Here is a 1,083,640-nt window from a genome sequence, read left to right on the forward strand (position 1 = left end):
AAAGCCTGTGAGCCTTGCCTTTAAGGGAAAGAAGTTCCTCCCCCTATGCCTTCTCTCTGGGAAGAGCTTGTATGCCCTCTCAATCTAACTTGAGTCTTCTTAAGTGCCTTATTGGCTCAAGGGACTGCCCTTCATGCTCCCCCCTGTGTCACATGGATCCTAGGCTTGCTACCATTGGATCTCGCCCTCTAGCCCCAGCTTGTGGGGACATTTCCTGTAATCACTCTCCAAGACTGTTAGTCAGTCTTAGCCATACTGCCTCAAAGCTAGAGGTGCCTGCAACCTCTGTAATACAATTAGCTTTTTTACATTTCTTCTTACCGCTTTAATTCTAAAGATTAATCAGCTTCAGAACCCTTTGTCTTCTCACTCTGAATCCCAAGAAACTCCATCTCCCTTCTCCTGCCTATCTCCAGCTACAAAGATCTCTGCCTGGGGCATATACTTTGGAATGCGACAATTGTAAGTAATGGAAAATTATCTGTACAATAAAGAATTTCAAACTTAAAAGATCTTTGCCTGAAGACTGATTGGGAAAAGAAGAAGAGGGAAATCCGGGTATTTCTTACTGAGCCAGCACAGTTCTGGTAGTGTGTCAGAAAGGAAAGGATGGATTTTGGCAATGTTATAAAGAAAGAAAGGACATGTTTTAGCAGTTGTTTGGGATATGCATAGAGGAGAGAGAGGACTCCAAGGTTACAGGCTGATGGTGCCGGAATGACAACCATGTTATCCACAGAAATAGAGAAAGGAGGAAGAGGGGAGGTGGACTTGGGCGGAAAAATAAGAAGCTCCATCTTGGCCATGTTGAGTTTAAGGTGGCGGCGGGCCATCCAGGCAGCAATGCCAGACAGGCAGGCCAAGATCCGGGATTGGATTCCTGGTGAAATTTCTTGTGTACATAAATAGATCTGAGAGTCATCAGCATAAAAATGGTATTGAAAGCCATGAGAGGAAATCAGAGCACCAATGGAATTAGTATATAGTGAGAAGAGAAGAGGGCCTGGGATGGAGCCCTGAGGCACACCAATTGATAGTGGAATGCCAATAGAGGAGGAACCACCAGAGGAAATGCTAAAAGTGCAATGGGAGAGGTAAGAAGAGAATCTAGACAGGACAGAGTTCCGAAATCCAAGTGAGGACAGGGTATCAAGGAGTAGGTGGCAATTAACACTGTCAAAAGCAGCAGCCAGGTCAAGGAGGATAAGGATAGAATAAAGACCTTTGGATTTAGCCATAAACAGGTCATTGGAAACGTTGGCAATGGTTGATCAGTTGAATGTAGAGGGTGCAAATAACTTTAGCAATCAACTCTTGCCTGAGTGACCTCTCAGCCTTGTCAGAGCAGAGTCAGAAAAGTTGGCAAGGAAACCAGACAGAGGAGAAATCACAGTGCAGCATCTTTGTTCTAGACTCTAGCTGCTATCTGAATCAAGTGATGCTGACTGTCTCCGACCGGAAATATTAAGCCTGCGTAAGAAGCTCTGTATTTCCTCCCTAGGACCTCTTTCTCTTAGAGTTTATTAAAATCTAGAAACATTTGGTTTTGGCACTGGTAAAGGGCTGTTTCTCATCTTCTCACACACTTTGCCAGAAAGATAACGGCAGTGGCCCTGCTGCCTTTTTCACAGGGGGGGGGGGGGGAGAATTCAAGGTAGGAGCGTGGAGATTGTAGCAGTGCTAGTGATATGTTTGTCTTTGTTGTCTTAATGTCTGAGATGGGGCATCAGTGGGGTGGAAGCACACTCACAACTGAAGAGAAGAGAGTCTTACAAGGCTGCCAATCTTTTTGGTTCCGTTTAACAACCTTTTTTTTTCTGTGTGATTGGAAAAGGAGTCAGTCGGCACTGAGTTCACACAGCACACACATACACTATATGAAGGCTATTTTAAAGGAGTTTTATGTGTAAATGTAACATGCTATTGAAGCAATTTTAAAAAAGCCATTTATGCACAGGGATGGCAACTTTCAAACATACGCAATCATGCCCAAGAGCACTCGCACATGGGTACACACATGCAAAGGTGATCATTTTGTATTGTGCGCAATCTTGCAAAATGTATGTGCTTCTGCCCTGGCTGTTGCGCGTGCCTCTGTGTGCGCACAGCTAGGTGCACATTAGGGATGTGAATCGTTTTTTGACGATTTAAAATATCGTCCGATATATTTTAAATCGTCAAAAATCGTTAGAGCCATGATACAATATCAATTCCCCCGATTTATCGTCAAAAAATCGTAAATTGGGGGAAGGGGGAGGGGAAGGGGGAGGGCGGGAAAACCGGCACACTAAAACACCCTAAAACCCACCCCGACCCTTTAAAATAAATCCCCCACCCTCCCTAACCCCCCCAAAATGCCTTAAATTACCTGGGGGTCCGGCGGGGGTCCGGAACGACCTCCTGCAATCGAATCGTGTTGTCTTCGGCCGGCGCCATTTTGCGCCGCCATTTTGCAAAATGGTGGCGCAAAATGGCACCGCAAAATGGCGGCGCAAAATGGCGCCGGCCGAAGACAACACGATTCGACTGCAGGTCGTTCTGGACCCCCGCTGGACCCCCAGGTAATTTAAGGCATTTTGGGGGGGGTTCGGGAGGGTGGGGGATTTATTTTAAAGGGTCGGGGTGGGTTTTTGGGGTGTTTTAGTGTGCCAGTTCACGATTTTAACGATTTTCATGATATTTTAAAAACCCAAACGGCGACAATACGATTCCCTCCCCCTCCCAGCCGAAATCGATCGTTAAGATGATCGATGACACGATTCACATCTCTAGTGCACATGCATCATAAGTGCACACGAACGCTCACGCATGCTTCCGCGAGGTCGGCACTTTCTGTTCTTCCAGGGTGTGCTGAGAGAATGCCTCCACCAGCACGCCAGACAAATTTTATCACCAGGGATGTTGCCCGTTTGGTGTCCCTGGTAGAAGTAAATTAAATAAGACTCTTTCCCTGCCCTGGTGTGAGGCACAATCTGCGTCACGGCATGCTGGCCTGGAAAGACTTGCAGCAGGCGTTCAACAGGGGAGCCTCTCACTGACACGGGATAAGTGGTACATGGGGGGGGGGGGCATTAGGGGCTGAGGGTGGGTATGTAGAATGTGGGGAACACTAGGGATGGAGTGGGGGTTGGTAAGTAGTAAATGGGAGGTACTAGAGACTGGGGGGCATATGTAGAGCATGGGGGGAGCACTAGTTACCAGAATTGGCCAAAATATAGCACCAGAATAAACATGTTTGCCTGAATATAAACAAGGGCAGTTCTATAATGAGGCAGAGTGAGGTGGCCGCTTCAGGCAACAAAATTTGGAAGCGGCAAAAACTGCCCCCCAAACTCCTCTAGCGGCTGCCTCACCCTGCCGCCAAAACAACAAAGGACCTGTGGGCTGCCAGCAATGTTCCCTTTAAACTGCGTGTGTGCGCGGCCCTATATAACTTTTCCGGAGGCCGTGCACAACTTTTCTACCCCCGTGGAATAAGACCAGCAGGGCCATGGTAGAGCTCCCACCATGGCCCGAAGTACAGACAAGACCCCCAAAGCTCCGGATGCTGCACAGTATTAAAAATTTGCGAGAGTAGCGCTTTCTGTATGCTGATCTCATGATGCACGAGATCAGCATGAAGAAAGTGCTAGTCCCACAAATTTTTAATATCACGGTGCTCGCATAGAGAAGGTAGCAGAATAGGCTTCAGTGTCAGTTGCAGCAATTGGCTCTTCCCCAACAGCCATGCAGCATAGTGAGAGAGGGTCCCGATAAAAGAAAGAGGGGGGCCTTCCTTAAGTATGTATATGTCTATGAATGGGAGCTTGCCTGGGTCTGTGTGTGTGTGAATGAATTGGTGTCTGCCTGGGGGGTCTGTATGCTTGTGAGAATGTGTGCCTGCCTGGGGGTCTGTTAATCTGTCTGTGTGTATGTGCCTGCCTGGAGATCTGTGTGTGTGTGTACCTGCCTGGGGATATGTGTGTGCGTGTGTGTGTGTGTGTGTGTGTGTGTGTGTGTGAGATAAATGACTGCCTTCCTGAAGGATTCTGTGTGTCTGTGTGTCTGTGTGTTTGAGATGATTGGGTGCCTGCCTGGGGGACTGTGTGTGTGTATGAGATGAAAGGGTGCCAGCTTAGGGGTCCATATAAAAATGGGTTATTGCCTGGAGGACTCTCAATCTATCTGTGTGTATGTGTGAGAATGAATGGGTGCCTGCCTGGGGGTCCATGAGTGGGTGTGAAGATAAATAGAAGCCTGCCTGGGGATGGGGGGGAGCAGTGTGAGAATGAATGGAAGCCTGCCTGGGGGTCTATGGGAGCTTGTCTGGATATATGTGTGAGAATGAATGGGAGCTTGCCTGTGTGTGTGTGTGTGCATGTGAGGGAGCCAGTGAAAGTGAGTGCATGTGTGTGTGTGTATGTGAGTGTGTGTGTGTGAGAAAGACAGCATGTGTGTTGTGTGGGACAGAGACAGCATATGTGTTTGTGTGAGAGAGTATGTGAGTGAGAGTCTGTATGTGTGAGACAACATGTGAGAGTGGGAGTGAGAGCCTGTGTGTGAGAGTGAGACAGCATGTCAGAAAACCAATGTGTATCTATGAGAGAGAGATAGCATGTAAAACTGAGAGCTTGTGTAAGCCAGAACATGTGAGAGTGGGAGTCTGTATGTGTCTGAGAGAGTATTTGAGTGAGAGACATCATGTGAGAATGAGCGCTTGAGTTTGTGTTTGAGGGGGAAGAGAAAAAAGGCAGGTAGAGATAGAAGAAACAGAGAAAAATTAAAGAAATCTTGGAAAAGGAATTGGAAAAAGACTGAGAAAGGGAACGTGGGGGGGAAAAAAGCCTGGAACCAAAGATTAGAGAAATAAAATCAGACAACAATTTTGAATTTTTAGTGATTGGCATATGTTATCTTCGGGAATGTGCATTACATATTTGAATTGTGTTCTTTCTTCTATTCCACTGTTCAGAATCTGGTTTCTTGGGCTTTCCATTTTATTTTTGTCTGTTTCTGTTTCTAATGTGTAGTCCCTTATTCTGTACTGGGTAAGGATCTGTCTGTGTTCTGCATGTGTGACTGAGGTGCAGTATGTCTACTGGCATGTAGTTTTTCTGTGGGGCTTTGGAGAAGTAGGTGGTGTATTAGTGTTCTTGGGTAGGGTATAATATTTGCATTGTTGCTGTGTCATAGATAAGGCTGTTGCTATTTGAATCCTGAGATAGTGCTGGTATGATATGGTATGGCAAGGTTCTAGGGGTCTTTTTTTTTTTGCAGGGGTTTGTGTTTCTTCTCAAAGTATTTGGCAATGAAGGGTTGCAGTTACTGAGATGAGAGTGTATGTGGAAGAGAAGTACTGAGTGAGTGTGCATGTGTTTGAGAGTCTGGAGAGTGAATGAGAGGCATGTGAGTGAGTGTGTGTGTATTTGTGAGAATGAGCATGTATTTGTGAGAAAGAATATGCGAGTGAATATGCAAGTGTGTGTATGTAAGAAACGTTCTGTGCATGCTGCTCCAATGTTCCCTCTAAGGATTGGGTTGCTGTGAGCATAAAATTGATAGACTTTTGGTGTCAAAGAAAGAAGTGTTCACAAGGTAATGAAACCACAAATTTTTGCTCATGAGCAAAAATGTTTGCAAAAGCAACCGAATCCCTAGAGGGAACATTGGCTGCCGGTGGAATCTAATCTGCCCGGTAGCAAAGAAAAGAAGAGGCTCAGTGGCTGCAGGCAGAACTCAACCTGACGACGGCCGAAAAATAAGCAAAGGCCTGGTGGCCACTGGCAGAGCCCAACTTGACCGGGGGTAAAGAAAAGGCCCAGCGGCAGCCGAAGAACAAGCAAAGACCTCATGTGCCACCAGCAGAGCCTAACCTGCGAGCAGCTGAAAAACAATAAATGACCCGCGGGCCTCTGGTAGAGCTCAACTATCCAGTGGCAGATAAACAATGAAGGAGCATCCCAGCAGCAAAGTAGGAAAGGCCCCCACCAGTGGCTGAAAAAGATACTAGGCTAAGCAACAGCAGAAGAAAATATGAGGCTACAGCTGCCTGCCGAGCTCATCTTTGACAGCCTGACAATTTTTGTGTGAGGTAGAGGGAGTGGGTATGCATGTGTGTGTGTGTGTGTGTATGAGCAAGCAAGAGCATCTGTGTGTGTCAGCATGTGTGGAGAATGAGAACCTATGTTTGTGTGAGAGCATCCGTGTACATGAGTGTGAATAAATGTGTGTGTGTGTGTGTGTGAGAGAGAGGGAAAATAAAGTTCCCCTTTCTTACTGCCATATCCCCCTGTCCCACTAATCCACAGAAATCCTAGGATGACTGGAAATCAGAGGTTCCCAGGTATGGATTTTTTTATTCCTACTAGATTTAATTATTGGGTATTATTTCATGTGTCTGCTATTTGTAAATATTTTATTAATGTTTGGGGAAAATTTTATAATTTTTATATGAGATTTTAATTGTTGATTGTTACGCTATTCATCAGCTGTTTAGACATGTTTTTTATTAGTATGGTTTTACTATTATGATAGTTTCATATTTCTTGATTTTATTGTTTTGAGGATTGGCATTTCTATTTTTCCATTGTTGTACTGCATCTGGTGAGACTTGTTGCGGTTTTCAGTTCAGTTTTTGTCTACATGTTTCTGTTTATACCTTATGGTCTCTTTATTCTGAATTTGGTGAGGATCTGTATGTGGTCTGCATGTGTAACTGAGGTAAAGTATCCTGCTAATGTGAAGTTTCTGTTTTAGGATCTATAGCAGGCTGGCTTTTTCTGTTTTCTTAAACGGAGGTGTATTGGTTTTTAGGACCTGGTGTAATATCTGCAGTGTTGCCTTTTCATAGTTAAGGTTTTACTGTTTCAGTGATGGCAGTTAGTATTCTTTCTTAGTATGGGAGGTATACTACTATAATTGTAATTCAGTTTACTTATGGTTTTCTGGAGGCAAAACCACATGCAACATGCATTACCATAGGCTTAATACCATATGCATGCCAAGTGTTTATTTTGCTTTTTTGTAGAGCTTTCTGGATGGCATCATAGTAGTGCAAGTAAAAATAATACTGTACTTTGAATATTTTTTCATGCGAAATTGGTTATTATAAATGCAAACTTTTTTATTGTGTGTGGTGAGGGCTTGGAAGGAGGGGGGAGCGCAAGGCTCTATTCACCTAGAGCACCTGATACCCTTGCACTAGGCTGGTAGAGAATTTGACACACACAGACCCCTGTAATTCACCCATCCCCCACTTCTCCAGGGGCAAATGCTGGGGAGACATAGGAGAGAGGTGGTAGGGTTGGAGAACTAGCCCAGAGGTTAGAGCAGTGGGCCTATGACCCAGGGAAACCAGCATTCAAATCCCACGGTTACTCCGTGTGACCTTGGGCAAGTCACTTTACCCTCCATTGTCTCAGGTACAAAATTAGATTGTAAGCCCTGTGGTGATAGGAAAATACCTATGTGTGTGTGCTGGTGGCTTGGGCCGTGAGGTGTTTGTGCTCTGAGTGCCAAGGCGATGAGTTTGAATACGGCTTATATAGGTAGAAAGTGGGTACTAGTCAAGCTCTTTATCTGCTGGTTGGTCTAGGGGTATGATTCTCATTTAGGGGTAGATTTTAAGACCTGCGTGCGTGCGTCCATGTGCGCACGCAACCCTGCACGCGCATGTTATAAAATCAGGGATCGGCACTCGCAAGGGGGTGCACAATTGTGCACCTTGCGCGCGCCGAGCCCACGCTGAGCCGCGCTGCCTTCCCCAATTCCCTCGCAGGCCACTCCGAAATCGGAGCGGCCTCGGAGGGAACTTCCCTACTCCTACTTAGACGCGTCCCGGAGCTTTACGCGCGGTGCCGGGCCTTTTAAAAATAGGCCCGGCATGCGTAAGTCCGGTTACACGTGTAAATCCTCCTGATTTACACGTGTAACGTTTTGAAAATTCAGCCCTTAGGGTGTGAGAGGTCCTGGGTCCTTTGTATGTCTAGAGTTCATAGGGAAGAGAGATCCAAAGTGGATACTAGTCTAGCAAGTTCTTATGTTCTTATGGGCTCCTGGAAGTGTGGCAGGGTTGCCAACTTCCTAGATATACTGAATTATCCCACTGCTACTCCTCTCGGAACTCTGGCCCCTGCTTTCTTCTTCTGCAAGATTCCAAATCACTGAAAGGACCAAATTACAAAGAGACCCTACCCCCTGTCCCTCTTGATGATTTGATCTGTGCCGTGCTTTGGGTAGGTGGGGCGCCATCTCATACCTCGCCTCAGGCAGCAGATTACCTTGAGCCGCCCCTGTATATAAATCATTTTAAATATATAACATGGTGCAGGCAAACATTTACTCTGGTGTTATATTTTGGCCAATTCTGCCACTGATGTTTATATATGCCAAAGTCACTCCCTTGCCCCTGCTGTCACGTGTCAGTGAAAGGGCCAGTCCCCTTGGTCTGTCCTGAAAAGGAGATTGGTCCTTTCAATGACACTTGTGAAGCACAAATTATCCATTGCACGTTCTTTTTAGCATGGCAGCTCATTTGCATATTGCATCGAGCACCCAGGAGAGATTGATGTGCACACATTCAAAAAATGTGCATCCACTTTGCATGCATATTTTTTACGTGCAAGATATTGCCATAGCTGTCTAAAAGATCTGTTCTGTGTGGTGGATCAGGAGTTGACTGCAAACTGACTTTTAATTGATTGGTACACATCTAACCATTAAGCATCATTCTAGGTGTGCAGAATGTTTATTGGGCATTTTTTGTAAGAAGCAATAAATGTCTCATAGATAAAAGTGCATTTTAGATAACACTAGACTGTGCTTTAGTGTCTGTACTCTATACAGATAGGTTGCAGTTGTGGAGGCAAGGAGGCATGTTAGTGCTTCTGCTGAACATCAGTGCACTAGAGCTTCACCTAAAATGACAAGGTTTATCTGAATAAGGTACAATACGGAAAGACATTGGAGGAGTTGGCCACTCAGACACCATGGAACGTCGACAACAGAAGGGTGACCGTATTATATAGCACTGTCAGTACAAATGTTTATATAGAATAATGTCTTTTCCGTATTGTACCTTATTCAGATAAACTTATTTCTCTGATTGATCTCTTTAAAAGCTATATCTCAAATATTCTCTAATGCTATACCTCTTTTCACGAGAGTTTATTATCTACCCCAAGATGAAATAGAATCCTCAGCAATTACTTCTCAAGATCAACATCTTATGAATATTATGGATATATTGGAACTCTCTAGATAATGCAAAGAGAGACTATGTTGGTCACCTTTGCCTTTATGAGTGAAAGGAACACTGTCTTACTGTTGTTTTCCCTAAAAAATAGGAATCTTTTTTTATCAGGGAAAACAAGTTTGGATCTATCCAGATGTGACAAGAATGACACAAGAGCAATGAAAGAAATTTTTATCCATGAGAGCTGAGGTTCTCTCCAGTGAGGGGCAATATATATTGCGCTATCCATGTAAATGTTTGGTGAAATATTTAGATGTTAACTATGTGTTTTTTGATCCGTCACAGTTAAGGGTCTTTTCTAGACTCTCACTCCTAAGGAACACTTATGCAGTCTTGGTAGTAATGTTATAGCATAGGCTATGCTCTCATTTTCTTTTTATGATTATTCATTAGAAAATTTGCTCCTTCTTTTTTCTTTCTTGGCCTCCTAAATTTCCTACAATTTAAAGGAATGTCAATATTTTTCTTGGGAAATGTTTTTTTTTTCTCTTTTTGATGTTCCTATTGTTTGTACAAGGTATTCCTTGTATTTATTGTAAATTTATTAAAAAGAAAAAAAAAAGAATATGCTTATCCTCCATGGGATAATGATAGTTATTAGGGATGTGCATTCATTTTAGACAAAATAGGAAATATAGACGATATTTCCTATTTCGTCGCGGTTCAGGGGGGGCCCTGAAACGATAGGAAAACCCACAAAATTTTGTATGTTTTTCTTATCGTTTTGGGGGGAGGGAGAAAGTGCACACAGAAAAAAACAACCCCAAACCCACCCCAACTCTTCAGATCTAATTATTTACAATCCCCCCCCCCCAAAAAAAAAACTTGCCTAAAGCCCCTGGTGATCCAACAGGGGTCCTGGGAGTGATGTCCCCCTCTCAGGCCATTGGCTGCCACTAATCAAAATGGCACCAATGGCCCTTTGTCCTTACCATGTGACAGGGGCTATCAGTGCATTGTGCTGGCCCCTGTCATATGGTAGGAGCAATGGATGGCCCACACCATTTTTTAAGATGGTGCTGGCTGTCCATTGCTCCTACCATGAGACAGGGTAAGGGCAAAAGGCCACCGGTACCATTTTGTTTACTGGCAGCCGAAGGCCTGAGAGCGGGAGATTGCTCCCGGGACCCCCGCTGGACCACCAGGGACTTTAGGCAAGTTTTTGGGGGGTCAAGAGGGTGGGGGATTATAAATAATTAAATCTGAAGGATCAGGGTGGGATTTTTGTTTTCGGATTGGGACAGCAGAAAAAAAAAGGTCAGAAAAGCGGGAAATGAAATTTCCCGCGGGTCTACGAAAACGAAACCGGAAACAATTACCAGTACGATACACATCTCTAATAGTTTTCCCAAGTGAGCTGAGGTCACCTAACAGTGATTGCATCCACTACCACAGTACTTGGGGTCTACAGTGACTGCCCAAGTCTAATCTGGCAGTGTCCTATGTCCCGGAGTGGAATTTCCATCGGAGGTGACCATATGATTTTCTCTGCATCCCTCCCTTTCACCCTGCTTCAAAAAATAGGACAGTGTCTCCCTCTCAGTGCTAGCCTGAGGGGTCTAACATGTAGAGCACACTGAAACAGCTCCTTCTCCTTTAAAATAAAAAAATATATATACTGCCGCAATATAGCCTGGACTAGCCCCTCCTTCAGCATCAAGGACTCCTAATTCCAGTCAACCTCGGGGGGAGGTGCTGTATAGAATGGTATGCCCATATGTAGCTTTTTACCCAAGGGCTAGGAACTAGGGCCATCTAGTGGAAACTACTGAGGTTCTGTACACAAGGAAAAACACATGTCATGCCAGCGTTTTCCATTTACCTATTTCATTGTTGTAAGGGAGCCGGCTGAAGATCATGCTGGTCCTGCACCAAGAAGGTGACAAAGGCCATACCGACACTTGCAAGTGATGCGTGACACCTCGGATGAGGAGACAGAGGGAGCGGGTGCCCCTGTTATGCAGCGACAGTCTATTGTGGAGGAGGAGAAGGAGCAGCCAGAGGAAGAGGACCTAATGATTGATCTCCTAGAGGGTGGCCCTCAAGAAGAAATAGTGACCAGTCAAGCAGAGCCTCCCTGATAACATGCAGGGTGTGCAGCATGAGATATGGGCCCTTTGTCATTCTACAGATGCTCAAACTACAGTGTGGAGGAAGATGTTGCACAGGATGCCACCCTTCCAGCCATAGCCACCAGCAGCTACATGGCATTTCATGGGGCCCTGGATACAGCACCCTCCACTATATGTAGCAACCATGTGCATAGTTAGGACATCACCATACTGAGGGTTCCCCTGTGCCCCTTCCACACTTCAATCTGCACCATCTTGTGCCTGGATGCCACCTCAGTAGGCAGAGGGTTCGCCTGCACCATAGCCTCCTGCATCACCCATCATATTGCCACCATGTAACCTACAACCACCAAACTTTGGGGAAGTTTTCCACTAAACAAAAACTCCTTCTCATACTAATTATAACTTTCAACTTACCAATTGTAACTTATTCCCTCTTTCTCCTTCTGAATCTACAACTGCTCTACTCAGCCGCTCCCCAGGTGTAAATTGAAAGTGAAAGTGAAACTGCTTGAGCCCAAGCCATGCGGTCTGAGGACAAAAGACCCCAGACTGACTAGTGCTGGGTACCCCTCTGTTTTTTCAACTGTTCAATCTGATTTTAATCAAATCATCAACTCATGTCCTGTCTCCCTAACATATATTAAAGAACAATACTCAAGAAATAAACAACTATATTGAAACTACTATTTAATGAATTTTCATCAGATATGTATTATATTACAGTTCTTATGCTTAACTTCATATATTACCTCTTTGAACTGATTGTTATGTCTTTTTCAGTTTTGTTGCACCCTGTTGGTGAAACTCCACTAAGTAAGTATATTCTTTGTTTTTTATCTTTCTTGCTTAAATTATCTATTGACAGGCTCTTTCTATAATGTGCTGAGCTCAGGCCTAGCTATCTATTTGTTTTAATGTATAATCACTTTACAGTCTCTGTTTTCTTCTTTCCTTTCATGGCTGGCCAGTGTCAATCTTCTTTTCTTCTCCATTCAGCTACTACACTATTCTTTAATTAACATAAAATCAGAAACTATCTCCCAAAGCCGCTTCATGATCTTCTTCTGCAAGCTAGGTCAATAGAGTTCCCTGATTGTATGTGTTGATGCAATCGAATTGAAGCTGCATAGGCTCTAACTATTAAAAATACAATTATTGGTTTCCATAATACTGAGTTTAAAAGAACTTCTTTATCCACTCCACATACTTTCTCTCTTTCTTTCAGAACATTTTCTTATTCATTTAACTAGTTCTGTTACTATCAACAGTTGTTTAATACATGGTACAACTCGTCTTTTTAACTTCACCAATTATACTAAAATGTGCTCAAATTGAACTAAAATCATAATTATATACAATACATACATACACCGATCATTCTAAAGATGTCCTTTTAAAGTAATCTGAATTCCCTACACTTACAGGCCTTTAAATGGGGAGAACAGCAGAGCACCTCCTCCCTCATCGAAAGCCAGCTCTGACTGAACCTTCCCTCTAATTGTCTCCTGCTTTCATGGCTATGGGTAATTGGGTATCACTGCTTTTGATGATGTCACATAAATAGTGCTAGGGGCTGCTTGGCTAATGATCTTATAAGTGTTTAAAAGATTCCTTTTATTTTATTTTTAATACTATTGATGTTGCTTATTAGTACTATTGGCGATCTTTGGCTTTTGATACTTTTGAATTTGATCTCTGTGCTTTGGCTAGCTTTTGTATGCTTGTGCTGGTCCCTTTCCTTGTAGCCGGGGAAGCCGTTGTCAGGTAAACTCGGATACGGCTTTGCCTCTTTACCTGGTTGTCAAGCTCGTGATGATGCGTTGGCTCATTCTATCTGCAATGGGGATGGACAGTCTGTACTATTGTTATTAAATATATTTCTTCTTCTCTTTCTTTTTCCTTTAAAAAGCCGTTTATTTTACAATTAGAAATATTTTCAGCTTACTTTTATTTTTCCTAAACTACTCTGAACCCTTTTTAAACCTTCAAGTTCTTAGACATTTTTTTTATTTTTTCATTTAAATTCTATTCACTTTAAAAACTTTTGCTTAGTTAGGTTCTTTTATATTCATTTTGCTGATCTTGACTATGATTTCCTTTCCATTTGAGGTTATTAAGCCCTAAAGGGCAGTGCTTCTCATGGAAGATTTAAAATTTACTTTGAAGGCGAGGAGTTGCTGCTGTTCATGTCAGTTTTGCTATCTCTCTTGTTAACAGCCTTTTGTTTGTTTTGATTTTCCTTATTTTTCTTCATTTTTACTTAAATTGATAGCCCCCCCTCTCTGTGAATAATGAGTGGCTGATGACATCAACAGTGACATTTTAGTCCTGACCTGAACTTTTTATTTACCCTCAATGGAGCTTCCCAGAGCATGCATTCCAAAGCAGCATTTTAAAAATAATGACAGAGAGTCTCACCGGTTTAGCAAAGGCAGTGGCAGAAGCAGTAATAGCCTTCTTTTCTTCTATTTCTTTTATTTGGTGGCTCTGGGGTCAGGAGAAGGATGCCCCAGCAGTGGCAACTTTTCTTTTCATTGCTGATCACGGCCAGTCAGCTTAATTCTCCCACTCTTTTTCTCTTTTTTTTTTATCTGGTTCTGGTTCTGGCAGTAGAGAAAATCACAGCTTTCTTCTCCTTCTATGTTCGCAGTGGTGTTCAAAAGGGCCTGGCATCAGCTTCAATCCGATAACCCTCCAGCTTCCTAGGCCTCTCCTCATTTGTTCCATTTCCTGCCTCGGCCCAGCGTTACTCTTCAATACTGGCCTGTCAGTGTCAAGTCAAAGGCTCACTTTCCACTAGCCCCCTGCTGCAATTCCTTTTCTTCTTCAGGGCACCTGTCAGCACTGTTCCCTCTTCTCACAACATGCTTTTTTTTTTTTTTTAAGTGTTTCAAGGGCTGGTTACCTTTCTCTCTGCTTTTGGCATTTTTCTTGCTTTCGGCCACTTGTGGCGGGAACTTAGGATGACACTTCTGGGTCAATGTGGCCTTCTCTTTTGCTCCTTGAATTGTTTATGGTGGTGGCTCAGCAAGATTGCCAGGATCCGCTGCCCCTTCTGTCAGGCTCCTCTTTTAAGGAAGTTCTGCTGCCTCTTTGGCATACGCAGGCTGTTTTGCCTCATGTCTTTCTGTGGTTAGGCTCAGGCTTTCCTTCATCTGCCAGGTTAGTGTGGAAATGTTGCTCCGCTGTCTGACATGGGCCTCCCTCACTCCTCATCTGCTGTGCATTGAAACAACAGGCACACATGCACATGACATTGCTTCGTTGGGTCCCGTGGTGAAAGAGGACAGTCGCAGCCATGGTCATGCTGGGGTTGGGTCTCCTTTTGCTCCTCATTCCTCCCTTTCTGCTCCAGCACATTTTCCCTGCAATGCGGGTGCTTCTTTCCGTTTTTCCTCATCGCGGTTAGCTTCAGTCCATTGGTACTCTCAGCAACAGCGCCTCTTTCTCAGCGATGGTTTTTCCTCTTGGAGGTCCTGGGCAGGGCGATGATCTGATACTGTGGTCTCCACTCAGTCCTCTCCTTCCTGCTGTGCAGCTGTTTGCTGGGCTACCTTTCTCTTTTATAGTAGTTTTCTTCTTTTTCCTCAGTCACAGTTGTCAGGCTCATATTGCAGGTGTCTCAGCTCTGCTGCGGTAGTCTCTCTATTCACGTCCATCTGTAGCAGTGACTCTTCTATCAGCTGCTATGGTGTTTTACCAACTCTGTGTAACCAATATCTGAATCATTTATGGAAAAGATGTGTCTATGTTTTATCAGCAGGGATTGCAATGTAGTAGCTTGTTCTGTGGTCAGGTTATCCCACTGTACCCCCAGTGATATTTTCTCTAGGGGTGTGCATTCGTTTTGAACACATATGTAAAACGCAACTTATATTTTTAAAAGAGAAAAAAAAGGTTTGATGCGCAACGCATTGCGACTTCCAGCTTATTCAACATAGCTATGTTGAATACGTTGAACCTAAATAAACACTTAAACCCCCCACCCTCCTGACCCCCCCCAAGACTTACCAAAACTCCCTGGTGGTCCAGCGGGTGGTCAGGAAGCCATACCTGCACTCCTTTGCGATTTCCTCATGGCGCCGATAGCCTGTGTCACAGGGGCTGCCGGTGTCATTGGTCAGCCCCTGTCACATGGTCACTGGCGCCATCTTGTGCTCTACCACATGACAGGTAGGTCATGTGGCAGGAGGTCGCTCCGGGAGCCCCGTTGGACCCAACCGGAACTTTTGGCCAGCTTGGGGGGGCCTCCTGACCCCCCCAAGCTGGCCAAAAGTTCCGGTTGGGTCCAACGGGGCGTCCGGGAGCGGAGCAGCACGTGACGCCAGAGCGGAGTGACGCCGACGTCACGTGCTCCTCCGCGCCTCCGCTCCCGGACCCCCGTTGGACCCAACCGGAACTTTTGGCCAGTTTGGGGGGGTCAGGCGGCCCCCCCCAAGGGGGGGCGCGGAGGAGCACGTGATGTCGGTGTCACTCCGCTCCGGCGTCACGTGCTGCTCCGCTCCGGCGTCACGTGCTGCTCCGCTCCCGAACCCCCGTTGGACCCAACCAGAACTTTTGGCCAGCTTGGGGGGGGGTCAGGAGGTTTGTTTATTGTATATATATACGATAAACAAACTATATGCATCCTTTTAAGTCTTTGATTTATTATCTCTCTGAATTGATTCTTTGTTATAAATCTTTTTCAGTTCTGTTGCATCCTGTTGGTGAAACTCCCCTAAGGTAAGTATGCTCTTTGTCTTTTCCTTTCTTGCTTAAATTATCTATTGACAGTCTCTTTCTATAATGTGCTGAGCTCAGGCCTGGCTATCTGTCTATTTTGATGTATAATCACTTATCTGTCTCTGTTTTTTTTCTTTCTTCTCCTTTTTCTTTTGTCACTGGCCAGTGTCGATCTTCTTCTTCTCCTATCAGTTATTGCTCAAATTAACCTAAAAATCGTAATATACATTCATCTCATCTCATACTCCAACCATTCTAAAGATGTCCCTTTAAAGTTATCTGAATTCCCTACAGTTACAGTCCTATAAAGGGGAAAAACCTCAGAGCACCTCCTCTCTCATTGAAACCCAACCCCTAACTGAATCTTTAACTGCCTCCTGCTTTCATGGATATCACTGCTGTTCATGATGTCACTTATGCAAATATTGCTAGGGGCTGTTTGGCTAATGATCTTATAAGTGTTTAAAAGCTTCCATTTTATTTTATTTTTAATACTACTGATGTTGCTTATTTTTTTAGTCTATTGGTGACCTTTGGGCTTTTTAAATTTGAAGTGATCTCCGCACTTTGGCTAGCTTTGGTATACTTGCGCTGGTCCCTTTACTCATATCCAGGGAATCTGTTTTCAGGTGACCTCAGATATGTCTTCACTTCTTTCCTGGTTGTCAGCTAGTGATGATGTGTTGCCTCATTCTATCTGCAATAGGGGTGGGCTGTCTGTACCACTGTTATAAAATATACATTATTATTTCTTCCTTTGTCTTTTTAAAAGCATTTTTCCCTTTATCCCCACAGATCAGTCCAGACAAGTGGGTTTTGCATCCCGACCAGCAAATGGATGCAGAGAATAAAAACTTCTCAGGCACTGCTACTTAACCGAGAGTACCACCTGCGGTCCCTCAGTATTCCTCTGTCTCCAGCAGATGGTAGAGGTGCAAACCTGCAGTCTGAACGTAGTTTAAAAAAATAAGAAACGAAGGAGAAATATTTTTTCTATAGAATAGGTTTAGAAAGAAGATAGAAAAAATGGAGTCGTGCTTCCAGAGCTGCTAGGTTCCTTCGTGGGCCATCCCTCTGGTTGAGCAGAGCGAGCGGGGGCTTGGAAATCCCTGGGCAAGCTCGACACTTGATTCCAGGGGAAGGGAAGCCCAGGGGTCCTGGTTCCCTCGCTCCCCCTGAGGCCTTCTCACCCAATCCGGCCGCCTGCAGCAGCCAGGAGCACTCAGAAACAGGAAAGTATAACTTCCCTTTGATTTTCTGGGCTGCTCGTGGGCAGTTTCTTTAAGAAGAAAAAAAAAGTATTGGGTAGGCCTTCATTCAGCAGCAGTGGTCGGAAGTTGGCTTGGACTCTGGGAGAGCAGGGAAATGTGTGTGGCTCTTGCTGTTTTTTCAACAACCAGGGCCGGGACTTTTCTCTCCCACTCGGCTTTTCTCTCCCACTCGGGGTTATTTTTAGCCACGGGCAACGTCACTCATCATGTCATCTCCCTTGGAGCACAGGAATGTCTGTCGGGCCTGCAGGGGGAGGCCATCGCACCTAAATGCAGCCTTTCTCTGAACCAACTATGCCTCTGGAGGTGAAGGAGCCTTGGCAGAGGAATCAGCAGACAGATGCTGGGGGGGGGGGGGGGGGGTTTTGAAGAAAATGGTGGCCCTTTTGTCTCCACGTGGCAGGTGGTGTTTGGGTGGATCCTTGGGTACTGTGGCAGATGACCACACCCATGGGGAGGAGCCCCATGAGGAGCCACAGTGCTAGGCTAGACTCAGAATGCACAAACACAGTTAGTTAGTTATTATACAGCTTGAAGAGTATCACCAGAGGTGGCAGTAGTGAGGCAGTCTGGTAGTTGCAGTCTCAGGGACCTCGGCAGAGGGAGCCCTTCTCAGCAGTTTTCCCAGCTAGGTAGTACTGTGGATGAGACAGACTGAGAGTTAGAGTGCTCACTAGGTGTTTGCTGTAGGTATGCGATTCCACCAGGTAGAAGCAGGAAGTGCAGGCACCGAGGCAGGGAGAGCAGACTCTCGAGGAGAGAGTACCTGTTCCCTGTAAGGCACCTGAAATAAAGCAGAGTGCCTCCGAGGAGCAGGTATCCAGGTTAGCAGTTACCCAAAGGGCAGAGAGAGAGCTTCCAGCGGCAGCACGGAAGCAGCAGAATAGCATAGACAGGAACGGATTCGAGTCCTTGCTAACTCGGAGAGCTAGCAAATTAGAATAGGTTATATTCCCAGATGGCGTGATGTCAGCAAAGGGGAACGCGCCCGAGGTTCTCGCCAAGGTTGGAATAAAGACGTGGATGATGCGCGCGTGCGCACACCCAAGTAAGTACCTGGGAGGAGCATGGCGGGAGGCTGCACCATAGCCATTCTGGGGACGCCGGAGAGGTCAGCTTGAGATGCGGCGGTAGCCATCTTTCTTAGATAAGCGGGAGGAGCCGTGAGCAAGGTGAGGCAAACAGGGTGAAGCCGCCTAGCACCGACGGATGTAACAGGAGGCCTGCCATGGAGTGGGAGTACAGGGACTCCCCTCCCCCACTTTCTTCAGTATAACAGGAATCTGAAAAAGGTGGAAAAGTGCTAGCAGAACCAAGGAAAGACCTGGCAGCTGCAGAAGATGGGCAGTGTGATGGATTTTCAGCGTATTTTGTATTGTTATTACATGAAGCCTACCTCACCAAGAAGGAAGTGGCAGGTAAGCGGTCGGTCACCCAGCAGTCCCGAAGCACAGCTAAGATACCTTGATCTGAGACTCCTCCAAGGTCAGCAGGGCATTTGTTGCCTCTTGGGCCTGGATCAACTGGGAGTAGAGGAAATCTCCTCTGAAGACTCAGATGGTGATGATCCTCAGGGAGATCCACATGTTGACCAGGGGCACTGGTCACTTTGTGGATGCTGCAACTGGCCCTGTGGGTGCTGATCCAGATGCAGAAGATGTTCTTCTCACAGAAGGGGATGATCCTAGGATGGTGAGGCTTTTTCCATAAGGAGGAGTTGTGGCGCTCATCCCCCAGGTCCTGGAAGAACTGTCAATCAAGGTTGCATAGGGAGGGATTCCAAAAAGAGGGGGTAAAACCCAGTGTTGGAATGGACTGCATGGGCCACTGAAGGCCTTTCCTTTGCAGAAGATGGTAAAAAAAAGCTGATTGACCAAATTTGGGATTTCTTGGAGGCAGGGCTGAAAGTGACCAGTGCTATGGCCAGGGTTGTATACTCTTCCAGAGGACACCTTAGAGCTCTGGAAACTTGCAAATGTGGATGCAGAGGTGTCGGCAGTGATGAAGAAGACCCCATGGCAGGGTCAGCAAAAATTGAAAGAGGTCCAAAACCAGAAGCTAGAGATCCTGTTAAAGAGGCTGTTGAGGTCTCGTCTCTGGGCCTTAGAGCAGTGGCCTGTGATAGTCTAATTGGCAGAGAGCTTGTTTGTGCTGGGTGCAGGAGAAGACATTGGGGACAGCAGCAGATTCTGGCCAGGAATGCTCGGCTGGAGGCGGGGGTGGCCTATATGTTGGATGCCCTCTATGATTTGGTCCGAACTTCGGCCAGGAATATGGTGTCCGCGGTAGCTGTTTGAAGACTCTGGTGGTTACGTAATTGGTTGGTGGAAGTGTGATCAAAAGTGCAGCTTTGTAATCTCTTCTTCAAAGGAAAGTTGTTTGGGGAGGACCTGGAGAAGTTGATGAAGTATTTGGCAGATTCTAAAGGGAACAGATTTCCCAAAAATAAGAAAGAGAGTAATAAGACTTTTCAGCCATGTGCTCACTTCTGTGAGATGAGGAGATTTCGTTCCAATAGAAGTTCTTCCAAATCCTTGCAGAAGCAGGGCTCAGGAAGACAGCAGTCCTTTTAAGGGACCTGTAGGCCAACCAGAGATAGTTCCAGACATGGATATGGAGGTGTGAAACCCATCCAATGAAGGCAGACTGGTCCACTTCTCCTGGATGTTGTTGGAAGAAGTTTGTCCCATTTTATGAAGAGTGGACCAGAATCACTTCCTGCACTGGGCTTTGGAAGTAATAAGAGATGGCTACACTTTAGAATTTTCACGGTCCCTCAAAGAAACCTTTGTGGTGTCCTATTGTGCTTTGTCTGGCAAGTGGTTGGGCAGTGAGGGACACCCTTCTACAGCTGCAGTGACTGGAAGCCATAATCCCAGTGCCACAGGAGAAGCAAGGTCAAGGAGATATTCTTTTTACTTCATGGTTCCCAAGAAGGAGGGCTTTTTTTTGGCCCATTCTAGATCCACAAAAGGTAAATGTAGCCTTACGAGTGCCAGGCTTTCAGATGGAGACATTATGGGATGGTGATTGCAGCAGTGTGGCAATGGGGAGTTTTCTCATCTCCTTGGATCTAATGGAGCATATCTTCACATTCCCATCTGAGCATACCATTTGAAGTTTCTTCACTTCACGGTGCTAGGAGAGCATTTTCAGTTATCAAGCTGTTCCCTTCTGGCTGGCTACCACACTAAGAATGTTCATGAAGGTGATGGTGGTGATGGCAGCGGCCCTCAGAAGGGAAGGGATACTAGTGCATCCATACCTGGATATTGGCTCATTCAGGCAAAGTTGGAAGTAGAGTGTCATTGTTCATTTTAATGAGTGAAGGAGCATCTAAGGTCCCAGGGCTGGGTGCTAAAACCTGGCAAAGAGCCATCTGCAGCTGTCTCAGTCCTTGGATTACCTGATCGTGCGGTTTCAACACCCAGTTAGTTACCCCAGAAAGGGTACTCAACTTGCATTCGCAAGTGGTTTGCCTGCAGGATCTGCTGGTTCCCAAAGTATGGGATCAATTTTGTTTCTATGGCTTCTACACTGGATTTGGTGCCATGGGCCTTTGCTCACATGCATCCTTTCAGAAGGCACTTCTGTCCCGTTGGAATCCTTTGTCGGATGAATTTCAACTACTACTGCCACTCCAGGATGAACCCAGGTCCAGCCTCTCATGGTGGCTGTTGCTTCCCAATTGGAGAAAGGAATGGATCTGGAAGTTCCAGACTGGGTGGGAGTAACCATGCATGCCATCTCAGTGGCTGGGAGCGTATGTCAGGGATCTGCAGCCCAAGGTCAGTGGTCACCGGAGGAAGTGTCCTAGTCAATTAACCATCTAGAAACAAGAGTGATCCGCAGGGCGCTGTTGTTCTTTCTTCCTCAGATTCAGGGACGTGCAGTGCATGTGTTCTTGGACAATGCAACAATGGTGGCCTATATCAATCGTCAGGAGGAACAAAGAGTCGCTTGGTGGCTAAGGAGGTTCAGGAACTCTTTGCCTGGAATGTCATCTGGCAGCTCAAGCAGCCTCTTACATGGCAGGGTGTGAACAATGTGCAGGTGGACTATCTCAGCAGACATCAGCTAGACCCGGGAGAATGGGAACAGTCAGCGGAGAGCTTTGCCCTCATTCGGCGCAGGTGGGGCGAACCCCAGTTCAATTTTATGGCAATGCGAAAAAATGCCAAGGCAGGCAGGTTTTTCAGTCGCCAGAGGGAGTTTGACTGGTTCAGCCGTGGCCCAGGAGACTCCTTCTGTATATCTTCTACCTGTGTTTGCTCGTAGGTCGAGTGTTGTGCCACATCAAGCAACATCCTGGAAGAGTGATCCTGGTAGCGCAAGAGTTGCCGCGCCATCCATGGTTTGCGGATCTAGTTCAGCTGGCAGTGGATGGACCTGTCTGATTAAGCCACTGGAGGGAGTGCTGCATCAGGGACCCATCTTTTTGGAGCAGGCAGATTGCTTCTGTCTAGCAGCCTGGCTTTTGAGAGGTGACATTTACACTTGAAGAGGTATTCAGAGCCAGGGTTTTGTTTTAAATAGGTAGTCAGAAAGTCAGGCAACAAACAGAAGTTTGTGTGTTTTATTTTAAATAGTCAAAAAAATATCAGGGCCCCAGAGGAGGCCTCCTTTGGTGAAAGTGTTCTTTCATTCAGGATCCCACCCAGTTTGAAGGGCTTGGATACATCCCACTTGTCTGGACTGATCTGGGGTTCTGAATAGGAAATAAAAATTGGTTCTAACCTGCTAATTTTCATTCCTGTAATACCACAGATCAGTCCAGACTCCCGTCCCACTTATGATTATTATTTCAAAAGACCTTTCCTGCTTCTGGATGCTGCTGGTGATGCAGAATTCAGATTTGTGCTGCAGAATTGTGAATGAGATTGCACATAGTTCCCTGTACATACCCAGATCAGTCCAGACTCCTGGGTTTTGCCTCCCTTCCAGCAGAGGAAGGGAGGCAAAGAAAGATAGAGGAGACAGAGAAAGTTTTGCTGACACTGCCCCCTAACCTGGTGTGCCACCTGCTGTCCATCAGTATTTCTCTGTCTCCAGAAGATGGAAGGTGGTGCGAAACCTGCAGTCTGAGAAAAAAAAAAAGAAATTTAGGGTATAGGTGACTATTACCCTCCTTGAAGATTGGTAGGTCCTGTTGGAGCCATCCCTTTGGGTAGAGGAGGGGACAAGCGAAGGGGCTGGAGACCCCTGAGTCTGTCTAGATTCTGGACCTGCTGAGGAAGAGATAACTGGTGGGGCCAGTTCACTTTCTTCCCCCTACAGCCAGGAAGGCCGGAGTCTGAAGCCTTCTTAAAGGAAGTCATTTATTAAGTTTATTAAGTTTTCAAAAAAAACAACCCAGTGCTTAATTGTTTTTAATTGGTGGTTGTGCGGTTGGGTTCTGCAGCTGGGAAGAGCAGCATGTGATTTTGGTGAGGTCAGGCAAAGTGCAAGCTGATTTTGGTGGCATGTTTTCAGCAGGCAGGCTGGTGTGGCAGTGTCAGCTATGCTGCACAGTGGGCAATGTACGGCGTGTGGAGAGACACGTGTGCAACTCACCCTCTCTGGCACTTGCTCCCGCAGCCTCTCTGGAGAAGAGGGCACAGATAAGAGCTCAGGCAGATGGTGTGAGTCCGCTGGGAGTGAGGGGGAATCGAGCAGCCCGAGGACGCCTTCCTGATTTCGGCAGGAATGGCGGCCATTTTGTCAACGTTTGCTGCAGCGACTGAGACAGCCTGCAGGGACTTGGCCCTTCCCCCATGCTGTTGCTGGCATATCAAAGGGGGTCCCGGGAATCTTTATTTGAGAATGAGGCAGAAGACTTCCTGGATCAGGACCCAGAGGAATCAGGAAGGCACATAAATTAATGTTGATAAATGTATAGGAACATACATTCTAAACAGTTGCCATAAAGATTCGGTTACATAATTTTATGATAAATACTATTTGGTGAATGTGATAAATCTTGTCCTTTTATACATGTATCATTTTAATTACAAGTATAATTTATAAACTGTATCTTTCCTCTTATGTTAGCAGTGAGATAAAATAATAAAATGTGCTCATATAATAAGTGCTGTGTGTGGATGTTCTACTGCCTTCTCCCTTCTATTTTCTATTCTCCATTCTGTTTGTGATAAGCTTGTTTAAAAAGCCAGGCTTTTAAATTTTTTTTTTAAAGTTTTGAGTTCTCTTTGTAATCTGATCTCTAGTGGAATTGTGTTCCATAGTATAGGTCCTGCTAATGATAATGCCCATTCTCTAACTTGGGCTAGTCTTGCTGTTCTGACAGAAGGGGATGGTTAAGAGTGCTTTATTAGCTGATCTCAGGTTTCTATGTTGGACATGTACAAAATAAAATAAATAGTGCTGTGTTCAGCCATTCTAGAAGCTTCTAGGAAAAGTAAAAAGTCATGGGATAGGTGGCGATGTCCTTTCGTGGATTGCAAACTGGTTAAACTCTCAGGAAAGAGAGAGTAGGATTAAATGGACAATTTTCTCAGTGGAAGGAAGTGGACAGTGGAGTGCCTCAGGGATCTGTATTGGGACCCTTACTTTTCAATATATTTATAAATGATCTGGAAAGAAATACGACAAGTGAGATAATCAAATTTGCAGATGACACAAATTGTTCAGAGTAGTTAAATCACAAGCAGATTGTGATAAATTGCAGGAAGACCTTGTGAGACTGGAAAATTTGGCATCCAAATGGCAGATGAAATTTAATGTGGATAAGTGCAAGGTGATGCATATAGGGAAAAATAACCCATGCTATAATTGCACAATGTTGGGTTCCATATTAGGTGCTGCAACCCAAGAAAGAGATCTAGGTGTCATAATGGATAACACATTGAAATCTTTGGCTCAGTGTGCTGCGACAGTCAAAAAATCAAACAGAATGTTAGGAATTATTAGAAAGGGAATGGTGAATAAAACGGAAAATGTCATAATGCCTCTGTATCACTCCATGGTGAGACCGCACGTTGAATACTGTGTACAATTCTGGTCGCCGCATCTCAAAAAAGATATAATTGCGATGGAGAAGGTACAGAGAAGGGCTACCAAAATGATAAGGGGAATGGAACAGCTCCCCTATGAGGAAAGACTAAAGAGGTTAGGACTTTTCAGCTTGGAGAAGAGAAGACTGAGGGGGGATATGATAGAGATGTTTAAAAATCATGAGAGGTCTAGAACGGGTAGATGTGAATCGGTTATTTACTCTTTCGGATAGTAGAAAGACTAGGGGGCACTCCATGAAGTTAGCATGGGGCACATTTAAAACTAATCGGAGAAAGTTCTTTTTACTCAACGCACAATTAAACTCTGGAATTTGTTGCCAGAGGATGTGGTTAGTGCAGTTAGTATAGCGGTGTTTAAAAAGGATTGGATAAGTTCTTGGAGGAGAAGTCCATTACCTGCTATTAAGTTCACCTAGAGAATAGCCACTGCCATTAGCAATGGTAACATGGAATAGACTTAGTTTTTGGGTACTTGCCAGGTTCTTATGGCTTGGATTGGCCACTGTTGGAAACAGGATGCTGGGCTTGATGGACCCTTGGTCTGACCCAGTATGGCATTTTCTTATCTTCTTATGCTTTTTCATTATGTATTAATTTATGTATAGTGCATAGCGTTTTGTACTCTATTCCTTGCTCAATGGGTAACCAGTGTAATTCTGCTAGAGTTTCGGTAATGTGGTCTCTTTTTCTTTTACCAGTCAGAATTTTTGCTGCAGCGTTTTGTAGTATTTGAAGTGGTCTTAGCATTGTGTATGGTAATCCTAATAGCAGGGCGTTGCAGTAATCAGTGCTTACAAATATTAAAGCTTGTAGCACTGTTCAAAATCTTACCTGCTAATTTTCATTCCTGTAATACCACAGTTCAGTCCAGAGACCCACCCCGGTATTGCTGCTGAAAGACTGATTTTCATGGTATTTTTCTTTACATATCAAAGAGTTCTTACCAATTACTCTGTTATGCTTTTTTTTTTTTTGGCCGGGTTGGGGGGGGGGGGGGGGGGGGAGTGTCAAGCAGTTGACTGGATACTGGAGTTATGTTGGTTTCCAATTCAAGAGTATCCAACCCTAGGGTTTTTAGGTTCACCCTGGTATAGGGAAGGTTTTCTAATCTTGGCTTGGGTACAGGTCAATACTGTGGGACTGCAGGTGGCACTCTCATTTATGTAGCAGTGCCTCAAAGCTTTTGTTCTCTGCCTCCATCTGCTGGTAGGGAGGCATAAACCCACTTGTCTGGACTGATCTGTGGTATTACAGGATGAAAATTAGCAGGTAAGAACCAATTCTCTTATCTATAACCTAATTAGTTTAATATAATGAAAAATCAGATAATTCAGTAGGTGCAAAATAAGCATGGTAGCATCATGGGTTAAAGCCACAAACTCCATTTTATACCCTACTGCAAGGCAAAGATTACTATTCAGTTTGGTAGAGGTTAAGGGTGAGTTCTCAGAGAGGTTAAGAATTACATCAAAACAGTTCTAAGAGTCATAATTTTGAAACCAGGGAAACATTTGTGTCTACTTATAGGTTCTAAATAATACTGTTATGTTAAAAAAATAATAAAAACATTTAACAGAGCCTCCCTGCTCAAGGTGTCAATTGTTGTGTACAAGGTGAGAACAACATTTTTCTCTTGGCCATAGGTTGAAAATTGCCTGGCTCCAGCTCTGCAACCCACAGTAAATCAGCTTTTCCTTGTTCTCCCTTTATTTCCATGGCATTCAATAAAAGGCTCATATACAATTCTTTTACTAGTTGTACCACATCTTCCTTCATTTCCATTTCTCAACCACCCGAGATTTTTGTGTTATTTCTCCATGGTCTGTTTCACTGCCATCCAATTTTTCCTTCATTTCCTTTCCTTCTGTTACAATCAGATATATCCTGCTGTTGCATCTATTTGTTTACTTCTATTACATTGTGAGTGACCCTGTCTCTAAGGGCTTTAATCTCCTGCTTTAATCTGATCAGGATATTTGTGATATTAGTTTAGCGGAGCATTATTTCGTCAATTGCTTCAAACAAATTTGTCTGGTCAGTCAGTTTCCATCTCTGCTGCAATGGGTTTTTCTACAACTGCCACCTTTTTAGTCAGATTCATTCTTGCCAATGTTTCTGAACCTCATTCAAAATTTTGTAAGTATAGCAACATATATGTCTCTTTACCTTTTCATTTCAAATCATACACATATGACCCTGAAAGATTACAGTTTCTTCTTCACATCAACTTTAACTTCAGTTGATGGTTGAAGAAATAGCTTTCTCTTTAACCAGGAAGGAGAATAGTTTCTGCTAAACTACTTTCCTTCTTGATGACTTTCTAGTTCCTACAGAAAAGGGTTTTTAAAGTGTAGTGCAACTGGTATTGAAACTATTGTAGTTAGCACAGTATCACGTATAGGTTGCCAAGTAGGTTAAGAAAGTTTCCTCAATTAAAAAAAAAAGTTAAATAGTTCCTCTGTCCTGGTGTAATACCTAATACCAGACATTCACAAAGAAAACAAACTACCAAATTACCAAAGGTAAAGTTTAAATTAATCAAAGGTTTATTTATTACAAATATTTAAACTAGTAGGGTGACATTAAATATTATGACAATTCAATGTTTTCCCATGAATCAGATATAGTCAATTGTCAATATAGATGGAACAATCTAAGTTCCCTTTTAACAAACTTTCACACAGTATTACACTATACCATTATATGTAACAATTTGTTCGATTGTAAACCGGGGTGAAGGCTAACTGCTAAACCTCGGTATAGAAAAGCCTTGAAATAAATAAAATAAATACTTGCTTCTTTAAGGCAACAAGCAAATGAAGAACAATTCTTATCAGATAAGTATTGTTATATTCTAAACATACTTTTACATTTAACCATACATACATGTGTATATGAGCTATTTAAATCCTAAGAATTGATTCTTTGTGGAACCTTATTGCATTTCATGTGTGCCAGTGGATTACAAGGACACAAGATAAGTATAGTTTGTAAGTGTGTAATTTATTACTCTCTTCTGTATATTATTATATATCTCTAATTACTCTAGTGCTCAATGTCCCTTTTGGTTATGTGTGCACACTTAGCTTATTTGGAGATGGGGTGGAGCTTGTGTAAGTGGCTAGTGATCATGTGTTTAGGTTATCTGAGGCTGAGAAGCTTTAGATGCTTGTAGATCGCAGCTAGCTGGCAACGTTTGCGTTCACAGGCATAAACTGATGTATCGCTCACTAAGGCTTCTCAGGATTAGTCTAATTGGTCCATCTCTTGGCCATGCAATCTGTGATATTACCTACTACTCTTTCTTAAACAAATCAGTAAGAGAAATATATGTCCTTATTACCAATAGTATTCTTCTGCCAACTAGAATCTTGCTATGTGTGTGACTGGAACCTAGTGGACAATAAAATTTATTATCTAACTATGAAAACAAAATGGTAATTAGATTTCCTAATTTCTTCAGAGGGAAATATTCTATCTACTTTCTATCTTAATGTTAATCTTTCTTAAAGAATATCTGGTATGAAGCAATACAAAAGAAGGGCAGCAACTTCTCGCTCATACATACACACACTTGGGACATGCCTCTTCTAACTCAATAGTATTATGTCTTTATTTTAAATAAATACTCTTGGGCTTAAATTATTTTGAATTCTAATTCAACATAAAATGGTTCATAGAGGTTCTGGTTTACATATATCACCTTTTTTCTCCTTTAAGTTTATGTAAACCAGTTTTATCCTCCTTTATTCATCAAATAATATTTTTATAAACACTGAGCTTTTGTTTACATTTTCTATTAATTTCTTACTTATTCTTCTTCACTCAGACAGCTATCAATGCTGACAAACAATCTTGCAGGTCAGCTTAATTAAAATAATTTTTCCTCAGTGATAGTGGCACCATGCCACACACTAAACGTAAAGCAAAACTTAAAGAAACTACCTCTACTTCGGTCCAGTTTATTCGACAACCGCGGATCGAGGAGGTTTTTGCTGGCCTGGTGCAGCTACAGCCAGAAGGAGGGGCCATTGGAGGAGTCAACGGAGAGCAGCCATTGAGCCCCCTGGCCATAGAAACGTCTTTGAGCCCCAGCGCGCCTACTACCCCGAAAGCTCCGCTTAAGAAACTGGAACCCGTCGTGAACATCGTGGCTTTGCTGGAAGGAAAATCAGCTATCCAGGTAGGGGAACCCCAGAGAGGAGGTGAGGAAGCCATAATACCCTCGGTGAGCTTAGAGTCAACTAGCTCCAGGGACCCACCTGTGAAAGCGTTGCAGAAAGCCTATGAAGGTAACAGTTTTCTTAATTCAGGAGTGAGAAAAAAGAATGAAAGAGAATGAAATGTGTGTCCTATGTGAATCTCCACATTCTATTACCCCTAAAGTGACGTTGGAACACATATGAAAGGCTATTTCAGCGATGGAAAAATCTATTGCCTCATTGACAATTATGGTTAAAGAGAATATTGAGCAAAGTCATGCCTTAGAAAGAGACTGAGAAAAACGAATTATTAACCTCTGGCTTAGAAATTCACTATCCTTTCCTTCAGCAGAGTCTCCATTAATTTTCCCACCACAGAGGTAAGGCTAACCGACCTGTAGTCTGCAGCCTCCTCTCTGCTACCACTTTTGTGAAGCGGGACCACCATCGTTCTTATCCAAACCCACAGCACCACTATAGTTTCCAGGGATCTATTGAACAGGTCCTTCATCAAACCTGCCAACACATCCCTGAGCTCTCTCAGTATCCTAGGGTATATCTCATCTATCCCCATGGCCTTGTTCACTTCCCATTTGCCTAGCTCCTCCCATACATTCTCTTCCAGAATCAGAGTTTTGTCTGCATAATCTTTATACTGGTGCATGTTGGCATGGAGGATGATATACATGATATACATGATATACAAGGTAATATGATATACAAGGTAATAGTGAAAATTCAATAATTTCAGAGCCATTTGTCATGCATAGGGCCCAAAATTCAAAAGGCATAGGTGCTTGATTTTTTGAGTTACTTTTAAATGTAAAAAGTTGCCAGCACCAATCACCTAAAAATAAGTATCTTAATTTTAGGTAACTGACAAGGCAGCTAAGCTTAAGAGCCTTAAACGAGGGCAAGACCAGGAGTGGTGACAGGGTGGGATGAGGATGGTAGGTGACAATACTGATTTTCAGTGTTAAGTGCCTACTTGGGTGGTCACGGTAAATGCTAAGCTTATGCTAAGATTATGTCTTCCTGGCTTAAATTTATTTTTAGGATGACAAGACAGGAATCTTGGGCTGGGAGGGGGAGATCGAAGGACACCCTATTACATGTTCAAGTGTTTTTTTAAAACTTTGGCTAGGTGGAGGGGGGATCTGAGGGGCTGCTAACTAGAGGACTTAGCTGCCTAGCACTGATTTTCAGCAGTAGGTGGCTAAGTTTAGGGACCTCAGTTTAAAATATCTTTTATTTTAATTTAGGTTCCTATTTTCAGCCTGATTTTTAATTGCTTAAAAATGGCTAAATATAGGAGCATAAAAGAGGCATGAAATCATGGGCCTCATTAATTAAGCATTTTTTCCCATAGACTCAGAATGGAAGAAAAGCCTTAGTGAATCAAACCCTAAATCAAGATGCCTAGCACTTTTTTTTTTAAATTTGGGCTCCTAGTGTTTTTTTTGTTTGTTTGTTTTGTTTAGTTTGTTTGTTTGTTTGTTTGTTTTTTGGGGGGGAGTTTCCCTTCTTCTGGATTGCCATGTATACAGAGCTGTAAAACAATCAGAAGTAGTTTGGACTTTATGGATCTCTGGTCTTTTTCCAACTTACAATCAAATACAAAGACAACAGAAAATACTTAGCAAATCTGTAAACTACATTGAAGCACTTTTCATGCAATAAAACTGGTCTCAGATAGTATGTGCATCTGTCGAAAACAGCCAGGCTAAATAACATTAATTATAATCATAAGCTAGTTATTTTTATTTTTGTTAAGATGACAGTCCACTATATGAAAAATGTATGTTGGTTTCATATTTAGTAATCATGCAAGTAAAATCATTTATCTTGCATTTGTTGTGGGATTAATATTTGTTCAATCAAGAACAAGCGATAGCTGATCCGCCAGGTTAGCCTTTCCTTTATAGATTAAAAATAACCCTGCCAAACTGGCAAAAAGGATGCACTGATTTGTAGTCACTGTCCTGTAATCATTTACTAATTTAACTTTGTAAAGGCAACAATCCACTGAATGAAAATCACATTTTTGTTTTTATTTCTTTTTAATAATAATCCAATTTAAATCAATTATCTTATGCTTTGTAGATTAATATTTGTCCAAAATAGAACAATCCACAACCATTCTATCCGTTGTTATAAGATGAGTTTATACTTATAGAGCCAGGACAAGATGCCAAACTGGCGAAGGGATGAACTGATTTGTAATCTCTGTCCATCAGTGCGGTGCTTCAGTGAACTTATGCCTGCATCAGGGGTAATGTCGTTATGGTTATAATGTCTGCAACACCAAAATATTCAATTAAAATATAGCAAAAACTAGAAATGAGAGAGACCTCTCAAAAATTTGATTTACTCATGTCACACAGACTAACATGCCAATGTCCTAAACCAAAATGGAAGTCACATTAAGTCATTATGACTATCCCATAATTTAATGTCTTATTAACAAATCAGTTGGGTGCATCTCAGAAATGTCATCAGGAAGCTCCCAAAAATGAAAATAATAATTGAATAAAATATTGTATGCATTTATTCTTCCTGAAGCAAATATGTAACATTAAGCAAAGAAAATAGAAATGTGATAGCAGAAGAGGTAGAGGACCAATCAGCCTATCTAGTCTGACCATCCACACCAGCTTTTCATCTCTGCAATCCAAACCACTCCCTTGGAGATACCTTGAGCTTATCCCAGGTTTTCTTGAATTCATTTGCTGTTCTTGTGTCTACCACCCTCCACACGAAGGCTATTCCATGCATCTACCTCCCTCTCTATAAAGAAGTATTTCCTTAGATTACTCCCGAGTCTTCCCTCTTTCATCCACATCCTATGACCCCTTATTTAGAGTCTACTTAGTAACATAGTATTATGTTACTACATTATTAAGTAGACTCTCTGTCAATTGATACCTCCTGTGCATTGATAACTTAGATTAATTTAAATGTATCTAAGTCATCTATCCTGCCTTTCCTCTATGGCATATATATTTAGATTTTAAATCTGTCCTTATATGCTTTAGAACAAAGACCATTGTTGGTTTTAGTAGCCACCCTCTGGACTTACTCCATCCTGTGTTATATATTTTTGGAGATGTGATTTCTGGAACTTATTGTATTCCAAATGAGGTCTCACCAGGGACTTATACAGGGGCAATATCACTGAGGAAATTAAAAAGCTTTATTGTATCTCTCTGTCCATTTAAGCTTTAAGCTTATGCAGTTTAGAGATCAGAGGAGGCCAAACACATTTGATAACGCAACTATTTTTAGAGTATAATGAAAATAAAGGATATGTAACAGTTGTTCAAGGCTGTATTGTCAGACTTTTTGGCTCCATGGATAAAATAAAAGGTAATGAGACTAGAAGTCAAGGTTTCCTAATTAGATACATGCATGATCCTTTCTTATCAGTAACAAGATGTGCTGTGCTTGTAGGTAACTATAGATAACTATAATTAGAACTTAGGCCATACTAACCTTTTGACCAATAATGATGTAATACATGTATTGCTAGAATAAAATGCAGAAGTGAAGCTGTGAGCTAAATATCTTGCTAAAATCATGCCAACTTTGTATGTAGAAACAATACATATACGATTTACTGTATGAATTTTATAACACCCACTAAAAGCCAGTTTGAAGTGTAGCCTTCTCCATGTGATATTGTAATATTGCATGTAAAATAAATTTGGCAGCATTCCACTCTTGCACCCAATATTAATTAAAATAGAACCTTAAATATTTTTTTTAAAATCTGTTAATAAAGCAGAATAACTTCCCCTCAAGCATCATCCAAAATAACTTCCCCTAAGGATCATCCAAAATAACTAAAATAAAATAATAAGATATTCTCAGACTTTAAAATATCTCCTGTCACAAATGTTTTTCCTATTTAATATCACAATAATCATCTATGAAGGTGGAAAGGAGATACTTTTTGAAACATATATATGCCCCCATGCTAGAAAACAACCCTAACTATCCTGACACAGAGTCTACCTCCAAGCCTGTATCACTAGCAAAGTGCCATCTAGTTCAATAATGCTGAACTGAAGCTTCCATAGGCAAAGCAACTGTTATATGATTTTGTAAGTACTTTTATGACATGGATATCCAATAGTTAGAAGCACTTCTCTATGTCTATACTCCTCCTAGAAATGGAATGCCATCTAATTGCCTATATGATCATGTACATCACACCCAGGAGCATAGGAACACATGAAATGATCCATATTTTGTGTCTCTTCACTGAAGATACCTCCTCATTGTCATTGTCAGAGGAAGAGAAGGAGGAACTGGAGAAAGATGACTATAAGGGCCCAGCTCATACTCTAGCTGATGCAACCGACTCCACCACTGGGGAACAGCAGCCACCAAGATCAACATTGACTCCACCACCACCAACAGGGGACCTACCGGTATAATTCCAGCCCCTTCACCCCACATGGGAGGCCCCGAGTCAGCAAATTCAGTCATCCCTCTTTCCATCCCAGTAAGGCTCCTCCCCCTTTCTGCCCCAGAATCTAGGGATGCAAAGACTCAGGCCAGCCAGCCATTTCTTGCTGAGGGAGACCCTGACCTACCTCCTGCAAACTCTCCTGCCATTATCTGCTGACATGGTGGTAGCTCCTGAGCCTGGCTCATTGACTGGAGCACCCAATCCAGGCAAGGAGCCTGTGTATATCAGGAGCCATTCGGCCAGGGCATATAGATTATTGTGGAGGAGTTGCAAGGGGTTTGAGCTGATCTCAGGAGTCTGGTTGCTGTGGTAGGGTGACTTGTCAAGATTCAAGAGTATCTCATGGCTGCTCTTAAGCAAGTTGCCATAAGGCCACTACAACAATCAGTGTTGGGTGTTGTTTAGAGATAGGTGACCACTCCATAAATTTTTACTTGCAAGTACAAAAATTGGATAATTATTTCATAGGGATGTGAATCGTTTTTTGACGATTTAAAATATCGTCCGATATATTTTAAATCGTCAAAAAATCGTTAGGGCCACAATACAATACCAATTCCCCCGATTTATCGTTAAAAAATCGTAAATCGGGGGAAGGGGGAGGGCAGGAAAAACCGGCACACTAAAACCCCCTAAAACCCCCCCCCGACCCTTTAAATTAAATCCCCCACCCTCCCGAACCCCCCCCCCCAATGCTTTAAATTACCTGGGGATCCGGCGGTGGTCCAGAACGGCGGCGGTCTGGAACGGCCCCCTCAATAGAATCGTGTTGTCTTCAGCCGGCGCCATTTTTCAAAATGGCCGCCGCAAAATGGCGGCGGCCATAGACAAAAACGATTTGACGGAGGAGGTCGTTCCGGACCCCCGCTGGACTTTTGGCAAGTGTTGTGGGGGTCAGGAGGCCCCCCAAGCTGGCCAAAAGTTTACTGGGAGTCCAGCGGGGTTCCGGGAGCGATTTCTCACCGCAAATCGTTTTCGTACAGAAAATGGCGCCGGCAGGAGATCAAGTGCAGGAGGTTGTTCAGCGGCGGTCCGGAACCCCCGCTGAACGACCTCCTGCAGTCGATCTCCTGCCGGCGCCATTTTCCGTACGAAAACGATTCGCGGCGAGAAATCGCTCCCGGAACCCCGCTGGACTCCCAGGAAACTTTTGGCCAGCTTGGGGGGGCCTCCTGACCCCCACAAGACTTGCCAAAAGTCCAGCGGGGGTCCAGAACGACCTCCTCCGTCGAATCATTTTTGTCTATGGCCGCCGCCATTTTGCGGCGGCCATTTTGAAAAATGGCGCCGGCTGGAGACAACACGATTCTATTGAGGGGGCCGTTCCGGACCGCCGCCGTTCTGGACCACCGCTGGATCCCCAGGTAATTTAAAGCATTTGGGGGGGGGGGGGTTCGGGAGGGTGGGGGATTTAATTTAAAGGGTCGGGGTGGGTTTTAGGGGGGTTTAGTGTGCCGGCTCACGATTTTAACGATTTTTTCACGATAGTTTACACACCCAAACGGCAACAATACGATTCCCTCCCCCTCCCAGCCGAAATAGATCGTTAAGACGATCGAGGACACGATTCACATCTCTATTATTTCATACAGTTTAACTAAGTTTGACCAATAATTATAACAAGACTCCATATTATTGCATAGCAATTTGAGTTTGCAAGAGGCATTTTATATGATGGTCCCATGTGGGATTTGTTGTTATTTTTGTGTGACCCAGCTTCACCAGTCACTAATATTTCCCAGTTATTTTCTAGCTAGGGATAGTAGAGGGTGTTTTGTAGGGGTGTGCATTTGTTTTCAATGAATGTGCAATCCGCAATGAATAGGTCCCTGTTTGTTTGATTCAATGGTTTGCAAAATGCATGGCAATCCCCCACGAATAAAACATATCATATTAGTTTCATTCTTTTGGTTCGTATTGCTTTCTTAGTGGTCGTTTGAAATAGGAGAAGGCCATGTGGGAGTATCCATAGCAACAATCAGCCCTTTCCTGTGAGTCATGTGACCTCACAGCCCTGTCATAGAGCGTGTGCGGGGAAAGGCGCTACGGTAGGTACCTGGAACTCGCAGAGGGAAGGGTGCTCTGCTGGACAACTCCACATCCCGTGCGGCAGGTCAGGGAGGATGGTGGCGTCTGCCTACCAATTTCCCTGCCCCGGGGACGTCGATCTGTCCGGGGCGCCGGGTGAGCACCCACCCTCTTTCTCCCTTTTGGGGAAGCCGGCATTCCCTCGGCTCCCAGCTCCCCGGCGGGATGAGAAAAGGAGGCGGCGGGCCTGCCGGTTGAACGTGCCACGCATCCAGAGGCACACGGCGGTCACCGGCGTGGGTTCGTCCTGGTGCCGCAGAAACACGAGGATGGCGGACTCCCTCTCTTGTGCCCCGCGCTCGCAGTGGGTGGCGTCAAGGCAAGGTCTTGTGGTGTTGCCACTATCATGGTTCCTCAGTGTGTTGGTGCTAGTCTTTCTGCTGCTTTGTCCCTTTATCGGTGCCTTGTGGTTTTTTCTGACACTCTTTCTGCTTGCGATGTTCCTCCTTCATTGTGCTGTAGGATGTTGATGCCACTTGCTTGCCACTTTGCCTGTGGTGCTGCCTTTGATGGTTCATGCATCTGCTATTGGTGCTCTCTTTTGAAGCTGTGGTGTGTTTTTTACACTCTCGCTGCTGCTTTGCACCTCTGTTAAAGCACTCTTGCCACTCCTGGTACCCCTTTGCACCTTTACAGTGCCTTAAGCTATTTTTGACACTTTGGTGCCACTTTGCCACAGCCTAGGTACGATGGAGCTCTTTTCTCATTCTGATGATTGCTCCCCAGAAGTTTCATCAGAATTGATAAGAAAACCCCAATTCTGCAGCCAAAAATAGGCTGCAAATACTTCCCCCATTGACTTTAATGGCAAGCAAAAAACAAATGAAACTAATGAACGAATTGATTTTTTCCCCTATGAAACTAATGAAATGAATTTGGGTCCCAGCGAAATGAAAAACGAAACGAAACAAATGTTTTCCTTCTGCACATTCCTAGTGTTTTGTATTTTAGAATTCCTCCCATTGCTGTAACTCTAGCTTTTGGGGTAGATTTTAAAAGGGTTACGCGCATAACTTATGCGCGTAACCCTCTTAAAAGGCCCCTGCGTGCGCCGAGCCTATTTTGCATAGGCTCGGCGGCACGCGCAAGCCCCGGGACTCACGTAAGTCCCGGGGCTTGCAAAAAGGGGCGGTCGGGGGCATGGCCAGGGGGCGTGGTTTCTGATCAGGGGCGTGATCGGGGACGTGTGGGCGGTCCGGGGCATGGCCAAGTGCCCTGACACAGCGGCCTGTGTCGGGGCCTGCCGCGCCGGCACGTATAAGTTACTACTGCCTGGAGGCAGTAGTAACTTTTCTAATAAAGGTAGGGGGGGTCTAGATAGGGCAGGGGGTGGGTTAGGTAGGGGAAGGGAGGGGAAGGTGCAGGGGGGGTGAATGGAAAATTTCCTCCGAGGCCACTCTGATTTTGGAGTGGCCTCGGAGGGAATGGGCAGCGCGCGCAGGGCTCGGCGCGCGCAAGGTGCACAAATGTGCACCCCCTTGCACGCGCCGACCCCGGATTTTATAAGATACGCGCGGCTACACGCGTATCTTATAAAATCCCGCGTACTTTTGTTCGTGCCTGGTGCCATATTTCCAAAGGGGTAAAATCTACCCCTTTGGGAATATGGCATCTAGGGGAAAATAATCCCTTGGAGCATATTTCAGTGCTTTAGTAGGAAGGGGAAGTTGAAGAGTTTTGATGAGGAGAACAGCTAGAGATTCCCAAGGATCTTAAGCAAGCGTTTTTAGGAGTTTCCCCAGGATTTCAGCTTAGGAGAAAGAAATTCCTTCAGGATTTTAGTCAATATTGAGAAGTATTTCCCACCAGGATTTAGAGGAAGAATATTGAAGTTTGAGATTCTTCACAGGGTTTCATGTGAAGAGTAATTAATACTTTTGGGTGGGCCTCAGCTCATCACGTTCATATTTGGACACTGATAGACTTCTGAATATAATTTTTGGACTTTCAATATGAAATGAAGAGCATACTCTCGGTATCCCAAAGGATTCGGCAGTTCCAGGACACTTGGACGGTTTATAACACATGGAAGGAGGATCATTTGCTTGCCGCCACCCAGCTGAGTTATTACGTTACAGATCTTTGACTATCTTTTTTGCTTTGTTCTCTTTGAAATCTTTTGTCTAGTATCCCTTTATGTTTGTCTTGACTCTCTGTCTACGCACCCATCATTACATTGCTCCATTATTCCATTCATCCATTATCTCTTTAATACTATCAGCTCAAGGGGAGGGGGGGGGGGTTGGGAGGTAAACTGTTTAGAATCAACAAAGGCTAAGACATGTGGAACGTGTTCCATTCACTTTATTCTTAAGTGTTGTTAAGTATACATGTACATCAGGTTATTCTCGCTGTTACAGGCTTGGTTATGGCTACATGTTACAAGGGTATTGTTCTTGTTATGGATTATGTATATATTTAAAGTTTTTCCTTGTTGCTATATGTATTATAATATTTTAGTAAAAAATATTTTAATAAAAAAAAACAGCCTGGCCATGAGCATATCTCCTGATATGCACCAAAGTGCCATTCTCCTTGAAAGGGGCAGGCTGGGGGATGGGGGCTGGGGGGGGGGGGGGGGGGGGGGGGGGCAGGGGCCCCGGGAAGCGTGTGCTGGCGGCTGGCCCGGTGCGCAGAACTTATTCCTGCATGGAGGAGCGTGAAAGTTCTAATTGTTAGGGTAGGTTTAGGAGTTGGGGAGGAGAGGGGGAGGAGAGGGGAAAAGGGAGGATAGTCAGGTAGGCTGATAGGAAAGTTCCCCCCCTTGCATGCACAAGACGCTATCCGCCTGCAGATGCACGTACACAGATATTAAAATCATGCATGTGCGCGTGGGAATCATATTTATTAACTTGCATGCGGTGACATGCGCATGTTATAAAATTGCTGCGTCCATGTTAGTGTGCCGGGAAAATCTATCCTTTATTGAATAAGAGGGGCAATAATACTGGTAAATTTGAAATAATGTTGAACTATTGTAAACACCACTTGATTCAGTTTTACCTGCACTTCCTCATAACTAATGATCCTCTTTCCTTATTCTATGCTTTCTTGAATTGCTTTGGCCCCCATCATCTCCACTGACAAGCTGGTCCATGCATCCACTATCCTTTCATTGAAGAAATGTTTTACAATGTTACTTTGAGGATTTTGAAATAAACTTCCTTTCCGGGGAAAAATGTTTGCTTCTTGTGTTTTACTTATACCGTTGCGATATTTTAAAATCTCTGTCTTGCATGCTTTTCTTTATTTATAATGCAAAACCACCTGATATCAAGTTGTCTCCTGTTTGTTTAAATATCATATATATATATATATATTTTATTAATAAAGTTTTGCTTTACTGTGGTTGTATAGTTTTTGGCTAAATTGGCTATATATAAGGATGGAAGGAATAGGTAAGGCTAACCGATGTAGTCAGCTGAAGTACAATTGTCATTTCTGTCACTCTGTGGGTTTCGGGAATTTTGCCCTGAGCTTCGCCTTAATAATTGTTTTTCACTTGCATATCTATTACCTTGTGGAATCATGCAGATTTAGATAAGGTCAGAGCCAACTGAGACAAGCAAAGTCAACATTTTTGGGCAATGTGAACTGGGAGGTCAGCAAACCTTTCTTGTCCCTTTTGAGTTTAGTACATTTCTGATGATGACACAGACATTTTTGCAACTCATTCCTAACTAACCCGAGAGGGTGAGTAATGGGTTTCATTGCACAGCTTGTAGGGCTTATGTTTCTAGTTATGTTTCCCTTGAATTACCATGGGGTTGGGTCTCTTTTAACCTCTGGTAATTTACGAGTGGAAAACATTAGAATAGCAAATTGCCATAAAAGGCAATATTGGGGAATATTCAGCAAACAGATGAAAAAACAAAACAACCATTTTTGTTATGGACTTAAAAATTATTTTTTAGTGCACTAAAGAAAAAGAGACACTATAGATGCTCCAATTTTGCCCTTCATTCTGCCAACCCCCCCCCCCCCCCCCCCGATATATCCACAAAATGTTTGTCACCCACAAGTTTTGCACCTTGCTACCTTATATCCATCTTCAGGATCCCTGAGATCCAATTGTATTTATTTCTGCCTGAATGGTGCCCATTCCCCATTATTTCATACTTCCTACTTTTACAATTTTTTTACACTGAAAAATAAATAAGAAAACTAGATTTAGCGAAGCCTGATTTACTTTTTCAGACAGCACACCCAAAACTTGCACACACATATAGCCGATTTTATAACACGCATGCGTATTCATGCATATATGCACATCTGTTATAAAATTGCCGCATCCATGTGCATTCGCCGCCAAACACACACACTTGTGCACCCGCGCACGGGTCTTAAATTTTACTTCTGTGTTTACTACCCCAAGGGAAATTTTCAAAAGGCCTATACATGCATGTCAAATGGAGTTTTATCTGTGTATATGCTTTTAAAACTGAACTCTTTTTTTTAAATTTAAAAAGTATGCATGTAAATTATTTTAGCAATATTATGGATACCAAATAGGTACAATGTGTGCACACAGGTGAACTTTAAAAGCCCGGCGTGTGCCAAAACGAGGAGATACTGTTATGGTTAATGGTGTTTGGGTGGATCCTTGGACACTGTGGCAGCTGACCACGGGGGGGGGGGGGGGCAGTCCCATGAGGGACCACGGTGTCAGGCTAGACTCCGGACAGACAAACACAGATTTGAATCTTTTATTAGAGAGTTTAAGTAACCACCAGAGGTGGCAGTGGTGAGTAGTGGATGTAGAGCCCAGCTAGGTGCGTCTCACACAGAATGCTGGAACAGCGGATCCTCTGCAAGGCAGTGCTGTAGTGGAAAGAGACTGAGAGTTATGAGCACACAATAGGATTTACATTCAGAGTCCCAATGTAGAAATAGGAGAAGCTCCGAGACAAGGAGAGCAAGCCCTCGAGGAGCGAGAGTACCTGGTCCCTTAGAGCAAAGAGACTCGGTAGCATTGTACTCACTTAACAGTAACAGAGATTCCACTAGACGAGAGATCTGGCACCGGAGCGGAGGGCAGGCCCTCGAGGAGCGAGTACCTGGTTCCAGTGAAGCAGTACTATGGAGAGAGATGGTGTTTGTACTCACTGATGGTAACTGTAAGTTAGCTCTTCCAGGTAGAAGGGTAGAGGTTGCAGACAGCGACACAGGGAACATGGGCCCTCGAGGAGCGAGTACCGGTTTCCTGATAGCACCTGAAAATAAGCAGAGATGCCCCTGAGGAGCAGGTACCCAGTTAGAGACCCCGAAGGGTAGTAAGAGTTCCAGAAAGCGCTGGAGTGGCAGAGTAGCTTAGGAACGGACAGGGAATCCCATCCGTACGAATCCTGTTGCTAACTCAACGAGCTAGCAAAAACTGTAAGCAGATATACCCGGAAGACGTGATGTCAGAACAGGGGGATGCCCCTGAGGTTCATGCCAACGTGGAAAAGATGAAGGCGGTGTGTGCGTGCGCACCCTAGAGGTACCTTGAAGGAGAATGGCGGGAGGCAGCACCAAAGCCAGTCCGGGGACACCGGAGAGAACGGCAAGCAGACGCCACCACGGCCATCAGTCCAAGGTGAGCGGGAGGAGCCGAAAGTAGAGAGAGATAGGCGGGGCGAAGCCCTCAAAGACTGATGGACGCAACAGCTACATGCACAAAATGTGCTGGTGTTTGCCAAGTAGATTTTAGAAGCCGTCTAGATACGCGCGTACATGCAGCTACGCGCACAAATAAAAAGTTCACAAAAAGGGGTGGAGCGTGGGTGTGGTCTGGGTGGAGCATGTGTGTCTCAGGTGATGGGTGATGAGCGTTTAAATACTTACACATACAGGTGCGAGCCAGGGATCCTCTGTTAAGTAACTTTACTTGTGCTATGGATGATGTGTAAGTCATTAAACCAAAAAAATCTGAGCAAGTCAGCAGGGTTTTAAGGATCAGGGCAAGCAGGGGAGAAGGGAGGCTATTAAACAATGGGGGTTTGGAGTCCTGTCCCTTAACTGGGTTAACTGGGTATGAACTGGGATAAGTAGCAATGATGTCAGCATGCGTTCATTGTAAAATTTTCCCACTTAAGCGGTAGGCGCATTTTTTAAGTATCTGATTTCTGTGCCAAGGCAGTTCGAATAGTTTTTATATACTGTGTCTGTTATTTTATTGATTATATATATATTTTTATATTTTTTTCAATAATGTATAACTATGTACTATAATATGCTTAGCACATATTATTGTTATAAGCGGAATATAAACATTTTTTAAATAAAATAAATAGATGCAGGATTTGCGTGCTTATGCACACGTCAATTTAAAATTGAGCGCACATGTACGTGCGTCCAGGCTATTTTATAGCATGCATGCATGTTATAAAATGCCCATGTACCTAGGCGAGAGCCGACAAATAAGCGAACATGTGCACCCGCATGTCACTTTGAGAATTACCATCTTATTTTTGCCAGAATAATTTCAGAGCAGAATGTGTGCATAATTTTGCTTTGAAAATTAATGAAAAGTTTGCCGGTAAATAGTGCCAACACCATCTGAAAATTGTCCCCAAAGGTGAAAACTAAAAGAGAAACACCTTGAATTTTATATAGTTACGGCAGCACCAACACTTTTCTATGGATCTGAAAAATGGGTTATGCGTAATAATGTTATTAGCAGACTTCAGGCATCAGAAATAAAATGTATAAGACTAGTTAAAGATTAGGAGTGAAAAAATAAGAAACAAACTAAATATTTATTTTGTGTATGAGAAATCCAAATATTATAAAGTATCATGGTACCTGCTTGCACTCCCTTCTTCCAGTAGATCTGGATACCGCTTCATCTGTCTTCTGGTCTCTATTCAGCTGGTCTCTAAGATGCTATTAGATTCTGCAACTCTGGTTAGTTCTTTATTTCACAGATTTACCTTGTTCCTTCTCCTGGGTGCAATTGCTATTTATTTAGATCCTCTCATCCCAATTGCTGAGTTGACTTAAACAGACATAGTCCCAAGTTATTATTCTTAATCAAATATCTTTATCTTGTATAGTAAAGCCACTCTTTCCTCAAATAGTATACAATCTTTGTGCCACTATTTCCTCCACAGCATGAGGCCAGCTTGTACTCTATGGGCCTAGTTCTAGAGGATCGAGGCCTTATTGCCACCTCCCACTGTAGCTTGAAGCTGAGGTTTAGATTTCCCCTTTTGCTCCCTGGTTGCACCTACATCCGCTCACAGCAGTGTTCCCACTCCTTAGAGTATCCTCTTCTGGAGGAGGATTCCACCACTGGTCTCCCAGGTCCTTCAGTTCGGGCTTTTCCGCTGGGCTGTTCAACATTTCCACCTCCATCTCCTCTGCTTCTTCTGATGATTCTATTAAAACTCCTTACTTTTCCTATCCCCCCCCCCCCCTTCTGGCAAACTCTTTACCTTCTCCCAACACACCTGAGTACTCTCCTCCCATCGATGATGTAAGGTCTGGAAGGTTCCTCTACTCTATTCTCAGGACCTCCCCATCCAGAGCCCTCATGTCTTAAGGGAAATGGAGTCTTCCTCCTATTCTGATCCCTATTGCTTTCTGCAGACCGCTCCCGGATTTTCCTTTCAGCGTACCTTCCCTTACTTGATAGGGGTATATAATACCCATCACAAAAGAATGATGAAGACAACATAAAGAAAGAATGAAAATGGTAGATTTCTGAAAGAAGCTCTTAAATTTTGACCTACAGGACCAAGAGATCCCAGCTGGCATATGTAGGAAGAGATGGATATATGGTCATATATATATAATGATGCTGGAATAAGTATTATCCAACATTTTGTTTGGACCATAAGAACATAAGAACATGCCATATTGGGTCAGACCAAGGGTCTGTGAGGGAGTCGGTTGGACCATTAGATGACAGAGGGCTTAAAGGGGCTCTTAGGGAAGATAAGGCCATTGCAGAAAGACTAAATGAATTCTTTGCCTCCGTGTTTACAAACGAGGATGTTGGGGAGATACCAGTTCCGGAGATGGTTTTCAGGGGTGATGAGTCAGACGAACTGAACGAAATCACTGTGAACCTGGAAGATGTAGTAGGCAGGATTGACAAACTAAAGAGTAACAAATCACCTGGACGGGATGGTATGCATCCTAGGGTTCTGAAGGAACTCAAGAATGAAATTTCTGATCTATTAGTTAAAATGTGTAACCTATCATTAAAATCATCCATTGTACCTGAAGACTGAAGGGTGGCCAATGTAACCCCAATATTTAAAAAAGGCTCCAGGGGCGATCCAGGTAACTATAGACCAGTGAGCCTGACTTCAGTGCCGGAAAAAATAGTGGAAACTATTCTCAAGAACAAAATTGTAAAGCATATAGAAAGACATGATTTAATGGAACATAGTCAACATGGATTTGCCCAAGGGAAGTCTTGCCTAACAAATCTGCTTCATTTTTTTGAAGGGGTTAATAAACATGTGGATAAAGGTGAACCGGTAGATGTAGTGTATTTGTATTTTCAGAAGGTGTTTGACAAAGTCCCTCATGAGAGGCTTCTACGAAAACTAAAACGTCATGGGATAGGAGGTGATGTCCTTTTGTGGATTAGAAGCTGGTTTAAAAGACAGGAAACAGAGAGTAGGATTAAATGGTCAATTTTCTCAGTGGAAAAGGGTAAACAGTGGAGTGCCTCAGGGATCTGTACTTGGACCGGTGCTTTTCAATATATATATAAATGATCTGGAAAGGAATATGACGAGTGAGGTTATCAAATTTGCAGATGATACAAAATTATTCAGAGTAGTTAAATCACAAGCAGACTGTAATACATTGCAGGAGGACCTTGCAAGACTTGAAGATTGGGCATCCAAATGGCAGATGAAATTTAATGTGGACAAGTGCAAGGTGTAGCATATAGGGAAAAATAACCGTTGCTGTAGTTACACGATGTTAGGTTCCATATTAGGAGCTACCACCCAGGAAAAAGATCTAGGCATCATAGTGGATAATACTTTAAAATTGTCAGCTCAGTGTGCTGCAGCAGTCAAAAAAGCAAATAGAATGTTAGGAATTATTAGGAAGGGAATGGTTAATAGAACAGAAAATGTCATAATGCCTCTATATCTCTCCATGGTGAGACAACACCTTGAATACTGTGTACAATTCTGGTCGCCGCATCTCAAAAAAGATATAGTTGCGATGGAGAAGGTACAGAGAAGGGCAACCAAAATGATAAAGGGGATGGAACAGCTTCCCTATGAGGAAAGGCTGAAGAGATTAGGGCTGTTCAGCTTGGAGAAGAGACAGCTGAGGGGGGATATGATAGAGGTCTTTAAGATCATGAGAGGTCTTGAACGAGTAGATGTGACTCGGTTATTTTCACTTTCGAATAATAGAAGGACTAGGGGGCATTCCATGAAGTTAGCAAGTAGCTCATTTAAGACTAATCGGAGAAAATTCTTTTTCACTCAACGCACAATAAAGCTCTGGAATTTGTTGCCAGAAGATGTGGTTAGTGCAGTTAGTGTAGCTGGGTTCAAAAAAGGTTTGGATAAGTTCTTGGAGGAGAAGTCCATTAATGGCTATTAATCAATTTTACTTAGGGAATAGCCACTGCTATTAATTGCATCAGTAGCATGGGATCTTCTTAGTGTTTGGGTAATTGCCAGGTTCTTGTGGCCTGGTTTTGGCCTCTGTTGGAAACAGGATGCTGGGCTTGATGGACCCTTGGTCTGACCCAGCATGGCAATTTCTTATGTTCTTATGTCCATCAAGCCCAGCAACCTGTTTCCAACAGTGGCCAATCCCGGCCATAAGAACCTGGCAAGTACCCAAAAACTGTCTGTTCCATGTTACTGTTGCTAGTAATACCAGTGGCTATTTTCCAAGTCAACTTAATTAATAGCAGGTAATGGACTTCTCCTCCAAAAACCTATCCAATCCTTTTTTAAACACAGCTACACTAACTGCACTAACCATATCCTCTGGCAACAAATTCCAGAGTTTAATTGTGCATTGAGTGAAAAAGAACTTTCTCCGATTAGTTTTAAATGTGCCACATGCTAACTTCATGGAGTGCCCCCTATCTTTCTATTATCCGAAAGAGTAAATAACCAATTCTCATTTACCCGTTGAAGACCTCTCATGATTTTAAACACCTCTATCATATCCGCTCTCAGCCGTCTCTTCTCCAAGCTGAAAAGTCCTAACCTCTTTAGTCTTTCCTCATAGGGGAGCTGTTCCATTCCCTTTATCATTTTGGTCGCCCTTCTCTGATTCTTCTCCATCGCAACTATATCTTTTTTGAGATGTGGCGACCTGAATTATATACAGTATTCAAGATGCGGACTCACCATGGAGCGATACAGAGGCATTATGACATTTTCCGTTTTATTCACCATTCCCTTTCTAATAATTCCCAACATTCTGTTTGCTTTTTTGACTGCCACAGCACACTGAACCGACAATTTCAATGTGTTATCCACTATGACCCCTAGATCTCTTTCTTGGGTGGTAGCTCCCAATATGGAATCTAACATTGTATAACTATAGCATGGGTTATTTTTCCCTATATGCATCAAATTGCACTTATCCACATTAAATTTCATCTGCCATTTTGATGCCCAATTTTCTAGTCTCACAAGGTTTTCCTGCAATTTATTACAATCTGCTTGTGATTTAACTACTCTGAACAATTTTGTATCATCTGCAAATTTGATTACCTCACTCGTCGTATTATTCATCATTTATAAATTGCTTAAAAAATATGTGAATCATTTTATCATCTGACTTAGAAGCTCAGAATTTGGCTAGAAATATAGAAATATAATGCAAACAAAACCCCCCTTGCAGCCTATCTAGTCTCCTCATCCACACAACTGCTCAGCTCTACAAAAATTACCACTCTGTCAGAGTCTCATGCTTTCTTGAAATCAGATACTGTCCTTGTCTCCACCATCTCCATTGGGAGCATGTTCCATGAATCCACTACCCTTTCTGTTAAGAGATACTTCCTTAGATTACTCCTTAGTCTATCCCCTTTCACTCTCATCCCCTGACCTCTCATTCTAGAGACTCCTTTCTGTTGAAAGAGGCCCACTTCATGTGCATTGATACCTCTGAGATATTTAAATGTTTCTATCATATCTGCTCTATCTCACCTTTCCTCTAGGACATATCTGTTTTGATCTTTAAGTGTATCCCCATAGGCTTTACAGTGAAGATCACTGACCATTTTTAGGAGCAACCCTCTGGACCGACTTCATCTTGTTTATAATCTTTTGAAGATGCGATCTCTAGAACTGTATACAGTATTCCAAAGGAAGCTTTCGTCTAGGAGTTAAATAAATAGGAGCAATATTGCCTCCTTTTTTTCTGCTGACCATTCCTCTCCCTATGCACCCAAATATCCTTCTGGTTTTTGCTGTCACCTTATCTACCTGTTTGGCCACCTTAAGCTCATCATATATGATCACCTCCAGATCCTGCTCTTTTTTTGTACATAGAAGAATTTCATGCCCTTTAGGGTACACATGTTTAGACCTTTATGTCTTTACCCATATGTTTTACAATGAAAACCACTGACCATTTTAGTAGCCAACTTCTGAATCAACTCCATCCTGTTTATAGCCTTTTCAAGGAGCGGTCTCCAGAATAAATGCAGATATAGAGATTCAGAAGTATATATTTAGGGGTGCTAGGGAGAAGGAATGGTGAGGGCCGATTAATTCTTTCACACCTTCCTCATTCATTCATGCTACATAAAACCTTTCCTATTTGTATCTTTTCTCATCTAATGAGGTCTCTTTTAATACTGGGAAGTGTCTGTACTGCCTTAGCATAGAAGGCTCGATATAAGCGGACTATAAATGTTTTAAATAAGAAATAAATAAATGATCCTAATGCTTGTAAGGGAGAGCCTCTCTGAGCCTATTTACTGTTCAGTTGTTATGGCTTTAAAGCTGAAGTACATTGCAATTCTTTCCAAAATTAAAAACCATCATAAAGATATGAGTGGAACTGAGGAGGAAGAAGCAGTTCTCGCGGGGCCACCCCAGCAAACAGTAGAAATTGGTAACCAAAGTGAATCTAGATGCCTTGATTAAGGAATTCAAACTTCTCAAAACAGAGTAACCAGGGTAGCTATGACAGGTCTGTAAGCCAACTCAATATTATTCAAGAGACACAAATAACCTGAAGCAGAATTCTAGTAAAAATAAATAGGCTGGAGCTTTATTACATAGTCAAAACTCTGACAGCAAGTCTAAACTTAGTACCCAAGTCTTGTACTAACATATGATACTAACTTAAGCTGATCAAGGAGAACTTCCCCTACCCCAAATTCATTCCTGGCCCACCCCAAGCAAGGAAAGGGTGGTGGCATTGAGTATGTAGGTCTGGGCCATCTGGACAACCTGCCCTCCAGTCTACAGCTTGGCTGAGAGAGGAGTCACCAGCCTGCCATCAAACTGTCTTCTGTGCTCTAGGCACTGGCAGTAGACGGCCATTTTCTTGAGCTTTACTGCAAAGATAGTGCCAAAAATGTAAATATTACCTCCCCCCCCCCATTTAGTCTCAGGAACCCCAGCACAGGACCGGAACAGTCTGCTTGGTCATGCACAGGGCCCACCATCACATGCTGCACCCACATTAATCAGCCCCACACCGGCCCCCCTTTCTATTTTGTTTTATATATATAAGCCCCGGTCAGACCTCTCTTTCAGTCATTAAGAAATAAATCCTGGCCAAGGTCAGATAGATGCAAGCCATCTGGCTGGAACAGTTCAGCACAGTCATGGACACCCATTTGTGTCTGATGTAACAGCTGTTGTGATGGATTACTTATTTACTGTCTTGCTGATTGATCTTGGCTGAGCCTCGCAACACAGGCAAGAATGGACCCCATCACCAGTGAGGGACAATTTCAGAACAGAACCCCCAAATCAGAACAGGGGCAGAACCCCCAAATCATTGCCTCCAAGTTGAATAATCAACACATTTGGGTTAGTCGGCCTAAACAGAAGTTGATGAACACCAGGAGTAAGATCAACCCAGTGCATACCTCTGCAACTGAACCAATGCACCCAAACGTCCTGTGTCACAAGTCCCAGATGGATATCGAAGGAGCTGGACTTTGCATATCCCTCTGCCTATAAGATGCATGAGTGACCCATTATACCTGTTGTCCCCTGCAACTGCTTGACAGCTACAATAAAAAGAAAACATTAGTTAAGGCAAGGTGTTGGCAAGCTACCCTTCTGTGTAATGTAAGAGGTGTAGGCAGCTGAGCACCAATGATCTATTCACTGAATTGTCCTGATTGGGAGACTGGAGGAAGCTGCACTGGTGGCTGTTGCAATACTGAAAGAGTGGGTGCTATACCTCCTGGTCTGTATTTGAACAAGCTGAAGAATGGCAGTGAACTGAAATCTGCTCAGAGTGAACCATCTATGTGCAACAAAAAATTACCCTTCCCTTATGGTTACAATGAGAGATGGTCCCTCACATTAGATACCGGGCCCTAATTCTATGATTGAGTGGGAAGCATATTTATGAGCATTACCTGTAAGGAAGTAGTGGATATCTGTATTATATATATATATATATTTTTTTTTTTTTTAAGTTCACTGGTCTTTCTGAATCAGCTGTTGTATAAAGCTTTATTCATCACGTTTTCTCTTTGAATAACCTTTGCAAGTGTCATCTGGCAGATCACATCATTTACTTGCTCCCAGCCTCGTTTTGCTTCTTTACAGTGAAGGAGGAAGGCTGGGGAAAGCTTTGCGTGGTAAGCATAATTGTTAAGCATTTGCTTTTGAAGTAGTATTTTTTAGTGACTAAAAAGTGAATTTTAAAAGCCCCACGCAGGCATTAATTAGGGGATGCGTGAATATGTTTGGCTTGCACTCTCCAAGTAGAATTTTGGCACCTGCCATTTGAAGCCATATGATATGAAAGGGCAGGATCAGAGATTACAAATACCGCATAGCTTTGGGGTGAAAGTAAACAAGTAACTGTGGCCCAATTTTCTTCCTTCTGGAAAGGGACACAAGTCAGCCCTGCATTATGGTCTAGCTAAAACATCAGAAATAAGTCCCAGAGGATATTCTATTCCTTATTTGGAGCTTTTCTATACTTATGACCTTAGTCTAGAGTAATTCCTAGGTTTCATAACCTTCTATTTACTCCTCCCCCCCCCCCCCCCCCCATGTAACAGTAACAACACATGCACATGGGTCATTCCATTAATGAATTAAAAATCATTTTCTGCATACAGATTTGGTTACATGGATGGTGAACATGATTTTTAAAACACTAATGGCATGACCTAGTTACGGGCGTTGCTACTGTTCTAGGGCCCCCTTGCCCTTGATACCTGTAACACTTACCCATCCCAAAGTTCCCCATCCCCAACCTGTAAAAGTCCATGAAATGAACTCTAAAATGCTCCTCCACCGAAACACTCCCCTAACACACCCTCCAACTCCCAACCTCCAAATGGTCTCCTAAAACTTTATATCCACATTTAACCTCTCAAAACCCCTTCCCCCAGCCCTAATCCACAAATGACCCCCCTAAAAGCTACAATTTGCCCACCATCATCTCACTAGCTACATTCACATTCCAACTTCCCCTAAGTACTTATCCCACAGAGGTAGTTCACCCCTCTATTGTATTGGGCCTACAATTCCCTCCAGGCCCTTCTCAGTCTTGCATTGTATCTTCTGACCCTTGATCAGAAAATAATTCCTTCATGTCTCACTACCAGGGACACCAGTCGGCACATATCCCTGATGGCAAAATTGGGCTTGCATGGATAGGAGGGACCATGTTGGAATAAGCCCGCACCATAAGAACCAGAAGATTACGGGGGAGAAGAAGGACTTGTGAGTTGGAAGGACTCTTGGGCTGAATCACCGCTTGTGCCATTGCCGACACCCCAAGAAAGGAGGAGAGGCTTCATCCCCCAGTCGGTCCCTAATGACGTCATCAAGGAGCGCCCGGAATACCTTTAAATTCAGGGCTCTGTGACACGCAGGCTGGGGAGGAGAGGAAGCACTTGTGAGTTGGAAGGACACGCGGGCTGAATCACTGCTTGCACTGGTGCCGATGCCCCGAGAGAGGAGGAGAGGCTCCATCCCCTAGTCAGGCCCTATCGACATCATCAAGGCACACACAGAATACGCTTAAATTCAGGGCCCTGCGGTGTGCAGCCACCGGCGTGTGGCCAAAGCCACGCGCCAAAGGGTCATGCCCCTGAGCACAAAATGGGGGAAAAAAGGAAATCTAAAGCCTGGACCTCCTCTACTGTATTTTCCTCGTCAGTAAGGCATGGACCCATGGATGACCACAATACTCGTATTGGTGAATCATCCACTAGGGTCTGTATGGGGGTTAATTCACCCTTGGGGATATCTTTAAGTCCTGGGCCCACTCAGCCACCCTTTCAACCTGCTGCAGTGTCACTTTCCAAAGATTTGACTGTTTAGGAACATTTCTGACACTCCTGTGGTAGCCTTTCAACCTCCACTGGCTACAGGGAGTTATGGGGTGAAAAATCAGCCAAGGCCAATCTCTTAAGCATTGTTGGCCTCGGAGAGTACCCCCCAATTCTACCTTTTCCCTCAATAATTCCCTCTATGAGTGAACTAGTTGAGGGAATTGAAGAACAAGAAAATGTTACCCTTTTAGATGTGTGTAGATAAAAAGATGTCTAGTTCAATGTCTCAGATTCATATTTTTTCAGTTGAAATGAGAGCTAAGATGGAAGATCAAGCTAATAGGATTAAAAGTGTAGAGGGCTATTTCTATGTTTAGCTTTCAGTTTGCTCCTTTGCAAATTGCTTGTACATCCTTTATTAAGGATAACCTTATTCTTCATAATCAGATTGAGGCGTTGGAAAATGAAAAGAGATCATGCAATCTACGCTTTTTAAATTTTCCTATTTCTAGACTTCTCTCACCTAGAGAATTATTTAGAAAGTATATTTGCAAAGTATTATCTTTTGATGAAGATAAGATTCCTGCTTTATCTAAATTATATTATCTTCCTAATAAGAAAGCAATATCCGCTCAGGAAGGGGAAATGAATGTTTTGGAAAGTCCTGGTATTTCCACGTTAAGATATTCTTTAGACAATATCTTAATTAGAGCTACTTTGTTGGTTTCTTTTTTATTGAAGCAGGATAAAGATCTGGTTTTTTTATAAATACTTTCATTGTAAAGATTTGGCTTTTTGTGGACACAAAATTCAGATGTTTCTAGGGTTACTCAAGCCCGTCGGAAACATTTCCTTTCTTTCAAACAAAGAGCTCTAAATATTGGTGCTAGTTTTTTCCTTAAATTTCCATGTAAATGTTTAATAACTTATCAAAATAATAAATGTATATTTCTGGATCCTTTGCAGTTAGATCGCTTTCTAAGAGATAAGACTTTAAGGTAGATTTTCAAAGATGCGCGTGTGTGTCCATGTGCGCATGCTACCTGGCGCGTGTGCATGGACACCCAATTTTATAATATGTGCGCACAGGTGCACACATGTTATAAAATCAGGGATTGGCACACACAAAGGGGTGCACACTTGTGCATCCTGCGCGCACCGACACCTGTGGCCTTCCTCAGTTCCCAACCCCTTCACTAAAGGAAAATTAGTTTCTTACCTGATTATTTTCGTTCCTGTAGTACCACGGATCAGTCCAGACTCCTGGGTTTTGCCCCCACTCTAGCAGATGGAGACAGAGAAGTTTTCAAAACAAAACTCCGCCTTATATAAGATGCTGCCACCTACAGTCCAGCAGTATTACTCAATGTCAAAGCAGAATGGCTCTCAAAAAACCACCATAACTATGTACAATAACCCTTCAACAAGAAAAATAAATAACTGGTTCACTTAACCCTCCTAGGAACTGAACCTGTAGAACCACTTGAGGACGGTCAATCCAATTTCTGCAGATCTGAAAACAAATCAATCAATAACCGAGTGGACTCTCCCTTACTTCCATGTGTTCCACGGGCAGGACTCTGGACTGATCCGTGGCACTACAGGAACAACAATTATCAGGTAAGAAACTAATTTTCCTTTCCCTGTACGTACCCAGATCAGTCCAGACTCCTGGGATGTACCAGAGCTTTCTTACCTGGGATGGGATCTGGAGAGGCCTGCTCTAAGCACTGTTTCTCCAAAGCCTCCTTCACCTGATGCCTGAACATCCAGTCTGTAGTGTCTGGCAAAGGTATGCAAAGTCTTCCAAGTTGCCGCCCTGCAGATCTCCTTCAGTAAGACCATTTGACACTCTGCCTGCGAACGGGTAGAATGAGCCCAAAAATCAAACAGTACAGGCTTACCACGCAGCAAATATGCCGAACCTATAGCCTCTTTCAACCAACGCAAAATCGTAGCTTTAGATGCCATATTTCCTTGTTTCGGACCAGCCCACAGCACAAAAAGATGGTCCGTCACACGAAACGCGTTAATAACTTCCAGATAATGCAACAACGCCCGATGAACATCTAGCTTCCGTAAATCTTTAGACCTAGAGTCTGACCGGTCCAAAACAGGAAATGATGGAAGCTCCACTGACTGATTCCCGTGAAAAACAGACACCACCTTTGGAGGAAAGGAAGGAACCATCCGCAAGGACATACCAGAATCCAAAATTCTCAGAAATGGCTCCCTACAGGATAGAGCCTGGAGCTCTGATACCCTGCGAGCGGATGTGATAGCGATAAGGAAAATCACCTTTAACGTGAAATCCTTTATTGTAGCCATTTTCAGAGGCTCAAAGGCGCTGTACACAGAGCTGAGAGAACCAAGTTCAGATTCCAAGAAGGACAAGGGTGACTGATTGGGGGATATAAATCCTTTGCCCCCTTTAGGAAAGGAGCCACATTGGGGTTAACAGCCAATGCCACACCTTGAATGGAACCACACAAACAACCAAGAGCTGCCACCTGAACCCTCAGGGAACTACACGATAAACCCTTGGCAAGTCCGGATTGTAAGAAACCTAAAATATCCATTACCAAAGACCAAATAGGAACAATCGCCCAGTCCTCGCACCAAGATTCAAAGATTCTCCACATGCGCACATACGCGAGGTTGGTGGAAGTCTTGCGTGACCGGAAAAGTGTTGCCAGCACAGCATTTGAATACCCTTTGCTCCTCAGGCGGCGCCTCTCAAAAGCCATGCCGCTAGACAAAAATGATCTACCTCTTCCAAACACACAGGCCCTTGATGGAGAAGGTCCAGGAGCAGTGGCAACCGCAGGGGACCCGCCACTGCCAGACTGACCAGGTCCGCAAACCAAGGCCATCTCAGCCACTCTGGAGCTATGAGGATGACTTCTGCTGGGTGTATCTCCACTCTACTGAGCACTTTGCCTATCAGCGGCCAAGGAGGGAAGATGTACAGTAGCACATTGGTTGGCCAGGGCAGCACCAGGGCATCTACCCCTTCTGCTCCTGTTTCTCTGTGGTGACCGAAGAAGTGCAGAGCCTTGGCGTTCTGAAATGTTGCCATGAGATCCATGCGAGTTACGCCCCATGTGTCGCATATCAGTTGGAAAGCTTCATCTACGAGCTCCCATTCCCCGGGATCGAGGCATGCCTGCTGAGAAAGTCCACCTGAATGTTTTTGACACTGCAATACTTACTAAATGCTTCTCCACCCAGCTGATCAGCTGCCGGGCTTCTGTGGCCACTGGCTGTGTCTTGGTTCCCCCTTGGCGATTGATATAAGCCACCATGGTCGCATTGTCAGAAATAATTCTGACTGACTTCCCCTGGAGGAGAGGGCAGAATGCTTGCAACGCTAACCACACTGCCCTGGTTTCCAGACGATTGATCGACCACTGAGATTCTTCCTAGGACCACTGTCCCTGCACCAAATTCCTCAGGCAAACCACTCCCCAACTGGAGAGGCTGGTGTCCATGGTCACCACTGTCCATTCAGGCACTTTCAGGGGAACTCCTCTGGATAAGTTGTCTGAGATAAGCCACCAATCGAGACTGGAGCATGCCGTATCCATAAGAGGGAGAGGTAAATGAAACTGTTCGGAGACTGGATTCCAACGTGAAAGCACACTGACTGTAAAGGACGCATATGAGCAAAGGCCCAGGGCACCAGCTCCAGGGTGGAAGTCATGGAGCCGAGAACCTGCAAATAATCCCACACTCTGGGGAGATGGTTGGCCAATAAGTCCTGCACTTGTGCTTGTAGCTTGACAATTCAGTCCGAGGTAAGGAACACTCTCCCCTGTTGAATGTCGAACAGAGCTCCCAAAAACTCCAAAGACTGGATGGGCACCAGTCGGCTCTTGGCTAAGTTGATCACCCAACCCAGTGATCACAGGAGTTGAAGCACTTTGTGAATTGCCAACTGGCTAAGCGACTCCAACTTTGCCCGAATTAGCCAGTCGTCCAGGTATGGATGCACCTGGAACGCCTCTCTGCGCAGATGAGCCGCCGCCACAACCATTACCTTGGTAAATGTTCTGGGCACAGTGATAAGACCAAAGGGCAAAGCTCAAAACTGAAAATGGCGACCCATCATCGAGAACCTCAGAACCTTCGGGTGGTCAGCCCAAATGCCTATGTGAAGATATGCTTCCGTTAGGTCCAGTGTCACCAGAAACTCTCCTTTTCTTATCGAGGCAAATACTCACTGTAACGTCTCCATGTGAAAACATGGCACCCTGAGGCAGCGGTTTACACCCTTCAAATCCAGAATGGGTCGGAAGGATCCCTCTTTTATGGGGACTACGAAGTAAATGGAATAACGCCCTTTTCGCTGCTCCACCTGAGGAACCGGGGTGATGGCGCTGAATTGCAGAAGGTGTTGCAAGGTATCTTGTACTGCCTATCGTTTCTCTTCGTAACCGCATGTGGAGACCAGAAACTGCCCTGGAAGGCGGTGTGCAAAATCTAAAGCATAGCCTTGATTTATCACAGTAAGGACCCACTGGTCTGATGTCACCTTGACCCATTCCTCGTAAAACAGGGACAATCTACCCCCGACAGCTGGAACCGAGGAATGGGTCAGTGGACCCAAATGCGGACTGGGTAGCCCCAGTTCTGCCAAAGCGTCAGCCACGAAAGGGCTGAGACCAGGATTGTTGGCAACTGGACGCTTGCCGAAAGGAAGAAGCTGGAGCTTTGGACGGAAAAAATCTCCGATTCCCTCTGAATCGAGACCTTGAAGAAAAGGAGCCCCTCAACATGGGCCTATCCTCTGGCAGTCGGTGAACCTTGTTCTCCCCCAGGGATTGAATCATATCCTCAAGGTCCTTGCCAAAAAGCAATTTACCCTTGAAAGGCAACAACTCCAGCTGAGCCTTGGAGGAAATATCCGCCAACCACTTTCTTATAGGGGTGTGCATTCATTTTGAACTTAAATGTAAAACACAACTTTTTTTTTTTTTTAACTTAAAAAAAGTGATGAGGCGAAAACGATCGGATTTCCAACTTATTCAACATAGCTATGTTGAATACGTTGGAAATCGTGATTGTTGATCCTAAATAAAAATTTAAAGCCCTCACCCTCCTTAATCCCCCCCCCCAAGACTTACCAAAACTCCCTGGTGGTCCAGCAGGGAGTCAGGACGCCATTTCTGAACTCCTATGCGAGGAGCACGTGACGTCGGCGTCACGTCGGAGTGACGCGGCGTCACGTGATTCCCCGCGCGTTCGCTCCGGGACCCTCGTTGCACCCAAAAGGAACTTTTGGCCAGCTTGGGGCAGCTTGGCAAGCTGGCCCCAAGCTTGGGGCAGCTTGGGGCAAGCTGGCCAAAAGTTCCTTTTGGGTGCAACGAGGGTCCTGGAGCGAACGCGCGGGGAATCATGTGACGCCGCGTCACTCCGATGTGACGCCGACGTCATGTGCTCCTCGCAAAGGAGTTCAGAAATGGCGTCCTGACTCCCTGCTGGACCACCAGGGAGTTTTGGTAAGTCTTGGGGGGGGGATTAAGGAGGGTGAGGGCTTTAAATTTTTATTTGCACGTATGGACATAGACTCAACTTATGGAATTCTCCATATGTCCATATTGACCGAAATTGACCCCCCCCCTTTCGACTTATGGACTTATGAACATAAACTTTTGGTCTGCACATCCCTACTTTCTTAACCTCAGAAGCTGAGACTGCCGACACCATGGATCTGGCCAAAGTCCATAACAGATCATAAAGTGCATCTGCACTATAAGCGAGCGAAGCTTCCAGACGCCCTACTTGCTGTGCTTCTGCATTGGAAAGACCAGCATTAGCCTGTAACTGCTGAACCCAGCAAAGGCCCGGTCATAAGGCAAAGTTGCTGCACATAGCTACCTGCACTCCCAGTGCTGAGGCTTCAAACATTTTCTTGAGCTGCAGCTCCAACTTTCTATCCTGCAGGTCTTTCAGGGCTGTAGCACCCATAAACGAGATTGTGGTCTTTTTGGTGACTGTGGACACCACCGCGTCCACCTTGGGCACCCGCAGTATGTCAGTTGCTTCCTCCGGAAGAGGATATAGCTTATCCATAGCCTTGCTAACTTTCAATCCTGGATCCGGGGTATCCCATTCTCTATAATAGCAGGTCCGTGGCAGAAAAATGAAAAGGAAAGGAAGTAGTTGGGCCCCTCAGACCCAACAACACTGGGTCCATGGCCCCTAGCCTGGACTCCTCTGGTGGCCCATCTATGCTTTGCTCTCCGAGTACGGCAGGGATAAGTGGAGCCAACTGCTCCCTCCTAAACAGATGGACCACCTTAGGGTCATCTCCTTCCACAATGTGAGAGCCTCATGCTGGATCCTGTGGATGTTGATCAGGGTCTGTATCCACCCCCATCAGAGGCTTGCCCTGAGGGTCCTGTCCCCTGGATCGTATCCTGACCCGTGGAATCGGTATCAGTCTAATGAGCCCCTGTACATAAAGGGCACTTAGCTTTGGAGGACCCAGAGACTCCCTTAGACTTAGACCACTTTCAAGAAAGAGACTTAAGGAAGTTTTACCCCCAGCCTGCAGCTTTCCTTCCCTCCTGGCTTTAAAAGCCTTATGGAGAAATAAAATAAACTCCGAGAAGAAGGAGGAAAAGGAGGAGGAGTGAAAAGCACCCTCGGGGCTATCCTCCGTTGCAGGTGAGAGGCTGTAAAGGTTCACTCCCTCCAGGAAATCCTGGCTGAGGAGAGAGAGGAGGTGGGAGAATCCCCTCCCCCATAGCTGCATGAGTCGCTAATCTAAAAGACTCCAAAATGGCCTCTGTTCCCGCGCTCAGCAGGAACGGATCTGCCTCAGCTGATCTCGATGCAGCTAACACTGAAGGAGCTTGGGCCCAGAAGGATCCCTCCCCCCCCCGGGAAGACACACCATGCACAGACCCTCCCGAGAAAGATGTGCGCAGGCTGAGCCACATGCGTGGCACGCAGACGAGCACGGCATCAGGCAGCAAGCCTGAGAAAGCTAAAATTCAATTCTGTAAAAAATAGAAAAATAATCGCAGTCTGCCCAAGCGCCGAGTCAGGGAGGAAGAGAGCAGCAGCGCCGGTGACTGTGACAGAAAATGAAAGAAAATCAAAACTTTTTTTTTTTTTTAAGACTTGCATGGCAGTGGTCCATGGTCCTGATCCGGTGGGCTGGAGTGAACCGGGCTCCCCGGTGTCACACCTAGAGCTGCTAGCTTGGAACAAGAGGGCCCTCGACCCTGTAATGCAGCTGCCTGACCAGCGGGGGATGGTCCCCTCAGGACCTTACAAACCCCCTGGGAGGCTCAGGAAAGAAACTACTCTTTTTTTTTTTTTTTTTTTTAAATCAAAGTAAAAAGGTTGTACAGACCAAAAACTCTCTAAAACTCACAGAACTCACTATTCTAACTAAGTCCAATGAACAATCAGCACAGACTGTAGGCCTTGCACCGCCACCATCTGCTGGAGACAGAGAAATACTGCCGGACTGTAGATGGCACCATCCTATATAAGGCGGAGTTTTGTTTTGAAAACTTCTCTGTCTCCATCTGCTGGGGTGGGGGGTGGGCAAAACCCAGGAGTCTGGACTGATCCAGGTACATACAGGGAATCTCCCTTCCCCTTCCCCAACCTACCTGCCCCCTAGGCCTAACCTACCCCCCCCCCCCCCAAATCTTTATTTTACCTTTTGCACCTGCCTCGGGGCAGGCTCAGGTTGCGTGCACTGGCACCTTGCTGGCCCGCGATCCCCCAGCACAGCAGCAAATGGCCCCAGCCCCTTCTCGAGGCCCCAGCCCCTTCTCGAGGCCCTGGGACTTATGCTCATCCTGGGGATTTACTCGCGTGACCGGGCCTTTGAAAACTGGACCGGCGCGCGTAACGCCAGTCACACATGTAAATCCCCGGGATTTACACACGCAACGCTTTGAAAATTTACCCCTTAGTGAATATCTTATTATACCTTAGTTAGGGCTAGAAGGGTATAATGTGGCTGTATAATATGTTCACTGACTCACTTATGAATCTAGTTCTCTCTCTCCTCCCTCTAGACGTGGGCTAATAAGATTGAATTTATAGATATATTCTTGGATATATTCCAATTTATGTATGTATATTTTCCTTTTTTCTTGGATTGTTTAATTGTAACAAATTATTTAATTTAATAAATAATACATTTAAAAAAAAAAAAAGAACCAGAAGATTACATGTGCCAAAAAACGTGCATGCTGAAAATGCACACGCTGACAAAATGTGCATAATTTTCTGAAATTCAGGCCAATGCAACACAATGCATGTCCAACATCCCGTGAAGCTAATTTTATTTATTTATTTATTTATTTAGCATTTTTTTATATACCGAGGTAGAGCAGAGTAGCCTTCACTCCGGTTTACAGATTATAACAACATGTTACATAAAACTAATTGAAGACATTGAAGAGAAAACAACAATTAACAATCTGAGAACTGTCATGTCAAACATAAGAACAGGGCAAGATATCCCAAAGGATAAACACATTGAGCATAGCAGATAAGATGTACCAAAGGATAGGTACATTAAATAGACTGAGTTCAAGTATAATGAAAAAATAGACTTAGATATCTGTAGGAAACAGGAAGATTAGACAAAGGGGGGAATAAATGACAAAATATGGGAAGCTGTGGGATTAAGTTTTGAGATTGTTGTGCAGGCTTATCACATGCAAATGCATGTTGATGAGGCTATTAGCTCTTCTCCCCCAATTCAAACAAAAATGTGCACACATTTTAACTGCCCGGAGCAGGCATTAATTCTTGGGAAGCACAAATGAATTTTAAGAAGCAGAAAATACTGCTTTTCTATTCCTTTTTATGGTTCCTCTCACTTAATATCATTGCGATATTAAGTCAGAGGAACAAAATATGAGAATTTTAAAAATAAATAAATAAATAAGTGTGCCGGCGGTCAGGTTAGGAAGAGGGATGCTCAGTTAGAAGCATCCATTTTCCTAATCTGTGACTGTGCACAGATTAGGAAAACGAACGCTCATAAAATTGAGCGTCCATTTTTCTAACCGGCTGACAGCTCTCCCAGGCGCACACAGCTGAGGAGATGCTAAGGGGCGAATCATTTCCCCTAGCACCTCTTTTTTACCGTGGCACCCAATTTAAATATTAAATTGTGCGCCTGGGAAAGGTGGATCGATGTGTGTTAAGGGAGCGGGAGCTCAATCATGAGCGCCTGTTTAACGCGTGCCATTATTGCATCAGCCTGAATGTGCGTGCATATGAGTTCATATATGCGTTAACATTTACACATTAGCTCATGTATGTTTTCTATAAAAGATGTGCATATTTTATAATCTGTGCATGTGTATTGGCGCAGATTATAAAATACGAATGCACTTTTGTGTGGCAGCATATATGCGTGGATATGCCACCATGTGCATTTGAATGTTATCCTCCCTGGTTGCTTCTACTCCCAAGGGAAAGCCCATGACTAATGAACAACTTTGATTTATATGTCAAAAGGCCAAATTTGAAAAGTGAAAATTCAACCTTGTAAATTTTTTTTTAATTGAAATTAGCCATGAAAGAATGTGGTCTAGTTTCTAAGGTTGCTATGACAATGCACCCAATTCTGCCAAATTTCAAGTTTTTTGAATGAATTTCAGAATCTGCTTACTTTGATCATTTATAGCTATGCATTCTATTCATCTACTAGCAAAGCATTTGAAGAGCCAAATCCTGACTTGGCTACTTATGGTAAAATAACTGTTTCAACTTAAAAAATTATATATTATTTTTAGCATTAATTGCCATCCAAGTCTATTGATAAAATAACAACTGAGCTCTTTAGCTTTCTGTCCCAGTGCATTCAAATAGGAACATCCACTAATGAGTTTGTGGGAGGATACCATGCTGTGTCTTTCATGTACCAATCATCATTTATTTATTTACAACGTGTGATCAATATGTATTGAGCTGATAAAACAGAATGTTTCCTAATTTGTCAATAGTACAAGAGGTAAAGCAGCATTATGCATTTTGCTGCTCTACTACTGGAAAATGATACAGGATTTTTTTCTCACTATGAAGGCAAGAACAAATATTACCTTTTTTATGATTTTTTAGTTCTTTAGTACAAAAAAAAAAGTATGCTGTGGATACCATATTTGAGACCAGTTTTTCCCAACCCAGACCTGCAGGCACACATAGGCAGTCTAGTTTCCAGGTTAGTCTCAGTGAATAGGACTGAGATAGATTTGCAACCACTGTACCTCCAATTATAAATATCTTGAAATCCAGTCTGGTTAGCTATGCCTCCAACAAAGGGTTGCAAACTACTTCTTTAAATCAGATAGATGTCCATTTTTTGATTCACACTGGCATGCTTAGATATTGATTTTGTATTAGAACTCAGGTTCCTACTCTACAGATTGGCTTGGAATTGGAAGCACTATAAGAAGCTACTCACAGCCCCTGGAGATGATGGGAGAAGATAACTCTGGTTTGGTGCTCTTATTTTGGCCACTCTTGGTTGACCAAAGGATTGCATTGTTAAGAAGAGTGGTAATTCCCCCACATAAACTTCAGTATGTGTGAAATAAAACAGGGAAAATAAAATAGACCAAATGCATGACTGTTTTTTTCCCATGGTTTTTATTGTCGATGTCACAGATATGGTATAATTGAGCATTTTATGAAAACATCAAACTTTCATGAAACAGAGTGATGTTTTCCATTTTTCAGCATATCCTCAGGCAGTTGATTTCCTGCACATCTGTAATCAGAAGTCTAAAAGAAGCTGAGGCGGCTGGATGTTGAATCTCACCAAGATAATTTAGCTGATTGACAGAAAACAACATAATCTGAGGCACAAAATATATTCTAGAAAAAATGCCTGCCAAATTGAAAGCAGGAAATTAAATAACTCCTAAAAAAAAAAAAAAAAGATATAATACAAATAGAGAGTCTTTCCTTTTTCTTTCTGTCTTAAACCAGTATTGAAACATTGTAAAGCCTTCTACCATCAGCTTCAGATTTGTACTGCTCACATGTAAAATAAATGACCATAAAATTCACTATTTTAACCTGTGAATCTGACTGTTATGTTCTCTCTGAAGCTTTGTTTTCCCCTGGGAAAATACGGGCCTAGATGTACATGATTATCCTTAAAGAAATATGGATGGGAAGAAGAGAGGTCTTAACAAGAAAGATAGAAATGGTTTTACTAATTTTATCATGAGTTAGAAAATCAATCTCGATCATTCTGGAAATGCAAGTTTCATATTTATTGAAGAACATTTCCTGAAAACCTATATTAAGAACTTTAAGGATCCCATGTATCACAAACTCAAATCTGATGACTGTAAAAGCCCCCCCATGTATATATTTGTTATACTGTGTAGTAGTGAATAACATATTTAGCCCATTTCTGTAATGCATAAAGTATATGTTGCTTCATGTGGGCCAATACTGTGACAATATTCCAAAAGAAAATAAACCATTTTGATAGAAAGGGTCAATACTATCCAAACCACGAGCCACCTACACCAAATGGCTCCTGGGACTCTCATTTATGGTCATTACTCATTCATCTAAGAGACCTTCATATGCCCTTGGAGATGTCCAGATTGGAACAGAAAGAGACTGGCACTGGCTGGGATGCAGAGAGCTGGTGCAGCCCAGAAGAAAGAGGGCTGTAAGGGCAGGAGGAGTCAGAGCAGCACGTCTAGGGCTTCCCCTAGACGTGCTGCTCTGGATCTCACCTACAATGTTTTTGCTTTTTGTTTTGCTTTTGCTGCGGCCTGGGTGTGAATTTTATTTATTTATTTAAAAGTTTTTATATACCGCACTAGGGGTAGTGGACTATCCATCTTAGCGGTTTACATCATAAAACATACATAATATCGGACATACTATAAAATTACAAACTTTACATTCACTTTACAACTGGTTATCAATCAGTGTTAGAGGATTAAAATCAAAAGTGGTATATTCATTCTGATATGTTATAAGCACCAGTAAATAAGTACATTTTTAAGGCTTTTTTAAAGTCATTGCGATTTTCTGTTAATCGAATGTACTCCGGGATAGAGTTCCATAAAATAGGACCTGCAATTGAAAAAGCTCGTTTTCTGGTTAGAGCTAAACTTGCAACCTTTACTGTAGGAATTTCCAACATGCATTTATTCATAGATCTAAGTTGTCTGTTTGGTTTATATAGTCTCAACAATGAGCATAGCCAGATTGAATTAGGGTTATAATAAATTGTGAATTGTAGTCAGAATTTTGTAAGAAATACGGAATGGAATTGGAAGCCAATGTAAGTGATATAGTAATGGTGTGATGTGGTCTCTAAGTGAAGCATTACATAGCATTCTGGCTGTTGCATTTTGCACAAGTTGTAATGGTAGTATTGATGATTGAGGCAAACCAAAATATAACGCATTACAGTAGTCTAGAGTAGTCAATATCAGAGATTGAGTCACAAGGCGGAAGTCATTCGGTAGCAGTAATGGTTTAATTTTTTTCAACATAGATATTTTGAAGAATGATTTTTTCACTATTTCAGATATATTTTTGGTTAACGATAAGTGGGAATCTATAATCACTCCTAAGTTTTTTGCATATGGTTTGATCAAAATATTTTGATTTTCAAATGTAAAAAACTGAGGTGGTTGATATGGTGAGTCAGGTATTGTTGATAGGTAAATCAGTTCTGTTTTATTGGTATTTAGTTTTAATCTGTTATGACATAGCCAGGTTTTTATTGTAGATAGGTATAGTTGTAACAGAAAAAATGTTTTTAACCAGGAGTCAGTAAATGGAATTATGAATTGAATGTCATCTGCGTAAATTTTGAAATATAGATTCAGTCCTGTTAAACGGCGACATAACGGTAGAAGGTAGATATTAAATAGTAAGGCAGAAAGCGATGAGCCTTGGGGTACACCTGTTTTAGTTGTGTACCAGTCTGATTTGTATTTACCCATGGAAATTCTTTGTGGACGGTTTGAAATGAATGAGGAAAACCAATGTAGAGCTGAACCAGTAATGCCAATTTGAAATAAGTTATCTAACAGAATGTTGTGATTGAGAGTAACAAAAGCTGCCGATATATCAAGTAATACTAGTATGTAATTTGTATTCGCATCAAAACCTCTCAGGATCGTGTCAAAAGATGAAATTAATAAAGACTCTGTGCTATGACCTTTTCTGAAACCGTGTTGATTGTTATGCAGGATGTTATTTTCTTCAATGTATTCAGAAACTTGATGCAATACAACTGATTCTAGTATTTTTGCGATAGAAGTTAGAGTAGCAACAGGGACCAGTGGCAGGGTTTGAGGCAGTATTATGCTGCAGAAGAGAGGCAGAGCCAGTGTGGTAGTGGTGGGAGGGCTCTTGTCCACCTCCTGGCGCGAGTGAGATCCAGCAACGGCAGAGCAGGGAAGGCAGCTGTGTCACTTGGGCAGCTATTGCAAAGCTGCTGACTGCCTTCTGCATAGGGATGTGAATCGTTTTAGGACGATTAAAATTATCGTCCGATAATTTTAATATCGTCTTAAACCGTTATGGAACACAATACAATACAGATTCTAACGATTTATCGTTATAAATCGTTAGAATCATGAGCCGGCACACTAAAACCCCCTAAAACCCACCCCCGACCCTTTAAATTAAATCCCCCACCCCCAATAACTTAAATAACCTGCGGGTCCAGCGGCGGTCCGGAACGGCAGCGGTCCGGAACGGGCTCCTGCTCCTGAATCTTGTCGTCTTCAGCCGGCGCCATTTTCCAAAATGGCGCCGAAAAATGGCGGCGGCCATAGACGAAAAAGATTGGACGGCAGGAGGTCCTTCCGGACCCCCGCTGGACTTTTGGCAAGTCTCGTGGGGGTCAGGAGGCCCCCCACAAGCTGGCCAAAAGTTCCTGGAGGTCCAGCGGGGGTCAGGGAGCGATTTCCCGCCGCGAATCGTTTTCGTACGGAAAATGGCTCCGGCAGGAGATCGACTGCAGGAGGTCGTTCAGCGAGGGTTCCGGCGCCTCGCTGAACGACCTCCTGCAGTCGATCTCCTGCCGGCGCCATTTTCCGTACGAAAACGATTCGCGGCGGGAAATCGCTCCCTGACCCCCGCTGGACCTCCAGGAACTTTTGGCCAGCTTGTGGGGGGCCTCCTGACCCCCACGAGACTTGCCAAAAGTCCAGCAGGGGTCCGGAAGGACCTCCTGCCGTCCAATCTTTTTCGTCTATGGCCGCCGCCATTTTTCGGCGCCATTTTGGAAAATGGCGCCGGCTGAAGACGACAAGATTCAGGAGCAGGAGCCCGTTCCGGACCGCTGCCGTTCCGGACTGCCGCTGGACCCGCAGGTTATTTAAGTTATTTGGGGGGGGGGTTCGGGAGGGTGGGGGATTTAATTTAAAGGGTCGGGGGTGGGTTTTAGGGGGTTTTAATGTGCCGGTTTTTCGATTTTTCGATTTTTTTATTTTTAACGATTTTTAACGATTTTTCACGATATTTTACCCCCCCAAACGGCAACAATACGATTCCCTCCCCCTCCCAGCCGAAATCGATCGTTAAGACGATCGAGGACACGATTCACATCCCTACTTCTGCAGCACCAGGAGACTGAGAGGGTTTGGGAGACGCAGTGGGAGCAATGCTGAGGATTCTCCCATTCCTAATGCACACTACTCTAACACCCAAATTTTAAAAGCCCTGCGTGTGTAAAATTCGGGGGGTTACGCACCCGGCTGGGGGCCCTGCTGGCACTGCGCACATTTTTGAAAGGGCCCCGTCACGCACATGACCCCTGATACGCGCAGAAGTGCCAGGCCAAAGAAAAGGGGAGGGCCGGGGAGTGGGATACGGTGGGGAGAGGCAGAACAAAGGCCGGCTGGAGAGCGGCCATTAGGCCTCGTCCTGGGGAAGCGTGCGCCGGCAGCTGACTGGAGTGCACAACTTAAATCTGCTCATTAGATCACATAAGTATAAAAACCAAAAAAATCTAGACAAGTTAGGGTAGGTTAGTTTAGGGGTTGGGGAGGAGAGGGGAAAAGGGAGGCAGAGTCGGAAGGGGAAAAAGGAAAGTTCCCTCTCAGTCTGCTCCATAATTGGAACTGGGCAAAGGCCCGATCGCGTCGCCACACATAGTTTATAAAATTACCCCCTGTGGGCGCGACTCCTAACCGACCTGCACGTGCACGTGCAGATTAAAAAATCCGGCGCACAGGTGCGCGGGGGGGAGCCGTATTTTACAACATGCACTCGCCGTCACATGCACATGAATTTAGATCAACTGTCAAAAATGTCTGAATACAAATCTATCAGATACGTTTTGTCTTAATGCACCCTTTTGTTACTGTGTTGCTTTTAAAATATTAGTTCTCAGTGTCTTATTTCTCTAATACTTAAGAAATGATTCTTTTGTGTCGCTTTTACTATTTTTCAGGTAAAGAAGAGATCTCCTGTCTGGTTACAGGTGAGTATATACTTTTGTTTTTCTTTTTTATATGTCTCACCTGTTTTTTTAATGGCTCTCCCTCTTCAGTAGCTGAGTGAGAAATTTCAGCCAAGGGGGAGGGGGCGGGTTCAGATGTCAGTTGTAAGGGAATCAGATGTGACCACAGTACCAACTGAGAGGAGAGAAATAATATTGCTCTTTTTCTGGCTGGATCTTCTCAAAAAGAAACAAGGGAAAGAACCTACCTAGATGTCTCCCAGGGGTAGAGAGGGAAAAACAGAGTCTTGACAGCAATAATATAGATGAAAATCAAAATATGATCACAGCTTATAGTCAGAGACAAAGCAGACAAAAAAAAAGCCCCCAACTTTATTTAAAACCATGGTGATGTTTCTCTTGCTGGCAAAAGAATAAACTTTTCAGTTTCAATAAACAGCATTTAACAGAGTCTCACCAAATTATACTCAGAAACCGGCTCAGTACAGACACCTCCCCTCCCCAATCAGAGAGGTATCTTAAAATTAAATAACAACTTATAATACAATATGCTCTTTTTTTAACTTTACTAAGGGCCTCATTTCCTAAAGTATCGCAGGCCTGCAATACTTTAGAAGATGAGGGGCGGGGGGGCCGAAATGGGGGGGGGGCGGTCCTGTGCTAGCCGGCAGCGATCGCACTTTCGCGGTGCGATCGCTGCAGGTTTCGCACCCAATAGCGCCACCATAGGAGGTGTAGCTATTGGGCGCGAACTAGGATGCGAAAAGGGCCTTACCTTTTTGTCGTCCGCGGCGTCTTCGCAGAGTCGGCCCTGGTGCCACCCCGACTCCTCCTCTTCCGGGGCCGACTCCACTCCCATCCTGGTATCGCACGCGATAAGGGGCTTTTCACGTGCGAAAGGTCCCTTATCGCGTGCGAGCCGCTTAGAAAATGAGGCCCTAAGTTTGAGCAATAAACTGTAATATTAAATAATTTAATTCTTTTTCATTATATTTTTTTCCAGCACTCCCAGGATACATGAATAAAATTCCAAAGGTGAATATAACCTTTCCTTTATTTTTTTTTTAATGTCTTAGCTTAATAAACCCTCTTTCTCTTGCTTTCTTTACTCTTTCTACTTCTGTTCTCAGTGTTTGCAGTGTCCTCTCTATTAAGGACTTCCCTTATATTTGTGCCCAGTATCTCTGTGTTCTCTCTTTATCTCTGAGCTTCTCAATTGCTATATATTTGTGTAGTTACTGTTGAAAGTGCCTAACATTTCGTTGTAGCTGTAAGTGTGGTGCATGCACTTATCTATTATCAGTGGCTCTCTGCCCCTATGCCGTATCTGGCGTATGTGGTTAGAGTCCTCCTTGCTGGCGATCGGAGCTTGAGTAGCCATGATGCAGTATCTGGATGAAGCCACCTTCTCTGGAATAGATGCCATCAGAAGCCAAAAGAGTGTCCTGACTTTAAATAAAACAAGAATGGCCCCTGTGATCTTCTATCAGATGTGCTACTGTTTTGCTATGTGTGGTCCGTTTAGGCTAGTTGAACTTGAATATGCTTTGTGGAAAAATAAATCGATAATTTATACTTCCCTGTCTTTAATGTTACAGAGGCAATATATCTTCTTTCTTCCTCCAGAGGTATTGGTTACACACTCACTCTCCCAGATTTGTGCTTAATTTACATTCACACACGCTGCAAGTTGTCTTTAGAGGGATAATTATTAACTCTTCTCCTTATTTGAGTGTGGAGATATTGTTTGGTATTTAACCAGGTTAATATTTAGATGCTGTGTTCCATCTTTAATTCAATTACAGCATGTTATACTGCTCATCTGAGATTCTCTTTATGCAATTATCCTGTGTTCTTTCATGAACCACAAGAGTGTTATTATTTATCTTTTTTTTTTTTCTTCTATCATTCTCCCTTTTACTTTGGCTCTGAATGTGAAAGGGGAGATCCAGCTTAACAGGGAAATAAAGCGAGTTAAAGAAACAGGCACAATTCCCAGATAAATAGGCTCAAACTGACAACAAACTTGGGCCTGGATTTTCTATCTTCACAAAGTTTTCTGAATCGTGCAGTAACGGGGGGGGGGGGGGGGGGGGGCGAAGCCAGTGTTATCGCTTCCGGTTTTCGCACCCAATAGCGCCACCGTGAAAGGTGGTGCTATTGGGCGTGCTACTGGCGCGCGATAACGGGTCTTATCTTATCGCCGCCAGTAGCGGCGATAAGGTAAGATGCCGCCCCAACTCCTCCTCTTCCAGTCCCGACTCCGCCCCTATCTAGCTATCGTGTGATAAGGATAGAAAATGACCCCTTGGTGTTTCCGGTTATAAGTAACAACATTTCTGCTATTCCTTCTTGTTTAATGTTTAGTCTGCTCCTATTAAATGTTCAGTCTCAGACAAAAAAAAATCCCTCTGATTAATGACCTGCTGGCGGATTTAAATCCTACTATTTTTTGTATCACTGAAACATGGCTCAATGCCAATGATAATGTTCCTATAAATCACATTTCTCATGCTAATTATGATGTATTTCACAAAAATGTTTGCGGTGGTAAAGGCGGGCTTGAATGTCCCCTCCACGGGTACCCTTCTGGAGCTGTTCCAAAACTGACCAACGCAAATCTGTGAAGGGTACCCGTGGAGAGGACATTCAAGCCCGCCTTAACCGCCGCGAACATTTTTGGATCTTTAAATTGTGCTCTGTTCACCCACAGGGGCTTAACGAGAAAATAAACTGGTATTCCCTCATTTGAGGAGTTGATCGGGCTTGTACCTGATTGAGGATTGTCTGGCTGTGTTCCTAGTGTAGACGACTGGTTGGGGACTTTGCAGTTTTGCACTTGTCTTTGTTGCATTAGTGAAGACTAACTGGTTGGGAACTTGTAGTGATGTATCGGCCTCTTTTTCATTCATTTTTTGTTTGGAGCTTCATCTCGACCTGGACCTGGTTGAGCACTCTTTTTTGTGCTTCGAGTGTTCAGTAGGTTTATTTTTGACCATTTTAAGCAATGTGGATACAAACAGATTGTGTTTGTTTTCTGCATCAAGGACATTTGATTTGTTTAAGGATTTTTTGCTCCATTTTGCTTCATAGTATAACCTGAACTTATGTTTTACCTTAAAGACGTGTGTCTTGATCCGACTACCTGGTTGGGAACTTGAAATGATGGATCTACACTTCCGGCATGAGCGTATAAATCACAAGGGTTTGCCATGTTTATTTCAAAACTGCGGTCTTAACTGTGGACTGCTTGAAGATTAATAAATGCAACCACGATAGCATTTGGAAGAGAAAGCTTTCTTCAACATATAATGGAGCTGAATTGAAGAAGAATTATATTGGACGAGTCGCTTGCCCCTGAAGCAGGACCCGGTGGTGTCCGAAACACGATCGTGTCAGGACATTCTGTATGGACAACTCAGATGAGTATATCTTTTAATATTTGGACAATTGGATGTATTGATGCAACTTTAAGAAGACATATGAATTTTGTGAGTTTCCTTTTAGTGAGCCTATGGGGACATTAAGTCTGTGTGCCAGCTTCAGTTTATGGATGCAGTATTTTATTACAAATGAACTCGGTGTGAGTCCAAAAAAATCAAAAAAACTACACAAATTTGGCGTTTGATAATAAAGTAAAATGGACCTGTCTACCTGGGTATGAGTTTGGATGCCAGTCAATCTCGTCAGTTATAGGTCCTACAAATAAATAACTGCAGTGTTGCACATGTGGTTGGTGATTTCTTTGCATTTGAATTTTGACCAGTTATACCCCCCTTTTTTTATGTGTGTTTACAGTTTGTGAGGGTTCTGGAATACATTTGTTTTTTTGGGGCATATTATGTGTAATTAATACTTACAACATCATACTGCTCTGGTCTGACCACTAATTAATAAAGGCTGAAATTAACTTCCTTTACCATCCTCTTAAAAGGATAGATCAAAATCACACCTTCACCTTCAGGAAAAAGATAGATAAGAAGATACTTTCAGAATCAATGGAAAATAAGCTCCTTGAATTAAATCAATCTAATACTACTTCTGCCTTTGATTCCTGTGAACAGATTGTCAATGACATAGCTGATAAACTCAGTCCTGTCCTAATGAGAACCATTAATAAAGAAAAGAATACTTCCAAGCTGAAGAATCTATGGTGCAATGATAATTTAACACGTACTAAACAGACCCTTAGAAAATTTGAGAAACACTGGCGGACACGTCCTTTTTCAGAATCCCTTGGAAATATTTAGGTCTCTCCTAACTAAATACAGTGCATTAATTAATAAAGCAAAAAAAGATTACTATGCTAAACAGATCCATGGAGTAATATTTAATTCTAAATCACTCTTTGATGTTTTTAAAAATCTAATTAAGGACCCATCATCTTCCTTCTTGAGAAACTATAACTTTTCAGAGGCCACTTGAAATGAATATGCCACATCTTTTTTTAGATAAAATTAATAGGTTGAAAAATCATTTCCCTGTCTGTCCTCTTACAAGAGCCCATAAGGATTTGCATGGCATGGTTAGATGGACTATGTTTGACAGATTAACCAGTCTTGAAATTAGTCAAATTATTGCTAAAACAAATCTGGCTATTCATCTATGTGAACCAATCCCATTCAGTTCCCTGAAATAAGTACACAGTAGGGATCTGCAGCCAAAAAAAATTTGTTGCATTCGTGATTCGTATTCGTCGGGGGTCATTTCCGTTGCATTCAGACGTATGGATAATCCGATACGTCGATATGTGAATTTGTTTTCCGGTTCCCATTAAAGTCAATGGGGGAAGGATTTCCAGCCTATTTTTGGCTGCAGAATTGGGGTTTTATTATCAATTTTCATAAAACTTCTGGGGAGCAATCATCCCAACAACAAAAGAGCTCCAAGGTACTTAGACTGTGGCAAAGTGGCACCAAAGTGGCATGAATAGCCTAAGGCACTGTAAAAGTGCAAAGGGGTACCAGAAGTGGCAAGAGTGCTTTAACAGAGGCACAAAGCAGCAGTGAGAATGTCAAAAACACACCACAGCTTCAAAAGAGATAACCGATAGCAGATGCATGAACCATTGAAGGCAGCATGACAGGCAAAGCGGCAAGACAAGTGGCATTGACATCCAACAGCACAATGAAGGGGGAACATAGCAAGCAAGATAGACTAGCACCAACACACTGAGGAACCATGAGAGTGGCTAGAACACCACAAGGAGTTAAGTGAGTCATCTGGTGTATGGCAGCAAAGCAGAGTGGCAGAAAGCTGATAGGGGCAAGACAGGCTGGCAGAGTGGACGTAGTCTGGTCCCTGTGGTTTTGACAGGGGAAAGACAGGCTGGCCCAGTAGAGAGTTCCCTTTCCTTTGTGCAGGAAAGGACTCCCTAGAACGGGTTCACCCCTAGAGTGGGGTGTTTCCGTTGGCGTCTAGTGAATACTGTTGGCGTCTAGTGTATACCATTGGCGTCTAGTGAATACCGTTGGCGTCTAGTGAATACCGTTGGCGTCCAGTGAATACTGACTGTACTTACACACTTCAGCTGATGACAAAGGAACTTGAAGAGCTCTCAGAAATAAGAATACTGCTACTCAAGTCCAAATCTGCAATATCAACCTATGTTGACTTTGTACAGTACAGTGCCTCTGTAAACAATGGGAACACAGAGGATGAACTAGAGTACAACTACCACCAGTTTTCTATAGCACTATAAACATTAATGTAGCAACAAAGAAACAGCTTGGGAAAATGGCCCATATTATGAAGATCATGAAAACTATATCCTAGCTCCAAACTGGACAGACAGGCACAGCGTTAGAGGTCGAGCCCTGGTAGGGACATAAGGCCTGGATGAACAGGCACAGAAATGGAGGTCAAACAGTTGAAGGAACACAAGGCCCAGTATGACAGGCAAAGCAGTCGAGGACAGAGGTCAATCCCACCTAGGGACATAAGGCCTGGATGAACAGGCACAGCAATCGAGGTCAAACACTTGAAGGAACACAAGGCCTGGATGAACAGGCACAGCAATCGAGGTCAAACACTTGTAGGAACACAAGGCCTGGATGAACATGCACAGCAATCGAGGTCAAACACTTGAAGGAACACAAGGCCTGGATGAACAGGCACAGCAATCGAGGTCAAACACTTGAAGGAACACAAGGCCTGGATGAAGAGGCACAGCAATCGAGGTCAGACACTTGTAGGAACACAAGGCCCGGACTGACAGGCAAAGAAGTCGAGGACAGAGGTCAATCCCACCTAGGGAATACGTATCACGAATGCCTCCCGAACTACCCTGAAGGCAGAGTAGGTCGGGAGGCGGAGCCACAGGCACAGGTCTTCACCCGGGAACCAGGAACCCCCCAGGAGGAGCCCGTAGGGTCCTAGAACCTTGGGACTTAGGAGCACAGTAACAGTCTCTATAGAACGAAGGCCTAGGCAAGGAGTAAACCACAGAGTCCAGTAAACAGGGAGCTGGAAGGCCCGGCAAGAGTGCGGCAGTAGAAGACCAGATAGAGTCTCTAGCTTGTTGAATAGAAGCAGTCTGTGAGCAGGCCCAGGGTCTGCAGTATGCCGTGGAGCAGAGCAGATAGAAAACAGGAACAGAGTCTGTAGCGTATGGTGGACTGTGACCAGCTGAAGGCAGGACTGGAGTCTGTAGCGTGCAATAGAGCTGGAACGGGTGGTGAGTAGGACGGAGGCGAACCCACGTCAGGCTGGCAGCCAGTAGAAGCAGTCTCAGGGACAGGCAAAGGTCGGAGGCTGGCGGCAAGCAGGAGCGGAGTCGGGCACAAGCTGAGGTCAATGGCAGGCGGCAGGCAGAAGCGGAGTCAGGAACAAGCTGAGGTCAATGGCAGGCGGCAGGCAGAAGCGGAGTCAGGAACAAGCTGAGGTCAATGGCAGGCGGCAGGCAGAAGCGGAGTCAGGAACAAGCTGAGGTCAATGGCAGGCGGCAGGCAGAAGCGGAGTCAGGAACAAGCTGAGGTCAACCGGAATGCAGAACAGCAGAAGCGCAACTAAGAACTACTAACAGTAGCGACCCTCGTTGCAAGGCAATGAGAAGGCAGGCGAACGCCGGTTAAATCAGGCTTGGGGCGTAGTGTCGTTAACCCAGGCGGGGCCAGACTTCCGGCGGCCGTCCGTCCATAATGCGCGTCGCAGCAGCGAGATGATCTGGCAATGGCGGACGCCCTGAAGGCCTAGCGGAGCAGCGGGAGCGGCGTTTCCCCCATTGGAGGTGACCACCAAGCACAGCAGATAGGGGGGAAGCGGTGGAGACCGCAACACTAGGGACATAAGGCCTGGATGAACAGACACAGCAATCGAAGTCAAACACTTGTAGGAACACAAGGACCGGACTGACAGGCAAAGCAGTCGAGGACAGAGGTCAATCCCACCTAGGGACACAAGGCCTGGATGAACAGGCACAGCAATCGAGGACAAACACTTGAAGGAACACAAGGCCTGGACTGACAGGCAAAGCAGTCAAGGACAGAGGTCAATCCCATCTAGGGACACAAGGTCTGGATGAACAGGCACAGCAATGGAGGTCAAACACTTGAAGGAACACAAGGCCCGGACTGACAGGCAAAGCAGTCGAGGACAGAGGTCAATCCCACCTAGGGACATAAGGCCTGGATGAACAGACACAGCAATCGAAGTCAAACACTTGAAGGAACACAAGGCCCGGACTGACAGGCAAAGCAGTCGAGGACAGAGGTCAATCCCACCTAGGGACACAAGGCCTGGATGAACAGGCACAGCAAACGAGGTCAAACACTTGAAGGAACACAAGGCCTGGATGAACAGGCACAGCAATCGAGGTCAAACACTTGAAGGAACACAAGGCCTGAATGAACAGGCACAGCAATCGAGGTCAAACACTTGAAGGAACACAAGGCCTGGATGAACAGGCACAGCAATCGAGGCCAAACACTTGAAGGAACACAAGGCCTGGACAGTTGACGGTCAGGCACAGCGTTTCATGTCAGGTACATGTGCTGCAGTGCTTATATTATCTGGAGCATAGGAGGCAATTGGAGCTGCTGCAAGGCTTTAAATTGCTTTTATTCATCTTGCCATTCACAGGGAAAATTTGGAAACCCAAGCAAAGGCATGTTTACTTTAAAAAACACTAGCATTTCCATCAACTCTGGTGCCAGCCTTGAGCGGTGAGGGCTCATGATATCCCCTGTCATTGAAAAGACACATTCTCTGGGCACACTGGTTGGTGGACATGACAGATATCACTGAGCCACTTTGGCTAGGTGTGGCCAGACAGTGGACTTGTGTGCCCAATATGCCAGCGGATCTGTCTGCATTTTCTCTATCGGCTCTGAGAGATACCGTGTCACTGACAGCTGTGCTGCTGTCTCCTGTGCTTGGGCGGGCTCAGAGTCTCTCAATCCAGCTGCTTTCTCTCTCGCCCGTTGCACAACTGATGAATCTTTATGTGCAACATGCCTTGGGCGTTCTGACGTGGAGGAGGAGGTACTATCTGTCGCTGACACAGTGCTTCTCCTGCTTGGGCTAGCAGCACAACTCTCTGACGTGCCTGCTGTTTCCACCTCTGCTTCAAGCCTAATCTGTCTCTGCCTATGGCACTCCTGTTCACGGACCTTTGCTAACAGCAGCTCCTTCAGAAATGACAGACAATTGGACTGTAGGGCGAGTTTACCTTTCACACGGGGATCACAGACAGAGGCGAACATGTATGTGCGGTCGTCTGTTAAAGGCCTTAATCTGTCTTTCACCTGCTGCTGCAAAACGTCCAGACACTGCAGCACCTCAGCAGTCATTCCCTCTTCCTGTTTAGAGGCCTCCAAATGTTCATGCAGGATATTAACTATAGGGATGATGTCAGCCAAGGTGGCACTTCTGGAACTCAGCTCGTCCATGACATCCTTGAAGGGTTGCAGGATTTTTACCAGCTGACTCATGACTAACCAATCATGATGCCCTAGGGGATTCTGCACACCTATGTCCATTGTACCAAAAAGTTCATGAAGGGGTGTCTGCATCTCCAGTAACCTCTCCAGCATCATAAAGGTGGAATTCCAATGGGTGGCAATGTCTTGAATGAGACGCTTGTGAGGCATATCCAAATCAGTCTGCTTTTGTCAGAGAACCTGCCCCACCTTGACACTTCTGTGGAAGTGTGCTGTATGTTCCTGCACTTCTGTATTAACCTATGCAGGTATTCATTCTCTTTGTCATTGGACTCCAAGCCCAGAGCTGACTTCACTACCAGGTGCAGAGTGTGTGCAAAACATCGGATGTTCTTAAACCGCCCATCGGTTATTGCCTTAACCATGTTTGCACCATTGTCTGTGACAAAGAACCCTGCCTGCGTTTTCCTGTCTCGCTGGTGTAGTTGCCAGCCCTCCAGCATCTGTCTGATGTATGCTAAAATATTGGCTGCGGTATGGGCCTGGTCCGTCAGGTGGGTGTGCAGTAAAGCCCACCTCCACCCTGATACTTCTTCAGTAATAGAGCTGCTGGCTGCCCCTGCCTCAGCCATGTCCCACCAGTGTGCTGTCAGAGAGAGGTAAGAATGTGCAGCATTCATGGCGGTCCAGATATCGCAGGTGAAATGCACTCTTCCATCTGCCTTAGCTAGCAGTGCTTGCATGCGACTGCGACACAGCTTGTACAGGCTGGGGATGACCTTTCTACTAAATGTGGTTCTGCATGGGATTTTGTAATTTGGAAGTACGACCTTCAAAAACACTTGAAACCCACATTCTGCACTAGCTGCAAGGGCTGGTCATCAAGGGCAATCATTTCCACAATGGTCCTGGTTACAACTTTTGAGGCTGCCTGCCTCCTACCCCGGGATAGCGTTACCGCACTCCACCCCATTTCCTCCATGGTGGATTGTCGTTTCCGCCACATGTAAGGGGGTCGCTGGCCTACCGCCTGACTGCTAGAAGGGGATGAGGGCGTGGACTGACTCTGCTGCTTTCCTACCACTGCACACTGGTTGGAAGGGGTCCCCCGACTGGAACTGCCACCATCCCCAGATGGCAGTAATCTTGTTAGGTGTTGCCTCTTCATATGATGGTTCATGCCAAAGTTAGTTAGATGTCCCATTTGCTTGCCTCTGCTAATATCCCTGGCACAGTAATTACACCGAGCATAATGCGGGTCTTCCGTCACTTTAAAGTGTTCCCAGATCGGAGATGTCTTTCGTGATCCTCCCCTCTCTAACACCTTGGGGGTGGATGCTGGCACTGGAGTTGAGGTAGTGGGTGCACCCTGAGAAGCAATGCCAGAGGGGGCATCAGTCACCCTCTGTGCCTGTACTGACTGCTCTTCCTCCTCCTCGTTATCACTGTCATCTCTCCCCTACTGCACATTTGTGGAGGCTAAGACAGGACTAACTGATTCTACCGAAGATTCGTCAGCTATTACTTCTTCCGTTTCTGATGAGAATCCCACACAAGAAGATTCTTCATCTGAATCAGAAGCAAACAGTGACTGCGCTACCTTATCAACGCTAAGTGTTAGTCGAGACTTCTGTCTCCCTGCTGCTTTTGGGTGTCTACATTTTGTCTGGCATGACTCTGCCTCCCCTTCCCTCACCTCCAAAACTACAGGGCCAGAAACAAGTGGTGGCGATGGCGATGTATCATGGTCAGATTTAATTTCTTTTGGCATGGAACTGCCATCCCCTACAAAGAGTTTAGAGTGCGACAGTTGCCTTTTTAGCTGTACTGGTGGTGTTGCACTAGTGTCTTTTGAGGTGCCTCCTCTGCCAGTCCCAATCACTCAATTACATCTCTCTTTCCCTGACATTATGGATTTAATGTGACTGAGTAGTAACACTGCCCACTGTCATGGTGCCTGGCTGTGCACTAATGTGTGTGGCATGCACACTGAAGCTGCTTGCTTGTAAGCACAAAAGAGGCAGACTCCCTGGGCACTTGACTGCACAGACCCAACCAAATACTTAGGATCAGTCTGTTTAAACTACCCACTGCCCACTGCCACTGTGCCTGGCTGTGCACTAATGTGTGTGGCGTGCACACAGAAGCTGCTTGCTTGTAAGCACAAAAGAGGCAGACTCCCTGGGCACTTGACTGCACAGACCCAACCAAATACTTAGGATCAGTCTGTTTAAACTACCCACTGCCCACTGTCATGGTGCCTGGCTGTGCACTAATGCGTGTGGCGTGCACACAGAAGCTGCTTGCTTGTAAGCACAAAAGAGGCAGACTCCCTGGGCACTTGACTGCACAGACCCAGCCTGTTAAACTGCCCAGTGAAGCCCAGTGCACTGAGAGACTAAGTAATTGGAATTAAAAAAGGAGGAATTTTTGTCACTCCAGAAAAATGGATGAAACTGAAAATAATATATCTCTCCAAGCCAGCCCAACACCCTAAATGGTGGTCAGTGCTAGCTGACCTAGCACAGCTTCTCTTCTCAGTCAGAGATGACCAAAATAAACAGCTTGAAAGAAAAAGGACTAGCTGTAGCTGACCCTGGCACTGCAGCAAAACAAAGAATAATTTTCTTTACTTTACTAGTAGCCTATCTCTCTTAGTTCAGCCTCCTCTCTCTTCCACCTAGCCTACCTCTCCACAGCATCGCTGGAAATAAGTGCATGGCTCCTCGTGCTGATGTTTATATAGTGCTGGCTCATCAGTAAAATCGACAGAGAGCACTGAATGACAGCGCTATTGGCTGCATTCAGTGCAGCTCAGAAAATGTCAGCGTGGATACGCTGCATACCGGTATCTATGTCCGACCCTTTCCTGTGAGTCACCGTGACTCACAGGAAAGGGTCAGACAGGTTGGCATGGTTACCGCAGGGGCGCTGCCATTTTGTGCAAATCGTAGATAGTAAGTAGCTAATGGGGACGAAGAAAAGCGCGCACCGCTGGGCGCACCGAATTAAACAGAAAATACGTTAAATACGTGGGGAGTTGCGATGCGTTTCGCCTCCCCACGTATTTAACGGATAGGACAAAATACGTTGCGGATCGCCAATACGTCGAAAACGGATGCACACCCCTAGTACACAGTGTTATTACTACTAAAATCACTATGTTAATCAATCTTTCTGTTTCTGAAGGACTTTTTCCATCTGGTTTAAAACAAGCTGTGATAACGCCATTCCCAAAAAACTAAAACTAGTAGAATTGATGATTGAGATAACTATCGTCCCATATCCAATTTGTCTTTTCTCTCAAAAGTACTTGAAAAAGTTGTATTAACCCAACTGGTGAACCATTTTGAAGACCAAGAAATTCTTTCTCCAAATCAATTTGGATTTAGGAAACATCATTCAACTGAGAATCTACTACTTTCCTTAATGGACTCTGTTTTACGAGGATTTGATTCTGGTGAAGCAATCTTATTTTATTGTGCTAATTGATTTAACAGCAGCCTTTGGTACTGTAGATCATACCCTATGGGGTAGATCTTAAAAAAATCCATGCACGCATACTTTTAAAATCCTGGGTCGGCGTGCGCAAGGCTGCGCAAAATTGGCAGCCTGCGCGTGCCGAGCCACGCAGCCTGCCTCCGTTCCCTCCGAGGCCGCTCCAATTTCGGAGCAGCCTCGGAGGGAACTTTCCTTCCGCATCCCCTCACCTTCCCCTCCCTTCCCCTATCTAACACACCCCCCAGCCCTACCTAAATCCCCCCCACCTTTGTTGTACAAGTTACGCCTACTTGAAGCAGGCGTAACTTGTGGGCGCCGCCTCGTCATCCCCTGGCACAGGCCGCAGTGCCAGGGGACTCGGGACCGCCCTCACGGCCCGCCCCTGAAGCATTGCCATGCCCTGGACTCGCCTCGGACCGCCCCCTGACCCCAGACACGCCCCGGACATGCCCCCGGTCTTCTGACATGCCCCTTCCTGCCCCTTTTTTTGAAGCCCTGGGACTTACGCGTGTCCCGGGGCTTTACGCGCGCTGGCGGCCTATGCAAAATAGGTGCGCCGGCGCACGAGTGCCCTGCGCACGTAAATCCTCTCCTGCCACTGCTGTCACCTCACTGAATGTGCTCAGGGGAATGGCCAGTCTTCACAGTGGCCCAAAACCATTCCCATCTCATTGCCCTCCCCCCCCCAGCTACTTCTTCAATGTGGCATCCTCATCATCTCAGCCACCTGGGGGAGAAATCTGCTGTGGCAGTGCTCTCTAATTCCAGCAGGAGGGCCCTTCCATGGTGGTGATCCCATGCCATTTCTTGTGGCGGACCCCCTTTCTCTTCCTCCTGAATCACTCCTCTCTTATTATTTATTTTATTTATTTATTATTTTTATATACCGACATTTGATCTCAATTGAGATATCACGCCGGTTTACATTCAGGTACTGTAGGTATTTTTCTATCCCCAGAGGGCTTACAATCTAAGTTTTTGTCCCTGAGGAAATGGAGGGTAAAGTGACGTGCCCAAGGTCACAAGGAGCGACAGCTGGACTCGATCCCTGGTCTCCTGGTTCATAGTCCACTGACTTACCACTAGGCTATTCCTCCTCCCTCTTGAATGTGACTTTCTCTTCCCCGCTGATTAGAAGCATCAGCTCCTGCTTCCTTCTGTCGCGGTCTCTAGCACAATCTCAGCCCTTATTCTTCTTACTGCTGCCAATATCAGGAGGACTGGGAGTCACAGCAGCCAGATGTCTCTTCACTCACATCGACTCTTTCTTCACTGCACCTCCTGCCTTTCCTCCCTCCCGCGTTAGGATAACCAGCAGCCTCCATTATTCCCATTCCCATTTTTATTTGTTTTACTATTTATGATTACCCTATTTACACAATGGTTTGAAAGCTTCCCTAATTTCAAAGTGACAGATCAGGAGAGATATCATAACTAAAAATCAGAGAAACACAGACCATTCAAGTTTGTTATTAAGACCACAAGGAGCAATAGTTTTTAAAGTGTAAAGCCAATGTTGCTCATGCTGTAATGACCATAATCTTACATTACCACCCTGAGTAAACGATGGGTCCAAAATATGCATTGTTTGGAAATACAGCTGATGTAGGCAGCTCCTATATTCTATCATTCTTGTGTAAACAGGTCATATAATCTTTTCAATACAGCATAAATTACTCGGATATTTGATGACATAAACAGTAATGTGTCAAGGCCGAGCAGCCTTCTGGTGGTTCCTGGGAGTAGTCCTCCAGCCACTCCAAAGCCCTTTCGGACTGACAATCAGGAACAGCAAATGTGTGAACCCCTGTGCTTTGTTATAACTTAAAGGCAAGGCCCAAGGTCCTTGCCAATGGCATGCAAGCATGTCCTGACATGGACCAGACAGAGTCCATGAGTTTTTACAAAGGCAGGACATATAGCTGAAGGCTTGACAAAGACAAGCTGAAGCAGAGAACTAGCAAGGGCAAGGCTTATGGCATGAGACAAGACTATTGATTTGTAACAAGGCTAATGGCTTGCACAATGCACAGCTGAACAGGAGCACAACTGAAGACAGGAATCAGGCCAAACTGAAGATCACTGCAGCAGAATCCAATAGAAGGTCCAGGGTCCAGCAGATCGAAGGCAAGCAAGATCCAACACACTCCAGGGTCAAGACAGGCAGCGAGCAAAGAAAATCCAGTAACCAGTCCAGGGTCAACATAGAGAGAATCCAGAGCAGTGCGAGGTCAAGGCAAGTTGTAAATAGACAGAATCCAAAACCAGACACACAGCAAGCGAGGCAAGGACCAGGAATGGGCTAAGGAATCTATTATCAAGGCAAAGAGTCTAACTTCAGGCAGGCTAAGTAGTCTGGAGCACATGACATTATCATTGGGGTGAACGCCCCACTCTCCCTTCAAAGTATGCAGAATTGTGCATGCCGATGTACATGTACACCTGTGCATTCCTCCAATGGGTCTTAGTCACATACATGTTAGGGCACTCACTGACAGTTCTCTGCCACACAGTGAGCATCCGAAGCCAGGGATTCTGGGAAAGCAGCTGGATGCTAACAGTACCCCTCCCCCCCCCTCTAAGCCCCCTCCTCAAGCCTCTTCTCTTCAGCTTCTGAGGAATGGAAGTTACTTCTTTACCAATTCGGGGCTCAGAGGTTCAAACATCAGATCCAGAGATTTTGTCTGAAGGCAGGACTGCGGCTGTGCTGTGGCTAAAGACAAGATTGATGACCTGGCTGGAGGCCGAGGCTGGTCCTGATTCACGGATGAAGATCTTTTAGCAGGAAAACCACATGGATCAGAATTCACATAACAGCAGGAAGTACATTGGAGCGGCATCTCTGGTAATTCAGGCGAGATATCCCAGACAGTAGAATGCTCCTCACAAGATGGACCCCATTCATTAATTTGTAAGGTGCTCCAATCAATGGATGATTGATGGAGATTCAGCCAGGGTAGCCCAAGTATAAGAGGGCTGGATGCTTTAAGTAGTACATAAAACTGAATTTCCTCTTGGTGAGACCCAATCTGTCATGTGGAAGGAGACGGTTGCCATGAAATGCAGGATACGGAGGCAGGTTTAAATACCGCCATGGAGAAAGAAACATGGAGGATCAATTTGGGAAACGCTGACAGTATGGAATGAGTGACAGTAGAAACATTTGGAGCGTAGGTAACGTAATAATGGGTTACATTTTTGATTTTTAAGTCAGTGGACTTAAGGAGTGTTTGTTTTGCAGAATTAAATAAGAATTGATGCATTGCCCCTGATGAAGCTTTCAGAAACACGAGCCGTGTCGGGCAGGTTGAAGGAACAAGAGCTCCTCCAGCATTTCGATCACTCATCTTAAAAATGATAAGTGTTTTTTCACTACAAAAATTTCAAGAAAAAGGTGGAACCCAGACCAATGATTATAAAAATTGAATAACTACATAAGGACATAAGGATAGGTTCATGCAGTAAACAGACATTTTGTTTTCAATGAGAGTATTGCAAACAAATTGAAAGCTCTCTTTAATATATGTGGACTGGATTCACAAATTTAAAAATTAGTTTCCAAGTAGATAGTGATGGTTATGGTGATAGCATGAAATGCAGGGTGGTCAATAGTTTGGTGAGGCCTGGCACAGCGTGGGACCTTTCAGTCACTGGAGACAGAGACTAAGAAGAGCTTCACCACTAGAAGTCCGAGGTCCCCCCATGAGGAGCCTGTAGGGATCCAGGCCACTTGCTTAGGTGGGCCTCGCAGGATCTCCTGGGAGAGTGGAAGTCCGGCGTGCCCACAGACAGAAGGGGAGTGCGGTCAGGTTTGAGACAGGAGGTCAGGTGGAACAAGGAGGACCAGAATAGCATAGGTAATAACAAGGCTAGGAACAGAGCCAGAAACTAGAGACGAGGTCAAACAGGCAGAGGTCAAAGTCCAGGAGTCCAAAGAATGGTTAACAAAGCAGAGGTCAGCTACAAGAGGTCAGACGAAGTCACAGGTAGGCTGAGGTCAAGAGGCAGGCAGCAGGCAGGCGAGTCAAGTAGCAGGCGGACGTCAGAAGGCAGGCAGCAGGCAGGTGAGTCAAGGAACAGACTGGAGTCAGGAGGCAGGCGGCAGGCAGGCAGGTCGAAGAACAAACTGGAGTCAGGAGACAGGTAGGCAGGCAGACGGGTCAAATAGCAAGTCGAGGTCAATATCAGAGAGTCAATCCAGAGGTACTACCTGGGAGATGAACAGACGAACAGGAAGAGAAGGACGCTGAAACTAGGAAGCAGGAACAAGGCAGGAACAGAACTGGAACAGAAGGATCCTGGAACGAGACTTGGAACAAGACAGGAGCAAGTACAAGCTCGGAGGCAATCTAGCATAAGCCGACCCAATTGCCAAGGCAAGGAAGTGCAGGCAGGAACTTCCTTATAAGAAAGAATCAATCAGGGCGCACTGCGGAGCTAAGACCTGCCCTTGGCCCTACAAGAGGCCAGGCGGTCCGTGCACGTGCGTGTAGGGGCGTGGCCAACAGCACCAAAGTTTCCGAGCTCCGGCATGAGGCCTGGGTGCAGTGGAAGGCCCGGCAACTGCCGCCGCGGGACGCTGGGGCCTGGAAGTGCTAGCAGCTGCCACTAGGGAGGCCGACCTGGGACCTTCTGAGGAACCATGAAGGTGAGTAGGCCCATGCGCGGGACAGGCGTGGACAGGGCGCGTAACACCAACCCTGTTAAATAGAAGGCTGCGTAACTTCCAAAAAGTGATGTACACCTAGATTTATTTGATAAGTATATAAAAAGCTGGGATTAATAACAATCCCCTGAAGCAGGCAGCATTTGATGTTTTCCAAATTGTCAACATCGGGATTTTTCATAAATATACTATGGCATTTTTTCTGAATAGACTTTGTCTTGGTTGTTAAAATGGAATTTTAATCTTGATACAACATCCTTTGAAAACCTCATTAATTTCATCAACATTAGAATAACCGCGTCAGCATATTGAATCAGCTTTTTTCAAAGGTTAAAGGTGAACTTTATAGGTATTTTTGAGACAAAACTGAATATTTTATAAAAGATTTAGAAGTAAGTGGACTCTTGGACTAATTTTTTAAGGTGTATGGTTATACTTAGAGTGCAAAAATGCTGCTTATAGAGTTGGTAACTTTCAAACTGGCGTGCAAGTGCACATGTGCACACATTCGTCAGCCCATGCCTAGGGATGCAGCTGATTTATAACTTGCATGTGTATATGCAGGCATGTTATAAAATAGCCTGGCTGCCTGCACATGTGCATCAAATTTTAAGTGGGCTTGCACAAGTACACACAAATGTCACTTCTACCGCGTAAATCGGAGGATTTAAAAATGGGCACACGCTGACGCCAATTCCAGTTTTACCAGTTTGTTTCCATGTTCGCCCAGTTAAGAGATAGCTCTTCCAAACCCCTCTGGTTTAATAGCCTTCATTCCCCCCAGTTATCCATGACCTTTAAAACCCTGCCAATCTGCCTATTTATCTTTATTTTGTAACTGACACGACATCCATAACAGTAGTAAAGTTACATGGCAGGGTACCATATCGAGTAAGTATTTACATGCACACCTCAGCTTCATGCCCTGAAACGCCTATGTACCACCCAGACCATGCCCATGCCCCTCCTTTTTGGAAAATTTCCAAGATATGTACACTGTGGCATTTATGTGTGAAGCCAGGTGGCCCTTAAAATCCACTCGGTGCGTGCGAGCCCGACATTTTCATGCATCCTCTAATTAATGTGTGCGTCGGGCTTTTAAAATTCTCCTTTTAGTATAGCACAACATTGACACTATTATATGAGATCTGTCTCATTTACAAAATCAAATAACAGATTTTTTTGACTGGGTCCCACTTTTTTGATTCATTGTCTAATTATGTGGGTGTATGTTGTCCTGATTGTTTTGCAGTTCAAAAAATTAAGGGAACATTGAATTAGTTAGCTCATTGTTGTATATGAAGTGCCAGATTTAATATTTTTGATAGAAGATTATAAACTGCATGGTAGACCTTCACTTGTAAATTCAACAAATAGTTTCTTTACAGAGTTCTGAAGGCAGAGAGATCAACTTATTTCACTTGGAGCCAAAGAAAAGTTGATACCAGTGCCCTATTTGATACCAATGATCTATTACAACATTTACATCTGCATTTTCCACTATGGGCCCTATTAACTGAGACCTTGATTTTGCAAAATTTAGGCATGAAAAGAGGGCAAATATTGTGAGATACTCGAAGACTGTAATTTGTTTGCTGTGTTTTTCAAATGGAAAGTCCCCTAGGTTGGCTGCACAATTGCATTCAAGTGCTTGGAAGCTACTTTTGCATGCCCATGTTTTTCTTTCCCTTTCCTATCCCTCAACCTTCTCTACTCCCCTCTCTCAGCTTTCAACACATTTTGAGGGGAGTTTTCAAAATTATGTGGATACAATGGAACACCATGCCCATAGAGGTAAGACTACAGAGAGATTTCAAGACTTTCAAAAAGAGCTTAAAGACATGGCTCTTTAGAGAAGCCTTTTCACAAAGAGAGCGAGAAAGAGAGAAACGTTGAAAGCTGTATACACAAAATCTTTATGCAGCACTAAGCACATTATATGTATGTATGTTGTGGTTTGTTTATTGCACCTCTTAACTTGAATGTATAATCTAACAGTTTTTATTGTAGTCAAAGGTCAGATTAGACAACATTGAACATTTTGCCATTATTATGAAACTATGTTACTGAGCTTATTAGGCACCTCCATTACCAATAACAGGAACAGTTACATGTACAATTTACTATTTGTGCCTCTATGTAAACCATTGTGATGGTAATCTACTGAATGACGGTATAGAAAAGATTTTAAATAAATAAATACTTGAAAAGTCAATGGACAGTTTTACCCATAGGCATTCTCCAAATTCTGAAAAAAGAATGTGTACATAAACTTTCCGTTGGAAGACTGCCTCGAAAAAAGTATCCATAGAAGTTTGCACTTGTTTAGTTTCTGCAGATGTCTTCTCTCTGAAAAGCAATATGCATAGTTTTAAACATGCAAAACTATATGCACTGTTGCCTCCCCCGACTTAACCTCACCTCTGAGCCCATCTTCTTTGCCAATGGGTAAAAGTGCACGTGACATTGATTCCCACACTTACTTTTACTTGGGGAAAGGATATGCAGTTTTCAGGTAGCCTATTCACCTGCGTAAATGGCTTTTGAAAATTGCCTTTCCAACGTCCTTTCAGCTCCAGTCCCGTCCCTACAACTATTGGGTTTGTATTGCCTATCTTGCTTACCTTGCTGAACCTATAATATACTCTCCTATTTTGTGCCCACGCTCCACCCTTCTCTTGCATAACCTCATTTCAAACCCTGTATTATTCTCAATCCTTTCTTCTACTTTTTCATGTTTCCCACTCCTGCCATTTTTAAAGTTATATCCCAAAAAGGGAACACTCCTCTCTGTTCTCCCTCCACAGATGCTACATCTATGGTCCATTCCTTTTCTGGCTTTGTCCAGCATCCTTCTCTATTTTTGAGGACTATGTATCAAAGGGCAGTAAGCAAGGACAAACATTATCTTATACAAAATAACATGATAGTGCTGCTGGCTTCAGTTTATCAGTGCCAATTACAACTTTAACCCCCATGGGGTTGGAGTGACCAGGGATGTCTGAAGGAAGAAGACATGGGCCAAACAGGTCCGGGGAGGCTGGGGGAGATTGCGGCAGGTTTTTAGCAGCGAAGGTGACCCATCATTTTTAAAATGAAACAAAGGAACAAAATTCTATTTGTTTGTTTGTTTGTTTTGCTTTGAAAATCAAATGCAACAGGAAATGTAATTAAAATTTACAATTTTGTTTCCACTAAACGCACATTTCTAGAAATCATGGTTAATGTATGAGAGGAAAAGCACAAAATGAAATGAAAGCTAAGAGCATGTTGCCCACTGTGAATCAGACTGTTTCCATTGTTATGCTAATTTTTTTTCCTTTTCAATTGTTTACCTTGTATTTCTAGTCAATATGGAATCCAACAAGGAATGCTAGTAATCAGACAGGAAGAGATCTAGATACACATACATAATCCTTTAGTTACCGCACAAAATAAAAGAGCAAGCAATTCAGCACTTGAATTTTTTTTAATTCTCAGTGAACCGTTTCAAAAAGAAAATGACTTATTTTTACCATCAAGTAGACTGACATATATTACCCATAATTCCTTGTGTTCTTCTCTCAGAGGGCAATTTTTATAAGAAAGACCATGGACATGAATTTATTAGATGTAAACAAAAACAAGCTCTGCCATTTTATTTAAGGAGTCTAACTTTCAAAGCTGTTTGCAGTACTGTTATTTGTACAAGTAAGTGAATGTGCAGAGATTTGTCCTCTGATTTTATAAACTGTGCAGAAGGAGCTGTGACAAAAGTTTCAATTGGAAAGCAAATTTCACAAGAAACCCCAAATTCCACCCATCAGCAAGATCAAAGCTAAAACATATGATAAATGCTTATCACAAAAATGATACTGAAAACAGATCATTCTCTTGTACTAAATCTGACAAATGGCAAGTGCTTCAACAGGAAGACAGTCATCACCCATGACACTTTGCTTTGCTGATATACCCCTTATCCTAAACCTCAGGAGTCTTTCTTCCACTCAGCACTGGTACAATTCCCAGACTTTACATCTTGAGGGTCTTGCTGGCTCTCTGCCTTGCTGACATACTCCAGCCTCTACATTGTGGGGTGTTCTTGTCACTGTGGGGAGCTGCTTTCTCATGGTGATATGGTATGTTGATGCCACTTCTTGTTCTGTATTGTCCAGTTATATGTGCCATGGGATTTTTCCTGCTACCTGTTCTACTTCATTCCCTCTTCCTGGTGCCTTAGGATATTGATGCCACTCTTGGTGCTAGTTTGCCACTCATGTTGCCTTTAAGGGTAGATGCCACAGTTGTTGGTGCTGTCTTTTCGTGCCTTGGTGCTAGGAAGCGCTAGGAGGGCGGTTCCATTTCCTAAAAGAATGTGTGTTCTTGGGCCATGGCTCGACTGCAGAGGAACTCCAGAGAGGTGCCTAGGCAGGCAAGGCATGCTCGAGCATGGGTAGGATAGGAGCAAGGTTGGACTGTAGACAAACGATGGAATCTGGAACAGGAACAAGGCTGGACCCGGCCTCCACTGAACCTGCATGCACTAGTGTGACCCAGCAATGCAATGCTGGACCTGAGAGTAGCTCTCCAACCACTCGGAAGTCCTTTCGGACCAGCCGCTTGGGAATAACGACTGCGTGAGGCCAGACGGAGGCTGAGGGCAGGAACATGGAGACATCGATGAAGACTCAGGCGAGGACAAATAGGACATCAGGAGATTCAAGCAAGGATTCGGTTACTTAGGAGATTCAAGCAAAGATTAGGGTCAGGCGAAAGCACTGGGTGAGCATTGCCTTGCAGTGCACCCTACACAGCCATCCCATGGGCTGGTCGCGGAACACGCTGTACTCGAAGCAGACTCCAGACGAGGTAAATGAAAGCTGAGACCGGAACATGGCGGAGATACTAAAGAGGCCTGCGCCAGGGCGCGCCCAACACAGCCGCCTGTGGCTGTCATGGACCACGCTGACGCAGGCAGGTTCTGGCAGTGTCTAAGACATGGACGGAGCAGAAGTAAGGGGATTCCTGATCTGGAGCAGGAACAAGAGACACAGGAACAAGGCTTCAGAACAGAAGTCTCCCGGAGGCTTGCGCTGCAGCATAGAAGGAGGGCTGGTCACAGACCACAACGTGGCAGGCCAGGAAAGGTGGGCACCAGGTACCTGGAACTGGATGCAGAAGTGAAGACAGGAGCATCAGGATCAAGGCAACAGAAACACAGAGTGTCTGGAACATCAGGATGAGGAACAAGACTTTCAGAAACGGACTCACAAGACGACGGGACATCTGGACATGGAACATCAAGAACGAAGGCTCAGACGAAGACACAGGAGCTGCAATAGGAAACACAGGACCTTGAAGAAGAGATATACCACAGAAGACTCCTGGAGCGAAGGACAGGAACATCCAGGAGCAGACTGGCTCCTTACGATGGCAAAGATGGACTAGCACAGGGCTCCTTTTAAAGGGCTGAAGGCAGAACAGATCTGATCAATGACATCAGCTTTGAGGGCCGCGGGGCTTTTCCCGCCATTGGCCCTTTAAGAGTTGCATTGAGGCCCGCACCTGCACCTAGGAGAAGGCAGGAGAAGGAGGAGCAGATGGTGGTGTCTCTGCCACATGGAAGGCCCAAAGAGGAGCGGCTCCCTGCCGCTTGGATGGAGCAGAGGCACCGGCAGTAGCAGGCATTGGCAGGGATGGCTTCCCTGCCATCTGAAGATCCTGGCAGTGGCACCAGTGGTGGCAGCCCTGCCGTGGAGTGAAGAAGCAAGGCAGACTGCAGGAGCGGCATCGTGCCGCAAAGAAGAACGCAGGCAGAAGCAGAAACAGCCTCCCTACCGCAAGACAGAGGACCTCGGCAGCTGCTCCAGCCTCAACGGAGGCAGGAGCGGTAGTGGTGGCTTAAGCCGCGACAGAGGGCTTCTAGCAATGGCTGCACCAGGACCGCGGGGGAGGCAGGATGCAACAGCCCACCTGGCCATGAAAGGTAAGGGGCCTGCCCGCGTTCGTCACGGGCAGGTTCACAACACTTGGATTTTGCTCACCACTTTTGCTGCTTCTTTACTCCTCTGATGGTGCCTTGGAGAACTCCTGCTGTAAATGTGTACCTGTAAGGGATCCTTTACATGATATATACTTTATTTTTTGCTATTATATTTTGCCTTTCTAATCCTAAAGACTGAATCCATTTCATAGAGACAGGCAATTAACTTCTGACCTGTTACAGATGTATCCTGTACAAATGCCAATCCCTACTCATAATGCTTTGTGGGTTTGCTATTTTATTACATTGTATTTCTGCCTTGCATTATTTACTTTATGCAATTATCACAATTATTTATTTATTTATTTTATATTTATTCTTTATTACTTTTCAAATTTTACAATAACAAATATATTCTTTGTCATCATGTAATCTAAGTGCTTTTACAATTGAGATAATACAACATACATATCTGTTGATATTCTCTATACAGAAAACCTTTATCAATATTTAAGCACTAACACATTATAGAGGAAATATGTGAGGGGGTGTAAAGAATTACAGAGGAGTAATAATAAAGAAATAAAATCATATGTATGGTTGATCAAGTGCTAACTTCTTAAATATTAACCCATCATGATGTTTCAACTGTTACTGGATATCTAGCACTTAAGAAATCTCTCAGTTGTGGTGTATCAAAGAAAATATAAGTAGATCCATGCCAGCTTATAACACACTTGCAAGGGTATTTCACAATAAAGCTTGCACAATAATTTATTTATTTTACAAAAATTATAACCCACCTTATCCCGCTAACTCAGGCAAGGACCAGCCAGACAGTTTGATCATCCACCTTAATATAATGTCCCAAAAAAATATAATTTTTTATTTATTTTTATAGCAAGTAAAAATCCAACAGTCTTAAACGCAAATCACTGAGCCCAACATGGCCAGTGTTTTGTTGTACCCAGCTTCTTAAGGTGAGCAGTTAGTCTGCAGTAAAACAATATACCAAGTGTCATCCCACACCTTCTTTGGGTACAGAAAAGGGACATCCTATGCTCCATCTCAGCCAACACTTTGTAAGCTTATTCCCCACTGCAGAACTCTCCCATGTAATGTCACTGCTTGGAGACTCAGCAACAGCTTGAGTGGTTGCTGTTAATCTTCAAAAAGTTCAACCCCCAGTAGTAAGTACCTTGCTTTGCTAGGCTTAATTCAAGCCTCCTGCCTCTGGTTTAAAGGCACAGTTCAAGGCTTTTATCTCTGGTTTAAACCCTTAAATCTTGTGCCTGTGGGCTTGGTTTAGGGACAACCAAGCCCTACTGCTTCCACCCACCTTAGCTTGTAGGAGGGAACAATTCAATACTGTGCCTTGCCCACCTACTGATACATCTACCTACTGCAGTTTCCTTAGGTTCTAACCTGTTTGGTGTCCATGTCTCCTTGAAAGGGTTTCCACCAGTCCTCTCCTTCCTCCATCAGTATGGGCTCCAGGTCTGCACTCTCCGGCAAGTCTACCTCCATCTCCTCCATGCCTCCCTCTGTCTTTGGTAGTCCTTCTTCCTGTTCCTGTCTATCCCCTTTGTCAGGCCACTTCCCCGACTCCTCCCAGTCCACCTGGATGTTCCCACCCTCTTGATGATTTGCAAGCTGTGCAGCCCCTCCCTTGTGGTTCACCTCTCCTCCCCCTCTCTCAGACCATTTCAGAGCAGGATCTCTTCCCCTAACCTGGGGTTTCTTGGGTTTTGAGGGTTCCACTCAGGTTTCCTGCTTTAACCATCCACAGGGAATATAATAACCATCACACAAGTTAAAAATATTCCAAAAAGAATTGAAGGAGTACTTAAGTGATTTTCATACTGGCCCAAAGTCTCAGAGGTTTTTACTTGCTATAATATAATAGTGGAAACTATTCTCAAGAACAAAATTGCAAAGCATATAGAAAGACATGATTTAATGGAACATAGTCAACATGAATTTATCCAAGGGAAGTCTTGCCTAACAAATCTGCTTCATTTTTTTGAAGGGGTTAATAAACATGTGGATAAAGGTGAACCGGTAGATGTAGTGTATTTGGATTTTCAGTAGGCATTTGACAAAGTCCCTCATGAGAGGCTTCTATGAAAACTAAAAAGTCATGGGATAGGAGGTGATGTCCTTTCGTGGATTACAAGCTGGTTAAAAGACAGGAAACAGAGAGTAGGATTAAATGGTCAATTTTCTCAGTGGAAAAGGGTAAACAGTGGAGTGCCTCAGGGATCTGTACTTGGACCGGTGCTTTTCAATATATATATATAAATGATCTGGAAAGGAATACGACGAGTGAGGTTATCAAATTTGCAGATGATACAAAATTATTCAGAGTAGTTAAATCACAAGCAGACTGTGATACATTGCAGGAGGACCTTGCAAGACTTGAAGATTGGGCATCCAAATGGCAGATGAAATTTAATGTTGACAAGTGCAAGGTGTTGCATATAGGGAAAAATAACCGTTGCTGTAGTTACACGATGTTAGGTTCCATATTAGGAGCTACCACCCAGGAAAAAGATCTAGGCATCATAGTGGATAATACTTTAAAATCGTCAGCTCAGTGTGCTGCAGCAGTCAAAAAAGCAAATAGAATGTTAGGAATTATTAGGAAGGGAATGGTTAATAGAAAGGAAAATGTCATAATGCCTCTATATCGCTCCATGGTGAGACCACACCTTGAATACTGTGTACAATTCTGGTCACCGCATCTCAAAAATAATATAGTTGTGATGGAGAAGGTACAGAGAAGGGTAAGCAAAATGATAAAGGGGATGGAACAGCTTCCCTATGAGGAAAGGCTGAAGAGGTTAGGGCTGTTCAGCTTGGAGAAGAGACAGCTGAGGGGGGATATGATAGAGGTCTTTAAGATCATGAGAGGTCTTGAACGAGTAGATGTGACTCGGTTATTTTCATTTTCGAATAATAGAAGGACTAGGGGGCATTCCATGATGTTAGCAAGTAGCACATTTAAGACTAATCGGAGAAAATTCTTTTTCACTCAATGCACAATAAAGCTCTGGAATTTGTTACCAGAGGATGTGGTTAGTGCAGTTAGTGTAGCTGGGTTCAAAAAAGGTTTGGATAAGTTCTTGGAGGAGAAGTCCATTAATGGCTATTAATCAATTTTACTTAGGGAATAGCCACTGCTATTAATTGCATCAGTAGCATGGGATCTTCTTAGTGTTTGGGTAATTGCCAGGTTCTTGTGGCCTGGTTTTGGCCTCTGTTGGAAACAGGATGCTGGGCTTGATGGACCCTTAGTTTGACCCAGCATGGCAATTTCTTATGTTCTTAAAAATAAATATAAAATTATATTTTGGTGGGGGCATTATATTAAGGTGGATGACCGAACTATCCGGATGGCCCTTGCCTGAGTTAGCGAGACACTGTCAGGCTTGCTGATACCTTTTCCTTTAATTCACAAACTTATTAATTTGAAATTTATTTTTTGTAGACCATTCAAGAATATTTTCTTTTGTGTTCCCCTTTCTACATTAGTATCATTTATTTGGGTTTTACCGTTGGCTCTCTATTTGTTACTGTGTATCTCCTGTACAATAGAAACATACACAGAGGTATTTCCTAGTTCAGAAGTTATAAGCAAAAGTAGGAACTAAAGGGGAGTGATAGAATGGATCAGTAAGATAAATCTTTTAAGTGCTCTAGATATCACATAAAAATATATTCTATCAGGTTGAAACTTGCCAGCATGAAACAAACAAAGACTCGATATCTGTACCAGAATTCAGCACAGTATGGGGAAGATGTCCAATCCAGTAATTGCAGATATAAAACTGTGGACTTTTGTTATATAGGGCATGATTACCAACTAATAACTGAAATTGACAGCCTTGCTATCCAATCAGATTTGACATGAACTCTAGCCAAATGATAATGACTTGGTGACACTGCAGAGTGCCACTCTAATTGTTATAAGGGTCAGTCATACTCAATTAGATATCTAGAAGGCCAATTAATTTGATGTCTATGACCTGGCTAATCAATAAAAGAGGCCTATCACCAGAAATCAGCACTTATAAACCAGACACTGATGATGACAAGATAAGCTCTGCCTATGATGACTGCATGCAAAACTATTAGCACAGAAGTCTAAACCAAGAAGAACTCAACAGACAAGACATCACAAAGGGTCCTGGTAACACAGATCAATACCTGCTAAAGACCTCAATTTGTCCAGACTTCTGGAGCAGCTAAACCTCAGGTGATATACATTTTATATGGGAGTTAGATGTTTCTATTGAGCCTCACATGATAGCAACTTGAGGTAGTAAGTTTTGTTAATACATTTTGGATGAATTCCTATTTTAAGAGATAACCCAGGGCCAGTGGAATTACTAGAAAGTATGGTGACATATGTATGTGAATTTTAATAATCTGGCATGCACAAAAGCCAGGAGATATATGAATATGTCTGACCGGCGCATGCTGCACAAACTTTAAAAGGTGCCCATGTATGCGTGTATCTTCTGGTATACAAACAAGTACGAAAACCCAAAAAAGGGGCAGGATGTAGGCATAGTCTGGGCAAGGCAAGGGTAGGACATGGGGATTCTGCAACTTTAACATGAAATGTATGCGTAAGTATTTATGCACACAAGTGCACATCAGATCCCCTGAGGCTTAATTTTACTATTGCTATGGATGGCATGTAAGTAAGAAAATAAAAATCTAAGCTAGTCGGTGGGGTTTTAAGAGTTTGGGCTAAGAGGGGAAAGGGAGACTAATAAATTAGGGAGGATTGGGAAGTCATATCCTTTGCTTGGGAGAACTGGGGAACAAATTGGTGAAAATGGCAATGATGTGGATGTGTGCCCCTTTTAATACCCCCCCTCCATTTACATAGTAGAAGGAGATTTGCATGCACATGTGCACCCACCTAAAATTGTGCACACACATGTACACATGTTAAGCTTATTTTATGCCATGTGTGCATATACATATATATGCATGCCATGTGTGCATATACATATACATGCATATGTTTTAAAAATGGCCTTTGGTGTGAGCCAGCATACACATTTACATGTGCTCCCGTGCAGCTGTTTAAAAGTTACTGTCATAGCCTATAATTGGTTTGTACTTGGTTACAGAGTCTGGGAAGAGGAAGGATCCATAAGGGTTAAACTGTATAATAATTGGGAGTCTGGAAGGTGGATATGTCCACTAAGGGTTGGCCCATTTATACATTACAATTATAGCTAATTAGCCTAGAGATTAATTATGGGGCAATAGGAATCCAAGATTTTAAGATTAGGCTTCTGATTTGTTTCCCCTATGTTTATTCACCTTAAGTTTAGAATGGCACATTATATAATATTGCCAGGAAAAGAAGGAAAATTATGGGCAACAACTGGAGGAACTAATGATAAAAAGCCTCTTCCAACAAATAACTGAGGAAGGAGATAATATTTGCACTTATAAAATATGAGGAAAAATATACAATTTATTAAAATCATAGAATAACATTTATAGTGTATGACTTTTGTTCAGTGAAAGAGGGGAATTGTAGCTTCCGCTGTGCTCAGTGACATTACTTGCTCGTACTAGAATAATTAAACAGGAAAATGGTTAAAAATACAACTTTATGGGCCTCATTTTCTAAAGTATCGCAGGCCTGCAATACTTTAGGTAATGAGGGGCGAGGGGCCGAAACGGGGGGGGCGGTCCTGCGCTAGCCAGCAGTGATCGCACAGTCGCGGTGCGATCCCTGCTGGTTTCGCACCCAATAGCGCCACCATAGAAGGTGTAGCTATTGGGCGTGAAATAGGAAGCGAAAAGGCCCTTACCTTTTTGCTGGCGGCGCCGTCTTCGCGGAGTCGGCCCTGGTGACGCCCCGACTCCTCCTCTTCCGTGGCCGACTCCACCCCCATCTTGGTATCGCACACAATAAGGGACTTTTCGCGTGCGATCCGTCTGGAAAATGACCCCCTATATTCTATTTATCATTAGGAAAACTCTGCTAATAAAACTTGGGTGCCTTCTTATCTACCTATGCCTTATAATGTGCTTTTTTGCCCTAGTAGTTTCCACTGCCATGCCCCATCGCAGGTCCTTGGGCTCTTTGACATAGTCTTGATTTATTTATCAGATTTTTATATTACACTTTTTGGCACTTCAAAGCAGTTTACATTCAGGTACTGTAGTTATTTCTCTGTCCCCAGAGGGCTCACAATCTAAGATCCAGATTTATCATTTTGCATGAATAGCAGGCATGGTTAGGGAAATTTTTGAGATACCACAACATGTGCTATTTTGGCACATTGCATAGGTATTTTATTTTACTGCAATGCATGTTAAATTTATCACACCTTGCAAGCTGTGAAAGAAAGAGAGAGACTCTCATATAAGTCAACTATTTATACCTCTGTAGGAGGGTCAACTAGTAACTTGAGGTGAGGTTTTGGTGGTGCTCTAGGGTTTGGGGGGGGGGGGGGCAGTTTTACATGTAAAATCAAAGGTACGGACAGCAGAGTACACATCAGTGAAGATTTGATGTGAATTTTACAGAAAGATGAGATTTGAACATTGTATTCTCGACCTAGTTTGATGGACTCTCTACCTAGTTGCTATCAAGCTAGGGTGAGAGTACACTGTACAAATCTCACACTGGTTGAGAAACATTGCTGTAGCCTATGTGGTCCAAACTGACTATATGCTGGGTAAAAGCTGATTATAGGCTATGCTATCCTTAGTGAGGGAGACTTAAGGAAAAGTAGAAACGTTGTGTTTGTTTAATTTGAACATGTCTTTTTGGGAACCTTTTGTTTCTCAGAAAGGGGTGCTTTTCTACCCTTCCTTTACCTACAATGTATTTTTACTACCTGTCTGAGTACCTTAGTGCCAAGGAGCTCAGTGTGGTTCAGCTAAGAGGAGCACTGTTTCTCAACTAGAGAGCACAAGTGGTCTATTATTAATCTGCTGTCCTAAAAAACTGGCCAAATTCTAAAAACAAGCTTCCTAAAAAAGATTGCTGCTGATCCAGGCTTTCCCCCTCTTTTCCCATTAAAAAAAACCTTTAAATTTCCCCAACAGTCATCACTTCCCCCACCCCAAGCTGACACCCTCCCACCGACCGGTTACCTGCAAAAGTAGTTCCTTCTCTGTGCCAGAATCGCTGTGCTCTGTGATCTCAGATGCTTCCAGCCCGCGACTTGATTTTTTTTTTTTTTTTTGTAAAACAATTTTTATTTCAAATATAAACCATGACATTACAGAGAGTATTGGACTCTGATATACTCCCCATTACAAACCCAACACCCAACAGTGTGTTACCCCCCAACCCCCTCTCTCCCCTTCCCCCCCCCCCCCCCCCCAGGTCCAAGGTCACAAATGCCTCAAGGTCCTTCAGCAACACTTGCCATCTTTATTCAGGGGAAGTTATCCCCGCACCTAGTCACTCGTTTAAGATGAGACTGCAGGTCCGGTGAGGGATTGAGCCGGACATCTCGCCACATCGTAAACACTGCGGCGTTGGTACAATTTTTGAATTATAAGCATCCTGAGCGGAAATATAACCGCGGCGGATAAATTTGTACTGCATTTCGCGATAATACATATTGACTGAGAGTTGGGAGATCCGCCGAAAACAAGCTGCTATAATGGCTTCAGTGACCAGGAACACCCCATCCCGATTCCACCTTTCCACCAAAATAGAACAGGTATCAGGGGAAATGGCTTGTCTAATCATACGATAGTAGGTGGCGAGCGACGGAGTGTCCTCCCGTTTTAGAAACAGAATGTCCGCTATCGCAGTAAGGGAAGTGACCTGCCGCGAAGTAAGAGGTATGGAAGCAATATAGTGCTGGAGTTGTAGATAAGGGAAGACCCCTATATCAATGTTTCCATATAGTTCTTTCAACTCCGCCATCGAGAGAACTTGGCCCTCAGGATTAAACACGTGGCCCAGCTTGGTAATACCAGCCTTTACCCATTTACGAAATGTGAGTGTTTGCGAGCCCGGCGTAAAGGAAGGGTTCCCTTGGATTGGTAAAAGGTAGGCACACACGTGATCCAGCTTCAGAAGAGACATTAATTTCCTCCATGATACCCGAAGAGGATGGATAAGAGCATTTTGTACTAAAAAAGTATTGAGAGACGGAGAAGCAGCTTGCAACACAAAGGAGGGAGCCAGTGGGTGAGTCAGATGTGCTACTAATCCAGTTACCTCTGAAGATATCCAGGAAAATAGCAAGTTATCCAACCGCGAGGCAAGATAACTTTAGGACAAACCAGTCATATTGAACTAATGGCTGGTTAAGGTTAAATGTATCCGGCTATATGTAGCCAGATAACTTTAAACAAGTATGTTCACTGGGACATATATCCCACTGGCTAACTGTAGCTGGATAACTTGTCCGCTAAACAACCTACAGAATATTGGTCTCTGTATTTTTAACATGCTGTTTTGATTCTTTGTGAGCCCATAATGCCTTGAAGGTTTATCACTGTATTCTCATTATGTATGTATTTATGTATTTATTTATCAGAATATTTATTATCTACCTATAGCATGTAACTGTCTATAATTATTCTAATCAGCCATAGGACCCAAAATGCTCAGTAGATTGTTTATTGTACTCTTCTCTAATATCCCTTTTTGATATCTTCTGTGCTCATAATTAGGGGTGGAAACATTAATTTTCATTTAGTTTTTCGTTTCATTTTTAGGGTTTGATTTTCATTAATTTCATTTTGTCTAATGTATATTTTGTTAATAAAAATTAAATAAACATAAAAAAGACTCTTGTGTTGGGCCTCGGTTTCTGATCTGGGCCTAGGTCCAATGGATCAGTTTTGTTTTCAAAACAAAATGTGAAAACCAACAAAATGTTATCGGCTTTTCAATCGTTTTGCTTTGGTAATGAAATAAAACAAAATAGGACATTTTGTCTAATTTCCTATTTTATTTCTCTCAAATGCCAATCCCTACTCATAATGCTTTTATAATACAATATTATATTGTATTTCTGCCTTGTATTATTTACTTTATGCAATTATCACATAAGAACATAAGAACATAAGAAAATGCCATACTGGGTCAGACCAAGGGTCTATCAAGCCCAGCAACCTGTCTCCAACAGTGGCCAATCCAGGCCATAAGAACCTGGCAAGTACCCAAAAACTAAGTCTATTCCATGTAACCATTGCTAATGGCAGTGGCTATTCTCTAAGTGAACTTAATAGCAGGTAATGGACTTCTCCTCCAAGAACTTATCCAATCCTTTTTTAAACACAGCTATACTTACTGCACGAACCACATTCTCTGGCAACAAATTCCAGAGTTTAATTGTGCGTTGAGTAAAAAAGAACTTTCTCCGATTAGTTTTAAATGTGCCCCATGCTAACTTCATGGAGTGTCCCCTAGTCTTTCTACTATCTGAAAGAGTAAATAACCGATTCACATCTACCCGTTCTAGACCTCTCATGATTTTAAACACCTCTTGCTCAACTACTAAAACACAGTACGCATTTTTAAAATGGCTGGCAGGGAAGCATGAAAGATAATAATAATAATTTTTATTTTTTAAACTTTATACACTGCCTGCAAAAAATTTATAGAGGGTTTCTCTGGTGTCCCTAGATTGGGGCAGGGACTTTAGTAAGGGGGGTTAGAGGGTAGGTGGGGTTCCAGGACACAGGAATCCCTGCATCAATGCTTTGGGGCATAGAGATCCCAGGTAAGTGGGTGTTATGACCCTCGGCGGCAGCAAGCCGCAACCGGGACCAGCTACTCACCGGCGTGGCAGACCGCTCCAGTTGAGGTGACTGCCTCGTCGGGGTGGCTACCCAGCAGCTCCTGTTTCTCTCTAACATGGCCGCAGCGTCAGCCGTCCTCCTTGCTCGCGACTGACTCCGCCCACACTGAACTTCCTAGGGCTGCGTGTGCGGCAAATGCCGAGTCTTAAAGGGGCCACAACAGGAAGTGGATGGACACCTTCCTGTGAACAGCTACTGGGGTTGTACTATTTAAGGGCTGGGTCGGCATCTCAACTTTGCCTTGACTTCATCTGGGCTCTTGTTGGTGTAGTTCCTGAATTTGTTTCTGTTCCTGTGCTTGACTCCCGGACCGGCTGCTGAGTTCTCCTGGTATTGACTTCTGGACTGGCTGTGGTATGTTCTCTGGCTCTGATTACTGGACTGGCTGCAGAATACTCTCTGGCTTTTGACCCCTGGACCGGCTGTGGACTGCCATCTGTACCATACAAGCTGCTGGAGGCGCCAGCCATCCATACGACCTGCTGGAGGTGCCAGCTATCTGGATTACACGACCTGCAAGAGGCGCCTGCATCCAGATTTCCTTTACCAAATGACCTAAGACTTACAGAGGGTGCCTCGCCTTCCGACGATGAAACCTTGGGTTACCTCGGATCAAGGGTCCACCTCCCGGTTCATAACAGTAAGTCAAGACCATGGACCCGGCAGAGGCATCTGCGTTACGAGCGATTCTCAGCTTGGCCCAGAAGATAGTCGAACAACAGAGTATGTTGGAATCCATGGCCGCCTCCATTGAACGACTCAATGCCCGGTTAGATGCGGTGGTTGCTACACACTTTAATCCTCCACCTGTAAGTCTGCTGTCCGCACCTGCTCCGACAGTCCCACAAGGTTGTCCTCGTTCAGTTATACCTTTACCTGCTCCACCACGGTATGCCGGAGATCCGCATTTATGTTTGGGGTTCCTAGACCAATGCAGCATGCATTTCCGTCTGCAGTCTTCACTCTTTCCAGATGATATAACTAAGACTACCTATATATTATCTTTATTAGAAGGCTAAACCCTGGCATGGGCCTCTCCGTTGTGGCAGCACGCTGACCCAGTGTTACAGGACCTTCCACGTTTCCTGGAATTGTTTCGGACTGTGTTTGAAGAACCCGGGAAACAAGCAGCCGCTGTGTCTTCTCTCCTTCACCTCCGTCAAGGAGGGTGCGCCCTCATCTATTATAATATTCCGAACAATTTACCTGGAAGGCCTATCTGCTAAGATCAAAGATGAACTGGCGGCCAGGGAACTTCCAACTTCCTTAAATTCCCTTATTGAGCTCGCCATCAGCATTGATCGGCGACTTCAAGAAAGGGTTCGGAAAGCCTAGGATCTAGAAGACGCCCGACCACCTCCTATGTTCAATCTCCTCTTCCCATGAACACTCGAGAAGGGTCTTCCAATGAAACAACCGCCAAAGAACCCATGCAGCTTGGTAGAGGTCCTCTATCTCCGGCAGAATGACAGAGACGGCGTAAGGAGGGACTTTGTCTATATTATGGAGGTTCCGGCCATCGTATCGCAGTCTGTCCAATCCGTCCGGGAAACTACAAAGCCTAGGGTCCATGGGGGGAGTAACCCTAGGCCTTACATGTCCAGCTCCCCCACTCACGCTACCAGTCACCCTCACGATTGAAGGGCATGAATTCACTACCTTGGCTCTGGTGGACTCCGGTGCTGGCAGAGAATTTATCCTTCAAGAGATAGTTGATCAATTACGGATCCCTACCCGTCCCTGCCCAAAGCCGTTAATTGTTTCATCTATTCAAGGTGACCCATTACCAGGAACTATAATGCATCAGACTGAACCTCTGGATTGTCACATCGCACCAGACCACTCTGAACAGATTACCTTTTACGTACTTAGAAAAGCCATTCACCCGGTGGTCCTTGGCATTCCGTGGTTGCAACGTCACAACCCTCAATTTGATTGTACTTCTTTAAAACTTACTCATTGGGGGTCCAATTGCCAAGGAGCTTGTTTAAGAGAAGCGACTCACACACAGAGTTTCATCTGTACCTCTGACCTAGGGAAGTTACCCTCTCAATACGAACAATTTGCGGACGTATTCTCCAAGGAGGCCGCTGACACATTGCCTCCACACCGGGAGTTTGATTGTGCTATTAATTTGATTCCGGGATCCATGCCACCTCGAGGGAGAACATATCCTACTAATTCGATCTCAGTAACTTTAGACCTATTGCCACATTAACATCCTTAGCCAAGTTAATTGAGTCAGCAGTATTATCTCAACTATCAGACTATTTATTAGAAAATGACATTTTACATACAAATCAACACGGATTTCGCAAAGGTCACTCCACTGAAACCCTTCTCCTAACTTCCTTTGATTCTATATTCCGGGCTTTGACTCTTACACGGATCACATCATTGTTTTCTTGGATATATCAGCAGCATTCGATACCATTGATCACCAAATACTCATTTCCATTCTTAAATCTATAGGCATTACAGGTACTGTACTACAATGGTTTATTTCATTTCTATCAGACCGCATCCAACAAGTCAATATAAACAACTATTCCTCCGATCCATATTCCATTGCATCAGGTGTTCCACAAGGCTCTTCTTTATCTCCTATTCTTTTCAATATCTATCTGCTACCTCTTTGCCGCATATTAGCCTCTTTAAATATAAAATTCAAAATCTATGCTGACGATATACAGTTCATGGTACCATATAACATCTCCTGGACCCACACACTATCATTAGTATCACTATATCTTACAACCATCGATACATGGTTATCCCATAATCGTCTGAAACTAAATCCAAAAAAACCAGAAATAGTTCACCTCTCATCAATCACTGACTCATCTATAGGCCCCCCTTCTCAACTTATATTCAATGGAACAACCATCCCCATTTCAAAATCTGCAAAAAATCTAGGCATAACTATCAATACAGACCTTTCATTAAAACAACACATATCCATGTTAACTAGGAACTCCTTCTACAAACTTCAACTCTTAAAACGGCTACGTCCTTTACTTTTTTTTCACGACTTTCGGACTATTCTTCAATCACTCATTTTCTCTGGATTGGATTATTGTAATTCTCTATATATAGGTCTTCCAGAAAACACACTTCACTCACTCCAACTAATCCAAAATGCAGCAGCACGTATCCTAACAAACTCCTCAAAAAAAACAAACCACATTACCCCAATACTTCAGTCTTTACATTGGTTACCAGTTAAATATAGAATACAATTTAAAATTTTGTCCATTATACATTCTCTTATCTACACTCCTAATTCGGTCACTTTATGCTCCATTCTTCGAATTTACAAACCGACTAGACACTTAAGATCTTTGGAAAAAAACCTTCTTGACATTCCTTCACCTAGAAAGGCCGTCTTCATATTACTAGAAAAAGAGCTTTCTCAGTCATAGGTCCCATTCTATGGAATGCTTTACCAGACCCCATCAGATCCATATCTAATCCTAAGCATTTAAAAAAATCTTTAAAAACTCACTTATTCCGAACTGCATTTCAGATACCACCCACTAAATAATCATTCCACACTTCCAGAACACATATATTCAGTTAGGCACCCAACATTCTCTTGTTCTGTTTATTGATTTCTTTATGCTACCTACTTTATTTTAAACAATTTGTTATTTTATATTAATGAAAAATTTTTGTAATTTTATATTTTATACGTCAATCTACTTTCAATCATCATTGTTCCTATTTTAATTTTAATTGCTTTTATTTTCATTTTATTTTTTGATATATGTAAACCGTTTTGACTAAACACTGTTTGTAAAGACGGTATAGAAATACTTTTAAATAAAATAAATAAATATCCATTATCTGCTTCAGAGACTCGGGCTATGTCCGAATATATCCAGGACAAACTACAGAAGAGCTTCATCCGAAGATCTACCTCCCCGGCGGGAGCTGGATTTTTTTTTGTTGAGAAAAAGGATGGGACATTACAACCTTGTATCGACTTTAGGGGACTCAACGCTATAACCATCAAGGACAGATATCCGTTACCCCTTATTGCGGAATTATTTGATCGACTACAAGGAGCTCGAATTTTCTCTAAACTTGACTTACGTAGAGCATATAATCTAGTCCGGATTCGTGAAGGTGATGAATGGAAGACGGCTTTTAACACCAGGGACGGACACTATGAATATCTAGTTATGCCGGTCCGCTTAACTAACGCTCTAGCCGTCTTCCAGCACTTCATTAACGAAATCTTCAGAGATTTACTCTATATCTGTGTGGTGGTCTATCTAGACGATATATTGATTTTTCTAAGGACTTACAAACTCATCGTCAACACGTTATACAGATTCTGCAATGTTTACGAGATCATTGATTATATGCAAAACTAGAGAAATGTGTTTTCAAGACCGAATCCTTACCTTTTTTGGGATATATTATCTCCAAGCAAGGTTTCTAGATGGATCCTGCAAAATTGAAATGTATTCAGGACTGGCCTCAGCCTACCAGTCTATGCGCACTTCAACGGTTTCTCGGATTTGCCAATTATTATCGTAGCGTTATCAAACATTTCTCTAAGCTAGCTGCACCACTGACCGCGCTCACACGTAAAGGAGCTAATGTCAAGAACTGGCCAATAGAAGCTACAGAAGCATTCCAAGCTCTTAAGAAGTCCTTCTTACAACAACCTTGCCTTCATCATCCTGACCCCAGACGTCCCTTTACTGTTGAGGTTGGATGCTTCCACTGAAGGAGTCAGAGCAGTGCTGAGCCAAAATACTGTTACTGGTACGTCTCATCCGTGCTCCTATTTTTCTAGAAAATTCTCTCCTGCGGAGTGCAGCTATTCCATTGGCGACAAAGAGTTGCTAGCCATTAAACTCGCCTTCGAGGAATGGTGGCAGTGGTTGGAGCGGGCTCAACATCGTATCACAGTTTTTACGGACCATAAGAATTTAGTTTACCTACAGCAAGCTCAACATCTAAATCCACGCCAGGCCCGTTGGGCACTTTTTTTTACCCATTTTGATTTTGAAATCAGATATCGACCCGCCAACAAGAATATCAAGGCTGATGCGTTATCACGATCTTTTGTTAGCGAAGACGTGATAGAGCCCATACAGAACATCATCGACTCAGCTCGTATCATTCTTTCTGCAACTTTCACGGTCCCCGTTGGTAAAACAGTGGTACCCCGGAGACTTCGTAACAAGGTATTGAAATGGGGACATGATTTCCAAGTGGCTGGGCATCCAGGACAGAGACGAACACTAGCTCTTCTGCAACGACACTATTGGTGGCCTGGGATGCGCAAGGACATTCGCGCTTACATAGATTCTTGTCCCGTGTGTGCTCAACATAAGAATCCTACGGGGAAGACATGGGGACTGTTACAACCGCTTCCGGTGCCTACTAAACCATGGTCTCACATCTCTACCGATTTCATTGTTGATCTTCCATCCTCAGAAGGACATAGGGTTATATGGATAGTGGTGGATCGATTTTCCAAAATGGCCCATTTTACACCACTACCCGCCCTCCCATCTGCTCCCCGTCTGGCTCAGCTATTCATGTTACATATCTTTCGTCTTCATGGAATTCCCCAGCATATCACCTCTGACCGCGGATCACAGTTCACAGCTCGTTACTGGCAGAGCCTTTGCAACAAGTTTCACATTACTCTGGACTTCACCACTGCTTTTCATCCCCAAGCCAACGGGCAGGCAGAAAGGACTAATTGGGCCTTAAAACAATTCTTGCGATCTTATGTTAATACTCGACAAGACGACTGGGCAGCGTTGCTGCCTTGGGCAGAGTTTTCCCACAATTTTCCTGCCTGCACTTCTACTGGGACTTCCCCATTCCAAATTGTTTATGGACAGCAACCTGCTCCACCGGTACCGCTGCCTTTGCCGGTTTCCTCTCCGGCGGCCCAGCTTACCGCTTTACAACTGAAACGACTATGGAGACATACGCAGCAAATGCTACAGAAGGCGGCGAATACTGCCAAAAAATTCGCTGATCGACACAGACGACCTGCACCATGATTCCTTCCAGGAGACAGAGTGTGGCTGAGTACCAGGCATATCCGTTTACGAGTTCCCTCGATGAAATTGGCCCCTCGGTACATTGGTCCGTTTCCAGTGATAAGACAATTGGGTCCTGTGACTTATCAATTATGTCTACCCACCACACTACATATTCACAATTCATTTCATGTATCTCTCTTAAAACCAGTACTCCTCACATGGCCCTCTCATAAGATGCCCATTCCTCCATCAGTGAGGGCTGAAGAAGACACTATTTATCAAGTTCGAGAAGTCCTTGATGTACGTAGACGTGGTCGTAAGTGGGAATATCTACTAGCCTGGGAAGGATTTGGGCCTGAGGAAAATTCGTGGTAGCCAGCTACTAACATCCTTGATAAGGATCTCCTCAAGAATTTCCATACCAGTCATCCCGATAAGCCCAAACCTTCTAGGGGGAGGCCTAGAGGAGGGGGAACTGTTATGACCCCTCGGCGGCAGCAAGCCGCGACCAGGACCAGCTACTCAGCGGCGTGGCAGACCACTCCGCTCGAGGTGACTGCCTCGTCTGGGTGGCTACGCAGCAGCTCCTGTTTCTCTCTAACATGACCACGGCATCGGCCGTCCTCCTTGCTCGCGACTGACTCTGCCCCCACTGAACTTCCTAGGGCCGCACGCGCGGCAAATGTTGAGTCTTAAAGGGGCCACAACAGGAAGTGGATGGACACCTTCCTGTGAACAGCTACTGGGGTTGTACTATTTAAGGGCTGGGTCGGCATCTCAACTTTGCCTTGACTTCATCTGGGCTCCTGTTGGTGTAGTTCCTGAATTTGTTTCTGTTCCTGTGCTTGACTCCCGGACCGGCTGCTGAGTTCTCCTGGTATTGACTTCTGGACTGGCTGCGGTATATTCTCTGGCTCTGATTACTGGACTGGCTGCGGAATACTCTCTGGCTTTTGACCCCTGGACCGGCTGCGGAATACTCTCTGGCTTTTGACCCCTGGACCGGCTGTGGACTGCCATCTGTACTATACGACCTGCTGGAGGCGCCAGCCATCTGTACCATACGACCTGCTGGAGGCGCCAGCTCTCTGGATTACACGACCTGCAGGAGGCGCTTGCATCCAGATTTCCTTTACCAAACGACCTAAGACTTACAGAGGGTGCCTCGCCTTCCTACGGTGAAACCTTGGGTTACCTCGGATCAAGGGTCCACCTCCCGGTTCATAACAGTGGGTCTTGGATCTGGGGTCCCCAACTTGGTAAACCTGGTCTGTGGTGGCTGCATTTTTAAAGGTCCATTTACTTTCCGTAAAGTTAAAACGTTACTTTACCTCGGTGGGTGAAGTAAAAAATCTGCACTAAAAAGGAAATAAAAAAGTGAGCTAATTTTTAGCTCACTTTGCTGCACTGGAAGAAATTCCATATACAGCTCATTTCTAAGCAGTTTAATGGACAATGTGCTAAAATTATCTCATTTTTTAACTTCCCATTTAGCATAATTTTTGTTTGGCTAAAATCTTTATTACATGGGATGTAATTTTATCACACTAAAAAGTTTGCTAATCCCAAAGTAATGCAGTGCACTAAGTCTAGCACACTTTATTACATCAACCTTATGATGGATTTATTGTTTGTAGGATTAACTCAATCTAAAATTCTGCAATCACAGATTCTTGATCAGTGGGATATTTTTTGCCATGATCGCTGTCACAAAGATGATCTGTGATCTCACTGTCAAAAAAATCTCATAATAAAATGAGATGTATAACCCATAATACAATCAGAAGAAGGTGAAGCTCTATGGATCTCTGGTGTTCTTTAGTCCTGACTTATTATTGTCAGGCCAGTGACTATTAATGCTCATTTTTTTATCTGCTTCAGACAGACACAAAGTTGTTATCTATGCAAGGATTTGAACTTATGAACCTTTATCAGACTTACTAATAAATACTTTAACCAGTCTAGCTAGACCTCTGTTCTATGCCAGCATAAGCTATGAGACCATTTTAACCAATATGAAACTATGCGAGTCTATAATGCGGGCTAATGTGATACTGATAATATACTTAGGGCTCGCTGAAAAATACTGCATTTGCATGGTATTAATAGCACAAGAAATGAAAGTGCTGAAAAAGTGCAGATAATTCTGATAACACTAATGAGGAACTAGAAGGAAATTTGTCAGTGTCAGTGCTGCATTATTACAACTTGTTCTGAAAGAACAGTGGGCTGAGATTTAAGCCCTCATTCAACTGGGTTAGACAAGTCAAACTGTCCCATGTTTTCGTTCTTAAAACTAAAATCTGCAAGTCATTGCACTAGAATCTAAGTCTTTAAAAAAGGTTAATAGAAAGTATGGCTTCTATTAAAACAAACAATAGTGTTCTTCATTTTGTAATCCAAACGTTTGTCATAAGGGAGTTTACAAAGCCATAAAGATTTGAAAACACATTTGGCAAATATTAACGGAGAGAAAAATATTAATAATTGTGTAGAAACACTTATTTGAAGAGAGTGAGTTGTGCCACCTATTGAAAAATGAAGTTATTGCTCTTTCTAGGTTAAAAATATGTTTTGGTGCCTACAAAAGAGGAAAATGTCTGCATTAATATATCTACAGATTTATCATTGTTGAGGGTGGTGATTTTGACAGTAGATTTTTTACGCAGAGGCTTAATAGTACGATCTTTAATTATAGACAAAGCACATTTTTTCTTCAAGAGGCCATCCTGTGGTTTCTTAAACAGGTATGCTATCCATATGCAGCCATCGTTTACAATTCCTTGGATTAAATATGGAATGTATTGCAACAGGAGTACAGAATGAATTCTTTATATTTTTGGAAACTGAAGAAAACAAATTTCATTGTAACCCAAAAATAAACCAGTCTTGGGGGAAAAAGGAGCAAAGTTTAATATACATATATTTAATATAACCAAGGCTGTCATCTTTTCAATATGAATCTGGATCAGGCCTGGCACGATCAGGTATGCATATCGCGCATATGCACGGAGTGGCATACCTGGGTGGTGGTGGTGGGCCGGCGGTAGCAGAAGAGATCACGGGTTCGCTGGCGGAGCCTAACCTGCTGGTGGCCAAAGAAGAAGACAGCAAGGAAGGAGAGAGGCCACCGTCAGCCAAAGAAAGATAGAGGCCACTGGCAGACCTTAATCTGTCGGTGGATAAAAATGAGAGGCCTGGGTTCCCTTGAGTGCAAGCGTGCGCACCCATACACAACTTTACCCACAGTGCACACAGCTTCAGATTCCCTTCCCCCTGCAAACAGGAAGGCTGGTGGGCAGTGGTGGAGCTCATCTCACCATGGCTCAACAACCACAGAAGGCCCGTGGGGACATGGTGGAGCTTATCCTACCACAGCCCAATGACAATAGGAGGAAGAAAGACAGAGGCTGTTGGCAGAGCTTAACCCATCGGAGGATAAAAATGAGAGACCCGGTTGAGTGCAAGCGTGCGCACCAGTGCCCGACTTTACCCATAGAACACACAGCTTCTGCTGTGTGTGTCTGTGAGCGCCTATGTGTGTGTGTGTGTATGTGTGTGAGCATGTGTGCCTGTGAATTTGTTTGTGTAAGAGCCTATGTGCTTGTGTGTCTATTTATGTTTGTGTGCCTATGTGTTATATATATATATACAAGCCGTTAAGCCCGTCACAACGGGCTACATTACATTTTTGTTTTCGGTCCATTTTCGAAAACAGCACCCTCCTACACTTTTTCTCCCTCATTCCCCCTTCCCCTCAGTCACTCACCCCCTTCCCACCCCTCAGTCTTACTCACTCTCTGTCTCCCACTGCCTCCTTCCCCTCACTCTCACCTCCCTCCCCTTCCCTCAGTCACTCCCACCTCTCTCCCCTTCCCTCAGTCACTCCCCACCCTGTCTCAATCCCATCCCCTCTCCCTCAGCCCTCCTCCACTCCTTTTCTCTGCTCCACAACTTCTTACCCTTCCACTTACTCACCATCCCTGTCTCTCACCTCTCCCTCATTCTCCCTCTCCCCTCACTCTTCCCCACCCCCTCACTCCCTCCCTCCCACTCAGTCCCTCCCTCTCACTCAGTCCCTCCCCCTCACTCAATCCCTCCCTCCCTCTCACTCAGTTCCTCCCTCCCCTCACTCAGTCCCCCCCTCCCACTCAGTCCCCTCCCCCTCACTCAATCCCTCCCTCCCTCTCACTCAGTCCCTCCCTCCCCCCACTCAGTCCCTCCCCCTCACTCAATCCCTCCCTCCCTCTCACTCAGTCCCTCAGTCCCTCCCTCCCACTCAGTCCCTCCCACTCCCTCCCTCCCTCTCTCAGTCCCCTCCCTCTCTCTCTCCTCCCCCCCTCTCTCCTCTCTCTTCTCTCTCTCTCTCTCTCTCCTCCCTCCCTCTCTCTCTCCTCCCTCCCTCGCTACTGGCTGCCGCTGCTCCTCGTCGTCGTTCGCTGCCGTCGCTGCCGCTGCCGCTCGACGCCGCCGCCACTGCCGCCTGACGCCGCCGCTGCCACCCGCCGCTGCCACCCACCGCCGCCATCGCCGCTGCCACCCGACGCCGCCATGTTGTTTTTTTTTTTACGCTGGCTAAGACCGACGTCCTTGCCCGCACATGCGCAGTAGAGCTGTGCTCTACTGCGCATTTGCGGGCCATCGGTCAATGCCCATTTATAAGGTAGAAGATATATATATAGGCTCTCACAGGCATGCACAAACTCACATAATGTATCTGTGAGGGAGAGGGAGCCTATACTTATATGAAAGAGAGGGAGTGTGTGAGAGAATGAATGTGTTATTGTGTGCCTGTGTGAAAAAGAAGATAACATTTCTGCAGTTCTACATCCCCCAATCCATGATGATCTCAGGGTGTCTGGAAATCAAAAGATCCCAGGTATGGAGAGCAGGAGATTTTTAAATCCTTATTAGTTTAAATTATTGGGTGTAATTTACTGTTTATACTCTTTTGAAGTATTTAATTTTTGGTGGGGAATACAACATTTTTAATTATTGGAATTTTTATTCTACAGATGTTTTGAAATATTTTATTGGTGCTTGGGAGATTTTTGATATTCTGTTCAATAACTGGTTTGAAATATTCTTTTTATGAATATGATTTTAATATTATGATTGATGTTTTATATTTCTTGATTTTATTATTTAATGTTTTTATGAAGAATGGTAATGTTTCTATTTTTCCATTGTTGCTCTGCATATAGAGGCTGGCTTTTTGTGAGTTCCAGTTCAGTTTTTCTCAGCACGTTTCTCTTTATACTTTCTGATCTCTTTATTCTGTATTTGGTCAGGGTCTCTCTGTGTTCTGCATATTGGACCATGGTGAGGTATTTTGCTGGCATGTAATTTCTGTGTAGGGATATATAGCAGTCTGGTTTCCTAATATTTATTTATTTATTTGTTTATTTTTAATTTTTATATATAGATGTTCCTGTAAAATATACATATCACACCGGTTTACAAGGAACTATAACTGTCGCCTTTGGGGCGCAATACATTGGAATAAGTTGAATAAAGAACTTAAAGGGAAATAAATGGACTACATTCAAATAGATGATTAGCTGAAGTAAAGTACAACTCAAAAACATATGTACAGTGGGATAGATGGATCGGGGCCTATAAGGTCATCGAATTCATCGGGTCTTAGCTCTCCGGGAACGCTTGGGCAAATAACCAAGTCTTTAGCTTCTTTTTGAATGTCATAAGGCAAGGTTCTTGGCGGAGGTCCGGAGGGAGCAAATTCCAAAGTGGGGGACTCACAGTGGAAAGGGCGCATTTCCTCAGTGGGTGTGTAGCATGTTCTTGTACGCACTTCTGATCGGTCTCTTAGTGATGTGCTGCTGCAGTTGAAAGGTTAGGTTAAGGAGGGAGATGTTGTATAGGGCCTTGTGTATCATCATGAGGGCTTTAAAGTGAATCCTGAATTTGATAGGCAGCCAGTGAAGGTCCTGGAGGATGGGGGTGATGGGTTCCCTTTTGTTGGGGTTTGTAAGGATTCTGGCCGTCGCGTTCTGGACCATCTGAAGTGGTTTGATGGTGCTAGCGGGAAGGCCCAGCAGGAGTTGCAGTAATCCAGTTAAGAGTTTTATTGGTGTTCTAGGGCCTGGTGTAATGTGTGCAGTGTTGCCTTTTCATACATAAGGTTGTTAGGGTTGTTTTGGTATGGGACGTTTACTACATTGTAATGGTAATTCAGTTTATTCATGGCTTTCTGAGGGCTAAGCCCATACCCAACATACATTCCAAAAAGTCTGATTCCATAGGAGCTCCAAGTGTCTTTCTTGCAGAGTTTTCTGGTTGGCACCACAGCAGTGCATGTAAATATAGTATGCATGTTGCAAGTGATTTTTTTGCCTCAGAAGACTGTACTCTTGAATGTTCTTTTTCATGTAAAATTTGTTATAAATGTATAATTTAATTGAGTGTGTCTGTAAAGGGTGTGGGAGTATGTGTGTATGGGGGGGGGGGGGGTATGGATGCAAGACTGTAAGGTTTTCCCAGGGTACCTAATACCCTTCCCTATCCATGGGTTTGGGGGGTGGGGGGGGGGGGCTTGTCAGTTTTTACATAGAAACATAGAAGTAACAGCAGAAAAGGACCAAATGATCCACCCAGTCTACCCAGCAGGCTTATGCCAGTATCTGCTGCACCGTGCAGGTTACCCCCATGCTTATCAGTTTACCAGGCTGTAAAAGTCAGGGCCCTCAGATGCAGTTTGAATCCAATTTCCCTTACCGTTGCCATGAAAGCAGAGAGCAATGTTGGAGTTGCATCAAAACTATCAGGCTTAGTGATTAACAAGCAAATTTTCAAGGCCCACACGTGTAAATACCGGGGTTTACGCGTGTGGCCGGGACTTGCGCGCGCTGCACACACTGTAATGGGCCTGGGAATGCGCTTAAAACCTGTGGGGCAGATTTAAAAAAGTTGCGCGAGCGCGTACTTTTGTTCGCGCAGCAGGCGCGAACAAAAGTACGCCTGATTTTATAAGATACGCGCGTAGCCACGCGTATCTTATAAAATCTGGGGTCGGCGCGCGCAAGGCTGCGCAAAATCGACAGCCTTGCCGCGCCGAGCCGCGCAGCCTGCCTCCGTTCCCTCCCAGGCCGCTCCGATTTCGGAGCGGCCTCGGAGGGAACTTTCCTTCGCCCTCCCCGAACCTTCCCCTACCTAACCCAACCCCCCCCCCCCCCCCCCCCCCCCCCCCCCCCGGCCCTATCTAACCCCCTTACCTTTGTCGGCAAAGTTACGCCTGCTGGAAGCAGGCGTAACTTTGCGCACGTCGGCCGGCAGCCCCGCTCCGTCCTCCGGTCCCGCCCCCGAAACGCCACGGCTCGCCCCCGAAACGCCGCGTCAGTAGGCCACGTCCCCGACACGCCCCCTAACAAAAGCCCCGAGACTTACACGCATCCCGGGGCTTTACGCGTGCCGGCGGCCTATGCAAAATAGGCACACCGGCGCGCGCGGGCCTTTGAAAATCCGCCCCTGTACTTGCACAAGTGCCAGGCATCTCCAAAGGAGCTGGCCAAGGGGGAGGGGGGGAGTCTGGGTGGATGGAGAGTGAGCTGGGTCAGCGCCATTCGACGCTACCTTGGCACCCACTCCCAAGCTTCTTATTTTGTTCAAGAATCTCCTATGTGGAAACATAACAAAAGCTTTGCTAAAATCCAAGTAAATCACATTGAGCGTTCTCTGATCCAATTCTCTAGTCACCCTATCATAAAAATAAATCAGATTTTTCTGACAGAACCTTCCCCTGGTGATTCCCCGCTGGCTTGGGTCAAGCAACCCACTGGATTGTAGATGGTTCATTATCCTTTCCTTCAGCAGAGTCTCCATTCTCCAGCCTCCTCTCTGCTCCCACTCTTGTGAAGTGGGACCACAACCAACACCGCTCTTCTCCAATATTTTGGCACCACCTCCGTTTTCAGGGATATATTGAACATGTCCTTCAGTGAAACCACCAGCACATCTCTGAGCTCCCTCAGTATCCTGGGATGTACCTCATCCAGCCCCATGGCCTTGTCTACTTTCAGTTTTCCTACCTCTTCCCATACATTCTCTTCAGTAAACGGAGTTTTGTCTACTCCACCTCCATCCATAGACTTGTTAATTAGCGATGGTCCTTCTCCAGGGTATTCTTTAGTGAACACCGAACTGAATTATTTGTTTATTATTTCGGCTATTTCTTCGATTCTCTCTACACATTGCCTCCTTTCAATTTCACTATATCACTTCGGACCTTTCTCCTTTTTCTAATATATCTGAAAAATGTTTTGTCACCTCTCATTACCTCTTTAGCAAGCCTGACGTTTTTGCTTTCTTGATTTCTTTCTTCATCTCCCTCAGTTTCACCAGATATTCTTCCCTATGTTCCTCTCTTTGGGATCTTTTATATTTCTTGAACGCTAATCTTTTTGGTTTTATTTTATCAGCCACCTCCTTTGAGAACCAGATCAGTTCGTTATTTCTCTTACTTTTGTTTACTTTTCTAACATATAGATTTGTTGCCTTTGTAATTGCTCCTCTTAGTTTGGCCCACTGTTGTTCCACCTCTCTCATTTTCTCCCAGTCTTCTAGTTCTTCCACCAGGTACTTCCCCATTTTGACAAAGTCTGTATTTTTGAAATTCAAAACTCGGATCTTCGTGTGACTCCTCTGTCTCCTGGTGCTGAGGTGGGCACCCACCTGGACATTAGAGACTTACCTCTGTTAGTGAGCCCTAGGTCGAGTGTAACACCGTACCTCATGGGTCCCATTACCATTTGTTTGAACAGAACCCCTGCATGACATCCACTATCAATCTACTTCTGTTAAATTCTGCAGAAAGGATTCTTCAGTCTATGTCCGGCAGATTAAAATCTCCAACAATCAACACTTTTCCCTTCTTTCCCACCTTAGGCTGTCTTTGACCAGATCTCTGTATAGTTCTTCCATTTGAGTAGGAGTTCTGTAAACCACGCCAGGAAAAATGGATGCATCATCATCTATTTTTAGGAGGATTCATAATGCTTCTTCTATACCCTATCTTCTTTGCAGTTCAGTTGCTTGGATATTATTTTTCCTTCCCTTTTTGCCACTTTATTGAAGCATCCAGCAATGAATTTATTTATGAAAAATTTGGCTGATCCATGAGCAAGTCTATTCCTTTTGTTGCTTTCAACCTACATGTCTCCTGATGAAGGTTTTCTTCCATAACTTAGCCATGTAGGGAGTGTATTTTGAGAGCATCCCTTAATCATAGAAGATCAATTAGTATTGAACACACTTACCGATTGAGCTAAGTAAATTTATATCTTCTATTAAAATTCATTATTTACAGAGCAGACATTTTTTCACAGCAAAATTGATTTTTTTAAGTATACACAATTTTTGTGAGCCCTATAAATTGTTTGAGGCTCTGCATTTTGTCTTACACATATATTTTGGTGGTTGGTGGGTGGTTAATGATTATATTATATCATGCATTGGGCTACCTGGTTAGGTATTTCTAATGATGTACATTATGAAACCCCTACCATCCATCTTCACATAAGGCCAGATTTTAAAACCCCAGGGTGCGTAAATCCCGGGGTTTATGCGGGTGGCCGGGCCTTACGTGCGCCGGGCCTATTTTCAAATGGGCCCGGCCATGCACAAAAACCCCGGGATGCGAGTAAGTGCAGGGGCCTTAAAAGGGGATGGTCCAGGGGCAGGGGTGGGGTGGTCCAGGAGGTGGGGCAAGGCAGGGCTAGAGGTACCCAGTACAGTGGTCATTTTTTGCTGTGCCAGGGGATCGCACGCCGGCACCTGCTCCTTTGCAGGATAGGGATTGGAGGAGGGTAGGATAGAGGAAGGGGAAGAGAGGGTAGGGTAGGGGATTAGAACCAGGGAAGACCCTGATACGTTACCGTGTGAATTTGCTAAATTATACCCCCCCCCCCTTGTGTGCACCAACCCGGAATTTTCTAACATGCGTGCGCCAGTGTACGCATATGATAAAATCACACGACCATGTGGCACGCCAGGTAGCGTGTGCACATGGACGCACGCGCATATTTTTGAAAATCTACCCCATAAGTTTTTGCATTTTTTGCATTTTAAGAAAATATTGTAGCCTTGCCTTTAACACAAGTTTTTGCAATTTAGTGGGGCTTGATTTTGTTTTGTTTTTTTGTGGATATTGTTTTTGACATAGAGAGCTACTCCTTCCCCTTTTCTTTTCTCTCTGTCCTTCCTTAACAAGTTATATCCTGGTATGGCCATATCCCAATCATGAGAAACTGTGAACCATGTCTCTGTAACAGCAACAATGTCCAAGTCTGCCTCCACTATTAGGGCCTGCAGGTTTTGGATTTTATTGCCCAAACTACAAGCATTTGTAGTCATAGTTTCCCAGTTTTTCTCCCTTGATTTGTTGCACTTCCTAGACACCTTTTCTGCTTTTTTGAGCTGATTGATTTTGTTATTTTCTCCTATATTTATAGATTGCAGGAGCGAGCTGGGTTTTATTTGACGGGCCCGGGACAGAGACTGAATGAATTGGGGGGGGGGGGGGGGGGGAGGATCATAGTTATTGTTCACACAGGGCAGCATAAAAGGTAGCACTGGCACTGATATGGACAGAAATAACAGAAGCAGTTTCAGAAGAGTCAGATCGTTCTCAGAGAACAATCTGACATTTTTTTTCCTTTCTTCTAAGTACACAAACAAATTGGTACAATATCATCTGACCTATGTGGAAATCCAGAGTCCAATTCACTTACAACATGATTGTGTCATTTTAATTTTAACTTGAAATATTGATAGTATGCTCAGCTAAGATAGGAGCAGGAACTGCCGGCCATTGTCATGTGGCACTAATAGCACTCAGTCTCAGGATTCACTATGACACTGCTGATTTATGGACCGTACAGCATGTCCCTGCTGCTGTGCAGACATATCACTTGGTAGACATGAGTACTTTGGGTTATCAGTGTCTCTTCTTCTTGTCTGCAGCACTCTTGTCTCTACAATCTGATACTCACTATCAGTAGAAAGACATTCAAGCAGTAAGCCACTTTCAAATGTTAGCCTGTTTTAATTCAAAGTATTTGCTAATGCTCACTATTTAGTTCTGTTTTAAACTGAGGTAAGAGTCATATTGGTTGTATTTGGCCGCTCACAGGTCTGTCCCATGACCGGCTATACTTACCTCTAGCTCTGAGTCATGAAGGTAGCCCACAGACTCTGCGGTAGGCCCCCCTGAGCAAGGACATGGCAGGCCGCCACGCTGACTGGGGCATCCCTAGGCATGAATGCGCTCAACTCTTCAGGATTTAAAGGGCCCATGATGGAAAATCCACTGTAGTGCCTCACGGGGCCTCTAATATATAAAGCCTTCCTGGATCTTCCTCAAACACCTCGGCAATAGGTTGACTCCCTCGGAGTAGCGGTTTGCTCTGGATTCCTGGTTCCTGATCCTGATCCTGCATCTTGTCTTTGTGTTCCTGGTTCCGCTGTGTGTTGTCTGAGTTCTTGTGTCTTTTCCTGGTCCTTCCTCAGTCTGGTTTTCTCCTGAGTTCTTGTCTTCATGGTCCCTCATCTGTCTTCAGCATCCAGCCTGCCCTTTTGTTTCATCTTGCCTTACTCCCTCGGATTGGACTCCTGGCTTGACTACAGTTTGGACTCTTGACTCTGTCTTTGGTTGGCTTCCTGGCTTGACTTTGGATTGTTCTTCAACGCTGCTTGACTTCCACCTGTTCTTTGACCAGTGCCTGCTCATCATCTTGCTTGAACTCTGACTGCCCAGACCACTGCTCAGACCACAACACTGCACGAACTCCACCTGCCCCTGACCACAATCTGCCCAGTCTCTGCTGTCTGCTGCTGCCCCCTACCTCTGCTTGTGCTGACTCCATTTTACTCCTGCTGGGCTGCATACCTTCCATGACAGTTTCAACTCTCCTCAGAGGCCCGTGCCTAAATCCAGCTGGCCCTGGCAATCAAGGACTCAACCTGAGGGGAAGGAGGACTGGTATTGGTGAAGTTCCTGTTGGGCCTCTGCTCCAGCCAGCTCCACCAGTCGATGATAGGGACCCACAGGGCTCCTCCCTGTGGGTTGTGCCAACCCCATCTCAGTCCTAGGGTCCACTTCTGCAACAATATTGAGGCCATAAGTTCTGGGTAGAAGGTCAGGAGAGTAAGAAAGAGAGTGAATTTGAATAATTGTATATTCTCTGATATATATATATGTGATATATATATATATATATATATATATATATATCTCATACCATTAGCAAGTTTGCAATTTCATATTTGAGTTGCTTTAAAACTCTGGGGGATATACCATCAGGTCCTGAAAATTTTGTACTATTTAATTTGTCTATTTTTTCTAGCAACAATTTTATATTCACTGATTTGCTTCACTTCTTGTAAATTTTCACCTTTAAAGAATGACTCTTGTCTACAGGAAAACTGAGCAATTGGAGAACTATTCAAAGCATCTGAATTTATGGTTTCTAAATTTTACAAAGATTTCTGCTTGTCCTCCTTGGGATACTTTGTGGAAATTTTGGGGATTTTTCTGTTTCCCAAGTGGACAGAGATCTAGAGATTCAGCAGGCTCTTTTATAGGTGCAAGCTTTCAACCAGAAGCCTTGGATCAATTGGCTTTGTTGGATAGCTTGAAACTTTGTGTTGAGGAGAGGGGAGCTTACCTGGTCACCTTTGTTTATGAAAAGGAGCTTAATATAGTTTTCAAATTATATTTACACAAATCACAAGCTTCGTGCTACAGGACAAACGTTTAGGTATACCCCGATGTAATTAAATCTACTCAAGATAGGAGTTAGTTGTTTCTAGCAAAGCGACAAGAAGTTTGGGCTTTAGGAGCTTTTTTTCTTCTTAGGTATCCTTGCAAATGTATAGTCAAGTATTCAGGGTCTAGATACCATTTTTTCACCCCAGTCAATTGTGTTTTTTCCTAGATCAAAAAAATAAATTGTCATTAGCATACCATCTGAGGTTTGACTGGCTTAGAGGTAAGAATGCCTGGTCCCTTTATGTTATGTCCTTTAGATAACATTAGTTTCTTCAGGTGTACTCCCATACATTTTATTTGGTTATTATTTCCTGTTAGATTGAGGGCTAATGATTTTGGAATCCTAACAGAATTGGATTATGTTTTTATTCTATGTATTATTTCTTGAAAATTTTATTCTTTTGGTATATGCAAATTCAAAAATAAAAAAAAATGTATCTGGATTGGGAATCTCCTTAACATCCTCTACAGTGAAGACAAAAGCTATTGACTAATTTAATTTTTCTGCTATAGTCTGTGGGGTAGATTTTCAAAGGGTTACACGTGTAGGTTACGCGCATAACCCCCGAAAACCTACCCCAAACCCCTCCTGAGCATGCCGAGCTTATCTTGCATAGGCTGCCAGCACGCGCAAAGTCCCGTGATGCGCGAAAGTCCCAGGGCTTTCCTGGGGGGGCATGTCGGGGAGCGTGACGTGGCCAGTGCGTCATCAGGGGCGTGTCAGGGGCGTGTCACGGCCGGCGTGTCATCAAGGGAGTTCCGAGGGCGTGGCCGCGGCCTCCGGACCAGGCCCCCAGACTGGACCATGGCGCACTGGCGGCCGGCCCGGCGCGCGCAAGTTAAGCCTGCCTTGGGCAGGCGTAACTTGTGCAACAAAGGTAGGGGGGGTTTAGATAGGACCAGGGGGGGTGGGTTAGGTAGGGAAAGGGAGGGGAAGGTGCGGGGAGTGGAGGGAACGGAGGCAGGCTGCGCGGCTCGGCGCATGCAGGCTGCCGATTTTGGGCAGCCTTGTGCGCGCTGACCCCGGATTTTATCAGATAAGCGTAGCTACGCGTGTATCTATTGAAATCCAGCGTACTTTTGTTTGCGCCTGGTGCGCGAACAAAAGTACACGTGCGCGTAGTTTTATAAAATCTGCCCCGTGTGTTTTCTATTAAATAGATAGTCAGAATGGCAGGCAAAAAAAAAAAACAGAAGTTTGTATGTTTTGTATTAAATAGGTAGTCAGAAAGGCAGGCAAAAAAACAGAAGTTTGTATGTTTTGTATTAAATAGGTAGTCAGAAAGGTAGGCAAAAAAAAAACCCAGAAGTTTGTGTGGGTTGTATTAAAGAGGTAGTCAGAAAGGCAGGCAAAAAAACAGGTTTGTGTGTTTTTCTTTCCTTTCCTCCCACCCCTCTCCCATCTACTCTAGCTCATCCTTTAATTTATAGCCAGGTGACACTTTCACATTAAAAAATAAAAATAAAAAATCAGCCTTTTAACTTAAATTCAGAAATTCCCTGCACCTTATCAAGAGTTTAATCATTCCCTTATAGGTCACTACCAGATATATAATGAATACACTAATACATTTAAAGGACCCTAATTGTACATAGTCCTACTCCCATAGCAACCAAAACATTTATTAGGAACTGAACAAATTTAAGATGAAGACAGCTGTCCAGCAGCAAGAGGGGGCCTGCCGGTGAGAAATTGTATGTGTGCATCCAGTGCAAAGAGCTCCTGTCTTTCAGAGAGCAAGACCAATCCCTGGAGACTAGAGTGGAAGACATGGCTGAGGCAGAAAGGAATATAGATGAGACCTTCAGGGACATAGTAGCCAAGTCCAGTCTGGCAGTCCTAGTGCTGATTGGAGAAAGGAAGTTCTCATGATAGGAGAGCATCAACCTGGTGCAGCAGGAAGGGATCCTGTAGCAAGGACCTGCTCTCCAGGTGGTGTATTGTCCTCTCACAGCGAGGATGTGTCTTCCAAGGCTACTGCCCAGGAGGGAATGGTTATGTCAGACATCATAGTTGGTTATTCGATTATTAGAAATGTAGACAGCTGGATGGCTGGTGGGTGGTGAGATCACCTTGTAATTAGAGATGTGCATTCGTTTATTATGAATTAGGCAATTTCAACAAAATTGCCTAATTCGTTGTGGTTCGGGGGGACCTGAACAATGAAACGGATTTTCCCCGAGCTTCGGGGAAAATTTGTTTTTCGGGTTAGTGCAGGGGGAGGGGCACATTTATTTTTTTTTAAAAAACCCACCCCAACCCTTAAATTTTACTTTCTTACACCCCACCCACCATCCCGATCCCTCCCCAAGGCTTACTAAAAGTCCCTGGTGGTCCAGCAATCTCTCCCTGCATGCTGTCGGGCCTGCTATGACTCAAAATGGCGCCGATAGCCTTGCCCTTATGATGTCACAGGGGCTACAGGTGCCATTGGTCAGCCCCTGTGACATCATAAGGGCAAGGCTATCGGCGCCATTTTGAGTCATAGCAGGCCTGACAGCCGGACGGCATTGAGGGAGAGATCCCTCGCGGGACTCCGCTGGACCACCAGGGACTTTTAGTAAGTCTTGGGGAGGGATCGGGATGGTGGGGGGGGGGGGGGTGTAAGAAAGTAAAATTTAAGGGTTGGGGGGGGGGGTGTTTCCCGATTCGCGGTTTTTTTCCCAATTCGTGTTTTGTTTTTTTTATTCGTTTTTCCGGTTTCAGGTTTGGGTTCCAGTTTCGGTTTTGGCAAAAAATGATCCGTGGGAAAACGAGTTTTCCCATGAAGTGCCCAAACCGAAACCCGACCCAAGCCAGAAAAATGAAGCTCATCTCTACTTGTAATATGCCTACATGGTGCGAAGGTAGAGGACCTCACATGTCACCTAGATAGGATTTTATATAGTGCTGGGGAGGTGCTGGCTGTTATGGTACATGTGGGTACCAACAACATAAAAAAATGTGGGAGGTAGATTCTGGAGGCCAAATTTAGGATCTTAGGTAGAAAGCTGAAATCCAGAAACTCCAGGGTAGCATTCTCTGAAATGCTCCCTGTTCCACGCGCAGGTCACCAGAGGCAGGCAGAGCTCTGGAGTCTCAATGCATGGATGAGACAAAGGTGCAAGGAAGAGGGATTCAGTTTTGTAAGGAACTGGGGAATCTTTTGGGGAAGGTGGTGTCTTTTCCAAAGTGATGGACTCCACCTTAACCAGGATGGAAGCAGGATGCTGGCACTAACCTTTAAAAAGGAGATAGAGCAGCTTTTAAACGAAATCAAAAGGGAAAGCTGACAGTTACTCAGCAGCGCATGGTTTGGAGGGAGGTATCTTTGAAGGATAATAACGTAGCATTAGAGTTAGGGCATCCCAACAGAGAGGTTCCAATAATAAAAGCAGTCTGTGCCTATAATTAAAAACTCACCTGAGCTGAAACATTTCAATTTAACCCTGTCAATTGAAAAGCAGAATATTAATACAAACAGAAAACACACTTTGAAATGTTTGTATGCTAAAGCCAGAAGTCTAAGAATTAAGATGGGAGAATTAGAGTTATAGCAGTGAATGATGACATAGACTTAATTATCTCAGTGACATGGTGGAAAGAGCATAACCAATGGGATAGTGCTACACCAGGGTACAAGTTATATCGCAATGTCAGAGAGGAACATCTTGTGGCAGAGTAGCTCTTTATGTCCGGGATGGCATAGAGTCCAACAGAATAAAAATCCTATATGAGACTATGGGGCAGATTTTAAAAGCCCTGCACGTGTAAATCCAGCTGGATTTACGTGCGCCTAGTTTGCATAGGCCGCCGGAGCGCACAAAGCTTGCATGTCGGGGACACGGCATTCAGGGCATTCCGGGGGCATGGCCGAGGCCTCCGAACCAGTTCCGGGCCGGGGAATCGCGAGCTGGCAGCCTGCCGGTGCGCGCAAGTTACGCCTGCCTTGGGCAGGCGTAACTTTCTTAACAAAGGTGGGGGGGGGGGGGGGATTTAGTTAGGGCTGGGGGATGGGTTAGGTAGGGGAAGGGAGGGGAAGGTGGGGGGGGGCCAGGAAAAAACGTTCCCTCAGAGGCTGCTCCGATTTCGGCGGGCACGTTTGCCTTGGAGGGAACAGAGGCAAGCTGCTCGGCTCGGCGTGCGCAAGTTGTACAATTGTGCACCCCCCTGTGCGCGCTGACCCTGGATTTTATAACATGCGCACAGCAGTGAGCGTATGTTATAAAATCGGGCATAGATTTGTTCGCGCCGGGTTGCGGGAACAAATAAACGCCCGCACAATACTTTAAAAATCTATCCCTAAATGCACAATTGAATCTTTATGGGTAGAAATTAGGGATGTGAATCGTGTCCTCGATCGTCTTAACGATCGATTTCGGCTGGGAGGGGGAGGGAATCGTATTGTTGCCGTTTGGGGGGGGTAAAATATCGTGAAAAATCGTGAAAAATCTAAAAATCGCAAAACCGGCACATTAAAACCCCCTAAAACCCACCCCCGACCCTTTAAATTAAATCCCCCACCCTCCCGAACCCCCCCCAAATGAGTTAAATAACCTGCGGGTCCAGCGGCGGTCCGGAACGGCAGCGGTCCGGAACGGGCTCCTGCTCCTGAATCTTGTTGTCTTCAGCCGGCGCCATTTTCCAAAATGGCGCCGAAAAATGGCGGCGGCCATAGACGAACACGATTGGACGGCAGGAGGTCCTTCCGGACCCCCGCTGGACTTTTGGCAAGTCTCGTGGGGGTCAGGAGGCCCCCCACAAGCTGGCCAAAAGTTCCTGGAGGTCCAGCGGGGGTCAGGGAGCGATTTCCCGCCGCAAATCGTTTTCGTACGGAAAATGGCGCCGGCAGGAGATCGACTGCAGGAGGTCGTTCAGCGAGGGTTCCGGCGCCTCGCTGAACGACCTCCTGCAGTCGATCTCCTGCCGGTGCCATTTTCCGTACGGAAAATGGCGCCGGCCATACGCGTATGGCCGGCGCCATTTTCCGTACGAAAACGATTCGCGGCGGGAAATCGCTCCCTGACCCCCGCTGGACCTCCAGGAACTTTTGGCCAGCTTGTGGGGGGCCTCCTGACCCCCACGAGACTTGCCAAAAGTCCAGCGGGGGTCCGGAAGGACCTCCTGCCGTCCAATCGTGTTCGTCTATGGCTGCCGCCATTTTTCGGCGCCATTTTGGAAAATAGCGCCGGCTGAAGACAACAAGATTCAGGAGCAGGAGCCCGTTCCGGACCGCTGCCGTTCCGGACCGCCGCTGGACCCGCAGGTTATTTAACTCATTTGGGGGGGGTTCGGGAGGGTGGGGGATTTAATTTAAAGGGTCGGGGGTGGGTTTTAGGGGGTTTTAGTGTGCCGGCTCATGATTCTAACGATTTATAACGATAAATCGTTAGAATCTCTATTGTATTGTGTTCCATAACGGTTTAAGACGATATTAAAATTATCGGACGATAATTTTAATCGTCCTAAAACGATTCACATCCCTATTAAAAATCCCTTGTGTGTTGGGTAAGAGTATAGTGATAGGAGTATTCTACTGTCCACCTGGTCATGATGGTGAGACAGTCAATGAAATGCTAAGAGAAATTAGGGAAGCTAACCAAATTGGTAGTGCAGTATAATGGGATATTTCAATTACCCAAACACGAGAGTGCAGAATAAAGTAAGTCCAAACCACAAGGTAAATCAAAACAGCTCTAAGGAGCCTGAAATTTTTTAATTCTTTTTTAAATGGCAACTCCACTGACTTGCAATCACACCACAGTATAGACCGCGTCCCCCGACACGGTCCCGTGTTTCGCCAAGGGCTGCATCGGGGGGGAGCAACAAGGTTATCAAGGCACTGTAAATAAACATACAAGGGTTAGGACATAAACTGGACAAAGCCGACATTTCAATATTTCAATTACCCCAATATTGACTGGGTAAGTGAAACATCAGGGCATGCTTGGAGGAGATCCTGCAGGGAGTAAAGCAGCAGTGGTGCTGCTGGTGCTTGGAACTGCTGTGGCACTGGTGGTGGCTGTGGAACCAGTGGTGGGTGTCTCTTCTTGGCCTGTAAAGAAATGTAAAAAAAAGCAACATAAGATATAGAACAATACATGTGAAATAAATAAGCGAATATTGTACGCGCACCAGCAAGTTTATAATATTAAAATAAATTCGACCCCTTAGTTTACTAAATTACAGGGTTTTAGAAAAATGAGTCCATATTCTACAACATCAGAGAGGGAGAATGGAGGGATATCATTCTAGATAATTAGATAATATTATATAAATATATAACATAGACTGATCACAAACAATAATTTTGTTTTTCAGCCTCAGATAGAGATATACTAGACAGTAGAGACACTACTACTTACTTACTGGCCCTGTGGCCCATAATACAAGCCATTAAGCCTGTGAAAACGGGCTACATTAAAAAAAAATGTTCAGTTCGTTTTGAACATGGCACTCTTCTACACTTCTTCTTCCTCACTCACCCTCTTTCTCCCACTGCCTCCCTCCCCTCTCACTGACTGATACCCCCTTCCCTCAGTCTCATATCCCCTCCCCCCCCCCCCCCCCAATTCACATTTACAGCACGTTGGTCAGGGCTCAATTATCTAATAATATTACCTGGCCCACTGGCAGTGTCTGTTCCCTCTGTCCTCCTCCGGTGGCAGCTGCTGGGCCCAGGAAGCCCTGCCTCGTCCCTGCTGGTGTGTGGTTCTGTACGAAGACACAGATCAAAATTCAGAGAAGAACAGTTAACATTTTAAAACGAGGATTTAGTTCTGACACAAACATTATTAAACACAAATTCCATTACAATTAATTGAATAATATTTGTGTACTTGTGTAGTATTCTCAAAACAACCTACCAGGCAAAGGATGAGATAAAGTTCTGCGGACCTCCTGAAGCCACTCACCCGTGTGAAGTCTCAGATGCCGACCTGAGAATTAGAGGGAGAAAGGAAATAGAATAACATTGATTGATTAATAAATTAATTACAAACACAACATGCCCAAGTTTTGCCTTGACCTACTAGGTTATTTTTTTATGCAATATATAAAATTCAGTAATAAAAAAACACTTAGCTATCTTTCAATGTGGCATTCCAAATTCCCAAATACAAATACCACCATTTCAAAAAGATAAATATAAATAATATTAATATACCATTAGTGATAACATTATCTCTCACCTTTCTTCCTGAGATCTTCGATCTCACGCGGGTAAGAGGCTCTCCGGCAGAACTCCTCCTGGAGAGTCACCCAGGCAGCAGACTCCCTTTGCAGGTTAGGCCTGCTGCCTGGGGGGGTGTATAGATTCTCCTCATCCAGGAGGAGTAGCCGGGCTAGGAGGTCCACATCAGCCTGTGTGAAGCGGGGCTTCCTGGACCTATCAGCTGCCATCTTGGAGGAGGACTGTTGGGCTGAGTCTGACTCCCTATCACGATCCATCTACAATGAGAAAATAAAAAAGAAGATGAAAAAAAAAGTATGTTCAGAAGGTCAGAATGCAAAGGGCTGAAGTGTCCCACCCTTCACATCCCTCCCCCCCCCCCTCCCCACACCCACACCATTCACTGCTGGTATATGGGAGGGGGGGGGAGGTAAAGGTGCCAAGCAGTCCCTGGTCTCTGAAGGACAGCTCTCTTCAGAAAATCAGACCTGAATGCAGGGGCTGTCTCCCCCTTCACATCCCTCCCCCCCCCCCCCCCCATTCACTGCTGGAATATGGGAGAGAGAAGGGGGAGGGGGAGGAGAAGGGCCAAGCAATCCCTGGTCTCTGAAGGACAGCTCTCTTCAGAAAATCAGACCTGAATGCAGGGGCTGTCTCCCCCTTCACATCCCTCCCCCCCCCCACCCCCATTCACTGCTGGAATATGGGAGAGAGAAGGGGGAGGGGGAGGTGAAGGGCCAAGCAATCCCTGGTCTCTGAAGGACAGCTCTCTTCAGAAAATCAGACCTGAATGCAGGGGCTGTCTTCCCCTTCACATCCCTCCCCCCCCCCCCCCCCATTCACTGCTGGAATATGGGAGAGAGAAGGGGAGGGGGAGGTGAAGGGCCAAGCAATCCCTGGTCTCTGAAGGACAGCTCCCTTCAGAAAATCAGACCTGAATGCAGGCTGTCTCCCCCTTCACATCCCTCCCCCCCGCATTCACTGCTGGTATATGGGAGAGAGGAGGGGGGGGGGGGAGGTGAAGGGCCAGGCAGTCTCTGAAGGACAGCTGTCTGTTCAGAAGTTCAGATGGGCCATGCAGATAAAACTGGTGAGAAAACTGTGCTCAAGTTTGCAGTTCCTGTGTTAAACTTCTTTTTTTTCACTAGAGTAGCATAAAATAAAATGAAGTACTTTGTGTATTAAACTAAAGAAAGTTTACATAAAATAAAATTAAGTACTTCCCTTCATTTAATATGCTACTTTAGTGAAACAAAACATTTAATAAAGAAACTTGCGACCTGAGCTTTAAAACATTAACATACTATAGAAAAACTAAACAAAAAAGCTTATTTATTTTTATTATACTTACAGTGGTTAAATTTAAAGAGCAGGCTGAGGCTCAGGCTACTGTAGTAGATTGATTACTCAGTCAGTACAATCTTTGCTTGATGCTTGTTGCACTGCTGCTGGCTCTTTCTCTGGCTACTGGCTAGTGCGTGCTATCTGGTAGCAAAATGGCCATGGGGGAACAGCACTAAGCATGCATGACTTAGTGTGCACTAAATCGCGATTAGTGTGCACTAACTGCGATTTAGTGTGCACTACAATAAATCAGTTAAATATATGGTTCTACTTTCCCATTGGCTGTCTCCAAGGTGGTGACAGCCAATGGGGACGCAGAATGATCCCTCTAGCTAACAAACATTTCCTCAAATGTTACTTTTAAACCATTAAGTAACATTTTTTGATAGTGCACATTAACACTCCGTTAGTGCGCACTACCTCGCGTAGGTGCGCACTATTCGGAAAAACAATTTTTTTACTTAAAAAATATGCCGATCATGATTTTTTATGGCTGCCAGATGAACCCGATTGTGAAAACAATTGGGCACCCGATTCACATCCCTAACAAGAACAGTTATCTAACATTGGGGAAGATTTTAAAAGGAGTGTGCGCAGCGGTAGAACTGCTCGCGTTCCTGCGCACACAGCGGATCCCAGTAATTTTGCATAGTGTGCGCACATCTGCACGCACTATACAAAATACGCGCATTTGTGGAGACTGAGTTGTGTGCGTAGCTCAATTAGCTGCACGCGCGGTCTGCGCGTGTGGCTTGTGCGCACAAGTAAACTTGTGCGTGCTGGTATCTGTGCGTCTCCTGAAATCGCTCCCGGGTGCCCGTGCGCATGCGAATGCGAGGGTGGGACTTCCTGTTCTGCCCACAGCACAAAATGGCAGGATGGGGTAGGCAGCCCAACTTCACCACCAGGGACGTCAAACTGCTGGCTTCCCTGGTGGTGGCTCGTGAAAGATGGCTATTTCCATTATTTATTCATATTTTTATGTCTGAATATAGATGTCACCATTTTGCTTTTTTTGAACTGGTATTTAAGTCTTCTGTGCAATATTTTATGTTTAATGATTGTAATTGTTGTATGATTTATTTGTAGCCCCTGAGGCAGCGGCTGTTGAGCTGCGAAACTCGGCCTGAGTCGGGCATTTTTTAAAGAAAACATCTCTACCTTAATAAATATTTGAAAAAGATCAAGGCATCTATTCTTCTTTGTTATCCTGTCTCCTACACTAAGCCTGGCCAGTGGTCCCTCTCGGGATTTCCCCCGAGAGTGTGGTCACTAGGGGTGTGCATTCGTTTTGAACGCATTTGCAATCCACAACTTATTTTTTTTCAAACTTAAAAAAAGTGATGATGCGCAACGCATCGCGACTTCCAACTTATTCAACATAGCTATGTTGAATACGTTGAACCTAAATAAACAATTAAACCCCCCACCCTCCTGACCCCCCAAGACTTACCAAAACTCCCTGGTGGTCCAGCGGGGAGTCAGGAAGCCATCCCTGCACTCCTTTGCGATTTCCTCATGGCGCCGATAGCCTGTGTCACAGGGGCTGCCGGTGTCATTGGTCAGCCCCTGTCACATGGTCACTGGCGCCATCTTGTGCTCCTACCACGTGACAGGTAGGTCATGTGGCAGGAGGTCGCTCCGGGACCCCCGTTGGACCCAACCGGAACTTTTGGCCAGCTTGGGGGGGTCAGGAGGTAATTGCAAAGGAGTGAAGGGATGGCTTCCTGACTCCCCGCTGGACCACCAGGGAGTTTTGGTAAGTCTAGATGCTAGATTCCAGTTCCGATTCACATCTCTATTAGCAGGTACCACATTTAGCAAGACTATTGCTGGAAATTCCAGATTATATGTGGCCTTGCTGGACAGCATCTAGCCAATACCAATCTTCTGGCACTGACCTGATTATTTTCTGGCAAGTTGTAGTTTCCAGGTACCAATCTGACATCTCCTTGGTCATGAAATCATGTTCCCTTATCCAAAGTTTGATCTGACCTTATCATCTCTCCCCTCCCTAGTTTAATTCTTACTGGAGTTCATTCTGCCACAGGTGCTTGCCACATTCAGGGTGTGAATGGGCTCAATGGTCTTCAGCCCCTGTCCTTTGAGTATGGCCAGCAAGGATGGCTTTCCCAAAGAATCAGGGTGAACTCAGTTCCTTCCAAACATAGGACCCTTCTAGCCTTTACAGTCTCTCTCAGCAGGATTATTCACTGGTACTTGCCTACCTATGGTTTAGAGTAGGCTCACAGTTTTTGGTCCCCTGGTGAGAACCCTTTTGCCCCTAAAGGGTATCAGGCTCAAAAATCTATCTCTCTGTAACTTAAACTAAGAAAGAACCCTCTGGCAGTGAGTGCACAACGAGGTATCCCCTCTGAAAGAAAACTCTTTAGGGCAAGGCCAGGAGGCCTTACCAGAGTATGGAAAAAAATACATCCTTAGTCTCTGACTACTTTCTCAAACTGAACCAACGGTGTAATAGCATGGCTGGACTAAATAGCAGTGAGACATCCAATCAGAACCTTTAGGTGGGAGGGACTGAAGGATATGGATGACTCCTAAGAAAAAGGTGTTAAGGACAGGGATAGTGGCATCTAGTGGCCAGACCCAGTAGGGTAGGGGTGCCACACTAGAGAACGAAAAGCATGGCTTGTTTACAATACTGCAACCTCCAAACCTTGTTCCTACCACTATCATAGAATATGACAACAGACAAAGACATTTAGATTTCTCTAGTTCGCACCATCTCAATCCTGGAGGAATACCATGGACCTTAGATTATCCCTGGCCTTTTGATCACCTGTCACCACTAGGGTTGTTCTTTACTTATCCCATATAGATGATCATCTTTGTGGCAGGGTGGTGCTTTATGTCTGCAATGGCATAGAGTCCAACAGGATAAAGATCCTACATGAGCCTAAATGTACAATTGAATCTTTATGGGTAGAAATCCCTTGTGTGTTGGGGAAGAACATAGTGATAGAAGTATACTAGCATCCACCTGGCCAAAATGGTGAGATGGACAGTGACATGCTAAGAGAAATTGGGGAAGCTAACCAAACTGGTAGTGCAGTAATAATGAGATATTCAATTACCCCAATATTGACTTGGTATGTGAAAAATCAGGGCATGCTGGAGACATAAAGTTCCTGAATGGAATAAAAGACAGTTTTATGGAGCAATTGGTTCAGGAACCAGTGGGAGAGGGAGCAATTTTATATCTAATTCTCAGTGGAGCACAGTATTTGGTGACAGACGTACTTTCAATTTGGTGAGATGTAACTTTCAAAAGGAAAACCTTGATAAAATGAGAAAAATAGTTAGAAAAAAACTGAAAGGTGCAACTACAAAGGTAAAAAGTTTTCAATAGATATGGACGTTAAGAAATGCCATCCTAGAAGCACAGACCAGATGTATTCCATGGATTAATAACGGTGGAAGGAAGGCAAAATGATTACTGGCATGGTTAAAAGGTAAGATTAAAAGGTAAGGTCCTGTTATTTATACTGACAGTTTTTTTATATTTACTCTGTTACTATACTTATATATTATTTGTTGCTCTGTATGCTTTCTTTTGGCCTTCTTATTTTCACTTGTCCCATCCCTTGTCCCTGTTTTATGTATTTTCCATCTTTGGTTCGGATGTAAACCAGTATGATGTTCCTACTAATTCTGGGATAAAAAAAGTTTTTAAATTAAATACATAAATAAATAAATAAATAAGGCGAAAGAGACTTTTTTAACCAATATATCTTCATTCAAAAATTGGAAGAAGGATCCTTCAGAAGAAAATAGGATAAAGCATAAGCATTGGCAAGTTAAAATATAAGACACTGATAAGACAGGCTAAGAGAACATTTGAAAATAAGTTGAATAAGGCCATTGTGGAAAGATTAAACAATTTCTTTGCTACAGTGTTTACTGAAGATGTTGGAGAGAAACCCATTCCAGAAAAAGTTTTCATGGGTGATGATTCAGATCAACTGAATCAAATCATGGTGAAACTGGAAGATGTGGTAGACCTGATTGACAAACTGAAGAGTAGTAAATCATCTGGACCGGATGGAATACATCCCAGGATTCTGAAAGAACTAAAAAATTAAATCTCAGAACTATTCGTAAAAATGTGTAACCTATCATTGAAATCATCCAATGTACCTGAAGATTGGAAGATGGACAATTTAACCCCTTTATTTAAAAAGGGATCCAGAGATGATCCTGGAAACTATAGCTCAGTGAACCTGACTTCAGTGCGAGGAAAAATTGTGGAAACTGTTATAAAGAATAGAATCAGAAAACATTTAGATAGACATGGTTTGATGGGACACAGCCAACATGGTTTTACCCAAGGGAAGTCTTGCCTCACAAATTTACTACCTTTTTTTGAAGGGGTGAATAAACATGTGGACAAGGTGAACCAGTAGATGTGGTGTATTTGGAAGTTAAGAAGGCATTCAACAAAGTCCCACATGAGAGGATTTTAAGAAAACTAAAAAGACATGGGATTAGAGGCAATGTCCTTTTGTGGATTGCAGGTTGGTTAAAGACAGAAAACAGAGAGTAGGATTAAATGGTCAGTTTTCACAGTGGAAAAAGCTATGATCGTAGACCCTTGAGCTGGCTAGAAGATGATGCACTGAGGGGAGGCCCACAGCAGAAGTCATAGCCGGGAGGAGAATCAGAGCCAGGAGACCAACAGGAACTTCACCACTGGAAGCCCGAGGTCCCCTCGGTAGGAGCCCTTGAGGACCCAAGCCGCTTAGACTTAGGTGAGGTCTCCTGGAAAGGGGAGTCCAAAGAGAAGTCTGAATCGAGGCAGGCGGCAGTGGAGCAAAACGTGGAAATGGACCAAGAGTCAGGGCAGGCGGCAGACATCAGAGACCGGAGACAAGCCAGGAGTCAAGATGGGCAATGAAGAAGGATACCAGAGGACGTACCGAGGTCAGGAGCCAGGAAGATGAGCCAAGAGGAAGCAGGAACAGGAGCAGGCGAGGATGGAGCTGGAAACAGGAGCAAGCTGGAACAGAGCAGGAGTCAGGAACAAGCTGGAAAAGGAATCAGGAACAAGCTGGAACAGGGACAAGCAGGAAAGGAAACAGCAACTAGATAACTCCAGGGAGCGAACCTCGTTGCAAGGCAAGGAGTTGTAGACTGGTGCTGGCCCTTTAAATTTTGGTCCTCCTGCATGCACGCGTGCCTAGGAGGCAGGGCTAGAGCAGGAAGAGCAGGAGCTCGGCGGCGTCACCCTCGTGGAGACGCTACCACGGAGAGACTCAGCCGCGGCCCAGAGAGAGTGGAGGACTGCTGGGAATCACCCCGGAGCTGGCAGGGAGGAAGGTAAGAGCCCAGCTGTAGCATCCCACGGCCGGGAATCGTAACAGAAAAAGGTAAAGAGTGGAGTTCCTCAGGGATCTGTACTTGGACCGGTGCTTTTTAGTATATTAATAAATGATCTGTGAAGGTACGATGAGTGAGGTGATCAAATCTGGCGATGTCACAAAATTATGCATACATTCAAGAAATATAAAAGATCCCAAAGGGAGGAACATAAAGAAGAATATTTGATTCAACTGAGGGAGACAAAGAAATTAATCAAGTTGGCAAAAAGTCAAGCGGAAGAGAGGATTGCCAAGGAGATAAAAAATGGTGACAAAACATTTTTCAGATACATCAGCGAAAAGAGAAAAGTCCATAGTGGTATTGTGAAATTAAAAGGTGGTAATGATCAATGTGTGGAGAGAGACGAAGAAATGGCAGAAATATTAAACGAATACTTCAGTTCTGTGTTCACTAAAGAAGACCCTGGAGAAGGACCATCTCTACACAACAAGAAACTGGAGGGAAGTGGAATAGATGATAATCCTTTTATAGTAGAAAATGTATGGGAAGAGCTAAAGAATCTGAAAGTGGACAAAGCCATGGGGCCTGATGGGATTCATCCAAGGATACTGAGGGAGCTCAGAGATGTTCTGGCGGGTCCACTGTGTGACCTGTTAAATAGATCCCTAGAAACGGGAGTGGTGCCGAGAGATTGGAGAAGAGCGGTGGTGGTCCCGCTTCACAAGAGTGGGAACAGAGAGGAGGCTGGTAACTACAGACCGGTTAGCCTCACTTCGGTGGTGGGAAAAGTAATGGAATCACTGCTGAAAGAGAGAATAGTGAAATATCTACAGTCCAGAGAATTGATGGACCAGAGGCAACATGGATTCACCAGGGGAAGATCCTGTCAGACAAATCTGATTGACCTTTTTGACTGGGTAACCAAGGAATTGGATCAAGGAAGAGCGCTCGATGTCATCTACTTGGATTTCAGCAAAGCTTTTGATACGGTTCCGCACAGGAGACTGGTGAATAAAACGAGAAGCTTAGGAGTGAGTGCCGAGGTGGTGACCTGGATTGCAAATTGGTTGATGGACAGAAGACAATGTGTGATGGTAAATGGTACTTTCTCTGAAGAGAGAGCGGTTTAAAGTGGTGTACCGCAAGGATCGGTGTTGGGACCGATCCTGTTCAATATCTTTGTGAGTGACATTGCAGACGGGATAGAAGGTAAGGTTTGTCTTTTTGCGGATGACACTAAGATCTGCAACAGAGTGGACACGCCGGAAGGAGTGGAGAGAATGAGACGGGATTTAAGGAAACTGGAAGAGTGGTCGAAGATATGGCAGCTGAGATTCAATGCCAAGAAGTGCAAAGTCATGCATATGGGGAGTGGAAATCCGAATGAACTGTATTTGATGGGGGGGGGGGGGGGGGAAAGGCTGATGTGCATGGAGCAGGAGAGGGACCTTGGGGTGATAGTGTCTAATGATATGAAGACTGCGAAACAATGCGACAAGGCGATAGCAAAAGCCAGAAGAATGCTGGGCTGCATAGAGAGAGGAATATCAAGTAAGAAAAGGGAAGTGATTATCCCCTTGTACAGGTCCTTGGTGAGGCCTCACCTGGAGTACTGTGTTCAGTTCTGGAGACCGTATCTACAAAAAGACAAAGACAAGATGGAAGCGGTACAGAGAAGGGCGACCAGGAAGGTGGAAGTTCTTCATCGGATGACGTACGAGGAGAGATTGAAGAATCTAAATATGTACACCCTGGAGGATACTTGAAAGGTTTTAATGATCCAAAGACAACAACAAACCTTTTCCGTAGGAAAAAAATCAGCAGAACCAGGGGTCACGATTTGAAGCTCCAGGGAGGAAGATTCAGAACCAATGTCAGGAAGTATTTTTTCACGGAGAGGGTGGTGGATGCCTGGAATGCCCTTCCGGAGGATGTGGTGAAGACCAGAACTGTGAAGGACTTCAAAGAGGCGTGGGATAAACACTGTGGATCCATAAAGTCAAGAGGCCGCCAATGAAGAGTGGGTGACTCGCCAGAATGATGGCTACTGCCTGGAGACAATACCCTTATTCAATAAACATATACATGCTTACTGTGACTCCAACATCGCTCTAAGCTTCAACAGCAAGAGGAAACGTGGAAAAAAGGATTTGCACTCACAAAGAGGGGAGTAGCTGGCTTGTTACGGCGGTTACTACCCCAAACCAAATAAGCCTGATACTTCACTTTCAATGCATATACAGCATAGTTCTCTGCTTCAACGGCAGGGGAGAAGAAAAAACTGATACTTCACACATCCAGCAGAGCTCTCTGCTCCAACGGCAGAGGAGAAGAAAAAAGGGTTCGCACTCACAAAGCGGGGAGTAGCTGGCTTGTTATGGCAGTTACTACGCCAAACCAAATGTGCCTGATACTTCACTTTCGATGCATATCCAGCATGGCTCTCTGCTTCAACTTTCGATGCATATCCAGCATGGCTCTCTGCTTCAACGGCATGGGAGAAAGGCTGATACATCATGCATTTCCAGCATAGCTCTCTGCTTCAACAGCAGGGGAAAAGAAAAACTGATGCTTCACGCATATCCAGCATAGCTTCAACGGCAGGGGAGAAGAAAAAAGGGTTCGCACTCACAAAGCGGGGAGTAGCTGGCTTGTTACGGCGGTTACTACCCCAAACCAAATGTGCCTGATACTTCACTTTCGATGCATATCCAGCATGGCTCTCTGCTTCAACCGCATGGGAGAAGACTGATACATCACGCATTTCCAGCATAGCTCTCTGCTTCAACGGCAGGAGAGAAGAAAAACTGATTCTTCACGCATATCCAGCATAGCTCTCTGCTTCAATGGCAGGGGAGGAAAAAAAAACTGATACTTCACGCATATCCAGCATAGCTCCCTGCTTCAACGGCAGGGGAGAAGAAAAACAACCAATAAGGGCTGTATAACATAGTCTGGGTAAAACAAGCATGGGTTTAGCTTGCTTATTGCGGTGGTTACTACCCCTACTACCCCTAACTAATCAAGCTAGATATTTCACTTGGATGCAGCTCCATCACTGCTCTCTACGTTAATGGTGGGGGTGGAAGGGAAATAGAACCAAGAGCTAAGAGAAACAGATAAGTATGAGAGAAAAAATGTGTGAAGATTGCTGGGCAGACTGGATGGGTCGTTTCGTCTTCTTCTGCCATCATTTCTATGTTTCTATGTTTCTATATGTTTCTATATGCAGAGTAATTAAATCTCAAGCGGATTGTGATGAATTGCAGGAGGACCTTGCGAGACTGGCAGATGAAATTTAATGTGGACAAGTGCAAAGTGATGCCTATAGGGAAAAATAACCCTTGTTATAGTTACCCAATGTTAGGTTCTAACTTAGGAGTTACCACCCAGGAAAGAGATCTAGCCATCATAGTGGATAACACATTGAAATCATCAGCCCTATGTGCTGTGGCGATCAAAAAAGCAAACAGAATGTTAGGAATTATTAAGAAGGGAATGGAAAATAAAATGAATGATGTCATAATGCCTCAGTATCACTCCATGGTGAGACTGCACCTTGAATACTGTGTACAATTCTGGTCGCCTCATCTCAAAAGGGATATAGCTGCACTGGAGAAAGTGCAGAGAATGGCGACCAAAATGATATGGGGCATGGAACAGCTGCCTTATGAGGAAAGGCTAAAGAAATTAGGGGGCAGATTTTCAAAGAGTTACACGCATAACCCCAGAAAAGCTGCCCCTTCCACCCCCTGTGTGCGTCAAGCCTATCTTGCTTAGGCTCTGTGGCGCGTGCAAGCCCGGGACGCGCATAAGTCCCGGGGCTTTCCTGGGGGGCATGTGGGTTTTTTTCCATCGTCCCGATAGCAGTTTTGTTTATCGGCTGCGCCCGAGCCGATAAACAAAAAACCCACCCCGACCCTTTAAAATTAATCCCTTTGCTTCCCCCACCCTCCCGACTCCCCCAAAAACATTTTACAGGTACCTGGTGGTCCAGTGGGGGTCCCGGGAGCGATCTCCCGCTCTCGGGCTGTTGGCTGCCACTAATAAAAATGGCGCCAATGGCCTTTGCCCTTACCATGTGACAGGGTATCTGTGCCACTGGCCGGCCCCTGTCACATGGAGGGAGCAGTGGATGGCCGGCGCCATCTTTAAAAATGGCGCGGGCCATCCAGTGCTCCTACCATGTGACAGGGGCCTTACCATGGCACAGATACCCTGTCACATGGTAAGGGCAAAGGTCATCGGCACCATTTTTATTAGTGGCAACCAATGGCCCGGGAGCAGGAGATCACTCCCGGGACCCCCACTGGATCACCAGGTACCTGTAAAATGTTTTTGGGGGGTTGGGAGGGTGGGGGAAGCAAACAGATTAGTTTTAAAGGGTCGGGGTGGGTTTAGGGGTTATTTTTGTGTGCCGTTTTTCCCGCCCTCCCGCAAAACGATAAGAGAACCCTCACGATCAATATCGTGGGGTTTTCCTATCATTTCGGGGGAGCCCCCGATTTCTGATGATTTTGAAAATATCGACGATATTTTCAATCGTCCGAAGCCCGATTCACATCCCTACCTGCTAAGATTATTAACAAACCTTAAAGGTAAGACATTGAGGGAGGCTAGCCAGTAGATTTAAGTATGGGATGTTAATACTCATCAACCCAGAATGTTAGAGAACCAATGGGGAAGAAAACAAAGACTGACTTGGATAAGGAGTGATATCTTACAAGTGTCCAAGCTTCTATGATTGGCAGCTGGGATACATCCTTGCAGAAAGGTATAACTTGGCACACTGGATGGGTTAGTTGGTCTAGATGTGTAGTCATTCACTATGGGGTAGATTTTAAAAAGGAGGACGAGGGTGTACATGTGCATGCGCTACCCGGCGCGTACACATGTACGCCCAATTTTATAACATGTGCGTGCATGTTATAAAATCCGGGGTCGGCGCACACGAAGGTGTGCACAATTGTGCCTCTTGCACATGCCGAGCCTGCTCCGAGTCACACTGCCTTCCCCCGTTCCCTCCCAGGCTGCTCCGAAATCAGAGTGGCCTCGGAGGAAACTTTCCTACCCCCCACCCCACCTTCCCTTCCCTTCCCCTCCTCTACCTCCTCTGCCCTTTCCCCCTACCTATGATGACTTCTTTTTTATGTTTTAAAACTTACTTCAGCCTTGGGACTGAAGTAAGTTGCGCGATCCCCGGCCCAGCAGCCATGCAGAGGCCTCTTGCCACGCCCCAGCCCCAGACCTCCCCGCCTCCTCCCCTCCCCCGGACCACCCTTTTTGTAAAGCCCCGTGACTTACACGCACCCCAGGGCTTTATGCGCATCACCGGGCTTTTTGAAAATCCGGCCCTCTGATTCCATACTATAAGACCTACACATTGTTCTGTTGCCATTGGAAGCAAGAGTGATATTGGTGTGATGGAATCTTGTTCAGAAGATATCAGAGAAAACCCCAATGAAATTAAGGCCATGATGATTCACCACTCCAGAAGTGCAGCACTGGAGAGATCTTTCCTGTGCTTTCACCAAGAAATAATATACAAAATTAGTAATACTATTTGTACCATTTCAAAAAAATGGAATTGTGAGACTGTTCCAAAAGGCAAGTGCCATGGTGTGTCACAGCAATCTCAGTACTCTAAAAACAGCAAGAAAGGACTTCAAAATAGGGACTTTTTCCACCTCTTTTCTGAGACATTTTTACAATTCCATTGGAATGGAACTGAATGCAGTAAAAAAGGAAAATGGATAGAATATTTATTTATTTATTTATTTATTTATTTAAAAACTTTTTTTATACGGGCATTAGTGGGTACATCATACCGGTTCACATTCTAACAAATAGGCCAACTCCCAAGATTTTCCATGGAAGGATATGAAAATAAAAAATAGATTTTTCCTCCCATAGGATATAATTGGAACTATGTGGGAAAAACAGAGATCAATCTCTGGCATGGAGTAAATATATTAAAATAAATAAAAATCACATATCTAAGTCAGGGTTGACAACCAGCTCCAGCTTTTCAGGACAGGTTTATCTGGTCCTGGTTTAACTCCTCTGCATACAGGTACTTGTAGTCTTGATTTTCTGTGGGAATGCAATAGGTAAATAAGTCCCAGCATGCAAAACCAGGACCAGATCAACCTGTCCTGAAAATCCGGAGCCAGTTGGCAACCCTAATTTATTTATTTATTTATTTTTATCTCTAAGTGTGTTAATAAACCTTTGGAGGCAGAGCCAGAGGTAGAGCAGACGCCCTTCCAAAATCATTGTTATGTGTCATAACAGTCTGACTATCTTCTTTTGCTGTAGTACTGACATAGGAAATCTGATATTTGGCCACTATTCTTCTAGTGCATGGGTAGACGACGCTGGTTTTTGAGTGCTGCAAGCCGGTCAGGTTTTCAGGATGTCTACAGTGAATATGCATGAGATGATTTGCATGCAGTAGTGATGATACATGCAAATGAATCTCATGAATATTCCATATAGATAGGAACAAAACCCAACTGCTCTGTGGCACTCAAGAAATGGAGTTGCTGATCCTTAATTTCTGGAGGTGGATTAAGACCAGAGTAAGTACCTTGGAAAAGGGAAAAAAAGTGATTTGCTCAGGGTCATAAGGGGGCTGGTGCAATTCAACCTGAGCTAAAGTCAGATTTCAATTTTAGCTTGAGCTTTAGTTTATTCACAAGGCAGATACTCACTTGTTATACCATGGAATGCAGTAAGCTAATGCCATGCAAATACCCTGTGAGAAAAAAAGCACATTAAACAGAAAAAGAATACTTAAAAAAAAACAAAAAAAACATATGGGCCATTTCCATGCCATTGAACTGCAAATCTGTGCTAAAAAAAAAATGAAGTATCTAAATGAAGACAGACATGGCAGAACAGCACTGCAGCAAGTTGCATGACTTTGCAATGCTGCAGATCCAGGACCGAAGAGAACAAGGAGTGCTGCAAGGGAACAGGAAAGTTGCAAATGGCTTCCTCAATCATAATCAGTGCTGCTCGACTGAGCAAACACAAAATAAGGAAAAATAAATAAGCACCACTGCAGATCAGGAGGTGCAGAGTGTATTGGATTTGCACTTCCATGATTGGCACTTGTGAAGATGGCTACTACTCACTGATTGACAGCAAGAAGAGGACACAAATCAATTTGAGGGAGGCTTGGGGATGTGGACAAGATTAGGAAGCTTTCTAATTGTGTGTGTATGTGTGTGTGTGTCTCTGTGTGTGTGTGTGTGTGTGTGTGTGAGAGACGAGGGTGCCAATTTGGGTCCATGTCATGCAGAGAGAGAGACTTTGGGTGTGGGAAGCCCTAAAGGAGTCTTTGTGGCCAAGTGCAAAAAATGTTATATGTGCAGTACCAAGCAAACTCAACTGCCATTAGATGGTGTAAAGATTAATTGTGAACCCCTTTATATGTGGCTCAATGGGAGTGATCCAGATAATGTTATTAATGAGTTGTATAATATGTTTGCCCCTTTAAGAGGGTTGATTAGAAGATCCTCTGAAGGGAGTGCTCAAGGTATCTAAATTCAAGGTATGGAGGAAAGATTATTCCAGAGGAGATCCCACCATTGCCTGGGAGTGAAGGGAGCAACCAGCCCAGGCTGGTGAGTCCAGGGATTCATTCTCTAGGAGTTGGATTTTCAGGGGCTTTCCCCCAGCTGGAAAGGCCTGAGGCTGAAGAAGTATTCTTCTTCTCATGAAGAATTACTGGGGACCCGGTCTGGGTATTGCCTGCAGGAAGAAGGACCAGGAGGTATTTGGCCATTCAAAAAAAAAAGGAAGATGATAAAGGAGTAGCAAAAAAAAAAAAAAAACAACACTTGGAGGAGTATAGCAGGGATGGTGGGAAAGTCCATCAGCAATGCCAGGGAACAGAGGTATTAGACCTGTGGAAAAGTGGCATTCTGTTGGCCCATGATACGAGTACCGGTTTCATTCTAAAAGCGGATGTCAATGTGCACAGAGAAGTTTGAGAGATCCTACTGACAGTGGGATTAGATATCATGAATTCAGGATTTGTGAGGTGTAACAGAAATGCGAGCAATCTATTTCTAGTGGACCATGAAGGAAGTGTAATGCAGAGCTTTGGGAAGGGATGGAAACATTCCTTGGGAGTTTGGTACTGCGTTGATGTTAATGCCAGTGGGTTTTTTTTAAGCTGTATCTCGGCTATGAAGTCTGTGAATGCTGATTAATTCAGTAATCGTTGTACTGTGCTGGTCACACACATTTAATTGTTTGAAATGTAACTTGTTGTGAATCATGCTTGGAAAGCACCTTGACTGCCAGCAACCACAATAGAGAAAGAGAGGCATTAAGGTTCACAGAAGGAAGACCACTGAGGGGTTGGTTTCCTTGTTGCAGTACTACGGTGTCTATTTGATCCAAATTGTTGAACACTAAAACTGAGAAACTGGCCCTCAAGCCTACACATGTGCCAGATCCTCTCAACCTGTTGTGTGGCCACCTGGTTACATTTGTAATCGAGGGGAGAAAAAAACCCCTTGGAAACAAGCGGACATCCTCAATAATATATGATGACAGCAATTAATCCTGCTACAGTACTATCTCATGCACTTGCATTTTCAGTTTCATTTGTTGTTCTTCCAAATGTCTTTTGCTGCTTAATTGCTGGACCTTGAATTTATAAGATAAATTGCCCACAGGCACAATTCTAAATGGGGCTATAAGGAGTAGCTTTTTTCATTGTGGTTTTAAGATTGTTTATCTCTTTTTGGTCTGAAATCTTGATCTGTAGAATATATCATCAGTGTTCTGAGTCTGAACCATGATGACTTCACAAAGGACTGTTTACTTTTATCTTGCAAAGTTGCGGCTTTGAAATTTAATTGCTTTCTGAATTGCTGCTTCCATAAATACTGCTTCTCTACCATGGGAAGTTTAACCCCTGCTCTTACCTATGAGTGAAACATTCTGTGGAAATAAAAGATCCACTAAGCAGTCTATCTTCTACTGCACCTCCTTGCATCTCCTGGAACAGCTAATACCCTCATTTACATGGTGATTAGCATCTATTTATTTATTTATTTTATTTGATGCCTACTGTACAAACAAATTTAAGTTATATGCAATCTAAAAACAAATCTAATCTTAAAAACATAAAACATAAACATACATATAAATTTATTTTATTTATTTAAACATTTTATATACCGTCATTCCATGTATATAGATCATAACGGTTTATAAAGTGACATTCAAAGTTATAAATTCAGCAAAATCAGAGACAAAATGGTTGGTAATCATCTGTAGGTATTAATTTCCATCTATCTAAAGGTGGTTTCTTGGACCTATGCAATTAGGCTTGTACAATATATATATATAGGGACTTTTATTTTCAGTTTTTATTTTATTTTGCCTGGGAATTTCAATATTATAACAAAAGATATCAGTGAAAAATGACTCTGCTACAACACACAGGAGAAAAATCAGTGGAAAAGTCATTTTTCCAGTGATTTCTTTTTGTTCTAACATCAAAAGTCCAAGGCAAAATAAAATAAAAACTGAAAAGCAAGGTCCCTATACATATACAATTAAAATAAACTAATCTAAAATGAGTTGGCAATTAAACAACTTAGTTAAAAAGCAAATCCTGCAAAGTTTGCAGGAGGCCAGGTATTTTCCAATTAATCTCACTTCCTTTGAAAAGGAATTCCACAGATAAGGGCCAGCTGTAAAAAAAAAAAAAAAGCAAAAACTCTTTTGTGTAACTACTAACCTCATACTGTCAGAGGAGATGCTACTAACAGCATGTCATGCAAAGAGCACAAGTTCTGGTATGGCAATATACTGCCAGCCTCCTGGAAAATTATTGGTGCGCAGAACCATAAATCACCCACTGAAACATGTCACAATCTTAAAACTGCAGCCAATGCAACTGCTCCATGATCAGACAGTTTTAAACCCATTATTATTTGAGCTGCCATATTTTGGATAAGTTGGAGTCTTAACTAACTGTTTGCTTTCCACCCCGACCAAAAGGCAATTACAGTAATCCATGTGCCCAAACATGAGAGCCTGGACCACCATTCTCAGCTCATTCCTAGTCAAAAAGAAGCGTAAATTGTGAGTTAATTGTGACTGCCAAAAAGATATCTTCATAGAATGTTTACCTGACTCTGCATTGTTAGGTTGAATTTAAAATTATCCAAAGGAGTCTTACTTCAGATTTCAATTCTAATGGATGGCCATCGCTGCACAGCAAGGGTAGTGGGAATTCCATGACTGCATGTCTAATCCATAAGGCTTCTGTCTTTTGGAAATAGGGAAATAATTTATGCTCTTCCATCTAGTTTTTGAACTGCTGGTCAATTCGCCCCAAGTCACAAAAGATTTAAATATTGATGCACTTAAACCCAGGGATTAATCAAGTGAGCCAAAGATTGCATGTAGATGTTACAAAGAAGTGATGACAAGAACAAGCCTATTGGCACTCTACAATTAACATTCCAGACCATATATTAATGCTTCCTCATTTGTTCGTTTTGAGAGAACCGGTCTAAAAAAGAATCCAGCCATTTTGCCTCCCACACCACCTGCCACCAGGCTGTGCAAAGGGATATGGTGGGTCAATGGTGTCAAAGGTAACAGGCAGATCCAACATCACAACCAAGGAATCTACACCAGAATTCAGTCACCATCTTAAATCATCTATTAACACAACAAAAGTTGTCCTGGTCCCAAAACTGGGTCTAAATCCTGATTGAGAAGGATGAAATAGCTACCTTCCTCCAACCATTATTCCAATCGCATTACTACTGCCCGAGCTATTAGCTTTGCTAAAATGGGAGGTTATATATAGGTCTAAAATTAGCACTAGGTTTTCTTAAAACTGGATAAATCAAAGCTTCTTTCAAACTTCTTGGTATGTGTCCTGCTTATAAAGATTAATTAATAATCAGTTTCAGAACTGTAACTTGATCTAACCCACAATTCTTCTCCAACCAGGCTGGACATAGATTCAAAATTAAGCAGATGGCCTAGATGCCTTTAAAATCCTCTCATTCTGCTGATTACATTCACTTCATTTTATATCTGCCTTTGACACCTCCGGCTGCTCTGTACCCTCACCCTGCACCCCATCTAGGCTAGATTTCAAGCGAATACATTTTTTATCCCAAATATAGAAGCAAAATCTTCTGCTTTAAAGAGCCTTTTTTGTTTTGGGTTCCTCATTCCCCTTTCCTTATAATTCTGTGACCAACAGAGAAAGTGCCCAGGGCCTATTGATTTCTTGAGAAAGTTTGCAAGTAAAATAATTTCTTTTTGCCGACCTCTTCATAAATGTGATCCAGAAACTTTTTCATCTTGGAGCTTTCACTTTAGCCAAAGGCTTTCCAAATCTCTCCCTTTTTCTTTTTTCTAACAGTAATTACTGAGTAAATCAACAGGAGACTGTCCTGCTTGAATTTTTCTGGAACGGTTTCAAAGGTGTAATCTTATCTAAACCCGTAGCACAATTGTTATATCAAAGATGGATAAGTTATCAACAGGGAAATCTTTTTTAAAATCTCATTTGTCCAGTCAGTGAAACCAGGTGCCAGCAACATGCAATGCAGTTAGAGAGAAGAGGAGTCCCCTGCCGACAAGAGAGAAAAGGAAAAGAAGACTGTTCTGCCGAGTAGTTACAAGGGCTGCCGAAAAGTGCGTACAGATTCCCTGGAAGCGTTCAGTAGCAGAACCTGCCACCATTAGAGGAAGAAGATCCTGACTTCTCCTGACTTGTGAACGTGAAAATGGAAAATACAAATTCATCAATGAATGAATGTGCTGCATGAAAGATTAGCATAATTGAAGTTCTTTTACAGTAAAGCTTTCTACTAGAATATCAGTCAGAAAGGGGAAGTTTTACTTGAGTGAATGCACTTTACTTGAGTAAGTGGGCTTTTGAAAATTGCTACAATATATGCCATCAAATTGTCCATAGGATTTAAAGTGCACTTTTTTTTTTTTTTTCATTCTTTATTTATGAATTTTCCATAATACATCATAGAATTAAACAAGTCATTCCTTGATTTACAAGTATATAATTACAAGGCTGTATCCTATAACAAAGAAAACTTCACTTGTATAAATTCAAGTACCACTATGCTGTATTTCCAGGAATTGTTAAACATTATTTTTTTAGACAAATATTGAGCTATACAGAGTCAGAAGACAAAGGAGAGTAATTTTAAAGAAAGAAGAATTTAAGTTAAAGATAAACATTACATAACTCACAATTGAATTTCCTTGTTTCTACCCTAGCCATTTGGGTCCATTGGGGATGATGTAACTGGTAATTGCGCCTCAACAAATTTTTGAAACTGATCTATTTGAAAAAAGGTGAAATTTTGATCTCCTCTCTTTATCTGACACTTACATGGGTATCGAAGAAGAAATGAAAAACCTAAGGATTGGACTTTCTGTCTCATTGCAAGAAATTCCTTTCTCCTTAATCTAGTTATTGATGCTAAATCAGGAAAAAATTTCAATGATTGGCCATAAAACTGTACTGGAAATTTCTGGAAGTACTTTCGCATAACTTTATTAACATCTAACTGTGTTATAAACGATACCACTAGAGTATTTCTATTCATAACATCATTGGTAGAGTCTTCTAGAAAACTAGTTAAGTTTGCAGGGACATTCTGAGGAATAACACCTTTCCTTTCCAAAACTTAACAGGTATTTATAGATGGAAAATCAGTATCATTAAACATTAAAACTTCTTTCAGAAGTCTTTTTAAAGTTACAAAAGGAGTTTCACCTGCTATTATAGGAAAACTTAGTATTCTGATGTTTAAATGCCTAATTTTGTTTTCAATTATTTCTAATCGTTTTGAACAATACAATTGATCTTTTGCTATTAATGCACTTATTTTCTGACAAGACTTTATGGCTTTATCATTTTCTTTTACTTTTGTTGCTATAACAGTAATTTCTTGCTGTGTATTATTTATCTGATGTTGAAAATTAGAGGATACATTGTCTATCTTTGTTTCAAGTCTATTTATTGAGGCGTTTAAACCAGACACAACATCCCAAATGGATTACAAAGTTACCTTCTCTGGTCTAATTGCTCCAACTGATAGTTGATTTAAATGATCTGGAGTTCTCTGTACCTCCTCCTGCTTAGTTTCCTGAGCAGGTGGTTCTCCAGAACCTATGGATGCTGTTACTATCTCTACAGAGAATTTCTCTCCAGATACAGACTCAGAAAGTGCACTAGCTGATCCACTCTCCTCCACCTTCCTGTGGGGATTGTTGGGTCAGTTTCCCTCCTGAGCCTCATTGTGCTGGAGGTAAACATGCATTAGGGCTTAAAGAAGCCTCTTCCAGGGAGAGAACCCGTACCTCTCCACCAGTTCATCCAATGGAATCACTGGCTGCTTCCTCTTCCAATTGTGTAAGAAAGCAGTCTATATCGAGTTGGGTTAATGCGGGTAAGGGTTCCATAGGAAAAACCCTTATTTTCCCCTTTCGTTTGGGTGGCATGCTTAAAAGAAAATATCTTTTAACTGTAATATTCCGATTTCTTAGTGTTATGCTGTTTTAAACTCTGATCCAGAGAGTACTATACAATAATAAAAACTTATTGCACATATATTATTAAGATAAAGATAAATTTACTTTTAATTTCCTGCCACTCCTCGCTGCTCCACGCTGCTCCGAGCAAAGCCGCGCGCACCCCTTGGGCGCGCGCGGCTTTGGCGGTGCGCCGGCGGTGGTGGTGCGCCGCAGGGGAGCATGCTCTTAACGCTCCTCTGGCCCCTCCCTCCGACGTCGGGTACGGTGCTCAGGTCTCACCAGGCAGGAAACAATCCAATGGCAACAAAGTTCTCTTTCACGGTAAAATGCTGAATTTCTCTGGGTGCTCTGGAGCTCACCGTAGGAGAGCCTGCTCTTAACGCTCCTCTGGCCCCTCCCTCCGATGTCGGGTACGGCGCTCAGGTCTCACCAGGCAGGAAACAATCCAATGGCAACAAAGTTCTCTTTCACGGTAAAACGCTGAATTTCTCTGGGTGCTCTGGAGCTCACCGTAGGAGAGCCTGCTCTTAACGCTCCTCTGGCCCCTCCCTCCGATGTCGGGTATGGCGCTCAGGTCTCACCAGGCAGGAAACAATCCAATGGCAACAAAGTTCTCTTTCACGGTAAAATGCTGAATTTCTCTGGGTGCTCTGGAGCTCACCGTAGGAGAGCCTGCTCTTAACGCTCCTCTGGCCCCTCCCTCCGACGTCGGGTACGGTGCTCAGGTCTCACCAGGCAGGAAACAATCCAATGGCAACAAAGTTCTCTTTCACGGTAAAATGCTGAATTTCTCTGGGTGCTCTGGAGCTCACCGTAGGAGAGCCTGCTCTTAACGCTCCTCTGGCCCCTCCCTCCGATGTCGGGTACGGCGCTCAGGTCTCACCAGGCAGGAAACAATCCAATGGCAACAAAGTTCTCTTTCACGGTAAAACGCTGAATTTCTCTGGGTGCTCTGGAGCTCACCGTAGGAGAGCCTGCTCTTAATGCTCCTCTGGCCCCTCCCTCTGACGTCGGGTATGGCGCTCAGGTCTCACCAGGCAGGAAACAATCCAATGGCAACAAAGTTCTCTTTCACGGTAAAATGCTGAATTTCTCTGGGTGCTCTGGAGCTCACCGTAGGAGAGCCTGCTCTTAACGCTCCTCTGGCCCCTCCCTCCGACGTCGGGTACGGCGCTCAGGTATCACCAGGCAGGAAACAATCCAATGGCAACAAAGTTCTCTTTCACGGTAAAACGCTGAATTTCTCTGGGTGCTCTGGAGCTCACCGTAGGAGAGCCTGCTCTTAACGCTCCTCTGGCCCCTCCCTCCGACGTTGGGTACGGCGCTCAGGTCTCACCAGGCAGGAAACAATCCAATGGCAACAAAGTTCTCTTTCACGGTAAAACGCTGAATTTCTCTGGGTGCTCTGGAGCTCACCGTAGGAGAGCCTGCTCTTAATGCTCCTCTGGCCCCTCCCTCCGACGTCGGGTACGGCGCTCAGGTCTCACCGGGCAGGAAACAATCCAATGGCAACAAAGTTCTCTTTCACGGTAAAACGCTGAATTTCTCTGGGTGCTCTGAAAAAGTGCACTTTACTTGAATAAATGACTTTTGAAAATTGCAATGATAGTATGCTGCATTTGAATAAATGACTTTTGAAAATTGCAATGATAGTATGTTGCATTTGAGTAAATGACTTTTGAAAATTGCTACGATTCAAGTTATTTTTCAAAGGGCTGGGCGTGTAAGAAAACAGGGGTTACGCGCGTGGCCAGGTCTTGTTCACACCGTGTGCATTTTAGAAATGGCCCGGCCACGTGCCTAACCCCCATTATGTGCAGAGGTGCCGGGCCCTGAGAAAGAGGGGGAGCAGGGGGGCATGGTCTGGGCAGGGCGGGGCAGGACAGAGGCTGGCCGGGACTGCGGCCACTAGCTGCTGTCCACGGGAAGCGCGCGCCGGCTTCTGCTCCGGAGGAACAGTAAGTAGTGTAATAAAAAAATTTGATGCAGCTAGGTAGGGGTTAGGAGTCGGGGTGGAGAGGGGAAAGAGAAGGAAGGTTAGGCAGGGGTGTAGGGAAGTTCCCTTGATTGGAGCGGACTGGGAGGGAACTGAAGAAAAGGCCGATCACGTCACCACGCATAATTTGAAAATCCCTCCCCCTGCACGCACGAGTCCCTGCACGCAGATGTTAAAATGCAGCACTCATGTGTGCACGGACATCGGATTTTATAATGTGTGCGCGACGGCATCCATGTGCATGCGCCGGGAACCGCGAGCACATGGATGCGCACGCCCGGTTTTAAAAATTGACCCTAAAGTATGTTGCATTTACGCACGTAACTCTTTTGAAAATTACCTCTAGATTTTACGGAGGAGAATCAAAGTCAGCAGTTACCAAAAAAAAAAAAAAAAGCAAATACAGATTCCTAGAGCAAAAATCCAAACAGACATTACTTCAGATTATAAAAATCATATGCTGCATAAGTCACTTCATGTTGGATTCCCCTAAAATAATTCTCAGAAAGGCCTTTTAATATTAGGCCCTCCCAAGAATGTTGGAGAATCCTTCTCAGGTTTCAACAGTTACTCACTAGTGGCTGAGTGGACCAAGATAAATCCTCTCCTTTTCCCTTAGGGTTGGATCTCTTGGCTACATCCTACTGCCACTTTCAGGGATTGAGATACCCTTCTCCTACGGATCATTTGAGAGCCTTGAGACAGAACACAGCCTCCTGTTATCTCTTTACAAATGCCCTCCACAAAGTCTTTTAAGTTTCTTCAGCCATAACTCCAGTTTAGAGCACTATACAAAGGAAGAAATAAATTAGTTTGCCTAAATATTTTTGAGATAGGAAAGACATATAATATACCGTAACTATAGAATCAACAAATAAAGATTATTAGAAAGTTAAAACGTTCTCATTTACAGTTAAAAGTTAATTAGAACGATGGGGGTTGGTCAAAGTTTCAGGAAACTGAGCAACAAGCACACAAAGAAGGGACAGAAAATGAGGAAGAAGGAAAGAAGGGAATAAAAGCACTTGGACCAAGAGAAAAAGCAGTGGCACATGGTAATAGGCAGTTGCAAGACATTCATTAGTTGAGGAATCCTTATGCCAGATAATTTATTTTTCAGAGACAGAATAAATCTGTTATTGATGTGACAGGACCCATTAATATGCAAACGCAGGTGTGCTGATTTTAATAAAATTCAAATGGGTTTTACAATTATTGTACTTCTTGACAGATAAATATTGTAAAGCTGAGGTCAACTCAGTTTCCTCTAACATTTTGTCAGCTTTCAACCCTCTGTGTTCTTGTAGAGTGTGGAGTTAGCCAGAGAGGCAGGAAAGTGAGAAAAGGGTGTAACTTAGGGTTGCCAAATGATCCAGATCAACAGTAACAAGCTGATCCAGTTCTGGTTCTGACCCATTATATCTATGAACTTGCATTCCTGACTTTCCTAGTGAAATTGAAATGTCAAGCCCTTAGGTGCAATGAGGCAAAACTAGACTGGATCATCCTGTCAGATCAGGTGGCAACCCTAATGTAAACCATTCATGAGAAAGGTTGGTAATCAAAGTACTCTTGTAAAAACAAATCAGATGAAAGAATAGAGAAAACATAATCGAGAAGGGGGTCTGCAAGACATATGTAAAATTGGACTCATATAGGTACAAACTTAGGGCCTCATTTTCCAAGCACTTTACCACGTGCGATAAATTCGCAAATCGTGTTAACACGATTTGCGAATGCAAATTAGTCATTTGGTATTCAGGGGGCGGAGCATAACAGCTGCAGTGTTAGCGTGGCTGCTAACTACAACCTCGTGGAGAGAGAGAGAGAGAGAGAGAGAGAGAGAGAGAGAGAGAGAGAGAGAGAGAGAGAGAGAGAGAGAGAGAGAGAGAGAGCACCTTACTATAGTGCCTATGCCCTACATAGGTATTTTAACCCCTATGGGAGGGCCACCTACTAACTCGGGGTGGGGATTAGGTATGAGCGTCGGGGGTTGGGGGCCACTTTCGCATTCCACATGAGACCTATGGACAGAACAGTGGTCTCTAGTCCAGATTTGCTGGCCGTCGGAGTGAGGACGCTCACTCCAAGTGGAGATTTGGCCAACATTCTCTCCACCTAGCATGTTGTTGCCCAGGTAGAGTGTCCATCAAGCTAGGTAGAGAGAACGTTGCCCAAACCACTTCTTGGAGTGAGCGTCCTCACTCCGACAGCCAGCAAATCTGGACTAGAGACCACTGTTCTGTCCGTAGGTCTCATGTGGAATGCGAAAGTGGCCCCCAACCCCCGACGCTCATACCTAATCCCCACCCCGAGTTAGTAGGTGGCCCTCCCATAGGGGTTAAAATACCTATGTAGGGCATAGGCACTATAGTAAGGTTCTCTCTCTCTCTCTCTCTCTCTCTCTCTCTCTCTCTCTCTCTCTCTCTCTCTCTCTCTCTCTCTCTCTCTCTCTCTCTCTCTCTCTCTCGGGAAAACATCACATGCGGTGCTAATGTTTTCGCCGCACGTGATTTTTCCCCACTGCACGAAAGAAGCCTCATTTGCATTGGTAACGCCCCCTAATGCGTTACCAATGCGATATTGGAAAATAAGGCCCTTAGATTGTAAGCCCATTGGGGATAGGGAAATACCTACAGTACCTGAATGTAAACTGATATGATATCTCAGATCGAATGTCGGTATATAAAAATAAATAAATAAATAGAGCCAGATCTAAAAACTGGGCAAACATTACACAGTGCTGTTTATGTATCTTATTTATGCCACAGTTTTTACCTTGCATCAGATCTAAACCTTAACTAATGCATGTCCTATTTCAAAACTGAGGTGGTTAAACTGGTTGACTGACAAGAAACAATGTATAAACTGCTCTGATGAGAGAACGGTGTTAAGTGGAGTGCCTCAAGGATCAGTTTTGGGACCAGTTCTGTTCAATATCTTTATGAGTGACATTGTAGAAGGGTCAGAAAGAAATGTTTGCCCTTTTGTGGATGATACTAAGATCTACAGCAGAAGGGACATGCCTGAAGGAGTAGAGAGAATGAAAATTGATTTAAGAAAAATTGAAGAGTGGTCGAATATTTGGCTGAAGATTTGCAATTCAATGGCAAGAAGTGCAGAGTTGTAAACCAGAGGTGCGAAAATCCAAAACAGCTGTATGTGATGGGAGGTGAAAGACTATCATGTACAGACCAGGGGAAGGACCTTGAGGTGACTGAGTCTGGCAATCTGAAGGCAGCGAAGCATTGTGACAAGGTGGTAGCTAAAGCCAGAAAGATGCTAGGCTGCATAGAGAGAGATATAACTAGCAGGAAAAGGGAAGTGATAATCCCCTCGTACAGATCCTTGGTGAGGCCTCACCTGGAGTACTGTGTGTTCAGTTCTGGAGACCGTGCCTCAAAAAGGATAGAGGCAGGATGGAAACTGTGCAGAGGAAGGTGACCAAAATGGTGTGGGGTCTGTTTCAGAAGAACTATGAGGAGAGGCTGAAGGATCTAAATATGTACACCCTGGAGGAGATGCAGGGGAGATTTGATGCTGATTTTCATATATCTGACGGGTATCAAGGATGTAGAAACTTCAAACCTTTTCCTCTGGAAAGGTAAGAGTAGAATTAAAGTTAATGATTTGTAAAAGAAAGGCGCTACTTAGCCAGATAAGTAAGATAGCCAGATAACTAGCATTTGAAGACTTTTCTTGCTATGTTACTTAGCTGGATAAGTAGCGCTTTTGAAGACTTATCTTGCTAAGTGGTGGCAAAGCTGCCATTTAGCTGGAGAAATCGAAACTGATTCAGATAAGTGGCATGCATCTGCTATACACTTGTATTTGTGCTCCTAATTTTAAACATTTACATGTGCAGACTTGACACGTGTATTTTTCTTAGTACTTGTCCAGCTTTTACACTCACAAATCCGCAAATTTTAAAACATGCATGCATAAAGGAAATTGTTATAAATGATGTTATGATTATGATGTCATTATCATTTGTTATAAATGATGTTATAAATGATGTTATGATTATGATGTCATTATCATTCACAAATATGATCAGGCTTCTTTGATATAAATGTTTTCTGATATATGGTATTTTAAGGTGTGAATGTAGTGTGAGTGAGTTCATTTTATAAGCTTGAAGCTGTTATAATAAATATGGTTATAGAATTTAGATATCGATGTGATGATGTTTTGATTCTCATTTATTTCTTGGTTACTTTATATTTTGAGAGTCATAGGTAACTTCACCCACTCTGATTAGATTTACATTTAACTTGCCAATGCTTATCCTTTATCCTATTTTCTTCACATAGATCCTTCTTCCAATTTTTGAATGAAGATCTTTTAGCTAAAATTTCCTCTTTCACCTCACTTTTTAGCCATGCCGGCAATCATTTGACCTTCCTTCCACCTTTCTTAATGTGTTGAATACATCTGGACTGCGCTTCTAAGATGGTATTTTTTAACAGTGTCCATGCCTATTGCACACGCAGCCTTTGTGGCTGCATCTTTCAGTTTTTTAACTATTTTCTTATTTTATCAAAGTTTCCCTTTGGAAAGTTTAGTGCTAGAGCTGTGGATTTGCTTACTGTCCCCCTTCTAGTCATTAATTCAAATTTGATCATGTTATGATCACTTTTGTCAAGAGGCCCCACCACCATTACCTCTCTCACCAAATCTTGTGCTCCACTGAGAATTAGATGTTCAATTATTTCCTCTCATTGGTTCCTGAACCAAGGAACTTTATCTCTCTAGCAATTTATGATGTTAACACTTACCCAATATTGGTTTGAAATCTCCCATTCTTTCTGCACTACCAATTTTGTTAGCTTGCCTAATTTCTCTTAATAATTCACTATCCGTCTTATCATTTTGGCCAGGTGACGGTAGTATACTCCTATCACTATATTCTTCCCCAACACACAAGGGATTTCTACCCATAAAGATTCGATTTTGCATTTGTTTCTTGCAGGATCTATGGACTCTATGCCATCCCAGACATAAAGCTTCAACCTGCCACCAAGTTGCTCCTCTCTATCATTGCAATATAATTTGTACCCCAGTATAGCACTGTCCCATTTGATATCCTCCTTCCACCATGTCTCTGAGATGCCAATTAAGTCTATGTCATCATTCACTGCTATACACTCTAACACTCCCATCTTACTTCTCAGACTTTTGGTATTGGCATAAAGACATTTCAAAGTGCAGTTTTTGTTTTTTTTATTTATTTATTTATTTATTTATTTATTTATTTATACAATCACTTTTATACCGCAAAATCATAAGATGTCAATGTGGTTTACAAGCTTAAAATACAGGCATAAAATTCTAAAAATAAAAAAATAAGATAAACATTGAGATGCCATTCTGAAGTCCACTGTATAATCAGGGCTAATATCAATTCCATTCAATATTTCTGCCTATGATGCTATAGCTCCAAAATGACTCAGAAATAGCCAGGTCTTTACATTTTTCTTAAATTTGAGAGTAGATAATTCATCTCTCAATGATTTGGGCGTATTATTCCAAAGAATAGGAATACCTATGGAAAAGGTTCGGTCTATAATCTCACCTATGTGTACTGCTTTGATTGAAGGAATTTCCAGCAGCCCCTTATTCAGTGATTGTAAATACTGCGAGGTGATATACATTCTTAAGGCTGCACTAAACCATGGAGTGTTTACCTGATTGATTAACTTATGGATAAGCATAAGTATTTTGTTTTCAGTTCTTAATGATATAGGAAGCCAGTGCACTTTAGCAAGGACCGGGGTAATATGATTGAACCTCGTGTTTCCAGAAAGAAAGCGAGCTGCTGAATTTTGTATCAGCTGCAATTGGTGTAGTGTTGAATCAGGAAGACCAGAAGCAAAGATTGAACAACAATGCTAAAGGTTAAGGGATCTAGCAGGGTTTTAAGCCTCTTCAACAAGCGGATCTTATAGAATCCAGTTTGAATTGTTTGTTTAATTTGAGCAGTCATTGAAAGCCTAGAGTCTAACATGACCCCGAGATCTCTCATAACAGAAGACATTTTTATTGAGTGTCCCTTTAAGGAAATTTCAAAGTTTATTGGAACATCTTTAGTTCTAGATAAAAACAAGATTTCCAATTTAGAAAGATTCAATACCACTCATATATGAGACATCCATTGTTGAATTGCCTCCAGATAGATTTTCAAATAGTCCATCACAGAGGAAATTGTGCCCTTTATAGAAACAAAAATTGAATGTCATCTGCATAGATAAAAAAAAAAAAAGAGCCCCAGGCCTACCAAAAGTTTACACAGTGGAATCAGGTAAATTTTCTATGAATTTGGCAGTAAATGGGAGAGATGAAATTGGCCTATAATTATTAGGTAAACATGGATCAAGATTCCCATTTTTCCATGAAGGCATGACAGTAGCTTGTTTAATTGAGCTTGACAGGTGGCCTTCCATCAAAGAAAAATTGACAAGAGATGCTAAAACTAGATCTAAACCTCTCTCACCATCTTTAGATAACATACAGAAATAGGATTTAACTTATTTGGGGCAGGATTAAATTTCACAATGGTCTGTTGGTCTTCTAAGACATATATCATCTCATTCTCATTCCAAACAGAAATGGCGGGAAGAGGAGAATCTTCTGAGCCACCTTCGGTGGTGGGCAAGGAAATCAAAATGATAAAGGGGATGGAACAGCTCCCCTATGAGGAAAGGCTAAAGAGGTTAGGGCTGGTCAGCATGGAGAAGAGATGGCTGAGGGGGGATATGATAGAGGTCTTTAAAATGATGAGAGGTCTAGAATGGGTAAATGTGAATCAGTTATTTATTCTTTCAGATAATAGAAGACTAGGGGGCACTCCATGAAGTTAGCAAGTAGCACATTTAAAACTAATCGGAGGAAATTCTTTTTCACTCAATGTACAATTTGTTGCCAGAGAATGTGGCTAGTAAAGTTAGTGTAGCTGGGTTTAAAAAAGGTTTGAATAAGTTCTTGGAGGAGAAGTCCATTAACTGCTATTAATCAAGCTAATTTAGGAAATAGCCATAGCTAAGCTATTACTGGCATCAGTCGCACGGGATCTACTTAGTGTTTGGGTAATTGCCTGGTTCTTGTGGCCTGGTTTGGCCTCTGTTGGAAACAGGATGCTGGGCTTGATGGACTCTTGGTCTGACCCAGTATGGCAATTTCTTATGTTCTTATGTTTAAAAGTTTAGCTATTTTATCCTTAAAACAAATGGTGAAAACCTTGCATGATGGTAAATCCTCAAGGATCATATTTGTATTTACATTCTGCTTTCCAGTTGACAAGGGTAAATTACAAACTTTTAGCTCAGGTGAATCTTTAATTATAGGCACATGGACTACTTTTATTATTAGTGGAAACTCTCTGTTGGAATGCCCTAACTGAAATGTTTCATTAGTATCCTTCGAAGATACCTCCCTCTGAACCATGTGCTGCTGAGCGACTGTTGGCTTTCCCCTTTGATCTAGTTTAAAAGCTGTTCTAGCTCCTTTTTAAAGATTAACACCAGCAGCCTCATTTCACCCTGGTTAAGGTGGAGCCCATCCCTTCAGAAAAGACTCCCCCTTCCCCAAAAGTTTTCCCAGTTCCTGTCAAAACTGAATCCCTCTTCCTTGCACCATCATCTCATACACGCATTGAGACTCCGGAGCTCTGCCTGCCTGCACGTGGAACAGGAAGCATTTCAGAGAATGCTGTCCTGGAGATCCTGGATTTCAGCTTTCTATCTAAGAGCCTAAATTTGGCTTCAGAGCCTCCCTCCCACATTTTCGTATGTCATTGGTACCCACATGTTCCACAACAGCCACCTCCTCCCCAGCACCATCTAAAATCCTGTCTAGGTGATGTATGAGGACCACCACATTTGCTGCAGATAGGCATGATACCAGGTGATCCTAATGCCCACCAGCCACCCAGCTGTCTATATTCATAATAATTGAATCACCAACTATGATGGTCAACCTAACCCTTTCCTCCTGGGTAGTAGCTCTGGGAGACACATCCTCAGTGTGAGAGGTCAATGCATCACCCAGAGAGCAGATCCTTGATACAGGATTATTTCCTGCTGTAGCAGGTTGATGATCTCTGACCAGGAGATCTTAAGAACATGCCATACTGGGTCAGACGAAGGGTCCATCAAGCCCAGCATCCTGTTTCCAACAGTGGCCAATCCAGGCCACAAGAACCTGGCAAGTACCCAAAAACTAAATCTATTCCATGTTACCATTGCTAGTAATAGCAGTGGCTATTTTCTAAGTCAACTTAATTAATAGCAGGTAATGGACTTCTCCTCCAAGAGCTTATCCAATCCTTTTTTAAACACAGCTATTCTAACTGCACTGACCACATCCTCTGGCAACAAATTCCATAGTTTAATTGTGCATTGGGTAAAAAAGAACATTTTCCCCGATTATAAGAACTTGAAAAGCTTGACTAGTACCTGATTTAGTACTCCCTTTACCACGTGAAGGTTTGAAGCACTACTGCAGAGGCTACACCCTAGTAAAGAGAAGGGCTTATCTGGGAGTTGAACCCAGGACCTCTCACACCTAAAGCAAGAATCATACCCCTAGACCAATGAGCCACTGATACAATTCCTTCCATTCTTCCTCCCCTAACACACCACCAGGGCTGCCAGACTGGCTTTGGGACTTGGCTACTATGCCCCTGATGGTTTCATCTCTATACCATTCTGTGTGCCTCAGATCTCTAGGTCTGCCACTCTAGCCTCCAGAGATTGGATTCATTCTCTGAGAGACAGGAGCTCTTTGCATTGGGTACACACATACAACCTCTTACCGATGGGTAAAAAATCATACTTGTGACACTCAATGCTAAAGACTGGAAGGCCCCCTTCTTACTGCTGTTTACATCTTAATTTTATTCAGTTCCTAGTTAAGTTTAAGTTGCAATGGGAATGTATACAATTAGGGTCCTTTAAATATATTAGATCATCAATAAGCTACTGGTTCTTCAGCCTGAACTCCTCCCCCCCCCCCCTCCTTGTGTACCTATCACCCAGACTGTATTTAATTGGCAATAAACACTTTTATTCTCACACAAGATAATTAGTAGGTATAAATATTATGCAAGTAACAGACTTATGTGTATCACTTTACCATACAGGGTCTTATGATTTAACATAAAAATATTAAACTTAATCTGCCATACAGTTATGTAAATTTCACAATGATGGAGTAACATGTTCAGTTTGGCTGGTACCTGTAAGGACATGAACTGCTGCATTCTGCTGATGCTGGTAGGCCGACATATTGGAATTGCAAAAATCAAGCCCAGTGATCACTAATGCCTGTAAGGCTGTTCAAAGATCTTCTAGCAGCAAGAAAAGGTTTCAATTTCCTCAGTAACTTCAGTTTATAGAAAGAACTGTTTACTACCACTTTCACCTGGGGTTGGAATGATAAATTTAAATCAAAGATAATCCCCAGGTATCTTGCTTGAGCAATAATTGGAATAGAATATTCCTGCACTTAACAAAATGGAGGAATTTCATTATGGGAAAATCTGACCAGCACTATTTGCTCTGTCTTACTGACATTTAGTACAAGCCTGTTTATGAACAGCCATTGCTTAATGGCTTTGATACAAATTGTTTCTTGTACTTATCTTTCAGACATAGTAATATCAATTGGGATTGAGAACTGTGTATCATTGGCATTGATTTGATAGTCAAGCCCCAAGTCAACAAGGAGTCTGCAAATGGGTCTCAAACAGATGATAAATAAAGTGGTGGATAGCACAGATCCTTGGGGGACTCCTGTCTACTAGGGAAACTATGTTGATACTGAATCCTGACCCTAATCTACTATAAATGGTCTGATAAACTGTAAAGCATTTTAATACAGTGCTGTACATTCCCAATTCAATCAGCCATTGTACTAATAGGGTATAGTTTAAGGTGTCAAATGCAGCTGATATATCTAGAAATGTTAGTGCATATCGCTGTCAAAGCCACCACAAAAAACGTCAAGGCTCAGTAAATGTAATGTCAAAAGTTGAAGTGAAAATAATCCAGTATCTCATCTTCATCTATAAACTCTTGAAGCTGTTTTAACACAGCTCCTTCTATCATCTTCACCAGAACTGGAAAGGTGGATATTGTCGATTGTTAACCTAATCTCCTGGATCGAAGTTTGGCTTTTTAAAAGTGGGCTGAATACTTGCTTGCTTTAATTGAGGTGGTAAAGAGCCTACTGCAAATGACAAGTTGATAATTCTGGCAGGTTCCCCACCAATTTCTTTTCTTATTGTTTTCAGTATAACCATGGGACATGAATTCAAGGAGCAGTTGGAACTGTTCATGGAGGACCAAAGCTGGATAATCTCACTGTCAGAGACCAAAAAAAAGCATCTTCAGCTCTTGTTTACAATTCGCTCAGTGCTCAAAACAAGACCTGGATTAGAGGGAGAACCATTATCAGTTTGCTCTATATCCAGAACAGATCCTAAGTCAGATGGAAAATCGGCTGAAATCTTAGTGATTTTATCACAAATAAAGCAGCAAACTGATTACATGTAACAGTCACTTGCTCGGTATCACTAATACTTATTTTATCAGAGAACTGATTCAATCATTTCAAGGTAAAGAATAATTTCTTTGGAAGGTTTCTTGCAGCCAGAATTTTCAGCTTGTAGTACTCTTTCTTAGCATCTTCTGATAGGCATCTATAAATTCCCAGCTGTTTGAAATATGTCTTTGAATCAGGAGCAGATTTATTTTTTTTACCAACAGTGTTCTATGTTGCATAAATTCCATTTTTGAATCTCAGCATGCGAGGTTTCTTCACATACTGAGCTACTCATTTGCCTGGCAATAAGTTACTTTGCATGTCTTTGCATATAGTGCAGCTCATTATCATACACACATTGCACCGGGTTCACAAGCCAGCAAATAATGCTTGGAAATTGCATATTTCACTCATGATTTCAGCACTAATGTTTTTTTTAAATAGGCCTCAGTATTAACTTTCCTTCTTTTGCTTTATCTCTGTGGGAGTAAGTGTGATCAGTTTAGTTTGGGTTTTGTTGAGAGAGGAGCTGGTTTTTGCTACTGCACTGATTTTGTTTGGGAGACTGCCAATTCAAGTGCAACCCTTGCCTGGTCGGGCCTATCCCTTCCTGAAAGTATAAAGGACTTCAGTATGGTCCAGATTTTATAACATGCGCGCGGGAGTAGATTTGTTCGCGCAACCCAGCGCGAACAAATCTACGCCAGATTTTATAACATGCGCCCACTGCCGCACGCGTGTTATAAAATCCAGGGTCGGCATGCGCAGGGGGTGCACAATTGTGCAACCTGCGCGCACCAAGCCGAGCAGCCTGCCTCCATTCCCTCCAAGGCCGAAATCGGAGTGGCCTCGGAGGGAACTTTCCTTCTGCCCCCCCCCCTCACCTTCCCCTCCCTTCCCCTATCTAACCCACCCCCCAGCCCTAACTAAAAACCCCCCTGACCTTTATTGAAGAAGTTACGCCTGCCTCTGGGCACTTGGATGTTAAAATCCAGCATGCAGGTGGGCACAGATATTTACATTTTATAACATGCACAAGACGACGCTAGCATGTTATAAAATCGGCATGTCCGTGTGCGCGCACCGGGAACCGTGCACACACAGAAGCGCGCGCTGCTTTTAAAATCAACCCCCAATAAGTATGTATTTTCACTTTGGGGTAGATTTTCAAAGGGGTACGCGCATAAGATAAGCGCGTACCCCCCGAAAAACTACCCCAAACACCCCCCCCCCCCCGCGTGCGCCGAGCCTATTTTACATAGGCTCGGCGGCGCGCACAAGCCCCGGGAAGTCCCGGGGCTTGCATGGAGGGGCGTGTCGGGGGGCGTGCTGCGAGTGACGTGGCGTTTTGGGGGCGGGCCCGGGGGCGTGGTGCCGGCCCGGGGGCTTGGTCGAGGCCTCCGGACCAGCCCCCAGGTCAGCTGATGGCGTTCCAGCAGCCCCCTGGCGCACGCAGATTTACGCCTGCTTTCCGCAGGCATAAATCTGCCAACAAAGGTAGGGGAGGAGTTTAGATAGGGCTGGGGGGTGGGGTTAGGTAGGGGAAGGGAGGGGAAGGGAGGGGAAGGTGAGGGGAGGCGGAAGGAAAGTTCCCTCCGAGGCCGTTCCGAAATCGGAACGGCCTCAGAGGGAACAGGCAGCGCGCACTGGGCTCGGCGCGTGCAGGTTGCACAAATGTGCACCCCCTTGCGCGCGCCGACCCCGGATTTTATAAGATACGCGCGGCTACGCGCGTATCTTATAAAATCCAGCGTACTTTTGTTCACGCCTGGTGCACGAACAAAAGTACGCCCGCATGTACATTTATAAAATCTACCCCCTAGAAAATAACTTTGGAAAACTGTTCTTACATATTTACACTTGCTAATTTGTGTGGATAGTTTTCCTAAGAAAAAATACATGCATACTTCAGAAAATGCAAACCCCTTCCCAGTCCTGTCCCTCAGAATGCCTCTTCATGGTGTGTGCAAATTCTATTGGTACTGCACGCAGTTTGTAGAGAGAGAGAGTGCATACACCATAGTTAGGCTTACTGAACAAGGGATAAGCCAAAAAAATTGCAAATATATGAGGGCTTAGATAGATTTTATCCCTTTTAAATAGTTAAGGCAAGAGCTATTAGTTTCCATAGCATAATAAGCATCAAGAGAACTAAACAAGGACTGTCATGTTGAACTTTCATACACTGTGGGATTGTCAACAAAGAGGTACGTGTTTTTTTCACAGCTTGTCTGGTCCAGCAGAATGATGCGGGATGTCATCATTAAAGGGCAAAACAAGACACATGAGATCACTAAAAGACAAAATACATACATTCTGGACAGAATTATAAAGGTTAAAATGGTTTAAAAATCATTTTGAGTATTGATACTTATGAAGATATATGGAAAACGGTGAAAATGTTTGCAATTTAAATGACTTGGAATAACACCCTGTATACATAGTATAAAATCTCAGAATTCCAATGTAGAGAAAGGATCCAGTAAAGAGAAAATGACGCTATAAATCTATAAATACCTTTAAACTACAAACACCTCCCCCCCCCCCCCCCCATGCATTGTTAAGCCAGTTTTCGTTTCTCTGTCACAGATAAATATGCAGATTCTTTTCATGAGGGAAATACATGCATTCAAGACTTTCTGTTCCAGATATTCGTTTTTAATTAAATTTCAGCACACGGAAGATTTCACCATACAATAGGGATGTACGTTCACTGTACCTGTCTTGCATTCCCTTTTTGTTTTGTCTCTTCTTCTCCTTTGTCCCACAGTCAAAAGTAAAGCAGTTCAACATAGCTTTACTCTACAGAATAAGAGTCGATTAACATGCAGCAAGCGCATACTTTTCAAACAGACAGTCAAATGAGTAATATCACCTCCCATCCCCCCCCCCAAAAAAAAAAATCATCAAGATTCTTTGGTTTCAACTAAATAGTCTCTGTAATGAGAAAAGGAAGACAAATCATAACCGAGGAGAATCCCAACAGAAGTTAAGACTGCATTCAAAGTAAGTTAGCATTCTATAGTTGGGGCACTTCGTTTTTATTTTTGGACACCTCCAGTTCTTGGGTACTGGTTTAAATGTGTTCATTAGCTTCTGTGTGAAACCCACAATTCCTGTTTTTTTACAATCCTTGGTAGACACTTGAATCTTACGAGCCAAAGTTGAAAATACTGTCCAAGCATAGGTAGTTTCAACCTTGTTTTCTTCTCAGAGGAAATGGGAAAATGAATTTCTGCCAACCTTTAGGGATACAATTTCACATTACTACATTAAAACCTTTCTTAGGGCATGAAAGAATCAATGGTTAGGGGATTTGAGCAGTTTCTGTGATTTCATTCTTTGTAGAATCTTTTTGCCCTTACTCCACAGCTGCTGCATCTCTCTCTCTCTCTCTCTCTCTCTCTCTCTCTCTCTCTCTTTCTCTGTCTCTCTCTTTCTTGGTTCTCTCTTTTTTTTTTTTTTTTTTGCTCCATGGCAAAAGAAAAGTGCCTCTTTCCTCAGCTAATTCACTACAACTATATCCACACAGAAACTGAGTCAAAGATTATCATTACAAAAACAGAAATGCAATTTACAAAAACTAACCTATGTTAATTTATAATCCAGAGGGCTTTTAAGGGAATTCCTATAAAGGGAAAGATTAAAGAAAAAGCAATACCTGTCTTGGTTGTATAAAGTAATATTTGTGGAAAGACGTTGCTTACCTTGTATACTACAGAATCTTTCAGCTGGAGATTTTAGAAGTGTTTTCGGTTGTAAACCACCACTCCTGAGGGCAGAAGACTGCTGTTGTGGCCAAGGCTGATGGCATTTCAGTGAAGTCATAGAAACATAGGAACATATAAATGATGGCAGAAAATGACCAATCGGCCCATCCAGTCTGCCCAGCAAGCTCCCACACTTATTTTCCCATACTTATCTGTTTCACCGACCACCAAGTTCAGGGCCCTTGTTGGTAACTGTTTGATTCAAATTTCCTGCCACCCCCTGCCATTGATGCAGAGAGTAATGGAGTTGCATCAAAGGTGAGCATGAGGCTTAACAAGGCAACAAGCTCTCTAATGGAATCCTCAGGGGTGCAGAACAGTTCCCTCCTCCCAACCAGGTCTCCCTCAGGAATAAGGATCCACAACCTACCCAGGGTTAAGAGAGAAGACATAGATAATAAAATAATGAAATATACCTCACTTTCAATATACATAAACTTGTCTATTTTATTTAAACACTTTTTGTATTAAGCAAATGGTTCAGCACTTGTAAAATGTGCACATGGATATGAAATCTATAACTCTTCTCTAATTCAAATAAGCAGGCTCATTTTTCATTACCATAAACATTAATTCTATCCCTTTTTCATATATATTTTGTAGAGAGGCTACTGTACTAAACAAGTAAGAATATACAAAACAAGTATCAACACGTTTCGGATGCAAATCTATCAGATAAGTATTATCTTCTTAGTCTCTGCAAATCTATCAGATAAGTACTATCTTCTTAAACTCTTTTGTTAATATGTTAAGTTTAAAAAGTTAATTCTCAATGTCTTATTTCTCTGACTAGTAAGAATTCATTCTTTGTGTTACTTTACTATTTTTCAGGTAAGAAACAAGTTCTCCTTTCAGAATTCAAATAAGCAACTTTGATGTTTTACGTGTAGTCTTTTGTTTTCTTAATGTTCTTTCCTATTTTCTTACATTTCCCTTCTTCTGTGTCTAATAATTTGTTGTTTGAGAGTCAGTATGCTCAGGCATGGTTCTGTTTACTAATGTTATTTTCTTTTTAAAGAAGGTCTTATCTGCAGTTTCTTCTTTTTCTACTATTGTCTCTGGCCAGTTCTTCATTCTTCTCTACTTCTTTCATCTGGTGGTTCCTCTTCAACCTACTAACTTAAGCTTTAACCAAATCAATAGAAGAACACTGTCCCTCAAAACACTCCAGGATCTTCTGCAAGCTATTCAGTGGTGATAACTGGGTGTTGGTGTCTCTGTCATCTTATTCTTACTGTTTTATTTCTTACTAATACAAATTGAAAGATAATTGAAATGGGCCTTTCTCTTTTTCATGAAATAACAGTTCACTGTGCAAGGACTACTTTTACATTCAGTGTCTTGCTCTCTCTTTCATTCTCTCTTAATCTTTCTCTTTATTTTTTAGTTTCTCCTGTGTGACTTGGCACTCATAAACTGGTACATACAGAATCTTCACTAGAGTCAGTGGGTTAGTCTCTAGTGTTGAGGAACTGTCTTGTCTTTTAAAAAATCATTTCCAAAGTTGCAGTGGGCTGTTTTAAACTGAGTGACCTCAACTGAGTAATCTCAGTAACCAATCACTGAATGTTCTTATTGCACTGGGTTCAGTGATCAACATCGATAACAATCATTCATACTCTTTTTCTGACCCTTCAAAATGCTGTACTAATTCGTGGTACAGCAACAGAATTAATATTTAAACTTTTCTGCCTACCACCTTAGCTTGTCAGGATCCAACACTCTTAACCACTCAAAACATGCACACATTTCTCTTAATGTGACTATTCTTTCATAGGATTAAAATGTTTCTGCACTTTTACTAGGCCTGAGGACGTAGGACCCTGATGCACCTCTGCTCTCTCAGACTTTAGGGTCACTACTGCTAAATTCTAGAACTGTCTTTGAGTTTTCTAGACTTGGAATATTCTGCTCTTGATGATAAGAACATAAGAACATGCCATACTGGGTCAGACCAAGGGTCCATCAAGCCCAGCATCCTGTTTCCAACAGTGGACAATCCAGGCCATAAGAACCTGGCAAGTACCCAAAAACTAAGTCTATTCCATGTTACTGTTGCTAGTAATAGCAGTGACTATTTTCTAAGTCAACTTAATTAATAGCAGGTAATGGGCTTCTCCTCCAAGAACTTATACAATCCTTTTTTTAAATACAGCTACACTAACTGCACTAATCACATCCTTTAGCAACAAATTCCAGAGTTTAATTGTGCATTGAGTGAAAAAGAACTTTCTCTGATTAATTTTAAATGTGTCACATGCTAACTTTATGGAGTGCCCCCTAGTCTTTCTATTATACGAAAGAGTAAATAACCGAATCTAGACCTCTCATGATTTTTGTTATGCTCAGGCTTGTGGACCCTTGGGCCGATGAGAGGATGGTATACCTTGCGGAGGTTCCGTAGGTTCTCTCGTCGGGTGGCGAGGTAGAACAGAAGAGGAGCGCAGTTGACCCTCGGCTCTGGAGGCGTAGACGACTGCAGACAGATGAAGAGATTAGAAGAGGATCTGAGTCTTCACCCCTGGAAGTCTGTGGTCCCCCCAGGAGTAGCTTGTAGGGACCCAGACCGCTGGGACTTAGGTGGACCCCGAGGAGTCGCGATGTCGGTGCAAGGGCTGACTGGAGCTTCGCCCTGGAAGTCCACGGTCTCCCCAGGAGGATCCGTAGGGACCCAGACCACTGGGACTTAGGTGGGCCCTTGGAGACGGAGTCCAGGTGGGGTCCAAGATCAGGTGCCAGAGAGAGTCGTCGCTTACCAGGCCGAGCTCACACACCAAGGGATCAACACTTGCCAGTCCGAGGTCACACCAGAGAATTACTGCTTGCCAATCCAAGTCACACACCAGAGAATTACAGAAGCCAATCCAAAGTCAGGAACAGGGAAGACCAAGCCGAAATAGGAACAGGGATGGGATCCAAGCTCAAGAACTCACCAAGGCAAGCAGACTAGACAACGCTGGAGGACGTTGCCAAGTCAGAGAATGAGCAGAGGAAGCTCACTTATATACTTCCTCTGCTCAGGCTGATCCAGGACAGGTGAGGTTGTTAAAGGGATAAGGTCCCTTTAAATTAGTGAAGGGGGTGCGGCCTCACACCTAAAAATGGCAGCGGCCATCTTTGATTTCTTCCGTGGAAGAACGACTGCAGAAACGGTGTGGGGGCAGAGCAGGGACGGCTCTCCCCCGACGATCAGGCCGGGGACCTGCGCCGGGGCACCGAGCACCCGGTCAGGGGTTTCCCCTGAGGCTGCCGTGGAGGATCGCCACCACGGACGAGGTAGGGGACCGCGGTCATGGCCTGCCACGGCCGCAGGACACAACAGTACCCCCCTCTTTAGGGCCCCTCCCCGGAGGCCTGGGCTTAGCCGGGTGGTCTCTGTGGAACTGATCCAATAGGCTCTGATCCAGGATGTTAGCCAATGGCTCCCAGGAGTTTTCTTTGGGGCCAAAACCCTCCCATGCCAACACATACTCCCACCTTTTGCGATGTTTTCTCACATCCAGGACCTCTTGAACGTGGTAGGTGAGGTCATCTTCGGAGGCGACAGGTTGGGGAGTTGGAGGCATGCTGGAGGGCCATGACAATACCAGAGGTTTCAGGAGAGACACGTGGAAGGTATTGTGTATCTTAAGAGACGGAGGGAGGCGAAGTTGATATGAGACTGCACCCACTTGCCGGATGATGGGAAACAGCCCGATGAATCGCGGAGCCAGTCGTGACGATGGCAGCTTCAGATGGATAAATTGCATACTTAACCAAACCTTTTGGCCCAGTCAGAAAGGAGGGTATGGTCTCCTGCGCTGGTCCGCATACTTCTTAGCTGCCTGACCGGCCTTGATCAGGGCGCGCATCGTGGATAACCAGAGGCGATGCAGCTCTTCAGCCGAGAGCTGGGCTACTGGAGACGTCACTGTGGTGGGGACAGGCAGTGGCAGTCGCGGCTGTTTCCCATAAACTATCTGAAACAGGGAGGATCCTGTTGCCACGGAGATATGGGAATTTAGTGCGAATTCGGCCCAGGGTAGCAGACTAGCCCAGTCATCTTGTTTCTCGTTGACGTATAGTTGGAGGAATTGTTTCAACGTCTGGTTAGTTCTTTCAGCGAGACCATTGGTCTGAGGATGGTAACCGGATGTATAGTCTAATGTGACGTCGAACTTCAAACAAAGGGCCCTCGAAAACTTGACCGTGAATTGTGGTCCACGATCTGAGACAATGCTTTTAGGGAGGCCATGAAGCCTGAAGACGTGTTGGACAAACAGCTGAGCCAGTTGCGGAGCAGACGGCAACCCTGGTAATGGCACGAAGTGCGCCATTTTACTAAAACGGTCGATGACCACCCAAATTGCTGTGTTGCCGCTGGACGGTGGCAGGTCTACCACGAAGTCAGTAGCCACATGGGTCCATGGTTCAGAAGGCGCAGGTAGCGGCTGAAATAGGCCCGGGGTTGAACCGAAGATTCTCTTATGGCTACACAATGCAAGGTTCCGCATTAGGAGTCACCAATCAGGAAAAGGATCTTGGTGTCATCGTTGAAAATATGTTGAAATACTGGGCTTCATGGAGCTTTCTTCTGACCCAGTATGGCAAGTCTTATGTTCTTATGTGAACCCAGCTCTGTGTCTGAATAAGAAAAAAAACCAAAAGAATTTTAAAAAGCAACATGATTGTATATCACCCAAATTGCTATGCCAGGAATGCCTTCAGTGAGAAGGTCTCCGATGGCTAATCAACATGGTCTTTCTCATGGGCATGCTGGTCTCTGATTCAGACTCATTGCAATCTTCTTCTTTGTTGCAGTTCAGCAAATGGCACATATTAAGCTCCAGCTACATAGACTAGATTTTTCTACTGATACTAGTGGTATTTCTTTGTCCACATCAGAGTAACTTTGCCATATGTTGTATCAGACAACACTAAGTCTACAATTGGCTAGGACCCATGGTCCCTCTCTTCTGATGCCATAATTTTCCAGAAGGCACATACTAGCAAAACCCAAAACAATATTTTCATTATTAGTTTATCACCTGTTTCTGACAAACTGACTACCTCAGGAAGATTACCTAAATGGAGCTAACTCATCATGAACTATTATTTAACAATACAGCTAACATGTATTGATGTTATGTTAACTTATAATGTGAATGTCGCATGTCTGATGGTGCGTGGACCTATATTATGAATGTCACATGTTCTGGTGTTATGTGGACCTTTAATGTGAATGTTGCTTTTATAAACTGTTGTGATCTTATTTTTCAACGGTGGTATATAAAATGCTTAAATAAATAATAAATAACAAATCATACATGTGCAGGTAGCTTTTTGTACTGCCCTCAGCTCTCCATCCTAAGCCTGAATGCCTATGCAGTCTGTTAAACCTTATTCCCAGCTTCAAATGACAGAAAACTCAGTCCTTGAATACCAAAAAACATTTATTTTAATGATGAATAGTTCAAGCACTCACAGAATGAGAAGGCATCAATAGTAGCTGCACAGAAAGGAGAGAGACTCACAACTGTGATAAGTTCTGTCTGGAAGCTCAGTAGTCCGAGGGAGGCAACCTGAGCTGAGAACAGAAGCTGTAGAATGTGAATGATGAAAATCAATAGGGATGTGAATCGTTTTTGAACGATTAAAATTATCGTCAGATAATTTTAAAATCGTCCAAAATCGTTAGAGAGCACGATATAATACAAATGCCCCCGATTTATCGTCAGGGGCATTTGTATTGTTTCGTTAAATAGGGCACGGGAATTATTTGGGGGAGGGCGGGAAAACCGGCACACCAAAACAACCCCTAAACCCACCCGACCCTTTAAAACCAATTCCTTACCCTCCCCCACCCTCCCGAACCCCCCCAAAATGTTAAGTTACCTGGTGGTCCAGTGGGGGGGGGGGGGGGGTCCCGGCGCGATCTCCCGCTCTCGGGCCATTGGCGCCATTTTGGCTGCCACTAATTAAAATGGCGCCGATGGCCCGATAAAAAAAAAAACACACCCGACCCTTTAAATTGACCCCCTTAGCCTCCCCCACCCTCCCGACCCTTTTTTTTTAGAGAGGCCCGCGCCGCTAAAAAAAACAAAACAACCGACCCTTTAAATCGACCCCCCCCTCCCAACCCCCCCAAAACCTTTTAAAATTACCTGGTGGTCCCTGGGGGCCTCGGGGAGAGATCCAGGGGGGCCTCGGGGAGGGGAGAGATCCAAGGGGGCCTCAGGGAGAGATTTCCCGTTCCCAGGCATCAGCTGTTCTAAAAAAAAAAAAAAAAATGGCGCCGATGCCCCTTTGCCCTTACCATGTGACAGGGTATCCGTGCCATTGGCCGGCCCCTGTAACATGGTAGGAGCACTGGATGTGACAGGGCACTGGATGTGCCAATGGCACGGATACCCTGTCACATGGTAAGGGCAAAGGGGCATCGGCGCCATTTTTTTTTTTTTTTTAGAACAGCTGATGCCTGGGAACGGGAAATCTCTCCCCGAGGCCCCCCTGGCTCTCCTCTCCCCGAGGCCCCCCTGGATCTCTCCCCGAGGCCCCCTAAGGCCCCCCTGGACCACCAGGTAATTTTAAAAGGTTTTGGGGGGGTTGGGAGGGGGGGGTCGATTTAAAGGGTCGGGTGAATTTTTTTTTTTTTAGCGGTGCGGGCCTCCCTAAAAAATAAATTAGCGATGTGAATTGGAATCGGAAATGATTCCAATTCACATATCTTAACGATCAGATCCCCCCCCCCCCCCCCCAGCCGAATCTGATCGTTAAGATGATCTGGCACACAATTCACTTCTCTAAAAATCAAGGCTTTTGCGCAGCTTGAAACAGGAGTCAGGAAGAGCTGCTAGCCTGTAGAGAGCCCAGTTCCAAATGAAGGAAATCAAAGGAAGCAAACTGTCCTGGGCATTCCTAATGGCAAGGGACCAATAAGCAAAGGCAAGAGAAAACAGACAGAGAAAGAAACCAAAACAGGAAAAGCCCTATAAGAATCATTGAAAAGACAACTAATCAGGAGAGAGAGAGAGCTCCATAACAATAAAGAAAATGCCATACTGGGTCAGACCAAGGGTCCATCAAGCCCAGCATCCTGCTTCCAACAGTGGCCAATCCAGGCCACAAGAACCTGGCAAGTACCCAAAAACTAAGCCTATTCCATGTTACCATAACTAATGGCAGTGGCTATTCTCTAAGTGAACTTAATAGCAGGTAATGGACTTCTCCTCCAAGAACTTATCCAATTCTTTTTTAAACACAGCTATACTAACTGCACTAACCACATCCTCTGGCAACAAATTCCAGAGTTTAATTGTGCGTTGAGTAAAACAGAACTTTCTCCGATTAGTTTTAAATGTGCCCCATGCTAACTTCATGAAGTGCCCCCTAGTCTTTCTACTATCCGAAAGAGTAAACAACCGATTCACATCTACCCGTTCTAGACCTCTCATGATTTTAAACACCTCTATCATATCCCCCCTCAGTCGTCTCTTTTCCAAGCTGAAAAGTCCTAACCTCTTTAGTCTTTCCTCATAGGGGAGTTGTTCCATTCCCCTTATCATTTTGGTAGCCCTTCTCTGTACCTTCTCCATCGCAATTATATCTTTTTTGAGATGCGGCGCCCAGAATTGTACACAGTATTCAAGGTGCGGTCTCACCATGGAGCAATACAGAGGCATTATGACATTTTCCGTTTTATTCACCATTCCCTTTCTAATAATTCCCAACATTCTGTTTGCTTTTTTGACTGCCGCAGCTCACTGAACCGACAATTTCAATGTGTTATCCACTATGACACCTAGATCTCTTTCTTGGGTTGTAGCACCTAATATGGAACCCAACATTGTGTAATTATAGCATGGGTTATTTTTCCCTATATGCATCACCTTGCACTTATCCACATTAAATTTCATCTGCCATTTGGATGCCCAATTTTCCAGTCTCACAAGGTCTTCCTGCAATTTATCACAATCTGCTTGTGATTTAACTACTCTGAACAATTTTGTGTCATCTGCAAATTTGATTATCTCACTCGTCGTATTTCTTTCCAGATCATTTATAAATATATTGAAAAGTAAGGGTCCCAATACAGATCCCTGAGGCACTCCACTGTCCACTCCCTTCCACTGAGAAAATTGTCCATTTAATCCTACTCTCTGTTTCCTGTCTTTTAGCCAATTTGTAATCAACGAAAGGACATCGCCACCTATCCCATGACTTTTTACTTTTCCTAGAAGCCTCTCATGAGGAACTTTGTCAAACGCCTTCTGAAAATCCAGGTATACTATATCTACCGGTTCACCTTTATCCACATGTTTATTAACTCCTTCAAAAAAGTAAAGCAGATTTGTGAGGCAAGACTTGCCCTGGGTAAAGCCATGCTGACTTTGTTCCATTAAACCATGTCTTTCTATATGTTCTGTGATTTTTGATGTTTAGAACACTTTCCACTATTTTTCCTCGCACTGAAGTCAGGCTAACCGATCTGTAGTTTCCCGGATCGCCCCTGGAGCCCTTTTTAAATATTGGGGTTACATTTGCTATCCTCCAGTCTTCAGGTACAATGGATGATTTTAATGATAAGTTACAAATTTTTACTAATAGGTCTGAAATTTCATTTTTTAGTTCCTTCAGAACTCTGGGGTGTATACCATCTGGTCTGGGTGATTTACTACTCTTCAGTTTGTCAATCAGGCCTACCACATCTTCTAGGTTCACCGTGATTTGATTCAGTCCATCTGAATCATTACCCATGAAAACCTTCTCCATTACGAGTACCTCCCCAACATCCTCTTCAGTAAACACCGAAGCAAAGAAATCATTTAATCTTTCCGTGATGGCCTTTTCTTCTCTAAGTGCCCCTTTAACCCCTCGATCATCTAACGGTCCAACTGACTCCCTCACAGGCTTTCTGCTTCGGATATATTTTAAAAGGTTTTTACTGTGAGTTTTTGCCTCTACAGCCATCTTCTTTTCAAATTCTCTCTTAGCCTGTCTTATCAATGTCTTACATTTAACTTGCCAACGTTTATGCTTTATCCTATTTTCTTCTGATGGATCCTTCTTCCAATTTTTGAATGAAGATCTTTTGGCTAAAATAGCTTCTTTCATCTCCCCTTTTAACCATGCCAGTAATTAGAGAACCCAAGCTGTGTAATACCAATAAGATGATATAGAATGACAGCCTAACAAGGAAACATATATACTGTACATATTCTGAAACATACTGTGAAGGCAAAACAAGCTTGTTTCAGTCCATTGTAAAGGTTTTGGTTTCTTATTGTCTGACAAGTTCTTCTTGCTGATCCGATGAGGTGAATCCTGGAATAACTTGGACCTGCCTTTGGTCAAGTAGTGTCTTCCTGACTTTGACATTTCCATGGCTCATTCTATCTACACCTGCACCCTAATCTGTCTTATACTCCATTCCTCTCCCTACATCTGGCTTGAGTTGCAAAATCTAATTTTTTTTCTGCACAAGAGACAGGAAGACTTTTTGGTTTGCCTCACAGAGAAGCAGTAAATTTAGAAAACACAGGTTTTTTAAATTCTGCCTCTAGTTGTATAGCATTGTATTAATCAAAGTATATTCTGTATATAAATATATTAAAAAGGGACTACTATTAGGCACCTCCTTGATTCTCTTCTGTATACCAGTTGGGTATCTATTGTGGTTAAACATCAGATGGATGCTGCTTCAGCTTCTCACCCCTTACTTCCACTCCCTTTGTTAGAAACTGGATGGATATCCTTTCTCCTTGCTTCTCCACATTTGCTGGATCAGCAAAAGAATCATTTGGACTAGGTAATATCAAGTTGGCCAGAAACCTCTTGCTGCTCTCTGGGGATCTGCTCGAGTAAGCGGGCTTTTGAAAATTGCTACAATATAAGCCATTGAATTTTCCATAGGGTTTACTCATGTATGTGCACTTTATTTGAGTAAGCAGGCTTTTCAAAATTGCTACAATAGTGGTTACATTTATGTGCGCTACTCCTTTTGAAAATTACCCCTGGGTAAGTGGAAAGGATGGATAAATCTTCCTACCGAACAAAATACCACAGGAAATACTTAACTGCGAAAATCACTGGAGATGTATAATTAGCCACTGAATGTGAGTTGTGAACTACTATCTTTACTGTCTAAGACCTCCCTCAGCCAAGGCTTTTGGCCTTTATTCTGGAAAAAATTAAGAGAACTGAGAGGAAATACTCTTCTCTCTAAAGCCAAACTAAAAATTCACACAAACCCTAAGAGTCACTTTCTTTTATGCAAACATGAAAAAAACCCAATACAGCAACTTCTTGACATAGGGGCGGATTTTCAGAGCCCTGCTCGCGTAAATCCGCCCAAAACCGGGCGGATTTACGCGAGCAGGGCCCTGCGCGCCGGGAAGCCTATTTTACATAGGCCTCCCGGCGCGCGCAGAGCCCCGGGACTCGCGTAAGTCCCGGGGTTCTCGGAGGGGGGCGTGTCGGGGGCGTGTCGGGGGGCGGGCCCGGTCGTCGCGGCGTTGCGGGGGCGTGTCGGCAGCGTTTTGGGGGCGGGTACGGGGGCGTGGCTACGGCCCGGGGGCGTGGCCGCGCCCTCCGTACCCGCCCCCAGGTCGCGGCCCGGCGCGCAGCAGGCCCGCTGGCGCGCGGGGATTTACGTCTCCCTCCGGGAGGCGTAAATCTCCCGACAAAGGTAAGGGGGGGGTGTAGACAGGGCCGGGTGGGTGGGTTAGGTAGGGGAAGGGAGGGTAAGGTGAGGGGAGGGCAAAGGAAAGTTCCCTCCGAGGCCGCTCCGATTTCGGAGCGGCCTTGGAGGGAACGGGGGGAGGCAGCGCAGCTCGGCGCGCGCAGGCTATACAAAATCGATAGCCTTGCGCGCGCCGATCCAGGATTTTAGTGGATACGCGCGGCTCCGTGCGTATCTACTAAAATCCAGCGTACTTTTGCTTGAGTCTGATGCGCAAGCAAAAGTAGGCTGATCGCGCTTCTTTTAAAATCTACCCCATAGTGTTGTGACATAGGTGGAACATTCTTATACTCTACATTGTTCTGACCTAACTACTAGGTCATGCTCCTTTAATATGGCTATAAATGGGGCCCTACGTTTAATTTTATTTTAAAGAAAGGATTCTAACTCTATCAACATATATTGGATCCGTCGATAATGCATTGTGGGGCGGATTTTCAGAGCCCTGCTCGCGTAAATCCGCCCAAAACCGGGCGGATTTACGCGAGCAGGGCCCTGCGCGCCGGGAAGCCTATTTTACATAGGCCTCCCGGCGCGCGCAGAGCCCTGGGACTCGCGTAAGTCCCGGGGTTCTCGGAGGGGGGCGTGTCGGGGGCGTGTCGGGGGGCGGGCCCGGTCGTCGCGGCGTTTCGGGGGCGTGTCGGCAGCGTTTTGGGGGCGGGTACGGGGGCGTGGCTACGGCCCGGGGGCGTGGCCGCGCCCTCCGTACCCGCCCCCAGGTCGCGGCCCGGCGCGCAGGAGGCCCGCTGGCACGCGGGGATTTACGCCTCCCTCTGGGAGGCGTAAATCCCCCGACAAAGGTAGGATGGGGGTTTAGACAGGGCCGGGCGGGTGGGTTAGGTAGGGGAAGGGAGGGGAAGGTGAGGGGAGGGCAAAGGAAAGTTCCCTTCTAGGCCGCTCCGATTTCGGAGCGGCCTAGGAGGGAACGGGGGTAGGCTGCGCGGCTCGGCGCGCGCAGGCTATACGAAATCGATAGCCTTGCGCGCGCCGATCCAGGATTTTAGCCGATACGCGCGACTACGCGCGTATCTACTAAAATCCAGCGTACTTTTGTTTGCGCCTGGAGCGCAAACAAAAGTAGGCTGTTCGCGCTCGTCTGAAAATCTACCCCTGTGTGCACTACCCTTGCACCCAGAAAGACCAAGCACAAGACATGCCTGACTTACCACAGTCAGCAGGAACATTGGGAAATGTATGATCATTGCATGATTCTTTTTCAGGAGATGAAAGAGACCAGGTCAAGAAGAACTCAATGAGAGAAAGGGCATGGAAAGATTTTCTCTGCACTGCTTGACCAGCTGAGAACTCAGCTGCAGGTTCAGATGCAGAATTTCTGTAAATTATCTTTCATGAAAGCACTTTGCTTCCTGAATGCAGACTCCTTTTGGAGAGATTAAACTCATGTAGGCTTAGAATCTTCTAGGTCCCAAGAGGTCATCTGTGGAAACAAAAAGCATTTTCATATTTTCTAGATCCAGTGTAATTAGAAGCTTATAGATAATGAGAGATGGTTGGAATTCATGGACCTTTGGTCTTCTTTTAACTCCATCAATACTTTAACTAACTACAGAATACGGATAAAAGATGTGATCGCCAGAATTCCTGCACTTCATCTCTTTCTAATTAGTGCCAAGCGATCAAGAGGGGAAGCTCACCCAGAGGCAGAGTCTGTAGGTCTTTACTACCATCGTCATCCCCCACTCCCCCCTCTCCTATACACATACACAAACCTGACGGTCCTTAAAACCCAGTCCTGGACTGCCCCTTAGAAGGGTTACGAAAGAAATTATTGATTTCTTTTACTGTTTTTCTTTTAAATAAATATTTATTTTGTTTTGGTAGGTTTTATGGTAAGTGTCTGTATATTGGTTGAGAGGGCAGGAATGTGAGTGCCTGTGTGGAGGATAGGTTTCAGTAGTTCAGAGGTGGGCTACAGCTGGCCCACAGTGGCAAGTTTAGTCCTTGCTTATAGCAGCCACAGCATGTGACGTCTGTCACTGAACCTCTGCAGGTCAGTGGGGGGAGGGAGTGGCGAAGACTTTGGAACCTCTTCAGACTGCCAAGGGACCACCCCCTATATTTAGATCATTCCCTGGATCCTTATTGGCCCCTCTACTAAGGAGCTGTTTTTTTCTCTGTCGGCCCCAAACTTTGGAATGGCTCGTCTGAGGAGGTAAGGGTAATGACCGACTTGTTGGCATTCCATGAAACTGTTAAATCAATCTTGTTTAAGGTGATGTTTAAAGTGTGAGAAGTGGAGGGAGACAGCGATGAAGGCAAGAGGTTTGTTCTTTTTATGATGTGTCTAGGCTGAGTTAACTGGGGAGATGTAGGGTAAGTGTGGTCGGAGTGGACTATGGTGCTGAAAGTGAAGATAACCAGGAGTCCTAATATTGTGTGTGGGCTGAGATAGCTAAGGAGCAGCAGGGATAAGGGTGGCATGCAGGGGATTTGCACTCTGATTTTGCAATGTTGCTATGCTTTGTAAACCACTTTAAACCACTCCAAGTGTTCTGTGTGAACACTTGGAGTGGTTTAAAAATAAAAACTATGGACATCTCAGGCCCCTATGTTTGCCCACCTCTGCATTGGTGATTATTTGTGATTATCAGCAAGAGGTCTGAATGTAAAGGACTGAGGCAGGGAGAGGGGCGGTGATGTGAAGACAGTGTGTGGAAATGCCTGTGCAGGAGGACGGGTTGTCAACGCCACTTTGGAAGAGATAATTGCTGCGCTGTGCTGAAGTGATCATGGAACCAGCTCTTTAATGTAAGAAATGACATGAGGTGGGACTCACTAAATATCTTTCTGAGCCCGGAAGGAATTTTTTAGTTTAAAAAAAAAAAATAAGTTTAAGGAGATTGCCAGAATGGGATGATGATTCAGCTTTTAGTAGTTTGCATCTCTGAAAAAAGTTCCTAAGAATTTATTTTTTTTTGGCACTTGCAAGTTAAAGATATATTGTCTAAACATTACATAAGATGTAAAATTAAATACAAACAGGATGTTTTGGAGCAATTTCATTTAAGATGAGAATGCTCAAGGAAAGTAAAAGTTTCAGTGATTTATCAGATCTTGTGGCAGGAGAGCAGTGAAGCATCTGACAAGCCGAAAGAGAAAGGACAAAATCAATTCAGTATTTCAATAAATCAAATAGATTGGCAAGAAATTAATGAAAATACAGCATCCATCTCATTAATTTTTTGGCTTAAAATGATTTATGACAAATGTAATCATCCAATATATCACGTCCCAGAACAGCTCAATAGGTTCTTTAAAAGGCACGCCCCCCCCCCCCCTCCCCGGCAGAGAATCATTGCCCCAATGGCAGGACTTAGTAGGGTGGAAGGGGATAGGAACTAGGGGAAGAATCCCCTGGTAGCCGAGAATAAAGGCACCAGATTCCAACCCTGGTTCAAACTGAGCTGGAAATCCCAAAGGAGAAGGAGCAAGGTAAGGCTCCATCCCCCTAAAAGAAGCATAAAGGTTCTCAGAAAAGCGAGAAAAGGGAAGAAATTCTGCAGCGGGGAAGGTAATCATGATGATGATGGCACAAACTGAAGAAAGGATAGCGAAGATACTAACGTTAGCAGGACTATTTGCTGGCATCAAGTGAAGGGAGGAAAGAATGGGGATTTGGAGACTGCGAGGAAATCAGGAATGGGTGGAAAGAGTCAAAGCAGAAATGCTAAGCAAATGCTTTTGTTCAGTTTTCATCAAAGATGGGATTGGCAAGGGACCACCGATAGTTGGCAGGAAGTGGGGTAGAAGCCACACCATTTGCAAAAGAGAGGGCTAGTTATGCCAGAATAGGTACTGCAAATATTAGTGCTTTCGCCTACAAAACTCCAGGTATGCCTACAGGCTGAAGAAACAACCATAAAATGGCAGTTCTGCTATCTACAACTACAGACAAAATGGGCACTGAAACAATAACTACTGGAAATGCTGAACAGTTCTTTTCAACATTTATGCAAAGCAATTTTGCAGAAGGATCATCAGGAAAGGCTCATATTTTTGTGGCTGATTCCAAAATCTATAGCACTAAGGTGATCGACAACTAGACAAGGCAATAGAAAAAGTCAGAAAGATGCTTTGGTACATAGGGAGAAGAATGGTCAGCAGAATAAAGGAGGTGTGTCAGATGCTTGTCAGATGCTTGTTAGTCCCTAGTGAGCCCTCATTTGGATTACTGTGTACAATTCCGTACAGACTGCATTCTCAAAAGGATAGAAACTGAATGGAATCAATCCAGGCTCAATGGTGGTCAGTGCTTTTATTATAAAGCATAGGGAGACTGACTTAATGATTTAAAAATGTACACCTTAGAGGAAGGCAGGAGAATGGAGATATGCTAGAGACTTTTAAATGACTCCAAGGTTTCCATGCAGAAGAGACAGGGCTCTTTCAATGGAAAGGAGGCTCTGGAACAAGGGGTGATAGGATGAAGGCGAAAGAAGGTAGACTCAGGAGTAATCTAAAGAAATATTTCTTTACAGGATGGGTGGATACATGGAACAGCCATTCAATGGAGGTGGAGATATGGACGGTACCTAAATTCAAGAAAGCCTGGGGCAAGCACAGGGGATCTCTGAGAGAGTGGTAGAGATTATAGAGCTGAGTAGTTAAGAATGGGCAAACAAGAAAGGCCATATGGTATTTTCTGCTGTCACATTTCTATATGTCTATTCTAACCTGCCCCCACATGTAGGCAGTGACCCTCCCACTAACAGTGGCAAAGTGTGTTCAGTGGGGTTTCTGATAGTATCCAGACTGGTTCACTAGACGTTTTGTGCACGAATGGTAGTTAGAAAATGCTCTTCTTTCTACCAGGACTCCTGAAGTGGAAAAGGGGGTCCAGAACTCACCTGATTTGTCTCCCAGGAATTACGAGGGAAGCAGAGGTTTTAAATATAAAAAGATGGAATTAATATGAATTCATAGACTTCAATATTTCAAATTAATTTTTCCAATTGTAAAAGGTCCTCAAGTCAGATGCTTTATCCTTCATGTTGGGTTGATACGGGTCCGGGTTCAGTCCGAATGGGGAAGAAGAATAATCTTATGGCGCCCTCTGACATGTCTGTCCACTCTTTACTCTTAATGCTCATGCTGAAGGTAGAAGACCTCCAACAGGTGCCAAACAGTTCAGAGAAGGAACAATGAAGGCAATAGCAACAGCAAGGGTAGAAAAATTAGGAAAAACACTCTCAGGACTCCAAGAATGGTGCTCAAATAAAATAGTCTTTACTGCACCTTAAATAAAATAATCCAAGCCACAATGCCAAAAAATACAGAACAACATCAAAAATCTAATAGCAATGATTGTTAATTTGTCCATCTTAGGTGTTACCTCCCTTCTCACTTCTTTTGCAACATCAACCATGGAGAAAAACTGCTCCCTTTGCAAAGTAGAAAAACTGGAACGGGGGTTCAAGCATGAAGTCAATCAACAAATAGAAGAAAATTCCCAAGCACAAAAACTGCAGCACAACTGTCCCCACAAACAAAAACATCCAACTATAATTGGTCCAAGTTTTAACTTTTCTCAAAACTGGAAAAACCGTATCACTATCGTTGAGTCCTTGTATCAAAAAAAGTATCAAAATCTTCTTACCCTTTCTTCTTCAGATCACTCATGCAACTAGATTCTTCCCCCAAATCCTCAGGGAGACCAGGGTTTCGTCCTTCACTTCAAATTAGTCAAGTCAAAGCACAAAAAAAATCCTTTAGTCCAAACTCTTCCAATATCAAAAATGGAAAAGTGATGAGCAAAGGGCCTGAGACCCTGTGGAAAGTCCTAAAACTCCGTTCTCTCTTTCTCATAGTTCCTGGGAGGATCCAAGGCTCTCCCAAAAGTATTTGAAATCCTGAGGGGGAATTTCAAAATACTAACACCTTTGCTCTGAAATCCTGCTTTCCAGGGGCTCCTTCAGCCCCGCCTAACCCTCTGACGTTCTGGGCATGCTCCCAGGCAAAATATACCCCAGATGCCAAGCCCCCCACCCAAAAGATGGGGTTATCACATAAAGAGGAATCAAAAATACCAAACCCCTCCTTCAACCACTAAATATCCAAATTACAAGGGAAAAAGTGATGGCTTGGACTCCCCGTCACACAATGAAGTAAATCTTGAAAAAACTCAGTGTTTAAAACAATTGTTATAACTTTTGTTAATAACAAAACATTAATAAAATCATCCTTTCTTTCTAAAGGTATATTATATAATTACACAGAACTGATTCTTCTACCAGAAGGTGATTCCATTAGATAAATACTAATTTACTTATATATTCCAGCAATGTTGCAGGTCTGCTGCGAAATATGTTTTAAAAAGAATTTGCTTCTTTGTTATGAATTCTCTTTTACAGATGTTCCTGCTTTTCACTAGATCGGTGTTTTGGAACCCTGTCCTGGAGACCTACCTATCAAGTTCAGTTTCCAGGATTGCCATACTGAATATGCATGAGATAGATTTGCATATCCTGGGTCTCCAATGTATGCAAACCTATGCCATGCATAGAAATAAAGAAAGATCCGAACTCTCAATAGGAACAAGCATTTCTATAGTACCTTCTCCTAAACTAGGAATAATCTTTGTATCAGGTAAGTAATAACATTTAAAAAGCTTGAAATCTTTCTTTGAGGAAAAGTACAATAAGATATTTCTTAAAAAAGTTCAATAGAAGAAATCCACAGTTCTGGAAAAGTTTAACAAATGTAGACTACAGACCCTCATCATGTTCTCCATTGATTCACATTTATGATACAACATCAGTTTGTCTTTAGTAATACCCACCACTGATGACTGATGATATGCCAGGCAGCTGGTACTCAGTCCCACTAAGACTATTCTCTAGATCAAACAGTTAGATGTAGCTTCTGCAGAAAAAGAACACAATTGATCAATGGTGCTTGCTAGAGAGGTTTTGGTGCACGTGACCATCTTCTAAATGTCCTGTGGAGGTAAAGGTTTACTGCATGCACGTGTGCACATGGACGCGCCAATTTTATTACATACGTGTGTATATGCATGCGTGCTATACAATTGGCTATCCGCGCGTACATGACCGCAAAATTTTATATTGACGCACGCATGTGCGTGTGAATGCCATCTCGAGCGTGTAAGTGGGAGGAATTTTATTAGGTACGCGTGGCGATGCAATAGGCCTTTTCCCAGTTCACTCCCAGTTCGCCCCACTAAAGAAGAAGACTTCCTAAACCCCCTAGCTAACTTGCCTCCCTTTTACCCTATTAGCTCTGAGCCTTAAAATCACCACTGACTAACCTTTTTTTTTTTTGTTACACCACTTACACGCTGTCTATAGCAGAAGTAAAGTTACGTAGTACGGGATCCCAGCGTGCACTTGTGCACGTAATTACTTACATACTGACTTCATGGTGCAGTACCAGCCCACCCATGTCCCACCGATGTCCTACCAGTCCATATCCATGCCCCACCCCTTCTCCAGAAAACATTTTAATGAGCATACCAGGATATATGCGCATACGCACATGGTTTTAAAATCCACGCGGCACACACCAAGTTGAGTCATGTGTGTATCTCCCCACTTTGGCACACATAGGGCTTTTAAAATAGACCAGTAAATGTTACATCAAACAGTTCATGCAAAAGGCTACCTACATCTGCCACACAAATGGCTGAGGGTGGCCAAACGGCCTCCAGTACCAAGGCTCCTGACGTCACAGGGGCACTTCCACTAGCAACTGGAAACTGATTAATGCCAAGTTCTTTATTCACCACGGCCATGGGGAGAAAGAAACTTCATGACCTGAAATGAAGCCCACATAGTCACTAGGTGTAGTTCATGATACTCTAACTAATTTCAGTTCAGGAACAGAGAATCTCATCCCACCCTCATTGAAAGTAGGTAGAGAAGGTAATATTTGATCTCCGGGACTCAAAGATGTTTCAACACCTCCCTGCTTGATTCAGCAAGGTCGGACATAACATATCGAGGTGGTGGGGGTCATGCCAATCTTTCCCTTACTTTTCCTGCCCATAACTGCTACACCCCTTTGGTGCACCCCTTTGGTGCGTGGCTTAGGAAGTGTGCGCCCATGGCTGTGCACAGCCGCATGTTGATTAAAATAGCCCTAGCACTCAGATGACATCAGCGCTGCTGTCCCAGGTGAGCCGTATTGATAGACAGACAATGGGTGTTCGGGGAGGACAGAGTAAATAAAGTGATATCTTCGTCCAGCGAGACCCCAGCTGGTCGGCGACTAGGAAAAGACGTTCGCAATATTGTTTCCTAGACCGTCTATATGGCAGTTCTCTGTAACTCTGATACCTTGTTTCTCTGACCACATCTATGAAGATCGGTCTGTTCCTATATTGGTGAAGATCTGGTTGATCTCCTGCTCTGTCCCTCCCAATGCAGCCAGTGCAAAACATGGCCGTGTCAAGTGACCAACAATGTCATCACAATCAACTGTCTCACTGCTTCCAAATGCAAGATACGTCTGCCTGCTAATCATATTGAGTGAATAAACATGTCTTTCTACTCAGTATGATTTCTGTGTCTATAGATGGTTCATCTGTCCTGACACATCTCCTGCATTATTTGGATATTTCAAAATATGACCATATTTCACCTGTTCTATTGTTCTTACATTGGTTCTCAAATGAACAAAGAATTCAATTTAAAGTCCTTGCGATGATTCAGCCTAATAACTGTGACGCAATATATCAGTTGACAATTGCCACTACCCTTTGTTCACCTAGGCATTTGAGATCAGCCATAAGTTGATCAAGGTACATCAAATAATTAATAATTTAAAAAAGGATTGGATAAGTTCTTGGAGGAGAAGTCCATTACCTGCTATTAATTGAGTTGACTTAGAAAATAGTCCCTGCTTAGTTTTTGGGTACTTGCCAGGTTCTTATGGCCTGGATTGGCCACTGTTGGAAATAGGATGCTGGGCTTGATGGACCCTTGATCTGACCCAGTATGGCATGTTCTTATGTTCTTCTTATGTTCTTAATGATTAAATGTCTGATTGAATGAATGGGCTTTCAAATGATTTCCAAAGTGGATTAATGAGGATTCATTTTTTAGTTCTTTGGGAAGGCCATTCCAAAGCAGGGAAGCAACAACACTGAACAAGCGTACATACGACTCAGTTAACCGGACCACTTTCACAGAAGGAATATCTTGAAAATTCTGAAAAGAAGAACTGAGAGTCTGACAAGGACGATAGATTTTTAATACAGCATTGAAACATAGAGGGCCCAGTCCACTGATAACTTTAAATATCAAGGTTAATTATTTTAACTTAATGCTCAACTCGATAGGTAACCATGGTAGATTAATCAATACAAGGGTGATATGTTGTCTGCTTGGTGCATGTTGGTGTGTGAGGTAGTTGTGGGTGGATCCTTGGGCCAGTGGCAGATGACCACGCCCCTGGGGGAACATCCCGAGGGGAACCACCAGTCAGGCTCAGAGTATGGAGACAGACACACACTAGTTCTTTTATTAAACAGTATATTGAACCACCAGAGGTGGCAGTAGTGAGCTGGAAGTGCCTAGCAGGGCTGTAGTCCCTCAGGTACTGGAACAGCGATCCTGGATAACTGAGCTGTAGAGAAACTGAATATAGTGAGTAGGCAAGGTATGCAGAGTTCAGGAACAGAGCCTGACTGGATGGAATGATCTACTATATCAAAAAGAGATGTGAATCGTGTGCCCGATCATCTTAACGATCGGGTTCGGCTAGAGGGGGGGGGGGGGGGGAAATCTAATCGTGGGTGATGTGGGTGATGTGAATCGGAATTGGTTCCGATTCACATCGTTATTTTTTTTGTAGTGAGGCCCGACCCTTTAAAATTAACCCCTTACCTTCCCCCACCCTCCCGAACCCCCCAAAAACTTTTTACGATTACCTGGAGGTCCAGTGGGGGCGCGGGGACCAATCTCCCGCTCTCGGGCCATCGGGGGAATTTCTATTGTATCGCGACTCTTAACGATTTTTGATGATTTAAAATATATCTGACGATTGTTTTAAATCGTCAAAAACGATTCACATCCCTAGTATCAAATACAAGATAATTAAAAAGTAAAAAAAGAAGTACCAGAATCAAAGCCTCTGTGAAGTACCTCAGAATTGGAGATATGAAGGATCTCAGTATTGTGAGCACCTCTAAAACCAAATTGATATTCACTAAGGAAACCATTGTCCTCAAGGAATGTATTGAGCTGATTCAAAACTGCTTTCTCATTAACTTTTGTCAAAAAAGGATGGGAAGAGGTAGGTTGATAATTATTGAAATCCCGAGAAATGGAGTTGGATGAATGGAGGTTATTTTAAGTGCCCAGGTAAATGGCCTTCTGATAATGACATATAACATTTTGTCGGCAGATGGCATGTTTCTAAGAGTCCATATAAAAATTTCTTAAGGAGGGCTAGCTCCATATCCTCAACTCTTCTATCTCCAAGAGGTGGATCGTTTTCTGTGAGGGGAAGGCTAATCTTCTGGGCCTAGGCTCTGGAAACCTCGTGTGTGTGTGTGTGTGTGCATGTTTTACCATAGCTCTTTGAGACAGGCACCTGGACAAAACTGGCAGGATTCACTGGATGGCTGTTCAAATTAAAGTTTATTGATATTGATTGTAAGAAAATCAATAAAATTAAATAATAAAGTGTCCTAGTGCAGTCAGATTCCTTGTCCCTTTGGTAGTACAAGTTTAAACTGTGCAGCTCTCCGTGGAAGTGTCCCTGGATGCTGGAGCTTGGAACTAGTGTTTCATCCATGTTCTGGAATGAAGAAGTGTCCCAAGGGGCTGGAAAATCCTAACCGGGGTGGACTGGATGTCCCTTTCCCTACAGTGCCTGGGTGTCCAGAGAGCACTCCTGAGCTCCCACCTGCCTGTGTCCTGTATCCCAGGGTGGAAACTCTGATTGTGGGTCTTCAGATGCTCTTCTCCTCTTTTCCCTTAGTATCCTCTTCAAAACAATTGACTGGGGACCCTTCTGGAAGAAGGACCTCTACTGGAGCAGTTCTTAAGTCCAGCTCTGGGGAAGGAAGGGGGGACAGAAAAATATTTTCTTCCCAAAAGATGGTAAAACTCAATCCTGCAAAAAAGCACGGATCTTTCTTACAGGTCTCTGCAACCTCCTCTGGATGGGGCAAAGGGGTATACAGATCCCACTCTCACCTCTGGAGATGTGATCTCAGCTTCCCAGAAGTTACAGGTTAAACAGAAAACAAATCCTAATTCTCTGAGCAAAAATAGAAAAAAAACCACACACTCTCTTTACCCCTAATCCCTCCAGCCGGTCACCAAGACTGGCAGGGCAGTGCCTCTCCCTCTGTTTGCTACACCGAGGGCCTAAGTTGGTGAGTACACTGGACACACATCTTTCCTTCATGAAAGCAGAACTACACTGTCTTCTCATCACATGGGCTAAACCCCCGCCCCCATCCCCCGTTGTGCCTAAAGGGCTTCCAATTCCTGCAAGCCTCTGGGGGAAGTGCAGTACAGAATGGTGTGGTCCTTCTGCAGATGTCTTACTAAGGGCTTCAAGCTTGGGCCATCTAGTGGAGACCAAGGTGTCACTACAGACGTTAACTAACTTGGAGTTAAAATTGGACAATTCAGAACGTAATACCTTAAATAGCGCATTTCAAGAAAGATTCAAAGGACACAAATTTGTATTCATATTTCTAGTTATCTCTATAATTTCAGACATGTATGTGGGTTCAAAGATCTCCCAATAAGATTCATTGGGATGCAAGGCATTGTTGTCAAGCTGATCAGGAATCTGAGAGACTCGAGAGAGAGTCTGAGTGAATTTTTCAAAACAATAAAGAGAAAAATCTTCACAAGAGATGGCTAATGTACTATTCATATGCTGAAACGAATTGGTCCAAGGACTGAATTGTGGCACACCACTAGTAACTCCACTATCCTTGGAGTGAACCCAATTTACCACTGCTCTTTGTCACTTCACACTCAACCAGTTTTTAACCCAGTCAGTCAATTTAGGGACCATACCAAAGGCACTCAGTTTATTTATAAGTTAACTATGTAGAACCATGTCAAAGGCTTTACTACAAGTATACTACATCCCACTCTCCCATCACCCAGTCAAAGAAATTAATCAGATTTTGTCTGACAAGGCCTACCTTGGTAAAACCATGCTGCCTCAAATCTTATACTCTTGAATTCCATGAATTGCACTATCTTTTGTTTTAGCAGCAATTCCATTAAATTGCTCACCACTCAGGTCAGACTAACCAGCCAGTAGTTCCCAGTCTCCTCCTTACTTCGACTTTTCTGAAGAGGAATTGCATCTGCCTGTGTCCAGTCCTCCAGAACTACTCCCAGCTCTAAAGAAGCATTGAAAAGGTCAGTCAGTGGCGCTGCCTGAACTGCTGTAAGTTGCCTTAATACTTTTCAATGTACCCTATATGGCCCCATTGTATTATCTACCTTTAGTTTAGCTAGAGCCCCACAAACGTTTCCGAAAACCATTTGAGGTTTACATCACTTCACTTCTAATTTTATTTCAGTCTGTTTTCTGTGATCTGAATTCTCGCCATTCCTCAGTGAACACAGAATAGTAATATTTCTTAAGCAATTCTGCTTTTTCCTTGTAAACCTCTACATATTTCTCCTCTGAATCTCACAATGCCACGTTTGCACTTCTTTCTATCGCTAACATATTTTCAAAAAAGTCTTCTCCCTGCCCCTGTTTTATCACAGTTGCTATTTTTTCTTCTATTTAAATATTTGCTCTCCTGACTTCTTTCCCAGCAGTATTTCCTCTTTCTGGAATCACTTGTAGTTTATGAATGCTAACTTTTTTTTTCTTTTACCTTTTCAGCTACTTCTTTTAAAAACTATAGTGGCCTCTTTTTCCTCTTACTTTTATTTGCTTTTCTAAAAGGTTAGTTGTCCTTACAATATCTGCTTTTAGTTTTGCCCACTGCTCTTCTCCTTCCCTTAGATTTTCCTATCCAGCTAATGGATCCATTTTTTTTTTTATAAATTAGTTTTCTTAAGGTCTAGGACCTTCGCTTAGCATGAACCTTCACCGCCTGGAGGGAGTCAACGGAAGTTAAGAAGGAAGAGGAGAATAAAAAGCAGGAAGGTCAGGAGAAAGATAGTTGATGTGATTTAGAAGGCAGAACTTAAAAATTGTTTAGAGTAGTTTAAAGGTTCAGATAAAAGTGAAAGGACTATGTGTGGAGTAACTGGGAGGTGGGTGCAACAATGCATTGCTGGGAGAGAGAGAGAGAGAGAACCATGGCTGAAGAGTCTTGAAGAGCGGAAACAAATGTAATTGGTAAGCTGGGGGAAGATAATAGTGAAAGAAGGGGAAGTTGTTGGACACACTAAGACAAGGACAAGCTAAGTGAAAGCATTCTGAAAAGAGTTTGAAAAGCTTGGATCGAAGGGGAAGGGAAGAGGACAAAAACTGTGCCTGGATTAGGGAAGTCTGTGCTCAGGGAGCGCCCATCCAGTCTCAGGGCCTGTCTGACGGGAATCACAGAGAATGCAACCAGAGCCTGGCCCAGGTCAAGGGAACTCTGAAACGTTCAGTCCAGCTGCAATCATAACGATTGCATGAACTGGAAAGAAATAATCACTTTCTCCTGGAAATGTAAAAAAAAACTATGGGAGCTGAGCGAACAAGTTATTCAGCGTGAAAAATTGAAAAATGCAGCAAGCTTAGAAAAAAAGTAATGGAGGTACAACAAACGGTCTGAAGCCAGGCAATGTCTCATTACCAGGACCTCCAGGGCTACATTTTCAGTGATATCAAGTTGTGCATCTGAGTCACACATTATGGGGTTAATTTACTAAAGGTTTCTGTCTGTAAAATCAGTCTGCATGTAGGTAAATAACGTCCACATGGGTATATGCAATTCTGAAAGCATCGTAAGCATGTATGTACTTGCCGTGTCGCGTGTAAACATTAACAGGGAAAATGCGGCGGTTTCGCAGCGTTGGGGGTCAGGGTTCCGAAGTTCAGATGCCAATTGCTGTTATATAAGCAGTATGGGGTAGGTTTTCAAAGGGTTATGCGCGTAACCCCCGAAAACCTGCCCCTGCGCGTGCCGAGCCTATCTTGTATAGGCTCGGCAGCGCTCGCAAGCCCCAGGACGCACGGGGCTTCAAAAAAGGGGCATTCTGGGGGCAGGGCCATGGGCGGGGCACCAGTCCGGGGGTGTTCCAGGGGCGGGGCCGAGGCCGCCTCCATTGCGGCCCTGCCGAGGGATGGCGCGCCCAGAGGCAGGCGTAACTTCGACAATAAAGGTCAGGGCTGGGGGGGCGGGTTAGGTAGGGAAAGGGAGGGGAAGATGGGGGGGGGGGCGGAAGGAAAGTTCCCTCCGAGGCCGTTCCGATTTCGAAGCGGCCTCGGAGGGAATGGAGGAAGGCTACGCGGCTCGGCGTACACAAGTTGCACAATTGTGCACCCCCTTGCGCGCGCCGACCCTGGATTTTATAACATGCGCGTGGCTGCGCGAGCATGTTATAAAATCGGGCGTAGATTTGTACGTGCCGGGTTGCGCAAACAAATCTACGCCCGCGTGTATGTCTGAAAATCTACCCCTATATGCGCATGCATTACAAAAATTGTTCCTACATTTTCACATCTGATAAAAGAGTCAATGAAGTGAAATTGCTGTCTCAGTATTTTCAGCGGCAGAGTGTATGCATTCTTTATAAAATACATGCCTCCATGTATAACTCAGGGTTTTGGGGTTTTTTTATATGCACATTATTATCCCATGTGGAAAATATATATGCACTTATTTTTGTAAACTGGGTAGTGAAAGCATGAATTTTTTTCCACATTACAAATGTATATGCATACTGAAACATACCATTGTACTTTTGGGGTGGAAATATGTGGTAGTTTATAACATGGTAACATTAAATCTCCGTGCGCCCACATGGTGACTTACGCAGACTATTGAAAGTTGAGCTCCTTGTGTTTAATGTTAGATGCACATAAAGGGGCGGATTTTAAGAGCCCTGCTCACGTAAATCCGCCCGGATTTACGCGAGCAGGGCCCTGCGCGCTGGTGCGCCTATGTTCCATAGGCCTACCGGCGCGCGCAGAGCCCCGGGACTCGCGTAAGTCCCGGGGTTTTTCGAGGGGGGCGTGTCGGGGGCGGGACCGAGCGCAGTGGCGTTTTGGGGGCGGGGCGTGGCATTTTGGGGGCGGGGCCCGGGGGCGTGGTTTCGGCCCGGGGCGGTCCGGGGGCATGGCCGCGCCCTCCGGAACCGCCCCCAGGTCCCGTCTCGGCGCCCTAGAGGCCCGCTGGCGTGCAGGGATTTACTTCTCCCTCCGGGAGGCGTAAATCCCCCGACAAAGGTAGGGGGGGGTCTAGATAGGGCCGGGGGGGCGGGTTAGATAGAGGAAGGGAGGGGAAGGTGAGGGGAGGGCGAAAGCGAGTTCCCTCCGAGGCCGCTCCGATTTCGGAGCGGCCTTGGAGGGAACGGAGGTAGGCTGCGCGGCTCGGCACGCACCGGCTACACGAAATCGGCAGCCTTGAGCGCGCCGATCCAGGATTTTAGCGGTTACGCGCGTATCTACTAAACTCCAGCGTACTTTTGTTTGCGCCTGATGCGCCTACAAAAGTACGCGAGGGCGCCCTGTTTGAAAATCTACCCCAAAGTGGAGTAGATTTTCAAAGATCACTGAATACCCAATCTTGGTGCTAACATTTCTCCCCCTCCCCATCTTATAGTTCCCCACATTTAGAAATGAGTAAGGTAGTTTTGAAAAGCATTTCTATGGGTTTAGAGTTTTAGTCACATAAATGGCTTCTTCAAAACTTGCCCACCATCAGGGTGGAGAAAATTATGCGTATTTTTCTACAATATATGACGTTTTCCCAGCATTGTTTGGAGGCATTCTCGTGGGCGGGTTTGGGGGGTAGAGGGGCAACCACATGCATAGCTGTGCATTTTCCAAAGTACACTCTTTGTTTTGGCCAGAGAAAATATCCAAAGAAACAGCAGGTACAAATCTCTGCATGTACATTTCCTGGGGCAATAATCAAAGCAAATCGAACCATGCAGTTTTACTGATTATTGGTGCCAATTCCATGGGTATGGACTAATCAACGGAGTTTACACCAATGTAGGGAATGTGATTATTGCATTCGTATCTTCTGAGGAACATTATTGACATTTTTTTTTACAAAATGCAGGAAAAACTTTGCTTATAAAATAGCACCCAGTCCCATCGAAATGCACTAAATTACCCATAAATGGTGTCACATAGTCTCCATGATTAAATAACTTCTGGTTCCTATTCTTTCATCAAGTGAGATTTTGCTTGTTTTTTTGCCATTTAAGCCCTACTGGATGCGACCAGTGGCATGGGAGAAAAAGAGTAGACAAGAGTTTTGTTAGTATGTAAAAGTTCAAAGTTTTTTTTATTGCTACTTCCTCTGTTTTCTGAATGTTAAAATAATAAGACCCTAAAATAAAATAAAATAAAATAAAATATATATATATATATATATATATATATATAATACATACAAATCACATGAGGATTCATACCAATTTTTCACTTTTATCAAATGTTTAATTTTCCACATTCATATTTCTAAAACAACCAGCTGAGCAATTTGTTATTCCACAATTCTTAGAATCAAACACATTATTTTTCAGAATTCACTACTTGAAAAGCCATTATTCCATTTCTCAATAGTCAGATGTTATTCCCCACAACATATACTCACAGAGATTTTTCACAAATTCTCTCTACTGCCTATACCCTGATCTTATTCAGATATATAATTCCATATCCTATTCATACATGGATTTCTCGATATTAGCATTTAAGTACAAGTTTCTCAATTCACACCCCGATGTTCATACACCTACAACATTTTTCAATGATGTTATCATTCAAGTATCAGTTTTTCCATTCACACCCCACCGGTGTTCTCACAAATATACGAGGTTTTCACAGATGTATAACAGATCTTCATGTATTGACATTCCCCAACACGGAGGCCTCGATGTTTCACCACCCAAGCGGCTTCATCAGGGGGGTTCTAAACATTGTTTCTGATATATATATATATATATATATATAGCGTGGTTTTCTTAGCTCTGACTTTACTCTCTCTCAGTCTCTTATAATTCTGGCTTTGCTCGTTCTCAATTTCTTATAACAAACGTAGTTAAATAACTCATTCCTGCTTCATGAAAAATCACCTTCATCATATTTGTAGCGCCATTACTGACTGCTTCAACCATTCCAAAAGAGGCAGTCAGTAATGGCACTACAAATATGTGATCTGTCTTTTGGTGATTATACATTTTGTAAAGTCTAGTCTAATGCATTCAGCTCAGTTTTTTGAGATGTACATAGATACATTTTATTGGAAGTGAGCACAGATCTGAATGAATGTTACCCCCTGTATCTATTTATTTATTTATTGAGATTTTGCTTTTCAGCACTTCAAAGCAGATTATATCCAGGTATTGTAGGTATTTAGGCAAGGCTCATGCCTTCTTCAGTCCAGCCTCTTCTGAAGGAATCTGATTTTCTATTTTCACAGACTGAGAGCAATACCTTTGTGTAACCCTCAGCAGTTAATTCTCCAAATGTGAACCCAGTGAGTGGATTAGATGTGCTGCCCTCTCATTTGCTAATATGCATTCAGTGTCAAAGTCTGTAATAATAATTACCCAAACTGTGCAAGACACACGGAATCGTTAAACAAATTCCTCATTGAGGGAGCTGCGCTGTATCACAGGGATAGCCATGCTATTAATGCTAGGTTTACTTTCTGATTTGCCAGATCTCACAGCATTAAATGTTCTCTTACTTTTTCAGCTGTAAGAAAGTAAAATGTCAGTTTCTGTAGCCTGGTTTCAAAATAAAGGGAAAAGCATTTGCAAAGCAGGCCAAAACCTCTTAACAGGGCATAAAACACATACCTTGATTTTAACATCCATTTCTCTATGTCCAGTACCCCACTAAAAGCTAAAAGTATATGTGACAATATGTGGAATGTTTCATCTAAGCAACTTTCCTGTGGGTGCTCCCAGACTGCTCCTTCAGAATCTGCACTACTAATGATTGCTGCTAAAAATCCTTCTAGTCAAACTCTCCCTTTCTCTCCTGCTAGCTGAGAAACGGTAAAGCAAGAAAATGCAATGGATGAATAGGGACCTTCGTTTTTAGTTTTTATTATATTTTTCCTGGGAATTTCAATGTTCTAACAACAACAAAAAAAAGGTGGAAAATGACTTTTTTTTATAACACACAAGAGAAAAATCAGTAGAAAAGTTAGTTTTAAACTGACTTTTCTTTTGTTATAACATTGAAATTCCAAGGAAAAATAAAAATGGAAAATGAAGGTCTCTATGGAGGAATACCTACTTAAAATTGCCGATCTGCATTGCATGGATTTTAAAGCCTGTAACCCCTGGCATTATTTCATCCTGTAGGAACCAATGGCATGTTCAGCTTTTAAAAGGACGTCGTGTTCCCACCCACCCCAGAGTGGTTTGCTTTAAAATGTTCTCTCTATCTCTTGCCAAATTAAAAAACCACACACACACACACACACACACACATATAAGCCTGAATTGTATAAATTGAGACTTATGTTATATAAGCTAAAATAAATCCCTTTCCACTTATTTACAAATGCTACACTGCAATTTTGTAGCAGAAATGCACTCTGTCATTAAAGAGAGTGAGGGGCTGAGCTGGAGAAGAGGGGGTGGGGGGAGGAGGTGGGGGTGCGCAAGCCTACATTTCAATGTCTGTGGGTCACATGATGTGCTGGAAGCCACCAATCAGAGCCTGGCCACGCTGCTTTAATACCTGCCTGTCAGCTCCAAGCCACGCACGCTCAGTGCTTCCCATTAAGAGTGGCAGAGAGAGAGAGAGAGAACCCGAAGCATCACCAGCAGGACTTGTTAACAGAAAAACCTCCGCTACCTTAGCCTCGGAAAGAGCTCCTTTTCATAAAACTGGTTGAAGGCATCCATTCAGAGCAAAAAAAAAAAAAAAAGAGACTGTGAAAAAAAAAAAAAAAAAAGAAGTGATCTCACATTAAAAAAAAAAAAACCTTACACAGACTCAGTCTGAAAAAAGCTTTAGCAACCGATGCTGGAGCTTCTTTTTGGGGCTTTTTCTCTCATGTCCTCGCTCTAAAGATCTGTGCTTACACTATTTCTGTTTTGTTTGGGGGGAGAGGGGTGGAGTATTTTTGTCACCCTACCACAGAGATCTGCCGCCGCAAAAGGCACACGAACCACAAGCCAGCAGCAGCAAAAAGGAAAAGTTGCATCAGACTTACTCTTCCTTTATTAGCCAAAGTCAGATTTGATGGTTTCGGGGAGTTTCTTTTGCATGTATATGTGAGTGTTTGCGTGTTGGTGTATTTTTTTTTTTTCCTTAAAGAGCAAACAACAGTGGGGATGATGATGCATGGACTCTGCCTTTCGATGCAAACCGAGCAGTCAAAGTTCTCCCGCGGGGACGCCTTCCCTCCGACTTTATGAATGAAAATGACAGTGTGAGCCGAGCTTCCACGTGAAACTGACAAGTCTGCTACATTTCAGCCTCTGTTCTGCCCAGAACTGCCTGCTGCTTGTCTGACGCTTCTGGCCTGGATTTTGATGAACAGAAGGGGAATTCTTTTTTTTTCTTCTTCTGTCTGAAGCCAGCCACTGAGGATCAACACACCAGTTTGCATGTGATATTGTCCTTTTTTTTTGTTGTTGTTGTTTTTGTTTTGTTGCTTGTGACTTTTTGTATCTTTTACAATAAAGATAGGTTCCGAGCGTGTGTATACTACTTAAGCCAGAGTAATTGACCGGGGGGGAAAGAGAGGCAGCCGTGCCCTAGGCTGATTTGTCCTGGGAAGGGACAGGAACTTGTGCTATTTTTTTTTTTCCTTAATGGAAGCAGGAAAAAAAAAGGAGGATTTCGGAAAGTTTCCGGGTTAAATGGAGTTACAGTAAGTGCAGAGTTTTACTGCATGGACTAAAGTTAACTGTTGAAAACTTATAAACAAGCTCCTACTATAGTCAACTGGCATTCTTGAAAATATACACACCTTTTAAGTGGCTAAAAATCAATGCTACAATTCATTTTTATGCCAAAAAGTCATGCATAGTTCCAGGAGAGAGCTGACTGGATGAACCATTGCAGGCACAGCTACATTAAGATGCAAAGGGAGGCAGCAACATTACTGTGCATTGAAATATAATTCCATACCACAGTAAAATTATATATTCTGACTTTAAAAAAAAACTTCTGACTCAGTGATTCTGCATCAAAAGCTTTTTTTTTTCTGCCTTGAAACAGGGAAAAGCTCAAAAGCTAATTTTACTTGCTCTAAAAATATAGCAGAAGACATAAACTTTATTCTCTCACTCTTTTTTTTTTTTTAATCCTGTGTTCGACAAAGACACTATTTGAACTTCCCACCGCCTCGTAAAAAAAGAAAGCCGGATAGCAGCCTTGACATATGGATGTGATTTTTCTTCCCTGAAACAGACAGATGCACATGCAAAAAAACAAACACTTTGACTGAGTGTTAATATCTTGCCTTTTTTTTTTTTTTTTTAAACTTGCGGAATTTTGCGAGGCTGCAGAGCGACTTCCAGCGATGAGCGAGCCGGGCCGGCAGCCGGCCTTTCTGATCCGCCGCATCTGGGGCTGACTGCGGGGATCAGGGGGTGGGGGTGGGGGGTTGGAAAGCCAGGGAAGAGGCACTTGGAGTGCACGGCTCGGAGCGAGCCCCGAAGACTCTACCTCCGCATGCGGGCTTAGCTTCTTGGCTATGGGATCATCTCTGCTCTGTCACCGCCTGGGCTGGATCTTCTGCTGTTTGTTCTATGTTCTGGTAAGTCAACAAACCTTTCTCTGCCCTTCCCCCTGCCCCCCCCCCTCCAATCTACCTCTCTGATAAGTTTTGACTTTCCATCTTGATAGGGGTAGATTAATGATTGATCAGAGGCTGAACTTTTGCTCGGTTCAGTCACGTTTTCAGGCAGTGTCCCGGTTGGTATTCTTAAAATTGCTGTAAAAAAAAAAAACAAAACAAACAATAATGCATGCAGTGGGTTGCATGCACGCAGTGGGTTGCATTTCCAGCCTTCTCTTGAATGCAGATTCTTCCAGAGCATCTTCTTGGGTCCAGCCCTGAAGTTGCTTTTCAATGATCCGCTGTTCTTCTCTGCTGCTGCTGCTCGTTAGTCAGCACGACTGGGCTTATTACTGGATGCCTATTATGAAAAAGTGATGTTCAGCATGAGAGAGAGAGAGGGGGGATTAGCCTCTCACAACAGTTTTGCTTTCCGCTCTGTGAGTCTCTCCACAGAAGCAGACGGCATTCGCTCAGCAGCCTTGTAACTGGAGCACATGGACGGCACACGGTTTCACAGGCAGAGAGAGAGAGAGAGAGAGAGAGAGAGGAAAAGTGCTTTAACCCCTTGCAAAGCCCCTGCTGCAGCTGTTTCTCCCGGCGCTGAAATGCAATCAGGCGTGGGGCTACTGTGCTAGTTGCCTCCTCCCCCTCGTAAACAGATTAAAAAAAAAAATCAAATCAGCAGTTTGAAGATGCTGCCGTTTTATTGGCTTAATGTAATATAATACATTTTCAAAAAGAGATAACCTGCAGTTTGTTAATGTTTATTTCTATGAAGTTCCTAAAAGCTCTTCTTGGCTGAGATCTGTAATGTTCACAACATCACATATTTTATCTTCATTGGTAGTGGGGTGTTTTGTTTTGGGTTTTTTTTTTTAGTAATCAAGTAACACTAATAGGAGTAGCAGATTAAGCAAGCAGTATGGGCGTTTGACAGGAAGGCTGTGGCAGTGATAATAAGAGAAAGGTTTCCTCCCGACCTGCAAGTCCACACCAAACTGAACTTTCCGTTATGTTCTGCATATTGTAAACTTGCATATATCCGACAGAGTGAATTGTGGGCTATCACTATCGGTGGCATCTCTAGGATGCTAGAGTTGAGAGTTTGCAAGTCCTTCTGATACCTGTCATCTCAAAACCTCTTGTTTTATCTCTGCATGTCTTGGCTGTCTGTCTTGACCAGATTGTAAACTCCAGGGAACAGGGATTGTCTCTTTTGTGTCTCTGTACAGCGCTGTGTACAATGCATGTGGTATGTGCTGTACAAATGATGATGATATAACAATAGCAAGCAAAATGAGGGACAGCAGATTACTACAGGCAGAGATATAGAAGAAGAGATTGGAAGGTGTGCAGAGATAGGATATGTATCATCCAGAGAGAAAGGATAATGATCTGTCATTTAAATACTGGAATCCAACTGTAATTTACACGATTAGAAAAGACAGAGTGAAATGTTGCTATCAAGAAAAAAACCCCAACCTTTTAGATCATGATGTTGGCGCCTTAAGAAAGCCACCTTAAAAGTTGCACGTGCTTGTGTTGTGTGTTTGTTTTCAGGAAATGAAGGCTTTCTTGGGGAGAATTTATAGTTGTGTAGCATGTCGGTCTCTCTAAAATATTTCCATTGTTACTAGTATAGATGAGTATTACCCGCAGCACAAAGATGTAACTCACAAACCTACGTTGTACAGAATTAGTCAGGAATAAAGAATAAAAGTCATTACCCAACCCAGGATCCCCAGGGTGCCAAAGAAAGAGACCATTTTCATTCTGCTAATAGTTTTGCTAACAGTCTTCAGAAGTTGCACACTTGCAAAACTATCCACTATGGATGACAATGAGAGAATTTCCATGCACGAGCCAGAATATAGCAAAAACTAACCTGGTTTTGCAGCATTTCCTCACTTATTAAAAAAAAAAGATGGAGGAGAGTTACCAAAGGAGCACAACAGATAAATTTAGCAGTTTTTCGCTTGTGTCATTAAAAAAACATTTTCAATTCCTTTTGTGGCAAAGTTTTTTCAAGTAATTGACTTTGTGAATTTTTCTTGCAGAGTTGGATTAAAAAAAAAATAGCTTTCTCCATTTTCTCTTTTGTGACAAAGTTTTATTTCACACTTAGGTTTGCCAGTTGGCTTCATTTAGGTTTTTTTTTTTCCCAAAATAGATTAATCCAAATGTTTTAGGGAAATCAGAGCTGTTTGTAATGGGATAAAACCAGAACTAGATTAAGGAGTCCCAAAGGTTTGGAGCCAGTTGGTAATTCTCTCTCTCCCAAGAACAGAGAGTTTTCAGATCTCTGAAAGGGTAATGTAACAAGGTCAAGTCAAGTCTTTCATTTTCAGAAGTCAGGGTAAAAGGCAAGAATGAATGATAGAGGGATTGTAATTGCAGTCAGCCCCTGTGTTTCTGTATAGTTTAACCTTATGCATTCTGAACTCAGGAGGATCTCGCATCTGGTCGATTTATTTTTTTCCATGAGAAGGGATGGGAGTTGGGAAGAGTAGACTTCTGAGGTACACTTCTAGCTTGAAGACAGCATGTCAGCTCGAAGGAAGAATTTCTCAGGTCACACCAGGGATGTTATGAATCCAACTTATGAATAATCACATTCTTCTTGTGCAAAGGGATGAATGCGTATCCCCAAACTATAAATATAAGTGAAATGATTAACACAACATGGAACATGAGATTCCTTTCATAATACATGCGGCTGAGCCAAAATTCTGTGCTGCTTAGTGAAGAATAATATCAAAATGATGTTGGGTTGTAAGTCAAGATTCTCTGAATAAATTCAACACATAGCAGCAGAAATCAGAGTCAAACCCAATCAAAGATGGATGATACATTAGTAAAAAAATAACATGCACAATCATGCTGCACAATATGATCAGTGCCCTAAGTGGGGCGCTATAGAAGAGTTAATTCTAAGTGGGTTTAAATGGCTCAGGTATATAACCTTTTTTTTTTAAGAATTTGGTTTTGTGCTTTGCTTCTTTTAAAAAGAAAATGATCTCTCCCATCTTTAGGCTGCAGAATCACCCTTTCTCCAGGGGAATTCTTAGAGTAGAGCAGAACAAACTGAGCAGCAAGCAGATTTCTTTCAACCGTATCTCTTTCTCCCTCTTCCCTCTGCCTGCACTCCTCAGTAAGGACTCTGCAATGACCTTGGCATTAGGTCAGATTGCTTTCTTTCACATTTCTACCAGGGGCATCACTAGGCATGGGCCTAGCCCTGAATCTATTTGTGTGTGTCCCAATGCTGCTAGTCTACCAAATGGCAGCATTGGAGAAGGACCACCAAGACGCAGCAGATTGTGGTGCACATCTGGCCCATACCCCCAATCCCTACCCCCATCTTTAGAGGATTCCCTGGCCGTTGCTTGCACATGTTCAGAGGAACGCCTATACATACCTCAAGGACTGCAAACAGAACTTTACAACGGAAGCCTAATACAAATGATTCTTTTTGACTTCTTTTTATTCTTTATATTATTTGATTACTGAATATCATGTCCTACAGCGTCTTTTTTCTAAGTTGGCCCTTTAAGAGCTATCACAACCTACCAAGACTGCGTCTTCCCTGGTTTATTAGAACTCTGCACTACTCATTGACATATATAGACTCAACTGTAGGCAGTGAAGAGGAAGAATTAGCTTAATAAAGTAAATAGATGTAAGAAGGGTAAATAGTGTCAGTAAAAAGTACTCCGTGCTGGTTATGCATATGTACACCATGATGTTGAGGCTATGTCTTGGTGCCTCTGGCCTTAAGGGCACAGGGACTGTGAGATGGAGAAATCTTATCGGATTGCAGAGGAATGAGTAACAATGATAAACATGCTACATGCATCATACATTTATATACAGTATTAACATCTGTATCATTATATAGAAAACACAGATATAAATATCTAAATTCACAACTGCATTTTGGCATGTCGTAATGACTGTCTTTTCATCAGGATAAGACCATTCCTGGGTAATACACAGAATAACTGTGCAGACTTGATGGGCCAGAGGGTCTTTATCTGTCACCATCTGCTAAGTCACTAACTACATTAGACTGAGTGAGCACTTAGCTTTCCTGTTATACCACCTGAAAACAAGATATTAGAATAAACAACAGAAACATCCAATAGTACTTGAAACCCAGGAAAGAAGTGTAAACAAGGCTGCCTTTACAGTGTGCCACACCACAATGGCTATATAAGGTCCCCTGCAATGATTGACTTTCCTGTGTGGAGATCAGCAATCCAAGTACAACCATTGCATCATATTAAGGTGGTGATACACAGGCGTGCCCAAGTACAGTGGTCCAGCAACACTGATCGCTCATCCCCGGTCTCGGAAATAATTCCAAGTGGTGCTAAGCTTAGAAAGAACGCTGACTGGAAAACATAGGTTTCAAAAATAAGTTTGCCATAGGAAACTTGGTTAGAGGGTTCAAACTAAAGCTGCACAGTGAGGTCAGAGCTAGTTGGTTTACCCAACAAACAGTGTAAGTTCAAAGTCAACATCAAGCTGAAGTTACTCACAGAAAAAGAACAAAAATAGGAAAGTGGAAAAGTTACAGGATTGAAAAAAAAAAAAAGTCCCTTCTTATTTCGTAGCCAGTAAACAAAAATTCAAGTGCAGAGCTTTCCAGAAAAGATTATGGCGGAAAGAAACCTGACAATTAGCATTCGCTCAAAAACACTCTCCAGATACACTGTCTCTCTGCCAAAACTGTCCTAACCTTGGAAAACTTGGACCAGGCATTTTGCTGGCTTTGAACCAGCAGAGGGTTTGTATACCCTCTCTATTTTCTACTTCTGTTTTTTATATTTGTTTTTTTGTGAGCAGCATCTATTTGGTTTCACCTTTGTTGATGCAATTCTTCATGTGTACATAGAAATTGCAAAGTTGATCAAGAAGTTTGCTTTCTTTATTAAAATACTAAAACTTTCAGTACTCATCCACTAGTGATCAAGCCATAAGGAAAAAAAAACAATTTGTCCTATGATTGATATTTTAATATTATCTATGTACGCTTCTTTAGCTCACAATTACCTGGTGATTGGTTATTTGTGTTTGTGTATGGATTTTGACACATTATGGAGACAATTTCCAGTAGGATACCTAACTGGCACGCCATATGCCTACTTTTTAGCATAGAAATCCAGTCTACTTTGTGTTTAATTATCAGCTTTTTATGTGGCTAAAAATATGCACGCATTACTTACACCATCTAAAATGATGGTGTAAGTTCTGAGCATACATTTTTAAACTGTAATGTACCCATGTACGTTTCTCCCTCGACCAGGTTACACTCGCTTCTTCCCCTCCAGGAATTCCTCTTTTTGCCGAGGCTAAAATAATGTGTATTGTGAAACTGTGCATTCACTTTTATCTGGCTACTCTTAGATTCAGCCATTCTACCCATAGAATCCTCACGCGCCGTGCAGTCGCGCCGTGCAGTCGCGCCGGTCACAGTTATGCTGTGACCGGCGCGACTGCACGCCGTCCGAGCTCCTGCCCAGTCTGACTTAATTTACTTATTCTGTGCGGTTTCCAGGTCTTCAGCAATTGCAGTGTTACAATCCCAGGAATTTAGTAGCCATTCTCTCCCCCCTGCTTTGGGAAAATCAGGCCAACAAAACTGAAAAAGCTGGAGAAAGGGTCTGCCTGGAGAGGTGGAGGAATCGACCTCCAAAGATGACACCAGTTGGGAAACATTTGACTTAATGCTGAGCCACTTGTGCAGCCCAGGCAGTAGGGAGCATGTTCTTACAACTCATATTTTCTGATCACCTGGTGCAGTGCTTTTGTTTTTCTCTGAATATTTATTTCTGAGTTTGGACATGCAGTGCCTTTGATTCTTATCATTGGCCCTCTCGGTTAGCCTGTTTTTGCTTAACATCACACTACGGATGACCCCCAACTGGATATTACCCTTGGCGTAATTTGCAAAGTTCTGTGAACTTCTACAACACAACTATAAGAAATGTCATTAAATAAATAGGTTAATTACTTTGTGGCTGGATGTGTAGGCTTCTTTGTGCCTGAGAGGTGAAGAAAAGATTGTGGTTTCCTTTCTCGGCGTCTGAATTCACCTCGGAATGCACTGGGGTCTTCTGCAACATGTTTATTTCATACTGTCTTCTGGCACTTGCAACTTGCTTGATAATATTATATCTATCTATGTGCACTTAGCTGCAGCAGCTGGTTCTTCTATCAGGAGAATGAAAATGTCCTGGGGATCCAGCTATTTTTTGCTGTGCTTTTTCCTGGAGGACTGATCTGTTTGTTTGTTTTTTTTCTGGCACTGTCTCCTTTCTTTTTCTTTTTCTTTATAATGTATTGGTATGGTAGAGATAGAGGGGAGATTTGAGGGGGGGGGAAGGTTAAGGGTTGCTTTAATAGGAATTCGGGAGAGAATGTATTCTTTTTTAGGGGGCTTAGGACATTGGAAGATAGAAGGGTTTACGTAGGGGACTGGTCTATGACCTGGAGGTTCTTTCTGTTGTATGACTTACGTCTTTGGTTCCATTAGCTATCCCACCTGACGGATTTTGGCTCTTCTGGGTTTGGGGGTAATGAGTTTGGTAGGGAGGCTTGGGTTTCTAGTTTGGGTTGGAAGGGGTTTGTAGGTGTAGGGTAGGAAGTGTTAGTTTCTGTAATTTGGGGGTTGAAGTTAGCGTGTTAGGTTTGTGGGGTTAAAGGCAAACTAGGCATATGGGCATTGTTACTGTATTGTTTAAGAGGGTAATCCACTATTATGGAGGACCCTATTCCTTATTGGTATTTGGTTGCTCCTTATTCAGGATCTGCTCTTTTTGGATTAAGATGTTAATAGACTAGTTTTTGGGTACTTGCCAGGTTCTTATGGCCTGGATTGGCCACTGTTGGAAACAGGATGCTGGGCTTGATGGACCCTTGGGCTGACCCAGTATGGCATTTTCTTATGTTCTTATCTTATTTTACTTTGTTGTTGCCTTATACATGAGTTCTTAAGTGAATTTTGTCTCCCTCAATCGGGCTGATACAGTAAATCCCGCGGGAGAGCCGGTGCTCCGAGGCGAGAGCCCACTTTCCTGGGCGTGCGATCCAGTATTTAAAAGAGGGCCCGCAGTAAAAAGAGGCACTAGGGACACTAGCGCGTCCCTAGTGCCTCCTTTTTTATAGAAGTGGCGGCTGTCAACAGGTTTGACAGCCAACGCTCAATTTTTCCGGCGTCGGCCATGGGTTCGGAAAACGGACGCCGGCATAATTGAGCATCCGTCTTCCGACCCGTGGGCTGCGGGCACATTAAACATTTTTTTAATTTTTAATTATTTTTTTATTTTTGGGGTCTCCAACTTAATATCGCTATGATATTAAGTCGGAGGGTGTACAGAAAAGCAGCTTTTCCTGCTTTTCTGTGCACTTTCCCGGTGCCGGCAGAAATTAAAATGTGCGACTTGGCTGCACATTTTACTTTCTGTATCACGTGGGAATAACTAATAGCGCCCGCAACATGCATTTGCATGTTGCGGGCGCTATTAGTTTCGAGAGGAGGGGGGGTTGGCCGCGCGTTTTTGATGCGCTATTACCCCTTACTTTATAAAGGGTAAAAATAGCGCGTCAAAAACGTGCAGCCAAACGCGGGCTAACAGTGCGCACCACCGGAGCGCACTGTACTGCATCGACCTGAATGTTAGATCAAAAGGAAGTGCACTCTTCAATTTGCATGTAGAGATAAAGTCCAAATTTTACTGTTACAGAAAACTCACCTTTCAAACTTTGAGCATGAAAAGCTGAAGGCTAGAGTTAATCAGGTATATTGCTTTTTCTACATCCCAAGAAGCTGTGGTATCTGAATGATAATAGATTAAAACATTGCCTCTGACAGTTCACTGCTCTTTGGTTGACACAGAAGGCAGATATGTTATTCTTGAATGTTCCTTATATTCTGTGGGGTCCATATTCAACCACTGTGTGGTTCGGCAAGTTAGCCAGAGAAGCCTATCTGGCTAATTTAGCTAAGATATTCAGCAGTGTGGCAGCACCCATGTATCTTAAAGTTAGCCGGATAAGTTTATCTGCTTAAGTTTAGAATACCCCTGTAACCCGACCAGAGTTAGCTGGATAACTTATCTGCCTGACTCAATTCCTCCTCAGTCTGCGCATTCCACATTCCTGAGTTATCCGGCTAAATACATAGCCAGAGAAGTCACTTATCCAGCTAAATGGCACCTGCCGACTATAGCCGGATATTCAGCAGTGCCACTTAGCTGAATAAATCAGACTTAGTTTTGTTTGGTTTTTTTTTTAAATATCAGGCTTTGTGAATTTTACCTTTGTTAATGTCTATGGTCCCAATTGTGATCACACGGGATTTTATCAGATGCTTACTGACACAATTTCATTTTTTTTGTGTTTGACAATCTGTGAATTGGTGACGACTGGAATGTTTGCCTGGATATGTTGTTAAATAAAACCTCTCAACCGAGGGTTGGATCATTGGGCTCCTCACATGTCAAAGCTTTAGCTGATACCTTTCAACTCATAGATATCTAGATAGATATCATCCCAATGGTCTCCGAGGCATAATGTATACAGTAGACTCAACTACTTCATGTGCACCTCTAATATGGTATCTAAAATTTTTGACAGCGCTATTCTGACTTGTTCCATTTCTGACCATCACCTTGTTAGGATTCACCTTGCTGTGGAAGCATCCGGACCTAAAACATTCACGAGGAGGTTAAACACTTTTCCCCTGGGGAATAAACATTTTCTGATATTTTTTAAAGGAAGCAGTCTATGAACTAACTTTTCATAATCCTGAAGAATATTACACCCCTTTTCTCAGATGGGAAGCTTTTAAGGCTTTCCTCAGAGAAAAGGTAATTTGCTGTGCTAGTTTCCTTCAAGGAGAACAGAGGACAGAAGCAGATAACCTCAAAAAAGGGACTGCTCAGTTAGGACTCTTAGGGGGTCATTTACCAAGCGGATCGCACGCAATAAGGGACGTTTCGCACACGAAAAGTCACTTATCACGTGCGATACCAAGATGGGGGGAAGAGTCGGGGCGGCGTCAGCCCCGGAAGAGGAGGAGTCGGGGTGGCACCGGGGCTGACGCTGCGAAGACTTCGCCGACAGCAAAAGGTACGCTTGTTTATCGCTGTCAGTTTCACGCCGAATAACTATATCTTTTATGGTGTAGTTATTTGGCATGACGCCGGCAGCGATCGCACCGCGGAGGTGCGATCGCTGCCGGCTATTGCAGGACCGCCCCCTCCGTTTCACCCCCCCCCCGCCTCCCTGTTACCACGGGATTCACTATGCCTTGCGGCATTAGTAAATCCAGCCCTTAAATTGCTGGACGAAAAGAGAATGGAATTAAAATGATTGGAAACTGATTGAATTATTCTGTCAACATGGCAATAAGCCTGGGGTCCTGTTGGCCAGACTAGTCAAGAGGAATCATGCAGATCCATTATCATGGGTAACAGGAAGTCCTCAGAGGGCATAACCTCTGCTCCCTTAGTTATAGAAAATGCATTTGTTTAATAGTGGTTGGAGCTTTATACAGATTCTTCCGCTCTAAACAGAGAGTTTCTGTCTCCCTTACACCTGCCTAAGCTCTTGGATATTCAAAGGGATCATTTGGCTGTTCCTATGTGAACGTCTGAAGTACAAATGCCAGGTTCTTATGGCCTGGATTGGCCACTGTTGGACACAGGATGCTGGGCTTGATGGACCCTTGGTCTGACCCAGTATGGCATGTTCTTATGTTCTTATGTTCTTAAATGGCTATTAAGGCTCTCCTGGGTAGGAAGTGGGCAGGCTCTGATAGGTATTTTTCAAAAAATACTTAATCAAGATTGGTTCTTTTTTTTTTTTTTTTTTACCAGTCTTTACTAGTGTAAGGACTGGGGGCTCAAGCCTGGGTGACATGGCTGATGCTCACGTATGTCTTATTCATAAAAAAAAAAAAAAGGGGGGAAAGATGTTCTGTAATGTCAAGCCTATCTCTCGTTAATCTCAGTCATCAAGATTTTTGCTAAAGTGCTACAACAGACTAGATGTAGTCCTACCCAGTCTGATCCATGGAGCCCAAACTGGATTTGTTAAGAGTAGATTGTCTTCATCCAGTACTAGAAGGCCGTTTAATGTTTTACACCTAGCCAGATGAAAGAGTACTATGGGCTTGGACATCTCACTGGATGTGGAAAAGGCCTTTGATAGGCCATCTAGGCCTTTTTTGTTTGAAGTCCTGACAGGTTCATTACCTGGATTAAGGCTACGTACGCTGGACCTAGAGCGTGTATTACTTTCAATGGGTCTCTCTCTCTCTCTCTTTTTTAATATTGCTTGAGGTACTAGACTGTATCTCCTGCTTTCTGACTTAGCTATTGAACCTTTAGCTATAGCAGTTAGACCACACATGAGTATTCAGGGTTTTAGGCTAGGCAGGCGATCTCTTTAAATGCTGATGATGTTCTTATATATATATCATGCTTTTGTAGAAGTCTGGTCCAGCCTGAATATTTATGGCACCCTTGCAGGATACAAAGTTAACTTTGAAAAATCTGAACTGTTTCCAGTTGGTGATTATTCCTAATTATCTGTCTGTCTTTCAAATGGTAAAATAGGATTTTAAATATCTGAACATTTTTATTACCATGGAGTTTAAGGAGTTTTACTCAAGAAAATGATGGCGCTTTAATTGGGAGGATAGAACAAGATATGTTAGACTGGGAAAACCTGTCTGTTTCTTGGGCAGGTAAGGTAGGATCAACCTACTGAAAATGAACATGCTTGCTAAGCTTCTTTACCTGTTCCAGCAATGTCCCATGCAGTATCCCGGCCTGTGTTCTTGTGGATCTACATGGCGCTGTAACTAAGTTCATATGGCAGCTCAGACAGGCCAGGATTAGGCTCAGTCAGCTTTGGTTGCCTAAGTGGCAGGATGGTATGGCCCTTCCTAATTAGTGGTTGTACTACTGTGCAGCCCGACTGGCCAGCTTGAAGTCATGGTTAGGGTTAGAAAACGAGCAAGTTAATATGGTAAATTTGTTGGTCTCTCCTTGTTGCCTCCTGTCTATCCATACTGCCATCTAATTATTAGGGCCAGCCTTATTCTGGTGCTTTCCTTGCAGGTCTAGAGGCAGATACTAAAGTTTCTGGGTAAGGAACAAGAAGCTCTGTCCCCTAGAGCTCCTATTTATGAAAACTCTGTTCTCTCTAGTTTTTTTTTTTTCCCCTGGTTTTTAATGAATGGAGAGATAAAGGTCTTCCTATACTGCCCAACTCTAGGAGGACAGTGGTTTTCAGACCTTTCAGTTCTTCAGCAGGATTATGATCTTAGCCCAAACTCCTGTGCATATTGTTTGGAATTAAGACAAGCATTAGATGGTCGTTTCGACTTGGCCAAATTGATTGGGCCTCTGAATGATATGGAAGATTTTTGATAGACATGGAAGTTTCTGCTAAAAGCATAACAAAGCTATATTGTGGAACGCTGACTGCTAACTTTGGAGCGGTGATCCTGCTGTCTCTTATTGATGTTTGGAATTAAGATCAAGGCCTGGATTTAGACCCCCAAAGCATGGAAAACTATCTGGGGTTCTGCTTTTCATAAATCTATATGTGCTAGGCCTGTTAAACATATGGTTAGATTGTTACATAGAACCTGCGATACCCATACCAATACCGACACGTTTTTCAGATGCAAGCATTGCCTGCTGGAGAGGGTGTGGTGAGGCTGCCTGGTGCATACATGCAAATGTTGAAGAACAATCAAGGAATCCAATAGTTCTGGTCAAAGGTAGCATAGGAAATAGCCTACATTTTAGGCATTCCAGTGCATGTTATGCCTTTACTAGGCCTTTTGGGAAGATGGGACAGCTCTCTGACCCTTATTCTTTCACCTTTATATGTATTTATTTATTTATTTAAAATCTTTTCTATACCGTCGTTAAGTAGTATACCATCACAACGGTTTACATCGAGGCATATATACATTTATGAAAGATGTATAATTTAATACTATCTCTAGGAGGTGCCATTTGAAGTCCAGTAACATAGTTTCGTAATAAAGACTAATTTGCAAAAAGTTAAAGATCTTGTCCTTTTTCTATGTTTCTCAGTTTCAATTGTATATATAGCTCTATCAGAATGTAAGTTTTATTTTAATAAAAACACGCTTATTGAGCGTAAAAGGTGCTGCGTTCCGGTGTTCTACTGCCAGGTTTCATATACCACTATTTACCGCTCTCTTTGTAAAATGCTTGCTTGAAAAGCCAGGTTTTAAACTCTTTTTGAATAGTTTAAAATATCTCTGTAGTCTAATTTCTAAGGGCATGGTGTTCCACAGTATTGGTCCAGCTAAGGATAGAGCCTGTTCCCTAACTTGGATCAGTTTGGCTGTTTTAACCGAAGGGATGGTTAGGAGTGCTTTGTTAGCTGATCTGCGGTTTTTATGTGGGACATGAACACGTAATGCTGTGTTCAGCCATTCTGCTTTATCGTCGTGTATTAATTTATGTATTGTGCAAAGTATCTTGTATTGAACTCTGTATTTGATGGGTAGCCAGTGTAGTTCTGCTAGTGTTTCAGTAATGTGATCATTTTTTTGTTTACCAGTAAGTATTCTTGCGGCAGAATTTTGCAGTATTTGAAGTGGTCTTATTGTTGTGTATGTTAATCCAAGGAGAAGGGCATTACAGTAGTCGGTGCTAGCAAATATTAGTGCTTGTAAGACTGTTCTGAAGTTTGTCAATGTTAGCAAAGGTTTTAATTTCCTGAGAACCATAAATCTGGCGTATCCTTCTTTGACTTTTAGTGATATGTGTTGTTTGAGATTACGTTTGGTGTCAATTATTACACAGAGGTTTCATACTTTTTCAGTTTATTCTATTTTCTGATTATTTTTGAGCAGTATCGGGGTTTGAACGTCAGATTTTTTCATTCTAAAGGTAGGAATTCAGTTTTCTCAATGATAATAACTAGCTCCATTTGGTTTAGTAGCTGTTTGATGATGTCTAGGTCCATGTTTGCTAGATTTAGTGTTTTTGCAATTGTGTCTTCAATGGGTAGTAGTAGTAGTGTATATATGATGCAGAGTTGATTTATATTATGCCCTTCTCCTGTTTATCTTGCGAGAAGCATTTATGATCCTTTTTTTTTTTTAACTTTGTACACATTGCCTTTGTCTGTTTTAAAATATTTTTTCTGCTGTTGTATGTCTTAAAATTCTAAAATAACATGTTATAAAGAAATAAAAAGAAAATGTATACATATATTTACATAGTGGCCCTCTTCAACATTTGTAGAGTGCACAGAACATGCAAATGACTCACATAACATAAAACAATATCTCGTGGAGAAAACCATGATCGGTACGAGAATAGGTATGCAAGAACAGAAATATGTGAAAATGTCACCGTCAGATTTGAACTAGGCAGATTTCACCCCAGTTCAAGTCTGATGGGAAAAGCAGATTTACCCAGAGATAAGCTTAGAAAACCTGTTGGATTTCTCCCCATTGCATCCAAGGAAAATCTGAAGTTGACCTAAAGAATAAAACCACAGGACATCCAAAAAATTCAAAGCGTATCTGCTGATCTGATTAAATTTGCAGTGAATTCTCTCCTGTATGCGGATTTTTCTGCAATTGCAGCTTTTTCTTTCAGGTTGAAAAACATGAAATTTTCATGGGTTCTTCAAACTCAGTGACCAACTCTTTAAAAAAAATAAAAAGAAAGAAAAAATTCCCACTTCCCTAAATTGGAAGGTTCTGGCAGAATTCTGAAGGATGAAAGACCACAAGTATCCCAACCACAAAGACTCTATGAAATGGAAGAGAAATGGAATGAAAAGATAAGGCATTTTGGATTGTTGTTGTTGTAAGGATATTAATTTCATCCCATACCATAGTCTAACATTTAAAATATTCTCCTTCATACTCTGGAATCTCATGCAATAAATTTTATGGTTCAGTCTGTATCCAGGCAGCATGTGAACTTGCACTGTATCAGTTTCATTCCATCTGCATTTCCTTCTGTTGTCTAATCAGACATATTTAACTATATTAGTTATCATTCATGTGCTAATTTGAACTGGGCACTTTCATCAATGTACTGACTACTAAACCCGGAGCTTCCTTCCTGTGGCCCTGCTTACATGTGTTTTGCCGTCCTCTTGACTTGGTCTACATTGCACCTTGTTGACATGTCATGCTGAAGATTCCCATGAGCAATGGCCCCTTTGAGACTATACTGAGCCCCTCCAAGGTCTCTCAGTCCAAGCTGCATTTTTCTTCCTTCCAGAGATCTTTGTTGTTATTCTGCTGGTTATTTCTATGATCTTCTAAATGCTGGAAATAAGATTTCCACTTTGTCTTGTTTCCCTTCGTCTTCGTGCTTGTCATGTCATGTCCTTCGTCTGATTGCTTAATAATATTTTGAAAGGTAACTTGTTTGAGTTCATTTGTTGCAAACTGGAAAGCTCATTTGTTTGTTAAGATCTGCTATGCCAAAGTAGACCGTCCCCTTCATTTTACAATGCGAGGCAACAGAAAGCCATTACCTGATCATTTGTTCTCTTTAATACAATTCCACATCATATTTTAGCTTTATTCCCCTTGTGGTTCTGACCTCAACAGCCAGAGAGATGCCTTCTAGTGACCGTAGAAACGTTCAATTTAATTTTTTCTTCAGCATACTTTCCAAGCAGTCAGTTCACTAACCAGAAGTATTTTGTGAAGTTTCAAACAGAAAGGTAAGATTTCTTGGTTACAGCTTTCTAATTTCGATTTAAATAAGAGCAATGGCATTTGCCATAAGATGATGATAGTCTTAAAGCAAGGATGCTGCCTTTGAGATGAGGGTGAAATGGACAGTCAGTATTTAATGCATATTTTGAATACAATTGCACTGCATAGGTGCAATTGTACTGCATAGGTTGTACTGCGTAGGTCATATTCCAAAAAGACAAATAGCAAGCGATAACGTCATTCCATTCTATTTCTCAGGCTACCTTTTTAAGCTGAAAACTGGTAAAATCAAAGTTATCGATATCTCCTCAGAATATTCACACTGTGACTCAGGCTTTGATCATTTCTGGCCTGAATTATTGTAATCCTGTCTACTATAGTACTCCTAGTAAGCTACTGCAAGAGCACCAGATCATTCAAAAGGTAGCAGCATGTCTAATTTCTAGGGATGTGCCCTGAGACCGATGCCATTTTGATGTCACTATGGTGCCAATCCCAAGGTCAAGCAGCACCATTTCCAAGCAATGCTGAAGGGGCAGGAGGCAAGCTGGCATGTCTTCTGCCCTTTTCATTGATCAGGACACCCACAGAAGAGGAAAGTGTGGGGGGCGGGGCAGACCCTGGCCCAGAAACATTTGGGGGGAACGGGGGTGCGGGGGGGTGAGCTCTGTTTTGATTTTTTGTTGTTGTTGTTTGTTTTTTTATGTATATTTTGGTTTGGCAAACACACCAAACCAAAATAAACATTAAACAAACTGAAATCTGAAAAGAAAACGAAAAAAAAAAAAAATGAAAGGGAACTAAATGTTGGGGCCTGCAATAAGCTATTAATTTCAGAAGTCCCTTAAAAAGCTCATATAACCCCTGTGCTATATAATTTACACTGGCTCCCTGTAACTTGGCATATAAAATGTAAATTATTGACATTGTTTTTTAGGACACTCCATAAATTAGGTTCTGCATCTTTGGAATGGGAACAATATAAAACATGTAGTTCCTCCAATTAATTATGCCTAACTGAGCATTGCTAGGTCCTGGGCTTTTCTCATTGCAGGCCCGATGCTTTGGAATTCATTTGTTTTTTTGTTTTTTGTTATACCAATTTACTTATGCTTAGACAGAGACTAGATTTCTGGAAGAAAGCTCCAGCTTTGGAACATGATTGACGGCTGTCAGTGTCTCGGTACCTGTGGCTCCCTATTGTTTTGCTGTTTTGTTTATGTTATTTTGCTGTGATGTAACAGATAACATTTAGGGGCGGATTTTCAGAGCCCTGCTCGCGTAAATCCGCCCAAAACCGGGCGGATTTACGCGAGCAGGGCCCTGCGCGCCGGTGAGCCTATTTTACATAGGCTCACCGGCGCGCGCAGAACCCCGGGACTCGCGTAAGTCCCGGGGTTTTCGGAGTGGGCGTGTCGGGAGGCGTGTCGGGGGCGGGGCCGGAGCGTGCGGCGTTGCGGGGGGCGTGTCGGCAGCGTTTTGGGGGCGGGTACGGGGGCGTGGCTACGACCCGGGGGCGTGGCGCGCCCTCCGTACCCGCCCCCAGGTCGCGGCCCGGCGCGCAGGAGGCCCGCTGGCGCGCGGGGATTTACGCCTCCCGGAGGGAGGCGTAAATCCCCCGACAAAGGTAGGATGGGGGGTTTAGACAGGGCCGGGCGGGTGGGTTAGGTAGGGGAAGGGAGGGGAAAGTGAGGGGAGGGCAAAGGAAAGTTCCCTTCTAGGCCGCTCCGATTTCGGAGCGGCCTAGGAGGGAACGGGGGTAGGCTGCGCGGCTCGGCGCGCGCAGGCTATACGAAATCGATAGCCTTGCGCGCGCCGATCCAGGATTTTAGCCGATACGCGCGACTACGCGCGTATCTACTAAAATCCAGCGTACTTTTGTTTGCGCCTGGAGCGCAAACAAAAGTAGGCTGTTCGCGCTCGTCTGAAAATCTACCCCTTAATGCATCTTTTATGTTTGAGTTTTTTCTGGTTTATGGATGTTAAATATTGTTCCTTGCCAGGGACGGTTTTTATTGGACTTGCAGGCTATAAATGTGCTAAAATAAATAAATAAGAAGTAGTATGCCCATGTAAGCTACAAGTTTTGAAATTCTTTGAATTGATTTATTTATAATTTATATTTATTTATTGCTGCTGCCCTGAGGAAAGCAGTGATCTACAAAATTAACATCAATCAAACAAAATACAAACCTACAGTTAAAATATGTGCCAATGAATATCTAACCAGCTACTCCAATACATAGAATCACTTTCTCCTCTGCCCTCAAGACACCAACCCCTCAATCTTTCCCCATTAGCCCCCTATAGACCAATGCCACAACAATCACAAATATCTATACACACGTTGGTTTCTATTGATGGAGGAACTGTAGGCATGGAACATTTAGCATCAGATCCAACGTATGTGCTATTTCAGTCACTACTGTTTTTAATATGTCCCAACAAGCCTTCAAATCGACGACCAAATTAGAAATCGGACTATTCAAATCCTCCCAGCTTCAAGTCTGCCTTATTTACGCCCCCCCGGGGCTCCTAGAATCCGACCCTTCTCCACTCATCGAAACCATAGCCAAACACATCAACACTAACTCACCGGCTATTATCTTAGGAGATTTCAACATCCATGTTGACTCCCCTACCCTATCATCTAATTGCGAAGCTCTTCTCCTTTCTCTCCAGGCTATGGGATTCAAACAAATTATAAACAACCCCACACACAAGGCAGGCCACACGCTTGACCTGATATTCACTTACGAAACCATCTCGCCCATCACCCCTCCTTCCTGCTCTCCCATCCCCTGGTCAGATCACTCGATGATAACTACAAAATTATATATAAAACAAAAATTGACCCCTATTGTTACTAAATCCTCGATCCAGTTCAGGAACCCTGTTCCATGGACACTCTCAACAACAGCCTGGCCGAAGAACTAATTAAACTGGACTTCTCAGATGCGGATACCGCTATGAACTCCTGGCAAACTATTACACACTCAGTAGCTAACAGAATTTGCCCTGTAACAACAAAAGTTATCAACCCAGCCCGCACGAACAAGAAACCCTGGTTCTCAACCGAACTAAGGAAACTCAAACAGGATCTACAACACAAAGAACAACGCTGGCGGAAAGATTCCTCCCCTTCCTCACTTGCTTCGTACAAAACTGCAATGAGCTACTATAGGACATCCATTACCCGCACCAAACGAGATTTCTACGCCAAAAAAATACACGGCTTCTTATATGACCCTAAAACTCTGTTCTCATATGTAGCTGCCCTTACCACACCTATGCCCCTCACCATCCCAGAAGAAGAAGCCCAGAACAAATCTACAGAGTTGGCTATCTTTTTTGATAACAAAATCAAAAACCTTCTTGCCCCCCCTGGCTTCAACTAACATGGCTCCAAACCCTTCGCAACCATTAAGCCTCGCAACTAATAACCCTCCACCAAATATCCACAGACCGTCACTAGAAATTCTTGAACAGACATCCTCCCTGGAAATTGAATCAATAATCAAGAAAATGAAACCTTCCACTCATCCTCTGGACCAAATACCGACCAAACTACTTCTCACCATCCCTAACACCATTGCTAAACCGCTGGCAGACATCATAAATTGCTCCCTCAATCAAGGATCAGTCCTGGACTCCTTAAAAATTGCTTCACTTAAACCCTTACTTAAAAAACCCAACCTGGACCCAGCCGACCCTGCAAACTTCCGCCCCATTGCAAACCTACCTTTTATAGCCAAGCTAATGGAAAAGCTTGTCAACATCCGACTCACAGACTACCTTGACTCCCACAATATTCTCTACCCCTCTCAATTCGGATTCAGGAAACGCCTAAACACAGAATCCCTCCTTCTTTCTCTAACGGACAACATCCTGATGGGCCTTGACAAGGGACAATCTTACCTGCTAGCCCTTCTCGACATCTCTGCCGCATTCGACACGGTAAACCACAATATCCTCATTAACCGCTTAATGGAAATAGGCATATCCGGCTCTGCACTGCTCTGGTTCACATCCTTTCTGAACAACAGACACTACAAAGTCAAAATAAATGACAAAGAATCTCACTCCATTCCATCAAACCAAGGTGTACCTCAGGGTTCGTCTCTTTCCCCCTACCCTGTTCAATATATATCTACTCCCTTTATGCCAGCTACTCAATAGTCTCAATCTCACCCACTTTATATACGCGGACGATGTACAAATCATAATCCCCATCTCAGACCCCATCTCTACTCTAAATTTCTGGAACAACTGCTTACACGCCATCAACCTTCTGCTCTCGAGTCTCAATTTGGTCCTAAATACTTCCAAAACGGAACTACTGGTTATCTCCCCTTGTGACAACAACCCCCTCGCAAATAATGCTAGCATCCCATTAGCAAACCAGGTCAGAGATCTTGGGGCCACCCTTGACTCCAGAATGAATTTCAAAAAATTCATTAACGCCACAACCAAAGAATGCTTCTTCAAGCTACAGGTCCTGAAGCAACTTAGACCGCTCTTGCACTTCAAGGATTTCCGTTCGGTGCTTCAAGCCATACTGTTTTCAAAGATCGACTATTGTAATGCTCTATTACTTGGTCTGCCCGCTTCGTCCACCAAACCTCTTCAGATGCTGCAAAACGCAGCGGCTAGGATCCTTACAAACACTCGTCGCAACGACCATATCACACCAATACTAAAAATTCTACACTGGCTGCCCATCCAATATAGAATACTTTTCAAGGCTCTCACCATCATCCACAAATCAGTCTACCAGCAATCCACTCTCCAACTCACCTTCCCACTTGAATTACATACTTCCGCAAGACCGATCAGAACTGCCTACAAAGGTTCGCTCAAGGCCCCCCCCAACAAATCATCGGTCCACAACACTATTCACAAGCGAGCTCTTTCAACAGCAGGTCCACTACATTGGAATTCACTTCCACAAGACTTACGCCAAGAACAATGCCATTCAACTTTCAGAAAGAAATTGAAAACCTGGCTTTTCGCAGAAGCCTACCGCTGAAGGATCTCCTCAACCATCACTGACTCTCACTCCCCCACCCCTCCCCAATCCCTTCCCCCCACCCAACCTCACCCTTTCCTTCTCCCCCTGGACATACCAGGCTAATAACTGCCTAGGATAAACCTATGTTTTTGTATCTTACAGTTTTTGTTGATTTATATATTTATCTCTCTAATTGTTTCTTAGTTTAAACTCTGTACTGTCTTCCATTGCCCAGGTTTTATGCTCCCTGTTTAATGTAACTTTACTTTCTACCTTGATGTTAATTGGTTTCCCCTCAGTTACATTGTAAACCGGTACGATAAGACCTAGTCTTGAGCATCGGTATAGGAAAAGAAATTAAATAAATAAATAAATAAATAATATGGCAACTGCTGTTTCGCCTATGGTTTTTTAATGTTTTGCTTTGTGGTGCACACTAGTGTTTCTGGGACCTAAGGAGAGGATTTACAGAGAACTTGTTGTAGGAGAAAGAGCTGATTATTCCACAGTACACCCAATTTTCTATTGACTAGAATGACCTGAGTTTACCACGATAATGTGCTACTAACAGAGCATATGAAAAACATAAAAGCACCAAACGGCACCTCAGAGATTTCCATAAAGGTGAGTAACAGAGGAGGAAAAAATGCGAGTAGCCGCAGCTGATGACCTTGGGCACAATGAAAGTTAGACGACCGTGTTTTTCTTTCTGATCCCTTTCTGGTCTGACCACCCAAGATTTAGCCGGCTAACTTTTTAATCCAGCTAAATTGCTAAATAGATAAGTTAGAGGTGGGCCAAGGGTCATGGGGGGGGGGGGGGGTGAAACTCCCGTATCCAGTTAACTGGATAACACCAACTTTCAGCATTATCTGGTAACATAGCTCACTAACTTTAGGACTGCTGAAGAGTAGACCTAAAGGTAACCGGATAAGCTTATCCAGCATTTTTTTACATGTCCAGATATGGTCAGCGTTGCACCTGTGCCACTGAATATCCCAATTAAGTTACCCCAATACGATTATTCAGCTACACATTGAAAACTGGCCCCTGTTGCTATAAAATAAAAAAAACGGTGACATCTTTTCATTTTAAAGTGATTATGTTAGTTCTGCGTCCTCTCAACTAAAATAAAGAAAGCAGTTTCTGGAGCAGAGAATCCCCAATAGACAACAAAAAAAAAAAAAAGTCTGGCCAATTTTACAACAACTATTTGATTTCCATTCAGTCTTGCACCATAAATAGATGTACATTCGTAAAATCAGTCCAGCGCTGGGACAGACAAGGGCAGCCTAACCCTGTCAGCTTAGCTCGGGCGTAGTTAGCTCTGAGCAGTTCCACCTGCTCCATTCCTTTTCTAAATGTTTTACTCAAGCACAGTTGATTCTGACAGCGTTTTCTGAAGTCTATTTGTTTTCAGTGGCTTAAAGCAAAAGGAAAGCTTGCAGGCCCATCACAGCCCAGTTTGCTTCTTACTTTAAAATCAGCTGCTCTCTTTCCCAGAATATTGTAATATGCTTATGGAAAAAGCTGTAAATCAGAATTACCAGCGTAACCCCAGTTTTACAAGGGGCCACCCTTCAGAGAGGGCAGAGCACTTTTCTACTCAGTCCAACATCTGGAAACTGGATTCTGCCATGGAGGGGCAGGACAAGCTAACCTGTAAGACCCAGGGGATCGCAATCAGGTAATAGTCCACACTCCGCAACAAGAAGTAATTTTCCTGAAGCCAATTCAACTTCAACTGTGCAAACATTTTAAAAACACAAAGAATTGTTTCTCTGATAGTCGCAGACTCAGAATAGAGCAAACACAGTCCTTAAACAGTCCCACCAGACTTGAGTATCACGGCAGAACTCAGGAAACATCTCGTAGCTCACCGAAGAAGAATCTTCTGCCTTAGAAACCTTTCAAATCAGGAAAATGCTCTTCCCATACTAAGAAGATTGGTAGCACACACTGCCTGGTTGGAAACCCAGTTTTCCCAGATGGCTTCCTTCGTCCCTCCGACCGTGGCATCAGAAACCATCCCCCAGCCCGGATGCAGAGAGCTCCTTTGTATAGGGTCCAGTGCAAAAGTAATTGGTGGCCTTCGGTCATGTGACCCTCCACAGCCCCAATTTACCTATTGGTGGAAGCTCCAGCACAGCTCCCGCTCCTCCTGACGGCAGCGGTGACTCCCTTCCTTGGCAGAACTGGCTCTGGCCAGGCCTCGGCCTGCTGGAATTTTGCAGCCCCTAGAACTTTGGTGCCCTAGGCAACTGCCTACTTTGCCAAATGGACGCAACGGCCCTGTCTTCGTTAAAACCACTCCAACCTTAATGTGGAAAAGAGAGGGACACGATCTTCTTTCATGTCAGGATTCCCTTTAACCCCTATACATTCACTGAAAATGTGGTGTGGCTAGGACACTATTTGGAGGAAGGAGGACACAGACACATATACACACACAGGGTGACTTCATAAGCCTTCTTCCCTTCAGAAAGATAGGCTAAAAAGCAGGCCCATGTCCTCTGTGAAAGAATTATTCCTTTTTGTTCTGCAGTGCTGCTGATAAGAGAGCAAGGACAAGGGAAAGGGTGGAAATGTGATGAGATGTTTACTAAGCATTGTTTTCATTCTGTGTTCAGGATGCCCTTCCTTAACACCTTATATAGTTGTGCATTTACTGCCTTCTAATTATGAGAAAACAAAAATATACAACACAAGGACTTAACATAGCACCTACAAAGAATCATTCACTATTTTTATTCACCAAGCTCAACCAATAACTTCTGACCCTGTGCAAAGATGATTCTTTGTATTATTTTGAGAAATTCAATAAACTAAAAAAAAAAAAACCAAAAAAACCAAAACTCTTCTGACCCTAATATTTATGCATAAGGAATATATAGTGCCAAGTGAAATTTCACCTTCAAGATCAGAAGGGCTTGACGTATCATGTTGAAACAAATTGTTCCCTTATCTCAGCATTAATTTCCATACTAAAAAAAAAAAAAAAAGTTTCATTTAAAGTTACCAGTTCAGTCAGAAGAATCTTGATGACCTGCTTGTTCTGTAAGATGGTCCTAGAGGAGCCTTTGCAAATAATTGTATTTAAAGTTCATTAAAAGCACACATCCATTATTCATATGACCATTATTTTCCCAGAGTAACTCATTTATGAGCAAACAAGTGTCTGAAGCACTGCATTGGAATGACTATGATAGTCAAAGACATGAACACATTGAATATGATGGCAGATAAGGATTGAAAGGCCCACGTAGCCTGCCCCAATCTGCAAGATTTATACTAGTGCCCCAGCTAGAAAGTTTTGCTATATTAAATTCTGCTTTCCTGGGGGGAGAAAAAAAAAAAAAAGAAATGTTAAGGCAAAAATAAGCGTTGGTGCTTCTCTGTTTCTTTGCTTTCAGCTAGTCTTTGACTAGGTCTAGAACCAATGAAGAAGGAAACGAGATTGCAGGTTTTGCTGTTGGGATGAGAATGCAGGGTGCTCCCAATTTTTGTTTTCAGGTTAGCTTTCTTCTGTTTGTTTGCTTTCTTCTGAGTTATCCTCTACAAGATACTACTTCTTATCCTTTCCTATCTGACTCCCTTAGGGAGCCATCAGGCACAGCCCTGAAGTTTTCTCTTCTTTCTGACCCATCCTCTCCCGTCTGCATTTAGCATTAAACCCAGTGAAATACAGTAATTTGCCTTGAAAGAGATTTTAGTGTATAAAATCCCCAAACACACTGTCTTTAAGTCAAATTAAAATTGGAAAACTTAAAGAAGAATCTGAAACACATACTACTTCTTGGGTCTAAGAAGACAGTGGAGTTATAATGTAAATCCTGCTTACCATTCACTTTTTTGGTGGCAACAAGGGGAACGCTGGCCTGTCATTGGAATTATGACGTGAAATCCCCTCTGGAGTCCTGGATCAATTTAATTTGAGAAGCATACTCTTTAGAAAAATTGACATCAGAAATTAGAAAAAGCTGCCTGAATATATCCAAAACTTGGGATCCTTTTCTTATTTATTTATTTCATTTATATTCCGCCTTTAAGACACTTAAAACTGACTACATTCAGGTAGGGATGTGAATCGTGTGCCCAATCGTTTTAACGATCGGGTTTGGCTGGGGGGGGGGGGGACATCTGATCGTTACGAGATGTGAATTGGAATCGGTTCCGATTCCACATCACTAATTATTTTTAGTGAGGCCCGCGCTGATAAAAAAACCCCCACCCCGACCCTTTAAAATTAACCCCGTAGCCTCCCCCACTCTCCCGACACCCCCCAAAAATTTTTACACATACCTGGTGGTCCAGGGGGGCCGCGGGCAGCGATCTCCCGTTCCCACGCTATCAGCTGCGCTAAAAAAAATGGCGCCGATGGCCCTTTGCCCTTACCATGTGACAGGGCAAAGGTAGCGCCAGCGCCATTTTGAATATTGGCAATACGTATTGCCAGTATTCAAAATGGCGCCGGCGCTACCTTTGCCCTCACTATGTCATAGGGGCCGACGTTGAATACTGGCAATACAGCCGGAGTGCAGGAGGTCATTCCCGGACCCCCGCTGGACTTTTGGCAAGTCTTGTGGGGGTCAGGAGGCCCCCCCCCCCAAGCTGGCCAAAAGTCCCTGGGGGTGCAGCGCGGGCCGTATTGCCAATATTCAAAATGGCGCTGGCACTACCTTTGCCCTGTCACATGGTAAGGGCAAAGGGCCATCGGCGCCATTTTTTTAGAGCAGCTGATAGCGTGGGAACGGGAGATCTCTCCCCGTGGCCCCCCTGGACCACCAGGTATGTGTAAAAAGTTTTTTGGGGGGTGTCGGGAGAGTGGGGGAGGCTAAGAGGGTAATTTTAAAGGGTCGGGTGGGTTTTTTTTTTATCGGGCCATCGGCGCCATTTATATTAGTGGCAGCCAAAATGGCGCCGATGGCCCGAGAGCGGGAGATTGCACCGGGACCCGCCCACTGGACCACCAGGTAGTTTAAAACATGTTGGGGGGTTCGGGAGGGTGGGGGATTTGTTTTAAAGGGTTGGGGTGGGTTTTAGGGTTGTTTTGGTGTGCCGGTTTTCCCGCCCTCCCCCCTCCCCCGATTTACGATTTTTCACGATAAATCGAGGGAATTTCTATTGTATCGCGACTCTAACGATTTTTGGCGATTTAAAATATATCTGATGATTTTTTTAAATCGTCAAAAAATGATTCACATCCCTAGGTACTATACTAGCATAAATCTCTGTGTAAATTCTGTGCCACAAGTAGGTTTGAAAGTTAAGCTTCCTGGGGATTAGGAGTTGGGGGGAGAGATTGTGGCTGGGAGGGGTTTCTTTGTGCAGTTTTTCTTTTGAGCCTGTAAAAGGATATTTTACTAACTGCGTATTTAGGTACTACTTATGATAGCCCAATAGTAAATGAGGGGAAATGATAATGTATCCCATGGTTACTTATTAAATGGTTCATTCCAGTACCCCTATGCAAGCATTGCTATTGGTTTGTTCTTTTCATTTTGAGCATGCTCCAGTTTCTGTGAGGAGTAACTCTGGAGAGAGCTTACACACTGGATGAATATTTTGTCAGCATGCAACCCTAATGGATTTAGCTCCCTGTTGAGTATTTGTGAGGTCTAGAGAGGTAAATACCAGAAAATGTAGTAGGTTCTGAGGTTTGAAATGAACCATCTTGCTGTGGTGGTATCAGTCTATTGATGGAACTCAACATATGAGAGGATACTGGCTGTGAACAGCATCAAAATTTGCCTTTCAGGATCTGATAAATGAAATAAAAACATCTACCTCTTGCCAGTGAGTTACTACGTGTCATGTTGTGTGTTGTGAAGAAAATAAACAAGATGGCTGGATCAACTAGAGTGACCTGTGTGATATATGAAGCACACAGTTTTGTGGACTTCAGTGGAAACCAGTCAGAGAGAGAATATTCAAGGCCTACCCCCTGAGAGACTTCAAGCTCTGTCCACCTGCTCACTGATGCAGTGAGGGGCCAAAAATGAATGGGTCCATATATCTCTTCCCTCCACCATTCTCAAAGTAAATAGAAGCAAATCTTCCCCACCAATGCTGAAGGAGAGAAGGAGGCAGAGAGGAGAGAAATAAGAGAGGTGAGCACCTTTCTCAATGCCACTGCATGTGAGAAGACCCAAATGGGAAGCCACCTGACCCATGATGGTCAATGAAGAGAGGAACCAGCGGGAAAAGCCACTCTACCCAATTGCTGTTGACAGAGAGAAGAACCAGAAAGGAAGGACTCCAACTGCTCTTCTACTGTGCCAAAGAAAGGAGCCAGAGAGAAGGGGAGCCAGAGAAGGTTTTTACTTTTAAATACATTGCAGCTCTTTTAATGGGCCAGATTGGTGAATTAGGGTGGGTGAAATTATTAAATTATTACAATTTGGAAAACAAAGCATGGGTTGGGAACAGGGTGTTCACAGCCCACATTAAGCTATTTGGAGGGGGGGGGATTAAGGTAGTAAAAGTTAAGAATCACTGCTCTAAAACCACCAGTACTTGCTTATCTTGATGCCCACCCAATACAATCTCAGAGATTTTACTCCCCTTACCCAGGCCTAGGCATCTTGGCTTTGTGCCATTTCATGATGCAGCTCATGCCCTGCTGGCAGGACTGAAGAAGAGGAGGAGGCAGAATTATGAGAACATCACCTGTAGTGCTTATCCAGTGTCCAGTGTGGTTTTTAAAAAGAAACCACTCCCACAGGTAGCTGCAATGGGATTCATGTATTTAGGTGTTACATGTATTTTAATGTGCCATGTAAACCATCTTTTGCCGTTGACTAAGTAATAAGTATCATTTACAAATGGAAAGCAGATTAAGCCTTTAACTGTTATCAAGAGATTGTGCTCAACTCACACTCGACTGTGTGAGTTGGATTTTCAATAGGCTTTACTTGATTGTGATTAGGACACAATTTAATAGCCTTCAGTCGGAGAGAGTGCGCTGATAAATTTGACCTTCTGCTAAGATTTCTGCTAAGACCGGCAGTGTGTCATAATAAATGAGTGTGTAAGGTGTTGCTGCTGATATTAGTCCTGTTTACATCTACAGGGCTATGGTGACTCTGTTTACGGGATTACTGCAATTGTGAAGCAGACAAGGCCATGATGGATGATGCACAGATTACCTGCTTAGCTAGATGACCCAGCTAGGTAATTAGTTAAAAAAAGATGTCATCTTATACAGTGAATTAATTATCACTGAACTGTTCTCCTATGAACTGAAGAATGTATAACTCCAGGTTTAAAGCATGCTTAGAAGTGATATAAAGATATCAGGACTGCTAGTCTGCAAAATGTCTAAGCCTTATAAATAGCAGAATATCTGGTGATACTGAACTTTTAGCATTTTTTTTCTTATATTGCCACAAACTTCCTGAGGCCATCTCTCAGCTTGTTGGCCTGTGTACCATGGAAATGTATTCTTTTCCATAATTGTTGCTTACTTGAATTGTATATACTAAAGGCCTGGATTTTTTGACTCGTTTGCATACATTAATTATTTACTTGTATGTGTGTGTATATATAAATGTGTGTGTTTTTTGCATACTGCAAAAACCCCTTTGCGTTTTAATTTGAATGCCTTTGTATGTGTGTGTGTGTAGGAGGGAGGGGTCATCATTACTTCCTACAGTAGGAATTAGGAAACATAGGGATGAATCGTTTTTTGACGATTTAAAATATCGCCATTATCCGTACGGAAAACGATTCGCGGCAGGAGATCGCTCCCGGACGCCCGCTGGACCCCCAGAGACTTTTGGCCAGCTTGGGGGGGCCTCCTGACCCCCACAAGACTTGCCAAAAGTCCAGCGGGGGTCCGGAAGCGACCTCCTGCGGTCGAATCGTGTTGATCTATGGCCGCCGCCATTTTGCGGCGGCCATTTTGCAAAATGGCGCCGGCTGAAGACAACACGCTTCAACAGCAGGAGCCCGTTTCGGACCGCCGCTGGACCCCAGGGTACCTTAAGGCATTTGGGGGGGGGTTCAGGAGGGGGGGATTTAATTTAAAGGGTCAGGGGTGGGTTTTAGGGGGATTTAGTGTGCCGGTTTTCCTGCCCTCCCCCTTCCCCCAATTTAGCTATGGACCGCCGCTGGATCCCAGGGTAATTTAAGGCATTTGGGGGTGGGGGATTTAATTTAAAGGGTCGGGGGTGGGATTTAGGGGGTTTTAGTGTGCCGGTTCACAATTTTCACGATTTTCACGATATTCTAAACACCCAAACGGCAACGATACGATTCCCTCCCCCTCCCTGCCGAAATCGATCGTTAAGACGATCGAGGACACGATTCACATCTCTAGGAAACAATGCATACAAACACTAGCCTAATAACAGAGCACATATATATAGTATCAGGGTAGTTTTCAAAGGAAAATGTAAAAAGAAATGTAGAATTTTTCAAAAGCGCCCATGGTTGTGTGGAACGATAAAGGCAAATTTTGAAAGCCTTATGAGTGCCGAAGCCGGGAGATATGCGTAAAAGCCGGCCTGGCATGCACCACGCGGATTCTTCAAAGCGCACAGGTACGCAAGTATCTCCTGGCACACGCACAAAATGTTTTTACAAAAAAAACGGCAGGGCATGAGCATGGGCATGGTCTGGGCAGGGCACGGGCGTTCCTAGATTTCTCAATAAAATTTGCGTGTAAGTATTTACGCACACAAGCACCCGCCAGGTTCCCCTACCATGTAACTTTACTTCTGCTATGGATGGCATGTAACTAATAAAACAAACAAAAAAATTGAGCAAGTTAGCGACACTTTATGGGTTGGGGGCTAAAAGGATAAAAAGGAGGCTTATTAACTAGGGAGGTTAGGAAGTCCTACCCTTTAACTGGGCGAACTGGGAATGGACTGGTGAATCTGGTAATTTCGTTGGCGCCTGTATGTACCAAAATCCCCCCACTCGTGCAGCAGAGGTGGCATTTGTGGTTCCATGCACGCATCCATATGAAATTGCATGCAGTTGTACGCGCATATAGCCTCTTTTATATTATGTGCGCATATACGTGTGTATGTAATAAAATGGCCGTGCCCAGTAGTGCGAGCCAGCATGCATGCGTACATGTGCGCCTGCGTGGCTTTTTAAAAGTTACCGTCATATGGCATAGGGCTTCTCTACATCAAAGAATAGCCAGGCTCATTCTTTTGCTTGATTGAAAACGTGTTTGGAGCTCTTTAAAAAGCCTGCCGTCTCTCTTGATTTCTTTGTTTTGTTTTGGTTGTCCCTGACCTCCAAGAGGATACTCACACCAGACGTCTAGGCGTTAATTTCAGACCTATCTGCACTGGGGCAAAGTCAGAGGATAAAAGATACCTGTGGACCTTACACCAGTTTTCAGAGTGTGGGCGCGTCCTTTCACTTTGCCAATTATCTAGGAAAACTGTCTGCACACATTTGCACACATTTGCCCCTGCTCCTTTGCACGGGTAGTTTTCCTGAGAAAAATTCTGCATGCGCTTTTGAAAACTCGAAAGCACCTGGGTGAGCACAAGCCCCTCTTCAGGCAGGAGCGCTGCCTCCCACTTTGAGTAAAGTTACACGTGTGGTGTTGCACGGGGAGAGCAAGTTTCTAAAAAGCTGCTTTTTGTGGTCAAGGACTATTTTACCCTCAGAAATGACTTTTCAAATAACCCTCTTAGTATAGAACAGTGGCTGACTTTGACTGTACAGGTATTATACTGTCTGGATCTGTGGCTTGTAACGTATCAGCGGTGCATCCGAGCCGAGTTAATGGAAGTGGCATAAAGACAGACAAGCTACGAGGCACTATTTTGCCATCCTGTGTGGCCTATCACAATACCAAGAAGCTCAGATACAACATTTATTTGTTTTGTTTCCTGTTTGCCTCCCATTTATATAATTGGAACTCTGACATCACAAATGCCAAAATGGCATCGTGTTTGACTACAAAATGCAATCCGCTGCTTTCAAAAGAGGTTTTTGTTTTTTTTAATGTTAGTGCTCTGATCGGATACCCACAGTGATTAACCAGAATCTCTAGAGAGAAAAAGTTTTGTTTTTTTTTAAATAGAGTCTATGTGAATTCATGTTGTATCTGCCATACAAACAGCCTCAAAACTGAATAAATGCCCTGGCTGGTCCACTAATTTGCTGGAAGGTGGGGTCCTAGGAGCTCTCAAGGAACCCCCTTCTGAAAATATTTTGTGGCAATAGGGATGGTATCTCACCGAGAGGAGCAGAGCTGGTTAGAGCCCTGTGCCGAGAATTCTGGTATACATTAGAGTTTCTAGCTTTCAAGGGATTTCCGGGAATTTTGGCTGCAGATCTGATTTTTCTGGGGGTCTTGCCTCCCTTACATGAACTCTTGAGCGCTGAGCACATCCTACGCTACAGCGAAAGACGGAGAATGCTAGCTCGGAAATCCCTGGAAATGGAACCTAATGACATGCTGGAGTTAAGTGTTCGACTTTCTGAAACAAAGTTTATTTCTTTCAAAAGTTTCCTTTTAGGGCTTCAAAAAAAATGTTTTAACGGAACCACATCTATGAGTGATCGTATGTGTGTGTGTGTGTGTGGGGGGCGGGGGGAGAAAGCATTAATATCAGCTTCCCTTCCCCCTTTGCTACCCCAGAAGTCCCCCTTAATATCTTCCAAATGTTGGTCTGCATAACATAGAGATCACAGATTCCTGTCAGGCATCTACAGCTCCATTATGCGTGTGTGTGTCTGTGAGAGTGTATGCACTTCAGGCAGGGAGAGCGACGCATGAGGTTTTAAATTTGCCTGTCACACTCTCTAATTTTTGGTTTTTTTCCCTTCCCGGTCCTCATCAGAGCAGTTGCAGAGTTGATTACCCCAGTGCTGGGAATGCGTATCCCCGGTCTGTACAGCCCACTGAGAGTTTAATATGTGATCACAGTGGCCTTCTGTTGTAGCGGCAGCAGCAGCAAGGAAAGCTTTCAAGCTGGAGCTCTGGAGATTGCCCCCCACCCCCCTGGAGTTTGCAGGACCCCTTCCTACAGGGCTGGATCAGCAGACACGTAGACCCCCCCCTTTTTTTTTTTTTTTGGTTTGTCTGTTTGAAGCACAGGCGCATCCACCACGTCCCAGATAGTGCCGTGCCTCTCGATTGCCACATCTAAGGGGACAGCCCAAACCCTGCTGGCCCTACCAGCAATGTTTATAGTGCATGGATGGTGAACCATTGAATCAATACTGTGGAATCTGGAGCTTTTTTGGATACCTGTGGTCTGGTGGAGTCAAATCTCAGCAGAAGCATAATACCACATACTAATAATTACAGTTAGGATCTGTCTGTTCCAGGAGGCCTGGGGTTAGGTGCTGGGCTGACGGATGGCAGCTCAGAGAGAAAAAAAATATCTTTCTCAGAGCTAAGCCACAAAAATATTGGTTTGTAACCTCACTGCATTCCACACCCCTTACATGCATCTTCCCAGCAATGTTCAAACTGCTAGCTTCCCAAAATAGTTCTCCAAAGCTCCACTTTCAAAATAAAAGAAAAATTAGGGAGCTGGTGGGTTTAATGGATTGGCACAGGAACTAAGAGCCTTTTACCTCTAGAAATTAGTGGCAGGCTCAGTGGCTTGGCAGACACACAGAGGAGTTTGCTACTTCTTCCTACCTGATTTGAACGGGACCCAGGGCAGCAGTGAAATGGAAATCATTACCTCCTAAAAAAAACCGTTCCGTGGCACTCATGAAAGCAGTTGGTGGTCTCGGGCAATTTCCCAGTGGGCCGGGGCCCACGTCAGGAGGAAAACACAAACAGCACTGTGTTCAGTACTCCCCCTTGGCAGCCCTCAGCAGAGAAACCATGAACTGAAGGAGCTGGAGAGTAGACATCACCAGCCCTTTCATTGCTCCCTCCTCCGGAGCTGGTGCTCTTGGAACTGGGCACGGCCGCGTTGGCAGGGCAGTGCAAGTAAAGTCCGCTGCTCTGCATTGCACCTCTTTGCTAGATGAGTGAAAAAAAAAAATATATATATATACTGTATATATTTTTGCCTCACAGTGCCTTCACCTAGGAACACATCAGGGGCACTAAAATAAAAAAAAATTGGAAACAATCACAACAGAAAAGAGACAAAAATAATCTCAGATGAAATCAGTTTAATTCCTATTTCTTTAGAATGGTGAATATAATTGTTTCTTTGTTCCCCTAATAAAGTAATGGCTGCTTTCAGCTGAACATATGGCACCTATTATCATATACGCTGTATATAATACCTCATAATGTTATGTATACATACACAATAGAAATATACAGTAATGTATTTCCTCATCTATGCATATTACATCTAAAAATGTTACATACACAGTGTAAACTAGCACATTGTGTTCTGTAGGTTAGATCAAAAGCACAATGTAATATGATGAATAAGGCAGCAAAGGAATTAATTTTTAAGATTTCAGTATTATACCGTATACATTTAAGACCCTAAATCACTTCAGCAATAGTTTTTTCTTATTTTTTAAAAGTGATGACAGTAACCTGAAAATTCTTCACATCAGATAGAACTGACCTTAGTGCTAGGATGATGCAAAAGAAATACCCTTCTGCGTATATATTAATCTACAGTAATGGTGGTCATCATTCGCTGCCAGATGATGAGAAAGTGGCACACGGTTCCCCCCCAAAAAATTGCCAGGGCTCTCCTTCTGGGTGCTCAGAGGCTGGTATCAGTAGCTTTCATTGTCAGATAGACAATATAAAATGCCTCCTGCCGTTTACCCATGGACTGATAGCACCAGGATCACTCTCTCTCTCTTTCCCCTTTGTGATCTCTCTTAGATTTTTATAGATGAGAAGAAAGGAGAGTGAGAGAGAGAGAGAGAGCCTGCTGCTTTGAGCACATGAATACACAGCAGTGGCCCCATTGATTTCACTGAGACTGCTTATCAGTTTGAACAGCAGAGGATGGCACGTTGTGCCGTACTGTGTCATAACATGCTGTTACTGAATTCTACAGACGCAGGGCCTGATTTGCTAAAGCTATTTTTTGTCCTCCACTCTGTGTCTATGGGAAGAAAAAAGCTTAATAAATCAGATCCACAATGAGTGGCTTTGTGTTATTTCTCCTTTATCTTCCTAGTATTCAAGTCATCCTGTCTTTCCAGGTGATTTATTTTTAGGTTACTGTGATCACTTTGTGAAGAGATAAACTGCTACTGAAATTGTTGAGAGGTGAGGAAAGACTCCACAGTTCATCCTTGATTTAACATTTACCATGCATGAGCTTTGCATCTTTTCTTGGGGTATAAACTTGAGACTTAGGGAATGTGCAGGCAAAATATTTTCATTTTGGTTCAATTCATTCAATTTCAGCCCACTTTGTTGGCCAAATTTCATTTTGTTTTTTAGTTTATTTATTTATTTATTTATTTTTAATTTTATTAGGATTTTTCATTTCAGCAAGCAGCGCGATCTTCTGTTTGCAAATAGTGAGCGCTACTTGCCGAAACCAAAAATCCAAACATGTTTTGGTTATTTGGAGGCATTTTAATTCATTTTAAGTCTGACCCCATACGGTTTGGAATGCATATTCTTTTAAACAAATGCACATCCCTGATGAGATTCTGTCAGCTTAAATCCACCCAGCTGCAGGTGAACTCTCTGGATCTAAGAAAGCATGAAGTGGAAGGTGTGAAAGGATGCTCATTAGAGCAATGGATCCTCTTGTCTGGTGTAAAGAAAGGAATGGATCAAGAGAAATCAGAGCCACCAGAAACTTACAATATTGGAAAAAAATGTCATTACAGTTCCTTGCATGACTGTTCTCTACAGGAATGATTAGGCTTTGCCTCAGGGATGTATTTTTATTTAAAAGGGCAGACTTTTTAATTTTCTGGTTCACTAACTGTCATCTCACAATAGCCTTCTGGTTTTCGGGGAACAAATGGGACATTCCCCCTTCCCTGTCCACATAGGAAGTGGAGCTTGATACTAACAAAACAAACCCTTTTAAATCCACCATGCGTCCCGGGGCTTTACGCGCATCGCCGGGCCTTTTTAAAATAGGCCCGGCGCGCGTAAGACAGGTTACGAGCGTAAATCCTCCCGGGCGCGACGGCCGAGTGCCAGCGCGCGATCCCCCGGCACGGCCGCTGTGCCGGAGGCCTCGGTCCCGCCCCCGCCCCTTTCACAAAGCCCCGGGACATACGCGCATCCCGGGGCTTGCGCGCGGCACCGGGCCTATGCAAAATAGGCTCGGCACGCGTAGGGCTTTTAAAATCTGCCCCTCCATATCTGTGTGAGTGGAGTGAGTAGGAACCCTGTGGAAGCTCAAGTTATGTCATTGGGGCATGAAGGGGGTTCATCTACCAAGATGTGCTGGAATCAAAACAGGCCTCCATTTCCTTCCTCCTGCTGACTCTTTCTCACCTTGGAGTCACCTCCTTAAAGGTTCACCATGTGCTAATGCCTGTTAAACCCAGGGTTAGTACCAACCAACCTAATGCAGGAGGGAAGGACGGGAGAGGGGAATCAGCACTGAATGGACTGATTCCACTGGCGGCAGGAGTGATCAGCTCTGGGGGCCTGATTCTGTAATGGGGGATGGTGAATGGCCTGGAGGGGATGCCGATTCTGCAAAAGGGATAATGCATCAGCACTATTTTATTTGCAACAATCGGCTTCATGCATTTAATAAAGCATTTTGTGGTAGATAGACAACTGTGTTAAAACCAGCTGCTAATGCCCTTTAGTGGCTGGTTTTTAACATGGCTTAGTACATTAGCCTCAAAGTCATAGAAACATATAAATGACGGCAGAAAAAGACCAATCGGCCCATCCAGTCTGCCCAGCAAGCTTCCACACTTATTTTCCCATACTTATCTGTTTCTAATAAAGTGAAATAATTCAATGAGCATTCTATTTTATTTTACATGAGTAGGAACATTTTTAAACTTCTCTCAGATTCTTGTTTGTCATATGTGTTGGCCGCTTGGGAACCTCATTTTTCCTCACGCTAGAGGGTTAATGATTCCCTTACCCTGGTAGCGAAAGGGACCCTTGCACAGATAAAGACTGAGTACTGTAAATATCATCTGTGGTTCTAAGAATTGATGTGACCTATGCCATTGACTTTATTTTATTTATTTAATTTCAGTTATTTATATTTCTCTTTTTCAACACTTCAAAGTGGATTACAGACAGGAACTGTAGTATTTCTCTGTCCCCAGAAGAACGCTTTCAGTAAAATTTATTTTTGGATTCTCCACCAGAGTCTCCTAAGCTGTTTATTGGCACTCACATCACCCAGGTAACAGAGACTATTTCACCCCTGCTACCCAGGACCTTGGAGGAGAAATTATTCCTCCGTCCCTTGCCAATAAAAGAACCCAGCCCTGGGGGTCAAAGAGACTTGTCTGACACAGATTGGAGTTTGGATAATAGTCCCAAGAACCCTATGTGCCCATGCATCCATGCAAACTTCCTCCGCGTGCAAATGAAAGAAAGGAATTCCTGAATAATTCGTATTGCATAAGGCGATGATGCCAGTATTTTAGCATGGGATAATCTTTTTCACCATCGCATGACTTCATGCGCTATGTAGCACCATTTATTGGCTAGATCCTTCTGGCTTATTTCCTGTGTAAATGGATAATCAGATTGTAGGAAGAGAGCCACAGTTGGACTGCTACTTTTTTTGAGCGTGTGTATGGGTGTGTGTGTGACATGTGAATCTCGAGATTCAGAATGATGCAGAGAAGTTTCTGTTGCCCCCAACTCTTTTGACCTTTTTGTCACTGTGTGTCCTGCATTTTCATGTAGGTCCTATATTCCTGGGCCCGATTCATCAAGGCCTTTCCTATAGACACAGAATGGGAGAAAAGCCTTCACGAATCAGTTGTTATTTTTATATATAACTGCCACTTTCCCATCCAACTCTGTTCTTAAGGGCGATAAGTTTGTGCTTATTTTGTTGCAGCAGAGAAATTTAACAGCATTAAAGAAGTTAACCGTCACTTAGATAGTTATGAAGAGAAGGCATTTTGTGACAAAATGATCAAGTATCTGACAAACATGCTATCAGAAAAGAAACATGAACTGTGAATAGAAACAGAAACATAATAAGGTGGCAAGACAAGAGCATAAGGCCCATCGAGTCTGTCCAGTTTAATTCCTATTCTATGCACTTGACCCCAGGTGATCTCTAGCTTTCCCTTCACTTCACATTTTGCTTGCTAGCAGATAAAAGCAGTCAAATGTACTTTCTTTTACCTATTATAACCTGGTAGCTTTGTTTGCTGTTATTCCCAATTATTATTTCATCTCTTTCTCTTTCTCTCTCTCTCTCTTTCTGCTATAAATATAGCATTTTGATAAATCTAGGGGTAAGTTAGCCAGATAACTTTAGACCTGCTCCAGCCTTATGTGGACGGATAACCTGCCACTTAACTGGATATCTTCAAAAGAATTCCGGATGACCCTGATGATCCTCAGGTCCCTTCTCAGTGAAGCATTTATGTTAGAATAGGAAAACAGAAAGTAGCTGGGTCTCTAGTTAATGGGTACTCCAAACTGAAAAAAATCAGCACAAAAATATAAAAGGGATCGAGAAGCTGGAAAGAAGCTCCTGTATCCAAAATAAGAGGCTCCATGGAGGCATTAAAACTTAAACAACAGAAAAATCAGGGGACAGCCATGGGTTGCTGCCCCTGTGAGGGAAACAGAAAATCCACACATAGAGAATGGTGGTCGGGCTTTATACACCATAGGAATTTACCAAGCATTCTCTTCCACATGGGGGAGCTAAACACCCACACTATTACATTATTTCCTCCTACAAAAGACTTAGTTCAACCATGCATGGGTAGAGAACTGAAGGGATCTCTACATATGCAAAACATTACCTATTTTTGCCTAGAAAAATACAGTATGTTAAAATGTGCAAAAGTAGGCCAAGACCAAATAACAGAAAAAGCTTAGCTAGATCTTGGGAAGGTGTAGATATGCTTTTGTGATAGCATCCGTGTTAAGGGGCTAACATTAACACTAGTAAATTAATGCAGAACTCATTTGAATGTCATAAAAATGGCCCATTAACATGAGCTACTTAATGCGCATTAATGGCCTATGTTAATGCAGTTTAGTACATTAGCCTCAGTGTGAGACAAAGAAGAAGCATGCTGGAAGCTGGAAAAGCATAGATGTGGCTGTCCTTTCTACAATCAAGATTTTAATCAACAGAATTGGTGACTTTTATTTGACATCTGTGTCTAGCAATTGCCAAAAATCTCTCTTATAAAGCAACCCCAGGCAATACTTTAAGGTTCCATATTAGGAGCTACCACCCATATTAGGAGCTACCACCCAGGAAAAAGATCTAGGCATCATAGTGGATAATACTTTAAAATTGTCATCTCAGTGTGCTGCAGCAGTCAAAAAAGCAAATAGAATGTTAGGAATTATTAGGAAGGGAATGGTTAATAAAATGGAAAATGTCATAATGCCTCTATATCACTCCATGGTGAGGCCACACCTTGAATACCTTGTACAATTCTGGTCGCCACATCTCAAAAAAGATATAGTTGCGATGGAGAAGGTACAGAGAAGGGCAACCAAAATGATAAAGGGGATGGAACAGCTCCCCTATGAGGAAAGGCTGAAGAGGTTAGGGCTGTTCAGCTTGGAGAAGAGACGGCTGAGGGGGGATATGATAGAGGTATTTAAGATCACGAGAGGTCTTGAACGAGTAGATGCGACTCGGTTATTTACACTTTCGAATAATAGAAGGACTAGGGGGAATTTCATGAAGTTAGCAAGTAGCATATTTAAGAATAATTGGAGAAAATTCTTTTTCACTCAATGCACAATAAAGCTCTGGAATTTGTTGCCAGAGGATGTGGTTAGTGCAGTTAGTGGATAAGTTCTTGGAGGAGAAGTCCATTAACGACTATTAATCAAGTTTACTTAGGGAATAGCCACTGCTATTAATTGCATCAGTAGCATGGGATCTTCTTAGTGTTTGGGTAATTGCCAGGTTCTTGTGGCCTGGTTTGGCCTCTGTTGGAAACAGGATGCTGGGCTTGATGGGCCCTTGGTCTGACCCAGCATGGCAATTTCTTATATTCTTAAGGAGTTAAAAGAAATGTTATTTGCTTTTATTCCTATCCTTGATTTCAGAATGTGTACATTCATTATTGAGTATCTCTTGTGGCAAGGGACCATGAAAATATGTTATTTGTGTGTGTGTGTGTGTATGTGTATGATCGATTACAGGTGCTGGAAATATTGGAGACTCCAACAATACAATGAAATTTGGTAGGCCATATTGGAGGGAGGGCAGGGGAGGAAATTATTTTGCTGTTTCCAGTTCAGCCTACTGTGGCTAATTTAAGCCTAGGGATAACAGTAATTATGTTTGTTATAAGCTCAATGGCATGTTCAGATGCATTCCAAACAACCTATCTGGTTGTAGCACCCAGTGCTAATCCTCTAGAAATAGATCCTATTTCACTTGCTTCACTGTTTTGATCATTTATGTTAGGTGCTATGTTAGGAAAAAATAGCATGAAGGAAACCAAAAACATCAAAAAAATTGTTCTTAAACTCCACTGGAGGGAATGTGGGCAGGGGCAGAATGGTAGAAGCTGACTGGTTGGAGAGGAGGGTGGTGGTTGAAAATGCCTGGTAGAGTGTGTATTAGGGAGAGCGTGTAATGTTTTGTGTAATAAGGGTTTTGTCTGGGTTAAAGGCCTTCAGTTTTACCACAGATCTTCAGGTCTTCCAAATAAGTTATTGACTGCAAGTACATGACCTGTCCAGAAAGGCTTAACGGTTATTTGCTTAGGTTTATCTTTGTACAAATAGATCATAGGTCCATGTCCTAGGACACTTACATGCAGCTCCGTGAAATTAAATGATTAATCTCCGCTCACTGTATGTGAGCCAATCAAACTTGAATATCCAGACCCTCACACTCTGGCCACTATGCAGATGAACTACTGTACTGGGCTCCCGCTATAGAATTATTGCAGTCATCTTCAGATCTATGCTTGTGGAATTAACGGCTGATATCATGTATAATGACTGTGCTGAATTTGTTTGTCATGCTTGTGGTTTTTATGTTGTTTTATACATGTACGTGTTTGATTTTTTGAATGCTTTTATTGTAACTCTCCTTGATGATTTGTAGAGGCGAGTAAGAAATAACTAAACAAAACAATGTTTTTCCACTGAGGGCTTCAATTTATGAGCCAAGACAAAGAGGTTGGCACCCTGCACAAGGGGAAGACCCCCCCAAATAAAGTGTCTGCTCGGATGGATAAGTCCTTCCAATGATGTGGCCGGCTCGGTTGCTCAGGTGCACACTCAGGTGCTCCCATGTCCACACACACGTTCCTTCAGCCTGTCCCACACCCTCCCCCCTACACTCTTTCTCTCCCACTCAGCCCATCTTTACACTACTCTCTTGATCCTCTCTCCCATTCCATCTCCCTCATCACACACTCTCCCTAATGCACCCGCTCCCTAATACACACATTCCCTATTGCACACTTTCCCTAATACACACATTCCCTATTGCACACTTTCCCTAATACACACATTCCCTATTGCACACTCTCCCTAATACACAATCTAGCAGGAAGTTTCAACACCACCCATCTTTCCAACCAGTCAGCTTCTACCTTTCTGCCCCTGCCTACATTCCCTCCAAGCTGGCTCTCCTCCCACTTTGTAATTCCCCTCTCACCTCCTCTCCCCCACCCTCAATCATGCAGGCAGCATGTGACCCAAAGTCATTGAGGGCGGTGCAGTGCTGGAAGAATGCAGAACTCTTCTGGAGGCAGCACGAGAGTGCGCACTGGGGGAAATGGAGTCAAGGAACTGCACTTAGGATCAGTGGGGAACATCACAGATTCCCTGGCCTTACAGTGAGCACCCTTGACTTACTGGCTCCAAGACAGCTCAGTCTTGTGATTTTAATAAGGTGATGTGTCTGCTACCAGCAGTTGTTTCAGCCAAACCTTTTGTAGCATTGCAATCAGAAAAGTGAATCTCAATTGTTTGCAAGTTCTCTTTAATTCTCGCTATACATTTTTCTACTTAGCCTTGTTTGCTGAGAATTTGGATTTTAATTTTTTTAATTACCAAATCTTATTTGGACAACAAGCTGTTGCATAGCTAATGAAAGCACCATTTGCTGTAACAAATGCAATCCAGCACACAAACCACAATTATATCATCAGTAAAGCTACAGTTTGTTCCACTACTCAAGACTGAGGTTAAGCAGTACAGCTTTACTACGATTTTAAATGATTGTATAACCATAGGAATACCAAAATATTTATTCAAGTGGGCAAACACGTATGGCCGTTTTAAGTGATACAAAAGTCTGGATGATGTACAGAGGTTGCTGTCAAAAGTGACTGAGTCCCATCAACATTAGCATTCAGATGAAAGGACAAAGAAATGTTAGTTGACAAAAGAAAAAACATACTTATTAGTGACTGGCAGATAGGGTCATTTGGCCCAGCAACAACTCTGCCCAGTTGTCCCTGCTTATTGTCAGGCCGATTCAGTACGGTGCGCTCAGGCCGAGTGCACCGTTAGCCTTCGTTTGGACCCACGTTTTCCATGCTCTATTATTACCCCTTATACAGTAAGGGGTAATAATAGAGCGTGGAAAACGCGCGTCCAACCCCTCCCCGAAACTAATAGCGCCCTGAATATGCAAATGCATGTTGATGAGCCTGTTAGTCCCGCGTGATACAGAAAGTAAAATGAGCAGCCAAGCCGCACATATTAAGAATATGCAAATGCATGTTGATGAGCCTGTTAGTCCCGCGTGATACAGAAAGTAAAATGAGCAGCCAAGCCGCACATATTAAGAAAGTAAAATGAGCAGCCAAGCCGCACATATTAAGAACTCCCGTCAGGGTAATCAACAACCTTTGACAACTCAATAATGTTCTCTTTTTTTTTTTTTTTTTTTTAATGAGGCAGGTTTATTTACCTTGGTTTTATTTACCTTGGTCATTCTTTTGTTATCTCAGTGTTAATCTCTCTTTTGCCTTCTCTTCATTCCAAGTTGCATTTTATCCCTGTTTTATTGTAACTGCTACCTTATTCTTCTATCACATGTTAATGTTTTTAAAGTTATTAAGTATTTATTCTGTTGTCACACCTTGTTATTTGTAAACCGGCATGATGCGACTCCCATCGCGAATGCCGGTATATAAGAAATTTAAATAAATACAAATAAATAAATATTACTCTCAGAAATTAACGCCTGCCCAAAGGCAGGCGTTAATTTCGGCTGGCACCGGGAAAGTGTACAGAAAAGCAGAAAAAACTGCTTTTCTGTACATTCTCCGACTTAATGTCATAGCGATATTAAGTCGGAGGCCCCCCAAAAAAAAAAAATCTTTAAAAAATATATATATATCTGCCCGTGGCCCGCGGGTTGGAAAACGGACGCTCAATTTTGCCGGCATCCGTTTTCCGAACCAGTGGCTGTCAGCGGGTTCGACAACGGCTGCCGGTAATATTAAGCGTTGGCTGTCAAACCCGCTGACAGCCGCCACTTCAGCCAATAAGGAGGCGCTAGGGACGCACTAGTGTCCCTAGCACCTCCTTTTTACCATGGGCCCTCATTTGCATACAGAATCGCGCGCCCAGGAGAGTGGTCTGGGCGCGTGTCAGGAGAGCGGGCGCTCGCCTCGGAGCGCTGGCTCTCCCGCGCATTTTACTGCATCGGCCCGTGTGTCAGTGCAGGCATTGCTTAGTTTCTAGGCACCATTTCTCCTTGCCATTATAATCACCCTCTGTGTCTGTCCCGCTAAAGTGAGAAAAGTGATGTAGCCGTCAAGGTAGTAATAGGCAGAGGGTTGTAGAACAGTGACGCTAAATATTCACAGTGGGAATTTCTGGGCAGACTGAATTATCCCAATCTCACTGTGGTAGCTTTTGTTCACTTCTGTTGCCATACTTCCATAATTTGGCTTATTGTATGACACCCAGCAATTAAAGCAAGCTTGTTTCCATATATAAATGTGAATTTTAAAAGCCCTAAACATGCCGAAACTGGGAGATATAGGCAGAAGTTGGGCTGGTGCGCACCACGCAGATTTTAAATAGTGCAAGAGTACACGCGTATCTCCCGGTACGCATACAAAAAATGTTTCCAAAAAAGGCACGGAGATGGGCATGGTCTGGGCGGGACACAGTCATTCCTAGATTTCTCAATAAACTCCGCGTGTATTTATGCACACAAGCGCGCCTCGAGGTCCCCTATCGGGTAACTTTACTTCTGCTATGGATGGCATGTAAGTCCTAAAACAAAAAAAAACTAACAAAGTTCGCAGGGTTTTATGTGTTGCGGCTAACAGGGTAAAAGGGAGGCTAATTTACAGGGGGGAGGGGGTGGTGGTTAGGAAGTCTGATCCCTTGTGGGTGAACTGGGAATGAACTGGTTTTATTGGTAATTACATCGGCGCGCATATATACTAAACTTCCCCCACTCATGCGATAGAGGCAGTACTTGCGCGCACATGTATGCACGTACAGCCTATTTTATGTCATGCACGCATACATACAGCCCGATTTTAAAAGCCAGGCGCGCGCAAAAACCTGGAGATACGCATGTGGCTGGGCTGGGTGCGCGCCGAGCAAATTTTAGAAATGGCCTAGCCACGTGCGTAACTCCCGATGCATGCAGAAGTGCCGGGCTCTGTAAAAGTGTGGGCCAAGGGCGGGGTCCGGGCCAGCGCTGTCCTGAGGAAGCGCGTGCACTGGCAGCTGGCCAGCGCGTGGAACTTCCTCCTGCTCCATCGAGCGGGTAAGTTCTTAAACAAAAAAATCTAGGGTAGTTAGGGTAGGTTTAGGGGTCAGGGAGGAGAGGGGGAAAAGGGAGGAAGGCTAGGTAGGGGGATAGGAAAGTTCCTTCCCAGTCCACTGAAAGTAAGGAGCGGACTGGGAAGGAACTTTTCTATCCCCCTACCATGCCACCCCCCCGCACATGTGCATGCCGATATTAAAATTGGGCATACATGTGCGAGCGGGAATCGTGTTATATAACATGCACACGCATATTATAAAATCGCCGCTTCCGTGTGCCTGGCGGGAACCACGTGCATATGGACGTATGTGCGGGCCTTTGAAAATCTACCCCATAGCACCTATGTTATAAAATGGCTGCATCCATTGGCGCGAGACAGCATACGCACGTACACGTACGCCTGCTCGGCTTTTTTCAAAGTTACCATCTTAGATTACTCATTGTTTTTGGGATTTCAGCTCTGCCCAGTTGTCCATACTTATTGTGTCAGTGCAGACACTGCTCAGTTTCTGGTCACCATTTTTCCTTGCCATTACAATCATCTTCTATGCCTACCCTGTGCAGGTGAGAAAAGTGATAAAGCGATCATGGTAGTAATAGTGTGCTGGCAGGAGGGCTGAAGAATAGTGCCCCCTTAAGATTCTCCCTGTTGAACCTAAGGACTCATTTTCCTTCCTCAAAGTGCTGGGTACTCTTCCCTTAGGTTTCAGTCCCCTTCACGGGACAGGAATTCTTCCTTCTCCAGAAAGGTCCCACTCTAGCACCCTCAGACTGGCTTCTTCTAGCTCAGACATCCCTAAACTCCCCCTCTGAATCTGTGTCACATGGGCACAGCAATTTTATGAAACCCACTGCACTTCCCACTAAGGAGTGCCAGTCCTCCTAACACACTCCCATCTTCACTGACTCCTAGCATACCTGGGAACTTTTGATTTTCAGTCACCCTGAAACTGGGTGGAGTGGGAGTAAAGGATGGCACAAATGTCTTCCCCATCTTCTCTCATTTATTACTTATTTTATTAGATTTGTTATTTGCAATTTCCTGAAGGCCCAATGTGAAATTTACAATAAATACAACAAAGGTCACAGTAAAAACATCACACAAACAATAAAATTAATAAAATACAATAAATAAAACCAACCACACTATCAAAACATACTTACTCTTACACACTCTTTCTCCCTCTCACAAGCATTTTCTCTCTCTTCCCCATTCCCCAAGCCCAGCTCCAGCACCCTTCCCCTTTCTGCTTCAAGAAACCCACCAGCCTAACCCTCCCACGTGGTCTGCCTATCTACCTCCTCCTTAGGGTGGGGGTGACCCCTCCTCCTTCTTCAGAAGCGTGGGCTGATGAGAATCCTTCTACTTCTGCCTGCGTGACCTCACTTCCTTCTTCTGGTCCTCATGGACAGAAAGGACTCCTCTTGCTGCTGCTGCTCTGTGAGAGTCCACTGACCTCACTTCCTCCTTTGGGCCTGTGCAGGCAGAAAGATGCTTCTGTTCCATGCGGACCTGAAGGAGGAAGTGAAAATAATGGGCCTGCACCGGTGGAAAGGATTCCTGCTACTTTGCTGAGGACTGCCAACCTGACAAGTTGGCTGAATTAGCGCCAGCACCTGGAGCTTTTTGGTGTTTGGATGGCATGTAAGGGGAGAGAAGCTGAAAAAGAGAATCAGGGGCTTGTTTATTTGAGCCTTTGAAGACAAACAGAGAGCTTTATAGTTTATCCTGCTTTCTACTGAGTTGTACGCATGCTAACAGACACACGAAGGTTGAAGCCTTGGCAATTGGCACTGATGCTGACAGGTTTCATCCTCGTTCTAATTCAATTCCTGTATGTGTCAATTATTAGTCTGATCCAGGGAGGAAGGCACCAAACCCTTCAGTCATTTCTGCTTCTCAAGTTAAAAATCTCTTTTGTGTTTTCAAGAAAAGATCATCAAAGAAAATTCTTATGCCGGTACTAACGGCAGTGCTTATTATCTTCTAGAAACTCATCCAGCCCTACCAGAAGGGGCCGATTTCTTCCAGATTTGCACCAGTTTTTTTGTTTTTTTTATCAGTGTTTTCCTCATTGAAGCTAACGGGATTTTGTTGTTAAGAAAACAGGTGCAAACCTGTAAGAAATCAGTCCGTAAAGGCATTTACTGACTTGATTGGATCCGTGTTGGCCGGCAGCGGGTTCAGTACTTGAATTGCTCCAGTACGAAAGAGCGAGCTTGCTTTCCTCTCCTTCTTCCAAAAAGGGATCTCTTATTTTACTAGGGGGTCCCTGCCCGTGCTCCCCCCCTCCCCCACACACAATGGTTTATAGTTGTTAATAGGACAAGTTTTCTACCAGCTCTTGGTAAAGTCTTATCGTGTATAAGATGATATTCATTTTTCCCAAAAGAGAGCATAAATACATAAATTCAATAGACTATAAGTATATTTGATAGATGGGTAGCAGGACAGAGATTGCCTGTTTCATATTTCTGCAGCCTTTCATGTAAGATGTGCATTATTCATTCTTGGCCATAGGTGGCAGCAGACATCTAAAGCTGCTGACCTAAAGCAGCCTGATTGAAGGATGAGCAGTGAAGAGCAGGGCTTTGCTGTCTTAAGGTTACCTCTGACTGCTCCCTGGTTTTTGTGTTATGGCTTTTTTTTTTTTTATGCGATGTGCTGTACTTTCTGCAAACTCAATATAGCTTTGCTCACGAAACAGATCTTAGTGATCGAGAAGGGAGCCTTCTGTATGGCGTAAGTGCGTATGCTGTGCTGCTAACATAGCCAGAGTACAGCTCGATTTCTCTAACTGGAATAGAAAAGTAAGTTATCAGTTATGGAAAGGGAGCGAGGCAAATAAATATTTAATAAAATTGTATTCCGCAGTCTCAGAGGATTACATCAGCACATATACACAGTTAAAACCGAGCACAGCAAAACAATATGAAACAAATAATACCACAGAAAAATTCATACAAGCACAACACTAGTAATAGAAATCCAATAGGAAGAGTTCACAACAAGCAGAAGATGCTATCCACACACAAGTGTGTTTTTAACAATTTCCTAAATGAAGTAAGTCCGACTGTACCCTCATCTCATCAGGCAAGTTATTCCAAAGACTAGAGGCAGCAACAGTGTACTATTTCAGTATAAGCTCTGTAAAAAAGTAGTTAGTATTTTTGAAAACTAAGCGACTGAATTAGCAGAGGCTGCAAACTGGAGTGCCGGTCCAAACATTGTTTCTGCATCCAACCATATGTCCATTTAGAAATCCACCACTTTAATGACACCAGAGGTACATAGGCATTGATATTCAAGCACCCATTAAGCAGGTACAGATAAAAGGGTAAATATGCCCTGAAATGGGGGCGGGCCGGAGACAAAATTCAAAGGACATATTTGGCTTAAGTCAAGGTATTGTCAGGTAAATCTACCCGTTTAAAATTTAGGGCCCCTTTACCTGACTTAGAACATGAAAAATGGGACAGAGGCAATTCTGGGTTGGGCTTTCACATTTAGACGGTTCCTGCAATATTCAGCTCTAAACTGGGTAAATTTAACTGGGCAGAACCGTGGCTGGGCTGCATCGTACCCTGGGCATTCAGTGGGAGGGAGGACTATCTCTAAGGATGTGGGGCAGGGGAGGCTCTTCCAGTGATGATAGGGCCTGCCAGGGTGGGAGGAGGGGCCTCTCTGGTGATGAGGCCCCCTTTGATTATCTGCTTCACTCTGTTCTGCAATGCTTTATGAGGGTTTCGTCTTACAAGGGTACATTTTCAAAGGCTCTGTTGCCACCGGCATGGATAAAAAAAAAAAAAAATAAACCCAGGGGTGATGGGCCTACACTTGTGGAATCTGAAAAAGTAGATTTTCAGTCCTGTAAAAGTCCGCGCCCACTCACAACACGTGCACTGCTATTTGCATGGAAAAGTGGCAATCCCTGAAGGCACGGCTGAACCCTTCGCTGCCAGTACAATTTCTTTTCAAAACTGTTTGCGCTTGCTTTGCGCCTTCGTTTGACATGGATTTAAGTATGCATTTATTTTTGTAAGTCTTTATTACATTATTTATCTAAACTTGATTGCTCGCCTTGCAGAGAAATCATCAAGGCTGGGAACCAGCAAAATCACACAAATAAAATAAATGCACAGCAATACAAAATATCATCTACAATGACAAACAGAAGCTATGAGGGCACTTTGTATCTGACTGTCAGGTTGGCTTGTGTGGGCTGAAAAAGACATTAGGACTTCATTGTTGGGCACCTTATTGAAAATGTACCCAATGATGTTTTGGAATTGCCTCTTGAATTTTAAAAGGGGCTAATCTTAAAGCTGTATAAATAGGTGCGGATCTATTCCGTAAAATGGAGTTTCTTTCTGACCATCTGAATTCTGTTCTTTTCTGTGATATCTCATCTGTTCTCTCTCACCTCCTCTCCAGTTTTTAGTCCAGGTGTCCCTAGCCTTGTTTTTCATGCATCGATGAACTGCATTCCTGACTGCCTTTTACTTTTTATGAATGTTCTTTCTGAAAAATATTTGGTGAACGTTGACCCAAGAGAGGAAGCATTTTATGTTTTCTTGCGAAAATATTAGCGATGTGAAAATAAATGCGTTTTCTGCATGCCCTTATCGCAAGGCCCCTGCAAGCTGCAGAGCTCGGGCACATGCACGCAGCCTGTCGATCGTGGCCGGGATACATCCTGTTTAGAGAGGAGCAGAAATTAATGAGTGCAGTGAGAAAGACCTCTCGCTGTTATCTTGGTCACCGAGATGCTGCAAGCGACTCTTTACAAATCGTGCTTGTGAAAGATGACGCTGTTAAGATGCCAGCCCTAATGAAAGTGACACCTTTGCCAAACAGGGTTGCTGCTTCTACATTAAATCCACATTCCTCGGTAATTATTAGGGTTGCATTTCTGGTTGGACAAAATCCCATGTTGTTCAGTTTCTCCGTTCTGTTCTGATTTTATATGAAGCTTAGCTTCGGGGCTTTCTGGCAGGGAGCCAAACCTAAGGAACATTGCACCATTTATAGGCCAACTCTTTAAGGGTGTCCCAGTGGTCAAGAATTCAGAGAACTGGCGATACGCCAAGCCTTCCGACAATTAGTTGGGTTGGAAACAAATAAGAAAGCTTTTCAAAAATAAATGTAGCTGATGAAGGCACAAAAAAAAGGGTACAATTACGGTTTTAAGCATGGAAAACCATACCTGACTTCAGAAAAAAAAAAAATGACAGATCGAGGGCTCCTAAAACCAGGATCATTTCCAGAGGTTGCCCTGATATTTTACCTCATTAAATGGCGAGGTGTGAAACCCCAGTGTGTCCTGCTGTATCACTCAGCCTTTCACTGCACCCTGAGCTCGGTTTAAACTGAAAAGGAAAAGGCTTGGGAAGCCAGTCTGTAGCTGCCTTTCTGAAAGCAGCGCTGAGAACAATCTCTTGAACTTCAGCAGTGCTTTTCATTAACTTCCAATTAACCTAAGAGTGGACTGGAGCTGCAAGTGCCTTCACAGCTGCTTTCCTTTAAAGAGCTACGAAGTAGTCTTTGTGTGCCTTGCTAAATTGCTGTATCACTGTGAATACATTACCACAGTCTATTGTTGACCAAACTTTAAGCAAACCTTTGGGATACATTAATTATTCTTCAAGGAGGTATTATGGAAGGAATCAATAATGCATGACAGGGTGAGCATGAAAGGGACTGAAGTGTTGTGCAACCTGGACAGAAACCTCCAGCACACCTGCAATTATGTTCAGGTTTCTCTCCTGCATTTCTTGAAGTGTGCCACTGCAAGCTGACCACACAGGCACAGGCTGAGCAAAGTCCCACGCCAGCTATGGGCATGTGGTCCTGCTTTTTCTTATAGGCATTGATATTTCAAATGCATGCAAAGGGGTTAAAACAGGACCGGCTCAGCTTGCACGATAAGATATGGGGTCGTCTAGCCACCTTGCTTATTGCACTTATGCAGTTGCCAATCTCTGGGCCTAACATGTTAAGGGGATTTCCCCATATAGTGAGCAATTCTGTAAGAGCCTGCATAGATTTTAAGGAAATTATCCACATACTTTATATCAATGCTGCATACACATTTGCACCTGCTAATGTGTGTGCAGAGCTTTTCAAGGAAATTTACATATATACTTTCAAAAAATGCAAAAAGGATATGCCTAAGTACAAATCCCTCCCCATTCCCACCTCTAGAAACAGCTCTGCGCACAGTAGGTAAACTTACGCACGTACAGGTAATCCTGACTAGGGTCACAAAGCAACTTTCTGGAGGATTCTCAGTGGTATGAGAGGGAGTTCCAGTACGGCAGAGCTCTTTCTGTTAAAGGAGAGGGCTGGGAAGGATGGTAGATAGTGTTGGTTAAGAGTGGGAGGTGTCATTCCCTCAAAGGGGATAGCGTAGGTGAGTTCATAAAAGGTGCATTCACAAGCACTAGAGGAGGAGGAGTTTAGTGGAGAGAGAGACAGAGAGAGAAGTTGACCTGTATTTAGAAATGAGATCACTGAAAGCCAACCAGAAGGAGGCTAGGCCTAGGATAAGGGGTGAAGTCCTTGCTTGGGAACCCCAGGGTGAAGACTGAGGATTTGGTTTTCTTCTTTATGAATGCTGCCCTGAAGGCCGTTGAGCTGGGGTTGATTTGTCTTTCTACGTAAGAAGATTTCTGCTGACTGAATGTGTCTTTTTCCTGACTAATTGGATTGAATCCCATCATCTTTTTGAGAGAACTATCTTTGAAGATTTGCACCTGCTCTTGGACCTTCAGTAAATTTCTCCTTTTTTTGGAACCATGAACAGGTGTGGACCCTGGATTTTTGCATGGCTGGTGAGTCTCCCCTTGGACCTCCCAGAACTTTTCTGGTCCCCACCTAGTGATTCCTGGAGGACTCAGACTGCTCCCAGGGCTGCAGCAGCATTGCTTCCCACTTCTACAGGTCCTGAAAGTGACCCCCCCTCAAAAATGGGAGCTTAAATACAGGTCATATGCATATACGCTTTCCCGAATTAGAAACAAAGAAACATTAAAAATGATGGCAGAAAAAGGTTGTTATGGGCCAATATAGTCTTCTGTGCATCCACATCGACTAATCAGCTCTACAGTCCCTATCACTCCCTCAGAAATCCTCTGTGTCTATCCCAAGCCCTCCTGAATTTAGATACTGTCCTTCTCTACCATCTCCACGGGGAAGCTGTGAATTGCTCCTCATGGCCTCTCCGCTCCTCTGCTAAAAGTTCCATCCCTTAAGATAGCTCAGTTATCTGAATGGAGAGAATGGTTATTCGGCACAGCTGGTCCAGCATTTTGGAATGCACTACCAGAGAAGCTCAGATCGGAGCACAGACTCCTCCATTTTATGGTTCAGTATGTAAACCGTTGTGATGGTACTACTAAACGACGGTATAGAAAAGCTGTCAAATAAAATAAATAAATACATTTTAGAAAGTTCCTTAAAATTTATCTTAGTTCCGCTTTTCCTACCGGAGAATATAACACTATAGGGCTGCAGTTAGATTGATTTTGTGTCTAGCGCAGGGGTGGGCAATTCCAGTCCTCGAGGGCCACAAACCTGTTGAGGTTTTAGGATATCCTAATGAATATGCATGACATAGATTTGCATACAACTGAGGCAGAGTGCATGCAAATCTCTCTCATGCATATTCATTAGGGATATCCTGAAAACCAGACTGGTTTGTGGCCCTCGAGGACCGGAACTGCCCACCCCTGGTCTAGCGGATATATTTATTTATGTCTATTACATTGTTTTATTATGCATTTTGTGAATGTAAATGTGTCTTGATGATTATGCATATAAGTTGTAACATGCTGAGGTTTGTAGATCAGTAGTAAGCTATAATAAATAAGTAAATAAAATGTATCCACTAACTTTTCCGTAAAAATATTTCCCTATATTATTCCTTAGTCTACTCCCTTTCCCCCTCATCCCATGACCCTTTTTACTGCCTTGATGTCCCACCACCACCTTAAACTCAATATGGCCAAGGCAGAGCTTCTTATCTTTCCCTCCAAGTCAATTTCCCCTCTTCCTCCTTTCTGTTTTTTGTGGCTAATGCTGTAATCCTCCCCAAACCCTCAGCCTATAACCTAGGAGTCATCCTTGACTCCTCTCTCTCTCCTTCTCTACATATATTTGAAACACTGCTAAATTGTGCCATTTCTTTCTCTTTAATGTCACCAAAATCTATTCCTTCCTCTCTGAACACATTACCAGAAACCTAATCCACTCCCTTATCAATTCCTGCTTAGACTGTTGCAACCTGTTCTGCACAGGTCTCTCAGTGAACCCTCTCTCTCCACTACAATCCATCCAAAATTCAGCTGCACTATTTATCTTTCTTCAAGGATGCTACATCCACATAAACCCTCTTCTCAAGTCACTACATGGGTTCCCTATCCATTCCCGCATACAGTTCAAACTGCTCTTACGTACAAGAGCCTTCACTCTGCAGCTCCTCACTATCTCTCCTCTCTTCTCTCTCTCTCTCTTCTCTCTCTACATCCCTCCTTGTGCACGCTGTTCATCAGGCAAATCACTCTAATCTATGTCCTTCTCCTCTACCGACAATTCCCAACTCCATACTTTCCACCTGGCTGCACCATGTGCTTGCAATAGACTTCCTGAGCTGGTGCATCATGTTCCCTCTCTTGCCTTATTTAAATCTCATCTAAAAACCCATCTTTCTGAGGCTGCTTTTAAATTTTAACCCATGATTGTCCCACTTAGAGAGTAATACATTTTTAATCCTTTTGCCCTTTATGTTTGTCTTGATTAGATTATAAGTTTACTGAGCAGGGACTGTCTCTTATTTGTTTGTGCTAAGCACTGTATACATCAATTAGCACTATAGAAGTGCCAAGTATCCCCTTTTCCTTTGAAAGAGGCCCATCTCCTCTGGAGGGAAATCTTGAAGGTATTTAAATATCTCTATCATATCTTCCTTATCCCACCTTTTCTCTTGGATATCCATTTTCAGATTACTAAATCTCTCCCCATGTGCTGCAGAATGAAGACCACTGACCAGTGACCATTTTAGTAGACACTCTCTCTCGACCAACTCAATCAGTATTATCCTTTTGAAGATACATTATTCTAAATGAGGTCTCACCAGAACTTATATAGGGGCAATATCAACTCCTTTTTTCTGCTGAGCATTTGATTCTTTCTGGCTTTTGCAGTAGCCTTATCCACCTGTTTGGCCACCTTAAGATCATCAGATGCAATCTTCTCCAGATCCCACATTTCTTTCATGCCTAGAAGAATTCCACCCTTTTACTATACCTCTCTCTTGGGTTTTTTGCAACCTAAGGGCCAGATTTTAAAACTTACGTGCGGGTGTAGATTTGTGCCCGCAAACTGGCGCGCACAAATCTACGCCTGATTTTCTAACATGCGCGCACAGCCACGCGCATGTTATAAAATCCGGGGTCGGCGCGCACAAGGGGGTGCACACTTGTGCAACATGCGTGCGCCGAGCCCTAGGGGAACCCCGATGGCTTTCCCCGTTCCCTCCGAGGCCGCTCCGAAAATCAGAGCGGACTCGAAGGGAACTTTCTTTCGGATCCCCCACCTTCCCCTCCCTTCCCCTATCTAACCTGCCCCCCAGCCCTACCTAAATCCCCCCCCCACCTTTATTTTGTTATTCATGCCTGCCTCCGGGCAGGCGTAGTTTGCGTGCGCCGGCAGAGTGCCAGCGCACGCAATCCCAGGGCCCAGCGGCAATGGGGAGGCCTCTTTCCCCACCCACACCCCACCCCGCCCACTCCCCGCCCCTTTTTTCAAGCCCTGGGACATACGCGCGTCCCAGGGCTAACGCACGTCACCAGGCCTACACAAAATAAGCTCGGCGCGCGCAGGAGCAGGTTTTCGGGGTTACACGCGTAAGTTACGCGCGTAACCCTTTGAAAATCTGCCCCTAAATGTATAACCTTCCATTTTTTATCATTAAATCTTAGCTGCCAGATCCTAGACCATCTTCAAGCTTAGCTACATTTTATGGGCCCGATATTCAGAGCACATTCAGCATTATTTAGCCAGATAAGTGGAACTTATGTAGCTTAGTGGTTGCTGAATATGTACCTAGGATCAGCGGCTTCTGCTTAGCCGTGTAAGAACATAAGAGCATAAGAACTTGCCATGCTGGGTCAGACCAAGGGTCCATCAAGCCCAGCATCCTGTTTCCAACAGTGGCCAATCCAGGCCATAAGAACCTGGCAAGTACCCAAACACTAAGAAGATCCCATGCCACTGATGCAATTAATAGCAGTGGCTATTCCCTAAGTAAACTTGATTAATAGCAGTTAATGGACTTCTCCTCCAAGAACTTATCCAATCCTTTTTTAAACCCAGCTACACTAACTGCACTAACCACATCCTCTGGCAACAAATTCTAGAGCTTTATTGTGTGCTGAGTGAAAAATACTTTTCTCCAATTAGTCTTAAATGTGCTACTTGCAAACTTCCTGGAAATCCCCCTAGTCCTTCTATTATTTGAAAGTGTAAATAACCGATTCACATCTACTTGTTCCTTATACAGAAAGAAGTTATACACACAAAAAGTAGACGTACTGGGCAGATCGGGGGCAGAGTGAGTTAGCTGTATAACTTGTATGGCTAATTATTAAGATGTTCCATAGAGGTTTAAACTTAGCCAGGTAGACTTCTCCGACTAAGGGGGTCATTTTCTAAAGGGATCACATGCAAAAAGGGACTTTTCGCGTGAGATACCTAGATCGGGGTGGAGTCCGCACCGGAATGGGAGGAGTCGGGGTTGAGTCCGCTCCAGAAGGGGAGGAGTTGGGGCGGACTCCGCGACAACTTTGCTGACAGCAAAAGGTAAGACTCCTTATCGCCACCAGTAGCACGCCCAATAGCACCACCTTTCACGGTGGCACTATTGGGTGGAAAAGCCGGCTGCAATTTCACCGTGGTGGTGCGATCGCTGCCGGCTTTCACAGGCCCGCCCCCCACTTTGCCCCCCCGCCCCCGTTACTGCCGGATTCTCTAATGTCTGCGACCTTAGAAAATCCAGTCCTAAGGGGTAGATTTTCAGAGCCCTGCTCGCCTAAATCCGCCCAAAACCGGGCGGATTTAGGCGAGCAGGGCCCTGCGCGCCGGGAAGCCTATTTTACATAGGCCTCCCGGCGCGCGCAGAGCCCCGGGACTCGCGTAAGTCCCGGGGTTCTCGGAGGGGGGCGTGTCGGGGGGCGGGCCCGGTCGTCGCGGCGTTCCGGGGGCGTGTCGGGCAGCGTTTTGGGGGCGGGTACGGGGCGTGGCTACGGCCCGGGGGCGTGGCCGCGCCCTCCGTACCCGCCCCCAGGTCGCGGCCCGGCGCGCAGCAGGCCCGCTGGCGCGCGGGGATTTACGTCTCCCTCCGGGAGGCGTAAATCCCCCGACAAAGGTAAGGGGGGGGTCTAGACAGGGCCGGGCGGGTGGGTTAGGTAGGGGAAGGGAGGGGAAGGTGAGGGGAGGGCAAAGGAAAGTTCCCTCCAAGGCCGCTCCGATTTCGGAGCGGCCTTGGAGGGAACGGGGGGAGGCAGCGCGGCTCGGCGCGCGCAGGCTATACAAAATCGATAGCCTTGCGCGCGCCGATCCAGGATTTTAGTGGATACGCGCGGCTCCGCGCGTATCTACTAAAATCCAGCGTACTTTTGCTTGAGTCTGATGCGCAAGCAAAAGTAGGCTGATCGCGCTTCTTTTAAAATCTACCCCTAAGTGCGTATATATGCGCATAATATCCAGCAGTTTCACTGTGTCACTCAATATACATCGTAACTTAGCCAGATAAGTTCTAACTGGCTAAGTTACTTACATGGCCAACTTTGAATATCTACCCCAGTGTTTTCTACACCTTCCTGGCTGAGTGTTGGTCTGTCGGTCGGTCAGTTTTATAAGTGGCTCTTTCCACAGGTAAAGGACTGTTTTTCCAGCAAAAATGGCTTTGGGGTAGATTTTCAGAGCCCTGCTCGCCTAAATCCGCCCAAAACCGGGCGGATTTAGGCGAGCAGGGCCCTGCGCGCCGGGAAGCCTATTTTACATAGGCCTCCCGGCGCGCGCAGAGCCCCGGGACTCGCGTAAGTCCCGGGGTTCTCGGAGGGGGGCGTGTTGGGGGCGTGTCGGGGGGCGGGCCCGGTCGTCGCGGCGTTCCGGGGGCGTGTCGGCAGCGTTTTGGGGGCGGGTACGGGGGCGTGGCTACGGCCCGGGGGCGTGGCCGCGCCCTCCGTACCCGCCCCCAGGTCGCGGCCCGGCGCGCAGCAGGTTTGCTGGCGCGCGGGGATTTACGTCTCCCTCCGGGAGGCGTAAATCCCCCGACAAAGGTAAGGGGGGGGTGTAGACAGGGCCGGGTGGGTGGGTTAGGTAGGGGAAGGGAGGGTAAGGTGAGGGGAGGGCAAAGGAAAGTTCCCTCCGAGGCCGCTCCGATTTCGGAGCGGCCTTGGAGGGAACGGGGGGAGGCAGCGCGGCTCGGCGCGCGCAGGCTATACAAAATCGATAGCCTTGCGCGCGCCGATCCAGGATTTTAGTGGATACGCGCGGCTCCGCGCGTATCTACTAAAATCCAGCGTACTTTTGCTTGAGTCTGATGCGCAAGCAAAAGTAGGCTGATCGCGCTTCTTTTAAAATCTACCCCTTTGGGTATATGAGAAAATGATTAGGGGTGAATTTTTAAAGCCCGGCATCCACCAAACCAAGAGATATGCGAGTATGTCCAGCCAGCACATGCGAAGCAGATTTTAAAAGCTGCCTGTGCGTATGTGTGCAAATAAAACGTTGCAAAAAAAGAGCAGGACACAGCATAGTCTGGGTGGAGCATGGGCAAGGTATGGGCGTTCCGGGACTTTAACGTGAAATGTGCACATAAGTATTTATGCACACAAGTGCATGCTGGGGTCCCCTGCCAGGTAACTTTACTATCGCTATGGATGGCGTGTATGTAGTAATAAAATAAAAAAATCTAGGCTAGCAAGTGGGGTTTTAAGGGTTGGTGCCAACAGAGTAAAAGGGAGGCTATTTAACTAGGCTGTTTAGGAAGTCCTATCCATTACCCGGGCATACCGGGAATGAACTGGGGAAACTGGTAATTGCAATGGTGCACATGCCTACTAAAATCCCCTTGCTTATGCAATAGAGGTGACATCTGCACACACATGTGGGCGTCCATATAAAATTGTGCACACATGTATGCGCATACAGCCTGTTTTACATCATGCGTGCATACACGCAAGTATGTTATAATATGGCTTTGTCTTTTGGCGCGAGCTGGCAAAGGTGCATACATATGCATCCGCATGCCGATATCAAAGTTACCGTCCCTGTATATCAGGCCCCTAAATATTCGTGTGTGATAATATTATTAAGGAAATGTTTCATGCTTCAACTCTTGTAGAATATGCAGTGCAAACTTTTATCCAGATAGGCCCTTCCTTTAAGATAGCTCCCTTTCTCTCTCTTTTCCTGTGGGAAGCCTTAACAAACGCCCTCCTTACTCTGCCACCCCTTTGAAAAGTAATGCTAAAAGACCCCCTCCCTCCCCATCCCAAGGAGCTCAGGAATATTTTATGGCTAATGCTTGCGAACAGGTTCCTGGTGAAAGATGGATTTATCTGACACCAGGGCTCTGCCCCACTGCATTATCAGATTTTCCTCCAGTAGAAAAATATTCAAATATATATGAGAGGTATAGATGAACACCTATTACAAACTAAATGGAATAAACGAAATCCAGGGTAATATAGGTCTTTGGAAAATGGGCTGTTATTTACAGAAAATCCATGATTTCTTTACTCTGTTAAAAAAGAATCAAAACAACCTTTTAAAAGGCATTAAATGAATTCAGCTAATTTGCATGGTATAAGATTTGTAGTTTTGCCATTCCTGTTCAAATATTGAACCTTGTACATTCTTGAATGCCGTAAAATATTATTCACAAATGTACAAATTCAGCTATATGTAGGAACTCTTTAGAAAAGGTGTCCAGCAGCCGTCATAAATTGCCACGAGATGCTTAATGGCTTATGTAGTGAAGCCCGTGTAGCACTGGGCTTATCTAATCATAGGCTGCATGGATAATGGATATTCTCCTTCCGGGGCTATATCATGAAGGCAGGCACTGTATAATATGAAAAAACGAATGCATGCACTTATCTCAGTCCACAAGAAAAAGGGTAGTATGTGCAGTCCCGAAGTTCATCCTCCTGACACGGCAATGTTTCGGAGTGGGTTACTCCTTCCTCAGGGAGCTCCAGGTGACGACATACAATAAATACAATTTGAGTGGCTGGATAGGGTCAGTCAAACAGCGGGTAACAACGTATATTTGAACGGTGCGCTATCAGGGTACAGCCTACCGGCTAGACATCTTTTCTAAAGAGTTCCTACATACAGCTGAATTTGTACATTTGTGGTTGTTTCCTACTTTTCAAGCTATTTATGGGTCTTTTTCAGTGCTGTAAAATGTTATTCAACACATTTTAGTGCAACACATTTAGCACATTATCATTAATGTGGACTTAACCTGACCAAATGCAAAAAAATAAATTAAAGAACTACTTGAAAAACACAGTAATTTCAAATAAAAAAGCAACACAATAATATTAAAATAATTTAGCACAAATTGCATTAAGGAACAGGATTTGCAATAACTTGTTGGCAATGCCAAAACTGGGAGGTATAGTTAAATTGTAGTGTTAGACTCTAGCAGCTAGTACAGACCCTCAGTGGGGTTCTGATCTGCCTCCACCCCAGAGACCAAAAAATAAAGTGGCACAGGTGGCTCCACTCCCAATCATCCACTCCCACAATGCTGCTAAAAAGAGGCTTCAGGTATCAATCTACCCCTATCCCTGTCCCCCACCTGGTATTTCATTCAAGGGCCGTCTGATGGCCTGATCAGTTCCTCACCCCAAATTTCTGCTCTCCTTTGCAGTTACTCCTCATCCACAAAAGCATTCCTCCATTCTCCAGCAAAGATCTGGTTCCTTAGAAGCATCCCTTCGTCCTCTGGCAAGAATCCCAACCCCATTGCAGAATGTCATTGTTCGATTTGCCCTCTGGCAGCATTCCTCCCCCCAACAAAATCCCCCCCTCCCCTTTGCAAGGCTCTAATTCCCCAGTAGCATTACCTTCCCTACTTCCCAAGTCCTCTATTCCCCCAACATGACTCCAGTCCCCCCACTCAGGCAGCATCCCATCAACTCTGAAGCAGCACACCCATGACAGAAGCCCCAGCCTGCAGCAAGACTCTGACCCCTCAACAATTCTGCCCCAACCACTAAGACTTTCTCCAGAAAGACTGCAGCACTCTTCCCCTACAGCATTCCCTCACCCTTACCCTGACAAGACCCCCACCCTATTGTCAAGACTCTGCCCACCCATCAGCATCATATTATCTCCTGACAAGACACTCACCCAGCAAGACCTTGCACCACCCTGCCAAGACTTAACCCCCTCCTTCCACCTCACCCCTCTGGCAAGGAGCAAGATCCTCTCAGCTTCCCAACAAATGCATCTCAGAAATTATTTAACCTTCAACTGGCAATATTGTTTTACCCCCTAACAAGAAGACCTTTCCCCTTGGAAGCATCACCTCACCCCCCAACAAGACTACCCTAGAAAAAGCTCAACCCTACCAGAGGCATCTCCCCAACCCCTGGTAATACCCTCACCTCACACAGCAGCCTCCCACCCACCCCAACAAAACAACCTTTCGTCAGAATCTGATTCCCTAGCAGTGAAGACCCCACATCTCTATCAAAACAGAAGACCTCATCATCACCTCTTCAACCCCCTCAAGGGTATCCACCATCTCCAATATGGTTCCCACATTTGCCAACAAAACTCTGTCCCTTCAGCAGCAATAGCCTCCGAAACCCAAACCCACACCCAAACCCCTTCCACCTTTGGCAAACTGCTGACTCCACCTTTTGCTCTTCCAATATCCACTCATCCCTACAAATTTCCTGCCCTCAGCAAAACTATGACCCCCTGAGCATCTCCTTGATCCCATCTTCCAAGAAACAAGCAAAATCTGGAAGATCCCTAACCTCCTCCCACAAGGCTTACTCCTTTCCATAGTGTTTGGAGGATGAATAAGGCAGTAGAGACCTTTTCCCCTTCCTGCCTCATGCTACTGCCAAATCTACAATGGTGTGAACTAACCTCATAATGTGCTTTGCCCTGTAATATATGGGACATAGTCTAGCTTAGGCCAACTGGCATCATTAAGGACATAAGAAGTTGCCATACTGGGTCAGACTGAGGGTCCATCAAGCCCAGCATTTGTTTTCCAACAGTGGCCAATATACCTGGCAAGTACCCAAAGATTAAGTAGATCCCATGCTACTGATGCCAATAATAAAACCAGTGTCTATCCCCTAAGTCAACTTGATAAATAGCAGTTAATAGACTTCCTCTCCAGGAACTTCTCCAAGCCTTGGTGTGTGGGTTGGGTGCTTCCATCGAGGGAGGGTGATAAGGTGAGAGGCTGCTGCTGAGGATGGGGAAATGCTTACCTGCAGCAAAGGAGTTTAGATTCTTGTCAGGGGGATGAAGGAATGATGTTGGGGTGGGGGAATTTAGGATTTGAGCCCTAGAGATGGAAGTCCTTGATGTCAGCAGGAAGGGGTTTTTGGGAAGATTGTAGCCTGTTAGCCCTTTTCTTAGGTGTCAAGGGGGTTTGAATAAGCTACTGCAAATTGAGGTATGTACCATAAATCAAATTCGCAACTGCTGAAATTGCTTTTAATGCTCAGTGCACTAAAGGCTTTATACCCTTTAGTGTATTAGGTCTTAAACTGGGCATTAACACCTGTATTAAATTGGTTTGTTATCCCATGTTAACATGGCCGGTTTTAACACAACATAGTACTGGGACAAAATGCATGTTTTCATAGAATTAACAGATCGCCTTGGTGTGATTGAGACTAATTGCTTTCCCTTACTGGCTATCTGTCTTTTTCATTATCCCTGGAATTCTGTTAACTTTCTTTTACGTTGCCTATCATGTTTCAAGCCAGTAGTGCTTACTGCAATACCTCTGTTGCATTTGTTCCAACTAATGTCCACTTCAGCAACAATGGAGAATACTGAGAAATCTTTGCCCCTTCATTTTGTGAGCTGAGCAATCTATGAGATAAACTGGCAGAATTCATTATTTCTCTGTTTTCCCATGCCTGGCCATTGATTTTCCCCCCTTTTATTGCAAAGAATTAAGTAATTCTTTCCCAGCTTATACTAATCATTTGAAACTGTCAGCGCCAGATATCCTGCTATCTGTCTACCTTCAAAGCATTTTCAAAGTGAAGTTTTTCTTCTGAAGTGTTGGGAATGATGTGCTAAGATAGAAACTCTGAAGGCTGATGGCATCAGATACTCCAGGGAGAAGACTTTAAAGATAGGTAGTTCACGTTCCAATGCTCAGTCATTCTAAGAGAAAATTGATCCATAAACATGTTGTTTTTAAATAAATATTTACTGAATATTTATTAATAATATTGTTTTAAGAAGGCTCAAATGTTGTGTGTTTGAGATGGGAATTAGTTTAGGTTTTCAAATTACAAGTGATACGGTATTTCTATGTGACACTAAAAATAATATCAGATGAAACAATATAACAAAGATAGCACACAACTACAGAGCTATAAAGAAAATCTCAATCAAAATCTGTAAAATAAGAGAAATTGATTAATCAAAAAAATGTGAAAGTAGCCAAGAGATCCTTATAATGGGGTCCAACCTCCACTTGAATGAATCATAGGTCTCAATGGCTGCTAAAAAAAACAACAATCAAAAAAGTTCAAAATTTAATCCCAAAGTGAATCAAAAAAGAAATATCCAAGAATACATATATTTGAGAGAGACTCTCTTCAATAATATACTGTGTCCAAAATTCCACCATGACACATTTTTATTTATTTATTTATTTATTTATTTAAAGGCTTTTATATACCGGAGTTCATGCACTAGAGCATACCACTTCGGTTTACACGGAACAAGGAACAGAAAATTACATCAAACAGATTGAACAATTAAACAAATATACAATTACATCCAACAATTGGGTATAAATAACATGGCTAACTTAGTAGGAACTTAGAGTTAGAGGTGAAGGAGAGAAATAGTACCAAGTGGTAATAGAACAATGTTAATAGCTGAATAATAAATATAAATAGTAAATACAAGTTCTTATAATAAATACAGGTGTTTACAGATTACAGTCTTCATGAAAAGTTTACGTCTACAGAATAGGGTTAAGTAAATAAGAACTGGCGGTTATTTCTATAGGAATGAAGACTTCAAAAACTAAGGTTACATCTGGATTAAGAGGTATTGGTGTAGCATGTTCAAATATTTAATGATTTGGAATTGTGAGACCAAGGATAAAATTAGGAGTTGTTTGATATGATTATAAAAGCGAGAATGATTCAAGTTCTGGGATGTGGTTCTGAGCTAGACCTTTAAGTGTAGGCTTTTGTAAAGAGCCAGGTCTTGAGTTTCTTTTTGAATGTTCGAGTACATGTTTCGAGGCGAATGTCCGTGGGGAGGGCATTCCAATGAAGGGGGCTGGCAGTCGAGAATGCACGTTTCTTGAGTGAGGACTTGGCTGAAGGTACGTGTAAGGTGCCTAAGTATTTGTTTCTGATTGGTCGTGAAGACTCGTGTAGGCGAAGTGGAAGGCTTAGATCTAGCGACGTTTGTGAATGGATGTTCTTGTGTGTTATAGTTAGCACTTTGAAAATGATTCTGGATCTGATGGGGAGCCAGTGTAAGTGTTTTAGTATGGGTGTTATGTGTTCACTTCTGCTGGTGTTAGTAAGAATCCTTGCGGCGGAGTTCTGCAACATTTGTAGAGGTTTTGTGGTTATGGTTGGAAGGTCTATAAGCAGAGAGTTGCAGTAATCGATTTTGGAAAATAATATTGTTTGGAGGACTGTTCTGAAGTCCTGAAAATGCAGGAGAGGTTTCAGCTTTTTCAGAATATGTAGTTTATAATAGCATTCTTTCGTTGTGTTCTTGACAAATTCTTTGAGGTTCAGCCTTTTGTCTAAGGTGACCCCAAGGTCTCTTACTTGAGTGGAATTGATCATTGGTGGTGAGGTTAGGTTGTTGGTAGGCTGAAGGTTCTCATCTTTTAAGTGATAAGCAAAAGTTCTGTTTTTGACGTATTAAGTACTAGGTTAAGGCTAGATAGGAGTGAGTTTATGGACTGTAGACAATTGTTCCAGAAGTTGATGGTGCTGGAGATGGAGTCAGTGATTGGCAGCAGAATCTGAACATCGTCTGCGTATATGAAGTGTGTGACCTTAAGACGAGAGTAGATGACATAGGGGGAGAAGATAGATGTTAAAGAGGGTGGGGGAGAGAGAGGATCCTTGGGGAACTCCGAAAGAGGATTTGACCGGGAGGGAATCCTTGTTGCTGATTCTGACCTTGAAAGTCCTATTGTGTAGGAAGGATCTGAACCATTCCAGGGCTGATCCTGAGATGCCTATGTCTGAGAGCCGGTCGATCAGGATAGAGTGTTTTACGGTATCAAACGCAGCTGATAGGTCGAGGAGAATCAGGAGGTATGGGGTCTTTTTCTCCAGACCTACGAGGACTCTGTCAGTTAGAGAGGTTAGGAGGGATTCCGTATTAAGGGATTTGCGGAATCCGAATTGGGCTGTTGTGAGTATTTTATGCTCTTCTAGGTATTCAGATAACTGTTTGTTGACTATCCTCTCCATAAGTTTGGCTACAAATGGAAGGTTAGCTATGGGGTGAAAATTAGCTGGGTCTGTAGGGTCCAAGTTGGGTTTTTTGAGGAGAGGTTTGAGGGTGGCTAGTTTCAGGATGTCTGGTACTAGTCCTTGGGTTAGCGAGCTATTAATTATCTCTGCTAAGGGCTTCGCTATGATGTTCGGAATGGTGAGTAGGAGTTTAGAAGGGATGGAATCTGTCGGGTGAGTGGAGGGTTTCATCTTTTTGAGAGTCATTTCTATTTCAAGTGAGGAGATAGGTTCGAATGAATCTAGGTTTATGTTCTGGTTGCATGAAGGAGTGATGATAGAAGGAGGTACTGTGTTACTGGTTGCCAGAGGGGCCATTAGCTTGAGAATTTTGTTTTCAAAAAATTGAGCAAGTTCTGTGCATCTTGATTGTGCTTGATCATCTGGGATAGTTGGTGAGGTGGGTTTTGTGAGCTCTGAGACATATGTGAACAGCGCTTTGGGATCAAAGGAAAAATTGTGAATTTTGTGGGCATAAAATCTCTCTTTGTGCGAAGGATGTTGTTTCTGTAGTTGTGCATGAGGGTTTTGTACTCATTCAGTGTAGTGTTGGAAGGATTCCTCCGCCATGCGTGTTCTTTTTTTCTCAATTCTAATTTGATGGTTTTTAGTTCCTGCGTGAACCATGGTTTTTTTGGTTTTGCAGGCTGGGTTGATCTCTTTGGTTTTTTGGGGGCAAAGTTTTTCTGCCACCTTGTTCGTAATGTTGTGCCATGACGAGGTGGCTGTTTCTGCGTCTGAAAGGTCAAGATTGGCGAGTTCCGAAGATAGGAGAGAGGTGAGGTCCTCTCTAGAGCATGAGTTCCTGTAGTGAATTGTGGTTTTGGTGTTTGGAGATGGTGTTTTTCTCACGTTATAACCCAAACATGGCCCAATATAAACTGAAAGAAAGTCTGAGGCAGTCCACATTACAAAAACAATCTCTGTCAGGGACTGATTTTCTCTTCATTCATAAATATCATGGTCATCCATCTCTCACCTTTTCAGATACCTGTATGACATCCCGCTGAAGAATTCTTAAAAGTCACATGATAGAAAATAGGCAATCAGAGCACCGAAGTAAGAAAAATAACTAATGAGAACACTGAAACTTTGGCCAATTAGATAATCGATCTACAGTCCATGCAGGCAAAATGAAATTATCAAAATGCATTGAAATAAATATTAATATCCAAACCCAATGGTGCTAAAGTGTGTACATGCAATTTAAAAATCCAATGCTGTTCTAAATGTAATTTAAACTGCTTGATGGCTGCCTCCCATTGGGTCAATAGGGGCTACATCTATAAAAAAAAATGTTACAAACTCAAAAGAACATGCTTTTAAAACACAATGAGAAACCATGGGTGCTTACAGCTTTTGTACATGCGAGCAGCTCTTATGTTTATGAACATAAGAAGATAAGATTTGCCATACTGTGCCAGACCAAAGATCCATCAAGCCCAGTATCCTGTTTCCAACAATGGCCAATCCAAGTCACAAATACCTGGCAGGATTCCAAGGGACAGATTCATTCTATGCTGCTTATCCCAGGGATAAGAAATAGATTTCTGCAACTCTACCTTAATAATGGTTTATGGACATTTCCTCCAGGAACTCGTCCAAACCTTTTTTAAATGCAGCTACACTAATAGCTTTCACCACATCCTCTGGCAATGAATTCCAGAGCTTAATTATGCATTGAGTAAAAAAAATATTCTATTAGTTTTAAATATATTACCCAGTAATTTTATTGTGTCCCCCTTAGTCTTTGTACTCTTTGAATGAGTAAACTGATTAATGTTTACTCGTTTTAAAGACCTCTATCATATCTCCACTCAGCTGTCTCTTCTCCCAGCTGAAGATCCTAACCTCTTAGTCTTTCCTCATAGGAGAATCGCTCAATCCCCTTTATCATTTTGGTCGCTGTTCTCTGAACATTTTCTAATTCTACTATATCTTTTCTGAGATGTGGCTAGAACTGCACACAGTACTCAAGATGAGGTCACACCTTGGCGTGATACAGAGACATTCTGATATTGTTTTATTTTCCATTCCTTTACTAATAATCCCTAGCAATCTATTTGCTTTCTTGGCTGCTGCTGCACACTGAGCAGAAGATTTCAACGTATTTTCAATGATGACACTTTGATCCTGTTCCTGAGTGGTGACTCTAATGTGGAACCTTGCATTTTGTAGCTATAATTTGGGTTACTCTTCCCTAAGTACGCCTCTTTGCACTTGTCCACATTAAATACTTTGTACTCTTGAATAATTTGTGTCTTCAGCAAATTTGATCACCTCACTTGTTCCCATTTCCTGGTCGTTTATAAATATATTAAAAAGCAGAGGTCCCAGAACAGATCCCTGGGGCACTCCACTATCATTTTTCTCCATTGGGAAAATTCACCATTTAACCTACTCGCTGATTTCTATCCCAATCCACAATAGGATACTACCCCCTATTCCAAATTATCTTATGTAGAAATTTGTACTCCCACAAAAGCAGGTACCTTGTTTTCATGGCAATTGGAAAGGAAAACCTTGCGCATATGGCCCCTCTGAAAATAAACTGCAAGCTGTATCTGTGGACTTTGCACTTAGGTAATTTCAAAATTTCCCCCTTGGAAAATATATATATATACAATACACACATATATACACACACATTAAAATTTTTGTCTTCTCAGTGTCAGGTTTACTCATCTTTATCTTTCCTTTCCTTTTTGTTTTGCTTAAAATAATAGGGAACATGGGCATAAATTCTGACTTATTCGACTAAGTAGTGCCTTTGCTGCTAATTAGATGTACAAATTTGAATTTGTCAGGATCATGAGAGGTCTTGAACGAGTAGATGTGAAGTGTTTATTTACACTTTTGGATAATAGAAGGACTAGGGAGAAGTCCATGAAATTAGCAAGTAGCACATTTAAAACTAATTGGAGAAAATTCTTTTTCACTCAATGCACAATTAAGCTCTGGAATTTGTTGCCAGAGGATGTGGTTAGTGCAATTAGTGTAGCTGGGTTCAAAAAAGGTTTGGATAGGTTCTTGGAGGAGAAGTCCATTAACTGCTATTAATCAAGTTTATTTAGGGAATAGCCACTGCTATTAATTGCATCAGTAGCATGGGATCTTCTTAGTGTTTGGGCAATTGCCAGGTTCTTGTGGCCTGGTTTGGCCTCTGTTGGAAACAGGATGCTGGGCTTGATGGACCCTTGGTCTGACCCAGCATGGTAATTTCTTATGTTCATATGTTTTTATGTTCTTAAATAGCACTTTTGTTAAAGACTTACATACTCTTACATACTGAGATTGGTCGGAAAAGTGCTACTTTGCTGGACAAGTAGTGCTTTTCAGAGTTCTTCGGCTAAGTTCCGCTACTTAGACACATAAACCAGATCTTAACTGACAATGTGCGGCTATTTTTCCGGATAAGTCTGAACTTGCGCAGCTCACGGTTTTTACATGCGAGAGCATGTGTACCCGTATGTTGTAACCTTCCTCTCTCATTTGCATGTAGGTTATAAAATACAGTAGTAAATTTGTATGTGACTATATATACACGAGTATATGGGTGCATGCATGGTCTACATTGCGACTGGTTTGCTGACATCCTTTACAAATATATATCTGTATATTGCTGCCAAGTGAGAATTTTAACAGAATGTGTCAGATGCAAATATTCCCTCCAATTCAATGTAGGTGATATTCAGATTTCCTTAAAATTCACCAAATACAGTTTGGCCTTAGTAGTGGCCAAAGCAGCACCTATTGCCGCTCCCTTTATCTGCAGATTAAATTTATCCATAGACATTAAAATATTGTTAAATAAACAGTTATCTTAGCTAAACCTATAATAAAGGAAGATGGTATACATCTTACTCTGTTGACCCAAAGTAGCTGATATAATTTGTAGAGCCCAAACTTAGCAAATGTAAGTATAAAGGACTGCCACATCCAAAGTAACCAATCAGATATTCTCTGGAAGTAGAGGTAAGGCCTGAAGAATGGCATGTGGCTGGAATCACTCACAAAGAAGAGAATTTGTCATACGAAAGCAGTGGTTCTCAGCCTTTCTTCTTTCGGGACAGACCTGACAGATGGTTCTCACATGCATGACACACTGACCCATGACCATCACGGGGCTAGATGTAAAAGTACAGTTTGCATCCACGGGAACCCCCCTGACCCACAATGGATGTAAAGCAGAATTATGACATTCCCCATACAACTCACCCTACAAAAAAGATGTTCTGGTGTCATCTCAGTAACAGCAACTCAAACTCCTATTGCCAGGCTCAATAGCTTTACGTATGAAGACAGCAATTTACCACCAATACATGTCCTCTTGAGAAAACACAGCAACTAATACAAACGCTTACATGCTAGTAAAATACCTCACCTCAGTAACAGACACAGAACCGACCTAACATACTCCCAGGATCTGTAGTAATGCACATAAACTAATATGCACACAGTTGCACCTGTATTATGGAATACACTCAAACAGGAGCAACCCTATCTATGAAAAGGCAACACTACAAATATTAAATCAGGCGCTAAACACCAATACACCTCCTATTAGGAAAACAGAACTAGCAAACAGCTATAGATCCCCACACAGAAATAATTGTTAAACTATACTAATAAGCAGAATATATGTTTCAAAACAGCTATGAACAGAATAACATTCAACAATTAAACATTCATAAAAACTGTTCAAAATTCTCCAAACACCAATAAAATATTTCAAAACAGCAGACACATGACATAATATTAAATAATTAAAATGGCAGTCAGTCAAGAAAAATAAACTTAAAATATCACCTTTACTTACCCCCTCCAGCGGCTCTCCTACTCCTCTTCCATGCAGGCTGTAGCACACACCAGAAGCAGCAGTAATGGCTAAGCTCTGTACTTATGGTCCTCTTCCTTAGGGCCCATGTCTCTCACACACACACACCACACCAGTCAAGCCCCCATGACCAGTTTCTGTCTTTCACACACCAGTCACCTCCTGACCAGTCTTTGACACACATACCAGTCACCTTCCTGAACAGTCTCTCTCATGCCACACACACACAGGCTTCCCACTCACATGTTCTATCTTATATATACGGGCTTCTCACTCCCATGCTGTGTCTCACACAACCCACACACCCCACACACCCAGGTTTCTCACTCCCATGCTCACTCTCTCCACATACACAAGCTTCTCATTTCCATAATCACTTTCTCTCTCTTACACACACATGCACCAGTCTCTCTCTCACTCTCACGCTCGCTCTTTCCACATGCACAGGCTTCTCCTTCCCTTAATCACTTTATTTCTCTCACATACACACATACCAGTCTCTCTCTCATTTCCATGCTCACTCTCCACGTGCACAGGCTTCTCATTCCCTGAATCACATACTTTCTCTCACATTCACACACACCAGTCTCTTTCTCTCATACACACCAGTCACCTTACCAACCATCTCTCTCTCATGCATGCGCACACACACAGGCTTCCCACTCTCATGCTCTCTCTCACATAATCAGGCTTCTCACTCCCATGCTTTCTTTCACACACACACACATCCACACACTCTGCTTCTTATTCCCATGCTTTCTCACATACCCAGGTTTCTCACTTCCATGCATTCTCTCTCTCTCTCGCACTCACACACACACATAGGTCACCTCCTGACCAGTCTCTCTTTCTCTCACATACACACACTACAGACATCTCACTGACCAGTCACTTTTATTGTCTCTCACATATACACATATCACCTCTCTGACCAGTTTCTCTCAATCACACACACGATCTCTCTCACACACTTACACACATGCTCTCAATCAAATACATGCTCTCAATTACACACAGGCTCTCAATCAAATACATGCTCTCAATCACACACACATTCTCTCACTTACACACAGGCTGGCTGGCTGTCTCTCTCTCTCTCTCTCTCACTTCCTACCCCCTTCCCCAGAGCACAAATGGTAGCTGCAGCAGCCTCCTCCTCCAGCCCCCGCAGGCCAAGAAAGAAGAATCCCATGGGCCACGGGAGGCTAATGCTGCTGTCTCATTTGCCGATTGCTGGCTGCTTCAGATTTTGCTCTGGGCCAACGCTACTGCTCGGGGCTGATGCTGCCGCTGCTACTTTTCCATGCTGCATGGCTCTTTCTTCTTCCCGCACACCCCACTGCGCATCACTTCCTGTTCCGGGCCATGGAGGCAGGTGTGGGAAGAAAAAAAGGCCCAGCCACAGTTGCCAGCCTCCACTAACACTGCTGCTGTTCCCATTGGGTTTGAACGTGCTGATTGCCCGGGCAGCAAAAGCAGCAGTGGAAGATCATCTGCCTCTCGCTTGGTGAAGGAAGGAAGAGCAGTGGGAGACTGGTAGCACACGACACACCTGCCGGTGTTTGGCAACACACTGGTGTGTCGCGACACACCGGTTGAGGATCGTTGTATTAAAGGTTGTAAAAATACATCTGTAAAAAATTGATTGAGGTTCCAACAAAGATCCAACAGCTGGCACATTCAGTTTGCTGGGGGTTTGTTGTAATGATTTATGTACCTTCTGCAGTAAATTTAAAACAGTTGTCTTAGGATGCAGAACCTGAAAAAAAAAAAAATCAATCACCTTCTTAGTCAAAAAGTATCTCCCTTGATAACAGCTTGAACCTTCTGCTGTAAATCAAAAGTAAAACCATAGGGTAATGAATGAGAAAAATTCTCAACTCAAAGCTGTATGTTAAGGATGTTCAGGGGTGAAAAACAATTGATTAATTTTTCATTTTGTTTTTGGGAGGATTTTCCCCACGAATTTCAATTTGTTTAATGTGTGATTCATTTCTTTTGTTTAAAAAAAAAAACAAATCAAACATGAAAAAAACACCAAAAAATGAAAGAAAAAGCAAGGAAACGTGTCCTCCTCACCCTACCACCCATACCTCCCACCCGTAAAAATGCCAAGGCCAGGGACCCCCCTGGCACCTGCTTACACGGGTGCCGGGGGGGATCCTAGGCCCATGCCAAAGCCTTCCATAGACCAAGGCCATGGTAGATCACTATGACTTCGGCCTAGGCTGTATGCAAAATTGAGGCTTGGAGACCTGGCCCTGATGCATAGGCCTAGACCTGATGCTGGGGCCTAAATCAGATGCTGATGCCTTGGCCTTGGCTTGAGCCCAGGTCTAATTCCATGGCCCAGCCGGGAGTCTGGGTCGTGACATTTGGGCCTCGGCCTAGGCCAGGGCCGGGCGCAGACTCAGTGCTGTGACCCAGACCACAGATCAGGTCTCGACACCTGGACCTCAGCCCAGAACCAGGCCTGACGCCAGAGCCTGACCCAAAGGCCAGGTCCCAGGCAGGATGCCAGGGTCTGACATGGAGGGCAGGTCCCAATGCTCGGGCTTCAGCCTAGGCCAGGACCCAATCCCAAGCCCAATGACCCAGAGTCCGTCTCCCAATGCTAAGGCTTCGGCCAGGACCCAGGTTGATGCTGGGGCCTGGTCTGGAGGTCAGGTCCTGATACCTGAAGCCTTGACCTAGGGTCAGGCTGAGGCCCGGAGGTCCTTTTCTTAGGTCTTCTCTCTCTTTCTTCTAATAATGCTGTCCGCTGGAGTCGCGCTGGAGTAAATTAACTCCTGTAAATCCTCCTCCGCTGAGGACGCCATTTTGCTGTACAGCAATGCTTACGGCAATGCCATACAGGAAAATGGCACCCTCTGCGGAGGAGGATGCACGACTTTGGGGGAGGGGGAAGAGGATATTATAGAGGTTTATCAAATCATAAAAGGACTTGAATGCATAAATGTGAAATGGTTATTTACCCTTTCAAATAATACAAGGACTAGGGGGTACTCCATGAAGTTAGCAAGTAGAACATTTAAAACAAATTGAAGAAAATTATTTTTCACTCAGTGCACAATTAAGCTCTGAAATTTGTTGCCAGAGGATGTGGTTAAGACAGCTGGTATAACTGGGTTTAAAAAATGGTTGGAAAAGCTCCTGGAGGAGAAGTCCATAAACTATTAATCAATAGGGAATAGCCACTAATTGTTGCCAGCACAAGTAGCATGAGATTTTAATGTTTGATTGCTTGCCAGGTACTTGTGACTTGGATTGGGCATTTTGGGAGACAGGATACCTGGCTTGATGGACCCTTGGTCTAATTCAGCATGACATATCTTATGTTGTTATGTTCTTATGAACTCAGCGGATGGCGTCATTAGAAGAAATGAGAGAAGACCTAAAAAGAAGAGCTCTGAGGCCTGGGCCTGGGCCTGACCCTAAGCCAAGACCCAGGCATTGGGACCTGGCCTCCAGGCAAGGCTCTGGCATTGGGCCTAGGTCTGAGCTGAGGCACCGGCATCATGATCTGGTCTCTTGGCTGGATGGCAGCTTCAGGCCTGGGCTCAGGCCCTGGCCTAGGCCAAGGCCCAGATGTAGGGACCACGCCTCCAGGTCGGGCCCTGACATAGGGACTGGGTCCAGGCCATGGCCCTAGTGTAAGGATTTGGCCTCCAGGCTGGGCCGCGGTGTCAGACCTGGGTCTGGGCCTAGGCCCTAGCATCAGGACCCAGCCTCCATGCCAGGCCATGGCATCAAGCCTGGGCCCAGGCCCTGGCCTAGGCCAAGGCCAGGACATTGGTACCTGGCCTCCATGTTGGGCCCCGGCCTTGGGCCTGACCTTGGCTGAGGCCCTTGTGTCAGGACCCAGTTGGGCTGGGCTTCAAATACCTCTACAGATCAAGTAAGTAATTTTTTTTTTTTTTGGGGGGGGGGGGGGTTCTGCTTGGCTAAGGCCTAGTGGTCGACATAGGCCTAAGCTGAGACCCTGGAATTGTGTTCAGGTCTAGGCCTTGGCCCTTGCTTTGGGCATCTGCCTATGCCCTAGGCAAGGCCCCAGATTCAGGGCTAGGCCTTACTTAGGCTGCGGTGCCAGCATCACACTTGGGTATAGGCTTTGCCCCTGATTTGGGCTTTGGCTTATGCCCTTGGTGAGGTCCTGGCCGCGGGCATTGGCCTAGGCCCAACCGGAAGTTTTAAACAAATTAAATGAATATTTTGTTTAATTCAGGGGGCCCCTCATTTCAGTCCATGACCCCCCAAATTAAATGAATTGTCCCTTATTTGTTGTGTTTTGCAAATTCATTCAAAACTAATGCATATTCCTACTGTCTATATTAGGGGTGTGCATTCGTTTTCGACGTATTGGCAATCCATAACATATATGACTCTGTTTGTTGTATTCGTGGGGTCATGAAACATATGGTGAACCCCCACAAATACAACTTATCTAACAAATAAACTCCACACCCTCCTGACCCCCCCCAAGACTTAACAAAAGTCCCTTGTGGTCCAGCAGGGTTCCTGGCGTGACTCCTGCACTCAGGCTGTCGGCTGCTGGTTTTCAAAATGGTGCCGATAGCCTTTGCCCTTACTATGTCACAGGGGCTACCGGTGCCATTAGTCGGTCCCTGTCACATGGTAGGAGCAATGGATGGCTGGCACCATCTTATGCTCCTACCATGTAATAGGGGCCGACCAATGGCACCGGTAGCCCCTGTGACATAGTAAGGGCAAAGGCTATCGGCGCCATTTTGAATACCGGCAGCCAACGACCCGAGTGCAGGAGATCGCTCCAGGACCACCGATGGATATCCAGGGACTGTTGGCAAGTCTTGGGTGGGGTCAGGAGGATGGGGGGTTGTAGTTAATTAAATTTTAAGGGTTGAGATGGGATTTTTTTTGGGAAACGAATACATACGTAACTAATGAACAGATCGGGGTCCCCCGAGAATGGATGCAACAGATTTGGCTCCCCACAAATATGAATACCGAATGGGACTAATCCGTCCCTGCTACATATCCCTAGTCTATATATTTCTGGTGTATATGCTGATTAGACATAATAACCATACCACCTCCTTTATCTGCATCTTGTTTAATTACATAAGTAAAATTCTAATGAAGCCATGTATAGCACTAGTTTCCTTTTTATAGGTTGAAAAAAAAATCTATGAGGTTTCACCTCCAATCAACCTACTGCAGAGAAAACTAATCACTAGAATGTTAAAATGACTGTATTCATATTACCAGGCCACAGTCACTTGGATTTAGCTTTAACTACAGACAAATTTGTCTCTTCATTTGGATGTGGAGAGAAAAGAAGCTTAATTTGTAATAAATGTATAAATCTATGAAAACCAATCCAAAATTGCAAAGTATCATTTCTACTTGTAGGTAGGGATGTGCATTTGTTTCATTCGTTTCCTATACAAGCATGTAATATGAAACGAATGAAACAAATGCACATCCCTACTTGTAGTCACCAAGGAAAAACTTTTCTCCAGAACAGATAGCTCCAACTGCGACAGAGGTCTGTCAGTAAGATTCTATTCTTTCTGAAGATCAGTATTTGATCTTGCCCAAACTGTCTGTAGTGTTTCTTCTCGTCTCTTTGGTTCCCTTCATTCAAGGACGCTGCCGTAAATCCTGACTTCTGCCTAAAAACCTTATGTGTTCCCAAACATCCTTACCCTCATCATCACCACTATAGATGACTTTCCACTGTGACTTTATTTTCTGCATAGACAAGACACCCAGGGGTATATTGAACCCTTCTCATAATCTCCTTCTCATCTCTATGAAATTTCAAGATTTTCATTTTCTTAATATCCATTCTAAAAGAATCCATAGATATATATGTACTCTTTATATATCTCTGTAGCTAACTTTACCTGGTTTGCCAGTATCCAGGAAGTAACAAATTGGAACACTCCAGATTCTAACAGGAGGAAGGGAATCCAATCCATAAATGTTCTTAACAGTACATAAACATTTTTTAAAGTTAATCTTCCATTTTGGCAGTGAGGTGACCCTTCTTGGCAAGTAATGATTTAAAACATTTCTCAGGCACTATGCCCATGGGCTATGCGTTAACTTAGCTGATAAACATTTTAGCTCATTTAGATTACTGTAGTTGCCTTCAAGGCAGGAGCACCAAAAAGTGGAAAGTGGAAAGATGGACAACTGTGCAGAAAATGGACTTAGAAACAGAGCAGTACAATTTAAAAAAACAAAAACAAAAAGAAAAAAAAACCACACAATGCACTCCTGATAACAGAGAAGGCAATGTTAAAATACTGTAGTACAATGCTTAAAATATTCATCTGCTGATAAGAGTCCTTGGGTCTGGTTCTTATTATGTGCACAATGGATATGTAGCCACACATCATGGTGATGTTGAACAGAAATAGTCAAACTGACAAAAGAAAACATGGATTCACTTTATCATGGGCAGTTTTTCAGAAATATGAACAATTGTACGTAATGCTCAGCCTATGTTGATGAACCATTTTTCTGTGAAGTCATTTTTCATGTTCTTTAAGCAGGCTTATCTGCAATTTATTTGAATCCTTGGGACTAGGTTTGCAAGCCTCATGAATTACTTCATGCTCACTGGATCTGATGGGTTTGTATTGGCTATGATGTCACAAATAGCATCACAGAGATTACAGGAACCAATTAAACCCACGCTATAGAAGACAGAATGAGGCACAGTTTCAAACATGGTTGCTCTCAGAAATTCAGCAGGACTACAGGAGAGCAACTTAAAGATTAAAAAAAAACAAAACAAAGACAAATTTGTGATTGACAACTGGAAAATATTACTGCTTAATGTGTGAACAAGGATGTGGCTTCATGAGCTATTTTTGTCTTTCTTCAGTAACTTCAGTGTGGTTTATCGCAAAGTGTCTGAAGAAGAGATCTTAAATCTTTCACCTTATATCATTTGTTAACATTGTAGAAAAGGAATCTCAACTTTCTTGGTTTCTTTTTCAATAGATAATATTTTAGTTATCTAACAAGGTATCTCTCTTTCAAATTTGTAATATGGAAGGCATCATGCACTTGCATTATCTCTGAATACCTAGAGGTTATGAATATTTATATAAAGCCGAAGAAAAAACCAATACAGATTTGAACTTGGTAAAAGTGGAATGTGGTTATCTGAGTAAATTCAGAACAAAAATACAAAGATCATGCACAAGGTTAGAGGTGGTTCACCCATCTCCTGTAAGTATAGCACACTATAGACCTGATTCACTAATATTTGAATTTTTAAAGCCCAACGTGCACCAAAGCCGGGAGATTTAAAAGGCATCCATGCATGCACGTATCTCTTGCTATTCGCACAAATCAAAAGTTCAGAAAAAGGGGCGGGGAGTGGGCGTAGGTATGTCATGGGAAGGCCAAGAGATGTGCACGTAAATACTTACGTACATAGGCGCGTGCTGGGGGTCCCTTGCTGCGTAACTTTACTTTACAAAAACAAAAAAAATCGAGGCAAGTCAGCAGGGTTTTAAGGGTTGGGGCTAACAGGGGAAAGGGAGGCTAATACATTAGAGGGGTATGGAAGTGCTATCCCTAAACTGGGCAAACTGGGAACGAACTGGGAAAACAGGGTATAGCATCGGAGCTCATCCCATACAAAGTTCCCCCACTTGCGCAGTAAATGTGGCATTTGCCCCAAGGTTATGAGAGCATAGCATTTGTATTGAAGGTTATATTCATTGAACCTATTGCTCTACATTCTCTCGGATGTTAACAAAATCACAGTTGCTTCAATGTTTGTCTTGATTGACCTTTGGTATGACCCAGTATGACATTTTTTATGTTTCTTAGAACGAGCTGAGGGGAGATGAAGATTGATGAAGCAGGAAGTTCATTGTATAAGCTCTTCAGAATGTTTTTCTTTCCTTCTTCTTGATCCATTTATTAATGAACCCTAGCAAGAGACTGGAGCTGTGCTTCCAACCGACACCAGACCCTCGCACACACACAATCTACGTACACACATATTACAGCCTATGAACCCCAGAGGAAAGCTCTCTTTGGCACAATGCATATTTTAAGAAGAGCACTAGCAGTACATTTTAGAGCTTATCCCCGACACAGCCTGGTTTATGAGTGAGGCTCATCCCTGTCATTGTGTTCACAGAACAAGCCCATCTGAAGACATTATCCCGTGAGACTGAAACTCCTGGGGAAAAGATGACTTTATTGAATATTCCCATATTTACTGACAAAAGGGTTTAATGCCAGTAAAATGGACCTGCCTCAGGTGAAATTTCATAAAGGAAAGAGAAGTGGAAACGGTGATTTTTGTATCATGATCCATGAACTTCCCCACATGGGGATTTGCTGTTTTCTTTAACTTGTACAGTCCCATTCATTGCATGTCATGATTTACGGATCAGGATTGGAAAAGCAGCTCTGATTTCCTGAGTCCAGATCTAGTGGATTCCGGAAATGCTTTTATTTTCATGGGATCACGTTACAAAAATTATCGGAGTTATGTCACATACAGAGTCACAATCCACTCTCTTCCAGCTCCATATAGTGGATACTTTGGTGGGGGAGGGGGGTGCAGAGGATTGTTATCCTCCAAAGCCTAAGGATTAAATGAGTCCATCACTACGTGCATTTAAAAGAATCAGAGGAATACTTGACTGATGTTTGAACATAAAGTCTTTTCTGAAGCCCTTATGCAATAACAGGAATCTGACATACAACACACTTTTATATTCATAAATCCATAATGCAGAAACAAATATTTTAATCAGCAACTGTGTGATCCCTCTTTTCTGTTACTGGGGTCCCCCTTATTCCTTTCTGGAACTTAGGGCTTCCTTCAGCTATTCCAACAGGAATTTAGGTACCGTCAGGACTCTGTACAACAAGAGACACTCCCTCCAATTTTGAGTTCCCTGTAAATGGTACCAGAGTAATGCTGAGACTCTGGTTGGATCTCTTTCTTTACCTCCACCCTTCTGTTTCTTTTTTATACCGGTTAGGTATAAAATGGTATAAACCGGATTGGTATAAAATGTGAGTAAGCACCTTGTGATTGCCACATCTCCTCTCTCCTGCTTCCTCTGGGTACAGGATGAGTATCCTCTCTTGCTCCAAGACTTTTGCTGTGTAGGCACTGACTCTTGAGCTGAGAGAACCAGATGGGAAATAAACAAGTTATCAAACAAATGAGAGAGGAAAGCTGGAAAAACTTACTTTCAAAATTAAGCTCTACTCTCAAAAAGGCAAAATCTCCAAGCATCCATGTCTCACTAAACTGGACCAAGGATTTCTTCTGAAAAGAGGAAGTGAAAAGAAACACTCCTCTCCCTTAGACTTTGTCTTTCAAAAAAAAAAAAAATCCACAACTCCTCTAGGGGTCTCTGTCTTATATAAACACAGGAAACAACCATTGTAGTGGCCTTCACATAATGGGTACACTACTTCCCTCCTCTAACAGCATAGCCTTTCTTCAAGGCCACAATTTTATAGAGATCCCAAGAAGGCCCTACATTAGCAATGGTTAACATAAGAACATAAGTAGTGTCATGCTGGGTCACAGCAAAGGTCCATCAAGCCCAACATCCTGTGACCAATTCCAAAAAGTAGGATCACTCCCAGTGGCAAGTATTGGCTTTCCTGAGTCACCTGATTAATAACTGTCTATGGACTTTTCCTCCAGGAACTTGTCTTGACAACATCCTCTGGCAACAAATTCCATAGCTTGATTGTGTATTAAATGAAGAACTACATTCTCCAGTACCTGTTTGCAATCTGTTAGTTTCAAAGGGTGTCCCCTAGTCCTAGTGTTATCTGAAAGGTTAAATAATCACTTCTTATTTACCTGTTCCACTCCATTCATGATTTTATAGGCCTCTAATACAGAGGTACCCAAACCTGCCCTGGAGGACCCCCATCGAGTCGGCTTTTCAGGATATCCACAATGAATATGCATGAGATAAAATTTGCATGCTATGGAGGACTCATGGATATCTTGAAAACTCAACTGGATAGGGGTCCTCCAGGATAGGTTTGGGAATTACTGTTCTATTATATTCCCTTTCAATTGTCTCATCTCCAAATTAAAGAGTTCCAATCTGTTTAGCTTTTCTTCCTCTGTTAGCCATTATTATTGCCCTATTTTAAGTTGTTTCTAATTTTGCTATATCTTTTTTGAGATGGGACAAGAAGAACAGTACACAATAGAGATGTGTTTCGGCCAAACCTTTCAGTTTGGCCTTTGTTATCGGCCCACCGCAGGAAATTTTGTTTTCCCACGGTTCGGGCCGATTTTATTTCGTCTAACCCTGAACCGAAGCATGAAACCCGCGCCGACTCTTCAAATTTAAAAAAAAAGAACCCCAAACCCACCCTAACCATTCAAATTTAATTAATTGCAATCTGCCAGCCTTCCGACTCCCCTGACTTGCCTGACCCCCCCAAGACTTACCGAAAGTCCCTGGTGGTCCCGGGAGTGATCTCCCCCTCTTGGACCGTTGGATGCCACTAATCAAAATGGCGCTGATGGCCCTTTGCCCTTACTGTGTGACAGGGGCTATCGGTGCCATTGGCCAGCCTCTGTCACATGGTAGGAGCAATGGATCTTGGACAGCAGGCACCATTTTGGGCTGTCCATTGCTCCTACCATGTGACAGAGGCTGACCAATGGCACTGATAGCCCTGTCACACGGTAAGGGCAAAGGGCCATCGGCGCCATTTTAATTAGTGGCAGCCGATGGATCGAGAGGAGGAGATCGCTCCCGGGATCCTGCTGGACCACCAGGGACTTTCGGTAAGTCTTGGGGGGGTCGGGCAAGTCTTGGGGGGTCGCGAGGGTGGGGGGTTGCAATTAATAAAATTTGAAGGGTTGGGGTGGGTTTCGGGCTTTTTTTTAATGTGCCCTTTCTCCCCCCCCCCCCCCCCCCCATGAAATATGATAAGAAAACCACATGGAATTTGTGGGTTTTCTTATTGTTTTGTCACCCCCCGAAACGCTATAGGAAACATCATCTCTATTTCCTATTTTGTTGCAAACAAATGCACATCCCTAGTACCAAATGCTCAAGGTTCAGCTGTACTATAGATCTATACAGAGGCATTATGATATTCTTTGTTTTGTTCTCCATTTCATTCCAAATAATTCCTAGCATTCTGTTTGATTTTTAGACCGCTACTGCACACTGAGCTGAGGGTTTCAATGTACTGGCCACAATGACTCTAAGATCCTTTCCCTGGGTGGTTCCTTCTAATGCAGAATCCAGCATTGCGTACATTTAATTAGGATTATTTTTACCTGTGTGCATCACATTGCACTTGCTCACATTAAATTTCACCTGCCATTTAGATACTTAGCTCTCCAGTCTCACAAGGTTCCTTACAGTTTGCCTGTGTTTTATCTACTTTGAATATTTTTGTCTCTCTGCAAATCTGATCACTTCACTTGTCATTCACTTTTCTAGATCATTAATGAATAAGTTGAACAATGCAAGTCCCAGGTCAGATCCCAGAGCACTCCGCTATTTACCTGTCTCCACTGGGAAAACTGACCATTCAGTCATATTGTTTTCTAATCAGTTATCAATCCACAGTAAGGCAACACCTCGGACTTTTTCCCCAAGGTATGACGTGCTTTCAGTTTTCCTGAGTGTAATGGGGAAAGATCTTTAAAAGAGAATGCGTTTCACTTTTGAGCAAGTTGTGAAGGCAGACCTCCTCCAGGGACTGATAGAAGTAAGCTCCTGCCATCCTCGTTCACCAGACTATAATTTTTTTTTTCAAAGAATAGCAATCCTAAAGTGTTCCCACATTTTGAATATAGAAGAGGAATGTTGTGGTTCTCTGTGTCAGCTGCTTCAATGAGTGCCCTTTGTGTAATTAAGCCAAGATATATAGTATTTGTAGGAAGCTCATTGTGCTAATTTCAAGCTCTTATAAAACCAGTGAGTGGAAAACTGAAACCTAAACTTGCATTTGTTTTTAATTGAGAAAAATGCTGGGCTGAGATCTCAAGCTCTTTCCCTCCCTCCTTTCCCTCCCTCCTTTCTTCCCCTGGTCCCAAAACCTCAAAATGAAACGAGGAAGAAAATGCATAAGAACTGCGACAAATGCAGTCACCCTTTGTTCTCAGAGTGACATCAGCGGTCAGAAGACGGGTTTCTGTCCCAGAGAGCATTGTAAATAACTTACCTCATCCTCACTGCCAGGGTTTTTTTCCAGGTTGCCTCCCTCCTTCATGGAGATGTGTGAAACATCTAGAAAGAGTTTGTCATACTAGTTAGCAATCTTTTTTCTAATGGGTAAAAAGGGAACTGGTACAAACAAAACAAACCCTAAATTCATGCAAAAATCATTGAACAATTTCTATGGATTTCTCCAGATCTGTTGCAGATTTCCTCTAATTTTCATGAGTGCCAGGTCTTTCGCCTGGATCAGAACAGAACTAAACTGAAATAGTAGGCAGGTCAAGGCGTCCTTTTTTACCTTCTTAGGTGTCCTGTCTTAAAAAGTCGTCATCCAGGCCAGACCAGTTGTATAAACAAGATGTGGATGGATGACATCCTCAAAAGTAGAACCCTCACCAGGTCAACTCTAATGTCAAAGTTCACCAAACAGAATGGGTGCGGCAATACCTGGCAAAATGTTTACAGCTGCAAAACTAATGAGCCAGTTTGGACATACTCTATACCAAAATGAAGGTAGGGAACTGGACTACCAAACATACAAGAGAAGTGGAAATTTGTGTTAAATGAAATGCTATAAGAGTTTGAAAAACAAATGACCAGAAAAAGAGTTAAAGCAGCCCCCTTTTCTGCTACAACATCGTTTGCCTATCCCATATAGCTAATAAAAGTCAATCTCAAATTTGTTAGCCAGCTTTTGCTTACACTTGCAGCGTGGCTGTCGTAGCAATGCAGCAAGCGGCCGGGATTGCTCAACCGCACCCAGATCCCTGAAGAAGGGTTTTTAAAAGGTACCGGGTGGGTGGGAGGAGGTAGAAGGGGAGAGGGAGAGGGCCTTTTATTTTAAAATGTGCAAGACTGGGGTGGGAGCAGAGGGAGGGAGTCACCAATTGGCATGGCAATTTTATTTTTTAAATATGATAGATGGGGTTTGGCATGGTGGGTGGTGAGGTGGGTAGTGAGGTGTAGGCTTGGCTGGCAGGGCTACTCATTTAAATAATGAGTGGGGTTAGGAGAATAGGGAATAGGGCCACAGGCTCATGGCTCTTTTCTTAATTTTCTCCTCCAAACCCCCTACCCCCCCCCCCCCCCCACACTGATCCACTTAACTGTCTATAAGTTTTGTTTAAATATAACCTGTCTATAGTTATCCGGCCACACAAGGTTGAATAACTATACTTGCTCCTGGGCATGGCTACAGGTAACTGAAAAAAAAAATAGGCTAACTCCTGATATCGAAGTTAGCTGGATAAGTTGCCTAGCTAACTCATTCCCATTCTGGAAAACTCCCGTTATGCCCATTACTTATCCAGTCATTATCTAGTAAATGTTAGCCAGATAAGTTCCCCAATATTTAAATAGTTGCCATTTAGCCAGCTAACTTGTGAATTATGCAGCTAAATCGTTTTGAATATTGACTTCATAGAAGCTTAGGTCAACAAACAAGTTGTATGTGATACCATTTTATTAGGCTAACAACATATCTGTAATTAGCTTTTGAGAATTATACTCTCTATGGTAACCTAATGAAGGCTGCATTGCTCTTAATTACTAGTCACAAATGTAGTAAGTTAGCCCATTAAAAAGGTGTCACCTAGAACTATTTGCTGACCTGTGCCTCGGCTACTCCCTTGTGAAACACAGTTCCACTTGAGACCAAATTTTTGCTTTTGAATGTTGAATGTCTCCATGCAGCATAAGCAAGTTCACATTACCAGGGCGCGCACTGTCTGAGGCAGCATGGCATGCTATTCATTTCTCCCATTAAGGAGGACAGCCCATACTTTGATAGCATTGCAAATCTTTGGTTCAGGAAGGGAATCCAGATGTTTTCCCACTATAGGGTGTCAGGGCGTTGAACTTTAGCAGGTGCTATCCTGCAATTATTTATTTCATTTTATAATTTTTTTATTTTATTTTATTTTATTTTAAAACTATTTATTCACCACCACTCCAATGATCACAGCAATTTACAAAATTTAAAACATGCATGATCTATATAAAATAAAAAACATCTAAATGAACAATAATTACATTTGATATACAAGCACGGTGTTCCACCATGTTAGATGGAAAGTTCTTAAGGCTTGTTGAAACAGCCATGTTTTTAGATCTCTTTCAAATACTTTAGCGCCAAGCAGTGTTCTAAGGTCCTCGGGCATACTTTTCCAGTTTGTTGGACCGGCAACAGATATTACATGATTTCTTACATCATCCAAACATACATCTGGGACAGTTGGAACCACAAAAAGTCCTTTATTTGCTGATCTTAATGTGCATTGCGTTATATACACATGGAAAGTTGCTCCGAGTTGTAAGGCATCCTTATTATTAATTATTGTATGTATTAGTGTTAGGACTTTGTATTGGATTTGATATTGAATTGGCAACCAGTGTTAGCATTGATAAAATCGGGGTAATGCCATCATACTTTGGGGTTCCAGTTAATACGATAGCAACAGAGTTTTGACGTAACTGTAAAGGTCTGAGAGTAGTATTATATATATACCAAGTAGTAATGAGTTGAAGTAATCGATACCTGGAAATAAAAGAGTTTGGAGCACTGTTCTCAAGTCATCCAGATCAAGTAATGATTTTAGGTGCCTTATCATCCTTAATTTATAGAAATGTGCTTTAATCGTATTTGAATGTGTGACTTCATGTCAATCTTTCTATCTAAATAGATTCCTAGAGATAAGAAGTTTATGCCCATTGAACTCAAACTGGGGTAGTTCACGAACCATCGATTGCCTAGTCAAATAAATTATCTCAATTTTTGTGATGTTTAGAGTTAATTTGTTGTGGAATAAATATCTTTATATGGCGGAGAGTAATATTTCCACTTATTTGAATGAAGTGATGAAGTGGGGAACACAATTTTCGTTGAGTTAGATCTGACACTTGTTTTTGACTAACTTTTGACATCTGAATCAAAAAATGACCCCAGTTTTTCTCTGTCACATCAACATTTTAAGGTACAGGATACCCTCCCTTTGTCACAAAAATCATACAAAATATACATACAAAGGAAATAAAAGAAAAAATTACCTGAATATACTGTTTATTTAGAGTTATTTAATTCATATAAAGGCTATATATTGTTACTGTAAGTCAAATTGTGTACAAGTAGTAAAGTTCTGCTACCAAACATACATTTTAAGGTAAACTTTTATGCTTATAGGGGCAGATTTTCGAAAGGGGTTATGTGCGCCGGGTCTATTTTCAAAAGGCTCGGCGGCACGCATAAAGGCCCGGGATGTGTGTAAGTCCCGGGGCTTGAAAAAGGGGAGGGGGCATGGGCAGGGTGTGGGCGGGGCGGTCCGGGGTGGGGCAGGGGTGGGACAGGAGCTTCCAGGCACAGCGGCCATTTGCCGCTGTGCCCAGGATCGCAGGCCGGCCATTGGCCGGCGCGCAACTTGCGCCTGCCCAAGGCAGGCGTAATTGGGTAAGATAAAATTTTTAGGGGGGTTTAGCTTCGGGCTGGGGGGCGGGAGGGGAAGGGAAGGGATGGTGGGGTGGGGGAGTAGGGAACGGAGGAAGGCAGAGTGGCTTGGCGCATGCAACGTGCACAATTGTGCACCCCCTTGCGCACGCCGCCCCATGATTTTATAACATGCGCGCGTCTGAGCGCACATGTTATAAAATCGGGCGTACATTTGTGCGTTCCGGGTTGCACGTACAAATGTACACCGTGCGCGTATGTTTTAAAATCTGCCCCTTAGCTTTTCTGGACAATCTCGCCTGATGCTCCAACAATAATCAGCCATCATATGTACATCCCATCTACCCTGATACCGTGCCTCAATGACCTTCAAATCTTGGTGGAATCGTTCACCTTGCTCATCACTGACTGCACCAAGGTTTTTCAGGAAGTCAGCAAGATGGCTATGCAGAAAATGCACCTTGATGCTCATGTTGCAATGAAGCATTTTGAAGCTCTCCAAGAGTTTCTGAACAATTTTGGTGTAGTGTATTTTCAATAAAGTCCATGTCAAGGTTTTTAAATGACAACCAAGAATTCTTTTGGAGTTCTGACATTGTCCCGATGAAATGTTCATCTTTAATGAGCTGCCGAATCTGTGGACCGTCAAACACACTGGCCTTTATCTTTTCAAATGACAGGTTAGGAAATGCCAAAAGGAGATACTTGAAACAGTCTCCTTCAGGTGGCAAAGCTTTAACAAATTGCTTCATGAGACCCAGTTTTATGTGCAGAGTTGGGAATATAGTGGCTCATGTAGAATGTTTGGATCACCAGTTTGAAGTCAGATCTTGGAGGCCAATTCGACTGTACCCAATGCTTCTCATGAGCTCTGCTGTCCCACATACACAGAAAATAGGGATAGTTGGTGTATCCGCGTTGCTGACCAAGAAGGAAGCAGACCATTTTAAGGTCAGCACAGATGATCCAATTGTCTTGTGATATTGCAACAGATCAATGACTCTCTTTATGTCTTCATAGTCTTCATGAAAACAAACTGAATGGCCAATTGGGACTGCACCAAATAAATTGTCATTGTGGAGGAGGACACACTAGGGATGTGCAGAGGGACCACATACATTACATTCAGTATTCATATTCGTCGGGGGCAGATACGTTGCATTCGGCAAGAGGGGTCCCCGATCCGTTCCTGCATTCCATTCTTATTCATTTCCCAGCTAAAATTTAATTAACTACAGCCCCACACCCTCCTGACCACCCCAAGACTTGCCAAAACTTCCTGGTGGTCCAGCGGGGGTCGGGAGCCATCTACTGCACTCACGCCGTCGGCTGCTGGTATTCTAAATGGCGCCGAAAGCCTTTGTCCTTACTATGTCACAGGGGCTACCGGTGCCATTGGTTAGCCCCTGTCACATGGTAGGAGCAATGGGTGCTCCTACCATGTGACAGGGGCCGACCAATGCGGTGGTAAGCAGTGAGACTGCAGTGACATGTGCAGGTCTTAAAAAAAGAACACATTTGGAATGATTTTTCCTTTTTTCCTGATGGTCAGAAGTAGAAAAATTGCAAGTTTTGGTTGAATTTAGAAAATTTACACCATAGTCCTTGACTCTCAGTCTCCTTCTTTATCAAAGGCGGTTTTTGTTTGCTTGCAGTACCACAGAGGGAAGCGGCAAAGAAAATGTCTCTTGGCGGCCTGTCTGCAGGCAGGGAAGCCTTTGCCCCCTAGGCAGCTCACAAGCAGTCTGTCAGTCCATTTCTTTGCTGGAGTTTATATTAGTGTGACTTTCTGTGACCGTAGGAGGAGGGTGGAGGAGGGGCCGCAGGGGAGGCTACCCAAATGCATTGGCCCCGGGCTCTGGAGACCCTTGGGACACCGTTGGATATTGGCCAATAGTTGGTTAATGTATTAGGATCCTAGGAAGATGATTTGAGTATTCGATGGACTGAAGCAATTTTAACGGATTCAGGCATCGTGCCTTCACTCAAAGACAAATGAATGATCTTGGTCATGTGGGATGGTATTTCTGTACATAGTGGGCCAGATTTAAAAACTTACGCGCAGGCGTAGATTTGTACGTGCAACCCGGCACGCACAAATCTACGCCTGATTTTATAACATGCGCGCAGCCGCACGCATGTTATAAAATCCGGGGTCAGCGCGTACAAGGGGGTGCACACTTGTGCATCTTGCGCGCGCCAAGCCCTAGGGGAGCCCTGATGGCTTTCCCTGTTCCCTCTGAGGGCGCTCCAAAATCGGAGCGGCCTCGGAGGGAACTTTCCTTCCGCCCCTCCCCACTTCCCCTCCCTTCCCCACCTAACCCGCCCCCCAGCCCTACCTAAACCCCCCACCTAACCTTTGTCTTGTAAGTTGCACCTGCCTCCGGGCAGGCATAAGTTGCACCTGCCTCCGGGCAGGCATAGGTTGCGTGCGCCGGTCGATGGCCGGCCCGCGATCCTGGGCACAGCGGCAAATGTCTGCTGTGCCTGGAGGCTCCAGCCCCGTCCCTGCCTCGCCCCCAGACCACCCTGTCCCACCCATTCCCTGCCCCTTTTTTCAAGCTCCGGGACATACACGCGTCTCGGGCTTGCGCGTGTCGCAGGGCCTATGCAAAATAGGCTCAGCGCGTGCAGGAGCAGATTCTCGGGGTTACGCGCGTAACCCTTTGAAAATCCGCCCCAGTATTTTTAAAGCATTTGCTGAGATTGGTATGAATTTATGTGGCTATAATAATCTGTTGTGTCTTGATCTCTGAAAACAGGGAGAAATGCTTCTAAATGACATCAGTATTCTGAGAGAACTTCACAAATCTGACTGGGCTTGAGGGCAACTTGATGCCTAAACCAGTTATTTATGACTGGAAGAATTCCTGCAACTCATTAAACTTATCAGGGTATAAGCAGGATTTCCTATTCAGTTGAATATCCGATAAGGGTTTGGTAAGAGATTTTACTATTGCAAATACAAATTTTGAGTTTAATGTAGATCCATTAATTTTTTTAGCAAAAAGAATTAACTCTTTGCAGAGGTAATAGAGTTTCCTATATATCTGCAGGTGCCAGTTGTCCACTGTGTAGATCTAAATTGGAGGGAGATTTCTTTATCCTCCAGTTGTGCTCAAGCTGGCATGGCCTGTCGCTTTTCCTCTTTTAACTTTTGTTGTATATCATGGAGCTGTTTTTTGCTTATTAATCTAAATGGAGACAATCTGCAGGGATGTTAACTCATCTGCTGTTTTAAGAATAACAGCATTCCAATCTGATACTGCTAATGATGCACTATGAAACTGGATTTGGTTTAGGCATTCAGTTATTGTTTTAAATGCTTCAATATCAATATGCTTACATCTTTTTGTGGTTATAGTTGAGAATAGTGCCAGAATAAATTATGTCAATGATATTTGAATAGTCATCGAGACTAATCTATGGTCACGCCATGGTATTGCACATATTTCAGTTTGTGATTGTTGGGTCTTAAAATAATTACGATTCAGGAACATTAAGTGAAGAGCATGACCAGGCTTGTGTATCGGTCCTTGTATTATTTGCTTCCATCCTAGTGCATTTATGGAATCTAGAAACATCTCACATGGCGCACTAAGAGGTAATGTGTCCAAATGGAAGTTTAAAATCTCCTAGGACTATGGTCATCATGGCATCAAACTCATTATTCACCAGGAGCTCAATTAATGGGGACATGTTGTGAGCCAATAACCCTAGAGAGCAGTATGCCAAACAAAAATTAAACAGTTTTGATTTCATAAGTAAAACTCCAAAGCAGAGAATGATGGACACAGTGATTGGCTGATGTCCCAGTTCCTTCTTGTATACAACCAGCATTTCTCCCCCTGCCATCCCACCCCCTCACCCCTGTGCTTACCCACTCTGGGGAGGGAAATGATTCAATATCCCTGGGGAGGAATTTAATTGACCAATACCTGATCTGAATTGGTAAGCCATGTTTCAGTCCAGTGCAGTCATAGAAAACTGTATGACATTCAATTTCTTGATTTTACAAAAGAGGTCAAAATTGTAATTGCTTTCTTATCCTCTTCCTTCTGAGCCCTTCCTTCATGTAGTATCGACCATGCATTTCATTATAAGCATTTGGCTGCTTTCTCCAGCAGTTTTTCTATAAGTTTTGTCAATTAATAGCTTCCTGCTCTTTATGGATAGTGACTCACTCTCCAACTGCTTTACTCAGTGTGGAGACTGGAAACTTCAAGACAAACCCTAATATTTTTTTGCCATCTGTAATTTCCTTTCTTTTTATAGAAGATTGGTTTTAGTTTCCTCTGAGTTAGGAAGTTTGCAGCTGAGGCAGAACCCATCAGCAGAAAATATGCAGTATGTTTTTAGATACTGGTCTGCACCAGTTCTCCAATAGTTATTTTCTTTGAGTCTAAAATAAACTCTACATGTATGAAACAAGATTTAATGACGTGGTGTAGCTGTAGTTTAATGTAATTACCATATGTCCTTGGTGTATTGATAGATTATTTATTAAATCTATGTACTTTAGGGTTTTCATTCCCTTAAGTGTGATACGTTTGGTCCAATGTGGGGGTCTAAGATCTGATGAGGATTTTTTTTTATTTATGGCATTCACTAAAATTATGGCTGCTCCAGTGGCTGACATGCTACAGAGGATCCAGCTTCGACTCCCCCATCTAAAGAGGTCATTTGAGCCTGGTAAGGCTGCACTGGTGGCACACACATGTACAGGGATGAATAGAAGGCCATTTTCAATTCAGTGACGTCTCTACTAGCCCGCCAGCGACACTAAGGGGTTGTCTCAGGGGAGGCATCCCTCCCGCACTGTGGCCAGCAAAGTTCACTTGTAATACCCCAGCAGTCGTCCTGGGAAGGCAGGAGGGCAGAGGCCACTGAGGATTCTAGGAGGGAAATAAAAATGGCATCATAAATTTAACCATCTTATAGTATCTAAGCTGAGTTGAGGTATCTGAAATGACTTATTATTATTATTTACTTTTATTTATATGCTGCCTGGTGCCCAAGGCCCTAAGTGGCTCACAAACTACATACATAGGGGCCGATGCAATAATGTTCACGGAAAGCGAATGCTGACTTTTCGCAAAGGGGGGGGGCCGCCATGCAATATGTAAATTAGGGGGTTGTGCTAACGCGACCTGCCACAGCTGCCAGTTATGAAGACCAACGCCAGTAATCTCGGCCTCGGTTTTCATAACTGGCCATCTGCCAGTATTGAAAATGGCCGCCGATAAACTCATTTCATTACTGGCAGACAGGCAGGTTATGAAAACCAAGTCCGAGCTTACCGGTGTTGGTCTTGATAACTCGGCAGTCTGCCGAGTTATTTATTTATTTATTTTTACTTTAAAAAAGAAATACAGAAAAGCAGTTTTTCTGCTTTTCTGTACTTCTTTTACCTGCGCTCAGCTATTAACGCCTGCTCCAGGCAGGCAATAATAGCTGAGCGATAAATGTGCGTCTCAGACGCACATTTATCTTTTTGCATGTGGAGTGAATGAGTAATAGGCTCATTCACATGCATTTGATTGCGCTATCTCATTCACTCCACGTCGGATGCGCGTTAAATAGGCGCTAATCCCCCTATTGCATTGGGGTGGATTAGAGCCTATTTATCCCGCATCCGACTGCGGGTTATAGAGTGCACTCAGCTGAGCGCACTGTATGGCATCAGCCCCATAGTGATATAACCAGAACAAAACAATAAAAAGCAAAACAAATTCTCTGCACAATACAATCCACAAAACAAAATGGCTAACAGATAAAAAAACAAAAACCAAAAACAAAGATTAAACAATGTTATTGCCTGGCAAAGATTGTCAACTCTGATCTAGGACATACATGTAAATATCAGCTAATTACAAAAATGCCAATATGAACAAAAACATTTTTAACATTACTCGAAATGTCTTTGTATAAGTCATCGGCTGAAGTACTTGCAGCAGAGAGTTCCAGATAACTGGAATGTCCACCAAAAATGCCCTCTCACGAGTCTCTACTAGATATACTTGGTGATCAAAAGGAATGTCAGACAGTGAGGAATGGAACAATCTGGTAGGACTGAAAATGTGAAGCATCATGTTAGCCCACAGATAAGAGTCAAGAGACAACAATTTGTGGACTACCATTGTAGCTTTGTATTTAATCCGCTACTTAACTAGGAACCAGAGGAGGTCGAACAGCACAGGGGATACACCAGAAACCAGTTGAACTGTGGAACTTTGCAAAAGTTGTAAAGATTTCAGAACTGTCCCCGGTAAACCTAGGTAAAGAGCCTTGCAGTAGTCTAACAGAAATAATATTAATGCTTGCACTACAGAACAAAATCAAATGCTCTCAACAAAGATTTAAGTGTGCGCATAACCCATAGCTGGAAAAAAACAGACCAAACGATGACCTTAATTTGATAAGTGAAAGACAAATGAGAATCAATGAAGAAGCCAAGGCTCCTTGCTTAATGGGAGACACGCAACATGGTTTGCTGAATGCAAATTGAAGATGGAATCACCTCAGAATTATTACGCTTTATGATTACAACTTCTGTCTTTGACAGATTTAGTGACGATTTGTTATGAGTAAGCCATTGTGTTACTGTAGCTACGGTTAGAAAAACAAAATCAGATGTTACAGACCATGAGGAACTCATCTCGAGATAGAACTGTACGTCATCAACATGCAATCTATAACCCGCAGTAAGTCCAGCCAAATTTTGCAAATCAGCAGGATGTAACTATTAAATAAAAACACCGATAAGGCTGAACTCTATGGCACACCTGTCACTATGGTATGCCATGATAAACATCCCACACCAAGCCCGACTTACTTGATCTGAAGCTGGTTAACAGCTTAACACATTCATGGCATCTGACTTTGGTTTTCATTCACAGGGAAGGAAACCACGGTGTGTAACATTTTTCTTTGAAACCCCATATATATGCATACCCTGGTATATATTTATGATGCTTTGCTTATTTTTCTTGAGAATGGTAAAATATCAACCATCCAATAGAATAGAGAGGAAATATCTCATTTATTGTCCAACCGATTGATATCTAATTACTACCATGAAAACAACATCATCAGAAATAAGTGCAGATCTAATTTAATCCACTGCCTCTCGCCGCACAATGCGCCACAGGCAGTATCAGCAGTTTGTCAAGCACTGTATTTTAATCATTTGATGTTGTTTCCCATTAAATCCCACTATTTTTATTTAATCCACTTAAAAACTTTATTTTCTTTAAACCCAAAAACTTTCATTAAATCTGTCCTGGAACCCCAGGAACTTTTGGCCAGCTTGGGGGGGCCTCCTGACCCCCACAAGACTTGCCAAAAGTCCAGCGGGGGTCCGGAACAACCTCCTGTGTTGAATCGTTTTGGTCTATGGCCGCCGCCATTTTGCGGCGGCCATTTTGCAAAATGGCGCCGGCTGAAGACCACAGGATTTAGTGTGCCGCTTTTCCTGCTCTCCCCCTTCCCCCGATTTAGCTACGGACTGCCGCTACGGAGGTAATTTAAGGCTACGGACCCCCAGGTAATTTAAGGCATTTGGGGGTGGGGGATTTAATTTAAAGGGTCGGGGTGGGTTTTAGTGTGCCGTGTTTTAGTGTGCCGTGTTTTAGTGTGCCGCTGGACCCCCAGGTAATTTAAGGCATTTGGGGGGGGTTCGGGAGGGTGGGGGATTTAATTTAAAGGGTTGGGGGGGGTTTAGGGTGTTTTAGTGTGCCGGTTTTCCTGCCCTCCCCCTTCCCCCGATTTACGATTTTTTGACGATAAATCGGGGGAATTGGTATTGTATCGTGGCCCTAACGATTTTTGACGATTTAAAATATATCGGACGATATTTTAAATCATCAAAAAACGATTCACATCCCTAGATGAAATTAGATCTGCACTTATTTCTGATGATGTTGTTTTCATGGTAGTAATTAGATATCAATAGGTTGGACAATAAATGAGATATTTCCTCTCTATTCTATTGGTTTGATTGTTCTGAGAGGATAAGAGCTTCTGTGTGGTGATAAAATATCAACCATGCCAATTTTTTAAATAACTATTTTTGTCCTGTTAAAAACCAAAAAAAGATAAATGCTCATGCCATTTTAACCTTTTCTATTATTTGGTGCATTTAACTCAAGTGATTATAATATGTCAAAATGTGTTAAAAAAAGAGTATGCATACATTATTTATTTGAAAGTAAATCATTATTGAAAAACTGAAAGCCTTAGCAAATAGCAGGCGCAAATTCTCTTTTGTTCACTAACAATAGTGAATCAGTCCTTAAATCTAAAAACCTCTCCTTCTTTTCTTCAACTGCTTCCTCTGCCCAAAGAGGCAGGCTTAAATGTATTAAAGGACCCAGCCAGTGCTGATTCCAGCCTGGTCCACCTGCCTTTATCCTATCAGGAGGATTGCCAAGCATTTTTTGAACCTCAAGAACATTTTGGAGGTTAGAAGATTAAATGTTACTGTTGGGGACTTCTCAAAGTTATTATATAAATGTGTTTCCTTTATAAAACTCAACACAATCCATAAATCCACCTATCAACCACTCACCTTCAGTCAGAGACTTAGGGGTGCGCATCGACAATCAATTCAACCTTAAATCTTTCATCCACAACACAACTAAGGAATGTTACTTCAAACTACAATTATTAAAAAATCTTAAACCACTCCTTCACTTCAATGACTTCCGCTTAGTAGTCCAGTCTTTAATACTGTCCAAGTTAGACTACTGCAATTCCCTTCTGTTAGGTCTTCCGCTATCATCCATAAAACCTTTACAGATGGTACAAAACGCCGCGGCGAGGCTACTCACCAACTCCAACAGAAGAGACCACATCACTCCAATTCTGCACTACCTCCACTGGCTTCCCATAAAAGCTAGAATCACCTTCAAGACACTATCAATGATCCACAAGGATATTATGGGAAGCGCCCACCTAAATCTTACCTCGCAACTCCGCCTTCACACATCAAAAAGACCTATCAGATATAACTACAAAGGTTCTCTACACACTCCCCCGATTAAAACCTCGCTAGCTAAACGAGCACTCTCCACAGCCGGGCCCACCCTTTGGAACTCACTTCCGCCAGATCTTCGACTCGAAACTTGCCATCTAACCTTCAAGAAAAACCTTAAAACATGGCTCTTCCGGCAAGCCTTTCCAGAATCGCAGGAACACTTCGACACAGGTCAAAGAACAAAATAGCGCAATTTAAAGTCCACCACCAACCTAATACCCTCAGGACCATCAGGACCCTATTGATTGTTCAAAGTAACCCTACACGTTCTCTGTTCAATACTATGTTTATGGTTTAATGTAACGACCTTACTTATTGTTTAAGGTTACTCTGTTCAATATTATGTTTATTGTTTAATGTAACGCCCCCCCGGCGATAGTTGTGTTATTTGGAAACCGACTTGATTTGATATATATATATCAAGAAAGTCGGTATATAAAAACCCTAAATAAATAAATAAATAAATAAATAAATATAAATGTGTTTCCTTTATAAAACAGTTTCCGGGCACTCTTGCAACAAGCTTGAGTTGCTTAAATTAAAATAAGGATGACTTGTTGACCAGCCTGATAAGTGTTCTTTGCACCCTGCCCACTCCCCCCCCCCCAAAAAAAAAATAAAATATATATATATATATATTACATTGAAAATAAGGCTCCGCATTGCAGCTGGAAACATCCATTTTTGTGCCAACAGCAAGAAAGCTATCAGTGATAACAGTTCATCTCCTGTCACCAGAGAGTGGAACATGCTGTCATTACTGTTGTCCTGCCATTGGTGCAAAACTGCAGCTTCAAACAGCTAATTTATCTGGCTACAGTTAGCCGGATAATTTATCCTGGATATTCAGCGAGATAATTGTCCTGCTGAATATCTTTATCTTTCTTTCTTTAGATTTGTGAATTGCCTAAACTAAAGACTAGGTGATGTACAATAAAATACAAGCATAAAAGTTATAACACAGTCGCAACAAGCAAATACATAAAAAAAATACATAAAAAGTGAGACCAGCCCCATAAACACTACTGAAAGCAATGTTGAAAGTAAAGTAAAATCCTGATATCTAGTCATAAGCTTGCTTAAATAACCAGGTCTTCAACATGGTTGTAAAGGTTTTCAAGCTGTCTGCCATACGTAAAGCTTCTGGTAAAGCGTTCCATAAAATCGGGGCAGCCCCAGAGTATGCGCAAATTCGGAGTGCAGCTTAGTCAAGCATGGCGCATGGAAGGTACATCCGACAGACCCCTTTGAGAGGAGCGCAGTTGGTGCGTGGAGAGATATAAGTGTAGTAACACATTGGCCCATGATGTCATTACTGAAGAGATCAATTTAAAAGTGGTAATGGCAATTTTATATTTATTCTGTTCCATCATGGGAAGTCAATGGAGTTCCATGAGTACGGGAGTGATATGGTCACATCTTCTGCAGCCAGAAATAAGGCGAGCAGCAGCATTAAGCAATAAGTGTAATGGTCTGATCATCAGGATGGGTTGGCCCGAGAAGTACAGAATTTCAATAATCGACCATGGGTAGAAATGATGCTTGAACTACTATCCTGAAGTCAGGCTTCTCTAGCAAATGTTTAAGGCCACAAAGAACTTGCAGCTTATAGAAACCAGATTTAAGCACATTTCTTACATGTGGACGAAAAGACAGAAAAGGGTCGAGAATGACACCAAGGTTTCAGATAGAGGTGTTAAGTGAGAAGGCAGTATTCTTAATAGTAATTCAGGAATGTTGGATCCTGGAGGGAGACCACTGGATCAAAACGCACTGTGTTTTAGTGAGAATTAGTGACATTTGCATTATATTGCATGTGCTAAGGCCCTAACGCAAGCGATAAGGCCATATCGCATAGGAAAATAGCCTTTTCGCATGCAATATAATGCAAATTAGGGGGAGGGGAGGAGTTGGGGAGGGGAGGAGTCGGGGCGGGGAAGGGGAGGAGTTGGCCATGGCACCACTGCCAGCAATAATGTGAGGAACATTATCACCGGCAGTAGCGTGGCAAATAGCTATTAGCTATACCTTTTACGGTGTCGCTATTCGCTGCGAAAGGCTGCAGCCGGCCCCACTGTGGCTGGCAAAATCGCACTGCTGTGGTGCGAATGGCTGCAACCTTTCTCAGGCCTGCCCCCACCCCCTTTTTCACAGGATTCATCATTCCGTGAGGAATGATGAATCCTGCCCTCAGTTAGAGTTCTAGGCAGCTTCTTCATCCACTTCACTCTTGATTGATCCAGACTTCTGGCTTTGGGTTCATCTTTCCCCCCAACCACAGTATGCCTTCCCACCAATGTAAAGTCAAGCAAAGGCACCGAGCAATGGTAGATGGGTGGCAGATACAGACCTGGCTTCGACCATGCTATTGATGCCCAATAACTTTGAATTATTCTTTATTCAAACTGTTCTCCCTAAAGATTAGACATAAGTTGGAGCTGTCTGAATCATGTTAATACTATGATCATATATAGATTTGTTTCACACTATATACTTTCCAATCATTAGGACACAACTTGTTAGACATGACCTTCCCATGTGTATTCTGCCTGATAGAGACCCATGCCAGAGCAGAGCATTCACAGTAGCAGATCCAGAATTATGGAGCTTTCTTCTGGACCAGTTGTGGGCTGTAATGTGTACCTGTACATTTCAGAAACAGTTAAAAACTTTTTTTCATGTAGACATATGATTTAACTCAGCTAAACTCTGGACTCTGATGTGAACAGGTATTCTAAATTGTGCTCTCAAAACCATATAGTAGGGGTTTTTAGTTAAGTGAAATGAATTTCTTGTTCTGTTGTAGGCATATTATAATTATTGTTTTATCATATTTGTAAGTGTGTTTGTTTTGTTGGTTAATTATGTTACCTTTATGATTGTTCTTATGCACTTTGCCTTGAATCATGGATAAGGTGGATTATAAATTTTTAAATTAATAAAATAACTATAATTGTGATTTACATTGCAATAGCACAATATATATTTATCTAGTCAAACTGTTTACTTTTTTATCTGGCCAAATGGAATAAAATTACTTTTCTACCATTCCTAGATGCATTGATCTCTGTGCTCATTTCCCAGGAGTGATTTGGTGCTTGTGCTTAAGGATCTGCTAATTTTACTTACCAGTATCTCCCTATTTTACGCACCCAAGAAAAATCTTCAGACTTTTCTAATTGGCCCATAAACCTCTTTGGGAACAAAATCTAGATTTGTGGCATGTTCTGCTGAAGATCAGCAAAAATCGAAAGCCAATATAAAGAAATGTGCCGCAATTTGTAAATTTCCTCGGATCCAAACATTTTCGTCAGATTTCCATGGGCCTGCCACAGATTTCCTTGATGCTAACTGGAAAAAAGACTTATGGATGTCTCCAATATCTGCAGATATTGCCAAATTTGTGTTGCTTTCCACGTGAGTCAATTACATTTTTGTACAAGTCCATAAATAACAAACATGGCTACTAGAAAATGCAGATATAAGGAAGTTTCAAATGCCACAGTTTTTCTCTATGGGGCAGAGTATATTATAGAGCATCTTTTAATCTGAAGATTTATTAATCAGAAATTCCCATTATCTGGGAAAAAAAATCATGGTCCCTGGACAACTTTTTTTATCCATGGCTTGATCTGACCCCTCACATGGCTCAATCTTACTCCCTCATGGCCCGACCTGACCTATCTACTCATGGCTCAACTCAATCTCCCCCTCTTTCCCGCAGCCCAGCCCAGTCTGACAATCAGGCTCTGCGCTTTTAATCCTCTGTTCCTGATGTTTGTCTTTTCCGTGTGGTTCTGAGTCTCAGTTTAGCTCTTTGAACTGTGTAGTTCTCCATAGATTACTATGTTAGACCGTGCCAAAGAAATTCTATAGATACATTATAAGCAGTGGACCTCATTGACTTTCCAGTTTTTCCACTCTTTTATTCCATTTTTCCATCATTTCCCACTGGCCCTGGTAATAAAAAGGAAGACAATAGAAGATATGGTACTTGAAAAAAATACAAACCAATAGTTTCTTTCTGTTTTGGGAAATTGTATATATATGTTTGAAGGAGAGGAGGGAGGATGCAGGTTTTACACATTCTTTTGAAATTAAAATACTTCCATTCTGAGTTGGGGGTAATATAAGATTTATTGCTATACAATTAAATCTGGCGAAACCGAGGCACCAGGGGGTAAAGTGACTCTCCCAAGGCTGTGCGAATAGTAATTGCAAAAGACAGAGCAACATTCTAGGATCATGATGTCCCATCCAGTCTTACAGTCGCTCATCTGCACTATTTAATGATTCTAACTGACAGCCACCTACATTTTTCTTGATTTCTGAATTCCAATAATATAATGCCTTTATCACATAACCTTTTCTTTTTTTTTTTTTTTGCATTTTGACAACATTGTATTTCTAAACCTAATCCTTGAGGAGCCTATTGTGAAATATATATTGTGTGTTCTTTCCTCTGCTCTGCTGGAAGTTATCAAGGCACCTGTCCAAACATCAGTAGTTTTCAAATATTTTTTTGACACTTTGGCTTAGATTCATCATTTTGCTATAAATTTCACGAGAATAGTGCCTGCGATTAAAAAAAAAGGGGCATGGTTAGAGTAATTTTCCAGATACCGCAATGTGTGCTATTTTACCACAATGTGTGTTAAATGTATTGCATCCACAATTTTCACATTGTACACTGAGAAGTACTCAGTCAGGCCTTTTATCACATTTTACGCTGCTGGATAGAAAGAAAGAAAGAGAAAGAGAGAGAAAAAACCTCTTTATAAGTGTCTCATATAAGTAATTGTTTATACTACTTTAAGAGGGCCAACCAGTATCTCGGGGTGATGTTTTCGTGGTCAGCTAGGTTTTGGGGGCCAGTTTTACATGCACAGTCAGAGGTACAAACAGCACAGTACACATCAATGAAGATTTGATGTGATTTGGATTGATGAAAGGTAGAAAAAGATGAGATTTGTACATTGTACTCTCAACCTAGCTTCATAGCTGCTAGGTAGAGCATGCATCAAGGTTGGTCAATAGTACATTGTACAATTCTCATCTTTTTATACCTTTCTTCACTCCAAATCACTTAAAACTAGCATTATTAAAAACCTTATTTTTCTTCCAGTTTCATCTTGAGCCTGGGGAGACATTGGTGTTTAAAGAGGGCTGAAAGTGAGTAGACTGTAGCCTCCAGTTCTAGAGAAGTCCTAGGACATGAGCTCAAGATGCTCCTTCTGCCTCTGACTCTCTACGTCACCTTGCATAAGTCATTTTATCACCCTGCCTCTGTGACATGGAGGAAAACAAAGCATTCATCAGCACATTTGTAATCTTGGGGCAGGAAAAACCCTGATATAGAACCTAATGGCTCACATCTCAAGGTTTTGGACCTTACTTGCACAGTTTTCATCACACCAAACCTTTCTGAGAGGCCAGAATCCCTAGTGGGGGGAAGCTCGGCTTCAAGCCCTTTAGCGTTGGTTATTCATAAACCCCCCTCGAAGTCTCTCTCCAAGTCTTGTAATGAGTAGAGATGTGCATTCGTTTATTATGAATCAGACAATTTCAACAAAATTGCCTAATTCGTTGTGGTTTGGGGGACCTGAACCCCGAAATGGATTTTCCCCAAGCTTCAGGCAAAATTTGTTTTTCAGGTTAGTGCAGGGGGAGGGGCACATTTATTTAAAAAAAAAAAAAAAAAACCCACCCCAACCCTTAAATTTTACTTTCTTACACCCCCCTCCACCATCCCGATCCCTCCCCAAGACTTATTAAAAGTCCCTGATGGTCCAGCAGGGTCCAGCGAGCGATCTCTCCCTCCATGCCGTCGGGCTGTCGGGCCTGCTATGACTCAAAATGGTGTCGATAGCCTTGTCCTTAGGATGTCACAGGGGCTACCGGTGCCATTTGTCAGCCCCTGTCATATGGTAGTGTGTGGGGAGGGAGAGAGAGAGAGACTAGCCACAATGCTCATATGCTAGATAGGTATTTATATCTCTATGGGAGGCCTACCTAGTAACTCGAGGTGAGGTTTAGGTATTAGTGTAGGGGTTAGGGGCCACTTTGACATTCAAAGTGAAATGTACGAATAGAACAGTGCTCTCTTGTGAAGATTTGATGACCTTCAGAGTGAGGAAACTCACCCAAAGATGAGATTTGTGCAGTGCTCTCAACCTAGCTTGATGTTACCCAGGTAGAGATTTTCTCTCTCTCTCTCTCCCCAGGAGGGCCCTGATGGCTGGGCATGTGCGAAAAACATCGCAACCGCGATAAAGCCCTATCTCACGGCTTTACGCAAATGAAAAAGGTGTAGTTAAAACTCACGTTAAAGCCGTGCAATACAGCATCACCACAGTCCACTTGGCCAAAATTCCCACCCTAATATCCTCTCATTTGCATCACACCAAACTTTATGGTGCTTTCACATGCATTAATGGCATTTTTTGCATGCGAAAACACCATATAGCACTTTGATAAATGACCCTCTAAGAGGCATGTTTTGAAAGAGAAGATGAGGATGAAATTTGTTCTGTTCTTATTTAGGATTATATTGATGTTGAAAGTTGGTGATTTTCAGGCGGTAATGTCAGAAATATTTTGATAATCCATTAAGGTTACTGAGCATGTGATTGATTATTAACATTCCCCTGAGGCAGTTCATACTGAGGGAAATGTGAGCCATTTTGGGATGGGAATGGATCCTTTTATTTATAATTAATAGTACAAAATGTGTATATGTAGGTCTTTTTTGGGATGAGTAGATTTCTATATGCAATATAAATATTTTTTGTATAAAGCATGTTTGATAAATATCTCATTCACTGCTCTTTTTGATAATTTGTAGAATTTTTGAGGGATCATAGAACATCCCATTCCATTAATGCAGATGCTGAAGTACAAAATAATTTTTTGATAATTATTACACTGGTCCTATAAAAGATATCAGAGATTGCAATAAATTCACCCTTTTTTTTTTTTAACTATTTTTGATCTGAACCACTGATATTGCATTTCAATAGGTAACAACATGGGACATTTCAAACTCTTGATTTTTAAAGTCTTTTTTTCTTTTCTGGCTGCTAATTGGATTTTGCATGGAGTCCAGCTGTCCCATTGTACCAGCAGAACCTTTATTTTGACTGGCTACTGTCAGTGTTATTATATTTTCTAGCACCCAGTGTACTTCCTCTGGCTTGGTATGTTCCCTATCTGGTTTTGGCTAGTGCTGTTTCCATCCCTAGGATCATACAAATTTTGGAGGATGCTTGCCAGGGTCAGTATTGCAATGATTTTATTTTCATGCTACAACAATATTGGAGGTACTGTGTCCTCTAACTGTGCTCCAAAAAAATTTTTTTTTCCTTTTGCTTATTGTAATTAAAACAGTAAAAGTGGATCACTTTAAATGAAGCTCATCAGGAGAAACACAGTAATTGATTACTATGTGTGGCTATATTCCTTGTGGTGTATGTCAAACAGATATAATGTGCATTCACCACCATATTAAAGTGTCATTCTAATGATGAAAGCTGCTGTGTAAAACAGAGATCATTGGATTGTTCAAGTATAATTTCATGACTACATGGCATATTGGCTGCATACTCAGTTTACTCAACTTTTGAGCACAGTTATTGCCTGTTGAAGATGGAAGACTGGTAGCCAGTAATATGACTCAGCAGTACTGCTAACACTGCCATGAGTGAGATCTGAGTTTGATTCCTGAACATGGCATCAGCTCCTCAGGCTGTCTACAGCTGGGAGGCTACAGAGATGGTATTCACAGTCCAGCAGGAGGCAGTACCAGTCATCTATCAATAGTAACACATACTGGCTACACCTGTTGTCTCCATATTGAGCTGAGGTTTGTGGCCAGGGCCAAAAATGGCAGAGCTAGACTGAATTGGGTATAAATGGAGAAATAAATCTAGGCAGTGGCCAATGGGAGCTCATGGCTTCATAACCCCAGAAGAGGCCATTTCTGATTGAGCTGTAACCTCAAAGGAACAGGAGGAAACTGCTAGGAAAAAAAGATAGGTACCTGAGAATCAGATGACATGATCCGAGAGCTGCTGATTTATTGCCCATTTTCTCCAAGGTTGCTGCAACGATAGCCCCAAAATAGGAAAGAACTTAGACCAAATATACTACCTTTTTCCGATAAACATTCCAAATGACTAATTTTCACAAAATAATATAATCTCCAAAGGACTGTGAAAATGGATAAAAGCACAAAGAAAAATGCTTTTCCAGCTTATGGTACCTGTATGGTTTTTTTTTATATACAGAATAGCAGAAGTATGTTTACTGTGCTTAGTTCTAGGCTAAAACGCTATAATACGGTTTGGGTTTTGTGGACTGTAAGACAAGTATCCAGTCTAAAGACTATTAAGAAAGTCTGCAGTTGACAATCTGTTTACAAACTTGTTTTTTACTTTCTCTAAATATTTGACCAAGCTTTACTGCAGCATTTTTTTCATTGTATTCTCGAAGTAACCAAAACATAAACTTTTAATTTATGCCAGATGAACTGGAAATTGTAAACTGATTCATAAACTTGTTTATATATATATGCAATTGTGTGTGTATACAGATATATACATATATATATATATATAATTATTTTGAAGGGAAGTATTCCATTCAGCTTTCAGAAACAGATCAGTTTGTTTCCCATGGTTTACATAGTAACAAGTGCATAAATAAGCAGACTTTACAAGTCTGCTGATATACAAAGTATGGTTATGATTGTACATTTGTACTACCTTTCATCTCAACAACATTCCAACATATCTTAGAGTTCATAGCAAGTCAGAACATATTTATTTATTTATTTAGTTGTTCATTTATTTAGCATTTTTTATATACCGACAACCGTTTGCACATCGTATCGGTTTACAAATAACTTGAAACTCGAACAGGGAATCTGTCAGTTAGGCATAGCCTTTACATGGAACCAAAATAAAATACGTGATTATATGATAGCATTTAAGAAATTAGCTGGATAAATAGGTTAACTGAAAGATAAATTTATAACTAATATTCTATGTACAATATATACAGCGGGGATAAGAACGACAAGGTGATTTTCAAAAAGGGGGAAGAGGAAGGAGGGGTGGGGGTTTAAGCGGAAGATAGGGGGAAGGTTAATATTACGCTGAGGGGAATTGGAGGTGTTATTGGAAGAAGTGGGAGAGGATTACATTAAAGTTATGAAGAGTACAGAGGGAAGAATGTAAGCTTGGACATCTACAGTGTCGATGAAGATTCGGGGAAAAGTAATCATGGGGAGAGGGTAAAAGCATAATGGGGAAAAACTAAAGCATATTATTCACATTGGAGAGTGGTATTAGAGGGGAAGGCCTGTAGAAATATGTGGAATCACCACTGGGTGGGGGGGTATAATTAGTACTCTAAGATCTTAGAACCACATTGTAGTTATCATGATGTGATTTTGTATCTCACTTACATACACAATCAGAAATCAGTGACCATATTATTGATTTAAAAAACCCTATTTATTAATCATTAAGATTACAGAGTTAAAGATATAAAGATTGGCACTAGCACTCGGAAGTTTCACATTTTTGCTAATTCAGCCCCTTTTGTGTCTATTACTATCTGTCCAATATATGTGCACATTTTTTCCTGTGTAGATTACAGGTTGAAAGAGTTCAAAGAATTATGCAACAATTCTGAAAAAATTAACTATTTCATAAAATGTCAAAATGTAAAGAACAGTTTTATAAGTCTTGAAAGCAAAGGATTACCAAAATAGCATTTCCCAATAACCTTCACAATCCATTTCTTACTCCTGTGGGAATTCTATGCAAAAAAAATTTAAAATTCTGTACACAAAAGTTTAAAATTCTGCACACAAATCTTAAAATTCTGCAAAATTCTGCATATTTTATATTGGTCAAAATAACACAATTTTCATGACAGTCATTAAGAAATTAATTTAAAAGGTTATACAGAAAAAAGTTATTTAAAGATGCAGAGTTTTAAATGTTTTGAACAGAATTTCCCTAGTTCACTGCAAGAGTGTCCCTTCCACCCTCTCTCCCTACTCTCCTAGCCAATCTCCTTTTACTTTGCCCTCTCAGTCCCCAACTCCTCCATCTGCCACTATCTCTCCCATCTTTCTCTAGGTTCAACCCCTTCCACTCTTCTACTCCTAGTTTGATCCCTCTTTCAATACGGCCCCTCAAATAGGCACCCTCTCTCTAGTGCACATACACAACTCCTCATATAGGCTGTCTCTCTCTCTCTCTCTCACACACACACACTAATACCTTCATACAGGCTCCCTCTCTCTTGCTCACACACCCTCATATAGGCTCTCTCACTCTCCTTTACACACACACACACAAACACACACGCACCCTAATATAGGATACTGCTCTCTCTTGCACACACACACACACCCATACAGGCTTCCTTTCTCTCTCATGCATACACCCTCACACAGGCTTCCTATGTCTCTTTCTCTCACACCCCTGCACACTGGCACCCTCTTTCTTTCACACACTGCGTAAACACAGGCTCCCTCTGATACACACACATCCCTTCATACAGGCTTTCTTTCTCACACATATACACCCTCACAGAGGCTCCTTCTCTCACAAACAAACAAGCACCCTCACATACACACAATCTCTTTTTCACACACACACTAGCTCCCAGTCTCTCACATATATACACACTCTTTCACAATCTCCGCACATAGGCTCCCTCTTTTTGGCATCCACATCTATGCACCCTCAAACACCCCCCACAGGCTCACAGTCTTACACTCACACACACACACACACACACCTCTACACACAGACTCACTCTTACTAAGGCCTGCAACATCATCAAAATCCATCCCTTCCTTTCTGATCACATTACCAGAACACGTTTCCACACTCTTATTACCTCCTGCTTAGATTATTGTAACCTGCTCCTCACACATCTCCCTGTAAGCCATTTCTCTCCACTACAATCTGTCCATAATTCAGCTGTGTGATTTATTTTTCTCCAGAATCACTACATCCATATAACTCCTCTTCTCAAGTCACTACATTGGCTCCCTGTGTGTTCCTGCATACAGTTCAAGCTCCTCTTACTTACCTATGCCTTATGTAGTTCCTACTATCTCTCCTCTCTTATTTCTCTCTGCGCCCTTCCTCATGAACTCCACTCATCAGGCAAGTCACTTTTATCTATGCCCTTCTCTTCTAACACCAAGTCCCAACTTCATGCTTTCCACCTGGCTGCACCATATGGTTGGAATAGACTTCTTGAATTGGAGCATCATGTTCCCTCACTTGCCTTATTTATATCTCATCTATAACTAACATTTTGAGGCTGCTTTTAAAATTTAACTCCTGGTTATCCTGATTACAGCCTCATTAATTTTTAACCACTGTCTTAATAAATGAAATTCCCTAAATCTCTTTTGTCCTATATGTCTTGATTAGAAGGAACTATTGCTGATGCTTTTGTACAGGACTGCATACTTTGAGTATTGCTATAGAAGTGGTAGTAATAGAAGTAGTAATAGTAGTAGTAATGGAAAATAGGAGGTCAATAGTTGCTTTCAACTTTGTCTCCTCAAGCTGCGTATATTTCTTGGAGTTGTAAGAATAGCTCTTATTCAATTGCCTGTACTTAGATTTTGCCTCTCTGTTTGTGTCTCCTGTGAGGACAGACATAATTTTGTTTCAGACAAGCAGGCTGATAGTTTCCACTACTGTGCCTACTTGTGCATATTTATGGACAATGTCTTTGGCTTTTCATTGATCATCAAGGGCCAGAGTCTTAACAACAGTGCTAAACTGCAAGTCAGAAGTAGGCAGGGCTAGGAGCTGTAAGAGATCAAAAAGGCTACCCAAGTCCTCTAGGGTTGAAGCATTGCTCCTTGTTGTGCTTCCTGACTTAGTTTTCCAGTTTGCACTCCTGATTCAAGCTCCATTTTCAGTCCACAGATTTTGTTATCCCCCAAAGGTGAAGCAGAACTACAGATATGGTGCCTGCTTCAAGTTCTTGTTCTAGCCCCAGCTTCTGCTTTAAGTTCAAATTTCACTTTCAGCTCACGTTATGATTCTGGCTCCAGCTTTAGGTCCAGATCCAGCAGCAGCTCCAAGTTCTAGTTCCAACTTCAGATCCAGCTCTAGCTCCAGTATCAGTATTGGTCCAAGCTTCAGTTTTAGCTCCAAGATCCAGCCCCAGCTCCAGCTCCAGCATCAGCGGCCTGGATTTCCTCTCTTTTACCTGCAAATATCAGTGTTGCTATGGAACTCGACAGTAATGTAATCTTCTGCACTATTGTTCTTCATCTTTTCTACTGGCTTTCACTAAAGGGGACAAACACGTTTATATTTTATGCAAAAGACAGAGGCGAGTGAGATGTGAGGCATATGAGAGATTTTTTTCTTTGCAAAGGACAAAGAAAGGCGTGAAATGACCTAGAAAGAAAAACAATTAACAAAAGGCCCTTTTGCAGATATCTTGTAAAAAGCACTTAATGCAGGTAAATGAGCATTTCAAAATTACTATAATAGACTGTTACATTTACATTTTCCTTTTAAAATGACTCTGATAATGTGTAGATGGCTCTCAGTTCATTACTATGGATAAAAAAAAGTATGAATGACTTTTGAAGAACCTAATCCTTCAGTTTGTATCAACCTCATCACACCAAATATGTCCAGGCAAGTCTTCATAGCAGAAATTACATTGGCATTAAAGGTAACCTTAACTGTCAGCATGGGCTTGGGTTGTTACCCAATATGGAAAATCCCATTCATGTTCTGGGTAGCGTGTAACCTGGGATGCGCATTCTTTAAATGAATGTGCATTCTGAATCAAATGAGGCCATTTTCATTTTGGTTCATAAAAATCTGAAAGAAATCCTCTGAAAATCCCCCAAATTTTCAAATTTTGGCAAAAAGCTCATACTGTTTGTAAAAAAAAAAAAAAAAAGCAACCCCTAATCAAAAACAAAATTCATCCAAAAATGGACCAAAAAGAAATGAAATGAAGCGAGCGGAAACTATTTTGCTGCCACCTCCCTAACGTTACCTTTGGCAGTTTTCAAGCGGCAGAAGACTGCAAACTTGTAATTGGCTGTTCTTTGGGTACATTGTTTATTGATCTGCCAGTGACACTGTCCTGAAAGAGCAATATTAGAGAAACCACCAATCTCTGAGCTGCTGCACAAGATAAACATCCAGGGACGGAAATTGCCCCATATCAGTGATACAAGTTAAGCAAGTGAGTTTATCTGCCCATATCTCAACTGGAACATCTGTATTAAGGTATCAAGAAGAATAGGATTGGTTTTTTTTTTCTCTCCATTGCAAACTATTGTACAAGGCAGGCACCAGAATAGCTAGTGATACTATTAACCCTTGAGACAGGCATATTTTATTAAAGTATTAAGGTTACAAATGCATTAAATATATGGATCTTTGTTAATAGGCTTCAAGGATTAACTTATAGTATGGCAAAAAGTGAGCCTTTATGATAAACAAAGGCTAGAACAGCTCCAAGGACAATTTTAGACTGTATTTGTCATAAGAATATTGTGGAGGAACCAGATGCACTCATGTTGAATGAATCAATCAATAAATGTGATTTTGCTTCCAGTCAGATTGTGAGCTCCTAAGGCTTTTGCAGATAAAGGGACAGTAATGAATACAGTAATGATACCATCACTTCAGTTATATTCTTTATTAAATTACACAATAAAGTCAATTCTATAACAAAGGTACCGCTCATCCCAAACTAGCCCTGATACTCTTATGATTACTTTCTCCAGACTTGCAATCCTGCCTTCATCAAAGTGTCTACATTATAAATTGCTAGATCCACCTTTGAATGCCATGGAATTGGTGCAGCGACATTTTTGTTGAAGTATGATATTTGCTGTTTTTTCACAGATAAGCACTTGTTTCCTATGAAAATCCTTTAACTGTATAAAAACTCCTGTTATAAGAATACAGAAGCAGACACAACCAGTGGTGATTTTCTAAAAAAAAATAAAAAAAAATAGTGTGTCAGGGCAGCTGCTTCGATCTTCCATTCCAGCTGCGGTAAAGAAAAGGAAGCAATATGCCACGTTATTTTAATTAATTAATTTGAAATGATTTAAAACCTAGGCCTTTCCGAGAGTTTGGGGTGGGGGAACATAAAATCACACGTAACGCTATGAGATGGACATAAACATTAAAGAAATAACAATAAATATTAAACTCATACACATCAAGATTTAAAAAAAGGTGAAACAAAATACCTGCATGTCTGATATTGTCTGAATCATGGCTGGAAGAGTGTTTCAATTGATCGGAGCAACAAGCGAGAAGGCTCTGTCCCGGGCTTCACCAAGATGAGCATGGCGTACCGAGGGGACTCCTACATTCCTTTGTTGAGATATCCTTAACATAGAATCCCATTGCTCCATGGCACCTTCAAATTGTTAAATATCTCATGGATGAGTAGGGCCACCATATAGTCAATCCACTACTAAATCCGGATCCAATGCAAAGAGCACAGAACTGGGGTAGGGTGTTCTTGCTTTTGTGTCCCCAAACAGGCAACAGCTGCATTCTGTACTATCTGTAGTGGTCGGATTTTATTTGCTGGACTAAGAATGTGTATTTGTTTAAAATGAAATAGATAATGTCAATGACATTGTCTATTTTGTTTCATTTCACTGGAACCATGAATTGAAAGAAAAGAAGTCAAAATTCTTTTTTTTTTTAGTTTTGACTTTCTACATACTAACTGTACTTAGTGCACACTAACTTGGATTTAGTGAGCACTAACCAAGAACATAGGGAAAAGTGGAAAAAAAAAACAACGAACCTGTTTAAAAATGAAATCAAGCAAAAAATGACACAAAACTAAAATGGCACGGAAAAACTCTCAGCGCACACTATCATAATATCTCTGTATAGATCTACAGTGTGACCACACCTTGAGCATTGTGTGCTGCTCTGATCATCCCATCTCAAAAAAAGATATAGCAGAACTGGAAAAGTTACAGAGAAGGGCAACAAAAATGACAAAAGGGGGCGGGGTGTCAAATGGCTCCCTTATAAAAAAGGATAAACAGGTTAGGGGTCTTCAGCCTGTAGAAGAGACAAATGAGAGGGGCCATGATAAAGGCTTATATAGTCACGCGTGGTGGGGAATTGGGCAATAGGGAACAGTTGTTTAACATATGAAAAAGCTCTAGACCTAGGGGATACTCCTTGAAACTAACTGGCAGCAGATTTAAAATAAATTTAAGAACTCACACTTTTTTTTTCCAGTCAATCCACAATTCAGCTGTGGAATTTGCTGCCAGAGGATGTGGTCAAGATGAATAGTATACCTGGGTTTAAAAAAAAGGTTTCTGGAGGACAGGTCTGTTAAGAATGGTTAGACAGACAGGCAGGCGTGGGAATGGCCATCTTGCGTATCTAGGAATGAGCAGTAGGGAAAGGATCTTCCCACTGAGATCAGCCAGGTGCTTCCAAGTGACCTGGGTTGGCCGCTGGTGGAGACAGGTCTTGATGGACCAATTCTGAGCTAGCATGGCACCTCTTATGCTCGTACGGTGATTTCCTGTAGAAACAGAATGGGAGAAAAGCCTGCGTAAACTGGTCCTTGATGTCCTTTATGCTTTTATCTAAGTTTAGGAGATTTGAAGTAAATTTTCAAAGGTACGTGCAGGCGTCCATTTGTGCGCGCCAGATAGCACATGCACAAGGATGCCGGCGCGCTACCTGGTGCGCACACATGGATGCGCAGGCGCGCAAGGCGGTATATACTAGTGCATCTTGCGCGTGCCAACTCTCACAGCCTTCCCCCGTTCCCTCCCCCCTAATCTAACCTTCCCACCCCTTCCCCTAACCCTCCCACCCCCAAGCCCTATCAAGCCCCCCCCCCCCAATTACTTTAACTTACCTTTTGTGCCTGCTGTGGGCAGGCGCAAGTTGCGCGTGCCAGAAGCATGCCGGCACGTGATCCTCTGACACAGCAGCAAATGGACGCTGTGCCGGAGACCTCTGGCCCCCACCCAGCCCTGCCCCCGGACCTCCCCACCCCATGTCCCCTCCTCACCCCTTTTTCGAAGCCCCGGGACTTAGATGCATCCAGGGCTTTACACACATCGCTGGGCCTTTGTAAAATAGGCCCGGCGCGGGTAACCCCCTCTACATGCATAAGCCCACTGGATTTACGCGTTTAGAACTTTGAAAATCCTGCCCTTTGTGTATGCAAGATGAGTCAGAGTACAGGAGTGTGAGTGTAGGTAACCTGGTGCTTGCCCGAGGGGGAGGCCCCCCTGCCTTACCTCGGCGCCGCGTGGCGAATCATGAGTCCCCCTGCTATGGGGGAGGTGGAAGGATGATGCGCACGGCATAACGACACCGGCGAGTCATCACGTGGTGACGTCAGCCTCATGGGTATCGCGAGGCTGAGGTCACCAAAACTCCGGCGAGCGCTGGGCCAGGCCTCGCTGGAGTTTTGGTGGGTGGGTGGGCGTTTCCTCCCACACACCCAACAAAGAAAAGGGGTGAATACAGCAGAAAAGGGGGCAAATAAGGGCAGGAGGGAATGACAGTTAGAAGATAATGTTAAGAAGTAAGTAACAAGAATGTGTAATCTGTCGCAGCTAAATGGTGGCGGGGGTACCTGAGTCGGGAGGCAAATAGGGACCTTGAGGACACAGTGGGACAAACCGGAAGTCCTCGGGGATGGAAGAGTGCGTATATTTGGGCGTGGGCTGCCTGGAGGAATGGCCCCGTGGCTTAGACATGGCGGGGGGCCGGAAAGATGGTGTGGTGGACTGGCTTAACATGGCGGACGCCGGCATGAAGCCCGGGACTATTTTATGGTAAAACACACCAATGACTCTGGTAACGGTAATATGTTAACGTTAATGATTTAATAAATGCTGCAGCCTGTTTTCACCAAAATTGGAGTCTGAGTGGTATGTTATGTGGTTGGTGAATGTGGACCAAGGGTCTGAGGGGGGGGAGCGGACACGAAGGTGCAAGCTGCCAGTGTTAAGGGGTGTTTAGCACATGGAAAATGCGCGTCCACCTCCCCCCCCCCCCCCCCCCCCGAAACTAATAGCGCTTATCACATGCAAGTGCATGTTGATGAGGCTATTAGTTATTCAGCCGGGATACTGAAAAAAAAAGTGTGCGGCCAATGCACACATTTTATGCTCAGAAATTAACACCTGCCTAAGGAGAGGAGTTAATTTCTGAGCAGCCTGAAAAAGTGTACAGAAAAGCAGAAAAATATTGCGTTTCTGTACACCCTCCGACTTAAGTCAGAGGAACCAAAAATGTTACAAAAAATTTTTTTTTTTAATTAAAAAAATGTGCTGGCTGGTCAGGTTAGGAAAATGGATGCTCAATTTTACTGGCATCCGTTTTCCTAACCCATGGCTGTCAGAGGGTTCGGAAAACCGACACTCCTAAAATTGAGCTTTGGTTTTCTGAACCTGCTGAGAGCCTCCTCTCCTGGGTTTCTGCTGCTAAGGAGGCGCTAGAGACGTGCTATTATCCCTAGCGCCTCCTTTTTAGTGCGACCTCCCTCATTTAAATACAGGATCGCGCGCCCAGGAGAGGTGGCTGGGCATGTGTTGGGAGAGTGGACTTTACAGAATTGGCCTGTTTGGGTTGTGCCTTTTCGCCTTTTCATTTACAGTGTTATACAATATTCCCTGTTACTTTAGGTCTCTTTTTAGATGAGAATCTCTGTGTGATAGGAAATTAAGTGCTCAGATTTAATAAGCGTAATTTTAGTAAAGTATTGCGTATGGCAGATAAATATTATTTATATAAAAATTTGTTCTGGTGTCACTTTCAGACATTGTTGGATTTCTGCTAGAGTATCTTTGGTTTTATATAAAATGTGGCCTACCTATGTGAAGGGATTGCATTGATAATAAAATATAGAAACAATTCTACTTTATCGCAGATGGAGCATAATCGGATATAAGTTTTTAGAGCTGTAAAAAGTAGTAGTAAAGTGACTTGATCCTCCTTGTACTTTTGTAATAGCTATCTCTAATAGAATTATAACACAGACATGATTTGCAGTTTGTGAGAGTCCACAAGAAAGAAATATCAGAGGTGGGGCATCAGTGACATTTTGTAATTGATGTGTTCTACTGAACTTGATCTTGGGGAACAGACATAGACGAAAAGTGTTAATGGTTGGTGTTCCACCTTCACGGAGAGGAAGGATGGAGGGCTGCCATCTCCAAAAAAAAAAAAAACAACAAACAAACAAAAAGCTGGAGGGTACTGGAAGCCAATAGTAAAAGGTGGGAGAGAGAAAAAGGGAAATAAAAAAATGGATAAAGTGCGTAGCTTGCTGGGCAGACTGGATGGGCCGTTTGGTCTTCTTCTGCCGTCATTTCTATGTTTCTATGTCTTTTCCTCTGTGGGGATTTTATGCGATCAAAAGAACATAAGAACATAAGAAATTGCCATGCTGGGTCAGACCAAGGGTCCATCAAGCCCAGCATCCTGTTTCCAACAGTGGCCAAACCAGGCGACAAGAACCTGGCAATTACCCAAATACTAAGAAGATCCCATGCTACTGATGCTTAATAGCAGTGGCTTTTCCCTAAGTAACTTGATTAATAGCAGTTAATGGACTTCTCCAAGAACTTATCCAAACCTTTTTTGAACCCAGCTACACTAACTACACTAACCACATCCTGTGGCAACAAATTCCAGAGCTTAATTGTGCATTGAGTGAAAAAGAATTTTCTCTTATTAGTCTTAAAAGTGTAAATAACCGATTCACATCTACTCGTTCAAGACCTCCAATGATCTTAAAGACCTCTATCCTATCCATATAATATCACATAAAGGTATCATGTAGCATCAAATATACAATAACCATAAACAAATTAAGAAAACCATGACAGGGACCTAGTGACATTGTTTCACCATGAGTTGGTGGTCTAGGATTTTCCAGAATCTCTTGGTGGAATTCCAGCTTTGTAATGCATAGATAGGTACCTACTGTGTCATTCCACGTACCATAATACTTTAATCGTTGACTTCACCAGCACAACAATAGAGTTGTTGACTTCAGCTCTACTGCAGTTTCATTTCAGTCTGAATTACTGCAGACAAAATGATAGTCCAGTACTGTGCATGCAAAATTTACTAAAATCTGGTGGAAATTTACATTATTCTATATAGCAGTAACACTGAATAACTGGAACCTGTCATGCTAGACAGACAGTGACGACAATAGGAATCGGATGATAACAAGCCCTTTATTAAAATGCCCGACTCTGGCCGAGTTTCGCTCCTTTGCACAGAGCTGCCTCAGGGGCAACTAAAAATGGACATACAAACAATTAAAACACATACATATGAATATTAAACCACATACATAAAAAAATCACATGCATAAAATTTTTTTTAAAAATTAAAATATGTGTCATGAAACTATCTTGTGTTAAAAGACATAAAATCAAACAACTACATATATATGTGTATAAGAGTGTGTATGTACTTATGGATACAATACAGTAAAAGAAAACATACATATATGGCAGACAAAAAAATTAATGCAAATACTAAACAACATTCTTATGCAGAGAGATAAGATTCTTATGCAGAGAGATAAGAGATGGTGACTTTGTGTCATGGATAATATAAAAGTGTAAATGATAGAGTCAATACTGGTTATAAGATGATAAATATAATATGTAATGCTTACTTCATTTTACCAGGACTTGATTTGATCAATGTGGAAAAATTGTATTGATTGTGCCTATTTGAACCAAAAAAAATATAAAAATAAATAAAAGAATGAAAGTGAAAAATAAAAATCCAACTGAAAATATAAAAAAATGAAAAGAAAAAAACAAAAAAAACAAAAATCAAAAACCAAAAAGGATGAATGATAGAAAACTTAAACGGGGTCTACCTTCAGTGCCGATGTATTCTCAATCAAATAGACTTGATCTAATCAGCGTAGTGTTGCTACGTAATAGCTGCTTTGAAGTAAAACCGTTCTGTACATGACAACTGTATTAGATAAGAAATGTCATGATGTCATTCATAAAGCACTCTTGAACGATTCAAATCAATGCTCTGCTATTAAGTTGCGCGATGTCACTCATAAAATGGCAATGACTGGCAAACCTAAAGTTGTCTCATAGAACGGCTTATTCTTATTTGTGAAATGATAGCTGTAATCGCAAATAGCACTCATTTTGAAATTATCAACTCGCTCTAAATTTTACTAACAGAACTATGCTAACAAAGCATATGACTTATACTATAACTAAAGAAAGCTAATGTTACTAACTCCTAAAGCAAACCGGAGTCAGTGTGAATGATGCGAGGCGGTACTTACAGTTAAAATGACGAGCCGTAACTTAGCTGGTCAAGAGAGAAGACGCCGCGGATAGCGTTTATTTATGCAGGTTCTCGCGATATCCAGCTGGATTTTCGCGCCAAAATCATAAAGATGAAGTCAACTTTAAACCATGATTTTTTAATCATGAAGATTATGCATACTGTATCGCCTATCTCTAAAATTCCTACAATTCTTGACTACTAATGAAAAACATAATTTATACTATATTTTGAGTTTCAAGAATAAAAAAGAATAAAATTCGTACGAGCTCTCGCGATATCTAACTGGATATCTACACTAAAATCAAAAAAAATGGAGAAACTCTTAAAGAATGAATTCTGAACATTAAAATAGTATGTGCTATATCATCTGTCTTAAAAACTTCAAGAATTAATGGATATTAATACAAATCATGATACAAGCTGTAAAAATAAATTGCACTGCTGTGAATGAATCTGCATTGGTGGCTCCTTAAGGCAGTCCTATATCTTGATCTAGAAGTATGGGTCTTAAAAAATGAATATGTATAAAATGTTTATAAATAAATAAATAAATTATGTAAAATAATATAGATTAATCTAAAATCTATATTGGCAGCCCATGGAATCAAAAAATCAAAAAATCAAAAAATCAAAATCTATATTGGCAAAATCTATATTGGCAGCCCATAAAATCAAAAAATCAAAAAATCAAAATTATAAACCAACATAAAAAAGTGAACTCGAAATAATAATGAAAAAAGGAAAATGTAAAATCAGATTAAGACCATATGTAAAATGAATGACCATATTGACTCTTTAAAAATGCATAAAAAAGATAATTAAAAGCAATGACACAAAGTAGTTACAGATACACTCCCAAATCTAATTCACTGTTAAGACCTAACGGTATCATTGTATTAAATTCATAAATGAATTTCTGTTCATTTTTAAGGAGTGCACTGTTCAAATCACCACCTCTCCAATTGGCATTCATTTTTTGTATCACACAAAATTTAAAATCAGTAAATTTGTGACCTGTGTCACTGCAGTGTGCTACCATAGGTTTACCCTCTTTTAGTCTATTAATTGCGCTCTTGTGTTCGATGATCCTACGGTTAAACTGTCTGATAGTTTTACCTATGTACCATTTGTTGCAAGGACATATGGCTACGTAAATAACACCTGAGCTTTTACAATTACTTGTATGGTTGAGCTTGTATATTCTATCTGTGTTTGGAATTTTCAAACTCTGTGTTCTGAGATTTACAGTACACACACTGCAGTCGCCACAAGGGCTGTGTCCTACTGCTCTCTTAGTCTCAATCTGTGGCAAAGGTAAAACTGAAGGCGCCAAAAATTCTTTTAAATTTCTCTCTCGTTTATTTGCCACCATTATTTGTCTGTCTTGAAAAACTGGAAGAACTTGCAATATGTGCCAATGTTTCCTGATAACTTGTGTGATAGTGTGTGATAAGCCAGTGAAAGTAAGTGGACATATAACCTTATCTATTTTTTCTTTTGTCACTTGTCTATTTCGAGGTTGTAATAAAGCAGTGCGCTGCTGTTGATCTGCTCTCACAAGACATTCATTTATGCAGTTTTCTGGATAACCTCTCTCTAGAAAACGTTGTTTCATCTGCTCTGATCTCATACCGAATGTTGCTTTGTCTGTACATAAACGTTTCAATCGCAAAAATTGGCTGTAGGGAAGATTGCGTATAAGTGACTTGTTATGACAACTTTCATATAATAAAAATTTGTTTCTATCAGTTGGTTTTTGGTAAATATCTGTTTCAAAACCTCCACGTGTTCTTTTGATCAATATATCAAGAAAAGGTATCTCCTTAGAATCAAATTGCATCTTAAAATTGAGATTTGAATCTAAGCTATTCAGCCATTCTAAAAATTCTATTAAAACATCAATACTACCTTGCCAAATTAAAAATACGTCATCTATGTACCTTTTCCATAATAAAATTTTATCTTTGAACTGATGATCTGTTAAAAACATACTTTCAAAATAAGCTACATAGAGGTTGGCAACGGAGGGGGCCATCGGAGACCCCATTGCAACGCCTTTGATTTGCATAAAATACTCACGATTAAAAGAGAAAAAATTCTTGGTAAGTGCTAATCCGGCTAATTCTATGATGAATTGATTCGGTATGCGAGAGTGAGTGTTATGTGTGTGAAGTATTTGCTCTACTATCTCAACTGCCTTATCCTGTGGTACATTCGTGTAGAGAGAATCAACATCTAAAGTAGCCATAATGATATCTTCATTTTCTATATGTAAATCCATAAGTATCGTAATCATATGGGCTGAATCTCGTATGTAGGATGGTACTTGAGATACATGTGGTCGCAGGAAGGTATCAACAAAAATAGCCAATGGCTCTAGTAGCGAGCCGTTGGCTGAAATGATCGGTCTACCAGGTGGATTTTGCAAAGATTTGTGTATTTTTGGTAATACATATATTACTGGCATGATTGGGAAATCTACTTTGAGAAATGTCAGCTCTTTTTTAGTTAAAAAGCCAGCCGACTCACCAATGGCTATAATCTGATCCACTTTTTTCTTAATCAACCCTGTTGGATCATTTTTTAATTTTTCATAAAAATTGGTATCTTTCAGTTGTCTCTCTATCTCTTCGACATATTTTGATTTATCCATCACCACAATTGCTCCTCCTTTGTCTGCTGACTTTATTACTATGGATTGATCTTTACTTAACTCTGTAAGTGCTATTCTTTCTGACTTTGTAATGTTATGTTTATATCTAAATTTATTTTCTTTAGCTGTGATATCTTTGAGTATCAATGTTTCGAATGTATGGATAATTGGATTTGGAGGACCAATAGGTATCCATTTACTGGTTGGTTTGACTATTGAATTATCTATTGTTACTGGTTTAGTTGAAAATATGTCCATAATTTTCAGTTTCCTGATAAATTTGAACAATTCGACTCTCGTTTTGAATGCATTATATCTACTTGTGGGAACGAAAGACAAACCTTTGTTTAATATGGATAATTCTTCTGTATTCAAAATTTTGCTGGAGAGATTGATCATCCTTCCTACTTCCTCTTTATCTCTATCTTTTGTCACTGATGATGGAAGTATCCCCTTCCTCTCCCTCTCCCTCTTCCCCTTCCTCTGGTGGGCGTTGTTTCCCACTTGTTCTCCTGAATGTTGGGTTTTATTGTGTCCTTTTTCCATATTTTGCCCAGTTGAAAAACCTGATATACAGGTTTAGGCGGACCATAATTTTGTGGGACTGGGTCAAATAAAGATGCAGAAGGATCCACTGTGTCTTCATTTTCACTGCGAATACGTTTTGCTCCTCTGTCAATATTGGGACTATTGTCACTTATAGTGACTATATCATGTTGTTTATCTTTTGGCCTGATTAGATTCTGTGGTTGAAACGCCGGTCTTTGATAATGATTCTGTTTATAATGTTTATTTGATCTATGCCAAGGGTAAACACTCTTATTATTGTAATCTGCTTCGTCCCTTTTGAACTTTTCATATTTAGTATTTTTCAATTCCTTAGTAAATTTCTCTAAATTAACCTTATAATCTTCATAAATCATATCAAAACATAGATCTTTCTCTTTTAAATATTGTAATGTGTTGTCTAGATCAGCTTTTAATTTCTCTTCTCTTTGTTTGGCTGTTTTAATTACCAAAATCATCAGGTCAAGAGAGCACTTATTAAGTATTGCTTCCCAGTTATTCATGAAAACACTATCATCCTGATACATACTGGGTGGTTTATTCATTCTGAGGCCTCTTGGAATCCTTTTATACCTACAATAGTCCAGTAGGGTAGAGGCATGTAGATTACTTCTAACCACTCCTTTATTTAGATTGATGGCGTCCTCCCATCTCTGTAGGAAATCATCAAACATTTCACTTTCTTTGAAGAAGGGCTCAGATGGCAAGAGGTCGTTTAATGTCCCATCCGTGTAACTCAACACGTCTTTCCATGGAGAGAAAGACATTTCCGGTAATAGGGACGGACCCAAAAAACAAAGCGGTAGCCGATCCAGTGAGCTGTGTAACAGTGACGACAATAGGAATCGGATGATAACAAGCCCTTTATTAAAATGCCCGACTCTGGCCGAGTTTCGCTCCCTTGCACAGAGCTGCCTCAAGGGCAACTTAATAGCAGAGCATTGATTTGAATCGTTCAAGAGTGCTTTATGAATGACATCATGACATTTCTTATCTAATACAGTTGTCATGTACAGAACGGTTTTACTTCAAAGCAGCTATTACGTAGCAACACTACGCTGATTAGATCAAGTCTATTTGATTGAGAATACATCGGCACTGAAGGTAGACCCCGTTTAAGTTTTCTATCATTCATCCTTTTTGGTTTTTGATTTTTGTTTTTTTTGTTTTTTTTCTTTTCATTTTTTTATATTTTCAGTTGGATTTTTATTTTTCACTTTCATTCTTTTATTTATTTTTATATTTTTTTTGGTTCAAATAGGCACAATCAATACAATTTTTCCGCATTGATCAAATCAAGTCCTGGTAAAATGAAGTAAGCATTACATATTATATTTATCATCTTATAACCAGTATTGACTCTATCATTTACACTTTTATATTATCCATGACACAAAGTCACCATCTCTTATCTCTCTGCATAAGAATCTTATCTCTCTGCATAAGAATGTTGTTTAGTATTTGCATTAATTTTTTTGTCTGCCATATATGTATGTTTTCTTTTACTGTATTGTATCCATAAGTACATACACACTCTTATACACATATATATGTAGTTGTTTGATTTTATGTCTTTTAACACAAGATAGTTTCATGACACATATTTTAATTTTTAAAACATTTTTTATGCATGTGATTTTTTTATGTATGTGGTTTAATATTCATATGTATGTGTTTTAATTGTTTGTATGTCCATTTTTAGTTGCCCCTGAGGCAGCTCTGTGCAAGGGAGCGAAACTCGGCCAGAGTCGGGCATTTTAATAAAGGGCTTGTTATCATCCGATTCCTATTGTCGTCACTGTTACACAGCTCACTGGATCGGCTACCGCTTTGTTTTATGGTAGACAGACAGACATGCTGTTTTATTTAAAAATGAAATTGCTTGAAGAAGAAGTTAATAATCAACTAGGGCCCATGGGAATACAACAAGAATTAGATTGGGCCAACTAGATAGTCCCCGATAATCCTTAACTGCTGTCAAATTCTCTGTTCCCATATTTATAATTGCTGCATTGATGATAAAATTAGTATTTTACTGACAGTTAAGACCTGTTGAACCTGGCCACTAACTGACAAGTGCTAGAGATCCATGCCAAGACATAGCAGTCAGTTTCTCTGTTAGAATAAGTTATTTTCAATTCATGAAGCTATATGCTGTACTGGGACCTGATGTTGAAAGAATGTAAATGACTGGCAACAATTTGGGATTGGTCACCCCAAAATATACTGCAACTTAACCCTTCAAAATCAGATAATTTTTTGATCATTTCTAGAGGTGATTTGCCTACTGATTTTCAATTTCATTTGGCAGGTTTACTATTTTAAATTAAGACTGAAGTTCATAATTTCGGTATACTTTTAGATGAGAGTCTTAATTTGAAATTGGTTATTGTATAGGTATCCAGAACTGCTTTTCTTCAAATGTGCTATATTAAAACAGTTAAACTCTGGTTTGAAACATCAACTTTAAGAGCTTTGATTCAGATATTGGTGGTTATACATTTTGACTGCAGTAATGCTCTCTATGTCGGCCTGCCCTGTAAAGTTTTATATCATTTGCAATTGGTCCATAATGCAGTAGCACACTATTTACTGGCAGCAGTATGTGGCAACATGTTACATCTTAGAAGAATTACATTGGGTGCCAGTAAGCTAGTGTGCAAAATTTAAAGCACTTTGATATTCAAATGCAAAATTACCTCTGGGATAAACTTGCTTTCTTACACTCCCCGATGTGCATTACATTCTCAGAGGGAGGCTCTCTTGTTGATTCTTTCTTTTAAAAATTACAGACTGGCTGCAACAGAGCATTTTCTCAATTCGGCCCTTCCCTTTGTTATCAGCTCCTGAGAAAATATACTTTATTCATGATCTGTTGATGTTTTGCAAATGATTGAACTCATAGTATTTTACCCAGGCATTTTAGTTGGGCACAATTTAGATGTTCTAGCTGACCACTTGATAACTACTTGAGTAGTGAATTTTACAGTAAAATACCCAATACACTCATCACAATCACTACCACCCACTATGCTCAACACAATTATTATTATCCAATACACTCGTCATAATCACTACATCCCTAATTACCAGCACTTTCACACTTCTAGCTGGGAAAACATCAACCCAAGACTATGCATCTCCAATAAATTGTCACATTACCCTTAGAGCCAACATACTAGTAGTTAGCACATAGAGTACAGTATATTATATGTGCTGTGATTTTTATGTGACTGTTTTTATTTATTTAAAAATGTATATCCTGTTCTCATCCATAGTTCGAGGTGGGTTTCAAAGCAACAAGCATAAAATAACATAAATCACAGTACGAAACAAGAAGCTATCAACATGTGACGCATGAGATAACACTAAAAATCATGTGGTAGAAAACATGCGCTGTTTGAGGTGAATTTTAAAAGCCTGGTGCATGCCAAAATCAGGAGATGCACGTGCATGTAAGTCTTACAAAGGCCCACTGTATTTTAAAAGCTGTCTACATGCGCGTGTATCTCCTGCTGCGCACACACGCATACCTCACTCAGGGGCCGATGCAATAAAAAGCGCGGAAAGCGGGCGCTGAAAAGTCAGCGCCCGCTTTCCTAATGTGCACATGGCGCCCGCAAGGGGGGTGCCATGCAATACCCAAATTAGGGGGTCACGCTAGCAAGGAGGCGCCATGTGCTTACGCGACACCGTCGCGGCTGCCGGTTATAAAGACCGACGCCAACGGCTGGTTATGAAGACCGACACCGAGTTTACTGGCATCGGTCTTCATAACTCGGCGGTCTGCCGAGGTCTGCAGTTTTTTCTGTTTTTCTGTACTTCTTTTACCTGCGCTCAGCTATTAAATCCTGCTCCAGGATTACACCTTCCAATTACTCTGCCAATTACCTATTTTCAAAGCTAAATTATACACATAAATTCACTTTGAAAATACTCAGTAAAGCTTGTACCCACAGACTTTGCCACTATGTGTGCTATTACGTAATTACCCTCTTCGTGTTTCCCATTTTTCAGGGTTTGTATCTCACTTAGGAACTGATTTTCTAAGGCTTTGCTCCCTTACTGAGTCTATGTTTAGTAAATGAGGCCCTTAGTGTTTTTTAATTTAAGCTCGTAAGAAATACTTTCAAACAAATAAACTCAATTGAACTCTATACTGTGCATGATGTCACATAACACTGTGCAGTATATCATGCCAAATTGTCAACTCAGGTCCTCACTTTACAGTACTCAACCTTCATAAAAATTTGCAAGTGACTGGATAACAGTCAAACAATGTGGCAGGGAAGGTATAATACAGTCTGAATGGGAATGGACTGTGGCACTAGGTCCATAGTCTCATAATCAATAGTGCTGCATTGCTGTAAACAGAGAACCTCAGTATCGTGTCAGTGCTCTATTCCTTTTAAAAATGACTATTATATGTGGTCACTTGTGACCCTGTTTTGTTTCCTTCTGTATGGGTTCTGATGTTTGGAATGAGAGCAAAAGCAGTGATGAAGAGCTTCCCCCATTCCAGGGCTCTCTTAGGCAGGTTGTGTGGGCTTTACAGGGTTGTAAACTCTTTCACCTTTCACTAGGAAAGAAAAACTCATCCTCCATGACTCCTCCCACGGTTTGTGGTTAAACATCTGGAAGTCATTGAAATGCCACATTGCTGTTCTAACAATAAAGCAGGATGGAACAGAACACCTCCCTTCCTTGATATTGTTGCTCAAGACATGTTATTTTAACATCTGCTACAAAGACAGAAATATATATATATATTTCTGAATCTTGGAAGGGCAGTTAATAAATATTTCAAATAAATAAATAAATAAATAAATAAATACATATAAGATATAACCTAAATATATTTTGGGGCAGTGTAGGAGGAGGCGGTGAAAAATTCCTATTGTGTTCGACAAATTAGCAGTATAACTATGAATGCCACTTATGAGAGCTGCAGTTCACATTAAGAACCAGATTATTGAGATACTATGACAATTGTGAGGTTAGTCCATCAAGAATGTAAGTTACTGTATTGGAAGTCACCTTGGGCAGTCTCTGGTTGTGAGGTGGGTTATAATATGCTGTACCCAATCAACTTACAAATCAAACAGAAGGGGGAAAAGATTGTTATAACCTAAGTCAGGAATGGGAAGAAATATGTCAGCTGGCATTTTTCTGATGACCTGCTACAGAGTGAAAACCTTCAGGCTAAAGAACAAGGCATTCCTAGGTATTGGAACGGGAGGCGGGAGGAGGGAGGGAGAGAGACATGCTGATGTATCAGCGATGGACTTGTTGTCTGGCTATTATAATTGATCTTATATTATGTTTTGGTTGAATGTTTTGTATTTGTCCCTTTTATGTATGTATCTTTCTGGTCAATTTATGCTAACTTTACCCTTACCGAGATGACATCCCTATCTGCAGATGTAAGTATTCTGAAATGTTGGCATAGATTGGAACTGCAGTTAAATACACAGGACTCGCTCAAGCTATAAGGCCTTAGAGTAGGGGTCGGCAACCCACGGCATGCCTTCTAGACTATCACATTTGCAAAGCTTTAGTTTGGCACCTTGTCCTATTCTACTGAGAGCTAGAGAATACTGATGGAAACCAAGCCCTTGCACTGCATCACCTCTGCAAGGCCGCCCTATTTCCAGCAACTGGGATATGATAGGGTAGCAGGTGTGCACCAATGCCAGTCTTGGGAAGAGTTGTAATTACACAACCTGCAAGAGTCTAGGTCTCCTGCTGAACTGTTGTTGTCCGTTACAGTCCAGGCAAAGTTTATATGACTTATCCTCCTCTAGTGCTATGACCATGTTATTGCTTTTCTTGCAGCTCTACATTGACTTCTCTTCTGTTTTTGCATTCAGTTCAAACTTCTCAGCCACAGGTGCATTCACTCTGCAGCTCCATGCCACCTTTCCTCTTATATCTCTCCCTATGCCCTGCCTCATGATTTCCATTTGTCAGGCAAGCTTCTCTTATTTATCCATGTCCCTGTGCTCCATTGCTAATTACAGATTCCACAGCAACTTTCTTCTTGTATCATATGCCTGTAATAATTGGTGTATTATGTTCTCTTTCTGGCCATATTCAACTCCTGCCTTTATAGCCATCTTTTTGAGATTTTTCTAAAATCCAAAGCCCCTGATGCTTTCAGACCTCAGCCTTCTCACTTTACAATGTTTATTGTATCAGTTCAGAGGGCAGTTTTCAAAGTCATCTACTCCCTTAAATTGGCTGTCTGAAAATGGACTTCCCTCCATATGACTAAAAGCAGGCATTCATTTTACCTCATTTAGGGGTGCCATTCCTGGGGGCACCTAGATTACATTTTCTACTCTGCATGTGCTATTTTCCATGGGAAAAAGACTCCAGGCAGATGCCAATGTCTGTGGGTGCTTTGTTACAATGGCCATTTTTTAAAATGAAAGCCTGCACATTCTCTTTGCAAATGGATGTGAGTTAAAAGTACAAGAGGACTGCCTCCTAATGCGGACAGTTTGAGAATTGCCCCAAAAGTGATTACTACACATATATTTGCTGTGCCTGTGTCTCTCAACTCCAGAGAGTGGGCAATATCTCTTTCCTGTATCTTTACAGTGCTGCACTAGTACCGTAGAAATGCAAAACAGTAGTAGTAGTAGTAGTAGTAGTAGTAGTAGTAGTAGTAATAGTGTCCACCTGATAGTCCATAAGGTCCTTTTGCCTTTGGTTCATTGATCATTACTTCTAGTGTGAATGCAAAGTAAAATGTATTTGTTGTCTTCTCATCCTGCTGTTCGCCAAATTCATCCATCCCTTTAATCTGAAATATACAATAGTTTGACACAGTAAAAAAATGAAAGGAGACTTTGACATGCTCTTCTTGCCAGGTAAACAACATTGCTTTGAAGCAATCATATGCATGTGTGGTCAGATTCTACTAGCTGCCTTCGTCCTTAAAAAATGGATTCAAAGTAGAAAGGAGTAGTCCCCCAGCGCGAATGCCGCCGATAACTGGCACCTGAGGCACTCGGCTGGGAATCCCCTCCTCCTGTATAGACTTACCTGGTGGCGGGGCGACAGTGATTGCGTGCTGGGTCTCGGCATGCAGGCAGTCTGGTGGCGGCCACGGGGATGGTTGAGGCCGCCGATGGCGTCGGGTCACCGCTGTGACACTCCGTCCCCTGGTTGGCCGGGCGCCAAGCAGATGACATTATCATGAAGCAACTCGGTGCCAGGCCACCTGACTGGCTAGGGGGCAATGTGTGATGATGTCAGGTGGTGGGGAGGAGCCAGCGGGAGGTTTAAAGTCCTGCCGGCAACCTCCCCAGTACTTCTTTAGCGGCCCCGATGTGATCTTTCTCACACATCCTGCCCAATTGATAGGTAAGTGGAGTTTGTTAGTAGTGTCACACTGGTTTGTTATCCTTGTCGTGCCAAGTGGGCGGCCAAGTTCAGAACTTTAGGTGGAGACAGATAACAAGGAGGGGGGGCCTGAAGAATGGTGGCTTGGGCCAATGCCCACAGTCAAACGAACATTAGGGAAGTCCCAGTAGACTGGTTGCGTGGTGGATAGCAAGCAAGGCTCACAGGGATGTGTGAGGCTTTGGAGAGATCCGCTAGGGTAGAAGTTATGGCACACGGCGGTGGGTCCCCCTACCCTGCAAGAGACATAGGCAGGGCAGCAGGACTCGCCACCTGATTAGATCTCTGTTTGAGGGCATCTAATAAATGGCTGCAGCCATTACATCCATTCCTAAGTATTGTGGTTGTTTTGGGTTACATGTGTTCATATTTGATAGGAACAGGGGGAGGGTATCCAGGGTGGTCTTGGCTGCCCCAATTATTTTCAGCTTTCAAAGCTGGCATAAAAAAGTTGGTCTCATAGTCTTGTAAAATCTGGTACATACAAAGAAGGCTATTTTGCTTTTGAAGGAATGGATTTTGCCTCCTTAGTGAGAAATATAGTGTACACATTGAGTGAGTTGTGCTAAATGGAAGACATATTGGAGTGTGACTGTGACATTCAAGGGGATAGTGTGAAAAGGAGAAATGATGGTAACCTTCTTTATTCATTACTCCTGCTCACACAAACTGCTTTATCCTTTCAGTTTCTGAAAGCAAAATACAGTCAAAGCTTATCAAGCTCTCTATTCTCTACAAAAGAGCATAAGGAGGAACATTTTCAAAGCTTTTCCAACGAATAAACCAGCTGTTTACCTCCATGTAAAACTGCCCATACTCATCAGTGGGTAAAAGTGCCCATGCTGGTGACAGTGCGGTTACTTCTCCCAGTGTTGAAAAACGGGATGTGGTGGAAGTGGCAGAGTCAGGGCTCAGAGTGGCTGGGGGAGGGAATCTACTTGCATTGCTTTTTTAAAGCACTGCACGAACCTTCTGCAGGTTCATTTGCATCCCCTTGAAAGAAACTCGGCTCTCTTCTTAAACTACCTTAGTGGAGTATTGCCATGGATTTGAAACTGTGACCTAACGTTTATTTATTTTTAACGAGGAAGGGAGATGTGATGATTAAAAGGCAATATACAGTCATATCTATGCAGTACATTAAGTATAATGTTATCGTCTGCTGACAGCAGCATGAAATTTGCATTAATATTTCAACGTTGTTGGAAATGAACTGTCATAATAGGAATGACACTGCAGGATGTCAAGCTTCTTATTATGATGCATATTACTGTGATATACCATTAAATATATTTCACAGTGTGTGTATTTTATTTTTTATTTATGTAGTACCTTCTCTTGTATAGATAAAATAGATGAAAGATAAACATCATTTTTAATATATAACTCAAGAAAGAGACAAGATTATAATATTTTCCAGTTCTATTTGCAACTCTTCTTACTGTAGATATACTAGTATAAATGACTTTCATAACTGAAATGTCACCATGACTAATGCTGTTTTCATTTATAGGGTAGTAGCAGAATAGATGATACTTGCAAAATAACTTAGGCCTGGATTCACCATTCTATCGCAGAATGGTAAATCCAGCGAAAATGGGGGGGGGGGGGGCAAAGAGGTAAAGGGAGGCGGGCCTGCGAAAGCCGGCAGCCTTTGCACCACCACAGTGTTTTCGCTGCCGGTCTTCGCACTCAATAGCGCCACCATGAAAGGTGGTGCTATTGCTCATGCTACTGGCAATAATGTTACTAATCTTACCACTGCCAGGGAAGACATCGCCAAGTCCGCCCCCTCGCTGCCCCGACTCCGCCACCAGCATGCTATCACACGCGAAAAGGGCCTTTTCACGTGCGATAGAGGCTTATCGCACATGATAAGCCTTTGAAAATGACCCCCCTTAAATGGTTGCTACAATGCCCCTTTCCCCTATAATCTCACAGTCTAAGTTGACCCACCAGTTGCTTACATGACCTACAGCGGGCTTATTACATAGGATGCCCTTAGTAAGAGATTTATAATTAAGGTCACTGAAAAACAGCAACAAGGAATGGATCGACTCTTGGGGCCTCATTTTCTAAAGTATCGCAGGCCTGCGATACTTTAGAAAATCACGCTAATGGGGGCTGGGGGGTCAACCCGGGAGGGCGGTCCTGCGCTAGCCGGCAGCGATCGCACTGCCGCGGTACGATCGCTGTCGGTTTCGCACCCAATAGCGCCACCATGGAAGGTGTAGCTATTGAGCGTGAAGTAGGATGCGAAAAGGCCCTTACCTTTTCGCCGTCCGCAGTGTCTTCGCAGAGTTGGCCCCAGTGACGCCCCTCCTCCTCTTCTGGGGCCGACTCCGCCCTGATTTAGGTAAGCGCAGGCGTGTGCTACCTTCGCAAACTATCGCAGGCTTGCACTGTTAGCGCAAGCCTGAGATAGCCTTGGAAAATAAGGATCTTTGTGATCTTCTGGGTAACTGCATTAGCTACTTTCGGAGATAGGATGCTGAGCTTGATGGACCTTTACTCTGACCCAGCATGGTATATCTTATGTAGCACCAATGCACATGCCAAAGTGACTCTCAGTACCCCAGTGTAGTAATTAGTCTGTTTAAGAGATCAAATATACATGTTCTGCTTAATATGTTGCCTTGAAACTGATTACAACTGAACCTGGATCTCCCACATGGCAGTTCAGAGACCCAGCTAATCCCTTCAGCATGGCTATCTGTTTTTATTTTATTTTATTTAGTCATCTCACAGCTATGTAGTATTGATTTAATTAGGGATAGGGAAAAGGCAATTAATTGTGGTCATAGTGGTATGTACTAAATAACCTTTATAATTTGCACTTATATACAGCTTTTCATCAATAAGGCAATACATAACTGCTGAAAATGTTGCCACCTGTGGAGAGGAATGCAACTGTAATTAGTTATGTGTGCCCTGTGCACTGATTTTCTCATTATAAACTGCCATTGAACCTAAAAAATAGTGAAATAATTCTGGGATGACTAACATATCTAATACCCCTATTATTTTGACACTCAAGAGTTACACATACCCCAGAAAGTGTGAGATTTAGATGTAGATGTTATTATTTATTTATTTATTTATTTATTTATTTAGAATCTTTTATATATTGTGATTCTAACAGTCAATTATAACAGTTTACACGAATAAAATAACATAAACTAAGAAAAAAAACTTTAAACATTCCAATTCATAAATAAAATAATGAGTTTAAAATAGTTACACAAAATTAACTCTAAAAATAATATAAAAGAATTATAAAACAAAATCATTATATTCAGAAATAAAGTACAACAAAATAATATAAAATTGCATGCCTTCAAAACATCGTAATGTAATGTTTGCCTGCCGCTGAAATAAAATGTCAAATTAAAATAATCGCTGATGTAAAAAGTCAACTTAAAATGACATCTTTAAAAGCCTTCTGAAATAACGATGTTTTTAGTGTTTCCAAAAAACTAAATAATCCGTTTGTGTTCTTAACTCCAAAGGAATTGTGTTCCACAATTTTGGTCCAGCTACTGATATCGTTCTTTCTCTAACCTCACTTAGATGTGCTGTGCGTATTGAAGGTATTACAAGCAAACCCTGATTATCCCCCTTTGTCATTGCAACCACATATCAAAACTGTTGTATGAAATTCTTTTGCTAAGGTTCACTTACTCCATCAACTTAAACCACTCCTTAATCCATCAGATTTTAGAACAGTCCTCCATGTCACATCTTACCCTGTCTTTAATCTCCTTCCTCAATCCGATTCATCTCTCCAGCAGAGAACCATTGCACGATATCTATCTACCTCCTTCCTTTTGATATCCCCTGATGGAGATAGCCCCATTGGAACCTGCCTCATCTGTCCCTTCTATTCACCCCCAGCCACCTTTCAATTCTAGCTCTACCCCAGGACTGGCAATCTGGTTGCCTACCTGCTTTATTTCAGTTTGCTGTCCTCTTCAAAGTAGCAGTTTTGCCATTTTTAACTTTGGCTAAGCAGCTCATTACCTGCCTACTTATGTAATTACCATATGCACCCATACTAAAACTGTTTGCACCTACATTAATTTTAGTATGGACATTTTAATAAATGCGTTAAACAAGTTTAATACACATTAAAAAATAGTGCAGATAAGTGAACAGCCCCCCAAATTGGCTGGCCCAAAGTTACAACAAAAGAGTCAATGTCAAAGGAATAATATCCAAAGTCATCTTTGAATCATAGGCCACTCTTTCACCTCCAAGCATTTTAACATAGTAACAAAGTAATGACAGCAGAAAAGGATCAGATGGCCCATCCAGTCTGCCCAGCAAGCTTCTTATGGTAGTATCTGTCACTCCTTGCAGGATACCCCATGTTTCTCTCAAGGGTAGTAACTTCCGCTCCATGGAGTTACCACCGAGCTTTATGATAAGTGAGTAATATTTACAATCAATCAAAACCAAGCAACTGTCAAACCCATAAATTACTGCTTGCAACATTTTTACTGTTCTTGATAATTCAGACCATACTGCTTGACATTCTTTGCTTTGGAACTTGGCTATAGAAGCCATCCTGTGCTTTTTCTCTTATGTCTGCAAGACCCGAAAGGTTTTAATGATGCACAATCATCAAACCTTTTCCATTGGAAATAAATCTATAGAACTAGGGGCCATGAAATAAAACTCCAGGGAGGATGACTCAGAACCAATGTCAGGAAATATTTCTTCATGGAGAGGTTGGTGAATGCCTGGAATGCCCTTCCGGAAGAGGTGGTGAAGACGAAAACAGTCAAGGAATTCAAAGGGGCATGGGATAAACATCATGGATCCCTAAAGGCTAAAGGTTGCAAATAAAAAAAAAAAGAGTGCATGGGAGTAACTGGGGGTAACTTGCTGGTGTGGCATTTGCTACCCTTAATAAATAAGCCTTGATATTGTTAATGCAACTCCATCATTGCTCTCTGCTCCAATCCCTGTGGCATTCCACTTAACATGGTTCTCTCTTCAGAGTAGGTTCCATTTACCATTACACGCTGTCTTCTGTCAGACATCCAGTTTGTAATTCATGCCGTCACATTTGCGCTCACTCCCAAGCTTCTCATTTGGTTCACCTCGTATGCAGGACCGTATCAAAAGCTTTGCTGAAATCCAAGTAGATCACATCGAGTGCTCTTCTTTGATCCAATTCTCTAGTCCCCCAATCAAAAAAGTCAATAATATTGGTCTGACAGGACATTCCCCTGGTAAAATCATGCTACCTTGGATCAAGCAGGCCATCTGATTGTAAATTGTTCACTATCCTTTCCTGCAGCAGGAGTCGTCTTCATTAGTTTTCTCACCACTGTGGTTAGGCTAACCAGCATATAGTTTCCAGACTCTTCTCTGCTAACATCCTTGTGAAGAGGGATCACAAACGCACTTCTCCAATCTTGTGGCACCACTCCTGTTTCCAGGGATCTCTTGAACATGACTTTCAGTGGACCTGCCAGCACATCTCTGAGCTCCCTCAGTATCCTGTAATGTATCTCATCCAGCCCCATGGTCTTGTCCACTTTCATTTTACTTAGCTCATCTCATACATTTTCTTCTGTAAACAGAGTTTCATGTACCCCATCTCCATCTATGGTCTTGTCATCCAGCAATGGTCCTTCTGCAGGGTCTTTTTTAGTGAGCACGGAACTGAAATGTTTGTTTAATATTTTGCCATTTCTTCGTCTCTCTCCACACATCACTCCTAATTCCCGTTCAGATTCACTATGCTGCTTCAGGCCTTCCTTCTTTCTCTGATATATCTGAAAAATGTTTTGTCATATTGCTTTACCTCTTTGGCAATTCTTTCTTCTGCTTGATCTTTCACTTTCCTGATTTCTTTCTTTGTCTCCCTCAGCTTGACCAGATATTCTTCCCTTTTTTCCTCTTTTTGGGTTGAACCAGATTGGTTTATTTTCCTCTTACTTTTGTTTACTTTTCTAACATAGGGCCTTATTTTCCAAACGTATCGCACGCGGTAAGGGACGTTTCGCACGCGAAATGTCCCTTTTCGCGTGTGATACCAAAATGGGGGCGGAGTCGGCCCCGGAAGAGGAGGAGTCGGGGCATCACCGGGGCCGACTCCGCGACGATGGCGCGCACAGCGAAAAGGTAAGTGCCTTTTCGCTGCCTATTTCGCTCCCATTAGCTACACCTCCTATGGTGGCGCTATTGGGTGAGAAAGCGGCAGCGATCGCACTGCGATACTTTAGAAAAGGAGGCCCATAGAGATTTGTTGCCTAGGTAATAGCTCCTTTTAATTTGGCCTACTGTTGTTCCAGCTCACCCATTTTATCCCAGTCTTCTAGTTCTTCTTCCAGGTACATCCCCATTTTGACAAAGTCCATATTTTTGAAATTCAGAACTTGGGTCTTCGTGTGACTTCTTTGTATTCTCCCTGCTTTCCCACCTTTTGGATGTCTTTGATCAAATCTATATCCAGTTTTTCTGTTTGAGAAGGAGTTCTGTAGATCACACCAGTAAAATTGGAAGCACCATCTTCTATTTTTAGGACAGTCCATAATGCTCCTTCCCTACCCCCCATCCCTTGCAGTTCAGTTGCTTGGATATAATTTTTGACATAAAAAGCTTTTCTTCAACCTTTTCTGTCTTCTCTGTCCTTCCTAAACAAGTGAACCGTGTCTCTGTAATAGCAATAATGTCCAAGTCCGCCTCCACCATTAGGGTCTGCAGGTCTGGGATTTTATTGCCCCGACTACGAGCATTTTTGGTCATAGCTTTCCAACTGCTATTCCTAGTCACGTATTCTGCTTTTTTGAACTGATTGATTTTATTTCTCTCTCTTCCCACTTCCTGTATTTCTTAGGGGGTGACCTGCCAATTTCACTGGCCACCTCCTGCCACCCTGCTTTCTAGTTTAAATGCCTAATAATATATGATCTGAATTTCTCACTTAGCATCCTCTTTCCTGCCACAGATTACTAGTTCCATAAGATATTGATGAATAATTTTTGTAAAGGGCATGGCGACCATGAATCCTATGTTTTAGAATTGATTATTTCATTGTCTTTTTTGAGGTAAGATGTCCCATCTAGATAGTGTAGGCCTTCTGTAATAAAGACAGCAGCGCTATTTATTCACCTAAAGGAAGTCCTCTCATTAGTCAAAAAGTAGAAAGCAGGGCAATCCTAGTCATTGCTCAGTGATCGTACCTAATGGCCAAAGAAAGCTCCAGTTTGTGGCCCCCTTGGCCAAAGATTGTTTCTGTGATGGCTGGAAAAGTGATATAAAATTTAGGGATGTGAATCATTTTTGAATGATTAAAATTATCGTCAGATAATTTTAAAATCATCCTAAATCGTTAGAGTGCATGATACAATACAAATGCCCCCGATTTATTGTCAGGGGCATTTGTATTGTATCGTTAAATAGGGCACGGGAATTATTTGGAGGAGGGCGGGAAAACCGGCACACCAAAACAACCCTTAAACCCACCCCAACCCTTTAAAACTAATTCCTTACCTTCCCCCACCCTCCCGAACTCCCCCAAAATGTTAAATTACCTGGTGGTCCACTGGGGGGGGGGGGGTGTCCCGGCGCGATCTCCCGTTCTCGGGCCATTGGCGCCATTTTGGCTGCCACTAATTAAAATGGTGCCGATGGCCCGATAAAAAAAAAACCCCACCCGACCCTTTAAATCGACCCCCCTTAGCCTCCCTCACCCTCCCGACCCTTTTTTTTTAGGGAGGCCCGCGCCGCTAAAAAAAAACAACCCACCCGACCCTTTAAATCGACCCCACCCTCCTGACCCCCCCCAAAACCTTTTAAAATTACCTGGTGGTCAGCCCCTATTATAGAGTATAGTATAATAGGGGCTGATGAGTAAAGATGGCTGGCACCATCTTTAAAGATGGCGCCAGCCATCCAGTGCTCCTACCATGTGACAGGGGCCGGCCAATGGCATGGATACCCTGTCACCCGAATCTGATCGTTAAGACGATCTGGCACATGATTCACATCTCTAATAAAATTAGAAGGAAAAAAAAGGTAGCTGTAAATAAAGGCTCAGGAAATGCAAGGCCAATACAGGCTGCTTTTGATTAAGCTTTAAGCCCAGAGGAGCAGGAGCAAACTGTACAATCATAAAACAAGCTCTTTCTAGCTGTAGTCATTTTATCTTACTCGCAAAGGATGTACATAATTTCTTTTAAAACCTAAAGCTATTTTATCTCCTTGTAGAGTCCATCTCCCTGCAGACTGTAATTAATAACTTAGAGAGAATAGGAGGGCCCTGGCAGCAGGTGACTAAGGAATGCCCAAATAAATAAAGGGCACAGAATGTTAACATTTATTAGTGTAAGAGCCTTTTGTCTCATTGGACCTAGGTCAAGGTGACAGGTCCAAGCTTCCAAGCCTGGGCCTTGCCTAGGGCCTAGGCAGAAGTTGCGGCCTAGGCCTATGCAAAACTGCAGCTTCGGTCTGGGCCTAGGCTTCGCCAGTATATCCCCCACCCAGTACCAGGTAAATGAGGGCTGGGGAGGATCTTTCCAGGTGGGAGGGATGGCAGGCCTCAGGAGGCCCCTTTTCATTTTTTTTTTCTGTTTTTGTGGAGTTAATGTTTATTTTTTGTTTTATTAAACTAAAGAAACAAAATAAACATTAAACAAATCAAACCAAAAATGAACCGAGAAAGAAAACAAATGTTTACCTTTGCAGACCCCTAGTAAACACATTCTTTAGCATAAAGAAAGGTTCATTCTTGTATCTTCCTTGTAGGTGGTTTCTGCTAGGGCTTATGACTGGCACGGGCTGGCTACTCCAGGACCCTATATCCTGGAGGTCCCTCTCTTCCCAGACTCCAACCTAGAAAGGCCTGATCCTAGCAGTTTGACCCAAAATTTATACCTTCCCAGGACACTTCCCACCAACCTCCCCAAATGCTTTGATCTCAGAGTCATTAAATTATCCCAGAAACCACATCACACTGATCCAATATCACACCAAATGCCATCTAGTGGTCACTCTTTAATACTGCAGGTTCAAACATTCCAATGTTTTATCATGCTTTGAATAAAAGAAAATCCTGAGGTCCTACCCACACAAAATATTTCGTACTATTAAATAAGAATGGAGCACAATTGGGGGTCCCTCCTCCAGAAAGTGGCTCCAGTAAAATTTTTCTTTGTGATCTGTGCCCTCTGACTTTGAATGGACAGATTCTGAAAGCTATTTGCATATCATTTATACATATTTGGTAAAATACATGTTTCTGAGGAGCTCTGCTTGTAATGCATTTTTTGTCATGTTATTTTAATGAGATTCCATATAAGACAGAATCATTGTTCTTTTCCTCTCTCACTTCCCTTCCTGCCCAGGTTATTTTGCAAGAAAAGCAGCTAATTGCATGCAATTATTCAAAGAAAGAATTTGTGCTATTGTGCTTTTACTAGTGGTCTACTTTTGACTTCTCTCTGGGTGTAGAACTCAACTGCAGCCCCGAAGCTATAAGGAAATGACAGGCCATATCTAACACCTTCCATCCCTTTGCTTTGAATTGTAAATTGTGTCAGACTATAAAATAAGATTTTAACAGAAATTACTGCTTCATGGTGCTTAATGAACTGAAGGCAACAATCATACAAAGGAAACTGCATTTGCCTGAAAGCTATAATTGTTGAGCTGAAATATCAATTGAATAAACTGGCTAGCCACAAGAAACATTTCTCCTTGGCATTAACAAGAGATAACATAGTGCTAACATAGTAAATGATGGGAGGTAAAGACCAAATGGTCCATCCAGTCTGCCCAGCAAGTTGCTTGTGGTAGTGACTGCCACTCCATGCATGTTTCTCTCATGCCTTTTGTTATGGGCAATAAGTTACTGCTCCATGAAGGTTACACCTATGCCTTCCATTAAGGTAGTAACTGCCATATTGTACAGGTTCCCCCATGCAAAAATGTTACATTTAAAGTTAATACAAGTTATCCTAGTTCTTCATTTCCATCCTCTAGCCTTTAGGGATCCACAGTGTTTTTCCCATGCTCTTTTGAATTCCATTGACAATCTCGCCTTCACTACCTCTTTCAGGAGGGCATTCCAGGCATCCACCACTCTCTCTGTAAAGAAATATTTTCTGATTTTGATTCTCAGTCTCCTCCCGCCCTGGGAATTTTTATATGATGACACTGAGTTCCACAGTTTTCTTTGCAACTGAAAATGTTTGATGTTTGTGCATCATCAAAACCTTTCAGATATCTGAACGTCTGTATCATACCTCCCCTGCACCTCCTCTCCTCTGGGATATTTAGAACCTTCAGCCTCTCCCCAAAAGTCTTCCAATACAGACCCCATACCCATTTTGGTTGATTTTCTCTGAACCGCTTCCATCCTGGCCTTATCTGTTTTGAACAGAACATAGTATTTATTTATTTATAACATTTCTAAATCACTTTCCAGTTTTTACAACAAAATCTTCCAAAGCAATGTTCAATGCAGCACTCCAGTGAGCCTTTCCAAAGACCTGTACAAGGGCATTGACTCCTCCTTTTTTCTGTTGGGTATTTCTCTCTCTATGCAGCCCAGTATCCCTCTGACTTTAGCCACCGCTTTGTTGTGTTGCTTCGTTGCCTTCAGATCTGCAGACACTATAACCCTCAAATCCCTTTCCCAGTCCAGGCACATTAGTATTTCACCCCCCATAACATACATCGATTACTGCGCCCTAAATGCATGACTCTGCATTTCTTGGCATTGAAACCCAGCTTCCAGACCTTCAACTACTTCTCAGCCTTTCTTAAATCTCTTTTCATTCTTTGTTCCATCAGGCGTATCCACTCTGTTGCAGATCTTAGTCCACAAAAAGACAAATGTGTACCTTGTTCTCTACGGTTGTACCAATCCATGCTTATTAGAAGCCATTATTTCCACCTGAACAATCATAGTAATGTTAAAGCAGGATTTTCTTTTAAACATATTTGCTTCCTTCAGATTCATAATTTGGAGGCAATATAGTGACCTGCCACATAGGTAACGTAGGCCAGACTACTTAGAGCAGCGGACTACAAACCTGGGTAACTAAGGTTCACTTACCTTGTGACCTTGGGCAAGTCACTTTACCTTCTATTGTCTCAGTCCAACTTTAGATTGTAAATCCTCTGGAGATAGGGAGATACCTTTAGTACTTGAATGTAATCTGCTTTGATGGGCCAAAAATATTGGAATATAAGTCAAATAACAACAACTGGGCTTGGGAAGTCCAGGGACATCTCTGCTAAAGGAATTGGAAGATTTATCTTTGGATTTAGACTTCCCTTGGTTAAATTCATTTTGGCTTTATCCCATTAAACTATTCCTGTCTGTATGCTCGGCATTGTTGTCCTTTAAGATAGTTTCTACCATTTTGCCTGGCACAGACGTCAGACTCATTGGTCTGTGGTTTCCTGGATCTCCCCTTGATCTCTTATTAAAAACTGGTGTTACATTGGCAAGAACCATAGACAATGTTAATGATAGTTTACAAATTTCTAATAGCAAGTCCGCAATTTCCTTTTTCAGTTTTTTTCAGCACTCTGGGAGGTATACCATCTAATCCAGGAGAAAGGAAATGGCTGTAATGCATACAACCATATTATAGCTGTAGAACAAAATGGCACCAGTCTCAGAGCCAGCTGTCACCATTCTGGAATCGGGAGTCAGTGGGGCAAGAGAAACTGGAGGTTGCTCCTGCCCCTTTTAACTTTAGACACCCCTGGAGAAGGGGTTAATTATAACCATTGGGGTGGAGAGTGGGGGCTGCAGGTGATTTTTAACATATCCGGCTAACTCTGATCGGGCCACAGGGCTGTCATAAAGTTAGATGGATACGTTTATTCGGCTAACATTTGGACAGCCCTGTGGCACGGCCAGAGTTAGCCGGATAAGTTATCAGGCAGACTCTGAATATTGGATAACTTATCCGGCTAACTCATCTCTTCCCTGATCCGCCCATTCTCTGCCCTTGAGTTATTCAGCTAAAACCTTAGCTGGATAAATCACTTATCAGACTAAGTGGCGTCCGCTGACTGCAGCCAGATATGCAGATGTGCCACTTAGCTGCAGAAATCCAACTAAGTTTTATTTTTAATATCGGGCTTATTGAACCCAACTTACCCTTTAGTGAATCAACTTATGAATGAAATTGGAAGGAGAAAGAATTTGAGAGGAAAAGCATGGAAAAAGGTAACATTTTGTCTCCTCAAGGAATGTAGACATCTCAAGGACCTGAGACAAGCTTGAGTATTCTCCCATCCCCACACCCCATATCTTTTAAGGTGCTACCGGTCAGGGACATGGTGATCTTACTCTGCTGTATTAATACCAGTCAACTCAAAGATTTGAGATTCCCAGTGTGTTTCCTTACTTTCCAAAATTAAATTACCCTCCGTTGCCTCAGGTACATACTTACACCGGGATTTGTCATCCTGCTATAATTTAGCGTAATGATGAGTCGCAAAAAAAAACAGGCAGGGGCAATAGTGTGCAGCTAGCTGCATCGCGGTGGTGCATTTTCACCCGCCATGGTTGCAGTTGTGCCGCACACTATTGCCCCCATGGCGCCACTGGAAAAGGTGGTATTATTTCCAGCATTACTGTCGGCGATAATGTCTAAAACATCGCCCATGGTGCTACCGGAATCAGAATGTTTCTAACCCCGCCCAAACCCCTGCCAACCCCTCCCCTTTCCCTAATTTGCATGTTTAAATCGCGATGTGGTTGTTATTGCATGCGTTAGGGCTGCATCGCAATTTGATGAATGACCCCCTTAGATTGGGAGCCCTCTGGGCACAGAGAAATAACTACAGTACCTGAATGTAATCTGCTCTGAAGTGCTGAAAAGCAGAATATAAATAAATAAATAATATAGATGACCACAAAATTTAAACAAACTACATTCTTTATATACCCCATCCAAAAAAAGCAATAAGCAGGAAATCTTCCATATAAGTTACTTCTTACTAGGGGTTATGCAGACAACAAAATTTAGTTTTGCTTTATTTTGTTGCACAGATACTCCCATCCAAATATTGCAAATAGTATGTACTAAAAGAGATAGAAAATAAATAATTTTTTTGTTTTTTTTCTCTTTTTAAAAAAAAAGATAAGAAATGATAGACAATGTTGCTGATATTGTCTAGAATAATCATTTCAAACTAAAGCACATCCCTACTTCTTATATATAGTTTAAGAGTGAGTAAAAATTAGTTGTCCCTGTTTCAGCCCATAGGGCTTTGCAGATTTAAACAAAAGGAATATAATTCTTCTACCTAGTTACCATTAACACTTGCCTTGTTTTGGCAACTCAAGATATCAAGTCAATAGTAGGTACCAGGATATCCATGCAAAGTTCCTGATCCCAGATGAGTATCACTGCTGGACAATTAGGATTTTTTAGACTCAGATAAAAAACATACCAAAGATCATGGCAATTTCTACAAAGAAAAGGGCTTACTCTGCCAAGTTATATGTAAGCCACCACAATACAGAGCTTGAAGCAGTAAGAGTTTAGGTTGATGAATCATTACTCTTCTGAGACAAGCTTCTGCAGCTTTTCACCGTCTCAGTTTTCAAGGAACCTTCTAAAAATATTCCTCCTCTCCTTCCATCTTAGCAGTAAAGCTATCATCCTTCTTGAGGTCTTCAAAAGAAATGAGTCTGATTTGTTGTAAATGCGTTAGCAAGTAGCACATTTAAAACAAATCAGAGAAAATTATTTGTCACTCAACACACAATTAAGCTCTGGAATCCATTGCCAGAGGATGTGGTTAAGGCAGCTAGTGTAGCTGAGTTTGTAAAAGGTTTGGATATGCTAATGGAAGAGAAGTCCATAAACAGCTATTAATCAATAGCCACTGCTATTGCCAGCATTAGTAGTTTGGGATGTTTAATGTTTGGGTACTTGCTCTGTACTTGCCAGGTACTTGTGACTTGGATTGGCCACTGTTGGACACAGGATACTGTGCTTGATGGATCCTTGGTCTGACCTAGTATGGCTTATTTTATATTCTTATGTTCTTACCTCCAGTTGCCAGAAATAAGTATACTTAAACAGAAATGCATGGAATTAGGGGAATACCATCTTTGATTCAGAGTATGGATGTGCAATTCTATTGTAGGGTGCGGTATATAACACTTTTTACATCATTCAATAAATAAAATATACATTTTGTAAAAGATCTCAGAGTCCTTAAAAATAGAAAGAGGGCAAGTCAAACAAGTAAAATATTATTTTATTAGCTGTTAAGCAGTAAAATCTGAGCCCTACAGTGCTAATACGAAAAAGTGTTTTACTAAAAGTGTCCTTTGGTAGGTGGGGGTATTAAAACAGAACATTTAGTGTATATATGATATGATTGTATCATGAATGCCGGTATAGAAAAACTCTAAATAAATAAATAAATAAATAAATAAATAAATAAATATCCATTGTAGCTTGTAGTATATTTTGTTTAGGTGGTTTGACCTTATTTATTATAGTTGAAAGATGTAAAAATTCTGTTTGATTAAGGACCTTGTGAATTCTAACTTTACCTTAAATTACTCAATTAAATATGTATATGGTGAAGATGCCTGGTAGCATCTGCTTTACTGCATTGTACCTTAAAGAGGATGTTTACGTTGTTTTATTTGAAGAAATATACAATCAAATAAACATATTATTCAGATTGCTGCTGGATTTTCCAGGAAATTCTGTAATAAATAAAAGGATAATGAAGGAATTCTAAATAGAACCCACAGGAAATTGTGAGGTTCATATCCAGCGTGTTTGTCCAGCTAATTTTGGCACAGTCTGACTATTCATAACATAGCTGGATAACTTGTTATCTGGCTAAAATCTTATCCGGCTATGTCAGGGGCTTTTGGGGGCAGAATTCTGTTACCCAGCTCAGTAATCCGGATAGCCCTACTTTTCAGTGTAATTCAACTCATGTAGTTGGATAACCCTGATTTTCAGTGTTATCTGGCTAATGGAGCTGGATAACTTTAGGTCAGCCAAAGAGCAGTGCTAAAGTTAGCCAAATAAACATATATGGCCAACTTTAAGATAGATGGATATATTCAGCAGCCACTGAATATCCCAACTAAAGCCTGGATTCACTAACCCCGCCGGGCTCTCTGATTCCTGCAGTAACTGGGGGGCGGGGCGAAGCGGGGGGGGGGGGGCGGTCCTGCGATAGCTGGCAGTGATAGCGGTGCGATCGCTGCTGGCGTCGCGCCAAATAACTATACCATAAAAGGTGTACTTATTCGGCGCGAAAATGACAGCGAAAAGGATGCGTACCTTTCGCTGTCTGAGAAGTCTTCGCAGAGTCGGCCCCCGGTGCCGCCCCCGACTCCTCCTCTTCTGCGGCCGACTCCGCCCCGAGCTAGCTATCGCACGCGTGCGATAGCTTTAGAAAATAGCCCCCTAAGTAAGCTGGATAAGTTTGTCTAGCTAACTTTCCTAGCCGTCCAGTGGCTGAATATAGACCTCTATATTTATTTATTTATTTAACGTGTTTTGTATACCGTCATTCGTTTTCGCCATCAGAACGGTTTACAGAATCATGCAACAGGTTGTATATTTTGACTTCTGAAACACTGTTTGTTTGATAAATCCTTGGCGTGCCTGATGGTGCTAAGACATTTTCTTCTCACTTTCCTAGCTTACTTGTCTAGCAAGCAGAGGCTTTTGAGGGCATCAGTGTAGTCAGTGGAGTATTTGAGCTCTCTTCCACTTTATCACCAGAGAAACTCAGGCAGACACTGCTCCTGTTTTCAAAAGAAGTTATTTGGTTGACACCTAGGGTTAGCAGATGAATCTCAATGATCAAGGTCAGATTGGGCTGGGCCCAGCTTCATGATGATAATTTGTGGGCTGGGGTGGGAGTGAGGGGGGGGAGGGGAGTTCCTTATCAAGCACAAGCGTGGACCAGCGTTAAAGGTTGGGAGTCTAGGGGACACATCAGCCTCTCTAATCTGACTACATTTGTGATACGCTTTAAACCTAGGAAAGTCGAGGATTTTGCATCATATTGATGTAAAATTAATAGAAAATAATGTTTTATCAGAAGTCTAATCACTCTGAAGAAGTTAATATGCTAAACATTTTTTATCGATTTTAAAATAAAACATTGCCAGGAAGTGAAATCACATGGATAAGCTTGATAAAATCTGGTGTCTGGTTTCAATTGAGACAAACCTAACATATTGTTACATTTATTCATTCATTTTATATTTACGTTAGTGTATTTGTAAACCACTTGCTCAGTCAAAAGACCGCCTAAAGCTCTATACAAAACAACAAATTTCATGAAACAGAGCACTTCAGATGGGATTTCTCCAAGATAATGACAAAATATAGAAAAGCTCTCCTTCTCCTATTCAACCCTAAACTGCAGACCAACATCTGAATCACAAAATCTTAAAAGACGGGACTGCTTTGAATAGTTTATTGTTATTAATGCAGTAACAACAGTTTTTAATTACACAAATGGCTCATAAACTTTTAATCATCTATCCCCTATAAGGAAGATTTATCGTCACTGCGTAAGTGTAACCAGTAAAAAATGTCCCCACCGCATCGTAACTAAACCCTGTCTGCACAAAATCGCCATGTGCCCAGATTTAGTCAGGTAAGAAAGGGGCATGCCCAGGATCAGGTTTTCAAATTTAGCCGGTTAATGCGATATTCAGCGCTGACTGGTTAGGTTTGGCCTCCGAAGTGCAGCCTCACAAATGGCTGCTTTAAATCTAACTGCACAAATCTTGATTCAACTGAATATTCTGGATTTTACCAGATATTCAGGACTGAAACTTAGCTATCCTACTACTACTACTTTAATCTTAACTAGGACCAGACAGATTTCTTTTTTTGTTTTCCACCTCCAAACCCACTTCCTCTCTTTCATTTTCTTCTGCCTTTGTGGCTGGAACTCTTATATCCTTCTGGTTCCCTTGGCCTCTAACATTGGGGGTTATCGCTGACAGCAGCCTCTCTCTCCATTTCTATGCACATCCAAAAGACTGCAAAATCATGTTGGCTCGTCCTCTGTAATGTTGCTAAAATTTGTGCCTTCATTTCTGAGCACTCATCTCCTCCTTAGACTATTGCAGGTTGCTTGTCTCTGTAAGTCTCCTGCTGAACCACTTTCCTCCACTGTAATCCAGCCAAAATTCAGCTGCATGACTTAATCTTTCTTCAAAGTCACTATAACCATGTAACCAGACTTCTCAAGCCATTATATTAGCTTCTAGTTTGCTTCCGTATAAGTTCAAGCTTCACTTATTCACCCATAAATGCATTCACTCTAAAACGTCTCGTTACCTATCTTCTCTCTCTCTACATTATTCGTCGGGGAGGTTGCTCTTATCTGCGTCCTTGTCCATCACCACCAACTCCTGACTTTGCACTTTTCACTTTGCTGCACAGTATGAACAGACTTCTTGAGTTGGTGCATCATGCTCCCTCTCTGGTCATATTCAAATCCAGTTTAAAAGCTCACCTTTTTGAAGCTGCTTTTAAATCTTAGCTGGTTTGCTGCTGCTGAATATTCCAAGTTAACTGGTTAAAATTACCCATTTAGCATCATGGCTCAGTAGCCAAAGCAAAATTGTCAAAAATAAAAACACAGGGCTAGTAGCTAGCTGGATAAAACATAGACAGATAACTTGGAGGCATTCTGGGGTGTAATATAGTTAGCCAGAAAAGTTAGCCAGCTATCTTTGAGATTCAGAGTCAGCTCGATAACTTACCAGCTAACTCTGGTCAAGCCATACAGCAGTACTAAGGCTAGCCAGATAAAAGTATCCAGTTAACTTCAATATAGTTTTGCCAGCTAAGTTTGCTTGCTTTATAAGAGCTAAAAAATGACATCTGCAACTCCTCCCTTAAAATTTTACTTTCCTTTGCTGAAAATTTAAAGAAAACATACTGCAGCTCTGCTTATTCTTGAATACTTCAAACATACAATAAAAAAAAAAAACAAAACTTAGCTTGATTATAACATATATAGTAATAAAGAAAAACCAACATCAAAGTTTCGATGTGCAGGACTCTATTCCAATAAGTAAGACCCTCATATAATGAAGCTTGTATTAGAAACATTGAAACAGAGCCCAAAACAGGCTTTCCTGTCACTCATTCCCTTTCTATGGCTCCGTAATTCTGATCATCGGCCTCGCCTTTATCAATAAATCTTTTTTTGCAATTAAAATAAAAAAACAGCTTTTCTGGCTTTATATGTGAGGTATGTATTTTCCTTCTTTTTAATTGCAAATAAAGGTTTATTGAAAAAGGTGAGACCAATGATCAGAATTTTGGAGCTATAGAAAGGAAATGAATGACAGAAGCGCCTGTTTTGGGCTCTGTTTCAATGTTCCTAATACAAGCGTCATTATACGAAGGTCTTACTTATTGGAATATAGCCCTGCACATTGAAACTTTGTTGGTGGTTTGTCTTTATTAATTATTACTTCAGATGTACACTAGATAGGTTGGACTGTTTGAGCTAAATGAAGCCAGTGAGTTTAATTGTGACTCTTTGTGCACTTTTTTTGACCCACAGTTTTCTCCTCCTCCAGTCTTCCAGATCAATTATAACTAATGTCTACTTAACCAGGGTGCCATAATCTTCATTTTCAAATATATCTGGTATTCTTGCTCCTTATTTAACCCTCCCAGGCTCTCTTCTAGCCCAGTTGTCACAACAACAGTCCTTGATCAGGGGGACACAGATTCCGGCACCTTCTAGAACCTGATATACATGCCTCCTGAGTCTGGCCATTATTTTTCACCATTGTGCAATGACTAAAACTCCTCCCTCCCTCCACATTCTAGGGACTATGAATGCTGTCTCCACAGCACCCCAAGCCCTGGTTGACCCAGGAAGCAGAGGCTGGACTCAGGAATTGAATCCAGGTCTCCTCCCCCATGGCAGTGCACAGTGCGGCCACTAAGCCGCTGGTCTTGCCTCTTGTGCACTTTTGAAATACTGCACAATATACAGAACGCACAGCTCCATTTTAATGGAACACTATCAAGGACGGTACGACGATAATTTTAAAATCACTGATTTTTGTAACCAGCTATGGTATGTAAGCTGAAGCAGCACACAAGCTCTGACATTTTGATGAAGAAGGTTATAGAACTGTGAAAAACTAATAGAAAACCACAGTCTGATCACGGAGGTGGCAATCAAATGCCGGCATAACAAGAATGATCTTTTAAAGATTCAAATTCCATTTGGCAGCCCTGACAGTTTTTTTTTCTTTTAAGTTTCAAACTAGTTGTGGCTGTTTCAAATAACAAGGGATGAAACATTTTACTGAGATTGCTTTGGTCATACTGCACCAATGCTGGCTAAGAAGACCGAGGGTCTAATATATAAAGCAATTTCTTTCATTTTGTGGATATAGATAAAGAAAAAAAAAAGTGTGTAACTCATGCCTTAAGAGACAATTAGGTTGACGTGCTATGCTCACAATGGTGGAACAAGCCAGTGTAATGGATTAGTTCCACAAGCTAAACCTTTCAAAATAAGGGAACATCTTCTCAGCGTGAGCACTGGAGACTTAACAGGAGAGATACAGAGAAATGTTTCTGTACATGGAGTTACTGTGTTGTGGAGCAGCATGAAAGAATGGACTGTAATGTTCCAGGAGGAGCTAGATAAATGATTACCAGGGGAAAAATATCAGAGGCATGGGAGGAAGTATGGTCTAAATGCAGTGGTTGCCAAGTACTGCCTTTGAGTACCCCTGACAGGATTCACAGTAAATATTCACAAGATATATGTGCATAGGTTTGTTTCAAAGTAATAAATTAGTGTGCATAGTTACTTATGTTGAAATCTGGACTAGGGGTACTCAAGAACTGGGTTTGTTTACCTTTATTCTAGTGATTAAAGCAGGAAAACTCCTGGGATGTGAATTAACTGTGCTACAGGCAAATAGTTTTCTCTTTTTTTCCTTCGGTTGTCCCAGCAGTTTTTGGGTAAATGCAGGAAAAAGCTTTTCACTTCTCTGCTTTTAGGCATTTATACCGTAGATTTCATGCACTGCCAAGCAACAGACCTCGGAGCCAGCGGCATGTGTGTTTCTGAAAGGTCTAGAGGTATTGCAGGAATATGGGGTACTATATATAAACCCAAATAACAATAAGGATAGTTATGGTTGACGTTATTATTTGATGAAAATAGCAGTAGTGTTTTGAATATGCATAAGGTAATGGTGTGCAAACAATGATGCCCAGGAGGAAGTCTGCAGGACAAAAATCAAACATTCTCCAAACTGACCTGCTTAGCTTTTCTGCATGAGGAAAAAGTTCCATGGGTCAAGTATTTCCAGATATTTGGCCATATATATGACAAAATTATTTTGTAGCATTGAAGCCAGTATGAATACCATGTCAGCATTATTATTCCAACATCATGATTATGATTACTGTTACCTTATGGGGGCGGGGGGCGGGGGCAGAGGTTGGGGAGTGAGAATGTACAATTCCATCAGAAGCGTAGAAAAACGGGAGCCAAAAGGTTGTTTACTATGTCTCATTCCTACAATTCTACAAATTGCTTGCAGATTTTCAGGAAAAAAAAACATTTCAGTAAGAGATGAATGGCAGTTAAAGCAAATCCCTTCTTGGTTCTTGTGAGAGCCATAAATATGTTCAGCACAACACGTGCAATGAGAGGAGTGCATCCTGCACTTCTTCAATCAGTCCAGATCAACAAATGAAGGATCTCTGAATCCACTGTCAGTATGCACATCAAGGCTTGGCTCCTTTCTTGAAAGAAACTCTCACTTGCAACTTACGGTATCCATTTGACAAAATGTTTTCTTTTTCTCTCTTTCCTATTTTTGATCAGTTCACTCAATTACAGCCATCAATTTATTTTTTAAGACTTGCTATACTTTTTAGTATTGTTTAAATTAATATTTGGCTATGTATGTATTGTGATTAATTATCCATGAAGATCTTATGTATTTAGGTTCTCTGCTATGTTAGACGCTCATATAAATGAACCCCACTTTAATGGTCTGCAGAGTTAAAAAAATGTGTTTCAATTTCTTCATTCGTTTCTTAGATATCAGTCAATCATCAGATTAAACTCAAAGGAAAATAAATTGTGTTTGTTCGTTTCATTTGTTTTTTTGTGTGTTTTACATTGAAGTCAATGGGGGAAGCAATCCATAGTCTCCACTGACTTTCTGTAAATGGGACAGTGCCAGGTCCTGGTCCCATCACCATGGCCCAGGCCTAGATTTTTGCCTGACACCAGAGCCCAGCTCAACACTGGGTCCTGTCATCGAGGCCTAGGCTCAGCCTTGAGATCAGGTCCCATTACCAAGGCCTGAACCTAGGCCTAGGCCCAATGCTGGGGTCTGGTCTGAGACAAAGGAATGGGCTTAGGCCTAGGTCCACCATTGGGGCTCAGTCCAAAGCCATATCCTATCACCGAGGCCCAGGCCTAGGTCCAGACCTAGACTTAGAGGTCCAGGATCAGGTCTTCCTCTATCTTCTTTGTTTTTTCATTGACAAAAAATGATGCTGTCCATCTGAAGGACATGCTGCAGTATTGTCATTGCAGTGCCTTCCTCCCAAGTGGAGAGAGTCATTTTGATATACAGTCATATATTTCAGTAGTTATGCATTAAAATGGCACCATCCGCTTGAGAGTAAGGCACCACAGTGGCATCACTGTGGTGTATCCTTCGTATGGACATGATCATTTTTCATTGATGAAAGAAGTGAAAGAAGACAATAAAAAGCCTGGTTCTGGGTCACCGGGCTTGGGCGTAGGCCTAGTCGTAAGCCTGAGCCTGAGAAATAGGACCTGCCCTTGGGCCAGGCTTCAATATCTGACATAGGCCTAGCCTCAAATCTTCATGATGGGACCTGTCATCGGGCTTGTCCCCAGTGTTGAGCCTGGGCCTAGGCCCAGACCCCAGTGTCAGGCCTGGTTCTAGACCTGGGGCTCAGTGACAGGACCTGGCCTCAGGCTGGGCACCAACATTGGGCTTAAGTCTAGACCCAGGCATTGATGATGGCACCTACCCTTGGACAAATCACCAGTGGTCAGGCCTAGGCCTACACCTGGGCCTTGGAAATGGGACTTGACCTCAGTCAGGGCAAGGCATCAGGCCTGGATCTAGGCCTCAGTGATTGAATCGGCCCTTGGGCCAGGCCCCAGCATCAGACTTAGACCTTTGCCTAGGCCTCAGTAACAAGACTCAGACTCAGCCTCAGGCCGGGCCCTTATGCCAGGCATTAGAACCCAGCTGTTGGCCTCAGCTTTAATAACAGGATCTGGACCTGGTACCAGACCTAGGTCTCAGTGGCAGGACCAGGCTAAGGCCTAGTTCTGCTAGATGCCTGCTTTTTTTTCAATATATGAATATGAAAATAGCTGACATTTTTTGGATATATTTATCAGAGGCTATTTTTGGATCTGTCATTCGTAGTGAACCAAAAATGGTCTTATTTGTTGTGTTTTGTGCATTTGTTTGAAATGAATGTGCATCCCTATCCACTAGCTTGGTGGTCACAGAGCAGTAAGGTAAGGTTCTAAGGTGTAAAGTCATGCTACTACTCTTTTTCAGTTAGCTCATTTTGGGAGCCAAGTAGCTTAAGAATTTAATGACCCTTTCTGCCAACATCTGAAAGCTCTAAAGAGGGAGATTTTGAGGAGAATTAAAGATGTCTATATCTCTCATTAAAATTAACTGGAATAAGGAATATTTTAGGAGACAGCAAATGGAAAATGCATGTTTCGGTCCTAAGAAAGGGGATCTCACTTTTTCTTTTCAATCTAAAAAATACTAGAGTAAACTTTAATGATCTCTTGGCTAAAGGTAGCCACAATACATACAAGAGTTTTATCTTTTTATCTGACCTCAAAATGTTAAATATAGGCATTTGATAACTTTGCAGATGGGACATCTTATTGGGGAGTGAAGGGGTCATAGGGAAGTCTAAAGCATTAGAATATTAGAGATGTGCATCATTTGAAATGTCATAGACAACATTAGTGACATTGTATGTATCATTTCATGTTTTTTTTTAATAAAATGAGAAAAAACCCTGAAATTTTGGGGATTTTCTTTTATTTGTTTTTAATGTGCACTAATTCAGAACAGTGCACATTAAATCAAATATTTTATTATACACAAAATTAAACAAGAAATGAATAAAAAATAAAATAAAATAAAATTTTGTGCTATGTACATCCCTAGAAAATATTTGCTGACTTTCTTAGTAATAATATGGCTTTATGGCATATGTTCTCAGAAGGTTTTTTCAGAATGCAACATTTTCACATAAATAGTTTCTGACTCACCTCCTGATATTAAATAATCTTATGATTTTTCATAAATTAACAAATCTGATCTATCAGTGAATGACTTGAAATCATTATCTACCAGCGGATGCACGTATACCGTAACCGGGGTTGGGTTAGTATTTTCTAAATTCCCAGTACTAAACATTTCCTTTGATTTAAGCCTTCATGGATAGCCATGATGCATCAGGTCAGTTGCCTCATTTTCCATTGGTTGAGATGTTTAGCAGAGTGGGAGGTTCTGTATTCAAAAACTGAGTAAAGCAAATATATAAGTGATTTACGGAGTTGTATACTGCATCTTTGCCTTTTATAAACTGATCTTTTGCTGTGAGCAGTTTCTCAATTCAACTAGTTATATATACACTTACCACATTAAGCATGTTTGTTGAGATTAAAGTGCAATTTGGTCAACTGCCTGAGCAATTTTTCACTCTTTTTCAAAATAGTTTCTAAAATGTGAACAATTCATCTTTCCATCTTTAATGAGATTTTTTTTTGAGTGAAAATTCTATCTGTTGAACCTTTGATTGGGTAATTGGTTAAAAATTTAATTTATTTTTTCAATTTTTTAGATATTTTCTCTCTTGCTAATTGATTATTTTGCATTTATTTATTTATTTAACTTTTTTTTTCTGTTCCGTCATTAAGTTATTTACCATCATAACAGTTTACAAAAAAAGCACATATAGTAGGGTATAGTTAGTACTTTACAAAAAAGGTGCCAGTAGTATTCGGTAACATACAAATGTTAAAAAACTAGTTGAATAATGATATATATTACCTATTGATACATGACCCATGGGTGAAGCACATGTGATTCATTCTAGATTTTTCAGTTGTTTTTACGATTATCAGTGTGATAAAAATAATTTCCAGGTAGGTATCTGGAGATTATGTGTTGGGTGCTTTATGCCAGCTGTACCTTACTTATTTTCACTGTTCTCTTTGTAAAAGGCTTGTTTGAAAAGCCAGGTTTTCAGATTTATTTTAAACAGTTTGAGATTTCTCTGGTGTAGTTCTAGAGACATAGGGGCAGATTTTAAAAGGGTTACGCGCATAAGTTACGTGCGTAACCCTTAAACACCCCCCCCCCCCTGCGCATGCCGAGCCTATTTTGCATAGGCTCGGCGGCGCACGCAAGCCCCGGGACACGAGTAAGTCCCGGGGCTTTGCTAGGGGGGGCGTGTCGGGAGCATGCCGGGGGCGGCGTGACATTCGGGTGTTCTGGGGGGCGTGGTGCCGGCCCGGGGGCGTTCTGGGGGGCGTGGCCAAGGTCTCTGGACCAGCCCCCGGGTCGGGTGATGGCGCGCGCAAGTTACACCTGCCTCGAGCAGGCGTAACTTTTGTGATAAAGGTAGGGGGAGTTTAGATAGGGCTGGGGGGGTGGGTTAGGAAGGGGAAGGGAGGGGAAAGTGGGGGGAGGCAGAAGGAAAGTTCTCTCCGAGGCCGCTCCAATTTCGGAGCGGCCTCAGAGGGGACGGGCAGCGTGCTCAGGGCTCGGCGCGCACAAGCACAAATGTGCACCCCCTTGCAAGCGCCGACCCCGGTTTTTAAAAGATACGTGCAGCTACATGTGTATCTATTGAAATCCGGCGTACTTTTGTTTCTGCCTGGTGCGCGAACAAAAGTACGCGCTCGTGCTTTTTAAAAAAATGTACCCCATAGTGTTCCATAAAATGGGACCAGCCAGTGATAGAGCTAGCTCCCTGACCTGGGTCAGTCTTGCCGTTTTTACTGACGGGATAGTTAAGAGTGCTGCTTGCTGATCTTAAATTTCTGTGCGGTACATGTACTCGTAGTGCTGTGTTCAGCCATTCTACTTTTTCATCATGGATCAGTTTGTGTATGGTGCAAAGTGCTTTGAATTGAACTCTTTGTTTGATTGGTAGCCAATGTAGTTCCGCTAGTGTATCTGTGATGTGATTCCTTTTCGTTTTGCCCGTGAGAACTCGTGCTGCAAGTTCTGTAATATTTGCAGTGGTCTTATTGATGTATAAGGCAATCCTAGCATGAAAGAGAAAAAGCCTATTCATATTTGTTATCATAAAATGAAACATTGTTAGGATCCTCTAGATTAAGCTTTAGGACACAGTTTGTGGTGGGTGGTGTGTTAAGAACTAATAGCAAAATATCATTTAGAATTTTCCACTTAAAGCTTAAGGTCTTTTGATTCTTGAGAACTGAAATTATTTTATTTTGTGGGGACTCCACAGCTAGCTTTAGGATGAAGCAAGGACAGATTGGTAACAAAATACAAGGCTAAGGAGTCTGATTCTGTAAAGTCTGAAACAGTTGACCCAGAAAATTTGATAGAGGTTTACCGTAGTGAGTTATGGATGCTATATGGAGCATGAAGTACAAAACAGTGAAAAGTAGAAGCATTCTTCCTTTTGTGCAGTCCCTTAAATTTGCTTTTCCATCTATGTAGACAATATGCAAATTATTAGTCCTTTAGGTCAAAATGACCCTATTGCCTTATTCCATCTCAAGAAAGGCATTCAAAAGACTTCTAATTTGTTTTTAGACAACAGGCTATTTTTAAATGGCTATAAATCTGAAGTATTTATTCTGGGGTATAATGGTTTGTCACAGTCTCCGATTTTGGTGAGTTTTGACTATCGAACAATATCTGTCGAAGTGGTAAAGCTTGATTTATCTCTCACATTGGAGAAAAAGGTGGTTCAGATGGTGCACTCTGCCTTTTTCAAACTGTATATAGTATGCTTGTTCATTATTAGATCTTTTAGCACTGTAGTGCATATGTTGGTCATTTTTCTTTTGAACTACTACAATGGCCTGTGTATCGGCCTTCCTTTAAGGTTCATGTGCTGGGTCCAATGTGGCCACTAGAGTAGTATTAAGCTGCTCAAAAGACGCTCCTGTCTATCAGTTGTTATATCTCCTCCAGTGACTGCCTGTGGAACAGTGAAAACAGTTTATAATTCTCATATTGACTTTTAAAATTTTTTTTTTTTTTATCATTTTAACAATACACAGCAAGACAATTCTTACTATTTGAAAATAAAAATGCAATAATACCCAGTTGGATTAAACTAATTCATATAATATTACCAGAAACTGTGCATTTTCTCCATTAAGTAACATAAAGGACAGAGGGGGTGAAAAACAAGAAGACATATTTCAAGTAACATTTGCTTGTAATAGGCTTAACGTGAAAAAAGGCTATCCTTTCAATTATGGATCCTCAGACCCGGCATTATCAGAGGAGGTGATTATAATCCTCCTTGCGTTAATAAACGACTTCAACTGCTCGGGGGAAAAAACCCATAACATTTTCTAGGGTACTTAACAACACACTTGCACAGATATATTAGAATAAAAGAGAATCCCATAGAAACTATCTGAGCTCTCAAAGCGAGGAATCATCTCCTTCTGTCTTGCGTAGCATGTGCGAAGTCAGGATATGTATGAATTTGTGAACCAAAAAAGGAAACTTCTATAGACCTGAAATATCTTTTCATGACTTTGCTAATATTGATATTTTATACAATGTGAAGAGAGGGGCCTTTTTAGTTAGAAAGCAGATTAAGATGATATATTCCAGGACGGGATTCACGTTGTAGCCAAGGTGCACTTGTAAGATTTTACAGAAACCTAGGCTACAAGCTAGGGCTTCTTTTCAGTAGTGACTCCAGTATTGTGGAATCAATTGCCACTTGCTAATAATAAACCGAAAAAAATATGCTCACAACTCCCACACAATAATCATGTCAAAAACAAAAATGGGTAGAAGAAATCATTCTGATAATTTAAAAAAGTAGTGTCATATAAATAATGAATTATTATCACTATAAAGCAACTAATAGCATACATCAGCACTTTAATATAATCATCCATCTACCAAAAGTCATTTTATAAAACTTCCACACAATCAAAAACACCAAAGTGCTTCTTGCAAAATTGGAATTAAAAAATAAATTTTAAGATACTTATCATGACAATAGGAGAACATATTTCCATCCAAACATGAGGTCAAAAAAAGGATCTGGAAAGACTTATTGGGGATTGTCTGTTATTATTGATGAGCTCCTTTTTATGATAATTCTGCTTTTATTGTGTTATGTTGGTCTGGATTGTATTGGTATTTTGAATATTATTATCATATGTTTATTGCTTTTAGTAACTATAGACTACCTTGGAGTCCATTTGACTATTATTCTTATATGTTTAATGTTTTTAGTATTGTACATTGGCTTGGTGGCCATTTAGCTGGGAAAGTAGTCTAGAAATTTTTGAAATAAATATAAATAAATAATCCCTCTCCCTTACATTTCCCTATCTGTAGCTCCACCTTTCACTATTTTATCTTTCTTCCCTCCCTCATCTGTTTAATTCTCTCCCTCATTTCCATTTTACCTCAGTCCTACAGCCTAATCTCTCCCCTTTTGCTCTCTACCTTTCTCTCTTCCAATTTCTTTCTTCTCACATCTCTCCCTTTCTTCTCCATCTCACACTTTCTTCCCTTTCCCATCTCCCCTTTTTTCATCATCTTCCAGTTCCCCATATCATGATTCACCCTTGTCTCTCCCACCCAGGGCCGGCGGGAGCATTAGAAGCACTAGGCGGCTTCCTAGGGTGCCGAAAGAGGGCGGGGTGCTGTAGCATGACGTAAGGGTGGCAATTTTAAAATGGCAGGAGGTGGGGGGGGGGGGGGGCGCGGATGAGATGGCTTCTGGAGTTGGACTTGTGCAGGTACATGTGATTCAGAGTGGTGGCGTTCGGGTCTGAGGGGAGCGAGAGAGAGAGAGAGAGAGAGATCATGTGACATAGCGATGATGTCACTACCTAGGGTGGCTGGAAAAGCTTCCACTGGCAATTCTCCCATCCTGTCTCTATCATATTTTTGTCCCCCTCCGTCACCCTCGTGCTCTTCTCTCCATCTCCTCATATTTCCCTTTTTTAACCCATGTTCTTCCCATTACTCACTCACCTCCAAATTTCAGCAGGCACATTGTCAATAGGCAGCAGCAGGGAGGCACAGTAAAAATATATGTCCTATGGCTCCTCTCCCTCCCCAGTTAGCTTTCTGATTAGAAATGAAAATCAGCCTGTTGATACTGTGCCTTCAGATGGAGGGTGTGTAGGAAGGGGATGAGGCAGCACCAGTCCTGCTCTAAATGGCACCCTGGGCAGTCAGGTGGGGATGGGGCCGTTGGTTCCCTCTCTGAGATGGTTGATCTTCCTCTCATGATGCGGCTGTTGAGCTGTGCGGGAGTTTACGTCTGTCACTGTAATGACAATAGCGGCATTGCATGCTGGTGCTCCCTAATATGGCATTCCAGATGGATGCCTGTCTTACCCACTCTTCCCCTGGCAAATGGGGGAGGAGTACATCAGCCCTAGTTCTTATTTTCAACAAACAGTGAGGGAGTCCAATGGTTGCAATGATTTCCTCCTGCTTTCACTGGAGATAAAATGTCTGGGGGTGGGGAAGAAGTTCCAGTGCAAAAGTACTGGGGCATATTGCCCGACTTAGACCTTTGCTGCTGTGCCTGGATAACTTCATACAGGAATTGACCACTGAGTGATGAAGTATACATCCCTCCAGGCAGAGGGCCCAGTGCAATCACATCATTATCATGCCCTAAAGATGGCTCTGGTGACTTCCTGTGTAGGTCTGGGTTTAAATTATGGGCACCCGTAGACCCAGGGGAGGGTTATCCCCCTGAAAAAGGCTGAAAATGGGAAGGCTAGTTATAGGAAGGCTGAAAAAACAAGCCTTCCCATAACTACTCACTTCAGCCTTGGTTCTTATCCGCATCATGAGTACTCTATCCAAATTGAGGCCTTCATAGTCCTCCCCTATTTAATGTCCCTGCTTTTTGCCCAAGTTATACAGACCCAATTCTCTATACTTGCTTCACCCATTTTATGTTTATCCAGGTTACTTCTACCCTGTTCATTGTTTTAATCCAGGTTACTTCTACCCTGTTCATTGTTTTAATCCAGGTTACTTCTACCCTGTTCATTGTAAAACAAGACTTTGTCTCTGTTATTTTTTGCTGGTTGTAATGTAAACCGAAGTGATAATTAATCTTGTTAATTGAACCTTGGTATATAAAAAGTTATAAAATAAATAAATACATAAAAATAATCAGAGGGTACACGGCTGGGAGGTTGACTCTCATCCCACCCCTTCAAAGCCATCAGAAATATGAGGGGAAGGGAGAGGATTCCAGATCGGCCCTGTCCAAGTACTCCCCTCTTTGTTCCATTCCCTCACCTTTGAGATGCTTGGTATTGTAGCATGGCATTGCTGTGACTCTGTAGCAGCAGCAGCAGCAGCAACAACTTCTAAAAAGGAAATTAAGCCTGGGGCATCCAGGCTACCCATTTGTGCACTCACATGATCAGTGGCCGCCCTGCCCCCTCTTCCCTCATGGGCGTCCTGTTACTATGGGAACCAGCGCAAGGGACAGGGCTGCTTCGGGGCCTGTGAGCATGTGATGGGCTTCTTGAAGGCTTCATGTTGAATTTCTTATTTGAAGTTGTTGCTGCTGGTGGAAGGTTGAGGCGCCGCCACTCAATAAGTGGAAATTTGGAGGCAGGCCCTGAGAGAGGCATGGCAGTGGTGGCAACACTCTGATGCCTATCAAAATTTGGTACCACAGGCAGTTGACTCTGCTTCCTATGCTATCTGGGCCTACTCCCTCAGCCCTTTCACAGCTCACACGTTGAACCAAGGCTGAAAAGGCTTTAAACCATCTGTGCCAAACTGTCCAGCAATGTAATGAACATTACAGATTTGACAGTTGAGAAATAAAATAGTGTTTAATCTTCATTAGATTTTTAGATTTTACTTTTTCAGACTTATCCAGCTAAGTGGCAACAAAGCAGCCACTTACTTGAAGAAGACAAAATTTATCTAGGTAAGTGATGTGAATCTGCTCTATGTGTGGTGTAGTCGTGCACCTAATTTTAATCTTTTTTTTTTTTTTTTACAATTGAATGTTTTTATTGTGATGCAATAAAACAATACAGAGAAAACATAAATTGAGTGGTATCATTATTGTGGAAACGAAAAACGCATATAATAGGCAACCAAACTAATTACCACTGTCATCAAAGACAAGCCTATGTCCCTATTAAAACATACATAACTATAAACATGATAATCGCCTATTAAATATATGGAAATGCATCACCTTTAAATAATAATCCCCAAAACCTCCCCTAACCCCTTCCCCAGCTCAGATATACAAGAATCACATTGTAAAAATGATAAAATATTTCAGCAATAACTAGGCTACTCCTCAAATTTTGTAAAGGAAACTACCAGTTTTACCAATTAGATCACCAGTTTACCTGATCTACCTGCAGTTTGGAAACACCTTCCTGGCTCTTCAGACTGAAGCCCCCTCCCCATCACCCAGGCCCCCACACCCAGTCATTTTTCACTTTTAAGATGTTTATAATCCCTTACATCTGATAAGACTTACACACATCACTTTGGCAGGTTTTAAAAAAAACCACTTATGCGTGTATATGTTGGCCCCTAACATGTCCCTTTTTTACACACCTTCGATGCTCGTCCATGCACATATACAATACACACGTACTTTGCCACTTTTAAAAAATGAGTTGTGCGCGATTGGCCATATACTGGCGTATATGGATCTTTTTACTTGAGCAACTCTTTAAAAATACACCTTTTGGGGAATAGCCAATACTTATCAATCGCAATGAGACATATTTACTGTCTGGGTATCTTGCCAAATACTTGTGACCTGGATTGGCCACTATTGGAAACAGCATATTGGGCTTGATGGATCTTCTGTTTGACCCAGAATGATAATTCTTATGCTTATGTTCTGCCTTTCACCAAAGTACCACATCCTTTTAAGCCTTGGTTCCTCAATTTCCATGTGTCTCGCCTCAAAATCTTCATCTTTCCCATCCCTTCATTTCACATTTTCTGTCATTTCCTATCTCAACCTCTCCCTCTCCTACTCTTCCACCTCCTTTGTTAGTCACCCCTTCATTCTCTTTCTCCCTCTTCTCCATTTACCCATCTCTCCCAATATCTATCTCTCATTGACCCCTTCCATCTCCCCTATTTCCACCTCTACCTCCTTTGTGCATATTTATCTCAGTAGAGTGAAAAAAACAACAACAAATACACTAGAAACTGATTCTATATTAAGGGCACCTGATGATTTAAACATTTTATTTAAAAAAAAAAAAAAAAAAAGCTAAGGGAGGTCAGGGGCCATGTTGATATTGGGTCTTTTTAATTCAATCAACACCACTACAAGGCTCACCACTGACATAAAATCCCAGAAGGAAGCTTGAGAGAAAGCTGCAAAGTATTTATGTCTCCCAGGGGTTATTATAACAAGCACACTTCCAGCTCCAGGAAAAGCACAGGCATCTTAGGCTCACACATTTTGTCAGCTTTGTCAGGTGAAAGAATTGTGATTATCTAGCACTAGATCAGTTTTTCTTTTCTTGCCAAAAATGATATACAGTGAAGGTTCTCTACCCAGAGCCTGTATTCTAAGAGATTAAAAAAAAAAAGTCACTCAGTTTGTTTTAGAAATTCATATTCCCATAGTCGTAGAGAGGTGCTATCTACTACAGCTGAGGATTTTGATTTCGTCTTGCTCTAGATATACTGCAGTATTTGTAAAACCTAGTTAATGTAATCTAGCAAAAGTTTCAAACAGGACTGTCACAGAGCAAGCAAGTATAGCTGGATTGAAGGGATGACCTTATAGTCCTTACCTGCCAATATCTTCTATGCTTTTGTTCTCTTTTTATTTATATTAATTATGAGAGATTAATTATGGCAATAATTATGTCAGAAGTACTGACCGGACACTGAAAATACTGTTTTTGCAAGAGGCTCCTTCCATTTCCCACAGCTTCCTGGTTACAGGGAAAGACAGAGCGGAGAGAGCTGAGCTGTGTCCCCGCCCTATTGCCTCCTTTCCTGTATTGTGATTGGATAGGATAGGGAGAGGAGGCGGGGCACAGCTCAGCCCTCAGCTCCCAGTGGCTCCTCAGATTTCTGCAGCAATGCTCTCTGGGTCTCTCCCCCTCCCTCACTGCGTGCTGGGCCAAGACCTCCAGAGAGGGGGCTGCAGCGAACCAGCTGAGGGATACGAGAGGAGAGGAGAGGAGAGGAAGATTGAGAAAGAGACAATCAGAGTCACAGGGTGAGGAAAAGGGAGAGACAGAGGGGGACACAGAGAAAAGGGGAGGGAAAGGAAGAAAGACATAAGGGGAGCAAGGGAGGAAGAGGGTGTAGGGAAGGGGAGGGGCACAAAGGAGATAGGGGACACTGGAAGAAAAGTGATAGAGAAAGAGGAAAGCACTGAGGAGAGGGAGACATGAGGGAAGAAGGAGGGAAAGAAAGACAAGAGTATGAGAAGGGAGGGGACTAGAGACAGGAGGGCAGCACAAGAGAGGAGTGCACAGAGGAGGGGGAGGGAATATTGAGAGACAAGTGGCACAAGGGAGACACAGATGTGAAGGTTTTAAGGAAAGGTACAGTGAACTTCCTGTGTCTGAGACAGGAGGCTGAGTGGGAGTGTGCATGTTTGTATGAGAGAGGAGGCTGTGGGTTTGGGAGTGTGTGTGTGAATAAGATAGGAGGCTATTTGTCTATGGGGAAGTATGGAGTTGGGTGTGTATTAGAAAAGCTTTAGTTATGATGGAGAGCAAAATTGCATGAGAGAGGCTGATGTGTTTAAGAGGATAGTTGAAATATTTTATAAAACAAAATATATTGACAATGGTACTTGAAAGCTTCCCCTCCACCTCCCCTCCCAAAGCATGAGGTTTAGTGGGGTGTCCAGTTATGGTCCATGGAAAAGTTGGCCTCCCTATATGGGGTGTCTTAGGAGAAAATGGACCCTCGTGCACTGCATCTCAGATGTTCCTGTTTGTATTTCACTCGCGTTAGGCTTCGAAGGGACATTTATTTATTTATTTATTTATTTGTCAGTTTTCTATACCTTCAATCTGTATAAAAGAGCCAAACAAGGGGGCATATTTTTAAAAAGTACGCCCGCACGTACTTTTGTTCGCGCGACTGGTGCAAACAACAGTACGCCGGATTTTAATAGATACACACATAGCCGTGCCTATCTTTTAAAATCCGGGGTTGGTGCATGCAATGCTGCGCAAAATCAGCAGCCTGCGTGCGCCGAGCCGCGTAGCCTGCCTCCGTTCCCTCCGAGGCAGCTCCGAAATCGGTGGCCTCGGAGGGAACTTTCCTTCCACCCCCCGCACCTTCCCCTCCCTTTCCCTACCTAACCCACCCCCCAGCCCTATCTAAACCCCCCCTACCTTTGTTTGAAAAGTTATGCCTGCCCGAGGCAGGCGTAACTCACGTGTGCCAGCCCGGCCACCGGCGCGCGATTTCCCGGCCCGGGAGCAGTTTCGGAGGCCTCGGCCATGCCCCCAAAATGCTCCCAGGCCGGAACCACGCCCGTGGCCCCCCCCCCAGATAATGCGCCACTGCGACATGCCCCCGACACCCCCCCCAGGAAATCCCCGGGACTTACGCGCGTCCCGGGGCTTTCGCGAGCCTATTCAACATAGGCTCGGCGCGTGCAGGGGGAGCTTGGGGTAGGTTTTCTGGGGGTACGAGCGGATCTTACACGCATACCCCTTTGAAAATCTGCCCCATGGTGTCTGCCCTGTTGGATGGCTTGTCTTTCAACAGGGCAGACACTACATCTGAGTAGCTCTATTATTTACATACAGGTGATAAAAGACCACAGAGGATACCAACTTCTATTATTTACAGCCCAGTAAGCTGTAAATAAGGGTTGCATACCTGCTTCTAGCCAGACAGCCATGAAACCCCATTCTGGAGGACTCAGGTTGGCCTTTGGGGGTAAAACTAGTGTTCCCAGCAATTTGAAGGCTATAAGTGGTACTGTGGACCATGTGTTGAAGAAGATCTGTAACTCTGAACATCTGTGAAACAACCTCGCTGAAGCTGTTGGTAGTATTTTTTTCTATTTATTTTGATTTATATTCTGCTTTTCAGGTATTTTATTTATTTGTAATATATGTGAAATCGACTAGAATATTCTGACTCAGACTGGACTGACTGTGAGTACTGTGATGTAGGGCTGAACATTTGTTTGAAAAAAATGGGTAAAATGCAGTGAATGAGACTATTTGATTTTCATTTGTGGACCCATGAAACAAATGGAGGGTGCCCGTAAATTAAGCAAAAAAATGTTGTTTCATTGATTTACATTTGTCATTGAAGTCTATGGCCCATTGAAAAGTGGTGCAGTGAGATAGTAAAGTATAGAAACCAAGAGATTTGTGAGACAGTAGCCAAAACAGAGCCGAGGTGGGAGAAAGAGGGCAAGTAGACAGGACAGAGAACCAATCAAAGTAAAGCTCCCCTGTTCCTGATGGTACAGTATGGGGGACTTGCTACGACTCAGCCTTGCTGCATTACCCCAGACTCTACATGTTAGGGTCTTGATGTCACTCTTCCTTACTGTTTTACCCCTTATGCTACACTTGGAGTCTTGTTGCCACTCTGCCTAGTTGTTAAGTCCTTGATGCTACACTTGGGGCTCTTGTTGACATTATGCCATGGTGCAATATCCAATAAGAAACTAAAATGTTTTATTTTCATTTAATTTCATATTTAATTTCAAATTTTTTAAACAAATCTTTTAAAAAATAAATTGAATGAGGTGGTAGTTTCATATATTTTAAGGTACCATCCTGGTTACCTAAAGAGAATCCTTTTTATAATCAACACACCCCCAAACACCCGTTTTTTAAAAAATGTTTTACATGTGAATAGTGCCACCAATATATAGTGATGTATAGTGATGTAGGTTTGGTGTGAGGTATTTCATTGGTGATTCACCTACATGAGTGGTTAAATGTGGTTTTGCAATATCCATAAGAACATAAGATATACATGCTGGCTCACAGGCCCTACCCTGACTTCCATTACTAATACTGCTTGTGCTTAAAGAGTGCTGCCATTTGAGGCACTTCTGATACTCATCTGAAGGTTTTGTGCTCCATTTGGGGACCCAACCTGATGAAGTAGTAACGTAACATCTGCTTTTGCCATGCCCTAGATCAGCGATTCTCAACCAGTGTGTCGCCAAGCACCGGCAGGTGTGTCCCACTGCCCCAGTTGTGCTTCCCCGTTCCCTGCCCCCGCGGGCCAATGGCAAGCCTCCTCCGTTCTTCCTGCCCCCGCGCAGGCCAATCTGAAGCCTTCTCCCTTCTACCTGCTAGTGGGAGTAGGAAGCCTCTGATTGTCCGGTGAGGCAGGAAGAAGGGACATAGCATAGGCCGGGGGTGGGGGGTTGGGAGGAGTGGCAGTGTCGAAGCGAGGCCGCCATGGGAGCTCATCTCTGTGGCGGCGAAGAGGAAACCCGACCCCAATGAAGCAAGACCGCCATGGGAGCCCATCCCCGTGGCAGCGAAAAGGAAGTCCCGCTGGAGTAAAGCCACGGCGGAACTTGAGCCCATTCCTGCAGCGAAGGAAGAAGAAGAGGTTTGGTGGTGAGGCCCGGTGCATGCATGAGAAAATGGGAGCCTGGGTGTGGGTGTGAATGGGTGTGGGTGCGAATGGGTTCCTGGGTGAGGGCTGGTGTGTGGGTGTGAATGGGTGCGTGAGCATTTGTGTGCGATTTTGAGCTTGTATATAAGAGAACATGAGTGTGATTGAGAGAGAGACTGGTCAGGAGGTGATGTGTTTCTGTGTGAGAGAGAGAGAGACTGATCAGGAAGATGACTGGTGTGAGAGAGACCGAGACTGGTCGTGGGGTCTAATTGGGTGTGTGTGTGTGTGTGTGTGAATGACTGGTTGTGGGCGCTAGGGAAGAGGACTGTGAGGACAGAGCTTCAGCAGCCCTTGCTGCTTCTGGTGAGTGCTATGGGCCTGGAAGGGAAAGGAGTAGGAGAGTTGCTGGAGAGGGTAAGTAAAGGTGGCTTTTTAAATGTATTTTTCTTGATTGACTGCCATTTTAATTATTGGGTATTATGTAATCTGTCTGTTTTGAAATATTTCATTGATATTTGGACAATTTTAAAATAATTTTTATGAGTTTTTAATTGTTGAATGTTATTCTGTTCATCAGCTGTTTTGAAACATTTATTAGTATAGTTTTACAATTATTTCTGCGTGGGGTTATATAGCAGCTTGGCTTATTCTGTTTTCCTAATAGGAAGTAAATTGGTGTTTAGGGCCTGGTTTAATATTTGTAGTATTACCTTTTCATAGATAGGGTTGTTACTGTTGGAGTGCATGCCATAATGCAGGTGTAACTTTGTGTGGATTAGTTTGTGTGCATTATTGCAGATCCTTCACTGGTTACCCATAAAATACAGGATAAAATACAAAGTAATCTCAATCATTCATAGTTTAATTTACAACTCTACCTCCACTTGGCTTTGCACCTTACTCCGCATTTACAAACCCACTCGACACTTAAGATCACTTACTCAAAATCTCTTAGACATTCCATCACCACGACAGGCCAGATTAGATATCACCAGGAAAAGAGCTTTTTCAGTTGCAGGACCATCTCTCTGGAACTCTTTACCCAACCCACTCCGTTTAATATCAAATCCTCATCATTTCAAAAAGGCTTTAAAAACATTCTTTTTTCAACAAGCATTTAACATTCCCACTAAACATCTCCCCGATCAAAAATGAAACTCCATCCCCTAAATTTCTCTCATCAGATACATACTACATTATCGTCTCTCTTTTATTATCCCATCCAGGACATTACAATCCGATAAGTTGCTACTCCCCCCTCTCCTCCCCCCCTCCATCCCTTTTACCCTCCCTACTCTTTACCCATGGCATGTTACCATTATTATTATTTTGTTATTTAATAATTTGTTTTAGCTAACTTTATCTAGCTATTTAGTTAAATTTATGTATTTTAAGTTTAGTTTAGTTATATTTTATTTTTACTTTATTTTAACATGTTGTAAACCGTTTTGATAAAATTTTATTTTAAAAGCGGTATATAAATACTTTTAAATAAATAAATAAATAAATAAATGTTAGGTGCTATATTTCTGTTTCCATTTCTCCAGGTTTTCACTGCATGCAGAGTGGCTTTTTTTGGTTTTCCATTCCAGTTTGTCTCCATATTTATTATGTGTGGTCTTTTTGTACTTGGTGAAGGTCAGTTCTGGGTGTGTGACCGAGGTGAGGTATTTTACTAGCATGTAGGCATTTGTATCAATCTTATTTGTTGTGTTTTCTCAATAGGATATGCATTAGTGGTAAATTACTGTTTTTCATAAGGAAAGCTGTTGTACCTAGTAGTAAAGGGAGTTTGTTTTGCTTTTACTGAGATGTCACCAGAACCAGAATATCTTTTTTGTATAGTGAGTTGTACAGGGTAATGACCTAGTTCTGTTCTGACCCATTGTTGGGGGTCAAGGGGGTTCCCGTGGATGCAGCGTTTGTGTTTACAATTAGCCCCATGACGGTCACATGTTCAGTGTGTCACGCATGTGAGAACCATCTGTCAGGTGTGTCCCGGCCGAAAAAAGTTTGAGATGCCCTAGATGTTTCAGTGGCTAGCACCTCACTTTCCCCCGGTTGTCCAGAGTTTGGCTTCTTTGTGTGTACTGTTCCTTTCCTGGAGCTTTGTCAGGTTGCTAGCCACAAATATGAAAGCGATATTTTATTCCGTGCAGGGTTTGTTCGTAACATAAAAGCTAGGGGTCTCTTTTCACCTTCATTTACACGAACATAGGCATACAACAGCGGGTTCACAGTAATCTTGTCTGGGTCAGAATGTACCAGAAGCTTTCACAGACATTGCAAATGCTACCAAAAACTGCTCAGGGTCACCAGTCTCTCTCATCCCGGGAACCATAGCACAGCTTCTGGTCAGGAGCACTGTTATATCTCCAGTGATCCCCCAAAGAGCGATCCAGATCCTCTGGGGAAGAGTTACAGGACTGCCTGGCTGGAAGCAGGTATGCAAACCTTTTCAGCTTACTTGGCTGGAAAGAACAGATTCACTTTTTAGCTCAAGTGCAGGACACACAGTCCTGCCAACAGAGCAGACCCTGCTTCAAGGCAGCTCTGACTTTTATTTCCCCATACATGACTAAAGCCGATAAAATGAGATTCAGGGCCCTGATGAGAAGACTCGGGGCATTGACCCTGGAAAGGAAGAAGAGAATGGGGAGAGAGAGCGCAAATTGAGGCTGGGGGGGCGGAATAATGAATTGGGGGAAAGTGGGCAAAGGGGTTAGGTAATGAGAGCCAGGGGAGGTGGAGGCGTGAGATGGTGAGCAAGGGGGCAGAAGGGTAAGAGATAAGGGTCTTCAGATGGGACTAGGGGGTGAGAGAAGGAGTGAGCAAGGGGGGCTGTGGGTGAGAGGTGAGAGCGAGGAAGGATAGGCAGGGGGTACAAGATAACAAATAATGGGGACTGAATATGTGAGTATGGGCAAGGGAGGGAGGGGGGGGGGGGCTGGGCTGGAGAGTGAGCGTTTAAGAAGAGAGCGGGAGAAGGTACAGAAAAATAAACCCGATACGGGGCAGCACTTCATCATTTGAACCAGACTGGAAGATCAGGAACAGGCAGCCCCACTACTTATCACAACCTGATCCTTCAGAAATCATGTTTAATTTAATCTAATCTAATTCAGTGACTTTTTAGTCAGCCTTTCCGAATAAAGCTCAAGGCTACTGAGCCCTTGCTTGCATGTTTACAGGAAACTGATACCTAGCTTAGAGGTAACAATTTAATTTGAAATGTTTCTAAAAGAGAGGCCTTGGAGAAGCAAGTCTTCACCTCCTTGTCAGCTACTTGGATTAATTTTTAGCTGCTCGGTATGGGGCTTTGTTTTTTCAATTGATTTGACACTTTCTTTGAAACCACAGCTGGCAGACATTATTAGAGCTGAGTACTTTAAGCTCGGGTTCATGAGTCCCTTGAAGTATACATTGTCCATGGAGGATCTTAGAACTGTGATGCAGGCTTTTATTTTAACTGCTGTTGCCTTGTGTTATTCGCTGTATTTACGTTTACCCAAGCACACGTTACAGGCTTTGCAGCTATTACCAAATTCTTATAACATCTTGCCCGGTTAAAGAACATACAGCACCGGTATTATAGAAATTACATTGGTTTCCCTGTGACCCAGCGGATTCATTTTAAAGTGGCTGTTTCTGGTTTATAAGGCTTTGCAATAAGAGGGACCTTCTTATCTGTCTGAGTGTTTAATTAAATACATATTTACCGTCACCGTCTGTGAATCAATATGGTCTGGAGGTGCACGCTCATAAATTGGTCCCTTTGCACTCTACTTGTTCTCGTGCTGTCACAGTGGCTGGGTCGACATTGTGGGACGCTCTGCCTCTTGATCTTCTCATTATGACAGATTACAAAGTGTTTTGTAAAGAACTGAAGGCCTTCTATTTGTCAACATGCCTTTCTTATATAGTTTTATTGGCTTGTTATGTTATTGATGATGTTTGTTGATCATTTTATTGTTTGTTTTTAATGATAGTCATGTAATGTGTACATTGCCTAGAATGTATTTCCAAATAGGCAGTATAAGTGAAATTGTAAATAAGTAAGGCAGTTTACAGCCTTTTTTTGGTTTTAACATTCTGGTACAATAAGTCCCTTTCTCAAAGAGCTTACAATTTAAGAGATGAGTTTTAAGAGGTGCGCGCACATGTTCGCATGTTTGCCGACTCGCGTACATGGACATACGTGCGTCCCTAAGCATTAACACGTGCATGTTATAAAATCGGCTATCTGTGCATACCTGCACGCAAGATTTTATACTGATGCGCGCATGTGCGTGTAAATGCCGCCTCTGCCACCTAAGTGGGGGAGGGATTATATACGCGCGCCGACAGGGCAGGTTACTCATTCCAATCCCAGTGCACCCCAGTAAAGGAGAGGACTTCCTAAACCCCTTAACTAGTTGATCCAGTCCTGGTTTTACTCCATTGCATGCAGATAAATATAGGCTTGCTTTTCTTAGGGAATGTAATAGGGAAATCAGAATAAGTCCCAGCATGCAATGGGGTAAAACCAGGACTGGATCAACCTGTCTTGAAAATCTGGAGCCAGTTGAGGGCAGAAATTGAACATAGTCAAAAACATGTATCAGCAAATTAGGCAACCCTTCCTTCCTATCTCAGCTGATAACACTGTTATCTCTCAGGCTGCACCCATGGGGTTATCTTTGACTCTTCTCTTTCCTTTGCATACATTCAAAATGCTGCAAACATGAATTGTCTTTTTCCAGTGCATCACCAAAATCTCTTTCTTTCTGAACACCAAAGCTCTTATCCACTCTCTCCTCATCTCCAGTTTAGACTACTGCTACCTGTTATTCACGGGTCTCCCATAGAAACATCTGTTTCTACTACAGCCCTGTTCAAAATTCAGCTGCATGACTTCTCTTCTAACATAGTTATGACTAAATCAAAAGTATTATTATTACTTGAAAGCATGCATGTGGCGACCGAAGCGCATTGCCGTGCAGTTGTTTTCAGTGTTGCACTGAATGAAGGAGCAGAGAAAACAAGAACAAAAAAAAAAATTCTGTTAGATTACAGTTGTTCAAATGAAACCACTCGGAGATAAAATGACATCCAGTTTTAATGAGAGTCATGGCAGAATAGAAATTCTTCATTTAAAGCCCTAAAACCATTCGACATATTTCTGTGAAACAGAGATACTAATTGTGGATCCCGATATCGGGATGCCTTTATGCTCAGAAAATCTTTTTTGTGAGGAAATACAAGTTCCCTCACCATCAGCACCATTTATTTTTCGGACATCACATAAACAATGCAGTGTGAAGAGGCAGGTGTGAATGATGGGAGACGGAAGGTTGGTCAGGCAGGATGGATTTACTCTGTACAGGGAAGGCGCCTTTTAAAGCCGTTTTCACAGGTAAAAACAGTGCTTTACGTGTGGAAATGGTGTGTTATGAAATTGTTGGCCCCAAATGCTAGTAGCCTTATGTCTGTGTACTCCCCTCCCCCCCCCCCCCCCCCCCCCTTCGCAAAGGTCACCTTTGGGCATTGTGGGATAGGGATAACTGAACTGCAGACCTGGATCAGGAAGGTGAATAGCATCCAGGATAGAGGTCGCACCCAAGGGGGACTCTCTTGGGTCTGAATCATGCTAACACTGACCTGTTCCTGGCCAGACATGTCACAGAAAGTTTACAAGTTCCATTCATTTCCATTGCTTCTTTTGCTGAAGTTCTCCTAGCTGTAAAATAATTAGAAACTAGACCCCAGTAGTCATGTAAAATTAAGATATATTGGGGTTGTTGTTTTTTTTTTTTTTTTGCATTTTTTTAATGTTTGCACTGACAACCAGGCCAGAAACCAGCAAATTAATAAATGCTAACACAGTTCTTGATAGAAGTGGACACAGAAAACAACCACTATCATGGATTAATTTGGCACAGTGAAATTAAAGCAGAAGTTTTGACACCATAGCAAAAACAAATGTCTTTCCTTCCTGCAGGCAGACAGACAGCCCACAGACTGGGAGAAATAATTTCTACCAGCAAACAACTGCGTATTGCTAACCAACAAATGCAAATACTAAATGAACAGGGAACAGGGAACCAACATAGGCAATGCATTTCTTTGTTTTAAATCAGGTTTGCTGTAGCCAAATTTGGCAGCCATGGCAAACAGTGTAGAAGAGATACTCTGCAGGATCTTGCAACTAAGGTTTACCATCCAAGCAGTTTGATATTCAGTACAGAGAGCCCAAACGAGTGACATTCACTAAGTGCTAAACTGTCCTGATAATCTGGTTTGGACTGATGGTATACCACAGTTGGAAGTTACAATTCTCTGGGATGGGCAAAACAAGCCCAGCCCATCTCTGATATTTTGTAAACCTAAGCAGTGGTCCCCTCTGTTAAAACGGATGAGCTGAGGGTCAATTTTTTATATAATGAGGAGACTTCTGTACCAAAAATTGACTGATAGAAAAATATTCTCTATCATTTACGCATTTTTTTAAAGCATTTATATGCCACTAATCCATAAACAAGTTCTTAGTGGAATACTAAGTCGTGCCCGCAGCACGACTTAGTATTCCACTAAGTCCACATATATAGCAGCAGTAGCGTCTACTGCTGCTATATATGTGGGTTATGTACATTAGGTTGCACATCTTTTTGTATTAACTGTTTTGTCATTATAAATATCAATGGATGTAATCAATAAATGATAAAAAATGATTTGTATGTAGTGGATAAACAGTTGGTATAATTGAGGAATAGTGATAATAATAAACTGTTACAATGGTATAGTAATATGTGAATGTGGATATAGAATCTATAGGTTCCCTATATAGGTATGTTGTGATATAAGAAGTAGGGGGTCCATACTCTCTCATTTTGTGATTGCCAGTAGTGGGGGATGCCAGGCATGGGCCAATGTCGTGCAGACCTTCTTAAATTCAAGGTCCAGCGTGCCATACTTCCTCTTTTCCTGCTACTTCTCTTGCGATGCATGAGATGAGAATACTGGAAGTGCTAGCATCTGCAGTGTTGAATTACCTCAGGGCCAGCACTTGAAAAGGAGTTGCAGAATGGCTGCTCTCCCCAATGAAGAAAGTATAGGCTGACAGCAGCAGCAGCGGAGTAAAGACCTGTGGACCCTGACTACCTGATCTGCATGTGTGTGTGTGTGTGTTTGGGAGTCTACCTGGGATGAGTCGGTGTGTGAATGGAAGGCTGCCTTAGATGAGTGTGTGAAAATGGGAGACTGCCTGGGATTTTTGTGTGTATGAATGGGAAGCTACCTGGGATGAGTGGGTGTGTGAAATGGAGGTTGCCTGGGATGGATGGGTTATGAATGGGAGCCCCCTGGTTGCATATGCATATACCGGTATGTGTGTGAGTGTGTGAATGGGAGCCTGCCTGGGATGGGTGGGGGTGTGCGTGTGCTTGTGTGTGTATGTGTGTGTTTGACACCGATGCATGCATGGGAGCTTTCCTGGGATGGGCAGGGAGTATGTGTATGAGAATGGGAGCCTGCCTGGGATTTGGGTGGATGTGAATGGGAGCCTGCCTGGAGTGTGTGGATGCAAAATGGAGCTTGTCTGGGGTGTTTGTATAGGTATGTGTGTGTGTGTGTGTGTGTGTGTGTGAGAGAGAGAGAATGGGTGCTGCCGGTGGATTCCAACTTGCTAGAAGCTGAAATGAAGATGAGGACCTGACGCTGCTGGTAGATCCCAACCAAAGAAGAGCTGGAGATGCCTGCGAGTTTGTCTGAGAGGCAGCATATGTGTGTATGAGCTTGTGTGTATGTATATAAGAAAGAGAGGAGAAAGTTTGTGCATCCCACTCCCACTAATCTACAATCTTAGGGTGACTGGAAATCAAAGTTCCCAAGTATTGAGAGTGTGAATTTTTAAAATCTTTTTTAGTTTTATTTGCTCTTTGTAATATTTTATTGGTGTTTGGGACATTTAAAAAAACTTGTATGAATAATTTTTATTTGCTTATTAAAAGTCATACTCTAATAAAAATGGTAACATTTTAAAAAATAATTTACCATTTCCAACAAACCAAACAAAAACTTGTATATGAGATTTTAATAATTTGATCTTTTATTCATAAGCTTTTTTTGAAATAATATTATTAGTATGTTTTTAGTGTTTTGATTATGTATTTATTTTATTTCTTCATTTTATTGATTATTGATTGAAAAATGATGATGGTTCAGTGTTTTCAATGTTGCACTGGATAGAGTGTCTGGCTTCTTGTGGTTTCCAGTTCAGTTTTTGTCTGCACATTTGTATTGATACTTTCTGGTTGTTCTATTCTCTATTTGGTGACGGTTTATTTATGTTCTGCATATGTGACTGAAGTGAGGCATTTTCCTAATAGGAAGGGTATTAGTATATTCGGGCTTTCAGAGGGACAAGACCACACCCAACACACATCACAATAGGCCTATTACCATATGGGGGGATGGAGTCAATTTTTAAAGTTTGTATCACTGAAGGGTGTTTTATTGGTAGCTTTGGGACAGAATGAATGAATGGGGGAGAGGGGAAGCACAGTAATTGTTTGGAAAGGGCAGCAAAAAAGCTAGCACCAGTCCTGCGTGTAACTCATTAAAAAAAATATGTGCGGATCCATTCTTGCATGCATACCATACATCCACTAGGTACGTGCGTGTGGCCACAGGGAATGAAATGAATGGCCCAAAAAATGCACATCCCTAATCCATAATAGGACACTGCCTCCTATCCCATGACTTTTTAATTTTTTCAGGAATCTCTCATGGAACACTTTGACAAATCCACTTCTGAAAATCCAAAAACACTATATCCGCACTAGATTACCATTATCCACATGTTTATTACCCCCTTCAAAAAATGTAGCAGATGGGTGAGGCAAGCATCCTTAACATAGTCACAGAATAAGATAAAATCCATAATACATCAGACTCAAATGTTTTCCCAGAATAAACTAGAATTTCAATAATATGTTGAAATCATGTTTCCCATGTTATCAATGCAGTCAAGTCTAATGCGTTGGGACTTGTTTGCCATGCTATTGATGTTTTACTTCAGTACATCATAATTATGCAAGCTAGTAAAGACAATTCTATTTGCACTGGGTTAACTTCAGTCTCTCTGTTACAGCTTAAGGGTAGATTCTGTGGCAAGAATTAACGAAATTCTGTGGCAGTTCTGCAGTGCATTTGTGTACATTTGCATTGTTCACAAATTAAATCGTGTAAATTTATATTTGCATAATACAAATAAAGTCGTTTTCCAAACTTGCTTTGAGTGTGTATCATTTATTTTGTTCTTTTAAGAGTTTTAATCACATCAGGGAAGAGCACTCAATGTGATTTACTTGGATTTTAGTAAAGCTGTTGATACAGACCCACATAGAAGACTCTTGAATAAAATGAGAAGCTTGGGAGTGAGCGCCAAGGTGGTGGCATGGATTACAAACTGGTTGACAGACAGAAGACAGTGTGTGATAGTAAATGGAACCTGCTGTGAAGAGAAAATAGTGTTAAGTGGAGTGCCACAGAGATCGGTATTAGGACTGGTTCTGTTCAATAGATAGAAGATAAAGTTTGTCTATGTGCAGATGATACTAAGATCTGCAACAGAGTGGACACGCTGGAAGGAGTAGAGGGAATAAGATGTGATTTAAGGAAACTTGAATAGTGGGCGAAGATTACGGCAGCTGGGATTCAATGCCAAGAAGTTCAGAGGCATGAATCTGGAGAGTAGCAATAAGAAGTTCAGAGGCATGAATCTGGAGAGTAGCAATACAAAAGAGCTGTATGTGATGGGAGGTGAAGGGCTGTTGTGCATGGAACAAGAGAGAGACCTTGGGGTGATAGTGTCTAGCGATATGAAGATGGCGAAGCAAATGTGACAAGCGATAGCAAAAGCCAGAAGAATGCTGGGCTGCACTGAGAGAGGAATAACCAGTAAGAAAAAGGAGGTGATAATCCCCTTGTACAGGTCTTTGCTGGGGCCTCATCTGGAGTACTGTGTTCAGTTCTGTAAACTGTATCTCAAAAGGGACAGAGACAGGAAGGAGGTGGTCCAGGGAAGAGTGACCAAAATGGTGGTGGGTCTCCATCAATTGACTTTTGAGGAGAGGTTGAAGGTCCTAAATATGTATACCCTGGAGGAGAGGAGGTACAGGGGAGATATGATATAAACCTTCAGATACCTGAAAGATTTGAATGATGCACAATCATTGACAAACTTTTTCTGTTGGAAAGAAATCAGAAGAACTAGGGGGTCATGAAATAAAACTATAGAGAGTGAGAAGACTCAGAACCAATGTCAGGAAATATGTCTTCACAGAAAAGGTGGTGGATGCCTGGAATGCCCTTTCAGAGAAGGTGGTGAAGACAAAAACAGCAAAAGATTTCAAAGGGGCATTGGTTAAAGAGTGTGGATCCCTTAAGGCTAGAGGATGGGAATAAAGAAAAGAGTGCATGGGGGTAACTTGCTGGTGTGGCGGTTACTACCCTTAACCAATAAGCCGTTATGCTGTTGATGCAACTCCATCATTGCTTTCTGCTTCAATGGCAGGGGGAAAAGAAGAAAAGGGGAATTAGATTCAGACAGCAACCAACAAGGACATTGAACCAACAAGGTCAATGAATTGCACAATCTGGGAAAACAAATAAGCATGGGAGTAACTTGTTGATACAGCAGTTACTACCCTTAACTAATAAGCCTTAATGCTGTTGATGTAACTCCAACATTGCTCTCTGCTTCAATCGCAGGAGGTAACGGTAAATTGGACTCAAACAGACAGCAATCAACAAGGGCCCTGCATTTGATTTTGACTTTGATAATTATAAAGGTGGCTTGTATGGCCAGCAGTTACTCCCATAAGCTTGCTGGGCAGACTAGATGGACCAATAGGTCCTTTTCTGCTATCATTTAATTTCTATATGTTTATGGGTCAGGGATCTCATGAATGGATGTGGGGTGAAGAGAGAGGAGATCTCAGGGATAGAGAAAGAAGAGAGAGAAGTGAGAGAAGATCAGAGATGGGGAAACAAGAGGGATGGAAGGAGAAGGAAGAATACAGTTAGGAGGAAGATCAAGGTTTGAGGATGGGGAAAAAGATAATAGATCAGGGATAGGAAGAAGGGAAAAATAGGGGAGGAAGATTTTGGGATCTTAAGGGAGGATTCAAGGAATGAGCTGTTTCTCTCCATACTCCAGCCTTTCTCCACCTAACATTCCCACATCTTCTTTTTTCATCCCTCTCCTCACCCCCAATCTCAGGGGGCTTCACAATAAACATAAAATGGCATAAACTGTAAATAAATCAATGAAAATGAAACAGAAGTAAGAAAGTTAAATTAAACAGAAGCCAACGTAATATGCTCCTGACAAGTCTTTTCCATAACTTGGCAGGAGCGGTTTAGAGGTTGCTTGCTCTTGACCAAAGCGTGACATCCCTGACCCCAAGACTAGTGCAGGGTATAAACCTTCTCAGTCTTCTCATTCAGACCCAAATCTGTCACACACACACCCCTCCCCCCAGATACTACTAAATAGTTTATCTAGTGATTTAATTATGGGAAGGTTGCTTAGTGCCTCTGGTACATAGATTGCATGAATAGACAGAGCATGGTAGATGGCAGCTTAGGTCATGGATGCTGAAATTGTTAGGGTTGAAGGGAAGATAAATAAACCCATAGCATTGCAGAAATTACTGCTTGGTATAATGTTAAATGCCTCAGAATCTCCTTGCTGTTACGGGCCTGTTTACTCATGTCACTACCATATTTGTTTAAAAGCTCTGAGTTAAACCTTATGCATGCTGAAATGTGCCACTAGGATTTCAGCAAATCAGGGATACAGTGCAAGATTAACCATGCCTAACACAGAAACCCTTTCCAGCTGTTTTGTACAAAAATTCTAATGTCTTCCCCTGCTCAGTCAATTGCCAAAACACACTGGATGGCACGAGTTGAATGCCGACTGTGTTTCTGGTAGCCTTGGTCTGGAGTCCTGAAACAACAACCTGCAGCTTTTTTCCCCTATGACTGCATGAGGCTATTACCTTGGGTCCCAACAACCAATGAAGCTCTGAATAAAGCAAACATTGAGTTTTCAATGCAAATGTTTCCCTTCCTGAGCTTGAGGAATGATGTCATGCTGAATAATGCGGTTAATACAGTAAAATACAAACCGTACTCTGCCTTTTAGACAAAAGAGAACCCAAATTTACAAAGTCTCCTGTCACCTCTTAGCCATAATTAGCATTCTGATGATGGGTCTGTCTAGTCACAAATGAAATGAGATTTGAGAGTATCAAAAGAAACATCAGGTCATGAAACTGTACCATACTGAAGTTCTAGCCAAAAAGTGTTTAGAGAATACTTGGCAGACCTAAAAATTGAAAGTTGCAGGAATTAATCTGTGTTAGTATTATCAGAATAAGACTCATGTATTAATCTGTCTACCTGTGGCTAATAGTCTGCAGTCAAGATCCATGTTGTTGACCATGGGAACCGATTAAAGGAGAGCGTCTCAGTCAGTGCTAAGTCTGGGGATTGTTGGAATGTTTAATGGATCAACATGATTTCAGATTTTTCTTGTGATGAGCTGCTCATTGGTGAAACATTTCTTTGGTACTAAATGAAAAAATCAGAATGCTCCATGCTGTCCCTTACAGAAATGCAGGTTTATGGACAAACTGAAAGCACGTTTTAGATGCAATAAACATACAACCGATTTGCATTTCTGAAAAAAAAAAAACAACCCTAGAAACTTATGGCTAAGTGGTGAAGGACTAAGTTTTGGACTTCACCACTTATGGCTAAGTGGTGAAGTCCAAAACTGTGAAGCACTTCAAAGGGGCGTGGGATAAACATTGTGGATCCATCAGGTCCAGAGGACACATATAAAAGAGCAGGTAGCAAAACACTGCACAGAGCAGCAGTAGCCACAGAGGCATTCACGGAGCGGGATGCCAGTGGCCAGTGGTAGGTGTTCCACCTTCACGGAGCAGAAGGATGGAGGGCTGTCATCTCCCAATTAAATAAAATAAAAAAAAAAAACAGGGATGGGATCCATCAGGTCTAGAGGACGCATATAAAGAGCAGGTAGTAAAATACTGCACGGAGCAGCAGTAGCCACAGAGGCATTCATGGAGCGGGATGCCAGTGGCCAGTGGTAGGTGTCCACCTTCACGGAGCAGAAGGATGAAGGGCAGCCATCTCCCAATTCAAAAAAAAACAAAAAAAGAAAAAAAACAGGGATGGGTTCATGGGCTATAGGTATTACCAATTATTAGGCTTATTCAATATTTGATGATAGTTAATGTGACTTTCAAGGCATACTTCACTTTCAATGCATATCCAGCAGAGCTCCCTGCTTCAATGACAGGGGAAAAGAAAAACTAATACTTCACACATATCCAGCATTGCCCTCTGCTTCATGGCAGAGAGCTATGCTACTGCTTACCCAACTAATCAAACTTAATATTTCACTTGGAAGCAGCTCCATCACTGCTCTCTACATTAATAGTGGGGGTGAAAAGGGAATTAGAACATAAGGTTACAAAGAGCCAAGAGAAACAGATAAGTATGAGAAAAAATACGTGTGAAGCTTGCTGGGCAGACTGGATGGACCAATTGGTCTTCTTCTGCCGTCATTTCTATGTTTCTATGTTTCTATAAACTGTTGACATCTGGACCTTTATATGTTTATATCTTGTTCAAAAACAGGTTATATCCAGGGTTCTTCCTTAATATATATTGTGAAACTTGTCTAAAAAGGACTTCATTTAAAAAAGCACAATTTCTGCTAATATATTTTGGAGGCCATTTATTTCTGTTAAGAACTCTTTTATATTAATGTAAATCAGTAAATCCCATTCCTTAAAGGACAGATTTCAGCAGCGTCTCAGTTAAATTTAACGGAGTGGGTGTTTTATTGCCAAAACTAAATGGACGACACCACCTGACTTCTAAAAGAGTTAGCTTTTTTTTCTTAAAATATTGGGATCATATTATAATAATGACCTTAAATAACATAAAGCTATTTCCAAAGCCATCAGAGTTGTTTTGTTTTGTTTTTTACTTCCGAAGGATTATTTATGTGACGTTTTGAGTTTCAACATAGCTAAGTAAAAGCAGAAATACCTAGTGATGATGGAAGCTTAGAGGTTATACAGCAGTGTACAAGCTCCAAACACTTGGCAAGATTATAAGGAACAGGTGAACCTTAGGTTACCAACTGGCTCCATTCATTTCGGGCCAGGCTGATCCAAGTCTGGTTTTGCCGCATTGCATATGTTGATTTGCAGTTTTGATGACCCTAGGAAGAACTAGTTTACAAGTTCAGGTAGGCAGTGGGATACAGTCAAGCATGGAGCAGGCCTTTCTGAAAATATGGGCCCAGACAACCTAGCTGTATTAATCTTGGTTTTTCAACTCCCAATCTAATGTACTGTCTTCTCATCATGAACAACTTTAAAATCAGATTTCAGAAATGCTTTATGACGTGGAGAAAGGCGGTCACTCTAAATTACAGTGGGAAAGTTGTAAATAGTCTGGATTAGGATAGAGTCTGTGGATACTTTTTGCTTGTGGAATTAACCAAATTCATAGCCATATTGAAGGATTCGGTCAGTTTAGTCAGTTTTAATCCATATATGTCTTATGTGTTATTGCTTGAATATAAAATAGTGTGATTCCCCCTGAATTACATGCCCTGGTAGGATGGAATACAAATAAATTCCTGTTTATTTGTATAAATGACTTTGAAATTTGACCTCAGAATTCTAGTGACTATATGGGTCTCCTTACTAAGCTGTGTTAAATTGTCAGTGAGAGTTAAAAGCAAATTGAGTGCTCAATGAGTGTTAAAATTGAGTTAACGCATGAGTAACATGCAAATTAATGCAAAACAGCTCATTAATATTAAAATGGTTTCATGCAAAAAAATAACTACACTTCAAGTAGTGTAGTTAATTTTCCCTGATATCAACAGCAGGCTAGCAAGTCTGGTGATGCTCTCTGTCCCTCCCCCGTCAGCCTGTGATTCTAAAAGGCACATATTGCCCTGGTTATATTGCCCTATAAAACATCCACCTCCCCAAGTAGAACCCTCTCCTCTATAGATTCACCCCCTTCATCGCTATATAAAACCCCTGTCAAATAAACCTCACCCTCCACTGAATAACTAAAAACGCTCCTTCCTTAGCTCTGGCTGCTCCAACCTCCCTACTCCCCCAAGACATATCATCTTATCCCAAATTGACAGGCTGATGATCCTTAAGGGTAGAAATGATGCCCAATCACTTCTACCTTGCTGGTGCTGAAATTCAACTTGTCACCAGCAGATGTTAATTCTCCCCCTTTTGCTCCACACATGAATTCGGTCACTCACATGCTCTTACCTGCACAGTCGCTGTTGATCTCACAAGTGAAGATGAACACAAAGATTTTTTTTTTTTTTCTTGATGAGATGTGAAACTGAGGTCTTGTCTACTCTGCTGACAAATGGAGATCTTATGGCAGTTTTGTTCAAAGGTTAGATTAGTGATCCGGTGTTGCAGCTAAATTCCAACACTGATGCTATCAGAACACCTTCACATGCTGTAGGCACGTGTGCTACGGCACCACCAGAACGAAGCAACGCTGGGGTGGCAAGGCAAACAGGGGTGCTGGTGCCCCATCATTCCCCTTCCCCACTGGCAGAGCCATACTGCCCACCAGTATTCTTCAGGGAGGGCATGGTGCCGCATTGCATACGTTGTGTGCTGATGCACAGATGGCATCCCCCGGCACACCGGCTTATGTCACCGGGGAAATGGGTAACGTCCTAATAATGTTAGGGGTGCATTGATGAAACAGGTAAGCTCGGCATATTATTTCGCCTTCCTTCCATGAGCGTAACTCGATTTGATTTCATGGCATTTGGCTGCCATGCCATGATGCTTTTACATTGTATGTTATCATGATCATAGCAAGCTAATTTCATGAAAGTCTTAAAGCTGGTTTAAACATAGGTGCACGTGGAAAGCCAGCTGCACAGTATATATCTGAAGGCTGTCTTCTTGGCACCAGCCAGTGCTGAGCTGACGGCTCCTCTGGCCCTGTTACCGAGGCTGTGGTTCCAAGTGCAGAGAGAATGAGGGCACTGTATTTAGCCTGTTTGCTTAGACGACATTTACCTGCAATCGGGGCCATGTGAACATAGCCATTCCCGCCCAAAGCACGGTTTCACAAACAAGGCAGAGACTCTCTTATTTATTTCCTAAACCTTCTCCAGTTTCTTGCTGGCACTGGTTCAGCACATTTCTGCTCCTTTTCGCTAAGGAGATGAGCGTTTTCTTTCTGCTGATGCTTTCCCCCTCATCCCTCTCCCCCCCCCCCCCCCTAACATTGTAAATACAGTGGAATCCTTTTATAGTGAATTCTGAAATAAAGACCAGGGATGTGCAGACAGTTTGAGATCAAACTTGACCCATGTGGATTTCAGCCTGCATTCAGTTCTTTATACTTTGCAGAATTTTCCCAGATTTGCTTGGGAAATTCATCGAGCTCAATATATTGGATTTTTTTTTATTTTACTTTTTTACAGATCTGACAAATTCCAAAGGGTTTTCAATATCCTGGCTTTAAAAGTTCGATGTTGGACAAACTTTTTTGTTTGGTTTTTTTTTTAACCAGGGGTAAATCATTCAGAGGAAAGTATTCAACCAGCTGTGTCTGGCCAAACTTACCCTGATAACTTTCTCCAGATATTCAGCCGGAAGTTATGGGACTTGAATATCCACTGTAGGCCTGCTATTTACCTGGGCAGAGTTACTGGGATGAATTAAAACCGTGCCTCAGGATTGCCCTCAATGCTGCCATTTTTGTGTGCGTAAATTTTGGCTAGGCAAACGATTTGCTCTGACAAAATTTAACCAGTAAGCGGAAAAAGAAATGTAAACCTCATGATTTGTTCAGCTAACTCTAAAAATTTGCCAGACAATCTCTTTGAATGCTGACCTCTCTTTGGTCTATGGTTTTGGGCAAAGTGAATCTGCCACACAATCACTTTTCACCCATCCCTGAAACAGTTATAAAGTGGGTGAGGCTTAACCTGCCTTATATCAGTTTGTGATGGAAGAAAGAGGAAAAGGGAAGAGATTTCGAAGTCAGCAACTATGCACAGGCCTCATGCTTAGATTGTACCTAACTCTGCCACACAGTGCTTTGTGGCTTGATTGCTAGTTAGTTAGTGGTTATAGTTGATTTTGTAAACTGATTGAGTGAATGGTGAGGTTCATCTCTTGAGGAAGCCGCCAGTATGAAACATATCCGAACAAAATCCAAGGACCCAACCCCTCCCTAAAACATCTTCTCTCATTTGAGTCCTTGCTGGATACAACTGCAGGCCTTCCACTATCACCACTAGTCCTGACACTAGGTACAGCGGAGGAGAATGTTGTTCGAGGGGAACAGGGCAGAAATACCACAAGCTCACCCTCTGTAGAAACCTACCAGAGATTTTGTACCTATCACTGTTGGACTTGAAAGTAACCTATGGTCATGCTGCTGGAGATGGACAATCATGGGTATGGTCCATAGACGCATTGCACTGATGGGCGGCAGTGTAACACCCTTTGCAGTGAGCTATATCAAAAATCTCTATGCTGGTATATCCAGTGGCAGCCTAAAACAATCTGATGCTCAGGATCATCCATCAACATGAGGTGCTGGCAGATTTAAGATGACCTATTTCCTCTCTTCTTCTCTTCTTTTCTTTATCTGTCTCTTTTAAGCCATTTCTTTTTTAGCCTCGCCATATTTCTATTTTCTCTGACCCCTCCAGCTTCATGTGTTCTTTTTTCTGGGCTCCTTATTGATGAAAAACAGATTTTTAGATATACATTTCATTTCTTTTTGTTTTATTTATGAATCACTTTTACAAACAATATAAAGTCAAGTGGAATGATCAGTACTGCAATATAAAACATACTAATTAATCATTATATTGAATAATTAATCATCATAATAAACTAAAAATAAAAATTAAACAATAATCACTATCAACCAAAGTTTAAATTAACAAAATATATATAAAACATCATTGCACAAACAGTTGCAAAACATGCTTAAGAACATCTTCACACAGCCAGTTAAATAAAGATCCTTTCTTGAATGCACCCTGATTCCTCTGTGATGCTGAAAGCTTATCTTAAACTAAAAACCAAGCCTTTAGTTTACACTAGCTGTTACAATTCCCGGTCCCAAGAGGCTCATCCTCACCTCTTGGCGCCAGGCTCGGGCCACAGCCTTACGCACTCCAGCGGTGCCCGCTGGATCCCGTTGCGGTTCTGCTGCTTCCTGGGTCCCCGGCTCGGCTCTGGCCTGCCCTTTAGCTCCTCCATGGCAGAGAGACACCACATCGACCACCTCGTGGGCCACCTCCCAGCCGCGGCAAGGGAGTGACGCCTCGCCTGGTCACTGTCCCTAGGTGTGAGCGCGCGCGCCACTGATCTTTGGACCGGACCTGACCTCGATTTTACATTTATTAAAACAAAATGAAGCAAGAGTTAAGCTAGTTCCAGTCCACAGCCTGGCAACCCTTGGACCGGACCTGATCTTTTTTGCCGCTGCCTGCCTCTGATCTCCGGACCAGACCTGACCATGCTCTCCGCTGCTCACCTCGGGCCTCTGCCCCGGACGCGGCCTTGCTTTGTCCCTCCATTCTCCTGGGCCAGGCCCGGCCATGGTCTCTGCCCAGCCTGGTCTACTGGACTGGATCAGTGCCGCTCTTGGCATCAGGCCTCTGGTCTCTCTCTCTCTCCTGGTTGCCACCATGCTCTCTCACCTGCTCACTGTGATCATCCATGCAGAGGCCCACCTAAAACCAGCCGGCCCCAGTACTCAAGGGCTTAACCTCCGGGGAACTTGGGCTGGTAGTGGCGAAGCTCCAGCAGGCCTCTGCTTCCCACTCAGCCTCGCCACCTGACATCTTCGCCAAACAAAAGGCCGACATTCTACCAACCTTGCAGAAATTCGACTGCGCCATCAAACTCCTGCCCGGGACCTCGCCCCTTGACGTCGGGTCTATCCACTTTCCATTCCCAAGACCCAGGCGATGTCCGATTACATCAAGGAGAACCTGATGAAAGGGTTCATCAGGCCTTCCTCGTCACCCGCAGAGATGTGTTTTTTCTTCAAGACTAAGAAAGATGGATCCCTGCTCCCCTTTATCGATTACAGGGGTCTTAACACCAACACCCGCAAAGACAAATATCCGCTACCCCTAATCAACGAGTTCTTCGATCATCTGCAAGGGACCACTATCTTCTCCAAACTCGACTTACGGGGCACTTACAACCTGGTATGGATCCGACCTGTGGATGTCTGGAAGACCCCATTCAGTACTCAAGATGGGCATTCCGAGTATCTCGTAATGCTCTTCGGCCTTTGCAATGCCCCGGCAGTCTTCCAATGAATGATGAATGAAATATTCAGGGACCTGCTCTACTCCAAAGTACTAGTTTACCTGGACAACATCCTGATTTACTCCTGGGACCTCCAGATGCACTGTGAGGATGTTTGCTAGGTTCTTCAATGTCTCCGGGATCATCACCTATATGCCAAGCTGGATAAATGCATATTTGAAAAGCCAAGCATTCCCTTCCTCGGCTACATAGTTTGCAGAGATGGCTTTCTGATGGATCCCAACAAGCTTCAGTCCATCCGATATTGGTCTCAGCCCTCCGGCCTGCACGCGCTCCAATGCTTCCTGGGGTTCGCTAACTAATACTGTCAGTTCATTGCCCACTACTCTGTCATTGCGGCACACCTCACAGTCCTCACCAAGAAGGGCGCAGGTCCAAGTAACTGGACTCCAGAGGCAATCTCGGCCTTTCAGACACTCAAGGAGGCTTTTCTTAAGTGACCGGGTCTGCAGCACCCAGACCCCAACCAAAAGTTCTTTGTCATGGTCAATGCCTCCTCAATGGGAGTTGGCGCCATCTTCAGCCAGTGTTCTCCCAAGGGCAGACTCCATCCATGCTCATTTTATTCCCACAAGTTTTCTCCCTCCAAAAGTAACTATGGAGTCGGCAATCGGGAGTTGCTTGCCATCAAGCTGGCCCTGGAAGAATGGTGTTCCTGGCTCGAGGGAGCACAACACTGGTGCATTGTCTACACCAACCACAAGAACCTCAAGCGTGCACCGCTGACCCAGATTTAAAGGGGCCTTGGTGGGAAACCTTTTCGCAGCCCCCAGTGATGAAGTTGCATATCCCGGGTATATAAGGCAAGCCCGGACACTCAGAGCTTGCCTTGGCAACGGGTCTCCTTGCTCTCGCTTGCTCGAGTTCCTGCAGTTGCTGCTCCAGTTCTCATGTTCCTGCTACCAGTTTCTGACCTCGGACCGGACCAGACTTCGCTTACTGCTGCCTGCCTCTGACCTTTGGACCGGACCTGACCTCACTTACCGCTGCCTGCCTCTGACCCTTGGACCGGACCTGACCTTGCTTGCTGTTGCCTGCCTCTGATCTCCGGACCAGACCTAACCATGCTCTCCGCTGCTCGCCTCGGGCCTTGTCCCTCCACTGTCCTGGGCCAGGCCTGGCGACGCTCTCTGCCCAGCCTGGGCTACTGGACTGGATCAGTGCTGCCCTTAGCGTCAGGCCTCTGGCCTCTCTCGCTCTCCTGGTTGCCACCGCGCTCTCTCACCTACTCACTGGGATCATCTATGCAGAAGCCCACCTAAGAACAGCCGACCCCGGTACCCAAGGGCTCAACCTACGGGGAATGCGGACTGGTAGTGGCGAAGCTCCAGCTGGCCTCTGCTTCCCATTCAGCCTAGCCATTCGATGGTGGTGGCGCCAACACAACCTCGGGCCAAGGGTCCCCGGATGCAACACTAGCAGCCCAGTTCCCGGAGAGTCATCCTGTTTGTTACAAAGAGTTGATATCTCAGGTTCCAATTCACATGTTTTGGGTTCGCATGTGTCTCTCAGGAATAAGAGATGATCATGATGAAAAAGATTGTAGGCACTCAAGGAAGGCTAAGGCAGAGATGGTCATCTCCATTCCTTGATGTAGCTCAGGTTTAATAGAATGAAACTCTTAAGATTGAAGGGAATTCAGTTTTAAATCAATCCAATTTTTCAGCTGGACTGGACTGTACCTATTGCAAATTCATCATATGCATTCATCTTGCTAATACATCAGAATGCATTTATGAAGTATTAGTTATATGTTGCCAATTCTTAAAAATTAGTTTGGAGTAAATCTGAATCAATTCAAATTGGAACAAGCCATAGGTTGGCTCAGATAAATCTGAGACAATATTTCAACTTGGATATATCAGAGCCATTTTTATTCTTTTTTAATGATTTATGAAATTTAGCCCTTGGGGCTCTCTGTGTGCATACAACTTTTCTTCCTGGCTTTGCTTTATGAATACATTCATGAATAAGGAAGTTTGTATGTTTTAATTTGCTCCTATTTTATTATGCAGCATTCATGTCTGTTGCAAACTCTTTTACATTTGCCAGGTGCTGATATGAATATTAAGAAAAGATCTGCATGGTATATGGGGAGCATTGCCTTAGCTAATAGGAATGATAGCTTGAAATGGGCTGCCTGCAAGTCCTGCTCTGCTCCTGTCATTTGCAAATCTAAGAATAATACTACAGACATTCACATACAACTCTGACATATTTTCTGTTCCATACTCAAGTCCCAATAAAATCAAGAAGAGAGTGGTATATTTAGTGAGTAATGTGAAGATGTGTTAAAATAAAATTACATTTATTAAAACAAAATGAAGGAAGAGTTAAGCTAGTTCCAGTCCACAGCCTAGCAACAAAATTCAGACTTTCTTTCACAATTTGAAGTTGAATTGGAATTTGGTGGATTTCAGCTGGATTAATGTTTGATGGAAATGTGTGATTTTTTTTTTTTAATCCATTGAATTTTCCCTAGCAGATCTGGGAAAGAGTTGAAACAAATGTAAAAGTTCTGAAATAAATAGAGAAAAAACAATCCACTTTGGAATTGCAAAAAATCCAAAGCTCATTCACTGATCCGATGAAATCTGCTTCTCAGTTTTCAATGAATCAAAGCAGACTTCTGGATCTGTTTTATGGTTTTTCAGATTTTTGTCTAAAAACCTTCCTAATTTTTCTAAATTCATTAAACTGCTTATAATCCTATTTTAAGTTATACTTTTCTATACACAAGTACAATATCCTATAAGTAGGCAGCATTTTGTTGAAACTTTCAAACTTGTCTCTTCATATATTTTTTTTATTTTTGCTGAAGTATTCAGGATTTCCTTCATCTTAGAGTCCATCCAAATATTTCACATTCTTGAGCAATCTCATCAATATGCAGTAACAAATACAATAATAAACTTCACATTTTTGCCACTCTGAGACTCCCAAGAGGGGATTAAGAATTGTTGCCAGCAGTGTGTAATAGAGAAATCAGGGGAAGTAGGATCAATATAGAAACACAGAAAATGTCAATCTACAGGTAAAGACCATTCGGTCCACCCGCTCTGCTCATTTAAGCCTCCTTATATTGCTGCCACAGATCTCATTTGATTGCTACCATGCTCTGGTACTAAAGACCCTTTGTGTCTGTCCTGATGATACTTGAATTCTGTCACTCTTTTGGCTCCTACTATCTCCACTGGAAATCTGCTCCTGATGTTTACCTCTAACAATCCTTTTGTGTGTTCCTCCAGTCAGCTTCATACGATGATGCCCTTGTCAATTCTATGGAAAGCACTACCTCCTAATACCTTTCTGAAGGGTGTTAGATATTTGATTTTCAGATATCCAGTTTCCCTTTTTGCTTCTTCAGACCTCATGTTTCTCTTCTTATCTCTCTCTCTCTCTTTGACTGACCTAATGCACCATTTTGGTGACCCTCCTCTGAATTGCCTCAACCTTGTCATTATCCTTTTTGTAGATCTGGTCTCCAAAATTGCACAAAGTATTTGAGGCTGGGTCTTATCAGAGGTCTGTACAGAGATAGAATTGGTTCCCTCCTTCTTCTAGAGATACTTTGATCTATGTACTCAAACGTACTTTTAGCTTTCCCAATTGTCTTGTCATGTTGACTAGTGACCATGAGGCCATCAGAGATGGTGGCCTTGTTTGTAACTGCTATTTTTTCCCTTCTAAAATAGTACCTGAGTCTTAGAATCCTGTATCCTAAGTACATGATTTTGCATTAGTTTGCATTAAAATGCGGTTACTAAACTCTCGGCCATTCTTCCAATTTCCCAGTCATTTTTTTTTATCGTATTTCAACTGTCTAGTTGCAGATTTCATATGAGCAAGTACTCTTTCTAGGTCTTCCACAATGTTACTTGTAAAGAGGTTTAGGTCTAGCACTGATCTCTGTAATATGCTGTTGATCACATTTCCTTCACAAAAGTGGAACCCAATGATCGCCAGTCTGACTTCATATTGCTTAACCAATTTGTCATTCAGTTAATATTTTTTCTACCTCCCAGGCTGGTTGGATTGCTCATCAGTTGTCTCTGTGAAAAATGTCAAAGTATAATCCATATAGGTAACATCTATTGTACCCCCTTGAGCTAATTCTCTGGTACCTCATTATTTGTTGGCAAAATCTCCTCCCTCACCCCATTAAACTGTATTGCCTAAGATCTTGTAACCCACTGATTCGAAGTATTGCAGCATTATTCTGTGCTTCAATACTGCTTCCATTATTGCTCAACACTGATGACAAACTAGCAGGTCATTCCACTCAACTTAAGGTCTAACTTATCTGGCTAATCTACTGAATAGGGTTGAATATTGGTACTTATCTGGCAAGCAGGGTCATTTTTAAAATCGCATTAGGGCGTTATTTTTCGCATTTGCGAATGCATATGCAAATTTTGCAAATTTTGTCCATCTGGGCACTTTGCAAGCTGCGAAGTGAAAATATTGCAGGTGCGATAAATTTAACGCACATTGCGGTAAAATACCTATGCAAAGCAGTAAAATGGCGTGCACTGCAGTAATTAAAAAAATTACCCTAGCCATGCTCCCTTTTTTTTATCGTGGCACTATTCATGTGAAATTTATAGCAAAATGATAAATCTAGGCCTAAGTCAGCTGGATAAGTGTCTCTGCCTGGGATGCCTCCATCCTGCCACCTCTTAGCTATCAAACTATTTAGCTGGATAAATAATTATCCAGCTAAGTAGTGGCCACTGAATGTAGTCAAACATTGAAACAGCAGCACATAGCCAGATAAGTCTGAACTTGTCTGGCTAAGTGGTGCTGAATATCAGCTTCACAGTGAAAAAAATATTGTTACCGCTGACCTTGCATGAAGGCCCCATCCCCATTCCCATCCCCCAAACTCTTCCCCCATGTGGAAAACAATAGCCCTTGGACATTGATTCTGTGTTCCCCTCCACCCTGTGAAGTACCTCAGCATCCTTGGTGCTCTAATGGGGCCTGATACACTCCCTAGGCCCAATACTGCCAAGTTCCAAATGGTACCATCCAGCTACATAGGGTTGAAAATAAACATTTGAAAGGTACAAGGAGGGAGGGAGGGAGGGTTAGAGTTAGAGGGGAGGGAGGGAGGCAGGCATAGGTGGAATCCTTGTGGCAAAAATGATCTAGAGCTGAGAGTGAGCAGGGGAAGAGGGGGAGGATGGCACTGACCCTTCAAAGTTGTATTTGTAAATAATACTTTGAGGGGTTTTGGATGGTGGGGGTTCAGCTTGGCAGGGCAGGGCACTTTTTTTTAAAATTGAGTTAGGGGAGGTGCTGGAAATGGTCACGAGGCCTGCACGCTACCATTTTTTTTTTTTTTTTACAAAGCTCATGGCCGCTTAACCGGCTGTATTCTATCAGGTAGATTTTAAAAGCGCCACTCGGGCCAAAACGCAGACATGCGGGCTTTTTTTTTTTTTTTGCGCGAGCAACGTGGATTTTAAGAAGCCACGAAGCGCGCGCCTCAAGAATAAGGGGGGGGGGGGGTGGAAAAGGGGCCTGGCCAAGACGTGTGCGTAAGCTCGTATTTTAAAAAGGCTGAACGCGTCACGGGTCGGCGTTGTTATCTGCATGAACTTTACCGCTGGTCCTGATGAGGAGCAAGTCTGGAGATCTCATGTTTTAGGGAGTTTAGCACAGCGTGGGGGGGTTCAGGTTCAAGTGGGGGGCTTGCAGCATGAAGAACCAGAGGGGGGGTCTTGAAGATCTCGATATGGACTGGGCAAACTGGTGGACTAACTGGAAAGGCTGGTTTTTTTTTCCCTCGCGCGTGTTTTAAAATCCGCCTGCATGCGCGCGTAAATGACGACACGTAAAACCCTAGTGGAGATACACGCGGGCCATTTACTCGAGCAGCCTCTTAAGATCACGTACACGCATATGCGCGGTGGGGGGTATTTTAAACGACACGCTCGTACGTGCGCGCACAAATTTAAAATTGCAGCGTATCTCCGCTCGCGCGCCAATACGCGTGTATCATGGGGGCATGCGCGTTCCTTTTCAAATCACCCTGTTTGAATGTTAGCTGGTTAAGGCTAAAGTTATCTGGGAACACGGTCGCAGATAGCTTTAGATCTGCTCCAGAGCACAGTCAGAGTTAGCCAATTCATTTATTTGTTTAACTCCTAATATTGGAGTTAAGCCAGATAAGTTTCCGGGCTAACTTGGCCCTCCCCCACCCCCCCAAAAAAAAAAAACCCAAACCCAAAACGCTCATGACTTATTTGTCTAATGCTTTTAGCCAGATAATAACTTATTTGTATAAAAGTAAATTGGATAAGTACCGGCGATTTTCAAAAGTCGTCATTTAGGTGGAATGTGTGTGTAAATTATCTAGCTACTGCCTTTGAATATCGGTCTCCTTATATATACATATATATATATATATATATATATATATATATATATATATATACATATATGCTTTAGTGGGGAATTTAAGGTAAAAAAAAAAATATCGGTCTCCTTATACATATATATATATATATATATATATATATATATATATATATATGTATATATATATATATACATATATGCTTTAGTGGGGAATTTAAGGTAAAAAAAAATATCGGTCTCCTTATACATACATATATATATATATATATATATATATATATATATATACACACACATATATATATATATATATATATATATATATGTATAAGGAGACCGATATTTTTTTTTTACCTTATATATATAGCTACTGCCTTTGAATATCGGTCTCCTTATACATACATATATATATATATATATATATATATATATATATATATATATATACATATATATATATATATATATAAAAGAGAAAAACCATGTTGTTGTAGCTGGGAAATGCTTTAGTGGGGAATTTAAGGTAAAAACAATACTGACTAAGAAGGTAGTTTGCTGCAAAAGTAATCTATAATCTAACCCACAGTTAGGGGATACTAAGCCGGAATAGAGCAATCTAAAAAACATATTCATTTTTGCATCAGGGTTAGACACCTCAGCGGCAGACAGACAAAAATCAGACCTCTCTGAAGAGAACCTTCAGATTTTTTGCATATCTTGGAGCCAATGACAAGCCGTGCTGCGGTGCAAACTCCACCTTGGGAAAGATAATGTCTTCATTGCTGTAAATGGGTGCATGACCTTTTGGTGAATTATTAATTGAGTTAAATGAATCAGACACTGTGTTACTTGCTTCGAAATTTGCAGCACAAGTTTTCCACCCTGCCAGAAACAAAGAAACAAGTCTTTGCCATAAGCCAGTGACCCATGCTATCGAATGACTTACAGTCTACATCCATGCCAGCAGCAATTAATGCTCTAATAAACTAATTGTTAACACCTATTAGCAATGAAATCCGACTTAATACTGTTATTGTTATTGCATAAGGTTTAGATGAATTCAAGAAAATATATACTAAAATCAAAGTGGAAATGACAGTGATTGCAGTAGTCTGGTTACCAAAGGATTTTTTTTTTTTTAAATCTGCTGTTTTGAATTGATAAGGTTCTGTAAATATTGATTTGCAAACAGTCAGAATCCAGGTACACTTTAAGGAAGAAGATTTTCTTGTCACGAATCCTAGTAATGAAAAAATCATAATTAAAATGATATCATTGTAAAAGAATGTGTGCAGAAATCCAAGGGAGCAATCTTGTGGTGATCATGCTTAATGATTTCAAGGTAGCACAACAGTGTAAAAAGTGTGGCCAGAGCCAGAAGGATGCTAGGGTAGACAGGGAGAGCCACAACCAGCGGCGGACTCACGATGTTGGACTGGCCTGGGTATTCGCCGCCCAGGCCGGCCCAGAACACGTCACGTGGTCTGCCGAGCGCGGCTCTGTCACGGCCACGCATGGCAGACCACGTGACTGGAGCGATTGGCCCACCGAGGGATGCCCGATCCCCCCCATAGGCCAATCCACCACTGGCCACAACCGCCTGAAAAATGAAGGTAATAATGCCTCATATCCAATTCTGAAAGGATATAGACAAGTTGAAGGCAGTCAATGAAAAGGCTGTTAAGGATCAGTATCTACAACGAAAGCCAGCGAAGGTGATACTTAAGAAGCAAACAGGGTCATTTATCAAATAGCTTTATGGCGTTTAATGCATGTGAAAAACCCTTAACGCATGTGATAGCACCATAACGTATGGTGCGATGCAAATCAGAAAAAGAGGAGGAGTTAGGTTGAACTCTCTACCTGGGTAGCATCAAGCTAGGTTGAGAGAACATTGCACAAATCTCATCTTTCATTGTTTCCTCACTCCGAAAGTCATCAAATCTTCACTAGAGAGCACTGTTCTGTTCGTATATCTCACTTTGAATGTCAAAGTGGCCCCTAACCCCTACACTAATACCTAAACCTCACCTCGAGTGACTAGGTAGGCCTCCCATAGAGATATAAATATCTATCTAGTGTGAAGGCATTATGGCTAGGTAGGCATTAATTTCAGCCAGCACTGCTTTTCTGTACACCTTCTGACTTAATATCATGGCAACATTAAGTCAGAGGCATAAAAATTAAAAATTAGACCACGGGTCAGAAGACAGACACTCAATTTTGCTGGCGTCTGTTTTCCAAACCCGTGGCTGTCAGTGGGTTTGAGAACCGACACCGGAAAAATTGAGTGTTGGCTGTCAAACCCGCTGACAGCCGCCGCTCCTGTCAAAAAGGAGGCGCTAGGGACAAGTTAGTGTCCCTAGCGCCTCCTTTTACCGTGGGCCCTAATTTGCATAGACTATCCTCCTGAATCGCGCGCCCAGGAGAGTGGTCTGTGTGCGCGCCGGGAGAGCGGGTGCTCGCCAGCTCTCCCGCGCGTTTTTCTGTATCGGCCTGTCACTCAGGTAAGGGATAGGACTCCCAAACCCCCCTAGTTTAATTGCCTTCCTTTTCAGCTGTTAGCCTTGACCCTTAAAACCCCACCGATCTGCCAGTTTCTCTTAATTTTATTACTTACATGTCATCCATAGCAGAAGTAAAGTTAAGCGGCAGGGGACCCCAGCACGCATCTGTGCACTTATGTATGTACGCACTAATTCCAGACCACACTCACACTCCTCCCCTTTTTTGGAACTTTTCATTTGTGCATGCGGCGGGAGAAACACGCATACTCGGGCAGCTATAAAATCCACTCGGTGCATGCCAGCCCAACTTGTGCACATATCTCCCAGTTTTGGCACACGTCAGGCTTTTGAAATTCACCTTTATATGCGTATACCTTGGACATTTGAGAGAGAACTTCAAGGTAGCTCAAAAGCATAAATAAGGCACCAGAAGTACATTTTTTTCAGAGGAAAGAATAGTCTAGACCGAGAGATTACAGGCTCCAAGGAGTTAAAGACTCAGGAGCAACATCAGAAAATATTTCTTCAGGGAATGGATGGTAGGTACATAGAAACATAGAAATGACGGCAGAAGAAGACCATATGGCCCATCCAGTATGCCCAGCAAGCTTTCACACTTTTTTTTCTCCTCTCTCATACTTATTTTTTACTCTTGGCATTTAGTAACCTATTGGTTCTATTTCCCATCCACCCCTGCCATTAATGTAACCTTTTGGTTCTGTTTCCCTTCCACCCCTGCCATTAATGTAGAGAGCAGTGCAGGAACTGCTTCTAAGTGAAGTATTTTACTGGATATGCATTGAAAGTGAAGTATCAGGCTTGTTTGGTTTGGGGTAGTAACCGCTGTAACAAGCAAGCTACTCCCCGCTTTTTTGTGACTACAAATCCTTTTATCCACATTTCCTCTTGCCGCTGAAGCATAGAGCACTGTCGTAGTCGCATTAACTGTGTGTATGTCTATTGAATAAGGGTTTTATCTCCAGGTATTAGCTGTCTTTCCCGCAAGCCACCCTCTCCTCATTCACATCCTCTAGACTCTAAGGTTCCACAGTGTTTATCCCAGCCCCTTTGAAGTCCTTCACAGTTTTGGTATTCACCACTTCCTATGGAAGGGCGTTCCAGGCATCCACCACTCTCTCCGTGAAGAAAATGTTCCTGACGTTGGTTCTGAATTGTCTTCCTTGGAGCTTCAAATCATGACCCCTAGTTCTGCTGATTTTCTTCCAATGGAAAAGGTTTGTTGTTGTCTTTGGATCATTAAAGCCTTTCAAGTATCTGAAAGTCTGTATCATATCACCTCTGTTCCTCCTTTCCTCCAGGGTGTACATATTTAGATTCTTTAGTCTCTCCTCATAAGTCATTTGATGAAGACCCTCCACCTTTTTGGTCGCTCTTCTCTGACTGCCTCCATTCTGTCTCTGTCCGTTTGGAGATACGGTCTCCAGAATTGAGCACAGTACTCCAGGTGAGGCCTCATCAAGTACCTGTACAAGGGGATAATCACTTCCCTTTTCTTACTCTATATTCCTCTCTCTATGCAGCCCAACATTCTTCTGGCTTTAGCTATCGCCTTGTCACATTGTTTTCCCGACTTCAGATCATTTGACACTATCACCCCCAAGGTCTCTCTCCTGCTCCATGCACATCAGCCCTTCATCCCCCATCGAATACAGTTGTCTTGGATTTCCACACCCCATAAGCATGACTCTGCACTTCTTGGCATTGAATCTCAGCTGCCATATCTTCGACCACTCTTCCAGCTTCCTTAAATCCCATCTCATTCTCTCCACTCCTTCCGGCATGTCACTCTGTTGCAGTTCTTAGTGTCATCCGCAAAAAGACAAACCTTACCTTCTATCTCGTCCGCTATGTCGCTCGCATAGATATTGAACAGGACTGTTCCCAACACCGATCCTTGTGGCACTCCACTTAACCCCGCTCTCTCTTCAGAGTAAGTTCCATTTACCATCACACATTGTCTTCTGTCTGTCAACTAATTTGCTATCCAGGTCACCACCTCAATACTCACTCCTAAGCTTCTCATTTTACTCACCAGCCTCCTTTGTGGGACCGTATGAAAAGCTTTGCTAAAATCCAAGTAGATGACATCGAGGCTCTTCCTCTATCCAATTGTTAGTGTTTGAGGTAGTTGTGGGTGGATCCTTGGGCCAGTGGCAGATGACCACGCCCCTGGGGGGAAGATCCCAAGAGGGACCACCGGTCAGGCTCAGAGTATGGAGACAGACACACACTAATTCTTTTATTAAGCAGTATATTGAACCACCAGAGGTAGCAGTAGTGAGCTGGAAGCGCCCGGCTGGGCTATAGTCCCTCAGATACTGGAACAGCGATCCCAGGATGGTAGAGCTGTAGAGAAACTAAGTATAGTGAGTAGGCAGGGTATGCAGAGTTCAGGAGTAGAACCTTGATGGTAACACTCACACAATAGTCTCTTAGAAGCAGCCCAGGAGCTGGAATGGATTAGGCCCTCGAGGAGCGAGTACCTGGTTCCAGGGAAAGCTCTGAGAGAGAGATGGTAACTCACTGGTGTTGTAGGCAGCGATGACTTCCTGGCAGAAGTGGTATTCAGTAGCAAGTCCAGGAACGTGGGTCCTCGAGGAGGGAGTACCAGTTCCAGACTGTGATTTGAAAAGCAAAAGAAAAAGCGAGGCCCCTGAGGAGCGGGTACCCCTGGTAAGTAAGAGGAGGAAGAAGAGTAGCAAGGTATGTGGAGAGCGAATCCCATCCGCCGATACCTGGAGGAAAGCTCTTGCTAACTCGATACGTTAGCATTTTCAGAGACCTTAAATATCCGGTGAAGATGACATCACCTCAGGGGGATGCCCCTGAGGTTTGCACCATTGCTGGTACTTGAGTCGGGGCCGCGCGCGCCCTTTTGCTCCTGGGAAACCATGGTGGAGTGCAGCATCCAGCCGGACCGGGGACGCCAGAGGGGAGCGGCAAGAAGATGCCGTGGCAGCCAAATGTCCAACAGGCAAAGAGGGAGTCGCCAAAGAGGTAAGGTGGGCGTAGTGGAGACGTCGGGCAGCGATGGTTGCAACACCAATTCCCTAGTCACCCAGTCAAAAAAGTCAATCAGATTTGTCTGACAGGATCTTCCCCTGGTGAATCCATACTGCCTCTGGTCCAGCAATTCTCCCGACTGTAGATAGTTCACTATTCTGTCTTTCAGCAGCAACTCCATTACTTTTCCCACCACCGAGGTGAGGCTAACCAGTCTGTAGTTACCAGCCTCCTCTCTGCTCCCACTCTTGTGAAGCGGGACCACCACCGCTCTTCTCCAATCTCTCGGCACCACTCCCGTTTCCAGGGATCTATTGAACAGGTCACTCAGCGGAGCCACCAGCACATCTCTGAGCTCTTTCAGTATCCTGGGATGAACCTCATCAGGCCCCATGGCTTTTTCCACTTTCAGTTTCCCATACGTTCCCATACATTCTCTACTGTAAATGGAGTTACATCTACTCCCCTCCCCTCCGGTTTCTTGTTAACTAGAATGGATTTCTAGTAGAGGTGGTAGAAGGAAAATTATAATGGAATTCAAGAATGCCAGGGATCAGCATACAGGATCCCTAGCTGTGAGGAAGTGAGGGAAAAAAAGAGAATAACTGAGGTTTATGGCATTGTTCGGGGAATAAATTGGGCTTGCCAAGTGGGCCTAATGGTCCTTATCTGCCATCATATTCTATGTTTCTGTGTAAGAGTATGTACCTGTGGTATAAAAATGTGAAAAAAAGCCAAAATTCACATACAATTTCACTAATGCTTTTTCACCTTCTAAAGAACAAAACAAACAAAAAAGAAAAGTATCCATAATTCTGCTAAGTTGTGACATTATTTCTAAGAAGTGCTATTTCTAGAAAACACTCGAGAATTGGTCTGTCAAAAATACTATGGCATTTCTTAATTTAGCTAATACTTATGTAACCCCAACTTGGAGCGCATGAATTCTCATTGCATGAGTTTTCTAGGTGGTTATTTTTCTATTCTTATTTTCATCTCAGTGGTTCTCTGCAGTATTTTTATGTTATACGTTTTAGGATGTGTGGTTTGTTTTATTATTGTAGTTGTTAATTTGTAAACTGCTTTTATAGATTTTATAGATTGTGCAGTTTATATAAGTCTGTATTATAAAATAAATAAATAAATAAAAGCGTATCTGCTGGGTGGATGATGGACTAGACCTGGTCCGGAGGCAAGGGCAATATTTTCCACAGGTTGGACAAGGAAAAACAGCTAAATCCTCTTTTCCCCTATGCAACCATCTGAGTGCACCCTTATAACAAAAGTCCCCAGTCTTATTTTTCTTAAATGCAGACTCACACTTTGAATCCACAGTCTTTGCCTGTGTGTTCCCTGTACTGTCTTGGCCATTACTCCATCAGTTGGGCAGCTGGACATTTTCCCTGCAGTTCTGCTGGATCACCTTGCTCAATGGGTCTTACTCTCACCCCCTTTGTGACAACTTCTGGGGGTGCTGAGCCAAAGCCAGGACTGCGAATGCCAGAGGCGTTCGCACTAGAGGTCCACAAACCTTTGTTGTGCGCATGAAGGATCATGCACAAAGGAGCCTGCCTCTTGTGTGCCCCTAAGTATATGCCCTGAATGTGCCATCAGTTTGCTTTTTTCCTTGTATCATTCTTTTTACCTTCTGCATCATGGCACCTTCAATGTGCAACTCAACTGAAATAATCACTGGCCGCTTTATACTGCATTCTGAAGCCTCGGCATCTGCCCTTGATTTCCATACCATTGAAGCCTTCTCATATTATGACTTTATCAACTGCTGTTTCACTTCTTTTAATTAATGCTCAGTCTGTCTAAAAAAAGATCCCTGCAATTCATGACCTAATTATGCATCAACATCCTGATCTGTTGTGCATTTCTGAGACTTTGTTATCTGAATCCAATACACCATTATTAAAACAGTGCTGTCCCCCTGATTATTCTTATGTCTCAACTCCATAGCTACTGGCGCAGGGGAGGTCTGTTGTTCATTTATAAAAATTCCTTTCAATTTACTCACTGTTGTATTACTAACTTAACCCCTATGAACTGTAGTTATTTACTGCCAAAGATTTTAACATCTATTTAACTTGTTGCCCACATAGTCTACTCACACATAAAATCTCTCCTCTGTTTGAATTTATTTTTACTCTCAATATTGACTTCTCCAGGACTATCATCCTGGACGACTTCAATATTCACAGGGACTCCTCCCATTTGTCATCTACTGGAGAGCTTTTGCTTAAGACTATGGATGCTGTTGGATGGGAACAAATTGTTACTGCTCCCATACACAGAGCAGGCTACGTGCTTGATCTCATCTCTCTAATGCCTGTGTTTTCTCCGCTCCTCCCTTTTCACTACAGATTCTACCTGTCCCATGATCTGACCATTATCAGATCAAAACTGTTCTTCATTAATTGTCTCTCCAGCTGAGGATAATACTGACATGCAGATAATTACCAAACATGGACACATTCCATCAAATTCAAGGATAAATTGGTTCCCCTACTAAACCTCTCCTCTGATAACCTTGACTCCTTTATTGAACAAAGGTATGGCTCTGTTCTAAATGTAGCGATTGACTTGCTCCTAGTTAAATCCTTGTACTCCAAGCATTCTAAATTTGCTCCCTGGTTTTCCCATCCCTTGATGGACCAAAAATGCCTGCTATGTAGAGCAGAAACTCATTGGTGAAAAGATTGCTTCCCCTGAAAACCTCTTGCACAATACAACCTTGCTAGCTAATTATCGTAATTCCATCAACTCTGCTATGTGTCTCTACTTTGATAACAGAACCATGACATCTGGAAAATAATTCCTGCAAATTATTTTATATTGTTAAATCTCATGTATTAGAAGGTATATCGGATGTATCCAAATTGTTGGAAACCTCTGATAGTGAATTGGCACAGACTGCAACTTTATTAGTCACATTTGTTTTTGAGACAGACAGAGACTGGGTTTTTCGCCTTTTCTTTAAACATAGATTGGAGAAATTTTTAAAATTATCTATAAGAGTGTACCCAGACTATTCAAAGATTACTCAAAAAAAGAGGAGAGAATTTCTCTTGTTAAAAATGAAAGTTCTCCAGGTAGGAGGAACCTTTTTCCTTAAGTATCCATGCAAATGTTGTGTTGCATATAAAGGTAATTCTTATATGTTTTATATTCCCTCCCAATTGAAAAATTTTCTGAGTGATAAAACAAATGTGGTCGGATTTACACTCGCTGGCATGCCTATTTTGCATAGGCCGCCGGCGCGCGCATAGCTCCGGGACGCGCGTAAGTCCTGGGGCTTCGTAAAAGGGGTGGGAGGGGGCGTGTCGGGGGTCAGGGGGCGGCTCGGGGCGGGACCGGGGGCATGGTGCCGGCCTGGGGGCATGATCGAGGCCTTCAGACTAGCCCCAGGGTCGAGTGATGACGCGCCAGCAGCCCGCTGGCGCACGCAGATTTACACCTGCTTCTGGCAGGCGTAAATCTGCCAACAAAGGTAGGGGGCGGTTTAGATAGGGCCGGGGGGGGGGGGGGGATTAGGGAGGGGAAGGGAGGGGAAGGTGAGGGGAGGCGGAAGGAAAGTTCCCTCTGAGGCCGCTCCGATTTCGGAGCGGCCTCAGATGGAACAGGCAGCGTGCGCTGGGCTCGGCGCCCGCAGGTTGCACAAATGTGCACCCCCTTGCGCGCACCGACCCCGGATTTTATAGGATACGCGCGTATCTTATAAAATCCAGCGTACTTTTGTTCACGCCTGGTGCACGAGCAAAAGTTCGCACGCACGTAAATTTATAAAATCTACCCCTTAGATTGTAAGCCCTCTGGGGTTAGAGAAATACCTACAGTACCTGAATATAAACTGATGTGATATCTCAGATCAAATGTCAGTATATAAAAATAATAACATACAAAGGACAACTTTGTCTTGGTATCCAATTACATCTGGAGTACCCCAGGGATCTGCCACCTCCATACACAACCTCCTCCATAATATATTCTCTACCTGGATCAGCTCCATATTCATGCACCCTTCACTCTTCAAGTCAATTTCTACTAGACATCCCCTCCCCCTCCCCAAAGCTGCCCAGTTAGCTGCTACATATGAGCAATCTTTCTCCATACATGGCCCAATTCTCTGGAACTCCCTCCCATTATCCTTGCAGCTCACAAAGAATCTCAAACAAATTAACAAATTGCTAAAAATGAATTTATTCACTGAAACATTCCAGTAATGATATGTTGCTTTGCCTCTCCAGTTTGTTCTTTTTGTTGTGAGATAAATGTACTTAATATGTCTTGCTCGTTCTATTTTGTGAATGTATTATTGTACCCTACCGTGAACTATTTCAGAAGGGCAGGTTATAACTGCTTTTAAATAAAGTAAATAAATAAGTAATTAGAGCGTCACTCATTGGATTATATTGCAGAATTATAATTTTTATTCTTCTATGGTTGCCAGCAGTCAATTCACAATAATAAAAATTAATAAACAAATGATTATGTGATTCACAGTAGAAGTAAGCAGCAAAGTAACAAAAATAAATACACTACATTTCTTTTTTCGCTAGCATTCAAATTTTAATCTGGTTCTCAGAACATCCTTGTCTTAATCATACTTCAACCAAGGTCCTACTAATATTCATATTCCTTCTCAGAATTTTTCTCAGCCATCTTTCTCAAAATAGCTCCAGCAATTCCCACAAGGTAGTTGTGGTCCATAGGTCCCCATAAATGCCACTGGGCAGTACCTAGGAGCCTACTGATGGCACTCTTGTTTCCATGGTAGCGTGGCCTTGCTGTGCTGCGAAAATCGGAAGACTCACCAGGAATCAATGCTGAATACCAGACAATCTCTCCAATCTTATTGCAGAGAAGGGCCCACTGTCCCGGCCAGCTTCTGCCCGTCCCGCCCCGCCCCGAAAACACCCTTGGCCTGCCTCTTTTTCAGGGCCCAGCAATATTGTACGTATCGGCACTTACACGCGTGGCTTGGCCCTTTTGAAAATGCACGCGGCGCTAGACTACGTCACACAAATACAATGGTATATTAGGCTGAGTTTACTGATTCTGTGAACATATAAAATTGACATAATGCACTAATAAAATAGTCTTTCCTGAATCATTAAAGAGTAGTTCACTGTACCGTGTTCTAGTGTGCATTCATATTCGGTCGAATTTTAAAACGGCTGCGCGCGTACAAATCGGGACGTATGCATGAGGCCAGGCCCTGTGCGCATTTTCAAAAGGGCTCGGACACACGCGTGCCGATAAGCATTAAAGGGCCATGCCCTGAAAAAGGGGCAGGCCTGGGGGGCGTGGTCTGGGCGGGGAAGGACAGAGGCCAGCTGGGACAGCGGCCATTAGCGGTTGTTCCAGGGAAGCACGCACCGGCAGGCAGCCGGCGCGCACAAGTTGCTTCTGCTCCAAAGGAGCAGTAAGTCAAAACATTTAAAAAATTCTTTTAGTTAGGTAGGGGGTAGGGGACTGGGTGGAGAGGGGAAAGGACAGGAAGGTTAAGCGGGAGGGGGGGTAGGGAAGTTTCATCCCAGTCTGCTTCTCAATTGGAGCGGACTGGGAGGGAACTGGGGTTGGCTTGATTGCGTCGCCACATGTAATTTGTTAAAATTCACCCCCCCTGTGTGCGCCGCCTGCACATGTGTGCATGTGTGCATGGCCCATGGATTTTATAACATGTGCAGACCATGTCCATGTGCGCGCGCACCTTTTAAAATCTACCCCAATATGAATTGGAGCTAGCAGTGAGCGTATGGAAAGGAAATCCACTGCATTAAAATCAAAGCAGAACTTGAGATGAGAAAAAAGATGTGTTCTGCTTCAAGGTAAAACTGCAATCTAGAGTACTTCCTAGAAGCCATGACGAGTTTTCCAAGAATCACTTCTCTCCAAAAGGTAGACTGCTAGCACAGTGGTTGTGGGTATGGAATGTGCAACTGGAAAACATTATTTTTTTTTGTTTGTTTTATTTATATTATTTGTTTGTTTTATTTATTTTGTTTCATTATTTTGTTCATTTTTATTTTAGTGTGTACTAAATATGCGCCTACATGTAAACCTTTGCGATGGTATTTAACTTAGTAACGGTATAGAAAAGTTTTTAAATACATAAATACAGAACTGAGTTAGTGGGCACTTCCCAAATGTAGGGTAAGGATGGGTGGCAGAAAAATCTTCCCTAAAATATAGATAGACAAAAGCAAAACAAACCTCTTTTTTCTCTTTGGGTTCTCTGCAGCCCCTTTTGGTCTAGACGAAATAAACCTCCCAGCAGAGCAGAGGTGCTAGACAGAAAAAACCTCTCAAAACTCTGAAGAAAGGAAAGAACTCTCACGCTATCAATTTTCCCTTCCAGCCCTATGAAAGAACTGCCTGAGTAGTGTCTCTTTCTTCCTGATCTAGGCTGGGGCCTAAAATAGAAGAGAACACAACACACTCCTGACTCTCAGAACTAAAACTCCAGACTGCCACACTACTGCCTAAACTCCTACTCCCTTATGGTACAGGGGCTCATCATTCCAGACAGCCTCAGGGGAGATGCTGTCATGAATGGTACACCCTTTCTTCTAAGCTTTCTACTCCAGGGTGGAACTAGGGCCATCTAGTGGAAACCTCACTACAAAGGTTCTTTATTGAAAGTCCATATGGGGCTATCCTAATGCCAGTTTCTGGGCCCCAGCTGCCTCCCTGTCCCACCCTTGGTTTGAGTGGATGTGTGTGTTTTCAGTAGGGCGGGGTGATGGTTTGAATGAGTGAGGGGCTGGAGATTGGGTTGCCCTTAGTTCTCCTTCCCCCTTTTGTACCATGTGGTGGGAATAGTCCCTGCTGTTTGGATCATGAGGCCCTGGGATCAAGGGAAAGGGAGTGGGAGAGGCCCTTGGCTATTATAATAGTTGGCTACATCTTCTCCCCTCACTTTTTCTTTGGGTGTTGCTCCCTCCCGTTCACTCCTTTCTTCCATTTCTGTATTTTCTGTATTTTTTTTTTTTTTTTTTGCTGTTGCTGTTTGGCAGGGTCTTGTTTTTTTATTACAACTTTTACATGTGGGGGTACCCAAGCTTTGGGCCTTTGTTTCTGGGGAACATGTCATTCCCATGATGTTGGGACCTATTTAGGTTCATTGCTGGTTGTCAAGGGTGCCAATGAAGAGAGATGTTTATGACTACAGGTCAGGTGACCTGGGGGTAGGATACCCTGCTGCAGTGTGGCTAATAGACTACCAGGGCAATTCAGGGTCAGGGGGTAGGGGTTGGAATTGAAATTTGAAGGAATGGGAGGTTGCTGTCTTGTTCTTGCTTAGGTATGTTTTATGTTCAATAAAGCTGCAGCCTTGACATACACAAAGTTGCTGTGCATTCTGTTTTTGTGCTCTTTGTAGGGACATGTGTGGGTGGGCATGGAGAGGGGCCGTAGGTCCAGGATACCAGTGTTATAATCTTCCTTGTTATTATTTAACCCCATAGCAAAACCAGCCTTATGTTTTCCCCTCAAACAGGTTAAATATATTGTATTTTGGTTTTCTCTATCAATGGGACAAAAACATCTAATCATCTATTTTGTATTTCTGTCTTTACATATAAGCAATGTCCAAATAATTAGGAGTGATTTTTTTTTTAAAACTAGTACCAGGTGAGGTAGTGGTGGGGAAGGAGACTGTGCCAACTTTCTCTCCAAACCCCTCCTCCCTCCACCAACATCCTGGGTAGCCACAGTGTTGTGGGCCTCTTTCAATCTCCCCACCATCATTGTCTCCAGCAACCTCTCTCTCTCTCTGTCAACATCCTCCCTTGATCCTCAGCCCAGAGGTCTCTCTAATCCCCCTTCTCCCAAGAATCTCTTTTTTACTGTGTCCCCAGGCTCATCAAGAACAAGTAGCAGCTCTCCTTCTCCTCCCCCCCCCCCTCCTCCTCCTCTAAGGTCTATGCCAATAAGGAAGACCAACACCTTTGACCACTGACATCACCTCCTATTTCTCTCTGGCCTGCTTGGGTTGCAGACACCACTTCCTTCTCTTCAGCCCGTGTGGACAGCTGATGCAGCCAGAAATATGCCCAGTCCATGACACAGCATGTCCTGGCACAAAATCACAAGTGCGAAAGAGATGTCAAATAAAAACAATCACATTGTCTCCTTATTTACTGTCTGTTTTTAGATGCACATGCCTTGTCCTTAACCTTACAGATTTTGCAATCACCTTTCTGCCTACTTCCTCTTAGGTCTTTTGACCCCTACCTGGCTTCATCTTCCTCAGTTCTTCCTCTTTTTCTGACACTGCACAAAGATTACTGTCGTTGTTGATTGCTTCATATAACTTTCCGTTCCCATATTGCTGAAAGCTGTGCTCCCACTTAATTTAATCTTTATATTATAAAAAAAGATCTGTTCCTTTTTATCCTTTGATCCTTTCTGTTATTTTCCTTCAGTCTCGTTTTGGATTCTTGTCCCTGCCTGCTCCAAGTGTTCTAAAGTTCGGTTGCAAATACTCTTTTCTGCTTTCCCCTCTGAAGCCTTATAACCCCTCTTCTTGTCATTTTACAGTCAAACAAAAGGCAGTTTCTACACTCCTCAAGCCAGTTTTCTAATTTATTCATATTCTTGATACTCTCAAACATCCTCTGTGCATCATTAATTCCTTTCAGATATTTGAAAGGCTGTAGCATATCTCCCCTGTCTCTCCTCTCATCCAACATATATAGTTCCTCAGTTGCCTTTTCATAAGCCTACATGTGCTCACCTCACACCATTTTGGTTACCTTTCTCTGGACTGTTTCCATCTTGTCCTTATTCCTTTTGAGATATAGTCTCCAAAACTGAACAGAATACTCCAGATGAAGCCTCACCAATTGCCTGTACAAGGGCATTATCGCTCATTTGCCTGCTGGCTATACCTTTCTCTCGATGCAGCCCAACATTCCTTTGACCTTAACCACTGCCTTGCTGCATTGCTTCACTACCTTCAGATTATTGGACACTTATCACCTGGAGGTTTTTCTCCCATTTGGTGCACATCAGTCTTTTACCCTGCCCCCACATTGCTGCTTGGGAGTGCTGCACTCAAAGGGGGTCATTTTCAAAGGAGTTACGCATGTAAATGTGACATACTATCGTAGCAATCTTCAAAAGCTATTTACTCGAGTAAAGTGCACTTACTTGAGTAAATCCTATGGACAATTCAATGGCATATATTGTAGCAATTTTGAAAAGCCCACTTACTTGAGTAAAGTGTATTTACTCGAGCAAAAACCAGTTTTGCTCGAGTAAATGCTTTTGAAAATCTACCCCAAAATGCATGAATCTGAACTTCTTGGCATTGAATCCCATCTGCCAAACCTTCTACCACTCTTCAAGTTTTACTAGATCATGTCTTATTTTTCTCTAGTCATTCAGGTGTGTTCAGTTTGTTGCAGATTTTAGTGCTATCTTCAAAAAAGTCAAACTTTTCCTTCTAATCCCTCCACAATATTGCTCATAAAGATATTGAACAGAAGGAGTCTCAGAACTGATTTTTGGGAAACTCCACTTATCAATCTTCTCTCTTCAGAGAAGGATCCATTTACCACTAATCACTGACATCTGTCAGACAGCCAATTTGTAATCCATTCCCAGGCTTCTCATATTATTCATGAGCCTCCTATGCAGGACCGTATCAAAAGCCTTGCTGAAATCCAAGTAAACCACATTGAGTACTTTTCTTTGATGTTATTATCTGTCACCCAATCAGATTTGTTTGACAGGACCTTCTTCTGGTAAAAACCATATTACCTCAGATCCTGCAACCTATTGGACTATAGATATTTCATTATCTTTTCCTTTAGCAGATCTCCATTAATTTTTCCAACAATGAGGTAAGGCTAATCGGCTTGAAGTTTCCAATCTCCTCCCTGCTACCATTTTTGCAATCACCCTTCTCCAAGCTTGCAGCATTACTCTAGTTTTCAAGATCCTGTTGAACAGCAGACTCACCAGAATATCTCTGAGCTCCCTTAGTATCCTAGGATGTATCTCATATGACCCATTGTCCAATGACATACTCTATGATATTAGTACTTATTCAAACTGTTTGCTCACAGTACTAGCTAGCACTATCACAGACTATCAACTTTTCAGTCATTCAAACTAATGTAGACAAACATAATTTACATCTTTTCTTATGGTGCACACAATACCTGGCGATGAATATCATAACCAAGTTTACTGAATTTTGTCATGATGCCCATATATTAAGACAGTTGAACACCTACAAGAGTAGTGGGCCCTTGCTGCTGTGGTGTGATTGGCGCTGCCTAGTGAGTAGATCCAGTGTGCCCACACCAACAGCTGGCGGAGAAGCCCTAGAATGGGATGAACTGGAGCTTTGCCTATATCAGCCACCTCCCCCTCAGGTTGAGTCATTGGGTTTTGGCAGCCAACAGTTCTTAGGTGGATCCCTAGGGCTATCTGAAGACAAGAGTCCAAATCCGGGTGAAAGTCAGGGCAGGCAGCAGACAGCAGATGTGGATACCAAGCCAGTTGTCGGGGCAAGCGACAGACAGCAGGTACAAGTGTCAGGCCAGAGGATGGGACAGGCAGCAGAAAGGGCAGAGTTGGGTCCAAAGCAAGGGGTCAGGTCTGGGCAGCACTTAAGCAAGGTCCGAGTCCAGGCCAGGGTCAGAATCCAGGAAGTCAAGCCAAGGGTAACAAGATGAGTAAGACAAGGACTCAGACAAAGATCGAAGAAGGCAAGGAGGGGGCACGGAACAAGATAAGAACTACAGCAAGGAAGAAGGCAGGGAAGAGGCAGAGAGCAAAAAAAAGAACAATGCAAAGAGCAGTAACATGTACTGGGACCAAGGCACACCAGGAGTCCTGTTGCTGAGGCGAGGAACCAGTGCGGGGCTTTAGATTAAGGAGGGCCGGTGGCTGACGTCATCAATTAGCACCGGTCCATTCCTTCCCACTAATGCACGCAGGGTGGCATTCCTGCTGAGTAGAAGCAGGTGAGTACCACAAAGCCTAGCAGACAGAACTTGCTGTACAAGTGCATGTGGATGGGGTCCTCAGACTAGAGCTCTGCTGATTAGATGTGGAAGAGAATTAATTCTTGTGAATAGTTTTGTGAGGATAGTATGACATTAGCCTTGAATGTTGTTCTGTGTGTCCTTCTTATGTGTTGGTATATGATATGTCCGATTACCCTAACCATTAATATCATTTCTGCACCAGTCTACTAGCTCGGAAGAGCATTGCAGTATTGTTTTCTGGTCTGTCAGGTAGTTAATAAGCACATATTCCTGATAACCAGCTTTAACTGTGTGAATCTCATTACAACTGAAAATTTCTGCCACTTGTTTTATCCAAAATGTACATGCATATAACACATTTTTATTTTCCCAATTTCACTATTAGCAAGACATTAAGAAAAAAAAACACAGGACTGCTTCTACGGCCAAGTCCATAAGAAAACATGTCAAGCAAAACTGACTGATACATGGGGATAACCTGCACGGCATGGCATATACTACCATGGGACGTTTCTATGTTTCTAACTCTACTGCATAACCTTAATTATTTCCTTATGTAAGATAATTTTTTTCTATGTAGCCAATCCAACTTCTCAGTGACAAGGGCACATTTGGGAGAACATTGAGCATTTTAGTTCCTGTGCTCCCTGGGTCTTCCCGCATAGGTCGGAAAAAGGCAAGTCTTTCAAAGCCCTATGGATTTTTTTTCTGGAGATCCTCTAGTCTGCAACAGCTAGTAGGAAAAACTCACACCATAAGTGTTGTTCGAAATTAAATCCTTTACTGACACAATTTGATTTCAAATGAAAAATCACAGTGAGCACACTTGTGAGTTTAGTGCACATTTAATACAGAATAATAAAGTTTCAGGAAATCACAGTCTTAGTCACTGATAAACTCTGCGTATCCTTGCAGAAGGTACTCTTGGTAAGGAAAATCTTCCCTGGGCACTTTTCTTGGTAGTACTTGCAAGTCTGGATGCAGATCTTGGGTGCCAGTAGATTGGAACTGGATGTTCCTCAGTAGAGAAATACAGATGAGCCTCAGGAAACTTTATGAGGCTTCTTCCCTCCGACTCCCCACAAAGGAAAATCTTCTTTTTCTAACTCTGAAAAAAATTCCTCTCAGACAGAATAAGAGTATGAGTTTAACTTCCTCTTCTCAGAGACCTTTCTGTGGATCCTCAAAATATCTTAGAAATCTACTCTTGGAGCCCAAGATAAATTCTCCCTGGTCCTGAAGCACTCGTCACCCTGTCCTGGGGTCCAATCATCTTCCTAGGATAGGACAAGCAGTCCATCCACTTGGAGAGACCACCCCCCAAAAAAACCCTCTCTGTTACACACTGAAAAACCTTGAACCATGACAGCTCAGAGGTTTTTTAAACCATTGACTCCTCCCACTGCACAGGTCAAACCCATCTATCATACCTACTCTCTCTCTGACCTCACACTCATGGTCTATTGAGATTCTGAGACCTATAGCAAGAGGCATGTTTTCTGACTCCCTTACATTTACAGTAAGGTACATTTTAAGACCCACGCACAGGCGCACATGTGTGCGCATTTGCCGGCGCACGCACATGGACGTGGCAGTTTCATAACATAGGCACGTATATGTGCGTATACATGCATGTGTTATAAAATCAGCTATACATGTGTACATGTGTGCACGACTTTATTGACAAACATGTGTGTGCAAATGCCGACTCGAGCGCGTATGTGGAGGGAATTTTAATAGATACACGCACTGATGCAATTACCTGTTTCTCCAGTTCATTCCCAGTTCACCCCAGTAGAGAGGACTTCCTAAAATCTTTAGCTAACTCGCCTCCCTATTACCTTATTAGCCCCTACCCTTAATACCCCACTGACTAGACTAGTTTGTTATTTTATTACTTACACACCATCCATAGCAGAAGTAAAGTTACATGGTAGGGGACCCCTGTGTGCACTTGTATGCGTAAATTCTTATGAGCAGACTTCATGCCACAAACTCAGCCTGCCCAGACCCCACCAATGCCAACCAATAAATGAATTATCCTTTCCCCCATTGCTTCTTGTGGATTTGGGCCTGGTGTGTATGACCATATTTAAATCAGACTGTGTGGTCATTAAGGTGAGTATTTTGTCTTTTTGCCTTTGCTTTAAATTGACATAATGTTTCAAGCATGCTCATTTAATTACCTCTGCTCAGTTTCAAATCAAGAACATGATCAAGAAATAATATTGCAATGAAGCTGATAACATGTTACTATATTCTGAGCTGGGGTGTGTCTGAAAAGCCATGTAAATGGATGTTTTGCAACTTTCCCAAAATATGCCAGGGTCTTTGAGCTGTGCCTTTGGAAACATGGGATCTGATTACCCGAATACCATTCTGGTGGAATATTATTGCGTTCTGAACTTGGCTGAAATTGAACCGATGGCAAAACAGCAGTATGCAGAACAATCTATCATTACGAAAGCCTCACATTCTTTATTTATTCCTGTTTAAAGGATGGAAATAAAGGCCAGCAAACAAAAGAAATATAGTGATACCTTCTTATAGAAATACAGTAACTTAGGACCAGATTCATTAAGGCTTTTCTCCTATTTTGTGTCTATGGGAAAGACCCTTAGTGAATCAGGTCCTTTGTAATTTGCTTTTTTTTTTTTTCATTTGTTTGCTTGTTGACCTTTTGCATTTAAGTGGACCTATATAGCTACCACACTACTTTATTCCTTGAAAAACACATTTATATATAGCTGCATCATAAATGGAAGCATCGATAGTAGCCATGAGTATAGCATAGACAGTGCCCGGCCTTTGACTTTTTCATACATTGCCAGGAAAATTTGCTTCTCCTGTTGCGCTGACTTACGCTGTCGCTGATGACAGTCCACCGGTAGCGACTTGCATGCTGTTATCAGAGCATACAAACATGGTACGATGGGAATGCATGGAAGAGTTCTTTTGGTTCACCGACCGCAGCATCACGCAAAAGCCCCCGGGACTGCACTCCAGCCCCGGGGCGCTGCTCTAGCTTTCAGCGTAATGAAGGGGTGGGATTCTTCTTGGAGTGCAGCAGTGTCTGGGAACCCAGGGCTGCCTGCCCGTCTTGTCCCTCCGCTTCCCATCTCAGAGCAGGGTTGTTGCTGAAATCCAATCGGGCTTGGCTTCCTGACCGCAGTGAGTCCCTGTAGACTAGGGAACAAATAGCCATTTTTGTTTCCTGTGAATCTGATGTCATATTTGGAAACCAATGAACAGACAGAGAAAGCTTTTTATAAATTATTCCTGAAAAAGTGAAGAAATAGGTTAAAAAAATGCACTGAGGGAGTGATAGCTACTATTTAAAAATTACACTGAAGAAACTGTGTTAAGAGCCAGTTTTTTTTGGCTTATCCTATTATGGAACAGTTTGCATCTTATTTTTTTATTATCTCCACTCAAATTGCATCTTTTCACCACCTCAGACTGAAGGCTTTGCTTTCTCTGGTTTTTTTGTTGTGAGGTATCACTGAGACACTACAGAAATCAATGAAATGTTTTAAGGTGCCTAGATAGATGTGGGAAATTCAATTTCACGACACTTCCTAACTACCAGTCAAGGCTTATTGGACTTTGCTATTACAACAACCTATTTTCTAAGTTGCATTAATGCATTTTGAATGGTAAACTGAATTTGCGCAGCAAAAAAAGGAAATAGTGTGTGGAATTTCAAGTTCCACACGTTATATCTTAGCCTCTAAACCCAGCAGAGTTTAGAAATGAATGTATGCAAAATGGGTCATTAGTATGCCAACAGAATAGCGCAGATTGCGCTGACATTCACAAGTCGTGTTATTCCTGAAAAGTTAGCTACACCTCCAGAGGTGAAGTTAACTTTCCCACGGGAGCTATGGCTCACTTCCACACATTCCAGTGCCAGTTAAATGGGCAGCATGTGTTAGAAAAGATGTACCTGATGGTCTGTGGGACAACTACCTGACTCCCACTCCACCCCTGCCCATCCTATAATATTGAAAAAGGCGTCCTATTGAAGTCCCTTCCCCCAGCCTTTTAAATAAAAAATCCAACCATTGAAGTAGCATCAATTTATTTAATGGAAGGGGGTTGAAGGGGTGATGGTCCAATAAACCTCAAAGACTAGATGTCATTTATGGGGGTAAATGACTGGAGGGTTTTCAATTCTGGGGGTATTTGTATCAAAGGGAAGGGGTTTTGGTAGGGGTGGGGGGTTGTTAATTTTTGGCCGTGTGGCCCCGGGATGAATCACCTACAACTCCTTCAAAATTGCTAAAATAATGTGGCTTTGGATGCCAGCCCTATTATACTACATACATAGGATTACCTCTACAAGAGTTTGCATGGATTAGCAAAATGTATGTATGACAATTGCATGCAAAGTAGCTCATTGTAATAGGGGTAGCTTTGAGGCCTAAATATTGCATGACATTATTGCAGTATGGCTATATCATGCAGTAAACAGTGTTTAACATGCAATGAACACTGCTTTATCTGCCTTATAGCCATTAAGGTAAATTTTAAGACCTGCACCTGGGAGCACATGTGCACGCGTTTGCGGCTCGCACACGTGGACACGGTGAATTTATAACATATGCGCGTAAGTGCACCTGTTATAAAATCGGCTATATGTGTGTTCATGTACGCATAATTTTCCAATGACGTGCACATGCGCGTGCAAATGCCACCTCAGTCGAGCAAGTGGTGGGGGGGGGGGGGGGGGGGGGGGGGGATTTTAGTAGATACATGCGCCTACGCAATTACCTGTTTCCTCCAGTTCGTTCCCAGTTTGCCCCACTAAAGAAGAGGACTTCCTAAACCACCTAGCTAACTTGCCTCCCTTTTATCCTATTAACACCGACCCTACCCTGCTGACTAACCTAGCATTTTTAGTTTCATGACTTACACGTTGTCCATAGCAGAAGAAATGGTATGTGGATAGGGCAGCATGCACACTACCCTGGGGCGCGATAGTGTGCATAAATACTCACACGCTGGTTTCATTCATATTTCCTGGAAGGCCCATGCCCCGCCATGCTCTGCCCAGACCACAACCATTCCCTGCCCCCTTTATGAAAAAAGTTTTTTACTCACGTACCTGGGCGCCTCCTAAAATCCATGTGGCGCATGCTGGGCCCATACACGTGCATATCTCTCGGCTTTGGCGCACAGCGGGCTTTTAAAATCCACCTGATATTGCAGCTTAGTAAATGCACTCCTATATAATTAACTCTTGTTGGTGATACTTCTGTCTGCTTACGTACTCAATGTGGTAGAAGTCTTTGCTGCCTTATTGCACTGACTGGCAACTTTCAGGTTATCCTTGATTACTTCTCGGTCTCTTTCCGTTTGCATTTTGCCATTTCTTGTCCTCCTATCTGACAAGTGGCTAATGGAGTTTTGTGATACGGATACATGAGTTCTTTTTTCTTTTTATATCTTCCAGAGTTTTAACTAATATTTCCTATTTTTCCCAGGTCCCTTTCATTTGGTCCCACCTGTTTTTCTTGCAACATTTATTTGTACTTGTTGTGTAACCATTTGCTTCTCTTTTCTATAATGGAGTTCCTGCAGCACAGCACAGTCATTTGATCATTCGTAGGCCTCTGCAGAAGAGGTCTGATTAAATGTCTCTTTTGCCAAACGAAATCTCAATCTGTGTTTGTTTATCAAATTTCCTCCTCTGACAGTTCCCCCTCAAGGCATTTTACAACATAAAATGACACTATAGAATATTTCTTCTGATTTTTTTTTTTTTAATGATAGGCCTGCTGGACTATAAAGCCTACTTCCATCTAAAATCCATTACTGCCTGTAAAATCTGGGATCAGATGGAAAGACAGCAGCACTTTTGGCTAAGGGCAATGTTTTTAATGTTTTGCCTGGTTTGTTTTGATAGTGCATGCACTGTACAACGATTTTCAGATTTTGCTTGTTTCAGCACATGTGAATACTCTTTAACAGTTTCCGCCAGTGTCAGGTGGAGACTGAGTGCTGCTTGTTGTAACCCATTGTGGCATGCCATGCGCTGTACAATGTTGGACCAGGCTACTGCCCTCTGGTGGTGTGAAGGTATTTAATTAAATTATGTAAATTTGATTTCTCTGTGGTACTAAAACTGCTTAAAAGAAGAGGATAAGATTTGCACGTGTGAAAACTCTTAAAGTGGATTACTGAGCAATATTGTAAAGATATAATCCCTATGACTTAAAGGTGTTTTTTGTGTATGAATAAGGCTTTTGACAAGTTAGCATTGTTAATGAGACTTCAGAGTTATATACGTAGCATTGTGTAAGCTGTGTTATCTGCATAATCTTTTAAAGTGAGTCCCCCACCCCTGCCTATGTAAGACATACTCGTACAGCACCATAATTTCACAACAAATGGTGATGAATGCTAGTCTTACAAATTTAAGATTATAAATACCAACAGGTATTCTTTGACTTTGCATCATGAAAGTGTTTACCCTTTGGAAATAAAAGTTTTTTCTTCTCTGCATAGAAGTAGCTATTATGGAATCACCACCTAAAATAAAATTAAAGTCAGTTCTAGGAATTTGAATGGCTATTTCTCTCCATTTATTTATTTATTTATTTATTTATTTACTTTTTTTTTTTTTTTTTTTACAAGAAATGGGGCAAAAATTAAAGTAGTAGAGACAATAAATAGGATAACATGTTCCAGGCTAAATGTGCTCATCCTGTACCTGTACCCAGGCCATAGGCAGAGTAGGTGGTTGCCTAGGGTGTCAGAAGTAGGAGGGTCAGCAGAGCTGGAGGTCAAGGCAGCAGTTTTGAACAGAACAGAGGCAAGAGGAGATGTGGGTGAGAGACAGAGAGAGAGAGAGAGAGAGAGAGAGAGATCACATGATGCTGTAACATCAGCTAGGGCAGCTCCAGACCCTTACATTGGTACTGAAATGTACAGGGACTTATTGTTCTGAATGAGAACGTGTCTGCCCTGCACTAGACAAGTTAGAAGGGAAGAGGGGATGAAAAAACCTCCTGCTCTAGTGATTTAGGGATGGAAACCAAAGTGCTAGGAGAATTAGGTGACTAGAGAATTGGATCTACTTGGATTTTAGTAAAGCTTTTGATACAGTCCCACATAGAAGATTCCTGAACAAAATAAGAAGCATGGGAGTGAGTGCCAAGGTAGTGGCATGGATTACAAACTGGTTGACAGATAGAAGACAGCTTGTGATGGTAAATGGAACCTACTCTGAAGAAAGAATGGTGTTAAGTGGAGTGCTACAGGGATTGGTGTTGGGACCAGTTCTGTTCAACGTCTTTGTGAGTAACATTGTAGAAGAGAAAGAAGGTAAAATTTGTCTATTTGCGGATGATACTAAGATCTGCAACAGAGTGAACACACTGGAAAGAGTAGAGAGAATGAGATGGAATTTAAGGAAGCTAGAAGAGTGGTCAAAGATATGGCAGCTGGGATTCAATGCAAAGAAGTGCAGAGTCATGCATCTGGGGTTTGGCAAGCCAAAAGAACTGTATGTGATGGTGGGTGAAGGGCTGATGTTCATGGAGCAGGAGAGAAACCTTGGGGTGATAGTGTCTAACGATCTGAAGTTGGCGAAGCAATGTGACAAGGCGATAACTAAAGCCAGAAGAATGCTGGACTGCATAGAGAGAGGAATATCTAGTAAGAAAAAGGAAGTGATAATCCCTTTGTACAGGTCCTTGGTGAGGCCTCACCTGGAGTACTGTTTTCAGATCTGGAGACTATATCTCAAAAGAACAGAGGCAGGATGGAGGTGGGTCAAAGAATGGCGACCAAAATAGTGGGTGGTCTCCATCAAATGTCTTATGAGGAGAGGTTGAAGAACCTAAATATTTTATTTATTTATTTATTTAACGTTTTTCTAGACCAATATTTGTTGGGAACATCATATCGGTTTACAAGTAACATGAATTACAGCGAATTGGCTTTACAAAGAACTGCATTTAAATATGTATAGCCTGGAGGAGAGGAGGAACAGTGGTGATATGATACAGACCTTCAGATACTTGAAAGGTTTTAATGATCCATGGCCAACAGCAAACTTTTTCCATTGGAAAGAAATAATTAGAACTAGGGGTCACAATTTGAAACTCCAGGGAGGAAGACTCAGAACCCATGTCAGGAAATATTTCTTCACAGAGAGGCTGGTGGATGCCTGGAATGCACTTCTGGAGGAAGTGGTGAAGACTTAAACTGTGAAGGATTTCAAAGGGGCATGGGATAAACACTGTGGATCCCTAAAGGCTAGAGGATGGGAATGAAGAAAAGAGGCATGAGGATAGCTTTCTGGAATGGTGGTTTCTATCCTTATCCAATAAGGTCTCAAACGGTTAATGCAACTTTAATACTGCTCTCTGCTTCAATGGCAAGGGGAAATGTGGAAAAGGGGATTTACATTCAGACAACAACCAACAAGGACATTGAACTGTACATTCTGGGAAAATAAATAAGCATGGGGGTAACTTGCTTGATGCGTGGTTACTACCCTAAATGTGGAAAAGTGGAATAAGATTCAGAAAACATCCAACATGCATTGATCTGTACAATCTGGATAAACAAACATGGGGGTAACTTGCTTGATGCGGTGGTTACTACCCTTAACCAGTAAGCTTGATACTTCACTTATGATGCAATTCCAACATTACTCTCAGCTTCAATGGCAGGGAGTGGCGGGAAATTGGACTCAAACAGTAATCAACAAGTGCCCTGACCTTGGTGGTCTGTGAAAATGATACCTATTAGGTATGCGCGGACATACCTAATAGGGTCTTCAACATGCATTTGCATGTTGAGGGCGCTATTAGGTTCGGCGGGTTGGATGCGCGTTTTCCGCCCCTTACTGAATAAGGGGTAAGGGAAAATGCACGTCCAATCAAGGGTTAACAGTGCGCTCCGTCGGATACAGTACAGTGCGCTCCGTTGGAGCGCACTGTACTGTATCGGCCTGTTAGTTTGAATTAATGACTGATTTGACCACTAGGGTAGATTCTATTCATATAAGCCTAAAATGCACCTGCTTTTCTTAGGGAAATCAGAGCTATATGTTAATGCATGCAGTGGAGTGACAGACACAATCCTGATATCCTGAAACTACTTGTGGCCTCCTCACAAAGCCCAGTCCTGGTTTGGAACTTACATCCCAAAGCAGTGTGGAATTAGTAGTCCATGATTTTTCTCACCGAATTCAGTACTGAAGATCCACAATGCATCAGGATGGGGTTATCAGAAATCTAGAACTGGCCTCACATCTCCTTCCTGAGACTGGGTAACTTGGCAGCTGTTCACATACATCAGTGTGCTCTTCAGTCACAGCTAATGGAGAGACAGCTTTCTCACATGGAATTCCTTTTTTGATAACTTTCTATTTGTATGTCTGAAGTGGATGGAACAGATGTTCCCATATGACTTACTTTATTTCTTTTGTGAAACTGATGAGTATGGGAGCTTGCTGGGCAGACTGGATGGGCCATTTGGCCTTTTTCTGCCATCATTTCTATGTTTCTATGTTTTTATGAGAATTTCACAGTCTGCTTATGCATTCAGATTACAAAATAATATTGTTTGCCATTTGCAGCAGAAAAATTTCTTCAGAGTCCAGCAAATGTGCTACTCCTTGTTTTACTCATGCACAATTTCATGAAACTGAACATCATCTATTTCCTGATAGGCCTGTCATTAACCATAAAGGTGAAGAATATCTGCACTGCAAGAAACCTGAAGCCATATATTCAAGCAAGCATATTAGGTCCCAAATGGAGCCTTTGAGAGAGCTCAATCAATTGTTTTTCTTCAAAAAAGAACAGTAACAAAAAGAATAAATAAATAGATAAGTAAATAAATAACCCCTGGACTTTGGTATGCTGAACAATACTAATCTGCTATGTAAAATAACCCCAGAAATTGTGGTCATTATATGAATATTCTGGCATCCAGAGAACATTAAAAGAAAAAAACTGCAAAGAAACCCAACTTAAATTGCATAAAATATGGCAACTTTTTATGGATCTAAAACATGAACTATGCATAATAAAGATGTTAGTAGAATTCAAGAAGTAGAAATGTAATTTTTAAAATCAGTTGCAGGATGTAATTGGGAAGATAATATTAGAAGTGAAGATATTAGAAAAGAACTAAACACATATTCCATGAATGATAAATTTAAATATTATAAAGAAAGCTGGAAGCACAGTGTATAGAAGGAATAGAACATGAAAGATTTGTGAAAGAAGCTCTTCAATACCAGCCTATAGGAACAAGGGATTTCAGGTAGACCTAGGAAATGGTGATCTGATTACAACCTACAGTATAATGAAGGTGGAAAAGGCATTGTTGCATCAGCCATGATAGATGATTATGATCATATGGAGCACATTGGGGGTACCTTGATGATGCCTTTTAGATTTGTAACTGCATTCTAGCAGCTGTAGTGGTCCTGTGGAAAAGTGGAATCTTTGCAGGATGACACACCTTTTATGACACACCAAAAAAAAAAAAAAAATGTTGAATCACATGAGCTTTCAAGACCTGTAGATTCCTTCTTCAGATGTGATAGTAAGGCTGAAAGAAATACATTTTGCTGGATAGAAAACCGCACAGTAGAAGTATCTAGAAAGTGGTTAGCAATCACTGAATTGTAACCAAAATTCATGAGGTATGATGTGGGCATCTACAATGCATGTATATTTTATCCATACAGAGGGTAATTGTATAACTCTGCACTGTCAGGTAGTTGGTGCGTAGCTTTTACATGTAGACTTTACCCTGAATTTTCAAAGTAAATTTATGTGCATAGGTTTGCTTTGAAAATCCCTTGCAAAAGTAGGTTAGTATATGCACAGACTCACCAGTACAAAGTTGTGCTTGCTCTATAAAGAGTGTAGCTTCTTTGGGAGAACGCTTTAAAATACAAATGTATGTGCTTAAGTCTCAACACTCTTCAGGTGCAGCTAACCTTCAATCAAATAGTGAAGCTTGTGAATTTTGAGGAAAGATACATTATTATATTCGCATTAATTTGACTATCAATGAGCTGATTTGCATGTGTGATTGCACACATTTGCATGGAAATCAGCTCATACTAAGGCCAGCAGTGCACCGGGATTTTGGGGGAAGATGATGTGCAGTATATGAAATACCACATGTTACCACTGCATTAAGGCTTTTACCATGTGGTAAATGTTGTTTCCTGCACAGGAAAGCCCTAACGCAGCTTAGTAAATGACCTCCTTACAGGCCGATTCAGTAAAGTCCGCGGGAGAGCAGGTGAATGCCCACTCTCCCGACGCGCGCACAGGCCACTCTCCTATGCGCGCGATGCAGTATTTAAATTAGGCCCGGCGGTAGAAACGGGCAAAAGGAGGCGCTAGGGACACTAGCGCGTCCCTAGCGCCTCCTTTTTGACAGGAGCGGTGGCTGTCAGCAGGTTTGACAGCCGACGCTCAATTTTGCCGGCGTCGGTTCTCGAGCCCGCTGACAGCCACGGGCTCAGAAACCGGATGCCGGCAAAATTGAGCGTCCGGTTTTCGACCCGATAGCCGCCGGCCGAATTCCAAAATTTTTTTTTTTCTTTTTTTACGTTTTTTAGCCTTCGGGACCTCCGACTTAATATCGCCATGATATTAAGTCGGAGGGTGCACACAAAAGCAGTTTTTACTGCTTTTCTGTGCACGGGCATATCTAATAGGGCCATCAACATGCATTTGCATGTTGATGGCCCTATTAGGTTTGGCGGGTTGGATGCGCATTTTCCGCCCCTTACTGAATAAGAGGTAAGGGAAAACGCTCGTCCAATCAAGGGTTAACAGTGCGCTCCGATGAAAGAAAAGCAAATAAAATTTCATTCATTTCCATTTCATTTTAGAAATGAAGGTCCGTCCCTGCACAGCAAAAAACAAGCCTCCCAGGCCTCCCCTGATCTTCCTCAGCTGTCCCCTAAGGCCCTCTTACTCCAATGGTGACTTCTCGTTTTAAATCTTCCCCGGTTGCTCCTGCCATTCCTTAGCCATTATTGCAAATGATGATGACAGATCGAGGTTGGAGCCATTTTGTACCGAAGAAATGCAAAATGGCCCTGGACCTTGATCTGTAGACTTCATTTGCAGTAGCAGCTGTGGTGGGGCTTGTGAATATTTAACATGAAATGCAATCCCTATTGGGGAAAGAGGATTTGGGACAGCTGGGAGTGGGGCTCAGGGTTTTTTTTAATTTTGTTTTGGTCCATCAATTTTTTTGATTTTTGTTTCTTTTTAAAAAAAAAAAAAAAATTAATTAAATAAAAAATAACAAAACAGACAAAAAATTTAAAGAAAAAAGAAAAAAAAACCCAAGAAAACAAAACAAATGTCTGTTCCCACCCCTACAGATTGCGCACACAAACTGCTGAGGTCCTTCTGCTTGTAAGCAGAGATAGATTTATGCTTAACACTGTTTTCCTAATTCGGTTTTATCAAAAGTCTGTTTTAGTTCCTTCTTATTACTGAGGTATCTTCCCTGAGATCTTTCTTTTTAGCTGTCCAGTTCTGTAGGCAGCACGGCTGAATGCCCTCTTTTTTGCATCCTTGTACTTCAAGCAGCACAGTTGAGCTGCCAGTCTCAGAGTTTTTTAAAACTAATTTTGAAAGCCTATTGCCGCATAATCTAGTTCTATTCCAGTCGAGAAGATGATGGAGAACAGAAAAGAAGGAAGAAAAATACAAGTGTTGCAGTCCCTCAAGGCTTACACATGGCAGCACTTTGAAACTGTGTGTAATTATCATGTTATAGCAAGCCTGAATACCCCTTGCCAATACACCTCTTGTTCGCATTGTTTTGGAATCTCTTCACACTGAAATGTTGCTGTGAAAAGCCACAGATGAGGGATGCGTTGAAGAAATAAAAGTCACATTCCTGCCACTTTGCAGCCCAAGGGTGGGAGAAAGAGGGGTAAAACATAACAGATTCAGGTCATGTATTAGAGATGTGAATCGGAACCAGTATCGGTTCGGATTCACATCGTGAAATATTTATCTTGCAGTCCGATCGGGTTTTTTTTATCGGCTGCGCCCGAGCCGATAACCAAAAAATACAGCCGACTCTTTAAAATGAGTTTGTTAGTATCCCCCCACCCTCCGGACCCCCCCCAAATTTTTTTTAAATACCTGGTGGTCCAGCGGGGGTCCCGGGAGCATTCTCCCACGCTCGGGCCGTCGGCTGCCAGTAAACAAAATGGCACTGATGGCCCTTTGCCCTTAGCATGTGACAGGGTATCCATGCCATTGGCCGGTCCCTGTCACATGGTAGGAGCAATGGATGGCTGGCGCCATCTTTAAAAATGGCGCGGGCCATCCAGTACACCTACCATGTGACAGGGGCCGACCAATGGCACCGATAGCCCCTGTCACATGGTAAGAGCAAAGGGCCATTGGCGCCATTTTGATTAGTGGCAGCCGACAGCCCGAGCGCGGTAGAATGCTCCCGGGACCCCCGCTGGACCACCAGGTATTTATTGTTTATTGTCAACCGAGGTGATGTTTTTAACGTGCCGCGGTATATTAAAAAATCACTAAATAAATAAATAAATAAATAAATATATTTTTTTTGCGGGGAGGATACTAACAAACTCATTTTAAAGGGTCAGGTTGTGTTTTTAGGTTGTGTCCTTTCTTCCCGCCCCCCCCCCCAAATAACGATAATAAAACCCACTAAATTAATCGTGGGGTTTCCTATCGCTATCAGGGACCCCCCGATATCTGACGATATTGAAAATATCGGACGATGTTTTCAATTGTCAGATAAACGATTCACATCCCTATCATGTATAGGTGCGTGGGTGCTACCACAGGCTGCCCTTGCCACGACCGGGTTCTCATCAAGAGGTTTATTGTCAGTCCTGCTCCATGAGGTCAGATGCTATTTCTTTTAATACATTTATTTCCAAAAAGATTCCTGGAATCTTCTTCCAGGATATCAATGAAGCTAAGCATAGTGCAGAGAAAGACTACGCTGGGCAAGCTGTTAGCTGCTGTCGCCATTACATCCCGCAGTCTGTGCCTAAGGTTTCAGAATTATTGGCTCCTGAGTTATAAACATAAATTGAAGTGGAGGAGTGGCCTAGAGCAGTGGGGCTGAGAACCAGAGTAGCCAGGATTCAAATCCCACTTCTTCCATCGTTTCTCCCTGTGACCTTAAATAAGTCACTCCAACTGCCCCAGGTATTAACTAAGGGCCTCATTTACTAAGCAGTTTTTCCCATAGATACAGAATGAGAGAAAAGCCTTAGTAAATCAGGTGCTGAGGTTGTAAGTGCTCTCTCGGGTAAGGACCTCCCTATTGCTCCTGAATTTGTGACTTGCTTCGGGCATGTGTTTAGAAAAGCAAATACATCAGAATCATCAGAAAGCTTTTACACTGTACAATCCAATTTCTGGCTATGCTATAAATTGCCTTGTACATAGCTGCAGTGACATGCCCGAGGAGCATCATTAGGAGAAATGGGACCTGAACCCTGGCTTCCCCGGTTCTTAGTAAACTGCTCTAACCATTTGATTCATCCTCCACTCTGCAAAAAGTCTTGGCAACGTAGAGTTATAGCTGGTTTTGAACCTACAGCAATGCAACAGCCCTGCCGGTAGGCTGTACAGTAACATTCAACACTGCTCTAGTTTTCTTACAGTAAGAAGCACAATTTTAAAAACCAGCACAAAGTACAGAGGGGTGAGAACAGGATTTGATTATCAAAATGAGGAATTAGATGTGCGGACATGCACGTTGAAAATGATGGGGGTTTTAACCTGGAATGCAGTACAGACGTTGTGAGAACAATTTAAAACCACGGCTGGTAATTTGTTCCAAAGAGAGGGTAAGAGAATGAGAAAACATGAAAGCAGAAGGTGGGCCTTCTTGGTGAGGAAAGGAAGTTATTGAGGAGGAAGTGTGAGTGGGAATGAAGAGAACATGAAGCGACATAGTGATGATTCAGAGCTGAGAGATAGGGCGGCACGGGACTGTGTATGCATTTAAGAGCAAAAAAAAAAAAATTGAAGTCTAATCATGGTGTGCCACAGACCGGGAAGCCCGTGAAAAGAGACTATAAGAAACAACATGTGGGAATAGCAGGACTTTTGGCATAAGAGCCGAGCGGTAGAGTTTTGGAGCAGCTGGAAAAGATGAAGTAAGGATTCCGGGAAACCTACAAAAAAAAGTCATTAGAATAGTCAAGATGAGACAGAAAGACTGTGTGAAGTAGGCAGAAGGTTTCAAAGGTATTATATCCGTCTCTGTCTTTCAGTCAATCTTCTTTTCACCATTGCTGTGGAGGTAGGACTACCAGGCCGAGACAATCCTAGTTGTAACGCATTGCTGTAATGGTGATTTAATTCTGATTTCCCTTAGGGCTAGCAGGACTATATCTCATTGCACGCAAGGGGGTAAAACCTGGATGGACTCGGCATGCCCTAGGCAACACGGAGTCATCTGGCAACCTTATGTAAAGGAAAAAATGACTTTCAAAGTGGTCTGAAAATGTGGTAGCAGGCGTCCTAGTGAAGCCCATTCAAAAACTGGAATAAATTATAATCATTAGCCCGGCCATTGCCCCTTTATTACTGCCCTTGCTACTGTAACTTCCATCAAGACCATATTTCCCACTTCCTTCTATGCCTAATTCCCTTGTTTAGTTGCAATTTCTCTCATTTCCCCTGAGATATAATCATTCGTAATAAACAACGGATGAGCCTTTCCTGTTCATGCAGAAAGAAGCACAGAGCTGGATGGGAGATTACTTCTGAGACCCTCAAGGTCCTGCGCATATTTAGAAAGTCAGACTGTTCAGTGAAACCTGAGAGCTGTTGGCTCTCATCCTGCTGGCTGATGTGCTCTTTAGCACATCTGTATCGGTTAATGATTACAGCACTTATCAGCCAGCTTCATGTTATGTACTTGAAGCCCAGCAGTTCATTAGAATTACCAGCTGGCTCCTACTTCTAGAGCACAGGTGAGTCGGGCCTGGCACTTAAGTTCCTGTTGTAAAGCACACTGGGAGTATCTTAATAAGAGAAGTATAAACCAAGACTGATTCGCTTAAGGAGCAAGAGGTGTTCACTGTGCAACTTTAGGGATTGCTGTCTTTTGACTACCTTCTCATCAGCACAGTGGGATATGTGCATTTCTGCAGTTCAGTTGGACCTAAGTGGATTAGACACTTCTGGTGCCCTGCTTAATCAGTATAGTCTGGATGCTAAGAAGCACATGGAAATATAGAATAGAATTATTTTAAATTCGTTCAAGGACTGTTGCTCTTCAGTGTTGGATATACAGTTTGTCCTGCCGTGTAACCACTATTGTTAAGTTTTCTCTTCTATTTGTTTGTCGTTTCACATTTCTGATGGTACTCTTAAGTATGTAGTATGTAACTGATTAATGAAAACACTAACCAAAAAAGAAGATTCTGGTGTCAGTTTGATCACAAATGAAAAAAATAGGATAATCTATGTTATGACTGTCGTTTGCGGGTGGCCGCAGCCGACCCAACTCACGTCATGTCATGCCCTGCTCGTCACTCCCGTTAAGCTCGCGGCTGTGGCTTGCCGCTACCACCGCGTTCCTCCTGGCTTTTGGGACTCCACGTGGCAGCTGGGATGCCGCTGACCTACAGTCCGACTCTGGGCCTCCCTAGGCGTGCGTGCACACCACCGGGCCTCCCTTTAAAGGCCCTAAGGCAGGAACTCCAGGGACGTCCCCGGCTGATGACATCACAAGTGTGAGATATTTAAGCTCCTCCTTTTCCCTACACTAACCGACTTGGCAACGAGTTCCCTGAGCTCCTGTGGTTCTTGAACCTTCTCCGGACCTGTGTTTCCTGCCTTGAATCCTTCTCTGCAACCTTGGACTCTGGCTCTGGGTTCCCGCTCCTTGGGGGCCTGCTCTGCGCTTCCCTTCCGGGACTTGTCTTGTGCTGCCCCGCTCCTCGGGTAGCCTCAGCACTACTTCACCAGAGATCCTTTTGTTACGCTTCCCTGCTCCTCGGGGTAGCCTCAGCGATACCACACCGGAGTTCCTGTCTCTACGCTTCCCTGCTCCTCAGGGTAGCCTCAGCGTTACCACACCGAACATTCAGTCTCTACGCCTTCCTGTTCCTTGGGGTGATCCCAGCGCTACTACTTCAATGATCCTGTCTCTACGCTCCCCTGCTCCTTGGGGCAGCCTCAGCGTTACTACACCAGAGAGCTTGTCTCCAGGCTTCCCTGCTCCTCGGGCCTGCCCTGTGCATCTCTGCCTTGGAGATCCTTCCCCTGGTCTATCCTGTCTCCTGATCTGCCTGGTATTGCAATACTTTGGACTGTTCTCTCAAACCCCGCTCCTCGGGGCACTCTGCAGTATTGCCTCAGTTCATGTGTCTGCTATCTCATGGCTCTGAAGCAGACAACTCATCTATGACTCCTTTCTCCTGGGCCACTTGCCTGTGTTTCCATTCCACCTTGCCTCCCGACAGTGGGGACCTGTGGGGCTCAACCCCTCAGGGAGAGTCAACTCCCACCTCGGGCCAAGGGTCCACGAAACCCAACAATCTAAGGGGGTCATTTTTCAAAATGCGGTAAGGTGTTTTCGCATGCGATAGGCCTGTAACGCATGCGAAAACGTGTGTACCATATTATGGTGTGATGCAAATTGAGAGAGAGAGAGAGAGAGAGAGAGAGAGAGAGAGAGAGAGAGAGAGAGAGAGAGAGAGAGAGAGAGAGAGAGAGAGAGAGAGAGAGAGAGAGAGAGAGAGAGAGAGAGAGAGAGAGACTGGCCATAATAGCATGTCCCATACATAGGTATTTGTATCCCTAGGATAGGCCCACCTAGTAACTCGAGGTGGGGATTAGGTAAGAGTGTAGGGGGTTAGGGGCCGCTTTCACATTGTACATGAGATGTACGAACAGAACAGTGGTCTCTTGTGAAGATTAGCTGGCCTTCGGAGTGAGGAAACTCACTCCAAGATGAGATTTTGGCAAGGGTCTCTCAACCTAGCTTGATGTTACCCAGGTAGAGAGTCCATCAGTTTTCTAAAAGCCCCTTTCTGTGGGCAAAGCACTGTTTTACCCATGGGAGTGGATTTATAAATTAACCCCCATCCCCCAGGGAGAGGCAATTTTGAATAGTCTACATTATTGGTATTTCAAATGGCAACACATACATTGCCACACGGTTTTGAAGACAAACCGTGCCCGCCATTTCCCTTTGATAATGAGCCGCTGCAAAGTATGCACACAGGGAGGGTGATTTTCAAAAGGACTCCTATTGCCCATTAGAAAATTAGGTGACCGATATTATTGTAGAATCACTTGCATACACGCTGCATGCATGCACTTTATGTGCATAGGGGAGAGGCCTTCCAGGGGACAGAGTACGGGTGGGTTTTGGACATAGGCATACGTTCTCTTTGAAAATTGGCGCCACTCAGGTGCATAAGAGCCCACATATTAATGCAGCCAGTTATAACACTATTTCCAAAATGTGACCACAAACTTTGTACCCGCTATTTGTGCAGCTGGCAAAACAGCTTGCATAATTTTCAAAATGCCAAGTATGCACACTCTGGGGCCGATGCAATACAGTGCGCTTAGCCAAGTGCACTGTTTAACCCACAGTTGGATGCGAGTTGTGTAGGCGCTACCTAATCTCCTTATGCAATAAGGGGATTAGAGCCTACACAACACACGTCCAATGTGTGGCGAAACTAATAGCGCTCGTCACATGCAAATGCATGTTGATGAGGCTATTAGTTACGCACCTGCAATGCAAAAAAAAAAAAAAAGTGCATCTAAAATGTACATTTTTATGCTAAAAAATTAACACCTGCCTAGAGCAGGCATTAATTGCTGAGCACTCCCAAAAGTTGTACAGAAAAGCAGAAAATACTGCTTTTCTGTATATCCTCTTAATATTGTTGTGATATTAAATAGGAGGAACAAAAATTTTGAAACAATTAAAAAAAAAAAAAGTGCCCGCAGTCAGGTTCAGGAAACAGATGCTCAGTTAACCAGCGTCCGTTTCCTGAACCCCTGGCAGTGCGTCAGTTAGGAAAACAGACACTGATAAATTTGGCGTCCATTTTCTAAACCGGTGGACAGCCGACCGCTCGCGGGTTCCCACTGTTATGGAGGCACTAGGGGCCCGCAAGCGACCGTAGCCCCTCCTTGACAAAGCATGGCACCCCTAGGAGAGGTGCCTGGGGATGTGCTTGGAAAGTGAGCGCTGAACACTCAACGCCCGATTTCAGTACATTTTAATTGCATTGGCCCCTATGTTTTCTTTCTCTGATCTAAAACATATCTCTAAAGATGCCTCTTTTTAAAACAGCTAAAAATAACATGCTATACAAGCCTCTGCATACTTCTGCCTAGCATTAATTCCAAGGTAAATTTTACCCAGATAAAATAAATATCAATACAATATCAGGATTTGATACATTTTCCCCTCAATATCCATGAACCATATCTTACTGCAAAGTTCATCAGTTCTTCCTTTGTAGATAACAAGCAGGGAAGAGCATGCAGAGGCATGAATTTTGAAATGCTTTCCAACATAGAGTTGTAGAAGGTAGGTTGGGTTTCTTACATTAAATTTTAAGTATATGCTATGGCTCATTAAGATTTTACTAGTTGTTGCAGCATGTTTAATCCTTAGTGTCCTAATTACAAAGAAATGGAGAAATGTGCCGGAAGAGAGATGCCAGAAGTATTTCAGAATGATATATATATATATATATATATATATATATATATATATTTTATTTATAGGTTTTCAAAATTACATTTCAAGAATTCACTTGAATCGACAAATGAGACAAAAACAGAAAGTCTAAAAATGTAAACAGAAATAGTAACAGTAGTAATAATAATATGATGTCTCATATAGTCCCAGTCCTTTAAACTAAAGGGATCCAAGATCACAATCCCAAAGAGAAATTAATCTGCATTAGATCGTTACAAGCAGAATATGAAGGGGATTCTTAAATTTAATGAACGGACTGATAACTGGACATCTGGGGTTTCATTAGCAGAAATTGGAGAAGAGCTTAGAATAGGAGTCCCCTTAGTACTCAAAAAAGAAGACAATTGCAATGGATGAAAAAAAAACATAAGAAACATTTTGATATCCAATAAGATATTTGCAAGGAAATTTAAGAAGAAAAAAGGCACCCAATTCCAAGACCTTAAGCCTCATTAATAGAAATTGTCTCCTCTTCTTCTAAGTTTGTCTAGCAAGATTGGGATTAACTCGAACTTTTAACCTCATGAAGATCTCCAGACAATGACGGAAAAACATTTTGAATGCACAGTCTCAGTCTGATTCCAGAAGAAATGAAACAATAAGCATAGCTGGAGGTACCAGATCACTCTTAGAGGTCTCTAGTACAGCAGTAAGATCCATTTTTACTGGTTCAGTTGGAGAAAAAGCCTGCATAATCTTTTGATCTGGTGGATCTTTTTTTAAAGGATGGCAAGTAGTAAACCTTTGAGATCAAAGGCAAGGCTTGCTCAGAAATTTTTAAAATTTGGAATAGATATTTTTTCTACATAGTTTTAGGAGAAATAAGTGGATCCTTTGGAAAATTAGTGATATCCAGGTTCCTCCCTCCAGCATGATTTTCCATTTGCTCTAATCAATTAGAGAAAAGTTGATTTTCCTTAAAAAAAAACAGCCTGTGGAAGAGCAGAAGTACTTTCTAGGTCCATTTTAAAAGTTTCTAAAGATTTATTGAAATCCCTGCTTTCATATTCCAAATAATTCACCTGAGTATCTAAGTCATTAACAGAGTGGACCACATGATTTATTTTGGTTGAAACACTATTGTTCAAAGTCTGGATCACCTCCCACATTATTTCCAATGTGAATACAGAAGGTTTTACCATCTCAGACAGCTGAGTCGAAGGCATATCTGCTGAAAAAAGAGAAATCTTCTCCAACTTGCCAGTGAGCCTCCTCTCCAGAAGTTCCCCCTGCAACATTGAGAATATTAAACGGCTCCAAAGTAAATCCATCAGGGCCCGTGGTCTTAGGAAGAGGATCGGCACTTCAGCGTCATCAGCCAGTGCCATGACTCAACGCAGGTCTAGCGATCTCACTTCAGCAGGGTTGGCAGGGGCAGTCCATTCTTCTGGGACACAGAAGTTAACAGTTCTAAAAGAGAGTTGGGTCCTCCGTCTATCCCGATCAGCCTCCAATGAACCAACTCTCGGAGTATCATTCTTCTGCAGGACAAGAGCATCCATCAGGCTGAGTGCATCAAGCTAGGGCGAGAGTAAATTGTACAAAATCATCTTTGTGCACGTTTCTTCATTCCAAACCACATGAAATCTTCACTATGTACTGTGCTGTTCGTATGTCTGACTGTGCATGTAAAACTGCACTCCAAACCCTAGATCACCACCAAAACCTCACCTCGAGTTACTAGTTGACCCTCCTATAGTAGTATAAATAGATGACAAATATGAGTGCTCTCTCTCGCTCTCTCTCTCTCTCCCCTCCTCAAAACAGGATTTGCAATATTTATCGCAAATTCCGATTTTGGTATTTTGCACAGCATAACGCCTGGAAAAAAGGTGTAGTTATTTCTGGTGATAACGTGAATTATTACATGCAATGTTTAATAGGGGTGTGCATTCGGATTGACCGCATTAGTAAAACGCAACTCATATTTTTTTTTTACTTAAAAAATTGATTCGACATAAACGATCGGATTTCCCACATATCGAACATAGATATGTTCGATATGTGGGAAATCGCGATTGTTGAGCCAAAATAAAAATATAAACCCCCTCACCCTCCTTAATCCCCCCCCCCCCCGACTTACCACAACTCCCTGGTGATGGAGCGAGGAGTGAGGACGCCATTTCTGCAATCCTTGGCGAGAAGCATGTGACGTCGGCGGCACGTCGAGTGACGCCGGCGTCACGTGATTCCCGGCTCGTTCGCGCCGGACGGCTCGTTCGGCCCAAAAAGAACTTTTGGCCAGCTTGGGGGGGCCCTCCTGACCCCCCCAAGCTGGCCAAAAGTTCTTTTTGGGCCGAACGAGCCGTCCGGCGCGAACGAGCCGGGAATCACGTGGCGCCGCGTCACTCAGACGCGACGTCACGTGATTCCCGGCAAGTTCGCGCCGGACGGCTCGTTCGGCCCAAAAAGAACTTTTGGCCAGCTTGAGGGGGTCAGGAGGCCCCCCCAAGCTGGCCAAAAGTTCTTTTTGGGCCGAACGAGCCGTCCGGCGCGAACTTGCCGGGAATCACGTGACGTCGCGTCTGAGTGACGCGGCGCCACGTGATTCCCGGCTCGTTCGCGCCGGACGGCTCGTTCGGCCCAAAAGAACTTTTGGCCAGCTTGGGGGGGCCTCCTGACCCCCCCCAAGCTGGCCAAAAGTTCTTTTTGGGCCGAACGAGCCGTCCGGCGTGAACGAGCCGGGAATCACGTGACGCCGCGTCACTCGACGTGCCACCGACGTCACATGCTTCTCGCCAAGGATTGCAGAAATGACGTCCTCACTCCTCGCTCGATCACCAGGGAGTTGTGGTAAGTCTGGGGGGGGGGGATTAAGGAGGGTGAGGGGGTTTAATTTTTTTTTTTGCACATATGTACATATACCCAACTCATTGGATTTTTTTTATGTCCATATTGGCCGCAAGTGGGACCCCCTTTCGGACATAAAAAATATGAACATAAAATTTTGCTCTGCACATCCCTAATGTTTAACATCCCTCATTTTCATAAATTCCTCCCACCCTTTGATTCAATTTTCAAAATTTGCATACGCATCTCGCAATGCGAAAAATAATGCTGGCGTTATGGTGTTATCACGGGTGTTAGGGCCCCTGCGATAATGCCCTAATGCAATTAGAAAATGACCCAGTTAGAGTCCTGATGAAATCATGCATCTTTGTTTAGTGCTGTAACTTCTGTTTCATATAGGTTGTTCCTATGGCACAATTTGTAAATATTTTTCTTTAACATCAAACCTTATTGGGAGTGTTCAGTGGTCTTGCTTATACCATTCAGTGATGCCACACAGAAGACTCTTATTGAGAGTTTTTACCTGCAGTTCACTATTCCCTGATCGACTGCTATTTGAAGAACACTTAGACCATTAGGAATTGAATCCCTCTCTGCATGATTGCAAAAGTATGCATTTTTTAAAATACTAATACATTTCTATTTTTATGTCCAACACATTTTCCATCTCCATCTGTGTTCTGGTAGACTCTAGTCTTTGAATCCCTAGTCAGCCCTTGACTTTTAACTCTCTAACTGGCTGGCAGCTAACTTTACTGCTACTGAAACACAACTGAGCCAGTTGGCAATCTTAATTGTATTTATTTTTAAAGCTTTCCAGAATCAACCTTGCAGCAAAGACCTTCAAAGTCCTTATGATTAAAATAATGACTATTCATAAAAAGCAATAGAATAATTAACTCTTTCGTTTCATCACCATCACATTTTGATTACTTGTCTGCTTTCACAATGTTATGTTACTGTATAGAGACTTTTTTCAAGGACTTTTTTTTTACACTGTTAATTACTAGCTCTGGTCTTCTAATTACTGGGTTTTATTTTATCCTTAGGTTTGGGCTTGGAAACTGGTATTATCTGTAAGCAAACAGGCTTTTTCCAAGTCATTTTGTTGTAAAAAAAAAGTGTGAAACTATAAAATATTAAGTCAAATGAGATACTATATAACTTGAGAAGTCTCTGGTTTTTCTACAGTATTAGCCAGCAAGTCACGGGACATGCAGCTCTCTCCTTTAAAATGGAACCCCACTTTGAGACTTTTGTTTATGTTTTGTTTATGTTTTGTTTTGATTTTATCAGTTTTTGCCCTTGCTAATTAGTTTCTCTTTTCAGGCTGAATTTCAAGTGGCCTTCTTCTTGGCATTAAACCTCGGGTACAACAATTAAAAACCTATTTCTGGTACAATCAAATTCTATTACAACAAGGCCATTTTAGAGCAAATGTAGGGATTCTCTTCCCATTTGTTGCAGAGGGCTTCTTCTTGTCAGGTTTATTAAAATTAATTCAATCAATATGCTTATAATTAGGAAGTTCCTTAGATCAATATCATTTCAGGGCTTTGCAGATACGTGGAAGTCCTTGATTTGAACTTCAGTCCTTGGAGACTATTTTTTTTGAATATTTAAGTGACTAAAAAGACAGTCGCAACATGTGCAGACCGAGGGGGGTCCCCTGTTTTCCAATTCCCCCCCCCCCCCCATATGACGACCTTTATTGAAATAAAACAGAGCCTGTGCCATGCTGAAATAATCAACGTCTTTATTTGGAATGATATGGCTGCAGCCCAGCAAACTTTAAATAACAATTACAGCAAACACGTGCCTCCCTGACAATTGGCACTAGCTAACATTAACAATATATCTTCCAAATATTTCAATGCCGGAACCTGCAAAGCCTAAGTGTGGGATGGATGACCAGCGCTCTTTGAATTGCTGTGCGTCTCGGACTGCTGTCTGCCTCTCGTAACCCCCTCTCCCCTGCTTTGTTCGGCCAGAAAAGCCAGTTCATCGGTTGGTTACAAATTCCTGCAGTCGAGCACGCATGGCCCATCAAAGAGACACAGCGCTCGAATGGTAATACGGTACCGTCCTTCCCAGTTCCCGCCATGGAAGCGGTGAGTGCGCGTCGGTAGTTTCCCGTGCTCCGCTGCTGGCGGGCTAACAAGCGGCTGCGGGCATTCGCCGTGCCCTGCCCTGCGGTGACCGATGGCCTTCATTTTCCTACGGGAGCTTATCCCTTCCCGGCTGGTTTCCCCTGCCGGTGCTGCGACAATGCCTGAATCCCCTGTCTGAAATGTTTTAATACGAGGGGAGGGTGGTGGGGAAAACCTCTCAGGCCGGCTTGCAGCAGGAAAAGGAAGGGTTTCTGATCCCTTCATCTCCTTTGTTCTCCTGCCAACCCGCCCCTAGGCCCTAGCCCCTTCACCCTTACATGCAACATCAAATTCCCCCCCCCCCCTCCGTTCCTTGACTCCTCTAACTTCCTCCCCCTCCCCCAGCCTTCCTTCTTCAACCCCCAGCAGGGACTCTCCCCTGTAAAGTTGCTGCCCATGTTGTGTCCTGCTCATCCAGGATTTCTCTTGGTCACAGGGTTCTAAATCTTAATGCTAGATGATTTGCTCATAACAGAAATTTTGAAACACCGGTGAAAGTATTTTGGGGGGGTCCCATAAGATACACACAAGAGCTGAAGAATAAATATTATTGTGCTTTCAGAGCATTTGAAGTTTATTCTCAAAAATATAGGGGTCAATGTTCATACTACCTATATAGCTGCAAAGCCTGCATATTCTTTTTAACTGCAGTCATTGTACTGATTTTGAAAGTGAAAGAACACAGAAACTTTGCCTTTGAAATTTGCCCCAAAAAATGTACCCAGTGGTGTACCTAAAGTATTTGGCACCCGGGACAGATACTTCCTTTGGCACCCCCTGCTAATGTATATCTTTTAAATTTCCTAAACATCAATAAAATATTTCAAAACAGTAGACACATCAAATCACACCCAATAGTTAAAACTAATAAGGATTTTAAAAATCTTCTGCTGTCCATATCTTTCATCCAAAGACTATCATAGACTGGGGGCATGCATGCATACTCACAATATGCTCCCTCTTTCTCTCAAACATATACACACACATACATATATACTCGCTTGGTGAGAGACAGGGAAAACATGTGTGTGAGGCACCCTCTCATACACACAAACACACACACAAGCACTCCCTCATATACACACACACTCTCATACATACACTTACACCCTCTCTCTCTCACACACACACACTCCCTCTCACACACACACACACACACATACAAACACACAGCCTCTCATATACACACACACACACTCTCATGCATACACTTACACCCTCTCTCTCTCTCTCACACACATACTCCCTCTCTCTCACACACACACACACACACACAAACACACAGCCTCTCATATACACACACACACACTCTCATGCATACACTTACACCCTCTCTCTCTCTCACACACACATACTCCCTCTCATACACACACACACACACACACCCTCTCATATACACACACACACTCTCATATATACACTTATACCCTCTCTCTCACACACACACTCCTTCTCATATACACACACACACTCTCATACATACACACACCCTCTCTCTCTCTCTCTCTCACACACACACACACACACTCCCTCTCGTACACACACACACACACTCTCATGCATACACTTACACCCTCTCTCTCTCACACACACACACACACACACACACTCCCTCTCATATATATACACACACACACTCCCTCTCATACACACACACACAGCCTCTCATACACTGGCACTCACTCTCTCAGGACCAGTCTCTTGATCTCTCACACACAGTTTGGAGCGCTTCTTCTGCCATTGGCTGCCAGGCAGGGCCTCTTCTTATTTAATTATTTATTTTAAAAAAATCTTTATATTCTGCTTTTATTACCAAACAAATTGTTCAAGGCAGATTACAACAATGAGTACATACACATTATATATATATTATGTTAATATATTATGTTAATTTTCCTATCATTTTTTTCTCTGCTCCTAGTTGAACTTATCCCTGTTGAATTGTAACTGTAACTGTTTTTTGTTCAGCACTTGTTATTTATTTCGTTCACTATACCTTTTATCACTCCCCTGTTTATTGTAAAGCGGCATGATGTGATTCTCTCACGAATGCCGGTATAGAAAAAACTAAAATAAATAAATAAATAAATACAATTTAACAAATAAAACCAAAGATTAAAACAACAAAATAAAATTTCATATAAAAGCTTCACTAAAAAGGTAGGTTTTCAACATCTTCCTGAATTTTTTATAGTAATTTCTCCTGCTGCTGGCAGCACCGCAGGGCCTCATCTTCTTCCGCCGGCTCCGGGAAATGATGGCGGCAGTGCAGGGCCTCTTCTTCTACCGCCGGCTCCGGGGATATTCTGGTGGCACCGCAGGGCCGCCTCTTCATCTGCTGCCGGCCTCTTCTTCTGCAGGACCTCGCTTTTGCTGGCGAGGTGTAGGAACTCTGCCAGCACTTCTCCATGCTGCTGTGGGTCATTTCTATGTACTGGTGCCAATGGCATCCCTTGCCCTATTGTCAACTGGGGTGGAACCCCCCCCCCCCCCTCAGTACAACACTGAATGTACTTCCTTTTTCTGTGAATATTTTTCCAACTAAAACAATGTTTAGTCAGAACATGTTTTGTTTTTTTCTCCTGTCTTAACCCCACTCCTGGAATAGCTCCACTGCATAGATACAGTAACATAGTTACACAGAAATGACTGCAGGAAAGGACCAAAATGGTCCATCCAGTCTGCCCAGCAAGCTTTTTATGGTAGTATCTGCCACGCTGTGTAGCTTACCCCATATTTCCCTTAAGGGTAGCAAATGCTGCTCTGTGCAGTTATCCCCAAGCCTTACCCATAAAAATGCGGGTAAACGTATGTGTATTGTGGAACTACTACATGTATGTTTCAAACCTATATACAGAGTTCAGAGAGCCTATTTTCACAGGTAAAACACTGTTTTACCCATGGAAACGGCTTTGAAAAGTGCCTTCATAGTACTTTTATACACCTGGGGAGAGGGAATTTTTAAAGCCATTTATGCACATCACGAGGCAGTAAAACAAACAGATTTATTCAAATCTGAAGTGTGCAAAAACAAATTAGAAATATTTATTTACCATATTAACATATAATATATCAACCTAAGATTAGTGGCCTAGGTGGCTATAGAAGAAACAGCATAATTAGCTTGTTGCTGCATAATTGACAACTTGCCACACAATCAGCATTCTTGATTGAAGCTTCCCCATGGCTTAGTGTGATTATATGAAGAAAGCAACAGCATGTCTGATTTCAGTTTCAGCTATCTCAGTTCCAGCCAGTCTCTCCCCTGGCAAACAGGCCTTGTGGGAATGAGGGGGTGAGTGGGTGGGATTGAGGCTTAGACTGGAACATAGGAAAGAAAAGGTGCTCCGTAGCAAGATCTGACGCCTCTCCTCCTATTGTTTCCCCTTCTCCTGTGCGGAAGGGAACAAGAGGGGAGGGGGTGCGGTTGGACTAGACCAAGAACGCAGTGGGAATATTTGATCCCTCAAAGATCTCTTAAATCAAACCAAAGATAATTTTGCTATAATTCCTGGATGGAGTGATGTCTCTTTAGAAGAAATTCCTCTTTCTACGGATGTTCTTGCACCTGGATAAGTGGCCAACCATATGCCAGCTACAAAGACCTGGATGTATGTTTTTGGAAGTCTGCAACTCCTGAAGTCTGACAGCTGGCAGGAGGGGCATTATTTTAAATGTATACAATCATTGATAGCTGGCACTACTGCTAACGTGTTAATTCTACCCCTTTTTGTGTCTGTTACCATTTCCCAAATATATGAACACAGATATTTTTGTATAATTAACAGCATGATAGTCTGCTGATTTTAGGATATTTTCAACATACATAAACTCATATTCTCAGAAAAACAACAAGGAATTTCTCAAGAAGATATAAAAAAAAATGGTTAAAAAAAAAATGACATTTCACAGTAAAAACTTTGTAACCAATATGTCTTAACTGTTGATTTTTGTGCATGACACATTTTTGTTTGTACATAACTTAAATATTATTTTAAAAAAAATAACAGGAACAGTTTTTGAAAAAGTGACTTTTTTGCATAGCCCATGGTGTGATTATTTATGACAATTATGCAAATTTGCCACATAATTGCTACAGAACTTTAAAAAAATATCTGTCACAGAATTTGCTAACTCTTGCCGCAGGAAACTGGCTGCTCTGTCTAGAGTTACCAAGAGTCATGGTTTATTTCATACTAATATTAACATGATGGGCGTTATAAAAAAAAGTATTGAATGGAGAACAAAAAGTTTTGATCTAAATCAGGAAATGCAATTATTATGGAAAGAAAGCAAGGCATAATATCTAAAACATTTATAATACCCACATGGAAATAGCAAAGGCTGTTTGTGGGAATTAATAAGATGGTTGTAAAATTCAAAAGATGTTTTTAAAGGCTGTTCAGCAGACAATGCACTTTTTTAAAATGTAAATTGGTACAAAGCACAAACAAAATCCCCCAGACAAAGCAGACTCAGTTTGAAAGTAAGGAACCTAAATCCCAACTAAGCATCTTAAAATTAATTCATACAATATATTCCTAACATAGTTCTTTTTTTTTTTTTTGTAATATTTATATTGTTCTGTGTTTTCTCTATGAGAAACTACAAGTATTAAAATGTGTTGTGATGTTAGATGTAGCAGCCCAATTTCAGTGAAAGGTGGATGAGTGATGGGGAGAAAGGAGTCAGAGATTGGGTTTCAATCACTGGAATGCTCTGAATATTACTTAGTTGTTCTTCAGAACATGTCACTACCCCATCTTCCACCCTGATCTTCCAGCCCTAAATCTTGTAAGCAGTCTCTGGCCCCTTTATGTTGTCATTGCTGAGAAGGTGGGAGGCAGTGGAAGGGATTATACCTCACAACTGTAAGCAATAATATCATTGTTCTTTCTAAATAGGTTATTGATTTGTTTTCCCTGGTCAAATAGCTTTCCCAAGTCAGACAGTGCTAACACTGGTGCTGTTATCATTGATCTGATGTGTTCATAAAGACATTGCCTGAGGAAGCCCAAAGTGACTTACATCTTTAAACATTTATTTTCCCAATAAAAGTATCATTTTTCCAGTTCCTCTTCTGATTCCCTATTAACTACTTCTATTTTGGGCAGAGTAACCTGATATTCCCTTTCTGCTTTCCGAAGTGATCTAAATGTTCAGGCCAGCCAGGAGCTGTAATACAAATCTGAGATGCATGTTTGTTTTCCATGAGATGACACAACTGAACATGGTCTTGCACCTGGGAAACTGGTCTTGTGCCGGCCATGTGTCTAAAACAGAACCCATCAAGAGCATGGGAGGCATCAAGAAAGATTACAGTTCTTTGGAAAGAGACTACTCTATGACATATGGACTCCAGAAACATCAAATTTGTTAGTTATAAAAAGGATGGATGATAATGTAATTTAAACGCTGCAGCAAATCCTTTCCTGGACAGGACTGCCTTGGGTTGAGTTTGCTTTGTATAATAGAGCCCTAAATCACTCTGCTTATGAGATCACCAGCCGTTAAGCCCGTAACAACGGGCTACATTTAAAAAACAATTTTCGGTCCATTTCCTTTCCACTCCCTCCCCCTCATTCTCCCTCCCCTTCCCCTCATCTCACTCTCTCCTCCCTCCCTCCCTCCTCTCCCCTCTATTCTCCCTCCCTCTCACCTTCCCCCCTCCCCTCCCCCTCTCCTCACTCTCTCCTCCCTCCCCCCCTCTCCTCAGTCTTTCCTCCCCTCACTCTCTCCTCCCTCCCCTCACTCACTCCCCCTCACTCACTCCCCTCCCCTTTCAGCTCATCCACAACCGATAACGGGGGCTGTCCCTCCCTCCCTCACGCGCGCCGCTGCTACTGCTCCTCCCGCTCCTGCTCGTTGTCACCGCTGCTACTGCTCCTCCCGCTCCTGCTTGTCGCCGCCGCCGCCGCCACTGCTCCTAGCGACCCAGTGCCCCTTTTTTTTTTTGGGCACTCTGGCCGACGTGCTCGCCCGCACATGCGGGGAAGAGCTGCTCTCTACTGCGCATTTGCGGCACGTCGGTCAGGGCTCCCTTATCTAGTAGATTCTGTATTGCCTTGAACATCGCCATAGCTCCAAAAGTGCTAAATGTGTTGATCCTAAGGAAACAGGCAAATCCATCTGCTCGAAAGCATCGCCCTGCTGTGGCTGGAGTTCCTTCTGTGCCACCTCTAGCTTCTGGAATCCCTCGCCTTTCCCTTCAGACCCAGAAATTCCAGAAATCGTTCACAGGAATCGGGTTGCCAGTTGGCTCAAATTGTTTCCAAACAGGCTAATCCCTTTCCTGGGATTACCCCACCTCCCCCCACTGCACCCCATGAACTGGGCAGGCAGGTTTCCCTAGGAAAATCCTGACTGCATCTCCGTGCATGCGATGGAGGAAAACCCAGACTGGCTCAGCCCGCCCTTATAAAAGTTATAAGTTAGCAACCATATGCACAGGTTTTTAGGAGGCAAGACTGCTTCAAGGTTCAGTAGATTTTTTTTTTTTAAGTATAAACACAGAGAGCATTTTTCATTTTACTGCAAGTGAAATGAATCTTGAATTTTATATCTGCTTATGTTTTAATAGATATATTTGGTCTTGTTTACTGAATTAGTTGTGGATTTTTATGGATGTGCTTGGACTCATTTACTGAATGTATTGTTCACAAAAAAGAATAAGTAAATGTTTATTTGCCCTTCAAGTTCTTTATTCTCCCATTCTGGTTACAGTTTTGCGGATCTGTCAATGCTATAGAGCCACACTACAAGTCTTCCCAATGGTGGACATCAAATCCTGCCACCAAGTGGTTCCTTCCTTTCTTTTTGGAGACTATAATTTTGGTTGCTTCCTTTATACCAGTGGTCCCCAACCCTGTCCTGGGGGCCCCCTGCCAATCGGGTTTTCAGGATATCCACAATGAATATGCATGAGGGAAAATGTGCATGCACTGCCTCCATAACATGCACATTTTCTCTCATGCATATTCATTGTGGATATCCTGAAAACCCGACTAGCTGGTGGGCCCCCAGGACAGGGTTGGGGACCACTGCTTTATACCTTCTTGCTGAGGCTTGAAAATGCAAGTATTCTTGTTGTGTAGATATACGACTGACTGATATTAATGTATTTATTGCTCAGTCCGTATGCTTAATCTCTGTTCTTACCCCCTTATTTCCATACATAACCGCACAACTAGCCACAGTTGCGGCTACCAAGGAAACAGCGAAGCCCTCCGCACAACCATTAATCTTGGACTTCAGCTGTTGCACCAGTGCCTAAACAGCCCAATGTTGAAATGTTTACTGTGCTTTTGTTTGTTTTCCACTGCCTCTTGAAAACATGCCAGGGAAGTTTCACAGAAAGGGATAGTGTTATTTCTTCAAATGAGTGCCATAAACAAGGATGAATATGGTTTCTCCATGGAGATTTGGGGGTTTACTTTAGTGGATGGGAGATCAGCCAGTGATTGAAATACCGAAAAACATTATCATAATTACCCCGTGGCCTCCTCAGGGGGGGGGGGGGAAGGAAAGCCCAATGAAAGTGTTTTTGAGGGCTCTGGATAAAATCAGTGTCTAACCCTCCTTAGCTTGGCTCTCCTCCCGGCACTCTACAATCGAAAAGAAGCTTTCCCAGATTCTTCTGGCAAGAAGCAACCAGATGAAACCAGGAGAAAGGCTTCTAGAATTACAGCACATGTCATCCGGATCATAAGCCATTTGGAGCAGAGTAGAGAACTGCCCTTTTCTGGCTCCCCCATGTTGCGCCGAACTGCTCAACAGAGCCGAACACGAGGAAGCTTTTCCGTACGCCCGTGAGTGCGTGGCGAGCTGTACGCGTTGAGGGCCTGGAGGGAGAGAATTTCAAAACAAAGTGCACAGAAGAGAAAGGAAAGGCAGAAGAAAGTTCCTTTCGATCGTGTTTCCAACTTTATTAGAGGCAGACAGGGCATTTTCCTGTAGAGCTGGGGGAAACAGAACTGCATGACAATCTGCAGGGTCTCTCCAACATATCGAAAATCAGTGCACCGTGCTTGGGCTTTGGAATTCAGAAAGAGATGCAATAACATTGAAATCATTAGTTAGCATTTAGCATTTAGTAAGGAGTGGCTTCCAGAAATACAATTGGTCTTTGTTCCCTGAACCTAAATTAAGTGATGTCGTTTATTGCCCCTTCCAGAAGTGATACTGATCTAGCAAATACACATGCGCCAAGCTCAGAAAAAAACAAACAAACCCCAAAACACAAACATTCTGCACTTTATTCTAGGACTGACTTTTGTTTTGTTTGGGGGTTTTTTTTATCCATACCCCAAGATTTCGTTTGTTCTTGCCAACCAGATGCACTGGCAATTTCTATGCTATTTGCACACTCCATTTGCTACCTGGTTGCCTGCACTGTCCAACAGGAAGACATAAACTGACTTTGGATCCAGCCCAAATCCAGGTTTGGATCTGTAAAATTTTCACTTCAATTTAAGCTGAGTCAGCATTGACTCGATCGGAATTAGAATCTTTTTAGAATGTTTTTCAACAGGATATAGGCCAATTGGTTTGGACCTGTACATACATTTGCCAACTTGAAGTATTCAGAGTTTTAATCTTCAGATACTTTGCATTTAAGTGTGACTCTGTGAATATCCACCTCCAAGTCAGGACAAAAAACATCTGAACAGGGCCACAAATATCTATTTTTATTGTTACTGCAGAGAAGCAGGGAGGTAGTGGAAGGGATTGTGCATAACAGCTGTAAGTAATAACAGTGTTTCTTTTGGAACAGATTGCTGAACAGGTTTCCCTGGTTAAATAACTTTGCCTGGTTACAGATAAAGGGAGTCATTTTCAAAATATGTCATATGCAGGAACTTTGGTTTCTGTGCATAAATCTGCTTCTGAAAATAATGCCTAAAAGTATGCACCTAAGTCTGTTTCATGTGTACTTTTACATGAACTGCCTAGGAGCAGTTCCAGGAGGCGGGATCAGGGTGGAGTCAGCATTCACATCAAAGGCTGAATTTTCAAAGGAATTATGTACGCTAAATTAGCATATGCAGTATGTTTTGGTTTTTTGTATGTATGTATAAATAAAGAGATAATGCATAAGTGATTAATACATTTTTAATAAAGATGATAAAAGATAAAGATATGTGTGTGTGCATGAATGGGATATAACAAGTATTTCACTTATATATTTTTTTTATATTGATTCTTTTTTGGATTGTATGACCACACAGCTTTTTACTGTAAGTAAGGTGTATTCCTTCTTATAATTTTGAAATTGTTAAATATAAAGATAAAAAAGAAGATATATGTGCGTCGGTAATGTCTCCTCGCGTACATGCTATTTTATAAACATTAGAAGTATTTGTGGTTGCATGCACCACATTTATCTGTGCAAAAAAAAGGGGCAATCTGGGACATTCCAGGGCGGGGGCCAAGAGGAACGCACATGAGTTGCTATTTTGCAAGAGATTTACACAGATACATTAGGCACCGTATTTGCTTAATTATGCACCTGCTAATTATCCAGAGCAATTGATATCAGTCTGGTCTCTCATCTGCTATTGTTGGGCGGGAGGTGTGGGTGAAGTGGGTGGGGGAGTTCAGGGTGAAGTGTGAGGAGGGTCTCAATGAACCGGAGCCAGACTGGGTGAACTGGTGGCAGTATCAGCAAACTGGTGATTTCAAGTACGGGCACATTTTTTAAAATATACCAACTTCCATGTAAAAAAAATCACTTTCAGTGCATTGCTGCTATTCACAGGGGAGGGAGACATAGGTGTGTTTTATAATCTGTGCGAAACTGAAAGGCGCAGGCAGGGCCGGCACGTCCATTAGGCGAATTTAGGCAGTCGTCTATGGCGCCGACCCTTAGGGGGCGCCGAAGTGCATCCAGGTGGTGCCGCGAGCGGAGCCGTTCACAGCAAAGAGGAGTAGAGATTCGCCGGGCCTGCTTGCGGCCCTAGAAAGCATACAGCCGGCAGCGCGAACGAGGTAGGAGGAGTTGGGCCCAAGACTGGTGCGGTGCGATCGGGGGGAGGGAGGCGAGCGCAAGGCAGAAGTCGCCTAAGGTACCTACTACCCTTACACCAGCCCTGGGCGCAGGTTACAAAATACAGTTGTAGATCTTCGTGCGTGCGCATATAGTGCTGCGCGGAGTTTTTTTTATGGTTAGTTTCCGATTTTAACAGCCCTGGCACGGAAGTTGCCATGCACAAGTTATGTCCTGCTTGGAGCAGGTGCAGCTGTGCGAGGTAACTTGTGCACGCCCCTCCACCAATCACCTGAGGATTTTCAAAGTGAATTTATGTGCATGAGCGTGCTTGGAAAATGCTGAGTAAAGCCTGCGTTTATGACGCCCACGCAGTCTTACCTTCGTATACAGCAGATTATTTGAACCCCGTAATGGCTAGCACTGAACTGACCAATTTATAAAAGACATTGCCTGAGCACAGCCTAAGAAACTTGCATCTTGGAACATTTGTTTGCCCAATAAAGCTATCATTTTTCCAGTTCCTTTGCTGGCTGCCTGTTAACTACTTCTATATTTGGCAGCCTGAGTTGATCCTTCCTTTCTGCTTTTTGAAGTAATCAGATGCGAGTTAAGTGTTTAGGCCAGCCGTACTGATCTGGGATACATGTTCGTTTTCTGTGAGATGACACTGCTGAAGCTGTTTTCGCGCCAGAGGAAACAAGGCTTGTGCCGGCCATGTGTCTAACAATGAATACATCCAGAGTGTGGGAGGCAAGGGAAAAAAAAATATTGCAATTGTTTTTTGGATAGAAACCTCCTTTCTGACATATGGGCTCAGAGTCAGAAAATTTACTGCTTAGAAAAAGGGTTTGTGTCAACATAGCAGCTGAGGCAAACTGGGCTGGACAGCTGAGGTGACTCCCGACGTGTCCCAGTTTGACTTCGATTGAATTAATTCCTGGGCTGATGGCCCTGGCCTAGTGTCAGTGCGGTTCATTTAAACAATAAAGCATGTTCAGGAAGGGGATAAGGGGTAAGCACAAGGGACTTGAGCGTTGCACTAGAATCTTCTCAGAGATGGCACAATTATTAATATAATATCTTTCATAAAAACTGCTGTATTCTGTAATACAGTCAGATGACAATGACTGATAAGCGAGTCTTTTCCTGGTTTGAAATATAAAGAAACAATACAATGTTGAGAAGCATTTTCTCTGTTTCAAGCTTGCTATCCAGCATGGTAACAAGAGTCACCTGTGCCTTTTAATGCCGCCTTTACATCAGGCTTTAATGACTATAAAATAAAGCAAATGAATGATACGAGGATACAGCGGAACATAAGGACGTATGAAATGGCATACTGAGTCAGACTGTTTCTGATGCGCACACGCTGGGCATAGTGCGGCTGCAAACCAGCAGGCGCCATTTTGAATTTGATGCGGCCATGACAGGAAGAGCATACGTTCCCTCTTGCCCGCCTTCCTATTAAGGAAGATCTGCTCCAAGCAAGAAATGGATCTGGGATAGTGGAGTGGAGAAGTGGTGGACCATACAGATTCAGGGCCTGCACTGTGGAGGGCTGAAGGGAGGAGTCTTTCGCCAGTCTGATCTTTTGGGGGCTGGTAGTTGGCCGGTGGTGATGGGGAAGACAAACTTGGAAGGCAGGTGATAGATTTCTACTTGGGAGAGAGAGAAGACTGTGGTTAGAGCCGGTGAAAGGTTATTAGGCACCCTAGGCGAACCTTCTGCCTTGCACTCACTCCCCCTGCTCCCCCCCCCCCCCCCCCCCGCCATCATCCCGTCCCGCCCACTAGCTAGGTAGTTGGAGGTAGGGTTGGATGAGGAAGGACGGGTACCTCATCAGTCAGTGGCAAGAGAGAAGAGACAGCCGCTGCTGTGGCCACAGTAGTGGCAGCTCAGCAGCTACCGGCAGGATATTTCAGCATCGGCACTGAAATATCCTGCCGGATGCTGAAATATTCTGCCAATAGCTGCTGAGCTGCCACTACCGCTGCCAGGGCAACGGCTGTCTCTTCTCTCTTGCCGCTGCGGCTGCTGCTCCTCGGACCCTAGGCCCCCGCCTAGTTCACCTGGTGCTTCCACCAGCCCTGACTGTGACCCCGGGCCTGGAGGGGACTTTTACAGTTTAGACGCCGGGACATGGAAGTACATTTTCAAAAAGCAGTTCATTTCCCAGTTTATAGCCAGCTAAGGTGCTTTTGGGTTATCTTTCAGCCACAACCTACTCCAACTAGATTGTTGCTGATAATTTGCCGAAAATTAGATGGATAAACACAGCTGCATAAGTGTGTGTCTCTCAATGGGTTTTTGGAAATTGCCCTAGAATGCATATTTTTGCATCCCTTGCTAGATCTAGATGATAGCACAAAAAATATTTTTTCTAATGTTCTTGTCTTGAAATTTCAACTGAATCCTAGTTTTGATACTGGTAAAGGTTGTGTGCAGTATGTGTTTGAACTGGCCGTGAGCGATAACCGTAGTCTATGGTATCATAATACCTATGGACATTTTTGTCCCGTTATTGTGGCGTAGGAACACATAATACAGATTTCAATGCATATCTCCCTTTTATTGTTTTTGATACAGAAGCTTCTTCCTGCTCCTAACGACATCAAGGTTCACTGGAACACGTCTCAATCAGGTCGCCTACATCATGAGCCTTCTTCCTTAGCAACTAGGGGTTTCCCTCCCCCCCTCCTATTTGCCTAGGGTATATATTTCAAATATTTAGCTGTACACAGGGAATGGATTGAACAAAAATAATGCTGCTAGTGGGCTAAGCTAATATAGCTTTAAATAATTAAGGCACGGTAACTGCTCAATAGGTGTGTGGGTGCACATGTGCACACGTTTGGTGGCGTGAGGCCAAGGACTCGGCTATTTTCTAATTTACGCACGTTTATGCACACATGATGTAAAATAGGCTGACCGTGTGTACATATGTGTGCGATTTTAAGTGGGTGCGCGCCTTGAATACTGTGTACAATTCTGGTCGCATCTAAAAAAAGATATAGTTGCGATGGAGAAGGTACAGAGAAGGACCACCAAAATGATAAAGAGGATGGAAAGGCTAAAGAGGTTAGGACTGTTCAGATTGGAGAAGAGACGGCTGAGGGGGGATACTATTGAGGTGTTAAAATCATGAGAGGTCTAGAACGGATAAATGTGAATCGGTTATTTACTCTTTTGAATAATAGAAGGACTAGGGGGCACTCCATGAAGTTAGCATGTGGCATATTTAAAACTAATCGGAGAAAATTCTTTTTCACTCAACGCAATTAAACTCTGGAATTTGTTGCCAGGGGATGTGGTTAGTGCAGTTAGTATAGCTGTGTTTAAAAAAGGATTGGATAAGTTCTTGGAGGAGAAGTCCATTACCTGTATTAATTAAGTTGACTTAGAAAATAGCCACTGCTATTACTAGCAACAGTAACATGGAATAGACTTAGTTTTTGGGTGCTTGCCAGGTTCTTATGGCCTGGATTGGCCACTGTTGGAGACAGGATGCTGGGCTTCATAGACCCTTGGTCTGACCCAGTATGGCATTTTCTTATGTTCTTATGTAAAACCCGCTTTTACCGCGTGAGTGGGGGGGCATTTTAATACCCATGCCCTCTGACACCATTGCCAGTTTTCCCATTTCTTTCCCAGTTCGGCCAGGTAAGGGATAGGACTTCCAAACCCAATTAGTTTAATAGCCGCCTTTTTCCCCTGTTAGCCCTGACTCTTAAACCTCCGCTGACATACCCAAAAGATCTATTACTTAGCCAACCATAGCAGAAGTACATTTCACGGCAGAGGACCCAAGTAACTTACGCTCTGGTTTCATTATGAAATCCAGAAATGCCCATGCCCTGCTCAGACCGCGCCCATTCCCACCATTTTTTGAAACTTCTTATTTGTGCGTGTAGTGGATGATAGGCGCATACTCGTGTGGCTTTTAAAATCCTCGCGGCGTGTGCCGGCCCGACATATTCACGTATCTCCCGGTTTTTGGCATGCCTCAGGCTTTTAAAATACACTCTTTGGTGTCTATGCATTTTTAGGAAACCAGTTTGCCTGCTTTCCAAACAGGCCTTTCATTTCTGATAGCACAACTACAAAAGCGAGGTAGAAAGGAAGCATGGAGCAAGTGAGGTGGAAAGGAATCATACTGTACAGTTCCCTCATTGCTGACAAACTATTAGAAATAGGGCCAGGCGGAAATTCAGAACATGCTTTCTGATTTTATCGTCTCCATTTGCTGACCCCCTTGGGGCTGTGCGGCAGAAGTGGGCAGCGCATGCCACGCTGAGGCCACCACAGCTTAAACATTTAATCATTAGTTTAGATTGGGACGTTAAAGCAGAGGTCATGAAAAAAGAAAGAGTCTATCAGCGTCACTGTTTGAGGTCATACATGGAAAGGGAGAGGCATCCTCTGCTTCTGCTCTGTAGTGTCTCATTGGAATCACATAAGCTTTGGTCCGAAAAAAAAAAAGAAGTAGATGCGTTATATTGCTCTTGGGTTTATAAATAATGAGTAATACCCCTCTCCCCCCCCCATGACAAATATAACCAGAGCCCAAATATCGTTTTGACAGTATTGGTAAAAAAAAATTACAGAATAAGGCCTACACTCTTTATTTTTACAAGTTTAAAACCTAAAAAATTTGCAAAATTAACAATTCCATCCTCAAATTCTTCCTAATTAGAGGAATGCAATTAATTCTTTCTTGACCTCTGGTTTCATGGATCATGAATATGGCCATTTCTTTTGCAGGCGCTGGCCATAATGGACGGCACCGACCGTCCATTATGGCCAGCGCCATTTTTAAAGATGGCGCGGGCCATCCAGTTTTCCTACTATGTGACAGGGGCTGGCCAATGGCACGGATACCCTGTCACATGGTAAGGGCAAAGGGCTATCGGCGCCATTTTTATTAGTGGCAGCCGACGGCCCGAGAGTGGGAGATCGCTCCCGGGACCACCACTGGACCACCAGGTAATTTTAAAATGTTTTGGGGGGATCGGGAGGGAGGGGGGAAGCTAAGGGGACGGTTTTAAAGGGTCGGGGTGGGTTTTTTGTTTATCGGCTCGTGTGCAGCCGATAAAAAAAAAACCCGATGGGACCAAACGAAAAAAAATCCACGATGTGAATCGGAACCAGAATCGGAACAGATTCAGGTACCGATTCACATCTCTACTTCCTAACATACGGGCCGATACAGTACAGTGCGCTCCGATGGAAGAACCTCAGTCAGCTTACAAAACAGAATTATCAGGTCGAACTGAATAAGTATAAAAGTTGTTGTCATAAGACCCATAGCTCAGCAGTCCTCGCTGAGGTGTAAAAATAGCTAAATCTCCCAATGGAGTTCCTTGGAGTGGTAAAACAGCTAATGAGTAAACCTTTAAAAATGATCAAGTGATGCTTGGATGTGATGTCTTAACCAGTGATTTTCAGGTGAAGACTCATAACAAAGAAATTAAAATGTGATCGTAAAACATGGTTATTTCAAAATGCCTATAACCTTACTTAAAATCACCTGAACACAGAGCATGCACCCTCAAGGACAATGTCATTAAGAACCTACCTTAATCCCAAGTACTTGTCAATCTTTAATGTGCATGTTGTTTGACCTCATTAAGTCAACATCATTGTCAATGTATATTATGTGCATCATGTTATAAACCGTTTTGATGTTTATTTGGAAAGACAGTATATAAAATGGCTAAATTAATAAACATATGATGAAACTTTACTCCTACAAATGAAGTTACAGCTATCTCTCACTAACCCAAAGTGTTAGTAGGTCCTCATTTAAGTTAGTGACTTTATTATCATCAGCTATTAATAGCGGGGAATCTATCCATTCTGTATTGAATCCCTGTCCGTTTGCTTTTGTTATGCATATGGTAAACAAAATGCTGAATCTGGGAATGTTTCCAGATCAATTGAAGCGAGCAACTGTTCGCCCTGTACAAAAGTATTCTACAGTACCCTTAGATGCTGTATCTAAGTTTTGGCCCATTTCCAATATCTCAACCTTAGGTAAGGTTGTGGAAAAGTGAGTATTTTTATAGTTGGAAGAATTCTTATAGGAACAAGATATCTTAAATAAACAGCAATATGGATTCTGTAAGAGTCATGGTACTGAATGTTATTGTTTGTAAGGTTTTGGGTGGACCCTTGGACACTGTGGCAGCTGACCACGTCCACGGGGGGAAGTCCCGTGAGGGGCCACAGGTCAGGCTCAGCTTTGGGACACACGACACAGAGTTATATCTTTTATTAGACAGAGTTGAGAAGCCACCAGAGGTGGCAGTAGTGAGTAGAGATGAAGCCCGGCTGGGCTTAGGGTTCCTCAGGATACTGGAACAGCGATTCCCTCTATGGCTGTGCTGTAGTGGAGAAAACTGAGATAGTGAGTACAGTGGAGCATACACAGAGTTCTGGTATAGAGCATCGTTGGTAAAGTTACTCACACAGTGGTTTCTCCCAAAGGTAGGCGCTAATTTCTTCGGGCACTGGGAAAGTGCACAGAAAAGTAGTAAAAACTGCTTTTCTGTGCACCCTCCAACTTAATATCATGGCGATATTAAGTCAGAGGTCCCGAAGGGTAAATAAATGTGAAGTCGGCTCGCGGCTGTCGAGTCGAAAACCGAACGCTCAATTTTGCCGATGTCCGGTTTCCGAGCCCATGGCTGTCAGCGGGCTCGAGAACCAACGCCAGCAAAATTGAGCGTTGGCTGTCAAACCCGCTGACAGCCGCCGCTCTGGTCCAAAAGGAGGCATTAAGGACACGCTAGTGTCCATAGCGCCTCCTTTTGCCTGTTTTTACTGTTGGGCCCACATTTAAATACAGAATTGTGCGCACAGGAGAGCCCCGCTCTCCCGCGGACTTTACTCTATTGGTCCTAAGAGATCTGACAAAAAGTGCTTTTTGAGAATGTCGTGTTCTTGAATGCACACCAGCAGACCTGTGGCACAAAAGCTCTGGAGAATATTGGTTAGAAACATTTTTTTTCACTTGGGGACTTTGAAGTTATAGTTTACGAGTGTTTTTCCTGGGCACACTAATTGAACAATATAGCCCCTCATTTGAATTATGAGCCTTGCAGTTCTGGCCTGTGTCTGAGCCTGCTCTGTTCACTTATTTTGGAAGATTGTGGGCAAATTGATTTTGAGGTTCACCCTTTGGGAAGATCTTCCATTGTTTTTTCACGGTTTTATGGTATTTGGCCCATTATATATCTACACAGTTTTTCACGTGCTGGTATGTCATCAGTATGCGTGACTGTGCGGCAAATTAAATCTCAAAAAATTCTAAAGAACAAAGAGTAGTGATTGAGTGTTTCTTTAAGGTCACTAGGCATTTGAATTAAAATCCAATTATCCATTTTATTAGTTAACTGTTAGCTTTATTCACTTTTAATTTATATATGCCTGTATTTAATTATGAAAACTCTGACACTAGCTAAGTAATTTTCTTGTGATGTTGATTCCAAAACCAGACACAATTATTTTATTTGGGGTTTGGGAACTGCACACGCAGTGTTAAGATGCTGAACATGTGAGTTATTTATTTATGCTGCCTTTTAAATGAGTTCAGATGATGTCATTTTAACAAGCAGAGTTCACTTGGTGCATACCCCTCTTTAGGGGTTAGCAGCTAGGCCCGACTGCAATGTGAGTAAGACCAAGCCACATCATCCTACAAAAATAAGAGCTCCCACTCCAAAATCAAGACATTTAAAGCTATTTCATAGCATTTGTTTGAGAGAGGGGGTGTTTTCTTCTTTATAGCCTTCTATCTTTGGCCCACCCTCCTCTAGATAACTAAGAACCCTTGTCCCTCAGGGTTGGATGGGCTCTCCTTCAAGCTGATCACTGGCCACTTCTATAACAGCAGCTAGCCTCTCTTGGGGCTAGAGCACATTACTTCTGTAGTGGTGCTGTGGCCTGCTAAGCTCCAGTGGACAGGGGATCTGAGTCTAGATCCACTATATCGCAGCATGCTATTCTTGTGCAGTTTGTTCCTTTAAAAGGCTGTATAAAAAATATCAAAAAGGCAAATCTGTGATTTATTTCTACATGGAGGTAACTTTCAGATGAGTTATGCACATACGGTAAATGTAACATTTTATCATAGGCATTTTCAAAAGTCCCTTTACGTGCTTAGGAGGTAATTTTAAAATGAGTTACAAGTGTAAATGGAGCATACAGTTGTAGCAATTTTAAAAAACCATTTACGTGCGTAAAGAGCACTTACACATGTAAATCCTATGGACAATTCAATGGCATATATTGCAGCTACATTCAACAGCCCATTTACACGCATAAAGTACATTTACAAGGATAAAACCCAGTTTTAAGCATGTGAATCATTTTGAAAATTACCGCCATTATCTGTAAAATTCAAAGGAGCTTTAGAATAAAAAGGGCTCTATTTTTTTAAGCATGTTAGTTTACGAATATTAGTTAAACAGCAGCTGATGACTGTTTAATGTAAAACATATTCTCCATTTTGAGCATAATTAGTAAGATGATGATAAGAGGAATGGAACAGCTCCCCTATGAGGAAAGACTAAAGAAGTTAGGACTTTTCAGCTTGGAGAAGAGACGGCTGAGGGGGGACATGATAGAGGTGTTAAAAATCATGAGAGGTCTAGAACGGGTAGATGTGAATCGGTTATTTACTCTTTCGGATAATAGAAAGACTAGGGGGCACTCCATGAAGTTAGCATGTGGCACATTTAAAACTAATCGGAGAAAGTTCTTTTTTACTCAATGCACAATTAAACTCTGGAATTTGTTGCCAGAGGATGTGGTTAGTGCAGTTAGTATAGCTGTGTTTAAAAAAGGATTGGATAAGTTCTTGGAGGAGAAGTCCATTACCTGCTATTAAGTTCACCTAGAGAATAGCCACTGCCATTAGCAATAGTAACATGGAATAGTCTTAGTTTTTGGGTACTTGCCAGGTTCTTATGGCCTGGATTGGCCACTGTTGGAAACAGGATGCTGGGCTTGATGGACCCTTGGTGTGACCCAGTATGGCATATTCATATGTTCTTAAGACAAGAAAAATAAATAAATAATGTGATGACACTCGCCAGAGCTGGACTAAGGGGGCGAGCCAGCTGGGCAGGTCCCCGGAGCGCCAACCTATAAGAGGCACTGCGCCTCAAGATGTCAGAAATGCATGTTGAAGCGACTTGCGTCAGCCTCTCTATCCAGCTTTGGGCTGGGCCGCCAGATGAGTATCACTGCCACCTTGCTCCTCCCTCCTTGCAGCTCCTCTCTGGAAGCCTTTGGATGCCACTGTGGTCAAGTGAGTGCAGCTGGCAGGGCAGGGAGTGCTCACATCCCGCGGGCGGAACTCCTGGCTGCGCTAGTCCCCTGTTCCATTGGGGTCTTTAATTCCAGTTTGGGGTTGTGGGGACTCTGTGTGGGGTGGATGCTGGACCACTGGATGATCAAATTATTAACCTACCCAGGGCACCCACACGTATCAGTCCAGCCCAGATACTCATTAATGGTAATACACATGCTTGTCTTACAATTAACACAGAAAAAAAGCTGTAACATGGAATCTGTCTTCTGCTTGAGATCCTGCCAAGTACTTGTGAACTGGATTGGCCTGTGTTGGAAATAGGATTCTGAGTTTGATGGAACCTAGTTCTGACATAATATGGCAATTCTTATGTTGTAGTTGGACATCGTACTTTGAGATTTAGTCATTTTCCAAAAATATCTACTCTTTTACCTTTGGATTTTTTAAGAGATATATGGTGGATATTGCTGAGAAATCTTTTTTCCCTGTCTCTAGAGCCTATTTTTTTGCCCCATTTTGAGAAATAGGGGTGATTTGGATAAGACTCAAAACCCTCAGCTCTCTTTTGATTTCCTAAATTTAATCTAGGTTCTAGAGGGGGAAGAAGAGAAACCGATTCGGGCTACTTTAATTGGTAATTTTGTTTTAGATCCAGATGTAGACTGAGTTCTCCGATTGTTTTTTAAACATCAGGAGACCTAGTTTCTAAATTATAAAATATATGCATTTCCAGATGTAGCAAAAAGTACACAGAAGAAATGCAGACCTAGCATCATGCAGCTTGGTGGTCTTTTCTGGCTTAATTTCCCTTCAAATGTTTAGTTAAATATCAATCTGCTAGATATATATTCCATGACCTTCTCAACTTACTGCCTTGCTTAGTACAAAGGCAGGCTGGCATCCTGCTGCACCTGTTCTATAGGTGTTTATTAATCCTTGTTGTCCCCAATTAGATTAATATTGTCCTGGATCCCATGCATTATTTTCCTTTAATCTCAGTGGGAATTGTTTCCTAGTATTGTGCAATGTAACCCATATATGCATGCAAATTATAAAATAGTCTGGGCATGCACAAAGTTAAAATTGGACGCACAGACGTGCGTGCCCAGTCACACATATCAGATGTCACAGTTTCATCTATTATGCATCCTCCCCGTGCCATGGTTCCTTCTGCTATGCAGTCTCCCCTCCTCCAGGAGTCCTCAGTGAGCCCCGCTCCCAGCAGCGCAAGTTACCTCCTCACTGATCACTTGATGCCTCAGCCCCAACCCTACTTAACCCAGCTTGCCAGTCCTTCAGGACCTCTTCATTAAGTCACCTCAGCTCTATGACCTGGCCAGCCTTCCCTTGTGGCCTACTCCAGCCTTCTACCTTGCCTTGGAGACTGCCTGGCCCTCCTACCTTGCCTTGCAGTTTTCCCAGGCCTTCTACTTTGCTCTGCAGCCTACTCAAGTCTTCTACCTTGACTTGTGGCCTGCCTTGTGACCTACCTTGACTCCCTGCCTTTCTATGTAGCCTTCTAGGCTCTCCCGCATTGCCTACTGGGTCTACCTATCATGCTTGGTGGTCCTCAAGCCTACTAGAGTTACCTAATCCTGTCTCATGCCCATACCTCTTGGGTTGGTATGCTTGATAATACTCACCTGGAAAGTATTGCTTCTTGCAACCATCATTTTGGCCCAAAGGTCAAGGGCCTGATATTTAAAAAGCATTCATTTGAGTGCAATTGGATTTTTACTCAAGTAAATGCACTTTACTCGAGTAAGTGGATTTTTGAAAATTGCTACCATATATGCCATTGAATTGACCATAGAATTTGCTTGCATAAGTGCAGTTTACTCGAGTAAATAGCTTTTGAAAATTGCCACAATAGTACTGACATTTACGCGCAAAACTCCTTTTGAAGATTACCCCTTAAGTGAATTACAGGTTCTGTTTTCATATTCACTCTACCTGCTGTTTTTTCACAACAGAGATCTGAGAACTCACCCTAAATTCCTGCCAAATTGGTGTCCTGAAATCCACATTGATCAAGCTATTGTGCAACCAATGTTCTTTCTAAGACTGCATCCACCCAAAGGAGCAGGGACACAGCCATTTTATGAAGGGTTAATAAACATGTGGATAAAAGTGAGCAGTAGTAGTTAGGCATTTGTCAGCGCATAGCTCTAGTGCACCTATAGGTATTTTTAGTTTTGAAAAATTTGTCAGAGTAATAATCTGTTTTTATGAACTGAAATTATTTTAAACATAGTATAATGTCTTTTTGTTCTTAAAATGTGATTATATTTTATGTATGTATTTTTGTTAACCGCATAGAAATTTTCAATATGCGGTCTAGACGTTTTTAAATAAATAAAAAAATAAATAATGTATTTGAATTTTCAGAAGGCATTTGACAAAATCCCTCATGAGAGGCTTCTAAGTAAATTAAAAAATCATGGGATAGGAAGCAGGTTCCTTTCATGGAATAGAAAATGGTTGAAAGACAGGAAACAGAGAATAGGATTAAATGGTCAATTTTCTCAGTGCAAAAAGGGTAAACAGTGGAGTGCTTCAGGGATCTGTACTTGGACTAGTGTTTTTCAATATGTTTATAAATGATCTGGAAAGGAATACAACAAGTGAGTTAATCAAATTTGCAGATGATACAAAATTATTTAGAGTAGTTAAATCACAAATGGATTGTTATAAATTGCAGGAGGACTTTGTGAGACTGGAAGATTGGGCATCCAAATGGCAGATGAAATTTAATGTGGACAAGTGCAAGGTGTTGCATATAGGGAAAAATAATCCATGCTGTAGTTACACGATGTTAGGTTCCATATTAGGAGCTACCACCCAGGAAAAAGATCTAGGCATCATAGTAGATAATACATTGAAATTGTCAGCTCAGTGTGCTGCGGCAGTCAAAAAAGCAAACAGAATGTTGGGAATTATTAGGAAGGGAATGGTGAATAAAATGGAAATTGTCACAATGCCTCTGTATCCCTCCATGGTGAGACTGCACCTTGAGTACTGTGTACAATTCTGGTCGCCGCACCTTAAAAAATATATAGTTGTGATGGAGAAGGTACAGAGAGGGGCGACCAAAATGATAAAGGGGATGGAACAGCTCCCCTATTAGGAAAGGATAAAGAGGTTAGTGCTATTCAGCTTGGAGAAGAGATCAATGAGGGGGGATATGATAGAGGTCTTTAAAATTATGAGAGGTCTAGAATGGGTAAATGTGAATCAGTTATTATTATTTTGGATAAGAGAAGGACTAGGGAACTCTCCATGAAGTTAGCAAATAGCACATTTAAAACTAATTGGAGAAAATTCTATTTCACTCAACACACAATTAAGTTCTGAAATTTGTTGTCAGAAGATGTGGTTAGTTCATTTAATGTAGCCGGGTTTAAAAATGGTTTGGATAAGTTCATGGAGAAGAAGTCCATTAACTGCTGTTAATCAAGTTGACTTAGTGAATAGCCACTGATGTTATTGGCATCAGTAGCTTGGGATCTACTTAGTGTTTGGATACTTGCCAGGTACTTGTAGCCAGGATTGGCCACTTTTGGAAACAGGATGCTGGGCTTGATGGACCCTTGTGTTCTTATGTTCTCATGAATTTTATAAAATGGACTGACCGCGGGCAAATGTGCACACAATTTTAAGAAGACGCATGCAAATGCCATTTCTACCATGTAAGTGGGATTTTAGTAGACACGCACGCCAACACTGTTCCCAGTTTTCCCAGATCATTCTCATTTTGAACAGGTAAGGGATAGGACTTCCAAACCCCTTTAGTTTAATAGCCTTCCTTCTCCTTTGTTAGCCGCTACCTTTGAAACCCCACTGCTCTACCTATATCTTTTTATTTTACTACTTACATGTTATCCATAGCAGAAATAAAGGGAAGTGGTAGGGGACCTCAGCACCTAATTATTTATGTGTAAATTTCAAGGTGAAATCCAGGAATGCCTGTGCCCCACCCAGCCCATGTCCCGTCCCTTTTTTTAGAACTTTTCATTTGTGTGTGTAGCAGCAAGTACGCGTGTACAAGGGCACCTTTTAAAATATGCTTGGCATGCACCAGCCTGATATAATCGCGTATCTCCCAGTTTTGGCTGGACTGGGCTTTTAAAATTCATCTTTTTGTGTTCCAAAGTATTAGTTTTCATGCTATAAAAATGGCATTTAGACCAGGATAAGATATTTGTTTTCTGGGCAAAATAGTTCTAGGCATGGGATATATATAATACTTTTAGACGTTAATATTTTGTCGATTAGCAGCCATAAAAAGATGGATTAGGATTTAGGTAATCCTCATTCTCTTATCTCAGCTTTGTGAGACCAAAGGTCTTTGCCAAAAATTTTTTTTTATATATATATATATATATATATATATATATATATATGCTAGAAAACAAGTACTCAGATTGTAATAAAAGTAGGAACATTGCCTTCCCCCTCAAGGGATTTGGTAGGGAAAAAAAAGTATATAGATCAACAAACAATAAATAAAATGCACACAGTCACAACACAATCAGAAACCAGAAGGGGAAATGGAGTTCAGAAAATACACATAGTAAAACTGAAAAGGATAACAAAGTCAAACAGAATTAGATTTAAAAGGAGGAGAAGGCCACAGGAGAACTAGAGAGATAAGTATATATATAGGAACACTAAAAAGCAATCAGAAAATAGATTTCAGCAACGTTTCAGTAACTTGGCCATCAGTGGGTTGTTTAAGAGATTTATTTGTTCTCTTTGCCCTAAATCTTGAAAACGAACTCACAGCAAAAGTGTCAGTTTGAATTTTCTTTTCTGTTTTCAGCCCTGATGAAGCCAGCTTCCTGCTGTGTGTCTGCAGAGTGTTTAGAATCCCCACTTTCAAGGTCTGCCTGTAGTATTTCTGTCGTCTTTCTTTCCCACCTTGAAAAGGACAAGCTCAGTGACACAGTGAACTTGTCAATTTGAGGGTTAGACCCATTCATCTTCAGTAAAATAGTGCAGACACCAAGTTAGTTCATTTAAATGCGTGACAGCAAAAGGCAAGAAACAGGTAACAGGTAATATTGTTTTTTGAGATTAAATAACAAATATATTACATAGAAAAAAAGACCAAATGGTTCATCCAGTCTGGCTATCAAGATTCTTCTGGGTAGTAATTGTTGCTCCGTGGGGGCGCTCTAGCGCAGCGATCAAAATGGCCGCCTAAGCGAGTGTCTCCGCTCCAGTCTTTCCAATAATCTGGGGAAACTATACTCCAAAATATTTTCCAGCGCTAATTTTTAGATCCTACGGCTCCTAAATCGTTACTGCACCCGATGGCAGCGAACAAAACCGGAAAAATAGAGGCAGCTTTTGCGGCGGCGGCCGGAACAAAAAGATCGAAGGCTGACCCTCCGTCACCAGGCAAGGCCCCGCCGGCGAAAGTCATGGCGTCCGCTGATGTTGTATTAATCGAGCTGCGACAACTCAAAGACTTGTTTAATATTAATATTGATGCCACTAACGCAATCCGAGGCGAATTGCAAGCGGTTTCCACCCAGCTTGACACGTTTCGCTCCCGTCTCGACGATGTGGAAACTCAAGTCTCCTCCTTGTTACTAACAACTACTTCCGTCCCCCAGCTTACAAAAGATGTGGCACATTTACAAAATTCTCTAGAAGACCTCTCTAACAGAAATCGCCGCAATAACATAAGGATTCTCGGTGTTGCAGAAGGAGAAGAAGGTAACGATATCGGCGGCTTTATCCTTAAACTGCTTAACACTAGCCTCCATCTCGCATTTCAGTATCCTGCTGAAATTGAAAGGGCCCATAGAGTGCCCGCTAAACCTCTTCATAACTCTAAATATCCGCGGCCCATTATTTTCAAATTGCTGCGTCATCCGCAAGTCCTTCAAATACTGGCGGCTGCCAGGACTCAGGCACCTATTCAATATAAAGGCCATAATGTGCTTTTTGTTCCCGATTTAGCCAAGGAAACTGCTACGAGGCGTAAAGCCTTTCTCGCCCTCCGACCACGGCTTCAGCGCGTAGGTGCGAAATACGGGCTACTCTATCCAGCGCAGATGAAGGTTACTCACCTTAATCACACCAGGATATATCAACAACCTCATGACCTGGAGGTCTTCCTTCAATCCCTTGAAGATAGCCAAGATATGAATACCTGAATTGATACTATATAAGGCTACTCTTAGCCCTAAAGTGGCACTCCTTTTGCAATAGCTCTGACTAGAGCTGAAAGGCCGTCAACTTCGCTGGTACAGTTGACATTTATGCTTCTTCCTTTCCCCTTTTTGATTGATTTCACTTTTTGCATATTCAGATGAGCGGAGCGGATCGTTTGGAAGGCCAGTGGTCCGCCTGGAAACCCATCACTAGTCCCTGCAGGGACTTTCTAGAATAGCACGGATAGTGCTAACAACACTTGACATCTTTTGTTTTCCTTTTTTCCTTTTTTTTTCTCTCTCTCATCTCTTCTCCTTTTCTCTTTGCTACTCTTTTCTATATTCTTTCTAATCCTCTTCTAGCCTCTTCTTTCTTCCTCTCTGTCAGATTTACTTATCTATCTCTCTTCTTGTTTGCTCTTACTTCCTACACTACAAAGGCATACTTCAGGTTATTTTACATCGCTCCTCTTCCTACTTGCTCATGACTACCGCCATTACCTCATTTACTGTGGTATCTCTCAATGTCCAAGGATTTTCGCATCCCATCAAGAGGAAAAAAGTTCTCACTTATTTAAATTCCTTGCACGCAGATATCGCTCTCCTGCAGGAGACCCGGTTGACATCAGCTGAGTCCCTTAAACTGAAGCGGCACTGGGTGGGTCAAATTTCATTCAGTCCTGCAATTCATAAAAAACGGGGAACAGCTATACTTATCAATAAACGACTAGATGCAACGATTCTTCAGCAATCTGCGGATCTTGATGGTAGATGGAATATCATTCAAATTTCTATACATAAAGAAGTTTACAATATTCTCAACTTATATGCTCCAAATCAAGATGATCCTGTTTTTTTTCACACTGTGTTTTCGCATCTCCTGGCTACTGACTCTGCACAGATTATCGTTGGAGGGGACTTTAATCAGGTCCTAGACCCCTTTATAGATCGGAAATCGACGGCACGCTTATCCATATCAAAATCAAGCAAAGCTCTCAAACATCTCATGTCTTCATTTGGATTATCAGATCCTTGGCGTCTTCTTCATCCTGGGGACAAGGAATACACTTTCTTCTCTGCTCCACATTCTTCTTACTCTCGCATTGACTTCTTCTTAACATCTCATTCCTTAATCCCGCAGATCCTCTCAGCTGACATTGCCCCTATATTGGTCTCGGATCATGCTGCCATTATTATTCGATGCACTTTACAGTCACCTATTATAACGGACAAAATATGGAGATTCAATTCTTCGTTATTAGCAGACTCAGCCTTTGTAGACCACATTCGTACTCATACTATGGATTACTTTTCTACTAATGACACTTCAGACGTCTCAATCTCAACCCTCTGGGAGGCCTACAAGGCCACTATTAGGGGCATTATTATCAGCTACTCAGCACATCAGCGGAAAACTAAACAAGCAGAATTGGCTAAACTTCAGAGTTCTGTTGCCTCTTTGGAATCCGAACACATTCAACGGCCGACCAGCACCTCTCTAGCAGCTGTAATAAAGGCAAAATTTCAATATAATCAGCTTCTCAGCACATCTGTTCGTTTATCTACTTTTCACACGAATGCTACTTATTATGCGGAAAACAATAAATGTGGACATCTTCTGGCCTCTTACTTAAAGAAGAAGGCAGAAAAAAAACGTATCACTCATCTCACATCTGCTTCAAATCAGGTTCTTACTCAAGATGTGGATATTCTGCGTGAATTTCGAGACTTTTATGAAAAGCTTTACCAGCAAGAAGTTCATCTTTCAGAAGAAGATCTTCACTCCTTTTTTTCCACAATCTCCCACCCTTCGTTATCAGTGCAACAGATTCAGGACCTTGAGTCTCCAATTACTACGCAGGAAATTGAATGTGCGATTCATGCTCTCCCAGCAGGGAAAGCCCCCGGACCGGACGGCTTCACTACTGATTTTTATAAAACTTTTAGCAAAGAATTAGTTCCATATTTACAACAGTATTATTTGATTGCCCCAGATCAACCAGAACTCTTCTCTTCTTTCTCCACAGCGTGTATCGTGGTTCTTCCAAAGCCAGGTAGAGACGCTACGGAAGTTGGCAACTATAGGCCCATATCTTTACTGAATACAGATTACAAACTTTTTACTAAAATATTAGCAACTTGACTATCCCGTATAATGTCCAGTATTATTCACCCAGACCAATCTGGTTTCATTAAAAATAGGCTCATAACAAATAACACTAGACTTTTTTTTCACATTCATGAAGCGGTATCCTCTGCCCCCTCCCCGGTCATAGCTGTTTCTCTGGATGCTGAAAAAGCTTTCGACCGTGTGGAGTGGTCTTTTCTTTTCTCCACCTTACATAAATTTGGTTTTGGCCCCAATTTCATCTCATGGATTAAACTCCTCTATTTTTCTCCCACTGCTTTTTTATATCTAAATAACCGCAGATCCCCAATTTTTTCTCTTCATAGAGGAACTCGCCAAGGATGTCCCCTCTCTCCTCTGCTCTTCAACCTGGCTTTGGAACCCCTTCTTCTTGCCATCCGACAAAATTCGTTAATTACAGGTGTGAAAATTGGTTCGGAAGAATATAAGTTATCAGCTTATGCAGATGATGTGTTGCTTTTTCTGTCTCATCCTGATTCCTCCCTTCCACACCTCCTCCAGCAAATTGCCTCATACTCTGCTCTCTCTGGTTATAAAATTAACTGGCACAAGACGGAACTCCTCCCCCTCAATACTTTAGGTTCCTTGGTTGATCTCACTAATTCTACTATACAAAGAGTCCCCCATTGTATTAAATATTTGGGAATTTACTTTTACTCCGAGCCCCAATTAACAATTTCTAATGCTGAAACCCGTATTCTCCAAACGATAAAAGATCTCACTATCCACTGGTCACCCCTATATCTCACATGGTGGGGGCGATTAGACACTATAAAAATGGTGGTTGCCCCTAAGATCACTTATGCATTATCAATGATTCCTATTTTCTTCTCCTATGCCTTTTACAAGCAAATTGACCGGATACTATCTTCCTTCTTATGGAAGAATAAGACCCCCAGAATTGCTTTACCTAAACTCAAGCTCGTTAAGGCTGAGGGAGGTGTCAATTTCCCTAACTTCTATGCCTACCATCAAGCTTTCATGCTTCAACAAGCTCAGCATCATTTCTCTCCCTCTGCTACTCAAGGGGAAAGACCTAGATGGCTAGATTTGGAATGTTCACTAGTATCCCCTTTCCCACTTACTTGTTTCCCAGGGATGAAAATATCCAAACAACTTGAATCTAATGCAATTTTACGCTCACTTCACAAGGCATACTCCCTTTTCGACTCCATTCGCCCCAAACATATATGCTCTTGGAGCTATTCTAACATGGCCCCCATATGGCGTAACTCTAGATTGACCATTGACAAACACCCTCTCAACTGGCCGCTATGGCAGACAAAAGGCATTTGGTTCTTGGCCTCCATTTTGGAAGATGTTACGATACATACGTTTCCTCGAATGCGAGCAAAATACGGCCTACCAACCTCTCAATTTTTTGCTTGGTTGCAATTACGAAATGTTATAGCTGCTTCCTCATACTCCTCCACTCCACTCAATACATCCCCCTATCTATTGCAAGTTTTCCAGGAGCATGGGCCTCAGAGGCATTTAGCATCGAAACTATATAAAATTCTGGTATCTACTGATGCTCATGTTCTTCGAAATGGGCTTTACTCCATATGGTCTAAAGAAATTGACGCCCATATTGGTCAACCTACATGGCGATATCTTTGGACCATAACAACTCGCATCACACTATCCTCCAGCTTGACGCAATCCTCCTTTTTTCTCATGCACAGAGCTTTTTGGACACCTTGGAGATTACATAGGGCCGGTTTACTTACCTCCCATCAATGCTGGTCATGCTCAGCACCCAAAGCGACTTTTGAGCATATGTTCTTTTTTTGCCCATGTGTACGAACTTTTTGGCTCCAAGTTTGGTCAACGATCACTTCCATCATCCCCATCTCCCACTCCTTTACGTATACTGTGTTTTTTCTTCGAGGTTCCAATCCTACGTTTTCCCTGTCTCTTCCTCATCGGAAACTAATAGACTTCTTGTTTGCTATTGCTATTCACACAATACTAGGGGTGTGCATTCGGATTGACCGCATTAGTAAAACGCAACTCATATTTTTTTTTTACTTAAAAAATTGATTCGACATAAACGATCGGATTTCCCACATATCGAACATAGATATGTTTGATATGTGGGAAATCGCGATTGTTGAGCCAAAATAAAAATATAAACCCCCTCCCCCTCCTTAATCCCCCCCCCCCCCCGACTTACCACAACTCCCTGGTGATGGAGCGAGGAGTGAGGACGCCATTTCTGCAATCCTTGGCGAGAAGCATGTGACGTCGGCGGCACGTCGAGTGACGCCGGCGTCACGTGATTCCCGGCTCGTTCGCGCCGGACGGCTCGTTCGGCCCAAAAAGAACTTTTGGCCAGCTTGAGGGGGTCAGGAGGCCCCCCCAAGCTGGCCAAAAGTTCTTTTTGGGCCGAACGAGCCGTCCGGCGCGAACTTGCCGGGAATCACGTGACGTCGCGTCTGAGTGACGCGGCGCCACGTGATTCCCGGCTCGTTCGCGCCGGACGGCTCGTTCGGCCCAAAAAGAACTTTTGGCCAGCTTGGGGGGGTCAGGAGGCCCCCCCAAGCTGGCCAAAAGTTCTTTTTGGGCCGAACGAGCCGTCCGGCGCGAACGAGCCGGGAATCACGTGACGCCGCGTCACTCGACGTGCCACCGACGTCACATGCTTCTCGCCAAGGATTGCAGAAATGACGTCCTCACTCCTCGCTCGATCACCAGGGAGTTGTGGTAAGTCTGGGGGGGGGATTAAGGAGGGTGAGGGGGTTTAATTTTTTTTTTTGCACATATGTACATATACCCAACTCATTGGATTTTTTTTATGTCCATATTGGCCGCAAGTGGGACCCCCTTTCGGACATAAAAAATATGAACATAAAATTTTGCTCTGCACATCCCTACACAATACTATCTAACTGGAAACGTAGTGATTTGCTTTCACAAGCCTGGTGGTGGAATTCTGTGTGTATGTATTATAAGTATGAAAAAGCCATGGCTATAAAGTGTAATAGGCTTGCTTCTTGGGCTCAAGTATGGAAACCGCTTGAAAATTATATCACCTCTCTATCTTGATAACCTGATGCTTACTTGCATATTCCAACTTTCTCTGCTATATCCATAAGTCACTTTCCCTTGCATTTTTACCTTTCTCTCTTTATCTTTCCTCTCTCTTATTCCCTCTCTACCTTTTCGTTTTAGTCTCTTCTTCTCTCAGGATTCTCTTATAACGTACTTTGTACTGTTCTTTATGCTCACTCCTTCCATTATTCTTGCTCATACAGTAAATGCGGATTCTTTATTTATTTGGAATGTATGCTTAATTTGAGCCCTGCCAATTAGATATCTATTGCAATGTGCTATTGTGTTCGAATTTCTTATATGCTGCTCTCCATTATGTTGAATTCTGTCTTTTATTTTGTAATCTCTCTGCTTTATGTTTCAAAAAAAACAAAAATGTTTAATAAATCGTTTAAACTTAAAAAAAAAAGTAATTGTTGCTCCGTGCAGGTTACCCCCATGTTTCTGTTAAGGGTAGCATCTGCTGCTCCGTGCAGGTTACCCCCATGTTTCTGTTAAGGGTAGCATCTGCCGCTCCGTGCAGGTTACCCCCATGTTTCTGTTAAGGGTAGCATCTGCCGCTCCGTGCAGGTTACCCCCATGTTCACCTGCCATCACATACAGCTCTTTTGGATTACCACTCCCCGGATGTCTCTGTACGTCTTAACATTGAACCCCAACTGCTAAATCTTCGACCACTCTTCAAGCTTTCTTAAATTACTTTTCATTCTCTCTACTCCTTCAGGCATGTCCACTCTGTTGCAGATCTTAGTATCATCCACAAATAGACAAACTTTACCTTCTATGCCTTCCACAATGTCACTCACAAAGATGTTGAACAGTCCTAAAACTGATTCTTGTGGCACTCATTCTCTCTTCAGTGTAGGTTTGTCTCAGTCAACTAATTTGTTATCCATTCCATCACCTTGGCGCCCACTCCCAAGCTTCTTATTTTATTCATAGCCTTCTTATGCGGGACTGTATCAAAAGCTTTGCTGAAGTTGAAGTAAATTACATCAAGTGCTCTTACTTGATCCAATTCACTAGTTACCCAATCAAAAAAATCAATCAGATTTGTCTGACAGGACTTTCCCTTGGTGAATACATGCTGTCGTGGATCACTCTGGGCTGGATTTTAATACCTACGTGCGGGTGTAGATTTGTGCGCGCAACTCTGCGCGCTCAAATCTACACCCAATTTTATAATGCAAGGGGGTGCACACTTGTGCAGCTTGCATGCACTGAGCCCTAGGGGAGCTCCGATGGCTTTCCCTGTTCCCTCCAAGGCCGCTCCAAAATTGAAGCAGCCTCAGAGGGAACTTTCCTTCTGCCCCTCCACCTTCCCCTCCCTTCCCCTACCTAACCCATCCCCCAATCCTACCTAACCCCCCCCCCCCGACCTTTATTTTTCAAGTTGCGCCTTCCTCCCGGCAGGTGTAGATTGCGCATGACGGCTCAGTGCCGGTGCGCGATCCCCCAGCCTAGAGGCCCTACGGAGGCCTCTGGCCATGCCCCCGCCCCGGACTGCCTACGCCTTGCCCCCTTTTTTCAAGCTCTGGGACATACACGTGTCACTGGGCCTATGCAAAATAGGCTCAGCACATGTAACCCCCCCCTGCGAGCGTAAATCAAGCTGGATTTATGCACCTAGGGCTTTTAAAATTGCCCCTATACTTTCTTTCTGCAGAATCTGCATTAATTTTCCCACCACAGAGTTGATACTAATTGGCCTGTAGTTTCCAGCCTCCTCTCTTCTATAACTTTGGTGAAGCAGAACCTTAACTACTCTTCTCCAATCTCACAGCACTTCTTCCATTTCCAGGGATCTATTGAACAGGTCTTTCATTGGACACGGCAGGACATCTCTGAATTCCCATAGTATTCTGAGATGTATCTCATCCGGCCCCATGTCACCTCTCTATACCTTTTTGGCAATCCTTTCTTTTGCTTGACCTCTTGCTTTCCTAATTTCTTTTTTCATTTCCCTCAGTTTCACCAGTTTTTATTCCCCATGTTCCTCTTTTGGGGATCCTTTTTACTCCATGAATACTGTTCTTTTTGCTTTTATATTTTCTACCACCTCCTTTGAAAACCAAATTGGTTTATTTTCCCTCGTACTTTTGTTTACTTTTCTAACATGTAGATTTGTTGTTTTTGTAATAGCTCCTTCTAATTTGGTCCATTGCTGTTATACCACACCCATTTTCTCCCAATCTTCTAGTTCCTCTTCCGGGTAGATTACCATTTTGTCAAAGTCCATATTTTTGAAATTCAAAATTCATGCCTTCTTGTGACTTCTGTGAATCTTATTTGCGATACCAAACCATAACGTCTGATGATTACTAGTGCTCAGGTGGGCACCTGCCCAGCCATTAAAGACATTATCCTCATTAGTGAGTACTAGGTCAAGTATCACACCCTCCCTCATAGGTTCCATTACCAATTGTTTGAGAAGAGCCCCTTGAAAGGTATCCATTATCTCTCTACTTCTTGCAGATTCTGCAGAAGAGATGCTACAATCTGCATCTGGCAGATTAAAATCTCCAACAATCAATGCTTCTCCTTTCATTCCCACCATTTGGATGTTTTTCACCAGATCTCAGTCCAGGTCTTCAGTTTGGGTTGGAGACTGGTAGACCATCCCAGTGTAACTGGAAGTACCATCACCTTGTTTTGGGATAACCCTTAATACTTCTTCCCTATATCATGTCCCTTGTATTTCAGTTGCACTAATATTTGTTATGCTCAGGCTTGTGGACCCTTGGCTGATGAGAGGATGGTATACCTTTCGGAGGGTCCGTAGGCTCTCTCGTCGGGTGGCGAGGCAGAACAGGAGGCAGGACCAGCTGACCCTTGGCACTGGAGGCTGAGGTGAATACGGAGGCGGTGAAGAGACGAGATGAGGCGCTGTGTCTTCACCACTGGTGGTCAGTGGTCCCCCCTGGAGGAGCCCGTAGGGACCCAACCGCTGAGACTTAGGTGGACCTAGGGAGGTCAGGGAATGGTGCAAGGGCCAACTGGAGCTTCGCCCTGGAAGCCCGCGGTCCCCCCAAGAGAAGCCCGTAGGGACCTGGGCCGCTGGGACTTAGGCGGGCCCTTGGAGACAGTAGTCTTGAAGAAGTCCTAGGTCAAGTGCCAGAGGGTCGTTGCTCACCAAAGTTGTACACCAGAGAATCACCACTTGCCAATCCAAAGTCAGGAACCAGAGAATCACTGTAAGCCAATCCGAAGTCAGGAACCAGAGAATCACCATAAGCCAATCCGAAGTCAGGAACCAGGAACACCAAGATGGAACAGGATCCAAAGTTCAAGGACTCACCGAAGCAAGCAGACTGGATAGCACTGGGAGACGTTGCCAAGTCACTGGATGAGCAGAGGAAGCTGCCTTTTATACTTCCTCTGCCCTGGCTGATAGAGAACAGGTGAGGCCATTTAAAGGGATGGGTCCCTTTAATTCTGTGGAGGGGGCGTGGCCTCATGCCCAAGCATGGCGGTGGCCATCTTGGATTTCCCCTGCGGAGGGGAGACGCCGCTGGGGGGAAGCAGGATGGCTTCCCCTGCAACGGGCAGCACCGGAGGCCGCGCGGGCCCGAGTCAGAGCCCTCCTCTGGGGATCCCGCGGCGCAGCGAATCAGGTAGGGGCCGCGGTCGTGGGGCACCACAGCCGCGGAGCACAACAATATTGTTTTTGACATGAAGTACTACTCCTTCACCTTTTCTGTGTTTTCTGCTTTCCTTAACAAGTTATAACCCAGGATGGTCATATACCAATCATGAGACACTGTGAACCATGTCAGAATAATAGCAAAAATGTCTAAGTCTACGTCCACAATTAGGGCCACAGATCTTGGATTTTGTTGCCCAGGCTATGAGCATTTGTGGTCATAATTTTCCAGCTTTCCTCCCTTGGTTTGGTGATCTTCATAGTCACATTTTCTACTCTTTTTCTTAAGCGTGGAATGTAGAGCTGATTTGTTGTATTATCTAGAGATGTGAATCATTTTTTGGCGATTTAAAATATCATCCAATATTTTTTAAATCGTCAAAAATCGTTAAAGAGTGCGATAAATAGAAATTCCCCCCGATTTATCGTGAAAAATCGTTAATCGGGTTTTGTGTCCACTAACGGGAGGTATTTGGGAGGGAGGGCGGGAAAACCGGCACACCAAAACAACTCCTAAACCCACCCCGACCCCTTAAAACTAATCCCTTACCTTCCCCCACCCTCCCAAACCCCCCCCCAAAATGTTTTAAAATCACCTGGTGGTCCAGTGGAAGCCCCAGGACCGATCGCCCGCTCTCGGGCCGTCGGCTGCCACTAATAAAAATGCGCCGTTGGCCCGATAAAAAAAAACCCCACCCCGACCCTTTAAAACTGACCCCTTAGCCTCCCCCACCCTCCCGACCCCCCAAAAAATGTTTTAAAATTTCCTGGTGGTCCAGTGGGGGCGCCGGGAGCGATCTCCCGCTCTCGGGCCATCGGCTGCCACTAATAAAAATGGTGCCGATGGCCCTTTGCCCTTACCATGTGACAGGGTATCCGTGCCATTAGCCGGCCCCTGGCACTACCTTTGCCCTCACTATGTCACAGGGGCCAACGTCGGCCCCTGTGACATAGTGAGGGCGAAGGTAGCGCTGGCGCCATTTTGAATACTGGCAATACGGCCCGAGTGCAGGAGGTCACTCCCGTACCCCTGCTGGACTTTTGGCAAGGCTTGTGGGGGTCAGGAGCCCCCCCCAAGCTGGCCAAAAGTCCCTGGGGGTCCAGCGGGGGTCCGGGAGCGATCTCCTGAACTCGTGCTGTCGGGTGCCAGGAATCAAAATGGCGCCGATAGCTTTGCCCTTACTATGTCACAGGGGCTACTGGCACCATTTTGAAACGTACTGAGGGTGTGAGAATGCAGGGGATGGATCCCAGACCCCCCCGCTGGGCCACCAGGGAGTTTTGCTAAGTCTTGGGGGGATCAGGAGGGTGGGAGGGTTGTTTAAATTGGCGGCCGAATAATTCGGGGAAAATTCATTGTATTCGTGGGGAATCGCGATATGTTTCACTTCCCCACGAATACAACGAATATTGGCACATCCGTTGCAGATTGCCAATACGTAGGGACCGAATACACACCCCTAGCATTTATACTAAGATGTGGGCAAAAGGTAAAGGACAATCTACTAGCAGTACATGCCTAGTACTTAAGCATCTTTTTTGTGCACACTTAGGGGTAGATTTTCAAATAGCGCAAATTTGCCTACTTTTGCTGGCGCATCAGGCGCAAGCAAAAGTAAGCTGGATTTTAGTAGATACGCGCGGAGCCGCGTGTATCTGCTAAAAACCTGGATCGGCGCGCGCAAGGCTATTGATTTTGTATAGCCGGCGCGCGCCGAGCCGCGCAGCCTACCCCCGTTCCCTCCGAGGCCGCTCCGAAATCGGAGCGGCCTCGGAGGGAACTTCCTTTTGCCCTCCCCTCACCTTCCCCTCCCTTCCCCTACCTAACCCACCCACCCGGCCCTGTCTAAGCCCCCCCCTTACCTTTGTCGGGGGATTTACGCCTCCCAGAGGGAGGCGTAAATCCCCGCGCGCCAGCGGGCCTCTTGCGCACCGGGACGCGACCTGGGGGCGGGTACGGAGGGCGCGGCCACGCCCCTGGACCGCCCGGGCCGTAGCCACGCCCCCGTAGCCGCCCCCAAAACGCTGCCGACACGCCCCCTAAATGCCGCGATGACCGGGCCCGCCCCCGACACGCCCCCCTCGGAGAACCCCGGGACTTATGCGAGTCCCGGGGCTCTGCGCGCGCCGGTAGGCCTATGTAAAATAGGCTCACCGGCGCGCAGGGCCCTGCTCGCCTAAATCCGCCCGGATTTGGGCGGATTTAGGCGAGCAGGGCTCTGAAAATCCGCCCCTTAAGCTATAGTGGATTGAACTTGATGAACCAATGTCTTTTCTCTCATTCAAGCAATGTAATCATGCATGGCAACTTGGTTGTTTTGCATTAATTATAATTAACCAATATGAAGGTAATTTGCAAAACGTGTGGATGCACTAATTTAACAGCAACATCTGTTCATTCCAGCATGAAGTTGGAACCAGTGACTGAGTGTTGTGCTGCACTGTAAGGGAAAAAGAAATATAGGGCCTGATTTTCAAAAGAATGTACATGCTTAAAACTGGGTTTTACATGTGTAAATGCACTTTACCCATGTAAGTGGGCTTTTAAAAATTGCTATAATATATGGAATTGAATGGTCAATATGTTTTGCCTGTGTTAAATACGCTCAACATGAATACATGGTGTATGAAAATTTCTATGATAGTATGTTACATTTACATGCATACCTCTTTTGAAAATTCACCTAATATGTTCCAAAAGAAATAATATTATTCTTTTTTTACAAACACCAGGGTCCATATTCACTTTAGCCAGCATATTCAGTTTAGCCAGATAACTCATAGTGGCTGAAAAATACTTTAGCTCCCCAACCTTTCTGGAGAACCCCCAGTTAGTCAGACTTTTAGGATAACCACAATACATATGTATGAGATAAATTTGCATGCACTGCCTCCGTTGCATGCAAATTTACCTCATACATATGTTCTGTGGATATCCTGAAAAACCTGGCTAGCAGGGCGTCCTCCAGAACATGTTTGGGAATCACTGCTTTGGAAGATTAGTCAAAGGGAATGCAATTTTCAAAGCCATTTCTGTGGGTAAATTAATGCTTTACCTGTAGAAATGGGCTTTAAAAAAAACTGTCCACATGATGAGGAGTTCCCAGGGGAGGGGTTTTTAATTTTTTGAGAAAAAACACCTACTTGCACAAATTAAGAACATAAGAACATAAGAAATTGCCATGCTGGGACAGACCAAGGGTCCATCAAGCCCAGCATCCTGTTTCCAACAGAGGCCAAAAACCAGGCCACAAGAACCTGGCAATTACCCAAACACTAAGAAGAACCCATGCTACTGATGCAATTAATAGCAGTGGCTATTCCCTAAGTATAATTGATTAATAGCCATTAATGGACTTCTCCTCCAAGAACTTATCCAAACCTTTTTTGAACCCAGCTACACTAACTGCACTAACTACCTTCTCTGGCAACCAATTCCAGAGCTTTATTGTGCGTTGAGTGAAAAAGAATTTTCTCCGATTAGTCTTAAATGTGTTACTTGCTAACTTCATGGAATGCCCCCTAGTCCTTCTATTATTCGAAAGTGTAAATAACCGAGTCACATCTTCTCGTTCAAGACCTCTCATGATCTTAAAGACCTCTATCATATCCCCCCTCAGCCGTCTCTTCTCCAAGCTGAACAGCCCTAACCTCTTCAGCCTTTCCTCATAGGGGAGCTGTTCCATCCCCTTTATCATTTTGGTTGCCCTTCTCTGTATAAATGTGTTTGGTTAGTTTTCCAAGGATAATTTTCAAAGGGAAATCACACACCCACTTTCCCTTTGAAAATTGGTGAGGACTGACTTTGAATCTATGTGGGCAGTTATAAAATTGCCCCCTAATCTCTGCATTTAGACAGTTCTGTTCTTTTACACATTATTGATGTCTCTTAGTTACACTGTTCAGTTGTATTAGTAAAGATGTCCTGTGATCAGTTCTTATGTATATACCTCTTGTTCTCTTTAACATTTAAAACTACAGAGGAAGGGTAGAGGTACAAAGTCACTGATGTGCGTCCCGACCGTGCTGGTGCTGCGACCAGGTCTGCTCACCTCAGGCTGCCTTCCGCGGGCGCCGTCCCGTCCTCCCTAGCTGCAGCAGCCAGCTCTCGGCATCCCCAGCATCTGTCCCGAATGCCTCCGGCTTCACAGGCCTCACAACGGAGCTCCCGCAGGGGCTCTGGTCCTCGGCGTCCTCGGCCCCACCCCTAGGCATGCGCGCAGCCGATGCTCCCTCATTTAAAGGGCCCAGGGCGGGAACGTCAGCTCGGACGCCTCCCGATGACGGCACGTAGGCACAGTATATAAGGCGAATTCCTTCCCTCAGTTCCTTGCCTTGGCAATTGGGTCATCACCTCTGTGTGAGCTAGTTTGCCGTCCTCGTTCTTGTGTTTGTTCCAGTGTTCCTGCGTTCCTTGTTCCTGTGCCTCTTCCAGTGCTCCCGTGTTCCTGTGGTCCTTCCTGTGTTCCAGCATCTGTTCCTGAGTCCCTGTGTTCCTGAGTCCTGTTCCTCGTCTTGCCACCCAGATGCTACCTTCTCAGACTGATACCCGGTACTGACCTTGGCTTGTCTTGACTACTCTCGGACTGATCCTTGGAACTGACTTCTGCTTGCCTGTGACCACGCCCGGACTAATCCTTGGAACTGACCTCTGCTTGCCTTTGACCATGCTCAGACTGATACCTGAAACTGACCTCTGCTTGCCTTTGAATATGCTCGGACTGATACCACAAACTGACCCCTGCTCACCTTTAACTACACTTGGACTGATACCTGGAACTGACCCTTGCTTTGGCTGACCATTCTCGGATGGATACCCTGGCTCTGACCCTTGCACTCCATTGGAACACTCTCTTCGCAACCCCTGTGATCACCAGGCTTGCCTGCCTTGATACCACCTGCGGCCTTCTTCGAGCTGGACCACTAGGCACTGCCTATCCTACCCGGAGGACCTTCAGTTCCTGTCTTGTTCCAGAGGTCTCCGGTACTTCCGGTCTAGCTCGCCTGTTCGCTGACAGCCACGCACCGCTCCTCTTGGTGGGCACACCTCTCTGTCATCTCTCCGGGAGACCCCCTGAGGCCCACCTAAGCTCAGGCAGGCCAGAAAACCAAGGGCTCAACCTGAAGAGCTCCAGGACTGTTATTGGTGAAGTTCCTGTCAGCCTCCGTCTCCTTGTGTGCTCTGCTTCCTGGCAGCAGGTGCCCTCTGGGATCCCTCAGAGGGCTGTACTAATCCTGCGCCGGGTCAAGGGTCCACCTCCAGCACAACAGGTTGCCAAGGCCATGGACTCAGCAGAATCCTCTGCCATGCAGGCTATTCTGGGCCTGGCTACCCGTATCCGGGAGCAGCAGCAATACCTCGTGGCATTGGCCACCTCGGTTGAAGAAATATGAGCCCAACTTGCAGAGTCTGCTATGGCCAACCCTGGGACTCTTCCTAACAGTGCTTCCTCTGGTTCATCACCCTCACGGGCATTGCTGGCCCTCCCAGCTCCTCCCCGATTCAATGGTGACCCTCGTCTCTGCCGAGGCTTCATTAACCAGTGTTACAAGCAATTTGCGCTACAACCTTCCTTGTTTCCAGACAAAGTCACCAAGATTACATTTATCCTCTCTCATTTGGAGGGAAAGGCTCTAGCATGGGCCTCTCCGCTTTGGGAGTGTTCTGATTCCTTACTACAGCAGCTCCTCCAGTTCATTTCCACATTCCGACGCACCTTTGATGATCCAGGCCAGACACCATCTCCTCCACCTCTGCCAGGGCTCCCATTCCCTCACAGAGTACTCCGTGGAGTTCCGAACCCTGGCAATAGAATTTGGATAGCAGGAAGACTGCCTGCGGGCACTTTATCTGGATGGCCTGTCTACTGCTCTAAAAGGTGAACTGGCAGCCTGAGAAATTCCTGCATCTTTGGAGGACCTTATTTCCTTGGTCGGACGGATTGACCATCACCTCCAGGAACGGCATCGGGAAGTAAAGGTCATACGAAGAGCGGCCCTGGATCCACCTCGGTCCATTAGCCCCAAATTGAGGGCATCACCGGCGGTCATCCTGTCACAAGAAGAACCGATGCAGATCAACCGTGGTCGTGTCACTCCCGAAGAACACCTCCGAAGATAGAAGTCTGCTCTCTGCCTCTACTGTGGGACTCCAGGCCACCAGATCCAGACTTGTCAGGTGCATCTGGGAAACTCCAGAGCCTAAGTCCGGCAGGGGTCCCAAGCTTGGGCACTACAGTTACAGGGCCCCACTACTCCTTCCCGTCTCCTTCTTCAGGGAGGCACGTTCCTTCTCTACCACTGCCCTTATGGATACTGGGGCCGGTGGGAATTTTATTCTTGAAGAATTAGTCATGTTGCTTCAGATTCCTGTTCAGCCTCTGGAAGTTCCACTGCGAATTGCCTCCATCCATGGAACGTTGTTGGATGCCTGATACCAATGAGCATTAGTCGAAATGGTCAACACCAATTCTGACCTGAGTAAGATAAGATATGAACCATTTCAGTACTGTAGCCTCTATACCTAAAGACTGAAGACAAATCAAAAGCAATTTGTAATCCAGAGTATCAAAGGCTGCAGTAATGTTGAGAAGTACCAGCCCATCATTGATGCCTTGGGCAAAGCCCTGAATGATAGTGTCTATGGAGGATATTAACACTTTCTGTACTGAAATTTTTGCAAAACCCTGTAATTACTTAAAGGCACAGGGCCTGTTTACTGCAGCCTTTGCAAGAACTAGGAGTACAAGCATTAAAAAGCTCAAGAGGAGGAGATATGATGATTTTTGTCTAAATCAACTGCAGCGATGAAGAAACTGCCCTTTTTATTTAAAAAGAAATCTAGAAAACTCCTTTTCCATGTTTTCATGCCTCTGGCATCCAGTTTGGATATCTTTTAAAAGCAGTACCCAGGCTGCAGTCAAGATGGCGGCATTGAGAGGACATGTGGCGTCTGCTGTCCCAAGTTTTTGCTGATTTTCAGTGTTGCTGTTTGAGATGCCTCCAAAGTGTAAGGGGAAAGTCCGCATTTTCCCTCTGGACCCTCTCCCCTCTTCTGCACAGCAACTGGCAAGAGCTCGCTTCATGTTCTCACCAGCGTTGTCAGGAACCGAGGCGTCTGATGTGCGGGGCGGTTTGGGAGAACCGTGCGTGCAGGCAGAAGAGGGGTCCCTGAGTCTGGACCACTGGCCACCCCCTGCGCATAGATCTTGCTTGGAGGATGCTTCTGCGGCACCCGGTGATGATGTCATTTTGGCGCCTGCAGTGGAGAGGGCTCCTCTCCGTGTTTCACCATCAGGGCAGAATCTGGAGATCCCTTCAGGATCTCAAAACCAGTGATTTTTGGAGTTTTTTGGACTCTGAGAAGCTTTTGATGTTTTGGAGTCTTGGGACCAGGACTCAGAGATTTAAAAAAGATTGTTGGAAAAAGTTGATCAGTCCAGAGGGAAGGGCAAACCCCTGCATCCCAATGGTCTGGATCAGAAGTTTCTTTTTTTCCCAAGTGACCAGGAAAGCTGGGGAGAAGAGAAGTGTGAGCTTATGGACGTTTTGCCCAGGCTGAATGAGAAAGGCTGAAGGTGAAGAGAAGCGGAAACAAGTGAAGAGAAGTGTAAAAAGATTTTGGGATTACAGATTGATAATTGACCCATGGTTTGGGATTCTTGCTAAGGATAATGGTGCAGAAAACATGGACAAGGAAACCATTTATCCACTCTATTCATTGTTTTGATGCTGAACTTTGTTTTGTGATACCGGACTGAATGCTGGTTTTGTAAGTTGCAGTAAAGATTTTATTTTGAACACCACTTTTGGCATCATTGCTCTTCTTTTGGTGACTGTGCCAGGGACCCTGGAGATTACCTTCTCTCCCCACCCCATCCGGACTCGAACCTGGACTCATACCTCTCAAAATGATGGATAAAGCACCCAACCTGGGGACCGTTTACATAAAGTATGGGTTCAAACTTCCCCCCCCAAAAAATTTCTGTATGCAGATCATTTTGGTGGAGTAATTTTCCATGCAAACTTGCATGCACATAACTCAGCACAGTCTTGCATATGTTTCCTGAATTTAAATCAATATTGGAGTCTGAAATTCTTGTAAAACTAGCTAGAACTGAGGAGTGTTTAGAGTCAGATGAAGTAGATATTGATGCATTCCTGGAGATATATAGTGGGCTTAAGCTTTCTGGCAGCATTCCAGGTAATGCTAACCACTTAATTAACTGACAGTGAATGAGCTGCTTACCTTTTGCTATTCCATAGGCAATTGGAAATCCACAACTCAACATGAATATTCATGAAGGATTTAAAATTATTCTAGTGGTAGTTCTTAACAGATGATAATTGATAGCAAAAATGGAAAACACTCCTATGCTGAAAATTGTAATAGGGCACTGTGAATCCTGCGGCTTGCATATAGGAGGTGGGTGAATTAAAGCAGCAGTGCTTGGGGTCCTAGTCCTCCTGGCAAGTGGCTATCCCAGTCTGTAATGGTACATTTTTATCTGTAGCCTAATACTCTAGATGAGCAAAGCAAACATGTAGTTTTTTGACCTCACATTTTAAATCACCAGGGGGTACCATTCAGGGATTCAAAAGGCAAAGGAAAGTTGCCCTCATTTGGTCATTTAACTACCATCTACAAGAATGCCTTGGGAATTATGCTTTCTTTACCTTTAATGAGATGCTATATGGCATATAGCAGTGGTCCCCAACCCTGTCCTGGGGGCCCACCAGCCAGTCGGGTTTTCAGGATATCCACAATGAATATGCATGAGAGAAAATTTGCATGTTATGGAACGAGTGCATGCAAATTTTCTCTCATGCATATTCATTGTGCATATCCTGAAAACTCGACTGGCTGGTGGGTCCCCAGGACAGGGTTGGGGCCCACTGGCATATAGTATATGTTATAGTAAAGGAGAGACTAAGAACTTTAAAGTGGTGCACACAGCGGTAGGATAAAAGTCCAGAGAAAAGTTTACTGAGAGCTGGGTCCATATTTTAATAAGCAGAGTCTGTCCCAAGAATTACTCAGGCCACAGTACAGGTGGTCACAGTTGGTTTTAGCTGTTGCAGCATTGGTGTCGTATGGCTCTAGTGTCCCAAACTATTCTGCAACCTGGCATATGTAAAAAGATGTGTGCCTTTAAGCCTTTTCTATTAAGCATGGAGCTCTCTGATATATTTGCTTGGTGAGACCTTTAATAGTTATACCATTTTTTCTTTTTTTTTTTTTCTGCAAAAGAATGCCAAACAGTCAGCACCTCTTTTGCTGTGCTCATGGGTTTTCCAGCATTCATCATTTTCATTCTACTTTCCAGCTCCTAAATTTTAGCCACCTATCTAGAGCCACCAGAAGGTTTATTCAGAGAACAATATCTGAGAAATTGTTCTGGTCTTCTGGGAGACTCAACCAAACACCCCACATGTAGGACTGAGTTCAAAATGATAAATATTGTGGAATAAATGAGGGGAGAAATTAGGGAGAGAAGAAGACACTGTTCCTTGTGCTCTGAAAGTTCTCTAACCGGACTGAGAGTAAGTCTACTCAGTGGTATATACTCTTCTAGAGACTAGATTAGAGAAAGATATAGTGCTGCTTTTTCATAGTGTACTGACTTTGCTGTTTATTACCTGTGGATGTGACCACTGCAAATAATGCTGCTACTGTGAAGAAATAGACACTTTTGGAACCATCAACACTGTTCTCAGTTTGAATTGCTGTCCTGGGACTGAACCCCTGGAGACACAGCACCTTCTAGAGGGTTTCCTCAGCCTGTGCATGCAAGTCTGTTCCAGCCAATCAGCTTTCCCACCACAGAGGGGTCCAATCAGTTCCATCCAGTGAAGGTTGCACCTCGGTCCACTACTGCATAACCATGACTGATCAGGAACCTAGAAACTCAGACAGGGATTCAAACTCTACTAACCAACCAGGGGTTACATGGTATTTATGGTATGATGCAGGTATATACACACAGCCGTCTCCTCCCCATATTTCTTGTGGCAGAGTATTCAAGATTCTGCGATGAGTTAACAAAATCTGCGGCAGATCTTTCAAAATTCTGCTGCAATTATGTGACTAATTTCCATAGCTTTGCATAAAGATTCATGCCTACTATGCAAAAAAGTCAATTTTTTATTGAAAATATTTCACATTGCATATAGCTTAAATACTATTTAAAAGCAAACACAATACTTACCAAGTACAAAAGGCAACTATTTATCAAGTAATGACCTATAAATTACAAACCTTTAATAATGAAATGTCATTTTTATTTTGAAATGAAATATAATGCAATCACCCTTTTTATATTTTCTTTAGAAAGGCCTTTTTCATTTTTCAGAATATATGAGCTTATACAGGCTGAAAAATGCCCTCAGAATCAACAGTTTGTCTTGTTTTCAATTACACAGAATAATGTGTGCACATATACTGGACACTTCGTAACAGACGCAAAAAGGGTTTAAATTAGCACAAGTTTGAAACTTATCAGCAGTAGTGTCAGTCATCAAGGCTTCTATGACTTGAAATTAATGCTGTTTCTAACCGCTGTGGGACACCAGCACAGTTCCAAAACATATCCAGATCTTTGTAGCTGCTGTGTGGTTGGTCAGTCATACACCAGCTACAAAGACCTGTGCAAGAACTGTGCTATAAAGATAATCCTTATCCAGGAATTACACTAAAACCATCTTTGGTTTGATTTAAAAGATCTACAAGACATCAAACTGTGATCGCCTTCCCTTTGCCCTCCAGCCTCACCCCTCCTCTGCTTCCTTCAGGCCAAGAGGAATGCAGGGAACAATAGGAGGAGAAAGCTGGATTAGAGAGCAGAGCGCCTCTACTCTCCTTTGCTCTGTCCCAGCCTCAACCTCATTCCCCTCTCTTCCTGTTCCCTGCAGGGCGTTTGTCAGGGGAGGGGCTGGATTAGGAAACAGAGAGGCTGAGGCTGAAGGCAGGGACCCTGTATCTGAATGAAGAGGTAGGGGAGTTTCCAAGTTTATTGATTGCGCCACAGGTTGTAAATTATGGAACAGCAAAACTAATCATGTGATTCATCCCTCAGCCGTAGCTGCAGAATCACAAAGCCTGGGAGCACTGGATATTAACTGCAGTAGGAGATTTATACAACAATTTACTGCCCCCACATTCATACTGATTTGTTTGTATACATTTGGATTTATGAAGCCCACTTTCAGAGGCTGCTCCAATTTTGGAGCAGCCTCGGAGGGAACGGAGGAAGGCTGTGCGGCTCGGCGCGCGCAAGGTTCACACGTGTGCGCCCTTTTGCACTCACTGACCCCGGATTTTTTAACATGTGCGCAGCTGCGCGCGCATGTTATAAAACCGGGCGTAGATCCGTGCACGTCGGGTTGCGCGCACGAATCTACGCCCGTGCCTAAATCTTAAAATCCGGCCCAATGTGTTTTACCCTTGTAGAGTAAAATGAGGCCCTTAGGATATTGTCTCTCCTAACAGCTGTTCACTCCAAAACTGTTCTGCTATAAACTTTAGCTTGGTGACAACATGCAGACAAGTGCCACCTTCAAAAGAAGTAGGAAGCAGCATAGCTTTTCAAATGCTACTTGTACAGGTTTAAAAAGAACAGGTCACGTCTAGGAACTTAATGTCTACTTTTTCAACAAAGCAGACAGCACCAGCCTGGTTGACTTTTTAATTTTGTTTATTAATAATGCTTGGTTACGGTAGCTTCAAATGTCTTTTTCTACATTTACATTTCATATGAAGCTCCCCTTTTGCTTGCCCTTAACTGAATTTCTGGCCCACTCTTAACACGTTTGACCTATTTTCAGCTTCCAAGTAAACTTAGGAAAGAGATACCCCTTCCCACCCTAGAAAGCGTGCTACTATTTTTGCTGCAAGTGTAAAAGCAAATATAGCTTCTCATTGCGTCAAGGAGCCCTCTGACTGAATGGTTTCGTATTTCTGAATGAACAGTAATGTATACATTAACAGTTTACATATGTTTCATGCAACGCTATCCTCCTTATTCAACAAAAACAAACTCAGTGTTGCCTTAGTTACAACAGAGAATAGCCACATTGCACACAGTAACATAGTGGTCCATATTCAGACTTCGGCTGGCTAGCAAAGTTACAAAAAAATATACAAGGGAGATCAAATTTACGGCAAAGCAAAAATGTATTACATTTCAGAAAACTTATTTTAAAAGTGAAGTGTTAACACATCTCCAATACATGAAGTTGAGGGTCCATAAAGACTTTAACCTAGTTTGATCTTCAGTAACGTGTTGTTGCCTTCTTGCTTTGTTACTTTTATGGCTAGCAAAGTTAGCCAGAAAAACGTATCTGACCCAGCTGGGATATTTAGCAGCTTTCCTGTACCGCTGAATATGCCTGGCTATGTCAAAATAAGTTTATTCGGTTAACGTTAGAACTCAGAATACATTTCTACACAACCACTTACATAGGCAAATGGTGGACCGCAGGCAGTTTTGAAAGCTGGGCTCTTAATATTTTGCTCTCAGTGATATTGCTTTTAATTTATAAAGCATCCACTCTATATGATGAAAACTCATGGTCAAATATGTTTTTAGGGCTACTGATTACTACCTATTCATTAGATCCAGGAGACACCCTCAAGATCTAATTTTCATCAAGTGTCATGTGTTAGTGCAAGTAAAAGAGCAAGACGTATCTAATATGTAGTTGAGTGTTATGTTGCAAACCAAAATCAGGTAACAGTAGAATCAGAAGTCAGAGGACTGCCTGAAAATCAATTTCTTGGCAAGTTTTGAGATAACACATCCTTTGCCCAGGACTTTAGTTTCCATCAAATGCTAGAAGAGGGAAAAACTGAACAAGCAAATCATGGAGTAGAGAAATAGCTTAGCTTTTAGGGCAGCGGGCTGTGAATCAAGGAAGCCAGGGCTGAAATCCTGCTGATGTGCCTTGTGACCCTGGGCAAGTCACCACCTCCTCTGCTGACTGCTTTCCAAGCATTTTTCCCATAGACCCTGGATGGGAGAAAAGCTTTAATAAAGAGCCGGCTTGCATTGTAAGCCCTGTACGGACAGGGAAAATACTTACTTATCTCGGAATGTGACACGCCTGGAGCTACCAAGGAAAGGCACGAACCTAAATCTAAATAATGGTGCAAATAATAATAATGGTGAAACTCAGCCCTGCGACCATAGAAGTCTCAAAATGCCTTTTGTGCACATTTCTCCGTCCCTTCCTGAAACTGAAGGATTTTAAAGCCTTGAGCAAAGGATGCCTGCATATGTGGGCAAATTTTGCAGAATATAAAAGTACTAAATAAATACGTCATTTCTAACAGGCCAATTTTCTTTCTGCTTTGCTATTTATGTATTTATTTCCTGCCTTTTGGCACTTTAGAGTGGATTATATTCAGATACAGTAGGCAGTTCCCCTATCCTCAGAGGGCTTACAATCAGCTTGCAAATAATTGCACGCAGCGGCACGTATGCATGCACATGGCCATGTGCATATTTGCTATAGCATTTTATAATACTTGCGTATGATTTGTACATGTTTGTACATGTATGCTGGCTTATGCGCAAATAGGTGCAATGCATTGAAACCACCTACATGAATAGACAACACACATATGTAACCCACCTATTTTAAATAGATGTGTGTGTATATTTTACGCGTGAAAGTAAACTAGGACTCACTCGCGCAAGTCCCGATTTACATGTGTACATTGGCCATTTTTAAAATATGCGTGCTTTGAGAAAGCTAACCGGTTTAGTTTACCGATCAGTCCACCAGGTCACCCGTTCCTTCTCCAGACCATTGGGACCAGCCTGAGTTCCCCTCGTCCACCCAGACCTCCCACCCTGTCAGTACTACACAATAAACACATTTATTATCACTTAGACCCGATAATGAGCAGGTATGAAAATCCATGATTAAGTCGGAAAATGTGCATGCGTGTCTTTTAAAACATCAACTTACGCACATCCTGTGAGCCTCACCCCGGAATGCTTCTTGACCAACCCGCTTTTCCCGGTGAAAGCGAACGTATGCATGCATTTCTGACTTTTATGAATTATGGAATAAGTGAGTGGCGGCTACTGATGCCATGTATACTCTGTATTTTATGTGATTGGAGGCAATTTTCAAAGGAGTTTCACGTGCAAATGTGACATTTGCATTTTATTATTTTATTTATTTAGATTTAAATTCCGCTTTTTTGGCACTTTCAAAGCAGATTACATTCAGATACTGTAGGTCTTTCCTTACCTCCTTAAGACTGTAAACCAGAGTGTTTACAATCTTAAGGAGGTAATTTTAAAAGGATTTAAACATATAAATGTCACATACCATTGCAAGTTTTTTCAAAAGCCATTCACAAGCATAAAGTGCTCTTACACGTGAAGGGATAATTCAATGGCATATTTTGTAGCAATTTTCAAAATCCCATGTCCATGAGTTAAAGTGCATTTACACACGTAAAACCCAGTTTTATGCATGTAAATCTTTTTGAAAATTGCCCCATAATGTTCTGAAAATTCACCTGTAAGTTTATACCTGATGCCAAGGAGGGGTTAAGTGACTTGCTGAAGGTCACAAGTAGCAACAGTGGGATTTGAACCCTGGCTTCTCAGTTTCAAAGCCTGCTATTCTAACCATGAGGCTATTCCCCCACTCCTCTTTGGCCCTCTAACCATGCCCTTCCAGCAGTCAGTTTATTTGGAGGGGTAGAAATAGGGTGGGTTGAGCTTAGCACTTTCCTTCTGTTAGTTTGGACTTCCAGTTTATTCTGAACTGGAAGTCTGGGGATTTCTCCCCTATTTTCGTATCTGGTCAGCTTAGCTCTGTCATTGCAGCCACAGTCCAGGGGCCTGCAGCCATCTGCTTCAGTCCTAAATCCTGCCACTAGGTGTCACCCTTGCATGATGACTAGGACTCTTCCCCCCAACCCTACCTCTCCTCCCTACCCCAGGGACTGTGAACACTGCCCCCCTCCCTCCCCTGCAGACCCAGGGAGCAGAAATCCTGTCCTGAGAATCAAACCCAGGTGTTCCACTGAGTCACTGGGCCAGCTCCTCTCTTCTGGCTTCTGTAAGTGAAGTAAGTTTCCTTTTCTGATTGGGAATTTATAGTTATAAATCATTGCTTTTTGCTTTACCTTGCCTGTTTTAAAATTTGTTTTTCTTAGCTGTGCTCTTCTTAACAGTTGTTTTATTCTCATTTCTGTTAGTTTAGTGGTTTGGAGCTTGGGGATTTGTTCTTGGAACAGAGCAGTCATATTTCCCTTTTCGGGATGGGGGTAGAGTTAAGTTATTTGTGTATTTCACTAGAGTCTTACTGCTGCTTTCTCTGTTGTTGGGTACCATGGATTAAGTTCTTCTGGTTCCATAGTTCAGAGTGCCTGGTAATTTTTTAATTAGTAGGTTTACTTAGATGTGGCTCTGGATCTGTAGGAGACTATCCTCATTTTCTTCAGTTATTTAGAAGCAGGCTTTGTTTAAGTTAGCTCTTCTTTTGATGGTTTCCATTTGTTTAGTTTGTTGGAAATGTAGGTTTGGAAAGGTTTTGTTGTTTGTTTAGCAGCAAAGTTGAGTTTTTGAAGTTAATTACTCAAGATGACATGCAGGCTGTGGCAATTCTGATAACTACTAACCGAAAGATGAACTATTGACCAGTCATAACATCTTGCATGGCTTGATCAGGACTTTTGTTAGCAATGTATTTCTAAAACAGAGGCCCCGTCATGAAGATGAATAGTTAAGAGCTTTTTCTAGTGTTGACTGGTGGTCTGTTATATGTATTATATTTACCATATGCCTGACAGCAAAGGATGTTCTGAAAAGATAAAGAATCAATTAGGCGAAGTTTCATCAAAAAAGAGGTGTGAACAATTGCAAAGGAATTAAAATACTTTTCCTGGTTCATTTAAAAGTTTGCAAAAAAGTTTTGGATATCCCCAAAATGGGCCGGTTGGGGAGAGGGGCAGAGGAGAAGAGGTGGCCTTCCATCCAAAAACGGCTTGCACAGTTTTAACCCAAGCAGCCATCTGCAGGAAAAGCAGGCACACAGCCAGTGTGTGTGCGCATAACTTTTATTTATTATTTATTTATTTTTAACTTTTATATACCGATGTTCCTGTATAGGATCCATATCGCATTGGTTTACATAGAACTGAACTGTTGCCATGGGGCAATACATGGAACAAGAACATACATGAAGTACATTTAAATTACAAAGTAACAGTAATAGTAATAAGAGTAATGGTAATAGTGATATAAAAACATGAAATACCATAAGATAAAAATTGCGAAATGGTAGTTAGAACTTTGCTGTACAATAAAACGTGAGAACCTACAGCTATGCATAGTTTCAAATTCACATGCACTTCTGGAGCGAGCGTAGTTGTGGGAACACTGGATCGGATGAAGGAAAACTGGTACTGCCCCTATCATGAGGGACCTGTTAGGGGGTCTATGTAATAGTGCATTAAGTAAGTCAGACATAAAGTAAGTCAGTAAGGAACTAAAAGGGGGAGGAAGACTCTAACGAGGGCATTTGGTGGAGCAAGGGGGGGACTCGGTGAGTATTATCCTTCAGAGAAGGCTTGGCTGAAAAGACATGTTTTGAGTTTCTTTTAGGATATTTAGGATATTTTCAAACAGAGATGATGCCAAGTAGTTTCCCTCTGAAAAGTAGCTACAAGGTTTGCGCATGGTAAATTGTGCACTCTGCATTGCCATGGGCTGTTGAGCATTGCCCTCACACTCAGGCTTCCAATATCAGTTTAGCTTGAGGAACATCCCCCTCCCCCTGGTACAAGAATTTTCTTTCTGACTGGTCACCCTCTTATGGTCTCAGATCTCCCTGAAAGTAGCAATGAAGAGAAGTTATTTTATTTATTTATAACCATTTGATTTTCTGGGTTTTTTTCCCCCTAAATTAGTAGCAAAGCGGATTACATTCAAAGTAAGGACATGAGCCTGCAGGTAATGTAAAATAAAATGTAAGTTAGTCACAAAGAGGATTGCTTTCAAGATAAAGAACATGAGGACATTAAGTGCTGCAACTGTACAGAAATGACTGTAGAGAGATGAGGTAGATTGCAATTATGGATCTTGGGTGCAAATAGCACAACACCGAGTAGCAGTAAAGGAGTAACATGAAATAAGAAAAATGGGTAGAGAGTACAAATGCATAGAACTGACTTTGCACCTGGATCAGGAATGGTATGGAATTTTAAATAGAATTAACCCCTATGGACAAACCAGTGAGCTCATAATCAGGAAAGAGTTTTGGATTTGCTAGGTAGTAGAAGTAGGAGTCTCAGATATGGCGTTGAGGGGGAGGCGTGGCTAACAGCAAGCCCTTGATTTTATTTATTTATTTATTTACTTATTTTTACAGAAGGTGGGGTAACAAGTATCAAGGCACAGTGCTAGTTTTGCAGCAAAGCAGCTGAATGCACAAATTCTTCTGAATAAAAGTCTGCAAGATCTATAAATCCAACCCTATGCAGACAAGTTGCATTTGATAATTGAAAACTGAATTTTGCCATGTACATACATCTGGGCAGATGTTCTGTGGTGCCTCCATAAATATATAATAGATGGGGTGGATTCGACGTTAGTGATCTCAAAATCTGGATAGCTCCAGACTAATGTTCTGTGGTATTTTTGAATGACTAAAGGCATCCACAAATCAGGAAGTTACGTCCCAGTCCTCCCACCATCAGAACCCCTACCCTCACCCCGCACCACCCTGTGCTCTCCAACTCTCTTTTCTTCTACTTGGACAGAATTGGGAAAGGAGTTTCAGGCCTTGCATAAGCCTCACACACAATCCTCTTCCAAATCCTTTTCAATACAGTACCAGCTCCAATTCCAGACCGAGTCCCTACTCTGCTGAAAAAACTGTGCTGGTAGCAAAGAAAATTGAAGCTCACCCCCCAGGCCTTTCCCAACCTGTCCCTTTCCAAATCCATTTTACCCCATCTAACAGAGTCCATATGCAAATGGGATATTAGAAATCCCCAATCACTCCTGCCCTACTGTGGCAGCTTTTAAAAAACAGCACAGACAGGCCCTGAAGCTGACTGTTTTGCTATCTGGATATATCTACAGACAACAAAATGGTGCTGGCTTCAGGGTCCACCAGTACCATGTTTAAATGCTGTCACAGTAGGGCAAGAGCAACTGGGGATTTCTAATGGGACATTTGGACTTCTGGACCCCATGGATAGGATATGATGGATCCAAAGAGGTGGGGGGTTTGGTTTTTAAATTATGGGGTGCTGGTACTGTATTTTTTTCTTAAGGGAAGGAGGGATACCCTAGCTCTGTGTTTCATTTGTTTTATTTTGTTTCAAGTAAATGAAACAAAATGAAATAAACCACAAGCAAAATGAAAAGCAAGCAAACAAACAAAAAACCCCAAATGAAATATAAAACAAAAAAAGTAAGAGCCTAAAGAATAATGGAATGCTCTCTCCAAGGGAAAGAAGAGTTTTCCTTAGATTCCTAGGAATGCAAACCAGTCGCTTGCTGTTCACATTCCTGCCATCAACTAGATTTGAAATGGATCTGAGTTACAGTATTTTGCTTTACCATCTAACTGGAAGGGTTGAAAGAGGAGCAGAGGTCTTTTAGAGTTCAACTTAATACCTATTTCTACAACACAGTAATTGAGAGGAAGGCAAAAACAAACAAAAATTAGTGTGTTCCTGCAACCAATTACACAACATAGTAAAAAAGAAAATGATGCAGCACAGTGTATATAAATATTTAATGTACTGTATGTATACACTTTTTGTTGGTGGAATAAAAATACATGGGTCCCTGGTTAACAAACCACAATTTGTTTTTGGATCCAGCAGTTCCCTCCTGTCCTTTGGCCTCAAGCTCAATCAGAACCAGAGCTGGGAAATGGCACATTGAACCTTCATTTGTAAATACCTGAAAACTCCCCCCAACCCGACTTTTATATCCTATCCATTGATAGTCTCCCTTCAGTACCCTGCAATCATGAGTCCTTAATTTGACCATTCAGTGTCACTGTTGTGCAATGTCTATGACTCTCTTCCCCTGGGGGCTGTGAATGCCACCTCTGCAACACTCCCAGCCTCAGTCATCTGGGGAGCAGAAACTTTGAGCCAGGAATCAATTCTAGATCCCTCTGCATGAGACACTGGGCCAGTCCACAAACCACTCTTCTAACAAATCTCATCTCTAGCAATATTTTCTATAAAATAATTCTTTTGTAGGGCTAATTCAAGGCAAATTTTGGTGTACTAAATTATTTTTCTACATATATAAAATATCTACCTAGTATGTATAAAAGCCAATTGTGATATTTGTATGTTTGTCTATCCTAGTTTTTTAATAGACTCTACTTCCATCTTGTGGTCATTGCTGATACTGCAGCCTCTCACATTTCTTGGAATTAGCATGCACTAAATGCAAATAATGCATGGTGAAAGAAAGAGGACACACTAGCTGTAAATAAATCATGCTGAAAAGAATTAAAATGTTCTAACTTGAAATAATGTGCACTAAATTCAAAGGAGCACAGTAGAAAAAGCCAGATCATGCTCATGGCTGTCAATAGAGAGCAAGGCAGAGCAGGAGACAGCAAAGGTAAAGGAAATGGATAGGAGATGAGGAAAGAGAAGGGCAATGGGAGTGAAGTGCAAAGGGAACAGGGAGAGGGGAATGGAGCTCAGGGAAGTGGAGCAGGAGAAGGGGGAAAGAGAGAAAGGAAAAGGGAGCAGGTGGAGAGGGGTAAAAAAAGAGGGGAGGTTGGTGAGAGGGAGCATGGAGAAAAAGGGGAATTTGAGAGTGTTAGAAAATGGGGAATGTTGGGATAGAGAAGGGAAAGGAATAGAAGGGAATAGGAGGTGTGGAAAGAAGGGAAAAGGGTATGAGCAGAGGGAGAGAGAAAGTGGGTGATACTATTTCAGGAAAATTTGTCCGTGAAGCCGAATATACATGTCATTGATCCACAGTGCTGAAAAGGGGTTTTCCAGATGTGAAGGAGAAACTCTACGTGTGTAAATGCCATTTTGTCCCTTCATTTTTGATAGCACCTTCCACTAGAGTGTATGTCTTAGTGACATAATTGATGACGGCAGAAAAGGCCAATTGGTCCATCCAGTTTGACCAGTTATTCTGGTCCACATCACCAAGGAGATATTCCGGCTGCCAGCCACAAACACCTAACTGCCTGCAGGATATCTATATAAATCTATAACCCTATAAATATCTATCTTTCTATATTTATTTATAGATATAGTTAGATATCTAGAGAAAAATATAAATAGCCTGCTTGGTGTAAGGAAGGAAGCACTCCAGTGCATACGCAACATATCCCAAGGCCATAATCCGGTATGTCAGTTCTTTAGCTGCAGTTACTTCCTTGCAGAAATGTTCTTACTAAATCTTGCTTACCGGTGTAATTAGCAGGGTACTTCCTTCCAAGGTACAAGGATGCAGGCTATGTAACAGTTCTCTGCTCCTTGCTGTCTAGTTCCTTGTGAATAGCGCATCAGCATAGCTATGTTAGTGCTGATTTATAACAGCAGTTGGGATTAGGAGTGGAGGTTAAGCATGACTGTTCGACCGAAATACTGCTGCTGGCATGTCCTTGCTAACTCTAAACAGGGGGAGCTTTGAGGGAGGGCAGCAAAGGTTTGTTTGCTTTCATTAGCATCGCAATGTGCCATTCTCCCTTTTTTTTTTTTTTAACACAAAGTTTCAAATCCATTCCAGCGCGGAATAGATGGAAGCACTAGGGCGATTTTTCTCCAACTCTGAAAATGCTAATCGGGCTTGAAAATCTGAAGCACGGCTCAGGCTGCATATGGCGTGCTTCCTGGATTTTCTGTGCCAATGTCAAAGTCAGGTGAAGTTTTCTTTTCCACTCCATATTTGTAGCCCTGTTTCATGTGTGTGTTGACATCACTAATAATGCCAACACTTACTGTACATAATGCAGCACTGAAATACCCTTCCAGGTCGATTCATGTATCAGGAAGATCTTGTTTACTAGATAAAGCACCCATCGAAAATGACAGGATTTCATAGCTTAATATTTCATGACATACATGTGGAAGTAGGGATATACTGTAGGAATTCCATACCACCTTTGCAAATGCAAACAATTTTAAGGTGAATTTTCAAAGCCCGGCATGCGCCAAAATCAGGAGATGCCCGTGCATGGAGGGGGTTACACTCGTCCGCCATATTTTAAAAGCTGCCTACATGCGTGTGTATCTCCCGCTGCATGCACACCTCACTCAGAATCAAAAAGGGGCATGGTGTGGGCGGGGTCATGAGATATGTGTGCAAATATTTACGTGCCTGGGTGCGCGCCAAGTTCTAGTGCCACGTAACTTTACTTCTGCGATGGAGGAGGCGTAAGTTTAAAAAATAAAAAAAATAAAGTCAATCCTGAGGATCTGGGATACCTGGTGGGGGGGGGGGGGGGGAATGCAGGCTATTACTCCAGGGGACTTTAGAGGATCTAACCCTATACTGGGTGAACTGGTGAAACCAGTCTTGGCGTGGATGCACAGCGGTTATAATATTCCCTGACTTCCGCGGCCCAAACCCAATTTGCGCCATTGGACTTGCAGAATCAGGCACACGCATATGCAGACCAAGGCTGTTTAACAAGGGTCTGCACGCATGCCTGGACACCCGCTTTATGCACCCATGTCTATGTGTGCCCACGTGCCCCTTTGAAAGTTAACCATTCCTATGTTTTTGCACGTGACTGAATGAGACTTCGTGTGTGAGGGTCAGTCTTTTTTTTAATGGAAGTGGCACATCTTTTAAAATAGTGTGTGAAAGAGATTGTGGTTTAGTGTGTGTGTGAGTGCGTGTGTTTGTATGGGAGTGTGCTTTAAAGGGGGAGTTTTAGTTTGGGTGAGATGGAGAATGGCAGAGTGTGTGAATGTGAGCGAGAATATCCCTTCTTCAGATGAGCCATGGTGTGGCAATACTTTATCAAGGTTCCGTTACATAGTAGCATAGTAAAATATCATCGTGTAGATGATAGCAGAAAAAGGCCAATTAGCCCACTCGTTCTGCCCAGTTACTCCTGTCCACACTGCTAAAGATATATTTCAACTATCAGCCATCAAAATGTGACTGCCTATAGGATATCACTTTTTAACCAAGTTAGTTTTTGTTTTCTTTCTTATTGGTTCTCTACCATCCCATATTAACACAGTAACATAGTAAAGATGGGGGATAAATACCAAATAGTCCATCCAGTTTGCCCAGCAACTTGCTCATGGTAATAACTGGTGCTGTGTAAAGGTTTCCCCCCATGCCTTCTGTTAAGGGTAGTAACTGCCATTCCATGCAGGTTACCCCCATGCACCCCATTCTTCATTTCCAACATCCAGCATCTAAGGATCTTCTGTGTTTATCCCTTGCCCTTTGTAATTCATTTACTATTTTCATCAGGCCCTATCACTCCTGCCCTATGACATCACCAAGGTTTGTAATATTCTAAACTAGGAAGGCTGTTGCCTGCATCTCTGGCTTTCTTGGTCCCCAGGGCATTTTTGGATGGTAGCTGACCACCACTAATTTGCCAGCAACATCTGAGTTGGTTTCTTGGGATTTTTGTAGCCTGCTGCCTGGGGCAGGCAGCAAGGATTGCTACCCCATGGCCTTAGGTTGTGCTTTCTTTATCTGCCCCTTGATATCTAATTATTACCTTGATGTCTTACTGGACAGTACTTAGGCACCCCCAACCTGTTGGTATTGACACTGTTGGTTTCTTTAGAATTACACCTTTCTTTGATTTCACCTTTCTTTGAATCACCTTTATATGATTTCTGACCAAGATAAATGCTGCATTAAATCTGCAGTTTTAAAATACCGTCCGCAAGAGCTCAATTAAGACTAAACAAAATCATCAATACAAGTTTTTAATTCTGAGGTAAAAATGGTTGTTTTTGAAAGCTCATCCTTTATTTTATCTCCTACATGATATTTTATTGAGTGAAACTTATTATGAATGTAGAGAACCTTTGGTTTCCCTCAATAAAAGGAGGGTACTAATTTACAGGGAGGTTCAAAGCTATTCATAGTAAAGAGAGGTTTGGGTTGTACTCCTATGTGGAGATGCAGATGGTGTGTTCTAGCTGTTTATCATACTTTAATTCTCATGGATTTTAAATTAGACTCTCATGCGGACAGATGCTCTCTGTCTCTTGCTGTACTATTTTTCCCTTATTTATTGGAAATAAATTGGGGCTTTTCTCCTGTTGGGGGTCAGCCTCTTATCTGAGCTGATTCTGCTTGTTTTACTCTTTTGTGAGAGCCTTGATACCTTTTTTCACAGAGGATTGGGGCATTTCTGTGTAAGGCTGTATCGAGGGGTAGGGAAGACCTGCAGCATGTTATTCCTCCTCCAGGGTACAAGCCTGACAGTGACCCAATGCAGAGGAGTTTCAATTTAACTTAACTGCTTTTTGGACTATCTTCTCAATTGGGAGACATGGACTCTTGTTTTGATTTCTCCCCCCTTATAATTGTTATTTGAAACTTAGTGCCCTTGTGCAACAGGGACTCAGTGTCATATAGACACAAGAGAGGTAGCTTTCGTCCAGGAAGATCCTGAAGATGGGAGAAATCCACAAAGAAGAGAGTTTTGGCAAATGTAGAAAACAAAAATAGGAGCTGAAGGTATTTCTAAGGACTGTATATGCTGCTGGCTCAAATGCAAGGTATTTGAGAAGGGCTGTACCCACTCGGTACTTTCAGAAGGATTTAAGAAGACTCAGGAGAGAAGTAGGGATAGGCATTTGGGAGAAATGAAATACAAAATGAGACAAAAGTTCCTATTTCATTTCATTTTATTCTCAAACCACAACAATTGAAAATCTGATGAAATTTTGTTGATTTTCACCTTTAGTTTTGAAAACAAAACAGTGATCTGTCTAGACTATGCCTGGGCCTGAAGCTGGTGCCTAGGCCTTGGAACTATTGCTCCCTTACACAGGGAGCCCTGGAACTCAGAGTATAAATGCTATCCATGGAGAGACTGTGAGATTGAAAAGGAGTTGTGTACAGAAAGGGTCCATCATTTCTCTTTTTCTATGCGCCAGTTAAAGGAATCCATCCCACCTAGGAGTTACATGAAGGTGTAACTCCTAGGTGTAACTAAAGATCTATTAAACTCACAAAAATGTTTGTATAATATTGCTAGTAGCTGATAATGAAATTATTCTTTGCTTTTTTAAAAAGCTATGTTTTATATTTATTAAAAACAATGATTTTGGAATGAAAAACCCAGTTATTTTAAAATTTGTTCTGGACAAATGTAATCATCCTGGGTAAAAAAACAAAACAAACAAACACTCAAAAGAAAGAAAAAAACTTCAAAAAATGTCTTCAGAACATATGCCCAGTGTCAGAGTGACTCATTGAAGATAGACTCCTAGTCTTCATAAAGTCAAATTTATATAAGACGCTAGAAAACCATTAATAGATCAACCCGACAAAGGGCCTTTGTTTCATCGGATTGCTGGTTTCCTCAAGGGAACTGTTGCATGATTTATTCTGGATAAATCTTGTAAACGTTAAATACTAGTGATACAAATTATTGCAATAAATAAAATGTTTCCACTTATCTGACTAGTCAGCATATCGTGTTGCTTTTATTCACTAAATAATCTGTTTTGAAGGCTTAACTTGTGTTTCAATTGCAACAGGCAATCACATGCTCAAAAATCCTTCAATGATCTGTGAATAATAATAAATGTATTAATGGCTTCTAGACAGTGAATCATATATAATATGTAGAAGAATGCAGTCAATGTTCCTTCAATGAGGAGACTGGGTCCAGGCCAATGCCAAGATCGGGGCAGGCAGCAAGGATCAGTGTCAGAGTCCAGGCTGAGATCAGGGCAGACAGGAGCAAAGAGGAGTAGCCAGTGTCCCTTAGATATGTGCATTAATTTCAAATGAATTTAAAAAATGCAACAAATAAGGGCAATTGGTTTTACTTAGGGGGCCTTGAAATGAATCAGGGGCTCCCCAAATGAACTGAACCTTATTTATTGCATTTGTTTGAAAGGGATGCATCAGACCTAAGTCTAGGCCCAAGGCTAGGGCCTCAACTTAGGCTGAGGCCCAAAGCAGGGGCTGTGGCCTACACCTTAGCATGACACTGGTGCACAGGGCATAGGCCGAGAACCAAAGTAGGGGCCATAGCATAGGCTTTTTTTTTTTTTTAATTTATCATATTTTCAAATATACAAGCATAAATACTTGATTGAGACACATGGTGAAAAAAGAAAAACAATACAACATAAAGAAATGTTCGTTCCTATAATCAGATAAGTATATCAACTTTTCACCACAGTTTCTAAATCCTCTATAATGGGGAAAAAGAAATAAGAAATTTAATAAGGCATCCATTTTAGAAAAAGAAAAGGAAATATCAAACGATCCAAACAGGGCTCCCTAAATAAATTAATTATAGTTAGAGTTCTTATTGAGGTGTTGTACTTCTCAGGGCTACTTCATTTTGTTTACCTAGTATAAGTTTTCTTAATTGTGAGGGTTGAAAGAAACAATATTTAATTTTTTGACCCTCAACACAGCATTTTCAGGGAAACTTCAGTTTAAATGAAGCACCCAATTGTAAAACTTCCACTCTTAAACTGAGAAATTCTTTTCTCCTCTTTTGGGTTTCCTTAGTAACATCAGGATACATTCTTATAGACATTTGAAAAAATGTCTCTTCTATATTCCTAAAGAAGAGCTTCTGGACCCACTCTTTGTCCGTATTTAACAGAAAAGAAATTACCATAGTAGTTGGTTGAGCTAATTCTAAATTTGTAGATTCTAATATATCAATTACATTTAATGGTGTCAAAGATGGTTGTTCTTTATCTAATATATTTTTCCATGAGGGAATATAATATACTTGAATTAAGGGGGGTAACGTTTGCTGGGGAATTTTGAGCACCTCCATAGCATATTTGTTCCACATCTCTCTAGCTGAGAGATGTGGAACTTAGGAAAATTAACCAACCTTAAGTTTTTATTTCTCTGATTTTCCATACACTCCATTTTCCTAGAAAGGTATTGATTTTCTTTTATAATTAACTCATTTAAATTTTTCAGTTTCTTTAATTCAGCTATATTTTTTCCAATGAGCTGGTCCCTCACACCATCATCAACTCTTGACTCCATTTTTTCCATACTATTAACTATTGGGTTCAGTTGCAATGATACATTTTTATTTACTACAACTAAGGTTTCCCAAATGGTTTCCAGAGAAAAGACTAAAGGTCTCTCTATAGAAATTATTTCAATTTTCCCTCCTTTTAAATCTTGGCCCTGAGTTGACAATAAACCTTCAGTTATCTTCCCCCCCTGGTTTACTAGTAAAACTAGTTTGTTCTGCTCGCGGATCTGAAGTTGTCCCCAGTCCATTTCCCAACTCGCCACTTTCCTCAATAGGCGGTGGGTTGTCTGTAATCGGATCAGTTCTTATAATAGCAGGATTCTCAGGAGGGATTCTAACATCCGGGGATAAAGAGATCTCCAGTTCACGAAGATTTGCCATGCCTTCCTGCAAACCTTCAAGTGATACATCACCCAGTCGAAAGGAAGCCCTTCTGATGTGGGCATCCATTGGGCCCAATACCGGACTGACCAAGCAGTCATTTGCAGACCTTTCCCTTGCCCTCCTTTTACGGGATGAGTGAGGCATGCTATTATGCGAAGAAAATAAATAAAGGTAATACTTAGCTTGGCTGGATTGGTCATCCTAATTCTTATTTCCCCAACTGGAGACTGAGAGGTAATTAAAGAATCTATTAGAAAATCCATCCAAAATCCATACAAATCCATGCGAAGCCAGGCAAAGCCCGGCAAAGGCGCGCACCCCTTGGGTGCACGCGGCTTTGGCAGCGTGCCAGCATTGGCTGCGTGCCGCAAGTGGCCCAATCTTATAGGACCACTTCCGGGGTCCCGCCCTCCACATCAAGGCACATTGCTGAAATGCCGTCTGAGCAGTGAGCCTGCTCTTACCCCCGGATTCTTCAGCAAAAAGCAATTGAGCAATCCTTCCCTCTTGGTCTCCGGCCATAGCATAGGCTTGATCCAGGGGCTTCGGCCGAGACCCAAACAAGTTCTTACCTGATCCGTCAGATTTATGATGGCAAGGCCAAGGCTTGGGTCCTGACAGCTGGGCCTTGGTAACTTTCAAATGGGCATGCACATATATGCAAGTATGTTGGTGCAATCCCAGAGACATGTCAATTTTATAACATATGTGCACATATGTTACTGGGGAGGCCTTGTTTCATTTTTTTGTTTTATGGGCTTAATTAAAAATTTACTTTGTTTCTATCGAGAAACAGAAACAATATAGATATTAAATGAAATGATAACCAAGGGAAAAAATCCCCAAAAATGAAAAAAAAAAAAAAGAAACTGCATTTTTCAGGCTGCATACCCCCTTCTGGGGAAATAAAGGGGCAGTTTAGGGACATTCTGGGGCGGGTTTCAGAAATACACATGGTATTTTCTGTTTTGTAAGAGATATCCACGAATACATTACCTAGCTTGTTTCTACACTTTTATACCTGCTGATTAACTCAAGCAAGTGAAATCAGACTTATCGATTGCAGTTTTGCGTGGGCAGTGTTGGTGAACTGGCGAGGATTCAGGGTGACATGCTAGAGGCTATAAGTGAATTAGGGGAAGTATTAGCAAACTGGTAATTTCAAGTACTTGTGTGTACTTTATAAAATAATATACCTACCTCCGTGATTAACTCTGGGTGTTTATTCACAAGGACGGTAACTTTTAAACCAGTGCACAGACGCACATCTGCGCGGCCATTTTATAACATGTGTGCGTACATGGGCACGTGTTATGAAATGGACTGACTGCATGCACATGTGCGCACTATTTTAAGTGGATGCGCACTTTTGCGCACAAATGCCGCTTCTACCGCATATCGTGGGGGAGGATTTTAAAAGGCATGCGTGCTGACGCAATTACCAGTATTCCCAGTTCGCTTTGGTAAGGAATAGGGCTTCCAAACCCTTCCAGTTTATTAGCCTCCCTTCTCCTCTGTTAGCTTCGACCCTTAAAACCTGACAAACTGTCTATTTATCATTAGTTTATAACTTGCACATCATCCATAGCAGAAGTAAAGCTGCAGGGGATCCTGTACTTACGCACGACTTTCAAATTAAATTCCAGGAACGCCTATGCTCTGCCCGGACCATGCCAACTTCCCATCCCTTTTTGTGAATGTTTCATTTGTTTTCATAGCAGCAAGTATGCACATATCCAGGCAGCTTTTAAAATCAACTCGGCATGCGCCGGCCCAACTTGTCCACATATCTCCCGGTTTTGGCGTGCGCCGGGCTTTTAAAATTCAACTTACAGTATCACAGTTATTTGGCACGTAAGATATCCTCTTGTATGTTTATAAAATGGATAGTGAAAATATATGTTTTCTTGCATTGTAAATGTGTGCACGTACTGAAACATATGTACATATTTAAAGAGTTGAAATTCATAGTATTTTATAAACTGTGCAACTTCTACTGCACAGTTTATAGAATACTATCATTAATCTCTGTGCATCCAGTTATTGCCCAAATCCTGTATCATGGATAAGTTTGAAATTTGTATATTTCTTTCAACAGATATTAAGGGCCGGATTTTCAAAGGTTACGCGCGTAAAATCCCAAGGGATTACGCACGTGGCCGGGCCTTACGAGCGCCGGACCAATTTTCAAAGGGCCCGGCGTGCGTAAACCCCAGGGATGTGTCTAAGTCCCATGGTAAGCGAAAGGGGTGGTCCGGGGGATGGGGCGGTCAGGGGCAGGGCGGGGCTAGAGGTGCCTGGCGCAACGGCCATTTGCCGCTGTGCTGGGGGATCTCGCACCGGCAGGATGCCGGCACATGCAACTTGCTCCTGCTCAGAAGCAGGAGCAAAAGGTAGAACAAGGAATTTGGGGGGATTTAGGATAGGGATAGGGGATGGGCAGGATAGGGGAAGGAGAAGAGAGGTTAGGCTAGGGGGTTATAAAATTGCACATCCATGTGCGTGCGCCGGGTAGCGCACGCACATGGACGCACACACGTAATGTTTTTAAATCTACCCCTAAGTGCAGCAATCAAGAAGGGATCTCAAACTCCCTAGGCCTAGTTTTGTTTTCTAAATTAAATATTTCATTAAATATATATAGCCATGTTTCAAACAGAGCAAGAAAGGCTGCTGAATTAAAATATATATTTTAGATTTCAATACCAATAGTCTTACATATTCTAAAATTAAAAAAACAAAAAACACTGTTGCACTGCTGTTGTAATATATTATGCATTAACTATATTGGTGCCTTGGCATTAATAACAGGTTGTTTGAGTACCAAATTAACTGGTGCCTAATTAAAATACTAGTCAAGACATTTATTGACAATCTAGCTAAATTGTTTATATTGTTGTTGTTTTTTTTTAATGAAAATGTTTTGTTATGGTTTTATCATTGTATGACTGTTTTATCATGTAAACTGCTGTGATTTGAACCTGGAATGACAGTATATAAATAAAATAAAAAATAAAAATAAATATAGATCTTAGTAAACCAGAACTAGGCAGATTTTAACATTGAAAGCCCCTGGACATGGATTAACCATATCAAAATCTGAATTGATTAAGGCTCATTTAATAATAGCTGTACCTTGTTGACGTGAGACTTGATGCAAACTGATTGATGTCTAGGCTGTGCTTAGTAAAAATTTGATTTTCCTAGGAGATGAGTTGGGGCTTGATTCAATCTTATTGGTGTCTATGCTGTGTTTAGTAAAAATTGGATTTTCACAAGAGGTAATAGGCTACCAGCCAAGTAAAAATGTTATCCTTGTCAATTTATGAAATAATTCAACTCTAGTGTGCCAAAATAATGGGAAAAAAATCAGGAAAAATCATAAACCTATTTGAAACCTAACGTTTTTTTTAGCATGAATTCAAACATAAGAAATAAACTGAGGTTGATTGCTTGCAAGCAACCACTTTAGAGTTCATATACTCACAGAGGAGCATCAAATACTAAACTCTCATAGTTTATATGCCCATATTACAAATCACAGTCAACATAAGAGGACAGACTTTCATAGGTAGGAACTTCCATGTTTGTTTGTTATAGCATGGAAATATGCAAATGGCCCTCTCTCCTAGACATCAGCTTCCACTGTGGAGACAGTCTCAACAATTATTTTAAAATATGATTAATAAGATCTTGGATTTATGGCATTGACCTACCACTAATTTATTTATATGGATTTGATAAAAGCAAACATTGAAGACCAGAATATTCAGTGAAACTACCCTGATTTCCATGTATGAACCAAAGGAGTGGATAAACAAATCCATTTTTATTCAATTAGGTCCTATATACAGCATACAACTGACTTTGGCATTATGTGCTTCTTAACTTTATGTGAGCATCACGTTACAGTGGTTGTGGCTTATGTTCTCACTGCCGCTTGTCTTTTTCCCTCAAGGTGGATGCCGACGATGTTATTACCAAGGAGGAGCAGATTATCCTTTTGATAAATGCCAAAACAAAGTGTGAGAGACATCTGAAATCTACAGTGCCAGGTGCGTACGATGAGTGTTCCCTGTCATGAAACTCTAGCCAGTAGATCTTTCTATAAACCTGGAATGACTGTTTCTTCCTTTCATGAATTGAAGGATGTGATAAAGAATATTAAGACTCAGCAAAGTCGGCATGCCGAAATATATTTATTTAAAAGGGTCAAAAGTGTTTCAATGGGTGTCTCTAATAACAAATGTATGAATTAGCTACCCACCTCTTTAGTGAGAAATCTGCCCGCTGTGCAGCGGCACCTGTCATAAACCAAAACAGTACTTTAGAAATGATAGGAGTACTGATATATTTGTGATGACCATGGGATAACACAGTTCCATACTGGTATCATGCTCTGCTCCTACTATACCATTTCTTCTTAGACCATCATATTTTTTACCATTTTGGTATGTTAACAAGATGCCTTGTCTTTTGGCTTACACACTACAAAAAATGGACTTTCAAGGCTGACTGGTCATTCAGATTTTGCGGTTAATCTTACGGAGTTAGCAGACCTAAAAACTTGATAGAATGCATGGCTTTCTTTCTACCACTTGTTGTTGTATACCTAGATGCAGTGAAGCAGCAAATGCAGAGGCTTTACATAATAAAATGTTTTATTCATTGTTTTAAAAATAATTTTTATTTTGCACATTTTGCATAAACGTCAATACTGTTTTAATCTCATATAAAACTGCTTGGCTTTAAACTTCATCCACATCATTGAAATCATTGGTCATTTTTGTCATTTTGATTTCAAAAGTCCAGTAAAAGTAGAAATACATACAGAAGTCCATATTCAAAAGCCATTTAGATGGATAACTCAAGTTATTGGTTTAAATGGGTTATAAGGTATATTGAGCCTCTTATCCAGCTAAATTATAGCCAGATACGTTGTTAGCCGGCTATAATTTAGTCGGATATAAAAGGGGAATTTTGTGGGTCCTGTTATGTAGCCAAATATCGGGTATATCCGACTGTTAGCCGCAAAACTTTAGACCTACTCAGAAGCAAGTCTAAAGTTATCCAGCCTTATGCGGCCGTATAACTTTAGACTTAACCGGAGATATTCAAAAAATAATGTATCAGATTAAGTAAGGTTCCATTAAAAAACAAAACAAAAAAAACCTCACATTGCGAACTCTGCTCCGCCTCGCTCCCAGCTGAGTTGCAAAAGCCCTTCAGAACAGAACTTGCCATCCCCCAAAATGGCCCATTTAATGTTAGCAAAAAAATATTGGGTCTGGCAGTCCCCCCTCCACCATTTCTAAATGATAAGAGGCATGGAAACGCTGCCTAATGAGGAAAGGCTAAAGAAGTTAGAGCTGTTCAGTTTGGGGAAGAGACAACTGAGGAGGGGATATGATAGAAGTCTACAAACTCATGAAAGGACCAATCGGTTATTTACTCTCTCAAATAATAGAAGGACTGGGGGCACTCCATGAAGTTAGCAAGCAGCTCATTTAAAGCAAATCAAAGAAAATTCTTTTTTACTCAGCGTTTACTTAAGCTCTGGAATTAATTGCTAGAGGATGTGGTTACAGCAGTTAGTGTAACTGGGTTTAAGAAGGGTTTGGATAAGTTCCTAGAGAATAAATCCATAAACTGCCATTAGGGTAATTAATAAGCATTAGTGGCTTGTGATCTATCTAATGTTTGGGTGCTTGCCAGGTACTTGTATCCTGGTTTGGCCTCTGTTGGAAGCAGGATGCTGGGCTTGATGGACCCTTGGTCTGACCCAGTATGGCAATTCTCATGTTCTTATGTTCTTATGTACTTCACCTTATACTTAAATTAAATCCCACAGATCCCCCCCCCCCCCAAATGCCCACCACAACCCTTTCCCTTCTACCCCCCTTGCCACGCCCCATACATTTATTTGAAGTTGGTCTCCAGGATTGTGGTAGCCTCCAACTGCGATCCAGCACTGGCGCCTCTGCTGATGCCTCTGCCTCTGCCCTTGCTAGGCAACTACGATGAATACCTCTCTTGCTATATCATAAGAAATAAAATGGTAAAAGCAGAGCAACGTGGCAAGAAGGGTAACCGTAACACCCACAAAGGCATTTATCATTTCTTGCACGTGCACAGAAGAGCGGAGCGAGCAGGCTCCATAAAGTGGCAAGATTGGCTGGCAGCAGTGGTAGCAGAAGTGATGTTGTTTAATAATTTTTAAATATTGGAATGGTAGGAGCAGAGCAACACAGCGAGAAGTGAAGCTGTAATACCTCCAAGACTGTGCTGTTATCAGTGTCAGGTCCATGGAGCATTTGTAAAATGCCTATGCAGATAGAAAATGAAGCATTCTTATGGACTGCAAAGTTTATTGCAAAATAATATTCAGGATCTCTACGTTGGTTTTGATATGGTAGTTGGAGCATGGCATCCTGCAGTTGGAAGTATTAGGCCACAGTGGTTACAGTTGGAGCAAGACAGGCTTATGCAAGATAGTTTAGGCCTCAGTGAATAAAGTGGAGCAGGCATACCACAGCTGGAAGTGTCAGACCAGTATGGTTATGGTTAGAAAACAGCATGCAGTAACAGAACGTGTCAGGCCACAGTGGTTATGTTTGGAGAAAGACAGGCTTTTGCAGGATACATTAGGCCTCAGTGAATATAATCCAGCATGCCATGACCCAGCTGGAAGTGACAGGCCACTGTGGTTATAGTTTGGAGCAAGACAGGCTGATGCAGGATACATTAGGCATCAGTAGATATAGTGGAGCATGGCATGCCACAGCTGGAAGTGTCAGGCCAATGTGGTTAAGTTGGAGCATGGCATTCTGCAGTTGAAAGTTTCAGGGCAAAGTTGTTATATTTGGAGAAAGACAGGCTTATGGAGGGTACGTTAGGCCTCAATGGATATGGTGGAGCATGGCATGCGACAGCTGGAAGTGTCAGGCCATTGTGGTTATGTTTGGAACAAGATAGTCTTATGCAGAATGTGCTAAAACCTCAGTGGATATGGTGGAGCATGGCATGCCACAGCTGGAAGTGTCAGGCCACTGTGGTTATGGTTGGAACAAGATAGGCTTATGCAGAATGTGCTAAAACCTCAGTGGATATGGTGGAGCATGGCATGCCACAGCTGGAAGTGTCAGGCCACTGTGGTTATGGTTGGAACAAGATAGTCTTATGCAGAATGTGCTAAAACCTCAGTGGATATGGTGGAGCATGGCATGCCACAGCTGGAAGTGTCAGGCCACTGTGGTTATGGTTGGAACAAGATAGGCTTATGCAGAATGTGCTAAAACCTCAGTGGATATGGTGGAGCATGGCATGCCACAGCTGGAAGTGTCAGGCCACTGTGGTTATGGTTGCAGTATGGCATGCTGCACTTGGAAGTGCCAGGGCACAATGGCTATGTTTGGAGCAAGACAGGCTTATGCAGGATAAGTTAGGCCTCAGTGGATATAGTGGAGCATGGCATGCCACAGCTGGAAACGTCAGAACATGTTAGGCTAGGCCTCAGTGGTGGTTTATGGAGAAAAGGAAGCAGAGGATCACAGTGTAGTCATGCCCCAGTGTTGTTTGGCTAAGATCACCACTGAGGCATGCCTTCACGGACTACCCCAAGGTTCTGCTCTTTTTGCGGTTTTATTTAATATAGTTATCTTTCTCCACTCCGTGAATTGTTATCCTGGCTAGGAGCAAATTACAAATTATTTGCTGACAATATCCCTAAACATGCCTCATGGTCAGCAACCATTGATCTACTGAATCTCTGTTTCTCCTCAGTAAGATCATGGCTGCTCATCACCATCTTATGCTTAATTCGGATAAATCAGAAATCTTAATCTTCAGTAGAGTTACACTAATTGATGCCCCTACTTTTACTTTTGAGAATCTCGCTATAAAAGTATCCTTAACTGTGCAGAACCTTGAGGTGTTAATTGAACAGTGGCTTACAATGAAGCCTTATGTTAGTTCCCGAGTCAAGCCTCCCTGGATTGTTGAAATGTCTAAAACCTTTCCCACCTGCTTATGATTTTAGAACTGTTTTACAAGCTCTGGTACTAAATAGCCTGGACTACTATAATTCCCTACTTGTGGGTCTTCTTACAAATTTTCTTAAAGCTCTTAAACTGGTACAAAATTCTGTAGCAAGAAAGCTCTTGCTAACTGGGAAAACTCTCAGAGAACACACATTTCCCTCATTATGTTCGCTGCACCGATACCATGGCACATTAAATTCAAAATAGTTTTATTGTTTTTTAAACTATTGCATTGTAATGTTATATCTCTGGGTCCAAGCTATTTTAAAATTTTATGTCCCACCTTGTTCACTACACTCTGTGAATCAAGATTTACTAGAAGTCCCCTCATTTAGAATAGTTCATCTATTTGAAGCATGAGATTGTGCTTTTTCTGTGAATGGCCCCTACTTTTGGAATGAACTTCCAGATGCTATTTGATCACTATCTTGTATTTATGTTTTTAAAAAGGCATTAAAAATGCCCTATTTTCAGAAAGCAATTGATGATTTGCAGTAAGAAGGAGTTTAAGATGAGGTATGCAGCAAATGTGTTGGGCAAACCTTTGGACAATATAGCTGTTAGTCCCCAAAGGTATATTTAATTTTATATTTATTGGCAAGAGCTGTAAAGTACTTTCTAAGGCTGTTTTTCAAAAGCACATTGATTGTTCATGATTTATGTGTTTTATGTGTTTTAAATGTTATGGTTTTGTATTTTAATTTTAATATATGATTTTATTGTTTGATGTTATTCATATTTTATGATTTTATGAATGCTCTATTTGTTATCCACCTTGATTATTTTTGATACATGCAGAATATACATTTTTTTTAAATAAAAATGCACAAATACAAGCTACTTACATTGTATTAAAAGATGAATTTTAAAAGCCCAGTCCATGCAGTAATTACGGATGCGAGAATAAGTCGGGCTCGTGCGTATCAACCGTATTTTAAAGAGCACTCAGATATGCATGTAATGCTGCGGGGCATACATCTCAAAACTGGTGGGTAATGGGCATGGTCTAGGAGGATATGGGCATGTTGGTGCCTGCCAAGAGATGTGTACATAAATAATTATGCACCCTGACACATGCCTAGGTCCCCTGCCATGAAAATTACTTTTGCTATGGATAACATATATTTATAAAAGAAAAAGATTGAGCTATTTTGGAGGGGTTTAAAGGGTCTGGCTAATGGGGAAATACTGGCTATTAAACTCGGGTGGGGGGGGAGTAAAGGGGTTTGGAAGACCTAGCGGTTAACTGGTGAACAAACTCATAAACTGATAATGGTATCGGCAGGTACCCCTTTTAAAATTCCCTGACTTATGCGGTAGAAGCAGGATTTGCATGCCCATTTATAATTTGGCATCATGAGCCTGCTGCCAGGCTATTTATAACATGTACGCATATACACACGCAAGTTATAAAATGGCCGAGTCCCTGGGTACGAGCTGACATACACATGCCAGTGTGCACCCATGTGCTGATTTGAAATTTGTCTAATGATTTGAAAATTCATCCAATAACATGGCACTTTTTAAATTATTACTTAATAATTGTATAGTCCTTACCATAACCTTTTCCAAGTTTTTATTTAAACAAGATAATCCATACTGGGGTGCATTTTCAAAAGGTTTCAGTGCATAAAATTGGAAATAGAATGTATGTTCACAAATAGTATTCTGTACATGCCTGTGCGGTTTCTGATAGTTGAAATTGTTAACTGGAAGCATTTAGAGATTTTGTACAGCCTTCCCTGCTTTGTAAGAATGAATTAACTTAACTTTCAAGTGCTCAGGCAGCTTCTTGGAGGAACCTATAGTTGTTGAAAGTAGACAGAACAACAATAGATGGTTAAAAGGGTCAAAAATTTGTATAACTATACAATTGTTTTCACGTGACTAATTGAAGGCCTAACAAGTTGATCTGCTTTTTTAGTCTTCTGTTTTAGATAAATAGTAATGACTCAATTGGAAGGCTATCCAAAAATTTGCAGATGCCATATTTACTTTTTATTATTTTCAATCTGTTAAAATCAACAAATAAATAATAATTTTGCATTAAAAGCTACAGAAGGATGCTGCGTTTACATTTTGTGTACTGCTATCTAGAGCTTGTACCATGTAGAGCTTGTGTAAGCTTCTGTTCACTTGAGATATTCATTGATACATACAGTTTGACCAGGTGTGCCTAAATTTTTGCATACACAGTTGCAAGTTAAGTAGCAAACAGGCTAACTATGAAATAACAAGCAATATTATTCTAACATAGTTGATTAGGTACAAAGTTATCTGGCTACATATACTGGATTACTTTATTCAAGTACATTCAGCGGGATATTTATCCAGATAAATATCCCTGATAACTTGTCTGGCTAATATTGTCCAGATGAGTTATCCATTTTATGGTGTTTTTTTAATATTGGCCTCATATATAGATATACTGTCTGCACAGAGGTCGTCGTCTTGACTGGCTCCTCGACACTACGGCGACCTTCGTGTGGACTGCGCAACCTGGCACCGACAGCCTTTGACCCTGACCCAGCGGCTCGCGCAGACAGCGCATACCCACCAGGGTAGGAGTCCGGGTCTCTCCAGGCCCAACCCAACATCCTCCTCGATGCTCCCAAGCAGCCTCCGACTGCCCTGATGTCATCGGGGGGAGGAGACCTCCAGCAGGCAGGCTCTAAAGTGCATGGCAGGCCGCCCCTTCAGCCCTTTTGAATCTCGACTGGCTCCTCGACCCGATGGCGAACTCCGTGCAGATGGCGCAACCAAAACTATAAAGTCAGAATTGGTAACACGGAATCCACCCCCATCCATTTAACTCAAGGCGTCCCCCAAGGCTCTTCCCTATCCTCCACCCTAAGCAACATATACCTATTGCCCCTTTGCCATCTCCTCTCTGATCTTGGCCTCCCGCACTTCATTTATCCTGACGATGTTCAAATCCTCATCCCCATACAAGAATCACTATCCAAGTCACTTGAGACCTGAGAAAAATGCTTCACCTCAATAAACCACCTCCTCACAAACCTGCATCTTGCCCTAAACTCATCAAAAACTGAGCTCCTCCTCATCTCTCCCCACCACAATTTAATGCTCTCCCCCAACATCAACCACTTCCACTCCTCTACCTCCTTCCCCCAACATGTACGAGACCTTAGTATCACCATTGACAATCAACTGAACCTGAAAAAATTCATCAACTCAATCACAAAAGAATGCTTCTTTAAACTCCATGTCCTCAAAAACCTTAAACCACTCCTCCACCTTAATGATTTCCGCACAGTCTTGCAGACCACAATTTTCTCTAAACATGACTATTGCAACTCTTTACTCCTAGGCCTCCCCACCACAACCATCAAACCACTCCAGATGCTGCAAAATGCCTCCACCAGAATTCTAACACCCACAAATCTGACCATATTACTCCCATCCTGAAAGATCTCCACTGTCTCCCAATCTCAATACAAATTCTCTACAAGAATCTTCAATTATACACAAAACCCTACACAACTGCAATAGACACTGGCTAGATGACTCCCTTCGCTTCCACACTTCCAACCGACCCACTAGATTAGCTTACCAAGGAACCCTATACACACCCTCCCCCAAGGCCACCCACCTCTCCTCCATGAAAGCTCGAGCGCTATCGATTGCAGGTCCCGCCCTTTGGAACTCCATGGCGCACGACCTCTGTCTAGATCTATGCACCCAGAAATTCAAATAAAAACTAAAGACCTGGCTCTTTAAACAAGCCTTCCCTGAATAGCCTCTATCTCTTTAACTCCCTTTCAACACTACCCTACTTTCAAACATATACCTTCCCTCCTCCTCGCCTCTTCTGTCTCTTTTTAACCTTCACTAGCATACTTGATCCTTATATTGTACAATACATACTTTTTCTCCCTCACCATTATCATAACTACCCCTCCCCCAAATCGGATCCTCTCCCCTTCTACCATTGTACATATGTAGTGCTGTAAAATATGGTATATTGTATATAGTATAGTATATAGTATTTAGTATGGAGTATGTGGTTTATTTTACTACTGTTACCCCTTATCATATCTTTATGTCATGCTATTTCCAAGTTACCACACCTTACGTTCCTTGTATTAAGGTAAGTTCCTTGTAAAGTGATATGATGTTCCTACGAATACCAGTATATAAAAGCATCTAAATAAATAAATAAAATAAATAAATAGATATATTATTCCTTCTGGATTATAAATGAAAGAGAAAGAATAGAAGCATAGTGGGACAGTCTCACAACCAATCATTTCTTTCTTTTGCAATACTGATTGTTATGTAATAAACTAATAGTATCATCAGTGTGCAAGAAAGTATGACTGCAATTCTATTAATTCTTTTATATCATGATTAACCCACAAGCGTTTTTGGAGTCTGGAGGGTGACTATCCCTCCAAAATGTGTAAACAGAAGACTAGATCTTGGGGAGAAATGTTTTCATATAAAAGAAACTAGGGGTGTGCATTTGTTTTGAACGCATATGTAAAACGCAACGTAATTTTTTTTTAACTTAAAAAAGTGATGAGGCGAAAATGATCGGATTTCCAACTTATTCAACATAGCTATGTTGAATACGTTGGAAATTGCGATTGTTGATCCTAAATAAAAATTTAAACCCCTCACCCTCCTTAATCCCCCCCCAAGACTTACCAAAACTCCCTGGTGGTCGAGCGGGGAGTCAGGACACCATTTCTGTATTCCTTTGCGAGGAGCACGTGACATCTGCGTCACGTCGGAGTGACGCGGACGTCACGTGATTCCCCGCGCGTTCGCTCCGGGACCCTATTTGGACACAACCGGAACTTTTGGCCAGCTTGGGGGGGCCTCCTGACCCCCCCAAGCTGGCCAAAAGTTCCGGTTGTGTCCAACGAGGGTCCCGGAGCGAACGCGCGGGGAATCACGTGACGTCCGCGTCACTCCGACGTGACGCGGACGTCACGTGTTCCTCGCAAAGGAATACAGAAATGGCGTCCTGACTCCCCGCTCGACCACCAGGGAGTTTTGGTAAGTCTTGGGGGGGGATTAAGGAGGGTGAGGGGTTTAAATTTTTATTTAGGGAATCGGTGCACGTATGGACATAGACTCAACTTATAGAATTCTACATATGTCCATATTGACCGAAATTGACCCCCCCTTTCGACTTATGGACTTATGAACATAAACTTTTTGTCTGCACATCCCTAAAAGAAACTATTTGTAAGATGATGAAAGCATATATTCAGAACTTGCAGAAAAAGCTACCATAAGCATTCCATTAGCACCTTCAACTTCACCCAGAAACATAACATAAACACCTTTTCAAATAATTACATACACACCTTATATTTTGCTACGCTTCCAGCGCTTGTTATATCAGATCTGCGCTGGGTGCACTGGGAGCAGGTAAGAGGATACCTTACTCCTGGCAGGGTTTCTTGTGGTATGGGGAGAGGTGAGGGATATGTGGGGTGGGTGGGGAGGAGGCGGCGGGGAAGCATTTAAAAAAATGGGAGAGAAGGGGGAGGGACAATCTAAAAACTATACTCCTACAAAAATTAGTCTTTCCTTGGGGCTTCGGTCCAATGTACATATATTGGGGAGGGGAGTTTTAATTGGACTGCTGGTCCACTAAGGTCTTTGTTTAAGTAACTGTGTTTTGTGTTTGAGGCATTGACTCTGCCCACGGGGAGGAGCCCCGTGATGAACCACTGCGATAGGCTGACACAGCAGACACAGAATGGATAGTCTTTATTGTAATGCTGTAGTAGATGGTAGGCAGGAAGATAAGGCACAGATCAATGAGGTGCCAATACGCTCAACAGGCTCAGAAGAGTAGTCTCATCAGATTTTCATGATAGGCAGGAGCCCGCATTGCGGGTAACGCCGCGGCTGGTGGGTGGAGTTAGAGCGCTGGTTTGTAGAGGAACTCACAGTATGAAGGTGTCTTCCTGATGGTAGAAAGGTGGGATTGAAGGTCCATGGTGCAGGATATGAAGTGGATAGGCCCTCGAGGAGAGAGTACCCAGTGGTCCAATATCCTGGAATTGAAAATAGATAAAGACCCCCGAGGAGCGGTTTTCTTAGGTTAGTGAGGACCCCGAAGGGAAGATGGAAGCGAGAGACCCCCGAGGAGTGGGTGTCTAGAGCTTCTGTTGGAGCGAGGCCCTTAGCGTAGTGAGTGTCTAAGGTGGCAGTTTAGAGCAGGCAGAGTAGTGAAGTGAAGTCTCTGCTAACTCATTTTGGTAGTGGAAGCGGAGGCCAGTTATACCCGGAAATACTGACGTTATATGGTGGGGCTGCCTCCGAGGTTCCCACCATGACGTGTATTTGAGCATCAGAGATGTGCGCGCTCGCGCCCTAGGAGACCATGGGAGTGAGCATGGTGAATGGGGACGCCCATGCTGGTCGGAGAATGCTGAGGCCTGTGGCATTCGGCACCGGAGACAGCTATCTTGCCCAGAGAGAGAGGATAAAAAGAGGTAAGGCAGAGCGGTCACAGCTGTCTGCGACCGACGGACGCAACACTGTGCTACTTAACTGAATATCGTCAAAGTAGAAAGTTATTAAGTCTAAGGAATCCAGTTACTATGAGGGTCATTTATCAAAGTGCTATATGGCTTTTTCGCATGCAAAAAGTGCCATTAACGCATGGAAAAGCACCATACCGTTTGGTGCAATGCAAATGAGAAAAAGGGGAGGATATTTTGGTCAAGTGGGCTGGGCTCACAGTTTTGCATGGTTGTGATGTTTTAAGCTCCTGGAGAGCCAGCCAAGCTTTTTTTTTTGGGGGGGGGGAAGTGGGGGGGGGGAGGGAGAGAAGGGGGGGAGGGGGAGAGAGAGAGAGAGAGAGAGAGATGGAGACAGACTAGCCATAATGCCCTCACACTAGATAGGTATTTATATTTCTATGGGAGGCCCACCTAGTCACTCGAGGTGAGGTTTAGATATTAGTGTAGGGGCTAGGGGCCACTTTGACATTCAAAGTGAGACGTACGAACAGAACAGTGCTCTCTTGTGAAGATTTGATGAACTTCGGAGTGAGGAAACTCATCCAAAGATGAGATTTGTGCAGTGTTCTCTCAACCTAGCTTGATGTTACCCAGGTAGGTTGAGAGATCCTAGCTTGATGTTACCCAGGTAGAGGCCCCTAACCCCTACATTAATATCTAAACCTCACCTCAAGTTACTAGGTGGGCCTCCCATAGAAATATAAATACCTATCTAGTGTGAGGGCATTATGGCTAGTCTCTCTCTCTCTCCCTCCCCCTCCCAAAAACACTCCCCTTTTCCTATCACATGCAATATCCTAAGGTATTTTGTAAAAATAAGAAGCCCATGTCTTATTTGACCTAACAGTTTCATGTAAACCAATGTGATATGTCGGTATATAAAACAAACAAATAAATAAATAATGGGCAACCTAACTGGTTATATTCAAATATAACCAATTAGGTTTTTAAGTTATATTTAGATGAGTATACTCAGTGGAATGTTTATCCAGCTGAATATACGTGACAAGTTATCCAGCTAGCTTTACCTGGATAACATTTCCACTCACTGGCTTAGTGAATATGGACCTGACAGATTTAAAGAGCTTTTATCCACTTCTCAGATTTTGGATAGAATGACCAGTTTTGCCTTGCCATCTTCTTCCTCCAAACTCAAGCAGAATACAGCTGCAGAGAACCTTGGAATTGTATACACATATACTAGAAGAGAAACTGTTCCACATAATCGGGAGTGCCTGGAAGTATGTTTGTGCTTCCTAAAAGCAGATTAAGTTTTTCAGACTAATCTGATTATAATACTTGCAATGCCTGTTATGCAGCTGTGTTCTGTCTCCATAAACTAGATAGATGGAACGGGATATTTCAGGCCAGATGTTTTGCCAGTGGCATTGGTGAGTTTTATCATTGCATCACCATTAAAATGCAACTTTCTATAAAATGTTACAATCCTCAGTTAATATGTCAAATTTAAAAGACCAGATATAGTTAAGCAGAATCAGTTTAATTAGAGTTGTGTTCACACTGCTTTCCTATCTTACTGATAAAATACAGATTATAAACTCCTGATCCCATCTTCCAAACAACCATATACTGCACGCTCAATTGACTGACTTGTGCCTGTTTTCCAGTTTGATGTGATCAGTTAACCAATACAGGTATTTAAAACATCTTGTCCGGCAGTGTAGACCAAATGGAAATTTTGGATCAGCTATGGGAAGGTCTGCTCCAGGTACCGACAGTTAAAAGAGATGAGGAAGAAATCTATTCAGAGAAGGATCTTTTCTGTAGCTGGCCTGGAAATTTGGAATTTAGCTCCACATGATATACAGTTAGAGAAGAATTATTTGACCTTTCGTAAATCGGCAAAATGTTGGCTTTTCACAGCTTAACTATTTGGTTATATTTTGGGTATGGGAAGGTAGCAATATGCACCTCTTTTAAATGCATTATTTATGCTTAAGTTAAAGTTTGTATTTTTTTAATGTTTTTATTGGAAGTATTATTGAAAGTTTTGTATTTGATGATTGTATTGAATTTTTAATGTTGTAAACCGCGATGACCAGATTCATTCTGTGGGACTGGTATATAAGAATGAATGAATGCATAAATAAGTACATAAATAAATAAATAATAAATACAGGATATTTTCTAAACATAAAACCATAGACCATGACAGCAGATAAAGATCATAAAGCCCATCCAGTCTTCCCAGTCACATCTCCCATTCATCTGTAATGTCTGAAAATTGAAAATTAGTGCACACCCATGCATCGAGAAATGGTCAGGAGAAGTGTTTATGCAATCTGAGATGGATTGTGCCTTATTTTTTTTAATTAATTTCAAGCATAATGAGGCTTATCACCCTTTCAAGTACATAGCCCCTGCTATATGATGATTGATGACTCTTGCATCCTAATACATGGTACTAACTCTTTCATTTTTCTCTTGGTCTCCTTATTTTATTTTATTCTTTTGACTCATCATTTTCTTCCATCTCCTTTGTACTTCCTGCTCAATCAGATCCAGGGTTGGGGATCTGACACCATGAATCTTCATTCACAAATAACCAAGGATTTTTTTCTCTCTTTTATATGTCTCCTTGCCCATTAACATACCTTATCTGGTCCATTGCATTGAAGGTCTTTGGGCAAGAAGCCAAGCTGGGCCAGGACTCCTGGAACCCTGTAATCCTGGGTCCTGAATATGGCCGCCATGCCTCTCTCCCCATGGGGACTGTGAACACTGCCTCCACAGCATCCCTGGGGAGCATGTGACCCAGCTTGGGGATTGAGCTAGTGACCTTCCCCATGGCAGTACACAGCACTTGCTTTCTGTGTCAACAGACCAGCTCTCACTTGTGCTCTTTTCTAGAGAAGGATAAATAGAGGGCTGAAGACAAAGAAGGGCACTCTCCAACTAGGTTCACATGGATTGCAGGTAGTTTTAAACAGAGTATTTTTGGAATCACTGCTCAAGATTTAGTGATTCTTGACATTTTATGCATTAAGGTGCATATATATTATTTTTAATCAAAGACTTAATACTCCTGCTTTGACCATGATCATAATGTTATTGAATTATCTTTCCTTCATAGAAAGGTAAAAAGCAATTTTCAAAGGGGTTTTTTTTTTGGTAGGTAAACACCTGGAGGTACATACTCAGAACTTTGAAGTTATCTGGCTAAATGAAGACTTAAGCACCTATCTGACTAAATTCTAGCTGGATAATAAGTTACCCAGCTAGAATTTAGCTGGATAAATGTGTTATAGTTAGTGAGGTTTGGGTGGACCCTTGGACACTGTGGCAGCTGACCATGCCCACAGGGGGAAGTCCCGTGGGGGGCCACAGGTCAGGTTCAGCTCTGGACTCACAAACACAGATAGTTCTTTATTTAGACAGTTTGAGAAACCACCAGAGGTGGTGGTAGTGAGTAGAAGATGTAGCCCGGCTGGGCTAATGTTCCTCAGGGGGCTGGAACAGCGGTTCTTCCGGTAGCAGTGCTGTAGTGGAGAGAACTGAGAAAGTGAGCACAATAGAACTTTCACAGAGTCCCAGATATGGAGAAGCCCTGGGATAGGGAGAGCTGGCTCTTGAGGAGCGAGTACCAGATCCCTGGAGGTAGAGAGATTTGTTGGCAAAGTACTCACACAGCAGTTCCACATAGGAGATGGCACTGGCGCTGGAACGGAGGCAGGCCCTCGAGGAGTGAGTACCTGGTTCCAGGGAGACAGCTCTGAGGAGTAGATGATAATAGTACTCACTGATGGTGTCTGTAGTGAATTCTTCCAAGTAGAAGAGGAGATAGATGCAGGCAGCGAGTCAGGGAACATGGGCCCTTGAGGAGCGAGTACCGGTTACCTGATAGTGACCTGAAAGAAACAATGAGACCCCCGAGGAGCAGGTACCTCGTTAGCAGAAAGAGTCCAAAGGAGTTGGAAGGCAGAGTAGCTGGATACAGAGAGTGAATCCCATCCGTAAGATCACCCTTGCTAACTCAACAGCTAGCAATAAACAGCAGGCTTAAATATCCGGGCAGCGTGACGTCATCACAGGGGGACGCCCCTGAGAAATGCGCCAATGAGGAAATAAGAGTGAGGGCCGCGCGGCGCACGCGCCCTAAGGTACCTGAAGAGCATGGCGGGAGGCAGCGCCCAAGCCGGTCCGAGGACGCCGGAGAGGACGGCAGGCGGATGCTGCGGCAGCCAGGCGTCCAAGAGGAGCAGGAGGAGTCGCAAGAAAGGAAAGGTAGGCGGAGGGAAGCCGTCGGGAAGTGACGGTCGCAACAAAATTACGGTCATTCCAGGGGTGTAACTAGTAGGAGTTGTTAGCCGGCTAAGTTATTCAGCTAACTCCGATACTCAGACCTGTCCTAAAGTTAGCTGGATAAACTTATCCAGCTAATTTTAAGATAGCTGGGTATTTTGAGTGGTAGAGTTGCATTACTGAGTATATGAACTAAAGGCCTCATCTTCTAAAGTATCGCAGGCCTGCGATACTTTAGAAGATGAGGGGCGGGGGGCCGAAACGGGGGGAGGGCCTGCGCTAGCCGGCAGCGATCGTCCTGAATATTTGGTATCTTCAATATTTGGTACCCTGGGCAGTTACTTATATTGCTTATGCTTGGGAAGAGCTCCAGCAATCACTCTGTGAAGGCAGAGGACAGGGAGGAGCGGAAAGAAATCACAGGGAACGATGTGCAAGCTAAGCAACAAGAGAAGAACAGATGACATGGCACATAAAGAATAGCAACAGGAAAATGCCACTTATCTACATGAGCACTCTGCACAGGATACTCTAGCATGGGACAGGATCATAGACTTGTGGCTGACCAATGTGATGCCAAAATGTACGTTATGCGTGAAATCAGTTTTTTGGGGGAAGAAAGCAGGGTAGGTTGAACTGGTATTACATTAGTATAGGGCTGCAGGTGGAGCCTTGCAAGGGTTTAGTATATAATTCAAAAGCGGAGTCTGCAAATATCAGAGAAATGTAGATTTAAGCATGCATATGGTACGTGCACTGGGAGTCATCCACAATCAAGATACTTTAAGATGGGATGGGAAAGCAGTTATCAATAACGCGGAGACAGAGTGGCCTGTGGAGGTCATGTTACGGATGTTTATTTTTCTGGACAGCTTGAAGGAAAACCATGAGTTACTCTATGTTTGGCACTTTTGTCTGGTTAAGTTTGTCACTTAGCTGGACAAACCCCAGGATTTGAAAATCCTGCCAGTTTGACTGCCCGTAACATAGCCAGATATGTTTGTAGCTGGCTAAAAATGTATCCTGCTATTTCAGGGGGCAGTTTGAGAGTGTTCCAGAGTGAAGCAGTGTTATCTGGCTAACATGGGCCTGATTAATACGGTGTGTTAAGCAGAGTGCACTGTTTTATCCATAGTTGTACACGCATATATTTTGGGTATGAAGCTTTATTTCCAGTGTAGCAAGGAATTCTGCACACACAAAATATGTATGTAGAACTGTACATGCCACTTGCTTTATGCTCTCGCTTGGAAATCCCAGCCAAATGAAGGCATTAACTATGTCTATTAGCCCTCCCATTGTCTACATTCTTAATGCTGGAAATGTTACTTTTGGTCTGTGGTGGAATAAAGCATCCATTGCTATTTTAGTCTATGGGAAGAAGAAGCAGTGTTTGCATCTGTACCTGTAGTCGGTATTTTCAGCAGATTTTAAAGCCCTGTGTGCAGCAAAGTCGGGAGATATGCACATAACTTTGGTCAGCGTGCACCAAGATGATTTTATAAGATGCCCACGGACGTGCGCATCTCCTATGCAAGGGAAAGGTTTCTAAAAAGAGGCAGAGCGTGGGCATGGTCTGGGTGGGGCGAGGGCATGTTGGGGGAAGGCCAAGAGATGTGCAAGTAAATACTTACGTGCACAGGCACACGCCGGGGTCCCCAGCCGTGTATCTTTACTTCTGCTATGGATGGCATGCTACGTAATAACATAAAAAATGTAGGCTAGTCAGTGGGGTTTTAAGGGTCAGGGCTAACAGGGGGAAAAGTAGACTATTATACTGGGGTGGGGGGTGGGGGGGGTTGCAAGTCCTATCCCTAAACTGGGTGAACTTGGAATGAACTGGGAAAACTAGCTATTGGATCGGTGCACGTCCCTTATAACATTCCCCCACATATGGGGTGGATGCGGCATTTTCATGCACATGTGTGCATACATTTAAAATTGTGTGCACATGTATGTGCATGCATGCTATTTTATAATGTGTGCAGAGACACGTGTATGTTATAAAATGGATGGGAGCCAACAGACGCACGCACATGTGCACCCACATGTGCCCATCCCTATGGGTAGAAAACAAGCTTTGTGCACAAGAAGTATATTTTCTGCACATGAAGTATGATTTATGTGCACAAAAAATATTTCCTGTACAGAATGCATTTTTTGTGTGCATAAATCACGTTACAAAATAGCACGTACATGTGCACACAATTTAAAATGTATGCGCACATGTGCCACATCTACCGCGTAAGTGGGAGAATTTTATAAAGGATTCACGCTAGTGTTTCCAGTTCATTCCATATTTTATGTGCAGAATATTTTGATTTAAATGCACAAATGTTTTCTGTTCATGAAATCTGATTTATATGACCAAGCAATGCTTTCTCCAAGCTTGGCCTGGTGGGGCCCAGCATTTGAGGGTCAGGTGGGCACAGTGATAGGACCACTAAGTCCGTATCCTTTTATTATTTACGTAGCTTTTGCCTTTAACCGACTATGTTCTTTTGAATTTAGTTGGTGAGGGCTAAAGCTGTCTGGCCACACGAGGACGGATAATTTTAGACCTGCTCTCAGGGAAGCCCAGAGATAGCCAAATAACTTATTTAGCTAACTCGCCCCTGCCCTGGAATGCCCAGAACATACCCCTTTCTTATTTGGCTAAATGATAGCTGAACAATGACACTTCTAGCTGACTTTTAGCGGACAAGCAAGAGGGATATTCAAAACCCACCATTTATCCAGATAACTGCTGAGTTATCTGGCCAAATGCCCTTGAGTATTAACTTCTTGATATTATTTAGAAGAAGTGTGTTAGAAACAGGGATGAGCAGTAGATTGCACTGATCAGTGGTAAAAGAATCCCCCAAAATTGCCCTCTTCAGAACAGAACACACAATGACATTTATCCTTATGTATAGAAAATAAACAAAACAACCCAACCCCTTGTGTTCTGAGCAGTCCTACTCAGGGGTGTTGTGGTGCAGTGATTGAAATCCCAGATCATGAGTGATTTTCATCAGCTAAACTTTGGACAATATGGTCGTTCCCCCCCCCCCCCCCCCCCAGCATTGTCAGCAGCCCTGACAGTGTTCATTTTCAAGAAAGTTATAAAGATTTATGCTTTTTAATTTAAATGTGAAATGTTAAATTTACAGCAAGCAAAAACAAACTCTCATTAATCCACTTTGTTTCTAAACAATCATTTTATATGTACGTCATATTTTTTAATGCAAGGCAGATGGCAGAGATGTTTTCTTGGTTTATGAATCACAATGCTGTCTTCCTTTGCCTCTTCTTTCAGATTCACCTCCCCCCCTCCAAAAAAAAAAAAATTAAGCAATTTGATTAGTGATAAATTAAACAAAATACATCTACTATTAAATGAAATGTAAAAATCTAACCTGAATAATAAAATGCCTCCTTCCCATAATTCTAATTTGAATTAATTTTTCAATGGGCCCACATTTGGTGACAAGAGGTATTTTGAATTTAGTTTTAAAATTTACTTTGACAACTATTAGCCACTTGCCCCAGTGTTACTTGGGTAAGAGGCACACAATTTTCATTCCTTGCAAGCTACAAATTATCCCCAGATGTTTAATATATAGAATCTTTCAAGAACACATTGATCCCATCGCATAGACCAGAGGAACAGGACGCGTTTCTAACAAAGGATGTGCAACTAGTACATTTTTCCTTTCATAACTCTGCAAAATTTCACAATTTGTCACCAACTCGTGGAAAGATTTACTGGAGAAAATGTCAGTAGAAAGTTGTGAAATCTTGCCGGAGTAATGCAAAAGCAACAAAAATAATGAAAAATCAGTGGTCCATTTAAAATACGCATCTCTGGATGTGCAAAAAATATTGTGTGTGTGTGTGTGTGGGGGGGGGGTAATAATCAGAAGGGTTTTTTTTCAGGTAGACCCTTTTACTCACTGAACAGAGAAGGCAAATTACATGCAGAGTTTGCATATTCAAACCTCCATATTTAATTTCCAGTGCATAACTTGCACCTTCATAATGGAAGCATAAAGTATGTGCCGCTCAATTTTCAAAAGTGTGTGAGGAGGAAAGACCCCTTTCACTGTGGTGTGGTGTGGCTTTGGGGGGGATTTCACACATGCTCATCATCACTTCTCTATGGGTCTCCCCTCTTCCACCGCCTAGGGGCGCTGACCATGTAGATCCAGCCCTGTGTCCATGCATTTTGTCCTAAAACCCTGCATACAATCAAAGACAGCAATAAACACAAAATTAATTACACCACAGACCACCATAGATTTTGCAAACTGTATATATGTGCAATTTAGAATGAAAATTTAGACTGTATAGGAATATTGTGTGCATGTGTGTGTCTCTCTCTATATATTCACATACACTTTATATACTGTACACATGCATATTATATATATCAAAGCTGGTTTCTTTTTCCGTAATGCTCACGGGTAATGAGGAAGGCAGTTATAATGGTCCCTCGTGACCTTTTGCATTCAGGCAGCCTGAAAGCCTTTGACACTGGAACAAGCTCAGCTGGAAAAACCTCTCACTTGCAGCAGGACTTGAGATGGTGGAAGTTAGATCCTTTCCTTCTCAGGCAGGCCTGGATTTTTTCACTAGGCACACTAGACCTGTGCCTATGGTGGCAGTTATCTGGAGGGGCGACTGGCAGAGAAAAAAATAAATCCTGTCGTCTCCAGCAGCAAAAAAGCCTGTATCAGCGGCAGCCGCTTCTCCATACCGTCAGCAACTCCTCTCTCGGCAGCGGCCCTCTCGTATGGCAGTCATGCTCATGCCTCACCCCCCACCTTCAGCGGCAGCGGAAAACACCTTTCCCGCCTCCATTCACCGGCTCTGCTGCTTTTCCTTCCGCTGCTGCTGCGCGAGGCTTTTCTGTTCTACACAACAAAAACTAGTTATTTAGAAAAATAGCATCGGGGGTCTTGCAGCCTGCCCCTTCCTCCAGGCCAAGGAACATCTCTTCCCACTCTCCCAGTGTATCAACAGGCTTCCCACCAAGACCCTGTTCTTCTGAGGCCTTGGCCACTGCCTGGATCCTCCCTAACCACTAAAGTACGTTGAAACTTTTGTTTCACTTATGTGAGTGCGTGTATATGTGCACATGAGTATGCGTGTGAGTATGTGACTCAGTGAGTATAAGTATGTCCATGTGTATGTTAGCGAACATGTGTGAGATTCAGAGTGAATGTGTGTGTGTGTGAGTCAGTAGGTATGAGCTTGTGTGTGACATAAGAACATAGTAAATATAGGTAGAAAAAAACCCAAGTCGCTCATCCAGTCTGCCTAGGAATTTTTTTTTAGGCTATAAATGTAGGAGTGTGAATCTTAGCATGAAAATGTGTATGCATGTATCAGTGAGCCTGTGTGAATCTCAGTGTGAGCTTGCATGTATGCGTGATTGAGTCAGTATGGCTTGTGTGAGACTGAGCATGTGTGCAAGTCTCACACTTGCATTTAGCTTGCGTGTACACCAGTTGCAGGCGAGGGGGGTGGTGCTTAAGGGAGGTAACCCATGTAGACTGCAGGAAATGGCGAGGTTTGAGTGTCCCTACAGGTAGGCAGGCACCCTGAGCATTTGCCTGGCATGCCCTGAGTAAGCATGAGTATGAGAGAGTCAGGGAGCATATTAATTATTTTATTTATGGAGTCAGTTGTACTCCCTGTTTTCATATTCCAGTAACATGGATTGCTGTTGTATACACCATGAATATATAGTTTCAGTGTGGACATTATATACAATATATTTTCAGCCATGGTAATCTAATTTACCATGCCAAAGGAAATGCATTTCCACAGTCAATAACACAGATCCCCTACTGCAGTATCTAGTTTCCAGCTCTATAGGGCTTTACATTTCAGGATAAAATCTTAAAGCAAATATTCTTGAGAGTAAAGTCATGCTGCAGTTATAGTATCAGGAAAAAATGTTCTGCAGTGGAAACAATGCAATCAGAGAAGTGATTTTACCTCCTTACAGTCAGATGCGAGGACTGTATAGTAGAATATCTAACTTGTGCCCCCTGAGTAAAATTGTTGAGAAATGGGTCTTAAAACAACTAGATGATTTTACTAATGAACAAAATGAGCAAAGAGCAGTTTGATTCTGGAAGTATTTCAGAACTGAGCCATGACTATTGTGCCTGCTAGTTACAATATATTGTTCTAGTGAACAGAAAACATCAGGGATATTAGTACAATTGGAAATCATATCTGCCTTTGACATTGTATCTCATGAGATGGTTACTTTTAAGACTCAGGCATATTGGAGTCAGGGGACTGTATGGCATTGGTTTCAGTCTCTTTTAGAAGAGAGGATGTAAAATGTTTGATCTGCAGGAATCTGTTTTGATTGGTACCTTTGTAGAGTTGGGGTGCTGCAGGGGTCTGCACTCTCCACAGCTCTTTTTAATATTTGTATGACTTCCCTTGGTATGTTATTATCTCAGTTAGGGGTTATTCATAAATTATGTGCTGATGATGTGCAATTTTATATTCCTAGTGTGACCCCCCCCCCCCAGAGAGGTCCCGTTAGAATAGTTTAATGCTTGTTTTAGATAAATCCAGTCTTGGTTGACTGAAAATGGGCTACTTCTTAATTGCAGTAATTCTTTAGGTGGGTAAAACTCCCCTTGAGCATCCTTCAAAAGTTTCTGTAGACAAATCGATTGTTGAAATTAAGGAGAAATCTAGAAATCTAGGGGTGCAGTTGGATTCTAGGATGTTGTTAAAAGCTCCGATTTCTAGAGTAGCAAGGACAGTTTTTTAGAAGTTATGAATCGTTAGGCCCTTTAGGAATTGCTGTCAGTTAATGATTTCCAGTTAGTGGTGCAGGCTGTTGTATTAAGCCGTTTAGATTACTATGATGTCATTTTTTCCTGTTTACTTGTTTAAAGTATTGCAGCTTGTACAACATGCTTCTGTTCGGGCCATTTTTGGTCTACGATGGGGTAAGAGGTTGAGGCCTTATATGAAAGAACTTCACTGGTTACATGTTACAGAGGATACATTTTAATGTGTTTTCACTAATTTATAAGGATATTCATTTCAAATCCCACCCTTTTGTGGGGAAATTTGAATGGTTCATCTTCACAAATGTTGCTATACATACCATCTATTCACGATTTCCATCCTAAAACCACTAGGTCAAAAGCTTTTTCAATCACTGTATCTTTGTTATGGAATACACTCTTTAGAGTTAAGGCAAGAACAAGATTATTTAAGATTTTGGAAAAAAATTAAAGCAGTTTTGTTTAACCAAGCATTTGGAGAAATAAGGACTATATCTTGAGTGTATCTTAAAGGACATTATGGGCTTTTAAAAAATATATGTTTTTGGTTAAAGTTTCTATTATGAGTTTTTTTTTGTTTTGTTTTGATTATATATGTCTTATGTATAATTGTAAGTATCTGGAGTTGTAATCCACATTGAATGCATAGGATTTGCGGAACATAAATTGTTTTAAATAAAATAAAATAAATAAAAAGAATATGCATAAACTTCTAATGTAATAGGTCTGGAAAAAGTCTGATTTCTAATTATAATGATTATTTTTATTATTTTGCTATTTATGTAGAGCCTTAAATCAGGGTGCTTTATAGCTGATTATATACAAGGACATTGAGTCTCTGCCTCAGCGAGCTTACAATTTAGATAGCTACTTTATGGTGTGGGCTAGAAATCTTTTAAATTAAGTAAATAAAATAAATGGAAGATAAAGAGGTATATCCTACCAGTGTTAAAACTAGCATACTAATGCAAGCTACCTGTCAATTTTTATTGGCAACGACACATCAGGCTTTAATGTCCAATGTACAAAACTAATAGAGCAGAATTACCATAGCAGCATTAAAGTTAGTGTGGCCATAGTAACACAAGCCACAGTCTGTATATTTCTGCATGTTAAATGGTCCAAAGTGAAAGGGTGAGTTAGCAAAGGAAAACCTCCTCCCCTCAAAGGGAATGAGAGCAAGTCTCTCACTTAATCAAAAAATCTTTGCACAGCATTTCCTCCATAAATCCCCACCTCAGAATCTCTCCACCTCCAGAGTTGTGCTCTATTGGGTAAACCTCTCTAGAATCCTCCCAATCTTCTAAATGTCATAGAACTTTGCACCTTCCACCCCTCCATCCCTAATCCTTTAAAGCCATGCCCCATTAAGGCACCTGTCCTTCCCCTTGACCTCCCGAGAAAGTCAAGGCCAAATGGCTATTCCTCCTAATCCAGTGATCTCCCCCTCAAATATTGCAGCCATTTACAATTTCTTTCCAGACTCCTGATGCTCCCCCAGTCTACTTACAACATCCACCACCCCAAAGATTTTTTTTAGTTTTATTTTATACTTCAATTTATGAATAACTTTACTCTTGGTGAGACCCTAAGTAATTTACAAAATAATGCAAAAGCATACAATAGGAATAATAAAAACAAAGCAGACAGATCATAAAATTATTTCATATAAACAGAAGCACAATAACAAAACAACCAATGCAATATATAGCAAATTACAAACTTCAACAACACACCAGTAAATATAACAAAACAAAAACATAAGTAAAATTCAACGAACCAATCCATACCTACAACAAAATAATCAGATTAAATTCAAAGTGAAGAAAGAAACTACACCACTACTTGCAAGAGAGAATAAGATTTTCAGAATAGCAGACTATAAATATTTTTAAATAAATAAACATAAGCAAAAGCCACAGAAAACAATCATATTTTCAACCACTTCTGAAAGAAGCAAATCCAATTTTGCAAATTATTCCTCAGGCCTGCAGCAGCTATGGAGAAAATTCTCTTCCTTGTACATTCCAAATGGGCTTCACTTTTTCTTGGGATCTTCAACAATTCTTTCTTGGATGACTTCAAAGCCCTTCATACACCACTTACCACCTTAAATTCTTCAAATATAATAGTCCTTCCTAGAACTGTTCCTGACCCTAAATCCTTCCCCAAACGTTACATGGAGCTTTATGGCCCAAGATTTTCCTACTAATCCCTGAATCCCTTTTGTCAGCATGGCAACAATTCTGTTGGGGTTGCGGGTGAGGAGTCTGATGGTGAGCATTAACCACCACTAGCCACTGGCAGTAAAGTTAACTACACCTCCTGGTTCATGTTACCCTGCTTAAGTTGTAATGCTGGATGTATTATCCAGTGTTGAGTCCTAATGAGTTGATTAGTGGAGTGGAGGAGTAGCCTCGTCATTAGAACAGCATGCTGAGACCCAGGAAACCTAGAGTTCAAATCTCACTGCTATTCTTATTGCTATACCAGGCCCTGGTTCTTGACTAGTTCTGAGGCCGATGCCTAGTATCAGCCTTTGCTGATGCAGGAACTGAGTCTAGGCCTAAGCCTGTTGCCAGGGCCCAGACTGAGGCTGGGTCCCAGTGCTGAAGCACAGGCCTAGGCCTAAGTCCTAGGCCCATGCCCGATGCAGGGGGTCATCCAAAGTTGGATCCTGTTTCCTGGACCTGGCCTGAGGCTGGCTTCCATTGCTGAGGCCCAGGGCTAGTTCTGAGGTTTAGTTCCGGGTCCAACACCAGGGCCCGGCCAAGGCCTGTCCAGTTGATGAAACTCAGGACTAGGCCTAGGCCCAGAACCAAGGCCTTGGTCAGAGCCTGACACGCAGAGGCCGAACCCTATACTCAGAAGCCCAGAACCACCTTTTCCTGTCTTCTATTTTCTTATGTCGATGAAAAATGAAGCTGTCTGATGGAAGGATGCACCTTAGTGACATCATTGTGACGCTTCCCTCCAAACCAGACTGTTCCATTTTGATGTATGACCATACACCAATATGGTGACATCTGATTGGGAGGAGTGCACCCTTCCAACAGTAGGTGCCATTTCTCATCAACAGAAGAAGAACAAAAACAGTGGAAAGCCTGACCCTGGGCATCTGGATCTCAGCCTCAGGCCTCTGTGTATGCTTAAGGCTGGTCTCAAGAAATGGGACCCAACCTCTGCATAGCCCCAGTGTTGTGCCCGAACCTAGGCATCGGGTTTGGGCCTAAGTCTTAGATTGTGCCCAGAATTGAGCCCAGGCCTAGGCTTCTAGCCTGAGTCTAGACCTATGCCTACAACTTGGTGATGGGAACTGGCCATAGGTTGAACCCCCAGCATCAGGTCTAGGCCAGAACCAGGCCTCGACGAGGGGACCCGGTCTAGACTGTGCCCAAGTGTTGGACCTGGGTTTAGGCCTTGGACTATGTCTATGCCTCAGCAAAGTAACCAAGCCTCAGGACAGGCCCAGGAGTGAGGCCTGGGTGAATATTTAGGCCCAGGCCTCAGCAACGGACCCAGCCTCTGCCTGGCCCCAGCATTGGGACCTGGCTAAGGCCTGAGTATTTCCATCAGGACCAAGCCTAGGCCTGGCCATATCTTTGGACCTTAGCATAAGGCTCAGGCTCATTCCTGGGCCTTTGTGAAGGAACTGAGCCCTAGCATCAGGCCTAAGCCTAGGCCCAAGCTTGGCCTTGGTGATAAGACCTTGCCTCAGCCTGGCCTCTGCATCAGACCCAGGTCTAGGCCTCAGCATTGAGTCATGGCATCAGACCTAGTTCTAGGTCAAAGGCTAAGCCAAGGCCTTAGCAACAGGACATTATCTCAGCCAGGCTCTGGTGTTGGACCCAGGCCTAAACCTTGGTGATTATTTCCAGCCTCTTGCCAATCACTGTCATTGGGCCTAAGCCTAGACCTCGGCCCTGGCTTCATCAATGGTACATGTGGGGGCTCTTTGTTGGGCCTTGGTCTAGGCCCAGGCCTGGGCATCTGCAACATTATCTTGCCTCAGCTGGGAACTGGCGTAGGACTCTTGCCTGGGCCTCGATGATGGGACCCAAAAAGTTGATTACCTCTTTCATTGTTCCCATCTCTAGGTCATTTATGAATATGTTAAAAAGCAGCAGTCCTAATAGAGTTCCCTGTGGCACTCCACTATTCTCTGTTCTCAACTGAGAAAATTGACCGTTTAGCCCTACTCCCTGTTTTCTCTTATAACCAGTTCTCAATCCACAACAGAACATTGCCTCATGAGGTACCTTGTCAAACACTACTTCAATTGGCTTACCTTTATCCACATGTTTATTCATACCTGCAAAAAATTGTAGCAAATTGGTGAGGAAGATTTCTCTTGGCTAAATCCATGTTTATTTTGTCCTATTAAACTATGTCTATCTATACATTTAGTAATTTTCTTCTTTAGAATATTTTCAACTCTTTTTTCCAGCACTGAAGTCACTCATCAGTTTGTAGTTTTCTAGATCACTCTTGGAACCCTTTTTTAAAACCGGCATTACTTTGGTCACCCTCCAATCTTCAGGTAACATACTTGATTTTATTGATAGTTTATAGATTACTAATAGCAGGTCTGCAATTTAAGTTTTCAGTTCTTTCAGCATTCTGGGATATATACCATCTGGTTTGGGTGATTTGCTACTCTTTAGTTTGTCAGTTTGCCCTAGTATATCTCCAGGTTTACTGAGAATTGTTTCATTTCCTCTGAATCATCACCTTTAAATATCACTTCTGGCATGGGTATCTGCCTTATATCATTCTCAGTAAAGACCAAAGGAAATAATTCATTTGTCCTCCCTTAGTGCCCCTTTTATCTCTTGACCATCTAATGGTCCAACTGATTCCCTCGCAGGCTTTTTGCTTCAAATGCACCTGAAAACATTTTTATAATGAATGTTTGCTTCCACAGCAAGCTTCTTTTCAAATTCTCTTTGCCTTCCTTATCGATACTTTGCTTCTAACTTGCCACTTTTTGTACTGTTTTTATTTTCATTTGGATCCCTTTTCCATTTTATGAAGGATGTTCTTTTGGCTAGAATATCTTCTCTCACATAGCCTTTTAACCATGGCCTTCCTTCCACCTCTTTTAATGCATGGAATACATCTCGACTAGGCTTCCAAGATGATATTTTTAACAATGTCCCTGTATAATGTAAACTCTTATCCTTTGTAGATGTTCATTTCTGTTACTTCCTAACTATTTTTTCTCATGTTACCATAATCTCCCTTTTGAAAGTTAAATGTGCTAAGGATGGAAAGATTCTAGATGAAATATATGACATTTACACAATCAATATTAGGGTAATTGAAATCACCCATTTTTCCTGTGTTGCTATTTTTGTTAGCTTCCCTATTTTCTGTTAGCATTTCATATTGAAAAATGGGGACTAGATTAGAATCTTGAACAAAAAAGGTTTATTCATCTTTTTTTTTTTTTTTGCAATGCATATCTTTTCAAAATATAGGATTTGAATCTGTTTATTCATTGAAGGCTGTCAATAGCTTTTGCCTGTAAAAATTTATGACAGTTATTATAATACTTTCAATTGTAAATGTATTAGTTAAAAGAGAGAATGTCTACTATATATTTATTTCCATCCATGTGCTATCATCAATAACAAATAAAACCTAGTTGCTATATATTTTCCACCTGCTTTAATGAATTAGTAAAAAAAGCATACAAAAACTATTATACACTTTGCTGCAGTAGATTTATAAAAGATACATTTAGGTCTCATATTGTGGAAAAAAAAAATTTCCATCTGAGATAGGTAAGGTTTTAAAGAACTACCTCTTAACAAATATAATTAGAGGTAATAGCAAATGTGCAAGTACTTAGGGACTGATTTACTGAAGGTTTTCTCCCATTTTGTGTCTATGGGAAAATTGCTTATTAAATGACCCCTTTAATTTGTTGACTAGAGCATACCTTAAATAAAAACTAAACATCTAAAGTGCAAATAAAGTAACCCATACAAAACACTTTCACCGAGATTATTCATTTAGCACAGATGGAGAGAAATCTGGGTCATTGAAGATGGACTTTCATCTGCAATTCAAAGAAACATTTTGACCTTAGGCCTAATTGCCAAAGTGCTAGTACTAATGAGATGATTATTTAATTAGCTCCTCATCATCTGAAAATGAATATTTTTGAGCAGAACAATTATTCGAGGAAAAATACTTCTAAATGAAACTATGATGAAAAATTGACTTCTCAGATAAAATTGGATCTACAGCTCAGCAATAAGATAAACTATAGTCAAACTTCCTGATTTATAAGAAGCCTCAAAGTTTGCATGTCTTATTTTATTTTATTTATTTATTTATTTATTTATTTATTTATTTATTTGTATATACTGATATTCGTGGTAGCTTCATACCGGTTTACATCATGTATACAGATTAAATATACATAAAATGAAGGAGATAAAATTAAATAAACAAACATTATAAATAAGATATGTAATCTATTTTAAAAGAAAACAGAAAATCATAAGATCATAATAAAAAAAAGTTTTAAAACATATAAACTAAACTAAAATACTTTCATTATAAGAACAAAATATATATTGTCATCACGTAAATGCTTGCTGGAATAGCCATGTTATCAATTTCTTTTTAAGTGTCTGCAAGTTTGCTTCTAGCCTCAGTTCGGGTGGTAGTGCATTCCATAACCCTGGTCCCGTTAGGGATAGTGCTTTCTCTCTTACTGAGTTTAAATGGGCCAATTTAGGAGACGGTATTGTTAATAATCCCTTGCCTGCAGAATGCAGATTTCGTTGTGGAGCATGAAAGTGTAATGCTGCATTGAACCATTCAATTTTTTCATTGAATATCATCTTGGGGATTAAAACTAAGGTTGTAAACTGAACTCTAAAAGTAATTGGCAGCCAGTGTAGGTCTTTCAAAATCGGAGTTATATGCTCATATTTTCAGATATTTGTTAATAACCGGGCCACAGCTGGAAGGCATGTATGATGAATTTTGAAAAAAGCCTTTAGATACATTATATCCTCAAAGATTTTTTTGGACATACTCAAGTGCATTTCCAATGAGCCTCATAACTGACTACATACCCATGTTCTTCTCAGTTCACACAAATTGACCTGAACCTCAAACACAAACTACCTTTGCAATTTGTGTTTGAAGAAGGTGGTAGTATGGATAAAATAAATGCACATTTTTTTAAATCGACTGCAACTGGAGTGCCAAGAACGTGTGTTAGCTATGCAGATATATAGTGAACCTTTTGTTCAGCCACTAGATGGCCCTATGTTCCTGCACATTAGGAATTATAATGGCTTAATATTGAGATCACAATCCTGGCAACCCCCTCCTCTGAGGCTGGCTGTGATTGGTTGTCTCAGGTTACTTAATGGGTCTTCGATACGAGCAGGTGTGACATTTTGGTTATAGATTTGGAGGAGTGAGGGTCACCTTGGAGTTTTTCCTTTAGAGTGGGGCCTTACCCCTCTTTATTTGTTTCTTTGGAGGCTAACCTTGATGTGCACTCTCTGCCAGTGGGTTTTGCCTTTGTGTCCTTATAGATTTTCCTTTAGACTGGAGCGGATGCCTGATTTTCTTTTTTTTTTTTGGAGTGCAGGACCATTCCCTGAGTTAGAAGCCAGGACACTAAAGCTGTGGTAAAATCTGCCTGTGGGGGCCACACAGACCTACAGTGAAGGTGATTTTTGTTCCCTCCATGAGGCTTCGATTTTGTTAGCTAAATTATCTTAACCCTAAGGGTCAAGGACACCGACTGGGTTTGAGAGACAGGGATGGACTAAGGCAGGATATTTTTGGTGTCTAAGGGGGGAGCCCATCACCCATAGGATTTCCTTGAACTTCTGGGACAGGACACATTCCCAGAGAAAGAGAAACATCGATTGGCAACACAGCTGTAATCTCACAATTCGTTTTGATTGGATATTGATTTAGCTTTGAGAATATCAGTACATTTTATTTTGAGCACCCAGCAAGTTATCTACACTGTTTTGTCCTAGTATCTTACCCCTTGAGATCAGGAACTAACTACACACATGGGAAAAAAGCTCTCCATCACCCGGACTACATAGGACTACCTAAACCCTCACAGAAAGAATCCATCCCTTAGGAGCTGGGGAGAAGGGGAAAATGAGTGTGGAGACAGCCCCCAGCAAATAATTTGTTTTATGGCCCTTAAGGGCCTGGACAAAGGGTAACACATATATTTTTGAAGGTTAAATGTATGAGTATAGTTTTCTTTTCCAACCAAGTTATATCTCCATTCCCTGGAACACCACTTTGCAAGTATGCATGTGCTTTCAGCTGGCTGAAAGTCCACTTAGGAGTATTCAGCTGGTCTATCTGCATAAAACCTAATTTTGTTTAAGGGTTATATATACTGCAATGCGTGTGTAAAAAAAACATTTTAGTATATGTCAGTAAAAAATTAATATGCGTTCTACAATGCCACTTAATGGCTGAGTCACTGAATTGTAGAATGTGTGTGTTCTCAAACTGATTTCCAACTATGTGAACGTTAGATGCACACTAACCCATAAAGCTGCAGCTTTAGGGGTAGATTTTAAAGCATGCACGTGCGCGTCCATGTGCGTGCGGGTCGCGACGTGCCGACTTAATAAGATGCGTGTGCCCGCACTCACATGTTATAAAATCGGATGGCCATGCACACTGGATTTTAAAATCCGCGTGCGCATGTGTGGGCGGCGCACGCAGGGGGATGAATTGTAGTAAATTACGTGCAACGACGCAATCGGGCCTTCTCCCACTCCCTCCCAGTCCACTACAATTAAGGAGGCCAAATAAGGAGCGGACTGGTAGGGAACTTCCCTAACCCCCCTGTCTAACCTTCCTTCCCTTTCCCTTTTCCACCCGGACCCCTACCTACCTACCTAAAATTTTTTAATTTTTCCACTTGCTGCTCCTCTTGAGCCGAAGTAGTTTGCGCGCGCCGGCTGGCTGCCAGCGCACGCTTCCCCAGGACAGCAGCTAATGGCCACTGTCTCAGCCGGCCTCTTTCCTGCCCCGCCCCATCCCTCCCCACCCAGACCACACCCCTGGCCCGCCCCTTTTTTGGCCAGCACTTGTGCTCGTATCGGGACTTACTCACGTGGCCGGGCCTTTTTGAAAATGCGCATGGTGCGCACAGGGCTCAGCCACACGTGAAAGTTCCAAATTTTTACGTGCGCAGCCGTTTTAAAATTCGGCCTTTTATGTACAAAAAGAATCTGTGTGCTAAATAGAACGTTCATGCAAACAATAGCTCATAGCTGACCCACTTCTTGCAAACATGTATAAAAGTAAACCTGGTGCATGGGGCTGGTTGAAGTGCTGAGAACAGACATGGGAGAGGATCGGACAGAGGGAGAGAAGCGATTAGAGTTCTAGGAGAGATAAAGACCATTCCACAAACACATACCTTAAATGTCTGTCAAGGAGGACTGGCCTCAGAAGGAACATCTATTTCATTGATTTCAAGATTGGGTATGGTGAAAATCCTGAATCAGAAGGACATCAGAATCTGAAAATGCAACCCTCCCCCTCTGCATGCATACACAAACACCCTATAATGTTGGGGCAGCAATGGCACTATGACAGCTGTTCATGCTAAAACCTCAGAATACCTACAGTTGTCTTTGTCTAACCATAACAATGACAGCAATGTCCATTGTCATAAAACAGCAAAGCTAGTTCAGTCAACCAACAGCACCACTGTAAAGCTCATTCCCTGAAGCTACTCTCACTTTTTCTATGGCATCCACTCCACCTACACCAAGCAGGCATGGCCACCTCAAAGTGCCATAAACCAGAAGTGGAAAGACTGGAATGGAATCTCTAGCCTTGGGTGGGTGTGATGGAGTCCACAACCCCTTTTCCCCAAGGAAGCTGAGAAATAGAGATCAAAAATATATACACAGGGACTGGAAAGAGAGAAGAAACATCTAGAGGGAGAATTATTGTAGCAACTATAATTCCCTTTGGCCCAAGGGGGCAGTCACATGATCAAGGACTCTGCAGTGGTGAAGGGTTCTGGGTGGGCAGGATGCTAGCCACATTGCAATTATAGAGAGGGTGCTATCCTCTTCAGGAAACCCAAATGATGGGATCAGGAGCAGAAATTTCTCTCAGCTGGTGGAGTTTTGGTTAAACATTTTGGAACTTTTTTCCTTTATAGAGATTTGCTGCTCACCTCCAGAGCAAAGGAGGAGAGCTGTTTGCAGATCAGGCCACTTGCATTCCCTGGACTATGCTTCTTTATGGCTGAGAGGGGGGGGTTTTGTTACAATGGTAGCAGTGGTCTATCCTCCCACACAGGGCTTCAGCTTATCACCCAGTATCTCCAGTGGCAGGGCGGCCATGTGCAACAACAGCATGTCACAAATCCCCACTTTTGTTAGCCCCAGTAGAAGGGCTGACGGGATGCTTTGTGCTGTTTACTGAGTAGGGTAGCCCCTGCTTGTAAAGAAATCAGGAGACACAGCGGAATGACATCTGTTTCTATTTCATCTGCCCGCCCCCCTTTTCTCCATAGCTCTTTTCCCCACCTGTCTCACCCAGCATGAAATCATCTTGGACCAGGTGGGCAGGGAAGAGGGGGGGGGGGGGGGGGCTATTCATAGATATAGCATAGCTAATGAAGGAATGGCCACTTCCAGAGGAGGCACACAGTAAGCAATATCTTAAATCATGTTGGGCAGGGACTACAAGATAATTTTCTTTTGCCTTTTGCTGCAAATGAGCGTGTAAGAACTGTGTTGATATGCTGGTCAAATGTCGGTCCATGCCTGCTCTTTTATGGATTGGGTTGGTGACTCATGGAAAGAGACACTTTACTGGCAATTAAGGCTCAGATTGTAAATCAATATTTGGACAAAGGGGGCAACACTTTGGTGGCTGGTTATCTCACTTTTGATAAGGCCATAATTTGAAATGCATCTCACAAGCACCATTTTTAAATCACGTGATGCAGAGCCTGGAGCCTAGGGGGCACTCTGGGACTCACTAGGCCACCAGGAATACTAAGATATCACCAGACTGGGGTTGGGTCTTAGTGTCTATTGGGGGAATTCTGAGGCCGGCATTGAAGTCACTCTCACCGGTCTATAATTTCCCGGATCATCCCTGGAGACCTTTTTAAATAACAGGGTTACATTGGCCATCTTCCAATCTTCAGGTACAGCGGATGAGATCAGTTGTTTCAAAGAGGTGGGGTTGTGAAGGGGGGAGAATCATCATTACACAACTTTTCTTTTTTTTTTTTACTTTTGATCGCTTGGGGCCATCTCTACAGTCAGCAGGAGATGGTAGTCTGACAAGATTCGGATGCAGCGTTTCCACACTTTGGTGGAGGGGGTTGTTCGGGCTGCGCATGCCCTTTAACTATAGCCACAGGAGCATCAAGACACACATTATCTTCCTGATCTCCCAGGAAAAATGAGCTATGACTCCTGAGTTGTAGCTCACATTAATACAATTTTGCAGCTTGCAATTTTTAATGCAAGCCGAGTTATTTTATTTGCATGAACTTGCCTAATAGTGAACCGCTTTGTATGCATTTGCAAAGTATTTGCATGCAAAGCAGCTCTTTTCTATATCTTCATTATCAGGGATAAAATACTGCTCATTATTACTGTTGTAAGGCATTTACCATGTGGTAAACACCAAACTTGGTACCTGATTCACTAAGGGTTTTTCCCATAGACACAAAATGGGAGAAAAGGCTTAATGAATCTGCCATGGCTTGATTAATGACCTCCCGTCCCCTTAGTGAATCAGGCCCTTAATGACTCATGACAAATCCTTTTTCTAAGACTATACACCCAAGAAAATATTTATTTATTTGGTTATTCTTTTCTAATCCTCGCATTTTCTCACTTTTATAAACTCTCAAATTGGCATGCTTGAATGTCACCAGTACCCTTGTTGGCTATGAGGGATGGATAGAGGTCTCCTCCTAGACTGAACCTTACCAATGTTTTTGCACCAGCAGGGATTGCTGCACAGGCCAGGGCTTGAGCTGATCACCATCATGGCATATTGTAGAACTGCCAGTTCTGCAAAAAAAAAAAAAAAAAAAAGGTTAAACTCAGTTATAAACATTATAGTGCATTGTAAACCAGCCACACCATGAGACTGGCTCAAATATTTAAATCCTATTAATAAACCATCTTTAAACAGTTAGAATATTGGCATCTACTTGACTCATTGGAAGAAGTCTGATTGTGACAAATAGTTTGCGTAACTCTATCAATGGTGCCAGTAAACAAGGGACTAATAATTATATGCAAAAAATTATAGCCTGGAAATGTGAAAACAATTTGTCCTTTTAAAACCATTCATTGCGTGCTAATTTCCAGTCTCCTTAGCATATAATCCCAGTACTGAGAAAGATAAAAAGGCTAAAAAGTGTAAGAGAGGAGAGATCTAATGAATTCTTCTCCCCAATGAAATATTAATAAGGTATTAATTTCTGTTGGCACTGGCCCTTCCCCTTGGATGACATCACTGGGGCTTCCCATTAAACGCTTGCTGTGACGCTGGAGGCGCTGCGCGTATGAAGGGGCATGACTAAGGAGCACGCTCTTTCATGCACATCTCATGTCTTGTGCCATTGCACCTCTGTTTTATCCTTTGAATGTTTTAATCTCATTTTGTATCTATTTTAGTCTAAAACTGTTTGTTCTGTCGTTAGAAGACGGAGTTGATTAGGTCCACTAACTATCACCCAGACAGTCCCTCTGCATGCCTCCAGACCACCAACAACTCACCTGCAACTCCTTGCAGGTGAGTTGTTAGCAGTGGATTGTCGCAGAGACATTATGGTTAGGGACTTTGTTTCCTCTTTGGCCTGTTTGTTGTGTTTTTTTTCCTTAGTTTTGGCTTCATCATCCTGTTGAGTTTTTTTTTGCTCCTAAACTATGAACGATTCATCACAAGGCATTTCTGTAATCTGTGGGCAGCATTGTTCCGGGGCCCTGCAAAAAGTTCCACCTGGTAAGATAATTCATCAATATAGGACGTTACTAGTTCCTCCACCCTTGTCTTTGACTGATACTTGCCATCATTTTGCCAGTGCCCCCCCTCTCTCAATAGCCTATATCAATATTTGTTCCTTAAATCAAAATCTGATATTACTCTTCTTAACTGAGAGTTGGCATACCCTTGCTAATATATCTTTATTGCTATTGACGTGTCCTAAAGGTTATCAATTTTTTTCATAAACTTCATGAAGAGAAAAGAGGTGGAGGAGTGGTTATAATTTATAAAAAAAAATCTTCCTTTAAAATTTTAGGCCTTGGAGCTCACCACGGAAATGAGAGCTTGACCTTTATTTTCAATAGATGGGCTTTTGCCTTATATTGTCCCCAGAGTTTGCTTTGCAAAGATTTTCAACTTATCTTTATCTGAAGGGCTTGTTCCACAAGTATTGGAACAACCTGTAATTTACCCAGTTGAAAAGAAAAGCAATGTACCTATTAATAAATCAACTAGCCTTAGACCAAACTCAAAGTTACTTTGTCTACGGAAACTATTAGAGAAAGCAGTTTATTCACAACTAAACAGCTACATTCAGACTGAGAGTATATTACACGAAAAACAATGTGGTTTCAGACAATACCATAGTACTGAGACCCTTTTAGTCTCAGAAAATTATTTTTTTGTTACATACTATGGACTTTGGCGATTCTACCATTGCAATTTTTTTTGGGGTGTATCATCCGCCATTCTTATAACCAGATTGAAGGAATTAAATATTGGTGGTAATGTATTGCACTAGTTTCAGTCCTTTTTATGCTCATGTCAACAAGTCAAATTTGGTCTCACCAGTTCAGCATGGTTTTCCCTAGAAACTGGAGTGTCTCGGGGTTTTACACTGTCCTCTGGTTTTTGGGTTTTTTTTCAATGTTTACCTCTTTCCTTTGGGGCAGATTATCAAAGGGTTACACACGTAACTTACGCGCATAACCCCGAGAAAGTGCCCCTGTGTGCGCCAAGCCTATTTTGCATAGACTCAGCGACGCGCGCAAGCCCCGGGACGTGCGTATGTCCCGTGGCTTTGAAAAAAGGGGCGGGAAGGGGGCGGAGGTGTGGGTGTGGCGCCGGTCCGGGGTGGTACAGAGGCGGGGCCGAGGCCTCTGGCACGGCGGCCGTGCCGGGAGATCATGTGCCGGCAGCTGGCTGGTGCGCGCAAGTTACGCCTGCCAGAGGCAGGCTTAAATAGGACAACAAAGGTGGGGGGGGTTTAGGTAGGGCTGGGGGGCGGGTTAGATAGGGGAAGGGAGGGGAAGGTGGGGGGAAAGGTGGGGGGGAGCGGAGGGAATGGGGAAAGCCATCGGGGCTCCCCTAGGGCTCGGCGCATGCAAGGTGCACAAGTGTGCTGTGCACCCCCTTGCATGCGCCGACCCCAGATTTTATAACATGCGCGCGGCTGCGCCGGGTTGCGCGCACAAAGCTACGCCCGCGTGCATGTTATAAAATTTGGCCCTTTGTGTGATTTGTTAGATTCTTTGCATGTTAACTTTCAGTGCTACACAGATGATATTCAACTGAATTTTCCTATTTCATTTGATGTAGCAATAACTATTTTCAAATTAATTCATATTTAGGTGCAACAATCAAATGGATGTCTGCCAATGGTTTGCATCTTAACATAACCAAATCTGAAACCCTTTGGATATCCAGGAAAAACAGTCCAAATCTTAATGGTGAACACATTACAATAAATTTTCAGAATGTGTTCACAATCTTGTTTTTTTGTTTGAGTCTGAGTTAACTTATTCTCAACAATTATCCCATGGTTGAGACAATTGGCTTCTAGTTTTTGGCTTCTAGTTATGCAATGAATCAAATTCAAAGTTATAATGCTTTTTTATAAATTCATTCATAATGCTGCATCACAGCATCTGTCCATTTTTGTTTTCAAAAATTACATTCCTACACAAACATTCTCTAGCCAACAATTGTTAGATTTCCCTATTTTTTAGGCTAATTCATCTGCAGAAAACTCAAAAGCGAGCCTTATCAGTAATTGGCCCAACATTGTGGAACAAGCTCCCAGATGACCTAAAAATTATTCAGGATGTTAAAATGTTTAGGAAGAAACTAAAGGGTTTTTTTGTTCATAGAGACTTTTAATTAGCATGTGGCCTGTAATTATGTTCTTTTGTATTGTATTATGTTTATTTTAAATGCTTTAATTTTGTTTTACTTTTAACGTGATCTGCTTGGAATGACGTCACACAGGCGGAATAGATGTATTTTTTAAAAAATAAATAATTAATTTAAAATTATCCCAGGATTGTGGCACCGTGAAATAAACCACTCTAAAATATTATGGCCAAATTCTTTAATGGTCTTCCTCTGCCATCATATTCCATTTTTCTATGTTAGAGATAGTTCAGAAAAGGGCTTGGTTCATTAGTCTTATGAAATGAGACATAAGCATTTACCTATGGATACCCTAGAGGAAAAGAGAGAAGGGGTGCGGTAGAGGCAAGAGACATTCAAATATGTCAAAGGTAAAATGAATGCACAAGAAATACAATTTTTGCAATGGAAAGTTTCTAAAACAAGCTTCTCAATATGAAGATCCAAGGAAATGTACTGAGCAGCAATTTAAGGAAACATTTCTTCATAGAAAGAGTGGTGGACATATGGAGCAATCTGTTGTGTCCCGCGGCCGTGGCGCCCCACGACCGCGGCCCCCTACCTGATTCGTGGCGCTCTCTTGCCGCGGGAGCCCCGGGGGAGGGCTCCGATTCGGGCCGCCGCGCCCACGCGGCCTCCTGACCTGCTCGCTGCAGGGGAAGCCATTCTGCTTCCCCCTTCGCAGCATCTAGCGGCGTCTCCCCTCCGCGGGGGAGATTCAAGATGGCCACCGCCATCCTTAGGCGCGAGGCCGCACCTCCTCCACTGATTTAAAGGGACCTAATCCCTTTAAATGGCTTCACCTGTCTTCTATCTGGCAGAGCAGAGGAAGTATATAAGACAGCTTCCTCTGCTCATCCAGCAACTTGGCAACATCCCCTAGCGCTGTCTAGTCTGCTTGCTTCAGTGAGTCTTCAAGCTTTGGACCTTGTTCCTGTTCCATCTTGATGTTCCCGGTTCCTGACTTCGGATTGGCCTTGGTGACTCTCTGGTGTGCGACTTCGGATTGGCAAGTGGTGATTCTCTGGCGTGTGACTTTGTACTGGCAAGCGGTGATCCTTCACTGTATGACCTCAGACTGGTGAGCGACAACCCTCTGGCACCTGACCTAGGACTCCTTCCAGACCACCGTCTCCAAGTGTCCGCCTAAGTCCCAGCGGTCCGGGTCCCTATGGGCTCCTCCCGGGGGGACCACGGGCTTCCAGGGTGAAGCTCCAGTCAGCCCTTGCACCGACTCTCTGACCTCTCAAAGGTCCACCTAAGCCCCAGAGGTCTGGGTCCCTACGGGCTCCTCCTGGGGGGACCACAGGCTTCCAGTGGTGAAGACACAGCGCCTCGTCTCGTCTCTTCATCACCTCCATGCTCGCCTCAGTCTCCAGTGCCAAGGGTCAGCTGGTCCTGCCTCCTGTTCTGCCTCGCCAACCGACGAGAGAACCTACGGAGCCTCCGAAAGGTATACCATCCTCCCGTCGGCCAAGGGTCCACAAGCCTGAGCATAACACAATCTCCTAGAAGAGGTGGTGGGTGCAAAAACTGACCAAGAATTCATGAATGCATTGAATCAACTGAGGATCTTTTTTGTAAGGAAGTAAAAATAAAGCTGTAGGTAGAATAAACTCTAATAAACAAGGTAAATGGACAGACTGCATAGGATTTATGATGCTTACCTGCTATCTTATTCTATGTTTGTATGACAAAGTAAACATGAAAAGGGTCATTTATCTTTTTCAATAACTTTTCCATATCAGAAGAGAGAATGGTTTGGAGCATGTTTAGTTTGTATACCCCTTAGCTTCTCCCACCCTCCCGATCCCCCCAAAACAATTTTTAAATTACCTGGTGCTCTAGTGGTGGTCCCGGGAGTGATCTCCCATTCTCGGGCCATCGGCTGCCAATCATAAAGATGGCATCGATGGCCCTTTGCCCTTACCCTGTGACAGGGTATCCGTGCCATTGGCCGGCCCCTGTCACATGGTAGGAGCACTGGCTGGCCGGCGCCATCTTTAAAGATGGCCGCTGCCATCGTAAAGATTGCCGCCGCCATCTTTAAAGATGGCGCCGGCCATCCAGTGCTCCTACCATGTGACAGGGGCCGGCCAATGGCACGGATACCTTGTCATATAGTAAGGGCAAAGGGCCATCGGAGCCATCGTAAAGATGGCCGCCGCCAACTTTAAAGATGGCGCCGGCCATCCAGTGCTCCTACCATGTGACAGGGGCCGGCCAATGGCACGGATACCCTGTCACATGGTAAGGGCAAAGGGCCATCGGCGCCATCTTTATGAGTGGCAGCTGATGGCCCGAGAACGGGAGATCGCTCCCGGGACCACCACTAGAGCACCAGGTAATTTAAAAATGTTTTGGGGGGATCTGGAGGGTGGGAGAGGTTAAGGGGTCATCTTTAAAGGGTCGGGTGGGTTTTTTTTTAATCGGGCCATCGGCGCCATTTTTGGGTGGCAGTCAAAATGGCGCCGATGGCTCGAGAGCGGGAGATCGGTCCCCGCGCCCCCACTGGACCACCAGGTACTCGTAAAAAGTTTTGCGGGGGTTCGGGGGGATGGCGGAAGGTAAAGGGTCAATTTTATAGGGTCGGGTGGGTTTAGGGGTTGTTTTGGTGTGCCGGTTTTCCCGCCCTCCCCCCAAATAAGTCCCGTTAGTGGACACTAATGGGAGTAACGATTTTTCACGATAAATCGTGAAAATTTCTATTGTATCTCGCACTGTACCGATTTTTGACAATTTAAAAAATATCGGATGATTTTTTAAATCGTCAAAAAACGATTCACAACCCTACTACCTATCCCCAATTTGTTTATTTTAATACTTACTGCTCCTCTGGAGCAGAAGTAAACTCACAGTGCATGCTTCCCTGGGACTGTCTAATGGTGCTGTCCCTCCCCGCCCAGACCTTGCCCCCCAGCCTGCCCCTTTTAACAGGCCCGACACTTCTGTGTATATCGGGGTTACGTGCAGTGCCGGGCCAGTTCTAAAATTTGCCCAGCCACGCGCGTAAACCCCGCTTTTTATGTGCGTGGCCTTTTTAAAATTGGCTCAAATATATATATATATATATATATATATATATATATATATATATATATATATATATATACATATATTCATATATGTACAGGGGTAACAAAGAAAGAACAAGTTAATTTGACATGTGTATAGCTATACCATGTCTGAATCCTGTAAGCTAGAACATAGGCATCCCTGATAGATTGCATAAGTCATGCTAGCGGGTTGGGAAAATTTGCTGCTGAGACTGGAAGGGGCAGATGCAAGAGTGGGATGACTGGGACTGGCTTGGTTTTTGAATTTTGTGTTGGCCCCATCCTCCTCTGCTGACATCATGCCTCACTTTTGAATATATATAAACAAACATTACACTCCTAATAGAGTAGGACAAAAGCACTTAGGGGATGAAGTAACTACAATGCGTGTTACAGAATAGGGTTGTTGCTACTCACATTGTAGTTACTTCATCCCCTAAGTGCTTTTGTCCTACTCTATTAGGGGTGTATTGTTTGTTTGTATAACAAGCACTGGTTAGTGGCACATATTGCCTGATTTTTTGTTTATATATATAGTTGTGAAAAATGAATAAATAGATTTTTTATTTTTGTGCCAACCCCTAAGGTGTTCCTATTCTTCTGTATTGACTGTGTGCACACGCATCAGGAACACTAGTAAGTATATTCACTGCCTTATTTTTTTTACTATATATATCTATGTATGTATAGGAATAAATGCAAACTGAGGTATGCTAATGTCAGCAGAGGATGGGGGTCGGGTCCATTCTTCTTCCTCCTGTATCCACCGATCCTGGATCAGCCTCAGATTTTCTTACCCATCCCACTCTGACAGCACAGCTGATATATTCTGGCATTGACATTTATGTCCTACCTCACAGGATTCCAACCTGGTATAGCTGTGCGCGTGTTAGGTGAACTGGTTGATATTCACTCTTTTTTACCTGTTTCCCTAAGGTGCTTGAGCCTAGTTCTGGAGGACAGCTAGAGTAAAGGGCTCATGTGAAAAAGGCACAAGTAGGGTTATAGTCTGCTGAGGCTGCAGCCATTGTTATTCAATACAAGCCTGTCTATTTTTGATTGTTGTCCATTCTCCGTAGAATGTGGCACAGCCAGTTATATCATGGATGCCCCACTTACAATTTATACAAACAATGACAATTCAAACAAAAATGGCACCATAAGAATCCTAAAAAGAGCTACAACTTATCCCTATAGGTAAAAAAAAAAAAAAAAAGAGAGAAAGATAAGCAACTTGATTCAGGTTCATAATAAACTGCACAGCTGCTACAGCTAACAGTAAATGTCATCAACAAAGCTCATAATATATTATACCCCTGATGATTATCATATTGAAGGTCCTCCAAAGAACCATCTTTTCGTAATAACAATGTTTTATATGCCAGCAAATCCCAGAATCAAATAATCAATAACAGCTGAATAGATGATGTCATGGGCTGTTAGTTAGAGAGCATATTTCAGGCTAATAAATGCCTCCCTAAACAGGGCAGTCTTAACTAATTTTCTAAAGCATACATAGTGCGATGTCATCCCAGCTACTAACGGCAGTTGGTTCCCCAAATGTGGAGCCAAGAATTTAAAATCATGCTGGCTAGTGGTTTTTACGATGAATCTCCTTCAGGGTAGGTTCAGTTGTGAATGTTGCTCTTGATGAATGCAAGGTTCATCCAGTTATGTACCATGTTAGTTTATTTGCTGGAGTACCGTATCCTCCTATTGTCTTGAATGCTAGACAGTGAATTATCTGTGTCGTAACTGTACGTTGCCTTGATCAGATGTATAACTCAGAAATACAGCTTGTAAATTTTTAAATTAAATTAAAGCTGTGATTGCAGGAGAAAAGAGGATGGGAATAGGATTTACTAAGGCTTTTCTCCCATTCTGAGTCTATGGGAAAAATGCTTAATGGATGAGGCTCTTAGTTTTCCAGAATGAAAATAAAGACCTCTGTGACATTTCATGTACTGCCTATCTATGGTTCCCCGATGTTAGAATCAATAATTCATTCAAAATGCAGTTGGATAAAACTGGCTGCTTTTTTCAGATCTGGCTGCAAAGATGCAGTATTTTGATTCAAGTTTGCTTTTGCTTCAGGAAACACATGTTTCTTTTGTCTGAATGTGGAACTGAGGAATGGGCAGTTGTTCATTTGGATGTCGTCTGAAACACTGGCGCTTACAATATTGGCGGTTGGAGTATTCAGATTTGCCAAATGGCTTTTCTTGTACAGAAGGAGCCAGGACCAAATCTCTGTTTTTTCCCTAGGTCTCACTGAAATGAAATCTCTAGTTAAAGTCACGTGCTTGCATTTATGGTTTTGCATGTCTATTCACTCCAGTACTTACAACCTTGCTTTAGATTTACAGCTCTAGGAGTTATCTCTTAAATAAATATAAACGACACTAGTACAAATATTTAGCAGAATAAAGGCCTCATTCACTAAGCTTTCTTTCCCATAGACAAAGAATACACGAAGCCTTAGCAAACTAGGACCTCAGTGTTAGAACAGACCCAGACCACTTACTCAAGCTATTTGGCAACCCCAGTGCAAATCTTGTTGCACTGGAGGTCTGGTGCAGGATAGGTACGGCCCTCTGGTCAGACCCAGAGAGTACCTGCCACCAGGAGGCGGAGCACATGAGGAGACAGAGGCCAGCTGGAGCTTCACCAATAACAGTCCGAGTTTTCCGCAGGTTGAGCCCTTGGGTACCCGGACCGCCTGGACTTAGGTGGGCCTCTGATGGTCTCCCGGAGAGATAGCGGAGTGGTGTGCCCACCACGAGCAAGGGTGCGCGGCTGATGCAGAGAGGATAGACCTGACCTGAACTGGAAGCTCCGGAGACCTCACGGAGGCAACAGTTCAGGTAGGTTCTCCGGGCGAGACAGGCAGTGCCTGTGGGTCTAGCCAAGTAGGAGCCGCAGTTGGTTTCCAAGCAGGTTGGCCCAATGGTCACAGTGGGCCAGAAGAGAGTGTCCGAGTGAAGAGCAAGGGTCAGAGACAGAGTATCAGTCCAGGAGAGGTCAGCCAAAGCAGGGGTCAATACCAGAATCAGTCCGGGCATAGTCAAGGCGAGCAAGGGTCGGTTCCAGGTGGCAGGCAAGAGAATGGTCAGGCAGGCAGTGGTCAGTTCCGGGTGGCAGGCAAGAGAATGATCAGGCAGGCAGTGGTCAGTCCAAAGATCAGTCCAAAGAGGTACTACCTGAGATGGATACAGGAACACAGAGACACTGGACAGGGCCTCGCCTTAAATAGTGAGTCTAAGTGACATCATTGGGAGGCGCCCCTGCGGGCTTTCCCACCTTGGGCCCTTTAAATGGTTGCACGTCGGTCACACGCATGCCTACGGGTGTGGCCGAGGACACCGACGACGCAGAGCCCCGATGGGAGCTCCGCCATGAGGCCTTTGAGGACGATGGTGAGCGGAGAGCCCGAGGACGCCATGAACTGGCTGCGGCCGCGAGAGGTGTCCGGAGCTGGTCGACGGAAGTGTGAGGTGAGCAGGCCCCACCGCGGTGCCAACGTGGCCAGGACGCGCAACAAATCTAGTTAGAAGAAGCCTGCTGGAACTCACAGTGGATTGGCCATCAGGCCATTCTGTTCTCTTAAATATAAAAGAGCCTTCAGGTTTAACTTATCAGTGAACACAGAGGTATATGAAATGTGTAACCCCCGACAAGAGTATATAAAATGAGAACTAGGGTCTGATGCTAGTTTTCAGAGCCTGACACCAGCCTCTGTAGGCTCTAAAATCACAAATAAATAGATTTTTGGATTGGACCTGGCCTAGAGGCAAGAGCGGTATTTTCTCACCTGGATAGGGAAAATAAAATCCTTCCTTTCCCCTCTGTGATCACTTGACTTCACCCCTATAGCAACAATCCTTCACTCTTCTATTAGTGGATTGACTCCTTAAACCCACACCCTCAAATGAAGCAATAAAATGTCACTGTAAAAGTGCTTTCAAAATCAGAGACAACTTTTATTTTTCTGGGGTTATCAGTAGTTAAGTTAAAATAGTAAAATCACTAAAAAAAAAAAAAAAAAAGTCACAGGAATCCATGGCAGAGATGAGCAGCCCAGCAAAACAAAAATATAACTTTACATTTCCTCTTCTGCTAATTCCTCGTCCAAGACTTACTCAAATTCTTAACCCTTTTCAGTGTCTTCCAACAAGTTCTATGGTCACTCATATCCCCCCCATGGATCTCTGCCTCGTCATACATTCCACTTCAGTTCCCACAGAGTGACTGTGGACCATGGGCCTCCCTGGATGCCAATAGGCTCCGGCGAAATGCAGCCTCCCATGCAGAACTGGGCAAACCAGCAGACGCCAAAAAAAAAAAAAGCGTCTCCTCTGAACATCAAAATCAAACTCTCCCTCACCTCTATGACCTCCAGCTTGTGTTGCTAACAAGTACACACTCTTCCTGAAACTATTATTCAAAAAGTCAGATAAGCTCTTTGCCATACCCCTCTGCAATAGAGAACCCATGCATTAAAAAATGTGAAACATTTTAAGATTAAAATATAGGGCAACTTCTTAGTGACACAGGATCAAATTTAGGTCCTAGGTCAGAAATGCACCTACGTTAATATGCCATAGCGGTCTCTCAAGTTTATAGACCAGCAGTAATGGCTTGCAATTAATGACCTCTGGAAGAATGAATTCTCAGCCCTAGGGAGGGTAATTTTATAGCACCTTGCATAACTTATGTATTGCCAGATTAAATAATTTATCCCAATTTTTAAAGCAAACATGCTAATAAATTGGCTTTGAAAATTATCTGAAATAGCCCCTACAAAAACACTACCCACATAAAGTTGCACCTGCCCTTTGCATCAGGCAACTTGTCTGGGTTAATTTACATGCCTACTTTTTATGTGCATAAATCCCAACTCTGCTCCCCGGAATTCCTTTTTTGTGCACATAAAATTATGCACAACATTGGGCTCTGTGCATGCCCTTCTATGCCTTAATCCTGCTCAGTTTTATAAGCAGCCATTTATGTGCATATTATTTATTTACGAACTTTTGATATTCCGCCTTTTCCCAAAATTGGTCCAAAGGCGGATTACAATACATTTCAATGAACAAGGGCAATGGAACAGCTTACAGTTGAATCAGAATTTGCAATTAGCATTGCATTGGGATCCAGCATAGGAAATCCCATTTGTAGTTTCAAGACTCAGTCGTGTCCCTCTTGTGTGTCCTTCGCAGAAGGTTGAGGAAGCTGGACTGATGATGTGAATCTTCGGGAAAGGCCTGGCTGAAAAGCCTCGCCTTAGCTTTTTTTCCCCTGAACTGCACAGCTCCAGGCGCAGGGCTAGTGTTAACTTTGTTCCAAATATTTGGTGCATAAGAGCTGAAAGCAGGGAGTCGCGTGCAGGATAATCTGGCAGTAGTCAAGGGAAGAGAGGAAAAAAAGAGTCGTTTTGGCGCAGTGGAGTTCCCCTGAGGGCATGCAAGGGGAGAGAAGTTGAAAGAGGTAGTTAGGGGCCTGTTTATTGAAGCCTTTGTAGACAAAGCAGAGAGTTTAACATTTTTTTATCCTGCTTTGAAAATCACCCCCTTGCTGGCTACTAAAAAAATAGGAAATGCATTACATAACAGTTGTTTTTGCTATTTTGATCCATGCAATTTAAATAAATAAATAGAAAAATAGTGGTTTCATTTGAAAACTTGCAGAGTATCCAGCAAAATGTGTCTGTATTCTATAATTCAATAAACGTTCTATTAGGTCTGTTGTGCAAAGGGACAAAATAAAATATTTTAATGACATCAAGCCTGCATAGGCCAAGTATGGTAAACACTTTTCTAATGGCATCATTGCTTAAACAGGACATGTTGCAGGCCAGCAGTTGGGTTCAGTACTGTAGTGCTTCTGCATAGATAGAACATGCTTTCTGTCAATACACGTGTAACCCTTGTGATGGCTGATCACGGATATTAGTTCCGGAGGCCATATCTCAGATTTCTGTTTGTTAGATGGAACTCTGTTATTATGCCAAGCGATGTAACTTCAGGGTTTCCTGTGTGGAGAAAGTTCTTTTTCAAGACCCTTCGCATTGCATTCGGTGAATTCCCAATTTAAAGTCTCTGCACACAGCATATATGATAACAGCATAGTTGGGTATTAAAGTCATTACTTAATGAAATACATGAGTTTCAGTGGTTTCCAACATTATTCTTTACTAAGGTGTAAAGTGATGAGTTAAAGTCTTTACAGCTGATAATCATTTGTTTTAAGATGGTACAAAATGTTTTTAGTAGGTCTGTGACTTCTTATAAGTTTTTTATAAAGCATATGGAGGTCAATATTCAAAACTAACATTTAAATGGTTAACTTGGAGTTAGATGGATAATTCAGATAACAGAGTTAGATGGATAAGTTATGAGCTAGATGGATAACTTGGAGTTAAATGGATAACTTGCTATTTAGATTGATAACTTGTGAGTTATCCTTTTTAATGGCCTCCTATATTGACTTCAAAATGTTAAAGCCAACTGATTCAGTTCTTTAAGTTACTGATTGGGAGGGCTCTCAAAATGCCCTCTGATAGGATATAGGGCAATTTGATAGCTTCCCTCTCATTAAAGGTGAAGCATCAAAGATGGAATTCATATAACAGTCATTTGTCCCCTACCTCCTTCATGTTGTTTCCTTCTCCCTCTTTAATTTCCTCACTGTACCTGAATGGCACAAGTTCTTCTCCTCATCTTCTTTTCAGAATCAGGGTGATACCTTTTGCTCCTTTTCTCTAGATCTCCAGTAGATGCACTTGGGTCCTGGATGGGGTCCAACTCCTCTCCTCTCTCCTCTTTCTCCTTCTTTCTATCAACCTTTCCTTGGATCTTGATTATCTTAGGTCCCTCTTACATGAAGGGAACCTCTCCCATTTGATTAAAGAGCAAACAAATTATCTTAACCAAGTCCCAAGTTACTGGGTTTTTCAAACTTAAGAAAATCAACTGAAGACTATATGGATTGAGAGGGTGGATAGAAACTCCCATCCAAATAAAAAAAACTCCAGTGAGGCATCAACTCAATTAGTTGAAAAATCAGAGGACAGCCAAGGCCGCCCTCAACAGAAACCAGGAAATCCACAAGGTAAAATGGTGTTCAGGCCATTTAAGACTGAGAGACACCTCCATTTCTGGCTTCCACATGTGAGAGCTGTAAATCCACAAAATTAACATTATATCTCTCCCCACTCAAATGGTACTTGCTTACTACACTCTAGTAGGGGATTAACAGGATCCCTACACATGATTTTCATGAGGCTCTAACAAGCTGTACAAGGTATTGTGGTGACTGATTTGGAGGGTGGGTTTTTTTTTCTAAAATTGAAATTGAAGCATTAGATACAAATTTTGAATTTGGAGGTCAAATCTTTTAAAGTTTTGAAATGCTTTATGTCAACTTTCAGTTAGCGGCAAAGTCATCTGGAAAACATCAGTCGAGTAGTCAGCAGAACTCATCTTCCATTGAATGTACTCAGCTAAAGTTACCCAAATAAAGCTGGCTTACTAAATATTTGAAAAAAACAAAGTCACGGGCCACAGCGGAAAAAAGCCACCCCACTGCTGAATTTTGAATAAAAATATTTGTCATGTGACCAAAGCTACCATGTTGAATGACCTGGACACAATGTGTCACATTTATCAAATAACATTTATTACTAGGGATGTGCAGAGCAAAATTTTATGTTCATATTTTTTATGTCCGAAAGGGGGTCCCACTTGCGGCCAATATGGACATAAAAAAAATCCAATGAGTTGGGTATATGTACATATGTGCAAAAAAATTTTTAAACCCCCTCACCCTCCTTAATCCCCCCCCCAGACTTACCACAACTCCCTGGTGATCGAGCGAGGAGTGAGGACGTCATTTCTGCAATCCTTGGCGAGAAGCATGTGACGTCGGTGGCACGTCGAGTGACGCGGCGTCACGTGATTCCCGGCTCGTTCGCGCCGGACGGCTCGTTCGGCCCAAAAAGAACTTTTGGCCAGCTTGGGGGGGCCTCCTGACTCCCCCAAGCTGGCCAAAAGTTCTTTTTGGGCCGAACGAGCCGTCCGGCGCGAACTTGCCGGGAATCACGTGACGCCGCGTCTGAGTGACGCGGCGCCACGTGATTCCCGGCTTTTGGCCAGCTTGGGGGGGTCTCCTGACCCCCCCAAGCTGGCCAAAAGTTCTTTTTGGGCCGAACGAGCCGTCCGGCGCGAACGAGCCGGGAATCACGTGACACCGGCGTCACTCGACGTGCCGCCGACGTCACATGCTTCTCGCCAAGGATTGCAGAAATGGCGTCCTCACTCCTCGCTCCATCACCAGGGAGTTGTGGTAAGTCGGGGGGGGGGGATTAAGGAGGGTGAGGGGGTTTATATTTTTATTTTGGCTCAACAATCGCGATTTCCCACATATCGAACATATCTATGTTCGATATGTGGGAAATCCAATCGTTTATGTCGAATCAATTTTTTAAGTAAAAAAAAAATATGAGTTGCGTTTTACTAATGCGGTCAATCCGAATGCACACCCCTATTTATTACTAACTATGTTACCGAACCTTATGGCACCTGTGTAAACTGAATGTTTTTAGCATTACTTTTATGTGCCTTACTGTAAATCGTTGTGATGGTACTCACCTGAACGACGGTATAGAAAAAGATTTAAATAAAATAAATAAATAAATAAATGAATGTTGCCGAGGTTTAAAAAGTAAAGATGTGCTCAGTCAATCTTCCCCCACCCCTACCCCCAAAAGTATTCCTATACCCCAGCAGGTGGGGGAAAAGCTCTTAGCACTTCCTGCAAGGTGAATATCTAAGCTTCATTACAGCTGACAAATACTGATGCTTAGATATTCAGTTATTCATTTCATCTAAGGCAGGACTAATCAGTTCACTGAGAGGTGACCGGTCCCCATCCAGAACAGATGTGGGGGAGGGGATCAAGACCCAGTGCCCCAAAATTTCTTTTTATTATTATAAGGGGCATAGATCTTTCTTCAAAACCAAATGATTTACTCTTCCTTCAAGGCATTGTTTTTGGATTCTATCAGTATTAACCTTTACTTTTCAAATTCTCTTTTAGGTGATTCAGGGAAAAGACTGATATTCAGGTTTTACTTGAGGTGACCCAAAATGTTAGCATTGTTAAAATACATCAGGAATTATGTCACAATTATCAAGTAAATTTTCAAAGGCCTGTGCGCGCAAATACCGGGGTTTACGCGCGTGGCTGGGCCTTGCGAGCACCGTGTGTATTTTATAACGAGCCTGGGCACGCGCGTAAACCCAGGTATGTGCACAAGTGCCAGGCATCTCCAAAGGGGGCTGGCTGAGGGGTGGGGCGGGCCAGGACAGCGCCTTTCAATGCTGTCTTGGGGAAGCGTGTGCTGGCAGCTGGCTGGCGAGCTGACATTACTGCTGCTCCACAGGAGCAGGTAAGTAATAAAATAAAAAATTTGGGGAAAGTTAGGCTAGGCTTAGGGGGTGAGGAGAAGTGGGGAAGAGAGAGGAAGTTTAGGTACGGGGGTAGGGAAGTTGCCTCCTAGTCCGTTCCTTAATTGGAGTGGACTGGGAGGAAACTGGGGGAGTCCCGATTGCATCGCCGCACATATTTAGCAAAAATTCGCCTCCCTGAGCCCGCCGCAAACACATGCATGTGCGGATTTTAAAATCTGGCACGCATGTGTGAGCGAGCATCAGATTTTATCACAAGGGCACACTAGCGTGCGCATTTTATAAAATTAGCGTGGCCATGTGTGCGTGCTGGGAACCGCATACACATGGTCAGATGCACGTTGCTTTAAAAATTGACCCCTATGGTTTTATGTGAAGTCTAGTGTTCCTATGGTTGTTTTACATGTATTGCTGATTGGAGCCAAGCATAAATCTAGTCGTTAAACACAGAGTATTTAAATAAAAAATACTTTCAGTGGTAAGCAAAAAAATCTGGTGTCCAGGGGTGAACTACTACCCTTTTATACAAAACAAAAATCCTAAGGAAGCCTTCTGTCTTAACAGAGTCTTTTTACTTGGGTTAGCCCTATGTATAAAAGGACAACCATTACATTGAGGTCCACATTCAGACACAGTCCAACTAGCAAAGTTAGCCGGAGATATATTCAGTAGTGAAAGCACACTATTGAATATAGCCGGCTACCTGAAAGTTAGCCAGATAACTCTAGCTTCCTAACTTTAGGCCAGCTCTTTGATCTGACCAGACTTAGGGAATCATTTTCAAAGGCTTATTGCATGCGATCAGCCTCTATCGCACGTGAAAAGGCCCTTTTGCATGCGTTAGCATGCTGGGGGCGGAGTCGGGGTGGCGAGGAGGCAGACTCGGCGGTGTCTTCACTGGCAGCGATAAGGTAAGCACCGTTATCGTCGCCAGTAGCACGCCCAATAGCGCCACCTTTCATGGTGGCGCTGTTGGGTGCGAAAGCCGGTAGCGAAAACACCACGGTGGTGCAAAGGCTGCCGGCTTTCATAGGCCCACCCCACCCTTCACCCCCCTGCCCTCCCCCCCCCCCCCTGTTTTTGCTGGATTCACCATTCTGCGAAAGAATGGTGAATCCAGGCCTTAGCTAGCTAAATCATCCAACTAATTCTGATTATTAGAGTTAGCCGGTTAACTTAGCTGGCTAACTCAACTCCTCCTTCTAAGTTAGCCGGGTAAATGCTTTTGAATACCAACCTCATTGTCACTGTCTCCTAGTGAATGATCCCCAGTGGGTTTGTACAGTCTATCATAGGTAGAAGGCAGCAGCCCAACTACATACAGGTCCCAATTCTTGCTGTCTTCAAAAGGACAACCTTTGAGCTACTTGTGGCTATCACTGTTTTATTTACCCATAATATCTCCAACCCATTTTTCAAAAATAAGTATCCTTCAGTGTTTAAGAAAGAGCCAGAGGTGAAGATGTTGGACATTTTCACATTGTCAACCATGGAGATAAGCACTTACGCACTGTTCCTTAAATACTTCTTTCATTTCTTGTGGGATTAACTATTTAAAATTGCCAAATTATTTTTTTCATAAAAAAGAAAGTATCAGCCATTAGACACCGAGAAATACATCCATACCAATTTAATCATTGTTCCCCATTGCAGTCTTTTTTGGAGTTTTATATCAAATTCATTTTTTTTTGCTATAGATGTCATGTCCATCCAAATATAGTTCATACAAAGAGTAACCCCTCCCCGCGTCTCTGAATTATTACTGAAAAATAGCCATTTGTATTAATCACTGATAACATGGGAGAAGTCAATCTCCTGTTAGAACACACCCCAGCCTCATACCATCTAAAATAAATCTCTACTTGTCGGTTGGCCTGCCCACAAATTTCTAAACTGTTTTAGATTATATAAAATGGTTTGTGTTCAAGCTAAAAGGTGCACATTATTTAATATTCTAATGTGTAAAAGTGTGCAGAGAAAAGGGAAACTATGAATGAAGGAACAGGACCAAGAGACAAACAACTTGATATTTTCAGCAATCCCTAAACAATACTGATATTATACAGTAATGTGAACATTTTATTTCCTTTTCTATTTGAAATTTAATGAAGAAAAGTCTGAGCATCAATATGTAATTTGCTAACTCCGCCTTACAGTGCCAGTATTTATTGTTTATTAGATAGCATGCCCACTATTCTCCAAGCAGACCGATATCAGTTTAAACTAAATCCAGCTGAGTACTGGGGAAAGCCAGGCCAATGTCAGAAAAAGCTCCAAAGACAGCAATAATATAGAATATAATTGTAAGGAAAATAAATGTTGTTTTCATCTTTCCTTGGGAGCTACCTCAATGCCTTTTTATATTTTGGGATAGTATTCCACTGGTAAAATTAAGTAGAGGGTGTGTGCATTTGTTTTGAAATGACATGAAAAAATGCAAGAAATTACTCTGTTTCATTTCATGTCTTTTCAAAACATAATGAAAACAAAAGCCCAAGAAGATGTTTTGGCTGCTGTATTTTCTTGCAGATTGCAACAGCTGCCACTGTCTCTTCCATACACCCAGTGCTGCCAAAATACAAAAGAGCTGGGGTTGATGGGGGGGGGGGGGGGGGGGGGGAGAGAATTTTTGTATTTCAGTGGTGTTGGGGTGTTTTGTGGAAGGAGATGGGGGGGAGAGGGAACCCAGCCCCTTCATTTCTTTTTTTTTTTTTTTCTTTTTTGGGAGGCTAATTTTCATACAATCTGCAAAGTGGTAAAGTCTGTGGGTGCATTGCAGATTTTACTGACAGCGTGTGATGGTAAATGGAACCTGCCCTGAAGAGAGAACGATGTTAAGCAGAGTGCCACAAGGATCGGTGGTGGGACCGGTCCTGTTCAATATCTTTATGAGTGACATTGCGGAAGGGATAGAAGGTAAAGTTTGTCTATTTGTAGATGATTCTAAGATTTGCAACAGAGTGGACATGCCAAGAGGAGTAGAGAGAATGAGATGTGAGTCAAGGAATCTTGCACAGTGGTCAAAGATATGGCAGCTGGGATTCAATGCCAAGAAGTGCAGAGTCATACATCTGGGGCGCGGTAATCCAAAAGAGCTGAATATGACGGGGGGGGGGGGGGGGGGGGGGTGAAAGGGTATTGTGTATGGGCCAAGAGATGGACCTTGAGGTGATAGTGTCTAGCGATCTGAAGAATGTGAAGCAATGTGACAAAGCCAGTAGAATGCTGGGCTGCACAGAGAGAAGAATAACCAGTAAGAGAAAGGAGGAGATAATCCCCTTGTACAGGTCCTTGGTGAGGCCTCACCCGGAGTACTGTGTTCAGTTCTGAAGACCGTATGTCAAAAGGGACAGAGACAGGATGGAGGCGATCCAGAGAAGGGTGACCAAAATGGTGGGTGATCTCCATTAAATGACTTATGAGGAGATATTGAAGGACCTAAATATGTATACCCTAGAGGAGAGGACGTGCAGGGGAGATATGATACAGACGTTCAGATACCTGAAAGGTTTTAATGATATACAATCAACAAACCATTTCCGTTGTAAAGAAATCAGTAGACCTAAGGGTCACAAAATGAAACTCCATGAAGGACGACTCAGAACCAACGTCAGAAAATATTTCTTCATGGAGAGGGTGGTGGATGCCTGGAATGCCCTTCCAGAGGAGGTGGTGAAGATGAAAACAGTCAAAGAATCTAAAGGGGCATGGGATAAACACTAAAAGTGGTTAGCATCTACATACATGTAAATGAAGAAATGTCAGATGCACATGAGGCATTAGAGGGGCATGCTAAACAGCATGTTATGTTCTCTTCCATTAGGCAATGTAAGTCACTCACAGAAAGCAGTGAGGGAAACTAAGGGAGTTGCTCACAGGCAGCTTCTTCCCAACCAAGGCTGGACACCATTCTCCACTTTTCCAGTTCCGGTTAGCGGAATCCTGTGACTCCACTTATATATGGCATGGTTGAAGTGGAAGCCATTGATGAGATGAGAGTAACTTTGAGAGATGGAGTACACGGTGGAGATGTTAGTCACCTCAATTTGCTTGGTTGGTATATGGCATTGACCATTGTTGTCATTGCTGTGATTAGTCTGTCCAAAGACTACTGCAGATATTCTGAGGTTTGCATTTCAACGGGTTTGACTGGATAAGTTTGGACTTAGCTGGACAAAACCCAAATTTTGAATTTCAGCCTTCCTGACTTGGTAAGATTTAGCCTGCTAATTTAAAAAGATCTGGCACGAGAGCATTCTGGGGGTGGGACTTAAACCTAACTGGGCAGCATTGATATTCAGTGCTTCACAAATAAGTTTAGCTAACTAACCCCTAGATTCATCAAGCTGCGATGCTTTTTCGCAGGAGGGGTCTCACTGTCGCGGGGTGTTGTTGCTCTATAATGGGGCCCTTCCCTTGAAAATGCATCACAGCTGTATGGCACATTCTTTTGAGTTTCAGTCAAACACAGTGATACAAAAGAATACGGTACATAGCCTTTTAAAGTGATGGTGGCCCCAACCTCATGGGACCACCATCACCTTAAAAGACTGCTGAACCCCCGCCCCCCCCCCCCCCAGTTCACAACAGGGATTGGCCAGGTGTCAACGAGGCAGGCCAATCCACAACAGAGTGACATGGATGAGCATCTTAGTGCTGGTATGTATTTGATGTATCATCAATTAGAGATGTACCCTGTGGGAGGAGGTAAGAGCTCCTACTGTTGCCACTGAGGTACTAGAAGGCTTTGGTGTGTGTGTGTGTGGTTGTGTGTGCGTGCGAGGGGGGGGGGTCCCCTACTTTTCCAAGTGTCGGAAAGGGGCAGGTGGGCCTCTATAGCCCCAACATAAGAACATGCCATACTGAGTCAGACCAAGGGTCCATCAAGCCCAGCATCCTGTTTCCAGCAGTGGCCAATCCAAGCCATAAGAACCTGGCAAGTACCCAAACACTATTCCATAAGTCTATTCCATGTTACCATTGCTAGTAATAGCAGTGGCTATTCTCTAAGTTAACTTAATTAATAGCAGGTAATGGACTTCTCCTCCAAGAACTTATCCAATCCTTTTTTAAACACAGCTATACTAACTGCATTAACCACATCCTCTGGCAATAAATTCCAGAGTTTAATTGTGCGTTGAGTGTTTTTTAACTTGGGGGCTTGGGAGGTAGTGGGATTGCGACAATATTGCTCACAGCCAATCCTTTAATATTCAGTAAGCCTGCGAGCATCCAAGTTTCTGACATAATTTTTATCTGATACCTTTAGCCAAGTATATTCAGCAGGAGAGTTGTCTAGATGAATATTAAACTAAATCATTAAGATAACTTCACACAGATAACACTTTGCTGCTCCGTGGCTCCAACATGAACAGATCTCATTGTGCTGTTACTGCACCAACAAAACAGAGTGCTCGTAGGAGGGATGGTTGGTTGCCGTGCCCTTGTGACTCAGACCTGGCAGGTTTCCCTCCTTGGAGTCTGCTTTTGGTCTATTTTATTTTTCCTTTCCTGAAAATCTCTTCTTCCTTTCCCCGTAACTAGGAGCTCTTCTAAGTTTCCCCTCAGCACTGACAACCAGCTCATAGTGCCAGGTTTAGTTTGATTTTTGGTTTGCAGCAGGAGGGCTGAGCCAGGAGGAAAACAGGAACTTGCATGCCCAGTTGAGCATAAATATTCCATTTAGCACATAAGCACTATTAATGCCTAGCAGCTACAATTTTATCCATTAGGTGCATGGAGGCTACTACTTTGTGCATGAATGCTAAACTCTAGTGCATCACATGTTAAGAAGCTATTTAGGGGCTAATTTTGTAACATCACACATAAGCTAGCTGGCAAATGCACTGTGTATACATTACACGGCAGGGGAAATTACAGCAGGGAAAAAGGGGAATTGGATTCAGGGACGATCAACATGAGCCTTGACTTTTTTTTACAGTTTGTGGTACTGATGCTCAGACATTAAGAGAAAACCGCAGGAATGCTTCTACGGCCAAGTCCATAAGCAAAGTGCATCAAACAAAAGTGACTGATACATGGGGGGTAACCTGCACAGCGTGGAAGATACTCCCATGGGAAGCTTGCTCGGCAGACTGGATGGACCATCGTTCCTTTTCTGTCGTCATTTCTATGTTTATGTTCCTATTATACATCAATTTTCAAAGCGGACTTACATGCCTAAGTGCACGTTAAAATATTCATACACTAAATCTAGCCGCACACCTGCTAAAGAGCATACAGAGATTTTTCCAGAAAATGTATATGCATTCTCTTCAAAAGCTAAAAAGCATGTGAGGAAGTGCAAGCACTTGATAGAATAAAGTTGCAAATATGTTTGCATCCTGCATTACAAAGATTTGCCATATAACTGGATTGGTGAAGCTTGTCATTGATCTCCTGTTCTGTCCCACCCAATGCTGCCAGTGCCAAACACGGCCGTGTCGGGGGACAAATAGTGCAATCACAACAATTTTGCTACTGTATTGATATACAAGATATGTCTGCCTGATTAATAAAGCCTTCTTCTACTACATTATGGCCTTTTAGCCTGTTGATGAGTTACCCGATTTGACACACCCCTATATTATTTGGTAAACCTATGCATGAACAGGACACATGCAAGCACATACTAGTTGGGCAATTAAAAAAAAAAAAAAAAAAAGAACAATATTTGTAGGTAAAGCTCTCTTTTACCTGTGAAAATGCTTTTGAAAACTATCCTCTATAGAGTACCATTACATTTTTATTGGTGGACATGCTATAAATATTTCTTTAGCATAAGCTTTAGTCTGTAGACCCTTTGAGGCCCAAGCTTGAGTGGTTTATATAAAGCATAAAACAATTTCCAAGAAGTGAACTCAAAAACCATCTCATAAATCTTTTAGTTATCATTAATGGCACTTCTAGGAATCCCTAAAGAAATATTCAGTTTCTTTCTTTGTATTCATAACTTTAAGCACCAATCTAGAGTTGAACTACAGTGCTGGAAAGCTGATTTGATAGTTGAAATTAAAGTCACAGTGTCAGTGGCAACAGCAAATCAAGTTTCATGGTGGTTGATGAAAATACAGATATCATGGATGTGATCTGACCCAGCCTTTTGACTGGCCCTAGTTTTTATATGTTCATTACGAAGCATCAACCTCCTGCTCTTTCCATTTGCAGTCGATATTGCAAGTACCATAGTGCATCAAGAGAGGTTGTTAGAAAGCCAGATGTTTCCTAAAGTTTCCTTCCAGCAGTTGGATTCCTTCAGATCCCTGCAATATATAGTAATGGTCCTGCCATAGTACCCAAAGACAGACCGGGGTTTGTGTAAAAAAACAGTAGATAAGTAGTATCTATACTATTTGTCAAGAAATAAATGATGATTTGTTTTCTCTGCTCTCTTGTCAGGGGAATATATTCAATAGTGAATTTGTGACCTTACCACTCCTAAGTTTTGGCTTTTCCAGCCATTTTGATCTCTACAAACAGTACATCAGATGCTTGAAATGACAAGAATTACCTATTAAGATCATAGTAGAAGACACCATTTCTAATCTATGGCTGCAGCAGTTGCATGCAGTATCACCAGAATCAAGAAATCTGCAATCTCCGTGCATTGTCCATTATTATAAAACATGATAAATACTGACAGCTACCATGTACCAAGAAATTTTAATAGCAGTTTTTTCTTTTTTTTTTTTTAATTTATTTATTGAAATTTTCAACATATTATAACAACAACATTATATAGTATATTCTGAATATGATTATATATAATGTTAATACCATTTATACACTCTATTCAAAATATATACCCACTTATAATCCATATAACAGAATTTTTTCTTCTAGGAAAACTGAAAGACTATTGCTATATAATTGAGCGATTACATATTTAAAAAATCCAATACCATCTTACATTTAACATAATCAGAGTTAGCAACATTCTCTCCATTTTGCTCTCATCCATTTCCTGCATTTGAGGGGTGGCTATCTAGAAATGCCCGAAAAGTAGAAATCTCATAGAAGACATATTTTTGTTCTTTATACCATAACTCACATTTGCAAGGGTAATGTAGAAAAAAATTTGCCTCCCTAGCAACAGCTTCAGGTTTTAACCTAAGGAATTCTTGTCTTCTTAATTGAGTTGCTCTTGCTAGGTCCGGATACATCCAGACTTGTTGGCCATGAAATTTTTGTACTCTATTCCGAAGAAAGAAACGTAACAATGTATCTCTCTCTGAAGAAAAGATAAAGGAAACAAATAAAGTTGCCCTTGTCGTAATCTCAGTCTCTATGGGGCGGATTTTCAAACACTACGCGCGCGGGTACTTTTGTTCGCGTCACCGGCGCAAACAAAAGTACACCACATTTTATAAGATACGCGCGTATCTTATAAAATCCGGGGTCGGCGCGCGCAAGGGGGTGCACATTTGTGCAACCTGCGCGCGCCGAGCCCAGCGCGGCCTGCCTGTTCCCTCCGAGGCCGCTCCGATTTCGGAGCGGCCTCGGAGGGAACTTTTCGTCGCCCTCCCCCCACCTTTCCCTCCCTTCCCCTACCTAACCCACCCCCCCCTGGCCCTATCTAACCCCCCCCTTAACTTTGCGCGCGTCACCGGCAGCCCCACTCCGTCCTCCGGTCCCGGGGGCGTGGTCCGGAGGCCTCGACCACGCCCTCGGGCCGGCACCATGCCCCCGGGCCCGCCCCCGAAACGCCGTGTCGTTTCGGGAACGCCCACGGACACGCCCCCTCCCTCCCCGTTTCGAAAGCCCCGGGACTTACGCGCGTCCCGGGGCTTTACGCGTGCCGGCGACCTATGCAAAATAGGCACGCCAGCGTGCGAGGGCCCTGCACGTGTAAATCCTGCTGGATTTACGCGCGCAGGGGTTTTAAAATCCGCCCCTATGGTTATTTCTAAAACATCTGAAATATTCATGGACTGCTCTGGTAATATATCACCTGTTTGTGGTCTTTGTGTTAAGTAATATATTTTTGCCAGGGCTGGGATAGCCTGGCTTTGCATTTTCAAAATATGTAATAGATAATCCTTAAACATTTCCCTTGGAGGCATCGTTTTTAAATAAGAAAAATTTAATATCCTTAAATTGGAATATTTTAAACTATTCTCCATATATTCCATTTTCCTCGAATTAAACATCTCTGTCTTTATTATATTATTTTGAATAGCTTCAATTTTTCCTAAATTTTCATCATAAACTTCCAATTTGGCATTATGTTGAGAAGTAACCTTTTCTAACTCAAGTACCTTCTGTTGGGAGTCTGTATTACTATTTGTCAATTTTAATATTGCTGCCTCAAGGGATTTAACAGTTTTTTCTTTTAATTATTTAAATAGCTCCCCTGCACTTGTCCTAAATTTCCGTCTTATCAAATGTCGCACATGTCATTATAGTTGTTGAATCGGAGTATTCCAGAAAGATAAAGCCGCCCATGTATTCTTGAACGTTCATGCATAATATCATCTTTGGATAATGTTTTTGTTGGGTCAGTACTGCAAAAGGTATCACAGACTGCAAAAAATCATTTTTTTTCTGGGGGTTGAAGGGATACCAAAATTAGGACTACACCTCTCCATTTTGCCTCACCCTTTCACATGTGTCTCTTCCCTTCTAGCCATCCATTCCTCTCCTCAAAATTCTCTCTTTTTCCCTGCTATCTTCTAGAGAAATGCAAGGTTATTTCTTTTCCTTTGTTTTGTTTATTCTTCTTCCATGCTTTGACTGAAGATTATTTTTTTTTCGGTTTAATTTTGCAAATTGCTTTCGTGTCTTCTATTTTACAATAGCTTGTGCTAAAATGTCAAATCCAAAACCCAAGCCTTAAAATAAAGCCTTTCTTTCCTCCTGGACTTTCTTCCACCTTCTCAGACGTCCCCAGAACGTCTCTCCCTAGCTTTTCTGTGATGACCGGGTCCGAAGGAGTTGCTTCAGCCCCACTGGTTCTATAGCTCAAAATGGCAGCAGCTGACCTGAATCATAACATTTTGTGCGATTGTTTGGCTTTCATTGCCACAGTTGCAACTAGAACTCAATTTAAGTCTCCATCAGTGGAAAGAATAGCCACCTCGTCCCTCGTATGCATGTTCTTTATTCTTCCTCTTTTTCTTTCCCCTATATACTCCCCATTTTCCTCTTCTCACTGACCTCATGCTTCTCCTCACATACATTTCATTATTTTCTATCTGGCATATTTCATTTTTTTCCATCTTCTCATACTCCTACACCTTCATCTACCCCATGGTCCCTTTATCTCTTCATAGACTCCATGTGCCTTTTCTATCCATGTTTTCATCCTGCCCACATTGTGCTCCTTGTCCCATCCCATCACCATCTCTCCCATTTTTATTTCTGTCAACTCCATCAGACCCCAGCATGTAGAGCATCAGTAGGCTGGCAGCATGGGGATGCAATGATAACATGATCTTCTAATCCCTGTTGCTCCTCCCCTTCCCTGCATGCTTCCTGTTTGGAAGGGATGATCGAAATGGTGAAAGTTAGGTACAAATACAGAGACTGGGAGAGAATGTCCACCGCATGGCATTTCTGACACTGTAAGTAAACTATTTTTGACCTGCATAACATGCAAATGCATGCAAAGCAGTTCATGAATATTAAAATAGCTTAGTGTGGTTTGCATTACACTTTGTCATCTGCATGAAGCTGGAGAATGTTAATTAATGTGCTTGTCAATGCCTTTGGACTTCCTTGAAATCCTGGAATGGGTGGGTAGCTCCAAAATTTGCTCCAGAAACCAAGTACAGCCCCTCAAATAAAATGGTCTCTCACCTCCTTAAGCCTGGCAGAAACCTCATCCTCTCCACTGGAGCGTATGCTGTTAGCCTCGCCCTATCATGAACCCCACATTCTACATGACTTGTGTAAAAACAGGCTCCCCTTCAAGTCTGCTGGATAGGAGTGATGCCCAAATACTTCGGCCTCCTGGCACCAAATGTCAAAATGGAGCCAGCCGTCCCAAGGCATCCTTTTACCCCATATGTACTATTGTAATGCAGTATCAACTAGCTGTGGTCCTCGTGAACCGCAGTTTAATAAATCCCAGGAGGAATAGTAACTTTAAAAAGTCACGTTAACATGGCTTTCTAAAACTGCTTAGAAAACCGGCCCCTTAGTGTACAAGGCTGGAGCCCAGGGCAATGGTGACCAGTAGAGCTGATGCCAATAGCATAATAAATTGCTATTTCATTGTTTTATCTGAATGGAGAATGAGCCTGACTTCGTTCCATTTTATAAACACAATCTTCACAATCAGGGACAGCTCAGAAATCATAGTCATCACTGATTTTAATGTATTATGTAAGGCACTTTGTACACGGTAAAAAAGTGCATTACATAAAAAGTGTAATATATATTTTTAAATAAATAAATAAATAAATAAACATTAGGTATCGATATAATATCTTGCAAAATTGTTTGCTTACTTCATTTATTTATTTATTTACTATTTATCATTTGGATAAGAAATTTACCCAAGGTGGGGTATAACAAGAAAAGGGGTAACATATAATCCAGGATTATTACTACTTGTTATTACTTTATTACAGGACTGCATGCAGAATAATTTGTTAGTAATGCTAGGTATTATTGCCATCATTTCAGTTATTTTGTAGACATGATGCCCGCCTGTAATTCCTTAGATGGCCATGGACACAGTGAAGGCATTTGACTGAACAATTTATCTATGTGCTGAGTCCAGTTTACACCTTCTATTCATGTGTGTCAGATCCATGCAGAGAGATTTTACATGCTGGGGACTTGGAAACCAGCTAATCTCATTTATAGATTCAGTGTTTTTCAATATATAAAGCCACTCTAAACAGCTGACTTTTTTCCCATTCTGTGTTTATGGGAAAAAATACCTTGATAAATCCAATCCTAAATTGGTGATATTCTTCTGGCTAAACTGTATGAATCAGGTCCCTCTTTTTTTTGTTTTTCTTTATCCTTAGCCTTCTCAACAGCAATTTTGAGTAAGAGTTGATCCATTAAGCAGTAGGAAATAGTGACTTAAGTGTTCATTGGGCTTAACTATAGTGGCATTTGTTATTTAGATAATCAAATTATTGTGCAAAGTTCTATGCTTGCTAATTCCCATATTTCCAAAATCCATGTCTTAATGAGTTGCAGATTTGATCAAGCAGTAGTCTCCAGATTCTCAGCATTGTGGGAAGACTGCTATGGTATACTACCTGCCCAAAACTGGATTTTAAATTAATATGAAAGAAATATTATGAACAGACTTGCCAAAACCTGCAGAATGTCTAGAACTCTCCTTGCATTCCCTCTAAGAATGAATGGAAACGGATAAATATGGGCACTATTTTTATTACTCTGTTGGCAGGACATGGGGCTCAAAGAGCAGGGTGTCGGAACTTCACAGTCATGAGAATTTGAAGAAACGCTGTTGAAAATGAGATGCCAAAAGCCTATGCTCTCCATAAAAGAGTGAGAAGTTTAATGATGGCACGTTTCACAGCCTTTGCAAAGCCGAGGCGGAATGCTGAGGTCAAACAAGGATGCAATTGAGACACTATTACCAAAATAGCCACAAACTGAAAAGGACAATGTCTTCTTTCTTGGATATATAGGGCACATTACATGTGAAACTGTAAGGAGGAACTGAGTCACAGACAAAAAATAGCTGGGTATTTTGTTGTTGCATACTTTGTAACTGTAATACATAGTTCAATTATTTCAGTTTTAGTCTGCAAAAAGGAAATAAAACTTTTGATGACTCAACCTGGAACAAATCACTTTTTTTTTTTTTTCACAGTAAAGGAAACACTGTCCTAGTATTGTGGTATCAGTGCCAGCAGCAAGAAGAAACTGCATCCAGAAATAATATGAGTAAAAAGCAAACTGTGGTACTTTTCAGCCTACCAGTTTGACAAGACAGTGCCCTGCAATAAGCAGTCATCGACTAATAGTGCCTTAAAATATTCACTGTAGTAACATATTGATCAAGGCAAAAAAGCCCGAGCAAGAAATGAAAATACAGCTTGACATTCTATATAAATGATATAGGAGCAAGAGCAGAGGCATTAAATTTAACACAGTAAGGGTAGAGGCACTGCACTTGTTAGTAGTCTTGAGTTCTGATAGGTTCTTATTATGACTTTTCATCTTGGTTAGGTCTTTCCCTGTTAATAAAGATAAGGACAGAAATGTATGGATCTCCTGCTGCACAGTTTATAAAATACTCGGAGGAATGTCTGCTTACGTGTGCAAATGCTACACTGCAAATAGGTTTGAAATTTGGAATCTCTGGTTTCTAAGTCGCTTTGTAAGAGGTAGGAGATTTTTATATCTAAGAAAACCTTCACAGTGATGGCATAAAGTATTTCAGGGACCTGCTGCACTGTTGGTAATCAGGAACCCATGCTGTATGATGTTCCTCTCGAAAGGTGTCTGTGAGCTGTCATCACAAGCACAAGAAAAAAGCCCAATGACATATCATGTACAGGGAGGAAAACTATACCTCAAAGAAACCCTATTTCTAAAAGTAATATCTTCTACTAACAAAAAAGTTTTGTGGGACTGTCTCGTGTGAGAATGATGGGAAAAAGCACCCCAAACTCTATGACATCTTGAAAGATCCCCATATTTTTAGTTTTTACTTTGCTGTATAGCGTGCAAAATATTTTAAGTGGTAATATTTTGCTTTATAAGCAATTACGATGTCCAGTACTGTATAAGTGAGACCTCCTTCTACGCGTTGCCGTGTTTTGAGAGAAATCTGCTTCGGGGTAGACTCGCAGATTCAGTTCTTGTTTTGTCTCTGTCGTCGTGTGCCCCAATGAAAATGGCTCGGGGACTGTTCTTCCGACATTTTTAACGTGGCCCACAGCAATGGAGGCATAGCAAGAACTGATTGCGTGGGTCTTCACCCCTGAAGCGGAAAGGATATTGAAAACTAGAGGAAGAAACATCCCTGGGTAGTTGTGATTAAAGGCTCATGGCATTGGATTCCAGCCCCTGTTCTAAATGATCTGAAGCCCAAAAGAGCAAGAGAAAAAGGCCAGGACTATTAAAAAAAAAACAAACAAAAAAAAAAAACCAGGAAAAAAAAAAGAAACACAATATCATGGCAGTTAAGTACTGTAAAGCCCACAAGCCTTTTGTTTTATTTCCTATTATAATGCCATAAACCTTTGTTTATGTCAAGCATTCCCCTCAGCTATAGTACGGATCCTCTGGGCTTATCCCAGGCCACCTGGACTTGTGTTACAACTTTAGCTTCTTCCATTGATACAGAGCCATTTCCTGCAGCAGATGCAGGTACAAACGGATACAATGTGCTCTCAGCTGCAAATACACTTAGCAGTCACCTCGCCGCTGGAGTGAACCTACATGTTCTAGGCTGACAATTTAACAGTCACTGTGTAAAGTACTGCAGGTTCATCTGGATAATGTAAATGATGACTCTCAGGTCATGCTTGTTTACTTTTATTAGTTAACAATTCATTTCTTCACTGGAACAAATTGCATGAGTGAGGGCTCTGTCCCTGGCTTCTTGCCTCTTGACATCATCAGAAAATAATGAACACATTGCTTAATGATTTGCTTTAATGAAAAATTAAATAGGGGTGTGCACTTATTTATTTATTTAAGAACTTTTACTATACCGACGTTCGTAGGGCACATCACGCCGGTTTACAAATAACTGAAGCAGGTAGAAAATACATTGAACGGGGGGGGGGGGGTAAGGGGAGCAGGCGAGAAAAAGGGAAGAGGGGGTAGGGGATAAAGACAGCTGGAATTATAGAGGCAGCCTAGCGAAAAGTGACAGGAATTAACAATGTTGAACAGTAAAAAACAATAGAAAATTAACTATTTTACATAATTTCCTTGGTACGTCTTATGGGTTTTTTTTCCTTTTGTTTTGTTTTGCGTTTCGTCTGTGGTTTTATTTCATTTCATTTTGTTTATTTGAAACAGAATTAAAAGAATGCAAATAGAAAAGCAAAAATTACCCCAAATGAAGCAGTACTAACTTGCCTACCACAAAATCCCGAGAGCCTTAAAATTAAAGTAATGCAGGTCTCTCTCCCCCCCCCCCCCCCCATGCCTGCCTGGTACCATTTTGCTGTACTAATGTTTTGGGGGTTTTTTTGTTGTTGTTGTTGTTGAATTTCTATAAATGGTGTCAGTCTCAGGGTCAGCATTCTAAAGTACTGACCGGAGGGGGCAGGAGCAACTGGGAAGGCTCCTGTCTTATTTGGACTTCAAATGCCAAGGAAACAGTCTGGGTCAGGGGAGGGGTCAGGGCATGAGGGCTTTAATTTTTGTGGAGGGGGGAAAAAAAGCGAGGGGAACCCGGCTGGTGGCTGGTCAGTGAGGAAAACTCAATGAAACAAAAGAAAAAAAAAAGCATTTGTTTTTCTTTTGTTTTCCATATGAAATGTCTACATTAAAGAAATAAAAAGGAACCAAAAAATGCATCTAACAAAGGACAAAGCACATCCCTTTAAATGAACAAGGGCAATATTCAAAGCCATTTACATTAGAAAATAGTGATTTCCATGGGTAAAATTGCCTGTCTGGTTAAGGAACATGTGGATTTCCGCAGCACGTGTGCTTTTAGCTGAGTTAGAAACAGGCTTTCCTGGGGTGTTATTAGGTTGAGGGAAGTCGAGCAGTAGGTGCACATGACATTGTCAAAGATGCGTGCACGATGTCACATTCCACCTCTAGCCAACCGCAGAAATAGAGTTTGCAAAGCATGTGGCCACATTTCAAGCAATACTTTGCACTTTGCTCATTTTCAATGAGATAACACCTGCGCAGTTTCTTTTTGAAAAAAAAGCTACAAAGCACTTTGCAACTATAAGGGCCATTTGAAAATTGCCCGCTCTGTACAAAGTTGCAAAGCAGATGATACATTGTGACTAATTTTCATGCTTTGCAAATCCTTGGCCCTTTCAAGCAGTCATGTGGCAGGGCAGCATCCCCCTGCCACGTGTTTGAAGCGACAACCCACCATGGAGGAAACAGGGTGGGTTTGGTAGGACTGTCCCAGGTTTAGAGGGAGGGACCAACAAAACAAGAAGGGAGGCGATCTATAAAAGCCGTAGTGGTATCAGCAAACAGGATAGATGCCGGATGTCTTTTATACGCATTTAATGAAGTGGAGGCGTAAAAATGCCCGACTGAGGCCGAGTTTCGCCCCTACCCAAGTGGCTGCCTCAGGGGCTGACTAGTTCAAGGATTTGAACATGCATAAAGACGAGAGTGGAGACCACTTTTCTGAATTTCAGCGCACTGATAGATATTGATTGTTGTTTCATACCTGCACAATAAACGATATAGTCAGCCCCTGAGGCAGCCACTTGGGTAGTGGTGAAACTCGGCCTGAGTCGGGCATTTTTACGTCTCCACTTCAATAAATGCATATAAAAGACATCTGGCTTCTATCCTGTTTGTTGATACCAGTTTTAGAGGAAGACAGCATCAAATCTTGTAACAAGGAGTATCTGGAAAATGATTGTCTTCTTTGATGTCCATCCCCTGCAGGTGGTAGATAATGTGGATTTTAAGGATTTGCTGCAGCTGCTAGCCCCACATTTCAAAGTCCTCTCTAGGCCTACATTCAGAAAGGCAACATCTCCTGTCAGTACAATCAGTGCTGTAGTCACTTCCAGGTGCAGCTGGCTAAGGCAGAGGGGAGTAGAGTGCATTTCATCAGTACTGTATGGACCACCATGAATGCTATGCATTCTTACTTTTCTGACAGCAAACTGGTGGGTGGCAGAGGCAGAAGTGGGTAGTAGAGATGTGCGAAGCCCAAACCTTTCAGTTCGGGCTTTGTTTTCGGTCCACGTGGGAAATTTCATATTTCCCGTGGTTTGGGACTTTTAAATTTGGGGGGACCTAAATTTCGGTTTAGTGCACGCTAACATTTTTATGTTAGTGCGCACTAATGGGAGTTAGTGTGCACTAAACCCGAAAATGAATTTTTCCCGAAATTATGGGAAGAATTCGTTCAGGATTCGGGCTCCCCGAACCAGGACGAATTAGGCAATTTCATTGAAAATGCCTAATTCATCCTATTGATTGTAAACCAATGTGATATGTAAAATCGAACATCGGTATAGAAAAACCAAACATAAATAAATAAATAAATAAATAAATAGACTAATGCACATCTCTAGTGGATAGCAGTTCTAGTGGGAACCAAGCATCAGGGTGTAGGTGGGATTTGCTGCACACCCATTCAATGGATAAGAGAGATGCTGGTGGGTTGACAGCTAAAGCAGAGAGCCAGGAATCTTGAGGCAGGGTACTTTGCCACAGACAATGGTCAAAATATGGTTAATGTATGATGGGGGCTTTCAGGGTATTTGATGTTTTGCATACATTTTATACCTGGCAGCCCTGGGGCTGGGGTCTAAGGACCATGAGAATGAATGTCTACAGGCAATGATAGACAAGTACAAAAAATAAGAGCACAGCCATAGAATCATGAAGGTGGGGGTAGCATCTCCATGGAAATCAGGAAGAATTTGGGATGTCTCATAAGCGCCTTATTCAAAATTTTTGTACCCATTGGAATTCCATCTGTATGATGCTGAAGAGATTAGTGCAGTAGCAGACACCCCTTCATTATCTCTCTTTGGAAATAGAGATAGATATGCATTGCTTCCTGGGGCATCATGATAGGGCAGTTATGAGGCAGCTGGAACAAATCCTGAAGCCCTTCAAGGATGCCACAGAGGATCTGAGTTCCAGAAGCACCACCCGGAGTGGGATCATCCCTATAGTAAATACTCTGGAGGATAAGTTGGAAGGCTTCCAACAGGAAGAGGGAAAGAGACCAGAGGTGATGCTTTTTTCTGAACTCCTTACAGCAGAAGGTGCAAGAGAGCCTAAAACCTTTCACAAAAGACTATATATACATGCTTGCTATACATTATAATCCCAGGTGTAAAAATGTTTTGCCTTCTACTCTCAGCATCTTACTTTCATGAAAGAGTTGCTGGTAGATAAGGTCTATCAAGAGGAGCACCAGAGACTGAAGAGGTATAGCACAGAAGGAAACAGTGGCCACCTGAGAGAGTAGTGCAAGAAGGAGCATCATTTTCTTCCCTACCTCAGTACTCAAAAGCCATGTTGACTGTAAAGAACCATCTATCCTGGCACAGGCCATAGCAAAAGCAATAATAAATAATAAATCAAACTGGAAAACCACACTGATAAGAAACTATTTACATGTTCTGATTGTGACTAAGGATTCATTCAGAAATATAATTTCACAAGAAATCCATATTTCCACCCAGTAGTAACAGCAGGTTCAAGTAGGGAATGCAATAAAAACTCATGTCACAAAATGTATACTATTGGCAGAGTATTTATTTATTCTAAATATGACAAGTGACAAGTACTTCCACAGGAAGACATATTTCTCTCATATCATTCTTCCTTGCTGCTATAGCCCTTATGCTACACCTTCGGTTACTTTCTGCCACTCTTCTTTGCTTCCAGATGCCAGACTCTACACCTTAAGGTGTACTTGCTACTGTGGGAGGCTGCTTTGCACCTCTCATTGTTCCTTAGTGTCTTGATACCACTCTTTGTGCTTCTTTGTGCTGCTTTGTCCTTTTATCACTCCCTTGGGGTTTCCCCTGCCATCTTTTCTGCTTTGCTCTTCCTTCATTGCGCTCTAGAATGTTGATGCCACTCTTGGTGCCCTTTTGCTTCTCGTACACTTTTGAGGGTTCATGTCACTGTTATTGGTGACTTCTTTTGAAACCTTGGGGTGATCTGGCCACTTTTGCTGTTTCTTTGTTCTTTGTCTCTCTAACGGTGAAATGGAGTTCTCCTGCCACTGATGGTATCCCTTTGCCACTTTAAGATGCCTTAGGCCATTCATGCCACTTTTGGTGCTACTTTTCCAGTCTAGGTACCTTGGAATTTGTTCCCCTTCTGATGATGTTTTCCCACAAATTTGATGAGAATTCCTATTCTGGAACCCAAAATAGGCTTTGGTGCTTCCTTCATTGATTTTAATGACAAGCAAATGAGAAAATGAAACAAATACATTTTGTTTTGTTTTGTTTTGTTTTAAAACTAATGAAATTAATAGAGGTGCCCTATGAAATAAATGAATGAACCAAAATGAATTGTTTCCCTCTGCACATGCCTAGAGATCATGAGCTAGGGATCAAGGCTTTGGAAGACAGGTTTTGTCCAAAACCTAAAACTGGCAGTCTATGTTAATAAAACTATATTAAAAAAATGTCAAATTGTTAGTACTTTGTTTGTGCAACTGATTTCACCTTTAAGCCAATTTTAAGGCTCTCACAAAAACTCCTGTAATTTCTACCACTCCAAAGTAAAAATAATGGATTTAAAAAGTCCACAAAATTAATGATGCAAATATTTTTTCTTGCACTACTGAAACTGTGTAAGTTGTGTCTTAGGCACAAATGTGGCAATATGCAAAATGTTACTCAAAAACAATTTATCCTGATAAAAGCTACACGAATAGGACTGCACCATTCAATAGCTCTTTGTTCCATTCACAATCCAGAGTGATGATTATTGATTAGGGTTTTAAAAAATAATAATAATAATATAACCCTCTTATCCTAGTGTGGTGCTGTAGAAGTCTGTCATTGTGTGGGCAGCTGCAGCAGAAAAGAAATGCATCCAGCAGTTAATTAATGGCCCAGAGTATTGACATCCCTTAGAGAAATACCTACCTACCAGTGACCTAACTTGTGACCTGGTAGGTAGGGAGACAGAGTTTTATAAAACAAAGAACAAACCAGTTCTTTTGTTGTTGTTCTTGTTCTTAACCATTGCAGTTATAAAAGAAAGACATAGTGAAAAGCAGACTCATTACCAGTCATGCTTTGGCAGCGGTACTATAACATATATGGAACAGAAAACTCGAAGTTGAAAACTTGAAGACCAGTGGCAGCAGTAATTTAAAAAAAAAAAAAGGCTATGGAAAAGCTTGAGTTTCTATGTTAGGGCAACCAGTTTTAAAAGCCTGTGCTGGACTATCTTTTGGGCATCACGTCTGCCTCGTTGCAGTGTTCAGATATATGACAGCGATCAACCGGCAGCCAACTGGGCCACTCAGTTTGAAAATTATTTTCATTTCGAAATGCATGCATTCAGTCTACTGAAGGAGAATACCCACTTTCTAGATTACCTGCCATGCCTACTTTGCCATCACCATCAAAATATACTATTATGACTACTTTACTGGTGCAGCACTATGATTCATAGCCTATGTCGTTCTGCCAGCACAGCTCATTTTCTGCTTGTCCCTTTCACTTATTTTATAAAGGAAGTATTTAGGCAGGAAATTACAAAGCTGCTATAAATAAAGGCATATAAAAATCTAATTATAGTTAGGAAAAAACCCCATAAATATAATAGATGGTAATGAAAATCAGATACTCCTTTACTAGCAAAGAGCTTTGATTATATAACAGCTCTGCTTTGTTTCTGAAGAGGCTGTGGTGCCTTTAGAAAATATTTTCTGACCAAATGATATTTTGCCAAGACATTGAATCTTAAGGTCCTGCGTACTGAAGTGGTTTTTTTTTCCCCTCTTTTGTGTTTCTGGGGAAAATTGCTTTGTATACAGGGCCCTTACTGTACTTTTTCTCTGTAGGCACATTCTAGGAGAAATCCAGTAATACAATGCAGTCCTCATGTTACCTTCTTTCAAAATCAGTTTCAAGCCGAGTTTATCCCATGATTATTGAATATGTTTCATCATGCAAATACCCAATGTAGTAACATACAACCTAGGGCTAGAAAACTTAAGAAGTGGCATGAAAGACTACCGCTGGAGGATGGATCACTGAAAGAAATATCCCATGCTTCTCAACTTCGGCCTTCCCAGCAGCTAGTTAACCTGAAACAAAAACTGATAAGAAGTATTTTTTAAACAGAAGGTCAAAAAAGAGAAACTGGCAGATACGCATTTGTGCTTCTTAATCAGTATAGTAGGGATATGCATTTCTTTTGTATTGCTACTTTATGCATATAGGGGTTAATTATTTAAAGGGCTCCATGTGTAAAAATCTACATGTATGTGTGCAAGTAGTGTGTACATACGTATAGGCTCTTGTGCAAATATAGCAAGTACTCATATACTTGTGGTATTGATGTAAATGTTAATAGGGAAAAAGGAGATGTTTAGGGATGTTCCGGGATTGGGTTCAGAGGTATGTGCACCAGTCGCTATTTTGCAAGCGGTATATGCACATACATTACTGAATTTATCGTTTCACTTTTATGTCTGCTAATTAAGTCATGGAAGTAAAACTGCAATTCTCGTTTGCATGCTTATAAAATAATAACATAAATATCCATAAACTGTCTATATTAATAGGACTCTCTTTGGGGAAATCTTCTTTAAAGATTCTGAATCAAACAGGACTCTCTATAGACAAATACAGTATATACAATAGTAAAAATTCTCATCTGCTTGAATATTTAGCCCCACTGTTCATCAAATAACATCAGGATAATTATCCAAAACTGTGCTATTACTAAATAGGCAACTTTTAACACAGAGGCACTTAACCAAACACTTGCTGAAAGAGCTTGGCTTTGACTCTCATACTCAACTTTGGATAATTCCCTTCTGCTCAGAGTGCCAAAGGAATTGATTTCCACAATTTTTGGAAATAACAGCTAAAACTTGGTTCCTTGTAATTCCCAATCTGACAGATGATAAACATGGAACTTCTAATAACTACTGCTGCAAGGATCTTAACATACAGGAAGGTTTATAATGAACTAGACATGTATTAGTTTGAAATGAATGGATAAAACACAAGGAATGAATATATTTTTGTTTCATTTGTGAACCCCTTCTGCTCCGAAACAAATGAAAGGTGTCCATGAATGAAACAACAATTGTCACATTTCTTTATGTTTCCCATTCAAGTCTATGATATATTTAAGTATATAGCTGTATACAGCTGAGCAAAAAAAAACAACAACCGGTAACTACAGCAACCAGCTCTTTACTATGTAACATTAAAGCCTTGCCAGAGCAGAGGCAGGAAAAGTTGACAAGGATAGAGGACAAATCATGGTGTAGCATCTTTTTAATTAGATGATAGCTGCTATTAGGATGAAGCAACACTGACCTACTCCCACAATAAACTCTGAGAATGTGCAAGAAGCTTTGTATTTGTTCTCTGAGTTAAAAAAAAAAAAAAAGAAAAAAAAAGAAAAGAAACTTTTGGCAGTGGTAAAGGGCTACTTCTGATCTTTTCTGTGGCAGTGGTCTTACTCACTGTTCCAGAAAGACACGGGCAATGGCACTGCTGCTTTTTCTCTTCACTAGGAGAGGGTCAAGGTAGAAATGTGGAGATTGCAGCAGTGCTAGTACTGGTAGCCAACGGTTCAAGAGGGAGAGATCGCTCCTGGGACCCCGCTGCACCACCAGGGCTTTTAGTAAGTCTTGGGGGGGGGGGGGAGATCGGGATGGTGGGGGGGTGTTGTATTTAAGTAATTTGAAGGGTGTGTGCGCATGTTATAAAATACGATTCCCATGCACACATTCACGCTGGATTTTAATATCCACATGCACATGTGTAGGCAGGTGGCCACTCATGCGCGCGGGGGGGGGGGGGGGGGTTGTAAATTAAAGTACGCCCAGTGATCTAATCAGGCCTTTGCCTAGTTCCTGCCCAGTCCTCTCCTATTAAGGAGCAGACTGGGAGGCAACTTTCCTATCCCCCTATCTACCCTTCCTCCCTTTTCCCCTCTCCTTTCCTCCCCGACCCCTAAACACTACCTAGCTACTCAATTTTCTTTTGTTTTTGTACCTTATTGCTCCTTTGGGGCAGAGGTAACTTTGGTGCGCCGGCCCTCTGCTGGCACGGGCTTCCCCGGGAGAGGGCCTAATGGTCGCTGACCCAGTTGGCCCCCACCCCTTTTTGGTGGCCTGGCACTTCTGCGCATAACCCAGGCCATTTCTAAAACGCGTTCGGTGCGCGCTCGGCCGGCCATGCGCGCAATCCCTAGATTTTTATGTGCGCAACACTTTGAAAATTCGGGCATTGATAAATGTATAATGTAAACAACTAAAATAGTCCCTGAGTGGGAATGTAACTCTTGATAAAATTTTGATCCATAGCATTTTGTGGTTCCAAAACAGTGGAGACAATCATGGTTTAGATATTACGCCCCGGAGTGAATGCTGTTTAGGGATAATCAGAAAGAAAAAAACAGAACAAAACAGGAATGAATGTTTAGAATGTTCCAATATATGTGAATAATTTTCTTAATCCGAATGGGGGAAAAAAGCTTAAAAAGGTAAAACACAAATGATATGGTTGTTTTCCATTTGTTTCGGTTCTGTACTGTTAATATGGTAGCATAATATGAAGAGTGAGAGAGTTCTCTTGAAAGCCCACCTGACCCACGAAAGAGGCTAACCCCCTGTTAAGAAATTTTTGATAAAGTTCTGTAGTGGGGCATTTATATTCCGTAGTGCTGAAGCACATCCTCCTCGATCAAAAAGAAATAAAATAGATGACTAACTAGCAGGCTGCAATTGAGAATAGTAGCATAATAGCTGTAAAAGTGATGCAAATTATTACAACCCATTCCTTTTCGATATGGAGCAGACAAAAAACCAGTAGGATCCTTAATAATAGGGATGTTCATAAAAAGGAATGGTGGGATTCTCATCTTACAAAGAAAACCATCAAATTGGGATCACAGACATTTAACCACCTATGAAATCTATATCAGTTCTGATTCTGAATCATTCAACATTAAAATAAATATCATCGTTGCTATCCCTCTTCCATAATACAGGGCTGGAGGAGTCCGACCAAGCCACTTATCTTCAAATTGGGCCACATAAAGGCTGGCAACATTAAGGGTCATCAGATTACCAAAGAAGAGCTACATTTGATGGAAATGAGTCTTTTTTTCAGTGCAAACACTTTGTGGCTATGCATTCAGCTTCCCAATTCAGCAATTGAAAAGTGTGATTTTGCACAACCCTTATGCCTGGCCATTCTTTTTTCGATTCTCCAAAGAGTTTGAAATGGATCCTCTCAGCTAAATGGATGCATGATGTATCTCCTAATCTTACCTGCAGCTTAGCCAGGAAGTAGGAGAGCCAGTAAAGCAAGTTTACATGTTTATAAAAGCAAATTCAATCAGATTTAATTCAAAATGAATGAGTACTCAGCCCCAAGATGCCTAAAGAAACTGGCAATGATAGCAGTTTTGTATTAATAGCAGAGAAAGAAAACAAAATAGCTGTAATGCACCAATGTGGTGATAAGCATAATACTGACATAATTAAAGGTTTCATAATAGGCAAATTATCTTTTATTTATTTCAAAGAATATTTTCTCATATTATAGGTCTGCCTTTATTGTTTTTCTTGAGAATAGAATCCAGCCCTTTGAATATGTTCACATTTCCATCTCCATCCAGAAAAGGCTAGCTCACAAAGTCATTGGTTGTGCTTCCTGTGATATAGTATTCATAGTATACAACATTATTATTGCATTAATAACAGAGACAGAAAGGACAAATGACCCACTATGTCCACTGAGTCTCACTGCAGGTGACTATGACATCAAATTGATATCACTTAGAATATGAAATGAAAAGCAAAACAAAACAATATGGAGGTATATGCATGGTCTGAAATACTTTGTTCCGAGTTCCATAACGATATTAAAACTGGTAATGGGAGAAGCCTTTGAGACTCCAAAGCTCCAACTGGTTTTTGTTCTTTAAGTTATTACTAAGTAGATACAGAGATCCACCCCGGTTTATATAAAAGGGCAATATTGAAAGCCCTTCAGCAGGTAAAATAGCATTTTACCCATGGTAGTCATGGATTTTATTATTGCTCACTCTCACTCAGGCCCATACAGTAAACTGCATGGGAGAGCTGACGCTCCGAGGCGAGCGCCCGCTCTCCCAACGCGCTCCCAGGCACCTCTCCTGGGTGCACAAATCAGTATTTAAATTAGGACCCGCACTAATAAGGAGGTGCTAGGGACACTGTTGCCTCCTTATTGGTGGAAGCGGCGACTGTCAGTGGGTTTGACAGCCGACGCTTAATTTTACTAGCATCGGTTGTCGAACCCGCTGACAGCCATGGGTTCGGAAAACGGATGCCAGCAAAATTGAGCATCCATTTTCCAACCTGCGGGCCACAGGCATTTTTTTTTTTAAGAAGATTTTTTTTGGGGGGGCCTCTGACTTAATATCGCCTTTATAAAATAGGCCCGGCACGCGTAACCCTCCCCTGCGCGCGTAAGTCCTCTTATTTTACTTCTTTCCACTGACATTGTATAATAGATTATTTTACAATGTTCTTTAAATATTTGTTATGTAGGAGTCCAAGGGCACACATCGATTTCTCAGGCTTACTGTGTTCAATCTTCTTATAACTTCCAAAAGCCCCTCTCTTTCCAGGATTCCTTATTAGGGGGAAGAATAGTCTTCAAGGCTGTGAACATTGTTTAACAGTCATTAAAGTTTACGGTAATAATCATGCTGGTCGATGAATGTAGTTCCAATATAACTTTACTGATACTTGATTATAAATGATGATGAATAATAATTTACAAGTCCTTGTTCAATACAGTCCACTACATAATCATCATCAAATAAATCTGTGATTCTTTACTTCATTTCATTTAGATTCCACATCCCATTCCAATTGTAGGAGGTAGGTTTGGAGCTCCCTCCCAGAAGTGGTGGAATAGGTTATCTCACTAAGGGGGTCATTTTCTATAGCTTTTGCACACTTTCTGCGTGCGATAGCTAGATCAGGGTGGGGTCGGCACCGGAAGGGGAGGGGTTGGGGTGGCACCGGGGCGGGTGCGGCGAAGACATCGCTAACGGCAAAAAGGTAAGGCCCCTTATCGCCGCCAGTAACGTGCCCAATAGCACCACCTTTCACTGTGGCAGTATTGGTTTGCAAAAGCTGGCAGCGATAGCACCGCGGTGGTGTGATCACTGCCGGCTTTCGCAGGCCCGTCCCCCTGCTTCACCCCCCCGGTACCGCGCAATTCACTAAGGCCTGAGATTTTAGAAAATCCAGGCCTAAGTTCAGATAACATATGTTTAATTCCCATTTGTCATAAATGGATTCAGATGAATACTCTTATCCAACTTCCTCCAGAATATCCTGATGGTATTTCAGTGGTTTATACCAGATAGCTGCCACAGTTCTCCTTTTCTCACATTTCTGTCCTCTTTCAAACAATGAATGTGAATCCACTACCCAGGTTGATCTTTGAAGGGTCCTTGAATCTCTCAAAGTGAGAGACTTCTGAAATGCTCCTTCCTTCATGATAATGATTAAATTCTGTAAAAATTGGATTGGATTGGAAAAATAAAACTTTAGAATTTAATAAAGAACAAAAGGAAGATGGAAGGTTGGATAAAACTTCTTCCAAAGCAAATTGAAAAAGAAGTAAAAAAAAAAAAAAATTCTCATAAAAGAGAAGAGTTACCCTTTTTTCCATCTGACCCAGACCTTATTCCTTAAGGCCCAAGGCTACTCCCTTCCAAATAAAAGGAACAAAACAAGGAGCAGGACTAACTCCATCTTGCCTCCTCAAAGGTCAACTCAAAGATTCACACCCTCTTTACATGTTTCCCCTTTTTATAGTTGGAAGAAACAACCAACACAGCAGCCCACTGGGGGAGCTGTACACCTACGAACACAGCTGGTATATTCTTACAAGTAGAGACCAGTAGGGCTCTCCACATGTATTTAACAACATTGTAGTATCTAGATGAGCCATTGTTGGCACACAGAGGAATGCAGATATTTTATAACATGCTGAATGTTTCCTTTCTTGAAAAACAATCATCCCTTCAGTACTCAGGAGAGGTATCTCGAGCTATGCTAGACATGTCAGATTGGCCATTACTATGAAGTAAATCTGAAAATCTTTTTAAAATGTCTTTTTATCTAATTCAGTATTCAAGTTCTAAATTAAGTACAGTATTTCAAGTTTTTGATCTGGCAAAACTAATTTCTAAAGAAGAGTTATAATGAGGTTAATATTCAGCAGGCAGGTGAACAGGAAAATTAACCAGGTACCTTTACCCAGATATTCAGTACCACTTAACTGGATAAATCTGCCACTGAACATACCTGGCTACTTTTGAGATGGCTACTTTTGTGTCTGCATTGGTACAAAAAGTTACTTTTAAGGTTAATAAGTAGTGAAGCTTTGTTCTTTTTTAGAGAGATCAACTTTTCAGATGGTGATCCAGGTGTCCATAATCTCCCTGCTTGATTACTGTAATTATGTTCTTATAGGACTTCATATTAAGAGATTCAAAAATTACGTCATCCAGAGTATGGCAGCAATGGTTATTTTTGGTTGCTCCTGTAGGCGTAGCGCAGTGTTGTTGCTGCATAAATTGCACTGGCTTCTGGAAGTGAAAAGGGCTCAGTTCAAATTGGGAACTTTAATTTTTTGGAGGAAAGAGAATATTTTAAGAGACATATGCATTAGTTCTGTCTAAGATAGTGTTTACGATCTATCCAGGGGGCTTTGCCGCAAGTGCTCCAAGATTGGGAGATTAAGAAAGGCCCTTTTCAGTGGCATGGCCCCAATTGTGAAACTCTCTTCCGGGTGACATCAGATGTCAACTTGATTATATAGTGTTCACAAACAAATTAAAAACTTGGTTATTCCCAGTGGTGGGCAAATGGTGCCTCTGGAGTTAAAGACTAGATGAAGTATTGGTCTCAAGATTCTGCACATGCAGAGTGGATGGATATATGGGGCATGGAACTATTTGGGGGGGGGGGGTGTTAATTGGTGGGTTATGACGTATTCTTTGTTGGCTTGTTTATGATTTTTTAAATGTTACTATACACCACATTGGCAGGATTCTAGCCTTATTTTTACGGTATGTAAGAAATAAATAACATGAAAGGAAATAGTTACCTGGGTAAGGTTAGGATAGTGATTTTTCTGACATGATTTACTTTGCTAAATTTGTCTGGTTAGTGAATATCAGTGCCAGATGGACTCATTTAAGCCATGTTTCTTCAACACTCCTACCCTCCCTCATTTTATCCATTTAAATTATAGCTGAGTAATGACTTACAGGGAAAAATTTTGTTTTGGTTAGTTTATTCATTTCATAGGTCACAATCATTCATTTGGTTCATTTCAGATGAAAAGGTTTTTTGTTAATTTGCTTTATTTGTTCATTTGTTTCCCATTAAAGTCAATAGGGGAAGTAATGTAGCCTATTTTGGGCTACCAGATTGGGGTTTTCTAATTATTTTAATGAAACTTTTGAATAGACATCATCAGAAGAATGAAGAGCACTCCAAGCATCAAATTAGTTCAGAGCGCTAGGCAGGGAAAATCCAGAGGAAGACCCTGGAGCAGAAAATGGCCCGTGCCATTTTCTAAGATTCAACAATCTCTTTAAAATTCAAATAAAAAATGTTACTGTATTGTGTAGTAGGGATGTGCACAATTTTTTTTTTTCAGTTTGTTTTCATTTTTGGGTTCGGGGTAGACCATTTTGGTCCATTCCCACATTCCCAGAACCTGAAAACTTTTTTTGTTTCATCTTCGGAAAAGAAACAAACCCCCCCCCCCACTTCAACCCTTCAAATTTACTTAATTACAACCCCCCCACCATCCTGATCCCCCCCCAAGACTTACTAAAAGCCCTGGTGGTCCAGCGGGGTCCCGTGAGCGATCTCTCCCTCTCAGGCCGTTGGATGCCATTAATTAAAATGGTGCCGGTGGTGCTTTGTCCTTACCATGTGACGGGGCTACCGGTGCCATTGGTCGGCCCCTGTCACATGGAAGGAGCAATGGATGGCCCGTGCCATTTTCTTAGATTGTGCTGGCCGTCCATTGCTCCTACCATGTGACAGGGGCCGACCAATGGCACCGATAGCCCCTGTCACATGGTAAGGGCAAAGGGCCACTGGCGCCATTTTGATTCCTGGCAGACCCGACAGCCCGAGAGTGTAAGATCACTCCTGGGACCCCCGCTGGACCACCAGGGCTTTCAGTAAGTCTTGGGGGGGATCGGGATGTGTGTGTGTGTGTGGGGGGGGTTGTAATTAATTAAATTTGAAAGGTTGGTTTGGGTTTCTTTTAAAATAAATGTGCCCCTCCCCCCCACGCTAACTCAAAAAACAAATTTTTCCTGAACTTCTAGAAAAATCCGTTTCGGGATTCGGGTCTCCCGAACCAGGATGAATTAGGCAATTTCATTGAAATTGCCTAATTCGTTCTAAACGAATGCACATCCCTATTGTGTACAGGCAAGCAGAAAGTTCAGTTGTCAGTATCAAACTAAAGGTTATATCTATAGATTCACAGTCCCCCGACACAGGCTGTGTTTCAAAGAGACTGCATTGGGAGGGAACCCACAAGGAGTTGGAAGATCATCTAAGCTAAAAGGAGTAACATATTGAAGGAGCTGAATCCCCAAAAGGCAGAAGTATAAATACAATTCAAAACAATGCTTTAAGGAGAATGTTCATAGGAAAATGTTCAGTTAGGAGAAACTTGTACAATGAGCTTAACGGGGAAATCAGGCCTGCTCTGTAGCATTGTTTTGAATTTTCGGGATTCAGCTCCATCAATATGATACTCTCTTTAGCTTAGATGATCTTCCAACTGCTTATGGGTTCCCTCCCAATGCAGTTTCTTTGATCATTCATCTTTGATGATTGGTCTCTCGCCAATTTGTTTTTTGCATTTGGGCTTGGGCCATAGCCTCTGGATTTGGTCTCAGGCAATGCCCTTGGTGAAGCCTCAGCTTCGGGCCTCGGTCTAGGCATAGGCAGAGATGACAGCACCATGCTCAGCTGTAGATTGTATCCCCTGCTTTGGGCCTTGGCTTATGCCCTAGTGAGGCCTTTGCCCTAGGCCCAGTGCATTCATTTTAATTGACTGCAACAAATACTTTTGTTTGATTTGGGGGCCCTCAATTCATTTGGAGCCCCCCAAATGAAATAAATTGCCCTTATTCATCGTATTTTGCACATTCGATTAGGAATGCTCATCCCTATTGTGTGCAGTTCTGGTCACCAAATCTCAAAAAATATATTGAAGAATTAGAAAAGATACAGGGAAGGATAACCAAATGATAATGAGGATGGAACATTTCCCCTATGAAGAAAGGCTAAAGATGTTAGGACTCTTCAGCTTAGAGAAAAGATGGCTGAGGAGATATGATGGAGATCTATAAAATAATGAGTGGAATGGAAAAGTGCAAAGACTAGGGGAGACACCATCAAGTTATTAGATAATACATTTAAAATAAGAGAATATATTTTTTCACACAATGCATAATTACTTTGGAATTCATTGCCAGAAGATGTGGTAAAAGATATTAGTGTAACTGTGTTTATGATAGGTTTGGACAAGTTCCACTAACCATTATTAAGGTAGAGTTGCAGAAATCCATTGCTTATCCCTGGGATAAGCAGCATTGAATCTATCTTCTCCTGGGGATCCTTCCAGGTACTTGTCACCTGGATTGGCCACTGTTAAAAACAGGACAATGGGCTTGAAGGACCTTTGGGCTGACCCAGTATGGCAAGTCTTATGTTCTATGTTCATAGACAGTTGTAGTGAGTCATGAAGCCATTGTCTCTATTCAGACCTAGTGTGATAAAGTTTTTTGATGAGTCCCAATTCAGCAGTTTCACACTGGTGTGTTCCTTTGAAGTTCTTTTATAAGAATATGGCAATTGTAAGGTCAGCTAGAGAATGTCCTGGAAGGTTAAAAATTTCTCCTATTGGGTTCTGTATATTGCCAGTTTTAATGTCTGGTTTATGTCCATTTATTCTTTTCCTAACAGATTGACCTGTTTGTCTCATGTAGACAGCAGAGAGACATTGCTGGCAGGTAATGGCATATATTACTTTGGACAAAGAGCAGGTGAATGAGCTCCAGATGTTGCAGTTGATGTTGTTGGGTCCATGATGGTGTTGTCTGGGTTAATATGTGGACAGAGTTGGCATCTGGGTTTTGGGCAATGTCTGGTTCCTGAGTTGGTGTTATTGCTGTACAATTTGTGGTTGCTGGTGAATATCCGTTTGAGGTTGGGGGGCTGCCGGTAAGCCAAGATAAGTTTGCCACCCACGGCCTGTGAGAGGGTTGAATTATTGTCCAGGATGGGTTGTAGATCCTTGATGATATGTTTCAGTGGTTACAACTGGGAGCTATAGATAACAATCAGAAGTGTTCTGTTATTTTCTTTTTTGAGATGATCCTGTAGCAGAGTGTTCCTAGGTATTTGTCTGGCTCTGTTGATTTGTTTTACAAAAATGTCCATTGAAATAGGAAAAAGTAACCCACACTGAGCCGGAGTAAAGTGAATAAGTTTAATATTAAGTGCAATAGCAGTCAGAGCTATTCTCACTTAGTATTAACAGCGTGAAAAAGATTAAAACAGTTTATTGGTGGCAAGGATGAGGACTTACCTGGAGTATTGTGTTAAGTTCTGGAGACCATACCTCAAAAGGGACAAAGACAGGATGGAGGTGGTCCAGAGAAGGGTAACAAAAATGTTGGGGGTTCTCCATCAAATGACTTATGAGGAGAAATTGAAGAACCTAAATATGTATGACCCGAAGGAGAGGAGGTACAGAGGAGACATGATACATACTTTCAGATACCTGAAAGATTTTAATGATGTACCATCGACAAACCTATTCCTTTGAAAAGAAATCTACTGTTATCTGGCAAACAGGGTCATTCATCAAATTGCATTAGGGTGTTACCCCGGGCGTTAGGGCCCTAACACCCGTAATAATACCATAACGCCCATGATAAAAAACACATCACAAGGTGTGTATGCAAATTTTTTTAATTTTAATCACTAGGGAGGAGTTTGGGTGGAGTTTATGAAAATGAGGGATGTTTAACTTGCATGCGATAGTGTAATGCATGTTATCACGCCAGATATAACTGCACCTTTTTTCTTGGCATTATGCTCTGCAATATGCAGCTAGGTCGAGAATACAATGTACAAATATCATCTTTGTGTACCTTTTCTCACTCCAAATCACATCAAATCACTCCAAATCACAGTACACTAATGTGTACTATGCTGTTCGTACATCTGATGGTGCATGTAAAAATGCCCCCCAATCCCTAGACCACCACCAAAACCTCACCTTGAGTTACTAGTTGATTCTCCTACAGTGGTATAAATAGTCGATTAATATGAGAGCATTATAAAGAGTGTGTCTCTCTCTCTCTCTCTCTCTCAGACAAACCCATTTGAATATTGACTTCTAGAGATTTTGATTTAATACTGTGTACATACTATGATGGCTAATTTTTGGCATGTGCCACTAGAATTTAGTGCATGGCCCAAAAACGGATGTTGTAGCAAGATGTTGAAATTTAAATAACATGCCTGTTATAAAGTTTTAGTGGGTTGCCTTCTTAGCATTCCAAGAGCTCATCTATGATCATTTAGTTGCTATTTTTAAAGTGCTAAAGAGCTTTTTGTACTGCAACCAGTTTGCACATATGGTTCAGATGGCATTTGATAATCCCTTCTGGCTCTTACTTAATTAATCTTTCCCTGTACATTAAACACAGTGAGCCTTCTGACTCTCAGTAAAAGAGTTACCCCTGAGAAAATGCACTCAGCTCCGCTAAAAACTGCTGGAAATACACTGGAATACAAATTTAGAGATCCATATTTAAAAGCATTTAGCCGGCTAACTCGGACGTTAGCCCGCTAAATGGATTTTTGGGCACTCAACTGGCTAAATTCTAGCCGGTTAATAAGGTAACCGGGTTGAATTCAGCCGGCTAATGGGGGTCATTCTTTATTGTGCGATGTGCTGGTATCGCGGTGGTATTATTAAAATTAGGGGAAGGGGAGGAATGTGGGCAGGGTTTGGGCAGAGTTATCTCCTGGCAGTGCTGCAGGCGATGATGTCTTTCACATTATTGCCGGCAGCACCGCGGGAAATAACTACACCTTTTCCTGTGGCGCTGTGCGGGCAAAAGTGTGCGCACAGCAAAGCGGCCAGCTGCCCACTACCGCCCCCTCGCCCCTCTTGGAAAGTGTTGCTGTTTTGTTTGGGAAGATCTGCTCGTGATTGGAATATATGTATGTGTGTAAGGATGCGTGAAAAAAAATGTATGGTAGCTATATTTCATTTTATTAAAGAATAGGATGGCCAAATGTATTAATCCCCAGGGGATGAGTACAGTCATACAGCATCATCTCCTGTCCATGGCTTTCATTATGCAGGCCCTCTGTTTCCAGGTAGCTGAGTCCTCTCGAGTGCATACTCAGTTTAGTGTGATCATGATATTTACTTGCCTTTGCTAAGTAACATGCTCATGCTAGTAGTTTAATACCAGGCATTAAAAGTTCTAAAATGGCATCCAGTTAGTGAAAACTCATTAAATACAGAAGATGGTGATCATACCAAACTATTTAGCATAAATTTAGTAAACCCTCATTTGCATATCATGTTTTTTCATTTAAGTACACTGACATGCAGATTTTGCATGTTCACGCTAATGTCTTTACAGACCCTTTTAACATGCATAGTAGTACCTTCCTGCATAGCATTCTATTGTTTGCATGCACAATATGGGCCATACAGGTGAATTTTCAAAGGAGCTACGCATGTACATGTAATATACTATCGTAACAATTTTCAAAAGCTATTTATTCAAATTAAGTGCACTTAACGCGGGTAAAACCTATTGATAATTCAATGGCATAAACTGTAGCAATTTTCAGAAGCCACTTAACCTTTTAGATCCTTCTCATTAAAGGAATAATTTCCTGATGCCCCTTTTTACATATCTTATTTAACTAGACCCAAATATGGTATAAATAATGGTATAAAAAAATTTGCAAGTAATTAAAAGTATATGAAAAATTGTTCCACTTGTAGAACATTGGTACCTAAAAGGTTACTGTGTGTTAAATGCATTTACACATGTAAAACCCAGTTGTAAGCATGTAATTGCTTGTAAAAATCACACCCTGGAATGGTAACTTTAAAAGCGGCATGCAGGGGAAAATTGACGCAAATGGGTTGGCACATGCCTAGATACACAGCCATTTTCCCAACAAGGGAACGAACATTTTCTCTTGCCGGCCCCATCCTATGGAACAAACTCCCCACAGAACTAAGAATAGACCCATCCACCCAATCTTTCAAGAAAAATCTGAAAACATGGTTTGTTTGGTTTTTTTTTTTTAATTTATAATTTGTATTGATTTTCCAAAATTAGACAGAAAAATAGGTAAATAATTACACCATAATTTAAGATTTCAAAATCCAAAATTTACCTTCCAGTGACAAATATTGGTCTAATTATGATCTAATCAAAGGATGTCATTACATTTACACATCTATGAATACCAGAGACATGGCAAACTAGGGGAGAAATGAAAAGACAGAAATTAATATAATCCACGATCATGCATTATAGTCCTGTCTTAATTATATTTCACTGGACTGTGCTGGTGACATGGCTAATCTTTTTTGCTCAACAAAAATTTTTAAATGATCGGGGACAAAGAATAAATAAATATCCAGATGTTTTTTAATAATACATTTACAGGGATATCTGAGGGTAAATGTAAATCCCATTGACAGTACTTCCTGTCTAAAAGTCAGGAACTCTCTTCTTCTAACTTGAGTGGAAATAGATAAATCTGGAAAGATTTTAACCCAACTTTCATGAAAAATGATAGGGTATTTACCAAAATATTGTTTCTTAACTTTATTTAAATCAAGTAAATTTGAAAAGGAAACCAATAGTAAGCCCCTATCAATTATCTGATTATCAGTACTTTCAAGGAAATTTGTGAGATTGCCTTGAAAGGGCATCTCATCGGTATTCAAATTTGGGTTTTTCTTAGGTAAAAAACAGCAATAACTAATTATCGGTAAATCATTTTCTGGAAAGCTCAATATTTCCACCAGAAATGACTTTAGCGTTTCCATCGGTACTTGCCCAACTACCCTAGGGAAGTTAAGCAGGCGCAGATTCAAACGCTTATTGTTATTTTCAAATAATTCAAGTCGTCTAGATAAATAATCTCTGTCTTTTGCTACAGTTGACTGAAATTCTAAATTATTTTCCTCTTTATCCTCTAAAACCTTTATCCTTAATTCAGAATTTTTAACACATTCTCGGATTTGCATTAAGTCCTGCTGATTTTTCCCTGTCACAATGTCTAACTTTTTCTCTAGTCCTTTTATGTCCATTGACATTTTAGCCATCATGACCCATAACAATCCCAATGTAACCACTGCAGGGCGCTTTAAGGTTTCAATATGGTCACCCCCTGAGGCTAGATCTCCTCCCTCAGGCGTTTTTCCATTTCCACCTCTGATATTTCTAATCGAGGTTCCTGACTCAATTAAATTGAGTTCCTCTGGCAATCCTCCGATGAATCCTTCAGCCACCCTGTATATTGGGGGTATATCCAGATTGGGACTCAGCGACGCTTCCTCCAATCACTTAAGCTGTTCTCCCAGAGAGCCTAAGTCAGCGGTATCCTTAGCTGCTGGAGATACAGGAGCAGACAGGAAACGAACTATTTCTTGCTGAATAGGAGACGGAGGGGGCAGTGAGGGAAAAACCCTTATCTTCCCCTTCCATTTTGGCAGCATCTTATAAAGTAATCAATCTTATTTATCAGCAATCAGCTCATTCCTGCTAACAATGCAATAGTACTTGCCTCTGTGGTGGTGACTTTTTTATTTTATTTTTATTTATTTGATTTTATATACCGGCAACCGTTTGCACATCGTGCCGGTTTACAGATAACTTACAACCAAAAGATATATAGGCGAAAGCCTTTACAAGGAACAGCTCGGTTAGTGAGGTTTGAGGAGTTCCTCCTCAAACCTCACTAACCGAGCAAAGCCGCGCGCGCCGGCGCGGTGGTGCGCCTAGAGTACGCCGCTCTTATGGCGTCTCCTCAGCCCCTCCCGATGACGTCGGGGCTGGCAGGCAAACGAAACAGCATGGGTAATATCGGGGCTTTCCGGGTGCTCCTTCTCTCTCACACAGTCACAGCACAAGGTACCTCCTTGACGCTGCTCTTATGGCGTCTCCTCGGCCCCTCCCGATGGCGTCGGGGCTGGCAGGCAAATGAAACAGCACGGGTAATATCGGGGCTCTCCGGGTGCTCCTTCTCTCTCACACAGTCACAGCCATCTGAAAACATGGTTTTTCTGCAAAGCGTTTCCAACATCACACACGAACCAACCCTGCACTCAGAGCAACCCCCCTCCCTACCACTGCACCAATAAATTCACCCCTGTTACTCGAATGCTAATTACTGCCATTATATTTCTATTTATGCTATCCATTTTCTTATGCAATCTATTCCTATCACTGTCTTTGATACAAAATATACCTAATGATAATTATTGTTATCCTGTTACTCCAATGCTAATTACTGCTATTATACCACTATTTATGCTATCTATTCCTTTTTGTAACACTATTATTATTTATGCTATCTATTTCGGCACTGTTTACCCATATTGCTGCTAATAAAATCTTATGACATTTCTCTAATCATTAACTGTACCTGTCAAAAGGAAAGGACTTCCTTCCCGCACCTTTCAATTTACTTGTAAACTGATGTGATATGTAAATCGAACACCGGTATATAAAAACAAATAAACAAATAAATACATTTTATAATTTGCGCACACATATGTGTGCACATTATAAAATAGCCAGAGCATGTGCACATGTGCATGCAATTTTAAGTGTGTGCACACCCAGCCGCGCATATTGGGTTTCAACCACGCAAGTCAGGGTATTTTAAAATGGGCATGCATCCACGCCATGATCATTTTCACCAGTTCATTCACCAGTTCACCCAGTCTACAGTTACCTTTTCCAAATTCCCCCTTGTTTAATAGCCTGCACGCCCCCTAGTTTCCCCAGACCCTTTAAACTCCTCTGAAATTGCTGTGGGGTTTTTTTTTTTTTTTTTTTAACTTGCACCTCCTCCATAACAGAAGTAAACTTACACGGCAGAGGACCTGGACACCTAATTATTTACATGCACATCTATTGGCCGTGCCCTGAAACACCCACTTGCCTTCCAGAGTCCCATCCAGACCACACCCCTTTTTGAAATCAAGTGAGATGTGCATGCTGTGGAAGGTACACGCGTATCTGGGCGGCTTTAAAAATTCTTTTGGCGAGAGCAAATCCCCTCATTGGTGCGTGCATGTGATGTGCATGCCGGGCTTTTAAAATCTACCTCTTAATGTGCATGCTAAAATTTATTTCACAGGCTCTTTGCAGTTATGACATAAGAACATAAGAAATACCATGCTGGGTCAGACCAATACTACAGGTTAGTGAATGCCACCATATTTTCCCTCTGGGGAAAATACCATGGCTTAATAAATCTCCCTCATAATTTCCTAATGCTAGGCAAATGAATTGCAGATTTGTTTAGGTCCTCAAGTTTTAGATGCCTAAATTTAGATGAATTTGGATTCTCTGTTCAGCTGAAAATCTGCCTACATTTTGCCACCTAAAATTTAATTACTTAATTTAGGAAATGAGCAGTTTTTGAAGACTGACCTCTCTGTTAATATGTTACTGCTCCCTGTGCAAGAGACTCATTATCTATTTTTAGACAAGCAAAGTTACTTTGCTGACTGGCTAAGTTCAGCCACTCAATCCATGGATGCACAAAGAGCAGATCTTAAAGTATCCAACCAAACTTTAACCAGCTAGATTTTGGTAAGTTTTTCGCTGAAAACCTAGCTGGTTATTTTTGCTCCTCTATGGTTGTTGTTTTTTTTTTTAATTTTACCCAATGCTGTTTGGATTCTGATTAAACCCCAGAATTAGCAAGATGGTTTGAGCTACCCTGTTGGACCCTTATACTTAAAATATTGTCTACCATGACCCATGTTTCCACGCATTCCTCATTTGTCTATAGATTTCCCTTAGGGAAATATTGAGATCAATATTGAGCACAAAAATCCAAGCTTTCAATATTTCCTTTGCTGATCACATAAATTGTGTGCACACAAAAAGGGGTATCACTGGAAGCAGTCTGGGGTCAGAATTAAACTTTAGCTGGTGAATGCACATATTCAGTGTTCTTTGGGTAGAGTCATGCATGTAAGTCTGGTCAAAGAAATCATAGTCCTAAATGTATCTGCATAAAGACATGCATATAATTCTAGCCATGGAGGTTCAGCAGGCCCATATACATGTAAGTCAACTTAATATTCGGGAAAAGTTACTTGAGTAACTTTATCTCCATACATTTGGGCATCACCAATTTACTGAATATTGACCCAATTGTCATTATGGTAAAAAAGGAAGAATCCAAAATCATCCTGTGAGTATGGTTTTTTTCCCCAGCTGAGTGCTTTTTTCAAGAATTTATTTTTTTCCTTAAGCACAGAGTGTGAATAAAACTCTGCGTTCATTTATACCCAAGGAAAAATCATCAGATTGTATTTAGAATATGTTCTTTGACACATCAACCAGGGCTGTGCCTACTGCTGCCAAGGTAACTGTTGAGCAAAGCAAACATGTATGTCATCTAAATTTTGCTATAAATTCAAAAGCTGGCTTGCTAGGTTGTAAACTTGTGAGGAAAAACACGTACTTGTAGAAAGGGAGAGTTCCAGATTGCAAAGTTGCAGATTCAGCAATTAATCTGAATTTAGCTTGCTTGCTTTTTGCACAAATAAGCCATCTATTTTTGTAGGCAAAGAGTTTGTTTAGGGAACAGACCTGACTATTTATCATAGTTTTGCCTTGGCTGTCTCGGTTAAAACTCAGTTATCCCACAGGTACTTCCTACTTTCATTGCAATAATACGCCATACAGTAAGGGCTGAATTTTCTAAGGGTTACTATATACATGTGTTATAATTTTTTATGCTGAATATCACAACATAATAGAGTACCAAAAATGAATGCACTTATAGGAAAATACTCAAGAAATAGCATTCACAAATAATAATCATTTCTTATTGATGAAACACCAAGGAACAATGTTTCGAAAGGTCATCCTAACATCTAAGATAGTGCAATTTTTATTTGCAATTAGAAAAAAAAATTTTTAAGTTTTTTTGGACTTTGTAATATGTTTCAAGACCGTTGATTATACTTGACCCAGTCTATATGGGGAAGCAGCAAAAACACACTTCACTATTTCAAGTGTTACGACGGTCTTTTGAATCATTGTTCCTTGGTGTTTCATCAATAAGAAATTATTATTGTTGTTTGTGAATGCTATTTTTTGAATAATTTTTTATGCGCCTAAAATATGTAAACGTACCTTTATAAAATAGGTAGATAAAGTATGTTCCTTCTTGTACTGAATATATTTGTGCATATTGTAACGCAGGCATGTACTTTGGAGCAGAAATACATGGTATTTTATAAACTGTGCAATTTCCACTGCACAGTTTATAAAATACTAGCATAAATCCACCTATGCATGCAAATGCTGTTACATGGATAGGTTTGAAAGTTAGGCTCTGTAAAGGAGTGGCCCTACTACTCCTGCCTGGTCCACCTTAAAACCCATAGAAGGAGAGAGCTCTGTTGGCGGGAGCCTACTGGGCAGTGTAAGAGGAGGAGCCCAGTTGGAATCAGGAGGTCCCAGCATCTCCAGAAGAAGGAGCTCCTGAATCCTTTCTGTGCCAAGGTATGGTGAGAGTACACTGCTAGAAGGCAGACAGTCTACTATTGACTGTATGCTGAAAGTGGTTAATGAAGTTGAAAGTTGCATGAAGAAAGGCTGGAGTCAGTGCATTTCCTGCCTGAAACCTATGGAGTTTACTTGGCAATCCCACATATGGTGTCAGTTGGGGATTTATGCTCTGCCCTTGGCACAGAGAGAAACCCAAATCTCCTGGGGAGGAAAGAAAGAAGTAGAGAAGAAAAGAAAGTTTATGGTGTATGGTACATGCCAAAGTCCAGGGCTTCTGCCTAGTCATCGATGACAGATTCCCACCGGACTGGGTAAGTGACCCGAGGAGGATGATGACCCTGGCATTTTTTCCGGGTGGGTGGGAGGGAGGACTAGTTTTGGTTATTGGCCATTATATTTTTTTAATTGCTTGATTTTTTTTTTTTTTTCACACGAAGCAAACAAATCAAGCAATCCACAAACCAAAATTTGTGGGAAAAAAATGTCCTGAAAATGAACCAAATAAAAAAAACAAATTTTCTTTTCCCTGCACATCCCTAGTAGAGAATAGATCCTATCACTCAAAAATTAATTACTCACTCCTGGAACTTGCCAGTGCTGGAAATTTCCACACTTTACTTAACATATTATTGGTGGCAAAAAAGGACCAGATGACCCATTTAGTCTGCCCAGCAAGCTTCTTATGGTAGTATATGCCGCTCCATGCAGGGTACCCCATGTTTCTGTCAAGGGTAGTAACTGCCACTCCATGCAGTTACCCCCAAGTATAGTAATATTTACATGCAGTCAATACCAAGCAACTGTCAAACCCATACATTTCTGCTAGCCACAATTTTACTGGGTGAGGAGCCTTCTTAATAATTCAGACAATGCTGCTTGACATTCTTTACTTTGGGACTTGGCCATAGAAGCCATCCTGTATATTTTCCCTTATGTCTGCATGTCAGTACCCCGTACCGTAAAAGTCAGGGCTCATGTTGGTTGTTGTCTGTATCCAGTTCCCCTTCCTTTCCCCCTCCCCCAGCCATCAAAGCAGGGAGCGATGCAGCAGTTGCATCGTGTTTAAAACATAGGGGCCGATGCAATACAGTGCGCTCACACGAGCGCACTGTTTAACCCGCTATTGGACGCACATTAAATAGGCGCTAATCCACCTCCTAATGCAATAGGGGAATTAGCGCCTATTTAATGCACGGCCGACGCAGAGTGAATGAGTTAGCGCTCATCACATGCAAATGCATGTGAAAGAGGCTATTACTCATTCATTCTGCATGCAAAAAAATAAATGTGCGTCTCAGACACACATTTATCGCTCAGATATTAACACCTGCCTGGAGCAGGCGTTAATAGCTGATCGCACGTAGAAGAAGTACAGAAAAGCAGAAAAAACTGTTCTTCAGTACTTCTTCAATATTAAAAAAAAACAAACCTCGGCAGACTGTGAAGTTATGAAGACCGATGCCGGTAAACTCAGCGTCAGTTTTCATAACCGTCCGTCTACCAGTATTTATCGGCATCCGTTTTCATTGCTGGCAGACGACCGGTTATGAAAACCGATGCCGAGTTTACCAGCATCGGTCTTCATAACCGGCAGCCGCCGCGGGGTCGCGTTAGCAAGGAGGCACTAAGGTCGCGCAAGTGACCCTAGTGCCTCCTTGCTAGCGCGACCCCCTAATTTGCATATTGCATGGAACCCCCCCCCCCCCTTGTGGGCACGATGCGTGAGCTAAGAAAACGAGTGCTGAAAAGTCAGTGCCCGCTTTCCACAAAATGTATTGCATCGGCCCCGTAGAGAGGCCTAGTTAGCCTTACTGCTGTATGTGCCATGGAGGCTGTGCATGCAGATCTATCTCATGCATATTGACTGTGTATATCCTGAAACACATACCTGTTTGTGACTCTTGAGAACTGGAGTGGCACCCCCCCCCCCCCCCCCAATATATATACTGTTGAAACTGAAAAATACAAAAGAGGTCATTTTCAAAGGAATTGTGCACGTAAATGTAACATACTATTGTAGCAAGTTTCAAAAAGCCATTTATACATGTAAAGTGCTCTTATGCAGGTAAATCCTATAGACAATTCAATGGCTTAAATTGTAGCAATTTTCGAAAGCCCACTTACATGAATAAAGTGCATTTATATGTGTAAAACCCAGTTTTAAGCATGTAAATCTTTCTGAAAATTACCCCTAAAGGGTTTTAATGAACAACCAACATTATGAAAATAACCTAAGAATACAGCGCTGAACTCCATTATAAAGTGTTCCACTGCTTAAGGATCTCTTGAGATTCATGGAGGTAATGATTCTGAGGACACACTTTTCTTCTGGACTTCTCTATATTGTCCCATATTCTCCTTTAACATTTGAATATAGTTGTTTTATGAACCCAAGTATTTAGATAAACATTTAGGGAACACCATGCAATTTAGGAATGCTTAACTATTGAAAGCCTAACAAGATCAAGTATAAATTATCCTTTAGTGCAAAATGCAAAATATATCTAAAATATAATAATTTTGTTAAATACAGTGTTTTGAATTCAAACTGGATCATAATTCACTTTAAAATTACAGTTCAATATTTCTGAAATGTATATATATTGGCCTTTTAATCTTTGGTGCCTGATGACCATTTTTAAAGGGAAGGTAGACAAGCACATTTGGGTAGATTTGTGGATAGGAATTTAAAGTGACTTGCTCACGATTATAAATAAAGTCAAGATTATGCTTCATGATATGAATCCCAAATGTTTTATGTAATTAGTGGTTTGTTGTTCATCCTATTTTAAACATATGGGACTTGACTCTTATAATACACCTACTTTTAGACACAATTAGAGAATGGTCGGAAAATAATTCATGCAAAAGTCTGCACACATTATTTTCCTTAGAACATTCCCGCCTCCCTAAAAAAAAACCAAAACAACAGAGGCACAAATGTCCGTGGATGATTTGTACCCATGGCAGTTTTCAAAGGGAAAGTATGGTTGTAATTTCTTTTTGAATCCTGGTACAATGCACAGTGTGCCAAATGGACCTGCTGATTTTGTCCCAAAGTGGACAGGCAAGAAATCTCCCCCTTTATACTGTGAGGATAACTTTCAAACAATTCCGTGTGTGCCTCCTAATTCTTCACCCGGAACTCCCCTCAGTTCACCTAGCCCTCCCACCCAATCAGTAACAGACAACACATGAGTCTGATATCAATTGCGCTAGATAATTAGCAGGTGTAAAAATGCACATATAGGGGCAGATTTTCAAAGCCCTACGTGTTCTGGGCCTATTTTAAAAAGGCCCTGTGGCGTGCGTAAAGCCCCGGGACGCATGTAAGTCCCAGGGCTTGAAAAAGGGGCGAGGAATGGGCGGGGCGGTCCGGGGGTGGAGGCAGGGCCAGAGCCTCCAGACACAGCGGCCATTTACTGCTGTGCCAGGGATCACGGGCCAGCCGTCGGCCGACATGCGCAACCTATGCCTGCCCAGAGGCAGGTGCAACTTATAAAATAAAGTTTAGGGGGGGGGTTTAGGTAGGGCTAGGGGGGGCGGGTTAGGTAGGGGAAGGGAGAGGGGTCAGAAGGAAAGTTCCCTCCGAGGGAACAGGGAAAGCCAGCAGGGCTCCCCAAGGGCTCAGCGCGCACAAGGTGCACTATTGTGCACCCCCTTGCGCGAGCCAACCCTGGATTTTATAACATGCACGTGGCGGCGCGAGCATGTTATAAAATTGAGCGTACATTTGTGCGCACTGGGTTGTGTGTACAAATGTACGCCCGCGCGTAGGTATTAAAATCTGGCCCCTAATTATTTGCATAACTTTTAGGCCCACCCCGGAACACCCCTAGACCACCCATTTTTTTGTTCAGGTAAATGTGCATGTGAAGCCGAAAGTATACGTGTGTCTTTAATGTTTATAAAATTGCACATGTGCAAACTAATTCCCTCCATATACACGTAACTCCTTTGAAAATTCACCCCTTAGGCAAAATCAGTTATTGAAATTTATTTCATATGTCTTAAGAAGGTAATTTTATGACAGGCCACATAGTACATGCAGACTTTGCTGAGTATTTTTAAAGCAAACTTATGCACATAAGTTCATTTTGAAAATCTTTGCCAAATTGGCTTAGTATACACACACACACACATTACCACGAACAAAATTACACTTGCTCCAAGCAGGGCATAACTTGTGTGGGATATTGTGCACACACACTTTTTAAAAAATTAAAAAGCATGCTTCTAAGTTGCACGTTGGCTTCAACTCTCCCCCTCCCCTCATGTTTCTTCTCAGTGCATGACACCAGGTTAGCCAGATACTTTTATGCTCTCCGAATTAGTTTTAGATCAGCCTCTGATGCACACAAATGGCTTTCAAAATTACCTTTTTAAAGTCTAAATACCTCAAAGGTTTTCTTTTAATTCATAGCCATTGTTGTCAGTCACTCTCAAATTGACTTCACTCTGTCATCTTCATGCTTGATGGGCTTGAAAAAGCAAAAGCCATTTAGCAGAATAAAGATATCTTGGAGCTGTTATCCAGACAGTTCTAGAAATGCAAAAATGTCATTTTAAATTAACTTGAAATGTAAGCTAAAGTACAACTAACCTTTGATTATTAATAAAATGTTATTATTAATTCTAGTCTTATTAAAATGTGACATGTGATAGAGTCTCCTGGTTTCTTAGGCCCATATTAATGGCTCATGAAACAATCTGTGTGAGGTACTCAAAAATTATATTTTTCCTTGCTAAACAATTGCTTTACATTGCAAAACAGGATTTACCTTGAGAACACTCCTTTTGGAAGATATTGTTCTACTATAATCTGGTGTGAACATTAGGGTCATTTATGGGTCAACAGTCATAAGATTTATGCAGCTAAAATCAGTTTTTAACTTCGTATTCCACTTCCTGTCTCATTAAATTTTCCGCCCACAAAATTTAGGGATGTGCATTCAATTGAAAATAAAATGAAAACTGCAATGAAACATCCATGTTTCATTTCATTTTGTTATCAAACAAAACAAAACAAAAAAAAGTCCAGGCAAAATTTGAATTTTTTTTCTTTCTTTCAGTTTTGGCAAATAGCATACACAATTTCCCAAAATGAATTTAAAAAAAATTATTAAATACCCTCCAGTGAAACAAAATTTAGTCAGAAACCTTTCCCCTATGAAACAAAAAAATCGGAATTTTCTGGCCTGCACACCCCAAACAAAATTGCTGTGTGCACAGATTTAGCCAGACAAAAAAAAGGGTTAAGGTGAGAATTGTTCTAGTGGTGTTTTCAAACGTAGGGCCTCATTTACCAATATCGCATTGGTAACGCATTAAGGGGCGTTTCCCATGCAAATGAGGCTTTTTCGTGCAGTGGGGAAACTTCGCATGACGCGATGTTTTCGCGAATACATGTTCGGAGTGAGGAAACTCACTCCAAGATGAGATTTGGGCAATGTTCTCTCAAACTAGCTTGTTGTTGCCCAGGTAGAGTGTCCATCAAGCTAGTTTGAGAGAACATTGGCCAAATCTCATCTTGGAGTGAGTTTCCTCACTCCGAAGGCCATCAAATCTTCACAAGAGACCACTGTTCTGTTCGTACGTCTCATGTTGAATGTGAAAGTGGCCCCCCAACCCCTTACACTCATACCTATTCCCCACCTCGAGTTACTAGGTGAGCCTCCCATAGGGATACAAATAGCTGTCTAGGGAAGAGACATTATAGCAAGTCTCTCTCTCTCTCTCTCTCTCTCTCTCTCTCTCTCTCTCTCTCTCTCTCTCTCTCTCTCTCTCTCTCTCTCTCTCTCTCTCTCTCTCTCTCTCTCTCATTACATATGCTCTGCCCCTGAATAAAGCAATTGCATTAACAGCTGTTTGACCCCCTTAGGCCTAGATTTATCATTTTGCAAAAGCATAATTTTCCTGGTACCACATAGCTATTTATTTATTTATTTGAAACTTTTATATACCGGCATTAGTAAGCATACATCATACCGGTTCACATTGTAACTAGAAGGTTGGAATTACAATCAACAGGGAGGGGAAACAGGGAGGAATATACATAGAGCAGGCAGGTTGAAAATTAAAGCATTTAACAAGTGTAACAGGCTATTTACAGGTATATACATGGCGGCTTAATCAGGATACTGACCGGAGCCTAGATACAAAAGGGTACCAGTTAGGTGGGGGCTGGTCAGGGGGAGGGGGAGGGAGGGGGGAGCTGGTCAGGGGGAGGGGGGAGGGGAGGGTTAGTCAGGGTAGGCTTGTTGAAAGAGCCACGTCTTAAGTTTTTTTCTGAACTTGGAGTAGCAAGGTTCAAGCCTGAGGAAGGTGGGGAGGGCGTTCCATTGTTTGGGTCCTGCAATGGATAGCGCGTGGTCCCTAGTTGTGGAGAGGTGGGCTTTTTTTAAAGGGGGAATAGAGAGGGTGCCTTTGTTGACAGATCGAATGGGTCGTTCAGAGCGTATGGGACAGAAGGGTTCATCAAGCCAGTTAGAGTTATGCGAGTGGATGGATTTGTGTACTATGGTAAGGATTTTAAAGAGTATACGGGATGCGACAGGGAGCCAGTGGAGTTCTTTGAGTATGGGGGTGATGTGATCAGCTTTCCGTGAATTGGTGATGACCCTGGCAATGGCATTTTGGAACATTTGTAAGGGTTTGATGGTGGATGAGGGTAGGCCGAGGAGGAGGGCATTACAATAGTCGAGCTTTGAGGATAGGGTAGCTTGGACGACCGTGCGGAAATCATGATAGTGTAGGAGGGGTCTGAGTTTCTTCAGGATACTGAGTTTGAAGAAGCCTTCTTTTAGGATGGCGTTGATCTGTTTTTTTAGATTGAGTTGTTGATCGAGAATTACCCCAAGGTCTCTTACGGAAGGTTGGGACGTGATGGTGTTGAATGCTGGGTCGTTGGAGATCAGGGATTTAGGAGGAAGGTGGGGAGAGATGAGGAGCAGCTCTGTTTTGGAAGAGTTTAGGGCGAGGTGGATGTTGGTGAGGAAGTCATTTATGTTGGAGAGACATGAGTTCCAGAATTCTAGGGCATCTGAGAGAGAGTTGTGAATGGGAATGAGAATTTGCACGTCGTCTGCATAGAGGTAGAATTTGAGGCCGAGGTCTGAGAGGAGCTGACATAGTTTCATGAGGTATATATTGAAAAGGGTAGAGGAGAGGGAGGAACCTTGGGGGACACCTTGAGACAGGGGATAGAGTGTGGAGTTGGCATTTCCTATCTTGACTGAGAACTTTCTGTTAGATAAATAGGATTTAAACCATAACAGGGCTAGGCCTGAGATGCCTATGTCTGTTAAACGGTTGATGAGGTGGTTGTGATTGATGGTGTCAAAGGCAGCTGAGATGTCGAGGAGGGCGAGGAGATAACAGTTGCCTCTGTCCATGCCTATGAGCAGGTGGTCTGAGAGGGAGAGCAGGAGGGTTTCGGTGTTGAGGTACTTACGGAAGCCGTATTGGGCTGGATGCAGAATGTTATTGTTTGAGGTATTCTGTAAGTTGGGTGTTCACAATCTTTTCCATAATTTTGGAGAGGAAGGGCAGGTTAGAGATGGGGCGGAAGTTGGCAGGGTCTTTGGGGTCTAATGTTGTTTTTTTTTGGAGGGGCTTAACAATTGCTTGTTTGAGGGCATCGGGGACAGAGCCTGAGGAGAGGGAGGAATTTATGATGTCTGCAATAGGTTTGGAGATAGAATTAGGGATGGAGAGGAGAGATTTTGTGGCGATGGTGTCTGAAGGGTGAGATGCGGGTTTGAGTTTTCTGAGAATTGACTCCACTTCTTTAGAGGAGGTCAGGTCAAGGGTTTGGAGAGTGGGTGTAGAAGGAGAGGGTTGAGGGGGGGGGAAAGGGGGGTTGAAGGAGAAGGGGTGGTTGAAGGAGAAGGGTGTTGAAATCTACGGAGGATGTTGGTGATTTTTGTGAGGAAGTATTGTGTGAGTTCTTCACTCTTGGCAGCGGCTTCATTATCAGGGATGGCGGGTTGGGGGGACTTAGTAAGGTTGGCAACATAATTGAAGAGGGCTTTTGGGTTGTAGATGTACTGGTGGATCTTGGAGGCATAGAAATCTCGTTTAGTTTTGAGGGTGGTTATTCTATAATGGTGAAGGGCGGATTTGTAGCTTGTGGCGAGTTGGGGTGAGGGGGCTTTACGCCAGCTTCTCTCTCACTGCCTCAGGGCAATTTTTAGGGATCTTAATTCTGTCGTGTACCATGGTTGGTGGTTTTTTGTGGATTGGGATGGGTTACGTCTGGAGATGGGGCATAGTTTGTCAGCAATTTCGTGGGTTATGCTGAACCAGGATGTGATGGCAGTTTCTGGGCTGGTGCAGTCGAGGTTGGTCAAGGCGTTGGAGATAGCGAGGGCTAGTTCATCTCCTGAGCAGGGTTTCCTAAAGGTGATGGTGGTGTTGTTAGTGGGGGCGGGGGTAGCGGGGAAGTTAAGGGGAAGTAAGGCTTCTATGAGGAAGTGGTCCGACCAGGGTACAGGGGAGCAGGTGGGAGGGTGGGAGGGTTGGAAGCAATGGTTGATTAATATGAGGTCTAGGGAGTGTCCAGCTTGATGGGTGGGGGAGGCAACAATTTGTCTAAGGCCTAGTGCCTGGAGTGCCGTGAGGAATGACTCACAGGCGGGGGTAAGGGGGGTGGCATCAACATGGAGATTGAAGTCTCCTAGTAAGATGGAAGGAATCTCAGTGTAGATGTTGGCAGATAAGAATTCAATCAGGGGGGAGGGATCTTGTTCGATGGAACCAGGAGGGGCATAAATAAGGCAAATCTGTAGCGAGGGAGACTTGAAGAGGCCAATTTCAAGTTTGATGGGTGAGGTGGAATGGGTGAGTTTGAGGTTAAGGTGTTTTTTGAAGGCTAGGAGGATACCACCTCCTCTTTTCTTGGGTCTAGGAACGGATAGGAATTCATAAGAGTGGGTTGGTAGCTGGTTCAAGAGGACTATGTCAGTTTCTCTGAGCCAGGTTTCCGTGATTGCACAGATGTCTGGGTTAGCGTCGATGAGGAGGTCATTTAGAATGGGGGGTTTTTTGAGAGTGATTGGGCGTTGAACGGTATGATTGAGAGGGCAGTGAGTCCTAGAAATTGGTTGATGGTTGATTTATCACACGAGAGAGAGAGAGAGTCTTTATAAGGCTCTCTGGGGTGAGGTTTTGGTAGTGTACTACTTTTGGGGGGGCAGTTTTACATGCACAGAGATACGAACAGCACAGTTACCATCAGTGAAGATTTTATGATATTTGGAGTGATAAAAGGTATAAAAAGATGAGATTTATACATTGCACTCTCCACATTGCTATACCTTTCATCACTCCAACTCACATAAAATCTTCACTGATGGTAACTGTGCTGTCCGTACCTCTAACTGTGCATGTAAAACTGCCCCCCAAAACCTAGCACACCAGCAAAACCTCACCGTGAGTTACTAATTGCCCCTCTTGCAGTGGTATAAATAGTATAAAGTCTCTCTCACTCTCTGAAACTGGATTTACAGTAAATATCACAAATCCCATTTTGGGCATAATGCCAAGAAAAAAAGATATAGATAATTCCCATGATAACATGCGTTACACTGTCACACACAATGTTAAGCACCCCTCATTTTTATAAACTCCTCCCACTTGGCTAAACTTTCTAAAATTTGCATATATATCTCACAATGTGTTATTTATTGCATGCATTATGGCGTTATTGCGGACATTAAGGCCCTAACGCCCGCGATAAGTCCCTAACGTGGTTTGAAAAATGACCCCCTTAGCTGGTTACCTCGGTAGTCATTGCTAACTGACTCAATTTTTTTAATATAATGCCGTCCGTCCATTGCTCCTACCATATGACAGAGGCCGGCCAATGCCACCGATAGCCCCTGTCACATGGCAAGGGCAAAGGGCCACGGCGCCATTTTGATTACTGGCAGCCGACGGCCTGAGAGGGGGAGATCGCTCCTGGGACCCCCGCTGGACCACCAGAGACTTTCGGCAAGTCTTTGGGGGGGGGGGGGGTCAGGAGGGTGGGGGAGTTGTAGTTAATTAAATTTGAAGGGTTGGGATGAGTTTGGGTTTGGTTTTTTTTAATGTACCCTTTCTCCCCCCCAAAAAAAAACAATAGGAAAAAACACAAACATTCCGTGGGTTTTTCTTTTGTTTTGTCAACCCCCGGAAATGCAACAAAATAGGTAATATCGTCTTTATGTCCTATTTCGTTGCAAATGAATGCATATCTCTAGACAGCATCATCTTGATCCTGTTCAGTTAAATGTGAATCCCTAGATTTTGTCAGAATGTTTGAGTTGACACATGTTCCAACTATGCAGTGGTATTCCTGCATCTAATGGAGAGCTTTCTGTCCTTGGATTATTCCAGATGATAGCCAGCTGTTCATCTCTATACTGTTATTCTGTGGGAAGTGCAGCTAGGAATCAATTATTACATTGTAAAATGTAATAGTTGTTGAATAAAAGATTCAGCGTCCTTTTTGGCATTGAGAATCTGTCGCTCCCCAACAGCCTGTTTATTCCGTATGAGAAGTACAATCTCAGTGGCAAAATATTTTATGAATAAGAGTTTGCTTATTGTACTTGTTTTGGCTAAATGGCTAAATAAAGATGTACTCAGTAGACTATTTTTTTTCAAAACAAAGAATTTGCAAAAGTACGCAATTTAATTAGTGCATGCGTTTGAGTTTAGAAATTTTCATGCCTATAAAAAGAAAAAAAAAATCAAGAATAAAAAAATTTAAGAATTTACTGTATGTGCCAACATGATAGTTGTCAGCAAATAAAGAGCTTTTCATCTTCTAAGTTTGTTTATTTTTTCCTATCCACTGTGTCATTGCAGATCCTATTTGATCTGTTGACAGATCTCCCTTGCTCTTACCACTTCTCTTTGTACCTGTGCCAAGCATGGTTGAGTTCTGTCATTATTACCATTTTTATTGGTAGGGAATTCCAGCCATCTGCACTTCTCTCTGTAAAGAAACTTGAGGTTCATATTAAAAGGGATTTGTCTGGCTGACTGGGTGACACATCAAGCTGCGCTAGTGCTGTAACGCACGTTAAACAGCAGACATAGCGCGATAGAGAACTTTCATGGTGATTTTGTGTAATACACGTGATATTATGTATGGCCCCCACACCCAGACTGCCTCCCCTATTGCAATGACCTTCTTTGCATGTGATTTACGTGTATGAGCATCGCAAATACATGCAAAGAAGGTCATTAATAAGCATTTTGATGTTAATATTTTATCAAGGCTGACTGAGAAAGTAGTCAGCCGTGATAAAATGACACCTCCTCCTGGGAAAGTGTTAAATGTGACGAGGGAACCCCGGGACCCAAATGAGGGTCCTAAGACTCCTGCATTACATTTAAAGTGCCCAGAACCCCCCAAAAAAAAAAAATGCCACAGCTAAAAGGAAAGTTGAGTGGGAGTCAAGGCTCAACCCAGGGCTGCCACTCAAGGTGGCTCTGCCTCCTCAAAGAACAAAACAAAAGTTGAAATGTTACACATGGCAACGGCTCCTCCAAAGTTTAAAAGTCATTGAGAATTCAGGGGTAGCCCAACCTTGACCCCAATAAACACCTAAACTCATAGTGTTTCTCCCTGGCATCCCCTCCCCCTCCTCTCCTCCCCAAAGTTGTGAACTAAAATCATTGGGAGTTGATACCCCCTCCACCCTCCTGCACCCCTAGGCCTCCTCCCACCCACAAACCACTTCCCACCCCTTAAGTCTTTAAAAATAGCTGACGGTCCCATGATGGGCTGGGGGCACCCCCTAGCACACTGCCCGGCTGGTGCCATTTTGAAAAATGGCTCCACCCCCGACATGCCCACACCCCACCCCTTTATCTTCACTTTTTATTTGTGCGCGCAGTGGAAAATATGGGCCTACACGGGTGGCTTATAAAATATGCTCAGTGCCCGCTGGCCCAACTTGTGTACATTATCTCTGCTTTTGCTGTGCACCGGGCTTTTAAAATTCACCTGTTGATATCCAACTATTGCAGTGAAACTCTAGAGGCTGAAGTGGTTTCCAACTCACTCTTTACTGAAACATTACGTAGGAGATGGAAAGTTCTTTACGGTCTGACTTATGATGTTCCTTCATACAGATAATCCTGAATGTATTTGTGGCACCTCAAAAAGTCTTGTACCTCTTTGAGATGTTAAAGCCAGTTTCACTCCCCACACCACCTCTTGGTAAGTTTCTGTTGCAGGGCTGTTCTCTGCTGGAGGATGTGCAGCAGAGATGAAAGGCAGCAAATCTTAGCCAGCTTGCTGCCCCTAGGCACAGGCTCATGGGTGCCTATTGACAAATCCAGGGCTGGACCCCACCCTAGTTGTAACCTCTCCTATATGCCTGATCTAAGTAAAGTGGTCCCTGACAGCATTTAATCCTCCCTTCCACTCTCTAAAGCTCCCTAGGCTGAACCAAGAGTGAACAGGTTTGCCTCCCATGGGCATCGGGTCCACTGTTGCCCTGATGCTAGGCATTGCCAGAGCAACGCCGGACACAAGTAGAAGGTGACTCAGTGTCGTCCTGTTAGCTCGGCAGTGGGAGCTTTTTTGGAGGGTTCTGATGGGTGAGATGGGATGGAAGGTCAGAGGGGCATATCAGGGGCCTACTTTTTTTTTATAGATTGTGTATATGGGAGATGAATTAAACTGGTGTTTTGGGGAGAAGGAATGTCTTTTTCTAAGATCAGACAGGTGGGAGGGAGATTATTGGCTTGCGCTGGGGAGAATTGTAAAAGGAAAAGACTTAGCTGATCACTGCTGACCTTCAGTGCTATCCGGAGGAGTTTAGATGGGCAAGTCTGACAGTCCTACATCTAGACAGCCATCTTTTGTTTGCCTGATTTCATCTCATTTTCAGCTCAAAATAATCTTAACAGAGAACTGACTGAAATTTGACTAAGTTGGGGACTCAGACGGTAACTTTCAAACTGGCGCACGGGCGCACATGAAGTCTAATTGTAAATGCCCGCATTAATTCGGGATGCGCAAATATATCAGGCTCGTGTGTGCAGGCAGATTTTAAAAGCCGCCTGGATACATGCGTAAATGCCGCAGAGTGGCCACCTCGTAGTTTTCAGAAAGGGGCAGGGCATGGGCGTGGTTTGGGCAGAGTATGGGTGTTTTGGGGCGTAAATACTTACGTGATCTGGCACGCACTGAGGACCCCCGCTATGTAGCTTTATTTCTGCTATGGAAACCATGTAACTTAGACAATAAAGATAAATAGGAAGATCTGCAGGGTTTTAAGGGTTGGGAATAACTGAGGGGAGTGAAGGCTATTAAAACAGAGGGGTCTGGAAGACTTACCTCTTAGGTGGAAAACTGGGGCCGAACTGGTAAAACTGAAAATGGCGTTGGCAAATGCCGCTTTTAAAATCACCCAATTTACATGATAGACGTGGCCTTTGTGCACACTTGTGCGCGCCCCACTTAAAATTAGGCAGACACATGCATGTGGCCAGGATATTTTATAACATGAATGCATACGCGCATGCAAGTTATAAAGTAGCTGCATCCCTGGGTGCAGGCTGACGAATGCGCACACATGAGCGCCTTTGTGCTGGGTTGAAAGTTACTGCACCCTGGCGCGTGCGCCTCAGCCCATGCCCAGGGATGTGGTCATTTTATATCTTGCACGTGTATATGCACGCATGTTATAAAATCGCCTGGACGCATGCACACGTGTTCCTAATTTTAAGTGGGTGCCCACCTGGGCATGCAAATCCTGTTTCTACTGCATAAGTTGGGGAATTTTAAAAGGGGCACGCACCTACGGTGTTCCCAGTTTACCAGTTTATCCACCAGTTGCTCCTCCAAGCCCTCCATCCCCCCCCCTCTACACTCTCCTGAGTTATCCTAGACTCCTTAAACCCCTCAGAAATGGCTCAGTCCTTTTATTTTATAACTTACATGTCATCCATGGCAAAAATTAAATTACGTAGCAGGGGACCTCAGCACGCACCGGGCGCGTAGGCATTTACGTGTACATCTCTTGGCTAGGCCCCAAAATGCCCATGCTCTACCCAGACCATGCCCCGCCCTTTTTTGGAAACTTTTGGATGTGCACACAGCAGTATTTATGCGCATATCTGGGTGCTTTTTAAAATATTGTGGGCACGCAAAAGCCCAACGTCTTTGCATATCCTCCAACTGATGTGCACGCTGGAATTTTTAAAATTCACCTTTCAATTCCCCTTTAAAAAATGAGCCAAATTTTGTGGTTTGTTTTCTTATTTCGCTTCTATTTTTAAGAATCTATCTATACATAGCAATATATATTTTTTTTAATGACCTGTTGAAAATGAGGTAGGCAAGTATTGAAGTCTGGTGGTAATAGGGATTAAAACAGAACATTCAAGCCTGCAGTGCTGCAACCGCCTTCTTGTTTGTTCAGGGTGGGTATCTGTTGGCAGATAAAGTATATTTAGCACACTATTTAAAAGTGAAAGCAAACAGGTCCACCCATGTTCTCCCACCAACCAGACATAAAAATAGGAGCTGACCCAAAATAGGAATAAAGATATTTATTCCCTCTCCAATGTGGCCAGAGTATGAAAGGATGCCAAGCACCCCAAACACACTAGTTATTATGGTATTTGTTGTTGGGAAATGAAGTGCATAGATGATTTCATAAATGATATACTAGTGCCTGGTTTAGTTACATGCTTTTCTACTGAATACGTCTCAACTAGCACTTATGGGGTGATCCCTACATAGAAGGAAAATGACCCTCTTCCCAAAAAAAAAAATCATTGTTCATTTCACTAGTCTTGGAAACAGAGAATATAAGGGCAAATAACAGACTGTAAGACATAGTCTGACCAGTTTACTTCCTGCTACAATGCCATAGATCCCGGTTGATATTTGGCTTTCCCTTTTTTTTTTACTTCTCTGGATTCATTGTGCTTATCCCATGCTTTCTTGAATTTTGTTACTGTTTTTGCTTCTGCCACCACACCTGGAAAGTCTATTCCACGTATCCACCATCCTTTCTGTGAAGAAATCTTTTTGGGTTACTTCTGAATCTGTCCCTTTGGGGATCTCAGTCCATAATCTTGTGTTCTAGAACTTCCTTTCCACTGATAAAAGGTTTGCTTCTCATCCATTATTTATAGGATGGCAAGTCACTATTTATGTCATGCGTTTCCAACAAAAAACAAGAGTCCAAAGTGTGCTACAGGGCCTATAGCAGATTTCTCTGACACAATATACAAACAGAATGGTTTGGTACAGTAGAGGTACAATTCAGAGCACAGGTAATTTCACAGAAGCACAGCAGATAGACAGTATTTTAAAAAATAAATTTAGAGAGGGTAGACAGGTTAGATATATATGAAGATTATATAGGGTTCATGTTACTAGTTTGGGCAAAACACTGTTTTGAAACACCATTTTTTTCACTAGTTTTCTGCAAACAAATGGGTGATCTGGGCTGAGTCCGATGTATGGTATGCTGAAGAGTTAGGGCTGATCCTGCATCCTCCTTCTGCTACTGTTGAGGTGCATTGTTTTGGGGGAATTAATCCACCTGGCACCCCTGAAACAGTGAGTGCAAGGAGTGAAGGTTACACAGAAGCTAAGAGAGCTCCTAAATTATGCTGGAGCCTAGCCTATGAGGATTAGGACCAGGGTTTTAAATTTAGAGCGAGATAGCATTGGAGACATTCAAGGGATTTCAGGACTGGCATTATTCGATCAGTTCTCTTGGCATTCTTAGTCTTGCGAGCCATGGAGTTTTGTATGAACTGCAACCGGTGGTTTAGGGTGGTGGGAAGTATAAGGTAGAGTGAATTTCAGTAGTCCCAAGTAGCAATGTTAAAGGTGGCATCTTCTAGAATGAGGGAGAGATAGCAAATCTGGCATAGATAGAAGAAAGCTGCTTTGGTTACCATTTGGATCTGTCTTCGTGGTGAGTTGGAAGCACAGAATGAAGTCTAGGCTGCAGATTAGGGAGCTTAGGGTTACAGCTATGTCCCTGAGAGTCACTCTTGGGAGCGTGGTTGAGTGGGTTCATTTTTATCAATCCAGAGCATCTATATCTTTGGGGAATTCATGCTTAATCTGTTCTGGCATAGACAATTTGTATTTGTTCTGAGGCTGCCATTGAGGTTTGTGATAGTTTCATTATGGTTCGTGCTGAATGGGATAGCAGTTGGATGTCGTCGGTGGAGGAGCTATTGGTGATTTGGCAGTCCCTGACGATTCTGGATGGGGGGGGGGGGGCATATAGATACTGAATAAGGTGGGGTGACAGGACAGTGCCCTGTGGAACTCCGCAAGAGAGAGAGTAAGGTTTTTAACAGGGTTCTCCCAGAGAAAATGATTGGCTGAGATCATGTAGACAGGAAATGCCAGTGCTGGTGATGAGGAGTTTGTGGTGACCTATTGTGTCAAAGGCAGCTAAGAGAGGCCTAGGAGTATTAATAAAGCCAGTTGACTACATTCGAGGCAGAGCCAGAGTTCATCAACCAGACTTGTTAAATTGGTTTTGGTGCTAAGGTGTAGTCAGAAGCCAGATTGGTGAGGATCAAAGGCATTGGTGGAGAGCACATGGTTGGATAATATCAATAAAAAGGTAGGACTACCTTTTTATTGATATTGCTTGGGAAAGGTTGGTTTGAGGCAGTAGCTTTAAAAGTAATTCAGGTTGTATGCCATGAAAATGTTAATAAATAAAGAGTTATTGAAAAAAAAAACCCAAGTAATTCAGGTTAAGGTTGGGGTTTTGCAGGGCAGGCCTTATTACTGCTCTTTTTAGGTCTTCTTGGGTTTGGTTTAAATCTTTTAAAATTGACCACTCCCACCACCCACACACAATAAATGCCATCTGCTGAGCAAATTGCTAACATTGGTTTTAAAATGAAAAGCATGCTTATTTTTCCCCCATCTGGGATGGCCCACAAAAAAATGTCTGCAGGGACTGACTATTTTAGGAAAGAGAGTTGCACAGTTCCCATGGTGTTGCTTCCTGCTCCTTCTCGGCACATTGTGGTTGCTGAGTCCTGCCTGAGGTTGAGCAGCAGGCCTCAATTTCACTTTTAAGGCCCTGCAGCTGCCACAGGATGCAGAGTCAATTGGAAGAAGGGGCAGTAGGAAGTCTGCATGACTGCCAACCATATGTGCTCCCTACTTCTGTCCAGCTTGTGAAAAACTGTAATTCTGCTTGCCTAAGTGTGTACCACTACAGATGGAGTAGTCATTTTCATTTGTAGGTCCAGCGAGTTCAGAACTAGTATCCTGAACACTTCACTGGCTGCATCATCTGGTACAGGGACAGTGGGGATAAGTAGAAGGGGTATGCTGTTATTTTAAAAAAGCATGTCCCTATAGCTTATCTTGTTTCATCTCATTTTCAGAATGAAACAAAAGAAAAACATTTTTTTAAACTTTTCTTTTGTGCTGCTTTTAAGAAGCAGTGACCACCAGCATTAAAAAAAAAAAAAAGTCTCCAGGTCCCTTCTCCGTGCAACCACACCTGCATAAAGAAAGGTAGTACTCAACCCCAAGCACCCCCTCAAAACCTCCCTCCATCCCAGTCTTCCTTACCCATTAGAATGTCACGGGTCTTCAAGGGGCAGGAACAATCCCCAGTTGCTCCAACACTGGATTTTCAAAAAGGTCACCAGAGGCACGAGTGATCCCCTGTTGCTCCTGGTTTTTCAAAATGGCTGTCAGTCAACCGTAGGCCGGCACCATTAAGTTACAGTATGTATTGAATCTGTGCATCTCTGCAGAATCTACCCTCTGTGAAATGGTGGTGGCCTCGAGATGACTGACAGCCAGTTGGAAAAGTCAGAGCTGTGGGACAGGAGTGATGGTTTCTGGAAGACCTGCGTCCCACTGATGGGGCTAAGAACTGGGTTGGGAGACAGTCACAGGAGTCCAGGGGGGGTGGGATGTTTCTTTAAGCAGGTTTGTTGGGTGGAAGGAGAGGGGCTATTGTTTTGCTTTGTTGTTGTTTTTCTAGTTTTTTTAATTTGTTTGGCTAAATGAAACAAAAATAAAATAAATAAGAAAAATTAAATGAAAGAAAAACAAAATGAAAAAATAAACAAGGCAAAAAATGTTTCTTCTGCACACAAAACCTTGAATGGTCAACTTTGCAGCTTCCATGCATAGCTTGCCCATGTGCATTAACGATGCCCAGCAGTGGGAGAGCTCCAGACAAAAGATGGCTGTCCCTGTAGTTCCCCAGCAGTACACATAGCCTAAAGACACCTCCCAGAATGGGTTTCATGTTTACAGAAGCTGCCTATTTGTAAGTTTACAATGTATGCACAGATTCATCCCAGTGAGCCAGCTCGCCACCCTTCCCCCCTCCATGGAACTTCCTGCTAACTTTTATGAGGTTAGAGAAATATTAAACAAAGATAGACAATGTTTCTATTGGCATTACTGTAGTGTAGCAAAGCAATCTCACAGAGAATCTCTGTTCTTTCCAACTCTTTAACCCTTGGATTGATTTCCAGATGCAGATGTGTAAGGAAATGCACGCCCTGAATTTCAAAACACTGAAATGAACTTTAGGTAGAATTGTATTTATGGGAATTTTTTTTTTTTTATTAAAAAAAAAAAAGCCTTCCTAGCTCAAGTTTTCTCTTTTGTATGCTTTCAATTCAGTTTTATTATGTTTCTCATTATACTGTACATTTTTGTGAATGTGAAAGCAGCTAAGGCCAAGTGAAACATGCCAATGGGCATTTCCAAATGCATTCCAAGTCTGTTGAAATGGATATTTATTCACAAGCCCATCATTTGTATTCTGTCTTATTCAGAAGTACACTGGGGCAAATATATCATTGGATTTCTCCATTTTTATTTTTTTTTTGGCTCCATGTTCAGGGCATTCTTGTACAAACCAATTATTTCTCTCTCTCTCTCTCTCTCTCTCTCTCTCTCTCTCCTCTCTCTCCTCTCTCTCTCTCTCTCTCTCTCTCTTTATTTATTTATTTAACATATTTATAAGCACCTCCGTGGCCTTCAAAACGTTGCTCAAAGCGGTGCAATTCATCAAAATCCATAAACGGAATAGCATACATAAAACAATTAATCTACAAATTTAATTAAAACACAATTCTAAACTAAAACGAGACAAGCTATATACAGAGATCATACCGTCTATCTTTCTCTCTGTGACCTAGTATCGGGAGACATATCAGGAGTAATATCCTGAATATCATTAAAATTTGCATACTCCTGTCATTTTTACAAAAAAGGTAATCTTTAAAACGCTTTGTCAAAAAAATAATGAGGGCTAAGATGCCACTTAAAGGTTTTAGACTGCGGTACCCCAGTATAAACAGCGTTCTGAAACTGGGGCATGATCTGTCAGAACTAATTGTAATTGTGTCAGCCAAGGAAGTTTGAGAAAACACGGACTTAACAGACAGCTTATACAGAGATCATATATCCTCTCTCTGTCTGTCTGTGACCTACAAACCAGAAAACAGGAAGCGGAAATTTGAAAGAAGATAGATAATTGCACTGTAGACCCAATATAACACAGGCGATGTGGTCAAAAACCTTGGTCCACAATATAAATGAGCGTGTGTTATATCGAGTTTATATATTTTGCTGTAATAGATAAAAAAAAGATACAATCTTATAATGTACAATTTTTTGGATGCTGGAAATAAAGGTTTTATTGGCTAAAAACAAAAATGCTAAGCATAAAACACCACTTTAAAAATCATGAAAACATTGGGTACCAACCTTTCACTACTTTAAAAGTGATTTTGCATTCTATCAAATCACATTTTATTAGAAGATGTGAATATGATGATTACACATTTTGGGGGTCATTAACTAAGCCCTGATATTTTATCAATAGAGGGGCCAAATATGGCTTTGGTGATGTTGCTGTGTTATTTTACACTCACACCCCCCCCCCCCCCACACACACACAAAATGCCACAGCAGTCGTGCAGCGTCATTGCTTTCACGAGAGAAACTTGCAGCCAACAAAAAAAACAACAAACCTCACACAGGAAACAGGGCCAATGTGCATGACTGTGGTCCACCTAGGCTGGGGCCACTATCACATTAAAAGGCCTGAGGCCCAAAATGCACACCCCTAAAAATTCAGAAATGTCCCCAGAGGTCTTGGTAGATCTCCCACCCATCTTGGGTGCTGCCTGCTAGGGCGGCACCACAGTCAATTTGTTTTAAAGAGAATAAAAAATTGCGTAGTGACACCCTGCCTCATACCCAAACCCCCTCTCCTTTATAGTAAAACCTTTCCCTGCCCCAACCACAGAACCCCTGGTAGTAATCCCCCTCCAGGTGCCCCCACAACCCCCTGCACCCCTTTCCAAAAAAATAAGTCCCGGGTGGACTAGGGTAGGCCACCTCCCATTCCCTCTCCCTTACCTCAAAATAATTCACTGGTGATCTAGGGAACCCCAGACCTCCTCCTCCATCCCCAGACACTCCCCCCCCCCCCCCGACCGTACCCTAAAATGAAGTATTGGTGGCAAAGTAGGTGCTCAGAGCATGATACAACATAATAGGAGCAAAGGCTGATCAGTGCCATTTTGGAAAATGGTGTCCACTGGGCCACAGCTAGGGTGTGCTTTGTGCCTCCACTGAATCACCAATGCTTCATTTTAAGGTTTGGGGGTCTGGGGAGTGGAAGAGAGGGTCAAGAGGTCCACAGACCAAAAGGGAATTATTTTGAGGCAAAGGAGGAAGAGGGGTTTACTACCCTAGACCACAGGGATCTATTTTCTTGGAAGGAATAAGGAGAACCTCACAAGTATATTTCTTAATGTTCCAATTGTGACAAAAGTCTTGTAACCAGAAAATAAAGAAAACGCAAGTTCTTTGATCTTTGATTATTCCCAAGTTGTTCCATCTGATTATAGATATACAAACTGGTTTTAATAAATAATGTGCTAGAGGTTTACAGAGTTGTTACCTGTTCTGCAATTAAAGAGACAATATTCTCTAATCCCTTAATTCTTACCTCCTGCTCTTTCATTTTTGATCTGGTATCTACTGAAAATTTGATGAATTGCTAGGTAGAATAGGATAAGTTCTTATCCATTTTTGTAATCAATCTCCTCAGATCTATCAAAGTAACATTCACTGGTTCCTGTATCAACTGACCTGGGAGGAATCAGGTAGGCTTCCAATAAGGTACCACATTCACTCATGTCCTTTTTTGGTGATACAACAAAATGCCAGATATGGTTGACCATTGGCCTCTGTATCACAGCAAGGAGAAGGGAAGATGTCAGCAGCTTACATGCTCTGGTGGGGGAAAGGCTGCTTCAACAATGTACCACAATTATAGGAACAGCTGTTCTCTTGTGTCCTGGAGGTACTCACAGTGCTCTCTTCAGAATCTCCTTGGAGCTCTCTCCCACAAATACACTTCTAAACCATGTAAGACACATCAGCATACCTCATTCCTAAACCTGTTATTCTGGTATACCTAGAAAGATACGGAGCATGCAAAATAAATATTGAAGTATTACATGAAAATTACCCGGCTCATTCATCAAACTGCGATACTGGCCGCATCGCGGCGGTACAATGCAAATTAGGGGAAGGGGAGGAGTATGGGCGGGGTTTAGGCGGAGTTATGTCCCGGCAGCACTGCGGGAAATAACTACAACTTTTCCCATGGTGCTATAGGTGTGAAACTGTACAGCCCGGACGCAATCACGGTGGATGAAAATGCATTGCCGCGATGTGGCCAGCTACACAATTTCACCCCGCCCCTTTTTTCACACATTTAGGCCTATGTTTGAAGAAATAACTATAGTAAATTCACTTTTTAAATATTTTAAGTATCTCTCTTCTATGCCAGATCCCCTTTTACCTTTAAAAGATTATGGATCAAACAGATAATCATCCCATGATGCAATGGGGTGGCTATGTTCCACATGTCAGCGTCTTGGTGGCAGATTGTAAATTTTTCTACCACCAGTAATTGATGAAAATGTTGAGGAAGTAACAATTATTAGTAGTTTTAAAATGTTAAAAGAGGGGAAAGATTCTGGCAGGTGCTCCCCTTTTCCTCATTTAAAAGGGAAAGAGAGGACTAGACAGGAAAGAGAGAGACTATAAACTTATTGTTTACAGATTTCTGAAAATTTGTGTATCTCTAATATAAACCAGACACATCTAGTAAATCCAGTTGACCTGGAACTTATTAGAATAATCATTCTTTCATTTCGGGTTGTCACATGTTTTGCTATCCTTTTTTGGCAACAAGTGTGTCATTCTCTTCAGGATACAACACGATGCCATCACATTTTCAGTCAGAATTAATTTTTCAAAACCCTGGCACTATGAAAAACTTTAAACCAAATGTTAGCACATTTAACTGCTGTGGTCTAAAAGTCAGTTTCTATAAGTAGGCAAGCATTTTTCCAGGCTGGCCCACTGTAACTTTATGATCAGATTACTAAAAGGAAATTAGAAAACTACACAAAAGCAGTAGGCATTTAACATTCGGGAGGTGATTTTTAAAGTCATTGATGCAGGTAATTAGGTATTTACCAGGTAAACTGGTCTGGTTAAAAACTGTCCTCCTCTAGCCAGCTAAAGGTTCATATGGGTTTCCATATCATGCATAAATTTAGTTGTTAAAAAGGAGGTGCTCCCCAGAAGGGTTGTTTAGGTTTGGGAAGAAAATAGTACATGTAGAAGGGATTTTCAAATGTATGCATCGTCATGGGGACTGGGGGCTGGAAACACTACCTCAGGAGCAGGGCAGCACCACAGGACAGGAGCTCAGTTTATCTTCTGCCTAGCCAGTCCTCTTCCTTGCAGGTTGAACCTTGTGCTCTGGTGACCTGTAGGGCTTAGCTGGATGAAGCTGGACAAGGCAGGGCAGGCACAAGTTTGAACTGAGGTCTGGCACAGACTGGACATTGTAGGCAGAGACCATCTGGAGGCAGACATCTGGGTACTGGAACAGAGAAGAAGCTGAGGACTGGATACTGGAACAGGCTGAGAACTGGATACTAGAATAGGCATGGAGCCGAGGAATGGTTACTGGATCAGGCAAGGAGCTGAGAACTGGATACTGGGACAGGAGGGTAGCAGGATACTGAACAAGGGCAGGAACATAGCCTGGGCAGGATATTGAGCAGGAACTGGATACAGATACATGCTTGGGTAAAGTAAAGCAGGGAATGGATGCTAGCAACTGGACTGGGAAGGGCACAACAAGATCAGGCAAGGGCAGGACCAGAGAACGCAGACAAAGGTAGGAACAGACAAGGACAATACAGCACAGGGAACACTGATGCCCAAAGGCAGTAACACAGAAGGCCTGAGGCCGCTAAGCATAAGGCCCAAGGCCACTAAGCAAGGAGAGGCCTGAGTAAGCCATAGAGCAAGGCCTAAAATAAGAGCAAGTCCATAGGCCACAAGGCAAGGTAAGGTCTGACTAGATGACAAGGTACAAGGAGACAGAAGGCCCAGAGGCCACAAGTAAAGGTAAGGACTGAGTAGGCCGCAGAACAAGGTACACGGAGACAGAAGGCAGTGAGGCCACAAGGCAAAGCAAGGCCTAGATAGGCTGCAAGACAAGGAGCAAGATACAAGAAGTCTTGAAGGCCATGAGGCATGGAGCAAAGTAAGAGCATCCAGGTCAGAGAGTCAAGGATTACTCCATGGAACAGCATCTATGTTCTGGCAAGGCAGGGTTAAATGGGGCTAGAGCTTAGGTGTAGTTCAAGCAGAGAGGCGGAGATTGGCAAGGCTGGAGGTGAAGGTCACTTGTGGGGAGAAGGCTGTACCACAGGATGAGTGAAGTAGCCAGTGAGGAGATGGCTTGGGTATCTATAAACAGAGCTCACAGGTTTTTGCTAGCAGGGAGTTGTCATAGCGGACAGGATCAGAACATGTGAGGCTGCACAGCAGGCAAAATGACATACATACTTTCATCTACTTACCCCCATGCCCCACTCATACAAACACAAACATTCCTGCTCTCTGGCTCACGGAATTTTAACTTCAATTGGACTTGAAAGGAATATTGGTTTCCCCACTCCATTACCAGACTTAGGGACTGAGTCATTTAACCTGATGCTGAGCATATTTTGTGTGCATACTAAAATCATTCTAGTCATTAAGTACATAATATGCACCACAAGCACTGGGGGCTCATGCTGAAGGGAGCATGTTCACACTGAGAATATCAAAATCCCTTTCACCAACTGGCCTAAAGTGCATAAGCTGATCTGCAAGGGGGATTAATGCCAAAAAAGACAGCTCTTTCACACCTGAATAGGCACCTGGTTATGTAGGAATTACATCCCTAACCAGCAATTCCCCAATCCAAACAAAAGTCACTGTGTTGACACCTAACCTTCCAGACCAAAAAATTACCCTCCAAGGACCCAGGATAACAGCCCATTCCCCTCTCCTACCCCTCCAGAATGGCTCCCTACCATCATTACAGATGTCTTTTTTTTAAAGATTTAGCTTTTGCCTTTTGATTGGTAGATCAGGGCAAGTTACATTCAAGTTATATTCAAGTACAGTAGGTATTTCCCTGTCCACAGAGGACTTATAATCTAAGAGGATGACTTTCATAGCTGCTCGCGCATGCCCATACACACATGTATAGGGTGCGTACAAAGTTGTTACAGCATTTTATAACCTGCACACAATACTCATCAAATAGTATTTATTATGATATTATGTTACAGTATGTTTGATGGCACCTGTTTAAGAGTTAGAATTCTAGACACTTTATACAACATAGTTTTTGTGCCCTATTGTGAACCGTTGTGATGGCACCCGCTTAACGACGGTATAGAAAAGATTTTAAATAAATAAATAAACATATATGTGCGCAAACATGGTCACTTATGTAATAACCGTGAGCTATGCAAGTTTGGACTTATCCAGATACGTAGTGGCATTTATCCAGATAAGTTCCAATTTAAGTGACCAGTAGAAAACCTGTTATTAGCAGATAATTCTGAAAAGCGCTAATTGAAAATATTAGTGCTTTTTGGATTTATTTGGCTGTGTAAGATAATCAATATGTCTTGAAAAGGGCTACTTATACGCTGTCAGAATTAGGTGAATATGTAGCACTTTTTAGACTTATCCGGTTATCTGACTTAGCCAGATTTGTGGCATTTTAAGACTTCTCTGGCTAGGTAACACTTTTTAAGACTTATGCGGTTACCTTCCGTAGCCGGATAAATCCAGAAAGTGCTATTTAGATGGCAGGTAGTGCTTTTCAGACTTATCTGATTAGGTAGCCCCTGCTGCTACTTAGCCAGACAAATCAGAATTTAGCTAGATAAGTGCTGTGATTTATCCAGATAAATTCAAATTTATCCATCTCAGAAACAGCAAAGCACTGCTTAGCTGGATAAGTCTGAATTTAGCCAGATAAGTGTGCGCAAATGATACACCTGTATATTTTTATGTCAAATTTTAAAAGGAGATGTGGGTAGATTTTACATACGTTATTTAGATTCATTTATCTTCTGAAATTTGGCTTGTACTTGTGTAAGTTGGGGGATTTACTAACATGCACACGACAATAAACTTATCAGATTTACCAATTAGTCCACCGGTTTACCCAGTCCATCTGTAGCTCCTGACTCTTCAGCCTGAAATTCCCCCATTTCACCCAGACCTCCCCAACCTAGTCATTTTTTCACTTTTAAGATATTAACGATCACTTATTCCAGATATTGAGCAGGAGTAAATTTACACAAGTAAGGTGCCAACATTACATGAGTAAATTGATTATAAAATAGCAACTTACTCGCGTAAATGTTGGCCCCTCTGTGGAATGCACCGACCTGACCATTTTTTTAAACGTGCAAATTTACTCATAGACCCTGATTTATGTGTGTATGTTGAGGTTCCTATAATGGCATAAGCTCATATATATGCTATTTTACACGCATAAGTACAATATTTTACAAATGCAAGTTTTGAAAATTCACCTTTCAGTTTTTTCACTTAAGGCAATATAGAGTAAAGTGACTTGTTCGGTCACAAGGTATGCCAGCAGGATTTGAATTCTGGCTTTCCTGGTTCTCAGCCTTCTACTCTAGCTCTAGGCCACTCTTCCACTCCCAGGTTCAACATTTCTACGGTTTTCTTCCACTGCTCAGCTTTCCAGATTGAGGAATTCATTTTCCAGTGCAGCGTCTCTTTTTTTTAGGTGATCTAGACTATCATATAGGGTATTAACATTTTTGGGAGAGGCAAACCCCCTGAAACCTCTAGGTGCTGCATACCCACTTTCAAGATATGGCAACAAAAGAAAAAAGGGAATGGATACTGGTTAGATGTGAGCGGTGGGAACAGAGAAGAAACTGGGTAGGTGAGGGAATTGTTTAGAAAAGGGTGCAGGGTGGGTGGAGAGAGAGAGTGCTGGGCATGTGAGGGTGTAGTTGGGAGAGAGAGAGGTTGCTGGGCACTTTGGAAAGGGGCAAAGAGATTGGGGTGATACTTATTTGCTGAGCAGGGAGTGAAAGGGAGAAAAAAAGAAGATGCTGGGGGTTAGAAGAAGAGATACTGGAAAGAAGAATAGAGCGAAGGATAGTTGGATTTTGTGGATGAGAGGCAAAGGAAGGGGATGCAGAACTTTGTAGAGGATAAGAAAGGAGTGAGAGGTTGATGCTAAGCAGGGCAAGAGACGTGGATGCTGTGCCAGAGCTCCTCTGAAAGATATACAAGATGAAGAGCGCAGGATTTGAAGGTTCATCAAGGGCAAATAGTACCCTTATATTTGCACTGTTCAAGTGTTCAACCTTCTTGCAATGGAAACATGTACTGGTTTCTTTTCCTCAGTTCATTTCTTCATTGGTATTGAGAGCTGTCTCTAAATGTCATTCTTTTCACTTGGAGTGTATAATCATTTTTAAACAACATGAAAAAATGCAACAAAATAGTCTGTTTCATTACAAGAAATTTATGCTGGATATTTGTAACTCACCTAGAATATAAGAGAGAGAATGAGCAATAAATATTTCTAAACTTAAAAGTTAAAATTGAATAAAACAAAAAAGATATTTTTTCTCTTACATAGAAGTACCTGTTATGTGTGCTGGCTGCAGCAGGCCCGCGGCCAGGCCCTCTTACCCCCGTTTGCCTGCTCCAGTACCTGGCTCTGCTGCTCTCACAGCCGGTGGCCACTGCCTCCAACCCCAGGCTCCTCCTTTGCTCCCAACTCCGCATCTGATGTCCCTGCTCCACGGCGGGCCTCCCTGCGCGGTCTGCGGGGAGACGCTGCCATCTCGCGCCGCACCCCTCCCTAGGCTCTTGCTCGCAGCAGCTGTTCTTTTAAAGGGGCCGCGGTGGGAACCTCACCCACAACCCCGGATTATGATGTCATTGGGTCCGGGTTTATAAGGCTGGGCCCAGCCAACGTTTCCTTGCCTTGCAACAGATCTCCACTCTGGTCGTTTTCTGAGTTGCTTGTTCCTGCATCTCCTCCGTGTTCCTGGTTCCTGATTCATCTGTGTTCCTGTTCCTGACTTGGTACCCATTCCTTTTCCTGTGTTCATTCCTACCTTGCTTGTTCCATGGCATTGACTGACCTGGTATTGACCTCTGCATCACCTGACTATGCTACTGCTTATCTCCTGGTATTGACCGCTGCTTTGTCTGACTACGTTATCACCCATCTCCTGGTTTGATCTTTGCCTTCCCTGACCATCCATCTGCTGATGTCTGGCATTGACCTACACTTGCCTTGCTACTATCCTTGCCTGCCACCTGCACTGACTTCAGCCTGCTCTACGATGCTCCACCCATCTTTATTCTGGACTTGGCTTCTCAGGCTGGCCTGTTCTTACTCAGGCGCTCTCTGCCTTCCTCCTGTACTCCTTGATGCCTGGGTCTCCAGGACTCTGCCTTATCTAGATTGGATTACCTATTCCTACTACCACTGCTGGCCCCTGGCTGACTTCCTCGTTGTCCCAGAGAAGACCTCAGATGGAGGCCCACCTAAGTCCAGCTGGTCCCGGTACCCAAGGGTTCAACCTGCGGGGAACGAGGGCTGGTATTGGCGAAACTCCAGCCGGCCTCCATCAGTCAGCCAGCTCTACCTGCCAACGGTGGGGACCCATAGGGCTTGCCCTGCGGGTAGTGCCAACCCCACCTCGGTCCAAGGGTCCACCTTGATCTGGTATCTCAACACGCATCATCAAATTGAATCCCTTCACACATGGGCCTTCCTCTATGTCAGGGGTCAGGAACCTATGGCTCGCGAGCCAGATGTGGCTCTTTTGATGGCTGCATCTGGCTCGCAGACAAATCTTTAATAAAAAAGTAAAAATCTAACAAAACCCCCCACCCTCCTGACGTCCCCCCAAGATCTGTCAAAAGTCCCTGGTGGTCCAGCGGGGTCCGGGAGCGATCTCCTGGACTTGGGCTGTCGGCTGCCAGTAGTCAAAATGGCGCCGACGGCCCTTTGCCCTCACTATGTCACTGGGGGTCGACCAATGGCGGCGGGTAGCCCCTGTGACATAGTGAGGGCAAAGGGCCGTCGACGCCATTTTGATTACTGGCAGCTGACGGCCCTTTGCCCTTACTATGTCACAGGGGCTACCGCCACCATTGGTCAACCGCAGTGACATAGTGAGGGCAAAGGGCCGACAGTGCCATTTTGACTACTGGCAACCGACAGCCCAAGTCCAGGAGATTGCTCCCGGACCCCGCTGGACCACCAGGGACTTTTGGCAGGTCTTGGGGGGGGGGTCAGGAGGGTGGGGGGTTGTAGTAAATTAATTTTGGAGGTCTTGGGGGGCGTCAGGAGGGTGGGGGGTTGTAGTAAATTAATTTTGGAGGACTTGGGGGGCATCAGGAGAGTGGGGGATTTTGTTAGATTTTTACTTTTTTATTAAAGATTTGTCTGCGAGCCCTAGACCCCCACTGGACAACCACGGACTTTTGGTAGGTCTTGGGGGGGTCAGGAGGGTGGGGGGTTGTAGTTAGTATGGCTCTCATGGAATTACATTTTAAAATATGTGGTGTTCATGGCTCTCTCAGCCAAAAAGATTCCCGACCCCTGCTCTATGTCCTTCTTCCATCACCTCTCATCATTTCTCTTATTCCTTCTATGTGGTATCCATGAAGATGAATAACAAAATGGCACTATCATAAGATCCCAGTTGACTTTTAAATCATACCCTCTTGGGGCAAGAGTGACTGGTGATCACTCCTCTGCCATATTTGGTCTTTGGAGACCTCACAGAAGGGGTAAAAGGCATCCATTTGGGGTACATAGGGAAAGTACTGAGGATGTTCAGTTTTTGAATTTCATTGTTACTGAGTATTGTTTCAGAGAAGGGAAAAAGGGAACCCAGCCTGTTAGTTTCCTTATGTTGCTTTCCCTTTCTTTCCCTCTTCCTTTTGATGTTTATTTCATTTTAAATAAAATGAACACAAACATCAAATGAAATACAACACTCTGCAATAAAAAGAAACAAAAAATGACATTTACCTTTTTACCTCCCATATTTTCTTTTCTGTGAAACAATGATTTGTGTGCATTGTTGTTGCAGAAAATATTTGTGTGCAAAAATACTGTTCTATGTGTTCAAAATATGAGTTAGGAACTCAAAAGTGCATGCAAACATAAATTAGGAGCATAAGTTGTGCACTAGTTATGTGCATTCATTTGAAACCCTCAAAAATATTGGAGGGGTCCTACAAATCTGAACAATAATTGTCATCTCATTTATTTGTTTCCCATTCAAGTCTATGGCATATTCAAGTCTATGGCTATATACTGCTGAGGAAATAAACACTGGTAACTATAGCAACCAACTCTTACCTATGAGATATCATAGCCTTGTCAGAGCACAGGCAGGACAAACTGGCAAGGAGACCAGACAGAGGACAGACATATAGCAATGCCACATCTTTTTAAATTTCCTATAGCTGATATCTGGATCAAGTGATGCTGCTGTACTCCCAGTGTAAAGTTTGAACATATGAAAGAAGCTCTGTATTTCCTCTCTAGCAATTGTTAGTGAAAGATCTCTTATGAGAAGTTATCATACAATTCCAAAAAAAAAGCTATTAAAAATTGGATGTGGCACAGGCAAAGGGCTGTTTCCAATCTTCTCTGCTGCAGTGGTTTCACTCATTTTGCAAGAAAGACAGAGGCAGTGGCACTGCTGCATTTTCTCTTCACTAGGGGAGGGTCAAGATTGGAGTGTAGAAATTGAAGCAGTGCCAGTGATTTTTTTTGTCTCTGTCTGATTGGTTGAGATATGAAGGCAGAGAGTTTAACTTAATACACTGACAGTCTGAAAAGAAGAGTCTTACCAGGCTGCCAGTCTAAGTTCTTGGTTCTGTTTAACAGTTTTTTTGTATGTAGAAGGAGTAAGTCAGCATCGAGTGCACATAGTACACACATACATTGTATGTGTGTGTGTGATAGACAGTTTTCCCACACAGTAGAGTGAATGAATAGGGGTACAATATCAAAAAATAAATTACTTTATGATATCCAAAATCCCAGTAGTCAATACACTTTAAATGTCATCATGTTCTTGAGAAGAAAAGGAAGAGGAGGGACTGGAAGCTTTGGAATGGGAAAAGGATATGCTGCAGAGACAGCCCAGCTTATCATCAGTGATAAAAAAAAAAGGCAGTCCTGCCCCAAAATTCAAAATAGATATTTTAGACTTAGAATTGAAGGAAAGGACAGCAGCTCAAGGCAGAAGCAATTGGAATTTGGAGAGCATGTGCCACCATTGTCTGTTCCACTCCCTCTTGTTTTGGAACAGATGGAAAAGGTAGGAGAAATGGCATTAGCAGTAGGGCAAACCTGCAATGTTCCCCTCTATGGTTACTGATTCTGAAACAGAGAAGGCAGCATTTTCTCCAGCTGATTCTGAGAGAGAATCTTATCTGAAATTCTCTGAATCAGAACTTGAAGTGCAAGTAGCTGAAGAAAATTTGGATAGATTAGTCAGTAGTGTATTAGCCAAAGGTGACCAAAATGATAATGGGATATAATTGCTCCCCTATGAGGAAAGAATAAAGAGGTTAGGGCTGTTCAGCTTGGAGAGGAGATGGCTAAAGCCGAGGGGGATATGATAGAGATCTTTAAAATCATGAGAGGTCTAGAATGGGTAAATGTGAATCTGTTATTTACTCTTTAGGATAATAGAGGTTTGAACATGAAGTTAGCATGGGGCACATTTAAAACTAATCAGAGACAATTCTTTTTCACTCAGTGCACAATTAAACTCTGGAATTTGTTGCCAGAGGATGTGGTTAGTGCAGTTAGTGTAGCTGGGTTCAAAAAAGGTTTAGATAAATTCTTGGAGGAGAAGTCCATTACCTGCTATTAATCAAGTTGACTTAGAAAATAGCCACTGGGAGGTTTTTAAAACCCACTCGGTGGGCACCATCCCAACATATTCATATATCTCCTAATTGATGCAGGTGCCATGATTTTAAAATTGACCTGATAGTCTTTCTACAATGTCATACTTTAATAGGGATCCCAATGAGGCCCTTTTCTCATAAGCCTTCTCTCTCATTTCTCTCTCACCTGCCCTTTCCCCTGTACATGGTGACAATATTCCAAGCTTCTTCCAGCCTTTCAGTAAAGTAGTATTTCCTCATGATTTCTTTGAACTTTCATCCCTTCAACTTTATATCATAAACCCATGCCCTTGAATTTCCTTTTTCTAATGACTATTTCACTTTTCCATAATTTATTCAAGCCTATCAAATATTTTAAAATTCATATTCCTTTGATTTATCCCTATCACTACTCATGAGTTCCTTTTGTTTGTCTTAATCCTCTCTTTGTAAAGTTTGTTGTATGAGCTTTCTATCATATCAGTATCTTTTGTTCCATGTTTCCAATGCCCTTACAAAGGTACAGCCTGCAAAACTGAACTCAGTACACAAGGTGAGGTCACAGCTGTAACTTACAAAATTACCTCCTTTCGTCTACCGCTCATACCTCTAAGCATGCAAACGAGTTTACTCTTAAGCTTCCTCAGTGGTATTATCATGTTGACTGGCTACCTTTAAGTTATCTCAGATGATTACTCCTAGATCTCTTTCTTGAGAGTTTCCAGTTCTTGTCCTTCTAAATGATGATATGTGGCTACTGGATTTCTGCACCCAAATACAGGTTTATAAAACATTTTAGCACTGAAGTTCATTTTTCTAATCCTTGACTCTTCTACAGGTTCTCTTTAAATTTTTTTAATCCTTCCATCATGTCCACTGTTTCAGGTATTTTTTTATCATCTGCAAAAAGTGCATATCTTTCCTCAAATTCATCAGCAATGTTTACTAATAAAGATATTGAAGAGAAGTGGTTCTAGTACTAAAGTGATAAACTACACCATTGCCTTTAAATTTGCCTAATTTGAATGCATTTTTCAGAGATGAAAGAAACTGTAAATATAGCAATTAAGCACTAAACAGATATTGGATCAAATGTCCTCGACATCTTACACACAATGAAAGAAATCCATTCATATAACTGAAACATCTATTGGAATGGTCATGTCTCTTTCCATCCTCTTATCTTGCTTTTTAATTTTTTCCTGCAGATGGGTTCTGTTTTCCTGAGTGGGATGGCGTTCTGTGTTGGCCTGAAGGGAAGCCAGGGAAAGTGGTGTCCATGCCATGCCCTGACTACATCCATGATTTCCACCACAAAGGTATTTTTTTATCCATGAATATAAAAAAATCTAATAGTCTAATCAAGAAAAACAGATATGATAAAGGCACATAAGAGCATTATAGCTGTTATATCTATAAATTATGAAGGCAAGTGCAAAAACAATTCTGTGGATAAACAGAGTTATAAGCCAGAGAAATGGGCTTTTGAACAATTGTCCACCGTGCATGTCTTAAGTTATGTTCATGTATAACTTTACTTGGACTGAGAGAAGGCATTCAAGGGGCAGAGTTGGGGAAGGATAAGCACATACTTTAGGATTGTAAAAAGTATGCACATAAATTAGAATGCAAAATACATGTGGATGTTTTAGCAGATGTATTTGCTGTGTGTCAATAATTTTGTGTGGGATAATTTTTAAAGTGGACGTATTCATATAAGTCCACTTTGAAAATTAGTGTAACTTTTGCATGACATTATAATATTATTGTCTTAGAGATAGTTTTTCAAAATCTATGTATCTGTAGGGAGGTACATTCATTTTTAATCTGAATAGGAAAACATGATTATTGGTTTGGTTTTTGGCAACCCAAGTTAAACAACAAAGCACCAGAAAACACAGGGATGGTAACTTTCAAACCGGAAATCTCTGTAAGGTTGGGCAGTGTTTTAGTTATCACCACCAGTTTTGTGCTGCCCAACTGAGCAGAAAACTCATCGACTTCACTTTGCTTAATTTTAAATTGGGGCGGAATATATTCTGTATTTAGGCATAGCACTGTATTTGTATAGCTGCTGTCTAGTGCCATGGAAAGGCTCTGGATTTGATGGTTGAGACTTAGCAAAGGGTCCCTCCAAAAGCAAGAAATGTACCCTCTTAATAAATCCCCAATTTCTCCCTTACACCATCAATCTCTTTTGAATAGTCTGGGCAACCCAAGGGGATTATTTACTAAAGGTTTATTGCATGCGTTAGGGCCTTATCGCACTTCTGTGAAAACTGATGAATCCAGTCCCATGTTTGTAATTCAGGGTGCAATATGCAAGCACAAGGAAATAAAGGTAAAATGTCTTTCACAGTCTGATGAAACTTACTTAAAGTCACAGGTTTTTATGCCAGTGTAAAACAGGGACTGGAGTACAATCAGAATTACTGCACAGATTCAGTGCAAAACAGATTGCACATTACTTAGCCAGAGAGTTTAAAGGCAAATCCGACTGCAGCCTAATGACCGGAATAGCTCCCACCTGTGAAGTGTTTCTCTCTCCAACATCACCCACAAAATAAAATAAAATTCTAGCTCTAACAGAGCGCTAACTATACTCAATTTAATTCTCTGGCTAACCTCAGACCAGGATTTAGTCTGAAAACATAAAAACACAGGAATTGTAATTGATAGTGGTAAAATAACCCAAATTTCTAGCCTGTTTTCAGGTAGGTGGCCCCTGCAGTGCACTCACACAGATGCTTGTGTCTCAATACTGATTAATATGAGCGACAACATAAAATTGCCTGACTTGTGCGGTTTGGGGGTAAAGTTTACTTCCAGTCTAAGAATTCAGTCCAGGTTATTTCAATGTGGATTCTCCTCATAGACAGCACACAGAAACACCACTGGAGACAAGAATTATACTTACAGGTGGAGCACAAGACTTCCATGCTTAACATCGCAAACTTCCTTCGGCCTCTTAGCCAGCTGAATGCTGGGAATAGCCCTCAAGGATTTCCAGCCTTCCTTTTCAGTCCTCTGAGGACAATCTAGATCCTCAGGGGTGTGGCCCCACACCAGGTTTTCTGCCCTTTGAGCCTGGCTTTTTATGAGCTAGCCTGGCTCTATACTCAGCACATTGGCACTGGAATGAGCAGACCCCAGTTCCAGAAAAGCCAAAACACTTTTTGCCTTAACAGCCGCCAATTACAACGTGCCATCCAGTACTGCTTTTAGTAGGCACCACCATGTGCGGCCAGGTACCATAGTTACATGCAGGTGCAGCTGGCTGAGGCAGAGGGGAGCAGTGTGCATTTCACCAGCGACACCAGGACCAGTGTGAACTCTATGCATGCTTAACTCTCCCTGATGGTGCACTGGTGGGACCTAGCTGAGGCAGGGGCTGGCAGGAGCTCTAGCAAAGACAGGGTGCAGGTGGGCTGTGCTGCATGCACATCCAGGTAATGGATAACTCTCATATCTCATGCAATATCCTATCAGCTTTAAAAAAGATGCTGCAGGATTGGCAGCTAAACCGGGGAAGCAGGAGTCTTAAGGCAGTTTTTATGTGACAGATAAAACACGATAAGTGCAATGTAAGATGGGGCATCGGTTGCTTTACTCACTTTCTGCATCTGGCAATGTGGCATGCTCTGGGCCCCAAGGACCTCAGAATTCCAGGCCAGAAAGATCTCACAGAGAAATACAGGATAATAGCAGGGCATTTTCATTGAAGGGAAGAATTTGGGATGCCTTATAAGCATCTGATTCAAGATGTTGGCACTGACTGGAATTCCACCTAATGGAGAAGCAGACATCTCTTCTTGATGTGTCTCTGGAAACAGAGATAGGTGTGGATTGCCTCTGGAGTATCATGAGTGGGTAATAATGAGGCATCTAATTCAAATCCTGAAGCTCTTCAAGGAAGCCATAGAAGATCTGAGTTCCAGAAGTGCTACTCTTGTTGGGGTCATCCCCATAATAAATATTCTGGAGGAAAATTTAGAAGGTTTCCATGAGCAAGACAGAATGGAAGCAGAGTTGTAGCTGTTTATAATAACATAGTAACATAGTAATGACGGCAGAAAAAGATCAAAATGGTCCATCTAGTCTGCCCGGCAAGCTTCCCAAGGTAGTAACTGCCACTCTGTACAGGTTACCCCCATGTTTCTCTTAAAGGTAGTAACTGCCGCTCTGTGCAGCTTACCCCATGTTTCTCTTAAGGGTAGTAACTGCCACTCCATGCAGGTTACCCCCATGTTTCTCTTAAGGGTAGTGATTGCCACTCCATGCAGGATACCCCCATGTTTCTCTTAAGGGTAATAATTGCCGCTCCGTGCAGGTTACCCCCATGTTTCTCTTAAAGGTAGTAACTGCTGCTCCGTACAGCTTACCCCATGTTTCTCTTAAGGGTAGTAATTGCCGCTCTAATCAGGTTAAACTCATGTTACTCTTAAGGGTAGTAACTGCTGCTCCGTGCAGGTTACCCCCATGTTTCTCTTAAGGGTAGTAATTGCCGCTCTAATCAGGTTACACTCATGTTTCTCTTAAGGGTAGTAACTGCCGCTCTGTGCAGGTTACCCCCATGTTTCTATTAAGGGTAGTAACTGCCGCTCCGTGCAGGTTACCCCCATGTTTCTATTAAGGGTAGTAACTGCCGCTCTGTGCAGGTTACCCCCATGTTTCTCTTAAGGGTAGTAAATGCCACTCCATGCAGGTTACCCCCATGTTTCTCTTAAGGGTAGTAATTGCCGCTCCGTGCAGGTTACCCCCATGTTTCTCTTAAGGGTAGTAAATGCCACTCCGTGCAGGTTACCCCCATGTTTCTCTTAAGGGTAGTAACTGCCGCTCTGTGCAGGTTACCCCCCTGTTTCTCTTAAGGGTAGTAATTGCCACTCCATGCAGGTTACCCCCATGTATCTCTTAAGGGTAGTAACTGCCGCTCCGTGCAGGTTACCCCCATGTATCTCTTAAGGGTAGTAACTGCCGCTCCGTGCCAGTTAAGCTTGCCTAGTGGATGCCGGTCGGGGTTCTGGAGGCTTTGGCGGAGGTGTTCCATGGTGGGGTTCCATCCTGTGATGTCACCCATATGTGAGGACTAACATCCTGCTGTCCTGTGAGAACACCTGTTACAGGTAAGCAACATTTTGCTTTCCAAAATACAGTTGAAAAACTTCTATAATTTTGAGGGTCTGGTTTTTCCCCTCATCATCATTTTTGTTTTTAATTTGCTATGAGACTCTCATGTCTTGCATGTGAATTTTTCACAGAAATATGAAACTGAAGTCATGGCCTTCCAATTTAGTTGTGATAGACTTCTGTGAAAATCTTTTTAATCTTGCAGTATACCTTTTTCTCCATTGAAATACATTTACTAGTTAAATTTTCACTGATTTCAGGGACGTAATGACATTAGATCCTCTCACATTCTTGACCAGAATTCAGATATATTCTCATCTATCCAGCTTTCATAAAGACTATCTTGGCCTAGTTTTACCTTGTACTTGCTGCCCCACCCCACTGTTGCATCTCGTACCCGACTGTGCCAAATGGATATGTTAGCATCTGCTGGGCTGAGATCAGCAGCCTTTTTATTCCTGAAGCTCCTGTCTTTCTCCCTTCCCTGGGGTTATCACGTTCTCCCAAATATCTATTTAGTTGCTAGTCTGCTGCGGTGATGATGTCCTATCCTGTACTCTGTAGGAGCTAATATCCTTTTTTTTCCTGCCCCACCACTTTTCTTACTGATCAATCTTGCTGACTTTTTTTAAAATTTCTTATAAACCATATCCCCAACCCAACAAAAGGACATCCGAAGTGGTGTACAAAGAAAATATACACAGCTTCTAAAAACATAGAATGAAAATTCAGGCACAACCAAGAATAACTTTAAGACACACTAAAAATATAACATTCTCCACTCACAGAAGTAGCTATCTTCTCCCACTCTTCAGGAAATTGGTTATTTTAGTTAGAGAGGAAGTCCCCAGACTATAAAGTTAGGAGATGCTTTTTGGCAATGAGTGTCACTGAGCACGAGGAACCAACTGCCAGTTTTTCTGTGGCAATGATAATGCTGGATTTTCCATGCTGCGGGCTTTCAACTTCTTTTTTTGGGGGTCAGAAAATATCTGAGGCAGGCTGCAGTGGTGTTTATCTTTGTTCCCCCCCCCCCCCCCCCCCCCCCCCACCGGCATTGCTAGTTTTGAGGTCTGCAGGCTCATTTTTCAAAATATCCAGAGAATGTTTTTTCTCCCTTGCACAGTGAACATTCTAGATCAGGTATAAAGGAAGGAAAGCTATGTTTATATAGATATTGAGCCAGGATTAGATGGGGACAGCAGTTTCTTCCCACTCTTTATAGGTCGGATAGTCTGTATTGGTGGGCAAACTCCACCAACCATTGCAGAGTAATTGGAATAATGGCATGAGCCTCAGGTGCCAGGCGCGTGAGAGCTAGATAAGGTGTAATGATGGGATGGCCCTACAACTGGTTGACTCATCCCAGGATGCGGTAAACTCCAGCGGCAGGGATGTCCCCATGACATGGTTTAATGGAACACAGTCAACATGGATTTACCCAAGGGAAGTCTTGCCTAACAAATCTGCTTCATTTTTTTGAAGGAGTTAATAAACGCACAACTCAACCCACAATTAAACTCTGGAATTTGTTGCCAGAGGATGTGGTTAGTGCAGTTAGTATAGCTGTGTTTAAAAAAGGATTGGATAAGTTCTTGGAGGAGAAGTCCATTACCTGCTATTAATTAAGTTGACTTAGAAAATAGTCACTGTTATTACTAGCAATGGTAACATGGAATAGACTTAGTTTTTGGGTACTTGCCAGGTTCTTATGTCCTGGATTGGCCACTGTTGGAAACAGGATGCTGGGCTTGATGGACCCTTGGTCTGATCCAGTATGGCATGTTCTTATGTTTTTATTTATTCCCATCCTCTAGACTTTTAGGGATCCACAGTGTTATCTCATGCCCCTTTGAAATCCTTCACAGTTTTAGTCTTCACCTCTTCCTCCAGAAGGGCATTCCAGGCATCCACCACCCTCTCAGTGAAGAAATATTTTCTGACATTGGTTCTAAGTCTTCCTCCCTGAAGTTTCAAATCAGAATCCCTAGTTCAACTAAATTGTTTCCAATGGAAAAGGTTTGTTGATGACCTTGGATCATTAAAACCTTTCATGTATCTGAAGGTCTATATCATATCACCCCTGCTCCTCCTCTCCTCCAGGGTATACATATTAAGATTCTTCAACCTCTCCTTATAAGTCATTCGATGGAGACCATCCACCATTTTGGTCACCCTTCTCTGGACCGCCTCCATCCTGTCTCTGTCTCCTTTGAGATATGGTAACCAGAATTGAACACAGAACCCCAGGGAGGTCTCGCCAAGGACATGTACAAGGGGATTATCACATCCCTTTTCTTACTAGATATTCCACTCTATGCAACCCAGCATTCTTCTGGTTTTGGCTATCACCATGTCACACTGCTTCGTTGACTTCAGGTCATTAGACACTATCACCCCAAGGTCTCTCTCCTGCTCCATGCACATCAGCCCTTCACCCTCCAAAGCATATAGTTCTTTCGGATTACCACACCCCAGATGCATGACTCTGCATTTCTTGGCATTGAATCCCAGCTGCCATATCTTCGACCACTCTTCCATCTTCCATAAATCCCGTCTCATTCTCTGTACTCCTTCCAGTGTGTCCACTCTGTTGCAGATCTTAGTATCATCCGCAAATAGACAAACTTTACCTTCTATCCCTTCCGCAATGTCGCGCATGAAGATGTTGAACAGAACCAGTCCCAACAACGATCCCTGTGGCACTCCATTTAACACCATTCTCTCTTCAGAGCAGGTTCCATTTACCATCACCAGTTGTCTTCTATCCATCAATTGGTTTGTAATCCATGCCAAAACCTTGGAGTTGACTCCCAGGCTTCTCATTTTGTTGATGAGTCTTCTGTGTGGGACCGTATCAAAAGCTTTACCAAAATCCAAGTAAATTAAATTGAGCGCTCTTCCCTGAACCAGTTCTCTAGTCACCCCATCAAAGAAATCAATTACATTCGTCTGACAGGACCTTCCCCTGGTGAATCCATGCTGCTTTTGATCGAGCAACTCACCAGATTGTAGATAGTTCACTATCCTTTCCTTCAGCAGAGTCTCCATTAATTTTCCCACCACTTAGGTGATGCTAACTGGCTTGTAGTTTCCAGCCTCTTCTCTGCTCCCACTCTTGTGAAGTGGGACCACCACCGCTCTTCTCCAGTCACTAGGCACTACACCCTTTTCCAAAGATCTATTAAACAGGTCACACAGTGGACCTGCCAGCACTTCTATGAGTTCCCTCAGTATTCTGGGGTAAACCTCATCAAGCCCCATGGCTTTGTCCACTTTCAGTTTTCTTAGCTCTTCCCATATATTATTTTCCATAAATGGAGTTTTGACTACTCCACCCCCTTCTACAGTCTTGATAACAAGTGATGGTCCTTCTTCAGGGTCTTCTATAGTGAGCACTGAACTGAAGTATTTGTTTAATATTTCTGCTAATTCATCATCTCTCTCCACCCATTGATCCTTATCTTCTTTCAAATTCACTATACCACTATGTACCTTTCTCCTTTCTCTGATATATCTGAAGAAGTTTTGTCACCTCGCTTTATCTCTTTGGCAATCCTTTCCTCTGCCTGACTTTTTGCTTTCTTGATTACTTTTTTCATCTCTCTCAGTTTCGCCAGATAATCCTCCTGTGTTCCACTTTTTGGGATTCTTTATATTTCTTAAAAGCTGTTTTTTTTGCTTTTATTATATCAGCCACCTCCTTTGCGAACCAGATTGGATTCTTATTTCTCTTACTTTTGTTTACTTTTCTAACAAACAGATTTGTTGCTTTTGTAATTGTTCCTTTTACTTTGGCCCACTGTTGTTCGACCTCTCCCAGTCTTCAAGTTCTGCCTCCAGAAATTTTCATATTTCGACAAAGTCTGTTTTTTTGAAGTTCAAAACTCAGGTCTATGTGACACTTCTCCGGATCCTATTTGCAATATCAAACCATACTGTTTGATGATCACTGGTGCTGAGATGGGCACCCTCCCAGACATAAACAATAGCTAGGAGGACTAGCTATCCTTTTTTAATTCTTAGCCCTAGAAAGCAGACAAAATAGCTCTCTTTCAGGTTTCAATTTCAAATCTGCCCCTTTCTAACAGACAAGGCACAATCTTTTGCAAATATAAAGCCCTATTACATTAAGCACAGGTAAATAACAAAATAAAATTGCACTTAGTTTCAGCAAGGCTCTGGCTCATGAAGATCCCAGCTCCAAAAAATAAACTTCTTGCAGCAGCAGATACAAGTAAAACAAACATCTGACAGAAAACAATACTTACATGTTTGCCATACTTTGTGATCCACAGGTGAAAAGGAGTCTTACCTCCAGTGTCTCACATTCATGAAGGAGATACTGGCATTTAGGATGTATGAACAGGATCAACAAAGGCAGAGGCATAGTGGGGATGTAGCACAGGAAAAAATGCCCAACCCATAAAGCAACCTGTCAGCTAGCCTTTCTCCCAACACCTCAGTATGCAAAAGCCACATTGCCCCCACAGAACCGTCTTTCCTGACAAAAGCCATAGCTAAAGTAGCTGGCAAGAGAGACCATCACCCCATTGCAGCAAAAGGTACCCCAGCAGAAATGTTTGTGACACACTAACAGAACCCTTTGAGGACATGGACAAGATCTGCTGGCATAATGGGCACACAAGTCCATGGTCTGGCCAGTCCTGGCCAAGGTGGCTAAGCATTATCTTTCCTACCCACCAACAATGACAGGGGATATTGTCTGCTCTCATATTTGAAGACTAGCCTAAGAGTTGATGGAAAAGCTGCTCTTTTTGAAAGTCAGTCTGCCTTTGAAGGGCTTTCTAGAATTTCCATGTGAGTGGCAGGTTGACTGCAAACACTTTGAAGGTCTTGCTGCTGTTTCACCTAAGCTGCCATGCCCCAGATGTGCCACCACTTTGGGGTCTTTCTGCCACTCTGTCTTGTTGCCATGCACATATCATAAGGGCAGCTAATCTTTTGGTTAGGAATGTAAATAGACTGTTATGGTGTTCTAAAGCAGTAGTTGAAAAGGTAAGAAAGAAAAGGTTAGCATTCCTATACTACAAGAGATCGCAGAAAGAGGAAAACAGGTGACAATATCTGGAAAAATTAAGAGAAGCCAGGAAAGTAGTTTGTAATGTGAAAATTCAAATATTATAAAAAAATAGCAAATATGGCCACCTTAAGATCAACAGACACAATTATCCCCAGATCTCACTCTTCCTTTGTGCTTGGAGGAGTTTCACCTCCAATACTGTACCTTTCTCTTGGGTTTTGCATCCTAAATGCATTACTCTGCATATTTTAGCATTAAACCTCAGACCATTCCTCGAGCTTCGCTAGATCCCTCTTTGTGTTTTCCTATTCCTTTCTGTGAATTTGGTATTATCAGCAAAAATACAACTTTTCCCGACAACCATTCTGTTATGTCTTTCACAAAAATTTTGAATAGAACCAGTTCCAAGGACCGATCCCTGTGGCACAGCACTAACAACAACCACCTCCTCAGAGAAATCTCCATTTACCACTACACTCTAGGATCTATGTAAGGGCATACAATTTATCTATTAGTCTAATATGCAAATCCATGTCAAAGGCCTTGATGAAATCCAAGTACACTACATCTAGCGCTGTCTCTTGATCCAACTCTCTGGTCACCTAATCAAAGAAATTTCTCAGATTTGTCTAACATGATTTATCTCTGGTAAATCCATGGGTCTTCAGATCTTTCACGCTATTGGATTCCAAAAATTGAAATGGTCAGCCAGTGGAGCTGCCAGGACATCTGGCCTCATCGCTTTATCTACTTTAAGTTTAGTTAGCTCTTCAAAAGCACACTGTTCTATAAGCTCACTGAGGTTTACCTCACTTCCAGTTTTGTGTTTGTTGTATGTCATCTTGCTCTGGCCCCTTCCACAGTGAACACTGAACAGAAATATTTGTTAAGCAATTTCAGTAATCCAATTTTTAAAATTTTGTGCTATACATTCTTTACTCTATGCTAATGCACTCTCTTAATGAAAGTCTATAGATTCTACTAAATGTGGGGGCATCATGGCATTTTTTGAATCCCTGATGCAGAGCCTGTCTTGCCTCGATACATAACGCTGTCGGGTTGGGTTTTCTTTTGAAGCTGGCATAGTTTGAACACTCAATTACAAGGTAAATTATTGTTTTCATTTGCATAGCACAAAAAATTGGACTGTAGACCGATGATTACGTGTGAACCGATTGATGTTTGGAAGCTTAATAACTTCATCTAACATTCTGGGTATTATGATGGTCTATTATATCATGCCTTGAGATGTCATTACAACAAGAAATATTAATATTTTTCATGAATGCTTGAACTGTGTAATAACTTTATTTCAGCCATAGTTTTCTGTGTACCAAGTCTCTATGACAGCCACTACATCTAAATCTGCTTCTTCAATGACTGCCTCTGCATTTGTTATTTTATTTCTCATTCTATGAACATTAGTGTGCATAGATTTCCAGATATAACCATTTTTTACCATTTCTAAAAAAGTGATTCATGTTTCACTTACTTTAGGATTTTGTTCAATAAAAGTGATTGCGCAAGAGCAAAGATTTCTAAAGCCTTATCTTTACTTTCCTTTTTTAGAGTTTTGATGGTAACAAATCACTGCATTTTCCAATAAGCCCCATAGCTTATCTATGTTTGATTCTGAAATGAAATAAAGCCTTGTCTCTGATCTCAAAGGTGGCTGAGAGATACAATGATGACCTTCAAGCTAATGGAGCATGTAAAAGTAGCGTATAAAATTGCCAGCGCAGCAAAATGACATGTCCCCAAGAATGTAATCTTTTATCCTTCCTGTTGCTCTCTCTGTTTGCCAGGTTATGCCTATCGGAGGTGTGACATGAATGGGAGCTGGGAGCTGGCTCCAGTCAATAATCGCACCTGGGCAAATTACAATGAATGTACCAAGTTCTTCATCAATGAAACCAGGAGTCCGGTATGACAATGTCTTTTGAACTGCATAGCAGTATATGTTTTAATGTTCAATAATTTGTATTAGTATTTAAATATAAAATCAATTGTTACAAATTACAGTAAGCAAGTGATAAATAAAACATACAGTATCAATATTTAGTCCAATAACAATTAGAAAAATAAAATTAATAAGTTATTCAATTAATCCTAGCTATATTATTTTTCACTCCCTTCTTTTTTAGGTTATATTTTAAAAAATTGTAAAAGTAAGTATTAACATGAGAACTATAAATACTAATAAATTCCCTTCCCTTCCCCTCCCTTCCCCCACCCCCATCAGTCTCCAAAAAGAAATTAAAGGGTAGCCTATCTCAGATTTCTTTTTTTTTTTTTGTCATTTCATAATAATGTAAATGCTAATCATTACCATAAATAAAAATTTACCATGTACAGTCTATTTATTTAAATATAAACTATCACTAGTAATAATTTAAATAAAAAAATAATTAATTTTATTTTTTTGGATAAGTATTAAAGATCATATTGTGAGTTTTATTTGGCAGAGTATTAATATAGGATTGCCATATTTTCAGAAATGTCTCCCAGCTCTGTGATTTACCATCTTGTCCAGACAAATCTTCCATTGCCATCATCTGATGTAGTTGTATGCTCCACATTGTTCGATTAGGTGCTGTATCGTCTAGCAATTTGCACAATATGCCTGTTCTAACTATTAGAAGACATTTCTGAAGGAAAAGGTTAACATATTTTTCTTAGAAAAATGTTTATATGGTACTCCCAATATACAGACTTGTAATGATTTAATGAGTGTAAACTTAACCATACTTAACTCATGTATAATTTGGTCCAAAAACTCCTCTTACAGCACATCCAAATACAATGGATATGTGCCCTTATTTTTTTAAACATTTGGGGCACATCAGAATTAGTTAACCCTGCTTTAAATGCTTGAACAGGGAGTATACCGTATATACTCTGTCTGTACATCATCTTAAATTGTATCTCTCTCAAGGCTATATTTTCAGTCAAAGTTTTAATTTTTGAAAAACCCCAGTGCAAAGTAAGGGCATCTGCTTGCCGCTTAACTGCAAGTTTCTCCAAAGCATGTACTGATTGCAAACTACAAAATATCTTATAAGCTGTAGAAACTGTCAATCCTTTTGGACAAGGAAGCATAATCGATTGGTGAAAGGAATTGACTACAAATACATTTTTTATTAATCTCCAAAATTGAATTCAAATAATGTCTAACCTGTAGAAAGGCAAAGAAATCACAATTCTCTAAACCAAATTTACTTTTCAGATCTTGAAATGCACACACAATTTATCCATTAGCAAAGAAAAATGATTTCACTAATATCAGTCCATGCTTTCTCCATTTACTACATACTTTGTTAGAAAGGCCTGGTTCAATTTCAGCATTACCTTGCAGAGGCAGGAAAATTGAATAGTTAGGAGGTAGTCCCACTACTTTCTGTGCTGTATTCCAAGCCCATCTGACTGACTTAATCAATATATTGTATTTTTATTAAATCCAAATGATATTGTATTTTTGCATGGATAACATAGCTAAGAGATAAAGGACTCAATATTTGACATTCAATATTTGTGGCACTGTATATTGACGTTCCCAAAATCCAATCTCTAACATGTCTCATGAGACACGCTATGTTATATTTTCTAATATCAGGAACAGATAGACTTTCCTCACTACAAGGCAATGTTAAAGTTTTCATTACAAGCCTATGTTTTTTTTTTCCTTTCTAAATAAACGTAGATAGCTTTATTAATTCTTTGTATATCAATCTTTTGTAATGTCAATGGTAACAATTGTATTAAATAATGCCATTTAGGTACAACACCACTTTACCCCTAAATTAATGAAAATGGCTATAATTTCACATGGATAACACCTGCAATAAGAATGAGGGGTGTATTTATTGGGGAGAGATAGAGAGAGAGAGAGAGACTTTTTATGCACCTTTTAAAATTTACCCCTAAACCACCACTAACACCTCGCCTCGAGTTATTAGCTGGCCCTCCTATAGTGATATAAATATTTGAATACTGTGAAGGCCCCTCTCTCTCTCTCTCTCTTTCAAGCCCGGAAATGGCCAACATGCAATTTGCAATCTTTATTGTGAATTATTCTTCGGGAATTTGGCACAGCTTAATGCCAGGAAAAAAAGATGTAGTTATTTCCAGTGTTAAAAGCGTGCGTCATGCTATCACACAGGGTGAAAATGTCTTTCATTTAAATTAATTCCACCCAAACCCCTTCCCAATCCCAGTCCTATGAAAAATTTGCATTTGCGCAATGCAATAGCATTACTATCGCATGTGTTATCATGGGCATTAACTCCATAACACATTTTGATGAATGACCCTATTAATTAGCTGTATTCGTCCTATTGGTGTTACTGAAAGATTGCGCTACCTCGTTAAAGTTTTTCCAAGTTCTTAACAGCAGGATGAATATGAAAACCATAAATTGCTCCCTAGTCATTTGCAATTTTAACCCCAAATATTGAATATATCCTTTAGCCCACTGAAATGGAAAATAATCTATTCATCCTTTTTCCAGTGTCCCAGTTAGATCTAGGGCTTATTTGCATTTACTTTATATGTTGTTTTTATTTATTTACTTACCTATTTTACCAAATAAAAATCAAGAAATGGAATTCATGGAAATACATACAAATGAAACAAAAGTATAGTGGTAAGTCCACTAAATAGGGAGGGAGGGTGTGCCACAGGGATCCAAGTCCAAATATGAAAAGAAATAAAATAAAAACATTCCAAACTAGGAAGGAAAAGGAGTATAGTTATGAATCATGCATTAGAGTAAGTCAAAATACCAAGCAAAAATAATTCAATAAAAACAAGTGCAACATGGAGGAATAAAAAAAGACAGATTTCTGCAGAGCTTATCTCTCAAAAAGAAAACCATTTCAGTAGGATGGTAAAATATGTGTACAAAACTCACAATTCTTTGCATATAACCTTTCTAGCAAGACTTGAAGGCAAATAAGTTCAAAAGAAAAGTTAACAAAAGAGATGTGGAGGAAAAAGGTATGTGTTGCAACTGCGACCTTCGGAACCTATTGCAAACCACGGGCTACGGATCCTGAAACAGGCGCGGTCACTAGCTCATGGGAGAGCGTGAGCCCCTGGACCACGGAGCAGCTCAGGGAGGAGCCCCAAGGCACATTGTGGGAGGTGAGAGCATGCAAGCATGGGCGGAACAGGAACAAAGCAGGACTGGGAACTAAGGCAAGAAACTCGGAGCAGGAACCAGGCAGGATCAGCCTTCCGCTGGACCTACACGCATCAGTGTGACCCAGCAATGCAATTCTGGTCATGAGAGTAGCCCTCCAGCCACTCGATAGCCCTTTTGGACCCACTGTTTGGGAACAACGAGTGCGTGAGGCCAGATGGAGGCTGAGGGCAGGAACAAGACGAAGACTTGGAACTTGGAAGGACTCAAATGAGGACTTGGAACTTGGATGAACTCAGACAAGGACTTGGAAGGTACAGGTGGGCAATGTCCCTCAGGGCGCCCTACACAGCCCGTGGGCTAGTCGCAGACCACCCTGTCCGCTTGCGCACCCTACACAACCTAAGAAGGCTGGTTGTGGACCACACGGGAGCAAGACAAGCACCAGAAGAGGATCCAACCAAATGAGTCTCCAGTGACCAGAAACAGGAACAGGATCCTTACAGATTTACCTTTGGGATGGCTATCTAGAGGACTCGAAGAGCTGGCAGACTCAGAACTCGGAAAACTCAGAACTTGGAACTTGGAAAAAAAATTTTATGAATGCTAGTTTGAATGCTTTACCCTGGATTGGGGCAATTAACATTATATAAATTGTGGTAAAACAATTTTTAAGAAGGTTTCGAGTGTGGTTCATTCAAAAAGTCGAAACAGACATAACATAGGATTTGCTCTAAACACACTTCCCAAGATTGTCTGCAGTTCCATGAACACTTCAGTCCAGTACTGTTGGATCAATTCACATTCCCATAGACAATGAAATAAACTTCCTACTTCTTTTCTATACTTCAAACAGATAGAGTCGCATAAATTTGCAGCATACATCCAAGTTCTCGGCATGTACATACAGTGTAGAACTTTATATCCCACCTCTCTGAGAATAACATTGTATGCATAACAGCCGTCCAGAATATGTACAATGTCTTCTAGAGCTAATCGGATATTTGCCAGCTTCTCCCACTTACTTTGTATGCTCTCTAAAGCTGTAGTATTAGGAAGGCTCTTAAGTATTCTCAAAAATGACATACTAGAGTTTGTGTTTTTTCCCTGCCGATGTAAAGTATCTGAGCTGTCCAGCTTTACTCCAGTCTGGGTGGGCCCTGGATTCCCCCAGGATATAGTGACGTGCTTGGAGGTACCCATAGAAGTCTTTGGAGTTTAACCATATTGTGTCTTCAATTCCTGAAAACTTTTTAGCACTAGAGTTTGGGGGTCTAAACATTTTTCTATGATGTCTAATACTTTTGAACTCCAGGTCTGAAAGACGGCTGATGCCATGACCCCAGGGAATTGTGGATTGCCATCAAAGGCTAGGTAATGTACTAGTGCCCTTCATTCCCATTTTTACTCTGCACAGATATCTCCAAGCCTCCCTTCCAAAACGCAGAATTAAACTTCTTTTATATGGGCTGATTATATCTGCACCTCCCACCTGTAATGAATTGTGAGGGCGAAATGGGGACAGTCATTCACAAATAAAGGAAAATGGTGAACAAACACTTGTCCCATTAATCTAATCATACACATGTTGGAGTATACAAGATAAATTATAATTTCTCCAATTTGGGCACTCCAGTCCTCCCTGACTCCTGGACATCATCAAGTAAGAAAGGGGTAGACGAGCTTTATGTGAGCCCCACAGATACTTCCCTATCATTCTGTTGATCTTGTCCAAAGTGGATTACTGCAACTCCCTCCTGCTGGGACTACCCGCCAACTCAATGAAACCACTTCAGATGGCCATGAACGCCACAGCCATGATCCTCACTAATGCCAACAGAAGAGAACATATCACTCCCATCCTTCAAAACTTGCACTGGTTACCCATCAAATCCAGGATCCTCTTTAAAGCCCTCATGATGATCCACAAGGCTTTACATAATATCTCCCCCCTCAATCTAACCTTCCAAATAAGGCCACACACCTCAAACAGACCCACTAGAAGAGCATACAAAGACATGCTATATACCCCACCTGCTAAAACCTCTTTAAGGAAGCACGCCCTCTCCACAGCTGGGCCTCCACTCTGGAACTCGCTCCCACCAGACCTCCACCAAGAACCCTGCCCTTTGGTCTTCAAAAAGAAACTAAAAACCTGGCTCTTCAGTCAGGCCTTTTCGGACAGATAATCCCGAAAACCTGGCTCTTCAGTCAGGCCTCTTCGGACAGATAATCCCTTCGCCCTTGATCTCTCTCCCCCTTGAATCCTGCCAATGCTAAACGTCCCATTGCTCATTGTGGTTTTCTCCCATAACTCTCTCCCTTTTCCCCCCTACCGGCTCGTTTCCCCGAGGCTTAGGCCTCTTTTCCCATTCTTATTATTATTAAACTTACTCATTCTAATATTATGTTATATCTACCACATTATATGATAGTGTATTCTCTTATATTGCTAAAGTTTTCACATATCTGTTTTATTTCCCCGCACGTTCCTTGTTCCTATGTTACATTTCCCCGCACTGTTTTATTTCCCCGAACGTTCTTTGTTCCTATGTTTCATTGTATACGCCTCCCAGCGACAGTTTTCAGTTCCATGTAAACCGGTGCGATATGTATCCTGTACAGGAGTATCGGTATAGAAAAGTTAAAAATAAATAAATAAATAAATAAATTTTTGTTATTTATGTTTTGCCCAGCCAGATCGGTAGCTGTTGCATAACATATATCCACTATGGGAGTTCTATCATTTTAACAAAATGATTTTCCCCGTTAAGGATAATGGTAGCTTGGACGATGTTTGTAATTTTTTTTCCATGTTTTTAAGTAGAGATTCAATATTTGCTCTATATAACATTGTTATATCCTTAGTAAGGCAAATTCCCAAATATCTCATATCATTGACCACCCACTCCAATGGAAAGGGTCCTTCCCAATTGGCTTGTATGCTGGGTCCCAAGGCTAAGGCCTCAGATTTATCAGTATTAATCTTTAATCCCGCAAAGAGGCCAAAGTCTTCTTGGTGTTGCAGTACTCGCTTAAGAGACATTTGCGTTTTTGTTAGGAATACTAGGACGTCATCCGCAAAATCAGAGATTTTAAAATTGTGATGCCCTAAGGTAAACCCATGTATATTTGGGTCCTGCACAATTTTGCGCAGTAACAGATCTATTGACAATATGTAGAGAAGAGGCAATAGTGGACACCCTTGATGAGTGCCTCTGTATAATTGAAAATCTTCTGACACATGCCCATTTGCGAAAATCGCCGACATAGGTTTGTGGTATAGCATGGAAATGCTTTGTATGATTTCCCCTTTTAGACTATATCTAATTAGTATCGAGAAGAGATAGGGCCAAGACACCCTATCAAAGGCCTTTTCAGAATCAAAGGCCACTACCATTGCTCCAATGTCCCTAGCTCTGCATTCCTCCATAGCTACTATGAGTTTTGTCATATTGACACTAACAGATCTCCCTTTGACAAATCCAGCTTGTTGCACTGTAATAAGAGAAGGAAAGACCACAATTAGGCGGTCAGCCATTATTTTGGCAAAAAATTAAGCCTCACAATTAAGTAAGGAGATAGGTCTATATGATGCGGGGGAGGAGAGATTTTTGCCCATTTTTTCCAGCACGGTGATAAAAGCTTTTGTTACCCCATCAAGGAAACTACGATTCTGTTGTGCCATTTGAAAGAATCGCAATAAAGCACCTGAGGTCTGTGTAAGCAGAATTTTGTAATTTCCGCACATAAACCATCCGGTCCAGGATCTTATTTAGTTTACTAGCTTTAATCACCGCAGTTAGTTCTGCCAATGTTATGGGAGAGTTTAACTGTAGCAGTTGTTCTTCTGTGACCTGTGGGAGCTGTACATCTGCCATAAATTGAGCTTCCTCCCTCTCACCCCCTTTTCGATCTTCCGTATATAATGTTTGGTAAAATCTTCGAAAAGTGGCACAAATCTCTGACCCAGATGTGATCGGGGAGCCATGTTCATTTTTTAACTTATCAATATAGGATTTGCCTCTTTGTAAGTTTACCATATATGCTAAAAGTTTTCCAGCTTTGTTGCCAAAGCAAAATAATTTATGTGCCCCTTGGAGCATTGTCCATTGTGCCCTAAGATGTAGAGCAGTGTTCAAGGCTCGCAGTTAATCATTATATGTTTCCAGATTGCTACTGGTATTTTGAAGGGCCAAATTTCTCTTTGCAGTGATCAGTTTTGTCTCTTAAAAAAGTATTTGTTTATGCTTGGCCTTTGAACGTGCTATCACATATGGTGTGATTTCCCCCCTCATTACTGCTTTGCTTGCTTCCCAATACAAGCAAGGGTCTTTCTCATGTTCCTGATTATTATTGGCATACTCCTGCCACTTAGTTTGCAGGTAGTCTTCGAATTTGTGATCCCCTGCTGAAAAACTTGGGAATCTCCATACCCGAGACCCAGTATTAGCACTTCCGTCCAGAATATCTACCCCGATCATGGCATGGTCCGAGATCGCCACGTCCCCTATGTGTACCTTTTTTACTCTAGGAAACAGAGTGTCAGAAATAAGTATGTAGTCAATTCTAGACATTGTGGCATGAGCCCTGGAGACGTGGGTATAGTATCTCTCTGTGGGATTCAGGGTTCTCCAGATGTCTAACAAATTCAGTTCTGTACATATATATGCTATCCCTTTATTCCCCGAATCCCGTACTGTCCCAGCAGCATGCAATCTATCCAAGGCAGGATCATGGACACAATTTAAGTCACCCAAAAGGATTAAGGGTCCACTCTGTATGGGGAGAAGCATACTCACCAATTTTTGAAAGAAAGTATGTGAGTATTGATTTGGGGCATATACTGAGCATATAGTGACTTCTCGGCCATTTAATTTACCAATAACAATGAGGATTCTACCGTCTGGGTCTATGATCTGCTTCTTACATTCAAATTGTATATTCTTATGAATTAAGATTGCAGTTCCTGCTTTCTTCCCCACTACTGGGACAAAAAAACATTGCCCCACCCAACCACGTTGTAGTTTTTTACTCTCACCTTCCGAGAGGTGAGTTTCTTGAATACCAATCACTTCAGCTTTATGCCTGTTTAATGCGCTCAGAATCTTCTGTCTCTTTATTGGTGACCCCAGTCTGCCCACATTCCATGAGCTGATTCGAATGCTATTTATCTACCCAACACTGAGAAGGCCACTGTGCTACTTTGCTCTGTCATCTCTGAAAGGCCTCCCAGCTGGACCCACAACCCGCCAACTTACCAAACTTGTCATCAACCATTCAGCTTCACACAAACATGTAACCATGACCCAGGTCCGATATCTTAGTGTTTGGTGTTCCCGGACCATTTTCCCTACCCGATCCCTCTTACCCTGTTGAAACTCTCTAGTGTATCCCATATTTCCCTTCTATCCTCCTTTTTACTTTCCCCTCAGTTGTGATTCCTTGGCCCCCTCTCTTATCTAAAAAAAAATGGGGCTAGAGATCAGTGATAATGCGCTCGGGTGCAATCCCCCCATGTAAGTCAAATCGCAGCATCTCATGTTACTTCACTTAGCTTATGCTATTTCTGAAACAGAGAAGAACAAAGAAGATTGAGAAAAGAACAATATTCAGCAATACTTAAAACTGTCAGGCCAATACAGTACAGTGTGCTCTGACGGAGCGCACTGTACTGTATTGGCCTGACGCGCGTTTTCCCTTACCCCTTATTCAATAAGGGGAGGAAAATGCGCGCCCAACCCATGGCACCTAATAGCGCCCTCAAAATGCAAATGCAGCCAAGCTGCACATTTTACTTTAAGAAAGCGCCTACCCAAAGGTAGGCGCTAGTTTCTGCCGGCACTGGGAAAGTGCACAGAAAAGCAGTAAAAACTGCTTTTCTGTGCACCCTCCAACTTAATATCATGGCGATATTAAGTTGGAAGCCCCGAAGGATAAAAAAAGTAAAAAAAAAAAAAGAAAAAAAAATGTAAAATGGGCCGGCGGCTGTCGGGCCGAAAACTGGATGCTCAATTTTGCCAGCGTCCGGTTTCTGAGCCCGTGGCTGTCAGCGGGCTTGAGAACAGACGCCGGCAAAATTGAGCGTCGGCTGTCAAACCCACTGACAGTCGCCGCTCTGGATCAAAAGGAGGCGCTAGGGACGAGCTTGTGTCCCTAGCCACTCCTTTTGCCCGTTTCTACTGCACCACGTAATTTAAATACAGAATCACGTACACTGGCGAGTGGCCTGTGCGCGCGCCGGGAGAGCGGGCGTTCGTCTGCTCTCCCGCGGTCTTTACTGAATCGGCCCATATGTAACTGTGAATTATAAACAACTTTCCTGTCTTCCTGCAGAATAATTCCATCTGCAGGTGAAACCATTGCTAGCCTTTATAGGCGGTCAGCCGATCAGCAGACTCTGAGAGCTGAAAAAAGAGAAAGACCATTCAGCTTTGGTCTTTTAAGGCTTTAAGCCACTCTGCCACTTTCTCTGGTGTCTCAAAGTTATAAATTTTCCCATCTTTCCACACTCTAAGAACTGCGGGGAATTGCAAGGCAAAGCGGATGTTTTTATTTAATAGATCACTGCATGTGGGTGAGAAAAGCTTCCTTTTCACATCTACTGCTGCAGAGAAATCTTGGAACATAATAATTTTGTTATCTTGGTATTTGAGCTCTCTTGATTTTTTGAAGGCTGCATGTATAAGAGATTTTTGTGTCCAGTCAAGAAATCTCGCTATGACCAAACGTGGCCTGTTATCCGATTCCCGTCAAGGTCCAAGCCGGTGCGTCCTCTCCACTGTGACCATGCCTTCCAGTTCAGGCAGATGCAGCACTACCGGCAACCAGCGTTCAAGCAGAGGCTTAAGTTCCCCATCTGTGACACTTTCAGGGAAACTGAGAAACTTCAAATTGTTTCGGCTTGCTCAGTTTTTGAGGTCTTCAGTTTTGCTCACTGCTAATTTGATTTCCTGTTCCAGCGAGCCGAGCCACGTGGTGGCCGCCGTGACATCCTCTTCCACTGCAGAGATCCTCCCCTCGGCGATATCTATACGGCGTCCTATGTCCCCCAATGCTTCTTTTATAGTAGGATCATTTTCAGATAGAGTGGCAAATTTTGGTTCTAGTCCCAAAATTACAGCTTCTGTGAGGCGATGTACCGCCGTTTCATCAAGCCCCGTGCATTCAGTGCCTTCCCGTTAGTCAGCCATCTTAGGCTCCGATTCAATTGCTTTTTGTTTCTCCTTTCTCACCTGTTTCATTGTCATATCCGTTGTTTCGCTCTGCAGGTATAAACCGCTGCTGTTGTTGCCTTCCTTCTGGTATGTTTGTATTGGGTGTGTGGTTAGTATTTCAGCGCTATTTTTAGATTATTAGGGGGACAGCACCCGGAGCTGGGAAACTTGTGTCTTTCCCTGCTCACCGCATCACTTGACCTCCTGTGTGTCGGCTTTTATAATTCACCACTAAATGTTCAGAAATTTTGTTTTTTATGATATGATGTCAGGCTCACTGTCTGTAGTTTTCTAGATTAATCCTGGAACACTGTGACACCATGAGCACTATTTGACTTGCCAGAAGACAGATTCAGTCTAGATTCAGGGTATCCTTTTGCAGTTTTCTTTTTTTTAATTATTTACAATCCAAAATTAACAAAAAGACAAGCCTGTTTACCTCGTCACTGCTGGAAACAGAAATGAGCAGTTTACACATTTAACAAAGTTCTTTCTTTCTCCTAATCTCATCTGGGGCCTCCTTTTCTCTCTGGGACCTGCCTTTCTAACCCTCTCCCCAGGGGAAATGCCCTACAACCAGAATTCCCTTGTGGGCTGCCTTAAAGTGTACCAGGCTAAATCCCTTGTCTTGGACTTTTAAGGAGAGTCTAAAATGCACTCCTTTACAAACATTTTTAAAAATTGGTATTACATTTGCACCCACCAATCTTCAGCTACTATAGATAATGCTAAAGAAAGTTTACAAATTATTGTTATGTCTACTTATGTTTATTTATAAAGTATTATTATGAGTTATAAACATTTTATTGTTTATGTTTGAATGCCTGGAATCCACCTAGACGAGGTCCTGAGAATAGGCAGAATACAAATTATTGTAAATCAGTCATCCACAGTGTATAATGTAAATCAGTTATCCACAGTGTATAATGTTATACACAGTCCCTTTTTGAGTGTATAATTTGCAATGTTACATATTATGTTCTTTGGTTGTTTTTCCATCAGGTACTGTTTCTATTTTCCTCTTCCTCTTTTTCCCTCTCTTCTCTCGCCCCTTCTCTCTTCCTAGCTGCACTCCTCCCCGCCACCCTGGTTTTTTGTATTTTCCTCCTTCAGTTATATTGTAAACCGGCATGATGTACCCACAAATGTCAGTATATAAAAGCTAATAAATAAATAAACAAATGTTTTTTTGTATTTTCCTCCTTCAGTTATATTGTAAACCGACATGATGTACCCACGAATGTCGGTATATAAAAGCTAATTTATTTATTTATTTATTTATTACTAATAGTATGTCTGTAATTTCATTTTTTAGTTCTTTCCTCACTCTATAGTGTATTCCGTCATGTTCAGGTCATTTGCAACTCTTTAGTTTGTCAATTTGCTTTATTACATCTTCCAGGTTCTCCAAGATTCATTTCAGTTCCTGAGAATCTTCACCTTTAAATATTATTTCTCGCTTGGGTATCTTATTTATAACTTCCTCTCCCCCTCTCCGAAGGGAAATCTGGGAAACTCAAAAAAGTCAGGTGAAGATGTTTTGAATAATTCTCAAGTTCTCCAGCTTGTGATAAATTGTGTCTTTATCCTGGATAAAACTGACAATAACTGACTGAATAGCAGCATATTTGTTGAGAAATACATCTAAAAAATATAAGCAAGAATGTGGCACAGGTAGATACATTGAATGACAGACTGTTCCAGAATCATTGCAATCTGACTACAAGCATATAGAATTTGTGTTTTGTTTTGGGGGGGTTAACATCTACAGGGCCATTTTCTTGGGTAAAAAGCAGTTTACATGCTTAAAATCAGCCTTCTGAAAACTGCTATCCCTCAATGCAACTAAACGTATGAACCTTATTCCACAATGTGCACACTTTTAGCCACATTAAAATGAGGCTTTCCCAGGGGTATATTTTGGTCAAGAGAGGAAATAATCCATGTAGTGTATATTTTCAACTCTGTGTCCATCTAAGGCTGCAGAAGATAACTGAACTTCCTGAGATGTAGTTAATTTACCAGTCTTAGAAGGGCCATGTTAAACCTTTCAAATATTAATACTGGAGGGTACATCCATCATTAATAACTAATGAGTCAATCATTTTCAGTAGGTCATTTGCTGTGAATTTGCATTACCACACAGTAGCACTAACTTGAATGCAAGCAACAGACATTCTACATGGTTCATAGGCAACTCCTGCATTAATAGATATTAACATTTCTTAAAATGCATTAGCATATATTAATCACAGATATTTATGCTATCCTTTTGTATATAGATATAGAACCCATAGACATTGATAAGACAGGCTATGAAAGAATTTGAAAAGAAGTTGACCACAGAGGCAAAAACTCATAATAAAAACTTTTTAAAAATATATCTGAAGCAGAAAGCCTGTGAGGGAGTTGGTTGGACCATTAGATGAAAGAGGGGTTAAAGGAGCACTTAGAGAAGGTAAGGCCTGCGTAGAAAGACTAAACAAATTCTTTGCTTTTGTGTTTACTGAAGAGGTTGTTGGGGAGATACATGCCCGGAGATGGTTTTCAAGGGTGATGATTCAGATCAACTGAACCAAATCACTGTGAACCTGGAAGATGTAGTAGGCCAGACTGACAAACTAAAGAGTATAACATAGGGACCCGAGACCTTCGTTCCGGCAGTCTCGCTTCCTCCTCCCTTTGTAAATAATACACATGACAACTGTATGGTATAACAAAAGGCCGCAGTTTATTGAACATAACCCGAGCCAACATCATAACATTACTACAAATAACATCCCTTCCTCCACCTCCTCCGCCGCCTCCCGCTCTTCGCTTACACTGCGGCCCGGTGATAAGCAGGCATTTGACCCCCCTTTTCCCCCACTCACCCCGCCGCGTCACAGCGAGGGTAAGCTTGCGGCCTGAGCATCGGCCCCCCCCTTGCTCTTTAGGCCTTCCCGTGCAGCAGCCCCAAGCTACACGGGCATTCCTCCCCCCCCTCCGAACATTCTATTACAATATCAGAATACAATCCAACATATGGCTCGGGTTTTCCGCCGCCACTGCAACATGTACACAGGAGCACCAGCAATACACCACAAACAAAGGGAGGGAGGGCGGGCAGAAAATGCTCTGCTTGCTACGCTGCCTGGATCTCAACTGACCACCTCTCTGCGCTTTCCCCTTACTGCCCTGTCTAACCACCAATGGGAGCGCAGCATTCAAAAGATGCTGCCTCCCATTGGCGCCCCGCCGGCTCAATCATTCCCTCCTCCCCCCCCCCCCCCAGCTCCCTCCCCTGCTCGTCTGTCCCTCGCTCGTGCCCATGTTATGGGCGGCGATTCCGGACGGGCCCGGATCACCTCCTCTAACATAGGGACCCGAGACCTTCGTTCCGGCAGTCTCGCTTCCTCCTCCCTTTGTAAATAATACACATGACAACTGTATGGTATAACAAAAGGCCGCAGTTTATTGAACATAACCCGAGCCAACATCATAACATTACTACAAATAACATCCCTTCCTCCACCTCCTCCGCCGCCTCCCGCTCTTCGCTTACACCGCGGCCCGGTGATAAGCAGGCATTTGACCCCCCTTTTCCCCCACTCACCCCGCCGCGTCACAGCGAGGGTAAGCTTGCGGCCTGAGCATCGGCCCCCCCCTTGCTCTTTAGGCCTTCCTGTGCAGCAGCCCCAAGCTACACGGGCATTCCTCCCCCCCCTCCGAACATTCTATTACAATATCAGAATACAATCCAACATATGGCTCGGGTTTTCCGCCACTAACAAAGATCTGGCTACAGTCTTTGTACCCCCACTGCGGCCCCAAAAGCCAGCTGCCGACGCAGCCCATCTTCCAAGGCATTATTGAACAGGTCAATACCTACGTCAGAAAGGTGGACCCCGTCTCCCAGGAAATAACCCTCCAAAAGGTCCCAAGACCACTGATGCCGTATCCAAAAACCACCCTCCCGGACTAATCATTTACCAACTTGACGGTTTAATTTTTTGACGCCATGGCGCCATAAAGGCTCCCCTTGGTGGCGTAAGCGAATAATCATATCAGACCAACCCAAGCGAGTGTGTGGCAATCGATTAAGAAGAGAGGCCAAATCCTTGCGCATCAGTTTGAGTAATTCCCTACAGGTCAGGTGTCCGATATCATTGCCACCCAGATGAATGATGACCCAGCGAGGGACACCCCAGCAATCAATATTGCCTTGCAAAATGTCACAGAGCTCCCCCCATTTCATCCCTCCTTTTCCGATCCAGCGCACAGTGACGTGTCGGCGATCGAGATTCAAGTTCTCGCCATTCGGCCGCTTCTTAGCCCGGCGATAGGCACGATGAATAAAGGAATGACCCACGATCCAGGCACATTCCCCGCCGTATGCTCCCCTGACCCGATCTGCAAGACAAAAATTCTGGTTACTAAGCAGCCATGGGGAGGAACCGCTCGTTACCGCCGCACGTAAGCCCGGAACACAGCCGACTTTCATCTCCCCAACGCCTGTATCCCCGCAGCTGACCAGCCCAGTTCCGCCGCCGTAGTAGCCGCACCGATGTGAAAGGAATGGGACGTATAACGGCTAACCTCCCACCCAAGGCCGCCCACCACGCTACGCAAGACAGCGACGAACTGATACCGGGTGAGGGGGGAGCCGTCCACATGCACGAGAAAATGACCCCCAACCTCCGGCCGCACCGCTACGTATGCCCGCGCCAACCGCACCGGACACACCACCCTCGCACGCCGCTCAGATTAAAGATATCACGGCGCCCTTGCCCCTTTGGTCAGTTTTGGACCGTCGAATGCGAAGCGTGACGCGCTCCTCATACACGGACACATCCCCAATCAGGAATCCGGCCTGATCGCAGGCCGCCTTGGACTGTGCAACCAATTCCCCGACGCGAAGAGCACCAAAAAAGGCCCAAGAAAAAGCCAAACAAACGGTCTGCAAGCGATTTGTGACTCGTAAGCCGAGTCACAAATCGCCTGCAGACCGGAGGCTAAAGCAATCAAATCCCCATACCGAATAGGCCGTCGTCTATCCACCCGGACACCCGCCCCCCTGCCCCAGCCGGCTAACAGCTTCGTAACCAGGAAACTGCGCAAAGGAGAGACGTGACCCTCCAACTTGCGAAAAAATGCAAAACCCGCTAATTGACCCCGAACGGCCGCCAGGGAGAAGCCCGCGTTCTTAGCCCACAAGATGAACTGGACCACCGCCGAATCTGGCACCCGGCCTCCGGACCAGCCCTGTGATAAGAGAAAACGATGGACGGCAGCGTTCCCCGCCACATAGGATCTCCACGTCGTCGGAGCCACTGAACACCGGATCAAGTCCCGGATGTCGTCAGGCCAAGGGTCCACAAGTGCGCCGGGACCTGCTCTCCCAGCCGTTCTGCCAGAGGCGCCGCCGCCCGAAAGGAGTCCCACTTAAAACGAGAGAGAGCATCAGCTATGAGGTTCAGGGACCCTGGAACGTGGTGCGCACACAAATGAACATTCAACTGTAAGCATAATAAGACCATGACTCGTAAGAGAGCAGACACCTTAGGGCACTTAGCCGACTGCTTGTTCACCACCTGGACGACTGCGAAATTATCGCACCACCAGACAATATGCCGATTTGCTAGGTGCTGCCCCCAGATAGTCAAGGCCACCACAATCGGGAAAAGTTCGAGGAAGGTAATGTTCCTTACGATACCCTCGGCAAACAAAGAAGCAGGCCAGGGCTCGGCACACCACCGACCGCTAAAGTAGAGGCCCAAACCCGACGCCCCCGCAGCATCAGAATACAACTCCAGCTCGTCGGTGGACACTTCAGGCTCTCTCATGAGGCAAACACCATTGAACGAGTGCAAAAATTCCTCCCAGATCGCCAATTCCTCTTTTACCGGCCTGGACACGCGAATGAAGTGATGACCCAACCGAACTCCAACCGTTCGGGAAGACAATCGACGAATGAACGCCCGCCCCATTGGGATGACACGACACGCAAAATTCAAGGAGCCGATCAATGATTGTAACTGACGCAAGGTAACCTTGACCGCCCCTTTCACCGTGTGGACCAAGGTCCGCAGCTGGTGCACTTTAGCTAACGGTAAACGACAAACCATGGCCACGGTATCCAGCTCAATACCCAGGAACGTGAGACGGGTGACAGGACCCTCCGTCTTGTCCTGCGCAATAGGGACGCCAAAACGTGCGGCCGTGTGGAGAAAACCACATAACTGCTGCTGACACGCATCCAAATCTCCAGGACCAACAAAGAAAAAGTCATCCAGGTAATGCAGCGAGTCAGCGCACCCATTATGCCGGATCGTAGCCCAGTGAATAAATGTGCTGAACGCCTCGAAAAACGCACACGACACTGCGCAGCCCATCGGCAAGCAACGATCAATGAAGTACCCACCCTCAAAGGAGAAGCCCAACAACGGGAAACAAGACGGGTGAATGGGCAGCAAGCGAAAGGCCGATTCAATGTCGGCCTTCGCCATCAACGCTCCCGGCCCGGCTTTGCGCACCAACGCCACCGCGTTGTCAAAGGATGCATACTTCACCGCGCACGCCGCTTTCGGAATGAAATCATTAACTGACCCCCCGGCCGGATGGGATAAATTCAGAATCAGGCGAAATTTACCAGCTACCTTTTTAGGAATGACAGCCAATGGGGATAAGTGCATCCGCTCGTATGGGCGAGCCGCAAAAGGGCCGACTATACGCCCCAAATCAAGTTCCTCCTGCAATTTGGCCTTGGCCACCAGGGCCAGGTTAAAAACGGACTTAGAATTTCTCGCCCTGCCCCCGTGCCCCGGACCCGTATATGGGATACGAAAACCGTCCTTAAACCCGTCCCGCAAGAGAGCGGCTGCTATCCTATCCGGATAAGCACTCAAACCCGCAATCAACTCGGGAACTAAAATAGGGGAGGCTGCCTTGCTAAGTAAGAGGGACCTATTTGGGTCCCTTGGGGACCCCGATTCCCGCCCCTTGCGAACACTTGAGGGCAGAGTGCGCGCCGCCGCAGGTGGCGCAAGCGTGTCGGAACTTACACTGAGGAAACAGGCAAGTGAGTTTGTTGTAGCGCCAACAAACGTCCGTTGCCCCCCCCCCCCCCCCCCCGCGCTCTTGGAGCCAGCCCCACCTGGTCGCGCCCCCCCAGCTCGAAAGGAATACCCACCAGCTCCCGGGGCCGGCACCGCGCCTAAGGGGACGGGAGCTCCGGTACTCGGCTGGCTGGTGCGCACAGACCCTACGCTCTTATTAGTCATCTGTGTTAACCACAGATGGATATCCTGGGAGCCCCAGGACGTATACGTATTCCCTGCCATCTTGTCCCGGAATTTCTCGTCATAGTTGAGCCAGGCCCAACCATCATAGTCCCGGAACGCGCCCAAAATGCTGTCCGCGTAGGACAGCAAAGCGCCGTACTGGGAGGGCTCAAAGTGACTAACTACACTGGCTAACCGTAAAAACCCCCGCATCCAATTGACGATGTTTTTAGCAATGCGCGGGGCCGAACCGGATTTCCTGAGACGTTTTTTTTGCTTTCTTAGACAACCTCTTCCCCCCCCCCGTCTGCCTTCAAGGAGCTTGAAGATATTAACGAACTTGCGCTTGCGAATACGCTTAACCAGTCGAGTCGGGACCTCCTCCCACAATTCAGATAAGGGCGCCACGGCTGGGTGACCCGCCTCACATTTAGGACCATCCCCTAGCGAAACCCGCCGGCTATGCGGAGCCGTACTAACACTCGAAGCCGAGGAGGAAGAGCTAACACTGGACTCGGCCCGAGAACGCCGCCTCTTCCCCTTACTGCGACCCCCCCGTCGCAGCGACCCGTCCTTACCCACATCGGCGTGATCACTGAGAGCGCCCTCCGTCTGCTGTTCCGTGGCGTCAGTCCGCTGCACGCCCGCACCGTCCCCCGAACAATGCTCAGCCATGGTCCTTGCACCCTGGGCTTCCTGGTTCCTCCATGCTTCACGGCTGGACGGGCCAGGGAGATCATCCTCGGCAGCATCTGGGAAAAAACACCGCCCGCCATGTCCCCTTGGGACCCCCGCGCGCCGCGTTGCGCTCGCGGGCGGAGGCTGCTCCAGGTGCCACGACGCGCCTGGAGAGTCAGCAGCTGGGCCAGTGGCAGCAGGGAAAATTGGGGCGCCCATCGAGACCTCCGACATGGGTGGCCACCCGCCAACGCCCGCGGCCTTCCGCCCACACCAACCGTCACCAGGGCCGTAAACGAAGCGGTACCCGTACCTAGCCAAGTGATTTAAAACCTCGGCTATTAACTCCGCCGTGACAGCCGGGGTGGGCGTGGTGGGGGGGCAAGGCTGCGGAGGAACAGGAGCAGAGGGGGCAGGGCGAACAAAAGGGGTGCGGCGCCTACCCCGAGAAGAGGACACGGGGGGTTGAGCCGGGAGAGGCCGCCGAGCAGAGCCATGATGGCGAACCGCATGGTCCGCTCCTGCGGGAGACCGACCCACTCGTGACCGGCCCGTGCGGGTGCGTGCCCGGGCAAGGACGGGTCCAGGTGCAGCGGGAGAGGCTGCCACCCGGCCAGGGGGTGGCCGCCCCGCTGGGGAAAATGAAACGGGGCAAGGCCCCGAAGCCATGGGAGGAAGAAATGGCACTGGGAGGGCCGGAAGGAAGGCAGCCGCTGGGGGGGGGGGGGGGGCTAGCCGACCACGTGGGCGGGACAGGCAAGGCCGGAGCCTCACAAACGGCAGGAAGCAGCGCCGGAGGGGCAGAGGGGGCCGAGAAAAGGCCGAAGTGAGAGCCCGGGCTGACGGTAGGAGGGGGGGTGTCCGGCTCCGGTCCGCTTTCCCCAGAGTCCGCAGCGACGGCGACGGGAACGGGGGGGGGGGGCGGGCGGGGGGGGGGGAATAGGAGCGGGAGGGGAAGAGAGGAGGTAAGGAGCAGGGGGGGCTGCGAGACTCACCGCTAGATGCAGGTCCGGAGCCGGCGAAGGGCAAGTTGTAGCCAAGGAGGGAGGCCGCTGGGAAACAGTCGCCGAAGAAGACGCGCGGGAGGACCGAGCCCGCGATTTCGGCGCCGCTTGCGCTCGGGAACGCCGCATGATGTAGGGGGACGCCGAAGCGAGTAAAAAGACTAAAACTCGCCGGGAGAAAGCGCACGAGGCAGTTGGGACTCAGACAGGCAGCACACAGAAAATGCTCTGCTTGCTACGCTGCCTGGATCTCAACTGACCACCTCCCTGCGCTTTCCCCTTACTGCCCTGTCTAACCACCAATGGGAGCGCAGCATTCAAAAGATGCTGCCTCCCATTGGAGCCCCGCCGGCTCAATCATTCCTCCCTCCCCTGCTCGTCCGTCCCTCGCTCGTTCCCATGTTATGGGCGGCGATTCCGGACGGGCCCGGATCACCTCCTCTTAAATTACCTGGACCTCAAAAATGAAATTTCAGACTCATTACAATTAATTTGTAACCTATCATTAAAATCATCCGTTGTACCTGAAGACTGGAGGGTGGCCAATGTAACCCCCAATATTTAAAAAAGGGCTTTGGGAAACTAAAGACCAGTGAGCCTGACTTCATTGCAGAGAAAAATCATGGAAACTGTTATAAAGAATAAAATCACAGAACTTTTACTGGGACACAGCCAGCATTGATTTACCCAAGGGAAGTCTTGCCTCACAAATCTCCTACATTTTTTTTGAAGAGGTGAATAAACATGTGGACAAAGGTGAACCAGTAGATGTGGTGAATTTGGATTTTCAGAAGGTGTTCGATAAAGTCCCCTATGAAAGGCTTCTAAGAAGTCTCAAAAGTCATGGAATAGGAGATGATGCACTTTTGTGGATTGTAAACTGGTTAAAAGACAGGAAACAGAGAGTAGGATTAAATGGTCTGTTTTCACAGAGGAAAAAGGTAGTGGAGCGCCTCAGGGATCTGTGCTTTTTTATTATATTTTTAAATGATCTGAAAAGGGGTACAACGAGTGATCAAATTTGTGGATGACACAAAATAATGCAGAGTAGTTAAATCTCAAGCAAATTGTGATAAACTGCTTGAGGACCTTTTGAGGCTGGAAGATTGGACATCCAAATGGCAGATGAAATTTAATATGGATAAGTGCATGCTGATGCATATAGGAAAAAATAACCCTTGTTATAGTTACACAATGTTAGGTTCCATATTAGGAGCTACCACCCAGGAAAGAGATCTAAGCATCATAGTGGATAATACATTGAAATCGTTGGCTCAGTGTGCAGTGGTGGTCAAAAAAGCAAACAGAATGTTAGGAATTATTAGGAAGGGAATGGCAAATAAAATGGTGGATGTTATAATGCCTGTGTTTCGCTCCATTGTGAGACCACACCTTGAATACTGTGTGCAATTCAGGTTGCTGCATCTCAAAAAAATATTGTTGCACTGGAGAAAGTACAGAGAAGGGCTACCAAAATGATAAATGGCATAAAGAGGTTTGGAGTATTCAACTTGGGGAAGAGATGGTTGAGGGAGATGAGATAGAGGTCTATAAAACCATGAGAGGACTTGAACAAGTAAATATAAATTGGTTATTTACTCTCTCAGACAATAAATGGACTAGGGAGTACTCCAAGAAGTTAACAAGTAGCTCATTTAAAACAAATCGGAGAAAATTATTTTCACAATGCATAATTAAGCTCTAGAATTCATTGCCAGAGGATGTAGTTATGGCAGTTAGTGTAACTGGGTTTAAAAATGTTTGGATTAGTTTCCTAGAGAAGAAGTCCATAACTGCTATTAATCAATAAGGAATAGTAGCTTGGCATCTATTTAATGTTTGGATACTTGTCAGGTACTTGTGACTTGGATTGGCCACTGATGAAAACAGAATGCTGGGCTTGATGGACCGTTGTCTTATGTTTGAATATTCTTATGTGTGTGTGGAAGCCTATGCTTGTGTGATAGTGTGTTCATGTGTGCAGGAGGAACCTATATATGTGTATGCCTGCCTGTGCTTATGTATGGGAGACTGACAGGGCTTTGCAGACAGAGCATTTTAGTGAAAAGCACCCAGCATTGCTCAGGTTAGCAACTGATGTAAATTTTCAAAACCAAACAAAAGTAGAGAAGATTGTATAACATGGTCATTTATGTGAAAGTGTTTTTTAGCTCCTGGAGCAATGATGCAGTGAATTTCCGACTGCCAACTTCTATTTGTAGGAAACATTTCTAATTTTGGTAATATATTACTGGCTTACATTAAAAGTCCAGGTTTATGCATGCTATACTTGGTATAAAAGATATTTTAATGAGCTTCCAAAGAGAAGAGTGCCAGAACTAAGTAGGATCATACCAGACAGTCTTAAAAAGGAATAAGTTAATTATTCCAACATTAATTTTATTTGTCCAGTGCTTTCATCCAAAGTGCTAGCCAATTTAATAAAGGATGCATATAACAGAAGAGACAGCCAAGCTTTCTGAGTCTAATTAATTTCTTTCTATGGAGGATATCAGCAATTTGTGTTAGAATAGAGGCATGCCACCAGGACAACACACATACAGTTGTTAAGAACTGCATGGAAATGTTGCCGTTTGCAGGGTCAGTAGGCCTTTGGTTTCACATGTTATTGTATGGTTTTAGTGCTGGGTTCACCAGCATCATTTCCTGCTACACCCATTCAAGTATTCCCATCCAAGTACTTGTCATGCCCACCCCAGCTTACTATGTGAGAACTACCAAGTCCATTACTCCAAAGATACAGTAGAAAAAAAAAAAAATCACCCAATCTGAAAATAATTAGCTTATCCACCTTAAAGTTTGCCATTTTGTTACTTATAATACCAGACATTAAGATGCTATGAATCTCTTCACATTACATGCTGAAATGACATTAATATTAGTTCATGGTCCATGTCACTTGCCCCTCAGATAGGCTCCATCTGACCCTCCCTCTCTTTCTTACACACATGCACTCACACACACTTGCTCCCTCTTTCTAGTGCATATGCACACTCCCTCATACCGGCTCCCTCTCTCTTTCTCTTGCATACACACACAGCCTCATACAGACTCCCTCTTTCTCTCTCTTTCTCTCTCTCACACACACACACACACACACACACACACACACACACACACACATCCTCATACAGGCTTTCTCTCTGACACACACACACGCGCACACACACACACATACCCTTATACGGGCTCCTTCTCTCTCTTGCACACACACCTACACAGGCTTCCTTTCTCGCTCACACATACACCCTCACACAGGCTACCTATGTCTCTCACACATCCCGGCATGCCAGCTCCCTCTCTCACTCACAACCCACATACACATAGGCTACTTGCTCTTTCATACACACACATCCCTTCACACAGGTTCTTTTTCATACATACACACATCCCTTTTATACAGGCTCTCTTTCTTACACATTCACACACCCTCACACAGGCTTCCTTTCTCACAATCAAACAAGTAACGCTCACACTGCACACAATCCCTTTTTCACACACACCTGCTCCAGTATTTCACACATATACACACTCCTTCACAATCCTCTCACATAGGTTTCCCTCTCCTGGCACCCACACCCATGCACCCTGCACAATGCTCTCTCTCTCTCTCTCTCCCACCCCCAGGCTTGCAGTCTTACACACACACTCACACACACACAAACATATACACTCTCACTCACTCTCACCAGGAACTGCTCCTTCTTCACCGTGAGCAGGATGGCCTCTGCTCGCATCATGGCCTAGGCCTGCTTCATCTTTTCCGTGAGTGGATCAGGCTCTGCTTGTGGTATGCCGGGGCCTGCTTCATCTTTGCCACAAGTGGGATGGGTTTCCACTTGCAAGCACAAGCCAGGGCCTGCCAAATTCTGCAGCAAAAAATGGAATTTCTCTCTGCACAGCTACACAAAATTCTGTGCTCCACAATAGTGCAGAGATACCTCAAGACTAGAGCCTATGTTTTGTGTGAGCCTGAGAGACAGAGTATATTGCCTTTACACAGTGCACCTTCCACTGTTAGGGCACCATCTGGTGACCACAGACAGACAACAGTGTGGCCGACCAACAGAAGCCTTATAGATAGATAGATGATTCCATATTTCATGTATAGATAGATAGGTATATATATAGATGATTCCAATTGTTAGTTTCTGTGGGAATTCCTCACTACTGCAGAGAGCAAAGAATTCCCTCAGATTCCCCTCCTGCACAGCTTGTGGCATAATCTGCAAAGAATTTGGCAGAACCAAGAATGTCTGTGAGTAGACGACCTCTGAAGATGGAACAGGCCCCGGTGTGCTGTGAGACGAGGCCATCCTGCTCATGGCAGAGATGGGAGCAGGCCCCCACTGAGAGTGAGTTTGTGTATTGGGTGGGTGTGTGTGTGTGTGTGTGTGTGTGTTGTGGGTATTTATAAGACTGCAAGCCTGGGGAGTGAGAGAGAACATGTATGAGGGTGGTTGTTTGTTGTGGAGAAGGAGCCTAGGGTGAGGGTGTGTGTTATTTATAAGACAGAGAGCCTGTGTGAAGGGATGTGTGTGTGTGTGTGTGAGAGAGATGGGGGAGGGGGGGGAGCCTTATGGAGAATATTGGACAGAGAGAGGGAGACAGTATGCAGGGAGTGTGTGAGAGAAAGACATAGTCTGTGTGAGGGGTGTATGCATGAGAAAGATAAAGGAGTCTGTGGGTGTGTGTGCAAGAGAGAGAGTGAGCCGGTATGAGGGTGTGTGTGTGTGTGCAAGAGAGAGAACGAAAGATGCCTGTATGACTGCATGAGGGTGTGTATGTGTGTGTGTGTCGTGTGTGTGTGTATGTGCGTGAGAGAGAGGGGGAGTCTGTATGAGGGTATCTATGTGTCTATGTGTATGTGTGGCATGAGAGAGAGAAAGAGAGGCTGTATGAGGGATTGTGTTGGTGAGTTTATTATTTGTAAGGGTTTTGGGTGGATCTCTGGACCGGTGGCAGATGACCACGCCCCATGGGGAGAAGTCCCGTGAGGGGCCACAGCTCAGGCTCAGCGAAGGAGACACACACACACACTAGTTCTTTTATTAAACAGAATTGGTGAACCACCAGAGGTGGCAGTTGTGAGCTGGAAGTAGCCCAGTTGGGCTTGTAGTCCCTCAGGCTCTGGAACAGCGATCCCAATGGCTGTGCTGTAATAGAGAGAACTGAGATTCTGAGTAGTAGCAGGATATGCAGAGTTCAAGAATAGAGCCTCATTGTTAATGTACTCATGCAGCAGTCTCTCAATATGGAGCACAGGAGCTGGAGTAAAGGCAGGCCCTTGAAAAGCGACTACCTGGTTCCAGGGAATAACTGAGGGGCAGAGATGGTAACTCACAGATGTTATAGGCCGCGGTGTCTTCCTGGCAGAAGTGGAGTCCAAGTAGCGAGTTTAGGAACATGGGCCCTCGAGCGTGTACCGGTTCCAGACTGCGACCTGAAAGAAAAGAGAGAGGTCCCCGAGGAGTGGGTACCCCAAATAGAGTAAATCCAAAGGAGGCAGAGTTGCAAGGTACAGAGAGCGAATCCCATCTGTTGGATAACCTTTGCTAACTCGATTAGCTAGCAATCGCGTAGGCCTTTTATATCCTGGATGCATGACGTCATCACAGGGGGACGCCCCTGAGGATCGCGCCACTGAAGGTACTTGAAGCAGGGGCCGCGCAGCGCGTGCGCCCTAAGGGGGTAATTTTCAAAAGGAGATACGTGCATAATGTAACTACTATTGTAGCAATTTTCAAAAAGCCATTTAACTCACGTAAAGTGCACTTATGCGAATAAATCCTATGGACGTTCAACATGGCAGTATATTGTAGCAATTTTCAAAAGCCCACTTACTCGAGTAAAGTGCATTTACATGCGTAAAACCAGTTTTACGCATGTAAATGCTTTTTAAAAATCAGACCCTTAGGCAGCTGAACAGCATGGCGGGAGGCAGCACCCAAGTCGGGATCCGGGACGCTGGAGAGGACGGCAGCAGACAGACAACCGCGGCAGCCAAACATCTGTCAACCGGCAGGAGCAGTCCCACAGAGGTAAGGAGGGGCGGAGTGGAGACATCAGGCAGCAACAGTCGTAACAGTGAGAGAGAGAGGGAGCATGTATGAGGGGGTGTATATGTGCACTAGAGAGCAGGAGCTTGTGTGTGTGAGAGAGAGAGCCTGTATGAGAATGTGTGTGTGTGTGTGTGTTTAGGAGAGAGATTCTGCATGAGGCTGTGTGTGTTATTGCAAGGAGAGAGAGGGAGCCTGTATGAGGGAGTGTTATGTGCACTAGAAAGAGGGAATCTATGTGCACGTGAGTGCATGTGTGTGTGTGAGAGAGAGAGAGAGAGGGTCAGAGGGAGCCTGTGTGAGGGCAGGGCCAGTGCAAGGGGATTTGGGCACCCTGGGCGAGCCTTCTCCCTTGCAACCCTCCCCCCCCCCCCCCGGGCCACGCCGCCACCCCTGATCTCGGCCCCGACTCCTACTTCATTCTCGATCATGCCCACCAACTGTGTGGTTTACTGGGTCACGAGCAGGGTTGGGCACTTGCTCGCGGCCCGCCAGATTTCCACTCCTCTTTGCCATCCGCTTGCAGCCCCATATGACTCCGCACCCAGTGGCGCACCCAAGGGTCTCCGGCATCTGGGGCCAATGCATTTGTGTGCCTCTCCAGCAATTCCCCCGTAATCCTTCTTGTACTAATGCTTAAGGTCACAGGAAAATAAGTGGTGTCCTAGACAGAAGAATTGTTGGGGGGGGGGGGCGTAAAATGACATTTCTTCATCACACCCACCTCTATAGCATGGATACTGCTTTAAAAATTGGTTATAAAAAAAAGTGTTAATAAAAAGTCCAAAGGGTCTTCAGCGTAATTTTAAAAAGCTGGCCACTTTCGCACTAATAAAATTATTTGATAGCCTCATTCAGCTAATTCTATTTGGCTATGAGAGTGAGTCTGGAATATATAGGAGGAAGGGACAGAATGTCAATACAAATCCTGCACCTCCAGTTCTGTAAGTCTGTGCATCATTGAAATTCCCTCCAAACAATGGAGCTTAGATGTTTCCCTTACAGCTCATCATACTAAAAGATATTTTCAAATTCTGGTGTCACCTCACAGTAACAGCAGCACAAACACCTTCCACTGCCAGGCACATTGTGAACTAACACAAAACTCCGCAAAAAAGACACTCAAAATCTATACTGCAATCCTATTGTAACATAACAGTAATAACACCAAGGACTCAAACAACAATAACCCTACCTGTGAAAAAGCAAGGGTAAATATTACACTTGGTCCTAGAATACCAATACACCACCTACTGAGGAAACAAAACAAACCCGATTGCTATAGATCCCCATACAGACACTATATGCTAGCAGAATCTCTCATCATGGTCACACACACAGAGCAGACAAAAACTGAACTGTAAAATGCATCACGCCAGACTCTATACAGTGCAACAATGGAAAAACAAAAATTTCACCATTCCTCGTGAAACAAATCAATAAAATCAAGATATATAAATCATTAATCATAATTATAAAATCATACAAATAAAATAATTTCAAAACAGCTGATGAATAGAATATCCAATAATTAAAGACTCATGCAAATTTTGAAAGCTTTACCAAACACCAATAAAATATTTCAAACAGCAGACACATCACATCTACCCAATAATTAAAATGGTAGTCAATCAAGAAAAATGAACTTAAAAAGCCACCTTTACTTACCCTCTCCAGCAGTTCTCCTATCCTTTCCCTTGCAGGCCACACCAGAAGCAGCAGTAGTTGCTGAAGCTATCCTCACAGTCTCTCCTTAAGGACCACAACCCTGAGGACCAGTTTCTGTCTCTCACACACCAATCATCTCCCCAACCAGTCTCTCTCTCTCTCATACACACAAGCGCACACATACCAGTCATCCCTGATCAGTCTCTCTCACACATACACATGTCACCTCTCTGGCCAGTCTCTCTCAATCACACAATGCTCTCGCTCTCTCTTACTTACACACAGGCTTTCAGTCACACACATGCTCTCTCTATTTCACTTACAAACAAACTCTCAATCACACACATGTTCTATCTCACTTACAAACAGGCTCAATCACACACATGCCCTCTCTCATAGCCACAAGCCAGCCAAAAACACGCTCCATCTCTCTCGCACACGCACATTGACACACAAGCACCCTCCCTGTCTCACATATACACCACACACATACAGAAGCACCCACCCTGTCTCACATACACAAGCAGCCTCCCTGTCTCACATACATATTACACTCTCACAGAAGCACCTTGCTTTCAGACTTGCAGCATTTTTCACTTTTACTAAAAGTGAAAGTGATGCTCCCAACCGTTAAATAAGAAAACCACATTCCTATCAGAAGGCGAAATGACACCCTTCTTCAGGTTCTGTCCTCCCAAGGGACAGCCACCCACACTGTACAGCTTCTCTTGTTTTATGCTTTCAGGCAATAAAGCAAGTGTCTTTCTTCAAACTATCAGTCATATGATTATTCATGTGGGAGATATGGAACAGAAAGACATCCTTAGTCAACTTCCCTTTTAATGGGAAGATTCCAGTCTTAGTCATTTAAAAATATACATTTTCTAAAGGTTTAAAAAAAAAAAAAAAGCAAAACCATTTCAGATTGGAACTATTCTATCTTCATGCTTAAATTATGCTTAAAAAAAAAACCAAACCCACCTGGTCATCAGTATCTTAAATTTGTGATTTTGCTGAGATGAATTTTAAACACTTTAATTTTTTTTTTTGCTTTAGTATTTGTCTCTACTCACTTTGTTAAATTTTTTTTTCCAGAAGAAGGATGCTTAAAATTCAGTAATTTCATCTTTCATCCAACTTTTCAAAAGTTGCGCTACCAGCACAAAAGTTGAGTTATATGTATTATCACATTTCATTTTTTTTTAAACTGTCAGATTCCTTTCTCACATACACATCACACACACACACACAAAGAAAGAAGATCGGCGCAGCCGGTCTAGCTGATCACATGGCCGAAGAAAGGAAGATCGGCACAGCCAGAGACCAGGCGCCGAGACTTAGGTGGCGCCACGGCAGGCAGCCAGCCTCTGACTCACCCTGCCTCCCCCCATGCCACTCTCCCAATGCCCCCCTGGATGTCCAGAGGAGGGCCCGGGAGCGATCTGCCACTCCCGGGGCCTTGGCTGCCACTAACTAAAATGGTGCCGGTGGCCTTCAGCCCCTACCATGTGACAGGGGCTACCGATGCCATTGGTTGGCCCCTGTCACATGGTAGGGGCTAAAGGTCACCGGCGCCATTTTGCTTAGTGGCAGCCGAGGCCCCAGGAGCGGAAGATCTCCCGGGCCCTCCGCTGGACACCAGGGGGGGGCAGGAGGTGGCAGGGGGGAGGCAGGGAGAGTCAGGGCTGGCTGCCTGCCGTGGCGCCACCTAAGTCTCGGCGCCTGGTCTCTGGCTGCGCCAATCTTCCTTTCTTCAGTGAGTCAAAATTCTGCTGCCTACCTCTGCACCCCCTAAGTCTTGGCGCCCTAGGCACAGGCCTAGCTCGCCTAGTGGTTTCTCCGGCCCTGGTGAGGGGCAGTACTGAAAGTGGAGTCAAACTCTGGGAGTGGAGATAAAGTGGAAGGGATTGAACCTAGAGGGGGAAGGGAGAGATAATGGCAGGTGGAGGAGTTGGGGCCTGAGTGGGCAAAGTGAAAGGAGACTGGCCAGGGAAGTAGGGAGAGAGTGGAAGAGACACTCTTACAGTGAACGTTTAGGAAAACTCTTCTCAAAATATTTACAACTGCATCTTTAAGTAATAACTTCTTTCTGTATTACATTTTAAATGAATTACTTAAAGACTATCATATATATTGTATTATTTTGATCAATATAGCGTATGCAGAATGGGATGAATAATAGTGGAAGTAACATGGTATCAATGATCCAGAAATTAAAAACAAATCTATTCTTGGAGTCATGTGGAAAAGAATAAAAAGTGAATTCCTTATCAGTGGGATGAACTAGTCTCCAGGGATCATACAATCCATGAGAGCAAATAAATTCTGCAATCAATTTCTGAGATATAGAAGCAGATTGAATACACTTAGATTGTTTATTAAGCACTGAGTTAAGAGCTTGATTAAAGTCCATCCATCCCCCCCCCCCCCCCAAGATAAGCTGATCTGCATTATATTCTAGCAAAAGTGAAGACATTTCCTGAAAGAAAACAGGGTTATCATCATTGGGAGCATAAAGACTGAAAAATATATATGAGAGCCCACCACTATTAACTAATGCAGAAACCCAATGACCTTCTTTATCAACACTATGTGAAATAATCTGCGCTTCCAAATGTTTATGAAAAAGCATGGCTACACCACTTTTCTTCTTGATAACAGGGGCAAATACCAAGCCCCAATCCATGTCTGAGGAAGTTTTAGAGAATCTACAGAAGACTGTTGTGTTTCTTGTAATGTAATTACATCAGATTTTGTTGACTGTAGGTATATGAAAACCTTCTTACATTTAATTGGGTGAAAGAGACCATTGACATTTAGTGAAACAAGTTGCAAATCAGAAATGGTAACCATCACATCAAAGAAGAAATATATATACTGTACAAAATGGTAAAACATAATCCTGATAGAATTAGAAAGAAAGAAAAGGATTCTTCAGTAAAACACAGAATCAAAAGTACATGCACAATAAAAAGCAAGAATAAGTCTTTAGATGTATTCCTCAGACTCATGAGCAAGAAAAGTAGAAGCAAAGTTCACAACAGAGGGCTTGGAGACACCCCCCAAAAATCACAGGTCTCAGAGCAGGAAACGTGGATGCCCAAGAACCACTTCTGCAATATACTTGAGCAACATTCGAACAATAAACTAGACATTGTATCTCACTGTGTCTTGACCCTAAGGCTTAGTCCAAAAATTAAGTTTTGAAAATACTTTACAGACCCAATAAACAAATATGCCAAAAGGAAGAGAGCACAGAATAACCTCTATACCAATCCAGTGACTCAGGTTACCATCTCCTGGTTGTTTTCCAAAGATGACAGGAATGATCACAATTCATCAGGCAAATCAAAATCGTGTATCTTTATTATGGCCAAATCAGGTACAAAAAAATAGTATTGCCTTTAAAACATAGCGGAGCCTTAGTGAGAGTAGCACACAGAACTGCCAACACTTGAGGATAATGCGAGAGTTTTAAAATTATAGGTCATGGAAACTTTGTGTTTTTCAGCGGTCATGATGGTAGTTGATGTGTTCTCTCTGTCGGATAGGGGAGTGCAAATTGAAGCATAAGACTGAAGGGAATCATTGTAGTTAGAAAGGAAATCAAAATCGGTACCTTCTGTGCCTTCAGGGATTCCAGGAAAATTCATATTATTGCAGTGATTCTGATTAGATAAGTCTTCCAAATCCCTCTACAGTGCTTCAGTTTTCTTTGCCGCCATTTGCAAGAGGATTAAAGAGGTCATAAGTGATGCAGTAGTCTGCTCTACCTTTTCCAGCTGATCTTGAAAAGTAGTGATATGCTGGGATAAATCAGAAACTTTTGATCTATTGGCCACAGTTTGATCAATATTAGACTATAACATGTCCTTAAGCTGCTTTAGTTCAGACAAAACAAGATCAGCTGATGCAAAACATTTGGTTTGTGACATCTTCTCCGGAGTCGAAGGATCCTGATCGGTTATTTTTGTACCAGCTGTCACCGCAAAGCCTGCTTCAGTTTTCCTTGGCTTAGATCCTGATTTTTGGGATTCATTTCCATAAAGATTCAATAAAAATTTCCAATAAGTTCAGGTGCTGTTATAGCTGGTTCAAGAGAGTAAAGCGTTCAAGCAGCCATATTGGAGCTGCTGCAGAGGACCCCCATGTATATGCTAATTTGATATGTTAATGCAATTGCTTTACTTTTGCCAGGAAGTTCATAAAAAGAAGGTAAAATTATATATGCACACATTATCCATGATCAACAAATGACAAATGGTAAAATATTGAAAAACTCTAGTTATTTTTACCTTAGCCTGTTTTTACTTTTAGGAAAATTCAGTCATAACCAGGCACTTTTACTTTTTTATTTTTCATGAAAAATGGTTCTCAGAAAGTAGCTTTGGGGAACATTTTGCCTGTATAATTCTGGTAGCCAGATTAAGCAGCCAATATACTAATTCAGGACTAGGCTACTCTGGTGCTGGGGTGCCACAGGCAGGTCTGGTTTTCAGAACATCCACAATAAATATAAATAAGATATATATGCATACAATGGATGCAGTTCATGCAAATCTAGCTCATGGATATTCATTGTGGAATAGCATGAAAACCAAACGTGTTTGTGATACTTGAGGACTGGAGTCACCTCCCCTGATATATATATATATATATACTAATTCCAAAGAAGCTGCTCCAATTCTAGCTGCTCAAGATCTTGCAAATAAATTTATTTATTTATTTGAAAATTTGTACCCCGCTGATCCACAATTCTCAGCAAGTAGCAACACAACATGCATGAAAGACATAACATACCATGAAACAAATTAACCTGAACAGACCATCAACACAAGCCACAATCAGTCAACCCAGAATATTTGCATACTAGTTTAGGGTTGTCACCAACCTGAGGGGAAAGGGAATTAGCTAGGAATACCTGAAGGCAGGTCAAATGCAGAGTAAAAAAGAAAAGTTTTTAATAATTTCATGAAGCACAGGTAGAAATGAAAGCAGAATGACATTGGTGTCCTGGCCATTCTAGTAAGAAAAAGGCAGTGATAGTACACTTGTAGAGGTCCCTGGTGAAGCCTCACCTGGACTATTGTGTTCAGTTCTGGAGACCGTATCTCAAAAGGGACAGAGACAGGTTGGAGGCGGTCCAGGGAAGGGCGACCAAAATGGTGAGAGGTCTTCATCAAATGACATATGAGAAGAGGTTGAAAGACCTAAAAAACATGTATATCTTGGAGGAGAGGAGGAACAGAGGAGATATGATACAGACCTTCAGATACTTGAAAGGTTTTAATGATGCATGATCAACAATAAACCTTTTCTGCTGGAATGAATCCAATAGAACTAGGGGTCACAAAATGAAACTCCGAGGAAGATGACTCAGAAGCAATGTCAGGAAATATTTCTTCACAGAGAGGGTGTTGGATGCCTGGAATGCCCTGCCAGAGGAGGTGGTAAAGACAAAAACGGTGCAAGATTTCAGAAGGGCATGTGTAAACACTGTGGATCCCTAAAGGCAAGAGAAAGGGGAATGAAGTAAGGCTGGGGGTATCTTGCTGATACTGGCGGATACTACCCTTAACAAATAAGCCGTCACATGAGGGTAACTTGCTGGTGTGGCGGATACTACCCTTAGCAAATAGCCTTCAAAAGGTGATGCAACTCCATCATTGCTCACAGCTTCAATGGCAGGGGGAAGAGAGGAAAAGAGAAATTGGATTCAGACAACAACCAACAAAGACATTGAACTGTACGGTCTGGGAAAACACATAAGCATGGGGGTAACTTGCTGGTGTGGCGGATATTACCCTTAACAAATAAGCCGTCACATGGGGTTAACTTGCTGGTGTGGCAGATATTATCCTTAACAAATAGCCTTCAAAATGTGATGCAACTCCATCATTGCTTGCTGTTTCAGCAGCGGGGGAAAAGAGGAAAAGAGGAATTGGATTCAGACAACAACCAACAAAGACATTGAACTGTACGGTCTGGGAAAACACATAAGCATGGGGGTAACTTGCTTGGTGGAGGTAACTTGCTTGATGGGGCAGTTACTACCCTTAACCAAAAGCCTGATACTACACTTCTGATGCAACTCCAACATTGCACATTGCTCTCTGATTCACGGTAGGGTGTGAAGGAAATTGGACTCAAACAGTAACCAACAAGAGCCCTGACCTTGGTGGTCTGCGAAATTGATAAATATGGGAAACTGATAACTATGGGAGCTTGCTGGGCAGACTGGATGGGCCATAGGGTCCTTTTCTGCCATCACTTTCTATGTTTCTATATTCCAAAGTATGTCTAAATCTAAACAAAACAAGGCTAATATTAATAGTACAATACTTTTGACCTTCAGCTAGTGGTACAGTACGTGGCTTTTGCTTGACCATTAGAGGTGTACCAGAGTGTGTCTATTTTTTAACAAAGGGAGCTATGTGAAGAAACTATAAGACAGGAAGAGGCAGCAAGGAGTTATTGTCCTGACCTGGGCTTCCAGGAGAGTTTATGTACAGGATAAGGATTCCTCTATAGCAGGGATGGGCAATCTTTTTGTGCAGGGTCCTCATTGCAAGTTATCGACCACAATGAGGACCAAGCTCCTTGACACAACAATCAAACCCCCAGCACTTGCTGCAGGCATTTCAGCAATCATCATCCATCCACCAGCATTTTTAGCATCCAAGGAGCCCCTTCAGTCATGGATCCCAACCTCTACCAAAAATCAGCAAAACCTTCAACCAAAGAGCTCCAAGGCATTTTCCCAAGTAGCAGACTACCTCATCTCGGTCACAAATGCAGAACACAGACAGACCCTCTCTAAATAATAATACTAAGGCCTTAAAGTATAAACAGAAATTTGCAGACAGAAAAACTAAACTGGAAACCATAACAAGCTAGATTCATATGCAGTGAAATAATGCAAAAACAGAAATATCACCCTTCCTCATAATACATGACAGTAGACAATACTAATAAAAAATATTTCAAAACAGATGAAGAACATAGAATTAAGAAGAATAGGATAAAATAAGTTACATTCTCAAAAATTAATTAAATATTTCAAAACAGCAGATATATCAAACACCCAATAATTAAAACTAAGAACAACAAATCCTTTGCTCCATACCTATGAACTTTTGATTCCAGTCACCCTGAGATTGTAGTGGATTAATGGAGAAGAAATGGGGAACACACAAACTTTACCTTTCTCTCTCTCATATACACACAAAACTCTTCTAACCTCACCCCCGCCACGGCACTCGCATTCACTTCCGTCCTTGACCCACTCAAGCCCCTTCCCTCTCAGTCACTCATCGCCCTAATACTCACCCCCGCGATCACTCACCCACGCCGGCCGGCGCAGCCCGCGGGGCACGAACCGTCCCTCCTTTGCACTTACACTTCCTTTCCTTCTGTTTCTCACCCCCTCTTCTACTCAATCTCTTCCCTTCCCTTCCCTCTCCTTCTCACTTACTATTTTCCCTTTCCTCTCAATTACACCCCCTCTCCCTCCCCATTCATTCTTTTCTCTCTATCACTCAACCCCTTCCCTTCTCAACCCAACCCAACCCACTGAATTACCCTACCCGCTGGCTTTGTGTCGTCTTCCTGCCTGCTGGGTGCTGGAAGCCCACCAGGAGGTCAAATTCAGGCCCTCTCTCCTCCACTGTGCAGGGCCTCTTCTTGCTGGCAGGTGAGTGGGAACCCTGCCAGCACGGATTCCAGTCTTCTTCTTGCTGGCGGAGATGGGAACTCCACCAGCGTGTCACTCCTGTGCTGCAGGCTGAACACAATATAAATTTTAGAGAGATAGGCAGGCCGGAATAAAAATGGTGATGGTCTGAATTTGGCCTGTGAGCCAATGTTTGCCCATAGCTGCTGTTTAGGAAGAAGGAGTGAACCAGGATTTTCTATCCAGCAGAGGAAAGTGGGAGATTGGACTTGGGCCACTCAGTGAATAGCTGGAGAAAAGTCAAGAGAAATTCTGTCTTCTCATTTTTCTTTTCTGGCTGAATAACAGAGAACCAGTGGGAGAAGGAGTAGAGTTTCTTACTTTGCACGAGAACTGTGTATTGTGAAACTGAATGGGAAGATTTTAAGAGAACAGAGGATTGTTTTTTGTTTTGGCTGTGACTTTTGTTTGGACTTTGTTTTGAATCTGCTAATGTGACTGCTAAAACTTTATTATTTGTCCCTGTAAGTAAACTTTATCTTGTTTGGAGCACAACATCTGTGTGGTCTGTGCTTATTTTTAGAGGTAACCTCTGCTCAGTGTTCTCTCCACATTCCATGGGACCCAGAAACCTTTTCCCCACCCTGGTTGAGCAAATCCAGAGCTCTCCCAGACTGGGAAGTTGACCCCCAGTGAATGTGTGTGGGGGTGGGCAGGGGCACAAAATGAAAAATCTACCACACAAAAGTGTTTGAATTACTTTGTGTTGCTGTAAATCTTAATTTACAAATATTCACAAATACTTTCCCGCCTAGAATCCCTCAGCGTTTATTTCGGAGCCATTTATGTGGGTACATTTTAATTTATGTATTTAAACGGGTTATCTGAAAATTGTCTTCTATCAATATGGCTGAAAATACTTTTGTTCTTCTGGAGTGTGCATATTTTTAGCCAAGTTTAGAAGCAAAATTCTCAGAGCCGTATTTAGGTTGGGGAAAGAAAATAACATGTGTAGACTGCATTTTCTAGGAAGAAATACCCCCCCCCCCCCAAATAGCAGGCACAGATTTCCACAAGTCCTTTGTACCGTGGCAAGTTTAAAAGTGAAAGTGTATGTCTACTTTCTCTTTGAAAATCAGTGCAAATTCCACAGGTAAAAAGTATCCATGGACTTTGTCCCAATGTAGACAGTTTGAAAACATGACCACTAATATTCATTTATACCTTGCGGATTTTGCCATCCCAGCCCCTGTCCGAAGAGGCAAGCAAAATCAGTTCCTTTGTTTAATTTTTCATTCAATGAAGTAGTTTATGAATTTTCTTTCTTTTTAAATTTTTTTTTAATTGCAACTTCAAGTCCATAGGAGCAGCGGGGCAAAATGAGGACTGACTCAACATGCCCACATGATGTGATTATCTTGCAACCTTAATAATATTCCTCTTATCTCATACTTAATTTCAACTGTATAGTAATTGGGGTATTAAGTTAGCTAGAAAAATGCTAAACCAGAGAGTTGGTGACATTTTTGGCATAATATAAAAAAATGCTCAATGTCTCACAAGGAGAAATTGGTGTGCCAATCCCTGTCTCTCAGTGAAGACTTGTGGGCATAAGATGAGGAGTTCACAGCCTCTGGCACGCACTGCTGCTATGCTGCTCCTACTTTAAAGCTGATGGGAGTGTGAGTAAAAAGATGGGGATGCAGCAAAAGAGTGAGAGGATTTGAGGGGGTACATGTATGAGTGAAGGGATGGGGCAAATAATGAGGGATAGGAGGGGAGAAAGAGTGAATGAGGGGTGGGGAAGCAAGAGTGAGGGAGGGGTTCTGATGGGTTGCGGAGAGAATGAGTGAGTGAGAGTTGCATGGGGTAAGGGTGTGGGGGATTTGAGGAGAAGTGGGGAGGGACAGAGTGAGGGGATCAGAGGGGATAAGAGGCTTAGTGAGTGAGTTGATCAGAGGTGCTGTGGAATGTGAATGGGGGCATCAGGAGAGGGTGAGAGTCTGAGGGGATTGAGGAACTATTGGGTGTGAGTGAAGTGATCAAGGAACTGTGAGGTGAGAAAGAGGAGATAGGATGGGTGAATGAGAAGACTGGACAGGTTGTGAGGTGTGAATGAAGGTTTGAAGAGTTGGAATGTGAGTGAAAAGACTGGTGTCAGGGAGAATGGTTTGAAATAATCATTCCTTCTCCTAAACCCAGATCCCCGTTCCTGATCCCTCTTTCCCCTCTTCTAATTCTCTTTTCTTCTGCTCTCTGATTTATCATCCTCTTCTCTCTCTGTGTCTCTATCCTCATCTTTTCTTTGTTCCTCTAACCCTCCTACCTGAGATCAATTATTTGAGCATTTGTTTGAAATGAATGTGTAAAATGCAAAAAATAGACTATTTTTATTAATTTCAAATGAAAAAAATTGAAAATAGCTTCTAATGAAGATACCACAACATTTTTGTGTATTTTCATATTTATACATTTAAAAAATGGGCCTCCAGTGGGACTAGGCTTCACAGAGGTCTAAACCTGCACTGGGGCCTGGTCCCATCACCTAGGCCAAAACCTAGGCCCAGGCCCCAGTGCTGAGGACTGGCTTGAAACCAGGTTCCATTGCCAAGGCCTGGGCTCAGACCTGATACAGGGACCCAGATCAAGGCCAGTTCCTGTTGCCAAGGCCCAGGCCTAGGCTCCAGCCCAAGGCCAAATCCCATTGCTGAGACTCAGATCTGGTCCCAGGCCCAGTGCTGGGGCCTAGCCTGAGGTTGGATCCCATTGCCCAGGCCCAAAACCAGAGCCCAGCCTGAGGTGGGTACTATTGGCAAGGCTCAGACCTGATGCCAGGGTTTGGACAGATGCCAAGTCCCATGCCAAGGCCTAGGCCTATATACCAAGGACAAGCCTGAGGCCAGGTCCTGTTACTAAAGCCTAGACCTGATGCTGCAGCCTGACCCAAGGGGTCACTGAGGCCCAGGCCTGATGCCAGGGCCTGATCTGAGGTCAGGTCCTTTCATTGAGACGCAACACTAGGGCCAGGTCCCAAGATGTGTCTTGACACTGAGGCATAGTTCAAGGCTGAGAACTGTCAGTGAGGCCAAAATCTAGGCCTGGAAGCCCAAGACCAAGACCAAGCCTTCCAACATCTTCTTTCTTCTTAGATCACCAAAAAATGACAAAACATTTGCCGAAAGACACACCGCAGTGATGCCACTGCTACACTTTCCTCCAGAGCAGTTGGTGCATACTGATGTAAGGGCCATATATTTCAATGGCATTTTTTGGTGATCCAAGAAGAATGAAGGTATTGGAAGGCCTGATCCTGGGCCTCTAAATGTTTCTCTTCTTTTTCCTCTAACATTTATTTTATAAAGTTTCTTTATTTGAGTTAATAAATAAGTTTCTAAATATGTTTATGGCCTGTAAAATAAGAAAAAAAACTGTGTTTTTTGGTTTACTTGAAGCTGATTCTGGTTTATATTGGAAAATTTGGTTTGCGGTCCATTTGCACCCTTAAATATATCATCATTCTTAGGGGTTAATATATGCCTCTTAATGATATTAGTATTGCAAAATCACAATTTTAGGGTAGGATTAAAATGGAAGATAAAATAAAATGGAAAAAAATGGACCAGGACTATTACAAGTAGCATCTTACTTGCTTATGTAGAATTTGTTTACAGGCCTGTTATATTTACCTTAAATGAGTTTGTCATCAATTATGTTCAGATTTTATAGTCATGCAAGTAAATATGTCTGAAACCTAAATGGAATGCATTTCAAATGCAACTGAGGGCTTTCCTGAAGGGTCCTTCTTTTGCTTCCTTGCTCAGGATCCCAGTTGCAGTTCCCTACAACACATTCACTTCTATGTGAAACCTCCTTCAAGTCTAATTTTTGGAAGACTGTTTGCCCTAGGAATAAAGAGGATCAATTCCTTTTGAAACCATCCCATACTCATTACTAGATCAATAGGCATAAGCTACACATTAAATTATCAGGCCAATATTCAGTAGGCCATCTAGTGGACAAGTTATCTGGCTAAGGTTAGCCGGATAACTTGTCCCATATATTCAGCAAGATAAACGTCCTACTGAATATACTTGCTTAAAGTTATCTGGCTATATTTATTTATTTATTTATTTATTTAATATCTTTTATATACCGACGAACGTTGGGATGTAACCAGATAAATTAAAAAGCTAAACGGCTATGTTTGAAAATATCAGTTTAGGTTTCTAAGTTATCTGGCCTTTATGTGGCAGGATAACTTGCTACTTACCTGTATTTCCTGTATTTCTTCAAAAGATATCCAGGTAGTGCTTTGCCCCCCCCCCCCCCCCCCAACTGAGAAAAGCATTATAGGGGTCTATAGCCAATATTTTCTCTCTTCCACTTAATATAAATGTTCCCTATCACTCCGTGCATCCCCCCACCCCATATCTCTAAATGTGCTGGAACTGTCCCCTCTTTAGATACCAAAGCCCAGGTTTCTCCCCTTGCCACATTACAATCTCTTCCTCCAGCCCTTCTTCCACTACCCGAGGCCAATAAAATACCCACCGGGAGCGGCGTCAGCACTTACCCACTCCTGGAAAGGTCAAGCGTAGCTTCTGTCAAAACAGAACTGGAAGCATAAGCTACACCAGGTTTACCCTTCCAGCGCTTAATTTGCCTGGATAATTGGCTGACTATGTCAATTGTGCCATTTAGGTGGATTAATTTTGAGTTACCTGTCTAAATGGCTTTTGAATAAGTACCTCTAAATGACTTCTTTCACACCTCCTGGAAAAGGATGTCAATATACTTTTAGAGTACCTATGTATCCCTTTAGATATAAAAAATGAGTAGATGCAATGTGTTGACAGCTAATATTATCTGGATATTTGTGACAAGTCTTGGCCCAGCTTTGACCATCTGTAACAGCCATCAAGCTGGGCCAGGAACAGTCTCTTTTGTTGTTTGCTCTACCGTTTTAGTGGTGTTTACTTCATCACTTGGATGAACCAAGCTGCTATAACTCGGCGATCTAAGAAAGAATTTCTTAAACAGTCATTGCAAGAAACAGATAAATAATGATAATACCCCAGTCCTTTTTGTGTGGAATGAGAAAAGGGAGAGAGACTTTGAAATGGAGGGAATTTTTTTTTTTTTTAAAATAAAATGAAACAGAATGTTTGGAAAGAACATAATGTAATCTGTTGCTTGCCATTAATTAATGCTGATTCGTTCAAGAATTCCAAAGCAATTACATCAGATAAATGTAGAAATTCATTAGGTTGAACATTATTTGCCGTAGACAGTGCTGTAGAGTGCTGCCATATAAACATTCCCTCGGGAAAAAGAAACCATGAGGAATGAGTGAGGAGGAAACGAAAAGCATTACATAGTCCTGCATTTTACGATGTATGCTGGCATTCATTCCTCATGATTTGACCTTAATAGTATCCCCCCCAGAGAAGAAAATGAGACTCATAGTCACGTTGATGATTTGTGCTCAGGACTCCAAACTTTTAAGAACTTTCTTCTCCTCCCCAAACCTCCAAAGAAGAAAGCAGAATAGAAAAACAAAAGGCACAAAACTCTAAAAGTCTTTCTGCTTTGTTTAATAAATTTATGGGCACAATGGCCCACACAAGAAATTTGGCAAAAAATGTGCATAAATTATATTATTAGTTTTAAAACCAGACTTGCAAACGTTTGCTTTGAAAATGATCTCCTCAAATCTATCTTAAATAAATAAATACATAAATAAATCTGCACTAATTACACCTACTAAACCTTCCACACATTAAAATCAAAACCTACATGCGTAAATACAACCTTGACACCCCTTCCCCCCCCCCCCCCCCCCCCCCCCCCGGATCTCAGTCCAGGTAAACTGACCTGTGAATATGACATGGCGATCAGGCAGGCAGCTTTTGCAAAAGACCATTTCAGCTCATAAAACACTGTTCTACCTGCAGAAATCTCTTTTAAAATTAAACTGGTTGTTATTTTGACTTTTAAAAACACAAAGACTGCTTTTTGAGTACAGGTATTGATTGATTGATTTTTTAATTTGAAACATGTATTTGAGATACTGGTTTTACTTTTCAGGAAATTACCCTTTTCCTCCAAAAGTTGATTATCTAGGCTTCATTTTAACATAAAGGATTAAAAGAATGGAAGATAAGCATAATGATACTACTACTACGTCTACTATTACTACTACTAATAATAATATTTAAGTGGTCCCTTTTCTCATATACTTTTGGAAACTGTCATACCCTCAAAAAAAGGTGTTGTGAGGGGCACCCATGCAGGTGGCTGCTGCAAGCATAGTTCCTGAATTCTTAAAACACTGCAGCATGAATGGAGATACCACGCAAATGAAATAAGCTGCTAAAATCCAAGCTTATTAATATCATTAGCAGAACTATAAAAAAAAGGTCCATATTTCCTTTCCTATCCATGCTGCATATAAATCATTTCGTCCAGAAGAAGTATAGCTTTCTCAATGTTAACTTGTCGGAAGGCCAGCTGGTCCTTCGCTAATGTCTCATGAAACATCTGTGCCTTACATTCTTAGCACTTCACCGTGTAAGAGGTACTTCTGGGACAGCTTTTTGCAGTCTTAAGGACAGCATACGTTTCATTGTACTTTTTGCTGTACATCAGCCTACTTAAGCCTACAGCAGGAGAGACTCTTGTGGGGTTTTCAGGCTCCTGAAAGTGAGCCTTTTCCACCACTAGAATCTTTAAAGGGTTGCGATACCTTTTCAAGTACCCATGGAAGAGACCGATTTAGAGACCATAGAGACCCCCCCTTCTTTTAGATGATTCTGCTTCAGTCACTCTTACTGCCGCACAAAAATTTGTAAAAACCAGCAAGGAGAAAATGATTGCTCCTAGAAGGATCTAAGAATTAGAAGAAGATAGCAAGGGAGTTTGGTTCTCTCGCAGTCAGTCCACACTGTTGAACTGAACAGCAGCAAAAGTTGAATGCTCGTGCTCAAATAAACTCAAGTTTGGGAGGGGGAGAGGGTCCCTTAAAGAACAAAATACATAAAAGTGCATAAGAAAAATGGGGACAATTGGAAGATCACTTGCAAACATATGTTTTCCAGAACATTTGCTCTCTCTTTTACTATTTTTATTCACTTACTATTTCTTGATTGATTTATGGGGTTCTTTTAACATGACAATCATGACAGCAGATTGGAAAAAAAAAAATATAGACCTCGTTTTACAGTAACAATGGAAGGAAGTTAATTCCACCATAATGGTGTGAATAAAAAAATTAAAAGTAGCAAAAATGGAAAATTGGCATGAGACTTACAGGCCGAAACAGTACAGTGCGCTCCGGTGGAAGCGCACTGTTAACCCGCGTTTGGCCGTGCGTTTTCGACGCGCTATTTTTACCCCTTATACAGTAAGGGGTAATAGCGTGTCGAAACGCCACGGCCAACCCCCCCCCCCCGAAACTAATAGCGCCCGCAACATGCAATGCATGTTGATGGGCATATTAGTCATTCCCGCGCAATACAGAAAGCAAAATGTGCAGCAAAGCAGCACATTTACTTTCAGAATTAACACCTGCCCAAGAGCTGGTGTTAATTTCGGCCGACACGGGAAAGTGTACAGAAAAGCAATAAAAATGCTTTTCTGTATACCCTCCAACTTAATATCATAGCGATATTAAGTCGGAGCCCCAAAACTAAAAAAAAAGTAAAAATTAAAAATCACCCGCGGCCCGCGGGTTGGAAGACGGATGCTCAATTTTGCTGGCATCTATTTTCTGAACCTGTAGCTGCCAGCGGGTTCGAGAACCGACACCGGTAAAATTGAACATCAGCTGTCAAAACCGCTGACAGCCGCCGCTTCTGTCAAAAAGGAGGCGCTAGGGATGCGCTAGTGTCCCTAGTGCCTCCTTTACCGCGGGTCCTCATTTGCATGTTGTTCTGGTCCTGAATCGCGCGCACAGGAGAGTGGCCTGTGCGCGCAATCGGGAGAGTGGGTGCTCGCTGGCTCTCCCGCGACTTTTACTGAATCGGCCTGATAGTGGGTCAGGAAGGAGGTAGGCGCATCAAAGGGGGCAAACATAGAAAGAAGGCCTATACCTAAATTTATGTGTTTTATCTATCGCTTCTGTTCCAGTATCTACTCCATGTACAGTATCATCCATCTTAGTGCTGTAGTTTCCAGTGATTTTCTACAGCTACTGCTCTCAGTGCAGAAGATTAGTGGGTAGAATGTGAACCTGAGAATCTATTAAGGAAAACTAGATTTTAGTGGTTTTTACTCTATTTCCTTGTACAGCTATTACTATTCCGAAATGATCAGCCTAATTTTCTAAACAACTGACTGATGAATAAATGTAATATTTGCTATGGATGTTCCTTTCTCGTTTGTTGTATTAACTAGAAACAAAATTTGCCTTGTCTAGTTCTCCCCTTATTGCAACAACACACTAGATAACTGAAAAAGGGGCTTGTTTGCCTAAATGGCTGACTCAGGTATCATATAAAGGTAGGGTATGTCACTATCGAGGCTTGTTTACCATTTCAATGTAATCATATACCTACAAATACTACAGCCTTACATGCATTTTTTTTTAAGTATTTTACATTGAACTTAAAAATGTAAGGGTAGTTTAAAAAAAAAATATGGGGTAGATTTTCAAAGGGTTACGCGGCGTAACCCTCGAAAACCTACCCCAAACCCCCCCTGCGTGCACCGAGCCTATCTTGCATAGGCTCTGCGGTGTGCGCAAGCCCTGGGACGTACGTAAGTCCCGGGGCTTTCCTGGGGGGACGTGGTTGGGGGCGTGTCGGGGGGCATGTCCAGGGAAGCATCATCCAGGGGCATTCCGTGGCGGGGCCGTGGGCGTGTGGTCCAACCCAGGGGCATTCCAGGGCATTGCCACGGCCTCCGGACCAGCCCCCGGACTGGAACATGCCGCACTGGCAGCCGGCTCGCCATCGCAAGTTACGCCTGCCTTGAGCAGGCGTAACTTCTGGAATAAAGGTGGGGGGGTTTAGATAGGGCTGGGGGGGGTTTAGGTAGGGGAAGGGGTGGGAAGGTGGGGGGAGGCGGAAGGAAAGTTCCCCCGAGGCCGCTCCGATTTTGGAGCGGCCTTGGAGGGAATGGAAGGCGGCTGCGTGGCTCAGCACGTGCAGGCTGCCGATTTTGCTCAGCCATGCATGCGCCGATCCCAGATTTGAACAGATACGGGCAAGCTACACGCCGTATCTATTAAAATCCCGCATTCTCTTGTTTGCGTCTTGGTGCGCGAACAAAAGTACGTGTGTGCGTAATTTTGTAAAATCTACCCCATGTGCGTGCCTCCATGTGCGCACGCTATCTGGTGCGCGCACAATGAGGTGCGATTAAGGAGCAGACTGGGTGGGAACTTTCCTACCCCCCTACCTACCCTCCTTTCCTCTTTCCCCGACCCCCTTTGAAGACCCTACCTTTTTACTTTCTTTATTGCCAAACTTATGCCAACTCCTGAGCTGGCGTAAGTTGCATGTGCCCCCCAGGCACAGCGGCAAATGGCCCGCTTTACCAACGGCCCCTAGCTCCGCCCTGCCATGCCCTCTGGACAGCCCCTTGGAAGAGGCCTGGCTCTTGTGCACATAAACAGGGGTTGTGTGCGGCTGGGGCTCTACTAAATGCGTGCAGCACGCGCAAGGCCTAGCTGCGTGCGTAACCCGTTTTCCCCCACACGCATGAGATTTAATCAGGCCTTTAATGAATTCAGTCTCTCCCTAAGACCATCGTGTGGGGTATTTGTTACTAATATCCACCAATACATCACTTATCTTCTTTCTGTGTGGATGAAATCTTTCCTGTGATTTCTTGTCATCAGTGCTGTACTCTATCTATGGTAAGTGTCCGACACTGCCCCGACATCTTGACTTACATCTGCTTCAGGGGCTTAGGAGAGAATTAAATACAAGCTTTTTCCATTCTCTCTAATGTGACTCACATTTTTTTTTTTTTTCGTATCTTCATAAGAATGTCATTGTTTACATGGACCTGCTCTGAAGTCGGTAAGGTTTTCTATATAAGCTGAAATCAGGACCGCTTGGAAGCACTAGGAGCGCTAGACATCCGCCTCCAGCACCACAGTTCTGGGTACAGCACCTAGTGGAATGGCATGTCCGTCTTCTCTCCCGTGCAGGCCCAGAAGAGGAGTGGTTTAGTGAGGGCCCTTGCATCCAAGCAAAGGAGATGCCACGGCTGTCATGGAAGGAGCTAGAGCAAAGAGCAGCATCTAATTGTGGCAGTGGGGAAGGAGCCAGTAGGTGGAGCAGCATTGGGCCCCACAACAAAAGAAAAGAGAAGGAACTTGCAAGAAGACAGAAAGTAGAACCGAGCAACATCAGCCTGAACCGCTGAAAGAAGGAGGAAGCGGAGCAGTGTTACAAACTACAACATCGGGAGGTGAGATGACATCGCGAGAGAGAGAGACCACGCCCCCTCCCACGACGTCACGGAGACCTTCGTCGGCGGTTGAGGGGCGCCTTGCCGCCGGGCGCGGGCGAGTGGGGAGGCCCATTTACATCTAGGGCCCCCGCAGTAAACTTAATTTCCATCATAAAGTTAAAAAAAGAAAAGAAAAGGAACTGGGAGGCAACTACAACATTGGGAGGTGAGATGACATCGCGAGAGAGAGAGAGACCACGCCCCCTCCCACGACGTCACGGAGACCTTCGTCGGCGGTTGAAAAACGCCCTCGCCTCCAGGCGCCGCGCAACGAAGGGGTGCGACAAAGGGGTTTTCCCCTTTGTGCTCCCCTTCGTGCAGTCCTTGGTGCCTCATTTAATATCGTTTTGTACATTTTCTGTAATATAAACCTTATCCAAGTTATGTACCCTTTTATTTTGTTAACAAATTTAATTTGTAATTGTTCACTGTACCAGACTATGGAATTATTCTCCAGCTGCTATTTGTTCTATGTAAACCGGTATGATTTACATGTAATGTAAGAATGTCGGTATATAAAAATCCAAAATAAATAAATAAAATAAATTGTCTTGCACTTTCACAGTGAGTGAGTAAGAAAGAGTGAGAATGTGAAAGAAGGAGCGATCATGGGCGAGCATGTGACTGAACGTGTGTGAGTGAGGCAGAGAGCATGTTTGTGTGGTTATGGAGCATGTGTGTTCAGCGGTTCAGACCGACGTTGCTCTTTCTCCATTCTGTTTTCTTTTCCCGTGAGGCCCAATACTGCGCCACCTATTGCACCTTCCCACTGCTCAAACAGATCCTACCCATGACAGCCATGGCATCTCCTTCTGCTTGGCTGCATGGGCCCACATGAAACCACTTCCTCTTCTGGGCCTGCGTGGATGCCATTGCAGTGCCACACCCAGAACTGTGGTGCTGGAGGCAGATTCCTAGCCCTCCTAGTGCTTCCACCGGCCCTGATTACCACTCACATAGAAACAATTTCAGACTTCATTGAAAATCTATAGGCAGGTCCATGTAAAGCAATGGCATTTTTTTATGAGCATCTGTAGATTGCATATATGAATTTGCTGCGTATTAGCAGTTTGTATGTAATCTGTGTATTTAATAATTGGGTATTCCTTTGCAGTTCATATGTGTGTCTACGATATTCCTTTTAAATGAAAATTACGTTCATAAATTAAATGGAAAATTAATTTCAATGTTTTTATTTTTTTAACTCCTATATGCATATTTCTTCTTTAGATGAAACAGATATTGCTTATGATGAATGGATACAATCTCTATGTTATGTTAACTAGAATGGCCTTATGACATCCTGTCCCATAATACAATAATACATCTCATTTTGATAGGCAGCAGAAAACATTAAATTAAATAAATTACAAAAATAGCCATATACAAAATTGCATCATGATAAAATTCCACAAATAGAAAGTTAATTTATAATTATAATTATAATTTTTTGCGTAATAATGCTGCCAAGTAGCAAGAATCAGGGTGCATATGTAGCACTTTCAGGTAGTAGTTGTTGGCCCATGGCTAAGGACTATTGGCTCAGATGGGAGGGCTGGGAGATTATAAAATTGGGAAAAACTCCCAATTCCAATTCAGCTGGAAGCCCAAAGAAACAGGAGGAAACTAGGCTGACAAAAAAAATTACAACAGTAAAAATATAAAATGATCAGATCTTTATGTCAAGGGTGGCCAAATCCCGTCCTCGAGAGCCACAATCAGGCCAGGATTTCAAAGATATCCACAATGAATATGTGTGAGATAGTTTTGCATGCACTGCCTTCACTGGATGCAAATCTATCTCATGCATATTCATTATGGATATCCTATAAATCTGGCCTGCCTGTGGCTCTCGAGGACCAGAGTTGGCCACCCTGATTTATGTTTTGGAGTTTTAAAAGGCCCACACATGTGATCCAAAATGGAATGGAAAATAAAATGGAAAATATCATATGGCCTCTGTATCGCATCATGGTGCGAAGGAACCTTGAATATTGTATGCAGTCGCCTCATTGTGGATGACATAGTGGAATTAGAAAAGGTGGCAGAGGAGGGCGACAAAAAATGATCAAGGGGATGAACATCTCTTCTGTGATGAAAGGTTACACAAGCTAGGGCATTTCAGTTTCGAAAAGAAACTGCTGAGAGGGGATATGATATACGTTTATAAAATAATGAGTGGAGTGGAACAGGAGCCATCTGGGAGCCATCTACTGCACTCAAGCCATCGGCTGCCGGTATTTCACAAATGGCACCGATAGCCTTTGCCCTTACTATGTCACAGGGGCCACCGGTGCCATTGGTCGGCCCCTGTCACAATGGTAGGAGCACAAGATGGCGCTGGCCATCCATTGCTCCTACCATGTGACAGGGGCTGACCAATGGCACCGGTAGCCCCTGTGACATAGTAAGGGCAAAGGCTATCGGCGCCATTTGATTACTGGCAGCCAATGGCCCGAGTGCAGGAGATCGCTCCTGGACCACCGCTGGACCACCAGGGACTTTTGGAAAGTCTTGTGGGGGTCAGGAGGGTGGGGGGTTGTAGTGAATTAAAGTTTAGCCAGGAAACGCATAAGAATGGAACGCATGAACGGAATCGGGGGCTCCCTTGCTGAATGCAATGTATCTGCCCCCCGACGAATATGAAAACCGAATGTAACGTATGCGGTCCCATCTGCACATCCTTACTGGCCACTGTCAGAGGCAGGATGCTGGGCTTCATGGACCTTGGTCTGACCCAGCATGAAAATTCTTACTATATGAGGTTATAAAAGTAATCCTAAGAGTAATAAGAGACAATAACGGATAAATCAATATTGTATTGAATTATGATGTAATGTATAACATCCACGTTTTTAGGCCAAACATTTACCTTCTTCAAGTTGATTCCAGCCTAGGAAAAAGCAACACATGACTTAAAAAAATAATCAATATAATTAGACTGAAAATGCCTGTCTGGGAAGCAATGTCAAAGCTCTGACATGGACACTTACACCTCAATTGACTTAGCCATGTTTTAGGAACTGGACTAGGGCACCAGTTGTAGTGGAAAGTCAGTGTTTTTTACACATTAGTTACAGCATTATACACAGTAATTCACCACAAGTAATTGCACCTTATAAAGTACACAGTTATGCCTCACAAGTGAATATTCGTAATATACCTAAAACCATCCTAAGTATATGTTCCATCCCCATGCTTAGTCTTTCTGTTCAGGATATTGCTGCTAACTCAAATAAAATCTCTTATGTTCTTGTTGGGGCTACCAGCCCACCTTGATAGTTTGTTGCCAAATGTCACTGCCTCAGCCAGGTGGCATCGTTCCAGGTGAGACAGCTAGGCCAGCTATTTCACATTCTGCAGAATTGCCAGGTCACAAGAGTTCCAGACAGCTACTTCATGATCTGCGGCAATACTAGGTCACATCGGTTTGAGCACATATAGCTTCAAAATACCCTACACCTTACGGTGGTAGTGCCTAGGGTAGAAGGAGGTCCGAAAATGGTTGCCTTATTAATTATAGAGGCAACTCGCTCCTTGACTGACCCCCCCCCCCAGGGGAAAATGATCCACATCAACTGTGACATAACTCCTTCTCCCACCCTTTATTAACTTAGAATTACCCATCTTCTAACTCTCACTTATCTGTCTCCTGCCTTGCATGCATGGTTGGATGGTTTATCTAACAGCAAGGATACTACAGGATTGAGCCTTGTGCTATCATCATGTCCCTTTTAAATCCAGGAGGCCCTGGGCTTTCTCTACCCCCTTCTGGAAATAAGATTGGCTCAAAACTTCCTGTCTCTGATGATTCCCCTTCTCCAACACTGCACCTTTTCTACAGATATGACGGCAAATGGCAGAGAGAAAGGAGGATAACATTTCAATGTCGTGGGACTCTCTTTTATTATTTCTACTTAAAGTATCCCCTCATGCACTCTTCTAAGCAAATATCTTCCCTTTACCCTAAATCCATTTCTGCTAAAATACAAAATAAGTCTGGATTAGGCACAGTTCAAGGCAATGACGCAGCCTCCAGTGTCCTGTGGGGAATTTATGATCTACTTAAGTTCTTATCAAAGTCAGTCTGACCTACTTGAGATGATATCTTACTGTCATCCCATCATAATGAGATATCGCTGCCTTGTCACCTTATCTTTCATTCCCATGATTTACTTTCAGTTGAAATTTAAAGATATGAAATCAGGATGGAAATATATACAGCTTGAAGTGATTTTTAAAAAATTAACATTAACTATGTGTTTTCAAAGAAAACTTATCTTTCTCAACCAAATTCACTGGTGCACAAATAAGGTCAATACAAAAATGAAAACAAAGCTTTTTGTCAAAATGTGAAAACAAAACTAGGAAGTGTAAAATAGCAAACTTGTCTTTGATGTTCTAAAAGAGATGGCTTGATTTGGGATTTCCAAAAATTGATCAAAATAAAATTGACTCTTTGATGATGGTAAAAAGAAGATAAAGTAGAGGAGACAAAGCCTTGTTGTGTTGTATATTTGTTTCCTTTTAGATCTGCTTCATAGCTTTTAGGTTTTTTCTTTAAGATAAGATTTGTTGAGTCCAACACATTTTTTACAGCTTTCTAGGTTCAGAGGACCCATTTTAAAGATGCCTGTGCATCTTTGATCTTGAAAGCTGGTGTGCAAGATCCTATTTAGATCATTCCTTACTGATACAATGCAAAGTGTCACAGTTTCTAAAGGATCCAATCTTTTCCAACCTCTAGGACTGCGATGGCTATTAGAATCCAATGACTAATGAATATGTTGTGCATTTTCAGGTGGCCCTGTATCCGAGTATTAAAGGTATTTGCATGGTCTTGGAAGTCTAGAGACTTTTTGATTTACAGGGAAATAGCACAAACTGTTAAACTTGGAGTGCACGTGAAATTAGAAAGGAAATGTGGGTTAGCTAACTTCCATCTGCGATTGTTTAACATTGTGCATCCTAATTAACTGAAGTTTTCTTCTTGAAAGGAAAACTAATATGAGCTAGTTCTGAGGAAACTAGATGAAACCCCATAAAATTCTTTTCAGACTCTCCCTTCATAAAATATATGAAGTCAGGGAACATATTTTGTTGCAGTAGAAAGGAAGACACATTTGAGTTGTGTGCCAAGACATTCCATTTTAATTCAGTTTTATAATAATGAACTGGCAAAAGCATGTTCACTTCCAGAGGGTCCTGGCAAATGTAGGTACCATGCCTCACAGTGCTTATTAATTCATCGGCTAGGCCTGGCAGAGTGTGGAGTTACTTTGATATGTTTGCACTGCACTCACGGTCTTCCCACTTTTTCATCTCCAGGGCCTGGATGGGCATGACCGCAGTATTTCATGATAACTATGATCTCACAATAATCTTCCTTTTCCTGTCATATGATACCTTTATGGAGGACTGTGATGGAGTGACTCTACTTCCCCTCTTTAACCTGTGTGAGATCAGGCATTTAGCCTGGTCTACCTTAAATCCTACAGAGAGAGAGAGAGAGTTCCGTGGGCAGGATCCGGCTGGGAGGGGAATAAGATTGTGAGCCTCGCTGGGATCAGGAGGCCCCATGTCTCCAGGAGTAGGAGCTCCTGACCCTCTCTCAGAAGTTGTGTTATAAGAGTACTGCAAAGGTAGGCAGTTATTGTTGATATTATTTGCTGCTATGTTAACAAAGATTGAAATTGCATGAGAAATGGCTGGAATCAGTGTGGTTCCTGCTTCAGCCCACAAGATAGCACTTAGTCATCCTCACATATGGTCTCAGATTGGGGATGTCTACGCAAGGCATAGAGAAAAAACAATTCTCCAGGGAAAACTGTAAAAGAAAAGTTGTAGGGTGTTTGACCTGCCAGGAAGTTTGGAGGTAGAGCAGTGCTCTTAGAAGTGTGCAAAAGAGCACAGACATAAGAACATAAGAACATTCCATACTGGGTCAGACCAAGGGTCCATCAAGCCCAGCATCCTGTTTCCAACAGTGGCCAACAGACCATAAGTACCTGGCAAGTATCCAAAAACTAAGTCTGTTCCATGTTACTGCTGCTAGTAATAGCAGTGGCTATTTTCTAAGTCAACTTAATTAATAGAGGGTAAAGGACTTCTCTTCCAAGAACTTATCCAATCCTTTTTTAAACACAGCTACACTAACTGCACTAACCACATCCTCTGGCAACATATTCCAGAGTTTAATTGTGCGTTGAGTGAAAAAGAACTTTCTCCGATTAGTTTTAAATGTGCCACATGCTAACTTCATGGAGTGCCCCCTAGTCTTTCTTTTATCTGAAAGAGTAAATAACCAATTCACATTTACCCATTCTAGACCTCTCATGATTTTAACCACCTCTATCATATCCCTCCTCAGCCATCTCTTCTCCAAGCTGAAAAGTCCTAACCTCTTTAGTCTTTCCTTATAGACATAAAGCAGTTGAAAATTGTGTGGCTCAGGAGGAACACAGAAGCAAAGCAGAAAAGGAAAAATAAAAGTTTGTGTAACCTTGCCTAAAGAAGGGGACTGAACAGAAGAAAAGTGCTGTAGGGCTACAGAGCACTGAAACCTTTAAGCTTGCTAGCTCAAAGAAGAGCACTAAAAAAAAAGTGATCCTGCTTTTAAAACAGAGTGGTCTTTGGGGCCTAGAAGGATATCAGGTTTAGATTTACAGCAGGCAAAGGAGACCAGCTCCACTGGCAATACGGCCCAAGTGCAGGAGGTCGCTCCAGGACCCCCGCTGGACCCCCAGGGACTTTTGGCCAGCTTTTGGGGGCCTCCTGACTCCCACAAGACTTGCCAAAAGTCCAGCGGGGGTCCGGGAGCGACCTCCTGCACTCGGGCCGTATTGCCAGTAGTCAAAATGGCGCCGGCGCTACCTTTGCCCTCACTATGTCACAGGGCCATCCAGTGCTCCTACCATGTGACAGGGGCCGGCCAATGGCACGGATACCCTGTCACATGGTAAGGACAAAGGGCCATCGGCGCCATCTTTATGAGTGGCAGCTGATGGCCCGAGAGCGGAAGATCGCTCCCCGCACCCCCCCTGGACCACCAGGTAATTTTAAAATGTTTTTTGGGGGGGGTCGGGAGGGTGGGAGAGGCTAAGGGGGTCGGTTTAAAGGGTCGGTGGGGTTTTTTTTATCGGGCCATCGGTGCCATTTATATTAGTGGCAGCCAAAATGCCGCCGATGGCCCGAGAGCGGGAGATCGCGCTGGGCCCCCCCCCCCCCCCACTGGACCACCAGGTATTTTAACATTTTGGGGGGGGGGGTTTTGGGATGGTGGGGGAGGGTAAGGGATTGGTTTTAAAGGGTCGGGTGGGTTTAGGGGTTATTTTGGTATGCCGGTTTTCCCACCCTCCCCCCAAATAATTCCTGTGCCCGATTTAACGATTTTTGACAATAAATTGGGGGAATTTGTATTGTATCGTGACTCTAACGATTTTTGATGATTTAAAACATATCTGACGATTTTTTTAAATTGTCAAAAAACGATTCACATCCCTACTGTGGAGTGCCCAGATGCCAGCACTACAGAAGGACTAGAGGGAGGCGCTGTAGAGTGCCCGGATGCCTACATTGCTAAGGAGTGCCAGAGGAATACGAGTCGGCACAATGTGACTGAGTTACAAAAGAGCCCGGAGAGAGGTGCCATGGAGAGCCTGGAGAGAGGTGTTATGGAGAACCCAGAGACGGGTACCACAGAGAGCCCTGAGAAAGGGAGCATGGAGAGCCCAGAGAGAGATGTGTCGGAGACTCCAGCAAGAGGGATTACAGAGGAGCCAAGGCATGGCATTACGGAGGAGGCTCTCAAAGTAGTGCAAGAATTACAAACCCAAATGGTGGGTTTGCAGATGGAGCTGAAAGCTGAGAAGCATTTGCACTACCAAGCAGAGAAAGAAGATAAGATCTTTAGGATAGACCTGGAAGTGGAGGCACTGGAATTAAATAGCTGCCAGCAGATCAGAGAGGACCCTGCAGAGCTCAAAGACCAGATCTCCATGCTGACCTCCTAAGTCCGGAGCTCTCTGACAGAAGCGGAGGTTGCCCAAGTGGCCAGTTTGCAGCTGAGAAAAGGTACTAGTGGCCACAATGCAGACACACTGAGCTAAGGAAAGCATATGAGGTCACAGTCACTGGTCTGGAGGCATAGCTGACAGATGTAACCAGAAAGCAAGAGAACAGCCAGTTGGAAAAAGAGCCGCTCTTACAGAGTATAGACCACCTGTAGGCAGCCTACATTCCACTAGAGTTGCATGAAAATGAAGCTGCTGCCTTGCAAAGTAACATGGCATAGCTACAGAGACAGTTGGAGGAATTTGGACAGAGCCATTACCAGGAGCAAGCCAATACATGAGAATTGGAGGTTGCCAATGCTGAGCTTCAAGCCCATGCACAGAAGGAAGCCCTCAGTGAGAACATGGCCTGAAAGAGAGAAGAGGCAGCCCAGCAGGAGTGTGCACAGCTAAATGAAGCATATGCAGTGCTGGCACTGGAGCTAGCGGACTTGCAGCGCCGGACCAGAATAGAGTACATGAGTGTAGAAGAACATAGGGAGAAAGTAGCCGTTCTGTAAGCCACCATGCAGGTACTGCAGAAACAGGTGTTACAGACACAGGCCAAATGTGAGTGTGATCAGGGGAAGATTGCTCTGCGTGCAACCACCAAGGCATGGAACCAGGAGCTGGGCACCTTCCAGGATGGCATCTGCCTCAAGCTAGAGCAGCATCTCCAAGCCACAGTGAACGAGCTCAGGCAGCAGCTAATGGAGTAGGAGAAGAGCTGCAGGGTGAAGTCAGGCGGCAATGAATGACAAACAATGGGAGAATGAGAGACTACAGGCCGAAATAGTGTCCATTCGGGAGCAGGAGCAGATATTCTTGCACCGGGTGCAGGAAATGAGTAATACTCTGCAGCAGCAGCCGCAAGAAGAAAAGAGCAGCATAAATAGATCATGCGTCCTGGGAAAATTTGATGCCATGCAGCAGAATATCTTTGAATACAATGTAGGTGAAAGAGGCATTGGAGAGGGACATTGCTGCATCCCAGAACCACCTAGCAGAGAAGGTGACTGCTGTCCGGGCTAAGGCCATTGAGCTAGAGCTATACCTAAGCCTGCAAGGAAGGGAAGCACTAAAGCTTTGGCAGAAATAGAGTCTGCTAAACTAGTGGATGCTGGGGGCACTTCTATTTTTCTGGTAAAAGATTTTAGTGGCATGCACGTCAAAGTGCTGCACTGAACTAGGAGCTTGAAAATGAGATCATCAGAAGACAAGAAAGTTAAAAAAAAATGCTGCAAAGGAAGCAAATGCCCTGCAAATTAGGGTGAAAAAGATTTCTAGAGAGAAGGAATTTGTGGAAAACAAGCTCGAGTCTGCCAACAAGGAGAACAGAGAGGTGACAGGACTTTGGAAATCAAAGCTGAAGTGAGAACAGCAAAATGTAATTGGGAAGTTTAGAAATCAACCAGGATGCTGAGAGGTTTGCTCTTGCAAAGGAGATTGGTGCTCTGGAGAGAATGCATGCGAACAGCACGGAAAGAAAAGAGAAAAATCTCTGGAAGCCTTAAGGTCCAAGCTGGAAAGTGCAGAAAAACAGCACCTGTAAAGAAAAAGAAAGATGTTTTGAGCAGGCCGCGGCTGGCTAGAATAAAAAATAAAGGAACCAGAGGCATTGCAAGTAAAATATAAGGAGCAAACGGATGTTATAGACCATTTTACAACTCAGATGAAAGCAGCTGCAAGATATTTGATAAACATTTACCTATTAGAAGAAGCCAGTTCTGAAGGGAACGTAAGGTATTTAGCCACTGAAAGAGAACCTCGGAGCAGCTGAGATGCCAGTAAAGAAAGTAGAAATGGGAAATTTCTCAGAGAAGCCAGGCATCTGAGGTAGCCAGAGTACTACAGAGAAGGATGGGACGAGACGTATTGGTGCCAGATGAAAAATCTTTCATACGTTATTAGGTTTTACAAACCGATTGATACACAGTCAGTCTTGAGATGCTGTTAGGTTTGGCAAATTTTGCATAAGCATGCCTCATGCATCTGGCACAATTTCTTGTGAAATGCATAGCCACCTTGTTAGTTGATAACTAGTAAATAACAGAACTGCTTATAGTGATCAATCCCCCAATTCCCACATTTTTTTCAGTACCTGAATGCTGGCGACTATTCTGCTCACCAATGGAAATCATAAAGAACTGTTCCCACAACTTATACAAATGGGCTGAGGCTTCCTTGCACAGCAACGTTTTTCAAATAATATCCAAGCTGGAGATATCTTAGAAAGCTCAGTGAATATCACAGGGAAACAGGCATTTCCAACTGGGGCTAATTGAACTATAACAATGACATTGAATGTTAATAAAACTGATTAATATAATTCTCCAAGAAAACACTAGGGTTCTGTGCTACTTTACCTGAGGGACGTTCTACGATTTCTTTAGGGCCATTTTGATTTGCTGTCATGCCCAAAACTAGACATTTGCCAAGGGAGGTAGTTTTTCTTATTACAGGCCAGATGTACTAAAATTCTTTTTTTCCCCCTATTGTGTCTGTGGAGGGGAAAAAGATCTCACGGGTAAATTTTCAGAACCCGGCGCGTGCAAATACCAGGAGATACGCATGGGGCCGGGCCGTGTGCGGGCCGAGCGCATTTTCGAAATGGCCTGGCCACGCGCGTATCCCCCAGTACGCGCAGAAGTGGCAGGCTCTGTGAAAGGGGAGGGCTGGGGGCAGGGTCTGGGCGGGGCAGGGGCCAGCCAAGACAGCAGCCATTAGGCCCTATCCTGGGGGAAGCGCGCGCCGGCAGCCGGCCAGCGCGCAGAACTTACCAGCGAAGATGAAGTAAGTTTTAAAACAAAAAAAATTCTAATGGTTGGGGGGGGGGTTAGGGGTTGGGGAGAAGAGGAGAGGAGAAAAGGGAGATAGGGATGTTCCCTCCCAGTCCGCTCCTAATTAGAGCAGACTGGGAGGGAACTGGGAATGGCCCGATCCCGTCACCACGTGGCAATACGCGCATATTATTAAATCAGCGCGTCTTTTAAAATCTACCCCTTAACGAATTAGGCCCTTTGAGGTCCATATTCAGCCATTGTGCAGCTCAGCTACTTAGCCGGATAAACTTACCTGGCCAACTACATAGTCAGTGTCACAGCCTCTCTGCTGAAAATATCCGGCTATATTAAAGTTAGTCGTATTAAGTTTATCTGACTAACTTTAGGAGAGGTCTATGGGCCAATCAGAGTTAGCCAGATAAGTTGGCCAGCTAACACTCTGAATATCAGAGTTAGCTGGATAAATTATTTGGATAATTCAGCTCCTCCCAGTTACGCCCCCAGAATCCTCCTAACACTTTCCAGCTAAATTCTAGCAGGATAACTTATTATCTGACTAAAATTTAGCCAGATGAGTTCCCAAATTGTCATTTACCTGGATAACTTCTGAGTTATCCAGGTAAATGCTTATGAATATGGATCTCTATGTGTCTTTGGGGGAAAATGCTTTGTTCTTCTGGACCTACATTTGCAATGTGGACTTATGTGGTTTTTAGAGTCAATTAATAATACATTTTCAGCAACATAGGTCACCATACAATTCTGCTCACTAGGTATCACATTCTAAGCTCATTGGTGGTGAGTTTGCTATGTATTGCACTTGGAAGATTTGGTAATTTTTCCTACACACAAAGTTGAACTTGATATCAATAAATGACCTATGGTACTTTAGGTGTTTTCAAATAGCAAGATGAGATTTCATGTATAGGCATTAATTACATTTTGATATAACTTTTGTATGCAGGGATGTGCAAATAATTGGAAATTGAACTCAAACCAGTAAGATTTTTATCTAGTTGATCTGCAGATCTCCTTGAGATCCTCCAGGAAAATCCATCAGATTTTCTCTAGCAGATGTCGGGGATTTCCAACTTGCATTTACTGATTTGCATGAATCACAGAGAAAGTCTGTGAGTTTGCCATCGATTTTCAGTTCAACAAGCATATATTTTTCTATTGAATTGGTTTGCAAACCTCTTTTAAAGGAGTTTGCATATCTCTACTAACTCGGCATAGTCAGCTCAGTATTAACACCCTACCAGTGTTCATCTTAATGCCAACCAGTGGTCAACTATGTTTTCCCTTTTACTAAATAATCAGCCAGCATGTTAATAAAATCTTAGTTCCTTGTATTTACACTGATAATAAGCAGTCGCTGGTAACGGAACTGCCATATTGCCAAATCAGTATACTATCAATAAGCCAAAATACTTCTCATGAGAGTGGATGTGTAATCATCCGTACATTAACATGATGATAGAATAGTATGATGCATTCATTTGCTCTTAAACGTCATTAGTTAAGAAATATTTAGGGAAATGAACTGGGGAATTCTGGCATCTGTGGTCAAAATCAGCTCCTATTATATATTAATCAATTAGACAGCAAGCTTTATTTGGTATTTCTTTTAGCAACAGTTTAAAGGCCAGACATACTAAAGGGTATTTCCCATTTTGTGTCTATGAGAAAAAAAGAGCTTAGTACATCTAAGCTCCAAAAGATTACAAATGACTAAGAACATAAGAAGTTGCCATACTGAGTCAGACTGACAGTCCATCAAGCCTGGCATCCTGTTTCCAACAGTGGCCAATCCAGGTTACAAGTACCTGGCAAGTACCCAAACATTAAGTAGATCCCATGCTTCTAATGCTAGTAATAGCAGAGGCTATTCCTTAAGTCTACTTGATTAATAGCAGGTAATGGACTTTTCCTCCATGAACGTATCTAAACCTTTTTTTAAACCCAGCTACACTAACTGCCCTAACCACATCCTCTGGCAACAAATTCCAAAGCTTAATTGTGCTTTGACTGAAAAAGAATTGTCTCCAATTTGTTTTAAAGTTTCTACTTGCTGACTTCATGGAGTGCCCCCTAGTCCTTCCAGATTATCAGGAAGGAGATAAAGGGTGCCGTTTCAGAGTTGCTCATCTGTTTCTGGTAGGATTGGTCAAATCTCCTTTAATTCAGGTTACAATTTGTGAATACAGTATATGCTTCAGATTACCTTGGATTATCCGTAAATTTGAACTCAGAATCCATTAAGGATTCTTTACAAAAAACTGTCTCCTTTTGGAACAATTGCTTCCAGGAAATCAGCGCTTTACTCTTTAAAATTAACCTAGTCATTAATAAAGACAAGATAGAATTCCTTATCATCTCTCATGATGAAAACCTTCTTACTAAAGAAACTATCTTTCACCCAAATGCGCAACCTCAGGCTGATAACCATTCTCCGCAACACTCTTCAACATTACCTGATAACTTCAAAAATTCCTCGTTTGTAAGAGATTTAGGTACTTTCTTAGATAACCAATTCAATTTTAAAAAAATTGTCAACAATACGACTAAAGATTGCTTTTTCAAATTACAAGTCCTTAAAAAACTTAAACCTCTTCTACACTTCTTTGATTTCCGTCTGGTCCTTCAAGCAATCTTACTTACAAAAATTGATTACTGTAACTCTTTGTTGTTCGGTCTCCCTGCTGTAACTATAAAACCATTACAAATGTTAATGAATTCAGCTGCCAGGGTTCTGTCAAACTCATCGAGGAGGAATCACATCACTCCAATACTTTACAACCTCCACTGGCTCCCCATCAAATATAGAATCATCTATAAAGTACTTACCATCACACATAAAAACCTACTCAATCTTGCCCCTCTAGATCTTACTTTCCAAATTCGTCATAATCATTCCACTAGACCCTTGAGAAAAGCATACCTAGGGACGCTCTTCATCCCTCAAGCTAAAACAACTCTAAGAAAAAGGGCCTTTTCTATTGCAGGTCCTTCTAACTGGAACTCTCTCCCTCCAGAACTCCGACAAGAGACTTGCCCTATCTCGTTTAAGAAGAAACTTAAAACGTGGTTATTCAAGCTTGCTTTTCCAGAACCTTCTTGTTAGCTCATAGCATTACCTCCTTCTTTAGCTACACCTCTCTGCTTATTTCTCACTTTTTTGGTTTGCTTTGTTTTTAGTCTCCTTCTTTTTTTCAGGTTCCCTGGAAGAATCCTTCAGTTACTCTCAACCTATTTAAGTTCAACACAAGGACATCAAATGTTCACTTTGATTACCATTTAATTCAATTTTGTATAATTAGTTGACTCTCTTGACAATGTTATTTAATGTTGCATAATTGTTCATTGTTTTATGTAATGCCTTTTAGCAAGTTTCTTCTTGTTCTATGTAAACCGGTTTGATTTGCATCTAATGTAGGAAGATCGGTATATAAAAACCAAAAATAAATAATAAATAAATAAATTTATCTCATTCATTTTTTGTAAATCAGAATTCAGTTAGGTTGGTTCAAATGTAGGCCAATATTGCATACGTCAGTTTACTCAATATATTTGAAGTCAGGACAGATTTTTAAAATATTTAAAGGTTAATATTCTACATGTAACTTATGCAGTTAAAATTTCCTGCCCTGCTGAGCAGATAAGTTTTAGTTGGAAAGTCATTTACTGACTAAAATTTAACCAGATAATTAGAGGCAGGATAGGAGGTGTTTAAGCGGCATGGTTAAAATGTATCCAGCTAGCAGCACTATTCAGCCTTACTGCAGAAATGTATTCTGGTAAGTCTGCTCGGAAAAAAATACTATCCTGGATAACTTGAGTATATTCAGTAGAACACCAGGGCAAGTTCCACTGAATATCTGGGTAGTTATCCGGGTAAACATAACTTTACTTCTCCCTGGATTGTTCAGCATGGACCTCTTAGAAATATATATATATATATATATATATATATATATATATATATATATATATATATATATATATATATAACAAAATGCCCCATCCATACTGAATCACAAAGATCTGAGACAAGCAAAAATGGGGATTTGACTCAAGTCACGAATGGTCTGGATTTGCTCAGCACATTTGTCCCCTGTCTAGGGTTTGACTCCAGTTCATTGATATATTTTTCCCAAACCTCCCTGCAGTTCAGATGGTTTTGTAATAAAACAATAACTTATACTTGCATTAAAAACCAGTTTACACCTAATAAGGTCTATCTAAATTGTAAACAAATGAGAAAAAACACAAAACACAAACAAAACTAACGCCACATTTAGATTCAAACTGAGTTGAGCCTCCATCTGAGTTATCAGGGAAACTTTCATCACATATTTGCCAATTTTATATCTGAATTCAAAATAAATCAGAAGATATTTGCTCAACCCCAGTTCATTCAAACCAAATTATTGCAATAATGGAAAAATTTTTTTTGTTTTAGTTTTTAATTTTATTCCTGGGAGATACCAGTGCATACAGATTTTCAAGTTTCTTCCTGCTAACTCAGTCCAACAGTCAGGATGCAAGTGAATTGTGTGCTCCAGTTTGCAAATCCTACTCTGAATGCATTGATTTTTATTCTGATCATTCATGCGTATATTCTTGGCACTCCATTTTCTGTGCAGTGCAGATTATTGTATTTACTTATTGACCAAACACAACATTAAGGGGCGGATTTTCAGAGCCCTGCTCGCGTAAATCCGCCCAAAACCGGGCGGATTTACGCGAGCAGGGCCCTGCGCGCCGGGAAGCCTATTTTACATAGGCCTCCCGGCGCGCGCAGAGCCCCGGGACTCGCGTAAGTCCCGGGGTTCTCGGAGGGGGGCGTGTCGGGGGCGTGTCGGGGGCGGGCCCGGTCGTCGCGGCGTTCCGGGGGCGTGTCGGCAGCGTTTTGGGGGCGGGTACGGGGGCGTGGCTACGGCCCGGGGGCGTGGCCGCGCCCTCCGTGCCCGCCCCCAGGTCGCGGCCCGGCGCGCAGCAGGCCCGCTGGCGCGCGGGGATTTACGTCTCCCTCCGGGAGGCGTAAATCCCCCGACAAAGGTAAGGGGGGGTGTAGACAGGGCCGGGTGGGTGGGTTAGGTAGGGGAAGGGAGGGTAAGGTGAGGGGAGGGCAAAGGAAAGTTCCCTCCGAGGCCGCTCCGATTTCGGAGCGGCCTTGGAGGGAACGGGGGGAGGCAGCGCGGCTCGGCGCGCGCAGGCTATACAAAATCGATAGCCTTGCGCGCGCCGATCCAGGATTTTAGTGGATACGCGCGGCTCCGCGCGTATCTACTAAAATCCAGCGTACTTTTGCTTGAGTCTGATGCGCAAGCAAAAGTAGGCTGATCGCGCTTCTTTTAAAATCTACCCCTAAGCGCTTAAAAATGTTGAAGCAGGCAATGAATATACAGACTGTTTCTGTTCAATAGGCTAGCTAAAAATTACTGGCAACCTGTTTCAGCTTCACTGTAGTCAATGGAACCAATCACTCATGGTTCCAAAAACCAACCAGATTTTGCAACTTCTTGCAAATGGCTTACAGTTTAGACTGATCAGATATAAGAGTATGTCATACAGTGAATATTAATAAAAGATTAAAATGTATATGTGAACAAGTATTTGCATGTTAAGAAATAAATTATAAACAGCTGGAAAAGAAGGGGACCTATAAGATGATGACAGATACCATGAGGTTCATATTCAGAAAAGTGGATAGCAGAAAAATTATCAGGCTAAAATTAGCCAGAAAACTTATCATGGATATTCAGCAGGACAAGTCTCTCATTAATTAATAACACTTACAATTATCCACGTTAACGTTACTTGGATAGCTAGGGATATGTATAGCCAAAAATTTAGTTTTTGATTCGTCCATTCATTTTTGGGGCTTTTATTTATTTATATTTTTATTTGCTTTTATTTGTTTATGGCAAAGTATTGCAAATAGTGCATGGTATTTTGCAAATAGTGCACACTGGGCCGGATTTTAAAAGCTCTACGTGCGTAAATCCAATGGATTTACACGAGTAGAGTGGCTTACGCGCGCCGGGCCTATTTTATAAAGGCCCGGCGACGCGTGTAAAGCCCCGGGATGTATCTAAGTCCTGGGGCTTTACTAAAGGGGCGGTCCAGGGATGGGGCCAGAGGCCTCCGGCAGAGCAGAGGATCAAGTGCCGGCAGGCTGTCGGTGCATGCAACGTGCACCTGGAAGTTTGACAATAATTTTGGGGGGTGAGGGTTAGAGCAGGGCTAGAGGAGGAAAGGTTAGGGGAAGGGGTCGGAAGGTTAGGTTAGGGGGAAAGGAAGTTTGCTTCCAGGCCTCTCCGATTTTGGAGCGGCCTGGGAGGGAACGGAGGAAGCCCGAGGGCGTCGGCGCACAAGGTTCACTAGTTTGTACCCCCTTGTGCGCGCGCCGACCCTCGATTTTATAACATTGGGCGTACAATGTGTGTGCGCCAGGTAGCGCGCGCAATTGTACACCCGTGTGTAAGACTGAAAATCTACCCCACTATATTCAATACTTTGCTGAAAATGAATAAAAACTAACATTTTCAATTTTCCAGGTCAAATTTGTTTCATTTGATACAAAACTAAAACAGGCTTATTTGTCCCATTTTCCTTTCTTGTTTCAAACAAATGCACATCACCACTATGGGGTAGATTTTAAAAGAAGCGCGATCAGCCTACTTTTGCTTGCGCATCAGACTCAAGCAAAAGTACGCTGGATTTTAGTAGATACGCGCGGAGCCGCGCGTATCCACTAAAATCCTGGATCGGCGCGCGCAAGGCTATCGATTTTGTATAGCCTGCGCGCGCCGAGCCGCACTGCCTCCCCCCGTTCCCTCCAAGGCCGCTCCGAAATCGGAGCGGCCTCGGAGGGAACTTTCCTTTGCCCTCCCCTCACCTTACCCTCCCTTCCCCTACCTAACCCACCCACCCGGCCCTGTCTACACCCCCCCCTTACCTTTGTCGGGGGATTTACGCCTCCCGGAGGGAGACGTAAATCCCCGCGCGCCAGCGGGCCTGCTGCGCGCCGGGCCGCGACCTGGGGGCGGGTACGGAGGGTGCGGCCACGCCCCCGGGCCGTAGCCACGCCCCCGTACCCGCCCCCCAAATGCTGCCGACACGCCCCCGGAACGCCGCGACGACCGGGCCCGCCCCCCGACACGCCCCCCTCCGAGAACCCCGGGACTTACGCGAGTCCCGGGGCTCTGCGCGCGCCGGGAGGCCTATGTAAAATAGGCTTCCCGGTGCGCAGGGCCCTGCTCGCGTAAATCCGCCCGGTTTTGGGCGGATTTACGCGAGCAGGGCTCTGAAAATCCGCCCCTATGTTTACATTATAGCCAGTTAGGTTTAAAGTTATCCAGGTTTCTCAACCCAGAAATTAATCCAGCTAACTTTGCTATCTGGACAGTGGCCGAACATGGATCTGGTCATATTTAACTTTGTGCCATGTCGAGGTAGTGTCACTTCTGTTCACTTAGAGATTCATTGAAACAAACAATTTGACCAGGGGTGCCTAAACCTTAGGGGTCGATTTAAAAACAAGCGAGCATGCGTCCCTGAGTGCACAGTTCCTGGCACACGCACGTGACGTGGCTATTTTGTAACGTGCCTGTCACCGTGCACGTGTTATAAAATATGTTTCCCATGTGCACACGTGTGCCGGATGTTAAAAAACAACGTGCGGTGATGCGTGTAGGCCTACCCCAGTTCCCTCCCAGTCCACTCCAGTTAAGGAGGGAACTTTCCTATCCCCCTACCTAACCTTCCTCCCTTTTCCCCTCTCCTCCCCGACCCCTAAATCTACCCTAACTTCTCTAATTTTCCTTTGGTTTAATACTTACGTGCTCTAAGGAGAAGATGTAAGTTGTGCGTGCCGGCCGGCTGCTGGTGCACGCTTCCCCGGGACAGAGCCTCATGGCCGCTGCCCTGGCCGGCCACCACCCAGACTACTCCCTCCAGCCCACCCCTCCGAGACAGGCCGGCACTTCTGCACGTACCGGGGGATTCCCGCATGGCAGGAGCAATTTTTAAAATGCGTCTGGCGCACGCGCACGGGCTAGCCGCGCGCGTGTCCCCCGGTTTTAGTGCGGGCAGCGCTTTTGCAAATGTGGGCGTTGCTGTCCCTTCCTCTCCCTTAGAGAACCTCTGTGCTTGTCCCGTGTTTTCTTGAATTCTGATACTGTTAGAATTATTTTTATGAAGGTGCACAATCTTAGAAGAGGGTAGGCCATGTTTTATATAGTTAAGTGACTGATACAATGTCATTCTAGGGGTCAGGTAGATCACTGTGCCGCTCAGCTGCCTCCTTTAGAGTAGACATTGCATGGACATTACAACTGGCTTTAGTCCTAGTTAATTATTTACATCTCCAGTTTCTGTCACCTGTGTGATTCCAGATCTTTGCTCTCAGCAGGTAGGATGAGCTCTGAAGAAGTCAGCCTCACATTAAAGTGGAAATTTAATCAGGCAGTAATTTACTTACCAGGTGTTTTTTTTTTCCATTATTTGCACTGCAGGAGGTCTTTGATCGCCTCTATCTGATTTACACCATTGGCTACTCCATCTCTCTGGGGTCCTTGACAGTGGCTGTTCTTATTCTGGGATATTTCAGGTAAGGGAGCTGGGGTTTCTTTGGTGGTTCTTTGATATCATTTTGAAGACAGCTTTCAACATTGCAGTTTTGAAACTTTGTTCCCATAGTAAAGAATTCTAGTACTATTTATGTTGTGGCAGCCATACTGCTAGCATATGGAATCTCACACATTTGAGAGGTTTATAATACTTATAAATCATTCTAAAATACATTGGGATCCAAACGGGCTAAGCCGTGGGTCTATATTTTGCCAGTCAAAGCTGGCTAATGTTGGAAGCAATGATTAAGTGTGGAGCAGATAGAGATGCCGTTTTGAGACAGGAAAAATGTGCTTTAGCCACCAGCAGCAAATGAAAAATGATACCTCTGTTCATACAGACGCCTGCACTGCACTAGAAACTACATCCACATGCATCTGTTTATCTCATACATGCTGAGAGCCGTCAGCACCTTTGTGAAGGATGCAGTCCTGTACTCGGGGTTTCTGCTGGAGGAGGGCATCTCGAAAGAAGATATGAGAATGATTACAGAGGCCCATCCATTAGATAAGTCACAGTTTGTGAGTAAGGACTATTTACTTTTGGAATTCTTATGCTTGCCTCTTTCTCTCTCCCTCCTTGGTCTGTTGTGACATGTGATAAATCGCTTATATGATAGCCATATTCTGGGACACTGAAGTAATAATGCCTACACACACACAATAATGCCTACACATACACACACTGCAGCAGTGCTGGCATTGCAAGGAGAGAACAGCTTTAAATACTGCACTGATAGCCATAAAGCGACACACTTATCCAGCACTCGTTTATCCCTTCATGTCATCCTGGGAAATCACTGTGCCATCATAAGTGTTGTTAGATAAGATCTGGCTGGTAGTTGCTCTTAAAACCCGCTCTCTGCCGACCCTTTAATCCAAGCAAAAGCCAAAAAATTACTAAGGACTTTAAATTTGGGGAACTCAGGGTTTAATGTAATTGTAATAAAATAATTAAAAATAATATATATATATATACAGATTTAGATATTTTCCTTCATTTAAGCATAAACAATTCAAACTAAGGATTTGCAGGCCAAAGATTTTTTGTTTGGTTCATTGGGGATTTTCGTTTATATTTCTTTTTTGCTTTAGAAAGTTTGTGCATGCAGTTCCATAATTGCATGAACAAAAAGCGATTTGTTGACACATATCGGAAGTTGCACACATACATTGGCAATTTGTGTGCACAGGGTCCGATGTGTGCACCCAAAGTGCAGCTAAGAAACCGCAACATAGAAAGGTCTGAAAACGAGTGAAAACAGAAATGGTTCTTTTTTTTGGAGGCACTGCTTTTTCAATCTGAGAAACACATTTGTTTTAATCAAATGCACATCCCTAATTCAAACCATATGCTTTTTTTTTTCATAGTCTTATTTGACATTTTAGAGGTGATTTCAGACACATGTTCACATTATATTAACAAATGGATGAGACCTAATCCAACCTAATAAGCTGTTTTGAGTCCTATTGGCCTTCTCCCAGCTTTATTGGTGTTTAATTATCTCATAAACTATACTAGAAAGAAAAACAATGTACAAGTTTGCATAAAATACTTATTCAAATATAAGGCCAGAGTAGTCTGAACTGATTAGTCAGTGTGGCAAAACTCCAATGTATGCATTCATACTTACCTAACTGTATTCCTCCTACTTGGCTTTCCCTTATGCCACCTAACAATACTTTGTCATGTGATTATTTCAATCTAGATTAAACTCTGTTGGTTATTATTGCTTACCTAACCTTATTCTGCATATTCTGTATTTTTGCTATGCTTTTATCATTCAAGTACTTTTCATAAAGGATTAATTATTATACCTGGGTAAAATGTATACATTTCATTTTTTCTGACTTTCCAAACTATGGAGTTTTGGAGACTTGAAAAAAAAAATGTTTACAAATGAATTTATACAAATGGATAATCTTGCACTTCAGACACAAAGTTTCAGCAATTTTTGATTTATGGGATTTTACATTTTTTAATCATTTTCCATCTTTTTATATTTGGAGCAATTTTACAAGGCATAGTGCGGGGTATAGGCATGCAGAAAAAGCTTTATGTTTGATCAATTGCGTAAATAAATGCGAGAATCATTTAATAAACTTAAATGACTGCAAAATAATTTAGTAAATTGAAAATAGCTTATAAAAGCCAACCATATGAAATGTTTACAATTAGTGCATTAGAAGAAAAAAATTGAAAACAAATATTTTTATGTAGTATACCTAAACTTTCACAGCAGGAAACAAAAATACAAATTATGAATAGTTTTTTGTTTTTTTTTTACCATTTTGTTCTCCTGTCTTGGAGATGGGTTCCCACACTTTCTCCCTTCATTAAAACAGAATACGTAAGTACCTTAACTCCTGTAGGTCAAAACACAAATGGCTCGTGGGAATGACGGCTACAACCTGGAGATAATACTACCGGGAGATAATACTACCTGGAGATAATACCCTTATTCAATAAACATACACACGGTTAATGCGACTCCAACAGTGCTCTAAGCTTCAACAGCAAGAGGAAATGTGGAAAATAGGATTTGCATTCACAAAAAAGCGGGGAGTAGCTTGCTTTATGGCGGTTACTACCCAAAATCAAATAAGCCTGATACTTCACTTTCAATGCATATCAAGCATAGCTCTCTTCTTCAACGGCAGGGGAGAAAGACTGATACTTCATGCATATCAAGCATAGCTCTCTTCTTCAACGGCAGGGGAGAAAGACTGATACTTCATGCATATCCAGCATAGCTCTCTGCTTCAACGGCAGGGGAGAAAGACTGATACTTCACTTTCAGTGCATATCCAGCATAGCTCTCTGCTTCAACGGCAGGGGGGGGGGATGAAGAATAGGGGATCTATACAGACAACAACAAGGACTGAATTACATAGTGTGGGTAAACAAATAAGAATGGGTGTAGCTTGCTTATTGCAGCGGTTAATACCCCTAACTAATTAAGCTAGATATTTCACTTAGATGCAGCTCCATCACTGCTCTCTACATTAATGGTGGGGGTAGAAGGGAAATAGAACCAAAAGATTACTATGGGCCAAGAGTAACAGATAAGTATGAGAGGAAAAAAAAAAGTGTGAAAGCTTGCTGGGCAGACTGGATGGGCCGTTTGGTCTTCTGCTGCCGTCATTTCTATGTTTCTGTGTTTCTATTAATTCCTTTTTGGGATGTTTTTCTCACGATTTTGGTTCTTTCCTCCCTCTCTCTCTCTCACTCTCTCTCCTTGCTGTGATAGCAATGAATCAAAATCATGGATATGAAAGATATGACCTCTTGTTGCATGACTGTTGGACATTATTATGCATTTAGATATATTATTGTCTTGAGGGATGGGTGGCAGTTATAAACTCTATGGATTCAGGGTGCACAGAACAGATTGGTCTATCAAGGTTTTCTAAATACTGTATCAAAACATTTTGGAAATGTATCAGTGTGAAAAAACAACAACTTTAGGATAAGAAATGAGAAACAGTTATACAGGCAGTCAGCCTATTCTTCAGTAGAAAGAAATGCATATCTCATATAAAAATCATTCAGATAACACATAACGATGCATTCTCTAATGTATCTCTCTTCTTTTCCTTTTTTTCCTTAGGTGAGCTGCAAGATAGCTGTTACATTCTTCCTCTACTTCCTGGCCACCAACTACTACTGGATTCTAGTGGAAGGCCTCTACCTCCATAGTCTCATCTTCATGGCATTTTTCTCAGACAAAAAATATCTCTGGGGATTCACCTTATTTGGCTGGGGTAAGGCACTACGGTGTTTACAGAATTCTTGTGCTATTCCCACTGTGTGTTTTATTGGAGATTGGCCTTATCTTAAACTGGGTCTATTCCAGCTGTGAGGAATGCACCACATGTTCTTGGTGCTAGTACATCTTAGAAAATTTTGCTGCATATGGTATATGTGGGCTGCTGTCTTCTTGAAAGAACTTGGATTTTCCTCTTGCCTGCAGTCAGTTCAAGCTTGCATTTCTAGCTTGGGAGGGAGAGGGGGGAAACACAAGTTAGAAAAAAGATAAAAATAGCATCTGATGCGTTTTAGGTAATAGAGTTAAAGGGCCTGATTTTAAAAGGCATTTATATGTGAAAAACTGGGTTTTACTTGAGTAAATGCACTTTACTCGAGTAAGTGGGTTTTTGAAAATTGCTACAATATATGCCATTGAATTGTCCATAGGTTTTGCTTGTGTAAGTGCACTTTACATGTGCAAATGGCTTTAGAAAATTGCTATGATAGTAATTACATTTACATGTGTAAATCCTTTTGAAAATGTACCTGATAACGATCAGAGAACCACTATTTTTTAAATTATGAACCATATAATGTAGAAAAATGGGATAAACATTCTATTCCACTTCTTCACTTCTCTCCTTTCTCTGTCTTTCATTTCCATCTTTCACCTATAAGATCGTGGTTACAGATAAGGGCCAATTGACCCCCCTCCATTAGTCTTCTCAGTTGCTCTAGTCTATACTGCTTTAGCTAATCATTTGTGCTAGCCATCATATTTACAAGCTTGACTGCCTGCAGGAAACAATCCTTATCCAAATCAGTTTGGTTGTGTTTTCTATATTGTCATCTACCATTCTGGTTAAATGAATATACAAGTTTCTATACTTAAACTAAACATGCAGCAAGCCCCATCTTCCCTGTAATTTATCCAAGATCTCTACCCTGTCCTTAATACTGTCTTCTGTATCTGTCACGGGCATGCTTAAATGTGCCCCTCCCCTCTCGTATTTTTCCATTTATAATGTAGGACCTCTTAGTCCCATTGGCCTTCCTACATCTGGTTTCTCCCATTCCTAGCTCCCCATTCTCCTCCATTCTGGCTTTCTCCTTTCCAGCACCTTCTTGTCTATTACTGACTTTCATCCAGGTCCTCCATAAGAAAATAAGAAATTGCCATGCTGGGTCAGACCAAGGGTCCATCAAGCCCAGCATCCTGTTTCCAACAGAGGCCAAACCAGACCACAAGAACCTGGCAATTACCCAAACACCAAGAAGATCCCATGCTACTGATGCAATTAATAGCAGTGGCTCATCACTTTGTCTTCAAATTCTTCTTCTTCCTCTCTTTCTCTGACTCTCTTATCCCAGCCTCCCATCACTTCCTCCTGAATCTCCCTCTCCCTCTCTCAGTTCTCTGAAAGCTGCGTTGTTGAAAAATAAAGATTGTGCTTTTTTTTGCCACTCTTCCTCTCCTTACAGAGACAGATCTGGAGATAGTTTGCCTGCAGTATTTTTAAATCTCCTTTTTTCTATCAATTTTTGCAGAGTGCTGAATTTTATATTATAAAGTCCAATGAATATATGTTTGTCTGTGTCCGTATGTCTCTCTATATACAATTTTTGTCACAGAGCTGCATTATAATTATAGAGACTTTTCCTGATACTTGTTCCAAGTTTCAGTGCTGTAAACACCTTACAAATTGTCTTCCTTACAGTCAGTTATTTTTGTCAATATTTATATCTATATTTTAGCTGCATATTTTATAGTTTGGATATATATTTAATCAGGTTGTTGATTGAAAACCTTCAAAACAGTTCAACATATTTAAGCAAAATAAATCTGATAAATGAAAAAATTATAGCTAAACAACTAGAAAACAGCAAATGTACGTTGGTGTGTGTGTGTGTGTTCATGGAGTATGTATATGTATATGTTCATGTGTGCACTTACATCTTCATGAAGATGTAAGTGCGAAAGTGTGGATGTGCGTGTTAGAAAAATTGAAGCTGCAAGTCATGGATGAAGCTGCACAAACCATTAATTTAGAGACAAAGAGATCATCATCTCAACATCCTTCTGGAAAGATAATGCTGGCATATTAGAACTTGCTACATCTGGAAAAGTGGATCTTATTTGGTCTTCTGGAAAGTAATTGGTGTCCAATGTAGCTAATTGTTCAGGAAGACTTTGTAAAAAAAAAATGTAAAAGGGTAGAAACTATTGGAATAGATTTTAAGACTTCAAGCGAAATAGCATTCTCAATAATAGATAATATGGGGCGGATTTTAAAACCCCTGCGCGCCGGCGCTCCTATTTTGCATAGGCTGCTGGCGCGCGCAGAGCCCCGGGATGCGCGTAAGTCCCGGGGCTTCGTTAAAGGGGCGTGTCGGGGGCGTGTCGGAATGACGCGCCGTTTCGGGGGCGTGACATGGCGTTTCGGGGGTGGCGACGTGGGCGTGGTTTCGGCCCGGGGGCATTCCGGGGCGTGGCCGCGGCCTCCGGACCAGCTCCCGGGACCGGAAAACGGAGCGGGGCAGCCGACCGGCGCACGCTGATTTACATCTGCTTTTAGCAGGCGTAAATCATGAAACAAAGGTAAGGGGGGGTTTAGATAGGGCCGGGGGGGTGGGTTAGGTAGGGGATGGAAGGGGAAGGTGGGGGGAGGGCGAAGGAAAGTTCCCTCCGAGGCCGCTCCGAAATCGGAGAGGCCTCGGAGGGAACAGGCAGCGCACGCTGGGCTCGGCGCGCGCAGGTTGCACAAATGTGCACCCCCTTGCATGCGCCGACCCCGGATTTTATAAGATACGCACGGCTACGCGCGTATCTTATAAAATCCAGCGTACTTTTCTTTGCGCCTGGTGCGCGAACAAAAGTACGCGATCGCGTATTTTTTGAAGATCTACCTCCCCATCTTTAATATTCAAAATAGGATATTTGAAGAATGGCATGAAGCAGAAACCTGAATTTTGTCAATGTTTCTAAATTGGAAAGACTTTTGGAAGCAGACCTTTTGAAAAGATGCTTAGTGGAAACTGCATGAAGAATTTACTTCCAATGGTAAAAGTGATTTGAAAATATTTTGTTTTATTGTATTTATTTATAAACCACACTCCTACAAAATGATTGAGGTGGTGCTCAAAAGTAACATACATAAAAACAAAACATATCAGAGAAACATTCTCTACACAAGAAATAAAAAAGGACAACACAATGCCTGCACAAGCCGCCAATATTACTGATAACCGCCAGTGAAAACAAATATGGCCGCTGAACATAGCCGGATGATTAGGGGCTGCTTCTTAGTGCGATAAGTATTGCAAGGTGAAAAGCTGGATATCTTGGGGGCAGCTAATGGGAAGTTCAAGGCGGGGCAGCTTATCTGGTTATCTTTACCAGATAAATGCCCATATTTAGCCTTGGTGTGTGTCCCCAAGTGGATGCCACCTTTTGAGGAAAGAAGATTGAAGAAAGAAGACCAACAAAGATGATGTCCAAGGCATGGGCTCCGGGCTTGAACCTGGGCTGATACCCAAGTGTCAGGACCCAACATCCAAGCTAGGCCCCAAAGTCGAGCCTACGTCTAGGGCAAGGCACAGGCATCAAGACCAGATCTCTGAACAAGGTCTCATTGTTGGGCCTAGGCCGAGGCCCAAGCATCTGCATCTTGCCTCTAGATTGGGCCCTGGCATTGTGTCTGGGTTTGGCTGAGGTCCTGGTGTTGGGACTTGGCCTTTGGGTCGGGTGGTGGCATCGGGCCTGGGCCCGGGTCCTGGCCTAGCCTGAGGCCCAGACATCGGAACCCAGTCTCCTGAATGGGCCTGGGTCTGGGCTAAGGTCCCAGCATCAGCCTAGACCAAGGCCCAGGCATCAGGACTGGGCCAGGATGTGGAGTTGGATTTGGTAAGTGTGGCGGGGGGATTGGGAAATGTTCTGGGCCTGGGCCTTTGCTTGGGTCTCGACTGAAGCCCCTGCATTGGGCCAGGGTCTAGGCTGAGACCTCAGCATTGCATTCGGGAATAGGCGATGGCCCCTTCATTGGGCCTTGGCCTAGGCCGAAGCACCAGAATCGCGGGTGTGGATCGGGACTGGGTCTTGAACTATTCCCTAGGTGAGGACCTAGCTTTGGGCTGTGGCCTAGGCTCCACTGGCGAATGTTTTTGCTTTTAATCCATTTTCAAAATGAAATGAGATTCCAATGACATTTCATTGGAATTTAACTCATTCCATTTTTAAAATGATCTAAAATGAAATAGGAAATTTTGTTTCTTTTCCTATTTTGTTTCTCCTGAATGCCCATCCCTATTTGGTAACAAGGGAGGGCAGTCATATTAGTTTAGTGACTCTGTCACTCAAAGCAAAATTCTTTGGAAAGTGATTGATAAGGGGAAAACTTTCCCCCAAGGTGAGCCCACAGCCCCTTCCACCATTCAGATGGTAGGCCAGCAGTCTCCTGCCAGGCATCTGCAGCAGCAACCCACTATAGAGGAAATTTAGTGGTGTTCTGTATCACTCTCCAAAGGCAAGAGGCAGGAAACATCAAAAATAGTAATGAGGTACATCAGGGAAATGATTGGCCTAAATGACCAGCCCCTTCAGATAGTGGAGAACTTAGGTTTTAAACAACTGCTGCACCTGTTAGCCACTAAATAAAAAGAGGTCCATATTCAGTCACTGTTAGCATAGCTAAGTTAGCAGGATAAACTTATCTGGCTAACTTTGGAGGTGCAGCCCACTACTGAAGATAGCCGGCTATCTTAAAGTTCTGCATCAAGTTTCTTGATCACCTACCTTTATTCACTGATGGCACATTCAGTTAACCATTGGATTGTGAATGCAAAGTTCTACTTGGTGAATAATATGACAGCACTTTCTTCAAGTTACAGTCTACCCCTTATACAGCAGTTTGTGTACCATAATCATCAGATGAAACCTTGTCTGAAATTTTACTGGTAAACAGTGTAGATTCTGGAATGCAGATGATAGAAGCTCTAGTTTAGGAAAGCCCAAACAAATCCTCGATGCAGCATTCTGCAGTAGCTTCAATATTCTCAGCAAATTATCTGACAGACACACCAGCAATGTTGCACAGTAATCGAGGTGATTCAAAACTAGTGATGGAAGTGCAGTCCTAAATAGCCCCTTGGGCAAAAAAGGGTTTCAATAGTTTTAACTTATAAAACACGGCACGTGATACACAGCTAACATGTGCTTCATTGACAAAGAGGAGTTTAGGATAACTCTCAGGCTTTGAATTTTAGACTAAATTTGGATCTTGTTACCCTCAATTACTAAACTGGAGTTGACCTCAGTAACTGGTTATCTATCCATAAAACTTTCACTTTCTTGGTGTTCAATGATAAACCATTTTATCCCAGCCATCTTTTAATAAATGAATGCATGCATTCAATAGGTAGACCTTCTTGGACTCAGTATTCTCACGCTGACCGCACATAACATGACTGTACGACAACTGTGAGGTCAGAAAAATAAACAGATATGCAAGCCCTGTGGGGAAATGATTTGTTCTGATGCACAAATAAAAAGGGTATAACTGGGATGGGGCGGATCTAAGATGACCACACACTGATGCTTGGCAATGGAGCTCCATTCCTCGTTTGCTTAACCCTAGAAATATTTTCCTCTTTGCTCCATGGGCAAAAGGAAGGGGAAGGCCCACACTTACTTGAGCATATCAGGAGAACCAGCGGCTAGTGGGCCAATGGATTGTCATCTACTCTGACTGAAAGACTCTCAATTTAACTCTGGATTGTGGTCATTGGGTGGCAAGCAGGTTGAAGGTTTACTGACTCCCACCCCAAACCTGGAAGCTAAACTTACTCCAGAACAGTGTTGAGCTCCTCAACAGCCAGATATGAGCCCTACTGTTTTTGAGGTTACCTCTGCGACATCGTTGCAGCAGGGGGATACCTTAAGGTGCCCCACAAAAGTGTTGATTCTGCAGGAGCCATTGCTGTCTGCTGCACAGAAACCGGCTGGTGTTATAGGTGGTGAATTGTTCCCTTCATCTAATGCTTCCCTTCTCCCTTCCTTGACGTTGGTGGAACAGATTTCATCAGAGACTTTACAGCCTTTTCTTCTTGTTAGAAAACCTCAAGTAACCTTTGATGGGAGGCTCTGACTAAGCTTTCCTCTCAGTTGGGTCAGTTTGTGGGCCAATACTAAGGTTTGAATCTTGCAGTTCACCACTTATAGGAACAGGTTTCTATTACATCTCAAAAATTTCAGACTTTGGAGTCAGGAATTATCTCACTTCAAGACTCTACAAGTTCTCTTGTTAATGGTCATCTTTACATTGTTAATAAACTTGAGAATTTAGAGAATGTTGATAGAAGAAGGAATATCAGGTTAATTAATTTTCCCAGGAAAAAAAAATGGTTTCTCCTATTGAAATGTTCGATTGTATTTCCTTGAAGTGTTGAAAATACCTGAAAATTTAAAACCACCTATTTCTAAAGCTTATTTGCTGTCAAAAAATGTTTTGAAAGATCTGAAATTTCCTCAAGTTTTTCTGGATATAAATAATTTGACGGCAGAGTTGGAAAAATCTTTAGATGATTCTGTTTTTCCTGCAACCTTGGTAGTGGCTTTGGCTTTAGATTCTAACCAAGACTATAGTTTGAAGCTTTTCTTCCATAATAGGGAGTCTTTATTGGGCCCCCTTGTATTTATACAAGGGGGCCCAATTTTATAAAGGTATGTGCAGCGATGAGATCAGGCCTCTCCCAGTTCCCTCCCAGTACACTCCAATTAAGGAATTTCCCTACCCCCCTATCCATACTCTCTTCCTTGTCCTCTGTCCTTCCCACCCCTAAACCCTTTTTCCTACCTTTCCCTTTTTTTGTTATGTTGGAACGGAAGCAACTTGCGCACGATGGCCGACTTCCGGTGCGTGCTTCCCAAACACAGCAGCAAATGGCCGCTCTACTGGCCGCCTCCAGTCCTGTCCCTCCCCCCCCCCCCCCCCCAGACTGTCCCTTTCTCTGGGCCCGGTACTTATTCGTGTACCGGGGTTTACGCACGTGGCCAGGCCCGTTTGAAAATTCGACCGGTGTGCATAAGGCCCTGCCATGCGCATAATCCCCAGGATTTATGCGCACCGGGCATTTAAAATCTGCCCGTTAACTTTTTAATACATGCTCTAAATCCTATAAATCATCTGGACTCCGTTCAGAACTATACTTGTAATATCTCATTACACAAGACCTGACACAGGGCTATGTTTCGACAGATTCCTCCGCCTTCCTCAGGGGTCACAAACCATCTAAAAAGAAGGCAAAGCAAAAACATTTTTAATCACATCATATCGCTCAATTATATATATAAGCACTCAACTCATCACCCTCACACTGTGTGGTTTTCATAAATAGTGGTAAGTGTACCAAAACACCATCTTTATAATATATATAACTGCATTAACAAATCAAAGAAGCCAAATCGCATGTTGTGTTCCGCAGCCGTGGAAGGCCACGACCGCGGTCCCCTACCTTGCCCGCAATGGCGACCCACTGGGGGAACTCCGGGAGAAGCCCCAGATCCAATGCCCTTTGACCCGCATCAAACCCCAGTGCTGGTTGCCGGGTGGGGAGCCATCCCTGCTCCTCCCTTGCGGCGTCCAGCGGCGTTTCCTCCGTGGAGGAAATAGAAGATGGCCGCCGCCATCCTTAAGCGTGAGGCCGTGCCTCCCTGTCTGATGTAAAGGGACCTGATCCCTTTAACTATACTCACCTGTTTCCAATGAGCCAGAGCAGAGGAAGTTTAAAAGGAGACTTCCTCTGCTCATTCCTTGACTTGGCAACGTCCTTCGTTTGCTTGCTTCGGTGAGTCTTCCTGTGTTTTGGTCCTTGTTCCTGGTTCCTGTCTTGTCTTGGTGTTCCTGATTCCTGACTTCGGATCGGCTAGCGGTGATTCCTGGTGTGTGACTTCGGACTGGCAAGCGGTGATTCCTGGTATGTGACTTCAGACTGGCAAGTGGCGATCCCTCGGTATACGACCTCGGACTGGAAGTGGTGACCCTCTGGCACGTGCCCTCGGACTTCTTCTGGACTATCGTCTCCAAGGGCCCACCTAAGTCCCAGCGGCCCGGGTCCCTACGGGCTCCTCCCGGGGGGACTGCGGGTTTCCAGGGGTGAAGCTCCAGTCAGCCCTTGCACCGAACGCCTGACTCCTTGACCTCTCAAAGGTCCACCTAAGTCCCAGCGGCCAGGGTCCCTACGGGCTCCTCCTGGGGGGACCGCAGGCTTCCAGTGGCGAAGACACAGTTCCTTTCCTTGACGTCACGACTCTTCGTCTCCCTCCATAGTCGCTACAATCTCCAGTACCGAGGGTCAGCTGGTCACGTCTTCTGTTCCTGCCTCGCCACCCGACGGGAGAACCTATGGATCTTCCTCCTATGGTATACCATCCTCCCATCGGCCCAAGGGTTCACAAGCCTGAGCATAACAGATTGCCAAATCCATGGACCTGGCGGAGGTATCTGCCCGCCAGGCCATTCCTGGAATGGCCCAGCACCTGAAGGATCAGCAACAGACCCTGGATGCCCTTGTCTCTGCTGTGGAGGGCGTGAACCAACGCCTCAAGGCGTTAGGGCCCATGAACCCCATACTGCCATCCCCTCCCGTGGTTCAAGGAGGCCGCCCTACTCAGCAAGGCGCCGTCCAGGCCACCAGGAGCGATCTTGGGCAGGTAATTCCCACACAACTCCAGGCACCCTCTCGATACGCTGGAGATGCAAAGTTCTGTCTGGGATTCCTTAGCCAGTGCCAGGTCCGTTTTTCCTTGCTGCCTGCGCAGTTTCCTAGTGACCTGGTCAAAACCAGTTACATTATATCCCTGCTCGACGGAAAGCCCTTGATTTGGGCCTCTCATCTATGGGAGAGAAGAGACCCTGTGTTTGGAAACTTGAATCAGTTTCTGTTTGCTTTCCGACAGATTTTTGATGAGCCTGTGCGCAAACCCACTGCTGTCTCAGAATTGCTCCGATTGCGACAGGGTACTCGGACAGTGGCCGAATACACAACAGAATTCCGCACTTTGGCCGTAGAGCTGAATTGGAGAGAAGATTGCCTCCACGGGATCTTCTTGGAAGGGCTAGCCTCGCACCTTCAGAATGAGCTAGCAGCGAAGGAACTCCCAGACGACCTCAATGGCATGATAGAATTGGCCAATCGAGTGGATCGTTGTATGTGGTTTCGCCTTCCAGAAGTAAAGGCAGCGAGAAGGCCCTCACCTTCCTCCAAGAGTGCATCAGGAGCCCTTCGAACACCCACCGAGGAGCCCATGGTTGGGCCAGGGGAGAGTCTCTCCACAAGAGCGCCGGCGGCGTATGAAGGAAGGACTTTGTTTTTACTGCGGAGCAGCGGGCCATCAAATAGCTGCATGCCCAACATGGTCGGGAAACTCCCGGGCCTAGGACCTGAAGGAAGTCTCTTCCTGGGCCGTACTTCACCTGCACCTCCACTAACACTACCAGTAGCGTTAACATCTGCTGGCGGTGAGTTCCACACCTTAGCCCTGGTGGACTCCGGCGCTGGCGGCAATTTCATTATGAAAAGCCTGGTGAAACACTTAAAGATCCCGCAAGTCCATCTTCCAGCTCCGTTGGTCATCTCCTCGATCCAAGGGAAACCTCTCCCGGAACACGTGACACACACCACGGTTCCCGTCTCGTTGAGAGTTGGAATCTTTCATCGGGAACAGTTGCCATTTTATGTTTTGGAGTATTCCATACATCCAGTCGTCCTGGGCCTTCCCTGGCTTCAGGAACACGAGCCTCAGTTCAACTGGAAGACCTTGCAGCTATCTCGCTGGGGGCCGAATTGTCACGGCAATTGCCTCCAATCAGTGACTCCAGTTTCCAGTTCCATTGTCTCCACCAGCCTTCAGGGCCTGCCAGCCCACTATGCCTCATACGCGGATGTTTTCTCGAAGCAAAAGGTCGAGATACTTCTGCCTCATCGATCTTTTGATTGCGCCATCAACCTCCTCCCTGGGACTGAGCCTCCTCGGGGGCGCATCTACACCCTCTCACCTGCAGAGATGCAGGCCATGACAGAATACATCAGAGAGAATCTGGAGAGGGGCTTCATTCGAAAGTCAAAGTCCCCAGCAGGGGCTGGGTTCTTCTTCATCAGGAAGAAGGACGGCAGCCTTCGCCCCTGCATTGACTACCGGGGTCTGAATGCTATAACGGTCAAGGACCGTTACCCCTTGCCCCTCATCTCCGAGCTCGTCGATCGGCTGCAAGGTGCGAGGATTTTCTCTGTTGGATCTCCGAGGGGCCTACAACCTGATCCGAATCAAGGAGGGGGATGAATGGAAGACGGCCTTCAACACCCGAGATGGCCACTATGAGTATTTAGTGATGCCGTTCAGGCTTTGTAATGCTCCAGTGGTGTTCCAGAACAGCATGAACGAGATTCTCCGCGATCTCTTGGTCAAGTGTGTGGTCGTGTACCTGGACGACATTTTGATATAATCAGACTCCCTGACCACTCACCGTCAGCACGTCATCCAGGTATTGCAATGCCTCCAAGAGCATAGATTGTATGCAAAACTTGAAAAGTGCCTCTTTGAGCAGGAGTCCTTTCCCTTCCTGGGGTACATCGTCTCTAGTGAGGGATTCTGTATGGACCCCCAGAAGCTGAAAGCCATTCGGGAATGGCTGCAGCCGTTCAGACTAAAGGCACTCCAAGGTTTCTTGGGTTTCACAAATTATTATCGATCATTCATACCGCATTATGTGTCCATTGTTGCCCCTATGACAGCCCTGACCCGGAAAGGTGCGGACCCCAAGAAGTGGCCTCCTGGAGCGGAGGTCGCCTTTCGTTGCCTCGAGGAGGCGTTCCTGCAACAACTGTGCCTTCGGCATCCGGACCCACAGCGGCCGTTTGTCATCGAAGTGGATGCATCCTCAGAAGGCGTAGGGGCCGTTCTGAGCCAGACTTCAGAGAATCACAAGCTACGCCCATGTGCCTTCCTCTCTCGTCAGTTCTCCCCAGCAGAACGGAATTACGCCATTGGTGACAAGGAGCTCCTAGCTATTAAGGTGGCCCTAGAAGAATGGTGCCCTTGGCTCGAGGGGGCACAGCACAAGTTTACAGTCTACACGGACCATAAAAACCTCGAATACCTGCATTGAGCGCAGCGACTCAATCCCCAGCAGGCACGTTGGGCGTTATTTTTCACCCATTTTAACTTTGTCCTGTGCTATCGACCTGCCGGGAAGAATCTCAAAGCTAACGCCTTGTCACAGGTCTTTGAATCTACAGAGAATTCTGATGAACCACAGTTCAGACCCATGTGGCAACCGACTTTGTGGTTGATCTGCCACTCTCCAGTGGCAAAACGGTCATATGGGTGGTCGTCGACCGGTTTAGTAAAATGGCACACTTTGTGCCACTCCCAGGATTGCCGTCTGCACCACAGCTGGCCCAACTGTTCGTCCAGCACATCTTCAGGCTACATGGCCTACCTAGAAGCATCCTTTCAGATAGAGGGCCTCAATTTACTGCCAGGTTTTGGAGGGCCCTCTGCCAGAAGTTTGACGTTACCTTAGACTATACATCTGCTTACCACCCACAGACCAATGCTCTTGCGGAGAGAACGAACCAGACCTTAAAGCAGTTCCTCCATATTTACGTCAACGAGAAACAGGATGACTGGGCTAGCCTGCTACCCTGGGCAGAATTTGCACTTAATTCTCATCTCTCCATGGCTACCGGGTCCTCGCCATTTCAGATAGTATATGGGAAGCAGCCACGCCCGCCACTGCCAGTTCCCATTTCAGTTAAGTCCCCGGTAGCCCAACTTTCTGCAGAAGAATTACACCGCCTGTGGATCTCCACGCAATGTGCGCTGATCAAAGCCAGTCAGGCGGCAAAGAATTATGCTGATCAGCGAAGAAGACTATACTCGCCTCTCAGCCCAGGCCAAAAGGTATGGCTGAGCACGCAGTTTATTCGCCTGAAGCTGCCATCAGCGCGACTGGCCCTGCGATTTATTGGGCCGTTCCCCATAATCCGACAGGTTGGTTCCATTTCATAGCAGCTTCGTCTTCCGCCTTCCCTCAAGATACACAACACATTCCATGTTTCCCTCTTGAAGCCTCTGGTATTATCATGGCCTTCCAGCACGCCTCCGACTCCCCAACCTATTGCTTCCAAAGATGACCTCACCTATCAAGTCCAGGAGGTCTTGGACGTGAGGAAGCATAGGAAGAAATGGAAGTACCTGTTAGCGTGGGAGGGGTTCGGCCCCGAAGAAAACACCTGGGAGCCATTGGCCAACATCTTGGACCGGGGTCTGCTTGAGCAATTCCACAAAGACCTTCTGTCTAAACCCAGGCCTCCGGGGATGTGCCCTAAAGAAGGGGGTACTGTTGTGTTCCGCGGCCGTGGAAGGCCACGACCACGGTCCCCTACCATACCCGTGACGGCAACCCGCCGCCGGAACTCCGGGAGAAGCCCCGGATCTGATGCCCTTTGCTCCACATCGAACCCCAGTGCTGGTTGCCGGGTGGCGAGCCGTCCCTGCTCCCTCGCGGCGTCCAGCAGCGTTTCCTCCGCGGAGGAAATCCAAGATGGCCACCGCCATCGTTAGGCATGAGGCCGTGCCTCCCTGTCAGATTTAAAGGGACCTTATCCCTTTAACTACCCTCACCTGTTTCCTATGAGCCAGAGCAGAGGAAGTGTAAAAGGAGACTTCCTCTGCTCATTCCTTGACTTGGCAACGTCCTTCGTTCATCAGGTCTGCTTGCTTCGGTGAGTCTTCCTGTGTTTTGGATCTTTGTTCCTGGTTCCTGTCTTGTCTTGGTGTTCCTGGTTCCTGACTTCAGATCGGCTAGCGGTGATTCCTGGTGTGTGACTTCAGACTGGCGAGTGGTGATTCCTGGTGTGTGACTTCAGACTGGCAAGTGGCGATCCCTCGGTATATGACCTTGGAATCGTAAGCGGCGACTCTCTGGCATGTGACCTTGGACTTCTTCTGGACCATCGTCTCCAAGGGCACACTTAAGTCCAAGTGGCCCGGGTCCCTACGGGCTCCTCCCGGGGGGACTGCGGGCTTCCAGGGGTGAAGCTCCAGTCAGCCCTTGCACCGAACACCCAACTCCTTGACCTCTCAAAGGTCCACCTAAGTCCCAGTGGCCTGGGTCCCTTCGGGCTCCTCCTGGGGGGACCGCGGGCTTCCAGTGGCGAAGGCACAGTTCCTTTCCTCGACGTCATGACTCTTCGTCTGCCTCCACAGTCACTCCAGTCTCCAGTACCGAGCGTCAGCTGGTCACGTCTTCTGTTCCTGCCTCGCCACCCAACGGAAGAACCTATGGATCTTCCTCCTAAGGTATACCATCCTCCCGTTGGCCCAAGGGTTCACAAGCCTGAGCATATCATCGCAAACACATCATCTCTTTTCATTTTCTTGTGAAATGAATGCAAATATGCCTAGTGTTTTGCCATCTGACGTAAACTTAAAAGAGAAATAAAATATTACAAAAATTAATTGCACAGCAGGATTTTATTTCTTGGCAAGGCTGAACATTTAGGAGTTTCTGCTGTAATACAGTACAACAAAAATCACATTTCAGTCTGGCTTACTTTCATATCACCAGAGTCTCTCAAATAGTGACATTATATCCAATAAAGATGTGTATTTATTTCATTCTGTGTCATTTTCAAAATGAAACAAAAAAAAAATCCATTTTTGTTTTTTTTTTCCATTTTAATGAATATTAAACTATCTTACTACACACTAAAACCATTTAGTGTGTGCTAAATTCATTTAATGCACAAGAGCACTATTTAATGTGCAATCAATTATTTTAATGTGTGTGAAATGTTTTTTTAACACATGCTAAGTACTTTAATATGTGTTACAATGTTTATCATATGCTGAAACAGAAAAACTAAATTAAATTTAAAAAAATGAAAAACACCATCAATCAAATGGAAACAAAAAAAAAATTCCTGCATCCAACAGAAAAAAAAATTTCTGGATTCACCCTTACCATCCAACAGACATGTCACATCAGAAATATACAATGACAGGAAGAATATGAAATTATTTTAGGATTATACTTTTTAATGTGTAAAAACAAACCTAGTTATGCATGATAAATTGAGCAGAAGATTTCAGGGGGCTCATCTGTCAGAGATATAATCAGTTTTAATGCCAAAAAGACAAAGGGTACTGCAGATTTCTGCAGAGACCTTTTAATTATGGAGGAGATTTGAAATGCACATTATCTGCAAGGCATTCCACCTGTCACATAGATGGAGTCGGACATGACCCTCCAAAACGTGGTATTTTGCTACTCTATCTGAGATTGAAATGATTGTGCATTATCTCTGGATCAGTTTGATTCTGACTGTGACGAGAGGAAAGAAAAACTCTCAACAAAGTGAACAGAAGTTGGACAGATTAATATTTATATTCTGAACAGTCCCAATCCATGTCCAATCAATTTTATATTTGGAGTATGTAATTGCTGACCCGGCAAGGAGCAGTGCATTTGCACTAACTTTTCCAATTCTTGTGTGTTGATATTGCCATGCAAAGAGAAAGCAAGTTTGCAGCAGTATTTGGTGCTTGCTGCTTGCTATTCTTAAATCAGAATATAGGTTCTGTAAAAGTTATTGTTACATCTAATAAATAAGTTCAGTTTCCAATTTTTTGCTCTAGTCATAGGACTGAAGAAACCCTTTTGAAAACAGGACACACAATTTTGGGCAAAATAGTTTGAAAACCTCAGAAGAACATAAGAACATAAGAAAATGCCATACTGGGTCAGCCCAAGGGTCCATCAAGCCCAGCATCCTGTTTCCAACAGTGGCCAATCCAAGCCATAAGAACCTGGCAGGTACCCAAAAACTAAGTCTATTCCATGCTAATGTCAGTGGCTATTCTCTAAGGGGCGGATTTTAAAACCCCTGCGCGCGTAAATCCGGCAGGATTTACGTGCGCAGGGCCCTCGCGCGCTGGCGCGCGTAAAGCCCCGGGACGCGCGTAAGTCCCGGGGCTTTCGAAACGGGGAGGGAGGGGGTGTGTCCGGGGGCGTTCCCGAAACGACGCAGCGGTTCGGGGGCGTGCCGCGGCGTTCCCGAAACGACGCAGCGGTTCGGGGGCGTGCCGCGGCGTTTTGGGGGCGGGCCCGGGGGCGTGGCGCTGGCCCAGGGGCGTGGTCGAGGCCTTCGGCCACGCCCCCGGGACCGGAGGACGGAGCGGGACTTTCAGCAGGCGTAACTTTGCCGACAAAGGTAAGGGGGGGTTTAAATAGGGCCGGGGGGGTGGGTAAGGGAGGGGAAGGTGGGGGGAGGGTGAAGAAAAGTTCCCTCCGAGGCCGCTCCGAAATCGGAGCGGCCTCGGAGGGAACAGGCAGGCCGCGCTGGGCTCGGCGCGCGCAGGTTGCACAAATGTGCACCCCCTTGCACACGCCGACCCCGGATTTTATAAGATACGCGTGTATCTCTCTGCCCCATGTAACTCTCTGCCCCATGATATTCGCATTGAGACCTATACCCCCGCGCTCAAAAAGAAACTTAAAACCTGGCTCTTCCAGCAAGCTTACTCCACCACACCCCCTATTACATAAATCCCCCCTCCGAATGTTACTCTGATATCCTGATATGAACGCCTTTATGCCTGTCGATTTGGTACTGTGCACTCAGTTTTGTACATAGTTTTGATGTAAATAGTTTTGATGTAAGGGCTCCTCCCAAAGTTTAATTATATGTTACCTAGTTCAATATATTATCTGTTTTATGTAAGGGCCGTGCCCAATGGTTTTGTGTTCACTGTAAACCGATGCGATGTGCGAACGGTCATCGGTATAAAAGAAACGTTAAATAAATAAATAAATAAATAAATAAATCTTATAAAATCTGGTGCATTTTTTTTCGCGCCACCGGCGCGAACAAAAGTACCGGTGCGCGTATTGTTTTAAAATCCGCCCCTAAGTGAACTTAATAGCAGGTAATGGACTTCTCCTCCAAGAACTTATCCAATCCTTTTTTAAACACAGCTATACTAACTGCACTGACCACATCCTCTGGTAACAAATTCCAGAGTTTAATTGTGCGTTGAATAAAAAAGAACTTTCTCCGATTAGTTTTAAATGTGCCCCATGCTAACTTCATGGAGTGCCCCCTAGTCTTTCTACTATCCAAAAGAGTAAATAACTGATTCACATCTACCCGTTCTAGACCTCTCATGATTTTAAACACCTCTATCACATCCCCCCTCAGTCGTCTCTTCTCCAAGCTGAAAAGTCCTAACCTCTTTAGTCTTTCCTCGTAGGGAAGTTGTTCCATTCCCCTTATCATTTTGGTAGCCCTTCTCTGTACCTTCTCCATCGTAATTATATCTTTTTCGAAATGCGGCGACCAGAATTGTACACAGTATTCAAGGTGCGGTCGAACCATGGAGCGATACAGAGGCAATATGACATTTTCCGTTTTATTCACCATTCCCTTTCTAATAATCCCCAACATTCTGTTTGCTTTTTTGACTGCCGCAGCACACTGAACCGACGATTTCAATGTGTTATCCACTATGACACCTAGATCTCTTTCTTGGGTTGTAGCACCTAATATGGAACCCAACATTGTGTAATTATAGCATGGGTTATTTTTCCCTATATGCATCACCTTGCACTTATCCACATTAAATTTCATCTGCCATTTGGATGCCCAATTTTCCAGTCTCACAAGGTCTTCCTGCAATTTATCACAATCTGCTTGTGATTTAACTACTCTGAACAATTTTGTGTCATCTGCAAATTTGATTATCTCACTCGTCGTATTTCTTTCCAGATCATTTATAAATATATTGAAAAGTAAGGGTCCCAGTACAGATCCCTGAGGCACTCCACTGCCCACTCCCTTCCACTGAGAAAATTGTCCATTTAATCCTACTCTCTGTTTCCTGTCTTTTAGCCCATTTGCAATCCACGAAAGGACATCGCCACCTAGCCCATGACTTTTTACTTTTCCTAGAAGCCTCTCATGAGGAACTTAGTCAAACGCCTTCTGAAAATCCAAGTATACTATATCTACCGGTTCACCTTTATCCACATGTTTATTAACTCCTTCAAAAAAGTGAAGCAGATTTGTGAGGCAAGACTTGCCCTGGGTAAAGCCATGCTGACTTTGTTCCATTAAACCGTGTCTTTCTATATGTTCTGTGATTTTGATGTTTAGAACACTTTCCACTATTTTTCCTGGCACTGAAGTCAGGCTAACTGGTCTGTAGTTTCCCGAATCAGCCCTGGAGCCCTTTTAAATATTGGGGTTACATTTGCTATCCTCCAGTCTTCAGGTTCAATGGATGATTGTAGAAGTGCAAAAGCTAATAAACTGTGTTATTCTGTACTACTGGGTAGCGGCAGTTTTGGCGCATATTCACTGTGCCTTTCAATGAAAAACATCCCCTAAAAGAATATTTGGACATCTATGGAGTCACGGTGATATCCTATACCCTACCCTACCCTATCCTATCCCCTTATCCTATCCTATACCCTACCCCTACCCTATCCCCTTATCCATTGTTTTATGCCTTTCTACCCCGACCCCCCCCCCCCCCTTGGTTTTTTTTTTTGTTTTTGTTTTTGTAACTCACTTGTTTCTTGTAAGGGCTTCTCCCTATAGTTACATATTTATTCTCAGTTTTATGTAAGGGCTCTGCCCATGAGTTATTGTTTACTGTGAACCGATGCGATGTGCAAACGAACATCGGTATATAAGCGACTTTAAATAAATAAATAAATAAATAAATAAATAAATAAATAAATGTATGTATAGGGCTAGATTTTAAAAGGGTAACGCGTGCCAAGCCTATTTTGCATATTCCCGGTGGCACACGCATGTCCCGGGGGTTTGTGAAAGGGGCGGGGTGGGGGCGGGACCGAGGCCTCCGGCACAGCGGCCATGCCAGGGGATCGCGCGCCAGCAGCTGGCTGCCGCGCGCAAGTTACGCCTGCCAGAGGCAGGCGTAATTTACAAAATAAAGGTAGGGTGGGATTTAAATAGGGCTCGGGAGTGGGTTAGATAGGGGAAGGGAGGGGAAGGTGGGGGTGGGCAGAGGGAACGGGGAAAGCCATCGAGGCAACGCTAGAGCTTGGCGCGCGCAAGGTGCACAAGTGTGCACCCCCTTGCGCGCGCTGACCCTGGATTTTATAACATGCGCATGGCTGCTTCCGCGTGTTATAAAATTGGGCCTACGTTTGTGCACGCCGTGTAGCGCACACAAATGAACCCCGTGCGTGTTTGTTTAAAAATCCGGCCCATACTGTATTCTAACCTCTTATTTTGCTTTGAACATTTTTTTTTCCATTGGAATTTATCTTTATGAAAATAGTATCTGAGTCAGCTGAGCTCATCCTGAATATACCATGACCCAGTAAAAAGAATTTTGCAATCTATAGCCTACACACATGATTTTCAAGTTCTTTGCAGCCTGCTACATAGCATTCTGTTCAATGGCATACCAGTCACTGTACCCGCCTTGGGTTATTGCTTCAATCCTGTCATTACATTTTGTATCAATGAAATAAAAATCCTCCTGAGGTGAAAAATTCAAGTGACTTCCCTAGAGGCCAGAGCATAATCTGAGGACACGCTCTGCAGTGCTGGAAAATCCTGTACATTCGGGAAACAATGTGCAGGTGGCCGATATCTTCAACGGAGAGCACTGCCAGGTTTCAAGTTAAAGCAGGGGCAGATAAGAAGGGACAAGTGCCCTTTTTTTGGCAGACTCAAGACATGCAATCCACCTCTTTAGTGCTATGTATAACAAGTGGATTAATTAGAGGAATTTATAGACATGCATGGAAGAAAATATATCAAACATTCCTTTACTTTTGTGTCCATATTTTCCCATTTGATGACAATAGGATAGTTGTGTTGATAAAATCTAAAGCACATTTTTTTTACACCAGGAGCAAAACTTGAGCAAATGTTGCCAAGTCAATCATCGTGAGGCTTCTGAGAAATAGCATGCAAGCTGCTTAGTCATTATTTATTGATCATATCTCTAATCCACTTTTTGACTAAGAAACATCAAAGCAGTGATACAACATAAAGAACATAAAAATAAACAATAATTCAGCCTGAAACAAGTAATTGCAGTGATTTGCCATTTAGTTGAGGGTCCCCACCAGGCCCAAACCAGCTAGTCTGTTTAAAAGGATAGTATAATCTACTGTACAAGATGAATGGCAGCATGAAGGTGGAGCTGCACAAGTGCCAGAGAGCCTTCACAATCTGTATATTACCTGAGATCAATGGCAGTTGGAAAAGGACCAGTAATGTAGGCCTACCCAAAAAGTCCTGTAATAGGGAAAATACCACCTTTTCAATAACTATGCCCAAGAAAGATGGGCCCGATGTTCTCACAAAATCCCAGGTCTAAAGATAGTTCCTTTAAAACTGGGCATGATATTGCCCTCTTCAAAGGACTTGGCATAAACCCATAATGTCGGGAGGAATTTTCATTACATCTATATTTGTAAATGATGGGTCTTTTCTGCATTAAGATATTCTTGTTATTATCATCCTCTTTCCACTGCTGCTTGCTCCACTCTGAAATACCCTCACCTGCCTTCCTCTGCTAGTAGCAACCTTGTAAACCTTCCCTGCCAAGCCAAATCAACTTGTTCGTGACACATCTGCCCTTATACCTCACTATGGGGTAAAGACAGAGCAAAAGATAAGCTGTGCAAAGAGACTGAAATGCACTGCATGCTTCATTTCAAATGGAATACATTGGATGGCAATTTCAATGAGGCATGTCATGGAAAATAATACCAACCAAAACAAAAGGTTCGCAGTACGGCTCTTTGTTTCTTGTGAATGTAAAATAATACAACAATTTGCATAGCAGTTTTCATTGAAATAGAATGCCAGCAGACTTTGTGGTACAATTTTTTTTGCAAGATAAGGGTCTTTTGCGAAAAATAGGGCAAATGCACAAAATCATTAAAATTTCAGCATTTTGTGCTATTTTTCATACAAAGCCCCTTAATTAAAAAAAAACTTCAGAAAAGTGAGCTTTGTGATAGTAAACGTAAGGCACTTAGGGCCTCATGTTCCAATTTCGTGCAGTGGGGAAACATCGCCGCACGCGATGTTTTCGCCATTCGCGGAACCGGAGTCGCAAATCGCGAAAACAGCGTGCACCGCAATAAAACATTGCAGTACACGAAAGTGTCCAGCCAGGAGTATCGTGGTCCATGATATTCCCAGACAGCCTGTTTCAGTATCCTGCAGGCAGAGAGAGAGAGAGAGAGCCTATAATGCCTATGCCCTAGACAGGTATTTGTATCCCTATGGGAGGGCCACATAGTAACTCGAGGTGGGGATTAGGTATGAGCGTAGGGGGTTGTGGGCCACTTTCACATTCAACATGAGACCTACGGAAAGAACAGTGGTCTCTAGTGAAGATTTGCTGGCCGTCGGAGTGAGGAAACTCACTCCAAGAAGAGATTTGGGCAACATTCTCTCAACCTAGCTTGTTGTTGCCCAGGTAGAGTGTCCATCAAGCTAGGTTGAGAGAACGTTGCCCAAATCTTTTCTTGGAGTGAGTTTCCTCACTCCGTCGGCCAGCAAATCTTCACTAGAGACCACTGTTCTTTCCGTAGGTCTCATGTTGAATGTGAAAGTGGCCCACAACCCCCTACGCTCATACCTAATCCCCACGTCGAGTTACTAGGTGGCCCTCCCATAGGGATACAAATACCTGTCTAGGGCATAGGCATTATAGTCAGTCTCTCTCTCTCTCTCTCTCTCTCCCTCCCTCCCTCCCTCCCTCCCTCCTCTGCAGGATACTGAAACAGGCTGTCTGGGAATATCATGAACCATGATACTCCTTTACAGGCCTGTAGTGCACAACGTATCACAAATGAAAGGGTTGTAGCTATTGGCTGTGTTAGGAGCTGTGCTACCACTGCAGCTGTTTTGCTGCACATGATAACTTTACATAAACTCCACCCCCTGAATACTAAATTAAGAATTTGCATTTGCAAATCGTGTTAACGGCTGTTAGCGTGAATTTATCTCCTGCGGTAACTCCTTAGAAAATGACCCCCTTAGTCTACTCCACATCAAAGTTTATTGAAATCTCACAATACTGGGCTGCTGAGATATAAAAAAGTAGCTCATTTTTGTATGAATTTGTGAAAATAAGCACACAAAAAAGGCTTCCCAGGCCCATTTTCATAAAAGAAAGATACATATTCCTAAAAAAAGAGTAGTTACATTTGCTGCTGGATGAGGGGGCAGTGATGCAAACCAGTAAAGGGGCTTTGCAGGCCATTGGGACCCCCCACCCCTCAGTGTAATTGAAATTTCCTGGTGTACCCTGTAGACTCCTCCACCCTGTCTCCCAAACTCCTTGTGGTCCGTAAATGTTTAAAAGAAACTCTTTCTGAAGCCCTATCTCCTTCCAACTCCACCCCCATGTCCCCCCAAATCTATGTAAATGTATGTACCATTCCATTCCCTCCTGCCCCCCCCCCCCCCCCCAAAGCTTACCCCATTGAAGAGGTAGTCTCCTAGGGGCAAAAATCCCTATTTGCTCTTGCTCACCGGTGCCAGGTTTCAGAATGGCACTGGTGAGCTGACCTCAGGAGCTTCTGTGCCATGTAGGGGAAAGGATCAAACAGGCTACTTCACCCCTTTATATCCCTTAGCTAGTGCATAGATCTTGGGCCAGCTTTGTGCATTACCGAGGCCGGGAACACATGATGTTCCCCGCCATGGCAATCCACAATAAATGTATTCATAATCCACATTTGGTTAGTTGGATATCAAAATGCCCATGGTGACTTAAATAATTTGTCAAAATAAGTAACACAGAGGAACATCTGACTGGCTGTATCCGTGCTTTCTGGGAGCGTAGGAGGTGGGGGCTGCTGGAGGTTTGCCTGTGGTTGCAGCGCTAAAGTCATTAGATAGTGCCAGGGATCCCTTCAAAAGCAGCGGCCCAGCAGCATGCCGCCGCTGGCGTACCAAGGCCCTGTGAGAGAGTGTAACTTTCCTTGAGATACACACTATGCCTGCTCTTAGTCCTGTTGATGATATACTTTATCACGCTAACAGTAAGAGCTTACAGATTCCATCTATAACAAGTGCACATTAAGCACAAGCATCAGCACAACAGTGTAGTGAACCAATCACTGACATCATGCTTTCTTTCTCTCAGTTATTTATTTATTTATTTTTTGTAAACCTTTCTTGGAGCTCTCACTTTTCTCAGGCTTCACAACCCTGTGTAGACTCTGTGAAATCAGTCACATAACTGACTAAAAGTGATGTCTTTTCATGCTTAACTTTTTGATTTACTTTCATCTAATATGAAAAGGAAGAGTCGAGATGGCTGCCTGAGCTGCCACTATCCCATTTGCCTCAGCCATTTTCCTGTCACTGTTTCTTCAACTTACATGTTTTCCATGCCTTTCAAATGGAAGGGTCGGGTCTGGGTCTTTCCTCTGGACCCCAGTCTCCCCTTGAGTTAAATGACCATCGTAGAGTATGTCTCTTTGAACACTGAAGTTCAGCAGGTTAGTAGCCCCATTGCTGAGGAAGGAGCAGGAGAACCTTTATCGTCCGGGGAAGAAGCATCTCTCAGTCCGCTGGATTGTCACCTGCCCCCCAGTGAGGATGGTCGCAGCTGCACCAACGTCTTCAAGGCACTTGCTGATGACATCATCGGGAGCGCTTTGATGGAGGAAGTTGCCGGCATGGGAAATCTTGCTGCGAATGGAGAGAGCCACAAAGGAGACATTCAGGTTTCCGGTTCAGTGGAGCAGGTACTCCTGCCCTGAATGCTCTCCGGGGGGTGGAAAGCTTCAATGTGGAGACAGTTTCTGGTGGTTTTGTGGCTTCTGGTGAGTCAGCTAGGGGTAAGAAGGTTATCTTACCCCCTTAACCTGCCGTTGTTACTTTGGATGCTTTGTGGGACTTGATTATTAGTTTTTCTTCCCTTTCTTCTGAATGTAAGGCTAAGTTACATTCCCTGTCTCTGGAACTTGAGTCTCTTGTCAAGTTCAGCAGAGAATGGCTGTGGATCATCCAGTGAAAACTGGTGTTCTAGAAGCTGAAGTATCCAAATTGAATACTGTGAACGCAACCATGATTCAAGAGCACGGGGCTATGTGTGCGTGAAAATTGTTTGAGATCTCATAATCTACGATTTACTAATTTTCCCAGAGTAATGGGTGAATTACCACAAATGACTCTCAGGAGAATTTTCTTGGATGTTCTACATCTACAGGTTGAGTCCATACCTGTTTTTCTGTCCTCCCCACTCTTATGGTTGGAAAGACTAAATTAAGAGGGCACTATATTTCAGAGGTTTATGTTGTATGATATATACTTTTTTTCACTTTTTTAAACTCTCAAAGTTTCCATGCAAAGATTAGTTCTTTGTAATTTTGGAAAATTATCAATAAAAAGTAAAAAAAAAAAAAAAAAAAAAAAAAGGAGAGAGCAAGCCAGGATATATGGGTCGAAAAACTTCTTGCAATTGATTGATCCTGCTCCTTTCTCTGTCCCCAGGTGTATCCTGGCTGCCTGAGACTAGGCAAAAAAGAAATGCATTGCTTAATGCTCCCCCAACCGATAGACATTAATGACAATGAAATTAAAAAATAAAATAAAATGTGTTTTTCATTTGCATTGCTATTTTGTTTTGTTGCCAACAAACACAAAAAAAAATCATTATGGTTGTCTTGTTTCCAACAAACACAAAAAAAAATCATTATGGTTGTCATTTTCTTTTCAAAACTACAAAACATATAAGCAACCACCTCTAACACAAAACTGTTAATAAGGAAAAGAAGAAGTGAAGACTATTTATGACTTGTTACACAAACTTGATATAAAAAGTTTCAATGCAAAATTATCTTAATGCCTCTTGCCTCACAATGGGCTGCAAGCATCTTCAACATGGTATGTACACTTTCTTATCATGTATCAGTTAGTTTGTCATATATACATTTATTTATGTTCACTATGTTTCTCAATCTCAATATAAATTTGATAGAAAAACACTTATCTTTTTAACACGTGCTCTAAATGCCATAAAACATCTGGACTCCGCTCAGAACTATACTTGTAATATCTCAATACAGAAGACATGACACAGGCCTAAGTTTATAAGCATTCCTCCATTTTCCTCAGGGTTCACAAACCATCTAAAAAAAAAAAACCAAGACAAACCAAAAACATTTGTAATCACAATGCTCAATTAAATATATAAAAATGTATATATATATATCACAAAGACATCATCTCTTTTCTTTTCTTTTTCTTTTGAAATGAATGCATCTACCTTCTGTTTTGCCATCTGATGTAAAACTTAAAAAAGAAATAAAAAATCAAAAATTGAATGCACAGCTGGATTTTATTTCTTGGCAAGGCTGAACTTTTTGGAGTTTATGCTGTAATATAGTACAACAAAAATCACATTTCAGCCTGGCTTACTTTCATATCACCAGAGCCTCTCAAATAGTGACATTATATCCAGCAAGGATGTGTATTTATTTCATTTTATGTCATTTTCAAAATGAAACAAAAGAAAAAAAAATCAATTTTTGTTTCTTTTTTCATGAATGTTAATGCACACTAAAACCATTTAGTGTGTTCTAAATTAATTTACTGTACATTAACACTATTTGATTTGCATTAAATAGTTTTAATGTGTATGGAAATAGTTTTTAACACACGTTAAATACTTTAATATGTGTTACAAAGTTTATCACATGCTGAAACTAAAAAGAAAATGAAATGAAAAAGAAAAAGAAAAAAGAAAAACACCATCAATCAAATGAAAACAAAAGAAATCCCTGCATCCAACAGGAAAAAAAATCTCTGCATACATCTTTATCATCCAACAGACATGTCACATCAGAAATATACAATGACAGCAAGAATATGAAATTATTTTAGGATTATAATTTTGAATGTGTAAAAACAAACCTTGTTATTCATGGTAAATTGATTTCAAGCTTGCAGGGGGCTCATGTGTCAGAGATTTAATCTGTTTTTAATGCCAGAAAGACAAAGGGTACTGCAGATTTCTGCAGAGACCTTCTAATTATGGAGGAGATTTGAAACTCACATTATCTGCAAGCCATTCCACCCGTCACATAGATGGAATCGGACATGACCCTCCGAAACGTGGCATTTGGCTACTGTATCTGAGATTGAAATGACTGTGCATTATCTCTGGATCAGTTTCATTCTGACTGTGACGAGGGGAAAGAAAAACCTCTCATCAGAGAGAACAGAAGTTGGACAGATTAATAATTATATTCTGAACAGTCGCAATCCATGTCCAATCAATTTTATATTTGGAGTATGTAATTGGTGACCCAGGAAGGAGCAGTGCATTTGCACTAACTTTTCCCATTCCTGTGTTTGATATTGCCATGCAAAGAAAAAAGAAGTTTGCAGCAATATTTGGTGCTTGCTATTCTTAAATCAGAATATAGGTTCTGTAAAAGTTATTGTTACATCTAAAATATAGGGTCAATTTCCAATTTTTGGCTCTAGTCATAGGACTGAAGAAACCCTTTTAAAAACAGGACACACAATTTTGGGCAAAATCGTTTGAAAACCTCACTATTGTAAGATCCTTTGTAGAAATGCAGAAGCTAATAAACTGTGTTATTCTGTACTATTTATTTATTTATTTTGAATTCTTATATACCGATATTCCTGTATGAAATACAGATCACACCGGTTTACAGTACAACAGAACAGTCGCGGGTGGGCGATACATTAAACATTAAGTTAAACATTAAGTTACATTAAACAAACATGAGAACATTCCAGGGAACCAATTGGGAGAGTCATTAAACATTAGAGCATTAAACATTAGGGTATTAAACATTGGAACAGTAAAACTTTAAAGCATTAAGCATTAAACTTTAGAGACCTTCGCTGACTTCAGAGACGGGTTAAGGAATGAAAACAATGAAAAAATTAGATGTGAAAACGTGGGGTAAAAACAGGGGGTCGGGGAAAAAGATGTATTAATAAGAGAGGTAGCGGCAGTTTTGGCCCATATTTACTACTGGGTAGCGGCAGTTTTGGCCCATATTCACTGTGCCTTTCAATGAAAAACATCCCCTAGAAGAATATTTGGACATCTATGGAGTCGCGGTGACCTCCTATGGATGCATACTGTATTCTAACCTCTTATTTTGCTATGAACATTTTTTTTTCCATTGGAATTTATCTTTATGAAAATAGTATCTGAGTAGGCTGAGCCCATCCTGAATATACCATGACCCAGTAAAAAGTATCATGCAATCTACAGCCTACTCACATGATTTTAGAATTCTTTGCAGCCTGCTACATAGCATTCTGTCCCATGCCATTCCAAGCTCTGTTACCCACCATGCGTTATTGCTGCAATCCTGTCATTAAATTTTGCATCAATGAGGTAAAAATGCTCCTGAGTTGAAAAATTCAAGTGACTTCCCTAGCAGCCAGAGCATGATGTGAGGACACGCTCTGCAGTGCTGAGAAATCTTGTACATTGGTGAAACAATTTGCAGGTGGCCGATGTCTTCAATGGAGAGCACTGCCAGATTTCAAGTTACTGCAGCGGTAGATAAGAAGGGACAAGTGCCCTTTTTCAGGCAGACTCAAGACATGCAAGCCATCTCTTTAGTGCTATGTATGTCAAGTGGGTAAATTAGAGGAACTTACAGACATGCATGGAAGCAGATATATCCAACATTCCTTTACTTTTGTGCCCATATTTTCCCATTTGATGACAAAGGCATAGTGCCGGGTTGGTGCATGGACTCTGCAATAACCCGGCACCGTACGTGGAGCGGGAAGAGGAAGGAGAGGTGGCACTCACTGGTCGCGCGTCAGTGGCAGCATCGCAGGCTGACTCCCAACAGAGACAAAGCAGTGGATCAATTTAACAGTTATCTGCTAAAGACTGCTTCTTGGATGACATAGAACTGATTGAAATTGAATAATCAGTTGACAGAAATTTTATGAAATCAAAAACTTTCTATTCAAACAAGTGCTCAGATATGAATTTTAGGGACTCTGAGTGGACAAGAAATTCAGACTTGACTACATTTCCCCAATCTCTTTCTGTTATTAAATTTGATGATTGTAATTCACTTTTGATTGGCTTTCCTAAGGAAGAAAACTTTAATAAATTACAATTGATTCAGGTCACCACCATTCATTTATTATTGAATTTGCTACCTTGGTATCATGTCTCTTTGGCTTTGAAATCATTACACTGGCTTCCCATTGAGCTCAGAAGCAAATTTAAAACTGTGTTATTACTAGTCTTTAGGATCTTACATGACCAAGCTCCTAGATATTTGTCGGACTGAGTCCAGCCTTCCTTTCCTGCTAGACACCTGTGATCCTATGGGAAATTTTTTTATGTATCCTTTTAGTCACTGCAACAAGATGGGTGTCACTGAGAAATAGCTTGCCTTTATAGTCCCAAAATTATGGAGCTCCCTGAATTATGTGACTAAGAAGGTCCATGACTACTGAATTTTTCGTAAGCTAGTAAAGAGTCTGTTTTACATTCAGGCCTTCTCTTTATTCCTGGGACTGCAATCTAGATTTCTTAATGCAATTTATCTGCATGATTTTATTAGATCTTAAATTTTGTTAAACTTTATTTAAGTTTTGGTTTTAGCTTGATTGTAAAATTATGATTGTAATGCTTATGAATTGTGTCATATATTTCTTTATTTCATTTATTTATAAGGTTTTTCTCATCTACATAAAGAAAAGAAAAGATACATATCAAGAAATTTCAAAAGCATTTCAGTAAAGGAAAGAAATCACAAGTCCACAAAAATGGAGAATTAGAGGAAAAAAAAAAATAAAGCCAATTTCCTGTATGCAAGCGTACCCACCAAACCCAATCATTAAGTTGCCTATGTTTTGTCACACAAAAAAAGTCTCAAGAAGAAGGGAGATCAAAAAAATGAATTTGTTCCTCTGAAAAAACACCTCACTCTTGCAAAGGAATCATAGGAAGAAGAAAGCACGTATATCAATAACAAGCTGCTTTAATGCAATCAGTTGTTTCCTTCTTTCCTGAGTCTCCTTGCAAATAAGAAACACCATCACTGTTTGACTATAAAACAAAGCATTTTTGTATTTGAACTACTGACAAAATACTAAATCTCTGTCAGAATCCAAAACAAAAGATAACAATAAAGATAGCACGAGAGGTAATATTATCTTGTGATGTTTAAAGAAAATGGGACATATCTAAGCTGTCAAAAGGAAAAAAGTAAATCTAGACCCTTCCTGCAAATTAATAATTTTACTAACTTTGGAAACAAAATAAGAATTAGATAGCAAGAAACTTTACTCAGCAGTAAATTGTAGTACATCTAGCAAACATTTTTTAAATAACTCATTTCCAGACATGAAACAGGTCTGTGGAAAATTCAGGAGATGAAGATTTTCGAGTTTTAAATCTCATCTTATTTTCCAGGAGCTCTTGATTAAAATGTAAACTCAAATTATCTTTAATAGCAGCTGTAGCATTGGATGGTGGCACATTGACAGAAGACAATTGAGATGAAAACTGAGTCTCCAAAGCCCCAGTCCTGAGTCCAAATCAGAAAATTTAAGAGATGCTTCAGAGATAAAGGTAAATCATTGTGAAACAGGTTGGGTCAAAGTAGATTCCAATCAGGTTACTGCTTTCAAAATGTCTTGTAAGGAAATCTCAAGAGGTTCAGAAGAGCATTCTCCAACTTTATTGATACCATCAAAAGTCTTAATAGGGACAACAGGAGAAGGAATAAGTATCAAGGAAACCCTTCGGGCTTCAATATTAGCAACAGATTGAAAAACAATTGTTTCTCATTCTCAAGGACCCTGGTAGATGCGTTCCTGGGTGTACTACCAGTAAACCCTGCCTGCCTAGGAACTCTACTTCCCTGCCTGAAGAGAATGAAACTGACTTAGCTGACTTGGGGAAGCATGTACCTGGACTCAAAGAGGTCTCAGAAGATTCAACAGGAAAACCAGGTTAAGAACGGTTTAAGTGAAAAATATTTGAGGTGGTGGAGAGAGCGGGAGTTAGTTTTTTCTTTGGATTGCAAACCTACCCGGGAGAGGTGAAACGTCCTACCCTGAAAATTACCTTTCTGCTTCCAGCTGAGAATAGACACCGCTTTGAGAGGCGGGGACGGAGGCGGACCCGGTAGCCTGGGTACAAAACTGACTGGTTGGTGATCGCTCCCCCGTGGTGGAGAGAGCGGGAGTTCGTTTTTTCTTTGGATTGCAAACCTACCTGGGAGAGGTGAAACGTCCTACCCTGAAAATTACCTTTCTGTTTCCAGCTGAGAATAGATGCCGCTTTGAGAGGCGGGGACGGAGGCAGACCCGGAAGCTAACTATTTAAACAGGGTTAACAGCGGCGCGCAGCAGAGCCGGCGTGCTGCTTAAGCCGCACGTGCTCAAGGGGCGCGCGGTTAAGCTGGGTTTAGCCGGGCTTCGCTGGGTCTTCCCAGTGACTGAGTTGGTTTCTTTCTTTTTTTTTTTTTTTTTTAATTAAACACAAAATAAATAGTTAACTCTCTGTTCTCCACCTGTATGAGATCCTTTAAAATATATGACATGGAGGTTGTGTGGTAGTTCATTTGGTTTAACAATTTTTCCACATGCCACATTCTTCCCGAAAAAGGAAGGCCAAGGAGCGCCAAGTCTCAGACGCTGCAGTGGCCAAAACTATATTGGGACATCTGGACTCACCCACATTCTCTGTAGGATAAGGATGGAGGTAGAGAACTCGCTGAATGGTGGGAGGGAGAAGAAGAGCCATCAACCATTCCTGAGCCTTTATTGTCAACTCTCTCCTCCGAAGGGAGAACAACACCAGCAAATCCAGCCGACAGGCTCCAGGTGAAGTGGGGTTCAACTGGATCACCCGGAGTGGAAGATCGGAATGAACCTTCTTTGAGGCAAGTAATTCACCTCGAAGAACAGATGGAACAGCTTACCAATGTGGAGGTGGTGAAAAACCCAGAAGGAGCGACTAATGAAGCCTCTGGGGGAGAACCAACTGGGCTTTCCCTGATACAATTTCAAGATCTGGTAAGACCCCAGAACATTACTATGGAATTAATATGGGAAGCTATTAATGCATTAAATAAAAATATTTGGACACAAATGTCAATCCTATTTGGAAATATGAGGGAGATAGAAAGAAGATAACTTGCAGTTTAATAGTGAACAAGGATAGTGAATTCCGACCACATAGAAACAGACAAAAGGGAACTCCAAAGGTCCGGTAGGAAAAAGGTTTCAGGATCCGAGACTCGGAGGACCAGAAGCTAAAAGCTCGACGAGAGACTCAGAGCGGTACTATAAAAGCCGGAACCCTCTGAAGGCTTAAGCTGTCGTACCGGAGAGGATCCAAAGTTGAGAAGAACAGGATGAAGATATCTGGAGACGAAGACATCGGAGAATGAAGAAAAGGTCCAGGAGATCTGAAGAGCAGGACATCAGCAGATTGATGAAGATGAACAAAGCAGACATCAGGACAACTGGAACTGATGAGACGAAAATGTAGGAGCAAGTCAGGAGACCATACAAAGACATCTGGATGAGAAACATCTGGACGAAGATACGGGATCCCACGAAGAACAGAGTGCCAATGAGAAGCTGGAAATAAAAAGAAGTCCTAAGGAGGACTGGCTCCTTGTGAAGGCAAGGTGGAAGTGAAGCCAGGCCCTTTTTATACCTCAGGAGAGGCGGCTCCTAAGATGACATCACTGATGAACCACTCCCTCGCCGTCCCTTTAAGAAGGGAAGGAAAACGTGGCCTCACCCCCTAGGAGGAAGGGGCAGGACCCTGGACAGCGCCCATGCTGCAACACTGAATGCAGGAGAAGCAGGCCCTGAGCAGGCCCAACGCTGGAAGGCAGCTTTCCCAGCTGCAGGAGGTGGACCGAGGGTGGCTCCGAGGCACAGCCAAGGCCGGGGCTGAGGCCCTCTCCCCTGGAGGTAAGGTTGAAGACCTCTGGGTTGCATGAGGGCATTGTTAGTGGCTTCCTAACCGCATAGGTAAAGCAGCAAGGCTCCAGCCACCCGAGAACACATCGGCGGCCTCCGGGCCACATGAAAAAGAAGGAAAGAGAGGTGGAGAAGCTGCAAAAAGGGCAGGTTCGTAACAGGTGGCGATGTCCTTTCATGGATTGCAAACTGGCTAAAAGACAGGAAACAGAGAGTAGGATTAAATGGACAATTTTCTCAGTGGAAGGGAGTGGGCAGTGGAGCGCTTCAGGGATCTGTACTGGGACCCATACTTTTCAATATATTTATAAATGATCTGGAAAGAAATATGACAAGTGAGGTAATCAAATTTGCAGATGATACAAAATTGTTCAGAGTAGTTAAATTACAAGCAGATTGTGATAAATTGCAGGAAGACTTTCTGAGACTGGAAAACTGGGCATCCAAATGAAAGATGAAATTTAATGTGGATAAGTGCAAGGTGATGCATTTAGGGAAAAATAACCCATGCTATAGTTACATATTGTTAGGTTCCAAATTAGGAGTTATCACCCAAGAAAGAGATCTAGGCATCAAAGTGGATAACACATTGAAATCATCGATTCAGTGTGCTGCGGCAGTCAAAAAAGCAAACAGAATGTTGGGAATTATTAGAAAGGGAATGGTGAATAAAACAGAAAATGTTATGCCTCTGTATCGCTCCATGGTGAGACTGCACCTTGAATACTGTGTACAATTCTGGTCGCCGCATCTCAAAAAAGATATAGTTGTGATGGAAAAGGTACAGAGAAGGGCGACCAAAATGATAAAGGGAATGGAACAGCTCCCCTGAGGAAAACTAAAGAGGTTAGGACTTTTTAGCTTGGAGAAGAGACGGCTGAGGGGGGGATATGATAGAGGTTTTTAAAATCATGAGAGGTCTAGAACGCGTATAATAGAAAGACTAGGGGGCACTCCATGAAGTTAGCATGTGGCACATTTAAAACTAATCTGAGAAAGTTCTTTTTCACTCAACGCACAATTAAACTCTGGACTTTGTTGCCAAAGGATGTGGTTAGTGCAGTTAGTGTAGCTGTGTTTAAAAAAGGATTGGATGAGTTCTTGGAGGAGAAGTCCATTACCTGCTATTAATTAAGTTGACTTAGAAAATAGCCACTGCTATTACTAGCAATGGTAACATGGAATAGACTTAGTTTTTCGGTACTTGCCAGGTTCTTATGGCCTAGATTGGCCTAGATTGGCCACTCTTGGAAACAGGATGCTGGGCTTGATGGACCCTTGGTCTGACCCAGTATGGCATGTTCTTATGTTCTTAAGAACTATTTCTAGATTTCTAGTATAATTTACTATCAGCACCTCTCTTCCTACTATCTTTCCCCAAGATGCTCTCCTATTTCCACTTTCAAGTTCCTTTCCTTTTACTCTACTTTTGCCTCATTTCTGTTCCACGGTCTGCTACATTTTGCCTCCATATTGTTTTTCAATATCACATACATGTACACACAAAGGGGTAGATTTTAAAAAAGCGCGCCTTCGCGTACTTTTGTTGGCGCATCAGGCGCAAACAAAAGTACGCTGGATTTTAGTAGATACACGCGTAGCCGCTAAAATCCTGGATCGGTGCGCGCAAGGCTGCCGATTTCGTGTAGCCGGTGCGTGCCGAGCCGCGCAGCCTGCCGCCGTTCCCTCCAAGGCCGCTCCGAAATCGGAGCGGCCTCGGAGGGAACTCGCTTTCGCCCTCCCCTCACCTTCCCCTCCCTTCCTCTATCTAACCCACCCCTCCGACCCTATCTAAACCCCCCCTACCTTTGTCGGGGGATTTACGCCTCCCGGAGGGAGAAGTAAATCCCCGCGCGCCAGCGGGCCGCTAGCGCGCCGAGACGCGACCTGGGGGCGGTTCTGGAGGGCGCGGCCACGCCCCCTGACCGCCCCGGGCCGAAACCACGTCCCCAGGCCCGCCCCCGAAACGCCGCGTCCCGCCCCCAAAATGCCGTGCCAATCGGCCCTGCCCCCGACATGCCCCCCTTGAAAAACCCCGGGACTTATGCGAGTCCCGGGGCTCTGCGCGCGCCGGTAGGCCTATGGAACATAGGCACACCGGCGCGCAAGGCCCTGCTCGCGTAAATCCGGGCGGATTTACGCGAGCAGGGCTCTTAAAATCCGCCCCAAAGGTTTGCCATCATAGATACATATTTAAAATTATGTGGTCACACACATGCATATGCACAGGTGAAGCCACACTTTCACCTATATATATGAACAAACACAGTAGGGATGTGCAGAGCTAAAATTTTCATTACAGTTCTTTAATTCATTTTGTAGGTCACTTCCATTCATTTTTTTCATTTCAAATGAAAACAATTTCTTGCTTATTTGTTCAATTTGTTTTTTTTGTGGGGGTTTCCATTCAAGTCAATAGGGGAAACTGCAGCCTGTTTGGAGCTTCAAAATTGGGGTTCTCTAATCAGTTCTAATGAAACTGGTGGGAAGACATCGTAAGAAGGTGGGACAAGAACTCTAAGGCACCAAGACTGTGGGAAAGTGGCACGAAACATGGCATGAATAGCAAAAGGACAAAGGAATGTATCATTTGTGTATCCTAAATTTACTCATAGAATACGTTTCTGTGGTATGTCAAGGCGTGATCATGGAGGAAGAGTAGACAGCTATCAATAATGTGCCTTCCTTAATCCTGCTGTATAAATGCTATGTTGGACAACAAATCCCAGATTGCTTTTAAGTATGTTGTCAGACCTTGACAAATGATAACACAAAACTTAACTTCTCATGCTGTGGACTTTATTAGTATAAACAAACAGGAGGTAACCATTCCAAGGACTCAACAGCACAAAACCTTTTCAAGAGTGACTGAAATTTTTGAAAAGTTTGTCAACATTTGTGTGCACATTTAAATTCTGATTACGTGTTTTTAGACCTTCCTTCCTTCCTTTCTTCCTTCCTCACTGTTTTGGCTTCGGTGCATTGAGGAGTTGCAGCCTCGTCCAGATGAGGGCAATGCCTGACCTTATAGGACCTGCATTGTACACACTGTGCGTATTGTTTGGACATGCACAGCGCATACAATGTGGATGCTATAGAAGTCACTTGCAGCATCAGCACCCAGTGGAACTCTGCCCGTAGAATGCTGACTGTGCAGTCCGTGTGAAAGGCTGGAAGAGACACACACTAGCAAATTGCTTTAAAGTTTTTGCTGCTTTGCTTGCATTTTTTTTTTTTTACTAAAATTGAAGGGATCTTGGTGACTTTCAGAACCACAAGGCTATGCATATTGATCTTTTGCACTGGTTGGCAGGAGATTCATTTGAAAAGAAACATTTTACAAATATTAAGCCTGATAGATCAGAAGTAGTTTATTTTATTTATATTCTACTTTTTGCCACTTCTCAGTGGATTACATTCAGGTACTGTAAGTGTTTTCCCTATCCCCCAAGGGCTTACAATCTAAGTGCATGCAGTTCCATGTAGGAGATCTAAGACTGATTCCTGAGGGCAGTCAAGCTTGAGGATATTGTGAGAGAAGCACTTGCATTATCCTATAACTTTAATCAATATGAGTGGAGACACTTATTTAAATGCAAAATAAAATGAGCAATTCTTAGTATTTGATTGATAGGCTGCCGGCACAGTGTCCCATGATCAGTGGGTGGTGCTTCTGTGCTGACAATCCAGTATTAACCATCATCTCAGATCATTGCTTCTCATACCTGCTGGGCCAGGGATTTTACTGAAGTAGCATTCTCAGACCCTGGAAGACAGTAAAAGATACCATTCTAGTGGCCCGGTGTATTAAAGTGTGCGGAATTTCTTGCAGAAGTTGTGATTTCTTGCAGAAGTTTTCTACAGGACTCATATGCAAATAAGCTCAGTAGAAAATTGGCTGTTAAAGGCATTTTAGCACTGCAAACATAGTTAATGACCTTCTTTGCATGACTTTTCCTTGCAGCAGGTGATTGGCTTTGATTTTGAATAGAAATTTACAACACTAAACGTATTGGCACAAGTTTGCAAAATGCAAAAACAAAAAATTTTTTTGCAAAGTTTGCGTCTCACGTAAAAAGGGAAACTTGTGCCCCCTAAGCCAGACGTAGAAGCACGAATTGCTGCTTTTTGTTGGAATCAGACTTTGAGAAATTCTGCGCACTTTATTACACTCTAGGAATGCTAAGTAGTGTTTGATAGGGATGTGCACACTGCACAGGGACATTTTTCATTTTGTCTCATTTCTTTCATTTTTGGGCAATTTGTGGCCCAAATTTTGTTTTGGTGAGGGAGAGGGGATTGTTTTTAATTTAATTTTGTTTTCATTTGTTTCAGAAAATAGCACTAGCTGTTTATAAATAGTGATTATTTTCTGAAACTAATGGAAACACATTTTTGGGGGGCAGGGTTAGGGCTATTTTCAATTCCAGATTTAACAAAAAAAGTCAATTTTTGGTTTGGATTTTTCTTTTATTTTTAAATGAATGAACCTCCTTAGTGTTTCACAAATGACTAAATATTGTGGGGTGGATTTTAAAAGGCCTGCGCGCGTAAGTCCCGGGGCTTTTGAAAAGGGGCAGGAGGGGGCGTGTCCGGGGGCGTTCCCGAAACGACGCGGCGTTTCGGGGGCGTGCCGCGGCGTTTCAGGGGCGGGCCTGGGGGTGTGGTCGAGGCCTCCGGACCAGCCCCCAGGACCGGAGGATGGAGCGGGGCTGCCGGCTGGCGCGCGCAAAGATAGGGGGGGGGGGTTAGATAGGGCCGGGGGGGTGGGTTAGGTAGGGGAAGGGAGGGGAAGGTGGGGGGAGGGCGAAGGAAAGTTCCCTCCGAGGCCGCTCCGAAATCAGAGCGGCCTTGGAGGGAACAGGCAGCGCGCGCTGGGCTCGGCGCGCACAGGTTGCACAAATGTGCACCCCCTTGTGCGTGCCGACCCCGGATTTTATAAGATACGCGTGGCTACGTGCGTATCTTATAAAATCCAGCGTACTTTTGTTCGCGCCTGGTGCGCGAACAAAAGTACGCGATCGCGTATTTTTTAAAGATCTACCCCTATATGAGAGGCTGAGACAACTGTACCCTGTCCTCTTCAGTACAGGTGAGTATTGTGGCTCCTGACTCACTCTGCAGCAGCTGAGAGGTGGGAAGACTATGGGTAAAACGAAAACCTGGAATCTAGTTCTGGTCCCTTGCTTCCCCACGAGGTTACTGGTTTCAGTAGGTTGTGGGATTGTTCATGACATAGTTATTCTGTCATCAGAGGCAGGCGGAGCTCCGGAGTCTCAATGCGTGGATGAGACGATGGTGCAAGGAAGAGGGATTCAGTTTTGTTAGGAACCGGGGAACCTTTTGGGGAAGGGGGAACTCTTCTGAAGGGATGGGCTCCACCTTAACCAGGGTGGAACCAGACTACTGGTGCTAACCTTTAAAAAGGAGATAGAGCAGCTTTTAAACTAGAACAAAGGGGAAAGCCGACAGTCGCTCAGCAGCGCATGGTTCGGAGAGAGGTATCGTCAAAGGATACTAATGATGCATTAGAATTAGGGCATCCCGACAGTGAGGTTCCAATAATAAGAAAAGTAGTCCAAGTGCCTATAACTAAAAACTCACCTGAGCTAAAAAATTCTAACATCCCTATCAATTAAAAAGCAGAATGAAAATACAAACAAAAATCAAACTTTGAAATGTTTGTATGCTAATGCCAGAAGTCTAAGAAGTAAGATGGGAGAATTAGAATGTATAGCAGTGAATGATGACATAGACTTAATTGGCATCTCAGAGACATGGTGAAAGGAGGACGACCAATGGGACAGTGCTATACCGGGGTACAAATTATATCGCAATGACAGAGAGGAGCACCTGGGAGGCGGTGTGGCGCTTTATGTCCGGGATGGCATAGAGTCCAACAGGATAAACATCCTGCATGAGACTAAATGCACAATTGAATCTCTATGAGTAGAAATCTCTTGTGTGTCGGGGAAGACTATAGTGATAGGGGTATACTACCGTCCACCTGGTCAAGATGGTGAGATGGACAGTGAAATGCTAAGAGAAATTAGGGAAGCTAACCAAATTGATAGTGCGGTAATAATGGGAGACTTCAATTACCACACACAATCTGTCTATCTAATATACAACGAAAACAGGGGTACACTTGTAAACAATCATGTTGTATCAACCAATTTTTACAATTTTTTGTGAAAAAACTATATTAATTACTTATATTGGACCCTCATATTTCCCGCAGTTTGCAAGTATTTCAGACTTGTAATTTTTACCACTTGTGGGTTTTTATTTAATCATCGGTCCATAACCAAATACTGAGAATTTTTTTTAAAGTTTTTTGTTAATCTTCAATAAAAAACGGTACTTCCCTTAAGGGAGCCCTGCCGTGCTTCAAAGTCGAGGATCTGAAGTTTTGTCTGGTGAGATGCTATCGCACTTTCAATGTCCAGAGTCTGGAGATGAGCCCATCGTGTCCACGTTACGCAGGCTGCTGCTTCAGGGACTATGCAAAGTATGCTCCGGTTGCTGGTATATCTTCTACACAACTTTATGAAAGTTTTTTCGGGAGTCCAGTTATAATTTCTCGGACCTTACCGCCGTTACAGTAGACCAGGGAAGAAAAAATGAATGCCTCGACCACTCTATGTATCTAAGCTGGCGGCAATAAACTCGACTTAAAAATGTCAGACCTTACCACTGCCTATATCTATGATTTCAAGGAAGCTATGTATTCATAAGGACCCCTAAATCTTTAACACAACTAGAGAACTATACCTACAGAGCTATCAGGAGGAGGCAAGTGACTCATTACCTCAGTCTTGTACAGGTCCTTGGTGAGGCCTCACCTTGAGTGATGTGTTCAGTTCTGGGCCTGTATCTCAAAAAGGATAGAGACAAGATGGAGGCAACAACATTGATGTGGGGTATGTGTCGGAAGATGTATGAGGAGAGGCTGAAGGATCAGAATATGTAAACCCTGGACGAGAGGAGGTGCAGGGGAGATATGATACAGACCTTCAGGTATCTGAAAGGTTTTAATGATGCACATATTTCAAACCTTTTCTGCTGGAAAGAAATTAATAGAACCAATGTCAGGAGATATTTCTTCACAGAGAGGGTGTGAGAATATGAAATAATTATGTAGTAGTTACTCTACATCACTTGCTTTGTACAGTAATTCAGAAACGCGGCTCCGTTTTGAACCCCCAGCCCCAAGCAATCAGGTGCCACCTGCCTTCTCTCCTTATGTCACCCCCTCCCATTCCCAACCCAACCCTCTGCCCTTGTGTGGCTTCCATTGTGCCCCGCTCCCTCACCGAGTCGCAGGGTCTTCCAAGCAAATCGCCTGCTGCAATTCTGAGTGAGTCTTGTTGTTACTGTTGTTGATATTGCTTCCTGAAAAATTGCCAAGGAAATAGATGAAGGAATCACATCCCTGGCACAAGTCACACCACTGCTTCCTTGTGTGGAGTGTGTGTTGAAAAACAATAGTTTCTAAAGCTGTGCCTAGAAAATAACAACTCTAAAGCTGCTACATTTGTCAACCTAAGAGATTGTGATTGCCATTTTAATCCACATGAATATGTGGAAATTAAGGTCAAGAAATAAAATAATATAAGGTGATAACACATAAGGTGTAATACATTTTTTACTAGCTCCCAAAAGCTATTCAAGAGATAGAGGGGTAGATTTTATAAATTTGCGCACACGTGTACTTTTGTTCGTGCACCAGGCGCGAACAAGAGTACGCGGGATTTCAATAGATACGCGCGTATTAAAATCCGGGGTCGGCACACGCAAGGCTGCCCAAAATCGGCAGCCTGCGGGTGCCAAGCCGCTCAGCCTGCCTCTTTTCCCTCTGAGGCCCCCAACACGCCCCCCCAGGAAAGCCCCAGAACTTACGCGCGTCCCGGGGCTTGCGTGCGCCACCGAGCCTACTCAACATAGTCTCGGCGCGTGCAGGGGGGAGTTTGGGCCAGGTTTTCGGGGGGTACGCGCGTATCTTACGCGCTTAACCTTTTGAAAATCTGGCCCATAGTGTTAGTCCAATATAAAGGCATCACCCTTATATTTTGAGGGGGGGGTGTTACCTTTATTTCAGCTCAGGAATGCATTAAGGGGCGGATTTTCAAACACTACGCGCGCGGGTACAGTACACCAGATTTTATAAGATACGCTCGTAGCCGCGCGTATCTTATAAAATCCGGGGTTGGCGCGCGCAAGGGGGTGCACATTTGTGCAACCTGCGCGCGCAGAGCCCAGCGCGGCCTGCCTGTTCCCTCTGAGGCCGCTCCGATTTTGGAGTGGCCTCGGAAGGAACTTTTCTTCTCCCTCCCCCACCTTCCCCTCCCTTCCCCTACCTAACCCACCCCCCCGGCCCTATCTAAACCCCCCCCCTTAACTTTGCGCGCGTCGCCGGCAGCCCCGCTCCGTCCTCCGGTCCCGGGGGCGTGGTCCGGAGGCCTCGACCACGCCCCCGGGCCGGCACCACGCCCCCGGGCCCGCCCCCGAAACGCCGCGGCATGCCCCCAAAACGCCGCGTCGTTTCGGGAACGCCCCCGGACACGCCCCCTCCCTCCCCGTTTCGAAAGCCCCGGGACTTACGCGCATCCCGGGGCTTTACGCGCGCTGGCGGCCTATGCAAAATAGGCGTGCCGGCGCGCGCAGGGGTTTTAAAATCCGCCCCTAAGAGTAAGAGCCTGCATCACTAAGCTTTTCTTTCTCATAGACACAGTATGGGACAAAAGACTTAGAGGTGAATTTTCAAAACTTTACGCGCATGAAAATTAGCATGTACACACAGAAGTAGCCTCTGTTCGTGTATTCCATTTTTTTCAAAGTCACAATCACGCAGACATTTCAACCTTTACGTGCACATATACGTGTTTAATAAAAGGCAGTCTGAGACATTACAATGCGGGGCCAACACTGACATCAATTGCTATTTTGTACGTTTATACATTTTCCATCTTACTCATGTATCTTTACATCTGCTAATTATCTAGCTTAAGTAATATTAAATGTGTTTATTGTATAGTAATGACCGGGTGGGAGGTCTGGGTGAACTAGAGAGAGTTTAGGCTGAAGAACCAGAAAGATCTCGAAGACTCAGAGAAGGACTGGGCGAACTAGTGGACTCGTTGGTAAACTGGTTAACTTCATTTACACACACATGTTTTACAAGTGGTCGACTTAACGAGAATAAGTCTTAATTTACTTTCAGACCCAAAAAGCAAAGCGGAAGCCGATCAATATTGCTGGAAAGCAGGACAAACGGTAGTGATCGGTGTATCAAGGGATTCTTTATTGGAATTCCAATAAAGAATCTCTTGATAACACCGATCACTACCGTTTGTCTTAATTTACTTTCATGCATAAAATATATGCGCATATATTATTAAAATGGATAGGAAAAGCATGAGTGTTCAATGCATTGATATACGTGGTTTCAATGCATTGCATGTATTCGCGCTTAAGCATACATATGCACATACGTTACAGGGTAGAGATATAAATTTTTATAAAATGTACTTATGTCATCCCTATGAATCAGGCCCAAAGAACTGCAATTTTTTTCTGCTCTGTTTTGAAATTCTAATATGAAAAATTTGGGAAGAAATTTATTAAATCAGGCCCTATTGTGAAAAACTAAATCACCTCTTTCCTTTATCTTTCTAGTTATCTGTTTCTTTACTTCTAAAATCTGCAGCAACACCTTTGTCTGGTTCAGAGAATATCACATGACAAAACAGGATTAATTCTTACTTTCTAAGATAGAGATGTATACCCTTGGTCCTTGAGAGTTACAAATAGGCCTGATATCAGGCTATCCTTAACAAATTTTAATTAGGAATCTCTACATACTTTAGGCCAAAATCAGGTTAATTTGTATAGTGAGGCAGCCTTTAAGGACCAGGGTTGTGCATCTCTTATCTAAGAAGACAATAATTTGAGTAGTAAAACAACCATGATTTTATATAATGATATTTTAAATATTTTAATAGAATATTTTTATATTGAAAATTAAGGAGGACCCTATAATTTTAAGTGGAAAAATATTGTCTATGCTCTATTTCTGGAAATATTATCCATCAGATACTCCAATGTAGCTTAAAGGGTCAATAATTTTCCATCATAATTGTCAGATATTAAAATCACTCCTAGCTCCCTTCTCCATTTGGCGGTTGACAGTATCAGAACACCATCGTTTTCTGGATCCTTGGGTTTCTACACTTCTAATGCATGAATACACTCTATTGAATATCACTCGTTTTCATCCACATTTATCCTGTTAGGATCCTTGCTGAGGCTGACCAACATGTCTACAACTCTTCTGTGTAGAAAAGTGACTAAGGCCTTGCTGATATTTGTCTACCACATTCAACAATCTCTTGTGATCTAATTCCTTTTATTGCCCAGTGAAAGAAATCAATAACCGTCGCTTGATATACCCTCCCCTTCCCAAACCTTTGCTGATTTGGATCCTGCAATCTATTGATTTCACTATATTGCACAATTTTTTCCTTTACTGGTGATTCCATGAATTTTCCCCACCGTTCTAATTGATCAGCCTTCTCCTTTCTCACATCTCTATGGAACCGCACCTGTTTTCAGTATTACTGCCAGTATTTTTCTAAGATTCCTAACAGTTCATGGAGCTAGCCCGTCTGGCCCTGTTCCATGTTCCACTTACAATTGTGCTAGTTCCGTCTGAACTTTCCCAGAAGTGAAGTGAGGTTCATTTCCCTTTCATGTTTGCTCCTTTCACCTAACTGCCATTTCCTTTTATGAGATCTGCACAAAAGTATTTGGTCAGCACTATACATCTGCTTTTAATAATTGGAACCATGTTTAGGCCAATGTGAAAGGTGCGACTGCACCAGGCCCTGTGACTGGAGGGGTCCTGTGCCAGCGGTAACACCCACACTGACCAAAAGCCAGGCCTACTTTCCTAGGGCCTGCAGTAGATGGAAAAGGAGGAATATGAGCTGGTTTTCCATAGGTCTCTCGTTAGAGAAAGACAGAATAGGAAGAGTGAAGAAGACAACTCCTGTAGTCAGGGCTGGTGCAAGGGTATTGGGGGGCCTAGGCGACCCTTGCGCTGCCCCCCCTGGTCACGCCCCCCTCCCCCAGTCATGCCCCTCCCCCACCTGTTTCGGTGCCACTGCTCACGGCCCTGAGAAGCACACAATCTCTATTTCTCTTTGCCGCGAGCGGGATTGGCCCCGCTTGTGGCTGCTCTTCGGTGCCCCCTACAGCTTGGCGCCCTAGGCGACCACCGAAGTTCGCCTAATGGACGCTCCTGCCCTGCCTGTAGTGAATAATACATATTGGGCAAGAGGGGAAAGAGAGAGTCCTGAGCGAAGGAGTGAGCAAGCGTGATGGAGTGGGGAAAGGGGCGGAGCATATGGTTTTGGAAGAGAGGAGTGAGCAGGAGTAGAGAGAGAGGGATGAGAGGGAAGAGAGATAGGAAAGAAAGATGCATGAGGGAGGAGGAAAGATAAGGGTAGACATACCTGTTGAGGTGATGAAATAAGAAACCCCACATTTCATTATCACAGCAAACTCTGCTCCTGCCTAAAGCCTGCTTTGTTCCAATCTCCCCTCCTCTTTTATTCTGTTGCATGATTTCACCTTTGCGGTAAACTGTCTTACCTGTTTGCTTCTTTGTGTCTTTTTTTTTTTTCTAATAACTGTCTTCTCTTTTTTCTATCAATCTAGAACACTTCACAAATTCTAAATTTATTAAGAAAAAGAAAAACCCACTGATTATGCCAGTTGCCTTCCATAAATTTCTGAGTAAGTCCTACACTAGCATAATTTACATTGCTATAGATTATCATTCACCATTTTCTTATGATTTTCTCTTATCTCCAGGACTTCCAGTTGTATTTGTTACATTATGGGCCAGTATGAGGGCTGTTTTTGCAGATTCTGAGTAAGTTATTTTATCTGTTTCTCTTTTTGCATATGCTCATGCGATGTACTTGATGTCTTAATCAAAATGACATAATTGGAACACGAAATACCTGCTCATTAGTATGCATCAGGTTGCATTCATTCAGTCAGTAAATTTGACTGGTGGATATATTATCTCAGTAGATTCCAAAACTCCCTGTTGCTTTTTTGTATTGGGACCATGAACTCAGCTAGGGGTGGCAAACTCCAGTCCTCGAGAGCCACAAACAGGCCAGATTTTCAGGGTATCCACAATGAATATGCATGAGATAGATTTGCATGCAATGGTGACAGCGCATGCAAATCTATCCCATGCATATTCATTGTGGGTATCCTGAAAAGCGGGCCTGGCTGTGGATCTTGAGGATTGGGCCACCCCTGAGCTAGACTATTCAACTAAATATGCCAGGGAGAATTCCCTTGATAGTTTTTCCTGAAAAGGTTTAACTATCAAACACACACACACAAAAACAAAGCAATAGATTATAAAGCACCTATGGACATGAGATATGTAGAAGCTTTAGAAGATAATAGATATTGCTAGATGAAACTAACACACAGTAACACTCATATAATAAGATGCACCATACTCAAGATTAAGCAACATTTTCAGATGTTGCCATGTTTCCTTTTCCCAAAGAGCTGCTTTTTATTGTGGCATTTCATGATGAATTCTCCCGTTTGACCAATAAAGCAGTTTTAGGCCCTCTATAAGTTATTATTGTGCAGTCAGGTAGAGCCCCGTAATAATTTATAATATTGATAAAAAGTGAATTTTTAAGAAAGCTAATATACACCCACTAGAAAGTCTGCAAGCCAGATGTCAATCACTATTACTAGTAGTCCTATCTTCCATTATAATGTGGCTGTTTCCTCTTTCCAACATTATCCTTTCAGTACCAGAAGCAATAGGAAGTAGATCGGTAATGCTTGAAGCCAGAGCTGGCTCTGTTAAAACTGTGTCCCTGGCCTACCTCTGCATCTGGAACATCTTTTTGCAGTGCATGTAAAACTGCCAGTGAAATTGATTTTGCTGTATTTTTACATGCACAACACCCCGGATAATTTTTTTAAGTCCTTTAAATGCATATAAAACTGGGGTTTATGGGCATAAATTCTTTTGAAAATTGCCCCCTAAATGTGTACCCAGCTGCAGAGAAACAACTTAAAATGATTTGAAACTGGCTGTTTTGGTCAAATGGGGTAGATAAACATGTCACACCTGTTCAAACCTTTGCAAAGACATTTTAAGATGTGTAACTGCATTTGCAGGCTATTGTCAATATTAAATGGGACAGAGCACACTTCCAGACCAGCACTTCTTCTAATGCACCTCGGCAACTCAAAATATGATGGCCATGCATGAGTGTGGATTGAAGCATGGTTTAGAAGATCTTTTGGTGTTCCTGATGAAAACTGTCATATTAAATTATAGGAAAATCATGTGGATCAAAGTTTCCTACTATATTGGAGGATACTGTCAGAGTGTGCATTCGTTTGCAGCGTATTGGCAATCCACAACGTATATGCCATATTCGCTGTATTCGTGGGGGTCACGAAACATACGGTGAACCCCCACGAATACAACGTATCACTAACGAATAAACCCCTACCCTCCTGACCCCACCAAGACTTGCCAAAAGTCCCTGGTGGTCCAGCGGGGTCCTGGAGCGATCTGCACTCGAGCCATTGGCTGCCGGTATTCAAAATGGCGCCGATAGCCTTTGCCCTTATTATGTCACAGGAGCTACCGGTGCCATTGGTCGGCCCCTGTCACATGGTAGGAGCAATGGACGGCCGGCGCCAAAATGAATGCATGTTTTAATAGCTTGTTGGGAAATGTCTGAGTCAGTCTTGAAACATTTACAACATTTTGTTGGTATCCACCAAAAATCAAATCTGAGACACTTTTCTGGGGTCTGAGAGCTATACTAACTCTTATGGTGCTTATCTCCTTCTAGGTGTTGGGACCTGAGTGCCGGCCACTTAGAATGGATATTTCAGGTGCCTATCCTGACAGCTATAGTGGTGAGTTACATTTTAAGCATTTTATAGGAAGGATACCCCCCAGGGCTACAAGTATTAATTTATTAACACCTATTAGATTGTGCTGAATGGGATTTGGACACATGCCCTAGGTGTGTTGTAATGTGAAACATGAAGATGGAGGCTGAATATCTTCAGCGCCATCCTTTACAGTAATGCAAGCAATAGCGTGTGGTATGCATGCTGCATGATTGTGACACAAATACATTTCCGTAGAGGTCTGACAGGGCATTAGAGTCCCTCACAGGTTCATATTCAGCAGCACGATGAGAGGGAAATTGCCAGGGTAATTCTACTTGTGTAACTTTACCTGGGTAAACTTTCACGAGAAATTCAGCAGGATTTATCTGGGAAAATCTGCTGCTGAATATACCCACTTAAATTTATCCAGATAAGGAATCTTTAGGACAGTGTTTTTCTAACCACTGCATAAGTTTACTGGGATAGCGTTTAATATCGGTGCTACTGATGAAACTCAAGCCCTACTCCAGAAACGCCCTATGCCCCTCATTTTATCCAACTAAACTTTTCCCAGCTAAAGAGTCACTCAGGAAAGATAATCTGGTGTGTGTGGGGGGTGGGAGGAATGTTGAACTACAGTTTGTTTGTTTTTTTAACAAACCCCTGTGACCCTCTCAGTGCACATCTTACATATATTTATAAAACTGCTAATTTTGAATCATTTATTTGCTGAAATTATATGGAAGTGACATTCAATGATGATGTCATCAGTTTTTGCTGGAATTGCTCTATCATTGGATGGACACTACCACTTGATCTACTGATTATGCAACAACATATACAGCGACGCTCTCTGAAATCAAGATATTTTGGGGTAGATTTTCAAAGGGTTACGCACGTAATATACGCACGTAACCCCCGAAAACCTACGCCTGCACGTGCCGAGCCTATTTTGCATAGGCTCGGCAACGCGCACAAGCCCCGGGACGCATGTAAGTCCTGTGGCTTTGAAAAAGGGGCGGTCCGGGGGTGGGGCAGGGGCTGGGGGCGGGGTCATGGCGCCAATACGGGGTCAGTCCAGGTACGGTCCCGAGTCCTCCAGCACAGCGGCCGTGCCGGAGGTTCGCGCGCCGGCAACTGGCTGGCGTGCGCAACATACGCCTGCAACAAGCAGGCATAAAGAATAAAATAAGGTAGGGGGAATTTAGGTAGGGCTGGGGGGGTGAGTTAGATAGGGGAAGGGAGGAGAAGGTGGGGTGTACCGAAAGAAAAGTTCCTTCCAAGGCCACTCCGATTTTGGAGCGGCCTTGGAGGGAACGGGGAAAGCCATCGGGGCTCCCCTTGGGCTCGGCGCGCACAAGGTGCACAAGTGTACACCCCCTTGAGCGCGCCAACCCTGGATTTTATAACATGCACGTGGCAACACGCGGATGTTATAAAATCGGGTGTACATTTGTGCGCGCCGGGTAGCGCGCACAAATTTACCCCGCGCGCCTTAGATTTAAAATCTGGCCCATAATTTTTTTCATTACTTATATTTTGTAAAGCATATTTATATTATATAATCCATCTTATCCTATTCTTGTAGCATTTTGTACTGTAGATAGATCCCTTTTAAAGGTATATACCTTTTCTGTAGGCATATCATATACTCAGCTATATAGCCTTTCTGCCATAATGTCTTGCATATTAAATTTTATGTATGATTATCAAGCATTCTGGTGAATAATTCACTTAAGGGCGAGTGAAACTGAATCATTATATCAAGTCCATGATATAATGCTTTACTCTTGCATGGTTGGATCTGGCTCAACGAGGAAGAGGGGTTTTTTTTAGTTCTTTTTTTTAGATGTAGTAGGGTATAAGAATGGTGGAGTTTCCCATGTCCTGACATCAGCAAAATAGCTGGCTGGATCCACCAACGAATATCTCTGCTGGTGGGGAGGTCAGGCCTCACCGGTGAGAAAAGATCTGGCTGGACCCACTAGTGAAGAGCACGACCAAAGGCTCGGCCAGGCTCGGCCAGTGAGAGAAGAGCAAGCCGGACCAGCCATTGAAGATTACCGCTGGTGGAGGAGCCTGATCCACCAGCAGAAGAGCCGGCTGGGTAAGGGATGGTGGGGGGATGCGAGTAAATGAGGGGAAGAGAGGGGAGGGGATAAGAGGCAAGAGAATGAAGTGAAAGGAAGTGGATGAGAGGGATGGGGGTGAAGTGAAAGAAGGGGAAGAGATGAGAGGGTTAGAGTGAAGAATAAAGAAGGGAGAGGTGAGAGATGGAAGGAAGGGGAGGGATTGAGACAGAAGGGAAATGAAATAAGGGAGGGTTTAATGAGAAGGAAGGGTATTAGTGAAAGGGTTAGAGTGAAAAGAAAGGAGGGGAGGAGATGGGAGGGGAGGGGAGAGAATAAGAGGAAAGCAAGGGAGAATAAGGCGAGGGAATGAGAAGGAAGAGAAAGGAAGGATCAGAGGAGTGACTATAGGGAGGGAAGGGGTTGCAAATGGAGAGTATAAGTTACAGGGGACACATGCTAGAGCATTTCCCTATGTAGTGCCTATGCTATGGAGTTTATTGCCTCCCCCACCCATACACACACTGCATTAAGAGAAAAAAAGAAATATTTGACCTTTAAGAAAAAAGTCAAAGCATTGCTTTTTTTAGCCAAGCTTACACTTAAGTTATTTAATGAGTAGGCCGTGCTGTTTATATATATATGCATTGTTTTGTCTTGATTGTGATTCTTCTTATGTAATCCACGTTGAATAATTTGAATGAATAAAATAAAAATAAGGAAAAGGTGGGGAGTGGGATAAGAGGGAGGGGTGGAAGGGATTGAGAGGGAAGGGAAATGGGAAGGGTTTATGGTAAGGAAAGGAGGGGAAGGGAACGGAAGGGAGACAATGAGAGGGGTGAGGCGAGGAGTGAGTGATGGTAAGGGAAAGGAAGGGAAGGGTGAGTGAGTGAGAGAAAAGGAGGGAATGAGAGGGGTGAGTGAAGTGAAAAGAGGGGTTGAGAGAGAGAAGGAAAGGGAGTGTGCCATATACTCATACACCTACGTATCTCAGGGGAGATGAAGGGTTGCCAACTTCTGAGAAATTTAGAAATATTACTGGTCCTCTATCTGCCACACCACGGGGACCCTGCTGCCTCCGTTGTCCGACGGGCCAGATGTGCCCTTCCCTCCAAACTCTGTGGGTGACCTCTTGCTGATTTGAAATGTCCCTTCCCTTGAAAGGTTTGGGGGACCCTGCCTCATTTGGTACCACAACTTGGAATGATGAATAAGAAGAAATTCTAAATGTAGAAAAGATCGAGGGGCTAATGGCAATAGTATAATTAAAGGTCTCTAAGGTTCCATTTTATAATTCAAAGACATTATTTGAACTTCTAGTTCTTGCAGATTTGTCTGATTGTGTGAGACACACTCTGATTAAATAAAGGTCTAATAGTGTAGATCCTTGATGTTGCACCGGAGGTGGGACCCTTGGGCCAAGGTGGGGTTGACACTACCCGCAGGGCAAGCCCTACGGGTCCCCACCTTCGGTAGGCAGAGCTGGCTGATTGACGGAGGCCGGCTGGAGCTTTGCCAATACAAGCCCTCGTTCACCGCAGGTTGAACCCTTGGGTACCGGGGCCAGCTGATCTTAGATGGGCCTCCATCCGAGGTCTTCCTGGACATGGTGAAGGGATCAGCCAGAGGCCAGCAGTGGTACCTTGGGTAGGAGGACAAGTCCAGACACGGTAGAGTCCCAGAGCCCAGGGCGTAGCAAGACAGGTGGCACCCGAGCAAGAGCAGGCCGAAGCCTGAGAGGCCAAGTCCAGAGTAGATTCAGCTGAGGCGTAGAAAATCAGGCTGTGGTCGGGACAGGCGGCAAGCAAGGAGAATTGGTAACATGGGCACAGGTCAAACCAGGAGTCAGTCCAAGAATGGTCAGGTGAGGCAAAGGTCAAAACAGGAATCAAACAGGAGCGTAGTCAGACGTAGCAGAGGTCAAGCCAGGAATCAATCGGTGGAGAGGTCAGACATAGCAGGGGTCAAGTCAGGTATCAGCCAGTAGCATGGTCAGATGAAGCAGAGGTCAAGCCAGGTATTAGTCAGTAGCGAAGACAAAGCAGGGTAGACTCGGAACACAGGAACAGGGACAGGAACAGATACCAGGTGCAAGGCATGATCAGAAACCAGGAACACAGATGAAGCAGGAACAAACTGGGAACCAGGAGCATAGACGAAGCACAGGAACGAGCAGCTAAGCACACGACTAGCATGGAGATCTGTTGCCAAGACAAGGAAGCACTGGCTGGGCCTGGCCTTAAGTACCGGGACCCAGTGACGTCATCATCCAGGACCGCGGGGTGGTTTCCCGCCAAGGCCCCTATAAAAGCAGAACAGATGCGTGTGCGCCTAGGAGGCGCTGTGGCGTGAGACGCGGTGTCTCCCCGCAGGCAGGCCTGCCGCGGAGCTGGGAGGTCCACGGAGGAGCCGGGAGCACTGGAGGCAGTTCAGGTGCGCAGTGGCTGCCTACGGCCGCAAGAGAGGAGGAATCGGGAGCTGGAGCAGGCAGACGGGGGTAAGTGGGCCCAGCCGTGGGCCTTTCGAAGCCGGCACACGCAACACTTTAAGCATGCTTAAAGCAGAGAAACATTCTTGAAAACAGTATATAAGAAGCAACATAAAGGATAGTAATAAAGGGAACTAATTTTCATTTAAATTATACTCATGGATGTCATGAAAGGCAATTCTGTTTCCCATCGCTTTTTGTTACCCTGAAGAGATAGATTTTGTTTATTTATGATGTAATCAATGATATGGAATCGGTCAAACAACAAAGAGGCCGGTGGCATCTTATAGACTAACCAATTCATTAATGCATGAACTTTTGAGGACAAAAGTCCACTTCAAAAGAATAGTTCATGATAAGCTATTAGAAAACATATCATTCCTGATCATTACATCTATCATATCTTGAATATATTCTTCGGAAATGGTTTAGAATCCAGATTACTGGTGTCATTCTTCTTATTCATCCTATACTGTATAGGCATCCTTTCAACCTCACCATCTACATTTTACAAAAGCTCTGGAAGGTCATTAGGAATGTGCATTTGTTTTCATTGTTTTGGTAGTTCATGCATGCACATTTTTAATATGCATTAAATTTGATTTTATGTCAGGGGTGGGCAATTCCAGTCCTCAAGGGCCACAAACCTGTCGAGGTTTTAGGATATCCTAATGAATATGCATGACATAAATTTGCATACAACTGAGGCAGAGTGCATGCAAATCTCTCTCATGCATATTCATTAGGGATATCCTGAAAACCAGACTGGTTTGTGGCCCTCGAGGACCGGAACTGCCCACCCCTGTTTTATGTGAATAAGTGCACATATAACATAACCCTGATGAAATGAATGAAACAACTGCAAAAAAGCCATGACAAAAAAGGTGAAAAAAATGAATGAACTGAACCAAACGTTTTGAGTGCACATCCTTAAAGGTCATACCAATGTTATAACATAATTTTTCCAAGCCAATTACCAGTAGGCAAATAAAACTTATGTAAACATGAAAAGAAATCACTTTAGTGATTAATCAGCAGGTTTATTCATTAGTCTTGATTCATCCAAATTATTCTGGACAGCAAATATAAATATGTCAGTCATCTACCCTTATAAAAGTAGACATTAATGAGATATTCAGAATGCTCTGGAAAATATATTTGAACTATATAAGAGCAGAAACTTTCTCTCCACCCAGAAACATGAACTGAAAAACACATTCATCCAAATGCATAGGCACCTTTTATTCACCTCCAACCTTTAATTCATATCTGGGAGCCCTCAGAACAGAATATATTTACATTTGCTTGAGGCAGGAAGAAGTCTTGATCAGAGCCCTGCCTCAGCTGAACCATTCCCAGTATTTACAATGGGAGTCAATTTGACAATTTTAATACATTTTTACATTTAGGAAAAAAAAGAGAAATGTTTTTTAGGAATAAACCATCCTCTAACTTTATCAGATCGTGTTTAAAAAAATCTAATTTTAGAGACTACCAAAAATTCCCCCCCTAAAGCCTCTTTTAAAGGGCAAGTATTGTTTTTCTCAGCTGAAATCACATCTTTATTTCAAAAACCACTTTGGTCTACTCTAATATTGATACAGCGCTTGTTCATTTCTATGCATATTTTTCCTTGCATTCATATTTTATGACCATTTTGCTCTTCCGCACTCATTTGGACACATCTCACACACACTAGTATTGCATATAGTTTAAATATATATGTCAGTACTATTCTATATATATATACATATAATTTGAAATACTTAGCAGAAACCCATGGAACTTTGCATCTCTATAACTGTAGGAATGTCAAAAGATAAATGTAGTACTGTCATACCACATAGCCACTTTAGCAAGCATTACTCTCTCACACTTACTATTCATAGCACTAGATAAAGGTATTCCACACATTAATGCATGAAGCGCATAAGCTAATATACAGATATTTCACTTACAGTTCTCTGCAATACCACACATAGAACATTTCCACTAACATTTCATTATTTATATAGAGCAGAGCCAGTGCAAGGGTGGTTGGCACCTTACACAAACATTCAACCTTGTGTCACCATGCCCTTCCTCCTCCTCAGATTTTGATAAATAAACTCTACAATCATTATATCTGCCACCATAACCCTTCATGGAAGAATCCTGTAAAAATTCAAAAATTGACATTATGGGCCCAATTTTTAAAGTTAGCTGGGTATGTAACTTAGCCGGGTATAACTTAATCTGACTAAGTTACAAGAGATAGTAGCATGGCTATGCCGCTGAATATCAGCATAAAAGCCACTACTTAGCTGAATAAATTATGTCCAGCTAAGTTAAACCTGCTCTATGGCAGATCTAACTTATTTAGCTAAGTTAACTAGATAAGTTGCACCACTCCAATCTTCCCATTACCTGTCCACCAACTAGCTGGCTATCACCTTAGCTGAATAAGGCCTAGATTCAATATTTTGCTTTAAATTTTGCATGCATAATGCCTGCAATAAAAAAGGAGCATGGTAAGAGAGAGAGAGCGAGTGAGCACCTCTTTAGAAGGCTCTCATATTAGTTAACTATTTATACCACTATAGGAGGGTCATCTAGTAAGTTGATGGTGAGGTTTCCGTGGTTGTCTAGTGTTTTGGGGGGCAGTTTTACATGCACTGTCAGATGTACACAAGGATGAGATTTCTACGATGTACTCTCGCCCTAGCTTGATGCCCTCTCTACCTGGGTGCTATCAAGCTAGGGCGAGAGTACATCATAGAAATCTCATCTTTGTGTACTTTTCTTCATTCCAGTTCACATCAAATTTTCACTGATGTGTACTTTGCTGTTCATACAACTGATTGTGCATGTGAAGCTGCACCCCAAACCCTAGACCACCCGCAAAACCTCACTTCAAGTTACTAGTTCATCCACCTACAGTGGTATAAATAGATGACAAACGTGTGCCACTCTAGAGGCTGGCTCTCTCGCTCTACTCTCTACTCTACTCCTCTCCTCTCCTCTCCCCTGCCCGAAAAGGGATTTGTGATATTTATTGCGAATCCCAATTCAGGCATATCACACAGCTTAACGCCAGGAAAAAAGAGTAGTTATTTCCAGCGTTAAAACATGAAATAACATGAATTATGCTATCGCATGCAATATTAAACACCCCTCATTTTCATAAACCCCACCCAAACTCCTCCCCTTTGACTACATTTTAAAATTTTCGTACGCATCTCGCAATGCAAAAAAATAAGGCATGCATTATGGTGTTATCGTGGGCATTAGGGTCCTAACGCCTTCGACAACACCATAAAGCATTTTGTTGAATGACCCTGTAAGTGACTTATCCAGCTAAGCTAAGTTCCTCACTCATTTATGTATATAAACAATCATCAAATCACGTTTACTAGCTATTAAGAGGCCGGCCTCTTGCCTCCCTCCCTTGTATATAGTATTTATTCTTCTTCGTTCACCCTCTTTATTTCCTACTCCCAGTTAAGGCTTCCTTGTTATAATGTAACTTTTATGCTCTCTAAATTGTCTCTTGTTGATTGGTTATGTATAGTTATTTATAGTTATTGCTTAGTTCGATGTAAACCGAGTTGATTTGATTTGTATCAAGAAAGTCGGTATATAAAAGCCTTCAATAAATAAATAAATAAATAAGCTGCTAAATATAGCTGGATATTCAACAGCCACACATTCAATATTGGCTTCCTATTTTTAAATATTGAATTTTGTTTAAGAAATCATGTCACAGTACGATGAATGTTGTGTCATCTGTGACTTTTGGGGGTAGACTGAAAATAAGATCAAGAAATGCAACCATTTAGAAATTAAAAGAAATACATGCTGTATTAGTTGAAGGTAATCTATAAAATGATTGGATGAGCTGAAAACAGATGCTTCTACTTCTACCATAAAAAGATATTAAAATTCTGTTGTTACCCCATTATCAGTCAATTTGTGAAGTAACACAAGACTCTGCAAAAAAAAAAAAAAAAAGTCACTCAGAACCTATAGAGCAAACCTACCATGCTAAAATAGCACTAACTTCCAGAATAAAATCAGCAATATCCCTACTTATGAAAAGGTAACACTGTCAATATTAGGGGTGTGCATTCGGATTGACCGCATTAGTAAAACGCTACTCATATTTTTTTTTAACTTAAAAAATTGATTCGACATAAACGATCGGATTTCCCACATATCCAACATAGATATGTTGGATATGTGGGAAATTGCGATTGTTGAGCCAAAATAAAAATATAAACCCCCTCACCCACCTTAATCCCCCCCCCAGACTTACCACAACTCCCTGGTGATGGAGCGAGGAGTGAGGACGCCATTTCTGCAATCCTTGGCGAGAAGCATGTGACGTCGGCGGCACGTCGAGTGACGCCGGCGTCACGTGATTCCCGGCGAGTTCGCGCCGGACGGCTCGTTCGGCCCAAAAAGAACTTTTGGCCAGCTTGGGGGGGTCAGGAGGCCCCCCCAAGCTGGCCAAAAGTTCTTTTTGGGCCGAACGAGCCGTCCGGCGTGAACTCGCTGGGAATCACGTGACGCCGGCGTCACTCGACGTTCCGCCGACGTCACATGCTTCTCGCCAAGGATTGCAGAAAATGACGTCCTCACTCCTCGCTCGATCACCAGGGAGTTGTGGTAAGTCTGGGGGGGGGGATTAAGGAGGGTGAGGGGGTTTAAATTTTTTTTTTGCACATATGTACATATACCCAACTCATTGGATTTTTTTTATGTCCATATTGGCCGCAAGTGGGACCCCCTTTAGGACATAAGAAATATGAACATAAAATTTTGCTCTGCACATCCCTGGTCAATATACACTAGCCCCAGAACACTATTACTAGTACTACTATTAACCATTTATAGCACTGCAAGCTGTAGGGATTTCATGCCTAAAAATAACATATATACACATAAGTTACATGTACTCACGGCTATGCTAATTTATAGATGTTGAGAATATGTTTCATGTATTTTCCATTTTGTGTCTGCATTTTATTGGCAGAAAAAAGGGGTGTGCCTCAGTAGAATGCATGGTAGCTGTTAGGGATGTGTAGAGGGACGCCATATGTTGCATTCAGGATTCATATTTGTTGGGGGGCAGATAAGTTGCATTCGGCAAGGGGGTCCCCGATACGTTTATATGTTAATTCTTTTTCGTTTCCCGGCTAAAATTAAATTAATTACAACCCCCCACCCTCCTGACCCCCCCCCCCCCAAGACTTACCAAAACTCCCTGGTGGTCCAGCAGGGGGTCCCGGAGCCATCTCCTGCACTCACACCCTTGGCTGCCGGTATTCAAAATAGCGCCACTACAGCCACTCTGGCATCCTCTTCTTTTCAGGCCTGGCAGGATGGGCTCTGCCACAGCCCCACTGGCCTCCTCTTCTCTTCAGGCCATGGCGGGATGGGCTCCACCATGGCCCCACCAGCATCCTTTTCTCTTCTGGCCATGGAGGGACGGAGTCAGCCACGGCCTTGCCAGACTCTTCTTCACTTCAGGCCTTGGCGGGATGGGCTCTGTCACAACCCCACCAGGCTTCCTGCACTGGACGGGGGTGAGCTGTGAGAGCTCGCAAGAAAAGTTGTGCACAAGCGCACATGTGCAGCTTAGAGCTGCAGGCATGCATGTTTGCAGAATGTTTTCTGTGCATGCATGCAGCTTAGAGAGAACAGCAGTGGTGGGCGTCAGCAGTTATTGTTCTGAGGGTAGAGCCAGAGAAGACACAATAGCTTTCCAAGTCTTTGCAGCTACTTGCAAATATTGGAAAACTGCCTTCAAATATATCCAGTGAACATAAGCATAATAAAAAACAGATTATAAAAGAACTGACAATACACCCTAGAAATGGAAGAAATCTACAATTTTAAAGATGAATTTTAAAAGTGGTACCCGCACCAAAACTGGGAGACTCTCACCCGCATGTATCGTTTATTTGCGCCCGGCCGATTTTATAAACCTGCTACATACGCGCACAAGTGTTGATGCGAGAATATCTCACATTGGGGATAAAAAGGAATGGAATGGGGGCAAGGCATGGGCGTTCTGGTGCGGGGCCAAGAGATATGCGCGTTTGTTTCTAAGTGAATGAAAATGTAAACAGCTGATTTGCGTTTGCCTATTCCTCTCTACTCATTATTTTAGATACCTCTATCATATCTTCCCTCAGCTGTCTCTTCTCCAAGCTGAAGAGCTCTAACCTCTTCAACCTTTCCTCATAGGAGAATCGTCCCATCCCCTTTATCATTTTGGTCGCCTTTCTCTGTACCTTTTCTAATTCTGCTATATCTTTTTTGAGATGTGGTGACAAGAACTGAGTATTGCGGTGCACACAATACTCAAGGTGCGATCGCACCATGGAGTGATACAGAGGCCTTATCATATTCTCTGTTTTATTCTCCATTCCTATCCTAATAATCCCTAGCATTCTGTTTGCTTTCATGGCTGCTGCCGCACATTGAGCAGAGAATTTAAACATATAGGGGCGGATTTTAAGAGCCCTGCTCGCCTAAATCCGCCCAAATTCGGGCGGATTTAGGCGAGCAGGGCCCTGCGCGCCGGTGAGCCTATTTTACATAGGCCTACCGGCGCGCACAGAGCCCCGGGACTCGCGTAAGTCCCGGGGTTTTCTGAGGGGGGCGTGTCGGGGGCGGGCCCAAACCACGTGGCGTTTTCGGGGCGTGTCGGGAGCGTTCCGGGGGCGGGCCCGGGGGCGTGCCCTCCAGACCCGCCCCCAGGTCGCGTCCCGGTGCGCTAGCGGCCCGCTGGCGCGCGGGGATTTACGCCTCCCTCTGGGAGGCGTAAATCCCCCGACAAAGGTAAGGATGGGGTTTAGACAGGGCCGGGCGGGTGGGTTAGGTAGGGGAAGGGAGGGGAAGGGGAGGGGAGGGAAAAAGAAAGTTCCCTCCGAGGCCGCTCCGATTTCGGAGCGGCCTCGGAGGGAACGGAGGTAGGCTGCGCGGCTCGGCGCGCGCCGGCTATACAGAATCCATAGCCTTGCGCGCGCCGATCCCAGATTTTAGCGGATACGCGCGGCTCCGCGCGTATCTACTAAAATCCAGCGTACTTTTGCTTGCGCCTGATGCGCCAGCAAAAGTAGGCCAACGCGCCTTGTTTGAAAATCTACCCCATAACGCTTATATCCTTTACCTGGGTGGTGGCTCTCAATGTGGAACCTTTCATTGTGTAGCTATAATTTGGGTTGCTCTTCCCCATATGCATCACTCTGCACTTGTCCATATTAAATGAAATCTGCCATTTGGATGCCGAGTACCCCAATCTCTCAATGTCCTCTTGTCATTTCTACAATCCTCTTGTGATCTAACAACATTAATCACTTCACTCGTGGTTCCCATCTCTAGCTCATTTATAAATATGTTAAAAAGCAATGGTCCCAGTACAGATTTCTGTACTGGGCATGAGACCAGTAAAAGGACATCTCTGTGACCCTATAAACATGCATCGAATGGCCTCACATCATCTTTCACCTACCCACACAGAACTAACTATCATGTCACTCAGGCATGTAAGATGCAGATTGCAACTATGCATCCTGATGCTGAAACAGTACATAGTACATACGACTGGTGATTAAGTTAGTTGGCTAAAATTTTAATTTAAGTCTTTATTTGCTTTGGAAGTCAGGAAGAATTTGTGGATTCCCAATAGCTACCAGCAAACTCCCGCAGGCGAAAATAACACAAGCAAGCATCTGAAAGTTTCCTTAGGCACGCTCTGCTGCTTTCAGCAGCGGGAGTTCACTGACGGCTGCCAGGATCCACAGGTTTTTCTTGGCTCTGGGCAGAATAAATAATTTTAAATTCAAGCAATATAACTTAATCAGCCTACATTAAAACCTCCTGCCTTTTATGCTGAAAATACATGAACATTTTTCCAAGCTCTCGTGCAATGATGTGCTACCAGTTGTTTTTTGGGTTTATTTAATCAAAAGACCCCTCTCTGCTACTGGTGTTTATCACTCTCTCTATGTTCTGCTCCATGAGACACTTTTTTTTTTCATAAAATAATTCAACAAGTGGCTCCCAAGCAATCCCAGGAGCGATATATGCAAGATATAGCAGATTTAAGAAATATTTTTTTCTTTCATATAAGCAGAGAATTGCACAAAGAGTTGTGATAAATCAGGCTCAATAAATTTTGAAAAGGGCCTGCCTGATGGCTCAGTGATAGTGTACTGCCATTGTAGGATAGTCTGGATTTGATTACGAACACTGCTTTTTGCCCATTGTACTAGCAGGGCCCGGGGACCCCTGATAGTACAATGTTAAATAGGTTAAATAGACCAGATCTCTAATAGGATAACCTAGCAATATAGAAAAAATGTAGGTGATATCTGCACATAAGCACCACATGGTCCACCCACTCTGTCTTTTTGTGCCTGCCTAGTTTGCTGTCACAGGTTTTGCTCTATCTGTGGCCTTCCCTTCCCCCCTCCCAGCTTTAAAGTCCATTTGTGTCTCACTCTCTTCTATGTATGCTTGAAATCTGCCACTGCCTTGGCCTCTATCTCCTTTCCTGGAAGTCTGCTCCAGGTGTCCTTCACCTGCTCAGTGAAAAATATATTTTCTCACACTCCTTCAGCTTCCTGGCCCTTTGTCCTTGTGCTTTTCATTCTATAGGAAATGCTCCTTCGAGGTACCTTATTGAAGCCTATAACCCCGTGGAATCTGCACGTATTTCGTTTTCACCTGTTGGGTTGCAGCTGCTAGCGCATAGCATTCTACTGCGTGCGTGTATGGCTTGAGATAAAAGTCCCCCTATACACATGGATATATCATTTCACTTGAAGCTTCTCCTTCCTGTTTTTGCTCCCTGTTCCCGCTGTTCTGATTACCTTACACAGATTGGCCCTATAGAAGCGTCATTTCCAGGATCCAAGGCATTTTGTTTTCTATAGTGAGGCATATGGCTACACTGGATTTCATTAAAACCTGAGAACTATACACTGAGGCAGCTATTTCACTCAGCCTAAGACAATGTGTTTCCAGGACAGAGAGAGAAAGAAAAAAAACAACATGTATTTTAGTAAAACCCCCAAATCCAGGTCAAAGCATCTTTGAGTACATGACTTATGTCTGCTAGTACAGCTGCACTTTATGGTTTTCTAAAACAAATATTTGATTACATGAAAGCTGTCCCTTGTAATCCAGATCCTGCATCCTCCCCCTTCTCTCACCTTTCCTCCCAGGCTCCTATGGTCACCTTTCCAGCCTATCCGAAGGTCTCCTGGAAACAGCACAGCCGCTATGAAATGTTGCTGTAACAAAAAAGGAATTCATATTTCCAAGAAAATGTCATATGGTGTTTGTATTTCTCATTAGCCCAATTACACAGTTAATTGCTTTGGCTCTTCAGCTTCTTTCGGGGTGCAGGGTTTTTTTTCGGCTCGGGACATGATTCCGGAAATGATTCCAGAACTGATTCACATCCCTAAAGATTGATGTGAAATTTTGATAATTGTTGGCACTTTGGTTAGGGATACAATTTTGAGGTGGATATATTTCATATTTTTGATGTTTGATGTTTTCTAGTAATACGATTTATTGTAAGATAATTTGCATATATCATTTTTTGTATGTGCAGAGGTTAGTAGAGCAGCAGGCATGCCTTCGTGATTTGTCTATGGAAACAGACATAATGAAGGTGTGCATTGCCCCATAGGGCAGCATGACTGGGTAATGATGAGAAAGCTGGTGGCAATCATGAAGCCCTTCAACGATGCCATGGAGGATCTGAATTCCAGAAGCACCACTTTGGATGGGGGTCATCCCTATATTTAATATGCTGAAGAAAAGTTAGGGAATAGCCACTGATATTATTGGCATCAGTAGCATGGGATCTACTTAGTGTTTGGGTACTTGCCAGGAACTTGTAGCCTGGATTGGCCTCTGTTGGAAACAGGATGCCGGGCTTGATGGACCCTTGGTCTGACCCAGTATGGCATGTTCTTATGTTCTAAAGTTAGAGGCTTCTGTGAGCAAGAGAGAATGGAAGCAGAAGTGTTTAATCTTATGGACTCCTTGCAGCAGCAGTGCAAGAGAGACTGAAATCTTTCATACCAAACAATTCCTACATTCTTGCTACACTTTCTGATCCATGGGAGCAAGGACGCCCACCAGTCCTAGTGTCTCACATAGATGAAGGAGATGTTGGTAGCTAAGGAGTGTGAAGGGGAATATAAGGATAATAGAGTCAAATATGTATAGGCTGCAGAAGGAACCACACTGACTCCAGCCTTTCTTCATGCACTTTAACTTTCATTCATATAAACAGTAAAACAGTAGACTGTCTACCATTGCAGTGCACTCACTAAACAACTTCCTATATAGGATCAGGAGCTCCTCCTCCTGGAAACATGGGGCCTCCTAGCGTGGCCTCCTAGCTGGGCTTTATTCCCCAACAGGCAGGGTCCCATCCACAGAGCTCTCTCTCCCTGCAGGATTTAAGATGGCCAGGCATCAAGCCTGATCCCAGACAGATTAAGGAGAGGATTTAGGGCCACAGAGAGCACCAGAGGCAGAGAATCAGTGGGGATAGATATAGCAGAGAAAATAATTGGCTGCCCTCAGAGAGTAATGCAAGCAGGAGCAGCACCTTGTCAATTACCACTTCCTCCCCTATCTTAATACTCCAAAGCCAGATTGCCCACAAAGAACCATCACTCTTAATTCAGGCCACAGCTAAAACAGCTGGCAAGAGAGAGTCTCACTACACCCCAACAAAAGAGACCCCAGCAGACATTTCTGTGAAATGCTATCTTATAGAGCACATCAAGAACATGGACACAGACTTACTGGTATATTGGACATGCAAACCTGCAGTCTGGCCAGACCTAGCCAAGGTAGCTAGCTCAGTGCTATCTTTCTTTCCTACCAAGAAGCATGCCCCATGAATGTGTCTTTTCAGTGCCAGAGGATATTGTGAGCTTTCATCAATCACGGCTGTCACCAGAGTTGATGGAAAAGCTAGTCATTTTAAAAACCATTTTGCCTTTGCTTGGGTTTCCTGAATTTCCATGCAAGTGGCAAGATGACTAAAAGCACCTTGAAGGACTTTCTGGAACCCTGCCTACCTGCCAAACCCCTGACACACCACCTTAGAGGTCTTTTTCCTACCACTTGGCCTCCCTCCCATGTCTCTTTAGGAGTCTTGCTCCCACAACTCTGCCTACCTGCCATGCCCCAGATGTACCACCTTAGGTTGACACTGCTCTTTTTATTTGCTATGCCCCAAATATACTACCTTAGGGGTCTTGCTGCCACCACTGTATCGCCGTACCACTGATATACCACCTTAGGTATCATTCTGCCACCATTCTGCCTACTTCCCATGCCATAAACTTAGACAACACAGTGGCAGCAAGACCCTATCTGCCATGCCCCTGATATACCATCTTAGGTTCTTACTTCTACCACTCTACCTACTTGCCATGCCCCTATATACCAGTTTAGGGGTTTTGCTGTTACATGCCTTCCTGCCATGCTCAAGGGATCTTATTGCTACTTTGCCTACCTATTAAGCTTATGATAAACCAGCATGGGAAAATTGGTACCTCTGTGTTGTTTGCTGTTTGGATTTTTTATGTTTATATTTATTATTACTTGATTGATCACAATTAATTGCATTATTAAAACAAAGTGATGTCAAACAAAAATTCAAACAAGGCTAACAAGTTAAAACTAGAAAATGTATAACATAAATCATATCAAAATAAAACTAGTTAAAATATAAGAAAATCATAGTGCAACAAAACAAATTAAATGAATAAAATAACAAAACATCAAGATCAATATAAATAAAATACAAGATAAAATGGATCTCAGTCTGGTTCTCCCACCCTCTTCCTTTCTTGGTTATACTGGGGTGTTTTGCCCTTGGAAAAATATAATTGAAAAAATACAAAATAATAAAAGTTTCTTCTCCATGCCCATCTCTTTTCTTGTTCCCTACCTTACTGTTTTATTGTACATCTGTAGGATCCCTGCCTTGTTCCCCACCCTTCTTTCTTTATACTGAGGTGTATTGTCTCCAAAAGCCATCAGTCAGAAGGAAGAAATGCAAGCACAAGAGAGAAGATTCACAGACGAGATCTTTTACATTTTCTCAGGGTGGGAAAGATTTTAGTCAGAAGAGAGAGCTAATGCAATACCAGAAAATCAACAAAGGGAAGAGACTATATTCAGCTACTCAATATGGGAAAATCTCTCTTTATAAACAAAACCTCAAATTTCACAAATCACCAGGAAAGCTACACTGAAGAGAGACCATTGCCTTATTATAATTGTGACAAAAGTTTCAATTGGAAAGCAAATTTCACAAGAAACCCAAAATTCCACCCAGCAGAAAAATCAATATGAAGTAGGGAATGTAATAAAAGCTTATATCACAAAAGTGATAGAGATGACAGATCATTCTCTTGTACTAAATCTAACAAGTGGAACCTCTTCAATAGGAAGACAGACGTCGCCCACATCACTCTGCTTTGCGCTATTTCCCCCATGCTACAGCTTGGTATTCTTTCTGCCACTCCTCTTTCTTCATACCCAGACTTTATATCTGGGGGTTCTTACTGTCACTCTGCCTTGCTGCCGTAGCCCCAGACTCTATAACTTTGGTTGTTCATGCAAACAGTAGGGGGCTGCTTTGCACCTCTCATGGCGCCTTGGTGAGTTGATGCTACATTTTGTGCTGTTTTATCCCTTTTTCAGTTCCTAGGTGTTTTTCCTTTCACCTTTTCTGATTTATTCTCCTGTCATAGTGCCTTAGGATGTTAATGCCACTCTTGGTGCCACCTTGCCCTGTCTACTGCCTTTGAGGGTACGTGCCATTGATGTTAGTTCCCTCTTTGGAGCCTTGGGGTGTTCTTCCTACTCTTGCTGCTTCTTTGCTTCTCTAACAGTACCTTGGAAATCTCCTGCCACTGCTGGTACCTCTTTTCCCCTTTAAGTGCCACATTTGGTGCCACTTTGGCACAGTCTAGGTACCTCGGAGTATTTTTTCCCCCTTTTGATGATGTCTTCCCTAAAGTTTCATCAGAATCGATGCGATCACTCCATTATGGGAGCCCAGAATAGGCTACAGTGCTTTCTCCGCTTTAATGTTAAACGAATGAACAAATAAAACAAATAAACTATATTTTTGCTTAAAATTAGTGAACTAAATGGAGATATCCTATGAAACAAATGAATGAACCAAAATGAAAATTTTCTTTGCATACCAGTAAGGACGATTTTCAGCATGTTTATTAATTGCTTAATTATGTGGCTCTAACGGGCTGTAGTTTTTCCTTTTGTTCAAATGTTTTCTTTTCAGAATTCTGGTTCCCTCTTTCCCCATCCTTTCTTGAGGTCTATAATTAGCCTGCTGGTTATTTATTTCTTACTTGTACTAATAATGTTTGAGAATTAGTCTTGCAAATGCCCGTTTTCCTAAGAAACGTTTTTGGTTTTTTTTTTTATATGATTTGTGAGAATTAATTAAAAAAAGAATTTATGAAGGATATTGCCACAGATACTCTAAATACAGTCTATATTTACAGTTACATCTGCTTCAAATGCTGTGGTTTCTACAGCCGATCTATGAGTACTCCAGCTCCAGCCATAGTAAATGTATACCAGCTTCTTAAATTTCAGTGAAGTGCTCACAGCAGATCTACAGTCAAACAAGGAAATAGTACATTTACACAGATAGTAATGCAAGTTTCCCTAAAATCCATTTTCAAATGCATTACTGTCTCTACAGGAATCTAATCATTTACAACATGTTTTCTCGATTATGAATCAAAATTATATTGCGGAATTGTTATTGAGCAATCAAAAGTTCCTAATGCACGTGAAACGCTGCATGTAATCTAGCTAGTGGCAAAATAAAGGGCTTTTGAACTAATCTGTGCTAAGTCTAACACGGGCAATAATGTACATTAAAGCCCATGCATTAATCTGCATTAGTTACTTCAGTGTGCAGGGCAAAGTACCATGTGAGTTGTATCAGTGCTATTTTGATTTTGACACTGTAGGACAGGAGGGATAAACCCGAGCTTCATTCTCCAAGACATCTAATGGCGTAGGCCGAAGTATGGAGTTCACCTGGCATGGGGGGGGTGGATTGCACCCTGACAATCCCTTCATTTGAGCAGATGGGGGGGGGGGGCAGGGAGGTGAACCAAAGAGTAAGATTGGAGACAAGTGGTCTCTTTAGTCGGAGGGTGGTGAGGCCGGGGGATAAGATCCCATTTATTGCTAGAGGGTAGGAGCAGTGGAAAGGATTGAAGACTTAGAACCCCTTGCATTGTGTGGGTGGGAGTGGGGGAAATCAGAGTTGCCGTCGATGCTGGCATTAGCCGCCATCGGTAACGCGGATGCATTACCGGCAGCGGTAACGCACATGCGTTGCATAGTGACAAAATGCCAGTTTTAAGGCCTAATGTACTAAAAGCTATGTGGCTGTTGACACCTCCATTAAAACTTGTGCATTGCCCTGCATTAATGGCTGATTTTAACACAGCTCAGTTAATAAGGTCCTGCATGTGCCGCATACTGTTTATATCTCACTCCTGTTTGCCGGGCAGTGCCTTCAGCTTCCTTTGCAAAGGCATTGACAGCAGATTCTGATGTACTCTGCATGTGTGATAGCAGATGTGATAGCGCAGTTAAATAAAACTCAATTCATCATGCCTGTTGAAATCTCGGCAGCATCCGTGAGAAACCAGTTCAGTGAGAAAATTCTTGATTTGCACTTTAAGGGGTTGTGAAGCATGAATGTCCCATCACTGATTTTTAAAAAAAATTTTTTTTTTTTTAATCATTTTCTAATTTTCTGCTTTATTTTTTCTTTTTGGAAAACATCTTTCCAGTAACATCTGAAGCTTAATCCATTCATTGTAAATATGTATTTAAGATTTTTAAAAAGAGGTGATGAGCTTTTCATAGGAAAGCCTGGATGACTACATATTATTATACTGCATCTCAGAATTTTACAGGTAGCCATATGGAAATAAATTCTATATGTTTCTACTTATGCTGGTTTCCTTTAAACCTTTTCTTTAAAAAAAATCTATTGTTTCCCTTTCTGTCTAAGAAGAGTGATTACATTTTGCCAAGAATACCAATTTCATCATGAGGCCTGGAAATCATAGGCATCCAAAGAAAGAACAGACCACTTTAGCTACATACCAGCACAGTATCAATCATTTTTAACAATATTCATCGTCACGCTATACAGATCACCAAAGTGTTTGACAAAGTAACTATTTGCAGGTGTAGCATTAGAAAAGATACCCAGGGACAGCTAATGCTAGGATCTGCCAAAATGTTAAATGCTAACCACCGGCATACTGCAAGTTTACTCTCAAGCCACTTTTAAGAACCAGAATTTCTCTGAAGTGTAAATTATACGGTGCACCAGTAGTAATTTAGCAGACAAAAGAGTTGTTGCCATGAGGTAAAAATTTGCTCAGTAGGTTCTTTTTATTTTCATATGCTTTTGAAAACTGTAGGCCTCATTTATTAACAGGCCAATTTTGTAAAAATGGATGAGTGCCCAACTTACTTGGCCTGCACATAGAGAGGATCCAAGATGGTCGACCGTGCAGGACGCGCTTGAGATGCTCTCATTGGGCAGTGGATTTTTTCGCTATGCCTCACTCTGGCCGGAAGCATCGGGCCAGGGAGCATGAGGATTTGCCCTTTTCCATGATATCTCAAGTCCTGGGCCCAATGGACACCCAAGTGAGACGGGGATCTCTGAATCCAGAGAAGGCTCGCTGGAGGTTGATCGGGAGGAAGTGGAACCCGACACCCTCCCTGAACTGTTGACATCTTTATCCCTGGAGCATTGGACTGCTCCAGTAAATCCCACGGGGGAGGGTAAGACCCGGTGCTTTCTGAAGCCTTCAGGGACTCCATGAACAGTGTTAGCTGTGCTGCTTCATGGCAGTTGGAAGGAGAAATTTCTGTAAAATTTGGATCACCGATGCCTGAGCTGGTAAGACCTGCCTCTATTATATTGGACTCTATCTGGGAGGCAATACAAACTTTGAATAATAATATTGCCAAACAAATAAACCCTGTACTAGTCACTTCCTTGGGTTTGATAGACAATCATCTGAAAACAGTAAAATGTGGAGCCTCCATGAATAAAAATAGCTTATGCTAATCTTAAAATGGAAATTGGAAATGTATCTGCAGTTAGGGATGTGCATTTGTTTGCAATGTATTGGCAATCCGCAACGTATATGCCATATTCGTTGTATTCATGGGGGTCACAAAACGTATGGTGGACCCCTACAAATACAATGTATCACTAAAGAATAAACCCCCACCCTCATGACCCCCCCAAAACTTGCCAAAAGACCTTGGTGGTCCAGCGGGGGTCCTGGAGCGATCTCCTGCACTCTGGCTGTCGGCTGCCGGTATTCAAAATGGCGCCGGCCGTCCATTGCTCCTACCATGTGACAGGGGCTGACCAATGGCACCGGTAGCCCCTGTGATATAGTAAGGGCAAAGGCTATCGGCACCATTTTGAATACCGGCAGCCGACAGCCCGAGTGCAGGAGATCGCTCCAGGACCCCCGCTGGACCACCAGGTACTTTTGGCAAGTCTTGGGGGGGGGGTAAGGAGTGTGGGGGGTTGTAGTTAATTAAATTTAAAGGGTTGGGGTTTTTTGGGGGGAAACGAATACATATGTAACTAATGAACGGATCGGGGTCCCCCGAGAACGGATGCAATGGATTTGGGTCCCGACGAATATGAATACCAAATGGGATGCATCCGTCCCTGCTGCACATCCCTATCTGCAGTACAACAAACTATGAGTAAAGAAAATCAGTTTTTAACTAATAGATTGGAATAGTTGGAAAAACAAGTGAGGGAAGGAATTTATGCATTATTAATTTTCCAAAAGATCCTACAGTTCCTCCCAAAGATATGAGGAACAAATACCTATTAGAAGTTCTTAAAATTCCTGAACAAAGTTTGCCCTTGGTTTCAAGAGTATATTATATTGCACCGTTTAAAAAGGTTTCCCCAGATCAAAAGGGGTTTCAAGTTCTTTCAGCAATTGATTCTTCTCAGAGTGATTTAACTAATGTGTTGCAGACTAGCCAGAAGGACTTGATTTCTCCGGCTACACTTATTGTTACATTTTTATTGGAGTCTGATCGAGAATGGATATTGAAGGTGATTTTTTTTTCCCATAGCTGGGACTCCTTTTTGGATTTTAAAGTTTGTGTCTACCCGGATTTGGCTCGGCAAACTCAATAGAAAAGAAAGCAGTTCCTACTACTAAGGCCTGGGGTATTAGAAATAGGAGCTTTTTTCCTTTTGAAATTCCCTTGCAACTGTATTATTAAATATCAGAATGTTTCCTATATTTTTTTCCTACCTTCACAATTCATCTTTTTTGCCCGATAAAACTCCATCTGTTTCTAACTTAACTTCTTCTCCCGTTGCCTTAGATTGAGTGCAAGATTCTAGCATTGGTTCCATTTTAATTGGGTATGTTTCCTGAATGCCTGTCTTTATTCTTATTAGCGATGTTTCCTGAGGTTGTGTTATGGAGCATCCTCTAGAGGTCTTGGGTTAAAAGAGACATTTATTAGTATGATAATTTTCCTGATGGAAGTATGTTTTTTTCCTTTGTCTCTTGTTTGCAAATTCAAGGGTATTTCTTGAAATGTATATGAAAAAAATTTCAGAAATAATAAAAAAAAAAAAAGAACTGCAGATACAGCATTCAAGACCTCCAACCACTGCTGGAAGCCAGTATGGGCCAAAGCACATGCTGTATTTCAAGTGCCACCCCCACCCCCACCAGGAAGAGCTCTCACTGTCTAGTGCCTCCCAGTTCTGTTTCAAGTCCTGCCGCCTCACCACCCAAGCAGCCTGCTGTCTGGTGCTGTGAATACATTTCAAGCAGGCCCTGTCCACCAGAAGCACTTCCTGACAAGCTCCCTGACCCTGCACTAAAGCAGAAGTGCAGTGCTGCAGGGCGTGGGATCCTCAGTAAGCGAGCTGCTGAAGGAGAGAGGAAAAGGCTGAAGCCACCACCAGTAAGGATGACTGCCATTGAAGTGCAGGAGTGGTGGAGGGAGGAAAGGGAGATTCTCAGTAGGCCAGGAGCGGTAGGAGAGAGGAGCATGCTAGGCAGGGGATGGGGTTAGAGATGGCGATGCTGCTGAGTGGGTAGTTGGGAGAATCATCTTAATGTTTTCTTGTCCTGGCTTCTGTCCTCCAAAATAAACTCCGATATTTACCCATAAAAATCATGAATCAATTTTTTCAACTGATTTTCCCCTGTTTTTGTTCTTGCCATAACAAACCCTGATAACTAATAGATTCTGATAGAATCTCACACCTATATGACATCAAATAAATGTTTTTTTTTAAGAGTATTGCCCTAATTCAGGTTAGCTTTAGATTAGTACTAGTTTAGATTTGAGGGTTTGCATTGTTTATTGGTGTACTCAACATATCAATTAATAGTAAACGTAACTAATGTGTCTTAAGATAAATGTACAAGTATTTTTAGGAAATCTTCAAGGATGAGCATATGTAATCTGTACTTATGAGGTTATGATCTTCCAGTCCATTCCAATTAAGGAGCGGACTGGGAGGGAACTTCCCTAACCCCCTACCTAACCTTCTTTCCCCTTCCCCTCTCCACCCTGACCCCTAACACTTACCTAGCTGTCCCAGTTTTTTTTACATTTTTCTACTTTCTGGTCCATGGCCGGACCTGTTTTAAAATTCGTGTGGCACACACAAGGCCCCGTCACGCACTTAAACCCCATATTTTACGTGCACAGGCCTTTTAAAATTTGGGCAATAGAGAGAGATACACAAACAAATGCATTCTTACAAATTTATCATATGAATTACATATGGTAATTTTCCCAGAAATTTTTCCTAACTTCCACTTAATTTTCTACTATCCATATAACATACTAGTGAGAAGTGCCTATCATTGCTCAGGTAGTCTGGTCTATAACAGCCTGCTTGTATTTGTGTGCTCTGTGTGTGTAAATGTGTATGATTCTACCTGTCTGTGTGGGTGCTGTTGCCTCTGTGTGTGTTTCAGCCTGTATCTTTGTGTGTGTGTTTATGTTTTGGGGAGCCTGTGTGTTTGTGTGGTTTGGGGAAGTCGGAGTCTGCCTGTACCTGTGTGTGTTTCTCTGCCTGTATGTCTGCCTGTGTGAGTGTTTGCCTATGCCTGTGTGTGTATGTCTTCCAGTGTGTGTTTGTGTGTGTCTCTGCCTCTGTGTGTTTGTGTGTGCCTGCCTGTGCCTCCCTGGATGTGTGCCTGTGTGTGTATGTATGTGTGTGCACATGCACGTACAAGCCAGTGTGTGCATGTTCACGAGCCTGTGTGCACTTGTGCTAGCCTGTATGTGTTTGTGCGAGCTTGTGTGTGCATGTGCAAGCTTGAGCTTGTGTGAATTCTTGCATGTGTTTGTGCTTGCTTGTGAGTTTGTGTGTGCCTATGTGTGTGTACCTATTAGAGATGTGAATCGTGTCCTCGATCGTCTTAACGATCGATTTCGGCTGGGAGGGGGAGGGAATCGTATTGTTGCCGTTTGGGGGGGTAAAATATCGTGAAAAATCGTGAAAAATCGTAAAAAATCGAAAAAACGTAAAATCGCAAAACCGGCACATTAAAACCCCCTAAAACCCACCCCCGACCCTTTAAATTAAATCCCCCACCCTCCCGAACCCCCCCCCAAATGACTTAAATAACCTGCGGATCCAGCGGCGGTCCGGAACGGCAGCGGTCCGGAACGGGCTCCTGCTACTGAATCTTGTTGTCTTCAGCCGGCGCCATTTTCCAAAATGGCGCCGAAAAATGGCGGCGGCCATAGACGAACACGATTGGACGGCAGGAGGTCCTTCCGGACCCCCGCTGGACTTTTGGCAAGTCTTGTGGGGGTCAGGAGGCCCCCCCCAAGCTGGCCAAAAGTTCCTGGAGGTCCAGCGGGGGTCAGGGAGCGATTTCCCGCCGCGAATCGTTTTCGTACGGAAAATGGCGCCGGCAGTCGTTCAAGCTGGTAACAAGCAGAAGCCCGCTTGTAACAAGCTGGTAACAAGCAGAAGCCCGCTTGTTACCAGCCACAGACAGTCTCAATCTGCCCTGAAGAAACTACATGTGAAACGTTGACGTTGGCGATTCTAGGCACACACTTGTTTCAAGCGGTGAAAAGATATCACAACAAGTTTGAAAAGATAAGTGCAACATTGTGGCGGGGATTATAAGCACAGACTTGTTCTGAGATATTTATATTGCAACAAGTTCCCTAAATTAGTGCTATACTATAGAAGGCTAAGCAACAAGTCTTCAAACTATGTCATTTTGTCTTAAGGCATAAAAGTTTCAATAACTATCTTGCCTGCTTTAACTTGGGCTGCATTTTCAAGTTGATACGGACACCGTTGCAGTGTTTTTAAAGGACATTCTCTCAGTGAAAAATTGAATTAAATATACATTCGTGTCACATTAGCCGAATCAGTTCAAAATTTACAAGCCAGAAAACAACGGCTGTGCTACTAATGGCAACACAAGGGAAGTTGGTTTCAACTCAGAATACTATGTTTAATAAGATATACAAAAGTTAAAAAATCCTTTTTAAAGAAAAAAACAAAAAAAGAGACAACAGGAAACCTATGATCGAACTTACTGGTTTTTCAAAAAACCTTTGTAAAAAATAACAAGGTTTACCAGTTCTGAGGTTTCTGTCTCTATACAAAAAACATTTTATAAACTTTGACCATAGTAGAATAAAGATTGGTTTTTAACAAAAATTGTCCGTACCACTTACTCATATACAGTTGGTTAATTTTTCCTTGTGTAGGGGTCTGTGCCAGTGTGTGTGCTTGAGGGAGTATTTGGGTGTCTCTGCCTCTGTATGTTTGTGTGTGTATCTGCTTGTGTGTGTGTGTATGTTGGTGCCTGTACCTGTGTGTGCTGATGTGTATCTATTTCTGTGTGTATATGTGTCTGTGTCTCTGTACCTATATATCTGTATATATGTGCCTGTAGGGGGATGCCTGTGTGTTTGTGTCTGTGTGTGTGCCTGTGTGTGTTGGTGTGGTCTTGTGTTGTGTGTATGTGTATGACAAAGCTTTTCAAAGAGAGCATACTGTATTTGCACATTGCACCTTCCACTGTTCTGGTGCAACAGACAGACACAACAGTGTGACTGACATGACCGACTGACTGTCACAAGCCTTTTAGATACTGTAGATGAAAATTAGTTCTTCCAGAGCTACTACATGCATGCCTATTGGTCACCTAAAGTGTGACTGTTGAGTAATGCCATATCATTTTCTTCCTGAGGGCTATGGAATTAATTTTCAAAGGAGTTACATGCGAAAAAGTAGCAAATTTCAAAAGCCCTTTTATGTGTACAATTCCTTTTGAAAATTACCAATGAGTGTTGCCACCATGGGCTGCCTGCATAATCTGGCCTGCAATTCATTCCTGGTCTTCTCTGCAGTAGGCCATACTTTTAAGGGCCATTGTGTCAAACTTGCTGCTTCAATTTCTTGCTATGGCAAGAGCATTTTAATTTTGTTTTTGTTTTATGATGATTTTATGTGATCTTTTTTATTTTGGATTTTATGTAATAAGTGTATATATATTATTGTATTATGTGTTCATTTTTGTACAGTGCTCTGAGCCAATATTTAAAATCTGGTAAGGGCAATATAAGTATTCTTAAATAATTAAGGGGGTTATTTTCTAAGGATTTATCGTACATGAAAAGGGCATTTTTGCGGCGGTAATATTTAAATTAGGGGGAGGGGAGGAGTCAGGGAGGAGTTAGGGAGGAGTCGGCAGTAGCATGGGGAATAGCACCAGCTTTTACGGTGGCGCTTTGCCAGTGATAGCCTGCAGCCGGCCGCACTGCGGCAGGTGAAATTGCACCGCTGTGGTGCGATCGACGCCACCCCCTTCTTCACCCCCTGCCCCCTTTAGTGCAGGCTTCATCATTCCGCACGGAATGATGAATCCTGGCCTAAGTCTGCTATGTAACAATACTAAGCAGCTTTATTGAAAATCAATAGTTATTTTGACAATTAGATATTAATAGACTGTTCTTGGATCCACTGAATGGGGCGGATTTTCAAAGGGTAACGCGCCTGTTATAAAATTGGGCGTAGATTTGTACGCCCCGGGTTGTGCGCACGAACCTACGCCCGCGCGTAACTCTGAATATCTGACCCGATAGTTTTCCAATTCATAGAGAGGTAGATTTTAAAAGCCTTGCATGCACAAAAATGGCCACAAACCTGCATAAGTGGGCTGAGCGGGAGCTACGCAAATTTTAAATAGCCGGGAAGGGCACACATATGTTTTATGTAAACCGAAGTGATTAGTAACATTGTTACCAGAACCTCGGTATATAAAAGATGTTAAATAAATAAATAAAATAAATGTGCATGTGCCCAGAAAACATGGGCAGAACATGAGTGTTCCCAGCACAACCCCTAATTTTCCTCAGTCAACAAACATATCTTTGCGTGGGGGGGGGGGGGGGGAGAGAGAGAAATTTTCTTTATAAGGCTTAGCCTGACACTCAATATATGGACTATTGTAAGAGGACACTTTGAGTTGGGGTTGGGGGTGGTGTTAGAGAAACATTCAGAGGTATTCATTGTAAAATTGACATCATTAAAAATTTTTAGACCTTATAAGTGATGAAAAGGTGTTGATCTGTACAATGCAGCTAGCAGAGACTAAGGGGCAGATTTTAAAAGCCCTACGTATTGGATTTACACGCATAGGGGGGGTTACGCACGCCGGGGCTTTGTAAAAGGGGCGTGGCGGGGGTGGTCTGGGGGCGGGACCGAGGCTTCTGGCACAGCGGCCATTTGCTGCTGTGCCGGGCGATCGCACGCCGGCAGCCGGCCTGGGCGTGCAAGTTACGTCTGACAGAGGCAGGCATAACTTATCAAATAAAGGTAGGGGAGGGATTTAGGTAGTGCTGGGAGGCGAGTTAGATAGGGGAAGGGAGGGGAAGTTGGGGGGGGGGGGCAAAGGAACATTCCCTCCGAGGCCACTCCAATTTTGGAGTGGCCTTGGAGGGAACCGGGGAAAACCATCGGGGCTCTCCTAGGGCTCGGCGTGCTCAAGGTGCACTAGTGTGCCCCCTCTTGCACTCACTGACCCCGGATTTTATAACATGCGTGCGGCTGCGCGCTCATGTTATAAAACCGGGTGTACATTTGTGCGCGCCGGGTTGTGCGCACAAATGTATGCCCGCGCATACGTCTTAAAATCCGGCCCTCAGTGTAAAAATTAACTCCTCTTGTTAGAATTTTCATTGCATATAAGTTCTAAAATTCTTTAATGATGCCAGTTTTATAATGAATACCTCTGAATGTGTCTGTAACCCCCTAGAGATGTGAGGATCGGGGAGTATAAGTGAAACTTTCCTGACGTAAATTTGACATCTCAGCCTATTCACAAACACGTTGGCAATATTGTACTTTTAATAACACCTGGAATCACACATATAGGGGTGGATTTTCAAATGATTTATCCTGCTAATTTTGGGAGTTAGCCGGAGAAGTCTACTCTGTTAAAAATGACCCCCTCTGACCAGTTAAATTTGTGCAGATAATACTGCAAGGCACACAGATTTAACTTGTCAGAAAAGGGGAAGGAACCTATATTTGGAGGCCTGTATTTGGATTTAGTCAGTTAACATGATATTCAGTCCTAACCAGCTAGATTGACCTGTATAACTCTAGACACTGTTGTATTTAACCAGATATTAAATCAAAATCTAGCCAGCTAGTCTCAGCTGAATACCCTGCGTAAGATAACCTAGGAAAATGACCCCGTTATCTTATCCCATTCAGCGGAAATTTTGAAAACTGAAACTACAGCCAGCAAAATAATTGCTTATATACAAAGACAGAAAAAAACATGTGTGATTGCAGAAGCTATCAAAATGTATTCTAAAGGTGTTTGCAGCACATATTCAGCAAATTGATATTGCTAATAACTGCATATAATACTTGTACAACTGGGATGATTTTTTTTTTTGTTTGTTTATTTGTTTTTACAGTTTGCAAAATTGTAACTGAACTTTTTTACTGAAGAATTTAAGTCATGTGGTATTTTTGCACTCGATGCCTGACAACCTTTGAAAACAAATGCCTTTTCAATAATTCTCATATGTAGCCAAGATCTAAATGATTTTCTTGACACTGTTAAACCATATGATTTTTTTCATTTGCTCTTTTTTCTTTTGTATAGAGTAGCATACATGGTTTGTGTGATCTAGAACAATGTGTGGCACAAATTATACTGAACAACAACAGTCCATCACCAAAGATGTCCCCCGGTTATACTTTAATGTTTACTATGTCATTTAATCTGTTTCGTGCACAGTGACTGTGTGCATATGTAACATAAAAAATCTTTGGTGATGAACTGTTATTGTTCAGTATAATTTGTGCCAGACATTGTTCTATTGTGATTTATCTATATGTGTGTGCTTTTCACTACGCCCTTCTCTTGTGTAATCTAGAAACAGAATACGATGATAGATTATGATCACTGAACCCATTTAATTGTGCTGTAATATATATGTATGTATATACATCAGGATTCTATTTATCAGAAGTAACAAACATATTTTTGTAAAAAAATTTGCTTGTATGACTTTTCTTTTACAGTATCATTGAAATTGATCCAATCAGTCTTTTCTAGTGATTGGGATTGTTTGTGTACTTGCTCTTTGGTGTCAACATTTTCTGAACGCCATCAAGGATCATTGAGAATGTCTTAGTTTTCATGAAAGGGTCAAGTTATGAAAAATTCCACAAGGAACACAAGTGCCAGTGCTGGACTGAGGATCAAGTAAAATGAAGGCAAAATAGCGCCAAAAAAGTTTACACATTTCCCTGCCCAGTGTCGAAAGAGTTGCATCTTTCTTTTCTGTTATCTCCTGTGAATTTAATTTCTGAAAGGGTAAAGATATCAAGAGAAAACAATTCGCAAGTAGAAAATGTACCAAATTTAAGGAACTAGCAGAAGTCCAATAGCTTATTTTTGGAGAAAATATAATTTGCTTGGTTTTTATCTGCATGACATTTTCCCTTTCTAAAAGATGCAGCAAATTAAAGCATTGGGCAAAAGATGCACTGTATTAAAATTTGGCAAACTGACTTGCTGGCGTTTTCTCCTTTTTACCAACTAATTGTACCCAAAATTTAAATCTGGCCCCAAGCTTCTTGGAAGCGGAAAATATGTTGATGGCTAAGTATGAATCTTACAGAGGAATTAATCACTTATATTTTGTTTTCTTTCAGATAAATTTTATTCTTTTTCTCAATATTATCAGAGTCCTTGCCACCAAGTTAAGAGAGACAAATGCAGGAAGGTGTGACACAAGACAACAGTACAGGTGAGACATTTCCTTGTTTTCTACTGAACACAGAATAAATCAAGTTCACATATTCTTTGTCACATTTATTAGGCTTTTTTTTTTTTTTTGCTGAGAACACCACTACCACCACCACCATAAAAACTCCATAATGTGCAAAGATCTATTTGAAAAAAAAATGTCACTATTTGTTATGTTTTTGTCACAATTATTGGCCAAATTAATTCAGCGAATTGAGACAACTTATAAAACGCCGTCAAGAGTTCAGTCTCTACTCGTAGTCACTAAGAGAAATAGTCACTAAGAGTAGAGATACCTGCCACTCTTGATGGCGTTTCATAAGTTGTCTCAATTCGCTGGTTCACAGTTACCTGTCCCTCGATGAGTTCATACCATTGTAATTCATCTGAGATTCTTGATTACCAAAGCCCTTGAGGCAGCGGCTGTTGAGCTGTGAAACTCAGCCTGAGTAGGGCAATTTTATGAATACGTCTCTACTTTAATAAACATTTATTTATTTATTTATTTATTCGGTTTTATATACCGTCATTCGGTTTAGCCATCACAACGGTTTACAGAATCAAAACAACAATCAGATAAATTATAAATTTGAAAAAGATCAAGGCATCTATTTTTCTTTGTTCACCTGACGGCCATTATAGATCGCCTACCTATTTGTTTTTTGGGACCTTTCCTGAAACTGAAGAGAGATACTCATTCATGTCAGTTTTCTGCTATTATGGAACGTTTGTGTCTTCTTTGATCTCCTCATCTGGAGTGTATTATCTCATGCTATTTAGCTTCCCTTCAGTAAGTAACACTCTCGCACTATTTAGCCAATATATTTTTGCAATTACATTTTTGTGAATAGTGTAGCCATGTTATTGGAGAAATTCTCTATTATGCCCATGCGAAAACTGTTTGCATCACTATGGCTTTTTAGTGTGCGTATATAGGTTTATTTTTGCCAAACTATGCTGAAAAATGTTTGCATGAATTTTATGGTACAGGACCCATAACTGGGTGGACTCTCTGCATCAATGGCAGGGGGTGGCAGGAAATTTGAATCAAACAGTTACCACAAGGGCCCTGAACTTGGTGGTCAGTGAAACAGAGAAGTATGGGAAAATAAGTGTGGGAGCCTGCTGGACAGACTGGATGGGCCGATTGCTCTTTTTCTGCTGTCATTTCTATGTTTCTCTGTTTAAGTGACAAATTTCCTAGCATGAAGTATAGGCTAACCTGACTACAGTCAACAATTATTGGGAAGAAATAATGTCCTGATTGGGGTCAAGCTTGTATAACTGACAAGGAGTAGATGCAGAGAGGGAGTAAGGGTAAAAAGGGATGATGGCTGCAAGCTTGTATGGCTGGCAGCTGGGAGATACTCTATGCTAGAGTAGTGTAGATTAGGGCAACTGGGCAATCTGGGTGGGCCAAATTGTCTTTATCTGCCAACATCTACTGTGTTACTGTTTTCCCATGCCACCTCATTTTGCTAACATTTCAAAACAGGTTTCCAGACGTGAAAGGACAGATTTAACTGTGCCAGCCATCCCTAGTCATTAACATACCAGAACTAATGCAATATACAAAAACAGCATTATGGACATTGCCAATATTCAGATTTGGCTGAGATGTTAAAATATTCATTGTTTGGCCAACATGTCAAACATATGACATATTTTCCAGAATTTCTTTTTTTTTTAGGTTTGCTAACTAATTTAGGTTGGAAATTTGCAGCTTGGTTTAACAAGCTGGGTTGTCACTTGATGGGGAAGTGCAGTGACTGGATGACAACCTTCCATTTTGGTTTGTCATGGTCATTGTAAGTCAGCTTATGTTTACTCAGCATCAGTGATTCATGCACATGCAGCATATTGCTTGCCAGATCTGAGTGAACATTTTCTGAGCATTCAATTCCTTTCCTCTTTTTTAAGAAACTCATGTTAAAAGTTAATAAAAAGCTACAAAATAAAGTCAAACATGCTGATGGGTACTGATTAATTGTATTGCTATAAAATTGAATTGAAATTAGATGCTCTGGGGTATTTTTCATAGACATTTACATGCATAACACATTGTTGATGTGCATAAATGGCTCATCCTACAATTGCATGCAATTTGTGTGGGTAAACATGTGAACTAATTACTATTTTGCACATACTTTTACAGGGACTATACAAAGGCATTCTGGGGTTTGGACTTTAGATGGGACTAGGATTTATGTGAATACGTTTTGATTTTCTAAAGTGTGCAAGTAAAATCTTTTGGAAAAACTGCGCACAAACTAGCAAGTGTAACTTGTGTAGGGAGTTTTACTGGTATGATTTGCAAAGTGAACTTATGTACATAGGGTTGCTTTGAAAAATTGGCATAACTTATGTATGTAACAGTCCACATATTTATATAGGCTATAGGGATGTGAATCGTGTCCTCGATCGTCTTAACGATCGATTTCGGCTGGGAGGGGGAGGGAATCGTATTGTTGCCGTTTGGGGGGGTAAAATATCGTGAAAAATCGTGAAAAATCGTGAAAAAATCGAAAAAATCGAAAAATCGCAAAACCGGCACATTAAAACCCCCTAAAACCCACCCCCGACCCTTTAAATTAAATCCCCCCCCCTCCCGAACCCCCCCCCAAATGACTTAAATAACCTGCGGGTCCAGCGGCGGTCCGGAACGGCAGCGGTCCGGAACGGGCTCCTGCTCCTGAATCTTGTTGTCTTCAGCCGGCGCCATTTTCCAAAATGGCGCCGAAAAATGGCGGCGGCCATAGACGAACACGATTGGACGGCAGGAGGTCCTTCCGGACCCCCGCTGGACTTTTGGCAAGTCTGGTGGGGGTCAGGAGGCCCCCCTCAAGCTGGCCAAAAGTTCCTGGAGGTCCAGCGGGGGTCAGGGAGTGATTTCCCGCCGCGAATCGTTTTCGTACGGAAAATGGCGCCGGCAGGAGATCGACTGCAGGAGGTCGTTCAGCGAGGGTTCTGGCGCCTCGCTGAACAACCTCCTGCAGTCGATCTCCTGCCGGCGCCATTTTCCGTACGAAAACGATTCGCGGCGGGAAATCGCTCCCTGACCCCCGCTGGACCTCCAGGAACTTTTGGCCAGCTTGTGGGGGGCCTCCTGACCCCCACGAGACTTGCCAAAAGTCCAGCGGGGGTCCGGAAGGACCTCCTGACGTCCAATCGTGTTCGTCTATGGCCGCCGCCATTTGTCGGCGCCATTTTGGAAAATGGCGCTGGCTGAAGACAACAAGATTCAGAAGCAGGAGCCCGTTCCGGACCGCTGCCGTTCCGGACCGCCGCTGGACCCGCAGGTTATTTAAGTCATTTGGGGGGGGGTTCGGGAGGGTGGGGGATTTAATTTAAAGGGTCGGGGGTGGGTTTTAGGGGGTTTTAGTGTGCCGGCTCACGATTCTAACGATTTATAACGATAAATCGTTAGAATCTCTATTGTATTGTGTTCCATGACGGTTTAAGACGATATTAAAATTATCGGACGATAATTTTAATCGTCCTAAAACGATTCACATCCCTAATAGGCTATTACAAGAATACCCTCTTTGTCAATAAGTCACTATTATATGTTTTCTTTCTAGCACTGATTATTACATGTCCAAGCTTATATGTTTGGGCTGAAATGTTACACTGATGAAACACTGGTAGTAACAACACACCTACATATGTTCTTTATATGTATTCAATGACGTTTTAAATTAAAACATGATTAAACTGCTGGGGGGCGCTCTTGAGCGGCGCACAAGATGGCTGCCTACTTCTAAGGCTCTGTGAGCCCTCGCACCATTTTTGACCAGAATCTGGACGAATAGTTTTTTTTTTACTTATTGGAACAGAATACCACATTTATCTAACTTATGGCTACCTCGAAATCTGGAAAAATCGAGGCTGCTTTTACGGTAGCAGCGGGTTCGAAGCGCCAAAAACAAGACCCTCCGACGCCGGACAAAGCTAAGCATGTCAGCAATATGGCGTCTGCCGATTTGGTTTTAACAGAGTTAAAACAACTTAAAGACATGATACAACTGAATATAGAGACTACCTCAGCGATCCGCACCGATTTGCAATCTCTATCGGCTCGTATGGATGGCTTTCAGTTACGTTTGGAAGACACTGAATCACAGGTTTCATCTCTTCTTCTTACTACTGTATCACTCCCATCCATTTCAAAGGAGGTGGAACAGCTAAAAAATGCCATGGAAGAACTCTCCAACAGGAATAGAAGAAATAACATCAGAATATTGGGAGTCCCTGAAGGAGCAGAAGGTAATGATCTTCTTACCTTTTTGGGAAAAATAATACCTACCTGTTTGCAACTTGAATTTGAACAGCCTTTTGAGTTAGAAAGGGCTCATAGGATCCCCTCGCGGCCTCTCAAGACCTCGAAATATCCTAGACCCATTATTTTTAAGGTCGTGAGATATCCCCAGGCGCTTCAGATTTTCGCTGCAGCCCGCTCCAAAGCACCGATCATTTATCAAGGGCAGACAATATTGTTCATCCCGGACTTGGCGAAGTCCACGGCAGCTAAGCGCAAAACTATGTTAGCTATGCGACCTCGGTTACAGGCGTTGGGGGCCCAATACGGCTTGCTATACCCTGCACAGATGAGGGTAACTCACAACAATCAAACTACAATTTTTCATGAACCCCAGGAACTAGAAGCATTTCTAGCTTCTTTCGACTCTGCAGCTTCTAGGTGACCTGATTATATACTAGAATCTCTACATGTCTGGCTATCATGCGTAGCATACTAAGGGATCATTTTTTTCTTTTTCAATATTCTCCTCCAATTGATGGGGTCATATTTTTGTCTCCAGGTTTGAGGACTTGTCTTCCCAAGGCATGAATCGCCAAAGTTGTTTTTTTCCTTTTTTATAAAGCGGAATTAAACGCCATAATCTTCTGTTCCCTTCCTCAAGTGAAGACTGTTGATCAAAGACAATGACTGTTTCATAAATTAATAGTTCGTCCTAATAAATTTGTTGGAACCTTTCATCTAAGGGTGAGGGATGTGGGCTACATCTTGGTCTGCCTCGAGGCTCATTTTGGGCTATTATTGTGGTGGTGTGAGTTTAACACTACCCCTTTTAGTACGATCTAATTTACTTTTACATTTCAAATGTCTAATTTTATAATTTTTTTTTCTCTCTATTTTGGGCTCTCTCTACTCTTGGCTTTTACTTTTTCATCTCTCAAGAAGATGAAGTATCATATAAACCAGAGGGACATACACCATTGTGTCACTGATGTACATACCAATATTCTATGATGGCTTCCACTATTAACTCTTTTAAACTGGTATCGTTAAACGTCAATGGTTTCTCTCATCCTATTAAGCGGAGGAAGATCCTCACATATCTACATACCCTGAAAGCGGACATAGTACTCCTACAGGAGACACATTTATGTGCATCTGAATTGCTTAAGCTTCGGCAGCAGTGGGTGGGACAAGTCTTTTTTAGTCCTGCTGTCAAAAAGAAAAGGGGAACAGCTATTCTTCTTCATAAGAACCTGACAGCAACTGTTTCCCATCATCTAGCGGATCCAGAAGGAAGGTGGAATCTTGTACATCTCACAATCCATAATGAGCCTTTTAATATTCTCAATCTTTACGCGCCCAATTTGGATAGTCCGGACTTTTTTCAAACAAACTTTGCTCTTTTGCTTCAGCTGGATTCCCCTCCGTGTATAGTTGGGGGAGATTTTAATCAACCAATGGACCCAGTTCTTGACAAGAGGTCAGATGCTAGATTCACTATTTCAAAATCTACTCGGGCATTATAGCATCTTGTATCTACATATGGTCTCACAGATCCTTGGCGAATGCTCAACCCTACTGGTAGAAATTTCACGTTTTTCTCTGCTCCACACTTGTCATATTCGCGCATTGACTTTTTCTTAATCACTAGATCCTTGCTGCCACGAATTGTCAATGCCGAGATTAATCCTATACTAGTATCTGATCATGCAGCTATATCACTCGTTTGTACCCTTGCACATCCTATAAATGTTCATCGACAATGGCGTTTTAACCCGACTCTTTTAGAGGAACCTGTATTTATGACTCTAATAGACAAAAGAATCTTGGAATATTTTCAAACTAATTCTACAGACGAAGTTGCAGCAACAACCCTATGGGACGCTTTCAAAGCCACGATTCGTGGTGAAATCATTGGATACTCTATCCATCGAGCTAAAACACAAAAGGAAACTTTATGCTCTCTTCAACGGCAAGCTGCCTCTTTGGAAACGGAACATATCAAACACTCAACACCTACGACGTTAACAGCTTTAATCAAAATACGTTACCAATATAATCAACTTTTAAGTTCTCAAGCCCACTTACACATCTCACACTCTAAAGCACAATATTATGCTGGCAATAACAAATGCGGTCATTTGTTGGCCTCCTACTTAAAAAAAAGGACAGAAAAGAAAAGGATCACCAAGATACAATCTTCTTCTCATGTCCCTCTGACGACTGATGCTGATATTTTGCAGGCCTTTCGAGACTTTTATGCAACCTTGTACCGATCAGAGATTTCATCAACATCAGCGATGGTTCAAGCTTTTCGCTCTACAATTCAACATCCAACTTTATCTACGGAACAAAAGGACGCATTAGATCTGCCTCTTACCACCACAGAAATTGGAGCGGCAATTAACTCCCTCGCTCAAAAAAAAGCACCTGGTCCTGATGGTTTTACATCTGACTTTTATCGCTCATTTCAGAAATCCCTCATTCCTCATATTCATAAGTACTTCTCTATGTTTCTCCTTCCTGGCTCTTCTCCTGTTTCTTTTACACAGGCTTGTATGGTAGTGCTTCCAAAGCCAGGTCGAGATGAAACCAATACAGCTAATTATAGACCCATTTCTTTACTGAATACTGACTACAAAATTTTTACCAAAATCTTAGCTACGCGACTGTCTCGAGTATTGGGTTTCTTGATCGACCCAGATCAATCTGGCTTCATCAAGAACCGTCTTATAGCAAATAATACCAGACTCTTTCTTCATGTACAACAATTGGCTTTCTCATCCTCTATTCCATCAGTGGCCGTCTCATTAGATGCTGAAAAAGCGTTTGATCGAGTCGAGTGGCCCTTCCTATTGACCACATTACAATGGTATGGAGTAGGTCCTGTGTTCCTAGAGTGGATCAAATATATATATGCCTCTCCAACGGCATATCTCTATATCAACCAACAAATTTCTCCCTCCTTCTCTTTATATAGAGGCACGCGCCAAGGCTGCCCACTTTCTCCGCTACTATTTAACCTGGCTTTGGAACCTCTGCTATCAGCTATTAGACAGTCTAATGCTATTCAAGGTATCTCAGTGGGTTCTGAGGTGTATAATATTTCAGCTTATGCTGACGATGTTCTCTTATTTTTGCAAGAACCGGGGAAATCACTACCACCCTTGTTTGAGCTAATATCCACCTACTCCTCTTTATCTGGCTATAAAATCAATTGGAGTAAAACCGAACTATTGCCACTTAATCACTCGGCCTCCATATTGGATCTCACCAATCTCCCTGTTCAGACCAAATCCTCCAAATTGAAATATTTGGGAGTATATTTTTTTATGGATCCTTTAGATACTATTACTCATAGTGAATCTACGATCATATGCTCTTTAAAGGAGATCACCTTACAGTGGTCTCCCCTTCATCTTACGTGGTGGGGTAGACTGGACACTGTTAAGATGGTATTAGCGCCAAAAATTACATATATCTTAAACATGATACCTGTATTTTTTTCCTCTGATTTTTACAAGCAGGTAGATAGATTACTAGTCCGTTTTCTATGGCACAATAAAGCCCCACGTATTGCCCTTTCCAAATTAAAGAATGTTCGGAGCAATGGTGGAGTGAATTTCCCAGATTTTTATTCATATCATTTAGCATTTATCTTGCAACAAGGATATTATTATTTTGATTTCGAACATTTGGATATAGTTCCTCCTAGATGGCTTCGTATCGAACAGGATGTTTTAGCTCCCTTCCCCTTGTACTGTTTTCCTGGTATCTCTCCTTCAACTCGTATGAATACTAACCACATTTTGAGATCTCTGCATAGAGCTTTTTCTGAAATAGACTCAAGAAGGCCAGAACGCTCTTTAGAATGGCGAGCCTCAGCGTTGGCACCCTTATGGCATAACTCTTCCCTTAAGATTGGAAACACTACGCCTTTCTGGCCCTTATGGTTTCGGTGTAATATATGGTTGGTTTCCTCAATTTTGCAGACTGGTAAGATGTTACCATTCTCTCATCTGACTGAGTGCTTTGGGCTGCCCGAAACTCAATATTATGCCTGGCAACAATTGAGAGCTGCTTTACAGCCTCATATTTCACATACGGCCAATTATGACCAATCTCCTTATTTATGGGAATTTTACCAGACACAGGGTGACAAAGGTCATTTAGCGTCACGCCTATATAAACTGATTAAGAAGCTTTCGTCACGGCATAGTTTGACAACGATGCATTCCGCATGGTCATCGGATTTAGGTATTCAAATAACACCATCTATGTGGAATTATATTTGGAACGTTTCCTCACGTATTTCACTTTCGTCCAGTTTGACCCAAACATCCTTTTTTATTCTTCATAAAGCAGTCTGGACTCCATGGAAACTATATAGAGCCGGTTTACTAGAGACTCATGCATGCTGGTCTTGTTCAGCCCCGAATGCCTCATTAACACACATGTTATATGATTGCCCCTTTGTATTCACATTTTGGGGACAGGTTTGGGATAAGATTTCAGACATTATGAATTTTACTCTCCCTTTATCGTATTCAATAACCGTTCTTAAAGGGGCATATCCGTCTTTTTCTCTCTCCTTGCCACATCGTAAACTACTAGACTTTCTTTTGACTATTGCCCAACATAATATTATCTCCAACTGGAAACGAAGTGAGATGCTATCTGAACACTTATGGTGGAATACAGTATGCTTATATACCCAATACGAGAAGGCTATGGCTGTTAAGTGTGGCCGCTTAGGCAAATGGTCTCAAGTATGGAAACCATTAGACGCCTATATTAATTCAAAGTAATATTTTATTTTTACAGTGTATGTGTCTTACCCTCTGGCATGATAATCTTTTCCAAGAGGTACTTTTCTATTTCTTTTCTCACTTGCTTCTATTGTTTCTTTTCTATTTACTTCTTTTTCATTCTCTCAGTTACCTTTATTTAATCTTTTTTCTCTTTTTATTTTTTCTTCTCTTTCAATAAATGACCATTTGTGAGTTCATGTTCAAGTCGCGGCATTTGTATTATATGCTCTGGATGTTCATATGTATAGACTTGTACTTAATGTATATGTACTTTGTATTATTGTTATAAAACTTTAATAAAAACTTGTCAACTAAAAAAAAAAAAAACATGATTAAACTGCCATTTTAAATCACAGTTTTGACCGAATGAATCTTAGTTGTATCTATATAGTGCTGCGGATATCTAGTTGTGCTCGAGAAAAGATGAATAGTAGTAATAGTAGTAGTTATAGCTAAAGCATTTGGTTTTACAAGAGGTAGGTCAATTTATTTGACTGGTTAACCAGAGAGTTGGATTAGAGGAGATCACTAGAAGTACTGCACTGATTTCAGTAAAGCCTTTGACAATGTTCCACATAAGGGACAAATAAATAAATTGAACGCCCTTTGAATGGGGTCCTAAAGTAACTGATTGGATTAGAAACTGGTTGTATGGGAGTCAAAATGGTTGTGTTAAATGGAGCTCATTTGGAGATGTTAATAGAAGTGTGCCAGTATAAGGGTGCTTTTAGGCATTTTCTATGTAGACAGATCAGTTGGTGCTGGCAAAGAAGCAAAAGATAATAGTAGTATAATAAGATTGAACTAAACAGACTTGTGGAACTAGCCAAGGCTGATGAAATGCTAAAAGTATGCCAAAGATTAACCAAAATGTTAAAGTATGTCAAAGGTCAGTATTAACTTCTCCTTCTGGGCTCAGCTTACAAGAAATCATATGACTTATAAGAAAGCAGTCATATTAGCATATATGAGATAAAATAATAATATCAACCAGCTGGAAAATGTTATGCAAACAAAATAACCCATTAGTGTGTAGGTTTGGGAGAGGTGATATATTTTAACTGACTGTAATGGCTCAGGAAAATTGAGCTGAAGATTTACATTGTATGATAAGCTGCACTGTTCCTAATATATTTTACAATAAAAATTTAAACATTATTCTCTTACTGGCTGTTGGTATTCAGTGTTTACTAGCACCCCCTACACCACAGAAATTAGTCATTGGACTTTTCAACAGCTTCAAAAGTAATATTGTAAAAGGACTATTGGGAAAGTTCATCTCTTTGCAGATGATAGCAAAATATGCAACAGTGTAGACACCCAGGAAAATGTGGAAACCATAAGGAGGGATCTTGGAAAGCTTGAGGAATAGTCTAGAGTCTGGCAGCTAAGATTTAATGATAAAAATTGGAGAGTATTGGGATGAAATTCTTCTATGCATGATCTTGACCTTAAGGTGGCCAAACAGGTTGATAAGGTGACAGTAAAAGCCAGAAAGATGCTTAGGTGAGGAATGGTCAGCAGAAAAAAGGAGGTGATATTGCCTCTGTATATGTCACTTGCGAAACTTCATTTGGAGTACAATTCTAGAGACCCCACGTTCAAAAGGATATAAACCAGATGGATTCAGCCAGAGAGTGGCTACTAAAATGGTTAGTGGTATTTGTTATAAAGCATATCAGGATAGATATAAAAATCTAGACATGTATTCCCTTGAGGAAGGGTGGGAAGGGGAGATATAATACAGACTTTTAAATACTTCCAAGGTGGGGGGTCCATGAAAGGCTGGAGGGTCCCCTGCTGCCCCACGTGAGAGATGTGAGCAGTGGCCAATCAGCTCCAAGCAGTGTCCTGGGGTCATCACTTGCACTGGGACCAGCTCTTCAAGATGCTGCTCTCTGAGACTGGAGAGATGATAAGAGTCTAGAAGGACTCTTCTGCCCCCACCTGAAAGATGTGAGAAGTAACCAATCAGTTCAGAGGTTGTGTCATGATGTCATCAGTTGCACTGGAACCAGCTTTTCAAAGTTCAGTGCTCTGCAGTGGTGATGTCCTGAGGTCATCAGTTGCACCAGATCAGCTCTTCAAAGTGCAGCCACTGGCATGAAGCCAAAGATGTGCCAAAGTGGTACATTATTGGGAAGAATTCTGTGCCTCTTGCTGTTAGTAGTAATCTGGTTTCCCTTGATTTTTTGATCTCTAAGAAACTCTATTATGGGGAAAAAGAGAAAGTGAATAGTGCAACTCCTCCTATCTGGGACTGATTCTTCTCCCTAGGTCTCTCATCCCACTATAGAATACTTTATGACTTTGGTAAATCAAGATGCAGGACATGAAGGGCAAATTAGATGAAGCTTCCTCCATCCATAGTGAGTCTCAGGTCTCCTTGAGTCCTGCTGCTTATTTAGCATTTCAACCAGGCATTAATAACCTTGCAGGTTCTTTAGCTGTCTTACCAAAATGAACTCCTAATTCAAATAGCTTGTGTAGGGATCCTGTTAGTCACTTACTAATACTGGAAAGGAATATACTATTTAAGTACGGGGTGAGGCAGAATGATGCTTGTTGGGGTTGTAGCTTCGCCATGTGGCAGCTAGCAATGCTACTGTCCCCATTGTTTTCAGGAGAGGTTACCATTTTGCTCTCATGAATCCTTTTTGTTTTCAAGGAAGCAGCATGTGCTAAGCTGTGCTTTCATTTTTCTAAATCTTAACTTTAAACTCCATGGAAGTTTTTGTTTTGGATGAGAGTTTCTTTCCACCATCTCATTCCACTTATTTGTTTGGAGTTCCAAATCCTTTTGAACTCAACTAATCTGTTTTGAGGTTTTTTTTTTATCCTCTAACGAATGAGAGAGGTCCCCTTCTTGCAAGTCGAACCTGAGATCATAAGAATACAAGGAGAGGATAACTTCCACATATCCTAAGAGAAAGAGAAATGAGAAAGAGGAGAGAGAGGAGATTAACTTCATCAATGGCCCATGAGTATCTACTGAAGATTGGGAGAAGGAGGAGAAAAAGGTATCAGCATTGATATTACAAGAAGAGGTAGGAGATAAAAGACTAAACAATTTAGATACTTCATCTACTTTGGGAGGGAAGTACTCCAACTTGTCCTGAAGTTCAATGGAAGAAAAGAAATAAAGTAACTAAATTAAAATATAATGTGGAGAAACTTCTGAATTTAAGAAAGACTTTAAGAAGTCACAAACTTACAAACATGTTCTGTACCATATTGAAAATGAAGAACACAGCTGTAAAGAATCAGTAAAGAGAAATGTTAGAAACCACCAAATAATTCTCATGTATCTTATTGAGTAGTGGCTTTGTTATTCTCAATGCTGAGATTATCAGTTCTGCATGCAAAAGACTTGCAAGAAAGTATGAGAAAAGTAGAGAGTAAATGTGATGGCCTTGAAAGGAAACTATCCCCTTGCACAGGAAACTCTGGAAAATAAATTTGTTATAGCTACAGTGTCCAACTAAAATAGAAATGTGAGTTATGGCCTCAGAACTGTTATCCAGGTTCAAGCATCACAGGGGTTACATATTTCTGGTGCATGAATAGAGATTCTCTAGAATATTGCCTTTATTGAATTTTATGAAGAAAAACTATTTTTAACTATTTCTGATCAAAATCACCGCATTTTGTGCCCAAACACCTTTGTTTCTGTGAACTGTGTAGTTAAACAACATGGCCCCATTCCCAACATTGAGTGGGCAATGGACAAGCAAAAAAGCATTAAAATCTGTAAGGAGAAGCTTGTAATGTACATGTGAGAGTGGTATTAGTTTTGCTGACCAATTGTAAGCTAGTATACGATGTGTCGACATCATTGCATGCTCATGTCACCACATTATCTCTACTGTGCATGAAAATTACGAGGAGCACAAGCTGCATAATCACCTGATCCAGAGTGAGTACCCTGCTGTGATCTTCAGAGAAAAAGTCCCATTGTAGTGATGAAGGCGACATGTGACTTCTTGATTCCTAAAGTAGGATAGCAGACAGCTGTAAACGTCATTTACAGTTCCCCTCATTGAGATCACTAATGCTATTGGACGTGCTGCATTGAATGGCTGGTCATGGAAGAAACACTGTCGGGAGTTCAGCGTGCTGAGCCTCATTGACATCACAGACTTGCAGCATTGATTACTAAAAACTGTAAGCAAGGCTCATAGTCATCTGCACAAATCACCAAAACCTACGTTGTAAAGAGTAATGTGTGAATGGGATTAGATAATACGCCATTAATATGCTATGATTGTGATATGTACCTTATGTGACAGAAGTGGTTATCAAAGGTGTTGGCATGCAAGGGCTGTAATAACAAACTACTCTGGCAAGAAGGCATGCTGCTGTGCATATGTTAACCTTATCTGCATTCTCAGGAACCTTGCCTGCACTCATTGATCAGTTAGTGGCATCACTAACACTGTCCCTACTACACTCCTCAGGGACAAACAGTGAAATGAGAAGAACTGAGCCTGAGCCTACTAGCCCATGGGAGTTGGAAGTTCCTCTTACTTCATCATCGTCATTTCCTAGTTTACCTGGAACAGAGTTTGAAGCACCAGCTGTTTCTGCTGTTACTTCCTCTAAGGGATAGAGTGAATACCCTCCATTACCAACTGTAACTGTGGTATTTGATAAAATAAAGATTGTTTCAGAGATTGTTCATCCTAAATCTTGGATGGAAGGATATCTTAGTATGCAATCTATTCTTTCTGAACCACTTTCTTCTCCAATGAGTCAGAAGAAAGTCAGCTTTTGTGTCTCCTCCAGTGTATTCCCTGATAAGAGGCCACAGTATGTTGAAGAAGATCTATGAAGATAGCCTACTAAGGCAACCTGATATCACTCCTACAGTTTCACTTGGGGCACTACAACAGTGGAAAGAAACCTTGGAAATTTGGAATCCAGTACCCCATCTCCTTGTAAGAATCCAGCTTTACTGCCTCCTCCTCCTCCTACAACTTTTCAACAATATCTGGACATGGCTAATGAGCTTGAACAACCATCTTCATCAGGTGTGAGTGATCTCAGCTGGAGCAGAAGTAGAAATTTGTGTAGTGACTTTTTTCCAATAAGAAAAGTCAACATCGCCCCCTGCTTTAATGGAGTGAGTGGGGGAAGAGGAACTGGATACAGACAACAACAAACATGGACCCTGATTTTTACAGTTTGAGGTACTGACATGCAGACAAGGGAAAAAGCACAGGACAGCTTCTACAGCCAAGTCCCAAAGCAGAGAACGTCTGAATTATCAAGAAGGCTCCTCACCCAGTAAATATGTGCTAACAATTTGTTTTCGGTTTGACCGTTTCTTTGTTTTGACTGTAAATATTGCTAACCTTATCATAAGGCTTAGGGGAAACTTCATTTATTTATTTATTTATTTGGTTTTCTATACCAATAGTCGAAAAAACATCATGTCGGTTTACAGAGGAAAAACTTATACAAAAAATACATCAGTAAGAAAATGAAATAGAGCATACACATAATAAATAAACCAAAATATAAAAACAATATTCATAAAATACTCAATAAAATACTAAAACAAAGCAAAAGAGGAGGATTATTCAATTGGAGAAAGCTTGCTGAAATAGCCATGTCTTTAGTTTCATGGAGCAGTTTCTCCCTTGAGAGAAACATGGGGGTATCCTGCATGGCATGGTAGATGCTAGAGATGTGCATTCGTTTTCGATGTATTGGCAATCCGCAACGTATATGTCCCTATTCGTTGTATTCGTGGGGGTCACGAAACTTATGGCAAACCCCCATAAATACCACGTATCTAACAAATAAACCTCCCACCCTCCTGACCCCCCCAAGACTTACCAAAAGGCCCTGGTGGTCCAGTGGGGGTCCTGGTGCGATCTCCTGCACTCGGGCCGTCGGCTGCCAGTATTCAAAATGGTGCCGATAGCCTTTGCCCTTACTATGTCACAGGGGCTACCGGTGCCATTGGTCAGTCCCTGTCACATGGTAGGAGCACAAAATGGTGCCAGCCGTTCATTGCTCCTACCATGTGACAGGGGCTGACCAATGGCATCAGTAGCCCCTGTGACATAGTGAGGGCAAAAGCTATCAGCGCCATTTTGAATACCGGCAGCCGACGGCCCGAGTGCCGGAGATCACGCCAGGACCCCCGCTGGACCACCAGGGACTTTTGGTAAGTCTTGGGGGGGGGGGGGTCAGGAGGGTGGGGGGTTGTAAATTAAATTGAAAGGGTTGGGATGGGGAGGTTTTGGGGAAACGAATAAATACGTAACTAATGAATGGATCAGAGTCCCCCGAGAACGGATGCAACGGATTTGGCTCCCCACGAATATGAATACCGAATGGGACGAATCCGTCCCTGCTGCACATCCCTAGCAGATGCTACCATAAGAAGCTTGCTGGGCAGACTGGATAGGCCATCTAGTTCTTTTCTGCTGTCATTACTATGTTACTATAAGTGGAAGGGGATGGTTGCTACCATTAAAACTTGGTTCCTCCTCTCTTACTAGTGGGTTTCCTTCTTCCATGCTAGATGTGAACTTTGCTTCATTATCCTTACCATCTTCTTGGCAAAAAGAGTCATGAGTAAGTCAAGGAACCTTACTAAAAGAAAGTAGACTGGCTGGTACCTGATAAGGTACCTGATAAAGTTCAAGTGCCCCTGTTTTATTTTAACTTTCTCTCACTTTTTCTCTCGTCGCCTACTGTTCACTGTTAATGTTAATGCATACTGTTAATGTTATTGCACCACTGTTTATTGTAAACCGATACGATATGATTGGTATCATGAGTGTCGGTATAAAAAATCCCTAAATAAATAATAAATAAATAAAGTATATAACTTATTTGGAGTGCATTATCCATACGTTACACTTAATGTTATGGAGTTTGTGGAAATTTTGCGGACCAGTGGCTGTGAAATTCTATTGAAGAACAATCACTGTAAGACAAGATGTATACAGAATACACATAGGAACTTCCTATGTTTCAGAAGACCATTGATTTGCAGGTGAATCAAATGAAAGTATGTTATGTATGTTCTTCCTGGCAAAGGCTGTAGATGCATCCAAGAAAGAAAAATATTGCCTGATGGAACAGAAATCCAGAAACCCCAATCCAGCACTTTATTTACTGACTTTCCTACCTCAATGAGGAATGGAATATTGACATCTAGTTTGGTTTAAATTTTTGCTGTTTTGTTGGTTACGTTTGGCAGGTCATGAAGACAACTAGAGTGATCAGCCAGGGACATTCTTCCCTAGTGACAAATTTCTGGGTCATTCTTAATATAGGATTGGACATTGTTATTTATTTCATGTGATCTAAAGAGGTAAAACAATTCAGAAAGACTCTCACATCTCTAACTCCTTGCCTCACTGATTGGGGCCTGGGAGATTCCAGAGAAAAAGGAACTGAAAAGAAACAGTCCTCACTCCCTCCATCTTTCAACCCCCAAAACTCTAACTCCTCTAGGGGTCTCTTGCTTATATAGAAATAACATTGACAATAACTTTACATGGAAGTAATATGGCATAGATGGCATGTTCATCTCTCCTGCTCTTGATGCACTCCAAATCCCACTTTTGGAGGGATCCCAATGGGGCCCTACACAAATATTTCTTTACAGAAACAGTGTTGAATGTATGGAAAAGCCTGTCTGTGGAGGTGATGGAGACAAGGGCAGTGTCTGAATTCAAGAAGACATGGGACAAACACAGGGGATCTTTGATGGAGTGGTAGGGATTGTAGAGCTGAGCAGTTGGATGGACAGACTAGAAAAATGCTTTTTTTTCCCTGCAGTCTTATTTATATGTTTCTATGTAATCAACAGCATCTGTAACATCGGAGGATATGGGCTATAAAATATCTTTGTACTGCTTTGTTATTTATAACTAGTGAGGAAAACAAACAAAAAATAATAATTCAGTTGAATAGAAAAATAAAAAGTCTCTGCATTTTAACACAGCATCTTATCACTATTTTAATTATGTTAGCACCATGCATGGTTGCTGCAGCTGTGCAATTACATTTCATTTCCATGTTAATCAAAATCAGTATAATAACTTTCGGCATATTTTTCTCTGTACAGGAAGCTGCTGAAATCCACCCTTGTCCTAATGCCGCTGTTTGGAGTCCATTATATAGTTTTCATGGCGATGCCATATACAGAAGTGTCAGGGATTATTTGGCAAATCCAAATGCACTATGAGATGTTCTTCAACTCATTCCAGGTAGTCTGCTGTTCTTTGTGTGGTGCACTTTTAAAATCAATGTAATGGTGTTTGCGTGGGGACAGCATAAGTATCTCACTATCATAGGGTTTCACTAGCCATTCTTAATTAGAGGCCTTTGCTTTGTTATATAAATGTATAACTATAGAGTGTACTTTTCTCTTTTTACTGTATATGTATAAGAAAAACTTTGGGGTCAGTTTTCTAAAAGAACACTAACTCCTAATATAACTGGCCACATTTAGGCCATCTATGCTTAGCAGACCTAAAATCTGCGCCTGATATTCAAATGGTGGATAGCCGGATAAGTAAGAATTATCTGGCTGTCTGGCTATCTAGTGGCTGCAGAATAGATTGGAAGAGAGGATCAAGCCCCCAGATCATTTTACCATTAGGTGGGCAGGAGGGAAAAATGGGAAGGAGGAGCATGCCCCTCTGATTGGACTGACTGGCTGCAAGGTATTTTTTCTATTGGAATTGGAATCCTAGCCCGGCTAGGGGAAGTAGAGTTGGGAATGAGGAGGTGGAAAGCTGACTTCAGGCACAGAAGTAAACAGGCTAGATTAAAGCTACTTATCTCTGTGTCTAGGTTTGGCCAGCCAAGTTAGGTGAAAATCCGCACTACCACCAAACATTTCCCTCCACCCTAAGCTTGTCCTCAGGGCCTCCCACATTTTGAGTTGCTAAATTTAACTGTTCATTTTTCAATAGGGGCCGCTTTAGTCACCCAGGGATAGGTGGCCGCCCCCTTTGAAAAAGGAGATTTCTGGTGCTCTTTGGGGCTAGAAACAAAATGCAGGACTATTGAAAAGTGTTAGTATGGCACTGAAATTAGCAAGTTCTGGACATCTCCAGATACAAGATGAACTTAATGAAAATCACATCGGCAGCTACTATGCTGCATGTAATGAAACAAATGCCTAGTTAAGGAGGCACCGAGTTGGTAATGGGCTGGCACCAAGGTTGCCTGTGTGACAGTAAACTAGACATGACTTACCATCAGGATTCATGAAAGACTGATGCTAAGTGAGCAGGCACAGCTTCAAGAGGATACCTGCCGAGCAATGTGCATGTGCACTTTTCAGGTATACAAATGGCACTTCCCATCCAAGAAGTAACCAGGCCCAACCCTTTTTAGCTTCCAAGATGAGACAAGATCAGCACATTCAGGGTGGTACATTTAAACATCAGCTTGTTATGTGGCTAGAAGAACATGCATGTGCTCACATGGTGTTAAACAATGGAATACAGTATGTGTGCGAATATTTTTAAAAATGAAATGTGTGCTTTTAGCTTCCAAAAACCAATATAGTTTAGCATTCAATATTCTTGCAAACCACACTGATAAAAACTACCCACAGAATTTGGACCAATACAGGTTGTTTGATTATTTTCCCCTTTATGCATTACCACTAGTGGCCCAGGTTTAGCTGTCTTGGCTAGCACATTGCAGGTTAGGTAAATGGGGAGGCACCATTTATAGGCAGCCCCTCCCTTTAAGGGCACTGGAATGGCCGTCCCCCGGACAGGTTTTATAAGCAGCTATCTACAGAAAGACTGTGGGAAGTGATTTAGGGGTAAATTTTTTAAAGGGCCGCGCGGGGGTCCGTGTGTGCGTGGTTCCCGGTGTGCGCACATGGAAGTGCCAGTTTTATAACATGCGCATTTTGATGCCTGCATGTTATAAAATCGGCATTCCACGCACACATGCGCGCCCGATTTTACATTGGCGCACATACATGAGCATTGGTTTCCGACTCACGTGCAAAAGGGGGGGATTTTGAAATACACCCGCGGTGACGCAATCAGGCCTTTGCCCACTTACTTCCCAGTCTGATCCAATAAAAGGGTGGACTGGAAGGAACTTCCCTAACCCCCCTACCTATCCTTCCTCCCCTTTCCCCTCTCCTCCTCGAACCCTAAACCCACCCTAACTCAGCTACTTTTTTTTGTTTTGGAACTTACCCAGTCGACCGAGCAGGAGTAAGTTCTGCGTAGTGGCCAGCTGCCGGCACGTGCTTCTCTGGGACAGCGCCTAATGGAGGTGTCCTGGCCATCCCCCGCCCTACCCCTAGCCTACCCCTTTTCAAAACCCCGGCTCTTCCATGCGTACTGACATACTGTTTTGAAAATGTGCTCGATGTGCGCTCAGCCTGGGCATGCGTATATCTGTTGGTATTTGCGTGCGCCAGTGTATTAAAATTCCCCTATTAGGTTTTTGGAGACTTAGGCGGCAGTAAAGAGCATTTGTTTCATTGGGTTTTTAGGCCTCCTTGGAGGATGCAGGAGCTCCCTGCCTGGGGATTCTAAGCAAGGTCAAGAGGTGGTTCCTAGCAGTCCACTAACTGGCTGGCTGGGCTTTCCTTTGTGTTATTTTTTGAGATTTTGTATTTTTGTGGTAGGAGCCTTGTGAGACCTTGGGTACTACCTGGATTCAGGTCATGGGGAACCGTGTGTATGGGGCTGCCCAGATTAAGGAAGACCTGCCCCTCTGCACCCTCAATGAGGAAAGAGGAATGGTGGTGACCAGATGCAAGTAACAACTCTGGTATTAACTTCATTTTGGGGGAAAAGGAACTTTTTGGTTAGAAGAATCAGGAGAAAGATTTCTGTTACCCCTTCCTGCCTGAAGAGGAACCGTGAGAGCTGCAGGTTCCTGAGAGGATCCCTCCCATTGGGATTTGATAAAGGGAGAAACAGTAAAGAATCATCACCTAACTGTGAATAAGAAATAATTTGAGATGTTTGAGAACACCCATCTAGAGTCTTCACTCCTGGGGAGAGAGAGAGGATTTTGGACTCTCTGTGTGCATGTTATAAAATCCAGGGTCGGCGCGTGCAAAGGGGTGCACAATTATGCAACTTGCGTGTGCTGAGCCGCGCAGCCTGCCTCCGTTCCCTCCGAAGCTGCTCTGAAATCGGAGTGGCCTCGGAGGGAACTTTCCTTTCGCTCCCCTTTACAAATTGGATGCTTGACCTATATTCATCAAGCAGAGATGATGAGCTTTGGCTAGGATAGCAATACATGACTGACCTATCTGATCTGCCAGCACACACTGTTTAACTAGGCCTCTCTGAAAGAATCAGAATTTCTCTCTGTAAACAGAACTGATCTAAGATAACACAGGCCAGGTGTGTGTGTGTATGAGCAGATCTAAAATAGTCAGCAGATCTCAGATCTGCCTAGAAACTGGATCATCCAGTCCAGAAAGAAGTCCTTATCAGCCAGCTCAGCAGCTCTGGTCAACTCTTTCATGTGGTCATTCTCCATCCTCATTCAGCCCCCTTTTTTTTGATGTGAGATATTTGCACATTGGTACTTGTGCGTACACATGGGTGGCATATAAAATTGGATGGACATGCGCATGTGCTAGATGCATGACTACTTCTTGATTTTGACGAGCACCTAGCTTTTTAAAATTCACCTTTATGTGAGCAACTTACATTTTCTAAATGTTCACATGTAACTACTAACATGTTGTTAATATATGTGGCTTATGCCATCACTTTGAAATGGGCAATAATTACATGCATACTTTTAGTTCCATAACAACCCAACCCAATATTTAAATACAATTTATGTGGGTACCTTGTGTTTGAAAGTTAGTTTATTTTGTGCATACTTAAGAATATGCATGTAACTTTGCAGTTGGACACACTATTGAAAAATTGCATACATATGTGCCATAAGGAAGTCTGCAAACTATTCTCAGTTGTATTTCTGGCAAAATTATGCTTTCTTTCTCTGCATCAAGAGTGAACTAGGAGGGTATGGAGTTATTTATTTATTTATTTATTTGTAATTTTTATATACCGAAGTTCTTGTAAGAACTACAAATCACTCCGGTTTACATAAAACGATGAAATGCCCAAAATAGAGAAAGGGGCTTTACATGGAACAATAGAACAGAATGCCAATTTAACATAGTAATAATAAAATATATTATAGATACAGTATAAATACAATATAAGTACGATAAACATTTGAACTTAAAATCTTTGCACAGTTAAAAAGACTGCATTTATGAGTTATAAAGACTGTTATAGAGTTATAAAGACTGCATTTATGTACTAGAGGAAAAATAGCACCAGTACAATGTGGTGTGATTTTCTCAGTTTGTTCATCAATGGTGCTGGATGATGCATTCCATTGCCATCAAAACAATCTGCCCATTGCCATTCAGGGCAAAATAACATTTATCTATTTACTTATGTTTTGATTTATCTACCACCTTTTTGAAGACATTCATTCAAGTTGGTGTACACGAAGTTAAACTGACTATAAATATACAGGGTGCACCAAGGTGATAAACCTTAGGTTTAAGCAGGGCTAGCACATAGAAGTCCATTTGAAATAGGTTGAGAACAGGTGAACCACAGAGTGAGAACAAATGAATACTGAAATATGCAAAATATAATACACAAATCTAGATATGAAACATGAAAATGAAAACATATGATAGATATCTATCTATTTAGCTATATACACACACAGTATATCTATCACACATACACACACACACACACACACACACATACAAATAGTGAAATAAATAAGTAAAAATATTTAGTATATACAAACACCCTGGACTTTTCACTGACTTGTACTGTATTACAATTACACTTTGGGCCAGATTTTATAACATACGCACGGGCGTAGATTTGTTCACGCAACCCAGCGCGAACAAATCTACGCCCGATTTTATAACATGCGCACACAGCCGCATGTTATAAAATCCAGGATCGGTGCGCGCAAGAGGGTGCACAATTGTGCAACTTGCGCACGCCGAGCCGAGCAATCTTCCTCCGTTCCCTCCGACGCCGCTCTGAAATTGGAGCGGCCTCGGAGGGAACTTTCCTTCCCCCCCCCCCCACCTTCCCCTCCCTTCCCCTATCTAACCTGCCCCCCAGCCCTAACTAACCCCCCCGACCTTTGTCGAAGGAGTTACCCCTGCCTCAGGGCAGGCGTAACTTGCACATGCCGGCTCTCCATCCCCCTGTCCGGTGGCCGTTCCGGAGGCCTCGGTCCCGCCCCTGGAATGCCCCAGGGCTGGCGCCCTGCCCCCGGCCCCACCCCTGGAACACCCCCGGGCCGGTGTCCACGGCCCCACCCCGGAACGTCCATTTTTTCAAGCCCCGCGTATCTTACGCTCGTTACCCTTTGAAAATCTACCCCATTGAGTTTTACAGTACATGTGTTTATGGTCTAACCTTCTGAGCACAGGACTTGAGTCCATTCATACCACAAATAATGAACTCTCGATGTATTAGAAAAATGTGATGGTAAAAATGCTACTGCTATATGATTCAGGCCTGACTCTGGCTGTTCTCGCATAAACTTCTTTGTTAATGACAAACAAAACAGAAATAGCTCTGCTTACCTTTGCAGGTCACAAAATAAAAACAATATACTGTAACTACTAGTTCAGCAGTTTTAGCCTTCCCTAGGCTTTTTCTCTTGCCTGGGATCCTCTGTTCTACCTGAGCCTAGCTTATTATTCCCTTCCAAGGAGAACACCCTTAGAACTCCTTTCCTGTTTGAGGCTTAAGGTAGACCAGGCGGAATGCCTAGGACTGGGCTTTTAAGAAGGGTCTAACATTTATGCCATCACAGTGTCCATTTTCTAAACAAGTTTCTGAGGCCTCTTTTATGTTAATTTCTGAGCTGTGTAAGTGGCCAAATATCTGGAGAGATTTGGTTCATGGCAACTTCTTTCAGGGTATAGAATAAGATATTTGGTTTGGCTCAGAGGATATATGGCTATGACACACAAAGATTCACTTCTCTCCATATTGCCAATTTTCAAGTAATAAATATTGAACAGCTTAATGTTATATCTGTACTAATTATGTTGTATTATTTTGTTTCATAATTTTTCTAGGGATTTTTCGTGGCCGTCATATACTGCTTCTGCAATGGAGAAGTGAGTACCCTGAATTCAGTGCTTAATAACTGATTACTTTTCCCTAGGTTTAGTTTATATAGGAAGCAGATGTAGCATGATTAACATGTAATCCTTTTAATGAAAATATTATATACTGCACTTACAAAATAGGAAACATGGAACTTTTTCTTTAAATTAATTCTGTTTCCTCTCCCTTCAATCATATGATATTAGTATTGTTATGAAACATTTTTTTATATTATTTTGTTCAAGAATGATGAAATGGAAGATACAAAGGTTAAAATGCCCTAAAGATTGCACAGTTTTGCAGCTTCTCCATCCCAAAAAATACATATGTAAAGAAAAATATATTTGAGGAAAAATGTCAATCCAAGACACTATCCAAATGTAAGAATGAATTAACAAACCCAAAAATATAGAAACGTAGAAAATGACAGCAGATACGGTCAATTAGGTCCATTTAGTCTGCTCAGTTTTATTTCCCATACAACTCTATGGAACCCAGCCTATCACTAGCATTCCCCCTACTTCTTCACCTCGAGGGATCCCCTTTGCTTATTCCAGACATTCTTGAATTATTTTACTGTTTTTGTCTCCTCTGAGAAGCTGCTTCATGCATCCACCATCCTTTCTTTGAATAAATATTTCCTGATATTGCTCCTGAGTCTAACTTTCTTGGAGCTTCATTTTAACATAAGAACATAAGAAATTGCCATGCTGGGTCAGACCAAGGGTCCATCAAGCTCAGCATCCTGTTTCCAACAGAAGCCAAACCAGGCCACAAGAACCTGGCAATTACCCAAACACCAAGAAGATCCCATGCTACTGATGCCAGTAATAGCAGAGGCCATTCCCTGAGTCAACTTGATTAATAGCAGTTAATGGACTTTTCCTCCAGGAACTTATCCAAACCTTTTTTGAACCCAGCTACATTAACTGCACTAACCACATCCTCTGACAACAAATTCCAGAGCTTAATTGGGCGTTGAGTGAAAAAGAATTTTCTCCAATTAGTCTTAAATGTGCTCTTGCTAACTTCATGGAGTGCCCCCTAGTCCTTCTATAATCTGAAAGTGTAAATAATCAATTCACATCTTCTCATTCAAGACCTCTCATGATTTTAAAGACCTCTATCATATCCCCCCCTCAGCTGGCTTTTCTCCAAGCTGAACAGCCCTAACCTCTTCAGCCTTTCCTCATAGGGGAGCTGTTCCATGCCCTTCTCTGTACCTTCTCCATACTGTGGCCTCTTATTCTAGAATATTATTTCCTCTGAAAAATGTTTGCTTCTTGTACATTACTTATACCTTTGAGATAATCAAATGTTTCTGTTATATCTCCCATGTCCCTCCTCTCCTCCAGGATATATGCATTCAGGTCCTCAAATCGCATCTCACAAAGTTTTTGGTATAGACCCTGCACCATTCTGGTAGACTGTCTCTGGACCAATTCCAGCCTTTCTGTATCCATTTTGGATACAGAAAGGCTGGACACAGTATTCCAACCAATAACTTGTACCAAAGGATTATCATCTTCATTTTTCCACAGCTTAGATCTCACTCTATGCAACCTGTGTCACTCTAGCTCTGGCCACCACCTTATCATACTGGTTCACTATCTTGCAGTCATAAGAAGTGATCACCACGAGGTTTTTCTTCTGTTTAGTACACACCAGTATCTCAGCCCTGTCATATACTGTGCTCTCAGATTTCTGTATTCCAAATGTATAATTCTGAAATGCATTTTCCTTTCCTGAAGACCAAGTGCATTTTACACTTCATACCATTCTGGTCTTTTTGAGGGCAATTTTGAATCTCTTGCAGAGTTACAATGTATTTGTGCTATATGGTAGAGATACATTGTATAGTCATGTTTTATAGGGAAATGATTCAGGTGGTTTCTCTTTGAACACTGCCTCCTAGGTACATGATGCAAAGTATCCACATACATTTACACCTTCAAAAGGATATAAACCAGTTGGTACAGAATGTGGCTATTAAAATGATCTGTGGTCTTCCTTCGTAATCATATTTGGATAGACTTAATGATCTAAACATGTATACCCTAGAAGAAAGATGAAATAGGGGAGATATGATAGGGATACTTAAATATCTCAAAGGTTTCCATACATAGGCGGTGAGCTATTTCAATGGAAAGGAAGTTCTAGAACAAGGCATCATGGGATGAGGGTGAAAGGGGTAGACTGAGGAGTACTCTTAGGAAATATTTCTTTACAGAGAGGGTGGTGGATGCATTGAATGGCCTCCCAGTGGAAGTGGTGGAGGGAAAAACGGTATCTGAATTCAAAAAAGCATGGGTTAAGTACAGGGGATCTCTGAGGGAGTGATGGGAATTATAAGGGCTAGATAAATTGGAAGGATGAGCAGACTAGATTAGCCATATGGTCTTTTCTCTGCTATCTTGTTTCTATGTTTGTATGTCTTTTTCTGTAGTCAGTGGATTGGGAATAAAACAGTATATATACATTTGAAAATGTAAAGGTTTGCATGCTGTTTACTACTCCACCCCAGGAATACTTTTTAATCTGGCTAACCCAAACCTTACCTTTGCCCCATACGTGTATTAGTTAGTCAGTTCTACATTGCATGGCATGTTATCATAGCGGTCAATAGTTTATGGACTCAAAGGCAATTTTTGAATCCCATCTCCCTTCGAAAAATATTGTTTTACCCACAGAAATTGGCTGTTTGGAAATTGCCTATCCCCAATGGATAATTTTACATGCATTGTGTAGAAGCGGTCCCAAGGGCATGATAAGATCAAGGTGGGGAAGCGAAATACCATGCACAGATGACATTTTCAAATCTACACACATTATTTCCAAGGAAAAAAGTGCCCACAGAAAAAGCAGGTGTAAATCTCTGCTGGCACGTTTTCCTAATAATCCAAGAAATATATGGAGAAGATAAATTATTGTCCCTGTCATGTCATAAAACAATATGAACCCAAAGACATGAACCTATAATGAATTATCATTTAGTTTCTCATTTGGAGTCTCTTAGCTTAGGACTCCTGCACTTTGGAAAAACTACTTTCCCAGCTCTGGCTCTCTTTTTAGCTAACTTCAGTTTGATATCTTCTACACAGATACGAAGTTGAGGATTAGAGATCAGTTCATACTGACATTTTAGATATTAAGCTAGTATGATCTTCAGATCTATACTTGAACATTTGGATTGTACAGTGTAGTCTTCTAATCAAATTAGGTGACTGCTGCTCAGGTATCTTCATGTATTGCTCATTGACAAGTGGCTTATCAAAGGTTTAAAATGACAAAAACAATAAATTTATCGTGCTAATCGCCAGTACATATACACTAAATAATAGGCAGCTTGAATGAAACACTGGAGTGAAGGAGGGACGGTAGCTTTCAAACTGACGCACGTACGCATACGTGTGCGTGTTTGCCGGCGCATGCTGATTTTGTAACACACGCATGTTTATGTGTGCATGTTACAAAAATTGGCCACCCATGCACACGTGTGCACTATTTTATATCGACGTGAGCATGTGCATGCAAATCTCATCTCAAGCAAGTAAGGGGGGGGGGGGGATTTACCTGGCGACACAATAGGCCTATTTCCCATTTCCCTCTCAGTTCGCCCCAGTAAAGGAGCGGACTTCCTAAACCCACTACCTAACTTGCCTCCCTTATAGGCTACTAGCCCCAACCCCCTAAAACACCACTGACTACCCTTTTTTTTTTTTTTACTTAACTACTCACCCGCTGCCTATAGCAGAAGCAAGTTACGCGGTTGTGGGATCCCGGCTCACGCTAGTGCGCATAACTGACTTCATGGGTTCAGTCCCAGCCCGGCCATGCCCCACCCAGACCCCACCCCATCCCATCCCTTTTTCACCAAACCTTTTTTATCCATAGTACCAGGAGATACGCTGGTGACTATGGGCCTCTTAAAATCCGTGTGGCGCGTGCGTGTCCCAATCACGCTTGTATCTCCCGTCTTTGGCGCGCGTAGGGCTTTTAATGTTCACCTATTCTGGCTACCTTGCAAAAATCTACAGCTTTATTCTTTTCGCTGTATATTTCTTAGAGATGAATGAAACTTACCAACCAGAGGTCCATATCACGAAGAAAGCTTGATGATTTAAAAAAAAAAAAAAAAAGCACTCTTCCTTCCCAGGGAATTTTGCAGTAGAAATTCAACATGTTTGGTGGTATCCATTTTAACTGCAGCATTATAGGGCACCACAATATGATACTGAACAACATGACTGTGTTACTGATGCCACAACACTTGGTATGAATGAAAGGGAACACATTCCTTCTGTACTGTAGTTTCTACAGTAGCTCATTTAAAGTTGTGACATGATTTATTGTAATATCCTATAGCACCGCATGTCACTGTGCTAACTCCAATGAGTTAAGTGCTGCTATTTAAATGAAATCACTTTAGAAGGAAAAATTCAGAAGACCTCAAGGACCCTCACCACCTCAAGGCCTAAATGGGTGGACTTTATCTACCAACATTTTCTATGTATCTCTGTTGACAGTTAAAAAGGGGATGGGAGCTGGGTTATTAAGTGAAAAGCATTTTGGAGAAGCAGTCAATCAATTTACAGTGTTGTGTGTCTGTGTGGTGATGGTGGGGAAGCTAACCATATCTGTATGCTGATCATTGGTTTCTGTTTAGCTGATGGTTTTTTTTCTTTTTGCAGTATTTTTATTATCTTTTGGTTGATCACAAGTTATCATTGTAACACATTTTCTATTTTCTCATTGGCCATTGTATTGTACAAACAATATTGTCACTTTCAGAATGAAAAAAAAAATGCTGAATTTTTCCATTATTCTCTTACATTTTCTCAATACTTTATTACTTATTCATATCTTCAGGTGCAAGCAGAGATAAAGAAGTCTTGGAGTAGATGGACTTTAGCGCTCGACTTCAAAAGGAAAGCGCGGAGTGGGAGTACAACATACAGTTATGGACCTATGGTTTCCCATACTAGCATCACCAATGTGACTACACGGGGCACGTTAGCTCTGCATCTAAATACCAGACTAGTGTCTGCTGCCTTGAATGGGCACAGGAATTTGCCGGGCTATGTAAAAAATGGTTCCATTTCTGAAAACTCTATGCCTTCTTCTGGATTAGAACAATACAACAAGGACGAGGAGTACCTGAACGGTTCTGGACCTTTTGATGTTGAAAGAGTTACAGCACTAGTTGAAGAGGAGCGAGAAACAGTGATGTAAATGTTTCCTGAAATGTCTTTGCTGGACACAAAAGAATACAGGGCTATGGATTAAATTCCAAGATCTTTTATACAGCTGCCCTGTTCTGTGGAATAAGAAGTCAAGTCAAGAAAACAAGAACACTACCATGGTGACCAAGAATTTGTTCTTATATAGATGTTCAGTGACCACCTTCCAAACAGCCAATAAAGGAAGGTGTTGTTCCAAGCAGCCAATGAAGGAAGGTGTTGCATATAAGGATCTAAGGCCTTGCTCCTGCTGAACAATGGGGATAAATAGAGTTACATGGACCTACAGGTTATACCCTGTAACATGTTATAACTTTTCAAGGAGTATGACAGCACTAAATCACAGCTACCAAGTAAACTTCACAGTATTAGAATATACAAAAATATGTTTTTGATTTTATTTTTATTTTTCACAATGGTTCAAGTCTGGAATGTTAACACTGACTTTGGAAATTTAATTTTGTAAAAATACTATTTATCACTTTGGTAATTTTATGGACTCAAGGGGTTTTCTTTGTTGTGGTAACAGCTTTCAGTGGGCTAAAATACAGCATAGGCAGTAACAATTTTGCTACATAATGGCTCGTTGGGAATGCTAGCCCTTGGCATCATTTGTTACAACTTCCCCTAGGAACAGTGTTTGACTTTTATGAGCAGCACACTTTTGTGGGAAGGAAGCATATAACTGGGGATTCTTTCTCCTACCCAAGTGGTGAGAAGATGGTGCAATCATAGAACTGACTATACAAAATGTGAACTCACGTGTAGTTACTCTGTAGAAAATTTCATGCCAGGAAGTGATCAGAAGTGAAGAAAGAATGCTTAGATCCATAAATGCAAACAGTCCAGGTTATTCGTATGCGCAGTAAATTAATGAGTTACAGATTATTGATTTCTGATTCAGTTGCCTACTCAGATACTGATTACCAATTCCTGCCTCAGATAACTAAGGGATTACAAGTTGCCAACTCAAATAAGTTATCTGACAACAATGACAAATTCCTCTTTTATAAAAGTAATCTGTTAAAAATGATTGATTTCTGATTCAGGTAACTGATGAACTGCAGATATTTGATTCCGGTTTTAGATAACTGCTCAGGTACAGATAGCACATTCCTTGCTATGATATGCAATACAGTACACATTACTGACCCCCTTACCTTTCAGACATCATCATTTTCAAGTTATCGATTCCTCACTAAGGGGGGGGGAGTCATTCATCCAATTGCGGTGGGGCCGTTAACGTGTGCGTTAGGGCGTTAATGTGTGCGATAAAGCCCTAACTGCCGCATTGCGATTTGAATATGTAAATTAGGGGCCTGTAGCACTGCGGGCGATAACATATTGCACATTATCGCCCTCAGAAGCGCCAGAAATAGCAATGTGACTGCCTGCTCACTATCGCCCCACTTCCCCCCCCCCCCCTTTTTTTGTGGCTCATCATTCCACTGTAATTATAGCAGAATGATGAATCTAAGGGTTAGATCATTGATCTTTTGCACATTACTGACCCCTGTCAGTAACAAATAATTAATTTCTGGTTCCATCAGATTAACAATTGAAGAATATTGGTTCTTGCATTTCATGCATAAAACGACAAGGGAGGCCACCACAGAAGATGTGTTTAAAACGCATCATTTATGGGATAATTTCAAGACTGGCCACATAAATGAAAAATCTGCAGGTACTTTTTTTTTCTTTTTTTAACCAGTGCTGACTTTACCTAAATGTCTAAGCATGAAAAAAACTTTCCCTTTGAAAATTATCCCAGTAAAAGTACCCAGCACACATTTTTACTGGCTAGTTTGCAAGCGGTTTTCCTGAGACAATTAATGTGCAAACTGCTATAAATACAAAAGTATGTGCACCTCACCCCTATCCCCAAAACCACCTCTCCCTACTGCAGGTACAAGTACAGGTGTACTGGTCCCACATGCACACTTTTACCCACATATAGTGTGAAATTCTAAATTTCATCTGCGCAAAAGGCTTTTAAAATTACCCTGCCTACAATAAATCAAAATCAGTTTTAAGATATCACTCTAAATAATATTACGCCTTTTTATCCTAATTAGCTATAGATTTTTAGGGCAATCTGTGTGTGTTTGCAGGTTCCCTCAGGAAGCTCCAATGTTTTACACAGCATCACCAGCCATTTTCCACAGAGTTCTTAAGCCATTTGTGGTCTCCACAATTTTGCTCCAAATAATCAGGGATGCTTATATATATATATATTTTAAATGATTTGGCTTCTGGAGTTGTTTCTGCACTAAAATAGAGAACTGCAAATCTCAGAATGCTAAGAATTGTTCTGAGAGTTAGTTGGCACATTTGTGTAAAATATTTCGGCAAGATCCAACTTTTCAGTGGTGTGGCGCATGCCTTAATCTTGACATCATAAATATGGGAAGGAAACAACAGTTTTAATATACCCTGCGAGCCAAATTTTATATCATCATGCATTAAGTTTGCTTTGAAATTAGGTGGCCTGGCTAGGAAGCCGGTGTAAATGTGCATCTGAAGATTAATAAGCATATTTCCAAAAAATCCCCACCCTATCTCTGCCCCTGAGAATGACTCTTTATAGTGTGCATAAAAATACAAGCAAAATCTCTTCCACGTGTACTTTTATGCATACAGTCCCTGGGATAATTTTCAAAATCTTATACTCGTAGGGCCTGATATTCAAAGCACATTCAGCTCTATTTATCTGGATAAGCGGGACTTATGTGACTAAGTAGTGGCTGCTGAATATGCGCCTACGTTCAGCTGCGGCCCATTTAGCCATACAAGTCCCTTATAGGGCTGAAAGACACATGGACAAAATGTAGGAGTATACTCGGCAGATCAGATTCTGAGTTAGCTGCATAATTATCCGTGTAAGTTTATACGCGCCATTAGGGATGTGAATCGTGTCCTCGATCGTCTTAACGATCAATTTCGGCTGGGAGGGGGAGGGAATCGTATTGTTGCCGTTTGGGGGGGTAAAATATCGTGAAAAATCGTGAAAAATCGAAAAATCGAAAAATCGCAAAACCGGCACATTAAAACCCCCTAAAACCCACCCCCGACCCTTTAAATTAAATCCCCCACCCTCCCGAACCCCCCCCCAAATGACTTAAATAACCTGCGGGTCCAGCGGCGGTCCGGAACGGCAGCGGTCCGGAACGGGCTCCTGCTCCTGAATCTTGTTGTCTTCAGCCGGCGCCATTTTCCAAAATGGCGCCGAAAAATGGCGGCGGCCATAGACGAACACGATTGGACGGCAGGAGGTCCTTCCGGACCCCCGCTGGACTTTTGGCAAGTCTGGTGGGGGTCAGGAGGCCCCCCACAAGCTGGCCAAAAGTTCCTGGAGGTCCAGCGGGGGTCAGGGAGCGATTTCCCGCCGCGAATCATTTTCGTACGGAAAAATGGCGCCGGCAGGAGATCGACTGCAGGAGGTCGTTCAGCGAGGGTTCCGGCGCCTCGCTGAACAACCTCCTGCAGTCGATCTCCTGCCGGCGCCATTTTCCGTACGAAAACGATTCGCGGCGGGAAATCGCTCCCTGACCCCCGCTGGACCTCCAGGAACTTTTGGCCAGCTTGTGGGGGGCCTCCTGACCCCCACGAGACTTGCCAAAAGTCCAGCGGGGGTCCGGAAGGACCTCCTGCCGTCCAATCGTGTTCGTCTATGGCTGCCGCCATTTTTCAGCGCCATTTTGGAAAATGGCGCCGGCTGAAGACAACAAGATTCAGGAGCAGGAGCCCGTTCCGGACCGCTGCCGTTCCGGACCGCCGCTGGACCCGCAGGTTATTTAAGTCATTTGGGGGGGTTCGGGAGGGTGGGGGATTTAATTTAAAGGGTCGGGGGTGGGTTTTAGGGGGTTTTAGTGTGCCGGCTCATGATTCTAACGATTTATAACGATAAATCGTTAGAATCTCTATTGTATTGTGTTCCATAACGGTTTAAGACGATATTAAAATTATCGGACGATAATTTTAATCGTCCTAAAACGATTCACATCCCTACGCGCCATAGAGCAGATCTGAACTTAGCCGGGTAAAGACAGAGGGGCAGATTTTCAAAGGATTACGCGTGCAAATCCAGGAGAATTTACGCGCTTAGGGGGGGTTATGCGTGCCGGGCCTATTTTCAAAAGGCACGCGTAAAGCCCCGGGACGCATGTAAGTCCCGGGGCTTGAAAAAATGGGCGGTCTGGGTTGTGCCCTGGGTTGTGCCGTGGGCGTGGCCAGAGGCCTCTGCAAGGCTGCTGTGCCGGTGGATCGCGCACCGGCAGTTGGCCGGTGCACACAAGTTACACACAAGTTACACCTGCCACTGGCAGGTGTAACTTCTGAAATAAAGGTACGGGTTGTTTTTTTTTTTGGGCTGGGGGGGGGGGGGGCGGGACAGGTAGGGGGAAGGTGGGTCGGGAAAGGAAAGTTCCTTCCGAGGCCGCTCCGATTTCGCACAAATGTAGACCGCGCGCGTACCTTTTAAAATCTGCCCCTTAATCGGCTGAGTGTGTATATATACACATATATTCAGAGGCTTTGCCGTGCCACTGAATATACACCATAACTTAGCCGGATAAATTCTAACTGGCTAAGCTACGTACACAGCCAGCTTTGAATATCTACCCCCTTAGTGCTTTTTTAAAAATTATCCCTTATACTCATGGGGGGGTCAATATTCAATACACCGATTAGTGGCAAAATTATCCGGGAAAAGTTACCCAGCTAACTTTAGCTGAATATTCAGCAGAACGTATCTTCTACTGAATATACTCAGCTAGAGTTACCCAAATAAAGTTATCCGGGGAACTTTGCAGCTCGCCAGCTGAATATTTGAAAAAGTAATGCCAAGTGTTGATTGACCCAACTCGTCCTCTGCTTGCCTGTTAGATTTTTCTTGTTTTTCACTTAGCTAGTTATCATCAGGCACGCGGTTTTTCAAATCAAAGTTAGTTGATAATTTTATTCATCTAATGTTGAATATCAGTATTAGCTGGATACATTTTGGCCACACCTCCAGAACCATCCTGCCTTGATTCTTTTTTATCCAGCTATGTTTTAGCAGGGAAATGACTTACTTGTATCTTAGCTATTTGGTGGGGCAGGATATTTGAAACCCAGCTAAGTCCCAGACTTAGGGGGTTATTTTCTAAAGTTTTGTCGCGTGCTTTAGGGCCCTAACGCACGCGATATGATGCAAATTAGGGGGAGGGGAGGAGTCGGGGAGGGGAGGGGGCAGAGTCGGCGGTGGGTTCGCTGCCGGCGATAATGTTACTAACATTAATCGTTGGCCACAGCGCGCTGAATAGCACCACCTTTCACGGTGGCACTTTTCGGTGCGAGAGCCGGCAGCCGGCGCACCGCCATGGTGCGAAGGCTGTGGGTTTTCACAGGCCTGTCCCCTTCGTCGCCCCCCTCGCAGGATTCGTCATTCTGCGAGGAATGATGAATCTAGGCCTTAGATATCTAGGCCTAGTTGATCTAAGTCCACTGTTTAGGGCTCCCCAGTCATTCAAAAATTCAGGAAAACCATATATTAACCCAGTGCTTAGATCCAATATATGCAATTATATTTTCATGCCTATTCATTATGGGTAGCATGAAGAGCATGACTATGCTAAGGGGTTCTCTGCAACCTGTGGGCTGCAGTGATAATGCCAATGAAAAACACAGTAGGTCCTACTCTGTTATTATTGTTTTCCCTTTTTTTTCTCCCCGGCAGCCTCTGCTACTTCCTGCTACCTAAATGATAGGTCCAGGGGATTCAGGGATCCTTACTGGCCTGAGGGCTGCAGGGGTGCTTGATGTGATGCACAGCCTCAACAGTACTGATTGATGGTAGAGATTGCCAAAGTAGCAGCTGCTGTCTTCTCCCCCCCACACACACACACTCCTCCTGAGTCCCTGGTGTGTGCAAATCTGATTGGCACTGATGGCCAAGAGATTATTATTTTGATTTTTAAAATTATATAAACATGCTCATATTCAATTATATTCCATTCCTATGTTTTTCATAGGCACAGAATAAGGAAACGTTATTTTTGAATAAGGCACTTATTTGTGTACCTGAATATTGTTTGTGGACTTCCAGAACTGAAAATGTCACCATTCCCTTGAGTTTACCAGTCACACCATCAGACATGTAGCATAGTAGCTTGCATGAAGCTCTGCACTGTGCAAGCAGTTAGCTTCATGTTTGGGCTCAGTGACATTACCAAGAAAGGGAAACTCAATTGGCTTGTAAACCTTTACCAATGTGCAACTTAAATTGATTGCAGGAACTTCTGTATATACCTCAATGGTCTTTTTCAACTGCTAGCAATCCTTGGCAACATACTACTTACTAATAAGGGAAATTAATGGATAGTTGCTAATTCTAACAAAAGTGTGTCATATTGCCTTGGATAAACCAGTATCATGAAGATAAAAATAGATTATGAAGTAATCTAAAATATATCGTAGTTTTTGACCACCATAATAGGCACTACGGGTCTGCTGATTTTTATTTACAACAAAAAAAGATTAAAAGATACTTTTTCTTGATATAGTGACTGAAGATTAAATATAAGGCAAAGAGAGGTCAGGTGATTATTGTTGACTGACTGGTAGTGCCTATTATGATGGTAAAACACTATAATATATATAGGGTTACTTCATAATGGGGTAGATTTTCAAAAAATGCGTGTTCGCGTACTTTTGTTGGCGCACCAGTCGCAAACAAAAGTACGCTGGATTTTAGTAGATACGCGCGTAGCCACGCGTATCTGCTAAAATCCAGGATCGGCGCGCGCAAGGCTGCCGATTTTGGGCAGCCGGCGCGCGCCGAGCCGCGCAGCCTGCCTCCGTTCCCTCCAAGGCCGCTCCGAAATTGGAGCGGCCTTGGAGGGAACTCGCTTTCGCCCTCCCCTCACCTTCCCTCCCTTCCTCTATCTAACCCACCCCCCCGGCCCTATCTAAACCCCCCCCCCCTACCTTTGTCCGGGGATTTACGCCTCTCGGAGGGAGAAAGTAAATCCCCGCGTGCCAGCGTGCCGCTAGCGCGCCGAGATGCGACCCGGGGGCGGTTCCGGAGGGTGCGGCCACGCCCCGGACCGCCCAGGGCCGAAACCACGCCCCCGGGCCCGCCCCCAAAATGCCGCATCGATCAGCCCCACCCCCGACACGCCCTTGACAAAAAACCCCGGGACTTACGCGAGTCCCGGGGCTCTGCGCGCGCCGGCAGGTCTATGGAAAATAGGCGCGCTGGCGCGCAAGGCTCTTAAAATCCACCCCAATATATTTTTGTTATTGTGTTTCTAGTTGCTATACTGCCATTGACGTCAATAGCACATTTTTGTGAGTATCTGTGAATATCCGTGATATGGCCATGCATTGTTAGCAGTTTGAAATGACCAGCATCTTGCCAGATATTGCTTTGTAGAATGAATGAATTTTGATACTGTCAGATTGGATACTTAACTGCAGTGGAAGAGCCGAGTTAACAATACAGAGGTCCACAGTCAGGCTAGCAAAGTTAGGCCTGGATTCATCATCGCTGAATGATGAATCCAGCAAAATCGGGGGGCTGGGGGGCGGGGCTGAGAAGGCCCACAGCCTTCACACCACCGCAGTGTCTTTGCTGCCGGCTTTTGCACTGAATAGTGCCAACGTGAAAGCTGGTGCTATTTGGCACGCTACTGGCGACGATAATGTTAGTAAAATTATCGCCGCCAGTGAAGACACCGTCGAGTCCGCCCCCTCGCCGCCCCGACTCCTCCCCCTGCCACCCCAAATCGATTTTGCATGCCATCGCACATGAAAAGGGCCTTTTCGCGTGCGATAGAGGCTTACCGCACGCGATACGGCCATATCGCGTGCGATAAGTCTTTAGAAAATAACTCCGTTAGCCAGATAAATGTATCTTCCTAACTATGGAGGTGTATTCAATAGTGAAAGTGTGCTATTGAATATAGCCGGCTATCTCAAAGTTAGCCAGCTAACTATAGCCACCTAACTTTAGGGCAGCTATTTGACCAAACTAGACTTAGCTGACTAAATCATTCAGCTAACTCTGAATATCGGAGTTAACCGGATAACTTAACCGGTTAACTGAAGTCCTCTCAGTTATACCCTTGGAATGCCCCTGACTTAGGGAGTTATTTTCTAAACCCTTATCGCGCGCGTTAGGTCCCTAACGCGCGCGATAAGGCCATACTGCATGCAAAAAGGGCCTTTTCACATGCAATATGATGCAAATTAGGGGAGGGTGGGGGTGGGAAGGGGAGGAGTCGAGGCGGGGAGGGGCGTAGTCGGCAGTGTTTTCGCTGCTGGCGATAATGTTTCTAACATCATCGGTGGCAGTAGCGCACCGAATAGCACCTCCTTTCAAAGTGGTGCTATTCGCAGGCCCGCCCCCTCCCCTTTGCCTCCCCGCCTCCCGTTTTCGCAGGATTCATGATTCTGCGTCGAATGATGAATCCTGGCCTTAGCTGGCTAAATGCTAGCCAGTTATCTTATCGGCCGGCTAGAATTTAGTTGGCTAAGTGCCCAAATATTTATTTAGCCGGCTAACTTCTGAGTTAGCCAGCTGAATGCTTTTGAATATGGACCTCAGGATGTTCTTCGTAATGGTGATGTGCAAACATTTTATTAAATAGATGTAATAAATGGATGCTTAATAATATCTTACAAAAAAGGGGCTGCTAGGTTTGGGTGTGCGGTGTTGGAAGGGGGTTGGGTTTTGTGCATAAATAAACAAAAGGCTTTATTGCTGCTTGGTAGGTGTGATGACCCTCAGTCTTCTCAGGTAATTGCCTTCAGTTAGAAGGAGAGTGCATTTCACATAAAGCATGAGCCCTGCTGTCTTTAATTTCCTTTTACATTTTTTTTTTGTGAAACTGCAGAATAGAAGCGTACTTTCTTTTAACAATTTAAAAATAAAATTCTATATTTTCAAGTCACCTTTAAAGCATCCCTTTGGTGTAAAGATTTACAGCATACAAAGGTGGTTTTCAGGTTGCTTTGTGCGGTCACTGTATGACGCCCAGGTCATGGCTGTCCCATTTTATTGGATAAAATACACTTTTGCCATTCTGACTTTAAAGTCAAGATAGAATACAGAGCTCAGGACACATTCCTTTTTATCAGTTGACATCACCAAGTGATTATCTGGCAGCATGAAACCATGTCTGCAAAATATTAGTTAATTAGCACTTATTCCAAAATACAGTGGAATTTAATTTTAGGGCCAACAAATATTTAGCGCACACACACAGGCACTCCATGGAGTATATTAAAAATATTGTTCCAACAAATATTTGATCACGTAGAGTATCTCACATGATATCAGCTAAAGAAGATGGGATGCAGTCTGAGATCCCTATTAAGTGTCCCATTATACAGACAGCAGTTGTGGGACATAGAAAGAGATTTGAACCTCTCCCAAAGAAAACTGCTCAGATGTTGTTTCTTATTCTAAAAAAAAAAAAAAAAGAAAGAGAGAAATTTGCAGTTCTTTCCTTTAATTATTATTTTCTCCTGTTTAATTTATAGAACATTTTTCTTTCTTGGCCACAACTGCTAAAGGTGCAAGCCTCCAATGCATCTTTCTGAGTTTCTACCCATTGCACTCACGCCATCACTAGGAATTCACGTTCCATGACGAGGATAATTTTCAAATGGATCTAGCTGCATTTAAAAGGATTGAGGTGGCTAGACAGGGCTGTTTGAAAATTTCATTTCCACACCTTCCACCCGCCACCCCAGCAATGCAGGAAAAAGCATTCTCACTGTGAAACATCCCACATGCTTGGGGGCAGGGCAGGAATGCAAAAGTAGAGGCAAGAATTTCCTTCTGAAATCCCCCTGCATGCTTCACTACCCTACTCTATAGGGAGGCCCTCTGGGAGTTTCCCTTTAAATATTAGCTCGCAGATCTGCGTGCGGACTTGCATGCCTCCCGTGGAGTTGGAGAATTGCCTCCTAGGTGCAAAAGGCAAAGTATAGCTACCAGCAGAGGGAGAAAAACAAACAAGCTGAGAATTGCATCCATGATAATATTTAAGGAAGAATCTTGAAAAAGTAATTGGTAAAATATTTTTGTACTAATTCAGAGGAACGTGGCTGTAAATGAATTAGGTGGATTTAATTATGAAGCTTGGGGCCCAAATCCTACTCAGTCAGCTTTGAATGATATGAATCGAGTGGTGCTGCTGCTTAAAGCAGATAAACCACAGAGCAGACATGCTTTTACCAGCTGAGTTCATCTCCAGAGGCACATTGTACATGTCTGTGCAGGAGCTGGAAGCGTATCTAGATTGACACAGGTGAGCAACATACAGGGCAGCTTGAAAGATCCTGTTCTTCCCTGCTGACTGGTCCCTGGAGGAGCACTTTAATCAGACTCTTCTATTCCCATGCACTAGTGAGAAACATTTCCAGCACAGTGTGGTATTTCAGTTCATTTAATAACATGTTCTGTTAATGCAGAACAAAAAAGAAAACCCTTAAAACTAGAAAATATAATGAAAAATGTCCTTTTTGGAATTGTTTTCTAATCTTGTAAAATCATCCAGAAACGGTGGTTTGGAGGTAGGAAATTAACAAGAGTGATTAACCCAATTTTAAATCAAATCAAAATTGCTAGATTGGCAAATGACAATGACACCACAGTTCCAGTGTCTTATAGAAAGATGTGTATGCAGCCAAAGGAACATGTAATCAAGATCTTCTATTCCCATGCACTACTGGGAAACATTTCAAGCACAGTGTGGTATTTCAGTTCATTTAATATCATTCTATTTTTAATGGTCTTTTTCATTCTTTTGGTACTTTATGTGTGCATATATTGTTCTGTGTGCATAAAATCGAGTATTTTGCATGCAGATTGTACTCGTATGCATAAAATCAAATTGCTAGTAAAACTTTACATGCAAAAACTAATGAAACTAATGAAAGTGAATGCATACTCCTACAACTCAATCTGAGGTTTAGGGAGTCATACAGATCTAAATTTGAAATTAAATTGAAGAGGGCATTGGAATATGAGAATTTCAGAATTAGTTTGCTGCTTTATTGAATGACAAGCCGTTAAGCCCGTCACAACGGGCTACATTACATTTTTGTTTTTGGTCCATTTTCGCAGCACCCTCCTACACTTTTTCTCCCTCATTCCCCCCAGTCACTCACCCCCCTTCCCACCCCTCAGTCTTACTCACTCTCTGTCTCCCACTGCCTCCTTCCCCTCACTCTCACCTCCCTCCCCTTCCCTCAGTCACTCCCACCTCTCTCCCCTTCCCTCAGTCACTCCCCACCCTCTCTCAATCCCATCCCCTCTCCCTCAGCCCTCCTCCACTCCCTTTTTCTCTGCTCCAAAACTTCTTACCCTTCCACTTACTCACATCCCTGTATCTCACCTCTCCCTCATTCTCCCTCTCCCCCTTCCACTTACTCTCATCCCTATCTCTCACCTCTCCCTCATTCTCCCTCTCCCCCTTCCACTTACTCACATCCCTGTCTCTCACCTCTCCCTCATTCTCCCTCTCCCCCTTCCACTTACTCACATCCCTGTCTCTCACCTCTCCCTCATTCTCCCTCTCCCTCATTCTCCCTCTCCCCTCACTCTTCCCCACCCCCTACCTCCCTCCCTCTCAGTCCCTCTCCCTCCCTCACTCTCACTAGTCCTTCCCCCTCCCTCCCTCTCACTCAGTCCCTCCCTCCCCCTCCCTGAGTCCCTCCCCCTCACTCAATCCCTCCCTCCCTCTCACTCAGTCCGTCCCTCCCTCTCTCTCTCTCCTCCCTCCCTCGCTACTGGCCGCCGCTGCCGCCGCTCCTCGTCGTCATTGTCGTTCGCCGCCGCCCAACGATGCCACCGCCGCCGCTACCCGACGCCGCCGCCGACTCCCGCCACCGCTGCCACCCGCCGCCGCTGCCGCTGCCACCCGACGCCGCCGCCGCTGCCACCCGACGCTGCTGCCGCCATTTTTTTTTTCTGACGCTGGCCGAGACCGACGTCCTTGCCCGCACATGCGCAGTAGAGCTGTGCTCTACTGCGCATTTGCGGGCCGTCGGTCAGGGCCCATTTATAAGGTAGATAAAGGTTGACTATTACAGGGTTTGGGCTATTATGCTTTTAACTCTCACTCTCTCTCTCTCTTTATCTCTCTCACACATACACACTCACACACACATACACACTCACACACACACACACAATTTAGTGATACCATATGCATCTCAGGTAGCCTTAATTTCAGGTGGAGCAGCTTAACAATTTTCTCTTTCTAAAGTCAGTTTCCTTTTTGATTGATGGAATACCATCTGCAGGAGGATGTTCAAGGCTTATTTGACTGAGGGTTTTATTCACCCAAATTTGGAAAGTGAAAATATTTCTACAATGTATTAAATTTAGCAAATAATAATCACATCCTATGTTTAAACCAGGAGATATGTGAGCATTTAATAACACTTTAGGAGGTAATTTTCAAATGAGTTACACACATAAATGTAACATACTATCAAAGTAATTTTCAATAGCCATTTACTTGAGTAAAGAGCATTTATGCAAGTAAATCCTAAGGACAATTCAATGACATATATTCTAGCAATTTTCCAAAGCCCACTTGCTTGAGTAAAGTGCATTTATACATGTAAAACCCAATTTTACTTGAGTAAATGCTTTGTAAAATCAGGCGCTTTCCATCTTTGGTACTGAAATGTGCACATAGTTCTTGCTATTTACCAATGGCACAGCAGCTTTCAAAATATCATAGAAAATAGAAAAATAGAAATGTGCCAACAAAAAAAGAGCATCTAGTCTGACCACCCAGAACAACATCTCGTCTTTGCAATCCCTTCCACTCTTTACAGATCCCCTGTGCTTATACTTTCTTGGGTTCAGACATTGTCTTTGTTTCCATTACCTCTTCTGGGGAAACTGTCCCATGCATCCAACACTTTCTCTGTAAAAAAAAATCTTTCCTTAGACTTCTCCTGAGTCTATTCCCTTTCACCCTCATTTTACTACCCACTCCATTGCCTCTTTTCTGCTGGAAGATTCCTGCCTTCTGTGCATTGTTGCCTTGGAGATATTATATTTCCCTTATTCTTAAGTCTGTCTCCATATGCTTTATAAAAAAGACCAAGTACCATTTTAATTACCACCTCTGGGGTGACTCTATCCAGTTGATATCCTTTTGAAGGTGCATTCTTCAGAATTAAACACAATATTCCAAATGAGGTCTCATCAGGGACAAAGGTACGGAGTTTGTTTGTTTTTTTTTGGGCTGGGAGGGCGGGACAGGTAGGAGAAGGGAGGGGAAGGTGGGAGGGGAAGGAAAGTTCCCTCTGAGGGAATGGGGAAAGCCAGCTGGTCTCCCCGAGGGCTCGGCGTGTACAAGGTGCACAAGTGTGCACCCCCTTGCGCGCCCCGACCCCTGATTTTATAACATGCGCGCGCATTTTATAAAATCGGGAAGACATTTGTGTGCGCCGGGTTGCGCGCACAAATGTACGCCGCGCACGTAGGGCCTGATTTTAAAAAGCATTTACTCGAGTAAAAACCAGGTTTACTGGAGTAAATTCACTTTACTTGAGTAAGTGGGTTTTTGAAAATTGCTACAATATATGCCATTGACTTGTCTATAGGATTTACTCACATAAGTGCACTTTACTTGAGTAAATGGCTTTTGAAAATTGCTACAATAGTAGCTACATTTACGCATGTAACTCCTTTTGAAAATTACCCCCGTAGGTTTTAAAATCTGCCCCTTAGTGAATACCAAACAAATATTTATTAAGCAATTCTTTTTCAGCCTCTACATATTCCCCTCCTTCACCCTTCAGCCTCCTAATTGCAACTTATGCACTTTCTTCTATTACTAACATCTCAAAAGAAGTCTTGTCCCCAAGTTTTGTATATTTGCTATTTTTCTTCCATTTGCACCTTCGCATTCCTGACTACTTTCCCAGCTTTTCTTAGCTATTCCAGATATTGTTTCCTGTCTTCCTTTTTCTGCCATTTCTTATAGCTTTCCTCCTTATCTGTTGAGCTGCTTTTTTAGAAAATGATGCCTCTAACCTATACTTTCCTAACAAAAACGTTAATTGCCCTTACTATATCTCCTTTCAGTTTTGTCCATTGCTCTTCTACTTCCCTCGGTTTTCACATCCATTTAACAACTCCATGATGTGCTCCCCCATTTTAAAAAGAAGTTCGTTTTCCTGAATGAACCTTCTAATGCTGAACACCACCATCTGGTGATCACTGGATCCCAGATAGTCATCCACTATGTCATCAGAAGCCCTTTCCCTATTGGTAAGCACCAGTTCCAGTATTGCCCCCTTTATTTTGGGTTTTATTACCAGTTGACAGACTTTCCCTGCAGAAAATCAAGGATTTCTCTGCTTCTAGATAACACCACAACAGAGATGTCCCAATTAACATCCAGCTATCTGAAATCAACTAAAAATAGCTTCTCTCCATTAAATCTCTGTCCATTTCTTCTGCCTGAGGGGACCTGCATATTACACCAATATAAATAGGTGTTACCTTTTCTCAGTCCAGATTAAACCACAGTGCCTCCTCCTTACCTCATAAGCCCTGCAATTTTGTGGCTTAGTAGGTGTTTTCCAAAATAATATGTTTAATTATTGTGAATGTACAATTGTGAACCACTTAGGAATTCTGCTAAGTGGTATATACATGTATAAATAAATAAATATTTAGTGCCACTCTTCCGCCTTTTTACCTACCTTGGCTTTCCTGAATAGATTGTAGCCCAGGATAACTATATCCTAGTCATGATTTTCCATGTACCACATCTCTGTGTTAGCCACTACCTTCAAGTCAGCCTCTTCCTTAACTGTGCCTAGATCTGGGCCTTTATTTCCCATACTCTGAGTATTAGTGTACGTAGCTTTCCAGAAGTTTCTCTTTTTTCTTATTTCTCTATTCATGTTTAAAGATTCACTTATCTGAGAACTTTCACTTATCTTAGGGCTTTGTTCACCCATCCCTATTAATTCTAGCTTAAAGCTGTATTCAGTAAGGGGGTCATTCTCTAACGCTATCGCACGCGAAAAGGGACGTTTCGCACGCGAAAAGTCTCTTTTCGCGTGCCATAGCTAGCTCGGGATGGAGTCGGCCCCGGAAGAGGAGGAGTCGGGGCGGCACGGGAGCTGACGCTGCAGACACATCGCTGATGGCGAAAGGTAAGATTTCTTATCGCTGCCAGTTTTGCACCGAATAACTACACCTTTTATGGTCTGCGACCTTAGAGAATCCAGGCCTAAGTTTGCCAGTCTGTTCTTTAAGATGCTGCACTCGTTCTTCAACAGGTGGACCCCATCTCTGCTAAGCAATCCATGAAACTTCATCCTGTGCTCTAGGAAGCTGAAATGCCACACAGCCATTCATTCATCTCCAGATGCAACCTTCTCTGCTTGAGCCTTTATCCTTGACTGGGAGGACTGAGGAAAACCGCACCTGTGTATCTATCATCACAATATGCATTGATCTTCCAGAGATATCAAATGAACTAAACCGGCAACTTTCCCGAGAGAACAAAAAAAGAAATATAAATTCAAAGAGTAGTGAGCATCAAGGGCACATGAGAAGTTTGAGTTAGGGGCCATGGAATATGTTATTATCTGGAGCAGAAACTTGAATGAACTGACCTTCTCATGATGTCACTAATACCTGTAATTGGGCAGAAAGGCCTTCAGATTATGATCTCACTTAAATTTCATTTTGAAATAAGGATAAGCACAAAATTCTCTTCCATCATCACACGGACTCATTCAAAAGCACTCAAATGACCCAATGCAATAGGAATCAAAATGGATAAAGGAAAAATAAGAAAATAAATTCCTAGGGGATAAATCACTAATATAATGAACCAAAAGGTAAAGATAATGCTCCTTAAGAGTTAACAAAGACTTATCAAAAAAAATGAAAACAAAAATATTTCATTCCCTTTGCACACTTTGGGGTAGATTTTAAAAAGGTGCGCGCGGGCGTACATGAGCGCTCGCTACCCAAGGCACGCGCATGAACACCCGATTTTATTACTTGTGTGCCCAGGCGCGTGCAAGTTATAAAATCAGGGGTTGGTGCGCGCAAGGGGGTGCACGATTGTGCACCTTGCGTGCGCCGAACCGTGCTGCCTTCCCCTGTTCCCTCCTAGGCGCTCCGAAATCGGAGCAGCCTGGAAGAGAACTTCCCTTCCCCCTAACCTGACCTTCTCACCCCTTCCCCTAACCTTTCTCCCCCCAGCCCTACTCTAACCCCCCTGTCCTTTGTCTTACCTTTTGCGCCTGCCTCTGGGCAAGCGCAAGTTGTGCGCACCATCAGGCTGCTGGCACGCGATCCTCCGACACAGCGGCAATGGCCGCTCTGTCGGAAGCCTCTGGCCCCACCCCTGCCCCGCCCCAGACCACCCCGCCCATGGACCGCCCCTTTTGTAAATCCCCGGGACTTACATGCATCCCGGGGCTTTACACACGTTGCCAGGCCTTTTAAAAATATGCCCAGCGTGTGTAACCTTTTTAAAATCCGGCCCTTTGCCTTGATTTCATTTCTTTATCAGTATCACTGCACATCAAATATGATCAATTCAAATCCATTTTTTTAGTTCTCTGAAGCTTTAGAATGCTGACTTTCCTCTAATAGTAACATGATAACATGAAACAGATTTTCAAGTGATTCATCCAGATAATTTTGTCTATTAAATTTTGACCCCTACCCCTTCAGTTGCTAAACCTAGGTGACTATTTTCACTAGGCTGGCTAAGTTGGGTGCTCAATGCCATTTTGAAAATTGACCCCATAGTAGATAATGGTTAAAATAATGGTCCATCCATTGTCTAGTTATTTCTGTCTACACTGCAAATATATATCCCAGCTGCCAGCTGTATAAGCTTGGAAAACTTGTAGGCTATTACTGCTAATCCAAATCAGTTTTTTGTTTTCTTCCTAATTAGTCCTTGATCGTCCTGAGAATACAAGATCCAGTACCCGGATACCACACCCACCCTATGTTGTACCATCAAGATTTGTCATAATCTAAACAGATAACTACATTAGTGAGGCTGTTGCCCAAATAGCCAGTCTCCTAGATTCTGGTGTCTTTGCTGCACAGTTACCCAGCCACCACCAACCTCTCAACACTGATTCCGTTTCTTTTTGTGGTATCAACACAGCTACTCCATGGCCTGCAGAATTACTAGGTCATGCTTCTTTCTCTGGCCTTTGTTTTGCCATTTCTTCCCATGGCTGTGCTCTTGAAGGAGTAAAAGGTGAGTTGTTTACAATACTGAAACCTCACAATCTTCTTCTTCTTATCACTGTAATAAGATATAACAGCAGATATAGACAAGTAGGCTCATCTAGTCTGTCCAGTTTCTTCCTATTAATCTTTGACTTTCCCTTCATTTCTTTTCCACTCCATCCCAACCAGGACAGTATGCTTTGATAGCTCAGAACTGACTATACAAAGCAGCCTGGCACAGGCGAGGTTGGGTGATCCAGAAAGACTTCAACAATTCACAATCTGGAATGTGCAACAATAGATTACACACTGGACATGTACAACATATGCCCACACAAACACACACACCCATCTCAATCCAAACTCGCCAGCTTAAGTCCTCAAACTGTATCAATACAATTTCATTGAATTCATTTATATGCTGACTATAAATCAATATAATTTAACCAAAGTAGTTTACAAAACTATTATAACATTCATCAGCATTCCATATCATCATAAAAATATAAATTATAACATATAATAATACACATTTGACACCACCTACCATGATAACAACATGACCCAGAAATCATTAAAACTCCAGGCCATCCTTATTGGCCAAATATGCTGCTGCCATCATTTCCCATAATTTAAATTGGGAGTCATCTCTTGTCATTGATCACACATCCTGCTTCATTAATGTATCATCAGACCACCCCTGCCACATCCCCAGTTACTCTTATCACACCATTATTAACCTCCTAACCAATTCCCTTTTTGCTCCATTATCCCTGCTGCTCTTAAAAGAAGCAAATTCCCTCACCCCTTTCCCTTCCATTCCCTATATCTACTTATCCACCTTTAACTATCCCTTTACAAATTACCTCTCTATTGACTCTATATACACTCCCATATAAACTTCATTCCTTGTGCTCCTCCCTCCCCATTTAACTATCAAATCCCATAAGCTACCAATAAATTGACTCCATCTACCCTTCCTTATCTACCACCTTTTATTCCTCCCTACACCTCTAAAACTTTATCCTATACCTTTGTACTAGGATGGTCAATTCATTGAAAAGCCTTACATTCCTATGAGGGAAAAAAAACATTTGCATTTCCTTTTAAATCAGAAGTAGTTAATTCCCTGCCCTAATTTCTGTTGGTAGACCGTTCAACCCACTAGGGGCTAATACCAAACAGGCACTAGTCCTTTTCCAGGCCTGTCACATTATCTTTATGGGTGGCAGTCCCAATCACCTCGGTTGGGAAGATCTCAAATCTCACTGTGCTGTGTTGCCTGAAGGAATAATTGAAGAATCCTGAGCTATTTCTATACAGTACTCAGAAAATTAAATTGGTGATTTTAAATATAAGCTACAGTGTTACAGGTTAGTTGTGTGTGATAATAGTGTTCACATGCAGTTGAGCTTATTCTCCAGAGCAGAAAACATTTTAGCTTGCATGCTAAATCTTTAGCACACACATGCTAAGAAATGATTAGATTGAATTTTAGTGCATTAGAACAAATGTCACTTGCAAACCAATGTCACAGTTGCCTTATAACAGTATATTAAATAACTCATTCACTTTTTTACCTGCCCATCAGAAGTCTGACCCAGGAATCAATTCAATAGCATACTCGCATAGAAGGGAGTCCTTCTTAATATATAGAAATCATGGTGGCGGATAGAAAACCTGGATATGGAATCTATCACCAGCAAATGATAGTCATATCATGCTTAACATAGACACAGCAAATATGAGAGTAGATCAGGAGCGTAAGGTCCATCCAATCAGCCCCCGTTTCATTCCTTTTGCAATTCCATGGACCTGGGCTTCTTGAATCCTGTCTTGGGAACCTCACGGTCAGTTCCATTTTCAAAATATCCACAGTGAATAGATATGCAATAAATTCATGTTTACGGAGTCTCCAATGTATGCACATTTATCTTAGGTATATTCACTGTGGATTTCCTGAAAAATGTACTGGTTGTGGAATCCCCAGCTGAGGCTTTGAAGCCCTGCCATGGATCCCATTTGATCTTTGCTTTTCCTCTTCTTCACAACTAGGGATCCTTTGTGCTTATTCCAAGCTTTCTTGGTTTTATCTCCACCACTTCCACTGAGGTTAATTCAGGCATACACCACCCTTTATATAAATAAATATTTCCTGACGTTGCTCCTCAAATTACCCTCTTATATAAGAACATAAGAACATGCCATACTGGGTCGACCAAAGGTCTATCAAGCCCAGTATCCTGTTTCCAACAGTGGCCAATCCAGATCACAAGTACCTGGCAGGATCCCAAGAAGCAGATAGATTCCAAGCTGCTTATCCCAAGAATAAGCAGTGGATTTAACTTAATAATGGTTTATGGACTTTTCCTCCAGGAACTTGTCCAAATCGTTTTTTAAATGCAGCTACGCTAATAACTTTCATCACATCCTCTGGCAACAAATTACAGAGCTTAATTATCCATTGAGTAAAAAACTAATTTCTCTTAATATTTTTTAATGTTTTACCTAATAACTTCATTGTATGTCCCTGGTCTTTGTACTTTCGAAAGAATAAGCAACTGATTAATGGTTCTTAGAGATTGCTCTCTGGATCTTTAGAGGAACCAAGCACCTGCGAATACAATCAATGGTCTCAATCATCCTAGAGATGTGGGTTTTCTGATAGAAGCCCCGTTATATCTCTCACTTCTCCTGCTGAATATGCTGGGTGTTCTTAGACATGACCATGATATGCATAAACAATCTGACGCATCCTGAAATATATTTTGGTCTTCGGACTGACAAACCTAAAAATAATTACTCAGAAGTCCATATGCAAAGTATTTAACTGGATAGCTTTTCAGTTACCTGACATGAGCCTTTAATTGAACATTTAACCCCCTTCTCAGTGGTTTACATTTACCCGGGTAACTTTTTACCTGGGGAAAATTTAGAAAGGTAAAAAAGGGAGGGCAGTAGGCATTCTGTGGGAGGGGCTTCAGTTTAGGCAGGTAAGTGGCAATATTGAGCTTTACTGAGTAAATCTGGTCAGAAAAACTGCTGTCCTAAAGTTACCTAGATACGTTTATCCAGGTAACTTTAGGCAAGTATAGTCAGTGACAGACTTACATGGGTAGGTTCCACTGAATTTCTTACATAAAGTGACCTTGAGGATATACTTAGCCCAGTTTCTTCCCGTGTTGCTTAATATGAATATCTTTTTTGAGGCTATATTTTTTGCTTTTTTTGATGAAAATCTTCTGAATATCTGGTATTTAGTGCTAGAAGTTACATCGTTCCCCCCCCCCCCCCCCAAATACAGAAACACTATTTAGCCTTCAGAGGTCAAACAGATTTTTGGGGAATCGAGCCATTTAAAAATGTATGAAATAAAGTAGATAAAGGTTGTCACCAAATAATTCAATTTTTACAATTCCCAAATCAGCAGAATTTTCCTGTATCACAAAAAATGTGATCGTTTTCAGTGAAAATATGAAGAATTTCACCTACAATGCAAATTGCTACATTTTTGCAACTAAGCCTAATGGAAAAAGATACCTCTGGTTCACTTTTGACACAAAACTTCCACTCAGCTCTTATCCTGACTGAGTTTTCAGTACTGCTGTAACTACAGAAATTAAGTATTTGTTTCATTAGTATATGGAAATCATGACTGATATGTACATTTATAACTAAGGCCTAGATTTTCTAAGATACTGCGGCGGCGTGAATTGTACGGAGCAGGGGGGCGGGGGGAGGGCCTGCGATAGCCGGCAGCGATCGCACCTCTGCGGTGTGATCGCTGCCGGCTTTCACACCCAATAGCGCCATCGTAAAAGGTGGTGCTATTGGGCGCGAAATAGGCAGCAAAAAGGCTCCTTACCTTTTCACTGTCCACGCTGTCTTCGCGGCGTCTGCCCTGGTGCTGCCCCGACTCCTCCTGTTCCGGTCATGACACCACCCCTTTTTGCGTGCATCGCTTTGAAAAATGACTCCCTTAGGGGGTTATTTTCTAAGGGCTTATAGCATGCGATATGGCCGTATCACGTGTGATAAGCCTCTATCGCATGCGAAAAGGGCCTTTTTGCATGCGATAGAATGCAAATTAGGTGGAGGGGAGGAGTTGGGGCAGGAAGGGCGGAGTCAGCGGTGTCTTCGCTGCCAGCGATAATGCTACTAACATTATCGTCGGCAGTAGCACGCCGAATAGCATCACCTTTCACGGTGGCGCTATTTTGTCCGAAAGCCGGCAGCTGGCACACCTCCATGGTACAGAGGCTGTGGGCTTTCGCAGGGCTGCCCCCCCTCCGCCCCCCATTTTCTGTGAGGAATGATGAATCCAGGCCCAAGTACTGTGGCCTCAAACTGTGTCTTACTATCCCGTAATGTTAAACTATCTCTCTCTGATTTTTCACTTTTCCTCAACATCCATTGTAATTTCTTATATCGTGTGTAAGCAAATGCTGGATCTAAAATGAAGAGGAACTGAAAACTTCCGAGCCAGATGTAGCCTGGTCCTTTTCCAATATATGGAATATACTGTGCTACTATGTAACCCTACAATTATTTTCATTATGCAATTACAGATTTGCATGCTTTCAGTTATTGCATTTTAAACAAACCATTTTCAAGTTCTTAAAATAACTGGAAACATGAGGTGCCATGTTCCTGGATGATAGTAATACATTACTGCTGTGCTATCTGAATATGAGCCATTCCACTGAGAGGCCATTGTCCTCCCTGCATTCTAGGGTTGATATATTGTCAGCAGTTAGTAAAGTTGTGGTTTACATACTGGGAATACAGAATGAAATGTCCACACATACTGTTCACAGATGTGGAAATCTTTTCATGTACTACACGAGTTTTGCTATTATGTCATAGCCATGTGCACAGAAAAATTCTGAAAGGACTGCATATCTCTTAGTTTCAAGATGTATTCCAAGAAATATATACATTCAGCATTACTATAATTTACCTTCAGATACCCAATTCATAGGATATATAAGCAGTGCACATAAATTGCTACTATTAAGCAAAGACTTGGAAGCCATTTTGAAATGTTTATTTATGCATAACATCAACTAAGAAGAATGTTATAAAATATCAAGTGTATTTTTAACACTTCCTGGCTTTTTTGCTACTCTTATAATACACAATAGCTAAGCAAAAGGAATATAAGCTGTAAATTTACTTTTTTTGCAGGGGTGATTTTTTCAGGGCTGCCTGGGTAGAACTGGAAAAGGGTTCGGAGCACCAACTGGCTGCCTGGGAAAGAAATATTTTATTTGTCAAACTGTATAACACAAATAGTTCTCATGTTTCATTTGTTATATTTCAGGTTATTATTTTCAGATGCTTTACCTCAATTGGCACCAGTCACCTTTTCAACTATATTCATGTATGTGTGTGATTGATCTTAATGTTTCATGAGTAAAATATAACCTGACCAGAATGACTGTTAACAAAAGTGGTCCCTATATTTTGCTCTTTCAAAATGTGTGGATGTATGAGAGATTTTGAAAGAGTATGAATAGGAAAAATGGTTGGAGTCACCAACGGATTATTGTGGATATTGATCATCATATAAATAATTCACCAGTAATGCATGCTGCTACTCTAATGGTATAAAATGTAGTTTGTGTTAATTACTGTATATACAGATGCTCAAAATCGGTAAAGATTGGAATATTTCATTAGAGAATCACAGTGAACTCAGCACTCACAAAGATGGGAAGATCATTTCCAATAAATATATCTTTAATAAACTACTGTAGAAAAGTGTAGTCTCACATAATTTTACCCATGGAAGTTAGTATTTGATTCTCAATATTTCACTTTTTTTAAATTTTCTAAGCATAAAACATCATGCCTTCCTCTAAAACCAAGCTTTATATGTGAATGAATTGTAAAAAGAAAATGTTTTATGTTTTTTTAAATTTGTGTTAAGAACATAAGAAGTTGCCTTGGTGGGTCAGACCGAGGGTCCATCAAGCCCAGCATCCTGTTTCCAACAGTGGCCAATCCAGGTTACAAAGATTAAATACATCCCATGATGCATCCCATGATGCCAGTAATCAATGGTGGTTATTCCTTAAGTCAACATGATTAATAGCAATTTATGGAAAGGAACCTTTTTTAAAATAGCAACGTTGACTACCTTAACCACATCTTCTGGCAATGAATTCCAGAGTTTAATTGTGCATTGAGTGAAAAAGAATTTTCTCCAATTTGTTTTAAATGTGCTACTTGCAAACCTCATGGACTGACTCTTAGTTCTTGTATTATCTGAAAGAGTAAATATACAATTCACATTTACCCATTCTAGTCCTCTCATGATTTTGTGGACCTCTGTCATATCCCCCCTCAGCCGTCTCTTCTCTAAGCTCAAGAGCCCTAATCTCTTTAGCCTTTCCTCATAGGGGAGTGATTCCATCTCCTTTTTCCTTTTGATCACTCTTCTCTGTACCTTCTGCAGTGTAATATATCTTTGTGAGATGCTGCGACCAGAACTGAACACAGTATTCAAGATGCAGTCTCACCATGAAGCAATACAGAGGCACTGCTTTTGCTATGCTGTCCCTTACTATGCTACCATCAACTATGGTGCATTGCCAGCAAGTACATTTTATACTGCAGAAAACATGTGCCAAGTCATGACTTTCCATTTCACTGTTCTCCAAATGCCAGGTGCTAGTATCTATAGCCTGAAATCATTCATCTTTCCTCTTTTGTAGAATCTGCAAAAAATAAAAATAAAACAAATATTCTGATGATCAGCGTTTATCATTATGAAGCCAATATACTAAGCTGCCAAGGTTTCCATGCAGAAGTTGCAATTTTCCACAAGTAACCTTTCTATCAGAACTTGTATGCAAAAGATCCTGGGAGAAAAATTACACTCAAAATTTTCTTACAAGCAACTTTGCAAAAAAATGAAGAGGAAAGAAAAAGCCCTGCAGGTTTTCTCAGTATTCATGATTAAGGAAATGCTTTGCATGATTTTCCATCACAGAAGCTCACTAATGATAAATTTAAATAAAGTTTTGCATAAAGCAGACCATGCACATAACTTTTCTAATTGTTCAAAAGATTTGAACAAAAAATTTGCAAAGTCCACTAAGCATTTAAAAAAGGGAAATTGGGCATGACAGTGCAATTTAAGGTGAATTTTAAAAGCTGACACATGCCAAAACCGAGAGATATCTGAATATGTCTGGTCAAGTATGCCCATATCTTCTGCTGTGCGCACAAATGAAAAGTTCCAAAAAAAGGGGTGGGGCTAGGCATGGTCTCGGCGGGGCATGGTCGTTCCTGGATTTCAACTTTAAATTTGCACAAATACTTACGCGCCCAGACGCACGATGTGTTAAGTAATAAAATAAAGATAAATCGATAAGTGGGGGTTTAAGGGTCGGAGCTAACAGGGGAGAAGATAGGCTATTAAACTATGGGAGTTTAGAAGTCCTATCCCTTACCTGGGCAAACCGGGAGTGAACTGAGAAAACTGGTAATGGCGTTGGCATGCATGTCTATTAAAAATCACCCATTTACATGGTAGAAATGAAATTTGCATCCATAGGCACGCGTCTCCTTTAAATTGAGTGCACATGTAGTCAGGCTATTTTATAACGTGCGCATATGCGCACGCATGTTATAAAATGGCCACGTCCCTGTGCACGGGCCAACAAGCGTGCGCACGTGTGCATCTGCACGCCTGTTTAAAAGTTACCATCCCTATGCAGTCAACTTGCTGTTTTTTTATGTGTGAAGCAGAGTTTGGAAAACCCTACACAACTTATTATTTTCGCCTCGGAATGAACCAACCCTGTCAGAGTTAACCGAGTCTCAAAAAGCCACATTTCAATTTGGTTTTTTTTTTCATTTTATTTAAATATCAAACTTTTTTTCCTTGCATTTCAAGAAGCATACCTTGTCATGCAATCAATAACTCACCCAGAGATGCGATAGTGCTGCACACCACTGGGCAATAAACAACAGGTTTCAAAACACTTCTTTTCAAATTTCCAACATCCTTTCAACATCCCTCCCCCCCCCCCCCCCATCCATCCATTAGGTTTTCTGCTATTCCATACATCCGGAAGTAGCATAAAATATCTGCATGCTGGGTCTGATTCACCAAGCATTTGTTTCCATAGCCACAGAATTCATGAGTCAGATCCTACGAGCCCAGGAGTTGGACAGGCTAGCTGGACCTTCAGCTCCTTATCTGCCATCATATTTTAGTTTTCAGTGTTTCAATGAACTGTGAAGGGTGGTCCTCACGTCCTTTGCTGTGCAATACCAGCCTAACCCAGCCACACACACACACTCACAGGATGCAGCTTTGTTCCAGGAGATTTGCTGAGGATGTTTACAGATGAAGGAAAAGATGTTCTTTTCAGAAAGATCTTTTTTTTTTTCTTTGCTTTCTTTCCAAATTAAAGGCCATCTTCTCAAGTTAAAATGGGAGTGTCTCCCTGTTGTGTATGTCGCTTGTGTTTCATTTTAGACAGGCAAGAACAGTACGAGACATGTCTGACTCAAGGATGCTGCTGAATTCCCCTCCCGAGGCTGCATTCGCTGACCCTTGCATTTTCTCCAGTTTTGTTCCATTGCCAAAGAGTAAAAGTGTCAGGTAAAAAGTGTCAGGTAAAAACAGAGCAATAAAATGCAAAAATCATGCAGGTCAGTTTGCTTGCAAAAGTTTGAAATGGTGCATTAATTGCCTAAAGATTTAAATTCCTGCAACTTCTACTCCTCTTCCCAAAAATAAAATGAAAATGAAAATGGTGAAAAAAAAATCTTCTGTAAACTTTCAGTAGACAAAATGGATGCAGTCCTTAGAAAGACAACCAAAATGGTGTGGGGCCTGCAGGGACAGTCGTACGAGAAGAGACTGAAGCACCTTAATATATTATGTATATTGGAAGAGAGTAGAAATAGGGGGAGATATGAAACAGACGTCCAAATACCTGAAAGGAATTAATGATGCACAAAAAAAAATCCAATCCTTTGTGAGGGAAAGCAAGCCATAAAAGTAGGGAGTCATGATATGAAACTCTCTAAGGAAAGTCCAAGGAGCAGCATAAGGAAATATTTCTTCATGGAAAGGGTGGTGAATGCATGGAAAGCCCTCCCAGAAGTAATGGGGAAGACGAGAATGATAATGGAATTGAAAAGGGCGGTGGGAGAAACCCAGAGGATCCCTGCTGGCCAGAGAATGGAAATAAAGACACGGGCTAAATTGTCTATGGCACCTAAAGTTGACATCGCTGCTTGGGGGTGGCCTGTGCAAAACAGCATATATATATTAAAAAAAAACCTGCTGGGCAGACTGGATGGACCTTTTTGGTCTTTATCTGCCATCATTCACTCGGCTAGTATGTAACTTTTGCTCAGTTAGTATACCATGCTTCAGGTTCTGCTTGCTTACTTTAGGGAGCCTAAGGAGGAGATGATGTGGGGATATGAGTGATAGGTAAGACAAAAGGATGAGGGAAGTGAAAGTTCCTTCATGTAAAATCCTCCTTTCCTATTAAAATTAGGCCAAAATAGCAATATTATTTGCTAATAGGGCAGGAGATAGGAGATAGTGATCAAATCAGTACCTTAAGTGACCTATTTCATCTAGTGTTTAAAAAATATTTGTTTACATTCAATAAATAATTTAAAAAATGTTTAAATGATAGAATCCAATATTTAAATTGACAATACACATAGGGGTAGATTTTTTTAAAAAGCGCGATCGCGTACTTTTGTTTGCGCAGCAGGCGCAAACAAAAGTACGCTGGATTTTATAAGATACGCGCATAGCCGCGCATATCCTCTAAAATCCTGGATTGGCGCGCGCAAGGCTGCTGATTTTGGGCAGCCGGCGCGCGCCGAACCGCACAGCCTGCTTCCGTTCCCTCCGAGGCCGCTCCGAAATCGGAGCGGCCTCGGAGGGAACTCTCTTTTGCCCTCCCCTCACCATCCCCTCCCTTCCCCTACCTAACCCACCCCCCCTGGCCCTATCTAAACCCCCCCCCTACCTTTATCCATGGATTTACGCCTCCCGGAGGGAGACGTAAATCCACGCGCACCAGCGGGCTGCTGGCACGCCGAGACCCGACCCGGGGGTGGTTCCGGAGGGTGCGGCCACGCCCCCGAAACGCCCCGGCCTGAAACCACGCCCCCGGGCCCGCCCCCAAAACATCGCGTCCCGCCCCCAAAACGCCGCATCGTTCGGCCCCGCCCCCCGACATGCCCCCGACACGCCCCCTTCCAGAAACCCCGGGACCTACGCACGTGCCGGGGTTCTGCGCGCGCTGGCGGCCTATGGAAAATAGGCGTGCCGGCGCGCAAGGCCCTGCTCGCGTAAATCCGGGCGGATTTACGCGAGCAGGGCTTTTAAAATCCGGCCGATACTTCCTACATTTCTGTCATTTTCTCATAATACTGTTCTCATGTTCCTCTCTCCTCATCTTGTCTTTGATCTGATTTCTCTTCTTGGATTTCCTTTCCTTACGTATCTCTTTTGCTATCTCTTCTTCCCCCTCTCTCTAATATCCATTTTCTCTCTTCCATCCCTACCTCTTCCTTCTCTCCATTACCACCTTTTCACATGCCTCCATCTTTTCCAACTCTTTCCATAACTGTCTCCTGTTTCATGGATGCCTTCCACCTCCATCTTCCTTCCCCGCCCTTTGCCTCTCTTTCAAGCTGATTGTCCTCTGAGTCCTCTGTCTCTTCCTTGATCTCTCTTGCTTTGAATCCTCCTGCTCTCAATCCATGTCTTCCCCTCCCAGCCCTCTACCCTTTCTTGTCCCAACCCTCACTCTCTCCCGCTGTCTTTCCCTATTTTTCCTTCTGTACCGTCTCATGCTCTGTATCTTCCCCTTTCAGCACACCATCCCGTCTTTTGCCTTTCCCTCAGACTTTCCTATTTCATGCTATCCATCTCTTCCCTAGTTCTAGTTTCCCCACAGAGAGATACAGAGAGAAAGAGAGAGAAGAGGTGGTGGTAGGGGGAATGCACTTTCAAATCAGTGTGGCTTGCTTTTGTTTACAAAAAATACAGAAGCATATGCCGTGGGGAATATACGAAGGGTGACTATAAGGAGAGAGATTTTTTTATCTTAGTCCCTGTGGCACATAGATGCATCTGTTTGTTGAAGGGACCAAGATGATAACGATCTGAGGACTGCAGTCAAAGCAACTAATGTGGGAGAAGTGGAAATGGATGCAGGTAGTGAATGAGAGAACAGGGAGTCTGCAGGATATGGTAGACTTAGGGGCAGATTTTAAGAGCCCTGCTCGCCTAAATCCGCCCAAATCCGGGCGGATTTAGGCGAGCAGGGCCCTGCGCGCCGGTGAGCCTATTTTACATAGGCTCACCGGCGTGCAGACCCCGGGACTCGCGTAAGTCCCGGGGTTCTCCAAGGGGGGCGTGTCGGGGGCGGGCCCGGTCGTCGCGGCGTTTAGGGGGCGTGTCGGCAGCATTTTGGGGGCGAGTCCGGGGGCGTGGTTACGGCCCGGGGCGGTCCGGGGGTGTGGCCGCGCCCTCCGTACCCGCCCCCAGGTCGCGTCCCGGTGCGCAACCGGCCCGCTGGCGCGCGGGGATTTACGTCTCCCTCCAGGAGGCGTAAATCCCCCGACAAAGGTAAGGAGTGGTTTAGACAGGGCCGGGCGGGTGGGTTAGGTAGGGGAAGGGAGGGGAAGGTGAGGGGAGGGCGTTAGAGGATTCCCTCCAAGGCCGCTCCGATTTCGGAGCGGCCTTGGAGGGAACGGGGGTAGGCTGCGCGGCTCGGCGCACGCCGGCTATACGTAATTGATAGACTTGCGCGCGCCGATCTAGGATTTTAGCGGATATGCGCGGCTCCGCGCGTATCTACTAAAATCCCGCATACTTTTGTTTGCGCCTGGAGCGCCAACAAAAGTACGCCAACGCGCCTTGTTTGAAAATCTACCCCTTAAGGTTCTTTGCTTTCATAAAAGTAACACAGAACTTCCTGCAGAAGATTTTCCTTCCACATTTTTTGTACAAGTTTATAATTTAAGCCCTCCATGAAGTAACCCTGAAAAGAATGATAAATTGAGTGCACACGTGACACATAATGAGAACATGATATTAGGACCAACAAGGGGGTTATAACTAAACATTCTCATAAGAACATAAGAAATTGCCATGCTGGGTCAGACCAAGAGTCAATCAAGCCCACATCCTGTTTCCAACAGAGGCCAAACCAGGCGACAAGAACCTGGCAATTCCGCAAACACTAAGAAGATCCCATGCTACTGATGCAATTAATAGCAGTGGCTACTCCCTAAGTAAACTTGACTAATAGCCGTTAATGGACTTCTCCTCCAAGAACTTATCCAAACCTTTATGAACCCAGCTACACAAACTGCACTAAACACATCCTCTGGCAACAAATTCCAGAGCTTTATTGTGTGTTGAGTGAAAAAGAATTTTCTCCGATTAGTCTTAAATGTGCTACTTGCTAACTTCATGGAATGCCCCCCTAGTCCTTCTATGATTCTAAAGTGTAAATAACCAATTCACATCTACTCAATCGAGACCTCTCATGATCTTAAAGACCTCTATCATATCCCCCCTCAGCCGTCTCTTCTCCAAGCTGAACAGCCCTAACCTCTTCAGCCTTTCCTCATAGGGCAGCTGTTCCATCCCCTTTATCATTTTGGCTGCCCTTCACTGTTCCTTCTCCATCGCAACTATATCTTTTTTGAGATGTAGCGACCAGAATTGTACACAGTATTCAATGTGTAGTCTCACCATGGAGCGATATAGAGGCATTATGACTTTTTCCATTTTATTAACCATTCTCTTCCTAATAATTCCTAACATTCTGTTTGCTTTTTTGACTGCTGCAGCACACTAAGCCAATTTCAATGAATTATCCACTATGATGCCTAGATCTTATTCCTGGGTGGTAGCTCCTAATATGGAACCTAACATCGTGTAACTACAGCAAGGGTTATTTTGCCATTTGGATGCCCAATCTTCCAGTCTTGCAAGGTCCTCCTGTAATGTATCACAATCCGCTTGTGATTTAACTACTCTGAATAATTTTGTATCATTTGCAAATTTGATAACCTCACTCGTCGTATTCCTTTCCATATCATTTATATATATATTGAAAAGCACCGGTCCAAGTACAGATCCCTGAGACACTCCACTGTTTACCTTTTTACACTGAGAAAATTGACCATTTAATACTACTCTCTGTTTCCTGTCTTTTAACCAGTTTGTAATCCATGAAAGGACATCGCCTCCGATCTCATGATTTTAGTTTTCTTAGAAGCCTGTCATGAGGGACTTTGTCAAATGCCTTCTGAAAATCCAAATACATTACATCTACTGGTTCACCTTTATCCACATGTTTATTAACCCCTTCAAAAAAGTGAAGCAGATTTGTTAGGCAAGACTTCCCTTGGGTAAATCCATGTTGAATGTGTTCCATTAAACCATTTCTTTCTATATGCTCTACGATTTTGATCTTTAGAATAGTTTCCACTATTTTTCCCAGCACTGAAGTCAGACTCACTGGTCTATAGTTACCTAGATCACCCCTGGAGCCTTTTTTAAATATTGGGGTTACATTGGCCACCCTCCAGTCTTCAGGTACAATGGATGATTTTAATGATAGGTTACAAATTTTAACTAATAGATCAGAAATTTCATTTTTGAGTTCCTTCAGTACCCTAGGATGCATACCATACGGTCCAGGTGATTTGCTACTCTTTAGTTTGTCAATCTGGCCTACTACACCTTCCAGGTTCACAGTGATTTTGTTCAGATCGAATGACTCATCACCCCTGAAAACCATCTCCGGAACTGGTATCTCCCCAGCATCCTCATTAGTAAACACGGAAGCAAAGAATTCATTTAATCTTTCTGCAATGGCCTTATCTTCCCTAAGAGCCCTTTTAACCCCTCGGTCATGTAATGGTCCATCCGACTCCCTCACAGGTTTCTTGCTTCGGATACATTTTTAAAAGTTTTTATTATGAGTTTTTGCCTCAATGGCCAACTTCATTTCAAATTCTCTCTTCGCCTGTCTTATCAATGTTTTACACTTCACTTGACAATGCTTATGTTTTATCCTATTTTCTTCAGATGGATCCTTCTTCCAAGTTTTAAAGGATGTTTTTATGGCTAAAATAGCCTCTTTCACCTCACCTTTTAACCATGATGGTAATCGTTTTGCCTTCCTTCTCTCTTTCTTAATGCGCGGAATACATATGGACTGCGCCTCTAGGATTGTATTTTTAAACAATGTCCATGCCTGTTGAACACTTTTAACCTTTACAGCTGCACCTTTCAGTTTTTTTCTAACTACTTTCCTCATTTTATCAAAGTTTCCCTTTTGAAAGTTTAGTGTTAGAGTTGCAGATTTACTTATTGTCCCCCTTCCAGTTATTTGTTTAAATTTGATTATGTTATGATCACTGTTGCCAAGTAGCCCCACTACCATTACCTCTCTCACCAAATCCTGCGTTCCACTAAGAATTAAATCTAAAATAGCTCCCTCTCTTGTTGGTTCCTGAACCAATTGCTCCATGAAGCAGTCACTTATTCCATCCAGGAACTTTATGTCTCTAGCAAGTCCTGATGTTACATTTACCCAGTCAATCTCCCATTATTATTGCACTGCCAAATTGGTTAGCTTCCCTGATTTCTCTTAGCATTTCATCATCTGTCTGACCATTTTGTCCAGGTGGACGGTAATATACTCCTATCACTATATTCTTACCCAACATACATGGGATTTCTACCCATATAGATTCTACTGAGCATTTAGTGTCTTGTATGATCTTTATTCTTTTGGACTCTATACCCTCCTGGACATAAAGTGCCACACCCCCACCAAGTTGATCCTCCTTATCTTTGCAATATAATTTGTACCCTGATATAGCACTGTCCCATTGGTTATCCTCCTTCCACCAAGTCTCTGTGATGCCAATTATGTCAATCTCATCATTTGCTGCTATACACTCTAACTCTCCCATCTTACTTCTTAGACTTCTGGCATTAACATACAGACATTTCAAAAGAGATTTTTCAAGCACTGTGTATAGAACTGCCTTTTAAACAAAGTGGAATCCTATATAGTAATACAGCGGTTCTCAGCTGGTGTTGCGAGACACCATTGTGTAACCAAGCACTTCTTGGTCTCCCACTGCTCTTCCCTCCCTCTCCTCACCCCAGTGAGCACAGAGTTCTTCAACAAACGCATCTGCCGTTCCTGCCCATGCTATCAGTACATTCCAGCCCAGAGGGGAACAGTAGAGTGTTTGTAGAAGCCGGCAACAGCAACATGGCCTTTTCTGTGGCCTAGAAGAGGAAGTGAAGTTTACTGGGCACACGGGAAGAAGAAAGCTCCATGCATGCTGTTGCTGCTGCTCCTGAAATCATGTCCCAAGGCTCCTCCCCCTGGCCTCACAGTGGTAAGAAGACAGCAGTCAGCTGTTTGCCTGTGCTGCAATCATTGCGGTGCTGAGCAGTGAGCTGCAATTGTAGCCGCAGGGATTTCCTGTCTCACTGCTGTTTGGGAAATCTGTTGATTAGCTGCTCTGTGTTACCGATGAATGAAGTGGCATGCTGCCTCCTAGATAAGATTAGTGCTTGGCTCCTGCTGATTGCATGGAAGGTGGACATTAAAGACACTTCACTCATTTCAGTGATCTAATCACTGTCATGGGTATTTTCATAAGAACATAAGAAACTGCCATGCTGGGTCAGACGAAGGGTCCATCAAGCCCAGCATCCTGTTTCCAACAGAGGCCAAACCATGTGCTAAGAGAACTTGGCAAGTACCCAAACACTAAGAAGATCCCATGCTACTGATGCTAGTAATAGCAAAGGCTATTCTCTAAGTCAACTTGATTAATAGCCGTTAATAGACTACTCTTCCAAGAACTTATCCAAACCGTTTTTTAAACCCAGCTACACTAATTGCACTAGTCACATCCTCTGGCAACAAATTCCAGAGCTTAATTGTGCGTTGAGTGAAAAATAATTTTCTCCGATTAGTCTTAAATATGCTACTTGCTAACTTCATGGAGTGCCCCCTAGTCCTTCTATTATCCGAAAGAGTAAATAACTGATTCACATTAACCCATTCTAGACCTCTCATGATTTTAAAGACCTCTATCATATCCCCCCTCAGCAGTCTCTTCTCCAAGCTGAAAAGTCCTAACCTCTTTAGTCTTTCCTCTAGGGCAGCTGTTCCATCCCCTTTATCATTTTGGTCGCCCTTCTCTGTACATTCTCCAGTGCAGCTATATCTTTTTGAGATGCAGTGGCCAGAACTGTACACAGTACTCAAGGTGTAGTCTCACCATGGAGCGATACAGACGCATTATGAAGTTTTCCAATTTATTAACCATTCTCCTCCTAATAATTCCTAACATTCTGTTTGCTTTTTTGACTGCTGCAGCACACTAAGCCAACGATTTCAATGAATTATCCACTATGATGCCTAGATCCTTTTCCTGGGAGGTAGCTGCTAATATGAAACCTAAATTTGTGTAACTACTGCAAGGTTTATTTTTCCCTATATGCAACACCTTCAATTACAGATGCTCTTCCTCCACTGGATGTAGTGAGTCATTCAGCAAACCATTGCTTTACTAGTAATTATCTGTCTATAACTGTCCACTTAGTGAAAGGAAAAATTTCTACGTAGACCTGGATATTTGAGATGAGGGATGTTAAACAAGGAAAGGGAGCAGTTTTACAGGCTGGTTACAGAAAGGCACAGGGAACCATGATCCTGGTGTGATTGGGAGCTGAGCAAGCTCCTTCCCTCCACAAAGGATCTTCAATATTCTCAATTCTCATCCTCAGTGCTCTCCCCCTGCTGCTTCAGCATTGATACCCCCAGCTGAAGCTTGCCCAATGCCGCAGATCTGGGGCAAATAATTGATGGATTTCCCAAACAGTAGTGCGGCACAAAATCCCCGCAACCACATTCTCAGCTGACTGCTCTATGCCGCAGTGATCACAGCACAGGCAAACAGCTGAGTGCTGCCTCCTTACTGCTGCAGGCTGGGGGGAGTCACTCCTGCTGCAGTTCCAAGCCTGTCACAACTCTGCTTTAATAGAAGCATACCGGCTGCCTTGTGCTGTAGCTGCCATGTGTGGTGGGGGTTAGTGAGTGAGACAGAGTGAGTCAGCATGTGTGTTAGTGTGTGAGAAAATGTTACATCGGAGGTGAACCCTTGGACCGAGGTGGAGGTTGGCGCAACCCGTAGGTAAGAACATAAGAACATGCCATACTGGGTCAGACCAAGGGTCCATCAAGCCCAGCATCCTGTTTCCAACAGTGGCCAATCCAGGCCACAATAACCTGGCAAGTACCCCAAAATTTAAGTCTATTCCATGCTACTGTTGCCAGTAATAGCAGTGGCTATTTTATAAGTCAACTTAATTAATAGCAGGTAATGGACTTCTCCTCCAAGAATTTATCCAATCCTTTTTTAAACACAGCTATATTAACTGCACTAACCACATCCTCTGGTAACACATTCCAGAGTTTGTGCATTGAGTGAAAAATAACTTTCTCTGATTAGTTTTAAATGTGCCACATGCTAACTTCATGGAGTGCCCCCTAGTCTTTCTATTATCCGAAAGAGTAAATAACCGATTCACATCTACCCATTCTAGACCTCTCATGATTTTAAACACCTCTATCATATCCCCCCTCAGCCGTCTCTTCTCCAAGCTGAAAAGTCCTAACCTCTTTAGTCTTTCCTCATAGGGGAGCTGTTCCATCCCCTTATCATATTGGTCAACCTTCTCTGTATCTTCTCCATCGCAACTATACCTTTTTTGAGATGCGGTGACCAGAATTGTACACAGTATTCAAGGTGCGGTCTCACCATGAAGTGATAGAGTGGCATTATGACATTTTCCGTTTTATTCACCATTCCCATTTATTCACGGCAGGCGGAGTGACTAGAGGGTGGAGGCCGCTGGAGCTTCACCTTTACCAGCCCTCGTTCCCCTCGGGTTGAGCCTTTGGATGCCGGAGCCAGCAGGACTTAGGTGGGCCTCAAGGTTAACTAGAGAAGAGAAGTGATTCAGCCCAGAGCCAGCAACTGGTAGCAAATGGAAGTTATGACAAGCAAAGTAGAGCTCTGGACACAGGTAAATCTGTAGCATAGTCAATCAAAGCAAGAGTCAGGGCACGGAAAAGCCAGGCGTAGTCAATCAAGGTAATGGTTAGCGCACAGAGAAGGCAGGCATGATCAGGCAAGGCGGAGGTCCGAGACTGGAGAGAAGCTGAAGAGTAGTCAGGTGTAGCAGAGATCCGAGACTGGAGAGAAGCTGAAGAGTAGTCAGGTGTAGCAGAGGTCCGGGGCTGGAGAGAGTCACAGGTAAGGCAGGAAATCTGGAAACAGGAGCCCAAGGCAAACGAGGCTAGGAGACCAGTTGCAAAGGCAATTAGTGAAAGCAGGACCCAGCCTTAAATACCGGGCCGCGTGATATCACTACAGGTAAATGTTCCAGTAGACTCTCTAGCTGGGAAACATCAAGCTAGGTTGAGAGAACATTGTACAAATCTCATCTTTGTGTGAGTTTCCTCACTCTGAAGGTCATCAAATCTTCAGAAGAGTGTACTGTTCTGTTCACACATCTCACTCTCCATGCCAAAGGGGCCCCTAACCCCTAAACTACTACTTAAGCCTCACCTCGAGTTACTAGGTGGGCCTCATATAGAGGTATAAATACCTAAGTACTAGAAGAGCCTTATAGCTAGATTCTCATTCTCTCTCTCTCTCTCTCTCTCTCTCTCTCTCTCTCTCTCTCTCTCTCTCTCTCTCTCTCTCTCTCTCCCTCCAGTGGTTGTAGGTAACAATTGTGGTACTTACCACAGAAAACTTGTTGCACTCTCTGGTATTACATATGCAAAGCACTAAGATAGTGCACTTTGCAATAAACAGGCTATTACCATGAAACACACCCCTTTTCCTATCGTATGTGATATTTACTGCATTTTGATAAATCTGGGCCTAAGTTTGCTTTTAAAAAGTACTTGAACAAAATGCAATATAGATGTAGAGGTACTTTCTATGTGGCAATAATCATGGAAAATCTACTTGTATATTTTTGCTCTAATTATTTTTGCAAATCCTGCAGGTAAAACCTACCCATGGGGGTTTGCTGAAATGTGGGCAGTTTGATTATCTACTCCAAAAGGGGGTAATTTTGAAACTGTGCATTTTGGGACAAACTCCATGGTTACTTAGGGGTAGATTTTTAAAGGGTTACGTGCATAAGTTATGCGCGTAACGCTTTAAACCCCCCCACTGCTTGTGCCGAGCCTATTTTGCATAGGCTCAGCGGCGTGCGCAAGACACAGGACGCGCGTAAGTCCCGGAGCTTTGCTAGGGGGTGTGTCGGGGGCCATGTCGGGGGGCGGCGTGACGTTCGGGGTGTTCTGGGGGGGGCGTGGTTCCGGCCCGGGGGCATTTCGGGGGCATGGCCGAGGCCTGTAAAATCTCTCCCGTGCCGGGGAATCACGCGGCGGCGGCCGACCAGCGTGTATCTTATAAAATCCGGCGTACTTTTGTTCGCACTTGTTGTGCGAACAAAAGTACGTGTGGGCGTACTTTTCTAAAATCTACCCCTTAGTTTTTACCTGTGGACTTTGATCCAATTTTCTAAGCAAATGCATGTACAAAATGTGTTAATTATTTATTTAGCTAGTTATTGCTCACATTTATAAAATTTCCCCTCCAAGAAGAGCTCAGAATAAGAATACAACATATAACATGAAGTATATTTTCTTCTTAGACTTAAACACATCCCTGGACACAGCCCTTCAAAATACAGATAAAAGTGTGCACATTCTAGAGCATGCATTTTCAGCTTCATTGAAAGAAAGTTATATGAAGACTGCCAATTCATGTGCTTAAATTGCTATTTACACATATAAATGGCTTTGAAAATTGCCCTCAAAATCAACTTAGAAACCCTGTCTATCCAGTTACAATGGGCATCTTAAAACATCACATCTACATAGCAAAACAACACATTTTTAGATGAAAGCAATGACTCAGCCTGGAAACAGCAAAAGAGAAAACAAAATGCAAATGTAATCACAATATTGCTCAAAGTGTTAACATTGCAATCAATCAAATTTTGACTACATAGAAAGAAAGGAAATCTAGTTAGCCAGGTAATTAACTCCAGCGCATTCACCTCAGCGGATGCCATTTTTTGGCTTTGAGTTGCCGAATGAAGAAGAGGACCAAAGAAGAGCTCCCAGGACTGGGCTCCAAGGCCTGGGCCTGACCTTGGGCAGAGGCCCAGGCATTTGGACCTGGTCTCCTGGCTGAGGCCCTGGTGACAGGCCTAGGTTCAGGCCTAGGCCCCAGCATTGGGATTTGGCCTCCAGTCAAGTTGCAGCATCAGGCCTGGGTCAAGACCTAGGCCCGGGCATCAGGACCTGGCCTTTGGGTTGTGTCACAGCATCGGGCCTATGTCCGGTCCAAGGATATGACATCAGGACCCAGCCTCCAGGGCGGGCCACAATATCAGGCTGGGTCTGGCCTCCAGTCAGGGTCCGGGCTCTGACCTAGGCCTAGGCATTGGCCTTGAGTAAGCTGAGGCCTATGCAAGTCCAAGGTTTCAGCCTAGTCCTAACTGGCAGATTCCCACCGGACTGGGTAAGTGGGGGCAGGGGGAATCTTGGCCCCAGAATTTTTCCAGGAAGGTGGGAGAGAGGCCTATTTTTTGGGTTTTTTTTCTGTTTATTTTGTTTTTTATTGTTTAATTTGGGTTTTTCTCATTAATGAAATGAATCAAGCAATCCATGAACCAAAATTCATAGGAAAGAAACCTCCCGAAAAACAAAAACACATTTTTTCCAATGTACAGCCCCAGAGAGGACTAGAATGAGTAAATGTACATTGGTTATTTACTCTTTCAGATAATAGAAGGACTAGGGGACACTCCATGAAGTAGCAAGAAGCACATTTAAAACAAATTGGAGAAAATACTTTTTCACTCAACGCACAATTAAGCTCTGGAATTCATTGCCAGAAGATGTGGTTAAGGTAGTCAGCGTAGTTAGTTTAAAAACGGTTTGGATAATGTTCTTTTCCATAAACTGCTATTAATCATGTTGACTCAAGGAATAGCCACTGATTACTAGCAGCAGTAGCAAGGTATCTATTTAATCTTTGTGTACTTGCCAGGTACTTGTAACCTGGATTATCAAGTGTTGGAACTAAGATGCAGGGCTTGATGGACCCTCAGTCTGATCCAGAATAGCAACTTCTTATGTGCTTATGTTCAGATAATTTAAATGTGAGAAGTAAGCTTTTTTGAAAATGTGACACTTCCTAAAATCTCTGAAGAAGAATTAGCAGACCTTAATTCACCTGTCACTGTAGATGAGGCTAAATATACTATTAAAGGTCTTACAAATCTAAATTTCCTGGGCTGAATAGGTTAAAGGCTGGATTTTTAAAATTTCTAACAGAACTGGTCCCCTCACGAACATGCTTGACTCAGCTGTAGCTGAAAGAACAATGCCAGAGTCTGTTCCCTAAAAAAGATAAAAACTTAGAAGATCCAGGTTCATATTGGCATATTTCACTCCTTAACCAAGACATATCATTTTTTTGCCAAAATATTAGCTAGCAGAATCAGGGGTCTAATACCCAGGGGTCTATTACCCATGCTAATCTCGAAAGAAGAGTTGGGGTTTTGTTTAGATTTGGTATCCTTCACTTAATGTGCATACAATTCCAAGCAGCTATAGAAGCCTTAAATAAATGTACTAATATTGACAGCTGATACTGAGAAACCATTTGACTATGTTTCATGGTCACACTTGATATTTACACTGGAAAAATGTGTTTTAGTAGGACAACCTGTGTAGAGGATCATACTTTTGTATTCTAATCCATAGGCAGTGTTATATGTCAATTACATTATCTAGGATCTCTTTATATTGACTCGCGGCACCTGCTAGGGATGTCCTTTCTCCCCTATTGCTTTAAATTTGAGCATCAAGCTTATTGTTAAAAATATTGTTCCAGAGTATTGAGATAATAGGAGTCCCATTAGACAGGGATGAAGAGAAATTAGCTTTATCATGGAAGATATCTTACTATTTTTCACAAATCCTGAAAAGTCTCTCCTTTTGGCAATGCAAATCATTAAATTGCTTGGGGAATTTTCTGGACTTTGAGTATGTGTGAACAAATCAATAGATTTTGATCCAGTTTGGGGGGGGGGGGGATGTGGCAATGTACTGGAAGGGAGTTTCCCCTCTTCTTTGAGCTAATGACTTGATAAGTACCTAGGTTTACACATAACTGGGGATATATTTCAACTTTATCCCCTCAATATCACACCATTAATTGATCACTTGATAAAATCTCTTATATAGCTGTCAGGAAGAATCCAATCTATTAAAATGGTCCTTTTGATTACGTGGTTATACACACTGCAGATATTGCCCTTAGTAATAAATTCAGGGGATTTACAATGGATTAAAATCTTTATCTCTTATTTTATTTAGAAAAGGAAAAATCCTATGTTGCCATTCAACAAATTATTGCACTGGAAGTGGACCCTTGGCCTGATGCAGAGTTGGTACAGTGCTCCAATCGGACCTGGAGGGCGCCTGCCACCAGGAGGTGCAGTACAGAAGGAGATGGTCTTAGATGGGCCTCACAGACTCTCAGAAGTGACAGTTCAGAGGAGTGCCCACTACAACAAGGGTGCACGATCGTTGTCCAAGGAAGAAGGATCAGTCCAGAATAGTTAGCCAAGGCAGGGGTCAGTTACCAGAGGTCAGTCCGGGAGAAGTCAGGTCAGGCAAAAGTCAAAATCCAGGCAGTGATCCAACATGGTCCATAGGCAGCAATGGTCAGTACCGAGAGATCAGTCCAGGGGGTACTACCAAGGAAGATGAGGAACAGGAAACACTGGAGCAGAAGACACTGGAACAGGGGACACCAGAACAGGAAATGCTGGAACAGGAGATGGTGGGATAGGAGACACTTGGAACAGGAGACACAAGAGTGACGACCCAAAAAGGGTGCTCAATGAAGGTCCTGCCGGACTGGTGTCCCCGCTACCTGGAAAGGAGCCAACGGACAGAACGGTACTCCAGGAATGGTCAGAGAGAAGATGATCCGGGCAAGCAGCTATCAGGCAGGAATGACCCATGTCCTTAGGGAGGAATGACCTGATTCCAAGGCAAAGGTAGACTGAGCGAAGAGCCCTTTTATAGGACAGAAGAGGGAGTTCCAAGAAGTGATGTCATCCAGGGCCCACTCCCTCACTTGTCCTATAAATCTGCACAGGAGGCACAGCCCCGTGCCTAAGAAGAGAGCAGGAAGAAGGTGCAGGACCCTGGACAGCAGCCTGCAGCAGACAGAGAAGCACAGGAGCAGGAGGAGGGCAGTGGCCCTGGCATCATTGGCAGCGTCCAGCCACGAAGAGGAAGTCCGGGGGTGGTATCAGCCGCCAGGATACACCAGTGGTGGCCTCCGGGCCGCGACCGGGATCTCCAGAGCGGCCCTTCCGGCTGCAAGAAGAGGAGGCAAGCTGTGGCTTCAGGCTGGCTGTGCGAGCGGCGAAGATGCCGGCCTCTGGACCACAAGGGAAGGCAGGCTGCGGCCTTTCCGGGCCGTGGAGCAGTGGCGATGTCGGTGGCACTACCGCAGAGGTAAGAGGCGGCTTGTGGCTCCAGCCAAGGGCCGCATCTCAACAGTACCCCCCTAAAAGGGGTCCACTCCCCTTTTTCAGGAGGTCAAGGATCCAGGAAATGCATCTGGATCTTGGAGCAAGGTGCAGGCACCTCCTACAGGTCGTGGGAATAAACAAAGGAATGAGGAACAAAGGAAACAGAAACAACAAGGCAACAGGAACACACAAATGCAGGAACAAGGAGACAAAGGCAGGAACAAGAAAACAAATGAAGGAACAAGAAAACAGTGGAAAACACAAGGAAACAAGAGCAAAACAGAGGAACAGACAAAGGGACAAGGAAACAGGCATCAGAGGAACACGGAGACAGAACAAGGAACACGGAGACAGAGCAAAGAACAGGGCAAGGAACAAACAGAACAGCAGATCAAACGGAGACCATAGGAACAAACGGAGATCAGGGAACAAATGGAAAACAGGGGACAAATGGAAAACAAGGAACAAACTGAAAACAGACAAAGAAGACTTGGGAGGGAATTCAGGATGGGATTAGTCAGAAGCAGAAATCACCAGGTGGGATGCAGTTGCCTCCTGCAGTTCATGGAACCCCAACCTGGAAATGCTATGGAGTTGCTCCGGAGGAGCTGGTGAAGAATGGTGGGAGACTCCGCCAAGTCCATGGCTTTGGAATCCTGTTGCACTGGAAGTGGACCCTTGGCCTGTTGCAGGGTTGGTACGGCTCTCCGGTCAGACCTGGAGGGCGCCTGCCACCAGGAGGCAGAGTACAGAAGGAGATGGTCTTAGGTGGACCTCACAGGATCTCAGAAGACACAGTTCAGAGGAGTGCCCACCACAACAAAGGTGCACGGTCGTTCTCCAAGGAAGAAGGCCAGAGGTCAAGGAAGGCCAGCAAGGACAGTCCAAAAGGATAGCAAGGGTCAAAGACCAGAGATCAGTCCAGAATAGTTAGCCAAAGCAGGGGTCAGTTACCAGAGGTCAGGCCGGGAGAAGTCAGGTCAGGCAAAAGTCAAAATCCAGGCGACGATCCAACATTGTTCATAGGCAGGCAACGGTCAGTATCGAGAGATCAGTCTAGGGGGTACTACCAAGGAAGGCGAGGAACAGGAAACACTGGAACAGAAGACACCGGAACAGGGGACACCGGAACAGGAGACACCGGAACAGGAGACACTAGAACAGGAGACGCTTGGATAGGAGACACTTGGAACAGGAGACACAAGAGTGATGACCCGAAGAGGGTGCTTGATGAAGGTCCTGCTGGACCGGTGTCCCCACTACCTGGAAAGGAGACAACGGATGGAATGGTACTCCAGGAACGGTCAGCAGAGAAGATGATCCGGGGCGAGCAGCTATCAGGCAGGAATGACCCATGTCCTTAGGGAGGAACAACCTGATTCCAAGGCGAAGGTAGACTAGGCAAAGAGCCCTTTTAGTGGGCAGAAGAGGGAGTTCCAGGAAGTGATGTCATCCAGGGTCTACTCCCTCACTGGTCCTTTAAATCTGCACAGGAGGCATGGCCCCACGCCTAAGGAGAGAGCAGGAAGATGGTGCAGGCCCTGGACTGTGGCCTGCAGCAGACAGAGAAGCACAGGAGCAGGAGGAGGGCCACAGAACAGGCCCCAACGTCATCGGCGGAGTCCAGCCGCAAAAAGAAAGTCTGGGGGCAGCACCAGCCGCCAGAAAACACAAGTGGCGGCCTCTGGGCCACAAAGAGGAGCTCCAGAGTGGCCTTTCTGGCCACAAGAAGAGGAGGCTGCGGGAGCGGCGAAGATGGTTGCCTCCTGACCGTAAGGGAAGGCAGGCTGTGGCCTTTCCAGGCCAAAGAGCAGCGGCGACTTCGACGACATACCACAGAGGTAAGATGCAGCTCATGGCTCCAGCCACAGGCCGCATCGCAACACAAATCAATGCGTCCCTACCAGGGAGTTGGTTTGGCGCTTCCAAATTTCAGGATATATAATCAACCTGTTTACTTCAAAATGCTAATAATTGGCTGCTTCAGGCTGCAACTTGCTGTGATTTAGAAATGGAACAGCATCTGGTGGAAGCTTTGAATTTAAGCTTTGTGTTAAATGTGTGATGGTTGCTTTGCAAACCTCACTAAATTTTCTCTAGCTAAAGTTCCTTTGGGATTTTTTTTTTTTTTTTGCATCCTTCCATGGTTAGCAGTTCCCCTTCTTTGAGATGGGTCTTGCCATTCATATAGTGGGTGAGCATGGTCAGAGCAAGATTTTGCACAGAGGCTTAGTGGAGAAGCTCTTGTAAAAGAGACCATCTAGAGTTAAGAGACCATCTTCACTCAGAGGTTTGGGAGGTGATTCTGGAGGGGCCTCATGGCTTCTCAATTGAACAAAGCTTTGATATGCCTCACGGTTTACCAGCCGAAGCGGTTTGAGAAAGCTGGAAGTTTTTGTGGGTTAGACCAGCATCCCTACAGGAGGGCAAGTTACACCTTCCCTGGAAGGGTTGGATTTCACAGTGGTTTCAAACTGTGGCCAGTTAACAGTAGAGTAGAGACAACTGAATGAGTAGAGCTTTGAATCCTGTGCTTTTTGAATAGTTCCCAACAGTGAGGCCAATACAATCTCCTGGAGGGATTAGCTTGTCAGCCACTTTACCCCTGCCACCAATTAACCCAAGTTGAAGCAAGGCAGATTTTTTCCAGTTATTCCCTTTTCTTATGGTTTTAAGAGAGGGAAAGTTTCCTACTTTGAAAGGGGAGGGCATATTGGACACTAATTCAGAGAAGAGAAGAGTTAAGAGAAGGTGCGCTATGGATAAAGAAACTGTAGCCCTTGGAATTTGATTTATGCGACTGATTATTTTCATCTTGGTCAGGAATGTGTTTCTTAAGTTGAAGTAAACCTATTTTTTTTATCACCCCTATTGGACTTCAGGATATGTTCTGTCTTGGTCACCTCAACTCAGTAAGATCCTTTCTTCTGTGAGTGCATATTGAACTGTGAGTGAAAATTGAGTGTGACTAACTGTATTCAGAGTCACACTACTGCCTCAGAGGTTATACCTCCTCCCCGCAGGAGGAACTCCATCTCCCCAGTGGCTATTGTTTTGAGATGGGAGAGAGACTTAGAGGTCCATGACTTTGAAGAGCTAGCCCTGGAAACTGTGTGGCCCCTGAAATCAGTCCTTAAACTAACAGGGCAAAAGCAGAATCTTTACCAAAAGAAATTAAAGGTATTATTTTATTTAGGCTAGTCAGATGGGTTGGAACACTGCTTGGAAACTTGGTGGCCTTTTTCCTCCTTACTCTCCTTATTTGCCCACATATGGAAGCAATGACTTTTTCCTGGTATCCAATGCAAAATCTATGAATGATAGGGAATGCTGGGTTTCAGAGAAGTCAGAGATTTTTACTCAGCCAGAGCTAACACATTGTCAGGTCGATACTGTAAGACCGCGGGAGAGCGGACGAACGCCCGCTCTCCTGGCGCACGCACCGGCCCTTCACCGGTGCGAGCGATTCAGTATGCAAATTAGGCGACGCGGGAAAAACGGGGAAAAGGAGGCACTAGGGACACTAGCGCGTCCCTAGCGCCTCCTTTTTGTCAGGAGCGGCGGCTGTCAGCGGGTTTGACAGCCGACGCTCAATTTTGCCGGCGTCGGTTCTCGAGCCCGCTGACAGCCACGGGCTCGGAAACCGGACGTCGGCAAAATTGAGCATCCGGTTTTCGGCCCGACAGCCGCGGGCCGAATTCAAATTTTTTTTTTTTTTTTTTTTTTACTTTTTTTTACTTTTGGGGACCTCCGACTTAATATCGCTATGATATTAAGTCGGAGGGTGCACAGAAAAGCAGTTTTTACTGCTTTTCTGTGCACTTTCCTGGCGCCGGAAGAAATTAGCGCCGACCTTTGGGTCGGCGCTAATTTCTTAGAGTAAAATGTGCGGCTTGGCTGCACATTTTACTTACTGGATCCCGCACGCATACCTAATAGGGCCATCAACATGCATTTGCATGTTGAGGGCGCTATTAGGTGCCGCGGGTGGGCCGCGTGTTTTCCTCCCCTTACTGAATAAGGGGTAAGGGAAAACATGCGTCCAGAGCAGGCTGACAGTGCGCTCCGACGGAGCACACTTTACTGTATCGACCTGTGTGTTTCTTCCATGAATTAGATCCCCTATAAGGGGCGGTGTGCACACTCTGCTAAAGGCATGTCCTGGAAATACACAAGGAGGCGATATTTGCCTTTTGAGATAATCAAATGTCTTACAAAGACATTGGCTTCTTATAGGAATTTTGAAGCTGGGATAGAGATATGACAACAATGGGTGTCATTCCTTCAGCATGGGAGATTATTAGAGTAAACTCTGGACATTGAACGTTGCATTTCTGGCAACACCAACATTAGTTAAGTGCTCTGTCTGAAGTTCCTCTTTTCTTAGTACTGGTCTATGGTGCATTTGGATTCAAAGTTTTTGAATATTGAGAACATTTTTAGATATGTTGGTTCCCATTGTTATTTAATTTTGTAAGGGAGTTTCCTTTGAGGTTTAATAATTGGGATGTTAGTAAATGCAGGTGGTGAGTGTGATGAGTGAGAATATGATGTTGCAACATGGAGTGGCAGAGTGTTAGATGGGGTATATATATTGGGTTGTGCATTTTTATGTTTATTTTATTTTAATCCAAGCTTTAAAGTATGATACTTTTTTTTCCAATGAGTAAAATTTAAATTCATGTACTCTATAAGTGGTTAATAAAGGATTGATACATTATCATTTATAATACCATACTCTTTTGGATTTTTTGAAAGGTTCTCTAAACTGGACAGTGAGTGCAGTCTGAGAGTTTTCAATAGGTTCTTATATAAACCAGAGATAGATATACTCTCTTCTTTGATCACAAGATCAAAGAGAGAAACCTAGTAAACATACGCAGTATGGAGAATAGAGTTCAAATAGTGCTGTACTTATAAAAATGCATAGAATTGCTTATTTTTGACCCAAATCTCATCCTTAGATCATGGAAGAAACAGAATGTGTTTGCTCCGGCTGAGTAAAAATCTCTGGCTTCTCTGAAACCCAGCATTCCCAACCTATCATAGATTTTGCACTGGATACCTGGAAAAAAAGTCATTGCTTCTATGTGTGGGCCAATAAGGAGAGTAATGACAATTTGTGCATGCACAAATTAACAGAAAACTGGAATATTGATATTGATCTTGTTCTCTTTGAACAGTCAGTGAGGAAGGGCTTTATACAGTTGAAGGTGGTGAAGGAGAATGCAATTTAAAGTATTACACCACATCCTAGCTAGGCATTTAAGTCAGGGATAGCATCCATATCTGTCTGCCCACTTGAATTGTAATAGTGATAAAGCCTTCTTTCTTCATGGTTTATGGTCTTGCTCAATGATCTCAAACTTCTGGGACAAAGTTTTGAACATGACAGTTAAGATTATAGGTCAGTTCATGCTTATATCAGTATCAACTTACATTTTAGACTTTCCAGAAACTATTACTGTTAAGGGAGGAGGATGAAAACTATTCTTTCAGAAGGTATGCTTAATTGCAAAGCAGTATATTCTGCTCAATTAGCTAGCATTACAACCAGCAGGCTCAACCCAGTGGAAAATTCAATTGCATCGACCAACTGTTATAGAACAATTATTAGCTAAAGGATCAGGACTGGCAGCAATTGAGAATTTTCATTCCATATGAGACCCTTTATAGAGCAACGATCACAGAAAAAGTACGGATCCAGCTCCCCTGATTGCTTTGAGAATTACTGGTGCAATGCAAAGAAAATCCTGAGCAAATGGGTGCTAGTTCAATTGCAAGATGGATTTGCCATGTTTTTTGCACTGTGTACAATTGCTAGTAGTGAATGTAGATTTCTCCATATATCTGTTGTGGGTGGGGTTAGGAGGAGGGCTTATATGTACCAATCTGTCTCTTATTTTGCAGTTTTAGGTGCCATCAGCTTTATGATGCTTGTATAGAATTTTCTGTATATCTGTTAGGCGTGCATGTGTAACTCTTTGTCAGGGAATTTGCTGTTTCCCCTAGGGCCATAAAAGTATTTTTTCCTTTGCGGCTATTCTCGCTATCCTTCCCCCTTCTCTCTGCACCTCCTAGGAAATGAGCTCTTTCTGGGGGAGGGGGAAGAAATACTGTGTGGCCCAGGTGATGGAGTGTCTCTCCTGATGTGTGCGCACCAGACTGGGTGCTCAAATTTAAAGTTTACTGATGATTATTTCCAAAATGTCAATCATTGTCCTGCAAGCTTGCCACAAATAAAACTTTATATATTCAAACTATTTACATTGTCTCTCTGCTGAGGTGCTTGTGTCCATCTCTCTAGATCCTGGGAGGGAGATTGCCACTGTCTCCTCATCTATGCAAACGGTTCAGTAATTTGGGGAATCCTAGGGGGGGGGGAGGCCCACACCACGAAAAGATGGTATCTGATTCCAAAGTTCTGTCTTTTGCCCACAGCCTGTGTCCTGATCCCTTTGGGGGTGGAGATCCGGTTAGGAGTCTCCAGAACTTGATGTTTCAATCCCGTTCTCTCCTTCCTCTCTGGTGTGACTTCTCTGGGAGAGAAGCCTGATGTTCCAGTCTTGACAAAAGCTCTCCATCTCCTTCCTCCAGGTTGTGAAGAGGTGGGAATAACCTCCACACTGACAAAAGGGGGGAAACTCCAAATGTGTCTAAGCCCCAAAATATCTCATGCTGGTTTGTGCTGTCACTGGTCTTGCTTCCTCTAGGGAGTAGAGGGGTCGCTCACAGGTCTCTAAGGATTTTGGGAGGGGGTTGCCCCTTTCCAAAGCACAGGGTATTCCCCAGAACAAGAAAACTATTCCAAAAGCTGACCAAAATCTACAAAAGCCTCTCTCTCTTCAAAAAGGAGGCCGACCCTGTCAGACAGAGTGTGCACTGATGAGGGATCTGTGAATGAAAGAAAAAAAGTTGGGTTAGTGGGCCCAACGGAGCAGGTAGAAAGTAAAAATTAGCTCCTTACTCCTCAAAAGCAAACTCAAACTGACCACGCTCAATATGCCCTTGGGACAGCCAATCACAGTCAGCTCAATGAAGAGATTGAAAGGGAACGGAAAATCCGACTGCTGTACTTAGCCCTGATGGTAAGGGACCTAGGGTCAACTAGTGGCAAACCAAAGGGTTGGCCACACATGGTTTTAAGAAAGGGACTTTTCAAAAGAGTTTGAAATGTGTTCTTGTGGAAATTAAAATAAAAAGATGTGAAAATAAAGAAGTGGACCAATGTAAAAAAAAATAATGAAAAAGAGGAGGTGGGCAATTACAGACCCATTAGTATTTATTTATTGAATCAGTATCAGTATTTATTTATTGAATTTCCATCCCACGTGTCCTGGGGGACTCAAAAAAGAAGTACAAAACCAAAGCATAGTAATTATTATACAAAAAATATCAACATAACAACAAATTATAAAAATAAATAATGCAGACAAAACTACATTAAATCTAAATTGCAAACTTACCACAATAATTCTACAATCAAACACACCATGATCCTATTCAATTTTTACAATGCAGAAATATTAAATATGTATAAATACTCAGTTAGAGCATGTAAAGGTATTCAAAACTGAACAACAATCTCTCTACCTATTTGAGAAAATAAAAGCTCCAGGAGTAGCAGTAATCACTTTAACTCTAAAATCATGCTGGCTACATTTTGAATCGAAGTATGCTAATCAGGAAATGCTAACTTGAATAACCAAGTCTTGACTAAACACATAAAGTGAAGATAATTTAACTTAAGATTAATTTCTTTCAGAGGAACATTTTACAAATGGAATGCCATCAGAGAAACTGTTCTCTTCCTGGTAAGACACAGAGGACAGGGGAGGCACCACAGAAATGTGCCAGCAACTGACCTCAAGGACTGGAAGAGACAGGCGTGGATTTATCAATAGGCACGCTAGGCCTGTGCCTAGAGCAGCAGAGATCTGGGGGGGAAGCAGGCTGCCTGAAGATTTGCTGCCTTTTCGCTGTGCTGAATCTCACTCGGCAGAGAACAGCCCGCTGTTTCTTAATCAGCCTCTCTCCTCCAGGCAGCGTGCGGAGAACAGGAGAGCAAAGGGGGATCACTTTGAGGAGATTAGGAGGGGATAAGTAGAGATCATTGGGGAGGTGATGAGAGGAGGATCAGTTGGAGGGGCGTATGTCTGTCTGTAAGGGAAGGGGGGGGGGGGGGCAGTGTTCGTGTTTGTGAGATACAATGGATTGGTGCCAAGTGTGTGTGTGGGTGTGTGTGTGTGTGTGTGTGTGTGTGTGTGTCATATTGGGTCGGATGTTAGAGAGGGGATGCAAAGAGGAGCAGGAGCAGAGTATAGTAGGGAAACCTCCCTCCTCTCCCCACCCAATGCAATTCAAATCTTCCCTCCCTTGACCTTGGATTTTATCCACTAGACCCTGGAACCTCTTTTCCTTCCATCCTACTTTTTCCTTTTCCAAAGATACTGGAACCCACTCCCCAGTCCTTTCTACTCCCTTCTCCTCTTCCATTTCCCAAATTCCTAATCTTCCCCATCTCCCATCCTCTCCATCCTTGGTCCTTTTCCTTTCTAACTCTCCTCCCCCTTACTTCTTACTCCATTCCTGATCCTCCTCCCTCTCTTTCCCCCTTCCTAAGGTCTCCTCCTTGTTCTGATACTTGTTGAGATCACTTTTCTTGGCCCAATAAAAATAATATGAATTATACTAATAATTATAGTATAAGATTATTTTTATAATTTAATGTGAAAGATGGAAATGTTTGCCAATTTGCTTCAGAATTTTTTTAATTTTAATTTTTTTTCCACAGGATCTACCTCTGTGCTGCAACGGAAAACGAGGGGACTGCGCCTTAGACCATCTGCTCCCTGTTGTCCAGCTTCAGGGGATAGGAGAAGAGAAGAGAGGAGAGGAGGGGGTGACAGGTCGACAGCACCAACAGTGCCTAGGGGCCCCGAAATCCTAACTCCATCATTGGGAAGCGAACATACTGAGTCAACCAACCTCTCAAGTATGAGAGTCCCTTGTCTCTCAGGGCCTTGGAAGTTGGAAGTCCCCCCTGCTGACATCACACATGTGGGGGAGAGGAGGTGCTGCATGCCAAGGTGCACGTGCGCCTTGGGCACTGGTACCTTGGGCACTGCTATACCCTCGGTTGGAGGGTCCAGTTCACCAGACTCCCACATTCAAGTTGTGCTCTATCAGGGGAGATATGGGGACCTTGTGGGGGTTGCGATATCACCAAGTAAGCGTGCGCCATCTTGTCTTATCCCTATCTCCCCCTCTAACTCTGCGGACACCTCTTTTCTGTGCTCCAGCCACCTGAAGATATACCTGATTAACACACAGGCTGTTAGAAAGAGCATTTATATCATTGCTGATTTGATTAGAGAAAATAGACCCAACTTCTTTTGTGTTACCGAATCTTTGCTTCTCCCTTTGGATGCAGATTTTTTAAATCAAATTGCAATCCCAGGATACATGATAATCTCCCAACCATGAAAGAAAGGTTGGGGAGGGGGGACTCCTGAATATATATAGGGAAATATTCATGATGACCCATGAAGACAAATTGCCTTACGAATGCTTGTTTTTTTTTTCTGAATGGTTTAGTCTATGCTTGGTATCTTGCCTGCCTACCTCTTGTCCCATGACTTATCCCCTTTTTTGAGCAGCTGATGAATTCAAAAGTGAATCTAAATAACATGGTCGTTCTGGCAGACTTTAATCTGCCTATTAACGAAGGATTGATTTCCCTTCAAGGCATGATCTTCCTTGATATTCTTGCCTCCCTCGGGTGGGAACAGATCATCTCAGCTCCCACCCATAAGCAGGGTAACTTCTTAGACTTAGTGTTTGTTAACAATAAAAGCAAAGCAGAGCATTGATTCAGTCATTATCTTGTTTATACCCTGGTCTCACCACTCTCTGATTAATTTTTCATTTGTACTGTGTGGAAGCGGTAATGTCAAGCATACCTGAGTCAGGTTCTAATGAAGCCATTGTCACGAGAGAGTTTATAGATATTCCCAAACTTGATGAAACAGTAAAGGCCAATTTTGAGTTTTTCTGTCTGAACAAGATCGACGATGGGGTCTCGAGCTGGACTGTGTTCTTAGAAGACTCCCTAGATAAAGTTGTTATGCAAGTTTTACAGCAAATCGAGAAACTATCATATACCATGGCTGACCCCTAGTATTAGATCGCTCAGAGTACAACTCTGATGCAAAGAACATCATTGGTGAAAAATGTGATCTCCCAAAGTCTTCTTGGCATATTGGTCCTTACTAGATTCTTATCGAAGGCCCATTCAAGACTCCAAACATGCCTTCCTTTCTAAACGCATTCACAAGATCAGTTTTAACTCGAAGAAATTGTATAAGATAGCGAAAACTCTGACAAACACCTTACCGGGCAAAGCTGTAGGCAACATAAATTGTGATGAATTCTTGAAACACTTTGTTGGAAAAATATCTACTCTGTCAGCCTCTTTTATTTCTGTGCTAGAACGAGCCTTTTCAGTCTCTATATTCCCCGATCTCTCATGGTATAATTTTGAGTTCGTCTTCTCTGTAGAATTAGGACAGATCCTTTCTAAGTTAAACCTAGCTCACTGTTTGTTGCATCAATATAATATCGCTATATTGAAGAGCATCAAAAATACTCTATTACAGTCCCTACAAACACTAGTTAATCTATCTCTATCTGAGGGCTCTGTCCAGACTCCCTGAAGAAAACAGTAGTGAGACCCCTATTAGAAAAGAACAATTTAGAACTGGCAGATCTCAATAATTTCAGGCCTGTACCCTTGCCTTTTTTGGCCAAACTGATCTAAAGTAGTGCTCCGATTCAACTGATGGATTTCACTGAGTCCAAAGAAATTCTAGATCCTTATCAGTTCAGATTTAGGAAAGCACTCTGAACTATTAATCCTACCCCTTAATGACTCATTCGACGTGGGCCATAGTTTCATCTTTGTATTGCTAGATATCATAGCTGCTTTCAATACCATTGATCATGCCATTTCAATACACCATCTCCGTGAATATGGCATCTCTGGAACGGTGCTTCAGTGGTCTACCTCATTTATGTCTGTTATGATTTGTAAGGTTTGGGTGGACCCTTGGACATTTTGGCAGCTGATCATGCCCACAGGAGGAAGTCCCGTGAGGGGCCACAGGTCAGTCTCAGCTCTGGACACACAAACACAGATTATATCTTTATTTAGACAGTTTGTGAAGCCACCAGAGGTGGCGATAGTGAGTAGAAGATGGAGCCCGGCTGGGCTAGTATTCCTCAGGGCGCTGGAACAGCGGTTCCTCCGGTAGCAGTGCTATAGTGAAAAGAACTGAGAGAATGAGTACAATAAGACATTCACAGAGTCCCCAATATGGAGAAGCCCTGAGATAGGGAGAGCTGGCCCTCGAGAAGCGAGTACCAGATCCCTGGGAGCAGAGACTCATTGGCAAGTACTCACGCAACAGTTCCACGTAGGAGATGGTACTGGTGCTGGAACAGAGGCAGGCCCTCGAGGAGCGAGTACGTGATTCCAGGGAAACAGCTCTGAGGAGTTGATGGTAGTAGTACTCACAGATGGTGTCTGTAGCAAATTCTTCCAAGTAGAAGAGGAGATGGACATTGGCCCTCAAGGAGTGAGTACCAGTTCCTGATAGCGACCTGAAAGAAGCAGAGAGGCCCCCGAGGAGCAGGTACCCCGTTAGCAGAAAAGAGTCCAATAGAAGTTGGAGACAGAGTAGCTGGGTATGGAGAGTGAATCCCATCCATAGGAAATCCCTTGCTAACTCAACAGCTAGCAATAAACAGTAGGCTTAAATATCCGGGCAGCATGAAGTCATCACAGGGGGGTGCCCCTGAGGTTCGCACCATAGAGGAAATAAGAATGAGGGCCGCATGGCGCGCGCACCCTAAGGTACCTGAGGAGCATGGCGGGATGCAGCGCCCTAGCTGGTCCGGGGATGCCGGAGAGGACGGCGGGCAGATTCCACGGCAGCCAGACGTCCACAGGGAGCAGGAGGAGTCGCAGAAAAAGAAAGGTAGGCGGAGTGAAGCCGTCGGGCAGCGACAGTTGCAACAATGTGCCATCAGTGGCAGCGTGTCAAGTTCAATAACAATTCCTCCAATTGGGCTGATATAACAACTGGACTGCCCCAAGGATCAGCACACTCAGCCATATTATTTAAAATGTATTGTCACCTTTGTGTAAAGTGCCGGCTGGACTGTGCAATGGTTATAAATTATATGCAGATGACATCCAGTTCTTCATTCATGGTCAGACACAGTCGACTTGGTCAATCTATGCATATGTCAATTAAGTGCTGGCTGTTCTGTAGCAAACTATCAATACATTTTTCAAAAACACATCTGCTGGTCCAGCACCCTTTGCTTGAAAATTCCCATGATACTATCGTGATTGATAATATAGCTTTTTCCCTGAAGTCCAGTATTCGTAACCTGGGTGTGCTAATCGACCATTCTTTAATTTTTTGCTCATTGTAAAAAAAAGGAATCAGGGCAGGATTCTTCAACCTGCAAGTGCTGTGCAGTCTCAAACATCTGTTAGATAAAGTCGACTTTGGAACAGTAGACTACTGTAATTCTACTGTTTTGGGTCTACCAGTTGCAACACTCAAACCTCTCCAACTATTGTTGAATGCTATGGCACGACTGATTACCGGCACAAATAAAAGGGAGCACATCACGCCAGTGCTATTTGAGTTATATTAGCTCCAAATTGTGTATAGAATAAAATATAAGGTAGCAAGCATTATGTTCAACCTGATCTCTTCCAATGCCTTACAGTGGGGCAATGCCCTATTATGGCTATATTGCCCAACCCGACATCTTTGTTTGGCACAACGTGGACTCCTTGATGTTCCCTCACCATTTCATGCCAGGCTAAGTTCCACCAGAGAATGTGCCTTCTCAGTAGTCACCACAGTGATCTGTAACTCGTTTCCAGAAGCTTTATGGATGGCAGACAATGCAAAGTCCTACAAGTCCCTACAAAAAATATGGCTGTTTAGACAAGCCTCTTATCAATCAAGTCCACAGATGAGTTTTTGTCTTATTTTGTCTTTCTATTGTTTATGACTATGGCTACTGATTTTATGTAAAAGATATGATTGTGCTTATGTACATCGCCCAGGACATGGGTGATTAATAAATCCAAATTAAAGATAAAGATTAAAAAAAAAAAAGATAAAGGTGATAATACCTGAATCTCATTCTGCAGAAGATTTGGAGAGGAGACGTTGAGTTGGTCCACAAGGCTTAATGAAGTGAAGGAGTTTTGAGACAAAGAAATGTGTGAAGAGTTTAGAAAAGTGATTTTTGGATATGTGGATCAGCTCCTGACTAAGAGGGAGGACCCCCCTGAAAGGAAAGGTGGTATTCTTGTTTTTGCATCTTGTGTTCAGTTAACCGCAAGCTGGAAGATAGATTGAAGTCTTTGAGCATTTTGAGAAGTCAAGCTATTTTTGAAGCTAGGGAAAGTTTTTCCATCATCTCTGGTATGTTAGAATTGGAGGAAAACCTATCTACTCTTACTGAGGAAGGCATTTTGGACCAGGACGCAGTTAAGAGCAAGAGGGTCATCAAAAGAGGCACTTTGGACAGAGATACCTACTTCTTTTTGATTTGTATTTTAATCTTATTATGATTTTTGGAATCATAATCTGGACATCATTTTTTAATCTTTAGCAAACCTTTTTTTCATAATTGAAACACCAACCTTTTCCTTTAAGTGTGCCGTTTTGGATCAGCTGACCTCCTCACTGTGAGCATCAAGCTAAGTGTGAGAGTGACTGTGCAGCCTGCTTACCACACCACCGCACATAGATAGATCCCTGGAGGTTTAGGTTTCCTTCCCGCTGGAGAACCCTGGCCCTCAGGTTTGAAGTTTGGTGTGTTTGGAGATCTGGGAGAGTAAAGATAGCCTTGGGCCTTTGCTGAAGTCCTTGCATCAGGGTCCCTCTGCAAGAGAGGGGTATATATATATATATATATATATATATATATATATATATATATATACGTATGTATATATTTTTATTTATTTATTTATCTTATTCTGTTTTATTTTAAAATTTTATTTTTTTACATTTTATTGTAAACCGTTTTGGTCAGCTATTTGCTTGTGAAAGATGATATAGAAATGCTTTTAAATAAAAATAAATAAAATAAATAAAATATATATACATATGCTTTTAAGAAGCACACAGAGATAATATACAAAGTTATACTTAAAATCAAGTGACTTGATTGCAATAGGGAGTCAAACATTGTGTTTTTCAGAGTGTGAGCATTCCTAGATTAGTCATGTTCTCTGTTACCATGCATATGTCTCTGTCACTATTGCAAATGTTTTTTTAAGAGGAAACATTGCATCAAATATCACAGACTGGGGCAATCTGACCCATGTTGCGTCCAGGAATATTATGCAATGGTCAAACCACAGTAAACTATGATAATTCCTCTGAGAATCTAGAATTAAAGGAAATAAAAAAAAAAAAAACGGAGTTAATCACAGATGAGATTAAAGGATTTCCCACACAAATGCTGATCATCTTACAATAACACCATCATCATCATTAGATTTGCTTGGAAACTTTGAGGAGGTCATGAAAAATCTTACTACAGTTCCTAAATTATTCTGCCAGTAATTTGGAATTAGCAAAAGAAAGAAAATCCCTTTGCATTTAAATGGTTTCTCAATGTTGAGCTTTGGTAGCAAAAATTGTTTGCTTTAAGAAAAAGCATGTTTCAGAGTATTAGGGGATGGAGTCAAACTGTCCAGTCTGCAGGCTGGTTCAGTAATTTCTCCTCTGAGCTGTCAGTGGGGAAACTCACATCTAGTTAGTGCTTGGGCTTCTGCCCGTTCAACTTGCTGGAGCTGGGAGAGAACTGAGGTGCAGAATTCTAGAATTCACAGTCAGTGCGGAGTTAGGTACTGCTTTTATGACAACACAGAGTAGCCAACAAAAGAAGCAACTTGAGAGGGCAATAATCATGCTGCCTGTGTTGCTGGTAGTCTCAGGGATTTTGTATCCATGCAAGCTCATTTTCAAAGGGAAACTTGTGGACTTTCCCTCTGAAAGTCCTGCATAATGTGAGTGTTATGATTCTTGTCCACAGAGCTATTCTCCGCGAGCAGGCCTCTCACCGTTACCACGCTGCCAGGACCCATCTCCTGCAGCTTGCGCCGCCGACTGTCTTCGCGGCTTAGTGCTGCTGCCGTGACATCTCATGCGGCTGGGAGGCCGCCGTTGCCATTGCACCATTGCGGCCCAGATGGCCGCACCCGACACCATCTTCTTTGTGGCCTATGCTGCCGCTGAAGCACTGTTCTTGTGGCATGGTGGTGCTGCTGCCTAGATCCTCCTCAAGTGGCAGGGGAAGCCGCTGCCGCTCCGATGTCGTCCCATGGCGATGTCATCTCATGCGACATGGAGACCGCCCCGAAGCCTTCCTGCTTCTTCCTGCTTCTTCCTCTGCCCTTACGCAGGAAGACGCCACTGTCCATTGTCCTGCCTTCCTCCAGGGCTCTCCTCTAGGCGTCAGCACGTGCCTCTTCAATGCATTTAAAGGGCCAGTAGTAGGAAATGTTCCTGGCCCCACCAGAACCCAGCTCAGCTAGTCTTCATCTCCTGGTTCAGCCCTATATAAGGGCCTCTCTTCAGTCACTCCTGGCCTTCAGATCGGGCTTCACAGTTATCTGTGTTCTCTTCTCCGGTCCAGGTCCTCTGTGGTCTCCTTGCTATGATGGTGGTGTGTTCGCCTTGTTCCTGATCCTGATGTTCCTGGTCACCTGATGTTCCTGATGTCCTGATCTCATCCTTCCTCGGAGCTCCTTCCTTCGTTCGTATGTCCAGATGTCTTCATGTTCCTGCTGTCCTTGTTGTCCTGGTCCTCCACCATCTCGATGTTTCTGATGTCTGATGTTCCTTCCTGATGTCCTTGCTTTCGCCTCTGCCTCCATGCCTTGGTCCCTTGATGTTCACTTTCCTGGCGTGCCGTTGTTGTGGTCTGCGATCAGCCCAGGGGCGGGCTGTGTAGGGTGCCTCACGGTACAAGGCCATCTTCTCCTGCGCAGTGCAAGTCTCCGGAAGACTTCTGCTTGAATCCTAAGTCTTGAAACCTGAGTTGTCTGAATCCTTGAGAATCCGGAATCCTGAGCGTGAATCCTGTCCCGGTCTTTGGAGCTCCTTGCATTTGCGTCCGTCCATGCCAAAGACTCTTTTCGAACCTGCTCTGCACCAGCGTGGTCCGTGACCAGTCCCGCAGGTGGACTGTGTAGGGTGCGCTACATTGCAGTCTCAACCCAGCGCTTTGATCCTTGATCCTACGTCTACAGTGCCTTGATCCTTTGCCTACATCTACAGTGCCTTGATCCCTTGTCTTCGTCTACACTGTCCTCGTCTGAGTCTTCGTCCAAAGTCTTCCATGTTCCAAGACCTCTGTCTGCCCTCGTCCTCTGTCCGGCCTGCCTCCTATTGCCGTTACCCAGTGGCAGGTCTGAAAGGGCTTGGAACAGTTGGATGACTGTTTATTGATCAACATTGCATTGTTGGTCATCCTGGAGCGAGCAGGTCCGGTAGAGGGTCAGATCTCTCATCTCGTCTTCGCTCCAGCCTTGTCTTGCTCCTTGTTACCCGTGCTCACACCAGCTCACCTCCCGCGATGTGTCTTGGGGCTCCTCCCTGAGTCATGCCGTGATCCATGGGCTCACATCACCAGTTCCAGAAACGACTGTGCCTCCGCACTCGTAACAGTGAGTACAAAGTACATGCATACTGCTGCTCCTGCTTCAATGCAGGCACAATGCATATGCCAGATAACATTCATGAAGATTTAGAAATGCAATCTCTGCACGTGCTTTACCATCCCTGTCCTGATTCCACCTAGTTTTCAATGCAGCTAAAAGTAGGAGTGTGGATCACAGCACCTGTATTTCTACCCACACAGAGGCAGGGAAATAATTCAAAAGCCATTTTATATGGGTAACCATGATTTCTGAAGTGTAAAACTTTCATTATCACACCCCAAAAGCATCAGTGAAGGAAGCTATGCTCTATTTCCATTACCACAGGTGACTGCAGTATGACTATAAACCAAGAAAATGTGATGCTTAGATTTTCCAGATTTGGATACAAGGCGACACATACAAACCAATCCAAAAATCACAAGGTGCTACCCGTCAAAAGGATCCTAGATAATATGGGCCAACATGAAAGATGAGTGGCTGTAGTTCTTGGCATATGCTCGGGAGGGGATGTGAGAGAAAAATGTAAAAATATTAGTGTTTGTGTTACATCGATCTCTGATGAGAGCAGGTTTAGCAGAAAAGAGGCTTGTAGGGAAGGAGAAACAAAACAAAAGTATAATTTTTCATACAGCCAACTAATCTCAATTCTGTTACATAACCAAAATGTTTGTATTTTGACAGACAGGTCATTTTGAAGTAGTTAGTAGGCAAGAGTAAGCTGCAAACTGGCTCATATTCTTACTCAGATTTCCAGCTCAGACTCTGCATTCATTTTGAGGTTCTATTTCTAACGGTTATATATTCAAGTACTTATTTATATACTGCTACTGAATGCATGCAGCATGGATATATCCAGTTGCTAAAGTTTCTCATATTGCCCTGGTGAAGCTTTCTGGATTCATTTGATAGAACAATTCCAGCAATTTAAGAGGGTCATTATTTATCAAAATGCGTTAGGGCATTATCGCAGGCATTTGGGCCCAAACGCCAACGATAACACCATAATGCATGCGATAAATACAGACTAATGAAATGCATATGCAAATTTAAAATTAGTATTCAAGTGGGAGGAGTATGGGCAGAGTATATGGAAATGAGGGTCAGTTATCGTGGCCTGCGATAAAGTAATGCACCCTATTGCAGGATTAAATTGCACCTTTTTTTCTGTGCGTTAGGCCTGCGTTAGCTGTGTGCTACCAGTCAAATTGATGTTTATCACAAATTCAAGAGAGGGAGAGAGAGAGACTCTGTGGAGGGTCAGTTGTAATTGAACTTTTTATACCACTGTTAAGAGGGACCTTTATGAACTTGGGATGAAGTTTGTGGAGAGGGTTCTGGGGTGCAATGTTATATGCACAGTCATACGTTATATGCACAGTTACCATCAATGAAGATTTAATGTGATTTGGAGGGATGAAAGGTGAAAGAAGAGTAGATTTGTACCATGTTCTCTCTTCCTTGCTTAATGCACTCTACCTGGCTGCAATCAAGCTAGGTAGAGAGAGCATGGTACAAATCTACTCTTCTTTCACCTTTCATCCCTCCAAATCACATTAAATCTTGAATCACTGATGGTAACTGTGCTGTTCGTATGTATGACTGTGCATGAAAAACTGCCCCCCAAAACCCAACTCACACCCCCCCCCCCTCAAATCTCACCCCAAGTTACTAGTGTCCCCTCTTACATTGGTATAAATAGTTAACTTTTTTGTGCAACTTTATAGAGTCTCTCTCACTCTCTCTCTCTCTCTCTCTCTCTCTCTCTCTCTCTCTCTCTCTCTCTCTCTCTCTCTCTCTCTCTCTCTCTATCTCTCTCTCTTTCTCTCTCTCACACACACACACACACACACACACACACACACACACACACACCAGCAGTCCAGATACAATAAATTTAACACGTGTTGCAGTAAAATACAGATGCGGTACCAGGACAAATAGCCTAACCACACCCCCTTTTTTTTTTTATCACGAGCGCTATTTTTGTGATATTTATAGCAAAATGATGAATCTAGGCCTAAGTGAGCAGAGATATTTATGTATACGGCATGTGTTTTTAAAATAAAGGTATTTCTCAGCTCCAAGGTGCTTTGTAAAGGGATAATTTTGTAACAGCCCATATACATTTAAAGTCATTGCCCACATACATTTAAAGTCATTGCCCACAGTCATTGCCCACAGTGAGTTAGTATGTTCTCTGAGAAAATTATCTCACCATAAACATCTGCACATAATTTCACCTGCTAATATTTTTTTCAAGCAAAACTATATGAATGCTTTTGAAAATTCAAAAGTATATAGGTAAGGGCTAAGCCTTCCCCAATCCCAGCCCTCAATATATCATTTCACTGTGGGTAATCTTACAGGGATACAAGCCATATACACATATGTTAGCCATCAGGAGTTGCAAAATATGATTTCCATTGGTAAAGCACTGTTTTACCCACAGAAATGGCTTTTGAAGTAATCTTCTATTCAGAATGGGTTCAATTCATCTTTCTCATCCTGGGCCTCCACTTAGTGAACTGTGGCCAGATATTAGGGGTGTTCAGCCAAAAATGTTTCATTTTCTGTTATGGCATTTTAGTGCACCCATATGTAACCCCTGTGTCTATGGGTCACCTTCACAACTTTAGAGAGCACGGAGTAAACTCTAGGGGTGTGCATTCGGATTGACCACATTAGTAAAACGCAACTCATATTTTTTTTTAACTTAAAAAATTGATTCGACATAAACGATCGGATTTCCCACATATCGAACATAGATATGTTCGATATGTGGGAAATCGCGATTGTTGAGCCAAAATAAAAATATAAACCCCCTCACCCTCCTTAATCCCCCCCCCCCGACTTACCACAACTCCCTGGTGACCCCCCCAAGCTGGCCAAAAGTTCTTTTTGGGCCGAACGAGCCGTCCGGCGCGAACGAGCCGGGAATCACGTGACGCCGCGTCACTCGATGTGCCGCCGACGTCACATGCTTCTCGCCAAGGATTGCAGAAATGACATCCTCACTCCTCGCTCGATCACCAGGGAGTTGTGGTAAGTCTGGGGGGGGGATTAAGGAGGGTGAGGGGGTTTAAATTTTTTTTTGCACATATGTACATATACCCAACTCATTGGATTTTTTTTATGTCCATATTGGCCGCAAGTGGGACCCCCTTTCGGACATAAGAAATATGAACATAAAATTTTGTTCTGCACATCCCTGGTAAACTCAGCTAAGGTGAGGAAAAAAAGTAAAATCTCTCCTGGGTCATAGGTTGGGGGAAGCCTACCCTGCAGATCAAAACTGGGCCAAGGAAACACACATATACACCTCTGCAATACAAAATAAGTCCAATGTCCACTCCCAAAAGGTTGTGCTCCAAAAAAAAAAGACAGTAAAGACAGTTTGTTCTAACAATTCTTCAGTCAGAATAAATGAAAAACAGTAGAGAAGGAAATTCATTCAAATATCTGAGATACTTGCTGCATTAATTCCACAGAGTTCACATTCCATTTAGCAATCCCTTCTTCGGCCTACCCAGTCCCTCCTACTGTCTATACACCCAGATTTAGTTACTCACTTTCAGGCCGATACAGTAAAGTTCGCGGGAGAGCGGGCGAGCGCCCGTTCTCCCGGTGCGCGCACAGGCCAGTGTCCTGTGCGCGCGATACAGTAAAACAAAATATTTAAATTAGGGCCTGTGGTAAAAAGAGGCACTAGCGCGTTCCTAGCACCTCTTTTTGGACAGGAGCGGCGGCTGTCAGCGGGTTTGACAGCCGACACTGAATTTTGCTGGCATCGGTTCTCGAGCCCGCTGACAGTCACGGGTTCAGAAACCAGACGCCGGCAAAATTGAGCGTCCGGTTTTCAACCCGCGAGCTGCGGGCTGATTTTACATTTTTTTTAATTTTTAACTTTTTTTTAACTTTTGGGACCTCTGACTTAATATCGCCATGATATTAAGTTGGAGGGTGCACAGAAAAGCAGTTTTTACTGCTTTTCTGTGCACTTCCCCGGTGCCGGCAGAAATTAACGCCTACCTTTGGGCAGGCGCTAATTTCTTAAAGTAAAATGTGCGGCGTGGCTGCACATTTTACTTACTGTATCGCATGGGAATGACTAATAGGGCCATCAACATGCATTTGCATGTTGCAGGTGCTATTAATCTCGGGGGGGGGGGGGGTTGGACACGCATTTTCGACGCGCTATTACCCCTTACTGAGGGGTAAAGCTAGCACGTCGAAAACGAGCGTCCAACCCCCCCGAGATTAATAGCACCCGCAACATGCAAATGCATGTTGATGGCCCTATTAGTCATTAATTCCACAGAGTTCACATTCCATTTAGGAATCCCTTCTTCGGCCTACCCAGTCCCTCCTACTGTCTATACGCCCAGATTTAGTTACTCACATTCAGGCCGATACAGTAAAGGGGTAATAGCGCGTTTTCGACGTGCTATTACCCCTTACTGAATAAGGGGTAAAGCTAGTGCGTCGAAAACGCGCGTCCAAATGCAGGTTAACAGTGCGCTCCACCAGAGGGCACTGTACTATATCGGCCTGATTGTTCTGATCATCTCAAGGAAGAAAACCCCTGTTTCCTAAGACCAGAAATAAACTGAGCCATGTGGCAAGTTCCTGCTAGGCACAGTTTGCCTCCTGGTCCAAGCAAGAGCCCACCTCAGTTGAAATACTCTTGTTTCTATCACTCTTCCAAAACAGCAACACACCTTTCCCTCAGGCTTTCTGAGATACTGGTAGAGTATCTCTGCTTAGCTCCTTTTTTTTCCCTCCCTTCAACCCCTGAGAGGGACATAGCTACATTGTCCTGTTTGCTTGGTGGCTCTGAAGAAGTCCTAGACCAAGGGGCAGATTTTCAAAGCCTACGTGCGTAAATCCAGGCGGAATTGTGCGCCGGGCCTATTTTCAAAAGGCACGGCAGTGCGCATAAAGCCCCGGGACACACGTATGTCCCGGGGCTCGAAAAAGGGGCATGTCAGTCTGGGGCGGGGGCAGGGCCAGAGCCTCCAGGCACAGCGACCATTTGCCACTGTGCCCAGGATCGCGGGCTGGCCGTCGGTTGGCGTGTGCAACCTATGCCTGCCCGGAGGCAGGCACAACTTATAAAATAAAGGTAGGGGGGTTTTTAGGTAGGGCTGGGGGGCGAGTTAGATAGGGGAAGGGAGAGGAAGGTGGGGGGGGGGGCCGAAGGAAAGGTCCCTCCGAGGCTGCTCCGATTTCAGAGTGGCCTCAGAGGGAACGGGGAAAGCCATCATGGCTCCCCTAGGGCTTGGTGCGCACAGGGAGCACTAGTGTGCGCGCCAACCCCATTAGGCGTAGGCGTAGATATTAAAATCCGGCCCCAAGTGTAGTCAGTGTTTTTATAAGCTTCCTCTAAAACCATGCACATAGCGACTGTAACAAACTGCCTGTCAAAGAGTTATTTGTAACACCCTCTGACCAAATGATGACCTTTGTTTCACTGGGTCCAAGCTGAGGCCTCAGCATCAGGACCCAGCCACTGGGTCAGATCATGCCATCGGGCTGCGGCCCAGGCATCAGGACCTGGCCTTCAGGTCAGGTTGCAGTGTCAGACCTGGGTCCAAGACAAGGGGCCAGCATCAGGACCTGACCTCCAGGTCGAGTTGCAGTGTTGGGTCTGGATCAGGGCCAAGGCCATGGTGTTGGAATTCGGCCTCTGAGTTGGGTTGCGTTTTACACTTTCATTTTAAATGAATGCACATCCCTATTAGCAATTATAACAGGTGCTTCTCATTATTGCTAAATTTTCTCCATTGGAGCTCCAATTTATAGTCTCGTCTTCGAAATAGGATTTCTACCTAGTGTACTCTCCTGGTTGTATGACATCTAATTTCTCTATTTTGTTAATTGTCTTCTTCGTGCTAAATTTGATATAGGTAATACCATAATCTTTGTGGATTTCAACCTTCATGTTCATGTTAGCCCCCTAACCAACACCTGCAGAGAATTTTTATCCATTATGCAATCTCTTGGCTGGACTCAGATTATTCATTTTCTATTCAGCAGCCAATCCTCATTTTTCACAAACCATTAGCTCCTTTAACTATTTGGCGAAGACCATCAATTGATGTTATTTAGCTACATTCTCAGTGGCTTCCCACTTTGGTTAGTTCTAGTGAACAGGATGCCACTGGCCTGATCTTACCCCAGTGAAGCCATTACTTGTTCGCTATGTGAGAACACCCAACACTTAGATCTATGAAGCATGCACTTTGAGCTGTTGAGTGTCAGTGGTATAGAAGTAATGCTGCTTCCAATTTAGAGACCTATCATGCAAAGTTGAAAGCCTATAAGGAAGCTGTTGTTCAGGCTAAACATTCTTGGATTTCCGCCACATCCCAATCACAGGAATTATTTAGGATTATTCACTCTTGTATGGCATCACTGAGCTCTTCATCTCCAATTGTGCCTTATATCTTATGTGGCTCCTTTGCATCTACTTTCCTAAATAAAACAGCATCGCTTCTTAGGTCTTTTGTTCCTGTTGGGCTAATTTGATCCTAAACCCCCTACCACCACTCTGTGTTCCAGTTTTGGGAAGAGTTTTCCCATATTACAAATGCGGAGGTAGTTTCCATCCTAAATAATATGAACAACACTTTCTGTTCCTTCAATTTGTGTTTCTCTGCCCTGATTAAGGTCTTCTGGGTGAAGTAAGTTCTTTTATTACAAATCTAGCCAACATCTCACTTTCTGAAGGTTGAAAGTGTCTACGGTCCACTGACTATTTAAAAGGACAAACCTAGACCCCTCAGATCCAACTAATTGCTACACAATTTCATCTCTACTGCTCCTTTCTAAGGTACTTGAAAAGATTGTTTTGGGCCAGTTCCAAGAATACTTGGACAAAACCATTAGTTGGATAATGCCCAATTTGGGTTCCATGAACTCCACAGCACAAAATCTCTATTGTTGTCCAGCTTTGATAGTATTCTCATGGACTTTGATGCTGGGGTCAAGAATTTCCAAGTCTTGTAGATATATCCTCGGTTTCAAAACACTCAATCACAAGATTCTGTTAGGATATTTGGAAGCATAGGGTATTTCCTGTACCATTCTCTTCTAGTTCTCTTCTTTCCTGTCCAATTGTTCCTTTTGTGTTACAGTGTGAAACACTACTTTTTCATTACATCCTTTAGTTACTGGTGTTGTTCAGGGTTCCTCACTCTCACCTATTCTTTGTAATATTTATTTAGCTCCTATATGTTCTATCCTTACTGGACTGGACATTTCATTTCAATTATTTATAGACAATATTCAGTTTTATTTCCTTGTTTCCTCTATGTTTGCCTCGCACTAGGTAAACAGACAGTTTGCCTTTCTGCCACAAAGGATTGGCTGTTGAGCAATATACTTGTTCTTAATATTAAAAAAAAAAATAGAAGTAGTATTTCTATCCAGAGTAGATGATGAAAATGTTCCTGAACAATTTCTATTTGAGGGGCACACCATTCCTACTCAGTCAAAATCTCAGGAACTAGGGATAATAGTTGATCCCTCCCTTTCCCTGCATTTTCAAATTGATGTACTAGTTCAGAGGTTCCCAACCTTGTCCTGGAGGACACCCAGCCAGTCAAGTTTTCAGGATATCCACAATGAATATGCATGAGATAAAGTTTGTATGCTATGGAGGTCCTCCAGAACAAGGTTGGGATAAAGCTTATGTCTAAGTCTCATATTCTGGTCTTTGAGGCTTTACATGGCCTGGCAACCCCCTGTATTGTCCCTTTCATATGAAGGTACTGTCCTACTTGATGTCTCTACTCAGCTATTCAAAATCTCATCAAAATACTCTCTCTTAAGTAAGCTTATCTATTTGTATCCCATAATCAAATCTTCAGAATAGCTGGGCCTATACTTTGGAATAATCTCCCAGGTGATATCAGAGCAGAGAATGACCTGTTATGATTCCGAAAGCAGTTAAAAACATATTTTTCTCTCTATCTTTTACTGACATAACTTAGGTTCACTGGTTCTTCTTATGATTCTTTTTTATTGTTTTTCACTATTTGTTTTATAATCAATTGCTGTTTCATGATTGCTGACGTTAAATATGTTTGTGTATTATTGTAATCTGCTGAGATTTGTAGATCTATACTATAAAACCAATACCTAATTATTTTATATGAAATTTTACTGCCATGGTCAGCTGTAATGTTTTAAACTTCAAAATTGTTTTATATATAAGTAAAAAAATTTTTAAGTGAAAAGTGGTGTTTTCATGTAATGTTTCTCAGCGGGGACCATCCCGGTTACCCCATCATATGTATAATCATAAACACATTACCCCCACCTTTTGTGTAATTCCAGTCGTACCACAAACAATAAAAAGCTATTTCTATATAAAATGTCTCTCAATTATTTATTGTGTTTGTATCATGTCATAAACGACATCTCAATGTTCAAATCACCGCCATAGTGAAGGTACTTAACTGAAAATTTTAATGTCTACACCGATGTTTCCTCTCCAATACTTGTTTTAAATGTGTTAATAGACCCGACTTGTACAACTTTCCTTCTTCAGGGGTTACCATCTCAGTGCTACCCGAAGTTTGTAAAGTTTTGACGTTCAGTTCTTTTCAATCTAACTTAGGTGCAGTAAGCCTCCTCACCAGCGTCCTAATGGCAGTCAAACCACAATCTGCTCCATACTAGAATTTATAGTCACATGGACATTCAAAAAGAACCAATCACCACTCTTTGTTCATGTTAGAGACATCCAATCCAGCTCCTCATTCAAACCACTAGGTTGTTCAGATCGTAATTTATAGATCTAGAATTGTTCATGATAATTTAAAGTTGCTGAAACGTACCCTCCTCTTTTAGCAATGTTATCTATCACAGTCCATTGTAACTGTCCAAATGTGTGTTTATGATCAATGCAATGCACCACTATTGGTGCTGTCAAGTTTGCCATGTGTAACCATGAACAATGTTCAATAATCCTCTGTTTTACTGCCCTACATGTGTGTCCACGTATACTTTTGGGCAGGGACATATTATAACATAAATCACTGACTCAGTCAAGCAATCTGTGTCACTCTTCCTCCTCACTTTATATCCCATTACTGGATCTACCCATGTTCTCACAGTGTTCTCACAGACTGAGACCGTCCACAATGTCTATGTCTGCCCTCTTCTATTGCAGTGCTATCTCTCAACTGGGAATGAACCAAATGATCTCTGATATTGCGGCCCCTCCTGGTGGCTATTAAGGGCACTGTTGTAATTATGTGTGTTTGTGGATCCTTGGGTGCTGTGGAGGTGACCTCGCCCATGGGGAAGAGCCCCATGAGGAGCCACAGCACTGGGCTAGACTCGTACTACACAAACACAAGAGTTTTATTAAACAGCTTGAAGAGAACCACCAGAGGTGGCAGTAGTGAGGCAGTCTAGTAGTTGCAGTCTCAGGGACCTTGGCAGAGGGAGCCCTTCTCTCCTTGATGACATCAGGAGGTTCCGCAGCAGGTCTCCCAGCGAGGAGATACTGTGGATGAGATAGACTGATAGTTAGAGTACTCACTAGGTGTTTGCTGTTGATATGCGATTCCATCAGGTCTGTTGTAGAAGGTACAGGCACTGAGGCAGGGAGAGCAGGGAGAGCAGGCCCTTGAGGAGCGAGTACCTGTTCCCTGTAAGGCACCTGAAATAAATCAGAGGGCCCCCGAGGAGTGGGTACCCAGGTTAGAATATACCCCGAAGGGCAGAGAGAGAGAGAGAGAGAGAGCTTCCTGCAGCAGCATGGAAGCGGCAGAGTAGTGTAAACAAGAGCGGATTTAAGTCCTTGCTAACTCGGGGAGCTAGCAAATGAGTGAAGGTAATATACCCAGATGGTGTGACGTCAGCATGAGGGAACGCCCTCGAAGTTCGCGCCAAGGATGGTACAAAGACGTGGGTTGTGCGCGCACCCTAGTAGGTACCTGGGAGGAGCAATGGCGGGAGGCTGCACCATAGCCGTTCCAGGGATGCCAGAGAGGTTGGCTTGTAGACGCAGTGGTAGCCATCTTGCCCAGGTAAGTGGGAAGAGCCGTGAATAAGGTGAGGCAAATGGGGCGAACCTGTCGAAGACCGACGGACGCAACAGTACCCCCCTTCAAAGGGTGTCCACGCTGTTTTCTACCAGGTCTTGGTTTTTGAGGATGCAGGTGATGAAAGTCCTGTAGCATCTCTTTATCCAGGATAGACACTGGTGTCCAAGAGTTTTCTTCAGGGCCATACCCATCCCATGACAGGAGGTATTCCCATACTCTGCCTCGTCTTCTCACATCGAGAACTGCATCTACTTTATATTTGATGTCTTCTTCTGCATCTATAGGTGTAACATCAGGTATCTTGTTGGAAAACTCACTAAGGATCAATGGCTTCAATAGTGAGACGTGGAATGCATTGTGGATCTTTAAAGTAGATGGTAGCTTCAGACTGTAGGTGAGATTGCCCAGTCGTCGGAGAATGGGAAATGGTCCAACAAAACGCGGAGCGAAGCGAGCTGAAAGAAGTTTAAGTCTTAAGTGCTTCATGGACAGCCAGACTTTATCACCAGGCTTAAAGTCTCAAGCCTTACACTGATGAGCATCATATCCTTTCTTTGCTCGTCCTGCTTTAACAAGCATCTCTTTTGTCTGAGTCCAAAGTTGTTGGATATCTTTCGCAGTAGATTGAGCTGTCGGGGATGGCACTGATAATGGTAGTGGCAGTGGCGGCAATGGAAGCTGTCAATAAACCACTTTGAATGGTGTTGATCCAGTGAATGTTGCTGGATGAGAATTAATGGCAAATTCTGCCCAGGGCAACAGTTCACTCCAATCATTCTGGCAAATGTTCACGTAGGCACGAATGAACTGCTTGAGTGTCCTGTTCATCCTCTCTGTTTGCCCGTTGGATTGAGGATGATATGCCGATATGAAGTTGAGGGAAATACTGAACTTCTTACATAGTGCCTTCCAGAAGTTAGCCGTGAATTGGGCTCCTTGATCGTAGACTATGTGCTTAGGCAAGCCATGCAGGTGGAAGATGTGCGTAATGAATAGCTTGGTGAGCTCCATGGCGGTAGATAAGCCTGGGAGAGCCACAAAATGAGCCATCTTCGAGAACTGATCTTTGGTTACCCAAATGGTGTTGTTTCCTCCTGAAGATGGTAAATTGACCACGAAGTCTGTGGCAATATGTGTCCATGGTTCTTCTGGCACTGGCAAGGGTTTAAGTAGACCCCATGGACGACCCGGCAGCATCTTCTGTTTAGTGCAGTTTGTGCAGGAAGCGACATCGGAGAATGTGTCTTCCTTCATGGTGGGCCACAGGTAATAGGCCTGAAGTTTAGACAGGGTTCTATGTTGACCAGGGTGTCCGGAAAGTTTAGAGTCATGGGCCCAAGCCAAAAACTTCTTTCTGAGGTTCTTGGGCATGATGGTCTTTCCTGCAGGTACTGAGTGGGTAGCTGCAAATATGACCTTCTCTGGGTCAATGATGTGTTGCAGATCCTCTGGAATGTCCTCAGAGAGGAATGAGCGAGATAATATTCTTATCGCCAGGGCGATACTTGAGCACAAAGTTGAATTTGTTGAAAAATAGAGACCATCTCGCTTGTCTATGATTCAGGTGCTGTGTGTGGTGGAGGTACTCCAGATTCTTATAGTCTGTGAAGACCGTTACTTGATGTTGCGCTCCTTCGAGTCAAGGGCGCCATTCTTCAAATTCCATCTTAATAGCCAGAAGCTCCTTATCTCCTGTTCCGTAATTTTTCTCTGCAGAAGAGAAGCGACGGGAGAAGAATGAGCATGGTTGTGGAGCCTTTGAATCACCAGCCTGGTTTAATACGGCCCCTACGCCAACATCTGAGGCATCGACCTCCATGATGAAAGGCTTAGAGGGATCTGGGTGTCGAGGACACAGCTTGCTTGAAAAGGCATCTTTTAGTCTCTGGAATGCGGCTATAGCCTCTGGAGACCAATTAGGAACATTGGCACCTTTCTTCATCATAGCTGTAAGCGGCACTATAAGTGAAGAGTAATTCTTGATGAAGGTCCTGTAATAGTTGATGAAACCTAAGAAGCGTCTGAGAGCTTTTAACCCGGTGGGTTGCGCCCATTTCTGGATACTCTCCAGCTTCTGTGGATCCATTTGAAAGCCTTGATTGGAGACGATGTAGCCTAAGAAAGGCACGGACTCTTTGCGAAATTCACATTTGGATAGCCTGGCATAGAGATGGTTCTCACGGAGCCTCTGTAGTATTCTCTTAACATCCTCCAGGTGAATGGTCATGTCTTGCGAGAAAATCAAGATGTCGTCCAAGTAAATAACAACACACGTATAGAGGAGATTCCGGAAAATGTCATTCATTAAATTTTGAAAGACAGGCCAAAGGGCATCACTAGATATTCAAAGTGGCCGTCCTGAGTGTTGAAGGCCGCCTTCCACTCATCGCCAGCTCAAATGCGAAGTAAATTGTAGCCTCCTTTCAGATCCAGTTTGGAAAAGATTTGAGCTCCTTGTAGTCTGTCAAATAGCTATGATATCAGAGGCAGAGGGTAGTGATCCTTTATTGTTATTTTGTTGAGGCCTCTGTAATCTATACATGGATGTAGTGTACTGTCCTTTTTGCCCACAAAGAAAAAGCCTGCGCCAGCAGGGGACTTGGATGGTCTTATGAAGCCTTTGTGGAGGTTTTCCTGAATATATTCAGACATAGCTTTATTTTCTTCCATGGACAGGGGGAACACCCTACCCTTGGGTGGCTCCGTATTAGGTCTGTGAGGCGGAATTACATCTGCAGTTTCTTTTGAAAAGACATCTTGGAAAGATGCATATTGAGGCGGCAACCCCGGCATTACTGGGGTGGTAGGCGTACAGGCTAACGGAGCTACCTCCATCAGGCATTTATCATGGCAGTCTGGACCCCATCTAGTGTAACCCAATTGGAAGGCATATGCTGCTGCAGCCAAGGTAATCCCAGTATTATAGGGTGCATGGCCTTCTCTAAAACAAAGAAGGAGATGGTCTCAGAATGGAGGGCACCGGTCCGTAGACGCACTGGTTCGGTGCGTAGTGTTACTTCACCTGGTAAGGGCTCTCCATGGATGGATGAAAGAAGTAGTAGAGGCTTCATAGTGGAAGTGGGCATCCGTAGGTGCTCCACTAATCATTGTAGAATGAAATTGCCTCTTTCTAGCTCTCACAAAGAAGCTGCCCTACTTTCACACATCTATGTAAATGCCCTGCTATTTTCCTGCACCTCTCTATCAGGTTGTTCAGGAATGGATTCCCATTGTCAATGGGCCCTAGCCCCAGGGCATCCCTTACTGCCAGGTGAAGCAAGTGTGCAAAGCAATGGATACATCACAAAGTGGAGGTAGTGTGCTCTTGGGCCACTGTTAAGCTAGTACTGCCTATCTCTTGTGAGCATAAGAGGGGCCCTAATAGGCGGCAGTTGATAACCACAAGACATAATCTTCTGCATGAGCAACTCCCACTTTGGGTTGAGCCTTTAGGTTCTGGAGGCTGGCAGGGCTTTCCAGGCCAGGTAGAGAAATCAAAGTCAGTGGCCAGGCTGAGACTGAGGCAGACAGTGAGAAAAGTGGAGTCAAGGCCCAGGCAGGCAGAGAGTAAAACAAAGTCAAGGTCCAGGCTGAGGTCAAGGCAATGAGAAATCAGGCCAGGGGGAGAAACACAACTGGATAGATAGGAGCAGGCAAGGCAGGGCAGGAACTCACATAAGCAAATCAAGAACAAGACAGGAACAAAACCAGGAACACACTGTAGCAACTAGCACTGTAGAACAAGCAGGAGATCTATTACAAAGGCATTGAGTAGTAGTTATGAGCTCCTTTATACTAGGCAGAATGGGATGTCATCAGGGCATGTTACAGGAAGTCCAAACAGCAGGATCTATAAGAAGAGCTCAGGAACTTCAGGAAGTTCAGTCATATTCATAGAATGCTGCATGATGCTGGAAGCACTTCAGACTAGAGGTGAAGGACATTGCAATATACCCTGAAAGCCTCCATCTTCTGTAGATTTTAACATATTTCCACCAGAGTCTGTTACAAAGAAACTTACCTGAAGATTACCTCTTTTCTGGTCTAGCATCTCTCCAGCATCTTTCTTTAGGCTAATAATATATTGCATGAGGCATGAGGACCATGTATCCACTGGGTGTGCAGAATTGTTCTCCTGATGATTTGTACCCACCAGAGCTGCTGCCCACCAGTGTGCCATCAAGAAGAGGTAAGTGAATAGGATTTGTGCTGATCCAGGTTTTCAGCATTTGTGGTGGTCCAGATATCACTGGTGAAATACATGCTAACCCCCCCCCCCCCCCCTTCCATGCCTTAGCCAGCTGTGTCTATATGGACTACAACACTTATTGTACAGGATGGGGATGAATTTCCTACTAAATGTAGTCCTGGAGGCCACTTTGTAATTGGAAGATAGCACAAGCAGCATACACTTATAGCCCAAAATCTCCACTACATGAGGGGCTGTTAACCAATAGGGATGTGAATCGTTTTAGGACGATTAAAATTATCGTCCGATAATTTTAATATCGTCTTAAACCGTTATGGAACACAATACAATACAGATTCTAACGATTTATCGTTATAAATCGTTAGAATCGAAAAACCGGCACATTAAAACCCCCTAAAACCCACCCCCGACCCTTTAAATTAAATCCCCCACCCTCCCGAACCCCCCCCAAATAACTTAAATAACCTGCGGGTCCAGCGGCGGTCCGGAACGGCAGCGGTCCGGAACGGGCTCCTGCTCCTGCATCTTGTCGTCTTCGGCCGGCGCCATTTTCCAAAATGGCGCCGAAAAATGGCGGCGGCCATAGACGAAAAAGATTGGACGGCAGGAGGTCCTTCCGGACCCCCGCTGGACTTTTGGCAAGTCTCGTGGGGGTCAGGAGGCCCCCCACAAGCTGGCCAAAAGTTCCTGGAGGTCCAGCGGGGGTCAGGGAGCGATTTCCCGCCGCGAATCGTTTTCGTACGGAAAATGGCGCCGGCAGGAGATCGACTGCAGGAGGTCGTTCAGCGAGGGTTCCGGCGCCTCGCTGAACGACCTCCTGCAGTCGATCTCCTGCCGGCGCCATTTTCCGTACGAAAACGATTCGCGGCGGGAAATCGCTCCCTGACCCCCGCTGGACCTCCAGGAACTTTTGGCCAGCTTGTGGGGGGCCTCCTGACCCCCACGAGACTTGCCAAAAGTCCAGCGGGGGTCCGGAAGGACCTCCTGCTGTCCAATCTTTTTCGTCTATGGCCGCCGCCATTTTTCGGCGCCATTTTGGAAAATGGCGCCGGCCGAAGACGACAAGATGCAGGAGCAGGAGCCCGTTCCGGACCGCTGCCGTTCCGGACCGCCGCTGGACCCGCAGGTTATTTAAGTTATTTGGGGGTGGGGGATTTAATTTAAAGGGTCGGGGGTGGGTTTTAGGGGGTTTTAATGTGCCGGTTTTTCGATTTTGCGATTTTTCGATTTTTTAACGATTTTTCACGATTTTTCACGATATTTTACCCCCCCAAACGGCAACAATACGATTCCCTCCCCCTCCCAGCCGAAATCGATCGTTAAGACGATCGAGGACACGATTCACATCCCTATTAACCAAGGGCATTCAATTATCCAGTGCTCCTCGTTAGTATTTTAGATGCTGCCTGCCTCTTGCCCCATTACAGTGCTATGGAACACCACCCCATTTCCTCTATGGTGGGTTGCAGCTTTGGGTGCATGGATGGGGACTGCTGGCCTATGACCTTATTGCTAGAAGGGGCTGTGGGATCAGCTTGGAGAAAAATCTTCCTCTTTTCAGCCCCTTTCCTCTGGCTTTTACTTCGAATGGCAGAACATGTCTCCAGACTACTACTGCCACCATTCCCTGGTGCCAGTGTTAGTGGGTACTGCTTCTGCAGTTGATGCTGCATACCAGCATTTGTGAGATGCCCCACTTGCATCGATCAACTGATATCCTTTCTGCAGTGAATACACTGAGAAAAACTCAGGTCTCCCCTCAATTTAAAGTGCCTCCAGATGAAGAATATCTTTCACGATCCCTTATCTACATCTTTGCAAGCCTAAGCTGGCTCTGGGATTGAGGTAGATGGAAAATTCTGAGGAAAAATGCCAGGGGCTTTATTCATGTTCTCTACCTGTGCTGCGTGCTCTTTCTCTCACTCTTTGCTTCTTTGGGGGCTAAGACATACTTTCAAAACTTATAAGAACATAGGAAATTGCCATACTAGGTCAGACCATGGGTCCATCAAGCCCAGCATCCTGTTTCGAACAATGGCCAATCCAGGCTACAACTACCTGGAAAGTACCCAAACACTAAGTAGATCCCATGCTACTGATGCCAGTAATAGCAGTATCTAACCCCTAAGTCAACTTGAATAACAGCAGTTAATAGACTTCTCCTCCAAGAACTGATCCAAACCTTTTTTTAAATCCAGCTATACTAATTGCACTAACCACATCCTCTGGCAACAAATTCCAGATCTTAATTGTGCGTTGAATAACAAATAATTCTTTCTGATTAGCTTTAAATGCCCTACTTGCTAACTTCATAGAGTGCCGCCTAGTCCTTCTATTAACTGAAAGAGTAAATAATTGATTCACATTTACCCATTCTAGACCTCTCATGATTTTAAAGACCTCTATCATATCCTCTCCTCTATCCTCACCTGTATCATATCTTCTCAAGCTGAACATCCCTAACCTCTTTAGCCTTTCCTCATAAGGAGACATTCCATCTTCTTTATCATTTTGGTCACCCTTCTTAGTACCTTTGCCAGGGTAACTATATATTTTTTGAGATGCGGCGACCAGAATTGTACCCAGTACTCAAGGTGCGGTCTCATCATGGAGCAATACAGAGGCATTATGACATTTTCTGTTTTATTTACCATTACCTTCCTAATAATTCCTAACATTCTGTTTGCTTTTTTGATTGCCATAGTACACTGAGCCGATGATTTCAATGTATTATCCATTATGATGCCTAGATCTTTTTCCTGGGTAGTAGCTCCTAATATGGAACCTAACATTATGTATCTGCAGCATGGGTTATTTTTTCCTATATGCTTCACCTTGCACTGTCCACATTAAATTTCAACTGCCATTTGAATGCCCAGTCTTCCTTCAATTTAACACAATTTGTTTATGATTTAAGTATTCTGAATAATTTTGTATCATCTGCAAATCTGATTACCTCACGCATCATATTCCTTTCCAAATCATTTATAAATATATCGAAAAAGCACCTGTCCAAGAACAGATCCCTAAGGATCTCCACTGTTTATCTCTTTTCACTGGGAAAATTGACTATTTAATCTTACTCTCTGTTTCCTATCTTTTAACCAGTTTGTAATCCACAAAAGAACATTGCCTCCAGCCCATGAGTTTTTAGTTTTCTTAGAAGCCTCTCATGAGAGACTTTGTCAAATGCCTTCTGAAAATCCAAATGCACTGCATCTACCAGTTCATCTTTATCCACATGTTTATTAACCTCTTAAAAAAAAAATGAAGCAAGGTTCAGGCAAGGACTCAAGACAAGGATGGACTGCAGGTTGGACAAGCTCCTCAAGACGAGGGGAAAAGAACCTATAAATAGGAACTCAAAACTCAGAACCTTGAAACTCTGGGACTTGGAACAAGGAAGGACTCTGAGGACTCGAACCAGTGAGGATGGACTTGGAGACTTGGATCTAGGTACAGACAAGGAACGGAAGACCTGGAACACTGGAACTCTGAAGACAAAAACAGGACCTAGAATTCTGAGGACAAAAGGACTGGAACTAGAACTCTGGAGATGAAGACTTGACTGGAATAGGAACTCAGGAGATGAAGACTAGAGATATAGACAGGAGACCAGGGTCACCACAGGGAATGAAGACCATGATGGACCTTGCAGGAACCAGGAGACCACAGGATTTGAAGACCCCTTGCAAAGGCAACAGGAAACAATCCAATGAGCCCTTTTTTAGGGCTGGCAGGAAGAACATCATCAGGAGGGGCCATGGAGCTTTTCCCTAAGGAATTCTGGCAGCAGCCATTAGGAGCTGGAGAGATCCACAGTCATCGGCGTTCCAGGCTTCAAGAGGAAATGGTGGTGACAGCTGGCATTGGGTGCAAGTGGCGTCTCACAGCCGCAAGATGAAGTGGCGACATTGGTGGCATCTCATGCTGCATGGGACATGCGGCGTTGGCAGTGACTCAAGGCCACAAAAAGAAGGCAAAGGTAGTGCCTACCAGCATCGGGTTTTGGCGGCATCCAGGTGAGTGAGGCTGCTCACTGGGCCCTCCCGCAAGCCCTATTGCGACACAGGTAAGAAAATAACTTGCTCCAATCCAGGTTTTGACAGATCTCAGGGGTGAGGGGGATACAGGAGTTCCATGTGAGTACGTTACAAAAAGTTGCAGGTGGGTGGAAGGGGCCATGAGGAAGAAGAATAAAAAACTCAAGGAAGGGAGATCGTGACTTGTAGACCCTGCAGCCCTGTTTATAGCCACTTTTGGCGGAGTTTAGATATGTGTGGGGTCTCACCTCAGCAGGGCCATTTATTAATTGTTTGTTTTTTTTTGTGGAGTGGGGGTTTGAAAGTTAGGTCACAGTCCCTCAGAACTTTATTTTGTTTAAATAATGCCATTTAACTGGATATGTTTTGAAAATACCCAGTTAAGTGGTAAGTTATCCAGCAATAGAAGACCAGATAACTTATAACATTCTCTGAAGCAGGTCTAAATTTATTCAGCCAATATAGCAGGAATCAAGAGAAAATTGGCTCAAGTCAGTCAGATAATTTAGGCCTGCCCTGGAATGCTTCTTTTCTATCCAGCTAGATTTAGCTGGATAATAACTTGTGAGTTATCCAGCTAAATGACTTTGAATATTGATCCCAACGTGTAGAAAGAATGGAACATGGAAGATTTTTGAAAACAGTTCTTCAATATTTAACCTGCTACTTCCCGCTACGGTAGCTAAGATGGAAATTATAATATGGGGTTCTGTTGTTATTCTGGGAGCCACCAGATCAAAAAAAAGAAGGGACACGAGAGGAACATTGTCCTCCTTCCAGTCTGGTCTTCCAATAAAAGGAATTAAGGGGACTGAAACCCACCCAACAAGTCTCTCAGAGGTAGGGAGGGAAGGCAGAGTTTTTACAAGTATAATGCTCAGATACATTCAATGTTAAATTAAAGAAAACAATTTATTTACCAATTTTGTTCACCAAGCATGTAGTATAAATTAGCAATTCAAATTCTGTGAACTTTTGAAAATAACATTTAAAGCAGAAAGTATGTTTCACAACAAAAAATAACATTAAAGAACCTTGTTTACTCTATTTCTTTTCTTTCTAGGATTCTTATTCCTTGTCTGGTACTCTCATCAGATATGTATACCTTTATCTCTGAGTAATAAAGTTTGTCCCAATTGAAATAATGTAAATGTAAAGCAGATGTAAATTTTTAAAAGATTATGATTCTTTTCTTGTGTTTCACTTCACAGGTGTTCCAGTTTATGCACTGCTGTATTTGGTAAAGATAAGTATATTTTTTACATGTTTTCCTTCCTTTCTCAAGTTTGAGTCCTTTAACACTATCGCTTTCTCTCTTCACTCTCCTCTGCTTTTACTGTTTAAGTCTCTGTATCTCTTGCTTTCTAGTTCAGTCTAGCTAGACCTATGGGGGTGCATATTCAAAAGCCATTTAGACGGATAACAGGAAAGTTATCCATCTAAATGCCTTAGCCGCAAATTGAAAAGGCTTATCCTGGGGCCGGAGGTAGGCATTCTGGGAAGGAGCAGAGTTAGCCGGTTAACTTAACCGGCTAACTCTAGTTGTGCCATTGGGCAGATTTAAAGTTAGCCAGATACCACATATCTGGCTAACTCTAACTTACCTGGGTATATTCAGCGGCGTGGCGACGCCACTGAATATCCCAGTTAAGTTAGCCGGATATGTGTATCTGGCTAACTTAACTAGTCACTCAGCAGTTGAATATTTACCCTTTAGTGTTTGTACTGAGTGAATATACAGCTCTTCCAGAATCCAGTGTTGCTCAGTCTCCTCAGGCTATGGAGCCTTGATTAATCTTCTCTGTTCTCTAGATCCTTGACCTTGTGATTCAGCTCTTGGTTGTGGGGCAACATACTACTGGCACCAGGAGCTTTCCCCAAGGGTTCCTGAGGCTTCTAGCTCCCTTCAGCAGCAGCAGCAGCAGCAGCGTCACAGTGGCAGACCAAAATGACCACATTGATCCTCCGTCAATCATTGCATGACCTGGGGAAACAACACTGCTGGCTCTCTGCTAAATGCAGCCGCAGGGCAGGGGAAGGCTGGCTTGTGGCTGTCTAAAAACAGCTGATTTCTGTCTCAGCTCCTCCCTGGACCCATGGGACACCCAAGGTGCCTTGGCAGCCTTCTTCATGCTACCTCCTTCTCCTTCCTGCAGCTCCATGCTGCTAATTGATGCCCCAGAGCAATAAACAGAAAGAATATGCTTCCCTATTTCTGTATGGGTTATTATTACAGCCCCCTGCTCAGGATCCACAAGCATGAGCTGAGACAGCTCCCCAGCAGCTCCAGGACCAGGTCACCCCAGGACCCCAGACCCATTCATAGCCTCCAAGCCCCATGGAACAGGTAAATATATATATATATATATATATTTTTTTTTTTTAATTTGACCCCCTTTCTTTAAATGTCTAATCCCCAGCATTTTTCACTGCCTTTTAGTAGCTATTTTAGCTACTGAGAATGAGGGCTCAGTGCAACCAATCTTATTTGATAAAGTGCCTCATGAGAGACTACTAGGAAATTAAACATTCATGAGATAGGAGGCAGTGTCCTACTGAGGGAGGGTGACTGCTTAAAACCTAGGAAACAGAGAGTAGGACTAAATGGTCAGTTTTCCTGTTGAAGCAAGGTCATTAGAAAAGTATCCCATAGATCTGTACTGTAACCAGTGCTGTTTAACATATTCATAAATGAAATGAAAAGGAAACAAGTGAGGCAATCACATTTGCTGATGACACAAAAATAATCAAAGTTAATAAAACAGCAGCATGTCGTGAGGAAATGCAGAAATACCTTGACAGACTGGAGGAGTAGGAATCTACGTGGCAGATGAAATTTAATGAGGACAGATGCACATAGGGAAAAATAATCCTGAGCATAGGCACAAAATGTTTGATTCTGTATTAAGGAAAGGGATATATGCAGCGGTATTTAAAAAAAAAAAAAAAGATACATAAGATGGAATGGCTCTGTTATGCAGAAAGACTAAACAGGTTAGAGACCTTCTGCTTGGGGAAGGTAGGTTTATAAAATCATGACCAAGGTCAAACAGATAAATATGGAAAGGTTATTTACACTTTAAAATTGTTCCTGGACTTGGAGACACTTCATGAAAATAACAAGTTGCAGATTAAAAGCAAACTGGAGAAATCAAGTTGTACAATTTGTTGCCAGAGAATGCAGCAATAGCCTTTAGTAAAGATGGATTTAAAAGAGGTTTAGACAATTCTTATTAGTCAGGTATACTTGGGAAAACTTCCTTTTATCACCGGGAGTGATTAACATGGATCTACTCCTTGGATTTGCTGGGTACTTTCTAGTGAACCTGGTTGGCCATTGTCAGTTCATGGGGTATGATTGGGTGGCTCGCTTCTCCTAATAGAAACACTCAAGTTTTTCATATATATATACATATAATTCCTGGAACTCCATGTTTGTCATCCTTATGATATTTATCTTTTGTTAGATGAGGGTAAAAATGACATGCTATCATGCTACATAATAAAGTTTTATGGGGTTTAATAAAATTATCTATCAAAGATCTATGGTCCCTTTGCTAGGGTGTATGTTCCTCCCTATTGAGCAGGGTGGAAAATTCAGGTCCTCAAGGGATGCAAACCAGTCGGTTGTTTAGGATATCGCTAATGAATGTGCATGGGAGAGGTTTGCATGCATACTGCCTCAGTTGTATGCAAATCCTCAAGGATTGGAATGGCCCACCGCTGTTGTAGAGGATATATTGTGGTTGTTAGAAAAGTGAGGGGACTGAAACATTTGTTATGGCACTGCCCTTCAGGAATGGCCAAAATGGTGCAGTCCAGAGTGCTGGTTAGCGAAGCTCGAAGACATTCTGGTCAGAGTGTTTGGACCTGATGGAGAGAAGTCTAGGAGTGGGTTGCAAGGAGTTGGAATAGATTAGTAATTGGTTGATTGCCAGATGACAGCAGATAATGATAAATGGAACCTACTCTGAAGAGAGAAGAGTGATATGTGTAGTTTCCCAAGGATCAGTTCTATTCAGTAACTTCATGAGTGATATTGCAGTGGAGTTAGAAGGAAAAGCTTGTCTTTTCATGAATGACTCTAAAGTCTGTAATAAAGTGAACAAACCTGAAGGGGTAGAGAGAATGAGAAACAATTTATGATAACTGGAGGAGTGGTCAAAGCTGAGATTCAATGCCAAGAAGTGCAAAGTAATGCATTTAGGCTGCGGTAATCCAAAGGAGCTGAATATGATGGGGTTTGAAAAAATAATGTGCACAGACTGGGAGTGAGATCTTGAGGTGATAGTGTCTGACGATCTGAAAGTAGAGAACCAATGTGACAAGATAGAGGCTAAGGCCAGAGAGATGCTGGGCTGCAGAGGGAGAGGCATAGCCAGCAGGAAAAGGAGGTGATAATGCCCCTGTACAGGTCTTTCATGAGGCCTCATACGGAGTACTGTATTTAATTCTGGAGACTTTATCTCAAAAAAAATAGAGACAAGATGGAAGCGGTCCAGAGAAATGCATCCAAAATGGTATGGGGTCTGCATTGGAAGACTGAAGGATATACATTTACATATCCTGGAGGTGAGAATGATATAGGAGATATGATATAGACTTTCAAATACCTGAAAGATACCACCTGCTGTGATAGATGGAATCTCCATTTCCATTTTATCGAAGATACGAAGTTTAGAAGAGCTGTTGGATTCCAAATTAACATTGCAACCGCATATACGACATATGGCAAAAGTGGATTTTTATCAATTTAAAATGTTAAAACTGCTGGGGTATATACGTACCAGTGGACATAAAGCAATCTTGTACAAGGAGGCAAATAATTGCTAGAAGTCAGTTGTATTGTGTATGTTGCTTTTATGGTGTTTTATGCTTTTATGATTTGTTTCATTGTATTATTGTATTATGTATTGTAATCTGCTCTGAACATTTATAGCTGGAAGATAGCAGAATATAAGATTTTCACATAAATAAATACATAAATAAAAATGAATGATACACAAAAATCAAATCTTTTCTGATAGAAAGGAATCTGTAGAACTAGGAGTCATGATATGAAACTCCAAGTGGGATGACCCAGGACTAACGTCAGGAATTATTTTCTCACAGAAAGGATGGTAACTGCATAGAACGTCCTCACAGGAGTGACAGTGATGACAAGTACTGTAATGGAATTCAAAAGAGCATGGGATACACACTGCAGATTCCTATAGAGGCTAGAGGATGGAAATGAAGAAATGGGATAACCTATGTTAATCTTATGTGTAAATTTGCATAGAGTTAATAACCTGCACAGTGCAGCGGTTACCTCCATTAATTTATTATTTTATTTTATTTATTTATTTATTTATTTTGTATACCGACATTCGATCGAGATATCACATCAGTTTCCAGATAACAGGTTGAATAGGGCGGGATCTGCCCTATTTTACATTTAACAAGATAACAATTAAACTATTGCAGTAAAAACATTGTAACATATGAATACAAAAGAATGTGTGTATAAATTTGTAGCATATATCCTATATACAATATATACAGTATGACTTGGTTAGGATTAGATCTGGTGTCAGAGGCTATGGGGGTTTGGGGGGGGAAAAGGAGGGGGTGGTTGTGAGGGGGGGTGTTATGCGGTAGTGCATGTTAGGAGTCATGTGGGAAGGTTTTCAAGAACATGCATTTGAGGAGTTTGGGAATCCGGAGGGAAGGCTTTCAAGAACAGCCATGTTTTTAGCTGTTTTTTAAAGACTTGTGGTGAGGGTTCGTTTCTGAGATGTGTGGGGAGGGAGTTCCATAGGGTAGGGCCAGCTATTGAAATGGCTCGTTTGCGTGTTGTAATGAGGTGAGCATTTTTGAGATTTGGGATGGAGAGGAGACCTATGTTGGAGGATCTGAGATTTCTTTGTGTGGTGTATGGTCAGATAGTATTGTTTAGCCAGACCATTTTGTTGTTGTTTATTTTTTTGTGTATAAGGGTGAGGGTTTTATACTGGATTCTTTGTGTGATGGGCAGCCAGTGGAGATCTTTGAGAGTGGGTGTGATGTGGGAGGATTTTCTGTGGTTGGTGATAATTCTGGCGGCGGCGTTTTGTAGGACTTGGAGGGGTTTGATGTGGATTTCTGGTAGTCCAATGAGGAGGGAGTTGCAGTAGTCGAGTTTTGAGAAAATAATTGATTGAAGTGTTAACAGAAGACATGGGGGTAACCTGCACGGAGTGGCATTTATTATCCTAAACAACTTACTGGGCAGACTGGATGGAACATTTTGGTCTTTATCTGCTTTCATTTACTTGAACATAAGATATGCCATACTGGGTCAGACCAAGGGTCCATCAAGCCCAGCATCCTGTTTCCAACAGTGGCCAATCCAAGTCACAAGTACCTGGCAAGTACCCAAATATTAAACAGATCCCATGCTACTAATGCCAGCAACAAACAGTAGCTATTCCCTATAGGTTAATGGCAGTTTATGGACTTCTCCAGGAACGTATCCATATCTTTTTTAAACTGAGATACACTAGCTGCCTTAACCACATCTTCTGGCAACAGTTTCCAGAGCTTAATTCTCAGATTTGTTTAAATGTGATACTTGCTAACTTCATGGAATGCCCCCATGTCCTTGTATTATCCGAAAGAGAAAAAAAAATTCACATTTACCTGTTCAAGTCCTTTCATGATCCCCCCTCAGCTGTTTCTTCTCTACGCTGAACAGCCCTAACCCTCTTTAGCCTTTCCTCATATGGGAGTCATTCCATCCCTTTTAATCTTATTATTATTATTATTATTTTTTTACTATCCACATGCATATGTTGGTTGCCCTGGCTAACAGTTATTTTTGCATTGCTAGATTTAAAATAAGAAAACTGCAACTTTATATTATATTTCACTACTATAATTTTCCCAATTAATTTTCTGAGTGGATTTACTGTCTACTTACACAATACTAGTAAAAAAAGTTAATTACTGTTTTACTCTGGTGTGATGATTTTATCTGGTCTGTGGTGCCATAAGTGAGAGGTTGTTTGAGAAGGACACAGAATTGTGGCATCTGGGTGACCCCTTTTCATCCCACACTCAGGATAAATCATATTAATAAATATAATCTCTCATGTGGTACTCCTCACCCCAAGCCTAGGGGTAATCATAGTCTGGACCAATGGACCAGTGTACAGCATTTACCAACTAAGCCACCAGTCAGCTTCCTTATTTTTAGATGTAATTAACTGCCTTTTCAAAACAATAAACAAAAAAGACCTGAGGCAGATCCATCATTGTCTCCCCCTTGTGGGTTGTTAAATGTTAGTAAACAGGAGCTTTAGGGAAAGGAAAGACGCACTGGAGTATTTATTGCCCGGTAGTTTCCTCCCATTCCTTTCTCTGCTTACAACTGTGTCCCAACTGGTCTCAGGAGTTTTTTCTGAATTAGCAGAAATCAAATTGGAAGAAAAAAAAATACAGTCACTAGGAGTCTTCATTGGTCGGGGGCACGTAGTCCCATCACTATTTTTAACCTTCCCCAGCCCATCGCAGACACAGTCTCTGGCATGCTATGACAGAGCTAACACAGACTGCGGCTCCATCCAGAATCATCCACCCCAAGTGTGGCCACCAGGCATCATTGCTGCATTAAAACTGGGACTCCGCGAATACCTGCTATTATGTTACTATCTTTCTACAGAAATCAGAAGTTTGGGAAAGGGGGGGGGGAGTTATTTTTCTGGCCCCAGTTTCCCCAGAGTCCTATAGTGGGTATAGAGGGCCACACAGAAAAGTTCCAGTGGCAGTGCTTCTGATACTTTACTATAGGTAGCAGTTTCTGACACTTTACTATAGGTAGCAGTGCTTCTGATACTTTACTATAAGTAGCAGTTTCTGATACTTTACTATAGGTAGCAGTGCTTCTGATACTTTGCTATAGGTAGCAGTTTCTGATACTTTAGTATAGGTAGCAGTGCTTCTGATACTTTACTATAAGTAGCAGTTTCTGATACTTTACTATAGGTAGCAGTGCTTCTGATACTTTACTATAGGTAGCAGTTTCTGAGGGATCCAGCAATGGAATGAAGAATGCTCCTGCCCTGGGAAAGTAAATCTCTCACCCTGGATCTTTATTTCTATGGGGCAAATTGACCCTGATTTGGGTTCTGTGTGTGAACAAAGATCTTTGCAAGAAGAGTAAGAAGTGAATGTCAGCTGCCTGTCCAGAGATAACCAGCATGAAAAGAGGAAAGGGTCCTTGAGAGTTAGCCTTAACCTCCTTCCAAGGGATCTTGAACTCAGGAAAAAGAGTGAGGGAATCCTAGGAGTATGTAATAGCAAGGATTATAAATACCTTTGTGAAATCTGAATGCCTATTGGAGGATTTGTCCTGCTAAATACTATAGAACTGTGAATTCTAACTCTTCTGATTTGAAGTTTTAGAAGTCTTTTTTTTTATTTTGGAACACAAAACCCTTGTGTCAAGTATCTCCTTGTTTCTATACCATTAAAGTAGCTTGGGCCCTAAAGGTAATCCTTCCCCCATTGACCAATCCATGCCAGAGTTATACAAGGCAGAGTTGGGATTAAGCCCTGGGATCAAGTGTGCCCCCTAGTGTAAAGATATACCTGGAAGAAGGCTGCATATATAATAGTGTCTTTCAAAAGGAAGGCCTACAAAGTCTGAAGCTCAGTGGTTTAGAGCTGAAAACCAGTAGGTTTATTCTAACAATTACACAGAAATGATCTTTGACACTATGCTAATTTTCTTATATGTTCCTACATTGTAAGAGTCTTTTTGTTATTGTGATAAATACAATAAAAACATTTCTAACATAAATGGATATTAAACTAACTCGTAATGTGCATCAAAGAGAGCTAAGCGGGAAAGGACCTTTGAGAAGAACCATCAGTGATCCTGTAAGGCAAGGCCTTTTGTGTTCCTATATCATCAGAGGGAGGTGACTTGTCAGGGCTTGGTGTGCTTTCCACATAAGGGGATTGCAAAGTGAAAACTGTTTCAAGAATGAAACAACAGTTCTACCGTTCTCCTAAAATCAGATTTTCTAGGAAACCTGGTAGAGATGGTTCACTATAAAATTTTTGTTGCGACTCAAATTGAACGACAACAGCTTTTAACTACAAAATCTTGAAAAACCAGGACTTTAAACGTATTGTCATCATGGGATATCCTTTTTGCTGCACACAGTCTTTATTTTTCAAAATACAGTAGACTTTTCACTAGGGTTTCTGAATTTTTTTTTTTGTCATTGTTTATGTTCATCCAAATTTCCTTAACACACAGTGAGTTCAGTTCTTGTGCCCACACTGAGTCTTCTAAATAATGCATGTGCTGGAATTGCAATCAAGACCTCAGAGTGCAACTTCATTCACTGTATAGATAACTTTCTGTCATGGGCTCAGAGGCTCCAAGTGACCACAGTACCACTACCTTACCTTCTGCTTCATTTGTTTTGCTCTCTTTCCCATTTCAAGACCTCTTTTCAAATAATGGGCTCCTGTTGCTGATGAGCAGTAGGAATGTGCTTTCATTTTTAACAACATAGGCAATATCAATGTTGTTGTCAATGCCTATTTTGTTTCATATCTTTAAACTGAAACAATAAAAAAAATTCACAAAATTTAATTTAATTTTTTAAAATTTATTGTGCACTATTTTGTTTTAGTGAACACAATGGGCCGGATTTTAAGATTTAGGTGTAGGCGTAGATTTGTGTGCGCAACCTGGCGCTCACAAATCTACGCCCAATTTTATAACATGTGCCCGCCACCCCTAGATTTCAATAGCAGGTACAACGTAACGAGGAAGCAAGATAATAATTCACCCAAATTTATTAGCAAAGCTAATTAATCTCCCTGCTCTGCCCCTAGTGGACCCAGTTCCATATTTCTGAAAAGAAAAATGGAAAGGTTGAAATAATCTACGGTTCTAACTGGGTTTACATTATAAAATGGAAAAATATGAAGTCATCTGATGATCAGTTGATGTCCTCCACATAGTTCAAGTTGTGCTATGATTTCTCTCTCTTTGATGTCTTCTGCTTTCAGCACTTCCTATTGTATGTCGTGATCTGCACTGCAAAGCGTTGGTATGCATGTTAAAAGGAGTCAGCATAGGACAGGGTTATCAAGGTATGTGCTGTCAAGCAACTAAATGGCAGGTGCTTCCTAACTAAACCTCAATTGGTCAGTGTACACCAGGCTAATTGGCAGAGCTATCCGGAGGCATATCCAGAAAGTTCTTCCACAAGTTTGTCATCTCTTGTCTCTCTAAGGTCACAGGTGATCACCTTAGGTCTGTAGGTTTTGCATTGTCTATTTAGATTCCTGTCATGATTGGCTGGAAACTTGCTGGTGCTCTTTACCTTTAGCCCAGGTCTTGATATTTGCAACTTGGGTGCTGAAGCTTTGTGTTTTGATCTTTGACATTTTGTTATTAGGCACTAATCTGCATTGACTAGCTGTACCTCCTTCCCACAAGCTTCCTTTTCCAGCTGCAGTATATTAGTTTTGTCTGCCAAAGTGTTGTGAAAAGCATTGACTTCTGACCACTAACATCACCAAGGTCTACTCAAATTATGTGAGGTAGCATCCTAGTTGTTCCCTAGTGCAATCATGGTCTGCTGATGTTTGTGAGGGAGCCCTAGGTAAGCTCACTAATGGGCCACTCAGGGTTCCATGGTAGGTGTACTTGAGACCTAGGAGGATTAGATAGGGGGATGACCTGAGCAGTTCACAAGAAAGGGCTTCTACTACCATCAGGACCACTAACTAAGGACTTCTCGGGTACAACAGTAATTTGGCTGTTGCCAGGGTCTATTTGCCTACAAAGGCAGCAGTCTGGCATTCTACTGGTGAGGCTGGAAGCCTTGCGTTGAGCATTTCAGACATCCAGACATGGACAGACTGTAAGAGAACCAAAACTTTATTTACCCATCGTGGAAAGTTGGACCTGTGAAAATGTATGCCCTTGGCCTGCCCTGTTGACTTCTCTCCTCTGGCATCATAGGAAGAGGGATCAGGGAGACAAAGGTTTTGGAAAAAGCTCAGATACCTAGGTTAAATTCCCTTGTTAGGTCATTTAATAATGCAGTGGCCTTTATTCAATCCATTTTATTAAATGTAGCTGTTGTGCTCAGGGGTGGACCCTTGTCCTGGGGCAGGGATGGAATGGCTCCTGAAAGGGAACAGGAGGTAACTGCCCCCAGGGGGGCGGAGCACTGGAGGAGACAGAGGCTAGGAAGAGCTTCACCACTGGAAGCCCGAGGTCCTCCCGGGAGGAACCCGTAGGGACCCGGGCCGCTTGGACTTAGGTGGGCCTCGCAGGGTCTCCTGGGAGAATGGAAGTCCAGCGTGCCCACAGATACAGAAGGAGCGTGGTTGGGTTTGAGCTGGAGCAGGGAGAACCAGAACAGAGTTGGTGATGACAAGGCGAGGAACAGAGCCAGAATCTGGAGACGAGGTCAGGGAGGCGAAAGGTCAATGTCCATAAGTCAGTCCGAGGAGTGGTCAATGAAGCAAGGGTCAGATACCAGAGGTCAGACAAAGTCAGAGGTAAGCAGAGGTCTTGAGGCAGGTGGCAGACAGGCGAGCAGGTCTGGAACAGGCTGAGGGCTTGAGGCAGGCAGCAGACAGGTGGGTAGGTCAGAAGCAGACTGAGGTCATAGACAGGCGGCAGGCAGGCAGGCAGGTCAGGAGCAAGCCAAGATCAGTACCAGAAAGTCAGTCCGAGGGTACTACCTGGGTAGACAGATAGACGAACACAGAAACAGGCAGGACTCAGGAATGAGGATATAGGAACAAGTCATGAATTGAACTGGAACAGAAGGATCCTGGAACGAGACTAGGAACAAGCAGGAACAAGCGCAGAGACAATCTAGCATACAAGCCGACCCGATTGCAAAGGCAAGGAAGTGGAGACAGGAACTTCCTTATATTGTTAGATCAATCAGGGGCGTCGTGGAACCAAGACTCGGCCTCAGTCCTACAAGTGTCCGGGCGGTCCGCGTGCGTAGGGGTGTGGCTAGCATGGCAGGAGACGCCGAACCTCAGCGAGAGGCCTGGCATGCAGTGGAAGGCCCAGCAACTGCCTCCGTGAGACACCGGGGCCTAGCTGGGCTAGCAACTACCGCGAGGGAGGTTGTCCCGGGACCCGCCGAGGAACTATGCAGGTGAGCGTTCCCCTGTGTGGGACAGCCGTGTGCTGGGTGCGTCACAGTAGCTTGGTGTTTATGGTTCAATGTTGTATGTTACAGTTTCATGTTAAGGGCTTGGGGTGTGACACCTGGTTGGTTGTGAATGCCCGTGTTACTAAAAATAACACACAACATATTTGAAAATGAACATGCAACCATGAAAGAAACTAAAGAAGACTGGGGCATAACAAGTGTAAAAAACAGACCTAAATGCTCACATACATTGTTTTTAGATAATTTTCATGTTGATCCAATAAAAGATATACCAACATGTAGAGAACCTTTTTCTCTTTCCATATTATTAACAATATTTAGTGAAAAATGTAATTGACAGTTCCTTCCCCATCGTTCCAAGAGATCTTTCCGTTCTATAAATCTTGGTTTCCCTTTAGCATGTAATATCCAAGATTTATTTATATCTCCTTGTGCATAATCTGCCAACTCACGTAACTGCATTGCAAAAGCTTAATCTGCATGTTCTGCCTGAGCTTTCCCTCTAGAATTGCCCTAGCTGACACTGAAAGTGGATATTTGTTAATAGAATTGAATTGGTCAGAGGTTGTTGACTAAATACTGATGTTCTACATATTGCATTACTGTCCAAAAAAGAGTAACATCTGGAAATGATATTTGCATGTGAACGGGTGTTTCAAATCAAGTTTATGTTTAAATTATTTCTATGTAGAGTTTTGTAAATTCCTGAATCAACAGCACTTTTACAAAGGATGAGATGTATTTGGGATTGCAACAACCGAATCAATCCAAGGTAGAATGGCAAGACATGAACATTTTCCAGGACTGGTTTGCTTTTGCATCATAATCCGAAAATCTATCAGGGTAAAAAATGAAGGGGCCGAGTCACCCTTGTAGTTTGGGGGATCTGGAGTGTGAATATTCCCGGAGTTTGGGGTTTTGTTGAATAGCCTCTGTCATAAAAAAGGTTATTTGTGAGTTTATAATACAATAATTTTGGGATTTTTAGCCCACTTTTACAAATGAAGTGGTATACAGCATTATTAGAATTCAGATCCCAAAGTACTTACAGTTTAAAAGGGTACCTATAAGGGATTTATGTAACAGGCATATTGTATCAAAAGAATCTGATTCATATTTTCAATTGCGTGACTATAGAATTAAATTGAGGGCGAGTGCTGGAGGTGGTTTATTTGGATTTCAGCAAAGCTTTTAAATTGTCCCGCCTAGGAGGCTTATTAATAAACTGAATAGCCTAGAAGTGGATCCCAAGGTGGTGAACTAGATTAGAAATTGGTTAAGTGATAGATGACAGAAGATGGTGGTAAAATGAATTTATTCAGATGATAGAGAAGTGATTAGTGTAGTGCTTCAGGGATTGGTCCTGGGCTTGGTTCTCTTCATTTTCTTTGTAAGCAATATTTCAGAAGGATTAGAAGGAAATGTTTGCTTTTTGCGGATGATACTAAGATGTGCAACGTAGTGGATATGCTTCAGAGAATAAACAGGATATGAAGTGAACTAAGGAAGTTTGAGAAGTAGTCAAAGGCTTGTAGTTAAAATTTAGTGCAAAAAAAGTAAAAAGCCATGTATCTGAAATACAAAAAATTTCTAATGGAGTTGGAATGGGTGGGACTTCTCATTTATTTTAAATTACCCAGTTGGAAAGAGGGCATTGTGTATAACCTTTTTAGTTGCAACTCGACTCCAGATCCATTGATCTACCCCAGTACCACTCAGAGGGGCCGAGTGCACTGTTAACCTGCAGTCGGACGTGGGTAGAATAGGCGCTAATCAATCCCCTAATGCAATAAGGGGATTAGCACAAATTCAACGTGCGTCCAACGCAGAATGAATCTAATAGCGCTCTTCATATGCAAATGCATGTGAATGAGGCTATTAGGCTTTCACTCCCGATGCAAAAAAAAATAAATGTGCATCTCAGATGCACTTTTAACTGTCATCTAGTAATGCCTGCCAAGAGCAGGCGTTAATAGAAGAAGTCTTGGCAGGCTATTAACGCCTGCCAAGAGCAGGCGTTAATAGCTGTGCGCATCAAAAAAAAGATGAAAAATAGACGAAATAAAACTAAAAAAAAAAATTGATAGTGGGATTCATCACAAAACCCGATGCCAGATTTTTCGGTGTCGGTTTTCGTGGCTGTCCGCTGGTAAGGTAAATCGATGCCGATAAACTCAGCATTGGTTTTCCTTACTGCCGTACGCCAGTCACAAAAACAGACACTGGGTTTATCGGCATCAGTTTTCGTGGCTGTCCACCAGTAAGGAAAACCAATGCCGATAAATTCTGCATCGGTTTTCATGACTGGCATACAACGGTCATGAAAACTGATTGGGTTCACATTAGCAAGGATGCGCTTGGGTCACGCAAGTGACCCTAGCGCCTCCTTGCTAACGTGACCTCCTAATTTTAATATTGCATGGTGCACCTCTTGGGGGCACCTGTGGTGCGTTAAGAGAGCAGGCCCTGACTGTTCAGTGCCCACTTTCTACGTGACTTTATTGCATCGGCCCCAGAACCTTGAGCCAACATGACAGGAGAGAATTGCCATTTCTACCAATTGCGGCTAGGGGGTGCTACAGTCATATGCAAATTTGGGTTTTGCAAAGTTAATGGCATGGCACGCTCACTCTTCATGCTACTTTGCAAGAACTCATAAAATGGCTGTTAGTTAATATCAGTTACGATCTAGAATTAAGTAGCTGTTGTGCACAAGAAGGCCCCAAAACCCTTGTGGCAAGTGACCAGATGAGAACAGACTGCTTAGCATGAAGGATTTCCTCCATCTCTCTCTTCTTCCTGTGGCAATATCCTGCCAAGCCAACGTACAAAGACTCTTGATACAAAGATATTAGCCTTGGAAAGTAATTTAAATGAGACTGACCAAAAAATAAAGCATATAGAAGAAGTACAACATAATCTCATTAAGTCTGAAGCTATATGTTTTAATCGAATGGAAAAAATGGAAAATGACACCAGAAGAGTTAACTTGAGGTTATTAAACTTCCCAAAAGTTACTGCTGTGTCTCCACAGGTTATGTTTAAGAGTTACCTTAAAAATGTTCTAAATTTTACTGATGAGGGGATTCCAGCTATTACTAAAATATATTAAACCCCAAGGAATGCTAATAAGGAATTAAAAAAACAACAACTTCCAGGAAGTCAAGAAGAATCCTTAAATGTATCAGCATTACTGGATCTGACATTGGACACTGTTATTGATACAAGAGAAACGTTGCTGGCCTCCTTTGTTTTTATTACAGAGCGGGATGCAGTATTAAGGTTATACCTACGTAATCAAGGTGGTTTATTCCATGGGTATAGAATCTGGGTTTACCCGGATGTAACTAAAAATACTCAAGAAAAGAGGAGAATGTTCCTACAAATGAGACAGGAGGTGATAACCGACATGATGTCCACAACGAATGCCAGTATATAAAAATGTTTAAATAAATAAATAAAATAAATAAATATCTAGAGGAGCAAAATTTATTCTCCACTTTCCATGCAAATACATAGTAATATTTCAAGGCACTAGATACATCTTCTTTGATCCAGTGCAAATGCGCACCTATTTGGATTCATCTTCCTGATGATATACCACAGGTTTTGGTATTAGGAATATTCATGATTCATGTCCTGTAAATGGAAAATGTATTAATAGTTTAGAAAGTTTCTTCAATAACTGCGCAATGTTTTCATTGGACTCCCTGGTTACCTATAACTATCATACAGATATATAACTGTATCAGCGAATGTTGTAATTTTTCTTTAATTATTGTATTATTATTATCTGTGTTTCTCTGAGCATTTGGTTCTGTAAAATCAAGTTGAAATCTTAATAAAAAAAAAAAAAGAATAAGTCCAAACCGGGGCATTCTTCTCACTTCTTCCCTCATGCTGTCAGAATAAGCCCTGTCTGAAGCATCCCTATCCCCCCACCCCTGCTGCTGATGTTAGATGGGGGAATCTCCCCAATTCAGGCATTCCTTGTTCAAAGACCCCTACACCCAAGAGGCATCCCTCTGCTAAAAAGGACCATCCTGAGTTAGCCTCTCACACTCTGAAAAGGAATCCTCTCTCTGGCAACCCTAGCATCTCCCTCCCTGATATCCATTTCCCCTTTCGCTCCCCTCCAGAAGGCACACTTACTCTTCCAGAGGATCCTAGTCTTCATGAGCAGGAGGAAATTCAAAACCTACCTGCCCTCAGCACTGCTTTTCATTGAATGGTGCTGCTAAGGGCATCTTACCACTATCATGGGCCCCGAGCAGCTGTACCACTGTCACATGATAGTGATGAACAGGGCCGGTGGAAGCACTAGGCGAACTAGGCCTGGGCCTAGGGCGCCGAGCATTAGGGGGCACCAAGCAGTGGTATACCGAGGGGAGGTCAGGGAGAGCCAATGTGGCTGCCGGTGGACCTCATCCCATTGGCGGCTGAGCAGTGAACTACCGCTGTGCTGTGCTGTGTGCCGGACACACACAGCAGGAAGATCGGCAGGGCCGTGGTGGAGCTCATGTTACCACGGCCCGAAGAAAAAGGTCGCGTCCAAACCTGCAGGTGCTCCTCCTCCTTCCTGCCCGCGCGGCCCCGGAAGAAAACGTTGCCGGAGCCGCGCGGGCAGGAAGGAGGAGGAGCATCAGCCACGTTCAGGATCAGCGTTTATAGTCATCCGCGAATCTCGTCGCAGCAGGCTGAGAAGAGGAGGCTCAGTAGCAGAGCCGCTGCCACAGATCCCACGTTGTGGGCAGCCCAAGAAGATCAAGGCCACTGCAGAGGCCATCCTGCAGTGACCCATGAAGAGGAGGCCCAGAGGCAAGAGAGAGGCTGAGGGCCTGTAGATTGTGTGTGTGTGTGTGTGTGTGTGTGTATGAGATGAGTTGAGAGACTGTGTGTGGGAGTGAAGACCTGAATGTTTGCAGAGATAGAATGTGAGAGCCTCTATGTGTGTGAGAGAGACAGCATGTGCCAGTGAGAGCCTGTGCTTGAGCAAGACAACATGTGGGAGTGAGAGAGAGCCTGTCTGAGTCAAACAGCATGTGCCAGTGAGAGACTGTGTGCATGAATGATTGTATGAGAGAGAACATGTGACAGTGAGAGCCTGTGCTTGAGCAAGACAGCATGTGGGAGTGAGAGAGAGCCTGTGTGTGTGTGTGAGTCAGACAGCATGTGCAAGAGAGAGACTGTATGTATGAATGTATGAGAGAGAGCATGTGACAGTGAGAGCCTGTGTGTGTGTGTGTGAGAGAGAGAGAGAAAGCATGTGAGAATGAGAACCTGACTGTGTGTTTGAGGGAAGAAGATAGATGGAGAGAAAATAAATAGAAAAAAAGACAATATCAAAGGAATTGGCAAAAAAATAAGAAAGGGAAGGTGGAACAAAAAAGCCTGTGACCAACCGATTAGAAAACTAAGATCAGACAGCAAAGGTAAAAAAAAATAAATTACTTTTTACTGATTGGCACATGTAATCTTTGGTAATGTGCAAGAGTAGCACTCTCTCTCTATGCGGATCTCACAATGTACGAGATCAGCATGGAGGAAGTGGAAACCCACGGGGCCTGCACAGAGGAGGCAACAGAATGGGCTTCAGTGTCAGTAGCAGCAATCAGCTCCTCCCCAATAGCCATGTGGCAGCAGTGACAGTGGCATCAGAGGAATGAGAGAGGCTCCGAGATTGCTGGCAAAAGAAAGAGAGGGGGTCTGCCTTTAGTGTGTGTATGTGTATGAATGGGAGTCTGCCTGGGGGTGTATGTGTGTGAATGCATGGGTGCCTGCCTGAGAGTGTGTCTGTGTATGTGAATGAATGGGTGTCTTCCTGGGGTTTGTATGTGTGAGAATAGGTGCCTGCCTGTGTGTGGTGTATGTGTGTGTGAGAATGAATGTGTGCATGCCTGGGGGATGGTGAGGGAGTGGTGTGAAAATGAATGGGAGCCTGCCTGGGGGTCAGTTTTAGTGTGTGAGAATGGCTGGGAGCTTGCCTGGGTGTGTGTGTTTGTGTGAGAATGATTGGGAGCTTGCCTGGGTGTGTGTGCTTGTGTGTATGTGAGGGAGCCAGTGAGAGTGAGAGCATGAGTGTGTATGAGAAAATCCAGGGGATTAAGAGTTTGTGTGTGTGTATGGGGGGGTGTATGTGGAGGGGGAGAGAGTGTCTTAGAGCCTGAGAGTGTGTCAGTGTCTGTGAGAGCGAGAGCGAGAGATTATGGTGGGTATAAGAGCATGAATGTGTATGTATGTGACAGTGTATGTGTGAGAGAGAATGGACATGTGAGTATGTCTGAGAGAGAGAGGATAACATCCTAACCCTCGACAATATCAGGGTGACTGGAAATCAAGAGCTCCCACGTATGGACAGCAGGGGCTTTTTAAAATCCTTATTAGTTTTAATTATTGGGTGTTATTTGATATATGTGCTTTTGAAATATTTTATTGGTGTTTGGGAAATTGTAAAAAATATATATGATTTTAATTAATAGAAATTATATTCTTTTATTAGTATGGTTTTACCATTATAACTGATGCTTTATGTTTCTTGATTTTATTTGTTTTATGAGGAATGGTGTTTCTGTTTTTCCATTGTTAATACACAGAGTCTGGCTTCTTGGAGTTTCCATTTCAGTTTTTGTCTAATTTGTGCTCCTTTATTTTGTATTCTGTATTTGGTGAGGGTCTGTCTCTGCTCTGTGTGTGACCATGATGAGAGATTCTGGTAGCATGTAGTGTCTGTATAGGGATCTATAGCAATCGGGTTTGTTTTGTTTCCTCAGTAGGTGGTGTATTGGTATTCTAGGACCCAGTGTAATATTTATCCTTGCTTATTCACAGGTAGGGTTATTGTTGTTTGAGTCCTTGGTGTTATTACTGTTATGTTATGATGGGATTGCAATATTGATTTTGAGTGTCTTTTTTGTGGGGTTTTGTGTTAGTTCACATTGGGCCGGATTTTATAAAATTCTACGAGGGCGTACTTTTGTTCGTGCACCAGGCGTGAACAAAAGTACGCTGGATTTTATAAGATACCCGCGTTGGTCAGAGCGCGTTGCCTGTTCCGTCCGAGGCCGCTCCGAAATCAGAGCGGCCTTGGAGGGAACTTTCCTTCACCCTCCCCCCACCTTCACCTCTCTTCCCCTACCTAACCCACCTCCCGGCCCTATCTAAACCCCCCTACCTTTGTCGGCTGGCTACCCTGCTCCGTGTTCCGGTCCGGGGGCTGATCCGGAGGCCGCAGCCACGCCCCAGGAATGCCCCCGGGCCGAAACCACCCTGCGGCGCCGCCCCCCCCGAAATGTCACGTCACTCGCGACACACCCCTGAAACGCCGCATCATTCCCGGCACGCCCGACACCCCCCCGACACGCCCCTCCATGCAAGCCCTGGGATTTACGCTCGTCCCGGGGCTTGCGCGCACCGCCAAGCCTATGCAAAATAGGCCTGGCACGCACAGGGGGGGTTTGGGGTAGGTTTTCGGGGGGTACACGCGTATCCTACACGCGTACCCCTTTGAAAATCTACCCGAATGTGTCTGGCAGTGGAAGGTGTTTGTGCTGCTGTTACTGTGAGGTGACACCAGAATTTGAAAATATCTTTTAGTATGATGAGCTGTAAGGGAAACATCCAAGCTCCATTGTTTGGGGGAATTTCAGTGGATGCACAGAGTTAGAGAACTGGAGGTGCGGGATTTATATTGACATTCTGTCCCTTCCTATATATTCCAGACTTCACTCTCACAGCCATATAGAATTAGGTGAATGAGGCAATCAAATAATTTTATAGTAGTTTTACTAGAAGTGTGAAACTGGCCAGCTTTTTAAAATTACGCAGAAGACCCTTTGGACTTTTTTATTAACACTTTTTTTGTAACCAATTTTAAAGCAGGATCCATACTATAGAGGTGGGTGTGATGAAGAAATGTCATTTTGGCTCCCCCCCCCCAAAAAAAAAAAATTTCTTCTGTCTAGAGATGCCACTGATTTTTTGTGACCTTAAGCATTAGTACAAGAAGGATTAAGGGGGGGATACTGGAGAGGCACACAAATGCATTGGCCCCCAGGCGCCGGAGACCCTTGGTGCGCCACTGGGTGCGAGCCATATGGGGCCCCAAGCGGCGGCAAAGAGGAGTGGAGATTTGGCGGGCCGCAAGCAGCACCCAACCTGCTCGCGACCTAGAAAACCACACAGTCAACAGGCATGATTGAGAATGACGTAGGAGTCGGGGCCGAGACCGGGGGGTGGCAGCGTGACCTGGGGGGGGGGGGCGCAAGGGAGAAGGCTCACCTAAGGTGCCAAATCCCCTTGCACCGGCCCTGATTACATCAAGAAAAGCATCAGCCAAGAGCCTGAGCCGACACATATGTGGAGAGTCCTCCGTTTCCTTGAGAAAAGGAATACGCATCCACTTTGTAGGTACCATTGAGGAAATGTCCAGGGAACATAACTATCTTATGAAGAATAGCTACTGCCAGGGGAGTGCAGATTTTCCAGTGACTGTATCTGTGATATTTTTGGTGGAGAGAACATTTTTTTTAAATTTTGATTTTCCTTTCTGTATTAAAGGGTGCAACTCCAAAATGTATCTGCAGTTACTTTTCATCTGCACTCAAGTAACTAATAAAAGGATATTATTTTTGAACAACCCCAGCTCGGTATGCTGGTTTTTTTTCTTAGTTTTCATAGGGACTTGACAGAAGATCTCCAGACAATCTAAATGGCTTGGCTTTATCGTTTCTCCCTGTTGGGAAAAGAACCTGAGAGCATGGGCCAAAATGTGGACCCAGTACTGCCAGTTGAGCCCCTGAGTCCTACTAGCTGGTGAAACAGGGGCTACACTTATAATGAATTTTAATAACGTGAATATGCAATGATTTTTGCTAGCTTTTGAATTTTGACCAACATATGTTTGATGCTTGATGTTTTCACACACCTTTCTCTGTCTAATAGCATAGAATGGCACCTACAGAGATGTATGTATTAGTAAACCATAGAAAGATGATACAAAATGAAAGTTGAGCTTATACAGTATATTATACCTTATAGACTCACTTCTAAATAGCTTCATTCTCTTGTATGATTCATAAAGGTAAAACTGAGGATAAGACTGAGGCTTTGGAATAAGAGATGAATTCAAACTATGCTTCATAAACAGAAACTACCATGCTATGATTTCATACATGGTCCCATAAAAAGCACTGGATTCAGAAATTTCTTGTATCAGCTGACTTAACTCAGTGAAACCTGGTAGTTTGTTTTGCAAACTGTGGGTTTTGAGTCTTGTTTCTCCTGGTGGTACAAGAATGTGAGCTGCTTAAATATCAGTACGTTTGTATAAATATTGAACTTGGTTGGCTTTGACACTAACTCAATGAAAATATTTTAGGAAAAATTTTCATTTCAGTTCATTCATTCATTTTGTAGGGCACCTCCATTTGATTCATTAATTTCAAGCAAAAATATAACAACTGTTTGTTTTATTCGATCATTCGTTTAACATTAAAGTTAATGGCAGAAGCACTGCAGCCTGTTTTGGGCTCTAAAATTGGGATTTTCACATTATTTCTAAAGAACCTGGTGGGTCATTTCTAATGAAACTAGTAGGCAGATATCATCAGAAGGTTGAAGGCATGCAGGGCAATATCTCCTGTTTACCAATGATGCACAAATGAAATTATGAATGATAATAGCCATGTACAGGCCAAATTCTGACAGGCCCAAGATACTGTCAGCAAGAGAAGGAACTTTTGCCCAGGTAACCTTTAACACCTTGTCACTGTGGAAAATGAAGAGGCCTTGACCTGATACACTGAAGGATACCTTATCAGATGTGCCTGTTTGTCAGTTCCTGTGCAAATATAAGGCAGACAGAGATGCACCGACTTAAGATCCTAAGCAAGTGTCAGGTCAGAAAGACCTCCATTTTTAGTGAGAGGAGCAGCCTGAGATGGAGAAAAAAAACTCTGACACACAGCTTGGCATACAGATGTGGCAGTTCTCCCCCTGAAGGAATGGGATGGGGGAAAAGGACCTGCAATGTGGCAAAAGACCCTCCATCCACCACCCACCAGGTTATGCATGAGCTTATGCATATTTATCATGTGGGAATTATAAGACAGGAGACACAGACTCCCTGGGGGAGAGAGCCCTGAAAGAGAAACGAAAAGAACGGATCCCCCTGGGAGAGTGACCCTGAAACCAAAAGGAGGAGAAGGGAAGAACGGACCCCCAGAGGAAGAGGAGATAAAACCCTGAATGCAAACCCTGGGAGAAAACCCAGAGAACAAGAATCTGTGCTGAGGTGTTCTTGGAAGCAAAAGGGGAGCCAGAGGTAAACCAGCCCTCCCTTCTATTGAGAAAGGAGAAGTCTAGGTGTGGCAAGGTGATCGGAGAGAGGATACCCCAGCTCAGGTGTGGAGAGTGACACAGAGTCATTGATGAGGAAGGGTGAGAACCAGCCCAAGCAGTTGGCAAGCACCAGAGCCAGAAGCCAACCTCCTTCCTGCACAGCCTGCCTGCTCTGCCAGCACCAAGCCAGGAAGCAAGCCTCTCCCTTGCCAACATGCTCCAGCTCTCCAGCTTCAGAAGTGAATAGAGGTATCGCCTGAAGTTAGAATCAGAGGTAATTAAGTTAGCCATAAGTATTAATATTTTAAGCAAGTATGGTTTATGACCAGGGCCAGAGGAACGACTAGGATAGCTACGCCTGTGTCTAGGGCGCCGAGACTTAGGGGGCGCCGCGGCAAACAAGAATTTTGAAAGGGCAAAAAGTGCCCTTTCAAAATTCTGCCAGCCCCTGGCTTGCCCAGCCTTCCCCCAGTGCCACCCTCCCGATGCCCCCCTGGTGGTACAGCAGAGGGCCCGGGAGTGATCTGCCGCTCCTGGGGCCTCGGCTGCCACTAACCAAAATGGCGCCGGTGACCTTTAGCCCCTACCATGTGACAGGGGCCAACCAATGGCACTGGTAGCCCCTGTCACATGGTAGGGGCTGAAGGCCACCGGTGCCAGGGGCGGATTGGCCTATCGGGGGATCGGGCTTCCCCCGGTGGGCCGGTCTAGCTGATCACGTGGCCGAAGAAAAGAAGATCGGCGCAGCCGGAGACCAGGCCGGCTGTGCTGATCTTCTTTTCTTCGACCATGTGATCAGCTAGACTGGCTACACCGATCTTCTTTCTGTGTTGTGTGTTTCTGTGTGGGTGTATGTGGAGTGTTTGTGAGAAAGGAATGGTGCTTCTGTGTGTGTGTATATTATGTGTACATGAGAAAGGAATGGTGCTTGTGTATGTGTGTGTGTGTGTGTATGTGGTGTGTATGTGTGAAAGGAAAGGAACTTCTGTGTGTCTATATGTGTGAAAGGAATGGTGCTTCTGTGTGTGTGTATGTATGAAAGGAGCTATAGAAACAGAGACCCAACACTGCGTGTCCATGACCTATGGAAGTAGTTATTTAAGTGCACACCATCCTTACGCAGTAGGGTGTTTTGACCGATGACTATGGGAATAAAATCTAAAATGGTTTTGCTTGTTTTTCTTTTTAAGCCTTTAGAAAATGTATTTTTTAAATGACTAAGACTGGAATATTCCCATTTAAAAGGGAAGCTGACTAAGGATGTCTTTCTGTTCCATATCTCCCACATGAATAATCATATGACTTGCTTTATTGCCTGAAAGCGTAAAACAAGAGAAGATGTACGGTGTGGGTGGCTGTCCCTTGGGAGGAAAGAACCTGAAGGAAGGGTGTCATTTCACCTTCTGATAGGAATGTGGTTTTCTTATTTAACGGCTGGGAGCATCACTTTCACTTCTGTATGTGTGTAGTGTATATGTGAGTCAGGGAGGGTGCTTGTTTGTGTTAATATGTGTGTGTGAGAGAGATGGAGCATGTTTTTGGCTGGCTTGTGGCTGTAAGAGAGGGCATGTGTGCAATTGATCCTGTTTATAAGTAAGATGGAACATGTGTGTGATTGAGAGCTTGTGTGTAAGTGAAATAGAGAGAGCATGTGTGTGATTGAAAGCCTATGTGTAAGTAAGAGAGAGCGAGAGCATTGTGTGATTGAGAGAGATTGGCCAGAGAGGTGACATGTGTATGTGTGAGAGAGGCTGATCAGGGAGATGACTGGTATGTGTGCGCTTGTGTGTATGAGAGAGAGAGAGAGACTGGTTGGGGAGATGATTGGTGTGTGAGAGACAGAAACTGGTCCTGAGGGTATGACTGGTGTGTGTGTGTGTGTGTGTGTGTGAGAGAGAGACAGAAGAGACTGGTTGTGGTCCCTAAGGAAGAGGACTGTGAGGACAGCTTTAGCAGCTACTGCTGCTTCTGGTGTGGCCTGCAAGGGAAAGCAGTAGGAGAACTGCTGGAGAGGGTAAGTAAAGGTGGCTTTTTAAGTTCATTTTTCTTGATTGACTACCATTTTAATTATTAGGTAGTATGTGATGTGTCTGCTGTTTGAAATATTTTATTGGTGTTTGGTAAAGCTTTCAAAATTTGCATGAATCTTTAATTATTGGATATTCTATTCATCAGCTGTTTTGAAATTATTTTATTTGTATGATTTTATAATTATGATTATGCCTCCCCCCCAAATATCTGCAACTGGACCACCCTCTACAACCCCCACCCCATGGTCTGACCACAGCCTCATCCAAGCCAAGCTTCAACTCCAATCAAACCCACTACAAACAAACAACCGACTCATCAAATTCACCAAACCATGCTCCAGTGAAGACATCGCCAAACTGTTACCTGAGGCACTAAAAACAATCAACTTAAATGACGCCAACACAGCCACAAACTCCTGGATATCTATCAACGCAGACATAGCCAATACATTATGCCCCATGATAAAAAAGGAAATAAAACAATCCACAAAGCAAAGAGCACCATGGTACACCCCAGAACTGAAAACCTCAAAGCGAACACTGAGACAAACTGAAAAACAGTGGAGACGTACCCCCACCTCAAACCTGAAAGACAAATACAGAACACTACTACACAACTATACTACTGACCTTAACACAGCAAAGCACAATTTCCACACATCAAGAATTCACGATTACCAATTTAACCCGAGGACCCTCTTCACCTATGTCAAAGACCTCACCAACCCCATCCAAAATGACAATACGCCAAACTCCAGCAACATCTCCAGTGAAAAACTAACACAATTCTTCAAGGATAAAGTTAACAACATCATTGCCAAGATTCCCCAAACCCACAATGACTCAATTGACACCCCCCCTCCCATCCACACACGGTCACAATTCACACCCGTTGCTACCACAGAAATTGAACCTATCATCAGAAAAACCAACCCTGCATCCCACCCCTTAGACCCCATCCCCATCAAAACCCTAAAACTCATCAGAGAGATTATTGTCAAACCAATAACCTACATCATCAACTTATCCCTAGAACAAGGAATCTTCCCAGAAAAACTAAAAAACGCCATCATCAAACCAATCATAAAAAAACCCCAACTCGACAAATCCGACCCAGCAAACTACAGACCAGTCTCTAACCTCCCATTCCTAGCAAAAATCATCGAAAAAACAGTCAACAATCAACTCACAGACCACCTTGAAACCTATAATGTTCTTCAGCCTGCACAGCATGGTTTCAGAAAACTCTTCAGCACTGAAACCCTCCTCCTCTCCCTCACCGATACCATCCTCAGAGGCCGCGACAAAGGCAAATCGTTCCTCCTGATACTTCTTGATATATCAGCCGCCTTCGACACCATCAATCACAGAACACTCCTCACCAGACTTAAAGAAATTGGTCTCCAAGACACCACAATCAAATGGTTCAAATCCTACCTCTCAAACAGATCCTACATCGTCAAGACGAACTCATCTGAATCCTCACAAGTGCCTCTCACTCATGGAGTCCCACAAGGTTCTTCCCTATCATCAACCCTCTTTAACATTTACCTCATCCCACTATGCAAATACCTTTCAGAAGCAAACCTCACCTACTTCGTCTATGCAGACAACATACAAATATTACTCCCCATAAACAACTCCATTCAACTCACCATGGAAAAATGGAACAAACTCAGCTCAAATCTATCCCACTTACTATCTCAATTATCACTATGTCTCAACCAAGCCAAAACAGAAATCATGCACATCCACGATGACCGTCCCTCCTATCCACTCATGTGCACCCCCTCTGACCACCCAGGAAGCTCAATCAACCCGGGAGTACCACAAATCTCACAAACCTCACTCACGCCGTCCACAAGAAACCTAGGCGTAACAATTGACAGCCAACTCAACTTTAAACGACACATCTCCAATACAATCAAAGATGGATTCTTCAAACTTCAGACACTAAAAAAACTCAAACCCCTTCTCCAAAAGCACGATTTCCGAACAGTCCTCCAATCAATTATCTTCTCAAAACTCGACTACTGCAACTCCCTCCTCCTCGGCCTACCAGAAATCCACATCAAACCCCTCCAAGTTCTATAGAACGCTGCCGCCAGAATCATCTCTAACAACAAAAAATCCTCTCACATCACACCCACTCTCAAAGAACTCCACTGGCTACCCATTACACAAAGAATCCAGTATAAAACCCTCACCCTCATGCACAAAAAAATAAACAACAACAAAATGGACTGGCTAAACAACGGAATACAACCTTACCCCACTCAAAGAACTCTCAGATCCACCAACACTGGCCTCCTAGCCATCCCCAATCTCAAAGCTGCACACCTCAACGTCACCCGCAAACGAGCCATAACAATAGCGGGCCCCACCTTATGGAACACCCTCCCCACCAGTCTCAGAAACGAACCTTCACTGCAAGTCTTCAAAAAACACCTCAAAACATGGCTATTTTTAAAAGCTTTCCCACCTGACACATAACCCGCCCAAATGCACCAACCACTCCATGCCCCCCTACACAAGCATCTCACCCCACCCTTTCCCTCCCTATCACTACCTTCCTCCCACCCTTCCCTTTCTCTCCCCTCCCCCTCTACCCTCCCTGCCATCCTTACCATAATTTATCCTCATCAACAAGCCATTTATGTACATATGTTATATACTATAGTCTAATGTTCCATATATTCCTGTTAGTTCTGTTACAACTTGTAATATTTATTACCATGTTATAATGTAAAATATTCTTATATCTATTTATTATCATGTTATAATGTAAAATAGGGCTGTTTCCACCCTATTCCTTTAGTTATCTGGAAACCGATGTGATATCTCGATCGAATGTCGGTATATAAAATACATATATAAATAAATAAATAATGATTTATATATCTTGATTTTATTGATTTGTTTCACGAGGAATGGTAAAACTTTTGTTTTTCCATTGTTACACTGTATAGAGTCTGGCGTGATGCGTTTTACAGTTCAGTTGTTGTCTGCACATTTCTATTTATACTTTATGTGGCTTTATTCTGTATTTGGTGAGGGTTTGTGTTCTGCATGCAATGACTGAGATGAAGCATTCTTTTAACATGTGGTTTCTCTGTAGGGATCTGTAGTAGCTTGGCCTGTTCTGTTTTCCTTGATAGGTGGTGTATTGATATTTTAGATTCTGGTGTAATATTTGTGGTATTCTTTTTCATAGGTAGGGTTGTTATTCTTTGAATGTTGGCAGATAGTACTGTGTTGATACAGGAGGACCATGCCGAAATATATCACAATAGGTATGATGCTATATAAATTCCAAGGTGCAAAGTTTTCTTGTTGGCATCACAACAGTGCATGAAATTATCACAATAATGTATATATTAATTTTACCTCAGAATGTCACTTTTCATGTAAAATATGTTATAAATGCATAATTTAAAATTGTGTATGGGGAGGGGGTGCCAGGCTGTAAGGTTTGCCTAGGGTGCCAAATACCCTTGCACCGGCCCTGTTTATGACATATGTGAAACTACCCATGATCAGAACTTTCTTTAGGGAAAACTGGTACTTAGTGGCTAGGATGTTAGAGATAGGAATTGTTGTTATTTTCTAAATGCTATGTCCTGCCAAATCTGATAAATAAAAGACTATGCTGAGGAGAATACATGTCGTCCTTTCCCTGTCTTAGGATCGCAAGTAAATTGGGAGGGCAGCTGGCAGTGTCTTGTAGCAGACAGAACCCTGCACCCCTAAACCTGCTTACAGGCATGCCAACACATCAAGACTATATCAAAGTGACACCAGAAGTAACGTGAATAGCCTAAGGCACTTTAAAGAGGCAAAGAGGAAACCAGCAATTGCAGGAGTTCTCTAAGGAACCAGCAGAGAAGCAAAGAAGCAGCAAGACTAGGAAGAACACCCCAAAGACGTCAAAATGGACATCAACAACCGTGGCACGATCCCTCAAAAGCAGCACAAGAAGCAAAGTGGCACAGAGTGCCTTCAACATCCAAAGGCACTATGAAGTGGAAACAAAACAGAAAAGGTGGCAGGAAAAAAAACCCCCAAGGCATTGATAACTGGACAGAGCAGCACAAAGTGGCATTAACACCCCAAGGCACCATGAGAGGTGCAAAGCTGCCCCCACAGTGGCAAAAAAATGTTGTATTTCTTTTTCTTGTTTCTTGAAATAATGTTTTACGATGTAATTGTTTATGTTTTGACTGTAAGCCACTGCGGGCATCCCCCTATAGAGAGCAGGATAAAAGCATTTTCAAATAAATAAATAAATAAATGAACAATTCTCAAAGTATAAAGTCTGGGGTATGGTAGCAAGGCTAAGTGACAGAAAGGCCCCCCGAGGTATAGCATGAGAGGTACAGCAGCAAGGCAGTGTGGCATGGGAGATGTCTTTCTTCCTGTTGAAGCAGTTGCTTCTGGTCAGATTGAATATAAGAGAATGATATGTCATCAGTATCACTTTTGTGACATAAGCTTGTATTTCATTTCATATTTGAAATTCATGGCTACAAGTTACTAATAAATCTGTGCTTCCAGTCAGTAAGTGCTCTTCAAAGGGACCCTCCCTGGGCACTACCCCTATAGTACCTGCAAACTGGATGCAGACTCCCTTCCAGTAAGAAACTAGAGACTCCTCCAGATACACTTCACATGAGGATCTGCTGATGCTTTTTTTTTTTTAGGCAACAGCTTTGTAGGATTCTGCTTCCCCACAAAGCAATTTCCCCTCTGATTCCTCACCAAGAAAATCCACTTTCCCCAAAACACTGAAGAAATGTCGTTCAGGCCGATGAGAAGTATGGAACTAACTCAACTCTTCCTTGAGACCTCTTCTCTGGCTCCTTGGGATATCTCAGAAGTCTAATTCTTGGACTCCAAGACAAATCTCCATAATCCTAATGGCCGGAGAATCCCACCCCTGAATCCACTGGTCACCCAATTAGGAAAGGAGAAAAATAAAGGAAGGAAATGAACCCTGAGCCAGATGGGCTCATGCACTTTGTTAAACCCAAACCGCTCACTTTAGATGGATACCTGCCACTGGGGAGCGTCAGATACTCTCTCTCTGTCCTCATCATGCCAGTGTCTGTGCAAACACTAAAGTCAATAGGATGGGATACTTTGGTGACACCCTTATAGGTTATTTTTATATGTGTTTTTAAAAATGGTTTTTAACATTCTAGGCAGGGTTGTTGGAAGGGATGTGTGGGACAGGTTATTGCCTAGGGGGATGCTTAGTCCAGCGACGGCCTGATTCCATGTGCAATATCTGATACCAGATATGTGGCATTGTTTTCCTTATGTTAACTTTATGTTCTGCATGGTTTAGCAAATGCATTTTCACTGATTTGTGCAATTTTTGGACTAGAGTGGAGTGCTGTGTACATACACTATAATGTTTGCTGCTTTTCCCAACTTTGTGCTGTCCATCTCCCTTAAATTCACATTCTACACTTAAGCTGCCTATAACAATGTCTGCCATCCCTCAGATCTCTCTAGAGCCCAGGACTCTCTGAAGCTCTTTCTACATCACACTGGCAGGAGGAGGTATATTTACCTCTTGCTGTCTTGATCATCATTGTCAAAATGGTGCCAGCTCATCCCTGCTTCACACTTTGACCTGCATAAGGACATGCAGGGTGCTGGCATGATTTTGACAATATTGGGTAATACAGAACCTCTCTGGCCTGTGGAAGAGTATGAGAGAATCATGGATATCTTAGGGATCAAATACGCTTTCAGTCTTGCTGTTGTTTTGAGGGATCAGCAGGGGGTTTGGGATCTGTGCAGGCTTGTTATTATGTTGTGAAGGCAGGGGACCAATCAGTCGCTAGATGGCCTTTTTTTGTGACAGAGAAGCTGCCAAAGAGGTTAACAGGATAACTCTGTCATGCAGAGCTGGCATGCTAGCTTTATCTCCATCTAACCCCGCTGCAGTATCATTAATTCTCTCTTAAATACATGGCTGTGAGAAAGTTAATGCTATTTAGTACATAGGTGTATATGAACTCAGAAGCTGATTATTCATCTTATTTAAATAATCAGCATGCACTGAATTTGTTCTTGAGTCACATGGCAGCAGTAAAGTTTCTTGTGCACCTCCAATTTAAGCAGACATCCCATGCCTCTGTATTGCTTTGTGCAAGTACAGGTAGATATATTTTTGTAGAGGTCAAGTGTGCGATCTTGCAACCTGAATTGATCACTGTCAGAGACGAGATGCTGGTCTCAATGGACCTTGGTCTGACCCAGCATGACAATTCTTCTGTTCTTATGTTATGTTCTTAGTATGTCTCTTTCGACATTCTTTCTACCTCTCTGTCATTCTATCTACTTCTTCCATGTCTTCTCTGTACTGCTGGTACTCTGTGAATACTTTCTTTGCATATTTTGGGTGGGGGTACAGCCCACTGACTAGTCGTTTGCCTCTGGGAAGGAACCCCCTGCATGCAGGGCCTTCTGCTTTAGTGACTAGGCAGGGAGTGGATCTGCTTCCATGCCACCCCACCCCTCGCTGCAAAAAAGACTGCCATAGATAGACATTTAAATGGCAGCAGAGGAAGTGCAGCCTTCCAGATGGACAGACCTGCTAATTCTTTTGCTATCTTTTCATTATTTACACATTTGAATTCTCTGTTGCAGTGACAGAGGGACTGTCCACTCCAGCTACTGCACCAGTCAAAGGTCCCCATGAAGCAGACTAATGGGGCATGGTATAAACCAAGGTACCCCAGGGCAATGAGCAAATCACAGTAGACTACCTTTTCTTTCCCCAACCCAAACACTCCCCAAGGAATGCCTTCTCTACACATGAGGTGTGGAACGCAGGCCTTGTTTTGAGCTACACTGAGGTGAACAGTTTATGTGCATAAATCACTTATGAGCCATCTAAATGGCTCTGAAGATTGCCTTCTTTATTACAATACTGTGGTGTTTTCAGCAGGATGAGATCTCTAGTAAACTCCCTGGAATGCAAGATTTTTGATAAGTCTGCAAACATGGTTTAGATTAAAATATTTAGGAGAAACGATGCCATGAGAAGGGCTCTGCAAAATTTGAAGTTTTGGAAGCTGAAAATGTCCATGTTATCCAAATGTAGATGCAGTCTCACAGTTTTGGAAGTCAAATAATAACCAGGTCAGGGAACCATTTTTGGACGCCAAATCCTTCAAGCTTCTGAACATTTGAAACAGTGTACATTGTTTGTGGATGAAAAAAAGCTTGCAGGTGAAAGTTAATTGAAGACCTATTCATGTGCATAAATGTAAAACATGGTGCAATGTACAGAGTGTTTATAAATAACATTCATATTCTGCCTTTTCCTAAACTAAGCACAAGGAAGATCACAATTTAGTTTCAATAAAAATTACAATAAAAATTATAAATACAATGAATAACATTGAACATGAAGAAGAGGATAAATGCAGACATGGTAAATATATGAGGTGAGTTTAAGAAGTTGTCTGCATTGCAAATAATACATAGAGGAGCAGATATTAAAAAAAAGCTAAATTTCAAAATTTAGGCCTCTAAGGCCTGGATTCATCATTCTATCACAGAATGATGAATCCTGCAAAAACGGGGGTGGGGGGGGAGAAGGGGGGTGGGCCTGTGAAAGCCAGCAACCTTCGCACCACCACGGTGTCTTCGCCGCCGGTTTTTGCGCCGAATAGCTCCACTGGGAAAGGTGGTGCTATTCGGCGCGCTACTGGCGACGATAAGATTACTAACCTTATCGGCGCTAGCGAAGACACCGCCGAGTCCGTCCCCTTACTGCCCCGACTCCTTCCCTCGCCACCCCGACTCCGCCCCCAGCATGCTATTACACGCGAAAAGGGACTTTTCGCGTGAGATAGAGGCTTCTCGCACGCGATAAGCCTATGAAAATGACCCCCTAAATTAGGTGCATAAGTTTTCAGCTGAAAATTCACATAAATTTAAGATCCTAAAAGTTAGGCCCCTAAATTCATTGGCCTAGATTTAGACCCCTAAATTAGGCGCCTTGTTAGCTCCTAACTTTGTTTTCCTGCCCTGTAACCACTCACTCTTTAGACTCCTAAATTTAGGGGCCTAATGAAATTAGGAACTTAAATTTAGGAATTCAGCCCTAGTACATTTTCAAAAGGTCCAATTTAGGGGGCCTAACTCCAAAGGTTAGGAGCCTAAACCCTTTGAAAATTGACCACATAGTAGATAATAAAGGGTTCATTCAGTGAATTGGATAGTACAAGTTAAAAGATAGGTTGAGTAGTATAAATGCATATGTGATAATGTAAGCAACTAGAGCAGAGCAAGTAAGAATTACAGAAATAGAATTTACCTAGTGATGGAATAAGATGTGGGCTCATAATCAAGAATGGTAATCAGGAGATAGAAGAAGAGTTTCTGCTGAGGAATCTTGGAGAAGGCAAGGCTGAAAGGTTGTTATACCAGTTGATAAAAATCTGTAGTTTTATTTTCAAGCGGTATATCTTCCTGTTCTATGAGTATGCCAGCTTGCATTATTGCAGTCAAAAGTTTTGGGTAATCACATTTCAGTAAATCAAAATCACTCATAATTATAAAGCAATTGCATTTTAACTTGGGTAAATAAACTACCAAGTTTACTAAACCCACTCACTGGAGATATCTTAAAAGGACAGAATGTTCAAGTTCAATACTAATATCTCTTGTCTTTTTAGCATTTATGGTAGCATCTCCAAGCCACAGTTTATAAAAGAGCACCAGAAAACATTAGAAAACAACGATTTTGCCAACTGAAATTAAAAACGTATTTTATTTTCTTATGGGGTCACATTGAACTCTCCTGCATTCTCCTCAGTACCTTGGTGATTCAGTTTGCTTAGTTGAAATTCACCACAGGTTTTTTTTTACCTTAACGATTGCTTCCAGCTGCCATGTAGAATAGTATGAGATAGTACTCCTCCAAAGGAAGAAACAGAAACACATGCTAGATGTAAATGACTTGCCATCAATGAGTTTACTGTGAACTCCAGCCCACAAGAGCCACAAAGGGACCTGGTTTTCAGGTTATCCACAATGAATATGCATGAGATAGATTTGCATGCAATGCAGGCAGTGCATTTAAATCTATCTCATGCATATTCATTGTGGATAGCTGGCAACCAGAACTATTTGTTGAACTTGAGGACCAGAGTTGGCCATTCCTGTTCTACTGTGTTGTCACATGATTGTCTAATGATTGTGAAAAGAGTTTATAGCTCAGTAGTTAAAAATATATATGTGTAGCCCTGGGCAACATTTGTTTAGGTGGACTACTGAATGTAGCCTTAACATTAAGGTCACATTGATCTCCGCAGACCTGATGGTGAGGCCAGTGTAGATAGAAGTGGTTAGAGAAGCTTCAAATTCCCCAGTGGGAGTTGTCTCAGTTTTGACAAAATTCCTGTACCCGTGTGATACAGGAGGAGCTCTAGAGGAGTCACCCTGAGCCATGGAAGGGCTAAGTGTGAGTGTTTCTCCTTGAAGAGGGCACTCTATGGGGTCTTTCCTGAACAGGGAGAGTACCAGGAAAATAAACACATTATTATCTGGGGGGGGGGGGGTCTGAAGAAGAAGAATTGCTCTGCTAAATGAAGATGGCCGGAGCCCAAGCTCAGGGTACCCAAAACTTACAGGAAAGAAAGGTTCTTGGGTCCAAGAGGGAGAATCCCTGAGATGTCTGAAGTGAAGAAAACGTTTTCAGGAAAAAGAGGTTATTGAAATTCCCTATCAATGGTAGAATTTTGGAGAAGTGTATATCCAGAAGGGATCTTGTCATTTTGTGGGACTTTTAGAAGATTAGAAAATTCCTAGCTAAGAAAAAGTCCGAAGGAGCTCTTGACTGAGAGGAGTGGCAGCTATTTGGTTCATCAGAGTTTTGAGGAACTGCCAGAGGATAGAAGGGGAGCAGCTCACTGAGACCCATGTGATAAGGCTGGAGGGTCCCTGCCCTCATGGGATTGCCTGTCCTGTGGGCAGTAGAAAACTTTGGAAAGTGACTGAGACTTACTTTTCTTTTTGGTATTTTTGGACTTTGTTTTCACTGTAGGGTGCACTAGCCTTGGTGTATCACTCCTTTTCTTGGATTTTTGTTCCCTGCCATAAGTGCCAGTAAAGACTTTGAGGTCGATATTGGGTATCATTAAGCCAGACACATTCAGACTTATCCGGCTAATTGGCAGCATCTGAACGTCTGACCACGTTCAGCAGCTGCTAATTAACCAGATAACTATCTATAAAAAAAAGATGTCTGGCTAGATGGTGGATGGGACCAAGGCATTCCAGGGAGAAGATACTTACCCAGCTAACTTAGAGGGAGATTCATCAAGTCATGTTAGGGCTATAGCATGCATCATAGAAACATAGAAATGACGGCAGAAGAAGACCAAACGGCCCATCCAGTCTGCCCAGCAAGCTTCACACATTTTTTCTCTCATACTTATCTGTTTCTCTTAGCTCTTGGTTCTAGTTCCCTTCCACCCCCACCATTAATGTAGAGAGCAGTGATGGAGCTGCATCCAAGTGAAATATCTAGCTTGATTAGTTAGGGGTAGTAGGGGTAGTAACCGCTGCAATAAGCAAGCTACACCCATGCTTATTTGTTTTACCCAGACTATGTTATACAGTCCTTATTGGTTGTTTTTCTTCTCCCCTGCCATTGAAGCAGGGAGCTATGCTGGAAATGCGTGATGTATCAGTCTTCTCCCATGCTGTTGAAGCAGAGAGCCATGCTGGATATGCATCGAAAGTGAAGTATCAGGCACATTTGGTTTGGGGTAGTAACCGCCGTAACAAGCCAGCTACTCCCCGCTTTGTGAGTGCGAACCCTTTTTTCTTCTCCCCTGCCGTTGAAGCAGAGAACTATGCTGTATATGCATTGAAAGTGAAGTATCAGGCTTATTTGGTCAAACAGCATATATTGCACGATGAACACTGTATATCACATGATATAGTCCTTCTGCAGTGATATCATGTGTTATTCATGATAATTAGCATAAATTCTGTCAGATTCCCTCCCCTATTCCAATGAGCTGCTTTGCATGGCAATTTACATATCAGAATTTTGCAAATCCATACAAAACAGCTCATGCATAAGTAATTCAATGTAAATAAAATAACACAGCTGACTTAGAAATTTGTCAGCCATGTTAATTTAGCTTCACCGTTCCTAAAAATGATATTCTAACATGGAAGCATTGAGACTGTAGCACGGGTCCATATACTCCCACGTTAGGATAAAAGTAAAATTAGCTGGTAAAATTGCCCAGATGTGCCCAAGGCTCAAACTCGACCCCCGTATCCACCCCCGGGGCTGCCAATCAAGGTAGCCCCATCAAACAAAAGTACGATAATACATTTGATAGTTCACGTGACGATGACCCCCTCCAACCCTGTCCACATAGAATAAATAGTGTGCAAAGGTTAGCCCTGACCCTCTTTCCATAACAAATAGTAAAAGAATGGGGTTCCCATACCCCTTCTCCCCCACAACCTCCATGTTTTCAAAAACCCCTTCGGTGGTATACTAGGGTAACTTGGCCGCACCAGACCCCTATCCAAAAAGCTTTGCTGGATCAATAGTGGACCCCCTCCAAACCCCTTCACCCCTCTGGATCCCCCCGCCACAACCCTTTAATCTAAAAAATAGAAATATTGCAAAAAGAAGGGCCCAGGGTACCCCTAGCCCCGGGCTCTGTCAGTGCCATTTATCAAAATAGCTCCGACCAGGCCTTGCCCCATCACATCAGCTAATTAAGAGCTATATTCAGTGATGTGGCTGCCCTGCTGAATATCCCAGCTAAGTTTGTCGGATATGTTTATCAAAATTTCCTAGCTGGCTTTCTTTTGAATTTCTATCACTTTGTTTTTCAATACCAATATCTGTGTCTGAGTGGTATTTTGGTGCATGGGACAGGGCTGATAAGCAGAAGAGGCCCCAAGAGGAAAAACCCTAAGGGCCTTGATTGAGAGATTTCTATCACCCATGTGCAGGAGCTCCAGAAAATCATGGGACTCTGGAGGCCAAACTAGGATCGAGTTAGAGGCTACGTTTGTAAACTTCAGAGAGTCTTGGTGGTAGTGTCCCGCAGAGGGATGCTGTGAGCATGTTCTAGGGCAATGTGTTTTGTTCTGGTCGGCGAGTCCAGTGAGTGCAGGGCTGGTACTTCTTTTAGGAAAACTAGGCATTTGCCTAGAGTGCCACGATTTTTGGGGAAGCAAAATCCTGCCAGTGTTAGGTCTAGAAAGGTGCTGTGCAAAAACCAATACTGTCAAAGAAATTAGTGCTGTGCTGGAGGCCCTGCTGCCACAGTAGTCAAGCTGGGGGAGGGAGAAATGACCAAAGATTCACTTAGGGCGCCAAATATGCTTGTACCGGCCCTGAGTGTGTGACTGTGCTGAGAAGCATCACCCTGAAGGAGATGAGGAGACAGGGGTCAAGAGGCTTGGGAGAGATGAAAATGCCTGGCTCCTGGTCAAGCTGAAGCTTTCAGGAAGAATATGAATCCCAACAGTAGAGTGTCCTCACTTTGGCGGTGACATATTTTAAGATTGGAACTGTACATATGAAACAAGGGACATCAAGGATTCAGCAGCTATAAGCCTTGGAATAAGAGGGTTTTTGTTTTTTTTTTTTAGATCTGCAAACCTCATACAGACTGGGAGAAGCAAAACATTGCTGATCTTAATGCTTTGTTATAAGGAAATGATCTGTAATTGGGATGTAAATAAAATCTGAACTTTTAGTAGACACCCCGTTCTGTTCTCCACCTGTCATGGAGCGTTTCCCAACTAGCAATGAAGTAATGATCTTCGATGCAGGCATCTTGTTGAAAAACGGCTCCTGCCTGCTGGGTTGTTTGTTTCCACACTGACCTGCAGCAGGAAGAGTTGCTTTTGAAAGGAGTATGCTAAAATATGGTAACCTATGACCCACCTGTTTGCAAACAAGATGTTTGAAGTTTCTGTATATCGATAAGAACTGTTTCATGGATTGGAATTTACAAGTTTATGAAGGATGATTTTTGAGGCACAAACATTGTTCTGTCCTCAGCTCCTGACTGTCCTAGCTGGAGAGCCTACATAAAAAGTTAAACCACTTCCTTTTCTAGCTTCCAAAAGTCAGAGAAAACTCAGATGTTAACACCAAAACACGTACAGGTTAATTTTCAAAAAGATTTACACGTAAAGTGCACTTACAAGGGTAAATCCTATGGACAATTCAATGGCATATTTTGTAGCAATTTTCAAAAGCCCTCTTTCATGTGTAAAATCTAATTTTAAGTGTGTAAATGTTTTTCTTTTTTAAACAGGCCCATATATTGAATGATAAACAGTTTGACACTCACAGTCAGGCCGATGCAATATTGTGCACTGGCTGCAGCGCATGGCTTAACCCACGATTGGATGCGTGTTTTGGACGCGCGTCCATAACCCCTGATGCAAAACGGGGCTTAGCACGTCCAAAACGTGTGTCCAATCACGAGCATAGGTAATAGCACTCATCATATGCAAATGCTCGTTGATGAGGCTATTATCTATTCCCCCGATGCAAAAAAAAAAAAAATGTGCACCCGACATGCACATTTTTACTCGCCAAAATTAACGTCTGTCACGAGCAGGCATTAATTTTACAGAAGCCCAAAAAGTGTACAGATAAGCAGAAAATACTGTTTTTCTGTTCTTCCTCCGACTTAATATCAGACTTAATATCATGGCGATATTAAGTAGGAGGAACTAAAAAATTAGAATGTCCTGAAAAAAATAATAAAAGAAAATAGGGTGCCGTGGTCAGGTTAGGAAAAGGGACGCTCTAAAACTGAGCGTCACTTGTCCTAACTGGCTGACAGCCGTCTCTCCCAGACGTCCGCTGCCAAGGAGGCACCAGGGGCACGCAATTTCCCCTAGCGCCTCCTTTTTACCATGGCACCTGATTTTCATATTAAATCGGGCACCCGGGAGAGGTGGATTGGCTTGTGTGAGTGGTATGGTGCGGTATTGAAGATAACCGCACAGAAGCAGACATGAGAAACTCTGAGAGCTCAGTCAAAGGCAGGCGACTGCAGCCGAAAAGGAAGCTGAACTACTAGTGAACAGCAGAAGCCGGCAGAGGTGGGTAAGGAAGAAAGTCGAAAAGAGAGATGCTTCTAAAAGCCTGCAGATGAATTCAGGAGAGCCGCAAGATAGTCAAGAGCCAGTTCCAAATGAACTTTCAGCAGGAAGTGAGGTCTCACAGGGATCTCAAGTGGTAAAAGACCAATAGGAGAAGCAAGAGAACACAGACAGGGGAGGCGAGGGGTGTGTGTGTGTGCAAACAGGAACAGAGCTAATCATAAGCTCAGCAGTGTTAAAAGGATAGCCAATCGTGAAAAAGGGAAGCTGCACGACATGTAAAAAAACTAAGCTGAGCAATTATTGTAAGGCAACACAGGAAGGCAGCACACTGAGAAAACATAAATACTTTGAAATAGACTGCGAAGGCGGAACAAACATATTTTGTTAATTTGTTTTAATCCTTTCAAAAAATGGACGCAAGTGATTGGCTTGCAGTCTTAATCTGTTTCCTGAACAACAATACTGTGACACCTATTTCCCACAACAGGGTTGTAATCAGATTTACATTTTTTTGAATGCTCTTTGTCCATTTTGTTTAGTTATATTTGGAACTGTGGCCCAAGTTTTGGCTTTTCAAGTTTCTATTTACATACTAGAACTGCACTACATTAAAGTGAAAAATGTATTTGTATTTGTTGAATTTATAGCAAATGAAACTGTAGGTAAAGGTAAACACGATATTGCATTTTGAACTGTCTTTGTTGACAAGAGAACATGTTTTAGGCCGCATTATTTAGAGTATTGTAAATGATAAGTGGAATCTCAGCCAACGCTGGGCTGGTTTGAGTTATGACTTTGTACTGGTTTTGTGTATCAGAGCTAAATGGATTATATAAGTAATGTAAGACAGATGTAAGAAAGAGACGGGTAGCAGAGCAAATACAAGAAATGAAGACATGCAAATTGAGCAGCACACTCAAAGAGAAAATAAAATCCAAAATGGCAATGTTGCAAATATGTTTAGCATGCACTCTTAGGTGTGAATGCCCTCTGTTGGACAAAAAGTGATATTCTACGACAATCCAGCTAAACAAGAATAGATGATAATTTGCATCTCTGGAATTGCAGTGATAAATATTGCATTTCTTGGTGGTCTTAGTTTTACTTTAAGGATTTTCAATGGCTTATTATATAATTACATCTATAAACAGTAATCTGACAAAGCGTTGGTGTATGAAGAATCATAAGAATATAAGAAATGCCAAACCGAGTCACATCAAAGGTCCATCAGGTCCAGCATCCTGTTCATCCAGGTCACAAGTACCCAGCAAAGAATAGATCCAATCCAATCATGTCTTAGTGACCATAATTTATAAATAGCTCTATCCTTAGGGATAATTAAGTTTTTTAATGTATTTAGCTATTCTCATATTCGGTAAAAATCCTCTCGTGTTCAATGTAGAGTACAAAATACCCAAATTCTAGAAAACAAACATGAGACAAACCACACAAAAACACTTATGTAATTCTCTGTACCTCTGGGGGTCACCGTCCCAACCTTGGGGAGCTTTGGCGTCATTATCCTGAAGTGGGGGATCAGGGGCCGTGAGCAGTGGTCAGGATGACAGGCAGTGCTAAGACCCGGCTGAGCACACTCCACACAAAGAAACCAAGGTCCAGACACAATTTGTGCTCCGAAATAAAAATAGTTTACTGTAGAATCTTCGGAAAAAAACATAATGTACAACTCAAGTAGATGCAGAAAAAAAACAGAATCACAGTTCCAGAAAAGTTCACAACTCCTCTCACTTCTAGTCCTTCCTCCTTTAATAACAGCTACTTTTTTCAGCAACCCAAGGTCTCTTGTATCTTTTTCTTTCCTCGGAATCTTCCAAAAAATACCCTGGTCCTCGTTTTCTTTCCATCAGTTAATTCCCTCTGGGGCAGCAGACAGGAACCTACCAAGCCCTGCAACAAGTCACTGCTGCCACGGTATGTACTCTTGATCCAGGTAGATGGCTTGCGGCAGTTAAGCACAGGTTTTATCTTTTTTACTTCCAGGCTCTATTGCAAATGCTCTGTTTCTTCTCTTTAGGCCTCTGGAGAATTTTGAGGGGAAAATCTCTGTCCACTCCTGCTATAACCCTGGGAAGAGGATCACAGCTCCAACCTGTCTCTGTCCTTCAAATCTGGAGTAGCCCCAGACCCAGTAAAGTCAGGGCTTTTATTACTTCTCCAGAGGTCGAACCCCTAGGGACTGTACCCCATTGTCAGTCAAGAAGGGTATGTAATACACTCTGACCAACCCTAACAGCCCTGGAATATTCTTTTACACTTTGCACATCCTGTGTTCCTTTAGCAGATGTTAAAAACAGGTTTAGGCTCTGCAGATCTCCCATAAGGGGAAAACCTTTAGCATAAACCTCTTTAGAAGCAGAAAATCTTATATACTTTGTAGCATAGGAGCCATACTTGCTTAAAACATATGTGCATTATTTATTGCAGTATGTGTAGTAAGCCTTGGATAGGGGCAGTTCTATAATGAGGCAGTCACTTCAGGTGGCAGAAGTTTGAGGCAGCAAAAAATGCCCCTCTCAGAACGCCACTGTGATGTCTGCCTGCCCTTGCTGCGGCCGCCGATCCAGGCCAGCGGCGGCAGAAAAGAGGAGGGTCATTGCTGTGGGCCTCTGGCCAGAGGCCAGGTCAGTGGCATGGAGGAGAGAGGATGACCGGTGCCGCCACCTGAGGCTAGGTGTGTGATTCACAGAAACATATGATGGCCAATATTAAAATATATTCAGATATGTAAGTCAGTTAAATAAGACTTATCCGGCTAACATATATGGGATATTCATCAGCTCAGCAATGCTGCTGAATATACCTAGATAATTATTTAAGTTAGTTGGATATGCTTATCCAGTTAACTTTAGACTTGGGATGGGCCATGTCTAACTTAAGCAGATAAGGCTCAATATTGCTACTTTTCTGGATAAGATAACTGGATAAGTAATGCCCCCCAGTTACGCCCACGGACTTCATGGCTAACTATTTAGCAGTATAAATCTGATTTGTCCAGCTGAGTAGCATTTTGATATCTACCCCATGAGTTTTAGGGTATCTGTTTAACTTAGTAATACAGTAGATGTTGGCACACAAGGACAATTGGCACTTATAATGTGCCCAGTTGTCCCTACCTAAACTATTCTAGAATGGGTCATCAATCTTCCTTGTATATACCATTATCCTCTGCGCTGAGGAAATCTCCTAGCTATCAGACATACAATCATGACTGCTAGTAAAAGGTCAGTTCTCATCCATATTGCCATTAATTGTAGAGCATTGCCAAATCATTTTGCCACCCATGCTATTCTACCCTAAATATATCTGAGAGTATATTAATGTCTTACCACTACTTCATGCCAGTCAACTTTGCTACGTCTCCCTAGGAGCTTGATATAGTTATATCACCATCCTTGTAAGTCAGGTTTTCTTACCTTCCTTTTGATCTTCTACTTTTCTGGATTGTTGGGCATAAGAACTTTTATACCTAAACCAAGACCCAGGTGTAACCTCAGGGTGGGATGCATCTTTTAAGATGTACCCTGAGGCACATAGAAAGAGATGGACCCTATCTGCTCTCAGTCTCTCCACAGAGCATCATCATCTGAGTTACATGTGTGGGAGGGGAAAGCTTAGTTTCAAGATTCTTTTGCATTTAAACCCAGTACAAGACCTCGTTCTTCCTCTGTAAACAGCACTGATAATAGTCACAGTCATTTTAATCCAAAAATGATACTGAGAAGCAATATGGTTTCCAACTTCTTTACTGATAATTGATTAAATACTGAAAAATATTTACAGTACTCAAGTCAGGTTTCAAATAAAGTCAATGAATAATCAAGCAGAAGAAACGATTAATACATTTGTGACCTCACTCTTTCAGTAAAGTCTCAGATTCTATTTTAGAAGCCAATTCCTTAACACTCATTCTCCTTCTCTTTCCAGTTAGTCAGACTGAAGATAGTTCAATCCTCCATCTTTTCCCCAAATTTATCACATATCTTCTCCCCACTGTAGAATGGTTAGAATAAAGTCCCAATAATTTATCAGAACATAAGTCCTAATTCTCATATCTTTCCTGAAATCTTCTTAAATATTGCACATCTCCTTATGACAGTACCATTGGACACTATCCTCTCAAGTGCAGCACTCTTGAGTCAGCAGTGAACACCTTCAGATCCTTCCTTCTCTTCATTTCTCAGGTTCTTCCTAGGTGAAAGACACCTCTTCTCATCAGAATGAAAACTGATTTTCTGGTACCAAGGGCACTCAGTTCTAGGTGGAAAAACAATAGTCTTTTACTTCAAAAATAGTGAAATAAAACAAGAGACAGGAAAGGTGGAAAAGACTTCCTTGCCTCAAACTGAGGAGATAGTTACTGTTTTTTAATTTATTTTTATTTACAATCATTTCTATTGGGCCTAATTGCCAGGCTCTGTTCTAGGTGAATATTGATAGACAAAACAACTGAAGGTTGAAATTCCTCTGCATCAGGTCACTGACAGATCTATACCCTGAGAGAGTGATGGAACACTGCCAGAGTTTTCTCTACCCCTTGATCTAACCTTACACAGGGATGCCCCAATCATCTGTGAAGGGGTTCCAAGCCTCTCACAGAAAAACATTTCCAAAAATAGAATTACCAGAGTGAAAAGCAAACAGAAGTAGGCCAGTCTAGCAGGCTGAATAATATCAGGTGGATTTTCATATGAATTATGCATGTAAATATAACATATTATCATAGAAATTTTCAAAAGCCATTTTCCTGCATTGAGTGAACTTAACGCGGGTAAAAGCAATTGACAATTCATAGCTATATATTGTAGCAATTTACAAAAGCCTACTTCCATGGGTATTGAGAATTTAACATGTAAAACCCAGTTTTAACTGTGTAAATCTATATAAATAAAAATGTTAAATAGTTTGTACATCATCGCTAATCTCGCCAACCGCTTAACCAAATGTGTTCAAATTTGCACACAACATTCACTTCCCATACGGGAAGGATCTTATACACTTACATTACATATAGGTCACACCTGTGACAGGTAATACAAGTTTAAAAATTGCTTACACAAAACAGCGACATCTGGTGGCCATCAGCGCAAGCGCAACCTCTTACACCTTTCACACACACTCACACACCACACCACACCCCCACACAGGGCTATTATCTTTCATTCACACTCCCTCATAACACACAGAAATCCACACTCATCACACCACACACCCCCACCCACAGGCCTGACAATGTCACTTACTTCACCCACCTTCCCAAAACACACCAAAACAGGAATTCCTGGCTGCTACATTGGGAAGCCACGCATTTCACACACCCTCTGATTTTATATTAAAGTACCCTCTTCCACCCACCCATGCACTGCACTCCGATCACACACTACACCTGAAACAAGTCTGTGCTTCTCCGCCGGCACCACAGGAACGGTCTGGGACACATCGCATTCAGTAGGGCCTTCGGATGCCAGCAACCAAAATGGCGCTGGTGGACCTTGCCCTTACTATGCTATACGGAGACAATAATGATGTCGGTACACCATGTGACATTGTGAGGGCAAGAGCCCGTCGGCGCCATATCCTCAGCGGACATTTGCCCTTACTACATCAGGAATCCTGACGCACATCTTTCACGGGTGAAGTTTTACAACATGGCAGCCGGCGGAACAAACCCTAGCACACACCCTCGCCACCGGCTGGCAGTTTACACAGGTAGCCGGGGAGGAGCACGGTGGGGGACCGTTCTTATTTTCCGCCGCACGTTTTTCACAGGGGGGGGGCACTCATTCTCCACATCTCCCGAGAGGGGGGCTGTAGCGTGGATTGCTCTATTTCGCCGGGTTGGGGGGGGGGGGGGGCAGGAAGGTGTGCTTGCATATTTAAACTATTCTTTGCTGGTGCTGTTCATTTGGGGTACAAAAAAAAAAAAACACACAAACTGTTACCTTTACTGCTCTGTTCTGTTTTTTCAACTTTACCAGGCTCAGCCACAGCAACGCGTGAACTGATTGCTTTCAAATTTGGACACAAGCTTCACCTCACATACGGCAAGGCTCTTCTACACTTATGTTACATATATGTCACACCGGGGGCTGGTAAAAAAGTTTTAAAATTTGGTTCCACAAAACAGAGACATCTGCTGGACGTAAGCGCAAGGTCTTACACCTTGCACAAACGCTCACACCCCACACACACGTGACCAATGTTTGGGATTCACACACCTTCCGACCAGACACAAATCCACCCTCCTCACACACACCCCCCCACCCCCCGCACACATGCCAATTGTACTTACTTCACACACCCTCCCAAAACACACAAAAACCCACAAAATTCCAGCATGCTACACCAGGAGGCCACTCACATGCCACATGTTTGCTATTCCCACACCCTATGAATTCACACAAAAACACCCTCCTCACACACGCCACACCCATGACTTTTCTACTTACTGCCCACACCCTCAGAACGCACGCAAAACGGCAGAATAGTTCGGGCTGCTCCAGCGGGGGGGGGGGGGGGGGGGGGGCAACACTGCTCCGTGACACATTGCATACACTACGGCCGTCGGCTGCCAGCAATCAAAATGGCGCCGACGGCTCTGTCCCTTACTAGGACACTCGGGAACGCCAATGGCGGCAGTAGCCCATGTGACATAGTAAGGGCGAGGGCCCGTTGACGCCATTTTCTGGACTGGCAACCGGCGTACCTTCGCCCTTACTATCTGAGTGAGACAACCGCTCCCATTGCTCCACCCCACTGACAGAGTAAGTTCTAACAGCCGTCGGAGACAGTTTCAGTGCTGGCTGCCAAGGGCCCGGTGCTAATACTTCCATGCCGGAACGAACACCCACTCTACCGACTACCATTTTTGACAGGTATCAGCCGGCCTGCAGGGGGGGGGGGCGTGGGGATGTTCTTGCGTCCATGTTCGGGGGGGGGGGCAGGGGCGGTTATCCCCATTCTCTTTTCTTTCTTTTCCACTTAACCTGGCTCTGCCACTGCAACGCATGGCCGGGTACAGCTAGTGCTTTATAAAATCAGGCCCTATTTTAGCTTTGGTTTGCTTACTGACTCCAATGTTGTGAATATATAGATTTTTCGTACTGTTCTCTGCTAGCCAGTTCCTTTTGGGTAGCACTCTTGTACATTCTTGCCAAGGAAAGATCGTTTGTATAAATAATTTAAAAAGAAAATTAAAACTTTTCTTTTCTCGATTGTCTTTAATAATACCCTGGCATTTTATATCCAATCGTTCCTATTGCGCAGATATGCTTCAATTATCCTGAATTTTGCTCTGCAATAGGTGGCTTTCATCTCATTTTTAACCTCTATAGTTTATTTTTAAGCGTTGTGTTTTGTTAAATTTTTTATCATTGTTATTATATATGTTAGACACACACACACACGTACACACATGTATATATATGGATACTGTAATCCATTTTGATCTACATGCTTTGTATAAGTGGTATACAAACATTGTTAAATAAAATAAAATAACTAAATATTAAAAATATCATAAAGGGTGCCTTCAAACTTTGTGAATAACAAAAGAGAAGTACTCATATAAGACTTTCCAGGAACAAAACAGTAAATTGTGACTGAAGGCCAATTATACTAGAAGTCTTTTCTTACCAATTTTCTATCGGGAAAAAACTTGGCCATATGATTGGAAATGCAACTTGTGAGTTGCCCCCTTAAATTATTGTATAATGCCGCCTGATGGCAGACTACAAATGCTATACTTTTCCTAGGCTGGAGATTCTTGTTAACATGGAAACGTGCAGTAAGTTGGTTTGACAAGGCAACTTGAGAATACAAATTGGTCTATTGATCAACAAATTACTCAATTAATTGGTGAGATATGTTCCTGAATTCTAAAAAATTAACAGATATAGATATTTATCAGTTGTAAAATTTAGAGTATTTTGTTCATTTAGAAGGCCAAATAAGATAGATAAATGACTTATTTTAGCCTAATGAAACATTACTGTTCGCTCCACTGCAATTTCTTTTGAAAAGCAAATTAAAGTGACAGCTCCAAATGTAATTATGATTAAGGATGAATCGGGGAAATGTTAATTCAACCTACTTCAGCACAATGAAGTCAAAGAGAGATGATATTGTATTGTATATACTGTGAGAAAAGTGCTATCAATAAAAAGTGAAAACTGTAGTGGATTAGAACAAAATAATTTTAAAGTCTGATGAAGTTTCTTCCATCAAATGGTCAATCATTCCAGAAGTTATAAACATGAAAAATGAAGAGGTCTTGTTTGTTTAGAGTATGTCTTTATGCCTGACACAATCAGATTAGCATTACTCATGGCTGATAATTATTACTGTGTCCTGTTGATATAGGATGCACATTGAACTGATATGCAGTATTTGTGGAATACAAAAAGGATGAGGAGCAAAAGCAATGGTAAAGATGTTCTGGGTGGTTTTCATTCAGGAGCATTAACTCAGACCCTTCCAGCACAGAGAATTACAAATAGAAACCCACAAGAAAGAGCAGAAACGTTTTTTTTTTTGTACAATTTGTTTACAATCACACTTCCTACAATCCTCTGAGAGAGAAAACATTCTTTGCCAATATCTCTACCCTCTTTTTCTGCTTCATCTGAGTCAGGAAATAAGGCAGAACCTAGAAACATTCCTGTGAGTCAGTCAGTATAGAGCAGACTCTGCAGCCGTTGTCAGATACGGAAAGGAGACATGATAGGTGGGCAATTTTGGTCTTTGAGGGCCACAAAACAATCACGATTTCAGGGTAGATTTGGAGCACATTGCCTCAATTGTATGCAAATATGTCTCAATCATATTTGTTAAGGATATCCTGTAAACCGAACTGGTTGGTCATCCTCAAATATTGGAACTGCCTATGCCTGTTATATATGGCAGTCCCAGCACTTACAGCTGATGCTGGTCAGGACATCATCAACTCCAAACCAAATCCACCCACGAATGCAGTACAGGATATGGTTGACTTGCTGGTTCACTATATCTTTATGCTAGTCAGCAGCACAATGGTTGGCAATGGGCCTTCAAGATAGTACCTCAAATTACAGATTGACACTGTTGCAAGTACTTTTGTTTTCTCAGTGGTCCCAATTAGGGATTACGATACTCAATAGCTACCAGTGGCAAAGTCAGGTTTTTAGTTACAAACTTCCCTAACAATTCAGGGAGTGCACAGCAATGTGGCACAGTTGACCATGTTTCTCTCTGTCAGTCTGTACCATGCCCTGCTTCTTGTGCTTTTCACACCACACGCTTAGCATTTCTTATAATGGGTATGTGATGCTTCAACTCTCTAGTGATCTCTGTATTTATTGGACATCCAAAGTGGGTAGTTCTCAAGGACAATATTATGTACACAATAAGAAGCCCTTTTCAATGGGCTTCATGTGCTCTGGGTTGTAATCCATCTCTACAGCAGGAGCTGTCAGCCATCTTAACTCAATCTCACAGTTCACCAAACACAGGGAAGCCAATATTCAAAGCTACTTATCCAGCTAAGTGGTAGCTGCTGAATATCCAGTTATGATTAGAGGTTGCCACTTAGCTGGATAAGTACTCTTCTAGCTACCTAGCTGGCAAGACCGATAACTTGTGGGTGGACAATGGGTGGATCGGTGTGCTGCTATTTCTTTGGTTAACTTAGATGGAGAAGTGCCAATATTCAGATTTATCTGGTTAAGATAACCTGATAAATTAATCGGATACGTTAGACCTGCCATAGAGAAGGTTTAACTTAGGGGGATATGACTTATCCAATTATGTGGCACTATGTACAGGGATATTCAGCAACTTACCTTTGCTGCTGAATATACCATGTAATTTAGCTTGATAAGTTTTTATTTGGCTAACTTTCCTAAATGTTTAGGTTTGAATATTGAGGCCATAGTGATTTCAATCCAAATCATAGTGAAAGCAGTTGTAAACAGTTCAAACCATATTTCCTTCATAGAAAGTCATTTTTTTTACAACATTGCAGGGTTCCTGCACATGCTCCAAAATTGTGTAAACCCTGGGCTAGCGTCCCTTCACAGGAAAACAAATGCAATACCTCAAGTTATGAGTTTAAGTGTGTTACTTTCCTCTCCTGATGTTAAGCCTCTATGTGTGTCCAAGATTCTCTGTAGTGGGGGTTGAGGGGGAGGGAAGGGGAGGGAAGATTACTTTCTGGGCCCTGAACATTAAGGTCTCTTGTATACAACAGTAATAATCAGGCTGGAAGCAAGTCATGGTTTCCTTCTTAAATTTTACAGATTAAAGATAGAAAGTTGATAAAAGGTTCAGTTACAAGTTCTTATTGTCTGTGGTCCATTTAGACCTTAGCTCATTTAATAAATCTGTGACTTTATACTTCCAATAAATTTGATGTACAGAATGATATTTGCCAATATAGATTGTATTAAAGTAAATTCCCATATATCATGCCTTTAGTCAAGTTTTTACACCTCCTCCTTTCTCCTTACTTCCATTGCTGGTATCTCGAGGGCATATCTACATTCATTTCTTCAATATCCTGATGATATGGTCATGGTTAACACTAGATGGGTGCCACAAGTCTCCTCTCTACCCCTCATTTCTCCTTCGCCCCAGAAATAAATGAAGATTCATTCCACTGCAGGACCTCTCTCTGTGAGATACTGCAGTTCCTTAGGATGTTACTACCATGAGTCCCTGAATCCTAGCGTGCTCAGATGGGTTGCAAAAATAAATCTTAAAAAAAAACCAAGAAAACACAAAAAAGGAAGGAAGGGTGAAAAAACATCCTTCAACCAAACTCAAATGGGCCTTTTCATAACCATCCCCCCCCCCCCCCCCCCACTAACAGCAAGCCATGAAATTCGAGCACCCCTACAATATACGCCCTTGTATATAGTTCTCTGCCCCCTCATCATTCCATTTCACTGTATATTGTTTTAATACAGTTAGCTATTTGCCTTCTCTCTACTCACCTTTAAGCTTCACACAACTTTCTGTAATTCAGCTAACCTGAAATATTGTAATTTAGTGTTTTAATTTGAGATGCAATTTCTTTTTCTCATGCTAATTTTCCATGTTTTTATACCTGTTCAATGTAAACCGATGTGATGTGCAAACGAACGTCAGTATAAAAAAAGTGATTAAATAAATAAATAAAATGGCATTTTTCAAAAAGGGAGAAAAGACACTATTTCCTTGATTACAAACTTAGGGGGTCATTTATCAAAATGTGCTAAGGCATTTTCACATGTGAAAAGCCCCATTAATGCATGTGAAAACGCCTACAATAGCATCATATCGTATGGTGCGATGCAAATCCAAAAAAGAGGAGGAGTGGGCTGGGTTTACCAGTTTGCAAAGTCCTATTGCATGGACTTAATGCCAATTTTAGCTACACCTTTTTCAGGAGAGAGAGAGAGAGAGAGAGAACCTAGCCATGATGCCCTCTCCTTAGATAGGTATTTATATCCCTATGGGAGGCCCACCTAGCAACTCAAGGTGAGGTTTAGGTATTAGTGTAGGGGGTTAGGGGCCACTTTGACATTCAACGTGAGATGTACGAACAGAACAGTGGTCTCTTGTGAAGATTTGATGACCTTCGGAGAGAGGAAACTCACCCAAAGATGAGATTGGTGCAATGTTCTCTCCCCCTAGCTTGATGTTACCCACTTGAAAAGTCTTCAAAAGCATTGCTGCTACTTAGCCAGGTAAATTGGAACTCATATGAATAAGCGCTGCCACTTATGTGAATAACGCCGAACTTGCCCGTCTAAGAAGTGGCAAGACACTACTTAGCCAGATAAATCAGGGTTTAGTTGGATAAGTATGCACAAATTTTATATCCGCAGAGTTTTACTTCAATTTTTTTAAATTTTATTTATTGAATTTTACAAAGCACATAAGAACAGAAACATGATTTGAAAATGATATATTGATGGTCAACTGAGCATGAGACGCTCACATCAGCCAGTAGATTTCCTTGATATGCCTCACTCTGGGAGGAAGCATCAGGCCAGGGAATGAGAGGCTTTGCCTCCTTCCTCGATTCCTCAAGTTTTATACATCCTATCTGTAAATAGTTACTTTTGCGAGTACATGTACCTATCCTCCTAATTTTTCTGCCTATATTTAATTATCCAATTAGATTTGTAATTCAACCTTCTAACTATATAATTAGGCATTCTTCCTGTACATTATGATTCTGTGAGTGCATATACCAGTATACTGTGTTTACTCCATTATGAACTTTGTACATCCGCCCTTGTATGCTATTTTACATTGCTTGCTGTTCAACAATGTTATGTGTTTTGATCCTTGTTCCCTGTAAAGCTCGTTTAGCTACCGTTACGTTTTATGTGAACCGATGAGATGTTCCCAACGTTCATTGGTATATAAAAGCTTATAAATAAATAAAATAAAATAAGTTTTGAGCCCTATGGACGCCCATGTGTGGTGGGGATCCTTTAACCTGGGAGTTGGCTCGCTGGAGGAATGTCGGGAAGAAGTTGAACTCATTGCCCTCTCTGAGCTCCAGACATCTCTGTCCCTGATGCAATGGCTGGCCCCAAGCAGTCCCACTGAGGCAAGATCCTCCCAAGTGTTTTCTGGACTGGTGTCACTCGATATTGAAGAGAATGGCCAGCCATAATTTGGAGTTGGGAAAGCATATGGGGAAGTCCTGGTGCTTTCTGAAGCCTCTGGAACCCCATGGACATTGCTAACAGCACCACTTTTCAGCAGTTGGTAGAAGAAACTTCTGCAATATCTGGAACATTGATGCCTGATTGGTAAAGCCTGCTTTTATTACATCAGAAATTATCTGGGAGGCGATACAAACTTTGAATACTAATATAGCTAAACAAATTATGGGCTTGATGGATAAGCATTTGAAAATTGTGGAAAATGGAGCCTCCATGAATAAAAATTCCTATTTAAATTTAAAAATGGAAATTGGAAATATTTCTGCTGTACAACAATCTATAATAAAGGAAAATCAGTTTTTATTAAATAGAATGGAACAGTTAGAAAACCAAGTAGGGGGAGGGGAGGAATCTTTGCATTATTAATTTTCCAAAAGATCCTACAGTTCCTCCAAAAGATATGCGGAAGAAATATTTAATTGAAGTGCTTAAAATTACTGAGCATACTTTGCCTTTGGTTTCAGGAGTATATTATATTCCACCATATAAAAAGGTTATTCCAGATCAGAAGAGGTTTCAAGTAGAGATGTGATTCAGCCGAACCTTTTGGTTTGGCCTTCGATATCGGCCCACTGCGGGAAATTTCGTTTTCCTGCGGTTCGGGCTGATTTTAATTCGGCTGCCCCTAAAATGATATCTGAAAGCCGCCCCGACCCTTCCAATTTAATTAATTAGAACAGGGTTGTAAAAAAAAAACCCCAAATCCACCCCAACCCTTCAAATTTAATTAATTGCAACCCCCTCACCCTCCTGACCCCACTAAATCTTGCCAAAATTCCCTGGTGATCCAGCGGGGGTTCCAGGAGCGATCTCCCACTCTCGAGCCATCGGCTGCCAGTAATCAAAATGGCACTGATGGCCCTTTGCCTTTGCCATGTGACAAGCTATCGGTGCCATTGGCCGGCCCCTGTCACAAGGTAGGAGCAATGGACGGCCGGCACAATCTTAAAAAATGGCGTGGGCCATCCATTGCTCCTTCCATGTGACAGGGGCTGACCAGTGGCACTGATAGCCCCTGTCACATGGTAAGAGCAAATGGCCATTGGCACCATTTTGATTAGTGGCAGCTGACAGCCCAAGAAGGGGAGATCACTCCCGTGACCCTGCTGGACTACCAGGGACTTTTGGTAAGTCTTAGGGGGGTTGGGTAAGTCTTGGGGGGTTGGGAGGGTGAGGGATTGCAATTAATTAAATTTGAAGGGTTGGGGTGGGTTTGGGGTTGGATTTTTTTTTAAATGTGCCCTTTCTCCCCCCAAAAAAACAATAAGAAAACCACATGAAATTTCGTGGGTTTTCTTATCTTTTCGTTGACCCCACCAAAACATGATGAAATAGGAAATATCGTCTCTATTTCTTATTTCGTCACAAACAAAGCACATCCCTAGTTTCAAGTGGTTTCTCCAACTGATACAACCCAGATTAATCTTATTAATATCTTGGAGACTATCCAGAAGGATTTGATTTCACCAGCCACACTTATTGTTTCCTTCTTATTGGAATCTGATCATGAATGGATATTGAAGATGTTTTTCCATCATCGCTTGGACACTTTTTTGGATTTCAAAGTTTGCATATACCCAGATCTGACCAGGCAAACCCAAAAGAAAAGAAAGGAGTTCTTAAAATTGAGGCCTAGTGTATTAGAAATAGGAGGTTTTTTCCTCTTGAAATTTCCATTTAAATGAATAATTAAATATCAAAATGTTTCTTATATTTTCTTCTCACCCTCATAAATTACATCTTTTTTATCTGATAAAGCACTACCTGCTAGAGATGTGAATCGTGTCCTCGATCGTCTTAACGATCGATTTCGGCTGGGAGGGGGAGGGAATTGTATTGTTGCCGTTTGGGTGTGTAAACTATTGTGAAAATCGTTAAAATCGTGAGCCGGCACACTAAAACCCCCTAAAACCCACCCCCGACCCTTTAAATTAAATCCCCCACCCTCCCGAACCCCCCCCCCCAAAATGCTTTAAATTACCTGGGGATCCAGCAGTGGTCCAGAACGGCGGCGGTCCGGAACGGCCCCCTCAATTGAATCCTGTTGTCTTCAGCCGGCGCCATTTTGCAAAATGGCCGCCGCAAAATGGCGGCGGCCATAGACCAAAATGATTCGACGCAGGAGGTCGTTCCGGACCCCCGCTGGACTTTTGGCAAGTCTTGTGGGGGTCAGGAGGCCCCCCCAAGCTGGCCAAAAGTTCCTGGGAGTCCAGCGGGGTTCCGGGAGCGATTTCTTGCCGCGAATCGTTTTCCGTACGGAAAATGGCGCCGGCAGGAGATCGACTGCAGGAGGTCGTTCAGCGGCGGTCCGGAAACCCCGCTGAACGACCTCCTGCAGTCGATCTCCTGCCGGCGCCATTTTCCGTACGGAAAACGATTTGCGGCAAGAAATCGCTCCCGGAACCCCGCTGGACTCCCAGGAACTTTTGGCCAGCTTGGGGGGGCCTCCTGACCCCCACAAGACTTGCCAAAAGTCCAGCGGGGGTCCGGAACGACCTCCTGTGTCGAATCATTTTGGTCTATGGCCGCCGCCATTTTGCGGCGGCCATTTTGCAAAATGGCGCCGGCTGAAGACAACAGGATTCAATTGAGGGGGCCGTTCCGGACCGCCGCCGTTCTGGACCACCGCTGGATCCCCAGGTAATTTAAAGCATTTGGGGGGGGGGGGGGTTCGGGAGGGTGGGGGATTTAATTTAAAGGGTCGGGGGTGGGTTTTAGGGGGTTTTAGTGTGCCGGTTTTCCTGCCCTCCCCCTTCCCCCGATTTACGATTTTTTAACGATAAATCGGGGGAATTGGTATTTTATTGTGGCCCTAACGATTTTTGATGATTTAAAATATATCAGATGATATTTTAAATCGTCAAAAAACGATTCACATCCCTGCTACCTGCTTCTATTTTAACTTCTTCTCTCATTGCCTTAGAATGAGCACAAGATTCTAGCATTGGTACCATTGTTTTGAGGTATGATCCCTTTATGCAAGTCTTTATTCTTTATTATTGGAATTTCCTGAGGTTGTGGTTATGGATCCTCCTTCAGTGGACTTGGATTAAAGAGACATTTATTATTATAATTATTATATTTTTCTATCTTTGTTTTTAGGAAGTATGCTTTTTTTTCTCTGTCTCTTTGGCCTGCATTTATCAAAATGCACTAAATATCGCATGTGATAGGAAAAGAGGTATATTTTATGGTAATAGGCTTTTTATTGCAAAATGCGCTATCTTAGCATAGGTATTAGCATAAACTGCAATAATGTTTTCACACTTTGCGATAAGTGCCAGAATTTTTGTATTTCCTACTTACAACCACTGGGGCGAGAGAAAGAGAGAGAGAGCGCGAGCAAAGCTATAAGGCCCTCATACTAGGTGGGTATTTATACCTCTATATGAGGACCACCTAGCTACTCAAGGTGAGGTTTAGGTATTAGCGTAGGGGTTAGGGGCCACTTTGACATTCAGAGTGCGATGTATGAACAGAACAGAGCACTCTTGTGAAGATTTGATGACTTTCGGAGTGTGGAAACTTTCCCAAAGATGAGATTTGTGTAATGTTCTCTCAACCTAGCTTGATGATACCCAGGTAGAGAGTCCATCAAGTTAGATTGAGAGAACATTGCACAAATCTCATCTTTGGGTGAGTTTCCTCACTCCAAAGGTCATCAAATCTTCACAAGAGTGCACTGTTCATACGTCGCACTATGAATATCAAAGTGGCCCCTAACTCCTACACTAATACCTAAACTTCACCTTGAGTAGCTAGTATGAGGTCCTTATATCTAGGCGCTCTCTTTCTCACACTCTCTCTCTCTCCCACCCCAGTGGTTGTAGGTAGGAAATACAACAATTCTGGCACTTATCGCAAAGTGTGAAAAAATTATTGCAGTATGTGATAATACCTATGTGAAGTGCTAAGATAGCACACTTTGCGATAAACAGCCTATTACCATAAAACACACCCCTATTGCATGCGATTATTAGTGTATTTTGATAAATCCAGGCCAAAGAGACAGAGGAAAAAATGTATACTTCCTAAAAACAAAGATGGAAAAATATAATAATTATAATAATAAATGTCTCTTTAATCCAAGTAGGCTTCCACCTGACTAGACACGCAGGCACTGCCTGTCTTGCCCAAAGGACCTTCCTGAACTATTACCTCCCTGAGGTCTCTGGAACTTCCAGTTCGTGTCTAGTCCATCCTCTCTGCATCAGCCACGCACCCTTGCTCATGGTGGGCACACCCCTCTGCTATCTCTCCGGGAGACCATCTGAGGCCCACCTAAGTCCAGGCGGTCCAGGTACCCAAGGGCTCAACCTGCGGAAACCCCGGACTGTTATTGGCAAAGCTCCAGTCAGCCTCTGTCTCCTCGTGTGCTCCATCTCCTTGTGGTAGCTGCTCTTTGGATCTGACCAGAGGGCCGTACCAATCCTGCACCAGGTCAAGGGTCCACCTCTAGTGCAACAGGTTGCCAAGGCCATGGACTCGGCAGAGTCACCCGCCTTGCAGGCCTTCCCTGGTCTGGCTACTTGTGTCTGAGAGCAACAATAGGTCCTAGAAACATTGACTTCCTCCGTGGAAAAGATGCGTTCTCAATTAGAGGAATCCATCATGTCCAACCCAGGGGCTCTTGCTCATACCTTGCCCTCACGGGCACCGCTGGCCTTCCCAGCTCCATCCTGTTTCAATGGGGACCCATGCCTCTGTCGAGGTTTCATAAATCAATGTTATATGCAGTTCTCACTGCAACCTTTGCTTTTTCCCCGATGAGACAACAAAAATCACATTCATCTACTCTTGTCTTGAGGGGATGGCCCTGGCGTGGACTTCCCCACACTGGCAGTGTTCTGACGCAATCTTTCGCTAGCTCCCTCAGTTTATCTCCATCTTCCGATGCACCTTTGAGGACCCAGACCAATAGGCGTTTGCTGGCCACCACCTACTCCACCTCCGTCAAGGCTCGCACTTGCTCGCTGAATATACTGTGGAGTTTAGAACTCTAGCCACTGAGTTAGGTTGGCAAGAAGACTGCCTGCGGGCACTCTACCTCAAGGGACTGTGATATAATGATTCAGAACTTTGGCTCATTTAGCCAGTCCCAGAATCCTCAGGGGCTGCTTCAGACTTAAACTGCTGAGATACAGTGAACTTCTGACCACCTCAGACTCAAGAATGTGGAAGATCTGGGAAACCTGTAGGCTCTGCAAAGCCTATAATTAAAGGCCAGGAGGGCATCAATGGCAATATTTAAATCATAATACAAGGACCATAATATAAGCTTGGTTCTCACAGAAACCATAATATAAGCTTGGTTCTCACAGATTCCTATCTCATTGAAAGAAGCAGGTGGACTGACAGAAGCCAGGTGAACTGGAGATTCCCGGAGGTCAAGACTAATTAAAGGCTTGGAACCAACTACAGAAAACAGACCAATCTATTTACAAAACATAAATATATCTATTTACAAAACACAGAAGATCAGAAGATCAGAAGAAAACAGAATACTTCAAAGTAATGCTAAGACAAAGGAACTTTTAGGGGAGGAATAATCTCAGGGTATAGAAAAGTTTAGTTTATGACACTGTCAAATTGGTGAATGATCCTCTTACAAGCATTTTCTATGTATAGTTGAAAGTATAAAATAACAGCGTGTACCAGAGATTACAAGACACAGTGATGATCAGCCTGTCTTGCAAGGTTGACAACTGTGCTTCCAAAGATATGAAATATTAAATTTATATTGGTTCTAATTAAATTCTGAGTCATATCTTTGTTTGAAAATGTGCTGACAAGCGTCTTATGAAAGTCTAATATTTAGACAACTGTCTCCTTCCCTTAAGGATGAAATGGCCACCTGCAAGATTCCCATATCTCTGGAAGACCTGATCTCCCTGATCAGTGAAATTGACTACCGCCTTTGACAATGGCAACAGGAGGTAAGGGTCCTTCGACCTTCTGCCCTGCAACCACCCCGTTCAACGAGTCCTCATGTGAAGGCCTTACCAGTGGCTCCTCAGCCTCCTGAGGAGCCTATGCAAATTAACCATGGCCACTTGACCCCAGAGGAATGCCTCTGATGCAGAAAATCAGGCCTCTGCCTGTATTGTGGTGGTTCCAGACACCTTCTCCAGACTTTCCCTGTATGTCCAGGAAACTCCAAAGCCTGAGCCCAGCGGGGGTCCCGAGTTTGAGTGCTACAGTTTCTGGCCCTCAACTGTTGCTGCCTATCTCCCTCCTTAGGGAATCACGTTCATTTACCACCACCACCCTTGTGGACACTGGGGCGAGTGGAAATTTCATTAAGGAAGAGATTGTCAAGCTCTTTCAGATACCAGTCCAGCCTCTGGAGATACCATGCCGTATCACCTGAATTCACGGAGAACATCTCCATGATCATATCACTCACCATACCATGGCCATTCGCCTCACCATAGGGACCCTCCATGATGAAGAGATCTCCCTCCTGATCTTGAAATGATCAACACACCCCGTAGTCCTTGGACTTCCTTGGCTCCAGTTACATGCACCCCACTTCGACTGGCAATCTTTGCAACTCACCCAGTGGGGCCCTCGATGTCAATCCAACTGTTTATGACAAGTGTCTCCATATGTGACAGTTCTAAGCTCTATGACCCTACCTGGGTTACCTTCTCCATACTCAGAATTCAAAGATGTGTTCTCCAAACAAAACGCTGATATCTTGCCTCCACTCCAACTGCCCCATAGAACTCCTACCTGGAACCATGCCTCCCAAGGACAGAACTTATCCCCTTTCACTCCCAGAAACCCAAGCGATGTCAACATACATCAAGGAAAATTTGGCCAAAGGGTTCATAAGTCACTCTAATTCCCCGGCAGGCACCAGATTCTTCTTTGTAAAGAAAAAAGATGACAGTCTAAGACCATGCATAAACTACAGAGATTTGAACACAGTAACCCATAAGGACCAGTATCCATTACCACTTATTAGTGAACTGTTCAACCGCCTACAGAGTGCACAAATTTTTACTAAATTGGATCTCCGGGAAGAATACAACCTAGTACGGATTCAACTGGAAGACATCTGGAAAACTGCTTTCAACACAAGAGATGGTTACTATGAGTACGTAGTAATGCCCTTCGGACTTTGCAACACCCCTGCAGTCTTCCAGCGACTAATGAATGATATTTTCCAGGACCTTTTGTATTCATTCGTCATAGTATATCTAGATGATATATTAATCTTCTCCAAGGACCTGAAGTCTCATCGCTCCCATGTTCAAACAGACCTCCAATGTCTCAGAGACCCCCATCTCTATGCTAAATTAGAGAAGTGCATTTTTTAACAACCCAGTCTCCCATTCTTAGGCTACATCATCTCCAACAGCGGCTTCACCATGGATCCCGACAAACTCTAGGGTATTCAAGATTTGCCTCAACCAGTGGGTCTCTGAGCCCTACAAAGTTTCCTTGGATTCACAAATTACTGTTGAAACTTCATTGCCAATTACTCCATGCTGGCCGATCCACTCACTGCCATGACTAGGAAAGGATGTGACCTTCGAGTATGGAGTCCCAAGGCTCAATCAGCCTTTCACGCCTTAAAGAAGGCCTTTTATACCAGCCCATGTCTACATTTCCCGGATCCTAACCACCCCTTCATCGTTGAAGTCGATGCATTTATTTATTTATTTATTTATAGATTTTTCTATACCGGGGTACGTAAAAAACATCACCTCGGTTTACATTCAAACAGTAATACAGCATTGCGCTTTACAATTTAACATGGTAACTGAACAAATACAATACAGTATATAACTATGTATTAAAAGAATCTGCCATTGGAGCAGGAGTGGTCTTGAGTCAATACTCAAGCAAGGGAACACTAGTACCATGTTCGTTCTATTCACATAAATTTTCCTCCACAGAACCAAATTATACCATAGGGGACTGTGAACTCCTAGCAGTGAAACTCGCCCTCCAGGAATGGCATCCCTGGCTTGAAGGGGCACAACACAAATTCACAATATTTACTAGGGATGTGAATCGTGTGATCGATCGTCTTAACGATCAATTTTGGCTGGGGGGGGGGGAGGGAAATCTAATCGTCATGGTTTTTTTGTTAAAAAATCGTCAAATCGTAAATCGGCGGGAAAACCGGCACACCAAAACAACCCTAAAACCCACCCCGACCCTTTAAAACAAATCCCCCACCCTCCCGAACCCCCCCAAAATGTTTTAAATTACCTGGGGTCCAGTGGGGGGGGGTCCCGGCGCGATCTCCTGCTCTAGGGCCATGGCTGCGTTAATAGAAATGGCGCCAGTGGCCCTTTGCCCTTACCATATGACAGGGCAAAAGTAGCACCGGCGCCATTTTGGTTCCTGTCACCCGACGTCACGAGTGCAGGAGATCGCTCCCGGACCCCTGCTAGACCCCCAGGGACTTTTGGCCAGCTTGGGGGGGGCCTCCTGACCCCCACAAGACTTGGCAAAAGTCCAGCGGGGGTCCGGGAGCGACCTCCTGCACTCGGGCAGTATTGCCAATATTCAAAATGGCGCCGGCGCTATTTTTGCCCTCACTATGTCATATGGGTCGTATTATACCAGGTCCTAACACACCAATGCACCTGCTATTAGGAAAACAGAACAAATCTAACTGTTATAGATCACACAAACTACACGCTAGCAGAATACCTCATCTCAGTCAAACCTGCAGAACATGGGCAGGCCATCACCAAATACAGCATAAAAAGATAAAGTATAAATAGAAACATGCAGACAAAAATTATCATAAGCCAGACTCCACATGCAGTGCAACAAAAGAAAGGCAGAAACATAATTCCTCATTAAATGTAAAATAAAATCAAGAAATATAAAAAAATCTATCATAATAGTAAAATCATACTCCTCTAAAGAAAGCTGATAATAGAACATCCAATGATTAAAATTATATAACATTGTTTTTTTTAAATTTTCCAAGCATCGATAAAATATTTGAAAACAGCAGACACATCAAATAACACTCAATATTAATAATTTAACTAAGGCTAAAGAAAACCTCATTTTCCATACTTGGGAACTTTATGGATTCCAATGACCATGAGATAATCATGCATTAGTCAGGGATGGGAGGAATACATAAACATTCTCCTCTCATACATACACATTCATTCTTGCACAAATGCCCTTATATTCCTTCACTCACATTTTCACTGGCTCACATGCTCTCTCTCTCACACACACACTCACTGTGTCACATATTTCTCATGCTCTTGCTCACACAAATGTTCAATGACTCGCTCTTGCTCACAAAGACATGCTCACTCACTCTCTTATGCTCATACATATGCCCACTGGCTTAAATAGTCTTCTTGCTCACACATATGCTCATTGGCTTGCTTGTTCTCTTTTTCTCACACACATGCTCACTGGCTCTCTCTCTCACACACATGCTTTCGAAACCACAAGTCCAACTGTGTTATGCAGTGCAACAATGGAAATGGAAAAACAGAATCATCATTCCTCATAAAACATCAAACAATTATATATCAAAACAGCTGACAACATCCAAATACATCACATACATTTTTCTAATATTTCACCATGATGGATAGGCTCCGTTGCAACCTCACAGGCCTCCCTTCTGACCATGGTGAGATGGACTTCACTGCAACCCTGCCAAATCTTTCTTCTGGGCTGCAGCAATGCCTCATCTTTCCTGCACCTGGGAAGCTGAGGACTCATGTGACTAGAGAGACTAGCCTACTGGAGGATGCCCAATCTCCCAATAGGCCAATCTGCCCTGGATTACCCAGATTAAAAAGTCACCAATCCGTGCCATTGTAGACCACAATACGTCTACTCCCTATTTCTCATATTGAGGAACTATGTTTTTTACTTCATCTCCTCTCCGCGAGGTACCTTGTTTGTTGTTTACCCTATCTTTTCTTAGCTGCCTATCGTTACCCCCTCTCCCAGTTTTGACTTCCCTGTTAAAATGTAATTTCCAAACTTAACCTGTTTACTGTGAACCGACATGATGTCCATGACGAATGCCGGTATATAAAAATGTTTAAATAAATAAATAAATAAATAAATAAAATAAATCCCAATATTGTGGCATTAGAATTCAGTAGGCCAGGCAGTATTGTCAGTGTATCAGCACTCCAGGGCAATAAGAAGTGGGTAGGGCAGCTGCTATTTTCCGGCATCTCTCTATCACATCATGCAGAATAAATGATATCCCATGTGGTTTACAGATTGTGAAAGATACTCTTTTACCATCTCATTCAACTACACAAGTTGCACTAAAGGATTCCCCAGCAGTACCTAAGGATCCAGAGAGAGGCTCAGGAAGTTGCAGGTCTGGAAGTGTTTTCACTCTCTAGAGCAGTGGTTCTCAACCCTGTCCTGGGGACCCCCCAGCCAGTCGGGTTTTCAGGATATCCACAATGAATATGCATGAGAGAACATTTGCATACACTGCCTCCATAACATGCAAATTCTCTCATGCATATTCATTGTGGATATCATGAAAACCCGACTGGCTGGGGGGGTCCCCAGGACAGGGTTGAGAACCACTGCTCTAGAGGATGAGTGGTTTGCTAATTGCTATCACTGCATGAAGAGAGTAGCTGAGGAAAGACAGAGGGACACCTTCCTAATATCTCAATACAAAACCACTGGAAAAAGCAACATCTGGAGGTATTTCTTGCTAAGGGGATTAGCACCATGGACACCTGCCATCTCCTCTACAATGCCGTGCTGTGAGGTGTGAGTACGTAGCTAAAGTTGGAGCAGCTAAAGGGGATGGTAATAAATAGGGGTAGGGAGTGGCATGATTGTGTATAGCTGGGGGAGTGGGATGGAATGGAGTTGGTGTGGGTATGGGGAGTGGCAGAGGTGTGGCTGGCAGGGGCAGTGGTATGCGTGTATGGCTGGCAGGGAAAAGGGGCTGTATGTAAAGATATGGAAGTAGCAGGAGTACAAACATTTGCAAATATTTTAAAAAATATATGCATATAAATCTAAAATACCTTTTAAGTATTTTGCATAGTTTTTTGCAGATTTAAAAAAGGTTTTCAGAAAAGTTTTTTTATAATCATAGAGTCATTTTATATCCCTTATGTTACAGCTATTTGTGATTTGCAGTCATTTACTGTTGGGCTGTTTGGCGCTTTCCTCTTCTGGATTTTCTTTTTGAAAGGTGAAGACTAAACCAGTTATTGTTGGCTCTGTCTGGCTTTGCTTCCCCTGTAGACTTTAATGGAACCAAACCAAATGAAACAACATGGATTCAGATTTTTTTGGGGGACTGTATTCATTTGGTTTGGATGTTCCGAACCAAACTGAAAATCAACTATTTCAGTTCAAATTTCACATTTGGAACCTTATTCTGAATGTGTTTGTAACATAGAGGTAAGCTAATATGGGCAAGATGTGAAAAGAGCTAGGTTTTCAAGCTTTCCAAAATTAATACTAGCAAATCAGTGGCTATGGAGAGGATCATCCTGCACTTGAGGAGAATGATTCTTGAGAAGAACTGCTGTTGTGTACCCGAGGGACTTATTTCAGGATGTGGAATGTCTTCCCAGAAGGAGATCTTTCAGAGATGAGGGGAGGGAAAATCTTCTTGGGGGTGGGAGGGTGTGTGTGTGAGGGGAGGGTTGCTTCTCTTGAGGGGTTGGTTCCTGCTATGCTGGAGATACTTCCTGGGGATATTTTTGGGAGAGGACCACTTTAAATTAATTGTGTTCAGTGGTAAAAATTAAAAAATCAACATTGAATAATCCAGGTAAGCAGGAAGGTTATTCAGTGTAACATACCTAGATAAGTGTTCCCTTTAATAGACCAGGTAGCTGGCTAATATACCTGGCTAACTTTATGACTGCTATTTTTCTGACTAGATTTACTCAGCTAACTTTAGCCGGGTAGTGCTGAATATCAGCGCTCACCAGCTAAAGTTTAGCTATTCCCTAGACTGCCTATACTAGTGTCACCTTTTTTTTTTTGTCCTACTCAAGTTTTACCAAGTAATTAGTTAACCAGTTAAATTTAGCCAGTTTGATGGGAAGGGGGGCGGGGCAATTTTGAAATGTTAGTTTTGGCTTTAACTCCAAAAGTTATTCAGAAAAAGCCTTTAAATATTGACCTTACAACAGTTGGTCTAAAACAGATGTTAATACATTTTCAGGTTTTACTTAAGCCCTCAAAAAAGAGCAGGTGTGGGAGCCTAGTAGAGTCTGATTTACATGTGATGCTCCCTCATTTCTATGGGAGGTCATGCTAATTTTTGTGCATCCTTGTTGACGTCACTTGAGCACTAAGGCTCATTTTTAGAATGCTCAAATGCCTTTCATGTGCACGATAAAGCTGATTGCGCACAGGCCCTTTATTCTGCATGTACCATATATTGATTAATAGAAAATCCGGAATTATTTGTGTACTGGAGGGCAAACATAAATTATACTCCCAAATGAGTTCATTGTAACCGCTCAACTAATTTTTTACAGCTTTATTACTGGCATCTGTGATTATAGTATCTCCCACAAAGTCTAGCTGTTAGCAGTGGCACATATGCATAACTTTTAATAATGTGAGTCCCTCCTGCAACATTAGCCTTACAATGAATCTCCTGTTTTCCATAAATTCAATCTGTGTGCTTGGTTTTACATTCTCCCCAGGGTGCTCCGAATGAAATATCCAGGGTGTATGCGGTAACTGCTTAGCATGCTTTATTGTTTTCAAATACTGAAATATTATAAGTATTCTGTTTATATTCACAAACCATGAGTAATTGAATATGGCTTTTTTTCCTTTAAAGCTGGCATAAAATCATAGTTGATATGTAGTTTTAAATTGCATTATGTAAGTAAACAAGTTATTGTAGTATTGCCATGTTGGATAAATGCTTTCCATGCTTTAATTCACTTTCTAAAATAAGTAGAAAAATCTGGTGCCTTATTGTATATAACCACAAGATTAAAACCCCTGGATAATGAACTAAAATTGTTTTCTATAAAGATATTACATCATATAATTGAAAGAGGGATTCTGCATTCAGATGGATATTACAAAACAAACAGAACATTCATGAGAGGGTTGAAGATTTCCAACCCTGTCCTGGTGACCCCCACTGACAATGGCATAAGTTCAAATTTAGGGTCCCAAAGTGACAATTTCAGAATGGGTGAGTGGGGGTTCACCTCAGAAAATCCAGGAGTGGTTATAGACTTTGTACAGTTCCAAAGATTCCCTCTTCATCTCTATTTTGATAAAGTTTATAATAGAATACAGCCGTAACTTATTTTCAAATTTAAGAAAGAATTGGCTTTAAGGGTACCATTTGTAAGTTGGTAAGGAATTTGTGGTAAGAAAGCTTCAGCAATGATTGATGTTTGAACTACTATTTAATATATATCTATCAGTGATCTATTGCAGGGGTGCCCAACTCTGGTCCTCAAAAGCCACAAATAAGCCAGGTTTTCAGGATATCCACAATGAATATGCATGAGATAGGTTTGCATGCACTACCTCCATTGTATGCAATTCCATCTCATGCAGATTTATTGTGGACATTGAATATTGTTGGCCACCCCTGATTTAGAGGAAGGAGTAAGCAGAAATATCGCCATTTTTTTGCAGATGGCATCAAACTGTGCAAATACACAAAATATACAACAGGGCTCATTAATTTTATTGAAGGATACAGATACTTAGGCTCGGATACAGATATTTAAGCTCATTAGTTTTAATGAAGGCTACAGATACTTTAGGATAATGGGAATATGAATAACACTTTCACTATGAACATACTCTTCTACACGAATGAAAATAATTCTAATTAAAACATCTTCCCAGTTATTCATAGAAACATAGACAAGGATAGTTTGGTCCTCCCTATCTGTATGGAGAAGTTATTGGCAGAGAGGAGAAGGAAGAGAGAGAAAGAGGTAGATAAACAGAAGGAGGATAAGGGGATACCTTGCTGCATACCTTGTGTTGCCCTTTCTAACACCTTAGATCATCATTGGGCAGAAGAGGAAGTCAAGGGCTGTGCATGCAGTAGAAGGAGGGCAAGCTATTACTGGCATGGGGGCGGGGGGTCATTTATCAAAGTGCTATATGGCGTTTTCACATGTGAAAAGCACCTTTAATGCATGCAAAAACACCATAACACATGGTGCGATGCAAATTAGGAGGAGTTTGGGACAGGATTTCTGGCCAAGTGGGCTGGTTTTGCAAAGTCATATTGCACAGTTTTAACTACACCTTTTTCATTTGTGTTAAGATGTGTCATATGGTTTTATTGCACTGTGCAATGTTTTTGCAAATAGCATTTTAAGCTGGGGAGAGAGAGAGAGAGAGAGAGAGAGATGGAGAGAGAGAGATGGAGAGAGAGAGAGAGAGACTGACTAGCTGTAAGGCCCTTATACTAGGTAGGTATTTATACCTCTATGGGAGGCCCACCTAGCTACTCGAGGTGAGGTTTAGGTATTAGTGTAGGGGTTAGGGGCCACTTTGACATGCAGAGTGTGACGTGCGAACAGAACAGTGCTCTCTTGTGAAGATTTGCTGACCTTCGGAGCGAGGAAACTCATCCAAAGATGAGATTTGTGCAATGTTCTCTCAACCTAGCTTGATGGACTCTCTACCTGGGTAACATCAAGCTAGGTTGAGAGAACATTGCACAAATCTCATATTTGCACTGTTCTGTTCATATGTCGCACTCTGCATGTCAAAGTGACCCCTAACCCCTACACTAATACCTAAACCTCACCTTGAGTAGCTAGGTGGGCCTCCTCTAGAGGTATAAATAACTACCTAATATAAGGGCCTTATAGCTAGTCTCTCTCTCTCCCTCTCTCTCCCTCTCTCTCCCTCTCTCTCTCTCTCTCTCTCACTCACTCCCAGTGGTTGTATGTAGGAATTGCAGCAATTGTAGTACTTACCGCAAAGTGCAAAAAAGTTATTATGGTAATACTTATGCAAAATGCTAAGATAGTGCACTTTGTAATAAACAGCCTATTATCATAAAACACACCCCTTTTCCATCGCATGCGATATTTAGTGCATTTTGATAAATCCAGGCCATGGAGAGATGAAGGAAATAAACAGCAGGTAGCATAGGCTTTGCAGTACAGTGGTAGAGCAAACAGCAGGTGACAGTATCCTAAATGCAGAAGAGAGACAGAAAGTTTTACACTGCTTTTGTAGATTTTATTTATTATGTGGTTTATAAATCTAGAGGGAAGGCAACTTTCTCCTTCTTGCATCCTTCCAGCTTTTGTATTGTTCTCTCTTATCCACTCTCAATCACCTCTAAAGGTAGAGGCTTTACATAAGAAATAAACCTTTCCCCTTATCCATCCTTGGTGACCTCTGAGGATAGATATGATATAAAATAATTTTATTTTCTAATACCTAGACCCATTCAAAAAAAAATCTAACACATTTTTTTTCCAAAACAAAAAAACTTGTATTGTGAAATGCATAGCAGCAGATTTGTAAATGTTATATACATTGCAATAGGCAACTCTAAAACAGATAGAGGTGGAGAATATAAAAGGCATAAACTTAGTATCTTTCTCATCTGCAACAGAGGACAATGGGGAACAAAGGCAGGTCATTATTGATACTTGCCAGTCACAGTCAGAAACATTTTCAGATTCCTATTCGACAAATATTGAACATGAAGGACCTTGACTGCAAAACAGTGCCATGAGCTGGCTATTCTCTTGCTGTACTGTTTATTAACTGCTTCCTCTCTGGCAAGACCTGAATTCTGCTGCTCATTATGACATGAATGATAAGAAATACTTCTGCGAATCATGGTCATATAATCGATATTTTCCAGGATAAAATTTGAAGCCATTGAGACCATAATTGTTTTCTGAATAATGAGTTTCCTGTAATAGATTTTATGGATATGCTTTTATTTTCATTATGTCATTTTGTTTTAGAGCACACATACATTTTTTTTAGTGCATGCCTTCACTTAATTATTTGATTTAGTATGCACTATTATTTTATTTATTTAATTTATAAGTCATTAAAAATTAGCATGCGTAGAAAACATTTGTGTACACTAATGGAAATGAAATGAAACAAACGGCACATCCCTAAAAGATATTCAGATAAATGCCAGTGCTCTAATGTAGCAAAAGTTTGCTCTATATAATTTGCTGCCTTTGGATGTCAGTCACTCTGTCAGTCACACTCCAAAAAGCATATTTGCTGAACCTTTCTGTTATGTTTAACAATTAATTTCATTTTCTTGAGATATACTTTTGGTATCCCACTTATAATTGTGCCATAAAAGCCATAATTGATAACAGACAGTAAAAATGATGCTGTCAAGGGATACAAAGGTGGTACATTTTTGTGCATTAAGCATGCATAAAATAGAGCTATGATCATTACCCTGTATCTGGCAATTTGCTAATTCACAGAGGGTTCTCAGCTGAATTTGCTTCTTTTCTGCGATACATTTATTCCTGAACTTTTTACAAAGTCAGAACAGTAGGAAGTATCCTCTCTGAGTATTTCTGGTAACATCTTGCTCCCTTCCAGATTCTTATTGAGCTCCTGGTGATGTATCATTGTAGTACTGTTTCTAGGATCATCTTTTTCTAAAGATTGGAGAGTGGCATGAGATAAACATATAAGAACATAATGGGGCGGGTTCTGGGCAGCGTCCGCACCGGAAGGGGGAGGAGTCGGGGTGGCAATGGGGCAGACGCTGCAAAGACGTCGCTGATGGCGAAAAGGTAAGGTCCCTTATCGCCGTCAGTAACGCGCCCAATAGCACCACCTTTCACGGCGGCGCTATTGGTTTGCGAAATCCGGCAGAGACAGCACCGCGGTGGTGCGATCGCTGCCGGCCTTCGCAGGCCCGCCCCCTCCCCCACTTCGCCCCCCTGCCCCCTGGTACCGCGCGATTCACAGAGCTGCGCAATGATAGAAAATCTAGCCCATAGTAACATAACATTTGACAAACTGGCTCAGACCAAAGGTCCATGAGGCCCAGTATCCTGTTTCCAACAGTGGCCAATCCAAGTCACAAGTACCTGACAGGATCTCACAAGGTAGTTAGATTCTATGCTGCTCATCCTAGGGATAAGCAGTGGATTTCCCCAAGTCCATCTTAATAATGGCTTAAGGACTTTTCTTCCAGGAACTTGTCAAAACTTTTTTTAAATCAAGCTACACAAACAGGTGGATGCAATATATATGTGCTTGTTAAATGGGCACTCATGATTGAGTGCCTGCCCCTTAATGTGTGCCGATCCACCTCTCCTGGGCAACTGGTTTAATATCTAAAGCAGATACCACAGTAAAAAGGAGGCGCAAGGGGAAACTGTGCTCCCCTAGCGCCTCCTCGGCAGGCACCTAGGAAAGGTGGTGGTCGGGTAAGGAGAATGGATGCTTAATTTTATGAGCATCGCTTTTCCTAACCTGACCATGGCACACTTTGCTTTTAATTCTCCTATTTCGATTCCTCCGACTTAATATCGCAATGATATTAAGTCAAGGGAACCAAAAAAAAGGAACAGAAAAGCAATATTTTCTGCTTTTCTGTAATTTTTTTGGGCTCCTCAAAAATTAAGGCCTGCTCTCACTCGAGCATTTTATGTTCCTGTGAGAGAGGATTTAAGAAAGGCATCTGGTGAGATTCCTGGTCTCGTGAAGAAACCAGTTAAAGAAAAAAAAGGAGTCGTAGCTTTGAACCTTACGAACTTTTTGGAAACATCAGATCAAACTCAAGCTGAATCAGCAACTCTGATAATCAATTTTGCTCTGGAAATGGATAAGGAATGGATTTTGAAGTTATTCTTTAAACATCATTCTGAAAAATTTATGGTGATGCAAGTCAGGATTTTTCCAGACGTATCCAAATCCACGCAGAAAAGGAGGAAGCAGTTTTTGATAGAGATGTGAATCGGAACTGGAATTGGTTCGGATTCCGGTTCCGATTCACATGTGGGTTTTTTTTCATCGGGCCTGATCGCGGTTATGTTTATCGGCTGCGCCCGAGTCGATAAACAAAAAACCCACCCCAACCCTTTAAAACTAATCCCTTTGTTCCCCCACCCTCCCAACCCCCCCAAAAACATTTTACAGGTACCTGGTGGTCCAGTGGGTGTCCCGGGAGCGATCTCCTGCTCTCGGGCCGTCGGTTGCCACTAATAAAAATGGCGCCGATGGCCTTTGCCCTTACCACGTGACAGGGTATCCGTGCCATTGGCCGGCCCCTGTCACATGGAGGGAGCACTGGATGGCCGCACCATCTTTAAAAATGGCGCGGGCCATCCAGTGCTCCTACCATGTGACAGGGGCCGGCCAATGGCACGGATACCTTGTCACATGGTAAGGGCAAAGGGCCATCGGCGCCATTTTGATTAGTGGCAGCCGACGGCCCGGGAGCAGGAGATCGCTCCCGGGACACCCACTGGACCACCAGGTACCTGTAAAATGTTTTTTGGGGGGTGGGAGGGTGGGGGAAGCAAAGGGATTAATTTTAAAGGGTCGGGGTTGGTTTAAGGTTATTTTTGTGTGCCGTTTTTCCCGCCCTCCCCCAAAACGATAAGAGAACCCCCACGAACAATATCGTAGGGTTTTCCTATCGTTTCAGGGAAGCCCCCGATTTCAGACGATTTTGAAACTATCGACGATATTTTCAATCGTCCGAAGCCCGATTCACATCCCTAGTTTTTGATATTAAGACCCCAGGTTCTATAGATGGGTGCAACTTTTACGTTAAGATTCCCTTGCTTAGAGATAAATCATTCCTTTTTTTCCTGCCATCCCAATTAACACAGCTTTTGTGTGATAATTCTTAAATATAGTGGGGCAGATTTTAAAACCTGCATGCGGGTGCAGATTTGTTCACGCAACCCACCGTGAACAAATCTATGCCCAATTTTATAACATGCGTGCGCAGCCGCGCACATGTTATAAAATCCAGGGTCGCCGAGCGCAAGGGGGTGCACAATTGTACAACTTGCGTGCATCGAGCCGCGCAGCCTGCCTCTGTTCCCTCCGAGGCCGCTCTGAAATTGGAGCGGCCTCGGAGGGAACTTTCCTTCCACTCCCCCGCACTTTCCCCTCCCTTCCCCTCCCTTCCCCTATCTAACCCACCCCCCAGCCCTACCTAGAACTCCCCCCTTACCTTTGTTGAAGAAGTTACGCATGTCGGCTGATGGCCGGCCCGCGATTCCGGGCATAGCGGCAAATGGCAGCTGTGCCTGGAGGCTCGGGTCCCGCCCTGCCTCCGGACCGCCCCTTTTTGCAAGCCCCGGGACATACATGCATCCCGGGGCTTGCTCGTGCTGCCGAGCCTATGCAAAATAGGCTCGGCGCGTGCAGGTTTTTTTTTTTAAGGGTTACGCGCGTAACTTACATGCTTAACCCTTTTAAAATCCGCCCCAGTGTGTTTAAGCACCCATGACTTAACCTCAATGCCTTGTTAATGTCCGTGGTTGTTCTACCTCATAATACTTAGATATAGCTCCTGCCGCTGCTAAGTTAAAATATAACATATGATTATGATTTAAGATGACCATTTGGATCCTACATTGTGGACTTGAAATGCTTACGTAACTTTTTGTAATTTCCTTTATCCTTTTCTTCATGATAGTTATAAATGTATGCATGTGATTTATTGTCAAGAGAATTATCTTGATGTAATTGTTAAAAATTAATAAAGATTAAATGAAAAAAATGTGCACGTAGGGTACACTTTTTTTTTTTTTGGGGTGGGGGAAATATGTAATAGCCTCATCAACACGAATTTACATGTGTTGAGCGCTATTACCAACGCGCTCGACTGGATGCGCGTTTTGGACTTGCTGACGCACATCCAAAACATGTGTCCAATCGTGAGTTGAGCTGTGTGCTGTGGCCAGCGCACAGTATTGCATTGGCCTCTAACAGCTTTTACAACATCCTTTGGCAATACATTCCTGAGTTTAATTATTCATTATTCCCTTTTGTCTTAAATGTATTTCCTTGTAACTTCATTGCATTTCCCCTAGTCTTTTATTATTATTATTATTATTATTTATACATTTATTATTCTGCCATTCAGTTGTTTCAAAGTGAATTACATTCAGATGCGGTAGGTATTGAACTTTTTGAAAGAGAAAAAAACCAGTTTCCATTTACCCATTTCATTCCACTCCACTCATTAATTTATAGAATTCTGTCATATCTTCCCTCAGTTGTCTCTTCTCTAAGCTGAAGAACCCTAAAGTCTTTAGCCTTTTTTCATAGGGGCATCATTCTATCCTCTTTATCATTATGGTCACCCTTCTTTGTACCTTTTCTAATTCTGCTATATCTTTTTTGAGATGTGGTGACCAAAATGACATACAATACTCAGGGTACAGGCTCCCTATGGAGTGATTCAGAGGCATTATGACACCCTCTGTTTTATGCTCTATTTCTTTTCTAATAATGTCTAACATTCTATTTGCATTTTTGGCTGCCACCGCACACTGAGCAGAGGATTTCAACATATTGTCCATCATGATGCCCAGATCCTTTTCCTGGGTGGTTACTCCTAAAGTGGAACCTCACATAGGGGGTAATTTTCAAAGGAGTTACGCATGTAAATGTGACATACTATCGTAGCAATTTTCAAAAGCTATTTACTCGAGTAAAGTGCACTTACTTGAGTAAATCCTATGGACAATTCAATGGCATATATTGTAGCAATTTTGAAAAGCCCACTTACTTGAGTAAAGTGTATTTACTCGAGCAAAAACCAGTTTTGCTCGAGTAAATGCTTTTTAAAATCAGGCCCATTGTGTAGCTATAGTTTGGGTTGCTGTTCCCTTAGGGGTAGATTTTCAAAGACGGGTGCATACAAAACCATGTGCATATGGTTCCCAGCCCGCTCACATGGACGTGCCAATTCCATAACATGCGCACGTCGCCGCGTGCATGTTATAAAATACAATGCCTGTGCACACGCGTGTGCCCGATTTTGTACCGGTGCACGCATGTGCGTGCGGCTGCCCACTCACGCACGCTGGGGGGCATTTTGTAAAGCACGTGCAGCGATGCGATTGGGCCTTTGCCCAGTTCCCTCCCAGTCCACTCCAATTAATGATTCAATTAAGGAGTGGACTCAGAGGGAACTTTCCTACCCCCTCCCTACCTTTTCCCCTCTCCACCCCAACCCCTAAATCTACCCTACCTATCCTTCTTTTTTTCTTTTTTAACTTACTTCCTCCTCAGAGTAGAAGTAAGTTGCGCACGCCTGCCAGCTGCCGGCGTGCAAGTCACTAGGACAGCGCAAAATGGCGCTGTCCCAGCCGGTCCCCGCCTTACCCCTGGCCTGCCCCTTTCTAATGGCCCTGCACTTCTGCGCATACTGGGAGATATGCATTTGGCAGGGCTGTCTCTAAAATGTGCTCTGCGAATGCATGGCCCGGCCACATGCATATCTCCAGATATTTGCACACCCTGGCAAATAAAACTTTACGCGTAAGTGCATTAAGGAGTTATACGTGTAAATCTAGGTCCCACCCCAGAAACCTATGCCAAACCCCTTTTTCGTCCCTTTATTCCTCACGTGTGCACAGGTACATACGTGAGTATTTTGTGACTTATTAAAATCCATGTCGCTCACATATGGCCCACATATGCATGTAAATGAGCATTTTTGCACTAGCAATGCTTTTAAAATAGACCTGTATGTGAAGTATCGCAGTGTCAGCCTCTATAGAATGGCAAAAATCTGTGGTACCCTTAGATTTGATAAGAGTTTCCTCTGCAGTATATGATTGATTGTGACAGCCATCTCGGATTGCCATGAGTTGCTGATATTTATAGGGGCTGACATGATACTCTTTCAATAAACACAAAGTTTGAGTGTGGGATGAGTTGTTCCATCTGTAAACTAGTTCAAATTAATAATGGACAAACTGACTATGACATTGCTGTAAAGAATGTACAGATTAGATTGGTTTGGCTCAGATTGTTGCTTTGGTTTTCCAAGAAAGATCTGACTTGGATCAGATTAAAATTTAAATTTTATTGGTTAACTTGGGCTTGCCTGTCTTATGTTTACTTAGGGTTTTAGAGACATCTGTTCAGTACTGCAGTACAAAAAGGGCTGGAGTTTTGATGGGAACCATCATGTGCTTGCTGGCATCCTTTCAATCTAATTCTGATTGCCGTTTAGATCAAGCGTCATAGATTTTTATTCACATGGGGAAAATCGTATTTTTTTTGGTATTATATAAACTGTGCCATTCTCACAAAGAGATCCAATGCATTCAATGGTCTGGCAAAAAATTGGAATATTTTCACCCTATAAATTAGACAAAAACTGATGGCAAAAATGATGCTTTGCTTCAAATACCTGACATGGATATTTCTCTAGCTCTCTGGCATACTCCAGTTTACTTCTTTCTTATGATGGATACGATTCATATTGTAACCCTTTGTGGTGGTGGTGTGTGTGTGTATGGGGGGGGGTTCCCTAGGACCATAAAAGTATTTGTTAATCTAGGTTGCTCTTGCCATCCTCCTCCCCCTTCATTCTGCACCTCCCAGGGAGCGAGCTCTTTCTGTTGGGGGGCAGGGGGGGGGGGGTGACTCCTTTGTGGCCCACGTGATGGAGTGGCTCTCCTGATGTGAGTGTATATCTCATACTGGGTGTTCAACTTAAATTTACTGATTATTTCCAAAAGATCAATCACTGTCCCACAAACATTCCACAAATGAACTGTACACGTGAGCTATTTACATTGTTTCTCTGCTGGGGTGCTTGTGTACTTCTCTCTAGTTTCTGGGAGGGAGCTTGCTTGCCACTGTCTTCTCATCTGTGCAAAAACAACCCAGAAGATTAGAGAATTCTAAGGGGGAGTCCCATGCCTCAGAACTTCCTACCTGAGTCCAAAGTTCAGTCTGATCCCCACAACCTGTGTCCTGATCCCTTTGGGGTGGAGATCAGAATGGGAGTCCACGGATCTTGATGTTACAGATCCCACTTTCTCCTTTCTCTCTATGTGACCTCTTTAGGAGAGGTCACATAGAGAGGTCACAGTAAGGGTTAATAGTGCGTCGAAAACGCGCGGCCAACCACCCTGAAACTAAAAGCGCCCGCAACATGCAAATGTATGTTGATGGCCTATTAGATATTCCTGTGCGATACAGAAAGTAAAATGTGCAGTGAAGCCGCACATTTTACTTTCAGAAATCAACGCCTGCCCAAAGACAGGTTAATTTCGGCCGGCACAGGGAAAGTGTACAGAAAAGCAGAACAAACTGCTTTTCTGTTCACCCTCCGACTTAATATCATAGCGATATTAAGTTGGAGGCCCCAAAATTAAAAAAAAATAATTTGAAATCTGGCCACGGCTGTGTATTATTGATCATGTATTTTTCTTCTGCATTGTTTTTTGAAACATGGAGCATTTGGATGCTCTAATCAGTTTTTTATTTTTTGAAAGGGGTGTCCATCTCGGCTATGATGGTTATTCACAATTATGTAAGTTTTTATAAAACGGAGCTGTTAGTGAGCCAGCACTGTTAGGATCTGAGGCATTCACCCATCTCAGTATGGTTGAGTACATAGTTTCAGAGGGATAGCCATGTTAGTCTGGTATAGCAAAAATGACAAGAGGCAGGTGGCACCTTATAGGCTAACCAATTTATTGAGGCATGAGCTTTTGAGAACCAGAGCTCAATTCATCAGAGACATGAAGAGTAATATAGGAGGTGGGTAAATATACATAACTCATGATTCAATAAATGGGTTAATCTATAAGGTATAAGGTGCACTAAATGGGTGAATTTTACCACTCCCTCAACACAGTTATGGTTTGTTCTGTAACTATGCTCTAATTTGTATTTTAATGAGTGAATGTGTGAGTGCATGAGTGTATTTTATGACACACTTGGTTTGTTATTAAAGATTTCTTGGTCTCTCTTATTAATCTATAAGGTGCCACCCACCTCTCATGTCTAGCATCCTACATCTGACAGTCTAGGTTACAATATTCTGGCACTCTGGCAGCTTCCATAAAGTAGATTTATTGCTTTTGGGGTCAAGAGAATGTTGGAGGTGGGCTTAGGAGGAGTACTAAGATCTGGCCAGAGGGGGCAGAGAGCTCTGAGGTAAAGAGATTGCTGGTATTGGGTTGGAGGAGAATGCTGGGGTAAGGATCAAGGGGCAGAAAGTGCTGGAGTGAAGAAAATGTTCAGGTTGGGCAAGAGGGGCGAGTACCGGGGTGGTGCTCGAAGGATCAGAGAATGCTAAGGTAAAGAGAGTGCTAGAGTTCAGTTGGAGTCAGAGAGTGTAGATAGGGTGATGTGACAGGCCCAGTTCCTTATCAATCAAAGTTTTTAAAAATTATTCATTAATGTAAACACTCCAGCAGTCACACAAAGATGAACATTTTGGCATAAAGTACTGAGAGAAAAGATCAATAAAGAGTACTGTAGGAGACTGAAGCTGATATTTAAAAGTGCCTTATCAGCATGGAATAAGATACAAGCTAGTAATCAGCTTGCAAGTACTACCTTGTCATACAGCTTTGAAATAGTATACTGGCCCCATAAATATCTTGAAGCATTGAATGTAAAATCAGATAGCTCCTCCATGTCTATATGGTCATCTTTAAGAACCAGTGTATGCCAATATTGTGCATCTCTAGAGCTGAAGGTGATTTAAGTCTTACTGAAATTGATTATACATATAGAGATACTCCAAGAGCAGAGACACAGCTAGTAATCTTGCCAGGACCTACTGTTAAGTGCCAGAATACTGCTAGAGTGGCAGCGGGACTTCTAGATGGAGGACCGGATGGCATGGATGATGACGCCGATCCTGACTCCCTTGAGGATGGTGAAAGTCCTCAAGGATTAGAACCATTAGAACTATGCAATGGTTCTTTCATAAAGATGAACTGCCAGCTATGATTTTCCAAACCTTGAAAATGCTCAGAGTTCCTGGGGCAGATGCTGTGACTGAGCTGAAGAAAAATCCCATTGTGGTTTCCTTGCGTAAAGCCTCTTGTTTTTTCCCTGTGATGGAAGCCATTCAAGAATTAATTGATCTTCATTGGGACACTCCAGAGTTTAATTTAAAAGGAGGTCGGGTTTTGGAAGGCCTGTACCCTCTGGATCCAGTGGCAAGAGAGCATTTAATTTTTATAAAGGTAGATGCACTTGTGTGTGCAATCTCCAAGCAGACCACTATTCTCGTGGAAAAAGGAGAGGCCTTGAAGAATGCTCATGATAAAAGTTTTGAGACTATCCTTAAGCAAGCATTTGATACAGTGGCAATGACCTTGCAGATCACTTCTTGTTGTTCCCTGGTGGCTTGATCTTGTTTGCTTCTTTTCCAGGAGATCGATGACTATGGGGTGAACTCTAGGACAATTATAGAGCTACCAGCTGCTTTCTAGACAGATGGGGACTGTGATTTGTTCTGCTCTTCAGCCAGAGGAGTGGTTTCCATAGTAAAGGCCAGGCATCAGTTATGGCTGAGACCAGATTGGCCCAGGAGACCATGGTATGCAGATTTACGGCAGCTCCTGGGGGACTCATCCCTTCGACTTCCAGCACACATTAATCTGCTAAGTCAGGTTCTGGTTCTTCATGAAGATCCAACTCAGTTTTGTCTTATTGTATAGCCCTTGAGAGGGCTCGATTACTGCAATGTGGATACTTGGTAGCAGTGATTTCCATTTTGTTTGGGCTAGAAAGTTCTCCACTTCCTTGGCCTATATGTGAGTTTGGTTAGTATTTCATGTCTGGTTTGAGGATCAAGGTTCTCTCTCATGCGGCCAAGATCCCGCTCATTTTGGAATTTTTGCAGGATGGATTGAATAAAAGTTTGGCCCTTAATTCCTTAAAGGTACACATAGTGGCTCTCACCTGTTTCAGAGGACAGATCTGGATTTTCTTATGGATACTCCCACATGGCCTTATCCTATTTCAAACGGCTGCTAAGAAATCACTACAAACAAAAAGAATGAAACTGATATGATATGTTTTATTCGTGGGGGATCGCCATGCATTTCGTGAATCCACGAATAAAATGAACAGGGACTTATGCATTGCAGATTGCACATTCTTTTTTGGATTTACATAGCACCATACTTAAATTATCCTATCTGGTAGTTGTAATGGTGATGCTGCAGGCTACATGAGTGGAGGTAATGGTTGCATGGAAGGAAGCGGTACCATGATGGGCTGTGTTGGAGGAATAAGTGGAGCTGGTAAAGGTATAGCTGGAGCTCCAGCATGGGGAGGATCCATCCAGTCTGCTGGCACTGCAAACATTGGGGTGGCTGCATCCACTAGGACATCACATAGTAGGGAGCTGGTAGAGGATGTGGCGGCTAGCGGCATCCTCTGCAGCATCTCCTTCCATTCTAAAGTCTGGGTCTGCATTTCTTGCTAAATGCCCCTTAGTTTCTGCTGCATGCCCTTCATCTCCTACCTCACCACATCCCTGAAACACTGCATGTCCTCCCTTACCATGTCCTTTAGGCCATGCACCTCAGTTCTGAATCCTGCAATCTCCTCCACCACTCTGGACTTAAATGATGTTCCTCTCTGCAGGAGTAGCTTGCACCACCTCTTCTCTAGCAAAGACAAACTCCTCCTCTACTGAGCTGCCTGCCTGCTGGCCATCTGCAAGCTGTCTGATGTCTAGTGTGAGTGAAAGAGTAGCTTCTGACTGGTTTTCCTCCTCTTCTTCTGTCACTGGCTGTTATTGCTTTTGTGTGACACCCCTTTCCACCTCTGTGTCCTTCTCTAGGTTAGCAGGCAGCACCCATGAGAGCTGTCTTTCCCATTGGAGGCCACTTTGTCTCGGGCCATCGGAGTCATCACTTAGCTGTTCCACTGCAAAATGGAAAATTGTACATACTTTAAATATATATGCTATGCGGATATTTCTCTTCAAATGTATTTGACTTCCTTTCTGCCTAACAGAACACTCCATGATCCCTAATATAGTACCTCCTGCCATATCAAGACTATATAGGAATCATTCTCATGGTAAAGATATATTCCCTGGAAACACTTTTCTACCAGTATTGAAAGCCAGAGAGAGGTTACTCAATATATGTTGTGCCTCTTGTAAAGTGTTGCTTACTGGCTCCAGGAGTTGAGAATAGGAAGATCCAGTCCTGGAATTTATCCATAGCATTCATGGACTAGTAGTTCTGACTTAGCTTTCCCCTTAGAAAATCTAGATTACAAGTCCCTGAATGCCTTGGGGTAAAGCCTAGACTAGATCAACCTTTTTAGAAAATATAGAGCTAATTGACAACTTAACTCTTCAGTGCTCAGTTATCTTCATTGGGCACCAAATAATATTTTAAACACATAGCATGTCTATACTGTATGTAAGGGGTTGGTCATTTATTTCCCCTTAAAAGATTTCTTGGCCTCTTACTAACATCCTGTATGTGCCTTTAGCTGGTCTGAATCCCTCACTATTTATTTATTTTGATATTCCACTTTTTTCAGCACTTCAAAGCATATTACATTCAGGTACCATAGGTATTTCCCTATCCCCAAGGGGCTTACAATATAACTTTGTACCTGAGGCAATGGAAGGTAAAATGACTTGCCTAAGGTCACAAGGAGCAACAGTGGGACTTGAACAGTGATCTCATGGTTTATTGTTCACTGCTCTAACCACTAGGCAACTACTCTTCTCAAAAGGACAGGCTTATCCTCTCAGCTGTTAGCATAGTGACCATTTGCGATGAAGGTATTGCATTCACACATTGGGCAGGGTGTGTTCCCTGAGTGCTAACATAGGGATGGTATCTTCACAGAGTTTCAGAGGAGAATAGAGGAGAATCTTTGTAGATAAGAACTTATGGGACGTATAGAAGAGTGATAAGAGAAAGAGGTTGGGCAAGAGGTAGAGCACCCTACCAAAGAACAGTTACCAGAGTCTGAACCTGATTCCTCTGCAAGTTTCCCTAGAGTATAAGGAGAGCAAACATGACATTGTATATTAAGATTGGAGCTCAGTGTTGCGATCCTGCCCGTGAGGAGCGCGGGCAGGCTCTTACCTCGTGCGGCCAGTCGGGCCGCTGACGCTGCTGCCACCGCGTCTGTCTCTCTGCGGCCTCCGGGCTCCCCTCCAGCCGCCTTCTGCTCCGTGGTCGGGACCCCCGCTGCTGCTTCTGGCTCTCCCCGGTGTGCTCTGCCGCTCCCGGGGAGAGCAGGGCTCTTAAAATCTGCCCCTCTGTGAACTAGTATTTCTCTTCATCTTGAAATAAACCTTACATTTAACAGTATGTATCTCATAGTCATTTATATGTATCCCATGTGTTACAATATATCTGGCCAAGAATTTCTATTGAGTGTTGTTTCTTCTACCCTACCAACCCTTTGTCCTGTTAATTCAGTATGAATGGGAAATAGTTGATGACCCAGTTCCATCTGATAGACCATTGCTTAGGATGAAGGCAACCCATTGCTGAGGCAGTGAGTGGGTATCAGCAAAAGTCCTTTATAGGGCTAAGCAAGTAATGTCATCCAGGAGTGTGGCATGGATTTTCCTGCCATGGGACCTTTAAATCTGGCTGGGTTTGGCATGATGGGATGCATATTGAAGGGCATCCTGCCTCATGGCCAGTGTGGGGGCCTGGGTGAGTATGCCAGCTTGTGGGGGTATAGATAAGAGGAAGATAACAATGACTGGACAAACCTACATGGCAAGTGACCTATGCAGCTATGGGTCAGATAGTTATGGCCATAGGATGTCCTTAAAGGGAATTTACTGCTGTAGAAAAGAAATCATAGGATTAAACAAATAATGGAGACATACACCCAAATTGAATATACATTTGTAAAGTTTTTATAAAAATATTCAAATGTTAAAATATTTTCAACTTTGTACAAAATTAAAAACAATAATTTGATAGGGGTAGGACAATCTAGGGATCATCTATATACATAACAAAAAAAGGCCCAGGGACTTATGGATGTCAGGTCCTGAAGTCCTAGGATTTTGATCAATGTGGTGGTGGCCTCATGCTGATGAGCTAAAGAGCAGCTGTGAGTCACTCTGAGACTCCGTGAGATACCCTGCCACTGTGATCAGACATCTGAGGTCATCTCCAGCATGGCTGAAAGCTTCTTCAGACACCGGCTCATGGCCTGGAGCTGATGCTCCAGCCACTGAACCAGGATCAGGATCAGATGATGGTGGGAGGTCATGTGGAGAGTCTGGGTCTCTTTCAGCCAACAAGAGCTAGCGAGGCTGAATGCCTGCATCCCTGCTGGAAAGAGGGGAAAGATGGCTTCTGGAGTTGGTTCAGTGTATGGGTGTGTCTAGGAAAGGGATTATATACTCTATCAGTGGTAATAGATTTAAGGGTGGGTTCAAACATCTTGAAGAGTTTCCAGCTAGGCCTGAGCATGCCTTCCAAGTAACACTTCATGATAGTTGTGCCCATGACCCAGAGAAATGCCAAGGTCTAAGTCGTTTTGCATAAGGGTTTGTTTACGCTCAAGGCAGAGATAGGGTTTTGAGACAGATCATATTCAAATCTCCCTGATGGCCATATCATAAACTTACCTCTGGTCTCATTCCACCCTGCATGCAACCAGTCCAGCCATCTCTGATGTTTCTGGCATAGCTCCTGGGCTTCCTTCTTCAGGTCCTGTATCTATATAGAGAAATGGGAATACAAAGTTTAACTTGCACTGTGAATTTTCAAAGTGGCATATATTTATGTTTTCTACTGGTGTCTGGAGTGAGTAGCATAGCTCTTTGCATGTCCTTAATGTACCTAGAAGTAGTGTGCTGCCACCAGGCCCAAAAGTTCACCAGAACAGGGACACTCTATGAACTAGCATACTGCATCCTTTCATGAGGGAGAAGCTGGGCAGTCCTGCCAGTGGGAATATGCCTTTCAGGTAATTGCTAATGAAAAAGGGATACATATGATATAACAAAGAGCATACAACTTTGGGGAGTAACAGAAACCATATAATGGGACAAAATCTCTCCATTCTGGAAGAAGGTTTACTCTGCTATTGAGGCCACCATTAAATCTGTTACATGCCCTAGAGGAAGTTCTACACTGAGGTCAACATTCAAAGCTGGCTGTTTAAGTAACTTAGCCGGATATAACTTATCTGACTAAGTTACGATGCATATTCAGTGGCATGGCTGAAAATACGTGTATATGTGCGCACTTGGCCGGATAAGTCTATCCGGCTAAGCTTAGACCTGCTCAATGGGGCACCTAAACTTAGATGAACACTTATATGCCTAACTCCAAATAAGGGTAGTTAGGTGTGTAAGTTATACTTCTAACTCACTCCAGCCCTAAACTGCCCAATGCATGCCCACGTTTTTTGTGCATACATTTTAGGCATATAAGGGACTTGTACGGCTAAGTGGTACCTGCTGAGCATGGAAGCATATTCAGCAGCCACTACTTATCCACATAAATCCCACTTATCCAGCTAAATAGCGTTGAACGTGCTTTGAATATTGAACTCACTGTAATTAGACCTTTATGATACTAGTGACTATTGTTTTAAGTCTATGTCATCTACTTGGATTTTAGCAAAGCTTTTGAAACGGTCCCGCACAGGAGGCTAGTGAATAAAACGAGAAGCTTGGGAGTGAGTGCCAAGGTGGTGGCCTGGATAGCAAACTGGATGAAGGACAGAAGACAATGTGTGTTGGTAAATGGAACATACTCGGAAGAGAGAGCGGTGATGAGCGGAGTGCCGCAAGGGTTGGTGTTGGGACTGGTCCTGTTCAATATCTTCGTGAACAACATCACAGATGGGATAGAAGGTAAGGTTTGTCTATTTGAGGACGATACTAAGATCTGCAACAGAGTGGACATGCCGGAAGGAGTGGAGAGAATGAGACTGGATTTAAGGAAGCTGGAAGACTGGTCGAAGATATGGCAGCTGAGATTCAATGCCAAGAAGTGTAGAGTCATGCATATGGGGTGTGGAAATACGAAAGAAATGTATTTGATGGGGGGTGAAGGGCTGATGTGCATGGAGCAGGAGAGAGACCTTGGGGTGATAGTGTCTAACGATCTGAAGTCAGTGAAACAATGTGACAAGGTGATAGCTAAAGCCAGAAGAATGCTGGCCTGCATAGAGAGGAATATATTTATTTATTTATTTATTTATTTATTTATTTATTTAAAGTCTCTTTTATACCGATATCTGTTGACACATTGCATCGGTTCACAAAAAACAAAAACTTTTGGGCGGAGCCCTTACATATAACAGCAGAAAACAATTAACTTTTGGGCAGAACCCTTACATGTAACCAAAAAGAATACATTGAACAGGGGGAGGGTATGAATACTGATTAGGCGAAGTAGTATTCCAAATCAGTAAAAGGATACCACCAACTATATACATAAATAGGAGAGTACAAAGTACAAAATCAGCGGGCATTCTTAATATATATATAGAGTAATAAAAAAGGGAAGTGATTATCCCCTTGTACAGGTCCTTGGTGAGGCCTCACCTGGAGTACTGTGCTCAGTTCTGAAGACCGTATCTCCAAAAGGACAGAGACAGGATGGAGGCGGTCCAGAGAAGGGCGACCAAAAAGGTGGATGGTCTTCATCGAATGCCTTATGAGGAGAGATTGAAGAATCTAAATATGTATACCCTGGAGGAAAGGAGGAGCATGGGTGATATGATACAGACCTTCAGATACTTGAAAGGTTTTAATGATCCAAAGTCAATGACAAACCTTTTCCGTTGCAAAAAATTCAGCAGAACCAGGGGTCATGATTTAAAACTCCAGGGAGGAAGACTGAGAACCAATGCCAGGAAGTATTTCTTCACTGAGAGGGTAGTGGATGCCTGGAAAGCCCTTCTGGAGGAAGTCGTGAAGACTAAAACTGTGAATGATTTCAAAGGGGCATGGGATAAACACTGTGGATCCATAAAGTCTTGAGGATGTGAATGAAGAGGCATGGGGGTGGTTTGCGGGAATGACAGCTACTACATGGTGATTAATACCCTTATTCAATAAACATACACACGGTTAATGTGACTCCAGCATTGCTCTATGCTTCAACGGCAAGAGTAAATGTGGGAAAAAGGATTTGCATTTACAAATAAGTGTGGGAGTAGCTTGCTTGTTGCGGCAGTTACTACCCCAAACCAATTAAGCCTGATACTTCACTTTGTGTAAACAATTTTTATTATAATATGTTATAACAGTACAGACAGGATTAGAGATATACAGTTTCTTCCATATCCCAATCCCTTAATCTAACAAAAGTCAGCAATTGCAATACAATTTTTCCCCCCCAACCTCCCCCCCCCCCTTCCAGGTGCTTACTGAACGTTCATGGCAAACTGATATCCTGTTATGCTACACGAGTGGGGCCTTTCTCGGCCAGCAGGCGTTCAACAGTTAAGAATCAAGCTTCTGGCCCGATGTGGCAACGCCTGCAGGTATCCATTCCAAATCTGGAGAAATCGATGACGTCTCTGAGGGTCCATCTGAGAGGCCATGTTTTCCATCTGCATGAGACGATGCAAATGGATCCTCCACGACCAGAAGGATGGAGGTGTTGTCTCCTTCCAATTGAGCAAGACCATTTTTTTCCCCACGGCAAAGGCTTTCCGCAGGAACCAACGAGACTCAATTTGTTTAACCAAGGGATGAGGAATACAATCAAATAATATCATATATGGCGACATAGGTAATTGCTTATCCATCAAATCACTCAGATATTTTACAATCTTTCCCCAATATGAGCGGATCCCCCTACAGTCCCAAAAAACATGAGATACTGTCCCTTTAGATCCCAAACAATGGGGACAGGTGGCAGTCTGCACCAGGTACGCTCAGAATGCAATTTGCGGGGTTATATAAGCTCTATACAACAGTTTAAACTGCATTTCCCTATAGTACATGTTACTGGTAACACTGGTCAAAACTTTCATAGAGGTCGAAAATACCCCCAATGGGACCTGAAACACTCCATCTTTATTCCATCTTTCTACCGCCTGGCTATATACCTCCGTGGCCCGGCCCGTAGTAAGACCACGATAGTAGCCTGATAGGGATATAGCTTGCGTCTTATCCAACTGAAAAAATCTCGCAAGGGTTTGGAAATGGTCAGGGACTTTGTACAGAGCCGGGATGGAACTAATATAATGCCTAAGTTGCAAGTAACCAAAGAGACTAGTAACTGGGAGTCCATAGAGAGATTGAAGTTCGGCAAAAGAAAAAGGGGCCCCACCATCACTTAGAACATGACCCAACATGTTAATACCCACTAGTTTCCAGTCGCGAAACACTCTACATTGGGTCCCAGGTATAAAATGTGGATTGCCCATGATAGGCATCAAAAATGCGGTATACTCAGGGAGCCCCAGTTTTTTAGTCAGAGAACGCCAAGCTTGTCGGATGGGAGCAATTACTGTATCCGTCAAGTCTTTGTTGGGGCACATAAGTACAAATTGTATATCCAAAGGATGTACCAACGTCCGCTCTGCTATTAAACTAACAAGAGTCGACTCACCCGAGATCCAATCTCGGACGATCCGCAAATTAGCCGCTATCACATAACTTTGCAGGTCCGGGACTCCCATACCACCCCTACCCCATTTCAGTTTCAACCAGCGCAATGGGACCCTTGCCTTCTTACCTGTCCACAAAAAGATCCTAAGAAGGGAGTCCAAGGTGCCCAAATCCTTCCTATGAAGGGACACTGGTAAGTTTTGCACCACGTAGAGCCATTTAGGTAAGATGATTAATTTAAATAGATTAATACGCCCTCCCAAGGAGAGAGGAAGCTCTTTCCATAAAAGCAATTTTTCCCTTGTAACTTTCAATAGGCGGGTAATATTGAGAGAATATATAGCGCTCAGGTCGATTGACAAGATAACCCCCAAATACTTAAGCTTATTATTAGCCCAGCGTAATGGGAAATTTCCATCCCAGGTCTCCCGCAAGGTAGTTGGATAGGCCAGGGCCTCCGATTTGTCCCAATTGATGTTCAAACCTGAAAACTCTCCAAAGGCTCCAAACACCGCTAAGAGAGCCCCCAAAGACCTCGCCGGCTTGGTGAGAAAAAGCAAAATGTCATCCGCAAAAGCGGCATATTTAAAGATCTCCTTATCCGTGTGAAAATAAAACTGCACCCCACGTATGACCGGATTGTGTTGCACTACCAAAAGCAACGGCTCTAGGGAAAGTAAAAATAATAGGGGAGATAACGGGCAACCCTGACGTGTGCCCCGCTTGACCGCAATAGGGGAGGACAGTGTTCCATTAACCAATAATTGGGCCTGAGGATTATTATAAAGTAACTGGACCGCCTCCAAAAAGAACCCCTGAAACCCCATTTCCTCAAGCACCTGGAACATGTAATCCCACTCAATCCGGTCGAATGCCTTTTCGGCGTCTAGACTTACCACTAAAAAGGGGATCTTAGTACGTTGACAAAGAGTCATCGCCGCCATCACCTTCCTAATGTTCGTTAAGGTGTAACGCCGCTGGACGAACCCCACCTGACCCGGTTTTATTAGAGTAGGTAAAATAGTGCCCAGGCGATCCGCCAAAATTTTGGCTAGGAATTTATGATCTACATTCAGCAGAGAAATGGGTCTATACGCTGCGGGCTCTAGCGGATCCTTGCCTGGCTTCGGAATTAAGGTGACATGGGCCGTATTACCCATTGGGGGGAAGGAACCCTGCTGGATCCAGCTATGGAACACCGAAGGGAGAAAGTCTGTCAACGGTTCGGCTAAACACTGATAAAATTCCGCGCTGTAACCATCCGGCCCCGGTGTTTTCAATTTTTTGGCTGCCCTTATGACCTTGTTGACCTCCTCTTCCCGAATCGGCTCGTTGAGCCAACGCTGTTGTGCCACCGTGATCGACGGTAAGCTTACCCTAGCAGAAAAGGAGTCCCACTTATTCTGGTCCCAACCCCCCGCACTATAAAGCTTCGTGATACTTCACTTTGAATGCATATATAGTGCAGCTCACTGCTTCAACGGCAGGGGGAAATGAAGATAAGAGGATTTACATTCAGACAACTAGCAACAAGGACTGAATTGAATAGTCTGGGTAAACAAATAAGCGTGGGAGTAGCTTGCTTGTTGTGGCAGTTACTACCCCAAACCAATTAAGCCTGATACTTCACTTTGAATGCATATATAGTGCAGCTCACTGCTTCAACGGCAGGGGGGAATGAAGATAAGAGGATTTACATTCAGACAACTAGCAACAAGGACTGAATTGAATAGTCTGGGTAAACAAATAAGCGTGGGAGTAGCTTGCTTGTTGTGGCAGTTACTACCCCAAACCAATTAAGCCTGATATTTCACTTTGAATACATATATAGCACAGCTCACTGCTTCAACAGCAGGGGGGAATGAAGAAAGATGATTTATATTTAGACAACCAACAAGGACTAAATTGCACAGGTTGGGTAAACAAATAAGCATGGGAGTAGCTTGCTTATTGCAGCGGTTACTACCCCTAACCAATTAGGCTTGATACTTCACTTTTATGCAGCTCCAGCACTGCTCTCTACATCAATAGCAGAGGGGGAAGGAAATTAGAGCCAAAAAGTTACCAATAAGGGCCCTGACCTCAGCGGTCAGAGTAACAGATAAGTATGAGAAAAATAACTGGATGGGTCGTTTGGTCTTCTTCTGCCATCATTTCTATGGTTCTATGTTTCTAAGTCCTCTCTTGTTATTCTTACTTAGTATTTCAAACTTGCATTATATAACATTTGGAACACTTATACATTAATAGTATCCTTACATAGTTATTGACTCTTGCCCTATCTGTAATAACCTCCTACCACAAACCCTAAGCTTCAATCACCTCCATCCCCACGTCCATATATTTACCCAGTGACCCCACTTCGTTTCCAACACCCCTAAAGCCCCTCTAGTGATCTCTTATACACATCTTTAGCAGCCCTCACCCCTACTACCCACAATCTACTTAACCCACATGGGTATGATGTTGTATGGTTAAATGCATGGTTGCAGGACTTTCCAGGCCTGCTTGTTCTTCTGGAGGTTCCTCCTCACTCCTGGGATGGGGAACACATCCCTCTCATTATTCGCCATCAGGGATGCCAATCAGGCGACGTCTCTGCTGGTAAAATTGGGCTAGCTAGCTGGTGATGGCATCACAGAATGAGTCTGCCCTGGAAGAACTGGAAGTTGTAAGTCATGGAAGCATGCATGTATATGATGCATATATATATATATATATATATATATGTACATATATATAACTTTTACAGAGTTTCCCACTCTGGATGATGGTAAAAGTACAAGGGTTCTGTCACAATGCACACACTTTTACTTGTGGTTTTTGTAGAGGTATTCCTGGAATGAGGAGGCAGATGCAGCAGGCCAGCAGAGTAAAGCTTAAAGGTAGAATATAAATAAAAATAAATAAATACAAATCTGCAAATCTGCACATAAATGAAAAGTCATGCATAAATGTATGCATACCATACACACTATTGGTTTTAAGTTTGAAGTTTACATTAAGTAATTGGAAATATAGTTCTCAAATGACATGGTACAATTTCATATTAACTACATATAAGCTTGAAATAATATGGCTGAAAGATGGGAAAAGCTATGGTGTTCCAAAAAAAATGTGGGAACCGCTACATGTTTAATTGGTATCTACTATTTGAGTGCTAATCTAGGTGTTGTTGCGCCCGTCGGTTGCAGACGGCTGCGACCTTTGCTGCTCACCTCTCTGCAACAGCAATTCTCAAGGCCATGGTGGCCTCAGCCTGCAAACGCCACCTTCCCTGGCTTCCCCGGGACGGTGTGGGTGATCCCGTCCGTCTTGCATCAGGGATTACTTAGGGCATGCACGCGCGTGCCAAGCCCACTCTTATTCTCGTCATGGCGGGAACCTCGGGGGCATCCCCTCCGCATGAATTCACCCGCTACGTGTATTTATGCCATCCAGCCTATGCTTCCTATGAGTTAGCAAGGTCTTACTTCCTGCTATTCCACTCCTTTGGAGACACTTTGCTTCACTACTGTGAACTGGTTCCTGAATCCCTGGACTTAGAACACCTTAGGTACCCGCTCCTAGGGGTCCTTGTTACGTTCTGGCTATCCGCTCCTCAGAGGGCCTTCCTGCCTGGAGAATCCATTCTTCCTCATTTGGGATTCTGCCGCACGCATGTTATAAAATCCAGGGTCGGTGCGCGCAAGGGGGCTGCCGTGCAACCTTCCTCCGTTCCCTCTGCCTCCCCCCACCTTACCCTCCCTTCCCTTACCTAACCCGCCCCCCAGCCCTACCTAAACCTCCCCCCTTACCTTTGTCGGACAAGTTGCGCCTGCCTCCCAGGAGGCGTAGCTTACATGCGCCGACTGATGGCTCCGGCCATGCCCCCGCCCCGCCCCCGGACCGCCCCTGACCGCCCTCGACCGCCCCCGCCCAGCCCCTTTTTGCAAACCCCGGGACATACGCGCGTCCCGGGGCTTGCGCACGCCACCAAGCCTATGCAATATAGGCTCGGCGCGCGCAGGGGCAGGTTTTCGGGGTTACGTGCGTATGTTTCGCGCATAACCCTTTGAAAATCTAGTCCAATATCTTTATAACTGGAAACCTTGCCAAATTCATTGCCAACATCCATCACTGATGTCAGAGAACTGATCGGATTCTAGATATATACTAATTCACTTACTGTGCATCATTGACAACAAGTACAATATGATGTTCACAACCATCAGGTCCCATTATTCCTGTAAGCCCTGGAAGTTCTCTAAGCATATTTGCTATAAGCTTGATAGCCAAGGTGAATAGAAGAGGAATCTTGCTGAGTTCCCCTACACAGTAAAAAAAATCTCTGTGCAAATAACCTCTTCATTTTAGTTTGTGCCTGAGGATTATTATACAAAGATTTATTCCAGTTCAAAAAATTGGGCCCAGATCCAAAATGTTTCAAGCCAATGTACAGATAAGGCCACTATACCAATCAAATGTTTTTGGGGCTTTTTTTTTAACATTAAGAAAGAACTGTACTATTTCCTCATTGGCCTTTTGGGCAAAATGTATTAACTTGTTAGCTTGACAGATAGTGTTGGCTCCCCACCAGCCTTTTAGAAAGCCTGCTTGATCTCTGTGGACTGAGGAACAATTTTCTCCCACCAGCTGGCTAGAAGCTTAGCAACAATATTAACGTTAAAGTTTAAAAGAGCTATTGGCCTATAGTAACTACATTCCTTGGGATCTTTACCTTCTTTGTAGATAACCAAAATTGTTGCTACAGCCAGCACTTTTAAAAATGCTTGCACATGTCAAAGTACAATGAAAAGTAAGCTGGTGCCAGTTTTTACATTTCTGACTGTAGGATGGGATGGCAACCATCGATCTCCTGCTCCAATCTTCTCATGCCCCAGAGGAAGAAGGAAAATCAGGGAAGGAGTCAGAAGGGTCATTTCTCCTGCACTTCAAGTTCATAGGGTGCCTTAAAAGCTTTTAATTTGCCTTATGTTGATTTCATGTGTGACCAGTTTTTACCTTTATAATGACTAGGGATTTAATAAGCATGAAGTGGCCTATCTCACGGGTGGCCAGCTCTGGTCCTCAAGAGCCACAAACAGGCCAGGTTTTCAGGATATCCACAATGAATAGGCATGAGTTAGATTTGCATATTATGGAGGCAGTGCATGCAAATCTCTAAAATACCCTATTCTTTGTGGATATTCTGAAAATCTGGCCTGTTTGTAGCAGTCTCGTAGCCAGAATTGATTTTTTGGGTGGGCACAAGGTTAACACAGGTGGGCTGTAGGCAGGCATGCAGGTCTACTAGTTGTTTTTTTTTACTGATAAATAATGCCATGTACTGCACCCTAGAATGGCTTTCTAAGTAATTTGCAACAGCCATTATGGGTGCAAAGGAGGACAACACACTTGGGTCATTCCTTTTGGAGTTGTCCAACAATTCAAATATTTTGGAAGAAAGTTTATCATACTGCAAATAAAGTTGTGGGTTATAAAATTCCATTTTCTTCATTGGTGGCACTTTTTGGAATCTTTCCTAACTCATTCAAAAGAAATAAGGTCTCGATTCTCTGGATTACAAAAGTTTTTTTATTAGCTTGCAAAGCCATACTAACAGCCTGGAGAACTTCAGAAGGACCATCTATATTATTATGGCGTTCTTCTATAATAAATCTACTAACCATGGAAACCTTGGCTATTAATCACCTGTCTATCAAGACTAGAAGAGCAATAAATGCAGTCTGGCTTCCCTTTATTCTAACCTTACCACATGAATCTAAAAGTCTTTTTTTAAATCGTATAGATATTTGATATGTGATCCTTGTGCTTCTTCGATGCAGGGAGGGAAAGAGGGATGGGGGGAGGTAGGGTTATGGGAGGAGGGGTAAAAATATGGATAGAGTTAAGAAAATATGTACCAAATGTTATGCTTTGGTAATGTTCATTATTTATAATAAAAACAGATTTAACATAAAATAATTTACTTCAATTATTTCTAGCATTTACCAGCATTAAAAATTCCTTATTAATCAGAATTTATTTTATATTTATTGCAGTTTATAAATGCATAAGTATAGAAAACAATCAGATCCAATCATGTAATAAAACAAAAATTAATGTATTCTTTAATGAACCATCTTTAAAGAAAACCAGAAATCTTCATAAATACAATAAAATAATAATTAATAATTAAGTAAAATAATACAATGAAATAATAATTAATAATTAAGTAAAACACAGAGCTAGGGAAATTCACATTACAACTAACATGAAAAAAAAATTCAAATTCTGGTGTCACCTCAGCAAAAAATAACCCTCCACTGCTATTTTGTGAAGTATCACAAACTCTTGCAAAGAAAGAGGTATCTAGAATCTTGCCATACAGTCACAGCACTGACTCTCAGGTTTCAAATAACAGCAACCTTATGAAAAAGGAGCAATGCAAATACTACACCAGGCCCTAGAACATTAATACATCACCTACAGGAATAACAGAACAAGCTGGACTACTACTACAGAGAAACTACACACTAGCAGAAATACTGCATTTCTGTCAGACACAGGCAAAACTGAGACCGACCCTTACCTAATACAGAAATAAGAGACTATACATTAGAAACAGAAACATGCAGATAAAACCAAAATAGAAAGCCTGAGAAACTAAAATTTCTGAACAGTGGATTACTTAAGAAAGAGCAAAATACAAAAATATAAGAAATATATATTTCCAAAGATGACATATTTAAATTGCTCGTAATAATAAGACTAAAGTACAACAGATTATCAACAAAACAAATCACATTGAATTACCTTTTTTTTGTATCATTAAGTAGACCTCATACATAGGCGTAGATGTGAATGCTATTCAGCATAACGCTTTACACCAGTAGTATAATCATGGGTCAGAAATTAATTTTATATGCTTAGTGAGTCCAAAGTGAAAAGAATTCAATGTTGATGTAGCATGACATTTCTCATTGTATTCATTGTTGCAGAATTTCTTAACGCATCATAGTAATGACAACATTCAATTTCTTAAGATAATGTAGGAATGTGAAGAAACACATTACTTCCATGTTGGTGAAAATGCCACGAAAATCATCTCACATACATTTGGATCCTTGATGAAGGCAGATGCCGAAACACTGTCCGTGTCGGGCTAGTACACCTCAAGCCTTGTAACATCTTTAACTCTCAGGCGTTTCTTCAGATGCAAAAAAGCTAAGTAGCTACATTATCTTAAGAAATTGAATGTTGTCAATACTATGATGAGTTAAGAAATTCTGCAACAATGAATACAAAGGGAAATGTCATGCTACATCAAATTTGAATTCTTTTCACTTTGGACTCACTAAGCATATAAAATTCTTTTCTGACCCATGATTATACTACTGGCGTAAAACTTTATGCAGAATAGCATTCACATCTATGTCTAAGTATGAGGTCTACTTAATGATACAAACATAACTCACGGTGATTTGTGGTACTTTAGCCTTGTTATTATTACGATTTTATACACGGCTACTACCTGTCTATAAATTTTGAGAGAGCAGTTGTGTTGCTTATATTTAAATTGCTAACATCTCAAAATAATTTTTTTTTTTTTTACTTTTGTTGTCTGATCTTTGTATTTTTCTAATCAGTTGGTCCTGGTGACTTTTTCTCATTTTTTCTCTTGTTGCTCATTTCCTAATTCCTTTTCAGTGTCTTTCTTCTATTACTGTCTTCTTCCCTTCCACATACACATACACACATACACGCTTTCTCTTACAGACTCCCACTCACACACTCACGCTCTCACTCTCATATGCTCTCCCCCACACACACACAAGCTCACATTCTCTGCAGACACACATACAAGCTCTCACTTTCTCACCCCTCCCCAGGCTTATATTCTTATGCACACACAGACGCACATCCAGGCACCCATTCTCACCCACACACATAAACCCAGACTCCCATTCTCACCTACAAACCCATGCTCCCAGTCTCACCCACACATACACACATTCAAGCACCCATTCAAGTAGCTGGGTTCAAAAAAGGTTTGGATAAGTTCTTGGAGGAGAAGTCCATTAATGGCTATTAATCAATTATACTTAGGGAACAGCCACTGCTATTAATTGCATCAGTAGCATGGGTTCTTCTTAGTGTTTGGGTAATTGCCAGGTTCTTGTGGCCTGGTTTTTGGCCTCTGCTGGAAACAGGATGCTGGGCTTGATGGACCCTTGGTCTGACCCAGCATGGCAATTTCTTATGTTCTTATGTTCACCCATTCTTACCCACATATTCAAGCTTCCATTCTCACCCACACACAAACCCAGACTCCCATTCTCACCGACATATACACATATTCAAGCTCCCATTCTCACCCACACACAAACCCAGGCTCCCATTCTCACCCACACATTTGAGCTCCCATTCACACACATATTCAAGCTTCCATTCTCACCCACAGACACACCCAGGCTCCAATTTTCACCCATATACCCAGGCTCCAATTTTCACCCACACACACACACTCAGACTCCCATTCTCATCCACACATACACATTCAAGCACGTGCACAGCTTCCGCTTCCTCCCCCCAAAGCAGGAAGATCAGCTGGCCTCTCCTGCTGCCACCGGCCTCCTTCTATCTTCGGGCATTGGGCTGTACGGCCTGCTGATCTTCCTGCTTGAGGGGGGAGGGGGAGGAAGTGGAAGTTGTGCGCTGCGCTTCCACTCCCCCCCCCCCAATAGGAAGTTCGGCGGGCCGTACGGCCCGAAGATAGCAGGAGGACGGTGGCAGCAGGTGAGGCCAGCTGATCTTCCTGCTTTGAGGGGAGGAAGCAGAAGCTGTGTGCGGCACTTCCGTTCCCCCCTCCCCCCCAAACAGGAAGATGGGTTGGCCATACGGCCGCAGCAGCACTTCCCCATGTGTGCAGTGATGGCGTGCGAGGTGTGAGTTCTCTTGTTCGCTGTCGTGGGGATGGGATCCCGCTGTCGCGGGATCCCATTCCCACGACAGCCCATCCCCCAGGGTGGGCCTGGGTCTAAGTTGGGTGGGCTACGCCACAGGTTTGTAGCTCTCGAGGATCAGAGTTGGCCACCCCTGGCCTAGTCCTCTAAGAGGTCTTAGTTGTAGCATCTTGACCTTCAGGCTGGAGGGTGAGGGGAAGGGAGGGTTTCCATTGGGGCACTGTAGACCCTTTATTCTACATGCTGAGTTGTGGGAGGGCTACAATTCCCATGTACTAATCATCAACAAGTGAAAGGGCTAGGCTATTTAGCGTGAAGGATTTCAAAAAGACAATAAATACTTTTAAATCTCACCTAGTATGTTAAAAATGTAACAGCTGATCTGAGGCAGTGGGAAATAGTGAGCATGGAGAGCATACCATGCTATTTCCTGTGGACTCAGTATGATCTCATTTTCATATGATGCTCCCTCATTTAAATATGGGCAAGTAAGAATTGTATCCCTTACGTATTAATGTTTTAAGGAAGTACCTTACAGGTGATGAATATAAGTTTATCCAGCTAACTAGTCTAGGGCATAGCGGCTCAATATCTACCTCTACATTTCCTATGACATGAGATTTCTGAATGAGTTTCAATCCTGAAAGACAGGACCCTAAAGCAAAAGTCATGAGAAACCTCTGCAATGTTTCCTAAATAAATAAAACAGTGGAAAGTTTCTGTAACTTTCTGAAAGTTTGTTCCATTATGTTAACATGACAGTCAAGCTTTAGTAAACCAAAGTCTAGACTATTCAGTGACATGAGGAAAATAAAGACCTCTAAGACAAACTGTATAAAATAGTATATAATTGACATGGTGGTATACATTACTTAAAATAAATTAAATCTTATATTGGACTTAAATTCTTAAGACACATAATTAGTGTAACCTAAGTAACTCTGAATCATCCCAGAAAAATAAACAAACTTGCATCTGTTTCCTTACTTCCAAAATGTGGGCATTTATTTTCTGTCCTGGACTTTGCTACCATAATTCCTTATTATTATAATACCTCTGAACTATCTTGCCAGGTTTTCTGCTTCTACAAACCAACAAATAGTTCAATTTTCAGTAAGCAGTTGAGCCACAAAGATAGTTAGGTAACTTTACCTCAGTATCTTTAGTCAAATTTCTACCTGCACCTAACCAGGTTTGCAATTGAAAATTCACCAACAACAAATCTAATTCGACAATATGAGGGACATTTTCAAAAGCCGCATACCCGGGTAAGTTGCTATTTACTCAGATAAAATGTCTTTTACAAAGTTTTCCACTCTGGATTTGGGTAAACGTATGAGGTTTGTGTCACAATGCACACACTTTGGGCCGGATTTTAAATGCCTTGCACGCGTAAATCCGGCCGGATTAAACTATGGGTAAATATGTTTAGCTTTTTACCCTGAAGGGGGAGATTTTCAGTCCCTGTGTGCAGCTAGTAGGGGTGTGCATTCGTTTTCAACGTATATGTAAAACACAACGTAATTTTTTTTTTTAACTTAAAAAAGTGATGAGGCGAAAACGATCGGATTTCCAACTTATTCAACATAGCTATGTTGAATAAGTTGGAAATCGCGATTGTTGATCCTAAATAAAAATTTAAACCCCTCACCCTCCTTAATCCCCCCCCAAGACTTACCAAAACTCCCTGGTGGTCCAGCGGAGAGTCAGGACGCCATTTCTATATTCCTTTGCGAGGAGCACGTGACGTCGGCGTCACGTCGGAGTGACGCGGACGTCACGTGATTCCCCGCGCGTTCGCTCCGGGACCCTCGTTGGACACAACCGGAACTTTTGGCCAGCTTGGGGGGGTCAGGAGGCCCCCCCAAGCTGGCCAAAAGTTCCGGTTGTGTCCGGTTGTGTCCCGGAGCGAACGCGCGGGGAATCACGTGACGTCGGCGTCATGGACTTATGAACATAAACTTTTTGTCTGCACATCCCTAGCAGCTAGTAGACTCATGGGTCTTGTGTACTATGTGTCTACAAGCTCATTGTGAAAGGGAAACTCTCTGCAGAGTTTTTATTTGAAATAAAGCAGGGAAATAAGTACTTTCAGAGTTTTCAAATACAAATTCCCTGCCTGTTCATATGTACAAGGAATTAAAAGTTAACTGTCCTCATGGACTTTACTAGGATATCCTTTGCACCAACCCTGGCACAACTGTGACACCACCCCTTTTCCTTCAAAGAGGGAGAGAAATAATTTTGAATGGAGTTTGCTAAATAAGTAAACATTCATTTACCAGTGGAGAATCCCTTTGAAAATTGTTCCCTAAATCAAGTTGATATGGTTAGAACACGTTCATAGAATTCCTACTACTCAATTACAAATGTTAGTGACATCAAAAGAGAGACTCTAAATTTAAGAACCATGATCATTAAGGTTAGATATAATGTGGTAAAGTTGATAATGCAATACACAGGCTAAAATCCCACATAAAGGAGGGTGTTATATTTTTGTTTTCCAAAGATACACTTTTTAAACATAAGATATGAATATTTTTGTTTTCTAAAATAAAAAAATATATTTCTCCTCATTTTTGGTCAGTTGAACTTTATGTAATCAAAGAATATATTTCTCCTAATTTTTGGTCAGTTGAACCTTATGTAAATGAGCATCTATGTTCTTCAGAAATACAAAATAGGGAGCTGGCTTAGCATTTCAGTACTATTGCTGTATGCTGCTGTGTGGAAGTCGCAGCTTCAGTTCCCACTTCTGACTGCTACTCTCCAGGATGGTAGGGGCTGAAGATGCTACAGAAGTGGTATACATAGCGCCTGGGGGGCAGGGAAAAGGCAGGGAGTCTCTGTCCTCTTTCAACAGTGATGCCTAATGTCTAGTGACCAGACTTAGAGGTAGATTTTAAAAGCCTTGTGTGCGCAAAAAGGAGTAAATTTGTACAATGCACCCACTACTATGGCTGGGTTAAGTTTGTGTCGAGAGAGGGAAGTTTTAAAATAGGTGAAAACTTCCCGGGTAGTTTGTGAATGAAGGCTCCTGGTTCCGTAACCCAAGAGGTTGGTTCTGAATTAGCTAGAAGCTCACCAAAGGAGCAGGAGGAAAAACTTCTGGGCCAAAACCAACAAAACCCCGAGCATGTCCATGGAGCTTCATAAATTACTGGAAGCTTTAAACTGCTGCCATTGCAGATCCTTAAAAGGTCAACTGTAACCCACATGCGTTGGATAGCACCAGTACAATTTCATGTGGTATCAAGACTGCAAACATTTTACCTGGCATGTATTAAAAGATTCCCTTCTGCAAGTCTTTTAGATCTTATAAAAGGAACATTCTTGAATTTGTGCATGTTTGGGCATGAGGGCATTCTCCATGCTGAAGTAACACTGCGGGGTTTTTATAGCTTTATTGTGTGTCAATGTGACATCTGATGTAACTACAAAATAGTGATTTCGGAAAGCAGGCAGCAGAGTGCCATGATACCACAATGATGATTTTTTTCCAAGCTCTACTAATATTTCCAAGCTGAATAATCATGGACGATTAATACATTATAAACATCGTTGTGGCAAAAAGATTGTGGTTCATTTGGATTAAGTAGTCCTTTCATAGTTGCCTCTTATGCTTAAGAAACTTACACAATTAGGTTTCTTCTTGCTGGAAATAACAGCCTGCCTTTTTGCAATATGCATTAAGCATATTGAGTGGGCTGTGCTACAAAAGAGTTGAGTACATTGCAATGCAAGGGGAGATTCCACCACCACTTCTAGTATGTGTAACTGTTTTGTAGATAAATGGAATAATTTGTTTTCAAGTCAGTTCAGAACCTTTCATAAGTATTAAATACAGCAATATAAAAAAAGGGCTATGATATTGTTACATAATCCAATTAAGTGCCTCTCTTCCCAGGGAAGCTAGATAGTGGACTGTCTCTAATCTTGCTGAGGTTAGCAATGATCAAACATTATTACCATCTGAAAGATATTTGATTGCCTCTGTGATATAAATTGGTTCTTTCATATCAGTTCATAGTAGATGGTAGGCAAGTATGGCTTCAAAATAGAGCCTTTTCAACTGCCTTGCTCAACTACGGAATTCTCTTCCATCTTCATTAAGAGACGTCAATCTTTTGGGGTTTAGAAAAGGGTTTAAAACATGGTTAATGACCTCTAAAATTGAGAATGTCAGAGGTGGATCAGAGTGCAATTTATTTTGTTCTTGGTAGGGCAGGTTGCAATGTTGGACTGTCTTTCATAATTTTATAATGTTTATTTATATTTGTTTCTATTGTTTAATATTATTTAATCATTGTATTTTAAGTTTTTTGTATTTGACTTTGTCTGGAAAGTTATTCAGAAATGGAATAAAATGAAATGGAAAAATGTGACCAATGATAAATTTTCAGTTCAGTTCAGGGAAATCAAACCAAAATGGGCATTCTATACCAAAATAATTCTGAAATATTTTTGGCTCATTTGATTTGATCCCATTAAAACCTATTTTCTGGTGGCAATATTGCATGCATGTTTTGTGCTGCAAGCCAGTCAGATTGGTGGGGATTGGGGATGGGACAATGAAGGAATAGGAACAGTCATGTTTAAACTCTTTTTCAAACAGCCTGTCCCAGGTTATACATGTCATGAATTAATCAATATTTTATAAATGAAAATGAAACTATGGTTCCTTTGAGCATTGACCATTTTGTTTTGTCATTCCTTTGTTGGATCTGAGAGAGAAAACACAGATATTCTGAAGCTCCTTGCTTCAAAACTTAGAGTGAGGCAGGCAGGCACAAATAACAAAGTAAAGGAAGGGAGAGAGAGATTTAGGTAGGGCTGGGGGGCAGGTTAGATAGGGGAAGGGAGGGGAAGGTAGGGGGGTGGAGGGAACGGGGAAAGCCATCGGGGCTCCCCTAAGGCTTGGCACATGCAAGGTGCACTAGTGTGCACCCCCTTGTGCACACCGACCCCAGATTTTAGAACATGCACGCATGTTATAAAATTGGGTGTACATTTGTGCACACCGGGTAGTGTGCACAAATGTAGGCCACGAGCGCAGGTTTTAAAATCTGCCCCACTGTGTGCAGCAGTGGTTTGAGGTGCTACTTAGTATCAGAAGAAAGTCTATAATCCCTGTAAAAGAATATAGTATGTATCAGCAGAATAAGACTACCACTACAGCTGACACTGTGCCAGTGACTGTAAGAAAAATACATAGAGATTGAGTATTTCTTGCAGTGTGTACTTGCAGAGGCAGCCTTCTTCTTATTCTTTCAGAGGCTGCCTTCTGCTTACTCTTTATAAAAGGATGAGTGTTAGTGTACTAATTATTGTGAGTATGTGACACATGGACTAAGGGGTAGATTTTCAAAGGGTTACGTATGTAGGTTATGCGTGTAACCCCCAAAAACCTACCCCAACCCCCCCTGCGTGCGCCGAGACTATCTTGTGCAAGCCCCAGGACACATGTAAGTCCCGGGGCTTTCCTGGGGGGGCATTTTGGGGGCATGTTGGGGCTTTCCTGGGGGGCGTGTTGGGGCGTGTCATGGCAGCGCATCATCTGGGGGCGTTCCGGGGGCCACGGGCATGGTTCCAGCCCGGGGGCATTCCAGGGGCATGGCTGTGGCCTCCGGACCAGCCCCCAGACTGGAACATGGCTCGCCGGCAGCCGCTTCGTGAGCGCAAGTTACTCTCTGAATATCTGGTGGTTCTCCATAGCCTCTGCCTTTTGGCTTTCCTAAGCCTTCTTGTTTCCCATTTATCTTGTGGCTACCCTAAGCCTTCTTGTTCCCAAATTTGCTCTATGGCTTTCCTATCCCTTCCTGTCTCAAGCTTGCTGTCTGGCTTCTAAGCCTCTGTCTCAAGCTGGCCCTGTGGCTTCCCTAAGCCTTTGTATAAAGCTTGCCCTCTGTTTCTCTAGCCTTCTATCCCAAGTTTGCCAGTATCAGTAATCTCTGTCTTGTTCCAGTGTTTCACCCCTGACCTTGGTTCCTGCCTGAGCTCCAGTCCCACCAGACATCAGCCTCTAGCTCTGCAGCCTGCATCTCAAGTCCACTCTGGCTTCTGTCTCTAGTCTTGTCTGACATAAGTCTACAGCCTGCAGCCTGCCTCTTCAGTGCTGCCTGACATTTGTTTCCTGTCCTGCAGCCTGCATTACCAGGCCTGTTCAGCTTCACCTGAGCTTGCTTCTCTCCCCTCCAGATTCCAATCCAGCTTTAGCCTTAAATCTCCTCCCTTGTTTAAGTCCGGCCGGCCACTAGAACCCAAGGGCTCAACATGCAGGGAAGGTGGCTGGTATAGCCAAAGATCTCCTAGCCTAGTCTTCTCCTGGAGTCCTGAACTGTTTCTTTGAGAGTTCCCCAGCTGAGCTGGGTCCTCAACCCTAACAATGCTCTAAAGCAGATCTAAAGCATTCTGGCCTTGTGTAGCTGGTTAATTTGCTACTTATCCGGATATCTTCAAAAGATATCCAGATAGATAGCACTGTATCAGATTTAAAACGAGGGAAAAAAAATCAAAGGGCCCACAGCTCCCAATCTAATGTAAATTATGTAAATTTAAATGCCTAGTCTATCGCTGTCTAAATATACTATTGCTGACTATCCCTAAGTCCCTGCCCCCTTTTTCCATTTTTGCTTTTAAAATTTCTATCCCCCCCCCCCAAGATCACCTTTCTACCCCGATCAGTTTGCTCCTCGCTACGTGGGACCATTCCCAGTTCTTCAGCGTACTGGCAATGTCACCTGTTGTCTGAAGCTACCACCTGGTCTCCACATTCATAACGCGTTCCACGTTTCACTGTTGAAACCACTCATACTCAGCGAATTTTCTTCCAAGACTCAAGATCTACCTGTCATCAATGCAGAAGACGACTTAGAATACAAAGTCGAAGAAGTCCTGGACATTCGTAAAAGAGACAAGACTTTTGAATACCTTGTAAAATGGGAAGGTTTCGGCCCTGAAGAAAACTCTTGGGAGCCTCAGACCAATGTCTTGGACAAAGAGATGCTTCGTCAGTTCCACCTCTCGCATCCTTCAAAACCTAAGCCTGGTACCCAAAGAGGAAATCGCCCTTTGAAGGGGGGTACTGTTGTGTCCGTCGGTTCCCGACACCCTATCTCCACCCTCCTTACCTCTTTGGCACCTCCCTCTTTCGCCCGAGGGAAGATTGGCTGCCACGGCGTCCTTCTGCCGAAGTCCTCCGGCGTCCCTGGACTGGCTAGATGTTGCAACCTGCCATGTTTCCTGGAGGCCTAGGGGCATGCGTGTGGTGCAGCCCCGACTGAAGTACCAGCGATGGCTTGAACCTCAGAGGCGTCCCCCTGAGATGACGTCACCAGCGACGGATATATAAGGTATTAGAATTTGCTAACAGATGGAGTTAGCAAAGAGGTTACTCTACCTAAGCTAGTCTGCCTCCTTGGACTTAACACAGATACCCACTCCTCGGGGGCCTCACTCTCTCCTTTGTTTTTCAGATGACAGTCTGGAACCGGTACTCGCTCCTCAATGGCCCTCATTCCCAGACTTGCTCCGTATTCTCTTCTGCCTGGAAGTCATCACTTCCAACTACATCAGTGAGTTACCATTGCTCTCTCAGAGTTTTCCCTGGAACCAGGTACTCGCTCCTCGAGGGCCTATACATTCCAGCTCCTGGGCTTCTATGAGACATTGTGTGAGTGTTACCATCAGGTTCGGTACATGAACTCTGCATACCTTGCCTACTCACTATATTTCAGTTTCTCTACAGCTCAGCCTCCAGGGATCACTGTTCCAGTATCTGAGGGACTACAGCCCAGTCGGGCATTCCAGCTCACTACTGCCACCTCTGGTGGTTCAGTATACTGTCTAATAAAAGAACTAGTCTGTGTCTGTCCCCTAACTCTAAGCCTGACCGGTGGTCCCTCTCAGGATCTTCCCCCGGGGGTGTGGTCATCTGTCACTGGTCCAAGGATCCACCCACAACTCTACTAAATAACAACAGTTAGTTCTGTCTTAGCTTCCACTTCAGTGCTGCAGGGGAGAGATGAAACTGATGATAATGATGAAGAGGAAGAGCAGTCAGCACAGGCACAGAGTGTGACTAATGCCCCTGGCATTGCTTCTCAGGGTGCACCCAGTACTTCAGCTCCAGTGCCAGCATCCACCCCAAAGAGATCATGAAAGATATCTGCAGAGGACCCGTGTTTTGCTCGGTGTAATTACTGTGGCAGGGCTATTAGCAGAGGCAAGCAAATGGGACATCTATCTAATTTTGGCATGACGCATCATTTGAAGAGGCAACACCCAACAACAGTACTGCCATCTGGGGATGGTGGCAGTACCAGTCAGGGGACCCCTTTTTCCAGGCAGCGTAAAGTGGTTGAAAAGGATCAGAGTCACCCCATGCCCTCAGCCCCTTCTAGCAGTCAGGTGGCAGGCCAGGAGCCCCCTGCCATGTGGCAGAAGCGACAACCCACCATGGTGGAAATGGGGTGGAGTGCGGTAATGCTATCCCAGGGTAGGAGGCAGGCAGCCTCAAAAGTTGTAACTAGGAGCATTGGGGAAATGATTGACCTTGATGACCAGCTCTTGCAGATAGTGGAGAATGTGGGTTTCAAGCATTTTCTGAAGGCCGTACCTCCAAATTACAAAGTCCCCTCCAGAACCACATTTAGCATAAAGGTCATCCCCAGCCTGTACAAGCAGTGTTGCAGTCGCATCCAAGCACTGCTAGCTAAGGCAGAGGGGAGTGTGCATTTCACCTGCGATATCTGGACCACCATGAATGCTGCACACTCTTACCTCTCCCTGACAGCACACTGGTGGGACCTGGCTGAGGCAGGGGCAGGCAGCAGCTTTATTAGTGAACAAGTATCAGGGTGGAGCTGGGCTTTACTGCATACCCACCTGACGAACCAGGCCCATACCGCCGCCAGTATTCTAGCATGCATTAGAGAGATGCTGGAGGGCTGGAAGCTACACCAGCAAGACAGGAATCCTCAGGCATGGTTCTTTGTCACAGACAATGTGCAAACATGGTAAAGGCAATAACTGACGGGCACTTTCAGAACATCCAATGTTTTGCAAATACTCTGCACCTGGTGGTAAAGTCAGCTCTGGGGTTGGAGTCCAAGTACCAAGAGAATGAATACCTGCAGGACTTAATACACAAGTTCATGGACATAGCAAGGCACTTCCACAGAAGTGTGAAGGCGGGGCAGGTTCTTCGACTAAAGCAGAGTGATTTGGATATGCCTCACAAGCGTCTCATTCAAGACATTGCCACCTGGTGGAATTCTACCTATATGATGCTGCAGAGGTTAGTGGAACAGCAGACACCCCTTCATGAACTTTCTGGTTCAATGGACATAGGTGTGCAGAATCCCCTAGGGCATCATGATTGGTTAGTCATGAGTCAGCTGGTAAAAATCCTTCAGCCCTTCAAGGATGTCACGGAGGAGCTGAGCTCCAGAAGTGCCCCCTTGGCTGACATCATCCCTATAGTTGATTTCCTGGATGAAAATTTGGAGGGCTTTAAACAGGAAGAGGGAATGAGAGCTGAGGTGCTGAATTGTCTGGACATTTTGCAGCAGCAGATGCAAGAGAGATTAAGGCCTTTAACAGAAGAGCACACATACATGGTCGCCACAGTCTGTGATCCCCATGTAAAAGAGAAACTCGCCCTACAGTCCAATTGTTTCTCATTTGTGAAGGACCTGCTGTTAGCAAAAGTCCATGATCAGGAGCGCCATAGGCAGAGACAGATTAGGAATGAAGCAGAGGAGGAAACAGCGGTGGTCACTTCAGAGAGTTATGCTAGCCCAAGCATGAGCTGCACTCTGTCAGTGACAGCTATACCTCCTCCTCCTCCCGTGCACCAAAGGCATGTTGCCCATAAATATTCATCTTTTGTGCTATGGGCTAGAGAGAAAGCAGCTGGCATGAGTGACTCTCAGCCCACCCAAGCAAAGGAGACACTAGCACAACTGTCAGTGACATGGTATCTCTCAGAGCCCACAGAGATTATGCAGACAGATCCACTGGCATATTGGGCACACAAGTCCACTGTCTGGCCACATCTAGCCAAAGTGGCTTAGCGATATCTGTCATGTCCACCAACCAGTGTGCCCAGTGAATGTGTCTTTTCAATGACAGGGGATATCATGAGCCCTCACCGCTCAAGGCTGGCACCAGAGTTGATGGAATTGCGAGTGTTTTAGAAACTAAACCTGCCTTTGCTTGGGTTTCCAAATTTTCCCTGTGAATGGCAAGATGAATAAAATGCTGTGCCTGTCCATCCATTGTCCAGGACGCATATCCCTACAAGGGCCTGACCTCAAATGCTGTGCCTGTCTGAGTTTAGTTTAGTTCTTTCCAGAATATTCTTTTCCTGTTTTGCAACATTTGGAATGTAAGAACATAAAAAGCTGACTTCAGATGTTTGGAGCTTACATAGTTCATATGCTCAATAGTTCTCCTGACCTTCATAATATGGGCCATGTTCCCGAAATCTTTATTAGGTGCCAACAGTAATGTTTCTAGTATGATAGAAAACTGGTGGTAGTTTCACTCTAGTTCATCCTCTGTCTGTTTACAGAGGCACTGTGTAAACCTAAAAAATCAACATAGGTTGATATTGTAGATTTGGACTTGAGTAGCAGTTTTCTTACTTCTGAGAGCTCTTCATGTTCCTTTGTCATCAGCTGAAGTGCATAAGTACAATTAATAACTTCTGGGTATTCACAAATAATCTCCAGCTCACTCTTGCTTCATAAATGGCAGTCTCTATTGCTCTACAAGCATCCTCTGTTGAATTATCTTTCAGAAATTAAAAAGATGCCATTTTCTTCTGGCAGTGAACCAGTTCAAGAAGAAGTGACAGATCAAACCACAACATACCTGCACAAAGGAAATCCTCGAATGCTGTGCCTATCCGTGCAGGCCTTATGTCCCTACATGGGCTTGACCTCTAATGCTGTGCCTGTCTGTCCAGGTTTTATGTCCCTATGTGGGCTTGACCTCTATCCTCGAATACTGTGCCTGTCCATCCAGGATTTATGTCCCTAGGTGGGCTTGACCTCTATCCTCGAATGCTTTGCCTGTCCGTCCAGGCTTTATGTCCCTAAAAGGGCTTGACCTTGAATGCTGTGCCTGTCCATCCAGGATTTATGTCCCTACATGAGCTTGACCTCTAATCCTGTGCCTGTCCATCCAGGATTTACGTCTCTACAAGGGTTTGACCTCGAATGCTATGCCTGTCCATCCAGACTTTACGTCTTTACAAGGGTTTGACCTCGAATGCTGTGCCTGTCCGTCCATGCATTACGTCCCTAAGAGGGCTTGACCTCTAATGCTATGCCTGTACGTCCAGGCTTTATGTCCCTAAAAGTGTTTGACCTCGCATGCTGTGCCTGTCCATCCAGGCCTTACGTCCCTAAAAGGTTTTGACCTCGAATGCTGTGCCTGTCTGTCCAGGCCTTACGTCCCTAAAAGGGCTTGACCTTGAATGCTGTGCCTGTCTGTCCAGGCCTTACGTCCCTAAAAGGGCTTGACCTTGAATGCTGTGCCTGTCTGTCCAGGCCTTATGTCCCTATGTGGGCTTGACCTCTAATGCTGTGCCTGTCCGAGGCTTATGTCCCTAAAAGGGTTTGACCTCGAATGCTGTGCCTGTCCATCCAGACTTTACGTTTCTACAAGGGTTTGACCTCAAATGCTGTGCCTGTCCATCCAGGCCTTACGTCCCTAAAAGGTTTTGACCTCGAATGCTGTGCCTGTCTGTCCAGGCCTTACGTCCCTAAAAGGGCTTGACCTTGAATGCTGTGCCTGTCTGTCCAGGCCTTACGTCCCTAAAAGGGCTTGACCTTGAATGCTGTGCCTGTCTGTCCAGGCCTTATGTCCCTATGTGGGCTTGACCTCTAATGCTGTGCCTGTCCGAGGCTTATGTCCCTAAAAGGGTTTGACCTCGAATGCTGTGCCTGTCCATCCAGACTTTACGTTTCTACAAGGGTTTGACCTCAAATGCTGTGCCTGTCCATCCAGGCTTTACGTCCCTAAAAGAGCTTGACCTAATGCTGTGCCTGTCTGTCAACATTTGGAATGTAAGAACATAAAAAGCTGACTTAAGATGTTTTGAGCATCCATATTTCATATGCTCAATAGTTTTCATGACCTTCATAATATGGGCCATGTTCCCGAAATCTTTCTTAGGTGCCAATAGTAATGTTTCTAGTACTATAGAAAACTGGTGGTAGTTGCACTCTAGTTCATACTCTGTCTTCTCATAGTTTACAGAAGTCAACATAGATTGATATTTTAGATTTGGGCGTCAGAACCCTCGATGCAAAGGGAGTCCTAAGTCTCTGGCAATTCAAAATACTAATCCTTTACAGCATGGATCCTTAATTAAAACAAACATGCTTTGAAGTCTCATGCTCCACTCTAGGGCCAACCCATTCCGGGAAGCCCCTTTCCTGCTCAAAGGAAAGGGAACTCTCCCCGGGCCGGGTAGCCAGCCAGCCTGTCTCTTAGTACCTGTTGACCCATGTTGAACCGCTGTTCACATGGCACCCTACTCTACATCGCCACGCTTTGAAGGCTCATGCTCCACTCTAGGGGCCAACCCATTCTGGGGAGCCCTTTCCTGCTCAAAGGAAAGGGAACTCTCCCCGAGGTAGACGGACTATCTCTTAGTACCTGTTGACCCATGTTGAACCGGTGTTCACATGGCACCCTCCTCCACCTCAGCCTTGAAAATTCTCATTTGTATATCTGCTAACTCCACCAGATTTTAAAAGACTAGCGAGAGCTCACTAGACGCCAATGGAAACACACCACTCTAGGGGTGAACCCATTCTAGGGAGCTCTTTTCTGCACAAAAGAAAGGGAACTCTCCCCAGGGCCAGCCTGTCTTGCCCCTATCAAAACCACAAGGACTAGACTACTGTTGTGTCCGTCACTGCTTGATGCCCTCACTTCGCCCTCTTTACCTCTGTGGCGACTCCCTTCAGGTCTGATGGATTGTTAGCTTCCGCGGAGTCTTCTTGCCATCTCCCTCCGGTGTCCCCGGACCGACACGACACTGCGGATGTGCCATGTTCTTAAAGACTTAGGGCGCGCACTCTCCAATTGATGTACCAGCAAGGGGGTGAACCTCGGGGGCGTCCCCCTGAGATGACGTCATTCACTTCCAATATAAAAGGTCTCAGTAATTTCTAGCGAATCGAGTTAGCAAGGGTTGGGTTACTATACCTAAAGCTACTCTGCCTCCTCGGACTTACCAGGGGTACCCACTCCTCAGGGGCCTCACTCTCTTTTCTTTATTTCAGATTGGACTATAGGAACCGGTACTCGCTCCTGAAGGGCCCATGTTCCTGACCACTCTGAAGATTCTCTACTGCCTGGAAGCTATCGCAGAATCAGACATTTGTGAGTTACCACCTCTCTCTCAGAGCTTTCCCTGAAACCAGGTACTCACTCCTCGAGGGCCTAACCCTTTCTAGCTACTGAGCTTCTTAAAGATATTATGTGAGTTTTGTCATCCAGTTCTGGCTATGAGCACAGCATACCCTGTCTACTCACTATCTATAGTTTCTCTACAGCTCAACCCTGGGATCACTGTTCCAGTATCTGAGGGACTTCAGCCCTGCCGGGCATATTGGCTCACTACTGCCACCTCTGGGGGTTCTACTAACCTGTCTAATAAAATAATTATCTGTGTCTGTCTCTATACTCCAGCCTAGCCGGTGGTCCCTCTCAGGATATCCTCCTGGGGGCGCAGTCATCTGCTATTGGCCCAAGGATCCACCTGTCTACATTCCTCTACAGCTGAGTGTCCTCTCCAAGAACTCTGCTGGTAACAGATTGCTACTCCTTCTCCATCAGGAGTCTTCAGCAACAGATTCATTACAGATTGCTACTCCGCAGTCTATACCTAACAGATTGCTAACTCCTCCCTTCCTCAGGAGTCGAAGCATACAGACTGCTAACTCTCAGCTCTAACACAGAGCTTTTCTAACAGATTGCTAACTCCTCCCCTTCGTAGGAGCTAGTTCATATTAGAGATGTGAATCGTGTGATCGATCGTCTTAACGATCGATTTCGGCTGGGAGGGGGAGGGAATCGGATCGTCGCAGTTTGGGTTTTTTAAATATCGTGTAAATCGTGTAAATCATGTAAATCGAAAACCGGCAACCTAAAACATCCCTAAAACCCACCCCGACCCTTTAAAATAAATCCCCCACCCTCCCGAACCCCCCCAAAATGCCTTAAATTACCTGGGGTCCAGTGGGGGGGGGGGGAGGGCGGGAAAACCGGCACACTAAAACAACCCTAAAACCCACCCCGACCCTTTAAAATAAATCCCCCACCCTCCCGAACCCCCCCAAAATGCCTTAAATTACCTGGGGTCCAGAGGAAGGGTCCCGGTGTGATCTTTTACTCTCGGACCTCCGTGAGTTGTAGATATGGCGCCGGCGCTACCTTTGACCTGTCAACAGGTCAAAGGTAGCGCCGGCGCCATTTTGTTTTTTTGTCCCCCGACGTCAGGAGCGTAGGAGATCGCTCCCGGACCCCCGCTGGACCCCAGGGACTTTTGGCCTGCTTGGGGGGGCCTCCTGACCCCCACAAGACTTGCCAAAAGTCCAGTGGGGGTCTGGAATGATCTCCTACCGCGAATCGTTTTCCGTACGGAAAAACGATTCGACTGCAGGAGGTCGTTCCGGACCCTTGCTGGACCTCCAGGGACTTTTGGCCAGCTTGGGGGGGCCTCCTGACCCCCACAAGACTTGCCAAAAGTCCAGCAGGGGTCCGGAACGACCTCCTGCAGTCGAATCGTGTTGCCATACAGCCGGCGCCATTTTGCACAAAATGGCGCCGGCCGTATGGCAACACGATTCGACTGCAGGAGGTCGTTCTGGACCCCCGCTGGACTTTTTGCACAAAATGGCGCCGGCCGTATGGCAACACGATTCGACTGCAGGAGGTCGTTCTGGACCCCCGCTGGACTTTTGGCAAGTCTTGTGGGGGTCAGGAGGCCCCCCCAAGCTGGCCAAAAGTCCCTGGGGGTTCAGCGGGGGTCCGGAACGACCTCCTGCAGTCGAATCGTTTTTCCGTACGGAAAAACGATTCGCGGTAGGAGATCGTTCTGGACCCCCGCTGGACTTTTGGCAAGTCTTGTGGGGGTCAGGAGGCCCCCCCAAGCTGGCCAAAAGTCCCTGGGGGTCCAGCGGGGGTCCGGGAGCGATCTCCTATGCTCCTGCCGTCGGGGGACAAAAAAACAAAATGGCGCCGGTGCTACCTTTGCCCTGTCATATGACAGGTCAAAGGTAGCGCCGGCGCCATTTCTACAATGCACAGAGGTCCGAGAGTAAAAGATCACACCGGGACCCTTCCTCTGGACCCCAGGTAATTTAAGGCATTTTGGGGGGGTTCGGGAGGGTGGGGGATTTATTTTAAAGGGTCGGGGTGGGTTTTAGGGTTGTTTTAGTGTGCCGGTTTTTCCGCCCTCCCCCTTCCCCTCCCCCTTCCCCCGATTTACGATTTTTTGACGATAAATCGGTGGAATTGTTATTGTATCGCGGCTCTAACAATTTTTGACGATTTAAAATATATCGGACGATATTTTAAATCGTCAAAAAACGATTCACATCCCTAGTTCATATCAGATTGCTAACTCCTCCCTTCTTGAGGAGTAGAATATAACAGATTGCTAACTACTCCTTCCATAGGATCCAAAACATAACAGATTGCTAACTCTTCCCTTCTTGAGGAGCAAGACATAACAACTACCTACACTCTGCCAGCCTGTCTTGCCCCTATCAGCTTTCTGCCACTCTGCCTTGCTGCCATATACCAGATGACTCACTCATCTCCTTGTGGTGTTCTTGCCACTATCATGGTTCATCAGTGTGTTGGTGCTAGTCTTTCTGCTTGCTATGTTCCCCCTTCATTGTGCTGTAGGATGTTGATGCCTCTTGTTTTGCCACTTTGTCTGTCATGCTGCCTTCAAGGGTTCATGCATCTGTTATCGGTGCTCTCTTTTGAAGCTGTGGTGTGTTTTTGACACTCTCGCTGCTGCTTTGCACCTCTGTTAAACACTCTTGCCACTGCTGGTACCCCTTTGCCCCTTTAAAGTGCCTTAGGCTATTCATGCCTCTTTGGTGCCACTTTGCCACAGTCTAAATACCTTGGAGCTCTTTTCTCATTCTGATGATTGCTCCCCAGAAGTTTCATCAGAATTGATAAGAATTGATAAGAAAACTCCAATTCTGCAGCCAAAAATAGCCTGCAAATACTTTCCCCATTGACTTTAATGGGAAATCGGAAAACAAATAAAACGTATCAACGAATAAGGTTTTTCCCCCTGTGCAACGAATGCAACAGATATGGGTCCCTGCGAAACAAATACCGAATAGCAATGGATTTTTTCCTTCTGCACATCCCTAGTCTGTGAATATCTTTATTTTATTTATTTATTTAAATTGTTTTGTATTCAGCCTCCTCCATAAATCATGTACAGGGTAGATTACAGTAATTCATATTAATATACACATATAACCATAAAACAGATAAAAATACTTAAACAGTAAAACTGGGTTTTACTCATGTAAGTGGGCTTTTGAAAATTGCTACAATATATGTCATTGAATTGTCATTATGATTTACTTATGTAAGTGCACTTTACTTGAGTATATGGCTTTCGAAAATTGCTAAATAGTAATTACATTTACGTGCATAACTCCTTTTGAAATTTACCCCCATAAAATTCAACAACCTGCACCTAACCATATCCCTCATTAAAAAATCATGCCTTTACATTTTTCCTAAAAATGTTTTATATCAGATTCCTGACATAGCTCAACTGGGAGTTTATTTGATAGGGTAAGCTCTGCACAGGAGAAAGCTTTTTCCTGGCTTACCCCAAGAGCCTAATTTTGAAAAGCATTTCCTCGAGTAAATGCACTTTACTCAAGTAAGTGGGCTTTCGAAAATTGCTACAATATATGCCATTGAATTGTCCATAGGATTTAATCGCGTAAGTGCACTTTACTCAAGTACATGGCTTTTGAAAATTGCTATGATAGTATGTTACATTTACATGCATAAATCTTTAGAAAATTACCTCCTAATCTTATAAATATTTAAAGAAAGAATACTCAGCAATTCTGTATTTTCCAATCACAACGAGCGCCGGGTAGTTAATGCTGCAGCTTGACCTTCAATGAACTTGTATAACTATTGTATAATAATCTACATAATATATTATTATTTTCAACTTGAACGGTATCCTCCATTGCCAGTGGAGCTCCCTTAATGTTGGGAAATATGCTGTGATGCAGAGACACCTATTAACAAATGGGTTACAAATTCTGAGTCAGTTGCAAAACTTTGATTACATTTTTAGCCAATTCTATCAATAGTCGATCTGGCAAATTATCAGCAACTGTAATACAACCTACAAGCATGTAATTGGAGAAAAGCTTTCAGTGGGCGTAACATCTTTATGTGAAGTGTACTGGGTATGTGAGCCCTTTGTGCTTTGGTGTAGTTAATGCAGCCTTGAGGTTGTACCCATAAGGCTAGTGCCGACAGGTGGTGAATGCATCCTATAGGCTACAGACTGGAACTTCACGTTTACCAGCTGCTTTCCCCATAGGTTGAGCCCTTGGGTACTTGCGGGCCAGCAGGACTTAGGCAGGCCCCTAGGGTGGAGAAGATAACTACAGTCCACAGGTATACCAAGGTCAGGGCTAGCTACAGATTATCGGCGTTAGGAAGATGCCAAGGTTGAGGCAGGCAGCTAACATGAGTGGTCAAGTCCAGGCAAAGGGTCAGGTCCAGGCAGCAGGTAATCGTGGTCAGTTCCAGGTAAGAGGTCAGATCCAGGCAGCAGGCAATAGTGTTTGGATCCTAGCAAGAGGCCAAGATCTGGAGAGTCAGGCCAGGGGAGACATAGACACACAGAAGACACTGGATGAGATAGACAGGACAAGGCAAGGCTGGACAAGAAAGGCAGGAAGTCATGGCTGGACAAGGCAAGGATGAAAGGCAAGGCACAGGAACACAGTAATCAGGAATGCAAGACATGCACACTGCAATTCAGGAGACCCATTGCTGAGGCGAGGCAGGGAGGACTAGGGAAACCTTATATAGGGCAGAACTGCTGACATGTTCCTAGGGCACCATTTCCTGACACAGGCCTTTTAAGAGGTGTTGTGCATCATGCACGCGTGCCTAGAGGGACTGCAGAGAGGAGCAGGAGCATGGTGTCAGGGAGCAGTGTTAGAGCCACTGGGAGGGCTGAGGCCTGCATGGTCCAAGTGGCATCGGAGGTGAGTGAAGCGGCTTGCAGAACCAACCCATGAGCCACGAATCTTGACACTTTATAGAAAGTGGTTTGAGCCACCTTCTTAATATGGGCTTTTAGTTTTAATTAGGAGTCTAAAATAACACCCGCATTTCTAGCTTCAAGTACAATTGGAATTAAATGATTAAACCAAGTGTGTAAATCCAGACTTAGGAGACTGCTTTCCAATCCATGGCAGACAAGCTTTTGAGGCATTCAAAATTAAGTCATTACATGTTAGCCAGATAAATTTATGCAGCTGCATAATTTTTTTCATCATCATCATCATTGTTTATTTAGAATATGCTTTTCCAACAAAAAGATTTCAAAGCAAATTACAATTGAAATTAGTAATCAGATACAGTTACAATTAATAGTCAAAGTTTAGTTACAGTGTACAAAGGCAATATCAGCAGTGGTTTTGGGGATTTAGCATTGCTAAATTGGTGGGTTGGAGAAGGTCCTATAAGCAAGAACAACTCACGGACTAGGTAGTTTAGAGGTGTGATCTGTTTAATATCTTCTGAGGGTCAAAGGTGGTTTATGGTGGTCTAAATAGTATGAGATGTTAGAGGTCTATATGTGGTTTTAATGAGTTCAGGGTTGGCTGGGGCTGAATGCTGCTTCAAAAAGCCAGGCTTTTACTGATTTCCAAAATGTTGGGAGCTCTGGAATATACTTGATGTATGGGGGTAAGGCTCTGCTCTGTCCAGAGGTTCAGGGCAGAGCCTGCAATGATCCTTTTCCTGGTGACTGTGAGGCACACAGTTCTGAGGGTAGTATTAACAAGGCAAGCTTGAGTCAGTGAGCATAGTAGGTGGACTGACATTTAGGGGTGATGGAGCTGTGGAAGTAGGCAGGGATCAGCTCTTTGAAGGATTTGTTGGCCAAAATCAAGATTTGAAATTGGTGTGGCAAAGTGTAGGCAGCCTGTATAGGCTTTTCAGGATTGGAGTTATTTGATCAAATTTTTGTGCATTCATTATCATGCAGACAGAAACATTTTATATAAGTTGAAGATGGCAGTTTAGGGTGTTGGGGATTCCTACATATAATGCACTACAAAGCATGAATAGCAATGGCCTGGATAGCAGTTTTGATGATGCCAGCTGTTCTGACAGTTGGGAAATTATAGACCAATATCCAACCTGCCCTTTCTTTCAAAAATTCTCAAAAAAACAGTACTTTCACAAGTAGAAGACTATATAGGTGATTGACACATTCTACATGTGAACCAATTTGGGTTTAGGAAAAATCACTCAACCGACACTTTACTTGTATCCTTAATGGACAATTAAACAATGACAAATTCTATTTCCTTGTACTATTTCACCTATCAGCAACATTTGACACTGTTGACCATACTCTACTATGCCAGCAGTTGAGAAAAATCAGAATCAATGGCAATGTAATGAAGTGGTTCTCCTCATACCTAGCAAAAAGGTCTTTCTAAATCAAACTGGGCAACCACATGTCTGGCACCTTTCCGATTGATGCAGGTGTCCCCCAGGGTTCAGCTTTCTTAGCAACTTTCTTCAACATCTATATGCTTCCTCTATGTAGACTTCTATCTGATCTAGGAATTGCCTTCTTCCTTTACGCTAATGACATTCAATTCTATATAACATGCATCAAATCTATTGAAAATGCAATAACTCTTAACGACACACAGGAAAGCTATACAACATAAACTATCCAAACTTAAACTAAACACTAATAAAACTGAAATCATTCTACTGAGAAGAAATCTGCCTATAGCGACTCCTCAAACACTTGACATGGATAACTTCTACATCACACCCTCAGACCAAGTACGGGTCTTAGGTATACAGACTGAAGAGAACCTATCAATGGAAAAGCAAGTAAATACATTAATCAAATCAGGATATGCAAACTGCACTTACTACATAAACTGAAACCATTGCTGACTCATACAGACTTCCACACGGTCCTGCAGACCCTTATCTTCTCAAACTTAGACTACTGTAATTCATTTCTACTCAGAGTACCCAAATGTTTTTTTAAAAAACTTCAACTATTACAAAATGCTGCAGCTGGACTCTTAAAAGGTTCTAGAAAATTCAATCACATATCACATTCACTTGTAGCTCTCCATTGACTACCTGTACAATCCTGCATCAACTACAAAGTCCTAACATTAATGCACTCCACCATCCATTCTGTTAACTCTGGTTTGGTAGATGTAGTTCTACAATCATACAGGCCACAGAGATCTGTTGTAAACCGTTGTGATCTTTATTTGGAACGACGGTATATAAAATGGCTAAATAAATAAATGTTGTATAGTAATGAGCAGAGATGGCAGAGGTAGTGGAGGTGGAAGAAAACTGATTTGGTTACTGCTTGGATGAGGGTTTGGTAGTCAGTCTAGAATCCAGAGTGAAACCTAAGCTCCTGACTTGAGTGGTAAGTCCTGACGTGATAGTGAGTGACCCCCATAGGGTCACTCACTATCACGAAAGGATATGTCTGTGGAGATGACCTTTGGAAATCACAGAAATGGTTTGTTACCTTGCAACAGCCCCAAAATAGTTTTAGTTCACCAGGAATTTCCAACTGGGGACCAGAAAATTCTGGGAGGCCACAAACTCAATGTTCCAGTGGAGTGGAGGTGGTAGAGACAAAAAAACAGTATCAGTATTTGAATTCAAGAAAACATGGGATAAATATAGGGGGATCTCTAAGGAAATTATGCTAAATTAATTGGAGGGATGGGCAGTCAGGATGGGCTACATGGTCTTTTTCTGCTTTTATGTTTCTATGTTTCTTTGAGCTTGGTTCCAAACAAACTAGAATTTATTGTAAAGTTCACAAAGAACAATGTAGAAAGCTGTAATCCTCCAATGGAGGTCTCAATAACAAAGTTAGAGAAAAAAAAAACAATAGCATTGAAATGCAGTCAATTATAGTCTCTTCAGGTCCAAACTCCCTCACTCCAAGGAATTATTGTTTAGTTCTTAAAGCCTTTCTTCTGCCAGGGCCCTAAATCCATAGGGTCCCAGCATTAAGCTATAAAACAATGTGTTTAACAGATCCTGTGGAACAGTTCCTCTTCTTGAAAAAAGCTGAACTTCTGGTTGACACAGTGGTCTAGAATACCTCTTAACCATCAAACACATTCTTCTCTCAGCTAGGGATCCTGTGCTAGGAGCCCAACACCTTTATTCTTCCTTTTCCACTCTCTCTTCTGCCTCTTATCCCTCAGTGCTTGTGGTAGCACCTTTTATGCCAGCCCATCAAATCCATCACTCAATAATAGCTGCAACTTTAGTGATCCTTTCCAAACCCCACCTACACAGTAAAGATATTTTATTTTGCAGAGCACTCTGGAAACAGAACTCTCTGTCTTCTAGATGAATCATTTAGAGAACAGGAACCCTCCAGAAATCATTTATTTATTTATTTATTTATTTATTTATTTATTTTTCATTTATTTGTTGAGTTTTATATACCGTCGTTCAGTGAAGCCATCACAACGGTTTACAAGATTCAAAAGGTATTTACTTAACAATTGTGAATTAAGGTATAACAGGATACATATTATAAGCGAAAAGTTAATCTTTTTCATTGCCAGGGTTATACCAGTATCCTTTTTTCCTGATTATGTCCATCTTTTGGAGGCTTAGATTCAATGTGTTCTCATATAGCCGATTTGCAGTTTTCCTAGTTTTTGGTTTAAGTGCTTGATAGTTTCGTCCTGGTTGAGCGAATTGAGATTGGTAGTTGTATTCCATCAGCATAGGAATAAAGGATGGAATGACACTCTCTCTGATGCGTTTGCTCTGGGGAGAGGGAGCTAAATAAATATTAAAGTGGTTGGGTAAAAGAATGACATTTTGGGATATGCCACAAGAAAGTGAGTGGAGTTTGGAGAAGGCTGCTCCCATGGAGATAGTCTGGGTACAGTCCTATAGAAAAGATGAGTGTTGGACCTGCCAGCCCAATATCATTTAATTGGGTGAGAAGGAGGTTGTGATCCATCATGTCAAAAACAGCTGAGAGGTCTAAGAATATGAGTAATGCTAAGTTTCTCTGATCCAAACGGTCAGAGTTTATCAACTACGCTTAATTGTGAGGTTTCAATGCTATAGTGTGATATGAAGCTTGATTAATATGGGTCTAGTGCATTTCTAGTGTGCAGATGATTGGTTAGTTGGAGTATAGCACCATCTCAATGAAGTTTTCCTAGGAAGGGGATATTAGACGCAGGTCAATGGCTCATATCATTAGGATCAAGGTTTGCCTTCTTCAGTGGCCCTCACTATTGTTCTTTTTATAGCAGTTGGGAGGTGGGCTTCTTTTAGTGAATTGTTAATTAGTAATACTGCCTGAATGCAGACTAGCAGCCCATGCTTGGCTTGCTTGACTAGCCAAGAGGGTCAGAGGTCTTCTAAGTAGTGTCTGGACTGAGAGGTGAGCAGGGAATCAATCTAGATCTGCTGATAGTGGGTGTAAGGTTGTCAGGGAAGGAGGAAACATGGTTAGATGATCTTGTGGAACCCTCCGTTCTGGTTGTGTTACTGTTACTTTTTCCAGTTCAGTCCTGATACAAGCGATTTTGTCTGTAAAAAATGTGGTAAACTTATTGCAGTGGGATTCTGTTGTAAGGGAGGGGTTATAGGGTTTGAAGAGTATAGGAGTTTGTTTATGGTGAGGTATAATTCTCTTGGTGAGTTTCATTGTGTAATGTGCTTTTTCGTGTTAATAATTGCTCTGTGGTTGGAGTTTTGGTGACTTCTGTATTCATTCCTGTCAGGATGAGATTTCAATTTCCACGTCATAGGTTTTTAAGTGTGTTCAAGCAGCTGTGTTGGGTCTGTTGATCTTTTCATGTCATTGTAGAATAACTGCACATCACTAGGAAATAGGTGACATTTCAAGCTTAACTGCTTCACAGTAGTATAAATTGGATTCTGCATTGTTCAAGTTGAATGTTGCTGACTACTCTGTAAGAAGAAGATTTCTTTTTACTTGCTAGTTTATCACAATTCTGTATTTTCTTCCAAAATGTCCTTTATTTGAATGCATTTCAATGGGAGATTAATAGATATCTTCCTCTTCTGAACTTTAAAAGGGCAATTTTCTAAAGTCATCTGCCCAAGTAAATAGTGTACTTTTAGCTAGATTCAGGAGGAGTGTTCACAGTAGGGTGCTTAGGGCAGGGTTTGCATACATGTTCATTTATGTTCAAAGATATTTTATTTTTCAACATAAAAACTACAAAGAAACAATGTGTATGGTACATATTTGGTCCTGATATAGAAAAAGTAAAACAAGTAAACAAGGCATGCCCAAATCCCTTTCGCTATCCTCCAAACCCTCCCTTCCTTCTTATTGATCAGTCAGTTATTAGTAGATAAAATAAACTATTGTTAAGTAACAGACAACAAGTGTTATGAGGTAAGGATGATATTATCTATGTATCCAGACTTCTAAAGCAAAGAAGGAAAATATTTGAACAAAGTAGTTTGTGGAAGAAATGGAACATGCACTGCCAGAACTTGTGAAGTCTTGTTTCCAAAAGAGTTGCATCTGCTTTCAAGACCATAATTTATTTATTTATTTATTTATTGGTTTTTATATACCGGAAGTTCCTGTATACAATACATATCACTCCGGTTCACATTTAACAGATATAGCTATCACCGGGTAGGCGGTTTACATGGAACATATCAAATATAATATAAAGAAGAGAAGAACTATAATACAGTGTAATGTATTATATTAAGAAACAACTAAGATCAACTTAGGTAACAACTTGGAACAAAAAACTGACTCAATGTGAGCGTTACATTATTGTGGTAAGACAAGGCTGGATGTTTGTTCTTCCTGCTTTAGCTCTCTGGGAAAGCTTGAAGGAAGAGCCAAGTCTTGAGTTTCACCTTGAACGTTGTATGGCACGGTTCTAGGCGGAGGTCCGGTGGTAGTGAGTTCCAGAGTGACGGGCCCGCTGTGGATAGAGCGCGTTTCCTCAGGGTAGATTTTGCAGGTTGGGTGATCATTCTGTTCTGGTATGCCCTTCTGGTTGGTTTGTTAGAAGAGTGTAGTTGAAGCTGGAAAGTTAGGTTGAGGGGGGAGATGTTATGTAGTGCCTTGTGAACCATCATGCAGGTCTTGAACTGGATCCTATATTTGATGGGGAGCCAGTGGAGGTGCTGTAGGATTGGGGTGATATGGTCCCTTTTTTTGGCATTGGTAAGGATCCTTGCAGTGGCATTCAGAACCATCTGGAGTGGCTTGGTAGTGTATGCTGGAAGGCCCTGCAGGAGTGAATTACAGTAGTCTAATTTAGTTAGAATGATGGCTTGGAGTACTGTGCGGAAATCCCTATAGAGTAAAAGGGGCTTTAGTTTCTTTAGCACTTGTAGTTTAAAGAAGCATTCTTTTGTGGTGTTATTTATGAATTTATTGAGGCTGAGTTTGTCGTCAAGTAGTACACCCAGATCTCTGACTTGAGGTGCGGTGGAATATCCTGAGGTGTCTGGAGAGTTGATGGATGTTGGCGGGGTAGATTGATCTGGTGCTATGATGAGAATTTCCGTTTTTTTGGTGTTTAGCACCAGGTTGAGGCTGGTTAGTAGATCGTTGATGGATGAGAGGCATTTTTTCCAATAGGATATGGTTTTGTGTATGGTCTCCGTGATAGGGATGAGAATTTGAATGTCATCTGCGTATAAGAAATGGGTGAGCTTGAGGTTAGTAAGTAGATGACAGAGAGGGAGCAGGTAAATGTTGAAAAGGGTGGGTGAGAGTGATGATCCTTGTGGTACCCCCATCTTGACTTGGATGGGGTGAGATTCCTTGTTGTTTATCTTCACTTTGTATGTTCTGTTCTCTAGGAAGGACTTAAACCAGTTGAGAGCTGTTCCAGTGATGCCGATGACTGATAGTTGTTGTAGTAGGCTAGGGTGGTTCACGGTGTCGAAAGCTGAGGAAAGATCCAGAAGCACGAGAAGACAAGGTTGGCCTTTTTCGAGATTGAAGATAATGTTGTCTGTTAGTGTGGCTAATAAGGATTCGGTGCTCTTTTTCTTTCGGAATCCATATTGGTTGTTAGTGAGGATGTTGTTGTCTTCAAGGAATTCAGAAAGTTGTCTGTTGACGATTTTCTCCATAATTTTAGCTAGCATAGGGAGGTTCGCTATAGGTCTATAGTTAGCCAGATCTGTAGTGGGAAGGTTGGGTTTTTTGAGTAGAGGTTTGAGAAGCGCTAACTTGAGTTGTTTAGGAACTTGGCCTTGGGCGAGGGAGCAGTTAATGATATCAGCCACTGGCTTGGCAATGGTGTCCTGGATTGAACTCAGCAGGTTTGATGGTATATGGTCTAAGGGGTGAGAGGACGGTTTTATCTTCTTAAGGATATTTGCTATTTCTAAGGTGGAAGTGGGTTCGAGAGATTCAAGCACTGCTGTGTGAGTGTTGGGTTGAGAGGCGGTTGTTGTATCTGATTGCTGGCTGTGGTTGCTTGTAAGGCTAGTGTGTGGCGTAGGCCCTTTGAGGGGGGCTACGAGGGCTGTGATTTTGTTGTCGAAAAAATCGGCAAGTTCACTGGCTTTTTTTAGAGCTTGGTCATCTGGGATGCTTGGTCCAGGAGGATTAGTGAGGGCTGAGACATAAGAGAAGAGTGCTCTTGAATCGAATGAGAGGTGGTGTATCTTTTTGGAGTAATATTCTCTTTTTGTTTTGTGGATTTCGTTTCTGTAGGTGTTGAGGCATGATTTGTAGTTGAGGAGGGTTGTTGTAGAAGGGCTTTTACGCCATAGGTTTTCCTTGCTTCTAAGCTCGTGTTTACGAGATAATGTGTTTACGAGATAATGAATGTCCTAAATGTCCAAATGAGCTTGACATTATGAAATTTAAAATCTGGAGAATAATTAGATGTTTACTCTCTATTAAGCATATTTTCTGCATATGAGTGTTGTGGTATTTCTCTTTTGAGACTTATACAGCTGTGTTTCAGGAATGTGCATTTGGGTAAAACAAATTTGAAAAATGAAACAAATAGGGCCAATTTGTTTCTTTTGTAAGGACTCTGAAACAAAGTAAGGGACCCCCCTCAAATTAAATGAATCCTATTTGTTTCCTTCATTTAAAAAAAATCTATCATTGGGCCCTGTCTTGAGGCCCGGGCATTGACTCAGGAATAGGTCAAGGTCTAAAGCAGGGCCACAGCCTATGCCCAAATATGATGCCAGCACCATACCCTAGGCCTAGACCTAGGCCTTAGGCTGGGGGCTCACCTAGACATAAGCCACAGCCCAACACAGGGGCTGGGGCCTACACCTGAGCATGATGCTGGAGTCTTGGCCAAGGGATGGGCCCATTGCTGGGGCCTCACCAAGACCTGAACAAAGGCCCTAGGCCCTCTGAAAAATGTTTGCTAGGGTTGAGAAATTTCTAAAACTCCACCTATCTGATCCATCGAGAATCCGACACCAGGGCCAGGCCAGGCCCAACATCGGGAAGGGCCTGGAGGCTGGGTCCTGACACCTGGGCCTTGACCTAGACTTAGGCCCAGGCTCAATGATGGGACCTAGTCCAGAGACTGAGTCCTGATGCCTGGGCCTTGGACCAAGCCCAGGCTTGACAACCAGAGTCTGGCTGAGAGGCTGGATCCTGCCATCCTAGTCCAGGACCAATGCCAGGACCAGGTTCTGATGCCTGGGCTTCAGGCTAGGCCAGAGCTAGGAGCCAGGCCAAACCCTGGGCCCCAGCACATAGACCAAGTCCCGACACCTGGGCCTTAGCCCAGGCCCAGGCTTGACAGCAGGGCTCAACCCTATGGCCGGGTTCTGCTGTCTGGGCTTCAGCCTAGGCCAGAGCCCAGGCCCAGTCCTGATGCCAAAGCCTGGTCCAGAGGCTTTGTCCCAATGTCTGGGCCTTGCTCCAGACCTAGACCTAATGCTGGGGCCTGACCGAGAAGCTGGGTCCTGACACCATGGACTCGGCCCAGGGTCAGGCCCAGACACAGAGGTCAAAGCCCAGTCTTCGTTCTTCAGTTCTTCTTTCTTCAGTCTTCTTTCTTCAAATGATGCTGTCAACTGGGGATGTGCTGGAGTAACTTCAGTCCGGCACATCCTCTTCAGCAGAAGGCATTATTCAGTGCTATACTGCAAAATAGCACCATCTGCGAAGGAAGATGAACCGGAGTTAATTTACTCTGGTGTATCTCCAGTGGATGGCATCATTTGAAGAAAGAAGACTGAAGAAAAGAAGAATTTAAGAACAAGGACACCTACAGGACATGATCTCTGGGTTGGTTCCCAGCATCAAGCCTGGGTTTGGGCCAAGGCCCAGGTAGTGTGACCTGGAGTCTGGGTTAGGCCCTGGCATTGTAGCTGGGCTTAGTCCGAGGCCCAAGTGGCAGGACCCAGCCTGTAGTCCTGGTCACGGCATCAGGCCTGGGTCCAGGCCTTGGCCTAGGCTGAGGCCCAGGCATTGAGACCTGGCTTCCAGACCAGGCCTCAGTTTGAGGCCCAAGTCTGTGTTGAGGCTATGGCCCTGGCATTAGGTTTTGGTCCTGGCATCAGGACCAGGCCTCCAAGCCTGGGCCTTTCATAGGGCCTAGGCTGAGGTCACAGAAGCCTACTGCAAACTAGACCTACTCAAGACCAAGACTTCGGTCTGGGTCTAGGTCTTGCCAGCAGATCCCCTCCAAATCAGGTAAGTGGGGGCAGGGGAGTTCCTGGCCCTGGCATTTTTCCAGGTAGGAGGGATGGGTTATAGGGATGGGAGGCCTCCGAAGGCGTCTATTTATTTATTTAGCATTTTTGGGTTTGTTTTTTAATGTTTATTTTGTTTTTTTTAACTAGTGAAACTTCATGGGTACCCCTCTCCTGAAAATGAAACATAAAACAAAAGAAATTGCTTACCCCTGCACATCCCTAGTATACAAATGAACTGATACAGAGTTATAAGTGTGGGCAGGCATTTTAATTTAGTTTAATTTCATTTGATTATCTGCCTTTATACCATGAGTCTCAAAGTCTGGAGCATGCATTAAAAAACATTCCGCTCTTCCATAACAATAAGTACATAAGAAATGCCAAGCTTGATCAGACAAATGGTCTCTCAAGCTCAGCATCCTGCTTCTGACAGCATCCAGCCCATGATACCTGGAAATGCCTGGCAAATCCCAATATATTATGCTGACATCATGACAGAAACATGGTCAGTGCAATTTCCCCATCTATTTCTATAAACGAGACTGATGTAACTAGAGTGGCTTTGCCTGTCTGAAAATGGATTATCAGGCTTATGCATAGGGAAATAAGACATCCAATGTATTCCAAGGATCGGAATAGAGCAAGTCCAAAATTCTTCACTATACTCTCAGTTTTATCTGAGTCACCAGTATATGACTTCCCATATAGCCTGTGCTCCAGCTTTCAGTTGTATTTATTTGATGATTTGAATGAATACTTATTTTAGCCCCTTTTTTTTAGTCTCAAATTGGGTGAATTTGATCCTAACTGTATATCCATAAACATATTCAGTAGAGAATTCTCTATAACGATTCAGGTACCTTGCTAGATTTATGGACATTATTGTAATGAGAGCCATGGATACGTAGTCCTGCTTTTGTTAAGAAACTCAATAGGGAAATAATAACTGCATCTCCATGTATAAAATAGCATGAAAACTGCAGTGGCTCAGCTTTGTTCCTTAATATGGAGCTACATGGGTCACCCTCTTTATGGCAGTCCTAATTATTTCCATGCTGAGTATTTTCTAGTGCCTTGCCAGGTAGATGCTTGTGATCTTGCTGTACTTTGACATTTTGCAGCTTTACTAAGTGGAAGATTTGCTAACAGAAAATGACCTCCTGAAAGATCATTAGTGTTAAACAGAAGTGGGCTAATTCTGAGTTAGTCTATACTATCTAAACTTAGCAACACTGATAGTGGTTTAAATGTATGTTGTCATTAGATCTCTCATTCAAATGCTTTACATTTCACTTTATTCTTATTGTATTTATTTTGTATGTTACTATGATCAGATTGTTCTCTCGTAATTTTCGAGAATTTTATTGTATTGTAATTTTGTTTGCATTTAATTATGTGGTACGTCACTTTGAGCATCAGGATAAAAGAACAATTTATAAAAAATGAAAACATACTTGATCTGGTTCTATAGTAAAGGGACAATGAAAAAGCACATGAATTCTATTGCACAAACATCCAGCTGTATGCGGTTGGCAGTGAGCTTTTTGGTGCATGCAAAACAATTTTGAATTTTTATTCTAGGAAAAAGAAAGTTATAATAACTGCATGACACCCTTTTTTCTTTTTTTTTTTTTTACAAAGTTTACATAGAATGGCTAGATCCCGTTGTTATAGAAGTTAATATATAGATTTCAGAGGTTTGAGTTATAACCAAGACATGTAAAGAAATGCAGCATGACTGGAAAATTGAGCAACCACCGAATGATGCCTTCATTCCATGGCAGCTGTGCAGGAGAATAAACAAACTGAAATCTGCTACCAGTCTTCCCAAAGTAGAATGCTATAAGAGCATCCATTTTGAATGTGTTTAGTCACTTTCATGCCCCCGTGTCCTGTACTTTATTATTCGAATACAAGAAAAAGGCAAGAAATAATTTAGCCTACACTACCCGACAAAAAAATGTCCCAGGCGTTATATATCATTCTTATATCTTTGGCAGATCATTGAAACTTAGGAAAGACAAACATTTGTTTATCAATTAACTGTTTTCTGTGAATTTAGTGCCTGTGAACAAGTACTAGAGGGATAATACCAAGGCTGATTCTTCCATTATTTTATTTATTTATTTATTTATTTATTTATTTATAACTTTTTTTATATCGGCATTTGTAGGACACATCATGTCGGTTTACAAAAAACTGAGAAGGAAAGGAAATTACAATGAACAGGGGAGGGGATAACTGGGTGAATACACAAGTATAAGAGAGGATAGTTAACAAGCAGCGATACAACTATTTGCATTCGAATAGGATTAGATATGCAAATGAACTAATATACAATGTTACATGGCATGTGCACTTGATACATTTAGCATATGGAACTTATTTACAGTAGAACGGGGCATGTGCACTTGATACACAGGGATGGTTGCAGGGGGGGGGGTGTGGGGGAAGGGGGGGAGTGGGGAGGGTTCTGGGGTGGTAGATAAGGATCAGGTAAAAGGATATAGGCTAGGTTGGGATTGAGGAGACTCATGGAAAAACATCGGTTAGGATTGGGTGGAATTGGGGTACGCTTGTTTAAAGAGCCATGTCTTGATTCCTTTTTTGAAATGGCTCAGGGACGGTTCTAAGCGGAGTTTGACGGGTAGGGAATTCCAGAGGGTAGGGCCCGCAATGGAGAAGGCTCTATCCCTAGTGGTGGTGAGGTGCCCAATTTTAAGTGAGGGGGTTTGGAGAGTGCCAGCAAGGGAGTTTCTAGTGGGGCGATTAGCTTGACGGAATTGTGGCATGTCTTCAAGCCAGGGTGAATTGTTGCTGTGTAGTGTGTTGTGGAGGATGAACATTAGGTGAACTAGTTGGCCATTTAGCATGCCATAATTTTTTTTTTTTTGGAGGGGTGGGAGGAGGCAAAGACATCCAGCACTGCCTATGCAATTTTAAAGCATGAAACTATAAAAGAAAAGGTAACAGATCCATTCACATATGTGAGTATGAAGAGTGGATACAGAGAGGAATCTTGGTGGATGGGGAAGTTGTGAACAGAGGGTGCTGAGCAAGTTAGGTTAAAGTAGATAGAGAGGTGATTCCGGTCAGATAGGAGGTAGAGAGAGAAGATGCTGTGCACGGCAAATCGGGGACAAAGAGACTGGGGTGATGCTGTTGTCCTATGCGGGAGGTGAAGGGGAGAAAGAAGAGGATCCTGGAGGAAGAAGAGAAGACGAGACAAGAGATGCTGGATAGGAGGATAGAGAAAAAACATGCTGGCACTGTGGACAGGAGGAAAGGAATGCAGGAGCTGGCAGAGTCTGAGAGGAGAGTGAGAGGTGGAATCAAGAAATGAATCTTCTGACAGGCAAGTCTTATATCATACCTGACCTTGGTAACCTTTTGAGATTGTTGCCTTTTTTTTGTCTGCAATTCTCAGGCAGGGCAATTTACCCAGGAAAATGACTTTGAATATCGCCTTCCTCTGCCTGATTACAAATAAGTGAGCTCTGGAAATCTGTCTGTACTTTTAGCTAGGGTTAAAAAACAAAAAAGGCATTCTCACCGATGAATTTAGGTCCAGGGATGGTGGCCAATTATTGGTGCATGCCAATGGCAGCCCTGTAACGAGGTACCAATATTGTAAGCTCCTGCCTTTGCCCCTGCATTTGGTAGGAGCTGATGCCGCAGGATATGTGACACACTCATTTCGTATTGGAGCTGCCACCACAGCAGCGGAGTTAGGTCTGCAGGCAAGGAAGATAATATCCATCGGCAGATGGTGATCTGAACGGTTCAGGTTGTATGTAAGGCTGGAGAAGTATTTTGAGCAATAGTTTTACCATTTATCCATTGACAGACCAAGGAACACGAATGTGCTTCATGTGGATAATAGGGCACTCTTATGTGTGATGGGCACATAGGAGGGCCCTTGAGTGGCCCGAAGGGAAGACACCTTGGTATGGAGGCTCACCAGATCTCACTGGTATGGAAAGGGACCCCGGGGATGAAATGGGACCAGCTGATGTCGGCTGTCCTCCACATGGGAAAATGCAATGCACCACCTTCGGCAATAATCGTATACCTGGGAGGAAACGACCTGACATCAACTCGTAGTGTACAGCTCACATAAAAAATACAAAAAGATTTGCTCAGTTTAGCTAACATGTTCCCACAGTCGGTAATCATCTGATCCTATATCATCCCCAGGAGGGTCTGGAGGGGTGAGAGGTCCCATCAAGCGATAGAATGAGCTAGGAAAAAAAACCAATAGATGGGTGTGCAAATTTATGCCCACTATAAAAAGATTGTGTACTAAACACAAATTGCTAGATGAGAGTCCAGGTTTGTTCAGACCAGATGGGGTGCATTTGTCGGATATTGGATGGGACATATTTAACACCGATTTGAAGGACATTATCGAAGTCACTTTAGAAAATGGCTGCAGCCAAGCTGTTGGGGGGGGGTCCCATGAAAGTGTTGGGGGGTCCCTTGTAAGCGAGCCTGCTACCAGGGCCCATGGCGCAACCTAACAGGTTATGACCCCGACCCTTGATGCTTCAATGGCCTACAGGGTGGGGGCGTGAAAGGGGGCACTGAGGGAGTTTGACCAAAGATCCTGACTTCCATGGTCAGGTCGCAGTAAGCCCCATCCTATGACGACACTGTGGCTACTACGGCCAGGTGTTTGCGGTGTTACCACGGCTTCTACTGCCAGGGTACCCACGTTCACCAGTGGCAGTGCTGGCTCATCACTTGCTAGTGGGGCGCTGGTCACCAGGAGCTAACCCTATATATTAGCCTTAGGTTAAGGAATGTTGCTTGATTGGGTTACGTTATGATGTTTTATGTATTATTGTGCAAACTTGCAGTGTTATGTTTGGGCTGCGGCCATTATTTGACCAACAATAAAAGCAAATTTCGAACTTAAGTGGCGTGATAGTAGATTATTATGGGCCTGGTAAGGTTCGCAGGGAGGGGCTGGAAAGATGGTGAGTTAAATGGGTGCAGCCATTACGGGCTGTCCACATTGAGAGCCCACGACTCCGTTTAGGGAGCGGGGCACAATCGGCATGGGTGGAAGGCTGCAGAATTGGGAGGGAGGGAGGGAAGAAAGGAAGTGACGCTACTAGGGATGTGAATCGTTTTTTGACGATTTAAAACAATCGTCAGATATATTTTAAATCGTCAAAAATCGTTAAGAGTCGCGATACAATAGAAATTCCCCCGATTTATCGTGAAAAATCGTAAATTGGGGGAGGGGGGAGGGCGGGGAAAACCGGCACACCAAAAAAACCCCTAAACCCACCCTGACCCTATAAAACGAATCCCTTACCTTCCCCCACCCTCCCGAACCCCCTCAAAACTTTTTACGCCGGCCATCCAGTGCTCCTACCATGTGACAGGGGCCGGCCAATGGCACGGATACCCTATCACATGGTAAGGGCAAATTTACGCGCGCAGGGCTTTTAAAATCTACCCCAATGGTTAGTTAGTGCGCCCTAATAGAATTTACAGCGCACTAAGTATGTAGTAGTGTTCTGTAACTAATATTAGTGTGCACTAAAAAAATGCAACTTAAAAATTAAAAAGTATCAATTCAGAGGAGTTTGTTAGCTAGAAAAACAGTGCACACTAATTAGTATTACTGCGCACTAAGAGATATGCAGTGCGCAGTAAGTCCGTTAGTGTGCACTAACACGAAATACGAATTTTGCCGAAATTTCAGCAAAAATTGCTTCGTATATTGGCGCTACCGAACCTTGATGAATTAGACAATATTGTTGACATTGCCTAATTCGTGAAAAACGAATGCACATCCATAATATATAATGGCATTCTATGGAGGCAGTGCCTGCAAACCTATCTCTTGTATATTCATAGGGGCGGATTTTAAAAGCCCTGCTCGCGTAAATCCGCCCGGCTGGCACGCGTGGATTTACTTCTCCCTCCGGGAGGCGTAAATCCGTGGACAAAGGTAGGGGGCGGGTTTAGATAGGGCCAGCAGTTCCCTCCGAGGCCACTCTGATTTCGGAGCGGCCTCGGAGGGAACGGAGGCAGGCTGCGCGGCTCGGCACGCGCCGGCTGCCCAAAATCGGCAGCCTTGCGCGCGCCGATTCTGGATTTTAGAAGATATGCGCGGCTACGCGCGTATCTACTAAAATCCAGCGTACTTTTGTTTGCGACTGGTGCGCCAACAAAAGTACGCGAACGCGCATTTTTTTAAAATCTACCCCATTGTGTGAATATCCTGAAAATCAGATCTGTTTATAGCTCTTGAGGACTGTAGTTGACCACCCCTGCCATAGTGCAAATTATCATGATTCACAGGGGGGTGAAGCATAAAAGCTTAAGTCAGGGTCTGTGTTTTTATTGGCTTCTGCTCTGACCTTTGGCCTATACTTTGGGCAGGGGAGGGAGAGTGCTTGTGAGCAGATATCTCTATTGACCTTCATGAAGACCATTCCCATCCCTACTTTGGATTCATCTACCTGTGATGTTACCTCTCTTTTAACATCAATGTTTTATAATGCTACTGTAGATTTTAATGAAATTATTTGATTATTTGTTCTAATGTGTGGAGATTATTGCTCTCAAACCAATCTATGTCCTCCTTTCTTAGTAATACTTGCTAATTTACAGTGATTTATGTAAGACATGCCAGGAACTTTGCCAGAAAATTTAGCATTACAAGTACAGTTTCTTGTTGTAGGAGCTATATATTATTGCATTTCGCTTCATCTTGTGGTTGGATTTAAATTATGGTAAAATTTTATCGGATGCATTAAAAATCCTATTTACGATGTTGTCATGAAATATAGAAACAAATGGGAAATGTTAAAATTGATCCTTGAGAAGAGTGCACAATATGATTAGGAAGGTACTGATGTAAACACTTTCAAAGATATCCCATGACATTAAAGGCTAAACAAAGGGCACTAAAGCATATTATGAGTTCTACCTGCTTTCTCACTTAAATTGTTTTTATGCGTTGAATGGTTTATTCTTTAATGTGATTATTTATTATTTTATTCTTCTGATATTAATTTTATGATTTGATTTATTTATATAATCTTATGAGGTTTTTTTTTTAGTAATATTTACCTTTTTTAATTTGTTTAAACTTTTTATTGTATTCTAGCATTGATTTTAGTTACAAAGAAATTGTAAACCGTTGTGAAGGTAAATACCAAACATCGGTATAGAAAATCAAACAAACAAATAAATAAATAATTAAATAAATAATTAAACAATGGAGGCATACTAACACAGGGGTTAACTTTTCCCTCAAGTCATGACCTATCAGAATATGAGCTGATGCATTCTGGGCTATCTACAATCTGCATGCACCATTTCTTGCCAAACTCAATCAGCAGCATGTTGCAATAATCTAATCTGCTAATTAACCAATGCATGTACTATTTTTATCAAATCTTTCTTTTCCAATAATGACCAAAGTTGTTGAATCTGCTTCTGTTGAAAAAATCACGCACACACTACTTCATGAACTTGTGGAATTATTGCCGATGCCCATCCACTATACTATAGTATTTGTAGTCCTAGATTCTGAACCTATTTTACCATAATCTCCTGATCCCTAGATCAGTGGTTCTCAACCCAGTCCTCATGACACAACCAGCCAGTTTGAGTTTTAGGATATCTGAAATGAAAATGCATAAGATAGATTTGCATACAATAGAGGCAGTACATGCAAATATATGTCATGTATATTAATTGAGGATATCCTGAAAACCCGACTGCCTAGGTGTGTCCCAAAGACTGGTTTGAGATCTGTTGCCCTAGATAGATGAGTTCCTTCCAGTTCTAAGGAACTATGGAATGGGAAGTGCGGAAGAAAAATATTTGGTTCAGTTTGTAAACTCTGGGTGGGAACATGATCCTTTAACATGCACACAGGGGCATAATGGAAGAGAATAGGACCCTATCTGTTCTCAGTCTACTTGGGTAGCTTCACAAATCTGATATCCAGTGTTTTGCATGTGTGGGGGGGAGATTCAGGTTCAGGTTCAGACTAAAGTTCAGGTTCAGGTTCAGATTCAGAAGTAGATTGAGCCCTGTGCTGCAGCATACCCTACACAGCCCATGGACTGGACGTGGATAATGCCAATTGCAGAGCAGACTCTGGGCTTGGAACATGATGAAAACTTGGCACTGGAAACAAGACAATGACTCTGAGAGAGTCCTGTCCTGATGCACACCCTACACAACCCATGGGCTGGTTGTGGACCACGCTGAAGATGGAGCAAACTCTAGACTTGAGACTTGGACATGGAATGAAGCTGAGCAAAGAACTCTGAAGACCAGGAATGGGATTCAAGGACTCAGGAACTCAGGACCAGGGATGGGACCCTAGCATTCAGAAACTCGGAATCAGGGATGGGACCCCTGCATTTAAAATCAAGGGACTTCCAAAGATTTGGCCAGTGAAAAAGACAGGCCTTGTGTCACAAGGTGCCCTGCACAACCCATGGGCTGGTCGCAGACCACGATGCTGGCATGCCTGGAGAAGTGGATGAGAGAGAAGACCTGGTAGTCGGGACTTGGAGACAAGGACTGGCACATCAGGAACTTGACATCAGGAACAAACAGAAGATGCAGGGACCATCGAGAGACCAGGAACATGGAACGAAGAACATAGAAGAGCTCCCACAAAGAACAAAGACCTTAAAGAAGCAAATACTGGAACAAGAAGATCTCCAGGAGCAAGAAGCTGGAACAGGATCTCCAGGAGCAAACAATTCTTTGCAAAGGCAACCAGGAAGTGATTGTGGAGCCCATTTATAGGGCTGAAAGCTAGATATCATCAGGAAGAGTCACAGGGCTATTCCCGCCGTGGTCCCTTTCAATTCAAAGAAGAGACATGCGCATATGCCTAGGAGGTGCCATACAGGAGTGTATTGGCAGTTGATCCCAGATTGCTGTTCTCAGTGGACTAAATTGAAAATTAAATAGTTTTGGTGAGACAATAGACCCCTGAGGCATTGCTCCCAACACCTGCCTTGGATTAGATTTTAAATTACTAAACATAACTACTTGGCTCCTACCATTCAAAAAAGTTCTGAATAATTGTAGTGCCACTCCTGATATGCAAATTGCCCTCAGTTGTGAAATTAAGATACCATATTTTAAAGTATCAAATGCTAAAGTGAGGTCAAGAAGCCAGTAAAACATCATCCTCTTTGTTAAAATCTGTCAACGCCTTATCCAAAAGTAATATGGGATCAAATAAATCTGCCTGCTTCTAAGTGATATTGCAATTGCAATAGGCCAGATTTTTTTTTTTTTTATTAACTTGCCATGTTAAGGGATATATGAGCTGCCAGAAAATTACTCATTTTCATTGGCTCTAAAATCGTTTTTTAAGGAAGGGATCGCCTGCTGTTTGCTTCAAGTAAGTTGGCATGTAGCCCTCCATCATTGAAGCATCAATAATTGAATGGATTTCTGCTTTCAATGAATCTCCCGCAGACTTTAGCAGCCATGCTGGGCAAGGATTGAAGGAACTGGAGACTGGTCTTATTAACTGTAAAATATGCTTCATCTCAAGTTTCCCCACTTGTGTAAAAAGTAAAAGGTGCACTTTCCTCTATCTCTAACTCTTCCTCCTGTGACTTCACTCCACTAAATGCCTTATTCAGTACTTCTAATTCTGAATGAATGACCAGAATCTTATATTTAAAATACATTGAGAATTGCTCCATAACTCAATTGAAGGCAGTGGATTATTGGTAGTCATTAAGCCATTAACTAGCTTAAACAATACCTTTGGCCTGTTCTGTGTTTTTTTTCTAATAAGTAAGAAAAATAAATTATTTTCCTGAGAAAAATTGCTTCTTTTAGCTTATATGATTCTACCTTCCACAACCTTCTACTCTCTTCTGGTTTTTTTTTATTCTAATGCCAATCTGATTTTTATTTTACACTGTTTAAGTGTATGTAACTCATGCCCATGGATCTTTTTTTTTCAATGGTATAATCCAAGATTTCAGCAGAGCAATTTTATCTTGTGCCTTATGTATTTTTTTTATTTCACCAAGATAATTTTTTTAATCCAGAGTAGGACATTTGACTAGAGATGTGAATCGGAACCGGAATCGGTTCGGATTCCGGTTCACATCTTGGTTTTTTTTTCGTCCGGCCCAATTGCGGTTTTGTTTATCAGCTGCGCCCGAGTGGATAAACAAAAAACCCACCCCGACCCTTTAAATCTAATCCCTTAGCTTCCCCCACCCTCCCAACCCCCCCCAAAAACATTTTACAGGTACCTGGTGGTCCAGTGGGGGTCCCGGGAGCGATCTCCCGCTCTTGGGCAGTTGGCTGCCACTAATAAAAATGGCGCCGATGGCCTTTGCCCTTACCATGTGACAGGGTATCCGTGCCATTGGCCGGCCCCTGTCACATGGAGGGAGCACTGGATGGCCGGCGCCATCTTTAAAAATGGCACGAGCCATCCAGTGCTCCTACCATGTGACACATTCTCAACAACACTAGGGCTTCACTCCTCCACCTTCCTCCTGATATGTCCCCAACAATAACACTGGGCCCTGACACTACAGGGGTCAGACCGCACATCCAACGGCAGCCTTCAACTGCCATACCCCAACACCAATAACACAGGGGTTTAGCAGCAGCCTTCTAGTACCATACCCCAAATCAAATGCACAGGGATCTGACAGAACATCCTGCAGCAGCATTCTACTGCCATGCATCTAACATAACCACAGGTATCTGATACATCCTAATTCTGTCTGCCATGCTCCAAGCACCACCACTGGGGCATAACTCTATTGGGTTCCTCTGCCTTCTTTTCCCTTAGCACCAATGCAGTGTCATGACTCCACTAAGTTCATTGCCTCCTTTCCTCAAGCACTGCTGTAGGTTCATGACTCCACTGAGTTTCTCTGCCTCTTTTCCCCAAGCACCATTGCAGTCATGACTAGATTGAGTTCCTCTCCCTGCCTTTCCATAAACACCAATGGGGCATGACTCCACTGAGTTCTTCTGTCTGCTTTTCCACAAACACCACCACTGGGGCATGACTTCACTGAGTTCCCCTACCTGCTTTGCCTTAAGTACCTCTGACTCCACTGAGATCTTCAGCTTGCTTTTCCTCATATAACCACTGCTGGGACTTGACTCCACTGACTTCCTCTGCCAGCTTAATCATAATCACCACCATTGGGCATGACTCCACTGTGAGCTTCTGCCTTCTTTTCTCCAAACAACAACATCAGGGTCTGACATATCCATTGTAAGCCTGTCTTGCTCCATCCCTAGAAACATAGAAACATAGAAGTGACAGCAGAAGAAGACCAAATGGCCCATCCAGTCTGCACAGCAAGCTTTCAGTCATAATTGTTTTCATACTTATCTGTTACTCTGACCGCTGAATTCAGGGCCCTTATTAGTAACTTTTTGGTTCCAATTCCCTTCCACCCCCACTATGGATGTAGAGAGCAGTGCTGGAGCTGCATCTAAGTGAAGTATCTAGCTAATTGGTTTGGGGTAGTAACCGCCGTAATAAGCAAGCTACTCCCACGCTTGTTTACCCTGCCTGTGCAATTCAGTCCTTGTTGGTTGTCTGAATATAAATCCTCTTTACTTCATTCCCCCCGCCGTTGAAGCAGTGAACTGCGCTGGATATGTATTCCAAGTGAAGTATCAGGCTTAATTGATTCGGGGTAGTAACTGCCGTAATAAGCAAGCTACACCCATGCTTATTTGTTTACCCAGAGTATGTATTTCATTCCTTGTTGGTTGTTGTCTGAATATAAATTGTCTTTTCTTCATTCTCCATTCTCCCTGCCGTTGAAGTAGAGAGCTATGCTGGATATGCATTGAAAGTGAAGTATCAGGCTTATTTGGTTTGGGGTAGTAACCGCCATAACAAGCAAGCTACTCCCCTTCTTTTTTGAGAATGCAAATCCTTTTTTCCACATTTCCTCTTGCCGTTGAAGCAGAGAGCAATGTTGGAGTTGCATTAACTGTGTGTATGTTTATTGAATAAGGATATTAATCTCCAGGTTTTAGCCATCATTCCCGCAAGCAGCCACCCCCGAGCCTCTTCTCTTCATTCACATCCTCTAGCCTTTATGGATCCACAGTGTTTATCCCACGCTCCTTTGAAATCCTTCACAGTTTTGGTCTTCACCACTTCACCACTTCCTCCGGAAGGGCGTTCCAGGCATCCACCACCCTCTCCGTGAAGAAATACTTCCTGACATTGGTCCATAACCACTATGGCCTGAAAATTCCAGCTGCAGCATGCCAGGCTCCTACTATATCATAACAGAAAAACTCAGGATCCTTAAGGATGCTACATTTTCTACCTGTAGAGGTATTTTGCAAATGCTACATGGACCTGACATGCTGACAACACCACAGCTTTGGGGGTGTTATAGCTGCATTTCTCACTGCATTGCTCTCTTCCTACCATCCAGTTTTTAAAAATTATTAACCCACACCACTTCTACCGCTGCTTTTCCAAGCCATTGTTCCCACATTGTGATGCCCACCCACTTATTCCACTGCTCTGTGCATGTGTAAGGCCTGTCAAATGGCTTTGGGGGGTAATGGCTACCCTTCTCGCTGCGTTGTTCTACACCTACCATTCCAGCTCTTAAGTTTGTCTTAAAACAACTTGAGGAATTTGTGGATGACAATGAGGCTTTTTATCATTATCAATTTAGTTTTCAGAGATCATTGAATGCTCTTAGGAAGGGGTCTGGACAAAGGCCACTATTGTGTTCTTGTTATGCTTGATATCACCGCAGCGTTTGAAATGGTGGTGGATCATAAAATCCTGATGCAATAGATTCAAGATAGTGGTATTGCTGGCAGTGTACTGAGCTGGTTTAAGTCCTTTGTCTCAAATAGGAAGCAGCAAACACACATTTATGGGTTTCCCATACACTCTGGATTTCCTCAGGGTTTGGCATTGCTTACTTGCTGTTCAACATGCAACCTATTGTCCAGCCTCTATGAGAGCTTCAGAGTGTAAGCATGCAGATGATATCTAGTTTTATAAGCTGATGGAAAACTCCTGAGCAGAAACAACATTGTCGTAAGATTGCAATTAGGAGATGGCTCTCTGAGAACAGGTTAGCATTGAATCTGTTGGTATTAAAATATTGTGAATCTGTTCCTCTGCTCTTAAAGATGCTTTTCAACAGCCAGGAATTAAAGATAGTTCCCCCGACTAAAAGTTTCTGTGTTATCCTGGATTCAAAGCTTTCTCTTACCCATCTGTGATCAAAAAGGTTTTTTGTAAGCTGAGGCTTCTATATTATGATGACTTCAGGATCATTGTCCAATTGTCGATCTTACCTGTCATCAACTATGCAACACACTTTACCTAGGTTTGCCTAATGTTGTAACTAATGCTATACAAGTGTTGCAGAATACTGCCACTCAATTGATTTTGGGCCATCAATGTAGGAGCATATTTTCCCTGTGTTCATTGACCTGCATTGGCTCCCTCTACATGCAAGAATTAAATATAAAGTTGATACAACTGTCTACAAATTGCTTTATCAGAACACCCCCTCCCCCCCCGCCCCCCTTGAATGCAATGCACTGTTTAAAAGATGCGATCCTCGACGTCTGCTACACCATCTTTGGCGGGGTCGATTCTGCCTTCACTGACAGTTTTGTCTTCTTCAGATGTCTGCACTCTGGATTTTAGAAAGGAAAGATTTCTCCAGTTCTTGATTCAGGCTTTCCTGCTGCACTAATACCGGGTGAGTTCCAGAAATCCCCTGTGAAGCCAGCAGAGGTAACGCTGGACTTAGTTTGGGAGCTGATGTTTCATTTTGATCAGGATTTGACTTCAGTTACTCAAAAGCTGGACTCCTTTGCTTTCAAATTGGACCATCTGGTCTCTCTCCATAACCTTAAGATACGTGAGCCTGACAATAAAATTTTCTCTTTTTACCAGGATTTGGATAAAGTTGTTGCAGTTCAATATAATTTGGTTCAAGAGCGTGGAACACTTTCTAGAAAGCTTGGATTCCTAGAAAATTCATAAAGATGTCTGAATTTACGTTTTTTTAAATTTTCCTAAAATTGTGGATGAACTTCCTGTAATGACTGTAAAGTGATATTTTTGGGAAATCTTGGAATTGTCAGCTGATCCTATACCATCTATTAATAAGGCTGTTTTTCTACCTGTATCTTTACGTTCCAACCCGTCCTCTTTTAACGTATCTCAATTTCTTGCAACATCAGGATATGAAACCATTGGACATGCCACTTTACTTGTTTCTTTTGTTACAAATGGTAATCTAAGTAAGGATATATCCTTTTATTTCTGTAATCTCAGTTCTGATTTTCATGGCCAGAAGGTTTGTATTTTCCAAATTTATCCAGGATTACTCAGGAGTGGAGAAGAGGGTTTCTTGTGCGTAGACAGGAGATGCTAGCATTAGGAGCTTCCTTTATGCTACACTATCCTTGTAAGTGTCATATTAAACTTCATTCTGATACTTTTATCTTCCTCTCTCCTGAATAGCTCAGAGCATTTATTTGACGCTAGGAATAATTTAATATCATCACCAGTTCCCATAGTAGAACAGCAGGCTTGACTTGTTATATATACAGGGATTAATTGACGACTGCTATGGTCCTTTCATAATAATGTTTCTACTTCTTTTATGCTCCTCTGCACTCTTTGCTTCCTTTTTTATTGCCTTTGCTAAAAATGGTTTTGTATCAACAGGATGCTGCTATGAATAACTTCTTATATTGTTTTTCTGTATTTGATCTTCCTCATTTCTAATTGCTTTACAATGTAATGGATATGTGCTTTGTATAAATAAATGCTTAATAAATAAATAAAAAGTTAAAAAAATGTGATCCTGTTCTTCACAGAAGGTACCTTTGGAAGTTCCAAGTGTCCATCAGTCCCATCTCCAATTTTTTTTTTCTTACTAACCTTTCACAATTTACTACCTTCAGGGTCACAAGTTACATCAGTGAAACAAGGTTTTATAAACCCAGATGATCTATGCATTGAACTTATACCTGTGCTAAAATCTGCAAATAATAGTTCATCTTATGAATTGCTGGCCCTATGGGACACCTCGTTGTACAAAGTCCTTGACAAATTAGCACCAAGGAACATCTTTATGAGGAAGAGGTCTAGCACTGCCCCATGGTTTAACAGTTCTTTACAACAGAATAAAGGAGGCATAAAAATAATAATAAAAATAATAATAATAATAAAAAATAATAATAAAAATAATCCCCTGCTTCTTTTCTATGCTCCAAGTTGTATTACTCCCTTGTTTTATTGTAACTGCATACCTTAGCCTTCTCTTGTTTAATGTTTTATTATTATTATTATTATTATTATTATTATTAAGATAAATATTAGTTTTTACCTTTTTTGTTACCTATCCACTTGTTAATTGTAAACCGACATGATGCGATATCTATTGTGAATGCCGGTATAGAAAAACTTAAAATAAATAAATAAATAAATAAAAAGAACTGAAAGGAGATGGTGATGATACCCTGCTTCAGTAAATGTATCCACTTATCGACTTTCACTTGCAAATTATCAAGATGCATTACTGCTGCAAAAAAAGTGGATTTTTTATTCCAAATTATCAATGTCATTCAATAATCCTAGAGAACTTTTTCACTCTGTTAAACAGATCATTAATCCAATGTCTGCCCCTTCCAATGCTCCAATTTGGCTCCTGGACAGACTCTGGCAGACACCTTTGTAAATATTTTAATGAAAAAATGATCATTATTAGGCAAACATTTCAAAATTCTGCAAACACTGTAATTGACAATTTACTATCTAAAGGAATGAAATGGGGACATTTTGATACTATGTCAGCGCTGATGTTATCTCCATCATTAAAAGAATGAATTCATCAACTTATCCCATACTCCACGACTCTATTAAAAATTATCAAAGTAGATTCATCTAATTTTATTTCAAAATTGTAAATACATTTTTGAATGGGGATTCCCTTCCTGATTCACTGAAAAGAGCATCTGTATGTCCTATCTTCAAAAAGGTTCTGTAGACCCAACATCAATCTCATAAAAGCATAAGAATATAAGATATGGCATACTGAGTTGGACCAAGGGTCCATGAAGCCCAGCATCCTGTTTCCATCAGTGGCCAATCCAAGTCACAAGTATGTGCAAGTACCCAAACATTAGATAGATCACAAGCTACTATTGCTGGTATCAAGCAGTGGCTATTCCTTATTGATTAATAGCAATATATGGATTTTTCCTCTAGGAACTTATCCAAACCTTTTTTTTACCCCAGTTACACTAATTTCTGTAACCATATCCTCTGGCAATGAATTCCAGAGCTTAATTATGCACTGAGTGAAAAAGAATTTTCTTCAAATTGATTTAAATGAGCTACTTGCTAACTGTAATCCTTCTTTTAACTGACAGGTCTATCCAGTAACGAGCGGTAGGAAGAGCTGCGTTAGTGCCCGGCGCACCCGCGGTTGCCGCATGCACAGTGCAGCTCACCTACCGCTCGATCCTGTATGTAAATAGCTTGCAAATGCAAGCTGCGTCTAAGAAGCGTCCATGAAGCGTTAGGTCCGCGCAACCCATTTTACTGGATAGAGCGCCTATACAGTATCCTGGGTGCGCGGGCCTAACGCTTCACGGCCACGCTGGTATCTGTCATTTCAAATGTCATTTGAAATGACAGATACCAGGAAGTCGCGAAAAGCAGCCTTGCTCCGGGAGGAGGGAAGAAGGGACTGGCAGTGTAAAGCGACGAAGCGGCGAAGCGACTTACTTTTTGCACCCACCTCCGGACATCGGACGACCTCTCCTGCCTCCAGCTGCTCGTGAAGATGGACGCCTGCACGGCCGCTGAAGACGTGATGTCACGATGTTTGGCGTCACGGCATGTGACGTCACGTCTTCAGCGGCCGTGCAGGCGTCCATCTTCGCGAGCAGCTGGAGGCAGGAGAGGTCGTCCGATGTCTGAAGGGGGGTGCAAAAAGTAAGTCGCTTCGCCGCTTTACACTACCAGTCCCTTCTTCCCTCCTCCCGAAGCAGGGCGCGAAAAGCAGCCTTGCTCCGGGAGGAGGGAAGAAGGGACTGGCAGTGTAAAGCGACGAAGCGGCGAAGCGACTTACTTTTTGCACCCCCCTTCGGGGTGCACCCCCCTTCGGGATGCAATTTTTTTTTCCGCTTTTTTTTTGCTTCGGGAGGAGGGGAGAGGACTGGGACTGCCCCGGAGACCAGCATCCATGGACGCAGCCAGGGCAGGTGAGCGGGGGCTGGGGGAAAGCTTGCCGCCTACCCTTACCCCTGCCTCTAACGCAGGGGTAAGGGTAGGTGGTAAGTTAGCAGGTTAAACGCACGGCAAAACGGCAGGGTAAAAAAGGGATAGTAGGGGCGCGGGTTACTGGATGCTAGGGAATAGCTAATTTGCTCGTTTGCATGCAATATACATGCCGCGTGCGGAAGGGGTTGCCCGGGGATTTTAGGACGCGGTAAGGGTAGGTTAAAGGGGGTTGTGGATCACAGGAAGGGCTAACGTGGCCGGAAAGTGAGTAGAATGCGGGTTAGGAGCGGGGTAAACGCGGCCGCACTTTACTGGATAGACCTGTGAGAGAGTAAATAACTGACTTATATTTACCTGTACAAGTCCTTTCATGATTTTATAGACCTCTATCATATCCCCCCTCAGTCGTCTTTTCTCCAAACTGAACTGCCCTAATCTCTTTAGCCTTTCCTCATAGAGGAGCAATTTCATGCCCCTTATAATTTTGATCACCCTTCTCTGCATTTCTCCAGTGCAACTATATCTTTATTGAGATGCGGCGACCAGAATTGCACACAGATTTAAAGGTGCAGTCTCACCATGGAGTGATACAGAGGCATTATGGCAGCCATCATTTTATTTGCTATTTCCTTCCTAATAATTCTAAACATTCTGTTTGGTTTCTTGACTGCCACAGCACTGAGGCAACGATTTCAATGTGTTATCCACTCTGATGCCTAAATCTCTTTCATGGGTGGAAACTCCTAAGATAGAATCTAACACTGTGTAACTATAACAAGGGTTATTTTTCCCCATATGCATTGAACTTGTCCACATTAAATTTCATCTGCCATTTCGAAGCCCAATCTTCCAACCTCACAAGGTCCTCCTGCAATTTATCACAATTTGCTTGAGATTTAACTACTCTGCATAATTTTGTGTCATCTGCAAATTTGATCACCTCTCTCGTCATACCCCTTTCCAGATCATTTATAAATATATTAAAAAGCACCATTCCAAGTACAAATTCCTGAGGTGCTCCACTGTCTACCTTTTTCCACTGTGGAAACAGTTCAATTAAATGGTCTGTTTTCAGAGTTTCCTGTCTGTTTCCTGTCTTATAACCAGTTTGCAATCCACAAAAGTACATCACCTCTAGTTTACTTAGAAGCCTCTCATGGGGATCTTTGTCGAACGCCTTCTGAGAATTCAAATAAACATCTACTGGTTCGCCTTTGTCCACATGTTTATTCAACATTCAAAAAAATGTAGATTTTTGAGGCAAGACTTCCCTTGGATAAAGCCATGCTGGCTGTGTCCCATTAAACCATTTCTATCTAAATGTTTTGTGATTTTATTTTTATATAAAATCACAACACTTCATTCTTACCTGGAGGAGGCCTCCTCCCTCCCACATTACTCCTCTGCCCATACAATCATCATTAACTACAACAAACTCAAATGCTCTACCGAACACCCTTCTGGCGAATAGAGAAACCCTAATATGCCCTGGCCAATTTGGTCTATAGAGTGATTCTGTAAATATTATAACTTTAATCTGGTTTCTTGTTATGTTCTTATGAGATGCATTTATTGATTATATGAGTTTTACAAATTTTATTTTATTATATGCTTAATGTATTAGTTCATGTATTATTTCATGTATTAGTTCATGTATCAGTTCATTGTTTCATGTTCTATGTAAGCCCTAGGGCAGTTTTTCTGTTAAATGTAAACCAAAGTGATTTGTATCTGATACAGGAACTCCGGCATATAAAAATAAAAAATAAATAAATAAATAAATATAAATTTTCATGATTTTTCCTGACACTGAAATCAGGCTCACCGGTCTATAGTTTCCCAGATCACCTCTGGAGCCCTTCTTAAATATCGAGATTACAATGGCCACCTTTCAGTCTTCAGGTACAATGGATGATTTTAATGATAGGTTGCAAATTAATTTTAATATGTCTGAAATTTCATTTTTGAACTCTTTCAGAACCCTAGGGTGTAAACCATCTGGTCCAGGTAATTTACTATTCTTCAGTTTGTCAATATGGCCTGCCACATCTTCCAGGGTCACCGTGATTTGGTTCAGTACATCTGAATGTTCACCCTTGAAAACCATCTCCAGAATGAGTATCTCCCAACATCCTCTTCAGTAAACACCAAAGCAAAGAATTTGTTTAGTCTTTCCACAATGACCTTATCTTCCCTAAATGCCCCTTTAAACCCTTGATCATTCATCTAACAATTCAACCAACTCCCGTGCAGACTTTCTGCTTTGGATATATTTTAAAAAGTTTGGATTATGTGTTTTTGCTTCTATGGCCAACTTCTTTTCAAATTCTTTCTTAGCCTGTCTTATCAATGTCTCACATTTAACTTGCCAATGCTAATGCTTTATCCTATTGTCTTCTTTTAAATGAAGATCTTGTGGTTGAAATAGCAACATTCACCTCACTTTTTAACCACACAAATTTACATCCCATCTCCCCCTATCATATCTGGCTAAGATCATAGAGAATGCAGCACTTTAGTAACTCACCACTTTCCTAGATTCAAATTCTACTCTGTATCAGTACCAATTTGGGATCCAGCAATTTCATAATATGAAATACTCTTTCTCTTCATTTTTGACACTGTTGAGTGGGGATTTGATCATAGAATTTATTTTGCACTCATTCTCTTAAACATTTCATCTTCCTTTGACATCATTGATCTATTGATGGTTCTGTCATTCTGTGGTTCACTTATTTAAAGAATCATTCTCAACAAGTAAAATTTGGGTTAGAAACTTCAGTTTGGGTACCACTGACCTCTGCTGTACCCCAAGGCTCAGCATCTATCTGACTCCATTATGTCGGCTGCTTGCTAGTTTTGGGGTACACTATATGGATGACATACAATTTTTCTTCCCTCAAGGATACTTGGCATCTTACAGAGCAATAGGAATGTACATTAGTATAAAATGAAAGTGCAAAATGAAATGAGTAAGAAAAATTTGTTTCATTCGGGAGCCCTGAACCAAATCAGAGTCTTCCCCGATGAACCAAACCTTACTCGTTTGTTTCATTTTATATTCTTTATTTATCATTTTCAAAAGTTTAAACAAAAAATAAAAATAAAGGTAGAGTTATTGCAGCTGGATATAAACAAATACATCAAATTACAACAGCAATATTGATCCTGAAAAATCTTAGTATATCCAAACTATATCATCTTAACAAAGGAAATATTAAAAAAAGAAAAATATTTATCATCTACTTTTAACAAATCAAGTATTACACTTTGTTATTTAATAACAAAGATGGCGCCAGCCATCCAGTGCTCCCTCCAAGTGACAGGGGCCGGCCAATGGCACGGATACCCTGTCACATGGTAAGGGCAAAGGCCATCGGTGCCATTTTTATTAGTGGCAGCCGACGGTCCGAGAGCGGAGATCGCTCCCGGGACCCCCACTGGACCACCAGGTACCTGTAAAATGTTTTTGGGGAGGTCAGGAGGGTGGGGGAAGCTAAGGGATTAATTTTAAAGGGTCGGGGTGGGTTTTTTGTTTATCGGCTCGGGCGCAGCCAACAAACAAAACCGCAATCGGGCTGGATGAAAAAAAACTCACGATTTGAATCGGAACTGGAATCCGAACCGATTCCGGTTCCGATTCACATCTCTACTCCTCATTCCTCCTCCCAAGGCAAACTTCTGATCCAGAGGTTCCTGAGGCTCCCACACTGGCAGCAATCTCGGATCCTGCACGGGCAAGTTCCTTAGTTCTCGGCACAATACAAGAGTCAACTTCCACCCCCCCAGTCGCTTCAGCCTCGTCATCGACCTGCGACTGAGTAGTGACTCTGTCTGGGGTCACACTGCGCTGGAGGCGGTCTGATGTCAGGGCTGAGGGATGCCTCATCCATCGGAGCTCCCAGCTCTCCCCCACTAGGCCTCACATCGGATTCACCAGTTCCTCCTTCTTGCTCCAGCTGGCACATAAACCGCAGGATATCCAGTTGCCCCAAGGGAGGTAAGGATTCTGGTGGAAAAATCCTTACTTTCCCCTTTCTTTTCGACGGCATAACCCACTCAGTAATACTCCAAAAGGAAATTCACGGGTAGCCTGCGTTCAGCAACCTTCCTATGCCGCCATCTTGCCTCTCCCAGTCTCTCTCATTTGTTTCATTTTAAATTAATGCATCAGGCCTAGGTATAGGCCCAAAGTTGGGGTCTCACTTAGGGCAAAGGCCAAGGCCCAAAGCAGGGTCCATGGCATATGCCCAAGCATGATGTTGGTACCTTGGCTTAGGCCTGAAGCAGAGGCCTTACCTAGGGCATTGGTTGAGGCCCAAAGCAGGGGCCATGACATATGTCTGAATGCAATGTCAAGGTCTCATCAGAGGCACAAGCCAATCACAGGGCCTCAGCTAAGACCCCCAGAAATTAAAAAAAACAACTTACCCCATGTGTTGGGTATCTGACGAAGACTTAGAACTTGGCAAAAACAGGAGCTTTCCAGAGGCTTGCGCTACTGACGTGAAGGTAGGCCTTGTGCCATGAAGCATCGTACACAGCACCCCATGGGCTGGTCATGGACCATGACAGAGGCATACCAGGAATGATGGATGAGAGGAACCTGAAAGCTGGATGAAGAGCGGCGAAGAAGACATCGCGATTGGGACTGGAACATAGGACATCAGGAATGTCTGGACACCGGGACACCTGAACACTGGAACATCTGTGACATCAGGACATCGGGACATCTGGACACTGGGACATCAGGAACATCTGGACATCAGGGACATCTGGATGAAGACAAGGGGTCTGACGAGAGACCAGGAGGCATGGTCTGAGACAGAGACAAAGGACCAGGAACCACAGATGAAGACAAATGAATTCCCACGAAGAACAGAATGCCTTGAAGAAGCAAAGATGGACCTCAGAAGCCTCCTGGATCAATGATCTGAAACAATTGAGAATCCAGGAGCGGCTTCTCCTTGCAAAGGCGATGAGGGACGGTCAAAAAGCCCTTTTTATAGGGCTAAAGAGGAGACGTCTTGGAAACATCATCAGGTGGGGCTGCAGGGCTATTCCCCTCATGGGTCCTTTAAATGTTCAGGAGAGGCGTGGCTGCATGCCTAGGAGAGAAGGCAGGACCAGGGACAGCAGCGACGACATCCACACTGCAGAGATCGAACAAGAGCAGCCCTAGGCCGGGAAGCAAGGCCCTGGCATTGGCGGCTCCCTGCCGCGAAGACAAGCAATGGTGGCGGCAGCTGCCTGCTGCAGGAAGGTTCAGCGGCAGCAGCTCTGCCCGCCACAAGAGTGATGACATTGGCAGTGGTCTCTAGACTGCGCTGGGAAGGAACAGAGTCAGCGGCAGCCTCCGGGGTGTGAGGAGAGACCTGGTTGGTTGCGGCCTGGCCGCAAAGGGATGGCATTGGCAGCGGTGGCCTCCATGTCACGTTGGAAGGAACATTGGCAGTGGCTTGCCCACTGTGGAGAGTGGATGGTGGCAGCAGCAGCAGCTTCCAGGCCACACTGCAGGTGAGAGGCTGCTTGCGTCTAGTCCAGCAAGCAGCATCGTAACAACTCTTTGGTTCAATATATAAAACTACCTTCTCAATTACTAATGCTACCCAGTGTCGATATTTCCAATTGCAGCTTCCTGATTGTACTGCAAGTTTATGTGTTCAGTGGATCAAGCCACAAACAAAAGTATCTTCCACTTGACTTAAATGTAATAAAACTATTAAGATATATTCTGTAAGGTACTGCATATGTGTGAGCTCCTATTGCTGTGACGCAGCCTAGTCCTAGTAGGTAGATCCTGAAACCCACGCCAGTGGCAGGTGAGCAAGTCTTGGCATGGGTATTTGGGTAACACTATGACTGGGTCCAAAATTCTATACAAAGACCAGGCTTTGGCTAAAGCCAGGCAACAACAAAATGTTTGGCTTGAGACAAGGCTAATGGCTTGATGCAAGGCTTATGACTTGCAACAAGGCTGATGGCTTGTGACTAGGCTGATTTCTTGAGACAAGGCTGGCGACTTGCAACTAGGCTGATGGTTTGAGACAAGGCTAATGGCTTGAAACAAGGCTGAGGCTGAAGCAGAGTTGAAGACTGCAGTAGAGCCACAGGCAAAGATTGAAGCAAAGCTGAAGGCTGAGAAGACAGAAACAGGCAGGAACCAGGCTGATGTTGAAGGCAGAAACTAGGCTGGAGCTGAAGGCAGGAACCAGACTGGAGTTGAAGGCAGCAACCAGGCTGATGCCAAAGACAGGAATCAGGCCAATGCTGAAGACAGGAATCAGGCCAATGCTGAAGGCAGGAACCAGGCTGGAGGGTTTGAACAAGAAAGAAAAGTGGAACCAGGAGGAGCAGGAATCAGGATATCTTCTTGTTGAGGCAAAGAATCCAAGTCAGGCAGGCTAAGTAGTCTTGAGCACGTGACATCATCATTGGGGTGTGTATCTAACTTTCCTGTCAACATGTGCTGAATTGTGCACACAGGTGTGCACACATGCCTAAGCATCTCTTCATTAGGTCCTAGTATGGCACGCATCACAGCATTCAATGGTGGCTCCCTGATGCATGGAGAATGTCCACCACAAAGAAGTCTGGGAACATGGCTGTATTCTAACGGTACCCCCTCTTCAAGCCTCCTCCTCAAACTTCTTCTCTTTGGCATCTGAGGAGATGAAGGTACTACTTTATTAACTGGGGGCTTGGGGATCCAGACCAGGATCCAGAGATTCTTTGGTTTCGAGACTGGAGTGAAAAACCATTCAAGGCAGGAGAATTAGTTGAAGAAAAGGATTTAAATAGTCCTGATCAACAGACAAAGGATCTTAGGCAGTAGGACAACACAGCTCAGAATTCACATAGGAAAAGACTGTATACTGAAGCAGAAAAACATATTTCAGACGTAAAGTGAAGAGGCTGGTAACCAAGATGAAATGCTACAATGTTCTTGGCAAGGTGGACCCCATTGATCAATCTGTAAGGAATTCCAATCAATATATGGTTGATGAAGACTCAGCCAGGGTAGTCCAAGTACAAGATTGCTGTATGTTCTTTTGGTAATACCCAATCTGTATTGTGATGGGTGAGGAAGCTGTAGTCACACAATCAGGTAGGGGTTCTCCAGATGAAACGACACAGGGGGTGGTTAAGCTGGTAGTAGGGCAACCACATTGATGTAGCTGTGATTCTTGAATAAAATTGCCCCCAGCTTCAGAGTGTACTAAAGCTTTGTCTGAACTGAATGTTTTCCATAGGTAACACACACCGGAACTGTTAGTAGCAGAGAGGAAGTAGGATGGTGCAAGGCTGCCTTCCCAACGAGATTTCTTGTATAGAGTTTTCTGGTCTTGAGGAGCACTGACGGACAAAATGATCTTGTGCTGCACAGTAGAGACAAAGATTTTGCAATCTTTGACTTTGTTTCTCATCATGTGATAGTTGGGTATTAAACAATTGCATGGGTTCTTTAAAGGCAGCCATCTTCAGTGGTTCCAGGATGGATTGTGAGAGATTCAGAAGTCTGGGAACCACAAGCAAGATCTTCTGAGAGTTCTTCTTTTCGTGAGTTTGTTCCTGGAATCTCAGGTCAGTATGAATAGCTAAGGTAATGAATGCTTTGAGAGACAAAGGAAGTTGGCCTTAGAGGCAAAAACTCATAATAAAAACTTTTAAAAATATATCCAAAGCAAGAAACCTGTGAGGGAGTTGGTTGGACTCATCAGTCTGGATAGTTACTGGTACAGGGTTTACTAGAACTGGAACTGAGACTGGATGTTGGACTTGTATTATATCTAAACGCTGTGACAAGGTCCATAATGAGTCTTTTACTTAATCAAGTTGCTGCTGGGTCTTTTGGATGAACTGGTGCATGAGCTCAATCAGTTTTGTTTTTTGCTTTTGCATCTGGGTGATCAAGGCAGTGATCACCTGTTGTGGTAACACATTCGCCAAACTCATGGCATTAGTAAACTGTAATGAACTGCATATGCATGAGCCCCTCTTGCCATGAAGCAGCCTCATAGCTAGAGTCCTGAGACCCATGCCAGTGGGGATTGAGCAAGTCTTGGCATGGGCCATACTATGACCAGGCTGTGGCTGAAGCCAGGCAAGGAAAAAACTGATGGCATGAGACAAGGCTGATGGCTTGAAACAAGTCTGAGGCTGAAGCAGAGCTGAAGACTGCAGTGGAGCCACAGGTGAAGACTGAAGCAAAGCTGAAGTCTGAGAAGATGGAACCAGGCAGAAACTGAAGACAGGAACCAGGCTAGAGGTAAAGGTGGGAACCAGGTGGATGCTGAAGGCAGGAACCATGCTGAAGCAGAAAGCTGGAACCAGGCTGATGCTGAAGACAAGAACCAAGTTGACAACTTGACACTGAAGACAGGAATCAGGCTGATGTTGGGGGCAGCAACCAGGCTGGAGGGCTTGAGCAAGACAGAAGACTGGAACCAAGAGGAGCAGGAATCAAGAGACCTTCTTGCTGAGACAACAAGTCCAAGTCCAGGTAGGCTAAGTAATCATGAGCATGTGACATCATCATCAGGGCAGGTACCCAACTCTTTTAGAGTGTTTGGCTCAAGATGATTTATATATTATGAATTAGCCAATGAGGTTACAATACATTTTTGGAATGTTGGAGCCTTTTTCACTTATAACTAAGCAAGTATAAAGCAAGTAAAAAGCAATATATTACATTATTCAACAAACAGTTCATAAAATATGCATGAACATAGAATATTGATATTTAAGTTCTTTAAGGAATTAAAATAGATATTCACACTTTACATGTTTGTTGGATTTGCTAATTTTGAATAGCAAAAAGATTTTCCTTTTTAAGATAAGGTTGTTTATTATGGCCCTGTATAATGATTCTGATATGTTCAGTTATTCTGAACAAGTGGACATTCAATTTTGGTGGGAGAACAGTCTTTTGATTCTAGAGGGGATTCTATTAAGGATATTGATTGGGAAATATTGTCTCAATTGCACAAATGATATCTAAGTCCTATGTAGCTCAAAACAAAAAAGTCCCAATAAAATAAATACAACATAAAACAAATATGTATTAAACCAATCTAATCAAGTTCTAAATGCTGGTACATTAATAAAGTACTGTCAGATTAAAATAATTCTTCTCACACATTTACATAAAACCCATGTTGCATAGAGATAATGAATATTTTGTATCATATTGGAATCTGATTCTTAATAAATATTCACATGATCTAATGTTGTTGATTATTGAAAAAATGAATCAAGTAAGCATCTTTTTATATATGGAAATAAAATAACACATTGATACTTTTCAACAACATTTGTCATTAGAAACATTTGAAACCCAGCTTGTAACTCATAATAAACAGTTAGACCAGTTCAAACTGTAAATTAAGCAAAATGAGCTGAAAATGTTTTGCTGAGATAAGATTGATTACAGTAAAGGTTTTATGTACCCTTGGATGAATAAACAAAGAAGTAAACAGAAATTTACAAGGAATTGGAAAATCATGTCTGTTGGCTCTTCTTCAGATGATTCTTCTGATGAAAAATACCATGTGTTGAAAAAACTCACTAGCTCCATTCAGAAGTCATTTTATTTGATTTATCTCTAAGAAAATCTTATGATGTCAGGGCTTTTGACCATAAATTTTTAGAATTTCAAAACAGACAGCAGGCGAATGCATTTCAGGCATGGCTCAACAAGATGCATTCAACTATGAAAATAAGAGACAGATGGGGCACATAAATTTGCAAACAAATAATCACTTTGTGTTCAATTAATCTTCTTGTTTATTGACTGAAGAGAGAATATAAGGTTTTGAACCGAGGTCTTTCTTTTATATATATGATCTGTTATGAACCTTTTTATGTGAGAGTTGAACTTTTCAACATTTTTCAGTGTTTGAAAATTATTTTATTATTTTCTGTCTAACCTGAAACCGTGGTGCAGTCAGTCTGTGAAAGTAGATCTAAATAGACTTCCCCTGGTAATCCAGACTCTTTAATAATTAATTATGAGAATATGGTATATCAAAAGGAAGGTGTTGTCAATGTTTCTTTACTTATTTGTCATAATTATGTTTTTTGTCTATATTTTTATATTGTTAAATTGCTAAATAAAGAGTGTTAAAAAATGATCTATGCTGAAGGCAATTCAACCACTGGTTATTATAATTTATCTAAAAGAGAAAGCCAAGCATTGACATCACTTAGATAAGAGAGTTGGATCAAAGGAGAGTGCTAGACATAGGGGCGGATTTTAAATGCCCTGCAGGCGTAAATCCCTGCGTGCGTAAATCCCACATAGGCCGCCGGCGCGCGCAGAGCCCCGGGACGCGCGTAAGTCCCGGGGCTTCGTAAAAGGGGCGTGTCGGGCCGTTGTGGAATGAAGCGGCTTTTCGGGGGCGTGACACGGCATTTCAGGGGCGGGCCCGGGGGCGTGGCGCCGGCCCGGGGGCATGGTCGAGGCCTCCGGACCAGCCCCTGGGTCGGGTGATGGCGCGCCAGCAGTCCGCTGGCGCGCACAGATTTACATCTGCTTTCAGCAGGCGTAAATCTGCCAACAAAGGTAAGGGGGGGTTTAGATAGGGCCGGGGGGGGGGGGGGGATTAGGTAGGGGAAGGGAGGGAAAGGTGGGGGGAGGGAACAGGCAGCGCAAGCTGGGCTCGGTGCGCGCAGGTTGCACAAATGTGCACCCCCTTGCGCGCGCCGAAACCGGATTTTATAAGATATGCACGGCTACGCGCGTATCTTATAAAATCCAGCGTACTTTTGTTCGCGCGCGTGTATGTTTTTAAGATCTACCCCATAGTGTATTTGTGTTTTAGTAAGGCTTTTGACACAGTTCCACACAGGAGACTTATAAATGTTCTAAGATCTTGTAAATTTAATGCTAAAAAATGCAGAGTAATGCATTTAAAATGCAAAAACCCAAGGAAAAGTATCTGAGATGAAATTCTTCTAATCACAAAAGAAGAGTGGCATCTGTGGGTTATTGTATCTGATAGTCTTAATATGGCAAAAGAAGTGGATAAAGCAATGGAAAAAGCCATAAAGATGCTTGGCTGCATAAGGAGAGGAATGGTCAGGAGAAAAAGGGAGGTGATATTGCCCCCAAACAGGTCCTTGGTGAGTCCTCATTTGGAATATTGTGTATAATGCTAGAGACCATGCCTTCAAACGGATATAAATTGGTTGGAGTTGGTCCAGAGGGTTGCTACTAAAATGATCAGTGGTTTTCATTCTAAAGCATATGGGGTTATAATTACAGATCTAAACTCTAGAGGAATGGCGCGATAGGGGTGATAAGATAGAACATTTTAATATCTGAAAGATTTCCATGCACAGGAGGCTAGCCTCTTTCAAAGGAAAGGAGGCTATAGTACACAGGGTCATGGGATGAGGGTGAAAGGGGGTAGACTCAGGAGTAAAGTTTATGGCGAGTAGTGGATGCATGGAACAGCCTTCCAGTGGAGTTAGTGGAGACATAAATGATATCTGAATTCAAGAAAACATGGAATAAATATGGGGGATCCCTGAGGGAGAGATGGGAATTCTAAGTGCTAGAAGAATTGGATTGATGGGCAGACTAGATGGGCCACACTAATTTGCTGGTAGTGAAGAAATAGAAAGATATTAACAACATAATCACAGCACAATGAGATTGTATGATCAAACCTGCAGAAATATTCAAGGCTATTGAAGTGCTAAAGTAAGCTAAACATTAACCAAGAACATAAGAACATAAGACTTGCCATACTGAGTCAGACCAAGGGTCCATCAAGCCCAGTATCCTTTTCCAGCACTGGCCAATCCAGGTCACAAGTACCTGGCAGGATCCCAAGGGGTAGATAGATACCAAGCTGCTTATTCCAAGAATAAATAGTGGATATAACTAGTAAGTTAAAGGTCAGTATTGAGTTTTGTTTCTGTACTATGGGCTAAATTTATAAGAAATCATTAGGGGCATATTCCAAATCATTTAGCCAGGTAATTCAAATGTTAACTAGCTAAATGAATATTTGGGCACATGGGGCGGATTTTAAAAGGGTTGCGCGCGTAATATACACGCATAACCCTTTTAAAAGCCTCCTGCACACGTCGAGCCTATTTTGCATAGGCTCGGCAACGCGCGTAAGCCCCGGGATGCGTCTTTGTCCTGGGGCTTGAAAAATGGGTGGGGAGTGGGCGGGCCGGGGGCGGGCCTGGGCGGGCCGGGGGCGAGGCCAGAGCCTCCAGGCACAGTGGCCATTTGCTGCTGTGCCCGGGATCGCGGGCCGGCCATCGCCAACGTGCACAACCTGTGCCTGCGTGGAGGCAGGCGCAACTTAAAAATTAAAGGTAAGGGAGGAGGGTTTAGGTAGGGTTGGGGGGTGGGTTAGGTAGGGAAAGGGAGGGGAAGGTGGGGGAGTGGAAGGAAAGTTTCCTCCGAGGCCGCTCCGATTTTGGAGCGGCCTCAGAGGGAACAGAGGAAGGCTGCGCGGCTCAGCACAAGCAAGTTGCACAATTGTGCACCCCCTTGCGCGCACCGACCCTGGATTTTATAACATGAGCGCGCAGCTGCGCGCTCATGTTATAAAATCTGGCATAGATTTGTGCACGCCGGGTTGCGGCACAAATCTACGCCCGCGCGCAGTTTTTAAAATCTGGCCCATGGTATCAGGGGAAAAGATATATTTCCTGGTCTTGAAAATGGGATATGCCTTGTTCAGAGCCAGTGTACTGTGTACTGATTCACAGGAGGGCTTAGAGAAAGGCACATTCAGATTTCCATAAGGCCCCATCCCTGAGGATCTGGATTAGTCCTCAGGGGACTCAAAAGGAATACTGGGATACCTCACAAGTGTTCCCAGCATTTAAATGGCATGGTGGCCAAACCAAAGTGTGGGATCCTGGAGGAGACCCATGAGCTCTTGCTTTTGTGAAGTGTTTTAAATTTATATATATATGGAAATGTATTGTGAAGTCTTGTCACAGACTGTGTTGGTATTGTTACTGGAAGAACTTAATCTGTAAAGACCTCTACTATGCCTTTGGATTAGATACAAGTCTTATTATTTTGTGGTGGAGTACATCTTTGCAGTACCTGCAGTGCTTTAAGACAGGAACCATTTATACTTACTTCTCTAATAGACCCCTTACCACCTTATCCTTTGACCAGGGACTGCTGGTTCTGACATCTATCTGGCTAAATTCTAGCTGGCTAATAAGTTAGGAGGCTAGAATTTAGGTGGATAAGTTAGGGGTGTTCTGGGGGTGTAACTGGGAGTTGAATTAGCCAGCTAAGTTAACCGGCTGGCTCAGATATTCAGAGTTAGCTGAATGACATAGATGGCCAAGTCTGGTCAGGCCAAAGAATTGTCCTAAAGTTGCCTGGCTATAATAAACCAGCTAACTGGTGTGGCTATACTATTGCGGAGAACACACGAGCAAATGCTGCACTTAGCAACAGTTATATGAAACACAACATAGTCCGTTCAGTTTCCAAATGTGTTTTTGTTTGTTATTTACATCCAAGCGGCAACTCCACTGCTTTAATATTTTTAGTTTAATAGGGTCCCTCTTCAATGTGCTGGTAGGGTTAACATCTTAATGTCCCTGGGAACATTCATTCCAGCAAATGTGAGCTTCACTTATGGCTAACTGCTCTATATTAAATGCTGCATTCATAGGAGGGGTAGTACAAGAACACATTCAAATCATTAACTTGTTGGCAGTCTGTGGTGGTGCCTCAGAAATGCTGGGGATTGTTTTTAACCTATTGCAGTACTATTGACATCAATGTCAGGTCGGTGTAGTATAGCCAGGTTCCATGGTATAGCCAGGGAATACGACAGAATGCTGGCAGCTTAAAGCGGAAGGCAGTAAATGGAGAAAATAAACAGCAAAGCTACTTTATTTCTGAGAGATTCTTAAGAATATAGAAAATTAAAATATGTTGAACAGAAAAAAATCCAAGAAAGCCATAGAAGGCAGAGCATACAGAAAGTGACATGTTGAACTTTACAGAGTACAGTAAGAATATGTTATGACAATACTTAAGAAATGAGCTGCAAAACAGGAAAGACAAAAGCAAAAAAAACAAACAAAAAAAACCAACTTTTCAAATAATGAACCAGCTGGGAAACAATGAAAGAAAAGTAGAAAAAGCTAAGTCTGCATCAAGAATAATCAGTGTTTTGATAAATTATCTGATGATATATAAATTTATATATATGACATATTAAACTACTAAACTATTTTTAACCATGTTTTTATGCTTTTATCTTCTCAATTTTGTAATCTGGAAACACTCTGAGTTTCTGAAATCAGCAGTTGGAAATATTTTGGCATTGTTAACCTTGGAATATTGTTCAGTTTTTGATTTCCAGGAAAAAAATTACTAAACCGAAAATCTGATTGCAATTTCCAATCATCTTGGAATACTTTAAAACTAACTTAAAATATGATTCAATGCAATGTGGTAAAAAGTAAAGGAGGTCTATATTGTTACCTCATGTAATGAATGTCATGCAATATTGGTTATGTAAATGTGTTTCATAAGCTCTAATAGTTATATTGGTCATAATAAAATCTAACATTTTTATAGACTGTGACACCTTTTATTTGACTAACAAATAATACTGCAGCACAAGAAGTTTTGGTGTCCATTTTCAAACTCACTAGACACCTAACTTACTGGGTCATTCATCAAATAGCATTAGGGCATTATTGCAGACATTAGGGCTCTAATGCCCGCGATAATGCTGTAACAAGTGTTATTTATTGGATCGCAAGATGAATATGCAAATTTTTCTGGACTGGGAGTAATAAATTAATATGAGGGGCACATAATGTTGCATGCAATAGCATAACACATGCTATATATATGAGAGAGAGAACATAAGAACATGCTATACTGGGTCAGACCTAGGGTCCATCTAGCCCAGTATCCAACAGTGGCCAATCCAGGCCCTAAGAACCTGGCAAGTACCCAAAAACTAAGTCTATTCCATGTTACTGTTGCTAGTAATAGCAGCAGCTATTTTCTAACTCAACTTAATTAATAGCAGGTAATGGACTTCTCCTCCAAGAACTTATCCAATCCTTTTTTAACCACAGCTATACTAACTTCACTAACCACATTCTCTGGCAACAAATTCCAGAGTTTAATTGTGCATTGAGTAAAAAAGAACTTTCTCCGATTAGTTTTAAATGTGCCCCATGCTAACTTCATGGAGTGCCCCCTAGTCTTTCTACTATCCGAAAGAGTAAATAACCGATTCACATCTACCCGTTCTAGACCTCTCATGATTTTAAACACCTCTATCATATCCCCCCTCAGCCGTCTCTTCTCCAAACTGAAAAGTCCTAACCTCTTTAGTCTTTCCTCATAGGGGAACTGTTCCATTCCCCTTATCATTTTGGTCACCCTTCTCTGTATCTTCTCCATTGCAATTATATCTTTTTTGAGATGTGGCGACCAGAATTGTACACAGTATTCAAGGTGCGGTCTCACCATGGAGCGATACAGAGGCATTAGGACATTTTCCGTTTTATTCACCATTCCCTTTCTAATCATTCCCAACATTCTGTTTGCTTGTTTTACTGCCGCAGCATACTGAACCGATGATTTCAATGCGTTATCCACTATGACGCCTATATCTCTTTCTTGGGTGGTAGCACCTAACATGGAACCTAACATTGTGTAACTATAGCATGGATTATTTTTCCCTATATGCATCACCTTGCACTTATCCACATTAAATTTCATCTGCCAATTCGATGAGAGAGTATGAGAGAGAAAGAGAGAGAGAGATTAGTCAACTTTTTATACAATTGTAAGAGAGGCCTTCTGATCTCAGGGTGAGGTCTTCGTAGTGGGCTAGGTTTTAGGGGGCAGTTTTACATGCACAGTCAGAGGTACGAACAGCACAGTAGACAACAGTGAAGATTTTATGTGATTTGGATTGATGAATGGTATAAAAAGATGACATTTGTACAAAGTACTCTCGCCTTAGCTTGATGCACTCTGTTTGGGATATATTTGCATTCACTGGATGCAGTGCATGCAGATATAGCAGATGCATATTCATTATGGATATCCTGAAAACCAGACCTTTTGGTGGCAATGCAGGGCCAGAATTGTTTACCCCTGGATTTATAGATTGATTCCAATGGAATACTTTTACATTTCTTTCCAGCTTATAGTATTACCAGTGAAATATCTTGCAATAGCCAAATTGCACAAGACTCAAGCATTCATAAATATGAAATAATTATGCAAACTATACTACTACTACTAGTACTAAGTTAGTAATTAGACTTCTTTGAGTAATCGATGTATCTAAAAACATGAAGTTATCCCACATACTAACTCTACCTTCCCTTATAGATTAATCTCTTTCAGCCTTTAAACTATTGTAAAACTTGTTACTATGTCATGTTATACTGTGAAACGATATTTATAGTCATTGTAAAGCTTGTTGCTATGTTATGTTACACTGTGAACCGAGGTGATGTTTTTTTACGTGCCCCGGTATATAAAAATTCTTTAAATAAATAAATAAATAAAATACTACTACTAATCATTTTTAAAGCTCTCTAGATATACATAGTAGGGATGTGTATTCGTTTTCAACAAATGTGGCATCCACAACAAATATGTCCCTATTTGATTCATGGGACTGCGAAACGAATGGTGATCCCCCATGAATGAAACATATCATATTAGTTTCATTTGTTTGGTTCACAGTGCTTTCTTAGTAGCCTTTTGAAATAGGAGAAGGTCATGTGGGAGAATCCATAGCAACACCAGCCCTTTCCTGTGAATCATAGTAGCAACACTTGAACTTTACAGAATAAGACATGGATAAATCAGAAAAAATATTTCCAGTCATCTGCAGGAAGAAGTCATAATGCTTCCCTTCATATTTTCTAAAAAGTCTATCTGGTCAATTTTAAAAGCCTTTTGCGTGCCAAAAACGTGAGATATGTGTGTGTCTCAGATCTGCATGCACCTCGCGGATTTTAGAAACCATGCGGGCATGCATATATATCCAAGTATGTGCATAAAAAGGTTTTTCACCAAAAGGGGCTGGGTGTGGGCAGGACATGGGCAGACCAGAATTGCAGCATAAATCTGCATGTGTTTACCCACACAAGCAAGCATTGGGGTGCCCTACTGTGTAACTTTACTTCTGCTATGGATGGCCTGTAAGTCATGTAACAAAAACTCAAGGCCAGTCAGTGGGGTTTTAAGGCTCAGGGCTAATAGGATAAAAGGGAGGCAAGTTACCTAGGGGGTTTAGGAAGTCCTCTCCTTTACTCGGTCAAACTGGAACAAACTGGGGAAACAGGTAATTGTGTTGGCACGTGTAGCTACTAAAATTCCCCCCACTTACACACTCGAGTAGCCATATGCACGCAGATGCGCACATCAGTATAAAATTGTGTACACATATATGGGCATATAGCCGATTTTATAAGAAGACAAACAGCACATATATGTTAAAAAAATCTCCACATCCATGTGTGCGCAGTGGGAAATGCACGCACATGTGTACCCATGCGTGGGTCTTAAATTCTACCTCCATATTTTTAATACAGGTAGACTTGTTTTTAAAGACAATCTCTATATTAAAAGCATTTAGCCAAATAACTCAGAAGTTATCTTGTTAAATTAAAATTTGGGCACTTAGCTAAATTCTAGCTGGCTAATACATGAGGCTAAAAATTAGCCAGCTAAGGGGGTCATTTTCCAAAGCGATCGCACGCGAAACGGGACTTTTTGCACGCGAATAGTCCCTTTTCACATGCGATCACTAAATTGGGGCGGCGGCAGGGGGAAGTCCGCACCGGAAGGGGAGTAGTCATGGCAGAGTCCGCACCGGAAGGAGAGGAGTCGCGGTGGACACCGCAATGACTTCGTTGATGGCAAAAAGGTAAGGGCCCTTTTCACGGAGGTGCGATCGCTGCCGGCTTTTGCAGGCCCGCCCCCCCACTTCGCCACCCTGCCCCCCGTTATTGCCGGATTTTCTAAGGTCTGTGACCTTAGAAAATCCAGGCCTAAATTAGGGACATAACTGGAAGGAGTTGAGTCAGCCAGCTAAGTCAGGTCAGGCGAAAGAGCAGACCTAAAGATAGCCAGCTAATTTTAAGATAGCTGGTTGTGTTCAATAATGTAGCTGCACTATTGAATATATCTCCAAAGTTAGCTGGATAAGTTTGTCTGGCTAATTTTGCTATCTGGAGAGTGACTGAATATGGACCTCTATATATCTATACGTGTAGACAAGCAGTGACTTCTAAGGAGAGATTTAAAGAGCTTGGAGTGGGGGTATAGAGTTTGTGAGGAAGAAGCCAAAAAAAACCCAGAAGTGACTTTGACATTGATCTTTGGATTCAAGAAAGAGTTGCAGTGAAGACAGGAGTCAATTGATTTGCACTTCCACTAAGAAAAGCACAAGAAGTTAGGATGTAATTATAGCTAAGGCAATACAGGACAGGTATGCCATTAGAAAGAACTTTCTAATTGGAAGGCTAGTCCAGCAATGGCACAAGACACCTAGAATGGTGCTGGAATCTCCATCACTGGAAGCTTAAAGAGAAAATTAGACAAAGGGGTAGATTTTAATAGGTGCATGAGTGCGTCCATGCGCGTGCTACCGTGCACGCGCATGTTATAAAATCGCATGTCGGCGCGCGCAAGGGTGTGCACAATTGTGCGCCTTGCACCTGCCGAGCCCGCGCCAGGCCGTGCTGCCTTCCCCCGTTCCCTCCCAGACCGCTCCAAAATCAGAGCGGCCTGGGAGGGAACCTCCCTACCCCCCCACCACGCCTTCCCTTTGCCTACTTCCCCCGCCCTTTCCCCCTACCTTTTTCGGTTTTTTTTTTTTTTTCTTGTTTTAAAACTTACTTCAGCCCTGGGGAAGAAGTAAATTGTGCATGCCGGCCAACTGTCAGCGCTCGATCGCCAGCACAGCTGCAAATGGCCACTGTGCCGTGAGCCTCTGACCCCGCCCTTCCCTGCCCCCCAGACCGCCCCTCCCCGCCCCTTTTTGCAAGCCCCGGGACTTATATGCATCCCGGGGCTTTATGCTCGTCACCGGGCCTTTTTAAAATAGGCCCAGCGCATGTAGGTCCGGTTATGTGAGTAAATCCTCCGGATTTACGTGAGTAACCTTTTGAAAATCTGGCCCAAACTGTTTTCAGAGACGATATAGATTGAGTGATGGATCCTGCCTGGAGATGCAAATAGACAAGATGATCCACTGAGAACTCATCAGGTTCCATTTTTCTCTGGTTCTGTTTCGCAGATCATATCAAGTGGTACTGAAAAACATTTTACCAAATTGTATAAAGCCACAAATAGGAAGGCTCCCAATATGGTTTGACTCTATTGTTTAGAGGTGTATACACAGGATAAAGTTTCATCAGGTAGTTTTGTTCACATTTTCATTACTGCATTTTTTTGTTTCTTTTTATTTTATTATCTATTTGTGTGTAAAATACATGTAAAATCTTAGATGCATAAAAACAATTGCATATATAAAATAATGAAATGAAACAAAATGAATAGAAATGCCTATTTTTGTCTTTAGGTATAATTCAAACTTTCTAATATGGACTTTCCAACATATAAAACTATTAGAATCAACAATTAATTTCTTGTAAAGGAATACTGGGGGGGGGGGGGGGGTGTTACCTCTGTGGGTAAAGCAGTACTTTTCCTGCAGAAACAGCCCTTTAGGAAACTGTGTGTCTGGTATTTACATAAAATTACCTTAGTACACTCAGTGCACTCAAAACTTTTATGTACATAAGGAGAGGTGCATGACAGGGGGTGGAACCTGGGCAGGTCTGGGGATTACTTACATACTTTTTGATTTTAAAAGGTATTGCACATGCATTCTCTCAGCAAAACCCTACATGCTAAAGAGCAGGCATAATTGCATACACGTGGTTTCCCCAGGATGATTTTTAAAGCAGGCTTATGCATAAGTCCACTTTGAAAATTTTTATTTTATACCAACATTTGGTTGAGATATCACATTGGTTTACATTCAGGTACTGTAGGTATTTCTCTATCCCCAGAGGGCTTCCAATCTAAGTTTTTGTACCTGAGGCAATGGAGGGTAAAGTGACTTGCACAAGGAGCGACAATGGGACTTAAACCCTGGTCTCCTGATTCATAGTCCACTGCTCTAAGTAACCACTAGGCTATTCCTCCTCCTGCACATGTTTGACCCCCCTCTTCCAAGAGCTAATTTTCCAACTGCTTGCATGGATTCAAAGCTCCCTAGGCTTTGTACCAAGTCTCAATGGGCAAGCATATGAATATTTTTCTTTTGAAAATTGCCTTGGGGTGAAGGTACCAGCAGATTTTTCGACCTTTTTTTTCCTGTGGGTACTTCTTTCCCCATAGAACATAATGCACGAAGATTTAAAAATTGTAATCTCCATGTATTACTTTCCCACTCTGACCTAAATTTGCACCCAGGGACTCCTTGTCTCTACATCAGGGGTGGCCACCTCCCTTCCTCGAGAGCCACAAACAAGTCTGGTTTTCAGGATCTCCACAATGAATATGCATGAGCTAGATTTGCATGCAGTGGAGGTAGTGCATGCAAATGTATCTGACGCATATTCCTTGGGAGCACCGAAAGGAGACGATCATCTTGCTGGTGGCTGAAAGGAATTAAATTAGTAAGTATTTGCTTGGGAAATTTTCTTTTTTAAAAGTATTGGGACAAAGTTAACTATTTGGGAATATTAGTGTGTTTGTGTGTTTTTGTGCTTTTAATAGTCAGTAAGGCAGGGAATAAACTGAAGTTAGAGTGTATTTTTAAATAGACAGTCAGTAAGGCAGCCAATAAGCAGTAGTTAGTGTGTAGACTTAATTGGCATCTCAGAGACATGGTGGAAAGAGGATAACCAATGGGACAGTGCTATACCGGGATACAAATTATATCGCAATGACAGAGAGGAGCACTCGGGAGGAGGTGTGGCGCTTTATGTCCGGGATGGCATAGAGTCCAACAGGATAAACATCCTGCATGAGACTAAATACAAAATTGAATCTTAATGGGTAGAAATCCCTTGTGTGTCGGGGAAGACTATAGTGATAGGGGTATACCACCATCCACCTGGTCAAGATGGTGAGACGGACATTGAAATGCTAAGATAAATTAGGGAAGCTAACCAAATTGGTAGTGCAGTAATAATGGGAGACTTCAATTACCCCAATATTGACTGGGTAAATGTATCATAGGGTCACGCTAGAGAGATAACGTTCCTGGATGCAATAAATGATAGCTTTATGGAGCAATTGGTTCAGGAACCGATGAGAGAGGGAGCAATTTTAGATCTAATTCTCAGTGGAGCACAGGACTTGGTGAGAGAGGTAATGGTGGTGGGGCCGCTTGGCAATAGTGATCATAATATGATCAAATTTGATTTAATGACTGGAAGAGGAACAGTGTGCAAATCCAAGGCTCTCGTGCTAAACTTTCAAAAGGGAAACTTTGATAAAATGAGAAAAATTGTTAGAAAAAAACTGAAAGGAGCAGCTACAAAAGTAAAAAATGTCCAAGAGGCGTGGTCATTGTTAAAAAATACCATTCTAGAAGCACAGTCCAGATGTATTCCACACATTAAGAATGTTGGAAAGAAGGCAAAACAATTACCGGCATGGTTAAAAGGGGAGGTGAAAGAAGCTATTTTAGCAAAAAGATCTTCATTCAAAAATTAGAAGAAGGATCCAACAGAAGAAAATAGGATAAAGCATAAACATTGGCAAGTTAAATGTAAGACATTGATAAGACAGGCTAAGAGAGAATTTGAAAAGAAGATGGCTGTAGAGGCAAAAACTCACAGTAAAAACGTTTTAAAATATATCCAAAGCAGAAAGCCTGTGAGGGAGTCAGTTGGACCGTTAGATGATCGAGGGGTTAAAGGGGCACTTAGAGAAGATAAGGCCATCGCGGAAAGATTAAATGATTTCTTTGCTTCAGTGTTTACTGAAGAGGATGTTGGGGAGGTACCCGTAATGGAGAAGGTTTTCATGGGTAATGATTCAGATGGACTGAATCAAATCATGGTGAACCTAGAAGATGTGGTAGGCCTGATTGACAAACTGAAGAATAGTAAATCACCCGGACTGGATGGTATACATCCCAGAGTTCTGAAGGAACTAAAAAATGAAATTTCAGACCTATTAGTAAAAATTTGTAACTTATCATAAAAATCATCCATTGTACCTGAAGACTGGAGGATAGCAAATGTAACCTCAATATTTAAAAAGGGCTCCAGGAGCGATCCGGGAAATTACAGACTGGTTAGCCTGACTTCAGTGCCAGGAAAAATAGTGGAAAGTGTTCTAAACATCAAAATCACAGAACATATAGAAAGACATGGTTTAATGGAACAAAGTCAGCATGGCTTTACCCAGGGCAAGTCTTGCCTCACAAATCTGCTTCACTTTTTTGAAGGAGTTAAGAAACATGTGGATAAAGGTGAACCGGTAGATATAGTATACTTGGATTTTTAGAAGGCGTTTGACAAAGTTCCTCATGAGAGGCTTCTAGGAAAAGTAAAAAGTCATGGGATAGGTGGCAATGTCCTTTCGTGGATTGCAAACTGGCTAAAAGACAGGAAACAGAGTGTAGGATTAAATGGACAATTTTCTCAGTGGAAGGGAGTGGGCAATGGAGTGCCTCAGGGATCTGTATTGGGACCCTTACTTTTCAATATATTTATAAATGATCTGGAAAGAAATACGACGAGTGAGATAATCAAATTTGCAGATGACACAAAATTGTTCAGAGTAGTTAAATCATAAACAGATTGTGATAAATTACAGGAAGACCTTGTGAGACTGGAAAATTGGGCATCCAAATGGCAGATGAAATTTAATGTGGATAAGTGCAAGGAGATGCATATAGGGAAAAATAACCCATGCTATAATTACTAGGGATGTGAATCGTGTGCCCTATCGTCTTAACGATCGAAATCGTCTGGCAGGAGAAGAAAATCGTGTTTGGCACGATTTTTTAGTTAAAAAATCGTTAAAAATCGTTTTTTCCGATTAGTGCACACTAACTGAAAATGATACAATTTGACACTTTTCAGGTCAGTTAAGGTCAGTTTAGGAATGAATATGTATTCCTATTGGCTGCCCTCTTATTTATTCATGTTACCAAGGTTCCCACTGACAGTATATGGGGGATGGGAAATGGAAACTGTTGGTAGTTGACAAAAAAAGTAATGTGATCAGTCAATGTGACTAGAACTTGTGCCCTAACCCTGATACCAGGGGTGTTGTGATCTTCCTGCACACAGTGCCCTAACCCTGGCACCAGGGGTGTTGTGATCTTCATGTACACAGTGCCCTATCCCTATTAATACCAGGAGTGTTGTGATCTTCCTGCACACAGTGCCCTAACCCTGATACCAGGGGTATTGTGATCTTCTTGCACACAGTGCCCTATCCCTATTAATACCAGGAGTGTTGTGATCTTCCTGCACACAGTGCCCTAAACCTGACACCAGGGGTGTTGTGATCTTCCTGCACACAGTGCCCTATCCCTATTAATACCAGGAGTGTTGTGATCTTCCTGCACACAGTGCCCTAACCCTGATACCAGGGGTGTTGTGATCTTCCTGCACAATGTGTGCAGTAAAGGAGACCTGCCTTTTCCACAAGCTGGAGTCAATGTGTGGAGTAAAGGAGACCTGCCTTTTCCACATGCTGGAGTCAATGTGTGCAGTAAAGGAGATTTGCCTTTTCCACAGCTGGAGTCAGTGTGTGCAGTAAAGGAGACCTGCCTTTTCCCCAGCTGGAGTCAGTGTGTGCAGTAAAGCAGATCTGCCTTGTTCACAAGCTGGAGTCAATGTGTGCAGTAAAGGAGACCTGCCTTATCCCCAAGCTGGAATCAATGTGTGCAGTAAAGGAGACCTGCCTTTTCCCCAAGCTGGAGTCAATGTGCTGTAAAGGAGACCTGCCTTTCCCCCAAGCTGGAGTCAGTGTGTGCAGTAAAGGAGACCTGCCTTTTCCACAAGCTGGAGTCAATGTGTGCAGTAAAGTAGACCTGCCTTTTCCACAAGCTGGAGTCAATGTGTGCAGGAAAGGAGACCTGCCTTTTCCCCAGCTGGGGTCAGTTTGTGCAGTAAAGGAGATCTGCCTTGTCCACAAGCTGGAGTCAATGTGTGCAGTAAAGGAGACCTGCCTTATCCCCAGGCTGGAATCAATGTGTGCAGTAAAGGAGACCTGCCTTTTCCCCAAGCTGGAGTCAATGTGCTGTAAAGGAGACCTGCCTTTTCCCCAAGCTGGAGTCAGTGTGTGCAGTAAAGTAGACCTGCCTTTTCCACAAGCTGGAGTCAATGTGTGCAGTAAAGGAGACCTGCCTTTTCCACAAGCTGGAGTCAATGTGTGCAGGAAAGGAGACCTGCCTTTTCCCCAGCTGAGTGATGATCATCACATTACTTTTTTTGTCAAGCTTCCAACTGTTTCCATTTCACATCCCCCCAACCATTACCTCAGTGGGAACCTTGGTAACATCAATAGATAAGAGCACAGCCAGCCAATAGGAATACATATTCATTCCTAAGTGACCTTTACTGACCTGGGAAGTGTCAACAATTTGTATCATTTTCTGTTGGTGTTCGTGAGTTTCCAGTTCCATTTCCCATCCCCCCAACCATCACCTCAGTGGGAACCTTGGTAACATCAATAGATAAGAGGGCAGCCAGCCAATAGGAATACATATTCATTCCTAACTGACCTTCACTGACCTGGAAAGTGTCAATTTGTATCATTTCTGTTAGTGCGCACTAACGGGAGTTAGTGCGCACTAACGGGAGTTAGTGCGCACTAACACGATTTAACGATTTTTAACGATAAATCGTTAGAATTTCTATTGTATTGTGTTCTATAATGATTTAAGACGATATTAAAATTATCGGACGATAATTTTAATTGTTGAAAAACGATTCACATCCCTAATAATTACACAATGTTGGGTTCCATATTAGGTGCTACAACCCAAGAAAGAGATCTAGGCATCATAGTGGATAACACATTGTAAATTGTCGGTTCAGTGTGCTGCGGCAGTCAAAAAAGCAAACAGAATGTTGGGAATTATTAGAAAGGGAATGGTGAATAAAACGGAAAATGTCATAATGCCTCTGTAATCGCTCCATGGTGAGACCGCACCTTGAATACTGTGTACAATTCTGGTCGCCACATCTCAAAAAATATATAATTGTGATGGAGAAGGTACAGAGAAGGGCTACCAAAATGATAAGGGGAATGGAACAACTCCCCTATGAGGAAAGACTAAAGAGGTTAGGACTTTTCAGCTTGGAGAAGAGACAGCTGAGGGGGGATATGATTGAGGTCTTTAAGATCATGAGAGGTCTAGAACAGGTTAATGTGACTCAGTTATTTACTCTTTCAGTTAAAAGAAAGACTAGGGGGCACTCCATGAAGTTAGCACGTGGCACATTTAAAACTAATCGGAGAAAGTTCTTTTTCACTCAACACACTATTAAACTCTGGAATATGTTGCCAGAGGATGTGGTTAGTGCAGTTAGTGTAGCTGTGTTTAAGAAATGATTGGATACGTTCTTGGAGGAGAAGTCCATTACCTGCTATTAATTAAGTTGACTTAGAAAATAGCCACTGCTACTACTAGCAACAGTAGCATGGAACAGACTTAGTTTTTGGGTACTTGCCAGGTTCTTCTGGCCTGGATTGGCCACTGTTGGAAACAGGATGCTGGGCTTGATGGACCTATGGCATGTTCTTATGGCTAAATATACATGGATTAAGGCACAATGTACCTGCTTTTATCCGCAGGGAGGGAGGGCAATTTTCAGACACTCTTTTTACCTGCGTAATTATCGAAGTAAGCAATTTTTGAAAATTGTCCTTCCCATTGTCATGAAAATTCAGATGGACTAAAAAAGCAAACGGTGTGAATTAAGCCTAGTATGACACAAATAATATTAAACATTATTAATATTGAGCATGTACTTTCTGGGGATGGCAAGTGCAAATTTCATTGTTTAGGCCGAGCATGACTTCATTCCAAATAGATATGGAACAATATTATGTTTGGTATATTTTTGAAAGGCACTGTTATTAGTTCAAGTATTAATGCACTCCTTAGTGCTTTTATGCCAAGGCACTGTAGAGAGATAATTATAGTTGCAACACTCATTGACTGACAATTTAATTTGATATACTGCAGTGTTCTGACATATTGCATGCAATTAAGTTTAAAGGATGCCTTTACGTTCATAAAGAACAATAACTTCAAGCTATATTGGATCACATTGCATAACAGCAACCCTCTTTCAAAACAACATGTCAGGTTAGCAAATAATGAGTGTTGTATCTATACAAATAACACAATGTATTCCACTAAGTAACAAAAAAGGAGGAACAAAAGAAAGTGAGACCCAAGATCCTGAGAGTGAAAAGCATCGTGACTGTTTAACAACTTTGGACTATTCATCCCAGAGAATATAGAGAGGGAAGAAAAACAAAAGAGCCAATTCATTTTGTCAGGAATTAGGCGATAATACAAAATTGCAGATTTCTGATGACTTAAAATAGGGCCAAAGGGCGATGTCATGTGGAATGTGCCTGGTTCTATCTCCCAGTCAGGGTTTCTACTTCCAAGATGGACCGGAGCTGGGGATGCTGCAGAGGAAGCCCTCAAAGCCCCCGGGGGGGATGATTTATTGTCATCATTCACCAGTGACACCTGGTGACCAGATTGAGGACCCCTGATTGCAGTGCTTCTTAAGGAGGAACCCTGGTTCTTGCCCTTTGGCCCAGGATCTTTACCGCAGTGAGCAGACTTGGAGCCCAGTGTACTAAAGAGAACCGAATTTGACAAAGACTGCTTCACAGAGCAAATACTAGGGGTGTGCATTCGGATTGACCGCATTAGTAAAACGCAACTCATATTTTTTTTTTACTTAAAAAATTGATTCGACATAAACGATCGGATTTCCCACATATCGAACATAGATATGTTCGATATGTGGGAAATCGCGATTGTTGAGCCAAAATAAAAATATAAACCCCCTCACCCTCCTTAATCCCCCCCCCCCCCGACTTACCACAACTCCCTGGTGATGGAGCGAGGAGTGAGGACGCCATTTCTGCAATCCTTGGCGAGAAGCATGTGACGTCGGCGGCACGTCGAGTGACGCCGGCGTCACGTGATTCCCGGCTTATTCGCGCCGGACGGCTCGTTCGGCCCAAAAAGAACTTTTGGCCAGCTTGGGGGGGCCTCCTGACCCCCCCCAAGCTGGCCAAAAGTTCTTTTTGGGCCGAACGAGCCGTCCGGCGCGAACAAGCCGGGAATCACGTGACGCCGCGTCACTCGACGTGCCACCGACGTCACATGCTTCTCGCCAAGGATTGCAGAAATGACGTCCTCACTCCTCGCTCGATCACCAGGGAGTTGTGGTAAGTCTGGGGGGGGGATTAAGGAGGGTAAGGGGGTTTAATTTTTTTTTTTGCACATATGTACATATACCCAACTCATTGGATTTTTTTTATGTCCATATTGGCCGCAAGTGGGACCCCCTTTCGGACATAAAAAATATGAACATAAAATTTTGCTCTGCACATCCCTAGCAAATACTGCACATGATATGCCTTAAAAACAATATTTGCTCTTTTAGCACACAGAATGTTGCTATTTGCTTTGGAAAGCTGTTTTTTTCTCACATAGCTTTACGTATGCAATATTGTATTTAAATGTTTAGCTAATGAGTGACTAATGCAAAATTATTCAAAGCAGCTCTGTAGCTATGCGTGTACAATAAGCCTACAAGAATAAATAACTTCACAAACATAATTTCACCTCAGTGCAGAGTAATTAAAATTTTAGCAAAACGTTTGGTAGACAAACTAGGCACGCCATTTTGCTACAAGGCTCATTTGCATATAAGTCCAGGTAGCAAATCACAGTAGCTAAATTGGAAATAGTGTGCAATCCTTTGTGCCTTTTATTACATTCGCCTTGGTATGTTAGGGAATATAAAAGCAGTGACAAGCCCCCAGGTAGTTGAAAATGAAGTCTCAAGGCACCTGATTCTGTTGCGCTGGATGTGAACCCTTGGCTTGGTGCAGGATTGGTACGGCCCTCCGGTCGGACCCGGAGAGCGCCTGCCAGCAGGAGGCGGAGCACAGGAGGAGACAGAGGCTAGCTGGAGCTTCGCCAATAGCAACCCAGGGTTCCCTCAGGTTGAGCCCTTGGTTTCCCAGGCCGAATGGTCTTAGGTGGGCCTCGTAGGATCTCCTAGAGAGGTAGTGCAGAGGAGTGCCCACCACGATCAAGGGTGCGCGGTCGATGTCCAAACCAGAATGTCCAGAGGTCACAGGAGGCCAGAACAGGGACTCCGAGTGGATAGCGAGGATCAAGGCCAGAGTAACAGTTCAGGATGATCAGCTGAAGCAGGGGTCAGTACTTGTAGTCAATCCGGGAGTAGTCAGGTCACGTTCCAGGCAGCGATCAGGAGTAGTCAGGAGCAAGCAATGGTCAGTACCGTGAGATCAGTCTGAAGGGTACTACCAGGGATGTAGAGATGAAGGAACAGGAGACGCTGGAACAGGAGACACAGGAGGCGCTGGAACTGGAGACGCTGGAACAAGAGACACCGAAGGCAAACTAGAGACACCGGAGTGTACGACCCGATTGCCAAGGCGAGGAAGTGATGTCAGACTACTTCCTTTAATGCAGCCATCAATCAGGGTGCGCTGCAGAGCTGGGATCCACCCCTGGCCCTTTAAGAGGACGGGTGGTCGGCGTGCACGCGCCTAGGGGCAGGGCCGATGCCACGGAGGACACCGAGCCCCGCTGTGAGGCCTGGATGGGAGACTGAGCGCGGGGGAGCCGATGACGCTGCGAACTGGCTGCGGCTGTGGAGTGGGAGAGCCCGGAGCTCGTGGACGGACGTGAAAGGTGAGCAGACCCAGCCAGGGAGCGGACACGGCCGGGAAGTGCAACAGATCCCAGCCCTGATTCCAATTAAGTTGGAAGTACAAAGAAGCAGGAGGAAATTTCTGGGTCATAAACAGCCCCCACCCCCTCAAAAATAAAGGAGTATCAAATTTTCAGAAAGCCTACTAGCCAGATTGCTTGCTCTCTTTTGAAACCTTTTTGTCCCAGGCTTTAAATGTAACACTGTGTAACTTTTGCTCAAACCTTAAATGTAACCATTTTGTGTTGTGAGCGTGGGAGAGCGGTCACTTGCTCAGGAGAGTGTGTGGCTATGACCACAGCATGAGCCCAGAGGAGAACGCAGGGTGAGCGCCGTGGCAAGTGAAGCATATCCGAGCACGGGTGGACAGGCTGAAGACCAGGAGCACGCTGACCTCTGGCGAACCTGAACGCACCTGGAGAGACCCAGCAATGCAATACTGGTCTCTGGGGTAGCCCTCTGGCCATTCAATAGCCCTTTCAGACCTGCCACCTGGGAATGGCAGGTGCAACAGGATGGACAGAGATTGAGGACAGAGATGACTCTGGAACAAGGACAAGATGAGGCACTTGGACACTTGGACGAGACGTAAGCAGTTGGAGACTAGGGCGAGACATAGACACCTGGAGACTAAGATGAGCCGTAGGCACTTGGCGACATGGACAAGACATCGAGTCTTGGAGACTCAGGCAGGCACTGCCCCTCAGCACGCCCTACACAGCCCCCATGGGCTGGTCATGGACCACGCTGTCCCACTGTGTGCCCTATACAACCTGAAGAGGCTGTCACGAACCAGGCAACATGGACAGGCACTCTCTCATAGACACCCGCTCTGGCACAGGCACAGGCACACTTTCACACAGAACCCCATATAGGCACTCACAGACACACACACACGCACTTTTTCACACATACACACACAGTGCTCTCACCCACTCACAGGCACCCTCCCATGTACACACACACACTCATACAGACACCCTCACATACACACACAGAAGCATTCTCTCATACACTCATACCCAGGCACTCACTCTCACAGGGCCAATCCATCGCTCTCTCACACAGATTTTGGACCTCTTCTTTGGTGGCTGGCAGCATCGCAGGACCTCTTCATTTGCCGCCAACTTGAAGGAAACACTGGCAGTACCACAGGGCCTCTTCTTCTGCCACAGGACCTCGCTTTGGTGGCAGGGAGTAGGAACCCCACCAGCACATTACTCTCTCTCACACACACATTTCCTCCATCTCTCTTTCTTACATAAATATATATACACACACACACACACACTCACTCTGTCTCTCACCAAGCTTATGTGTGTGTGTGTGTGTGTGTGTGTGTGAAAGAGGGAGCATATTGTCTGTGTATGTGTGCATGCATGTCCCCAGTCTACAACAATCTTAGGATGACAGATATGGTGAGTGGGAGATTTTTAAAATCCTTTTTAGTTTCAATTATTGGGTGTTATTTGATGTGTCTGCTGTTTTGAAGTATTTTATCAATGTTTAGGAAGTTTTAAAATTATATATCGGGGGGAGGTGCGAAAGGACATATCCGCCCTGGGTGCCAAATGCTTTAGGTACGACACTGGCTCTAGAAATAATGGCTAGCAGTCGGGCAAGACAAAGCTTATTATTATTTTTTTGGTTTTTTTGGTTTTTATATACCGGAAGTTCCTGTATAATATACATATCACTCCGGTTCACAGATAACAGAGATAACTATCGCCGGGATGGCGGTTTACATGGAACATATCGAACAGTTAATCTATTATAAAGTAGAATACAAACTAAGATCTACTAAGAACACATAAATAAAGCAAATAAACATTACAAAATTGCTGTGGGATGGGAGGGTTGTTATTCTTCCTGCTCTTAGCTCTCTGGGAAAGCTTGTAGGAAGAGCCAAGTCTTATTTAGACTCATATAATAAACAGAATACTCCATAATATGATAAAATCTGCACCATTACAAATGCATTGCTAGTTTTAATCCAGTTTGACTTTCATCATAGTCTATTGGCATAAGCTATGATGAATCTTGTTACATTGGGAAATCTTACCTCCAAGATATTGCCAGCAGGGTTATTTTATTGTTCCCCAGAGAGAGGCAAGGTCTGTGTGATGACACATAGCTTTCTAGGAATACACTGAAAACAATGGACTAAAATGTATTAACTTCTGGATATGGAGCTGGAAGATAAATATTTTAATGGCAATTCAGAAGGGAAAGGTGTTCAAGGAATATTACAAAGGCTGCCCTCCCACTTTCACTTTATTATACAAGCAGAAATTCAAGGACAAAAGACAAATGTAGGTATTTCTTGCAAATGGGAATGCAAATATCAAAATGTACTCTGTGGTTTGAAAGGATAATTAATATGTTTTTCCACTGGAACAATATGATGGCAACTTGAGTGCCCGGTTTTGCCATAATAAACCAGGTACAAATTATTAAAAATAATCTAAGTGCATAATGCACTTATTGTGATTTGTGTGCCCTATATTTAAATTGCTCAAAAATAATTTAGTCATACATCAGGAGGGGGAATATTATTGCTTTCCTTAAAGTTTTGAACTGGTTTTCATTAGCGTATTATATTGCTTATATATTTCAATATTGTAACTTATCACAACTTGTCTTAGAACTCCTTTGACTCACAAATCCTCCTCGGCCAGAGAAATCCACAATGTTCAGGTTTATAGACTAGGTCAACAGTCTCAGAAAAATATGGATTTTTTCTTTGATTCCATAATTAATGCTTTATGAAACTGGTGCTTTTCAATATATATATAAATGACCTGGAAAGGTCAAACCTGTCTCTAACGGCCTCGAGTGCATCCTGTAAATAGGAGTTAAATATGTCTAGGCCTATGTCAGACAAATGTACCCCATTGGGCCTAAATAATCCCAGGCATTGCTCTTCTATCATATCGTGCGGTATGCTAAAGCCTACGATAATTGGCATGAATCGGGTCATCCATTTGTTTATTTTTTGCCTCATTTTTTCTACAGCTTGGTGCGAGCATTCACCCCTCCATATTCACCTGGGGATGATGCAGGACCATATGATGCATGTTCTTGGCATTAATTCAGAAATGGCTATGTACGGTAATCTTTTTGTATCTTCTGCATGAGCTCTACGTTGCGCATAAAGGTCAGGTCATTCCCCCCCTAGGTGCACTATCACTGCCATTGGAGGTAGGTGATTCCTCATCGTTTGCAAGATTGAAGGCATCAGTTGGTCCCACATCATGGCAGGGCACCCTTTCCATGTTACTATCCACCCATAACTTGCCATACTCAAATGTATGCTCGATGGTCTTGTTTTTGCCCATCCTAACATCAGGGCCGGTGCAAGGGGATTTGGTGGTCTAGGAGAGCCTTCTCCCTTGTGCCCCCCCTCCCCCCCCCCCGGTCTCAGCCCCGACTCCTACCTCATTCTCGATCACGCCCACCAACTGTGTGGTTTTCTAGGTCACGAGCAGGCTGGGCACTGCTGGCGGCCCGCCAAATCTCCACTCCTCTTTGCCACCACTTGTGGCCCCATATGACTCGCACCCAGTGGCGCACCAAGGGTCTCCGGCACCCAGGGGCCAATGCATTGTGTGCCTCTCCAGCATCTCCCCTTTAATCCTTCTTGTACTAATGCTTAAGGTCACAGAAAATCAGTGGCATCTCTAGACAGAAGAATTTTTTTTTTTTTGGAGGGGGGGGGAGCCAAAATGACATTTCTTCATCACACCCACCTCTATAGCATGGATCCTGCTTTAAAACTGGTTATAAAAAAAAAGTGTTAATAAAAAAGTCCAAAGGGTCTTCTGCATAATTTTAAAAAGCTGGCCAGTTTCACACTAAAAAATTATTTGATAGCCTCATTCAACTAATTCTATATGGCTATGAGAGTGAAGTCTGGAATATATAGGAAGGGACAGAATGTCAATATAAATCCTGCACCTCCAGTTCTATAACTCTGTGCATCCACTGAAATTCCCCCAAACAATGGAGCTTGGATGTTTCCCTTATAGCTCATCATACTAAAAGATATTTTCAAATTCTGGTGTCACCTCACAGTAACAGCAGCACAAACACCTTCCACTGTAGTGCCAGGCACATTGTGAACTAACACAAAACCCTGCAAAAAAGACACAAAATCTATACTGCAGTCCCATCATAACATAACAGTAATAACACCAAGGACTCAAACAACATTAACCCTACCTGTGAAAAAGCAAGGGTACATATTACCAATACACCACCTACTGAGGAAAGAAAACATTCAGAAAAAGGCTTAAGACTTGGCTGTTTAAACAATCCTTTCCAGATCCTAATTGAATTACAGCAACTTTAATGAGATGTTTCAAAATAGTGTAAATAATTAATCCTGTAACCGTTCAGTTTATTTAGCTCTCATTCTTCCCCCAGTTAGATTAGCCCTGTTTTAATGTAACTTTATTGCTTCTATGCACATGTTCAATGTTCTGTTATTACACCCCTGTTATCTGTAAACCAGCATGATGTGATTGTATTATGAATGCCGGTATAGAAAAACTCTAAATAAATAAATAAATAAATAAATAAAATAAAACAAACCCAATTGCTATAGATCCCTATACAGACACTACATGCTAGCAGAATCTCTCATCATGGTTACACACACACAGAGCAGAGACAGACTCTCACCAAATACAGAATACAAAATAAAGGAGCACAAATTAGACAAAAACTGAAATGGAAACCCCAAGAAGCCAGACTCTGTGTATTAACAATGGAAAAACAGAGCCACCATTCCTCATAAAACAAATAAAATCAAGAAACATAAAGCATCAGTTATAATAGCAAAACCATACTAATAAAAGAATATTTTAAAACTACTGATAAATAGAATTTCTATTACTTAAAATCATATACATTTTTTACAATTTCCCAAACACCAATAAAATATTTCAAAACAGCACATATATCAAATAACACCCAATAATTAAAACTAATAAGGATTTTAAAAAGTCCCTGCTGTCCATACATGGGAGCTCTTGATATCCAGTCACCCTGATATTGTCGAGGATTAGGAGGTTATCCTCTCTCTCTCACACACATACACACATGTCCATTCTCTCTCACACATACACTGTCACATACATACACATTCATATTCTTATACCCACCATAACCTCTCGCTCTCATACACTGACACACTCTCAGACTCTAAGACACTCTTTCCCCTTCCACATACCCCCCCTCACAAACTCTTACTCCCCTGGATTTTCTCATACACACTCATGCTCTCACTCTCACTGGCTCCCTCACATACATACACACACACAACCAGGCAAGCTCCCAATCATTCTCACACAAACGCACATACCCAGGCATGCTCCCAGTCTTTCTCTCTCTCTCTCACACACACACATACACACACACACACACACACACACACACACACTGACCCCAGGCAGGCTCCCATTCATTTTCACACCACTCCCTCACCATCCCCCAGGCATGCACACATTTATTCTCACACACACAGACCCCCAGGCAGGCACCAATTCATTCTCACACACACATACACCACACACAGGCAGGCACACATACAAACCCCAGGAAGACACCCATTCATTCTCATACACATTCACACCCTCAGGCAGGCACCCATGCATTCACACACATACATCCCCAGGCAGTCTCCCATTCATACACATGCACACACTAAAGGCAGACCCCCTCTCTTTCTTTTGCAGCAACCTCGGAGCCTCTCTCATTCCCCTGCTGCCACTGTCACTGCTACCGCGTTGTTATTGGAAAGGTGCTGATTGCTGCTACTGGCTCTGAAGCCCATTCTGCTGCCTCCTCTGAGCAGGCCCCGTGAGTTTCCACTTCCTCCATGCTGATCTCGTACATTGTGAGATCCGCATAGAGAAAGTGCTACTCTTGCACATTACCAAAGATTACACGTGCCAATCAGTAAAACGTATTTTTTTTTTTACCTTTGCTGTCTGATCTTAGTTTTCTAATCGGTTGGTCACAGGCTTTTTTGTTCCACATTCCCTTTCTTATTTTTTTGCGAATTCCTTTTATATTGTCTTTTTTTCTATTTCTTTTCTCTCCATCTATCTTCTTCCCTCAAACACACAGTCAGGTTCTCATTCTCACATGCTTTCTCTTTCTCACACACTCAGGCTCTCTCTCACTCCCACATGCTGTCTTGCTCAAACACAGGCTGTCACTGTCACATGCTCTCTCTCATATAATCATTCATACACACAGTCTCTCACTGACACATGCTGTCTGACTCAAACACACACACAGGCTCTCTCTCACTCCCACATGCTGTCTTTCTCAAGCACAGGCTCTCACTGTCACATGCTGTCTCTCTCACACACACAGAGGCTCTCACATGCTGTCTCTGCAAACATTCAGGTCCTCACTCCCACACACAGTCTCTCAACTCACTCTTACACACACACACAATCTCTCAACTCATCTCACACACAGACACACACACTCTACAGGCCCTCAGCATCTTTCTCACCTCTGGGCCTCCTCTTCATGGGTCACTGCAGGATGGGCTCTGCAGCGGCCCTGATCTTCTCGGGCCGCCCGCAATGTGGGATCCTCAGCGGCAGCCCTGCAATCGGGCCTCCTCCTCTTCTCAGCCTGCTGCGATTTGGGAATTGTGGATGACTATAAACACTGTTCCTCTTCTGCATGCGGCTGATGCTCCTCCTCCTTCCTGCCCACGCGGCTCCAGCAACGTTTTCTTCCGGGGCCGCGCGGGCAGGAAGGAGGAGGAGCACCTGCAGGTTTGGACGCGACCTTTTTCTTCGGGCCGTGGTGACATGAGCTCCACCACGGCCCTGCCAATCTTCCTGCTGTGTGTGTCCGGCACACAGCACAGCACAGCGGTAGTTCACTGCTCAGCCGCCAGTGGGATGAGCTCTCCATGACCTCCCCTCGGTATATACTACTGCTCGGCGCCCCCTAATGCTCGGCGCCCTAGGCCCAGGCCTAGTTCGCCTAGTGCTTCCAACAGCCCGGCTGAGTAGCAGCAAACGTACTTGTTAGCGGGAAAAGCGCTGATTTATCAAGTTAAATGGCAGTGGCGCCTGCAGTCGCTTACCCTGATAAGTTAGCACTTATTCGGTTTTAGTAGTGCTGGAAATGTAACTCCAGCTCTGAGCCAGGAGTTAAGTTTCCAGCTTTAAAAAAAAGTGCATTGACTAAACGCAGACTCTCTGCATTTAGTAGTTCTGCTTATTGCTTAATGCCCTTATTTGCATGACATTTCCATGCAAGGGTGCTAAGCATTGCTTCCATTTAGGAACGCACATTTTCTGCATGCAGAATTCCTTGCTGCATTGGCAGTAAGTTTTGCTCACAGAAAATGTGCGTTGAAGGGTAGGTAGGAAGGTGTATTTGCTGAACACACTTTTCACTCAGCATCACATTTGTCTCTACCCTTCCTTGCCTCCCACTCAACCAGTTTCTAACCCAATCAGTCACTTTAGGGCTCATACACAGGTTGCACAGTTTGTTTATAAAGTCTGCTATGCTGAACCATGTCAAAGGTAGGTGAATTACTCTTTGTGAGAAAACCACAGGTGCCACAGAGCCCAGTAATGGAAATTAAAATCTGGCCTTGTGTGAAAGGTTTGCATACTCACTGTAAGATTATTTTGCAACTGCTGATTTTAGAATTTGATTTTGTAAATTTCTGGCTTTGAACCAGGGACTCTGCCACTCATCTAAAAGAACTATTCCATTAGCTGTGTCAGTAGGAGAATGGTACTTTATTCCTTGTTCTCATTTCACTTTGCTGTCAGAAGTAACAAAACATTTTGGATCTGTTTTTGTGGTCAGAGGTTGAACAGATTTCTTTTCAGATAAGCAGTCTGTGGATTGCAAGGCAGTCAACTAGCATGTACACAATTATTTTCAAATTCTGAGGTCAGTCTGCACACAGATGGGATACTGAAAAGTTACACAGTAAAGGGAAATGGGATCTAGACAGAAGGAAGGTGACAGCCATCAGCTCTTGCTTGTTTGAAGTCTCGATGACAGCCTAAAGACAGAGGATCTCACAGATGACACATACAGTAACTTAGAGCTGCTTAAGTGACATGCAGCAGGAGCTATTCCTCAGCTGAGGGAAATGAGCTTGGATTTATAAATAGGCAAGTAATTAAATCTAAACTCCAAATCCTGATATAGGCTAATGGTCAGAGAGGTGAACTGCTAAACTTGCAAGTAACCTCTAGTGCACATTCGGGCCGATACAGTACAGTGCGCTCCGACAGAGCGCACTGTTAACCTGCTATTGAGCGCGCGTTTTCCCTTACCCCTTATTCAGTAAGGGGCGGAAAACGCGCATCCAACCCGCTGACCCTAATAGCGCCCTGTTGATGGCCCTATTAGGTATTACCACATGATTCAGGAAGTAAAATGTGCAGCCAAGCCGCACATTTTACTTTCTGAAATTAGCGCCTACCCAAAGGTAGGCGCTAATTTCTTCGGGCACTGGGAAGGTGCACAGAAAAGCAGTAAAAACTGCTTTTCTGTGCACCCTCCAACTTAATATCATGGCGATATTAAGTCAGAGGTTCCGAAGGGTAAAAAAAGTAAAAAAAAAAAAGAAATAAAAAAATGTGAATTTGACCGGCAGCTGTCGGTTCGAAAACCGGACGCTCAATTTTCCGGCGTCCGGTTTCCGAGCCCGAGGCTGTCAGCGGGCTCGAGAACCGACGCCGGCAAAATTGAGTGTCGGCTGTCAAACCTGCTGACAGCCACCGCTCTGGGCCAAAAGGAGGCGCTAGGGACGCGCTAGTGTCCCTAGCGCCTCCTTTTGCCCGTTTCTACCGCCGGGCTTCATTTGAATACCGTATCGCACGCACAGGCGAGTGGCCTGTGCATGCGCCGGGAGAGCGGGTGTTCGCCCGTAGTCCCGCGGACTTTACTGAATCGGCCCGATTGTGATGTAAATAATTATAGATTGAAGACATAAGGGTGAAGTTATAAGGGGTTTGATAACCTTGCTTTTATGATGGGTTTGGATGTGTTAGTGTCATAAGAGATTATGAGTTGTTCCACATCTTTATCTTTGAAAGTGAGGCTCCACTTGGCACTTAACAGAAGGAAATCTTGTATTCTGTGTTGTTTGTTAATGATAAACCTGAGTAAATCCAATTGTCTGGAAGAAACTGTCACCTGATGGTCCTTTTTTGGAAGAAGGGGATAATTGATATTTACATAAAATAAACTTCTACATTTACCCTATCACATTCCATTTCCTTATATAATTCAAATATATTTTTTTCTGGCTCACCCAGAAAACATTTAACCTTTTTCCAAAACACCCTGATTGATAGCAAATATCTTCTTTATAAGCCAGTATAGTATGCATTCAGGAATACCCTATAATCAGCCGTTATCATTCCAGTGGAGATACAACCCTTTGGAGTGAATCGACACTTACGATTTTATTGTCATTAATATATTAGTAGAATTACTCATAACTGTAATTTTTATTATCAATAATATTTTTGTAGCACTAGCAACAGCAGTATTAATATTATTAGCTATAGCAGAAATAATAGCAACAATAAAATTGGTAGGAGTTAAAGGAGTAGCATTGTGGCTATTATTATTATAAAACACAATATCATATTTAATATTTATTAAAATAACAAACAATATAAGCTCTGGTAAAAATGGTTTATTTGAAATCTATATCCTGATGAGAATTTAAAATAGTCACAGATGAGACTTCTGGCAAGTGCTGTTCTTTCTAATTAAAAGTCATTTGATGCAAATTTCTGACTGTTGAATAATGGAACTTTAAAAATGTTGTTTACAAAGAAAGAGATTAGAAAAATGCACTATTTATCCAGCATAACCCAAATAAATAGTGGAAAGTTTGAGGGATTGGGAGCAATAAAGTCAATGTACTATGCCCAGAATGTGTTTAATCACAGCATTGTTAAGTGGCATTATGTATGTTGCTTTAACATTGTTTTACTCCATTTCCATTATTCAACCAGCAAGTCTTTCAGAATTGCATGCACAAGAATGACAAGAGTAAAATAATATTTTCTGTTCATTATTTAAATTTGCACTTAAACATTTCAAATATCAGATCATTGTTAGCAGTTGCTCCTCTACTGATAAGAATAAAAATTATTAAGTATTATATTCTTTAAGATAGTATCATGTGATCGTAATAATCATATATAGAAAAGAAACTAATGACTAGAAAGCAAGGAGAGACAGAGATGTGGCACTGGCACTTGCTGGAGCCCAGGCTGGCAGGGTAGAAAAAGAAGAAAAAAAAAAAAAGACTGGGCAGCAGCGTCTGCTGAACTTCAGGCCGGCGGGGCTGAAAAAGAATAAAAAAAGACCCTGCAAGCTCAGGCTGGTAGGGCCAAAAGAGGAGAATAGAGACCCAGCAATGGTACCCACTGGAGGAGGAGAAGAAGAGAGTCTGGGTGCTGGGCTGCCACTTCAACCCAGGCCAGTGGGGCTGAAGAATGAGCAGAAGTACAATTGTGTGTTTGGGAGCGTGCTTGGGTGTGTGCTAGTGCAAGATACAGAGAGATTGGGATCTTGCTTGTGTGTGTACATGTGAAAGAGGGAGAAAGAGAGAGAGAGGGAGACAGGGGACCTACTTGGTGTGTGTATCTGTGAAAGAGAGAGATTGGGAGCTTGCTTGTGTGTGTACATGTGAAAGAGGGAGAGAGAGAGAGAGATAGGGGACCTACTTGGTGTGTGTATCTGTGAAAGATAGAGATTGGGAGCCTGCTTGTGTGAGAGCCTGTGAAAGAGAGAGGGAGAGATTGGGAGCCTGTTTGTGTGTGTGCCTGTGAAAGATAAAGAGTGGGGGCTTGCTTGTGTGTGTGTGTGTGCGTGTATTAAAGGGATAAGAGAGATTTAGAGCTTGCTTGTGGGTGTGCCTGTGAAAGAGAGAGAGAGAGAGATTGGGAGCTTGCTTGTGTGTGTACCTGTGGAAAAGACAGAGAGAGATTCGGAGGCCCCTTGTGTGTGTGCTTGTGAAAGAGAAAGACATTGGAAGCCTGTTTGTGTGTGTGCCTGTGAAAGATAGAGAAAGATTGGGAGCTTGCTTGTGTGTGTGTGTGTGTGTGTGTGTGTGTGCGTGTATTAGGGATGTGAATCGTTTTTTGACGATTTAAAATATTGTCCGATATATTTTAAATCGTCAAAAATCGTTAGGGCCATGATACAATACCAATTCCCCCGATTTATCGTCAAAAAATCATAAATCGGGGGAAGGGGGAGGGCAGGAAAACCGGCACACTAAAACCCCCTAAAACCCACCCCGACCCTTTAAATTAAATCCCCCACCCTCCCGAACCCCCCCCCAAATGCCTTAAATTACCTGGGGGTCCAGCAGCGGTCCGGAACGGCCTCCTGCAATTGAATCGTGTTGTCTTCAGCCGGCGCCATTCTGCGCCGCCATTTTGCAAAATGGCGGTGCAAAATGGCGGTGGCCATAGACCAACACGATTCGACTGCAGGAGGTCGTTCCGGACCCCCGCTGGACTTTTGGCAAGTCTTGTGGCGGTCAGGAGGCCCCCCCAAGCTGGCCAAAAGTCCCTGGGGGTCCAGCGGGGGTCCGGGAGCGATCTCCTGCCGCGAATCATTTTCCGTACGGAAAATGGCGCCGGCAGGAGATCGACTGCAGGAGGTCGTTCAGCCGGGGTCCGGAACCCTCGCTGAACGACCTCCTGCAGTCGATCTCCTGCCGGCGCCATTTTCCATACGGAAAACGATTTGCGGCAGGAAATCGCTCCTGGACCCCCGCTGGACCCCCAGGGACTTTTGGCCAGCTTGGGGGGGCCTCCTGACCCCCACAAGACTTGCCAAAAGTCCAGCGGGGGTCCGGAACGACCTCCTGCAGTCGAATCGTGTTGGTCTATGGCCGCCACCATTTTGCGCCGCCATTTTGCAAAATGGCGGCGCAGAATGGCGCCGGCTGAAGACAACACGATTCAATTGCAGGAGACCGTTCCGGACCGCCGCTGGACCCCCAGGTAATTTAAGGCATTTGGGGGGGGGGGTTCAGAAGGGTGGGGGATTTAATTTAAAGGGTCGGGGGTGGGTTTTAGGGTGTTTTAGTGTGCAGGTTTTCCTGCCCTCCCCCTTCCCCCGATTTAGCTACGGACTGCCGCTGGACCCCCAGGTAATTTAAGGCATTTGGGGGGGGGGGTTCGGGAAGGTGGGGGATTTAATTTAAAGGGTCGGGGGTGGGTTTTAGAGTGTTTTAGTGTGCCGGTTTTCCTGCCCTCCCCTTCCCCCGATTTAGCTACGAACCGCCGCTGGACCCCCAGGTAATTTAAGGCATTGGGGGGGGGGGTTCGGGAGGGTGGGGGATTTAATTTAAAGGGTCGGGGGTGGGTTTTAGAGTGTTTTAGTGTGCCGGTTTTCCTGCCCTCCCCCTTCCCCCGATTTAGCTACGAACCGCCGCTGGACCCCCAGGTAATTTAAGGCATTGGGGGGGGGGGTTCGGGAGGGTGGGGGATTTAATTTAAAGGGTCGGGGGTGGGTTTTAGTGTGCCGGTTCACGATTTTAACGATTTTCACGATACTCTAAACACCCAAATGGCAACGATACGATTCCCTCCCCCTCCCAGCCGAAATCAATCGTTAAGACGATCGAGGACACGATTCACATCTCTAGCGTGTATTAAAGAGATAAGAGAGATTTAGAGCTTGCTTGTGGGTGTGCCTGTGAAAGAGAGAGAGAGAGAGAGAGAGAGAGAGAGTGGGAGCCTGCTTGTGTGTGTGCCTGTGAAAGAGAGAGAGAGAGAGATTCGGAGGCCCCTTGTGTGTGTTCTTGTGAAAGAGAAAGACATTGAGAGCCTGTTTGTGTTTGTGTCTGTGAAAGAGAGAGAGAGAGAGTTTGGGAACCTGCTTGTGTATGTTCCTGTGAGACAGAGTTTGGGAGCCTGCTTGTGTGTGTGTGTGCCTGTGAAAAAGCATGTCTACAAACTCAGAATGATTGGAAATAAAACGTTTCCAGGTGTGGAGATGGGGGAATATTTTTTTTATCCTTATTAGTTTTAATTATTGGGTGTTTGATATATCTGCTGTTTTGAAATATTTGATGGATTTTGAAGAAATGATTATTTTAATCCTTATTCTTCTTAATTATTAGTTGGTATTCTATTTGTCATCTGTTTACAAATATGCTTTTTATTAGTATGGCTTCCTCACTGTTATGATTGACTGTTTTCTGAAGAATGATGATATTTCCGTTTTTGATTTATTTCACTGCATATGAGTCTAGCTTCTAGTGGTTTCTAGTCCAGTTTTATGCCTGCACCTTACTGTTTATACTTTATGGCTTGCATTTGTGACTGAGGTGAGGTAGTCTGCTAGCTGGGAAAATGCCTCGTACCTGTTGGGTTGAAGGTTTTTCTGATTTTGGTAGAGGCTGGGATCCATGATTGAAGGGGATCCTTGGGTGCTAAAAATGATGGTGCTTAGGTCTGCTGGATACTGAAATGCCTGCATCAAGTGGTGGAGATTTGATTGTGCGTTAATGACCGCTGCACCCCGCCCCGCCCCGCCCTCCAGCCCTTGCTGTGCTCAATAAATTGTAATGTGCCTCCAGCACAAAACAGTTTGCCCACCCTTGCACTATACTATCTGCTTGACCCATTTATTATCAAACCTTTCCAAGAACCTAGTGTTTTGCTTCCAAACGGGCACTGGACCCTCTCACATTTTATGTGCCCCCCATCAGTGGATTATATAGAATAAAAAGGGAAACCCTTTCTCCTTCCCTGCCACACTCCTGGGCCATTGGCTTGTTAAATCTTTATTCCGCTGTTACTGCCCAGCCTGCTCAGGTCCCTCTGATGGTGCCTGGGGTGTTCATGCTGAAAGCAACAAAAAGTAAGTTTTCATGGGTTAAAGTTGGGATCCACTTCCTGGTGCCTGTCATTTCAAATATCATTTGAAATGACAGGCACCAGCGCACCCAGGATACTGTGTAGGCGCTGTATTAAGCGCCTATACAGTAAAATGGGTTGCGCGGGCCTAATGCTTCGCCTAACGCTTTGCAGACGCGGCTTGCATTTGCTTTGCAGACGCGGCTTTGCAGACGCGGCTTGCATTTGCTTTGCAGACGCGGCTTTGCAGACGCGGCTTGCATTTGCTTTGCAGACGCGGCTTTGCAGACGCGGCTTGCATTTGCTTTGCAGACGCGGCTTGCATTTGCAGATGCGGCTTGCATTTGCAAGCTATTTAAATACAGTATTGAGCGGTAGGTGAGCAGGACTGTGCGTGCGGCAAACGCGGGTGCGCCCGGCACTAACCCAGCTCTTCCTACCGCTCCTTACTGTATCGGCCTGTTTGTTTGTAATGCCTTGTCCCTTTCTCAGTGCCAGGATGTGTTAATATCACTATTGTTGGTGTTCTTTGCTGCTGTTTTGATGTTTAGGATTTTTTATGCCATTCTGCTCCCTTCTCAGAGTTTGTGAGTGCTGATGCCACTGTGAATTTTTCCATGTTCTGTACCTATACTTTGGGTATTTAATACCAATAATCCTTCTGCTTTGCACCATTTATGGTATATTTTTTCGGTGGGAAGGGGAGAACATTTTGTTTCATTTTTTGTTTCGTTTTTGGAGAGCTTTTTCCCCACGAATTTCATTTCATGTAATGTTTATTTTGTTTCATTAGTTTAAAAAAGAAACCAAAATGAACATTGAAAAAAAAAAAAAAATCCAACCTAGGCTAGGGCCCAGACTCAGGCCCGATGCTGCTGCCTGGCCCGGAGGCCAGGTCCAGACATTGAGGCCTCATCCCAGACCCAGGCCTGAGGCCAGGTCCTGACATCAGGCCAAAGCCCAAACCAAGGCCCGATGCCGGTTTATGGCCTGGAGGCCAGGTCCTGACATCAGGCCAAAGGCCAAAGCCCAAACCAAGGCCCGATGCCAGTTTATGGCCTGGAGGCCAGGTCCTGATGCCAGGCCTCGGCCCAGGGACAGGCCCAGACCCTTTGTCCATGCCTCAGAGCTCTGCTTTGGCATCTTCCTTCTTCTGCTCTTCTTGGCCAATTGAATTAGCTGACATACATCAAAATAGCACCCTCCGCTGTGGAGGATCAGAGTTCATTAACCCTGGTGCAACGACACCAGCGGATGGCATTAGTTGGTGAAGAAGAGCCAAAGAAAGAAGACACTGAAGAGGAGTTGAGAGGCCTGAGCTCTGGGCCCAGGCCTGACCATGGACTGAGGCCCAGGTATTGGTGCCTTACTTCAGAGCTGGGCCTCAGCTTCAGGCCTAGGTTCAGGCAGGCACCATCTTTGGAAGCCAAGTCTATGAGCTAAACCACAAGTCAAGCCTGGAGCCTGGCCTTGACCTAGGCCGAGGTTAAGGTGTCAGGACCAAGCCTCTGGACTGAGTCAAGGTGTTGGCTTTGGCCCACGCCCCGGCCTAGTCCGAGGCCCCAGTGTTGGGACATGGCCTCTAGGCCAGGCCCTGCCATCAGTTCTGGGTCTGGGCCAAGGCCTGGCATTGGGACCTGGCTTCCAGGCCAGGTTGTAATATCAGACATGGGTCTGGGCTGCATTCCCAGCATCAGGACAGAGCCAGGATGCAATGTCAGATTTGGTAAGTATGGGGGCTGGGGGGGGGGGGGAGTCATCATGACATTTGCCAAGATAAGGTCTCTGTTGCTTCTCGTTTTAGGTCCCGGCATTGGGCCAAAATTTTGCCCAAGTCCTCAGCATCTCGCTTCAGCATAGGACAACCAGGGGCAGATTGGCCTATCAGGGCTTCGGGCATGCCCTAATGAGACAGTCAGCCCAATCACATGGTTGCTGTTGGTCATAGTGGCCCCATGCCTGCGCAGAGCAGCTCTTCTCTCTGCTCAAGACTACCTTTGAATTCTCAGCAAATAGGCAGCATGGGCCTGGAACCTGCTCCCTGCGCTCCTCCTGCACGCGGCACTGTGGCGGCCGGAACACTGTAGCCATCTCCTCTGTCTTTCATGAGTTGTAGCCATGCTGTGCTGTGGACCGGTGGGACCGAAGACAGTTGCTGCGGGCCGCCGCAGGAGTGGGGCCGTAGACGGGAGCTTCTCCATCACCAGGCCCTGCAGAAGTTTTATGTATTTTTTTTAGCCCCTGGCGGCAGTGGTAAGAAGGCTCCATGGGCCTGCTCTTTGTATTCTCCTTTCTACCCCTACTACCACCATGGCAATGGGAAGTACTCCTCTGCCCGCAACATGAACACACAAATCTCTTGGGGCTACCTCTCTGCGAGCTGAGCACTTCCCGCTGCTCCTGTCATGATAGCTAAAAAGAAAACCCCTTAGGGATCATCACTACCTATTGGAGCAGCAAAAGGGCACCTATCGAGACCCTAGTCTTTTGGGACCCTGCTTAAATAACTCCTGGCCTCCAATGTAAAAGTAAGTAAAAGATTTTTTTTTTAACTTATTAAGAGGCAGAGTGAGAGTGAGTCACTAAGTACCTATTTAAGCTAGTATGAATTTTGAGCATGTATGAGTGTGTGTGTTATCAGTGGGCAAATGTGAGAGTGCATGTGAGTGAGCATGTGTGGGAGCATTAGATTGCATTTGTGAGTCAGTGAGAGTGAGAGGGCATGTTTGTGAGGGTGTATCTGACGGAGTATTCATGAGAATGAACATGTTTGTTAGAAAGTGTGTGAGCACCCTTATGCCTGCCTGATCCACAACAATCTCAGGGTGATAGGAATGAAAAGTTCCCACATATAAAGAGTGTGGGATTTTTAATCCTTATTAGTTTAAATTATTAGATGTTATTAAATGTGCCTGCTGTTTTAAAATATTTTACTGGTTTACAATTATTGGATGTTCTATTTGTCAACTGTTTTGAAATATTCTTTTTTTAATATGGCTTTACAATTAAGGTTGACGTTTTATATTTTTTTATTTTATTGTTTGATATTTTATGAGGAAAGATGGTGATTCTGATTTTTCATTGTTACACTGGCATGTTGTGGTTTCCAGTTCAGTTTTTGTTTTTACCTTATGGTCTTTTTATTCTGTGTTTGAGGGTCTGATAGTGTTCTGCACGTGTAACAGAGGTGAAGTATTCTGCCACTATGTATTTCTGTTTAGGGATCTATAACAGCCTGACTTGTTTTCCCAATAGGAGATGTATTGTTGTTTTAGAGTCTGATGTAATATTTACCTCGTTGCCTTTTTATAGGTAGGGTTGTAACTCTTTGTGTAGGCAGTTAGTGCTGTTTTGGTGTGGAGGTTGACTGTTTTGAAATTCAGTTTACCCAAGATTTTCTGTGGTCCAGGCCCACACCTAACATGTATTACAATAGGCTTAATGCCATGAGAACATAAGAAGTACCATGCTGGCTCAGTCTAAAGGTCCATAAAGCCCAGTATCTTGTCTCCAACTGTGGTCAGACCCTAAAAGTAGATTCGATTTTTTGCTGCTACCTCCCTGTGATAAGTGGTGGGTCTTCCTGAGTCACCTGGTTAATAATTATGGACTTTTCTTCCATGAACTTGTTCTAATTCTTTTTAAATTCAGTTATGCTAGCTGTCTTGATCCCAGCCTTGGGCAATGAATTCCATAACTTGATTGTGCATTAAGTGAAAAAAGAGACAATTGAGGCAGAATATGTTTGAGGTCTACAAAATATGGGTTCCATGTCTTTTTTTTTTGGCAGGGTTTTCTGGTTGGCATAATAGCATCACATGTAAATATAATATACATGATGTGATATTTTTACTTCTGAAGGCTGTTCTTTGGCTGTTCTCCAAGTTAAATTATTCATAAATATTGTGTATGAGGAGGGTGTGGCTGAGGGGTGTGTGTGTAAGGCTGTTAAGTTCATCTATGATGCCTATTAATACTCTTATACCAGCACTGGCTCCACTTGGGAAAGCAGGATTCAACCTGGAGCTGTGCTGCTTTGGGTCACTGGCTCTCCCCATCCACACTCATACTTTGTGTCAGAGTGTGTGTGCGGGTGAAAGTCTTTCTGACACAGACACACACAAACACGTTCTCTTGCTCAGACACAGACAAAGACACACCCACATACTGAGAGCAACAGAATATGTATGTGTCTTTGTTTCAGAGTGAGTGAGTGTGTGTGTGTGTGTGCGATTGGTGGGCAAGCAACTAATACTAGACCAGGAATGAGAGATGTAACCAAACTTATGGGGAGCCAAATCGATTGCATGAATGGAAGGGGGACTGCTGCTCTTTGTTCTCCCCTAGTCTAGGGTATGCACTACTACTAGTACTTAGCTACGTAGCTATTTAGGAAAAGTGTGCAATCTATGGCCAGGATTCATCATTCCATGTGGAATGATGAAGCCTGTGCTAAAGGGAGCGGGGTGGCGAAGGAGGGGGCGGATGGGCGATAGCCCGCAGCTGATCGCACCACAGCCATGGTGCAGTCATCTGCAGGGTATAGCGGGCATAGCGCCAGCATAAAAGGTGGTGTTATTCCCCGTGCTAATGCTGGCGATAATGTTCGAAATATTATCGCTGGCATCAGTGCCGCAGCCGACACCCCCTGACTCCTCCCCTAATTTTAATGTTACCGCTGTGAAAAGGCCCTTTCCGTGTGCGATAAGTCCTTAGAAAATAATCCCCTTTGTTAGAAATCTTTTGGCTTAATTCCGCCAGGTACCTCTTAAGGGGCAAGCTTTTGGGAGCTCTTGAAATATGTGCTGTAGGGACGGTGCAGAAGGAAGTCAGGTCCCCAGTGAGCTGATTCTGAAAAAAATCCCCCAGGCTGCTGTTTTCCTGCAATCCGCTCCTGCAATTAACAATCTGAAGGACTGCTACGACTTTCCTGCAGAGATTTATTCTGGCTTTATTTTGCCAAGGGATAATGAATTCAACATCTTCCAGCTTCTAGTTGGTTTGATTAGTTTTTTGCTCTATAACCAGATCTGAGGATAAATTTGCCCATCAGGACCACTGTTTTGTCTGGCTTCAATTCACCCTTTGTGATGCTTTTCCCCTCTCTCAATGCTTTGGGGTCTTCATGCAACTATTTTTGGTGCCATTTGATTTGGAGTTTTCTAGTAGGGAAGTGCAGCTACTTGTATAACCTTGACTGAAGAACAGTACTTTTTTCATTGGGCAAGATCATCCTTTTTGACAAAAGTGCACAGCTTCAAGAGGGATGAACATGGAGTCTGAGATAGAAATGAGTTACACATCTACCCAGTCAAATCAGCTGAATCAATCTTAGGGCCTCATTTTCTAAAGTATTGCAGGCCTGCGATACTTTAGGGAATGAGGGGCGGGGGGCCGAAATGGGGGACAGGCCTGTGCTAGCCGGCAGCGATCGCCCCGTCGCGGTGCGATCGCTGCCGGTTTCGCATCCAATAGCGCCACCATAGAAGGTGGAGCTATTGGACGCAAACTCGGACGTGCAAAAGGCCTTACCTTTTCGTCGTCCGTGGCGTCTTCACGGAGTCGGCCCCGGTGACGCCCTGACTCCTCCTCTTCCGTGGCCGACTCCACCCCCATTTTGGTATCACACGCGATAAGGGACTTTTCGTGTGTGAAACGTCCCTTATTGCGTGCGATCCGGATGGAAAATGAGGCCTTTAGTGATCAATGGGGTGACATGTCACAGCCAGATCACATTCACATTCATTTCAAGGTGCCTCAGAGGTTTTATGCCATTGTTGGTGACAATTGCCCCTCTTGTTATGCTTTAGGGGTCTTCATGCCACTCTTGGTGCTGTTTGTGTTTAGCCCTGTCACACTATCTTGGAGAGCTCTACTCTCCGCTACTGCTCCTTGCCTGAAAGTTTCACTAATCATGGACTACAACTCTAGATTCTAAAATAAGATGCATTGCTTCCACATTGACTTTAAAGGAAAATGTCCAGTGCCAAGCAAAGCCAGTCAGTGAATCATTTCATGAGTAAACATTTATCTATCTATTTTTTTATTTATTTATGTATTTATTTGAAATATTTTATAGCCTGTACCCTCCAATGTTTGGGGTGAGCTACATAAAAACATACATAAATGGCTAAAGCAAAGCAACACTTAAAACAAAGTATCATAGTACATAAAAACATACATAAAATGCAAAAGCAAGATATCAACACATCATTCATTTCAAGACAAACAACAATCCTGCAATTGGAATTTATTTTAGTTACAAGGGCTGAATTCAAGGACTGTTTTTCATTTGTGGCCGGAAATGCTGTGGTGAATAATAATGTTGTTAAGGCCTTTTAAAATTCTCTTGCAGCATCATTCAACACTGATGAGGTTCTGAATATGGTTTGCAAAGTTATTTAAGGATGCATTCCAAACTGCACCTTACCAACAGGATTCCTATCACTTGTCGGAACTCAGAATATCAAAGAGTGCTTTTGTGAGGACACCACATGCTAGTCCATTTACATGAAGATCATGCTAGTATTGAGAAGTCTAAACAACAAGCTAGGGATACTTTAGACTGGTCTATGGCAGTGACTCAATTTTCAATTACCTTGTTCATGGCGAACAAGGTAATTGAAAATTGAGTCACTTTGAAAACTGGGTCACTAATTGCCAGCTTTGCCAAACATACTATCCTAGACTACCAGAGATGAGGATTTTTCCCTAATTCCATTGGAAATGGTAGGTATTGATTTTTTTGCATTTCAAGATTATAGATTACTTTTTGCCTGTTTCTCAAAATTACCAAGAGGCTGCTCAGCCTAATCTACGGTCAAATGCATAAAAAAAAACAATGCTTGCCAGACATGACATCCTTAGGTTTGTGATAACTCACAATGGAGCAGTTTATTCAAATTTGATTTTTCACTCAATAGTCATTGAACCTCATGTTGAATCACAGAAATAAAAAATACACAACAATATTGCAACAATTTGCCGCAACATTTATTATTTGTTTTTGAGAATGTGATATTCTGCCTTTTTCCAAGAATAACCTCAAGGCAAATTACAAATTTAAATTGGTTAAAGTAACATTAGTCAAGAGTCACATTCATAACTGAGTCAAATTTACAGTTACAGTAATATTGCAAAATGTTTTCTTCTTGTCACCCCAAGAACAAGAAAATAGGGCATTCCTTTCATAAAAATAGAAATCGGGAGGGAGGAAGATGATGAGTCATCCTCCAGGAAGTGCTTGTATTTTTAAAGTTGGGCAGGATCTATTGTGGGCAGGTCCGGCGTGACTGGGTGTGCATATGGGGTTGCACACCTGGGGGGGGGGGGGGGGGGGGGGGGGGGCAGCGGCAGCAACAGAAGAGGCCGCAGGGCTGCCAGCGGAGTCAAACCCGCAGCGGCTGAAGAGGAAGAGAGGCTATTAGCAAAGCTCAACCCACCAATGAGAAGAGAAGCCCACCAGGCCATGGTGTGGAGCTCATCCCTCCAGGCCTGAAGAAACCAGGTGTATGTGAGAATTTATGTATGGGTATATATCTGTGTGTGAGCTTGTGTGTCAGTGTGAAAGCTTGTGTGTGTGTTTGTCAGCCTGTATGCATGTGTGTTTCTATGTAAAAGCTTGTGTATGTGTTTGATAGCCAGCATGCATGTGTGAGTCTGTGTGAAAGCTTGTGTGTGTGTTGCTGTGTGACAGCCTGCATGCATATGTCTGTATGACAGCCTCTGTATATGTGAATATGTGTGTGTGTGCACCTGTGAGAGCCTATGTCTCACAAAGGGAGGAGGAATAGCCTAGTGGTTAGAGCAGTGGTCTATGAACCAGGAAACCAGCGTTTGAGTCCCACTGTCATTCCTTGTGCTCTTGGGCAAGTCACTTTATCCTCCATTGCCTCAGGTACAAAACTTAGATTGTAATAGGGATGTGAATCGTGTCCTCGATCGTCTTAACGATCGATTTCGGCTGGGAGGGGGAGGGAATCGTATTGTTGCCGTTTGGGGGGGTAAAATATCGTGAAAAATCGTTAAAAATCGTTAAAAATCGAAAAATCGAAAAACCGGCACATTAAAACCCCCTAAAACCCACCCCCGACCCTTTAAATTAAATCCCCCACCCCCAATAACTTAAATAACCTGCGGGTCCAGCGGCGGTCCGGAACGGCAGCGGTCCGGAACGGGCTCCTGCTCCTGAATCTTGTCGTCTTCAGCCGGCGCCATTTTCCAAAATGGCGCTGAAAAATGGCGGCGGCCATAGACGAAAAAGATTGGACGGCAGGAGGTCCTTCCGGACCCCCGCTGGACTTTTGGCAAGTCTCGTGGGGGTCAGGAGGCCCCCCACAAGCTGGCCAAAAGTTCCTGGAGGTCCAGCGGGGGTCAGGGAGCGATTTCCCGCCGCGAATCGTTTTCGTACGGAAAATGGCGCCTCGCTGAACGACCTCCTGCAGTCGATCTCCTGCCGGCGCCATTTTCCGTACGGAAAATGGCGCCGGCCATACGCGTATGGCCGGCGCCATTTTCCATACGAAAACGATTCGCGGCGGGAAATCGCTCCCTGACCCCCGCTGGACCTCCAGGAACTTTTGGCCAGCTTGTGGGGGCCTCCTGACCCCCACGAGACTTGCCAAAAGTCCAGCGGGGGTCCGGAAGGACCTCCTGCCGTCCAATCTTTTTCGTCTATGGCCGCCGCCATTTTTCGGCGCCATTTTGGAAAATGGCGCCGGCTGAAGACGACAAGATTCAGGAGCAGGAGCCCGTTCCGGACCGCTGCCGTTCCGGACCGCCGCTGGACCCGCAGGTTATTTAAGTTATTGGGGGGGGGTTCGGGAGGGTGGGGGATTTAATTTAAAGGGTCGGGGGTGGGTTTTAGGGGGTTTTAGTGTGCCGGCTCACGATTCTAACGATTTATAACGATAAATCATTAGAATCTGTATTGTATTGTGTTCCATAACGGTTTAAGACGATATTAAAATTATCGGACGATAATTTTAATCGTCCTAAAACGATTCACATCCCTAGATTGTAAGCCCTCTGGGGATAGAGAAATACCTACAGTAGCTGCATATAATCCGATGTGATATCTCAGATTGAATGTCGGTATATAAATAAATAGGATCTCACAGTCATGTGCATACCCACATTTTGTGTGAGAGGGAGTGTGGGTGAGAGCATAGGCATGTATATGACACAAGGAGTGTGTGAGAGAATCAATGTGAAACTGTGTACGTAAGAGAAAGAAAAGATAAGGTTTGTGCAACCCTATCTCCCCGAATCCATGGCAATCTCAGAATGACTAGAAATCAAAAGATCCCAGATATGGAGAGCAGGAGAATTTTTAAATTCTTATTTTAATCATTGGGTGTAATTTGATGTTTTTGCTATTTTGAAATATTTTATTATTTTTTGGAAATATTAGAACATTTTTTAATTATTGGATTTTTTGAATTATTGTATCGGTGTATGGGAAATTTTGGACATTCTATTTATTAATTGGTTTGAGATATTTATTCTTTTTATGAATATGATTTCACTATTATGTTTTACATTTCTTGATTTTAATATTTAATGTTTTATGAAGAATGCTTATGTTTTTGTTTTCTATTGTTGCTCTACATGTAGAGACTGGCTTGTTGTGGGTTCCAATTCAGTTCTTCCCAGCACGTTTCTATCTATACTTTCTGGACTCTTTATTCTGTATTTCTTCAGGTTCTGCTGTATTCTGCATATATGACCAAGGTGAGATATTTTGTTGGCATGTAGTTTCTGTGTAGGGATTTATAGCAGCCTGGCTTGTTCTAATTTCCCAAAAGAGGTGTATTGGTGTTCTAGGGCCTGATGTAATATTTGCAATATTGTCTTTTCATAGATAAGGCTGTTACTGTTGAGTGATTGTAGTTAGGATTGTTTTTGTTATGCGAGATTTACTATATTGTAATGGTTATTACATTTATTCATAGCTTTCTGAAGTGCCATTATAAATTCCCTAGGAGTTCCAAGTGTCTTTTTTGAAGAGTTTTCTGGTTGGCACCACAGCAGTGCATGTAAATATAAAATATATGTCGTAAGTGATATTTTGCCTCAGAAGACTGTGCTTGTGAATGTTCTTTTTCATGTAAAATGTGTTACAAGTGCATAATTACATTTTGTGTGGCTATAGAAGGTGTGGGAGTGTGGGGGGTGGTGTGTGTGCAAGGCTGCAGGGTTCCCTAGGCATGTAATTCCCTTCCCTTGACCATGGGTTCTGAGGAGGAGTGGATGGGTGTCAGTTTTTAAAATTCTAGATTTCTGGAGGGAGCTGGGCATTATTTGATCGGCCGAGGACACAGACTGAATGAATCCAGTGAGTGGTGGTGGGGGGGGGGGGGGGGCAGCCCAGAAATTGTTTGCACAGGGCAGCAAGCACCGGCCCTGATTGTGGGGAACATGAATGAAAAATAAGTACAAGAGTAGAGAAGCATTAACAATAGGCTGGTATCAGGTGAAGATGAACAGGAGAGTCCAGAAGTGTCTAAGTTGTGGTCCTTTCTCAAACATTCTGGTAGTCAATCATAAAGTATTTGAACAGCATGCCTTTGCATTTTTAAGGAATGAGAAATGGTATGGCTTAAGGTGTAGAGTTAGTAGTACCTTGTTCCAAATTTTTAGAGCTTAACAGCTGAATTCACAAATTCTTGTTCAAGTCAGACTGGCAATAGCCAGAGGAGGGGAAGAAAGAAGAGCCATTTGGGAGGATCATAGTTCCTTTGTGGGAGTATAGGAGAAAGGTTGGGAGAGATAATCCGGGGCCTGTTTATTCATACATTTCAAAATGAAACATCCTCTGGCAACAAATTCCAGAGTTTAATTGTGCGTTGAGTGAAAAAGAACTTTCTCTGTTTAGTTTTAAATGGGCCACATGCTAACTTCATGGAGTGACCCCTAGTCTACTATTATATGAAAGAGTAAATAACCGTTTCACATCTACCCGTTCTAGACCTCTCATGATTTTAAACACCTCTAACATATCCCTCCTCAGCCACCTCTTCTCCAAGCTGAACATTCCTAACCTCTTTAGTCTTTTCTCATAGGGGAGCTGTTCCATCCCCTTTATCGTTTCGGTTGCCCTTCTCTGTACTTTCACCATTACAACTATATTTTTTTGAGATGTGGCGACCAGAATTGTACACAGTATTCAAGGTGTGGTTTCACCATGGAGCGATATAGAGGCATTATGACATTTTCTGTTTTATTCACCATTCCCTTTCAAATAATTCCCTACATTCTGTTTGCTTTTTATGTTATCCACTATGAGGCCTAGATCTCTTTCTTGGGTGGTAGCTCCTAATATGGAACCTAGCATTGCGTTACTATAGCATGGGTTATTTTTCCCTATATGCATCACTTTGCTCTTATCCACATTAAATTTAATCTGCCATTTTGATGCCCAATTTTCCAGTCTCACAAAGTTTTCCTGCAATTTATCACAATCCGCTTGTGATTTAACAACTCTGAATAAGGAAAAAAAGGGAAAAAAAATAATTTTGTATCATCTGCAAATTTGATTACCTCACTCATCACATTCCTTTTCAGATCATTTATAAATATACTGAAAAGCATGGGTCCCAGTACAGATTCCTGAGGCACTCCACTGTTTACCCTTTTCCACTGACAAAAATTGTCCATTTAATACTACTCTCTGTTTCCTGTCTTTTAGCCAGTTTGCAATCCAGTTGTCCCTGACCTGGGGGCTAATCTCACTGGGGCCTACACTGGGACTTACTGAGGGGCTTGTCACCTGCATGCACACAGGACTGCCTCAGGGGCTTACCCAATGTAAACACAGACAATTACTGGAATTATACCTGGGGGCTTGAACCCAGGAGCTTACGAACACACAAATAGCCACACACAAACTTTGACTTAGTGCATCACATTCCAGGTATTTAGGAAAGTAAGCTTATTTGAGCAATAAGAGGACAGAACAAATAATATTTGATTTTACAGAAGAATTAATTGCAGATAATTGCTAGATATATATAAAGATTACATGTTTCCAAAGGATTAGTCTGTGCTAATCCTTTGGAAACAGCACGCTCTCTCTCTCTCTCTCTCTCACTTTCTCTAGCTATTATTTCTCTTTATACACTAAAAACTTGGGAGAGAAGCAAAGTTCCCTCCCTCTTTGTTCTTATCAATTTTAGGCACAGCTATTTGGACTTCATTCTCTCAGGCTTTAGTATCAGTTAATTGCTTACTTTCTCAACATAGAACTACTGGAATAACTACAATAAAAAGATTATTGCCTGTTTGTGAGCATTTTAAGTACAAAACAATAAATATGAGCGCACTCAGAGGTTGGCCTGTGGCCTTCAAACCAGTGGAGTAGCCAGAATTTATTTTTGGGTGGGCTGTAGACATGCAGGTCTGAGACCTACTAGTTGTTTTCTTATTGATAAATAATGCCATATACTGCACACTAGAATGGCTTTCTAAGTAATTTGCAACAGACATTATTCTTCATGCAAGAAACTTTAAAACATTTTACCTCAATTATTTCATGTACTTACAAGCATTAAAAACTTCCTGCAGGGGTACTTTGGGGAGGGGGGGAGGGGGCATTACTGCTATGCACAGGGCTGGTGCAAGGGTATTAGGCACCCTAGGCAAACCTTACAGCCTGGCGACCTCTTCCCACCTCCCCATACACAATTTTAAATTATGCATTTATAATATATTTTACATGAAAAGTGACATTCTAAGGTAAAATTAATATACACATTGTGATAATTTCATGCACTGTTGTGATGCCAGCAAGAAAACTTTGCATCTTGGAATTCATATGGCATCATACCTATTTGTGATATATTTCGGCATGGTCCTCCCGTATCAACACAGTACTATCTGCCAACACTCAAAGAATAACAGCCCTACCTATGAAAAAGAATACCACAAATATTACACCAGAATCTAAAATATCAATACACCTCCTATCAGGAAAACAGAACAGGCCAAGCTACTACAGATCCCTACAGAGAAACTACATGTTAAAAGAATGCTTCATTTCAGTCTTTGCATGCAGAACACAAACCCTCATCAAATACAGAAGAAAGCCACATAAAGTATAAATAGAAATGTGCAGACAAAAACTTAACTGTAAAAAGCATCACGCCAAACTCTATACAATGCAACAATGGAAAAACAAAAATTTCACCATTCCTCATGAAACAATCAATAAAATCAAGATATATAAATCATTAATCATAATTATAAAATCATACTAATAAAATAATTTCAAAACAGCTGATGAATAGAATATTCAATAATTAAAGACTCATGCAAATTTTGAAAGCTTTACCAAACACCAATAAAATATTTCAAACAGCAGACACATCACATACTACCCAATAATTAAAATGGTAGTCATTCAAGAAAAATGAACTTAAAAAGCTACCTTTACTTACCCTCTCCAGCAGTTCTCCTACTCCTTTCACTTGCAGGTCACACCAGAAGCAGCAGTAGCTGCTGAAGCAGTCCTCATGGTCCTCTTCCTTAGGGACCACAACCAGTCTCTTCTCTCTCGCACATACACACCAGTCACACCTTCAGGAACAGTTTCTGTCTCTCACACACCAATCATCTCCCCAATCAGTCTCTCTCTCTCTCTCTCACACACACACACACACACAAGCACACACATACCAGTTATCTCCCTGATCAGTCTCTCTCACACATACACACGTCACCTCTCTGGCCAGTCTCTCTCAATCACACAATGTTCTCACTCTCTCTTACTTACACACAGGCTTTCAATCACACACAATGCTCTCTCTATTTCACTTACACACAAGCACTCAATCACACACATGTTCTGTCTCACTTACAAACAGGCTCAATCACACACATGCCCTCTCTCTCACAGCCACAAGCCAGCCAAAAACATGCTCCATCTCTCTCTCGCACACACATTGACACACACAAGTACCCTCCCTGAATCACATATAACCACACACATTCAGAAGCACCCTCCCTGTCTCACATACACATTATACTCTCACAGAGGCACCTTCCCTGTCTCACACACAGAAGCACCATTCCTTTCTCACATACACACTGCATACACACAGAAAGAAGCTCCATTCCTTTCTCACATACACACACTCAGAAGTACCCTTCCGATCTCAAATACACATACACACAAAGGCTCCCAGCTGAACATCTCATCTCCGGTGGCGGCTAGCAATGCCAATCTTCTTTTCTTTATCCTCCGCCGGCCTGGTCTCTGGCAGTGGCTGGCTGTGCCGATCTTCTTTTCTTTGTCCCCCACTGGCCTGGTCTCTGGCAGTGGCTGGCTGTGCCGATCTTCTTTTCTTCATCCCCCACTGGCCTGGTCTCCGGCAGCGGCTGGCAGCGCTTGTCTTTATTTCTTTGGCCCCCGCCGGCCTGGTCTCCGGCGGCGGCTGGCAGCGACACCTCGTGCTGCAGAGCTCATCTCAGCCACGTGGTGCCCTCAGTGTGAGCAGGAGTAGAGGAGGCCACGTGATCAGCTAGACCAGCCCACCGGGGGAAGCCCGATCCCCGATAGGTCAATCTTCCCCTAGATCCCGCGACAGCCTTGCAGGTCCAGTGCTTCACTTCTGGTTCCAGTTGGGTGGGCCTGGGTCCAAATTGGGTGGGCAGCTGCCCACCCAGGCCCACCCGTAGCTACGCCACTGCTTCAAACTAGTCTGTGTCTGGGTGAGAATTCGGAATCCATACAGAAAGCTTTTAAATACATCCTCAGTCAAACTAGTCAGAAATAATTCCATTACAAAATAGTACTTGGCTAACAATCTGTGGCTGCTGGATTTGAATATGGATTTACGCATGTAAATATTAGCCTCACCCCAGAACGCTCTTGACATGCCTAATTCTGCCCCATTTCCACATGCAATAGTTGCTTGTGCATGCATATATATGCACATAGTGGGTCATTTTAAAATATGAGTTGCTTGCTCTCAGCCCAGATACTCATATATATGGGCCTTTTAATGTGAGGAACTTTTAAAATTCAGCCTTATTGTACTTTTAAACTTTTAACAAAGTTGATATTTTTGAAATCCAGAACATTGAGCTTTGTGTGACTCCACTCTGCTTTGGCCTTAATAACAAACCATGCTGTCTGATGATGTCTGGTGCGCAGGTGGACAACCACTTGGAGATAAGAGACATTGTCAATGTTTGTAAGTATCATGTCTAATATCATCCCTCTCCTTGTAGGCTCCATTGCCAATTATTTAAGCAGAGACCCTTGAAGGGCATCCAGCAGGTTAAAGTCTCCTACCAACCTCTCTTTCATGTCTTTCTTGTTTATGTCTTCAACAAGATCTTTGTCTAGTTCCTTCATCTGAGTTGGAGATATATAGACCTTATCAATGTGGGTGGACATGCCATCACCCCCTTCTAAAATGATCTACAGTGCCTCCTCCTTTTTCCCATGCATCTGCATTTCAGTTGCTTTAATATTTTTTTTTTTATATAAAGAGCTACTCTCCCCTCTTTCTGGCCATCTCTGGTCCTTCCTAAACAGATTATAGTCTGGTATAGCTGTATCTCATTCATAGAACTCATTGAACCATATCTTCATAAGAGTAACAATATCAAAGTCTGCCTCCACCATTAGGGCTTGCAGATCTGGAATCTTATGGATTAAACTGCAAGCTTTGGTGCTCATTGCTTTCCAGCTATTTCTCTTTGACTCGCTTGTATTCCATATAGCGTCATATCTTGTCTCCTATCCTGCTGCTAAGTTAACTATTAAAATGATCTCGTTTGTCAATTTTATCATTATCTTTATGTATTTGCTGGGAGTAATACCCCAAATACAGCCTCTTAAAGCCCCTTAAAGCTGTCACCTCGTTCTCTAGTTCAAACATTTGCTAATGTATGTTCTAAAAGTCTCACTTAGGATTTTTCTTCATGCCAAAAATAGATGTAGCAATTACAAAAAAACAAGTAATCTCCACCCCTTCAACCTGTATTTTTTTACCCTTTAACCAAAAATAATGAAAGTAGGGAAAGGATGGTTTCATACACCAACTGCAACTTGCTAATCCATAGCCTTGTCTGCAGTGTGCTTAAATAATTGTAATCATGAACCAGCCTTCCTCCTACCTATTTTTTATTGATTTTTATGAAAAAAAAAAATTTTAAATTTGTATTTTAACCCTTATATTTCCACTCAGGTAATTCTAGACCGTTGATAGCTCATAGGTAACGCTACTTATGTGTTACACGTGGTATATTGTATCTTTTTTTAGGACACACATATCTTTTTATATCAACCATATCTTGTTCTTCTGTCCTTATTTTTGATACTCCATCGGCACTGGACAGATTTTAATTGAAAACGTCTCTGCCCCTTGATATTTGTCTCTTATATCTTTTGCCGTTGTGGTTTAAATTCAAGACAATACACCGCTAAAAATGATTCCTCGATTCAACCACAACGGCAAAAGATATGAGACAAATATCAAGGGGCAGAGACTGGAGTGTATGACCCGATTGCCAAGGCAAAGAAGTGGTGTCTGACCACTTCCTTAAATCCTGTTGTCAATCAGGGTGTGCCACGGAGCTGGGAGCCGCCCTTGGCCTTTTAAGAGGCTGGGCCGTCCGTGAGTGCGTGCCTAAGGGTGGGGCTGAAGCCATGGAGGACGCCGAGCCCCGCCGTGAGGCCTGGCCGGGAGACTGCGAGCAGGGGAGCCGGGGATGCCGTGAACTGGCTGCGGCTGTGGAGGAGGAGAGCCCGGAGCTCGTGGACAGGAGAGCAAGGTGAGCAGGGCCAGCCGCGGAGCGGACGCGGCCAGGACGCGCAACACTTCTCCCTTTCCTTCAACAGGCAATACCTCTGATAAGGCTAAAGTCTTTATTATGTGTTTAAAACCCTTTCCCAAGTTCTGGAAATCTCTCAGCACCACATTGACATTATCTTTAGCCAGGTGATTAGTTCCTATGTGGATTATAAAATAAATTTTAGAATCTCTACTTTCTTTTTTGATTTCACTTAAATATGGTTTGTATTTATGCTAGCTGAGGATCCTAGGAGACATTTTATTTTTTTTTGTGTCCCTCAAAATGTTTTTCCAATCTAATGCCTTTTAGGGATGGACAATCATTTTTCTATGAAATGTACAATCACATTAAAATTGTCTATTTCATCTCATTTTGGTGGTGGCAGAAAAATGAAGGAACAATTCCAGAACTGTCATGCCTTCGGGCACTGCCCTATTGCATGAATGGTCAGTCCTCCCCTGCTCTGTGGAGTCTCTAAATGTGCCTATAATATTCTGGAGCTATGACATCTAATGCTGCGGATGAGGTCTCAATGAACTGTACAGAGTCATTACCACTTCCTTTTTCCTGCTAGTTTTACATTTCTCTATGTTTCCTATAATTTTCCTGGCTCCCTGCACTGCCTGGCTCTGTTCTCCTACCTGTTTGGTTTCCAATGGAAAAGAATATACAAGGCAGAAGGCACTTTGTCAGTCCCTTTTATATGCTTGACTTTCCACTGAGCTTCATTCTCAGTGTTGCACTGGTTAAGATGATAACCAAAAAGAAAAATTCAGACACCTGTTTTCATGAAATGGACTGTGGCCTACACAGTTTTTACCACAATTTATTAAAAATAAAACTGTCTTGCAATTCTGCCTAAGAAACCATTGTGCCAACTTTACTTAAGCTGCACCGCTCTTCCTAGGCTGGTTGTGGGATCTTATTGGAAAGCCTAGGTGTTTGGAAGGCCTCACAAGGTGACGTGTGTTTCAGAAACACAAACCTCAAAACTGGACTGTAGCTGATTTTGGCTTCTCCATTAACAACTTTGTTTATGCAGCCATTTCTCCTAACAGAGATTTAATGTTTCTGTTTGCTTTATGTACATATTTACTGAAAAAATAAACAGCCAATAGGGCATTTCTAACCTGGCAAAAATGCCAGTGGGTATCCAAGAAACACTGCTCTTTGATGTTTTCTTTTTTTTTTCTGTATACGTACCGTCTAGCACAAATTATGCTGTAATGGTCTCCCTCAGAAGGTTCTCATATTTCATGCTCCATTTGGTGAAGAAAAGCCACTGTGATCCTTCTCAAATTAAACTGCAAGGGATATACACAATCATCTCTCTGGTATCATAAAACGCATTGGACAACTAGTCTTTAACAGCCATATAGATGGATGAACTAACAATGTTCTATATGTAGCCCTGATCCAAAAGTGAGGAATTTATGGCCTGCCAGAAGTTATTTCTTTCCTGCTGCTTAACATCTACCATTAATCTCTAGGGATGGATGGTTTTGCAGTACATGAAAGCATTAATTTGCCTAGGCCTTTAAATACATGTGTGGAGAGATGACATCTAGAGCTGGTGTGCTCGGAATCTGTAAGTCTGAGCTCTGCATGGGAGGGTGAGATTGAGAGATTCTGAAGAGGAGATTATGGGAGTTGCAGGCATCCCTGGATAGTGAGATATCCAAAGACGACATCTCCCATGGCTGAAATGTGGAGATCCTTAATGTCAGATCTGTTTCAGTTGGAGTATGGCTCACTATACCTCAAGTTATCCCAGAAAAAGTAGTTGTTTTCAAGGAAATTTGGGATAAGTTCTTTCAGACTTTGCCTTCTGGGGTTCGAAATGTCTTTCCACTTGAAAAATGAGGATCCTCAAAACCTGCGATTTGTCTTTGGAGCCTAAAGATCTGTTATGTTCTATTTGGGAATCTTGATGACAATATCACAGTTTCGGTGGATGAATGATGGTCCTGAGGACTTTGGATACTGATTTCCTAAAGACACTTTTAAGATTACCGGACTAGGGGGTGGGGATTGAAGCTGGGAAATTAAAACCAGTGGAAATATCTTTCTTTTAGCAGATGGTTACATTGGGGCGGATTTTAAGAGCCCTGCTCGCCTAAATCCGCCCAAATCCGGGCGGATTTAGGCGAGCAGGGCCCTGCGCGCCGGTGAGCCTATTTTACATAGGCCTACCGGCGCGCGCAGAGCCCCGGGACTCGCGTAAGTCCCGGGGTTTTCGGAGGGGGGCGTGTCGGGGGCATGTCAGGGGGCGGGACCGAGCGCAGCGCCGTTTTGGGGGCGTGTCGGGAGCGTTTCGGGGGCGGGTCAGGGGGCGTGGTTATGGCCCGGGGCGGTCCGGGGGCGTGGCCGTGCCCTCCGGACCCGCCCCCAGGTTGCGTCCCGGCGCGCTAGCGGCCCGCTGGTGCGCGGGGATTTACGCCTCCCTCTGGGAGGCGTAAATCCCCCGACAAAGGTAAGGATGGGGTTTAGACAGGGCCGGGCGGGTGGGTTAGGTAGGGGAAGGTGAGGGGAAGGTGAGGGGAGGGCAAAAGAAAGTTCCCTCCGAGGCCGCTCCGATTTCGGAGCGGCCTCGGAGGGAACGGAGGTAGGCTGCGTGGCTCGGCGCGCGCCAGCTATACAGAATCCATAGCCTTGCGCGCGCCGATCCCGGATTTTAGCGGATACGCGTGGCTCCGCACGTATCTACTAAAATCCCGCGTACTTTTGCTGGCGCCTGATGCGCCAGCAAAAGTACGCCTATTCGCGCGGTCTGAAAATCTACCCCATTATGTTTTGTGCTGATTTGTATTCCTCAATAAAAGATTTTTTGTGGAAAAAAAAAAAAATATATATATATACAAATAGCCTAGCAGAAGCATGTCACTTTCCTGAGAGAAAGTCCTCCTAATTCTCTAGTTCATGGCACACAGGCAGTTTATCAGGAGAACATGGACAGTACCAGGGATTCTTTTGTCATCAGGCGAGTGTCAGGTGCTGACCCTTTTGGCTTCTGCTTGGGCTCGCTCTTGGCAGGGAATTCATCCAGTCCTTGGTGTGTCCTTCTTTTATGCACTTTTAGTGCATTTTTTGTGCATTTTTTAAGATGGTGCTGGCTGTCCATTGCTCTTATCATGTGACAGAGTTTGGCCAATAGCACTGATAGCCCCTGTCACATGGTAAGGGCAAATGGCCACCGGCGCCATTTTGTTTACTGGCAGCCAACGGCCCGAGAGTGGGAGATCACTCCCGGGACCCCCGCTGGACCACCAGGGAATTTAGGCAAGTTTTGGGGGGGGTTGGGAGGGTGGGGGATTGTAATTAATTACATCTGAAGGGTTGCGGTGAAGGGGGGGAGGGTTTCGGATCGGGACAGCCGAAAAAAATTGGCCCAAACCATGGGAAACAAAATTTCCCACAGCAGGCCGATAACGAAGGCCAAACCGAAAGGTTCAGCCAAATCACATCTCTACACAATAGTGGCAGTGACGTGTAGAGATGTGTATCGTGTAATCGATCGTCTTAACGATCGATTTCGGCTGGGGGGGGAGGGAATCGGATCATTGCGGTTTTGTTTTTTAAAATATCGTGTAAATCGTAAATCGGGGGAGGGCGGGAAAACCGGCACACTAAAACATCCCTAAAACCCACACCGACCCTTTAAAATAAATCCCCCACCCTCCCGAACCCCCCCAAAATGTCTTAAATCACCTGGGGTCCAGTGGGGGGGTCCCGTTGTGATCTTCCACTCTCGGGCCACATATGACAGGGCAAAGGTAGCGCCGGCACCATTTTGGTTCCTGTCCGCGACGTCACGAGCGTAGAAGATCGCTCCCGGACCCCCGCTGGACCCCCAGGGACTTTTGGCCAGCTTGGGGGGGCCTCCTGACCCCCACAAGACTTGCCAAAAGTCCAGCGGGGGTCCGGGAACGACTTCCTGCACTCGAGTTGTGTTGCCGTAATGAAAAATGGCGCCATTTTTCATTATGGCAACTAGGGATGTGAATCGTGTCCTCGGTCGTCTTAACGATCGATTTCGGCTGGGAGGGGGAGGGAATCGTATTGTTGCCGTTTGGGGGGGTAAAATATCATGAAAAATCGTTAAAAATCGTTAAAAATCGAAAAATCGAAAAATCGAAAAACCGGCACATTAAAACCCCCTAAAACCCACCCCCGACCCTTTAAATTAAATCCCCCACCCTCCCGAACCCCCCCCCAAATAACTTAAATAACCTGCGGGTCGTTAAAAATCGAAAAATCGAAAAACCGGCACATTAAAACCCCCTAAAACCCACCCCCGACCCTTTAAATTAAATCCCCCACCCTCCCGAACCCCCCCCAAATAACTTAAATAACCTGCGGGTCCAGCGGCGGTCCGGAACGGCAGCGGTCCGGAACGGGCTCCTGCTCCTGAATCTTGTCGTCTTCAGCCGGCGCCATTTTCCAAAATGGCGCCGAAAAATGGCGGCGGCCATAGACGAAAAAGATTGGACGGCAGGAGGTCCTTCCGGACCCCCGCTGGACTTTTGGCAAGTCTCGTGGGGGTCAGGAGGCCCCCCACAAGCTGGCCAAAAGTTCCTGGAGGTCCAGCGGGGGTCAGGGAGCGATTTCCCGCCGCGAATCGTTTTCGTACGGAAAATGGCGCCGGCAGGAGATCAACTGCAGGAGGTCGTTCAGCGAGGGTTCCGGCGCCTCGCTGAACGACCTCCTGCAGTCGATCTCCTGCCGGCGCCATTTTCCGTACGAAAACGATTCGCGGCGGGAAATCGCTCCCTGACCCCCGCTGGACCTCCAGGAACTTTTGGCCAGCTTGTGGGGGGCCTCCTGACCCCCACGAGACTTGCCAAAAGTCCAGCGGGGGTCCGGAAGGACCTCCTGCCGTCCAATCTTTTTCGTCTATGGCCGCCGCCATTTTTCGGCGCCATTTTGGAAAATGGCGCCGGCTGAAGACGACAAGATTCAGGAGCAGGAGCCCGTTCCGGACCGCTGCCGTTCCGGACCGCCGCTGGACCCGCAGGTTATTTAAGTTATTGGGGGGGGGGGTTCGGGAGGGTGGGGGATTTAATTTAAAGGGTCGGGGGTGGGTTTTAGGGGGTTTTAGTGTGCCGGCTCACGATTCTAACGATTTATAACGATAAATCATTAGAATCTGTATTGTATTGTGTTCCATAACGGTTTAAGACGATATTAAAATTATCGGACGATAATTTTAATCGTCCTAAAACGATTCACATCCCTAATAGCAACACGACTCGAGTGCAGGAGGTCGTTCCCGGACCCCTGCAGGACTTTTGGCAAGTCTTGTGGGGGTCAGGAGGCCCCCCCAAGCTGGCCAAAAGTCCCTGGAGGTCCAGCGGGGGTCCGGGAATGACCTCCTGCACTCGAATCGTGTTGCCGTACGGCCGGCGCCATTTTGAAAAATGGCGCCGGCCATATTGCAAAATGGCGCCTGCCGTATGGCAACACGATTCGAGTGCAGGAGGTCATTCCTGGACCCCCGCTGGACTTTTGGCAAGTCTTGTGGGGGTCAGGAGGCCCCCCAAGCTGGCCAAAAGTTCCTGGGGGTCCAGCGGGGGTCCGGGAACGACCTCCTATGCTCGTGATGTCGGGGGACAGGAAGCAAAATGGCGCCGGCGCTACCTTTGCCCTGTCATATGACAGGGCAAATGTAGCACCGGCGCCATTTCTATCAACGCACCCGTGGCCCGAGAGTGGAAGATCACAACGGGACCCCCCCACTGGACCCCAGGTAATTTAAGACTTTTTGGGGGGGTTCGGGAGGGTGGGGGATTTATTTTAAAGGGTCGGGGTGGATTTTAGGGATGTTTTAGTGTGCCGGTTTTCCCGCCCTCCCCCTTCCCCTCCCCCTTCCCCCGATTTACAATTTTTGATGATAAATCGGGGGAATTCCTATTAAATATCGCTTCTAACGATTTTTGACGATTTAAAATATATCGGACGATATTTTAAATCGTCAAAAAATGATTCACATCCCTAGTGACGTGTGTTCAGTTCAGCTACATTGCAACAGACTGAAAGCTGTAGCTACAGGTGTGCTACTCCCACACTGTATGCTTGCATTGCACAAAAGAAGCTAGGGCTATTTGGATCAGATGAATGATACTGAAAGCAAGATTTGGTTCACTTTGACAGCCCAGCTATAGGGCCACTGATAACCTCCCAGACCAATATATTTCCCACTCAGCTGCCACTTTGCCTTATAAGTAAATACATCTCTGCCTGTGTGGCACAGTGGCCAAGCTACATTGTGGGTGGTGAGATAGTGCCAACTAGAGGCAGATATCAACTCATTCGGCAATGGGGCACTGGAAATTTGAGTTCTTACGTTGCAGTGTTCTCAACCCCATCTTGGCTGAATGAATAAACAATGTCAGGCCAAGGTGGAATGATAGGTTACAATGTGTGAGGCCATTATCTATCCACATACAAATTACTATACCTGTATGTAGTATTCATTCTAAAGAGTGAAGCACAGGATTGCTAGTGGCTAAAGTCTGTGTGGGAAAATTGAGTGCATGCGGTAGTGTATGCATTGGTGTGGTAAGGAAGAAAACTGTAAGCCCTACATCATCCCCAGACACGATATAGGCAGAGGCTAACACAGCACATCACTCACCTAGACACACCAGACACACACATCTGTTAGGATATTGTTGTTTACAAACTACCTTTAGCACTTTGCTAACTTACCCAGGCCCAAATTTGCTGTTGCTGGCTCATTCGTCATCAACCATCAATGATGTATGTACCAAGTTATCCCTACCTATTAATGAGGTCGTCACAGTCATTACTATTCATACAGCATTGGCTACACCAAGCAGCCTGACAGACATCTGTTGGAAGCATATATGCTCACTGATTCTTCTTTGTTACAGACATGCATACCTCCAAGTCTCAGGTGCCTAAAAAGGCATGTCTTTTTACAAAACAATAGCGAAAGTGCAAAAGACATCATGCCTACCACATAATACCTCTGGAAGCAAGTTGGCTATACTATTTGCACAGTGACAGGCTTCAGAAAGAGGCATGGTTGACTCATGAGGTCATCAGATAATAATACCTTTTCTTGCCTTAATGCTAGGCACAGAACTGCATTCCATATGTATCCATCTATAAAAGAAGGCCCATTTCCTTGTTCAGGTTAATTGGGCTAGCTTTACTGATTGTATTAACAATAACCCCTTGCTCCCACCTCTGACTCTAAGCATAGCCAAAGAGTCAGCTGATATCATGTTATTTGAGAATTCATATATTTTGGATGTAGATAATGTAGTGCCAAAAGACTAGAACCAAAATTTTGAAATTAATTCTAATTTAAACAGGCAACTAGTTGTATACCTGGTAACTAGTTGCAAACTAGTTAAAAATTAGGAAACAGAGACTAGGATTAAATGGTCAGTTCTCTCAAGGGAAGAAGGTAAACAGTGGAGTGCCTCAGGGATCTGTGCTTGGAATGGTGCTTTATAATATATTTATAATTGAGCTGGAAAGGGATACAATGAGGAGGCATCAAATTTACAGAAGACACAAAATTATTCAGAATTATTAAATCACAAGCAGATTGTGATAAATTGCAAGGGGACCTTGCAAGACTTGAAGAATGGGCATCCAAATGGCAGCTGAAATTTATTGTGGATAAGTGCAAAGTGAGGCACATAGGGAAAAATAACCCTTGCTGTAGTTATCTTAGGAGTTGCCACCCAGGAAAGAGATCTAGGCGTCATAGTGGATAATACATTGACATCGTTGGCTCAGTGTGCTGTTGCAGTAGAGGAGGACCGGAAGGCTCATCTGCATACTGCTACCAGCATCCCCCGGGAGAGAAGTACAGAGGTCACTGCAAGCGATCCAGGGATTGACTTCCACAGCCCCAGCTTCCAGAGGCCCCATACCCTTTGCAGTAGAGGAGGACCGCAAGGCTCATCTGCATAATGCTCCCAGCATCCCTGGGAAAGGAGTCCAGAGATCACCGCAAGCGATCCAGGGATTGACTTCCACAGCCCCAGCTTCCAAAGGCCCCCCCACCCTTTGCAGTAGAGGAGGACTGGAAGGCTCATCTGCATACTTCTCCCAGCATTCCCTGGGAGAGGAGTCCAGAGATCACCATAAGCAATCCAGTGATTGACTTCCACAGCCCCAGCTTCCAGAGGCCCCATACCCTTTGCAGTAGAGGAGGACTGGAAGTGTGTGCCTAACGGTGTGCGAATCTAAAACCCTTCAATTAACTGAGTGAAGATTAATTTAATGGTGGTTAAAGAGGATTGGTAAGTATAGCTTTCAGAAATTTTTAGACTTATAAAAGTTTGGTGAAAGGTGAAATTGAGGGATATATTCTTTAGAGTTTTTGTGTGTCTGAGGTAATAAGCAAGCCAGAGATAGTTAATTCTAGTGTCTGTCTTTCCTACCCACTCAACCCTTGATTTTTAGGCATGAGGCACTTTCTCATTAAAAATCAATCAGGGTCTTATCTAAATCATAATATTGTATTAACCCTTATTGAAAGTTTAATCATCCCCTTGTAGGACGCTAGTTGATTAATCAGTAAATTCACCTGTAAATTTAAAGTACTCTCATTCCAACTCCCTTAGTATCCTAAACTTAACTAGGAACTCAATAAAACTAAGATGAAGGCAGCAGTCCAGCAGCAAGAGCGGGGCTTTCCAGTCTTTTGCTTTGAGTGTCACATGTATGAGTTTTTACCTGCCAGTGAGTCATTGTATGTGTGCACTCGGTGCAAAGATCTCCTGGCTCTCAGAGAACGAGTCCGATCTCTGGAGGCAAGAGTAGCAGACTTGGAGGAGCTGAGGCAGAGAGGTACATTGACAACACCTTCAGGGACATAGTAGCCGTCCCAAATCCAGTCTGACAGCCCCAGTGTTGCCTTAATTCAGAAACATCTCCAAGTAGGAGAACATCACCCTGGTGTAACAGGAAGTGATCCTGTAGTAAAGACCTGCTCTCCAGGTGATCTATTATCCTCTTGCATTGAGGACATCTCCCGGAGCTACTGCCCAGGAGGGAAGGGTTAGGTCAGCCATCATAGTTGGTGATTCAATTATTAGAAATGTAGATAGCAGAGTGGCTGCTGGACGTGAGGACTGACTGGTAACTTGCCTGACTGGTGCGAAGGTGGCAGACCAAATGCGTCACCTAAATAGGATTAAAGACAGTGCTGGGGAGGAGCCGGCTGTCATGGTACAATTGGGCACCAACGACATAGGAAAATGAGGGAGAGAGGTTCTGGAAGCCAAATTTAGGATTTTAGGTAGGAAGCTGAAATCCAGAGCCTCCAGGGTGGCATTCTCTGAAATGCTTCCTGTTCCACATGCAGGTCCCCAGAGGCAGGCAGAGCTCTAGAGTTTCAATGTGTGGATGAGACGATGGTGCAGGGAAGAAGGATTCAGTTTTGTAAGGAACTGGGGAAACCTTTGAGGAAAGGGGAGACTTTTCCGAAAGGATGGGCTCTACCTTAACCAGAGTGGAACCAAGCTGCTGGCACTAACTTTCAAAAAGGAGATACAGCAGCTTTTAAACTAGAACAAGGGGGAAAGCCGACAGTCACTCAGCAGTGCATGGTTCAAGAAATGTATCCTTGAAGGATACAAATGAAACAGGAGAGTTAGGGCATCCCAACAGAGAGGTTCCAGTAAAAGCAAATGTAGTCCATGTGCCTATATGTAAAAAATCACCAAAGCTAATGATTTCCAAATTATCCCTAACAAATGAAAAGAAGGTTATTAATACAAACAAAAAACACACTTTGAAATGTCTGTATGCCAATACCAGAAGTCTTAGAAGTAAGATGGGAGAGTTAGAGTGTATAGCAGCAAATGATGAGATTGACATAATTGGCATCACAGAGACCTCGTAGAAGGAGGATAACCAATAGGACAGTGCTATATCAGGGTACAAATTATAACACAATGATAGGGAGGATCTACTTGGTGAGGGTGTGGCACTTTATGTCTGGGAGGGTATAGAGTACAACAGGATAAAGATCATACAAGCGACTGAATGCTCAGTAGAATCTATATGGATAGAAATCCCATGTGTGTTGGGTAAGAGTATAGTGATAGGAGTATGCTACCATCCACCTGGACAAAATGGTCAGACAGATGATGAAATGCTAAGAGAAATCAGGGAAGCTAACCAATTTGGCAGTGCAATAATAATGGGAGATTTCAATTACCGTGTTTCGCCGCGGGCTGCATCGGGAGGGCTCGCCAATAGGGATTCAAACAGTAGCTGTAAAACATAGATATTCATCAGGAGTTGCCGTATTGAAGAATAAAAACAAGTATATTTATATACACTGGATTGTGAGTGTCTTGTCAGGACTTAAGTTCTCGACTGCACCTGTGTATTTTGCGATTTCGCTCTAGTGCAGTTTCTGCTCACTATGTACTTTCGGTCTTAGATTTCAATTACCCCAATATTGACTGGGTAAATGTAACATCAGGACATGCTAGATACATAAAGTTCCTGATGGAATAAATGACTGCTTCTGGGGGCTACCTGGAAAGAGGAGGTGAAGGACTTTGTTCTAACCAAGGAGGCTTTTCCCACACAGAAAAAAGAGTCTTGAGAGCTGACTCGGGAGTCCCGGTAGGAGGAGGAGCGTGACGTCACTTCTGCCACCGCTGAGATCCAGCCAATAAAAGCAGGCTTGAAGTGGCGTGCAGTCGAGGCTACCTGGAAAGAGGAGGTGAAGGACTTTGTTCTAACCAAGGAGGCTTTTCCCCACAGAAAAAAGTGTCTTGAGAGCTGACTCGGGAGTCCCGGTAGGAGGAGGGGCGTGACGTCACTTCCACCCCCGCCAAGATCCAGCCAATAAAAGCAGGCTTGAAGCGGCGTGCAGTCAATGCCAGTGTGCGGCTTTGGTTTAAAAAAGTCCTCCTAAAGTTTTTTGAATTTCAATTTCTTGGAAATAATAGTTTGTCTTCTGATACAAGTAGCCTCCACAGAGGGATCCAGGAAACAAATAGAAAGGAGACGGTAAGCGGAACTCAAATACTTCGTTTGATATTTCTTTTTTCTTACTGAACTCAATGCCGCATACAAAGAGGAAAGGGAGGGTGAGGGAGGGAACCTCGACCCCACATCAGCCTTCCCCAATTCAAACAAAGAGAAAAGAGAAAAGAGTTCTACTCCGCAGTGGGGTCTACACCAGGAAAGTCAGTTGGGTTATTGGATCAGCAGCAGCATCCTGAACCCCTTGATGAAACATCTTTGAGCCCTGGGGCTCCTGAGACCCCTTTCCTGCCTGTCCATAGTAGAACGGCTGGTACTGCAGACCCCCTGAGACCGAAGATGTCCCAGATGGGAGAAGTGTTCGAGGGAGGAACAGTCGTTATAAAGAATGGATAGATTCAAGGCGATAAAGTCTTGTCTGCCTTGAAAGAAGTCAACATTGGGACAATATCTGGAATTGGCAGTTCATGGCCATTATCCATAGAAGGGGGAAGTTTAACAGAAACGGGTAGTTTAACTAATCTTTCTCAGAAATCTCCAGTAAACATGCCAGAGATTACATTGTTAGAAAAACCTGAAGTAGTTTCTTTGGATATATTATGGAATGCTGTGTCTGTTTAACTAAAGCATTTGAAGGTTTTCAAGATCAGTCTATAATAGTAAATCCAGTAGTACTATCTAATTCTATGGAAATACAAAAATTGGATACTCAAGTAGATCATATGAAAGAGATTCAAGCAAATTTGATCCAAGGGGAGACTAGATCAGATAAAAGAATAGAAAAATTGGAGAATAGTCTCAGATATAACAATCTGAGAATGATAAATTTCCCTAAATGCAAACTTATTTCTCCTAATGAACAATTAAATAAATACTTACGGGAAGTGTTGTCCTACTCCTTCACCAATTTACCTAATATAATTAAAGTTTACTTTTTACCTGATTTGTTGAAAAAAGGTGAAGGAGAAGGAGAAAAAGGTACTCCCAAGGAAAAGGCAATGACAATGTCTCCTTTAGAAGATCTTTCTGGGTTTTTAGAAACTTCTCAAGAAGACCAGATAGAAAGAAGGGGAACATTATTTGTGACATTTGCTACTGCAATTGATAGAGACAATGTATTAAGAAATTTTCTTAGGTGTAGGAATAAATTGTATTTAGAAGAAAAGATATGGGTTTTTCCGGATGTAGTCAGAGCAACACAAATTCGTAGGAAAAGATTTTTGAGCCTATGTCCTATAGCACGTGCTTTAGGAGCACGTATACTGATCACATTCCCATGCAAATGTGTTCTAACAATAGATAATACATGGTATGTATTTATGAGCCTGAGCAATTAGAAAAACTGTTGACTTCTAAAGAGATATCTGCTTAATTTTCTGTTTTAAATCCAGGAGACAAGATTGATATCTCCACTACTTTCTAGTTTTCTTTTATTAGAATATATGTTCAAGATGCTCCTTTTAAATACTAGATGGATCTCTCAGAATTCATGGTAAAATAAGGTAATAGCATAATAATTAAAATAATGTGAAGTTATATAAGGCTTATTTTTTTATGTTTGTACTTGTAGTTGCTATACCTTATTGTAAGGTAAATACTTATTTGTATTGTTATGAAAAAAATTAATAAAGAGATATAAATATAAATGACTGCTTCATGGAGCAATTGGTTCAGGAACCAACAAGAGAGGAAGCTATTTTAGATTTAATTCTCAGTGGGTCGCAGGATTTGGTGAGAGAGGTAATGGTGGTGGGGCCACTTGGCAACAGTGATCATAACATGATCAAATTTAAACTAATAACTGGAAGAGGGACAATAAGTAAATCTGCATCTCTAACACTAAATTTTCAAAAGGGAAACTTTGATAAAATGAAGAAAATAGTTGGAAAAAAACTGAAAGGTGCAGCTGCAAAGGTTAAAAGTGTTCAACAGGCATGGACACTGTTTAAAAATACAATCCTAGAGGCGCAGTCCATATGCATTCCACACATTAAGAAAAGTGGAAGGAAGGCAAAACGATTACTAGCATGGTTAAAAGGTGAGGCGAAAGAGACTATTTTAGCCAAAAAAACATCTTTCAAAAATTGGAAGAAGGCTTCATCTAAAGAAAATAGGATAAACATATGCATTGTCAAGGTAAGTGTAAAACATTGATAAGACAGGCGAAGAGTGAATTTGAAATGAAGTTGGCCATAGAGACAAAAACTCATAATAAAAACTTTTTAAAATATATCCGAAGCAAGAAACTTGTGAGGGAATCAGTTGTGTTGCGCTCAGAGGTGGACCCTTGTCCTGAGGGAGTGGAGGAACACCTCCTGATAGGGATCAGAAGGCAACTGCCCCCTGGGGGCGGAGCATGGGAGGAGACAGAGGCCAGAAGGGCTTCACCACTGGAAGCCCGAGGTCCCCCCGGGAGAAGCCCATAGGGACCTGGGCCGCTTGGACTTAGGTGGGCCTTGCAGGGTCTCCTGAGAGAATAAAAGTCCGGCATGCCCACGGACACAGGGGGAGCATGATTGGGTTTGAAGTTGGAACAAGTAGAACCAAGACAGAGTTGATGATGACAAGGTGAGGACCAGAGCCAGAATCTGGAGACAAGGTCAGGCAGGCAAAGGTCAAGATCCAGAGGTCAGTCTGAGCAATGTTCAGTAAAGTAGGGGTCAGGTACCAGAGATCAGATGAGGTCAAAGGCAGGCTGAGGTCTTGAGGCAGGTGGCAGGCAGTCAGGCAGGTCAGGAGCAAGCTGAGATCAGTACCAGTAAGACAGTCTGAGGGTACTAACTGGGAATACAGACAGATAAACACAGGAACAAGCAGGACGCAGGAACTAGGATGCAGGAATAGACAGGTACTGAAACAGGAGGACACTGGAACAGGCAGAGGTCAGGATCAATCAGCGGCCAAGCATGGTCTAAAAACTAGCAGAGGTCGTGGTCTGGTGGCTGTCAAGCATGGTCGAAGAACAAGCAGAGGGCGAAGTCCGGTGGCGGTCAAGCATGGTCGAAGAACAAGCAGAGATTGAGATCAGGCAGTGGTCAAAGGAAAGAATTTTCAGATTCTGACACAATTAGCAGGAGCCCAGACAACTACGGAGGAAGCCAGTTGCAAAGGTAAGCTCTGGTAGTCAGAGCTTGCCAATAATAACCCTGAGGAAATGACATAATCAGGATGGACCCGGCAGACATAGCGCATTGCAGCCCCTTTAAATCTTGGATGAAGGCGTGCGCGCTAGAGGAGGCCCCAGCCGGAACAGGGCTCGGCGTGGGTAAACCACGCGAGGCATGGAAGTAGATGGTGATGGCATTCCTGCCATGGCGCACCACAAGAGAGTCCTCTGCACCACAAGGAAGAGGAGAAAAGAGCCAGCCATGGGCCGCGCCCTCCGGAACCGCCCCCGGGTCGCATCTCGGCACGCCAGCGGCCCGCTGGCGGCGTGGATTTACTTCTCCCTCCGGGAGCCGTAAATCCGTGGACAAAGGTAGGGGGGGGGGGTTTAGATAGGGCCGGGGGGATGGGTTAGGTAGAGGAAGGGAGGGGAAGGTGAGGGGAGGGCGAAAGAGAGTTCCCTCCGAGGCTGCTCCGATTTCGGAGCGGCCTCGGAGGGAACAGAGGCAGGCTGCGCGGCTCGGCGCGCACCGGCTGCCCAAAATCGGCAGCCTTGCGAGCGCCGATCCTGGATTTTAGAAGATACGCGCGGCTACGCGCGTATCTACTAAAATCCAGCGTACTTTTGTTTGCGACTGGTGCGCCAACAAAAGTACGCGAACGCGCATTTTTTAAAAATCTACCCCACAGTGTATTTGGATTTTCAGAAGGCGTTTGACAAAATCCCTCATGAGAGGCTTCTAAGAAAACTAAAAAGTCATGGGATAGGAGGCGATGTCCTTTCGTGGATTACAAACTGGTTAAAAGACAGGAAACAGAGAGTAGGATTAAATGAAAATGTTCTCAGTGGAAAAGGGTAAATAGTGGAGTGCCTCAGGGATCTGTACTTGGATTGGTGCATTTCAATATATCCATAAATGATCTGTAAAGGAATATGGCGAGTGAGGTTATCAAATTTGCAGATGATACAAAATTATTCAGAGCAGTTAAATCACAAGTGGATTGTGAATCAGTACAGGAGGACCTTGCAAGACTGGAAGATTGGGCATGCAAATTTAATGTGGACAAGTGCAAGGTGTTGCATATAGGGAAAAATAGCTCTTGCTGTAGTTATACGATGTTAAGTTCCATATTAGGAGCTACCACCCAGGAAAAAGATCTAGGCTTCATAGTGGATAATACTTTAAAATTGTCGGCTCAGTGTGCTGCAACAGTCAAAAAAGGAAACAAAATGTTAGGAATTATTAGGAAGGGAATGGTTAATAAAACGTAAAATGTCATAATGCCTCTGTTTTGCTCCATGGTGAGACCGCACCTTGAATTCTGTGTACAATTCTGGTCGCCAGCATCTCAAAAAATATATAGTTCTGATGGAGAAGGTAAAGAGAAGGGTAACCAAAATGATAAATGGGATGGAACAGCTCCCCTATGAGGAAAGGCTGAAGAGGTTAGAGCTGTTCAGCTTGGAGAAGAGATGGTTGAAGAGGGATATGATAGAGGTCTTTAAGATCATGAGAGGTCTTGAACGAGTAGATGTGAATCGGTTATTTACACTTTCGAATAATAGATGACTAGGGTGCATTCCATGAAGTTAGCAAGTAGCACATTTAAGACTAATCGGAGAAAATTCTTTTTCATTCAATGCACAATTAAGCTCTGGAATTTGTTGCCAGAGGATGTGGTTAGTGCATTTAGTGTAGCTGGGTTCAAAAAAGGTTTGGATAAGTTCTTGGAGGAGAAGTCCATTAACTGCTATGAATCAAGTTTACTTAGGGAATAGCTAATGCTATTAATTGCATCAGTAGTATGGCATCTTCATAGTGTTTGGGTAATTGCCAGGTTCTTATGGCCTCATTTGGCCTCTGTTAGAAACAGGATGCTGGGCTTGATGACCCTTGGTCTGCCCCAGCATGGCAATTTCTTATGTTCTTATGTGATCAAAAAAGCAAACAGAATGTTAGGAATTATTAGGAAAGAAATGGTGATTAAAACACAGAATGTCAAAATTTATCTATCACTCCATCCTGAGACTGCACCTTGAGTACTGTATGCAATTCTAGTCACCATATTACATAAATTATATAGTTGCACAAGAAAAGATATAGAGAAGGGCAACCAAAATGATAAAGGGGATGGAATGCCTCTTTATCATTTTGGCTAAATAGGTTAGTGCTGTTCAGCTTGGGGAAGAGACAACTGAGGGGGGGGGGGGGGGGGGGGGGGTATGGTAGAGGTCTATAAAATCATGAGAGGACTACAACAGGTAAATGCGAATTTGTTATTTACTCTTTCAGATAATACAAGGACTAGGAGGCTCTCCATGAACTTAATAGTACATATAAAATAAATCAGAGAAAATCTTTTTCGCTCAATGCACAATTAAGCTCTGAAAATCAATGCCAGAGGATGTGGTAAAGTAGTTAACATAGCTGAGTTTAAAAAAGGTTTGGACAAGTTCCTGGGGAAGTCCATAAATTGTTATTAATCAAGTTGACTTAGGGAATAGCCACTGCTTATTACCGGCATTAGTAGCATGGGATTTATTTACCAGTAATGTTTGGGTACTTGCCAGGTTCTTGTATCCTAGATTGGCCACTGTTGAAAACAGGATGCTGAGCTTGATGGGTATTGGTTTAACCCAGTATGGCAACTTGTTATGTTCTTATGAGTTAAGAAAAGGGATCCCTAGAGAACTCTGTATACCATCCCAGGGAGTTTTCCAATAAATCATTTTCACAGAGGCATAAAGGTACAGATTTCTCTTTATAAGAAAAGTGTCTTAATTATTTAGGAGTACCTGGTTATAGTGCATCAGTATTACATGTGTGTAACCCTTTTTCTGAATTGATATATCTTTAAGGGCATACAAAAGTAATTTCTCCTGGGACTGTCCTTGTTAATTGTACTCTTGGAAGGAGATATCCCATGTTTTACCACTGAAAGCACCATATATGAATCATAATACCAAAGAGGAAGACAAGCATGCTGACAGGCCACCAAAACACTGTAAGAGCTAAAGAAGAAACCTTGGCCAGATGAGAACTGTAAACAAGCACTGAAGGATATTTATCAAGAACTGCCTGTTTGTAAGTGCCTGTGTAAATAAGACCAAAGCAGAGGAACAATGCAGCACTTAAGCTCATAAGCAGGAGTCAAGGACTGACCAAGGGAATGCAGAGATCAGAAGGACTCCCACCCTTGGGAAAAGGAGGGGTAGTCTGAGATGGAGAAAACTGGCATAATAGCTTGGCTTACAGCCTCAATCCAAGATGCTGCAGGATCCCCCCCCTGAAAAAATGTAGAGAGGGGAAAGACCTGCAATGTGGCAAAGACCCTCCCCCACCACATGATTATCCATGAGCTTATGAATATGTATCAGCTGAAAAGAATAAAATGGGGGCAAATAAGTACAGGGGTTACCCTGAAAGAAAGAGCAGACCCAAAACAGCCCAGTGCCCCCTGCTATCAAGGAGGGAGAAGACTAAGGTATGGCCAGAAGACCAGAGAGTTGAGAGGCCCTGTCCAGGGACTGACAGTGGTTTGGAGCCTGAAGCAATGGGGAACCAAAAACAGCCTGACAGCTCTGCTAGTATGACACCCGGAAACAAGTCCCCAGACAGCCGGTAGTTCTGCTAGTACCAGACCTCAGAATCCTCTCTCCTCCCCTGCCCACATTCTCCAGACCTCCAGCCAGCATCTGCTTCAGAACTGAACAGAGGGATATCATCTGACATTGGGACCAGGGGTAAGTAAGTTAGCCATAAGTATTAATATATTAAGCAGACTAAGGTTTATGGCATGTTTGAAACCACCCATGGGACAGAACTTTCTTTAGGGTAAATTGGGGCATAGTGGCCAGGATGTTAGAGACAGGAATTGTTGTCTTCTAAATGCTAAGTCCTGCCAAATCTGATAAATAAATGTCTCTTTCTGTCTTTTTCCTGAACTTAGTATCTTGAAATAAAGTGGAAGCATCCTGTAGCAGACAGGTCCCTGTACCCCTAAACTTGCTTTCACTCTCCTGTTTCATATACTCCAGGAGTGAGTCCTTTCTGTGAGGGGAAGCTTATGATTATGGCCTGGGTGGGGAATGTGAATTTCCCAACAGTGTGTGCTGCTGCAGAAATTTGTACAGATGTGCTGGACACAGGACTGGGTATTTTACTGGTTGGTATTTAAGTTAAATCAATGTCCAATCATCAGTAAACAGAAGTTACAGCTGAATATCCTCATGTCTCTATCTCAGGTTCCTCTGGTGATTCTTACCATAACCGACTTGAGTGGGTAAGAGGATCAGTCACAGGGGAAAATCCTATTCCATGTGGGGGTCTGTTTATTACATAAAACAATCCTACCTGGATCCAAAGTTGTTATTTATTTCATCTATCCTGTGTTCCAGGATAAAGATCCTGTTGAGGGTCTTCAGAATTCTTTAACTTCTTTCTTATAGATATTGGATTTCTCTGATGAATAAGTAAATTTCAGAACTGTGCTCTTCTACCCCAGCTCCAAGCAAGGAGGGGTTGGCAAAATCCTCCTGCCAAACAAAATAGTATCAGTCTCTAGCAACCAAAAATCCTCTTGGAAGGGAAATCACTGTCTTGCAGATCTATCTCTTTTCTAGACAGGGTTCTATCAGGTCTTCTTTGTCCTGGCATCCAGATCTGGAGAAGCGCCATCACCAAAGTGACCAGGCTTCCACTCCAGTGAACTTCTCAAAAATTAGTAAAACACTAACCAAAATCTTTTTTCTAAAATGAGCCCAACCTCCCAACAGGAAGGGATTGCCTAGGAAGGGAGAGCCCCAAAATATGCTCAGTGATGGGAATAGGCCTCACGCTAAAGAAAAAAATACAATGAGTGCTCCTCATTCTCTAGAAGCTGAACTAAAAAAACATACCTATCCTTTTCTTAGACCCTATTTGTTTGCAAAAGGGCCACCCACTACAGACAACCTTTGGGGGAGGTACTGAACAGTGGTATTCCTTTTTCTAAATACTAATACCTAAGTGGTGAGGTTCTCACTGCCAGTAGAGTTTTAAGGACATTGACAATGAATATATATTAGGGAAGCCCCCTTACACTGGATTCTCAGTATATGCAAATTTATTGCATGCATATTTATTGTGGATATCCCAAAATGTTGACTGGCTGTGGGATCCCCCAGACAGGTTGCAGAAGCTCTGATTTAACGTGTTCATGCATTGATTAACATGCTTGCATGATTTAGCTTATGTGCCATAACACTTCCTTTCTGAAAACTATAAAGGGCTGCTTCCCACTGTCCCTGTCAGTTCTCATGCAATGATCAAATCCTTTGCACATTGTACTCATGAAAACTGATAATTCAGCCTGAGTGCTCACACCATGTGTGCAATGTATGCATTCAAAAATATACACCAGGATTTCAAAATTAAATCCTCACTTTTCTGTTCTTATCCCAGAGTTATCCACTTTCAAAGCTGCTAAAAGTATTGCAGAATTTTCATCCTGCATGTATAACCGGCTTCACCTTGCTTCCTTCCCTTGAGAGAGGGTTACTTCTTCCATGTGCACCCAGACCCTGTCACTGGATCTCTCCCATTCTAGCATACATCCGGTTCCCTCGGTTCTTATAAAATTGCATAACAACTCTGTATTTCCAAAGGGAATTTATTCAGGTCATCTGGAATGAAACAATTCCAGGGAATGACAATTTCTTGTTGATCAAGTCCCCTTCTAGCATACAGCAGGCTGGACAAATTGGAGGAAGGAATCGATTTACTAGTGATTCATGTATTTCACATAATATTACATACCAAAAATAACTTTTCAGTTCTCAGCTCAACATATCAGAATGGAGATAACTTTTATCCAGCATTAGGATAATAAGGAAAGGTATACTGTATCTTGAATGAAACAATTAGAAGGAATACACCATTCTTGTTGATCGGGATCTTTCCTACCATACAGTCTGGACAAAATGAAGAAAGGACATACATTACATGTTTCATTTGCATAGGCTTATGCCGTGGTAGCTTGTCATTACCTCACTCTAGCCCCACATAAGGTCCTTGCCTGGTCTGGGATCAAAGCCTTATCTGTGGATCTCAACCCGGACTGAGTATGTGGGGGCTTGGGAGAATCCTGGCCCTTGCATTTTTCTGCGTCAAAGGGATGGGTGAGGGGCACGGAAGGCCCTGGAAATCTGATTCTTTTTTTTTTTTTTTTTTCTGTTTTTGGGTTTTTTTTCAATGTTTATTTCATTTTTTTCTTTTAACTAAAGAAATGAAGTAAACATTACACAAAATAAAATTTCTTGTGGAAAAAGCACCCCCCCCCCCCAAAAAAAAAATAAAAAAAAATAAAAAATGAAACAAAATTTTCTTCCACCATTCTCCCCCTAGTTTCTCCTAATCATCTAAACTTACCTGGGATTCATTACTTTTATTCTTTTTTTTTTTCATCAATTAAAGCAAGAATTCACCTTACAGAATAAAGATGATTGGTTATACAATTCAAATAAAGGAAAACAATAATAAAAATCAGAAATACATCCAGTAACAAATCATCTTGCAGGTAAAAGCAATGCAAAAAGAGAGGGCAGAAATAGTAGGAGACAACAAAGACAAGAAAAATATATAGGAAACTAGCTTAATGTGTATTAGCAGTGATATATCTATAGGATCATACAGGCCTACTAATTCACAGGAGAAAGAAGACAAAACACTCCTGGAGT

The 1,083,640-nt window shown here is 43.0% G+C and overlaps 1 protein-coding gene and 1 long non-coding RNA gene across 3 annotated transcripts; one reads left to right on the forward strand and one right to left on the reverse strand.

The window, feature by feature from the left end:
* Positions 1 to 192,706: 192,706 nt before the first annotated feature.
* On the forward strand, positions 192,707 to 788,453 carry PTH1R (parathyroid hormone 1 receptor). 2 transcript variants are annotated; one of them, XM_029588269.1, is made up of 13 exons: positions 192,707 to 192,851; positions 483,511 to 483,607; positions 605,134 to 605,244; positions 615,902 to 616,020; positions 680,635 to 680,729; positions 681,090 to 681,270; positions 684,360 to 684,513; positions 727,421 to 727,481; positions 729,463 to 729,529; positions 759,411 to 759,505; positions 776,669 to 776,810; positions 782,693 to 782,734; positions 787,593 to 788,453. In XM_029588269.1, exons 1-13 carry the CDS (start codon positions 192,789 to 192,791, stop codon positions 787,953 to 787,955), a joined length of 1,590 nt encoding a protein of 529 aa, XP_029444129.1. In that variant the 5' UTR covers positions 192,707 to 192,788; the 3' UTR covers positions 787,956 to 788,453. The 2 variants fall into 2 exon arrangements, with proteins under 2 accessions (XP_029444129.1, XP_029444130.1); XM_029588270.1 differs by lacking the exon at positions 192,707 to 192,851 and adding an exon at positions 467,938 to 468,059.
* On the reverse strand, positions 195,042 to 347,963 carry LOC115084016. The gene is made up of 4 exons (XR_003854443.1): positions 347,811 to 347,963; positions 272,243 to 272,307; positions 269,105 to 269,204; positions 195,042 to 195,526 (listed from the first exon to the last, which is right to left on the reverse strand). It is a non-coding gene; the product is annotated as an uncharacterized LOC115084016 (long non-coding RNA).
* Positions 788,454 to 1,083,640: the final 295,187 nt, after the last annotated feature.

The sequence above is a fragment of the Rhinatrema bivittatum genome, chromosome 2, assembly GCF_901001135.1.
Source record: "Rhinatrema bivittatum chromosome 2, aRhiBiv1.1, whole genome shotgun sequence".
NCBI lineage: Eukaryota > Metazoa > Chordata > Amphibia > Gymnophiona > Rhinatrematidae > Rhinatrema > Rhinatrema bivittatum.

What these genes read in the sequence shown, in the direction of transcription:
- PTH1R (XM_029588269.1), top strand. Translation starts at nt 192,789, where the DNA reads ATGGGATCATCTCTGCTCTGTCACCGCCTGGGCTGGATCTTCTGCTGT. An exon ending in CTTATTCTGGGATATTTCAG is followed by an intron (nt 680,730 to 681,089) that starts GTAAGGGAGCTG and finishes CTGTTCATACAG; the next exon opens with ACGCCTGCACTGCACTAGAA. An exon ending in CTATCCTGACAGCTATAGTG is followed by an intron (nt 729,530 to 759,410) that starts GTGAGTTACATT and finishes GTTTTCTTTCAG; the next exon opens with ATAAATTTTATTCTTTTTCT.